The following is a 1,035,985-nucleotide window of genomic DNA, read 5'->3' on the forward strand; positions in this document are numbered from 1 at the left end:
TTTTTTGCAGTTATGTCAATTAGCTTGGTAGATGGGAGGCTTAATAGTTATGCATCTCAAAATGATGTAGTGACAGAACCCAGATCAGAAGCACAACTCTTTGAAAAGCAGTAAGCATTTAAAAAGTTGCAATAAGAAAGCTGGACAAAAAGGGTGCTCGATTCAACTTTTTGTTCAGAGGATTGCATCTATTATTCCACTAACAATAGACTTTACCAGGAACGTAGGGAGGGCCTTCCTGTGGTAGGGGCCTGTGTGGTGCACTGTTAAGTGTTGCTACTTCACTGCACAGCTCTTTGAGCACAGTCATATTTACCTTGTAGATAGTTGAGATTTATCCAAGAAAATTGAGGTTGAGGAGGATAAAGCTGTGCCACATTAGGCAGGTCAACATCTTTGGAAAATAGTCAGGCGGCCTTAAATGGTTATGCACAGGTGCAACCCCTCCTAGTGCTAGGACAGAACAGCTCATAAAAAGCTGCATTTTCAGATTCAGTTATATTTTATCATATTTTTAATTGTGCGCACAATAGAGACTGTTTTATGAGATCAGCCTGTCACCTGCAGACTTGCTTACTTCAATGCTGTCCTAGACAAATTTAAAATTCTCACCCTTGTTTTTAAATCCCTCTTTATTCCTAACCTCTTCCAGCCTACAACACCGCACTTCCCTCCTCCCCCTGTCCCCGATCTCTATGCCCACCTCTTAATTGTCCTGTTTGACAGGAATTATCTCAATCGTCCTAAACATGAATAGTATTCGACTGTTCACACAAATGCTTTTTCACAAAAGCAAAAAATGACTCAAGTTCACCACCATTTATAATTATCAAAAGTATCACCAAAAAACCCAAGGGGCTTCTGCTTCAAGGATAAGTCAAAAATTAATCTGTTTAGGAGGAAACAATTTACAAGTGCTGACAAATAAGTGACTTTTCAGAGGCTGCCAAGAGAAAAATCAATGAAACAGCACCAACTTCAAGGGAAGTCTTCCAATGTCATGTACAAATCTCTCACTGTGAAATTTACTAGTAGAAAATCTCTGATACCATGACTGTTGACATACAGTATTAATGAAACTATCTGCATAATCCATCACAGTAGTGTATACCCATCTCAATACTAAAAGATAGTCATTGCATTATTAGTGCATCCACCTCAATTGGAATTCTCGGAATAAAATAAAATTTTATGGTCAAGGCTTAGTAAAATCTACAACATGGTCCCTTAAAAATGAATATGTTTGCAGAGTTTAAGAGCAATAAATTGAACTATTAAAGTGTTCCTTACTTCTGTACCCAGCACCTCTTGTAAGCCAAGTTTTTTCACTCTTTAATGATAGTAGTCCTTATCTCTTCATTAACACAATGTTAATGAAAGGATTTCACCTACATAAAACACAGGAAAGAACATCTGCAATTTTACACCAACATTCCTTAGCTAAAGTTTATCAAATATATAACCAATCACATAGCTGAATGGTTGCAAGTGCCTAAAGTGCTTGGCCCATAATTTACCAAAACTGAGTTTAACATGCATTCCATTTATGCGCTTAAAAAATGTGCAGGAGGAAGCAATACAGCGCGAGTTACAAATCACCACAACTTGGGTGACTTGCACTACTCTGCCATTAGCCTTGTGAAAAGGAGCTTGCCACGAACCGGAGTGTTAAAAAATTGCTGCATTGCACTCAAAACTAATTAAACTTGCTACAAAGTTAGAGCTGGTACTTAATGGTGAGATGGAGAGTGCACCAAGGAATAGACAAAGGACTGACCATATTCAACCAGTCCATGCTTGCAAAACTCTGAACATATGTAATATTAGATGCCATTCCATGATTGGACAGCATTGTTGAACAATCCAGAGTGTGCTAAGAATTGCACTAACATCCAATTTAAGATTGCCAGGCTTGCAATGTGGCTCACTTAAACTTGCTAGCAGCTACATATATTTATACGCAGGGTTCTGTTGTCTGCAGGCAAAGGGAACATGTCTAGGTATTCCACCTTTTTTTGAATTGAATAAAAAAGCATGGGGGGACAGTAGTTTTCTGGTGCATTCTCCATGGCCACATCTCGACCAGAGTTGACTTACCAACCAAAAATTAGCACCCTTTTCTCACGCAGTATAAAATTGCCACTCCCTTTTGAAATTTGGCATTCATATCAGTCCTGATGAGTGCAAGATAAAAAGCTTCAATAGCATGTTTCCTTTATTAGAATATTCAAATTCTGTATGCTATGATGGGATTTATGTTCCTGCAATGTCAATCTCCCTGGCCCTGAAAGAAAACACTCAGGTAGTCATTATTCCTCATGGTTTTGTTCTCATCTGCAAAACACCGGACTATATTCCAGGATGATCCTGGAATATTAAGATAACCACCAGCTTCTTTTCCCGATTGAAAACCATCTTCTTAAGCCAGTCTTTCCCACCATTAAATACAAGGAACTTTATCTAAAAAAAAATGGATTTGATTGATCTGATCAATCTTCCATCAGTTCCCTCCCTTTTCCTAGTCCACTGTGCCGAACATCCTCTAAAGATTCCCTGTGTCCTAGTCATGAGCTTCCATCTTTCTCTAGTTCCTCTCCCATTTCCCTCACCTAGTCCAAGAGCCCCACTTCCAGCTCCGTCAAAGCTATTCCCAAAAAACTGGTTATTCAACTTTGATTTCTGCCTCCCATGTTGGCTGATCTGGCTAATGGTTCTCTCTCCTCAGCAACTGTCTCCTTCAAATCTACCATCATCACCCCTTTCCTCAAAAATAAAAACTTAATCCTTTGTCCTTGTAAAATACTGCCCCATCTCCGACTTCCATTTCCAGAATCCTTGAACATGCAAGTGCCTCCCAAATCCATGCCCACCTTACCCAAAAACTTAATGTTTGAATCCCTCCAATCAGGTTTCTGCCCCGCCATAGTACCAAACGGTTTTCGCCAGTCACAAATGACATCCTGTGAATGAGACAAAAGGTAAACTACCCCTCCTCATTTTACCTGTCTGCATGTTTTGATGTAGTTGACCAAGCCATCCTCCTCCAATGCCTCTCCATTTTCCAGCTGGATGGGACTGCTCTCATCCAGTTCCATTCTTATCAAGTCATAGCTAGAGAATCACTTGCAATAGCTTCACTTCCTACTCCTGCACCTCAAGCGTCCCCAAGGATCTATCCTTGGTCCCGCATGTTTCTCTTCTACATAATACATCTTAGTGATGCCATCCAAGAACCTCATTTTCCACGTGTACACAGAGGACAATCCAGCTTTATCTAACCACATCTCTCCACCCCTTCACTCACTATCTAAATGGTCAAGGCTACTTGTCTGATATTCAGTAGTGGATGAGAAGTTTTCACAGCTAAACATTGGGAAGATCAAAGCCAGTGTTTAGCTCCACAAGCTCCATTTCCTAGCCACTGACTCCATTCTCCCTGGCAATTGTATGAGGATGAACTGGGTTGTTCAAACCTTGTTGCATTTGAGCCTGAAGTGAGCTTCTACTTACGCTCTATAAAAACTGCCCATTTCCCCACTCCCATATCAACTTCATTCCTGCCTCAGCTTATTCACTATCAAAACTCACATGCCTTTGTTAACTCTAGACTTGGCTATTTCAATGCTCTCCTTACTAAAGATTTAGTGGGGGAGGAAAAACTGACTCCATAAACCTGGTCATCCAAAACGTTGCTGCCTGTGTCCTAACTCATGAAATGCTACTCACCCATCAACTGGGCTTACAAATCTACCTTGTGGTATTGCTCAACTGGGAGCCAATTTTAAAATTATCCTAGCTTTCAAAATCCAATCCCCTCCAGCCTCACGAGATACTGGTGCTCATCCAATTCTGGCCTCTTAAAGATGCTCCGTTTTAATTGTCCACTATTGGTAGCTGAAGACACAACTGCCAGAGTCCTAAGCTCTGGAATTTCCTCCCTAAAACTCTCCACCTCCTTATCTCTCTCTTGCCTCCTTAAAAACCTAACTTTTTGACCAATCTTTTGGTCACCTTCTCTGGTAGCTCAGTGCCAAATTTTGTTTGATAATACTCCTGTGAATCACCTTGAGGCACTTCACTATGGTGAGGGTGCTATCCAAATACAAGTTGCTGATTGTAAACTGTAAAAGTAAAGTTCTTATATTTCATTCATCTCTTCTATCACTCAAGTGTCTCTCTCTCTTTCTGCATCTAATTTGACTAATTCATCAGATTTCCTCCAACATTTCTTAATTTCTTCTTCCACCCTTAAATCTCATTAGTTGAGATGCTGATGGTTGCTTTGTTCAGTGCCCCAAATACTCCATTGATTTCATCATACTATTCTCTGCTCATAATTCTAGCAATTTGCTGGGAATTTTTTTAGTTTCGAAGAGTTGAAGGACGAGGAAAAACATCCAGGAAACAGGGAACACCACAAGATCACCCACTCCAGCAACTTGGCTCTGCTCACAGTGCCTCATGGAATCTATTTGTGCAACTCACTATTGATCATAGGGTCATTAACAAGCAGGAATCTTTGCACTTGTTCTTTCTTACTCATTTATTGTGGGATTTACCTAGAGCAAAGAATTCCTGGTTTACAAAAAACTTACATCTCAAGGCTCTTCAGAGGGGCATTTTAAAACAAAATTAGACAGTGACACCAAGTCACGTAAGGAGATACCAACACAGAGGAATGTTTTAAGCATCTTAAAGGAGGAAAGCAAGGTAGAGACACAAAGGTTGAGGGAGGGAATTCCAGAATTTAGGACCCAAGCAGCTGAAGGCACAACCAATGCATTCCTTATATTAATTCTGGTCTCTTGGAGCAATTAGAGTGCAACTATCTCAGACGGCTTTTGGGCTGGAAGAGGTTCGAGAGATAGGGAGGGAGGGGGGAAACCATGGAGGGACTTGAAAACAAGGATGTGAAGTTTAAAAATGGAGATGCTGCTTAACCAGGAGGCAATGTAGCTCAGTGAGCAAAGAATAATTAGCAAAGGGGACCTTGTCCAAATCTCTGATCACGTTGCAAACTTGTGCAAGTTAGAGACAGTAGAACATGGGAGCTGGTCAGGAGTGAGTTAAAAAGACAGGGACAAGGGTTTCACCAGATGAGTTGAAGCAGTGACTGAGTCGATCAATATTAGGGAAATAGAAATAGACAGTCTTGATGATAGCTCGAATGTGATTGGAAGCTTTTTGCAGGGTTAAATATGGCACCCAAGGTTGTGAACGCTAGTTTGGCCTCAAACTGTTCCAGGGAGTGTAACATAGTTGGGGGACCAAAGGCAATAGTTTCAGTCTTCTCTATTTAGTTGGAGGAAATTTCTGCTCATCCAATACTGGATGTCAAATAAGAAGTCTGCTAGTTTAGAGACAATGATGTGGTAAAGAGAGGTGGTAGTGGGGAGGTAGAGCTGGGTGTCCTCAGCATACATGTGAAGCTGATGCTATTTTTGGATGATGTCACCAAGCAGCAGCACATAGTTGAGAAATAGGAGTGGGAGGTGCAGAGGCAAGGATAGATCCTTGAGGGGCACCAGAGGTAACTGTGCGAGAGTGGGATCAGAAGTCATTGCAGGTAGTTCTCTGGGTATGACTAGATAGATTTTTAAAAACTGGAACTAGATGAGTGCATTCCCACCCAGTTTGACAATGGTGGAGAGGGGTTGCAGAAGGATGGTGTGGTCAACCATGTCAAAGGCCATAGACAGGTTGAGAAGGAGGAAGGATAATTTACCTTAGTCACAGCCACTATCATTTGGTGACTTCAAAAGATCCAAGATTCCTCCAACATCCATCCCCTCCAAAAACAAAAATGACCAATTTTATCTACAAGGGAGTCGAGGGTTATTGGGGGGTGGGATGAAAATGGAGTTGAGGCCACAATCAGATTAGCCATGATCTTGTTGAATGGCAGAGCAGGCTCAAGGAGCTGTATGACCTATGCTTACTATTTGTTTCTGATGTTCTTATGACCAAAATAGCAGAAATGCCCTCCCTGATTAAATAATGTCCCCCAACTATATGCTCATATAGAATAACGGTTTTCCAATATAAAGTGTATATACTTGCAAACCTTTATACAGACAACAATATTCTGTGATTAAACTATCCAGTATACTGACAAAATTACAATAAATATATGCTGGCAGCAGAGCAAGTACCAGGGAACATCAATAAACTGAAGCTGTGCAATCTCTCAATAAGGGATTGTTTATTACCACTTCTGTGCTTAGGGTTGTGCAACAATTCATTTCCAAAAGGTTGTCAATTTTTAAAAAAAAATTCTATACACAATTTCCACTCCACTGCCTTACTTCTCTCTAGAAGACACTTCAGGAACAGATTCCAAAGAACTTTTGGACCCAAAATACACACTTCAATGGGGACTTTTTGAAATTGACCAAAAAGTGGGCAATGTGCTGCACAGATGGCCACTGAAGTTCATGTGACATTGCAATTTCTGCACAGAAAGAATTAACTCTGGTCTCCGGCAAGTTCTTAATGTAAATGACAGTGTGTTGAATGCCCTCCCTTGAAGACATTCAAAATGCAAAACCAGTGATTTTACACATCATAGCGACTGGGTATTTACTGAAACTCAAAATCAATAGCCCCCCAAACTCTGCCTGTGAGCCTTTTTATCCAAAATTCATTCATAGAATATGGGCATCTCTAGCTAGGCCAGCATTTACTGCCCATCCTTAATTGTCCTTGTTCAGAGGACATTGAGTCAACCACATTGCTGTGGGTCTGGAGTCACATGTAGGCCATTAAGGGCATTAGTGAACCAGATGGGTTTTACAACAATTGGCAATGGTCATCAGACTTTTAATTCCAGATTTTCTATTGAATTCAAATTTCACCATCTGATGTGGTGGGATTTGGACCCAGGTCCCCAGAGCATTACCCTGGGTCCCTGGAATACTAGTCCAGTGAAAATACCACTATGCCTCCCCACTTGACATGTAACAAAGAGGGATGCGGAGAAACCAGTTCATACCTGCTTGTGAAAATAGCCACCATTCATCCCTTGTATAGCAATGGCTTTTAACTTTGAATCCTTTGTGTGGATAATAGAAGTATTGATCATGTGGTCACAAGATTGAAACTGACTTCAGATAACAAATCCTATTACTCCAAGAACCAGCCAGAGACAGGGCAGAATGGAAAACAAGAGGACAAGAGGAACCATTCCAATGGATTAAAAAAATATAGAACCCTGCCAGAACAGTCAGTCAACACATGCAGAGAAGGGAGCTAATTGGTCTTTACCAGCAAAGATTTGTTTATATAGAAACTCGACCATGCCTTCGTCTGGAAACCGAGACTATTCATCCAAACAGCCATGGGAACAAACCCATCCAGGCCGGCAACATGTACATCTTAAAAGGATTAGATGCAAACATGTGATTTACTTTTTGTATTTCAGTTAATGACCCAAACGCTGATCAGATCATAGACTTATCAAGAGCATCATGACCTTAAAGATAGCACCCAAAGTGCTACAACACAGTGAAACCACAAAAGCTCAACTTAACTATCGTACAAGACTCAGCAAGGGAAAGGAACTGAAACAAAAATTATCCATAGAACTTACTGGTAAACCAGAGATAACAAACACTGAATAGTCTTGGAAGTTGAGGGATGTCACTCAGTATGGCAGGTCCTTGGATTTGTCAAATGTAACATCATGACTGGTTCAATAAGAACGACCAAGATGTAACCAATCTACTAGATGATGGCCACAATTCTACATATCTGACCAGAAAAAACTCAAAAATAACCAAGAAAAGCCACATACTACTATCAAGCAAAACACACACTGCAGGTCAAACTAAGAGAGAAGAAACAATGGTAGGAGAACAAAGCTGCAGAGTTTCAGGAAGCTGTTGATAAGCATGCATTGAAGGCTTTCCATGAACTTCTCTGAACAGTCTTTGGCTCCAAACCAAAAGCACGACTCCCGACCTCTCAGCAGATGACAATCAGCTCCTAACAAACAGGCACAAGATTGCCAACAAGAGACAAAAAACATTTAACAAACCCCTGAACCAAAAATCCAGTCTGTGATAATGCCATTAAATCACTTCCAGTGTCACATTCTGGATGAGCTTGCCCTTGATCCATCTCAAGCCAAAGTCACCAAAGCCATAAAACAGCTATATGGATAAGTGCCAGGGAGATAGCAGCACTGCATCTAAAGTACTCAAGTGCAAGGAGCTCACATGGTTAGGAAATTCACCAACATCTTCTGCATAATCTGGAACAAGGGCATTGTGCCCCAGATTACAAGTATGCTTCTGTATCTCCGCTGTATAAATGGAATGAAAGCAAGTCCAGTGACAATTATGCCATTTTATTTCCCTCTGCAGTGGGAAAAATTCGTAAAGGCATTATTCTCAACAGGATTATCACTCATTTATAGACTGTGCACCCAGAATCACTGTGGCTTCCATGCTGGAGGAAGGACAGCCGACATGATCTTTGCTGCTCAAATACAAAAAAGCCCGAACAGAACAAGGAAGCCTCCATGGATGTTCACTGACCTGACGAAGGCCTTCAACACAAACTAAGACGACCTATGAAAGGTGCTGTACAAATGTGGTTGCCTTGAAAAGGCAGTCAGGGTTACCTGATTTCATGACAGCATGACGACCAGTGGGATGCAGAATGGTGCATCAGATGCCTTTCCTGTCACCAGTGGCACCAAGCAAGGCTGCATAATGGCTCCATTTGTTTGGCATCTACATTTCAGCTATGCTCGTGTATGCGCTCAAAAGCTCTTGACTTGAGTACATATTCAGTTCAGGATGAATGATACACTCATTATTATGTAAAGGCTTAAGCCCTGCACAAAGATCACAAAACAGCCAAGGGAACTCTGGTTTGCTGACAACCGTGTTAACATAGCACACACTCCACAGTACATCCAGCTGCTTGTTGACTGTTTTGTCCAAGCCTCAGTGCTTTGACCTTACAATAAAATTTTTAAAAAATTGTAGCAACCTGTCTCTGGCCACAAACTCCAAGACCCTTCATATAGTCATAATTAACAATACACCAGTCAATTCAGTTCAGGGGTTCTGCTATCTAGGAAGCATGTTCACCAACACCATGTTGGAATAATGAAATTGCCCATCACCTAACAAAAGCAAGCACAGCATTCAGCAGGTTCGTCCACAGGGGAGTTTATCCCAAAATAAAGATCAAAGTCTACCAGGTTGTGGTTCTCACATCACTTCTCTATGGCTGAGGTATTGGCAACCTATAGGCATCACATGTTTGCTGCTCAAGATCTACCTACATCAAGTGGCAGAACAAAATCTGAACTGAAGTTTTTGCAAGGTGCAGCATTCCAGGTATTGATGCATGACCATCAGAGCTCAGCTTTGCTGGGGTTGGCCATGTGGTTCACATGGAGGATTCCCGCAAAACAACAGTGGTATTCTACAGCCAATTGAACAGAGAAACTCACCATCGGATGTTAGATACAAATCTAATCTCAGAGCCTGCAAGTTGGACCCCGCTGCATGGGACAAAACAACCCTGGAGAGATCCAAATGGCGAAGTATCTGCCATAAAGCAATCAATAGTTCAGGAGAGCAGAGTCAGGTCCCAACAAATAAGTGGGCATGCTGCAAAGCCAGTGCCTTCATTCACCCATAAGCGACTTCACATGTAATACTTACAATCGGATTTATGAATGACTTGGTTTAACAGCAAGCGAGAGGACATCAACCTGGATGGTGAACAGTTAGGTCACCTTGCTGAACCCTCATCCATCAAAACGAATGGGAGAATCTATCAATTTCATCATTACTATGTGGTATGGCTTCAATAAGAATTGGTGCACGTATGCCAGCTTAGGTATTTGACAATAAAAACTGTAAATGCAGCTTTGCAAACATTTGACTTTTACTTCATGCAAGATGGAAAGCAAAAGGAAACATTGCTTCAAAACTCAATATCCAAAGTAATATTTTGATCACAATATCATCCACATCTTGATTAGATAACACAAATAACAGAGGTTAAAAAGTAATTGAGAAATGGAAAATCAGTTAGGAAAAATAACAAAGTAAATTATAGGATTTACGTACTTGATTGAAGAACTCTTCTGAAAATAGAGATTGCAGAAATAATGTTCCAAAATAATTATGGTTAAAGTTAAGTTTTCAGAAATGATCCTCCCTCCATATATCTTCATGTCTAAGAAACCAAAATTCAGGTTGCAATTACTATATATTTGGAAACACTGACTTGACAATACAAAGGATATTTTAAATCAGCTAAAGAGTGGGGCAAAATCAGGTCTGGCCTGTTTTCAGTAAAACTCAAGCAATTAAAGAATCGTACCTTACTACTGTATAATACATATAGACGTATTCACCTAATATTTCACTATTGCCTATGGTCTAACCTTGTCAACATTGAGGCAGCAATAGAGTGAAGTATTGTGCCATGATTCCATTCACTCTGTTAATGGGGATGAGAAGGAGTTACAAAGAAATAAGAATTGGAATTGGTTCAAACCTCATGGTGCATTTTTACTGCAGCTAATTGGCTTTAATCTATGTTAAATAAGCACACTCCTGACATCTGGTGGCTGTGCAACAGTATTTTAAAAACATCGCCTGGAACTAAATGCTTTGGTTCCATTTACAAGGGTAATAAATTGAATCTGAAAACAAACTATTCAGAGGGAAAGGAAAGGAGAAAAATTAAAAATGGAAGGTATTTTGAGAAAATCCAATTAACCTGAATACTGTAGCTTCAAAATTTTTATTGATATGATGAATGAGAACAAAAAAAAAATCACCAAAATAGATCTGGGGAGAAAAAAAAATGTGGTGGATTAAGAGAAAGGCTAAACTGATCACTTAAGGTTCACCTGTACCTTTTTGGCATGCTTCCTCAGATCCCCTTTTCACAGCTTGCAATTACAAACAGATGTCCATAAATCAGCACACAATGGAGGGAACACATAACCCAAGGCGCCAGCTTTAAACGCTGAATAAATTAGTTAAGCAAAGCAGCTAAGTTAAACTGACAAACAGCAAAGCAGACTGGAAATTGGTGGAAACAACCTCAACACTGGTTTCAGTCATGGTCAATACCAGCACTTACAATCGAACGAAGCAGCCCCATCAGTAGCTCCCTGCCCAATCAATACTTCAGGATTTAGGAGAATGCTGCTCAGCTGGTGCCCTTTTCCTGGAACATTTGAAAAAAAAATTCCCTGCTTGTGTTCCATTAGTTGGCAAAACAGTGGCAAGGGATATCAACTCAAATCACCACAATAAGGGGTAGTGGTGGTTCTGGAGTTGGAAGAATTGTGTGTGTTGCCGAAAATGGAATAGTACCTGCTTTGATAACCACTTATTTAAAAAAGGGAATTTTGACCAGACAGGAAAATAAAACAATACAATTGAGAGTCATCTCAGCTCTATTTAAGAAGGAGACTATTAGAAGTACACGATCAGTGTGCTTGCACACGAGCAGGGGAGAGACCTCATCCTAAGAGAGACACAGCCAAAGTGAGTGTGGGTATTGGCAATTTGGTGCACTGTGGGAATTCGGGGCAGAGGTGCTCTTTGCATTTTTTCTTTGCGATCCAACTTCTTAAATCTTCAGAGAGTGGTCTTGCCCTGCTGCAGCAGCAGAAGCTACAAGGGAGAGAAATGGCTGGTAAGCAGGAGGTAAGGTCGGGTAAGTATTTACTGCTTTTATCGCTTATAGTTTGTCATTTGTGGTTTACAGCTTGTATATTCTGTAGTAACGAGGATCAGGAAAGAAGGGCCCCAGAGTAATTGATTTAAAAAGGTTTAATTTAGAGGTAAGTCATGGCAGGAGTGCTCAAAGCCGTGGTGTGCTCCTCGTGCTCCATGTGGGAAGCCAGGAACATTTCCAGTGCCCGGGACCAGCATGTGTGCAGGAAGTGTGTCCAGCTGCAGCTCCTGGAAGCTCGGGTTTCAGAACTGGAGTGGCAGCTGGGGACACTGTGGAGCATCCGCGAGTCTGAGAGCATCATGGATAGCACATTTAGAGAGGTGGTCACACCGCAGCTGAAGGGACTTGAGGAAGGAAGGGAATGGGTGACCACCAGGCAGTCCAAGAGAAACAGGCAGATAGTTCAGGAGTCCCCTGGGGTCCCACTCACAAATCAGTATTCCATTTTGGAGGTTGATGAGGGCGCTGGTTCCTCCAGGGTGTGCAGACAGAACCAAACTTCTGGCACCACAAGCAGCCTGTCTGTACAGGAGCGGAGGAAGAGCAATAGTAATAGGGGATTCTATAGTCAGGGGAACAGATAGGCACTACTGTGGCTGTCAACATGACTCCAGGATGATGTGTTGCCTCCCTGGAGCAGGGATATCACTGAACAGCTGCAGGGCATCCTGAAGGGGGAGGGTGATGAGGCAGAGTTCATGGTACATGTTGGTACCAATGACATAGGTAGAATGAGGGATGAGGTCTTGCATCAAGAATTCAGGGAGTTAGGCAGTAGACCGAAAAACAGAACATCTCGGGTCCTGCCCCTCCCTCAACCACGTCTCAATGGTCTCTGGGTTGCTCCCAGTGCCATGTGCTAGCGAGCACAGAAATAGGAGAATAGTGCAGATGAATACGTGGCTTAAGATTTGGTGCAGGGAGGGAGGGTTTTAGATTCCTGGATCACTGGGACCGTTTCTGGGGAAGATGGGACCTGCACAAGCGGGACGGTCTACATCTGAACCAGAACGGGACTAACATCCTCGCGGGTGGGTTTGCTAGTGCTGTTGGGAGGAGTTTAAATGAATTTGGCAGGGGGAAGGGGACACAATATTAGCAGAATAGGGACACATCATAATACAGTAAAACAATCAAGTCAGAGGGAGTACAGCTGCATTAAGTTTCAGGGGAGTAAGGCAAGGCTGGATGGTCTCTACTTTAATGCCAGTATTACAGGTAAAACGGATGAGTTAAGGGTGAGGATTGACATGTGGAATTATGATATAGTAGCCATCGCTGAGGCGTGGTTGAGGGAGGGGCAGGATTGGCAGCTTAACACTCCAGGATATAGAATCTTCAGGCGAGACAGGGGAGGGGGTAAAAGAGGAGGAGGCATTTCATTATTAGTTAATGAGTCAATTACTGCAGTAAGGAGAGATGCTATCTTGGACAGGGCATCAAATGAAGCTTTGTGGGTAGAGCTTAGGAATAAAAAAAGGGGCAGCCACATTGTTAGGTGTTTATTATAGACCCCCAAATAGTCAGCAGGAAATTGAGGAGCAAATATGTGCACAATTTTCAGAGGTGTGTAAAAACATGGTAATTATATTAGGTGATTTCAACTTTCCCAACATTATTTGGGATAGACAGTGTTAAGGACTTGGATGGAGTGGATTTCTTGAAATGTGTACAGGAGAACTTTAGGTCAATATATGTATAGTGTCCAACAAGGGACGGCACAGTGCTGGACCTAATTCTGGGGAATGAAGCCGGACAGGTGGCTGAGGTGGTGGTGAAGGAGCATTTTAGTGATAGCGACCACAACATGGTACAATTTAAGCTTGTTATGGACAAAGAAATAGACAAATTGCAAAAAAAATGTTTTGGATTGGGGGAAGAGCAGATTTTAGTAAAATAAGGCAGGATCTGGTCAATGTAGACTGGGAACAGCTACTTGTGGGGAAATCTACAGAAGAGCAGTGGGGGGGCGTTCAAAAAGGAAATGGGGAGGGTACAGGCTCAACATGTTCCCTCTAGGGTGAAAGGAAGGAGTAACAAGCCCAGAGAGCCATGGATGACCAGAGATATTCAGAATACGATGAGAAGGAAAAGAGAGGCTTTTAGCATGTACAAGGGAAGCAAATCATCAGAGGCATGATTGGAGTACAGAAAGTGCAGGGTGGAGCTTAAGAAAGCAATTAGGAGAGCAAAGAGGGGATATGAGAAAGCTCTGGCTGGTAAAAGTAGGGAAAATCCCAAGATAATCTATAAGTATATCAATCGGAAGAGGATAACCAGAGAAGGAGTAGGGCCCATAAGGGATGAAGGGGGCAATCTATGGGTGGAGCCGGAGGACATCACTAGAGTGTTGAATGAATACTTCACATCCGTCTTCACCCAAGAGAATGAGGATGAAGGTATGGAACTCATAGAGAGGGAATGCACGGTTCTTGAGCAAATTGATATAGGGAGTGACAAGGTATTGGAGGTGCTGGCAGGCTTAAAAGTGGACAAATCGCCAGGTCTGGATGATTTGTGTCCCAGACTGCTGAGGGAGGCAAGGGAGGAGATCGCAGGGGCTCTGACCCAAATTTTTAATTCCTCTCTGGCCATGGGGGAGGTGCCAGAGGACTGGAGAACAGCTAATGTGGCTCCACTATTTAAGAAGGGTTGTAGAGATAAGCCAGGGAACTACAGGCCAGTGAGTCTCACATCAGTGGTAGGGAAACTATTGGAGAAAATTCTGAAGGAGAGAATCTATCTCCACTTGGAGAGGCAAGGTTTGATCAGGGATAGTCAGCATGGCTTTGTCAGAGGGAGGTCATGTCTAACAAATTTGAATTTTTTTTTTTAAGGTGACCAGGCGTGTAGATGAGGGTAGTGCAGTTGATGTAGTTTATATGGATTTCAGCAAAGCCTTTGACAAAGTCCCACATGGGAGACTTATAAAAAAGGCAAATGCACATCGGATACAGGGTAATTTGATAAGGTGGATTCAAAATTGGCTTAGTTGTAGGAGACAGTGTAGAAGGCTGCTTTAGTGACTGGAAGCCAGTGTCCAGTGGCTTTCCACAGGGATCTGTGCTGGGTCCCCTATTATTTGTCATTTATATAAACGACATAGATGACTATATGGGGGGTAGGATTAGTATTTTTGTGGATGACACAAAGATTAGCCGGGTGGTTAACAGTGAGGTTGAGTGTCTTGGGCTACAGGAAGATATAGATGGGATGGTCAAATGGGCAGCTAAGAGGCAGATGGAATTTAACCCTGAAAAAAAAAGTGAGGTCTGGAATGCACTGCCTGGGAGGGTGGAGGAGGCGGGTTGCCTCACATCCTTTAAAAAGTACCTGGATGAGCACTTGGCACATCATAACATTCAAGGCTATGGGCCAAGTGCTGGTAAATGGGATTAGGTAGGTAGGTCAGGTGCTTCTCATGTGTCGGTGCAGACTCGATGGGCCGAAGGGCCTCTTCTGCACTGTGATTCTGTGAATTCCCATATTACGCAGAAGACAACCAGATTCAAATGCATAGCATTTATTATAGCTATTACAAAAAGATAGCAAATCATATGCAAACATTCAGACTCGTCCAAGTCTGCAGTTCATAAAAAGTAAATCAGTATATGAATTTTGGTGCCATGGACTTTGATATTTTGCACATGGAGATTCTTTTGAGAATAGGTATGTTGTTTTCCTTTTTATTTTCTTTGCACACAATGGTACAGTGTTTCAAAGAGCCAATATCCTCTACCAGGGAGTGGTAATACAAACGTCTATCTGCAATCCTCAACATGCTATATACTCTCATACGAGACAGGACGCAAGGTGCTTTCTTTTTGGAAAGAAAGAAAGGGAAGCCTTGAACAAATTCATGTCAAAAATGATGCTTTAACTATGAACCTTTATCCTTGTATATCACAGAAATAAAGTTTCATCCTCCAACTGATGTGTCCATGAGACCTTCATTATGAAGCTTGTTTTACCATCTTGGTTACAGGACATAAAATTGAATATCTAAGTAATGTGATAGTTTAACTTAACATATAGCCCTTTGTGTGGACAAAAAACAAAACTGATAATAGGGTGGAAACCCCAACAAGCAATTATCTCCATTTAATGACCATTAATCTCAAATTATAGAAATAAGGAATACATTAAATCACAACGTCCACTCACTTTGGCTACCTGTTGCTAGAAAACTACTTTCTAAATCAGTGTTTTGTTATAAATTCTCAGCTCATGTTTAAGCTTAATTTCAGGGGCTAATGCCTATACACTAAAACTAGCTACTGGGAATGGGGATTTACAAAAGAATGTTCAAAATTACAAACATTTCCTATATTAAAAAGTGGTCATGGAAACCCCAGTAGCAGAAATGAACTGTACTAAATTGGATTCAAGAAGCTCAAGCTGAACAATCTAATAGGTAAATAAGAGTAAAAGGAGTTAATTTACCATTGTACCTCTTGAAGCAACTATGCTTTCAGGGCATGCAGTTTTGAAGTCTCACAGCATACAGGCTAATCAACCACTACATCTAACCAAGAATAGATAGTTCAGATTTGGAGGAAAAAAATCTATCCCCATTATTTATTTGATAAATGTTATTTATCCAAAACAGAATATGATCATCATAGTTTGAGGTTTCACACATTTCAATTGAAGTTTAGGCCAGGAACTGGGCAATCTCCCCATTTGTACCCATGATCATAGGGACAACTGGTTAGGGCAAGTTATGGATGAAGCATGTCATTTCCAGGCGAGATAAATAATTGGAGAGAATTTACAAAGCACTAATTTAAAAAAGCTCAAATTTGAAAAGTAAGTTGCATAAACCATTTTATAAATGTTGACATTGCCACTATTCATTGTTTATAATAAAACCTGCCTGTCAAGTGATATTAAATAAATCTTATTAAAACATTCACAGGATAGATAAAGTTATGCCTATACCAGCAGACATCAGATGATTCAACAATTTTGTTTCAATTGACAGGTTATATAAAATGATTTATTTTTTTTAAATAAGAATTTCATTCAGATCCTGATATTGCACTTCAGTCCATTGCAGTATCAAGGAAATAAAGGTTTAAGAAACCGATTCAGAAACACCCAATTTATTACAAAAAACAACTTTGGTGTACTACACAGCTGCTCAGCATTGCACATCCCATAAATGCAAAACAAGTGTTACACAACAGCTTTTTAACCAAAGTATAATTACCACTGTTGATTAAAAACAAATTCTGTGACTTTCATTTTGAGCTTACCTAACAAGAACATCCACTACTGAGTTCTAAGAAAATGCAAGCAGTACAATCTCCATTTTGAATATTAAAACATTGTTAAAGGCACATTTATGCAAAATTCAGATAGATTTCCAAGATAATCAGCAGTACAATCTCCATTTTGAATATTAAAACATTGTTAAAGGCACATTTATGCAAAATTCAAATAGATTCCCAAGAAGCAAGATTCAAAATTCAAATTTTTTTTCAGTTTTGCTTCCAGCAAGCATACTTCATTATTCTCCTTAAAGTTTAGGAATTGGAGTGGCTGCAATAGCTATGCTTTCAACTGCACATTCATCACTACCTCGAAGGATTCGGAAGTAGCCACTTTCTCCCCAGCCTGTTCCCCAGCTGTTCTTAACTATCCAGTATTTTTCTTTTGTTTGAGGGTCACTGCCATAGCCTACTAGCAACACTGCATGATTAGTAAGCTCAAAGGGGTTGAATGGATCACGTAAACCAGTGTGATGATAGATTCCTCCCTGGTAATTCATAAAATCATCATAAACTTCAAAGGCAATAGACACTGGACCATTTTTTAGCAGCTCCAGTTTCATCGCTACTTCGTTGCAAGCACCATAAAACCCACCCACATAATAATACTGAGAAGTGTAGTAACGGTAGCAAGGCTTCTTAATGGTGCAAGGAGTATCCATTCCAACATAAGGGAAGCAATGTTCTTCAACTAAACCAAAATCTTGGGCATACTTTCCAGCAATTAGGTATGGAAATCCTCCATCACATCCTGGAAGAGATTAAAAACACAAACAGCTGATTATCCATGTCAACACACCATATTGCATTAAAAGTGAAACAAAAACAACTGTGATCAGCCCCCCATCCCAAGAAAATTGATCTTTGTGCAAAGCAAACAGGTTTCAGTAGGAATCTGTCATTGTAATGAAACATGTTGAAACTAAATTCTGCTGAATTGTATTATCTTTATTGCAGGTTGTAAAATTGTCCAGTATGCACTATAGTCCATTTTACCAATGCCATTGTAGAATTATTTCCTTATTTTTATGCCCCATGGGTACATGAAGCTGTTATTTTTCTTAAAGCTACACCAAATGCATCTGGTCAGGAAAGCTAACTCAATGCCGGACTGACTACAGAATGACAGATTATAAATCCCATATTAACACAGTTGTTACATGCTGTAGGCAGATTTGTCCCTGTAAGTATCTATACTGAAATGTGCATTTAGATCATTAAAATATTCATGCTGGCTCTAATGGAAAGGGATATGCCATAGCCCGTGTAATAAATTAATCTTGGACAAAGGCACCATTTCCACGTGATAACTGCAGCACTGTATGTCATTAGCATATTTTGAGTAAAAACATACATGACATTTTGCAACCCAAGAACAATTAGTTGAAGACATTTTGTATCAGAACCTAAAATCAAAACAAACACATTTGTCCCTAAAATGAAATAACAAATTAAATATCAATGTGTCAACAATACTGCTTTTAATCAATTACCTTGTGAATACTGACTGCAGGAAACTATCTGCTGCGTGCTAAGGATTGGAGTCTGTGTGTTGTTTGTCTGAATACGAATGCGGGCTTCAAGCATTCCCATGGAAGAAAAGGAATAGCAACTGCCACAGCTGCCTGTAGTGATCAAAAGAGATAGATGGGTCAAACAGAACAAAACCAAACAAAGAAAACACTTCAAAGGGAGTCGACAGTGTAGTGGTATTGTCGCTGGACTAGTAATCCAGAGACCCAGGGTAATGCTCTGGGGAGCCAAGTTGTAATCCTGCCATGGCAGATGTGGAATTTGAATTCAAATAAAATCTGGAATGAAAAGTCCATTAAACCATTGTCGATTGTTGTAAAAACCCATCTGGTTCACTTTAGGGAAGGAAATCTACCTACATGTGCCTCCAGACCCACAGTAATGTGGTTTACTCTTAAATGCTCTATGAAATGGCCTAAGAAGCCACTCAGTTGTATAAAACTGCTACAAATCCTCAAAAAAGGAATGAAACCAGACGGACCACCCAACATCAGCCTAGGTACCGGAAATGACGATGGCAAACTCAGCCCCACCGACCCAACAAAGTCCTCCTTACTAACATCTGGGGGCTAGTGCCAAAATTGGGAGAGCTGTCTCTCAGGCTAGTCAAGCAACAGCCTGACAGTCATCCTCGCAGAATCATACCTTACAGATAATGTCCCAGACACCACCATCACTGGGTATGTCCTGTCCCACTGGCAGGACTGACCAGCAGAGATGGTGGCACAGTGATATACAGTCAGGAGGAAGGTGCCCTGGGAGCCCTCAACATCTGGACCCCATGAAGTATCATGGCACTAGGTCAAACATGGGCAAGGAAACCTCCTGATTACCACATACCACCCTCCCTCAGCTGATGAATCAGTGCTCCCTCAGGTTGAACACTACTTGGAGGAAGCACTGAGGGTAGCAAGGGTGCAGAATGTATTCTGGGTGGAGGACTTCAATGTCTATCACCAAGAGGTGACTTTTGGTAGCACCACTACTGACCGAGCCCTAAAGGACATAGCTGCTAGACTGGGTCTGCGGCAGGTGGTGAGAGGACCAAGAGGGAAAAACATACTCGACCTCATCCTCACCAACCTGCCTGTCACAGATGCATCTGCCCATGACAATATTGGTAGGAGTGACCACCACACAGTCATTGTGGAGACAAAGTCCTGCCTTCAGAGAATACCTTCCATTGTGTTGTGCAGCACTACCACTGGGAAATGGGATAGATTTAGAACAGATCTCAATTCAAGACTGGGCATCCATGAGGCACAGTGGGCCATCAGCAGAATTGTACTCAAAGACAATCTGTAATCTCATGGTCTGGCATATACCCCACTCTACCAATACCATCAAGGCAGGGGATCAACCCTGGAGCAACACCATGCATACCTAAAAATGAGGTGTCAACCTGGTGAAGTTACAACACAAAACTACTTGCATGCCAAACAGCACAAGCAGCAAGTGATCGACAGAGCTAAGTGATCCCACAACCAACAGATTAGATCTAAGCTCTGCAGTCCTGCCACATCCAGTCCTTCACCCAAGCCATTTTTATATATATCGTGAATAGCTGGGGCCCAAGCACTGATCCTGCGGTACACCACTAGTCACCGCCTGCTACCATTTATTCCCACTCTGTTTCCGGTCTGTCAACCAATTCTCAATCCATGCCTGTATATTACTCCCGATCCCGTGTGCTTTAATTTTGCCCACGAATCTCTTATTTGGGACCTTAAAAGCCTTCTTGAAATCCAAATACACCACATCCACTAGTTCTCCCTTATCTATTCTACTAGTTACACCCTAAAAAAACTCCAGGAGATTAGTTAAACCATAAACCCCTAATGACTTTGTCTAATCCCATTAATGCTTTCCAAGTGTTCTGTTACCACATCTTTTATAAATCGACTCTAGCATTGGGTTGACAGGCTTGGGCAAACAAGTGGTAAGTAACATTCACACCACACAATTGTCAGGCAATGACCATCTCCAACAAGAGAGAATTTAACCATCACCCCATGACATTCAATGGCATTACCATCACTGAATCCCCTACCAACATCCTGGGGGTTACCATAGACCAGAAACTGAACTGGACCAGCCATATAAGTACTGTGGCTACAAGAACAGGTCAGAGGCTAGGAATTATGTGATGAGTAACTTACTTCCTGACGCCCCAAAGCCAGTCCACCATCTACAAAGCAAACAAGTCAGGAGTGTGATGGAATACTCCCCACCTGGATGGGTGAAGCTCCCACGACACTCAGAAAGCTTGACACTGTCCAAAGCAGCCCGCTTGATTGGCACCACATCCACAAACATTCACTCCCTCCACCACTGACGCACAGTAGCAACAGTGCGTACCATCTACAAGGTGCACTGCAGGAATTCATCAAGGTTTCTTAGACAGCACCTTGCAAACCCACAACTGCTACCATCTAGAAGGACAAGTGTAGCAGATAGATGGGAACACCACCACCTGGAAGTTCCCCTCCAAGTCACTCACCATCCTGACTTGGAAATATATCGCCATTCCTTCACTGTGACTGGGCCAAAATCCTGGAACTCCCAACAGCACTGTGGGTGTACCTACACTGCATGGACTGCAGTGGTTCAAGGCAGCAGCTCACCACTGCCTTCTCAAGGGCAACTAAAGATAGGTAATAAATTCTGGCCCAGTCAGCAAAGCCCACATCCTGTGAATGAAAAAAAACCAGGATCATGTAAAGTTAAGACTGTATATGAAATCCTTACTCAACTATCTTGGTACATTGCCTTATAGGACAAATGAGTCCATCATTCAGGTAGCTGCTGCCTAGATAACACCTGAATGCCCAAGGACAGCTTTTAGAAAAACCTCAGACAACAAAAATTAAATATGGATTCATGAGTGACTATTAGCATGATGTGGCAAACTGAAGCAAGTGTATGCTCACTCCAGGTAATTTAAAAGAAAACAACACAGCCACAAGACTTAGCCAAGTTGAGAAATGAAAGCAATTGAATCTCATGCTCCATGGAACAACCTTAAAAGCAGATCATACAAGTTACCAATTCCCCAAGCAGAGGAGACAAAAGGGTTAGGCTGCAGCCAGATTTTGCATTTCCAGAAAATACAGTCAAACAATTAAAATACAAATCCACAGATAAGAAGCCATAATTAGCTGCAACCCACCCACCCACCCCAAGTTTATTACCTCAACTTTTGCAAGATGGAGACTGAAATACACATTTGGCAAGTTCAATTTCTTGCGATAGTCCAATTTAAGGCACAAATGAAAAACAAATGAGAGCAGGAATCTCTGGCGTAAGGGCCCAATAGTCAAAGAACTACATGAGCGTTGGGCAGGAATCAAATCACTGACCTGTCCTCTTGGTGGCAAGTGAAGACAGGGGCAACTGCAAAAGTAATTCACTCATCTTTTACACACACCTCCCCCACCTCAAAGATTGCTTGCCTCACTTCTTTACATCCACATTCATTGCAAGGAGGTATAGGATATTCTGCAAGCACCATACTATTACAAAAAAGGTCCACAAAATATACTGGAAAAGTCAGATTGATTCTTAAATGCAAACCAAAAAAACAATTGTATTTTGCTAAAAGTAATTAAATGTGGTTAATCATTCATCTGTTTTTTTTAAAAAATAGACTCAAGTACAGCTTAGACTAAATATACTCATGATCTCGAACAATTGTCATAAATCTAACATAAGCAAATAGAAATAGTAAATCCCAATTCAATTCTTTCCCATTGTTAACTCTGTAAAAAGGAACCAAAGATGCACATTTCACTATATTTGCAGAAATCAAAAAGAAACTATATTATAAATATAGGCAAGGAAAAACTATATAAATGTTCAAGTATTTATTGATCTGGTATCTTAAACATTGCTAGGGCAAGAATTTCAGATTAGGTCTACTAACAATTAAGTTCCTGGATTTAGTACCACAGCACAATCAGCTGTGTGCCAAAATTAAAAGTGAAAGTGAGGGATATTCCCCTTCTGTCAGCACCAGGCTAGTTATTAACCTCAGATACTATTCCGCTTTACTAAAATCCAAGTAATTTTGTGATGTGGACATTCCCATTGGAAACTGGATTGAATGAGTCCAAAACCAGGACTGTGGATTTTCTTGGTTGAAATCAAGCTAACAGATAAGGGCAGCAAGCTGAATTACTAGTCACTGTTCAATAGAATGTCATTTAAAAGCCTTCAATTTCAACTGGCCAGGGCCAATTTTTGGACCTAATCAATTGGAAAAAAGAATATTCTCACATATATCCCTTTTCTTTCACACAAATGCATTTCTAATTTTAACAGAATCAAAACTAAATTTTAAATGCACAAGTCACTTATACACCTATGGCACTTTCCGATACCAACTCTCAGTCTCTGTGAAGAAAATCCAAACGCTGATTTTCAAAGAGCTATATGTAGAAAGTCCCAAATGATGATTCCTAAAAGCCTTTTACAGCCATTTCGGACTCATTTTGTTTTGAAAAAATGCCAAATAAAGCACCACTATATTTTGTTATGAGCGCTTTTAAAAAGGTAGAGAATAAAAGGCATGTGAGGGAGCTACATTCAGAGCCTTGTTGCTACGTCCATCAGAATACCAACAACCCCAACTGAAGGGACAGTCACATCCATGTAGCAATATTTATGGGTAATTAGATTCACAAGTTTGGAGTCAGCAAGTGAGTCAGATGCTAAGCTGTTATTTCTGCAATGACTCCTGGACCTAACATACAAAAGACTGACAGTTAGCCAGAGTTAGCTAATGGCCTCAAATTCTAATTTACTTCCTTTCAGGAATTCTGTCTCACTGTCTAATGGAAATAGTGCCCAAGAATGATAGACAGGTCTTCATTCTTCAGTTATCTGCACATCAGCCAGCCAAAAATAAGAGTTCTGAAATGGGTTGCTTCAATCACTTGCCGACTCAGATCCACATTGACAAAAAGCACAAATGCTACTCAACTTTGACTTAGAATAATCTTTCAGTAATTAACTTCTCCCAAAATTAGGCTTGCTCCTATACAAAGTGAAAGCTGCACATGGAACGATGAATAATTATGCTAATGAGTTATCTACAGAGAAGTTGCAGCAAACTACACTTCTAGCCAACTGTGTATTTGTTCCTAGCAGTCTGCACTGAGCTTGTCCAAGAAATTCAGCTTCGACATATCTTATGGAGAATTTCTTACATTTTTGGTTGCTGCTCACTGTTACATTTTAATCAAAGCTTTGTTAAATATTGGTTCCATATGACAGCAATGTTAGTTCTTCCTGGCTTGTGAGAGTTACAGCAAACTGAATTGTTTTGGGGGTGGATCAACTCTCCCTGTATTCTATAATCTAAAGAAGTTGCCTGCTTAAGTGGAGATTAAGTCCAGGTTGCCCAGGAGCTAGAATCAATTTATCTATGCCTTTTGAAAGCAGATGCATTTCCTCAGAAGCCCACATGCTTGTCCCTTGACATAAAGATCCCATAGTGCTAAGTCTGAAATGCTTTTCTCCTTCAAACAACACAAGAAACAAATGTTATATATAGAATCTTGCTGTGGTTACCATATTTGCCAGTATAATGGTCAATACAATATAAATGCAAGTCTTACTTTTAAATCTTTACATCAAATCACATTCAGAACTTCCTATCTAGACAGGAAGGCTGTCATGTTAAACGCTTTTCCTCGTCGAGTGTCATAAGCCTCAGTATTGTTTTGGAGAAACATTGAAGTCTGTTACTGATTTTGTTTTTATTCATTTACAGGATGTGGGTGTTGCTGGCTAGGCCAGCATTTACAGCCCATCCCTAATTGCCCTTGAAGATGGTGGTGAGCTGCCTTGTACCGTTGCAGACCCTGTTGTGTAGGAACACCCACAGTGCTGTTATGGAGGGAGTTCAGGGTTTTGACCCAGCGACAGTGAAGGAATGGCACTCCCAAGTCAGGATGGTGAGTGACTTGGAGGGGAACTTCCAGGTGGCGGTGTTCCTATGTGGCTGCTGCCCTTGCCTTTCTAGATGGTATTGGTCATGGGCTGGAAAGTGCTGCCCAAGGAGCCTTGGTGAGTTCCTACATTGCATCTTGTAGATGGTACACACTGCTGCCACTGTGCGTCAGTAGTGGAGGGAGTGGGTGCTCGTGGAAGGGGTGCCAATCGAGCAAGCTGTTTTGTCCTGGATAGTGTCAAGCTCCTTGAATGTTGTTGGAGCTGCACTCATCCAGGCAAGTGGAGAGTATTCCATCGCACTCCTGACTTGTGCCTAATAGATGTGGACAGGCTTTGGGGAGTCAGGAGGAGAATTACTCGCCACAGAATTCCTAGCCTCTGACCTGCTCTTGTAGCCACAGTATTTATATGGCTAGTCCGGTTCATTTCCTGAATATGTTGCATGTGATAAATTTCAGATGACAAAGGGTTCAAGTCACGTTTTAAAATACTGTACCTTTAAGCAACTGGGCATTTCAGACTTTAAAACAAAGGATGATTTTATACTAAAATTGTTAAGCATGTCATTTTTAAAGTAGAACGGACTGTACCTTGATTTCGTACAGGGCTAACATAATTCACTCCAGCAACATTTCTCCAGTCCCATGATTCTGGCAAAGACGCTGCAAGCTTCTGCATCTCCTCTGACACTGGCATAGGTCTTGGACGTCTATTAAAGAACATAATTACTATTCAGCAATCTTGAGTTGGAGTACCATGCTTCACTCTCTACTTATAATTCAAAGTCATCTAATTAGAAGTATAATTTTGTGCCCAAGGTAAATACTGTTATAATTTGCTTAATCCAATAAAATGGTTTAATTCTTTTTCCTATTCTGGAAAAAATGAAACAGGAGTAGACTGCAGCTCAATCAGTAGTTGCAGATAGAGTGAAACAAGTAGCGCGGTTAGTAGTATTAGGTGGTCAAATTAGTCAGCCAACATTAATAGCAAAATAGCAAATTTTGCTCGAGTTCATTGGTCCTGCCATTTCAAAATCCTACAACACCTCCGCCCTATTTTTGCTTCCCCCCTCCCCTCATTGAAACATAGGTTATCAGTTAATATAGTTTAGGTTTTTAGAGATTATAAAAATGATGTTGAAATTGTATTAAAAGTATTATGCAGAAATGAAGAATAAAACTACCTAATGTATTCATATTTGCATACTATCATGCTTCTGTAAGCAAGTATCAGCAAAATTGTAGAGGAGAGAACTAAACTGAAAACAACACTGCTAAGGCAGGCACAAGAAAAAAAAACATGGAAAAATGAAGCTGAACGAATGGTAAGGGGCATGACTGAAAGAGGAATGACACAAAAATTATGGTTAATGTAGGAACCAACAGCATAGGAAGGACCACAATGGAGATCTCACGTTTGAGAATTTAGGATCTAGATTAAAAGGCAAACAGACAAAAGGGATACAACAGGAGACTTGAAAGCTAGGCAGCTATACACTAGATTAAGTCCAGATTAAGAGTGCTGCGATTAAGAATTTTGCAAAGTTTAGAAGAGGAGCAGCCAGTCATGGTCCACCTTAGAGTCAGTGATATAGAAAAGATAGGTCTGAAGTCCTGCAACTGAATTTCAGAATCAAGTTTAGGCACAGTCTTCAATGGTGGTATTCTCCGCATTACTCTTCCAGCCACGTGCTTGAATAGGGGTGGTTAGAAAGTTCAACATGACTATAGTAGTGGTGTCTTGAAGATGGTTTTTGTTTTATGGGGCATTGGCACCAGTTCTGGGGAAGATGGTAGTGAAATCTGAACAGGAAAGGATCAAAGAATTGCAAAAAAGAATGAAGTGTCATTTAAATTAGGCAGGAATTGGGGAGGAGAGATATAAAAGCAGCAAAAAAAAAAGTTAAAAAGGTAGAAAGAGAGGAGATAGATGTACAGAATGTAGTTGAAACAAGTTATGCAGAAGTAATAAAAGGGAGGAAAAAATTAAATTGACCCATTTTAAGTACAAAAGGAATGAGGTGTTACCTTATCTAAATGAGGGAAAATTAGAGAAAGAAAATTCATATATTATAATGCTCAGTGGAAAATAAACATTAATAAATCTATCTCCCTGTGACAAAATGCTTCCAACAGAAGTCAGGCTGCAAATTAAGCTGGCGAGGAAAACATACATATTGAGCCATGCATCACTATTGTGACTAGGCTTCAAAAATACTTAATTGTCCGTAAAGCATTTTGGAAAATCCTGAGGTAGTGAAATACAAACATTGCATGATAATAGATTTGACAGGGAGATTAGGGGTAAAGAAGTAGTTGCCCCCAAACATAAGGTTAGGTGTAGGGGGTTCAGTACCAAAGATTTTAATAAGGGGTTGAGGCTATGGAATGCACAACCAAGTTAATGTCTGAAACAGAGACTATTTCAAAATGTAAAGAATAGATTAGATTGAAGGAAAGGAGATAAGGATATGGGAACAGGGTAGAGAATTATAACTAGTATTCATTTGGAGGGCAAAACAATAGATTGGTTGGCCCAACTCGCCTGTTTCCACGTCATCATTTGATACCGCATGGAACAACCGAATAAAAGAATCCACATGAACAAGGCCACTATTGGATAGATAACCAAAAAAGGTGGCCAGAATAAAATTTTAGTGTTCACAATATGGTTAAGTTTATGATTAGGTTTATGGTGGAATGAATGAGAATAGAAACATTAAAATTTAGGAAGGCTGACTGAAAGGCAAGAGACTAGAAACTGCTAAGTCACTTACAACTCTAATATTTAGCTGAATGCTCACCACATTACCTCCAACTGCTGATTTATTCAACCACTCACCACCTTTGATGCTCTAGGGATGTACAACAATCACCCCGTCCTCATGCTGACAGGCCTCAGTCTTTGCTCCCAGGTGTCCAAGGGATGCAAACTCAAGCATGTCTTGCACACAAATGGCTTAGCCATCTATTGTTGGCAAGGATTACTATAGGTACTTTAGTCCACCATCAGCTATCTTCTTAAAACACACTTTCCTGCCATTCACTCTTAACTCAAAGAGTGCAAGGAACTCAGACTGGGTCAGCAAGATAAAGGATATTCATTTAGGTGCCTCTGCCACTTCCCCACTGTCATGAAGCTTAATATATAAGTTATTGGAAATTATTATTATTTTTTTAAAAAAGAGGTTTAGTCTGTGGATGTGTCTTAATTGAATTAAAGCCAGCTAGATGTTTACTGGTTGAGATATAAGAGGGGTAGAGTGCATTTGCATTTTGTTGAATACAGCATTCAAGAAGGGGTGTGAATTCTGGCATCTAGCTAGCAGAGACCAAGCAATTTTTATATTACTAATAAAATTGGTACTAATGAAAAGGGTTTGGTTGTTAGAAGTGGAGTTCAAAGGGGCTGGTAATACAATGAAAATTTACATTCAATGAGCTGTGTTGGGTATAACAGACAGTTGTGCGCACACAGGGCAGGGCAATGTAAGATCAAAGCAGCTGTCAGCCTACAACTGTCTCCACAGGAACCAAAGTGAAAGGAACCTAGTTTAGAATTTGTAAGGTGAAAATACTTTGCTTAGTGTCTGCTGAAAGTCTATGGGTTGATGTTGCCTTAAATGGAGATTAGTTTGGGAGTTTGTTAAAAGTGATAGCAGTCATTTGTAGCCATGTGTAGGTGTTTAATGTGTTAATAACTTTATAAAATGTTTCATTTAGTTTAATATAAAAACCTTGAATGGTCTGATTTCTGAATTTAGAGCTGCATCACAAATATACCACTTAGAATATAGGCTATGGCAAAAATAAAAATGCCTGGAAAAACTCAGCATGTTTGACAGCATCTGCGGAGAGGAACACAGTTAACGTTTCGAGTCCATATATCTCTTCAACAGAACTAAGGAAAAATAGAAAAGAGGTGAAATATAAGCTGGTTTAGTGGGGTGGGGGTGGGACAGGTAGAGCTGGATAGAGGGCCAGTGATAGGTGGAGATAGCCAAAAGATGTCATAGACAAAAGGACAAAGAGTTGAAATGTTAACTGTGTTCCTCTCTGCAGATGCTGTCAGACCTGCTGAGTTTTTCCAGGTATTTTTATTTTTGTTTTGGATTTCCAGCATCCGCAGTTTTTTGCTTTTATCGTAGGCTATGGCAGTTGTTTAAAGTTTCCCTATGGCATTTTGTTTTTAAATAATGCAGCTTTACCAATTGGTCATAACACCCAATCACTTTTCCCATCACCTAATTGTTACAATTGGGAGGTTTTAAAGGTCATTTTTTTGGGACTGTGTCTTTAAATTCAGAGTAAAATGAAGGTGGTCATTTGCCCTGTCCTGAGGTGGGTGAGGTGAACATTAAAAATTAAAGGGAGGCCACAGTTGTTTTACTAGAAAGAAAGTGTAGCATGTTCACATTTGCAGCAGTATCTGTGCTTAGTGGCTAGACTGCTAGCCTCCAAAGTACCAGGTATTAAAAGGGGAAGGATTTCTAAAATATTCCTGAAACCTCAGAGAGGTGGCGGGGGGGGAAGAGAGAAGCAAAATTCATTATGGTTAGCTGCACAGAAATCAGAAATGCAAGTGGAAGCTCAAGTTCAGATTGAAAAGACCAAAATTTGAGCATTTCAAATGAGGCTAGAAGATTTGTCTTGCTAGAGGGAGAATCACAAGGCAAAACCCTCACCGTGAAAGACAGTTCTGGGTTAAAAGTGTGTGTGAGTGAGTGAGTGAGTGTGGGTTAAAAGTTACCAAGCTGGGAAAGGAAAGGAAGTAAAGTGTCAAGAGCCAAGGCTGACTTTGGTTTTGGTCTTGGTCCAGGAAAAAAATCAAATGACTACTGAAGGACAGTGTGAAGTTGGATTTTTTATGTTAAAAAAGGAAAGGGGGAAAGTTGTGTTCTGTTCTTTAGTTTAAAGTATAAGTTGTCTATAAAAATAGTGATTAGTAACTAGTGTTCTTAAACCGTTTGGTACAGTAAGAGTCTTAAAACATGAGATCGTGTCATCCTTTCAGTTAGCAACTGGAAATTTGAATTTTGAAGTTTTTGAAAAGCTCAGTTTTCATGGGAATCACAACACAATCCATCTTCCCTCCTGATCCCTGTACTCCAGCCCCGAACTGGTCACTCTGTAGTTCACCTCCTGCCTTCCTTTCTCCCCCACACCATGTCCTTTCAAGCTCATCGGAGACCCACCTCCCGTTTCCTTATCACCATGAATACTAAAATGTCCCCAAACGACACTTCCTGTCCCTGAGCTATGAGCGCGAGTGCAGGGAAGCTTCAAAAAGCGATGTTAGCACAAGGATGAGAGCTGATTGGTGAGTAGTGGGTAAGTGTTTTTCTCCAGTTTAAAATAGATTAAGCTAAGGAAAGGTAAGAGTTCTAGCTTTTATTTGAAGTACATAAACAATTTAATTTTTTTTTTAAACTGTTTAACTGTTTTTTCAACTAGAGGTATGGTAAGGCAGCTCAGTCCCGTGTTATGTACTGCCTGCAACATGTGGGAAGTCCTAGACACTCCTTGCGCTCTGACCGACCACATATGCAGGACATGCCACCAGCTGCAGCTACTTGAGCTCCGAGTTTCAGAGCTTGAGCAGCAGCTGGAGGCACTGAGGTACGCCCATAAGGCTGAGCGTTTCACGGATAGCACGTTTTTAGACGTGGTCACCCCACAGCTTACGGAAGTGCAGACAGAGAGGGAACGGGTGACCAGTCAGAAGAGAGGTATCAGGAAATCTCCAGGGTGCATCTTGCTCGAGAGCCGATTTTATGTTGGAAAATGATGAGAGTGATGGTTCCTCTGGGGAGTGCAGCCACACTCATGGCGCTGAGTGGTTCAGTTGACTTGGGGGCGGGGGGGGGTAGAGAAAGAGAAGAGGGGAAGAGCAATAGTGGTAAGGGACTCGATAGTAAGGGGAACAGACAGGTGTTTCTGTGGCCGTTGACGTGACTCCAGGATGGTATGTTGCCTCCCTGGTGCCATGGTCAAGGATGTGACTGAATGACTGCAGGGCATTCTAAAGGGAGAGGGCAAACAGACAAATTGTGGTACATATTGGTACCAACGACATAGGTAGAAAGAGGGATGAGGTCCTGCAAGCAGAACTTAGGGAGCTAGGGAACAGATTAAAAAACAGGAGTTCAAAGGTATTAATCTCTGGATTACTTCTGGTGCCACACACTAGTGAATATAGAAATAAGAGATTAGTCCAGATGAATTCGTGGCTGGAGAGATGGTGCAGGAGGGATGGCTTTAGATTTCTAGGACATTGGGGCCATTTGGACCTGTACAAGGCGGACGGGTTGCACCTGAACCAGAATGGAACCAACATCCTTGCGGGGAGGGTGGCTAGTGCTGTTGGGGAGGGTGGCTAGTGCTGTTGGGGAGGGTGGCTAGTGCTGTTGGGGAGGGTGGCTAGTGCTGTTGGGGAGGGTGGCTAGTGCTGTTGGGGAGGGTGGCTAGTGCTGTTGGGGAGGGTGGCTAGTGCTGTTGGGGAGGGTGGCTAGTGCTGTTGGGGAGGGTGGCTAGTGCTGTTGGGGAGGGTGGCTAGTGCTGTTGGGGAGGGTGGCTAGTGCTGTTGGGGAGGGTGGCTAGTGCTGTTGGGGAGGGTGGCTAGTGCTGTTGGGGAGGGTGGCTAGTGCTGTTGGGGAGGGTGGCTAGTGCTGTTGGGGAGGGTGGCTAGTGCTGTTGGGGAGGGTGGCTAGTGCTGTTGGGGAGGGTGGCTAGTGCTGTTGGGGAGGGTGGCTAGTGCTGTTGGGGAGGGTGGCTAGTGCTGTTGGGGAGGGTGGCTAGTGCTGTTGGGGAGGGTGGCTAGTGCTGTTGGGGAGGGTGGCTAGTGCTGTTGGGGAGGGTGGCTAGTGCTGTTGGGGAGGGTGGCTAGTGCTGTTGGGGAGGGTGGCTAGTGCTGTTGGGGAGGGTGGCTAGTGCTGTTGGGGAGGGTGGCTAGTGCTGTTGGGGAGGGTGGCTAGTGCTGTTGGGGAGGGTGGCTAGTGCTGTTGGGGAGGGTGGCTAGTGCTGTTGGGGAGGGTGGCTAGTGCTGTTGGGGAGGGTGGCTAGTGCTGTTGGGGAGGGTGGCTAGTGCTGTTGGGGAGGGTGGCTAGTGCTGTTGGGGAGGGTGGCTAGTGCTGTTGGGGAGGGTGGCTAGTGCTGTTGGGGAGGGTGGCTAGTGCTGTTGGGGAGGGTGGCTAGTGCTGTTGGGGAGGGTGGCTAGTGCTGTTGGGGAGGGTGGCTAGTGCTGTTGGGGAGGGTGGCTAGTGCTGTTGGGGAGGGTGGCTAGTGCTGTTGGGGAGGGTGGCTAGTGCTGTTGGGGAGGGTGGCTAGTGCTGTTGGGGAGGGTGGCTAGTGCTGTTGGGGAGGGTGGCTAGTGCTGTTGGGGAGGGTGGCTAGTGCTGTTGGGGAGGGTGGCTAGTGCTGTTGGGGAGGGTGGCTAGTGCTGTTGGGGAGGGTGGCTAGTGCTGTTGGGGAGGGTGGCTAGTGCTGTTGGGGAGGGTGGCTAGTGCTGTTGGGGAGGGTGGCTAGTGCTGTTGGGGAGGGTGGCTAGTGCTGTTGGGGAGGGTGGCTAGTGCTGTTGGGGAGGGTGGCTAGTGCTGTTGGGGAGGGTGGCTAGTGCTGTTGGGGAGGGTCTAAACTGACTTGGCAGGGGGATGGGATCCTGAGAGGAGGTTCAGCTGGGGGAGATGCACAGCTAAAATTAGAAGAGAGCAAGTGAGTCTGGAAGGCATAGAGATTATAGGCCAGTTAATGCACAAGGGTGTTTGGCAAGTTTGGATGGTATTTATTTTAATGCAAGGAGTCTGACGAATGAGGCAGATAAGTTGAGGGGCACAAATTAACACATGGAAGCATGACATAATTGCTGTCACAGAGGGGCAGGATTGGCAGCTCAATATTCCAGGATATAGGGTCTTCAGGCGAGACAGGGAAGGAGGTAAAAGAGGAGGGGGTATTGCAATATTGATCAAGGAATCAATTACAGCAGTAAGGAGGGATGACATCTTAGAAGGCTCCTCAAATGAAGCCATATGGATATAACTGAAAAACAAAAAAAGGAGCAATCACATTGCTGGGAGAGTACTCTTTGCCCCCAAACAGTCAGAGAAATAGAAGAGTGGATATGTAGGTAAATTTCAGAGAAGTGTAAAAATAATAGCATAATAATAGTGGGGGATTTCAACTTCCCCAACATTAACTGGGTTAGTCATAGTGTAACAGATTTAGAGGGAGCAGAATTCTTAAAATGCATCCAGGAGAGCTTTTTAAGCCAGTACGTAGAAGATCCTACAAGGGAGGGAGTGGTCCTGGACTTAATTTTACAGAATGAAGCTGAGCAAGTGGTAGAGGTATCAGTGGGGGAGCATTTTACATATAGTAATCATAACTCCGTTAGATTCAAGGTTAAGGAGAAGGACAAGGATGGGCCAGAAATCAGAGTTCTAAATTGGGGGAAGGTCGATTTTAATAAGATCAGATACGGTTTGGCCAGAGTGGACCAGGAGCAGCTACTTTTAGGTAAATCTGCATCAGGGCAGTGGGACTCATTCAAGGAGGAAATAGGGAGACTACAGGGCCAACATATTCCAGTAACGATAAAGGGTGGGACCAACAAATCCAGGGAGCTCTGGATGTCGAAGAATGTACAGGATTGGATAAAGAGAAAAAGGGAGGCTTATGGCAGATACCAAGGGTTCAAAACAGTGAATGCCCTTGAGGAGTATAGAATGTGTAGGGGGGAACTTTAAAGAAAATTTGGAGAGCAAAAAAGGGGTCATGAAAAAACATTGGCAGGTAAAATAAAGGAAAATCCAAAGTTATTTTACAAGTACATTAAGAGTAAGAGGATAACTAGGGAAAGACTAGGGCCCATTAAGGACCATAGTGGTAATTTGTGTGTGGAGCAGGAAGGCATAGGTAGGGTTCTAAATGAATACTTTGTGTCGGTGTTCACAAGTGAGAGGGATGACGTGGGTGTGGAAATCAGGCAGAAGGACCGTGATATAACTAAAGAAATTAGCATAGAAAGGGAGGAGTTTCTAAGTGTTCTGGCAGGCTTAAAAGTAGGTAAATTTCCAGGCCCGGATGAAATGTATCCCAGCCGGTTGAGTGAGGCAAGGGAGGAGATAGCAGGTGGACTGGCAATAATTCTAAATATCTCTGACCACAGGAGAGGTGCCGGAGAACTGGAGGACAGCCAATGTGGTACCGTTACTCAAGAAGGGAAGAAGGGATAAACCAGGGAACTACAAGCCAGTCAGTCTAACCTCAGTGGCAGGGAAACTATTGGAAGCAATTCTGAGGGACAGAATTAATCTACACTTGGAGAGACAGGGATTAATCAAGGACAGTCAGCATGGTTTTAAGGGGAGGTCATGTCTGACCAATTTGATTGAATTTTTCGAAGAGGTGACCAGGTGTGTAGATGAGGGCAATGCATTTGACATAGTCTACTTGGGCTTCAGCAAGGCTTTTGATAAGCTCCCGCATGGGAGACTGATAATGAAGTAAGAGCCCATGGGATCCAAGGCAATTTGGCAAATTGGATCCAGAATTGGCTGAATGGCAGGGAGCAAAGGGTGATGGTCGAGGGGTGTTTTTGTGACTGGATGCCTGTGTCCAGTGGGGATCCCACAGGGATCAGTGTTGGATCCCTCGCTGTTTGAGGTATATGAATGATTTAGACTTGAATAGAGGGGATTGATCAGCAAGTTCGCAGAGGACATGAAAATTGGTGGGGTGGTAAATAGTGAGGAGGATAGCCTTAGATTACAGGAGGATATAGACAGGATGGTCAGATGGGCTGATCAGTGGCAAGTGGAATTTAACCTGGATAAGTGCGAGGTGATGCACTGGGGCAGGACAAAGGCGGCACGGGAATACACGATGAATGGTAGGACCCTGGGAAGTACTGAGGATCAGAGGGACCTTGGTGTGCATATCCACCAGTCACTTAAGGTAGCAGGACAGGTAGATAAGGTGATTAAGGCGGCATATGGAATACTTGCCTTTATTAGCCAAGGCATAGAATATAAGAGCAGGGAGGTTATGCTGGAACTGTATAAAATAAGACCATAAGACATAGGAGCAGAAATTAGGCCATTCGGCCAATCGAGTCTGCTCTGCCATTCATTCCTGGCTGATAAGTTTCTCAACCCCATTCTCCTGCCTTCTCCCCGTAACCTTTGATCCCCATACCAATCAAGAACCTATCTATCTCGGTCTTAAATACACTCAATGACCTGGCCTCCACAGCCTTCTGTGGCAATGAATTCCATAGATTCACCACTCTCTGGCTAAAGAAGTTTCTTCTCATCTCTGTTCTAAAAGGTCTTCCCTTTACTCTGAGGCTGTGCCCTCGGGTCCTAGTCACTCCTACTAATGGAAACATCTTCCCCACGTCCACTCTATCCAGGCCTTTCAGTATTCTATAAGTTTCAATCAGATCCCCTCTCATCCTTCTAAACTCCATCGAGTATAGACCCAGAGTCCTCAAACGTTCCTCACATGTTAAGCCTTTCATTCCTGGGATCGTTCTCCTGAACCTCCTCTGGACCCTCTCCAGGGCCAGCACATCCTTCCTGAGATACGGGGCCCAAAATTGCTCACAATATTCTAAATGTGGTCTGACCAGAGCCTTTTCAAGCCTCAGCAGCACATCTCTGCTTTTATATTCTAGTCCTCTCAAAATAAATGCCAACATTGCATTTGCCTTCCTAACTACCGACTCAACCTGCAAGTTAACCTTAAGAGAATCCTGGACTAGGACTCCCAAGCCCCTTTGCACTCCAGATTTCTGAATTCTCTCCCCATTTAGAAAATAGTCTATGCCTCTATTCTTCCTACCAAAGTGCATGACCTCACACTTCCCCACGTTGTATTCCATCTGCCACTTCTTTGCCCATTCTCCTAACCTGTCCAAATCCTTCTGCAGCCTCCCCGCCTCCTCAATACTACCTGTCTCTCCACCTATCTTTGTATCATCTGCAAACTTAGCCAGGATGCCCTCAGTTCCTTCATCTAGAACATTAATGTATAAGTGAAAAGTTGTGGTCCCAACACTGACCCCTGCGGAACTCCACTAGTCAGTGGCCACCATCCTGAGAAGGACCCCCTTATCCCCACTCTCCGCCTCCTGCCAGACAGCCAATCTTCTATCCATGCTAGTACCTTGCCTCTAACACCATGGGCTCTTATCTTACTGAGCAGCCTCCTGTGCGGCACCTTGTCAAAGGCCTTCTGGAAGTCCAAGTAGATAACATCCATTGGCTCTCCTTTGTCTAACCTACTCGTTACCTCCTCAAAGAATTCTAACAGATTTGTCAGGCATGACCTCCCCTTGATAAACCATGCTGACTTTGCCCTATTTTACCATGCACTTCCAAGTATTCTGAAATCTCATCCTTAACAACGGACTCTAAAATCTTACCAACGACCGAGGTCAGGCTAATCAGCCTGTAATTTCCCGTCTTTTGCCTCACCCCCTTCTTAAACAGGGGGGTTACATTAGCGATTTTCCAGTCCTCTGGGACCCTCCCTGACTCCAGTGATTCCTGAAAGATCGCCACTAACGCCCATCCCTAATTGCCCTTGAGAAGATGGTGGTGGTGAGCTGCCTTCTTGAATCGCTGCAGTCCATGTGGTGTAGGTGCACCCACAGTGCTCTTAGGGAAGGAGTTCCAAGATTTTGACCTAGTGACAGTGAAGGAACAGAGATTACATTTCCAAGTCAGGATGGTGAGTGACTTGGAGGGAACTTCCAGGTGGTTGTGTTCCTATTTATCTGCTGCCCTTGTCCTTTTAGATGGTAGTGATTGTGGGTTTGGAAGGTGCTGTCTAGGGAGCCTTGGTGAATTCCTGCAATGCATCTTGTAGATGGTACACATTGCTGCTACTGTGCGCTGGTAGAGGGAGTGAATCAATCAAGTGGGATGTTTTGTCCTGGACAGTTTCCAGCTTCTTCAATGTTGTAAGAGCTGCACTCATCCAGGCAAGTGGAGAGTATTCCATCACACTCCTAACTTGTGTCTTGTAGATGGTGGGCAGGTTTTGGGGAGTCAGGTGGTGAGTTACCCATCACACGATTCCTAGCCTCTGATCTGCTCAGGTAGCCACAGTATTTATATGTCAAGTCCAGTTCAGTTTCTGGTCAATGGTAACCCCCAGAATGTTGATAATGGGGGATTCAGTAGTGGTAATGCATCAAGGGGCAATGGTTGGATTCTTTCTTGTTGGAGATGGTCATTGTCTGACACTTGTGTGGCATGGATGTTACTTGCCACTTGTCAGCCCAAGCCTGGATATTGTCCTGGTCTTACTGCGTTTGCAAATGGACTGCTTCAGTATCTGAGTCGTCACGAATGGTGAACATCAAGCAATCAGCAGCTAACATCCCCATTTCTGACCTAATGGAAGGTCATTGATGAAGCAGCTGAAGATGGTTCAGCCTAGGACACTACGCTGAGGAACTCCTGCAATTACGTCCTGGAGCTGAGATGACTGACCTTCAACAACTACAAGCATCTTCCTTTGTGCTAGGTATAACTCCAACCAGAGAGATCCCCCCCCCCCCCCCCCCGATTCCATTGGCTCCAGTTTTGCTAGGGCTCCTCAATGCCACACTTGGCCAAATGTTGCCTTGATGTCAAGGGCAGTCACTCTCACCTCACAAGTTCAGCTCTTTTGCTCATGTTTGAACCAAGGCTGTAATGAGGTCAGGAGCTGAGTGGCCCTGGCAGAAACCAAACTGGGCAGTGAGCAGGTTATTGCTAAGCATGTGCCACATCATAGTACTGTTGATGACCCTTTCCATTACTTTACTGATGACGATCGAGAGTAGACTGATGGGGCTGTAATTGGCCAGGTTGGATTTGTCCTGCTTTGTGTACAAGACATACCTGGGCAATTTTCCACATAGCCGGGTAGATGCCAGCATTAGAACAGCTTGACTAGGGGCAAGTTCTGGAGCACAAGTCTTCAGTGCTATTGCCAGAATATTGTCAGGGCCCATAGCCTTTGCAGTATCCAGTGCCTTCAGCTGTTTCTTGATATCACATGGAGTGAATCGAATTGGCTGAAGACTGGCATCTGTGATGTTGGGGACCTCCGGAGGAGGCCGATGTGGATCATCCACTTAGCACTTCTGGCTGAAGATTGTTGTGAATGCTTCATCGTGAATGAAAGAACAAAGAAAATTACAGCACAGGAACAGGCCCTTCGGCCCTCCAAGCCTGCGCCGATCATATTGCCCGTCAACTAAAACATTTTGCACTTCCGGGGTCCGTATCCGTCTATTCACATCCTATTCATGTATTTGTCAAGCTGCCTCTTAAGCACCACTATCGTACCTGCTTCCACCACCTCCTCTGGCAGCGAACTCCAGACACTCACTACCCTCTGCGTAAAAAACTTGCCCCGCGCATCTCCTCTAAAGTTTTCTCCTCTCACCTTAAATCTATGTCCCCTAGTAACTGACTCTTCCACCCTGGGAAAAAGCTTCTGACTACCTACTCTGTCCATGCCACTCATAATTTTGTAAACTTCTATCAAGTCGCCCCTCAATCTCCGTCGCTCTAGTGAGAACAATCCGAGTTCCTCCAACCTCTCCTCATAGCTAATAACATCCAGACCAGGCAGCATCCTGGTAAACCTCCTCTGCACCCTCTCCAACGCCTCCATAACCTTCTGGTAATGTGGCGACCAGAATTGCACGCAATATTCCAAGTGTGGCCTAACCAAGGTTCTATACAGCTGCAGCATGACTTCCCAGCTTTTATACTCAATACCCCTGCCAATGAAGGCAAGCATGCCATATGCCTTCCTGACTACCTTATCCACCTGCATTGCCACTTTGTGACCTGTGGACCTGTACACCCAGATCCCTCTGCCCATCGATGCACTTAAGGGTTCTGCCATTTACTGTATAATTCCTGCCTGTATTAGACCTTCCAAAATGCATTACCTCGCATTTCTCCGGATTAAACTCCATCTGCCATTTCTCCGCCCAAGTCTCCAACCGATCTATATCCCGTTGTATCCTTTGACAATCCTCTTCACTATCTGCAACTCCTCCAACCTTAGTGTCGTCTGCAAACTTACTAATTAGCTCAGTTACATTTTCCTCCAAATCATTTATGTATACTACAAACACTGCTATGCTGGGCTCGTCCGTCATGGAGAATGGGGATATTTGTGGAGCCTCCTTCTCCAGTGAGTTGTTTAATTGCCCACCACCATTCACAACTGGATGTGGCAGGACTGCAGAGCTTAGATCTGATCCGTTAGTTGTGGGATCGCTTAGCTCTGTCCATCACTTGCTGCTTATGTTGTTTGGCACGCAAGGAGTCCTGTGTTATAGCTTCACCAGGTTGGCACCTCATTTTTTATGTATGCCAGGTGCTGTTCCTGGCATGCCCTCCAGCACTCTTCATTGAAGCAAGGTTGATCCCCTGCCTTGATGGTATTGGTAGAGTTGGGGATATACCAGGCTATGAGGTTACAGATTGTGTTCAAGTACAATTCTGCTGCTGATGGCCCACAGTACCTCATGGATGCCCAGTCTTGAGTTGAGATCTGTTCTAAATCTATCCCTTTTGCATGGTGGTAGTGCCACACAACATGGTGGAGGGTATCCTCAATGTAAAGGCAGGACTTCGTCTCCACAATGACTGTGCGGTGGTCACTCCTACCGATACTGTCATGGATAGATGTATCTGCGACAGGCAGTTGGCGAGGATGAGGTCAAGTATATTTTTCCCTCCTGTTGGTTCCCTCACCACCTGCCACAGACCCAGTCTAGCAGCTATGTAATTTAGGACTCGGCCAGCTCGGTCACTATTGGTGCTACCGAGCCACTCTTAGTGATGGACATTGAAGTCCCCCACCTAGAGTACATTCTGTGCCCTTGCCACCCTCAATGCTTCCTCCAAGTGATGTTCAACATGGAGGAGCACTGATTCATCAGTTGAGGGAGGGTGGTATGTGGTAATCAGGAGGTTTCCTTGCCCACGTTTGACCTGATGCCATGAGACGTCATGGGGTCCAGAGTAGATGTTGAGGACTCCTACGGCAACTCCCTCCTGGCTGTATACCACTATGCCACCACCTCTGCCAGGTCTGTCCTGCCAGTGGGACAGGACATACCCAGGGATGGTGATGGAGGAGTCTGGGGCATTATCTGTAAGGTATGATTCCGTGAGGATGACTATGTCAGGCCGTTGCTTGACTAGTCTGAGAGACAGTTCTCCCAATTTTAGCACTAGCCCCCAGAAGTTAGTGAGGACTTTGCAGGGTCAACAGGGCTGCAATTGGCGTCGTTGTTTCCGGTGCCTAGGTCAATGTTGGGTGGTCCATCCAGTTTTGTGACTTTGTAGCGGTTTGTTACAACTGAGTGGCATGCTAGGCCACACTCAGCCAAATGCTGCCTTGTTGTCAATGGCAGCCATTCATCTCACCTCTTGAAATTTAACTCACTGTAAACAACCAAGGCTGTGATGAAGTCTGCAGGTCTGTTCTGGCAGAACCCAAAATGAGCACTGGTGAACCTGTCACCTGATAGCTATGTTAATGATGCATTCCACCTTGCTGATGATTGAGGGTATAAGATGGAGGTCAATTGGTCAGGTTAGATTCATTGTTTTTGGTGCACTACTCATCTTCTCTTTTTTGCATCCTTTGACACAATTGACTGCATTGTGCAACACCTGCCCTCTACTGCCCAGCTCAGTGTGTCTGCCCTCACTTGGTTCCCCTCTGACTTATTAGATCATAGTCATAACATCTCTACCAATGGCTTCTCTTCCTAGTCAAACTACATCAGAAATTAATCCTCGTGATATTATCCACATATGGTATCAGCTTCCACATGTACATTGATGACAGTCAACTTTCCTCTCCACCACTTTGACTCTTCAGCTGTCCGTGCTGCAAGATTGCTCATAAAGACATCCAGTCTTGGATCAGCCTTTAGCTAGACATAAGACCACAGCCATCATCTCTAGCACAAAATCAACAAGTATATAGCCTTGGCATGAACTCCATCTGCCCCTGCTAGTCTCATCAATCCATATTGTTCAGAACCTTGCCATCATTTTCAAGACAGTCGCGTTTCGAATTCCATGGCCAGCATTTTCCAGTCCCGCCCACTGCAGGACAGGCAATTCCTGCCCGAAGTCAGCAAACCTTTGGCTGCTCTGTCAAATTTTCAGTCCCATGTGCAACAGTGCCTTTTTCATCACAAACCAGCTTACTTCCACCTTCATAACGTCACGTATTCCTTCTATCTGCCCAATATTCTATTCACTGATTTTATGGCCACCTGAATCAACTATTCCAATGTTCTTCCGAGTGGTCTCCCACTCTCCTCCACCCTCAATTTCCGCTCATCCAAAGTTCTGCTTTCTGTATCCTACCGAGCCAAGTCCCGTTTCACCCATCACTCAGCTCCATGACTCCAACTCCAAAAACTCAGTTTTAAATTCACATCTTTGCACTTGCAACTCCACAGTTTGTCCCACTCATGGCCTTGCTCATTCCCACTGCTAATCTCCAATAATACAACCCAAGCCCATCCAAAATCCTCTTCTTCACTTTGGCCTCCATGCATTCCCTCCCACTTTTGCCCCATTGATCATCAATGAGCCTTCAGTCAGCCAAGCCACCTGCACTGAAAAACCCCTCTCCAAGGCAAAGGCCCACTTAAATATCTACCTCTGACCAAACTTTTGGCCATAATCTTTCTGCTCCAACCCCACCCTTAAGAAAAATCACCTTGGCTTGGTGTCCATTCCTCTTCCTTTTTCTGTAAAAGTGTTTTATAATTGCAAGTTATTTTAGATTGGATATTATGAAAAGCATGGAAAAACAGAGTGTGAGATCATACTATAAAGAACAGATCCAAACCACTTAGGAAGTATAACTAAAGAAAAGATCTTTGTTGCTGTGTACTCTTATTTTCAACGTCCCCAAGCTAGAAGGCTAGTTACCAAGAAACAAGGTAAAGGAGGTCAAGAAAATAGTCAGGTGAGCAAAGGAGGAAAGTAAAGGTTAGGACAGCAGGGAAATTCTGGTAGATGCTATAAATGTATTCACAGCAAGCAAATGAAAAAGGAAATGGTAGAACCATTGAAAACATCCAAAAATGTGAAATGTCACCGTGACCAAGGGATAGCAAATACAGTAAGTGCATTCTCCCATTGTGTTCATGGCATCAACATTGGAATAGTATCATTACAGAAACTGAATTTCCTGAGAGGAGGTGAAAGGGGGAGAAACAGCAACAAAGGACATAGAAATTTTAATATGGCAGTTATGGATGGGTTAGGTAAGTTGAAAAAAGGTGAAACACGAGACCCAGATAGACCTCATTCAACAGTGCTTCAAATGGCTAGTAAAATTTGGTTCTCTTTGCTCGAGAAGGTTGTCATTGCATTCCCTGTTCTCCAAACTGCAGCCACATCCTGATATCCATGAATTCTCTAATGATGCCTGCCAGAAAATATTCAAATAGCATCTCGATATCTTCAACCTTTCCATTACAGCTCAGGGGTATTAAAGAAGCTCAAGGGATCAGATAAATTTAACTCCACAAGAGACTGCCACAAATTCTAGAAGTAAGCGACATTGGACTCAAGCTTAAAATAGGTGCAGAATTTATAGTCTTAAAAATCCTGTACAGATAACAGTAAATGTACAGAATGGACTATCCAGAAGGCAGAGAGAGTAGATATTGAGTGGGCGGTTGAGAGGCAGTTGTTTCTGAGCAGTCATATGGGCTACCGCATCTCTTCTGATCCCATATATCACCATGTATGTGTACTTGAAAGTAAAGTCAGGATAAACTTGATGGGGCATTGTTAGAAAAAGGAAAACACAAAAGTACAGACTTTAACTTTTAAATACAACTTCTGGGCTTGACAAACATTTAACAATTATATTTTAATTTTGAATTAATGGAGATCACAACTCTTATCACTATTCAACAAGTGATTAGAGATCAAGAAGTTGCAATTTGGCTTCACTATTAGCCTTGTAATCTCATTGCCAAAGAGTATCAGTTCCACTATTCATAACTGCTCCTATACCTCTTCAAGGATATCGAGCCCATTTTTACAGCATAAAAATGTCTGACCACTGGAATGTTAAAATAAATTTCAAAAATGTTCCCAGTTCGGGGAGCATTAACAATACATTTAAAACTATACAATCTTAAATTGTACAAGCAGTTAAGACATCCACCAATTTCAGATTTTTTCATATCTCTTCTAGAGAAATGGTTAGTGTTCTATGATAAACAGTAATATTGCTTTACAGCATTACAAAACCTACCTAGGGATCCTGGAGTTATGACCACCGGCTTTTCTGATTAGGTCTTGAATGTTGAATTTTTCATACTCTTTATAAACCTTTGCTGTCCAAGATTTCTGTACTGTATTTATTGCTTTCACAAAGTCAAGGTTAGGCTTATAGGGTCTCTGCGACAGGCTAATAGGTTAGGGAGGAGTGGAAGAAACAGAAGAAGCCATTAAAATAATTCCCATGTCGCAAACACAGTTTTAATCTTCATCAAAATTGCATCTGAACAAGCATTTCAGTACAAAAACTTCTCTCTACACCAGGGGAAAAAAGAGAAAACAATTCAAGCTAACAACACCAGATGAAAATGTTGAATAAAGTAACATTTACAAACATGGACAACTGCATTTATTTCCGAAATGCAGCTCACCATTACTCCTCCCAATATACCTCACTCCACTGCTGTCCCCTTCCCCAATTAATGGCTTTAATGTAATATAATGATTCTGTGTGTCTATAATGAGACTCAGGCAGAGACCCAACCCAACCTTCTGGGGGCATTGGGTAGGTCTCCTCTACTCAATGTAGTAATCCTCCCCATTCAATTCTCCTACCATCCAAATTCTATTCATTGTTGCATCTTTGGGCTTTATTCAGTTAATAGAAAACTCAAATCAAAACAAACTGCTGGAAAAACTCAACAGGACTGCCAGCATCTCTGGAGAGAGAAAGAGTTAACGTTGAGTCCAATATGACTTTTCGTCAGAACTGGAGAGAGGTAGAAATGTGATGGCTTTAATGCTGTTGAGTAAAAGTGAGGAGGGGCAGGTGGAGCAAAATGGAAGTTCAGGGATAGGTTAGAGGGCAGGAGAGATTAAATGACAGTCATGGAACACAAAATAAAGTGAGTGGTAATGATAGTAATAAAGACTAAAGTTTTGGTTCAGAGTAGTTGCTAGTAGCAGAAAAAGGGTTAGCACTGTCTGAAAGCAAAAAACATAAGGAACAAGATGAAGACTGGTAGTTGGGCAAAAAAAAAATCAAAATGGAGGACAGAGTTTATGGTCTAAAGTTGTTGAACTCAAATGATGAATCCAGAGCCTGTGAAGTGCCTAATCAGAAGATGAGGTGGTGATGTACCTCCAGATTGCTTTGGGATACACTGGAACATTGTAGCAGGCTAAGGACAGAAACATGAGCATGAGAGCAAGAAGATGTTTCGTGAAGCTGTCACCCATTCTGCACTTGGTCTGCCAAACTCAGGATTGATTTCCTCAAAAAGCAGCTCAAATTTGAAATACTAATTGAAACACATTGCAAATTTGAACATTAACACATGACTTTTTAAAACTTCATTTTCAACTACAAGTCAATTTACCACTATTGATCAGATGAAATGAGCACCTACAAGCATCGATTATTACTGTGTAGCTTACCATGAGGTTTTAAAAAGGGGAACAATTCCTGCATGAAATTTAGTCTCTTTCATGCTCACCTTTTCCCCTTCTCAAAACCCCTACAGAAAAGTGACTGCACTGGAGATCATGCATATGTATTTTACTTTACAAAGATGAAGAATGTTAAATGAATACCTGAGATTCATTTTAAGAATATTTTGACCTGCTCAGAGCAGGTTAACAGTCAGAATGGCCATTCTTATGCCAAAGGTATGCCAAGCTTGCTATTTTAGTAATAATTTACCAATAGAGAATGTGTTAGTTCAGAAAAGGAAAGCCATTTAGCCCATTCACTTGCTTCTTAAAGAATTACAGGGATAATATCCCTTCCCTATCCTTCCTGAAGTCAATTACATCTATTTTTTCATGTAAAGAAAAAAATCTGACCAGTCCTAAATAATATTGTTAGTTTGAATGCATGTCCCCTTGCTATGTGTTCACTATTTAAATATTCCAGGTTTACTTTGTCCATTCCTTAACTATGTTACAAAACTATACTAGATAACCTTACAGATCACTTTACAGAACTGCTACCCTGAAAACCGTCTCACCAGAGTTCCTTTATTATTTCTGTCCTTTCTCTATGTCACTAATTTAAAGAAATGATCCACAATTCACTTGCCTCCTTGTCATGGCAATCTTGCTGTCCTCAGTTTTGATTATTCATTATCAAAGTTTGCATTAGCCGGCCATTTCAGGCCTACAAGAACTCACCTAGTCATACTATCTAAATATCTTCAAAAATTCCTTCATCTTTCTCTACTGTTGAAGGCTGATTTACCATCTTCTCCTAGGCTATAACTCACTTTTTTTCAAAAAAAAACTAAGAACTGTTAGAACCCTTTTGGCTACAAGGGGACCAATTCCTCCCCCTCCCCCCACCCCCACCGTGAGTGGTATAATTATATTAAAACAAGTCTTTGCTGACCTACATTAGGTGTCTGGGGAAGATCAGATGATATTTTTCTGATCTATAATTTTCTTCATGGCATTGGAATCTTTAGTCCCACACCCTCAGCTCTGTAGACTTTTCCAGTACCATATCCTCTCCAAATTTTCCATTTCTCTGACTTCAGTTTTTCCCACATTTCCTCCCCATCTGCAGTCAAGTCTAACTCTCGAAACTGTTTCTTCCCCCTTTCTGCCTTCCACACTTCCTTATGGTCCTCCTCAGAACACAATGATCAAACAAACTTTTGGCTAAAATAAAAACAAAATTACCTGGAAAGTTTTTTCTTTTTAACTTTTGGCTATCCCTACTTCTTTGGCTTAATGCTTCTCAAGCTTTTGAAGTGCCCAATTATACTCTTAAATGTCAGCAGCATTAACTAAATGCAAGCCATCACTGCACAGCCAGATAATCCACTACAAATTCTATCCTCAGTTGCTTTTTTATTGACAAAGACATGGGTTGTAAATGAAATCCAGAAGAAAAGCACTTCAAATGCTGCTTGAATGTGTTTGGACATGTCAAATATTCTGCTGTCTGGCTAATATTAGATTTGGCTCACTTATCTAAGTGAACCGAATTCAGCATTTCACAAAACAAAATATTGAATAACACAATAGTGGTTACTGTTACATACAGGATTCCATCCTTGAAAAAAAAAAATCCCTTAATTCACCTATAACTGCACTTCCAATAGCCCAACTATCTAGCCTACGTTCCTCTCATTAAACATTTTTGCAGTTACCGATTTATTTAACAATGCCCTTGCCTCTACTTTTGATGTCCTAGCCCCCAGTTAAAGCATTACTCTCGCCTTAGCTGTTCCCTGGTATGACTCTCATTACTGCTCCCTTAAGTCCATGGCATATTGACTTGAAAGGATATGGTGGCCATCCACTGTTAAATCTGGCTGATCCACTTGAAACACTGTCAGGTCCAGCTCTCATCTACTAAAACTGCTCACCATTCCAGGGTAATCCTGGAATGCAAGATATAACTCCCAGCTTCTTTTATCAGCTGCAAACAGCCTACTTAATCTCCTCTCCCCTGACCCTTCCACACACCTCCAATATGTGAGGAGTTCATGGACTTTTGTCACTAAAGCCGATCAGATTGTTTCCGTCTCCTCAGCCACGTCCCTCCCTTCCACTAGCTCACCTGGCCAAACTTCCTTTAATGCTTCCCCTGCCCTAGCCCTGAACTTCCTTTAGTTTCTCTCCCAACTCCTGTCATGCCCTGAATGTCACCTTCCAAATCCGCTCCTGCCTTTCCGGCAACTCCATGTTTGTATTCCTCCAATCCAGTTTCTACCATGCCACAGTGCCAAAATAGCTCTTAGGTCACAAATGGCACCCAAAGCGACTGTGACAAAGGTAGACAAAAGTAAACTTTCGCTCCTTGTCCTACTTTATCCATCTGCAGCCTTTGACACAGTTGACCGCACTATCCGCCTTCAACACCTCTCCACTGTTATCCAACTGGGTGGGACTACTCTCATCTGGTTCCGTTCTTAACTATGTAGCCAGAGTATGACTTGCAATGGCTTCTCTTCCTGCTCCAAAACATTACCACTGGTGTCCCTCAAGAATCTATCCTTGGTCCCCTCCTATTTCTCATCGACATGCTGCCTCTCAGCAACACCATCCAAAGGTGTAGTGCTAGTTTTCACATGTATCCTCACAACACCCAGCTCTACTCACTGTCACCTCTCTCGACTTCTCCACTGTTGCCAAATTATCAGACTATTTACAAGGCACCCAGTACTCCGTGAGCAGAAATTTTCTCCAATTAAATATTGGACAGGAGTGAAGCCAGTGATTTTGGTCCCCACTCCAAGCTGTTCCCTAGCTACTGACTCCATCTCTCTCTCTGGCAACAGTCGGAGATTAAGCCAGTCTGTTTGCAACCTTGGTGCTATATTTGATCAAGAGATGATACTCAAGATTGCCTATTTACACCTCCATAACATTGCTCATTTCACCCTTCTCAACTCTGCTGCTGCTGCAACCCTCATGTGTGCCTTCACTACCTCTAGATTTGTCACTACCTCTAGTCTTGTCTATTCCAATGCAGTCTGGTTGGCCTCCCACATTCTATGCTCCATACACTTGAGGTCACTTAAAACTCTGCTGCCAGTGATTTAACTTGTAGCAAGTCCTGTTCCCCTATCACCCCTGTGCTTGCTAATTTGGCTCCCAGTAAAGCAACGTTTTGATTTTAAAATTCTCATCCTCGTTTTCAAATCTCTTCATTCCTTGTCACTCCATATCACTATAATCTCCTCAGCTCAACAATCTTCAAAGATATCTGCACTTCACTAATTCTTAGCCTCTTGTGCATTGCTAATTTTAATTGCTGCGTCATTGGTGACCATGCCTTCAGTTGCCTCGGCCCCAAGCTCGGGAACTCGCTTCCTTTGAAGGGTCGTACGGACTTGAAACGTCAACTGTGTCCCTCTCCGCAGATGCTGTCAGACCTGCTGAGTTTTTCCAGGTATTTTTGTTTTTGTTCTAGATTTCCAGCATCCGCAGTATTTTGCTTTTATCTTAGTGGTTAGTCAATATTGCTTTTAATTTGTGTTACAGTAGAAGTCGTAAAACTTGAAATCTTGTCAAATGATCTTTTCAGCTATTCACTGGAAGTTCATTTCTTAAAAAGTTATCTGTCTCTACAGGGACTGTAATGATGTTTCGAAGTTAAAATGTATAGTTTTGTCAATCATGAAAACATTCACTCCAGTGTTCGGCCACTATTCTATAAAAGTGTTGCATGACTTCAAAAACTGAAAATTGAGTAGGGAAACCTATACCATCCTTATGCCTTGTGCGGTGAAAGACACCAAATAACTGCTTCCTATCTTTGTTGAAGAAACTTCGGCTGATGAATTCTTCCCTAGAGCCAGAAATGTTTTATCAAAAAAGGGGTTTAAAAATATTTAAGTGCTTAAATGAGTCACAACAGATTACCTCACAGTTTGCACAAAATAGGCAGCAGAATGAAGAGAATGATAAAAATTTGTATTCACTATTTTCAGGACAAGTGTAAAAAACAGAATAGAAGAGGTACACTCCAAGTGAGTACACATTCAAGAAGATAATTTTGTTAACCATGCAACACTTACTGTAACAAATCTTCACCTGAATGAACAATATCAGTTCGAACATTCTGAGAGTTCTTCTTTCCAACAAAGCAAGCCCAGTTTTGACCCAGTGTATCATGCACTGACCCAGGAAGTGTTTCATGACAATAACTGGTTACATTTAAACCTTCTTTCTTGTACTGTTAACACATGCCAAAACAAGAAAATACAATGAACAATTATTCACACTTCAATAATTCAATGCAATTGGGTTGCCAATATTCACCATGTGGCATTTTATGAAATAGTTAACAATGTATACAAATTTAAAAAAGCCAAGAATCTTACTTTACTCGGGTCTGGGGCAGAGTTGTGAAAGGGCACTCATTCAATATCCAATAGTTTTTTTCCATTTCCTCTACACAGCACCTAGCTCTTTCTAATAGGACTTCATAACTCCTGCTGTCCTGCATGAACTACAACGTACATCTCAGCTGCCATAACTCAGTTCTGCCACTCAAAGTTTATTGTAACCCTTTTCTAGTTTCCCCAACTTGCTGGTCTTCTATAGTTTATTTCAGTGTAATGTTGGGAGTTTCAGCTCTACTCTGCTGCCATATCAAGTCCTGGGCAGAATTTCATATTCTCCAGGGCCAAATTCTATTGCTTCATTAACTTCTCAGCTTTACCATAATCTCCACTTTCACCAATTTCTACGGTGATTAGGACTTCCTTTATTCTAATACCTTACCTGTTCCTGTAAGCTCAGTTTCTGTTCTTCAGATTTTATTTCATTCTATACTAGGCCAGTTCAACCATTCCTAAAGATTCCCATCCTGCTATCTACTTGCTTCTGGTGGCTATCATTTCTGCTATGTTCCCCTCCAATACTCTTCACTGGACCAGCACTTTGTCGTCTTCAACAGGGGTTCTTCAAACCAACTTACACCTACACTAACTGCACATATTTTATCTTCACTCTCTAGCTCTGATATTCACTGCTCTTGCCCTTGTGTTTCATTCCTGCTGCCCCTCACTCTCATACATTGGTGGACAGTGAAGGGCCCTATACACTACACTAGACAGATAGCCTTAGGCAGTACCTGAGCTGACACCTGAACCACAATAAATATACACTCTCCACAACTAATCTTGAATTTGGGCATTGGTTTGTGAACACAGCAACCAACACTACTCAAAGTTGATTTCACCCCTCATAGGATCCAAAACTTCAATGTGGGACAATTTCATCATCATCATCATCATCGTCATCCTCTTTACCATTACAGCATTGCTTGGTGTCATGGCCATGGAGCCCAAATTGCCTTTGTTACTGTTTCAGAATTCACCCGTGCATACAAAATCGAGCCAACATTAAATGAAGGTCAACTTGCCAGCCATTATGTGCCAGCACCAAAGCAGTGACAAGTGGCCAGTTCCCCTTTATTTTTAGCAGCATTGATTCAGGAAATAAGGTTGACCAGGAGACTAAGAAAACTTGTTCTTTCACAACTCATGCCAAGCAATCTTTTAAGGGCCCATTTTCTAAGTATGCACTGGGACATGAAACCTCATTTGCTGACAGTGCACATCAAAAAAGTAATAGGAGTGCACCTACAATTTTCCAGAATACAGTAAAGCTTGGTGAGGCTCTCCATCATAACCAAGTGCTCTGAAAATTACCCCAAGCTATATAAGAATGTAAGAAATAGGAGGAGTACACCATACAGCACAGCAAGCCTACTCCACCATTTGATATGATCATGGTTGATTTTTGTCTTCAACTCCTCTACTTTCCCCAACCACTTACCATATCCCTTGATCCACTGAGACCCCAAAAATCAGTCTACCGCAGCCTTAAATATAAATTGGAGTGTCAACAACCTTCTGGGGTAGAGAATTGCAAAGATTCACAACGCTCTGGGTGAAGAAATTTCTCCTCACCTCAGTCCTAAATGATCAGCCTGTTATCCTGAAACTGTGCCACTTTGTTCTAAATTCCCCAGCCAGGGGAAAAATGTCTCAGTATCTACCTTGTCAAGTCCCTTCATAATCTTGAATGTTTCAATAAAGTCACCTCTTATTCTTCTAAATTCCAAAGAATATGGACCCAATTTAACTCAGTCTCTCAACATAGGACAACACTCGCATCCCAAGGACCAATCTAGTGAATCTTCACTGTACTGCCTCCAATAAGATGATTGAAAGCCACAGGAGAACACCCCTGTTCTCCACATACAGCTTTGGGATTCTTTACACCCACCCAAGGGTGACTCAGTTTAACAATTTAACCAAAAGGCAGCATCTCAAATGCTGCAGCATTTCCTCCCTCAAGTGTCAGCCTAGATTATGTACTCAAATCTTGAAGCCATGGCCTGCTGACAGAGGCAAGGTGGCTAACGCTGAATATTGACACCCAATATTTAGCTGTATTTATAGATAAAAATCAAGACTCACCTTAAAAAAAGCAAACCATTTGTAATCACCAAGGACTACTTCAAATCCTTGGTTGTAAATTAAAGTGAAGAAACCAACATTCCCAAAATCATCTTCAGCAACATCAAGTTTACGGAGATGTACAGTCACACTTTTTACAGGAGGGCCTTTCAGAAAAAATAATAGGTTACACAAATTAAAAGATGTACACACACCAGTTTAAAAGTGTCACTTTTGCAAAAAAATTACATGTTGTTACAAGTACAAGGTTTTATAAGATCGTTATGTTTTAAACTGTCTCTTTAATTCACAGTAGAAGAAAGAGTAATGAGAGGGGTGATCTCCTACTAATTCTGTATGATGATAGGCCTGTGATATGGAGATCAGGGGCCCAGGTCAAGAACTATTGAAACCCAAGTGCCAGCTTTCAGACCTGGGCACAATGAAGGAGCAGCTGGCTTAGCTATGGGCAGCCTTACAGACTCTCAGGCAGTCGGATTCAGACACCATGGTCAAAGAGCATAGGAGCACAAGCCACAACAGAACAGTATCTGCTGCGTACAGAAGGCAAACAGGTTGTTCTCTGTTAGCCACCAGGCAGTATGCAAGTGGTAGCTCATTCTCAAGTCAAAGAGATAGAACCAGTAGAGATTTAAAGGCACTGGAAGGTTCACCCTGGCACTGCTGGGAGTTGTTGTTGCTGGTGTGGACCTCACTACTGGAAGTAAGTAGAGGGGCTCCCAGAAGACTGAGGGAAACGCCATTCGACAGACACTAGACCTTATAACTCTGAAATGGGGAGAAGCAAGCTTGTCAGAAGCTGGGAGTAACTTGGACTGATTCCTGTAAAGATTACAATTATGTAGCAAGGGCTGTGTAATGCTTAAATTCATCATGGGGTTTTCAGTTGTGTTAGAAAGTTAAAGCAGGGAATTCATTTCTGTATAAAAACAAAAAACTACTGCGGATGCTGGAAATCCAAAACAAAAACAGAATTACCTGGAAAAACTCAGCAGGTCTGGCAGCATCGGTGGAGAAGAAAAGAGTCGACGTTTTGGGTCCACATGACCCTTCAACAGAACTGAAGTATAGTTAGGAGAGGGGTGAAATATAAGCTGGTTTAAGGTGGGGGGCGGGGGGAGAGAAGTTGAGGGTGGGGTGGTTGTAGGGACAAGCAAGCAGTGATAGGAGCAGATAATCAAAAGATGTCACAGACAAAAGGATCAAAGAAGTGTTGAAGGTGGTGATATTATCTAAGAGAAGTGCTAATTAAGAATGGATGGCAGGACACTCAAGGTACAGCTCTAGTGGGGGTGGGGTGGAAAGACTGACAAGATATTAGTTGTAGATTTAAAAATAATGGAAATAGGTGGGAAAAGAAAAATCTATATAAATTATTGAAAAAAAAAACAAAAGGGAGGGGGAGGAAACGGGGTGGGGATGGGGGGAGGGGGAGTTTAAGATCTAAAGTTGTTGAATTCAATACTCAGCCCAGAAGGCTGTAAAGTGCCTGTTCGGAAGATGAGGTGCTGTTCCTCCAGTTTGCGTTGAGCTTCACTGGAACAATGCAGCAAGCCAAGGACAGACATGTGGGCAAGAGAGCAGGGTGGAGTGTTAAAATGGCAAGCGACAGGCAGGTTTGGGTCTTTCTTGCGGACAGACCGCAGGTGTTCTGCAAAGCGGTCGCCCAGTTTGTGTTTGGTCTCTCCAATGTAGAGGAGACCGCATTGGGAGCAACGAATGCAGTAGACTAAGTTAGGGGAAATGCAAGTGAAATGCTGCTTCAGTTGAAAGGAGTGTTTGGGCCCTTGGACGGTGAGGAGAGAGGAAGTGAAGGGGCAGGTGTTGCATCTTCTGCGTGGGCATGGGGAGGTGCCATAGGTGGGGGTTGAGGACCAGGGTGTCCCGGAGGGAACGATCCCTACGGAATGCCGCCAGGGGGGGTGAAGGGAAGATGTGTTTGGTGGTGGCATCATGCTGGAGTTGGCGGAAATGGAGGAGGATGATCCTTTGAATGCGGAGTCTGGTGGGGTGATAAGTGAGGATAAGGGGGACCCTATCATGTTTCTGAGAGGGAGGAGAAGGCGTGAGGGTGGATGCGCAGGAGATGGGCCGGACACGGTTGAGGGCCCTGTCAACGACCGTGGGTGGAAAACCTCGGTTAAGGAAGAAGGAGGACATGTCAGAGGAGCTGTTTTTGAAGGTAGCGTCATCAGAACAGATGCGACGGAGGCGAAGGAACTGAGAGAATGGGATGGAGTCCTTACAGGAACCGTGGTGTGAGGAGCTGTAGTCGAGGTAGCTGTGGGAGTCGGTAGGTTTGTAATGGATATTGGTGGACAGTCTATCATCAGAAATTGAGACAGAGAGGTCAAAGAAGGGAAGAGAAGTGTCAGAGACGGACCATGTGAAAATGATGGAGGGGTGGAGATTGGAAGCAAAATTAATAAATTTTTCCAGGTCCCGACGAGAGCATGAAGTAATCATCGATGTACCGGAGAAAGAGTTGTGGGAGGGGGCCAGAGTAGGACTGGAACAAGGAATGTTCCACATACCCCATAAAGAGACAGGCATAGCTGGGGCCCATGCGGGTACCCATAGTCACACCTTTTATTTGGAGGAAGTGAGAGGAGTTTAAGGAGAAATTGTTCAGTGTGAGAACAAGTTCAGCTAGACGGAGGAGAGTAGTGGTGGATGGGGATTGTTCGGGCCTCTGTTCAAGGAAGAAGCTAAGGGCCCTCAGACCATCCTGGTGGGGGATGGAGGTGTAGAGGGATTGGACATCCATGGTGAAGAGAAAGCGGTTGCTGCTGTGACGTAAGGTGTCAGAGGAATCACGGATGTAGGTGGGAAGGGACTCAATTCTGTAGTTTAGTGTATTAGTTGTGTTTGTTGTGGCAAAAGCCTTAAAACATAACATTTGTTGCAAGTCTTTTGAGCCAAGTCACTGGGAATTCAAATCGCTATATAAGTTATCAGTCTCTACAGAAATCATAACAGTATCTTGAAAGCCAATAGTTCATTCTTTTGTAAGCGGTAACAAAAATTTTTTTGAAAAACACTTCTGCGGAATTGCGGAGTCAGGGTCTCCTGACAGAAGCTGTTAGAAGCTGAACTTTTACCCATTTTGATTCTGGTTTCCGCCCTAGTTTGTTCCTCAGTTTCGGTTTCTAGCCTGCCCTAACTTCCTTTGCGGGAATGAAATTCGACTTCGGAAGCAGCACAAAGCATGTGCTGGCAAATCGCCAACGTTTCGCAAACTTTGCCTCGTATTCTTAGGTCTTCGTTTTCTGCCAACACTTTCCAGAAAGGTTTTCAGTCCTTCCGCCCGCAGAGCAAAGCGAAATCTATGTCTATATTTAAACCTGCAGCTTATAAAAAGTTCAAGAGTTTATTTTATTAAAAGCAAAGACATTGGCGTGTTCCACAAAAACACTCCCTGAAGTTTAGTAACTTGTCATCGCTGAGAAAAAAAGGTTTAAACTTTGCTGCAAACATGATGACCTGACTACCTATTAATAAAATCTATTTTACTTCATTCAAAGTAAAACCTCGGTAGATGAGAACATTAGACCGTTAAAGTGGAGGGACAGAGAGAGATAGCTCCTTCACTTACCCATGTTAGTGCAGTTAACATTTTTGTTCTGTCCTTCCAGCCCAACCTGGAACACCCAGGTCCCCTTCAAATCCTGGTAAGTGCAGTTCGCCGGAGTATCGGCCAGAGCCATGCCCAGGCTGAGTGCACAGAACAGGGACAAAGCACACACAAAGCCGGCCATCGCTAGGGTGGAGGATCAAAGAGAGAGAGCAGGGTCAGAGACAGGGACTCCCCTAAGAGAAGCTCCCACGTTAACTTCACTGAGAGCTGCAGAAACCATGTGTCATATGATCACTCCAAAAAAAAAAGGTCAGCTGCTTGGTCACATGAGTTGGGAGGGATTGGGTCACAGTGATTTTCCTGCTTTTCCACCTTGCTAGGGGAATGGCTGCTGATTGTATGGGGAAGTCCTGCACACAGGCATTTCTGGACGTTTTTATTCCTGGAACTCGACAGGGACAAGTGGCTGGATAATGTTTTCACGTTATAATCTATTTCAAAACAAGGACGGAAAATTACCCCCCCCCCCCCAACAAAAAAAACGAATCTGAAAAGAAACATTTCAGCTTAAAAGCTCCATGGGATGAATGTGAACACTTGCAACCGGCTTATTGCAAATAGTGGGTAGGTCAGACCGGAAGATGTGTCTAAATGACAGCTTATCTCACGTTCGGGTGTTTCATATACTTCACACAAACTACTTTCCAAAGCCAAACTAGGTTTACAAAGTGAGCAGTTGATAAAAGTTACTCAGAACTGCTTTGTGTGGGTGGCTAGATTTCAAATAAACAGTTACCGAGCCCTAGTCCAGTTCTGAAGAAGAGTCACACGGACTCGAAACGTTAACTCTGTTCTTCACTCCACAGATGGTGCCAAACCTGCTGAGTTTTTCCAGCATTTTCTGTTTTATTTCAGACATCCAGCATCCACAGTATTTTGTTTTTATGTTACCGAGTTCTAGTGGTTGCACCAAGTATACTGGATCAGACTCCCTGCTTACAGCCAAGATTTGGTTTCTGCAAATGCATGAACTGAGCCCAAGGATAAAAAAATTATTTGTGCTGATTGAAAAATGTAACCGCTTATAGGTTGGGATGTTACCAAGTTGTGGTCACCCCACCCCCTACTAGTATGTTGGTCAGAAGTTGTTATATTAGTCACTCACTTATGACTCAGTCAGAACAGCAAGGGGCCTAGCTTGCTGAGACTAATTTATATGTAAGAGAACAAGAGAAGTGGGAGCAGGAGTAGGCCATCTTCAACCTCAACTCCATTTTGAGTCCTATTCTCATTTTATTTTCTCCAAAAATCTATCATCTCAGCCATAATTTCTCTGGGTAGAAAATTCCAAAGATTCACAGACCTATATGTGACGAATTTTCTCGTCATCTCAGTCCTAAATAGTCAATCCCTTATCCTGAGAATATGAGCACTAGTCTTGGACTCAACACCCAGGGGAAACAGCCTTTCTGAATCTATCCCCATCAAGCACTTGCAGAACAAGGTGACACATACCACAGGCAGTAGCAGCATCTAACCAGCAGGGATCTCGTATGGCTGTATGTCCTCAGCTCCATTAAGGAGATGATCCTCGTCATCACTACGGCGTTACCAGCGTTGGTGCTGAAACCATTGACAATGAGGATATCCTCATGCCTAATTCTCCTTTTCACATCTCATGTCCCCCTCTTCTGGTTTACAAACTGCAAATGGTATAAGCATGCACCTCGTGCTTTCCTCTCCCCCACTCATCACAACCCTATCCTTGTGTCTTTGTTCAGATACCCAGGAACATGGCCAGGCCATGGTGGGGGAGGAAGAGCTGGAAAACAATGAAGAAACATCATCATCATTTGTTCTCACACTCACTGCTGTCAGCTCAAATACAAACACTATTTGTCTTTTAGAGAGTTTTGAGGTGGAAGTTGCATGTGGTGAGGCACTGAGCATGAGTGAGCGTGGTCTGTACCTGGAGCAAGAGGCAAGGATAGGAGAGGTGCCAGCTAGCTGGAGGACAAGATTGCACACTAGTTCTGCTACAAAGAACTTAGATAAGCATTTTGATGGAGCGGCCTACAGAAAAAAGGCTGAAAAGTATGTACACAGAAATGCTCGATGAATTGGAAGGCCTGCAAGAAATTCTACAGTCAATGTCAAGGAGCATAGACGTTTGGCGACAACTTATCACAGGGCTTTGCAAAGATCTTAAAGCCCATTTTTCTAGCATGTAAGTGGTGGCCAAATCCATGTGGACACTTGCAGACTCCACTATGATGCAGGATCTGATGGCCGATGTCCCAGTTTCCATTGTAACACAAGCAGGAGCCACCCAATGTATGGTGCTATAACAGAGACACAGATTGAAATCATGTAGGCTCAGCTTGCTGCCATGGAAACTCAGGCTGTTTCCAGCTTGGCTGTGGATACCAGTGTTCAGAGGAGCTTGCAGAATGTCACAGCAGTCCAGCAATCTGTCCTCCAACAGATTAGGAGGATTACTGAGATGTGACCCTGAGGGAGTGGCAGTGGCTCTGTGGAGCACAAACTTCCTGTCCTCTCTCAAGATGACAGCATTCGCCCTGAGATGGTGCAGTCTGAAGGCAAACCTTCAAGAGCCAGAGCTGCTCAAGGTCATCCTGAAAGGCCATCAGCTGTCTCCCCTGCTGAAATCAGCAGTTGTCAAGCAACCATATTGCAGTAACTGGGATTGCACTGCATAAGAGCACAAGGACAGGCAAAGACACATGGAAGATCAGTACTAAGGGAATGCACAAGGGTGATTAATTGACATCTTTATGCAATATGGGATGGTTTGCTTTGTAGATTTGGTTTGGAATTTTTTTTTTGTGCTGGCTTTTATTTCAACATTGTGGCCAAGAGGTCACTGTGATGGTTAATAACAGAGAGGCGGTAAGATGTGGAGTTTTTGGTGATTGGGGAATTCAGGTTGCATTCACTGGTACCACAGTTGGATGAGCCTGAAAGGGGCTGTTTTGGTTCCCTCCTCCCCTCTTTAGCATTCACTATATACATGTTGCCAATGTGTGTGTGAATTGTTCACCAGAGTCATAAGGCATCTGACCAGCAGATAGCCCATGTCATCTGGTAGCCTCCGTCTGCTTTGTTGTGGTGGATCAAATGTAGATGGCACAGCATATGACTGTATCCTGACTGCTACCAGGATACAGGGCATTGAATTGCATGATATACTGTGAATGATTACACATCAGCTGGATGTTGAGGGAGTGAAAACACTTGTTATTTATCTTAGATTTCACATTTGGCACCTGCAAAGCAACATGTGTACAGTTAATAGCATCCTGCAATCTTCATGCTCGGTTCCCCTGTTTTTCTTTGACGAGAGAGAAATGAGTTCAGCTCTCCGATAATACAGAGCCACAGTGACCGCTTTATGCAACAGTGGCAGCAAACTGGGAAGTGTTGCAAATATGCTCCAACCTAGAAAGAACGATGCCTAAAAGCTCATGGTCACGTTTACCTTCACAGCTACTGGTCGTACCATCCCCAGCCTGCTCTGAGGCTGCAGTTTTTGCAGGTGGCAGGTTTTAGCAAGATCCTCCTCAATGAATCAGAGACATCTAACACACTATTCCTCACTGAGGTTCAGGTAGGAGAATTATTCCCTGAACATCCTGGGAGGATATGGCTTCCTGCTGAGAGCCCTTCTCCCCCTTCTCCTCCTACCTCTTCCAGCAACATGTTCTGTTTTGTGTCACCTGCTCATTCTGCCTGTCATGTTAAAGTCCAAGGAGAATGCAAACAACTGCACCCAAGTCTGGGAGCAAACGGATTGTGCAGAATCCTTGCAGTAAGGACAAAGCACGTGGAACACCTCCTCACTGTAGATTTCAGCAACTTTCAACAAATCTGGAAACCAGCCAACAATTCTACAATCACAGCAAGAGCCAGTAAAAATCAATCAGCTAACCCGCAAGTAATGGATGATCCTTTTAAAATGTGCCAGTGGGGCTGGGCAGGGTGGTGGTGGTGGTGGGGGGGCGGGGGGGGGGGATGGGAAATAGTGGTGGGGGGAGCCATTCCTGTTGCTGAACACATTTTCAGCCAGGCAAGGTTAAGCTACAAAATGGCAGCACTGATTAATGCAACAATCTACTCTCAGTGGACACTAATGCCGTCACCAAACTGTTGTACGGCCTGACTAGTACTAGAATTATCTGTGCATGCTTCAGACATCTTTTTAGAGGCAAAATGGCAGCTACGATGCTGTAAACAAGGTGCTACAGAGCCAAATTTTGTGGCATCTTACTCCTATACCCTAAACCCCTTGCAATAAAGGCTGACATACCACTTTCTTTCTTAATAGCATACAACTCAGTTGAATAGGGATAGATGATAAATGCTAACCATGCCATTGATGCTCACATGCTGTTAATGAATTAAAAGAAAGGATTTGTTGAGAATTATGATTTTTTTTTTCATGTTCACAATTGCTCATCTCCCTTGATACCTTTTTATCTAATTTCCCAAACTATCTTAGCCAACTTGCCATTTATACCTATGTAATTGCTTTATTTAAGTTCAATACTCCAGATTCATTTTGTGTATGATACAATCAAACTCATTATGAAATTCTATCATATTATGATCACTCCTTCCCAGAGGTTCCCTTAGTATGTGATTACCAATTGTTATGACACAGCAGTTGGTAAAGGCTGTTATTTAAAATCACAGAGGGAAACTTTAAACAACTGTCATAACCTATATTTTCAATTGGGATGTTTGAGATGCAGCTCTAAATTCAGGAATAAGACCACCAGCTCTCGAGAGGTTTTATATCAAATTAAATGGGACCTTTATTAATTTACAACAGATTAAACATAGACACACGGCTACAAATTACTACTATTGTAAATTTTAACAAATTCCCAAATTAACCTCCACTAAGGCAACAATAACTAATAGACTTAACCAGACACCAGGCAAAGCTTTTTCACCTTATGAATTCAAAATGAGGTTCCTTTCAATTTAGTTCCTTTGCAGACAGCTGTAGGCTTACAGCTGCTTTGATGTTACATGCCTCTGCTCGGCACACACAAAACTGCTTTCAGGTATACCCAACATTTCTCTTTGAATGTAAATGCTCATTGTATCACCAGGCCCTTTGAACTCCTTTCATAGCAACAATTTTATTAGTAATATAAACATACTGCTTGGTGTCTCCTAGGTAGGTGCAAGATTTCACTCCCAATCCTGAATGCTCTATTCAACAAAATGCAAATGTACCTCTACCTCTGTTTACATCTCAAAACTACTATACATCAAAGCACCCAAACTAGTTGGCTTTAATCCAGTGAAGACACACATAGAAACACCCACAGATTAAACCTCTATTTAAAAAAAATTCCAATAACATTACATACTTTAATAGCTTCATGACATCCCCTTCCTATCGAAAAATGAACTGTCATAATTCTAAAAGACGGCTTCTTTTTTTTAATAACCCATCTCACACTATCTCCTATACTTATTACACTATTAGATTACCAGATGGATGCAATAACATAACAATATATATACACAAGTTCTTGGTATCAACAGAAATCAGTCCGGTTCAGTGTCCAGGTTTTTAAAAATGTTCAACTTTCCTTTAAGTTTCAAACTCTTGATAACGCATCTCCAAACAGATTCCCTCTTCCAGCAATATGTATAATCCATAGATTAAATAGTTGTAATAATAAACTCCATCTGAAAAGTCTTGCATTTTTGTCTTGAAATTTGTCCAGAAATCTTAAAGGATTGCGGGTGAGGACTGGCGGTGGGCCAGACCAGGTAGTGCTGCTTAGCCGCTTCGAGCAGGAGGCCCTCGACCTGGAGAAGCGCCATGCGCCCAGGTCCACCGGAGCCGGAGAGGCTGGGGTTCCACGGGCAGGTATGTGTGGCCAGTAGTCTTCCAACAGCCATGGCAGTGCTGATTGTTGAGTGAGTGACGTTACCAACATGGCTTGCCCATTGTGTGTGGAACGATGAGCGCATGATGATCCAGGGGACAGGCATGTATATTGACATTTTCCACACGCTAACTGATCGAATTTCCTTACTCTTCCTTTCAGCATCAGCGGTGCAGGGCCGGGACCCGGAGCAGCAGGGGTCCCCTCTGACACCTGAGGGCCATGAAGTGTCAACATCACCAGCGTCAAGCCATCTCTGCCAGGCAGGCACCAGCGCAGATACTGGCACCCCGGTGGGTAGCAGATCTTCGGCTAGTGTCCCGGGGCACAGCGATGAGGACACTTCACTGGAGGAACTGGCGGAGACAGAGTGCTCATGGCGCCAGCAGTTGGAGGACTGCAGGGGCCCAGGCACATGCTCAATCCGTGGCTGATGATGAGCCTCTGGAGTCGTCTGCGATGCAGCCAACTCATGAGATGCGGCCGGGTATGCGGGACCATCTGGTGGAGATACATGAGGCTGCGCCTGGCTTGGTGTCAGTGGCGGAGGAGTCTATGCGGACCGTAGCCAATGCATTGAGCCTCAGGCATGAGCAACAAGCTTCCTCCATGGAGAGAGTGGCGACTGTCATGGAGAGGCAGCTCCAGGGACAGAATCAGGGGTTCCTGGTGTTACGCTCAGACCTGCAAGCCGTGTGGGCGGTGGTTTGGGCACCAGGTATCCCACCTTGGTGCCCATCCATCTGCGGTGAGCAGGGAGGGCCGTACAGACCTCACATTGGTGGAGCAGCTGCCTGTTGTCTCTGCTGGTGCCTCTCAGGATGCTCCGGATGAGGCCGGCAGCTCTTCCGCCCCTCTGCAAGTGACCGCGGCACCCAATGAGGCTGCGACGACTTGGGAGATGCCAGCTGCGGAGCTGGCAGCTCCCTCCCAGGCAGGGCCAGCACAGGCTCCAGAGGCCAGAGGACATCCGCCAACGTCATCAAGGCCAACAGGACAACAGAGAGAGCAGGCTGTCTCAAATGCCAGTGCCAGTGAGGGGGCACCACAAAGACGTAGCACCCACAAACATAAAATTAAGGAATCTTAGGCACACCCCGGGTTCATCACTGGTGGTTTTTTGTTGGCCCCCGCTATGAGTTCCTTTTGATTGTGTTTGCAATGCGACACCATTTTATTTGTGTTATATTAAGAGACTTTTGTGAAAGCATTAAATTAAGATCGCCTAACAAGACTGGGGGTGCCCCTTTTCTTGGGCAGGTGGATGGATTCCTGAGATGTTTTGAGTGATTTGTTTGTCATTGACATTTATTGACTGGGCCCATCGTCAATGCTCCTTTCCTGACAGATTTGGCACTAATGTATCGAGTATGGAGACTGCAGCTCAGGCTTGTGTTGGAGGTCCATATGTGCTGTGTTAGCCAAAGGTTCCTTGGATTAGAGCATCCCCGGTGTCCCTGCCTCCCTGGAGTATGCCCGGGTCAGCGTCTGCCCCCTCAGCATTTCCATGTGCGTGGTTATCCTCGGACTCACTGCTGGACTCATCATGTTCAGCCTCAGCCACTGCGTCAACATCTTCTTCGTCCGCAGCATCGCCCCTTTGCAGCGCAAGGTTGTGGAGAGCGTAGCATGCAACCACTATCAGGGACACTCGATCTGGGGGCTATTGGAGTGCGCCACCTGAATGGTCCAGGCATCAGAAGCATATTTTGCAAATATCTATGGTTCTCTCTACCACAGCCCTTGTGGAGGCGTGGCTCCTATTGTACCGCTGCTCAGCTTCTGTTCTTGGATGACGGAGAGGCGTCATGAGCCACCTTCTGAGGGGTTAGCCCTTGTCACCCAGCAGCCATCCATCCAGCCGAGCCGGAGCACTGAAGAGCCCTGGAACCTGGGAGTGTCTGAGGATGTAGGCGTCGTGGGAGCTGCCTGGGTACCTTGCGCGGACTTGCAGAATCTGCATCCTGTGATCACACACTATCTGCACGTTCATGGAGTGGAAGCCCTTCCTGTTGACGAAGGAACTGGGCTCACGTGCTGGCGCCTTGATGGCCACATGTGTACAGTCTATTGCACCCTGGACGTGGGGGAAGCCAGCAATGGCCGTGAAGCCTCTGGCTCGCTGTGTCTGGCTTGCCTGGTCCCAACGGTAGTGGATGAAGGTCAATGCCTGCCTGAACAGAGCATTTGGTGACCGGCTTGACGCAAGTGTGGTCAGCTGATTGGGAGACACCACAAAGATCACCCACCAACCCTGGGAAGAGCTGGAGGCACAGAAGTTAAGGGCAGCTGTGACCTTCAAAGCCACGGGCATGAGGTGTCCACCCATACAGTTAGCTGAGGTCTCAGGCCCAATCATCTGACAGTTAGTGTTTACTGTACCCCTTGACAGACAGCACCTCCTTCGGCACTGCAACTCAGATATATTGAAGTAGCTGCTTCACCGCCTGTATACTCTAGCAACGGGATAGTGGCGTCTTCTGCGGCCCCTTCCACCTAGGACAGCACTTGGCCCTGCACCCCTTGTGCCTGTCCTCCCAAAGGTGCCTCCCCTGGAGGCTGAATGTGCACTCCTGGCCTCCTCCCTGTTCTAGCTGTCCCTTCCTCCTCAGAGGAGGTGCCTCCAGTGGAGAGATCACCTCCCATTCCCAGGCTCAGGGAGGCTTCCTGAAACCTACAGGCCCCAAAACAAATCTTCACTGCAAAGTGCTGACCTGAAGCTGGTATGCATTTTGGACTTTTCCAGCTCACACAGGCAAGTTTCAGTAACTTTTGTACAGTACGTTTTAAACCTGTAGAATCGTGATCCCACTGAGCCCTCTTGTCCCACTCGTGGATGAGGTTCATACAAATTTCTGCTACCTGCCCGCCCTGTTGTGCCCGTGCGACGAGTCGAAGATCGCACGGGCGCCGCAAAATCCCCGTCAATTGGAGCCTCAAGGGCCTTAAGTGGCCCATTAATTAATAGCAGGCGCGCAATGGAGATGGTCATGTGCCCGCCCACAGAAATATCACAATGGGGCGCGGTGACGTCACCCCGCGTCATTTTATGCGTTGGCGTGCGGGTCCTGCCCCCCCTCTCCCGCACGTCAAACGGAAAATTCTGCCCTTTATTACAATGAAAACACCTCAATTTTTGAATGTCAATTCTACCTTCAGCACCTTTTTTATTCTGAGAAAAAACTTCCTGGGAACTTCTCTTCCCTGACTACTTAGCTTCCTTTCACTTTCCCACTTTTTATCCTTTTCCAATTTGAAAGGGTGACAAAAAAAGGGTTTAGCTCTATGAACTAACTCATAGCCATCAGCAATCTCTGCTGCTTACCTTACAGAATCAACCCTCTGTTCCTCCACATGAGTTCTTGCTACCGAAGAGATTGAATCTTTGAATTCTTCCAAAAGAATTACCCCCCTAAGAGCTGCCTACGTGGGTTCTATTTCTAACACCCATATCCACCGGTCAAGATTGCTTTGTTTTACTCTTTCAAACTCGATATAAGTTTGCCCAGGCTGTTTTGTTATATGCCTAAATTTCTGCCTGTATGCCTCAGGAACCAACCCATATGCACTCAAAATAGCCTTTTTCACCACATCATAATTCACCAACATTTCTTCTGACACCGGAGCATATACCTCATGCGCCCTGCCCACTAACTTAGACCATAATAATAACATCCAGTTTTCCTGTGGCCATTTCACTGTTTAGCTAGCCTCTCAAATGAAATAAAGAATGCTTCAATATCTTTTTCCTCAAACTTTGGAAGAGCTTATACAAACTTAAGCATCTCCCCACTGGGTTCTACTCTGGAGATAAGTCCTTCCTCACCTATTGGTGTCTCTTTCTTAACTGCCAACATTTTCAGTTGGAATTCTCTCTCTCTTTTTCTCTTTCTTCCTTCTCTATCTTCACAATTTCCTTTTTCCTTTCTCTCTCCTGCCTTTCTACTTGTTCCCTTTTAAAAGCCATTTCTCTGTCCTTTACTTCTAATTCAAGCTTTTTCAGTTTCTTTGCTTGTTTAAATTCAAGCGTCTTCATTTGTAACTGAAGTCTCACTGCCTCCAGCTGTGACTCACTAGTGTCAGATTTCACTTCCAACTGTAGATGCTGTGCTATACTTTTAATTATATCTGATTTCTTAGCACCCTCAGGTAACCCCAATATTAAATTATCTGCCAATTCCGTTAACTTACTTTTGATCATTTTTTCCAACCCAATCAGAGTTATATCTCCTATTCCCAGACAAGTCTTAGCAATTGCCAAAGCCATCTTGCAGTCTCACCACTTCTAAAAAACCCCACCAACTCTTGAATTCGAAGTGCTTCTCATACTTGTAGCCTTAAGATTCACCAATTCCAAACCAATCAAGGAATTATAATTTTTTTATGCCGCAAGATCCCCAATTGTTATGCCACAGCAGTTGGTAAAGGCTGTTATTTAAAATCCCAGAGAGAAAGTTTAAACAACTGTCATAACCTATATTTTCAATTGGGATGTTTGAGATGCAGCTATAAATTCAGGAATAAGACTACCAGTTCTTGAGACATTTTATATCAAACTAAACGAGGCCTTTATTAATTTACAACAAATTAAACATATACACATGTTTTACTGCTATCATAACTTTTAACAAATTCCCAAATTAATCTCTGCTAAGGCAACAATAACCAATGGACTTAACCAGACACCAGGCAAAGCTTTTTCACCTTTCAAATTCAAAATGAGGTTCCTTTCAATTTGGTTCCTTTGCAGGCAGTTGTAGGCTTACAGCTGCTTTGATGTTACATGCCTCTGCTCGGCACACACAAAACTGCTTTCAGGTAGACCCAACATTTCTCTTTGAATGTAAATTCTCATTGTATCACCAGGCCCTGTGAACCCCTTTCAAAGTACCAATTTTATTAGTAACATAAACATATTGCTTGGTGTCTCCTATTTAGGTGCAAGATTTCACTCCCAATCCTGAATGCTCTATTCAGCAAAATGCAAATGTACCTCTACCTCAATGTACCTCAACATTTCAAAACTACTGTACAACAAAGCACCCAGACTAGCTGGCTTTAATCCAATGAAGACACACACAGAAACACCCACAGACTAAACCTCTATTTAAGAAAAAACATTTCCAATAACATTACATGCATTAATAGCTTCATGACACAATTAACTCCTTCTCATTACACAATTCTAGATCTAAAATAGCTTGTTCCCTAGTTGATCCCTTGATGTATTCTTCTAGAAAACTGTCTTGAACGCATTTCATGAATTCATGATCCAAACTAGTTTTGTCAATTTGCTTTGCCTGTATGAAAATTCAGGTCACCTATGATTATTGCATTACCCTAGTTATATGCTCCTTTAATTTCCTGATTTATATTCTGTCCACCACTATTGTTAGGTGGTCTATGAAGTACTTGAAATACTCCAACCAGTGTTTTCTGCCCTTTGTTATTTCTTTGCTCCACCCCATACTGAATCTACTTTGTGATTTTCTGGGCTAAGATCATTTCTCACTATTGTTTCTAATCTCATCCTTCATTATCAAGGCCTACCACCCTCCCTTATCCCCCACTCCCACCACCATTTTAAATTTCACTTATCTTTTATAATATCTGGATTTTACAGGTGATGTGGTACTTGGCACCCGCCACCATGCCCCCCTTCTCCTCCCCCACCCGAACTTCCAGCTAAAAAGTCAGTGGGGAGGTTGCGCAGAGGAAGAGCAACTTCCCCGCTGTCATTTAATAGACAATTGACTGGAGGTGGAATTTCTGCCCCTTAGAGACAGGAAATCCAGCCTCAGAGAGCTGCTAGAAAATTGGATGGCCGTTAACTTTGTGGTCCCAGCAGCATCGGGGGAGCAGTGACCACTGCTGGGACTACAGGCTGTCCCCATTGGAGATCGTTGTTAGAGCCAGACACCAAGTTAAGTGAGGGAGATTTCAGCAGGGCCAGGCTGGCATGCCCCAGTGAGGGGTGAGAAGCAGGTCAAGAGTATTACGGGTTGGTTTTGAGAGCCGAGGAGAGGAAAGTAAAGGGGAAAGAATGATCTTGTTTGTGTGTGATCGGGGGGTGGGGATGGTGTGAGGGTTGCCTCCAATGAACATTGGGACCCACAAAGCAGGTTTCCCGCCACCACTGCACCCCCCGTCCTCCCCCCCACCCCTCCGACTTGGCTGATATCAGCTCACACAGCTAAAGCAGCCAGGCTTTCCTCAGGCATGGGCCTCCCACAGCCAAAGGAAAATATCAGTGGAGGCAGGCTGATGTCCTTAAGTGGCCATTAATTGACCACTTAAGGGCTTCAATAAGCCCAAGGACGGGGCGGGGTGGGGCATCCAATGCCTGCACCACCCCCCACCCCCATAAAATTTCATACAGGTCAGAGGCAGGCAGGTATGTGTCAAAAAGGCCACCTACTGAATGTTACGAGCACTTCCCACCATCAAACCCGCAGGCAGGGAAGTGTAAAATCCAGCCCTAAAAGTCAAGTACCCTGGAATATTGAGTTCCCAACCTTGGTCACCTACAACTATTCCTCTGTAATAGCTTCTAGAGGTCAAACCCATTTATTTCTATTTATGCCACTGATTTATCCATCTTGTAACAAATGCGTTGTGCATTCGGATATAGCAACTTAATTTTTTTACTATCTTTTCCTGATGTGATCTCAGTTACTAATTTCCTAATACATTTGTTAAACTCTTCACCCCCGCTCTTGACACACTGCTTGATTTTAACCAGATCAATACTTTGCTCTACAACTTTGATATTCACTTTAGTCTTATGTTCTAAATTCAAGACCAGTCCAGGACTTGATGTCCACATAGAACCCAGCCACTGGTGCAGGTAAGTCAGTATCTATCAGTGACAGCCCCCAGCCCAGATAAATGAGGAGGATTAGTAACAGGAAAAGCATCCAGCTGTAAAACCACCCACCAAATCAAAAAAAAAATGACATTCGCTATGAAAGAAGATGGAGAAGGGTGATCAACCAGTATTGTGGCAACCACATGTAATGCAGGAAAAGCCGAAAGAGAGAGAGAAAGAGTCTTATAAATTTACCCTTAACCAAACCTTACCCCCCGAAACTTATTAGTTTAAATCCCTATCTACCGCCTCAGTTATTTGATTCACCAGGACACCAATCCCAGTCCAGTTTAACTGGAGTCTGTCCCAATGGAATAGCTTCCTCTTTCCCCAATGCAAAGACTATTGGTTTGCAGCGCAGGCATGCAGTTCAGAGGAAACGTTGTCCCCTTGACTTTACTATTCCCTACCATTACTTTGCTTCCTTCGCTTGAATGGTCTCCTGTACCATGATCATCAATTTACCAACCCACACTGCAGTCTTTGTTCTCACCCATACAGGCAGCATGTACCTTGTACCTAAACAAAAATAAAAATACCTGGAAAAACTCAGCAGGTCTGGCAGCATCTGCGGAGAGGAACACAGTTAACGGTTCGAGTCCGTATGACTCTTCAACAGAACTAAGTAAAAATAGAAAAGAGGTGAAATATAAGCTGGTTTAAGGAGGTGGGGGGGTGGTGGAGCTGGATAGAGGGCCAGTGATAGGTGGAGATAGCCAAAAGTTGTCATAGACAAAAGAACAAAGACGTGTTGAAGGTGGTGATATTATTTAAGGAATGTGCTAATTAAGGGTAGAAAGCAGGACAAGTAAGGTACAGATAGCCCTAGTGGGGGTGGGGTGAAGGGAAGGGATTGAAATAGGCTAAAAGGTAGAGATAAAACAATGGATGGAAATACATTTAAAAATAATGGAAATAGGTGGGAAAAGAAAAATCTATATAAATTATTGGGACAAAAAAGGGGGATCAGAAAGGGGTTGGGGATGGAGGAGAGAGTTCATGATCTAAAATTGTTGAACTCAGTATTAAGTCCGGAAGGCTGTAAAGTGCCTAGTCGGAAGACGAGGTGCTGTTCCTCCAGTTTGCGTTGAGCTTCACTGGAACAATGCAGCAGACCAAGGACGGACATGTGGGCATGAGAGCAGGGTGGAGTGTTGAAATGGCAAGCGACAGGGAGGTCTGGGTCATCCTTACGGACAGAACGAAGGTGTTCTGCAAAGCGGTCACCCAATCTGCGTTTGGTCTCTCCAGTGTAGAGGAAACCGCATTGGGAGCAGTGAATGCAGTAGACTAAATTGAGGGAAGTGCAAATGAAATGCTGCTTCACTTGAAAGGAGTGTTTGGGCCCTTGGATGGTGAAGAGAGGGGAAGTAAAGGGTCAGGTGTTGCACCTCCTGCAGTTGCATGGGAAGGTGCCATGGGAGGGGGTTGGAGGGAACAATTCCTGCGGAATGCCGCCGGGGGGGTGAAGGGAAGATGTGTTTGGTGGTGGCATCATGCTGGAGTTGGCGGAAATAGCGGAGGATGATCCTTTGAACGCGGAGGCTGGTGGGGTGATAAGTGAGGACAAGGGGAACCCTATCATGGTTCTGGGAGGGAGAGGAAGGTGTGAGGGCGGATGTGCGGGAGATGGGCTGGACACGGTTGAGGGCCCTGTCAACCACCATGGGTGGAAAACCTCGGTTAAGGAAGAAGGAAGACATGTCAGAGGAACTGTTTTTGAAAGTGGCATCATCAGACCAGATGCGACGGAGGCGAAGGAACTGAGAGAATGGGATGGAGTCCTTACAGGAAGCGGGGTGTGAGGAGCTGTAGTTTTATCTCTACCTTTTAGCCTATTTCGATCCCTTCCCTTCACCCCATCCCACCCCCACTAGGCCTATCTGTACCTTGCTTGTCTTGCTTTCTACCCTTAATTAGCACATTCCTTAGATAATATCACCACCTTCAACACCTCTTTGTCCTTTTGTCTATGACATCTTTTGGCTATCTCCACCTATCACTGGCCCCCTATCCAGCTCTACCCGTCCCACCTCCCCCCCCACCTTAAACCAGCTTATATTTCACCTCTTTTCTGTTTTTACTTAGTTCTGTTGAAGAGTCATACGGACTCGAAATGTTAACTGTTCCTCAGATGCTGCCAGACCTGCTGAGTTTTTCCAGGTATTTTTATTTTTGTTTTGGATTTCCAGCATCCGCAGTTTTTTGCTTTTATCTTAGCATGTACCTTGTACCTGTTGGACAAGGGGAAGGGCTGAGGCTCCTCTACCTCTGCATTCGAGGTCCTCTTAGCTGTCTGACTTGTGATCACATCCTCCTTTTCCTTAATGCTAACCAAACCTAAACCACCAACTAACCTAAGGGTTGTGAATGACCAGGTAGGCCTCTTGCTCTCTATGCATCATAATGTTTGCACGTCAGACATCAGCTCATCAATTTTGAGCCAAAGTCCCTCGAGTTGCAGATGTGGTTGCTTCCGATCATACACCTCTAAACACTCCTCGCACATGTTCCAGAAACAGCACACTTCCTTTGTAGAGGAAAATTAAACTTGTCTTTATATTTTTTTTTGAAGTGTAATGTTTCTTGATCTTTCCAGATCTCTTTGTAAAATTCACCATTATTGGAACAGCTATCTGTGACAAGTGAAACTTTGCTTCTTTATTTTTTAATATAGGAGCAGTTGTAGACTACTGAGTCCCTCAAACATGTTCTGCCGCCCCAATTATTTGATTGCCAAATAAGTGCCAAACAGTCAGATCATGGGGGGATTTGTATCACAACTCTGTTTAGCAACCTTTTCTCCATAATTTCTTGATACCTTTATCCAACAAATTTCTTGTCAACCTTAGTCGTGAAGATTTCAATTGACCCAGCATTCATAGCATTTTCAGGGAGCAAATGCCAGCGGCAGAATTTTGCCCTTGATGGGTGGGCAGGACCCACCGGCTCGGCAGCGGGCAGGCAGCCGATTGCTGCCGCCAAAACTGACCCTGCCGTCGTTTTAAGTGGGCGGGCCATCCAACAGGAGCTGATATGCGCTTCCTGTGCGGTGGAGGGGGAGAGATTCCCCAACTGTCAGAGTGCGCTCTTTCGCGCATGCGCACGAACGAGCGCACATCTCCCTGAGACTAAGTGCTGCCTCAGGGAGAACGCTGACAGCGTTTGAAACTTTAAGAATAGAAAAATAAAAAAATTATTAACATGTCCCCTTCATGTGACAATGTCACACGAGATGGGACTTGTTAATAAATATCACAAAAACTTTATTAAACTTTTTTAAAACGCCGGTGGATGAGGTTTCATGTTTTTTCAGAAGCCCGCTGGGGCTCCTGGCCTGCCCACCAGCCTTAAGGTTGGACGGGCAGGGCCTTTAATTGGTTTAACTACCCTGTCAATTGGCCATTGACAGGTCGGCGGGCGGATAACTGATCGCACTGTCTGCCTGCCTTCCTGAATATTTAAATGGGGCGGGATGATGTTGGGGGTTCCCCCCGACATCATCCCGTGTCAGTTTCGCATCAGGCCCCGCCCCAGCTCGCTGACGGAAATATTCTGCCCCAGATTTCCTCTACACTTTGTGTAAAATAAAAGATGCTTTTTGATTTTAGTCCGAAATAGCCTAGCTCTTATTTGAATATTATGCCCTTTTGTTCTGGATTCATGCAACAGAGGAAATAGTTTCACTGTATCTACCCATTTGAATCCCTTTATCATTTTAAATATTTTGATTAGATCACCTCTCAACTTTCTGAACTCAAGGGAATACAAAGAAAGTTTATACATCCCTTTCTGCTTTGATATCTTACTGGTGAACCTTCTCTGTACCCCCTCCAATACCAGCCTGTCTTTCCTGAGAATCAGTGACCACATTTGAAAGCAGTTCTCCAGATGAGGTCTGATCATGGCTCTGTACAGCTGAAACATCGCTTCTTATCGCTTCCTCTCCTTTCATATTCCAGCTCCCTTGAAACAAAGGCAAACAGTTCATTGCTGCAAGCCAGAAAGGCTAGATATTTGGCGAGCTGGTCGAACAGTTGGATTTTAAAGAGGATCATAAAGGAGAAGAGGGAGGTAGAGTGACAGAGCAGTTTTGGGAGGGAATTCAAGGGCATGTGGTCAAGATAGTTGATTTTTATGAATTACAGATTAAAATTTTTGATAAATGAACATTGTGTTTTCCCAAATATTTCATAGCTTTAATCTTAATCCTTTTGAGGACTGATTTTTTTTTACAGCTTTGAAAATATGATTTTTCGGTCATGTTATTGTATCAGTTCTAAAATAAATAGCTAGCTGCCACTTCTTAACACAGAAAATAACAGAATGGTATCAGAGAAATTATAAACTCATCATTGAATTTTATTCCTTGATGTACATCAGTTGCCATATCATTAACGGGTTATAACCCATAATGATAGATGAGTATGAAAAATAGAATGTTGTGTTCCCTTGCTGCACTTGCAAATTATGTGCCCTGTTTATATTGGCTGCCAGCTCAATTTATACATAATATATACATAAATTACAATAGCTTGTATTTATATAGCACTTCTGGTGTAGAAGATCTCCCCAAGATGCTTCAAAGTGATATAATCAAAAAAAGGACACAAAATCAAAGGAGGAACACCAGGAGGGGTGACAAGGTAGGTTCTAAGGAGCGTCTTGAAGGTGGAGAAATAAGTGAAGGGTTTAGGCATGAATTCTAGAGCATGAGACTTAGGCAATTGATCGCACAGCCAGCAATGGTGGGATAGACCACTTTAGCATTTGAAAACAAAAAGGTGGTTACCATTATTTGGATCATGCTACCTAATAATGACCTTACTTGGGTGCAGCTTTTATACGAACAGCCAAAACAGCAACTCATGGTAGATACATTTTATGGCAACTGATGTACATCAAGGAATAAAATTCAATGATGAGTTTATAATTTCTCTGATACCATTCTGTTAGTTTCTGTGTTAAGAAGTAGCACCTAGCTATTTATTTTAGAACTGATACAAAAACATGACCGAAAAATCATATTTTCAAAGCTGTAAAAAAAAATCAGTCCTTAAAAGGATTAAGATTAAAGCTATGAAACACTTGGGAAAACATAATGTTCATTTATCAAAAATTTTAATCTGTAATTCATAACAATATGTGAACCTACCATGTATTCTATGCACAACAATTTGCTTTTAGTATTAAAAAAACATTCTTACAGGAGCCCTGTGAACTCATTTTTCAAAGTAATGAAATTCCTGGTCATAGATATTTTATTTATTGGAGCATAGCGTGCCTTGAGTTTGAATCTAATTTCAGATCTTCCTTTCTTAAAAGAAAATTGAAGAGATATATTTTCTGAAAAAGAGGAAGGATATGCCCATGCTTTTCTAGTGGCTGCTTTTTTCAAATTTAAGTCCACTGTAGATACCTCCTCAAGTTCAGTGATGCCTGTCATGACTGTAAGTGTTCAGAGCATCTTATTTTTATGGCATTTGACTTTGACTGTGCTACATATACTTGCACAATACTAATAATAGTACTATTCCCTGATAACTTGAAACAGGTAGTTTTGCCTGTGCAGTCTCTCCAAAAGATAAAGCAAAAACCTAGTGAAATTATGCCAAATGTGCATTAATAAACTATTTTATTTCGTATTAAGGTGAACATATAGAACAGCACATATTATCAGACTCACTTAATATCAGCATAATCTACCTTTGTATAATAATACAAAATAAAGAACATATCATGTTTCCTCACATCAATGGATCATCTTAAACAAAATTGCCTAGAAATTCAGCACACAGTGCATGTTTTTCAAGTGTTAAATGGTCACCTCAGCCTCCCATATGGCAGGAAAGAAGAGTATGCTCATTAGAAGTTGGAAATGTTCCACTTGACATATTAGTAATGGCCCAAAAAAATCAGTGTGTCGTGCCCAAAAACTGAAACAGGAATTAATCCCTTTGCATATGCAATACAGGGCCTAAAGGCTGTTTCAGGCTCAACAGCAAGACTAGTTTATTTTTAAGCAGCTGGTGCTGGCTGAGCTCAGGAAAACCAGGTCTAGGAGAGCCTAATGAGCAGGCCTTGGAAAGCAGAAAATGCTGGAAACACTCAGCAGGTCTGGCAACGCAGTTGTGGGGAGAGAAACAGAGTTAATGGGCGGAATTTCCCCATCACGCCCACACTGGGTTTTGCGGCAGGCGGGAACGGAGAATTCAGTGGCAGGCAAAAAGTTAGAAATCCGCTGGCGTAAAAGCAGTTTGTAATTCTCCCAATGGCGGGTTAATAGCGGGTCAGTTATCCCACCGACTAGTGGCGTGAATACCATTTGCATTCATTAACATCAAATGAATGCTCATTAAAACAGCTGCTCGGCAGAATCTTGTCACGCCTTCCAATCTTGCGTCACACCAGCAGGAAATTACGTTGGCCTCAACCCTGTTTGAAAAGGACTGGTGTGCACAAGTTGGACCTCAGTTCGCTCGTAACTTCGAAGTGAGTGCAACATACATAGGGCAGAATTTTATGGCCCCGTTTCGGTGGGGGCGGGGCCATAAAATGTGGCGAGCCGTTCAAAAGTCCATTGACTTTGGCGGGACCATAAAATCCTGCTGGCATAAAATTCCATCCATAGTCTACCTGCCACAGCGCTGCACCGGTCTTGTTGAGATGAGCACCACACTGCTGGGGCTGTAAGGTTGGTCTGCTCCTGCTCTTTGCCTACATTGTCCCGAAGAACATCACTGTGCTGTGGTACTCCTGCAGGACTCCACTTTCAGTTAGTGCCCAGTACTGCGGCCAGGGTTGAGGAGTGCAGGGGTCTTCTACTCCAGGTGGCTGAGACCATTGTCCACAAGGACGCCACTGTGCGGTGGTCATCAGACAGAACTCCACTTTCAGAAACTAGCGCTTCGACCTAAGATGGGGTGTGAGGTGAGGGCGGGGATAAAGAACACAAGGTGGGCAATGGGGAAGGAAGGCTGTGGAATGGCTGTGAGGGGGCAGGGTGAACACGAGGGGAACAAAGGGGAGGGAGGCTGTGCAATGGCTGTAAGGGGAAAGAGAGAACACAAGTGGGCCTTTCTGGGGTCGCCCTCTAACTTGTTGTTGCCACAAGAGTGAACAGGAGTCTGCTCAGAAAGAAAGGAGGAAGACCTGCTTGTGATGAAAGCCACTGAAAGCCAATGGCTTCATTAGCACTCTTAAAGGGCTACTCAGAGCTCAGTGGCCTCACATCACAGTTGCTGCATCTCAAGATTAACACAAGGGAATTTTTAGAATTTGGGAATGCAGGCAAAAGTAAAGGAGGCACAGCTGTATCGTATATGACATTCCATCAATGAAGACCTGTCACCTGTTCACCAGATGTGACACTCCTAATGGACCAAAAGGCATCCACTCATTGACCATGAACAATTGATTGGTCTTTAATATGCCACATCAGAGGTTGCAGCACAGAGCTAGGTTGGGTCACTCACCTCAATTAGACCATAGAATCCCATGCAGGGCTCAAGATGTTACATATCTGAGATGCCATCTTGGTCACCTCAATGTGTGTGCTAGTGTCTCAGGAATAAGGTGGCATCAGCCATAATGCAAGTAGGGCAGGAAAAACTATGGTCCTTACCATTTCCATACGTTTCATCTTCTGAGCTTCACTTTCTTGGCCCTTGAGTCATTAATGTCTTCAATGTTTCCTTTCAGAGAGAAGGAAAAAGCACACATAGATCCAGAGCTCAATGCTGCCTTTGTCAGGGTCCTAATGGAGGAGGCGAAGGATGGAGAGGTGACACCCTGTGCAGCTCCAGCAGAAGGCCACACCTGAGGGACATGATCAAGCTGAGCCAGAGCATGAACAGGAGGGTCAGGAGGAAAGACCCAGAAAACAGATGTGAATCACCAGACCTAGAAGAATCTCCTATTTACAAATGAATGAGAAGCAATGCCATGTACGTCTGCACTTGCCCTGAGCTCTGGTACATCACAAATGCCACATTCTTCATGAAGACCTGATGCCACATGGAGTTGGAGGGTATTCCCTGCCAGTGGCTTTGAAGGCGACTGCAGGGCTAAATTTCTTTGCCTCTGGATCTTTCCAAGGATCAATTGAGGACCTGTGTGGAATCTTTCAGTCCGCAACACATCAATGCATAAAGGAGGTCACAGATGCCCTTTACAGGAAGGCCCATCATTATGTCAGGTTTGCTCTGAACGAAGATAGCCAGGCTGCTCGATTCACCCTCTTTACCACTATCTCAGACTTCCCAAGAGTGCAGGGCGCAATAGACTGCATCCATGTGGCTGTACGGGCTCCATGGCAGCAGCCCCTAATGTTTATAAACTGCAAGGGCTATCATTCCATCAATGTACAACTGGTGTGTGATTACTGGAAGCACATACTGCACGTTTGCACATGGTATCCTGGGGGTTGCCGTGACTCCTACATCCTGAGTCACTCCCAGGTGCCTGAGATTTTCGAGGGGCCATTACGTCTGCAGGGATTGCTGCTTGGGGATAAGGGATACCCATTGAAACACTGGCTGATGACACCGGTGCGTCATCCTGAGTCCTTCCGAGGAGAGGTACAACGCTGCTCACATCTCCACATGTTCCCTTACACAGCTGACCATAGGGCTTCTGAAGATGCATTTCAGATGCTTGGACCGCTCAAGTGGCTCACTACAATACATTCCCGACAGGGTTTCCTGCATCATTGCAGTGTGTTGCGCCCTTCACAATCTGGCAATGCAAAGAGGTGAACCCCTGGCAAAGAATGAACTGGAGGAGGTTGAGGGCTCATCAGAGGATGAAGATCCGGAGGCCCAGGAACCTTACGCTGCTGAGGGTCAGTATGAGCGCAATCATGCCATGGAGAAAAGAAGAAATGGGAGACGTGCCCCTGATATGTTAATTGCTGACAGGTTGCAGGAAGAGTAAAGTTAAGTGAGGGCATAAGGCCACATCTCCCTGAGCCCTCAATGCCATCTTCTTTCATCTCAAGAGATATCCAACCACTCGCAGTGAGAACGAGTCCTGCATTCACACTTGCGCGTTCTGGCCTCATGATTCGCCAGGACATGATCTTTGCTTTGGTCCACAATGTCTTGTGAGTGAGCTCAATCTGGGAACTGATCCAGTTCAGTTCAGAGTCCACTGATGAACAAGAGCGAGCTGAGAGAAGACTTGAAGCCTTCACCACCATCTAATGATGCCAACACTGCTGCAACTGAGATATGGACATGCCTAGGGATCTCCTCCTCCCGTGCATGTCTTTTTTTCTGCCACTACCACTGAGGAGACACAAATGCCCTTAGAATATCAATGGTGATGTCCTGCCCTCACTCAATGGTGTTTCTTGAGGAAGAAAGGTGAGAAACATTTACATCGCATGTAGAAACACACTCTGGAAGATTTCCTAGTCAAGAAAAAATGAACTTTATTTACATGAGAGCTTCCGTGGGACCTCACACAGCCATTTTTCCCTAGGGAACCCTTCCCTAGAATTTATTCCCCCATGCTAGCCACACATTGGTTGAACAAATCACGTGACCTCTACTCAGTTGAACTGATATTAAAGTGACAGTTATCACATCACACACTTCAAATAAAGCCTTAAAAACATCTCCCTGACATCACACAAGGGTGTGGAGACTAGTTCAACTGAGGTTGACATCACAGGAATGTGAATCTCACAGTGGAACACTATCACTGAGTGGGAGGATGGCTAAACCTCAACATAAGAGGATTCCAATGTACAAAATCACAATGCCTTGAGTTGGGCAAAACATTCACATAATCATCAAATGTATTCACAAAAGTACAATTTCCTTACAGTTATGGCTACCCATGACCCAAAGATGACATCAAGATTTCTTAACTTTTCTAAACCTATTGCTAGGCCTGGGTGCAGCCTCGACATCTGCAGCAGAGGTGGAGGCAACCTGCCGACTGCCAGTGCTGATGTCTGCGATGACCTTGGCAAATGTCCTCTGGTGACCCGAGGCCTGGAGGGTCCTGATAAGGGTCACCTGCTCAGGGGCAGAAGTGCCCTTGGCAGACTGAGCAATTGGAGTTGATGGGATCACAGGCAGAGGGGGCTGTGAGCAGCTACACACCCTTGGAGTGTTCTGAGAGGAGGCCACTGGGATGTCCGGCTAACGCTAATCCCCCCTGTGGGTGCCCGAAGGCCCTGCCCTGACTTCTGCAGGAGATGGTGCACCTGGAGGGAGATCAAGGTGCCTTGCCCCCTTGTCACCTACATCTTGATGGCATCCACCACGGTGTGTGGCCATGGAGTGCAGGGCTGAGCACAAATCGGGCAAGACCTGCTGGATCAAGGTCTCCGTGGTGGTCGCCAAACTTTCCAGAGTGACTTCGAGGCTCTCGCATGTTGGAGCAACGGCATCAGACAGAACGCAGGCCAACTCGTTCATCGTTCGCTCTAGTCTGCTGAGCGACTGTCAAATCTCTGTCTGATGTTCCACTGCCTGTCGTTGCATCTCCAGCATTGAGTTAGCAGCCGCTTCCAGAGACTTATCATCTGACTCAGACTGAGCGGGAGGCTGGTCTCCAGCAGCCCTCTGACAGCCATTGACCAGGGCTGTCCCTGCCTCCGACTGTTGTGGGGACATGTCAGTGAGATGTCCTCCAGAAAGTGAGCCCGAGCCTAATCTACAGCTGTGTCGCACTGACGTGTGTGTCTCTGAGCTGGTGGAGGGTGTGTGTGAGCACCATGATGGTTCTTCCAGAGCTTCCTCATTGGATGTGGTCTAGGGGATTGGACTGGTGCTGGGCTGCCTTCTGGGCCTCAATCTGCTAGTGCCTAGAAAATATAAAATAGTGTTTCATTTAATGAGCAAGAACTATATAAGACTGCGTGTGACTCACTTTGATTGTCAGGGTTTGATGAAGAGGTGGAGCTGTGATCCATACTAGGTTGCTCAGAGAGGCCGATCTCCCCTTCCCCACAGGAGTGATTCCTGTTCTCCCCAGCCAGTTCAGCTGCAGCCTCCTCAAACTCAGTGAGGGCAATGATGTTGGCCGTCCCTCCCCTGGTCTGCGATCTCTGATGCCTGTTGTGTGCCAGCTTGGCCTGTATGAAGAAGAAAGAAAGTGATGCGAAGGGATGGAGCACAGGTTGGGTAAGATGCATGTCCCCTGTGTGTGGTGAGCCCTCCCCAGAAGGGCCAGAGGATGGAGTGTGAGCAACATGATAGGTGGGAATGCGGTGATGTGAATGTCTCAGTGAGAGAATGAGTGTTGATGTGTGTCCCCCACTAATGGTTGTGTGAGATTCCTGAAGAGAGTAGCTGTCTGAGTGCATGATGCCATTATGAGAGTTTGAGATTGGAGGGAGTTGAAAGATGACTTACCCTGACAGAGCGGATGAGATCATTCATTCTCTTCCTGCACTGGATGGTGTTTCTGGCCTCCCAGGCCAGAGCGGTGAGGCTGCTGTGCTTCCTGGAGTCATCCTTGGGATACAGGACATGCCTGTGCACCTGCACTCCTCTGATCAAGGCCTGGAGGGCCTGGTGGGTGAAGCAGGTGCTGCCTTCTTCTTGAGGCTCTTGGCCTTCTTCTTCTGGCTGGAAGACATCTCTGCACATGTCCTGAAGACAGATGGGCTGGAGAGAGTGAGATTATGTGTTGGAGTGGCGTTTAAATGTGGTGCCCGGACCTTTGACCCTGCCAGCTGATGGCAGGCAGATGAATCAGGTCCCAACCTGCCAGGTGATTCAGCTCGATATTCACCTGTGCTTAATTAATGAGCTTACAAGCATGGAATCCATTGCGAGTTCCTGCCATTCCAGCTAGCGGGGCGGGTGCCACCGAAACTGCCCGCCACCACACTTAGGGTGGGATTTTCCACGGCCGCTGGCGTCGGGTGTGTTAGGCGGTGTGAGCGGACAACATGGCAAGAAGACCAAAAATCGGTTTCGTGAAACCAGTCTGTGATCGTCTGCTCAGACCATCAGTTGCGGGCTGCGTTTCCTGCCATTGCATGTCGGGTGCCTCATTGTAATACATCCACATATTATTATAGGGCCACCCTGCCGGAATCACCCCCCCTCCTTCCCCGCTGGATCGTCCGCACACTTTGACGTGATTGCACGCTTATGCAGAACATGTCTTGACAAGTTTGCTGTACAAAAGTCATAACTTACTGCCAGGCCCTTGCTCACATCCAAGGAGCAGAAGAGGCTGAAGCCTGACAGCAATGACACACTGGAGGAACGTCCATGGCCTGCTGGCTGGATTCTCATGGACGTGGCTTTGCTGTGAAGCAGCCCATGAAAGCTGGAAAGTTATTGTTCAGGGTCTGCTCACAATGGATGATGGTCAAGGGGTGGAAAGGAAGGTCCAGCTGCATTTGGAAATGTACCGGCGGGCCAGAGAGGAAGGTCTAGGATCGACATGGAGAGGAAGAGTTGTCAAGTGGGGATGAGGTTGGGAGGGGGGGAATAAAGGTGTCGGTGGCGGGTGAGGTTGGGGCAGGGACGTGAAGGTGTCAGGGGGAGGTTGAGAGGGGGGAGGGAGCATGGTGGGGAGGAGGGAGTGATGGGGAGAAGACCTTGGAGGTAGGTGTAAGTGGGGTGGAAGGTGTAAAGGAAGGAGTTCGGAGAGATGAAGCAGCACGGAGGTGGAGGGAGACCAGGGGGAGATAGATGTGCAAAGAGGGGAGGGCATATGGGGGTCCAGGGGTTGGGGGAGGTCCATGGGGGGGGTGCAAGTCTGGGCGTGGAAGAGGTTCCAAGAGGGGGATGGGTTCCAATAGGGAAAGGGGTTCCAAGGTGGGGGGGAAGGGGTTCCAGCAGGGGAAAGGATTCCAAGGTAATAGGGGTTCCTAGGGTAAGGGGTTCCAAGAGGGGAGGGGGCTCCAAGGGGAGAAGATGTTCCAAGAGGGGAAGGGGTGCGGAGGGGAGAAGTTGCAAGGGAGGGTTCTGATGAGTCCATGACTGCCTCCTGGGGAGTGAACTGAGGTTGGGCTTGGTAGGAGGGTATGGTGAGAATGACCAAGGGCAGAGTGAGGTGGGAGGGTGAGGGTTCGACGGTAGCAGTAGGAGGGATGGTTGGTGGGGACACAGAGGCAGACATGGACCCTGAGGGTGGGAAGGACGAGGTTAGGATGGTTAAAGGGGATGGGGGTAGGATTTTCGGGAAGGAAGGGAACGTGCATGTTCACCTGGTCATCCCCAAAGGGAAAGGGTTGTGGCTAGTAGGTCACAGAGGAGAGGGGAAAGGTGATGCCGGGGGTGGGGTGGTTAGGGGGGTGGGGTCAACAGTGATGGGGGAAAGTATATGGGTGACCAGGGGCGGGGAAAGGGCGGGGGAGTGAATGCAAAACTGAATCACCGCCATACTGTCTAAATCGAAAGTGAAATGAGAGTCATGGTGGGCGAGATAAGGTGCTGCATGGGAGTGTGATCAGTGGGTGGGTGGAAATGCAGGTCAGCTCAGATGGACAACTGAAAGTGAACCCTAGCAGGCAGCATTGAAAATTATCAGGACATTGAGGTGAACATGACACATGAAGGATCCATGTGAGTGGGAGAGTGCTTGCACGAGGCTCCGAAAGGCCCTGCCACACACACACTTCCCCCTCCAGAATCACTCATTGGCCAGCTGCTGCCTCTGTGATGATAGAGGATGATGTTCAGGGGCTCACAGGCAAAGGGGTCTCAGAGGGAGATGACAGCCTCTGAGATTACTGAGTGGATGCTCCAGGAAAGTCCAGCTGCCGCTCCTCCTCCCTTCAAGTTGCCGCAGGCCCCAGCATGGTTCCTTGAGGGAAAGGAACATCTGGAGGGATGTCGAGGTGCCCCATTTCCCTCTCACATTGCCACTACTGGAACTCACCCCTGGCTACCACAATGTAGTGCAGGTCTGCACACATCCCCGCGTTCTGCTGGACCAGGGTCTCCATGGCATCAAAAATCCTCCCCATGGAGACCTCCATACACGCATATACTGCACCACTTCATCAGAGAGCAGGCAGATGCACTCCAACTCACAAGCCTCTCAGTTGAGGGCTTCCAACAGCTCTGCGTGATGTTCCCACGCCTTCTGCCAACTCTCTAGGATGAGTTAGAAGGCCAAATTCATTAGGTTCATTATCTGACTCAGGCCTCACAGATGCCTGTTCCCCAGCAGTCCTCCGAGTGCCAGAGAGCTCGGCTGAACCTGCCTCCTCCTGCTGCGGACACATGTCCATGCAGTGACCATCAGATTGTGAACCCGAGCCTGCTCTAGATCTAGGTCCCATCGAGGTATATGTCTCTGCACTGGTAGGGGATGTGGGGAACGCTGTGATGGGCCTTCCAGGCTGCTTATTTCCAACTCTTCAATGGAGGAGGTGTCCTCTTGGGTGGAGATGAGGACCTGGATGGAGTTGAGGGACTAGCTAGCTGAGGGTGTTAGTCACTTGGCAGAGCTCCCTTTGAACCAAAGTAGAGGTAATTAGTGCATGGCAGCAGAGTCAAAAGCAGGAGAGAGTGAGCACTCACATCTGTGTTGAGAGAGGGATGATGTGGTGGAGGATCCTTATGAAGGTGTTCACCGCTGACCTCACCATCACCGCAGGCACGGTCCATGTCCTCAACAGTCAGCGCGATGGCACGCTCCTCAAAATGAGTGAGGGGCTTAATGTGGGCCATTTCACGCCCCCCCCCCCCCCCCCCCCCCACCCCACACCCCCCACCCCACCCTCGGTCTGGGACCTTTCTTTCCTGATGTGAGCCAGCTACTCCTGCGAGGAAATAGATGGAGGGTGTGAAAGCAGGATGCATGGCACTGTGTGGAATGTTTGAGTGGTGAGCGGAGCCATGGACAGGAATGAGGATGTGAGCTCCAGAGGATATGAGCCTGATGGAGATGTGAGGGTATGTATGAGAGTTAGTGGTGTTGTCTCTTGTGGTGTGAGATCCCTGTGGATGTGTGATGGGTTTGTGAGTGTGTGAGCTGAGAGTGATGAGAAGAGTGACTTACGCTGGTGGATCGGATGAGACCATTCATGCTTGTGGACAGACCGAAGGTGTTCTGCAAAGCGGTCACCCAGTCTGCGTTGGGTCTCTCCAATGTAGAGGAAACCGCATTGGGAGCAACGAATGCAGTCGACTAAGTTGGGGGAAATGCAAGTGAAATGCTGCTTCACTTTAAAGGAGTGTTTGGGCCCTTGGACGGTGAGGAGAGAGGAAGTGAAGGGGCAGGTGTTGCATATTTTGCGTTTGCATGGGGAGGTGCCATACGTGGGGGTTGAGGAGTAGGGGGTGATCGAGGAGTGGACCAGGGTGTCATGGAGGGAACGATCCCTACGGAATGCCGCCAGGGGGGGTGAAGGGAAGATGTGTTTGGTGGTGGCATCATGCTGGAGTTGGCGGAAATGGCGGAGGATGATCCTTTGAATGCGGAGGCTGGTGGGGTGATAAGTGAGGACAAGGGGGACCCTATCATGTTTCTGGGAGGGAGGAGAAGGCGTGAGGGCGGATGCGCGGGAGATGGGCCGGACACGGTTGAGGGCCCTGTCAACGACCGTGGGTGGAAAACCTCGGTTAAGGAAGAAGGAGGACATGTCAGAGGAACTGTTTTTGAAGGTAGCATCATCAGAACAGATGCGACGGAGGCGAAGGAACTGAGAGAATTGGATGGAGTCCTTACAGGAAGCGGGGTGTGAGGAGCTGTAGTCAAGGTAGCTGTGGGAGTCGGTAGGTTTGTGATGGATATTGGTGGACAGTCTATCATCAGAAATTGAGACAGAGAGGTCGGCATGAAGCCGAACCGCTCCATGCCGGCCCGCCCCACAGCCATAGGATTCCCTGTCAGATTGCTGGAATGGCAGTAAAACAAAACTTCTATTTGTTATGGGGCAGGATTTTTCAGTCAGAGTGCGGGGGTGGGCCCGACACGCCAACATGCAAAATGACATGTGATGATGTCGGGCATGCGTCCCGATGTCATCACGCAGTCCTGCGATATTTTGTTCAGCGGGTGCGCGCTGGATTCAGCTGTGCGCCCGCTGATATGTAAACGGCCCATTAAGGCCATCAAGAAAGTAATTGATGTAATTGTTAACATTGCCCATCCAACCTTAAGCGACCTTCGCGTTTTTTAGGAAACCTCATCCAAGAGCGGGATGAGGTTTCCTGAAGCATTTATTAAATAAATTTTAAAATTTCCCTAAATATCCAAACATGTCCCATCTCATATGACACAGTCACATGAGGGGACATGTTTAAATAAATTTTTACACCGTTTATTTAATTATTTCAATATCGGTTCAATCTCACTGAGGCAGCTCCAGGGAGATTGAAGCGCTCTTTAATGCACATGTGTGAAAGAGTGCTGGCCCCAACTCTTCCTCCTCCCTCTGCCCGCACAGGTAGCGCTCAGCACTACCGCTTATGTATTACGCTGAGCGGGCCTTAATTGGCATCTGTGCATAAAATGACGGCGTGGCGCCGATCGCGGGCAGAATCTCCCTGAGAGCTAACTGTAACATAAAAGATGTTATGATCACTAGGGTTATGAGAGGAGTGGAGTGCTCTGGAGACACAAGTTGCTATGCTCCAAGATAAAATTTACTATGGGCTGAATTTGACGTCCCGCGGGTGGGCATGCGCCCACCCCGATTGGGTGTAAACTCGTACGAGAAGATGTCATGCAAGCATTCCGACGTCATTTCACACTCGCGCAATATTTCGCTCGGTGGGAGCGAGTAAAAATCGGAAGCACACCCGCCAACAATTAAGAGGCCAAAGAAGCCCCCTAACGGCACAATTGTCTCTGATTTTTCATGGCTCGTCCAACCTTACGGTTGGAGGATGGGCGAATCGGCCAGACAGCCTTTACATTTTTCATCAAACCTCATCCAAGGGTGGGATGAAATTTCCATTATGAAATAAAATAAAGCTAAATATCTGTGCACAGCATTTTTACCAGCTATATTTTCAGGTTGACTGTGATGTATGGATATTATTTTGCAGCTTTTTAAACGTTTATTTGAGCATTTTCAGGTCTGCAACTCCCTGAGGCAGCTGTTCACCTTCAGGGAGCTTTCTCGCAGCACTCACCCGTGCCCACGGAAACAGCATCACCCGCCCTCTTCCCGCCCCCACCCCATCAGCGCTGAGCTTTTCAGTGTGAAATCATGGTCGGGGCCTGATAGCGGTTGGGGGCCTGTTTCTCGACCGCTCCCAGGCCCGCCAATCGCGCACCCGCCAAAGGTAAAATTCAGGCCTACCTCACTAAAAAGAAGACCAGCGTGCGTTCTACTCCCAAGAAAGCTAGCTGTGTAAAAACTGGTATCCGCAGAGTTCTGCGAACAATTCAGGCCAAGGCTTGAGGAACAGTTGCCCTCTGAAGAAAACCCAAGTGATGATGTTGAATTGGCATGGTCAACCTTCAAATCAACAGTCCTGGAAGCTACCAATGATGTCCTGGGAACACGGAAAAGAAACCACCAAGATGAAAATGATGATCAAGTTAAGGAACTACTACAGGAGAAAAATGCAGCATATGGCAACATGGCCAGGAAATAAAGATGCATCCACTAATAAGAAATCACTCCAGGAGGGAAACGTGAACCTGCAACAGCAGCTGCATAGGATTCAAGATGCTTGGTAGGCAAACAAGCCAGAGAGCTTCAAGTCTATACTGATCAGCATGACATGAGGAATTTCTGTAAAGCCCTGAAAACTGTGTATGGACCTCCCTCATGCAGCTACACACCTGTTCTCAGAACTGACAGGGAATCTCTCCTGAAGGACAGGACAATTAGCAGAGAGCTCTGGGCTGAGCACTTTAGGGGTGTGCTTAGTTGCCCATCCACCCTAAATGGTTAACCATAGACATGCTTCCAGACTGGCCCAAATGTGAAAACCTGGACAGCAAACCTCTGTTGTGCAGTTTGATAAAGCCATCAGATCCTTATCCTCAAGGAAAGTTTCAGGCTTAGATGGGATCCCAAGAGAAATTTACAAATCTGGGGACCCCAGCTAGTGATCAGTCACCCAAATTAACAAACTATTCCTCAGGAGTTCAAGGACATCACAATTGTTCACCTGCACAAAGGAAAAGGACAAAAATCTATGTGGGACAGCCACAGAGGAATCTCATTGTTAGTGATAGCTGATAAGATTCTAGCAAAAGTTCAACTCAACAGACTGGTGAGCCTCATAGCACAATATGTACTAACAGAAAGTCAAAGTGGGTTAAGGAAAGACAGAGGCACTTGCAGCATGATCTTCACCCTTCGGAAATACAAGAGAAATGCCGTGAACAACAGATGGGATTTTGTTGTGCCTTTGTTGACCTGACAAAGGCCTTTGACACAGTAAATAGTGAGGCCTCGCGGTAAGTCTTAGCTAAACTTGGATGACCTAATAAAGCTGTAAATCTGATACAGCAGTTTCACGATGGAGGCAGGTTTCAAATTATTAAAATTTGAACATCCGACCCGATCCCAGCCCACCCATTTTTTCAGCGCTAGAATTCAGCCCCTGGTATCAAAGTCAATGAGCCAATACATTGGCCATGGGACTACCATTCACGCTTTACCTTTTTAAGCCTTAGAAATAGCTAAAATCTCAATTGCCCGGCCATTCAAATTAATTTGTTTGATAATCAAATTGACCTGTTGTAACGTAAAAGTTAAGGCAGACATAATAATTGAGGAACAATCCTTTGGTTCTTAGTTCTCTCCTTTGGACCTCCTCAACCACGGAACAGGCCTAATTATGTCTTCATGCTTGGTCAAGCATTCACATAAAGACTGTCAGAGATTCAGCTACTAAAAGAATTAGATGTAGTTTGGACTAACTTTTATTTGTTTTGAAATTGTTTATCTCTTGTGCAAGTCAGGTATTGTACTGCTAGTTTATTTGTGACATTGTGGTATGCAGTGTCTCTTGGAGCAGAGAGAAGAATGTTGTCGGAATCCATGTGATCTCCGATATGATATACCATGGATATGGGATGGATTTTATGACATGTAATCTCACTCATAGTAAATTTAAAAGACGCAGACTTTAGTCCACAGCAAACTTAGTCTCCTTTTTGCTGTTACCACGGGCAGCATTTTCCCCCTGTCGCGGGGGGTTGTGCAGGAGCGGGCACGAGTGGGCGGGTTCCCGATCAGTGCCCCCAATTGGGGGCATGCGCGTGGAAGAGCGCATAGATCTTCCTGAGGCAAAGTGTTGCCTCAAGGAGATCAGTTGAACTTTTAAAAATTTATTAAAGGTAAGAAAAAATTTTCCTGACATGTCCCCTCATGTGACACTGTCACATGAGCTGGGACATGTCCATTAGTTTTATTTTAAAATTTTCCAAACATTTTAAACCCCTCATGAAACCTCATCCCGCCCGTGGATGAGGTTTCATACATTTTCGGAGGGCCGCCAAGGCTCTTCACCTGCCCGACAACCTTAAGATTGGATGGGCAGGTCCATTAATCATTTAAATTACTTTTTTAATGGCCTTGATAGGCTGTTGACAGGTCGGTGGGCGCGCAGCCGAGTCGACTGCATGCCCGCCAAACTGAAAATGTAAATGACGTGGGGAGACGTCAGGGGTTCCACCCAACGTCATCCCATGTCATTTTACGCATCGGCGAGCGGGCCCCAGCCCCGCTCGCCAAACGGAAAATGCTGCCCCACATGTTTAAAAATGCTTCGAGAAAGCAATACTCCCAACAGAAATATTAAAAACCAAGTCATATTTTACAATAATGCATCTATAGAATTTGCCAATGCTCCTGTTATGAATCCTTTTCAGGTGAAGGATACTTAATATTAAGAACTGGAAAAAGTCAGTAAATACATAACGTGTTATTAATTTGATTTTATCATCACTTGATACCAAGTAATCGGCTCCCATTTTAAAAAAAATCTAATTACCTTTACATTTTCTATTTTGAGAAAAGTATTCAGCATTAGGTATTACTTTATAAATCATAATTTTACTCCAAAAGATTCAGAAGTGTCATTGGGAATGAGGATTAATGTTATTTATTTGTTTTTATAGTGTTAGGAATTCACAGAGTCTAGAGGCAATTTCTATGAAGCAATTGTTAACATTTATTTATATTATGGAGGTTAAATCTTATGACTCAGGATTTCTGAGTGGATTATTGATTTGTAATAACTTTAGAAAAGGGGAAGGGAAAGGAAAATAATTGACAATTGGGCATATTCTTGGGGACAAAATTGAATGTCTGGATTCTCCTACTAGATTTTATAAATTAAACAAAATTTATAATTTTTGCTGAAGTTTAACCTTCATGCCTTTACTTAAACAATTTTCTCAAAGTTCTTATTAGCATATTCTACTCTTATTTCCGGAATGTGTTGTAAGAAATGAGAGGCCATTAAAGAGCACGGAGAGAGAGAGAGAGGCGAGAGACCATTAGAGCCCGGAGAGCAGCTGATGGGTGAGTAGGATTGGTGAGTATTTCTAGGCTTTAAAGTAAAAGTAAGGTCTTTAGTTTATGTTTAGGTCTCTAGTCTTTTTTTCTCATTTTCTTAAAAATAGCTTGTTAAATACAGGATCGATACTGGTGTAAAAAATAATTACAATAAAGTGTAAAGAGCAGGGGATTCTTCAAGTGTAAAACGCAGGGATACTAGAGTAATTAATTAATAAATTAAATAAAATACAATAGCGATGGCAGGACAGGTGATGTGTTGCTGCTGCAGCCTGTGGGAGCTGCTGGACACCAAGCTGATCCAGAATGAACACATCTGTAGTAAGTGTTTGCAGCTTGAGGAACTTTGGATCCAAGATGAGGAGCTGGAGTCTGAGCTGCAGACATTGCGCCACATCAGGGAGGGGGAAAGTTACCTGGACATTTTGCTCCAGGAGACGGTCACACCCCTCAGATTAGGTCATTCAAATTTGGTCTGTGATCAGGGACAGGAGGGTGTGACTGCAGGTGAGGTAGGTATGGGGACCTAGGGGGTAGCGTTCGAGCAGTCTCAGCCCCTGCAACTGTCCAACAGTTAGGAGGTTTTTGCAAGCTGCATAGACGAGAGCAGGGACTGCAGGGAGGGTGAGTGAACTGACCCCGGCACCGTGATACAGGCAGCCATTCAAGTGGGGGGAGGAAATAGGAACGTAGTAGTTGTAGGGGGCAGTATAATTAGGGGGATAGATACTGCTCTCTGCAGCTGTGAGCTTGAGTCCTGAAGGCTGTGTTATCTGCCCGGTGCCAGGGTTAAGGACATCTCCTCAAAGCTGGAGAGGAACTTGGAGTGGGAGGGGAGGGATCCAGTTGTCATTGTCCACATTGGTACCAACAACATTGATAGGACTAGAAAGGAGATTCTGCTGAAAGAATTTGAACATTTAGGAGCTAAATTAAAAAGCAGAACCTCCAAGGTAATAATCTCAGGATTACTACCTGAGCCACGGGCAAACTGGCAGAGGGTTAATCAAGTCAAGGAGTTAAATGCATGGCTCAAAGATTGTTGTGGGAGGAATAGGTTTCAGTTCATGGGGCACACTGGCACCAGTACTGGGGTAGAAGGGAGCTGGCTCCACTTGAACTATAAGATAAAAATGAAATACTGCAAATGCTGGAAATCTGAAACAAAAATAGAAAATGCTGGAAAAACTCAGCAGGTCTAGCAGCATCTGTGGAGAGGGAAACAGAGTTAACATTTCGATTATGTATGACCCTTCTTCAGAGCTGAAGAGAAGTGGAAATGTGAAGAAATTTATGCTGTTTAAAGGGGGGTGGAGCAGGTGAAGCTGGATAGAAGGCCAGCGATAGGTGGGGACAAAGGAGAGATTGACAAAGATGTCATGAACTAAAGGACAAAGAGAGTGTTAATGGTAGTGGTAAGGGCTAAAAAAAGTGCAAAGGTAAGAAAGCAGAAATTGATAATAGCAGAACAAGGGCCAACACTGAAAAAAAATGAACAAGTAACAGATGCTCCTTTTGGGGATGGGGTGAGGGGAGGGGGTGGCGGTTCCTCCAGTTTGCCTTGGGCTTCAATGGAACATTGCAGCAGGCAAAGGACGGACATGTAGGCATGAGAGCAGGGCAAGCATGACCCAGATCTTCCTGTCGCTTGCCATTTTAACACACCACCCTGCTCTCATGCCCACATGTCCATCCTTGGCCTGCTGCAATGTTCCAATGAAGCCCCAGGCAAACTGGAGGAACAGCACCTCATCTTCCGATTAGGCACCTTACAGCCTTCTGGACGTAACATTGAGTTCAACAACTTCAGACCATGAACTCTTTCCTCTATCCTCACCCCTTTTTTGATCCCCTTTTTTCTACATTCATTTTTATTTTTTATCAAATTATTTTTATTTTTTATCCAATTATTTTTATTTTTATTCATTTATCCATGGTTTTATCCCCCTTTTTATGACCCCTTCTATCCCGTTTTCTATCCTTTTTTTCTCCACCATCATCCCCTGCCCCCCGCCCCAACCCCAAAAGGGCCATCTGTTACTTGTTCATGCTGTGTTTTTTGAAGAGTGCTGGCCCTTGTTCTGCTATTATCACATTCTGCTTTCTTACCTTTGCCACTATCAGCACCTTTTTTAGTCCTTACCACCACCATTAACATTCTCTTTGTCCTTTAGTTCATGGCATCTTTGTCAATCTCTTCTTTGTCCCCACCTATTGCTGGCCTTCTATCCAGCTTCACCTGCTCCACCCACCTTAAACAGTATAAATTTCATCACATTTCTACTTCTCTTCAGTTCTGAAGAAGGGTCATATGGACTTGAAACGTTAACTCTGTTTCTCTTTCTACAAATGCTGCTAGACCTGCTGAGTTTCTTCAGCATTTACTGTTTTTGTTTCACTTCAACTGTGCTGGGACCAGTGGCCTACCTGGTTAGGCCCAGTGTCCTAACTAGGGCTGTAGGGAGGGCTTTAAACTAAATAGAGGGGGGAGGGTTCTAGAGAGGGGATATGTATGTTTACGAAGCAAAAGGATATGGCAGCATTGCAGGGCAGCTATTTAGGTAATAATACGCAGAGTATGACAGGAAGGTATAGAGTGTACAAATATAAACAGCAGCAAGTAGGGTCAAAGTAGGAAAAAATGGTAAAAAGGCAAAATTAATGGCTTTTTACTTAAATGTATGCAGTATTCGGAACAAAATAAATGAATTAACGGCACAAATAGAAATTAATGGATAAGATCTTATAGCCAATATGGAGACATTGGTACAAAGAGATCAAAGCTGGAGACTAAATATTCAGGGGTATGTGACTTTTTGAAAGGACAGGCAGAAAGGAAAGGGTGGTGGGATAGCATTTTTAGTACGGGATGGAATAAGTACATTAGAAAGGAATGATCTTGGATCAGAAGACGTAGAATCCATATGGGTGGAAGTAAGAAATAACAAGGGGGAGAAGTGGGAGTGGTCCACAGGCCCCCCTAACAGTAGCTATACTGTAGGACAGAGAATAAACCAGGAGATAATGAGGGCATGAAGAAAAGGCAGTACATTAATCATGGGTGACTTTAATCTTCATGTAGATTTGGAAAATCAAATTGGCAGAGGTAGCTGCAAGCAAGAATTCATAGTGTATTCAGGACAGTTTCCTAGAACAATATGTTGTCCAACCAGGGATCAGACTTTTTTGGATCTGGTAATGTGTAATGAGGCAGGTTTAATAAATGATCTCAGAGTAAAAGATCCCCTAGGAAACAGTGACCATAATATGGTTGAATTTAGTTTCAGTTTGAGAGTGAAAAACCTGGTTTGGACACAACTGTGCTCAACTTAAATAAGGGTAATTACAAAGGAATGAGGGCAGAATTAGCTGGAGCGGACTGGAAAAGGGGTTTAGCAGAAAAGACAGTTGATGAACAATGGCAGACGTTTAAGTAAATAGTTCATGACTCACAACAAATGTATGTCCCAGTGAGGAAGAAGGATTCTAGGAAGGGGATCCACCAACCACGGTTAACCAAAGAAGATAAGGATAGTATCAAATTGAAAGAAAAAAACATACAATATGGCAAAGATTAGTGGTAAGCCAGAGGATTGGGAAAATTTGAAAAACCAACAAAAGATGACCAAAAAATAATAAAGAGGGAGAAAATGAACTTTGAGGGTAAACTAGCAAGTAATATAAAAATGGACAGTACAAGCTTCTTTAAATATATAGGAATATTAAATAAAGGAAGAGGGAGGTTGAAGTGAAAATAGGCCCCTTAGAGAATGAGGCTGGGGAAATAATAATGGGGAACGAGGAAATGGCAGAGGAGTTGAATAAATACTTTGCATCAGTCTTCACGTTAGAAAACGCTAATAGCATTCCAAAAATACTAAATAATCAAGGGGAAAAAGAAGGGGAGGAAATAAATATAATAACTATCACTAGAGAAAAAGTACTAGGGAAACTAATGGGGCTAAAGGCTGATAAGTCCCCTGGACCTGATGGGTTGCATCCTAGGATATTAAAGGAAGTAGCTACACAGGTAGTGGATGCACTGGTAGTAATCTTCCAAGAATCTTTAGGTTCTGGAAAAGTCCAAGAAGAAGAAGAGCTACCCCTGCCAATTTGATTTTCCCAATGTACATGAAGATTAAAGTCACCCATGATTAATGTACTGCCTTTTCTTCATGCCCTCATTATCTCCTGGTTTATTCTCTGCCCTACAGTATAGCTACTGTTTGGAAAAGTCCAAGAAGATTGGAAAACTGCCAATGTAACGCCCTTATTCAAAAAGGGAGGGAGACAAAAAATAAGTAACTATAGATCAGTTAGCTTAACATCTATCATTGGGAAAATGTTAGAGTCTATTATAAAGGATGTAAAAGCAGAGCATTTAGAAATGCATAATATAATCAAGCAGAGTCAGCATGGCTTCATGAAGGGGAAATCATGCTCGATGAGTTTATTAGAATTCTTTGAGAAGGTAAAAAGCAGGGTTGATAAAGGGGAACCAGTAGATGTAATATATTTGGATTTCCAAAAGGTGTTCGATAAGGTACTGCACATAAGGCTACTTACTAAGACAAGAGCCCATGGTGTTGGGGTAGTATATTAGCATGGATAGAGGATTGGCTAACTACTGAAAGACAGAGGGCCAAATTTTGCCCTTGGTGGGCGTGGGGGCCCCACCGACTCAGCGGCGGGCGGATAGCCGACCCTCGCCACCGAAACGGGGCCCGCTGCCATTTTGAGTGGGCGGGCCAATTAAGGCCCGCCCAGCGGCCTGCCCGACAGGAAGCGCTATGTGCTTCCTGTACAGGGGGAGAGGGAATCCCCAGCTGTCAAATTGCGCTCTTTCACATATGCGCACGAAAGAGCGCACTGCTCCCTGAGACAAAGTGCTGTCTCAGGGAGATTACTGACAGTATAGAAAACTTTAAAAATAGAAAAATTAAAAATTTATTAACATGTCCCCCTCATGTGACAATGTCACACGAGATGGGACATGTTAATAAGTATCACATAAAATGCATTAAAGTTTTAAAAAACCTCATCCCGCCAGTGGATGAGGTTTTATGTATTATTAGAAGCCTGCTGGGGCTCTTGGCCTGACCGCCAGCCTTAAGGTTGGACGGGCAGGGTCTTTCATTATCTTAATTACTCTGTCAATGGCCTGAATTGGCCATTGACAAGCTGGCGGGCGGACAGCTGATTTCGCTGTCCACCCGCCTTCCTAAAAATTTAAAGGGACCGAGATGACGTCAGGGGTTCCTCCCGACGTCATCCCACGTCATTTTCCTGTCGGCGAGCGCCCCCAAATCGCCAATGGGAAAATTCAGGCCAGAGAGTTGGGATAAGGGGGGCATTTTCAGGATGGCAACCTGTAACTAGTGGAGTGCCACAGGGATCAGTGCTGGGGCCACAATTATTTCCAATATATATTAATGACTTAGATTAGGTAAGTGAATGTACTATCGTCAAGTTTGCAGATAGCTCAAAATAGGTGGGAAGGCAAGTGGTGAGAATGGCACAAAGACTGTACAGAGGGATATAGACAGGTTAAGTGAGTGGGCAAAATCTTGGCAGATGGAATATAGGCCAGGATTTTCCCCTCGGCGATTTTGGGGTGGGGCCCGCTCGCCGAGGGGAAAATGACGCGGGATGACGTCGGGAGGAATCCCCGACCTCATCCCAGGCCATTTAAATTTTTAGGAAGGTAGGCAGACAGCGAAATCAGCTGTTCGCCCACCGACCTGTCAATGGCCAATTGAGGCCATTGACAGGCTAGTTAAGATAATTAAATACCTGCCCGTCCAACCTTAAGGCTGGCGGGCAGGCCAGCCCCAGCAGGCTCCAGATTATTCATGAAACTTCATCCACTGGCGGGATGGGGTTTCATGTCCATTTTTTAAAAATGTAATAAATTTGAAGTGTTTATTATTAACATGTCCCATCTTGTGCGACACTTTGCACAAAGAGAGCACTTTGACAGATGGGGATTCCCTCCCCCCCCGTACAGGAAGCGCATAGCGCTTCCTGTTGGGCAGGCCTCTGGGCGTGCCTTAATTGGCCCGCCCACTCAAAATAGCAGCGGGCCCCGTTTCAGTGGTGGTGGTCGGCTGTCCACCCGCTGCCGAGCCGGTGGGGCCCGCACGCCATCCGATGGCAAAATTCTGCCCATAATGTGGGAAAATGTGAGATTGTGCACTTTGGCAGGAAGAATAGTGGAGCTGAATATTATTTAAATGGGGAAAGACTATAGAAAGTTGCACCACAGAGGGATTTGGAGGTCCTCGTGCACGAATCTCAAAAAGCTCATATACAAGTTCAGCAGGTAATAGGGAAGGCAAATGGAATGTAGGCCTTCATTTCAAAGGGAATGGAATATAAAAATAGGGAAGTATTGCTAAAGCTATACAAGGCACTAGTTACATCGCACCTAAAGGAAATAGCTGCTAGACTGGTGAGGGAAACAAGAGAGAAAACATACTTGACCTCATCCTCACCAACCTGCCCGCTGCAGATGCATCCATCCATGACAGTATCAGTAGGAGGGGCCACCACATAGTCATTGCGGGAAAATGGATTTGAAGCCCAAGATCAGCCAGGGCACACCATTTGTATTAAATGACAGAGCAGGCTCAATGCGGTATATGGTCTACACATGTTCCTATTTCTTGTTTCTTTGTGTTCTCGAAGAGTGAGGCTCAGTATTGCTCAATGTATTCCAGGCAAATCTAGTGATGATTGACTAAACCAGTTGTGCACCAGATAGGGGCACCCTTTGACTGAAGGAACAAAGATGGGGTCTGTACCAGGTAAATGACTGGAATAGGAGCAAAGGTGTTACAAGGAACAAGGGTATCAAAGTTGAAGGTGAGGGAATGGTTGTGGAAATCAGTGGCTGCAGGATTATTGTAGTGACTGGAGAAGCAAAGTCTAGGTAGTTGGAAGATTGAAAGTGAAATTGGGTGGGCTTTAGAAACCATCAAAGGGCCACGAGAAAGTTGACAAAAAAAGGTAAAAAAAGATTAGAATAAGAGAGTAAATGAGCCATGAATGTAAATAGATTGTAAGAGCATTTACAAGTATATAAAAAGGAGAGGAGCTAAAGTAAACACCGGTCCCTTAGAGGCAGAGACAGGAGAAATTATCCTGGGGAATGAAGAAATAGCAGAGACATTGAAAAAATAATTTGTGTCTATCTTCACAGAAGACACAAATTACAAGCCAGAAATAAAGGATACCCTAGGGGCTAATAAGAGTGAGTAACTTAGGGTAATTATTATCAGAAAAAAAGTATTGGAGAAACTTCAGTGATTAAAATCTGACAAATCCCCAGGACCTGATGGCCTACATCCTTGAGTTCTCAAAGAGGTAGCTGTAATGATAGTGGATGTGCTAGTATTGATTTTCCAAAAGTCCCTAGATTCCAGAATGGCCCCAGCAGATTGGACTTTTGCAATGCAAGAAAGAAGGGAAAGAGAAAACAGGGAATGACAGGCTAGTCAGCCTGACATCAATCCTCAGAAAAATTGTTGGAATCTGTAATAAAGGAAGTCTTAACAATGCACTTATAAAAGCATGGTATAATCAGATAAAGTCAACATGGTTTTACAAAGCATGGAGCACTGAAGAGCCTCAGCACCTGGGAGTGTCTCAGGATGTAAGCGTCATGGGAGCTGCCAGTGTACCTTGCACAGACTTGCAGAATCTGCATCCTGTGATCACACTATCTGTGTGTTCATGGAGTGGAATCCCTTCCTGCTGACGAAGGCACCGGGCTGACCCACTGGCGCCTTGATGGTCACATGTGTACAGCCGATTGCACCCTGGAGGTGGGGGAACCCAGCAATCGCTGCAAAGCCTCTGGCTCGCTCAGCCTGGCTGGCTTTGACTGGACGGTAAAGAATAAAGGCCAGTACCCGCCTGAACAGAACTTCTGTCACCAGCTTGACGCAACTGTGGACAGCTGACTGGGACATACACAGGTCCCCCACTGACCCCTGGAAAGAGCTGGAGGCATAGAAGTTGAGGGCCACTGTGACCTTCAGAGCAGCTGGCATGGAGTGTCCACCCACACAGTCGGAGCTGATCTCAGGCTCAATTATCTGGCAAATGGAGGTCACTGTCTCCCTTGAGGGGTGGAGCCTCCTTCGGCATTGCACCTCGGACATACTGAGGTAGCTGCATCACCACCTGTAAACCCTGGCAGCAGGATAGTGGCATTTTCTGCGGCCCCTTCCACCTTGGACTACCTGCTGGCCCTGCGCCCCTTGTGCCTGTGCCTCTCATCCCAAAGGTCCCTCTACTCGAAGCTGCATAGGGACGCCTGGCCTCCTCTCCCTTCTGCCCCTCCGTTCCTCCTCAGAGAAGGTGCCTCCAGCGGAGACCACAATCCCCATTATCAGGTTAACAGAAGGCTGCCTAATACCTGGAAGGGTCCATACTTTCTGAATCCTCCGGGGACCTTGGAGACATCAACGAGTCCTGAAATGAAGCCTGGAAATGGTAAGAATGAAGCCCTGAACAGAGATGAGGCTGCCAAATACCAATATGCAACCAGCAGCAAACTATCTCCAAAACTCCTCACTACTCACACTGGCAGCGCTGCTGACTCTTTTTATCCCGCCCTTGAATGAGTTTGTAAAAATTGTCAGCTGGCCGTCTGCCCGTTTTGCCCACGCAGCGAGCAGTGGCCACTTAGTTAATAGTGGGCACCGCTCCAGCACTCATGTGTGCCCACCAAGCGAAATATCGCGCGAGTGCGCGAAGATGTCGGGACGCTCACCCATGATTATTGCCGTGCCTTTCTTATAAGCCCCCTTTTGTTTCTTCCTGTATACCCTGTCCTAAAATGTAGTTACAATTAGGAGATGTATAAGCTATTCCCACAAGTGACTTCTTGCCTTTGCTATTTCTTTTCTCTATCTAAACTAATTCGACATCTTGATATTTAGAACTAAGGTCATCTCTCAATATTGTACCAATGTCATCCTTAATTAACAGCCTACTCCACCGCCTCTTCCCAGCTTCCAGTCCTTCTGAAATGTCTAGTACCCTTGAATAATCAGGTCCCAGCCTTGGTCACCTTGCAGCCATGTCTCTGCGATGGCTATAACATTATACTTATTTATTTCTATTTGAGCTGACAATTCATCTGTTTTGTTATGAATGTTATGGGCATTCAGGTACAGAGCCATTAGTTCTGCCTTTCTACTATTTTTTCAAACTCTGGTCTGCTGTTGCACACTTAAATTTGTACGTTCTGTCCCTTCCTGCCATGCTCTGATTGTCGTTAACCTTATTTCTACTTTCTAATTTTGTATAACTTCCCTCATATGATCCCTTGCCCCCAAATCCCTTTCTACCACCCTAATTATATGACTCACCAGAACACTGGTCCCAGCACGGTTCAGGTGAAGACTGTCCCAGTGGTACAGCTCCCACATTCCCCAGTACTGGTGTCAGTGTTCTATGCATCAAAACCCATTTCACCTGCACCAATTTTGATCCATGCATTTAACTCCTTAATCTTATTTACCCTACACCAATTTGCTCGTGGCTCAGGTAATAATCCAGAGATTACCATCTTTGAGGTTCTGCTTTTTAATTTAGCCCCTAGCTGCTGATACTCCCTACACGGAATCTGTTTCTCAGTCTTACCTATATCATGGTAGTAAGAATATAAAAGCAGAATATTTTTCAAAAGATGTGAAACTTGTAAATGTTGATGTTCACAGGGATAAAAAGTAAAATACTGTGGATGCTGGAAATCATAAACAAAAATCAAGTGCTGGAAAAATCCAGCAGGTCTGGTAGCATCTGTGAAGAGAGAAACAAAGTTAATGTTTCAAGTCCAATATGACTCTTCTTCAGTACAGAAACTTGGGTATACTTACAAAAGGAACACAAAGTTAGCAGGCGCAGCAAGCAATTAAGAGGCCAAATTACATATTGGCCTTTATTGCAAGGGGATTGGAGTATAAGAACAAGGAAGTCATGCTACAATTGTACAGGGCTTTGGTGAGGCCACACCTGGAGCATTGTGCATAACTTTGAAGGATATACTTGGATTGGAAGTGGTTTAGTGAAGGTTCACTTGATTGCTTCTGGGATGCGTTGTTCTCGAATGATGAGAGGCTGAGTAAAGTGGGTCTATATTCTCTGAAGTTTACAAGAATGAGAGGTAATCTCATGAAACAGTCAAGATTTTGAAGGAGCATCACAGGTTTTTCCCATGGCTGGTGAATCTGGAGCATGGGGCTGAGTGTCAAGAGATGGGGCTGATCATTTAGGACAAAGATGAGGAGTAATTTCTTCACTCAAAGGGCTGTGAATCTTTGAAATTGCTTAAGGAATAGAAAATAAGAAACAGGAAGAGTAGGCCATTCGACCCATTGAACCTGTTCCACCACTCAATAAGATCATGGTGGATCAGATTGTGGCCTCTACTTTACTTTCCTGCCTACCCCCATAACCTTTGTATCTCTTGCAGATCAAGAATCTGTCTAACAGTCTTGAATATATTCAATGACCCAGCTTCCACTGTTCCCTGGAGTAGAGAATTCCCAAGGTTAATGACCTTCTGAGAGAATAAATTCCTACTCATCTCCATCTTAAATGGGAGACTCCTTATTTTTAAATGTGTGCCCCAAGTCTAGATTCCCCCACAAGGGGAAATGTCCTCTCAGCATCTACCTTTTCAAGGGGAGATGGTGGCATAGTGGTACTGTCGCTGGATGAGTAATCCAGAGACCCAGGGTAATTCTCTGGGGACCCAGATTTGAATCCTACCATGGCAGATGGTGAAATTTGAATTCAATAAAAATCTGGAATTATAAGTCTGATGGTGACCACAAAACCATTGCTGATTGTCATAAAAATCCATCTGGCTCACTAATGTCCTTTAGGGAAGGAAATACGCCTACACATGGCTCCAGACCCACAGCAATGTGGCCTGAATGAGGGCAATAAATGCTGGTCTAGGCAGTGACACCCACATCCAATGAACAAATAGAAAAAAATAGCCTCCTCAGAATCATATATGTTTGAATAAGATTACCATTCATTCTCCTAAACTCCAAAGAGTATAGGCCCAACCTGCTCAAGCCACCCTCATAAGACAACCCTTTCATCTGAGGAAAATGCAAGTATAGCCCTCCTTATGTAAGGAGACCAAAACTGTACACAGTATCCAGGTATGGTCTCACCAAAGCCCTGTACAGCTGTAGCAAGAGTTCCCTACTTTTATACTCCATTTGCTCTGTAATAAAGGCCAACATTCCATTTGCCTTCCTAATTACTTTCTGTACCTGCATGCTAACATTTTTGTGATGTATGTACGTACACCCAGATCCCTCAGTACACTCAGCATTCTACAGTCTCTCCCCATTTAAACAATATTCTGCTTCTCTGTTCTTCCTGCCAATGTGGACAATTTTACATCTTTCCACATTATACTCTATCTGTCAAATTTTTGTCAACTCACTTAACCTATCTATATCCCTTTGAAGACTCTTTATATCCTCCTCATAACTTGTTTTCCTACCTCTCTTTGTATCATCAGCAAATCTAGCTACAATACATATCCCTTCATCCAAGTCATTTGATTATAAATAGATGGATTGTAAATAATTAAGGCCCCAGTACTGATCTCTGCAGCACTCCACTAATACAGTTTGCCAACCTGAAAATGACCCATTTATCCTCACTCTCTGCTCCCTGTTAGTTAGCCAATCCTCTATCCATGCTAATATATTAGCCCCTACACCACAAGCTCTTACCTTGTGTAGTAACCTTTTATGTGGCATCTTATTGATTACCTTTACACCATCTACTGGTTCCCTTTATCCATCTTGCTTATTACATTCATAAAGAACTCTAATAGATTTGTCAAGCATTTTTTTCCTTTCATAACACTATGCTGACTCTGCTTGATTGTATTTCGATTTTCTAAATGACCTGCTCCTACTTCCTTAATAATAGATTGTAGCATTTCCCCAATGACAGATGTTAGACTAACTGGTGCTTTCTGTCTCCCTCCTTTCATGAATAGAGGTGTTACATTTGCAGTTTTATAATCTATTGGAATTTTACCAGAATCTAGGGAATTTTGGAAGATTACAGCTAATGCATCCATTATCTCTGCAGCCATTTGGTAGGATGCAGGCCATCAGGTCCAGGGCACTTGACAGCCTTTAGTCCCATTAGTTTTCCTAGCAATTTTTCCTCTAGTAATGGTGCAAGTTGTGGATGTGCCATCATTGATTATTTTCAAGCTAAGATAGATTTTTGGCCTCAGGGAATCAAGGGATACAGGGAATGGGCAGAAAAGTAGAGTTGAGGCCCAAGATCAGCCATGATCATATTGAATCAAAGAACAGGCTTGACAGGCTGTATGGTCTACTCTTGCTCCTATGGCTGGAATTTTAGCGCCTCCCCATACTCCCCAGAGTGGACTGGCAGATGGGGGTTGTTGTGTTTTTATAATGATATAATGGCACCAATCACTCATAAGTGATTGTGAAAACACACTGTAGGCTCACCTATTGAGACTATACACATGGCAATATTTATACAGAGGCATAAAGCTTGAAGACGTCAGTGTTGTGTGTGTATACTCTGCAGAAAAGCAAAAGTGAAACTAAAACAAGATCGCATGACAAACTTCCTTTCTAGTGAATAGCAGACTGCAATCCTTTAAAGGCATATTACAACATCCCTCTATATTTTCAAAGATAATTCCCCCCTTCCAAAGAAGTATAACTATGTACAATACATATCCATGCTTAGTTACTATTACACAAGTGTATAGAACAGATGCATCTGAGTCTCTGAAGCATAGAGGTAATCTGCTGGTATGCCCAGACCTTGTAATGGTAACCTTACCTGAAGGTGTCTTTAATTGTTCACAGTGATCTGTGGGGTTGTCATTCTTGGATGTTGCTCCCGATTTCATTCAGGAACTTGTTGCAATAGGACTGTATGGTGGTTGAGGTGCTGGACTGGATCTGATTAGTACTCGGTTACTCCTCACCATTGCACCTTTGTGTGTAATGACTTCATTAGACCTTGGGTCTGAACAAATCCTTGTCACCTCAGCTGGCTGCCATGTACCTTCTGTGGGATCTGGATGTGAATTTGTTGCCCCAACTGTAAACTTGGCAATTCTGTGCCCACATTTTTATGGTGTATGTTGGTTATCTTCTTTCGCAGTTTTAAAAGTTGCTGTCTAGTTTCTGAGAGAGTAGAATTGGTAAGAGTAGGTAAATTGGTATGCACTGGTCTGCCAAACATGAGTTCTGCTGGTGATGGAATAGTTGCACTTAAAGATGTCACTGTCAGATCTTACTTGGTTTGTCTACATTAGAGAATTAGGAATTTCACCATGCAAATAATTCCTTCAGCCAAACTGTTCGATTTAGGGTAATGTGAAGAAGTAGTGTGATCGATATTCCACTCGCACATACCCTGAAATGGCTTACTAATAAATTGCAGACTGTTATCCAGAATGATCTCTCTAGGCACACCAAATAATCTGAAAATAGCACTTACAGTGTGTGCAACAGTTGTGCTTGATATATTGTGCAATTGTCAAATAATGGGGTATTGGGTAAAGCAGACAACGATGGTGATGGGGTCAGTGCCATGGATATGAAAGAGATCGGATGTGATTTTGAACCAAGGATGGGTAGGAACTTCATGCAGAATCAATGGCTCTTTGTGTTGACTTTGCATATGCTCTTGATATGCCTCACACTTCTTGATGATGACTTCAATATCATTGTTCATACCCAGCAAATCTTCTTGTCCAACCTATGCCCATGTTTGAGTGATGAAGTCATTGAATAATATCAGATCACAAAGAGTCCGGTATGATGTCCTGTTTGCCTTTAAAAATGACTCCCTTGGAAATGCCTAGCTCATCCCAATAAGGCCAAAATAGTCTCACATGTTCCTGGATATGCTGAATTGAATCAGGCCATACTTCAAAGAAGCTTTTCCACAGTTTCTGTAATGTGGGATCTTTCACTGTTTCTTCTGCAGTGACTGGCATTTACGTTATGCAAAGTATACCATGTCAGTTGACATACTTGAATTCTCCTGCAAGCGTAATTTGCAGCTCTCATGAAACTGCCAATTTGGTCGAAACATTCTGGATATTTCAATGTTATTTTGCGAACTGAGGCGATAGGGGTAGTCTGAGGTTGATCTGCCTTGTGATGTCTGATTAATTCCATGGGTTGTGATTAGTGAGAGATTATGGCATGCCGCTTGACCTGCGATTGCTGGGCCTTTAGTCTCCATGATGTAGAACATCTGCGACACCCAAGTGGATTGATTGTACTTGCACTCCAGGACTATGGAATCTGTGCATGGAATGAGTGAACAGTTGTATGTTGAAAATTGTGCAGTAGTAGGTTTCGTCATTGCCTTCCATGACTGTAGATACATGTCGTTTAGAATTTGCAGAGGTAGCATGTTTGCATTTGCCAATTTTGGCAAATAACGCATAGTTACCAACTTTCTTCGGGCAGATAATTTGGATCTTGGCAAAGACTTTGGATGGCAAGATCACATCTATGTTTTGCACGAGATTTACAGTGTGAAATGTTTTCCCTGCTCTTCGTCTTGTCGTACACATCATTGCCATTTTCTGCTTTGTCAATCACCTCATGTAGATGCTTCTGACGGGATACTGGATGGTCATTCTTATTGCTTGAAGGTCTTTGGTGCCAGCTCTTTGTAGCTACATCAGCCTTTGTCCTAGTGCACTGCCGCTGCTAATGGCCTTTTCTGCTAAATGCTTTGCAGAATTTGTGGAAAGCTGCACATTTCCATGGTGCATGCAGAAGGCCACACCTTCCACACGTCTTGCTAGGCTTAGGTGTTCTAGTGAACACATCAACATTTGGGGGTGTGCTTAAGACCTGTAAGTTTCATCGACCTGTGAGGATTGTTTTGTACTTTCATCCATCCTTGAGTAGCTCTTTGATGCTATATGTTTTGGGCTGTCTAGGAGATCCTTCTGGAATTCGTCCATGGGAGTGGATGCGATCACCAACTCAACAATTCTATCTGCTAGCTCTGTGTTTGAAAAATTACAGTGCATACCTTTTTCTCTGCATTTGCTGTTGTCAAAATGACATGAACTCTAGTTGATGAATACAGAAGTTTAACTTGGCTCTGAACCAGTCTCCCAATGTAGTCCATATCCTTTGGGGATCCTTTAGATCTTCTGCTGTTAATTCTGACATGTTCAGCCTGTGTAGAAGTTCATTCCCAATTTTTAGGCAAATTTTTGTGGCTTGCTTGTCTGGTTCAGACACACCTGAATCAAGAAACCACAGCTCTGAATGCTGTTCACACATTTTGAATTCGAATGGTAAGTCAGCTGCATCCCAATTCAAACTGAGGAATTCTTTGGACATTTTGACAATAACCCTTTGATCTTCCTTCTCCTTTGGTACCTGGGATGAGCGTCACTGCAGCCGCTTTTGCGCGCTTTTCCGAAGATATGCCCATGAAAATCTCTGGTCCGATTTTTACAAGTTTTAAAATTTTTCTTGTTGTTTGACTCTCCCTTGCTGACTCTCGATCTGGTCCACACCCTGGTCATTTGCTTTTCCTGACTGAGCTAACGCAGTGCTGGTCCTCTTGATGCTCTGTCCCGCTCATGGAACTGACAGGCTATGTCCTGCAATCTCACTGCGAGTGTTCTGCCTGCTTACCAGCTCTTTATTTGAGCACTATGTCTTCAAAGCTTTTCAGCAGTCAGCACACTGCGATTTCAAAACTCTTTGACTTTGCAGCTTCGTTGCAGTCTGACCAAAATGTCGAGGGCACATCTCATGCCATGTAGCACGATCTAAGACTGTTCACCATGTTGTACCTGTACTGAATCTTGCTGCCAGGTTGAGCACCATGTTGTTTAGAAGGAATCACTGCTGCACACCATGTTGTGTTTTTATAATGATATAAAGGCACCAGTCACTCAAAGGGATTGGGAAAACACGTTGTGAGTTTCATTTATTGGGATTATGCACATGGGGACATTTATAGAGAGGCATAAAGCTTGAATACATCAGAGCTGCAGAGCGGCATGTGTGTACTCTGTGTAAAAGCAACAATGAATCTAAAGCAGATCACACTTCCTTCTGAGGGAATGGAATGCTGCCTTACCTTAAATGCATATTACAACAGGAGTGGGGATGGGTGCGTAAAACCAGGTGGAATGGCAGGGGTTGCTGTGCCTGTTACCTATCTCCCTCTGCCTGTATTTTACCAGTGCTGGGCAGCCTGCCTATGCTTAGGCCAATTGAGGCCCTTAAGTGGCAAATTAATGGCCATTTCCTGCTGTCTTTGGTATTTTACCAGTTAGGGAGGTGGGGGTGGGGAGAGGGCGATGCCACACGGTGAGGCCACCAGGCCTACAGATTTGGAAGAGTCCCTCCTGTTTGGCCCGTGCCCCATAGCGGGTCCCCCTGAGTGGCAAGAGTCACCCCCCACCACCCCAAAGAATCTCCACTTGCCTCTCAATCATTTCCCCTTCCCTACCTCGCTGGGGACTGTTTGACAGGCCCTAGTGAGTCTGCTTCACTTATCTTTACTCCGAGCCTCCAGCACTGCTCCTGGTCCGGGACCTACTGCAGTCCCAGAAAAGGCCACCAATCTTAGTGGCACTGCTAAGACTGAAGAGCGTCCTGCCCTCTGATTGGCCGGCAGCTATATGAAGTGGAACATCCTGCCTCAGGTGGGGCACAAGCTATTTCCAATGCCTTTCCACCATATGTCTGGGGGCTTCCTGAAGCATTGAAGGTCTGGGCTGTTCTCCTCATTTCTTCCTCCTGCAGTAAGGCCTCCAGTGCAGCATCAGAAAACCTGGGTGCTTTGCTCTCCCCCAAGTCCAGCCATTATTCTCACTTTCACAAGGTCAGAGTCATCTCCCTCAGGACTTCCAACACTTTTTCCAGCCACAATGCACCCCCCTTTAATTTAAGCAGTGTTGTCCAACTTTAAATAACACTAGCAAACATCAATTTTGGACCCCCTGCTGGAGCATGCAATTGGTAAACAGCATGGTTAGCGGGCTGCTCGTTTCATGATTTCTGCATGCAGCCAGCAGGAAGATATTGTGCTGCCTTTATTACATTGAGTGGGCCTGGGTTAATCACGCATGGCAATCCTCAGGCTCTTTCTCAGTGGGGGCTATCCAATTTAAATCGCAATAGAGCTGACAATCCAGGGAAATTAACAATGAATCAAGGACCAGAATTCACCAAAGTTAACGTAAGCAAGTAAACAGCATTAGTAAAAATAATGGCACAAAAGACTGATAAATTCCCAGGATTTGATGGTTTCCACTCCAGCATTTTAGAGAAATTGGGGTGGAAATTTCAAATGCTTTTAACCATAATCTTCTCAAACCTGTCCCTTTAGATGGGAAAATTGAAAAATGAGAGAGAGAGAGAGAGAGAGAGAGATAGAGAGCAGGAAATTATAGACCTGTCAATCTAACATCTGTCATGGGAAAGTTATGGAATCTGTAATTAATGACAGAGTGACTGAGCACTTTGAGAAACTTGAGCTAACAAGGGCAAGCCAAAATTGATTTATAAATGGCAGGTCATGCTTAATGAACTCAATAGATGAGGAAATGTAAATGGGTGTAATTTATGTGGACTTCCAGAAGGAATTCTATAAGGTTCCACCTAAGAGACTGTTTGTTAAAATTAAAGCTCATGGAATTGGAGACAAATTATTGACCTGGTTAAGAGATTGGTCAGGTGGTAGAAGACAGATAGTATGGAGTCTGGGACAAGGGAATATAACCTTAAATCAGATCCAGGCAATTCAAAGAGAAGTTGGGAAACACTTCTTCACATAAAGCAAGGTAGAAATGTGGAACTCTCTCCACAAAAATAATTAGATGCTAGTTGAATTAATAATTTTAAATCTGAGGAACATTTTTGCTAGCCAAAGGTAAACATGAATAAGCAGCCAAGGCAGGTGGAAGGAGATAGGATATAGGTCAACCATGATCCCACTGAATGGCAGAACAGGCTCGAGAGTCTGCGTGGTCTAATCTCTGTGTCATTATGTATGTAGTTTTTGATTTAGGATGGTGCAGGAAATCACCAAAGTTTTGGAGATGTTGCAAGTTCAACTCTCTTCAGCCTCCAAAAGATTTCCTTGGCATCTAATCAGCCTTACCCTCTCTTTATCTACTTTTGTTGCATTTTGAGTTTATTAAAATCCTTTATTATGTCCCTTCATGTTATCTGCCTTCCATGTTCATGCCCTTTATGAGACCTTTTTAATTCCATGTTTTTCAGATTTGGTGATCAGGCTTCTGTTATTGTAACCTAGCTTATAACAAGCCATACTTATTTGGAAATATCCTCAGAATGAGAGATAAATGCTTTTAAAAACTGGGATAGAAGATTTTGCTCACCTATGATTTTAATGGCCTACAAGAAACACAAACATATATCAGTAGCACTGTGGATCCAAATACACCACGTGGACTGCAGCGGTTCAAGGGGGCAGCTCAGCACCATCTTCCCTAGAGCAATAAGGGATGGTAATAAATGCTGATCTTGACAGTGAGGTTCACATCATGTGAAAGAATAAAACTAAGCCCTCCCACTCAACCAGAATGAACAGGAATTTTTTATTCAGGATGAACATACTACCCAAACAGATCTTGGGAATAAAAATACTATATATGTAGTGGCCATCTGCGTCATCTTCTTGCTGGCAGTCCTTCATAAAATCTTACAGTTTAGAAGAAGGCCACATGACCTGTCGTGCTGTGACAGCTCTTTGAAAGTGCTGTTCAATTTAGTCCTACATCTCAGCTTTTTCCTCCTGTTAGACTAGTCTAATTCAAATATTTGTCTAATTGCCTTATGAAAGTTCCTATTGAATCCTTTTCCACCATTTTTTCAGGTATTGCATTCCAGATCTTAACAAGCCTCAGTGTGAAAAAAATTCACCTCGTTTCCCCTTTAGGTCTTTTGCAAACTATTTTAAATCTATGACCTAAATCTGGTTACCAACCAGTTTGCCAGAGGAAATAGTTTTTCCCTACTTGCTCTATCAAAGCCCCTCATAAATTTGAGTTCCTCTCCTAAGTCTCTCCTTAACCTTCTCTGCTTTAAAGAGTGAAAGCCCAGCTATTCCAATTTCTTTACATGATTGAAGTCCTTCACACTGCTATCATTCTGATAAACCTCCTCTGTATCCTCTTCAAGATCTTGAAATCTTTCCTAAAGTGTGGTGTCTGGAATTGGATGCCAGACTCCAACTGAGGCCTAGCTAGTGATTTGTGAGGCTTTAGATAGACTTCCTTGCTTTGTATTAAATTTACAAAGCCAAGTACCCAAAACACTTTCTTAATTGCATCAACTTGCCTTGCCACCTTCAAGGGTTTGTCAAAATGCAGCCTTCTACTCTAGCATTCTATTCAGAATAGTATGTTTTTGATTATACTACCTCTCCATGTTCCTCCCAAAGTGTAACACCTCACATTTACCAGCATTAAACTGGATTTGTCATTTATCTGGCCATTTTGCCAGTCTGTCTGTATCCTCCTGAAGTCTGCGACTATCTGTAGTATTAGGCTGTTCAGGGCTGAAAGAGTTAATGTGTGGGGTTGGAGAAACAGTACCACCCACATGATGATGTAAGAGAGAGTCATCTGACCAGGAGTCAAGAAACAGAATGCCCATGGTTAGACTGAGTAATACCTGTAGCCTTGTATATCTGTAAATAGTTACGTTCTTACAATAAACCAATTGTTATTCACACATCTCTATGTCTCCACAGCCATTCCTTAGCCAATCAAAACCAACATACAGTATGATGGCAGCACAGACGAACCCTGAAATCTCTGAAAATCAACTTTAAAAAAGTTTTGCAAGTCTGACCTAAAAAAAGGTGCCAAGGTTGAAGACTTTGGTAAGACATTTAAAAATTGCAAGAAGAGCTTCACAGAAGACCTGGAGGCTGAGAGGCAGAGAAGAAATCAACTGTTCAGCTTACTAAGGGCTACATTATGACGCATGGTGGGCCTTGAAAAATCCTGATCCAGTATCAGAGTCAAAGAACCTGGTGATGATCGAGGAAGGGTGAGCAAGCCTTGAAAAGGGTTTCGCGTCTGAGGTTGACATCAGTACACACACCGACTGCATGGCAGCAATTGAAAAACAAAATGGTTGCTCAAAACGATTCCCCAAAAGAAGAAAAGCAATGAACTGGCCTTAATCATTGCTTCCATTAATTATTTAGAAAATCAGCAAAGTTTAGGAACAGCTGCCAGAAAGGCTCAGAGATTGTGGCAGGTATCAAGCCTGATTAGTATGGGAAAACTCCATTACTGCAACAGAAGTTTAAAAATTCCAGGCAAACCTTCTCAGAGCTTTAAACAGGTATGGATTCTAAATTTACCTTACCAGACTGATTTGGGCACGTCTGACATAAAACTGAGCACGATGGAGGAAGAGGTTTTTAAAATTAAGAATTGCATCCGGATTAAACAATAAATCAGAGACTGAACACGTCAGTATATTATTGCACTCTATTGGAGCAATTGATGATGATGTGATAGCAGACAAGGCATCAATGAAACAGCAGAAAAATTCAACAAGGCCTTAAAAGCTTTTGATAATTATTTTAATCTAGAAGTAACAAGATATTAGAATGAGCCAAGTTTAACAAAAGTGTCCAGAAACCTGGTGAATCAATGACCTGTATCGACTGGCTATAGGTTGTGAACATGGTGATCTTAAATCTGAGCTGATATGAGACAGCACTGTAGTCAGGGTGACCTAAGACACCCTCTTTGACCTACTGCAATCCAAAGAAGACTTAACTTTGGAGAAGGTGATACCGTTAGTCAGACAATCAGAGGTCCATCAGCAAAACAGAGCCAGGGGAGGACAAACCGTGGTTCAGAAAGCTCCCAATGATGGTACAGCTTATTAAACAAAGGAATGCCAAAGACACTCAAGGACAAAAAATACCTTATGGGACAAAAGTTCAAGATGCCAATAAACCATGCCTGCACTGTGGCACAAAAAAGGCCCACAGACGCGAACAGTGTCCTGCAAAAACTGTTGAATGCTTTCATTGTAAAACATTGGGACACTTTGGAAAGATGTGCAGAACTAATACTCTAGATATCCAGAGATCATGAGAAAATCTTCGCACACAAGGCCATCAATGAAATAGAGGAGTCTCACCAAAAAAAGCAAAAACAATGCTTCCTAGGTGAAATCAAAGATCCAAGATTTATATTAAAATGTGAATATTTGTGTCAATGGACACATCACTAATTTCAAATGGGATACAGGAGCAAGTGTAACAGTCCAGTCTGATAAAGAGCTGTGGATAGTAAAACAATGCCTGAAGCCACCTACAACCCAGTTATATGGCTCAGGAGGGATCAAACTATCAGTCATAGGCATGTTACAAGTAACGCTCCAATACAGGAACAAACAGATACTGGAAAAATTATATATTATTCGCAGTCATGCATTCTTTCTCCTGAGCCGGAATATCTGTGTCAACATCAACCTCATCAAGACAGCGGAAGATGTCAAGGAACAGACAATCATTGATGTTACCAAATCAGAACCCTCAAACTGTCCAAATAATGACCTTGATTGGGACTTCAGTGCTGATTATTTGACACTCATCCTTGAGGTCGAAGAGGTCCAGGGGACGGTGAGTAAACATATCCTTACTTAAGTGGTAACAAACCAATTGGACCAATGAACACCTGAGTGCGACCATGATCCTTCATCACTTGGTGTGTTGGCAAAGAGGCTGAAAGATGAAACCCAGGTGATAGGATACACTGGTACAATGCCACTTGCATCTAATGGTGGTAACCCCTTGGTAAGTGCATCCACACCTATCCATCCACCAAAAGTGGAGGTCCAAGGTAGAAGCATAAAACAAGACCAGGACCAGAGACAGAACTGAACGAGGCAATATCCACCTCTTCCATGTTGAAGGACACTGACCTTCCTGCTACACCAGCATTACTGGAATTTATGGGAAAGCAAAATGTTGATCAAGTGCCTTCCTCACAGTTTCCTAAACAATTAGTTCCAGAGGCAGCAGTCCAGGATTCCCCAAAACTTCATGAACCAGAGGCTACAAAGAGTCATCGCTCCAGTAGTAAAGAAAGGCAGACGAAACCATCAAAAGGAACCAGGGACAATTCAACAAACAAGTATAAGGAACACAGTCAATGAAAAGAAAATGATAAACCCACAAAATCCAATCAGGAGGGAGAAACAATGAATCGAGAGAGGTACAGCAGCAAGGGGAGGAAAAAGAGGATCAAGTCTAGATCCAGATAAGAGAACCTTCCATTATACATTTGGGAGAACCAGATGTTGAGAGTCAAACTAACAGTGCACCAGGTACTGTAACTCTTACTGAAGACCAACCAAGTCAAAGCAAAGAAGCCCAAGGGGCGGCTATCGATCTTCCAAGCCTCACAATGATATGATCAGAGAGAGTCTCGAAACCTCCAGACCAATTAAACCTATGAAGTCAGAGAGTTGGGGGGAAGAAGACATAGTATATAAATATAAATGCAAAATATATTTGGACAAAGGCTTGGTGGGGTTGTGGGGGAGTTGTAGTTCAGGGCTGAAAGAGTTAATGTTTGGGACTGGAGAAACAGTACCGCCCACATGATGATGTAAGAGAAAGTCATATTACCAGGGGCAAAATTTTACACTGATCGGGCGGGCAGGTGCACGCCCAACCTGACCAGATGTGAAATCGCGTGAGATGACATCGGGCGAGCGTCTCCATGTCACGATATTTCGGTCGGCATGTGTGCATATAAGTCAGAAACGCGCCCGCCAACAATTAAGAGGACAATTAAGCCCATTAACGGAGCAATTAACTCCGATTTCTCGTGGTCTGTCCAACCTTATGGTTGGGAGATGGGTGAATTGGCCAGGCGGCCTTAACATTTTTCATGAAACCTCATCCAAGGGCGGGATGAGGTTTCTGTTATGAAATAAAATAAAAATAAAAATCTGTGGGCAGCATTTTTATCATCTATATTTTCAGATGCCTGATTCTGATGCTTGGACATTTTTTCTGGCTTTTTGAAAGTTTATTTGATGGTTTTCAGGTCTGCAGCTCCCTGAGGCAGCTCTCTGCCTTCAGAGAGCTTTCTCTCAGGACTTGCCCGTGCTCACATTGACGTCATCACCTGCCTTCTTCCTGCCCCCGCCCTGGCACCACTGAGCTTTTCAGCGCACGAAATCGTGGCCAGGGGACGATCGCGGTCAGTGGTCTGTGTCCAGCTGATCCCGGGCCCACTGATCACACCTGCCCAACAAACTAAAAATTCAGGCCCAGGAGTCTAGGAGAATGCTTATGGCTTAGACTGGGTAATATGTGTAGTCTTGTACATCTGTAAATAGTTACGTTCTTACAATAAACCAATTATTGTTCAGACATCTCTATGTCTCTGCAACTGTTTCTTAGTGAGTCAAAACCAACATACTAACCACTATCTTCCTTACTATCTACTAAGCTGCTAAGTTTTGTATCATTCCCAAACTTTGAAATTGCACTCCCTATATTCAGGTCCTTGTCATTTATATAGAACAAGAAAAGCAGTGGTCCTAATATAGATAAAAGCAAAATACTGCAGATCCTGACCCTAATGTAGACTTCTCGGGGACCCCATTACATTCCCCAGTCAGAAAAACAAAACATCTGTTCACTTCTACGCTCTGCCACTTATCCCTTAGCCAGATATGTACCCTTCTACTCCTTATCTCAATCCAGACACTGAGAACAGTATTATTAAATAAGAAAGACCATTTTTCCCATCAAGTGCGTTCATTCAACGGATTCTACACATTTTGCCCACAATTGATGCCACCAATCTATTTAATTTCCGAGAATAAATGATAATCACTGGAAAAAAAACTGTGAAAAGATAATGAAATGTGATTCTTTTTTCTCTTGGGTGCTGAAGTTTAGTTTAATAGGTGATCAATCTAGGAATACAACCTAATGAATGACTCAGCAGTGGTAGCAATCCATCCATGCCAACACCCCCACTTTTCATCCAACTCAGGAGTTATCCTATTCTAGAGAATTTTATGGCATGAGGAGGCTAAAATATTATCTTGGTCTACAATTTAACAAGCGTTTTTCTTTGCTTTATCACTGAGCTGAAAACTTAGTTTAAAACTTGGTGCAAATGTGAATTATCTTAGCGGTGCAGAGTATATCTTTTCAAAAATTGCATGCTCTTAATTTCTCATAATTGACTGAGTTTATCACACAACAAAGCTTCATTAATTAGATAAAAATTATTCATCCATTGGTGTGAAGTAATTTTATGTCATGCTGTCAGCTGATCTTGTTGACCTATGTTCCAATAACAGTCTTTTACAAACCTGTACACCTGGATTCTGTCAGAGCAATGCGGCTAAGGCACAAGGGGTGTTTCCAACTTCCTGTCTCCTTTCCTAAGGTGAATATTGACTGGGTCCCACTGCAGTCTGGTCTTAAACCCTCACGAATTGTCTTCATGGGTGCCAGGAGCAATATGAAAATTGGAAGGCGGGAAATCTTTAAAGATTAAAACACTGTTCCCACCTCCATCCACACCTCCCCCTTCCCCATGATGATGATGCCTAGTTGGAATTTTCTGATTACATGCAGCTACACCTTATTTTAATGCCAAGGAGTAGGTGTGTCTTAGAGGTACCCCTGGATCATGTAAGAAGAGAGGAAAATCTACCCTAATTGCCTGAAGAGTGTCATCGAAAATCAATCGCATAGTGTCCTGACTATCAACAGGCAACAAATTACCTAGCACAAGTCAAGATATACAACATAAGCTAATATTCTTGGCAGTGATTTCAGAGATCAAAACCTTAATCTCATATATGCATATAATGTTATGTAATCACCTTGATGTGATTACTACTTTTGCATTATTCCATGTTAATTATTCCCTAAATTCTTGACAGGTTAAAGAAGATGAATGAATTATCATTTAAGATCAAGGTAGTTTTGGATTTTAAAAATCTTGAATAATATGATTTATGGATTATTTTATTTCACAACATATTATTATATGCCAATTGAAGCTCAATTATACCAACTCCAATTAATAGAAATACAAAAACATTTAAATATTTTGTCCAGGCAATATTTTTCTGTTTACGTTTTCAATAATATATATCGCGCTTCCTCATTTGAAAGTGTTGGTTCTTTTCTGGGACCTGGGCCTATCAACCAGCCTATTTAACAGATTCTGTACCTTGTTGAAGCGCAACTTATTCTCATGTGAGCTTAATAGTGATTGTTTACAGACAATTAATAAGCCTAATGCTATCATCAGCTGATATCCACATTCATGACTGGCAAGGACACTGGATAATAGTCAGGAGAACCCTAACTAAATTATTCCCCCCAACCCTCCCTCTCCATACACCCTCACGCCCCCAACTCAATCCATGCACTTATAGCAGTCATCTGCTGCCTTAACCAAGCTTAACTAATTCAACAGAGAACAAGAATTCAATCTGATGTGTAAGGCTCATCTAATTACTAGATTCAAAAAAGCTAAAGAGAAAAGGTCATAGCAGGTAAACAATTTTATTCATAAATTTATTCTATAATTATTTTTAAAAGAATCTCAAAACTGGTTTCTGCAGTCGCCAATAAATGACTAATATGTAAGTAACTGATCGCAAAATTAGCAAGCATGAAAGTGAACCAGCCTGACTAATAAAAGACCTCGCTAATAATATTTTACAGTGGCATGCTGGAATATATTTGAATTGAGTGAATAATAACGTTCATCTGTAAGAAAATCAGTAAGTAACAGATTTGATATTAAATATTGATTTTCTAAAAAAAAAACATTAGTTTTTCCATGCTTTTAGGCCTGCTGACTATATGTATTAAATGTACACTGGGGATTATGTGGTATGGTGAGTTACGATACTGACACATCGGACTATATTTTCATCCTCGGTATGGGTAGCAGGAGTTGGGAAATTTCCCTGGATTTCTTGGACTCACAGCCAACCCTCATTATGCATTCTTGGCTGATAGCACAGACAGGCCATTAGTCTGTTGAAAGAGCTGCACACAAGGGAAAACGTTGCTTGATTGACAGCTCTTTCTGTTAGATATATTTTGTCAGTTGCGCAAAGTTTACTTACAAAGATAAAGAAATATCAAGTGCTTGTAGTTTCTGCCAGTGATGTTTCAAAGGTCTAGATGATTGGCACTGTTAAATGGTAGTAAATGCTGCATTTTTAAAGAAAGTTATGAATTTTTAAAAGGTTTTTCCACACATGTCATTGTTACTATGGTGAAATGAGTGTATACTAGGTGAAAGGCCACAGAAGTGTCATAGGTTGGCATGGAGGGTATGAGGGTCCATTGGGAGTCAGTAGAGGGACATAGAGTTGTCATGGAGAGTATGAGGGGTCATTGGAAGTTGGTTGAGCGGCATATGTTGCCAAGGTGGCATGGTTAAGTCTTTTTGAGCTTAGCTTTCAAAAGGATCCCTCATCCAGATTGTGGTTCATGATACCTCTGTAGGGCTGTGAAGCACAAGTCCTTGAAAAGTTGGCCCAACTCCATGAGTGGGGGACTAGGAGATGCCTATCCTTGCAATGGAGCTGGCCACATTGGGAGTGCAGGATGCAGGCTTGCGACCTGCAACAGCCCACTCCCTGCACTCCCACATTGATGAAAATTGGGGGTGCTGGGAATGGGGCTGGGAATCCCAGCATCGGGTCCTGCCCATTATTTTTAAAGCTCTGCTGAGTCTCCGCAACTCAGAAATCCAGCCCATCTTCTTCAGGACTTGGATTAATATTCAACCATATTCAATGAGATGACGATCTTCTGCTGTTTTGGCACCCCATATGAAATAAAACTGGCATTCACAACCTTCCATATTTTTACTAAATACCAAACTGAATATACATATACCAAAGAATAGAATTATTTGGAATTTGACAGTATTTTATTTGGGGTGTGTGTTTATTGTGTTTCTTTTTAACTTTCTAAAAACTGTTTGGCTCAGATTTCTTCCTATCTGATAATCAAATTTTAAATACATCTCCTCTCTGACTATGCCTGTTTCAGAAGTTTGAGTTTTATTGTGTCAGGGTTGCTGGTATATGTCAGTTCTTATTTGGTTTGTGCTGCATTAACACTTATCTGAATGTCAAGTGCTAATTTTCCAGTCCAAACACATTTGCAGCGTTGCTCACAATTCCAGGTGCAAATTCAGACAGGACAGGAGATGGCATTTGTGGCAGGAGAGAAAAATAACATCTGTGAAATTTAAAGAGACGGAAGCATTTAAAAGGGAGTGTCACAATGTGAACAAAGATTCAGAAAGCTTCCAATCAGTCTTAAAAGTAATCTCAGCTCATCTGCCACTTTTGCCATGGCTGAAGGAGCAGGGGAATTGAGAAGTGACAGGTTACAATGAAGAGAAAGGGAGCCCTAGATTGAGGTAGGAGTAGATAGGCATGATTCTGCACATAAGTGACTGAGCAGCCCAGCAATTAAAGCACTGTGTGATTGCTGCTAAAAGTTGAAGTTATGCTGCAAGAGCTACCACCCACAAAACCATTCCATAAGTTAGCACTGCAGTCAAGATGCAGCCAAGCTTTAGGCCATAGCTGATTGTTGCTATCTCTGCACAAGTGCAAACTCTATGTTATAAGATAACTACAAGTGTCCTTACAGCAGGTGGTACATGCTCAGCCTCTGCCTCTCTGTTGAGTCAGATCCTGAGAAAATAGGTCCCTATTGTTATCCCAGGTAGGCTTCTCAAGGCCCACAGAAATAGTTGACAGCATCTTAGCAGGTGCTGCTGAACAAGTAGCAATGTTTCTTGATCAACCTGGCAAAGCTTCTTTCATGCAATACTATGCATAGTAAATCGTGTGCTTCTGAAAAATCTTCCAACTGAAGATTTAGTCAGATATTCATGTCTGATAATGATGGCACTGGGATTTGTGATGCAATCTTTTTTGAGAAATGAAGCCTTCTCCAAGCATAAAATCACTAAACTGAGATAATTCACCCGTGTGTTTGTGGGTGTGATGATGCTGGCAGGAAAACATAAAGCACCTCTTGGGCAGACGAGCTTGTCTGGCATCCCACTGCAGCTCCTCCTGTCCAATGGCCAAACCATCTGGTGCCACAAAAGATAATAACAACTTCCACAAAGACTTAAGTAACCTAAACGTTCATGGTTTTAAAGAAAGCAATATCAAAGAAGGGTCTTTGAAATGCCAAAAATCACTTGTCTATAAAATCTGCAGCATTTTTGAGGGCTTCCTATTTACAGCTTCACAGCAGGCTTTCCCTTCATCAAGTTTCCATTGGTGTAGATATCCAGGCAGAAAAATAGTGCGGTGCTTTTCCCCAGCTCCTTTACATAAGTTTTTTTTTTGCTGGTATTAACCCCAGTTTGTGATACTTGTCCTTCTCTCTATCTGGTTTCTGGTCTCACACTGTTCACCTCAATCTCTTAGACAAGAAAAAGGTTAGTTTTAGAGTGCTCTTGCAGCATCTGCATCTTTTTTAGCAGAAAAGCAAAATACTGCCGATGCTGGAAATATGAAATATAAACAGAAAATTATGGAAAAGCTCAGGAGATTTGGCAGCATCCGTGGAGAGAGAAACAGAATTAACGTTTCAAGTCCATACGAGGGAGCCCTGAAGAAGAGTCATACGGACTCGAAACATTAACTCTGTTTCTCTCTCCACAGATGCTGCCAGACTTGCTGAGCTTTTCCAGCATTTTCTGTTTCAATTGCAACTTGTTTAGCCTTTATATCTCTCTCATTCTCTCTCTCTCTCTCTCTCTCTCCACAATATCTTTCGGGATGATTGTATAGTTTAGTTAATGAGTAAATTGATTAGTAGCTCTCAGTCAGACGGCTGTGCAGATAATGGGGAGGATTTTCCCCATTTTCCCCTTGTCGGGTGGGCCCTGGAACGGTCGCGAGGCCAACCACCGGCTGCGATCATGCTCCAGGGTGGGGTGGGAGGAGCGCGAGAACTTAAGTGTGTGCATGCGCAGGGGAGCGTGCACTAACAGCTCCCTCAAGGCACAGAGCTGTCTCAGGAAGTTGACGGATTTTAACTGCAAAAAAAGACATTTTACATATGAGATAAACATGTCCCCACATGAGACTCAGTCACATGAAGAGGGGCATGTAAAAAAGGATGTTAAAAATTTTTAATTTTTTTTTAGTAAGTGTTGGAAACCTCATCCAGCCCGAACGGTTGAGCGAGCAGCAAAAAATGCAGCTTAATTAATTACTTAAGGGCTTTAATAGGCCTCTTAATTGTTGGCGAGTGCGCTGCCGGATCTCGCGCATGCCTGCTGACCAAAAGATCATGAGAGTGCGCGATGACATCAGGATGCTCACCCGCGTCATCACGCACTATTTCACTCCCATTCAGGTCGGGCGCAGGATGAAAAATTCTTCCCAATGCTTTTTTCAGTTTTATTGAAAGAGAATGTCAATTTTATCATTTTGAAGGCAAGCTTATGGTACAGTATTTAAATGATGCAAAATGTGTTTATTGTGGTGTAATATGTTCTGTAATATTGTTGTTGCTGTTTGCTCTGTTTTAATCTTCAAGGTAGTTCAATAGTTAATCATAGAATCGTAGTGACAGAGCACAGAATGAGGCTATTCAGCTCATGGTACCTGTGCTGGCTCTATGTAAAATCCATCTAATTAGCTTCACTCCCCGAAGATGGCTGGGTCTAGGACATGGCCCTGAGGAACTCCTGCAGCTATGTCTTGAAGCAGAGGTGATAGACCCACCAGCAATCACATCCATCTTCCTCTGTGCCAAGATCAACTCCAGCCACTGGAAAGTTTCTCCCTGATCCACATTGACTTTGGTTTTGCTAGGGTTTTCTATAGCTCTGCAAATTGTCCCCTTCAGGTATTTGGATACTTCCCTTTTGAAAGTTATTATTGGAGCTGCTTCCACTAGTATTTCAGGCAGTGCATTCCAGATCATAAGAATTTGCTGCATAAAACAACTTCTCTTCATTTCACCTCTGGCTCCTTTGCCAATTGTCTGAAATCTAACTATCCCGTGGTCCTGACCCTTCTACTACTGGAAGGCAGTTTCTTATTTATTTCATTACAACGCTTATGATTTTGAACACCTCAACTAAATTTCTCCTTATCCTTCGCCACTGAGTATTTGCTGTTGCTTAGCATTAGTTCTATCAATTCTGTACAGTGAATACAATCTGTAATCAAACCAATTATGTTGTGTTTGTCTGTGTATTTTTCAACGGAGCAAATTTTTTTTAATGTTGATGCTTGCTTGTTTTTTTAAGTATTATTGTCCATTTTGATACGATGCAGAGAATCTGTTTCTGAGTGCATGCTCGGATACCAGATGGTGACCAGCCATGCCTGCTGCCTGCACATATCAGAAAATTACAAGCAGTGCATGTGGGATTCTCCTATATTTGTTGCCAATTGGCAAGTTGGATTCTGAAAACAACCCCCAGGCTCAATTGAAACATAAACACATTCAGCAGTTACATTGAAAATAGAATTTTAGCTGCCCCAGTAGCCAGGTTGGTAAATAGGACTGATTTATTTTGTGTGTGTTCTGCTATGTCCCAACTTCTCACGCAGATGTGTAACAAACTGGAAAAGTGGGCACAAATCAATTCTATCTTCAATAAAAGTTACTCCCGCCCTGAATATTTTTGCCTCCAGCTCATCCCAGGCCCCCACATGATACGTCAGTAACATCTATCAAATTGCATTCTGTGCAAGTATCAAGAAGTTGCCTGAAACCTGCTTGTAAAATCAAGTTTCTTCATTATTTTCTCCAGGGACATCCATGGACTCTAAGATATACATAAATGGCAGGATTTCCCAAAGGCCAGGTGTCATAGAAAGCACATATGTAGCTCTGCATGCTTCTCCCCTTGCACATTGCAAAATTCTTCATGGATCACAAAATTCTATCAACTAGAAATTTATTTGCATCCATTTGCACAAAATCATGCAGGTCACTGATGCTTGCTCAGCAGGAGGGTTTTACAGTCGTTATCCATTTTTCCTTGTTTAACCTAGGATAGCAAGTACAAGGTTAGCTTGGAGAGCAAGATTACCCATTGCCAATCTAACTTCTGATACCTGAGCAGCAGCCATTTACAACTCCCGAGCAGAGGTACTATGAGTTTGTCCTTCAGTGAGTTCAACCATTGGCGCATCATAGGGATTTTAAAACCATTTTTTCTGATACTTGAACATGTGTAGAAGAGTGTGCTGGAAACAGCACCAGTACAAAGCAAAATACAGAAAATGCTGGAAATACTCAGCAGATCAGGCCGCATCTCTGGAGAGAGAATCAACAGTTTCAGGTTGATGACCTTTCATCAAAACTGGGAAAAGTTAGAAGTGTAATAGATTTTAAACAAGTTAAAGATGGCTGGGGTGGGGTGGGGGTGGCGGGGGGTGGTGGAGGTGGGTGCAGTTGGAAAATTAGCAAAAGGGAAGGTTCTTGTTCATATCAACAACATAGTTACAGTTTAAAGGAAAGGTCTGTGATAGGTTGGAAATCAAGAGAGATTAAATGACAAAGGGGTTGGTGATGCAAGTTCAAAGGGAGTGGTTATAGGACAAGTAAAGGAACAAAAGAAACTGCACCAGACCTACCTGAATTTTTTTTAAAAATTCATTTACTAGATGTGGGCATCGCTGGCTGGGCCAGCATTTATTGCCTATCCCTAATTGCCCTTGAGAAGGTGGTGAACCGCTGCAGTCCCTGTGGTGTAGGTACCCCCACAGTGCTGTTTGGGAGGGATTTTGACCCAGCGATAGTGAAGGAACGGCGATATATTTCCAAGTCAGGATGATGAGTGGCTTGGAGGGGAAATTGTAGGTGGTGGTGTTCCCATGTATCTGTTGTCCTTGTCCTTCTAGATGGTAGTGGTTATGGGTTTGGAAGGTGCTGCCTAAGGAGCCTTGGTGAGTCTCTGCAGTGCAGCTTGTAGATGGTACACACTGCTCCCACTGTGCGTCGGTGTGGAGGGAGCGAATGTTTGTGGATGGGGTGCCAATCAAGCGAGCTGTTTGTCCTGAATGGTGTCAAGCTTTTTGAGCATTGTTGGAGCTGCACCTCCTTTAAAATGAGGATTCAGCCTGGTAAAGTTACTGCACAGAACCACATGCATACTAAACAGCGGAAGCAATATGCTATGGAAAAAGCCAAGCGATCTCACAATTATTATATCAGGTCAAACATTTACAGTCTTGCCACAAGCAATTGTGAATGATGGACAATTAAGCAATTAACAGAAGGAGAATGTTCCACGTACATCCCCATCGTCAATGATGGTGGATCCCAATGTGTGAACGCAAAAGACCAGGCTAAAGTGTTTTGCAACCCTCTTCAGCCAGAAATGCTGAGTGAATGTTCCCTAGTGGCGTCCTTCTGAGGTACCACCATCACAGAGATGCCAGTGTTCATCTAATTTGATTCTCACCACATGATATCAAAAAATGGCTGCGTTTAAAGACCACAAGCATCAACAATATCCCAGCTATAGTGCTGAAGACCTATGCTCCAGAATTAGCTGTGCCTCTAGTCAACAGTTGCAAAACACATACAACACTGGCATCTACCTGACAATGTGGAAAATTGTCCAGCTATGTCCATAAAAATCAGAACAAATCCAATCCAACCAATTAACACCCTTTCAGCCTGCTCTCAATCGTTAACAAAGTGACAGAAGGATTCAAGTAGTGTCAAGTGTTACTTATTAATAATCTGCTCACGGATTATCAGTCCCTAGACTGATTCCTTCAGGAAAAGTGGAAACTATTTCACAAAATTACTAACATTGTATTAAAAAGGTACCCTTTGTCACATTTTAAAAAAACATGGAAAAAGAAAGTCAGTCTTTTCCTGTTGGTTTCTTCTGACTTGCAGCAGCTATTACGATCTGCCAATGGCCAACTAGACCTTAAAGAACCTCAGAAAGACAGAGCTAAACCATGTGCACTTAAAGGCACATAATAGTGATGTACAATATAATATAATATTTTATATTACATGGCATAATGTTTCTGCCATTGTAAGACAATAAATATTCTGACTTCACGAGCAACATCATGGGAGAAAATAAAAACATAAAAAGTATCTAACGTTTTTTCAGCACATTTTAGCTTTGAAAAACAAATTCTGAATGAGTACATATGTTGTCTGAATGCACTGAGCACTTTAGGAATTTGGATAAATCGAGATAAATTTCTTATTAGATTGTCTCTTTTCAAGTACATTGAATATGGTGGAATTTGCACTTTCAGCTTGCAAGGTTTTCTCAGATCTTCTGTCATAAACAACTTTAACAGTACGTAAAAGACATATAATTAGTTGTGTAGATGTAGAAGAAATCAAGATAAATCACTCCCCGAGTTACTTTTTTCATTGAATGCAGTCAAGTATTCACAGTTGTCTTCTAACAAACACAGCAAGATATAATGAGTCTATTGGGTTATAGAGTCTTGTTAGCTCCACAGTTTGGTTGTACTTCTTGAAGCCATAGAACAGGTAATGAAGGAAATATTAATCAATCGTTTGAACAGTACATTAAATCAGATAACATCCTTAATGCTTAAAACACTTTTTTCATGTCATCACAAATATAGGACTTGCTCTACTTAAAATACAGAATCATTCTAATATGACGAGAGAAGGTTAAGCCAATTATATGGTAAATGTTGCACACATGCACCATTTTAATTAGGAGGCATAATAAATAAAATGTCATGTGCTATAATATTTCTTTTCCATTTTGGTTCTTGGTTGAAAAATGCTTCAACAGCATTTGGCAAGTAAAAAATCCATGTCAGCAAATTTCAGCAATGAGGCACTCCACTGGCATTTGTAAAGGTACATTTAGTCCCTCTCCGTAACTCCTTTCTGAATGCCTGTTCACTTACAAAGACTTTGCCATTCATGAGCACATTGTGGCTGATTACATCAATGCCATGATTTTGATGGAAACTTGGTTGAGGGCTGATGACACCTTCCCCCTTAATAAAGCTGACCTGCCTCACTAAACCGACTATTTCCTGTACAGGCAGCCACTGTGGTGGCATGCCCCTTACCATCAAATCACACCTTGGTTTGACCCGACTCCCCTGACACCTACTGCTTCTTTGAGCATCTCATCTTGTTCTACCCCGTCATGTACTTGTTAAAATCTTCAATCTCTAACACCCACCCCAAGTAACATGTCAAATTTTTCACAGATAATTTCATAGCTTTGCTCCCTCAATCCCTGCATGGAGCAGCTTCCTATTCTTGTTTTGTTTAACCTTCACCTGAGCTCATTGTGCCTTCTCTGTTCTAAGTGCACATCCCTTAACCTCTCCCTACATATAAACTCTGCATTCCACATTCACAGCCATCCCCTTGACTTGCCATCGTACATGGTCTTGCTACTCCCATTGTATCAATCACAGATAAGGCCATCTTTGATAACTTCCTTTTACCCATCTCCAATCACATGCCCTTACCCCTCCTAACCCCATTTCTTTTCGTGCAAGCCCTGGAAAAACTCTCTCCAAAGTCACTTACAATGGTACTTTCAAATTCCCAGCTGTCAAACTTGACCCTCCATTTACCACTACATTTCTGCAGCTACCATTCTGCTCAATCACACCCTAACCGTTACCTTTTGATACCTTATTCCCCATTAAAACAATTACTCCCTCTCACCTTGGCCACTTCAATTAGTAGCCCCACATCTCTGCTTGCTTAAGGCCAAAGAATGCAGACTTGGATGTTTATGGTGGATGACTAATGTAGCCGCTCATCAGCAGATCCGGCTGGCACTTTGGGGTCCTGTTCTTCCTTGCTCACTATTCCAGGATCATGTGAAATTCAAAAATAACCCTTCACTTCCTCTCTTCTCCACCACATGCCACCTTATTTAACCCCTTTCACTTGCCTCTTCATCCTCACCTCTAACACATGCATAGGCCTCTTTGATACTAAAATTGAGACAAAGTGGATTGAATAGATGGGGAATGGCATTGTGCAAGTTGGCATGGATTGGATGAACAACCATTGTGAGTTCACAAATCATATTATGCAAAGCTTTGTCCCTAGTTTTAGTTTTGTCCAGTATCGCAATCCATTTAAAATAAGCTTCTCAATAATTTAAACATAGAAATAACATTTATTATTTAAGCTATTTACACACAAAATTTGCTCTGACATCTTCTCCCCTCTGGTTTCAAACAGCATCATGCATCATCTGCAGAAATATCATCCTGGATATTTCAGTCAGGCTGTACCGAATTATTGATTGTTCAATGCATCAGAACCTTTGTTTTGGCATTCTGATGGCCTATTTCACTAAAACCCAGCTAATGGCAAGACCATTGTTGCATCTCTTCTTCGGTATTATTTGCAGGGGTTTCAAAGAGGTGATGATCTTGGCTGCAACCAACCAGGCTTCCTGAAATAATTATGGCCTTATGGATGGCCTTAACAATTACTGAGACAGTGAACATTAATGTGCATGATTCTGTACTTAGTATAGCATTACATAGAACTGAAAGAGTTCATTCATTCCCACATGCCTCTGGTGACTTTTTGAAAGAAATATCCAATTATTTCCACTCCTCTGTGCCTTCCCTCTTAGCCTTCTCTGTTTTCCACTGACTTATAGCATACTGTGTGAAATACCTCAAAACCAGTCTCAGACTTTGCTACCTGGCAATACAGGTGGTTTATATCTGATGCATATGAATACCATGGACACACAGCAATGTATTGTCAGGGCCAATGGTTTTAAATTGTCCCTGGTAAATGAGGATTTTTCCCTTTGATTCCTGTAGCTAATGAGAGCTGCCTGATCATCCAACAACAATAGTTTATATGTACAGCACTCTCCTTGCCAGGTGATGATATTCTTGCATTGCATTCCCTTAGGAATTTTTTTTTACATCTCAGAACATTACACTGTTTCCCAAGGAATATAAAGATATGGTGCTAAATATTGAAACAATAAAATACTTATCATTCTCAAATGATTTTATTGGAGACTTTTAGTGGTCAGACCTAATTTAAACTTGATTAGCAAGCTGCCAGCACTAAACACACTGCTTATAGGAAGTCCCTATCGACTCGACAGCACACCATTTGGGAGGATGGGAATTCTGGTGGACCTACTCCTTCATAAAGCCAGGCTGTGCCTCTTAAAGAGGAGATGAAGTTTTTATTGGTGGTGTGGAGAACCCATTTCTGAGCACAGCATTAATAGACAGAGTAGCTTGATTTTCAAATAATGCCATGGGGGTATTGGGCAGTCTGACAGGGAGCTGCTGGATCAAGCTGGAGATGGTGACGGAGTCCACTACCAATTTGTGTGAAGTTCTGGCATGTGGCATCAACAGTCTGCAATCAAGAGTAAAGCATGTGGTGTAGCTGGGCCCTCCTTGCAGGATCTGTGGCTCCAATAGTAACATTTCTCAGGGATGTTCATAATGGCTGCAGTACAGAAGGAGACCATTCAGCCTACCAGCTCTCTGCAAAAGCAAATCAGCTAGTTCCACACATCCCTCCTTTTCCCTGTAACCCTGCAAATTTTCTCTGCAGCTGCTTATCCCATTCTCTTTTGAAAGCCCCCAATTGTATCTGCCTCCACCATTCTGTTAGCTCGTGAATTCTCAATCCTAATCACTCAATACATAAAAGTATTTTTCCTCATGTTACCCTGGTTCCTTTGCCAATCATTTTAACTCTGTGTCCTCTGGCTCTCGACCTTTCCACCAATTGGAACAGCTTCTCTCTATCCTCTCCGCCCAGATCCCTCATGATTTTTCAACACCTCCACCAATCCAATCTATTCATTTAACTGAAGTCCATCATCCCTTAAACCATTCCAGTCATTTTTTTTCACATCCTCTCTGAAGCCTTCACAACCTTCCTAATGTGTGGTGCCCAGAATTGGACACAATACTCCAGTTGAGGCTGAACCAGAGTTTTATAAAGGTTCATCTTAACTCCTCCTGTCTTTGGCATGCAGGGAGACTGAATGGATTGGGGATTTATTCACATCAAAGATCTCCTCCAATCTGCAGCCTAATAGCAGGAGTAATCATGTGATGGGAAAGGAACATTATGTTCTCTGTCAGGATGACAGTACATTGTTACCCTTGCCACTCCCACAAACAGTGCCTGCTCTAGTATCAGAAAATCAACTGCTACAGAATACTCTGGCAGTCACCTAGCTTCTGCAGTTGGGCCAAAGCTCAAAGTTATGGACCACAAACATCTTGAAAGTCTTGATCGGAGCCACACCAGCCTTCTAACATTAATGCTGAAGCCACTGGGCAATATGCAAGATAGGCATTATGGACACAACCCAGGGTGATAATTAATATGTAGATTGCTGCAAAAAGAGACATGTTGTCAAAGCTTTTCATCTTGCACTCATCATGACAGTTCGCAAGAATGCCAATTCTAAAAGGAACAACAATTTATACAGTATGAGAAGAGAATGATGATTGGTAGGCAAGTGGACTCTGATTGCAGTATAAATTGTTGTTCCCTTTATTATTAGTATTCTTGTGAACTGTCCTGATGAGATCAAGATGAAAAGCTTTGACAGCTTGTCTCTTTTTCCAGCTGCAAGTGCTGGACTACCAAATGACTAATGCGTAAATATTCATGTAAGCAACAAAATAATAAACTTTTATGAAATTTTTGTGCGCAATGTTCCCGTAGTAGCTGGCAACCCTCCAATGTGAAGTGACATGTATATCAATGTCAGTCTTTGCTGAGAAGTAGTTGACTGGAGGGGATGGAAGACTGAAAAAAATGTTGAACATGACTATTAATGTGAGGGGGAGCAGGAATTGTTCAGCTGCTGACAAACAACTCTGGTTTGAGGCTCGTGTTGCTGCTTTACCATTTCTTTACTATCCTCATTGTCTTCTGTATCATCTTTGTCCTCTGGAGGTTTGCTTCCTATGATGGTGCCATTTGTTACATCTATTGCAGATCAATGTTATTCAAAATGCAGCAAACATTTATTGTAAGGGACACTATCTCTAGGCAGTATTAGAAGAAACCACCAGACTTTCTCAGGAAGCATAAACATTGCTTGAGTATTCAAATGACCTGCTTGATGAAGACTGTAATCAATGCATGAATCTCATTATAACACAGCATGGCCAATAAACTGATGAGCATAGGTTCCTGAGTAGAACTTCCTCCCAAGCATTCAGGGGATAACCTATGACTCCCAGCTGACAGACCCACCTCTGTGTTGCAGGGTCAAAGAATGAGGTGAAGGAGCGGGGTGGAGGAGCGGCACAATATGTCCTGCTAATAACAGTTGTCCACGTGCAACACGATGAACCTGTTTGCTTTCACAAGTATAGCATCAGTCATCTGTTAATGCAAGCATGAATTATAAACTGACTGATTAATATCCCTTGTTGTAGTTTATAAAGATCAGAAGCAAAGAGTTGAGGGGTGTAGGGGTATTGACTGAAACAGATAATGTTGTGCTGGCTGAGGCAGTGGATTCCAGATCTGTTTTCAGGAGGTGACGCCTCTATGACTACCTCCCTGGGATGCATAACTTCTTTATACACTGATCTTATGACAACTGCAAGCATGGGCCAAAACAATTTGCTGTAAGGGTAACGATGTCTGTAATCGCTTGTCCTCCTCTGCAGTTTTCCTGCAGCTGTTGTTTTTTTATGTGGTCCTTTCATCTGTCACTGCAGATCTTCTTCCTCCTTTCTTTTAGCTAGAATGGAATTGTCAAAGGATTCCTATTTTCAGAAAACTCCCTTAAGCTTACCATGTTACAGTCATGAGGTTTATACAATTGTTATATTTTGGGACTCATTAATTTAAGGTAAAATGAAGGGGGTCCTGCATGAGGCCTGTCTGACAGCAAACCTGGGTGATTTGACTGTTGAAAATTAAAGGAAAGCCTAGACTGTTTTACTGGAATGAAGGTATTCACACTTGCAGATAATGGTAATGGCAGCTGTGATACCAGTGGAGTGTGGGTCTCCAAGTCCCAGGAGACTGTTAAAAATGTCAAGATGTAAAAGGGTATACTTTGAATTGTCCATCTGAGACCAATCTAGGGTAGAGTTGGGGTCGAAAGAACAGCTAATCAGTATCTCTACCTGGATACAAGGCCCATGCGATTCATGGGGGGTGCCAGGGGGAAGGACGCAGAGGAAGCCATTTTAGAGATCGGGTTACAGGCTTTCCCAAAATAACACTGAATATTACAGAGAAGTGGGTTAATCTGCAATAACTAGGTGAGAAAGAGCAGCAATAGGCAGCAATTTGCTGCAGTTCACTGAAATGGAATGCAGATAGAAGCTCATGATCAGATTGGGAAGACCAAATTCGTGAGAAGTTAAAACAAGGCTGGAAGATTTGCCTAGTGTTAGCTGGAGGGAGAAGGCATCAGGAAAATACAATTCTGGAATAAAATTTTCCAGGCTGGGAAAAGAAAAGATCCGAAGTAAATCCTCAGGAGCTAAGAATCATTTTTGGGTTGATTACGGAAGAATTGGATGTCTACTTAAAAGACAGTGCAACATAAACCTGATGGTGGCTTTTTAGTGGACGTGCTGTGCTGTGGTTTAAAGGATAAGTTGCCTACAAAAATATGTTTATGGCACAGTTCCAAAGTTTGTGGATGATAGAAAACTTGAAAGCGTTGTGAATTGTGAAGAGGATAGTGTAGAACTTCAAAAGGACATCATGCTGAGCAGACATGAGAACATTACAATTTTTTTAAAACCAGCATGCCTTTTTTAAAAGGAACACTGTAGATCTTTAAGATGGCTGCCACAGATCACCTAACCTTACAACTGTAATGTTGTCAAGCTTCCGGAAGGTTTCGAGTGCATTACAAGCAGGCATCCCCAGACATGAAAAGACTTTTGCAATTCAATGCCTGTTTGAGGACTCAATGGCTTTCCCTGAAGATGTGAAAACCTTGGCCCCTTTTTAAGACTGCAGCTGATAATGAGACATCAGATTGCTAAATGGGATTGCCACTTGCCATCCCAGAAGGAAAAAAACAGTAAAAACTGGGAAATAAGAATACTGGTCCAAACTGGTCTTGTATACCTTAAAATGGAATGCCAGTAAAGACTGGGAAATAAGAGTACTGGTCTGAAATGTTTTTTTCCTTCTGGGATATTTGGAAGATGACTTGGCATTTTGTCCAGGTCACATCCATCTTAGTCATCTTGTCTCGCCACTAAATATTTAGCAGGAAAATTCAACCATAATTTCAGATCCACCTTAAAGAAGCATTAACCCTGGGAGAGACACACCCAGAAACAGCCACGGCTTCTGCTGTAAGTAATGAGGCAGTTTGAAAGTGCCACACCTGCAGAACGAGAAGAAAGGAACCTTCTCTCCTCCCTATAGACCCTGATTCCTAATAAGCACACCTGTTAAAGCACCTCTGGCAATTCGACAGTGGAAGCCATTACAGCTACAGAGACAACTCTCCAACTTCAAGACGTTGACTTCAGACAATGCAACAGATCAACTTCATAGATAGATTGCAGAAGATGGGATTGTTTTGGAGAAGAGAAGGTAGAAAGGGGATTTGATAGAGGTATTCAAAATCATGAGGGGTCTGGACAGAAAAGATAGGGAAAAACTGTTCCCATTGGTGGAAGGATAGAGAATGAGAGGGCGTAGATTTAAGGTAATTGGCAAAATAAAAATTGGAGATATGGGGCAGAATTTTCTGCCTGTTGGGCGGGCGGAGCTGGACCGGGCACGGGCCCACCCAGCATATTTGCCGGCTCCCGTGGATAGTGGCGGTGTGTGGGTGGTGGGGGGCGTGCACAGATCACCGGATCCAATGGCAACCCGGCAGTTTGTTGAAAGGAGGCCTGGCAACCTCCTGTAGGCTGCTCATAATGGCCACTTTGAGGTCACACTGCAGGGGGTCGGCTGAGTAGGGCACGCTGGAGGGAAGGGCAGAGGAGCAGGCCAGGTTGCAGGGTCTGCCACAGGAGCAGGGCAGGTGCAGGGTAGGCCAGTGGGGGGCCAATGTGCCCCTCGCTTTTCTGATGACTGTCTTGCTGCCCTCCTCGAGGAGGTGACAGCATGGCGGGAGGTGTTGGTCCCCCAGGATGGGAGGAGGAGGCTCTCCCATATGACGAAACTTGCCTGGGAGGAGGTGGCGGAGGTGGTGTCTCCCGCGATATGGTGCGGCGCACTTGGATCCAGTGCCGTAAGCACTTCAACAATTTGTTGTGCTCTAGAAGGGTGAGTACCATGTTGGCATTGGGTATTTAACCCAGCAGGTAGCCTTAGCCTTTGGGACGACCCCCACTAAGTTTTACTGTCGTGACTGCATTGAATCATGTTGGGCATCTTTCCTACGCTGGGTGGGCAAGCAGATAGTGCCCATGCTTAGGTCAGCCTGAGTGGTTCATGAGGAGATGAGTTCTCCCCCGCACCTTGTGTTTCTCTTAGTCACCCATGACTAGTCTGGGGGCAACCTGCAGGAGATGCAGCTAGGAGCATACTCAGAACTCCAACACATGTCCTATTCAGGGTGATGAGATGGTGGAAGGGCAGCCTCAAGGTCTTGTGGCCAAGAACCATCTGCTGCCCTCGACGCTGCATGTAATTGTGCCTCCTTGCTATGGGAGCTAAGTCCGTGTATTTCCTAAAGTGATGTACGCAGAATGTGTCCAAACAGGCCATTGGGGGTGGTTGGGACCAGGCGCACTATCTTTGTGTGACTGATCAGCAGTAGTGGGGAGAGGAGGCACTGGAGGCCTGATATGGGCCACAATGGTTGGGGTGCGGCGTGCGTGTGCAGAGTCCATGTGCAAATTGCCGCAAAGAGTAGTCTTCTCTGTTTTTCATAATTTATCTGAGCATTCGAGGGCTGGAGGCATCCAGGCTCACCTGATGATGTTAAGCCACTTTGAACAGGAGGCCCTGGAGCTTGAGAGGCGCCATGCCCAGGACAACTGGTGTCGGTGAGGCTGGACGGAATGGCCATGTATTTTGGGCCAACAGTGAGATCCGCTATGTCCTCCCAACATCCACAGCACTGGTGATTGTTTAATTTCTTATTGTTGCAACATTGCTCATCCAGAGACTGAGGTGTGGATCATAGAAAAAGGCCCTTCGGTTCTTCAAGGATGTGCACGTCAAACACATTCCTCAGTCTCCTAATCCCATTTCCCAGCACTATGCCTATGACCTTGTATGCCATGACATTGCAACTGCACATCCAAATACTTATTACATGTTAGGAGAGTTTCTGCGTCCACCACCCTTTCAGGCAGTGCGTTCCACATTCCCAACACACACTGTGTGCAAAAGTTGCTTATCACATCCCCTGTCAACCTCATGCCCCTTACCTTAAATCTATGTCACCTGGTTACTTATCCTTCCGCCAAGGGGAAAAGTTCCTTTCTGTTGACCCTATCTATGCCCCTCATAAATTTAAAAACCTCAATCATGTCACCCCTCAATCTCCTTTGCTCCAGGGGAAAAAACCCCAGTCTATGCTGTCTCTCCTCATAAGTCAAACTCTCCAGCCCAGCCAGCATCCTGGTCAACGACCTCTGCACTCTCTCCACTCCAATCACAACCCTCCCATGAAGTGTATTTCAGAACTGCATGCAGAACTATAGCTGTGGCCTAGGCAGCATTTTCTGCACTTGGAACATTACCTCCCTGTTCCTATATTCCATTCCTCGGCTAATAAAGGCAAGTTTGGAATTTGCCTTCTTAAACACCTTATGTACCTGTCCCACTACCTTAAGGGACCTGTCGACATGCACAGCAAGGTCCCTCTGATCCTCCTCACTTTCCACGGTCCTACCATTCATCGTGCCTTGCTTGCCCTTCCCAGCTTGTTGCCCATCCATCCACAGTGAGCAGGGAGGTCCAAGGCGACTTCATGTCAGTGCAGCAGCTGCCTGTTGTATCTGCGGGCTCCTCTCACGGTGCTCTGGATGAGGGCACCAGCTGTTCCGCCCCTCTCTCAGTAACTGCTGCATTGGGTGAGGTTGCGACGACTGGGAAGATGCCAGCTGTGGAACTGGCAGCTCCCTCCCAGGTGGGCCCAGCACAGGCTCCATGGGCCAGAGGACGACCGCCAAGGTCATCGAGGCCAACAGGACAGCAGAGTCAGTAGGCTGTCTCAGATGCCACTCAGAGCGATGGGGCAGCACCAAGACGCAGCACCCATAAACAAAAGCATAAGGCACCTTAGGCATACCACGGGTTTCTCACTGGTGCTTTTGTGCTGGCCCGAGATTAGGTACTTATAATTTTTTTCTGCTTGATTAACGTTTTGTTTTGGATTTGTGAGAACATCTGATGGTTAAAATTACAACCAGATGTGTTACCATGGCTGAGGGTGGCTCCTTTGTTCTACATTCGTATGTTTAAGATAAAAATGTCATGAGTGTTTGTTTGGACATTGAAGTTGATGTCCAAAGCCCTTATTTGCAGCTGATGAAGTGGCAGATGTAGCACTTAGGTGCCAAGTATGGAAGTGCCAGGCAAGGCTGGTCCTGCTGATCCATTTGTGTTGAGCTAGCTGAAGGTTTGTTGGATTAAAGCCTCCCGGGTGTCCCTGCCTCCTTGGTGTAGTCCCGGGTCAGCGTTTAGTCTCTCAGCATTCCCCCATGGTTCCTCATCCTCAGAATCAGTGCTGGACTCATCGTGTGCAACCACATCCACTGCGTCAATGTCTTCATTGTCCACTGTGTCCCCCCTTCCCAGTGCAAGATTGTGAAGAGCGCAGTATTCAACCACTATCACCGACACACGATCTGGGGGGTATTGGAGTGCACCCCATGAGTGGTGCAGGCATTGGAAGCACATCTTGAGAAGACCGATGGTTCTCTCCACCACAGCCCTTGTGGAGGCGTGGCTCCTATTGTACCGCTGCTCAGCTTCTGATATTGGATGGCGGCGAGGCATCATGAGCCACCTTCTGAGGGGATAGCCCTTGTCACCCAGCATCCAGCCATCAAGCTGAGCCGGAGCACTGAAGAACCCCGGCACCTGGGAGTGTCTGAGGATGTAGGCGTCATGAGAGCTGTCTGGGTACCTTGCACAGACTTGTAGAATCAGCATCCTGTGATCACACACTATCTGCACGTTCATGGAGTGGAAGCCCTTCCCGTTGACAAAGGCACCGGGCTCATCTGCTGGCACCTTGATGGCCACATGTGTGCAGTTGATTGCACCCTGGACACGGGGGAGGCCAACAATGGCCACAATGCCTCTGGCTTGCTGTGTCTGGCTTGCCTGCTCCCAGTGGAAGTGGACGAAGGTCAATGCAGGCCTGAACAGAGCGTCAGTGACCTGCTTGACACAAGTGTGGACAGCTGATTGGGAGACACCACAAAGATCACCCACTGAGCCCTGGAAGGAGCCAGAGGTATAGAATTTGAGGGCAACTGTGACCTTCAGAGCCGCTGGCATGGGGTATCCACCCATGTCTGTCATAAATGATCAGCTGTCTATTTTTACTAACAGGCAGCTTGATGTTCATTCTTGATCATGCACAACTTAGAATTATCAAAAAGCAAAGCATGATTTTCTTTAAAAAAATTTTAAAAATAAAGTTCAGGATTAAGATCGTCAGGTTTTAAGTTACAGCCCAAAAGGAACATGAGAGAAGCAGATTTGTTGCTGACATACAGCAGGTTGTGGATGGGAAGGTAAATGTAGTGTGATTATAGCCAAGCCCTGCATATTCAATGCACAATCTTCAAGCTTGCTCATGTTTGTGTGCCAAAAGCAGGAGACGAACCGAATAATGATTTCACTCGAGCCTCAAGAGCTCTACATCAAAAATCAACATAGCATTAGGTGGAATGACGCCAGGGTGGCCTGCAGCTCCATAAGCATATCCACAGTTAGGAGAGTTCTCAGGGCCAATCATTTGACAGACGTAGTTGACTGTCTCCCTTGACACTCGGAGCCTCCTTCGGCACTGCACCTCAGTCATATTGAGGTAGCTGCTTCGCCGCCTGTATACCCTGGCAGCAGGATAGTGGCGTCTTCTGCGGCCCCTTCCACCTTGGACTACCTCTTGGCCCTGCGACCATTGTGCCTGTACTGCCAAAGGTGGCTCCCCTGGAGGCTGAATGTGCACTCCTGGCCTCCTCCTTATTCTAGACCTCCCTTCCTCCTCAGAGGAGCTGCCTCCAGTGGACATGTCAGAACCCATACCCAGGCTAAGGGGAGGCCTCTGGAATGTTGCAGGCCCGATAAAGATTACTGACTGCAGAGTGCTGACCTGAAGGTTCAAAGTACACAGAAAGCTGCTGGAATTCATTCTGAACTGCTACAGATCACACAGACAAGTTTAAAAAAACTTTCTCCAATAAATATTTCACAGACCAGATTCACGATCCCACTGAGCCCTCTTATCCCGCCCGTGGATGAGGCTCATAAAAAAGTCTCTTACCCGCCTGCCCGTTGTGCACGTGCGCCGAGCTGAAGATCACACGGGCGCCTGAAAATCACCGTCGATTGATGAATTAAGGGCCTTAACTAGCCCGTTAATTAATGGCAGGCACGCGAACCTCACCCGCCCAGCGAAATATCGCGATGGCTTGCGGTGACATCGGCATGCTCGTCCGACGTCACCGAGCGTCATTTTATGTGATGTGCGGGACCTGCCCCCCACACATCAAACAGAAAATTCTGCCCATGGTGGAAAACATTTTCATGCAGCAAGTGGTTAAGATCTGAAATGCACTGCCTGAGTGTATGGCGGAGGCAGGTTCAATGGAAGAATTTAAGGGGAATCTGGATTATTATCTGAAAAGGAAGAATGTGCAGGGAGAACAGGGGGAATGCTACTAGGCATTTGGAGAGCCAGCGCAGACATGGACTGAATGGCCTCCTTCTGTGCTGTAACAATTCTGTGATTCTGAGTCACGAGTGCTTTTAGTCTTTGTTACAGTAAACATCTAAAATTTTGTGAAATTTTATAGAGTCATCTGTTCAGCTATTAACTGGAAGGTCGAGTAAAAGTTATATCTCAATGGGGATCATAACAACTGGAGGTAGCCAGTCACTGAAAGTAAAAGAAAACCAATAGCAATCTGTACCCAAAAATGACTGGAATATACTTTATTCATAAAATATCTGAAAGAACATTACAAAACATTTCTCAATGGCCATCACAAAAAGTGCAATCATATTCAACTTTTACACATGGATCACGAGGTGCTTCAATACAATCAATGAATATTACAGTCATTTCAATATGGTCATTACAGACAGTCAGACGTGCAATGGGATTGGAGGTATCGACATACATCACTCTGAGGTGCTTCTATACAATTATGATACATTTAGTATTCACTACATACAATCTTTGTGAGTCGTACAGCCGTGGGGTCTATACAATTCCCAGCCCTTCGGTGCCCTGTGGCAGAAAAGGTCTTAGACAGCAAAGTAAAAGGTAATTGACCAAACCAATTTAAATTAAAGCATGTGATTGCCCCTTTAAATAGGGTGGAATGACCACTTCCAGCACTATTCCATCTATTATTCTATTCACACTGAAACATGAGTGTAAGTAGGTGATAATTGGCCCCAGTGCTTTTAGCATAGAACAGTATCCCAAGGCACTTTGTAAAAATGTTAGCAAAAATAAATGCTGAGCCAAAGAGGGAGAAATTAGACCATGGAAAGAATCGACTTGAACATAAACAGAAGCACAGGGGGAGTGGGGCTGTCACATGAACATGTTCTGCCATTCAATTAGATCATAGCTGATTGGTATCTTAATTCAATCTATCAGCCATGGTTCAATAACCACTATACCATTTTATAACAAAAAAATCCATCAATCTTAGTTTTGAAATTTAACTGACCAAGCCTCAACAGGAGAAAGACAAGAATTCCAAATTTCCACTACCTTTGGAAGAAGTGCTTCCTGAAATCACTCCTGAAAGGCCTAGCTCTAATTTTGAGATTATGGCTGGGATTTTCCATTCTGGGCCTAAGTCCCATGACGGGGATGGGAACAGGGAGAGTTTTCCGCTGTGGAGCCTGAAGGGAGCTCGTGCCGAAACGCGCAATACTGGGCTCATTAATTATGAAGTTGGGGGTTTCCCAACGTTTTGCACGGCTGCATGACACATGCCCCACTGGGTGCAATATTTAAAAGGCCCCTGGACATCAACTCCTTTGTCTAGAACCCACCGTGGAAGAAGGAGATGGCTCGGTGATCCCAGGGAGCTCCGGTTCTCAGACTCAGCGACGCTTCCCTCGACATGCTGCTCAAAGCAGTGGAGGTCCGGAGGGGCGTCCTGTACCTCAAGGATGGAAGGAGGCTGAGCCATGTGAAGAACTCTGCATGGGAAGAAGTCACAAAGGTGGTCAGTGCCCACAGCCTCCAGTAGAGGACTGCCCTGCAGTACTGGGAACAGATGAATGACTTAATCCACACTGTCAGAATAAGTGAACCTTCAAATGCTCACACTCACCTCACTGATTGGTAGAGGGGATATGGGCTTCAGTGGCAAGAGCACCATCTGTGCAGCCCATGCATAAAAGAGCTACTCAATGTGATAAGGTGATGCCTCATAGCCCCACTACAGTCCATCCAGTCTGCAGATGTAGAGACCACTGTGCGTCCTGACCCTTCCACACAGAGCTCAGATGCTGTCTGGGGAAGGGGGGTTAGGTATTAAGGGCACCAGCAAGCACTGCTAATGACAGCCTCTGTGAGCCATAACCCTCTAATTGCATGGGTGCACTGCTTTGGATGTTGCTGCCCCAGAACCCTTGGACAACCTCCAGGTGTATCAAATACAGGGCGCACAATCCAGTGGGTTATTTGTAAGAGTGGAAGCATGACAAAGATACATGAAACCCAATTACTCTCAATTCCATCTTCTCTTTCTGTGCAGGAAAAGTTATGGCACAACAGGAGACAGACAGAGAATATAAGAGCAAGAGCACAGGGGTGCGAGAGAGGGGGCATGAGAGAAAGAGAGAGGGAGAAAGAGAAGGACTGCTGGGAAAGAGGCATCTGTGATGTTCAAGTCGGATGACGAGCCTCTGGGATCGGGTTTGCCCGAGATGTTGCAGGAGGCAGGGGAACATCAAGCAGAGTTGGCAAAGGCCCTTAGAGTGGCACGTGAGGCAGGGGAGTCCATCCACCTGCTCTATGATGAAGTGGTTCCGATCTGTGTGTGTATGGAGGTCTCCATGGGGAGAAAGTGAACACTATGGAGAATTTCGTTTAGCAGAACACCAAATTTCTGTCAGAAATGCACACAGATCTGCACTCCATTGCTGTAGCCATGAGTGAGGTCTTGCTGCACCTGCTCCAAGGTCAATATCCTTTCTGAAGTACCATCTAAATACAATACTCCAGGTGGGGTCTAACCAGAGCTCTGTATGGGAATAACAAAAACTTTGTATTCTAGCCCTTTTGAGATGAAGGGCAACATTTCAGTGGCCTTTCATTTCATCACTTATAGCTTTCAGGAGCTTTTAGTGATTTCTATACTGCTCCTCTGCAGTTCCTAGCTTCTTGCCATTTAGAAAATACCCCATAATCTCTGATGACCGGTCACTGACTTGAATCATTGGGCAGAATTTAATATCAGTGACGTGGGTCCCAGCGGTGACCCCAGACGTAGATGACATTTGCAGCGGCTGGCCGAATGCAATTACATGGTAGCCAACCAATTAACAAGATGGAGGCACATGGCCTGGTGAATAGACAGAAAGGTGACAATCTCGGCATCAGCTGTTTGCACCACAGGCGTGGGTGCCATGTTTAAATAGCAGTAATGCTTTTGAGCTTCCTGCATTGCCGTGCCTGTTGTTGCCAAGACACACATTTTTTGCAAAGAGCAAGAGTCACTAGCTCCCCAAGCAGACGCCACCAGCTCCCTGAGTAAGAGGCATCAGCTCCCAGTACCAAGTCAACAGTACAGAGTAGGAGGCTTTGAGGAACTGTTGCAAGGCAGACAAAGAGTAGCCCCATGGTCTAGAGTTGCCTCCCTGAAGGTTCTCATCCAGGCTGCATGGAAATGGTGGGAAGTGCTGTTTCCTACCAATGGCAAGAAGAGGCCTTCCGCCTGAACAATGAAACCTGCATGGAGATAACCGCGATAGTCAGCAGCTGCAGGGTCCTGCAGTGCACCTGGGTCCAGTGTCAAAAACTGGTCAATGATCTCCTCCACATAGTGAGGGAGATTGTGACTGAATGCTGTGGCTTTCATCTGGGCAACACCTGATGTGTCTCCACGTTGGGAGGAATTGGTCAAGATGCAAGAGATTTGAATGACCTAGCAGCAGGTACCTCATGAGAAATGGCTGCATGTGGGTTATTGGTATCTGCCTCTCAGTGCCAGCATCTTTCAAGTCCTGTGAAAGTGGACATGTGGGCAAGACATCTGGGAGCCCCCATCGTATATCAGAGGGATGTCAGCTGATTAGGGGATCAGCTGATTATTATGTGGAGGCTCACTTTCCCCTTCCGGTTGCAGGAGAAGAGAGGACCCAGAACAACAGGGAAAGGGTGGATGAAGAATGGAGGTGTGCCAGATATCAGGATGCTGACACCCATAGAGGAGGAGAGAATGGAGGCCAGGCTATCGCAAATGGTGAGACCAGACTGCAACATGAAGAGAAGGAGGAGGCCTCGAGCTTGGTGTCCACTGCTGGGCAGAAAAAAAACATGGCTAAGATATGGATGGGCAACTTGGGTGGGAGATCTTAAGTGGCGTCATGCCTGCTGGAAGCAGGTAAGAATGAGTGTGTTGCGATCCTTCCTTACATGTTTTTCCACAGCTATGGCCTTTGGGCAGCCTCATTCTGCTGTCTTGGTAGCTCTGCCTCTTCCTCGTCAGAAGAAGGGTGAGTCTCTCCCAAGACCTCGGCTGCAAGGCTTCTGCTTTCTAGTGTGCTCGGTTGTGCAGAGTGCAGCAATGACTATAATTCTGGAAATCCTCATTGGGCCATATTGCAGAGTTCCTCTAGAAAAGTCCAAGGCAATGGAATTTCATCTTGAGTGGGCCAATTGTCTGCTTGATTGTGGCCTGGGTTGAGCCATTGCAAGCATTGTAACATTCAAAGGTTCCTCACTGATGTCAGCAGCTATGTCCTGTGTGGTGTCCCTTGTCCACAAGGATCCATCCCTGAAGGCACGCATGGAGCTTGTTACAGACAGGGTGAGAGAGAACTGCTGAAATCCCTGTTCCCTAAACAACTGCAGAGAGTAACTCACCTCCTGACTGCCTAAAGCCTGTCCACGATCTGGAAGGCATAAGTCAGGAGTGTTATGGAATAGTCTCCACTTTCCTGGATGAATGCAGCTTTAACAACACTCAAGAAGCTTGATACCATTTAGGACTAGGCAGTTTGCTTGATCGGACCCCATCCACTACCTCCAACATTCACTCCCTCCACCAATGATGCATAGTGGCAGCAGTGTGTACAAGATGCACTGCAGTAACTCAAAGCTCCATCAACAGCACCTTCTAAACCTGTAACCCCTACCACCTAGAAAGAGGAGTGCAGCAGACACATGGAACACCACCAGTAAGTTCCCCTCTAAGCCACACACCATCCTGAATTGGAAATATATCGCCGTTCCTTCACTGCCACTGGTTCAAAATCCTGGAGCTCCCATAACAGCACTGTGGGTCTACCTACACAATATCGATTGCAGGGGTTCAAGATGACAGCACGCCATCATCTTCTCAAGAGCAATTCGGGATGGGCAATAAATGTTGGCCTAGCTAGTGATGTCCACATCCCATGAACAAATGAGTAAAAAAAAAATCTCAGCATGGGTCCTGAGTTCTGCCCACGATGGATACCGGGTGAGTTGGCTGGTAGGTGTAAGAGCAAAGAGTGATGGGTGGGCAGCATTGGTTGATGATTTGGCACCTAGTTGGAATGGGAGCTATAAAGGGCCATGTGGGGATGGGTAGAGGGGCATAAGATGGCATAGGCTGGCATGGATGGAATGTGGAGGGGAAGCAGGGCCATTTTGATTTATTGCTTTTTAAATTCTTGGACAGTGTCTTCCGTTCATCCCACCTCTGTACTTAACAGCTTCTGCATTCATTCTGCAGGGGGGCAGGCCCAATTCTCACCCGGCACCAGAAATCCCAACGTCCAGGACACTTCTTGGGTCAGTTCCCAGCTCCACGAACCTAACCAAGCTCTGCACTCCTGCTCGGGAGCGAAAATCCAGGCCATAGTCACACACAATCACAATCAAGCAAAGCACAGTTGAAGAGAAATGAGCACTTTTACAAATTATAAACAAAAAAAAATTGTTCATTATTTATGTGATTGTCTTGTTGCAGGCCTGAAGAAGATGTTTTCACTCCTGGAGGGTAGTTTAGGTGAATTCAGCTGAAGTCATATGCCAAAGTCATTTCAGGAATCTCTCGATGGGATGAATGTTCTGCAGGTCACAGAGTTAGTCACTTGTAGTCTTGTTACCAGGAGGACAGTTTGCTGTGTTGGTGGACCCGAAAAAGGAATCAACTTGGAGATCTTACGATGTTATAGCCTCCAGTTAAGGCACAGATTTTATTGCCCTTTCTGCTGCTGCTCTTACTTTCTGTAGTTAGTCTTTAAATATTACAAAGGGGCAAACATGGCTGCCTTATCATGTGACTCATCACAATTGCAGTTCCTTTTCCAAATATGGTGGTCTTGTGTTGATTAGCCACATCCTGCTTAATTGTTTGAAGACATTCATCCTGAGGGGATTAAGCCATCCATCTTCTTTCTTTCAAAAAGGACCCAGTCAATTCTGGAATGTCTCTTCCTTCCAGCTCTGATGAAGGGTCATATGGACTCGAAACATCAACTGTATCCTTCTCCGCAGGTACTGTCAGACCTGCTGAGTTTCCCAGGTATTTTTGTTTTTGTTCTAGATTTCCAGCATCCGCAGTATTTTGCTTTTATCTGGAATGTCTCTTGATTTTTTGTCTTGGATATACCCTTTTGTTCGACAGTGAGTGAGTCAGTTTGTGAATACACAGGGTCAGTCATCTGACTGTCAGTGATCCTTCTTGCAACACATTGTCTATTTAAAAAAATGTTTGTTTCTTAAAAGTTAGGAATATGACATGTGATTACTGGGCATGATAGGCTGGAACAGCTGTGGCACCTGGGATCAATCGAACTACATCGGCATCATGAGTGCTCCCTGGGAAGCGGGCACACACCTGTAGGCTGCACTTTCATTGGTCACATACAGCTTGCACGTTTATTGAGTAGAACTCTGCCTGTTTATGAAGGTCACTGCCTGGTCCGAGGGAGCCTTGATGGCCACGTGGTTGCACTCCATTACATCCTGCACCTATGAAAATCCTGCAGTAGCCGTGAAGTCAATAGACCTTTCTGCCTGATTACCAGGGTCAGTGTGGTATGGCACAAAACTCTTAAACAATGCATTGGTAACTTCCACAATCCAGCAGTGAGTGAGATATCCTGCATATGTCCCTGGTGGATCACTAGTAGGATCCAGATGCATAGAAGTTTAATGCAGTGGTGACTTCCAGCATCGTGCACAGGTTGGTGACGGCCTCCATTGGCCGGCGCAGTCTTCTCTGGACACTGGAGCGCCAACATATGGAGGTAGTTCATGCGACCCTGGAAGACCCTGGTATGTGGCACAACCTGTCCTCGCTCCTGCTGCTACACCCTTCTACAGTCCGTCCAGCCAAAGGCTGCACTTGCTGCTGATCTGGCATTGGTGCTTCTGGCACTTGGTTCACCCCACCTCTGTGCTGCTCCTCTCCCACTTGAGGATCTAGGAAGACTGGGTGGATGAGTTGGATCCCTGCTTCAATCCCCTTTTATTGGTTGCTGCTCATGCAGGAGATGTTGCCTAGTGGATCCCAGGCCTTCCTGATCCACCTGGCACCTGTGGCACTTCGCGTCTGCTAAAGTCACTGAGAGACGGCCACTGCTAATGGCTGCCCCTTAGCTTCTTTGATCTGACTTTCAGCTTAGTCATTGCAATGGCCTCTTTTGACAAAAGTTTCCATGCCAATGGAAGGCAGTTCCACAATGGCTGACCTTCCCCTCAGAGGCTGAGGCCATGCCTAGATACTGCCACCTTTCGAATGGTTGGGGATCTGGCGACCCGTGATCCCCATGGATCACCTTCAATTCCATGCACGTTTTTGCATTTTTATTAAAAGTCTCTTCCATGGGACCATGTTGAATACCTTCTGGAAGTCCATATAAATAATATCCTTAGACATTCCCTCAAATACCACATTAGTTACCTACACAAAAATTAAATTCTCAAGGTAACATTCAATTTTATTCAGAGGCAAGCAAAAGAGACATAAGTACTGCTTTAACAAGCTCAACTGCCTTCCACCACTTTCACGTGGCATTGCTGCCTCTCTGGCTCCCCGCTGCCAGCATAATGTGTCCCATTGTTCCTGGCATTAGGCTTCCAAAGCAGCACCTCCCACACAATTCTATGCACCTCTCCGCCACCCCCCCACCCCTACCCCATTGGGCTCTATTAAGTTCCACCCATTAACTCTGTTTCTCTCTCCACAGATGCTACCACATGTGCTGTATTTCCAGCATTTTCTGTTTTTATTTCTAACCTATCTTTCTTCCGTCCAAACTGAATGGCCCTTCACTTTATCACATAGAACTCCAGCAGCAACAGTTATGTACACTCGTTTATTCCATCAATGTCCCTTTGCAACTTTCTGCTCCTACCTACACTATTAACTGTGGCACCTAACTTAGTATCATTGGCAAACTTGCATATATATTTCTCCATTCCTTTATCTGGGGTGGTCAGGTCAGTTAGCTCTGTTGGCTAGATGGCTAGAGCATAATCCAGAAGTGATGCTAACAGCACAGGTTCAATCCCTGTACTGGCTGTGCTATTTCATGGAGGCCCTGCCTCCTTGTCTTGCCCCAAGTTTGTGGAGTGGCACCCCTTAGGCTACAATTTGCCAAAAATTATCTATCTCTAATGGAGAGAGATGCCTACAGTCCTTTGGGACTATGGTTAGATGAAATCCCTTCATCGGAGTCATTTGTAAATATAGTGAAAAGCTGTGGCCTGGTACAGATTTCTGGGAGACACCATGACAGTCAGTACACTCAAAATTTTCTCCCTACTCTGTTTCCTATCTCTTAACCAATTCTGTTTCCAAGCCAATGGATCACCTTCAATTCCATGCACGTTTTTGCATTTTTATTAAAAGTCTCTTCCATGCGACCATGTTGAATACCTTCTGGAAATCCATATAAATAATATCCTTAGACACTCCCTCAAATACCACATTAGTTACCTACACAAAAGGTTCAAAGAAATCCATGTTAGCTCTCTCTGATCAGCTCATATTTCTCCGCATGCTCATTCTGTCCTGCATAACAGACTCTAGTAACTTCTCTACAACTGAGGTTTGAATAATAGGCATAAAATATCCTACTGTATATCTCCTCCCCATCTTAAATAGTGGAATTACATTAGTAATTTTCTAATCCATGGGGACAATTCCTGAATCAAGAGCAATTTGAAAGATCATGATGAATGTATCAACAATTTTCTCATCTACTTTCCATACCCTGGGATGGAAACTGTCAGGTCCTGGGGATTTGTCTATTTTTAATCTAATTAGTTTTTCCATCATCAATTTTTTTTTGCTTATACAAGTATTGAATATAGTTAGTTCTTGCTTTTGACTTATTTTTATTTTTCCTTGTATCTCTGGTATTTTATCCTCATCCTCTACTGTGAAGACCAATCGAACACAGTTATTTAGTAATACACAGTATTTACAGCAAAGAAACAAGACATTCGACTGCTCCACACAGCCTCCTCTTACCCATCTCATCCCTTCGAATTTAACCCCATCTATTCTTTTCTCCCTTATGTGTTTCTTTAGCTCTCCCTTAAATCTATCTAGGCTAGTTAGTTCCACATTCTAACCACTCTGGTAAATAAGTTTCTCCTGAAATCCCAATTAAATTGATTAATTGGGCAGGAAGTGAGTTCAGCGCCCAACCCATGGTATCGAGTGCCTCCAGAAGGGTGGGAGTTGCCTTCCTGGCCCATCCGGCAAAGGCAGATGGCAGGCAATGTGGAGCCTGCCGCTGCTTTGCTGAGGAAAGCAGGCACATCAACAGAAGGCCAAGAGGATAAACAATTGATGATGAGGACAACTGGGCAGATTACCCGAAGGCCTGATTGACTTTTACCATCAAAATAGAATTTTGACTCACAACAAACCTGACAGCTGTGCACCAACATGCACAGGACTATTCAGGTTCACTGAAATCAGATTTAAAAACTGCCTTTCCAAATGCCCCCGTCCCTTAACAAATTCCTAAATTAGCTTCATGGGCAATTAATTGGAGGCAAGCTGGTACCCCATTCCTTCCCCCACTGCCAGCACTTTGAAAATTTGAAACTGTCTCGGAAGCATAAGGATCCTGAGATGACCTTTGGGACTGGGATTTTCAAATTATGCCCATGCCCGTACTAGGCTCAAACCCCACAGGCATTTGGGAATCTGGCCCATTATGTCTATTATGTTGCCCTTATCCATGTTTTCTGTTACTTCAAATGATAATGAAGAATTGTCAGCACAAATTTTAAAAGGAAAGATCATACTTTACCAACTTTTGAAGATTCTTTGACAATTCTTCATTAGGTTTTCAGTCCTAGATGTTTTATCATTACATCTTTGAGTAAGGATTCCATTATTTTTCATACCACTGCCATTTAAGCCAATTAGTTTATAGTTCCCTTGGCTTGTTCTATATCTCTTTTTAAATACAAGAATCACATTAGCTGTCAACCAGTCCTCTGACACTACACCCTTTTCTCATCAAGGTTTATTTATATATGAAATAGTGTCTCTGCTGTTTCTCCCTAATATCTTTTAATATGTGTGGATGCAATCCATTGTGACCATGGGTTTTATCCTCTCTAAGTTTTGTTAGCTTATCAATTATCTCTCCCCTTTCTATCATGTTTTGATTTTTTTTCTAATGTCATGTCCACCATTTAGTCTCCCTGGTAATTACCAAGGCAATGTAATTAGATAAACTTTCTGCCGTGTTGCTGTGACTATCTAACAACATAGTTTATGGTTTATCGTGTGTCTCCCTTAGTGATCCTACCCTATCCTAATTTATTTTGTTATTTATGTGTCTGTAGAATATTTTACTTTTTATGTCTTTATATTCCCTGATAATTTAATTTTTTCAGCATCTTTTGTCTTTCTAGTAAGACTGCCATTTCCTGATTTATAATTATAGCATTACCTAGGCCTGTCATTAAGAGGCATACATTATCCTTAGATATTCTCTTTCTTTTAATATACTTGTAAAAACATTTTCTATTATCCTTGATATTTCTCACAAGCTTTTTCTTGTATCCTCTTTTTGCAACACGTACCACATTCTTTGTACCCCTTTGCTGACCTACATTGGCCCCTGGTCAAACAACATCTTGATTCCAAAATTCTTAAACCTGTTTTCAAATCCTTCCATGGTCTCATCCCTCCCTATCTCTGTAATCTCCTCCAGCCCCCAAATCCTCTGAGATATCTGTGCTCTAATTCTGTCCCCTTATGCATCCCTGATTGTAATTGCTCATCTTTGGTGGTCACACCTTCAATTGCCTCAGCCCTAAGCTCTGGAATAGTCTGCCTACACCTCACTTTCCTCCTTTAAGACACCGCTTAAAACTGGCCACTTTGACTAAGCTTTTGGTCATTTGACCTACTATCTCCTTATGTGGCTCTGTGTCACACTTTGTTTTGTAACATTACTGTCAAAAGCCTTGGGAGGTTTTATTATATTAAAAGGTGCTTTATAACAATAAGTTGTTGGTGTTTACATCTCTCCCAGTCTGTAGGATCTCTACCATTCTTTTCCTTCACGTAAATTCAATCTTTAAGTTTTATATTGTCACTCATTTTCCTTGTTGACCAAGGTTGTTTAATTACAGCTCGTCCTTTCGGGCTATGTACAGGTCTTATATTCTACCAAATACTTCTTTGAACATCTCACACTTTTCATCTATAGTTTTATCGATTAATCATCATACCCAGTCTATTGTGGTCAATTTCTGTCTCATCCTCCAAAGCTAAAACCTGGGTTTGTGACTTAAGCTTTTTCCTTTCAAACTTAAATTTGAATTTAATCAAGTTATGGATCACTAGGTATTCCCTTACATTAGATTGTTGACTAGTTCAGCCTCTTTACACATTTCTAAATCAAAGGTGGCTTGTTCCCTTCTTGGTTCAAGTTCAGACTATTCCAGAAAACTGTCCCAGCTGGGGCTCAAGCTTCTCCCAGTCTGTGAAAATTAAAATTTCCCATTATAATCACTGTTTTTGCAACAAGCTGATCTCCGTTTATATAGCCCACTAACTTTAGTACTCCTAACTGGAGGACGAGACACTCCCACCAGTCTTGCAGTCTTTAATCTTCCTCTCTATAGTGTTTCTACTGTCTGTTCATGTTTACTGATATGCCCTCTTTATTACAGTATTGAAAAGTTAATTATCAATATTGCTACTTCTCTTCCTTTTCCAATTTTTCAATCCTTTCTTATAATCTTGAGTATTTATATCCTAGCCAGGCCTCAGTGATGCTATGTCGTACTCTTCTAGCTGAGTTTGCAATTTCTATTTCATGTTTTATTTCTTATGTTACGTGCATTCACGTATAGATCTTTTAATTTGGCAGTAGACCCTGCCCAGCCCTCCGACTGATATTGTTTTAACATCTCGCATGCTCTTTTTATTACTGCTGTTGTAATATGGTCCATTATGTTCGCATTCTTTCCTATATTTGGCCTGAACTTGGAAGTATTTATACTGGCCCGGATCTTCCAGTCAGGGGCAAAGTGGAAGCGTACGCCAGTCACTGAGTTTAAAAATGTATTTTTATCTTTCAGGTTGACCGCAGCCTGAGCTTCCTCTACTGCTGAAGCGCAGATATGGCAAAACTACCCCGTTTGACATCTTTGGATCATGAGGTCCACCAGTGTTCTGGTTAAGTAGTTTTTGAAAGTTTTTAACTAGTTAAATTCTTTTAAATATTTTCAGTTGCGTTTATAATTCTGCTTTCAAGTGTTTTCAATCAAGTATTTACAAGTTGTTTGGAGTGGTTTCGACGGTGCACAGGTGCTTATAGTTATTCTCAAGGTTTTCTTTATTCAACTTTTAATTCCAATCTACTAAGAGCGGCCCTAAATAGATCAGGGTAAGTACAGGGTAATCAGCCCAAGTTCACATGCTGATAGGTCCCAATGGGACCTTCAGCTTGGGCTCTCATGGAGCCATTTCTGGTGAGCCCACAAGTTTCGGTGTAATTGAGCTCCCCAGAAGTTGCAGCCCTTAACAGTAGTGAACGTCTCCGTGTTTGCCACTATTGGGAATGGAAGATCTATGCCGCTGGCCCACTTCGAGAGGTATCTGAATTGTTGGAGATGGACTTAAGTTGGGAGATGGGCGTCAGGACCCGCAGAAGTCCTGGCGCATGCACGTGCGTGGAAATTGCTCGGGAAGTTTAAACTTCTGATTCTGCTGCCCGGATACCTCACTGAGCTTAGGGTTAGAGACTTGGGCCAGATGTGCAGGACTTAGCCGGATACCCATGAAATGTTACGTTGGTTAATATGTGGTCTAACTCAGCCATTAGCCAGCAGAACTCAACTGAGCCCCACAACCAACCCCCTCAATTACTCCCTCCACCGACAAGACTGGACTAACCACCCCCTCACCCCTGACTCGACTCCCCCCTCACCTGACCCCATGGGACTACCCCTCCTCCTGCACCCCCCACCCCGACTGGCCCCCTTGACATGATTACCCACCTCACTCACTCATCCATTTACTAATCCACTGAAAGGCTTCGATCTTTAAAAACTTTCCTGAATAGGTAGCTACTGTCATGAAAAGGGGGCGTGACCTGCCGTCATCCATCTTTTCTTGCGCCTGATGATCTTCTCTGTTGATGTCTGCATTGAAGCATTGATGCTTCCACTCGGATCAGAAGTCCCAGCTGAAAAATCGCAGTGTGGTTGGGTTGCAGAAATCTTTGCGGGCAACATCAACGCTGACCAGATCTGAGCCATCGTCTTTAACGCAATGATGACTTGTGCTGAACTGTCGTCCCTTTTTTCTGTGAAACCCAAAATTAATTGGTTTAACATCTTACTTATCTTTTCAAATAATTCAGGTGAAGCTCATCCCAACAATACAGCTTCTTCCTATCTCAGTAGTGGTGCCAATGTCCTATGAAATGGAACCTCTCTTTCCCACACCAACCTTTCACGTTAACTTTCCTAATCATTTTCTCCCTATGCAAATTTTCACATAGCTCAGTTAATAGTCCCGAGAATATTACACTTGACGATCTGCCTTTTAATTCAGCTCCCCCAGGACCCCTGTGCTCACCTATGTTGCTCATCTGGACATGGACCACATTAACTGGATCTTCTTCCTTTCCAAATTCTCTTCTAGATGTGCACTGCCCACACAGCTGGCTGACTGGGTGCTCTGCCATTTTTTTATTTCTGGTTGCTTAATGTCTACTTCTAGAAAATGACTTCCTCACAATCAGCTTTTAGCTGGCCTAATATGGAGAGATTATTCTTGGCACCTGAGAACACAGAAGGAATAATGGCGGGAAAGTTTGGATGTGTGCTGGTCTTGCCATTCTTATCTCTCATTGTTATATTTCTCAGTCAGTAACAGAGGCATTTGTTGAAGAATAATAGTATATGTCTTGAAACCGCAGTATTATCAGCTCTTTGCAAGATGAAGTGCAAACCACTGGTGGCAATATTGAACAGAATATTTTACTGTATGTTAAATAATCTACTCCATCTGCCAGAAGCATAACTACAGCTACAAACATTCTCTGGTACTTAAACTGTGAGGTTAAGGAGAGAGCACTGGGTGAAGAACTGATTAAAAGTGAGAAGGGGCGCACTGAGGTGGCTGCTGAGGGAAAACAGCCCGGTCTGAGATGGCGCTCAATTGCCTGGGTGAGGGATTGGTAACTTACTGAGTCTGTCTTTAGAAGGCAGTTTGGTGGATGACCAACTGGAAGACCTTCATGACCTTCTTTGGGGCAGAGCTGAAAATCCAGCAGGGTTGTTGGCAAGTCTGTAGGAGTCCAAGTCTGATCTCAGCAACAATGTTTGAACTTCATTATATAATGCAGCCAGTAGCTATTATGAGGACATCTGTAGGGGAGCTTCTGTAGACAGAGGGACCAAACACTGACACAAGTTATTTGGGAACAATGTGCTTCAGATAAATTGAGATCTTGAACTCCAGCTTACAGGAGACATCTCAGCTTGACCAGTTTAATGTTCAGTTTGTGGCAATTGTGCCACTGGGCTGATACACCTTGGAGACAACCTACACTACTGTAGAATGCTCTTCTGTAAATGTTAAGCATCTTGATCTTGACAGGAGATGGGATGTGTGAAGTAGCTGTTTCTCAGGGTGACTGCTTGTCTGGTCAACCCTGTCTGTCCCCTGAAAGGACTGAAAGACTATATAGCAGGCAAGTGATGACAGCCACTGCCTTCTGTTTCACAGAATGATCCTAGGTATCTTTCCTACTGTCAGTATAGAATACTAAAGACATTATGTGAAATCCTGAGAAAAAAATGATGGAACTGTTGAAGATGTATTGGACAAATTGAAGGAAACCAAAGTCTTAAGTCAAATGAATTAAGCCCAAGGGTGCTTAAGGAAGCAGCTAAGGAAATTTAACTTGAAGGAATGCTTGGAATGGGGACTATATCTGAGGATTGGAGAAAGAAGACAAGATACCAAACTATAAAATAAGGCAGAGATAGCTCAAGTAACTGGAGGCCACTCACCCTGACATTGATTTGATAGAAAATACTTGAGGCGCTTAAGCAGAGCTCATTGTACCCTTTTAAGGGAAGAGTAAAGAACATTTGAAGCATAAGATGATACAGGTTATGGGAAAAGACTGTACGCTTGGATTAGTCTCTATTGTGCCATCACAGGTTTGAAAAGTTGGATGGTCTCCTTGTGTACTATAAATCAACATGGTCTTACAACAGCTTGTATTTTTATACTGCTGGTAATGTATTAAAATATCTCAAATGTTACAATCCCTATAGAGACTGACAACTTTTAAAAATACATTTGAATTTCCAGTGACTGACTGGAAGGATCACACAAGATTTCAAGCTTTAAGACATTTATTGTAACAAACAAACTAAAAGCAAAATTCACTAAACATTACTGAGCAGGCAACTTATGCTTCAAACTACAGAAAAGATCCCCCATGTGTCTTTTAACATGACCAAAAATCCTATGCCATCATTATACTTTATGCTGTCCCTCAAGTGCACACTTTATTCTCTCAGAACCAGTCCAAAGCTATTCTCTGCTCTCTGCTTCCTGCTTTCTTTTTCCTTTCCAGCCACATAGCTTTTAATTCCAGGATTGACTTTCACTGTGAGGGTTATCCTGGATATTTCTCTCTCTAGCCAAAGCTAGGCAAATCTTCTTGCCTCATTTAAATCCTCACAAGCTTGGTCTATTCAGTCTGAGTGTGAGTTTCAGTAAGCATTTTCTCTGCTTCAGGTTCAGGACTGGCTGCCTCTATCTCTCTGTGCTCTCTCGCTCTCTCAGATTCTTGCAGAATAACTTGGGTCTGTGAGGTTCAGTAATATCTTAGGACACGCTGCAACCCAATACTACAATGGCTTGCTATGGACACTTCCCTTCCAAAGCCTATCTCCATGGCAGAATGAATTACATGGGCTTTGTATCCTTGTAGAAATGATAAGTAGTTATCCTCTTGTCCCCCAATTCCATTTTATCTTGGAATTAAATAGACAGTTTAAAGTATAACTGTTCATGAAAACTGACATTCCTTACACATTGCTGTGAGACTTGAAGAGTAATCATACGTCCACAGTCAGCTCCAATGTTCTTTGTTTACAGGTGTGAACATCTGACACCTCCTCAGCAAGCCTCTTGACTTGAGCGCCGCTTGTCCTCTGCAACCAAGCCACCCAGGCATGTTAACAGGCAGAATTCAGAGCTAGTCACATGACCCCCTTTATTCCTCCAATCTTACCTTAAATTAAAGAGACAGCCTCAAAACATAACAATCTAATAAACTTCGTACTGCTCACACCTCCCCCTAAAAGATGAAAAAATCATCACCAAAGTGATTTTTAAATACGTTATCAACTAACGTCCTACTTACAAGTACTATTCTCTCCCTTGTCACTTTTTACTGTTACACAATCCATATCACACTCTTACACGATTAACCCATTACTTTCAATCGCATGTGACAATTAAGATTTAAATTCTGGGCTTGTATGAATCTTTTAAGTTCTTTCTCTCATATAGATGAGAACTTGATTTACAGCTAGTGGATTCACCTTCTGTTATACGTCACAAAATTTACCCTCCTCAATTTGCAGCGTTTGTACAGGTTTCGCAAGTCCTTGGTAAAAGATGGCCCAATTAGTTTGGTCTGGGTACTTTCGCTAAAACCCACACTGAAAACCCCAGGCATTGACAGCAATTTATAAATTCTATTAGGCTTAACTGTCCTCATCCTGTTTAAATGCAGGATTACAGTTCTCCTTCACTGTTTTAAGAATTACAGTAAGGTCACGATGATGATCAGTCAAAAAATCCTCATACTCTTTTCTAGCTGATCACAAATTGTTTTAAGTTCTTTTCCCCACTCAGCATGAACTTTGCTCAATCCCTCTCTCTCAAGGGCAACAGCTTCATCATGCTGAAGTTTTAATTTACGTTACAGAACCCAAATTCTTCTGCGTATCTTCAAAATATCATTCTTAGTTATAGCCAAGTCATTTTGTTTTTAAGTTTTTATTCCTCTATTAGCCTTGAGTGCTATTCCTGTTTGCTTTGTCACTTGTGCCTAGGTTTTGCCAGCAGGTTTAATTCAGACAGCTTCAATTCATTTCTAGCTGTTTTTAACTATTTGTTGTCAGTCTGAGGTTTCAATATTCTTTTAACTTCAGCAATCTGAGCTTCTGTCTCTTTGGGCACCTCCTGAGTCAAACCATTGTTTTTTTAAAGAACAGATTCAAAGACAGGCATATGTTTTTCCAAGTCCTTTCATCGTTCTGATAAATTCTTATATGTAACAACTTCAATGGACTTTATAGAAACATCTGGAGGCAGGACATTGTCTCCAGATAGATCATTTCCTAAGATAATTCAACATCATTAATAGGCAGTTTTGACACGTCAATAAGAGAACCAGGGACTAAAGCACAGCTTAAATTCACTCTATGCAATGGAGCGGGTAAACAATTTCCCTCAATATCCTGTATCAAAACACTTTTGTTTAGTGAACTCTTTGGAGAGAAATTCACATCTTTTGCTAACATCAGGGATTGAGACAACACCTTATCTCTAAGAATAACAATCTTTTTACCCCTTAATCAGCCAAAATTGGAGTTACTTCACCCACAAAATATAAACCTCCGATAATCTTTTACGTTCTGATTTACACCCACTGTAAATACATTAGATGGTATTGATTTGTCACAAGCTTTACTCACTGGTACAGCATAGGAGAAACACTAGAAACTCCTACAAATGCTACCAGCTTAGCTCTCAATTTCCTGCAATCTGCTTTTTTATGACGCTCCTGTGGCAAAAATAACATTGGTCCCCTTGAATCATACTTAACTCCCACACTTTCTTTTTTTCCTTGCCAAATCAAAACAAAGGGTTAAAGCTGACTCATCGTCAATCCTCTCCTGCCGGTATAATCAAAGTCTTTTCCTGTTCAGTTCAAATTTTCTGGCTTCTCTTTCCCTTTGCAACTCTGGGCTGGATTTTGCCGTCAGCAAGCAGGGGGTGGGGTCCACTCGCCGACGGCAAAATGACACAGGATGATGTCGGGGGGAACACTCGATGTCATCCCGCCCCATTTAAATTTTCAGGAAGGCGGGGGCACAGTGAGATCAGCTGTCCGCCCACTGACCTGTCAATGGCCAATTGAGGCCATTGACAGGATAATTAAAACAATTAAAGGCCCTGCCCGTCCAACCTTAAGGTTGGTGGGCAGGCCAGGAGCCCCGGCGGGCTTCTGAAAAAACATGAAACCTCATCCACCATGGGATGAGGTTTCATGTAGGGTTTAAAAAAGTTTATTAAAGTTTCAGTGAAATTGTTAACATGTTCCATCTCGTGGGACATTGTCACATGAGGGGGACATGTTAAGGATTTTACTATTTTTCCATTTTTAAAGTTTATACAGCTGTCAATGATCTCCCTGAGGTAGCACTTAGCCTCAGGGAGATGTGCGCTCTCTCGCATTTGGGGAATCCCCCCCCCCCACACAGGAAGCACATAGCGCTTCCTGGCGGACGTCACGCTGGGCGGGCCTTAATTGGCCCGCCCACTTAAACTGGTGGCGGGGACCGCTTCTTCGGCAGGGATTGGCTCCCCACCCACCGGAGATTGGGTCGGGCCCACCTGCCCGACAGGCAGAAAATTCTGCCCTCTGTCTTTTTCTTCCCTTTGGAATTCTAATTCAAGTTTTCACTTTTCTATTTCGAGTTTGTTTGTTCATTTCTTTTTCTCAAACTCAATGTTTTTCATTTCTTTTTCCAGTTGCTTCATTTGCAACTGAAACCTGACTAACTCAACCTGTGTTTTATCTGGATTAATCTTTTCTTCCTCAATGTTCAGATGTTAAACTAATACTTCAACTATTTCTGCCTTTTCAGTGCCTATTTTTAAATGTATTTCCAACTTCTCTGCTATCACCTTCAAATTAACCTTTGTTTACTGTTGCAAGGCATTTTTACAAACAAGTCTTCTCTCTCAATGAAAGGTTTGGCAATAGACATAACCATGTTAATTTTTCAATGAATACAGCAAAGGTCACTGTGAAACCTTGTTTGTTTAAAATCTGGCAAATCCCAGTAAACTTACCTCAGCCTGTGGGTTTGAATCCCAAAAAGAGCCCGCAATTTATTATGACCCCCGTAGAGACCGATAAATTTTAAAAAGATATTTGAATTTCCAGTCGCTGACTGGAAGGATGACATGACAAGATTTCAAGTTTTAAGTCTTTTACTCTAATAAGCAAACTAAAAGCAACATTGACTTAACACAATTTCATAGGCAACTTACACTTTACACTACAGAAAAGGACCCCCATATGACTTTTAAAACAACTGAAAATCCCACACTAGTTACACTTTATGCTATCCCTTAAGTGAACACTTTATTTTCTTGGAACTAGTCCAAGGCTACTCTCTGCTCCTGATGGCCTGCTTCCTTTTTCCTTTTCCAACTGGGTAACTTCTAATCTTAGGACTGACTTTCATTGTGAGGGTTACCCTGTAGACTCCTCCCTCTAGTCAAAGCTAGGCAAATCCTCCAGCTTCGTTTAAATCCTCGCGAACTTGGTCCCTTCAAGCTCATTGAGCGTAATCACCCACACACATTCTTCATGGTGAAGAATACAGTGAGCGTTTTCTCTGCTTCACATGTAGATAAGTCGCTCTCTCTCTCACCCTCTCTCTCAACAATTTACCCACAGTCAGCACAGATGCTCTTGCCATTGTCTACAGGTGTGAACATCTGACACCTTCTCAATAAGTCTCTTTACTTGGGCCCCTCTTGTCCCGCTTCTTCGTATAGCAACCAAGCCACCCAGGTTTGAACCCTTTCGTTCCTCCATTTTACCTTAAATTAAATAGACGGTCCCAAAACATAACAATCTTACAGACTTTGTATTTGTGACACAAGGCACTTCACAGGAGCATTATAGAGCAAAATTTGACACCAAGTTACATTTGATGATATTAGCACAGATGGCAAAAGCTTGGTCAAAAACAAAGTAAAGAGAGGCAGGTTTAAAGAGTGAATTCTAGAGCTTAAGGCCCTAAAAACTGAAGGCACAGCCACAATTAGTGGAGTAATTGCAATTGGGGATGGTCAAGGGGCTAGAATTAGAGGAGTAATGATATCATGGAGGTTGTGGGCATGGGCGAGATTACAGAGTTTGGAAAGTGGGGGCAAGGCTTGAAATCAAGGACAAGAATTTTAAAAAATGTTGCTTAACCAGGAGCCAGTGTAGGTCAGCGAGTGAAGGGGTGATAGGTGAATCGAAGTGCATGGGAGCTCAGGGACGGGCAGCAGAGTTTTGGATGGCCTCAAGTATATGGAGGGTAGGTAGAATGTGGGAGATTGGCCAGGAAGACATTGGAATAGTCAAGTCTAGAGGTACAAAAGACCACTGATGAGGATTTCAGCAGCAGATGAGCTGAGGAGGTGACAGAGTCAGGCAAAGTTACAGAGGTGCACATTGGCAGTCTTGCCAATGACATATGTGGTTGAAAGCTGATCCCAGGGTCAAATATGACACCAGGATTGTGAACAATTTGGTTCAGCCTCAGACAGTTGCCAGGGAAAGTGATAGGGTCAGTAGCTAGAGAATGGAGTTAATGGCAGAGACTGCAGGCAATGGCTTTGTTCTTTCCAATATTTAATTGGAGGAAATTTCAACTCATTCAGCATTGGATATCGAACAAGCAATCTGATAATTTAGTGACAAGTGGAGAAGTCGAGAGAGGTGGTGATGAGGTAGAGCTGGGTCTCGTCAGCATACATGTGAAAACTGCTGCTATGTTTTTTGGGTGATGCGGCCAAGGGGCAGCACAGTAGCATGCAGATCTTAATTACCTATGATTACCCATGATCAATGTTATAGATCACGGGATCGTTTGTTTGTAACTGAGAGCTTGTACAGGGAAGTCGAGGCAAACTTATGCAGCATGGTTTCCTTATTGTGCTTGGCTTTGCTCAATCATTTTTTCAACTGCCTTTTATGAGCTTTAGTTATAAAACCATGTACATAATCATGTCGAGATGAATTTGTTGTGCAACAGTCAGTATAAAAGCTGCACTGTCTTGTTCAGTATAACGTTCTAATTGAACATGATTTTGCCGGTCACTATATAGATATCTCATCTGTGCCAATGCAATTACAGTGTTTCTTTTTCTGATGGTGAAAGATTGATTCCTCACGAGTGTCTCTGATGTGCTGAGTTATGAAGTTGTTTCTCCCAAGTGAGAGAACATCATCATTTACTGTCATTGGTGTAATATTCATTTTCATATACTACAGAAATGAGAACTCAACCATATAATAAAAATGATAATAGATACAAAAAATTAAATATAAGGCTTTGACACAATTGAAGAATTCTGATGCTACAATTCATGAAAGCTGAGGCATCTTTGTCATTTGTAAACATGCACAGAGTTTAATGATGCAACAAGGACTATGTGCCTTCATCCTATCTCTTGCAAGTGATGCCCTTGTTTTTTCTCTCTTATTCAACTATTTTCACCAAATGAGGAGTTCTCTGGAAAGCTATCACTTCAGAGTTAAAAGGATTTCTGCACTAGGGAGCTGTAACCTGTCCCCTTTGATCAATTTCATCGTCCTATTTTCACTCATGATGAGACCTGCTATGGTCTGGGAAGTGTTGCCATCAGTGTCTAAGGTGATTTTTATCTTCCACTGTGAGCACCCGAGCATCAGTGCTTCATGTGACTAGACTTCATTCATCCAATTGGTGCAAATACCTAGTTAATAATTCACATATTGTAGAATATAATGTTTAGTTTTATGAATTAAAGGCCCAGAACTTCCAATATCTGGGGTGGAGGGGGGGATTGTGGTGGGGGGGTGGGTGGGGGTTGGTGGTCATACATGGGAGGTACCCCAGAAGATGTGCGGGGGAACCCCCCAGAGGTCCCCATGCAAAGAATGCACAGAAATTGTCCTGGAAGTTTGAACTTCCAGTGGGCAATTATCCTGCACACGGAACCACCTGATTTTAATTCACAGATGGTTGCAGGTAGAGTTCTAGAAGTAATCAGCTTGGTTGCAGTTTGAAACCGTAGCAGTGAGTTATTGCAAACCAGTGGTGTTATCTGATGTTTTAAGCCACTGTGCAGGAATCGCAGGAAGGCCCATGCTGGAGCTGTGGAATCCAGCGTCATGAAGTATTAAAGGAAAGGTGGAAGTTTGCTTAGCCAAAACCTAATGGAATGACTCCAATGAAATCTTGTAACTTGCAGAATATCTGGAGCACTGAAGAGAAATCAGAGAAAATTCCAGAAAGCTGTGTGTGATACCTTTGCTTTGGTCCCTGAGAAGAAGTGAATGAACCTTCAAGATTTGCGTAACATATAAGGGAACTCTTGGGGGGGGAAAGAGAAGCTAGAACCGAGTTTGTAGCATAAGCTTTTATAAGCTATAGTGTTAAGTTAGCAGTATTTGCTTTGTTTAATTTCTCTTTATGTATACAGTAAAACCTTTGTTATCTGGCATGCTCGGGGAATGGGTGGCGCTGGTTAATCAAAAATGCCGGGTAATGGGGAGTTACATTACGCCAGATACAAGACAAGATGCTGTTCTGTCTTTGAGGGGTTGAAGGTAGAGGGGAAGCAGCTGGGCAGTCAAAGGCCCCAGCACAGCAAGGCATCATGGTAAAAGCACCACAACTGAAGACCAAGCTGACACCATAATTGACACCATGACCTTCGGAGCGACTTTTAAAAAGAATCAAGCTGTCAGCTTCACTGATAGCTTCTCCGAGCGGTAAAACTTTGTTCAGGCACAGTAACCAAAACTAACCCAATAATTTAGTACTTTCAACATAAAGTCTAAGGACAATTCTGCAGATTTACAATCTATTGTTATTAATTGTTTTCTTTAACGAATGCATCATCTGAACACTGGAAGTCACCGGCTTTTAAAAAATAATCAAGCTATCAGAAATTCCGGTGGCTAGGCAATTCTGGTTGGTGGAGTGCTGGATAACAGTACAATAAAGTTGACTGTACATTAAAGTTTGTTTTTGTTTAAAAAAATGTGAAATCCTGTGGTTGTGCAGGTTAATCGCTCGATAATCAGATTCTTCTTTAAACATTAACACTCTCTAACAGGATGGTAACAGAATACAAGTATTCTAGTTGCATAATGGTGTATTTGTGCAATCTCCCTGGTGCAGCACCAACTTAGTTCTGGCAGGAAGAAGTTTGAAAATTAGGTGGAACCTTGATTCACTTGATTCTCCTCTATTTGGGAACAAAGCTGTAGTGTCAAAGTGGCAGAGGAGGATCTTCTGCCTTACACACTTGCATTTATTAACCGTTTTTTTGGTATGATTGGGGGTTTGTTCCTGACCTACCCTAAAAATACTGTCATTTTCTCCAACAGGCCCAGGACTAATCTATGCTCAAATAAGTTGTAGGTGTTATTGTGGGTCTAAAGTGGGGCCCATCAGAAGGAATTGAGGACTTGCCATTTTTGATATAGATCTCTTACTATTCAGCATCACAGTCAAACTCAACAATTTCACTTTTTCGGGGTATTTGATGTGACTGAATCAGCTGGGTGCCAGGTGTGGGTGCCCACCCCTATCATTTAAACAAAAGCAAAATACTTTGGTTTTAATGAAGCCAGGGTGGGAACATGCAACCAACCTGCTCCAAGAAGGCAGGTTGATCCTTTAACTGTTAGAATGAGGCTGCATGCCTCATTTTCATTCATCATCTGAAACTTAAACCAGACTGGCTGGGTTTCGTAGGCCTTGGGAAACCCACCAGCTAAACCAAGACAAGGGATTGCTGGATCAAGAGGTTAGTGCCTTTCCACTTACCTACTGGATCCATCGTGCCTGCCTCACTAACTCTTGCAATCAACACCAACTCCCAGCTCGTCTGATCCCCCTGCCCAATCTCCCCCTTGAGGCTTCCAATCTCCCCCTGACCTTATACTCTGACCACCTCCCCACCCAGGCTTCTGTTTCCCTGCTGAGGTGTCTGATCCCACCACCCAGGATTAGATTGTGAAGTTCATGGAACCCCCTCTTCCAGTTCATGACCACCATTCATGACTGGATGTTGCAGCACTGCAAAGCTTTGATCTGGTCTGTTGGTTGTGGGGTTGCTTAGCTCTATCGCATGCTGCTGCCGCTATTTAGTATGTATATAGTCCTGTGTGTAGCCTCACCAGGTTAGCAGCTCATTTTAGGGAAGCCTGACACTATTACTGGCGTGTTCTCCTACACTGAATGAGGGTTGTTCCCCTGGCTTGATGGCAATGGTAGAGTGAGGGATATGATGGACGCTGAGGCTACAGATTCTGGCTGAATACAATTCTGCTACTGCTGGTGGCCCACAGCACCTCATAGATTCCTAGTTTTGAATCCCCTCTAGCAAGGCAGGGCTCCAGAGAGAAATAATTGGCCCTGGTACTTTCGCTGTTTCTGGGTCCACTGACCACATTATGGGCAGAATTTTGCCCTAGGTTGGCGGGCAGGCCCCACCGGCTTGGCAATAGGAAGACAGCCAAACTCCGCCGCCGAAGCAGGCCCCGCCACCATTTTAAGTGGGCGGGCCAATTAAGGCCCACCCAGCGGTCTGCCCGGGGGGAGGGATTCCCCAACAGTCAAAGTGCGCTCTTTTGCGCATATGCGCAAAAGAGCGCACTGCTCCCTGAGACTAAGTGCTGTCTCAGGGAGATCACTGTCAGTGCTTCAAAGTGTCAAAACAGAAAAATAAAAAAAAATAACATGTCCCCCTCATGTGACAATGTCACACGAGGTGGGACATGTTAATAAATCTCACATAAAGTTTATTTAAGATTTTTAAAATGGACATGAAACCTCATCCCGCCAGTGGATGAGGTTTCATGTTTTATCAGAAACCCGCTGGAGCTCTTGGCATGCCTGCCAGCCTTAAGGTTGGATGGGCAGGGCCTTTAATTGCCTTAATTATCCTGACAATGGCTTCAATTGGCCATTGACAGGTTGGTGGGCGCACAGCTGATTTCGCTATCCACCCACCTTCCTGAATATTTAAATGGGGTGGGATGATGTCGGGAGTTCCTCCTGTCATCCCACGTCGTTTTCCTGTTGGCGAGCAGGCCCCACCCCCAAATCGCTGACAGGAAAATTCAGGCCTATGTAACAGTTCTAAATCATTGAATTTAAATAAGTTTGACAATTTTGTTTGTTCCGGAATTTCAATATCTTAGTACAGACAATATCAATTTTATTACAATTGAACATGCTATGTTAATACTGCACATAATTGACTGGACACAAGAAAAAAGTCAGGATTAAATGTGGGGGTGGGGTTGGGGGAGGAGAGGGAGCAGGGGTGGTGGTTTGGAAATATTCATCTCTAAGTTATCGGAAAGAAAATCTGGAAAATTCCTCTACAAATGTGCTTTCCGGCCCACCTGATCACAGAAGACATCTAGTTTTTTCCAGGCTCCTAGTACTAGACTGCTGTCCCATGAAAGTGCACATAGAATTAGGTTCAGCAATGTCAGCTCCTCTGACCCATTCCATTGGCTTGTTTGCCTGTAGTATCTAGCTTTTTGATGAGGTACTTAGCTGGATGATGCTGATGGAACTGTGCATCAACATAAGTCACCGATTTTATGAGAGGGAGAGAGAAAATTATAGGCGAGGAGAAGAGAACACACACACCAGTAGCAATATTTATGGTGGAGGAGGAGAGCATGTGGCTGAGGCCGGAAATAGCTGACGAACACAACAAGGAGAAATTGAAGGTCCTGCAGTTTTAACGCTAGCGCCTTATTAATATATTTTAGCTCCTCTCCCGCCTTTCCTGAATTGCTCCTCCTCGTTCTCAGTTTTTCCTCTTTAAAACACAGATGCAGGGGAATCCCTAATGGAAATACCATTGTGTCTTGCGCATTACAGCTGAAATATGTTCACTTGAAAATGGCGGGAGATGTTGGGGTCCTGTGACATACGTTAAGCTGTTTTAGTGGACTACTGGAGAGAGTGTACTCAATAAAACCTGGTAGGCAAGAAGATAAGAGCGAAGCAAAATACTGCGGATGCTGGAAATCTAAAACAAAAACAAAAATAGCTGGAAAAACTCAGCATCTGCGGAGAGGAATACAGTTGATGTTTCGAGTCCATATGACTCTTCAACAGAACTAAGGAAATAGAGAAATGAGGTGAAATATAAGCTGGTAGAGGGGGGGGTGGGACAGGTAGAGCTAGATAGGGGGCCAGTGATAGGTGGAGGCAAAGAAGAGATTGCCAAAGATGTCATAGACAAAAGAACAAAGGGGTGTTGACGGTGGTGATATTATCTAAGGAATGTACTAAAGGGGACATTAAGGGTAGCAGCCAGGACAAGCAAGTGGCAGATGGCCCTAGTGGGGGTAGGGTGCAGGGAAGGGATCGAAATTGGCTAAAAGGTGGAGATAAAACAATAGATCCAAATAAATTTTAAAATAGGTGGGAAAAGAAAAATATATTTTTAACGATAAGAGCAAACGTTATCTTTCCGGGGTCAGAAAAAAGCAAGAGTGTCAGCAATATCGCTACCTCAGCTCATGTCTCCTCTTTCAAACTTTGTCCTCCCTGTCTGCGCACAACCCAATTGAAGATTGAACGGTTGTCATGCGTTTTATCTTTCGCTCTCCCATGCATACTGCAAATACGAACATCGGAAATGCATGATGTCAACACTTCAAAAATCAAAAGAGCTATAGCGCTCTAAAAACCTCCGCAGGCTGAGACATTGCCTTTTCCACGCCTGCTGCTGTATCCAGCCATTTGACACCTGCGCCCGTCGCGTGCATGTCCATACACGCCCACACCAGCCCAGCCAATCGTGTGCGGCTGCTCCATTGATGGACAGCACCATCAATGCCAAACAGGCGCAACTCCGCCGCCCTCTCCGCGGTGCTCCGCCCCTCAGGCCCGCTTGTCACCGGCAGAGGAAATAAACAGGAGGTGGTAGGAAATAAGAGTTGACTTATTAATGGAATGGTTACCTAATGATGCACGTCATGGACGATTTATTTGGAAAAGGAGGATTTGGTTGATCCCAGTTCCCCCCCCCAGGGCGCTGGCCCCGGCGTTATGTACCTTAATTCACCCTCCTCAACCGGGCCCTGTAGCAGGGTAGGAGTAACACACAACATGATGGACGGTGTCCTCTGAGGACTGGACGTTGTCTTCAGGAGGACTGTGCGGTGGTCACTCCTACCAGTACTGTCCTGTTTGTATGAATCTGCTACAAGTAGATTAGTAAGAACAAAGTGAAGTAGGTTTATCCTTCTTGGTTTTCTCATCACCCGTATAGGCCCAGACTGGTAGATGTGCCCTTTTGGGCTCAGCCAGCTGGTCAGTAGTGGTGGTACCGAACCACTCTTGGTGACTAAGAAATCCCCCGCCCAGAGTACATTCTGTGCCCTTGCTATCCTTGTTTTTCCTCGAAGTGGTGTTCAACATGTAGTACTGATTCATCAGCTGAGGGAGGTAGGTAGTAATCAGCAGTAGGTTTCCTTACCCATATTTGACCTGAAACAATGATACTTCATGGGGTTTGGGGTCAATGTTGAGAACTTCCAAGGCCACTCCCTCTCAACTGTACAACAGTGTGCCACCACCTGGTGTGTCTGTCTGCTGGTGGGACAGAACATAACTAGAATTGGCAATGGAGGAGTCTTGAACATTGGCCAAGAGATATGACTGTGTATGTGTGACAGTATTGGGCTGTTGCTGAAACAGTTTGTGGGAAGCCTCCCAAATGTTTTGCTTGGCTGAGTTTCAAAGGGTCCAGAGCCACTTACCTCAGCAGGGGGCTGTATAGACATTTTCTTTGACAATTTTAAGAAGTTATTAAAGGATTCGCTGCCTTTGATGTAGTTAGTGAAATAGATGTTTTTACATCACATTGACCACTTAATGGGAGTTAATTTTTTGGAATAGCTTTTTTTGAAGGAGAGGTTTTTTTCAATTTGGTGTGTTTGATTGAGACTAGATCATTGGAAATTTCCTTTATTAAGTCCTCTTAAAAATATCCTGAGGTCTGCCCATAGTGGATACTGGGTTAATGGCTATGAGGGGGCATCAGAAGTATGAGGGAGCATTGGGATACCAGGGGAATGAAGGGGGCATGAGGGAAGGGGAATGAAGGTTGTTTGGGGGGGTTGGATGGTGAATGTTTAAGGGCTTGACATTCGTCATTAAAACTGGGCTGATGTCCCAGTGAATGGAGGAAGGTGTTCCAGCCTCGCCATTTGCTCACTTCTCAGGCTACCTCGGGCCTACCTCCAAGGGCTGTGGGCCCAACTCTATCTGCCTTCGCCTCCCCAAGATGAAAATATGACAAGCAGGGGCCCTTTTAAATGAGACTAGTCTGCCAGTTCAGGAAGTTTCCCAACTCAAACTTCCTGCCTCTTCCATGAAAATCCAGCCCTTTATCTCTGAATGTGAACTATTTTCCCCTTTAAGAAGAAAGTAAATTGTGAAGGCAACTGCTTGCTATTATATGAAATGCAACTCAGATGTCAGAAACTATTCTTCAATGGGAAGTCAGAAGCAAACAAAGAACACATATATATGTCACCGCCACTGCTTCCCTACATGTTTAGCTGGAAAGGAGTGTTATTGTGGAATCTCCTGTGAGTTACAAATAGAGTTCAATCTGGTGAGGGCAAGGTGGTTGAAATGGGAAATGTGCTAATAATAATGCATTCTTCCAAGGTATGACTGCTTCATTGCTGAGGTCAGTTGCCTTTCTCTAGTATTAAGTAGCCTTGCAGTGTTTGCTGCATGTCACGTGCACTGCCAAGAGGTCTGAATCATGCTTCTCGTGGGCCTCCTTCCCCTGCAGTCAAGAATCAAATTATTTTGCCAGATATAAACCAATAGCACCTTAATGAAAAGTCTATAAATTTAAAAGCTCACTGCTCTGAATAATCAACAGTCTAAACGTTGCAGTGATTCTTTATGATTAACATGGCTGCCATGATCTTAAAAAAGTCAGATTTCCATGTTTAAATAGTACCCCCCCCACCCCCACCAACCTGTTCCTTCACCTTTCTGCAACTCTCCCAACATACATCCCTCATGTTGTTCAGGGTGAGTTAGACACCCTTCAGTATGGTACAGTAATTGTTAGGGTAGGCTGTTCAAAGTAGAGTGAGGAGTTTCTGAAACAGAAGGGGCTGAAGATGTTTTCATTTAGATTTCTGCAGGTAGGAAACAAGTTTTAAAACATTTTGTTTTTGCCTTTCTACCTATGGCCACTGATATTTGCTTCAGAATGCTTTTCACACGTCAGATCGTCAGCAGAATTTCAAATCTCCAACACCTCCTGCATTGCTTACCGACTGTCAGAGCTTCTTTGGAGCAGGTATGACAATTCCTTAGGACACTTATTCATGTGCTTCTTTGAGGCCACATCCAGTCATGGATGGTGGTGGACAGTTAAACAACAAAAGGAGGAAGAGGCTCAATGAACATACCCATCCTGAATGATGGCAAAACATCATTTTAATCCAAAACTCAAGGCTGAAGCATTTACAACTATCTTTAACTAGAAAACCAAGTGGATGATCCATCTCGGCTTCCTCCTAATGTCCCCTACATCACAGAAATCAGCCTTCAGCCAATTTGATTCGCTCTACATGGCATCAAGAAATGGCTGAGTGTACTGGATAGAGCAATGGCTATGGCCCTTACAACATCTGCACCAGAACTATTTATGCCTCTAGCCAATCTGTTCAATACAATTACAACATTGGCATCTACTCAATAGTGTAGAAAATTGCTCAGCTATGTCCTGTCCACAAAAAGCAGGAGAGATCACATCTGGCTAGTTACCACCCCATCAGTCTACTCTTGATCATTCATCATCAAAGTGATGGAAGATGTCACTGATAGTGCTGTTAAGTGGCTCATCAATAACATGCTCACTGATGCTTATCTTGGTTCTAATAGAACCATTTGACTCCAAACCTCATTACAACCTTGGTATAGACATGGGCAAAAGAGCTAAATTCCAGAGGTGAGGTGAGAGTGACTGTCCTCAACACCAAGACAGCATTTGACCAAGCCCTAGCAAAATTCAAGTCAGTGGAATTAGGGGAAACTCCACTAGTTGGAACAAAGGAAGATGGCTGTGGTTCTTGGAGGTCAATCATCTCTAGTCCCAGGATATTGCCACAGGAGTTCCTCAGGGTTGTGTCCTAGGCCTGACCATCCTCAACTGCTTCACCAATGACCTTCTTTCCATCATAAGGTCAGAAGTGGGGATATTCACTGATGATTACACAGTGTCCAGTAACAATTGTAACTTAGTTAATGAAGCAGTCCATATCTGCATGCAGCAAGACCTGGACAACATTTGGGCTTGGATGATATGTGACCAGTAACATTTTTGCCACACAAGTGTTAGGAAACAACCATCTCCAACAAAAGAGAATCTAACTATCTCCCTTGACTTTCAACAACATTTTTATTGCTGAATCCCCCATCATCAGTTTCTTGGGGCCACCATTGACCAGAAACTGAACTTGATCAGCCATATAAATACTGTGGCTATACAAACAGGACAGAGGTGGTGAATTCTGCGGTGAGTAATTCACCTTCTGATTCCCCAAAGTCTTTCTAACATCTACAAGGCACAAGTCAAGAGTGTGATGGAATACTTTTCACATACCTGGATGAGTGCACTTCTAACAATTCTCACGGAGCTCAACACCATCTAGGACAAAACAGCCTGCTCGTTAGGGACATCGTCCACTACCTTAAACATTCACTCCCCCCACTACATGTGTACTGTGGCTACAGTGTATGCCATCTACAAGATGCACTGTAGGAATTCACCAAGGCTTCTCCATCAGCAACTCCCAAACCCAGGACCAGAAGAATAAGGGCAGTAGATGCATGGGAACACCATCACTTGCAAGCTCCCCTCCAAGCTACACACATCCTAACTTGGAAATATATCACTATTCCTTCATTGTTGCTGTGACAAGATCCTGGAACTCCCTGTTTAACAGCACTGTGGGAGTACTTTCGCCACATGAACTGCAGCATTTCAAAAAGGTGGCTCACCACCACCTTCTGAAGGGCAATGAGAGATGGGCAATAAATGCTGGCTCTGCCAATGATGACCACATGCCACAGCAACTTGATACCTTGAGGCTGGAGGCTTCTCACATGTATTTGATCTTAGAATGCCTTCTCCTTACACATAACCTCAGCACCTTTATATATGCTTCTCCCTTTTTAATGCAAATCCCATTGTTCCAATATATCTTTGCAACTTTACTTTTCCATAATATAAATCTTTCATAGCACTCATATCAGTAATCTTTGAGAAAAATAAACACACTATTTGGCTTAGCCTCTCATGGCTAGGTGTAACACCATACAATCTCTTTTAAATTCACTATTCTTATTTATCTAAAAATGCAAATGTGTTGTTGAATTTGTTAGTGTTTTTCAATGTTGAGGTTGTTATTGAATTTGTTGTTTTTCAATGCTGACATTGTTGTTGAATTTGTTGGTCTTTTTCAATATTGAGGTTGTTGTTGAATTTGTTGGTGGTTTTCAATTTTGAGGGTGTTGAATTTGTTGTTTTTCAATGCTGAATTTGTTGGTGTTTTTGTTGGTGTTTTTCAATTTTGGGGTTGTTGTTGAATTTGTTGGTGGTTTTCAGTGTTGGGGTTGTTGTTGCATTTGTTGGTGTCAGCCATGCTTACGTATTTAGCATTTCAAACCTAGCTTCTCTTTTGATAACTCAAGAGCTCCAGACTATCTGCCTGAAAATCAATTAAGACACACACACAACCTCACACAGAGAAATTAATCCAAACCTCACTATTAACGTACCTTTACAATAAATCACAACAATATTATGAAAATTATTTTTTCATGACACCCCCTCCTTACTGGAAAACGAACTATCATAATTTTAAAAGACGGCTTCATTTTCTTAACTCATCTTACATTACCTCATATATTTATCTATATACCCACATTATTACATTACCATATGCAGACATTAACATATCAATATATATACAAATCCTTGGTATCAACAGAAATCATCCCAGTCCAGTGTCCAGGTTTTTAAATGTCAAAATTTCCATTTCAGCTTCAAACTCTTGACAATGCATCTGCAATTACATATTCTCGTCCAGCCACATGTATAATCTGTAGATTAAAATGATTGCCGTAACAAACTCCATCTGAATAGATTTGCACTTTTGTCTCATTTTGTCCATAAATTTTAAAGGATTGTGGTTTGTATAAACAATTGTTTCTGACAAATTATTCGCAATGTAAATCTTAAAATGCTGCAATGCTAACACCAGACCCAGAGTCTCCTTTTTGATCGTTGAATATCTTCTCTGTTGTACATTAAACTTTTGTGAAAAATACCCTATTGGTTTCTCAATTCCAGCAACATATTCTTAGAACAATACGGCCCCAATGCCTATATCATTTGTGTCAATGCCAACTTAAATTGCTTGGCATAATTGAGTACTGCTAAAACTGGTTGTAGTCAATACAGTTTTCAAACTGTCAAATGCCTTCTGACACTCCTGTGTCCATTGAAACTCCTTGTTCTTTTTTAATAGTTCAGTCAATGGAGCAACCACACTGGCTAAAATTTGGTACAAATTTCTGGTAAAACCCATTCATGCCCAGAAATCTCAAAACTCCTTGTCTTGTTGTAGGCATGGGGAAATACACAATAGTCTTGACTTTCACATCTCTCAGAGCCACCTAACTATGTTCAATCGTATGACCTAAATATGTAACTTGCTCTTTTGCAAATTCGCTTTTAGCCAAGTTCATCACCAAATTAGCTCCTTGTAAGTGACAAAACAATTCTTCCAGAAGTTGTAAATGCTCCTCCTACATCTGACTGAAAACTATCAAGTCATCAATATAAACAACAGAATTGCTCATTCCTGCAATTATTTTATTTGTCAGTGTTTGAAATGTTGCAGGTGCATTTTTCATACCAAATGGTATGATTTTAAACTGATATAGTCCATCTGTCATTACAAAAGCCAATATCTCCTTTACTCTCTTCGATACTGGTACTTGCAAATGTCCCTTTAGCAAGTCAATCTTTGTGATAAATTTTGATTGTCCCACTTCCTCAATGCAATCTTCCAACTGTGGTATAGGATATGAATCTGCTTTTGTCACCGCATTCACCTTTTGATAGTCCACACACTGTCTTTGTGTTGCATCTGGTTTCGGTACCATCACAACAGGCAAACTCCAGTTACTGCAACTAGTCATTTTGAAGCACGAATTCAATTTCCTTCTATACTTGTGATAACTTTGCCAGATTGAATCTATAAGAATGTTGCCTTATTGAAGATGAAACTTCTACACACACATCATGTGTAGCTAAGTTTGTCCTTCCCAGCTTATTGCCACAAATAGCTTTGTGTGACTGCAGTAGCTTCTCCAAATCACTTTGACACTTGTCTGGAAGGTAATTCAATATTACATTTAAATTTTCAAGTACCCACTCATCATCCAATTTGATTTCAGGAAAATCAATTTCAGAATCCTGCGTTTCTACCTCTTTCTCTTTATCTACTACCACTAACACCTCCTTTTGGTCCTCTTACCTGTCAAAGTACTTTTTAAGCATATTTGCATGACACGCCCTCTGCTTCTTTCTTCTATCTGGAGAATTTATTAAATAATTTACTTCACTCCATTTCTTTTCAATCCTGTAAGGCCCACTAAACCTTGCCTTTAACAAGTCACCCAGTACTGGTAACAGAACTAGCACTTTTCCCCTAACAAAACTACGAGCTGTAGCTTTTCTGTCTGCCTTCACTTTCATCACTTGCTGTGATATCTTTTAAGTGTTTCCTAGTTAACACACATGCTCTGTCCAATCTTTCTCTGAAGTTTGATAGATCATACAGGAGGGTAGTATCTGAATTTTGACCCACCAATTTCTCATGAATCAATTTCCGTAGTCCCCTTACCTCATGACCATAGACTAGTTCAAAAAGACTAAAACTAGTGGAGTATCCCTAATAGCAAATAACAAGAATGGAATTATCCCATCCAAAATCCTGTGGATAGTCCTGACTATATGTCCTCGTCATAGTTTTTAAAGTTTGATGCCATCTTTCCAGAGCCCCTTGTGACTCAGATGGTAAGCTGTTGACTTAACTATTTTATTCACAAACTGTTCATTACTTCCTTAAACAGCTGTGACATGAAATTTGAACCCTGATCTGATTGCATTTCCTTGGATAAACCGTGTCTTGTAAAAAATGTAGTCAACTGTTCCACAAATTTCTTTGTTGTAATGTTTCTCAAAGATATCACTTCAGGAAACCTTGTAGACACATCTATTATTGTCAATAAGTACTGATTTCCACTTTCAGCCTTAGAGAGGGGTCCTACGCAATCAATCATGACCTAGTAAAAGGTTCTTCAAATGCTGGAATTGGAATTAAATGTGCTGGCTTAATCACTGCTTGCGGTTTCCCTGTCACCTGAAATTTGACATGTTTTACAGAATTTGACTACACCTCTATGCAATCCAAGCCAATAAAAATGTTTATTGTATTTTTGCCTGTATTTTTCTAATTCCTAAATGTTCCCCTATTGGAATTTCATGACCAGTTCTCAGAATCTCATTTCTATATCCAAACGGTAAAACAATCTGATGCACTTCCTTCCAGCTTTCATTTGCTGAAGCATGATAAGGCTTCCGTTTTCTCATTAAAGCATCACTCTTTAGGTAATAACATTCCAGAATACATTCTGCCTCTGTGTCTGAGTAAGCTGTCTGATATAACTGTTTTATTTGTCTGATATAACCTTTTTCTGTAACTCCAGCAACTGCCTTGAGCTAAATACCTCAGCTATATTATCCTCCATTCTTTCTTCCTAAACAATGTTATCAAAACCAGTGTTAGCTAATTGGACTTACACATCTTCTCTCCGCTTTTTAACTTCCTGTTCTTCCTGTTTCAAACTGTGAGCTTATGACCTTGTTGTCACACAATCTGGAAACAATCCAGGATGCTCTCTGTAACACTACTGTTGAAAACACCTCTACAGGCTGCTGAACTACAATAGGCATCACCCACATCTGGGACCCAGCTATATCATTACCCAAATTAAATCGAACCCCTGCAATGGACATTTTCCACAATTTTCCACTACTCCAATAATCACCTCACCTGTTTTTCACTTACTTTTAAAATTTACCTTCCACAATGGAATAGGTTTAGCATCTCCATAAACCCCACTTGTTATCACCTATTCCTGCAATTCTCCCTCTGACTAACAAATCTCACTATCTCACAACATTAAGGATTGACTAGCCCTTGTGTCTCAAAATTTTAACATCTTTACCCACTCCACCCTGTACACATAGAAAGACTTTCCCTTCACATACAAAATCTTTAAACATTTCTGCAACCTGCTCCTCAGAACTTTCTTGGGTAAATTGTGAACACATTCCCACTTCTTTACCTATCACTGCTTCTTCCTGTTTTACCTGTACACAAACCACTGGCTTTTCCTGTGCCTGAACCTCAGAACCCACAGTACTTTTACTTTCAGAACTTTTCTGCACCCTTATAATCCAACAGATTTTCCCTGTAATTTCCAACACACTGACTTCGTGTGTTCAACTTTATTACAATGAAAACACCTCAATTTTCGAGTGTCACTTCTACCCTCATCCCCATCCTTTTTATTCTGAGAAAAAACTTCCTTTCCTAGGAATTTCCACCTACTCCTCTTCCCTGACAACCCACCTTCTTTTCACCTTCCCACCTTCCATCCCTCTCTGATTTAAAAGGGTGACATAAAAAAGGTTTAGATCTATGAACTAACTCGTAATCATCAGCTATATCTGCTGCTTGTCTTACTGTTTTAACGCTATGTTCCTCCACATGAGTTCTAACTACCGAAGGAATTGAATCTTTAAAGTCTTCCAAAAGAATTACTTCTCTAAGAGCTGCATATATCATCTCTATCTTTAATGCCTGTATTCACCGGTCAAAATTACTTTGTTTTACTCTGTCAAACTCAATATAAGTTTGCCCAGGTTGTTTTCTGATATTCCTAAATTTTTGCCTGTATGCCTCAGGAACCAACTAATATGCACTCAAAATAGTCTTTTTTTACCACATAGTTTACTGACACTTCTCCTGACAGTGAAGCATAAGCCTCATATGCTCTACCCACCAATCTGGATTGTAATAATCCAACTGGATTGTCCAGTTTTCCTGTGACCATTTCATCTGTTTAGCTATCTTCTCAAATTAAATAAAGAATTATTCAACATTTCTTTCTTCAACCTTTGGAAGAGCTAGTACAAATTTAAACATCTCCCCACAGGGTGTTTGGTTAAAGGTTTTCTCATCATCAGAACTTTCCTCAGCATCTGATGTCTCCTTTTTAAAATCCATCTGTCTCTTTCCTTCATTTTCTCTTCCATTGCTAATGTCTTCCTCTTGAGATCAAGCTTTCGCATTTCCATTTCTTTTTGAAATAATCTCACTTTTTCCCTTTCTTTTTCTGCTGCCTCTAGTTCCAGTTTTTTCATGTCCAAATCTTTTTCATTTGCCTCCAATTCAAGTTTTCTCAGTTCCTTTGCTTGTTCAAATTCAAGCCTCTTCATTTCTAACTGAAGCCTCACTATCTCTAGCTGTGACTCACTAATGTCAGGTATCAGTTCCAGCTTTAAACATTGTGCTATCACTTCAACTATCCCTGTTTTCTTCGCCCCTACAGGTAACCTCAACTGCAACTTATCTGCCAACTCTGTTAAATTACCCTTAGATACTTTTTGTAACCCAGAATTATACCTTCTACTTCCAAAAAAAGTTTTAGCTATGGTTACAGCCATTTTTGCAGTCTCACCACTTTAAAAATACCTCACACCAACTGGCGAATTCAAATTGCTTCTCGTACTCGTGACCTTAAGATTTATCAACTCCAAATCAATCAAGGAATTTCAAATATATTCCCGGATGAGCCTCCACTTTTGTTCTGGCACAGCGGATGCTAAATGCTGAGCTGCTCAAATCCCAGAGGGAAACTTGAAACAGCTGCCGTAACTATTCTTGCAATTTGTATTTTTGTTTCAAGGTGTGTGCCTTGAATTCAGTAGTAGTAAGTCCACCGAGTCTTAGAGGTTTTTTACAAAACTAAATTAAACATTTATTAATAAAATAAATTATTTTAAGTGCATAGGTCTACAAATTACTACTATGATACAGCCTAGCTCCCCTAATTCATTTGACTCACAGTTACACCTCCGTTAAGGCAACATTAAAAACAAATAAATTTCAACAGATCCAGGCAAAGCACACAATATCCTGTAGAGTGATATTCACAGTGAGTTTTCTTATCTTCAATTCCTTGATACTTTGAGGCTGGAGGTTTTTCACACTTGTTAGATTTTAGAATGCCTTTTCCTTACACATAACCTCAGCTCCTTTATACACACTTCTCCCTTTTTAATGTAAATCCCATTGTTCCAATGTCTTTGCAACTTTATTTTTCCATAATATAAATCTTTCATAGCACTCATATTATCAGTAATCTTTGGGAAAAAGAAACACACTGTTTGGCTTAGCCTCTTATGACTAGGTGTAACACCTTACAATCTCTTTTAAATTCACGACTCTGGTTTATCTAAAAATGCAACTATTCTTCACACATCACATTCTAAAACTTCAGCCATGTATTTAGCATTTCAAACCTAGATTCTCTTTTGATAATTCAAAAGCTCCAGACTATTTGTCTGCAATTCAATTAAAACCCCCACATACACAATCTCACACAGAGAAACTAATCCAAACCCTACACTATTAACCTACCTTTACAATAAATCACAATAATATTATGAAAATTATTATATTTTCATGACAGAGGTCAGTCAGCTCAGCTCCAGGACATTACTGCCAGAGTTCCCCTGAGTAGTGTCCTAGGCCCAACCACTTTCAGCTGCTTCATCAGTGACTTTCCTCCCATCATAAGTTCAGAAGTGGGGATGTTCGCTGATGTTCATCACCACTGTTAACTCCTCAGATACTGAAGCACTCCATGTCCAAATGCAGCAAGACCTGGACAATATCCAGGCTTAGGCTGACAAGTGGCAAGTAGCATTCATGCCACACAAGTGCCAGGCAATGACCATCTCCAACAAGAGAGAGTCTAACCATCGCCCCTTGGCATTCAATGGCATTACCATCACTGAATCCCCCACTATCAACATTCTGGGGGTTACCATTGACCAGAAACTGAACAGGAATAGCCATATAAAAACTGTGGCTACAAGAGCAGGTTAGAGGCTAGGAATCCTTCAACAAGTAACTCACCTCCTGACTCCCCAAAGCCTGTGCACCATCTACAAGGCACAAGTCAGGAGTGTGATGGAATAGTCCCCACTTGCCTGGAAAGGTGCAGCTCCCACAACACTCAAGAAGCTTGGCACCATTCAGGACAAAGCAGCCCGCTTGATTGGCACCACATGCACAGACATTCACTGCCTCCACCAGAAAAGCACAGCAGCAGCAGTGTGTACCATCTACAAGATGCACTGCAGGAATTTGCCAAGGCTTCTTAGACAGCACCTTCCAAACCCACAACTACCATCTAGAAGGACAAGTGCAGAAGACACTTGGGAACACTACCGCCTGGAAGTTCCCCTCCAAATCACTCACCATCCTGACTTGGAAATATATCTCTGTTCCTTCACTGTCGCTGGGTCAAAATCCTGGAACTCCCTTCCTAACAACACAATGGGTTACCTACACCACATGGACTACAGCGGTTTAAGAAGGCAGCTCACCACCACCTTCTCAAGGGCAACTAGGGATGGGCAATAAAAGCTGGCCCAGCCAGCGAAGCCCACATCCCGTGAATAAATTTTTAAAAATGCGATTGTCCCTTTCTCCCGTAAATCGTGGGCAGCGTTTCCTGCCGTCAAACATCGGGAACTTAATTGTGTTAAATTTGCTCCTAATTCTTGTGGCCAAATGCTAGAATCATCCCCCATGACAAATTTAAATCCCATGATGGCATTATTTACAACTACCTTTAAAAGCTGTGAACCTGGCGACCTCAACTTTGAGAGGAGCTCAGAGGTAAGTGTACACAACTTTGCGCCGTGCTCTCAATGATCCCAGCGGCTCCGTGATTTCAGGGGGGTACAGGCAAGTCTTTGCAGCAGCTTCTTCTTCAAGGCTGGCTTGTGGTGCCAGGGCTAAGGCAACGGTGCAAAGGGGAATGGGGGAGAAAGCAACCTCGGGACAAGGGCGATAGTGCAGGACGGTGGGGGCGGGTGGTGGTGTCATGGCAGTACCGACTGATTTTTGAGCACAAACACATGCAGGGGAGGATGGGGGTGGGGGGTGGGGGGAATAAAACCGCCAGGCTAATGGCAAAACCTATCAAAGATGAGCACTCCACCGCAGCTGAGAGCGTTTAGCTTGAGCTCAAGCGACATGCTTGGAATCAGCCTAGTCAAGCAATTGTGCCCACTCAAGCAGCACTAATTCCTCACAGTGCCAATGATTGTCCCTCAACTGTTAACCCCTTGTATTCAAACTTGAATGAGTGCTGTGGTGCTGCAGAACCATTGCACAACTGGGCAAGCTTGAGGATCATGTTGGGAAAGGTGGCCATCGAACATTGACGGAGGGGTGCGTTCCTAGTCCCTTGCATTATATTTCAGTTGAGATTGAAAAGTCATGTTCCTCATGGAACTAGCAAACCGTGAAGCCTTGGAGTCCAGGTTAGGAAAATGCCTGCGCCTGAGATGAGAGTTCAGGATGCAGCCAAATGGCTGAAGCTGCCGCCTCTCGGTCATGTGGTGTGGGGCGGTGCTGGGTGTGGGCATGGTGAGTCATCCTGAGCACTAGACTGGTCATTCATATGGTGGCCTGGACTCTCCAGAATGTGTTAAGGAGTCTTGCGAGGCATCCCACAGGTGATGACCAAGAGTGGTCCTTAGGAGACCATTGATGACCCTTGCACCTCTCTTTGATACTGCAGTGAGGATACCATCAGGGACATGGAGTCTAGTGATCTCACTGACCACCTGATTGCTTATAGGCAGGAGAGAAGAAGGAGAAGAATGCAATGAAGTCACCTGGCTTGCTAAAGTGAGGAGCAGAACCCTGAAGTGCAAGGAGTGGCACGGCCTCCTCCACGCAGAGGATGAACCCTACAGAGGTGTTGTTCGTAGGTGCATCACGAGACCCAGGGTCCACAGATGGCACATGAGCTACCTGCAGATGAGTGAGAACTAGTGTTGTTGATGCCTGCGCATGTCAAAGGAATTGGTCACGCACATATGCCACCCTCTGCAGGATTTGGGACCATGGGGACTTGGAGGGCACCCTCTGCCATTGGCAGTTAAAGTTACTGCTGCGCTCAATTTCTACAGCAGTGGCTTCTTCCAGGGCTCCACTGGGGCCGTTTGCAAGATCTCGCAAGCCTCCATCCACAAATGTATCCAGGAGGTCACGGATGCTCTTTTTGCCAAGGCGCACATGTTTGTCAATTTCAGGGATCAGGCAAGACTGGAAGTAAGAGCACTGGAATTTGCTTAGATTTCTAGATTCCCACAGGTGCAGGGTGCCATTGACTGCATTCACATGGCTCTTAAATCTCCTTGGCAACAAGCAGTCTAGTAGGTGAACAGCAAAGGCTTCCATTCTCTCAATGTTCAGTTGGTCTGCAACCATAACAAGTGGATCATGCAGGTGTGTGCAAGATACCCCAGAACCATCCACAACTCATACATCCTCAGAAGGGCTCAGATCCCAGACATCTTCCAGGGACTACACAGACTGCAGGGTTGGCTCCTCGGGGACAAGGGCTACCCACAAAGGATGTGGCTGATGACACCCGTGCGGCAGCCTCAGACTCCTGGTGAGAGAAGGTACAACGATACTCATGCCGCAACCTGGAGTTTGGTTGAGCATACCATTGGCACCCTGAAAATGAGGTTTCACTGCCTGTACAGATCTGGTGGAACATGGCAGCACACTGCCCAGAGGATGTCATGCATCATAGTGGCTTGCTGTGTGATACACAACCCACCAAAGCAAAGTTGGGAGGATCTGGATGATGAAGATATGCAAGAGCTGCACTTCTCAAATGAGGAAGAAGTTGAAGGGGATGAGGGTGATGAGGTCCTAGAAGGTGAGGGTGCAGGTGATGAGGCCATTGCCCTGGCCAGACTAGGAGGCATAGTTGTGAGGCTCTCATTGCCGCAAGATTCCAGGAGGATGATGCCGAGATGCAGTGAGGACACTCCTGAGATCTTCACATTGCATCTGGGAACATCTGACACCTGTCTGGCTGAGGGCAGCGCACATACGCTATGTGAAGAGGTTCATATCATTGAGAAACAGCAGCCACATGGACTTTAAGACAACTTGTTCCTTTGGCAGGCTTCATTACCTGTTCCCTTCAGCACCACACCTTCACTTGTCAGGAATGGTGTCAAGATGGGGGGCAGCCTTGCCCCAAAGGTACTGAGAGCACACAGAGAACATCATGGATCCCAGTGTTACTTGGGTATGAGATTTTCGCAGCAAACACCAGCCACATGGAGGTGCGCGCATCACTAATCTGGACAGTAATTTTGAAGCCGGACAATCACTGTGCTCAAAAGGTTACACTCTGCACAGGGGAGAGGCCTTGGACTGTGACAGTAGCCTTTGTTTTGTGCAGGAAACAAGGTTTCACATCCGATTGACACGATCACTACTCAACATAACAAGGAGACATAAACAAGGAGATATTCTTGGGAGTGTATTTACAATGGTCAGCATTAAGTACAAATGATTAACACCCATGCCCACATCCTGCAAATAAATCTTCTTGACCTTTCTAACGCTGCTATCCCAACATCCACAGCAGAGGTAGAGGTGGCCTGCTGGCTGCTACGCCCTGTCAGTGATGACCTTGGCGGGTGTCCTCTGGAGGACCAAGATCTGGAGGGTTCCGGCTTGCTTTTGGGGTCCTGCTGTGTGGCAGTGGCACCCTCCTCGGTCTGTGGAGCTGGAGCTGCTGGGGTCACAGTAAGAAGGGATTCGGATGGGCCGGACACTCCCAGAGTCACCTGGCTGGATGGCACTGGGGTGTGCACCTGCTGATCCTATGGGTGCCGAGGGCCCCTGGCTAACTCCTTGAGAGGAAGGGACAGCTGGAGTGAGCTTGAGATGTCCTGCGCCCCTCTCGCGTTGACACTGATGAGTGCCTGCAAGTGCCTTATTGATGGAGTGCAGCTCCAGTAGGTGTGTAGGACCAAAGTCATGGACCAAGGTCTCCATGGTGGCTGCCATCCTACTAGTGTTGACCTCGATGCGTTGACCTCAGGCTGAAGGCTGACAGACTTCTCCGTCGTGCCTTTACAATCTGGGGAGAGCAGCAGACATATGTTCCTGATGTTCCTGAGCTTGCCTTTGCAGCTCCAGAAACTGAAGTATAACCGAGTCCAAAGGCTTTTCATCTGACTTGGACTCAGCAGATTTCTGGCCTCCAGCAGTCTGCTAAGTGCTGGCAACCTGGTAAGTCCCTGCCTTCCCCTGCTGTGGATCAAGCAGTGTGATGTTCTCACCAGATTGTGACCCTGAGGCTATGCTAGATCCCACTGTGTCTCTGCGCTGATGGAGGGTGTGGGTGAGCACTGTGACGGGTCTTCAATTAGGGTGTTATCAGATTCTTCTTCTGAGGCGTCTTCAGGGCTTGAGTCGAGGACTGGCTCGCGAACCCCCTCAGGAGCTTCTCACATGTCTGCAAAAGCATGGAGAGTTAATTAGTGCATGGCAGGGGACTGAGGAACAAGGGAACTCACTCATAGCATGGCTATCTGATGGATGATGCACTGTTGGATCCTCACTTGGTTGAGTGCTGCCAACCTCACCATCAGCACAGGACCGGTCCAGCTCGTCGTCGGCTAGTTGGATGGTTCAATTTTCAAAGTCTGAGTACCCTGACTTCTGGCATTCCTCCAGCAGCCTGCAACCTCTCCCTTTTGTTGTGTGCCAGCTTGTCCTGCATGAATACAGATGGAGAGAGTATAAGCAGGACACCTACCAGGCTAGATGAGAAGGACGCCTGGCATATGAACATATGAAATAGGAACAGAAGTAGGCCATTCAGCCCCACGAGCCTGCTCTGTCATCATTAAGATCATGGCTGATCTGTTTGTGTTTTGAATTCCACATTCCCATCCAACCCCGATAACCTTTGATTTCCTTACCTAAGAAGAATCTATCTACCTCCGCCTTAAAAATATTCAAGGACCCCACTTCTGCCGCCTTCTATGGTAGAGAGTTCCAAAGTCACCCAAACTTCTGAGACAAAAAAAAACCTCCTCATCCCTGTCCTAAAAGGGCGACCCCTAATTATAAAACAGCGTCCCCAAGTTCTGGACTCACCTAAAATAAGAAACACCCTTTCCACATCCACCTTGTCAATACCATTCAGGATCTTATATACTTCAATCAAATCAGCCCTCACTCTTCTAATCTCCAGTGGAAACAAGCCCAGTCTGTCTAACCTTTCCTCATAAGTCAATCCAGCTCATTCCAGGTATCAATCTGGTAAACCTCCTCTGAACCGCCTCCAATGCACTTACATCCTGCCTTAAATAAGGAGACCAAAACTGCACATAGTATTTGAGGTGTGGTCTCACTAATGACCTGTATAACTGAAGCATAACATCCTTACTTTTATGTTCAACTCCTCTCGTAATAAAGGATAGTATTCCATTAGCCTTCTTAATTACTTGCTGTACCTGCATACTAACTTTTTGTGACACATGCACCAGAACACCTGGGGCAAAATTTTCAGCTCAGCGGGCGGACGCGCGCCTGACCCACTCGAGCGTAAAATGACACATGTTGACGCCGGGAGAGCGTCCCAACGTCAATGCACAGTTGCGCAATATTTTGTTTGGCGGCGCACGCTGGAGTTGGCAGAGTGCCTGCCGACAATTAAAAGGCCTGTTAAGGCCATTAAATTATCAATGAAGTTTAATTTTTTGCTGCCCATCCAACCTAATGGTTGGCAAGCAGGCGAAAAGGCCAAGTGGCCTTTGCACTTTTTAGGAAACCTCATCCATGGGTGGGATGAGATTTCCGACTTTTCAAATAAAGTTAAAATAAAAATTCTAAAGCCTAATTAATAACATGTCTCTGCTCATGTGACAGAGTCACATGAGGGGACATGTTCCATGACATTTTTATTTTCTTTATTTTATTTATAAGTCTTCATCACTCTGATGTAGTTCTGTGCCTCAGGGAGATTATGAAGCACGCGCTTGTCCTGTTGGCACTCCCCCCGCCCTGCCCTGCCTGCACAGCTGAGTGCTGCCGCTCACGTTTCATGCTGGGCGGGCCTTAATTGGCCTGCCAGCATGAAGTCGCCTCTGGCACTGATTGCGGGTGGCTCCCACCCAGCCCTGCTGAGCCCGCCCGACATGAGTGAAATTCTGCCCCTGGATCCCTCTGCACTTCAGAATTCTGTAGCTGTTCTCCGTTTAAGTAATACTCTGCTTTTTTATTCTTCCTGCCAAAGTGAACAACTTCACATTTTCCCACATTATACTCCATCCACGATATTTTTGCCCACACACTTAACCTATCTATATCTGTCTGCAACTTCCTTATGTCCTCTCCACAACAAACTTTCCTACCTATCTTTGTCTCATCTGCAAATTTAGTACCATGCCTTCACTCCCCTCATCTAAGTCATTGATATAAATCATAAAAAGTTGAGGCCCCAGCACAGACCCCTGTGGGACTCCATTCGTCACATCCTGCCAATCAGAAAAAGATCCATTTATGCATACTCTCTGTATTCTGCCAGCCAGCCGATCTTTTATCCATGCTTCTATGTCACCCCCTACACAGTGAGCCTTTATTTTCTGCAATAACCTTTGATGTGGCACGTATCAAATGTCTTCTGGAAAATCAAGTACAACACATCTACAGGCTGCCCTTTATCCACAGTGCATGTTACTCCTGCAAAGAACTCAATAAATTGGTTTAACAAGGGGTAAAACTTTTAGCTCGGTGGGAGGGCACGCGCCAGACCCGTTCAAGCGTGAAACAACACGCTTTGATGTTGGGTGAGCATCCCAATATCAGCGCACAGTTGTACGATATTTCGTTCGGCGGGTGTGCGCCAGAGTCAGCAGCGCGCCTGCCAACAATTAACAGGCCTGTTAAGGCCATTATAGTATCAATTAAGTTGAATTTTTCACTGCCCATCCAACCTTACGGTTGGCGAGCAGGCAAAACGGCCAAGCGGCCTTTGCACTTTTTAGGAAACCTCATCCACGGGTGGGATGAGGTTTCCTGAAGCAAATAAAAACAAAATAAAAATTTTAAAACTTAATTAATAACATGTCCCTGCCCATGTGACAGTCACATGAGGGGACATGTTTCATTACATTTTTATTTTCTTTGATTTTTTAATAACACTTCATCTCCCTGAGGCAGCTCTGCATTTGCGTGTATGCATGAAGTTCGCGCTCGCCCAGCTCGCCCTCCTCCCCCCACCCCCCACACAGGCAGTGTTGAGCGCTGCCGCTCACGTTTCACACTAGGCGGGCCTTAATTGGCCCGCCAGCATGAAGTCGCCCTCTGGCCTCGATCGCGGGAGGCGGTTGGCTTCCCAACCACTCCCACCGAGCCCGCCCGACATGGGTGAAATTCTGCCATGATTTCCCTTTACAAAACCATGCTGACTCTTCCTGATTTACCTTGAGTTTCTCTAACTGCCCAGCTATAACCTCCTTAGTGATCAATTCTAACACCTTCCCCATGTCAGACGTCAAGCTATAAGCTATAGTTTCCTGTTTTCTGCCTCCCTCCCTTCTTGAATAGAGGGGTTATATTTGCTACTTTCCTGGAACCTTTCCAGAATTTAGCAAATTTTTGAAAATTAACATCAACGCATCTACTACCTCATTAGCCACTTTTTTCAAGGCCCCAGGATGATGTCCAGAGACTTGTCAATCCGCAGCTCCAACAGTTTGTTCAGTACCGCTTCCCAAGTAATTATAATTTCACCAAGTTCCCCTCTCCCTTCCTCCACCTGATTTACAGCTATTATTGGAATATTTTTTGTATCCTCTATAGTGGAAACAGAAGCAAAATATTTGCTCTGTCATCCTTCATTTCCTTATTATCTACTATTAACTCCCCATTGTCACTCTCTAGAGGACCAACACACAATTTACTTACTCTTTTCCTTTTTAAATACCTGTAGAACCTCTTGCTATTCGCTTTTATATTTCTAGCTAGCTTCCTCTCATTCTAATTTCTTTCTCTTGATTAGCCTTTTAGTCATTCTCTGCCATTTATATTCTGACCAATCACCTGACCTGCCACTCATCTTTGCACAGTTATATGCTTTTTCCTTAAGTTTGATGCTTTCCTTAACTTTTTTAGCTAACCACGGATGGTGGGTCCTCCCTTTAGAATTGTTGTTTATAGTAGGATATACTGATTCTGAGTATTCTGAAATACTCCCTTAAGTGTCTGCCACTGCTTCTCTATTGAGCTATCCACTCGGCTAGTATCCTAGTTCACTTCAGCTGGCTCAGCTTTCATGCCCACATAGTTGCCCTTATCTAAGTTTAAAATACTAGTCTTAGATCCTTTTCCCTTTCAAACTGGATGTAAAATTCAATCATATTGTGGTCGCTGCTACCTAGGAGTGCCATCGCTCTGAGGTCATTAAGTAACCCTGTCACGTTACACAGTACCAAGTCTAATATAACCTGCTCTCTGGTTGGTTTCAGAACGTGCACTCTAAGAAACTATCTCGAAAATATTCTATGAACTCCTCATCCAGGCTACTACTGCCAATCTGATTTTTCCAGTTTATATGTAGATTAAAATCACCCATGATTACTGCCATCTCTTTATCACAGGCACCCAATATTTCTTCTTGTATACTTTGTCCTGGATTGTGGTTACCATGAGGGGGCTTGTAGACCATTCTCACTCATGACTTCTTTCCCCTGCTATTCCTCATCTCCACCCAATCCGATTGTACACCCTGATCGTCTGAACCAAGGTCATCGCTAACTATTGCAGCTTGATTTATCTAGCTTCCTATTTATCTAGCTTCCTATTCTTCTTGAATGTCATATATCCCTTAATATTCAGGACTCAATTTTTGTCATCCTGCAGCCATGTCTCAGTAATGGCTATCAGGTCATATTTATTTACTTTAATGTGCGCTATCAATTTATTTACTTTGTTATAAATACTACACACTTAGTTACAGAGCCTTTAGTTTTGTCTTTTTGTTATGTTTGTAACATCAAGTCTCGGCTTTTGGTGGGATTTCTCTCTGTCCCTTCCTGCTATTCATGACCTTCATTTCCCATTTTACTATAATGGTCTCCTTCCTTGAATCTACCCTTTGATTTGCCACATCTGCTCAATCTTGATCCCTCACCCTCCCCATCCCCTTGTTTAATTTAAAGCCCCTTCTACTTCCCTAGTTATGCGATTCACAAGAACATTCATCCCAGTGCAGTTCAGGTGTGGACTGTCCCAATGGCACAGCCCCCAATTTCCCCAGTGCTGGTGGCAGTGCCCCACAAACCGGAACACACTTCTCCCACACCAGTCTTTGGGCCAAGCATTCATCTCCCTAAGCTTATTTGCCCTATGCCAATTTGCATGAGGCTCAGGTAATACTTTTGAGGTTCTGCTTCTTAATTTGGTACCTAGCTCCTCATACTGACAGTGCAGAACCTCCTTCCTTGCCCTACCCATGTCGTTGGTACATACATGGACCATGAGAACTGGATCCTCCCTATCCCGTTGCAAGTTCCCATCTAGCCCTGAGCAGATGTCCCAAACACTGGAACCAGGCAGGAAACACAGCCTTTTGGAGTCTCTCTCTTTGCTGCAGAGAACAGTGTTAATCCCCCTCAATATACTCTCCCTACTACTATTACATTCCTGTTTGTTCCCCCCGCTTGAACGACGTCCTGTACCATGGCGCCATCGTCTCCACCTTGCAGACCTCACTTTCGTCCACACAGGTTATGAGCACCTCAAACCTGTTTGACAGTTGCAAAATCTGAGGCTCCTCCATTACTGTCTGTTTGGTCCTATTACCTGCCTCACTCACGGTTACATCCTGCTGCCCCTCACTGCTCACCGAAACAGATGACCCTATTCCATGAGGCGTGACCATCTTCTGGAACAATGTCCAGATATTTTTCCCACTGCATTATGTTGTGCATTGTCTGCAGTTCAGCTTCCAGATATATAATCCTGGCCCAGAATTCCTCCAGCTGCTTACACTTTCGGCAAATGTGTTTGCCCTGGATCACCTTGGCATCCAAAAGCTCCCACATTCCATAGCTCCAACAGAACACCTGCCCTGCCATTGTTACTTATGTTATTTAGTTAACTTAATTTAATTAATCACTTAATTACCTTAGAGTAATTCCCATGTATACCACAACTCTTTCCCCGAATTCCCACGTGAACCTAATTAGCTACTCATTCAGTCTCCATTTCACTCAGGCTTAGTTGCCTGTTTCCTCACATGCCCTTTACTGATCATGTAGTTTGAAAAGTCTGTCTCTTTTATAGACCCTCAGGTGAGTCATGGTTTAGCTTCCTGCTGCAGTAATTAACCCCACTTGAACCAACTGCTTTCGGGTGATTGACAGATAATGGCCACGCTAGCAGTTCTTTACTTAATAAGCTAACCTAATTTACTTGAAGATTAGTACTATGTCAGATCTTGATTCTTAATCTATAGTTAAAACCTGAAAAGGACTTAGCAAAACTTACCACGTGAACCTAATTTGCTACTCACCCAGTCTCCGTCTCACTCCGACATGGTTGCCTGCCTCCTCACATGCCCCTTACTGCATGTGTAGGTGCTGAGCGGTGCCATGGACAGGATGAGGACACGATCCACAGGTCAGATGAAGGTGTGTGTGAGAGAGTGAATGGTGATGTCCCTTAAACTGGCAGTGAGTGAGATCCCTGTGGATGCATGATGAGTTTTGTGAGTTGAGAGTGATGAGAAGAGTGGCTTACCATGGTGGAACAGAGGAGATCATTCATACTCTTTCAGCACTGGGTGGCTGCCCTCTTTTGCAGGGAATTGGCCCTGACCACCGCTGCCACTGCTGCCCCTGCTGGATTGGTAACTTTGCTTGATGGACTTCACTCAGAGTGGGGTAGACGACCTCACAACATGCCTCCGATGCGTCCAGTAGATGCTCAAGGGAGACGTCACTAAATTTGGGGGCAGCATATTTCCTCCCTTTGGCAGCCATGACTTTCTAGAAACTTTCGATCCCTTAGAGAGAGCTAGCTTTATGCATGGGCGCCCTTTAAATATGGCACCCAGATTACTGAAGGCGTGAGGTGATGGTGGGGCAAGCGAAACAGAGGCCTCCGGCGTGAAACCTATGCTTCTGCATTTTTGAAACAAAGTGCTGCACAATGTGGCGGAAAAAGCACCATTCCCGTCGGCGGGTCAAATGCCGCTTTCTCCGCCCGATATTGGACTTTGCCGATTTCTGGGATGATTCCATCCCAAGTCAATTTCTCTGTTGTTGCTTGAGAGCACCATAAATCACTTCAGGGTTAGAAATATCAAATCATTCTTTCATTAATAGTGAGATGTTTTCTGCTTGCTTATATGATTGTATTACAATGCTAAATCATCTGGAAACCTATATTCAGATTACAAATGCAAATATGTTTAATAGCCTACAATATTTTGGGAGAGAAAAGGGGCAGATCTCAATCTGTTTGATGTCATGACAATTATCTGCCACCAGACTGCCAGAATATATTCACTGAAAAAAATAATTACTTAAGAAAACATTCTTGAAATATTACCTCACAATGTTAATATTAATTATTTTTGTATTGCAATTAAGACCAAATGCATTTTGGGGATTCTTGTCTGATGACGGACTTGAATTTGAAGGACAATGCTCAGTTAATTACTCAAAATGCATAGCAATGCCTATAATAAATCAAAGAGAAACATGTCTAGATCCGTCTAATAGCAATTGTCAGCTGTTGTCAGACAAAAGCTGACGGAAAAAATCTATAACTAATCTATTACATATTTTGTCTCAACCAACACAACTTTTTTTTAAACATGGAAATAACTCCACTTTTTTTATCTGATAGGTAAAAAATACTTGAGGCCTCCCACAATGTCAGATGCTATTAAGCTAGTAATTAGTTTTATTTGTTCATTCATAGGATGTGGGTGTCGCTGAATGGGCCAGCGTTTATTGCCCATCTCTAATTGCCCTTGAGAAGATGGTGGTGAGCCGCCTTCTTGAACTGCTGCAGTCCATGAGGTGCAGATACACCCACAATGCTGTTAGGGAGTGAGTTCCAGGATTTTGACCCAGTGACAGTGAAGGAATAGAGTTCCAAGTCAGAATGGTGAGGGCTTGGAGAGGAACATGCAGGTGGTGGTGTTCCCATGTATCTGCTGTCCTTGACCTTCTAGGTGGTAAAGGTTGCAAGTTTGGGAGGTGCTTTGAAGGACCCTCGTTTTGTTGCTGCAGTGCATCTTTTAGGTGGTATACACAGCTGCCACTGTGTCTCAGTGGTGGAGGGAGTGAATGTTTAAGGTGGTGGATGGGGTGCTAATCAAGTGGGCTGCTTTGTCCCATATGGTGTCAAGTGTCTTGAGTATTGTTGGAGCCACACTCGTCCAAGCAAGTGGAGAGTATTCCATCACACTTCTGACTTGTGGCTTGTAGAAGGTAGATAAGCTTCAGGGAATCAGAAGGTGAGTTGCTCGCTGCAGAACTCCCAGCATCTGACCTGCTCTTCTAGCCACAGTATTTATGTGGCTGATCCAGTTCAGTTTCTGGTCAATGGTAACCCCCAGAATGTTGATAGTGGGGGATTCAGCGATGGGAATACCGTTGAATGTCAGGGGTTGATGGTTAGATTCTGTCTTGTTGGAGATGGTCATTGCCTGGCACTTGTGTGATGTGAATGTTACTTGCTACTTATCAGTTCAAGCCTGGGTATTGTCCAGGTCTTGCTGCATATTGGCATGGACTGCTTCAGTATTTGCGGAGCTTCATATGGTACTGAACATTGTGCGTGAGACGCTAAAGTTCTGCAACATAACACAGTCCTGTCAGACCATAATGTTCTTCAAAAAAATCTTATTAAAATACTGCATAAACACTGGTTACTGATCATATAACAGGTGCAGAGCACAAAAAAACCTTGATTTTACATGCATTTTCTGTGTTTGTGCTTTCATATTTCCTATAATATTCAGTTTTTAAAACTAGTACATACATCATTAACTTTCATTAAGATAATGATCTGTGTAACTACACATTTCAGGAAGTTTATTTTGAATTTGCAGCTTCTTCGTTAGGATTCATTCCTCAGTATCCTAATAATTACATGAAAGGGAAAGAGTGAATCACTAAATACACATTAGACTTGTTTAATCTTTCATTTAATCAGTCAAATGGGGAACCCACTATTTTTAAATTGAACTTCATATTGATCATAGGAGAGTCATGCTTCCTGAAGGTAATTATGAAGAAAAGTTTTCTAGAATGTGATTGAATTAATCATGAATTGACTTTCATAGATTTTGAAACATCTATTGTTTGATCTCTTTTGCTTTCAATACTTTGTGTAAATGCCACAGGGATGTACTTATTTTTAAAAGAACCCAATGTGAAGGACCACAACCCACAGTGCAGAACATTATCAATAAACCAAATAAAAGAAATTAGATAATTCAAGAAGCAACAGAGGGAGATATAAGCCTATAGGAATTGGTCAGCGCACTGGCATTAGTCTTGACTTTCCCTAGTAAGAACTGGCACAGACACATTCAAGCTGTTATATCGAACTTCTGTGCTGCAAACATTACGGTTCTACGGGAGTAGCCTAGTGGTGGACTTTGTGGTGACCGTGGACAGTAACAATATATATCCGATCATAATCTGACTATTCGCAATAGCCAGGACTTCCTAAGAACTATTAGTGGGCCCCGTGTCTATGATGCTGGAACTACCCCAGGTAATCCAAGAAGATTGACTGCCTATTTATTTTCATTGCGACAAATTGACTTTTGTAGAATCATTAACATTTTATTTTTAACTGCTGGGATATGCAAACTTCATTTACAGCGTAGGCTATGCTTCATGAATAAGAATTCTTGTTAAATCTCATCGAAGCCATGATGGATTGAAAGGCAAGTAACAGCTTAAATTGAGATTGCAGAATCCATTACTTTTCAATCAAAAGTGTACATGTATCATTGCACTGTTAATGACATCCTATCAATAAGAGTGAAAATGTACCAACTGCATCATATAAGACTGGATGACACAGATAAATTGTGGTGCTTGCATTTCAAGATAAGAATTATACTCCACACTATAAGACTTACATCAATGAAAAACATGTTTCTATAATATAGTTTTAATATTCCAAAAAGTCATTGTATCATACATAAACACTTCACATTTTTTTAACAGGAGAAAACAATTTACTGACAAACAACAAAATGTGCCACTAGAAATGGTTGAAATAATTTACCTATTTTTTGCATTTACAAAGCTAAACAAGTTTGCTGAAAAAAAACGGCAGCACATAGTACCAAAAATGTATCAAGTTCCACAGCAATAAGATTATTTTACATTCTACATAACAAAATTAATACCTTACTGGAATTTAGGACAGACTAAATATATTTCTAGTTTCTCAGCATATATGTACCGATTCATTTCAAACAATTATTGTTAATCATGATGATATTTATTACCACAAAGGATAAAATGGACCATGAATCATCCCACAGTGATAAAATATGTTATATTAGTCAGGCAGGGTTTTGTAGCATTCCAAAGTACCAAAGTCATGTCAGTTTGTTCACGTCCAGCACGTTCAGCTTCCATCAGGCTAAAAATAAGCAGAAAGGACTTTGTACCAAATAAAACAGAGGTAGCACAATAATAATATGTAGGTAAAATGTTTACCAGAACGAAACCCTAAGATTTTTTTACCTATCACCTCACTTTTGCATTTTAGCTGTTCAAGAAACTAGAAAATAATGAAAGTCTGCCCATTTGACTAAAGATCAAAATTTCACAACTGGCTGAAAACAACGTATCAAAGATAAGTAACAGAAAGTAGAAGCACTTGAAGCTCACAATAAATTCTTAAAATTGGCACTGTTATGCTTGTCTTTTTAAAAACAACAATCAAAAAAATTATCAGCGTTAGAGACATGGCGATCGCTATTTGCAAATACCAACTGCTGCCTTCAGTTAAAGTGGTTACATTACACATTCCACATCTATTTGATCAATAGCAGCAAAATATTACATGTGCCCATGAAAATAATGCCTGCACAACATTACTGAGGCTGTTGCTAAGGTAAATGTAACTGTGATGATGTTCATTAAACGAAGAAGCAAAGTTAACTTTGCATGTAATATTTTTCATTTATTGAAACACCTCTGAAATTCACCTTAGGAACTACGTGTCCATGATCTCTATTCACTGTTAATAATACAAGAATATATGTTAATCCTTGTATTTTATACATTATAGTATGTAAACTAGACAATATATTAATATAGATGTATTACACAATAATGAACTCAAAGGTGTTTGTATTTTGGATTTTTAGATTCAAAGTTATCACAAAACATACAGGATTTTATTGTGTCAGAACCTGTACTGATATTAGTTTTGTGTTCATTATTGCTTTAATCTAATACACCTTGTCACAGTTTTGCACTTTTAAAACATCAATAATCAATTTAAGCACAAAAAAATGGGGCTGCATTCTTTGCAGATATTCCCCCAGTTTGTCATCAACAGTGTAATATGTTTTCAGTAGTACAACTTGTCCAATTTCTTCACCTTTGAACTTCTACAAATGTAAACTTTCTTCCCTACTGATGCCTGTGTAGTCAAACTTTATAATGAATTAGAAGGTGCGCAACAGGCTGTGTTAATCATTAACTCTAGCTAACCTATTTAAGAATCCAGTCTTTGTGAATTTCCAAGAGCAATAATGCATTCCTATATTATATAAGGAAACTGTTTGTAACTACTGAATTATGATAAAGTTAGCTATGTAAGAGGAGCAAATTTTTCAGTAATATGTAGGATGTGAATCATTTATTTTATTCATTAGATTTTGGAGAGGGTTTGGCACTATTTATAATTTTTGGTACAGAAGCATCTCAGTATATTTAGAGGTACAATGAATCTTAAATGTCAAAAAATTGCATTACCATTGTGGATCTTGGTACTCCCGCCAGCATCAATTAGTTTTTGTGATTGAACAAGTTTATAGAGTGTTCTATACCTTACAATGAAGAATTTTACAAAATTGCATGGAACATGCTGTGCTAAACTCATTCAAGATTGCACACCTTCACAATTCATTATTGTTCATGAATATTTACTAGTTCCTTTGTTACTATTATATAAGAGCTCTATCACGTAGAGTCCACACTTATAATGGAGTTATTTCCGTAGATGCATGCAAGCAGGGCCATCATCCTGATCATCTTGTCCAGCAACAGATCAAGCAACTGGCACGAAACATCGTTGTGTGAAAAGCACAGAAATAAAAGAGAAAGAGGAGCAGAAAAGTTTGCTGTGTTTGTTCCTTTCCCCAACAAGATGCCTTGTTTATAAATAATATTTACACAGAGCACCAGACTAATGCACTGGACTCAGATGGACATGGAAGGGAATCTGGAAGGGTAATTGAAAGTTAGATAAAAGAATGAGGCCTGCAACAGACTCAAGAAAGTGTAAATTTATGATAGATGAAAAATAATCAATAGAGATTGCATGCATTATATTAACAGAAAGTATGTACAGATTAATCTGTTATAGCACAAATATTGATTCTATGGGAGAAATATAACAACTGGCTGCTTAGTATATGTGCTAAATAAAAGGTGCCTGTCAGAGAAACTTTAAAACAGTATTAAGATAGTGTCAACAGAATGCAATTAAAATGTGATTAAAATTACATTAGCGGATTGAAGAGGTTTGTAATGAAAAAGATACATTTTCCTAAATAAACAAAGAGCAAAAAAACTGTAGATGCTGGAAATCTGAGGCAAAAATAGAAAACACTGGAAGTGCTCAGCAGGTCAGATAGAATTCATGGAGAGAATAGATGAGTTAGTATTTTGGGTATGAACATTGTTTCAAAATTTGTTGGCATTTTAAAGAAGGGCTGACGCCCGGAACATTATAGGTCTTTTCTCTCCACTATTGCCTGATCTGCTGACTGATAAAAACATTTGCTGTTTATGATTCTTATCTGTTAAGAGTTACCCAGGATATGCACAAAATCCTGTGTCGCAACTGTCTATTTTCTATTTCAAAGTATACATGGGACTTGTAACCATGGTGATACCTTCACTGCTGAGCCAACAGTTGAACCATTTAAAGTAACAGAATACTTAAACGTCATTAAGAACTTACTTAATCTGTTTTGTCTTCAGGCTAACCCTTCATTAAAAAGAAAACAGACTGAGCATAAAACTTATGAAGGCAAAGGCTTTAAGATGTTTGAAGAAAGTTACTCAAGGACTTTAAAACTGTGATAGTCAAGATGTCATCATCCTGGATCTGGGCTAATTACAGTAAAACTGTAATTACAAATTTACAACAAAACCATAAGCATACCTATCTTTTTAATAACTCTTGTTTCAACCAAACTACTGTCCCCAATAAAATTAAATACTAAACAAACTGCTAAAGGATTTTTTTGCATTGTTTGGAATTTGTTGATAATTATGCTATATCCATAAACCATGTTAATTTAACTGTACCAACACATGTGCATACTAATTCATGCACACTCACGTAAACCTCTGAACGTATATCTCAATATATACAGTTCTTCAATTAATATGAATATTTATGTTTATCATTGAATCTGAAGGCTTTTTTGCATTATTTAAAACATTTACATGTGATATGGGAATAATTTAAAGCTACAGCATCCCTTTTGTTGGCACTGACAATGAACTGATTGCTAAGCCATTAAAAAAAGTCTAATTGTAATGTATTTTAAACAGCATTTTCCTTTTCACTAGAGAATAACTTATGTAGTTTTCTGTCCAAAACATAAGCCGAGTTTCACAAAAGGTACTGCCTGATAGCTTTTCACTCCAGGGTTAAAAATCAGAAGAGCAAATGTGTTATGCTGGGCAATCAATCATATCCACCAAGAACACGTATCTAAATGTTGACAAGTTTACTCATATATTCTGGATACAGCACTAATTACATATAATCCACATTCTAAATGATTGTTCTTGTTTGAGTCTTTTTTTCTTCTGATTCTCCACCATAATATGACAAAGCTAAAATTAAAATTATAATCTAAAATGGATAAAATATTAGAAGTTGCTAGTGCAATTACAGTTACATGAACACTAGAGATATTACTCCAGTATAGTCACGTACTAACATTAAAATGTAAATGAGCTATTAAAAGATTAAATGACATCTATACTTGAATAATGATATGCACATTATTGACAATGTGGATGAATTATTTAGATGATTTTTCTTACACAAGTCCAACCCCAGTTCATTCACTTTAGTGGAATTACCAATAATAACAGATCAAATAAAGGTGGGATAAGAATGGCTACTTTTTAAACAATGTATGAAATGAATTTATCCTAATAACTAAAGCAGTGATAAAATTCAACCAGTCTGACACTTAACAGCTCTTAAGCTCGTAAAGTTAAGTTCTGAGCACACGTGGTATTTCTTTCTTAGGGTTTTTAAAGTAAAAGATGGATTATTGGTGTCATGTTGAATTCAATTTGCTAAACAATGTGAATATGATATAAAAGTGCAATCAAATTCATCCACACAATTGATCACTAGCAATAAGAACCCATAATATCACAAAGAATGACTGAATCTCAGTAATTCATAAAATTGTTGAAATATTCCAGTCACAAGAAAAGGAGTAAAACATATCCCATTGCTGAGTGATGGAAAAGAGGTTGTAATTTCTAGTGAAAGTCTTGATGTTATTTACATACATGCTATTTTGACTGTTGAAAATAGTCTTTGAGCCAAGTATAAGGGATACTGCAACTTAAACATTCTGCTCCTAATGCAAGATGATATGTTTCATATAATGTATCTACATATATCTTTTACAGCTGATTATGTGGTGGTAATAGATATATTCCTTTCCCAAAGATCACCTCACCTCTTTCATACAAAATTGGAAGTCATTTTGGTCCTGAATCCTATGATCCTCAACCACAAATTTACATTCATTTTTGGTCTCAACCTTTTGATAGGTTTTGCAGTTTCACATCAAGGAGTTAGGAAACAACAATCTTTGTAACAGATTGCTAAAGTCTTGAAGTCAACTTTACCTCTAATCCTGTCTTTTCTTTAAATAGTTGTCATTGTGAGCAACTAACTTGGCAATTCATACCTTCTAACCAAATTGTCCTCTTCCCAACCTCTATCTTAGGACAAGTAAAATTCCATGTGAAAAGAACCCACAAGGTTTAAGGCCACTAGCAGACAGTTTTCTACCAAAAGGTTGTTCTCAAACTGCTTGTGGAATTCATTTTGATTCCAACATTCAGAGTAATCCCATCTTCAACTATGCAGAATCTATGCCAGTATTTGTTGACATGAATAAAACAAATTATGCTTGGGTTAAAATTGATGAAAGTTTGCAGATTTCTTATTAGCTTCAGCTCACTTTTAGATCAACATACATAATACATTCACAGAGATGAAGAGCTTTGAGTATAGTCACGCAGAACAAGAGTGTCATATCTAGGGGATGAAGGGATGCAAAGTGCTGATTCTGACACAGGAGAGTTGGGTGAACCACTCCCTGAATCGACAGAGTCTCTGAAAGGTGAGGGAGGAGTAAGAGCTACAAGCTCCTCAAAGTCTGTTTTAACCACTGAAGTCTCCGAAGTGCCATCTTTGACGCTTGTGTTTGAAACACCACTTGCAGACTGTGATCGTCCATTTACCTCAATAGCTGGAAGAGGCTGGATATCTGCAAATGTTGTGATGGGTGTGGGCAGCTGTATCTCCTTAGGGAGCAGGTATGATGAACAGATTGGAGATGCCCCTATGACCCCTGAAGGAGCTGTTGAAAGCATCATGGAATTCAGCTCACTGATATTGGCTGTGAAGCGGTTCACCACACTGCTGATCTGCTCCATCAAAGAACCTTGGGAAGAGCTGCTTCTCTGGGCGTGCTCAGACTGGAATGTTGGCATGTCATTCTCAGCTCGGCTGACAGATCCAGCTCTGTGGCTCACGATACTGATGGGTGATGGTGTCTGTGGTACATACTGGACTGGATAGTGCTCCTCTGCCTCAGAAACATCATACAGGCATTTGATATTTGCTTCTGGATAGCTGTGGCTGCTGTGCCGACTCTCAGAGCTCTTGGAAAAAGGTTTAATGAGAGCAGATTGTTTAGAGGTATTATCCTTCTTCTTTATGTGGACGGAAAGCCTCTTCCACAGATGATGACCTCGAGAAGTGCGTTCATTTTGAGCCCAGGTTACAGATTTTCCATTTGAGCTGGAAATAGATTGAAAAGATAAAAAAGAATTTTAGTGATGAGTAGACATCCTTTTTTCTAAAAAATTAATCAGGGGGTTTGCTGTATTTTGATTTAATTCTTCTCTGAGTTAGCAAGGATAACTTTTTCTCCCTTTGGCCAAAATGCTACAAATTTCTGTATCTTCAATTCACCCAATAAGGACCTCAAAGGTAGTAACCTCCCAATTACTCCCAGTGCCACACGCTAGTGAGTACAAAAATAGGACGGTAGTGCATGGCTGCAGAGATGGTTCAAGAGAGAGGGTGTTAGATTCCTGAGGCATTGGGACTTGTGGAGGAGGTGGGACCTATACAAGCCAGACAGGTTGCACCTCAAATGAGTCAGGACCAAATCTTGGCAGGGAGTTTTGCCAGTGCTGTCATGGAGAGTGTAAATTAGCTTGTGAGGAGTATGGGAACCTAAGTATAGATGCAGAAGGAAAAGAAGCAAAGCTGGAAATAGAAGGCAAAAAAATTAGTAAGTGAGCATGGAAGGTCAAGGAAACAAAAGCTATGAAATAGACAACGAAGAAATTGTTCAGTGATTAGTAGTATATAATTCAATGCAAGGAGAAAGAAACAATCACTGCTGTGAAGACAGATGATACGCTAGATGGAGCATCAAATGAAACTATGTGTGTTGAAGCGAGAAGCAAAAAAGAGGTAATCACATTGCTGGGAGGATACTATAGACCCTCAAACAGTCACAGGGAGATAGAAGAGCACATATGTAGGCAAATTGCTAAGAAGTGCAAGGTCAAAATCGCTGGATCAAAATCTTGGAACTCTCTCCCTAACAGCACTGTGGGCGTACCTACACCACAAAGGAGGCAGCTCATCACCACCTTCTCAAGGGCAAATAGAGATGGGCAGTTAATGCTGGCTTAGCCAGCGATGCCCACATCCCATGAAATAAATTTTTTTTTTAAAAAGGGCAGAATTTTGCCATTGGCAGGCGGGCTCAGCAGAGGCAGTCAGGAAGCCTACCACTGCCTGCGATCGGCACGGAGCTGTGATTTTACACAGGTGGGGCGATTAAGGCCCGCCCAGCATGAACCATGAGCAGCAGCGCTCAGTCCTGCCTGTGCACGGTGGGGGGAAGAGGGCGAGCGGCCGAGTGCGAACTTCGCGCATAAGTACAAGAGCTGCCTCAGGGAGATGAAGCGTTGTTTAAAAAAAATAAAATAAAATAAAAATGTAATAAAACATATCCCCTCATGTGACTCTGTCACATGAACAAGGACATGTTATTAATTCAATTGTAAAACTTTTATTTTTATTTGCTTTTGGAAACCTCATCCTACCCGTGGATGAGATTTCCAAAAAAATGCAAAGGCTGCTTGGCCTTTTCACCTGCCCGCCAACTGTAAGGTTGGGCAGGCAATGAAAAGTTTAGGTTAATTGATTATTCAATGGCCTTAACAGGCCTTTTAATTGCCAACTCCAGCACGCACCCACCGACTGAACTATCGCATGACTGCACGTTGATGTCGGCATGCTCGGCCAACATCAACACGTGTCATTTCAAACTCAAGCGGGTCGGGCGCATGCCTGCCCGCCGAGCAAAGGTTTTTGCCCATAAAAACAATAGTAATAGTAAGGGATTTCAACGACCTTAATGTTATAAAATCATAGAATGGTTACAGTACAGAAAGAGGCCATTTGGCCCATCATGTTCACACCTTCTTTCTGCAAGAGTAAATCAGTTAGTCCCACTCCCCCACCCTTTCCCTCTAGCCCTGGAATTATTTTCTCTTTGGGTACTTAGTCACTCCCCTTCTGAAAGCCCCGATTGAATCTGCCTCCACCACACTCTCAGATGCATTGCAGATCTGAACCATTCACTGCATGAAAAGTTTTTCCTCATATCTCTGTTGATTCTTTTGCCAACCACCTTAAATCAGTGTCCGCTGATTGTTGACCCTTCTGCCAGAGACCAGTTTCTCTAAATTTACCCAAGAAATACATATCAAGAAAAGTGGTGGTCCTAGTACTGATGCCTGGAGAACCCCACTGTATAACTTCCTTCAGTCCAAAACAAAATTCACCACTACTCTGTTTCCTGTCACTCAGCGAACTTTGTATCCTGTCACTTTCCCTATTATTCCATGGGCTTCAATTTATGCATATATGTCACTTGATAGTACTGTCAAAATCTCTTCTCTCATTTTGCTGATAATTTAAAGTGGGCTAATGGGTCGTTATTGGTCAGCTTGGACTTTTCATGCTTTTTGTATACAGGCGTACATGGGCTTTTTTCCACGTTGCCGGGAAGATGCCAGTGTTGTAGTTCTGCTGGCACAGAGGTGTGGCTCGTTCTGACAAACATCTTCAGCATTGTAGCCGGGAGGCTATTGTGGCCAACGGCCTTTGCTGCATCCAATGTGCTCAGCCATTTCTCGTTGTAATGTGGAGAGAATTACTGGCTTAAGACTGGCTTCTGTGATGGTGGGGACCACAGGAGTAGGCTGAGTCGAATCATTCACTCAGCACTTATAGCTGAATATAGTTACAAAGGTTTCAGCCTATTTTCAATCACACTTTAACTAGGATAAATTCAGTGTAAAAAGGTAAAGAGGGCACAGAGTTCTTAAAATGCATTCAGGAGAACTTTTTTAGCCAGTACATAGCAAACCCAATAAAAGAAGGGGAAGTTCTAGACTTAGCTTTAGGGAATGAATCTAGGCATGTGGAAGGGGTATCAGTGGGAGAGCAGTTTAGTGATAGTAATCTTAATTCAGATACTTTGAGAGTAGTTATGGAAAAGGATAAATGTAGGTCAAGTATAAAGTTTTAAATTGTAGAAAAGCCAACTTGACAAACTGAGATATGGGGCAGAATTTTCTCTTCGGTGTGCGAGGGCAGGCCCCGCACACCAACGTGTTAAATGATGCGCGGTGACGTCGTGCGTGCGTCACCAAGTGTCATTTCGATCTTTCATTTTGCGGGTGCGCACTGGAGTCGGCTGCGCGCCTGCCAAACTGTCAAAGGCCTGTTAAGGCCATTAATAAACCAATTAAACAAATTGACAGGGCTGCCCATCCAACCTTAAGTTGGCGGACAGGCAAAGAGCCCAAGCGGCCCTCGCATTTTGCATGAAATCTCATCCACAGGCGGGATGAGGTTTCATGAAGGTTTTATTGAATAAATACATTTTTTTTTGACAATTGATAAACATGTCCCAGCTCATGTGGAACTGTTACATGAGGGAACAAGTCTGAACAATTTTATTCTTTCTTTCTTTCTAACTTTCATTTTGATCTTAATCTCCCTGAGGCAGCTCCGTGCCTTAGGGAGATTTCTACGCTCTTTCATGCGCATGTGCGAAAGAGTGCAGGCCCCGACTCTCCCTCCTCCCTCCTCCTGCACAGGTAGCGCTGAGTGTAAAATCACGACGCGCAGCCGATCACGAGCGGCGATCGGCTCCACTCCCAACCAGCCCGCCTGACAGGGAGAAAATTTTCCCCATGATTCGGCAAAACAGAAGGTAAATCATTGTCAGAACAGTGGGAGTCATTCAATGAACTAAAGGTTCAGAACAAATAAAGAAAATAGAGAAAAAGGGTAGTACTCCCAAATCTAGACCTCCCTGGATGTCAAAGAGTATACAGTGTAGGTAAGGTGGAAAAAGAAAACTTAGTCAGATGTCAAAATCTAATATGGCGGAAAGCCTAGAAGAGTGTATAAAGTACAAGGGTAAAAGTGAAAAGGAAATTAGCAAAGCAAAGAGAGGGCATGAAAATATCTTGGCAAGCTAAATCAAATAAAACCAATAAGGTGTTTTATAAATATATAAAAAAGTGAGAGAATAATTAAGCAAAGAGTAGGGCCAATTAGAGAACAAAAAGGTAATTTGTGGGTGGAGTTTGAAGACATGGTTCTTAATGAATAGTTTGTGTCCTATTTTCACAAAAGAGGGAGGGGATGGGAACTAAGCAGACATTGTAGTTAAGGAGGAGTGTTGGTGGATAAATATAATAAGGGAGGTATTACAAAGCTATTTAGCATCCTTGAAAAGGGATATATCACCACAACCGGATGAACTAGATCGCAGGCTGCTAAGGGAAGCAAGGGAAGAAATAACAGAATCTCTGACCATCATTTTCCAATTCTCCCTGACTAAAGGGGAATGGGTGACTGCTAATGTTGCACCACTGCTTAAAAATGGAGGAAGGAATAGCCTGAGCAATGACAGGCCAGCCAACCTAACCTCAATGATAGACAAATTATTGGAAAAAATTCAGAGAAACAGTATAAATCTCCATTTAGAAAGGCATGGATTAAGCAAAGATGATCAATATAAATTTGTTATGGAAAGGGTTTGTTTGACTAACTTGGCTGAATTTTTTGAGGAGTTAACGAGGTTTGATTTGGTTAGTGTGTTTGATATAGTCTACAAGGCATTTGACAAGGTTCCACGTGGTAGACTGGTCAGAAAGCTCATGGGATTTGAGCAAAAGTGGCAAGTTGGTGGGAAGCAAAGGATTATGGTTGACTTTTTTTTTGACTGGAAGGCTGTCTCTATTAGTCCCGCAGGGCTCACTACTGGGTCCCATGCTGTTCATGATATATATAAATTATTTAGATTTAAACGTAGGGGACATGATTCGGAAGTTTTCAGCTAATATGAAAATTGGCCATGTGGTTGAAAGTGAGGAGGAAAGCTGTAGACTTCAGGAAGATATCAATGGATTGGTCAAGTGGGCTGAAAAAAGGCAAATGGAATTTGACCGGAAGAAGTGTGAGGTAATACATTTGGGGAAGTTAAAAAGGTAAAGGCAATACACAATAAGGGTAGGATTCTGAGAAGTGTAGAGGAACTGCATGACCACTGATCCCTGAAGATAGCAGGACAGATACTTCCATTTGTTGGCCAAGGTCCAGAGAACTGGGAGGTTGTGCTAGAACTGTATAAAACACTAGTTGGACCGCAGCTAGAGTACTGCATACAGTTCTGGTTACCGTATTATCGGAAGGTTGTGAGTGCACTAGAAAGGGTACTGAAGAGATTTTCAAGGATACTGCCAGGAATTGAGAATTTTAACTGAGGAAAGATTGGATAGACTAGGGTTGGTTTCTTTGGAATAGAGGAGGCTGAGGGGACATTTAACTGAGGTGCATGAAGTTATTAGGGGCCTAAATAGAGTGGATAGGAAGCACCAATTTCCATTTGTAGAGAGGTCAATAGCCAGGGGGCATAGGCTTAAAGAAATTGGTACAAGGATTAGGGGTGAGTTGAGCAATAAGTTTTTTCATCCAGAGGATGGTGGGGATTTGTAATTCACTGCCTGAAAGGATCCTTAAAGGGTATGCACTTGAGGTGCCATAGCCTACAGAGTTATGGACCAAGAGCTAGAAAGTGGAATTATGCTAGATAGTTCTTTTTCAGCTGGTACAGATATGAAAGGCTGAATGGCTTCCTTCTGTGCCATGGATCTATGTTTCTATATTTCTAACATAATCTATGATAATAATAATACTCAATTTTTGTCCGTCCAGATTGCTTTGTTTGGTCAGTTTAAGGGATGTGCCTGTCGGTGGGTTTATTTAGTCGGCAGTGTCTGGTGCAGGCAGAGGCATGTGGGGTGTGTGGCGGACTAGAGCACGTGTTGTGAATGTGGCTGTTAACAGTTGGTGATGGTGGCAATAGCATGGTGGAGTGGTTGGTGGAGAAACAAAACAATAGACGGTAAGGTGGGGGTGGTCCAAGAACAAAGTTATGTCAACTGGAGTGATTGTTTGGATTTGTCTGAAAAAGTCTTAGAGAAGCTGCCAGGCAAATTAAAAAAATACTTCAGCATTGATTCTATAAACAAAGAAGATGATAATAGTCTATACCCTTGTCATGGCAAGAAGTCATGAAAAAAACTAAAACGTTTGTTTCTCTTCCATATTCTCTTGCTTAAATACTGTTTTTTCAAAATGGGCGAATTGCTGTACTGATAAAATGGCCACAGCTGGTCACATACTGGTGGTTCTGGAAAATTCTGAGCAGTTCCAATTGACAAAGGCTAATTCATCACCCTCCTGAAAGGTGACACCCAAGCATTGTATGAACATTCCAGCCAAGCTAACACAAAAGACTAGTAGGCAAGATGTTTGCCCCAGCCAACTCTGGACAAAGACAGAGCTATTTGTGACTCCTCATCTCCAACCTTGTGCTAATGGCTCCAGCTACCTGCTCAAAATACAATGGGTTTTAACAAGGTTAAAATACAATGGGTTAGCTGAATGGTTCGACCCAAAACCACCCTGTCACATGACTGAGACTTGAACTGTTTAACTGCTTTAATTATACAGCTTTTGAGTTCTATCTTCAGTTGCTGTTTAACCTCAGAAGACAAACAGGACTCCAGGCTAGCAGCCTGCTGCTGTCTGCCATCTTCCATCAGCCAAGCAGCAGCAGAGCCAGAGCTGTCCAGGTTTAAATTGCCTGGCCCCCATATACGCTGTTTTCTGCTGGAACGTCGATAGTGGAGGGAGTGAATATTGAAGGCGATGGGTGGTTGCTGATCAAGTGGACTGCTTTGTCCTATTGTTAGATCTGTACTTATCCAGGTACATAAAGAGTATTCCATCACACTCCTGACATGTGCTTTGTAGATGATGGACAGACTTTGGGGAGTCAGGAGATGAGTTACTAGTCTAAGAATTCCTGACCTGCTCCTGTAGCTACAGTATTTTTATGACTGATCCAGTTCAGTTTCTGTTTGATGGTTATCCCCAGGGTGTTGATAGTGGGTAGTGGGAAATTCAATGATGGTAATGCCATTGAATGTCAATGGTGGGAGGGGAATGGTTGGATTCTCTCTTGGAGATGGTCATTGCCTGGCACTTGTGTGACGTGAATGTTACTTGCCACTTATCCATCCAAGCCTGAATGTTATTCAGGTCTTGCTGCATATTGGTATGGATTGCTTCAGGATCTGAGGAATTGGAAATGGCACTGAACATGGTGCAATCATAAACGAATATCCCACTTCTGACCTTATGATAGAGGGAAAGTCATTGATGAAGCAGCTGAAGGTGGTTGGGATTAGGACACTACGCTGAGGAATTCCTGCAGCGACATAAGAAAATTCAATAAGATCAGAGCTGATCTGATTGTGGTCTCAACTCCATTTTCCTATCTGCTCACCATAACCCTTAACTCCCTTGTCTTAACAAAAATCTATCGAACGCATCCTTGAATAAATTCAGTGACCCAGCCTCAACTATTTTTTGGGGAAGACCAATAACCCACTGAGAGAAAAAAAAGTTAATCTTCAATGCCCTGTACAGTTGCAGTAAAACTTCCCTACTTTTATATTCCATTCCCCTTGCAATAAACACCAACATTCCATGAGATGATTGATCTCCAAAAACCACAGACATCTTCCTTTGGCCTAGGTATGACTCAAACCAGTGAAGAGCTTTCCCCCTGATTCGCATTGACTTCAGTTTTGCCATGGCTCTTAGATGCCATACTCAGTCAAATGTTGCCTTGATGCCAAAGACATTCACTCTTACCTCACCTCGGGAATTCAGCTCTTTAGTCCATGTTTGGGCCAAGGCTGTAATGAGATTAGGAGCCGAGTGGCCTTGACGGAACCCAAACTGAGCATCAGTGAGCAGTTATTGCTGAGCAAGTGCCGTTTGATAGCACTCAACGACGCCTTCCATCAGTTTGCTGATGATTGAGAGGAGGCTGATGGGTTGGTAATTGGCTGGATTGGATTTGTCCTGCTTTTTGCAGACAGGCCATACCTGCAATTTTCCACATTGTCAGGTATACAGATGAGTATAACATAACTTCTCTGCTTTTCAATTCTAGAAATTAATCCCAGTGATTTGTTTGCTTTTTTATGGCTTTATTATACATGTTGCTAATAATTACTGACAATCAGTCTTTAACTTTTTCTATCATTCATCTCTTATTTCATGTAATTGTCAAAGTCAACTTTCATTAATTTAACTGTTAAATATTTGGAAATCAAGTTTAGTTAGAAAATACTTCACAGTGAATTAATTTTGGAAAAGACTTATACCTGTAGGAAAATGAGAACTTGTTTATTCTTTGCCAATTTGCTAATGCCTCTGGTAGTAATCCAAAGATTATCTTTGTGGTTCTGCTTTTAAATTTGACCCCTGGCTGCTTATACTCCCTCTGCAGAATCTCTTTTTCAGTCCTAAATATGTCGTTGGTACTGACATGGACCACGACAAGTTCCTCTCCAACTTGGAGGGAATGTTCCTAACCCTAGCACCGGGCAAGCAACACAGCCGTCAAGGGCCGAGTTTCAGAGATGAGGTGAGAGTGACATCAAGACAGTATTTGACAAAGTACAATACCAAGGAGCCTTAGAAAAACTGAAGTCAATGGGGATCAAGGGAGAAATTTTCCGCTGGTTGGAGTTATGTCCAACACAAAGGAAGATGGCTTTGGTTATTAGAGATCAGTCAGCTCAGGCCCAGAACATTGCTGAAATCCTTCAGGCAACACCTAGATCCAATTACCTTCAGCTTCTCTAGACAATGTTCAACATAAATATAACCTAATCCTCTCAGGGGGAGACTTGCCCACTGGGAGTGTATTTTAGAAATTTGGGAATGCACTGCCTACTTTGGACCACTCACATCTAATGCACAAAATGCAGTGTGTGCACTGCATATGGTTGAATTTCTACTATAAGTTCCTGACAGGCAAGGCTGCGGGTGGAAAGTGTGAAGTTGGGAAATTATGCCTGGAAAGAATTTAAATTTGTTCAATGCTACACCAAATGATCTAGTAACTGTTCAAGGTGGAAATCAAATGTTATTTATGCTGTCTGGTTGCATCCCTGTTGTCGGCAAAATTCTAATTATTCAAGTCCCTTGTTTGAGGTCTTGAAGAATAGAGAATTTAGGAACTAGGACATGTCACATTTAAGCAGAAGCTTGTAGTGAACTGATATACAGATACTTTATGGATTTACTTTTGCTGTTACTGAATCCAAGAAACATTGGACGAGGTAGGTGGGAGGCTGAGGTAGACAGGACAAGTTGAGAGGAAGAATGCCTTGGGGCCCTCCAATTGGCACAGGGTGCCTGAAAAGGAGGCACGTCCCCTCAACTTTGTTTGACCACCAGCCTGTCATGTTTCACTGGGCAGGCTGGATAGTTGACGCTGACGTCCCTCACTGTGGGTAAAATACCTGTAGTAGTGGGAGAAGGCCCTTCATTAATTGACCATTTAAAGGCCTCAATTGGTCCATAGGCGAGCGGGCACCTCCTCAGTTGCTGGTAAAATTGCGGCAGGGTTTGGGCGCTGGAAATGGTGCTGCTAGCATGGTGCCCGATTTTACAGGTCCCACCGCTTACTACTTGCTGCATCCAGGTGATGGGGAGTTGGAGATTGGGGTGGAAGGGCTGTAAAGTTCAGCACATGGGGTGTTGTAAAGTAAACTTATGTCACCTTGGTGATTCTTCTATTTACCTCACTATTTGTGAGTTTGAAATGAACCCAATATCATTGCAGTTTTAAAATTCACCTAATTAGGTGCTAATCTATGTAAATACAGCACATTGCAAATAAAGGACCTGTGTCCTTTGATCTCTGGGATTAGTGATATCTTTCTGCAAACAAAGGTGCAACGTGAACTGGCTTTTCCCAGTCTCAATTAAATGGACATGAACTCAGCAAAACATAGTTGTTGTATGCACTAAATCAGTAAATTCATTGAAATACCATGCTGATGCAGTAGGGGGTACTGTTACATTAGAAAGTTGGAAATTTCAAGAACAAAAAAGGTCATTAGGCCCAATCATACCAATACCAACTAAGGAAGAAGCTGAATAAGGGTTTCTCTTATAGAAAGGGTCTCCCCTCACTTTACTTCACAAAACCAGATTAAGATAGAAACCCGTTGCCAGTTTAACAATCTGTCTTCTCTAGTGTATAACAGATGCAGAGAGCAAAACAGAATGGAAAAATACTACAGAAATAGATGAGGGTTTGAGAGTGCCTAACTGGCATACAGTTGTCTCCCTGCCACCAATAGCACTATGATTCACTGATCTAGGATCTATGTTATTGGGGCAGCATGACACCACCTGATTAATTGGTGCAATTTTGATTTATGGATCATATTTTAGAATGTTATATTGCAACAAAATAATCAGATTGTCATGGTTACAAGTAGTATTCCACCAGAATAATTCAGAGAATCAGAGTGCACTTGAAAATTCATAATTTCAGAATGATGCAATTCCTAAAAATAATTCAGCAAATATACAGCCATGCATGTCTACAGAAGAAATTTCTTGCCCTCACATAATTATTATCAACTTATATAATTTAAATTATTGAGTGGCTCCATTCTGCAATCAAGGTCCAGTCTGAAAGGGGGAAAAATTTGATGGCCTTCAAAATGGGCACAGGTATCGCGATACGTGATTAACCCGCAGCCGTTCATTCCAATGCAGGCAGTTTGCAAACTTTGTGCTGCTAATTTAAATAGTAATAACATGCAGTCCAATACTAGATATGCTGTTGAGTGGCTGCATGCTCCAGCAGGGGGCCCAAGTTCATGCGAGACGAGCACCCCATAAAATTAACCTGCATTACTTAAAGCCAGACTGTACTTCTTAAAGGCAAGGTGCATTCTGGTTGGAGCAGGTGTTGGAAGTGGCTATGGAAGAGAGTCTGACCTGCAAGAAGACTGAGTAATGGTGCAATGGGCTGGTGGCATGCTCCAGTGTAGCACTGACGATCTTGATGCAAGAGGTAGACAGGAGCAACATGTCCTCTAATTACAGAGTCTAGGAGGCCCTCCAGACAATTTTGAGAAGGCAATGGGATCTTAAAGCCATCACAAACAATGCAGGGTAGTCCTGATGACCTGGATGCATTACCACAATGGGCTTAATGACCTCACATCAGTCATCAAGGTCAGTAAATGCATCTTCAAATGCCATATCCTTACAATTGAACCACTAGGCTCAGTGACTAGTATAAACTTTATTGCCTCCTGGACTCAACAAGTTCAACAATTTTAGGACATAATTTCTTCCCAATTTTGTTACCTTTTATTTTGCTGCTTTTTCTTTTTTTTCCCCTCCCTTTTTTTTGCTTTTGGATGGCAGCCATACATATTGCTATCACTCACACATCCTCTGGACATTTCTTTTGTTTGTTTACGTGTCTCATTACTACTCTATTTGGCCTTGCACCAAGACCATTTTTGTTATTTAATCTCTCCTACCCTCATACCTATCAGGCATTTTGTTCTTTATACCACCCTCCTCCCCTTTCAGTTGCTCAAAACCAATTTAAACTTCTAACTTTTCCTAGTTCTAATGAAAGATCACAGACCTAAAATGTTAACTCTGTTTTTCTCTTGACAGATACTATCAGATATTCTGTCTATTTCCAGCATTTTCTCTTAGCCTCATATTCTGCTTCGTATACTCAATTCACCACATAGCCCCTTCACTTCACCTACCAACAATATCAAACATGGCTCGCATTCATAGCTTCACTTCACCCTCATGCCTTAGCACAGCTGAAAGACTCATGCCCACATCTCACAGTTTGTACACACTGCCAGCTATTCAAACATGACAGCCACATGACCCAAAACATTGCACAAAACTCACTGACACACTTCCCTCTCTCTTGCGAAACAAGTTGGCCGATAACTGGAGGCAGTAGGAGCTAGGTGGCAGGAAATAGGCATGGCTGCCCTTAAACGCATGAAGTTTACTCCATCATTGGAGTGGCCATTGCTAAGACTGTGCTAAGGGCAGAGATGATAGCATCACAGATTATAGTGTGCTCATACCTAACCCTCCTTTATAAATCTCATTTCCCCGTTATCGCGTAATCTCTTTGATTTACGATTTGTTCAAGGTATAAGCATGCACTTCTTGCTTCCCTACTCCCCGCCACCTCCACCACTCCCCTCACCACAGAACCATCCTTGTGTCTTTCTCCATTCAGATACCTAAGAACTTCCACCTGGTCAGGGTGTGGTGGAAAAACAAGAGATGGAAGATCAGGAGGACTGAAAAGGAGAAGAAACACCATCACTTGCACATCACACATAGCCACCAGCTCAGACACTAACACTTTAGAGGATAAATTGAAGCTGGAATTGGAAAGTGGTGAGCTACTGGGCAGAGGACAAGGATAGCACAAGTGCCTGCTCGCCGGAGAGTGAGGTTGCACATGAGTTCTGCTGCAGAGGACTCAGATGAGGTCTGGGGTGGGCTAGAGAAGAAGGCTGAAATGCTTGGTGCATTGGCATGCTTACAAGAAATCCTAGGGTCACTGGCAAAGAGCATAGAGGAGTCCACCACCAACTTGGCACAAGGCTTTGCATAGAATCCATCCTCTCCAGCATGGAGGTGATGGTGAGCTCCATGATAACACCTTGTGGGCCCAACCATGTTGTAGTATCTAATAATTGATGTATCAGCTTCCATTGCAATACAAGCAGAATCCACCCACCGTTTGGGTGTTGCCATGGAAGTTCAAACTGGATTCATGGAAGGTCATATTGCTGCCACACATGCTCAGGCAGCTGCCATCATATCTGAGGATACCAGTGCTTAAGGGGCTTGTATGGTGTCAAAGCAGTCCAGCAATCTGTCTTCCAACAGATTAGTAAGATTTCTGAGGTAGAAGCAGCAATGGCAATGTGGAGCCTGAGCCTGTGGTTTTTTTTTCTCAAGATTTTTTAAAAATGTAACATTGTATGGGATGTGGGCTTCACTGGCAAGGCCAGCATTTGTTGCCCATCCCTAACTGCCCTTGAACCGAGTGGCTTGCTAAGTCATTTCAGAGAGCATTCCTGTGGGTCTGGAGTCACATGTAGGCCAAACCAGGTAAAGACGGCAGATTTCTTTCCCTGAAGGACATTAGTAAACCAGATAGGTTTTTATGACAATTGATGATAGTTTCATGGGCCAGAATCTTTACCTTGTTGGGCAGGCGGGCCCCAGCGGGTGGGCAGCCGAACTCTGCTGCCGAAACCGGGCCCACCGCCAATTTGAGTGGGCGGGCCAATTAAGGCCCACCCAGCGGCCTGCCCGACAGGAAGCACATAGTGCTTCCTGTGCGGTACTGCTCCCTGAGACTAAGTGCTGTCTCAGGGATATTACTGACAGTATAAAAATCTTTAAAAATAGAAAAATATTAAAATTATTAACATGTCCCACTCATGTGACAATGTCACACGAGATGGGACATGTTAATAAGAAGCACATAAACTTTATTGAAGTTTTTAAAAACGGACATGAAACCTCATCCCGCCGGTGGATGAGGTTTCATGTATTATCAGAAGCCCGCTGGGGCTCCTGGCCTGCCTGCCAACCTTAAGGTTGGTTGGGCAGAGCATTTAACAAGCTTAATTATCCTGTCAATGGCCTTAATTGGCCATTGATAGGTTGGCGGGTGGACAGCTGATTTTGCTGTCTGCCCACCTTCCTCAATATTTAAATGGAGCGGGATGACATCGGGGGTTCCTCCCGACATCATCCTGTGTCATTTTCCCGTCGGCGAGCGGGCCCCGTCCCCAAATCGCCGACGGGAAAATTCTGCCCATGGTTACCATTACTGAGATTAGCTTTCAATTCCAGATTTTATTAACTGAATTTGAATTATGCCAGGATGACAGCATTTGCCCTTCCATTACTGTAGCTTTGTCAGTGCCTTTGTTGTTGACCGTCAGTCAGCCATCCCAGACTGCTGCTGCCCATGCTGAGAAGCCGGGATTTCTAGGGCCACAGCTGATTAAAGTCATCCTGCAAGGCCATCTGTAGTCTTCCCCTATGAAAGTCAGGAGCCTTCCATCATCTCAGCTGCAGCCACTAGGGTAACATTGTGTAGGAGCACTAGGACAGTCAAAGACACACAGGAGACAAGGACTAAGAGAATGCAAAAGAGTGATTAATTGACTTTTATGTGGAATATTGTTGGTTTGATGAATAAATTGGTTTGGAATGTTTATTTTGTGATGCCTTTTATTTTTGCATTAAGATCAAGAGAACACTGTGATGCAATGACAGAGGGGAAGGTAAGCTATGGGACTGTTGGTGAATGGGGAATTGGGTTGTGTTCACTTGTACCAAAGTCGGATTACTCGATCATGGACAATACAGCCAGAAAAAGAATCTGTTGGTTGCTATCTCCCTTCCTCCTCCTTGTTCTCTTCCTCCTTCACCTCTTCCTCTTTCTCCTCAGATGTTCATTATGATGAACATCTGGTGGCGAGGGCTGTGCCCTCATGATAATGAGGTGGTTCAGCAAGGAGCAGACTATTATGAATATTGGCATGCATTCTGTCAATTACGGCAAGGCTCCTCCGGAGCCGTCCAGGCAGCAAGAGTGTTGTTTAATCACACTAATGGTCTGTCTCAGGGATCATGGCTTCCATCATGTGTATGTTTCCCATGTGTGTGTGTCATGAGCTAAGTGGTCAGCAGATAATCCTTCTTGCCCATTAGTCACCCTCTGTTTTGGCACAAATGCTGATAAGACAGCAGGCAGCCACAGAATGAAGACATTATGGCTGCTACTAGGGTACTGGACATTGACCTGCATGATGTCGCACATAGGCTGTCCAGAGAGGGAGCAAATCCCTTTCAATTGCGGTACATATTCTAATTTACATGCAGAGTTCACGAAGTGATGTGTGTGTTGTCGATAGCACCCTGCACTATGGGTGGCCTGCAATGCTCACAAATCCACATGCTTGCTTCACCTCCTCTTTGACAAGAAATAATGGGATATATTCAAATATACAGCAAATCTGTAGAGAGATAGCAGACCAATATAAGAAACAGAAAGTTGTGATAGTAGGAGATTTTAACTTTCCACATATTGACTGGGACTCCCATACTGTAAAAGGGCTGGATGGCTTGGAGTTTGTCAAATGTGTTCAGGAAAGTTTTCTAAATCAATATATAGAGGTACCAACGAGAAAGGATGCAATACTTGATCTCCTATTAGGGAACCAGACAGGTCAGGTGACAGAAGTATGTGTAGGCGAACATTTTGGGTCCAGTAACCACAATGTCATTAGTTTTAAGCTAATTATGGATAAGGATAGGTCTGGTCCTCGAGTTGAGATTCTAAATTGGAGAAAGGCCAATTTTGTGGAAATGAGAAAGGATCTAGGAAGAGTGGATTGGCATAAGTTGTTTTCTGGCAAGGATGTGTTCAGTAAGTGGAAGGCATTCAAAGGCGAAATTTTGAGAGTGCAGAGTTTGCATGTTCCTGTCAGGATTAAAGGCAAAGTTAACAGGCATAGGGAACCTTGGTTTTCAAGGGATATTGGCGATCTGGTTACGAAGAAGAGAGAGGTGTATAGCAGGTATAGGCAACAAGAAGCAAATGAGGTACTTGTAGAGTATAGAAAATGTAAGAAAATACTAAAAAAGGAAATCAGGAAGGCAAAAAGAAGACATGAGGTTGCTTTGGCAGATAATGTGAAGGTAAACCCGAAGGGTTTCTAAAAGTATATTAAGAGTAAAAGGATAGTAAGGGACACAATTGGTCCCCTTGAAGATCAGAGTGGTCGTCTATGTGTGGAGCCTCACGAGATGGGGGAGATCTTAAACAGTTTTTTTGCATCAGTATTTACTCAGGAAACTAGCATAGTGTATAAGGAAGGAAGGGAAACAAGCAGTAGTTTCATGGAACATATAGAGATTAAAGAGGAGGAGGTGCTTGCTGCTTTACAGCGAATAAAGGTAGATAAATCCCCCGGGCCTGACATGATATTCCCTCGGACCTTGAGGGAGACTAGTGTAGAAATTGCAGGGGTCCTGGCAGAAATATTTAAAATGTCCTTAGCCACGGGTGAGGTGCCGGAGGATTGGAGGGTAGCTCATGTTGTTCCGTTGTTTAAAAAAGACTCCAAAAGTAAACCAGGTAATTACAGGCCAGTGAGCCTGACGTCAGTAGTAGGTAAATTATTGGAAGGTGTTCTAAGAGATCGGATATATAATTATTTGGACAGCCAAGGGCTGATTAAGGATAGTCAGCATGGCTTTGTGCGTGGTAGGTCGTGTTTAACGAACCTTGTAGAGTTTTTCGAGGAGGTTACCAAGAAAGTAGATGAAGGAAAGGCTGTGGATGTTGTCTACATGGACTTTAGTAAGGCCTTTGACAAGGTCCCACATGGGAGGTTAGTTCAGAAGGTTCAGACACTTGGTATTCATGGAGAGGTTGTAAACTGGATTCGAAATTGGCTGTGTGGGAGAAGACAGAAAGTGGTAGTGAATAATTGCTTCTCAGACTGGAGGTCTGTGACTAGTGGTGTGCCTCAGAGATCTGTACTGGGACCATTGTTGTTTGTTGTCTATATCAATGATTTGGATGATAATGTGGTGAATTGGATCAGCAAGTTTGCTGATGACACTAAGATTGGAGGCGTTGTGGACAGCGAGGAAGGCTTTCAAAGCTTGCAGAGAGATCTGGACCAACTGGAAAAATGGGCCAGAAAATGGCAGATGGAATTTAATGCAGAAAAGTGTGAGGTGTTACATTTTGGAAGGTCAAACCAAGGTAGAACATACACAGTAAATGATAGGGCACTGAGGAGTGTGGAGGAACAAAGGGATCTGGGAGTTCAGATACATAATTCCCTGAAAGTGGTGTGACAGGTAGACAAGGTTGTAAAGAAAGCTTTTGGCATACTGGCCTTCATAAATCAAAGTATTGAGTATAGGAGTTAGGATGTTATGGTGAGGTTGTATAAGACATTGGTGAGGCCAACTTTGGAGTATTGTGGCAGTTCTGGTCGCCTAACTACAGGAAGGATATCAGTAAGATTGAGAGAGTGCAGAGAAGATTTACTAGGATGTAGCCGGGTCTTAAGGAGTTGAGTTACAGGGAAAGATTAAACAGGTTAGGACTTTATTCCTTGGAGCGTAGAAGAATGAGGGGAGATTTGATAGAAGTTTACAAAATTGTGAGGGGTATAGACAGAGTAAATGCGAGTAGGCTCTTTCCACTTAGATTAGGAGAAATAAACACGAGAGGACATGGCTTTAGGGTGAAAGGGGAAAGGTTTAGGGGGAACATTAGGGGGAACTTCTTCACTCAGAGAGTGGTGAGAGTGTGGAACGAGCTACCATCTGACGTGGTAAATGTGGGCTCACTCTTAAGTTTTAAGAATAAATTAGATAGGTACATGGATAGGAGAGGTCTGGAGGGGTATGGATGAGGTGCAGGTCAATGGGACTAGCGGAATAATATTTCGGCACAGACTAGAAGGGCCGAATGGCCTGTTTTCTGTGCTGTAATGTTCTATGGTTTCTATGGTTCTATTCAGCTCTCTGCATACTGAGTGGTTGCAATAGTAGACGGTGAATGTCAAGATGTCCCAAATATCATCTGTTCTAGCCTGATAGGAGCCTGACTCATAAATGTTCATGGCCTTATAGTCATCTTCAAAGCCAGTGCCAATAGCATCTTGGCCCTTCTCTGATGCTGCAGTTCTGGTTGTGCTAGGTGGCAGATTTCTTAGTGAAGCAGAGGCATCTAACATATTATTCCTCACTGAGTGTAAGGAAGGAGAAATGTTCCCTGAAAACCCTGGACAGATAAGGCTTCCTGCTGAGAGCCCTTTTCCCACTCCTCTTCCTCCCTGTTGAGCAGCTTGTCTTCCTCTGTGTGGTCTCTGTTCTTTCTCCATGTTTCAGGCCAAGGGGGATAAAAATGACTGCATCCATGTCTGGGAGCAAGTGTCTTGTCTAGAACCTTAAAATCAGGGCCGAGGCCGTTAGCACCTGCCACACAACTCTCTGGAGGCTTCAGAAACTTTAAATAAATGTACAAACCTCCAACATTTTTTATAAACACGGCAACAACCAATTGAAATCAATCAGCAAAAGTAGTTGATGATCCCATTAAATCACACTGGTGAGGGGTCCTCCCTGCTGCTGAAACCATGTGTGAGGTTAAGAGAGTCCATTAGCTGAAAGTGTGTGTTCCAAAATGGCACCGCTGGCATCACTGAGTGTATGAATTCAATTAATTAGTGATCATTTAAAACCTCTTCCTTTTTTCCCTTCTGTGGTGTCAATGTGATGACTCTGTGGATGTTAATGGGTAATAGTCTTGTTATTCTAGGCAGCTGTGTCACCCGTATGTCCTGATGTCAGACAAATTGAATTAGATATCCATGCTGTGCTTTTACATTGATTATTGTGAGTGCACAGGAATACACATTGGTATTCCTATCAGCCATATCTTACAGCTGGAGAAACTCAAATAATTACAAGTATTCAGTTTGACCGTTGCTGTCACTGCTCTTAAAAGCAATACGCAGTTGTGCCTGGAGAGCTATAGACTTCACCTGGAGAGTGATCATAGCTAGGCACAATGCCAGAACAGTCACAGTCAGCCTAGACTCTGCTCTCCAGACTCAGTTTTAACATCTAACTCCACTGACTGTACATTCAACATTTTCTTCATACACAATTTTTATCAGTTTATATAAGTTAAATAATTGAACTGCAATTGTCAGGCTTCGTCGGAATTCACACTGGGGCCTGTATTTTAGCATTTATCTGTGGAATACCAGACCGTCTTTGAACACAAATTGGGTAATTTTAACTTTGAATCACAATGTAAAACAAATGAAAGCAAATCGGCAGCCCATATTACTTCACTCCCAATTTGTATTTCCATTAATGCATAAAACTAAGATTACACTCAGTAAGTTATTAGTGAAATTGCTTCCCTGAAGCAAAGAGTGATTTTGATATCAGGACTGTACAAATACACTGTACTACATTCATATGGCAGATGGATATTAATGTGAAATGTAAAATAATGCATATTAGAACAGGAAACAGGAACAGATGTCCTTTCCTAAAGGTGGAAAGCAGTCACAGTTAAATACAGACTGAGATTTTTGGTTTATTTCTTCTGAGCAGAGGAGGCTGAGGGAATCTTTAACTGAGATGTATAAAATTATGAGGGGCCTAGATAGAATGGATCGGAAGCAGCAATTTCCATCAGCAGAAATGTCAATAACCAGGAGACATAGATTTAAAATAATCACGAGAAGGGGGAGTTGAATAATTTATTCAACCAGAGGATGGTGGGGGTTTGGAACTCACTACCTGTAACAGTGGTAGAGGCAGAAATGCTCAATACATTTGAAAAATATTTGGATATGCACTTGTGGTGCTTTAACCTACAGGGCGATAGGTGAAGAGCTAGAAGGTGGGATTAGGCTGGACAACTCTTTTTCAGCTGGCACTGACATGGTGGACTGAATGGCCTTCCTCTGTGCCACAAATCTTTGTATGTTTCTATGTTTTTATTACCAATAAACAACATGGGACCTGTAATGCTCTGTTACTAGAGACAGGGGTGAAAGTTGCTACCTGTAAAGGACTGTAAGCCAAGTTTAAATAGGAGAGCTGCAACAATGGACAACTTGCTCCCAATCTAATCCTTAAAAAAATGAAGTGACACAGAAGGCTGCTATGGAAACATCCAAGGCCTGGACAGTACCTCGAAGAGGAAGACATTGTGGTTTGGTGGCAGCAGAAATTCTATAAAATCAGAAGACTTGGCTCACCTCATAATACTTCACAAATGAGGTTGAGTAGATGAGCTATATAGACCAGGAAGACCCCTGTCTATTCTGAGTTTGTTTGGGCTATGGGTCATCATCTTCTTCACAGCTACCAGAGCTTCAGTCACAACAGTGTAACCTAACTTTTGGGTTTGCACGACCTCCCTACATTCAACTGTGACTGCTTGCTTGCTCAGTGGAAAAATGTCAGGCATGAAAACATTGGGGCCCAGTAATAAAGCTGAGGTACCTTACAAGTCATCACTAATCTGCTCCAGGCTATTTTCCCACACTGTGGTAGGAGTGATATGCTATTGGCCTAGATGAAGGATGTTACCGATAGGGAGAGATGCGGGATAAAATCCCCTTTTTCTCACCTCTTGGCCGATCGCAGCAAGATATATTTTAGAGGAGTGTTTTAACCTCCTTGAGTGCTGTGACTTTAAAGAACAAACACAAAATAGGCTTTCCGGTAAGTTTGAATCAAAAGAAAGGATAAACATTTATTTTTCACAAGACCCAAAAATGTATACAACACCCACACTTCATTCACACAGTCACACACACAAGCACAGTCACACACACAAGCACACACACACAGAAAGATGTTTTCTAAAAATGTAACATGCACTTAAATTACTAACAGGGAAACAGATCACTTCTTTAAACTGTCCTTAAGATGGTGATTAAAACATTGCAGGCCTTAAGGATTCTCTCTTGGTTTAATGAAGAAATATAGTCTTACAAGTAAAATGAATTATCTCCTCTTCACTGCCTGAGGTGACTTTCTTTCTGAGGCAGGGTTCCTTCCTTTTGCTGGGTGAGATCTCTTCCTATGTCAGTATTGGTCTCAAACTGAACTTGTGGATTAATAGGATATTGGCTATCTCCAGCCAGTTTCAGTTAAGTGATAACAGTATAGATGGATTCCATTGCCACACAAATGATTCAACATCATAAGGCAATGTCACACAATGGGCAATGAATGGCAGCTGGTCAAACCTGTTTGTGATAAAATGGTTCCTTCACACCCCACTTTGTAGATTTCAAGTTTGCAGACACGAAATCTAGGGTGACCATTATATTTGAGTTTCTGTAAATGTCCAGACAATAGTACCTGTAAATTCCCCAAGTGATCTTGTTGCATCCTGTATTCTCTTCAATTGAAGGTCCTCCACAAGGACGTTTACATTTTAATGACTTTATAGAGGCATGTTCAGACATGAGTTAATTCTTGTCTGTACAGAACCACTAAAAAAGTCACCTAATCCTCTGTTGTCAATTTTGTTAAGGTAAATTGTCCAGTCCACACTGTTTTTTAAAAAAAGGTAGTGCCCATCTTCCTGATAAGTTTATAGGACGTGCGCATGACAGGGAAGATGGTTAAAAAGAGACACGGAAGTGGGAACTCCATTCACAGCTTTCCCACATCCCACCCATTGCATTTCCCCTCAACCAGTATTCAACATGCTGCCTCCTCTCAATGGCTGAGTCTGCCCCTGCATAGGTGGAACAATCTTTGGCAGGGCCCTGACAGGCTCCAAAACCAACAGGTCATTGACATGAGAGTCTCAGAAGTCAGAGCAAGGAACAGAGCAGTCTTCATCTACCTCTGCTAAAGCCACAGGGATTTCACGATGCAGGAGTGGTAGGGAAAGGAACTGAAAAGCTTTGTGGTTCGCTGAGTGTCTGCACACGAGTGCTTATGAAAATGCTGTGTTAGTAAATTTCACTTACTTACTTATTCACATAAAATTTATTAAATTGCTTCACTTTCCCGCGTTCACTATTCTTGCCTGGTGACTGCCAACTGAGGTTTTCAAGTGATTGATGATAAATATGAGGACATGAATACTTTGAGACCAGATGGTGCACAGGCAATAGGTAGATGGCTGCTTACTTTTTGTCAGTGGAATTAGTGGACGGGAGGGACAGGGAATGTAAGAATGTGAGTGACTAAATGAACCGTCGAACTATTAGGGCATATCTGGCATCCCAAGCAGCAATGTGATTGGATCGTCGGGCTTTGGTGGCCCATCTTCATCTTCGTCCTCCTTGCTCTCCTCCTCTTCATTGGAATCTCATCAGATGATGAATGGTTTGATCCACCTCCAACTCTAGCCCATGGACAGTGTTGTGCAGAACACAGCACACAACAATTATCCTAGAGCCCCTTGATGACGACTGCTGAAGGGCACCTCCAGACCAGTCCAGGTAGCAGAAGAGCATCTTGAGCATGTTGGCAGCTGGTTCAATGGCACATCTGGTTGTCATATGACTGGCACTGTAAAAATATTATTATTCATTTGTTGGATTTCTCATGGGTACCATCAGTCCGGTTTGAAATTAATATCCTTTGTTGTCTAGCAGCTAACATTTAAGGGTGGTTCCAGATATGAACATGGTGGGGTGTTGCGCTGCCACAGTACAAAAGCTTCATGGCAGCTCCCAGGGACTCTGGCATAGAGCTGCATGAACCTTTTCTTGTGGTTTCAAACAGCTGAACATTGAAAAAATGAAATCTCTTGCAGTTGATGAATGCTCCTGGTTGCTGTGGTGGTGCTTGGATTGCCAGTCTACTAGAGGAGGCTGCCAATCCTGGTGGGAGGTCAGGTCCTGAGTGGGGGGAGTGGGACAGTGTTGGAGGCCTCGTGGTGGGGAGATCGGGGAAAAAATGTGTAGAATCATTTGTTTCTCTAGTTTCTTCATGCTGCAGCACATGAAAAAACACTACCTGGTTTGCATGATGTGCAGCAGTCCTTTTATTATTGGCATTATTTTGTTTTGTTTGACCTAATAAGATAAAATATAGATAGAAAATAGCTATGACCATAGGCAACAACATAGGACAAACAATCAACAGACCTCACATTATACAACCTGACAGCTTTTGAGTCAGAGTTCAGATTTGGGTCATGAATGTATTTGAAATATTTCCCTAAAAGTTAATTTTAGGCTATTTTATTTCCCTTAAGTTCTAAAAGATACAGAAACTATCATTAAGCTGAAAGAACATTTAGATACTTGAAAACATTTAAGTTTTCATTTTTGATATACAAAGCAGCAAAATAACATCAAGCAGAAACACTAATAGGGTGGAATTTAATGCTCGCAAGAGTGGGCCCATTGACTGGCTGGAGAGCCAGTGGCAACCCCACTGTGGCTATTTTGAGCCCCCACCGACCTGATTTAATGCCAATCAGACACTTATCTGTTTGCTATAAAAACAAAATACTGCAGAAATCTAAAATATGAACAGAAAGTGCTGGAAAAACTCAGTGGGTCTGGTGGCATCTGTGGAGAGAGAAACAGAGTTAATGTTTTGAGTCCAATATGATTCTTCCAAAAGAGACTCATATTGGACTCAAAACATTAACTCTATTTCTCTCTCCACAGATGTTGCCAGTCTGGATGAGTTTTTCCAGCACTTTCTGTTTTAATTATTATCTGGTTGCTGTTGCGGTCCCCATTGTGGTCAGGTTGAATTTCCTACCTGTGAGAGTGCTGGCCAGTCAGTGGCTTGAAGATCTCCAGTACCGACTATGTGGTGAGCTCCTTGTGGATGCATATGTAATGCGTTGAACAACACAAGATCGCACATGCCATCCAACTCCACAGTGGGAATCACTCCCACTTCCGTGCCTGCCACTGAACTTAAACTCCAGAATGAAAGATTCCAGCCATAGTTTCAATTCACTTCAGAGAAAACATCAATTTAAATGCCGTTGCTGTTTCAAACTTGTTTTTTTATTGGACAGCTATGTGATCATTGTGTTAACCCATCACCTTGTCTGAAAGTCTCTATGGAATTAATTAGAACCTACAAAACACAAACAGGCCATTCCATCCAACTTGTCTATGCGTCTTCCAGTCTAAGTAACCCTTGCCACTCAGCTCCCAAATCTTTTCCCTCATGTATGTATCATTCTCCCCTTAAATATATCCTTGCCACCTGCTTCAACCAATCTACAGGGCCTGTTGTTCACTTCCTTGGCCACTTCCATCCAGGCCTGGTTGCTTTGAAAGGCTGGCCTCTTCGTTCTATCTTTGGGAAACACCAACCAAGGAACAGCCTTCCCAAGTTTCCTTTCTGTGGTTGCTGAAACCATAGGAATCAATGTACAGTTCAGCCATTCTAACCCCCTGCTGGGGTCCCTTTAACTAGAAATCCTTCTTTTGATAGATTTGATGCATCAACCCACCCACCCTTTCCCTCTAAATGTTCAGGAAACCCAAAAGCAAGATACAAATGTTGTGCCTGAGTTAAAGAATCACGGCAAAGCTCGCTTCAATAACAAATGGGTTCCTCACCCGCTAATGGCGCTCCCCCCGCCACCCCAAGTGCATATGGGTCTATTTAGGTAAACTTCCGCCCATAGGCCCTATGGAAAATTGTTTTCGCAATACAGGAGAGAGTATCCACTTGTTTAAAAGATTGAAAGAAAATTGTGATTAAGCTTCCAACAATGCAGTCTGTAATGGTGTCTCCAAAGGAGTCTCATTGCTGTGTGCTGGGTTCAGATCAGAACCTGACTTGAGTTATACTGACATTTTTCCATTGCTAAGTGGCACCCTTTGTTTTGGGGTCATCTTGCTAGTTTAGATTTAATCTAGATCCTTATACTGTAGCTGTGGACTCCCTTGGCAGGAAAGCTATTGATTAAAAGTTTGAAACTGTCATAATAACGTGAATGATGTAATGAAGCCTTTATATAGAACAGTCAAGCCGATGTGTTGACAACTCAATAGTTCGAGTGCTATAGGGGAAGTAACAGACGGGAAGGCTACTTTGACAGTAATTGCATTTGAAATAAATGTCTTAAGATTGACATTAATTGAATTTAAACAGCTAGAAAATAAACTTGTGTTAAAATCATGAGTCATATGAGTTTTGTATAGGACATGTAATAGTCTGCAAAGGTGAGGAAGAGGCAGATATTGGCAGCTGAGAAAATTCCCTGGATACATTTAAATTAATTAAAAGCAGATAAAATTTATGATTTCGTCTGTCAATTCCCTGAAAGTTTTATTTAATTTTAAATGAAGGACGCATCCAGTTATCAGTGCCGGGTGCTTGGAGTCTCATCCCAAGGGCCTGTGATGCTCAAATTTATTAGTAGTTAATTTGATTCTATTGAGTTAAAGAGTTCCAGTTACACATTCTGACTGAAGAGTGTAGCCATTGAAATAGTGTCGTAGGGAACCTGCCATCTAATTGTTCATTTTCAATAACTGCCGTGTCTCATAAGTTCAGAGGAGGGACTCACATAACACTAGCTGTTGGTGCCATATGCACAGTTGGTTCATAAAAGTCACATTGGAAATCATGCATTATGTCAGTGTTTATCAGACTTTCAGAAGGCAAGCTTCAAATTTAATTTTGCACACAGTTTAAACATCAATGCCATTACAAAAGGAGTGAGCCTTTGGCTTCATGATTGGATTCCTCCTTCTGAGTCAGAAGGTGAAGTGTTCCAGCCCCACTCCAGACTGATAGCGAAGACTAAAATATGACATCCGGCAGGGTACTTGTGTCTGGATAGAGTACCCACTGGTTCAGCAGCAGTAAGCTTTTGAATCAGAAGAACTGGCTTTAAACCCACTCCAGACAGTCCCAACAAATACCATGATATTGGCTCTGAATATTGGGCAAAGAGTTAATGAGGGGGGTCCTTGCATCCAATGGGTTTCTCCTCTAACCTACATAAAGGACAGGTGGAGCTTTTTCACCTTGGATTGTAGGCCACTTAGGAGGAGGTACATCAAGGATGAAACTGAGGAAGACAACCTCAATTACTCTTCCTTATTGAGTGGTTCAAGTATCTTGTGTGTGAGCCACATATTAGGATCTGTGCTAGGGCAGAACACAATGCATGGATCAGAATGAAAGATTTTCAAACTAAGGTATTGCCCCATATTTTCATGGCAATATTTTACAACTGTTTCATGTCAGGTTTTATATTATAGTAGAAACTGGAATTATGCAATTTAATGGTATAAATTATGGAACTGTTTTATAAATAACTGAGAGGTTTTAATGTGCAGTAGATGAGAGTAATATCCCTTTACCCTTCGGTCTTGACTTTGAATTATTCAGACAGAATTAAATTATCTGATGCTAATAAGAGTCCTGAATTTGGATTAATCCCAACCTAACTCTCAGCAATACAAAACTGCCATAATTCAGTACAATTAACATTGATTTAGCAACCCCATTAAGATTGGTTTAGAAAATGGAAATATCCAATGGAGCAGAGATCCATTTTGAGGTTCAAACTGAAGCACTGTGAATTTGGCTTTCTTTGGTATGTTTGATAATGCTTTCATAACTCACTTTTATTAACAGATATTCAACTTGTATTTTATGTAATCTTGCTTTTTATGTAATCTTAGTAAAGATAAAGCTCTGACCTTTTCTAAGTAAATTACTCCCTGTAGGAGGACTCTGGAACAGTGCTGCAACTGTAAATATAGCAGTGAACCTGTAAATATAGCCCGCAAAACCACCTTATAATACACACTGTGAATAACAGGAGGTTTACAAATGATGTTGTTAAAATTTCTCTTCGTCAGCTGGGTGTCTGCAAAAATTGAAACCCTTGGTTAAAAGTTTCCAGACCAAACTACCGAAAAATCCAGACTTACAGGGTGGGTTTAATGCCCTCCAGTGGTGAGTTTGGTTTGGTGAGTTTTGGTGGGGGTGGGGCATTTAACCAGACAGGAGAGTGCAGGGTGGGGTGCATGCTGCCTTATCGCCTCCACCTGTTTAAGTCCAAGGTAGGAAGGTTCGTGGATGACAAGCTTTCGTGGACTGGTATTCAACCAGTGGCAAGCAGGGGAGTTGCGAAAAGGGAGCCAGCTGCTGAGATCCAATCCCTGCCTTTGCTGCCGACTCTCTTCCTTCCTCCCACTACCTCCCCAGCGACCCCATCCACCCCACCCCACCCGGTCCTCACTCACCTGTGGCCTGGGCCTCCCCTTGATCCTAGGGCTCTGGTGGGTGCATTACCGGCAGCAGCCACTGCTCCCAGTGGTGCTGATGGGCAATGGAGATCTGCTAACCAATCACTGAACTCCATTTCTGGCAGTTCTTGAAGGGACGGGACCGCCGCCCCTGCAGCCTTAAATCCCAGGGATAGCCACACACAGACCAGTTAAGTGCCTGATGGATACTTAATTCCGGCTGGCCTTCCCCAACGAAGGCAACATGGGACTCCCTGCTGGTTCTCCAGCCAGCAGGTGAGACCCCCATCGCCAACATTAAATTCCTCCTTCAGTTTCTTTATATCCGGTATGGGGTGTACATGGTCTCCCCATGAAACTGCACAATTCCACAAAATGTAGGTGCAGGTTGCCAGCAACCAAGGTGTAGGCACTTAGAGGTAGAATTTAACTTTCACTATGGGAACGTAATATCAGTATTGTGGATCAGCCACGCATCCATTACACATTCCGCCCAGTGTTCTGGTCCATTATATCAGGGGAAAGGAAATCAGCTAGGTAGATTATATCAGGGGAGGCCAATTGCAATGCTGAGATACTGCTTGAGTAATGAAAATTAAATCTATCTCAAAATGTGTGTCTAAGTGACATAATTTAACTAAGTAAAACCCCACGCTGGTAAACTTTCCATTACCTGTTCAGCAGGAACTCCTTACAGTTGAACTACTGACTTGCAGGGTTATCTGGAACCAGGTGGAAAGGATCCCCACTCCCAGTGACTGCTTTGCTTCTCCAGGTTCCGCTAACCAGCCAGCCAGTCATTGGATAATCCACAATAATGTCCCAGATCTGCCCGGTTCACATATCAGATTACAGTGTGCCACAAAGAGTTGATTGGGTTCCATCAGGGTTGGGTAGTTTGGAAAATATTTTAATCATCGGTAAACGTAATCTGGTTGTTTCATGATGGAAATACATTCTGTGTAACTAATGAAATTGATACACATAAAAGTCTTTCCCCTGGTATCCTGTTAAATATTTATAGCAAATTTTGCAATCCATTTATAATATAGTAGACATGTAAGCTAATTTAAAGTAAGTGGGTTACTGCCACCACTACAATTGTGGTGAAGAGAATTTGAAACCAGTGCGGTAAACATTTGTATGAAAATATTCTGCAACATAATCTTGGGCGAATGTCATCAAAAATTTAAAAATACCTTTTTGCATGTATGCTTGTCTAATTTCCACCTATCAATAGATATACACCCAGAGCAAAATGAGATAGAGCATACAGCATAATCAATATCAGTGCACAATGAATATTTTAGCAAATTTGCGATTTGGTTCATGTTATCACAATCTAACACTCCTTATTCTTACCTTAGAGTTTCCCCTGATGATCCCCTCCTTTTCCATAGGTTTACCAAACTGCTGGAACGGCTAGCAGCAGAGGATGACTTCCCATCACCAACATGCATTCGGACAACAGTGGATGTGGTAAATGCGCTGCGCACATTCCGTTCTGGTTTAGCCAAGATGATATACACCTTTGGAACAAACATACAGCCCAATGCCACCGTGGCACTTAGACTAACAGAGAAACACATGGTAATGATCTTATAGTTGCTTCCAAAGTAGATGGGTACAAAGGCGAGCCATATGATACAGGTGGTGTACATGGTAAATGCAATGTACTTGGCTTCATTGAAATTGGCAGGAACATTCCGAGTTTTAAAAGCATAGAAGGTACAGCTTAAAATCAACAGGCCATTGTATCCAAGAGGAGCAACCACGGCTATGTTGGTGGTGTTACATATCAGCTTGACGTCTCGGATAGTTGGGTAATCATAAATGACTTCCGGTGGTTCCATTATGAAAAGGGAAACAATTATCCCTAACTGAATACATATCAGCATCGAGGCAATTACTAGCTGGGCACAAGCACTCATAAACCTGGGCTTCTTGGTGCAGATCTTCTTCTTGCTGCCAGCAAGGATTCTTGCAATCCGATTGGTTTTTGTCACGAGGGCGGAGTAGCTCATCGCAGGGGACAGACCAATTCCGATTCTCTGAAGATAACAGTAAATCTTTTGGGGTTTGGCGATGAGAGAGAAGGTGCACAGGTAGCCGAGAAAGATTCCCACTAAAATGATGTAGCAAAGTTCCCGGCTGGATGACTTGACCACAGGAGTATCCCGGTACACCATAAATATAAACATTACAAACATGGTGGCCAGGAGACCCAGACAGGCAAAGACAACTGCAGCAATAGGCTCAGGATCTCCCCACCTGAGGTATTTCACTGGAATCCTTTCACAGTCTGCAAAAGAAAAAAAAAACTTTTTGAACATAATGTTGTATATAAACCAATTAACTGTGTCAAAACTGAAGCAATGTATGGTGAGAAAACTGGAGAATCCTCGCTGTTATTACATTTCCCTGTGGAGTTATTGGACAATCTTCAATTGATTTCTGTCACACTCCATAGAAACATAGAAATAATTAATTATGAATTATTATTAATAACTAAAGCATATTCAGTCCATCCATTTTCAATTACCTCTTGTACCACCACGTTGCCCACATTTCTATATCCATAGCTAAACCAGACCTTTACTCCTTTCCTTGTCAAAGCTTTCAATCAGTTAGCAGAATATGAGAGTCTGTCCCACTTTCTTAGACCTGTTCTACAGATATTGTTACACATCCTTCTCAGTACACTATAGGACTTCTAACTTCTCCCATACAATGTCGTGACACTTTTGACATGCCGATCTTCTAATCTATCATATCAACAGTGCCTTGTAATAAGGCACACTCATTGCCGATGGTTATAGGCCCTCTGCAGAACCCTTGTAATTTTTTTCAATTTCTTAGATCACTGTATTTCTTCACTGTTAGATTCACTGCAATCATAATCATTCAAAGCACAACACCCAATAAATAATTGAAGTTATTCAATAAGACCAATTGAAGCTGCAAGAAAAGCTCCTTTCAGAATAAGGGAAAATAAGTATGAAGCAATTTTTTTCAAGGTAATTGAAAACCAAATTTGTGCACAGTATATACCACATGAACACAGAGTTAAAACCTCTCAATTGTCTGACTGCTGAATGAGGTGGCAAGTTTAGACAGACGTACTTTGAAAGTTTTATTCAGTGCAGACTAGAAAGAGAAGATGAGAACTATAGGAGTGTATTTAGTGGGATGCACAACTTTCAGCTGAGTGCAGGCCTATGTCTTACTGAGTTTGTTTCCTCGTCAAAAGCATTGTAGGGATTGAACATAGAACTGGATATAGGAATGTGGAATTGGATTACATGTTACTTCTCAGGAATTATTAAAATGATGTTATTTTGGTTTCTTTCAGCACCAATTTGTGGTGCCATCCTTATTATATCACTTTCCATAGAAGGTGAAATGATAGCAGAAATTTTGCAAGTCTCTGTACCAAATACTCTGATCCATGCCCCTGTTGAGTCACGCCCAACATCAGGTGTAGTGTTTCACAAAATTTACTCGATTTGTTTACTGCCGGCTAGATTTTAAATAAAGTATATAGTGACTTTAACTCAGATATGCATAAGCCACTTTGCAAATAAAGCAAAAGAGAAAATTGATATTACACCCATTTAACCCCATTTTTCTAGGCAGACTAATTAATGTGCTTATTATTAATAGCCTATTATGTAAGATTCATCCAATGAGGTGTCAGTGTTGTTTGCTGTGGCTGGCCAATATAATAAACACAAAAATATAGATCCTGAAATTCCACGAGTGTGGTAGAACAGAACTTGGAGCTACCCATGAAGGTCAATACAGACCCCATCCCAAATTGCAGAGAGAGGATCATCAACATATCTGAGGTGGATGACTCCTGCCTGTAAAAGGCAACCAGCTCATTCTTCCGAGAGGCCAAACTGAGGTTTGGCAAGGCTTTTTTTCCTGAAGACAGTCTCCTCTCTGATCACTTTTCTTCCTCTGTTGCAGTCTTGGCGCCTCTGTAAGATCCTCATCGGAATGCACACTGGCACCCAACTGGCAAGACTTTCACTGTGCCTTACAAAGACACAATGCATGGGACATCAAAGGTATCCTTGGAACTTCCCAGGTACCGAGGCGAACAGGCAAAAGTTTCTCCCTATCTTCCCCAACCAGAATTCACTGTGCTAATTACACAAGGAATATCTTGGCAGAACTGCGTTACATGCTAAATTCTCATCCTTTGGCAGGTGATAGGCAGGCTTTCCAACCTTTCCAGTGCCCAGAAATTTTGGGTTGTTCTGGGAAAAATTAGCCAAGTTGTTAATAATTACTGGTTCTGAAGGCATTCACAACAAAGGGGATATTCGTTTTAAATGAACAGTTCTCTTGAAAGGTAATCAAAATAAAATGGTGGAGCGGGATTTTCCCAGGCAAGAGGAGACAGGTTTGGGTGTATGCAGCGAGTAAAATTCCCTAAAATTGAGTCCGGTCAGGAGCCCAACATCATCCTGCCCCCTTCTGGGTTTCACTGGGGCAGAGTTAAAGGCTAGCAGGGAATCCTGTGCAGCTGTCAGGTGAGTAATTTAAATATTCAAATAGCTCATTAACCAAAGATTCTGGCTTTAACAGCCAGTGGACCAATTTCCCAAGCTGTCAGCTACATGCCAGGGTCACTGAGGTGAGTGCACAATGGGAAGTGGTTCTTCAGTGAAACTGCCAAGCTGGGAAGCCTTTAATCAGTGAAACTGACAAACTGGGATCCTTTAATATAAAAACAATAAATGCTGGAAATACTCAGTAGGTCAGGCAGCTTTGATGGAGAGAAATAGAATTAAAGTTTCAGGCTGATGACCTCAACAATGATCACGGGACCCTTTGATCAGTGAAATTGACAGGCTGGGAAATCTTTGATCGGTGAAACTGAAAAGCTGCAGCCTTGGCTGGGTGAGAGTCTGCTACTCACAGCACTTCTCTCTAATAGTACTTTAAGTGTTTGACAGATTATTGGCAACTTCACCTTCCTTGCCCTGCATTCACCTTCAGTTGCACTTCCCTGCCACCAGCCTTCATCATGGCTTGGGAGCACTTTATGCAGCCCCACCTTCCACCTCTGAAGGGAAACAAGGGGAGCAGCAATACTAACACCAACAACATCATCAGCAGCAGGAGCAATACAAGCACCACTTCCAAATGCCTCCTCCTCAATCACGTGCCACTCCACAGGGCAGAGGAGGTGGAGACAAAAATGCTTCTCCATGGAGGCAAGACCCCCAATACAGAGTCTGAGGCAGAGGATCAGCTTTCTCAACATGTGCGACCACTAGTGCCTCAGGAGGCTGAGGTTTTCACTGCAGGTCACAGCTGACATTTTGCACCTCCTCGAACAAGATCTGTGTTAGTTGGCATCAAGCTGTCAGTAATTAAAGGGCCACAACTCCCATACCCACTGGGTCCCTACTTCTCTATGACGTATAATCAGCAGCTTGTGTAGGTAGCAGGGAAGAACACTATTTGTGGTGGTTGACTGAAGCTTGGATGAAAGTGGAAAATAGGCTGAATATTAGTGTGAATGTGGTCTGCTCAGATGGGGGTGTGAGGTGCCTTGGGACTGAGGAATGGGTGCAGCTGCAACGTATTTTAGTCTGAGACTTGCTGTGCAGGAGAATGTTGGAAAAGTCGGAATATGGGGCTTTGCACCTGAAACTGTTATGCCGCTCATCTTTCCCACCCTCCTGAAGTCCTGGATCCTCTTGATGCACTGTCTCCAGGATGGGGGGACACGCTCCTCCTGTTGACTTCCTCAGCCACTTCTATCCACATCTAGTTGGTTTGAGAGGCTGTCCTCTGCCTCCCGTCCTTGGGAAAGATCACCATATTGCAGTCCCTTAGATCTCACAGGAGGACCTCCAGTTACAAGTGACAAACCTGGGAGACGGTCTTCCCAGGTTTCCTCTTATAGTTTCTGCAGCCTCAACAATACAAGTCCAGTTGAGCCAATCTAACCTGTGCCGTGGTCCCTTTAATTAAAAATCCTTCCTTTGAGAGATCCAACGCATAATCCGGCCCACCCTCCGTGATTGGCCAGGGAACTTGGAGATGGGTGCTAATGCCACAGCTCAGCTAAAGAACATTGGCAAAGCGAGCTGAAAAGTCCAACAGGTTCTCAACTGGCTAATGCTCCCGCTATTTTGGCAGGGACTAAGTGAGAAGATTTTGCCTGTTAACTCTGTTTCTCTCTCCACAGATGACTTCAGACCTGCTGAGTATTTTCAGCATTTTCTGTTTTTCTTTCAGATTTACAATATATGCAGTATTTTGCTTTTCTGTTGGAATACTCATTCCTGTTGAAATGAGGTTTTTGGGAAAAAAATTGTTTGTGATCTGCTGTACACCAAAACTGACCATTTAACTGAAATATGAAAGCTGGGTTGGTCTCTGTGGAGAATCCATCTCCACAGTTCCTGTTCTTTCTCGTGACGATTCAGTTTTTTGCAGCTTGTCTATAACCCACTCCAAATCTCAGATAGGAATGGCCAACATTCCTATAACCAAATGATAAGCCAGGTTGTAAGGACCAACACTTCTCACTGTCACGAGATGCTATCACTCTCTGGCTACAGGAGAGGTGGTCATTGCACTACATGAATGCAAGGGTTGACAGACGAATAGGCTGAATATGAATTGAAAAAGTTCCCTACAAAGGACTTGTTTTATAATAGGAATAAACAAGGTTAATTAGGGGACAAGCAAGGAATTTTAAAATGTTATTTTTAAATAAAATTCCAATGGCATTTACTAAAATGCTGAAGGTATTGGGGTAGAGATTGGATCTTGTTGAGCCTATTTTACAAGTGATTAGTCAGGCAGTTTTTCATTTATCTCTGGTGATGGACTAGAAACACCTATTAGGTAGCTTGCATATTTAAATGAAGGCTGTATATCTGTTTTCAGGACTCCTCTATCAAATTGGGCTGTGTGGAACAAAGCAAGCTTTATGCCTGCTCCATGAAGGCTCTTTAGGCTGTGTCCTAAGCAGTGGCCACAAAATAAATAGCTAATTCTTTAAATGTTTGTGTGGGCTGGAAGAATAGAAATGCTGCCCAACTCCACAGTATCCCAATTACCCACAGCTGTTGCTCAACCCCTTATTTCCAGGCTAGCTTTGGCTCTCCCAGTTGGGTCACATTATTTTGTTCACAGCACCCATTTCAGGTGACAAAGATAGAACCTAAAAAGGCTAAGAAATTACCTAAATTGTGATCCAAAAATACTTCAGCTTAATTTCCAGTCATCATGTTGAGCATATTGAGGTAGACATGTTTTTAAATTACAAATGGAATCATTTTAATTAAAGATTGAACAAAGTCGGTAATGAAATAAACACTTCTGTCATATGGTTTAAAGCACAGTGTATTCATGCAAATTAAAAATGGGGTTCTGAGACGACAGGTCATTTAATTATTAATTAGCTTGCTTTGATATTTTTTCTTATGAAATAAGCTTTATATAATAAACAGTTTGTTGGTTTGTCCCAGTAAGCCATAATGCTTCACACCCAGTGGGAAACCCTTGGTCCTGGGCATTCAGTAAGGAATCCAACAGACCTTCCTTTTCTTGCTATACACAGAAAAAGATAAAACAATGAGACACAAACAGGCACAAACTTATCTTGAAGCAAAAAGCTGTGAAACAGTGAGGTCCAGAAAAGAGCTGCAAGAAGGATGCAATGCAGGAGGATATATAAATTAGTTTGTTGGAGATTATCTCCTGATTTGGGGCCGCATATTATTTTCATTACTTTTGCATCATTTCTAAAAATGAAAATGTACCATTGAACTAAGGACAATAACAACAACAGAAACTTGTTCTTATATAGTGCCTTTAACACAGTCAAATATCCCAAAATGGTTCATGGGGAATTATAAATCAAAAATTTGGAACTGAACCAGATAAGCAGATATTAGGGCAAATGACCAAAAGCTTGGTAAAGAGGTAAATTTAAGGAGGGATTTAAAGGAGGAAGGAGAGGAAGAGAGGTGCAGAAGTTTAGGGAGGAAATTCAAGAGCTTTGTGCCTTGGCTGCTGAAGACATGGCCACAAATAGTGACGGGGTATTACTTTTACCCTTCTGACTTATGCTGTCATGTAGGTAGTTATAGGAAAGCATGAGTCAGCGCCCTTAAAATGAGATGTTCAGACTACCTATGATTGTGGTTGAGCTCAAGAATACTTGTGGCAGTTGCAAATTTGTAACTTTATAGAATCATCTCATTTTCGCATAATTCATTCCAAGTGCGTAATGACATCTGGTTACAACATTATTTCAATAATATGCTTGTGATATTTACTTTGCTCAGAGGCCACCTGTACATTAAATAAATCAACCACTGCATGACACCATAAACCAAAAATGGATCCAAGGGAAGTACTTAGGTAATTCAATAAATTTCTGTCAGCGTTATAGATTTTTCTTTTTGCAGATAAAGCAAATACAACAAAAAATACAAGTGAGTTCAAGCATTTGATGTAATGCTGGAAAAATAGGATGGTTGCAGGTTGAATTAAGAATATGTCCTTAACACTGACGCTCTGCCAACCCCAACTCCCGCCCACCCCCTCATATTTTTAATGTAGCTTGACTAGTATTTCTCCTACATGAGAAAAAATTAATTAAGTGAGCCAGAGTGGCTTGAACAAAAAAGCATTACACAATTAATATCAGTGCTTACATCTAGTTTTTCAGGGATATAGTAAGCCTAATTTATAAAAGGTAGCATTTAGATGCATAATCTCCATTTTAATCCAAGTAGTCACTGAGCCAGCTTAAAATGTTAGTTTTTGACCTGAAATCAAAAAGCAAGCACTCAGACAAATTAAACACAATATGGCAGGTTTCCCACATTTCTTTAAAGGCTTTTCAAAATATTTATAATAATAGTGAACAGGTAAAATGTACCTGTATGCTTCATTTATATTTTAAAATATGAACCCTGTTCCTCAGGCAATATAATTCAGATTTAAAATATCATCTTCAGCAACCTCAAATGTGATATCCATTGACTCACAAATTACCTCCTATTGCCTTTCCTGTGCCTTTTTATGGTATCCTTTGACAACTAAAAACAATCCTGTGGATTTTGTTTTTCCTTGGCATCCAAATCGCCAAATGGAATTAAATTTTTTAAAAGCCTTTCTTACAACTTTGAATATATTTACAAAAACAAATAGTAGAATTTAACTTTTTAATCTTGCATGCTTAGAAGGTAACTTCTATCTACTACTATATAAAATCACAACAGATTTCGTAAATTCTCACACGCTTAAAATAAAATAAACTCACTTGTAGAAATACCTCGAATCAACTCAAGGTTGTGGTGTCTCTGGTTCTGTGTCAAAGGCCGGGATTTTCCGGGCGTGCTTGGTGGCATGAGCGGACAATATGGCGCAATTGGTTTCACAGCAGCGTGAAACCAGTTTGTAATTGTCTGCACAGCCCGCCAATGGCAGGCTGCATTTCCCGCCACCAGACGTCGGGAACCTCATTGTAATACATCAGCATATCATTATAAGGCCAGTCTACTGGACTCACCCCGCCTCGCTGGATTGTCCGCCCACGTCGGCGGGGAAACACGCTAACAGGTTTCACAACAGCACATAAGCAACGTGCACCTGGCGGGCTGCACTTCACTCAGGACTTCAAGGTATGTTTGCCTACCTTGCTTCGGTCAGCACTCGCAGTCATCAACGCCAGGCTTCACAGACAGCACCACATCACTTTTAGAGGGCTCATGGGTAGGCCTCTATCTACCAGATCAGCTATATGTGGGCAGCTTTTCAATGGCTGCAGGGCTAGGGCTTGCTTGGGGATGGGGGAGAAGTGGCCTCAGGCAAGAGGAGAGGCTGCAGGACGAGGGCTGTACAGGGAATGGAGGGTAACCCGGGGTGTATGTCAGGGCACATATTGATCTATGCAAGTGGCCTCAGGGTGGTGAGGGCTGAGGAGGCAGTCTCCAGGGGAGATGAGGCCAGATGGACATGAAGGTATATGTGTGAGAATGGGTGGTGATGTCTCTTGAGCTGGCAGTGAGTGAGATGCCAATGAATGTGTGATGGGCTTGAGTGTGTGAGTTTAGAGTGATAATATGGCTGCCTTACCCTGACAGCATGGCTGCAGTCACTCATCCTCTTTCTGCATTGGATGACCAACCTCTTCTGTGCAGCATTGGCACTGACCACCACTGCCACTGCCTGCCATTGCTGGATGCCACTGCCCGTCCTACAGCCAGAGCGGGAGTAGAGGACATCACGGTGGGCCTCCACGGCATCCAAATGACATTCTAGTAACGTGTCATTAAACCTGGGGGCTGCAGTCTTTTTCTTTTTCATGGAAATCTTCCCTGCAGTAGTCATGGGCTGGAAGCACTGAGATGTATGCATGCAGCTGGACTTTAAACATGGCGCCTGGCATGATGAAGCGGCGAGGTGATGGCATGGTGGGCGAATGAGAGCCCTCCCAGCATGGAAATGGCGTGTTTCCCAGGAATGAATAAGTTCCATAAGTTAGGTTTGTCAGATCGCTATCAGGAGTACTGACAGAGACAGGAGGAATACACTTGATTATGACTGCAGTGGCTTAAAAATACCATTAATGTTGTTACAGACAGGATTGGGTGAGAACCAAAACCCTTGTACCCTTTTCCCTTACTGTCCGTAAACAGTGTGTTTTTAATAAAGCTAGATGTATGTTGTCTTGTAGACCCCTGAGTGTGTCGTCAACCTGAATAACAGCAGCAAGCATTTGCGGGTTTAAATAAAGAGGAATATTTATTCACACATTCACCCCAAAAATCTAAAGGCTACACCACACACACACACTCATACACTCAGGAAAGATACAGTTAAAGAGAACAGTGCACTTCTATAAGTTGTAAACAACAGAATCGTTTATAGTTCATGCGTTTTGCTCATCATAGGAAAAACAGTCAGTGGGGCTCGGTAAAGAGGCATTCAACACTGAAACAGTATTGCAGGATTCCCTGGATATTCAGCAGGTCACAAAGATAGTAACTTGCAGATTTTCTTACCATGAGGCCAGGTTTCTTTACAGACGGACTTGGATTAGGAATCAGACTAGGAGGCATTTAAGATATGGCAACCTCCAAGTTTGAAAAGGCTTCAGTGTTCCTGCCTCGACCTGCAGCTGATATACTGCAGTGGTGTTCTTTGTAGACTGACTGTTTCTCTCTGTTTTTTGGGATAATAAAATATTTTGGTACCAGAAGCCAGTTTCACTCACATGACCAACAGCTATTGTTTACCCAGAATGGTCTAAAGCCAAAAGCTTTTGCAATATAATGGAGATAGATGATCACCCGTTCACATCTACTTGTGGTTAACTGGTTTTTTGCAGTTTTCTTTTGCTAAATTGCAAACTTGAAGCCTGGAAGTCCATTGATTTTGAGATTAGAGTAAACCACGAACAATGGCAGGTGTGAATTCCACAGAGGGGTTCCATCTGGGTATGGCCATTCAAGGAAGAGACTTAGATTGTGAATATTGTGCAACAATATAATCAGACTTAGCTATGATATATTCGCTGCACCTTAAACAGCTTGCTGATGCTATCTGTTATGAATTAGGAAATAAGAAAACACATTTCCACACTCGGACTGAATTTTGTCATTGCAGTAGGGTTCCCACCAACAGCCCCAAAAGCAGTGGGGCAGAGGGCTTTGGCGGTCTATGGAACCTAGGGCCACATTTTGTGGACGCTGGGGCAGCCACCCTTGTTAAATATGAAGGATGGAAGCATGCCCCCAGAAGCTGCCAACTAGTTGGAGGTCTGGAAGCTCAGCAACCTCGGTAGCACCACTGGGCATGGTGGCCATTGCTAGGACTGCACTTGGAAGAAGGTGATGCCATGGACAGACAGTGCCATCACAACCAAGTAAGTGGGGTCATGGGGTGCTGGGGCCAGTCAGGCAGGCCACAGTGAGTGGGAGGTGGAGTTTGGTGAAGCGGGTGGCACCTGGGGAAAACATTGCTGCCAGGACAAACATTGATACGTGGACAAATATTGCTGCCGGCGGTGGGTCCATAGGACAAAGGCTGCCCAAATAGGAGTCCCCCAAAATCAGCGAGCCCACTGTAAGGCCACCTGGGTTCACTTGACAGTTTTACCACGTGGTGGAGGCCGCCCCTCTCCGGCTGCTGGTAACATGCCAGTGGTGGCAGAAGAAGCCCTTAATTGGCGACTTAAGTGGCTCATTTGGCCTTTGGGTGGGAGCAGCATCCGTCACATTCCCTGCCACTGGCAAGATGGCATGGCAGCAGGAAGACGATGGGCACTCCATCACCCCCCCACCCCCACCTTCAGTTGCCAATTTATGGGCTCCCCATGTCCAGAGAGTTGGTAAAATTCAGCCCCACTTCTCAAATTCTCCACTGAATTCACATAATTGTAAAAAGAGAATATATTTTGAGGTCATGACCATGAGTTTCCAATTGTTGTAGCCTTAGCCCTTTGCCTACACTCCACAATAATATCTTTTGAAAAATTATATAATTTATATTTAAATAAATTCTTGTCAGACTTATAACTAGAAACATTCACCACTTTAGACTTTCAAAGAAAATTGTTAATTACATTTTTTATTGCGTAGTAGTGAAGAGAGACAGATTATCTTTGGTGAAGTCTTTGGCCACAAAATTCAGTTCCTCGGCTCTCGGTTTTTGATGCTTTAAATGCAGTTTTGGCTCCAAAATGGCATCCGTGGCACACCTGCACATGTCAAGTATGAGCTGTGCCAGATGATACTTTGGTGAGGGCATTAGTATGCATGCAGAGAGCATCCCCTGGAAGTATGTAGACAAAGCTGATCGTGACAACTATCAGTGTGCATTGCTGATTTGATGCTACCACTGCCAATTTGGAGCTTGATGCACCAGCTAATGCTGTCTCTTAAACACACAGAGTTAAAGACACATTCAGCAGCAGAAAGGACACCCCACCAGTGTTATTTAAAGGGATCATCAAATATTTGTGGTTTAGCTGCTGATTAATTTCTATTGCTTGTTGCAGGGATTGTAGAAGTTTGGTCCTTTCTAGTGTTCATTAAAAGTTGTTAAAGTTCATGGGGAGTGGTGTAACAAGCTGAAGAGTTTTTTCCTGACTTTAATAATTCTACATCTCCAGGATATTAGTGCTGTAATATGCAATTCCCTTGGTCTACAGGATGAGAGGGAGAAAGAGCAGGGGTGACACAGGGCAGAACAAGCTGCTGGTAGAGGACGAGGAAGAGGAGGAGGAATAGGGCTGTCAGCATGATGCCACATCCACCCAGGGCGCTCAGGGAGCAATTCTCCTACCTAAACCTCAGCAAGGAACAGTGTGTCAGACACCTGTACTTTAATATGGATGTACTCATTGAAATCTGCCATCTACCGTGGCTGCAACTGTAGCCCCAGGGCAGGGCGAGGATGGCATTGCCAATGGCTGTGAATAAGATCATGGCATGAACTTTCATGTACGAACCCTTCAAGCCACAGCAGGTGATATTTTCAATTTTGCCCAGCTTGCTGTCCACTGTTGCCAGAGGGAAGCAGGCAAAGCAAGCACATGGCTTTGCCAGGATTGTACTCTTCCAATTGGTGCAAAGTGCCACCGAATTCATATGCATCGCTTTGCAAGCACCTCATGCAAACTCTGAGATTTATTGCAAGTGAAAGAGATTTCACTCCCCCCAAATCCAACTGGTATATGAGCATAAACTGCACATCATGTAGGCAAATGGACGGTATCCTGGCAGCAGTCAATTTGTCTTCACTCTGAAGCAATCCATGATGCCATCTGCATCTGAGCCACCATGACAAATCAGAGGGTGGCTATTGGGTAACAATATGGGGCGTGACTCTGGTGTGCAATTCATGTACATGCTGGTAGCATGTATATAACAATAGTCTTGCTGCCACATGAAATGTGATAGAGCAGTCTACTTGAGTGTTGAAACAATAGTTCTATTGCCTGGACCACTTTGGAGGACCCCTGCAGTAATTGGCAGAGCAGGTGTCAAGATTTGATGTGCTATATGCTGCACAACCTCAGCATCTTGAGGACACAATTTAGTGAGCAGCTGAGGAGGAGAAGGGAGACCATGATGAGTATGGGAGGAGGCAAACAACACAACCTTTTTGGTTAGGCTGTCCTTGAACAACTCATCTGATTGTAATACTGGTAAACACAATCTCCAATCACCAACAATCCCACATCTTATCTTCCCTCTCTTATTGACAATCACATTGTCCACTTGGCCACAATACAAAAATAGAAGTAAATATTCCAAACCAACTAATTACATTAGTGCATTCTTTACTGCCTGGCTTCTATGTCCCGTTGTCTGGCCTAGAGCTCTGAAACAGCCCAACCCCAGTGGATGCAGCATAGCTGGTGGAAAGCTGCTGACTTTCCCTGGGGGAGACTGCAGATGGTTTTGCAGGATTATCTCGAGGAATTCTGCGTTTTGAGGATCAGGCTTCAGACTGCACCACCTTGGTATGGGAAGCAGCAGTTTGGGCTGCCTGGCTAATAGGCAACAGCAAAGGTATTGGTGGAGTGGTAGTGGTGGGAGGACAAATGTTGTCATCCTGGGAGAAGATAGCAAGTTCAGATTCCTGGGAGCCACTTCCACTCCCACCAGGCAGCACCTCAGCAATCTGAGTAATCTATTAAAGGACAGCTTACTGGGCTGCTGTGAAAACTTGCAAACCCCTTTGAACACTGGGAGCCATGATGGCAGCAGCCTGAGCTTGCATGAGCACAGTATGTGCTTCCAATGCAGCACCCAGACCTAGGGTGGCTCCGGCTTTTGCTACAATGGAAGCTCAGACATTGGCCATCAGATGCTGGTTATGGTTGGATGCGCTAATGGAGTTTGCCACTATTTCCACACTGGACAGAATGGGCTTCAAGCTCCCTGCACGGGCCTACACCAATTTGGTACCAGACTCCTCCATGCTCCTTGGCATTGCACTCAGACTTTCAGGCAGACCTGCCAATGCACCAAGCATTTGACTGTGCAAAGCCATCAACATTCTTCTGTAGCCCACCATGGAAGTGCTCCTCTGAGTCCTCTGCAACAGAGTTTGTACATGATCTTGGCCATGGATGAGCTGGCACCACTGCTAGGCTTGTCCCATGCCCTAGCAGCAGGCCACTTGTGCTTGGTATCTCACCACATGCAGGTCCAGCTCTAAGTTATTTTCTAGACAATGTGCAGTGCCAGTATCCGAGTTGGTGGTTGTGAGAGTGAGTGACAGAGGGCTGAAATCTGCTAGCCTTTTAGGAACGGGCTGGGAGATGGGAGGGTTGATAAAATAGTGGTAGAAGGTATTTGGGGGGAAGCCTGATGTGCTCCTGTCACTTTGGGATATTACCAAAGGTGGGAAAAGCAGCAGCTCGTCCTCCCACCAACTGGAAGCAGTCGGCCCATTGAGTTAATTAATTGGCCTACTGATGCACATTTTACGACACCACTAGTATTTTACTGGCATCAGCTTAACCCTTCTCCAAGTGGTGCATCCACCAGTTTCATAAAGGCAGCAGTTTTCCGGGATTGGGGGGGGCAGGTGGTGCTTCCTTTCCCAAGGCTCTATGCCCCTTAGAAGGCAATGGCCACTCCCATGGTGCTGATGCCGCTGATGGAAGGCTTTCCCCTCCAATTGTTGGGGCCTGCCTGCCTGCCCCGGCACATAATTTTTTCTGCCAGTGCTCTGAGGGTACCTGAATATGGAGGTGCCTTCTCCTTCACCCTGTGACCTCAGCAGAAGACAGCTCTATCGGTGGCATTGCTAAGGCTAGTGGGCTGCCAGCCCTCTGATTAGACAGGCAGGCCATTGATCCTTAAGGGGATGATGGTCCTGGCGGCGGCTGCTGGTAAAATCATTGCTGTGATCCTGCCTGTTTCTGCCATTTGCCTGTATGGGCTCAGCACCCATATATGTTCCTGTAGGTAAGACCCAGGGTGTACCGGTAAAATTCCGGCCAATATTTGTTTTTCATCACTATCTTCTTACATTTCCACCTTCAGCTCTTACATCACTGCCTGACCAAGTTGCAGCTCTTGGGTATCAGAAAGGAGAAAGGCACAAGGGCACGGTTGTCTGTGGGAATGTAAGAGGTTAATGTTTACAGAGTGTGCAGCTTCTAAATCAGAAGAGAGTGCAGGATGAGGGGGAAATGGGTTGTGAGAAGGAGGATTAGGAATGAGAATACTGTCATCTTCAACGGTTTCAATCACGTCGCTGACCGCAGCTTCAGCAGTGCAACATGAGATATGGATCTGAAATTAGCAACAGCGCTAATTGTAGGAAAATGTGATGAGGTAGGTGAGTGATCAGGATGTGGTGCACTCAGCAGTGTCTGAGGCTAGTGCTGAAGTTGTTGGGAGTTGGTATTTGGGGATGCATCAGCTGACCTTGGCCACTTATGTGAGATCATTGAACTTATAGGGGCTCTGCATCCAGGTCCTCGGAGCTTGACTCCTGATAAGACATCACAGCTATCTGGTCCAACTGCCTTCACAAAGTTTGTCTGGAGGGTTGGCCCCGTGGGAATAGATCACATCTCTCCTCCTCTCCAGCTTCTGCACCGAGGAATCAAGCATCAAAGAATCTTGGAGCATGCTCTTCTTTCTGTTGTGCCCTAATTCACTCTTTTTCCCACTCAGATTCTCTTCCACAAACAGCTCCAAAATGTAGCTCCCCATTAACAGGTGCAGGCTGGTTTTAAGTACTGCAGGCTGGTCTTGGATGAATTTAGGTTTGCTGCTCAGCTGCTCAGCCATTTGACATCACGTTTAGTGCTGGCTACATGCAGCAATTATGCAAATTAGCAGGCAGCATGAAGTTGTGCTGGCCAATCAGAAGCTATGGATACGGATTAATCTCGCATCTTGATCCCTGTGTTCTTTTTTGGAGTCTATTGAATTTTCCCCCTTTTTTAGTGGGCGCACTTTGCACATTGCTGGAGTGGCGTTAGGACCAAGTCACTCTCCAGAGGAATAAAGTCAGATGAGGGATAACATCCTATTATGAGATTTTTCATGCACTTTGACCTCAGCATATGACTTGTTCCTGCTTAAATACAGGCACTGTACCTTAGACTCTACTTTGTTAGCTTGATGGTAGAGGGAAATTAGGGCTGTATACACTGAGGGTAAGGTTGGGAAGGTCCACAAAATGGGGAGGATGCTCACCTTGAAGAAAGACAAAGGCTTTACTGGAGGTAGTTAAGCTCTCTTTCTTCATTAAGAACCCTCGATAGATCACAATTTCTATCAGATCACGAGGAGAAACAATCTTGTTGGGAAGGTGTTGTCCAACCATAAGATTGAGGGTCCAAAAAAAGGCAGCTTTTCTAGTGAAATCTTAAGAATTATGTTGATAGAAGTCTGAAGGAAAGTACACTGAGTGATTCTGGGCACCATACCTAAGAAAAGATATATTGACTTTGCAGGGAGTGTGGATTTACCAAAATGATGCCTGGACTCCAAAAGGTAAACTGTGAGGAGAGATTACTCAAATTGGGGTAGTATGCCCTTGAGTTTTGAAGGTTAAGGGGTGAGTAGATTGAAATTTCCCAGATATTAAGGGAGACAAATAGGGTAGATAAGGAGAAACTATTTTCAGTAGTTGGGGAGTCTGGGACTGGAGTCTAAAAATTAGAACCAAACCTTTCAGTAGTGAAAATAGGAAACACTTCTTCACACCAAGGGTGGCAGAAGTTTGGAACCGTCTTCTTCAAAAAGTATTTGATGCTAGATAAGTCATTATTTTTTAAAATTAAGTTGATAGTTTTTTATTAACCTAAGGCATCAAGGGATATGGGAAGATGTGGGTATGTGAAGTTAAATTGCAGATTGGCCATGGTGTCACTGAATGGAGGGGCCAAATGGCCCACTCCTGTTTCTTATTTCCTATGAAATGTTGCTTGGGCAAAATTAATTAACTTGTGGAGAAACTACATAAAGCAGAACAAAATCTGGTTCATCAATTCAAAAATCAGAACACATTCTATCTTTTTGTTTACTCTTAGTGAAATTGCCAATTCAGACCCAAGAATTGCCAATTTATAGACTACTTTTCTGATTTGGACCTATATTCACTACAAACCCAAAATTAAAATAATGCAGATGCTGTAATCTGGAATAAAAACAGAAAATGCTGGAAATACTCGACAGGTCTGTAGAGAGAGAAACAGAGTTAACATTTTAGGTTGATGACCTTTTGTCAAAACAGAGTTGGTAGTGAGCCAAACTTTTACTTTGCTTTTAAGCTGGATAACGGGAGAATGATTGTTTGCGTTTGGATTTGGCTCAAGTTCAAGTTCAGTTACAGTTGTTGTCTGATTTCTATTTATTGTATCAAATGGTTGAGCATGAGGACTCAGATTTCATAACTCCATTTAATTTTTAGTCAACTGTATATTTCTAATCTATTTTTGAAGAGAAACAATCATGCTGGAGTATTTCTAAGTAATTAAAATTAGTCCACAAGCTGTACAGTAACATACTAAATTTCATCATGTGTCAATGTACCATGTTTTTAATACCCTCTAAAATTAAGAAGCATGAGCAGAGATGAGAAATGACTTGGCTTAGACGCTGGCTTTACATCTCTGGTACTCAGCTTCAAACCTGCACAGGCTGAGTGAGTGACTTGCCTATGCATATGCCCCAACCTTGTGGTCTACACTAGTGTTTGCCTCTTTAAACACTTCTCCCCTACTCAAGATCAATGACACTATATTCTCTTCCACTGTCCAGTACGATAGAGTTTCTGTTGTTTTGTTTCACTTTCACTATCGAATCATAGCCAAATTGTCTCCAGCAATGGTCACTGTTCTCCTTCTTGCGCCATTAACCTAGATACCCCAAGGACCCATTCTTGGCAACCTTGTTCCCTTCATCTACATATTGCCCTTGGTAACATTGCTCAAAGCCCTGGAGTCAACTTCCAAATTTACGGTGATGACATCCATCCCTAGCTCTCCACCACCTCCCTTCACTACCTCTGTGCTGTCTAACTGCTTGTCTAACGTTCAACCTTAGATAAACTGTTACGCCGTCAGTTAAACACTGGGGCGGAATTGTCCCAGATTTGCACTAAATGTGGTAGTGGGCGGGAAAAAGAACGTTTTACCCACTGGTTGCAATGGCGGCTTTTCATGCCATATTGTCCCAATCCCACCTCATTAATCATGCATTCCCAGGAAACACGCCATTTTGCTGGCGGGTGAGCTCCGAATCACCTGCCATGCTGTCACCTCACTGCTTCCTCACACTGGGCGCCATATTTAAAGTGCAGCTGTGCGCACACCTCTCAGTGCTTTCAGCCCAGGACTGCTGCGCAGAAGACATGGCTCTGAAAGGCAAGAAGACTGCAGTCCCCTGATTCAGTGACGCATCCCTGGGATGCCTTCTGGACACGGTTGGGAGCCCGCCGTGATGTTCTCGACCCTGCTCTGACCGCAAGAGGCCCATCAGTGTCACCACTCTGGCATGGGAGACCGTGGCAGAGGTTGTCAGTGCCAATGCTGCACAGAAGAGGTTTGCCATCCAGTGTAGAACGAGGATGAATGATCTCATCTGTGCTGCCGGGGTAAGGCAACCATCTCATCACTCTAAACTCACACTCACAAAGCCATCTCACATTCACTGGTATCTCACTCACCACCAGCTCAAGGGACATTAGTACTCACTCTCACACACACCCTTACATCTCCATCTGGCCTCATCTCCTCTGGAGGCTGTCTCTTCAGCTTTCACCCTCTTGAGGCCACTTGCATAGATCAACATGTGTCCTCACACACAACCTAGGAGAACCCCCCTTCCCCAGTAATGCCCGAGCTCTGCAGCCTCTTCCCTTTCCTGAGGCCTCTTCTCCACCCTTCCCCAAGCAAGCCCAAGCCCTGCAGCCGTTGAAAAGCCACCCCTGCCTTACAGCTGGTCTGGTAGGTAGAGACCTGCCTGTGAGCCCCCTAAAAGTGATGCGGTGCTGCCTGCGAAGCCTGGCACTGATGATCTTGAGTGCTGGCCAAAGCAAAGTAGGCAAACAAACCTTGAAGTCCCGAATGAAGTGCAGCTCACCAGGTGCACGTCGCTTATGTACAGTTGTGAAACACATCGACCTGTAATCACACTGAAGTGCTTGGATGATCTAGTGTGGGGGAATGATTCCGGCGAGCAGGGCTTATAATGATATGCAGATGTATTACAATGAAGTTCCCGACATCCAACAGCAGGAAACGCAGCTTTCCATTAACGGGTAGAATGGACAATTGCAAAATGATTTCACGACATTGTGCAACAGATTTATGGCCTTCTCACCATATTGCTGGCTCACATTGCCAACAGACCCACCACCAACAGGCATGGAAAACTAAAGTTATTGGACACAATTTTCCCAGCACTGTGTTGGTGGGCTTGGAAGTGGGGTGCCGGGAGAATAGCGGGAAGCCGCCTCTGAATGGCTTCCCAATGCATTCTCATCACTGGGGAGGCCCCAGCGGCAGGCAGGGAGATGAATCAGCTGCCCAATTAGCATGCTCAAGGCTCAAATTAGGGTTGATATTACCAGTTCGCTGGCATTTTGCTGACAGTGGAACGCCCAGCGCTCCAACCCCCTCCACCACTGCATGCAAAGGCCATCAACTCCATGGAGATGGCCTCCCTGTTTCAGGCTTGGTAGGGGGTGGTGGTGGCCATCAGCACTGGATGTTTCCTAAAGAACCCCCCTAAAGAGGGGGCTGCAGTCAAGGATGGCCCCAGTAAGTCAACTTAAGGGGTTTCCCCTTCGTCCAAGGGGTCTGTCTGCTTGGCCCCTCTAAAATTCTATTGTAAACTTATTCCTCTGAGGAAATTTCCATGTTGAGGCGTGCTCTCAATCCTGCCTGCCTCAGCAGTGACCACCTCTCCCAGTGGGGCTGCTGGGGCTTCAGAGCTGCCAGCCCTCTGATTAGACTGCAAGCTTAAAAGCAAATTAGGAAGATATCTTCAGGAAAATAGCTCCCTCTGTCTCACTCCCAGCCAGTCAGGATCATTTGGTTCTGATGTCAGGGTTCCAAAATCTGTAGGAAAATCCTGCCCTTTGTTTAGCCATTTATCACAAACTCTATACCCTCACTATTGACATTTCCATTCCTAGGCAATGCCTGAGGCTGAGTCGGACTGTTCACAACCTGTGCATCCTGTTTGCCCCTGAAATGAGTTTCCAGTCCCATATAGTCATCGTCATCATAAAGACCACCTCCTTCCACCTCTAACATTATCCGCCTCCATTTCCGCATCAACCCATTTGCCCCTGAAATGAGTTTCCAGTCCCATATAGTCATCGTCATCATAAAGACCACCTCCTTCCACTTCTAACATTATCCGCCTCCATTTCCGCATCAACTCATTTGCTGCTGAAATGTTTATTCATATCATTTTTATCACCAGACTTGACTATTCCAATGCTTTCCTGGCTGGTGCTCCATCTTTCACCATCAATGAAACACAGCTTATCCAAAACCTGGCTGCCTGTATCCTGTCCTGCATCAGTACCAATTGTCCATCACGGGGCTACATTTGTTGCTGTTCCCCCAATGCCTCAAATTTAAAATTTTCATCCTTATGTTTAACTTTCTTCATTATGACTCCCCCTTCTCTCTGAAATCTTCTTCGGCCAATGCAAGTTGTTGTAAGTAGCTGGTGTGAAATAAGTTTGGGTAATCTGTATCCAATTCCAAGTAAGGAAAAGCTTACAGCACATAATTGTTCTTAAGTTGGCACCAAGTTTACTGACAATTGGTGATAAGAGCAGATGACTGCTTACCTGATCTGAATGACTTTGGACATTAACCCATTAAAAAAATTGGTTAACCTCTGCTTTAGAATAATAGAGAAGAATATGATGTGTGTGTTAAGCAGTTGCCCACCATTATCAGCAACAGTAGTTTCTAGCCTCCTGTGTTAAAAACATGTTTGAAATAAACAGCAGGCTATTTGGCATTTAAAAGAAGAAATCAACAGGTTAATCATCCTTCATCAGACATTGCTTCTAAGGTTTTGTTTCAACAACTCTTCCTAATCTATGTAAAAATAAAAGTCTTTGAATTAAAGTAGCTAAAGCAGCACGCTCACAATTCATGTAATCCTATGCCATTGGGTCTGGAACAGGGATAGATGTGATCATGAGCTAGTTTTGTTTTTATGCATGTGAATACGCTGCCGTTGAGGATAATTACAGGTTTATGCTGGAAAAGATTTTGGTTCACGAATTAACATTAAGTATCTGAGTCAGATTTACTGGACCCTGAGAAGTTATATCAAAGTTCCTAAAGCCACTTCTCTATTTGCATATAAATTATCTGCAATCATTTAAGAGAAATTATTTTTGACTTGAAGGGGAGAATTAGAATCAGCTCGAAAATATAGGAAAATACCAGATTAAATGTTGAAATTTTAATTTCTGGGAATGTCCCCAGGTACTCCTCAAAAATAAATCACCATTTCACCGCTCAGATTATGCTTCAGTAATGCCTAAATCTATCACTGCTGCAAACTGTACTTTTGTAATTCCATTTTTTCTTCGATAATAAAATTGATGGAATGTTTAAGTTATAAATAAGTCCATGTCTCACTGCACATTCGATCTAATTCTTCAAACTTATGCAGCATCACACCAATATTTGGGGCTGATTTTGGTCTGTCAGCTTTTTTGGGCGCACCAGCTTTTTTGAAGCTGCTTGTCAGCTCTTGGCAATTTATGAACTTGGCATGAATGAGGAAAGCAGGTATTAATTGTACAATGGCAACTGTCTTTGAATAAACCTTGAGGACCTGAAAATACAGGAGCATGCATCCTTCTTTTAAACCTTTTATTGCTATTTTTGGTTTTGTGTTTTCACAGCTACATGTAAGTAAACCACCTCAAATGTTCAGAACACATGAATAATAAACAAACTATGCAAAATTCCACTTAACACACAGAAAGCTGCAGTTGTATTGATCACCTAGACCATGATTAGTTAGGCATGCCCTACTCACTGGCTTCCAACCGCTCATCAAATTTCTACTAATTATATGAACATGAAGAATGAAAAAAAAACTTGTATTTATACAGTGCATTTCATGACTCCATGAAGTCTTAAAGTGCTCAACAGACAATGAAGTGCTTTTGAAGTGTAGGACGGAATTTTCTGTGTCTGGCATCAGTTAGGCTCGGCAGCGTGAGTGAACAATATGGTGAGGAGGCCAAAAGTCGGTTTCACGACGTTCTGAAATGGGTTTGCAATCATCCTATCAGCCCAAGGATGGCAGGCCACATTTCATGCCAGCAGACGTCAGGGACCTCATTGTAATACATCTGCATATCATTATAAGGCTAGCCCACCGGACTCATCCCTCCCGCTGAATCATCCGCTCCAATCATGCCGACGTGTTTCACAACAGCATATATAAGGTGTGCACTAGGCGGGCTGCACTTTGAGGGGAACTTGGAGGTGAGTGCACAGTAACGTTGCACAGTGCTTGTGAGGGTTTGCAGTTGGACTTCAAGATTGAGGCGGGGGTGGGGGAAAATGCAGCCCTTATTTAAAGCGAGTTTGGTTGGGGGGGGCAAAGGCTGCCCTGTGGTTGAGATGACTTTGGGGGGCGGGGGCAAAGGCTGCCCTGCAGGTGAGGCAATGATTTGGGGGTGGCAAAGGCTGCCCTGCAGTTGAGGTGGCTTTAGGGTGGGGGCAAAGGCTGCCCTGCAGTTGAAGTGGCTTTAGGGTGGGGGCAAAGGCTGCCCTGTAGTTGAGGCAATGTCGGAGGGGCGGGGCAAAGGATGCCCTGCAGTTGAGGCAACTTTAGGGAGGGGCAAAAGGCTGCCCTGCAGTTGAAGGTAGCGCATAAGCATCTGCGGGGCGAGGCAGGGGGTTGGGCGAGGGAAGCAGCCAAGCATTAGGGATACTTTGTATAAAGTGACCGTTCCTCTGCAGCTGAGACAGTTCAGGCACAGCCACATTGATATGACTGGAGTCAGGCTTCTAGCTTATCTGCCTATTCAAGCAACGCAGAGACATCAAAGTGCCACCAAGTGCTCCAGAGCTTTTCACCTCTTGGACACAGGCTGCAAACTAATGAGCATTTTAGTGGACCTCAGAACAGTTGGATGATTGGGCACATTGTATAATCTCTTTGCTAAAGCTGCCATGGAGCAGTCACTGGTGGAGGCACTCACAGCCCCTTGCAATGTCAGCATCCTGGTTTGGACCAGTCTTCCCCATGTTTCAAGTTAACAGTGCAGCTTTGCAGAGCGGGTTAGGAGAATGCCTGAGCTGAGAGCGTAGCATGCAGTCCAATCGGCAAAGCTGCCACCAGTCGGTTGGGTGGAGTGCAGCAGAGGAAGGGGGGTTTCGGGCAGCCGTGCAGCGCACTAATCTCTGGCCATCCAAGTGGTGGCCAGCACTGTCCAGGGTGCATTAAGGGGCCTTCAGACTTAACCAAAAGAGGTTCTTAGTACACCAATGCTAACCAATGCGTCTCTTTCATCCTGCAGGAGGAGTACATCAGGATCATGGAGCCTGATGAACTAGGTGTATGCCTCGTGGCATACAGAGAGCGAAGACGACGGAGAAGAGAGCAACTGAGGCGACTCGCTGTGCAAAGGGAGGAGCAGCACCATCTGGAAGAAGGGGCAGCTGGGCATACTGCACACACCCCAAAGAGCCACAGTCAGCCGTTGCTGGTCGGCACCTAGCTAGACCCAGGCTCTGTAGACACCGCTTTTCATTCCTGCAGATGACCAGTGTCGCTGATGACTGCGCATGTCTAGGAAACTGGTCAGTCACATCTGCCAGCTACTCCAGATTTGGAGCCACAGGGACATGGAAGGCATCCACTGTCAGTGGCTGTGAAAGTGACAGCGGTGCTCAATTTCTATGCCAGTGGCTCCTTTCAGGTGACCTCTGTGGGATATCACAAGCCTCCCATCAATATATCCACAAGATCACAGATGCCATCTTCATGAGGGCACACAATGTTGTGCATTTTGCCTGGGACCAGGACAGCCAGGATACAAGAGCGATTAGATTTGCCCAGACCTCGGGTTTCCCACTGTTTCGACTGCACACAGGTGGTACTCAGATCTCCAGTGCAACAAGCAGTCAACTATGTCAACTGCAAGGGATTCCATCCGCTGAATGTGCAGCTGGTGTGTGACTACCACATCCTGAAGGTCTGCATATGGTTTCCAGGGAGTGTGCATGACTCCTACATTCTCAGTCGGTCACAGATCCCTGATGTCTTCCAGAGTCCACAGAAGCGGCACGGATGGCTCCCTGGGGACAAAGGCTACCCGCAGAGGACGTGGCTGATGACATGCATGCAGCAGCCTCAGACTGCAGCAGGGTGAAGGTATAACGAGGCTCATGCTGCAACTCGCAACTTGGTGGAGCAAACCATCAGGATGCTGAAAATGAGGTTCCAGTGCTTGGACTGGTCTGGTGGAACCCTGCAGTACAGTCTGCAGAGGGTGTCACGCATCGTTGTTGCCTGCTGTGCCCTTTACAACCTGGCGCCGCAACGGGAAGAGGAGCTGGCTGAGGAGGAGTTGCAGGAGCTAGAGGTCTCCAATGAGGGGGATGTCGATGGTAAAGAGGCTGAGGAGGTCCTTGAAGATGGCGAGAAGGCCCTCATACTGGCCTGATGAGGCAGGCATGCTCGGAAGGCCCTCATAGCTGCTAGATTTGTGGAGGATGATGACAACATGTGGTGAGGAGACACCATAAGATCCTCACATTGCATTATGAATGTTTGACTCCAGTGTGGTTTATGGCAGCGCACATACCCTCGGTGATAATGTTCCTGTCATGGAGACACAGTGGAGGCTCTAATAGTCGCTCAATTGCAGGAGGATGATGACAACACGCAGTGAGGATACTCCATAGATCTTCACATCACCTCTGAGAATGTCTGACTCCTGTCCAGCCGATGCTAGCTTGCTTGCACTCTTTGATCATGGTCATATCATAGAGATGCAGCCATGAAACTTTAGAAGCATCTGATTCTTTGTCTGCCTTCAGCACCTGACCCCTTCAGGAGCACAGCATCACTGGTAACAGATGCTGCAGAGATGGGAGCCATCCCCACCTTAAGGGTGCTGAGAACACACAGAGAGAATGACGGAACTCTGTGACGCCTGCCCACGTCATTCTGGCAGCAATGACAAGCACCATCAAGGTGCAGGCATCAGTAATGTGTCCAGGGAGTGTGAAGCTGGACCATGACTTTGGTCTGAAGGCTGCACAAAGCACAGGGAAGAGACCTTGGACTGAGACACCTGCCTTTATCGTGTGCAGAAATGTTTCACATCTGAGTGACATGAACACTGCTCACCAGAACAAGGAGCCATAGGCAGGGAAACATTCTTGGGAGTTTATTGACAATAGTGAACATTATGTACAAGTGATTAACACCCGTGCCCAGGCTTTGTTTTTTCTTCATTCATGGGATGTGGGCTTTGCTGGCTGGGCTAGCATTTATTGGCCATCCATAGACTGTGAAACTATATCTTCTTAACCTTCCTAATCCTGATGCTACGATTTGGTGCTCCTTGGACATCCACAGCGGAGGTGGTGGCAGCCTGCTGACTGCTATACCTTGTCTGTGATGACCTTGGCGGGCATACATGCAAATGTACGAACATAATAATTAGGAGCAGGAGTACACCCCTCGAGACTGCTCCGCCATTCAATAAGATCATTTCTGATTTGAATGTAACCTCAACCCCACATTCCTGCATACCCCTGATAACCTTTCACCCCCTTGTTAATCAAGGATCTATCTAACTCTGCCTTAAAAATATTCAAAAGCTTTGCTTCCACTTGAGGAAGAGAGGTCCAAAGACTCACAACCTTCTGAGAGAAAAAATAATCTCCTCATCTCTGTCTTAAATGAGTGACTCCTTATTTTTAAACAGTGACCCCTAGTTCTAGATTCTCCCACAAGAGGAAGCATCCTCTCCACATCCACCCTGTCAAGACCCCTCAGGATCTTAAAGGTTTCAATTAAGTTGTGTCTTACTCTTCTAAATTCACAGTAGATACAAGCCTAACCTGTCCAGCCTTTGGTATTAGTGTGGTAAACCTTCTCTGAACTGCTTCTAACGCATTTACATCTTTCTTTAAATAAGGAGACCAATACTATACACAGTACTCCAGATGTGGTCTTACCAATGGCCTGTACCAATTCCCTTCACAATAAATGATAACATTCTATTAGCTTTCCTAATTACCTGCTGTACCTGCATGCTATCTTTTTGTGATTCATGCGCTAGGACACCCAGATCCCTCTGAATCTCAGAGCTCTGCAGTCTCTCACCATTTAAATAATAAGATTCTTTTTTATTCTTCCTGCCAAAATGAATGATTTTACATTTGCCCACATTATACTCCATTTGCCAGACCTTTGCCCACTCACTTAACCTATCTATGTCACTGTGTAGCTCCTTACATCCTCTTCACAATTTACTTTCCTACTTACCTTTGTGTCATCAGCAAATTTAGCAACCATTCCTTCGGTCTCTTCATCCAAGTAATTTATATAAATTGTAAAAAGTTGAGGCCCCAGTACTGATCCCTATGGTACACCACTCGTCACATTCTGTCAACTAGAAAAGGACCCATTTTGCCAAGTCTCTGATTCCTGTTAGCTATCCATGCCAATATGTTACCCCCTACACCTTGGGCTTTTATTTTCTGCAATTACCTTTGATGTGGCACTTTATCCTTCTGGAAGTGCTTTCTGGAAATCTAAGTATAGTACAGCCACCGGTTCCCTTTATCCAAAACATGTAACTCCTTCAAAGAACCCCAATAAATTGGTTAAATGTGATTTTCCTTTTATAAAACCATGTTGACTCTGCCAGATTACCTTGAGTTTTTCTAAGTGCCCTGCTATAACATCTTTAATAATAGATTCAAACATTTTCCCTATGACATATGTTAGACTAACTGTCCTGTAGTTTCCTACTTTCTGTCTCCCTCCTTTTTTGAATAAGGGAGTTATATTTGCTATTTTCCAATCTAATGGAACCTTCCCCGAATCTAGGGGATTTTGGAAAATTAAAACCAATGCATCAGCTATCTCACTAGCCACTTCTTTCAAGACCTTATGGTGAAGTCCATCCAGACCTCGGGATTTGTCAGCCCGCAGCCCCAACAATTTGCTCAATACCACTTGCCTGGTGATTGTAATTTTCTCGAGTTCCTCCCTCCCTCCCATTTCCTGATTTTACAGCCATTTCCGGGATGTTACTTGTATCCTCTATAGTGAAGACCAAAGCAAAATACCTGTTTAATTCACTCGCCATTTCCCTACCTTCCATTATCAATTCCACAGATGCACTCTCTATAGTACCAACGCTCACTTTGTTAACTCTAAGAAACTCTTACTATCTGTCTTTATATTACTAGCTAGTCGATAATTCAAAAGAAATAGGCAGTGCCTGGAGTCAGAAAATATTTTAAATAAATTTTATGATATAAGCTTAAGATGGAGATGAGGAGAAATTTTTTTCCCCTCAGAGAGCAGTGGAAGCAGGGTCTACGAATATTTTTAAAGCTGAGTTAGATAGATTCTTGATCAATAAGGGAGTCAGAGGCTATAAGGGTATACAGGAAAGTAGAGTTGAGGCCACAATTAAATCAGCCATGATCTTATCAAAGGGTGCGGCAGATTTGAGGGGCTGAATGGCCTACTTCTGCTCCTAATTCATATGTCCGTAAGCTTTAACTTTAAACTCCCTTGCCCATTCCCGATGAGAATGGACATACATTGGTTGGGGAGGTGTGATGTCTGGTTAAGATATAGGGAGGGATTTTCTGCACTCACCTGCCACCGAGACCATCTTGTCCCGCCGCAAGTCAATGGACCTCTGGCTGGGGTGCCGCCTCGCCCGTGGCGGGTCCCACCCACGACAGGGCTGCAAAATCCCGGCCATAGGCATAATATAGTCAGTGGACATGGTTGGCAACGTAATGGTACTGCTCATAGATAGTTAAACAATTGCAATTGCGTTACTTTACCTCAGTATCTTTCTGTTGTTGAAAGATTTTGGGTCCAAATCCCAATCCAAAGTTGAAAGTTGATGTGTTAATGGAGTACTGATGGCAGTACCATCGTTCAGATGATAAGTTAACCTGAGTCCCTGCCAGCCTATTCAGGTAATGATGTTTTTCAAAGAAGAAAAAGGGGTGCCCTCCCAAACATCCCTCCCTCATTAATCAGAAAAAACAGAACAATTTCCCCTTCATCTCTTTACTGCTTGTGGGACCGTGGTTTGTGCAAAATGATTGCTCTGGTATCCCACATAACAATGTGACTGGAGTTCTTTGAAACATCCTAAAAGATGTGAAAAGGTACTATTTAAAATCTGACAATTATTTTCCTGTCAGTTACTGCTGAGTTGAAAATTACCTTGCGTAGTAAAGATCCTAGTAACAGTATTACTGATATACCAGCCATTCAGACATGGGTTTAACACAGTGAATAAAACAATTTAGGCAATCAGTAAGGAGCTGATTTTGTTACTAAAATTAATCTGCCATGTTCAGATATATAAATTCCTTTTACCATGTGTGGTATGAGTCAAAATCGAATCAAAGTGGCCTGAATCTTAGCTCCAAAAGACGGGTGAGTTAGAGTCATATCAGAGGTTAAAATGCAAAAAATCTGAAATTTGCCCACTTCTGATTTTAACAGAGGCAGGTTATTGGAAGGGTGGCCAATCCATTTGTGGGAAGCAGGTTGGTGATTTAATTATTTTAATGAAACTGTCTACCTTTAGTTTAGGGGAAGGACTGAAACCATTAAGTAAGTCCATTTGCACTAATGCAAGTTACCCAGTAAATCCACCTGCACAATCTGTCTGCTCACCATGACCAGCATCAAAGCGATCCTACTTCTCAGTTGGGACACTGCCCCTCCCTCCCCAGTCTTCCCCCAGTACACAGACTTATTTTTGAAGGCTTCAGCCTACTGAAGCAAGCTACCTGCTCAAAAGGCCTCTAGCCTATCATTCAGACTGCCTGTGGGCAGGATCCTAATAGAAAACATTCAGGAAATCCATTCTTCTGAGTTTCCCAACCTCACAACAGCGTGCACCTCTGCACCCCTCCCAGCCAAAATCCAGCCCAAATTTCTATTGATGATAGAATTTCTAATATAAATTTCTATTGATGAGAAGCATATTTGAAAGATTGTGAACACACTACCTGGGCCTTATACTGGGATAGTCTAGTTTCAGCTCAGTGCAAAGTGGCTCTTTGGATATCCTGTGTACTTCTTAAACTTAATACAAAGCATTTTAATGTTAAGAGAAAGTATGCACTTCTATAAGTTTTGCCTTATAAAGATTTGGCCACACTGGAATAGAGCTCCATGCATGTGCAGAGCTTTTTTATTTCTGAGTTCAGCATGACTCAGAACTGGCAGCATAATTTGAGTCAGCTACACATTGCGCAATTGTATAATGGTATCTGAAAATGAGTATTTCAATCTTACTATGCATTATGATTCATCACAAAGCATTACAAACAATACTTTCCAAGCTCTTGCATTACAGATTTGTATAAGAGCTCATTTGAATAACATTACATAAATGTTTTATTCTGAATGGACACTTAGGAAGAGTGCTCGTGGGCACATAATATATATGCTTACTGTCATCTTCTGTGTCATTATGTTAATGAAAGCAAGACTCAGAGAATTAAAGGGCATGCTGGATATGGTAAGACCTGTTGCCAGGCCGGTGAAAAGGTATGATATTGCAAACTAATAATCTTTGAAGGAGATAAAAATGAAGCAGCATGAGATAGAAGAGGACATTGGACAAGCAGTGATTAAAAATAAGTTAACCATTTAAAATTTCACACTGCACAATTTTTAAAAGGAATTTGACAACATAAAAAGCTGATTTGAATGGGTGAATGGGGTTTAGGGAGGGAGTTTTAGGCAGTGAAGCCAAGGTAGCTGACAGCTTTGTCATCAATGGTGGGAATAAGGAAGGAATACAGAAAAAACTAGAGTCAAAAGACTAAAGTGCAAGGCTGAAGAAAGTTGCACATTTTGAGAGAAGTGAGGTTCTGGAGGAATTTGCAAATCGGGATGTGGATTTTAAATTTAATATATTGGCTAAGAAGCACAGGGGCAATGTGTAAATGGAGCTTACAATAGAACAGAATATTATGACAAGTACGCAGTTTATAAGATTGTTATGTTTTGGGACTCTGTTTAAGGTAAAATGGAGGAATGAAAGGGGTCATGTGATCTACTTGAATTCTGCCTGACAACAAGCCTGAGTGGCTTGGTTGCTATGGGGACAAGAGGGGCCCATGCCAAGAGGCTTACTGAGAAGATGCAAGATGTTCATCTGTGGACACTGGCAAGGGCGTCTGCGCTGATTTTGGGCAGATTATTAGTCTCCAAGTCTCACAGGGAGGTGTTCAGAATGTCAGATTTTATAAATGGTTATGCTTTAAACCATTTAATTCCAAGCTAGAACAGAGTTGGGGATCTAGAGGATAGCTAATTGGCATTCCTACCTGGATACAAGACCCATGTGATTCATGTTGGAACAGAGGTGAGCTTTGAGAGGGGAAAGGTCAATAGAACATATCAGGTTGCAGGTTTCTTAAGATATGAATGAACCTCATAGACACAAGTCAGCCTGCAAGAATTTGAGAGACAGCGAGCAGGATCTAAAAGCAGTTAGTCCTGCACCTGAAGCAGAGAAAATATTGACTCTATTGTTCAACATGCAAAATATGGAGGAGAGCTCATGCTCAGATTGAAAAGACCGAGCTTGTGGAGATTCAAGGAAGGCTGGAAGATGTGCCTAGGCTGGGCCAGAGAGAAGGAATCTCCGGTGTAACCCTCATAGTGAAAGTCAGTTCTGTGATGAGGAATTACCCAGCTGGGAAAGGAAAAAGAAAGCAGGCCATCAGGGGCAGAGAATACCTTTCGACTCATTCGAGAAGAATAAAATGTCCACTTTTGGCACTTTGTAAAGTAAATGGCAAGAGATTGTCGGTCGTTTTTAAGTCACATGGGGGATGTTTTTATGCTGTTTAAGTATATGCTGCCTACTAAAAAGTAGTTATTCAATGCTGCTTTTAGTTTGTTTGTTATAGTAAAATCCTAAAACTTGAAATCTTTTGTGTTCCTTTCAGTTAAATAACATTTTTAATGTTGTCAATCTCTGCAGGGTTTGCAATAGAGTCACCTGTGTTTTTCATAAATTGGGGCTAATGTGGGGCAGAAGATGGTAGGGCAGGAAGGATAACATCAGAGGGGTCAAGTCTAGAGGTGAACAAAATGCAGCTAATGGTTTCAACAGCTTAATGTTGATGGGGCTTAAGTACGGACTGAGGTTAGCAAATTTGCAGAGATGGAAGTAAACAATCTCAGTGATGGAACTTGATTTTTTTCTTTGCGTTACCAGTTTTGTTTGGTCTGGTTCAGCCTGAGTGGCTGTTTAAAGGGAGTGGATCAGTAGAATCACACTAGTGCTCATGACAGGGCCCCAGAATGATGGCTTTGGTATTCATGAATGCATCAGCTGCAGTGTTCAGATACTGACAAACCTGCTACTTAGTTCCAGCCTTTTTTGTATTTATTCCACAGGAATATTGTTTTCTATGTCACGTTGGGCTACATGACAATGTGAATGTTGAAACATAAGGCGGCGCTCTGAGTTGCTGTAGTCATGGCTTTGGGGGGTCAAGCAGCTTTAATGGTAGGACCTTGTATATCTAGGACAGAATTTTCTGCCTGTCGGGCGGGCGGAGCTGGAGCAGCCACGGGCGGGCATGGACCCGATTGGCACCCGCGATCGGGTCCGCACCGCCCTTTTGCATGTGTGGGCCAGTTAAGGCCCGCCCAGCACATTTGCCGAGACCCGTGAACAGTGGGAGTGTGCGGGCTGCGGCAGACGTGCACAGACCACCAGGTCCAATGGCGGCCCAGCAGTCTATTTAAAGGAAGGCCTGGCAGCCCCCTGTAGGCTGCTCATAATGGCCAGTTCCAGGTTACACAGCAAGGGGTCGGCTGAACAGGGCACGCTGGAGGGAAGGGCAGAGGAGCAGGCCAGGCTGCAGGGTGTGCCACAAGAGCAGGGCAGGCTGCAGGATAGACCAATGCGCCCTTCGCTTTTCTGATGACTGCCTTGCTGCTCTGCTCGAGGAGGTGGGAGCATGGCGGAAGGTGTTGGTCCCCCAGGATGGGAGGAAGAGGCCCCCCCCATATGACCAAACGTGCCTGGGAGGAGGTGACGAGCTCCCGTGATGTGGTGCAGTGCACCTGGATCCAGTGCCGTAAGCGCTTCAATGATTTGTTGTGCTCTGGAAGAGTGAGTACCATGTTGGCATTGGGCATTTAACCCAGGAGGTAGCCTTAGCCTTTGAGGCCCCCCCCCCCCCCAAGTCTTACTGTCGTGACTGCATTGAATTATGTTGGGCATTTCTCGTACGCTGGATGGCCAAGCAGATAGTGCCTGTGCTTAGATCAGCCAGAATGGTTCATGAGGAGATGAGTTCTCCCCCACACCAAGTTTTGCTCTTAGTTGCACATGACTAGTCTGGGGGCAACCTGCAGGAGATGCAGCTAGGCACATAATGAGAACTCCAACACATGTCCTATTCACGGTGATGAGATGGTGGAAGGGCAGCCTCAAGGTGTCATGGCCAAGAGCCATCTGCTGCCCTCGACGCTGCACATAGTTGCGCCTCCTTGCTATGGGAGCAAAGACCATGTGTTTCTTGAAGTGATGGATGCAGAATGTGTCCAAGGTGGCTGTTGGAGGGGGTTGGGAGCAGGCCTACTATCTTTGTGTGACTGATCAGCAGTAGTGGGCAGAGGAGGCACTGGAGGCCTGGTATGTGCCACTGTGGTTGGGGTGCGGCATGCGCGGGCAGAGTCCATGTGCAAATTGCCACAATGAGTGGTCTTCTCTGTTTTTCAGGAGAAGAATACTCAAAATGAGTCTGAGCGTTCGAGGACTGGAGGCAGCCAGGCTCACTTGATGATGTTAAGCCGCTTCGAGCAGGAGGCCCTAGAGCTTGAGAGGCGCCATGCCCAGGCCAACTGGTGTCAGTGAGGCTGGGGTGGAATGGCCAGGTATTTGAGACCAACAGTGACATCCGCTATGTCCTCCCAACATCCATAGACCATACGACCATAAGGAGCAGAAATTAGGCCATTCGGCCCATCGAGTCTGCTCCACCATTCAATCGTGGCTGATAAGTTTCTCAACTCCATTCTCCTGCCTTCTCCCTGTAACCTTTGATCCCCTTACCAATCAAGAACCTATCTATCTCAGTCTTAAATACACTCAATGACCTGGCCTCCACAGCCTTCTGTGGCAATGAATTCCATAGATTCACCACTCTCTGGCTAAAGAAGTTTCTTCTCATCTCTGTTCTAAAAGGTCTTCCCTTTACTCTGAGGCTGTGCCCTCGGGTCCTAGTCTCTCCTACTAATGGAAACATCTTTCCCACGTCCACTCTATCCAGGCCTTTCAGTATTCTGTAAGTTTCAATCAGATCCCCCCTCATTCTTCTAAACTCCATCGAGTATAGACCCAGAGTCCTCAAACGTTCCTCATATGTTAAGCCTTTCATTCCTGGGATCATTCTCGTGAACCCCTTCTGGACCCTTTCCAGGGCCAGCATATCCTTCCTGAGATATGGGGCCCAAAATTGCTCACAATATTCTAAATGTGGTCTGACCAGAGCCTTATAAAGCCTCAGTAGCACATTCCTGCTTTTATATACTAGTCCTCTCGAAACAAATGCCAACATTGCATTTGCCTTCCTAACTACCGACTCAACCTGCAAGTTAGCCTTAAGAGAATCCTGGACTAGGACTCCCAAGTCCCTTTGCACTCCAGATTTCTGAATTCTTTCCCCATTTAGAAAATAGTCTATGCCTCTATTCTTCCTACCAAAGTACATGACCTCACATTTCCCCGTTGTATTCCATCTGCCACTTCTTTGCCCATTCTCCTAACCTGTCCAAATCCTTCTGCAGCCTCCCCACCTCCTCAATACTACCTGTCCCTCCACCTATCTTTGTATCATCTGCAAACTTAGCCAGAATGCCTCAGTTCCTTCATCTAGATCATTAATGTATAAAGTGAAAAGTTGTGGTCCCAACACTGACCCTTGCGGAACTCCACTAGTCACCGGCCGCCATCCTGAGAAGGACCCCCTTATCCCCACTCTCTGCCTCCTGCCAGACAGCCAATCTTCTGTCAATGCTTGGGTGCACCTTGCCCCTAACACCATGAGCTCTTATTTTACTGAGCAGCCTCCTGTGCGGCACCTTGTCAAAGGCCTTCTGGAAGTCCAAGTAGATAACATCCATTGGCTCTCCTTTGTCTAACCTGCTCGTTACCTCCTCAAAGAATTCTAACAGATTTGTCAGGCATGACCTCCCCTTGATGAAACCATGCTGACTTTGCCCTATTTTACCATGCACTTCCAAGTATTCTGAAATCTCATTCTTAATAATGGACTCTAAAATCTTATCAACGATCGAGGTCAAGCTAATCGGCCTGTAATTTCCCGTCTTTTGCCTCACTCCATTCTTAAACAGGGGGATTACATTAGCGATTTTCCAGTCCACTGGGACCCTTCCTGACTCCAGTGATTCCTGAAAGATCACCACTAACGCCTCCACTATCTCTTCAGTTATCTCCTTCAGAACTATGGGGTGTAATCCATCTGGTCCAGGTGATTTATCCACCTTCAGACCTTTCAGTTTTCCTAGCACCTTCTCCTTGGTAATGGCCACCATACTCACCTCTGCCCCCCGACTCTCTTGAACTTTGGGGATGTTACTCATGTCTTCCACCGTGAAGACTGACGCAAAGTACCTATTCAGTTCCTTCGCCATTTCTTTGTTCCCCACTACTACTTCTCCAGTGTCATTTTCCAGTGGCCCAATGTCCACTTTTGCCTCTCTCTTACCCTTTATATATCTAAAAAAAAAACTCTTGCAATCTTCTTTTATATTACTGGCTAGTTTACCCTCATATTTAATCTTCTCCCTCCTTATTCCTTTTTTAGTTGTCCTCTGTTGGTCGTTGTAGGCTTCCCAATCCCCTGGCTTCCCACTGCTCTTTGCTGCATTGTATGCTTTTTATTTAGCTTTTATGCTATGGTTGCCTTGTCCTCCCTTTAGTATGCTTCTTCTTCCTAGGGATGAATTTTTGTTGTCTCCCAAATTACTCCCAGAAACTCCTGCCATTGCTGTTCCACTGTCTTTCCTGCTAGGCTCAACTCCCAGTTGATTCTGATCATAGCACTGATGATTGTTTGATTTGTTATTGTTGCAACATTGCACGGTCACAGAGTGATAGAGTCAGAGGTGTGGATCATAGAAAAAGGTCCTTCGACCCTTTGAGGATGCGCCAATCAAACACCTTCCTAATCTCCTAATCTCATTTCCCAGCACTATGTCCATGGCCTTGCAACTGCACATCCAAATACTTATTACATGTTAGGAGGGTTTCTGCATCCACCACCCTTTCAGGCAGTGCATCCCACATTCCCAACACCCTCTGTGTGCAAAAGTTGCTCATCACATCCCCTGTCAACCTTATGCCCCTTACCTTAAATCTATGCCATCTGGTCACTCATCCCTCCGCCAAGGGGAAAAGTTCCTTTCTGTCGACCCTATCTATGCCCCTCATAACTTTATAAACCTCAATAATGTCAGCCCTCAATCTCCTCTGCTCAATGGGAAGTAACCCCAGTCTATGCATATTTCCTCATAAGTCAAACTCTCCAGCCCAACCAGCATCCTGGTCAACGACCTCTGCACTCTCTCCACTCCAATCACATCCCTCTCATGAAGCGCATTTCACAACTGCACGCACAACTATAGCTGTGGCCTAGACAGCGTTTTCTGCACTTGGAACATTACCTCCCTGTTCTATATTCTATTCCTCAGCTAATAAAGGCAAATATGGCATTTACCTTCTTAAACACCTTATGTACCTGTCCTGCTATCTTAAGGGGCCTGTCGACATGCACAGCAAGGTCCCTCTGATCCTTCTTACTTTCCACGGTCCTACCATTCATCATGTATTCCCGTGCTTTGTTTGTCCTGCCCATGTGCATCACCTCACACTTATCCACATAACATTCCATTTGGCATTCCTTAGGCCATCTGACCAGCCCATCTATATTTGCCTATAATGTAAGGGTATCCTGATCACTATTTGCCACCCCACCAATATTCATGTCCATAGGTTCTGGAAGGTTGAACGCATAATGAGCCAAGGGGAAAGGGATGAAGTGTGTCACTGTGCACACTAACTAATCCACTGTCCTTGTTGTTAATTTCAGTATCATCAGAGCCTGTCCGCCAGGAGGAACTGCAGATGCCTTCTCTTACACCTGAGGGCCCTCAACTGTAACCTGCGTCAAACCATTTCTGTGAGGCAGGCATCAGCGCAGATACTCGCACCTCGGTGGTCATTGCAACATTGGCTAGTGTCCCGGGCCACAGCGGAGAGGGCACTTCACAATCGCTGGAGGAGCTGGCAGAGATAGAGTGTGCCGATGGCGCCAGCAGTCGGAGGACTGCAGGGGACCAGGCCCATGCTCAGTTGGTGCCTGATGATGTGCCTCTGGAGTCATCCGCGACGCAGCAGATGCAGGAAATGCGGCCGGATATGCGGGAGCATCTGGGAGTGATACATGAGCCTGTGCTTCGCTTGGTGTCCGTGGTGGAGGAGTCCACGCTCAGCATCAGTGATGCAATGAGCCTCATGGCAGAGCTTCTTGCTTCCTCCATGGAAAAAGTGGCGACTCTCGTGGAGAGGCGCCTCCAGGAGAACAAGCAGGTTTCCCTGGGGTTACGCTCGGACCTGCAAGCCCTCACAGCGCCAGTGGCCACAGCTGGTCAGTGCCAATGTGGGAGATGACGTGGGCTCCAAGCTTCCCAGCTCGTTGCCCATCCATCGACGGTGAGCGGGGAAGTCCGGGGAGACCTCATGTCAGCGCAGCAGCTCCCTATCGTATCTGCATGCTCCCCTCAGGACACTCCGGATGAGGGCACCAGCTGTTCCGCCCCTCTCCCAGTGACCGCTTCATCGGGTGAGGCTGCGACGACTGGGGAGATGCCAGCTGTGGAACTGGCAGACCCTTCCCAGGCGGGCCTAGCACAGGCTCCATGGCCAGAGGACAACCGCCAAGGTCATCAAGGCCAACAGGACAGCAGAGTCAGCAGACTGTCTCAGATGCCACTCTGAGCGATGGGGCGGCACCAAGATGTAGCACCCATAAACGTAAGCATAAGGCACCTTAGGCGCACCATGGGTTTCTCACTGGTGCTTTTGTGCTGGCCCGAGATTAGGTACTTATAGTTTTTTTCTGCTTGATTAATGTTTTGTTTTGGATTTGATGGTTAATATAAAAACAGATGTGTTACCAAGACTGAGGATGGCTCCTTTGTTCTGCATTTGTATGTTTAAGATACATGTCATGAGTGTTTATTTCGACATTGAAGTTTATGTCCAAAGCCCTTAGTTGCAGCTGATGACCTGGCAGATTTAGCACTTAGGTGCCGAGTATGGAAGCGCCAGGCAAGGCTGGTCCTGCTGATCCATTTGTGTTGAGCTAGCTGAAGGTTTGTTGGATTAAAGTCTCCCAGGTGTCCCTGCCTCCTTGGTGTAGTCCCGGGTCAGCGTTTAGCCCCTCAGCATTCCCCTGTGCTTCCTCATCCTCAGAATCAGTGCTGGACTCATCGTGTGCAGCCGCATCCGCTGCGTCAACGTCTTCATCGTCCACTGCGTCCCCTCTTCCCAGTGCAAGATTGTGGAGAGCGCAGCATTCAACTACTATCAATGACATATGATCTAGGGGGTACCGGAGTGCGCCCCCTGAGCAGTCCAGGCATCAGAAGTGCATCTTGAGAAGACCGATGGCTCTCTCCACAGCCCTTGTGGAGGCATGGCTCCTATTGTAGCGCTGCTCAGCTTCTGATATTGGATGGCGGAGAGGCGTCAGGAGCCACCTTCTGAGGGGATAGTCCTTGTCACCCAGCAGCCATCTATCAAGCTGAGCCGGACCACTGAAGAGCCTCGGCATCTGGGAGTGTCTGAGGATGTAGGCATCATGGGAGCTGCCTGGGTACCTTGCACAGACTTGTAGAATCAGCATCCTGTTATCACACACTATCTGCACGTTCATGGAGTGGAAGCCTTTCCTGTTGACGAAGGCACTGGGCTCATCTGCTGGCGCCTTAACGGCCACATGTGTGCAGTCTATTGCACCCTGGACACGGGGGAAGCCAGTGATGGCCACAAAGCCTCTGGCTTGCTGTGTCTGGCTTGCCTAGCCCCAACGGAAGTGGATGAAGGTCAATGCGTGCCTGGACAGAGCATCTGTGACCTGCTTGACACAAGTGTGGACATCTGATTGGGAGACACCGCAAAGAACACCCACCGAGCCCTGGAAGGAGCCAGAGGCATAGAAGTGGAGGGCAACTGTGACCTTCAGAGCTGCTGGCATGGGGTGTCCTCCCACACAGTCAGGAGATATCTCAGGGCCAATCATCTGACAGATGTAGTTGACGGTTTCCCTCGACAGTTGGAGCCTCCTTCAGCACTGCACCTCAGACATATTGAGGTAGCTGCTTCGCCGCCTGTATACCCTGGCAGCAGGATGGTGGCTTCTTCTGTGGTCCTTCCACCTTGGACTACCTCTTGGCCCTGCACCCCTTGTGCCTGTGCCTGTACTCCCAAAGGTGGCTCCCCTGAAGGCTGAATGTGCACTCCTGGCCTCCTCCTTATTCTAGCCCTCCCTTCCTCCTCAGAGAAGCTGCTTCCAGTGGACATGTCAGAACCCATAAGGGGAGGCCTCCGGAAAGCTGTAGGCCCGATAAAGATTACTGACTGCAGAGTGCTGACCTGAAGGTTAAAAGTACACAGAAAGCTGCTGGAAATCGTTCTGAACTGCTGCAGATCACACAGGCAAGTTTAAAACCGGCAAAAATACAAGACTATCGGGAAGCAGATCCAACTCGCCAACTACTGTGTTTAACTTGAGCGCATTCAACTCCTTGTTCATAATTCTCACAAAAGGGGCAGTTGTTCATTAAAAAATGGCAATCACTCAATCAGAATAATATTACAACACTCTTCTAAATCTAACATCACATCCATGGGTTCCCTGAAACTTGCCATTGAAAACGAGGCAAGAACACAGCAGCAATTTGAAAGGCTAATTAAAACTCATGGAAATGCTCAGTACTCAGCTGCTTTTATACCGACTAGTGGGAAAGGGTTTGTTTGTGGTATTTTGCTGCCAGCTTACTTTCTACACTTTGGAGGTTTCTGAATTGCATCAGGACAGTTGGCACCTTGTCTGTGGACAATTTTAAGACAGCTAAGAAATAACATGACCAGCACCAGCAGCAACCTGCTGTCGAGGGACTTGCAACTAGACATCACAGAGAGAAGAGCAGCCACAGCAGCCTAGTCTTTAGACATATGCAGCTAGACATCACAGACAGGGTTGGAACAGAGAGATGCAGCTCACAGAAGGTACTGTGCACAACACATGGGGTACAGGCAGTGGCTGAGTCCTTTGCCTTGTTCAAACAGCTGTGTTTTATGAGGCTAAGGTTGTTGCGTCATGTAGTAGGAGGCAACTTCAGCCTCCTAGAAAACAACATGCTCCCTTATGGAACAAAAACAGAATTACCTGGAAAAACTCAGCAGGTCTGGCAGCATCGGTGGAGAAGAAATCAGTTAACGTTTCGAGTCTTCATGACCCTTCGGCAGAACTGAGTATTCAGTTCTGCCGAAGGGTCATGAAGACTCGAAACGTTAACTGATTTCTTCTCCACTGAAGCTGCCAGACCTGTTGAGTTTTTCCAGGTAATTCTGTTTTTGTTTTGGATTTCTAGCATCCGCAGTAGCTTTTAGCTTTTTGTTTTTATGCTCCCTTATGGACCTGGTGGCCATATATTAGCAATGGCTGTCATCACCCTCAACTTTTTTACTTCCAGAACTTTCCAGGGCTCTGTTGGAATCATATCCAGAATCTCACAGTTGGTGGTGCACAAATGCATAAGAAAAATGTCGAATGGGTTGTTGCGTGACCAGCAATTATAGAATAGAATAGTACAGTACAAAATAAGGCCATTAGGTCCATCAAATCTGTACCTCCTCTTATGAGGAGCAATCCAGTTAGTTCCATTGGCTTGCTTCCTCCCATTTTTTCATCTGCAAGTATTTATCCAATTCTCTTTTGAAGGCTATTAATTAATATATATCAACCATCCTTTCAGGCAATACATTCCAAATTCTAATTCCTTATTGCAAAAAAAATATTTTTTCTCATGTTGTCTCTGGCTCTTTTATCAAACACCTTAAACCTGTTGTGATGAAATGTGAATACTTAGCTTGATTTTTAAATCAGTAGTTCAGGTCTTTTGCACATGTGCCGGCTGGGAATTGGTCACACATGCACAGTTGGTATCTTTTGCTGTCTTTAGGCTGGGAACTGGCACGTGTGCGGAAGAGAAAGGAAGCAAAGAAATGAAACGGTGCGGAATGGCAGGTCAGATGACCTGAACTGGAGTGTCCCAGGGAGCAGACACTGGGAGGGGGACAGAGAAAAGGTCCCAAACCAGGGAATGGGACAGAAAGAGGTCTCAGACAAAAGTCCCAGGCAGGGACAAACACAGAGATCAGAAAGAGGCCACAGAAGTTAAGGTACAGGAATGGAGCAGAGCAACAGGCTTTGAGTTAAAGAGAGAGAGAGCTTTGGGGAGCAGACTTGAAGCAAAGTGGGCTCAAGAGAAACCCAGAAGCAGAGAGGGCAGCTGAAGGTTGGAGACTCCATGCTGTGGGCCATAGGGGCAAGGGCTCCCCTTTGAAGGAGTGGTGTTCTATTTAGCACTGCCAAAGATCTCAAAGTGTGCTTCGAAGATGAAGCTTGAGTGTACTTGGGGATCCATGGGAAAGAAGTATCAGAAGGTGAGATTGAAACCCTGGAGGTAGAGCTTGTTGAAGCCGTCCGGGTGGGAGTGACGTTTGGAGTGAATTCCAAGGTGAGTTCTTCAAATGTGGAAATTGGAAACCCTTGTGAGAAAGACAAAGTTTCAATGAGACAAGTTGGCTCACAGTGTGACAAGCATCTGGTTGGGTTGTTGAGAAATCCATGGAATCGGCTTTGGTTGCATCTGTCATTTACTTTGGTGTGAGGTGTCTCTGACCACTGTTCAACAGTTAATTTACATATACCTCATACCTTGACTATTGGGTTATAAGAGAGATATTGTAAATTGTTTTACCTTTTTGGATTTGTAGGTGTCTTTAACGGTATCGCTGGGATAAAATGAATATTATGATTTGAATCATTTACTTTTGTTTATATTGAGATCTTTCAGATCTTTTTGTCTGGTGTCATTTAGTTAATTTTTCTTGTTTAATAAATGTTTTATTCTGTGTGTTAAAAGTTCATCAGCAGATTCCTGTGAATTTGTTCAATAACTTTCCTCCACTGTTTCAAAAATAAAGTTAGGGCAGAATTGTCCCAGATTTGCACTAAGTGCAGTAGCAGGCAGGTAAAAGGGCGTTTTACCCACCGGCCGCAATGGCGGTTTTTCACACTGTATCGTCCCAAACCCGTCGCATTAATTATGCATTCCTGGGAAACACGCTATTTCCATGGAACGCGGGCTCTCATTCGCCTGCCACGCCATCTTCTCGCCTCTTTATCATGCTGGGCGCCATAGTTAAAGTGCAGCCGCACACAGACCTCTCAGTGCTTCCAGCCCACGACTGCTGCAAAGAAGTCATGGCCATGACAGGCAAAAAGACTGCTCAGGCTCAACTCCATTGCTGATGCCATAGTTGGTGTCCAACAGTGTGTATGCGAGAAGGGTGCAGGGCAACCCAATCTAACTCCAGCTACTCCTTCTCCCCAAGGAGTCAACCAGGGGCCCTTGGGCACCAATAGGGAGGAGGATCAGCAGGTGTACGCACTGGGGCCATCCATCCAGGTGACTTAGAGAATATCCAATTCCCCATCTCCTGTGATCTCAACACTCCAGTTCCAAAGGCCGAGGAGGGAGCCCTGCCACACACCAGGACCTTGAAAGCAGGGCGGGGCCCACCAGGGCTCAGCGCTCCAGAGGACGCCAGCGAAGGTAATCACAGACAAAGTGTAGTAGTCAGCAAGCTGCCTCCACCTCCGCTGTGGATGTCCGGGGAGCACAAAAATGTCGAGGCAGGGGGTTAGGAAAGTTAAGAAGGTGTAGTTGCACAGCCTGGGCATGGTTGTTAATCAGTTGTATCTAATGTTCACTATTGCCAATAAACTCCCAAGGATGGCTCCCTGCCAATGGCTCCTTGTTCTGATGAGCGGTGTTCATGTCACTCAGATGTGAAACATTTCTGCACAAGTTAAAGGCACGTATCTCAGTCCAGTGCCTCTTCCCTGTGCTCTGTGTAGCCTTCAGACCAAAGTGATGGCTCGGCCTCACACTGCCTGGACACATTACTGATGCTTGCACCTCGATGGTGCTTGTTATTGCTGCCAGAATATCGTGGACTGGTGTCACAGAGTTCCATCATTCCCTCTGTGTGTTCTCAGCACCTTTAAGGTGGGGCTGGCCTCCATCTCTTCACCATCTGCCACCAGCGACGCTGTGCTCCTGAAGGGGTCAGGTGCTGAAGGTGGACAAAGGATCAGATGCTTCTAAAGTTTCATGGCTGCGTCTCTATGATATGACCATGATCACAGAGTGCAAGTGCGCTGCCGTCGGCCAGACAGGAGTCAGACACTCTCAGAGGCTATGTGAAGATCTATGGAGTGTTCTTACTGCATGTCATCATCATCCTCCTGCTTTGAGCAACTATTAGGGCCTCCACTGCGTCTCCATGACAGGAGCATTATCACAGAGGGTGTGTGCACTGCCATAAGCCAGACTGGAGTCAAACGTTCATAGATGTGATGTGAGGATCTTATAGTGTCTCCTCACTGCATGTTGTCACCATCCTCCACAAATTTAGCAGCTATGAGGGCCTCCTGAGCGTGCCTGCTTCATCCAGCCAGTGCAAGGGCCTCATCGCTGTCATCATCGCCTTTGAGGACCTCCGCACCCTCATCACCGTCGATGTCCTCCTCATTTGAGGAGACCGTCAGCTCCTACATCCCATCCTCAGCCAGCTCCTCTCCCTGTTGCGGCGCCAGTTTTTGAAGGGCGCAGCAGGCGATATCAATGCGTAACACCCTCTCTGAACTATATTTCAGGGCTCCACCAGACCAGTGCAGGTACCGGAACCCCATTTTCAGAATCCTGATGGTTTGCTCCGCCCAAGTTGTGACTTGCAGCATGAGCCTTGTTATACTTTCACTCTGCTGCAGTCTGAGGCCGCCGCATGGGTGTCATCAGCCATGGCCTCTGTGGGTAGCCTTTGTCCCCGAGGAGCCATCCCTGCAGCCTCTGTGGACCCTGGAAGACGTTAGGGATCTGTGACCTGAGAATGTAGGAGTCGTGCACACTCCCTGGAAACCGTGCACAGACCTGCAGGATGCGTTTGTGGTGGTTGCACACCAGTTACATATTCAGTGAATGGAAGCCCTTGTAGTTGACATAGTTAACCGTGTGTTGCAACGGAGATCTGAGTGCAGTCGATGGCATACTGCACCTGTGGGAAAACCTGAAATCTGGGCAAATCCAATTGCTCTTGCATCCTGGCTCTCCTGGTCCCGATCGAAATGCATAAAGTTGTGTGCCCTCATGAAGATGGCATCAGTGACTTGATGGATGTATTTGTGGGTAGAGACTTGTCACCTGTGGAGGCCACCTGTAGAGCCCTGAAAGGAGCCACTGGCATAGAAATTGAGTGCCGCTGTCACATTCATGGCCACGATCAGTGGATACCCTCCATGTACACATGGCACCAAATCTTGCAGTAACTGGCAGATGTGACCGACCAGTTCCCTAGACATGCACAGTCTTTGGCGACACTGGTTCTCAGTCATCCGCAGGAATGAAAGGCGGTGTCTATAGATCTTGGATCTAACTCCTGGTCCCAATCGAAATGCATAAAGTTGTGTGCCCTCATGAAGATGGCATCAGTGACTTGATGGATGTATTTGTGGGTAGAGACTTGTCACCTGTGGAGGCCACCTGTAGAGCCCTGAAAGGAGCCACTGGCATAGAAATTGAGTGCCACTGTCACATTCATGGCCACGATCAGTGGATACCCTCCATGTACACATGGCACCAAATCTTGCAGTAGCTGGCAGATGTGACCGACCAGTTCCCTAGACATGCGCAGTCTTTGGCGACACTGGTTCTCAGTCATCCACAGGAATGAAAGGCGGTGTCTATAGATCTTAGATCTAACTAGGCGCCGACCAGCGATGGCTCACTGTGACTCTTCAACGATGTGTGCGGTGCTGCTTCTCTCTCTGCACAGCCAGGCACCCCAGTCACTCGCTTCACCGTTGTCTTCGCTCTCTGTGTGCCACAAGGCATACAGCTAGTTCATCAGGTTCCATGATCCTGATGTACTCCTTCTGCAAGATGAAAGAGGGAGATGTGTGGGTTAGCATTGGTGTACGAAGAACCACTCTTGGTTAAGTCTGAAGGCCCCTTAACGCATCATGGAGAGTGCTGGCCACCACTTGGATGGCCCGAGTTTAGTGTGCTGCATGGCTGCCCAAAACCCCACCCACCTCCACCCAACTCCACCTGACCGATTGGCGGCAGCTTTGCCCATTGGACTGCATGCTGTGCTCTCAGCTCAGGGGTAGGCATTCTCCTAACCTGCGCTGTAAGGCTCTACTGTTAGCTTGAAACATGGGGGAGACTGGCCCAAAGCAAGATGATGACATTGACAGGGACTGTGAGCTACTCCACCAGTAACTGCTCCATGGCCAGCTTTAGCAACGAGATTGCACAATGTGCCCAGTCATCCAACTGTTCTGCAGTCCACTAAAATGCTCATTAGTTTGCAGTCTGTGCCCAAGGAGTGAAAAGTTCTGGAGCACTTGGTGGCACTTTGATGCCTCTGTGTTGCTTGAGCGGGCAGATAAGGTAGAGGCCCGACTCCAGTCACGTCAATGTGGCTGCGCCTCAACTGTCTCGCCTGCAGAGGAACGGTCACTTTATACAAGGTGTCCCTAATGCGTGGCTGCTTCCCTTGCCCAGCAACCCCACCCCCCCTCCCCCCACCATCCCCCATACACGTGCTTGTGCACTACCTTCCAACACAGGGTGGCCTTTACCCATCCCCCTCCCCCAAAGTCGCCTCAACTGCAGGGAAGCCTTTGCACCTCCCCCCATCGCGCCTCAATGTTGAAATCCAACACGCATCGCACACGAGCGCTCTGCAATGTTACTGTGCATTCACCTCTGAGTTTCCCTCAAAGTGCAGCCCCCCAAGTGCACACCTTTTATATGCTGTTGTGAAACACATTGGCGTGATTGCACACCTACATGAGCGGATGATCCAGCAGGGGGGGTGGAAATGTGCCCGGCAGGTTAGCCTTATAATGATATGCAGATGTATTTCAATGAAGTTCCCGACGTCTGATGGTGGGAAACGCAGCCCGCCATCGACGGGCTGAGCGGACGATCGCAAACTGTTTTCACGATGTCGTGATCTGATTTTTGGCCTTCTCGCCATATTGGCAACTGACGCCACCAAATCTGCCCGACAGCAGCGGGCACAGAAAATTCCACCGTTAATACCCATCAAGCCAGGTTTCACTCAGGGGTCTGATATGTCCAGTATTCACATCAGCTGGGATCACAACACTGTACCTTCTGGTTATCGACCCTTCAGAATTGGAAACAGGTTGTCTTTGGTTATTCTGTCCAAACCTGCCATGATTTTAAACACCTCTTTGCCTCCACAAAATCTCTTTTTCTCCTTCTGTGCTCCAAGGAAAATGGCCCCAACTTCTTCAGTCTATTTATGTTATTGTAAACTGTCATCCCTGAAACCATTCTAGTAAATCTCTTCTATACCCTCTCCAAAGCCCTCAAGTCATTCCAAAAGTGTAGTACCCAGAATTGGACACAATACACCAGCTAAGGTCAAACTAGAGTTTTTATACAGGTTTCACATTGCTTCCAGGCTTTTCCGCTCCATATCTCTATTTAGAAAGCCCAGAATCCAATATGCTTTATTTTCTGCTTTGTTAACCTGTTCTGCCACCATGAAAGATTTGTACACAAATATCCTTAGGTGTCTTTCTCTTGTACCAACCCCGCCACCCCCCGCTTACAAATTGTACCATCTAAATTGTTTTATCTCCCCTCATTCTTTCTATCAAAGTGCATCATCTCACACATTTCTACATTGAATTTCATCTACCATATATCTGCCCATTCCACCAGCCTATCTATATCCTCTTGAAGTCTATTAAAAACTTCTTCATTGTTTTCTACACTTCCAAGTTTGTCATCTGTATATTTTGAAATTATGTCCTGTATCCCCAAGTAAGGGGGTCTTATGGCACAATGCCAAGTGTCCCTGCCTCTGAGCCAGCACCTCCAGGTTCAAGTCCTACTCCAGGACTTGAGGGCCAATGAAGGTGCATTCATGATGCAGCCTAACAGGTTGAGTATCAACTTGTATTATTGGAAACTGAAACCGAAAGCTGTGGCGTCAATAAAGGTGGCTGGTGTTTCTCCCGAAAATGTTATACCTTTGAGTAAAGCTTGTGAGAAACTACTTCCATCTCATGTATTAAATGGGACATGAGACATTATAAAAGTTTCATATTTGAAGGTGAAGTCACTCTATTTTTGTCCAAGGAAGGGCCTAAAAAGATTGTTTTTTTTTATTCATCACCTACATCACAGGGACTGGAGCAGTTCAAGAAGGCAGCTCACCACCACCTTCTCAAGGGCAATTAGGGATGGGCAATAAATGCTGGCCTAGTCAGCAATGCCCACATCCTGTAAATGAATTTTAAAAAGGGATCTATTATTGTTGGTGTTGTGTCCAAATTGCCAATTAACCAAGTGGATTATATATTGGAAAAAATATTGTAGGGATATGGTTTTGCCACCTCCTGGGACAGAAGAATTTCAAATTAAAAGTTATCTCCAAAAAAGACTGAGACCTCAAACTGAACCCAAAGGGTGAAGGGCACCTAACATGAAATTAAAGATGCCTGCCAGTGCTGAGATGATACAGGCTACAGCAACAGTACAGGCAAATGGATAATTTACAAATGATCCTTTGAAACCCCAAAGTGATTGGGATTATATTATTCAAAATTTGTGTGAAATACCCAAAATGTTGTAATTTAAAATGAAGGTTCAAAATGAAGAATCTATCGACATTGCTCAAAATGAATTAAACAAAACTTGGTCTGAATGGAATCAGGAGCAACTATAGAACTACAAACTGTTAAAAGACCAAACTATACAAGAATATTAAGCCTTTCTGCTCAAACATAAAAAAAACAATGTTTTTAAAGTGGCCAGGGAAGATTTTGAACAATGAAGGAACAAGTTGTTTTCACAAAAAGAAGCCATTTGTTTTGCTATTTCAAAAAAAGAATCCAAAATGTTTGAGTCTAGAAAATGCAGTATAAGGGGGTTTGGCACAGCAAGGATTAATGTGGGACTGGACAACAGTACTGCCCACAGTATGATGTAGAGAGAGAGACACATGACAATAGACTGGAGACAGAGTTGTATGGAAAGAGTCTGAGAGAAGTTGGCATGAAGATGGTACCTAAATAGGGCTATACCTTGGGATATGTATATAGCTGTTTGTTAACAATAAATAGCTTAAGTCCAACCACACAAGCCTCCAGACCTCTTAGTGAGACACTAAACAACCTTACAACAGAAAATGGACTTAAAAATAAAGATAAGCCTACAGTTAAGCCAGAGGAAAGCAGTTTACCTGGGGAATTAATTGAGACATTCTTATTGAACTCAATGAATGAATGAACTACAAATACGGAGGACAATAAAGTTCAGAAGGTGAATTCTGAACCAAGTAATTCAAAACAAAAATAAAAATATCTGGAAAAACTCAGCAGGTCTGACAGCATCTGCGGAGAGGAAGACAGTTAACATTTCGAGTCCGTATAACTCTTCAATTCAAAAACTGTGTTTACAACTTCAAATGTGCATGACAATGAGGAGTCTCTTTTTACTAACAGTAGAAGGGATTTTCATATACGTAAGAGGGACAAGAGAAGATGTCACAACAAGAAACATTGTAAATTTTAATTGGTTAATGGTTCCTGACTATGGATTAAGCAAAATAATGTTTTATTGGAAGAAATAATAAAATGGACTGACTTGTGGACAATGGCTGGAGATTGTTATGTGTATTGCATGTGATAAGATAGTTGTTAAAATGTGCAGATGTTATAAATTGTTATTTTCAATATTAGGAATAAAAACACATCACGATGGTGAGATAAAATATTTGTTCAACATCACTGCCACTTCCTTATTCCCCATGATAATTTCTCCTGTCTCTGCCTCTATTTACCAATATTTACTTTAGCTACTCTCCTACTTTTTATATGCTTGTAATAGTTCTTATAATCTGTTTTTATATTCCTAGTTAGTTTATCCTCATTTTATTTTTCAATTGTATTATCTTTTTGGTTGCCCTTTGCTGCACAGCCTTATTATTTTTAGAAGCGGTATAAGCCTCCTTTTAAAAATGTAATAGCATACTTAACTTTGCTAACAAGCCACAGATGGATCTTTCTCTTGTTTATATTTTTTAATGGAATGTACTTTTGTTGAACATTTTGAATCATTTCTTTAATTGTTCCCATGTTTATTTCCTGCCTACTGTTTAGTTTATTTACCCAATCAACCTTAGCTAACATTACACCAATTTAATTGGCTTTATATAGGTTTGTTCTTGTTTTGGACTGGAGTATGTCACTTCCAAAATTAAGAAGGAATTCAATTGTATTGTGATGTCCCTCATTGAAAAGCACTCAGTGCCTGATCGAAGACTCAGAATTGGGAAGTGGGAGGCCACTTAAAGCTACCTCCCTGCCCTTGCTGCCTCCCCACTCCCTTCACTTGCGACCCCCACTATGCAACCCTCTCCCGCCATCACTCGCCTTTGGCCTGGGATCCAGCGACGATGCTAAGCCTGGGTGGGTGCAATACTGATGTCAGCCACCGCCTCTCCAGTGGCATTGCCTTTCAATAGAGCTGCCGGCCTCTTTTGGCTGACAGCTTCGGTGTACAGGACTTCTCCCCCCCACCCCCGGAGTCCTTTATCCTGGGGGAAGGCCTGCTTCTGAAATTGCCTGAGTGGAACAAGATGCGGTGGGCCTTCCCAAAAAGAGGTGATGCGGGACTCTTGCGGACTCTCCAGTCAGCTGCTAAGAGTCCCATTGCCTCCACAAGATTCTGCCCTTCCTACTCATGCACCATAACTTCATAATGGAAACTCCATAAAAATTGTGTCAATGTAGCCCTCTTGATTATTCCCCTTGTCATTGGAGTTGACATTGTCCTAATCCTCCACCCACAGTGTGTATTATCTACAGGGCCCACTACAGGAACTCACCTGTCGTACCTCCGAGCCCTGTGACACCTACCACCAAGAAGAAGTGCAACAAGATTACAGGACACCATTACCTCAAAGTCATATACCACACTGACTTTGATATATGTTTTTATTCATTCATTGTCACTAAGCCAAATTCTAAAACCCTCTTTCTAACACCACTGTAGGATGTGATCAATGCCAGGATTGCAGCAGTTCCTGAAAAAGGCCCATCACCATTTTCCAAGGACAATTCAACATCAGCAGTAAATGTAGCTTTGCCAGTGCTGGTGAGAACAACTAAATTTAAAAAAAGATGACACAGAGATTAATGATCTTTGTTGTTTTGATTTGATGCTCAATTCAGAAACCAGTTTAATGATATCAAGGAGACAAGGAAACATTGTCTTTAACTGACAGGCCAGAAATGATAAGGAAAGTTGCAGCTACTGAAAACTCTGATGATGGCCCACGGGAGGAGGGGAGAATGTGAGATAGAGTGTGAGAGAGAACCCTGAAACTGGGAGAGAGCTGGACACACACAGGCCAAAATCTTTGGGTTGGCGTGCGGGGGCGGGCCCTGCTCACTGACGCATAAAATGACGCACGATGACATAGGGCGTGCGTCCCAACGTTACCGCGCATCGTTACGATTTTCAGTTCGGCGGATGTGCACTGGAGTTGGCTGCGCGCCTCCGAACTGTCAAGGGCCTATCGAGGTCACTTAAATGTCAATTAAAATAATTAATGGAGCTGTCCGTCTAACCTTAAGGTTGGAGGGCAGGCGAAGAGCCCAGGCGGCTTTCGCATTTATCATAAAACCTCATCCACGGGCGGGATGAGGTTTCATGAAGGGTTTATAAATTGAAAAAAAGTTTTTATTAAGGCTCATTGACATGCCCCAGCTCGTGTGACACTGTCACATGAAGGGACATGTCTTAAAATTTTTTCTTTTTCTTTATTTAAATTATTGATAATGAAACTAATCTCCCTGAGGCAGCTCTGTGCCTCAGGGAGATTTCTGCGCTCTAAGAGTGCAGGCCCCGACTCAACCTACTCCCCTGCCCGCACAGGGAGTGCTCAGCGCTTCCGGGTGCGCGTCACGCTGGGCGGGCCTTAATTGGCAGTGCACAGCCGCCCACGTCCACTCCCGCTCAGCCCCCCCGAAGGGGAGAAAATTCTCCCCATAGACACAGAGGCTGCTCGTTGCGGGGGCACACACCCGCATACACACACACACCCTTCCCCCTCCTCCTTCTCCATCCCTAAAACCTATCCACAGATGCTAAAAGAGAACCTGTTACTGACCCCCACTTCGAAATGAATCCCACTAAAGCCAGCTGTGAGTGTGCACCCACAGAAGCGAATGCAAAGTCAGTGTTAGTTCAATCCAATTCCTTATCTCGGCCCCAGTCCCCCTCCCCTTCCCTGGTGACCAGGATTTAAGGCCTAGTCTCTCTCTCTCTAGCTCTGCTTCTTAAGCAAAATTATGAAAAGGTTTTATTAGTTAACTCTGTTTCTTGGCACTTCTTAATGGTCTTTTTTCATTAATTACTTTTTAAAATGATCAATTTGTTGTTTTGACATTGATTTTTTTTTTATGCTCAGCAAGTTGTTTATGTTTTCTTCATACCTTAACTGTTTTCTGAAATGTATGTTTAATGTTGTGTCAAACCAGATCTCAAGCTGCTGCTTATAGGTTTCTTGCTGACGGGGAATGAGAGGTTCACAAGAAGTCTGATTTCTTTTTGGAGGGCTGGCAAAAGGGTTATTCTTGCTTCGTTAGAAATGGGAAGTGTTGAAAATGCTCAGCATATCTGGTGGCATCTGTGCAAAGAGAAACAGAGGTCAGTAACCCTTCGTCAGAACTTGTGAAGATCATGGACCTGAAGCAGACTTTTTTTTCTCTCTCCACAGATGCTCCCTGGCCGGCTGAATATTTCCAGCATTTTCTGTTTATATTTCAGATTTCCAGCATCTGCAGTACTTTGCTCTGTTATTATATGCTCCATGCTGGACATTTGTAAGCGTTAGTTTCAATTTAAAATGAGAAAATATTTATCACACAATGCAAAGTATAAATTTTCTGTTAACAAAGCCCACTAGAGTGGATAGAAATAGCATGTTATTGCAGGTGAATTGGTTGATGCTAAGTTACTGAGAGGTTTTACCATCTTTAAACTTGGAAGTGAAATCAGAAGTCATGGTCAATAGAATATGTCACAGTGAGTTCAAGGTATCCTCAACTGTACATAGGATTATTGGTTCTGGTGCTTGAGAGAGTCATCTCTTTTGGATATTGCTATCCGGATATTGTGTAAGTCCAGGTTCAAAGAAGCTGAGCCTATTGCATAATATAAACAACCAAGTTGTGTGTAATTCTCTGACAAAGCCATGGTTATAAAGTGTACCATACTGAAACCTGAGCTTTCAATGGGCTTTATGAACAGAGGCAGAGAGTACAAAAGCCAAGAAGTTTTGCTAAGCCTATATAAACCAATTTGACCCCACTGTGACAATTATGGGCACCGGGAGGAGATGGGGAGGAGGGTTAAATGGGGTGGGGTGGGGGGAGGTGCAATGAGTGGCAGGGTTGGGGGAGGATAAGGGGCCCAGAAACAGCGAAAGCAACAGGGCCCATGATTTCTCTCCCTGGCACTGGTTGGGGGCAAGGGGAGAGGGGGTGAAGAAGAAGGAGAAGAGGAAGGAAATAAGAATTAAACGGTGCTTGTTAAATCAACTGATGAAAAAATAGGACTGGGAGATACAGAAATAAATTTAGAAAGAGCTGCACTGAAAGTAAAATTGGTTTATAAATTAGTGAATAAGTAAATTGGGTTGGAGGAAGCAGTTAATTTTCTGGGTAGGCCCTGGAGAGGCACTGCAAAGCTTGTCCTGACAGGAAGCCACATTGTATTCCCAGCTGGAGTGAGGCTGGAGGAAGCAGGGACGATGTAAGAGCACCATTTTGCTCATAGATGGATGAGCAGCACTTTTTAAAAAAAATCATGGGGTTTTAATCATGGCCAGGCCAGCATTTATTACCCATCCCTAGTTGCCCTTGCTCAGAGGACATTTAAGAGTCGACCACATTGCTGTGGGTCTGGAGTCACATGTGGGCCAGCAGATTTCCTTCCCTAAAGGACATTAGCAAAGATGGGTTTTTACAACAACTGACAATGGTTTTGTGGTCATCATTAGACTTATAATTCCAGATTTTTATTGAATTCAAATTCCACCATCTGCCCAGGTCCCCAGAGCATTACCTTGGATCTCTGGATTACTAGTCCAGCAACAATACCACAAGACCATCATCTCCCCTCGAAACAGTAGGGAGGACAGCGGTATTGAACCTCAGAGAATGGTCAAAGAAATAGCACCATAGGTAGGCTGATTGCAGCAGTTTCTGACTGGGAGGGGCTGTCAGGAAGAGCTGCATTGGAGAGGAATAAAGAATGGGGATACAATTAAAATGAGGCCCTGAACAGTAATGTCACTACCTGGCTAAAGGAGATGTTTACCTGACTTACAGTCAGAGGAAGGACAAACTCATCCCCAGTTTCTCCAAAAGGTCAGTAGGCAAATGCTTGTAGTCGATGTTACCACTTTCAAACAAGAGGGATGTGTATGCATCAGTGTAATCACAGTATCCCTTCCATTTCTTCATGATTCTTTGCTAAAAATGCATTAATAAGCCTGTTGGTGATTTGAAGTTTGTCTTTTAGCAAGTTTGATTTTAAGACACTAGAGTGACTGACAATAACTGCATGAATGCAAACTGATCATGCATAGTTGTTTGACAGTTGTGGTTTACCAATCTATCCTGTTCAATGGCTGAGGAAGTCACAGACTACAAGGTGAGAAACTATATCACTAACTTATACAGGTGGATTGAGTTGCACATCTTGCATGTGTAATAAAAAAAGAGCTACCTAATCCTCCAGCATTTATATTTCCTGCTGTTTGCAGAAGCACAACATAAGCTGCATCTTTATCTTAGTTTCAGTACTTCTAGAGGCAGCTGAAACACTTCATTTACCCTACAGCACTGTTGGCAGAGTCAAAGATTACGAATTTTAGCAGTACAGTAAGAGCATGGCTCCCTGAGGTAACAAGATGCAGCCTATACTGATATCATAGACATTTGACATACAATCCAACCTTGCTACTTTCATTATAGCATTCACATCAATTGGGGTAGTTGGAAAAACAGAATGCCTTGCTGGTTAATCTACTGTCATAATTTGTTTGGCACCTGCCATCCTTATCCACGTTCCTCATAGATGCAACCCGGCAGCCTTCCCCTGAAATGTCAGATGTGTAAGCAAAGGAATCATTAAGACATTCTCGGGGCATTTCTATTGTATGTGCCTTTCAGCTCTGAGGCTGATTCTGTGCAGGTTCTTACAGCAAACCTTCTCCCCACTGCTTAACTCCAAACATCATAGGGTTATTAATAAGACTCAGATAATAGATGGTGCAGAGTTAATGTTAAAAAAGTACAACTCTGTGTAGTTTCTTCCTATCAACCTAGTGCTAAATATTTTGAAACTAATGGTGTAAATTCAGAATTAAATTTGTAGAATCACAGACAGTGAAGTTAAAGATCTTGCAGCTGCCAACTGCAATGAAAGAAAATGCTGGAAATGCACATTAGATCTGAAGAATAAACTTGGATGGGGACTGGTGGAGGATCTCATCTGGATCATTAACCAATCTTTCTCCTTCAGATTGACTGATCTTAGTGGCACATTCCCACTATGTTTTTAATTTCAGATAACCAACATTCATTTTTTTATGTAGTTATTACATGGAATGCTATATAATGTTGGATGTTTCAGTGGTTTAACATTAAAAAGATGCTTTCTTTAGCTCATTATTATGCTGATTGCATTATTCTGACATTGTTACTTTCACCTTTCACAAATTAAATTGAAACATCAACAATAGGGTGGGGATGAGAACATTAGATCAGACTTTAGTTGTGTCGATGAATTAACCTATGATTCTTGCTCTAGGTTTTTATTTTGAGAGAAGCCGAGTCTCTATGATATTTGGTTGGACTGGTTGAGCTTTGTCTTTATTGTTACCTGAGTTTTGCTGAAAAAAAAGATATACTGTTGAAGCGTTTCATCTTGCACTCATCAGGACAGATAATCAGTTCTGATGAGTGCAAGATGAAAAGCTTTGACAGCATGTCTCTTTTTTCAGCAGTGCTCAAGTTCTGTACTGCCAAATGACAATCGGAGTTTGTGGTGGGTCTGCCTTGTGAAACCTCAGGAGGTTAAAAAGCAATCTGGAAGGTGATAATTGTCAAAGGAAAATAACATTTACAACACTACCATTACCACCAAGCCAAGGGATCAACCCTGGTTCAATGAAGAGTGCAGGAGGGCATTCCCGGAGCAGCACCAGGCATACCTAAAAATGAGGTGTCAACCTGCTGAAGCTACAACACAGGACTACTTGCATGCTAAACAGCATAAGCAGCAAGCGATAGACAGAGCTAAGTGATTCCACAACCAACAGATCAGAACGAAATTGTGAATGGTTGTAGACAATTAAACAATTCACTGGAGGGGCAGGTTCCACATATATACCCATCCTCAATGATGGAGGAGCCCAACAAATCAGTGCAAAGGCAGAAGCATTTGCAACAATCTTCAGCCAGAAGTGCCAAGTGGATGATTATTCTTGGCCTCCTCCAGAGGTCCCCAGCATCACAGATACTAGTTTTTAGCCAATTCGATTCACTCCACATGATATCAAGAAAAAGCTGAAGGCACTGGATACTTCAAAGGCTATGGACCCTGACAGTATTCCAGCAATAGTATTGAAGACTTGTGCTTCTGAATTTGCTGTGCCCCTAGCCAAGCCGTTCCAGTACAGCTACAATGCTGGCATCTACCGGGCTATGTGGAAAATTGCCCAGGTATGTCCTGTACATAAAAACAAGGACAATTCCAACCTGGCCAATTACTGCCCCATCAGTCTGCACTCGATCATCAGTAAAGTGATGGAAGGGGTCATCAACAGTGCTATCAAGTGGCACTTGCTTAGCAATAACCTGCTCACTGACACCCAGTTTGGGTTCTGTCAGGGCCACTCAGTTCCTGATCTCATTACAGCCCTGATTAAAACATGGATAAAAGAGCTGAACTCCAGAGGCGAGGTGAAAGTGACTGTCCTTGACATCAAAGCCACATTTGACCGAGTGTGGAATCAAGGAGCCCTTGCAAAACTGAAACCAATGGGAATCAGGGGGGAAATCTCCCCATTAATTGAAGTCATACCTAGCACAAAGGAAGATGGTTGTGGCTGTTGGAGGTCAGTCATCTCAGTTCCAGGACATTACTGCAGGAATTCCTCAGGGTAGTGTCCTTGGCCCAACCATCTTCAGCTGTTTCATCAATGACCTTTCTTCCATTATAAGGTCAGAAGTTTGCTGATGATTGCACAATGTTCAGCATCATTCGTGATTCCTCAGCTACTGAAGCAGTCCATGTCCAAATGCAGCAAGATTTGGACAATACCCAGGCTTAGGCTGACAAGTGGCAAGTAACATTTGCGCCATATAAGTACCAGGCAATGACCATTTCCAACAAGAAAGAATCTAACTATCGTCCCTTGACATTCAATGGCATTACCATCACTGAATCCCCCACTGTCAACATCCTGGAGGTTACCATTGACCGGAAACTGAACTGGACTCACCATATAAATACTGTGCCACAAGAGCAGGTCAGAGGCTGGGAATCCTGTGCGAGCAACTCACCTGCTGACTCCCCAAAGCATGTCCACCATCTCCAAAGCACAATCAAGAGTGTGATGGAATACTTGCTGGAGTGCAGCTCCAACAAGACTCAAGTAGCTTGACACCATCCAGGGCAAAGCAGCCCACTTGATTGGCACCCCATCCACAAAGATTCACTCCCTCCACTACCAAAGCAAAGTGGCAGCAGTGTGTACCATCTACAAGATACACTGCAGGAACTCACCAAAGCTCCTTAGACAGCACCTTCCAAACCCACAACTACTAGAAGCTCAAGGACAGCAGACACACAGAAACACCACCACCCGGACATTCTCCTCCACGCCGCCCACCATCCTGACTTGGAAATATATTGTTGTTCCTTCACTGTCACTGGGTCAAAGTCCTGGAACTCCCTCCCTAACAACACTGTGGGTGCACCTACACCACATGGACTGCAGTAGTTCAAGAAGGCAGCTCACCGCCACCTTCTCAAGGGCAATAAATGCTGGTCTAGTGAACAACACCTACATCCCATAAATTTTTTAGTCAAAATTAAATAATGTCTCTATTTGTCCTCAAAGTTAGCAGCAGAAGATGAGACTGGAAGAAATGCTGATAGTGTGAAATAACTGCTAAAGACTCATATGTGGTCTTTTAATCAAAGTTGTCACAGTGGGCGGAATTGTCCCAGATTTGCACTAAGTGCAGAAGCATGTGGGTAAAACGACGTTTTACCCACTGGCCCAATGGCGGCTTCTCACGTCATATTGTCCCAAACCCACTGCATCAATTACGCATTTCTGGGAAACACGCCGTTTCCATGGCAAGCGGGCTCCCATTCGCCGCCATGCCATCAATTACCACTTCATCACGCCGGGCACCACATTTAAAGTCCAGCCGTGCGCACGCCTCTCAGTGCTTCCAGAGAATGACTGCTGCACAGAAGACATGGCCCTGAAAGCAAAAAGACTGCAGCCCCCAGGTTCAATGACATGTCCCTCGAGCGCTTTTTGGATGCAGTTGCGGCTCGCCATAATGTCCTCTACCCCCGCTTTGGCTACAGAATGGGCAGCAAAATCACCAATCCGGCTTGTGAGGCAGTGGCTGCGGTGGTCAGCCCCAAAGCGCTGTAAGAGTGGACAGCCATCCAGTGCCCAAGAGGATGAATGATCTCCTCTGTTCCGCCAGGGTAAGTCACTCTTCTCATCATTCTCAACTCACACACTTAAAACTCATCACACATCCACAGATCCCTCACTCACTGCCAGTTCAAGGGACATCACCATTCATTCTCTCATACACACCTACATTGTCCTCATCCCATGCATGGGACCAGTCACCACCCACACATGCCAGGCATACTTATCACCTGGCCTGGCAGGCATCCCACTCACAATCTCTCTATCTGTATTCATGCAGAACAAGCTGGCACACACAAGAGGGAAAGGTTGCTTACCAGTGGAGGAGTGCCAGAAATCAAGGTCCTCAAGGACTTTGAAAACTGACATCCAGCTGGCTGCCCACGACAGGGACCATTCCTGTGCTGACGGTGAGGTCGGCGGTGCTCTACCAAGTGAGGATCCAGCAGTGCAACATCCATCAGACAACCATGTCGTGAGTGATGTGTCCTGCTTCACAGGCCACTGCCATGCACTAATTATGTTTCCATGCTTTCGCAGGCACACATGCCAAAGAGCCAACGGAGTCCATGACCCAGGGCCTCCAATCAAGCCCCAAAGAAACCTCTGAAGAGGAATCTGAAGGCGCCCTCCTTGAAGTCCCATCACAGCGCTTACACCCCACCAGCGCAGACACACACCTCGGTGGGACCTAGCTTTAGAGTAGCCGAGGGATCACAATCTGGTGAGCACATCGGACTTTCTGATCCACAGGGACTTCTCAGGTTTCAGGCACTTGGAAGGCTGCTGGAGGCCAGAAATTTGCTGAGTCCAAGTCAGATGATGAGCCTCTGGACTCGGCTATATCACAGTTGCAGGAGCTCCAAAGGCAAGCTTGAGAACACCAGGAAGGGATGGCAGCTGCACTCCTCAGATTGCAACGCATGATGGAGGAGTCCGTCCACCTTCAGGCTGAGCCATGCGAATGCTCCAAGCTCAAAACTGGTAGGATGGCGGCCCCCATGGAAACCTGGTCCAGGACGTTGCTCCTGCACTGCTGCACGGGCTGAACTCCATCGCTGATGCCATAGTTGGCCTCCAACAGTGTGTTTGCGAGAGGGATGCGGGGCAATTTCACTCCAGCTTCCCCTTCTCCTGAAGGAGTCAGCTAGGGGCCCTTGTCACCCATAAGGCAGAGGATCAGCAGATGCACATCCCAGGCCATCCACCCAGGTGGCTCTGGGAGTGTCTGGCCCATCCGAATCCCCTCTTCTTGTGACCTCAGTAGCACCAGCTCCACAGCTCGAAGAGGCTGCCACTGCCGCACAGCAGGTCCCTGAAAGCAGGCCCTCCAGGTCTCGGCCCTCCAGAGGACACCCGTCAAGGTCATCACAGACAGGGCATAGCAGTCAGCAGGCTGCCTCCACCTCCACTGTGGATTTCCGGGGAGCACAATGACCTTGCGGCAGGGTTAGGAAAGTTAAGAAGGTGTAGTTGCACGGCCTGGTGTTAATCACTTGTACGTACTGTTCACTATTGTCAATAAACTCCCAAGAATGTCTCCCTGCCTATAGCTCCTTGCTCTGATGAGCAGAGTTTGTGTCACTCAGATGTGAAACGTTTCTGCAAAAGATAAAGGCAGGTGTCTCAGTCCAGGGCCTCTTCCCTGTACTTTCTGCAGCCTCCAGACCAAAGTGATGGTTTGGCCTCACACTCCCTGGACACATTACCGATACCTGCACCTCGGCGGTGCTTGTCATTGCTGCCAGAATGTAGTGGACAGGTGTCACAAAGTTCCATCATTCTCTCTGTATGCTCTCAACACCTTTAAGGTGGAGCTGGCACCCACCTCTTCAGCATCTGTGACCAGTGATGCTGTGCTCCTGAAGGGCTCAGGTGCTGAAGGCGGACAAAGGATCAGATGCTTTAAAAGTTTCATGGCTGCGTCTCTATGATATGACCATGATCACAGAGTGCAAGCGAGCTGCCGTCGGCCAGACAGGAGTCAGACACTCTCAGAGGCTATGTGAAGATCTATGGAGTGTCCTCACTGCATGTCATCATCATCTTCCTGCAACTGAGCGACTATCAGGCCCTCCACTGCATCTCCATGACAAGAGCATTCTCACAGAGGTTATGTGCACTGCCATAAGCCAGACTGGAATCAAACATTCATAGATGCAATGTGAGGATCTTATGGTATCTCCTCATTGCATGTCATCATCATCCTCCGCAAAACTAGTAGCTATGGGTGCCTCCTGAGCGTGCCTATCTTGTCTGGTCAGTGCGAGGGCCTCATCACCATCATCATAGCCTTCGAGGACCTCCTCACCCTCATCACCTTCGATGTCTTCCTCATGGAGGAGACCTCCAGCTCCTGCATCTCCTCAGCCAGCTCCCCTCCTCGTTGCAGCGCCAGGTTGTAAAGGGCACAGCAGACAACGATGATGCGTGACACCCTCTGTGGACTATAAGGCTCCACTAGACCGGTCCTGGCACCGGAACCTCATTTTCAGCATCTCGATGGTTTGCTCTACAAAGTTGCGAGTTGCAGCATCAGCGTCATTATACAGTCACTCTGCTGCAGTCTGAGGCCGCTGCATGAGTGTCATCAGCGACGTTTGCTGCAGGTAGCCCTTGTTCCTGAGGAGCCATCCCTGAGCCTCTGTGGACCCTGGAAGCCGTCAGGGATCTGTGACTGACTGAGAATGTAGGAGTCATGCACACTCCCTGGAAACCATGTGCAGACCTGCAGGATCCGATTGTGGTGGTCGCACACCAGTGCATTCAGCGAATGGAATCCCTTGCGGTTGACATAGTTGGCCGCATATTGTGATGGAGATCTGAGCACCACCTGAGTGCAGTCGATGGCACCCTGCACCTGTGGCATACCCGAGATCTGGGCAAATCTAATCGCTCTTGTATCCTGGCTTTCCTGGTCTCAGGCAAAATACACAAAGTTGTGTGCCTTCGCAAAGATGGCATCCGTGACCTCATGGATGCACTTGTGGGTGGAGGTTTGCGATATCCCACAGAGGTCACCTGTGGAGCCCTGAGAAGAGCCACTGGCGTAGAAGTTGAGTGCCATGGTCACTTTCATGGACCCTGGCAGTGGATGCCCTCCTTGTCCCCGTGGCGGCAAATCCTGCAGTAGCTGGAGGATGTGGCCGACCAGCTCCCTAGACATGCACAGTCTTCGGCGACACTGGTTCTCACTCTTCTGCAGGAGTGAAAGGCGTCATCTACATACCCTGGGTTTGAGCTAGGCGCCGACCGGCTATAGCTGTTCATGGCATGAGCAGGAGCCCCAGCCGCCCCTTCTTCCAGAGGGTGCTGCTCCTTCCTCTGCACAGCCAGGTGCCTCAGTCGCTCTCTTCTCCGTCATCTCCGTCTCTGTACATCATGAGGCATACCGCTAGTTCACCAGGCTCCATGATCATGATGCATTCCTCCTGCAGGATGAATGGGTTAGCTTGGGTGCACCAAGAACCTCTCTTAGTTAAGCCTGAAGGCCCCCTAACGCATCCTGGAGAGAGCTGGCCACCATTGGGATGGCTAGAGGTCAGTGCGCTGCATGGTTGCCCGAAACTCCACCTTCCTCCACCCCACCCCAGCTTTGACAGGTACATCTGACAATTTTGACAGGTACCTTTGACAAGTCCCTTTGACAGGTAATTCTGACAGTTTTGACAGTTGATTTTGAGAAGATTGGCAGGGGTAGATGAGATTGGAGGGGTAGTGGTACTCAGTGGGAGGTAGGAGATTACAGGGAGAGAAAGAAGATCAGATGGGAGAGATGAAATTTGAGAGGAGAAAGGAGGTTGGAGCATAAGACAGAGAGGAGATTAGAGTGGAGAGTGGAGGTCAAATTGGAGAGAGGACATCTAAAGGAATTTCAGGGGCGGCGGCATAGAGAACGGTGAGATGGGGGGTTGGTTTCATGATCCAGGTTTAGTGGAGGGTGATTTGTGGGAGAATGTGATGCAGCTTAGCATGTGAGTGGTGGCCAAGTTGGTACTATTGATAGAGCCAATCAGCAGATGCTTCTTAGATGGAAACTTTTAGTTCACATACATAGGTACTCAGCAAGAAAGACACATGTGCTTTCACTTCAAACTCTATCTCTATACTACTAACTACAGAGGTAGCCCGCACTACTCTCTTAATGGGCACTAAAGATCATGTGATCTTCCTTAACAAGCATTATTCTTAAAGGCATATTACACACTAAATAAAGCCATAATTACCACATCCCTCCCACTTTACTCAGATATACATTTTATATTTACAAGTACAATTTTCTCATGACAACAAAATATTTACACTGGTAAGTAATTTAAAGCATCTCAGTTCTACAGCTTCAGATGATTTGTTGGGAACCTCCTTTTCCAGAGCTGTCTGAATATCAGGTGCTTCGGTGGGCACTTGCAGTTCTGTATCCTCAACTCTTACAGGAACATCAGACATGTCTGTACTGGGCTGAGTACTCTCAACAGGAAATTTTGACCCAGTTGTGAACACTGGTGGAATCAATTCTTGATGATTTGTTTCTCTCTTCCTTAGATGATCCACATGTTTCCGTATGACTCTGCCTTCCACCTCCACGTAGTAAGATAGAGGTCCAGTCACTGCACTTACCACCAGTAGCCACTTTGGTCCTTCTCCAAAGTTCTTCACATATACTGTCTCCCCCACGGTAAATTTCCTCTCATGACTATGCCAGTCACGTCTAGTTTTTTGGCTTCCCTGACTCCTTTCCAACTCCCCCTCTTAATTCGGCATTATTAAGCTCAATCTTGTCCTGAGAAGACGTTTCTTCAATAACTCCGCAGGTGTGAGACCTGTTGTTGGGTGAGGGGTAGTCCTATAATGAAAAAGAAAGCATGCTAGCTTGGTTGCCAAGGAATCGCCAGTTAGCTTTTTCATGCCTGCCTTGAACGTTTGAACCACCCTTTCGGCCAGTCCATTTGAGGAAGGGTGGTACGGTGCTGTTTTCACATGAGTGATACCATTGAGGCTGATAAACCGTTGAACCTCAGCACTCATAAATGCCACGCGATTATCAGAAATGATTACTTCTGGTAGTCTGTGAATTGCAAAACTTTGACATAGTTTCTCAATTGTAGTGGCCCACGTTGGTGACTTCACCTCATATACGTCCAACCATTTCGAATGGGCATCGACAATGAGCAGAAACATTTTTCTCAGGAAAGGTCCAACGTAGTCAATGTATAACCGCACCCAGGGTCTACCTGGCCACTCTCATGGGTGTAACGGAGCTGTCGCTGGCAACTTTTGCAGTTGCTGACATTGCACACAGTGCTTTACTAAACTCTCTATTTCGCTATCTATCCCAGGCCACCATAGATAGCTGCGTGCTATGGTCTTCATTCAGGAAATTCCTGGGTGGGCACTGTGTAGTTCAATTAAAAGTGGCTCCCTTCCTTTTGGAGGGACTATCACTCGTGCTCCCCACAATAAGATACCATCCTGGCTGGCACATTTGTCTTCTGTTGAAATATGGTTTCATTTCGTCAGATATGAGCTCCTGTGACCAACCACGAAGCACTTTCTCATACTTGAGAAAGGTCTGGGTTCCGACTTGTCCAGTCTCTGATCTGTCGAGCATGTACTAGCCAGGAATCTAAGACATTTAGCAGTAAAACAAGTTCCTGTGGAACTGGGACATCTTCATCATTTTCTTGTAAAGGCAAATGGCTAAGTGCATCGGCGTTTGTGATTTGATTTCCAGGCCTATGGACGAAAGTGTACGCCTATGCTGCCAGGATTAAAGCCCATCGCTGTATTCTTGCTGAGGCTATGTGTGGCATAGCCTTGTCCTCAATGAACAATCCTAGCAATGGTTTGTGGTCTGAAACGATTGTAAATGGTGTTTGTGTACATACTGGTGAAATGTCTTGACACCAAAGATGATTGACAGGTCTTCTGTTTCTACCTGCGAGTATCACTTTTCCGCTGTGGTGAGCGTTCTTGATGCGTAACCTGTAGGCCGTTCCATGCCACCATCCATCCGATGGGAAAGCTCTGCTCCCACTCCATAGGGGGATGCATCACATGTCAACACCAATTCTTTCATCTGGTCATAATGTACTAATAGGTTGGACGAGTGCAAAAATTGTTTCACCTTTATGAAAGCTTCTTTCTGGGACGCATCCCAAGGCCAGTGTTGGTTCTTTTGGAGTAGAGAATGCATTGGGCCAACACTGTAGACAAATTGAGTAAGAACCGCCCATAATAGTTGATCAGTCCTAGGAATGATTTGAGCTCTGAGGTGTTCACTGGCACAGGTTGCTCGCTTATGGCTCTCACTTTTTCCTCAGTGGAGGTCCTGTGAATCTATCCAGTGACCCAAATAGATTACCTCCCTCGCTTGGAAAGTGCACTTCTCTTTTTTTAAACACACTCCAGCTTGCAAGCAACGTTTTAAGACTTCTTCTAAGTTTGCCAGACGCTCTTTTTCTGTGAATTCTGTCACCAAAACATCATCTAAATAGACTACAAACTGGGCCAGTTCCTACAGAAAACTTCCCATTGTTCTCTGGAAGATGACGCATGCTGAGGAGATGCCAAAAGGCAATCATGTATATTGGTACAACCCTTTGTGGGTATTAGTTGTGACAAATTCCTGGGAGGTATCATCTAACTCTAGTTGTTGATAATCATGAATCATATCAAGCTTTGTGTAGGTGGTTCCACCTGCCAGCTTGGCATACAGGTCTTCAATTTTTGGTATTTGGTGTCTGTCTAGCTTAGCTACTTTATTAACCGTCAATTTGTAGTCTCCACAAATTCAGATGCTTTGGTTGGGTTTAAGGCCAGGGACTATGGTCGCTGCCCATTCTGAGAACTGCACAGGTTGTATAACACCCAGTTTTTCTAGTCTCTCCAGTTTGGTGTCGATTTTTTCTTGCAGTGCATAAGGCACTGGCCTTGCCTTCATGAATCAGGGGTTGCCTCCGGATCCACATGAATTTTTACTTGCAGTCCCTGGATCTTCCAAAGTTTGTCCTTGAAGACACTGGCGTACTTTCAAAGTAGCTCTGGTAACCCACTTGTTCTCAACTGGAAAATTTAAGCCCATTCTAACTTAATCTTCTTTTGCCAGTTTCACCCCAGGAGGCTTGGCCCCTTACCCCCTACCACCATCAAGGGTAGCTTTGTCAAATAGCTTCCATAATGGACAGTTACTCTATTTTTGCCTCTGACTTGAATGTTTTTAATTGGGCAGTTGTTTCTTCTAAATTTAATTGATGTTCCCCATTATTCAGATATCTGATGGTATGTTCCCCAAATACTGCAGTGGAAGCTCCTCTGTCCACTTCCATTTTAACAGGTCTGCCATTTACTTTCGCTGTTACAACTATTGGCTCTGTCTTTTTAACTTCCAGATTAAAAAATGAATAACTATCTGAATTTGTTGTTTCAGGCTCTTCTACACTGTAGATCTCACTAGGTTTTTTCTTTTGTTTAAAAGCCTGCTTGAATCTTTCCTTGCACTGTCTCATTATATATCCATTTCTGTGGCAATAATAACATATGATTTTTTTAAACTGCCAATCATTAAAAGACTGCTTGTTTCCACCTCTTTTGAAATTATTCTTTGTTTTCACTGCTAAGTCTTTTTTTTTTCCATTTTCCGGCTAGCGGGGGCTGCTTCCCGTTTCTTGGCAGAGTCTTGCATTTTTGGGCCTTTTTGGCTGGGGTTTCCTGCCTGACGTGGAGGACGGCACCATTTTGTGCACCCTGTATAGCTTTTGATTCTCTTATTGTGCTTTCCATGGTTAATGCAATCTCTAACGCCTTCTTGAAATCCACATTTGCTTTGGACAATAATCTCTTCTGAATCGTGACCTCATTCACACTGCATAGTAAACGATCTCTGAGCATGTCGTTTGGAGATGTAGCAAACTCACAATGTTCTGCTAACTGCTTCAAACTTGCCATATAGCATGCAACTTTCTCCCCCGGGTGCCTACTTCTTGAGCTAAACGTGAACCTCTGCATCAAAATACTGAGGGCTTTGGTTGATAATGACCCTTCACAAGGTCCACCAATTCATCAAAAATTTTCAAATCTGGGGCGCTGGGTGCTGTCAAACTTCGAATCAAGCCATAGGTTTTATTCCCACATGTATTTAAGAGGATTGCTCGCCTCTTCTCTTCCCCCGTAATCTCATTTGCTTGGAAAAAGAAGTTCAATGTAAAGAGACCAATCGTCCATGGCTGGATTGAAAGGATCAATTCTTCTGAATTGTGGCATTCTGAGAGGGAATTACTTCTTCGATTTGAACGGAGCTTCTACTTACAATTACTAGGCGAGGTACAGAGTCGATTTCATTTCACTTGATTTCTTCTGTTAAACCTGTTTTATCCTCGTTGCCATTTTGTTGTGAGTGGTGACCAAGTTGGTACTATTGATAGTTGATCAGACGCTTCTTGGGTGGAAACTTTTAGTTTATTTACAAAGGTATTCAGCAGTGACAACACATGTGCTTTCACTTTAAACTCTATCCCTACACTACTAACTACTTAGGTAGCCCGCATTACTCTTGTATTGGGTACTAAAGATCATGTGATCTTCCTTAACAAGCATTATTCTTAAAGATATATTACACACTAAATAAAACCATAATTACCACACTTGCAAAATGAATTATACTCTCCCTCCCCGTCTCCCTTCACCCCACCCCTTCTACACCTGCACCAGATTTTTCCCTGTAGACCCAGATCACACTCTTGGCCATGAGCAGCTGTGTTGATTCATCAGAAAGCCTGGTGCACCAATGGCAAGTGACACCAATGGATAGGCAAAATTGCCAAGTCATGACACTCTCATTATTCACTTTGTAATTTAAAAGATAACCCCACCACCACCACACTTTCTACCCAATTATATTGTTAACCATTTGTGACCAACACATCATGCCTCATCAGTTACCATAGCTTTTGCCTAGAGGGTTTAGTTTGACGGGGCGATTAGTAACAGTTGGGCATTTCCAGTATTTAGCCGACTTGTGTTGTCAATCTGTGCATGAGATGGGCCACTCATTGAAGCAATTTTCTGCGCTTGCTAAAAATCTATGGCTCCACTAGTGATGTCACTTACAATGACTTCACACTCACCAGTCCTTGTTAAATAAAATGTGCCTCATGAAACCAATCCCAAATGATGTAAAATACTCAATAATGTGGATTTGTCAAATTCAGCCTCAGAGAAATGGCTACAACACCCTGTGTGATCTTGCATCATTCATCCATGGAGTTGCATTTTTGTAGAGGTCTACATGCCACCTCAAACTTAGCATTGGCAACTAGCTCAAAAAAGAGAAACCAAGTTAACATTTCAAGTTCCTATGAAAGGTTATCAATCTGAAACATTAAATCTGCCTCGTTCTTCACAAATGCTGCCTGATTTGATGTGCATTTTATATCACTCAGCTGTTGATTGGCCATGTTACAGTTATTTTGTTTTCTAGGTGACGCTACAAATTAACAAGTAGATGTCATTTTCACGGCCTCTATGGAGCATTTTGCTTTGGGGAGCAGCAAGCCCTGATGCATGGGTCTTCGGCACTTTAGCCCAGGATATTTGCTGGTTCCAGGGGGCTGAGCCACTTCCCTGTTGCTTGTGGAGTGAACCAGTGGAAATAATCTTACACACTTATAAAAAGGGGAGAGAGAGATAAACCTTGTAATTATAGGTCAGTCGGTCTAATGTCAGTGGTGGGGAAACTTTCAGAGACAAAAATCTGGACCCTATTTAATTGGCATTTTGAAAAGTATGGGCTGATAATTGAATATCAACATGGATGTGTGAAAGGCTAATAATCTTGTTTGTCTAACTTAATAGAATTCGTTGATGGCATGATGGAGAGTGTTGATGAGAAAGCAGAGATGCTGAACAATTGTTTTTCAGATGAATGGGGAGTGGGAATCCCCCAGGAGTTGTTGGGACCATTGCTCTGTTTGATATATTTTGTCATGAAGAGATATTAATGTGTATAATGTTATTGGAAATTATTTTTAAATTGGAATTGTAGTAGGGTCTATGTCAATGGGGTGAATTTTCCCTATGGTGGGCGAGCTGTTTGACAACGGGCGTGGGGAGTGGGTGGGGCACGGAGCCGATCGCCACCTGTGACCGGCTGCACACTGCCATTTTACGCGACCAGTAGCACTGAACACTACCTGTGCAGGTGGGGGGAGGAGGGAGAGTGCAGCAATCTCCCTGAGGCACGGAGCTGCCTCAGGGAGATTAAGTAGATGATAAAACTTTTTCATAGATAAAGTGAAAAATTATTTAAACATGCCCCCTCATGTGACAGTGTCACATGAGCTGGGACATGTTTGTGAAGTGTGGAAAATTTATTTAATTATGTTATAAAACCTTCAGGAAACCTCATCCCACCCATGGATGAGGTTTCCTGGAAAATGTGAAGACTGCTTGGGCTCTTTGCCTGACTGCCAACCTTAAGGTTGGATGGGCAGTGTTGTTAACAAGCTAATTTACTTTTTTAATGGCCTTAATAGGCCGTTGACAGTTCAGCGGGCGTGCAGCTGCCTCCGGCACGTGCCCGGCAGTCAAAATATCGAAATGATGCGTGATGACGTCGAGACGCACGCCCAACATTGTCATGTGTCATTTTACGCGTCGGTGTGTCAGGCCCGCCCCCACATGCCGACGGCAATATTCTGCCCTATGTGTGTGTGTCTGTGTGTATCTTAGCTGGATTAAAGTCAGCTAGTTTGGGTGCTTTGATGTATAGTAGTTTGAGATATTAATTAGATAAACGTAAATTAAAAGGTAAAGTGCAATTCGCAATTGTTGAATAAGCCATTCAAAAGAATGGGTAAAATTATGCACCTAGCTGGTAGTAATTTGTAGACATGTGTATGTGTTTAATTAGTTGTTTAATTAATAAACGTTTATTTTAGTTTACATAAAAACCTCTTGAGGCTCGGTGGTTTTATTATTGAATTCAGAGCTGCATCTCAAACACACCAATTGAAAATAACAGTTGTTCAAGTTTCCCACTGGGGTTTAAACAACTCAGACTTTATTAACTGCTGTGTCATAACAATGTTCGTGACTTGGACTTTGGCATAAAAGACATAGGCCAGAATTTTACATCCCGCATGCAAGCACGCGCCCGACCTGTCCTGCCACGAAATAGCGAGAGATGACATTGGGCGAGCATCCCGGCACCAGCATGCCCTTGCGCAATATCTCGCTCGGCAGGCATGTGCGGCAGTCGGAAGTGCGCCCAGCGACACTTAAGCAGACAATTAAGCCCATTAGGGAGGCAATTGAAAACAAGTTTTTGTGGCCCGTCCACTTTTATGGTTGTTGGACGGACCAACCAACCAGGTGGCCTTTACATTTTTGCTCAAACCCCGATCCAAGGTGGGATGAAATCTCCGTGGGGAAATTAAATAAAAAGAGATATCTGGGGACTGGTTTTTTATGGGGCATGCTTTCAGCTTGATTGTGCTGCATGGACATTTTTTGCAGCATTTTTATTGTTTCGTTTATTCTGAAGCCAGCTGTCTGCCTTCAGGGAACTCACTGGATCACCAGCACCCGCGGTGACGTCAGCACCCGCCCTCTTCCCGACCCCACCAGCAAAGCTGAGCCTTTCTCAGGGCACTTGTCACGCTGGCTGATCATTAATTGGGGGCCAGTCACGGTCGGGGGCCCTTTTCCATCCACTCCCGGGCCCGCTGATTGTGCGCACCCAATGAGTGAAAAATTCAGACCATAATTTCAAAGTTTGCCAATGACATGAAACTCAGAAATGTAGTAAGCAGTGAGGGAATATTAACAGTCTTCAGGAGGACATGGACTGGTGAAATCATAGCGGATGAAATTTAATGCAGAAGTGTTAAGTGATTATGTTTGGCAGGAAGAATAAGGAGAGGTAATATAAACTAAATTTTATAATTTTACAATTTTTAAAGAGGGTGTAGGGACAGAGAGACCTGGGTCTGTGTGTACACAAATGTTTGAAAGTGGCAGGATTATTAGAAAAGGCTGTCAAAAAGACTGACAAAATTCTTGGCTTTATACATAGAGACATTGCCTGGATTTTAACCTGCAAGTGAGTTCTGTGAGTTGTGAGGTAGGGAAATCCAGTAAAATGGATTTCCCCTACATCCTGTGGAATTTAACTGCAGGATGCCTTTAAGTCAGGTTAGTGCTCACAGGCAGCCCAATTGACATGCTGAAGGCCTATCAGACAAGAAACCTGCTTTAGAGGTCCAATACCTGTGAGAGCAGATAGGTGTATTGGGGGAGTGAGAAAGATTGTGGTGGGCAGGTGAGGTTTAGATCATTTGAGAGGTGGGAGGTGATTGGGGCCCAATGGTGGTCGAGGGCTCCGGATCACAGGGTGGGGGAGTTAGATGGTGGCCTGGGATGGGGTCTAAGAGTCACAAATGACATCCTAAGTGACTGTGCTAAAGGTAAACTTGCCCTCCTGCCTGCAGCCTTTGACGGGGTTAATTACATCATCTTCCTCGAAGGCCTTTCCATTATTGCCCAGCTGTGTGGGACTGCTATCACCTGATTCCATTTTTATCTATCTAAATGTAGCTAGAGAGTTACTTGCAATGATTTCTCTTCCTGCTCCTGCACATTTACCTCTGCTGTCCTCCAATGATCTATCCAAAAGCACAGCGATAGATTTCACATGTACGCTGCTGACACCCAACTCTACCTCAGCACCATCTATCTCAACTCCCCCAGTGTTCCTAAATTATCAGATTGGTTTTCCGACATCCATTATTGGATAAGCGGAAATTTCCTTCAATTAAATATGGTAAGACTGAAGCCATTCTCTTTGGTCCTTATTCCAAACTCTGTTCCTCAGCAATGACTCCATCCCTCTCCCTGACAACAGTCTGAGATTAAGTCAGTCTATACACATCCTTTGTGCCACATTTGAGATGAGCTTCGGACCTCATGTTCATGTCAACACTAAGATTGCCTTTTTCCACTTCCATAACATCGTCCAACTTTGTTTCCGTCTCAGCTTATCTACTGCTGAAACCCTCTCCCAATGCTTTCGTTACTTCTAGAATTGACTATTCTAAAGCACTCCTAGCTGGTCTCCCATATTCTACCTTCTTTAAACTTGAGGTTATCCAAACTCTGCTCCCTGTGTCTTAACTCGCAGCAAGTCCTGTTCCCCTATCACCCCAGTGCTCGCAGACCTGCTTTGGCTCCAGGTCAAGCAGCATCTTGGTTTTAATATTCTCAATCTTGTTTTTAACTCACGCTATGGCCTTGCCGCTCCCTATCTCTGTAACCTCTAGCCCCACAACTCTCCAAGATATCTCTGCTCCTCTAATTCTGGTCTTTTGTGCATCCCCAGTTTTAGTCACTCCACCATTGGTGGTCATGCCTACGGTTGCCTATGCCCCAAACTCGGGAATACCTTCCCTATATCTCTCTGCCTCTGTACCGCACTTTCCTCCTTTAAGATAGTCTTAAAACCTACCCCTCTGACCAAACTTTTGGTCGTTAGACCTAATATCACTCTTTGTGGGCTCGACATCATACTTTGCTTTCTAATGCTTCTGTGAAGCATCATAACATATTTTATTGAGCTAAAGGTGTTATATAAATATAAATTGATGTTCTTGACCATCACACCTTTGAGCAAGCTGTCCAATTTCAGCCCACAGCCCAGCTTTAGCCTCATAATCCTGCTAATTAGTCCAATTACAGCACATGTCCATTTGTCTTATGAAAGCTCCTATGCAATCTAATTCTACCAGCCTTTCAAGTAATGTGTTCCAGATTTTAAGAAGAAATTTCTCCTAATTTCCCGTCGTTTTATTACCAATTATTTAAATCTATAATCCATGTTTGCCAACTCAATTGCCACGGGAAAGACTTATTTGCTCTATCAAACCCTTCATTAGCCATCTATTTTGCAAATAGACACTGTCAAAAAAGTTGGAGATGCAACAGGTTCTAAGCAAGTACAGGCATAGGGAATGGAAAGAGGGAAAGAAAGATCTAAAGGGAAGGTATACGATAAGATGGAAGACAGGAGATATTATAAGACAAAATGGTTGATGGTGCAAGGCCAGTAAAGATGAGACAGATAAAGAATCAAAAGATGGGTCCAGCGGAAGTGTAAGTGGGATTTGCAGAATCAACACTAAAAGCTGTCGCCTGAAAAAATGGGGCAGTGGTTAAGATCTGAAATTATTGAACTCAATGTTGATCCCAGAAGGCTGCAAAGTGGCTAATTGGAAGTTGAGGTAGTGTTCCTCGAGCTTATGCTGTGCTACATTGGATCGCTGCAGGAGGCTGAGGACAGAAAGGGCATGAGATCATAAGAAACCAGAGTAGGCCATTTTCTCCCTTGAGTCTTCTCTGCCATTCAATAAGAATTCAATAGTGTGATAGGTTTAGAGGGAACGGAATTCTTAAAATGCATCCAGGAGAGCTTTTTAAGCCAGTGCGTAGAAGGTCCTACAAGAGAGGGGGTGGTCCTGGATTAATTTTAGGGAATGAAGCCGGGCAAGTGGTAGAGGTATTACTGGGGGAGCATTTTGCAGATAGTGATCATAACTCTATTAAATTCAAGGTTGTTATGGAAAAGGACAAGGATGGGCCAGAAATCAGAGTTCTAAATTGGGGGAAGGTTGATTTTAATAAGGTCAGATATGATTTGGCCAGAGTGGACTGGGAAGCAGCTACTTTTAGGTAAATCTGCGTCAGAACAGTGGGACTCATTCAAGAAGGAAATAGGGAGAGTACAGGGCCAATATATTCCAGTAAAGACAAAGAGTGGGACCAACAAATCCAGGGAACCCTGGATGTCGAGGGATATACAGGATTGGATAAAGAGAAAAGGGGAGGCTTTTGGCAGATACCGAGAGCTCAAAACAGCAGAAGCCCTGGGGGAGTATAGAATGTGTAGGGAGGAACTTAAAAAGGAAATTAGGAGAGCAAAAAGGGGTCATGAAAAAAAATTGGCAGGTAAAATAAAGGAAAATCCAAAGTTATTTTACAAGTACATTAAGAGTAAGAGGATAACTAGGGAAAGAGTAGGACCCATTAAGGACCATAGTGGTAATTTATGTGTGGAGCCGGAAGACGTAGGTAGGGTTCTAAATGAATACTTTGTGTCGGTGTTCACAAGTGAGAGGGACGACGTGGGTATGGAAATTAGGCAGAAGGACTATGATATAATTAAAGAAATTAGCATAGAAAGGGAGGAGGTTCTAAGTGGCCTAGCAGGCTTAAAAGTAGATAAATCTCCAGGCCCGGACGAAATGTATCCCAGGCTGTTGAGTGAGGCAAGGGATGAGATAGCAGGGACGCTGGCAATAATTTTCAATACCTCTCTGGCCACAGGAGAGGTGCCAGACGACTGGAGGACAACTAATGTGGTACTGTTATTCAAGAAGGGAGGAAGGGATAAAACAGGCCAATCGGTCTAACCTCAATGGTGGGGAAACTATTGGAAGCAATTCTGAGGGACAGAATTAATCTACACTTGGAGAGGCAGTGATTAATCAAGAACAGTCAGCATGGTTTTGTTAAGGGGAGGTCATGTCTGACCAATGTGATCGAATTTTTCAAAGAGGTGACTAGGTGTGTAGATGAGAGCAATGCATTTGACGTAGTCTACTTGGACTTCAGCAAGGCTTTTGATAAAGTCCCGCATGGGAGACTGATAATGAAGGTAAGAGCCCATGGGATCCAAAGCAATTTGGCAAATTGGATGAGAATTGGCTGAGTGGCAGTAGCAGAGGGTGATGGTCGAGGGTGTTTTTGTGACTGGATGCCTCCATCCAGTGGGGTTCCACAGGGATCGGTGTTGAGTCCCTTGCTGTTTATGCTATATATAAACGTTTTAGGCTTGAATGTAGGAGGATTGTTCAGTAAGTTCGCGGATGACACAAAAATTGGTGGGGTGGTAAATAGTGAGGAGATTACAGGCAGATATAGATGGGTTGATCAGTGGCAAATGGAATTTAATATGGATAAGTGTGAGGTTAAGCACTTGGGCAGGACAAACAAGGCACGGAAATACACGATGAATGGTAGGACCCTGGGAAGTACTGAGGATCAGAGGGACCTTGGTGTACATATCCACCAGTCCCTTAAGGTAGTGGGACAGATAGATAAGGTGATTAAGAAGACATATGGGATATTTGCCTTTATTAGCCAAGGCATAGCATATAAGAGCAGGGAAGTTATGCTGGAACTGTATAAAACGCTGGTTAGGCCACAGCTAGAGTATTGCGTGCAGTTCTGGAATCCGCATTATAGGAAAGATGTGATTGCACTAGAGAGAGTGCAGAGGAGATTTACCAGGGTGTTGCCTGGGCTGAAGAGTTTTAGTTATGAGGAGAGATTGGATAGACTGAGGTTATTTTCCTTGGAGCAGAGGAGATTGAGGTGTATAAAATTATGAGGGGCATAGATAGGGTAGACAGGAAGGAATTTTTCCCCTTGGTGGAGGGATCAATAACCGGGGGCATAGATTTAAGGTAAGGGGCAGGAGGTTTAGAGGGGATGTGAGGAAGAATTTTTTCACCCAGAGGGTGGTGGGAATCTGGAACTCACTGCCTGAAAGGGCGATAGAGGCAGATACCCGCATAACATTTAAGAAGTATTTGGATGTGCACTTGCAATGCCATGGCATATAAGGCTATGGGCCTAGTGCTGGAAAATGGGATTAGAATAGCTAGGTACTTGTTTGAGTGGCGCAGATTCGATGGACCAAAGGACCTTTTTCTGTGCTGTAGACCTCTATGACTCTATAAGATGGTGGCTGATCTGATTGTGGCCTTAATTCCACTTTCCTGCCCCCTCCATAACCCTTGACTCCCTTGTAGATTAAAAATCTGTCTAACTCAGATTTGAATGTATTCAATGACCCAGCCTCCACTACCCCCTGGGGAAGAGAATTCCAAAGATTATTGACCCTCTGAGAGAAGAAATTCCTCCTCATCTTCATCTTAAATGGGAGACCCCATATTTTGAAACTATGCCCCCTTGTTCTAGGTTCCTTCATGAGCAGAAACATCCTTTCAGCATCTACCCTGTCACTCCCCCTCTGAATTTTAAATATTTCAATTTGATCACCTCTCATTCTTCTAAATTCCAATGAATACAGGACCAACCTTTTCACATAAGGCGACCCCTTCATTCCAGGAATCAGTCAAATAAACCTTCTCTGAATTGCCTCCAATGCAAGTATATCCCTCCCTAAGTAAGGAGACCAAAACTGCACTCTAGGTGTGGTCTCACTAATGCACCATATAGTTGCAGCAGGACTTCCTTAATTTTATACTCTATCCCCCTTGCAATAAAGGCCAACATTTCATTTGCCTTCTTCATTCCTCACTGTATCTGCTTGATAATATTTTGTTATTCATGTACAAGGACACCTAGATCCCTCTGTACTGCAGCATTCTTCAGTCTCTCTCTGTTTAAATAAAACTCTGCTTTTCTATTCTTCCTGCCAAAGTGGACAATCTCACATTTTCCTACTTTATACTCCATGTGCCAATTTTTTGCCTACTCACTTCACCTATCGATATCCCTTTGCATTTTCCTCAACTTTCTTTCCTACCAACATTTGAACATGCATATGTGCTCTGTTTGGATTGAAATGCAATTATGTACGAAAGGTCCTACCTGGCTTGCTCTAGTCAGGTGACCTCTGTCATGAGGCACTGACCGGAAGCAGACATGTCACATTCAACTCTAATAAAGACAGAGTGCAAGAAGCACTCTGTTCATTGAGCTTGTATGGTGTCAGAAGTGGAGCTGAGAGTGAGTTTAGAAGAGCTGTATAGAAGCACAGCTACTAAAAGAGGAACACATACATGTTCAGAGCTGCAAAAAAAAGCCAAAGAAAAGAAAAAACAAGCAAACAAAAGAATCAGGCTGCAGTTAAATCACTAGGCGTGTCACAATGGCTATGCATTTTCCTCTCTCAACTCTGTCAAAATGAAAGGTGATATGCGGTAGAACTGACATTTTTTCCACTTGCAGTGGCAAAACTACAAGATTGCAACAGATTTAATTGACAAGCCAGAGCAAATACAAATAGCAACACTTCTAACTCTGTTTGGGAGAGACTGCTACAAATTGTATTCCACCCTAAATCTCTCCGCAGAACAGCAAAAACAGACTGCAGAAATTTTGAAAGCCTTGAAGGCGTTCTTTGAACCCCAAGTGAATGTATCTTATGAACGGCATGTGTTCAACATTAGGGCCTGAAATTTTCAGGTGGTGGGATCTTGTTTCCTGCTATCTGAGTTCCCCACCAATTCTGACTACCCCGCAGCCAATTTACGTTCCAATGAGCATTAATTGGCTGCAGGCAGGCTTTCCGCCCCACACATGTGAGGAAGTCCTATCTGAGAGAGCTGCTGACATATCAGATAGGCCAGCAGCTCTCCAGTCCCTGACAGCACTGCAGTGGACAGAAGAGGAAATGCAAGAAGATGTTGGAGACTAAGCCCAGGAACTGGAGCTCCAGGTAAGTTGAAGGGATCTCAGGGCAGTGAGGGTAGGGAAGGACTGGGGGGAGCAAGGGGAGCAATTGGCCACTCGGGGGAGAGGCTGGGGTGGGGGAAGGAAGGTCCGGAGGCAACTGGACATTAAGTGACGGATGCGCCTGACATCAGAAGGAGGCTTCTGATGGAGGTGCCCCCTCCGTTCCCGCCCTGGTTGTAACTTAGCTGTATTTCTGGCTTCCCCCAAGGATGTTAAATGTTCCTACCAGCCTAAAAATTGAGGCCGGTCGGGAAACAGCCCTTAAGTTGCCATTTGCCCCTTTAAGGGCCTCAATTTGGGCAAGGGCAGGCTTCCCGTGCAAGGCCTTGCCCTCCCCAGTGTAAAATCGCTATGGTTGGGACGTGCGGAAACCCATAGGGAATCCCATCCTTTCAATCACCTGCTGCCCTGTGCCTAAAAACCCGCTAGTGGGGGAGTCTAAAATTCTGGCCTGGGGATCAAGGTGAAAAAGAGTCTATTCATCAGTATGTGACTGCAGTAACAAAGCAAAAATACCTGGAAAAACTCAGCAGGTCTGATAGCATCTGTGGAGAGGAATACAGTTAATGTTTCGAGTCCGAATGACCCTTCATCAGAACTAAGGAAATAGAGAAATGAGGTGAACAGGACAAAAGAGACAGGCGGAAATCCTGTCGGAGAGAAGAGAAATACTTTTTCAAGGTAGACATTCCTTGAAGAGAGGTGGCAGTTAATTAAACACTAAGATAAAAGCAATAAACTGTGGATGCTGTAAATCTAGAACAAAAGCAAAAATACCTGGAAAAACTCAGCAGGTCTGACAGCATCTGCGGAGAGGAATACAGTTAATGTTTCGAGTCCGTATGACCATTCATCAGAACTAAGGAAATAGAGAAATGAAGTGAACAGGGCAAAAGAGACAGACGGAAATCCTGTCGGAGAGAAGAGCAATACTTCTTGACTGCAGTAAACAGCTCGCAGAATCCTGTGAACTCGGGCAGCTAAAAGATGATCTCATTAAAGAGAGGATACATAAGAGATCCTACAGCTAGAGCACATCTACTGAGAGAGGAGAAACTTACTCTCAAAAAAGCGATTGACATGTACAGAAGCATTGCGGCTGTAAATCATCAGTTAGAGCATATTCATGGCAGAATAGACCAGTCTTTGTATTATGCTAATAGACATTCCAGGCTGAAAGAGCAGAAGGATCATGAAAAAGGGCAGGATACAAATACTGTGGAGGCTTATCCAGATCGGGGAATGCAGCGTTTTAACTGCAAGAAGCCGGATCATTTCACACATAACTGTTTAGCTCGAAAGAAGCACAACAAGCCTATACAGATGGCCACTGAAGATAGATCAGCTGAAGAGTCTGACGAATCACTATACACCATACAACAGGTTGGTTCTGTAAGGTCCAGAGGTGATGAATGGTTTGTGATTATTAGATTGATGACTGCAGAAAGAGAGCATCAAGTGAACATATTGGAGTTTTTTGAAGAGCCACATGTGCTGTGGATAAAGGGGAACCGGTGGATATACTGTACTTAGATTTCCAGAAGGCATTTGATAAGATGCTACATCAAAGGTAGTTGCAGAAAATAAAAACTCCTGGGATAGGTGGTAACATATTGGCATGGAAAGAAGATTGGCTAGCTCACAGGAAACAGAGGGTAGCCATAAATGGGTCTTTTTCTGGTTGGTAGGATGTAACCAGTGATGTGCCACAGGGATCAGTGCTGGGGCCTCAACTTTTTACAATTTATATAAACAACTTGGATAAAGGGATTGAAGGCATGGTTGCTAAATTTGTTGATGATGCAAAGATAGATAGGAAAGTAGGTTGTGTAGAGGACATAAGGAGGCTACAAGGGGACATGGATGGGTTAACTGAGTGGGCAAAAATCTGACAAATGGAGTATTATCAGGGAAAATGTGAAATTGTCCATTTTGGCAGGAAGAATAAAAAAGAAGCATATTATCTAAATGGTGAGAAATTGCAGTGCTCTGAGTTTCAGAGGGATCTGGGTGTCCTAGTGCATGAATTGCAAAAGGCTAGTATGCAGGTACAGCAAGCAATTAGGAAAGCTAATAGAATGTTATAATTTATTATGAGGGGAATTGAATAGAAAAAAGGGAGGTTATGCTTCAGTTATACAGGACACTGGTGAGACCATATCTGGAGTAAAGTGTACAGTATTGGTCTCCTTATTTAAGGAAGGATGTAAATGCATTAGAAGCAGTTCAGACAAGGTTTACTAAACTAATACCAGGAATGTGCAGGTTATCTTATGAGGAAAGATTGGACAGGCTAGGCTTGTATCTGCTGAAGTTTAGAAGAGAAAGAGGCAGCTTGATTGAAACATAGAAGATCCTGAGGGGTCTTGACAGGGTCGATGTGGAGAGGATGTTTCCTCTTGTGAGAGAATCTAGAACTAGGGGTCACTGTTTAAATGTAAGGGGTTGCCTATTTAAGATAGAGATGAGAAGTTTTTTTCTCTTAGAGGGTAGTGAGGTGGAACTCCCTTCCTCAAAAGGTAGTGGAAGCAGAGTTTTTGAATGTTTTCAAGGCATAGGTAGGTAGATTCTTGATAAAAAAAAGGGGTGAAGGTTTACTGGCAGTGGGCAGGAGGTTACAGTCAGATCAACCATGATCTCATTGATTAGCGGAGCAGGATCGAAAGGCCAAGAGGCCTACTCCTGCTCCTAGTTCATATGTTAATACGTTCATATGAGCCAGGCTATTGTCTTTGCTTGTGAGCATTTTCATCAATACCCGCTTGGGTGAGACAAAGTAACAGTGGAGTCCGACCACAAGCCACTTCAAAACATTTTCCTCAAACTGCTACTACCTGCTCCAAAACATCTGCAAAGAATGTTACTCCGTTTACAGAGATATCATCTGGGTGTGACATGCAAGCAAGGGAAACTGATGTACATCACTGACATGCTGTCGAGAGCAGCACACCCTATGAATAAAGTTGAGGATGCTAAAATGGAATTCAAAATCTTCCAGATTCAACATGAAGCAGGATCTCAACATGCTCTTGAAGTCATCAACCCAGCAGAGACATTGAATCCGATGGACAAGTGCCTTACTCAAATCAAGCGAGCTACCCAACCAGATGCAACTCTCCAAGTGCTGCAAGAAGTAGTGATGAAAGAATGGCCTGAGAGCATCAAGGACATACCTGTGGTCACAAGAGCATATTGGGCATTCAGAGATGAATTGACAGCCCTGGACTGCTCTAATTCATAGGAAATAGAGTTATTATCCCTAGGGAGATGAGAGGAGAGATGTTGAAGTGCATCAACTTTGCGATCAATTTCCACCCTTCTGTCATCTTCATATGATCCATTTCCAACTCTTTCCTTCCCTCCCTGGACTGCTTTATCTCCATTTCTGGGAATAGGCCACCAACCAATATCTATTATAAGACCAGTGACTCCCACAGCTACAACATTTCCTGAAACTTGCTTCCTGTCCAGCCTCTATTCCACTCTGCTGGTTTGTCCATCTCCATTGCATCTGTTCTAATGATGCTACTTTCCATCCCAGTGCTTCCTACATGTCTTCCTTTTTCCTCAATTGAGAATTCCCCACCTCCACGGTTGACAGGGCCTTCAAGTGTGTCTGTTCCATTTCCTATACTTCTGCTCTCACCCATTCCCCTCCTTCTCAGAACCATGACAGTGTTCCCCTTGTCCACACGTTCCACACCACCAGTCTCCAAATTCAATTGATCATTCTCCACCATTTCCATCACCTAGAGCATGACGTCACCATCACACACCTTCCCCCCTTCTTTCAGCATGCTGAAGGAACTATGCCATCTTGTGACATCCTCGTCCAGCCCCCAGTCACCTCAAGTGCAATGCAGGAGATGCAAGTCCTGCCTTCTCTCCTCCCTTCGTATGGTCCAGAGACCTAAGCATTCCTGCTAGGTGAAACAATAAGTTATCTGTACTTCTTTCAATTTACTATATTCGCTGCTCATGTTGCGGTCTCCTCTACATTAGGGAAATCAAATGCAGATTGGGTGACTACTTTCCAACTGTTGCCTATCATTTTACTTCTCCACCTCACTCCCACTCTGATTTCTCTGTCCTCTGCCTCCTACACTGTTGCAATGAAGCGCAATGTAACCTGGAGGAACATCATCTCATCTTTCAATTAGACACATTACAACCTTTCAGTCTCAACATTAAGTTCAACAACTTCAGATTATAACTACTGCCTTATTTCTTTTTTGGATGGCAGCTGTTGGTGATGATTCTGCGGATCCCATTTACACCACCTCCAGGTCCATCTTTTGTTTATTGTCCCATTACCATCTTCTTTTGCTTTTGATCATCATCCCTTTTGTCATTAATCTCTGCTGCTTTTCAATTTATCACAGACCTTTCCTTTTACTCTTTCCTCATTTCCCCCTTTTCCTGCCTCTGCATTTGCTTAAAACCTGTTTGATGAAAGGGCAATCAGTTAAACATTAACTCTGTTTCTCTCTCCAGGGCTGCTGCCTGACCTGCCGAGTATTTCCAGCATTTTCTGTTTTGTTAAAAGCAAGGTACAAAAACTAATTCTAAAATTACAGGAATGTTGACCTTTATCTCAAGAAAGAAAATAAACATGAGGAAGTGATGCTTTTGTATTCAGAGCCTTGGTCAGTCCTTATCTGGAGTTCTGCATTCATTTTTGTGCATTGCACCTCAGGAGAAATATTTTGGCCCTGGGGGCAGTACAGTGCAGATTCAACGGGTTGATACCAGGTCTTAAAGGATTAAATTATGAGGCTAGGTTCCGTACAGGTTTGTATTCTTTTGAGTTTGGAAAAACAGGGGTTGATGTAATTGAGGTCTTTAAAGGACATATGCAATAGGATAAGAACATAAGAAATAGGAGCAGAAGTAGGTCATACAGTACCCTTGAGCCTGCTGCACCATTTAATAAGATCATGGTTGACCTTCAATCTCATTTCCACTTTCCTGCCTGATCCCTGTATTCCTTGATTCCCTACAGTCTAAAAATCAATCAATTTCAGTCCTCCATATATTCAATGACTGAGCATCCAAAGTCTTCAAGAAACAGAGAATTTCAAAGATTTATAACCTCTGAGTGAAGAAATTTCTCCTTATCACAGTGCTAAATGGCCGACTCACTTATCTTGAGACTATAAGTCCTAGTTCTAGACTTTCCAGCCAGGGGAAACAACCTGCAGCATATACCCTGTAAAGCTCTCTAAGCATTTTATACATTTCAATGAGATCAGCTCCCATTCATCTAAACTCCAGCTAGGTTCAATCTACTTATTCTCTGCTCCCAGGACAAAACTCTCATTGCAGGAATCAATCTAGTAAACCTTTGTTGCACCACCTCCAAGCAAGTATATCTTTCTTATATGGAGACCTAAACTGCACAGTACTCCAGGTGTATAAAATAAGGTATAATTGCAGCAAGACCAGCTATTCTTACACTTCAGCACTTTTGCAATAAAGGTCAAAATGCTATTTTACTTCCAGATTGCTAGATGTATCTGCATATTAACTTTTTGTTTCACACACAAGAGCATCTAAATCCCTCTGAACACCAACATGTGATAGTCTTGCACTATTTAAAATATATTCCGTTTTGCTATCCTTCCTACCAAGGTGAATAACCTCACATTTTCCCACATTATACTCTAGCTGCCCACTCTCACCATGTCTATGAGGAAGGAGATCCTGTCTATACCTCTTTGCAGACTCTTTGGCCTGGATTTTCATGCCTTATTGAAAATGGTACCATATCTGGCACAAACCATTTTTGGCAGGGTGGATGAGGATCTGCACAGGACAGATTTTGCACATATGCATTCCATGGAAGTGGCGGTACATTTAAAAGTCCAGCTAATTCCAAGCAGAATTAAATTTTGTCATGAGCATTTCCAGGACCCAACTTGTGTGACTTACAACTTTGTGCAAATGTCGTAAAGCTAGGAGAAAGTCTTTGGAGATGTCAGGTACCCTTTTGAAGAAGTGCCATAAAAGTTCAACCATTTCAAACACAGGTGTATGGCTGACACCCAAGGGAGTTGGAGGGTGGGGCTTATGGCCTTTGAAGGACCTATCTCTTCAGCTCCCCCCACTGACTTGGGTATCCAGGTGGGAGGAAGGAGAGCATTCCAAATAAGGGGACCAGTGCACATTGTGCCAAAAAAGCTGCAAAACAGGGATAGCACCATCACATATTTGTGTCATAGAGGCACGTGAGTGGGGGCAATGTGTGGACCCAGGGAGAGGAAAAGGCCTGGAGTTGTAGACAGCTCAGCGTGGGCCAGGAAGGAGGAGGAGGACAACAAGGTTTTACCCTGTGGTAAGGGTATACTAACTGCACAGGTCATATCTGGATATGACAGAAAACCAGCACAGAAGCAGCCTTGGATTATCCTGGGAATTTGTTACTGAGATATGTGCCATAGTGCAACAAGATTTGGCAGCACAATTGACAGAGTTGCATGCCCTGTAGTGGCACTTAAGGTCAGTGGCTTAAATTTTTATGCTGCCAGCTTTTTCCAGGGGTCAGCTGGAGACATCTGTGGCATATCCCACCAGCCGCACACAGATGCATCAAGGCAGTCACAGATGCCCTATTTGCTCGGGTAGGGGAGCACATAAGCTTCCTGATGGATGTGGCATTGCAGATGCAGCAAACCAGAGTGTTTGCCAAATTAGCAGGCTTCCCTCAGGTACAGGGAGCTATCAGCTGCACCCACATCACCATAAGGGCACCAAGTCATCAACCAGAGACCTTCACAAACAGGAAATCCTTGAATGTGCAGGTGGTGTGTGACCACAACAAGGTGTTCCTGCCTGTATGTGCACAGTACCTTGGAAGCTGCCACCACTCTTTTATACTGAGGAATTCACAGCTGCCTCAGCCTTATCAGACACCAACACAGGTCCATGGATGGTTTCTGGGGGAAGGTGGCAGCTGATGACCCCCTTTGGATGGCTGCACATGGAGCCTGAAAGACACTGCATCAACAGCCATGTGCTGAACCGCATCACAATAGAACAGGCTATTGGCATCTTGATGCTATTGGCACTATAGGTACCTTGACAGGAAGGATCACTACAGTATGCCCTTGCAAGGGTCTCCAGAATATCGTAGCATTCTGCATGCTCCACAACATGGCACAGCAGAGGGGCCTAGAATTAGAGGGGACAGAAGCTGGGCCTATAGTTACAACATCTGAGGAGGTCGACAATGAGGAAGATGAGGAGGAGGACCCTGTCCAAGGTCATGGAGATGACATGGAGGAGGATGAGGAGGGCAACAATGGGAGACCAGGTGAGGAGCAGGCTTAGGTACACATGGCAGATTCTTTACAGGTGGGGGTCATAGCCTGAAGTCTGCTAATTTAAAGCCAATTCTCTTAGGCTTTTAAATATCACCAGGTAGATCAGACAGTCCCCAGTGAGCAATAAACCTTTAACATGGAATCCACATTTCTTCAGAGAAATGTCCATCCCCAACAAGAGAGAAAACCAACAACACATACTGAAAGCCAGCGCCATCAATATGGCTGATACCATGACTATCATAATCCTTGGCCTCAACATAGTGCACAATACAGAGAAGTCCTTCACAACATTGCCCAAGCACATAAACGTCAGGGAGCCGCTGAAAACACCATCCTATTCCTACTCAAACCGTGCCCACTATGCCAAGAGTGCTGTTAGAAAGCAGTACTTTACACCTACGACCTTCAGTTATGATTGTATGTGTTAACAGTACTGCAGCGACTGTACACTGCACAGGGTGATGCCACAAGTGTGTTAGAATAAGCCCTTCAACTACCATCCACATTATCCATCCACCGCCGGTGTCCAGTTTCCAAAGTGTGCAACATCAGCAACATGCAATGCTATCAACACCTCAGCTCCCTGTGAACCCAGGGTCTGTACCACCTAGAAGGCAAAGGCTTCAAATGTAGTGGAGAAACCACACAAGCACACTTCCCTGGAGAATACATGATATCTTCACATGCAGAAAATCTACTTGAGTGACTGTAATAATCATGCGCGATGACTGCCTTTAACACAGCACTCATGCTTAAAGTGCACTTGATAAACTGGATTTGATCTTTGTGTCTGATCATTAATTCTCTCTTAAATGAAATAATTGATGGACCAGAAATGTTGCAAGGAGCATCTCAGTCTGCAACCCTTAGTGTACTACTGCCTTATCTGAAGGTCTGGAGAAGGAAACAGCTTTTCACTTCTGGACATGCATTGGGCACACCCTTACTTCTAATAGCATCAGTGAGAGATGGACTGCAGATGCAGTCTTTGTGCCAATGGTAAGAACCACCTTCATTTTGTTAACATTTTCATTGCGGGCATTGTGTACAAAAACTGACCACAGCATTTTTGGAAATAATGATGTGTATTTACAATGAACTTAATTGTGGTATCAACAAAGGTGCTAAGAAATTAAACCATGGCAAATCCATTAGTGATGGAGGTGGCACAGTACGCTGTGCTCATGAATGCTCCTATGTAGTGCCCCCCCTGTATTGCCTTGAAGGGGGTGGAGGCAGGCTGCTCAACTCACGTGCTATATGCATTGAAGAACATGGTGGCTGGCTTCGTCATGCATGGACCCATTGGTGACCTACCTCAGCCTGTGGCTTCTGCATTTCTGCAGGGGAAACCATTGTCACTGCGACATTTGAGCGAGTGTGGCATCAAGGTGCCCTAGCAAAACCGGAGTCAATGGGAATCAGGAGGAAAACTCTTCGCTGGCTGGAGTCATACCTAGCTCAAAGGAAGATGGTTGTGGTTGTTGGAGGTCAGTCATCTCAGTTCCAGGACATCACTGCAGGAGTTCCTCAGGGTAGTGTCCTAGGCCCAACTGTCTTCAGCTGTTTCATCAATGACTTTCCTTCCATCATAAGGTCAGAAGTGGGGATATTCGCTGATGATGGCACAATGTTCAGCATCATTCATGACTCCCCAGATACTGAAGCAGCCCATGTCCAAATGCAGCAAGACCTGGACAATATCCAGGCTTGGACTGACAAGCAGCGAGTAACATTCTTGCCACACAAGTGCCAGGCAATGACCATCTCCAACAAGAGAGAATCTAACCATCACCCCTTGATGTTTAATGGCTTTACCATCACTGAATCCCCCACGATCAACATCCTGAGGGTTACCGTTGACCAGAAACTGAACTGGACTAGCCATATAAATACTGTGGCCACAAGAGCAGATCAGATGCTAGGAATCCTGCAATAAGTAACTCACCTCCTGACTCCCCAAAGCTTGTCCACCATTTACAAGTCACAATGAGGAGTTTGATGGAATACTCTCCACTTGCCTGGATGAGTACAGCTCCCACAACACTCAAGAAGCTTGACACTGACCAAGACAAAGCAGCCCGCTTGATTGGCACCACGTCCACAAACATTTGCTCCCTCCACCACTGATGCATAGTAGCAGCAGTGCGTACCATCCACAAGATGAAATGCAGGAATTCACCAAGGCTCCTTAGACAGCACCTTCCAAACCCATGACCATTACCATCTGGAAGGACAAGAGCAGCAGATAAATGGGAACACCACTACCTGGAAGTTCCCCTCCAAGTCACTCACCACCCTGACTTGGAAATATATTGCCATTCCTTCACTGTCACTGGGTCAAACTCCTGGAACTCCCTTCCTAACAGCACCATGGGTGTACCTACACCACATTGATTGCAGCGATTCAAGGAGGCAGCTCACCACCACTTTCTCAAGAGCAACTAGGGATGGGCAATAAATGCTGGCCCAGCTATGGAAGTCCACATCCTCTAAATGAGTAATAAAAATATGACGAGGTCCCTGGTGGAGGGGCTGAGGAGTTAGAAGAAGATAGGATTGCTGAGATGCTCTCCAAACCTTCGCTCTCCTCATTAACCCCCACAGCCCTTGGTTGGACTAGATGGGGCAAGCTGCAGGATGCAACAGTTATCTATTCCAGCAACCGTTGTGCCATCAGTGGGAATGTCCTGTCGAGAAACACAGCTCCACACGTTTTCCATGGATGTCACCGCTCATACCCTGAACGGACTGCTCCAGGCTACTGAGTGAGCTTTGTACCCTTTGCATGGAGTTAAGCTGCTCTTGCATCCAGTCCGAGTGATGCTGCATGTGTCTCTCCATGAGATTGGCCATTTTCTCATGGTTGAAGTTCATGTGGTCAAGCTCCTGAGACAGAGTGGAGCTCATCACTGCCTCCACTCGCAGAGTGTGAGCTCGCATTGCCTCAGGAAACCCAGATGTCCACACATCTACCGTTGATTCTCCAAATACCATGCCCCATAAGGTGACTTCTGAGGCCCTACCTCCATGCCTACTGGAGTATCATTGTGGTTGCCCTCCCTCCTCTGAGGTGGACCATGCATAGATGTCTGTGACTTAGACACCTCCTCCTGCACTCTGGTATGGTGCCTTTCACCATGTGTCTCCAAAACTAAATGCGTGCTACATCCCTTCGATGTGCTGGTTTCTATGCTGCAGAGTGATCTGACACTGCCTCCTCAGATATCTCTTCCTCTTCCTGATGCCTGGATGGGTGAAGTGACCTGGGGGCATGGTAAGCGAGTGTTGCTGGGACTTGTGTGAGACACAGAAGGAGGTAATGAGATGTAGCCCTTGACATTGTGAGACCATGCTTGGATACACACCATTGTCCTTACTCATAATTGTGGTGCCCTTATCATGCAACCCAATCCTCGCAGTCCCTCTCATATTAATGTCTCCTTCTGCTCAGTGAACTAACAGCATCACCTCCGCCATTACCATCATGTTCAAAAGTGCCTTTACCGCTGTCTTTAGCACCTGCTACGGCCAATTCTCCATCCCTGATAACGAGCAGGTGGTCACTCAAGCTACCACCGTGGCTATTTGCTCTACATTTCAAATGCCTGTAGCTTCGTGGGCCCACCCCCAAGCCAGGCCATCTCCCTGGTATTGTGAGCCCTCTCCCTGGTATTGTGGATCCTCTCCTGCCAATACAGAGTGATGATAGACTAATATGTAGTGTCGCCAGGGAGAAATCTCTTGAATCTGGGGAGTGCATCACAGTGGACATTCACGTTCTTACCCATTACTGTTTATAGGAACAGCTTGGGCATACAAGCCTACATGCTATAGGAGAGGTAAGTCCCACCATAGATGCAGCATTCAGACGTGAACCTCACTTGGACCTCTGTGTGCTTCCGATGAATAAATCACCTTGTCAGAACACAGCAAGTCATGGAACCTCTTCCTGCACCGAATCCACAAACTGGCACGCTGTGCTCATGGCGGAAGTCATTTCCTGCCATGGCCTCTTGGTGATTGTGGTGGTGGCGGTGGGGTGGGGGGTGGGGGGAAGGTGGTTTCCACCAGCCACTCGGGTACAATGTGGACCTCTTTGACCAGGATCTGCAGATCCTGATCTGCTGAAGTGGCGCGCAGCCCCTCTTGATCCTCGGCCTTCCTTCTGGCATGAAAAATGAGGAAAAAAAGGCACACAAGGCTTCCAGCTTCGAATGGTCTCACACACATACGTCTGCTTACACCAACCATGTTCTCTGTCTAATCAACGATTAATGGCTAATGTTGGTGGGGGTGGGGTGGGGGGGGGACGCAAGAAGATGGGGGAATGAGTCTGGACGAATGCAGGGTAGCTTGGCTTTTGTTCCTGTTACTCCCAGATGTCATTTTGTGCTCCCAAATGCAAACTACCCTGCTGGCTGGCTCCATCTGAGTCACACTGTGCTACCATGACTACATGCAGCTATGGGGGTCCTGGTCAAGGCTCAATTGCACGGCCACACCATGAGAGATGGATAGAAAGACGGGAAGTGGAAGGGCGAATGTGGTGTGCATCATCATCCCTGAGGCATTACAGTAAACTGAGTCTATACAGAGTATTGTGAATAGCTGCTGCTATCTCCATGGCTGTCTTTTGTGAAGCTTTTGTGAAGCTAACTTTAGAGTGTGTGCTCCCTCATCATAAGGTGAATAGGCAGCAGTAATGTCTAAATTTTCTTATGGAAGGCTCATGTTGGCCATCTTTTCTAGGATCAGCAACCAGTTGGACAACTATTACAGTTAGTGCTCACCTGACTCTTGATTGATGTCTCCTTTCAGGACCTGCAGCTCTTCCATTCACTTCCTGCCTCACAGCAGCAACTCCTCTTACAGGCTCCCCTTTTATACCATGCCCGAGACGTGTTCCCCCACACAGCGTTCGCCTCTGCATCATTACTGCCCAACACCTTGGAGTGAAAATCTGACCGTTCAGGGCAGTTTCTCCTGAGGCTGGTTTGGGGAGTGGGCAAATTTCTCGACTCTGCGCACCTACCTTGGGAGCAAAAATCCGGGCCTTTGTGTCCTCTTCACAGCTCAATTTCCCACCCAACTTTTGGAAATTACAAGTTTGTTAACTGCTAAAACTTGTATACATTACACTCAGTCCCTTCATCTAAGTCATTGATATAGATGGGCTGAGACCCCAGCACTGACCCTTTCAGTACACTAGTAACAGTCTGCCAAACTGAAAATGACCAGTTCATTACTACTCTTTTTTCTGTCCTTTAATCAATCCTCCATCCATGCTAATATACTACTTCAATCCCATGAGCCCTTATCTTGTGCAACAACCTTTCATGTGGCATGTTATCAAAATCCTTTTGAAAATCCAAATAAACTACATCCACTGTTTCTCCTTTATATATCCCGCTAGTTATACCCTCAAAAAAGTCTAATACATCTGCCAAACACAGCTTCCTTTTCAAAAAACCATGTTGACCCTGCCTAATCACATCTTGATTTTCTAAATGCCACTTTCTTAATAAGGAACTCCAATGTTTCCTCAATAATTGATGTCAGGCTCACTGGTCTGTAGTTGCTCGTTTTCTCTGTCTCTTCTTTTTTGAATAGCTCTATTACATTAGCTGCAGAGAAACTACAAAGAAACCGATTCTGCTGAACAGAGGGCATCATCTTAAAGTTGGAGCTAACTTATTTTGGAGTAAAAAAGGATACAATTGTTCAGACAAAAGATAGTGGAAATCTAGGTGATGCTGGGTGAATTGACAGTTTTAATATTTGGATCAATAGCTTTTCTTAGGCAAATACACCAAACGTTATGGAGCTAAGATGGCTAAATGGAATTGAAGTACAGATCTTCTGTGATCTAATTTAATGGTGGAACAGGCTCAAGAGGCTGAATGGAATATACCTGATCCTATTTTCCTACATGGCCAAGATTTTTTGCTGAGTGGGCAGGCACATGCCCAACACGCTCAAGGGTAAAATAACCCACAATGGCGTCAGGCAAGCATCCCAAAGTCATCACACACTCGGGCGATATTTCCAACTCCCACTTGTACCCACCGACAATTAAAAGGCCTATTAAGGCCATTAACAATCCAATTGATTTAATTTTTTTAGCTGCCCGTCCAACCTTACGGTTGGCAGGCAGGTGAAAAGGCCAGGCGGCCTTTGCATTTTTTGTGAAATCTCATCCATGGGTGGGATGACATTTCGATCTGTCATTAAAAAATTTTTAAAAATCATCCTAATTTCTAACACGTGACAGTCATGTCACAGAGTCACGAAGGGACATGCTCGTTAACATTTTAAAAACCTTTATTTTTTATTTTCAAAACTGTTCTTCTCCGAGGCAGCTCTGTGCCTCAGGGAGCTTTTCCAGTGCGCACCCGCGTGCTCGCACGAACTTGCGCTCTCGCCCTCCTCATCACCCCCCCTCCCAAACCACACAGGCAGCGCTGAGCGCTGCAGCGCGCATCTCAGACAGGGTGGGCCTTAATTGACCTGCCAGCGTGAAATTGCTGTCCGGCCTTGATTGCAGGCGGCGGTCAGTTTCCCAACCGTCCCCACCCGCCCCTGCCAAGCCCGCCCGACAAGGGCAGAATTCTGTCCCATGAGTTAGTGTTTTGCCTGTCTTTGTAAGAAGGCAAATAGATGGTACTTGGGTTGCCACTGTTGATGGTATTTTCCACCAGCAACTCTCAAAAAATATATACCAATGTATTCTAAGAGATGATGACATTCTTACATATGATAATTATATATAGATTGCTTAAACAAATTAGATTCTCTACAAAATTATCTTTGCCTGTAAGGCAAAAACTGTAAAATGTGGAGCAAAAAATGTGTAAAATGTATTTGATAAACTAAACCGAAGTACGCATTAATTGGAATGCAAATTGATCTAATTTTAATATTCAAATTAAGTTAATTAGAACATTAATTCAGCCTGGAACTCAAAATGTCCCAATTTTAATAAACTGTAATGGTATCTGTGATGTGATGAAGAATAATTTCGAATGAAGTGTGCTACTTCAATCGAATTTCCATAAATTAGATTCATTTGAAGATTGACATTTTCAATACTTCAAAAATTATCCATTTTAGTAGGAAAAATTTAAGGGTATCAATTTATTCTATTAGGGGTAATATATTAACAGATTATGCAAATCACACCTATTTTTGTGTTGGTGAGGGTGTTTACATGTGGATTAGAATGATTACTAGATCGACTTTCTCAAAGGTGAAGGGTAGGACCAACAACTCCAGAGAACCCTGGATGTCAAGGAATGTAGAGGATTGGATAAGGGAAAAAAAGGAGGCTTATAGCAGATACAGAGGGTTGAAAATAGTGGAAGCCCTAGAGGAGTATAGAAAGTGTAGGGGGTTACTTAAAAAAGTAATTGGGAGAGCGAAGAGGGGGCATGAAAAAACACAGGCAGGCAAGATAAAAGAAAATTCCAAGGCATTTTGTAAATATATTAAGGGCAAGAGGATAACCAGGGAAAGAGTAGGGCCCTTTAGGGATCAAAATGGCAATCTGTGCATGGAGCCGGAGGATATAGGTGAGGTTTTAAATGATTACTTTTCATCTGTGTTCAGTATGGAGAAGGACGATGTAGGTGTAGAAATCAGGGAGGGGGACTGTGATATATTTGAACAAATTAGCATTGAAAGGGAGGAGGTATTAGTGGTTTTAGCGGGCTTAAAAGTGGATAAATCCCTAGGCCCAGATGAGATGTATCCCAGGCTGCTATGTGAGGCAATGGAGGAGATTGCAGGGGCTCTGACACTAGTTTTCAAATCCTCTCTGGCCACAGGGGAGGTGCCAGAGGACTGGAGGACAGTGAATGTGGTACCACTATACAAGAAGGGTAGTAGGGATAAACCAGGTAATTACAGGCCAGTGGGTTGAACATCAGTGGTAGGGAAACTATTGGAAAAAATTCTGAGGGACAGGATTAATCTCCACTTGGAGAGGCAGGGATTAATCAAGGATAGTCAGCATGGCTTTGTTAGGGGGAGATCATGTCTAACAAATTTGATTGAATTTTTAAAGGAGGTGACTAGTTGTGTAGATGAGGGTAGTGTAGTTGATGTAGTCTACATGGACTTCAGTAAGGCTTTTGACAAGGTCCCACATGGAGAATGGTCAAGAAGGTAAGAGCCCATGGGATCCAGGGCAATTTGACAAATTGGATCCAAAATTGGCTTAGTGGCAGGAGGCAGAGGGTGATGGTCGAAGGTCGTTTTTGCGATTGGAAGCTTGTGACGAGTGGTGTGCCGCAAGGATCAGTGCTGGGACCCTTGCTGTTTGTAGTGTACATTAATGATTTAGACATGAATATAGGAGGTATGATCAGTAAGTTCGCAGATGACACGAAAATTGGTGATGTTGTAAATAGTGAGGAGGAAAGCCTTAGATTACTGCACGATATAGATGGGCTGGTAAAATGGCAGAGCACTGCAAATGGAATTTAATCCTGAGAAGTGTGAGGTGATGCATTTTTGGAGGACTAACATGGCTAGGGAATACACATACCCTAGGAAGTACAGAGGATCAGAGGGACCTTGGTGTACATGTCCATAGATCCCTGAAGGCAGCAGCACAGGTAGATAAGGTGTTTAAGAAGGCATATGAGATGCTTGCCTTTATTAGCCGAGGCATAGAATATAAGAGCAGGGAGATTATGTTGGAGCTGTATAAAACGCTAGTTAGGCCACAGTTGGAGTACTATGTGCAGTTCTGGTCGCCACACTATAAGAAGGATGTGATTGCACCGGAGAGGGTGCGGAGGAGATTCAGCAGGATGTTGCCAGGGCTCGAGCATTTCATCTATGAAGAGAGACTGGATAGGCTAGGGTTGTTTTCCTCAGGGCAGAGAAAGCTGAGGGGGAACCTGATAGAGGTATACAAAATTATGGGGGGCATAGATAAGGTAGATAGGAAGAAACTTTTTCCCTTAGCGGAGGTGTTAATAACTAGAGGGCATAGATTTAAGGCAAGGGGCAGGAGGTTTTGAGGGGATTTGAGGAAAAGTTTTTTTCACCCAGATGGTGGTTGGAATCTAGAACACACTGCCTGAGGGGGTGGTAGAGGCAGGAACCCTCACAACATTTAAGGAGTATTTAGATAAGCACTCAAAATGCCATGGACTAAAGGGCTATGGGCCAAGTGCTGGAAAATGGGATTAGAATAGATAGGTGTTTGATGGCCGGCACGGACACGATGGGCCGAAGGCCCTGTTTCTGTGCTGTATAACTCTATAACTCTAAACATAAGAAACACCCTCTACACCAACAGGGCATCAAGATATGGCAAGATTAGTCAAGGTAATTAACACCCACTGACTGACTAGTGTCCTCTTTGTGCCTGAGTGATCAAGCAGCAATTGTCACCTATCTGCACAATAGAGGTAACCCTGCCTGTGGCATAAACAAAGATTTACACTGAGGAACATATAGTTTAGACCATTTTATGTTTCTCTTTACATTGGTATTTCCACTTTCTTCTTCAAATAATAACCAGAAGTTATTGATATAGTCAAAATATGGTCTAATTCTGCAATCTTCATTCTGAGCTACATTAATGATAATAAAAGTAATGGATAATTGGACAAGATCAGTTGATTCTATTTAGGTCACTCTTTAGAAAATACAGTTTCATCTGCATTTGAGAAGGAGAAAAAACCCACTACATACTCATCATGCTGAGCACTACATATAAAGTGCAGTTGCATGCACACCTCTCAGTGCTCCCAGCCCAGGACTGCTTGCACAGAAGACAGGATGGCCCCGAAAGGCAAAAAGACTGCAGCCCCCCGGTTTAGTGACACATCCCTCAAGAGACTTTGGATGCCGTGGAGGCCTAGCATAATGTCCTCTACCCCAGCTCTGGCTGCAGGAGGGGCAGCAGCATCACTAGTCCAGCATAGGAGGCAATGGCAGCGGTGATCAGCACCAATGCCCTACAAAAGAGGACAGCCATCCAGTGCTCCTACAGGATGAATGGTCTCATCTGTTGTGCCGGGGTAAGTCACTCTTCTCATCACTCTCAACTCACACACTCACAAACCCATCACACATCCACAGGGATCTCACACCCCAAGAGACAATGCCATTAACTCTCACACACACCCTCACATCTCCATCAGGCTCATATCCTCTGGAGCTCGCGTCTTCATCCTGTCCATGGCTCCACTCATCATACAAACATTCCACGCAGTGCCACGTGTCCTGCTCACACTCTCTCCATCTGTTTCCATGCAGGAGAAGCTGGCTCACACCATCAGGGAGAGGTCCCAGACCGCGGGTGGAGTAGCCCACATTAGGCCCCTCACTCACTTTGTGGAGTGTGCCATCATGCTGACTGTTGAGGAGATGGACCGTGCCTGCAGTGGCGGATGAGGTCGGAGGCAAACACCTCTTGAGGATCCTGCACCACATCATCCCTCGCTCAATGGAAATCTGAGTGCTCTTTCTCCTGCTTTTGACTCTGCTGCCATGCATTAATTATCGCTACTTTGGTTCACAGGGAGCTCTACCAAGTGACTAACACCCTCAGCCAGCCAGTCCCTCAGCTCCATCCACATCCTCACCTCCAGCCAAGAGGACTCCTCCTCCATTAAAGAGCTGGAAATAAGAGGCCTGGAAGACCCATCACAGCGCTTACCCACACCTTGCTCCAGCGCAGAGGCACACACCCTCAGTGGAACCTAGATCTAGAGCAGGCTTGGGCTCACAATCTGGTGGTCACCACATGGACACGTGTCCGCAGCAGGAGGAGGCAGGTTCAGCCGAGCTCCACGGCACTCAGAGGACTGCTAGAGAGGAGGCATCTGTGAGGTCCGAGTCAGATGATGAACCCCTGGATTTGGCCTTCCAACTCATCCTGAAGAATCAGCAGAAGGCGGGGGAACATCACGCAGAGCTGTTGGAAGCCTTCAACAGAGTGGCATGTGAGTCGAAGGAGTACGTCATCTGCTCTCTGATGAAGTGGTATCCACCTTGCAAGTATGGAGGTCTCCATGGGGAGGATGGCGGACTCCATGGCACCCAGCAGAATGTGAAGAAGTGTGGAGACCTGCACTCCATTGTGGTAGCCAAGGGTGAGTTCCTGTAGTGGAAATGCTAGAGGGAAACGGGGCGCCTTGTCTCCCCGCCAGATGCTCCTTCCCCTCAAGGAGTCTGAGGGGGAGCGGGTCCAAGGGGGGGAAGGGGTTCCAAGGGGGAAAGTGGAGGAGTCAGGCCGAAGGCCTGGGCACCCGAAGGGGAGAGGAGCGGAAACTGGACACCCCAGGGTCATCCACTCAGCAATCTCAGAGGCTGCCCTCTCCCTCTGAGCCCCCTTTGCCTATAAGCCCCTCAACCCTGTCCTCTGTCACCGCAGAGGGAGCAGCTGGCCAATGAGTGATTCTGGAGGGAGAAGTGTATGTGTGGCAGGGCCTTTCAGAGCCTCATGCAAGCACTCTCCCACGCTCGCGGACCCTTCCTGTATTCTCTCACCTCAATGTCCTGTGCATTTTCAATGCTGCTTGCTGGTGATTGCTTTCAGTTGTCCAAGTGAGCTCTCCTGCATCTCCACCCACCCACTGATCACACTCCCATACAGCCCCTGATCTTGCCCACTACGAATCCTGTTTTACTTTTGATTTATACAGTATGGTGGTGATTCAGTCCTTCATTCACTCCCTTGTCCTTTCCCCTCCTGCAGTCACCCGCTTCCTTTCCCCCATCACTGTTGACACCTCTGGCATCATTTTCCACCTCCCCTCGTGACCTACCAGCCGCAACCCTTTTCCTTTGGGGATGTCCAGGAGAATGTGCATGTTCTCTTCCTTCCCGAAAATCCTACCCCATCCACATTAACCTCCCTAACCTCCTCTTTCCCACCCCCAGCGTCCATATCTGCCTCCAAGTCCCTTCCAACCACCCTCGCCGGCCCTTCTACCGCTAACGTTAAATCCTCACCCTCCCACCCTACTGCCTCACTCTGCCGTCGGTCATTCTCACCATTCCCTTGTACCATGCCCACCCTCAGTTCGCTCCCTAGGAGGCAGTCATGGACCCATCAGAGCCCTCCCTTGCATGTTCATCTAGGCATCGCCCCCTGCAGACCACTTCCCCCCTTGGAACCCCTTCCACCCCTTGGAACCCATTCCCCCCTCCAGAACCCTTCCCCCTTTGGAACCACTTCCCCCCTTGGAACCCCTTCCCCCCTTGGAACCCGTTACCTCCTCTGGACCCCTTCCCCACCCAGTCCTTCCCCCCTCCTGACTCTTTTCTCCAGCCTTTCTTCTTCCTCCATCCTTACTCCCTCCCCTCTCCGCACTCCTTCCTCCCAACAGGCTCTCTCCCCTCTCCGCACTCCATCCTCCCCCTGGACTCCCTCCTCCGTCTGCACTCCCTTCCCCCTCCAAACTTTTTCCCTTCCACCTTCCATTTCCCTTAAACCTGCACTCCCAGCTGCCATCTTTTCCCCCTTTACCCACTCCTACTTCCTGTACTCTCTACCCCAAACACCTTTGTTCCCCCCCCAACCTCACCCCCCGACACCTTTGTCTCTCTCCTCCCAACCTTATCCCTGCCTGACACCTTCGTTCCCCCTCTCCCAACCTCATCCTCCCTGACACTTCTTCCTCTCACAGCTGATTCTAGACCTAATTCTCCCACCGCCCGGTACATCTTCCTCTTCCAAACACCTGGACCTTCCTCTCCACCCCCTTGACCATCATCCATTGTGAGCAGACCCTCAATGGTGACTTTCCACCTTCCGTGAGCTGCTTTGCAGCAGAACCGTGTCCATGAGAATCCACCCAGCATGCCATGGACGTTCCTCCAGTGTGCCATTGCTGTTGGGCTCCAGCATATTCTGTTCCTCGCTTGTCCGCGATATGAGCAAGGCCCTGGCGGTAAGTTCCGACTTCTGCATGCCACAACTGTCAAGATGTGTTCTGCACCAGCATGCAATCACGCCAACATGGGCGGAGGGTCCAGCATAGGGTGGGAATGATTCTGGCGGGCTGGCCTTATAATGTTTTGCAGATGTATTACAATGAGATTACAACGAGGTTCCCGATGCCCAACGGCAGGAAAAACGACCCATCATTGACGGTCTTAGCGGACGATCATAAACTAGTTTCACGATGTCGTGAAACCAATTTCTGGCCTTCTCGCCATATTGTCCGCTCACACCGCCAATGCCAAGCATGGCAGACACCAACGGGCATGAAAACTTCTGTCCAGTGTGTCTCTGTTTAAGATGAAAATGAGGAGGAACTTCCTCTCTTAGAAGGTCAACCTTTGGAATTCTCTACCCTAGAGAATAGTGGAGGCTAGGTTATTGCGTATATTCAAAACTGAGTTAGGTAGATTTTGAATCTACAAGGGAATCAAGGGTCATGGGGGGCAGACAGGAAAGTGGAGTTAAGGCATAATCGGATCAGCCATCATCTTATTGAATGGTGGAGAAGGTTCAAGGAGCCAAATAGCCACTCCTGCTCCAATTATTATGTTCTTACAACAAGGCACTCCAGGTATTATTGGAAAATAATACTAATTTTTTTATATCTTTGGATCTTATAATAACATGTAGGACTAGATATCAGGGCTGCTGACTTACAGTGACTGAGACCTTAAATAAAAGCTATAATGTGGTATTAAAAAGTCAGACACGTAAGACATTTATGTTAGTGCAGTTATTCATGCTGTTCTTTAATTTTTGTTTCTTTTTATCCTGTTTAAACTGTAATTTTGGATATTTTAGGACCAGATTTTCAATACTGATGCGGGCAGCTCATCAAATACAATTTTTGCTCCGGAGAGGTGGAGTTGTGAATTAGTTGGGCCTGCCACCTCTGGAGGCAGTTTGGAGATGGTTAAGGAGGCAGATGAGTGCTGAGGCAGGCTAGTTAGAAGACCTGCCTCAGTTTTCTGAGACTTTGGCCCAGTTTTATAAAAGGCTGTTGGGCTCTCTCGCCCTCACCCCCACCCACCCCATGACCCCTCACACCCCCATGACTCGTCCATGCCATCTCATACTCTCAACCCCTCCATGCTACATTACACACCCCATGCCCCATCTGTGCACCTCATACCCCAAGCCACTTCACATTCTCCATACCCTCAACCAGTATTCACAATGGACAGACGTCAGGAGCCATGTGGAAATTTTTTAAAAACTTCTAATGATCTAATGTGGCTCTCACTCATACACACTTAATACAGAAAAAAACTCTCATTCATGAAACCTATTCAAAGATTTTTAATTCCCCCCAGTGGTCAGTAATAGCCTCTTAAAACTGTCAATCAAAATGTGGTCTGTCAATCAATGCAATCCAGTAACATATGTTTCTTTTATTTTCAAAGCCCTTTATTTTCAAACGGCTGGGGATTTAAATTGCTTCAGATCATGGCACTTAAACAGATCTTATCAACCCTTCAAGAGTGTTTATGTTTCCTCCATAAATCTGTGACTTCCACACTTGGGTTCAGGCCCTTGGAACAGTGAAAATGGAGTCTATTTGCACTATTTTCAAATGGCCCAGCAGGATCTTGTTTCATGCCTGTGTGATTCACACCCTGCCCACTTTCCCCTAGCGGTGAAAATTGCATCGGCCTGAAATGGAGGCGAGTCTTCTGCATCCGTGTCCCACCATTTTTAAATGTCTCTGGAGTCGTCCCGACTGAAAATCCTTAGTTATTGAGAAAAATGACAGACATTTCATTTTAAAAGGAAATTTGATTGGTTCACTTGGTTCTCCTTACTTGTAATTTGTAATTAGATATTTTCTTATATCCTCTAATTGCTTTCCTTGCTTTGGTTTCATACATTCCTTACCTCTTCGGTGCTGGTTTGCTGTTTTACTTTGAGGCAAGCAACAAAGTGTTATAGTGAAACTCGTACAGCAAAAATGTAAGAGTAGAAAGTATGTGTTGGGTGTCGGACTTCTAGTACATTAAAGATATGAATCAGAGGCAATTGCAATAATGAGTTGCTGAGCATTTTAAAATCTGTGGAATGTTTGAGCAGAGATACCATTGTTCAGGTAAAGAACGTGATCAAGGCCCAACAGTCTGGCCAAGCTAACTGAACTTCACTGCAGTTGAACTGCAGATGGGGCAACATTCCAGTTTCATGATTTTTTTTTAAATTACGTAGCGCCAAGGTTTTTTTCAATTCTTTCTCTATCTTTCTATCTCTCTATCAGTATAATACATTCAGGAGATTCATTTCATTAGGTAAATACACAACAAATTATCAACAACATCTTAAACCTAATAAGTGTTACATCTTTGATGTGAACTCCAATCTTGGGGGGAATTTAGCAGCCTTCTTTCTGACGTATTTAAAGGCTAAAGTAAAACGGTTGGCCAGCCTACCGCCTTCCTGCCCACTCCCGGACTGTCCCCCATATTACGGTGGGCAGGTAAGACATCAATTAGCCCGCCTGTCCTTAGACAAGGCCCCTACGTTGCCAATTAAAGGCCACATCCGCCATAATGGGCAAGGAAAGGTGGAAGGAAATTAACCAGCCCACCACTTTCCCAACTCAGGACAAAAGGCAGGAAGGAACGGGGGTACCTCTTTTTGCAAGGCCCTTATTCCCATCAGGGGTACCCCTCCAAGCTGGTATCTCCACTTTGTGCCTCCCCACCCCAGCCTCTCAAACCTGACCCCCACTCCCCTCCTCCCCCTTGTTAGGGTCCTCAATCCCTCCCCAAATAAAAACCCCAGACATATCTTTCAGTCCAGTAACCCTGATCTCTCGGGACTCCCTCGTAGTGCCAGCTGCAGCCACTACTGCCTTCTGGCACTACTGGGACTACTTTCAAGGGCAGAACTTCCTGTTCCTGAGGAGCAGACGTCCACTCACACCTTGTTAAGGTTGCCCCCCGCCTATTATCACCAAGGGGCAGCTCTTTTAAAGTATATGAGCTGCCAACCAACTTTTCTACTGGGGAGGCCACCCACTATGCCACCCCTCCAGTAAATTCACCCCCTATATTCTGCACATAGTATGTACTGAATTTTTGCCACGGAGACAGGAAACAAGAGCCGGGTTTGCATTTAGTCAGAAACCTGTCTCTGGTGGTAAACTGATTAAAGTTCAGGCCCAGACTTTTGCTCCTGGCTTGAGTACGCAAAGTAGGGTGAATTTCTGGCTCCACGAACCTGACCTTTATAAATGGCTGCCCAAACTTCCAACTTTTGGTCTCGAGGTGGGTGAGTTGGGCTAGGATAGGATCTGGAGTGTGTCACCCCAGAATTAGTGAGGAGCTGCAGGCAGGCCGGGCGCAGGTTGGGCAACTCTGTCATAGATAAAATGCGGGTCTTAAAGGCTCATTTGAGGGGTAGGTTGTTAATTCTGAAGTCCCTGTGCCTCAGAGGAGACACCATTGCATGGCAGGTGAGTGTCCAAGCTGTAAATGTTGTCCAACTGTTAGCTGACCTTGGAAATAGATGGCCCATTATGGGCTTTCCTTATGAAAGAATTGTCATTGATGCTGCTTAATAAAAGTGTACTCTACTGAACCACTGAAAGCATGGAGTGGATTCTCAAGACACGGCCATGGAGATGGCATCATCTTGCCACCACTACCTGGTACAGCTATTATGCAGTCATGTAGTTAGCTGCCAAGACCCTGTGGGTGGATGAATGATGAACTGTGCCATGCTCATTATCCCATCCACCTGCCCTCTTGCCACTCATCTATCAGTTTGCCCCCACATTGTTGACCCTCGACCGGGTCTCTCACAGCTGCACATTGTCACAGCATAACAGCATGACCATTGAATATCAAGGGGTGATGGCTAGATTCTCTCTTGTTGGAGATGGTCATGGCCTGGCACTTGTGTGGCGCGAATGTTACTTGCTGCTTGCCAGCCCAAGCCTAGATATTGTCCAGGTATTGCTGCATTTGGACATGGACTGCTTCAGTATCTGAGGAGTTGCGAATAGTGCGGAACATTGTGCAATCATTAGTGAATGTCCACACTTCTGACCTTATAATGGAACGAAGGTCATTGCTGAACCAGCTGAAGATGGTTGGGCCTAGGACACTACCCTGAGGAATTCCTGGAGTGATGCCCTGGAACTGAGGTGATTCACCTCCAACAACCACAACCATCTTCCTTTTTGCTAGGTATAACTCCAACCAGTAGAGAGTTTTCCCCCTGATTCCCATTGACTCCAGTTGACTAAGAGGGAGGAAACCAATAGGCCTGTCAGTGGTCGCGGAGCACAGCATACTACCTTTGAGTCACAGTCAGAATATGCATGGCACCATGCATTTGTGCAGAGCCATTTTCTCCACCAGTAAGCATTGATGATATGGTGAAAATGCTCAGTGCATGTGAGCACACAAAACTCAATGACAGCATTGTAACCTGAAGGGATCATGACCCTTTTCACTTTACATTTTTATTCATAGAATTGTCACAAAGGGGAGACGTGAGGAAAGGGATGTGTCCAACTGTCCCATACTTACCTGACCAGCACCTTCACGTTTTAGTGGAAGGGGTCCAGAAGCAGATTCCAGTCCTTTATCCGGCTGGCCGCTGTAATGCCACTGCAGTAACCAAGAAAGCCTGAATTCAAATAGTAGCTGCAGTGAGCACAGCAGGAGACCATCAGTACTCATGGATTCAGTACAGGAGAAGGTTCAATGACCTGCTGCATTCCAACAAGGTGAATAACTTGGCTCATCCACGGGAAGGGTCATATCTCCATGTTCCAGCTAAGGTGTGAAACATGGCACATAACCCTGCTTCAGCATTGAGGCTTGTATGTGTACACAGCTCATGTAGGTGCACACAGAACACATGAGAATGAGCACTGGAGCACTGTAAAGCACAGATGCAGTAATGAGCAATATCCTTCCTTGCACTATATATCAGGCTAACATAAATTCATGTTATTGTTGCAGTTGAAAAGGGCAAAGAACACCACGGAGATGGTCTGCACCAGTGGGTGAGTCAACCTGGCTGAGACACATGCGTTCCATGGAGTAGGTGGCCATGGAGATTGCTAGGGTGCCTGATCAGTAAGGGGTGTGCGAGGAGACAGGCGACTACGCCTGAGTGAAACGGAAACCCAGTGGGTAGTGAATTAGGTGCACAGCGAAAAGAGGTGTGGTATACATGAGTTATTCTAGGTTAATTAAGTTAACTAAATAATATAAGTAACAATGGCAGGACAGGTGCTACATTGCAGCAGTGGAATGTGGGTGCTTTTGGACACCAAGGCGATCCATAGCAAACACATCTACAAAAAGTGTAAGCAGCTAGAGGAATTCTGAATCAGGATTATTGATCTGGAGGCCGAACTGCACTTGCTGAGCAACATAAGGGAGGGGGAGAAATACCTGGACACTTTGTTCCAGAAGGCAGTCATGCCTTTTAGAATAAAGTCGTCTGTTTTGGTCAGTGGCCAGGCACAGGAGGATGTGACCGTGGGTGAGGCAGGTAATGGGACCAAGCAGACAGTAGTGGAGGAGCCACAGGTTTTGCAACTGTCAAACAGGTTTGAGGTGCTCACCAGCTGCATGGACCAAAGTAAGGTCTGCATGGTGGATCAGCAGGCTGGCCACGGCACCATGGTACAGGAAGCTGTTCAAGCAGGGGGAGCAAACAGGAATGTAATGGCAGTAGGGGCCAGTATAGAGAGGGGGATTTACACTGTTCTCTGCAGCAAAGAGTGAGAGTCCAGAAGGCTGTATTGCCTGCCCGGTGCCAGGGTTTGGGACATCTGCTCAGGGCTGGAGAGGAATTTGCAGCGGGAGGGGGAAAATTCAGTTGTTGTGGTCCATGTAGGTACCAATGACATAGGCAGTTCAAGGAAAGAGATTCTGCATAGTCAGTATGAGGAGCTCGGTACCAAATTAAGAAGCCAAACCTCAAAGGTAATAATCTCTGGATTATTACCTGAGCCACATGCAAATTGTCATAGGGCAAATGAGATTAGAGAGATGAATGCGTGGCTCAAAGACTGGTATGGGAGAAGTGGGTTCCGGTTTGTGGGGCACTGGCACAAGTACTGGGGAAAGTGGGGGCTGTACCCTTGGGACGGTCCGCACCTGAACCGTACTGTGACATGTGTTCTTGCAAATCCCATGACTAGGGAAGTAGAGAGGGTTTTAGACTAAACAAGCTAGGGTGAGGGATCAAGCTTGGGTAGATATAGCAAATCACGGGCAGATTCAAGGTAGGAGAGTGTAATAGTAATATGGGAAATGAGGGTCATATAATAGCAGGAAGGGACAGAGAGATAAAACCTAAGAATACACCAACAGTCAAGGCTAAATGTTACAAAGATAACAAAAAGACAAAACTATGCACATAGCATTTAAAACAAAGTAAATTAGTTGATGGCGCACATTGAAGTTATTTTATTCATTTATGGGATGTGGGCATCGCTGGTTAGGTCAGCATTTATTGTCCATCCCTAATTGCCCTTGAGAAGACGGTGGTGTGCTGCCTCCTTGAACCGCTGCAGTCCCTGTGGTGTAGGTACACCCAGAGTAATGTTAGGGAGGCAGTTCCAGGATTTCTACCCAGTGACAAAGAAGGAACGGTGACATATTTCCAAGTCAGGATGGTAAGTGGCTTGGAGAGGAACTTTCAGCTGGTGGTGTTCCCATGTATCAGCTGCACTTGTCCTTCTAGATGGTAATGGCTGTGGGTTTGGAAGATGCTGCCTAAGGAGTGTAGTGCATGTATACACATGCACTACAACCTCTGAAGTGCCTGTATCTGAGTTGTTGTTGTGTGGGCTGGTATGATGTAGTGCTGCTTCCTAAGGCAGCTCTCTGCTTTCAGGGAGCTTTCATTCCACGCTCCACCCATGCCTGCGCTGACTTCAGCGCTCACCCTCCTCCTGCCCCCCACCCCGGCAGTGCTGAGCATTTTAGCGTGCCTTTCATGCTGGCTGGCCATTAATTGGTTGGCCAGCCAGCGTGAAATTAGCAGTCGGGGGCCATTGGGGTTGGCACTCCATTTCCTGCCGCTCCTGGACCCGCCAATTGTAGGCACCCGCCAAGCTAAAAATCCTGCCCTGTGGCTCAGTGTCATACTGTGTTTTATAGTGCTCCAGTGAAGTGCCTTGGGACGTTTCATTACATTAAAGTCATTATATAATTATAAGTTGTTAAGTTAATGGGCAGAATGGTCCCAGATTTGCACAAAGTACGGTAGCTGATGGGAAAAAAGTAATTTTATCCGCCGGCCGTAATGGTGGGTTTTCGCGTCGTATCATCCCATTCCTACCTCATTAATTACGCAGCCACAGGAAACACAGCGTCTCGCTGGCAGGCGGCCTCCCATTTTCCTGCCACGCCGTTACCTCACCGCTTCCTCACGCTAGGTGCCATTTTAAACTGCTGCCACGCAGATGCTTCTCAATGCTTGCAGCCCAGGACTGCTCTGGTGAAGACATGACCCAAAAAGCCAAGAAGAGTGCAGCCCCTCGATTCAGTGACGCATCCCTGGGTCGCTTTCTGGACACCATGGAGGCCCTCCACAATGTCCTTTACCCTCGCTCTGGCCACAGGAGGCCCATCAGTCTTGGGAGCTGGGGGAAGAGGTGGTCAGTGCCAATGCTACACACAAGAGGACGGCCACCCAGTGCAGAAAATGGATGAATGATCTCATCTATACTGCTAGGGTAAGGCGACCATCTCATCACTCTAAACTCACACACTCACAGGGCCAAAACACATTCACTGGCAACTCACTCACTGCCAGATCAAGGGGCATCACTACCGAATCTCTCACGCACACCCTCACATCTCCATCTGGCCTCATCTCCTCTGGAGACTGCCTCCTCAGCCCTCATCATCTTGAGGCCACTTGCACAGATCAACGTTTGCCCCCATGCACACCCTGGGATACCCCTCTTCCCCAGTTCAGCCCTCGCCCTGCAGCTTTTTCCCTTGCCTGAGGCCACTTCTCCCCCTTCCCCAAGCAAGCTCAAGCCCTGCAGCTGTTGAAAAGCCAACCCCGCCTTACGGCTGGTCTGGTAGGTAGAGCCCATGAGCCCATCACTTTTACAGTGATACAAAAACAAAAATAGCTGGAAAAACTCAGCAGGTCTGACAGCATCTGCAGAGAGGAATACAATTAACGTTTCGAGTCCATATGACTCTTCAGAATTAAGGAAATATAGAAATGAGGTGAAATATAAGCTGGTTGAGGGGGGTGGAACAGGTAGAGCTGGATACTTTTATAATGATGTGGTGCTGCCTGCAAAGCCTGGCGCTGATGACCACGAGTGCTGCCTGAAGCAAGGTAGGCAAACAAGCCTCAAAGTCCCGAGCAAAGTGCAGCTCGCCAGGTACACGTCGCTTATGTACAGTTGTGAAAAAAATTAGCGTGATATAGTCCAGCATGGGGGGGATGATTCTGGTGAGCAGGGCTTATATTGAGATGCTAGAGTATTGAAATTAGGTTCCTGATGTGCAGCAGTGGGAAATGCAGCCCACCATTGATGGGTGGCGCGGATGATCGCAAACTGGTTTCACAAAGGCGTGAAACCGATTTTTGGCTTTCTTGCCATATTGTTCTCACTCCCCCGTCGTCCATGACATCCGACACCAACAGGACCAGAAGATTCTGGCTAATGTCTTACAGAATTTTCTTGTGATCAAATGAAATCTAGATAGGTACATGACGGAGAAAGGGATAAAAGGAAATTCTGATAGGGCTAGATGAGGCGTATGTGAAACATAAACACCAGCCTAGACCTGTTGAAATGAAAGGTCAGTTTGTGTGTTGTAAAGTTCAATGCATTAAATGCTGTGCTTGACAGAAATACCCACGTTCTGAGAATCCTATGCTGCCCGTGGCTTCTGTGGACAGCAAGGGGAGCAGGCAACATTGTTTGCTGATCACATGGTACAACCAGCCTGCTCCAGGAGCAGAGACACCACGGTTCCGTGGGGGGTAGAATGGAGGTGCCAGGAGACTCTCAAGGACCACTCTCAGAAGGGAATGGGAGCAGAAGGCCAGAAAGGTCAACTCCTGGAGTCTGGACCTGAGGACCTGACAGCAGTGCTACAAGAATTCTAATGACCTCAACGTGGGCGGTCAACATCATTGAATGTATCTTCACTTGACATTTCCCACGCACCACACCACCAATCTCTCATGCCGCTCAATGAACCTCATTCCATCACTCACCTGGCAGCACTCCCTTGCACTCAGGACTCGAGCCTAACATCCAGATATTCTACCTCCCCCCTACCAGTACTGCCAGCCTCATACCCATCCCTCGCTAGCTCCACAGACCTCCAGCTATTCAGCTATGACCCACACATCACCTAAACACAATGCCGCACAATCACTGACATTCTGCCCTCTCTCTCTTGTAGGTCAAGCTAACACACAATTGAAGGGAGTAGAACAGAGCAGAACCAGCAGGGAATAAGGATGCCTCCATCCCCTGAGCTCTATGGAAGAAGTCGTTCTCTGGGTCATGGGCAGGACGCAGCAAAGTCAATTGCATTTGGCTTCACTGAGAACATTGATGGTTTTGGCTGCCTAAGGCCCTTCTGAAATCCCAGCACACCCTCACACTACCATCTAGCATGATGAGAAAGTTGTTGATAGTGGGACTATGGACCTCTTGCTTCCTACTCTACTCACCTTCCCTCAAACCAACCTTCGCCTCCTGAGTTTCAGCTTTCAGACAGCGAAGAACTGTTGCCTTTCAGCCACAACAGCCCAAGAAGGAAGTGAGAGAGAAACAGGATAACATCGATAAAAAGGCCCCACCACTTGAACCAACACTCGCAGCCACCAGCTGCGATTCTGGCATTGCGTGTACCTTGGAAGCTAGTATAGAGTTGAGATCAGCACAAGGTGAATCACCCAGGCACAGGTAGGCTGCAGCCAAGCCAGGATTAAGGAATGGTTCATTTGCCAACTCACAATCAAGGAACATAGAGGAATCTGGCTCCAAGTTGGCAGAGGGTGTGGCGCAGTGTTTGTCCTCGCCGTTGCCTCTGCACCATCTCCCTGTTGTGCTGTAGACTAAGGGTTGAAAATTGCATCCAATATCTCCTTTGGCTTGGCAACCAATTTTTTTCTGATTTCACTTCTGCAAAGCATCTTGGGGCATCTTTTTACATTAAAGGTGCTTTGTAAATGCAAGCTCTTTTTCTCAATGTTGTCATACCTAACGCATCAGTCTTTCTTGCTGTAATGCTGGCTTTGCAACTTAATTCTTCATGGCGATTTTCACCCTTTTGTTCTCTCTTGGCTTTACCACCCCAATCTTTGGGGAGATACCAGATGCATACAACACTAAAGATTAAGGTTATTTTGATATTACTAGCTGTACAATATGGAGATCTTGAACTGTGTATCTAGAAAGAGATATTCCAGCTCTGTCACTGCCTCCATGCTAAATTGCAGTCTTCTGAAGCAAATCTCTTCTGCCATTTCCAGGTAGCTCTGTCTGCTGCATTGTACACCAGTGAGATCTCATCGGACACTTGTATGCCCACCGATACATACAAATATGCAAATAACAGCTGACTGGAAAGGGCATGCTGATCCAACCAGCATGTCCCATATGTGATGTATTGTGTATTACATTATATGCACTCCTCAATGTCATGGATAGCCGTTTGCTGCTCTTCTGTTGCTAACTGACTGTATGCAGTAAGTTTTAACATGAAGAAACAGACGGGTTTGGATTGTGTGGGTTAAAGTCTGAGAGATCTGTCTCCAACCCAAACCCACATTTAACCTGCTCATTTCCAGCTTTAACTGATCCTGAAGGTGTGTGGGGATGGGGGCTTGGGTGCAGTCAACCTCCTGCAAAGGGGTGGGTTGGGTCTTTAAATATGATAATAAGACTGTGAACCTCAGTAGCATTTCAACTTTAACTGTTGTTGGCTGTGTTTCCCGACAGCAGCTTAATTGATTTATGATTTAGGAAGCTAGTTGGTGGGTGAGGGCCACAGAAGCAGGTAAGTCTACAACTAGGGGGGTGTGAGATGGGGTCAGGATTGAAGGGTTGGGAAGAGGAAGGGGTTCAGTCAGGAGGGAAGTGGAGGCAAAGCAAGGGGGGGATGAGGTGGGTCAATCGGTGGGGTCGGGGAGGTGTGTTGATCAGGGGTGGAGGAGCAGGGTGCAATCAGATGGGTTGCTGATCTTAGAAAGGAGGTCAGGGTTCTGAGGGGTGGCTGGTGGTGGGCAGAGGAGGGATGGGAATCAGAGATTTGGTAGATGATTGGAGGCCAGGTGGTCAGGGAATATCAGAGGCTTGATGATTGGGCTTTGAGAGATCATAGGCCCCATGATGGGATCAGGGGCCTCAGGGGGAAAGTTGTAGGTGGGGTGCTTGATTATAGAGACTTCTCAACTGCTCCTTGTGACAAAGCTTTCCATGCTCCAGCAGTGCTCTGTGTAAATAAATTCTCCTAGTTTCTCTCTTCAATCACTAGGTAATAATTTTAAATTGATGACTCATCATTACTGACTCCACAACCAAAGGAAAGAGTCTTTCTTTTTTCACTCTATCAAAGCCCTTCATAATTGTTTTTTTTTTAAAAAATCCTCGCTTAAATTTCCTCTTAAACCTTCTCCACTTCACTGGAATCCAAGCATTTCAAGTCTCTTCTCATAACCCCGGTTTCCATTTCTGGCACTAACCTGTTTAATGTATGCACGCTGAATTTGGCTTTAATGTCTTTTCTATAATGAGACACCAAAACTGCACATAGTATTCTATCTGTGGGCTAACTGGTGTTTTGCCTAAATATGCCATTACTTCTTTACTACTTTTAAATATTATTATTTTAATATTTAATTGTATTCTTTGCTCCTATTTATAAAACCCAAAATTAAATAGAATCTACAAGACGGAAACAGGCCATCTGGCCTGAGTGGCCCATGCTTGTGTTCCATACGAACCTCTTCCCACCCTAGTTACCTTTTCCCTACCTGTCCCCAAGTCCCTCTATTCACTTTTCCCTCATGCATGCATTAAGCATCCCCTTAAATACTTCAGCCACACCATGCAGTAATGAGTCTCACATTCTCACCATTTTCTGTGCAAAGAATTACATTTTAATTCTTTACCCGAGAAACAATTTCTTCACATCCAACTTATTGAACCCCTTCAAAATTTTTAAGGCCTTCATCTGATCCCCTCTCGGTCTGCTCTTTTCCAGAAAAATCAACCCCAGCCTGTTCAATCTTTCCTGGCCTTTTGTATGGTTTTATCTATCTGCACTCACAAATTCAGGAAATGGTGTATATGAACTCCAAGGCGGGTCTATTTACTCACAATCCTCAGGATGTTTCCATTGAATTTGTACCCCCATTGCTTTTTTATCCACCAAAAATCTATCATCTTACAGATCAATATCAAATTGCTTTTGCCACCTATCCACGCATTCTGCTAACCTGCCTAAGACTTCCTAACATCATTCACAATGCTTTGTGTTGTTGCAAAACTTCCTCAGTTTTCTGACATTTTCTCAGCTCAAAATTGTGCTTCCTATATCCAGGTCCAAATTATTTATGTTTACTGAGAAAAAAAGTGACCAATGCTGATTATTCTGGTACACCAACCCCAATCCTTCTGCAATGTAAGTAACACTCAATGCACTAAACCTTTCTTTATAGTCTATCACTTAACTTTCTATCTTTCCTCTTATGTTTTAGTAATTTCTCCTATGAGAAAATTATCAAATGCATTTTGAACATCCATATACACTACATCTATTCTATTCCCTTTATCCATCCAATTGGTCATTTGTTCAGGAACATGTGCTCAATTTGTCAAACCACAACTTGTCCTTAACAAATCCATGCTAGCTTGATTATGTGTTATGTATTTCTAAATGGTCAGAAATTGTATCACAAATCATGGATTCTGAGTTTATATTAGACTACCTGGATTATAGTTACCAGTATACTATTCATTCTTGAAAAAAAGTGTCACCTTGACCACTCTTCAGTCCAGTTTTCATATTTAAGGAACATTGAAAAACTGTGGCCATAGCTTCTATTATCTCTGCATTCTTCAGGCCACTTAACCCTTTGAGCCATTCACTGGGATCATGGCTGATGTGCGACCTAACTCCATTGGGAGAATTTTATGACCTCCCCCAACCAGGTGTGATTTTGGTGGGGGTGCACACCAAATAGGATGGGTGGTTAGCCAACCACCTTCCTGTCCACCCCAGAGCTGTCCCCATAATACAGTGGGTGGGCAAGGTATCAGCCAGCCTGTCCGCCATTAGGCCTATTGAGGCTCTTAACCTAATTCTGCCTCCACCACCATAATATGGTGGCAGTGGAAGGCAGAGGAAAGTGGCCATCCCACCTTTTCACCATCTATGGTGAAAAGGCACGAATGAAGTGGGGTACCTCCTTCAGAGGATGCCCTGTGTGAATCAAGAGCACTCCCCTCCAGGATGTTACTCCCCCTTTGTGCCTCTCTTCCAGTCTCCAAAAGCTGACTCCAATACCCTCTTCCCCCCCTCTCCCTAGAGTCCCCAATCCCTCCCTGCCCAAAAATCCCCAACTTACCTTCATCCGGCATCTATGATACTTCTTTCCGGGGGCTCCCTTATAGTCCTAGCAGCAGCCATTACTTGCTTTTAGCACTGCCGGGACTACTCAGCTGCCTGACACAATCAGATTGGCTGGAAACTTTCGAGGGTAGGAATTCCTATCCCTGAAGTGCGGAAGTCCCGCTCTCACCTCGTTAAGGCCATCCCTGGCATTTTATTATTGCAGGGCAGCCTTTTTTATAAAGCTGGTCATCTTACAATTGAGTTTTCTAATGGGGTGGGGGGTGAGCAAGCGGCAACTCCCATAAAATCCAGCACCATATCTTTGCCCCAAATCCCTTAACATGTTCAGCTGAAAAAAACAGTATCAAACTCTGATTTAAAATTAACAGTTGATCTAGTATATCCTTGCTTCGTCACTCACCAGAAATTCTAGACCATTATGAAAAACTAATTAAAAAAATATTCATTTGGTAGTACAGAACTTGGGCATTGCTAAAAAAAAAGAGACATATTGTCGAGGCTTTTCATCTTGCACTCATCAGGACAAATTCGCAAGAATACCAACTGTAAAGGGAACAACAATTTATACTGCATGAGAAAAGAGTGATGATTGGTTGGCAAGTGGTCCCTGATTAGTAGAGTCATTGCCATGGAGAATGCATCAGTTAAATGCCAAGCTCTCGTTAAATTCAAACCAGGCGGGTCAATTCTGATTGGTCAAGGCATTGCCATGGGGAATGAACCAGGGAATGGCTGTCCTAAGCTTTTGTTTAGTTGGAAAAGGTGCAATGCATGGACATGCTCCTATTGTCCTTTGCAGACAGAAGGAGCGTGTCCACACATTGCACCTTTGGGGAGGTGATAGCATAGTGGTATTGTTGCTGGACTGATAATCCAGGGTAATGCTCTGGGGACCTGGGTTAAAATCCCACCATGCCATGGCAGAATTTGAATTCAATAAAAAAAAGCCTGGATTAAAAGTCTGATGATGACCATGAAACCATTGTTGATTGTTGTAAATGCCCATCTGGTTCACTAATGTCCTTTAGGGAAGGAAATCTGCTGTCTTTACCTGGTCTGGCCTACATGTGACTCCAGACCCACAGGAATGTGGTTGACTTAAATGCCATCTGATCTAGGGAGCAATATAGGGGTGTGTAATAAATGCTGGCCTGGCCAGCGATGCCCACATCCCATGAACGAACAGGAGCTGTGAGCAGTAGACCACAAATTCTCAGGATTTCTGGGCTAATCTGCACTTAACTCTGAAGATATGGTCAGTTTCAGAGAATTAATGACAGTGAACACTGACAGTTCGCTATCAAAAACACTGCAAATTCAGGGCTATTCCTCTTTTGGACTGCTACAGTCATAGACCTTGGATTTTGTTTTTCCTCTGAAATGTATTTACTTTTTATTAATTGCGACTGTTTTAATTATTTTTAGTAGGCAATTGTTTCAATTGATATATTTGGTTTTCATGCTCAGTCATTAACTTAATTTATATCGCTGAACTAAACAATTCATGTATTGATTTCCTTCTGACATTACAGATTGAAATCATCCATCATTTGTAGATTAACATTTTAAACTTAATCATGAACTCAGACAAAATAATAAGCCATGGAGCTCAGGTCAGGTCATATCTGTCACATTTAATGTTTGGAAATAATTTAAGAATGTTATTCAGTTGTGTTAATTCATAAAGAGTTGGTTTGCATTACCATATCACTGTACCAATGCTACACAAAATTTGCAATAGCAAAGACAGTTTTGGCTTTGGCCACAGGTTGTTAAGGTAGAAACAGTGTCATCTCTTACCTCTGAGATCGTCAGTTGGCCAAGAGCCTAGGGTACAAGCCTGGCAGGTGTACTCATCAAAGACAAACTCATTTTCCTTACATGGGGTACAGGTCCAGCAGCAGCTCACCTCCCCTTTCCGGATCACCTGTTCAGATTGACCAATGACACATTGACATGTTAAAAGAAAATTATGATTCAATCAAATTGCGTTGTCAACTAAACACTTTCACAGAGTTCCAATGAATTAACTATGTGATTTGTTATCACTGAGATCCATTCAGAAACTGTCATTTCCAGTGTCATGAGGATTTGTTTGTAAAGTTGCAGGGTCCAAACAGTAACTTGTGTTACATGCAGTAAATTAAGGCATTTATATGTTTTTCTGTTGGCTGTCCCGCATACATCATGATAAAGTACAAGTACAGAAATTTTGAACTAAATTAATTGCACTACCATAGTACCACCTTAGGCTGCCGAGCAAGTATCACAGCAAAAAACATAATTATTATTAGATCTTGTGATTTTACCTGTCTTAACATAAATGTAGAACATACATAAACAAACACATTACAGCTGATAATAAGCAGCTGCTAGCACTAAACTCTTGTTTTCATATTATTGTACATAAATTTTAAAAATATACAAAGGTTTATCACTGTTATTGCCAGAGGGAAGATAATGATTAGTTTTCTTCATCCACAGCAGACCTGTGGGCATTAAATATTTCTGTATAATGGAGAGGTAACAATTCAGCACCAATGTTAGAGTTCTGGCTTATTCGGTGGAGGTCTAAATTTCTAATATAAGTACAGTTTCATGAACTACTAAAGTCAGTGGTGCCATTTAGGAAATGCCAACATTGAATTTCAATGCAGCAAGGTTTCAGGGAGGAACATCTGCTTTTGATAGTGTTGGTGGATGGAGAAATGTTGACCATAGCCTCACAGAACCCCTTCCCCTTTGCAAAGTGGAGTGGGATCCTTTTCATCCAACAGAATATGCAGACCAGACCTCTGTTTAATATTTCATCCTCTAACAATACAGCAGTCCCTCAGTACTGTACTGAAGTGACAGACTAGACTGTGCTCAAACCTTGCAATAGGGCTTAATCCATAATCATCTGACTGGGAGATGGTAGCAATATGGTGTATATATGCATAAATCATTGAAGATGGCAAGGCAGGTTGAGAGCGTGGTTAATAAAGTATACAGCATCCTAGGTTTTATTAATAGGGGCATTGAGGACAAAAGCAAGGAAGCTATGTTGAACTTCTATAGAACACTGGTTCAACCTCAGCTGGAGTATTGCATCCAGTTTTGGGTGCCACACTTCAGGAAAAATGTGAAGGCATTAGAGAGAGTGCATAAAAGATTAATAAAAATGTTCCAGGAATGAGGAACTTCAGTTACGTAGATAGATTGGAGAAGTTGGGACTATTTTCCTTGGAGAAGAGAATGTTGAGAGGAAATTTGATAGAGGTATTCAAAATCATGAGGGGTCTGGACAGAGTAGATAGGGATAAACTGTTTCCATTGGTGGAAAGATCGAGAACCAGAGGTCACAGATTTAAAAGTAATTGGCAAAAGAAGCAATGGAGACATGAGGAAAAACTTCTTCAGGCAGCAAGTGGTTAGGATTTAGAATGCACTGCCTGAAAGTGTGGTGGAGGCTGACTCAACTGAAGTCTTCAGGAGGCAATTGGATTATTATCTGAAAGGAAGAATGTACAGGGCTCCAGGGAGAAGATGGGGGAGTGGCACTAGGTGAATTGCTCCTTAGGAGAGCCAGCACAGACATGAAGAACCTCCTTCTGAGCTGTAATCAATCTGTGATACCAAATGGCACTAAAATGGAAGCCTGCTGTTTGTATGCCTTAAAATCAGTTCATTAGCATAGTTCCAGGTCCAGATAAAACCAGTACAGGGTGCAAAATGTGAGGGAAATTTAATGGAATGGAACTAGTTAAAGTAGAGTGTTAGATAAGGTGGTTTTAAAAATATGTAAACTTTTGGAAAGGTTTGAAAGGCATCTGAATACATTAGTTGCCTTGGGCAGAGCTGAAAGGGAGAGGACAAAGAAGTGGCAGACAAAAATTTAGGAGAACTGGAGTTGGGCAATAAATGCAGCCTTGCTATTGTGACCTACGTTTTGAAAACAAATACAAAAATGTTGTCAAAGGAAACCTAAGATGCAAGTATGAGTTGGCAAGTAACTGACAGTGAAGCACAAAATCCAACCTCCTCTTTGATGACTGCTGAAAGGAAGAGGGTAAACATAAAAACCAGGAGCAGGAGTAGGCCATTCGACCCTTCGAGCCTGCTCCACCATTCAATATGATCATGGCTGATCCTCTATTTCAACGCCATATTCTCGCTTTCTCTCTATACCCCTTGATGCCCCTAATACCCAAAAAATTATCAATTTCTTTCTTGAATATACTCAGTGACCCAACCTCCACAGCCTTCTGTGGGAGAGAATTCCATAGGCTGACCACCCTCTGAGTGAAGAAAGTTTTCCTCAGCTCAGTCCTAAATGGTCTGCCCTATATCCTGAGACTGTGGCCCCTGATTCTAGGCTAACCCAACCACGGAAGCATCCTCCCTGTATCCAGTCTGTCTAGCCCTGTTAGAATTTTATATGTTTCAATCAGATCCTCTCTCATTCTTCTAAACTTTAGTGGATACAGGCCCAGTCAAACCAATCTCTCCTCATACGACAGGCCTGCCATCCCCAGTATCAGCCTAGTGAACCTTCGCTGCACTCCCTCTATGGCAAGTATATCCTTTCTTAGGTAGGGATACCAAAACTGCACACAATACTCCAGGTGTGGTCTCACCAAGGCTCTGTATAACTGCAGTAAGACATCCCTACTTCTGAACTCAAATCCTCTTGCAATGGAGGCCAACATACCATTTGCCTTCCTAATTGTTTGCTGCACCTGCCTGTTTACTTTCATTGACTGATGCACAAGGACACCCAGATCCCTTTGTACATTCACATTTCCCAATATATCACCATTTAAATAATACTCCGCCTTTCTGTTTTTCATACTGAAGTGTATAACTTCATATTTATCCACGTTATACTGCATCTGCCATGTGTTTTCCACACACACAACTTGTCTAAATCACCCTGAAGCTTCCTTGCATCCTCCTCACAACTCACAGCCCCACCCAGTTTTGTGTCATCAGCAAACTTGGAGATATTGCATTTGGTTTCATCATCCAAGTCATTTATATATATATATATATATATATATATATATCATGAATAGCTGGGGCCCAAGCACTGATCCCTGCGGTACACCACTAGTCACCATCTGCCATCCGGAAAAAAACACATTTATTCCCACTCTCTGCTTCCAGTCTGTCAACCAATTCTCCACCTATGCCAGTATATTACCCCCAATCCCATGTGCTTTAATTTTTCTCACTAGCCTCTTATGTGGGACCTTATCAAAAGCCTTCTTGAAATCCAAATACACCACATCCACTGGTTCTCCCTTATCTATTCTACAAGTTACATCCTCAAAAGACTCCAGTAGATTAGTTAAGCATGATTTCCCTTTCATAAACCCATGCTGACTTTGTCTAATCCTGTTAATGCTTTCCAAGTGTTCTGTTACCACGTCCTTTATAATGGACTAGCATTTTCTCCACCACTGATGTTAGGCTAACTGGTCTGTAATTCTGTTTTTTTCCCTTCCTCCTTTTTTAAATAGTGGGGTTACATTTGCCACCCTTCAATCTGTAGGAACTGCTCCAGAGTCTATAGAATTTTGGAAGATGGCCACCAATGCATCCAATATTTCCAGGGCCACTTCCTTTAGTACTCTGGGGTGTAGATTATCAGGCCCTGGGAATTTTTCAGCCCCTAATCCCTTTAATTTAGGTCCTCAAGGATTATAATGTCCGGATTACTACCCGAGCCATGTACAAATTGGCATAGGGACTCGAGAATAAGGGAAATAAACACGTGGCTGAAGGAGTGGTGCGGGAAAGAGGGGTTCCATTTCGTGGGGCACTGGCATCAGTATTGGAACAGGAGGGGTCTGTACCGTTGGGACGGTCTCCACCTGAACCGATCTGGGACCAATGTTCTAGCGAAAAGGGTAAATAGGGTGGTCAACAGGACTTTAAACTAGAAAGTTGGGGGGGGTGGAGGGAAGGGTAAAACTCCAAGAAGTATGACTAATGGGAAACAATGCAGCAGGTTAGCGTGTGGGGGGGCGGATTCAACTTCATGGAAAATTATGAAAAAACTGAAAAGAAAGGAGAGGCCATTAAAATCTCCAGAACACAAAATAGGACAGAGTGTTTGGAAAGGGCTAGGAATCTAACTTCAAGCACATCAGATAAAGGGACGACAATGAGAAAGGGGACAGGAAATATAGGACTGAAGGTGTTGTATCTGAATGCACGCAGTATACGAAATAAGGTAAATGAGCTTGTGGCACAGATTGAAATTGGCAGGTATGATGTGGTGGGCATCACGGAGACATGGATGCAAGGGGATCAGGACTGGGAGCTAAATATCCAAGGATATACATCCTATCGAAAAGATAGGCAGGTTGGCAGAGGGGGTGGGGTTGCTTTGTTAGTAAGAAATGAAATTAAATCAATAGCAAGAAATGACATAGGGTCAGATGATGTAGAATCTGTGTGGGTAGAGTTGAGGAATCGCAAAGGTAAAAAAACCATAATGGGAGTTATGTACAGGCCCCTGAACAGTAGTCAGGATGTGGGGCACAAGATACACCAGGAGATAGAAAAGGCATGTAAGAAAGGCAAGGTTACAGTGATCATGGGGGATTTCAATATGCAGGTAGACTGGGAAAATCAGGTTGGTAGAGAATCCCAAGAAAAGGAATTTGTGGAATGTCTACGAGATGGCTTTTTGGAGCAACTTGTGGTGGAGCCCACTAGGGAACAGGCAATTCTAGATTTAGTGATGTGTAATGAGGCAGATTTGATAAGGCAGCTTAAGGTGAAGGAACCCTTAGGAGGAAGTGACCATAATATGATAGAATTTACCCTGCAATTTGAGAGGAAAAAGCTGGAATCAGATGTAATGCTATTACAGTTGAATAAAGGCAACTACAGAGGCATGAGGGAGGAGCTGGCCAGAATTGACTGGGAGATGAGCCTAGCAGGAAAGACAGTGGAACAGCAATGGCAGGAGTTTCTGGGAGTAATTTGGGAGACACAGCAAAAATTCATCCCTAGGAAGAAGAAGCATACTAAAGGGAGGACGAGGCAACCATGGCTGGCAAGAGAAGTCAAGGACAGCATAAAAGCTAAAGAGAAAGCATACAATGCGGCGAAGAGCAGTGGGAAACCAAGGGATTGGGAAGCCTACAAAGACCAACAGAGGACAACTAAAAAAGAAATGAGGGAGAAGATTAAATATGAGGGTAAACTAGCCAGTAATATAAAAGAAGATTGCAAGAGTTTTTTTTAGATATATAAAGGGTAAGAGAAAGGCAAAAGTGGGCATTGGGCCACTGGAAAATGACGCTGGAGAAGTAGTAGTGGGGAACAAAGAAATGGCGGAGGAACTGAATAGGTACATTGTGTCAGTCTTCATGGTGGAAGACATGAGTAACATCCCCAAAGTTCAAGAGAGTTGGGGGGCAGAGGTGAGTATGGTGGCCATTACCAAGGAGAAGGTGCTAGGAAAACTGAAAGGTCTGAAGGTGGATAAATCACCTTTTATTACACCCCAGAGTCCTGAAGGAGATAGCTGAAGAGATAGTGGAGGCATTAGTGGTGATCTTTCAGGAATCACTGGAGTCAGGGAGGATCCAAGAGGACTGGAAAATCGCTAATGTAACCCCCCTGTTTAAGAAGGGAGTGAGGCAAAAGACGGGAAATTACAGGCCGATTAGCCTGACCTCGGTCGTTGGTAAGATTTTAGAGTCCATTATTAAGGATGAGATTTCAGAATACTTGGAAGTGCATGGTAAAATAGGGCAAAGTCAGCATGGTTTCATCAAGGGGAGGTCATACCTGACAAATCTGTTAGAATTCTTTGAGGAGGTAACGAGCAGGTTAGACAAAGGAGAGCCAATGGATGTTATCTACTTGGACTTCCAGAAGGCCTTTGACAAGGTGCCGCACAGGAGGCTGCTCAGAAAGATAAGAGCCCATGGTGTTAGAGGCAAGGTACTAGCATGGATAGAAGATTGGCTGTCTGGCAGGAGGCAGAGAGTGGGGATAAGGGGGTCCTTCTCAGGATGGCGGCCGGTGACTAGTGGAGTACCGCAGGGGTCAGTGTTGGGACCACAACTTTTCACTTTATACATTAATGATCTAGATGAAGGAACTGAGGGCATCCTAGCTAAGTTTGCAGATGATACAAAGATAGGTGGAGGGACAGGTAGTATTGAGGAGGCGGGGAGGCTGTAGAAGTATTTGGACAGGTTAGGAGAATGGGCAAAGAAGTGACAGATGGAATACAATGTGGGGAAGTGTGAGGTCATGCACTTTGGTAGGAAGAAAAGGGGCATAGACTATTTTCTAAATGGGGAGAGAATTCAGAAATCTGGAGTGCAAAGGGACTTGAGTGTCCTCGTCCAGGATTCTCTTAAGGTTAACTTGCAGGTACAGTCAGTAGTTAGGAAGGCAAATGCAATGTTGGCATTTGTTTCGAGAGGACTAAAGTATAAAAGCAGGGATGTGCTGCTGAGGCTTTATAAGGCTCTCGTCAGACCACATTTAGAATATTGTGAACAATTTTGGGCCCTGTATCTCAGGAAGGATGTTCTGGCCCTGGAGAGGGTCCAGAGGAGGTTCACGAGAACAATCCCAGGAATGAAAGGCTTAACATATGAGGAACGTTTGAGGACTCTGGGTCTATACTCGATGGATTTTAGAAGGATGAGGGGGGATCTGATTGAAATTTACAGAATACTGAAAGGCCTGGATAGAGTGGACGTGGGGAAGATGTTTCCATTAGTAGGAGAGACTAGGACCCGAGGATACAGCCTCAGAGTAAGGAGAAGACCTTTTAGAACAGAGATGAGGAGAAACTTCTTTGGCCAGAGAGTGGTAAATCTATGGTATTCATTGCCACAGAAGGCTGTGGAGGCCAGGTCATTGAGTGTATTTAAGACCGAGATAGATAGGTTCTTGATTGGTAAGGGGATCAAAGGGGAGAAGGCGGGAGAATGGGGTTGAGAAACTTATCAGCCATGATTGAATGGCGGAGAAGACTCGATGGGCCGAATGGCCTAATTTCTGCTCCTATGTCTTATGGTCTTATAATTTCTCTAGCAGCATTTCTTTACTAATATTAATTTTCTTCAATTCCTCCCTCTCACTAGACTCTTGGTTCCCTAACATTTCTGGGAAATTATTTGTGTCCTCTTTTGTGATGACAGAGCCAAAATATGTGTTCAATTCTTCAGCCATTTCTTTGTTCTCCATTATAATTTCCCCTGTTTCTGACTGTAAGGGACCTACATTTATCTTTGCTAATCTTTCTCTCTTCACATATTTATAGAAGCTTTTATAGTCAGTTTTTATGTTCCCTGCAAATTTACTCTCATACTCCATTTTCCCCTTCTTGATCTATCTTTTTATCCACTTTTGCTGAATTCTAAACTTCTCCCAATTCTCAGGCTTGCTGCTTTTTCTGGCAATTTTATATGTCCTCTCTTTGGGTCTAATACTATCCTTAATTTCTTTTGTAATCCATAGTTAAGCCACTTTTCCTGTTTTAGGGTGCTGCAGGAAAGGCACTTGTGAGGAGGGTGATCCTTTTTGCCACTCCATGGCAGCCAATCCCATCAGTCAGCATTGCAGAATACCTGAATTAGTTGATTAGGTGGGAGCAAGTAGAAGTCGTACGTGGCTCCAAGCAAAAGCTAGTGGGGATGACATGGAAGCAGATGGGTGGTAGCGGAATTTTAGGCATGAGTGTTATCCACCACATAGCATAAACATTGTTGATCTTTTAAAAAAAAGGAATAGTCCAGCTAACTGTGAGTAACATTATGGGATATCTGCAGTGATATTCCTAGCATTCAACATTGCTCTGGTATTAAGGACAGGAAATACATCTTATGCCACTTTCCTGTCACTAATGTATAATTTCATGGAATCAAAGAGCATTACAGCACTGAAGGAAATCATTCAGCCTGTCACGCCTGTGAAAGAGCTGTCAAATTTAGTCCCACAGCCAAGCTAATGCCCCATAACACTGCAAATTATTCTGCTTCAAATACCAGTGGCCTTTTGAAAGTACCCCTATGGAATCTTATTTCACCATACCTTTAAATAACGCGTACTGTGTCTTAACTACCCTATGGCCAGGATTTTACAGCCCCGCCACAGCGTGTCTCCCCCCGGTGGATATGGTGAACCATTTAAATCTCCATTCATTTCGGTGAGACCATAATATCCCACTGGGCAAGAGAGGCTGTAAAGTCCTGCCAAATGTGTGAAATAAGTTCTCCTAATTTACCCTCTAGTTCTTCTTCCAATTACTTTAAATGCGCTCTGGTTACTGACATATCAGTCAGAGGAAACAGATGCTCCCCAATTGCTCTTATCAAAAACCTTCATAATAGAACACCTCTATTGGTCCTCCCTTAATCTTTCCTGCTCTAAGGAGAACAGTCTCAGCTTCTTCAAGCGCTCTACATAACTGAAATCCTTCATCCCTGATGTCGTCCTGGTAAATATCCTCTATAACCATTCCAAGGCCCTGACATCCTTCGTAAAGTGTGAATACATTCAATCATATTAGGCTTGATTAAATATCCCCCCCATTCCCCCTCCATCACTTCGAAAGGAAAATCCTTGTCAGAATGCTAGAAGCCAGCCAAATATCACCTCATGTAAGATTCAATGGTACACTGAAAAACAATCTCTTATATTGTATCTAAGGATGTAACAAAACCATTTTTAACTGTATTATTCCTCCTCATTTTGTAGTTATGTTTCTTCCCGTCTTTAAGATTCATTGAGCATTGCTCCATTCTTTGGTTCATGTGGTGCTTGGCTAAGCTTGGTCTTCTGTTGGAGTTGCTCCAAATACAGTCATTTGTTGATAGAGTAACTGAAGCTGACTTGCCCTCTAACTTACCTCTCCTCCCTCTGATCAAATACTTGCTGAACAAGTTTGAAATGAAAACTCATTATGTGTTTAATCATAGCAATAAATCAGCAGGAGACCACTGCATGGCACAGCACAATGATACATCATCACAATGCCCCCCCATCAAGCCTAACAAGTTGTTGTTTATTTTTTGAATTTGACGAGCTCAGTGTTGTTGGACACATCCATGACTGGAAGGCAATCTACAGCAAAAGCAGATTAGACAAGACTGAAGCTCAAAACTGAATTATCAGCCTCAAAACAGCAGAGACAAATGAAGCCTTAAAAGCTCTAAGGCTTCATAACATTACTAATGACAGCTTACCGACAGCGCCAGCACAGTATGGTGCAAACTAGCGAGGCATGGTAATTTGCAAATTTTATTTATATCTTTCTAGTTGATCAGTCTGTGACAGTCCTCCTAAGACATTTTGATATTCCACTGCTTCATCGCCAGGTTTTACATATAATCCATTGGATAAGCTTTATATCAAACCATAAGCAGCTAGCCAAAAACAGTCTGTTCTCATGGAGATAATGGCCCTGATTTTAACCCGACCTGACAACTAAAGTCACGAAAATCAACTTAACGGCCCTTTCCCATTGGAAACTTGCTGACCACAATTTTTACTGAGGTACTGACTCAGGTCAAAAATGAAGTTGTTTGTAAGAAACAGGTGTCTCATGAACAAATCAAGTAAGGATCCAATGGTGCCACTCTGCCACCAATGTCATGCAGCTAACAAAGCTATTCTATTACAGCTACAACATTGACATCTACCAGACAATGTGGAAAAGTTCTCATATATGTCCTGTTCATTAAAAGCAAGACAAATCCAACTCGGCCAATACCACCCCATCAGTCCACTCTCAATCATCACCAAAGTGATGGAAAGTGTCATTGACTGTGCTATCTGTGCTATCAAGCAGCAGTTACTCATCAATAACCTGCTCACTGATGCTCCATTTGGGTTCCACCAGGACCCCTCAGTTCCTGGCCTCATTAGAAACTTGGTCTAAACATGGACACAAGAACTGAATTCCAGGGTTGAGGTGAGAGGGACTGCCCTTGATATCAAGGCAGCATTTGATTGAGTGTGGCATCAAAGAGCACCAGAAAAATTGAAGTCAAAGGAATCTATGGCTAGAGTCATGCCTAGCAGAAAGGAAAATGGTTGTGGTTATTGGAGGCCAATTATGTCAGCTCTAGCACACTGCTTCTCAGTTTCTCAGGGTACTATCCTAGGCCCAGCAATTTCAGCTGTTTCAACAATGACCTTCAGTCCATTATGTTCATAACTGGCGATGTTCACTGATGATTGCACAGTGTTCTGTATTATTCACCACCCTCAGATACTGAAGCAGCCTGTGCCAAAAAGCAGCAAGCCTTGCTTGGTCCAGGGTTGGCTAATAAGTAGCAAGTAACATTTGTACCACACAAGTGCCAGGCAATGAAAGTTTCCAACAAGAGAGAATCTAACCATTTCCCCTTGAAATTCAATGGCATTACTATTGCTGAAGCCCCCATTATCAACATCCTGGGGATTACTATTAACCAGAAACTGAACTGGACTTACCATTTAATACAGTAAACTTTGTGTTATGTGGCACGATACCAAATGGAATTCTGTGCTAACCGTAATTTCTATGTTCCCCGAATATGAATCGTAACTTTACCAACTGGAAGCAATTATGAAGTTATCCAGTATTTGTACCTGTATACTGTATTATTTTATACTTTAATTTATGTGTTAATGTACTGTTGAAGATTAGAAGTAAAAAGAATACTGTTTTTTACTTCCTGAGTACTTGCATATTAGTTCATGCTGCAAGTATTGCACTGTATTTCATTGATAGACTCTGCATTAACTGGCATTTTTGATTAACCGGCATCACTCATTCCCCACATATGCATACAGATTTTACTGTTCCATGGCTACAAGAGCAGCCAGAGGCTGAGAATTGTGTGTCGAGCAACTCACCTCCTGACTCCCCAAAACCTGTCCACCATCTACAAGGCACAAGTCAGGAATGTGAAGGAATACTCCCCACTTGCCTGGATGATACACCATCCAGGACAAAGCAACCTGTTTGATCGGCAGCCCATCCACCACCTTAAACATTCACTCTCTCCACCACCGAAGTACAATAGCAGCAGTGTGTACTATCTACAAGGTGCATTGTAGCAACTCGCCAAGCTTCCTTCAACAGCGCCTTCCAAAGCTGCAAATGGTACTATCTCAAAGGACAAGGGTAGATGATGCATGGGAACACTTCTACCTAAAAGTTCCCCTCCAAACCACCACCATTCTCATTTGGAACTATATCACTGTTCCTTTAATGTCACTAGTTCAAAATCCTGGAACTCTCATCCTAACAGTACCGTGGATGTACCTACACCAGGTGGATTGTAGCAGTTCAAGAAAGTGATGCACAACCACCTTCACAAGGGCAATTAGGGATCAGCAATAAATGTTGACCTAGCCAGCAATGTTCATCTGATGAAATAATTTAAAAAAGAACTAGAAGCTGAAGTTAAAGAAGCACTCAACTGTTAGTTACTTGGGTCATTGGATTTGTGTGCCATTGTGACTAATGCATTTCTTAGGTAGTTCTGAGTTTCTAGTTTCCTTCTTTCTGATTTTTACCCTTGCCTACCATGATTAAGCACTCACTGTTTATTGTGTTTGTTTTGCTTCACTTCTTTGAATGGATTAACAGTTGGAGGAAAAGGAGCAGCAGCAGCCAGAAAAAAACTAGGACAAGTGGCAGATGAACCACAGAGAAGAGAGGCTCCTTCTAGGCTGCTGTATCTCCCAGTCTTCAGTGCACAGCTACATCAAGCAGGTCACCAATACCTTCTTTGCCAGAGGAAACCAGCACGGTCCCCACCATTAAAACCATTCACTTCTAAATTGGGCAATTATTTAATCAGGCAAATAACTTGAACCAATTATTGTTATCACTATCCATTACTGTCAGTTGTATTGGTCTCACACAGATGTTCCAAAGGTAGCTCATGATTGGGTAACGTGTGCTTCTAAATAAATTTCATGATAATAACCCAATCCAGCAGTCAGGTACAACAAATTCAGTCAGCGTTTTTCATTGGATTGTTTTTTACCATTGGTATTTGTTCATCATCTAATACCCCACCTAAATTTTAGTAGAATTTTAGTTTCCTTGCTGCTGCTATTGCCTCTGTGTCTGCTGAGATAGACTGATCAGCATAAAATGGTTATAGAACTTCTGTTTGAATCGCAAACAGAAATTGAGAATTTGGTGTTTGGGAATTTGGTGCAGGGAGTGTGGGAGGTGTTGCCTTTTGCCTCCAGTACTTGCAGTGTTTCATGTTACAGGTAAAAATGTCATATACCTATAACTTACATGTGGAAAAAATAGTTACTATACTAAAATGTATAAATTAAGTTGATTTAGTACATATTTTAAATAATTAAGTAAACAATGTTTTATAGGATTGGCACAATAGTGTTATGACACAGTAGTTGAGAAAGACTGAGTTGTTTAAATCCCAGAGGGAAACTTAAACAACTGTCATAACCTATATTTTCAACTGGTATGTTTGAGATGCAGCTCTGAATTCCGGAATAAAACCACCAAGCCTCAAGAGTTTTTGTATATAAAACTAAATTAAACATTTATTAATTTACACCAAATTAAACACATACACATGTCTACAAATTACTACCATAACTCTTAAACAAATCCCCAAATTAATCACTCCCAGGTAAATTATCCCTAAGGTAACAATAACCTATGGACTTTAAACAGACACCAGGCAAAGCACATTTGACCTTACGGATTCAAAATGAGGTTCCTTTCAATTTGGTTCCTTTGCAGGCACAGTTGTAGGCTTACAGGTTGGTTAGATCTTAAATGTCTCTGACTTACACACACAAACTCCTTTCTGGTTACACCTAGCATTTCCTTTGAATGTAAATTTTCCATTGTATTACTAGGTGTTTTTTGTTTAATTTTAGCTCTCCTAACAATAATCCTTTCATTCCACCAATTTTATTAGTAATATAAACACATTGCTTGGTGTCTCCTAGCTAGGTGTAAGATTTTACCCATTCTTTTGAATGGTTTATTCCACAAATGTAAATGCACTTTTTACCTTCTATCTTTAAGTTTCTGTAATTAACAGCTCAAACTACTATACATCAAAGCACCCAGACTAGCTGGCTTTAATCCAATTAAGACAAACATATGCGCAGATCCTACTACAATTCCAATTTAAAAATAATTTCCAATAACATTATATACATTAATATCTCCATGACAATAGGTGTGCTGCAACTGCAGCACATGGGAGTTTGTGGAGAGCATTGTGATCTTGGACAACCACAGTATGTTTATGTTTCGAGGACCTTAGCTCAGAGTTGTTGAGTTAATCCAAGGTACAGACATTGCAGCGAGGGGATGAGCTGTCTGGACACTTTGGCCAGGATTTCCTGGTCCCGCCAGCAGTGGTTATCGTCGCAGGCGGGACAGGAAAATCCCAGCCCTTGATCCTGAAGACAGTCACACCCCTTCGTCTAGAAAGTGGTACAGACCTGGTTAGTGGTCATGGGCAGGAGGATATGGCCACAAATAAGGCAGGTAAGATGACCCAGGTGCAATACTGGAGGAGCCTCAGCCTTTGTCATTATCTGACAAGTATGGATAATACTTATAGGTTCTAGCTGTCTGTGTGGATGATGGCAAAACCTGGAGGGTGGATGAGCAAACTGACCACCTATCCTGGCTACTCAAGTGGGAGGAGTGAAAATGAACGTGGTAGCAATAGGGAACAGTATAGTCAGAGGGATAGTTTCTGGTCTTTGTTACCATGAACGGAAGGTCTTAAATTGTATTGCCTGCCTGGTGCTAGGTGAAAGATATCCCTCACGGCTAGAAAAGAACTTGGAATGAAAGGCGAAATATCTTGTCACCATGGTCCAAGTAGGAACCAATGACATAGGTAGAACAAGGAATGAGTTTCAGCTGGGGGAGTTTGATGAACTAGGCTTCAAATTAAAGATCAGACCTTATAGATAATAATCTCTGAATTACTATAAGGGATGAGTTGGGTGAGGTAGATTGGGAAATTAGTTTGAAAGGTATGATAGTTGGTGAGCAAAGGTGAACATTTAAATAAATACTTCATAATTCTCAATGAATCGCAAAATAAAAACCCTACAGGAAAAAAGGATCCATTCATGGCTAACTTAAAAAGTTAGAAGAAGAGGCTTATAATATTGTCAAGTAGGACCGAGGATTGGGAGAATTTTAGATACCGGCAAAGTATGATCAAAAGTTGATAAAATGAAATAAAACAGAATTTGACAGCAACCTGGTCAGGAATATAAAAATCGATTATAAGAGCTTCTACAAGTATATAAAAAGGAAGAGAATAGTGAAAGTAAATGTTGATCCCTTAGGGACTGAGAGAATTAGAATGGGGAGTAAGGAAATGACAGGGACATTTATCAAATATTTTGTGTCCTTTAGAAGACATAAAAAAAAATCACAAATAATCAGGAACCGAAGGTTTAATGAGAGTGAGGAACTTAAAGCAATGACTATTAGTAAAGAAAAAGTACTGGAGAAATTAATAGAACCGAAAGCTAACAAATTCCCTGGACCTGATATATACTATGGCTCTAAGAGAGGTGGCTGCAGAGATATTAGATGGTGTGATTTTCCAAAATTCCATAGATTCATTCGAGTGGATTGGAAGGAAGCAAATAACCATTCAAGGGGGAAAACGGGGAACCACAGCAAATAACCTGACATTAGTTGGGAAAATTCTATAATCCATTGTGGGAAGTGGTAACAGGACACTTGGAAAATCATAACAATAGGCAGAATCAACCTAGTTTTATGAAAAGGAAATTGTGTTTGAAAGATCTGTGGGTTTATCTTGAGTATGGTACTGGCATGGTAGGTAAAGGGAACAAGCGTATGAAATATATTTGGATTTTTAAAAGATGTTCAATAAGGTGCCGCACAAAAGGTTGGTGCACATGATAAGGGTTCATGGAGTTGGCAAATATATTAGCATGGATAGAGGATTGGTTAAAGAACCAAAAACAGGGAGTCGGAATAAATGGTCCATCTTCAAGATGGCAGGGTGTTATTAGTGGGGTGTCAGAAGGATCATTGCTGGGTCTTCAACTGCTTATAATCTATATCAATGACTTAGATGAAGCAACCACGCGTAATGTATCCAAGTTTGTTGACGATACAAAATTGGGTGGAACAGTAAACTCTGAGGAGGCCACATAGAGTCTGCAAGGGGATGCAAGTAGGATGTAAAGCAGGACAAATTGTTGGAAGAGGGAGGAGGAGGAGCAGGAGAGGAGCTCTCAGCAAGAGGCCATATCTGCCTATGGTGCTCAGGGAGCAATTCTCCAACCTGAACCTCAGTGAGAAGCAATATGTGAGCTGTCAGCACTTCAGTAAAGGTATTCTCACTGAAATCTGCCACCTGCTGCAGCCACAAGTGCAACTTCTGCTGAGCAAGGACAGCATTGTCAATGGCTGTGAAGGTGACTGTGACCATGAATTTTTAGTATCCAGCACTTTCCAGGCTAGAACTAGACTTATTTGCAACATCTTGCACTTTTCTGTCTACTATTGTGTAAGGGAGGTCACTGATGCTATCTATTCAAAGAGATCTGGTAACATTTCATTCCCTCTTGCCAAAGAGCCACAGACAGGGTGAGCAATCAGCTTCATGAGGTTTGCAGTCTTCGCCATGGTGCTGGGTGTCATTGGCTGCTCACACATAACTTTGCCAATGTCACATGTTAACCTTTTTTATACTTCCATGCAACATGAGCATTCCTGGCAAGGTCAGCATTTGTTGCTCATCCCTAATTGCCCTTGACAAAGTGCTGGTGAGCTGCTTTCTTGAACTGTTGTAGTCTGTTGTGTAGGTACACCCATAGTGCTGGTAGGGAGGTAGTTCCAGGATTTTGACCCAGCAACAGTGAAGGACTGAGGATACGGTTCAATTGTCTATGACTTGGAGGGGGAGTTGCAAGTGGTGCTGTTCACATGTGTTTGCTGCCCTTGTCATTCTAGGTAGTAGATATGGCGGTTTGGAAGGAGAATTGAAGGAGCCTTGGTGAGTTGCTGCAGTGCATTTTACATATTGTACACACTGCTGCCACTGTGCCTGTGTGTCGAGGAAGCGAATGTTTAAGGTGGTGGATGGGGTGCTGATCAAGTAGGCTGCTTTGTCCTGGATTGTGTCAAGCTTCTTGAGTGTTGTTCGAGCTTTACTCATCCTGGCAAGTGGAGAGTATTCCATCATTTTCCTGACTTGTGCCTTGAAGATGGTGGACAGGTTTTGGAGCTTATGACACTTGTCAAGATAACTCTGAGATATATCATAAAAGAAAGGGATGCCTCTCCCTCAAAGCCCAGATCATGGGTGACTGAATGCAAAGAAAAATGCAGGCCTTTTCCAAGTATCCTGGCAACAGACATGATGGCTTAATTCTGTGGCAGTTTGCTGTGTCAGCTGTATTTGAGCCACCATGACAAACCAAAGGGTGGTTATAGGTCAATAGGACTGTCCACTCATGACTATCCACAAACTTTCACTCCCTCCACCACTGATACACAGTAGCAGCAGCTACTATGTATCATCTACATAGATGCACTGCAGATAATCACCAAGGCTCCTTAGACAGCACCTTCCCGCAACTACTACCATCTAGAAGGTCAAGGGCAGCAGGTAGATGGGAACCCCACCACCTGAAATTTCCCCTCCGAGTCACTCACCATCCTGACTTGGAAATATATCGCTGTTCCTTCACTGTCGCTGGGTCAAAATCCAGGAACTCTCTCCCTAACAGCACTGTGGGTGTGCCTACACCACATGGACTGCAGCGGTTCAAGAAAGCAGCTCACCACCGCCTTCTCAAGGGCAACTATGGATGGACAATAAATGCTGGCCCAGCCAGTGGAGCCCACATCCCGTGAATGAATTTTAAAAAAACATGGCTCATGACTGTTGTGCATAATACATGTACAGGTGTGACAGAGCCTTGAGTTGCTAGATCTATTCAAAATTTATCCCATTTAACATTGGTAGTGCCACACAACACAATGGAAGGTATCCTCAAAGTGAAGTCGTGACTTCATCTCCACAAGGACTATGTGGTGGTCACTCTTATCGATACTGTCATGGACAGATGCATCTGCAGCAGGCAGGTTGGTGAGGGTGAGGTCAAGTATGTTTTTTCCCGCTTTTTGTTGTTTCCCTCACCACCTGCCATAGACCTAGTCTAGCAGCCAAGTCCTTTATGACTCAGCCAGGTCAGTCTGTAGTGCTGCTACCGAGCCACTCTTGGTGATGGACATTGATGTCGCCCACCCAGAGTACATTCTGTGTCCTTGCCGCCCTCGATGCTTCCCCCAAGTGGTGTTCAACATGGAGAAGTACTGATTCATCAGCTCGGGTGGGGTGTGCCGATGCAGAGGGGAGGCAGTGGGGATAGTACATGGTAATCAGCAGGAGGTTTCCTAGCCCATGTTTGATCCAATGTCATGAGACTTCATGGGGTCCGGAGTCGATATTGAGGACTCCCAGGGCAACTCCCTCCCGACTGTATACCACCGTGCCACCACCTTTGCTGGGTCTGTCCTGTCGGTGGGGCAGGACATACCCAGGGCTAGTGATGGTGGTGTCTGGAACATTCTGTAAAGTATGATTCCGCGAGGATGACTATATCAGTCTGTTGCTTGACTAGTCTGAGACAGCTTTCCAAATTTTGGCACTAGCCCCCAGATGTTAGTAAGGAGGACTTTGCAGGGTCGACAGGGCTGAGTTTGCCATTGTCGTTTCTGGTGCCTAGATTGCCGGGTGGGTCATCCGGTTTGTTCCTTTTAGACTTTGTAGTGGTTTGATACAACTGAGTGGCTTGCTAGGCCATTTAAGAGTCAACCACATTGCTGTGGGTCTGGAGTCACATGTAGGCAGACCAGATTAGGATGGCAGATTTCCTTAAAGGACATTAGTGAACCATATGTGCTCTATGTCAATCAACAATGGTTTCATTGGCACCATCAGACTTTTAATTCCAGTATTTTTTATTGAATTCAAATTTCACCACCTGCCATGGTGGGATTTGAAGCCTGGTCCCCAGAGCATTACCCTGGGCTCTGGAGTACTAGTCCAGTGACAATACTACGACGTCATCATCTGAGTGCACAGCTCTTGTGCATGTTCCTTTTAATCAATGCCTCTTTTCTCAGAGTGCACGTTTCAGAACATTTCTTGTCCTGATTGCACATAGTAATTCTGTATACCATGTCCTTTTAAATTTTACTGTGGCCTAAAGCTTTTGCTTTTTATTTTTCTTTCCTTTTAGTGCTGGACACGTATCCTAGAGTTTCATTTTATTCTTTAAGTGATCATTCTTGAATGATGTATGATTTTGTGGCTCACAAATTCTTCTCTAAAATGTATTAAAAAGTAACCCCTCACAGATGAATCTCTTTGCTGGAATGTTTTAGACTGCACTAGGCAAGCTGATAAGGTTAGTACCTTGCATTAGCAGATTAATTTCTAAATCAATGTGGCTTTTCTGGGTGAATGAAAGCCAAAGTAACTTTCAGTTTGATTGATGTTGATCCAGTACAGTATACTATTGAATAAATAAATTCGATACAAAAGAAACCTTTGTGACACACGATAGAATTTATAATACTAATTGTTTTCAAAAAAAAATTGGAACAAACTGTTTTGAATTTTGTTTGATTCAATGAGATGAAATATTACCTCTCTGTCTTCTGACAGCCCCAGAGATATTTGTATTTCTGAGGACGGCCGTTTTTTAAAAATAAATATTTCAGACTACAGACTATGAGGTGGAAAAATCGCCAGGAGTAACACATCCAGATGTAAATGACAAGCTGAATATCTGTAACTGTGGGCTGGATTTTATGCTCCCCCACTGGCAGTTTGAAGATGGGGTTGTTGGTAAAGTCTGGCGCTTGGCCTTCCCACTGCCTACCCACCTGCCCCCCAACCTGTATGAAATTTTACGTGGGGTGATGGACACCAATTAATGGCCACTTAAGGGCCTCATCTGTCCCCAATCTATTTTACCCTTGACTCTGGGAGGCCCACGCCAAGCGGATAACCCAGCAGCTTTAGCTGCATGGAATGGTGTCAAGCAAAGAGGGGGACAGTCCTTTGTGGGTCCTCTGTGCCCATCGGAGGCAAGCCCTCAACATTACCCTTCCCCGCCCCACCCCCTTACCCTCCCGCCACCCCTCCCCCCCTTCATGGTCTCTCAAATCTGGCACCCATCTCCTCACCCACCTCGCTGGGGGCCTGCCAGCCTAAGCCCAGCAAAACCCACTCCACCTACCTTGGTTTTTGGCTCCAGCAATGATCTCCACTGGGAACTGCCTATAGTCCCAGCAGTGATCACTGCTCCTACCTGATGCCACTGGAACTATAGAGCTGCCGGCTGTCCAATTGGCTGTTGAGTGACAGCAGGGCAGCCCCTTTTCCCATGGGCGGGTTCCCCACCAACTTTTTAGCTGGTGTTTGGGGGATGCAATAGCTCTCTGTAAAATCCAGCCCAATTAAAGTAGTATCCTGTAGTTCTCTGATTTAAAAATATGTAATAATAAAGGTGTGAATTATGAACTAGGGATGGAATTGGCAAATTGTGCCCAGAATACACAGGACACTGCACTGGTTTTGCCTAGGTGAAATTACACTCCGGTTTCTGCACAAATTTAGTAGCATAAATTTGGATATAAATCTCCCATGAATCAGTGCAATCAAGTAATGTAACTGATCGTAAACAATTTGTGACTTGGACAAAACGTTCCCCAGCATCACAAAGAGGAAGGATTGACAAGAAACAATCCATTCTCCAACTGATTGACTGATTGATTTAATGTTCTTGCTTTACTTCTTAGCTTCAGTTGACTGCTTTTGGGATGTAAGACTTGTGACCAGCAGTCACTTGAAGCCACACAGGTGTATCCTACTACATTACATCAATGACTACAATTCAAAAACAATTCATTGGCTGTAAAGCGCTTTGAGGTGGCTGGTGGTCATGCAAGGTGCTATATAGATGTATGTCTTTATTTTTCTTTTTACTGTAACTGCCTGAATTTGGAATAATTTAAACTGAGACTTGATGGAGAGCTTTCCATCATTGCTAAAATGGCGGAAAAGGCTGAAATATGGAAATCCCGCCTCCAGTCACAGAATCTACCATTTTTGCGTGGTGGGAATGGGCCCCGGTTGGGATTTGTGCATGTGCACTTTGCAGAGGAAGCTGCTCATATAAAACAACAGCTGCCTCCAGTCATGTCTGATTTTCGTTAGTCAGGAGTGAGAAACACAGTGTGTGCAGCTTAGACCTGGTAGAAGCAGGTCTAAACTTTTGTGGAGTTCTTTGGAGAGGTGGAGTACCCTTTTGAATATGGTCCCGGGACACCTTTAGGAGAGCTAATCTGCCATTTGGGAGAGGTAAGGTGCCCTTTGGGATTATTAAGTGGACATGAATGTGCATAAGTGCATAGACTCATTGGAACTATCAAGAGAGCTGTCAAAATTAACTTTCAAAACTGTCAAAAGGAGCTGTCAAGGTGTTTAAAACGCCTATCCTTTAAATCTTTCTAAAAAAAACTATGGAGTGTTAAAACAAAACCATTGCTTATTATTTCACTCAGTCTGTTGACATAAGCCTGAGGGCTAGCATTACTGGATTTGTGTTACATGACTGATTTCCCAGCCTTCCACTATCACAATGGGGTACCTTCCACTTCACAGTTTGATTTGACAGCTCCAAGTGATTATAGACTCTTTGAAATGGGACAATGAATTCCAATGCTTGTTTGTATACCATTATTATGCATACCATATTAAGCAGTTGAATGAAATGTTTGTTTTATTTGGGATTATGTAGTTGAATGAATTTAAATGTAGTGAATTGGTTTTCTTATGAATGAGTGCTTTTATAAATTAAAGTCTACGATAGACACTTAGGACTTTGATTTATTTAATCTCAGCATGGCTCCTGAGGTCTTCCCATGATGGATACTGAGTGAGTTGGCATGGTAGGTGTAAGGGCAAAGGGTAGGGGCATGAGTTGGCACTAACATGGCACTACGCTGGCCTGGGATTACAAAAGGGCTAAGAGGGATGGGTGGAGGGGCATAGATTGATGTGGAGGGTTTGAAGGGTTATGGGAGTGGGTAGAGAGGTATAGGTTGGCATAGAGAGTGTGTGGCATTTTGGGGTGGGTGGAGGAGTATAGGTTGGCATAGAGAGCATAAGGGGCCTTGAAGGTAGAGGGTATGAGGTGGCACGAATTGGCATGAATGAACATGGGAAGTGTGAGGCAGGGTGAGAGGGCTGAGGGCTGAGGGCTGGAGGGATATTTTGTTTCAATGGTTTTTAAAAACACTTTGTCAAAGTACTAGTGCACTGCCACAGCCTCTGCACTTGTTTCAGGATTGCCAGACCTGACTCATAGAGAACCTCACCACCCTGGAATGAAAATCCTAATTTCTGGGGCACTTTACCCTGGGTAAGGTTTGCTGAGCCGGGAAATATCCTGACTCCGCGCCCCCAGGCTGAGAGTGAAAATTCAAGCCTGAATTTAAAGCCATTTAAAGTATTTTGAGCAGAAGCAGGAGAAACTGCTGGTTTCATGTGGCCACAGATGCCTATGCTTCTGAGAATCTCAGCGCAGTGTGATGAAAAATCAGGTATGATCAGCAGAAACCAGCAGCATCCTGGGACCTACTACTGATCAGAAACTGAACTGGACCAGCCATATGTATACTGTGGCTGCAAGTGCAGGTCAGAGGCTGGGAATTCTGCAGCGAGTAACTCACCTCCTGAGTCCTCAAAGCCTGCCCACCATCCACGAGCACAAGTCAGGAGTGTGATGGAATATTCTGCACTTGCCTAGATGAGTGCAGCTCCAACAACAACTTATATTTAGATAATGCTTTTAAAATATCGAGCATTCCAAAACTCTTCACAGGAGCATTATAAAACAAAATGAGGCAGATGAGATATTAATGCTGATGATAAATAGTTTGGTCAAAGAGGTAGGTTTTAAGAGGAGTCTTAAAGAAGGAAAGCAGGGCAGAGAAGTAGAGATTTATGGAGTGTATTCCCGAGCTTGAGGCCTAGACAACTGAAGGCATAGCCACCGATGGTGGAGCAGTTAAAATCAGGTATGCTCAAGAGGCTAGAATTAGGAGGTTTGTGGGGCTGGAGGAGATTAGAGACAGGGAGGGGCAAGGCCACAGAGGGATTTGAAAACAAGGATGAGAATTTTAAAATCAAAACATTGCATGACAGGGAGTCAATGGATGTCAGCAAGCACGTGGGTGATTGTGTAACAGAACTAGGTGCGAGTTAAGACATGGGCAGCAGAGATTCTCAAGATGAGAAATAGGTGAGCACCAAGGATAGATCCTTGGGGGACACAAGAGGTAACAGTAACAAGCTCAATTGACTTTAATTATTTAAATATGGTGAGTGGACTGTTGATTTCAGAGTCTACCAACCTAATATATTATGGAGTACAGCTCGGGTGTGAGTGGGACACCCCTTGTAGTTTACATGTGCCCCCCTCCCCGCCTAACCACTGACAACATGCCTGGCAATGGGGCAGTAGGGATGGGGGAATGTAACATCCAGCCCTCGGACTTAGGCTTAAAGCCTGTACCAAAGGCTGCTTTACAAACCAACTAGGTACAGAATATTGAAATCTGAGCTGGTTGTATCATTAAAGTGACCAAGTCAAACTGATTTTGAGCTCAATCTTTCTGCCATCTTTTCGAAGTGTCAAATTCTGAACAAGAAAAGCCCCTGATTCCTAAGAAAGCAGATGTGATTAAACAAGTTATATCATTGGGGCTAATGGCTGAAACAGTAAATATTGGTTCAGTATTATCACTAGTAACAAGGTGTCCTGCTTAATTACAGCCTTGACTTTTGATATAATGTGGGAGAGCAATTAAGGATTTCCTGACTGCAATTGTTTAGTGTATACTCAGATTTGTGACTTCATGAGTTTCCACTTTCCATTTTTTCAAATTTAAACATTACTGTCTAAATGGCAGCCACAACATTGGCTGCTGAAGTGAGTCAGAATATGGCCTGCATTTCCTGTGTTCCTGATGTCCCCAGTCGCTAATTGGCTGGCAAAAATGTCCCACACCCAACTGACAGCTCACCTCCACCGAAATAACGCCAAGTTTCTACTTCCTATCGGGGGTGGATTCCTGACCTGAAAACCAATCTCTGCCTCCACCACAAAAATCTGGCCCACAGGGTCCAAACCAGGACGTATAAAGAAGAAAATATAAATAGTTATAAATGGTAAACAGAAAGTGAAATAAAGCTTGGGGAATACAGATCAGAATAAGGGAGAGAGATTTTGAAAAAGAAAAAGTAAAAAAGTTATTTTTCAATCTCCAAAGTAAAATTATTTTTCAATCTGCAACACTAATTTTCTCCTGAGCGAATAAGACTCCACATATGTAAAATTATTTTTTCAGGGCCAGAGAGATTGTTCAGTGGTAATGATCACTTACCAGACATTAAAAATTCACTTACTCCTGAATGCACCAGCTCTAACTTTCTCAGCCAAGTTTTGTGCGGAACTAGTGGTCAAGTACCGCAAGTTCATGCTGTGGCAGTCAATTCACTGTCGAGTCTATCAACGAGAGCTGAAACAGTGCAGCCTGTGGAGGAACAGGGTATCTCTGACAGCAACTTCTGAATTTCCACATATAACTGCACCTCAGGTGTTGCTTTCCGATTTAACTGTGAAAATGATGAGCGCTGAAAGTTTTGCCATTATTATTACTGTAAAATCCAGGCCGTTATTTTACATTATATATTTCAGAAAAGTTAGACTACTCACTTTTATTTCTCCTTTCTCACATGGATCACTGCAGACAGACCGGACAACAAGGTTTTTATTGGACCAGATTTCATCATCATCCATTTTTAGCTCTCCATTGTCCCAGCTTCCAACGTTAATGTAATCAAAATATTCTTTGCCCAGCTTTTTAAAATTCATGATTTCATACCTAAATGCAAGAGTAGTTTGTTAAAACAATACCTCAGAATCCTGAGTACACTAGCTTGTAAGTTATTGCATCCAGCTTTCAAATTTACAATGAAGATATGGCATTAACTCCCCTTTGCTTGTGTGCAATTCTTATTATGTTTTTCTGTTCATGCACAATATCTATGGAGCATTATAATCAGTGGTATTGCAAAAGGTAAATAAAGCAACAGCTAATATTTGCTGTGGAATTAACATTGAAAGTTTGTTTAATAAAAATGAGTTTTTGTACTGGAAATCAAAGATATTAACATCCAATGAATGTCACAGATGGATAGAAAATAATTATTTTAGTATTTAAAGGCCTAATAAATCAATAGTATCTTAACAAGCAAACTTAATTGCAAAGTATTTAGCTTTTTGTTTCTATGTATTTTCACACTTCTAAATGTGCACTTCAGGTTTTGACAGGAAAGTTTAGAAATAATGGCCCCAATCTTCCGGTCTCTGGATTAGCGGAGACCAGATATAAGACTCATGATGCGCATCAGGATTCTGTGCAAGTCCTGGTATGCTGAACTCTGTGGAAATTGGCTGGGAAGTTTCAACTTCTGATGGGCAATTCCCCTGCTCCCCGGGACCCTCCATGAATGTCTCTGACTCTGAGCTAGAATTGGAGACTTTGGGCAGTTCCGCGGTAATTACCTGGAGAGTTACCCAGGAAATGTTAGACAGATTAAAACCTAGTCTAACATCTGGGTCACAACTGACCCCCCAATCACTCAAATTGACCCCTGACTAGTCATCCTGACCACCTCGCAACCCTTGGCTACCCCATAAACACCACCATGCCCAAACACCCCCACCCCGATGCAGCTTGACTACCCCCCTGACCTGGCCTGACTAAGCCCCAGCCTGCCCATCCGCTCAGCTACATAGCCACCTCGCCCACCTGTCACCCCAAATGCCCATCGCCCCACCCACCCTACCCAATTACCTCATCCACCTACCCACCCTGCCAACCTACCCATTTACTCATTAATTCACTCATTGTTCACCCATTCACTAACTTTCACATTGGATCTTTAAACTTACCATATGCCAGCTAGTGCTATGAAAAGGGGGCATGTCCTGTCTTCCCCCAGACTTTACAGTGCTGCGATGGAGATCCCTGATGGATACTACACGCCGCATTTCTGGGAAAGCAGTGCTCGGAAAACTCGGCAAGAAATGCAAGCATCATCAAGGTAGGGGAAAGTTCAAGCACAGCAGCAATCTGACAATGATTGCTGCTCCGTGGAAGATCCGGGCTAGTGTAAATACATGGTACACTGGCAGTTGTTGATGGTCTTTACACAGATAACTGAAAACCCCATTAGTCAGAAACAGGGTGGATCTAAAGCAGAGAAGGTGTTAATGTACATACACAGTGAAAAGAAGAAAATTGCAGAATCACTGGTGTGTCTAATTATTGACATTTTTCCTGAAGTTCTGTAGTTTGTCTAATCTTTCTCCAATCATACTGACAGATGACCATGTCAATTCAGTGAGTTGCTATAAATCATCATTGTGCAATAATTGTCTGATAATCACAGTTCAAACATTTAAATGGAAGACTATACAAATGATTATCAATTTTATAAATGGGTTATTGGGTACCTTCCTGGTGAATCTCCATTCTCGTCAAAAGAGATGATATCTCCAGATATTCCGGTGAAGTTGATTTTCATGAGGAAGTCCAACAGTATTCTCCCATCAATTGGTTTCATGGCTTCACACAGCCCATTAACACCAGGACACAGGCTTTGTTGCATGTTGTGTAAAGCGTGAGCCATTGAATAAATGGCATTAATTACAAATCCCATTTTGGTGTCTTGGACATATTGGTCATGTAATGATTCCGTTCCTGTTATTAATGAGAATGAAAGAAGACTCATATTACATGCATGTTGTTTAATCATGAAACTGTAGACCTATTAAGTAACAAACTGAGAGTAATAGCCAATCATATTAAGTAAGCTTACAGATAATGTAACTTTGGTATATTGTCATATAACCGTGGGGGCCTGGGCATATTCTCCACTCCTCATCATATTCCCATGGGGCTCTGTGCATGGTCTCCACTCCTTTTACACAGGGCTATGACTTATTTCCCATACACTTTGCTTCACCATCAATGAGTATTCTTGCTTATGTCCAGCCCTATAGCATCCCTTCTTAGATCCCTCTACTTTACCACCTCTCTCCCAGGTTTTAGAATCCCCTCCAAACACTTATCTGTGGTGTTGTAAAACTTCCAAATTCAATGTTTTCTTGCTGTTCATCCATTGTTTTTTTCCACCTTGTGAAATGCTTTGGGGTGCCTCTCTATACACAGACCACCTTGGAAATGTATTTTTTTATCTGCATCACTGACACAATAACCTAACAATACACTATTAAATAAAAATAGGACATGCTGCAAATGCAGAGTAAGTTGATCAAAAACACAAATAAAAACCAGTGTTACTGGCATAATACTTTTAATGAAGTTCATTCTAGGTTTAAAAACATTCTTGTGCAGAATTATAACTTATTTGATACAAAATTTGATATCTAGCTTGACCACATAAAGCACTAACAAGTTCTGCTTTCGTCTGCCAAAACTGCTCACTATTCCAGGATCATCCAGCTTCTTTTCTTTACAGCAATCCGTCTTCTCAAACTGCCTCTCCCCTGTCTCCTCTACGCTCAACTTGAACAGGTGCGAGGAGCTCATGCATTTCATTGTCACTAAGACTGAGACCGTTCAATCAACAGCCTTTGCTGACACCTTCCCTTTTCTTAGCTCACTGGGCCAAACTGCCTCTGTCATTCCCCTCGTCCTAGCCCTGAACTCGCATCTTTGTCTGGTTTCTCTTCCATTTCTCCTCATGCCCTTTCTGAGCTCATCTTGTCCATGAGACAGGCCTCCTGCTCGCTCGACCCTATTGTCACGTAAACTGCTGACCACTCAACTTCTCTTCCTGTTTCCCATGTTTATTGTTCATGGTGTTGTTTCCTCAGGTACTGTTCTGTTCTTCAAATCTGCCATCTCACCCCTCTCTTCGAAAAAAATCAACCTTGACCCATCCATCCTTGCTAACAACTACTGCATTTCCAATCTTGCTCTCCCTCCCAAGGTTCTGGAACATTTTGGCCCGTCGGCAACATCATCCAAAAAAGGCACCAGTTTTCACATGCACACTGACATCAGCAATACCTCACCAGCACCTCTCTCTCAACCCCTCCACTGTTTCTAGATTGTCAGACTGCTTGTCCAACATCCTATATTTGATAAGCAGATACTTCCTACAAACAAATATCAGGAACGCTGAAGCCATTTTCATTGGTCCCCATCACTAGCCATCAACTCCATTCATCTTCCTGGCAACTGTTGAGGCTGAACCAGGCTGTTTGTAATTTGTGCCTTATTTGACCCCCACTGTGATTCCATAACATTCCCCAGCTCAACTCACCTCCTGCTGAGCCCCTCATCCTCGTTGCCTTGTTACCTCTAGATTTGACTATTGTAACTCATTCCTGACTGGCCTCCCACATTCTACCCTTCCTAAATGGTAGGGAAAATACAAATTGTGATATGGCCATTTTAAGTGTGCATTAAAGGATTTTGCAGCTGCAGTCAGGGAAAACCAGAGAAACATGTTTGTCACATTTTATTTGCAGACCCTCATGTATTTTAAGGTTGAAATTAATGCCCTACCTGCTGCAACCGTAGAAAACATTCCACTACCTTTTTAAAACTGATGCTCCCATTCATTCCCAACTTCCACCTTTCAAAATGCTGTTGCAGATCCTTTGAGACCAATTGCCATAGCATGTTGAAGGCTTGCCAAATCCAACTAAGATCAGCCATGGTATACCTACCCGACCCAATGCTGCCTGATGCATGCTCCAGACCAAAATCAGTTCTATTGTTTTCTTGCTATTCATCATTTCCCTATATTTATAGACTTGGGTTTTGCACATCCATTTCACATTCACTTTACTGACGTTTACACACTCCATCTTTCAATGTACAATGAATACTTTTCTGTTTTGCTATCAAAGTGCTTTAAAATGAAACGTATCAATTCATAAAACAATTCAAGTGAAAGATTTCAGCTAAATAAACTGCTTGAAATAAATAGTAAGTTAAGTGATTCTATCAGCTGTATCTAACATTAACAAAGATTCGATCCAAAGCATTTTGAAGTAATCCAGATAATATAGCACATTATCTTCAATGGTAATGAAAGGATGATAAAAGATATGTAAAGTACAGGCAACACGATTATTTGAAGGTTTTCTTTCTACCTGTATAGTGGTAAGTGCTGCACCTTCCTCAACTGCTTTCATAAATGTCGAAACAGGGATCACTGATTCCCAATGTTAAGTTTTGAGTATAATGCCTACATGATTGCCTTTGCCTAACTTGAATTGGGCTCATTTCCAGCTGATAGTTAGTTGATCCTGCTCAAATGTCAGGGGCAGTGTTGCGGCTCACTGTTTATACACCCTGTTAGGCTCTTTGTGTAATAGACATGATGGTGCTCCTGTGCAAGTGGGGTGTAAGCAACCAGGTTCATGTTGGCCACCAAGGATACCTTTATTGAGCAGGGGAAGAAAATCAAGTAAGGAGATAATGCACCGTGAGGTTTTATTTTTTTTCGGGATTTTCTGTTGGAACCGAAACACAGAATATATTTACTCAAATATTCAAATGGTATGTAAATTGTAGAAATATGTGATATGATGTGTATCCCATTATTTGTGTCAGAACAATGCTGAGTAGTAGGCGACTCTGGTAAATTCCTGATGTTCTCGGTTGCTATGGGTCAGAGGAGATGCTTAAAAGTTAATTGCTGCTTTAGCCGCTGCAATTGATCGCAAGATGATATAAAGTTGTTGTAGTTGCTTTTTATGTTGTTAATGATGAAATTGATGATGAAGCCAGCAATTCTGCAAATTCTGGCCATAGTCTCCACAATATAAGTATTAATAAATTAAATGGAATTATTCTAAAATAATTTGCTTTGATTTGGTTGAAGAAAAAGCTTCAATGACAGATGAAGAAAAAAATACCGGTAATTGTTAAAAAAACAATTGGGAAATTACTTTAGTTAAGAAACTACACCCTGTGCCCAGGGAGGCTTCATTACAAAATTAAAATAACAAATTTGCATCTGGGAAAAGTAGATCAAATACTAGGCCCTTGTATTGTCAGCATTGGGTCTGAATACTCGTACATACTGTGGCATCAAACCCGAACTTGTTGCATCCATTTTATTGGCATAAAATGGGCATAATGAATTAAAAATTTGGGAAACAAAGCCCTGCATCCCAAAAGCATCTGGGAAATGTCCAACCTACTCGGCAGGCCATTTACAGGCGTCTTTTGCAGCTGCTTAAAACAGGCGTTAGATCACTTAAAGGTGTAAATGAAGGGCTGAACACATGTTTTTAGGCCCCCCCCACCTCACTGGAATTGAATTGTGTGAGGAAGTAGGAGTCAGGCTTGCATCACTTAGGTTCAACTACTAGGGCCTCAGCAGTGACTGCTAACAAAATTGTTTTGTTAAATAACTTGTCAAAAAATACCATCCAGCAGACAGGAAGAGCAAGAGAGTTTCGCTGAATCTACAGCTAGCTTGATAGCCAACACCTCCCCTCCAACATTGCCTGCTCCAATCCCATTGTGGCTCCTGTGACATACATTTGGACTATTGCTGGTGAGGCAAGTGACCTGACATTCATGCTATTTAAAAGTGAAGCACACCAGCAACTCCCACATGAAATGTTAATCAGGCCTGAATTCCACTTTCGGCCTGACCCCAGACCTCTTGTTTAGGGAGCAGTCCAGAAATCCGCCACTTATGTTAGTATCAAGCACTCTTGGGTCAGTTATTAAGACTATTGTCGGAATTGTCCCGGATTTGCACTCAGTGTGGTAGCGGGCAGGTAAAACACCTGTCGGCTGCAATGGTGGCTTTTCAAGCCATATTGTCCCAACCCCATTGCATTAATTATGCATTCCTGGGAAACACGCCATTTCGATGGTGGTCAGGCTCCAATTCACCGATCACACCATCACCTCGCCACATCATCACACTGGGTGCCACGTTTAAAGTACAGCCGCACACACACCTCAGTGCTTCCAACCCAGGACTGCTGCAAATAGAGCATGGGCCCAAAAGGCAAGAAGACTACAGATCCCAGGTTTAGTGATGCGTCCCTTGAGCGCCTTTTGGACGCTGTGGAGGCCCACCATGATGTCCTCTACCCCTACTCTGGCTGCAGGAGGCGCAGCAGCATTACCACTCCAGCTTGGTAGGTGATGGTAATGGTGCTGCGCAGAAGTGGCCAATGCTGCACAGAAGAGGTTCACCTTCCATTGCAGATAGAGGATGAATGACCTCATCCGTAAGGGTAAGGCAACCATCTCATCACTCTAAACTCACACACTCACAAGGCCACCACACATTCACTGGCATCTCACTCACTGCCAGCTCAAGGGACATCACACTCACTCTTTCACACACACCCTCACATCTCCATCTGGCCTCATCTGCTCTGGAGACTGCCTTCTCAGCCCTCACCATCTTGAGCCCACTTGCACAGATCAACTTGAGCCCTCACAGAATCCCTGGGATACCCCCCTTCCCCAGTACAGCCCTCACCCTGCAGCCTCTTCCCTTGCCTGAGGCCATTGCTCCCCCTTACTCAAGCAAGCCCTACAGCCATACAAAACCACCCCCACCTTATAGCTGGTCTGATAAGTATAGACCTGCCCGTGAGCCCCCCCAAAAATGCTGTGGTGCGCTGTGCAAAACCTGGTGCTAATGACTGCGAGTGCTGCACCAGGTGCATGTCACTTATGTGCAGTTGTGAAACACGTCGATGTGCAATCACGCTGACACAGGCGGACAATTCAGCATGGGGGTTGAGTCCAGCGGCCTAGCCTTATAATGATATAGAGTTGTATTACAATGAGTTTCCTGACATCCGATGTCGACAGGCTGCATGGACGATTGCAAACTGGTTGCACAATGTCGTGAAACTGATTATTGGCCTTCTCGCCATATCGTCCATTCACGTTGCTGAGCACACCCAATGTCAGTGGGCATGGAAAATTCCACCATATGTCTCATGTTAATTTCTGAAAAATATACCTTAAAATGAACAAATATGAATCTTCTTTAAAATCCTTTTGCAGTATGTGGGTGTTGCTGGCCTAGCCAGTATTTATTGCTTATCCCTAATTGCCCTTAAAAGATGGCAGTGAGCTGCCTTCTTGAACTGCTGCAGTCCATATGGTGTAGATTCACCCACAGTGGTGATAGGAATGGCGCTCCAGGATTTTGACCAGTGACAATGAACCAATGACGATATATTTCCAAGACAGGATGGTGTGTGGGTCAGAGGGAAACTTACAGATTCTGGTGTGCCCCTAAATCTGCTACCCTTGCCCTTCTAGTTAGGTAGAGGCCACAGGTTTGGAAGGTGCTGTTGACAGAGCATTGGTGAGTTACTGCAGTGCATCTGTATATGGTACACACTGCTGCCACTGTTCATCAGTAGTGGAGGGAGTGAATGTTTAGGGTGGTGGATAGGGCGCTAATCAAGTGGGCTGCTTTTGGATGATTTTGAGCTTCTTGAGTATTGTTGGAGCTGCATTCATCCAGATAAATGAAGAGTATTCTGTCACACTCCTGACTTGTGTCTTGTAGATGGTGGACAGGCTTTGGGAATCAGGAGGTGAGTTACTCTCCACAAAATTCTTAGCCCCTGACCTGCTGTTGTAGCCAAAATATCTATATGGCTGGTCCAGTTCAATTTCCGGTAACCCCCAGGATGTATATAGTGGGGGTTCAGCAATGGGAAATGGTTAGATTGTCTCTTGTTAGAGATGGTCATTGCCTGGCATTTGTGTGGCACCAATGTTACTTGAAAATTGTCAGCCCAAGCCTGAACGTTGTCCAAGTCTTTCTGCCTAAGGACGCAGACTGCTTTAGCATCTAAGGAGTTGCAAAGGTGTTGAACATTATACAATCATCAATGCGTATCCCCACTTCTGACCTTATGATGGAGTAAGGTCATTGATGAAGCAGCTGAAGATGGTTGGGCCTAGGACATTACCCTGAGGAACTCCTGTAGTGATGTCCTTAGATTGAGATGATGGACCTCCAACAACCACAACCATCTTGCTTTGTGCTTGGTTTGACTCCAACCAATGGTCAGTTTTCCTCCTGATTCTGCTACTACTTTAGCCTATTGACTTCAGTTTTGCTAGGGCTCTTTGATGCCACACTTGGTTAAATTCCATCTTGATGTTATGGACATTTACTCACACCTCACCTCTTGAGTTCTGCTCTTTTGTCCATATTTGGACCAAGGTTGTAATGAGATCGGGAGTTGATTGGTTCTAGCAAAGCCCAAACTGAGCGTCGGTGAGCAGGTTATTGCTGTGCAAGTGCTGCTTGATAGCACTGTTAGCAACACCTTCCATCACTTTGCTGATGATCGAGAGTAGACTGATGGGGTGGTAATTAGCCAGGTTGGGTCTGTCCTTTTTTTGTGGGCAGGACATATCTAGGCAATTTTTCCACATTGTCAGATAGATGCCAATGTTGTAGCTATACTGGCACATCTTGGCTAATCTTTCCACTTCTCACATCCCTTGGTTGACATTCCCATTCCAGTGCAGTGCTGCTGGGACTAGATCATAGCATATGCACCATGTGCATTTTGGTGATTGTCAGCAATTTGAACATACTCCCTGCACACATCAGTCCCAGTGCAGGGAGTGTGTCTGATTTATGGACAGGACCTCCCATGATGAGTAACTCTTAAAGGCTGCTGGGAAGATATAAATAAATGCCTCTCAAAAATCAGTAGCTATATATGAGGTTAAAAGTGGTTTGAGCCAAAGGTTGGAAACATTTTTTGTATATTTGTCAGCCTTTCCAAAGGCTCTCTGAAAGATGTTACATTTTGTGATATTAGTAGTTATTTCTCTAAATTTGGTGCTACTACATATCCTGTAATTGGACCTCGTGTATCCTACAAACCAGATTGTACCTTACTAGTCCAATTTCTAGTTAAACATAGCAAAATCCAGGGATCAAAGAGGAAACCCTCCCACTGTACTGTATATTATTGAGCTCTTTGTCTTTGACAGGTAGAAGAATAAGTGTCAGATTATAATCCAGCATTGAGAATTACACTGATAAATGGACAGTCTTTAGTACAAACTAGTGTTATTGGATTTATTAGTAACATAATACATATAAGAAATTCAGGAGAAACTTCTTTATTCAGAGAGTGACTGGATTGTGGAACTTGCTACCACATGGAATAGTTGAGGTTAATAGTATAGATGCATTTAAACTGGACATGTACATAAGGGAGAAAAGAATAGAAGGCTATTTTAGTGTGAGATGAGATGAGATAAGATGGGAGAAAGCTTTTGTGGAGCATAAACATTGGCACACATCTGTTGGGCTGAATTGCCAGCTTCTGTGTAGTAAATACTATGAAAATCTATGTAGTTATTGCAAACTTTGTTATTCGCCTTAAAATGTCAAAACAACAAAGACGTCTGCCTGTCAAAGTGTTGTCTGAAATCTTAAAATGCATTACAAGTTTCTTAGATACTGCAGGACTGATCATTCTTGTGGAGGTTTGAGCACCTTACGTTCAGAGGCTGCTCTTACTACCCAATAACTACTTATATTACTGTGTAACCCAGGATTATAACACCATGAATCCTCTACATTCTACGTTGGATATACCCTGTGCACATCTCTCCAAATTCTTCAAAGACAGACTGAGAAATGTTTCATGACATAAAGTCATAAGGTAGAAGATCAGCCATGACCTTATTGAATAGCGGAGAAGCCTCGAGGGACTAAATGGTTAACTCCTCTTCTTCTCGTGGTCTTAAACAATGACCAAAACCATTGTTCAGCTGTTTAATTTACAAACAGTAAGCAAATATATAGAGGATCAGCCAAATTATTCTTAACGCAATCTCATTTCTGACTACAGAAACTAACCTCCTGCCTTTGAGCTTTTAGCTCTGCACCCAAGGCCTGTTTGCAATCCTTTGTTTAAAAACCAGACTGACTGACCCATGTCCCTGAGTTCTCAGGCAGTGGAAGGACAGTAACTTCCCCAATGTTCAGTGATTCTTCTGTAGGCCTGTCAATAAAGCTCATCTCTTTTATTCCCCAACCTTGACCTTGAGGTGTGAATTTGAAGAAAGCATCTCCAAGTGATTTGGGCTATAAACCTAAAATGAAAACATCTATTCTCATAATTTCAGATTGAAATAGAATATGCTCTTGACATTCCACAAGCAAGTCCATCAGGCTTTCCTACATATCTTTATTATCTGCAGCTAGTGTTCCTCCATTTTTAAAACAGATTTACACAGTATTCAAGTTATATATCTCCTGTAGCTCTGCATCCTCTATACTCTACAAAACAGGTAGCAGTAACCAAGTGTAATCTTGGGTCTGTGATCAGCAAGAAAGGACCCAGTAACTAATTCAACAGACAAAAATGTATTTGTCAGCCATCAAATGTAACTCAGGTGCTGTATCATTCTGCCACTTGGCCACAAACTCTTTCCAAACATGAGCACCAAAACTGGCACACTGTGCCGTATATATAGTGCATTCAACGGGTCTAGATACATGATTGGCTGAGCACAAATGAACAGGAACAGGTGCAGGTAGAAAGAACGGCCCGGGAAACAGTTCAGTGGCTAAGCTAAGTCCTAGGCCTACTGAAGAAGATAGAGTTGCAGACTTTATGGCTTGTGTCTCTTTTTTTAATAGGTGTGAATTTTGCCCACCAGGACTTGCTGAATGTATTTGACTGCCTGTCAGGAAACATCCATAACATGGTAGTGTGTGGAGGAGCCCACTCTCAATTGGAATCTCCAGAGGATTGAAGCCTCCCTTGTCTCACACATCCAGATGCTCCCCGGCAGGGCCTTGCACATCTGGGCTGTGTCAGTTCCCCCTCCTCTTCCTCTATCATCAGTGGAATGGATCTTCCTTCAATAAGGAATCCACTCTCTGGAGCACCAGGTATTGGACAGCAGAGCAGACCGAGGGACACAATGGAAGGTGCATACCAGAGAGCTCCTCCAGATCTGTCAAGGCATCTGAACCTCACTCTGAGGAGACCAATTCTCTGCTCGATGATGGCTCTGCTCATTTTGTGGCTCTCATTGTGTTAACGCTCAGCATCAATCCTTGAAGAGCAAACTGGTGTCAAGAACCACTTCTTCAATGGGTACTTTTTGTCACCTAGCAGCCATCCTTCCAAAGCATCAGACCCACTAAACATGGCTGGTGCCTGGGAGTTCCTGAGGATACAGGAATCATGGCTTCTGTCCAGATACCATGCACAGACCTGCAGGATGCGCTGCTGGCGGTCACAGACTAACTGTACATTGTTGAATTCAGTAGCCCTTCTTCTTAATAAAGGCCATGGCTGCTCTGCCGGTGCCTCGATGACTGCATCCATTTCACCTTTGGAAAACCTGCCATGGCCTCAAAGTATCTGGCCCTTCCCATCTGACTATTGCAGTCAGTGGTAAAGGCAATGAATTGCCCTACACAGCAAAACATGGCATCTGTGAGTACCTTTATACAATGAGATTATACAGGCTGGTTAATGCTACTCAGGTCTCCACACATGGCTTGAAATGAGCCTGAGGCAAAAAAATATTCAAAGCAGCTGTGACTTTCAGTGCGGTAGCCATTAGATGCCCTCCCTCCCCACACATACACACAGCACGTGCTATTTTATGCCCGAGTGGGTTGGGCGTGTGCCTGCACACCGAGCTAAAAATTCTGCCCCATGTCACAGGGTTGTTACTGTGGCTCTCAAAAGGCGAAGTCTCCTCAGGCACTGTGTCTCAGTCAACTTCAGGTACATCATGTGCACCCTATATACACAATTGGCTGGGTATAGCTTCCAGCTATGCCCCTTGGCTTCTGCAGCCTGCCCGCAGCAGGCTCTTCTGCCAGTTGGGCTCCTTAATGGACTCCCTGAGGCTCTTGCCCCTGTTCATCTGGCCTCCTCCCTCTCCTTCTCATTCTCCTGGAGGACGTATCCCCAACAGAAATAACTATGCCTATATTGCACAGAGCAGCAATCCTGCATTGGTGTTATGTTACAAAGTCTACCAGTTTGCAGTAAAATGCTTAAGATCCCTGATAATGTCCAAGGATTCTGGAACTTCCAAGAGTAGCCGGTCAAAAATATCAGCAGTCTCTCCTGCTGCAGTCAGGCACGGACCCAATTATATCTGCTCTTACAACCAACCATGAGAAAAATTTAGGTTGCCAGCTGGTGTTTCACACATTGGGACTGTAGTATTGCATCAAGAACACATTATTGCAGTCTATTAGACTGCAATAATAAGCATAAGTGGCCGTTAATTGCTTGTTTCAAAACGGTAGACCGATTCCCAATTTTGGAGCCCACTTGCCTACCATATTATTGTCAACTGGCGTGATGACATTGGGATTGTGACCCGACATCATCACATCGGATATTACATCATCGTGGGCAGGATCTTCTGGTCGGCATGCGGAGGCGGGCCCTGGATGCTGACGCATAAAAATGACACGCGGTGACGTTAGGTGTGCGTCCCGTCATCACTTCGCATCATTCCGATCTTCAGTTCGGCGGGCGTGCACCAGAGTCGGCTGCGAGCCTGCCGAACTGTCAAAGGCCTATTAAGGCCATTAATTACCTAATTGAAGTAGTTGTCAGTGCTGTCCGTCCAACCTTAAGGTTGACAGGCAGGCGACGAGCCCAGGCGGCCTTCGCATGTTTCATGGAACCTCATCGATGGGCGGGATGAGGTTTCATGAAGGGTTTATAACTTTAATACAAATTTTTATTAAAATTTATTGACATGTCCCAGCTCACGTGACACTGTCACATGAGGGGACATGTCTGAATATTTTTTTTAAATTTTTTTTTCAAGTTTTTATTATCAAATTTAATCTCCCTGAGGCAGCTCCGTGCCTTAGATTTCTGTGCTCTTTAGCACGCATGCGCGAAAGTGCGTAGGCCCCGACTCTCCCTCCCCCCCCACTGCCCGCACAGGTAGCGCTGAGCGCTTCCAGATGCACATCACGCTGCCTGCTCCCACCCTGCCCGCCCAACAGGGAGAAAATTCTCCCCCGTGGGCCAAAAACAATCCTGTTTTCACAAGATAAAATTCAGCCTATAATGTGTGGTCACCTCAATGGAGGTTGAGTTGGATTCTCCCTTCAGGGGTTTGTTTCTCCAGTAGTATCAACTGTGACACTGCAGGCTCTGGATTCCACCATCTTCTCTCTCTTGGGCAAGGTTGGGACACCAAATGGGTAAGGGCTTAAATTTTATCCTGGATCTCTTACACTCTACAATCCCACAGATCAGTGGGATTGCCCAGCTGAAGCCCATTACAGGGGAAGTTGCATAATGACATTGTAATCTGAAATCATATCTCATTTCTTCGACCTAATGTAGGCAGTCAGGACAAAGGAAGTCGGGGGTCTACACACAGGCACACAAAAGGCGCATTAGGCCAAAGCCAATTTAAATTAGGCAGCCTTCCCATTATGTAGCTTGAGCACTTGAGCAACTGCACAGAACCTGCTTGGATTTGGTACCAAAGAAAAGACCCCGTTTTTAAAAAAAAATCTCTTGCCATCCAACCTCCTGCATCCTCACTATTTGATCCTTGTGTTCTTCCCCGCTCAGCACCTGCAAATAACCTGGAGCAGATCAAACATCAACTGCTGGCACCAAATATTCTGACCCTGATGCTCCAAGTGCACCATAAGTACCTAGAACACAAGAGGATTGTTATAATGAGCTGATCTCAGCTGAGTCAGCTCAGTTGTCAAATTCAACACATGGCGCACATATAGCCAGGGCAGAGTTCCACTGTGGGCATATTATTGGTCCAAATACATACTGCAGAGCTTTAAGAGGAGCAGGGGGTGAGGGGTAAATTTAAGTCGTGGAGAGGAAAATTAGATGTGCTGTATACTGGGTGCTGATTTCAACATTGCCTATTTTACCTAATTGCCAAAGTTAAAATGACCACTGAGGCCTTTTATTGTTGAACATCAAGTATAGAACAACAATAATAACACCTTCAAAATCTTCTTCGCTACTTTTCTGCCTCTATTGAAAAAAACACCATAATGCCTATTCTAGTAGGGCTCATATAGTCTATAAGAATTTTTGAATACTAACTCACAACTACAATTACAGGGCATTACACAGAACACAAAAACAATTAAATTCAGTTACTTCATAATTCAAAAGGAATAACAGAGCTCAGGCTATGATTAGCTAAGTAATTGTGTAACTTAAGTAACTTTTTAAAAATTAGAATAGTTATTACTGTATAATTATAGTAGACAACATAAAATATGATACAGCATTATTAAATGAATGTTGGGAGTATGCTATCACCTCCATGGGCAATTATCTCCACTGGTCTGTTTAAGAATAAAATGTGCAACTCTGCAAAATGTGCTATCAATGGATGTGCACTCAAAATCCAATTCTGTATCTATATTTGATGGAGTTTGATGACAGTAATTTTTGTCTACGAAAAAGAAAGCCTCCTCCCATATTATAACTGATAAACGCTCACCTGTACAGGTTTGGCATCCATTCAATATCTCATTAAAAGGATTTAATTATACAGGGAATTATGGATATTGTTGCAAATATCTAGATCATGATTCATATCTTTCAGAATATAATTTAGTATAGAATTTAGTTCTAGGAATATAATTTTATGTTGGAGGGTAAAGAGTTAAATGCAAGACAATTCGAAACACTTGGTTAAGGAATTGGTATGCATCCAAAGTGAACACAACTCAAACCTGGGTTTATTAGACTTAAAAAATTAACCTATTTTACAAGATTGGAGTTGATAAATGAAAAGAAACTTAAACAATGACTGACCCATCTCTTTGTGGACTTGGAGTCTTGAGAGAGGGCAATCACATGCAGCAGAAATATAATTTTTTCATATGGGTTTCAGAATCAAAGAGTTGTATTGAAGGTAAAATAGTTAATTTACATTTATATTTGATAACCTCCCAAAGCATGGCATGGCATCATGGAGCTGAGATGGAGGACAGAAGGCTTTAAAAAAAATTATCTGTGTGTTTGCTGACAGATGCAAGCAATTCAGTTTGGGAGTAGACAGAGGCAGTTGCAGTTTTGGTCTAGGTGTAGACTGCAGCTTACTAAGTTGGGAGAGTCAAGAAAATAACTATTAGTCAGTTAGGCCTGCACTTCAAGCAGAGAAAATACTAATGTCATCATTCACCACATGGAATGTGGATGGGGCTCTATCTCAGTTTGGATTTCGTGAGGGAAAGGCAGCTGGAAGATTTGCTCTAGTTTGCAGCTAGTGGAAGAAATAGACTGTGGTCATCACAAAGCCTTATGGTGGTAAGTATTCAGATTTAGCTTGGAAAGCTGTGGGAAGACAGTTGGGTATCTGCCAGCAACCCAGACAAGGAGCTAAGGCATCCACAGCTGTAAGGTCTGTAAAGAAGAGGTAGAGGGTTGCATAGCCAAAGGAAAAAAAAGCTAATAGAAGAACCCCCTTCGAATCTTACCTTGGAGGGTGGTTGAAACACTAAAGAAAATTAATGAATTCCAGAGGGGTGTGACATTCTTTTGAACTGGTCTCTAGAGAAGTCAATGCACCTTCAAGGTTTTGTAAGATAAGGGAACTCTTGGGGGGCAGTAAAAAGTAGAACTGAGTTTATAGCATAAGTCTTTATAAGCTATAGTGTTAAGTTAGTGATGCTTCTTTGTTTAATTTCTCTTGACATGCAATGAAGTTTATTCTTTAAAAATGTGAAATCTCATGAAATAGTTCTGTTGGTTAATTGCTGTTTGAATTTCTTCTTTTAGCATTTATGGTCCCTGACAGTAATGAGTAACAATATGAACTAACATAATATCACTCCCCATATTGCTGCTGTAGCTATCTGATTTGCTTAACAGAAAAGGCTGTAAACAGTCAGCAGGTCAGGCAACATCTGGTAACACAACATTTGGAGAAAGAACATGTGCACAGAGAAATCAAGTTAACATTTCAGGTCAACGACTTTTGGAAAAAATTGAGATTTAGCAGCTTTTAAACAAGTGTGCAGCCAAGAGAAAAAAAGAGCAAGGGTCGTGGGGGATGGTGGTGGGGGAAGGAAAGAGCAAAGTTCTGTAATTGGATAGAGGGTAGGGATGATTCCACCCACTGCCCTTATTATCCAGTTTGGCACTTTCTTAAAAATGGTGAAGTCTCTAACTTCTTCCAGTTCTAATGGAAGGTCTTTGGCCAGAAATATTGGTCCCAATTTACTGGGAACAGGGATGATCCAATATCTTGTGGGAAACCCAGAAGTTCAGTGTTTCTGTCAGTGTGCTCACCTCATTATCATTTTATTACCAGGTTTGGCATCTATTATGTGGCCGCTCAACTTCAGTATGTCAAGGACCCATCCAAATATGAAATTTGAAGGACTTTGAGGTTGGAAGTAAGGGAAAACAAGGTCCGACTATGAATTCAGTACACCCAAAGGTTGTACTCCTCTTCTGGGACCCCTCCCCTGATGCACTGTTTGGGGCTGTGAGGGGCCACAGAGATATTTGTTTCAGATACTGGCTGCACGGCCTAAGGTGTAATCTAGAGGGACTGTAGTCTGACTCAGATAGTTACTTCAAACTGATTTATTTACATTATAAACACTATATACATGATGAGCTACTAAGTAGGCACATCTGTCCTGATGGAACAGCAGACTATTCCATCTGCTGTACAGAGTCTGTAGCATATGACTGCTGATGTTACTGTTACATCATAGTCTACATCACTCATTACTATATCTATTCTATTAATCCATTACACTACACCTCCCCCCAAGTATACTATCAACTTAATTACAATGTAAAATTCTGGCAGGAATTTTCCAGCCCCTCCGCAGGGGGTCCCACCATGGGGAATGCAGCAGGCCAGCCAAAAGTTCATTGACAACAAAAACAAAAATTGCTGGAAAAACTCAGCAGGTCTGACAGTATCTGTGGAGAGAAAGACAGAGTTAATGTTTCAAGTCCGTATGACTCTTCTACAGAACTAAAGAGAAGTAAAAATGTGATGAAGTATATACCGTTTAAGGGGGGTGGGGACAGGTGAAGCTGGATAGGAGGCCAGTGATAGGTGGAGGCAAAGGAGAGATTGCAAAAATTGTCATAAACAAAAGGACGAAGGGGTGTTGATGGTGGTGATACTGGCTAAAGGAGGTGCTAATGGTGACATAAAGAGTAGAAAGCAGGATGAGCAAGTGACAGATGGCCCTAGTGGGGTGGGGGGAGGGGACAGTGTGGGAGAAAAGATCAAAGTAGGGATAAAACAATGAATGGCACGTGATATGAAATTGTTGAACTCAATGTTAAGTGTGGAAGGCTGTAAAGTGCCTAATCGGAAGATGAGGTGCTGTTCGTCCAGTTTGTGTTGAACTTCACTGGAACATTGCAGCAGGCCAAGGACGGACATATGGGCATGGGAGCAGGGTGGAGTGTTGAAATGGCAAGAGACAGGAAGGTCTGGGTCATGCTTGCAGACAGACCGAAGGTGTTTGGCAAAGTGGTCACCCAGTCTGCATTTGGTCTCTCCAATGTAGAGGAGACCACATGGGAGCAGCAAATGTAGTAGACCAAATTGAGGGAAGTACAAGTGAAGCGCTGATTCACTTGAAAGGAGTGATTGGGCCCTTGGACGGTGAGGAGGGGGGAAGAAAAGAAGCAGGTGTTGCACCTTCTGCGATTGCATGGGAAGGTGCTGTGAGAGGGGGTTGAGGTATTGGGGGTGATGGAGGAGTGGACCAGGGTGTCCCGGAGGGAACAGTCCCTACGGAATGCCAACGGTGGGGGGGTGAAGGAAAACGTTTGGTGGTGACATCATGCTGCAGTTGGCGGAAATGGTGGAGGATGATCCTTTGAATGCGGAGGCTGGTGGGGTGAAAAGTGAGGACAAGGGCGATCCTATCACGGTTCTGGGAGGGAGGGGAAGGTATGAGGGCAGAGACACGGGAGATGGGTTGGACACCCACAGGTTTCCCACCCGTGGTGGCTGATAGGGCCCTCAACTGTCTCTGACCCAGCTAATTAAGTATTTGCAACCTACATCCCATACAACACTTAGTCATGTTTACTTGATTTCAGCAATGAGTGAAATATGATCATCGTCATAATGAGAAGTTGCACCGTACTGACCCTGACAATACTAATTCAGTCATCCTCTCTATCAGGTCCTTCACCAGTACAGGAAGAGACTGTGCACCTTGTGTGTGACAAATCCTCACAGGCACATGCTTATCATGCCCACTAGCTCAGATATTTGCACTTCGGCGGGACCAATTAGACAGATAGTTGGGTTTACATCTGGTGATTCACTCTTCACAAGTGAGCGAGAGCAGACAGTGGTGGCAGGGGCAGTTGTGAGAGTTGTATAAGAGGGCACAGTGCTCAGCAATCTTGGCTCAGCTAGACACAAATGCTGTATGTAGGTGTCATCGATGTAAAGGAGATTCAATGAGGAACAACAAAGAATGTATGATGTACTGATGGGCTTTTTAAGTATATGGACCTCGATTGCAGAGAGAATGGAACAGTCTGCCTCAAGCAGGAGTGTTCTGATGTCACAGGGAATTGTGATAATATCTTCTTCCACTGGTAGACTGGCCAACCCCATAGAACATTAAACACAGCAATCAAATGCACACCTTAAACGTGGCTATGCAGATTATGGATTCCAAAATGTCTGCTGCCTTATAAAGGATGACAGGTGCCTTAGCTTTATAGTGCCATACTGATCTGCACTAAAGTGCTCTCCAGCATATTGCTAAGAGAGAACTGCAGCTGGGCTATGGAGATGATGAAAGGAGAAAGTGGAAATGGTGACTCCACCTAGAGCACTTCCACTTCCTGCCCATTTCCCTCAGGCAGTACTCCACATGCTGCTTCATGTCCCAATGGACGAGTCTACCTCTGCACAGGTTTAGGTGGGGCAGTCTTTGGCAGGGTCCTCACAGGCTCCAAAACCCAAAGGATTTCGGGCAAGAGCATCTCAGGGATCAGAGCAGCCTATCTCTACCTCTGCTAAAGCCATAGGGGTTGCAGCACATAGAAGCAGGAAGAGTAAAGATTTGAGCATTTACACAAGGGTAGGCACATGGGTGTGTTACAGTTATAATGTTAAGTTTCTGTTTCATTTCTGAGTCACAAATATTATTCTTTCTAAATTTGCCCATTCTTGGTTGCTGGCTGGCAAGTTCACGATAATTTAATGATCTTTGTACCTAGATCCTGTTGGATTTCTATGACATGAAAAGAAACCCAACACTCTATATTCTAAACTTTATCCTTATTGCTTTTTTTAAAAACTGGACTTTTTCTGCTGAACAAATAAAATTTAAGATGGCTGCTACAAGTCACCTGATCACACGGTTGGTCCCTGTCTGGAAGCTATCCCCAGGAGTTTCAAGAATAAAAGAATTCTTTTCTTCAGCTTCTGGAATTTCACACTTCATTGTGCAAGTCCCTTGTAATCAATCCTGAACTATCACAAAAGAGAAAGATTGAAACTCATTATACTAATAACCAATTTGTCCCCCTCCTAAGGAGGAACAATGAAATCCTGGCCAGGAGCACAGAAGCTAATTGTCAAGCTGCAATTAACCATTAATAGGCCATGTCACATGACCCAAGTCTCTGGCCTTTTGGACAGTTTTAACATTGCAGCTTTGAGCCTTACAGACTGTTGTTTTAACATCAACTAAACAGAACTCCAGCAGCCTGGCTAGGTAAGCAGTTGGTTACCACCTCTCAACTCCACGAAGCCTGCTTGATTTTAAAAGTCTCTGAACAGTGACAGCCAAGTGGTCTACATACAGCCCATTATGCAGCAACATCGTTCATTTCAAAGGTTTTCGTATCTTTTAACCAACCAACCAGAAACTCATCGGAACTGAACCCCACCAAGAAGGGAACACCCTCTGAATTCTGACTTTGGACTCTGGAACTCATGTGAACTAATATTCATTTTCTGCGATCTTTATATTGTAAAAATCCTCTTTATTCCCTCCACCCCTTTACTGTGTGTGTGGAGAGTGGGACAGGACATTGCTAATACTCCTTTTTCTGGGTTTTGAATGTGTAAAAGAAATTAAACTTCTGAGTTAATTTTAACTCAAGTTTGTTGTGGATTATTAGTAAAATTAGATCACAAAAAACCGATGGACTGGGAAAACACGCCAACGTCTATTCTTTAAAAACTAATTCATAACACTTATGGTAAAAGAAAATCAGTTTCAGTTGTCTTCCTCTCTCCTGTCTGTAACAACCCCCTAAGTCTCTTAGGCCTCCACTGTTTCTAGGTTTTCACTATTTACGAAGGACCCTGTCCTTTCCTTTTCAAGTCCAAAGTCAATGACCTCACATTTGCCTACATTGAAATCCATTTGCCACAGGTTTTCCCATTCATTTAATCTATCAATATCTCTTTGTAATTTTATGCTTCCATCTAGACTGTTTATAATGCTACCTTTCTTGATGCCACTGGCAAATTTGGATACATAGTTTTCGATACTATCATTTAAGTCATTAATAAATATGATGAATAGCATGTCAATGACTTGTTTGACATATGAACAAACAAACATATGAACAAGGAGTAGGCCATTTAATAAGATCATGGTTGATCTGATAGTAATCTCAAATCTGCATCCCACCTACCCGATAACCTATCATCCCCTTGCTTACCAAGAATCTATCTACCTCTGCCTTAAAAATATTCAAAGGCTCTGCTTCCACCATCTTTTCAGGAAGAGAGTTCCAAAGACTCATGACCCTCTGAGAGATGCGAAGGAATTTCTTCTCTGAGGGTAGTGAGTGTCTGGAATTCTCTACCCCAGAGAGTTGTGGAGACTAGATCACTGAAAGTACTTAAAGAGGAGGTAGATAGATTTTTGAAATATTGGGGAGTTGAGGGCTATGAGGAGCTGGCATGAAAGAGGAGTTGAGGCTTGGGGCAGATTAGCCATGATCCTGTTGAATGGCTTGAGGGGCTGAATGGCCTACTCCTGCTCCTATTTCTTATGTTCTAAAGTGACCAATGTTGTACACAGTACTCCAGATGTGGTCTCACCAGTACTCTGCATAACTGAAGCATAACCTCCCTACTTTTGTATTCAATTCCCCTCACAATAAATGATAGCATTCTATTAGCTTTCTTAATTACTTGTTGTACCTGCACACCAGCCTTTCGCAATTCATGCACTAAGACACCCAAATCCCTCTGCATTTCAGAACTCTGCAATATCTCTCCATTTAGATATGTTTCTTTTTTTTTCTTCCTGCCAAATGAACAATTTCACGTTTTCCCACAATGTATTCCATTTGCCAAATCTTTGCCCACTCACTTAAACTATCTATACCTTTTTGTAGCCTCCTTTTGTACTCTTCACACCTTAGTTTCTTACCTTTCTTTGTGTCTTTATGAGAAAAAAACTTTCTCACAGCAAGTAGTTATTGTTTGGAATGCACTGCCTGGAAGTGTGGTGGAGGCAGGTTCAATTGAGGCACTCGAGAGCATTGGATGGTTGTTTATTTAAATAATGTGCAGGGTTACGGGGAAAAGGCAGGAGATTAGCACTAAATTAAACTGCTCAGAGAGATGGTGCAAACACAATGGTCGCATGGCCTCCTTCTACACCGTAACAATTCTGTGATTCTGTGTCATCAACAAATTCAGCATCCATCCCTTCATCCAAGTTATTTACATAAATTGTAAACGGTTGAGGTCCCAGCACTGATCCTTGTGGTACACCACTCATTTTGCCAATCTGAAAAAGACCCATTTATGCCTACTCTCTGCTTCCTGTTAGCCATCAATCTTCTATCCATGCCAGTATGTTACTCCCTATACCATGAGCTTTTATTTTCCGCAATAACCTTTGATGTGGCACTTTATCAAGTGCCTTCTGGAGATCTAAGTACAGTACATCCACCAGTTCCCCTTTATCCACAGCACATGCTACTTCCTCAAAGAACTCCAATAAGTTGGTTAAATATGATTTTCCCTTCACAAAACCATGTTGACTCTGCCTGATTACCTTGAACTTATCCAAATGCCCTGCTATAGCTTCTTTAATAATAGCTTCTAACATTTTCCCTATGACAGATGTTAAGCTAACTGGCCTGTAGTTTCCTGCTTTCTGTCTCTCCCCCACTGCTCTCCCCCCCCACCCCCCCACACCCCACCCACTTCTTGAATAATGGAGTTATATTTGTTGTCTTCCAATCTAATGGGGCCTTCCCGAATCTAGGCAGTTTTGGAAAATTAAAACCAATGCATCAACTATCACACTAGACACTTCTTTTAAGGCCCTAGGATGAAGTCCATTAGGACCCGGGCTCTTGTCAGCCCACTGCTCCAACCATTTACTCAGTACCACTTCCCTGGAGATTGTAATTTTCCTGAGATCCTCCCTCCCTTCCATTTCCTGATTTATAGCTGCTTCTGGAATGTTACTTGTATCGTCTATAGTGAAGACTGATGCAAAATACTTGTTCAATTCATCTGCCATTTCCTTGTTTTTCATTATCAATTCTCTAGCATCACTTTCTACAGGACCAACACTCACTTTGTTAATTTGTTTCTTTTTAAAAATATTTATAGAAACTCTTACTATCTGTTTTTATATTTCTGGCTAGCTTTCTCTCGCACTTTGATTTTTCCCTCCTTATTAATTTTTTAATCATCCATTGCTGTTCCTTATATTCTGTCCAATCTTCTGATTTTCCACCTATCTTTGCACAATTATATGCTTTTTCTTTAAGTTTTATACCATTTTTAACCTTTCTAATTAACCACAGATGGTGAGTCCATCCCTTAGACTTTTTCTCATTCATTGGAATGTATCTATTCTGTGTATTCTGAAATATTCCCTTAAATGTTTGCCACTGCATCTCGATTGACCTATCCATTAACCTAATTTGCCAATTCAGTTTAGCCAGCTCTGCTTTCACGCCCTCATGATTGTCCTTATTTAAGTATAAAAACATAGTCTTGGACCCACTTCTCTCTCCCTCAAACTGAATGTAAATCATAGTGGTAACCATTTGACATTCATTGTAGTGCTCTAGGCCTCATTCCTCTGTTTTCTGAGAGGAGTCAACAACAATATTTTAAGTAGGTATCCCTTGCTTCTGAGCAGTCAGCTGGTAACACTGTTTTAAGGTGCGACAAAACCCATGAGACTGGACTGCCACATGACAAAAGCACCATATGGCTGCTCAAGAATGTTGCACAAACCTGCATGAAAATCTTAGCAGCTGCACATTTATGAAATAGAAGCTCTTACAGTTGACAAACATTCCTGGGTGATCTGACAGTGTCTCATTGCCATTTGTGTGCAATCGGTCACTCCCGGAATGTCTTGGAAGCTATCCAGAGCCAGAAACCAAGTGACCACTCTTTCTGACTGGCATCATCATAGTTGAAGTTTTTATAATTGCCAATCCTAGCAAAGAAGGCTGTCTTATGCATTTCTGTTGATTGGAAGATCTTGCAAATTTCTTCAGCAAAGGACTAGGATGATCCAGTGGCAAAGGTGTTGAGGGCAATGATGACTGTTTTTCTGACAGTCACTGGTAAAGCATGGCCACCAGGCTCAGTTGACAACATGTCTTATTCCAGCAGATGGCAAATGTCTGCCACCATCTGATGCAAAATCCCTTGAGTTTTCTCAGACATTGGTGTTCTTACATGTCAAGGAACCTTAATGTCTGCTTGTAGATAGTGTGTGCTGGGCGTGGCCTCCTGCACCTCTCTGCTGATTCTCTCTTGTGTGGAGCTACAAGTCTGTGAGCAACAGGCTGTTGCCGGTGCTGCTCCTGGTTATCTTGGTCCTCATCTGAGGCTCGATGCAACATAACGTAAGCACATCCATGCGGACCAGAAAGATCACAGTGGCAAAGTGTAGATCAGATATGTAGACCTCTAAAGTGTTGATAACACCTCCAAAGTGTATAAAGTAACCTCCAGGTACAAGTATTCTGAACAAACTCCTTCACATTGCAGGCTGGAAGTCAGCCGTGAGTACTGAGTACTTATTGGCATAATTCCTTGTCACGTCTTCAACCCCCTTATTGCCGCTGCGTTCTCACTTTGCTGTTGCAATTTCCAAGAAGCATGGAAAATCCATGAACTCCAAATTAAATTGCTAAACCTATGTCAATATTGTTCTAATTGAGTAAGTAATACATTGAGATTGTCATTTAGCCTCTCCTGAAGGGGGTTGCTTGCACACAGCTTTAACTCACAGGAAAGATATGCAGAAGCAACCCTAGCAAAGGGTTGGAGCTGGCTTTACCCAACACCTACACGCAAACCCATGCATTCACCCACATCAAAATTCTTCCTCAATAAATCACATCTTACAAATTTACTCGAATCCTTTCAGAAAATAACTAAGCTGAATGAAGCTGTTCACGACTATGGCTTATGTGGATTTTTTGAAAATGTTTCATAAAGTTGCAAGTCTAAAACTTGTAAAGAAAGTTAAGGCTCATCACACTAATAGGAAATTAGCTAATTGGATTGAAAACTGGCTTGGCAGTGGAAAACAAAGTAATGATAAATTCAAAAAAACAATGAGTAGCAATTTTCTGCTGTGACCTATTCTGGACTATGTAAACCTCTTAATACTCCTAAATTGTATTGAAGACAGCAAGGAAAATTGCAACACACAAAAATTGGGGGGTTGGGCCAGGGGTTGTAAAACTTTTAATATCCTCAAATCCAAACCCAATCTGCGTTGTAACAACCTTCTTTTGCGTTGTTTTTTTTATTCATTCACGGGATGTGGGCTTCGCTGGCTGGGTCAGCATTTATTGACCATCCCTATTTGCCCTTAAGAAGGTGATGGTGAGCTACCCTCTTGAACCGCTGCAGTCTATGTGTAGTAGGTACACCACAGTGCTGTTAGGAAGGGAGTTTGGGGATTTTGACCCAATGACAGTGAAGGAACGGTGATATATTTCCAAGTCAGGATGGTGAGTGACTTGGAATGGAAGTTCCAGGTAGTGGTATTCCAGGTGGTGGTTTACAGGTGGTGGAACAAGGGTATGGGGACAGGCAACCAAACCGGGTTAGTCATTTAAATATTTAAATGGAGATTTTATCTCCATTTTAAATTTAACCCAGCAGCTAGAAGGAGGTGAAGATTATAAATGGAAAAGGCACCTGCTTCTCCAGCACTGCTTGTGGATAAGTGGAGCAGCAGCAATTTCTCCCAGCTCATCATGCAAATCTGTTTCCCCACCATAGCCAGAATTTTACGGCCCCATTGCAGCGGGAACTGGGCCGTGAAATGCACTTCGTCATTCTAATCCTCATTGACTTCAGCTGGACCATAAAATCCTGCTGGCATAAAATTCCACCCCATGATCAGACTCTTGCTGCAATCAGATGCCAATCTCTTCTCTGCCTCTCTGCCTCTCCTTCCTCAATCGTCAACCCTCCCCCCATGACTGGACATTAGACATCCTGCCCACCAATATCACTCCCACCAATATCATTCCCACAACTACCCATGCCTGCCCTGAACTGTTTCCTATCTCCTGCGATCACCGCCCCACCACCACCCCTAACCCTATAGGCTACTCTGCACCCATCCGACCCTACCCCTCACAATCTTTACCCTGGCAGCATAAACCTACCTGTTCCTTAGCTTTGTCCTTTGCTATAGTGATCTCCACACAAGGAGCCAAGCCTTTCAATCAGGCTAACTCCAGTTGGGGATACTGCTTATAAAAAAAATGGATTCATGCCGTGGAGTCAAAGTGTTCAGGGCAATCGGAATTCCTCTGCTGTAACCCCTGCAACCCCTGTAATGGAGCATGTCTGACTTAACTTCTGCTTAAATTATTTGTAGGAAATTGGGCAGGTTCATTACAGACTTGTAATCCCCTCTAACCAATTTTTCTCTATATGCTCCTCAAAGGGATTATTTAATGCCCATGGGTCCTCGCCTGTAGAAAGTAATAAGCCAGCATTGAGTAATAAAAGTTATATTATGCTCAGATAAATCAAAGTTTTGTTCAATTCCAGTTTGGGCAAGCACAAACTATAGAATGCTCCCATAGGACAGCAATTGGACAACATCTACTATAGGGCAATTTATAAATTGAATTACTTTTTCTTGTATTTTGCTCTAATACAAAGTGTATTGTAATTGGCCCATTGGAATGAACATGCTGCAATGGGACAATTGGTATTTCTGCATCTTACGTTCACTATAGTTTTTGTAAATACCTTGGATAGCATGAAGACTATGCCAGTAATAGGGTCATCATTACTGATAATGATAATAAGTCTAATACTCCCAATTCTTTCACTGTTTTTTATGTTGATTATTTTCTTTAGACTAAATGTGTATATAGAAGTATCCTCCAAAGACTTATAAGGCTCGTTTCTGCATTGTTTTATAAATTTTGACATTCCTGGGACAGGCATAAAGCTGAGTACTATCTAACCAAGGGCAGAACTTCTTTTCCTTGTCTGTTCTTCTGGTGGGCAGTTATATTGTAGCAGAGATAAGCTTAGTTTTTAATAGTATCATCTCTGTAAATGTTAATAGAAAGAGATGTAATTTATATGACAATCCCTTGCCTTTGGTGCTCTCCTCACTCCATTTCCATTGGTAGCTCCTTAACCAGAATTGATGAGAGAGGCAGGAAACAGGGTCTAACAGGAACCCACACTTGCCACCAATGGGAAGAGTATTCTTTTGTTGTCACTATATGATGAACATAGATACATCGAGATAGCAAAACAGGATTGGGAAGCCTCAAATATTAAAGTTTTGAATAGCTTTATTGTGTAGCTAGGGATAAGCAATAAATAGAATCATCTAATCAAAGGAACTGGAATTTGCAAGTCTAATCAAACCATTTTTTAACCGGATTAACAAAAATAGCTCTTTTTATCTTTCTAAATTTTCTGCAAGATCAAAATACAACTTCCATAAGAGATATGCAAACATTCAATTACTTGAGGGAGTTCAATTACTTGAGGGAGTACGACATTGTCAGAAATGTTGCTTGTGAAATTGGATTCATTAGGATCCTTTGTTTGGACACTACAGATGGAATCTTATGCTCTTAGGATCTGAGTGTAAATCAGGACTGTTTCACGATCCTAACCCTGCTCTTGCTTTCAGGCTGCCTGTCTGGAACATTTGCCCTGATTAAGAGGCCACCTCCAGGTCCACTATCTAATTAAGGATGGCAGGTAGGTTCCTGAGGCTGCGTGGCCAATCAGTGGATATCCAGCTTTGAAAGGTGGGCACTGTTGCTGCAGGCTGTGAGCTGTGAGGACAGCTTCATCTTGAAGTGCTGCCTGAAAAGATATTTACCTTAATAAAATAAATGGTGGCCACAGCTGCCAGGCCACCCCTGTGGAAAGGAAATGGCTTCACAGGGTGACTGGCGGCCACAGTCGCCCGATATCATTTTGCGCGATTTCGTACCCGTTCGAGTCGGGCCTGCCTGCTCACGGGACATAAAATTCTGGCCCTAAAAATCTGAACTGCTGGGAGACCCTGAAAGCCTCTTTACACACTGTAACCCACAGCCATGGTGACAAGGGCAGTTAGGGATGGGCAATACATGTTGGCCTAGCCAGCGAAGCCCACATCCATAAATGAATAAAAAAAGGCATGAACTTCCACTGCAGCATCCACTAGGATGTAATGGAAATTGTGACATTGGCCATCAGATGGCACATCATGGTTGGATCCAGAAGTGTATGCATGGGTTTGCCACTACTTCAACACTGGAAAGGATGGGGCTCCAAGCTCTGCTAAAAGCCCTGTGCCAAGTTGGTGCCAGACCCCTCTATACTCCTTGATATTGATTGCAGGCTTTCTGGCAAGTCTGCCAATGTACTAAAAATTTTGCTGTGCATAACCCTCCATGTTCTTCCGTAATCTGCCACATTAAAATGCTCATCTGAGTCCTCTGCAGCTATGTGCAATCTTACCCTCCAATGTCCTGTCCTATCTTTGCTTCCTACCGTGGCTGCAGGTCATTCATGCCCAGTTGCTCATCACATGCAGCTCCCACCTCTAATCTTTTCTCTAGGATATGTACAGTGTTGGACGGAATCTTTCCCTCCCATCAGCAGCAGGAAGGGTGGCAGGCAGGGGCAGAAGATGTGGCGGGAGGACAAAAATCAGCTTCCCAATGTCGGGAAATCAGATGGGAATCTTCCTTGCCTGATGGCGGGTTAATTGCGGGTCACCTTTCCCACTGGTGAAAGTAGGAAATGCATTTTGCATCTCATGAATACTCATTAAGTGGGCAACAGACTGGAATCCTGTATAATTATCAAATCTACTGCCTCGCCAATGGGAATTTACGCTGTTCAGTTACCCAACTTGGCAAACGTGGCATGCCCCCAGCGAGGGAGACTTAGGGCAAAATTTTCCCTCCGTTGGGGGGTGGGGGGGTGGGGGGGGGGAAGAGCGGGAACGGGCGCAAGCGGGCGGGTTCCCGATTGGCGCCTCTGTTGGGGGTGCACCGCCATTTTACATGGGCGGGCCAATTAAGGCCCGCCCAGGGTGACATCCACCAGGAAGCACTATGCGCTCCCTGTTCGGGCGCGCGGGGGGGGGGGGGGATTCCCTCAGTCGGGAGTGCACTCTTTCACACATGCGCGCGAAATAGCGCACAGATCTCCCTGAGGCTAAGTGCTGCCTCAGGGAGATCGGCACCGATTTTCAACTTTTAATAAAGGAGTTTAAAAATTTTCCCTGCCATGCCCCCTCATGTGACACTGTCACATGAGTTGGGACATGTCCATAACTTTTATTTAAACCTTTCATTAAAATTTAAATACCCTCATGAAACCTCATCCCGCCAGTGGATGAGATTTCATGTTTTTTCACAAGCCCACCTGGATTCTCGGCCTGCCCGCCAACCTTAAGATTGGCAGATCCATTAATGAGCTGAATTGGTTTTCTAATGGCCTTAATAGGCCGTTGACAGGTCGGGGGGCGCGCATCTGACTCGGCTGCATCCCCGCTGATCTGAAAATGAAAATGACACGGGGTGACGTTGGGAGTTCCACCCGATGTCATCCTGCATCATTTTACGCATCGGTGAGTGATCCTCACCCCCGCTCGCCAATCGGAAGATCCTGCCCTTATAGGACTTACCGGTCAGTCGATGTAGCTTGCACCATTGAGTGAGGACTGCAGAAGATGGTACGCAAGAGTGTGTAGGGCGGGGGAATGGTATTGAAGGCACGAGGGCAAGGGTGGGTGTGTGAGTGGGGAATGGGTGGAGTGTTTTATAGGGAGGGATCAGTTGAGTCAATAGCGGAGTCCTGGGGGAAAACTGACAGTATTGATGGAACAAAGGGACGGTGACAGTGTGTGGGGGAAGTGAGATGTAGTAGGGTGGGATGTCTGGGTTTGTGTGTGGCGGGTGTAGTTCTCATCAGGAGGGTCATTGAGAGGGACAGGAATGGTGGCACAAATAACGGGAGTGGGCAGGATCAGGGTGGGCATGGGTTCATCGGGGAGGGAAGGTATGTCCAGGTTAAAGGTCATAGGGTCATGGGGGGAGGTTCAAGGGTTACAGAGGGGGGGTTGTGAAGGTTACATTGGGGGAGTCAATGGTGATGGTGGGGCATTGGTGGGTGACAATGGCAGGGTAAAAGGTGGTGGAAAAGTCAGCAAACCATCACGAGAGAGGCAGCTCAGCAGCAAGGCAACAGATGTCGAACCATGTTCAACTGCAAAACATCGAGGTGGGAGGTGGGTCTTCTCAGGTGGGTTGATCTGAAGGTCAACACAAGTAGAAAACTAAAGGAAAACCTTAATCATATGGAGACTGCCTGAGAGCTTTGAGCTTTTGAAATCCTCACTGTATGGTGAAGGCCACACGGCAGCAGGTCTGGCCCATAAGACCATAAGACATAGGAGTAGAAATTAGGCCATTCGGCCCATTGAGTTTGCTCCGCCATTCAATCATGGCTGATAAGTTTCTCAACCCATTCTCCCGCCTTCTCACCGTAACCTTTGATCCCCTTACCAATCAAGAACCTATCTATCTCAGTCTTAAATACACTCAATGACCTGGCCCCCACAGCCTTCTGTGGCAATGAATTCCATAGATTCACCACTCTCTGGCTAAAGAAGTTTCTCCTCATCTCTGTTCTAAAAGGTCTTCCCTTTACTCTGAGGCTGTGCCCTCGGGTCCTAGTCTCTCCTATTAATGGAAACATCTTCCCCACGTCCACTCTATCCAGGCCTTTCAGTATTCTGTAAGTTTCAATCAGATCCCCCCTCATCCTTCTAAATTCCATCAAGTATAGACATCAAACGTTCCTCATATGTTAAGCCTTTCATTCCTGGGATCGTTCTCGTGAACCTCCTCTGGACCCTCTCCAGGGCCAGAACATCCTTCCTGAGATACGGGGCCCAAAATTGTTCATAATATTCTAAATGTGGTCTGACCAGAGCCTTATAAAGCCTCAGCAGCACATCCCTGCTTTTATATTTTAGTCCTCTCGAAATAAATGCCAATATTGCATTTGACTTCCTAACTACCGACTCAACCTGCAAGTTAACCTTAAGAGAATCCTGGACTTGGACTCCCAAGTCCCTTTGCATTCCAGATTTCTGAATTCTCTCCCCATTTAGAAAATAGTCTATGCCTCTATTTTTCCTACCAAAATGCATGACTTCACACTTCCCCACGTTGTATTCCATCTGCCACTTCTTTGCCCATTCTCCTAACCTGTCCAAATCCTTCTGCAGCCTCCCCACCTCCTCAATACTACCTGTCCCTCCACCTACCTTTGTATCATCTGCAAACTTAGCCAGGATGCCTCAGTTCCTTCATCTAGATCATTAATGTATAAATTGAAAAGTTGTGGTCCCAACACTGACCCCTCTGGAATGCCACTCCCAAAGGGTTCTCTTGACAATGAGATCCCAGCAAGTTGTAGAGCTTCCATTCATTCAGAGCCATTAGCCATCAGCTCCAGGGGCAAAGGGTGGGAGAGAGGCGGTTGCCTACAAGGGGCGTACAGGTGAATGGTAGCCAATGACTGCAAACCTCCATCCTCTCGGGGAATGAACCTGCCTGACAAGGGCTCATGTGGTTACTCTTTCTATTATGACAAGGCAAAGTTCTCTCTATAGACCTTCGAGACCAGCGGAACAGTGTGAGAGGGAGGCTTCTTGCACATGGCTCTCATCACCCTGGTCAAAGAGCAATGTCTCCATGTGCAGGCATGTATTAGGGGATGAAACACCCATCCTTGGTCCTCTAGGATGTCCTTCACCTGGAACAGGTGGAGTGCATGCAACTATTAAAGCACCTAGCAGCAAGAAGGAATCCAGGAGACTTCCAAACAGTGCAAGTGAACATATATTTACAAGCGTCAGAACTATATACAATGATTATACACCCGTGCTACCACTGTACGTTCAAAACTTCTTAATTTTCCTTACTCTACCACTATGCCTAGGTGCATCCCCAACATGCACAGCAGAGGTGGAGGTAGCCTGCTGACTGCAATGCCCTGTTGTCTGAGATGACTTTGGTGGGTGTCATCTGGAGGGCCGAGGCCTTAAATGCCCCAGCCTGCTAAGCGTCTCCTGCTGTGGGGCAGGTGCACCCTCACTGACCTGACCAGCTGGAGCTGATGGAGTCACACGCAGAGGGGATTTGGAGTGGCTAGACGCCATTGATGTGTCCTGGGTGGATGGCTCCGGGGTGTCCTGCTGATGTTCCTCCTCCCTTTGGGTGCCCGAGGGCCCCACCCTGACTCCTTGAGGAGAAGGGGCACCTGGACAAAGGTCGAGGTGCCCCATTCACCTCTCGTCTAGCCACTGCTGGAATGCAGTCATGAATAGAGTGATGATGTGTAGGTCCAAGTGCATACCTGGCAGAAACTGCTTGATCTGGATCTCCTTGGCATCTACCACCCTCACCATGGAGACTTCCATGTGCTCCTATGCTAGAACTATGACATCAGAGAGCACGCGCATGGACTCATCCACCTCACATGCCACTCTGTTGAGGGCCTCTGACACCTCTGACTGATGTTCCCGTGCGTCTCTCTGAATCTCCAGCATATTTTCTATGATGGCTTCCAGAGGCTCGTCATCGGACTTGGACTTAGCAGGTGCCTGTTCTCTGGCAGTCCTCCAAGTGCAAGAGACCTAGACTGTCACTACGTCCGCCTGCTGTGGACACATGTATGTGAAGAGACCACCAGAGTGTGACCCCGAGCCTAAGCTAGATCTATGACCCACCAAGGTGTGTGTCTCTGGGCTGGTGGAGGGTGCAGGTGAACACTCTGATGGCTCTATTGGTATGAAGTCATCATTATCTTCCTCCAAGGTGGCCTGGGGACTGGGGCTGTCTTCTGAAGGGGAAGTTGTCCTCTCCCTCTTCCTGCTGACACCTGGAATAGAGAAACGAGAGAATGAGTGACCTCCTAGGCTGGCTGAAAGATTGCAGGCATCAAACACCTGCATGCCACCTCGCTGGATTCTTGGGAGATCGCCTTCCAAACCAGCGAGCTCTACCAGCTAAATGGGCAAGGGCAGCAGGTGCATGGGAACAGCAGCACCTGCATGTTGCCCTCCACTCCACACCCTATGGCTGTCCCTTCACTGTGACTGGGTCAAAATACTGCAGTTGCCTCCCTAACAGCACAGCACATGGACTGCAGCGGTTCACAAAGGCAGCACTCCCCCACCTTTTCGAGGCATTTAGATATGGGCAACAAAAATGCTGGCCTTGACAGTGATATCCTATGACAGAATCACAAAATGAGTGGTGATGTGAGTTTGGAGTGAGTAGAAGGTTCACTTACTCTAGCGGCGTGGAATAGATCATTGACTTGTTTCCTGCACTGCAGGGCATTTCTTCTATGAACCACACAAGCACTGACCAACCTCTCGACTTCTTCCCTAGCTGCGGTGGTCAGTCAGGAGGGCATCCTGCTGTCATCCCTTTCCTTGATGGCCTGGAAGAGATGCTCCAGGAAGGCATCACCAAACCATGGGGCTGGAGGTTGCTGCCTTTTGCTGCACATCTTCCTGCAAAGGTCCTGGTGCTGTTGATTGCCTTTCCGGGTGTCTTTTAAATATGGTGCCCGGACATGATGGTGGGGCGGCCAACTCCCTGCCCATCCGCCATGAGACTTGACGTAAACTGTGTGCATGCATAAATAATGAGGCAGGGAGCGCACAATTGCATGTAATAGCGCACCCCGTTCAACAGCGGGAGACATTCCGACTTCCCACTCCCACCATGGGACTTGGTCCCGGAGTGGAAAATTCTGCTGGTGGTGGAGCTGGTGGCTCTGCATGTGAAATCAAGTGATTTTGCTATGTTTTCATTCTCTACTTGGTGTTCCTCCACTGCCTGGCCAGGGTATCTGAAAGGGAAAAAGGGTAAGAATGTGTTTTGGGGATGGGGCGGTAAGTAAATGGTGCATGCTTACACTTTCTGCAGCTTGTATGTCAGGATAAAGTGTGGGAGGAGGGGTGAGCAGGATCTGAGAACTACTTTTAGATATGAGGATACGGTCAACTTCAATAGATTCAGCCTCGCCATTGGTCATGGTCTCAGCAACGACGATCCCAATAATGGCCATCACTGTCTCCCCCATGGGAATTGGTTCATGTAGATATATCTGCCCGTCATTTAATCCTTCCTGTCTCTGGCTGTGCACCTTGTCAGCAAGAGTACGGAAAATGTGTCAGTGAATTATGTGGTTGTTATGGTTGAATAGCTGACAGTGAGTGCAAGCTGTGAGATGTAGGTGTGGGGCTTGCAGCAGTGTGAAGTGTGTGAGAGTATGATAAAGCATATGAATATTAGATATGATTCCCAATTGATTGATTCCTCCCAGCACTTTTTGCAGCCACAATACAACTTCCCATTAAGAGGTACAAGTTAGCTTTAAGCAATGCAGGCTAGTTGTAAGTGCTGCTAGAAACTTTTATTTTTGTCCCCCTGCTGATATCATAAAATTATAGAATGGTGCTAGCACAGAAGGAGGGCATTTGACCCGTTGTGTCCCTGTTGGCTTTCTGTAAGAGCTTCTCAGCTTGTTCCATTCCCTTGCCTTTTCCTTAGCCTGTGATTTTTTTTTCACTTCTTGACATCTGCAGCCAATGAACAGTGAGGTTAGTACGGGCTTCAGGCAAAAGGTACTATAATGCACTGGTCACAGGAAGCTGGCATTTCATATCAACAAGTATGGGGTAATCACGCATCACAATCCCTGTGCCCATATTCAGCGGTTATCAAGTTTAACTTGCACTGTCTTCCAGATGTGATGTTTAAACTGCAGGCCTATCTGTCCTGTCAGGTGGATGCAAAAGATTCCCAGGTAGTTTCTGAAAGAAAAATAAGTTGGTTCTCCTGGTGTCCTGACCACCGATGACAACCAATGACATCTAAAACAGATTAATTGGTTATTCATCTCATTGATGTTTTTAGGATCCTGCTGTGTGCAAATTACCTGCCATGTTTGCCTCCTTAACAATAACAGTTGCGATTCTAGAATAATTAATTGGCTGTAATATACTTCGAGACATCCTGAGGACCTGACAGGTGCTACATAATTGCAAGTTTTTATTCTCCTCTTCATTCTGACCAAACTTAAATTGCATTCACACAACAGGTTAAGCGTATTAGAGATTCAGCTTCCCACCAGCATTTCAATTACAATACAAATGCATCCTAAATACTTGATCCAAACTCCATTCATTCTTCCTTTGCATAGTCATTGCAGAATCAGAAGGAAAGTGAAGCAAAGCTGATTTCTGATCGAATGCTCCTGACAAAGAGCGGTGCTCATAGGATGCATTGGTCAGAACACTATGACCTTTAATTTTCTGTTGATTTAAATTAATGAGGAAATTTCAGGAAATTGGCTGTATTTATTACCTGAATACACTGATCTCAAAAATATTCTGTGCCCCGGCTGTACATTTCCAAAGGGACAAATTGGAAAGAAATGAAGAAAAGCGTGCATGTATCCAGCACCTTAATTTTTCTCAGAATTGCCAAATGCTTCCTATTCAATGGATTAAAATAAATAAATTATCATTGCTCCTCCATTCAGATTGTGGAAAAGGAATTTAGTATACTCATGCTCAAACAAACTTATTGCAGTGCACACATTCCACATTCTAAGATTTTGAAAAGGGGTTGATTTTAAAGCCCTCCCTCTGCTGGAAATAGAGTGGTGGTAACCCAAAAATGGTAGGGAATAATGTACCATCTTTTCCTGTTGTTGCTATGTTCAGGATAATCTTTGACAAAGTGTCCCACTGGATGGCCAGAGCACCGACCAATGTCAGGCAATAAGCTCTTTTAACATGCAAATTACGTAGGACCCTTTTGGAATTTTAGGACATAAAGAGTACAGCATACACTGTGTAAGCTGTGCCCAGTATCAGGTAACAGTCCAGTTGAAGGGGAGCCCAACAGGTTAAGTTTTAATTTATTTTTGGGACCAGGAAGAAGAGATGTGCTCCTCTGGGCCCCAGAAACCTGGGCTGCTGCCACTCTGGCTCCACCCCTCCTGTCTATGCTGAGTGTACTCACCACCCTCACATAAACCTACCCAGAGACTGAACAAGTCACTCAATATTGTGGCAACTCATAGCAGCAATTTGCCTCCGAGGTGCACATTTTCCTCCTGTACTCCTCTGGCTCAAGCTAATGAATCCAGTCCTCAAAGTGGATTGTCAGCCAACCGGCTGAGGAGAATTACTCCAGGATTTTAAAATATCTTTCCCTTTTTAAACTAATAAGTTAAAGTATAAAATGAAACTAACTAACCAAAGCACAGCTGAAGAGATTATTTATGGGACGTATAAGAGATATATTTAATGAATATTCATTTCTTTATTTCGAGAACTATTCAGTCATAAAATGCATGAAGCCCAACCTGTTGGGATTACACCCAAGTTAGTGAAGAGTGATATACAGTTTAGCAGATCAGCTGCTCCTTACCATCACAGGTCCTGTTATATTCAGGATTTTCCTGCTGTTGATTTTCCAGTCTGCACTGAAATCTGTGCTGCCAGAACTCTGGGAACCAGGGATTACTGAAGTGGGACTCTGGCCGCAGCTCAAGGTAGTAATCATCAAACCACGTCACATCAGGAGATTGGAGTTTGATTGTTATGCCTCCGGTGGCTTCTCGCTGGTAGCCATCTGTCACATCATACCTATCTGCCCAGCCATCACTGTAATGCACAAGAGATAAGTCAGTGTTAAAAGTTCATTAAAATGTGCATTCATGGAGCTGCAATAATCAAAACATAGCCTTTATTTACAAATATATAGCAGACAGGCCTTTGATATTCAGTATTAATTACATAGATTTACATAAAAAGTACAGTACTGAAACAGGCCATTCAGCCCAACTGGTCCATGTCAGTGTTTACATTTCATACTAGCCTCCTCCATTCCATCAGTGTAAACTTTCTCTTCATGTGTTTGTCTAAATTCCCTTAAATGCATCTATGCTATTCGCTACAACTACTCCAGGAAGCAGTGAGGTTTATTCTAACCATTCTCTGCGTATGGAAGTTTTTCCTGAATTCCCTCTTTGGTGAGTGAGGATCTTATATTTATGGCTCCTAGCTCTGGTACCCCCACAAATGGAAACCCTTTCTCTATATCTCCACTATAAACCCATTCATGATCTTAAAGATCCCTATCAGGTCACCCCTCAGCTGTTAAAACAAAAGCAAAATTATGTTGATACTGGAAACCTGAAATTAAAACAGAAAGTACTGGAAATACTCAGCAGATCTAGCAGCATTTGTGAGAGAGAGACAATGCGTTAACATGTCGAGTCGAATATCACTTTTTCAAAGCTGCTATTTCCAGCACTTTCTATTTTTGTTTCCCCTCAGCCTGTTTAACTTACATTTTAGTTAAATTTACTAGGTTAAAAACCCAGTAAAGTCAATTAGAATTGTAGCAGAAAAAGAAAAAACATGAGTGATGGACATCTGAATTCATATCAGGAAATGCTGGATATGCACAGCAGACCATTTGGAATCACTTCTGATGAAGGGTCCATCTGAATGTAACTTCATCCTTCAGATGCTGACTAAGCTGCTGTACATTTCCAACATGTTCATTATTCTTTCAACTGAAATATTCTTGCCTGCAATCAGGTTGCTTAAAATGAAAGCACATTTAAATTAAAATGTAGAAAGCTAATGGCTACAGCTTTTTGAGAAAAAAAAATCCTTGCAGCACAAAAAGATGATTTCAAACTTCAAACATATTTTTCTCAGATAATGAACTGATTAGAAGCTGGGAAGTAAAGCACATCTATTGTTCAGTGGGTGAATGCATCCTGGGTATGGCACACAGCCATACTCATTGGGTTAAATCCCTTGTCTGTGCTGAAATAACTGATCCTAGCTGTAGTCCTAGCTCTGACCCTCATTCTCTTTCGGCGTTGGAGGCAGTTCAGAGGAGGCTTACTGGATTGATATCTGGAATGATCAAGATAGGTTAGACAGGCTGGGCTTGTTTCCAGTGGAGTTTAGAAGAGTGAGGGGTGACTTGATTGTAGTATATAAGATCCTGAATGGTCTTGACAAGGTGGATATGGAAAGGTTGTTTCCTCTTGTGGGTGAGTCCAGAACTAAGGGACATTGTTTTAAAGTTAGGGGTAGGACAGAGGTGAGAATTTTTTTTCTCTCAGAGGTTGTGAGACTTTGCAATTCTCTGCCTCAGAAAGTGATGGAGACGGAGTCATTAAATATTTTTAAGTCAGAGGTAGATAGATTCTTGTTAGGCAAGGGGAAGATTATCGGGGATAGATGGGAATGTAGAATTTGAAACAAAAATGGATCAGCCATGATTTTATTGAATGGCGGAGCAGCTCAAGCGGCTGAATGGCCTACTTCTGCTCCTATTTTGATCGTATGTTCGTATCAGCCTATGGCATTTATGGGTATAACTCTTAGCGCATTTGTGGCAGAGAAAGGGAAATTAGCCAGAATTCTCACTCTTGATTGTTAGGAGAGGGCAGGGTCAAACTCTTAACTGTGATCACCCCATCACCCAAAATTGAATAGGCTCCCAACATTTGTTATCTGTCTTACACATGCAACCCAACATTATTTATTCTGCTTATCTCTCCATGAAGTGGCAAGGGACATTTTCCTATATAAAAGGATCTATATAAATGCAAGCTGATTTTGTTTTAGTGGGAAGGTAGGTTAGAAGGGAGCATGGGTTGGAGAAGCAGACCTATGGTATTATAGCCCTAGCTCTGACCCCCCACTTTCTTCAAGCATACTTTTCCTGCTAGCGGTGGAGAATTACACAATTTCCAATATAAATACTGGTCACTTAGACAAGATATTATTGTACTGCTAGCACTTGTGGGACTAGGCCCCAAAATGACTTTGTGCTTCATGGAGAGATAGGGAGAAAAGTGAATAAAAAATAGAATAACCTATTTTATGCATTGGCAGTGTGATCTGTAATCCTTCCCCTAATGGTATTATGCTGTTTTTACAAATAAAATATGAAATGTCAAAATCTTAATGAATGTTTAATAGTGTTAAAATGAGCATCAGGTTCAAAAAATTGACAATAAATAGTTGATGATAAATGCCTCTTAAATAATAAGTGAATAAGTTATTAGACGGTGTCCTGCTAATGACACAACAAGGCCTATGTTTTAGACAAGGTCATAATTGGTAGCTTGGTAATAATTGCTGCTGACATTTTCTCTCATCACCATTGATTCAAAAAATGTGAGAAATTTACAAAGGCAGGTAATTCAATCAATTAACCTCAATTTTCTTGTTCATGCAATGATGCTACCATGGGTACTGTCAAGAAAATAGGTCTGCCTGGTGGATAGCAGGGTAGCAGGCGACACAACTGTACAGCTCAACTGCAATTATATCAGCCAAAGGAAAGTCCAACTGACAAAATGCTGGGTGCACATGTCAATCTGTATATTGATATGTGTACATTTTTTTTTAAACCTTTCCATGTTGCAGACAATGTATTGTAATTCACTCCTGGGAATATCCATTCCTAGCTTCCAATAGACAGCCAAATTATAGAGGTAGAAATTTGCCTTCAGCCATATCAGTAAACTGGTATTATCGTATTGGCTGCTGTTATATGCCCCACCTGACATTCGGTTTTATTGATTTCAACAGGAAGCCAATGCAATAACTCCAGTTTGATGCAAATACTCAATGAAGTTTTCTAACTCATGGAATTTTACAGCAGAGAAGGAGGCCATTTGACCCATCACAACTTTCTGACCTTCTGAACAAACTATCCACTCTGTCCCAGTCCTGTGTCCTTTTCCCAGAAGCTTTTCACTTTTTTACAAATATTTCTTCACTTCTGTTTTAAAAATTATTATGAATTCTGTTTGCACCAATGTTTTTGGTCAGGCATTCTATGCCAATACAGTCCAATAAGTCTCTTATGTCTCAAATCTCTTAAAATCTCCCTTAGTTGTTTTAAAAGTTATCTTAAATTGATGCGTTCTGGTTATTGACTCACTAACTAGTGAAGTGAGCCTGAATTATACAAGGCTCTGGATTCCTCGCACCCCTAGCTAAAATGTCAAGGTGGGGGACACCGAGGGCAACACTGGCTGGCCAATTGGCTGTTGATAGACTGGAGGTGGGACCACCGTCCTTCAGGATCAGGAAGTGCTGTCTCAGAGAGTTGCTGCCCAGTCAGAAGCTGGCAGCTTTCCAGTACTTTGGTTGTGTGGTGCTGAATAATTTAGGTATGGCTGGGGGTTTCACCAGGTGCCAAACTTACAGGCCCCAGTGAGGCGGTGAGAAGGGTGGGGAGCTGAGGTTTGAGAGGCCATTGGGGAAAGGAAGCCTTGGGGGACGTAACACCTTGGGGTGCGGGGCCCTCCGATGGGCCCAGGGGGCCAGTTAAGAAGGGGCTCTTGCCCCCCTCCAACCAGTGTAGGAAATCCTGCTAGGTTCAGCACTGAGCATGGGCCTCTCCCACCACCTGTTAAATTGTGGTAGTGGCAGGATGAGGTCCTTAAGTGGGCAGTAATTGCCTGCTTATGGGCCTCAATTGGCCAACTGGTGGGCGGGCTGCCCAAATCCACCCCAGCCTATGGTATAATTGCAGCGGTGACAGAGGCAGGTGGGTGGGCGGTGGGCAAGCAGCCTGCTGGATTTAACAAACCTCCCCTCCCACCGTCTTCAAGCCCATTGGCCCAGGAACATTAAACCCAGCCCATAGTTTTTCATCTACTAAATTTACAAAACTTCTTGAACTTGATTACCTTTTGTTTTGCCCTTCGGTTGTTTGCAACAGGCAAAGTGCTGACCATACCCAACCCAGCCGTGCTTGCAAAACTCAAAACACAGTGTCCAACATTAGTTGTGATTCTGCAACTGGACAACATTTGCTAAACAATCATGATTGTGCTAAGAATTAAACTGAAAACCAATCTAGGATTATCAATTGGGCCTGCAGCATGGCACACTTATGCGTGCTAGAAACCACATATATTCACACACACGGCCCCGTCTTTTGCAGATAAAAAGGAGCAGGTACATACATTGCACCTTTTTCAACTAAACAAAAGTTTAGGGGACAGCCATTCTCTGATTCATTCCCCAGGGCATTGCCTTGACCAATCAGAGTCGACCTGCCTGGTTTGAATTTAAACAAAGGCTTGGCAGTTAACTGTCAGTTGTCAGTTAGTGGTGCATTCTGCATGGCAATACCAATCAGAGTCCACTTGTCAACCAATCAGCACTCGTTTCTCATGCAGTATAAACTGTTGTTCCCTTTACAATTTGGTATTCTTGCGAACAGCTTCGACACCATGAATCTTTTTCAGCAGTACATTTTTTTTTCCTTTTCTGCTCTGATAAAAAGGGCCTGAGAAGAGAATATTAATTCCCTAGAGTATGTAGGGTGGTGGTGTATTATAGATCACTCAGGGAGTCCAAGTTGCTATGGCAACATGCACTTTTACATGCATGTTGTAGTCTGGAACTGTGGATAGTGATGGTAGAGGTTCTAACTTTCTGCCCATCATATGGCTGACCAGGAATCCCTCCCACTTTTACCACCTGCCATTGGCATATGTTGGGAAGATTTGCAGGTTGATAATCAACCTGTTTGGCCGTGTTATGAACACACCTCCCTTGGCAATTGAGTGCTGGGGTGGTACTCAAACCCAAAGCTTTCGGCTCAGAGGCAGGGACACAACGCATTGTGTCACAAGGCCTCCTCATGTGGATAGAGGAAGGGTTGAAAGTTCAAAAATCTGAAACCCACATTTCTGGGCTTTACCAGTCTCTGCCATCTCCTCAATTTCCAGTAAATTTACTTCCACATCTCTTATTGGTCCTCTTTTTCTCTGCCTGTTTTCACACTTTTTGTGTTTATAAAATCCTTTATATTTCTGTCTATGTTACCTGCTAATTTTTCTTCATATCCCTTTGATCTTTTCTACTTCCCCTTTATAATTTAGATTGGCTCTTTCATTTTCTTTTGTATTATTAACCCTAGATTTGTCACATGACTCTTCAAAATAACATTCCAATTTTAATTGCTCTGTTTGCATAAAGAAACTTTTTTTGCTGCATTCCCATTCACGTGCATGGGAATATGTCAATCTGGCATTTGCTTAGCACAAGTAGGAGAGAAAAGTTTGCCTTGATTCTCCAGATCCTAGCCATGTTCCTGTTGTCGTATACTTTTAATGGGCATATCTAAAACTTTTGTGCATCACCAGACAGGGTGTGAGAATGTATTCATGCAATCATCAGGCAGAAGATCGGAGCAGTCCTATCATTGCCATGTTTAAACAGAAAGAACATGTCCAAACATTGTGCCTTTTTCAATTAAACAAAAGATTAGGGGACAGACATTCCCTGGTTCATTCCCCATGATAATGCCTTGATCAATCAGAGTTGACCTGCCTGGTTTGAATTTAAACAAAGCTTGGTATTTCCTGTTCCCTGCTGCATCCTCCATGGCAATGTTTCTACCAATCAGAGTCCACTTGCCAACAAATCAGAACTCTCTTCTCATGCAGTATAAATTGTTGTTACCTTTGAGATTTGGTATTCTTGTGAATCTGCCCTGACGACGCAAGATCAGAAACTTCGACAGCATGCCTCTTTTCCAGCAATACTCAAGTTCTGTGCTAGCAAGTGGCTTTTTGAATATCATAACCATTGTTTCTACTAGCAACAGCGTTTCTGTAGCTAGGGCATTTTTAATCACCATTTTTATTTCTTGGCTTCCCAGGCCAAGTGACAACATTTTCTGTTTTCACCCACCAATAATATAATAAACCCAGTTGTACTTGAATGCCCATCTGGAAGATTGGCATGGGAAGCATCACTAAAAAATAACTTCCTATCTTTTGGGTCACCCATGGCTGGAAACTTGATTGCGCATTTCTCTGAATTTAATTTCTTTAATGTTTTATTTTCCCTCCAAACCTCCTCAACTGCAACATGTTTCATCACTATATTAACTTCCAATACATCACAGCATCGCTCTTGTCTGATTGCATAGCCAGTTTAACTGTCCAAACAAGCTTCTTAACTGTTCTGTTTCTTCTTTGGATGCAAGATCATTTTTCTGTGAGGACCTGGCCTGATTTATCGGGATACAATTAACAATTAACACTTTTGAGGTACGATTGTTTATTCAAGGTTATTCCTGACCTTATCTGCTTAATGTCTACCTTATATATTTAAAGGCCCTAAAGCCTGACTTCCAATCTTAATTTCCCCTTTTATCTTATCTATAATAAATTGCTCAAATTCCACAGAATATCCCCATATAAAATCATCAACATGCATCATAAAGATGCCTGTGAGTTTCTCTTTGTGTTATCAGTAGAACATTTCTGGTCTGCTTTAATCTGAGTACAACCTACTTTTGCAAGGCAGACCTAACTGAGAAATACATACCCTCAATGCATCGTTTAATCCATAAACGCATTTGTTTAATCTCCCCAGTTTCCCTTCTACATCATTTGCTTCTTTAGATGGTTTCAAAAACACTTCTCTTTGAAATTTTTCACCCAGCAAAAATGTGGCTTTTATATCAATCGACTTACATTCCCAAGAATGTGTGCCTAAGAGAGCTAAGAAAATCCTCCAAGATCATTTTTCCTGCCATGGGGGAATCCATTCTAACATCTTGATCACCAAGTCTCTCTTTGAAACCCCAAGACACTAGTCTTGCTTTAGCCTTATATGTCCCATCAGGAAGTACTTTTTCTGTAATATATCCACTTGTGTGCTAAGGCCTGTCTGATAAGGCCAACTGTCCCTTATCTGGCACTTCAGAGTAAACACCGAATTCCTTCCAACTACCCAACTCTTATTGCTTCACATCTCTTATCGATTTATCTTCTAGTTTGTTTGCAGCCACCAAAAATTCACAATTATAAGGACTTCTACTTCTAGTGGCATTCCTAGATTGTTCTATAGTCCTTGCTCTAGTCAAATTACAGCCTCTACCTGCCCTCCTATCTCTTTCTGGACTACTGCCACCTGGCCTCTTCCTCCCATGATCAGAGCTTCAATTGCAAGTACGTGATCATATCCAAGGGCCACAATCACACTTCAAGATCCACTATGGGAACTCATACTGTGTTTTCTAGCTTTCCGCAGTTTCACCGCATTTTGCCAGTTCATAGATCTTACCTCTCATCCATTGCCTAGAATATTTAGCAAATAATTGAATTTTCATGTAGCTTTCCCTTCTCGCTCTACAATGGTCGCATTCCTCCAATCAATGGACCATTCTGGTAAGTCTGTTACCATATACCGACTTTCGGCAGGTGTCCTTTGGGTAAAATAGCTTTATCCTGTGCATCTTTATGGCTTTGCCCATCATATTCCAGCCCCTTAATACTGTATTCTGCTTCTCATAACTGTCGAAAATATGAGCATGTGAGGTGCACGGTGCCTCATCACCTTCTCCTACTTGCTTAGATTCTGCAAGTTTGTAATCAGCCATGTTGGAGCTGGTTCCAGAGGCCAGAGTGGATATTTCTGAAATGATCATGATGTAAACACTTTTCTTACATTTGGTGTTTTCAGTGTGACTTTGTTTATAATCATTATAACTTTACCAAGCAGAAGGGAAGAGAGAATGCAAGCGATTCTATTTTCAAATGAGAAAGGTAAATACAGTCGTTGGGATGTTTAGTGCAGTAATAAAGAGGGAACTGGTCAAACTCATGTCTTAGTAAAATTAAAAGACAGAACAAAAGAATCATATTAATTACTGGCTATCACTGCCATGTTTGCAGGAGTAAGTTCTGAGCCAATGGGCCAGAAATTCAGGGGTCTTTCCAATCACCTGTTGCAACTTCAGCAGAAATGCAAGAAAATGCATAAATATTTATGGTATTTCCTTGGGATTTCCACCAATCTTCCATCAAAGTTACAGTGAACGGTCAAGAAAATGCCAAAGAACTTCCAGGTGAATGTGTTTAGGTTTAAACCTGGTGACCTGGATTCCCAATCTACTGCCCTGAACCCACCAAAATCATGACCCTAGGTCAGGGATCATTAGGTATTCAGAGTGTGCTCCACCGGAATCCTTACCAGCAAGTGAGAGTCTATCACCGCTGCAAGGGCAGAATATACTGTTAGTGCTATTGCTAGACTATGTTTGCAGCATCATGATAAAGGCATGGAAGAGCCTCAGACTACTTCTAAGCTTTTATTGAAGCTGCAGTTGATACTGAGTCCCTTCAACAAGTGAGAAGCTGTCACGAAATGGAGGGAAATCAATGTACCACCAAGCCCTATCTCTCCTTCCAAGGACTTGGGGGCTTTCCTGCCTCTATTGCAGGGTCTACCAGTAGACATGTCCTGGTGGTTCAGGAGAACAAAAAGGAAGGGGAGGTGAGACTGGAGGAAACGGCTCTGAGCCAGGCTTCCACCTCTCCGCTAGTACAGTATTTGCATGCAGAGAGTGGGGAAGGCATTTCCATCAGTGGTCCTGACAGAAATGAAGGGATGGTACTAAAGTCAAAGGAACAAGGTAGTGCTAGTCCTTGCTACCAAATTTCCAAGACTGTTTTTGCCATTACCCCATTTGTTTTGGATAGGAATAGCAAATGAAAATAATTTTTATGCTAACTGTGTTGAAATCCATAACAAGTGAGGAGAGAGATTAGGAATAAAATCCTTTCACAGAGGGTTGTTAGACTATGATATTCTTGTCACAGGGAGCTGAGAATGAGACCATTCCAACTTTAAAGGGGAAAATAGGTACACATTTGAAGCAAAGGAAGATACAGGGCTATAGAGTGAGTGCAGAGCAATGGGATTAGTTTTGGATTGCTCCAACAAAGAGCCAGTGTAGATAGAGTGGAACAAATAGCCTCCTTCTGTTCTGTTAGCCGCTTTGGTTCTACTATTCATATTAGGAGACTGAGCCTAATTATATGTCTTCGAGACCTGTAACAAGAGATCTTATAGCATGCAAACCAGAAGGTTTAAACAATCAAAAATAATGGAAGTGTCTAATAAATTCCTGTTGCTGTTACAAAATCATCTTTTGTCAGATCTGGCTGCAAATTGACTGTTCAAGCCTTAATTATATGTAAAAAAAAGATGGAGTTTTTTTTTGTTCTGTTGTACATTGTTTCCACATATTGTTAGACTCCCTACATTTTGGTTGAAGAATATAATGTGCAATCACGAGTTTTCCCAGACTTATGCTTAGGCTGTTATTAAATTATTCACTTAGAGGTGAATGAGAACAATTTGGTTTATTGGAGCCTATAATTTCTTTTCTTTCCTCCTGAGGCATTGCCCGTCAACTCTACATGATTTTTATTCTCTGAGATCAAAAACATACGCTGTTGAGATCCACTGCTCACATCAGGAAGCTCTGTAAAATGAAATTGTAATGGAGATCAGCAGGAAGGACTGTCAAGGAAGTTACAATGGAGGACTAAACTGAAATAGGCCACAAAGGTGACAGATACATGCAGAGAAGAGCTTTTCTGGGTAAAAGATAATGAGCAACCTGAAGAAAGTAATTGCCAACCAGTAGGCTTAGGAGATGGGTCATGTAGAGTAGCTGTGAAACCTTGTACCAGCTGTGACACAGGAGGCCCATAGACCATTGCATATACATTATTGGTGAATGTGTGTTGCAAAGAGTGATAAAGTCATATTCTGAGAAGGATACATCCCATTTTCACCAAAATTAATCACCTAGAAATCGGGCCATGTAGGCCCAGTTGTCAAGCTCAATGGGACTGAAAGTTTGCTTTCATGGGCGGGTATCTGCAGCCTATTTTTCCCTGGGTGCTTATTCAGTGCTAGGGTGTATTATTTGACATTCCTTATTATAAAATAATAGCCAAATCTCACATATATTTGCTCTTACCATAAGTGTAAAAGAATATGTATTGTGGCTATTTACTGAGTGACAGGTGAGTTATAGAATTTGCATCAATATAAACTGCATTGTCTGACTCAGGAACTGAAGTCGACTAAATTGAATTCAGGCTTGTCATATGGGACCACCTCAAGAAAGTAATTACTACTTCAGCTTCACAACAGCTTCTCTACAACAGCAAACTTTGCAGATTATTGTTGGGCCACTTGGGAACGTTTTAAAATGTTTAAATAATGGCAAAGAGCCAACTTCCTTGTCAGGTTTTTATGCTAACATTAAAAATGTATCTGATGAGTTGGTGAGTGGAGCTTTGTACATATATGCAAAACTGACTGGCCAGAAAATGAATCATAGCAATCATTAAAGGCAGGAATGTCAACGCCACATCATTTCAGGTAGGAACTGGTCTCAAAACTGTCTGTGATGTAGCAGCACTGAGATGATCAGTCTGAAATCTTTTCTGTCCAATGCTCCTATGGTCCCCCAACTCCATTTAACAATGAGTTTTGCAAATATACAAAGCAAGTCAATTAAATTAATGCCAGAAATTCCAGTTTGAACTAGAAATGCATTACCTGTAATTAACAGAGATTAGATAACACAGTGCATTATAATAATTGTGTCTGAAATTGAAAATGGTTGATGAGAGGAAAGCAGCTCCCAAGAAGGGAGCCAAAAAAGCTTTAAAGAAACTGTCAGCAAAGGGCGGAAAGAAAGCTGCAAAGGTCGAGGCAGGAGAGATACTCTATCTACATCTACAAAGTGATGAAGCAGGTTCACCACGACACAAGCATCTTCTCCAAGGCCATGAGCATCATGAACTCGTTCGTGAACGATATTTTCAAGCGCATCACGGGTGAGGCTTCCCATCTGGCCCATTACAACAAGTGCAGCACCATCAGCTCCTGGGAGATCAAGACCACCGTGCGCCTGCTGCTGCCTGGGGAACTGACCGAGCACACCGTGTCGGAAGGGACAAAAGCGGTGACCAAGTACACCAGCTCCAAGTAAAACTCCGCAATGGACTGAAAAACACATTCATTAAATAGCATCATCCAGTCAGTGAGTATAAGCAATGTTTTCTCAGAACAAAGCCATTTAATTTTCCACTAGATAATGCAGACACATCTTATCTCAGATCAAAATAATTTTTAATATAATTGCAATATAACCCTGCTGAATACTTTAACAGACCTCCGACAGACTTAGTCACCAGTGGGATATAACCACCATCATTATAAAGCTAAAATTTGCAATTTTAAAATCGATTTAGGCTGTCCAACAAATTGCTTTTTATATGTTATTTCTAAGAATAAAAAATGACTATTTCAACAGTTTTTACTAATTTTAAATATTTTACTGGAGCAATGTGAGGATAGGCTTGATAAAGGGTAAACAACTAAATTGGATAGCCCCCACCCCCTCTAAAACATGCAGAGAAATCATGATATATGATTAACTCCTGCCTGTTGATTGCAATACAGGCATCATGCCAGCTTCATGCTGCCTCCTTATTTGAATTATCTCTGCATCCTGCCAGTGCTACCATTCTGCTCATTGGCTGTACACACCAGCAGGAAGCAATTATTGTGAGTGGCTAGCACTACTTAAAGCTATCCTTTACTGCTTAAAGCTAGCCACACCTCTTAAACGGAAGGTGCACTCTGACTGGAGCATGTGCTGGGAAGCTACATGCTCATTCTGCTTGCCTGTCTCTGATATGAGATATTAGATGTCATTAACTCTCATTAAATAGAGAGCCTCGGTGATCTCCCTTACGCAAGAGTGAACAAACTGAGAAATATTGCAAATATTTCCAGCTCCAGCATGGAAGAAACCATACGTATATACGCAAGGGTCACCTTAACCATCACTTGCGATCATTGACCTGCTCTGTGGCTGTAGCAGGTGCCAGATTTCAATAAGGACATCCCTTCTGAAATGTAGACATCACACACATTGTTCTTCGCTGATTCAGGGAGCAGAACTGCTTCCTGCTCAGAGCCCTTCTCCTGCTCCTCCTCCTCCCTCTTCAAGCAGATTGTACTGCTCTGCGTGACCTCTGATAATTCTCCAAGTCATTTTATTCCAATGGTCAAGCCTACTAATGCAGAAGTATTGAAGTCAGTAAAAAATTCCTTCAGCATCTTCCACACTATTCCCTGTTAATTTTTTGCAACTTGAAGCAACTATAGAAAGCTCAAACACTTGTTAGAGTTGAAGTTACTGCTAGAAGAGATCAATCAGTAACCAACCTATAAGTGACTGGTAATCCTTTTAATTAACACTGGTTGGTGGGTTTTGCCTGTTTCTGAATGTGTGTTTAGCTGTGTAAGGTTAAGAAGAGGTGTTGGTTGGAGCATCGAGCTTGAAAAAGGCACCACTTGCACAAATCAGCACTACACACTGATTGACATCATGTTCTGCCTGCTTTGCATACTTTTTCCTGATACTTCTACATACATGCTAATGTCCTTAACCAATATGGTGTCTAAAATGGTGTTAGGAAATAGAGATAGTTTAAGTAAGTTATATTCGTATCAATGGGTGTTATGAATGAGTTTTAGCTTTAATGTTTAAGCTTGATTTGTATCTCTGTATCTGTGTTAAGAAAAGGTCAAGTTGAGTTGTAATTTCATGTTTAAATGTGCCTGCATTTCTAATGAGAGTTTATGACTGTAAGAGAAGTTAAGCAAACGCAAGAGTAGAAAAACTGGGCTGTTGCCTAGCAACAAGGATCCAGAGAGGCAGGTTCCTCTCACAGACACACACAGACAAAACTAGAACCAGCATTTTTTGAGTTCAGTTTTGAAGACAGCTGTCAAGCAGAAGCAGCCTAGAAGGCTCATATAGCCAGTTCCAAGCTAAAGTTGGTTGAAAGTAGTTGCCAGGGAGAGACTGTAGCAAATGGGACAGATAGCCAGTCCCAATCTAAAGAAGAAAGTCCCCAAGAATCCAGGGGAGTAGAACAGGAGAAAGTCCCAAGCAGACCTTCTAGTCAAAGGGAAGGACAGGAACCTGGAAAAGGCCCTGTTAAATAAAATTAAGTATAAGGGGTAGAGAAAGTCTTCAAGCTTAAAGCTCCAAGCTGCAGGAAAGCAGAGTCAAAGCGATAGAAAGATATAAAGGCTTGTGAAAAATGAGAAGGTCCAAAGAGGCAACTGAAGCTCTGTAACTCTTTGGTATGGGCATGTTAAGCAGTGGTGTACTGTTGACGGCTGAGTCGGTGAGAGTGAGTGCATGGAAGAAAGCCTGAAAGAAGGAGAGTTCGAAATCCTGGAGGTGAACCCTTGCGGAAGGTGTCTGAGAGAAAGCATCAGTTTGGGAGAAGATTCCAAGGTGAGTTCTTGGAAAGTAGGGATTTCACCCTCATATGAAAGACTGAGTTCAGCGAGACTGGTTGGCTCACCGTGTAACAAGCATCTGGGGGGAGTTGAGGAGAGATCCATAGCATCTGTCTGGGGTGGCATCTGTCACTTGGTTTCAGAGTGTGGTGTGTCTGACCACCGGTCGCCAATTGGTTTACATGGACTGTACTTACAGTGAACATTAGAGTATAAGATAGCTTTTGTAACTTGTGTTATCCTTACAAATCTGTATACATCTGTAAAGGTATGGTTGTGAGTGAAGGAGTATTGTAATATAGTTCATCTTTTCTTATTAAATAAATGTTTTATGCTTTTGTTAAAAGTTCATTAGCTGACTCCAGTGACTCTGTTCAGTAGCTATTCTCCACATATCTAAACAAACAAATACAAGTTAGAATCTATCAAGCTGATTTCCACCCTGGGATCAGGCTTACCAGTGGTAACCTCAGCTGGGGATTATAACAATGGCATGAAGTTGGCATGATCCCTGCATTGTAATCAACAGGCAAGAATTAATCACACAATATGGTGTCACCCACAGGCATTTGCATGCATCACAGACACCATTTTGGAGCACTAGGAGCATTTGTAACTCCTAAAAACAGGTACCAATGTGCTCAATTGCTTGCCTATCTTGCTTTCTTAATTCAAGATTGTTGGTAATGGATAGCATAGGCACAGAATTGAGATCAGTATCATCAGTTGATTGACTGCTACAGTCACCTTTTGTGGATCACAATGGCCTCTGATGTGCACGCACACATTCCAGCTGCAGAGGGCATCTGGTAGAAGGCAAATACAAGAAATCGTTCACCCACCTCTGCAGCAGGTGTTAACTATTTGCATATGCAAATTGGGGTCTAACACCTTCTTCTGGTCCCTGCTGCAACTGAGGTTTGCCCTGAGGCAGCCAGTGCCAGTGCTGATTGCCTCCGGGAACACCAACTCTAAACAGCAAATGAAAGAAGCTAAGTACTTACTAAAATCACTTCTTCCCTGATTCAGAGATCTCTGATCTTACGCTCACCTCTGACCTCCAGGCCACACCCCCAGTGACAACAATCCCCACCCCAACAGTACTCCCGAGGCCTGCAATCGATCTATTAGATCCCACTGAACCCTGATCATGGACTGCATAAGACTTTCACAATCTGACCCAATCACTTACCTGGAGATGGAAACACTAACCAGTGGCGGCTCCTACCAGGGCACCAGCTACATTACAAAGAGGTCCGAGGCCCAAAATGTGGGGATCCTCAGCCCCTCCCCATTTGAAAGCTGGTAAGACACACAAAAATGGATGATGCCATGTTTCTAGGTCACTAACTCTATTGTTTTTTTACAGGTGCCAACTGAAACATACAACAAAATTTATTATGACCTTCACATGATCATTCAAGTGAGGATAGCATTTTGAAATAAATTGAAATATCTATATGCTGTGCAATAGATCTTTTTCTAACTTAAAACATTGTATTTTTTGCATGATATGGCTGGATTACTGGGAAAATATATTTTAGCAATCAACAAAATCTGAAAGATAGGTGAATCAGCATGATTTAAAAAAATTCATTCATGGGATATAAGCGTCGCTGGCAAGATTGTTGCCCCTCCCTAATTGTTCTTGAGAAGGTGGAGGGAGGTGAACCGCCTTCTTGCAGTCCTTGTGGTTTTGGTATACTCAATGCTGTAACGAAGGGAGTTCCAAGGTTTCACCTCAGCAACAATGAATGAATGGTTGGAATGGAATTTGCTGATGGTGGTGTTCCCATGTGCCTGCCACCCTTGTCTATCCAGGTGATAGGCATTGCAGGTTTGGAAGGTGCTGTTGAAGGAATCTTAGTGAGTTTCTGCAGTTCATCTTGTAGATGGTACATACGGTAGCCATTATGTGCTGGTGATGAGGGGAGTGGATGTTTAAGTGATGGATGGGGTGCCAATCAAGCGGGCTGCTATGTTCTGAATGGTGTCAAGTTTCTTTAGTATTGTTGGAGCTACGCTCATCCAGGCTAGCGGAGAGTATTTCATCTCACTCCTGGGCTGAAATTTTCCCATCCCCGATCAGATGAGTCGGGTTTTACAGCAGATGCATGGAGGTGGGATGGCAAACAAAATGGCCACTGAGCATCATGACCAAGAATCCTGGCCAGAATTATCTGGCCCTGTTGGCATTGGGTGTTCTGGCAGGCAGAGGTTGGTGGGGGGGGGGGGGGGGGGGGGGGGGGGGTGATGGACAATATGGCGAGAAGGCCAAAAATCAGTTTCACGCTGCCATGAAACCAGTTTGCGATTGTCTGCTCCACCCATCGATCACAGGCTACGTTTCCCGTCTATGGTGGACAGTCTTTGGGGAGCCAGAAGGGGTGTTACTCGCCACAGAATTCCCAGTTGCTCTTATAGCCACGGTATTTATATGGCTAGACCAGTTAAGTTTCTGGTCTGTGGTAACTCCCAGGATATTGGTGGAGGGGCGTTCAGCAATGGCAATGCAATTGAATATCAAAAGGAGGTAGTTGGATTCTCTCTTCTTTGGAGCTTTTCATAGTGTGGCACTTGAGTGGCAGAAATGGTGGCTAACTATCAACCCACGCCTGAATGTTGTCCAGGCCTTATGCATGTGTGCATGAACTGTTTCATTTTCTGAAGCATTACAAATGGGGCTACATTATGTAATCATCAACGAATATCCCCACTCCTGATCTTATGATAATGAGAAGATCATTGATGAAGCAGTTGAAGATGGCTGGGCCTAGGACACTATCCTGAGGAACTACTGCAGTGATGTCCCAGGGCTGGGATGATTGGCCTCCAACAGCTGCAGCCATTTTCCTTTGTGCTGGGTATGTATCCAGCTGGTGCAGAGTCTTCCCACTGATGACTTTAATTTTAGTAGTGTTCTTTGATATCAATGACAGTCATTCTCACCTCATGAGAGATTGTTATACTTCTATTATAGTTGATGTTGGAAGACCCCTTTCTCATGCGCCCTCTTTTCCCATTGATCCTATCATGCTGAAGCTTCTCTTCCACTTCCTTTATGGTCTAATTTAAATGACCTACTGGACAATAATGGAATACAGGGAGCAATTATGTGCACTCCCCATGTTTGCTTGTGGTCTCCAGAGGCAGGGGGAAGGGGGTCCCTCATTCAAAGCTACTCAGTGCCTGATTGAGGGGCCTGGCATCAGGAAGGTGGGCGGGGGGGGGGGGGGGGGGTGGGGGTTGACACTGAAAGTTACCGCCCTACCCTTGCTGCCAGCACCCCTCCCCCATGACCCCCAACCCCGCAACCCCCTTCCTGCCATCACTCACCTTCTCACCTTTGCCTGAGTCCCTCCTCGATCCGAGATCTTGGGTCAGTGTTGTGCCAGCAGCAACCACTGCCTCCCTGCTGGCACTGCTGAGTATAGAAGAGCTGCCAGCCTCTGATTGGCCAGCAGCTCTCAGCAGGTGGGATCCAGGGGTCCTTGATCCCAGGGGAAGTGCCCGTTGCTGGCCTGACAAGTACCTGAGTGGCACAAGATGTGACGAGCCTTCTCTGAAAGAGATGATGCAGGGGCCTTGTCTGCGCTCTACCCAGTGGGCAAGACCCTCTTTGCCTCCAAAAGATTCCACCCATATTTTTGGGGACTGAAAGTAAATTGTTATCAACTCGAGGAAACAAAAATCATAGAACCCAAAAATTGTCCCAATATACGTATTTTCAACCCCTTTCCCAAAAAGAAGCAAATAGAAAAGTTCAAAGTATAATGTAATAATATTTATAAGGAAAAGGGAAAGGAAAACAGCCAAGTTTATTTCTTTTTCTGACCCTCTGTATCAATGACAATTATTTTCCTCACTTAAAAAATCTCTCATAGCAGGAGCCTCCATCATCAGCAGCTTTCCTTGGTGGAAAAGCCCAAGGTTTAAGATTCAGGATCACAGTGGATCTAAATCATGGGCAGGATCTTCCGGTCGGCAAGTGGGGGCGGGGCCCGGTCGCCAATGTGTAAAATTACACAGGATGACGTCGGGCGGAACTCCTGACGTCACCCTGCATCATTTCCATTTTCAGGTCGGCGGGGGCGCAGCCGAATCAGCTGTGCGCCCGTCGACCTGTCAATGGCCAATTGAGGCCATTGAAAAACTAATTAAAATTATCAATGGACCTGCCCGTCCAACCTTAAGGTTGGTGGGTAGGCCGGGAGCCCTGGCGGGCTGCGGAAAAAGCATGAAACCTCATCCACGGGCGGGATGAGATTTCATGAGAGTATTTAAATTTTTATTAAAGGTTTCAAAAAAAGTTATGGACGTGTCCCAACTCATGTGACAGTGTCACATGAGGGGGCATGTCAGGGAATTTGTTTTATTATTTGTATTACAAATATTAATTCCTAGCCGATTTCCCTGAGGCAGCACTTAGCCTCAGGGAGACTGTGCACTCGTTCGTGCGCATGCGTTAAAAAGCACACTCCCGGCTGAGGGAATCCCCCCCCCCCCACCCGCACAGGGAGCGCATAGTGCTTCCCATCAGACGTCACGGTGGGCAGGCCTTAATTGGCCCACCCACGTAAAATGGCGGCTCACCCCCAATTGGGGGCGCACCCGCTTCCGCTCTTCCCCCCCAAATTGGGGGGAAATTCTCCCCCATGATGTGCTCGGCAGCACTGCCAGTGAGACCACTTGCTCAAGCAACAATGCTAGCCTTGATTGCAATGCCCATCCCACAAATCAATAAACAAAAAAAAAACATGGAGATTTTAACTCCCAAATAAAACGGCAAGATGAGGTTCCAAAAGGAGTACAGGAAATTGAGTTTTTACAATGTGTTCAGGATTTATTGCAGGGGCTCCGACCTCTGACCCAACACCATTGCAGATACTGGCACTTCAGCAAGGATCAGCATGCCGGACAGGGGTAATATATGCACTGATGAGGGCACTTCACAATTGCATGTGCGGCTCCCAGACACTATGGAGGAACAGCCCTCAGGCAGTCACAGGAGCGCTTGGAGTGAGCTAGAGTCTGAATCCAAGTCGGATGATGAGCCTCTGGAGTTGTTCGTAATGAACAATAGATGCCTAAGACATGCAGAGGATGCCCGCCAGGGCAAGGGGTGTGGCAGATCAGACACCTCTCTCCAGTGCAGCCGCAAGTGAGGGGGAACACTGCACCAGAGCACACGCAAACGTTTCTGTCATTATTCACATTACTCACAATGAGGGGCACAGGGGTGAGATCTCTCATTCTCATTGTTTTTTTGTTTTTTAATCATTCACATTAAACTGCAAAGTTATATTCTCTCATCTGTGTGTTCTTTCTCAGAGCTGGGAGATGTGTGATTTGTTTTGGTGGGTGAAGATAGGATTTCCAAATTTGAGGGAGGGCTAAAGAAAATGTATATTTCTGTGGGTTATTGGAGAAGTGTGGCTTGTGAGGGCATCAGGCGTTTCTCCTTGTAATTGTGAGATGGGGGGGGATCTTTCTTCCCACTTATGTGACATTGGTGTTCTGCAGGGCTCTACACAAACCATTGCTGTATTAAGGCTTCTCTAGTCTCGTGGCCATCTGCCCGCTCACGTCCAGGCACATGCACCACGGCATTGCTATGTTCCCCTGCCTCATCCTGTCCTTTGTCCTCAGGTGACTACTCCTGTTCTGGCCTCTCATCATCCTCCAAAGTGTCTCCTCTTTGAATAGTTATGTTTTGCAGGATACAGCAGACCACAACCATCAGGGAGACCCATGAGGGGGAGTATTGCAAAACAACTGATCTGTCAAGCATCTGAAATGCATTTTCAGGAGGCCAGTGGTCTACTCCACAATGGCCCTGGTACTGGTATGACTGTCATTAAGTTGTCTCTCTCCCTCAGTTCTTGGGGCCCACACAGGCGTCATGAGCTATCTCTTCAAAGGATAACCCTTATCTCCCAGAAGCCAACCTTCCAATGCATTGGGTCCGGTGAAAAGAGCTGGTATTTGCGAATTCCTAAGGATGTACGCATCATGGCTGCTGCCTGGAAACCTGGCGCACAGCTGCATTACACATTGTTTGTGGCCACGCACAAGTTGCACATTGATTGAGGGGCAGATTAAGGATGAAGGCACAGGGCTGCCCTGCAGGAGCCTTGATGACTACATAGATGCAATCAATTGCTGCCTGCACCTTGGAGAAACCAGCAATTGTTGCAAAGCCTCAGGCCCTCCCCATCTGGCTTTGGGCATCAGTGGTGAAAGCTATGTGATTTCTGGCTCTCCTGGACATTGCGTCAGTGAAGACCTTGATGCAGTGATGTACAGCCGGCTGGGTTATCCCTGCAATGTCCCCAGATACTGCTTGAAAGGACCCAGTAGCAAAAAAGTTGAGCACTACTGTCACCTTCAGGCGCTAGGCATTGGGTGGCCCCCAAGGCAGTTTGACGCAATCTCCCCAGAAAGCAGTTCACAAAGGGACGTGACAGTTGCCCGAGAGAGCCTCAGCCTTCTTCGGCACTAGGTTTCTGTCATCTCGAGATAGCTGGAGTGCTGCCTGCACACCCTTGGTGCTGCGTAGTGTCTTTGTTGCCTGCGAGGAGCCTCTCCAGGCTCTGTCTGACCGTCAGGGCCTTGTGCTAGTCTGTCCCCATCCAGAGCAGCAATTGCCTCCATGGCCTCCCTCTGATCTCTAGCTCCTCTCGCCCTTCTACTCTTCCTCTCCTCCTATTGACACCACAGTCTTCATCCATGTAGGAGAGATTACAACACTCACCCCTAGTTGAAAGAGAGAATGGAGGTTTCTGAAGACCCCTCCCTATGAGCGCACAGTCCTTCTAAAGAAATGCAATCCTAAATTCTGCAAGGCCCAGTTAAGTGAGCACTTCCTGAAACCAGAGCTTTCGGAAGTGCGAAGCTGAGACTCTGCTCTCAGTCGCAATTTAAAAACCCGCCTTAACAAGCCTGCCCTAAAAAAACGAGTTTCACACCTTGTGTGATTAAGGCATTTTATTGCCTTCAGCCGGTATTATTGCACCCTGCGCACTTGTTAATTGCCTCAATAGGCATTTAAATGGGTATTTAAATAACTGGGGCGGGTTCTCGACCTTTTGACCTGCCCACGCAGGGTATTATCTAAAACGAGCATGATGACATCGGGAATGCCGCCCGACATCATTGTGCCTAATATTACGCTCTGTGAAATGGGAAACGTTCCCGTTCACAGCATAAAATTCAGGCCAACAAGTCGAGATGGGAAGTGAAGAGGAAAATAAGACTTGTGATGAGAGAATATAAAAATACAATGGCAGTTAACATGAAAGGGAACCAAAAAATCTTCTCTTGCCATGTAAATTGTAAGTGATGGTAACTATATTGCTGTTCCTTCACTGTCACTGGGTCAAATTCCTGGAAATCCCTTCCTAACAGCACAGTGGGTGTGCCTACACCACATGGACTGCAGCAGTTCAAGAATGCAGCTCACCACCACCTTCTCTAAGGTAATAAATGCTGACCTAGCTAGCGACACCCAAATATCAGGAACAAATTTTAAAAAGGGAGTAGTAACAGGTGAAGTGGACCCTACTGGGGACAAAAATATGAGAGGGCATGGTGGGAATACTTAACCAGTACTTTGTATTGGTGCTCACTAAGGAAGAGAATGCTGACAAAATATTAGCAGAAGCGGGAATGGTAAAGTTAATGGATAGAGTGAACATTGATAGCCAGACTTCCCAGTACATTCTGCTTATGCTTAGAGTAGGTAAGTCACCTGGTCCAGATGTTTTGCATTCCAGGTTGCGAAAAGAACTGGGAGTGGAGCTAGCAGAAGGGCTTGCCATAATCTTCTAATTTGCCCTATATATGAGGAAAGTACTAGAGGATTGGAGAAAGACAAATATGACACCCTTATTCAAGGGTAGAAGGACTTTCAAGTAACTACAGGTCAGGCAGTTTAGCATCAGTGAAGGGCAAGGTTTTAGACATAATAAGCAGAGGAAAAAGATAACAGGTATTTGGACAGGTTTGGGTTCATTAAGGATAGCCAGTATAAATTTGTAAAAGGCAGATCATGCTTGGCTAATCTATTTTTGATTAACTAACAGGGAAGATTAATGAAGGGAATACGATGATGTTACCAAATGGATTTTAAGAAAATTTGATAAAGTCCAGCATATAAGATTGGTTAACAAAATTGAAGTCCATGGAATAGGAGGTTCAGTGTCAGCTTGGTTAAATAAAAATTGGCTTAAGACAGGAAACAGTGAGTTGCGGTGTTTTTCAGACAGTGCTGATCCCCAAGGGTCAGTGCTAAGACCACTGTGTTTTTGTATATATAACTTGAATATTGGAATGCAGAATAAAATTCAAAATTTGACAATGATACCAAACTTGCAGGTGTGGCAAACAGTGAATGTGATGGTTGCAAAAATGTCTAATTTCATGATCCATATGTTTTAGGAATAAAACCTGAAGGTTGGGATTGAAAAGTAAAATGTAAGGTAAATGGAGAAGAAAACTGAGTTTGAGATGTTGGTCAACAGACCTAAACAGATTATAATTCAAAGGGCGGTCTATGTTTATTTAATTAGCTGACGGTTAGAGGTGAAAACAGTAAACAATGGATGGCCCCTTTTTGAGTTTCTTGGTAGAGTTGTAATGTCTACTGTTGTCTTCATGAAGGGTTTAAATTATTCATGTGGGTCCCCAATCAAAGAAAAGAACTGGTAAACAAGGGAAGATCTTTAAATATTGTTGTGAATATCCGATTCCAGAATTCATCTGTGTTAGAGGTAAAACTTTTAAGTTTTAGGAATTTAAGTGTTAAAAATAAAGTAAATGGAAACATCTGATTGAGAACCTGATAAACAACCTGAAGCAAGGGTAATTCAAGCAGACTTTCGGTAATTATAGTTTAAAGAGTAACCTATGCTTATTTAATGAGGTTAGAGTTAGAAGTGAGACAATTTAAAGAATGGATGATCCATCATTGAGCTTTTGATAGGGACAGGAGGTCTGCAGTTACGTTAATAAGGGATTAAGATTAATCATGTAGTTGCCAGACCAAAGAAGTTAAAAGCACCTTTGTAAACAAGGGTTTTTTCTGGTGGAATCAGCAAGTCTGGAAAAAGGGTTGTTAACTCCATTGGAGATATAAATTAGTCATGTGGATCACAGAATCAAAAGGGTTCTTTTGAAGGTAAAAGATAATTAGTTTACATTCCTGTTGGGAGCATCCCAAGTATGGCACATTGCTGTGGAGGTTAGGGAGGTTCCTTTGTTTTAATTTGTGTGTGTGTTTACTTACAGAATCATGCAGTCAGCAGTTCAATTGGGAAGTGGACAGAGACAATTGCAACTCACTGAAAGTTGAGGGAGCTAAAGAGATAAATGATAATCAAGCATGCACCTTAAGCAGAGAAAATACTATTTTATCATTCACCGCATGGAATGCGGGTGGGAGCTCATGCTCAGTTTGGAGAAAGTGTTTGTGAGGGAAAAATAGGCTGGGATATTTGCCTAGCTTGAAGTTAGAGGAAGAAATCTACAGTAACCCTCAGTGAAAAAAACAGCTTGCTTTGAGAAGGCAGAGAGAAAGAGAGAGTGAGGAATCTGCTAGGAAATTCCGAATATCCAAGTCATAAATACAGAAAAGCAGTAGTCCTAGCAGTGACCCTTGTGGATCAGCACTGTCTTCCATCTCCTGGTTTGAAAAACAACTATTTACCATAATTCACTGTTTTCTGTCCTTAAGCCAATTTTTACTTTTAATTCAAACTGACACTGACTCTCCTATTCCATGAACTTCAATTTTATTAACCGGCCTTATAAGCAGGACTTTATCAAATGCTTTCTTAAAATCCATATAGGTAACATCATTCCCTTCATTAATCTGTAAAGCATTCTGTGTCTGTCCAAAGCCAGGACAAGGAGTGTAGAGACCATCAGGAACCAGGGGTGTTCCTGAGTTTTAAATCACTGAGCATGAATGTAGTGAGGCCCAAGCTTGAGCTGAGAAGTCCACGGTCATGGGGTTTTGAAGAAATGTTGAAGGATTGCTTAACAAAAAGCTAATGGAAGGGTTCCTATGAAATCTCTTAACCTTGGAGAACACTGAGGAGAAATTAAAGTGAATTCTGGAGAGCTGTGACATGGTTTGAATTCCAAAAGAAGTGAATGAACCCTTAAGATCTCATAATGTACAAGGGAATTCTTGGGTGAAATGAGAAAGTAAAAAGGGAACTGGGTCTATACTCTAAGTCTTGACAAATTGCACCGTTAAGTTAGTATTGCTTGCTTTGCTTTTTTTCCATATACAGTAAAGATTGTTTTTGTTTAAAAATGTGAAATCTTGTAGCATAATATCTTTCAGATAATCACTGGGTTTTCAAATTTCTCTTTAAACTTTAAATGTCTCTATGGAGATCATAACAGTATCCATATACTTTTCAGATCAAAGGGCAGGTTTTAAACTGAAGTTAATTAGTTGAAATCTCTATCTGGGACATCCCAGGTGTGCTACATTGCTCTGGGGATAGATTGGAGGGAGGGACCCTTTTGTTTATGTGTGTGTTTTTCGCAAACCGTGGAAGACTTTGAGGAGGCAGTAATGTGTCTGCTGGCAGTCAGAACAAGGAGCATAGAAGCCATTATGAACCAGGGGTGTTCCTGATTTGGAGTCACTAAGCAGGAATTCATTCTGGGGCCTATTCTCAGAATGAAAAGTAGAAATTCAGGGGGAATCAAAATTGTCAGATCTGCCTAGTGAAGCCATTGGAAGAGGTCAGAAGTGGAATCCTCACAGACAAAGAGAGAGCACTGGATATTTAAGTGCCAGACTGGGAAACTGAGGAGAGTCAAAGTGAATTCCTAAGACCTGTGGCACAATCTGGTTTGGTCCCAGGAGGAATGAAAAAAACCCTCAAGCTCCCGTAACGTATAGGGGAACTCTTGGGTGGAATTAAGAAGAAAACAAGAACTTCTGTTGAGATTTTAGGGCTTGAAATTTAAATGTTTACGAAATATATAGGTGAGATTTTATGCAGCCCACAAGAGTGGCAAACGAGTCATGTGGGGTGACTGGATAAGGCGTGATGTGAAATTTTGATTTTCCAATGGCAAAGTTGAGATGTAGAGATTAAGTCAGTGAAGTATTGAGTACTGAAGCAGAGAAGGCGTGCTGAACCTTTATAAAGATCTGCTTAGGCCACAACTAGAGTACTGTGTCCAGTTCTGGTGACCACACTTTAGGAAGGGTGTGTGGGTCCTTGAGGGGGTGCAGAGGAGATTTACTAGAATGGTTCCTGGGATGAGGGATTTTAGCTACAAAGTTAGGTTGGAGAAGCTGGGGTTATTTTCCTTGGAGCAAAGGAGATTGAGGGAACATCTGACAGAGGTGTGCAAGATGATGACAGGTACAGGTAATGTAGACAAAGAAAAGCTGTTCCCATTAGCTGATTGTACAAGGAGTAGAGGACACAGATTTAAGATTTTGGGCAAGAGATGTAGGGGGAATGTGAGCGATAACATTTTTACACAGTGAGAGGTGATGACCCGGAACTCGCTGCCTACAGACGATCATTGATTTCAAAAGGAAATTGGATGAGAATTTGAGGGAAATAAACTTGCAGGGCTATGGGGATACGGTAGAGAATGGGATTGATTGGATTTCCCTATGGAGAGCTGGCATGGACAGGATGCGCAAAATGGCCTGCTATAATGACTCCATGACCGCATGACTCTACAGCCAGGGCTAGATCAAGTTGCTACTGCTAAATTTGTAGTAATATATGTTTTCATGTCTTAAGTCATTCAAGGTTGCAGAGGTTAAAGTGGGCCAGACCAGTTTGGGACACAGTAGTCTCACTGGATACTTATCACGCCTTTTTTTCATTGTTTCATGAAATTTCCAAAGTTGACTCTACTGACTTTTGTACCTGCTGAAATAATTTTTATTTTTTGCTGAGTTTTACAAATATGAGTTATACAAATTTACAAATGCCAAGTTTTGCAATGGGGTCAGAACTGAGTTCGACAAAACTACCATTGTTAGGCAAAACCTGATGGAAATTGCTGATCCCTTTCTGACACCAATTGAGAACCCTGCCAGGAAATTCAGCATCTAATTAATCAGCTCAAGCTTCATGGTGGCATATTGCAATCCATTGGGCCAAACCATGTCATAAGTCTTTTTCCACTTCCAAGAACACCACTAACATGCACTTTCATATTAAAGGCTCAGATGTAGACCGACAGTTATTGCAAATTGGCACTGATGCTTTTTCCTCTCCTGCACTCTGTTTGGCCTTAGCTTAAGAAGATAATGCTCTTCGAATCCAAGAATGGTTCCAGAATAGAAGGAGGCCATTTGGGCCATCAAATCTTTGCTAGCTCTCTGCAAGAGCAATTTAGCTAGTCCCAGTCTCTGGCCCGGACACTGTAACACTCCAAATTTTCTCCCTTCAGGTACTTATCTAATTTCCTTTTGAAAGCCATGATTGAACCTGCCTCCACTACCCTGTCAGGCAGTGCATTCTACTCAGCGTGTAAAAAAAAGTGTTGCCTCATGTCACTTTAGGCGATGAGATGGGCTCTGTGACAACGTTACAAGACAGCTTCACAGGCTGATAGGCCAGTAATTGTTGTGGTCAATTAAGTTTTGCAGCATTTGTGGACATCATACTATCTATCATCAATCTTGCCCACCTTCCATTCTCTACCAGTATTACCATTCTTTGTGTTAATCTTATCCTTCTAAATTAAAATCTAGTAGGCATATAGCTAAATGATAAAAAAGTAATAAAATGTAAATGAAATGACATCCAATTCCCTCAAGTCATTTGTTCTGGTTGATTTGGTTTGATTTGCTCTGTTCAGAACAACAAACACATAAGGTTGGTTATGCAGGGGAAAAGCATTGTGTAAAAAATTATTTTCTGTGTCACAGTGAAAAATCACACAGTTTGCCTCAGTCTTTTTAAATTTCCATTAAGTCTGGGATCCAACCTAACATCATATGGAACACTTTATAATGTGTTCTTTCACATTAACTAAATTTGGTAAAGAATGCGAGTAATAATTTAATACTTGTTATAATCAAAACCATTTTCCTTCATTATCATAGCAAGGAAACCACATTCCTTCAAATTACACTGTGTTAAAGTACTACATAAATGATCAATAAATGGCACAAATATAATTGAAACAGGTTTTATGGTTGCCAATTCTGAAACCGAAGGCGGTGGCATAGAATGTTTGCAGCTGTTTTACAACAGACCTTGCCTTTTCACTACTCAGAATAATTAAGCTGGATGCATGACTTCATTTTGACGAATTACGCAGAGAAGATTGCAGGGTAAAAGATTGCTAACAAGCAGCACCTGTAAGACAGCACCACATATCCTATGGAATTGGATTTGAACCCACTAGATCGCATGGCAGAAAGGATTCTTCAGACCAATAATAGATAGCTGTGTGTTTCTATTTCCTGCAGGAAGCAATGGTACAAAGGACAACAAACTATTGGATTGTCAACATGACATCCAGGAAAAATGTGTTTGAAACTGGTAGCCAATGGGAAAAATGAAAAAAAAACTATAAACAATAGCATGTCTCTCTCTCTCTCTCTCTCTCTCTCTATATATATATATATATATATATATATATATTTATGTATATGAACACACATACAAATTTAAAACTAAAACAAATGCTTAAAATACATTTTTTAAAAACTTAGTTGTATCTAGAATTTACAAAATTTCAACAGATGCATAGAAACAGTCTTAAAAGAAAAGACTTTTCTTTTCAAAATGCTTCTCTCTGCACAGTGAGGATGAAGCTTGCTCACGCATGCAACCCAGTTTGTACAATGAAGCCAGATGTATCTCCACAGAAACCAGACATACAACCAGTCATGACTCTGCAGCAAGATGAGCATTGTCCAAAGTCCTTGAATAAATTGAACCTCATACCACAATACATTGTTTCCTTTCAGCGAACTTAGATGGCATCACTGTATAAGGAGAATACTAAAATAAGAGAAGGGAGGAAAGGAAGGAAGATTTGCAATTACAGTGTGCCTTACTCTATCATTAAAATGATGCAACATCTGTCACACAATGAATCACATTTTACAAGAATGGCAAATAAAACGAGTGAGCAAGGTCATTTATTCCCCTTCAGCCTATTTATCCAGAAATTTCTCCATCATAACATCCAACTATTTGAATCTAAAGTTTTCCCTCTGATATTTTACTTGTTTTGCTTACTCTTTGTGTGTTGAATTTCCTGACATCAATCCAAAAATTTCTATTAGCCAGTTTGAATGCCTGTCCCATTATCGCACTTGTAACATAAAGGGTTAACATTGAATATGTAAATATATAGTCTACATCATCATTGATGTAAGATCACATGATAACAGAGCATCGAGAGAGATAGTTCCATGTAGAGCATTGTGTAGACACTACCTTGTAAATAGTTAGCATAATGTTAAATAAAAGATAATGTTTGTTAACAGTTTCACCTCCAGCCCTAGCAGTAAGTCCAGGACAACGAATACCACATATCAGGCCAAAGACAACAATAACAGATGGTGGCAATGGTTAAACATGATGCAAGGAACAACAAATGAAGAGCCCAGTGAATGAAACAAGCAGCAAGGGAAGCAATTGCAGGACAAGAACTGCTCAGGAAAATCTTCAACCAAACTCCTGAAGATGCAACGGTAAAACAAAGAGATGGAATAAGTCCTACCTCTACCAGAATGCTTCGACCACATGCTTCACCCAGATCAAGCTAAGCAGTGGCAAAACTAGTGTTGCAGGTTCACCAGGCATCGGGACTAGCAGAAAAGGCTAGCAAAGAGCAGGTCAGTTACTATATGCCATCGGCAGTAATGCAGATAACATTATGGTCAGACAGAGCGTAAATGAAGACGCAGCATCATATGAGGAAGTCATTAAAGCCTTCAATGCTTATTTTAACCTTTGCAAAAGCACCATTATTGAGCAAGCAAAATTTAACTGGAACATCCAAAGACTGGGAGAGAGCATAGATTCCTTTATTAATGAGCTATATCAAATAGCAGAAAACTGTGAATACAGAGTCCTGAAGGATGAACTAATTAGAGATCACATTGTTGTAAGAGTCTTAGAAGAGACACTCTCCAATTTCTTTGCATTCACAGGAAGATTTGAACCTATTGAAAGCTGTACAGACAGCGAGTCAGGCGGAAGAGCAAAAGCAAAACTAAAATTTATTTTGAGGTGAAAAATAAATCTTGTGGAGAAACAGGCTGATATCATCCAGTTTGTGGCACAAAAGTGTTGCAGTACACCAAACCCCAGACAGACAAAAAAGAGAGGTGTTATTGTTGTCACAGTAAAAGGTTACATAGCGCGAAGAATGCCCTGCCAAAAAATGTGGAGCGCAATTCTTGCAAGAAGAGAGACCATTTTAAATTGGTTTGTTGCAGGTTTTAGCCAAACAATTAAAGGAGAAACAGCCAAGATTAAGAATCATCCAAGAAATTGAAGACATTCAGTAGCTTGAAGGAGAAAAAGAAACAGAAGTGCCATTTTTGGGATAGGTCACAGGATCCAATGGAAATTATTGGAGTCCAGATATTATGGTCAATGGACGTAAAACAAACTTCAAGTTAGACACCAGGGCAGGAGTTTCAATTCTGTCAGATACAGAGATATTCCAGCCATCAACCATCAGACTCCATGGCCCAGAAGGCATTCAGCTGAAGTCAAGGAACAGTGTGTGTGAAAGAGTGAATGATGATGTCCTTGCCCTGGCAGTAAGTGAGGGCCCTGTGGATGTGTGATAGGTTTGTGAGTATGAGAGTTGGGATTGATGAAAAGAGTGACTTACCCTGGCAGAACGGAGATCATTCATCCTTTTGTGGCACTGGGTGGCTGTCCTCCTCTGCAGGGCGTTCGTGCTGACCACCACTGCCACCGCCTCCCAAGCCGGGTTGGTGACATTGCTACCCATCCTGCAGCCAGAGCGAGGGTAGAGCACATCAAGGCGGGCCTCCACTGCATCCAGCAGTCACTCGAGGGACCCATTGTTGAAGCGGGGGGCTGCAGGCTTTTTGCCTTTGCAGGCCATGTCTCCCAGGCAGTAGTGGTGAGCTGGCGGCGATGAGACCTTTGCTGGCAGCTGCTTTTTAAAGATAGCGGCCAGCGTGATGCAACAGCGGGGTGATGGCAAGCAACGAATGAGAGCCCGCCCACCATGAAAACGACGTGTTTCGCGGGAGTGAATATGTGATGGGCTGGACTCGGGAAGACAAGGCATGAAAACCCGCCATTTTCCTCAGCAGGTAGGACTCCATTTTACCCATCTGCTACTGCACTTAGTGCAATTCTGGGAAAATTCTGCCCATAGAGTGCACAAGTTACCAGAACTCCGACCCAGTCTTGACTAGAGACCAAAATAGAGAAGGCCAAGCACTGGAAAAGACACAAAGTCCAAAATCTTATCTGGTTAAAAAAGAGAATGGGATAGTGAGAAAGAATAGAAACACACTCATATCAATAAGGGGAAGACCATTAATTGAATGGATTAACTATCTATATGACCAGGAAGATAACCTGAACAGAGAACCAACAGTCTCTGAAGATTCACAAGTTGCTTTGCAGAGTTCAAGAGACAACATAGAGAACTTTCATCCTATCCAACATCAAAGAGAGATCCGAACAAGGTCTGGGAGATTGGTGAAACCACCACAACACTTATCCCTGCAAACCAGAGATGAAGACAGAGGCTTTGGGGGGAGATATAGAATAATGTAAATAATACTTATTGAGTCAGAGACTTGAGGGTGGGGATTTAGTATAAAGGGTTAACATTGAACATGGAAATATATAGTCTACATCATCGTGTAGAGACTACCTTGTAAATAGTTAGCATCACGTTAAATAAATGATAAAGATTGCTAATAGTATCACCTCCAGCCATATCTGTAAGTACAGGACACGACTACCACACTGCAGATCAAAGACAACAATAACAGATAACTCTCACACATCAATCTGAAGTGTTAGATTTACCTTTTCGGTATGTTAACTACCTTTTACTTCTCTACAAAATCTCCTCTCAGTTGCTTCTTTTCAAGGCTGAAAGATTCCAGCTTTGCCTTAGTCAGTGCTTGAAGAGAAGTGACTTGCAACGTAGAGATCCAGCTGGAGAATTATTGCTGGAAGAATGAAATGGGTAGTTCATTTCTTTTTCACACAATCATCAGACCATGGGACACTTTGGTTTTACTGAGGCAGAGGTCTACATCATTTAAAAGGAAATTTGGAGAGGTGTTTTTGTAAGAGCACAAAAAGGACACAAAGTTTAAACAAAGTTTAATATCATGGCTAGATAGCTCAGTTGAAAGTCTGACATCATATACTGACAAGTATAATGGACCAAATGGCCATCTATGACAGGATGTTTGGTTTGGGGTTGATGATTTATGGAGAAGCAGTGGTGTAGTGGTATTGTCACTGGGATAGTACTCCAGATACCCAGGGTAATTCTCTGAGGACCTGGGTTTGAATCCCACCATTGCAGATGGTGAAAGTTGAATTCAATAAAAAATCTGGAATTAAAACGATTTTCAGAAAAACCCATCTGGTTCACTAATGTCCTTTAGGGAAGGACATCTGCTCTCCTTACCTGGTCTGGCCTACATGTGACTTCAGACCCACAGAAATGTGACTGACTCTTAAATGCTCTCTGAAATGGCCTAGCAAGCCACTCAGTTCTCAAGGGCAATTAGGGATGGGCAATAAATGTTGGCTGAGCTAGTGAAGCCCATGTCCCATGAATGAATAAAAGATAACATGGAGACACCCTCTCAGTACTTTATATTAACTTTTAAAAAAGAAATAGCCACAGCTGCCAGGCCACTCATTATGGGGAGGCCTGTGGCCACAGCTGTAGTCACGTGGGTATGGTGGCAGCCGGGGATCGGGGGACCTTAAACTGACCCTGTACCACTGGCCTCCAGTCTGCTACTGGGAGGTTGCCTCCAGGCATCCTCCAGGATCTGGATCCTGCAGAGGGCCCACAAGCCGACTGCAAAATTCCAGTCTCTGATCATTGGCTTTAATTGACCTTTATGTTAACAAGTTACCTGCCACTTGCAGCGCACTTCCAAAATCCAGCCCTATGTGTTATAAGTTCTATGATTTTATAATCATCAGTATTACCTTAGGTATTCATCCTTCCCCACCACTCAATGTTTACTCTGACCAGTATTCCACAAAATTATTCCTTCCATCTGTTCCATTTTGTGTTAGTCCTGAACATTTGGATGTACATAATAGAACATGCTACCAGCTGAGATGACAGTGAGCAACATAATAATATTTACATCCTGGTGTTTTACATCAAGTAACAGGGCAGGCAATTATCCAGCTCATATAGCAATGGGTAGCATAAGAGTACACAAATAATATACACAACATTTTGTTCTTATACAGGTAGTCACTATTATAGCTTTATATATGTAGACCACTGAAATTTATTTTAAAAATTTTCATGGGATGTGGGCATCATTGCTGGAAAGGTGAGCATTTATTGCCTATCCCTAAGTTGTCTTTGAGGATGTGAGGGTGAGCCTCCTTCTTAAACTGCGAAGGGATCCACACAGTGCTATTACAGAGGGAGTTCCAGTATTGTGACCCAACAAGGAAGGAATAGTGGTATATTTCCAAGCCAGGATGGTGTGTGACTTGGAGGGGAACTTACATGTGGTGGTGTATCCATGTGACTGCTGTCCTTATCCTTCTGGATGGTAGAGGTCACGGGTTGGGAGGTCCTGGCAAAGAAGCCTTGGCAAGTTTCTGCAAGGCATTTTGCAGATGGTTCATGCTGCAGCCACTGTATGCTGGATGTAGAGAGTGAATGCTCAAGTCGGTGGACAGGGTAATCAAGTGGGCTGGTTTGTCCTGGGATGGTGTCGAGCTTCTTGAGTATTGTTGGAGCTGTGCTCATCCAGCTTAGAGAGAGTATTCCATCAGACCCCTGACTTGTTGCTTGTAGATGGTGGACAGGCTTTGGGGAGTCAGCAGGTGAGTTACTCTCTGCAGAATAAATCTGACCTGTTTTTGTAGCCACAGGAAATAAGTGGCTGATCCATTTAAGTTTCTTGTCAATTATTGCTGATATGATTGATTGCCAAACACTGGTGAAACTAGAATTCAATATATCAATTTGGGAAGAAAGTCAGCTTCAGATAAATCATTTACAAAATAAACTATGTGAAATGTGTAATGTTATCATAATTTTTGTCTTTATTTTGTAAATGCCTCTGAAGCCATGTACCTTGCTAAGAAAGGAGTTAGAAAATTGGATTAAGTTGGTTTTCAAGTGCAGGGGTCATGATTCACGATTACCTTTGTGAAGATGGATGTTATTTTTAAAAATATTTTTGGGAACATGGTGGTATTCTGTAAAGAACACTGTGTGTGTGTGTGTGTGTGTAATTAAACTGGGGGAAGGTTAGTAGAGACAACTTGTCTGTGGCAACTGAGAGATGAAAGGTAAAAGAGCTAGATGAATGCATTTGTAATGAGAGGCTATGGTGAAGTTAGAATTACAAATAAATAAGTTGGGTTTTAAAATTTGCATCAGGTAATAGGTAAGGACTTGACTTTTTAGCTGTTAAATTTCAAAGGGAGTTTAAGGGACTTTTACAACTTAAAAAGTAAACAAAGGAAGGTTGTTAAATTCTATTTGACCCACAAGTGGAGGCAATAGGAAGACATGAAAGATTTTTATATTTTGGAAAAGTTGAGTTCAAAGAGGTGCTTAGGAAAATGGAGTCTAGGATGAAAGGGAAAGAAAAGGATTTTAAGGAAGGATGTTCAGTTGAATTGAGGTGGCTGTGTGGGGGAGACATCCTGAGGCCAGCCCGGTGCTGAGAAAAGTTGTGATTTCACAGCAGTCTTCCAGTTTCAAGCCAGAAAAGTCTGTTTTCGGAAAGCAGTCTGTTTCTGAACTTCCTTCAGTTCCACAGCAGAGTGGAAGAGAGTGAGAAGTTGTGTGGTATACTTTGTTAAAGTAGCAGCAGTTTTTACCTTGGGTAATATTACTGGATTTTTATGCTTAAAAGTCTATAATGGAGCTGTTGCCAAGTAGTTTACTTGTGTGTTCTGACCAAGTGGGTTTTTTGTGGAATATTTTGTAAGACTCTTTCAACTGTGTAATTTTACTCTTCGTGTGTATAAGTTTTTTTGCTTCTTGTTAATAAATCTTCTAGTTTTAAAATCCTGGAAGTGTTGCTGGGACTCTATGCTTCTGGGATCAGTAGTTTTCTCCTCAATTTCAAAGTACAAAGCAAAAAAAAGTCCTGATCAGTAAAACAAGTTTCTCTCTGGGATTTGGTTTGCTCAGCGAATAACATCGGCTGTGATCATAGCACCTTGCACCCAGGTCTCATTGATGCAGATGGGAGGCAAACTTTGTTCTGCCTCTGCATTTCAATGATTTCAGCGTACAACCTAGAGTAGACCATACTGCTGACTGGCTGAATGCTGAAAAGGAGGCCCAGCAGCCTATGTGACTAGCACCAGTTTCAGCTAGCCTATACATCTGATAGGCAGCCTGCCCCTTCTGCGGACTGCCTGTGGAAGACTTGGAGAGAAGCAGAAGCGTGGAAGATGTTGCAACAGGCGAGGATCCCAGGTTTTCGGATGTAACACTGGAGGCGGTAATACTTCCAGATATTCAGCTATGGCAGGTACATGACCAAATCATGTTGCAATACACTAACTGACATTCTTCCCTGTCTTTTGCAGGAAGAGGTATCCCATAACAGGAGGCAGCAGGACAGAACTGGAGGGGGATAGGCAAGCATCAGCATCAACTGAGCCTTGTGGACAAGACAGTTCTTGGTTCTGAATGCGGTTCTGACAAAGCCTGTTTTATTCAGCATTGCAGAGATTGTTCAGGCTGATGAACTGCTCCTGCCTTGTGATCCTTGCAAATCCCACCTCACCCTCATCCTGCTATCTGGCATGAAATGCAAGTTGTAGATGGTTTATTTCTGTCTCAGATACCCAAGTACTGCAGCCTGTCCAGCCACTGCAGCTTCATCAAAAGCAACATCAGACCTTTGAGGAAGAAGCACCATTACTTGATCTAACAATCTGCCTCCAGCACAGATACTGGCACTATGCAAACTTCAGAGAGTAGTACAGAGTTGGTATCAGCACATAGTGAATCATTGGACACAAGTGCAGCCAGGCTAGGGGGAAAGGATAGTTTATGTACCAACTCACTGAAAGGCTAGATTGCAGATGAGTTCTGCTGCAGAGGACTCAGATGATGACTTTGATGTGAAAACACTGATGGGCATGCACACCGAGATGCTTAACGGCAGACCTGCCAGACAGCTTGTTGTCATTATCAAGGAGCATGAAGGAGAGCTGTTCCAATTTCAAACAGAGTTTTGTGTAGTACATTAAGCCCATTTTTTTCAGCATGGAAAAGGTGGTCAACTTGATGTCAGCACTTGTGGACCCAACCATGATGCAGCGTCTGATGGCCAATGTGTCAGTTGCTACTGCAAAACAAGCAGAAGCCATCCAACACATAAGGGCTGTTGTGGAAGCTCAATCTTGTTTCCCTTTAGGCTCAGACCTATTCCTTGTGGCTGCATGGCTCTTGTAATAGGACCGTGTCCTCACATATTCAGGTGATGCAGGGGAGCCTGACATTGTCACTGTAAACCAGCCTCTGGTTCATTTTGGTGGATCAAATATGGTGGTTACAGCTGACTGCTACAGGATGAAGGCGTTGTGGCTGCTGCCAGGATAGTTGGCATTGATTGAGAGGAACATCTGGACAAGTTCGCACACCAACTGGCCATTGGTAAAGTGAAAACTCTGAATATGGACTCTCTCACTGTTCACATGTGGGACCTGACAGCCTGGCAAATCCACATGCTCTCTCCTGTACAGGCCCTCCCTGATGCAGTGTTGGCTGGCCAACTGGGGGAAGTTTCCGATGACAACTGCCCTCGCCTGGAAGAATCCATTAGCGTAGTTAGCATGAAGGTGACCTTGCCATCCACTGGCAGCATCGGCCTCACCCTGCTGTGAGGCTGTATGTCAGATTGGAGGAGATGACACAGTTCAGTGAACATGTGCTTGTTAAAACGCAGGCACCTCACACACTATTCCTGGCGGAGGTGGAGGTAGAAGTGCTTCCAATAGACCCTGGGTAGGGTCTTCTGTTGAGAGCTTCTTCCTATGCTCACTGCTTCCCCTCTCTGCTGCCTGTGCTCCATTTCCATACCATGCTACAGCCTAAGAGGGATTGCAACTATAGCCCCATAACTCAGCCAGCCTTTCTCTTGGCAGGGCAGAAAACTCTGACCTCCTGGTCAAGATTCAGCATCACTCTCTTTAAAATTCAAGAAGGCAGCAAAACCCCTCCAAGAACACAACACAATGCTTCCACAAACACTGCACCAGCTAAAATATATCAAAAGTATCTCATCTGGAAGTTAGATGGTTGGCCCTTTAAATAGCACAAGTGGAAGCCCTTGTGCAGCTGAACACATGTGAGTGAATAGGAGAGGGCATTAATTGGACCTGTGTTTTCTCCCAGTACACACAAGACACACTCACACTGTGAGATAGGGCGTGCAATGCAGATCACGCCAGAAGTAGCCATAAGCATTCCGACCACCACTATTTCTCTTCCAGACTTCTGCAACACTTGCACCAGATGCCCTAAAGAGCCCAATTTTGAGGCCATGATTTGAACTAGGCTTCTGTGACATGAATGCTGTTTTTGAGGTAGGGCACCAGGCCAGGTAGCAGGGGTCATTTGAGACCTCAGTGGGTGGTGATCCCTGCCCTTTTGCAAGTTGCCCCAGGCAAGGGTCCCAATGCTCAGGATTACAGACCATGACCAATAGCGGCAGAACCAGCGAATTTTCAGTGATGTTGGCAGAAGAGCCAGAACCTCGAGGGAAAATGGCTGCTTACAGGTAGAGAATTCTTCAGGAAAGGGATTTATATTTCCTTTAAGCACACATGAAAAAGGCAATGGGAAACCACCTTGTATTCTTTTTCCTAGTTGTAGTGCTCATTGAAATTGAAAGTGGGAGTCTCTTCTGAGCAACTGAAGCACCACAAGGTGTGAAGAAATAAGCAGAGGAATGTCCTTAGGCAGATCACTACACACACTAGGAGCTGTCCAATAGCATCCCTTATTAATTTAGAATTTCTATACTTTTTGTACCATACCTCACCCAATCCAATGAAGACAGTTTGTCAGGGGCTGGTGGGGATGGGTGGAGTGGAGACAGTTAAATTTCTCATGCTGATAACTTGAATTCAAAAAAAAAAATCTGCATGAGTACAAACAGGAAATTCTGCATTCAGTGAAAATCATAGCACAAGAAATTTCACCCTGTGTATCTTCAGTCAGCACCTGACCTTAGCTGTTCAATGGACGCTTTTAATGCAACTTCAAATTTGTGGATTTACAAGCACTCAACTTGAGGAAGTTGAAGCTAAAGTCAGAACCAAATACAGGTCAATGTACACTTTAGACCTCGTAAATGACTTCTTTGCTGCTGAAATATTTTCCTACAGGCAAACCTTTTTGGCACCCTATTATTTGGTATGATACAAACCAATAACATACTCTTGAAAAGCAAAGGTTTTACTTGTGAAAATAAACAACAAATGAAGTAAGAGAGATGATCAAGCTGAAAGGAAAGGTTCACAAATAGGTAGCAGAGAGGCTGCAGTGAGAGGGAGCAAGGAGATATAGTGAGAGGGGGTGCACAGACTGCAGTGGGGGGCTGTGTAGACTGCAGAGAGGGGTGGGGAGACTACAGTGGGAGGGTGGGGAGACTGAAATGAGAGGAGGTGTGTAGATTGTGGTGGGAGAGTTGGGGAGACTGAAGTGGGAGGAGGTGCATAGACTGCAGTGGGAGGGGTGAGTAGACTGCAGTGGGAGGGGTGAGTAGACTGCAGTGCGAGGGGTGGGGAGGCTGCAGTGGGAGGGGTGGGGAGACTGAAGTGGGAGGGGTGGGGAGACGGCAGTGGGAGGGGTGGGGAGGCTGCAGTGGGAGGGGTGGGGAGACTGAAGTGGGAGGGGTGGGGAGGCTGCAGTGGGATGCGTAGGGAGGTTGAAATGGGAGGGGTGAGTAGACTGCAGTGGGAGGGGTGGGAAGGCTGCAGTGGGAGATGTAGGGAGACTGAAATGGGAGGGATGGGTAGACTGCAGTAGGAGGGGTGGGAGACTGAAGTGGGAGGGGTGGGAGACTGAAGCGGGAGGGGTGGGGAGACTGCAGCGGGAGGGGTGGGAGACTGCAGCGGGAGGGGTGGGGAGACTGCAGCGGGAGGGGTGGGAGACTGCAGCGGGAGGGGTGGGGAGACTGCAGCGGGAGGGGTGGGGAGACTGCAGCGGGAGGGGTGAGTAGACTGCAGCGGGAGGGGTGGGGAGACTGCAGCGGGAGGGGTGGGGAGACTGCAGCGGGAGGGGTGGGGAGACTGCAGCGGGAGGGGTGGGGAGACTGCAGCGGGAGGGGTGGGAGACTGCAGCGGGAGGGGTGGGGAGACTGCAGTGGGAGGGGTGGGGAGGCTGAATTTGGAGGGGGTGCGAAGATTTAAGGTGCGAATGGGAAGGAGTGATGAGACTGAAGATGGGAGGAGGAGGTTGCAGTGAGAGGGGACAGGGAGGGGACAAATTTGGGGCTTTTAGGAACACTCCTATTCCTCCTGTCTTCACATTAAATTACCATTAACCACCTGGCCATTGCAAAATCATTTGACTTTGAAATTATCTCCATGCTATGCATTTCTATCTTCAGTTTTAAAATGTTAATTAACTAATTCAAACATTGCATATGTTTTTCCACAAAACAATTCAATTTTCTTCACTTACTACACTCTTTACTCCCAGGCATTTCTATCTGTTTTGACATCACATGATCTTCTTTCTGACACTGTTGACCATAAAAATCACCATCATACAAATAATTTAACTAAGCTTTCTTCAGCCCCCTCATTCCGATAACTCAGAGAGCTGGCTCAGTTTTGCTTATCTGCAACGACGAATCTCATTTGCCAGCCTGACTGATTCAGTGATTCCAGACTACAATCAAATATTTTGTGTAAATGAAATATCTTTTCTTATATTTTCCTTGTATATTTGCAGTAGTGAAAGTAGTGTATACAAACAATAGCTTTTTGTAATTGCAATTCACGATCTATCTTATCAATGATCATTTGGCAGTGAGCAGAAGCATTGGAAGCTTCTACTAAAATTTCCATGAAGAATATAGGCATCCTATCTGTTCTCTTCCATGCACCCTGTTAAATCTAAGTCCAGAAACCACCCCTGTTCCATACACTTAAAGCCCTCCATTACCCTACACTTTTTCTGCACACTGGTAATTTTTCCTTTAAATTCACTTACTATGGGGAATGCTGGAAGTACTCATTTTATGCTGATTCTCTTCACATATTTAACCATAATGCTTAATTCGTGCAATGGGATGTAACTACAACTGTTTTTGCAATCAGCAGCATTTCTCACTGCAAAATGATTTACTTTTAAATTACTCCCCATGCCATATCTTTCTATTGCCAGTTTAATTTTTTTTGGCTAAATAAATTCTAATATATATTTGCTTTCTCCAGTGCAAAATTATTTTCTTTATTTCCAACACTTCACTACTTTTCTTTTCTCTGCTATCTCATTTCTCAAAACTTTTTTTGACAGGCAATGATTCTGCTGTGACTGACTGTCTCTTTATGGCTCTTTTGATTATTTTCAAATCCCAGCTTCAGCCTCAATCTCCCCATGATCCTCATTACCACTGCTAGTATTAATATTTTGTCTACTATTTTCATCTTCCCAAAGATTTCCTTCAGGAGTCACAACCCATTTTGCTTTATTCATCTCTGATTTACTGCACTAGAAGAGTGGTCCTCTCCTCCAAAGTTTCTCAGACAGCTCCCAATTTTTCGTTTCTCGTCAGGTTTGATATTTTTCTGACAAAGTGAGCATCTGAGTGGTGAAACTGAGGTCTAGAAATTCAATGGCGCCCTAAGACGGGACGCACCGTGGTGGCCAGTTTTGCTCACGTGATCCCAGAGTGACCATTTAATTCATGCTGAGGTTCCATTAATATAATTTCAGCACGTAGTATACATTACCATGGCATGCCTTTTCATTAGCCGCACACTTGTTTGGATAGGCGGTGAGGAGGGATGGGGGTTGGGGTTTGCCAAGATTGGGTGTCTCTGGTATCATTAAGGGGCAGCCAAAACCTCCTAAACTGATGGTACATATTAGTAAACAAAAGTAGCTAAGAGTAGGTAACTCTGAAATGGGTAAAAATCACTTACCAAAAACAAGTTGTGGTAATAAAAGAATCATCCAAAAGTTAAATTGAACCAAAAATAAAACTGGTTACCTGGAACTGATTTCGAACCTGTAAACCACAATGAACCTCAAGGGATTACTATTGTTAAATGTGATTACAGTCTAAAACTGCAGCAAGGTTAGAACACACATATAAGTCATATTAACAGTGTCCCTTTTATTCAATGTTGGTCCTCATCTTTCCCATTATCTGTGATGTCCAATGTCCAAATCAGTTTATTTGTGATGGTGCCAAGAACTGTGACATAATCATTCACAATTTGAAACAAAAGAATGTGCAACTGGTGCAAAAGAAATATGCATCCAGACTATATTCAGAATTCTACTTCTGATGTAGAGGCTTTGGCTTAGAAATTCAATAACAGGCATAAAATATGAGTAATAGCGCCAAGGTCGATGGGCAACATGGTAGAACACATTCTGAGCCAGAAGAGTGCTGGCAACATATTGATAAAGGCATCAAAAGAGAAACCCGGGGGCTGCAGCTGATATAGGCATGAGCATTTGCATCTGCAGATCAAGGACCTATTGCCTGATTGATGCCACCTCCAAATTGGTTTGCTGTAAATGCAGTTGGTGCTGGGCTGGCTGTGTTCTGTAAATGCAGCATAAGGCCTAACCAGTGGTCCTTAAAGGGGTTGCAGCAGGCTGTCATCAAAAAGGTAAGTTGTACAAAACATACTTACCTGAACTGAGAGTCAGGAGAGGCCTTCCAAGTCCACAACAGCTCCCAAGATCATTACCAGTTCCTGATTGATCCCTTCTCCCAATCAGTACCCTCTTCTCTCAGCCACAGCCCTCCCCATCTCCTAAGCTCCCTTCCACCCTCAACTGCTTCCCCCTTCCCAGGAGCTACATTAAGGCCCTGCCAGTGACACAGCAGCCCAAAATTGCAATCTGCTTCACCAGCAAGTTGTTGGGAAAGCTCAGCTAGCCAGTCTTATGTAAATTAGGCTCGAGGTTCAATATTGCATAGAACTGTGACCCACTTGTCCCGGTGTTCTACTGCCTCTACACATTTAGGAAAGGCAGATCTGTACCATTGTCATCTAATCTGCTGATACAGCCAAATGCTGCTACTGCAAGAACAAAAAATACTCCCCAGTTGTATCAATATTCAGATAGACTGTTTTGCCATTTCCCAACTACATGTATTGACAGGTAGGTGGAGTGGATGTATTTGTAATGTCTTTCTATTTACTGGCTAGGTCTTGTTAAGAGTCTAGATATATGGAGCAGAATTTTTTGTTCAGTGGGCGGGCGTGATCGGCGGGCCCAAGATCGGCTGGGGAACGGACCGCCGACTGCGATCGGCCCCACACCGCGATTTCACGCTGGCTGGATAATTAATAACAATGTAAAATTAAAGGCAATTACAACTTTAATTGCCTTAATTGGTCTCTTAATTGTCGACGGGCGTGCTTTTAGCTTTGCGCGTGCCCAACGACCAAAATATTGCGCAAGCGCGGGATGATGTTGGGACACTCGCCCAACGTCATCTTGCGCGATTTTGCATCCAGTCAGGTCGGGTGCGTGCCCACACACTGACCTAAAAATTCTGCTGATGATACTCTTTCATTTGGAATTACGAAAACCAGATTTTTCTATTGATTTTCTTTTCATACAACCAGTAAATGAATATTCAATTAAGAAAGTGATGAACAACTATAGAGTACAGTAAACACCTCAATGGCCTAATGGACAAATGCACCAGGGTATGTGTGATAATTGTAGCTTTAAGGAATGTAGTGACTGTAGCTTTAAGGCTTATTGTGTTGTATGGTATCACATGACAGAGTGAATGAATCAGCTCGAAGCGTGGGAAACCTTAGCGTGGGAGTTCTTATAGTTGTGAAGCCTCATGGAAACATGTAACTGCTGCTGCAACCTGTAAATAAAGTTTGATGTTTCTAATGAGAAACTTGTCTGGAAATCAAGTCCATAACAGTATGTTGCAGATCAGGAATATTCCAGGTTTAATCCCTTATCTTTGCCATATTGGCTCTTCCTAGTCATGCCAGCTGATAGGTGTTTCAAAAGTCTTAGAATTTCTGGCCTAGAAAGTGGCAAAATAAATAAGGCTCTCTAGTCCTAATTATTAAGCAGTAGCACCTGCTAGAAAGTGCAAGTGTATGAATGACAAAGAGGACAAGATTGGGCTCCGCTGTTATACCCTCCATGCCCAAATAACCTGCCGACAATTACTGTTTTAAGCTTGCACATGTTGAACACCCATAAACATCTGCAAAGTTCTGGACGGTTTCCCATGCCTGTGAAAATGTCACCCTGGTAAAGTCACTGCCATCAGCAGAATGAGGAATCAGGAAAATTGAAAGAGATTGTTTTTAAAGGAAAGTAGAAAGAAAGGTTTTGCTAAATTAAAGCTTTTCAACCTGTGCCTGTGTCAGAGCGCACCTTAATGAGGCATTTAAGGATTATTTAACTGGAGAGAGAATTATATCATGGAACAATATTTTTAAAATGCAACATGACATTAGAGCAAGAACCACAGGTTGAGGATTGTGAAGGGCAAATTTAGGATGGACTCAGGAAGAATCTTTTTACATAATGATGGACTTTTTCCAGACAGATTGCTAAAACATGTCATCAAGGTCAGGACACTAAAATTAGTTAAGAAATTGGGTATCATAATAGGAGATACTGGGGTGACAGTTTGGAGGAATGTGATTGGATGAAGTAAAAGGGGTTACTTCATCCAAACCTATCTTGACTCAAAGTACTGTGCACAATACTTTAGAATAGCCAAGATTAACATCATGACTGCAAACCCAAAGAAAAGCTTGTTCAAGAAAAATAACAGAAGCAACTATAATTACTTTTTGAACAAACTACAAAAACATAAAAATAATATAGTTACATTAAACACCAAAGGAAACTGTATGGGGCAATGGTAATTGGAAGTTTTAAAGATTGAAAGAATTTAAATACATTTTTCATTCCTATGTAACATGATAAAAACTGTCAAATCATTTTAAATTGATAAAATTAATTTACTAAGGTTAAAATGTAATTGTGGAAAATAAGTAGTTTTCACCATCTAGTATCTGAGTGTTGTTAATAGCTCTATGCTGATTGGAGGCAAACGATGGGGAGAAGGTTTGCTATAAGAACCAGCACAAAATCAGCCTCAGAGCTGAGAGACAGAAATGCCCCTGAGGTTGTCTTAATGGTTCTTGTAGCTTATCCATCTGACACTTCAGGGAAAGGCTGCCAGGTTGCATCTATGAGGAAAGTGGATAAGGATAGCAGGTGGCAAACAAATTATGACAGTAGATAAACCAGCAAGGCATTCTGTTTTGCCAACTACCCCAATTGATGTGAATATTATAATGAAAGTAGCAAGGTTGGATTGTATGCCAAATGTCTATGATATCAATATTGGCTGCATCTTGTTGCCTCAGGGAGACATGCTTTTACTGTACTGCTAATATCAGTAATCTCTGACTCTGCCAGCAGTGCCGTGGGGTAAATGAGGTGCTGCAGCTGCCTCCAGAAGTACTGAAACCAAGATAAAGTTGCAGCTTCTGCCGTGCTTCTGCAGATAGCAGGAAATATAAATGCTGGAGGAGTAGGTAGCTCTTTTTTTACTACACATGCAAGATGAGCAACTCAACCCACCTGTGCAAAGTTGTGATGTAGTTTCTCACCTTCTGGCCTTTGTTTAACTTCCCCAGTTATTGAACAAGATACAGGGAAGTCATATTTCTCACACTATATATGTTAAACTTACATTCATGCAGTTATTGTTAGTCACTCCGGAGTAGAAGAATCAACTTTTCTATAGGCATCATCAGCATTCTCCTTATAGCATTTCAACAATGAGGCAAGAAGATACTCAAGGAATGCTTTGATCATACTGATTTATATGTCCCTCTTATTTGAAAGAGGTAAGATAGTGGATCCTTTCCTTTTTCCTACTGGCCTTATGGAGTTGCTCTTCCTCAGACTGTATCCAAGTGCTGTTGTCTTCTGGCCCTTGGATAACCCATGAATTTTCATCCTTTCTACTTGCAGACATCAGTAACCACGATTAGGGATTTTGGCTGTCTTTAGTTTGTGGTTCAATGTCCCAGCCTTTTCATCGTAGATTGAAAATAGTAATCACCAGAGTACGTCTCAAGTAGCACACAGGATTTTCCCCTCGTCGGGCAGGTACGGCGGGCAAGCCCAGGAGTGGCTGCGAAACTGACCACCGCCCACGAGTGCTCTGCCTAAATGGTCCAGGCATCGGAAGTGCATCTATATCCTCTATACCACCACCCTTGTGGAAGCATGACTCTTACTGTAATGTTCTCTGCCTCTGTTCTTGGGTGGTGGAGAGGTGTCTTCAACGGATAGCCCTTGTCACCCAGCAGCCATCCATCCAGTCGGGCTGGAGCACTGAAGAACCTTGGCACCTGGGAGTGTCTGAGGATGTAGGCATCGTGGGAGCTGCCTGGGTACCTTGCACAGACTTGCAGAACCTGCATCCTGCGATCACACACTATCTGCACGTTCATGGAGTGGAATCCCTTCCTGTTGACTAAAGCACCCGGCTGACCTGCTGGCGCCTTGATGGCCACGTGTGCAGTCAATGGCAGTCTCGACACGGGAACCCAGCAATCACTGCAAAGCCTCTGGCTCGCTTTGCCTGGCAGACCTCATCTGTACAGTAAAGAATAAAGGTCAGTACCAGCCTGAACAGAGCTTCTGTCACTAGCTTGACGCAACTGTGGACAGCTAATTGGGACACTCCACACAGATTCCCCCACTGACCCATGGAAAGAGCTGGAGACATAGAAGTTGAGGGCCGCTGTGACCTTCAGAGCCACTGGCATGGGGTGTCCACCCACACAGTCGGAGCTGATCTCAGACCCAATCATCTGGCAAATGGAGGTCACGGTCTCCCTTGAGAGGCAGAGCCTCCTTTGGCATTGCACCTCAGACATATTGAGGTAGCTGCATCGCTGCCTGTAAACCCTGGCAGCAGGATAGTGGCATCTCCTGTGGCCCCTTCCACCTTAGACTACCTGCTGGCCCTGCACCCCTTGTGCCTGCTCCTTTCCTCCCACAGGTCCCTCCCCTGGAAGCTGCATTGGGAAACCTGGCCTCCTGTCCCTTCTGCCCCTCCCTCCTCAGAGGAGGGGCCTCCAGCGGAGACCACAATCCCCATTACCAGGGTTAGGGAAGGCTGTCTGATACCTGGAAGGGTGCACACAGTCTGAATTCTCTGGGGGCCTGGCAGACAGCAATGAGTCCTGAAATGAGGCCTGAAAATGCTAAGAATGAAGCCCCGAACAGTGATGAAGCTGCCAAGTACTAATAAGCAACCAGCTGCAAACTATCTCCAAAACTCCTCACTACTCTCACTGGCAATGCTGCTGACCCTTCTTATCCTGCCCTTGGATGAGGTTTGTGTAAATCTCGGCTGGCCGCCTGCCCATTTTGCCCGTGTGACAATCAGAAAATCGCAAGGGCAAGGGAAAATCACAGTCAACTGGACTGTTAAGGACCTTAAGTGGCTGCTTAATTAATGGCGGACGCTGCTCTAGCACCTGCGCATGCCCGCCAAGTGAAATATCGCGCAAGTGCGCGATAACGTCGGGGCGCTCACCCAACGTCATCGGGCATTATTTTACTTCTGTTCAGGTCGGGCGCATGTCTACCCATGGCTCAAAAAGTTCCGCCCTATAAGAATCATCACATTCCTGGAAGGAATTTTGCTCTGTTCTTGAACAATTGTGGTGATAAAAAGACGGGTAAATGTTTGAGAGTTTTGAAAGTTTGTCTTTGAGGAATTTTCCCCAGCTGGTCAACTGGGTGAGGTAGCTTGCCTGATAGGGTACATGATACATGGAAGGACTAGGCTTCTAAGGCCAACCATTAGTTAATCGCATATTTTAATAAATGTTCAGAAGGAGCACCATGCAAACAAAAAGATGTGTAATTTTTTTCTTCAACGGGATTATACCAATGAATAAAAAGGTATAAAATTAACAGTTTATAAACACCTAATGACAGATTAGGTGGAATTTTCCCTTCCGGAATTAAGTCCCGTGGTAATGCCGGGGATGGGGAGCGTTTCCCATCACAGAAGCTGCCAGGAATTCGTGTGGTATTGCATGACCCCTGATGTTTTGTGCGATGGAGAGGGCTGGATGGTGTGCTCCCTGCCGTCATATCCGGGCACCATATTTAAAAGGTACCGAGACAGTAACCTACACAATGCTGAGTGAGGAGATGATCAGGAGAGGGCAGGGAGCTCCAGTGCCCAAATTCAGCGATGCCTCCCTGGGCATCCTGCTCAACCAAGTGGAGGCCAGGAGGGTCCTCTATCCTCTGGATTGGAGGAGGAGGCCGAGCAGGGAGACGAACCCTGCATGAGCAGTCTCCAGGACAATCAGTGCCCAGGGCCTCCAGCAGAGGACTGCCCTGCAATGCCGAAAAAGGATGAATGACCTCATCTCGCCACCGGGGTAAGTGAATCCTTAACTGCTCACACTCACCTCAAAGAATGGTTCAGGGGACATGGGCTTTAGTGGCAAATTGAATAAGGTGATGCCTCATAGCCCCACTGCAGTCCGTCTACTCCGCAGGGGGAGAAGCCATTGCTGTCGGGGGGGGTGTTGTGAAGGGGCTCAGGCGTTGAGGGCACCAGCAAGCGCCGTTAATGACATGCCTCACTGAGCCTCATTCTTATATCTGCATGGGCTCACCGGTCTAGAGGGTGCTGGCCCAGAACCCTTCTGGACAACCTGCAGTGCATCAATCACATGAAACACAATCCAGTGGATTATTTGTAAGACTGGAAGCAAGGGAAAGATACATTAAACCCAATTGCTCTCAACCCCATCTTTATGCAGGAGAAGTAAAGCCATAATAGAAGAAAGAGGGAGAAGACAGGACAGGGCTGGCAACACTTAAAAGAACTGACTGACTTCGAGGAGCAGGCAGCCCAGCTGGCAGGGGTGGAGCAGGTGAGATCCATCAGAGATGGAGAGATTGGCTTGCGGCCTCCATCCTAAGGATCCATGTATGTCATAGAAACCTAAAGGTCAAAGGTGCCTCCATGTTGGAGGCAGCTCGTGCAGTCACTCGGTCTCTCCTCTCTCACTTACAGGTGCCACCAGTAAGCAGGCAGGGCCCAAAAGTGAGAAAGTCCTGTCCAGCATGCACACAAACCCAGAAAGGGGTGAGGACATTGCTGATGAACAAAATGCACCTATGGAGGGGTCACAGCAGACATCTGCACCCTCTACCAGCCCAGAGACACACGCCCCAGTGGCTAGTTTAGGAAGGATCTCACATTTTGATGGTTACTGCACAGACACATGTCTGCAGCAGGAGGAGGCAGGGTCAGCCAAGCTCACTGGCACCTGGAGAAGTGCTGAGGAAGAAGCATCTGTGAGGTTCACATCCGATGCCAGTCTCTGGACTCAGCTTTCCACGAGATGCTGGAGAGGCAGCAGGAGACAGAGGAAAATCGGGCAGAGATTTGGCAGAGTAGGAGGCCCTCAACAGGATGGCATGTGAGGCAGAGGAGTCCATCAGCCTGCTCCCTGATGAAGTGGTGCCGATCTCTACATGCATGGAGGTCTCCGTTGGGAGGGTGGCAGACTCCATAGAGAACCTGGTCCAGCAGATTCTGCCAGAGATGCACACAGACCTGCACTCCATCACTGTAGCCATGGGTAAGCTTCTGCTGTGGCTTCACGAGAGGGGGACGGGGCACCTTGACCTCCCTCCAGGTGTCCCTTCCCCTCAAGGAGCCAGGCAGGGGCCTTCGAGCACCCAAAGGGAGGAGGAGCGGCAGTTCGGACACTCCTGGGACCTCCACTAAGGGCTCTCTGAGGGTGTCCGGCCCTTCGGAATCCCCTTGCCTGTGACCCCTTCACCCTCATCCTCTGTGACCTCAGAGGGAGCAGCTGCCCCCCAGCAGGACAGCCAATGTAAGCCTGTGCCCTCCAGGCCTCGGGTCTCCAGAGGCCAGCTGCCAAAATCGTTCAAGGCAACAGGGCCAACTAGTCGGCAGGCTGCTTCCACCCTGCTGCGGATGTTGGGGGAGCACTTAGAACCTCTTAATTTTTCTTTCCCTACCACTTCTTCTGAATTCACAATTGGTTGCACGGGTGTGCTATGATTGTTACACATATCATATTTTGTAAATATAGTTCACTTGTACTTTAGTCATGTCTGATGTGGTTTATTTGCGACAGTCCTTAAGCCTGTGCACTCCCCCCCACCACCCCACCAACATCTTCCGAGGGACACCCCATGTTCCCCGGAATCAGACATGTGCAGGGAGGTAAATATCTTTGCCAGGGTCCTTGCGAGCCGTGCGCAAACAGTCTCCCACGCATGCTGAGCCTTTGCCCTTCACATGCTAATCTGTCCCAAGGTCCTAGCATTGAAAGTACTACATTCTGGGGTTCCCCTTCAGTTGTCCAGTTGAGCTGACCTGTATTTCTGCCCGCCCCCAATGAGGCAACTCCCATGCAGCATCTCGAGATCTCCACCACGAGGTTCTGCATAATTGCAAGCAGCCATGGTGCTAGCAACATTTCAAGTCCAGTCTATTACTTTTTCCCTCCCCCCTTACCCACACCCTCCCCCCATAACCATTGACCCCTCCCCCAACCCCAGGAATCACTTTTGACCTTCCTACAGTCACCCTTCAATCCTCCCCCCATCATCTTCTATCCCATACAGGTAAATGTAGAAGTCCCTTACATTCTCAAACATCCCACCCCCGTTACGATAGACATGCTCCCCCATCATCCTTCCGACCCCCTCGAATCCGCATCGCCTTCTACATCCCCTCCAATGACCCTCAGCACCCTTTCACTTGACATCGCCGAACCCTCACTCTTCCACCCTACTAGCTCCCACTGCCTCCTTTAACCGTCACCATCCGGTTCTAACCACCAGTGTGCCCCCTAGGAATCCTCCATTTACTCCACTGACCCTTCCCTCTGAACCCCTTTCCTCTCTGCACTCCCTATGCCTGTCCACAACTCTGCACCTGTCCCATGCCCGCCCACACCTCTCCACCCCTCCTTGCTCCTTCAGACCTGCACAGCACCCCCCGCCTGCACTTCAACACAGCCCTTCCCACCCTACCACTCCGTACCAGCTCACCCATTGCACGAGCCTTGCTGAATCTCTCTTTCCTCTCCCCAAACACCCCTCGCCCCACTCTAGCCCTGCACACCCACCCCAACTCTTCATTCTTCTCCCCGTCTATTCCCCCCACCCACAGCACAGACCCTCACCACCCACCAGTACCTCCTGCAGCCTTCCACCTGCAGCTTGAAGATCTAAACCTTGGGAGAAGTTGCTGGTTGAAGATTCAAATCCTGGGAGAAGTTGCTGGTTGAAGATTCGAACCCTGGGAGAAGTTGCTGGTTGAAGATTCGAATCCTGGGAGAAGTTGCTGGTTGAAGATTCGAACCCTGGGAGAAGTTGCTGGTTGAAGATTCGAACCCTGGGAGAAGTTGCTGGTTGAAGATTTCAAACCTGAGTGAAGCTGTGCCGAGAACAACTGCCTCCTGGAAGCTCTGCGCAGAGATGATCCACATGGCAGATGCTCCACTCATCCAGTGCTGCACATGATGTTCCAGGGTCTGGTGGCTGGAGGCCTCCATCTTCTCATCATCTCTGCGAGTTGCCCCAGGCCTCACGCTGGCCTTTGGCAGGAATTAGGAGCGATCATGACAGTCGGGAGTGGAAGATCTCATCATCATTTTACACCAGTGGGAAACTGATTTTTGAGCTCCCGCCGCACTGTTCTTTAATTGTATTTTTCTTGACTGTGTAGTATGTGACTGACATAGCCTTTAGATTTTCGGGTTGTGTGTGTGAATAAATAATCCTCTTTATTTAAACGCACAACAGTCTGCTGCTGGCTCTTTACAATTGACCACATGTTAAAGAGGGCTTGGAACACATATTTCTACCTTTCCAAAACAACCACTGCGATTGCGGATAGTAAGGGAAGGGAATTTGGGGTTTCAGTTTATTTCTCCTCCCTGTCTGTAGCACTTGTAAGATGAAATAATTCTGAATGAAAGTTTGCTTGTCTACTTCTCCCACTCCATTTTATCCACAGAAAGAGCAGGTAATCCTTGTGCCACCTCTGTCTTTTGGGGAACCTCTTCATTACTAATTTGAATGACAGTCAGGCACTTAAGGGGATTTTCCTCACCTTGTCTATTTCAAAGACCGCAGTAATTTTATGAGTGATATTAACCCCAGCTATGTTATGTATTGTTCGGTCCTGTTTAGAAGAGCCAGGTATTGATTTTTGCTATTTTAACATCATCTGCCATATGAGTCACTGCTTGTGTTTCCTGGAAAAGTTGGTTTCTCTTTGGTTCCCTCTTTCATTCAACAAAAACATCACCAGGCACAATAAGGAATAATTAGTAATTTAATTATGAATCATTAAACTGATGTATTTACCAGATTTGATTGGATGGTTTATCTTAATCCCAGTGGATCAATACCACAAAGTAAACTAAAAACACTTTGGGCAAGAAATTGGGATTATTCGCAATCATTTTTGTGGGGCAAATCACATCAGATGCCATATTGGTGAGAACACTGATAAACCCGGATTGAATGGCTGCCAGAAGTATGCAGGTCAAGCAGAGCATGGCATCAGTCAGTGTGTAACGCTGATTTGATACCAATAGTGCCATATTGGAGCTCAGTGCTTCAGCTAGCATGCTCTCTTAACCTTACGCAATGAACATGGATTCAGCATCAGGAAGGACCCCACGCTTATGCTGTTTATAGGTTAGTTGCTGTAAATTTCTTCCGGCTGTTGCTTCGATACTACAAATGTTTTGAAGCAGTAAGAGTTCTTTAAAGTTGCAAACTTTGACAGGGTGTGGTGTGGCTGATGCTGAAGCAGTTCTTGCTGACTTCAAAGTTTCTGCATAAGCTAGCTGCTGCCAGACATGGGTGTACTAGTAGCCATTGCCCTTGGAATGCGGCATGACTTGGAGAATGAACAGAAGTCATGCAAAGTAGGGCAAGCTGCTGGAAAAGGGAGGAGGAGGTCTCTCAAGAGCTCCCCATTAAGAGATTAGCTTTAAACAGTACAGACTAGCCTTAAGTGGACGTAGCCACTCACAATATTAGCCACCTGCTGGTGCATCCCCCCATCAGCAGCACGTTGAAATCATTGTGATGAATATGCAGCATGAAGTTACTGTCTGTACCACAATTAATGTGTGTGGATTAATTGTGCATTGTGATCCCAATGCTGGTTTTGGGGGCTATCGAATTTAGTTGTTATGTCCCCTTTTGGCTGCATTCTCTAGAATTACTGACACTTTTGTTCTGTTGTCCACTGAGAACATAATCCAGGAATAACTAAAAATGTCAGAAGTAGATAGATCCTTTCATATATTTCCACTTGAAAGCTTTTTTATGATGTTATACAACTCTGTATTATGAAATTCATAAACAGTATGATCCGATATTTGCTCAGGTTGTGCCTCCTGCTACCATCCAGCATTAATCCTGCTGGAGTTTGCAATGGGAAGGAAGCTCATTTCATTGGGCAAGTGGGTGAAAAGTCCACTTTGGATACATCTCTGACACCTGCCTGCCCCATGCTGCTGATATCTCCAGTCTTGTTCCACTTTAGGGGTTGGGTTGCTCAGGCAACCTGTGCCTGATCTTGGGATTGGTTAAAACAACTTGCCTGTGTGAGAGAGCTGATCTAGATAGGTTTTTTTTTAAAAATTGCACTTTTTCAATGCTCCAGCAAATTGCCTAGCTCTGTAGAGGCCCAGGCGTCCTGTTATAGAGGCTCTTATGCTTCACCTCACTGAATGTGCTGCTGACCACTGTAATCCAGCTCCTGTTTCAGGCTCAGATATGAGAATGTCCTTCTCCCAGGCTGTCACATGTGTTATAAATGTGGTTGGATGTTCCACTCCTTGTAAGACACTAGTGAAGTATCTGGGAAAGGCAGGTGAAACCTGCAAGGATTTTTTGAGCATTATGTATTATTGGCACAATCTTAGAGCAACTGACACCAACGTTACTCTGCAATATATAAGATCTTGTGATCTCCATGCACTGATGACCTTTAACAGGAGTTTCATCATACATTAATCTTATTAATTGTAATTAATTGCTGTAGTTGTAATTGTTTTATGTTTACTTAAATCATGATTAGTTTGTATAAATATTGTGATTAGGAGTTCAAATGATGAATGCAGTTATCTCCCAATCAGATTGCCATTGAGTCCCAGAACTACCTCCAATTTGTCTACATCATTTGGGTCTAGTCACTCTTAACCAGTCTGCAAGGTGGAGACTCGTATGAGCCAAATACTGTGGAGAGACACATGGAGTGGTATGTACTGGTTCATTCCATTGATCTATGTGAAACAGAGTTGCCTGAAGTGTATGAACCAGACTCTATCATCCTGTTGCTGGAGAGGTTGGTGGATGGCAATGGGTTTGATGAAATGCAAGTGAATGGGGAGAAATGCCCAGTGAAGTTTTAATAATTTGGTTGGAAATGCCTATTTACGGACATGAACTGGAAAATATATTGCTTACTGAGGAACTGTGCATTAACAGATTGTGTAATCATTTTAAGTAGCATGTTTATGTAGGTACCCACGTTAAAACGCCTTAACTCAACTTTGGTAAATGCATTGATTTGAAGCTTTAATCACTCTCCAGGCTGCATTCTGATCACTAGTAAATACTGACAGTGGATAGTCCATCTCAACATTTGTATTTAAAATCAGTTCCCTGAGGTTTCCATTTGGTGCATCGGTCCACAATTCATCATCCATCAAACTGTCAAAAAAGCTGAGCCACTTACTCGCAGCCAGTCAGAGCTATTAATTTCATTTTTCATTGTCTCTTGCTGCGAGCAGCATTGTGGAACTCAATTTTAGCTGCATGCATTTTCAGCTTTTGACTGGACTTGTTTATCACAGCTTGAGGCTGAAAGACTTTAATCTGGTAATATATGGCTCATTTAATGTAACGATTATGTTTTGCATTTTAAAGTAATTAATGTATTAAATCATGTAAAACATCATTGTTAAATTTACATGTTTTTGCTTTGTTCTTTAGCTAATATAGTAACGTTATTAAAAGAAAGGTTTACTTTTAAAAAGTTGAAGGGCCATTAATTACAAAAGAATTCTTGATTTTCTCCAGCAAAATATCATTCTAATTGATTGCATGCAGTGATTATAAGATTATAATCTATTTGAGAGGTTAACATAGCATCATGAACTGCAGCAATGAGGACTGAGTGATTTACATCTAGCAACTAAACCTGAGATTGTATTGTAACCTTGAAATTATTGCTTTCCATCTGCTATCATTTATAACACATTGCTAGGCAATTTTGTTTGTCATTATTTTTCTTAGTCACACAATTCCTGACTCTGGTTGTGAGTCTGGAAGCTTTACTGTTTTCTTTTTTAGGTACTGTATTATGATTTCTGTGCTGATGGATACAATTATTTCCACCTTTATTATTAACGGTGTTTAGAAAGATGCCTAAATCGGGTCTGGGTCCAAAGTCCATGGGCTGCAATCTGCAATTATTTTGGAATTGTGCCCCTTGATGTCCTCCAACACTCACCCTACTGGATTTTTCTAGGTCAATAGGAAGAGACATAATTTACATGGGGCTGCCAGGAGCCTGCATTATCGAAGGCACATAAAAGACACTTGCCTGCCAGAAATTCTGAAATGTGATCATTATCAGGACAGGATTGGCTAAGCACTTGCTAGGAAGCTAAACAGCCCCCTATGTAAGGGTGATGATAAAAAAAAACTCACTCATCTTTGCAGGTCCAGATCACTTCCCTGACTTGAAAAAAAACCCACCCCCACCCTCTCCAATTCCCATGACATGCTCACGCTTTTCTGAAGGCCAGTACACCTCAACTTACTAAGCATGTCAGACTTGAGTCATGGCAGGACGTTGACTAGGTGGGGCTGAGGAAACTTACACCGTGAATGTCCCTGCCTCTCTTCCTGCTTCCTTGGTATCACTGGCCTTATAAAGAGTGGACAAAGGTTTGGTTCCTTGTAGTGTCCAGTGCAACCTCCCAGTTTTGGATGGGACCTGGTGTATCTGGTTGCAGGCCAAATTCTGGCCCCCAGTGGATGTCAGCCAGCAGGGAGAACTAATTTTGACCCTGTTTTACTTTTCCTTTTTCTTAGAGGGAGCTGCTGTTTTAGACATTGCCCTACATTTCTGTAGTGAAGTTTATGGGCAGCGCTCTTACAATCACATTAATAATTCCAGATGCACCAGCAGACATCTGACACTCTGCACAAATGTTAATACTTCATGTATGAGCTCAATGAATTGTATTGGGTTTTACAACCAAGGAGAAGGGGTTAATTATACCCAACTCCAAACCTTTTTTGCCTAATGTGCCTTAAGTTTACTGAAATCTTTATACATACAAAGAAAACCAAAATGTACAGCACAGAAAGCAGGCCATTCGGCCTAACCAGTCATCCAAGTGAGTAAATAGACCTAATCACATTTCCACACTCTGTCCCCATATTCTTTCATTCCTTTTTCCTTCATCCTTATCCAATCTAATCTTGAATGTTGGCACTGAGTGACATTTTAACCCAACTCACTGGGCAGGAAAACCATGGGTTCGCATGATATGCCAGTTTTACACCCCGCCCAATATTATGCTCTACAGCTCACCTGCTTGATAACTAAGGAGCTTTACACTGGCAATTTGTCTAGTGGCCCTCCTCTGCATCCTTTCCAAAGTCCATAATCACACACCATGGGAGGAGACCAATACTGGAGACAGTAGCTCGGATCTTGCAGCCAGTGGTGGTCAGTGGTGAAGCAGAGGCGAATGCTGCTGACTTTGTTTAAAACAACATGCCCATCTTTTTTGTTGCCTGCAGCGGGAACTTGTTCTCCCATGAGGTGAGGAGGAAGGCCGAGTGACATGATGCAATCCCAGCAAAGCCATGCACCATCTGATGTCACAATCTGAAGACAAGTTCCTTGAGGTCTGCCTTCAGCTTAATGGCAGATAAGTGGTTATAATGATTCTGAATTTTTTATTTCATCTACTTTTAATTGCAACACCTCCAACCTGGCCTCCCCCACCGACAGCCCTGGCTCATCCCACACCCTGCCCCTCCACCACCAACTGGCTCTGCTCCCCCCACCGTCCCAGCACCCCTCCTCGGCTCTCCAACCCTGGCTTTTCTCTGACATCGGTAGGTTGGAGAGTTGGGAATTTGGGAGATGGGGGGAGGGGGGTGGTGGGGTGCGGGGGGTGGTGCGGGTGGGGGGACACGGGGGGTGGTGGTGAAGGGGAGCAGAGCCCAGGATACCATGGGTATAATTGAGCTAGGGGTGTTGGGACAGTGGGGTGGAGCAGGGGGTGGAGGAGGGGATGCTGAGCTGGGGGTGTTGAGGGTTTGGAGGCAGGGATGAGCTAGGGAGGCAGCAGAGCCAGAAGCTCTGAGCAGGGGTGAGAGGGTGAGGGGGACTGGGGGTGATGGAGCTGGTGTGGAATTAGGCATGCCAGGGAGTGGGATGTGGAGCTGGGAATGCAGGGATACCAGGAGGGAAAGTTGAATATTTAATCCAGACGTGTCTTCTCGTGAAAACTTAACTTTTTAACTTTAATCTTCGGCCAACATACATAGCTACGGTACTCTTGGTCCCATTATAACATAGGGCTGTGCTTCTGAGCAGGCTCTACATCCACTAGGTACAACCCTAAATAAATCAGCACGAATACTGAAGTAAGTCCAGGACAAGCAGCCCAAGTTTTTATGCTGACTGGTCCTGACAGGACCATGAGTGTGGGCTACCCCAGAGACTATGTAGGCGCACCGCAACTTCCAGATTCAAGTGTAAGTGGGCTCCCAGGAAAATGCAGTGTTGTTGCAGCTCTCAATAGCAGGATGCTTCTCAGTGCTCGTCGCAATTGGAACTACAGCATTCAGGCTGATATTTCAAGTTTGGCCTAACAAATTCATGTACATGGATAAAATAGTATGACTTATCTTATTGTCCCAACACCCTGTTTGCTCTAGCTATTGCCTCACAGCATTGCTCATGAACTTTTAGGGACATATGCACTAGAATGCCCAGATCTATTTCTTGTTCCATTGTTCCCTGAAGGGTACATGTATGTTGAACACTCACCCTGTCCCACATGTATGACGTTGCACTCTTCCAAATTAAGCATCATTTTTCAATCATGAGTCCAACCTCCCAACAATCTTCCTGCATCTGTCCAGCATCATCTACAGTTGCACATATCTTAGTATCATCTGCAAATTTGCAGAACCTGCTCCCAACACCTTCAGCCAGATCAATAATTAAAATCTTAAAAATTAACAGTGCCAACACTGATCCCTGCAGGGCAACACTTGTGACTGGTCTCCAAACAAATCCAAATTCATCCATTGTGACTTTTTGCATACATTCTTTCAGCCAGTTCTTAATCCAGCTGAATACATTACCAATTGCTTCAATCTTGCAGGAAAGTCTCTTGTGCAATACCTTTATGTAGACAATGTTTACAGGGCTTCCATCATCGACCACCTTGGTGACTTTTTCAAAAAATACAATCAGTTTTTTAAAACATTACTTCCTTTTTATGAAGACATGTTGGGTGTCCCTAATATAACCCTCTTTATCCAACCAATCATATATTGCAACCTACTGATTTCTTCCAAGCATTTTTTCCTATTACTAATGTCAAATTAATGAGTCTACAGTTATATCTACAGTTACAATCTACAGGTCCATCTTATCACCCATTTTAAAGATAGAGACAACATTAACATCTTTCCCATCCATGGGAACTATCCCAAAGTGAAGTGAGCTATTAAAAATATGGGCTGCAGTACAGGCAACATGTGTCACATTTCCTGAGGCTCCTCAGGTGGATATCATCTGACCTAGCTGCTTTGCTCATTTCCACATTCTTAATTTTATCCAAAACATTATGTTCATCTTTTTAATATTTCCTGTTTCATTATTGAAATCATTCAATTTAAATAATCAAGCATCATTTTTGAGAGTGAAGACCGATGCAAAGTACTCATGTGATATTTATACTATACCCATTGAGTCTGTTGTAACTTCCTTGAACATCTATCACGGCCCAATCAATACAGTCTGTGACAGTTCCCTGACTCTTCACGTACCTGAAAATGTTTTTCTCACTACTTATAAGATGTTCTACAATCAACTTTTCCATTAGTCTGTAGCTTATTTATAACAGCCTTTGCTTTCTTTAATGGTTCCTTATATTCAACTCTGTTTACTTGAACATTAGTTTGCTGTAATTTACACTAACATTTTTACATCCTATTTATCTTTACATATAACCAATCAAGTACCTTGGCTTTCTCTTACCTTTCTATCGACTTTGTGTAACTGTTAGTTTTCCACACTTATTACTTTGTTCTTAAAAGCTTTCCGTTTGTATTCTACATTGATCTCATCAGCACCCAGTAGGGCTGACCAATTTACCTGTTCCAAATTGTTTGACATTTTATTGAAGTTTACTCTTCTGAACTCTGATACAAGTTAAAGATTCTCAGTACCTTTAGTTCTACCAGCCAATTGAAATCATATAATGTTGCAGTGTTTCACTGGTATCTGTCTCAACTGCTGACCCTGGCAGTGAATTCCAAAGCTTCACAATTCTCTGCATAGTTTCTCTGTTCTAGATTTCTTACATTTAATCTTATATCTATGGCTCCTTATTCTAGATCCACAACTCCTGGAAACAGTCTATTTCTACATGCTATCTCCAATCTTCCATGTTTTTAAATAATCCCAGCATATTACATCCAATCTGCATTTCTGAAAAAAAATCTTTATGTCAGCATATTTGTATTTCCTCAGACTAAGCAGGATACCAGTGAGTCAGCATTGCAGCCTCTCTAAAGCCTCAATCACCTCCCAATAGTGTGGAGCCACATACTGCACATAGTATTCTAACTGAGGTCTTATTAACATTTTATATGAGCTCATCATTACCTCGTGGCATTTATATTCTTTCCCTCTTTATTCCATTTGCATTTTTACACCTTACCATCCTGAAGTACTGCCATTAATGTTCCAGGAACCTGTACCCTTAAATCCTCATTTCTTCCACAGAACCAAGCCTACTTCCATTCAGAGTATAAATACTGTCTTTTTTTAACCAAGTACATCATGTCACAGATGCTAGTGGATTATTGATAGTATTGTGATATGAGTGCTACCTTCTGTACAGCTATCTCCAATATTACATTGTTCGGTACCATTATGTTATTAAAGCAGGTGTGTTTTCATGAAAATGTGTTCGCAACTTTTCTTTTCAAAATACATCTTCTAACATCAGAAACTAATTTAGTAAATAGGTTCGATTCATCTTATATTTGTATAGCAATTTTACAGGGACAGAAGCATGAGTAGAAAGACTTGTCAGCAATACCTCTACTTAAATGCTCATCCAGATTCCACCAATTGTGGCACCCGGCTACACACCAATAGTGTACAGAACAGTAGAATTAATTAATTCTGCAATGGAATGTAAGCTGAAGAATGAAACATGATGCACTGTGAAGAATATTGACTATTTTGGTACCTGTATTTTCCACATTTCAATATGCACGTAAATGGGATACAAAGAAACATTTTCCTGCACCATACTTATAAAAATGCTTTACAGTCTAGGTAGTGTGATGTTAACAATATTTAATATTGAAGAGAATGGATTGCACTTTATCCCTAGATTCACACTGACTTCAAATATTTTATTTGTACAATCCCTGTAAAGACTGATAACTTTAAAAAAAGAAATCCAAAATTCCAGTTGATAACTGAAGGAATAACACAGATTTCATGTTTTAAGATTTTTACTGTAACAAACAGACTAAAAGCACTAATAACTAAACACTACTTTTGCGGCAATTTATACTTTAAACCACAAAACAGAACATTCCCCTTTTTCTTTTAGCACAACTGAAAAAATGCTTCACAGATACACTTTACACTGTCCTGTAAGCAGACATTCAAATCTCCTGGAATTAGTCCAAGGTGATTCTTAGCTCCCAAGGGTTTACTTCTTTACTTTTCCTTTCTCAGCTTGGGAATTTACAATCTCAGAACTGTTTTTCATAGTTTTCATGGAAATTCTTCTCTCGTCCAAGCTAGGCGAATAGTCCAGCCTTATTTTAAATTACTCATAAATTTGGTCTTTTCAATCCAAGTATGAGCTTCCATCCACATTCCTGTCTTGCTGCCTATAGCTCCTTCCCCTCTCCTGGATACTTGCAGACTGCCTGAATCTGTGAGAATTTTAGAAACACTTCCCCTCTCAAAGACCATCTCCATGGACTGAACTTTGAGGTCATTGGGCGGGCACAGTGGGCGGGTCTGGGAGCGGCCGGGAAATAGGCCCCTGACCGTGATTTCAAGCTGGCTGGTCAATTAATAGCCAGCCAGCGCGAAACATGCACTGAGAGGCTCAGCACTGAGAGAGGGGGGGAGGGGGTGTGGGGGGGGGGGGTGGAGGTGAGTGCTGAAGTCACTACAGGCATGGAGGAGCGGGCAATGAAAGCTCCCTGAAGGCAGAGAGCTGTCTCTGGGAGCTGAAGAATTTGAAACCATCAAATAAAGATTTTAAATTGTGAAAAAAATGTCCACCTATCAGACTCACTCACTTAAACACATAGGTTATAAAAATTCTGCTAAACATTTTATTTCTTTAAAAAATTAATATCAGAAATCTCATCCCGCCCTTGGGTGAGGTTTCCTCAAAAATCCAAAGGCCGCCTGGCCAATTCGCCTGCCCGTCAACCATAATGTTGGACGGGAAGTGAAAAATCCTGGTTAATTAATACACTAATGGTCTTAATAGGCTTCTTAATTGTCACGTGCGCATCCACCGACTGAAATATCACGTGCGTGCACGATGACGTCAGGCGCTCCCCTGATATCATCGTGCGCTATTTTATGCTCGGACATGTCGAGCATGCCCGCATGCTGAGCAAAAAATCCTGCCCCATGGGACTTGTATCCGGGTAGAAATGCTAATAAGATATCCTTGAAACCCTCTTTTATCTTGTGAGTAAATAGGCAGTTTAAAGCACAACTGTTTACAACCCAACATTCTTAACAGTTTTCTGGGACTTTGGAGATGCACAGTCTATCCACTGTTAACACACAGGCTGCTGCCATTATCTCCAAGAAGTTATCACCTTCTTCTTAGTAGAACAATCAGGCCTCCTTTTAATTTCTAACAATCAAACCACCAAGGCTTGAGGTCAGACAGGTTTCAGAACAATTCACATGACTCTCTTCATTTTACCAGAAATTAGAGACAAAGTCCCAAACATAACAATCTTATAAACATCATGGTCAGAATTTTGACGTCAGTGTGCGGGGGCGGGCCCGACGCACCGACGCGTAAAATGACATGTGGTGATGTCGGGCATGCGTCCTGATGTCATCACGTGTCATTTAGATGTTACATTCGGTGGGCGCACGCCAGAGGCGGTTGCACGCCCGCTGAACTGTCAATGGCCTATTAAGGCCATTAAAAAAACAATTAAAGTAGTTATCAACGCTGCCCGTCCAACCTTAAGGTTGGTGGGCAGGCGAAGAGCCCAAGCGGCCTTCACGTTTTTCAGAAAACCTCATCCATGGGCAGGATGAGGTTTCCTGAAGGTTTAGTAAAATCAATAAATAAATTCTGCTAAATTGACAAATATGTCCCAGCTCATGTGACACTGTCACATGGGGCTACATGTGTAAATAATTTTTATCTTTCTTTATTAGAAAATTTCAATATGTACTTAATCTCCCTGAGGCAGCTCTGTGCCTCAGGGAGATCTCTGCGCTCTTTCGTGCATCATGCTGGGTGGGCCTTAATTGGCCCGCCCACGTAAATTGGCAGTGTGGAGCCAATTGCAGGTGCCAAGCAGCCCGCCTGACATTCAGAAAATTCTCCCCCATAATTATAACAGTCCACATAAGACATCTTTAAAGGAAAACTAGTGCATTTACAAGAGGTTGATGAACATTTTTATGAGGTCCAAAGCAGTTTTCTTCAATGATATGCCTGACATTTATTGGAACTCACAGCTGTCCTATGCATACTAATATAAGATTGTGTTTCAAATCCCATAAAATGTTAAATGATTTGTGGTTTATGCTTCAGACTTGCTATCAAAAGGCAGTTGGTAATTATCCTTTGGGTAATACAAAGGGAGTGAAATTGGCCCAAGCCAGTAGTGCAAAACACTTACAGCAAATCAGCAACTCATTTTCAACGAGGCCTGATATATTTCCATTGAAGTTAATGTGAAAGAAAATCAGGCACATTGTCAAGTAGCCTTCCAAATTGCTATAAGCCTGTTTCATGTTACTGGTGTAGACTAGTTCAACCGTGTTGTTTCTCTGTTTGTATTGAAAATTAAGCATATAGCTAAAGTACTGCTGCATACTCCTATTGAAATTGTTATATTAGCTAATTTTAGCAAAAAAATGTTGGTTCAATTATAAAGTTGCACCAATTTATACTTGAGACACTTTGCTAATCGTTACCTCATGTTTCACTGGGCACCATTATGCAATTGTGTCATAATAAATGACATGACATGCACACGCAGGGTCTTTGACATGTTTAGTTTCTGAGTCTATTTAACATAGGTATTCAGAAGTGTATAGATCCAGAAATTCTAATGCACCCAAAAATTTTGCTCAGGGGGTTCAGGGATCAAACCCTGCATCTGAATGGTTAGGCACACCCAATATTTGTCCTTAGATCCCATTTATCATCAAACCAGGAAGTCCAACCGAGAACAAGGCTCAAAGATCATGATGCTGCAATGCCAGAAAAGTCTCTCAGGTAAGTCCTTAAAGCAGACCAGGATAGAAGGCAACTGCAAAAGCATGGGGGGGAGGGTATTGGGAATGAGTTTGATTGGGAGGAATGGTAGTGGTGGCTGGGATGGAGGTTAACAATGGCTGGGAGGGAAGAGGGTTAATGGGAGGGTATGTAACAATGACCAGAAAGGTTGATAGCACTCAGCAGTGATTAGAAAGGGTGGGAAGTGATTGACAGGGCTGTGTAATGGTTACATTTCATGTGGTTAAGGTTTGGTTAGAGAAGGGTAGAGGCTGAGATTGGTGGGGGAAGTTTGGTGGTAGCAGAAGACTGCGAGGATCAAGGTTCCAGAGTGGGTGGAGGTCATGATAGAGTGGCTGGCAGTTCTCTGAATGGCTTGATGTGGAGTTAGAAGGAATATATCTATTCCTCCTGGCTCCACATTCAGGTAAGTATATTTTAAACACATATTGGTTTCACCCTGCTGCAGTCCCTTTAAGAATCACAAGATAGACTGCACGTAAATTTGGTTGGATTTTCCCATTCTGAAGTAGGGCTGAAGTGTGTTGGGCAGGCTTTAAAACTGGCTTGCAGGAACTGAATTTGTGGTTCCTGGCTCCAGCAATTTTCACCACTGCAGGATAAGGGGGCGGGTCAGGACACTACACACTGATGTCCCAAAGCTGCCAGCACTATTGCAGAACTGGTTTTTCATAATATCTGCAATTTTGGTGAAGGTTGGTGGGTTTTGGTAGGTGTCACGAACTATGGGGGAACCATGGTTTTGACGTGGGAACTGTATGAAAGGTAAGTATTAAAGGTGCTGCCTATTTCACATGCCATGATGAAATGTTGTAGCCCATGTTATATATGTTTTTATTACAGTGAGTGATGGTAGGCCTTTGTTTTTGAAAGGTAAGTGACCATTAAATAATGTGGTTGCCAGATTGTTACTTCTGACAACTGAGAATCTGCAAGGGAATGAACAGCACTGTGAAAGTAGAAAAGTCTTTAGATGTATTACAATGCATTATCCATTGGATGAAGTGCTGTTCTGTATTGTACAATAATTAAATCCAAACCTGATGAAATGAGATGCTTCTACTGCTTTGAATTTATCCTTGAGGTTCCGCTTAGCCATCTATTTGGATGCTTTGAAGCTTTGACAGATGTCTGAAGTTCTGTTTATCTTCAAAAGATTTAATGGATTCTACTCAGGAAGGTTTGTTGACAGAGTTGTTCAGAGGAATCTCAAAATGAATTATTGGCTGACTTCCAAACCCACTAATTGATTCTGTTTATCCAGGGTTATTTATACAGTTGTGCAGTGAAATCTCAATATGAATGTTTGGCTAACTTCCAAACCCACTAATGTATTCTGCTTAACAGGGTTGTTGACACAGCTGTCAAGGGAAATGTGACCTTGTCATTTTGACAGATTTATGAGCATGTAAGAGGATAATGTTTTTGTGAGTATTCAAGTAATATTTGTTTATTTTGACAGATTTATGAGCTGTTAAGAGGATATTGTTTTATTTTAAGTGGATATCAAGTCATGTTTCTTCCTTTTGATCGATTTATGAGTTTTTCAAAGACTTCCAAGGGCAGAATATTAAGCTCGGTGGGTGGGTGCGCGCCCAACCCAGCCAAGTGTAAAATGACACAAGATGACGTCGGGCGAGCGTCCCAACGTCATCACGCAGTCCTATGATATTTCGCTCAGTGGGCATGCGTCGGAGTCAGCAGAGCGCCCACCAACAATTAAAAGGCCTGTTAAGGCCACTAAAAAGGTAACTAAATTCAAATGTATGCTGCCCATCCAACCTAACAGTTGGCAAGCAGGCGAAAAGACCAAGCGGCCTCTGCATTTTTTAGGAAACCCCATCCACGGGCAGGATGAGGTTTCCTAAAGCAAATGAAAATCATATATAAATGTTAAACTTGAATGAAAAACATATCCCTGCTCATGTGACAGAATTACACGAGGGGACATGTTTTATGGCATTTTTATTTTCTTTATTTTTTTTTAAACATTGCTTTATCTCCCTGAGGCAGCTCTATGCCTCATGGAAATTTCGAAGTGCTCACTCGCGCGCATGTGCTAAGTTTGTGCTCGGCCCGTTCACCCTCCTCCCCCTGCTCGCCTAGGTAGCACTGAGCGCTGCCGCTCGCATCCAACACTGGACCGGCCTTAACTGGCCTGCCAGCGTGAAATCGCGATGCAGTGCCAATCACGGACGGCAGTCGGTTTTCTGACCACCCCCGCTCACCCCCACCAAGCCCACACGCCAAGGGCAAAATTCTGCCCCAAATGTTATTATAGGGCTCATGAGTTCTGTTTATAGTGGATAATGGGTGAATGATTTGGAGAAACTATGGGGCATGTGGGATGAGGGGTAATAAGGAAGTGAGAGAGGTGGGGTGAGAGAGGTATGGGGAGTGAATGGGTGAGGGAAGGGTGGGGTCTAAGGGGATTGAGGGAGCTCGGATGGCTGAGGGTTGGGGGCTTCACACTTATCTCCAGAACTGGACTAATGTCTCAGTGAACAGTGGCAGGCTTTTTAACCTGGAGAGCTTGACATTAGCTCATCACCATCTTGTCTGGAAGCAGGTCTGACTCCAGTCTGTCCCCAGCTCCCCACCATGAAGATAGCATCAGCAGGGTCTGCCAGGCAGGAGACAGGATTATGATGTCGGGAAATCTCCTGACTCCCAATTCCCACCCCAAAAATGAAAATTCTGACCTTGGTTTTCCTAAACACAGCCAACCCAGTACCAGCTATGATTAGGGCAATTCAATATTACTGAGGCAGGTATGAACAGACATTTGCTCCTTTATTTGACTATGTCAAGATTTTTTAAAAATGGTCTCTGGCATAAGCACTGGATGCCTATTCTTTTGCCTCCGCCAATATGATGGCAGTGCATTTCTTGTTTATAATAAGCATGCACTTCCTGCCTTCTATATTGGCAGCTTAGGAGGCTGTTCAGTACCCACGAAACAGGTGCTTCGCAATCTCATTTCTAGGCCGTATTTCTTTTAAAGTATGAAATAAAGAACTTTGCAACCATCTCAGATTAATATCTGCATTCCTTTTCAGCTAAAACATCAACAGTGCTGACTGAGTAATGAATAATAAAAATGAATAATAAAGAACAAGAAGCTTGACAGTCCCATGTAATGGTTTTTAAATCATTTTCTGGTTCTGCAGACAGCAGAAGAATGGTAAAACAGTGACATGGTGAAATCTATGATAAATGAACATAGAAACATGAGAAAGCTTTTAAGCTCAATAAGTTAGTCCCGTTTTAATGCACACACATTATTGCCATAAATTTGCCATATCATTTTTAAATTGACTTTAGAAATCTGACAGCCTTAGGCCAGAAATGAATCATGTATTTAATGTATTTTATTTATTACATATCACTTTTAGTTTTGATAAAACATGTTATCTAATATCCAATGTCATGGTTGGCTTTGAATGCTAAAGTATTACAAAGCATATTCTTTCCAAGCATCCCACCAAAGTTAAGAAAAAGAGATATTATTTGTTCAGCATTCCCATTCAAAATAATACAAAAGGAATTTCTTCTCTAGCAACCTTGTTACCAAGCTCAAGAATAAATCATGTTTTTGGGGGCAAATATTTGGACATCTCAGCTGCTACATTGCATTGTAGGTGTGCAGTAGTTACAAAGAAAATTGCAGGATGCTATCATTTAGAATCTTAAACGTGGAAAATACTGTCAGAGACGATCCGAGTAGGAAGTAGCAGAAAACCGCACTGTCTTGGACTCCCTAGCAACATGAGGCGGTGGCCCGGATTGGTTACAGCAGCCATCTCGGGGGAGCATTTCTTTGGAAACCTTGAGTTGGTGGTGCATCCCACAACAGTGGAGGCCTAAACTATCCTTGTGGGGTGAGCTCCTCCTGGCTCCACAAGGAAAGTAAAAGTGTAAGGGTATGGAATAAGTTTTCTCTTTTTTAATAATTATTAGCAATAACATGTGTAAGAATAAATTGTAGTTTGCAAATTGTCATGTGAGGTGTGAAAGAATTAATGTCAAATATAAACTAAATTGCTGATGCCTGCAAAATGTAGTTGTTTCCTGTTATGTACGGGTGCAAAATGAATATTGCATGAAGTGATGAGAGTTGTATTTTCTTAATATGTTGTATGAGATTACCATGGGTTGATTTATTAACATTTGTTTTGCTGATATGCAGCAAAGATAGGATTCTGTCATTGGTAATGCAGTAATCTGAGTAAATTTTTACTCAAATAGTTTTAGAAAAGTGGCTGTTTTAAAATGTAGGCTGCATGTTTGGGCAGGCCTCCTGTCAAAATAGGATGAGGGGTGGTCGAAGGACCCTTACCTGGCATGAAAGTCACATTGACTCAAGCCATCAGTTAAAATTATGTCATTGTGACAGGACAAGTGTATGCAAAGGCTTGGGTGGGTGCCCTTGTCATCTGCTTTGTTAAGCAAGTTAATGTCGTTAATTGGCTCCCGCAGCTCCAGGGTGGGTGAGTAATCTATACAATTTTAACAGAACTTCTGCCCTGTTTTGCCAAGCATTAGGGTTAAAATCATCTTTTAAATCGCTTAGTATGTCAGGCCACAACTCCCAAGCTTAGCCATGCCGATGTGATCCAGTCAATCAGTACCTCCTCCTCGTACCATGCCCTAAGAGGGTAGTGGTAACCATGGACTTCTACTGGATTAGTCCATGATTATGCTTGGCAAATCACTGCAGTTATTTGCTGTTGCCTTCTGCAGTATAGCTGGCCAGGAAACCCACCCACTCTTACCACCTGCCATCAGGTGTATTGGAAGGATTTACAGGATGATGATCAACCTGTTTGTCAGGTTATGAATGCACCTTCTATGGCCATCAAGTCCTGAAGACTTGAACCTAGAGCTTTTGCATAGAGGTAGGGAGCTACCATTGCACCACAAGACCTACCGAATCAATGCCTCACTCTCTAATTTGAAAGAAGAATACTTTCACTTTTAGGCTACTCTTAACCTTTAGGATCTCAAATACATCAGTGGCACAGTCATAAAAATTATCTCCTTTTCGCATTTACTTCAAGTAGCCGAAGGCTCATTATGATGTACAAGCATGGATATGAGGCACACAGGACATGGTGACAGAAACTCAGTGAGTGAAGTTAATTCTGCAGTGCAATCTGCCATGAATCTTTTAAGCCACGACTCACATCTCATTAATTTTTAAGTCTTCTTGACAGAAGGACAAATAAAAGTAGAGGATGCCTCATTGGCTGTTTAGGTCTAAATATTATTAATATTAGGTTTCCCAGGGAAAATCTGATAACTTTTTGAATTATTTTCTGGTTGCTGGGTGTGAAAGTGGTATTGAGTGTTACTGGATGATTTCTTTCCACACAAAATAGGTGATATATTTCTTCAGTCTCATCTTACTTGTAGAATATAAATGACTTAGTATATCAGGCCACAGCCTAGACAACTCCCAAGCCTAGCCATGCCGATGTGATCTGGTCAATCAATACCTCATTCAGCCAAATCTCTAGGTTAGATTACTGCTTTGGAAGTATGCAGAGCAGGCAGATCGTGATGTCAATCAGTGTGCAAAGCTGACTTGACGTCAACAGTGTTATTTTGGAGCACAATGCTCCAGCCAACACCCTCTCTTAACTGCACATAGCTGAACATAATAGGTTCAGCTGGAGGAAGGACATACCCCAAAATGGATGCACTGTTTGTAGCTAACTAAGGAGGTAAAGGGTGGTATCAAATTGAAAGAACAGGTGTACAATTCTGCAAAGATTAGTGGTAGGCCAGAAGATTGGGGAAAATCTTAGAAACCAGCAAAGGATGACTGAAAAATAATAAAGAGGTAGAAATATCACTATGAGAGAAAACTAGCAATAATTACAAAAACATACAGTAAAAGTTTCTGCAAGTATATAAAAAGGAAAGGAGTAGTTAAATTGAGCATCAGTCCCTTAGAGGGTGATACTTGGGAATTAATAATGGGAAGAAAGGAAATGGCGAGACTTTGAACAAGTATTTTGTATCTGTCTTCACAGTAAAAGACACAAAAAAGCTCTTCAGCACCTGCACACCCCTTTACAATTAAAAAAATACAATAGAAAGTATCAAACTCTTGTAGAATCAAAGCCAGAATGAGAAAAAGAAAGCAACCGGCAATAGCCTGTAAGTAGTTGATAATCCTTATTTAATAGCACTGGTGGAGATGTAGGAGGTGAGGTGAGCTGGGGTTGGGGGGGTGTCGCTCCGCATTTTGGCCAGGTTGCACTTGTTGGTTATCGGAAAAGGGAAAGGCATAAGTGTAAGGTTATGGTGGGGGATGGTGGAAAGCAAGAGGTGCATGCTTGTAAGTCAGAAGTGAGTGTGGGAGGAGGGTAGGACATGAGAAGAAGGATTAAGCATAAGGATATCATCATCTCAATGGTTTCAGCCTCACCACCACAGCAATGGCTTTTCTAATAATTGCCATCACCATCCCTTCCAAGGTGGTTAGGACATGTATGCGCTCCTGTCCCATGTCAGTTAGCTCCTGCTGCCTTAGGATAGGTGCCACCATGCCCTGCAAGAGAGAGGGATATGTGTCAGTGATGCAATCTTTTTGGGAGATGTTGCTATCCTGGTTGAATAATTGGAAGTATATGCCAGCTGTGAGATGTGAATATAAGATTTGTAGCTGTAATAAGTGTGTGAGGGTCGATGCAACATATGAATGTCAACTAGGTGTTCTGAGTGATGGGATTGTGATGAAGTGAGCAGTGTCTGAGGATAGTGGTATAGTCCATTATATGGCATCTGAAAATGCGTTCACTGACCTTGACCACTTATGTGAGGTAATTGAACTTCTTGCAGCACTGCATCCAGAGGGAGAATTTTCTCCCCACCAGGGGGGCTGAGCGGGAGTGGACACGCAGCTGATTGCCACCCGTGATCGGCTTCATGCCGCCATTTTACATGGGTGGGCCAATTAAGGCCCACCCAGCGTGACACGCACCCAGAAGCACTGAGCGCTACTTGTGCGGGTGGGAGGAGGAGGCTGAGTCGGGGCCTGTGCATGCGAAAGAGTGCAGAAATCTCCCTGAGGCACAGAGCTGACTGAGGGACATTAGTTTGATTATTATTATTTGAAATAAAGAAAAAAATATATATTCAGACATGTCCCCTCATGTCACAGTGTCACATGAGCTGGGACATGTCATTGATTTTTAATAAAAATTTTCATTTGATTTATAAAGCTTCATGAAACCTCATCCCGCCCGTGGCCTGGGCTCTTCACCTGCCCACCAACCTTAAGGTTGGACAGGCAGCTATGTTAATTCTTCTAATTGGTATTTCAATGACCTTAATAGGCCTTTGACAATTCGGTAGGCGTGCAGCCAACTCCGGTGCGCGCCCGCCGAACTGAAGATCTGAATGACACGCGGTGACATCGGGACGCACGCCTGACATCACCGCGCATCATTTTACGCGTCGGCGAGGGGGACCCGCCCCCGCACGCCAAGCAGCAGATTCAGGCCCAGGTGTTTAGGGCTTGAATCCTGGCAGCACAAAGTTGGCGTGCTACCTACACTGAAATCAGGGCGTTTGAATTTATTTCCCAAAGAGTTAGTTGATTCAATTCCTGTACTGCAACTACCTGATGGTATCGGTGCTACCTACCAGTGCATTTGGTATCATTAACATGTAGGGAAATTTACAATAAAGGCTTAGTGATTCTGACACAAGCATTGGCAGTTCATTAACAAGTAATTTGTCGTTGATTACTGGGAAGTTTTATGGTTAAAAAATAATTCTTGTGAGGGATTACTATCAATAATCTATTGAAGTTAATGTTGATGAAGTTTATGCTCATCAAGGTGAAGAAAAATGGAATGGAGTAATTTTTGATTTGGTGCATCTAGGGTTATTCTCAAGAACTCCCATGCAGGTACTGCACAGGTTAACAACAGCTTTGTTAACAGCCTGTTTTGAGGGGATTTTTTTTAATGTTATTCTGTGCATTTGGGTGATGAACAAGGAAATTGTAATGCATGTTTACTGAGATGAAAAAAAAGGAGTAGCATTTGAAGTGTGTGGGCGGTGAAAGTGTGGGCACAAAAGCTTGGAGTACGGCACTGAAAGTGCAAGCGTTGGTGTGCCTGAAGGACTTCAGTATTTTATATTTTAAATGCAACCTTTACTACATCCAAATTTGAAGTCCAACAGTTTGGCCACTGTGTCCTGGGTCACCTGATCTTGCTTTAATTTTTTTTATTGTGCACGAACAGATATCCAAGATTAAGCCATGGATATGCAACAGGTCAAAGAGCATTCACTCAAAAGTGTTTTTCATTAAATTCTACGACAGCTAATTATAATGTTCCACATTGCATGGAGAGCTGTTGTGACAGGTAGATAATGCATGACCTGCTCTATGAGGAAACCTTGACTATGAATATTCACTGTTCAAAACCTGCCAAACCCAAGGTTACTATAAAATATCTTGGATTTGTTTACATGAATTCACACCAAATTGCCAAAGAACCTTATACAGAATTTGTTATTTCTTGATGACACATCACAATATTAATCTTAAATCATGATGTAGTTTCTGGTACATAAGATTACAGGAAAAATATAGATAGGGAAGGACATTTCACCTCACTTTTCTCATCCATCCAGACAAAACATACAGTCCCTGCCTTGCGGCATCCATCTCAATGCCTTACTCAGAGATCCTATCCACACTCTGACGCAGATGTTGCAAATGATGGAGCATGTGCAGCTGCACCAGAAGCCAGATTAAGAGCCTGCAAACTTGAAACCCAAACAGACTGATACTTGACATGTTTGAATTAAGTTTCTATACACTGGGATTGATGCCAATGTCAACATTTGATAAAGCCATCCTGCCCAAACAAGCTTGTTCTACATTGGTATTGTTGACATATAGTGCATACAGGAAACAGAGAGCGAAAGAGAGATGCATATTAGGAAACTCATATTCACACTTCTCCTGTGAAGCTACAATACCAGTGAACAAACTAATAACCCATGTTACACGACGACCCAGACGGAATATTTCAAAACAACTGCACTAAGAACTACCTCTATTTTAAATTGTTTATCAAGGCATTATTTGAACATCAATGGTAGATATAATTTGTTAGCAAATTCCTGGAGGCCAAATTAAACACAAAAAGGTACTAAAATTCTCAGTCTTATCTGAAAGTATCTCATCCTACCCCACTTTCAGGGGTGGAGGTCGGGGGTGGGATGCAGGTGGAATTAAACACAAAATGGTAACCGTGACATTCTTTTGGAATGTGGCATTTTACATTTTACTGCTGGAGGGGAAAGTGATCATCCTTCAGTCACTTGGGTGATGATTATTCTTGACAATTTGTGTTGACGCTAACATTGAATAATTTGTTGAGTTACTGAGGTTATAGAATACTGTTGGGGACTGATGATCTCTTATGGTGAGAGAATATTTGTGATTACAGCTTTTTTTATGAGCCCTCCCCTCTGTAACAGTGACAAAGTGCTGGAGCAGGCATCACATAAAGCATTAAGTTAGTGCCCAAACTACAATAATGAAATATTTACTCCAGGCCATTACTTGGAAAATTAACTTTTCCTGTCAATTAACTAAAGGGAGTTGACAAAGTATAGTTTTGAAGCATAATCCCTGCAATGGTAGCTTTCAAACACTTATTTGTGGAGGACTTCCTGCACACACCGGGAGGCAGTACAGAAATATTAACACTCGCAGATTTCCTGCAAATATTGATACACTTTAAGTGATCCCCTATTAATATTGACACATCCTTCAACGTCCCTTACAGATTTTGGCAAACTCCCAGATACTCACCTATAAATATTAAAGCATTCCAGAATAGAGATTTTCCACATCCCAGATATCCAATCCCTATCTCTGTAATCTTCTACAGCCCTCCAAGAACACTGCACTCCTCCAACTCTGACCTCTTGTGAACCACCCACTTCCTTCACTCCCCCATTGGTGGCCATGCCTTCAACTGTCCAGCCCCAAAGCTTTGGAATTTCGTCCCTAAACATCACTGCCTCTAAACCTCTCTCTCCTCCTTTAAGACCCTTAAAATCTATCTCTTTGACTAAGCTTTTCATCACCCATCCTATCTTCTTCTTTGATTCAGTGCCCATTTTATGCTCCTGTGAAGCATCATAGAGTATTTTGCTGCATTAAACACACTGCATAAATGCACATTGTTATTGTAAATATTAACACAGTCCCAGAGGTACTCTGGGTATTGGTGCCCTCCTAGGGATCCCTGTAAATATGAACATGTATCCAGAATCTTCTTACAAATATTAGTACACTTCCAGAGATATCTGCAAGTATTAACACACTTACAGCAATCTAATACAAATATCATCAGAGATCAACTGCTAATATTGACCCAGTTTCTCATCAATATGCATACCCACCTAACTAGTTAGAACAACTTGTTCACATCATCTGTGGAAAGGGTGAACAGAATAAAGATGAGTTTCCTCTATCAGCTTCAAATGCTACCTATCAAGGTGCTGGGCCAACACTTCCACAACCTGGATCTCTTAGTTCCATTGGGCAGGTGAGAATCTGTGAAAATGCCTCAGATGCTTCCATTTCTGAAAAGAACAAACAGGAGGAATCCTCACCAACTTCAGACACTGGTGTTAGGAAACATGACATGATTTTTGGTCTCTTAACAAAATGTATGGTTTGGAAATGAGACTGCATCTTCCCTATCAACTTCTCTGCACAGCATATTCTTCTTATATTATCAGAAAAAAACTGATATCCAGAAGTGTCCACTGTCTCTCTGATATTTTCATACTATGAAGATCCCTTTGCATCTATCAGCTCTCTTGCCTGTAGTATAAAAGGTTCATGTTAACCATGTAAATATATAGTCTACATCATCTGGGATGTAAGATCACGCCATAACATTATTCAATATTCTTGTTGTTGCTGAAAAAAGCTGCATTGGTGCAAAGATGCCCTACCAAAAACGTGGAGTGCCATTCGTCCAAGAAGAGAGGCTTTTTTAAATCAGCTTTCCACAGCAAAGTTTTTAGCAAAACAATTAAAGGAGAAACAGCCAAGATCAAGGACCATTTAAGAAGTTGAAACTGTTCAAGAAGTTGAAGAAGAAAAAGAAACAGAAGTAGCATTCTTGGGAGAAATTACAAGATCAAGTGGGAACTATTGGAGTGCAGATAATATGGTCAACAGACATAAAACAAACTTTAAATTAGACAGTGGAGCAGAAGTTTCAATTCTTTCAGATATGGAAAAGTGATTAAAGCTAGACTTCCTCCAGCCATCGACCAGAAGACTCCATGGTGCAGGAGGCACTCAACTGAAAGTCAAGGGACAGTTGACTGCTAAACTCCAGTACAAAGGAAAAGAAATCACAGAAAATTTGTACATGATTCACAGTCAAGAATGCTCACTGTTCAGCCGAGAAGCTTGCACAGATCTACAACTTATCTACAAAGGTGATGAATTGGAAAACCTTGAGGAAACTAGACAGAAGATTTCCCTAGAACTGCAGGTGAAGCAACCAGACAAATTTAAGCAATAATTCAGGACCAAGAAAAGTTAGCATCAGAAATACACAAATGTCAAAGGCTGCGTGAGGAATTAGACTCTGCTAAGGAAAAACTGCTTAGTGTAGGGAACCAACTTTCATGCATGAAAGAAGAGTTTGCTAATGAAAAATAAGAACTGCTGAGAGCACTGGAGTGTCAGTCTCAGGAAGTAGAACACTTGAATGAGGGCTTGAAATGTCTAAATGATAAACTTGTAGAAACAAATTCAACAAGGGCAGATCTTAAATTAAAACTTGATGAACTTCAGTTATCAGAACTCTGTTAAGTATGGTGAAAATGCCTTGGACAGGAAAAGGAATTGCTGACAAATTAGAATAGTTGGCTGAACACTGAATTAAAAACCAAGACTGATCAACTGTTGCAACTTTGTTGTGAAAAGAGCAATGAAATTCTGGAGAATGAAAAGGATGAGTATCATTCAAATCAGACCAGCAACTACAACCATTGCCAAGAGCAAAAAGTACTGCAGATGGTGCCTTTATTTCCATCTAGTCCGTGAGAATGTCTTCGAATGGGATGAGGGCAGGGACTTCAGGGATAGATGTAGGATAGTGTAAATAGTTTTTATAAAAGTCAGAGACTTGTATGGAGATGTAGTATAAAAGGGTTCATGTTAAATATGTAAATATATAGTCTACACCATCAGTGTGTGAGATCATATGATAACAGAGCATGGAGCGAGATAGATCTATGAAGAGCCTCGTACTGTGTCTGTATTGCACGTAATACTATTTTAATAAAAGGTACAGTTTACCACCAACCTTGTGTCCAGCATTGCCTGTAAGTCCAGACTACCACATTTAAGATCCACAACTATAGTAGCAGATTGCCAACCTGAAATAATAGGAAATTCCCATAAGCACTTGCCTCCAGTAAATAGAGCCTGGCATGAAAAAATGATCACCAGAATAGGACAATTCTTCCACAGAAGCAAACTGTACACTTCCACCAGCTATCCTACAAATTTCACCATCAAATATTACATCCAGATCCAATATTTTCTCCAGAGCTTTCTAAAATAGACTTGAGAACAAGCTCATTTCCAGGGAAAGCCTCCTTCATTCTCCAAAAGGACCCCCAGAAACATCTCCATGCTGTACAATGTATTTACTTCCATGACCAAAGACTTTTACCCCACTATCTCGTAGAAGCCACAGACAGATCTCCACAATTTTTTGGATTCTCAAGAGCGCAAGATAATTGCAAATGAGGAAAGCAGTTCAGCTCATCATGAATCATAAATGGGTGCAGTAGCACAGTGATTATGGGCTGGATTTTACGCTCCCCTACTGGTGGGCTTGAAAGCAGGGGGAACATAAAATCCAGCAGGTGGCCTTCCCGCCACCTGCCCACCCCCCGACTTGCATGAAATTTTATAAATGGTCACTTAAAGGCTTCATCCCATTGCTGCTGGTATTTTACCCACAGTGGGGGAGGCCCACAGCATGCTGGAATCCCGGGAGCTTTAGTTGAGCAGACTGGTCTTGGGAAAATGGGGGAGGATTTCCTTTGAGAGTCCTGTGGGCTCATTGGAGGCACGCCCCACCCCCGGAAATGTCATTCCCCCACCCACCCCCCACCACTTTAACCCTCTCCGCTGCCTCTTGAGCCTGGTCCACCACCCTTCTCTGAGACCCCCAGCCCCAGATTTACCTCGAGTGAGGTATATGTTGGGCCTTGGAGGAGTGTAATTCTGCTGCTGATAATGGCCCATAATTCCTCACAGATACCCAGTTTTGAGCTGCTAGATTTGTTCTGAATCTGTCCCATTTAGCATAGTTGTAGTGCCACACAACACAATAGAGGGTATGCTCATTGTGAACATGGGCTCCTTAGCATGGTGGGACTGCCTGTAGTCCCAGCAATGTCCGCTATTTCTGGCTGGTGCAGCTGGGAGTACAGAGCTGCTGCCATCTGACTGACCAGCAGCTCTCTAAGGCAGGACTTCCACCCAAGATAGAGGTGGAAGTCTTGCCTTAAAGCCAATAACACTGCTTCCAGTGTTATATTGCTGTGGGGGCAGCCATTGGGATTATAGTGGGCTCCCTTCTGACGTTTTGGTTGCGGGGATAGGAACGTGGCGCCCCATAAAATCTAGTCCTGTGTTACTGGATTAGTAATCCAGAGGCCTGGACAAGTGACCCATAGGTAAGAGTTCAAATTCCACCATGGCAGCTGAGGGATTTAAATTCAGTTCATTGAATAAAACTGGAATTAAAAGCTAGCATCAGAAACAGTTACCATGGCCTGGATTTTTAGGATGACTGTGTTTTTCTTCCCGCCACCTGAAGAGTTGGCTGGAGATGGGACTTTTGCCTCTTACTCGAGAGGAAGTCCAACCTTAGAGACCTGCCGGTCAATCTGATTGGTTAGCAGCTCTCTAGTCCATGCAGCACCAGAAGCTGCAGTAGTCAGGATTGGAACTGAAAGCAGTCCCCAAAGCTTAAGACCCAGCATTCCAGAAACAGGCAAGTTTTGGGGGTCTTAGGATGTGTAAGGTAGGGGAGACCTGCGGGGGTGGACGGGGGGATTGGGGTGTCGGTGGAGAGGCCAGAGGGGTGGAGGGGCAGTGAAGTCCTGCAGTTGCTGGACCTTAAGTGGGGAGAGAGGGGCACCCGGGGTTAAAAGAGGGCTGCTGATGGAGGCTCCCCCGCCTTCCCATCAGAGGCCTGAGCCCAATTTATTTTCGGGCTTCCCCTGCCTGCCTGAAAATTAAATTTGGGCGAGAAACAGCCCTTAAGTGGTCAATAATTGGCCACTAAAGGGCCTTAATTTGAGCAAGGGTGAATGGGCTGGCCGAGGCCTTGCCCGTCCCTGTGTAAAATTGCAGAGATGTTGGGGTGGGAGGGAACCCACCAGGAAACCCATCTGAAGAATTTTACATCACACCACACCCTTCTCCACCCCCCGCCACCTGCAAACCCGCCGGTGGGCGAGTGTAAAATTCAGCCCATGAAGCTATTGGATTGTCATAAAAAGTCATCTGGTTCACTGATGTCCTTACGAAAAGGAAATCTGCCCTCCTTACCTGGTCTGATTTATATGTAACTCCAGACTTACATAAACGTGGTTCACTCTTAACTGCCCACTGAAAAGGCCTAGTTAGTTAGTCAAGCTGCTATGAAAAGCCTAATAAGAATAAAACCAAAATGATCACCCATCATCGACTGGACACAATAAAAAAAGACACACCCAGCCCTGCTGATCCTGCAAAGTACTTCTTACTAACATTTGGGGACTTGTGCCAAAATTAGGAGAGCTGTCGCACAGGCAAGCCAAGAAACAGCCTGAAATAATTATACTGACAGAACCGCAGCTTTCAGCCAATGACCCAGACTCCTCCATCATCATCCCTGGGTATATCCTGCCCCAATGGGAGGACAGACCTACCAGAGAGAATGGCCCTGGGAGTCCTCAACCTTGACTCTGGACCCCATCTGGTCACACATGGGTAAGGAAACCTTTGCCCTCCCTCAGCTGATGCATCAGTAATCCTCTATGTTGGAGATCATTTGGAAGAAGCACTGAGGGCAGCAAGGATACTGAATGTACCCTGGGTGGTGGCTTCAATGTCCATCACCACTAGTGGCTTGGTAGCACCATTTTTGAACGAGCTGGTCAAATCCTGAAGGAAATAACTGCCAGACAGGGTCTGTAGCAGGTAGTTAGAAAACCATTGCAAGGGAAAAATCTACTTGATAGTTGTCACTGCATTCATTTTTTGATAATCCACACACAGTCTTTGCATAACATCCAGTTTCGACAACACCACAATGGGTGAACTCCAGTTACTGTAACTAGACTCTATGATGTCATTCTGAAGCATGAATTTAATTTCTTTTTGCACTTCAGCTAATTTTACTGAATTTAATCTATTAAGAATGTTGCCTTATTGAAACTGAATCTCTCACATTTACATCATGTGTAGCCAAATTTGTTTTCCCCAGCTTATTCCCACAAATAGCTTTGTGTGACTGCAATACCTTTTCCAAATCACTTTGACACTTGTCTGGAATGTAACTCAGTATCACATTTAAATTTTCAAGTGCTCCTTCATTGTCCAATTTAATTAGAGGAAAATCAATTTCAGAATCCTTCATTTCTACCTCCTTTTCCTTATCTACCACTACTAATACCTCTCTTTGGTTATCTTCCCTGTCAATATACTTTTTAAGCATATTTACATGACACACTCTCTGGTTCTTTCTTCTATCTAGAGTATTTATCAAATAATTTACTTCACTCAGTCTCTTTTCAATCCGGTAACGCCCACTAAACCTTGTCTTTAAAGGTTTGCCTGACACTGGCAACAAGACTAATGCCTTCTCTCCAGCAACAAAACCACAAGCTTTTGCTCTTGTATCTGCAATTGCCTTCATTTAATTGCTATGATATCTTTAAATGTTCCTTAGCTAACTCACATGGTGCATTCAATCCTTCTCTGAAGTTTGTCACATAATCCAGGACAGTAGTTTCTGAACTTTGACCTACTAGTTTCTCCTGACTTCATAACCACAGGCTAATTCAAAAGCACTAAAACCTATTGATTAATTAGGGGAATCCTTAATAGCAAACAACAAGAATTGAATCCCTTGATCCCAGTCCTGTGGGTAGTCTTTACTATAAGCTTTCATCATAGTTTTTAAAGTTTGATGCCGTCTCTATAAAGAACCATGTGATTCAGGGTGATAAGCTGATGTCTTAAACTGCTTTATTTCTAAGCTATTCATTACTTCCTTAAACAGTTATGGCACGAAATTCGAACCCTGATCTGACTGCATTTCTTTTGGTAATCCATACCTTGTAAAGAAATTGGTCAACTTCTCTACAATTGCTGTAACATCTTGTAAAGGTATTGCTTCCAGAAATCTTGTAGACACATCCATGATTGTCAGCAAGTACTGATTTCCATGTTTGGTCTTAGGAAGGGACCCTATACAATCAGTCAGGAAACTGGTAAAAGGTTCCTCAAATGCTGGAATTGGAATTAAATGTGTGGGTTTAATCACTGCATGAGGTTTTCCTGTCACCTGACATGTGTGACATGTTCTACAGAATTTGATGACATCTTTATGTAGTCCAGGCCAATGGAAATGTTTTTGTATTTTAGCCTGAGTTTCCCTAATTCCTAAATGTCCAGCTATTGGAATTTCATGAGCCACCCTTAATATTTCATTTCTGTATCCAGATGGTCTAATTATTTGATGTGCTACCACCTACTTTTCATTTGCTGGAATATGATATGGTCTCCATTTTCTCATTAACACATTATTTTTAAGGTAATAACACTCTGGAATACATTCTGACTCTGTTTCCGAATAAATGTTCTGGTATAACTGCTTTATTCATGGATCTTTCTGCTGTAACTCTACTAATTTCACTGAGCCAAACACTTCAGTTCACTCTCTCTAACCTTCTCTTCTTGAACAATCTTTTCAAAGACAGATCCAGCTAACTGGATATCAGCATCTTTCCCCTGTCTTTTAGATTAATTATTCTTCCTGTTTCAACCTGAGAGTCTGTGATCTCATTACCACACAATCTGGAAACAATCCAGAATGCTTTTTCTGCAACATCTTTGTTGATTACGTCTCCACAGGCTGCTCAACTACAGTAAGCATCACCAACATCTGTGACCCAGCTAAAATTGAACCCCTGCCTTCCTTTCACGTTCCCACTTTCTATCGTTCTCAGATTTAAAGGTTTCGATCTATGTACTAGCTCATAATCATCTGCTGTTTGCCTAGCCGTTTTAACCCTCTGTTCTTCCACATGAGTTTTAACTACTGAAAGAAGTGAATCTTTAAATTCTTCCAAGAGCTACATGTGTTGTCTTTCCCTTTAATATCCATGTCCAATGGTCAAAATTACCTTGTTTTACTCCCTCAAACTTAATATAAGTGTGCCCAGTCTGCTTCCTTACATTCCTAACTTTCTGCCTGTATGCCTCAGGAACCAAATCATATGAATAGCCTTTTTTACTGCATCATATTCCACAGATACTTCTTCTGACAGCAATGCATGTACTTTGAGCTCTACCTGCCAACCTTAACTGTAAAAGCAATGTCCAGATTTATTATGGCAATCTTGTTTGCTTAGCTATCTTCTCAAATGCAATAAAGAATACCTCTACATCCCTTTCCTCAAATTTCGGAAGAACCTGTACAAATTTAAATATCTCTCCACTGGGTTTTGGGTTTAAGGTGGTCATTTCACCATCAGAACCTCCCTCAGCATTTGAGGTCTCTTTTTTAAATCCCAGCTTTTTAAACTGGTATTCTTTCCCTGTCCTCTTCTCTTTCCTCCATTGCTAACTTTTCCATTTCCAATTCCCTTTCCTGTCTTTTTTCTCTCTCCTGTCTTTCTGCTTGCTCCCTTTGAAATGCTCGTTCTCTTTCTTTTTCTTTAGCCTCCAATTCAAGTTTTTTCATTTGCACCTAAACCTTAGCCAATTCAACTCGCTCACCCTTTGGAGAACATGGCCCCTCTAGTATCCCCACCAATTTCAAATGCTGTGCTACTATTTCAATTATGTCTGCTTTCTTTGCCCCCTGCAGCTATTTCTAACTGCAACTTATCTGCCAATTCTGTTAACTGAGCATTAGTTACTTCTTGTAAACCAATCAGGGTTACATCTTTGACTCCCAGAAAAGTTTTAGCAATTGCTGAAGCCATTTTTGCCGTCTAACCACTTTAAAAGCCCTCAACACCAACTCCTGCGTTCAATGTTCTTCTCATACTCCTAGCCTTCAGATTCACCAACTCCAAGTCAATCAAGGAATTTTTTTTAAAATCCCGCAGAGCCCCAAATTTTATTGTGATATGGCAGGTGGTAATTGCCTGGCAGACCAAATCCCAAAGGGAAACTTGGCCAAGCTATCACAATGATTTGCAATTTTTACTTTTATTACAAGAATGTATGTGCAATGCAGTCAGAAGTAAAGAGTCCACTAACACTTTTGGAGATTTTAAATATTAATTTAAAACATTTATTAATAAAAGAAAGGAAAACTTAAACACACAAGATTACAGTTACATAGTTAAATTTAGTCTTTTGGCATTTCCCAAAAGATTTCTTTTTAGCTAGACTCCCAAATAAACAACCTCTTCCAGGCAACAGTCCAAATAGTTTCTTAATCTATAAAACATCCAGTAATATTACCACAAGGCACTCACTGTTGCTATAAGGGAGGTATTTCACATCTTCTCTCTTCCTCCCACTCAACAATTGAATTCCAAGGCTTTTTACAAAACCTTGCTAGCTGGAACAAGCAAGCACTTCTTTGGGGTGGCTAGGGGCTGCTTTTTCACAAGTCTGTCTTTGCACATCTCACCTTTAAAGATCTCACATGGCCACTCCTCATACAGCTTTCAATCTTTCCTTAAATATATTTTTCCTCTTTTATCTTTAAATCCATTGTTTTAAACTTTCTGTGAAACTCAAACTCTTCCAAATATAAGATATTTCATGTTTACATTTTGCCTTTGCTTTTGGGACAATAAAACATGATTCCCCCACTCCTTGGTTTCCTATGAACTCCTGCAAGATGCAAACATTTTCCTTGTCACCTTCTAATTCCCCTTTGAAATTCAAAAAACCTCTCAACTTATCTACAAATACAAATGTTAGCTCATCCATTTCCATTTCAAAATGCTTCCTTTTACACCTAACCCTTTAATGATTTAATCCTTACAGTCTGACTGTCTTCAGATTAATTAAATTAGTCACACACACACATACACACACACATACACACACACACACAGCCCCCCTAAGCCTGCTTCAGTATCCCACAGTAACATTAGGAAAAAATGACACTTCCTTTACACAGCAAACTCACCAACTGACCTGTCACAAATGCATCTCTTTCATGAGAGTTTTGGCAAGAGTCATCACCATATAGTCCTTTTGGCCTTTTGGAAATAAAGTCCCATCTTCACAATGAGGATACCCTCTATTATGTTGTGTGGCACTACCACCATGCTAAATGGGATAGATTCAGGACAGATCTAGCAGCTCAAAACTGGGTATCCATGAGGAATTATCAGCAGCAGAATAGTATTCAACCACAATCTATGACATCAAGACCTAGCATATCCCTCACCAGACTCTCACCCCATCAAGTCAGGGACCAGTCCTGCTAAAATGAGGAGTGTAGGAGAACATGCCAGGAGCAAACCAAGAATACTTAAAAAAAAAGGTATCAATCTGATGAAGCTATAGGACTACATGCATCCTGAGTAGCATGCTATAGACAGAGATAGGTGACCCCATGACCAACGGAACACATCAAAGCGCTGTAGTCCTGCCACATTGTGAATTGTGGAGGACAATTAAAAAGTTAACAAGAAGAGGAAGCTCCAAAACATTTCCATCTTCAATTATGGTAGAGCCCAGCATGCTAATGCAAAAGTCAAGGCTGATGCTTTTACAACCATCTTTGGCCAGAAATGCAGTGGATGATTCAGCTCAGCTTCTTCCTAAGGTTCGCAACTTCACAGATGCAAGTCTTCAGCCAAGTAGATTAATTTCACATGATATCAAGAAATGGCTGATTACACTGGATACATGTAAGGCATGGGTCCCAACAACATCCTGACTCTAGTGCTGAAGACTTGTGCTCCAGAACTAGCCATGCCCTTAACCAGGCTGTTCCAGAATAGCTATAACACTGGCATCCTACCCAACACTGGCAACCCGTTCTAAATGGAAAATTGTCCTAATTTGCCTTGTCCATAAAAAGCAGAACAAATTCAATTTGACCAATTACTGCCCCATCAGTCTATTCTCAATCATTAGCAAAGTGATGAAAGGTGTCATTTTCTGTGCCATCAAGTGACATTTGCATTTATTCAACAATAACCTGCTCCTGGTGCTCAGTTAGGGTTCCACCAGGGCCACTTAACTCCAGGCCTCATGACAGCCTTGTCCAAACATGGACAAATGAGTTGAATTCCAGAGCGAGATGACAGTGACTGCTCTTGACATCAAGGCAGTATTTGACTGAGTATGGCATCAAGGAGTCCTAGCAAAATTGAAGTTAACCAGGAATCCTGGGAAAACTTTCCACTGGTTGAAGCCATACCTACTGCAAAGGAAGATGATTTGTTGGAGGTCAGTCATCTCAGCTGCAGGACATCACAGGAAGAGTTACAAAGGATAGTGTCCTAAGCCACACCATCTTCAACCATCATCAATGACCTTCCCTCCAATATAAGAGTGAAGTGGGAATGCTTGCTGATGATTATACAATTTTCAGTTCCATTTCCACTTCCTCAGATACTGATGCAGTCCATGCCCCAAATGCTGGTGCTGAGAAGCGGAAAGTAACATTTGGATTATATAAATGTCAAGCAATGACCATCTCCAACAAGTGAGAGTCTAGCCACCTGTCTTTGATACTTCAACAGGATTGCCTTTGCTAAATCCCCTACCATCAACATCCTGGAGGGGTCACCATTGACCAGAAACTTAACTGGACCAGCCACGTAAGTATTGTGACCACAAAAGCAGATCAGAGGCTGGGAATTCTGTGGGAATTAACTCATCTACTGACTCCCAAAGCCAGTCCACCATCTACATGGCAAAAGTCAGTAGTGTGATGCAATACACTACAGTTGGTTGGACAATTTCAGCTCCAATAACATGCAAGAAGTTCAACACTATCCATAAAGAAGCAGCCCGCTTGATCGGCACCAGTGCATTATGGAAGCAGTGTGTACAATTTACAAGACACACTGCAGCAACTCGCCAAGGCTTCTTCAACAGCACCTCCCAAACCTGCGACCTCCATCACCTCGAAAGATAAGGGTATCAGGTGCATGGCAATACCACCACCACCAAGTTCCCATCCAAGTCACATACTATTCTGACTTGGGCATATATTGTCATGCATTCACTGACATCTTTCCATTGCAGCATCCATTTGTTTCTTAAATGATTCCAAGTTTTCACTTCTACTACCACCTGGCAGTCCAGTCTGTATGTTTAGTCACTGTTTGTGCTCCTGACATCAATCCTAAATCTAACAAATCCAATAAAATCAGACTGAACAAATGTGACACTGAATGGATGAAAACCCAAACTGAAAGTAAGATATTGACAGAGAGGAGCCCATACAAAATTTGTAGGGCAGGAACGGAAGGTGCTTACAGGGACTAATAAGGAAATATAGAAGCAAATTCAAACTTTGATCAGAGAGGCAAAGGGAGACTTTTTTAAAAGGCATGGCAGGCAATGTGGTGCCAGTCACCAAAATTCAAAGCTGAAAATGATTTAATGACATAAGCAGGGCAGGCAAGGTGAGTGTAGTGCTGCAATCTACAATCCTGAAGAGTGTCACCCCAACCTCCTCACTCTGCCTTCTGAACTGCAACATATGAATCCTCACACTTGCTGGCGCACCCATTGTCCTTTGTCTATGTATTAGCTCTCATCCCAAACTGACCATCCACCACTGAGACTCATTCTCATCTTTATGCAATGTCATGCCTCTCCCTCACAGTCATCTCGACAAATGCTCTCCATCCATCCATCCACCCACCCACCTGTCGTCCATCCATCCATCCATCCATCCATCCATCCGTCTATCCACTCACCCATCTGCCCATCCATCTGCCCATCCATCCGGCCGTCTACCCGCCCACCCATCCGTCCGTCCATCCGTTCACCCATCCATCGAGGAATCCATTCAGCAGATGCCATTACTCTCACCATTCGGTCTCTTTGCCTTCTTGCAGGAGAAGAGCACACACAACATGAAGGAAATGCAGGGAATAGGAGGTGATCCTCCAACTATCTCACAACTGAGAGCTATAGAGGAAGATGCACTAGACATCAGTGGAGTCTTGGCATGCTTGGCTGTCAGAGATGGGAAAATTGTGACAGAATTAATTATCAGACAGCCACATGACATATAACACTCACTAATATTAAGTTGATGTCAACAGCAAGTGAAATTATGATCATATGCATAATGATCACTGTCCAGTTCAGAAGACAGGAAAGAAAATGTATATATCTACGTCAACCTGGCTTCTGTATAAAATAATAGTTATTTTTTTTAAATGGACAAAGGCTTCTCCCTGACTAGCCATGACTCATACCAGAGGAATTTCTAACCTTCAGAAACCAGCAGGGACCTCATTATTTTTAAAGAGACGCTAATGCCTCCTGGGACTGCGGAAAATCAAATTCCAAAGAAGTGCACCAAGACCCTTTACATTTCTCAGGCAGTGCTGGCCAATGGAGACAGCATGTCTGCAAGGACAAAAGGGGCTCTGACTCCTCTATTAAACACCGCAAGATTCCAGACTTGGGAAAATACATCTAATGTCCAACACCCAGGAAAAGAAGTGAGGGGTATGTCACATGACCTCCCCCAAGATGCTAAATATTGCCTTGTAGAACTGAACCCAAGCAGTCTAATATTTTACCATATAACAGGTAGCAACAGAAAGAGCTCTGTCCAGGTAAATTGCCTAGCCCTCATCTACACAGTGTACTACTGGAATATTGGAACTCCTGTATTGGTGCCCATAAGACTCAAAATCTTTACCTGTCTTCTTCCATCATGGGTGTCCTTGCTTCTAGAAAGTCGGATCACCCTGCAACAGTTTCAGCCTGCTAACCTCTGAAAGAATATGCCACTGGACTTCTGATTCTGGGCTCAAGTGAAACCATAAGTCTTATTTTTAACGTGGTCTTTCCCTGTATCCCTTTCTTTCCCTTATCCCTCTTTTATTCTATGTGTGCAAAAAGGGTTGGACATTGCAAAAACCCTTTCCCACATTTTGTTTGTATGTAAAATAAATTAACCCTCTTATCTCGACCTTATCTCGAGTTTGCTGTGGGGTTATTAATAGAGGGTTATTAATAGAGGATTGGATCACTCCAAACTGAAGGGTTGGGGAAAACATACCACCACTTATAAAGGGGGAAACCAGAAATCAAAAACATTTTTCTGTTTATGGACAGGTAATGAGAGAAGAAATCAGGGCTGTTTAAGTTAACCCCCCACCACTCCCCACCCCGCCCCCCCCCCCCCCACCCCCCCCACACAACCCCCACCCCATCCCCCCGTCCGTAACATCACTTAAAACATTCTTACCTTCACAACTCCAAATTATGCCTTTAATCTCCCACAGGGCTTCAAGTGTCACACAGGTAGTGATATAGGAAGATGGTAATGACTCCTCCGAGGAGGACACACACTCTAAGGATGCACTGTCACAGGACTCAGACTATGCACCAGCTCAGGTACTCATACTTTGGTGGGACTAGTAAGAAAGATAGTTGGATTTTCACCTGATGACTCACAGAACACAAGAGAATATGAGCAGATGGTGGAGACAAGAACAGCAGTGGAAAATCCATGTTAGAGGCTGCAAGACATGCCAAGCTCTGCCCGCCAGGTGCCGAACCTCTGTGGGAAGGTATGCGGGTGGGGGAGAGAGTTGTTGATGAACAGGATTCTTCCAATGTGCGATGTACTAGCAGGCTTTCAAGCCACATTGTGCCCACTTACAGAGAGATTGGAGAATCCATTTCAAGTGAGTCGCATGATGTCACAGGTCATTGTGATGGATGTCTTCTTCTACAGAAAGAGTGGCCACATGCACAGAGCACTAAACGTGACAATCAAACTAGTGAATGCAGCCTCGCAAAAATGCTATGCATATTATAAATACCATCTTAAATAGGATGCATAAATCCCTAACCTTGGCTATCTTCACCCCGCTGATCTGCTACAAAGTGCTCTCCAACTCATTGCTAGCAGGGAAGTGAGGGACAATGTTGAAAGGGAACATGGAAATGGGCATTCTGCTCAAATCGGGTTCCTTTTCACCTATTACCCCACCTTCAATCAATACCCCATATGCCGCTTCGTGTCCTGACTGCTGACTCTGCCCCTGGACATGTGCAAGTGGAGTCATCTTTGGTGGGGCCCTCATAGGCTTCAAGGTCCAGAGGACATCAGCTAAGAGAATCTGAGCAGCCAAAGCAGGGATCTGAGCAGTCTGTCTCTACCTCTGTTGAAACTACAGGGATTGCACTATGTAGAAGCATTAGGAATAGGAAGATTAAAGATTTGTAATTGTACAAGGGTACACATGCATGTCTTACTGCTTTGTACTGGGGAAAGGTTGGGAGGAAGTGGCTTTTGAATGTGGCTGTCAGATGAGTTGCCTGGTGGAACCAAAGTGAATTTCGCAATAACGAGGGCATCTCAAGCAACAATGTGCACCACCACTGATTCTGCCTCCTTCTCCTTAGAATTATCCGAAGAGGCTTTGCATTACTATATCTTGTTCCTCAAGCAGGTCCAAACCTTGCTGCTGTGTAATGTTGGGCAGAGTGCAGCATATCACCATTATTCTGTAGATCCTGGCTGGTATATAATGAAGAGTGCCTCCAGACCTGTTCAGGCACCTGAGCACATCTTCTGCATGTCAATGGTGTGTTCAATGACACATTGTACTATTGTATTGATCCTAGGCCTTGTTTGTTGGGTCCCTCATTTTTAGGTGGGTGTGCCTTGCCTCCGAGCAATCAGCCACCGTACCTCCCTCCAAGAACAAAGTGATCAGAGAGGGTGAACTGCCCCATATTGAAAGTGTCATGGCAGCTGCCTGGGAATCTTGTGCACACCAGCATAAACATCTTTTTGTGGTTGCACATAAACTGTGCATCGATGAAGTAGAAACCCTTGTGGTTCACAAATACTCCTGGGTGATCTGGGTGCCTCAAGCACCTGCTCACTCTGACTGGCACCCTCAGTGGCAAAATTGACAAAATTTGCTTAAGTGTCCAAGCAAAAAAGCCATTAGTCTCTGCTCTTACACATTTGTGGGCTTCAGACTGAGAAATCCTGCAAATGTCTCTGGCAGAGACCTGGAAAGAGCCAGAGAAAAAGAGGTTGAGGGTGGTGGTGACTTTGACAGCCATTAGTAAAGCATGGCCACTAGGTCCAGCTGGCAGCAGGTCTTGTTTCAGCAGGTTGTAAATATGTCACCACCTGACACAAGACCCTGAGCTTCCAGAGACACTGGTGTTCTGATATGTTCAGGAAGCTGATTCTCTGCCTATACAATGTGTTGGGGGTATTACCTCCTACAAGCTCCACCTCTCTGCTCATCCCCCATTTCCTGTGGAGCAGCAGACCTTTGGGGAGCAGGCTGTTGCTGCTCCAGCTGTACCTGCTCTTGTTGGTGCTGCTTCTGCTGTTGCTGCTCCAGCTGTTGCTGCTCCAGCTGTTCATACTCTTGCTGGTGCTGTTCTAACTGTTGCTGTTCCTGTCATTCATGTTCTTGCTGGTATTGGTAATTTTACTCCTGCTTTTGGTGTTCTTCCTGCTGTTGGTGCTGTTGATGCTGCTGGTCATTTTAATCCTCATCGAAGGTCCAAATTTAAACTGCATTAGCGGCACCCATATTGATTGGATAGGTCATAGCTCCAAAAAGGAGATCAGATGTACAAACCTCCAAACTTGTGAAATAACCTCTATAGTTATGAAAGTAATGTCCAAAGATGTGAAAAAACCTTGAAATTTGTGAAAGTTACCTCCGAAGTTGTTAAAATCACTTCTCAGCACAGATGCTGTGAACAATGCCTTTCACACAATCATGCAAGGAAACAGCGGTGAGCTTTCAGGTCTTGATACATTTCCCTATCATGTCTTCAGCCTCCTCAATTGCCATTGTGTTCTTGCTCTGCTTTTATTGGAGAGTTCCAGGAAGCCCAGGAAACCTGTGCACTCTCAGTTATATTGCAAAATCCATCTTAATATCTCTGTAATTGAGTGATTAACATTCTGAAATTGACAACCTTTGTCTACCGAGGGGTTTGCTTGCACCAGCCTAAGGCACTGCATTTAAATGCTAAAGTCAGCAGGTTGGAGCTAGTTTCCTAATGCACTGTCAATTTCCTCAGTTCATCCACCCTCACGCCCACCTCCCCTTCACCTGTTCCCAAACTCATGCATTCTTGCACATTAAAATTCACCCTATTGACTTTAGAGATTGTACAGAAGTGATGAGATCAAGACTAGTAGCAGCATGGTAATGCAATCCCGGGCAAAAATCCAGTTTATGTAGCTTTTGTTAGTCTGAGTAATACTAATAACCCTCCATGCTCATCAGTCACCTAATTAACCAAAATAATCTACAACCAATTAAAAAGGGATTTTTTTTTTCAAAATCTAAATTGATTCCTCAATTCTTGTTCATGTACTATCAACTGGATTAAGGTTTCTGTTACTGACAGCAGCGAGTGGTCCAGATTGCATGTGAACTGGTGGCTATGCCTGCAGTCAATCAGATGTACACTGAAGCACTGAGAGGGGACTCTTGAGTGGCAAGAGCTCAGGGCCTGAGGCATCCAAAAAGCACACTGAAGTGAAGCAATAAACACATGCTGAGTTCAGAAGCAGCTGTAATTGCATTCAGCTTCAATAAAGTGTAAAAGAATAACACCAACCTGGCATAAAATAGCATTGAAGCATAAACTGATATGTCAGAAAGGAGGCTGACTGTGCAAGCAGCCTATTTCACCTCTTTTGCAGTTACTAATTTACACCTGGCCAGTAATAAATGAGGAAGCATTTGGAACCATTGTTAAATTCACTGAACAACCTTGTTTTCTTATCAATAAACTATCCCGCTTCCTGGAAAACATGAGGCTGTTACAATCAGGAGAATATGTAAAGGAGTGGCAAGCATCAGTAATGTTATAAAAAAAATCTTACTAGATCTTACTGATACAATCACAACAAATCAGTCCTCTAGTTCTACTATCTCCCCTTTCCTTTAGACCTAATGTTCAGTGGCTAATTCATCAGGAACATCCTGCTGCTCCCAATGCTAAAAACTAGGGTTGTCGCCTCTGAATGAAAGGGTTCCCTATACCATAGAAGGGGACTTTCATTGAAAATGATTTCAGTGAATAGAAAGGAGTACATGATGGTGGGATAGGAGGGAATTTCACTTGAAGAGAAGAGAAGGGAGAGAAGTGACGAGAGAGAGAGTGCGAATGGTAGGGAAGGGACAGAGGAAGAGGAAATCAATTACATTGCGGTGGGTAAATAGGTGGCAACAATGAGAAGGCAAAATGGACAGTAATGAAGGGAGGGACAAAGGCAGAAGCTGGGAGTGGGTGTCTTGGAGGGAAAAGAGGGGAGAAGATAGGAGTGGTGCTTTGAGATGAGGAACAAAGAGTGGTGAAGGGGAGTGCCAGAAGTAACTTGTGGAGGTGAATGGTGGGAAAGAATGACAACATGAACTTAGGCCAGGAGAGAAGAGCATTATATTAAACAGAGGACAGTGGCTTAATCAGGTGGATGCGTGAGATGAGCATCAGGTTTAATTTTAAATTTAAGTTTAAGGATCAGGGAGGCAGAAAAGAGTGAACTGAGGATGTTAGAGAAGAAAGTGTGAAAGGGCAGAGAACATGATGGATTGTGGCATCTCTGTGAACCAGGTCTGGAGGTGATAGAGTGCCATTGTGTCCTGGGCACTGGGGAGAGGACTGGATTGTGGAGGTAATATTTCAGCCTACTTGTTGGTTGAAAATCCAAATGTAACTTTGTTTTTTTGTTTCTTCCAAATTAAAAGTCTATTCATTGTGAAAGCTTAAAATGAACCAGTATGCATTATCTTGAATATAAATGTTCCAAATTTCTATTGCTTCTAGTAATAAAACAGGAAATGTGTGCCTTTGATATTCCCTCTAATACAGGTGAAAAAAACTATGCACATCAACGTGCAAGTTTGATGTGATTACTGATTATAATGGGGGCCATTTTAAAGATGAGCAAGAACAGTGTGGTTAGGGTCAGAGTGTAGTAATTATGGTTTTATTTAGTGTGTAATGTACCTTTAAGAATAATACGTGTTAGGAAAGATCACATGATCTGTAGTAACCAACAGGAGAGTAGCGCAGGCTACCTCAGCAGACAGTGTTGCGATGGAGTTGGAGTTGAAAGCACAGGTGTAGTTGCAGCTGAGTATATTGTAAATAAACTTAATGTTTCCACTTTAAGAAGCGTCCGCAGTTCAGCTCTATTACTAGTAGTACAATTAGCCACCCTACAATACAGAGGCAAACAGGACGTTCTCTTGCCTTCCACAGCATGGAGATTTTAACTTCACAGCCTCATCTACAGAATTGGAGGCAGTCTTTGCCTGCCCCTGAACATGGTGGGAAGAGCCACGCCGCTGTTGAGTGGGAGCAAGATTTCAAGCGGCATGAAGCCGGACTCAGAAAGCCAAGTTTCACTTACTGACAGGTGTGGCCTGATGTGGAGGCACCAGGGCTTCCTTGTACTGGGTTGGGGGTCAAAATGGGACACCAATAATGGAATCACAACCCAATCTGCATATTTAAACAAGGACTCCATGAACAACGAGCACTTGTTCAACTGGCACCTTAAGATTGCAGTCAGCTGGTTCAAAGCGGGAAGTAAGTGTTCTGCCCCACTATATCTGCAACTCCACCCCTGGTTTCTGCTGGGCAGGAGAGTTCATCCTCTCCCGCTCCCACATATCAGGACCATTCTTGAGTTGTTAGGTTATTGAAGGCTGCATCTTTTTTTTATAATGTATATGACATTAAGGTGAACTTTCATTCATTCATGATAAACTATAATTGAGACTTGGTGAGAGGAACCAAAGAAAAATCAGCCAAGGTTTGCGCTAATGATTGCTATCCAGTGACGCACCAGAAGGTCAGCGTAAGTCAATGACTTCTGGAAAGGAGAGAATGGAACAAGTGAAAGAGAAAAAAATTAGATCTTTATATAGAAACTGCTACATAAAAATGGAGCTGTTTCAAGCTTCCATAACTAGTATTGTGAAAAGACTTCTGATCAGTCAGCCCTTGACTATGCTGCTGATCCTCCTGCCATTATTGGGAGTTGAGGAGGTCAGCAGTTAACGTAACAGATTGAGTAAACTGACCAATTACAAATGTAATGATGTAGGTTACTCATTATATGAAAATAATTGTTAATTTCCTCACTTTCCCACTGGAGAAGCACTTCTTTGAATGAGTAGAAATCAGAATAGATTAAAGCTACAAACTCTGAAACTTACAAACAATACGAATGATGTAATACATTCTGTCTCATTCACGTGTATTCTTAATTTTAAAGAATTTTAGGAACCAAGGGAAGGGGACTTGTGTGGTGTCTCACTGGAACTCCAGCGCAAGATTGATGGAAACTCCACCGAAAGACCGAGAATGTCAGGCAATTAGGAGAATCGTTCCTTAAAATATGTGGCCCACAATCCCAACATTATACCTCGGACTACACCTGCTGGTGTCTTCCAGCACCTGACCTGTAACATCTGCTGGATCAATGGGAGCACATCTAAGTTACATGGGGGCGGCAGTCTCCTCATCACCACAGGCACATCTTTGATCCATCCCTTCCTATCTATGCAACCATGCGGGCCACTGTGGAGAATGCTTCCCAGCCCAATCCCTGAGCCCCTAACTTCATTAAACATCCTCTCAGCCCCCTATGTAAGGGACTAATCCAGATATTAAAAATTCCAGTCTTTAAGGGTTTCTTATCTCTCAGTTAATTTCACCATTTTTTATTTTTACAGAAACATACCAGCTAAGCATGTCAAGTCTCATTCTATTATCCATTAACTGCGACTGAACCTAACTAGTGTAAATATCCTGAAGCTATTCCAAACGGTTTCATTATTACATAGAATGTAACATTTACTGATTCCTTCAGAATACATAAATATGAAAGAGTTCTCTGATAAGAAGCGTATGATAGATAGCATGAAAAATGTCAGCGTATACGGAACATACAACTACTTACATCCTTGAGCTAAGTCTCCTGGGCTTGCAGCTCCAGAAACATGTTGTCTTCCATTTGTTGGTTTCATGTTTCTTTTGATATCTCTCTGCAGACACTGGGGTATGCTTACCTCTTTTAAGAATGGAGATTGGGCAATACTAGCTTAAACTTCTGAGGGTAATCTCGGTCAGCTCTAGGCAACAGCACAGACTCAAACCTCAGGCAAAATTCTGTACTAGGGGATGCAGCAACTGGCTTTTTCTTCCCAGAAAAGACCATGATTGCATATACTTTTAAAGGTCATCACCATTTCTATAAAGGGCCTTTATTGTTTCTTGGTATCCTTCAGAAAAATAGCTCAGGAGTTTAGGCATTGGGTTATATTGGAAGGAACTTGCATTTTGCTGGAGTCTTTTAAGACCAAAACTTTAAGGTTGATGTTTATTCTGTGAGTGCTTTAGTGTTGTGGGAGATTTAAAGAGTAATTTGACAATCCCATGTAACCAGTGGGAAGCCATGAGTATGATTTGGAGGTTAAAATAGAACATTAACGCTGACTTTCCAATCCATACTTACTGAGGTTGAAGACAAGCATTGCAAAATGATCCATTTACAGAATAATGGGACCGACAACATGTTCAGCACTTAAAGCACTAATGCTCTTGAGGCATAGGTGACTTATATTATCTGATATTGAGGTTTGGGGCTTGCTATGTGCAAAGTTTTCCAAAACTGTCATTGGGAAGCACCTGTGACACTGAAGACTCATGGAACACAGCCGATATGGTGTATAAAATGGCTACTGCCCAAAACCTTTAGTTACATAACATTGCATCAGAGGTCACATGAATATGACAAGCTATTGTGTACAAAGGTATTTGTCCCCCTTTTCATAAAAAGAAAAAAAAATGCATGCCCTATCATTTGCAAGTTACTCAGCATACAAAGTGGGCAGAATTTTGCCCTTGGATGGCGTGGGGGCCCCATCAGCTCGGCAGCAGGTGGACAGCCAGCCCCCGCCACCGAAACGGGGCCCACTGCCATTTTGAATGGGCGGGCCAATTAAGGCCCGCCCAGCGGCCTGTCCGATAGGAAGCGCTATGCGCTTCCTGTGCAGGGGGGGAGGGATTCCCCAGCGGTCAAAGTGCGCTCTTTCACGCATGCGCATGAAAGAGCGCATTGCTCCCTGAGACAAAGTGCTATCTCAGAGATTACTGATAGTGTACAAAAATTAAAAAATAGAGAAGTATAAATATTATTAACATGTCCCCTTCATGTGACAATGTCACACGAGATGGGACTTGTTAATAAATATCACTACATTTATTAAAGTTTTTAAAAAGGAACATGAAACCTCATCCCGCCAGTAGATGAGGTTTCATGTATTATCAGAAGCCCACTGGGGCTCCTGGCCTGCCCACCAGCCTTAAGGTTGGGCGGGCAGGGCCTTTAATTACTTTAATTACCCTGTCAATGGCCTCAATTAGCCATTGACAGGTCAATGGGCGGACAGCTGATTTTGCTGTCCTCCTGCCTTCCTGAAAATTTAAAGGGACCGGGATGACATCGGGGGTTCCTCCCGACGTTATCCCGCGTCATTTTCCCGTCGGCAAGCGGACCCCACACCCAAATCGCCGACGGGAAAATTCTGGCCAGTGCATAAAGAAAACTATCACACATGAACAAAAAAGTGTTTGTTTGTTCTAGTCCATTCTAATTTCATGTGTCCCTGCAAATGCATTGCTGCGCGCTGCCATTTTACGCGGGCGGGCCAATTAAGGCCCGCCCAGCATATCGGGCAGCCGGTGGCGCTCAGTGCATGCGGGCGAAAGGGTGCAGCAATCTCCCTGAGGCACGGAGCTGCCTCGGTGAGATTGAATAGTAATAAAACAGTTTACTAAATAATGCAAAAATTTATTTAAACAAGTCCCGTCATGTGACAGTGTCACATAAGTTGGGACATGTTTGCAAAAGTTGGAAATTTTATTTATTTATTTTATAATACTTCAGGAAAACCTCATCCCGCCCGTGGATGAGGTTTCCTGAAAAACGTGAAGGCCGCTTGGACTTTTCGCCTGCCTGCCAACATTAAGGTTGGACGGGCAGCTTTCTTAAATACTTTAATTAATCTCTTAGTGGCCTTAATAGGCTGTTGACATTTTGGCCAACACACAGCTGACTCTGGTGCACGCTCGCCAGATGTCATCGCGTGTTATTTTATGTGTCAGTGTGTCGGGCCCGCCCCCGCATGCCGACAGGAAGATTCTGTCCATAATCTTTAAAGTGTTCTGGTCTTCAAAGGGTACGCATGCAAATTGTTGTTGGCTATACATCTGGTGTCTGCTGGTTCCTGAGGTGACGTTGCTTCTCTAGGAAATGTCTTTGCCATGACGAGTGTTGTTGCTGTGGTAATTGTTTTCACTTATTCTTGCATTTGTTGGGAAATGGTTGACCTATGGGGCTGTTGATCATTCAGTTCCTTGTTTAGTTGGCGAACTCAAATCTGCCTTATAGCTGTGTGCTGTGAAGGACCAGTTTCTCCGGTTGCACGTAGATGTCTATGACTTTCATTGTGTAAGACTGTGGTGATAATTTCTCTACACAGGTCCCAAGTTGCCACATGGGCTGATGTTTGTTGAGTGGATTGAATGTTTGCACTTTGACCGGATCTCCAACTCAGTTCTGGCAACGATTTGGCAGCTTTGTCAAAGTGGAATTTGGCTTCCTGTCATTTCACTTTGATCTTGTCACTCATTCCTGTTACTACTTCAAAGATCTCTTCAAAGCTTAATTGAAGTCTTTTGGATCTGCACAGTCTCAGCTTTCCAGGTTTTTTCACTGCTGCTGTGCTGCTAATCCAGTCTGTAGGAGTTGTCACTTTCTCCTATCTTTTCAAGCTGCTCCATCTTGTCTTTCAGGTTGGACTTGAGTGCAGCTGGAACTCTCCTTGGAAGATGCTGAGCTGGTCTCACATTCTCATCTACTTCAAGACGATATTCACCAGGAAGGCATCCAAGACCTGTGAAAACATCTTTGTAATTTTTCAGGACCTGTTCAGCAGTCAATGGCTTGGTGCCATGCGAAATACTGCAAATCTCTTCTGGTGCACGGAGGGTTACTGGTCCAAGCTTTTGGTCAGAATTTTAAGGTTGTCGGGCGGGCGCAGCAAGCGGGCCCGGGAACGGTCAGGCAACGATCCGTCATCCGTGATCGGGTCCTAATCGTGATTTCACGCTGGGCAGGCCAATTAAGGCCCGCCCAGCGTGAAATGCAGCTTTGCACTGGCCAGGAAGGGCTGAGTGGGGACCGGGGGCCTGTCAGCTGGCGGGTTCAATGGCAACCCGGCGGCCGGTTTAAAAGCTGGGCCGTTTTTAAACTGGCTGCCTTCCAGGGACCGGCAGCCCCTGGAAGGCTGCCATGGAAGGACGTCTCCTGTCCCCTCGCTATGGATTCGAGTGCGGCGGGACACTGCAGGTGAGAGGGCAGGTCAGGCGGGCACTGGGCCCCTCGCTTTTCTGATGAGTGCCTCGCCATCCTCCTGGAGGAAGTGGCAGCCAGGAGGGTCACCCTTGTCCCCAGGGATGGGAGGAAGTGGCCACTACACCTCACAAAGAGGGCATGGGAGGAGGTGGCAGCGCTGGTGAACAGCCATAATGTGGTGAGGCGCACCTGGGTCCAGTGCCGGAAGTGCTTTAATGACCTGCTGCGCTCAGGAAGGGTGAGTACTATGTTGGCATGGGTCAGTGTGCAGAAGTGCTAAGGCGTGGCCATCCCTCCACAGACGACAGGGGGGATGCCGGAGCCGGCCAAGGGGGTGTGCCCTGGCTGCTTGGACTAAGTGCCTTGCAGTTCGAGGGCCATGTCTTGGATGTGCCCTGCCAGGTATTCCTCAGCTGGGGTTGGCCAGGCTGCAATGGACCTGCAGCTACATAGTAGGTTAATCAATACTCCTCTGTTGTTTCAGGAGCAGATGGCCCACAGCAATATAGAATGGTTGAAGACTGGCAGAGGCCCAGCTAGCCTCCTAATCCTGTCCAGGTATGAGCAAGATGCTCTGGAGCTTGAGAGCCGGCATTCGCCCTGTGCAACTGGGCGTGGAGAGGTGGGGGTGCCTGACGAAGGTAAGAATGCAGGGCACAGAGGTGAGTCTTTCGGTTTGTGCAACCATTCTAGTGTCATCTCTTCATTAATGTGAGCCTCGAGCCTGGAGTCCTCATTGGTGTTTGGAAGATGAGGGCACTGTAATGTAGATCTCCATGGTCTCACAAGGGTGCATGGCATGCACAGTGACAGTGATGACATTAACTAATGACATGTCCTTGTTCTCACTTTTAGGTTTGCCAGCAGGCATTCGCTTTGCAGACCCCAAAGGGCCACCCTTGACACCGGCGGGCCATGGAGAAGCACCTGCATCACATCCGCGCTCTAAAGCAGGCACCAGCACAGATACCAGCACTTCGGTGGGCATTAGATCGGCGGCTAGTATCTTGGTGAACATTGGTGAGGGCATTTCACACTCGCTTGAAGTGCAGGCAGAGGCAGAGAGTGCGCAGGGCACTGGCAGTTGGAGGACTGTTGGATACCAGAACGACGCTTAGCCAAAGGCTGATGATGAACCTCTGGAGTCATCCATTAGGCAGCAGATGCTGGATGTCCAGCAGGGTGTGCGGGAGGATCTGGTGGAGATCTATGAGGGAATGCGTGCCATGGTCTCCGTGATAGAGGAGTCCATGTGGAGCTTGAGCACTGTATTGACCGTCATGGCCAAGCGCACTTCCTCCTCCATTGAGAGAGTTGGCGACTCTCATGGAGAGGCAGCCCCTGGAACAGAATCAGGGGTTCCTGGGGTTGCACTCAGATCTGCAAGCCCTCACACAGGCACTAACTTCAGGTGCTCAGTGTCCATGTGGGAGATGGATAAGGCACCCAGTATCCCAGCTAGGCACCCGTCCATCAGTGGTGAGCAGGGAGGTCCTGAGCGACCTCAGGTTGGCGCATGAGCTGCCTGTCGTCTCTGTGGGCTCCCCTCAGGGCGCTCTGCATGACGGCAGCAGCTCCTCCGCCCCTCTCCCAGTGACTGTGGCATCCGATGAGGCTGCGATGACTGGGGAGATGCCAGCCATGGCACTGGCTGCTCCTTCCCAGGCGGGGGCAGCACAGGCTCCACTGGCCAGAGGATGACTGCCAAGGTCATCAAGGCCAACAAGACAGCAGAATCAGCAGTCTGTCTCCAATACCGGTGCCAGCGAGGGGGCAGCACCAAGATGTTGCGCTCGCAAACGTAAGTTAAAGGCACCATGAGCACAAGAGGGACAGGTCATGGGTGATTTTATGTTCATTGATGTTGATTTTATGTGTACTGGTCTGGGGTTGAAGACCAGAAACGTTTATGTAAATATTACTGAATCATCAGATAAATTGTGTTTTTGTTGTCATGATCTGAATATGCTTCACCTTTTTATTCTATTGGTGCGGGGAATGCCAGTATGTAATGCTGGACATCGGTGGCTCTGAACTTTATTGCACAGGCACTGAGTGTTTGTGTTCAAATGAAAGGATCCTTTCAGACATCCAGGATGGAGGCGGCAGCCTGGGCATGCGTTTGAAGCTGATCTTTGGCAGCCTAGCTGAAGGAGTGTTGGGTCAAGCGCCCCTGGTGTCCCTGCCTCCCTGGAGGTTACTGAGGTCTGGCTCCACGCCCTCAGCGTTCTCCTCACCATGCTCATCTTCGGAGTCACTATTGGATTCATCCTCTGTGGCCTGTGCAGCTGCGTCAAGATCCTCTTCCTCCAGTGGGTCACCCCTTGCCAGTGCAAGATTGCGGAGAGCGCAGCATGCAACCAAGATCAGTGATACCCACCCTGGGGGGTATTGTAGTGCTCCCCCTGAACAGTCCAGGCATCGAAAGCGTATCTTGAGAAGACCTATGGTCCTCTCAACCATAGCCCTTGTGGAGACATGACTCATACTGGTAACACTTCTCTGCCTCTGTTCTTGGGTGGCAGAGAAGCATCATGAGCCACCTCTTCAGTGGATAGCCCTTTGTCACCCAGCAGCCACCCATCCAGTCGGGCTGGAGCACTGAAGAGCCTGGGCACCTGCGAGTGTCTGAGGATGTAAGCATCTTGGGAGCTGCCAGGGTACCTTGCACAGACTTGCAGAATCTGTATCCTGTGGTCATACACTATCTGCACATTCATGGAATAGAATCCCTTCCTGTTAACGAAGGCACCCGGCTGACCCACTGGTGCCTTGATGATCACACGTGTGCAGTCAATGGCACCCTCGACGCGGGGGATCCCAGCAATCGCTGCAAAGCCTCTTGCTCGCTCAACCTGGCTGGGTAAAGAATAAAGGTCAAGACCTATCTGAACAGACCCTTCTGTCATCAGCTTGACACAACTATGGACAGCTGATTCCACACAGATCCCTCACTGACCCCTGGAAAGAGCTGGAATTTGAAGGCCACTGTGACCTTCAGGGCCACTGGCATGGATTGTCCACTCACACAGTCGGAGCTGATCTCAGGCCCAATCATCTGGCAAATGGAGGTCACTGTCTCCCTTGAGAGGCGGAGTCTCCTTTGGCATTGCACTTCAGACATATTGAGGTAGCTGCATCGCTGCCTGTAAACCCTGGCACCAGGATAGTGGTTTCTTCTGCGGCCCCTTCTGCCTTGGACTTCCTGCTGGCCCTGCGCCCCTTGAGCCTGTGCCTCTCCTCCCACAGGTCCCTCCCTTGGAAGCTGCATTGGGACACAAGGCCTCCTGTCCCTTCTGCCACTCTTTTCCTCAGAGGAGGAGGTGCCTCCAGCAGAGACCACAATCCCCATTACCAGGGTAACGGAAGGCTGTCTGATACCTGGAAGGGTCCACATGGTCTGAATCCTCCGGGGACCTTGCAGACATCAAAAGGTCCCAAAATGAAGCCTGGAAATGCCCAGAATGAAGCCGTGAACAGAGATGAGGCTGCCAAGTACTAATAAGCAGCCAGCAGCAAACTATCTCAGAATCACACAGTGCAGAAGAGGCCCTTCGGTCTATCGAATCTGCACCGACACTTGAGAAACACCTGACCTACCCACCTAATCCCATTTACCAGCACTGGCCCATAGCCTTGAATGTTATGATGTGCCAACTGCTCATCCAGGTACTTTTTAAAGGATGTGAGGCAACCTGCCTCCACCACCCTCCCAGGCAGCGCATTCCGACTGTCACCACCCTCTGGGTAAAAAAGTTTTTCCTCACATCCCCCCTAAACCTCCTGCCCCTCACCTTGAACTTATGTCCCCTTGTGGCTGACCCTTCAACTAAGAGGAACAGCTGCTCCCTATCCACCCTGTCCATGCCCCTCATAATCTTGTACACCTCGATCAGGTATCAGTCTTCTCTGCTCCAACGAAAACAGCCCAAGTCTATCCAACATCTCTTCATAACTTAAATGTTTCATCCCAGGCAACATCCTGGTGAATCTCCTGTGCACCCCCTCCAGTGAAATCACATCCTTCCTACAGTGTGGCGACCAGAACTGCACACAGTACTCCAGCTGTGGCCTCACCAAGGTTCTATACAACTCCAACATGACCTCCTTACTTTTGTAATCTATGCCTCGATTGATAAAGGCAAGTGTCCCATATGCCTTTTTCACCACCCCACTAACATGCCCCTCCATCTTCAGAGATCCATGGACAAACACACCAAAATCCCTTTGTTCCTCAGAACTTCCTGTGTCATGCCATTCATTGAATACCTCTTTGTCAAATTACTCCTTCCAAAGTGCATCACCTCACACTTTTCAGGGTTAAATTCCAACTGCCACTTATCTGCCCATTTGACCATCCCATCTATATAAATCTGTAGCCCAAGACACTCAACCTCACTGTTAACCACCCGAACAATCTTTGTGTCATCCGCAAACTTACTAATCCTACCCCCCACATAGTCATCTATGTCATTTATATATGACGAATGACGAATAATAAGGGACCCAGCACAGATCCCTGTGGTACGCCACTGGACACTGGCTTCCAGTCACTAAAGCATCCTTCTGTCATCACCCTCCAGTTGTCTCCTACAACTAAGCCAATTTTGAATCCACCTTATCAAATTAACCTGTATCAGATGTGCATTTGCCTTCTTTATAAGTCTCCCATGTCAAAGGCTTAGCTGAAATCCATATAAACTACATCAACTGCACGACCCTCATCTACACACCTGGTCACCTCCTCAAAGAATTCAATCAAATTTGTTAGGCATGACCTCCCTCTGACAAATCTATGCTGACTATCCCTGATCAAACCTTGCCTCTCCAAGTGGAGATAGATTCTTTCCTTCAGAATTTTCTTCAATAGTTTCCCTACCACTGATGTGAGACTCACTGGCCTGTAATTCCCTGGCTTATCTCTACAACCCTTCTTAAATAGCAGAACCACATTAGCTGTTCTCCAGTCCTCTGGCACCTCCCCTGTGGCCAGAGAGGAATTAAAAATTTGGGTCAGAGCCCCTGCAATCTCCTCCCTTGCCTCCCTCAGCAGTCTGGGACACATATCATCCGGACCTGGAGATTTGTCCACTTTTAAGCCTGCCAACACCTCCAATACCTTGTCACTCCCTATATCAATTTGCTCAAGAACCTCGCAGCCTCTCTCCCCGAGTTCGATACCTTCATCCTCATTCTCTTGGGTGAAGACGGATGCGGAGTATTCGCCCAACACTTTACCAATGTCCTCTGGCTCCACCCATAGATTGCCTCCTTGATCCTTAATGGGCCCTACTCTTTCCCTGGTTATCCTCTTCCCATTGATATACTTTTAGAATATTTTGGGATTTTCCCTACTTTTACCAGCCAAAGCTTTCTCATATCCCCTCTTTGCTCTCCTAATTGCTTTCTTAAGCTCCACCCTGCACTTTCTGTACTCCACCAATGCCTCCGCTCATTTGCTCCCCTTGTACCTGCTAAAAGCCTCTCTTTTCTTTCTCATTGTATCCTGAATATCCCTGGTCATCCATGGTTCTCTGTGCTTGTTATCTCCTCATTGCTCACACCGGCAATGCTGCTGGCCCTTTTTATCCCACCCGTGGATGAGGTTTTTCAAAATGTCAGCTAGCCACCTGCCACCGTGCGACAATCACGAAATCGCACAGGCAAGGAAAATTCCCGTCAATTGGACTGTTAAGGGCCTTAAATGGCCTGTTAATTAATGGTGGGCGAGGCTCCGGCACACCCCCACGCCCACCGATCGAAATATCGTGAGAGCGCGCAATGACATTGGGACACTCGCCCTATGTCATCACGCGTGAATTTACGCCTGATCGGGTCGGGCACGCGCCCGTCCGCGGGACATAAAATTCTGCCCTTTGACTTGTTTGAGCTGAGTTGAGGGGGATTTTGCTTAGTGTCCACTTTCTGGAAATGCAGATCTTCTTTCTTCCCATTGCATTGGACTCTCAGATTAGTTTGCCATCTTGGAGTGAGCATCGTTCCATCATATAGCTTCAACTTTACCTTCGACAGCTTCATTTCTGGGTGACCATTTTGAGCAACTTCATACAGGTCTGAGAAGCTCATTATGTTGCATGGATCACCAGTTTCTATCTGACACTTCACATCCACTTGATGCTTTCGGTCATCATTACAACAGTCACAAACCATTTTTTACCTTGAGACTTGACAGTGCCAACCTATGGTATAGGGTGTAGAGTGATTCTTCAGAATCATCATCTGGCATCTCTCCAGCAAGCATCTTCTTAGGCTTGCTTTTCTTCTTTTCGGTAAAAAACACTGCAAAGTGATTCAGCTTCTTGTAGTTAGGGCACCGCTTTCCCCATGCTGGACATGTTTTCATTTCTTTTGTGTGGTGTCCTCCACAGTATTTAAATCCTGTACTCTGGCCTTGATATTTCTTCTGGCCCTTCTTTAAGTTGTCCTTCCTTTCAATCATTGACTTGTGCTTGGAAGGTTTGGACTGCTTCTCAGCATAGTGCAAAACATCTCGTCAGTTCTCCCATCAATACTCTTCAGCTAATGATTAGCCCCCTCAGAGCTTCGGCACATGTCAATAGTTTTTTTGACAGTAAGTTTCTCTTCTCTCAGCAGGCGTGCTCTTACAGCAAGATCCCTTGTTCATAAGACAATCCTATCTCAGATGAGATCAACCTTCAGTTGCCTAAACACACAAGATTCAGCTAGATATTTCAGTATAGTCACGTACTGATCAATATTCTCCCCCTCTTCATTAGTCCTGGTGTTGAACGCATAATGTTCATAACTGACATTCGTAGAGGGTTAAAAGTGGGTCTCCAAGGCCTCCAAAATTTCACGGGATTGGCTTTTCTGCTTCTCAGTGAGGTCTATGGTGCAATATAGATTGTAGCACTCTTTCCCCAGCACTGATAACACAGTTGTTATTCTTGTTTGCTCAGCTTTCTTGTTTAACTCTGTGACAATTTTATAGTTCTGCCATTGAGTCTGGAAGAATTTCCAGTTCACTCTCAAATTTCCCTTCATCTCCATAGGAACCGGTACTGGAATACTTAAAGCCATAATGACTCATTCAACAGGCAACGTCCTGTACAAAGTTGCAGACTGAACTTTTAATTATTCCCTACTGTTTTGTTTTTCACACCTACCAGCTCTCTTATAGCTATAAAGATTTACTCAGTGCCAGCTACACACTTCTGACACAATGTTCCATATGGTGTATAAAATTATTCCCAAAACCTTTATTTACATAAAATGACCTCAGAGGTCACCTGATTATGACAAGCTATAGTGTATAAAGGTATTTATCCAAAAGGACTGGGTGTGTGCAAGGCTCATTAAGCCGTTCAATAATATTTTAATGAGGTGATGATCCATGATGTGATGTCAATGGCTGAACATTGCAGTCGCTCAGCGCTCATGTTAAACAGTCACTGAATAGTCGACCATGAAGTCAGCCGCACCGGGTCCTCCTTCTTAAAGCAGGCTCTAATTGTTCTACTCCAAGAAACCAGTTGGTGAAGGATAGAACTGGAGCCAATCTTGTGCACACTTTTATATTTATTTACAGAGTTATAGAGTAAATTGGGCCTATATTCTCTGAAGTTTAGAAGCATAAGAGGCAATCTCATTGAAACATACAAGATTCTGAAGTGGTTTGATAGGGTAAATGCTGACTGATTGTTTCTGCTGGTCGGGAATCAAAAACGCGGGGGCACAGTCTCAGGATAAGGAGCTGATCATTTAGGACTGAGATGAAGAGAAATTACTTCATTCAAAGGGTTGTGCATCTTTGGAATTTACTAACCCAGAGGGTTGTGAATGCTCCATTGTTGTTTACATTTAAGGCTGGGATAGACAGATTTTTGGTCTCTTAGGGCATCCAGGGATATGGGAGGTGGGTGGAAAGGTGGAGTTGAAGCCAAACTCAGCCATGATTTTATTGAATGGTGGAGCAGGCTTGATTGGCCACATGGTCTATTCCTGCTTTTACTTCTTGTGTTCTTGTACACATTACAGTGATGTGTACCCTTACCCAACAACCACAGTTTCAGTCTATACCTATTTATAGGGACTCTAGTAAAAACCCAGTTAATGCCCACCACCTGCATACAGATAAACACAGTTAATATACAATTAACATTACTTGGTAGCTGCTGGTTGTAGCAGGTAACTGCATTGACCCAGTGATTTATATGCTTCTTCACTGTATGTTTAAAAGCAAGGCTTGCCATTTCAACACTCCACCCTGCTGTCATGCCCACGTCGGTCCTTGGCCTGCTGCATTGTTCCAGTGAAGCTCAACGCAAACTGGAAGAACAGCACCTCATCTTCCGACTAGGCACTTTACAGCCTTCCGGACTGAATATTAAGTTCAACAATTTTAGATCACGAACTCTCTTCTCCATCCCCACCCCCTTTCCGATCCCCTTTTTTTCCAATAATTTATATAGATTTTTCTTTTCTCACCTATTTCCATTATTTGTAAATGTATTTCCATCCATTGTTTTATCTTTGCCTTTTAGCCTATTTCGATCCCTTCCCCCCACCCCACCCCCACTAGGGCTATCTGTACCTTTATTATCACATTCCTTAGATAATATCACCAGCTTCAACACCTCTTTGACCTTTTGTTTATGACATCTTTTGGTTATCTCCACCTATCACTGGCCCTCTATCCAGCTCTACTTGTCCCACCCCCCCCTTAAACCATCTTATATTTCACCTCTTTTCTATTTTTCCTTAGTTCTGTTGAAGCGTCATACGGACTCGAAACGTTAACTGTGTTCCTCTCCGCAGATGCTGCCAGACCTGCTGAGTTTTTCCAGGTATTTTTGTTTTTGTTTTCACTGTATGTTTCTTGGTTTCACTACTGAAGCTAGGCACACTTTCTTAAAGCTCCACCTCAACTCCTATCTACAAGTTGCCAAGGGAACTGAACTTGGACTGAGCTTACATGGATAACCCATTGGTCATCCCCATCTACAGCCTCAGGAAGAAGAAGATGAGGGGGATCAGTGAAAACATAGCAGAAGCTATTTGTGCACCTTGGTGGCACCATAAATCTTCATACCACCAAGGTCATCCTAAGAAACAGCAATAGATATTTGTCAAACCCTCTAAACATTACTTTCCTGGAATAGGAGATTCCTTACTTTCCAGGGCTGGTAAGGTTATCCATTGGATCCCTAGCTCATGGATTCTTTCAGATACCCAGGGACTAGAAAATTTATTCTTCACCTGTACCCCAGTGAGACAGCAATGGTGGGGGAGAGGGTGCATTGTCCATTTTCTGGATGTAAAATGGAGGCAATGAGGTCTAATTTTGGTGCACAGTGTCTCTCTCCTAACTTATGCTATTGCTGATTATAATAGCAGCCTCCCAAGGATCTATGGTCCTCACTTGAAACAATAATTAAGTCCCTTGCATATACATATCATGGAGCTAATATTTGTGAGAAATTAGGCAGAACATGCATGCTTTGACTAGTTTTTGCAATTCTACAGTGGTCTAACCAGTGTTCATCAAGGACCTTTTTTAGTCTTCACCAATACCATTAACATTCCCTTTGTCTTATGTCCATGACATCTTTGTCAATTTCCTTAGCTCCCACCTATTACTGACCTTCTATCCTGCTTTACCTGCTTCACCTCCTCCCCACTTAAATTCCATCACATTTCTACTTCTCTTTAGCTCTGAAGAACAGTCATACAGATGCGAAATGTTAACTCTGTTTCTCTCTGCACAGGTGCTGTCAGACCTGCTGAGTTTTCCCAGAATTTTCTTTTTTATTTCCGATTTCCCACAGTATTTTGCTTTTATATCATCAAGGGACTGCTGGAGGCTGCCAACGGAAAGGAAGGAAAAGTTTATATTACAATGCTTAATTTCTACTACTGCAGGCTATTGCTTGCTTGAGCTCATTCCCCTCCCTCTTCCTCCCAGGAGTTACCTGAGAACTGAGAGATAGTCAGCCATATTGGTGCCATTGCCTCTGGAGGACTGAAAGACTCATGCAGCTTCCTGGTAATATTACGACAACATCCAGCTTCTATCATGCCTCAGGCTTCCTTGTTTGGGCATGCTGCAAGTACGCTATCAGTTATGTGGCCAAAAATGGGTCATAACAAATTTCTAGACTATTGACACGTTCAACCACCCATGTCCAGCCTGCTCTGATATTGCTCTTCACTGAACAATCATTATATTGGGCCAAATCTTCCAGTCTCTGGATCATCGGAGACTGGACCTATGACGAAGATGTGCGTCGAGACCCTGCAGAAGTCCTGACATGCAGCTCTCGATGGGAATTGCCCAGGAAGCTTCAGCTTACAAAGGGCAACTAACCTGCTGCCCGGAATCCTCCACGAATTTCTGCGACTCTGAGTTAGGGTCAGAGATTTGGGGCAGTTAAGATGTACTTACTTGAATAGTTACCCAGAAAATGTTAGGCAGATTAAAACCTAGTCTAACTCCTGGGTAACTATGCAACTGGCCCCTCAATCACACCCCCTAACTGCCTCCCCCTAACTGCCTCCCCCTGACACCCACCCCCGACTACCCACCTGACTCCCTGACCACCCTGCCAACCCCTCCGACCACCAAACTACCTTCCCAACCCCCACTATCCCCAACCACCTAACTACCCTCCAATGCCTAACGTGACTACCCCGTGATGCGATTACCCACTCACCCACCTACCCCTTATGTATCCACCTCACCCACCTACCTCCTAACACTTAATGATTTATCCACCTCAACCACCTACCTCTTACTAACTTACCACCTCACCCACCTCACCCAGCTACCCCCTACTCACTTACCCACCTAACCCAGCTATCCTCCACCCACTTACCCACCTCACCCACCTACCCACATCACACACCTACCCACCTACACGCCCACACTACCTATCCACTTCACCTACCTACCTCTACCCACCTCTTCCACCTACCCATTCACTCACACATTCATTCACTAACATGCATTCACTAATGTTTATTCAATGACATTCAGACTGGATATTTATATTTACCAGATGGCAGCTGGTGCTGCAAAAAGGGGTGTGAATTATCTTCCCCCAGTTCTATTATGATCCGATGCAGTACTCCGAGAGACGCTCCACTTGCATTTCTGGGACAGCCGGTTCAGAAGACCATGGTAGAAATGCGGAGCCTTGTCTGGTTGGGAACATTTCTGGACACAGTGGCAATCCGATGATGAATGCTGATCCTCAGAAGATCCAGACCATTATGTTAATGAATTAAACTCACAATGCAGTCTGAAACTAGCTCAAAACACCTCAGGTGTGTGGATTGCGCAAAGAACAATAGCCATGTTGCCACTGATCCAGTACCACTTCATCATTCCTACTTTGAATTAACAAGTGCCCAGTTGCTCCATTTCTACCTAGAATTCTAACTTGTAAGTTCAGAAAATCTGTCCTGGAAGGTATTAAAAGACATTTAGTATTCAAAGGGTTAACTGGTGATGATATATGTGATTTGTTAGAAGAAGAAACTTCCAATTATATAGCTTCATAATGTATTTTCCAGAACATCCCAAAGTACTTCTCATCCAATAAATTACTGTCATATAGGGAAATGTGGCAGTCATTTTACACACAGCAAGAGCTCTGATGCATTATGTGCCTACTTCAATTGTGGGCACAATCCAAATGCATTTGTATGGTGACTAATCCAAATGTCCACTTCCATTGTAAGTCTATTTTAATAAATTGATGTTGCTGTGAAAACAATGAACTCTGAAGAAAAAGCTCAAAGCTGATTCTGAATGTCGATTGAAGACAGTTGTAGATAAACAGAGAAGTGCCTGAGCCTTTGCTGTCTGTGGAAACTTAACAAAATGTAGCCCTAAGCAGAGGCTTCCAACATATATGAGTTGATAGATAGAAAGGAACAGGAACTGAGTGCTTCATTACTACTGACTGATGTCCACAAGGACATTGAAGGAGTGTGATGTCTATAGGTTGAGATCACATTCGTCTTTTTATCCATAGCCTATTTTGTCAATTGAAATAATGAAGGAATGTTAGTGAACCATTTACAGCCATCTTATATTTACAAGATAACATTAAATTACTCTCTTCTGTATGTAGACACCATGTTAGTAAAATGTTGGTGTGATATAATTTCCTTGACCCATATTTAGTCACTGTCCCATGATATTTATCCATATAGTTCCTGCAAGGAATTTTAACTCAATTGCTGCTTTTGCAATTTTTCAGTCAGCAGAACAAGTAATATGAAGATTATAAAAAATGTATTTTTTGTTAACATCTATATTGTGAAAAATGTGAAAATCGATTTTTATTGCACTCTAGAAATAGAAATTGTAATCTCAATGTCAAACAAAATGAAACCAACACGTGGAAGTAAATGCTGATCACAACAATACACATATATTTAAGTCGAAATGGAGCCATGGATGCCGGAAGTTGGATTTTTAAAAATCTCATTTTACAGTCTTACTTTTACACTGCAAATTGCTGGAACTGTGAAGTGAAGTGTGAAGTGTAACATTAACAGTGCATCTGGGACCTCATGAACATTGGGTCCAATGGTCTATCTCCTTAACCAATGCAATTTAAAGATAGAGAAAGCAGAGCAAATGATGGAGGAAGAAACAGGGTGGATTACAGTCAAATTAGATACAGAAAGAGCAGTAAAGAGAGAGAAGAAAGAGTGTATAAAGGGAGAGAGAAAAAGGAGACAGAAAGGAAATGTATTTTTTTTTAATTATTGAAAAACTTCTAGCAACTATTTACAACTGCTAGAGTGACACTCCCATAGTCTCAATTGTCTCCTTTCTGGGTCTCCAAGGTTGAGTGTCAAAGCAGAACTTCAAATCAAATCATTAACAGGGTCTATGTGACATGAATTACCAGCCTCAAATGGCTGCAGTATGATTAATTCCTAGGAATAGTATAAGTACAGCAATTTCATGATATACAATTTATTTCAATAGGAAAGCTCACAGCAAAATGGCAATTTTTTTTAGTTTTCACCTAGGTTAATAATTCATATAACATAGGGCGGAATTCTCCCTTGTGGGACTAAACCCCATGGCGATGGCGGGGTCAGTGGTTGTCTCCCACTGCAGAAGCCGACAGGAAACCACGCCATATCTTCCGGCCCCAACATATTTAATTATGTGTCTGGGGGTTTTACGCCATCTTCCATTGTGGGGTGGGCCTGATGGCGCGCATCCCACTGTCATATCCAGGCACCATATTTCAAAGGTACCCAGACATCCACAATGTCAGACCTAAAACAAAGTGATGTCTGTAAGGTCCGCTGGCCCAGCTCTGAAATTTAGTGTTGTCTCCCTGTGCATCCTCCTGGGCCATGCTGATGTGTGCAGGAATGAGCTGTGCCTCCCTAATGGGAGGAGGAAGCCAGGCAGGGATACCAATGCTGCATGGGCACAGGTGGCCAATGCTGTCAGCTCCCAGGGGGTGCACAAGTGGTCAGCAACACAGTGCTGGAAGAAGATTCGCTCCACCATGGTAAGTCTCATCAGATGGTTGCATAAATCACAAAGACTCCAATATGTCACGGTCCAATGCTCAGTGGCAATGACATGTCCTGCCTCACAGCCCCATCCTCACTATGGTGGAGTGTCCACTATGCCTCTTTCACCCTTCAGCAGACATGGAACTCTGCATAGGAAGGGGTGGGGGTAGTGGGGGGAACCGGCTTAGGCACAGAGGGAACCAGCAACCACCACATATCACATACCTATCTGAGCCTTCACCTTGCATGTGGATTTGCTCAGTGCTCTGAAGGGAGCTGATCCACAACCCTTCTGTCCAATTTGCACCAGTCATGACATGACACAAAAGTGGGCTAACTTACAAGGGGAGGTATGACAAATGAACCAATTTACACTGCTCCAGTGCATGCAACATGCAACTCCTTTCAAACATGTTCTCGTTTTTGAGCAGGAGAAGCTTCGTCATAATCACAGAGAATGTGAGAAGACTGGAGGGGGCAACCATTTTACAGGTTTCTGACGGAATTCAAGGAGAGGGCATCTGAGCTCGCAGGAGTGGAGCAGGACAGAGCATTGGTGACGGAGAGCTCTGCCTTGGGCGAATACCTGGTAAGGATTCATCATTCAATGCAAACATAAGGGGCGAATGTGCCTCCATGTTGGAGGCAGCTGATGATGTCACTTGCACTCTTCTGTCTAACTTACAGGTGGCTCCAGGAAAAGACCAAGGCTCGAGGAGGAGAAGGAGGACTTCCTATCTGGCGTCAGTCCCAGCCCCAGCCCAGAGATATGCCAGGAGGGAGCAGTAGAGGTGAGCTCCACATCTGTAGGGGCATCGCAGTGGTCACTTGCACCCTCCACCAGCTCAGGAACACACCTTGTTGAGTATTATGCTAATTTAGGAAGAGTCTTACAACCTGTTGATCACTACACGGTCACATGAACACTGCAGGAGGAGGTAGCTTCAGCTGAGCTCCCCGGCTCTCGATGGACTGCTGGGGAAGAGACATCTGTGAGGTCCGAGTCAGGTGACAAGCCTCTGGATTTGGCCATCCATCTCATGGTGGAGAGTTCGCAAAAGGCTGGTGAACATCACGCAGAGCTGTTGGAATCCTTCAACAGAGTGGCAGGCCAGTCGGAGGAGTCTGTCCGCCTGCTCTGTGATGAAGTGGTGCCCAGATGTGCACGCATGGTGGTCTTCATGGGGAGGATGGTGGATGCCATGGAGACCCTCGCCCAGCAGAACGCCCAGTTTCTGCTGGAGTTGCGCGCAGGCCTGCACTCCATGATGTTGCCATGGGTGAGTTCATGCAGTGGCTATGCGAGATGGGGACAGGGCTCCTCAACGTCCCTCCAGATGCCCCTTCCCCTCAAGGAGTCAGGCTGGGGCCCTTGGTCACCCAAAGTGAGGAGAAGCGGCAGCTGGACAGCCCTGGGCCATCCATTCAGGACTCTCAGAGGTTGTCCGCTCCCTCTGAATCCCCTTTGCCTGTGACCCATTCAACTTTGTCTTCTGCCACCACAGCGGGTGCAGCTGGCCCACAGGGGGAGAGCCAAAGTATGCTGGGGCCCTCCAGGCCTCAGCACTCCAGAGGATAGCCACCAAAGTCATCAAAGGCAACAGGGCAAACAACTCCACAGGTTGTCTCCACCCCTGCTTCAGATGTCAGGCAGCAGCTAGAAGAAGTAGTAGGCAATGTAAAATCAAGAAAATTTGATCTGGTGGTTTCATGGGTGAACACTATCACTGTATTAGCTGCAAATATATTCAATGACTAAATAATGTCTACCATTGTTATTCAGCATCATTATATAGACTTCGTGAGACCTCCCCACCCCCCTGACCACTAGCAGTTCAGCTGCAGGCAGCCAGACCATGAATGATTCTGGAGGGCGAAGTGTCTGTGACAGGGCCTTTCGGAGCCTCATGCAAGCACTCTCCCGAAGGCTTCATCCATCACACTCATCTCAGTGTCCCAAGCATTTTCAAAGTTGCCTGCTGGGGTTCTCTTTCGGTTGTCCATCTGAGCTGACCTGCATCTCCGCCAATGCAGCACTTGTGCCCGTCCAGCACGAGGCTCCGCACATTTTCAATATCACACGGATGGCAATAGTCAGATTTCTGGTGTGTTCCCCACTATTTCCCCACCCCCAATCACCCATGTCCTATCCCCCATAAAAATAGACACCCCTGGCATAACCTTCGACCTCCTCACCATCACCTTCCAGCCCGAACGCTTTTCATTCCAGGATGTCCAGGTGAACGTGTACATTCCTTACCTTCCAGAGAACCCTGCCCCCATCCACGTTGAAATCCCCAACCTCCTCTTTCCCATCCCAGGGTCTGTGTCTGCCTCTGTGTCCCCACCAACCACCCTCGCTGTCCCTTCTATTGCTACCAGCTCCCTTTGCCCTGTCACTCTAACCATCCCCTCCTACCACACCCACCCTGAGATTGCTCCCCAGGAGGCAGTCATTGACTTCACAAACCCCTCCCTTGCATGTTCACCTGGACATTCCACCTCCCCCCCTTACACCTTCCTCCCTCCTTACTCCTTCTTCCACCCTCACTCCTTCCTCCCTCCAAACTCCCTCGTCCCTCCGGATATCATCCCCCCCCAGAACTCCTTCCTGACCTGTACCCCTCTTCTCCCCATGGACACCTTTCCAGCTCTGAACTCCTTCCTCCCCCTGTATTCCCTCCTTGCCCCGGACACCTTTCCCCCAGTGAATACCTTCATCCCCTTCATACTCCCTCCTCCCCGAGGACACCTTCCCGCTTCCAAACTCCTTCCTTCCCCCGTACTCTCTCCTTCCTCCCAGGCACCTTCCCCCCTCCGAACAGCTTCCCCCTCCGAACTCCTTCTTTCCCCGTACTCCCTCTTCCCACCGAATACCTTCCCTCCTCCGCAATCCCTCCCTTAAACTTTCCTTTCCCCTTACACCTACCTCCCCACTTGCACCATTCTCCCGTTACAGCTTCCGCTCTCCCAACTGCCTCCGCCCCATCTTCACCACCCAACACTTTCACCCCCCATCTTCACCTGCCCGACACCTTCGCTGTACCCCTCTCATCTTCACCCCCCTCACACCTTCCTCTTCCGCACCCACCACACCCCACCCCCATCCCCCACCACCACCTCACTCGCTGCATCCTTACCAGCCCATGGCGAATTCCTTGAAGTTCCAAAGCAGGGCCGAAGCATCAGCGAAGTCCATGAAGTTGCGAAGCCTCAGCTGCTTGGAGCTGCTTCACGGTGGAGCCATGTGCAACAGGATCCACCCAACATGCGATGTCACGTGTTCCTCCAGGGTCCAGTTGCTATAGGCCTCCAGCAACTTCTTCTCCTCGGATGTCCGTGAACTGCACAAGGCCCTAAAGCTAAGTCCCAATTTCCGGACGTCTCGCTTGTCCAGGCGTGTTCTGGGTCAGTGGGATTTCCTGCTGACGTAGCGGAGAATCTGGCGTGGGGGGGGGGGGGCGATTCTGATTGAGCCTTCATTTTCACGCCATTAGCGGAAAGAAAATCGGCTTTACACCGGCCTCCAGCGGGATTCCTAATCCACCATGGCAGGCACCATTGGCAGATCCCACTGATAATTCACGTTGGCATGAAAACGATTTTTGGGCCTCCCGTTGAATTCCACCCCCTTCCCCCCTCCATTGATCTTGTCAGTGGAGGTATGGGGGAATTCTGGCAATAATGGCTAATTGTCCATCATGGTACATCTGTTCCTCACCTCAAATTGCTGAGTTTTATATTGCACTAATAATGGTGAATGCTGTGAACTCACCATTATTTTTGTCATTTTTTAAATAATATCTTGATTTTATAATAATTCTTCTAGGAAAATAACAAAACTTATGGCAATGTGCTGAGCAGAAAGGCAGAATTAGTTGGGGCATAGGAGTTCCACTGTAGTACAGCCTGATGAGCTTGGAGATGTAAGCCGTTGTTGATGCACCAGCACGGGTGGGTGGGTGTAGGAACAGTGCGACAAGTTTACACAGGTAGTTTCCATTATAAATAGGAATATAAAAACATGTACTAGAAAACATTGATAGGAACTGCGAACCATAAGGTTTTTAATATATTGCTAGCAGGTCTCTAGTTGTATTTATCACAATGGGCTGAATTATATGAGGCGCTGGATTCTCCACAAACCCCCCAACTCCCAAACAACCTCAGCCAAAAGGTCGGAGGGGAACCTGCCATGGCGAACACTGGCTATGCCACAGCTACTTTGTCTAGAGGTGGGATTTCTGCCCTTCTGGGTCAGGAAGTCCTGCCTCAGAGAGCTGCTGGAAAATCAGAAGCCGGCAGCTCTCCAGCACTTTGGACAGAGGCATGCAGCATTGGACCAGGGTGCCAAGCTGGCTCGCCCTGACAAGAGTGGGGGGAGTGATGGGGAGCTGTGGTTTAAGAGACCATGGGGGAAGGGAAACCTGGGATGGTAAAACATTTTGAGGCGGGGGGTGGGTGCTTTGTAGGCACAGGGGCCTGTTAAGGGGGGGACCTTTCCCCCCAGCCCACCACCAGCCCTCACAGGGAAACCTGCCAGTCTGGCCATTTAGCAAGGGCTGTTTAAATCCCAGCAGTGGCAGGGTGAGGCCCTTAATTGCTCACCTAAGGGTCCTAATTGGCTACTCCTGCCCCAGCCCAGCCACTGGTATAATCGCAGTGGGGCAGGGGTCGAAGGATAGGTGGCAGCAGTCTGCCTGCTGGATATAAAAAGACCCCCACCTTGAAACCCATCAGCAAGGGAACATAAAATCCACCCTAATGAGTTTGTCGATTTTTCTGGCATCCACTTGACCACCTACACTGATATAATTAAACGCACTAAAACTTTCTTTCGGATACTGAAATGAAAAAAAGTACCTAAGGTTCATTTTGATCTCTGTACCTGAAGGGAGTGGAGTGTGAAAGGGATTAAAATAAATGTTTCAACATGCCCACACAGGCAGGTGAGGACCTCAGCAAAATGCAAAAGTTAGAGTCTGTTCACACCAGGTCAATGCACAGTGGCATGATCATTTCTCAGAACCAGCCTTGCTAGGAACAATAGGTGAAATGGAGTGCCACCTTGATCCCCAGAAGGAAACTTCTCAACACTTTTACCCAGGGTTTCCCTCCCCCATCATATCCATGTTCCCCAACCCCACTCCACCCCCCATCTCTCCCCCCGCCCCCCCCACCCCCCACCAAAGACACATTGAACTGGCAACTGGGGATAGTTCCTGCAAGAACACAGTTCAGTTCATGAAGTGGCCAGTTATAGTGCACAACATAAGATCTCCTCAATCAGTAGAAAACTGATATGCCTTTCAGCCAGAAATAGGTAATCCTCCACATCCCCTTTAGGCAGCTGCAGTATTCACCAAATAAGCACAAGTAGATGTACACACTTGCTTGCATCCTCTGGATGGGATTACTGATGGCGAAATGGCATGTGCCTCTGATGCAGGATCTCTTGGTTGCTCCTCTTCCTCTTCCAAGAAGAAAAGGTAGAAAGAAAATCCCCATTTAGGAAATCCATTGTGTCCTCTCTCCCATCCTGTATGGATGGAAGTCCCACAAGACAGAAGTAGACATCAAGAAGAAATAAACAAAAACAAAAAAAATGGACCCCATTTTGTGATGACCTCATATCTCTAAGAATCACAATCTTTTTGCTCCCTTTATCAGGCAAAAATAGAGTTATTTCACCCTCAAATATAAAACTTGCATAATCTTTTATAATCTGATTCAATCCCACTATAAACACACTAGTTGGTATCGGTTTGGTATCTTCACTCACTGATTTATCGTTTTCTGTAAAAACACTAGACTACACCACCTGCTTAACTCTTAATTTCCAACAATCTGCTTTTACATGCCCCATCTTATGGCAAAAGTAACGTTGGTCCCCTCAAATTATACTTATCTCTCACACTGTCTTTTTTTACTATTCTGAGGAGCATCTGTCTTCTCATTTCCGTTATCCCTTAGTGTAACTAATGTCATGTCCATGATCACCTCTCTTCTCTAGTTCCTGTGTTTTTTTATTCATTCATAGGATGTGGGCATCACTGGTGAGGCAAACATTTATTGCCCATCTCTAATTGCACTTGAGAAGGTGGTGGTGAGCTGCCTTCTTAAACCGCTGCAGTCCATGTGGTATAGGCGCACCCACGGTGCTGTTAGGGAGGGACTTTCAAGATTTTGACCCAGCGACATTGAAGGAACGGCGATATAATCCCAAGTCAGGATGGTGAGTGGCTTGAGGGGAACTTCCAGGTGGCGGTGTTTAAATGTGTCTGCTGCCCTTGTTCTTCTAGATCGTAGCAGTCATGGGTTTGAAGGTGCTGTCTAAGGAGTCTTGGGTGAGTTTCTGCAGTGCGTCTTGTAGATGGTACACACTGCTGCTACTGCGCATCAGTGGTGGAGGGAGTGAATGTTTGTGGATTCCTAGCCTCTGACCTGCTCTTGTAGCCACAGTATTTATATGGCTAGTCCAGTTCAGTTTCAGGTCAATGGTAACCCCCAGGATGTTGATAGTGGGGGATTCAGCAATAGTAATGTCATTGAATGTCAAGGGGTGATGGTTAGATTCTCTCTTGTTGGTGATGGTCATTGCCTGGCACTTGTGTGGGGCAAATGTTACTTACCACTTGTCAGCCCAAGCCTAGATATTGTCTAGTCTTGCTGCATTTGGACATGAACTGCTTCAGTATCTGAGAAGTCATGAATAGTGCTAAACATTGTGCAATCATCAGTGAACATCTCCACTTCTGACCTTATGATGGAGGGAAGGTGTGGATTTGCAAACAAAGATTAGCTTCCACTTATGTGTTTGTGGGATATTTTGTAACCGTTACCCATGGTTCGCTTATTTTAGAAACTTTACAGAGTTCTAGGTGGGACCTTATTCCTAAAGGGATACTGCTTTTAAATTCTTCTACCAACTGCACTTCATTAAGGTTTACAAAATTTTGCCCAAGTTTCATAGCTCTGTACCATCAATCAAATACCATTTATTTTCTTCTAGCAAATTACACAAAATTCTGATTCTAAGTCTTCCTTAGATTTCTAAACTTTTGTCTGTAAGCATCTGGAACTAATTCATATGCATTAAGTACAGCAATCTTAACTGTATTATAATCTGCAGGTTGTTCTTCTGAAAGGGTTGAGTAAACCTCCAACACTTTCCCTACCAAACACTGTAATAAAATCATCAAATTTCTCTAACTTTGTAGCAATTTTCTCAAATGAGACAAAATAAATTTCAATTTCTTCCTCACTGAGTTAGTTCCTTGCCAATTCAAAACCAGTAGTTAAAGCTAACTGAAGACGTTCTGCTATTCCCTGTTCATTATAATCAAAGTCTTTTTCTGTCCAGTTCAAATTTTCTGCCTTCTCTCTCTCTTTGCGAATCAATGCTTTCCTTTTCCATTTTTTCTTTTTTCTCTTTCTCTTTGAAATGTAAGGTTTGCTTGTTCTGTTGCTCTTTGGAATTCAGTTTAAGTTTTTTGCATTTCTCTTTCTTTTGCATTTTCCTCTCTTTTGAGAATCCTGCCCAACTCAACCTGTGTTTTATCTGGATTAACCTTATTTTTGTATAAGGTTCAAGTGTTGAGCCAATACTTCAACTATTTCTGCCTTCTTAGCGTCTATGTTTAAATCGATTTCAAATTTTCATCTATTGCTTTCAAATTAATCTTTGTTAACTGTTGCAAGGCACTCAAAGACAGGTCATCTTGTTCAAGGAGCATTTCCACAATCGATGTAGCCATGTTAACTTTACAATGAATACAGCAGAAGTCACTGCAACATTTTATTTGTTTAAACTCTGACAAACCCCAGTGTACTCATCTCACCCTGTGGATTCAAAATTCCGCAAGAGCCCTCAATTTGTTATGATCTCCATAGAGACTGATAAATTTTTGAAAGATTTTTAAAAGTTTTACAATATGTTAAAACATTTTTAGAAAATTTTAAAATAATTCTAGTGACTAACAGAAAGGATCACATGACAAGATTTCAAGTTATAAGACTTTTACTGTAATAAACAAACTAAAAGCAACCTTCTCTAAACATAATTCAGTTGGCAACAAATACATTTACATTTAACTTTTAAGATGACAGAAAATTTCCCTCCATGGTTATACTCTACTCTGTCCCGTAAGTGAACACTTCATTCTCTAGGAACCAGTCAAAAGCTACTCTCAGCTCCCAATGGTTTGATTTTATTTCTTTTCCAGCTGATAGCTTCTAATCTCCAAACTGACTTTCATGGTGGGGGATACCCTGGAGATTTCTTCATATAGCCAAAGCTAGGCAAATTTTACAGCCTTGTTTAAATCCTCACAAGCTTCATCTCTTCAATCCGAGCATGAGCTCCCACCCACATTCTGTGCAGTGAACAGTAGAGACAGGCTGCCTCTATCACTTTGCTCTCTCTCCCTCTCTACGATTATCCTAGACTGACGTGTCTTTGAGATTCAGGGATATCTTAAGAAAGACTGGCTTTGGACTCTTTGCCTCTCAAGCCCCATCTCCGTGGCAATGTGAATCACATGGGTCTTGCATCCAGCTAAACATTCTAATTAACCAACCCCTAGACCCTAACCCCATTCTATTTTGGAATTAAATAGACAATTTAAAGAAGAACTGTTTATAAAATGTGACATTTCTAGCACCTCCCTGTGACTTGGAGACTAACACACTATCCAATGCAGCACAGCTACCCTGGTTATTGTTTACAGGTATGGATATTGTGCACATTCTTCCCAGTACAACAACCTGGCCCCCCTTTAACCCTTAGCGACCAAGGTACCAAAGCTTATATCAGGCAACATTCAGAGCAGGGCACATGACCCCCTTCATTCCTCCATTTTACCCTATATTAAAGAGACAGTCTCAAAACAAAACAATCTTACCAACTTCATATTTGTAAGAAAGCACAACACCACTGCTCAAGAAAAGAGGAAGAAGGACAATAGGGAACTACAGGCCAGTTAGCCTGACATCAGTCATCAAGAAAATCCTGGAATCTATTATTAAGGAATTGTTAACAAGGCACTGAGAAAATTATTGAATGATCAGACAGAGTCAACATAGGGTTACAAAAGGGAAATTGTATTTGATAATTGTATTAGTTTTTTGAGGATGTAACTAGCAGGGTAGATAAAGGGGTGCCAACAAATTAATTGGATTTCCATAAGGCATTTGATAAGGTGCCACACAAAAGGTTAAATGCAAGATAAAGGATTATGAAGCTGGGGTAATGTATGAACATGGATAAAAGTATGCTAAACAGACGTGAAGCAGAGTGTAGGGACATTTGCAAGTTGGCAGGCTGTAACTAGTGGACTGCCATTAAGGACCGGTGCTGGGGCCTCAACTATTCACAATCTATATCACTGATTTAGACAAAGAGATCAAGAGTAATGGCTTTTTACTGTCACAAAGCTCATTGGAAACGTGAGCTGTGAAGAGGCTTCAAAGAGAAACAGGTTAAGCGAATGGGCAAGAAGGTGGCAGATGGAGTATAATGTTGGGAAGCGTGAGGTTATGCACTTTGGTAATAAGAACAGAAAAGTGGGATATTTTAAAAAGTCTTGAAACTTTTAAATGTTGATGTTCAGAGAAACTAGGGTGTACTCATATATGGGACACAAAGTTAGCATGCAGTTGCAGCAAACAATTAGGAAGACAAATGGCATGTTGGTCTTTTTTGTAAGGAAACTGGAGTACAAGAATAAGGATGACTTGCTACAATTTGTCTTGATGATGTGACTTGTGCGTAAGTAAGATCAATCTGTAATTTCACCGCCAAATATATAAATAACTGTTTAAAAAAATCAAGAAAAGACACTGGCTAAAGATGTCTGCCACAAGTCAGGTGATGTCTGGTATTGCCAGTGATCAGCTTCTGGAATGTTCCGATGTGGACTTATAATTTAAATTTTGAAATTTGAACTGAGACAAAGCAAACTGCTAAAAAATGCAAGGCCACATTCCAAGATGGAAGTGAGAAACAAACAAATCACCTTCAGGCGAGTGCGAAGAGAGAGACATTTCCTGTAATTCAGACACCCATCAAAACTTGTCACTGTCTAAGGAACAGACATTAAAATGCAAAGCGCTGGATATTGAAACAATGGCTGCCACAAACAGACCCACCCTAAACCCCTTGGAAATACACAATAGGTGAAGTATTTCAGGTCAGGCTGCAGTCACTGTAGAGAGATTTCAAGGAGGTTTTCAGGAGAGGAAACAGGTTGAAAGCTGGGCTCTCTCTCTCTCTGTCTCTTTTGGAACAAGTGTATTACCCAGTTTGGAAGCCAACGTTACTAGAAATTTACCAGTGAACGAAGATCTTGTAATAATTGCAACATCTTCTACATCTGACCGCATCCATGAAACCAGCTAGTCCAAATTGGCCACAATGTTTAAAAATCTACACCTCAAGAACAAAGGACTCTTAACTGTATATCCTGTTAACTTTATTTTATTGGACTCTATCTTCCATTATTTCAGGATATTGGCGGAGCCTGGCTGGTGAGAGGGTTCATGGAGATTGGGGGGGGGGGGGGCAGTGGGGGTGATGGCTGGATTTGAGAGGCGGGGGAAGGATTAAAGTCAGGGGTTATACCTCGGGGTGATGCTTCCAATAGTCAGAGGGGGCCAAAGGATGTCCACTCATTTCCTGCCTGACAGCAGCTCACCCATTAAAAACTGCTGGGCTACCCACTTAGCCTGGGTCTCCCCCTGCCACTGGTAAAATAGCAGGGGGGGGCAGGATGAGGCACTTTACTGGCCATTAATTGGTCATTTAAGGGCCTCATTAGGCCCAAGGGTAAGCAGGCTGCCCAACACCGCCACTGACCCTCCCCTAGTAAAATGGGAGACAAGTTAATAGTGGACAGAAAGATGGGCGGCAGACCATGCACTGCATTTTACAAGACCCCCTCCCCCACCTTCAAGCACACTGGCAGAGGCCGTAAGATCCAGCCCATATCTAAGGAAGGATATATTTACCTTGGAGATGATTCAGTGAAGGTTCACTAGCTTGGTTCTGGGATGAGAGGTTGCCCTATGATGAGAGGCTGAGTATATTGGGCTTATGCTCTCTGGTGTTTGGAAGAATGACATGTGATCTCATTGAAACATACATGATTCTGACAGGGACATGTTGAGAGGTTGTTTCCCCTGGCTGAGGTATGCAGAACATAGGGGCACAGCCACAGGGTAAGGGGTCAATTGTTTAGGACTGAGACGGGGAGAAATTTCTTCCCTCGGGGGTTATGAATATTTGGAAATCATCTATCTCAGAGGGTTGTGGATGCTCCATCGTTGAGTATATTCAAGACTGGGATAGATAAATTTTTGATCTCTCAGTGAATGAAGAGATATGGGGAGCGGGAATTAAGACAAATCATCAGCAATGATTGTATTAAATGGCGCAGCAGGTTCATAGGGCATATAATTTAAACCTGCTCCTATTTATTATGTTCTTATGTTTTCATAATTATAACCCATCCTAGTTGCCCTGAGGACATTAAGAGTTAACGACATACTACAGGACTGGAGTCTCATGTAAACCATAAAGGATTCATTTCTATAACGTATGACCAGATTTATTAAATTTGGTTTTACAATTTCTCATTCTGGATTTAGAACTCATGATTTCTGGGTCACTAGTTGAGTATCTCAACTCAAGATGACCATATCCCTGTCAACTGCTGAATGTAAGTGAGACGGTAATGAAGGAGAATGGAATACTAAGATAAAAGCAAAATACTGCGGATGCTGGAAACCTGAAACAAAAACTCAGCAGGTCTGACAGCATCTGCAGAGAGGAACACAGTTAACATTTTGAGTCCATATGACTCTTCATCAGAACAAAGGAAAAATAGAAATGAGATGAAATATAAGCTGATTGAGGGGGTGGGACAGGTAGAGTTGGATAGAGGGCCAGTGATAGGTGGAGGCAAAGAAGAGATTGCCAAAGATGTCATAGACAAAAGTACAAAGGGGTGTTGACAGTGGTGATATTAGCTATAGAATGTGCTAATGGTGACATTAAGGGTAGAAAGCAGGACGAGCAAGTGACAGATAGCCCTAATGGGGGTGGGGTAGGGGGAAGGATTTGAAATGAGCTAAAAGGTGGAGATAAAACAATGAATGGAAATACATTTAAAAATAATAGAAATAGGTGGGAAAAGAAAAATACATATAAAAATATATATATATATAAAAAATATATAAATTATTGGAAAAGGGGGGATCAGAAAGGGGGTGGAGGAGAGAGTTCATGATCTGAAGTTGTTGAACTCAATGTTAAGTCTGGAAGGCTGCAAAGTGCCTAATCAGAAGATGAGGTGCTGTTCCTCCAGTTTGTGTTGAGCTTCACTGGAACATTGCAGCAGGCCAAGGATGGACATATGGGCATGAGAACAGGGTGGTGTGTTGAAATGGCAAGCGACAGGGAGGTCTGGGTCGTGCTTGCGGACAGACCGAAGGTTTTCCGCAAAGCGTTTACCCAGTCTGCGCTTGGTCTCTCCAATGTAGAGGAGCCGCATTGGGAGCAGCGAATGCAGTAGACTAAATTGAGGGAAGTGCAAGTGAAATGCTGCTTCACTTGAAAGGAGTGATTGGTTCCTTGGACAGTGAAGAGGGGGGAAGTAAAGGGGCAGGTGTTGCACCTTCTGCGGTTGCATGGGAAGGTGCTGTGGGAGGGGGTTGAGGTGTAGGGGGTGATGGAGGAGTGGACCAGGATGTCTCAAAGGGAACGGTCCCTACGGAATGCCAACAGGGGGGGTGAAGGGAAGATGTGTTTGGTGGTGGCATCATGCTGGAGTTGGCGGAAATGGCGGAGGATGATCTTTTGAATGCGGAGGCTGGTGGGGTGATAAGTGAGGACAAGGGGGACCCTATCATGTTTCTGGGAGAGAGAGAAAGGTGTGAGGGTGGATGCGCGGGAGATGGGCTAAACATGGTTGAGGGGCCTGTCAACTACCGTGGGTGGAAAACCTCAGTTAAGGAAGAAGGAAGACATGTCAGAGGAACTGTTTTGGAAATTGGCACCATCGGAACAGATGCGACGGAGGCAAAGGAACTGAGAGAATGGGATAGAGTCCTTACAGGAAGCAGGGTGTGAGGAGCTGTTGTTGAGGTAGCTGTGGGAGTCAGTAGGCTTGCAATAAATATTGGTGGACAGTCTATCATCAGAAATTGAGACAGAGAGGTCAAGGAAGGGAAGGGAAGTGTCAATGATGGACCATGTGAAAATGATGGAGGGGTGGAAATTGGAAGCAAAATTAATAATTTTTCCAGGTCCAGATGAGAGCATGAAGCAGCACCGAAGCAGTCATCGATGTACCAGAGAAAGAGTTGTGGGAGGGGGCCTGAGTAGGACTGGAACAAGGAATGTTCCACATACCCCATAAAGAGACAGGCATAACTGGAGCCCATGTGGGTACCCATGGCCACAGCTTTTATTTGGAGGAAGTGAGACGAGTTTAAGGAGAAACTGTTCAGTGAGAGAACAAGTTCAGCCAGATGGAGGAGAGTGGTGGTGGATGGGGATTGTTCGGGCCTCTGTTCGAGGAAGAAGCAGAGAGCCCTCAGACCATCCCGGTGGGGGATGGAGGTGTAGAGGGATTGGACACCCATGGTGAAGAGGAGGCGGTTGGGGCCAGGGAACTGGAAATTGTTGATATGATGTAGAGTGTCAGAGGAATTGCGGATATAGGTGAGAAGAGACTGGGCAAGGGGAGAGAGAAGGGAGTCAAGATAGCAAGAAATGAGTTCCGTAGGGCAGGAACAGGCTGACATGATCAGTCTGCTGGGACAGTCCTGTTTGTGGATTTTGGGTAGGAGGTAGAAGTGGGCCATCCGAGGTTGGGAGACCATGAGGTTGGAAGCTGCGGAGGGAAGATCTCCAGAGGAGATAAGGTCAGTGACAGACCTGGAAACAATGGCTTGATGTTCAGTGGTGGGGTCATGGACCAGGGGGAGGTAGGAGGAAGTGTCTGTGAGTTGATGCTCAGCCTCTGCAAGGTAGAGGTCAGTGCGCCAGACAACAACAGCACCACCCTTGTCAGCAGGTTTGATGACAAAGTCAGGGTTGTACCTGAGAGAACGGAGTGCGGCAAGTTCAGAAAGAGACAGGTTAGAGTGGGTGAGAGGAGCAGAGAAATTGGGACAACTGATGTCACACCGACAGTTCTCAATCAAAAGATCAAGAGCAGGTAAGAATCCAGACGGAGGGGTCCAGGTGGAGGGAGAATATTGGAGGCGGGTAAAAGGATCCGTTGAATGGGGAGAGGACTCCTGCCCAAAGAAGTGAGCACGGAGACGAAGGCGGCGGAAGAAGAGTTCAGCATCGTGCCGAGCCCAAAAGTCATTGAGGTGAGGGCGTAAGGGTGTGAAACTGAGTCCTTTGCTGAGCACTGAACGTTCAGCATCAGAGAGGGAAGGTCAGGGGGTATGGAGAATACACGGCTGGGGCTGGGATTGGAAGACTGGATGGAGTCAGAGGGACGGGCAGGGGTGTACATTAGTTTTTATTCATTCACAGGGCATCACTGGCACAGTCTGTATTTGTAGCAGTCACCTTGAACCATTGCAGTTTATGTTGGCCTCCACAGTGCTCTTAGGTAGGCAGTTCCAGGATTTAGGCCCAGCGACAAAGGAGAAATGGCAATGTATGCTCGTCAGGATGGTGTATAACTTGGGGGCAACTTGGATGTGATGAGGTTCCCATGCATTTGTAGCTATTCTCTTTTTTGGTGATGGAGGTGAGAGGTTTGGGAGGTGATTTGTTGCACTGCATCCTGGTAATATTATACACTGTGGCCATGCTATGCCAGTGGCAGAGGAGATGGATGTTTAGGCTGCTATGGCACATAATTCCCACCAATTTTGGGAGGGAACTCCTGTATGCCAGTGGAATATTGGACGAGAATCTTATAGAATGCTATTCTATTTGAATACCCCTGAAAATGAGTGGCAAGAGAGGTAAATAAAGGCTTCTGAGTGACTATATGAAAGTTTAAGCTATTTCAACTCAGTCCTAGTAAAGCAAAACTACAGATAATTCATAAGTTTCATGAAATAACAATCACCTTAAGACAACTGTTGCGCAATAAAGATATTTATATTGACGTCATTTGAGATATTACTCAGAGCTTGGAGTAAAGGCACATATTGAAACAGAATCAGATTTGAGGGAAGCTAGTTATAGGTCTGATATTGGAATTGCCCCGAATTTCCTGCTCACAATGAAAATTTGAATTTTCGGGTTGGAGAATGTAAAGCAACTGCCATGGCTGAGTTTTTTCCTCTGCCTGCGTGCAGATAATTTTCCAATATTTCATTGTGTCCAGGCAAACCACTGCCCTTTATATCCGCCTGTGCTATATCAGCCTCGAGATTTCGCTGATCTGGGACTCTGCTCATCCGTGGAAAGTTCCTGGTAATGGAATTGCATCGGGAAGCAGAACCGATCTGGCTTCCCTCAATTTTCCCAGCCTACCATCACAGGGCCAGGAAAGTTCTGCCCATTATATCAGTAAATTCAAGAGCGAATTGGCTAAGTACCTGCCAAAAAACTTGATAAAGGGGCATGAGCATTATTATAAATCATGATGTTGCTTAGACATTGGAACGTTCCACTCCTGCACCTTCCAAATTGCTAAAAAAAAAGAAAAATCAATACCATTACATTTTAGTTTACAATAATATAATGCGACTGTCGCTAAATGAATTTTCAGAAGGGTAACCAATCTTTCTGAAATCTAAGGCAGAACTATTTCAAAGGGCCTTTGTATTTTCATTTTTAAAATCTAGACAAAATATGCTGTTTTTTTTTACAGCGTGGTACATTTCTCTATATTTAATAATTATCTGTTGAATTTGCATAATTCAAGATTTTTTTGATAGATTGATGTACAAATTTGGAATGGTGCAATTGAACATTTGCTGCTGATCAGCAGATTGAATCATTTTCTGATGTTTGTTGGGTATAGAATACTCAGTAATATTATGAATCTCTTGGGCCCATGAGAGAATATCGACTGCACTTGAGCATTCAGTAGTCAGTCAAGAATGATGAGACCGTGGAAAACATATTTATGGAAATCAAAGCTGAATTTTACTCAGAGGGTAAGATTTTGTAAAATGGTGATGTTTAGTCGGGATTCAAAACCTTGTTTTTTTTTTGTTAATTTGCATACAAAATTAACAGATCTGTGAGTTGCAACTAAATTTCCGAATTAACAGGGGTGCTCTAAGATAAATTTGTTCTGTCTTTGGAGAAAAAAATATTAGTGATATCTATTTGTCCCATGAATTGGGAAATTCGTTGTAGAGATTACACTGAATAGTTTTTGTATGTGCTCCACTGCACATACAAACCTGGGAATCTATTGCAAACAAAGTGATTTCACCAATTACTTCTGCAGAACAGAAAATGATGTGGAAGACAAAATGAACTGAAGCCTTGACTCTTCACAATGATATGTTTTATTCTGCATTATTGATGTAAAACCATTTCCACTTATTTATCATATTTTGTCAATTATTTTCTGCTACTCTTCTCATTTATCCAAATAGGAACAGGAGTAGCCCATTTAGATCCTCAAGCCTGTTCGCATTCTAATGAGGTCATGGCTGATCTGCGACTTACCTCCTTACACCCACCTCTGCCCCATATCGCCTAATATCTGCACTTAACAAAAATCTAACAATGTTAGATGAATCTCACTTTCTTTAGCAAAGGCCGTTTGGTTTGTTTTGATACATTGCTCATGTTGTAAATATGCAAGCAATGAGGGTTCACTCTAAAATAAATGAGCAATGGATGCTAGGTCCTCATTGATTGTTATTGACGTTTCTGCATTTGTGGGTGAGGCTCCTTATTTTGGCTCATTTCCACCCCCCCTCCCCCCTCCCCCTCCACTCCTTTTTCACGTCTTCTTGCATTGAATATTATCGCCAAATAGGAAGGATAGACAAACAATGGGCTGGATATTGTGAATAACTGCAAAGTGAAAGAACTCACTGCTGACCTCAAAGAAAGTTATCCACAATGATTTAGTGTGATCCACGCTGTGGATTTCACTTTTCCCGATGTTAATTTCATTCTGCCGCCAGCTATAGGGGAACTTTGGCATCCAGTACCAGTGACATCATCAAATAGGCTAAGCAGCCAATCACAGGAACAGCAAACCAAGAAGTAATAAGCAGATTTTATCATTCACTTATTAGAATTTTGTAGGAAGGGAAATAAAATTTGAGGCACAAAACTGGGATTAAGGTGGAACCAGCAATAGCAATAAAATTATTTTTAAATTGTTTTTATTTTAAAAATTATTGCAGTTTTTATTATAGAATGGAGAAATGTGAGGTTGTACAAACATAAAATTAGCTTTGCATAGCCAGAGAGGTTGTTCAAAAGTAATTATGGGTGAAATTATATGGTCACTCCCAAGAGGACGCTGACAGGTGAGGATGAGGGGCATAAACTCAGGTACCAGATCAGAAGTGCCATGCCTGTCACCTACCCACCTCTGCTGAATTTTAATTAATGACCACTTAAGGGTCGTCTCCAGCTGCTGCTGCAGTGGGTGGTATCCATGCCATGTGGTGAGCCTGCCAGGTGGAACTTGGTGGCATTTTTGGGGGCTAAGGTGGACCTCTTGCTCAAGCGCCTTGGGAAAATTGTTGTAGAGATTACAACTGTAGAGGCACCTTCTCCATAGTATGCACCACTGCCCTCTGAACCTAGTCATCTACCCCCTTCACTGGGGCCTGATTGACTGCTTCCGGCCGAAGATCTCAATTTATGTTCCAATCTGGTTCCACTGATGATCATCACTGAGGACTGCCTGCATTCCGAGCAGTGGTCACCACTCCTGGTGGCACTTCTGGGAACGGAGAGCTGCCAGCCATCTGATGCCAGAAGTTGCTGTCGGTTTCACAGGATAATAATAATAATAACAACAATAAAAGCTAAACTTTTAATCATCAGCACAACTGAAATATCACCCCTTCTATTTTGGGCGGGGATTTACTGGAACAGCTATTGGTCTTTTGAGTGCTGCTGGTGCCTCAAGAGAAAAGGCCTTTGTCTCTATAGTTCACACATGTGCAGTACCCCAGCTTCCATAGCTTGCAAACTGTATTATCTATGTTCCTGCTGGACCCCTCCCTCCATTATTCCGAACACACTACATTATTAGCAGTTGTGAGGACGATGTCATCGGGACTGTCTGAAATCAGCTGGAAACTCCGTGATTCCTTGTAGCAAAGGGGAGGGAGAGAACGACAGCTACACACACTAGAAAGGGAGTAAGAAACACAAAGTGGAGGAGGGGAATAGAAACACACTGGGGAAAGGGAGGGGAATACAAACTGAGGAATAGAGGGAGGAACACAAACTGGGGAAGATATGGAGGAACACAAACTGGGGAAGGGATGGAGGAACACAAACTGGGGGAGGGATGGAGGAACACAAACTGGGGGAGGGATGGAGGAACACAAACTGGGGAAGGGATGGAGGAACACAAACTGGGGGAGGGATGGAGGAACACAAACTGGGGAAGGGATGGAGGAACACAAACTGGAAGGAGGGAGAATTCATGTCAGCCTCTCGTGTATGCTGTTATATTTGTTCTGTGGGTCAGGTTGCATTGGTGTTTCTCCCTGAGGACTGAACCTCATATCCCAGAAGTTGGGTTTTCAAAATTCGGTTTGGGAATCAGTGAATTGTATTAGGTTTTGGTTTTATTTATTATTTTTATAATTTACTGCAAATTGTAGAAATAACAAAATAGTAAGAAAACTTGAATTAGAAGTTTCTTATTTCAATGTTGTGTTTGTTGAATCAGTGGTATTTACTTGGTGCTGCTCATTGCATGTGATACTATAGAAACAATACAGAAGTAGTGTGTACATAAACAATACACATCCTTAAATCTTTCTGATCTTGTGAATTATTTTTTGATTTAATTTTTTTTAATCTCACGATAAAACAAAAAATCAAATATTTTATTTGGGACTTGGTGATAGCAAGACACTCAACTAAGATAAACACAATAACATTTGCAAGCACTGGGAAATGTCATGTGATCAAATGCCATGTAGCCAAATGTTCACATGATCGAATATCCAGAAATATGTCAACTCAGAGTGGGCAACCAGAGTTAATGACAATCTGAAACTGACTTCAAGGAGAAAGCAAAGTCAACCTACAGGGTTCCCTCCTTAGGGGAAATGTCCTGCTTCCACTCAAAACATTTCCATGACAACACTTTTAAGAACAGCAATCTAAAAGACTTGGCTCTAGAAATACCTTTGCCAACTAGGCACAGTGAACGCTTCCAAAGTGCACCCATTTTGGGGCCAGGGATTTTACGTTTGCAAATTGGGTCTGCTTCCATCCCACATATCCAGCGTGATGACAGCAGGTTGTGAACCCGATGTCAACATAGTTTGCCATAATACTGCTATGGCTTGCAAACTGCATTGTCTGTGTTCCTGCTGGACCCCTCCCTCCATTATTCCGAACACACTACATTATTAGCAGTTGTGAGGATGATGTCGTCGGGACTGTCTGAAATCAGCTGGAAACTCCATGATTCCTTGTAGCAACGGGGGGAGGGAAAGAATGACAGCTACACACACTAGAAAGGGAGTAAGAAACACAAAGTGGAGGAGGGGAATAGAAACACACTGGGGAAGGAGACAGGAATACAAACTGGGGAATGGAGAGAGGAATAAAAACTGGGGAAGGACAGTAGGTAGGCAGGCTGTTGGCAAAATCGGCAGCCCACTAGAAATATTTAAAAAAATCATTTATGGACAATTGAGCTTGTTAATGAGCCAGTTGACCGGAATATTACACTGCCCTTGACATAATGGGATTGACATGGGAAGGCGGGTGAGAGTAGGAATTCTGCATTTTCGCCATCTGAGGTGAAAAAGTGGGAAGGAAGAAGGGTACATTTTTTGCAAGGGGGGGGGTGCGTCTTGTGCCCATTAGGGCATCCCAATTTGTGCCTCCCCACCTGGCCTCCAAAATCAGATTGGCCAGCAGCTCTTGAGGGTGGGACTTCCTCCCACTAAAGGGCAGAAGGTGCCCACTCTCTGATTGCTTAGGCCTCCAGCTGTGGAGTGGCCTTTTTAAAAGTTGGTCAGTTCGTGATCAAAATTTCTATTGGGGGGTTGGGGGGAGTCCAGCAATATGACCCTCCTCCTAATATCCAGCCCTGAGTATCAGGCCTCACTCAAGTGGGATCAGGAACCTGTGGATGGTGAAGAGGGGAAGCAGTTCTCAGGTAGGTCATTAAAGTGGAAGCTGATGTGACCGGGAACAGGCACCTGAATAGGACTCAGTAAACTGGGATGTCGATGGAGCTGGATGGATGAGGGGTGAAGTAGGGATTAGCACTGTTGCCTCTGGTGGTTTTTGAATGCACAACTGCAAACACATTCAAAACGCAGTATTTCTTTTTAAAAAATCACATGTTTCAAATTTTGGCTCCAAGAGCTCCTTAATTTTCTTGGAAAATCTAGCTTGGCTCACCCACTTTTAGTTCAATATTTCTACCAGAAACATCACACTAAAGTGGAAACCCTGACAGACACTTCTCACGGCGCACAGTGTCACCGTTGGCTAGAAAAGTGTAGTGGAAACATGATGAATCCAAAAACATTACAGGAATTAGTCCCTAACTCTGGGTAAACACATCCTATGATGTTGCAGCATCCAATATTTTAAGTTCTATTTCAATTTTTTATGCATTAATTAACAAGTTTCACTGTAACTGTTTCCATCGGGATGATGAAGCACTAGTAAAAATATGCCCTTTGCTAATTAAATACTGATTTAAGTATAATAAATTTGCATGTAATTGTTGGAAGGTAGTTTGAAAATCAATGATATAACACAACAATAATATAACTGGATTGATAGAACCATAGAACACTACAGCACAGAAAACAGGCCATTCGGCCCTTCTAGTCTGTGCCGAAATATTATTCCGCTAGTCCCATTGACCTGCACCTAGTCCATAACCCTCCAGACCTCTCCCATCCATGTATCTATCCAATTTATTCTTAAAACTTAAGAGTGAGCCCGCATTTACCACGTCAGATGGTAGCTCGTTCCACACTCTCACCACTCTCTGAGCGAAGAAGTTCCCCCTAATGTTCCCCCTAAACCTTTCCCCTTTCACCCTAAAGCCATGTCCTCTCGTGTTTATCTCTCCTAATATAAGTGGAAAGAGCCTACTCGCATTTACTCTGTCTATGCCCCTCATAATTTCAAATCAAATCTCCCCTCATTCTTCTAAGCTCCAAGGAATAAAGTCCCAACCTGTTTAATCTTTTCCTGTAACTCAACTCGTTAAGACCTGGCAACATCCTAGTAAATCTTCTCTGCACTCTCTCAATCTTACTGATATCCTTCCTGTAGTTAGGCGACCAGAACTGCACACAATACTCCAAAGTTGGCCTCACCAATGTCTTATACAACCTCACCATAACATCCCAACTCCTATACTCAATACTTTGATTTATGAAGGCCAGTATGCCAAAAGCTTTCTTTACAACCCTGTCTACCTGTGACGCCACTTTCAGGGAATCATGTATCTGAACACCCAGATCCCTTTGTTCCTCCGCACTCCTCAGTGCGCTCCCATTTACTGTGTATGTCCTACCTTGGTTTGTCGTTCCAAAATGCAACACCTCACACTTTTCCACATTAAATTCCATCTGCCATTTTCTGGCCCACTTTTCCATTTGGTCCAGATCCCTCTGCAAGCTTTGAAAGCCTTCCTCGCTGTCCACAACGCCTCCAATCTTAGTGTCATCAGCAAACTTGCTGATCCAATTTACCACATTATCATCCAAATCATTGATATAGACAACAAACAACAATGGTCCCAGCACAGATCCCTGAGGCACACCATGTGTTGATTGTTTCAGTATGTTGTTCTGCTTCCTATTAATTGGGGGGAAGTATTCACTATTTTGCACTTGTATTGATACAATATATGAAGTATGGTGGAAAAAGTAGCTTTCGGGATGTTTTGTGAACTAGTATCAGAAGATAATATCAGCGAATGGTTGACATTAAAAAGCAAAAATTCAGTAAACCTGTATTAATATTTAACAGTTTTAGGCATATCTGATGTTTTCCACCCTGTGAATAAGAACATTTTAATACTAATATCTGGGCAGATCTTAAGCTATTAAAGTTGATATTAAAGGCAGAGGACTGCATTATATCTGTTGGAAAGATCTTCGAGTTGAGCTTCATTGAAATTGAATGCTAAAGGCAAAGAGGTTGCAATCCTACTAGGCGAACAGCCTGGGGAGTCAGTGAACCATAGTATTTTTGTCAGGTCCGAAGGATTATGCCTGTGCACAGTGTACGCTTTGACCAGCTCAATCCTAAAATAACAGCCAGGGTTTTCCACTCCGGGCCTAAGCTCCATGGCGGGAGCAGGAAACGGGAATATTTCCCTCCATGGAGCCTAGCAGGAGATCACGCTGAATTGCGCTGGGCTCATTAATTATGCAGCTGTGGGTTTCCTGACCTTGTGAGCGGGGTTTGGGCAGGAAGTCGCGCACCCCACTGTCATATCCAGGCACCATATTTAAAAGGCGCCCTGACAGCTGCAGCTTTATCCAACTCTGAACTGTGGTCCAGGAAAATGGCTCGGAGGCCCAAGGCTGCACTGACACCAAGATTTAGCAGTGCATTCCTGAAGTACTGCTGAATCAGTGTAGGACAGGAGGGATGTCCTCTACCCCAGGGATGGAAGGAGGAGGCCCACCCAACTCACCAACCCTGCATGACCAGAAGTAAAAAACAGTTCGGACCAGTACTCTTATTTCCCAGTTTTTACCGGTGTTCCATTTTAAAGTAATACAAAGCCAGTTCAGACTTGTATTCTTATTTCCTGGTTTTTACTGTTTTTCATTCTGGATGGGAAGCAGTAGCCAGGGTGGTGAGTGCAAACAGTACATACCAGAGGACCTCCCTGCAGTGTAGGAAAAGGATGAATGACCTCATCTGCACTGCCAGGGTAAGTGAACCCTCTACTACGCAAACTCACCTCACAAGAGTGCAAACTGGAACATGGGCCTTAGAGGCCAGGCCACCATCTGTGCTGCCCATGCATAAAGGGCTTCTCAAAGTGATGCACTGATGCCTCATAGCCATACTGCAGTCCAGGTAGCCTGCAGGTAGAGAGGCGACTGCGGGTCCTTGACCCTGCCAGACAGAGAGCTCATATTGTGGAAGTGGGGGTGGGGTGCCTGGCTTAGAAGCCACCAGCAAGCACAGCCAATGCCATCCATACCTTATCCTTTAGTCTGCCTGAACGCATCATTCTGGAGGGTGCTGCCATAGAACCCTAGTAGACTAAGTGCAGTGCATCTTTCACATGGCATACTGTAGCCAGTGGGATGCTTCCATCGACTGGCAGCATGTGTATGCCACCTGCACCCCAAGTGCTCTGAAACCATCTTCATTCCTTGTGCAGGACAAGTTGGTGCACAACAAGCACAAGGGGGAGAGGATGGGAGGGGGCATGGCTCAACTAAGGCAGCTCACACCATACGAGTCGAGCTGGAAGGAGAGGATCGGGACCGATCATGTGGAGACGGCAAGTTAGGCATCTGGCCTCCATCCAGTAAGGGGCAATGCTTAATGTCTCTACCTAGAAACCTAAGGGTCATGTATGGTGCCATGTTGGAGGTAGCCCTTGCAGTCACTCACTTTCTCCTCTTAATTGAAGGCCAGGCCCAGAACCCAACTCCACCATCAGTTCCAGCTTGCAGGAGAGCGAGGATGATGAGGGCGATGAAGAGATTGCACCTGTAGAGCCGTCACAGCATCACCTGCACCCTCCACCAGCCCAGAGACACTGACTTTGGTGGGTACGGGAATTAATTCAGGCAGGATCTCACATTCTGGTGGTCACTGCATGGACACATTTCTGCAGCAGAAGAGTCAGGGGTGACCAAGCTCACTGGCACTCAGAGGACTGCTGGGTAAGAGGCCCCTGTAAAGTCCAAGTCAGATGATGAGCCTTTGAGAGTGGTCCTAGACAAGATGCATGAGATACAGCGAGGCAGGGAACAGCAGGCAGAGATGTCGGAGACATTCAACAGAGTCTGGCCGCCTGCTGTCTGATAAAATTGTACTGACATGTGCGTGCATTGAGGTCTCCATGGGGAGGGTGGCGGATGCCATGCAGACCCTTGTCTAACAGAACACCCTGGTGCTGATAGAGAAGTGGTCAGCCCTGCACTCCATTGCAGTTTCCATGGGCAAGGTTTTGCAGTGGGACAGGGTACCTCTATCTCCAACCAGGTACCCCTTCCCCTTGGAGTTGGGAGGGGCCCTCGGGCACCCAAAGGGTAGAGGAGTGGCAGGCGGACACATCTGGGACCTCCACTCAGGACTCTAGGAGGAATTGCGGCCCTTTAGATTCCCCTTTGCCTGTGACCCCATCAGCTTCGGCCTTTCTGATCGCAGAGGGCGCTGCTGCACCAGAGCAGAAGAACCAAAGTAAGCTGGGGCCCTCCAGACCTAGAGGACACAGAGGACGCCTGCCGAAGTCATCAGGACAAGAAGGCATAGTGGTCAGCAGGCTGTCTCCACCCCTGCTGTGGATGTCGGGGTTGTACCTAGATGCAGGGGCAGGCAAAGTAAAATTAAGCAGTTCTGGTGTCACACATGGTTGCACGGGTTCACTATTATTTTTCAATGTTGAAACACTTTTGTTAATATATGATCACTTGCACTTTTAGAAGATCTGATGTCTTTTCACTGCATTATGTAGTTAAGCCTATGCTCACTCCCTGTATTCAGGGGGACAACCCAGGCTGGGCCAATGTTGCCTGGAAGCATGTGTGTGCAGGGAGGCATTGATCTTTGCCATGGCCCTTGCCATCCGTGTGCGAGAGGCCTCCCACACTTGCTGCTCCTTTGCCATTCATACACTCCTTGATTCCCAAGCCTTTGCTTCGCAAGAACTACATGCTGAGGCTGCCCATCAGTTGTCCAGTTGAGCTGACTTGCACCTCCACCCACTTGATAACCCAACTCCCATCCAGCATCTCAACATCTCCACCACGAAGCACTGGATGGCTGTGAGCGGCTGTGGTGTGAGTGACGTTTGAGGAGCAGTCCTATACCTGTCCCGCTGCGCACCCCCCTTACCTACACCCTCCCCCCAACCCCACCGCCCCCCCCCCCCCCGCTCTAAACCATTGACCCTCCTGGTGTTACCTTTGACCTCCCCATAGTCATCCTAGAATCGCAGCCCCCCCACCCCCATCACCATTCGCCCAGTGCAGGTTAATGTTATCATCCCCTTCCCTCTCGAGGAGCCCACCCCAGTAACTGTTCAGATGCCCCTCTCCTCCTGCCGACGCCCAGGATCTACATTTTTTTCATCTGCCATCCAACAAACCCCAGCGCTCCTTCACCTGCAGGACTCTCACTCTCCCTCCCTACAGGATTCCATGCCTACTTTAACCCTCACCATCCCTTCACATCACCAATTCCCTCAGTTTTCCCCCAAGGAATCAGCAGCTGACAGCACAGACCCCTCACTTTGAACCTTTTCCCCAAGGCCTGTTCACACCCGCACACCTCACCCCCCCACTGCCCATTGACACCTGCACACCAAACCCTCCATGCCCGTACTCCACCACCACCCTTCCCACACTCCCGCTCCCTAAACACCCCCCCATCCCAGACCCCCTCCCCCCCACCATCCCAGACCCCCCTCCCCCCCCACCATCCCAGACCCCCCTCTCCCACCACCATCCCAGACGCCCCTCCCCCACCACCATCCCAGACCCCCCTCCCCCACCACCATCCCAGACCCCCTCCCCCACCACCATCCCAGACACCCCTCCCCCCGCCACCATCCCAGACCCCCCACCCCCCCCACCATCCCAGACCCCCTCCCCCCCCACCATCCCAGACCCCCTCCCCCCCCACCATCCCAGACCCCCTCCCCCCCACCATCCCAGACCCCCTCCCCCCCCACCATCCCAGACCCCCTCCCCGCCCCACCATCCCAGACCCCCTCCCCCCCCCACCATCCCAGACCCCCTCCCCCCCCACCATCCCAGACCCCCTCCCCCCACAACCATCCCAGACCCCCTCCCCCCCACCATCCCAGACCCCCTCCCCCCCCACCATCCCAGACCCCCTCCCCCCCCACCATCCCAGACCCCCTCCCCCCCACCATCCCAGACCCCCTCCCCCACCCCCACCATCCCAGACCCCCTCCCCCACCCCCACCATCCCAGATCCCCTCCCCCCCAACCATCCCAGACCCCCTCCCCCCCTCCACCATCCCAGACCCCCCCCCCACCATCCCAGACCCCCTCCCCCACCCCCACCATCCCAGACCCCCTCCCCCCCCACCATCCCAGACCCCCTCCCCCCACAACCATCCCAGACCCCCTCCCCCCCACCATCCCAGACCCCCTCCCCCCCCACCATCCCAGACCCCCTCCCCCCCCACCATCCCAGACCCCCTCCCCCCCACCATCCCAGACCCCCTCCCCCACCCCCACCATCCCAGACCCCCTCCCCCACCCCCACCATCCCAGATCCCCTCCCCCCCAACCATCCCAGACCCCCTCCCCCCCTCCACCATCCCAGACCCCCCCCCCACCATCCCAGACCCCCTCCCCCACCCCCACCATCCCAGACCCCCTCCCCCCCCACCATCCCAGACCCCCTCCCCCCACCACCATCCCAGATCCCCTCCCCCCCCACCATCCCAGATCCCCTCCCCCCCACCATCCCAGACCCCCTCCCCGCCCCCACCATCCCAGACGCCCTCCCCCCCCACCATCCCAGATCCCCTCCCCCCACCATCCCAGATCCCCTCCCCCCCCACCATCCCAGACCCCCTCCCCGCCCCCACCATCCCAGACCCCCTCCCCCCCCACCATCCCAGATCCCCTCCCCCCCCACCATCCCAGATCCCCTCCCCCCTCACCATCCCAGATCCCCTCCCCCCCCAGCTTTTCATTCTTTCCCAAACTTCCGCCTCCAAATGTTGTCCCCCCACCCCGGCCTCTTCTTCCCTCTCCTCCCCATCTTCTTGCCCCCACCCACAGCAGGAAGACCGTCGCCGCGCCGCACACCCTCAGGCTGCCACCCACCTGCCTGATGCTGCTGGAGACTCTGTGGCCAGCCTGGTGGATGGGCACGTGCTGGTCAGGGAAGCAGCGTCTCCAGCGGCGCCCGCGAGCTCTCCCCGGCCTTACCCAGGTAAGTCCCAGCAAGCGGCCGCCTTCCGGGCCGGGGCTACAGCTCCAGCCAGGGATTCATTTAGATCCTGTCAGTAAATGTTTCCCGATGGTCGGGACCACACGTTCCCCTTGTCAAATCCCGCCGTCGGGAAACCGACTTTCATGTTTCCCGCGGGATTCATCCGCCGCTGAAGGCGGGGCGGGAGACTCCGGCCGGTCCTGGTGCATGTCACTGGATCCCAATTTGCATGTGAAAATGGACCAGCCACCAAAAACCAGGCAGGTCCAGCAAGCAGCCGGTCATTGTAAAAGTGGCAGCGGGAAAAGCTGTGTCCAATTTCATTTTCAGGCCTGTTAGTGTAGATTTCAGCAAGTTAAAATTAACCCTAATTTCTTGCCACTTCCCCAATGATCGGAGAGGTGTCAGCTGTGGCTCAGTTCATAGCACCCTCGCCTTTGAATCAGAGGGTTGTGGGTTCATGTCCCACTCCCGGAAACCAAGAACTGTGATTGTACTCGAAAGAGTTGCAACTTGTGACTGTTGATAACTTGAAAGAGTTTCCCCAATGATCGGGATTTCAAAGCAACACTTTCAACCGACTCAAACAGGTAAATATCCTGCTGATGGGGGAAAAAACCCTCTCCTCACTGAGCCTACAATGAGAGAAATTCTTGGGCCTGAAAGTCAGGAGGGAGGGAGTATGAAGCACAATATGACACTGTCACATTCTGATAAATACTGTATGACTGGAGTGGGAAGGAAACTATCACTTGGCCCTCTTAACACGGAGAGGGAATTCCTAGTCTGGGTCAGAGGAATTTCCGGGCTGGGAGAAGGGAAGACCTATTCTCTTCAATCCCCGCTTGAGAGAAATTTCAAGGCCCAGGGGATGAAATGCATAACTCATCTTAAACCTGCTGTCAATTGTAAATAAATCTTGGGGCTGGGTTGGAGAAAAATTACACCACACACTAACCTTGCTTCGATAGCTTCCCTATTATGTTACTTTTTAAAAGGAAAAAATGTCAGTGCCAAAAGTTCACAATCTGTGTTTATTTCAAATCTTTTTGCCTATGATAAAAGTGTTTATTCTTTATATTTGCATTCTAGGTAGGATGCTCTAATTAATAAGATGCACCACATGAACATCCAAAAATGACAGACAGGAAAAGACCTACTGGTCCATGCAGCCTGTCCTACACAGTTCTGATGTCCCATGCATCACAATACATAAACTCCCCACCTGTCCAAAAGCCATATCATCTTCCAGGGGAGGCGAAAAAAATTAATGAGAGGGAAAAAAAATGGAAAATGCCTCTCCAAAGGGAAGAATTGCATAGGAAAAATCAAAATAGGAATAAAGCTGTGAGAATATGCTCACAAATTTGTTCCATAGCTCCCTGATTGTGTAAAAATTGTGACAAGTTTGCACAGGAAAACCAATTATAAAAGTAAACACAGCAATTTATAATGGGAAAAAAATGACATTAACAGTGTAACAAATGTGTTCAAATGGAATAGACAGGAAGTGAATAAAAAGGTAAGATTTTTAATAAGATACAGAGAGATTTGTCTTCTTTATTTCCTGACATTATCTTCCATCAAAAGGAAATCAACATATTGGGTGAAATTACAGTGGTGTTTAGCACCAAAACAATTCTCCTTAAGACTAGAAGAGGACACTTCAAATGCCCCTAAAACCAAAACATCTCTTCTGCATTTTTATTGCAAAATAAATAAGCTAAAAGCATCTAAAGAGTGACAATACAGAATAGCAATCATCTGTATATAAATAATGCCTTAGTTGAGGTGACTGAAATATATCTGTACAGTATACTCACAAGTTAGCACTTAGTTCTTTCTAAAAATAAACAAGATAAGTCAATCTGTTGGGTGAATTACTGTTACATAACCTCACTGAAGCAGGTCCTGAACTCAGAATTTTACGATTTCTGTGAAAGTTGGTAATACTTATCAGAATATATACATAACCTAGAGTATACTTGAAATCTTATCTGCAATGCATAGCTCAAACATTCATTCTATACTAAACAAACAATAATATGAATGGGGAAGAATTTGCTGTCAAAGTAACAGCAAGGTTAATGCATTTATGCGTAAGTGATACAGTAACTTCAGGTGAGAAGCAAATGCGTGGTTACATGTGAATATCCAGAAGTTGCTGTCTGAGTTACGCTACTCCACTGTTTCACAGAAATGGCATTTTGCTCTCTGCCTCACCATTGCCATCCATTAAATGTCATGAAATTGCTGTATTTGTGTGGTAGATATGAACTAAACCCAAAGGGCCAGTGTAAGTACCATTTAAGAAAATGATAATTTAACAAAGTGATTATTATTTATTGCCAATCAACCTCTGGCACTGAAAATTAACTATTACAAGTATGGAGAGTGTCTTTTAGACTTTGAATTTTTTTTTAGAGAGATTTAAAAAATATTGAATTTCATTTTTATTTTTCCTTTTTATTTTCCTCTCTCTTAATATAATCTTTCCCTTATTTTTATTTCTCTTTCTATACCTTATTTAACATCAAGTTCATCCCCTTTAATCACTCTCCTTCTCTATCCTTCCACAGTTTATTTCCCAATCCTTAAAACTCATTGGCTAAGGAGATGTTTTCTTGTTTGCCACACTTGTTTCATTAGGTGCCAAATGTCCTGTTTCCCTTGCTGCACCCTTGCATCAACTCGCACTTTCATCACCTTACTGTGCAACATTTTTTGAGCTGATGTACTATTTTCCCAATTAAAGAGGTTAAAGAAGAGGATCCTTTGGGAGATAAAATGCTACAGGACAAGCTTACTGTGTATGATTTGTTTTAATGTGCAAAGAGTAAAGCTATCAAAGGAGGATAAATTTTCTAATTTTCTAAAATTTACCCTTGGTGTGTGGTACAAAGCCATCAGGTCAGAATAAGAAGGAAAACAATTCACTCTAGGTGATAAGAAGCACATGTAAAAATGAAAAGGCTTTCATGACAGGGGATATCAGCCAACAGACTTGGTTTAATAGCATGATAAACATAACGCATTACTGCGTTATGACATGTGCTTCAGGGAAACGATCAGAGGCAATACGCATCTTGACTTGGTCACACTAAGCAACACATATAACATACAGATCATGGACAGAAAGTGCTGGAAAAACTCCAGGTCTGGCAGCATCTTTGGAGCGATAAACAGTATTACTGTTTTGAGTCCCATTTGACTCTTTTTCAATTCTGGATTTGAAACATTAACTCTTGCTCTCTCCACAGATGCTGCCAGACCTGCTGAACTTTTCCCAATACTTTCTGTTTTTATTTCAGATTTTCAGCATCTGTAGTCTTTTGCTTTCATTATAAAGTTATGAAAGTTGTGGGACTTTTGGACAGTAACAATCTTAGGATTAACAAGTTGAATACGATCTGCTGTCTAGCAATATCAATTACAAATGTGACTTGTATTGGCACAGCGCCTTTGGAAAGGATATCTCATTGAGCTTCATGGGTAACACTTGTCAAGCTAGCGAAGTAAATATTAGGAAAGCTAATCAGAAGTCAAAGAAGTGGTTTTTAAGGAGATTTAAAGAGAGCATAAGAGCAAAGGAGGAAAGATAAAGCAATTAGGGATGTAGTTCCTGAAAGTAGGATCCATGCCACTGAAGACTCTATTGTCAATGTTGGAGCAAAAGGAGATAGGAGATATATGAGGCTGAAATCAAAGGAACATGGTGTAGGGACGGTAGTTGATTTCAGAAGGAGAAGATTATTGAGTTAAGATGGAGTGAGACCATGACGGGATTTAAAGATGAGGATAAGGATTTTAAACTTTTGGCATGTACGGGACAGGGAGCCAGTACAGTGGAGAGATAGTGCTAGGTGTTAAGTGGCATATTTATGGATGCTAATTCCATATCAGTGGGTGCTGTTATCAAGGCATTATGTCTGTGAAAGATGGCCAAAGATAAATCCTTGGGTGACTCTGACCGTAATAATGCAGGAGTCTGAAGTTATGTTATTATCAGAGATGCTCTGGTTACTGATAGATATGAGTAGAACCATGTGAGGGTAGCCCCATAGAGCTCACGAATGGTGAAAGGCATTTGAGGAGGATGGCGTGTAGAAGTTGAGAAGGATAAGAATGAATAAAGCACCATAGTTACAGTCACCGAGGAATTTGTTCATAACATGATTAGTGCTGTATTAGGGTTGTGAGTAGAGTGAAGAAAACTGGAGAGATTCAAACAAGGAGTATATAACTGTAAAAAGCCTAATGTAAAAGAATATTGATTGACAAAAGGCTTGAGTAACTACAGATCCATTGCTCTCACATCAATACCAAGTAAGATAAAAATAAAATCAATTATTAACAGGTAATAATTATCTGTATGATAATAATCTAGTAAATATATGTTAGCATGAATTCAGAATGAATTGTCAGCCTAGATTAAACTAATTTGTAACAGTGAGACAAGGAGACACTGGTTTAAACTAGCAAAGGCAAAATACTCCACATGCAACCTTCTTAATGTTTTTAAAGATGTAAAGTTTCAAGTTCATTGTGAAAAATCCTAAATCACATACCTAGAATTTTTTAGAATCTTTTTAATAGAATTCTGTATAAAATGCTATTATTTCAGGTTAAAGTAGGGGTCTTGAAAGAAGGAAGAAGAAACTAAATGTACATGGTGCCTTACTGCATCCTCAGGATGTCCTAGAACACTACACGAATTTTTGAATTGCAGTCACTACTGTTATATAAGGAAACACAACAGTCAATTTGCACAAAGCAAGATTCTTAAAACAGCAAATGAATGTCCAGCTAATTTATTTTGACTGAGGAAGGAATGTTGGCCATAATACCAGGAGAACTTCCAGTTGTTCTTCAAACATTGCCATGGGATCTTTTACTGAGCAGGCACACAGGACCTTAAGTTTAACATCTTATCCAATAACAGCACATCTGGCAATAAAACATTCCCTCTATACTGCACTGAATTGTCAGCCTAGATTATGTTCTCCGGTTTACCATGGGGCATGAACTAACAACCATCTGACTCAGTGGCACAACCTTCTAACTCAGCATTCAGTTTGAAAGGAGGTGACTGAAAAATATCTCAGAGGTAAATAAAACAATAAATAGCCTATAAATGATAAGCCTGAAAATAAATTTAAACTAATTTATAACAGTGAGACAAGGAGACACTGGTTTAAACTAGCAAAGGCAAATTTTGAACTGACGTATGAGAAAATTCTTCATGAGAGGAGTGATTCACTGATAAAATGAACTTCTGGGTAGCATTTGTGGAAGCAAAGATCTTGCAATCATGATGAGTGAGGGAGGGGTGTCTTCTGAAAGGATGCACTGGAATTGCTGAATATTTATCTTATGATCTTGTGATTTAAAATATGATGCCAGAGTTTTCTTGAAAAACTCCAGGGGAGCTGTTAGGTCGTCAGATGGAAAAGGGAACAGAAATGTTATGATGATGCCTACGTTACAGATTTAGGGCCATTTAGATAGTCTCTCCTATATAGTGGTGCTGCTATTCTCATAGTTAGTCCGAGTGTCTCATGTCCAGGGTGTACCCATACCTCCCTATATTTAATTATCAGGCAGGCCCTGCTTGTGTTCTGAATTTGTGAATTTCCACACAGTGAATTGCACCACTTTGACGCCACTGGAACAAAAGAATAATGCCCACTGCTGGTCTGGAGAGGTATTTTCACAAGGGTTCCCTTGCACAGCTCATTTACTTATCCATCGGAGGAGTGATTGACAAAAATTCTATGTGAAGTGGGAGTAAACTGAGAGAGTGCTTGGAAATTAATGTGCAGCCTTTAAAAAGACAGTTCTGGCTGAAGGTTGCAGCAGCAGACTGGGGAGCAGCAGGTAAGTAAGGAGCAGTTCTTGGCTCACTCAATTGACTCTCAGCTAACTTCACAGCATGTTTCATCAATCTTTTTCTGCCACTTTTCAAGAACATTTACTATATAAGCAGCTGGTACATACAGCTAAACAAGACAACAGGATATGGCACACATGCATGGAAGAATTTCACAGATTCTGGCCTGGAAGACCTTCTCAAGGAAATAAAGATCGGGAGCACAGACTGCTGAGTGCCTGTGGAACCAAAACCTCCAGGAATCAGTCAGTCATGGCACCAAGAGAAAGCTGTTACTGGCACTAAATGCCAACTTTCTCACCCACAGGAGTGTAGTCTAGACCACATGAAGTTAAATTACCTCACCAGGTCATGCAAGGTAACACATCCCTTATGCACAGTGTCAAGCCAGGACAAGGGCACACATTTCACCTTCTAAAAGGAAGATCTGCAACTAATCATTCACAGTGTACTTTGGTTAAAGAGGCTTATAATTTAAAGTCTTATACTTTGGCTAGTCAGCCTGTAAGTCCTTCCAACACATGCCAATGACAGGCGATAAGAGTGGGAGAATTTCCTGGTTAGCCACAAGATGAAAAGAGCATTGGAACCTCAACCATCATTATTCATAGCTCCAGTCTACAATATGCATGTTAAAGTATATGTTGCCAGAGCAACTTGGAGGTCTTGAGTGAATTGTGACACACCACCACACATGAGAGGTAAGTCATTGGAAGGGGGAACTCGACCATCAAATATTTCATGCCCATGGGGAGAAAGTCAGGGATCTCATCAGGTGACACTCTGTTCTAGACGTAGGAATTGGCATGGTAGAAGCATATTGTCGGAATTTTGTTAGTGACTGAACAGCCACACCATTGCCCTGGCATTCCTGTGAAGCATCAAACAGGCACAAGCTTCCACTTCCTTCTCTGTTCCATTAATCTTAAGGAGGCAATGCTGATCCATTCTTGGCTTCCACTGCATTTTCTGCACACCAGTCACAGCAACAAGAAACACAGGAGGATGAAGAAAAACAATAGAGATAAAACTACATCCTTATGAACTATCATAATGATGTGGAGGAAAATAAGGAGAATGATGATGAAGAGAGATATAACGTTGGACTTGAGCCTGCCCATGAGTCCCTCCACATACCTGCTCTAACTCACCCCTTGCACTCTTGCTTCTTCATTCCCGTGTGCCAGTTTAGATACTTTCACCCAAGGGGAATTAAACCGTGTTGGTAAGGATGTGACACTAGGTAGCTCATAGAGCAGATGGGAACTAGAGGACTGGGAAGTGGCTGATTAAGTACCCCTTTCCAGCAGAGGCTGAGGCCTGCTACTTTATGAACCACAACTCATGAGCATTCACTTAAACAGGATGATTGAAGAACATGATGTTCATGTGTAGGCTATAAGAAAGTGGTAGTTTTAATATAATAGATATAAGAAAGAGTAGTTTTTCCATCCCCTCTCTAAAGGTTTATGATTAACAGGGTTCTAAACATATTGGGCTGAACTTAATGGCCAAGGTGGTGGCCTCATCCACCACCCATAGAACTGGTTGCAACACTGCCACAGCCATTTCTGGGAGCAATGATGTGATTTTAAGTCCAATCAGGCATTTACCTACTTGCCGTTGAAGTTACCTGGACCTTCAGGATGGATGTTCCACCTCCAAAAGCCAATCAGAGGCCAGCAGCTCTTAATACCAGCAGCACCACTAGGATGGTGTTGGTACTGCCGGAGACCTAGGATGAGGAGTGCCATGGTTGCCCCAGAACCCAGGTAAGTGGGGCTGGTAAGCAGGCGGTTGGAGTCTTCCCACTGGGACATCCCTTGCAGTCGGCAGGGCTCTCCATTGGGCACAGGGTGCCTGATCAGGAGTGTCCCCCTAGCCCAAAGGCAAGCTGCCAGTTTTTACTGGGTGGCCTCCCCATGTGGCATGGGCCTCCTCCCCTGATGCTGGTAGAATACCACCGGTGGCAGGAAGAAGCCTTTAAGTGGCCTTAATAGGTCACTTAAGGGCCTCCAATGGCCTAGGGGCAAGAAGGCGATCTTAACCTTCCCTGGACTTAATTGGGGGCAGTAGGGACCACGACAGGCTCTTCACTCTGAGCCAATTATATGCCCTATGCACCATCCCAGCCCCACCCCTCTGCCTAGCCACTGGTGGAATTAAATTCCACCTATTATCATCAGTTCGAGGAGGAGACAGTGAGGAAATTCCTGAAAAACAATCAGGCACAGGGAAATTGGGAATCATGGAATGAGAAGGATAACCTTCAGGTACAAGCCTTCATGTAGACATTGCTGAGCCTGATTAGATAGACCCTTGTGCCCACTAAATGAAGGAGACATTCTTAGAAAAGATGAGCAATAAGGTGATCCCGGGGCAAGAGAAGGCTGGAAAGGAGGTATCTACATTAGGTGCCTGTCCTCCCGATTGGATAATTGAGTGGGTAAATGTGACTGAACAAGTGATTGGCCTTCGCCATAGGAGCACAGACTGCATTTCTGGTCAGGGACAATTGGTAACAGGGGCAATAGGGAACAAAGAGCAATGTGCCAGTATGCAACAGCCATGAAGCATGCTACTGTCTCTTAGGGTTTTCAGGAATTATAACTGCCATTGGACCAATCATCTTGTTGACCAGTGGGGACACAAACTCAGGGATCAGTAAAATGCTGACAATTGGAATCAGCCTGCTTGATATTGCTGACTCTTGGAACAGCAGCACATGCCAGGCCACTGGTCTTTGCTCTCAGAATACCAAACCAGTAGAATGTGAGAGGCAACACCATGCTGCCCAGAAACAAATTCCAGCAGCGGTGCCTTACTATGAACAAACTTCCATGACAGGAAGAGCCACCTCTGTCCAATGAGTCCCTTGTAGGGAATTTATGGTCAACCACCTCTTATCGTACTGGTATTAAGGAGAACCTGTGACTAGGTGTAGCCACCCAAAGAAATACAATGCCAGGAAGAGTAGGTTGGCTCCTGGTCACTTTAAATGTCCATTGAGCTTTCTTTTTCATGAAAATGAGAGTCATACAGGAAATGGTGCATTTGGATGATAATTATTGGCACATTCCTATAGTGGCAAAGAATTCTGATATATCGTCATGTTGTAGGATGGCAGTGGATTGAAAGAATATTCTTTTATTGGAAAGGAGAGGAGGAGGTGAGGTGATGACAGTGTTACACAAAGAAGAGGTCAGCGAGATGCTCTGTTGCTCCTTGCAGTAGTCATTGAGGAATCCTCTGAGTGTAGGTCATTGTGATGCTCTCTTCCATATACTTCTGACTGCAGCAAAGCAAAGATCACCTCCCCAGGAATGCTAAAGTCTAGACCTTTATGTATGGTAAAGTTGTGCATGACTCAGCAGGTTACAACTATGTGTGAAATATGATCTGGGGCATGTTGCCTCCTGACCTGCCTAGGCTGAGAATAGTGTCCCATTGAGACCACAAAGGTCCTCTAGATGACCTATTTTGTTCAAATATGTGTCTTGTTCTATCACTCATCTGTTTGTTCTCACACAAAATCTGTACATTGAGGGAGTGGAAACCTTTCTTGCTGAGATAGTTCAAGGTTGAGCTGTGGGAACTTGCAAAGCAACCTGGATGCCATCAATTGTAACCTGGACCTTGGGAATCCAAGAACTTCATAAAACTGATGGTCCTATTTCACTGCTGCCATGCTGGAATGACAAAGATGATGATTTGCTAACTCTCCTGTAAGGTGTGTCAATCACCTGATGTTTCATCATTTCTAGCTGATGTTACAGTGATCATTGCAAGAATCTGAAACGAGCTGGAACCATAATAATAACAGAGAGAGTTCTGATAGATGACTGTGGTAGGAGGCACTCCTGCAGCAGGTAACACAGGAGTTTTTGTGTCTCTTTGGTAAAGTGCACTTTTCTTACACACATCTCTTAAATAAGGTCCCCATGACCAGTGCTGCCATGTAGCCCATGGCGAACGGTCATACCTGATGGGCTGCATCCTCTTCAAATCCTTTGTGATTGTTCTTTGCTTCATCCTGCTCTGATAATGGTATACAAGGATATGTCCATAGAGAATGGCATTATCTGCTCTTGAGAAGCCTTCACTATGGGTAGGGAGCAGGGTGGGAAGATCTGCCAGTGATTTCTCACTGACAGAAACAATATAAGCAAGTCCAGGTGTGTATAATGGTTAAAAATGTAACCTGGGAAAAAATGTTTCCTAGCTGTAGATACCTGATTCTTCAAGAAGCTCCTTTCTCTTGTCTCCATTGACCCTGACAACAACTGGACCATGTCCTTCTCAGTCTTATATCCTAAGTGTTTTCTGAGTGTAAAAGCAAGAAATGTAGAATTGCTGCACCACTGTCCTTACCATAATATAAGTAAATGAGGGAGTCTGCTGGCATGTCACAGGAAGGGCCAAAAAGTATGAGAGAACTCAAAGGGAATGATTTTATTACAGAAAAGCAGTGGTTAACAGCTACAGCACAATTTTTAAACCACAAAAAATACATATTGGAAATATTCTGATAATGATGAGGAAATTCACCCCCATTTCAATTATTATATGCCATCACATGCACTTTGCTAATGCTCTTGAAGGCAGAATGAAACACTTGGGGAGAAAAGACCAAATATGAATTATTAAATTATTTTATTGTACCGCAGCAACTGAGCATCCAGATTAGCAGTTAAAATAAACGGGCCTTAATTTCTCAGCAAAAAATAGTAGAAAATATAATAAACTACACTTCCTGTCCCTTTGGTGGACTCTTTTTTTTGGCATCAGCTTTCTAAGCATCTTAAGCTGCAAACACTAATTCACCTGTGGGTCTCACACCATTTCTTGTATAAAACCTGACTGTGTTCCTTTGCCCCTTTTCTTTATGTGTTCCCTGTCAAGGTAATAAAACCTCACCCTGCAAAATCAACTCCACCCCCTCCATCCAAAACAGTACTTACCTGTGGCCTAGATCACTCTGCGATCCTGGGACTCTGGTGCCTGTCCTTCTGGCAGCAGCCACGGCCTCCCCAGTAGTACTGCTGAGCACAAGAGCTGCTGGCCTCTGACTAGCTGACGGCTCTATGTAGGCGAGACTTCCAACACCACCCCCCACCCCTCACCCCCCTCCGGTCTTGATTCCAAGAGAAGGTTCCCTCATTGGCCTTGCCACTGCGTGATTAGCCTTTGGTTAGGTGGGCCTTCCTGAAAAGAGGCAGCGAGGATCTCTCACCTACTCTCCAACCAGCAGCTGTGACCCTTGACTACTCAAGAAGATTTCGCTCATTAACTCTGTTTCTCTCTCCACAGCTGCTGCCTGATCTGCTGAATGTTTTCAAAATTTTCTGTTTTTTATTTCAGATTTCCAGCATCTGTAGTATTTTAGTTTTGTATTAGTGTTTAATTTGCAGAGCATTTTTTCCCAATATAATATCAAAAACTGTGTGATAATATCTTAAATCACTGCTTTAATAAAGATGATTTTTCGTTAACTCCAAATAGTGTTAAATGTAACATACTGTATAAGTACCATATCTAGTGATGGAATTTACTAATTAGCACTCCCATGGCAGATTTCCACTTCAAATTTTTGGATGCAGAGGCTGGTGCACTCAAATGACTTTCTGTTCGTAATTGATGAAAAATAGTGTGGGTGCACTGACCACCAAGTGCAAACACTAACCTCCTGCAACTTGATATTCTTAATATGTACTCCCATCGCCTGCTATTTTATAGTTTTAAAAAACTCAAATTAAAACCAGCTACCATCAAAACACAATCTTTGGCTTGAATTGGTGAGCAGAGTCAGGAAATTTGTGAGCTCTCCCAAACGTCCCTGAATGGCTGGATTTTCTTTCTGAGGGGGCGGGTGCTAACTGGAGTTGGTCCCTCCACCCCTGGAATCAGTGAGGAGGCAGCTATAGTGGCTGCCAAGTGCTGAGGCAAACTGCTTAGAAGCCCGCCTCAGTGCTCTGGGACTTCATGCTAGCTATAATAAAAACAGTAAGGCCCTCTAGCCCTCGCCCCTTACACCCCCTCATACCCCCCAGTGCACCAACCTTGCCAACTCTTGCCACCTCATGCCCCACACCCAAACCCATAGTCCCTCATACCTTCATGCCAACCCATGACCACCCCACTGATCCCATGGCCCTCTTACCCTTGTGTCAACCCAATGCCCCTCTACCCACTTCCATGGCCCCTTTTACTCTCCATGCCAACCTGTGCCCCTCATACCCTCCATGCTAACGCATGATTCCCCCACTCATGCCCATGGTCCTTTGTAGCCCCTCTGCCAACTTAGTGCCAACTTATGAAAACACATGCCCCAACCCACCACCCTTTTTCCTTATACCCTCCATGCCAACTCACCCAGTTTCCACCAAAGCTGACTTCAGGAGCCACACTGAGATGAAGTAAAATGAAGTTCTAAAGCTCTAAGTACCTATTGCCGAATTCGCTATTTAAAATAAACTCTGATTGATAAAGGCCTATTCAATACATTTAAATCTATTCAGGTACTTAATCCCTTATAAAAACAAACATTTGTATTTTTAGCCCCAGATCAAAGACAGTTGATCCCTTTATAACCACTTGGAACTGTCAATCAACCTGCGAACTTACAGGACCCCAACTGTGATAATGATAGGTTGTGGAAGCAGTCAAGCAGCACTAATACTATAATGATAACCCTCAGGTTTCTGTCAACAAACATTAGTGAAATTGAAAGCACAATTTTTTTCAACTCAGAGACACAGCAGACTGCTTTTTTCAAAATTTAAAGAGCAGGGGATATAAATGATTTGATAACAACAATTTCACAGACCTTATCCACCTTTTACATACATTTATGCCACTTAACAATCCAAAAATGCTACCTGACCTCTCCAAAAAACTCCGATAGGTTTTTATATTTTCTTCAAATTCATAAAGCTCATCAGCCATGTTTCAGAAACCTGGATGATGAAAATTGTTTCTGAGTGAAGGCAGCTACACTTTTAAATATGCTGCTACCTCCGTAAACCGCAGCTATATGGAATACGCCCATCAGTTTGCCCCCATAACAAAAATCTGTGGTATCAGATACAGGTTTTGGACTTCCTAATTCAAGGCTGTGGCACCATTTTGACTGAGGTGCAGAGCCCTTCCATCTCTTGTGAAAATTCGGGCTAATTTTTTTGTAAAGGTCAAACTTTGATGGACAATGAGCATAAAATCATGGCTGTCTCTCTAGAATCCTAACTGCTTGTAATATATGCAGCATCATATCTGAGGTTTTCTCATGCACTCTGTTGATAGGATCAGTCGGAAAACATTTTGCCTCAACTATGGCAATGGTACAATGACAGTTCATTATTCTAAACAGATAAGAGATGCTGATATTGTAAGATTTATTCAGTCAGCGATAAATGCTTGGTATGTTACAAAAACATTCACGGTTGTCAAAGGTACCAGATGACTGGAAAGATTTTTTTATGCTACATTTTGTTTTCTATGGCATTCTAATTTTTATCCTTCACCCAGGTTGAGTGATTATCACATTTTTATGTACTTTCATGCACAGTTTAGTATATTTGTAAGGCAAACTACTCCTTCATGTCATTCGTTCAGTTGGTTCTTATTAAGTGCCATTGTCATGAATATAGCGCTTTCAGCTGTGAATGCCGCAACAAAATTCAATGCATTAACCTCCAAGCAGATGTTCCTGAACAAATTCAATTAATCCCAATAGTTCTAAGAGTTGTTTACTGTGTTCAAATAGGCACTTAGAAAACAGTAGTGTGCAAAGAGCAAGATGGTGCGTCAGCCATGTAATTTTTCATTTAGATATGAACTGGCTTTATTACTACTCTACTGTTGCCAAGCAAATTCAGATCCAGATGCCACAGGAATCTCTTGATACTGAAGACAGTGGCCTGAATTTTTCAGTCAGTGTGTGGGGGCGGGCCAGACACGCCGATGCGTAAAATGACGCATGATGATGTCGGGCGTGCATCCCGATATCATCGCAGTGTCTCACGATGTTTCATTCGGCGGGCACGCGCAGGAGTCAGCTGTGCACCCGCTGATATTTAAACGGCTTATTCAGGCCATTAAGGAAGCAATTAAGCTCATTGTTGACGCTGCCCGTCCAACCTTAAGGTTGGCAGGCAGGCGAAAAGGCCAAGCGGCCTTCACGTTTTTTAGGAAACCTCATCCCAAAATTTTATGAAATATAAAAATATGTCCCATCTCGTGTGACACAGTCACATGAGGGGACATGTTTAAATAAATTTTTGATCCAGCATGAGAAAGAACGCTGGCCCTAACTTTCTGTCCACCCCCCGCCCGCACAGGTAGTGCTGAGCGTTACGGCTGGCATCTTATGCTGGGCGGGCCTTAATTGACCCGCCCACGTAAAATGGCAGCGCAGAGTCGATACGGGCGGCGATTAGCTCTGCAACCACTCTCGCCAAGCCCGCCCACTGACTGAAAAATTCAGGCCAGTGTTTTGCAAAAGTAGCAGGTAAGTTAGTCATAGGGTAAAATGCCCAGCTTTAAACTTGTGATTATTTAAATAGTTACTCACTATTCATCCTGATATAGATGTCATTTGCATGCATTTGTGAATAAGTAATTTGTTTTGCTCCTAAATTCCATGGCGAATTGCCATTCACACCTTCCCACCTAAGGTCTGCTTTTGGTATTAAACCCCTTAGTTTCCTATTCCCATACATTTTGTTTATATTTGCTAGACTTTTCCCATCTGACACTTCACATATGGCAGGACCCAGACAATCTTTGCAATGACAAATGAAGTTCAATGCATATATGCCTTACACATTGGAAAGCTGGGGACATTGAATAGTGCTAAATTAACTAGGGGAGAATCTGAAAGAAGATCTAGGAGTGACAATACACTCAACGCTGATCATCCCAGTCACTGCAGAACAGTAATCAACAAAGTATTCGGAATTCTGAGTTTTTTGCTAAATATGCAATATATAAGCAGCATAAGGTACTGGTTATGCCATTTCTTGAATACTATATTTGTTTCTGGTCACTGTGTGACAAGGGAAATATATAAACCCTGGAAGTGATACAAAGAATGGCTAGAAAACTGATCTTCATGCCAGAAAAACTTTGTTCTTCAGATATTTAAACAAGGTGAACAGAGGTATGCATGATATAAGTGGAATACAAAGGCTATTTCTCAGCACTATTTCAAGTTAATCTATAAATTTAAACTGGTAAAGGGCAATTTCAGGACTGACATCAGGAAGTAGCTTGTGATATGGGTGTCATTGGCAAAGCCAGTATTTATTGACAATGCTCTGTAGCCATTGAGAAGGTGGTAGGCTTGTCTTATGTTGTAGGAATTACTGAGACATGGTTACAGAAAAATCAGGGCCGGAAATTAAGAATTGCAGGATATAACATAGTTAGAAAGGATAGACTGGGAAAAAGGGGAGGTGGAATATACACTACTTATTTGATAATGTAATGACAAGGAAAATCGACGTGGGATAGAGATAAATACAATAAAGATCAATCACACTAATAGGGGGAGATATCAGAAGAGCTGGAGCAAGAAATACACAAACAAATTAGGGAAATGAGTAAAAATCATAGAATAATAATCATAGGGGATCTCAACTACTCCAAAATTAATTGACCAGAAGACGTAGCTCAAGGCAATAAGGGAATAGAATTCCTGCAACGCATGCAGGACTGCTTTCTAACCCAGTATGTAAGAAATCCAACAAGGCAGGATTTGCTACCGGATTTAATAACAAGGAAATCAAACAGAGCAGACAAGAGAAGTAAAGCTAGGAAACATCTTGGTAATAGTGATCATAATATAATACACTTTCAGGTGATAATTCAAAAGGATGTAGGAAAGTATAAACTGGCTGGATCTCTTTTCCCTTTAACAAGTCTGAGGGTGACCTCACTTTAAAATTATGAAAATTATGATAGACTAGACACAGAGAGAGTGCTTCCACTTTGGAAAAGTGCAAAATTAAAGACATTCAGTGTGAAATAATAGTCACCAAGAAATCAGATCAGGGATTCAGAAGGAACTTCTTTACCCAGAGAGTGGTGAGAATGTGGAGCTTGCTATCACTGGGAGTGGTTCAAGTGAGCAGTAAGTATAGATATATATTTGAGGAGACTTTAGATACACATAAGAGCGGAATATAGAATTATGCTGCTACAGTTAGATGTGGGAGGATTGGAGTTGGCTCAAGTGGAGCATAAACATGGAATGGTTGGGCCAAATGGCCTGTTTCTGGCCAAATAAAAACTGAAAACGCTTGAAAAACTCAAAAAGTCAGGCAGTATCTGTGGAAAGAGAAATAAAGTTAATGTTTCAGGTCAGTGGCCTGTCATCAGAACTGGAAAGAGTTAGAGACATTACAGATTTTAAGCACTTATCGAGAGAGGACAAGGACCAATGAGTGGGGGAAGAAAGAACAAAATGTGATAAAGTGGAAGACAGGAGAGTTTAAATGACAAAAGGAATGATGGTGCAAGGCAAGAGGGGATGGTAATGGGACAAGTAAAGAAGCAAAAGATAGATCCAGAAGAGCTGAATATGGCAATAGTAAAATCATTGTCAACAGCTGCTGCCTGAAAAACGTGAAGCGATGGTTATAATCTGAAACTGTTCAACTCAATTTTGAGTCAGGAATGTTGAAGTTTTTTTCAACCTTCAACCTTCATTGAAAAAAAAAATGAGCTGCTGTTCCTCAAGCCTATTTCTCTGCTGTATATTCTATATAATTCTATGAAAGGTACACCCTAGATTTCCAAGATTTTGACCCAGCAATGATGAAGGGACAGTGATATATATACAAGTCAGGCTGATAGGTGACGTGGAGGGAAAGTAAATGTATATAGTGTTTCCATTCACTTACTGCTCTTTTCCTTCCAGATGGTAGAGCTTGTCAATTTGTAAGATGTTGCTGAAGAAGCCATGACAATTTACTGCAATGTTTTCTTGAGATAATACACACTACTGCTACAGTACACTGGAAGGAGAGATGTTAAGCTGGTGGATGAGGTGCTTTCTTCTTCATGGTGTCAAGCATCTTGAGTTTTGTTGTAGTTGCATCCAGAAGAATGCATGTGAAAAGGTTTTGGGCAGTCAATAGGTGAGTCACTCACTCAGTGTACCCAGATCTAACCTGCTGAGGTACCCATGGTATTTAGGTTGTTGATCCAGCTGATCTGGATCAACCACATAAATACTGCGGCTACAAGGATATTCTTGGTGGGGGAATTTGATTATGGTAATACTGTTGAATATCAAGGGAAAGGTGCTTAGGCTCTTTCTTGTTGGCTATTTCATTGCACTTGGGTGGTGCAAATGTTACTTGGCACTTATCAACTGAATCTTAGACGTGGTCCAGGTCTTGCTACATGCAACACAGACTGCTTTATTGTTTGAGGAATTGTGAATGAAGCGGAACAATGTGCGATTATTTGTAAATAGCCCCATTTCTGACCTTATGTTAAAAGAAAGGTCATTGATGAAGCCAATGAAGAAAGTTGGGCCTTCTGTATATGGTGGAAGTGAAGAGTCTAAAATCGCTCGAGATGAATTCTGTGAGTCCCTAAAGAAAGATAAGTTTGATGTGTTGAAAGATCTGCTCCATCTGCACTAACTTATTGATCGTGAAAGTAGCTTTGATCTCTCTCTTGAAGTGCAATTCTTTGATGCCTAGCAGTATCATTTGTTTAGCTTTTACATCACTAGATCCCATCTTTTTTTCCAATTTTTCTCACCCTACTATAATTGCATCCTATATTTAGAATATACCGTGATAGTTTTCTTGGGGCTGAATCTTCCGGTTGGTAGGGGTGCAGAGCAGGAGCGGGCGTGGGTGGGCGTGGACCCGATCACCGCCCGTGATTGGGTCTGCGCCACCATTTTACACGGACGGGCCAATTAAGCCAATTTCTCGGCTCCCGAGAATAGCAGGAGTGGGCGGGCGGCGACGGGCATACACAGACCGCCAGGTCCAATGGCGACCCGGCAACCTGTTTAAATGAAGGCCTGGCAGCCTTTTCTAGGTTGCTTACAATGGCAAGTGCAAGGCCACAGCAGAGGGCTTCTGGTGAGCAGGCCTGTCCGGAGGGTAGGGCAGCGGGTCAGTCCAGGCCGGAGGGTAGGACAGGGTGTCAGTGTGCCCCTTGTGTTTCGGATGACTGCCTTGCTGCCTCCTCGCGGAGGTGACAGCACAGCGGGAGATGCTGGTCCCCCAGGACGGGAGGAGGAGGCCCCCCCACATCACGAAACGTGCCTGGGAGGACATGGCCGAGGTGGTGAGCTCCCGTGACGTGGTGCAGTGCGCCTGGATCCAGTGTCGCAAGTGCTTCAATGACTTGTTGCGCTCTGGCAGGGTGAGTACAATGTTGGCATTGGGCATTTAACCCAGCAGGTCGTCTTACCCAACTGCTGCAACCCCCCCCCCCCCACCAACCCCAAGTCCGAATGTCGTGACTGCATTGAATCATTGACGGCATTTGTCCTTCGCTGGGTGGGCCAGCAGATAGTGCCCATGCCGAGGTCACCCTGAGAGGGTGGTGAAGAGATGTGTTTTGCCCCTGCAGTGTGTGTTACATTGAGTCCCACATGACTGGTTTGGGGGTAACCTGGAGGAGCTGCACCTAGGTGCAGTGCTGGAACTCCACGACATGTCCTAGTCAGATTGATGAGATGGTGGGAGGGGAGCTTCAAGGTGGCATGGCAACAAACCATCTGTTGCGCTCTGCCCTCCACGTGTTTGTGCCTCCTTGCTATGGAAGGATATACCATGTGGTGCCTAATGTGATGTAGGCAGCATGTGTCCATGGGGGTTGGGGGGCGTGGGGAGCAGGCCCAGCATCTTTGTGTGAGTGTTCGGCAGCAGCGGGACGAGGAGGCACTGGAGCCCTGGTTGTCCCACTCTGGTTGGGGTGGGCCGTGTGTGAACAGAGTCCATATGCAATTTGCACTAATCAATGCTCTTCTCTCATTTTCAGCTGGAGAATGCTCATAACGCGGCCGAGCGTGTGAGGACTGGCGGCGGACAGGCGCAGATCGCCATTCTAAGCTGCTTAGAGCAGGAGGCCCTGCATCTGGAGAGGCGCCATGTGCCCAGGTCCACTGGTGTTGGTGAGGCTGGGGTGCCACGGCCAGGTATTTATGCTGAGCAGTGAGGTCAGCATTGTTCTCCCAACAGTTCTCCCAATTGATTTAATTTTGCAACATGGCTTGACCATTGATTACGGAAGGATGAGTGCATCATGATCCGGGGGACAGGGATGGCTTTTGTCATTGTCTCCATGCTAAGTGATCCACTGTCCTTGTTCCACTGTCCTTGTTCTTCGTTTCAGCATCATCGGAGCAGGGCCGGGAGGGGGAGCAGCAGACACCCCCTTTCACATCTGAGGGCCCTGAAGTCTCACCAGCATCACACTATTTCTGTGAGGCAGGCACCAGCGCAGATACTAGCACCTCGGTGGGAATTCGAACAATGGCTAGTGTCCTGGGGCACAGCGGTGAGGGCACTTCACAGTCGCTGGAGGTGCTGTCAGAGACAGAGAGTGCCCATGGTGCCAGCAGTTGGAGGACTGCAGGGGACCAGGCACATGCTCAGTCGCTGCCTGATGATGTGCCCCTGGAGTCATCCGCGACGCAGCAAGCGCAGGAAATGCGGCCGAGTATGCGGGAACATCTGGGGGAGATACATGAGGCTATGCTTGGCTTGGTCTCCATGGTGGAGGAGTCTACGCGGATGCTCGCCGAAGCAGTGAGCCACATGTCCAAGTGCCATGTGCCCTCCATGGCAAGAGTGGCAACTCTCGTGGAGAACCTATTCCAGGAGACCCATCAGGGCTTCCTGGGGATGCACTCTGACCAGCAAGCCCTCACATCGGCATTGACCTCAGATGATCAGTGCCAGTGTGGGAGATGGTGTGGGCATCAAGTTTCCCAGTTCGGTGCCCATCAATCCACGGTGACCATTGAGGTCAGACACGACCTCATGCCGGCACAGCAGCTGCCTGTCGTCTTTGTGAGCTCCTCTCAGGGCGTTCCGGATGAGGGTGGCAGCTCCTCTGCCGTCTCCATGTGACCGTATCATCTGGTGAGGCTGCGATGACTGGGGAGATGCCAGCTGTGGAACTGGCAGCTCCCTCCCAGGCTAGGCCAGCACAGGCTCCACGGGCCAGAGGACCACCGCCAAGGTCATCGAGGCCAACAGGACAGCAGAGTCAGCAGGCTGTCACAGATGCCACTCCCAGCGATGGGGCAGCACCAAGACGTAGCATCTGGAAACAAATGCATAAGGCACCTTAGGCACACCAAGGGTTTTTCACTGATGCTTTTGTGTTGGCCTGAGATGAGGCCCTTCTGATTTTATTTGATTTGTAACATTATCTTTTTTTTGTAATAATTTGCTTTGCTTGACTCATTAAATTCAGATATGACACCATGGCTGAGGGTGCCTCTTTTCTTCTGCATGTGTATGGTTTCCAAACTGTAATGAGTGCTTTGTTGGACATTCAACCTTATTAACAAGGCCCTTAGCTACTGTTGCTAACCTGGCAGATTTTGCACTTAGGTGTCGAGTATGAGCTGATAGCTCAGGCATGTCCTGGAGGACCATCTGTGGTGTGCTAGCTGAAGGTTCATTGCATCAAAGCCTCCCGGGTGTCCCTGCCTCCCTGGAATATGCCCGGCTCAGCGTCTACCCCCTCAGCATTTCCCTGTGCATGTTCATCCACGGACTCACCGCTGGACTCATCGTGTGCAGCTGCAGCCACTGCATCGACATCTTCATCATCCACTGTGTCCCCCCTTTCAGGCGCAAGATTGTGGAGAGCGCAGCATGCAACCACTATCACTGAGACACGATCTGGGGGATACTGGAGTGCGTCCCCTGAGCAGTCCAGGCATCGGAAGCACACCTTGAGAAGGCCGATGGTTCTCTCCACCACAGCCCTTGTGGAGGCTTGGCTCCTATTGTACCACTGCTCAGCTTCTGTTCTTGGATGGCGGAGAGGCGTCATGAGCTGCCTTCTAAGGGGATAGCCCTTGTCACCCAGCAGCTATCCATCCAGTTGGGCTGGAGCACTGAAGAGCCCCGGCACCTGGGAGTGTCTGAGGATGTAGGTGTCCTGGGAGCTGCCTGGGTACCTTGCACAGACTTGTAGAATCTGCATCCTGTGATCACACACTATCTGCACGTCCATGGAGTGGAAGCCCTTCCTGTTGATGAAGGCACCAGGCTCACCTGCTGGCGCCTTGATGGCCACATGTGTACAGTCTATTGCACCCTGGACACGGGGGAAGCCAGCAATGGCCGTGAAGCCTCTGGCTCGCTGTGTCTGGCTTGCCTGGTCCCAACAGTAGTGGATGAAAGTCGATGCACACCTGAACAGAGCGTCTGTAACCTGCTTGAAACAAGTGTAGACAGCTGATTGGGAGACACTGCAAAGATCACCCACTGACTCCTGGAAGGAGCCAGAGGCAGAGAAGTTGAGGGCAGCTGCGAGCTTTAGAGCCACTGGTATGGGGTGTCCACCCACACAGTTCACAGAGATCTCAGGCCCAATCACCTGACAGATATAGTTGACAGTCTCCCTTGAGAGTTGGAGCCTCCTTCGTCACTGCATCTCAGACATATTGAGGTAGCTGCTTTGCTGCCTGTATACCCTGGCAGCAGGATAGTGGCATCCTCTGTGACCCCTTCCGCCTTAGACTTCCTAATGGCCCTGCGCCTCTTGTGCCTGTGACTGTCCTCCCAAAGGTGGCTCCCCTGGAGGCTGAATGTGCATTCCTGGCCTCCTCCCACTTCTAGCCCTCCCTTCCTCCTCAGAGCAGCTGCCTCCAGTGGAGAGTTCAGCCCACATTCCCAGGCTAAGGGAAGGCTTCCTGAAACCTGCAGGCCCAGATAAGATTCCTCACTGCAGAGTGCTGACCTGACGTTTGAGAGTCCAGAAAAAGCAGCTGGTATGCGTTTTGAAGTACTGCAGATCACACAGGCAAGTTTCAAAAACTTTCATAAATAAATACTTGACTGTGCACACTTGTGACCCCAGTGAACCCTCTTATCCCACCTGTGGGTGAGGTTAATACAAATGTGTCCTACCTGCCTACCCATTGTGCCTGTGCACGGGCGCCGAAAATTCAGCATCAGTTGAACACTCAAGGGCCGTAAGTGGCCCGTTAATTAATGGCAGGCATGCGTCAGACATCATTGCGCGCGCGCCCAGCAAAATTTGGTGATGGCGCGTGGTGACGTCGGGACACTCGCTCGACATCACTGCATGTAATTTTACGTGGGGCCCGTCCCCACATGACAACGGGAAAATTCTGCCCTTGGTGTTGAATCTACTTTGTTTATACTGCAGGGCAGATTCAACAATAACAGATTTCTGTGCTATTGGGAACATAAAAATGGAAGGCAGAAGGGATATATCATTGCATAAAAGCAAAACAATTGTTCAATTCTCTTTATAAGACCAATAAACATATCTTAAAGAAACACTCACTGGGAAATTGAATGCCTTGTTTTTGCAAATTGAATTCTTTCCGATAATAGGCAGGTCAGTTTCGGAATGATTACGGTTGAAAGCACATGCTCCTTTATAATCCCACCTCACAAAAATTAAACAGTTTCCCTTGTTAGCAGATGATATATTGCTGATGCTATTTGACAACACTTTGGTTAATACTTTGAAAGCATGTTTGGAGTCAAAATAAGACTATAAACATAGTTCAATGTTGCCGTGTACTCAGGGAGCGGCAAATATAAAATGCACCTCTGTAATTTCAAACAATAGTCATTCGTTTTAAAGCTGCAGAATATCAAGTATGTCTGACGTAATGTGATGAAAATTTGATGATCAAAGCATTATTTTCACATTACCATTTACAGATATTAGAACAAACTGAGAGTGGGAATCCAAGAGGGCAACAAAACAGAATTTTCCTCATAAAACTACCATATTAACATTTACATTCCCATCATGATCAAAAGGAGGGAAAGAGCTGAGATCAAAAGAGCAGTAGAAGTAAGAGTAGGAGTAGACCATAAGAGTTACCTCCACCTGTCGACTAATCACCTGGAATAATTCTTAGTCAGAAGTACTAAATTATTAATGATGAAAACTTATGAATTATTTATATCAAGTCAAGAACAGTATCTTCTGGAAAGATAAATAATCTTAGTCTTGTAGTAGTTAGGAGTGGGAGTTGAAGGGCTGTGACAATTATATTGATGATTTCCTGTTGTTTCACTCCACTTCACTTAGCTCTAATTTGTTTATTTTGGTATACGAACATACCTAAAATCAACAGATTATATTTAAATAAATATGAAATTTTAAAATTATATTTGAATATGTGTTTGAATAAATAATCCTGCAATAAAAACTTAACCTCATAAATCAAATAAAGGCAAAGGTTTCTTTTGGCATTTTGATTGGATTTGATTGTATAATTGTTTTCATTTTTACCAGGTATAAAGTCCATACATCTGTCGTGTAAGATGAGTTTGGGGGAAAGCTCTGAGAATTTATATAACAGTTTTAAAAATACATGAGCGACACCACCTTTACTGGTTATATGAAGAAACCTTTCAATATCATGGCCCAGATCTTCTGGTCTCCAGATAGTACCCCACAAGAAGCACTACGGGACCCCTTGGAAGTTCCAACTCAATGACTCCATGGGAATTACCCAGGAAATTTGAAGTTCCAATAGGCAATTCCCTTGCTCCTTGGGACCCTCCAAAAAAAGTCTCCAACTTTAAGTTAGAGTCAGAGACTTCAGAGGGTTTTGACTTACTTACCTGGAAAGGAAATGTTAGACAGAAAAATCCTAGCCTAACTGGATAACTATACAACACTCCCCACCATCTGCCGCGGACTCCCCCATGACCCAACCTGCCCCAACCTCATCACCCAGCTAACCCCCTCTGCCCTCCCAACCCTGCCCCCCACTTGACTCTCCCCTGACCACACAGCCAGGAGTTCCGACTTCGATCAGAAAATGTGGGCCCATAATTCATAAGTAGCTATATTACAGGTATAGGAGTGAATGTGAAGAATAAAATCTTCAGGCCTACTTGGTTTCATGATATTGGCATATCTCTTCATCTCACACAAACAATAAAAGCTCCAGTAAGGTTTCCATGGAGATCCACGAATCTTCCAATAATTATTTCACCACTCATGATTACGTAAATGTCGTTTCTTCCATTTATTATTATTTTTCATCTTTTATCTAAGCAAACATCCTATAGCAACACTGAAATATCTTAATTAGAGAGTATATTACTGTTTGTTAGTGGAGTTGTTGATAGGAATTTCCATCAATGGCAACCTTCCATCTGCATATGTAAACTTCTTTTCAAATTTCTAGATATTTTTACTGAAAATACCAACCTATGCCATTTCATTTTAGACAAAACTATACTGAATTTGGGAAGGAAACTTTGTGGACCATGTTGATATGAATTTTCTAGGTATCAAATTTTACACAGAAAACAGTTAATAATAAGAAATCCTCAAACAAAATACTATGGATGCTAGAACTCTGAAGTCAAAACTGAAAACGCTGGAAAACTCAGCAGATCAGGAAGCATCTATGGAGAGACAACCTGAGTTAAGGCTTCAGGTCAATAACCTTTCATCAGAGTTTGGATGAACGTTGGGCAAAGTTTTGCGGACTGACAGAAGACCCGCCACCCAGACTAAAAGAGGGAGGCAACCTAGCATAGGTGCCCATTGGCATGCGTGGCACATTTTGCTGGCAGCTGGCAATTAAATTGCTGCTGCCAGGGCTGCCATGTCTATAAAGGATAGCAACCCACCCCTAAGAGCTGCTGGCCAAATCATTGCAGGGGCTGCATCGGAGGATAAATGTGCAAGAATTGGCTGTGTGATCTGGAAGATAGACAAGTGGGTCTGAGGGTTCCTGAGTCTGTAAGGCAGGCCCTGGTGAGGTGGGTAGAGGGTGTTTTCTGAGGGCAGGCAGCACCTTTGCCATGTGGGCAGCGATTGTCACCAGGAGACCCCTTCAGGGGCATGGAGTGTCCAAGTAGGAGAGCCACCCCTCTGCAGCCCAATAGGAGGCCGCCAGAGTTTATCCCCAGTCACACAACGGCCCACCTAATGTGGGAAAAATTCCCATGAAGGTGGGAAGTGACCCTTAATTGGGCACCTAAGTGACTCATTTGAGCTCCCAGCGGGCAGCATGTTTGTTACCTTTCCCACCGCTATAATTTGGATTACTACCTGAGCCACAAGCAAATTGGCATAGGGTAAATAACATCAAAGATTTTAATCCATGGCTCAAAGATTGGTGTGGGAAAAATTGGTTTTAATTCATGGGGCACTGGCACCAGTACTGGGAAAAGAGGGAGCTATACCATTGGGATGGGCTTCATTTGAACCATGCTGGTGTCCTTGCAAATTGAGTAAATAGGGCTGTGGAGAGGGCTTTAAGCTAAATAATGGGGAGCCGGGGGAGGTTCAGGCGAGGAGAAATTTAGAAAGTTAGAGAGAAAGGGCGTGCAAGCTAGTGATATGGGTGATGATAACCAGAGTGTAACAGGAGGGCTAGAATGTAAAAAAACATAAGAGTGCACTAGCAGTTAGGGTCGGAGTGGGGAAAAATGTAAAAAGACAGAATTAAAGGTTTTTTAAATCTGATTGCAGGCAGCATTTGTAAGAAGCTAGATACATTGATGGCACAAATAGAAATAAATTGGTATGACCTGATAACCATGGCAAAGACAGGTCAGAATAGCTGGGAACTGAAATCAATATTCAAGGGACATTTTGAAAGCATAGGAAGAAACAAAAAGGAGGTGAAGTAGTTCTTTTAATAAAGGGTGAGATCAGTACAGTGGTGAGAAATGATTTTGGCTTGGAAGATCAAGATGTTCTTGATCTTGAATCAGTTTTAGAGATAAGATTAATTAATTAATGGAAAAACCCATCACTTCGACAAGTGAGTGTTCAGCAAAAAAGACTGGTTTACAGCCTAGGTTGATGTCATCTCATGTGTGATGTTAGGCCAAGTCTCGATTTGCATACCCAGTTGCAAATACTGCATATGAAGTCAGTATTGGAGAGATGGATGGATGCTTTAGCTTTGCACCACACTCACTTGTCCTGAATATACTTGACTCTGTTCTCCTCAAATGTCAAAATCACTTGATGACAGAGATGTCTCCATTTGGGTCTGTCTAAGGCTATTTTTTCCCATATATTGGGATCCAGCTTGCAAGCTGTGAGGTTGGCTTTCATATTGTCTTTATGTCTAAGTTTGGGACACCCTGTGTTGCGGGTTCCCGTGCTCAGTTGGCTATAGAATACTGCCTTTGTTATGTGGGGATTCTTCACGTGAATTACATGACTGCCCCAGCGAAGCTAAGCTCTGATGAGCATGCTCTTGATAACAGGTATATAGCACCTTGCAAGAACCTCAATGTTATGGATTTTTTTCTTGCTACCTGATGTTACTTATAGATTTCAGACAGTGAAGATGGAATGCTTCTACTTGCTTTATGTGATGCCGTTAGGGATAAAATATAGCAAGGAAAATAAGTCACCAGTGAGAGTAGTTTATAACAGTAGCTACAATGTAGAATTGAGTATAAATCAAGAAATAATGGGAGCTTGCAAGAAAGACCTTGTGCAATAACCATGAGCTATTTTAATCTTCATATAGATTGGACAAATTATATTGGCAAAGGTAGGCTTGAGGATGAGTTCATTGATTGTATTTGGGACAGTTTGTTAGAACAAAATATCGTGGGACCAACCAGAAAATAGGCCCTTTTAGACTTGGCAATGTGTAATGAGACAGGATTAATTAATCTCATAGTAAAGGTTCCTCTCAGGATCAAAGCATGATAGAATTTCACATTCAGTATGAGGGTGAGAAACTTGGGTCTGAAACTAGTGTCTTAATCTTATATGAAGGGAATTACAAAGCCATGAAGACAATGTTTGCTAAAAGTAGACTGGGAAATAGGTTAAAAGGTAAGATGGTAGAAAAGCAGTGGCAAACATTTAAGGAGCTATTTGGTAACACTCAACAATGACTTATTCCATGGGGAAAGAAAGACTCCATGAGAAGGATGAATGATTCATGCCAACTAAGGAAGTGAGGATGGTATCAAATTGAAGGAAAAAGTGTACAATGCCATGGAGATTAGTGGTACACCAGAAGGTAGAGAATTTTTTAGAAACCAGCAAAGGCTGATGAAAGAAAAAATAAAGAAGGAGAAATTAGAGGATGGGAGTAAACTAGTAACAAATGTAAATCGGACAATAAGAGCTTCTAAAAGTATATGAAAAGGAAGAGAGCAGGTAAAATAATCATTGGTCCCTTAGAGCATGAGACTGGGGTATTAATACGGGGACACAGGAAAATTGCAGAGGCTTTGAATAAGTATTTTCTATCTGTCTTCATTATAGAAGACACTAAAAGCAGCCCAAGTATATTAGAAAATCAGGGCGAAAGGGAGAAGGAACTGAAAACAATCACTATCACTAGGGAAAAAGTATTAGGAAAGCTTGGGACTAAAATGGGACTAAAAACTGGAAAGTCATCTGAACTTGATGGCCTGCACTCTACAGTCCTAATATAAGTGGCTGCAGAGATAGTGGCTGCATTGGCTGCCAAAATTCCCTAGATTTTGAAGTGGTCCCAGTAGATTAGAAAACTGCAAATGTAGTGGCCCTTTCCAAGAAAGCAGGAAACTATAGGCCAGTTAGCCTTTTTAAAAATGCATTCTTTCATGGGATGTGGGTGTCGCTGGCTAGGCCAGCATTTATTGCCCATTCCTAATTGCCCTTGAGAAGGTGGTGGCGGGCTGCCTTCTTGAACCGCTGTAGTCCATGTGGTGTAGGTACACCTATAATGCTGTTAGGAAGGGGAGTTCCAGGATTTTGACCCAGCGACAGTGAAGGAATGGCGATATCGTTCCAAATCAGGAGAGTGTGTGGCTTGGAGGGAAACTTGCAGGCCGTGGTGTTCCTTTGTCTCTGCTGTCTTTCAAGGTGGAGAGGTTGCACGTTTGGAAGGTGCTGTTGAAGGAGGCTTGGTGAGTTGCTGCTGTGCATCTTGTATATGTTGTGGAGATTAGTGGTAGACCAGAAGATAGAGAATTTTTTAGAAACCAGCAAAAGTTGATGAAAGAAAAAAATAAAGAAGGAGAAATTAGAATATGGAAGCACATTAGCAACCTCTCCACCTCGAAGGACAGCAGATACAAGGGAACCCCACCGCCTGCAAGTCCCCCTCCAAGCCACACACTCTCCTGATTTGGAACTATATTGCTGTTCCTTCACTGTCGCTGGGTCAAAATCCTGGAACTCCTTTCCTAACAGTACCTTGTACACTCTGTTGCCACTGTCCGTCAGCGATGGAGGGAGTGAATGTTTAAGGTGGTGGATGGGGTGCCAATCAAGAAGGCTGCTTTGTCTTGGATGGTGTCAAGCTTCTTGAGTGTTGTTGGAGCTGCACTCATCCAGGCAAGTGGGGAGTATCCTATCAAACTCCTGACTTGTGCTTTGTAGATGATGGACAGGCTTTGGGGAGTCAGGAGGTGAGTTACTCAAGCAGAATTCCCAGCCTCTAACCTGCTCTTGCAGTCACAGTATTTATATGGCTGGTACAGTTCAGTTTCAGGTCAATGGTAACCCCAGGTTATTGACATATATCCATCTGTCATTGGGAAAATAATGCAATCCATTTCAAGGAAGTGAAAGGGAAATCACATTTGACAAATTTATTAGAGTTCTTTGAGGATTTAACAAGCAGGATATAGGGGAACCAGTGGAAGTGGTGTACTTGGATTTCCAAAGGACATTCGATAAGGTGCCACATAAAAGGTCACTACATAAGATAAGAGCTCAAAGTTTTGCGGGTAATATATTAGCATGGAGAGAGGCTAACTAACAAGAAACAGAGAGTTGGAATAAATGAGTCATTTTCAGGTTGGCAAACTGTTAACTAGTGGGGTGCTACAGGGTTCAGTGACAAGGCCCTGACTATTTACAATCTACATTAATTACTTTGATGACAGGATGGTGTGTATTGTAGCCGAGTTTTCTGACGATACAAAAATGGATGGGAAAGCAAGTTGTGAGGAGGACACAAGGGGCTGGATTTCCCTTCCCAATGTAGTGCCAAAATGCATTGGAACAGGCTTTAGAAATGTTGGGAAGGACTCTAATCTGGGATTTCCACCCTCATTTCCATCATTGGTAATTTTGAAGGGTGTGAATAAGGCTACAGGTTGCAAGCCTACGTCTAGCTATCCTGACATTGCTGGCTCTATTGTGAGAGTAGTCATTTCAGACCCCCTGCAACTTACATGGAGTCAGGTCAGTTTCTGAAGGCGATGTGGTTCACACCAACTCAAAAGGTGTCATGAACCATGGGGGATCCCTGTTCTAAACATACAAACATACAAATAGGAGCAGGAATAGGCCACTCACCCCCTCAAGCCTGCTCCACCATTCAATAAGACCATGGCTGATCTAATTTTAACCTCAATTTCACATCCCTGCCTAGCCCTGGTAACCTTTCACCCACTTGCTTATCAAGAATCTATCTACATCTGCCTTAAAGATATTCAAAGACTCTGCCTCAACCAGCTTTTGAGGAAGAGAATTCCAAAGTCTCTCAACCCTCTGAGAGAAAAGAATTTTCCTTATCTCTGTCTTAAATGGGTGACCCCTTATTTTTAAACAGTGGCCCCTAGTTCTAGATTCTCCCATAAGAGGAAACATCCTTTCCACATCCACCCTGTCAAGTCCCCCCAGGATCTTATATGTTTTAATCAAGTCTCCTCTTACTCTTCTAAACTCCAGCGGATTCAAGCCTTGCTTGTCCAGCCTTTCCTCATAAGACTATCTGCCCATTCCAGGTATTAATCTAGTAAACCTACTCTGAACTGCTTCCAATGCATTTACATCTTTCCTTAAATAAGGAGACCAACATTGTACACAGTACTCAAGATGTGGTCCACCAAAGCCCTGTATAACTGAAGCATAACCTCCCTACTCTTGTATTCAATTCCCCTCATAATAAACGATAACATTTTATTAGCTTTCCTAATTACTTGCTGTGCCAGCATGCTAACTTTTTCTGTGATTCATGCGCTAGGACACCCAGATCTCTCTGCATCGCAAATCTCTGTAATGTGTCACCATTCAGGTAATATGCTTCTTTTTTATTCATCCTGCCAAACTGGACAACCTCACATTTTCCCACATTATACTGTTAGGAAATAGAGATAGTTTAAGTAAGTTATATTGGTATTTGTGGATGTTGGGAATGAGTTTTAGCTTTAATGTTTAAGTTTGATTTGTATTTCTGTATTTGTGTGTTAAGAAAGGTCAAATTGAGTTTTAGTTTCATTTTAAAAGGTGCTTGCATTTCTAATGAGAGTTTTATGACTCTAAACTAAGTTAAGCAAACAAGAGTAGAAAAAAAGTGCTGTTGCCTGGCAACAGGGGTCCAGAGAGGCAGGTCCCTCTCAGACACACACACAGAAAAGAAACAGCAGTTTGATTTTGGAAGCTGTTCGAGTTCAGTTGGTTTTGAAAGTAGCTGCCAGGAGTGACTGGAGCAAAGGAGACATATAGAGAAATGGTACTGTTAAGTGAAGTTAAGAGTGAGGGGCAGAGAGAAAGGCTCCAAGCTTCAAGTTTAAAGCTTCAAGCTGCATAAAGCAGATTTAAAGCGAAAACAGCTTGCAAGAGGCAAGAAGGTCCAAAGAGATGGCTGAAGGTCTGTAACTCTTTGCTATCGGCATGTGAAGCAGTGGTACTGTTGTTAGCTGAGTCGGTGAGGGAGAGTGCATAGAAGACAGCTTGAATGCATGTGATGATCCAGGGAAGAGGAACATCAGAAGGAGAGTTCGAAACCCTGGAGGTGAACCCTTGTGGAAGGCATCTGAGAGAAAGCATCGGTTTGGGAGAATATGCCAAAGTGAGTTCTTGGAGAGAGGAGATTGGAAATCCTCATATGAAAGACAGAGTTTAGTGAGACCGGTTGGCTCATGGCGTGACAAGCGTTTGGGGGAGTTGAGGAGAGATCCATAGTATCTGATTGAGGTGGCACCTGTCACTTGGTTTCAGAGTGTGGTGCGTCTGACCACAGGTTGCCTATTGGTTTACATGGGCTTACATTGGTTTACTGTGAACATTAAAGTATAAGGTAACTTTTGTAACTTGTGTTATCCTTACAAATCCATATATATCTGTAAAGGTATAGTTGCGGGTGAAGTAGTATTATAATATACTTCATCTTTTCTTGTTGAATAAATGTTTTATTCTTTTGTTAAGAGTTCATTAACCAACTCCGATGACTCTGTTCAGTAGCCCCTCTCCACGTATCTAAACAAACAAATAAAAGTTAGGATCTATCAACCTGGGTTCCACTTTGGGATCAGGCTTGTCCATGGGTAACCTCAGCTGGGATCGTAACAATACTCCATTTGCCGGATCTTGCCCACTCATCAAACCTATCTTTATCATTTTGTAGCCTCCTTATGCCCTCTTCACAACTTACTTTCCTTCTTATCATTGTGTCATCAGCAAACTTAGCAACCATACCTTCGGTCCCTTCATCCAAGTCATTTACAGAAATTGTAAAGAGTTGAGGCCCCAGCACTTATCCCAATGTATTTACATCTTTCTTTAAATAAGGAGACCTTTTGACAAATAAGTTCAAACGGTGTTGCCAACATTATACCTGTGGATGGGATGCTGTATGATAAGTTAAATATGTTTTTAATGCAATGATAGGGCTTTGTTCTTACAAGGTAAATGACCATTAAATTGACCAGAATTGTGAAAGTGGAAAAGTCTTCATGTGCATTAAAGTACACTATGCACTAATACAGACATCAGCATTGAGATTGGTTGTGATGCCAGGTGATATTTGTTTCCCCTATTTTTCCGTTCAGTGTTTATTGGTGTGATGGAAAACACCTGTCAATGTTAATTTGTAGAATGTTTGCCAGACACCAGTTAATTAAATGTGTTTTTGTGCAACTGGCCTCTGGATGCTTCATTTGTCCTGCAGGTACAGGGTAAACCATGATGTTATGATGGATGTGTTTCTCCTTACACTATGTGCCATTTTAATAAAGTTTATGTTGTTGACCAAGGAACTGGTCCTGTCAAAGATCAAGTATGGAGCCTGCAGCCCTGGCATGTGGTGGTGGTTCTTATTTGGTAGGCTAGCTGAAGGAGCATTGGATCAAAGCGTCCTGGATGTCCTTGACTCCCTGGATATTGCTGAGGTCAGCGCCTATGCCTTCAGCGTTCTCCTGACCGTGTTCGTCCTCAGACTCACTACTGGACTCATTGTCTATTAACTGTGCAGCTGCGTCAAGATCTCATCCTCCAGTGCATCCCGCTTTCCAGTGCCAGATTGTGGAGAGCGCAGCGTGCAACCACTATCAGTGACACACGATCTGGGGGGACATTGCAGTGCGCCCCCTGATGCCTCCAGGCATTGGAAACGCATCTTGAGAAGACCTATGGTTCTCTATACCATTGCCCTTGTGGAAGCATGGCTGCTGTTGTACCACTGCTCGGCCTCTGTTCTTGGATGGCAGAGAGGCATCATGAGCCACCTTTTGAGGAGATGGCCCTTGTCACCCAGCAGCCATCCATCCAGTTGGGCTGGAGCACTGAAGAGCCTCAGCACCTGGGAGTGACTCAGGATTTAAGTGACATGGGAGCTGTCTGGGTACCTTGCACACACTTGCAGAATCGGCATCCTGTGATCACACACTATCTGCACCATCATGGAGTGGAATCCCTTCCTGTTGACGCAGGCACCGGGCTCACCTGCTGGCGCCTTGATGGCCACATGTGTACAGTCTATTGTACCCTGGACACGGGGGAAATGCAGCAATCGCTGAAAAGCCTCTGGCTTGCTTTGCCTGGCTGGCCTCATCTGTACGGCAGTGAATGAAAGTTGATGCACTGAACAGAGCGTTTGTCAGCAGCTTGACACAACTGTGGACAGCTAATTGGGAGACTCCACACAGATACCCCACTGAACTCTGGAAGGAGCTGGAGGCATAGAAGTTGAAGGCCACCGTGACCGTCAGCGCCACTGGCATTAGGTGTCCACCCACACAGTCAGAGCTGATCTCAGGGCCGATCATCTGACAAATGGAGGTCACTGTCTCCTTTGAGAGACGGAGCCTCCTTCGGCATTGCACCTCAGACATATTGAGGTAGCTGCATTGCTGCCTGTAAACCCTGGCTGTAGGATAGTGGTGTCTTCTGCAGGCCCCTTCTGCCTTGGATTTCCTGTTGGCCTTGCGCCCCTTTTGCCTGCGCCTCTCCTCCCAAAGGTGGCTCCCCTGGAGGCTGAATAGGGACACCTGGCCTCCTCCCCCATCTGGCCCTCGCTGCCTCTTCAGGGGAGGTGCCTCCAGCGGAGACCACAATGCCCATTATCAGGGTAAGGGAAGGCTGTCTAATACCTGGAAGGACCCAAGTGGTATGAATTCTCCAGGGCCCTGGAAAACAACACTCAGTTCTGAACTGAAGCTCTTATTTCTGTCAATGCAGCTCTGAAACAAAATGAAGGTGTCCTGTTCACCCAACCAACCAGCAGCAAGTTATATCCTAAACTACAAACTACTTGCATTTACCAGCCCACTGAGCCCTCTTATTCCACCCATGGATGTGGTTTTTGAAATTGTGGCCTGCCTGCCTGACCGTTTAGCCCATGCAACAGCCTGAAAATTGCACAGGCTACATAAAGTCCTAGACAATTGGTGTCTCAAGGGCCTTAACTGGCCACTTAATTAATGGCGGGCACGCTTCCGTCTTCATCGTGTGCCCACCTACTGAATTATCTTGAGAGTGAGTGTTGGTGTTGGCACCCTCTGCCGATCTTAGCGCGTTTTATTTCACGCTCGGGCGTGTGCCCACATGCCGAGCTAAAAATTCTGGCCATGAAGAATAATATTTCAGGGGGAGGAACAAACCCATGGAATTGTAACGGTCAACACCTTGAGGAAAGTAGATAGCGTTAAAAACCAACAATGAAAGAAAAAAGAAATCTGTAATCTTTCACAGTTGGCATTAATAGGCCTCTTTAGATCTGTAATTTATTCAGTTTAAGTTTAGAATCAGAAAGGGGAATTATTATCTCAAATAACACAGACAAGATGTTGGAATGTGTGGACATCACAGATAAAATTTAATGCAGAGAAGTGTGAAGTGATACATTTTGATAGAAAAAACGAGGAGAGGCAATATAAAATAAAGGATACAATGCTAAAGGGGATGCAGGAGCAGAGAGACATGGAGGTATATGTGCATAGATTGTTGAAGGTGTTGGGGCAGATTGGGAAAGCAGCTAATAAAGGATGAGGGATCTTGTCATAAATAGAGGTATAAAGTACAAAAGCAAGGAAGTTATGATGAACCTTTATAACAACACTGGTTTGGCCTCAACTGGAGTATTGTGTCCAATTCTGGGCATTGCACTTTAGGAAGGGTGTGAAGGCATTAGAGAGGATGCAGAAAAGATTAACAAGCATGGTTCCAGGGAAGAGGGACTTCAGTTACATGGATAGATTGGAGAAGCTGGGGATGTTTTCTTTAGAGAGAGAAGGTTGAAAGGAAATTCAAAAGTAGTATTCAAAATCATGATGAGCCTGTACTGAATAGATAGGGAGAAACTGATCCTATGGGCAGAAGGGTCGAGAACCAGAGGACACCAATGTCAGGTGAATGGCAAAAGAAGCAAAGGTGACATGAGGAAAATCTTTTTTATGAAACAAATGCTTTGAATCTGGAATGCAGTGGTGATAACAGATTCAAATGTGGCTTTCAAAAGGGAATTGGATAATTATCTGAAGAGAAGAAAAAATGCAGGACTATGGGAAAAGGCAGGAGAGTGGGATTTGTTGAGTTACTCTTGCAGAGAGCCAACATGGACATGACAGGCTGAATGACCTCCTTTGGTGCTGTAAGTGTGCTATGATTCTTTAATTTGGGTTTTCAGCTAAAAGTTCTTATGCATCAATGGTGACCTCTATCATGGATGTGGAGCATAAGTACGTTCACCACGGTGTTGGCAATAATTATGTTTTTGGACAATTTCTCGTCTGTGACCTTCTAAATGAGTCTTATTTCACAAATTTCACATTTAGAAGCAAACAAAAGTATTATTGCAAAACCTCTAATTTTAATCCCAGTGCAAAGCATTGAAAATGCCAACTGGCCTCTGTTTGTGCAAAAATATCACATCTGTTCCATCTTTTAACTGCTTAAGTACTTTTGGCAGATGAATACAATTCACTAACAGATAGAATACGACTTTAAGAATTAGTATTTGCACTTCTTTTCTATGAGGTAAAATTAATAACCAATCAAGAGCTTAACAAAACATTTTGGGTCAAAACTTGCTGAAATATAAGTGGCATTTGAACAATGTATGGCAATATTATTGTGCAAATTGGCCAACAAGTTTAATCCATCAAGGATTAAGAGATAGGCTGTGAGTTTCAAATCTCCACAGTTTGCTGGTAAATTTATGGTGCTCTGCCATTTACTCCACCCTTAGTCCCTCCATTATGTATTAGAACATGTCGGATTTGCACATTATGGATCAAACTTGTCATAGGAAACTAAACCTAGTAATTAATAGCAGTTATCTTTTTAACAACATGATAATTGTTACCGACTGCTAATCAAACAGTGTTTGAGAAAATGAATAATTTAACCTGTGGAATCTCAATACTGCAGGCAGTGAATTGTTGCTGGAGATTTCAAAATGCCAAATTTTTAATTTTTGATTTTATTTTATTACTTTTAATTTATACCTATCATTTCCACTGTCACTTAATCAGGTCAGTCTTTCCCAATCTTCATTTCTCTTTCAATACCTGATTTGATTCTAATTCAGCAATCTAATTCATGCTCCTTCTCTGCACTGCCCTTCATTTCTCAGTCCCTAAGTCTCATTAAGAAGAGGCATTGTGGGTCCGCACAGTCACTTATGTTCCTGTTACTCTCACCACTTTGTTATCACCACATATTTCCAGCAACTTAGAGTGCAAAATTTTTTGAACTAGAGAGTGCAAGAAAAAAAGTCTAAAAAAAAATCTTTTAAAAATGTAATTAAATGCTTACACCATGTGCTGAGTTTTGTGCCTCCCAACCCCCACTGGCATATTTGAAAGTGGGAGGACTTGTGAAATAAAGCTGGTAGCCTTCTCACTGCCTTCCTGCCCACCCCTGACCTGTCTCCTATATTACAGTGGGCAGGGAAGGTGTCAGGTAGCCCGTCCGCCTTAAGCCTATTCCACATCCGCCACTATTTTACGTGTGACACAGGAAGGCGGAGGCAAAGCGGCTGGTGTGGCAGCTTTCAATGTGCGGGCTGCTGTCAAGCAGGAAGGAGGTGGGGTATATCTCCTTTGTGGGGTCCTCTGTGCCTAACGGTGGCGCCTCCCCCAATATCATAGCCCCCTTTAACCCTCCCCTCCTGGCCTCTCAAACCTGGCCCCCCAATGCCTCTCCTCCCTCGCGGGGGTCTGCCAGCCAGATTTACTTACTTAGACTTAGTTCCTCTGGCAGCAAACATTGGTAGGAGTTGTTTATAGGTCACCAAACAGCAGTGGTAGTGTGGGGCATGGTATTAATCAGGTGATTAGAGAAGCATGTAGCATGGGTAATACAGTAATCATGGCTGACTTCAATCTGCATATAGACTGGGTAAACCTAATGATTACTAATGCTGTGGAAGATGAGTTTCTGGAGTGTGTTAGGAATGGTTTTCTATAGCAGTATGTTGAGGAGCCGACTAGAGAACAGGCTATTTTAGATCTAGTATTGTGTAATGAAAAGGGGCTAATTAATAATCTTATTGTAAAAGAACCTTTAGGGTGAGTGACCATAATATGATAGAATTTTACATTATGTTTGAAAGTGAGGTAGTTCAATCTGAAGCCAGGGTGTTAAATTTAAACAAAGGAAATTATGAAGGTATGAGGGGCAAATTGGCTGAGGTGGATTGGGAAATACATTAAAATGTATGATGGTACATAGGCAATAAGAATTATTACATAGTTTACAGCAACTATACATTCCTTCAAGGCACAAAACCATTAAAGAAAAAGTCAGTCAACCCTGGCAAATAAAGGAAGTTAAGGATTGTATAAGATTAAAAGAAGTTGCCAAAAGGTAACTGCCAAAAGTAAACCTGAGGAATTGGAAGGATTTTAGAATATGACAAATGAGGACCAAGAAACTGATAAAGGGAAAATAGAATATGAATGTGAACTAGCAAAAAACATAAAAATGGACTGTAAAAGCTTCTATAGGTATGTAAAAAGGAAACATTTGGCTAAGCAAATATGGATCCATTACAGGCAGAGTAAGGGGAATTTATAATGGAGAATAGAGAAATGGCAGAGAAGCTAAATTATTACTTTGTGTCTGTCTTCACTGAGGAAGATGCAAGGAGGAATTTTTGGAGGCCGTAACGACTGTAATGGGGCTAAAACCTCACACTATGGGTGGAATTTTCCCAGAATTGCACTAAGTGCAGTAGCAGGCGGGTAAAATGGAGTCCTACGCACCAATGAAAATGGCGGGTTTTCACGCTGTATCTTCCCGAGCCCGTCTCATTATATGTTCACTCCCTCAAAACACGCCATTTCCATGGCAGGCAGGTTCTTATTCGCTGCTTGCCATCACCCCGCTGTTGCATCACGCCGGCCACCATCTTTAAAAGGCAGCCGCCAGCAAAGCGCTCATCGCCACCAGCTCACCACTGCTACCCGGGAGACATGGCCTGCAAAGGCAAAAAGACTGCAGCCCCTCACTTCAACGACGGGTCCCTCGAGCGATTGCTGGATGCCATGGAGGCCCACCAGGATATATTCTACCCCTGCTCCTGGCCGCAGGATGGGTAGCAATGTCACCGACCCGGCTTGGGAGGGGTTGGCAGCGGTGGTCAGCGCGAACACCCTGCAGAGGAGGACAGCCACCCAGTACTGCAAAAGGGTGAATGATCTCCTCCGTTCCGCCAGGGTAAGTCACTCTTTTCATCACTCCCAACTCACAAACCCATCACACATGCACAGGGCCCTCACTCACTGCCAGTGCAAGGACATCATCATTCACTCTTTCACACACACCATCATTGTCCTCATCCCGTCCATAGGACCATTCACCGCCACACAGGTGAGGCATACTTAACAGCTGGCCTGACAGGCGTCCTGATACACTCTCCCCATCTCTATCCATGTGGGACAAACTGGTTCACAGCAGGAAGGAAAGGTAGCAGACAGGTAAGTTCTGACTGAATTCAAAAACAGCCATCCAGCTGGCTGGCGATGACCAGGACCGGTCGTGTGCTGACGATGAGGTCGGCGCTGCTCTACCAAGGGAGGATCCAGCAGTGCAACATCCATCAGACAACCATGCTGTGAGTGATGTGTCCTCTTTCACAGGCCACTGCCATGCACTAATTGTCTCCCCTTGTTTTTGCAGGCACATCTACCAAACAGCCAACAGAGGCCATGACCCAGGGCCTTCAATCAAGCTCCGAAGAAACCTCTGAAGAGGAAGCTGAAGGCACCCTCCCTGAAGACCCATTACAGCGCTCACCCACACCCTCCACCAGTGCAGAGACACACACCTCGCTGGGACCTAGCTTTAGAGTAGTCCCGGGATTACAATCTGGTGAGCACATCGCACTCTCTGATCCACAGCAGACAGAGGCAGGGACTTCCCAGGTCCCCGGCACTCAGAGGACTGTTGGAGGCCAGAATATTGCTGAGTCTGTGTCAGATGACGAGCCTCTGGATTCGGTCATGTCACAGTTGCTAGAGCTGCAAAGGCAAGCTCGGGAACATCAGGAAGGGATGTCCGCTGCACTCCTCAGATTACAAGGCACGATGGAGGAGTCTGTCCATCTTCAGGCTGAGGTGATAGCCCCGGCATTGCAACGCGCCGAGGTCAACACTGGCAGCATCACTCCTGCACTTCTGCGTGGGCTTAACTCCCTCGCTGATGCTATGGTTGGCCTCCAACAGTGTGTACGCAAGAGGGGTGCTGGGCAGCTCGATCTCACTCCAGCTACCCCTTCTCACGGAGTCAGCCAGGGGTCCTTGGGCACCCAGAGGGAGGAGGATCAGCAGGTGCACGTTCCGGAGCCATCCACCCAGGTGATTCTTGGAGTGTCCAGCCCATTCGACTCCCCTCTTCCTGTGACCTCCCGGCTTCACAGGCCAAGGAGGGTGCCACTGCCACACAGCAGGACCCTGAAAGCAGGCCGGGGCCCTCCAAGTGTTGGCCCTCCAGAGGAAGCACGCCAAAGTCATCACAGACAGGGCATCACAGTCAGCAGGCTGGCTCCACCTCTGCTGTGGATGTCCGGGGAGCACCAAGACGTAGTGGCAGGGTTAGGAAAGTTAAGGAGAATGAGTTGCACAGCCTGGGCACAGGTGTTAATCACTTGTACATAATGTTCACTATTGTCAATAAACTCCCAAGACTGTCTCCCTGCCTATGGCTCCTTATTCTGATGAGCAGCGACCTTGTCACTCAGATGTGAAACCTTTCTGCACAAGATAAAAGGCAGGTGTCTCCGTCCAGGGCCTCTTCCCTGTGCTCTGTGCAGCCTTCAGACCACAGTGATGATCCAGCCTCACATTCCCTGGAGACATTACTGATGCCTGCACCTCAGCAGTACTGGTCATTGCTGCTAGAATGTAGTGGGCAGGCGCCACAGAGTTCTCTCATACACTCTGTGTTCTCTCAGCACCTTTAAGGTGGGGCTGGCCCCCAACACACCAGCATCTGTGACCAGTGATGCTGTGCACCAGCTCCTGAAGGCCTGAGGCCCTGAAGGCGGACACAGTATCAGATGCGTCTAAAGTTTCTTGGCTGCGTCTCTGAGATGGCCCTGATCATGGAGCGCAAGGAAGCTGCCTTTGGCCAGACAGGAGTCAGACATTCTCAGAGGCTATGTGAAGATCTATGGAGTGTCCTCACTGCCTGTTGTCATCATCCTCCTGGGATCGAGCGACCATTAGGGCCTTCATTGCATCTCCATGACAGGAGCATTCTCTCAGAGAGTATTGGCGCTGCAATAAGCCAGACTGGAGTCAACGTTCACAACTGCTATGGGAGGATCTGCGGGGACACCTCACTGTATGTTGTCATCACCATCCACAAATCTGGCAGTTATAAGGGCCTCCTGAGTATGCCTGCCTCACCAAGCCAGTGTGAGAGCTTCATCCACGTCGTCATCACCACTGACCGTGGATGCCCTCCATGTCCCCTTGGCACCAAGTCCTGCAGTAATTGGCAGATGTGAGCCACCAGGTCCCTAGCACGCGCAGTCGTCGGCGACACTGGTTCTCAGTCATCTGCAGGAATGGCAGGTGGTGTCTATAGACCTGGGTGTCTCTAGGTGCCGACCAGCCACGTCTCGCTGTCACTCCTGGGCAGCGTGTGCGGGAGCCCCTGCTGCCCTTCATGAGGTTGCTGCTCCTGTTTTTGCGCGGCCAGGAGCCTCAGTCACTCTCTCCTCCATCTTCTACGGTCTCTGTAGACCATCAGGCATACAGCTAGGTCACCAGGATCCATGATCTTGACATGGTCCTCCTGCAGCATGAAAGAGAGAGAGACGTGGTTATCATGGCTGTACTTAGCACCTTTCCTGGCCCTGTGTGACCGCCCCTTAATGCTTCCTGGCTGGTCACCTCTCAGATGGCCAGAGATGAGTGCGCTTCACGGCTGTGCTGCGACATGGGGGAACATTGGTCCAAACCAGAATGCTGAGATTACAAGGGGCTGTGAGCACCTCCAGCACTAACTGCTACATAGCCGGCATTGGCGAGGAGATTGTACAATGTGTGCAGTCCAACTGCTCCACCGCTGAATAAAGTGGTGGCAGACTTGAAGCCTGTGATGGGAGTGTGAGGGGCGGTGGGGGTGGGGGTGGGGGTGGGGTGGCAGTGGTAAGGTATGGAATGCTTGGTGGCCCTTTGGTGCCTCCGTGTTGCTTGCATGGGCGGGCAGGCTAGGAGCCTGACCGCAATCATATCACTGTGGCTGTGCCTGATTTGTCTCAGTTGCAGAGGCATAGTCAATTTATACAGGTGTCCCTAATGCGTGACCACTTTCCTTGCTTACCCTGCCCCTCACCTTTGCACGGGATGCAGTGCCAGGGCAGCACTTGACTCCCCCACCACCTCAGCAGTCGCCTCCAAGGCTAGCCAGCACTTGGCCCCCCGACACCCCCACCCCTCAGCAATCACCTATGGGGCCAGCCATCAGTTTCCCCCCCATCCCCCCTGGCGCCCCTGAGGCCTGTAAGCAAAGGGCAAGCTGTGGAGAACACTGCTACTCACTCACCTCAGTTCCCCAAAGTGAAGGCCACCAAGTGCATGTTGCCTGCGTGCTGTTGTGAAACACGTCGGCGGGAAAGCATGCCGACGTGGACGGACAATATGGTGGGGTTCCAAGAGCCTGGCGGGATGGCCTTTTAATTATATGCTAATGTATTACAATTAGCTCCCCGCCGACCGATGGCGGGAAACGTGGCCCGCCGTTGGCGGGCTGAGCAGAAGATCGTGACCTGCCTTTACACCGTCATGAGGTGGTTCCTGCCATATTTTCCGCACACACCACATATCACGCCCGTCACCAGCGGGCTCGGAAAATTCCACTGTATATTTTTATGAAATATATGTATTATGTATATCATCATGATGAATTCCTAAAATTTTAAAACTGGACAATGACCTTTTAAAATGACTGAAGCCATGTCTGTCTGTGACCCTAAACAGAAGACCTGCCAGGGCAATATCGTAGAGACTTGCCCTCATTATCTCTGAAGAGATGCCAACGACCCCTATGGACCGCAGAGACCAAATTCAAAGGGAATTAAGCAAATGCCATCTCCATTTCAAAAGCAAAGCCTGGTCAACCGGAGCCAAGTCATCTGCTAGGACAAAGGACCCTGCAACCTTCCTTTCAAATTCTTAATGGTTGGAACATTAACAAACCCAGGCACCCAGACAAAGGAATATACACTCTTTGTCAAAGCCAAAGTAGAGAGGTGGGGTTCATGTGACATAACCTCCCCTAGCTGGGAGAACCAGTTATGTTGTCTTGCTGTGCTGCAAATCAGTCTGCCATCTTCCATCTACCAAACAGCAGCTCAGAAAAGGGATCATGCCCAGGTTTGAATGCATGTTCCCCATCTACAATCTTTCTACTGGAACTTCTCAACTTCTAAACCATCGTCTACAAGACTAATTCATCCCTGCATGCATATCTCATCATGGAAGTCATGTCTACTGGAAAAGTGAATTATCTGGCCTCAGTTTTCAGCCTGTCAACCTCTATGAAGGAATGCACCATTGGACTTTGACTCTGGACTCAAGACTCACATGAAACAATAATTCTTTGTCCTGTGTTCTTTGCCCTGTGAATCTTGCTTTCTCTATCCCTCGTTTATTGTATGAATGCATAGGGGTCTACGTAGCAACACTCCCTCCTGTGTTTTGAGTGTGTGTGAATAAACGAACCCTCTGAGTTCATCCTATCTCAAGTTTGGTGTGGGGTTATCAATAGAAATTGGATCACACCAAAACTGAGGGGTTGGGAAATACGCCACCCCTTATAAAGGGGTAAATCAAATTGAAACACCTTTCTGTTTACAGACGGGTGGTGAGAGGAGAAATCAGGGCTGTTTAAATTAAACCCCCTCCTGTCCGTAACACAAACATTAACACACTAACCTGTAAACTAAAATCCTTCGATTATACATAAACACTGAAAGGGAATCTTTTCAATTATCCTTTAAAGGTTCATTGGCTATCAATTTCTGTAAACCACTGGAAGATTCATCATCTTGACCAATAGTACTAAACAAATGCTATCTCCCACAATAGCACATAGCATTTACCTCTTCTATCTGATCATTGTTAAAATATTATGCCTGCGTGAGTACATTAATCAGCACTAAATGTGGCATCTATGCTAGTTAAATGATTTGGAAGCATCAGTTGCAGAATCCATGAAGCATAGAACAGTTTCTCATTTGGGGTGTCTTCAATGATAAAATTGTTGCAATTCTTTGAAAGACAAGCAGGAAATGTGTTATATTAAGAATTTAATAACTCTGGCAACTATTTTCTGACAAAATAAAATTTAACTGGGTCCGAAACTGTATTAGCTGGAACTGCTTCTGGCCCACTAGTGACTGAAGTCCATGTGTACAGACCAAAGACAGGTACACAAGTTTAATTTTGTAATTTAATGACTCCCCACCTCCCATACTGCTGCCCCGGAAGCCACCCTGGATCTGATGTGCAAATGAAAGTTTGCAGCTGCAATTACATTTGCATCTGTTTCTAGTTGAAAGGACCAGATGGGATTGCAGGATGGGGGTGAAGGGGGTGGTATTTTTTTTTTGATGGTATAAAACAGGCTGTATTGATTCTGTTGGCCATCATCCAGCTCTCTGATTTTAATTTCCTTTAAAGTCAAGAAGAATTGGGAGAGATGCATAATAAGCGACTGAATTGATATTGTGCATTTTGTACCATCAGTCTGCACTGGAGTACTGCTTTGGGCTGCATTAGACTGCTTAAGTTGCAGTTTGGTGAGTGAGGGAGTTCAGTGAAGAGGGAAGGAGGTGATGCTTTCATTTTCTATCTTTCCTCAGCCTCCAATAGCTGGCTTTTACTTTGCTACGGGGAAGCCCATAAAGCAGTGGGACTTCAGAAACAGAGAGCTGGGAATTTACAGATAAAATCTTAAAGTGATGTCATAAGAGTCCCATAAGTTGATGGGTTTGTAAGTATAGGCATAAGTATAGGACTGGATGCTGGTGGATGGTGAATAAGGCGTCTTAATTTAAAAAAAAAATCTTTTTGTAAAAATCTAGTTTTTTTGTAGTTAGCATTTAACTGAAATCTGCAGCATAAATTCTAAAGTTCCCATTAAGCAGGGTTTTAACAAGGTCTCCACTGGATGAGCAGTCGGGCTTAGCTAATTAAAGTATCAGCTGAAACTGGTTCCTCTGTAACTGGATCAGTTAGGGTTTGTCTTAGGAGCATATAAAGCCAGCCAACTTAGTGCAACTTAGCACTTGAGTGTGACTTAGAATAGAGTGCTGGGAGTTGGGTGATTAAGGGAGTTAGGGAAGGAAGTGAGAGAGGTGCTCCTTGCTTTTGCTTTTGGCATTTGATAACACGAGAGGAGTGGCAGCCTTGAAGAGCAAGGGAAACCAGGCCCGAGACCAGAGTGGGACTGGGAGCCAGTGCAAAAGAAGCGGTGGCAGTCTTGGTAAATAGGACCTGGTGAGTATTTAAGTGTCCTTAATATTCTTTAAACTAGAGAAAGTAAAAGTAAAGGGAGTAATTTAAGGGTAAGTCATGGTGGAGCAGCTCAGCCACGTGGAGTGCTCTTCCTGTGCGATGTGGGAAATCAGGGCACTTCCAGTGTCCAGGACAACCACATGTGCAGGAAGTGTCTCTAACTGCAGCTGCTTGAAATCAGCGTTTCGGAGCTGAAACTGCAGCTAGAGTCTCTGTGGAGTATCCGCAAGGCTGAGATCTTCGCGAATAGCACGTACAGTGAGGTGGTCACACCACAGGTAAAGAGTACACAGGCAGAAAGGGAATGGGTGATTGCCAGACAGAGTAAAAACACTAGGCAGGTAGTGCAGGAGTCCCCTGGCTCCATCTCCCTTTCTAACCGATTTTCCGTTTTGGATACTGTTGGTGGAGATGGTTTCTCAGGGGAGTGCAGCAATTGCCAAGTCCATGGCACCACAAGTGGCTCAGCTACACAATGGGGTAGAAAAAAAAGAGTGGGAGAGCAATAGTAATATGGGATTCTGTCATAAAGGGAATAGATAGACATTTCTACGACTGTAGACATGACACCAGGATGGTATGTTGCCTCCTTGGTGCCAGGGTTAAGGATGTAGAACATTCTGAAGGGAGAGGGTGAACAGCCAGAGGTCATGTTCCATATGGGTCCCAACAACATAGGTGCAAAGAGGGATGAAAGCAGAATATAGGGAGTCAAGAAATAAATTAAAAAGCACGACCTCAAAGGTAGTAATGTCAGGATTACTCCCAGTACCACAAGCTGGGAGATCAAGAGATCAAGAACAGGGTAATAGACCAGATGAACATGTGGCTGGAGAGATGGTGTTGGGGGAGGGGTTTAGATTCCTGAGGCATTGCGACCGATTCTGGCGAAGATGGGACCTATACAAGCTGGACGGGTTGCATCCCAGCAGGAGTAGGACCAATATCCTCGCAGGGGTAATTGCTAGTACTGTGGGGGAACGTTTAACCTAGTGGCATGGGGATGGGAACCTGATCAGGGAGACACAGGAGAGGGAAACAAAGATAAAAATTAAAGACAGAAAAGTAGAAAGAAAAAGTTGAAGGCAGAGGAAACAAGAGCTAGCAGCAAATAGGACCATAGTACAAAAAAAATGTATAAAAATGTTAAAAAGATAAGTCTAAAGGCACTGTATCTGAATGCACAGAGTATTTGCAATAAGGTAGATGAATTAACAGCATAAATAGATGTTAATGGGTATGATACAGTTGTGATTATGGAGACATGGCTGCAGGGCGACCAAGGCTGGGAACTGAATATCCAAGGGTACTCAATACCTAGGAATAACAGGCAAAAAGGAAAAGGAGGTGGAATGGCGTTGTTAGTTAAGCATGAAATCAGTTCAATAGAGAGAAAGGATATTAGCTCATAAAATCTATATGTAGAATCTGTCTAGGTAGCGCTAAGAGGCAACAAGTGGGGGGAAACATTAGTGGGAGTTCTCTATAGGGCTCCGAGCAGTAGTGGTAAGGTAGGGGACAGCATTAAACAGGAAATTAGAGACGCACCTAACAGAGGTGCTACAGTAATCATGGGTGACTTTAATTTGCATATAGACTGAGCAAACCAAATTAGCGATAATACTTTGGTGGATGAATTCCTGGAGTGTGTATAAGATGGTTTTTTAAACCAGTACATTGAGGAACCAACTAGGGAACAGGCTATCCTAGATTTGGTATTGTGCAATGAGATGTTAATTAATAATCTTGTTGTGCAGGGTCCTTTAGGGAACAGTAACCATAACATGATAGAATTCTTCATTAGGATGGAAAGTGAAGTAGTCTAATACAAAACTAGGCTCCTAAATCTAAACAAAGGAAACTATAAAGGTATGAGGTGTGAATTGGCTATGAAAGATTGGGGAACTTCATTAAAAAGCATAATGGTGGATAGGCAATATCTAATATTTAAGGAATGAATGCACGAATTGCAACAGTTATACAGTTATCCCTTCTGGTGCAAAAACACAACAGAAAAAGGGGCCAACCATGGCTAACAAAAGAAATTAAGGATAGTATTAGATCCAAAGAGGAGTCATATAAAGTTGCTAGAAAAAGTAGCAAGCCTGAGGATTGGGACAGTTTAGAATTCAGCAAAAGTGGACAAAGAGATTGATTAAAGGGGAAAAATAGAGTATGAGAGTAAACTTCCAAGGAACATAAAAGCGGACTGTAAAAACTTCAATAGGTATGTAAAAGGAAAAAGGTTACTGAAGACAAATGTAGGTCCTTTACAGTCCAAAACGGGAGAATTTATAATAGAAAACAAGGAAATAGTAGAGCAATTAAACAACTATTTTAGTTCTGTCTTCACTGAGGAAGACACAAATAACGTCCCAGAAATGCTAGGGAATCAAGGGTCTAATGAGAAGGAGGAATTGAAGGAAATTAGTATTACCAAAAAAATAGTGTTGGAGAAATTAATGGGACTGAAAGCCAAAAAATTCCCAGGGCCTGATAATCTACGTCCTAGGGTACTAAAGGAGGTGGCCATGGAAGTAGTGGATGCATTGATTGTCATCTTCCAAAATTCTGTAGATTCTGGAACAGTTCCAGCAGATTGGAGGGTGGCAAATGTAACCCCACTATTTAAAAGAAGAGGGAGAAAACAGGGAATTACAGACCGGTTAGCCTAACATCAGTAATAGGGAAAAAGCTAGAGTCTATCATAAAGGATGAGATAACAGGACACTTAGAAAATATCAATGGGATTAGAGAAAGTCAAAATGGATTTATGAAAGAGAAATTATGTTTGACCAACCTACTGGAGTTTTTTGAGGGTGTAACTAGCAGAATAGCTAAGGGAGAACCCAGTCGATGTGGTGTGTTTGGATTTTCAGAAAGCTTTTGTTAAAGTCCTGCATAAGAGGTTAGTATGCAAAATTGAGCACATGGGATTGGGGGTAACATAGTGGCATGGATTGAGAATTGGTTAACAGACAGGAATCAGAGAGTAGGAATAAGTGGGTCTTTTTCAGAGTGCCAGGTGGTGACTAGTGGGGTACCGCAGGGATCAGTGCTTGGGTCCCAGCTATTCACAATATATATCAATGATTTGGATGAGGGAACCAAATGCAATAGTTCCAAGTTTGCTGACGATACAAAACTAGATGGGAATGCGAGTGGTGAGGAGGATGTTAAGAGGCTTCAAGATGATTTATACAAGTTGAGTGAGTGGGCAAATACATGACAGATGCAGTGTAACAAGTGTGAAGTTATCCACGTTGGTAGGAAAAACAGAATGGCAGAGTATTATTTAAATGGTGAAAGATTGGGAAATGTTTGATGTACATGTCCTTGTGCACCAGTCACTGAAAGCAGGCTTTCATGGTCTGAAGTTGTTGAACTCAATGTTAAGTCCGGAAGGCTGTAAAGTGCCTAATCGGAAGATGAGATGCTGTTCCTCCAGTTTGCGTTGAGCTTCACTAGAACATTGCAGCAGGCCAAGGACGGACATGTGGCATGAGAACAGGGTGGTATGATGAAATGGCAAGCGACAGGAAGGTCTGGGTCATGCTTGCGGACAGACCGAAGGTGTTCTGCAAAGCGGTCACCCAGTCTGCGTTTGGTCTCTCCAATGTAGAGGAGACCGCATTGGGATCAGAGAATGCAGTAGACCTAATTGAGGGGAGTGCAAGTTGAAAGGAGTGTTTGGGCCCTTGGACGGTGAGGAGGGGGCAAGTAAAGGAGCAGGTGTTGCACCTTCTGGGAAGGTGCACTGGGAGGGGGTTGAGGTGTTGGGGGTTATGGAGGAGTGGACCAGGGTGTCCCGGAGGGAATGGTCCCTACAGAATGCCGACAGTGGGGGGTGAAGGGAAGATGTATTTGGTGGTGGCATCTTTAATGAGTCCTTTACTGGTATCTGTGCCTGCGGCATATTTTTCTCTACGGTGATCTTGAAATTCCAGGAGTTGAAGTCCATATAAACTGCAATTGCTGGGGACAATCTTCTACTCCAGAAGTCGATGATTTTTGCACTTGAATTTCCTTTCGATGGAAATTCGCTATCTCTATCTTGTTTTAGATTTACTCTTGGATACAGTGATGCTGGTTACCCCTATAAGCAGCCTATCTTGCACTAATAAAATTAATCTGCCTTGATTTTTGGACCTGGGGCTTGGAATTCATGATCTGCCACTGCCGATTCCATTAAAGGTGGACAGCCTGCAAGCTTGGTGCTTCCACCTTATTATCATGATACTGGCATAGGGCCAAATGTCTGTCTTGTTCCTGGTTGCCTCTCTGCACTGCTGGCTGCCTCTGTGTACAGCAGGGGGATGATCAGCATTGTAATGAGAACACATGATGCAGCCAGCCTACTCTACCTGAAGGCAGTTTGTCCCATTCAAAGGAAACTGCACTGAAAAATCTTGCTGGAACTTTAAATCTGGAAAAATTAATACCAGAGGAAAAGTTAAAACACCGGAGGATTTTAAAACTGTAACAGAGATAGGGTCTTTACTTGGGAGAGAAGGGGGAGAGGGGGTATATTATTCCCCCTTAAGGTGCTTAGCAGCTTGTATGCTGTAATAAAAGACATTCAGAAAATGGCTACTCCAGTCACATGATCTCTCTCCCCTTAATAATTTCAGAAGATATTTGCTTAGCTGATGTCTTAACAGACTGTGGCTATTGTCCCCTGGACTATAATGTCCCAGCCATTAGCTTCTGAATGATTCATTATCCATCTTGATGAGATAGGAAAAACGCCTTTCCATGTAAATATTGTCCTGGTGGACTTTCTGTCTCCGCCTGAGAGGCAGCCTTATAGAGATGAAAATGTGAGGTCTAGTAAACTTTTTGAAGTAGTTCTTGACATCAACAGGCGTGAAACTCCATGACAGTGTCTTAATTGTATTCCATAAAACTGGTAAACTAGTAATACCAGGCATCAAGTAACTTATGGCAGCCATCTTAAGTCAGTGTCCTTGCTTGCTTTTTAAAAGTCCTTTTCAAACAGTTCAATATATGTTTGATCAGGCAATGAAATTAAAGATTAATACCACTCTTGCACAAGTCACATCATCATGTCACCATTTAAAGCATTCTCACTGATGTGCTTACTTAGAACTTTTATTCAAAGACAAATCTATTTTTCAGAAATTTGTTAATCCTGACAATTTGTCTTGTGAAAGTAACAATTTGTATATTGTGTAAGTTTAAGATCTGATTCTAAATTGGTGGTGTTGGCAATGTTAAAGCGAGAGCAAATCAATAAAAATAGATTTTTTAATATAAAAAAACAGGCTGCTTGACCGGGATCAGGTTATCAAATAACAAATGTTAACTACGAAATGCAGCCTTTTCAGTAGTGCCTGCCTATTATTTCCCAACTTTTTCATGAATTTGTTACATCTTTATGTTAAAACTATTTTTCAAGAATGCTTAGAAAGTGACAGCTCCTATGGTAAAGGAGGAAATCCAATCATGTCTGCCTTTTTCCTGTTTCCCAGTTTGTTATGTTTGACACTATTGACACCCGTAAGTGCTTGTTGTTGAGATGCATAACAGTATTGAGGCAATTTTCCAAATACATAATGGCAGCAGGGAACCTTGGCGATGACAGCAAAAGTCAGAAAATCACAGGTCTGCAATTTCCCTCCATGCGCTCTCAATGGCAAAGTTCCCTGCCACTAATGAACTCTCAGAAATTATCCTATTGTTACAACTTACATCTTGCTTTAGATTTACACTTGGATACAATGATGCCAGTTATTCCTATATGCAGCCTTACTATCTTGGACTAAAAAAGATTCATCTGCCTTGATTTTTGTATCTGGGGCTTGGAATTCATGATATGCCCCTGCCGATTCCATTCAAGGTAGGCAGCCTGCAAGCTCCCACCTTATTATCATGATACTGGCATAGGGCCAAATGTCTGTCTTGTTCCTGGTTGCCTCTCTGCACTGCTGGCTGCCTCTGTGTACAGCAGGGGGATGATCAGCATTGTAATGAGAACACATGATGCAGCCAGCCTACCCTACCTGAAGGCAGTTTGTCCCATTCAAAGGGAAGTTGCACTGAACAATGTTGCTGGAACTTTAAACCTGGAAAAGTTAACACCAGAGCCAAATGAAGATTCTAAGATGATGGATGCAATGCTAGAGGCCTTAGTGGTGGAGGTGGACAGCAAGGGAGATGCCATGTTTCCATCGGAGGCCCTCAGAAGGGAGCGGGAACATGTGGCCAGGGAGGTCACTGCCAGAGACTCCTGGACCCAAAGGCCTGGTAGCAATGTCACAAGAAGTCATAATAACATTCGCCAGATGGTCAAGGTCATTGCATGCATCTTTTGATATTTTCTACCCAGCACATCATCAACCTCTCACGCTGCGAAATGTATCACACTCTCATCACTCACCCATCAGTAATCTCTGGCACTCAGGACTCATGCCTAGCATCCAGCTACTCCACTTCACCCACACACACCTACAACACTTCTGCCAGCCTCATACTGTTACAACCAGGATGGGAGGAGTGCGCGTATGATCTAACCCGACTACTTTGCAGGCCATACCATTAATTTAAAAGTTTAATTTTCTCATCAAAATAGCCAATCACCTATTTCCCCTACTGGTGCCCAGAGTAAAAGAGTCTTTAACCAGGTTTCTTTCAATAAACTCAGAACCATTGTTTATGATAAAATAAAACTTATTTTTAACAAGTTGCAAGTACTGGTTAACACACAATTGTAATCAGGAAGTATAATAGAAGAAGGCTGTAGAGTGCCTAGTCAGAAGATGAGGTGCTGTTCCTCCAGTTTGCATTGAGCTTCACTGGAACATTGCAGCAGGCCAAGGACAGACATGTGGGCATGAGAGCAGGGTGGTGTATTGAAATGGCAAGCGAGAGAGAGGTCTGGGTCATGCTTGCGGACCGACCGAAGGTGTTCCGCAAAGCGGTCACCCAGTCTGCATTTGGTCTCTCCAATGTAGAGGAAACCGCATTGGGAGCAGCGAATGCAGTAGACTAAATTGAGGGAAGTGCAAGTGAAATGCTGCTTCACTTGAAAGGAGTGTTTGGGCCCTTGGACGGTGAGGAGCGGGGAAGTAGAGGGGCAGGTGTTGCACCTTCTGCGGTTGCATGGGAAGGTGCCGTGGGAGGGGGTGAGGTATAGGGGGTGATGGAGGAGTGGACCAGGGTGTCCCGGAGGGAACGATCCCTGCGGAATGCCTCCGGGGGGGTGAAGGGAAGATGTGTTTGGTGGTGGCATCATGCTGGAGTTGGCGGAAATGGCAGAGGATGATCCTTTGAATACTTGGAGAATTTGATAGAATTAGAGTAGACAACAGTAAGTCATTAGATAGGGTCAGAATAACGGTGAAAGTATAAAAGTCTAAATCAGGCTGAATGTGCATGTATGTGAATGCACGGAGTGTGGTTAATAAGACTGGTGAACTACAGACACAGGTTGACAAATGAGATTATGATATTATTGCTATAACAGAGACCTGGCTCAAAGAAGGACAAGACTGGGTGTTAAATATTCCTGGGTACATGGTGTTTCGGACGGACAGGAGAGGAAGAAAGTGGGTGTGGGGGGTTTGCAGTGGCAGCATTGATTAAAGATGGCATTACAGTACTGGAGAGAAAGGATGTTCCAGAGGGGTCAAGAATGGAACCTCTCTGGCTAGAGGTAAGGAATGAAAAGGGTACAAAAACAATGATCGGTGTAGCATATAGACCACCAACTAGTGGAAGGGATGTAGAGAAACAAATTTGCAAAGAAATTACAGAGAGGTGCAAGAGTTATAGAGTAATTATAATGGGGGACCTAAATTATCCAAATATAGACTGGGATAGGAATAGTGCAAAGCAACAAGAAGGACGAGAGTTCCTGGAATGTGTTCAAGATAATTTTCTGCAACCATATGTTTCTGGCCCAATGAGAGGTCAGATACTGTTGGACCTGGTTCTGGAAAATGAATTGGCCCAAGTGGGTCAGATATCAGTGGACATGCATTTAGGGGACAGTGACCATTGTATCATAAGGTTTAGGTAGACCATGGAAAAGGACAAGGAACAATCCAGAGCAGGGATAATTAATTGATGGAAAGCCAAGTTCGATGAGATGAGAGCAAAGCAAAATACTGCGGATGCTGGAAATCTGAAACAAAAACAGAAAATGCTGGAAAAACTCAGCAGGTCTGACAGGATCTGTGGAGAGAGAAACAGACTTAACGTTTCAAGTCCATATGACCCTTCTTCAGAGCCACAGAGAAGTAGAAATGTGATGAAATTTATAATGTTTAAGGTGGGTGGAACAGGTGAAGCTGGATAGAAGGCCAGCGATAGATGAAGGCAAAGCAGAGATTGACAAAGATGTCATGAACAAAAGGGAATGTTAATAGTAGTGGTGAGGGCTAAAAATTGTGCTGATAGTGGCAGAGTAAAACAGAATGTGATAATAGCGGAACGAGGGTAAGCACTCTGAAAAGAACAACATGAACCCTTGTTCTGCTATTATCACATTGTGCTTTCTTACCTTTGCCACAATCAGCAGATAGAGTAGGGCCAATTAGGGATAAATACAGGGATTTGCACATGGAGGCAGGAGAAATAGCAGAGGTGTTAAATGAGTACTTTGCATCTGTCTTTGCAAAGAAAGAAGATGCTACCCAGATCAAGGTGAGAGAGGAGGTAACTTGTACACTGGAAGAATTTATAATTGAGAAAGAGGAGGTGTTAGAGAGGCTATCTTAACTTAAGATAGATAAGAGTCACGAAACTCATGTTTCACAATATTACTGTAGGCTTATGGATGTGAGTGTGGCCGTGTAGCATCTTGAAAGGTACGCCATGTAAAGTAACCTTGGGGAAAAGCCTCTAGCCACTTTTGCAGAAGTCTGCTGTGTCCAGTAACTAAAGTTGTGTTAAAAGCCTTTGGAATTCCACTGTTGAGTGGGTGCTGTGGTAACCTTGCTAGAATGTCTATTTAAATTTAAAATCTGTTTTTGACTGTTGCCTTAAAGGGGGTATGTAGTTTGGAGTCAGGTAAATTAGGAATTTTGGGATTTGTTATAATACCAAGTAACTGTAATCTCATGTATGTGTTTGAATTATTTTCTTTTGTTAATAAATGTTTTAATTTAATTTTTAAATTCTCTAAAGGTGTTAGTAGACTCGCTACTTCTGAATTCAGTGCATAAATCTTCTCATAATAAATATAAATTATAAAACTATTGTGATAGCATGACCACGTTTCCTTTGTGGATTTGGTCCACCTGGCAAATATCACCTGCCACATCATAACAATAAAGTACAAGGACTGAATAAGATGCATCTAAGGGTACTGAGGGAAGTGAGAGTGGAAATTGCAGAGGCACTAGTGATAATCTTCCAGTCTTCCTTAGGCATAGGGTTGGTGCCAGAGGACTGGAGAATTGTGACTGTTACATCTTTGTTCAAACTTGGGTGCAAGGATAAAGCTGGCAACTACAGACCAGTCAGTTTGACTTCAGTGGTAGGGAAACTTCTGGAAACTATAGTTCGGGACAAAATCAATAGTCACTTAGACAAGTGCAGGATAATTAAGGAAAGCCAGTATGGATTCATTAAGGGAAAATCATGTTTAACTAACTTGGAGTTTTTTGAGGAGGTAACAGAGAAGGTCGATAAGGGTAACACTGTTGATGTGGTGTATATGGATTTTCAAAAGGCATTTGATGCAATGTCACACAACAGACCTGGGAGCAAAATTTGAGCTCATGGAATAAAAGGGAAAGTAGGCACTTGGATAAGAAATTGACTGAGTGACAGGGAACAGAGAGTAGTGATAACTGATTGTTTTTCAGGTTGGAGGAAGGTTTGTAGTGGAACGCACCAGGGGTCAGTGTTGGGACCCTTGCTCTTCCTGATGTATATTAATGTTCTAGACTATGGTGTTCAGAGCATGATTCCAAAATTTGCAGATGACACAAAGATTGGAAACATTGTCCACTGTGATGAGGATGGCCTTGAACTTCAAAAAGACATTAACATGTTGGTGGCTTGGGCAGACAGGTGGCAGATGAAGTTCATTGCAGAGAAGTGTGAGGCAATTCATTTTGGCAGGAAGAATATGGTGAGACAATATAGATTAAAGGGAGAAACTCTAAAGGAAGTGCAGGAACAGAGGGACCTTGATGTATATGTACATACGTCATTGAAGACGGCAGGGCATGTTGAGAGAGCAGTTAATAAAGCATATAGTATCTTTGGCTTTATTAATAGGGGCATTGAGTACAAGAGTAAGGAGATCATGTTGAACTTGTATAAGACACTAGTTAGGCCTTATCTGAAGAACTGTGTCCAGTGCTGGACGCCATACTTGAGGAAGGATGTGAAGGCCTAGGAGAGAGTACAGAGAGTACAAGAATGATTCCAGGGATAAAGAACTGTAACTATGAGGATAGATTGGAGAGATGGGTCTGTTTTCCTTGGAGAAAAGAAGGCCGACAGGAAACTTGATAGAGGTATTCAAGATCCTGAGGGGAATGGACAGATTAACTAGTGAGAAACTGTTCCCACTCAAGAGAGCGTCAAGAACATGGACATGGGCATGGATTCAAAATAATTGGCAAAAGGAGTATAAGTAATGTGAGGAAAAACATTTTCACCCAGTGATTCTGTGATTTTCAGCACAAGAAGTCTAACATAAAAATGGTCCATGGTCAGTTTTAACTGTTGTGTCTTTACTATTTGGACAAATACAAGAACATTTTTATAATTTCAATTTTTTAAAACATTTTACTCTTGTGGGTACATTAGAGGGATTATATTAACAATGTTGGAAATAACAACAAATGAGTGATCCCAATCTAAGGGCACAGAGAATGTATCTAAATTATTAACAATCCAATGTGTTTATGGATATATGTTGATTGTTTTCAGTCAGTTTCTAGTACTGCTGATTGGTTCATGTTAAGTACATGCAATCACAGGCCATTCAGATCATTAGAAAATAAATTCGACCTTCTTTCAGGCTATTATGACACTTTCTCATTCCTCTTATAGTAAAGCTTCATCCCAGGTATTTAATCTATACTCCACCAGCTCTGCTCCTTCCCACTTCCTTTTCCAATCTAACCCTGAATATATCAGAAGCTCCCCATCAACTCTGAGTCTTTACATCTAACCGTAAGTGCAGCAGCCAGTTGTTCATCTGACTCAACCCACGCCAGTCCCACATAACTGTGAATGTAAATGCAGAGTACGTACTGGTTGACAATTAAATATTAATGAAGTGGCACGGTTAGTTATTATTTTTCTCAGCTACAACTTGTGTTCTTTCTGACTTGGTTTATGTAAGGCACTTGCAATGTAATTTTCACCTCACAACCAGTTGTGTGCCGTAACCATCCCACTCTCCTCCTGGTGAAGCCAGCAAACAGCAGCGGGCTGCACATTTGGCATTTGCAGCTTGCCAAGAAAACATTAATGAGGCACAAATTGGAAGTGGTCCAGGTATCCCAACTACTGCATTGATTGGCTACATCACTGATATTGCGGCCATTTGGCATCCAACCTGAAAGTCTTCCCCGAAAGATTTCAAAATGATATGCTAACTTTTTTTTATTATTTCTACACATGTTGAGCCAGGATGTGAAGCAGTGCTTTCCCTGGCTCCACAACAGTTCTGCAGGCTATTGCTAATCCAACCTCATACCCCTCCAGTTCATATTCCCCCACCTCTCCAGGGCCTATCTGCAGGTTAGCTCAGCATTGGAGCTGGGTGATTTCCTGAATGCCCAATGAGCAAGTTGCATCCAGATGCTGAATTGGGGTCCACAGCTCACAGGTTTTACGCAGGTGAGACCCAATCTCAATTTCTAGCGAGCTATGGGTCAATAATGTCAGATGTTCCTTTGTGATGTCTATTTTACATGGCTTTCCAGCTATACCAATTTTTCGGCTAGTTGCTCCTGTGAAAGTGGCTTCTGTCTGGTAGATGGAAGGTTGCTGTTGCTCAGACAGAGACTGTTCAAGACCACTAGGTGCTTGGGGCTGAGAGGATCCAGTTGTAGACTGCAAAAACGCAGTGGCTGTAAGCTCAGTCTGGTGAACTTCGCTTTCTAGCTGCAGAATGGACACTAATTGAGAGGGCAGTGAGGCTGCCGATTTGTTGTCAGAGGAGACAAAGCATTTCCATTGTATGACTGCCCCTGTTATTGGGTTAAGGTTAAACACTCCTATTGATATGCAGATTGTAGAAAATCTAAGGTGTGATTGAAGCCTGGATTCTTTTGGGTATCGTAGGCTGTCCAGTGCTGTCCAGGAAGCAGTGGAGTCCACAGCATACAACATGCCAATATGAGTGTCCTGAAGAGATGCTACAACAACAACATATTTATATAGCACTTTTAATGTAATAAGACACTCCAGGCCCTTCACAAGAGCATTATAAAACAAAGTATGACACCGAGCCACATAAGGAGATATTAGGTCACATGACTAAAAGTTTGGTCAAAGAGATGGGTCTTAAGGAGTGTTTGAAAGGAATTAAGTGAGGTGGAGAGGTGTAAGGAGGGAATTCCAGAGCTTGGGGCCTAGGTTACTGAAGGCACAGTACCAATGATGGAGAGATTCAAATCAGGATGCACAAGTGGCCAAAATTAGAGGAGTGCAGATATCTTGGAGGGTTGTGGATCTGGGGGAGTTTACTGAGATAGGAAGGGGCAAGGTCATGGAGGGATTTGAAAACAAGTGTGAGAATTTTAAAATCAATTTGCCAATGTAGGTCAGGGAGTACATCGGTGATAAGGGAACAGGACATGGGAGACCAACCACCAGCTGCAGCATTCACTGCGCATATACACCATAGTTAACTTCAGAGTGTCATGCCATGTGTCAAAATTCCACACAAGTTGGCGGCAGATTCCTCTACCACCTCCGACATGAAGCAGTAATTACCAGGATGAATATATTCAGCATAACTGGTGCACAGAAAGGATTTGTCATTTAAAATGTGGGTTCCTCTTCAGCAGAGCTAAGACTCAAGTTGACTTCCAATGTGTCATTTTCTGGGTTGTCCTGTCCACTTGCAGCTACTCCTGCTGACTTTTACTCTTTGACCCCTCTAACTCATTATTTATATTATTGTAGGGGACAGGAGGGCAATTTCTATATTGGTGTTTGGAAAGATACAAATTAGTGATAATGCATCTTTCAGAGAATTGGCTTCACTCTCCATGCACTGCTAGGCTTGAGTGTTCTAACTGACTTAGAGAAAGGGTAAAGAGGCAAAGGATACCACAGAATGGTAAGGATAAGCAGATGAGTAACAATGCAGTAAAGCACCAAGTATTGTGTGTGAGAGAGTGCATGAGCTAGTAAACAAAGAGTAAAGAAGAAGGGAAAATGTCCATCTATAATACTGCATATCTTCCTTCTGCCAATGACATCCATAGCAGTATTCTCCATTAGATTCAAAGTTTGTAGCATGGAAGAACTTTCTCCTATTCTTGAGATTTCTCCCCAATTACTTATCAGTTTCTTCTGCAAAAGAGTGGGAGGGGGTTAGCTTATGCCCCTTTGAATGGTTTCGAAGATTTGTAAGGCAGCTTAGCATAATATGTATGGTAAGAGGAAAGAGCAGCAATTGTGAACAATAGGGTTAACTCATCGAGAAGGCAACAGCAAGTAGCAGGTGTTGAGTGTGTGGGTTTAACTCTAAGAAGAGGTAGTGGAGTGTCCTATAGTGATTGCAAGGCAGGTTTATGAAGTTGAATTGAAGGATTGCTAGCGATTTTCTTTATTCTTTCATGGGATGTGACCATCGCTGACAAGGCCAGTATTGGTTGCTCATCCCTAATCACCCTTGGGAAGGTGATAGTGATGATGGTGAATGTCAAGGGTAGGTGGTTAGATTCTCTCTTGTTGGAGATGGTCATTGCTTGGCACCTGTGTGGCATGATGGTTACTTGCCACTCATTAACCCAAGCTTGAATGTTGTCCAAGTCTTGCTGCTTATGATCATGCTTCACTATCTGAGGAGTTGTGAATGGTACTGAACACCATGCATTCAGCAACGAACATCCCCATTTCTGACTTCGTGATGGAGGGAAGGTCATTGATGAAGCAGCTGAAGTTGGCTGGGCCTAGGACACTACCCTGAGGAACTTCTGCAGCAATGTCCTAGGACTGAGATAGGGTTAAGGTTTGATGTTGAAGGGCTGTGTAAAATGTCTGAAGTGGGATCTTACCTTGGAAATCTTGGGAAGATTGTTAAATTGCTTCCTGCACTGGACCCAGATGCTAGGAGTTATGTTAATGGTATTGACCTTTCCAGCTAGCTCTCTCCACTATTATTTATTAATAACTAATATTGACTAATGGGTGCACATTACCCATCTGAAGGAAAGAAGACATCCTTCCATTCCTCACTTTCTCCACAATGACCTCCACAACAATATATGAAAGTCAGGATGCTCTGGTTGTTGTCATTGTGCTTGCTACTTCAGTAACACATGACTACTGAAAACTCCACCTCCCCTTTAAAAGTTGTAGGCTGACTTTCATAAAAAGCAGGTCAACCCGATTTCCATCCCTCCCAATAGTGAGCTGAGTATAAGCAGATAATTCGCTCTGGCAATTCACTTCCTGTATGTGAAAGAGGCCCATCCCTGAAAATCATCAGGCCTCCTGCTGTTATCATCAAGCGTAGCGCAGCAAAGACCCAATCCATAACCTACCCTAACTTTGCCACAAATAGAAATTGTCTTGACATTTGTTGATTTGTGAATTTGAGGGTGCAGCCAGCTAACTGTTCATGGCAGCTCTTCAGATGATTGAAGCAAAAAACTGCGGATGCTGGAAATCAAAAATAAAAATACCTGGAAAAACTCAGCAGGTCTGGCAACATCTGCGAAGAGGAACACAGTTAACATTTCGAGTCCGTGTGACTCTTCAACAGAACTAAGTAAAATAGAAAAGAGGTGAAATATAAGCTGGTTTAAGGGGGGTTGGGACAGGTAGAGCTGGATAGAGGGCCAGTGATAGGTGGAGATAGCCAAAAGATGTCATAGACGAAAGGACAAAGAGGTGTTGAAGGTGGTGATATTATCTAAGGAATGTGCTAATTAAGGGTAGAAAGCAGGACAAGCAAGGTACAGATAGCCCTAGTGGGGGTGGGGTGGGGGGAAGGGAAGGGATCGAAATAGGCTAAAAGGTAGAGATAAAACAATGGATGGAAATACATTTAAAAATAATGGAAATAGGTGGGAAAAGAAAAATATATATAAATTATTGGAAAAAAAGGGGGGGGAATCGGAAAAGGGGTGGGGATGGAGGAGAGAGTTCATGATCTAAAATTGCTGAACTCAATATTCAGTCCGGAAGGCTGTAAAGTGCCTAGTCGGAAGATGAGGTGCTGTTCCTCCAGTTTGCGTTGAGCTTCACTGGAACAATGCAGCAGGCCAAGGATGGACATGTGGGCATGAGAGCAGGGTGGAGTGTTGAAATGGCAAGCGACAGGGAGGTCTGGGTCATGCTTGCGGACAGACCAAAGGTGTTCTGCAAAGCGGTCACCCAGTCTGCGTTTGGTCTCTCCAATGTAGAGGAAACCGCATTGGGAGCCATGAATGCAGTAGACTAAATTGAGGGAAGTGCAAGTGAAATGCTGCTTCACTTGAAAGGAGTGTTTGGGCCCTTGGACGGTGAGGAGCGGGGAAGTAGAGGGGCAGGTGTTGCACCTTCTGCGGTTGCATGGGAAGGTGCCGTGGGAGGGGGTTGAGGTGTAGGGGGTGATGGAGGAGTGGACCAGGGTGTCCCGGAAGGAACGATCCCTGCGGAATGCCGCCGGGGAGGGTGAAGGGAAGATGTGTTTGGTGGTGGCATCATGCTGGAGTTGGTGGAAATGGTGGAGGATGATCCTTTGAATGCGGAGGCTGGCGGGGTGATAAGTGAGGACAAGGGGGACCCTTTCATGGTTCTGGGAGGGAGAGGAAGGTGTGAGGGTGGACGCGCGGGAGATGGGCCGGACACGGTTGAGGGCCCTGTTAACCACCGTGGGTGGAAAACCTCGGTTAAGGAAGAAGGAGGACATGTCAGAGGAACTGTTTTTGAAAGCGGCATTATCAGAACAGATGTGACGGTTTTAGATCATGAACTCTCTCCTCCATCCCCACCCCCTTTCCGATCCCCTCTTTTTTTCCAATAATTTATATATATTTTTCTTTTCCCACCTATTTCCATTATTTTTAAATGTATTTCCATCCATTGTTTTATCTCTACCTTTTAGCCTATTTCGATCCCTTCCCTTCCCCCCACCCCACCCCCACTAGGGCTATCTGTACCTTGCTTGTCCTGCTTTCTACCCTTAATTAGCACATTCCTTAGATAATATCACCACCTTCAACACCTTTTTGACCTTTTGTCTATGACATCTTTTGGCTATCTCCACCTATCACTGGCCCTCTATCCAGCTCTACCTGTCCCACCTCGCGCCCGCAGCCCCCCCCCCCCCCCCCCCACCCCCCGACCCTCCTCCTTAAACCAGCTTATATTTCACTTCTTTTCTATTTTTACTTAGTTCTGTTGAAGAGTCATGAGGACTCGAAACGTTAACTGTGTTCCTCTCCGCAGATGCTGCCAGACCTGCTGAGTTTTTCCAGGTATTTTTATTTTTGTCTTCAGATGATTGTTCAAATTAAAAACAAACAAGTTGAGTTAGAATTATAAATAGACATCTGGGCCACATTTGAATTGTAGTTGCCAGGCTAGCATGATAATATCATCAGTTCAGCACGCTAATCTATTACTTATAGAACAAATAATAGAACTATGCTGTTAGCTGTATAGACAGGCTTTGCTTTTCTATTTTCTCTGTATTGAATGTGACTGTACTTTAAGTGCTGTCAGGTGACAAGCTCCGGCATTTTAGTAGTTTGAACACGTTGCCAGCCACCTTCACCTTTCATTTCAGGACATTAAACTGCTCCTGCTGGAGCCCATAAATTCAATCATAACAACAATGTATTTGCTGGTCCAGCTGCTTTATCTTTTTTATTGATCTACTGAGAAATTGAATCTATCAGAAGTTTACAAATCAGTGCTTTGTAGAATGGTGCATCAGTATTAAAGAGAACACAATCTGTCATGAATTTACACACAGTATTTATTATCCTTGTAGAGGACTGAATTATCAATATAAAAATGTAACATATACACTTTATGTACTATGCCTGTTATGAAACAAAACATGTTTTTTAAGACTGTTTCATAAGGAGCAAATTCTACACAGGAATCTAGTATGTAAAATATATTAATTTGTGACTCGCATTCATACTTAGTTTATCTCAAGGCTTGATATGGAAAATATTAAAAACAGACCACAATCACAAAATTATGAACAAAAAGAAATATTGATTTTGAACTGTACAGATTTAAAGTCCTTATGTTATTTATGTCATTCATATTTTCTTCTTTTGATTGGCTGTTGCAGTATTGTTACAGGTTCAGTGAAAGACCTTTATTGCATGCACACTTCTAGCAAGCAACTTCCATTTACAACACAAACTTCAAGGTGCGCTGTAGTATTAATCTTTCCCTTCCTGCTTTTATAGGTTTCATTCAATTAATTAAGAACTGCTAATCACTAACTACACTGTACTTACATATTCTATCATATTAGAGAATGCTATATGAGTTGTCTCAATGGGCACTGAAAGTGAGTTCAATTCATATTTTATGCTGTGTTCAACTCAAGTTTTTAACTTTTCAGTTAGATTTTCCCTCCTTTGCCGTGTACTCTGGATAAGCTTTGGTGCTATCAAGACCGAAATAACTTCTTTTTATGCAGTGTATTTAATATGCAAGACATGCCAAGGTGGATTATAAAGAATTCACATAAGTCATAGGCACTGAGACATGGGAGATGGGTCGGGAAATGTAATTGAAGTCTAGACTAAATAGGTGCTTTTCAAAGAGGATAGAGAAATAGAGAGGTGGTGGGATTTAGTGAAGGAGTTCCAGAGAGGGGACTGACATTAATGTCAAGGGGTTCGAGACAAAGAACTGAAAGATATTGAAGGGATGTATGGCTGAAGGAATTGCAGAGGGAGGGTCGTACATGACTGTGGAGAGATTTGAAGAAGAGACCATGGATTGGGGGACAGGCAGCTGGTGTAGGTCAGTTGGGATGAGGATGATAAGTGAGTAGGAATTAATGTAGATGGATACAATTTCGACAGGTTGAAACTGTGTAATGATAAGCAGGCAGTTGAGCAAAACATTTAACTTTCTTCTGATTTCCTTCATTTGCTGTGAAAGATGCCATGTAGAGAATATTGGATAGTCATCAGTACCATTTCTTGGGAGCTGTATCTGCAATAAGAACACCCACAAATGTGGCACTAACTCCACGGGAAAAAGTTATATAAGGACTGATAACATGCATGGAGATTTCAGCATGCAATTAACCTTTGCCTGTTTGTTATGTTGCAGGCAGCAAGCTAGCATATTGTTGTCTGCTAATTAAAATGATTGCACTGTTCAGTCCAGTGCTAAACATGATGTTGAGTGGCTACATGTCTCAGCAGGGGACCCAAAGACATATGAGACTAACACCACTTTATAACTAACAAGATAAATAGGACTGGCTTATTATGTTTATTTTTCCCAAAAGGAAAGAGGCCATATTTACAAGTTGAAAGATTTTTATATTATGGGAAAAGTAAATTTCTGAAGACATGTCGAACAATGTGATTTTACACATTAGGGAGAGAGAAACATACATAAAAAAGGATGGAAGGTTATACGGGGGGTGGCCGTGTAACATCTTGAGAGGTACACCATGTAAAGTAGCCTTGGGGATAAACCTCTAGCCACTTATGCAGATGTCTGCTGTGTTTGTGTTAAAAGCCTTTGCAATCTCATTGTTGAGTGTGTGCTGTGGTAACCTTATTGAATTGCTTATTTAAATTTAAAATCTATTTTGAAATGTTGCCTTAAAAGGGGTATGTAGCTGGGAGTCAAGTTAAGTAGGAATTTGGGGATTTGTTATAATATCAAGTAACTAATCTTATGTCTGTGTTTGAATTCTTTTATTTTGTTAATAAATGTTTTAATTTAATTTTAACATCTTAAAGGTATTATGCAAAACTGTTATGATAGCGTGGCCAAGTTTCCCTTGTGGATTTGGTCAGCCTGGCGCATCATAACACTTTTTTAAGAAAGCAGTTCAACTTCCATGGCCCCATATTCACCAGCTGGAATGTGATGAATTGTCTCCAAAAGCCTGTTTCAGGTGGCCAGTTGGCTGAGTCTATGTTAATGAAACCTGGCCATTAAGATGGACCTCTTGCAGCAACTTTCAAGCAGCAGAACTGTGAATTCTGCTGGTTGATATGCCAGGGGTTAAAATTCCCCCTTATATTTAAGAACGCTTTGAAGGAATTGATATTCTGAGATGATGAACTGCCATCTCCTTTTCAGCCTGTCCTGGACCCAACCTTCTCCTAATTCATTGTCAGAATTTCTTTGCTGTTGTAAATTTTATTTTCTGGTTTTCTAAAGACACTGACTCCCATTACGGTTTAGTTATGCAAGTCACTGCTGCTCACCAATACCTCGTCTGAGCATCTGTTCTTCATGAGCAAGTCCAGACATTTAAACTTCACTTTTAACCTAATACACTAGGCAAGAGCAAGGTGTGTCAGGTCAGATTCTGATTTATACCTCGTACAATGTTTTGGTAGTACAGAGCCTTGGTCAGACCCAATTAGCAGGACTAAGTTCAGTTATGTGCACCGAACCTCAGGCAAGATTGCCTCAGAGGGGGTACAACAGAGATTCATCACAGTACCATGGCTTAAAGGGTTAAAGGTTGCATAAACTTGGCTTGTAATTCCTTGAGTTTAAAAGTTTGAGGGGTGATCCAATCAAAGTGTTTAATAAAATGGTGCGATAGGGTAAATATAGACAAATTGTTTCCTTCTGGTGGGGGGGAACCCTGAACAAGATTACATAATCTTAAAATTAAAGCTAGGCCATTTAGCAGTAAATTCCAGAAGCACTTTCCTTACCAATCAGGCATCTTAAGGCCCAGAGATAGTGTGATTTGCATGCTTCACCCATTTCTTCTTGAAAGTTGTAATTAGAGCACTACAACACGCATAGGATCCTAATTTGCTTATTTAAACAACTTTGTGCCTGTTTCGAATGCTCAGCTGAACACGTGGCTGAAAGATGCTTCAGGTAGCAAATGCAGTAAGTCAGAACCTCGTTGGTACTGATATGGACCACAACCTCTGGCTGTTCACCCTCCACTTTCAGAATATCCCGCAGCCGCTCAGTGACATCCTTGACCATGGCACCAGGGAGGCAACATACCATCCTGGTGTCACGTCTGCAGCTGCAGAAATGTCTATCTGTTCCCCTGACGATGGTCCCCTGATTAATTAAGGGACCCTTCCCAACCGCATCAGGGTTAGGGTTAGATCCGTTCCACACATCCGTTCCCTGACCCTCTTTCTCACTGCTGACCCTCTGGGCTTGCAACTTCTGCCACTTCCTGATCCTCCCACTCACTGCCAACCTTCTGGGATTGTGGCCTCTCCTGCTACTTGACCCACCCAGTCGCTGCAGACCCTTCCTCAAGCTGAAACTCCTGCTGCCTCTGCCACTCGCCGCTTCCCTCACCTGAACCCTTGTTGTGAGCAAAGGCTCTGGAGATGAGCAGCAAGAGGCAGGAAGAGCAGCTTCAACTTGCAGGCGGGTAAGTCGTAAACTGGAGAGGCAGTGGGGGTGGGGTCAGGGAGCGGAAAAGGATGTGGACAGGTGGGTCAACAGTGAGACAGATTGTCAAAGAGTGGCAGAGGCCACTCCAAAGTGGCGCCGATTGGGTCACAGACCTCAGACCTGATGCAAGACAACATTAAGCTGAAACACCAGGTGTAAAACATGGATACGGGCCCATGTTAACTAGGTGCTCATTTGGAGTGCCAGTGTGGACATGATGGGCCAAAAGGTCTCCTTCTGCGCCGTTAAAACTCTGTGATTCTGACGTTAAAGTGGAATGAGTTAAAATGGGGCAACTTAGAACTGGGAGTTACTGTGGTGTACAAGAACCTAGCAGATTTTCAACTGCTGGTCTCCTGCTTCGCAGGTGAGAAATGGCCTTACTGAACCTGTTTCTTTGGGGAACATGCGGGAATGGGTGCATGAAACAACGAGAGCAAATTGTATCTGTACCATTGCATTTCACACAGTGACATGGCAAACGCCAAACAGAGAAAATATTTAGGATTGGATTTCCCCTTTGCTTTTACTCAGAACTGGGTTTTCTGAGCTCTGAAGCACTCTAATCTCCTACCAGCAGTGATAAAGCGGGTATTTTCATCACACTCAGTCAATTGTTATTCTATTAGTTGTATGTGACGTTCAAAACTGTGCTGTGTAAGAAGAAAGATTTCAGACAGCAGTTAACCTGCCATCAAATCAATGGCAAGGTAAGTTTATAAGCATTTATCTTGAGCTACAACAAAGCTGCATCTGTTTGGTAAGAACATTTGCTTTGAAGAAGAAAGTGAGTCTAGTGTACCAATGATCACCAGGTTTACACAATAGAGTTAAAACATTGATTGCTGGGATGATATCTGATGCTATTATTTCTTATTGTACTGTTAGACTTACAACCTTGACTACTTTTGCAAAATAATTTTAGGCCACCCATATTGATGCTTAAGGATGATAATTTTATGTAAAAATATTTTAATCTGATATATTGCCCATTTCTTACAACTGCCACAGTGGATGGTTGGAAACAGAGCCCCACTTTTAAGTATTACATTTTTATGAGCACTACAGAACAACAAAGCAATATTTAATGAAGTTCTGCTGGGAGATTACTCATCAATTATAGTAGGGCTGTATAAATAGCTCCCAAACAGGAGCCGAGATTTTTTAAAAAAAAAACAAAGTTGAGTTTTATTTTTAAAAGGCAGGAAAACCTAGAGGGCTGTTCAGAAAGGAAATATCATTAATAGTCAGAACATGTGTCTCTTTACATTGCAGGGCATAAAACAGTCAAATATTGCATTGAAAGCTCTTTGACAAACTGTTCATTGAGTACAATTTTATGGAAAAGAGTATATGTGTAAATTAGCTATATATTATTTATTATTATATGGCTAGGTGTCAAATTTTGAGCTATTTTTGTTACTGTAGCACAATGTCAAAATTTGTCTGATAATGTCATGTGAAGCACCTTGGGACATTTTTACTGTAGTAAAGGTGGGATATAAATGCAAGTTATTGTTGTTATTGTAACCATGTCTCTTAAAAAAGGTTGTGAGAATTATTTAGATCAACTCTTACTCATGAAGCAGCATTTTCAATTACTGCTGTTAGCACAACTGACATATTGACACAATTGGCAAGTTATGATATAACTGACTTCAAAAATGGAATATTATTTTCTCTTTTTCCAAACATGATTTGTAATCTGTTATTGTGGCAGGTTGTCTGACTGACCTTGAGGATTACCTGTCTAACAATATCCAGTGGAGCCAGTCATTGGCACCATTGATATCAGCAGACATCTCCACAAATAGACATCTGGGCTTTGTTTCTGAAAAACGCTCAGTACCAGTCTGATTTTCCACAGAAGTAATGTATGAAATAAAATAGACCTTATATATTGCAATGTTGTGCATGTGTGAACTATACATCAATATCATCAATATTTGTATATTGTTTCCTGTTGCTTAGGAGCAATATAAAATAATTATCTACAATACAAAACCATTACAATGTGTGAGAAATAATAATTTCAGTAATTGGCAATATTAATAGAGCTGCAGTCTCTAATACCATTTTAGCAGTTAGAGGGACAGAATGTCATTGACCTGAAACATTAATTGTTTCTCTCTCCATGGATGCTGCCTTGCCCATTGCGTGCTTCCAGCATTTTCTGTTTTGATTTATCCTAAACCTCTATTTTCTATTAGTCAGCTATTTTTGCATCCATGATGTTCCATTTCCTCTTAATCTACATGCCTGAATATTTTGCAACCAGCCTCCTGAAAGACATTTTATCAAACTTCTTTAAAAATCCAAAAGAAATACATACACTGCATTTCCAGGAGTCTACTCATGAACAGGTGAAGAAATGAAACCATTCTCAACAATCTCTCTCCTGAGACACTAGTCTCTGTCACAACACCTTCTCAAGGGCAATTAGGCATGGGCAACAAATGCTGGCCTAGCCCAAGAATAAATATAAAAATAAGCTCTGTCCCCAGCAGCCCAATCCCCAAACTCTTTTTAACCCCCAGCCCAAAATCTTCAGTTTCCCACTCCCCTGAGCTCGTGGGTCCCTGCCCCACTTTCAGCTTCCCATGATTTCAGCCCACCACCTCCACAAGATTCAATCCCTCCCTGTACCCACTCCCATCAACAATTTCAGGGCCACCAATTCCCAACCTCTCAACCCATTGATTACAGTTTCCAGTTTTTGTGTAATGGAGATTTCTTTACCCAGTATCCATAGTGGCAGAGAAACCTATCTATCTCTGTCCTCAAGACGTGCAAGCATTCAGTCCCAGAGATAAAGTGAGTTCTCTGTCGCTTAACATGCTGGGTATAAAGATCTCAATCACACAAAAACCCTTTTTCCACCTGCTGTATGCTTACATTTACTTGCTGATGTCCAGTATTTTAAGTTGCAAATGGACTTGTCATGAGCCTTAATTTTCTGTGACAAGTTTAACAGACATCTACTGTGCAAACCCTGCAAGTTCTTAAAAATAGCACGGTTGCTAAGGAGGAGTCGTCATTTGTGTAAAGCAAGCAATGGAGTAGCATAATTCGACCAACAGTTCTGCAGATTCGCAACTCACAATATAGCTCTTAAGCTCCTAGACTTGTTGGTCAATTTGCACAGTAACAATGGCATGCAATGTAAATTCACCGCTATTTCTCCTGGAATATATTATCTTTGCCTTTTTTTTCCAATCCAGCAATGCACTTTGATTATTTATTATTCTTTTTTATTTTCACACTGCACCTACATTGTGGTCAGTATCACCTAATGTTCTCCAATTCTCATTCAGTTATTTGTCACACATTTTTCCTAAAGTTAAATCAAGCACTTCCTTGTTGGGCTAAAAACATACTGACCTGGGGGGGAAAAAATATCTCCCCACTTCCTTCAAAATTTCTACCCTGTTCTTCTGATCTCCCACCATAGCTTTCATAGAAGATCAGCAGAATTCCTGGTGATATGACATAAGTGGCCATTTATAGTCATTTATGCTGCTTCTCTGGGGATTTTATCATTCTCCCACTTAAATTGCAGCAGTAGATTGGGAGAACCCCTTCCAAATTTGCAGACCATTACCTTTATCCCCATCTATCCTGGGATATTTAAAATAACCCAATGTTATCCCCCGGTTGCTCTGATACCTCTCTAAACTGTTGAAAAATTTCCCCTCTTTGTCCTACATCTACTACTTGGTAATATTTCATCAATAACAATACCGCTTCCCATCCTCTCCCATAGCTCAATGTATTTATATCCATTAGTGGTAGAATACAAATAATGGTGTTACATGATGCAGACATGCATGGTGGCAGCTGATAAGACAATAACATTTGGACCATATTATGTATCTCAAAGCAGAGAAATAGCAGTGCACTTCATTTGAGGGAATCAATCTGATTTTATTGATCTACTCTGGACCAGTCATTTAAATTAAAGCTGGCTCCCTCATCCAAAGTTTTGGAACTATCTGAGGTGAGCTGTTTTGTCTGCTGCTGTCATCATTATTTTTACAAACTCCTAAAGCCCCAGAGATCCTGACCTGAACCACACCAATATGTAAATATAAATTCAGTAAAGCCTGAGATTTCCACTTACCTGCCAATCAGCTGGAACTCTCCCATAGATCCAAGTCGCCTCATAGACATCAGCAGCCCTCTTATAGTCATGCCCTCACAAAAGCAAGCCACAACTCGCGCCTTTGGTAGTTGACTGCGCAGCTTCCTCAAAAGCTTATCAAAGCTCTGCTCCCCAGCATTGCTGTAGATTTTGTAGGAGTGAGCAATGCAGATTCCCTCTTTAGCTGCCATCTCTTTAAAAGCTTCCATGCCACTTTCTCCATAATTACCTACAAGACAAGCATTGGATGTCACTGTGCATCGACATTTAATCTCGGTTATATATATATAAAAAAAATCTGCTGCTATCTTATTCAGAGTTTAAGTGACTTCACTTATTGATCCTGTCACCAGTAATGTATAACCAATTATTTACTTCTGTTCATGTCAAAAGTTCACTTCCAAAGCTACATGAATTCAAGTAGGTGCATTTTTGTGTAAGTGTTAGAAATAACAATTCAAATTGCAGTGAATTTGCTAAAACAAATATCCTTCTTTGTGAAGTGACTTTATTTGCATTGACTGACAATTTCACTGACAGTTTTCTCGCATGAATAAAATATTCTAACCTGCGTTTATATTTGCACCACAAATTACCATATTTAATTCACCAGTTACATTTATGATACTAGACAGACTATATACTACCTATTGCAAAGATAATAAATGTAAGTACACAAATATTAACCATTGGAATGCAGTTATAAATCTAAAAATTAGACAAGTCTGAAATGCATTACAGTTACAGGAGTACTGAAATACAGGTGTAGTACCTCACCTTTGAGTCTTAAATATATAAACCTTGAATTTCCACAGTGTTCTCCAGATGTTCTGCCTTAATCTCAGCAGAAGGCCAGTGGAACCTCCGGAAAAAGAGTGAGTTGCCATTTTTATCTGTTTATATTATTCCACCAGGGGTTATTGTGATTCTTCCTCCAAAAGTATGGCAGTAGGTTGAGGGAACTACTCCCCCCACCCCATGGAAATTCAAAGTGATTGAAGAGATTTGAAAATTATGAAGGGTCTACATGGTGCGGATAGAGAAAAGTTATCCCCATTGGCAGTAGGATCGAAAACCAGAGGACACAGGTTTAAGGTGATTGGCAAAAGAACCAAAGGCGACAGGGGGAAAAACCTTTTTGCGCGGCAAGTGGATACGATCTGGAATACGCTGTCTGAAAAGGAAATGGAGGCTGATTCAAAAGGAAATTGGGTAAGCACCTGAAGGGGAAAAAGGTGAAAAAAAAATTGCAGGCCAGGGCAAACAATGATGGAGTGGGACTAGATAAATTGCTTTTGCAGAGAGCTCACCTGGGCATGACAGGCCAAATGGCCTCTTCTGTGCAGTAACTATTCTAAGGTTCTATGACTACTGGGATAACCCAATAGTTTCACAGTGATCTGAATTTCATACATTTTCAAAGCTGAAAATCAAATCCTAGCAAAAGTTAATATTAGTTTTTAATGATGGAGCTTTAGGTATTAGATATAGTTAAACTAATATGTCACTACTTTTTAAAATCATGATATTTGAAGAAGATGATAACTCTAGTGGTAAGTGTCTTGACTGTTAAAACACTGTTTCTTTGTCACGGATTCCAATCTCTCCTCAACCACTGCCTCAGGCTGAACTAAGCTGTTCTCGACATTCATTTTACCCTGAGTTTCACATCTCATAATCTGCCCAATATAAAGACTGATTGCTTCCAGCTTTGTAACATTCCCTACCTTGAATGCTGAAATTTCAAAGGTATCTTTTTCATTTCCAGACTCAACTGGTTTAAAGCTTTTCTTGCTCACTTCCCAATCTCCAACTTTCATAAACTACAAAATATTCGAAACTCTATGCATGAATCCTCTCCCACATTTACTCCAGTTGGCTCATTCTTCCCATCCTTGCTGATTTATATTGGCTTCCCCTCCCCAATGCCTTAAATTTAAAGTCCTTATCTCCATCTTTAAATGTTCTGATAACTTAATGTGGCCCTTTCACTGTTACAGCCTCCAGTCCAACTTTCTCCTGCTGAATATTTTGCTCTTTTGATTCTGTACAGTTTATATATCTGTAACCTTGCCTTTGTGTTGTGGCCAAATCTTCAGCCATATGGTTACCATTCTCTGGAACTCCATACCTAAAACACTCTGCTTATCCACTTCTTTCTCTTTGTTTAAACCCCTCTTAAGATCCATCTCTTTGGCCAAGCTTTTAGTCGCCCAAAATATCTCTATTTTCCTCCCTTGGTGTTAGCTTTCCATTAGCTATTAGTGATTTGTTTTGTACATTAAAGTCATTAAATAACTGTAAGTTATTGCTGATATGAAATATTTACTCCTTATTGTATCAAATTATGTTTTTACTTTTTGAAAAAAGTCATTAAACGAACACTGGTTCTTAAATGAAGCCTTAGCTCTAAGTTCCCCATGTGCTCGGTAAATAAGTTAAATGTATTTCCCAAGAAATGTTTCACTTTCTGTCCTAACTGTGCTTGATTTAGTTTCAGTCAAATCAGTAGCCACTTTTAAGTTACATTTCTACCTTCAATGTGGTTTGCAAAAAATATTTCCTATGTTCCTATACTACAATTCAAACATTTCATTGACTGGGAAGTGCTTTGAGACATTCAGTGGTCATGAAAAGCGCTTTACAAATGCAATATTCTTTTTAGTGTTGCAACAGGTTTCCTTGGTTAGTAAATAATGAAGTACAAAAAAAATTCCAATAAAAGCATTCCAGTGGATGTATCTAAAGCTGCACATTTACTGTTCATAGTACTTACAGACTTAACACCTCCTTTCTATTTCAAGAAATTTAAAGGGTTTTAGGATTTAACAGAGTGATTATCCCAAGTGCACATTATCCTATACTCTTTCAAAAAACATAACATTGTATCATTGGTTTACTCTGAAGAATGATATGACTGGAAAAGCTGGAGGAATATTAAGACAAAGCTGTTCAATAAGACAGTTTCAGTCTATTTTGCTTTTCTGCAGTCAGTTGTACACATCTCTAGAAGATGACACATCACTGCTCCATCACACTTTAATGGTTACATTTCAAATTTTCAAAAGTATTTATCAAAAGAAAGAAGTCATTTATGTTTCTTCTGACATGGTGCTGAGAATTTATAACCTGACAATCTTCAAACTTCCCTTGCAACAGCAATTAGGTTCTCTGGCCATAAAGGTACAGGGCTAGTTAAACACATTCACACCTTACTGACAGGATCATGCATTGTTCATTTCATGGCATGCTGCTTCTCTTGTTATAAAAGAACATATCATCCAATGTATCAGGAAACATTCCACAGGATCTAGCCTTATAATACAAAACACGTTACTTCTACCAAGTGACAAAAAAGCTTCACCTTTTTACTTATTCATGGTGTGTGGAGATCCCTGGCGAGGCCAGTATTTATTGCCTATCCCAAATTGCCCTTGAGAAGGTGATGGGGAGGCACCTTCCTGAACTTTTCAATTTATGGCTTTATAGCTATAATATAGCAATCTGTGGTGGTAGCATAAGAGTTGAGATGAGAGAGATGAACTAGAAAATGATAGGCTAACTAACCTAACATCCATTATGGGAAATGTTTGAATCTGTTATTAGAGAGAGTGAGTGATCACTTGTACAAACCTAAACTGATCAGAGACAGCCAACATAAATCTGCATGTCTAACAAATCTAGTTAATTCTTTGAGGGGATGGTAGATAAGGGAGTTATCTATGGATGTTATTTGTATGGATTTCTGGAAGGTATTTTGATAAAGATCCACATAAGAGGAAAAAAATTTAGGCTGGATGGAATTGAAGGCTATCTGTTGACAAATATAGATAATTAGTTAAGAGGTAGACAGAGAGCAAGGATAATGCATATGTATTCACATTGGCAGGATGTGACTGAGGCCACAGTTTTTCACTATATTTGTAAAGGACTTGGATGAAGGAATAGAGATCCATATGTGAAAGTTGTTGACAACACTAAGTTAAGCAGTAAAGTAAGTATTATAAATGAGAGCAGAAAGTTGTAAAGGGACATTGATCGATTAAGTGAATGGGCAAAACTATGACTGATGGAGTTCAATTAGGGAAATTTTTGACTTCATTCCCTATGGAGGTAAGAAACATAGATCAGGGTATTTTCTAAATAATGGGAAGTCCAGGACTGTAGGCAGTAGAAAGAGTTATGGATCCAAGTACAGAAATCACTAAAGACTACAGGACAGGTATAAAGAATAATATAAAAGGCTAATGGAATGTTGGCCACTACCTGAAGAGGAATACAAAAGGGTAGAAGTTATGTTATGGTTATTTAAATCTTTGGTGAGACCCTGGGCAGGATTTTCCGGATGGCAGGGTTTACCACCCCACAACCTGAAATGTCGGTAGCAAACACATCTCCACTGATGCCGGCTGTCCCACAGCCATTTAATACTCTAAGGAGCATTAATTGGCTGGAGCAAGGACTTCTACCTCTCACATGAGAGGAAGTCCCGCCTCAGAGAGCTGCCGGCCATCTGATTGTTTGGCAGCTCCATAGCCCCTGCTGCATCACTGGGAGTGTTGACCACTGCTGGGACTAGAAGCAGCCCACAGATTCTAAATGCTGGAACCCACAGGAACAGGTAGATACAGGATCTGGTAGTGGGGAGGAGAGGCCGGGGTAGGTGGGGGTTGGTGGCAGTGAGGGGATAGGGGGTGAAGTTTATGACGGCATGGCCAGGTGGGGATGGAGCGCTGGGGAGGGGAGGCAGATCTTGGCTAAAGACACCCAATCTGGAAATGAGGCCCAAGCAGGGTGATCTGATAAGCATGCCCCCGACCCTGAACTCCTCCCACTGGCCAAAGCATTGTGACTGGGTGGGAAACGACCCTTAAGTGGATAATAATTGGTCACTTAAGGGCCTTTATTGATGCGAGTAGGCAGGCTGCACTAGGCCTCACCTGCTTCCCCTGTAAAATTGCGGACGGCTCGGAGGTGGGCAGGAGGGTGGTGAAAGGGCCACCTGAAGAATTTTACAAGTATGTACAACGCCTACAAACGTGCTGGTAGGGGCCATAAAATTTTGCCACCCACCCCCATTTAGAGCATTAAATGGCTATGGGGCAGCCAGCATTATTGGGTATGTGTTTGCTGCCGACATTTCAGATTGCAGGGCGGAAACATGCCCAGGGTCTCACCAAATATTTAAATAACTGTAACATAACTTCCACTCCTTTGTATTCCACTTCAGATAATGGTCCGTTTAGAGTAATGCATTCAGTTCTGGGCACACAGCCTCAGGAAGGATATTTTGGCCTTGGAGGGGATGGAATGCAGATTTACCAGGATTATACCAGTGCTAAAAGGATTAAATTATGTGGACAGATTGCATATGCCAGGCTTGTATTCGCCGAATAGAAGATTATATCTTTTAGTAATAGAATACAAGAGGTGATTCGGTCCATTGAGTCTGTGCTAGCTTGTTTGAAGTGTATTCCAATTAGCCCACTCATTCCTTATTTCCCTGAATTTTTTTTCTCCTTGAAATATTTATTCAATTCCCTTTTGAAGGCCACTATTGAATCTGTATCCACCATCCTATCAGGCAGTGCATGCCAAATCCTAACCATACATTGCATTAAAAAGTTTCATATATCCTCTGATTCTTTTACCAATCATCTGAGATCTGTGCCCTCTTGTTATCTGGACCCTTTCCAAAGCTTTCATGTCCTTTGTAAAGCGTGTGACCCAAGAACTGGACACAATACTCCAGCTGGGGCCAATTTAGTGTTTATGTAGGTTTAACATAACTTTATGGCTTTTCCACTCAGTGTCACTATTTAAAAAGCCCAGGATCCAATATGCTTTATTAATTGTATTTTAACCTGTCCTGAAATCTTCAACAATCTGTGTGCAATAGCCCACAGGTCACTCTGTTCTTGCACACCCTTTAAAATTGTACTCTTTTGCTTGTATTGTCTCTCCTCATTCTTCCTACCAAAAAGTATCATTTCACAATTTTCTGTGTAGTTTTCCATCAACCTTGCAACCTCCCATTCTATCAGCCTGTCTATATCCTCATGGTCTATTGCTATCTTCCTCACCGTTTATTACTCTTCCAAGTTTTATATCATCTGCACATTTCGAAATGATGTTCTGTACGCAAAGTCCAAATAATTATTGAACACCCATACCTCATTTTAAGTAGTCTCGAATAGCATAGTTTCATTATTAAGTAGTTAACAAATTACTACTGATGTTTAAATTGTGCATACCACTTACCCTGTTATAAAGTAGTTGTCCAAAATTATCGATACCCATCCTTATGGTGGATGCAGTTAAAAAAGATCCTGCACTTGACACGGAATATTCAAGAAGGCCTTTGATACATTACATCACCATGCGCATATACTTGGAGTATTTGAGAAGGCACATAACTAGCAAGATTCTTTGCATGTGAAAATTGTCCAAGACATATTGGCCGGTGTCCCATTATTTCGCTTTGTTATTTTATGTCATAATATGTTTTTATTATCTCCATTGTGTTTTGTTTATTTTTGACTTATACATAAGGGGCAGGATTTTCCCATCAACGAGCAGGGAGCTCGCCGACACGTAAAATGATGCATGGTGACGTCGGGCAGAACTCCCAACGTCACCGCGCCCCATTTAAATTTTCAGGTAGGCAGGGGCTCAGCAAAATCAGCTGTGCGCCCGCCGACCTGTCAATGGGCAATTGAGACCATTGACAGAGTCATTAAAGTAATTAATGGACCTGCTCGTCCAACCTTGAGGTAGGCAGGCAATAGAAAAAGCATGAAACCTCATCCACGGACGGGATGAGGTTTCATGTAGGTTTTAAAAAATTTAATTAAAGTTTTTTAAAAAGTTATGGACATGTCCCAACTCATGTGACAGTGTCACGAGGGGACATGTCGGAATTTTTTTTCTCTATTTTTAATATTTTTGACAGTAGAGCTGATCTCCCTGAGGCAGCACTGAGCCTCAGGGAGATGAGTGCGCTCTTTCGTGTGCATGCGTGAAAGAGCGCACTCTCAGGTTTAGGGATTCCTCCCTGCCTGTACAGGGAGCGCATAGCACTTCCATGCGGATGTCACGCTGGGCGGGCCTTAATTGGCCCACATAAAATGGTGGTGCGCTCCCGATCGGGGGCACCAATTGGAGGCCCGCCTCCGTGTGCCCACACTTCAACTTCACCCCCAACAGGGGAAAATCCTGCCCAAGGTGTACTTCATATTTATGTTAGAGCCAAAAATCTTGGGTTGGGAACTTAACTACTAATATTACATACATTTAAATGGGAAAATTTTATTCAATATAAATAGTTTTGATTTAAGTAGTGGTTTCCGGAATGTATCTACAACTTAAAACAAGGTATTCCTGGACATCAAAAACAGTGATGGTCTTAGTACTGAACTTTGGGGAACACTTCTATATAGCTCCCTCCAATCAGAAAAATAGCCACTCCTCACAACTCTCTGTTTTATATGCCTTTCAGAAATTTTGTATCCATGCTGCTACTGCCCCTTTTATTGCATTGGCTTCTATTTTGCTGACAAGTCTAACTTGTGGTACTTTATCAAACACCTTTCAGTAGTTAATATACACAACATCAACCACAATAATTTCATCCACCCCCTGTTTTCTCATCAAAACGCAGTCAAGATAATCAAACATGATTTATTCTTAAATCTATGTTGTCATTCCTTTATTACTCCATACTTGTCTAAGTTGCTGTTAATTTTCTCTCAGATTATTGCTTCTACCTCAAATGCTTAAGGACTGACCATTCTAGACCGCTGATGCAGTATGGTCATATCTATTTCAATACTTCAGAACTGAAATATCTTGAACAATACTTCATTACTGACCTGTCCAGATCAAAACGACACCATTCACTGGTCTAGCCAAATGCTTCAATATTGAACTGTCAATATCAATCTTTTAGTACTGACCAGTCTCAATCAATGATTAAGTACCAACATGGTGAGATCAATGCTTCAGTGCTGACCTATCTAGATCAATTCTTCATTACTTACCAATGTAGATCATTGAATATTATTGACCTGCCAAGATCAATGGGCACTTGCACTTAACTTTCCTCAACTGTTTTTCTCTAAACGCCAGATGACTATCAAGAGGTTTTCAACAATAACAGAGGTTTTTACAGGCAGTCCTTCGACTTACGACACAATTGGTTCCTGAAAACCGCGTCTTAAATCAAAACATTGATAACTCAGAGCCAATTTTCCCATAAGAGCAATGTTATAAATGGGGGATTGGTTCCTGAACCAAGGCCTGATATCTTATTTTCATCAAAATAATCCAGAATTTTGTACTTAATCAATTATAGATGAGTGATATAGCAACATTAACGTATTTATGTTGTAAATAGCGATCATATTGACACAAGAAATCGCATAAGCTAAAAATACATATAGAAATATAGTACACTACTGTACACTGTTCATTACGCCTACCTATCAAACGTAAGAACGTTTGAATTTGTTTGCTGGCATGGCATCATAAAATCAATACCGAGGTGAGAAAGTCAAAACAGGCCGTCAATTTATAAACACCATAACTCAAACGTCATGAAGTCGACGACTGCCTGTATATGGCACCTTTAATGTGATAAAATGTCCTAAAATGCTTCAAAGGATGTGAAACAAAATATGTCACCAAGCGACATAAGGAAATATTGGGCAGAATTTCATTCCAGTGACCAGGGCCCCCGCCAGATGCAAAACTAATGGGAGCCATGCATCGATGCATTTTAAGTATAATCAAGCATTTAACTGGCCAGTATCTGGCTTCCCACACAAGCAAGGTACCTGGAGGGCAGAAATCCCTTCCCTGAGAGCTGCTGGCCAGTCAAAGGTGTCTGCTGCCAGTAATACTCCAAGACCTTCACTAGGGATCGCCATTAGATCCCTGCAGACAGGTAGAGTGTGGTGGGATGGAGGTTACGGTGAGTGGGGTCAGGTGTAAGTGCAGGGGGTTGGCTTTAAGCACCTCCCGCCCACTTCCCGATGCCGAGTTCCTTGATCGGGCACCGAATGCTTGTCAATAATGTTAGGAAATAGAGATGGTTTAAGTAAGTTATATTGGTATTTGTGGGTAGTGGAAAAGAGTTTTAACTTTAATGTTTAAGTTTGATTTGTATTTCTGTATCTGTGTGTTACGATTGGTCAAATTGAATTTTGGTTTCACTTTAAAAAGTCCTTGCATTTCTAATGAGAGTTTTACGACTGTTGCAGCTAAGCTAAACAAACAAGAGTAGAATAAAACAGAGCTGTTGCCTAGCAACAGACATCCAGAGAGGCAGGTTCTTCCCACAGACACACTCAGAAAGAACTAATAAAGCAGTTTTGAGTTCAGTTTTGAAGACAACTGCCAGGCAGAAGCAACCTAGAAGGGACAGATAGCCAGTCCCAAGCTAAAGAGAAGACCCCAAAATCCAGGGGAGTGGAACAGGAGAAAGTCCCAAGCAGACCTTCTAGTCAAGGGAAGGACAGGAACCTGGAAAAGGTCCTGTTAATGAAGTTAAGAGTGAAGGGCAGAGAGAAAGGTTCCAAGCTTCAGATTTAAAGACACAAAAGCTGCAAAAAGCAGATTTAAAGCAGGAACAGCTTGCAAGAGGTGAGAAGGTCCAAAGAGATAGCTGAAAGCCTGTAACTCTTTGCTATGGGCATGTGAAGCAGTGGTGTATTGTTGACAGCTGAGTCAGTGAGAGAGAATGCGTGGAAGACAGCATGAATGCATGTGGTGACCCAGAGGAGAGAAACATCAGTAGAAGAGTTAAAAACCCTGGAGGTGAACCCTTGTGGAAGGCATCTGTGAAAAAGCGTTGGTTTGGGAGAAGATTCCAAAGTGAGTTCTTCAAGAGTGTGAAAGACGGAGTTCAGTGAGACTGGTTGGCTCACGGTGTGACAAACATCTGGGGGGAGTTGATGAGAGATCCATAGCATCTAGTTAAGGTGGCATCTGTCACTTGGTTTCAGAGTATGGTGTGTTTGACCACAGGTTGCCTTACTTACGGTGTACTTACGGTGAACATTAGAGTATAAAATACTTGTTGTAACTTGTGCTATCCTCACAAATCTGTGTATATCTGTAAAGGTATTGTTGTGGGTGAAGGAGTATTGTAATATAGTTCTTCTTTTCTTGTTGAATAAATGTTCTATGTTTTTGTTAAAAGTCCATCAGCTGACTCCTGTGACTCTGTTCAGTAGCTACTCTCCGCATATCTGAACAAACAAATTAGAAGTTAGGATCTATCAATCTGGGTTCCACTATGGGATCAGGCTTGTCCAGGGGTAACCTCAGCTGGGATCATAACAATAAGAAAACCCTTCCTACAAGGACATAAGCAAATCTTTTGGGAGGCGCAGGAGACCTGTGCAAATCATGTCAAATCCCTAAGCTACCATTAAATTCCAGTGGGCTCAGGGATAATTGGCCTTAAGTGATTCATTAATGAACCTAGAGTCATAGAGTTATAAAGCACAGAAACAGGCCCTTCAGTCCATTGTGTCCGTGCTGGCCATCAAACACCTATCTATTCAAATCCCATTTCCTGCACTTGGCCCATAGCCCTGTGTGCTACGGCATAGCCCTGTATGCTATGGTTGATAAACCTAATTAACATCCCATCACCAGCAGGCAGCATTCTCATGTTGGGTCCTTCCCACCGTCCACTAAATTAGGGACAGTTTTCCCGATGCTGGGAATTGGATGTGGGCACTCCTGACCGATTCTAATAGCTCCCTCGCCATCATGCCCGCTCCAGTGGGTGCCATTGAATCCGGCCATTAGGTCAGATGACCAAAAGCTTAATCGAAGAGGTAAGTTTTAAGGAGTGCCTCAAAGAGGGAAGCAATGTAGAGAGGTACAGAGGTGTAGAGGGGAAATTCCTTAGCTTAAAGCAAAGGCAACTGAAGGTGTAGCCTCCAATGCTGGAGTAATTAAAATCAGAAATGATCAAAACACCAGAAATAGGTATGTGCAAATATCTCAGAGGGTTATGAGGCTGGAGGAGATTACAGAGCTGGGGAAGGATGGGTGTAAGAATATATGTTTAATATAATTCGACCGAAATTAAAAACTGCACGAAAAGTTATACTGGCACATTTTGCGAGGCCAAAAAATACTTTTCAAAGTAAAAAAGTTTTATAATCTTCAGGCTGCTTTTCCACAGATAAACAAAAACCACTGGTCTGATAAGAAGATCACACTTTTAAAGCCATGGAATGTTTAGCCAGAGGCCTGGGGTCATAAAATTAGGGATGAAAATGACAAACAGCCATGCTTCAAAGCAATGTTAAGTCTTCTGGCTAAACCGAACCCAATTAAAATGAATAGTCTGATTGCAAGTTTAGAACCTTAGTGAAAATTTATCTTTCATTAAGTTTGATAAAAAATGAAACTGGATGTAATGCTTTGAGCGGTGATCAATGATAACCAGTGAATTCAAACAAGGAAGACTTAAAAGTTAGCTTCGTAGACCAAAATCTGTTTCAGAGCCTTATAAAACCCAATCATGGAGAGAAAAGATTGCTAGTTCAGCTGAATTTAGTGGTGTGAAGTTTACTTGAAAGCTCCATGAAACTGTCACAAGCCGACATTGATTGATGATATCTGGGTTTGTTTTCTTTTGAAATGCAAAGAAGTTCAGCTATGTATGTTTTTCTGTGCTTCCAAGTATCAGATAAACTTCATTTTAATACACTGAGCACAACTTTCAAGAAAATTAATTTGAGAAACTCTGAGTGATTAATTATCTGTGTTTCTGGAATATGAGACCAGGAAAAGATACTGATGTTATGTATGTTGATAATGATTTTTTAAAATTCTGCAGCATCTAGGATGATGGAAATTTACTGAAAAAAATTTAAGAAAGGTGTACTATGTCAGTGTGGGCTCTAACGCCATAGTTATAAAAGCATTAGGTGCCCCATTGGATAACTGAAGGTTAAGGTGGATTTTGATAGGGCAGTATGGCCCTACCAACGGAACATCCATGTCCACCTTGTAAATAAAAGTATAAAGATCATCGTAAAGAATCATTTAGCATTGCAGTCGAGAAACTTGGTCATTTGTTGGATAGTACGATCACTGGTTGATCATATGTATGTAATGCATTTGTAACTAACAGGCTTATGGTGTATTGTTTGGCTAGCTGGTTTTCCTACCAAACCTAGTAAAGACATAAGTGTTTAATTTGGGCTTTGAATGTTGTCTTATTAGTTCTCATAATTCTCATATCTAAACCTGTCCGGGGTAGAAGATTACATCATATAGAATTGGTAACAGGGATGGGATATGAATGAGAATAATAGCACACTCAAATTCCAAAGGGAAAATTTATGGTGAGATAGGAATTAAATATGTCGCAGAGAAGTTGCCCCTCCAGGTCGATACAAGCCATTATAGATTGTAGTGATTTTTTTTTACAGGGCTGAACAGTGGGTGCAGAGGCCCACTTGCAAGCTAGTCACAAAAGATGTGATAAGAATATGCACCTAAAGGATGGTAGGTATGGCTTAATTCCAGGGACTCTGTGTCTGCTTTGTCACAAATATGTGATAAGATGATGCTCCTAAATGAGGGGTAGTTAGGTTTAGGGAAGAAATTAAGCAATTGAAGGCAAAGGCAAGTGACTGAGAAGTGTTAGTGAATAGACTGTTAAAAGAATTGGGGGAAGAATGGAAAGAGTGGAAAAGGGATAAAGAAGAGTTTGAAAGGGAAAAAGAAAGATGGTGCACTCAAGAACAATATTTATAGAGCCACTGGCCTGAATTTTCACTCCCGGGTCGGGAATGCAACGTTGGGAGAATTCCCAACTCCATGAACCCGACTCCTGAAAAACAGCCTCGGAAGTTCTGATTTCTGATGATAACCATGGCGTTAGAGCCCACCCAGTGGGGACGAGGTGTTAATGTGAGTCAGGCCCACTGTCCCTGGAAACAGTTTGGAGGCAGCACAATGGCAGGCTGGGTGAAAAGCTGACCTTGGTGATCGGCACTTTGCCTCAGATGCAAAAACAAACAATAAAACAAAAAAACAGCCCTCAGCCTCTCACATCTCTAACCCCACACACTCCCCTTGCATCAACCATGCCAACCTATGCTACCTCATGCCCCCCAACCAACCCCCATAACCCCTAATAACCTCTATGTCAATTTATGTCCCCCCACTCAACTCCATGACCTCTCGTTTAGGAGCATAATTTTGTCATGCCAACCTATACCCCCATCCACCTCTCATGGCCCTTTATAGTCCCATGCCAACTTGGTGCCAATCCATGCCCCATCTACCAACCTTTACCCTTACACCCTCCATGCCAACTCACCCAATATTTGCATGGGCAGACCTCAGGACACATACTGAGAGGAAATAAAATAAAATTCTAAATATCTATTACAGCATTCATAATTTTAAAAAAATACTCTCATTGATAAGAACCCATTCACTTCATTTAAGTTTCTTCAACCACTTAATCACTTATAACAAGCATTTGCATTCACAGCCCCATGTAAATACTTTATAGGAGCTGTCATGCAAACTGTGAACTGACAGGCACCCAATTGTGATAATTATAGGTTGTAAAATCAGTCATGCAGCACAAATCCTATAATGATAACATTCAGGCTTATGTCAACAAACAATGAAATAGCAAGCACTAACCTTTTTTTAAAAAAAAATTAAAGGCCAGGAGATTTAAATCCCTTGACAGCTTGACAGCTCTCTTGACAGCTTGGACAGTTTGAATGAACATTATAGGATTTGTGCTGCATGACTGATTTCACAATCTATCATTAGTGGGGTGCCTGCCAGTTCACAGTTCCAATGAGCTTGACAGTTCCGCTGAGTTTATTTACTTTTTTAGCACATTCGTGTCCACTCTTAACAATCCCAAAAGGCACTTGACCTCTCCCAAAGGGCACCCCGCCTCTCCCAAATGTGTCCCTGGACCTATCGAAAAAGCTACCCTACCTCTCTAAAAAACGCCACTAACTTTAGACTTTCTTGTGATGGGCCTAAAGTGCACAAGTCGTATTTTGGATATCCCACTAGCCAAAATTGGATCAGATTGAAGGCACCTTAACATGTGCAGCTATCTCCGTGAATCAGTGATGTGCGAAGTGCAACCCGCCCCCATTTCCACTCCCACCAGCCCCATTGACATGGTGGGGGCCAGTTTCGGTGGCAAGACTTCCAGATTCCAGCCCCCATTGCCATTTTTGTTAAGATGGAGAACCTCTCAGTCTGTACGAATTCAGACCACTGTATGGATAGGAGTAGGGAAAAGAAGTACCAGAAGTGTCTGAGAAATATAAAGAAAATTTAAAAGCAGGAATCAAATTATAGATTCAGGGTTCAGAAAGCAAAGTGCAAACCTGTCCATATGCCCAGGACAGACTCAAGGAGAGGGTGCTCCATCACATGGAGATGGGAATCCTGAAAACCCTCAGGGAGAAGTCGGTACCATCTGATTAATAACATACCAGAGGCAAGTTAAAAGGAAGGAAAGAAAGAAGTTAAAGAGACGCGCAGCAAGAATTAAAATGCTGGAAAAAGGAAAAGGCAACTGATTTTGTTTCCAATTGATCTGCAAATGATCAGCAAGTAATTAAGAAGGCTAATGGAATGCTAACCTTTGTCACGAGAGGAATTGAACATAAAAGTAAGGATGTTATGCTTCAGCTATACAGGGCATTGGTGAGACTGACCGCACCTCGAACACTGTGTGCAGTTTTGATCTCCTTATTTAAGGAAGGATCTAAATTCATTGGAGGCAATTCAAGGGAGGTTTACTAGATTTATACCTGGAATGGAAAGGTTGTTTTATGAGGAAAGGTTGGACAAACTGGCCTTACTGAAGTTTAGAAGAGTGAGGGGTGATTTGATTGAAGTATATAAGATCCTGAACGGCCTTGACAAGATAGACGTGGAAAGAATGTTTCCTCTTGTGGGTGAGTCTAGAACTTAGGGGCACTGTTTTAAAATTAGGGGCCGCCCTTTTAGGACAGAGATGAGGAGAATTTTTTCTCTCAGGCAGTTGTGCGACTTTAGAACACTCTGCCTCAGAAGGTGGTGGAGGCAGGGCCATTGAATATTTTTAAGGCGGAGGTAAGTAGATTCTCCTTCGGCAAGGGAATCAAAGGTTATCGAGGTAGATGGGAATGTGAAATTCGAAACACAAGCAGATCAGCTATGATCTTATTGAATGGTGGAGCAGGCTCGAGGGGCTGAATGGTCTACTCCTGTTCCTATTCTTTATGTTTCTGATGATTTGCAAATGAAAGACCATCTTAACAGATTGTGTAAATGTGTGTATGATTTGTGAAAGGTAGAGCATTTCTTATGTTTGAATGTTTAATTTGTTAAAACAATAACTGTATGTGTGTCAGCTTCACTGTTCTATGCATGGAACTAAAGTTTTTTGATCCTTTTTGGTCTCATCTTGGATGCTGTTTTAAATTTGTTGCTTGTTCTATGTGCGTACATATTTGTATTATTAGTGAAATTTTGAATCAGTTGAAACTTCAAAATTTCCCTCACTTTCAGGACCGGGGAATAGCACAATATCTGGCACTTGGAGTTTATAACTCATTCCAGGGATCTATGGACTGGATTTTACGTCTGCAAATCCCGTGTGAACGTAAAATAGGGCATGATAACATTGGGTTGAAAATACAACATCATCACGTCAGTCTCCAAAAATACAGAAGGTGAGCAGGTGTGGAAATTGGCAACCCGCCTGCCATTTTGAAATTACTAATTAACATGCTATTGAAGTTGTCAATGATCCAATCATCTGAAATTTTTTTGTTGCCCGCTACATTTTTTGGCCATCAGCTGTGAAACATTCTGGGAGTGTTTCAAGGCAGCTATAATGAAGTGGCACAAGAGCAGAGGAAAGCCCTACCACTGAGACCATGGCTGAGTGTAGCAGCAGATTCCGCTGCTCGAGGTAGCAGCGTCTGCATTTTTAAAAAACTTATCTTTGAGCATTTTTTGAGCCTTCAGTAAAAAGTAAAGAGACATTCAGAAAGCATGGGACCTTTAAACTTGCAACCTTGACCCACTTCTTGTTCGTGGCATTGCCCTCTTGCCGCATGATGTTCCAGCCTACAGTCCTGATTGGGCTTGGAGCCCCACCTTTGCACCTCTAATTTACCTCCTTCCACTGGACGGCCACTAATTGGCCATCTGATGCTTGATTGAACAAGCTGAGACACCGGGGGCAGCAGGGGAGAACGAGCAGAGCATTCAGTTTCCATTCCGCCTCCCTCACCCTGACAAAAAACATAAAATCTAACCCCATTTTTCTATGGTTGCATAGAAGCATGAAAGAGTGAATGTGATTATTAAACATGTCTATTTCACCCAAAATTAAGAGGAGAAAACCTGAATAAAATTTACTTAGGGATCTGTGGAAAGGGGAAATGTTCACTGAAAAGTTTAAATGTGAGAGAATGTGGAATTGGAGTTGATATTGAAATGTTGAGCCTCAGTGTTCCATTTGCCCTTTTCATTATGGGCAGAATTTTACCAGTTCATATAAATTTCTGCAATATTTAACATTCACAAGTAAATGATATGTTATTTTGTGCAACTGGCCTCTGTATGCTTCATTTGTTCTATAGGTGCAGGGTAGGCCATGATGTTATGATGGGCATGTGTCTTCTGATACTTTATTGCAAAGGCACAGAGTATATGTTGTTGACCAAGGAATGGTCCTGTCTGGGATCGAGCATGGAGCCTGCAGCCCTGGCATATGGTGGTGGCTTTTATTTGGTTGGCGTTGGACCAAAGCATCCCGGGTGTCTCTTCCTCCCTGGAGGTTACCCAGGTCAGCATCCATGCCCTCAGCATACTCCTCACCATGTTCATCCTCGGACTCACTACTGGACTCATCATCTGTTGCCTGTGCAGCTACACGAAGATCTTCCTCCACTGTGTCTCCCCTTGCCAGTGCCAGATTGTGCAGAGCTCAGCAAGCAACTACTATCAGTGACACACGATCTGGGGGGTATTGAAGTGCGACCCCTGAATGGTCCAGGCATCGGAAGCGCATCTTGAAGCGCATTTTCTCTACCACCGCCCTTGTGGAGGCATGGCTTCTGTTGTACCGCTGCTCGGCCTCTGTTCTTGGGTGGCGGAGAGACGTCATGAGCCGCCTTTTGAGGGGATGGCCCTTGTCACCCAGCAGCCATCCATCCAGTTGGGCTGGACCACTGAAGAGCCTCGGCATCTGGGAGTGCCTGAAGATGTAAGTGTCATGGGAGCTTCCAGGGTACCTTGCACACACTTGCAGAAACTGCATCTTGTGAACACACACTATCTGCATGGTCATGGAGTGGAATCCCCGGCTCACCCACTGGTGCCTTGATGGCCACGTGCATGAGGGAACCCAGCAATCACTGCGAAGCTTCTGGCTCGCTCTGCCTGGCTGGCCTCATCCGTATTGTAATGAATGAAAGTCAATGCACGCCTGAACCGAGCGTCTGTCAGCAGTTTGAAGCAACTATGGACAGCTGATTGGGACACTCCACAAAGATCCCCCACTGACCCCTGGAAAGAGCCAGAGGCATAGAAGTTGAGGGCCACTGTGACCTTCAGCGCCACTAGCATGGGGGGTCCACCCACAAAGTCAGTGCTGATCTCAGGGCCGATTCTCTGACAGATGCAGGTCATAGACGGAGTCTCTTTCGGCATTGCACCTCAAACATATTGAGGTAGCTGCATTGCTGCCTGTAAACCCTGGCAGCAGGATATTGGCGTCTTCTGCGGCCCCTTCCACCTTGGACTTCCTGTTGGCCCTGTGCCCCTTATGCCTGCACCTCTCCTCCCATAGGTCACTCCCCTGGAAGCTGAATAGGGACACCTGGCCTCCTCCCACTTCTGGTCCTCTCTTCCTCCTCAGAGGAGGTGCCTCCAACGGAGACCACAATCCCCATTACCCGGATATGGAAAGGCTGTCTGATACCTGGAAGGCCTCATGGGGTGAATCCTCTGGCGGTCTGGAAAACAACACTGAGTCCTGAACTGAAGACTCGAAATTCTCTGAGTAAAGCTCTGAAGCGAGGTGAAGCTGTCCTGTTCACAGAAGCAACCAGCCGCAAGTGATATCCTGCACTCCTCACTAATCGCTTTAACAAGGCCACTAATGCCTCTTATCCCGCATGAGGTTGTGCTAACTGTGGCCTGCTCGTTTTGCCCATGCGATGGCCTAAAAATCACATGGGCTATGTAAAGTCAGAGACAATTGGTATCTCAAGGGCCTTAGCTGGCAACTTAATTAATGGCGGGCGCACCTCCATCTCCATCACGCGCCCACTTGGCGAAATATCGCAAGAGTGCACGTTGATGTAGGCACGCTCGGCCGATGTCAATGTGCTTTATTTAACACTCGAGCAGGCCAGGCAAGGCAAGCTAAAAATTCTGCCCCATGTCATTATACCTCTCCCATATATCAGAAAGAAGTATTAAGAATTTTTCAAGAACTAATGGACACTTACTGAATTTTAGATTTTGGGCCAGATTTTTGTAGAATTGAGTAGATTCTGTGGACCTTCAAAAATGGGGGGAGGGACCTGGATGCAGAGATTCTGCCCCCATTTGCGACAGATCCAATTTTTGCTGGTAGGGGCAAGGGGAAAGGGTGTGATTTACATATGAAGGAAACCTGAACTCAGCAGGGCCCTTTGAATTCAGTGCTGAGTTCAACAGACCCCATTTTGGCTGTTGCAAAGGCCTTAAATTGCAATGTGGAAATCACAAATTTATGAAGTAGACATTAACACTCTTGAAGGGTGGATAGGCCTGTTTAAATGTCACAATCAGGTTTTAAATCCCCAAGCCTTTAAAAGTGAAAAAAACAGGCTGCAGGTAACAGTTGGAGTTAAAAAGAAAACTGCTGCATTGCTTTGATTGACAAACCAGTTGGTGTAACATCTGGTCTAGCAATTTCAATAGTTGTTTGTTGACATTTTCCGAAGGGCTCTTTAAAGTACAACTTTCTCAGCAGGGGTGCTCTGAGTTCACAGTTTGATTGACAGGTTAAAGAACCAATTGAAGGATTAGCGGTCATTGATGTTGGATATGAATAGAAGTTTGCTTGTTTTTATAAGTGATTAAGCACCTGAGATTTAAAATAAGCTTTGATTTGGTTTTCATGAATGGGAGTTTTTTTTATGATTAAGTCTGTATAATGAGTGGGGTATTGAATATTTAGGAATTTATTTTATTTCATCTCCACATGGCTCCTGAGGTCTGCCCAGGGTGGAAACTGGTTGAGCTGACATGAGTTGGCAAGGAAGCATAAAGTGCTTTAGAGACATGAGTTGGCATGAGTTAGCATGGTGGAATGGAGGATATAAGAGGCCATTGGAAGTGGATGACAGTGGGTAGGGGTGTGAGGGCTAGAGAACCTATAGTCTTATAACATAACTTGCACAGAGTCCAGAAAACCAAGGCAGGCCTTCTAACCAGCCTGTGACAGCACCCACCCATCCCCATGGTCCCCTAGGTTCTATTTCTGGGGTTGGAGAGCTGATTCTATCTTGCACCCACCAACCCCAGAACAAGGATCACAACTTTCAGGGGTCTTCTTTCTGAGGGGTGTCTGGTGAATCAGGAACTTACCTGATTCAAGCTACCCACCTCAGTAACAAAGATCTGGGCATTTGAATCAGTACAGAAGGAGATAATATAGATCACATCAGGTATTCGAAATTGGTGTAAATAAGAAAATGGTAGAATAAAGGAGAATTGTTTTTGAACTGTTAAGAACTGCAAAGTTGCAGCGTTGCCTCTTAAACACTGCTGTGAATGTTTCAACCTATAGGTGTGGGAAGCTCAACCCTCTTTAACTCTTTTTAATGTAAGAATGTTGGAGAGTTTTGTTGAAGTTAACTTTTTTTTGGTTTTAATATAGGCATTTGGAAGGGCATCTGAAGGAGCAACAGGGAAGATGATGTAACTTATCTTTTCTTATTTATGCACATGCCATCCTTTTCTATCTTGAGCTAATGCATGCTAACCTGAATCAAGTTTGAATTACTCAGGTTAACTTGTTAAGTCGTGAGTGCCTGAAATTCATTGTGGGAGTTTTTATTTTGGATATAAAATTCACACATGTAAGAATTGGCAGTTTAGATTTTTTTCAATTTAAAAAAAAATGTTCATGAGATGTGGGCACTACTGGCTAGGCCAGCATTTATTGCCCATCCCTAATTGCCCTTGAGAAGGTGGTGCTGAGCAGCCTTCTTGAACCACTGCGAGCCATGTGTTGTAGGAATACCACAGTGCTGTTAGGAAGGGAGTTCCAGGATTTGGACCCAGCAACAGTGGAGGAACGGCAGTGTATTTCCAAGTCTGGATGGCAAGTGACCTGGAGGGGATCTTCCAGGTGGTGGTGTTCCCATGCATCTGCTAGCCTTGTCCTTCTTGGTGGTAGAGCTCACAGGTTTGGAAGATACTGTCAAAGGAGCCTTGGTGACTTGCTGCAGTGCATCTTGTAGATGATACACACTGTAGTCAGAGTGCATCAGTGGTGGAGGGAGTGAATGTTTGTGGAAGGGGCACCAATCAAGTGGGCTGCTTTGTCCCGGATGGTGTCGAGCTTCTTGAGTGTTGATGGAGCTGCACTCATCCAGGCAACTGGAGAGTATTCCATCACACTCCTGACTTGTGCCTTGAAGATGGTGGACAGGCTTTGGGGAGTCAGGAGGTGAGTTACTCTCCGCAGAATTCCCAGCCTCTGACCTAATGGTTTAATGGTGTGAATTGGATTTTGGAACATTTGAAGTGATTCTGGTTGTTTAGACACATTGGTTATTCTAAAATCTTGGATTGGGAAGGTTTTTTTAAAAAGGCTAAAAAATGTTTGGAAATAGACTTTAATCTAAAATGCTGTTAGCTCGAATGTGAATGTTTCACTCCACCTTCTGCTGGCAGTTTTTTTTAGTTCATTACACATTAACCTTTGTATTATTAAATTTGGCGTGAGGCCAAGAATCAGCTTCCCGATGTTGGGATGAACTGTTGGAATTCTGTTTTTGAGACTTTAAAGGTCGGTTAAAGGCAGGTTGAACTTCCTGTTGAACAATGCCAGGAAGCTTGTTTGTATGCATTAGCATGCCATGCATGCTCATTAAAAGGCCACCTCGCTGGAATCAAGTGCTCCTGCCAAATTAAGTTCCCCACGAGCAGGAAATTAGAATAATCAGTTTTACGACTGTATAAAGTGGCATGCACTTGGCAAGCTTCACGTCTTCTGTGACACTGAGGTCAGTAGAGACTGCTTTCTCCTTCTTAGAGACCATTCATAACTTCACTCATATCGGGTGCTGGTGGGACAAACTGCGTGAAGGCTAGAAGGTGGGCAGTAGGGTGGAAGGGTAGAGCGGAGGCTGGACATGGGAGGCAAGCTAAGGGGAGGAAGAGAGGGAGGCTGTATGGGTGTCCTTCAAATCTGGCACCCGGATCTTTGACCCCAGAGGTAATGACAGGGAGGGTGACTACCTGCTTAGCTGCCACAAGATTCGCCGTGCTCTGCACAGATGCATGAGTAATGAGCTGAACAGTGCAAGGCCGCACGTGTTCAGGCATCCTGCCCTCCTGCGGGAATCACTCGTATGTCCGTGCCTGCCACTGAACTTAGACTTCAGAGTGGAAGATTCCGCCCCAAGTGTCACATCATGGTAACAATTTTGAAAGAAAGGCTTTCAAAGACTTGGCTTTAATCTATTTAGGATGATTGTTATCTTCAGGGATAAAGAGCTCAAGAAGGGCAGATAATAATTATAAGAGCTTCTGTCTACAATGTAAAACCATCAAGGGCATCATTGGGCAGGATTTTTCAGATGCCGGAGTTTCCCGCCCAGCCACCAAAGAAGGTTGGTGAGGAACATGTCCCCGCTGATCGCTGCTGCCCTGCAGCCATTTAACACTCTGTGGAGCGTCAATTCACAGGAGGTGGGGCTTCTGCATCTCACCTGGGAGGAAGTCCAGACTCAGAGGGGTACTGGCCAATCTGATTAGGGATTTGTGGGGGGGACCAGGGGGGGAGGTAAGGGTTGTGAGGTTCCTGATGGCAAGGCCAGGCAGGGAGGGAACATCTGGGGGGAGGAGGGCAGACCTTGGGAGGGGCCTGATTTGGAAAGGAAATGGATCTCCTCCTTGCCCCTGACCTCCTCCCACTGGCTTCAAAATTAAAGCCACTTAGGGGCCTCAATTTGCGCAAGGGCAGGCAGGCTGCCATAGTCAGATTTTCATTAAAACAACCTAATGAAAAGTAGGCTAGGTGGTTCCTGAGGAATAGCATTTCTTTTGGGGAGAAATAAATTTGAAGATTGACAAAAGCATTTGAATTTGGGGTAATTTTGAAATGCTAAATGTCAGGCACACGGGTTATTTTGGAAAAACAAAACATTGCCTAAAAGAAAGAATGGACAAACACATTTATTAATACCTGGAATCAAATGAAAACATTTGATTCTCTTTTAAATACCTTATGAGAATATTGTATTGGGCCATAAAGTTTCTCCAGGGCTCATGAATGAGATAGAATGCTAATTGGTGGGAAGCCACTTAGTATATAAGATAAAGACAGAGAAATCATACCATCAAATAGGAATCGAAAAAATATCACCTGGGTGCATTTCAATGAAAGGTTTCCAGTAAGCCACAGGAATGGCTGGTGATATGAAATAATATGAGGTTGGATGTGATTAACCCTTGTACAAGCGACTGTACAGCATAGCAGATATAGTCAGCATATAGATAAAAAACAAAAAACTGCGGATGCTGGAAAACAAAAACAGAAACAGAAAAACTCAGCAGGTCTGGCAGCATCGGCAGAGATTCTACCTCCTACCAAAATCCACAAACAGAACTGTCCCGGCAGACCGATTGTGTCAGCCTGTTCCTGCCCCACGGAACTCATTTCTCGTTATCTTGACTCCCTTCTCTCTCCCCTTGTCCAGTCCCTTCCCACCTACCTCCGTGATTCCTCTGACACCTTACGTCACATCAACAATTTCCAGTTCCTTGGCCCCAACCGCCTCCTCCTCACCATGGACGTCCAATCCCTCTACACCTCCATTCCCCACCGGGATGGTCTGCGGGCTCTCAGCTTCTTCCTCGAACAGAGGCCCGAACAATCCCCATCCACCACTACTCTCCTCCGTCTGGCTGAACTTGTTCTCACACTGAACAATTTCTCCTTTAACTCCTCTCACTTCCTCCAAATAAAAGGTGTGGCTATGGGTACCCGCATGGGCCCCAGCTATGCCTGTCTCTTTATGGGGTATGTGGAACATTCCTTGTTCCAGTCCTACTCCGGCCCCCTCCCACAACTCTTTCTCTGGTATATCGATGATTACTGCGGTGCTGCTTCATGCTCCCGTCGGGACCTGGAAAAATTTATTAATTTTGCTTCCAATCTCCACCCCTCCATCATTTTCACATGGTCCATCTCTGACACTTCCCTTCCCTTCCTTGACCTCTCTGTCTCAATTTCTGGTGATAGACTGTCCACCAATATCCATTACAAGCCTACCGGCTCCCACAGCTACCTTGACTACAGCTCCTCACACCCCGCTTCCTGTAAGGACTCCATCCCATTCTCTCAGTTCCTTCGCCTCCGTCGCATCTGTTCTGATGATGCTACCTTCAAAAACAGTTCCTCTGACATGTCCTCCTTCTTCCTTAACCGAGGTTTTCCACCCACGGTAGTTGACAGGGCCCTCAACCGTATCCGGCTCATCTCACGCGCATCCGTCCTCGCGCTTTCTCCTCCCTCCCAGAAACATGATAGCGTCCCCCTTGTCCTCATTTATCACCCCACCAGCCTCCGCATTCAAAGGATCATCCTCCGCCATTTCCGCCAACTCCAGCATGATGCCACCACCAAACACATCTTCCCTTCACCCCCCCTGGCGGCATTCCGTAGGGATCGTTCCCTCTGTGACACCCTGGTCCACTCCTCCATCACCCCCTACTCCTCAACCCCCTCCTACAGCACCTCCCCATGCAAACGCAGAATATGCAACACCTGCCCCTTCACTTCCTCTCTCCTCACCGTGCAAGGGCCCAAACACTCCTTTCAAGTAAAGCAGCATTTCACTTGCACTTCCCTCAACTTAGTCTACTGCACTCGTTGCTCCCAGTGCGGTTTCCTCTACATTGGAGAGACCAAACGCAGACTGGGTGACCGCTTTGCAGAACACCTTCGGTCTTTCCGCAAGCATTTCCCAGACCTCCCTGTCGCTTGCCATTTTAACACTCCACCCTGTTCTCTTGCCCACATGTCTGTCCTTGGCTTGCTGCATTTTTCCAGTGAAGCTCAACACAAACTGGAGGAACAGCACCTCATCTTCCGACTAGGCACTTTACAGCCTTCCGGACTGAATATTGAGTTCAACAATTTTAGATCTTGAACACTCTCCTCCATCCCCACCCCCTTTCCGTTTCTTCCCCCTCCTTTTTGTTTTTTCCAATAATTTATATAGATTTTTCTTTTCCCACCTATTTCCATTATTTTTAAATGTATTTCCACCCATCGTTTATCTATACCTTTTATGCCCTTTTAGTCTTATTTCACCCAACCCCCACTAAAGCTATCTGTACCTTGCTGGTCCTGCTCTCCACTCTTAAATAGCACATTCCTTTAGATAATATCACCAACTTCAACACCTCTTTGTTCTTTTGTCTGTGACGTATTTTGGTTATCTCCTCCAATCACTGGTTGCTTGTCCCAACAACACCACCCCCCCCCCTTCTCTCCCCCCACCCCCCCCCCACCCCCTTAAACCAGCTTATATTTCACCCCTTTCCTATTTTTACTTAGTTCTGTTGAAGGGTCATGAGGACTCGAAACGTCAACTGTGCTGTTCTCCACCGATGCTGCCAGACCTGCTGAGTTTTTCCAGGTATTTCTGTTTCTGTTTTTGTTGTAGTCAACCTATAGTATATGTGGTGCAGCTACCAAAGAGAGTTAAATTAATTAAATGTAGTTCCAAATTGAATGATATTGCACCAAGATGTGCATCTCAAGGTGGTTCCGGTAATATTGGGCAGAATTTTGCCCTTGGCGGGGATGCTCAGCGGGGGTGGGTGGGAGTGTTTGGGAAGCCGACCGCTGCCTGCAATCAACACTGCACCGCGATTTTACACGGGCGGGCCAATTAAGGCCCGCCCAGTGTGGAACATGAGCAGCAGCGCTAAGTGCTGCCTGTGCGGGTGGGGGGAGGAGGGCGAGCGGGCCTAGCACAAGCTTCACGCATGCGCACGAAAGAGCGCTTCAATCTCCCTGAGGTACAAAGGTGCCTCAGGGAGATGAAGCACAGTTGGAAAAAAAAATGAAGAAAATAAAAATGTCATGAAACATGTCCCCTCATGTGACTCTGTGACTTACTTTTTGAAGTAAGACAAAACCTACTAAAAGCTGCAGGCTGCTTTCCCACAAATTGTATTGTATTGCTAACTGGTATTCCTAACAAAACTAGTAAAGGCATGAGTGTTTAATTTGGGCTTTGAGTGTTGCCTCATTATTTCCCATAATTCTTGCACCCTAATCGTAGTTTAACTTGTCCAGGGTAGAAGGTGACATCTTACAGTGAGGTCATAGAGGGATTTGAAAAAAAGGATGAGAATTTTAATTCAAGCCATTGCTTGATCAGGAAGTCAGCGAGCTCAGGGATAATAAGTTAATGGGGCCTGTGAGAGTTAAGACACAGGCAACAAAATTTTGGATGACCTCAAGTTTATGAACAGTAGAATGTGCGAGTCCAGCCAGCAATCAATAGAATAGTCAAATCTAGATGTAACAAAGGCACAAGTGAGTGTTTCAGCAGCAGATGAGCTGAGCCACAGGGAAGTCAGGTGATATTACAGAAGTGAAAATATTTGGCCTTAGTGATAGTACAAATATGAGGTTGGAAGCTCATCTCAGGGTCAGATGTGACATCAAGGCTTCAGTCAGACTGGTGTAATCTTAGACTGTTGCCAGGGAGAGGGATGGAGTCAGTAGCTAGATAACAGAGTCTGGATGGGGACTGAAATTAAAATGGCTCCTTTTTTCTCAATATTTAATTGGAAGAAATTTCTGCCCATCAAGAACTGGATGTCGAATAAGTAGTATGAAAAGTTAGCAACAGTGGAAGAGTTGAGAGAGGTGGTGGTGAGATAGAGCTGGGTGTCACAAACATACATGTGAAAACTAACTTTGTGTTTTCAGACGAAGGGCAGAATTTTCTATCCTTCGGGCGGGCGGGCCCAACCCAATCTCCCGATCCCAATCCCTGCCGGAGAAGCATGCCACCCGGCAGGAAGCGCTATGCGCTTCCTGTGTGGGCGGGGGGGATTCCCCAAATGCGAGAGTGCGCTCTTTCACGCATGCACACAAAAGAGCAGACGTCTCCCTGAGGCTAAGTGCTGCCTCAGGGAGATCGCTGAAAGTTGTTCAAACATTAAAAATAGAAAAATAAAAAAATTCTTAACATGTCCCCCTGATGTGACAATGTCACACGAGATGGGACATGTTAATATATTTCACTAAAACTTTATTAAAGTTTTTTAAACCCTACATGAAACCTCATCCCACCAGTAGATGAGGTTTCATGTTTTTTCTATTGCCCGCTGGGGCTCCTGGCCTGCCCACCAACCTTAAGGTTGGACAGGCAGGTCCTTTAATTGTTTCGATTATCCTGTCAATGGCCTCAATTGGCCATTGACAGGTCGGTGGGCGGACAGCTGATTTTGCTGTGCCCCCACCTTCCTGAAGATTTAAATGGGGCGGGATGACATCGGGGGTTCCCCCCTGATGTCATCCTGTGTTATTTTGCGCGTCGGCGAGCAGGCCCCACCCCCTTCTCGCTGACGGCAAAATTCAGCTCGATGTTACGAATGAGCAAATGTAGATGAGAAATAGGGTTGGGGCAGGGTGGGAGGTTGGAGTGGTGTCAAGGATAGACCTTGGGGGACACAGAGCTCAGATACTGCAGTATGCATACTTTAGAGGGTAGTTTAGAAATGGAATCTGCAATGTGGTAAGGCATCAGGCACGAGGGAGCTACAACCTTCTGCTGAAATCCTTCCTCCACCCTTTGCGAGAATCTTGTCCTCTTATTTGCTGTCTTTTCCCCTAGCCAAATCCTCAATATCAAACACTCCCTTTATCCTAGTGACTCTTATAAATTCACTAATAAGGTAGAGTAATGCAGCACTCACTGTAGGTAAAGTCCTCAGAGAATTTGCAAAATAAATGCTGATTGGTATTGGTGAAGTCTTGACAATGTGTCTCAGGAAGTCTTGCGATGTGTCTCAAACGTCCTTTTCTAATGCATTTTATTTCCAGCATCAAGTGAACTGTGAAAGCTTTAAGTAGCACTTGAAATCCTCAGCAATGACTTGATTACTCCTATTCAGCTAGTCATTGATAAGTAGAGGTTGTTGATTGAAGTACAAGCCCTCAGAGCAGCATGAGGCCTCTTTAATGAGCCTTAGCAGGCAATTTAATTGGCAGTCCCAGCCTTAATGATCCTCTGGGCAGCTGTTCCTAGCTCACGCTTCAGCTCCTTTACCAAGATGGCATCTTGTGCTAAAGGTAGGTTTAACCAGCATTGCAGACGAAGATTCCACCTTGACCACCTCAGGGGCTCTTTAGTGCCTGAAGTATCCAGAGACAAATATCCCCGATGTCTCTGGTACTTTCCTTTTATTGAATACAACATCCCTCATCTCACTTCTAACCAATTCACAATATACCCACTTTCCAATATCTGCTCTTTCGCAAGCACTGAGCAAAGGCATTGTTCAGCAGCACACTAATTTTCAGTTAGCCTCCATTAACTGACTATCCTCTCTTCTCAGAGACCTTATCTCACATTTAATAATTCTGTCTACTGATAAACTTGTAGAATACCTTATTGCTCTTTTTAATATTGTTTGAAATTCTCTCCTCAAGCTCAGCTCTTACTGAAACAAAAACAAAAATAGCTGGAAAAACTCAGCAGATCTGACAGCATCTGTGGAAAAGAATACAGCTAACATTTCGAGTCCATATGACTCTTCATCACATCTGATGAAGAGTCATATGGACTCAAAACGTTAATTGTATTCCTCTCCACAGATGCTGTCAGACCTGCTGAGTTTTTCCAGCTATTTTTGTTTTTGTTTCAGATTTCCAGCATCCGCAATATTTTGCTTTCATCTCTTACTGTCCTTATTCCTCTTTTTACCAATTTCCTTAATTCTCATAAGGGGTTAATATCACCCCCAGCTTGGACAGGAGGAGGGAAAGTGTTGGTGGGCACTTAAAAATAGAAAAAATGACTCCAACCCACCTTCAACATGCTCACCTGATTTCAATTGTTCCACCATTGGCCACCGTGCCTGTTGTCAGGCTCTAAGATCTGGAATTCCCTACAAAAACCTCTCTGCCTCTCTACCTTTCCTTTCTCCATTAATAAGCTCCTTAAAACATAGGTGTGAATTTTCAGTGTGGTGCGGGAGCACGATCGGTGGGCCCAGAAGCAAATGTGAAATCCACTCCTGCCTGCAATCGGCTCCTGACCTCGATTTCACGCTGGCTGGCCAACTGACTGGTGACCAGCATGAAACGCACACAGAGACAGGCTCAGCATTGCCAGTGGGAGCGGGAAGACGGTGGGTGCTGGGATCATTGAGGTTGAGGGTGGGGCGTTTAAAAGTTGCCTAGGAGCGCCCTGAAGGCTGGCAATGCGTATTCAAGTGCCTCAGGGAGCTACATTGACATTCTGTGTGTTGCACTGCATCAGGAAGTAATTCTGCTGTTACTGTCAGCATTATGGCACCTGGAACTGTGGCCCATGCCAGGTAGGATGGAAATTCCATAGCCAGTTTGTCCCCACCTGTTTCTAGATGACGGCCTGCGAGTTCTTCTGGAGGCAGCAAATGCCCGCCGTGAGATTTTGCTGTCGTGAGACAGTAAGAGGAGGCCACCTCACCTCACCAAGAAGGCCTGGACAGAGGTGGCAGTCCAGGTGAGTGGGCATGATGTTGCTCGCCAGACATGGATCCAGTACAGGAAAAGGTTCAATGACCTTCTGCACTCTGCCAGGGTGAGTACAGATTCCATTTCAAATGTGCCTTCGTGGGTGGCAGGACTTATTGGTGCTCACAGGTGTGAAATACAGAATCTAAAATGGCACATATACATGTGCCTTGAAAGACTAAATAATTAGACTGAAAGGTTGGCATATATGTAAGGGTGAGGTGGGGCAATGTGATGGGCACCTGAACCTGTGTCTCCTGGGGTTATGGCTGGTATGGCCTGGCATGTAGAGTGAGAACTCATGATAGCACTTTTGTCATTACAGGAGAAGAGGATTCATAACATGCAGGAGCAAGGATGAACGAGCGGTTGAGTGCCAAACCTCCTTATTTTAACTCAGGCGGAGGAGGAAGCACTGGAGATGGCCAGCGAGCATGGAGCTAGGTCCACTGGTCAGGGAGAGGTAGGGATCTTGGAGGGTAAGAGTCCAGTGGACAATGAAAAGACTGGGGAAGGATATAAGAGATGTAGGACGGTGGCTGTTAGACTGGGATGTGAAAACCAATTGTCCCTGTTGCTTGTCCATTCAGAACGCCTTTCTGAGGCATATGCCCATTGTGAGAAGCAACCAGAGTGCATGCACAGTGACTTCGGAATGATGTTCGCGACTGACATATTCTCTTCCTCCCTCAGGTCCCCCATCTTCATGACGCCAGAGAGACCCTGAGGACCGTCCATTGACCCCTGAGGAGGAACAGCTGCCAGATGCACTCACATCACATCCTCCATCTGCACCAAGCCCCAGCACAGACACAGGCACATCAGTGGCCATTAGCATGTCAGATCAGATGGTAGTGCACAATGGTGAGGGCACATCTCACTCACCTGAGGAGCTGGCAGAGGCAGAGAGACAAGAGGGCGCTGGCAGCCGAAGGATTGCTGGAGACCAGGATACTGCTGAGCCCGAAGCAGATGATGTGCAGTCGTCCATCAGGCAGCAGATGTTGGATGTCCAGCGGGATGCGCAGGAAGATCTGGCAGAGATCCCTGAGGGATTGCGTGCCATGGTGCCTGTCTTGGAGGAGCGTGAGCACTGCATTGAGCCAGAGCTCTGAATACACAGCCTCCTCCATAGAGAGAGTGGAGACTCTCATGGAGAGGCAGCTTCAGGAATCAGGGCTTTCTGGGCCTGCGCTCAGACCTGCAAGCCCACATACTGGCAGTGACTTCAGCAGGTGGCTGCCAGCGTGAGAGATGGATGAGGCACCTAGTCTCTTAGCTAGCTGCCCATTCATCAATGGTGAGCAGGGAGATTCAAACCAACCTCATGTTGGCAGACGAGTTGTAGCTCACATCTGCAATCTCCTTTCAGGGCTGATGTGGATGACGGCAGCAGCTCCTCCGCCCCTCTGCCAGAGACCGTCGTATCTGATGAGACCGAGATGACTGAGGAGTGCCCATATGAACATACATACAAACATACAAAATAGGAGCAGAAGTAGGCCATTCAGCCCCTCGAGCCTGCTCTGCCATTCAATAAGATCATGGCTGATCTGTTTGTGTTTTGAATTCCACATTCCCACTTAACACTGATGACCTTAGATTCTTGTTAGGTAAGGGAATCAATCTACCTCCGCCTTAAAAATATTCAATGACCCTGCCTCCACAGCCTTCGGAGGCAGAGAGTTCCAAAGTTGTACAACTCTCTAAGAGAAAAAAATTCTCCACATCTCTGTCCTACAAGGGCAATCCCTAATTTTAAAACAGTGCCCCCTTGTTCTGGACTCACCCACAAGAGAAAACACCCTTTCCATGTTCACCTTGTCAAGACCATTCAGTATCTTATATACTTCAACAAGTCACCCCTCACTCTGGTGGTTGTGGTTTGGAAAGAATTAAAAAAAACACCAGCTTTGAGCTGCCAGGTGCGCTGAATTTGAAAACTAAAGACAAGAGACTGCTTTCTAGCTGGGAACATAGACCAAGGAAATGACCAGAAGAGAGAGAGAAGACAATGTGTGGCCTTGTGCCCTAGGATGAGTTGGGAAGCAAGAACCATGTTGAGCCAGTAAAGTTGCTGCCGAGCATATTAAGTATTATTTTTGTTGCTTAATAAATGTGTCCTGACCAATAGATTGTCTCCTATTGTCTAAATAGTTAAAGTCTTAAAAGAATAAATTACTATTGATTGTGTGCAGAATCACAGATTTAGAAGTTAAATACCCCCAAAAAAACTTACAACTTGAGTCCCTAAAATTAAACACAGACTAAAACTGTGGTTGTTGGGTTAGGAGTTGTATGCTTGTAATGTGCAACTCTGTTATTAAATATAAAATTGTATAAAGATTGACCCCAGTTCTATCCTTCACCAAATGGCTATCTGGAATACAACATGGTAGAGAGGATGGTGCCTAAAAGTGAAAGTTGGAAGCTAAGAAAAAAAAACTTCAGACAGGAAACTATAATCCTGATAGCCATTGTGAAAAATAGTAGAAATTAAATGTAAAATGTTGAGGTATGATAGCTGTCCATTGGTCTTGGAGTCTAAACCACATGATCAGTGGACAAATGAATTGGATACGTAGACATGGGTTATGCCCTTACCAAGGTGTGTGGCCTAAGCATTGTTGCTTCCTACCAGAAGTAAAATAATAAGTAAAGTATTTTGTGAGCTGGATGTTCATCAGTTGAATTATAATTAAAGTTTGGACCTTCTATTAAAGTTCTTGGATGAAATCTACAAGAAAGATAATCTGTTAAATGTCAATGAGGCATGGTCAGAATTCGATAGCTTTCAAAAAACAGTTGGTCATTCCATGGAGGAATACATCATAGACCTTAACAGATTATATAAAAGATTTACAAAATTAATTTTGAATCCCTGCATCAGTACTAGCATTTTTAAATTCCTGGGTTGTGCCACAATGTCTCAAATAAAAAGTTCCTGGTTCTAATTGGCGTTCAGTTTTTGGAGGAGGAGACCCTGTTGGTTCAGATGTTTGAAAAAAATCCTCAGGAAACAGCTATCTCCTTCAGCATTTTTGGAACAAATAGAATATTGTGCAGTGACATAAAAAATAGAGGACTCGATTGCCAGATATCAAAACACAGGTGTTAAGGGAAAGGTTAAAGACAGGTAGATGTAGGATGAAAGCTCCTTTAGCATATCTGGCTATTACAGCAGAAGACAGAATTGGAAGAGCAATAATAGGTGAATGAATCCCAGGGATGCCCAAGGAACAGTTACTAGGTGCTACAGGTGTCAATCAAAGTACCATTATGCAGTGAATTGCCCAAAATGGAGTGGCAGATTCCCCAAAATGATACATGATGAAAAGAATTCCAAGGAAGAGAACAAAGATTATGAAGGATCCAAACAAATTATACTGATCACAAGGCATTTTAGTCCTGTGAGAAATGTGCTTGTAACAAGCTCATTAAATTCCTTGCTTGCACTTTGACAGTATGTGGAGCAGTTTGTTTAAAATGTTATCTTAATTCACTTACTTTGATTCACTAAGTAGTGAGGATTAAGTAGTTAGGAAGGTTAAGGAATCTGAAAGGACTACTTGCTTTTGGTTTAGTGATAAAAACACATTAAGGTCACTAAAGAGAGTGGCAATTCCATGCAAAATAGTCGGAGGAAGCTATTTTGTAAGTACTTTTGAAGCCTATAGTGAAATACAGTTAAGGCATGAAGGAAACTTGACATGGAGGATGATAAGACAATTATTTGTTGGAAAGTCAGTAGACCTGTGGTTTACCCAGTCAGGACATTATTCTATTCTCTTAACAAAGCCTGATGTTTCTTATCAGAATGTTAGACAATCAGTAATATATCAGGTGATAAGAATCAGAGAGAAAAAAAGCAAATGATCTTAAAATTTCATAGAAAAATTTAGTTTGTTTCTGGCCTTTTTATTTATCCAAGGAATTCTGAAACATGTAGCCATCTTTTTTTTCTGCTCCTTTGCAAACTCCTTTATAAATTATCCCACCCTTGGTCTGCAGTCCTTCCTCCTTCTACCTTACTTCAGCTAGATCACTCCACATTTTCCCCAAATCTTCCCTATTCTGATTGGATGCCTTTGTTTTTATACTAAATTTTTCTTTTTGGATTTTGACTTTAAATCTCAGTATATTGTAATACTCCTCAGGTGCTCAGCCATATTGAATTATTTTAGCTGATATTTTTTGTTGCTTACAACAAGATCTATCTAGAAATACCTTTCGCCATGGAGGCATATAAACTTTCTGCTTAAGGAAGAAGTCCTGCACATGTTTTAGGAACTGCATTCCTCTTTTTCTGTTTACTCATTTTCTAACCCAATTGATGAGTGGGTAACTAAAATCTCCTAGTGCACTAATTTGATTGTTCCTACTCATCTCCCTGATTTGTCTACCCATTTTTCTTCCATTTTGCTTCCACATTTGGAGTCTGCAGTATAATGCAACAATCTATTCTTTTTATCATTGATCTCAAACCATATTGACTCTCTGCACATCAGTCCTGCCGACAGTGTGCATTCCCTGTTTACCAATGTTACAACTCCTCTTTTACTTATGCTTTCCTTCCTAAACATACTAACCCAAAATGTTCATCTTCCATTCCTGTCCATATAGTAAAAATGATCTTGTACCAATGGACTCATCAAATGGTTAAAATCTAGAATATTGACCTCAAATAAAATTGAAGCAGCACACAGATGTAGACAGAGCATTATTTCCTGTATGAATCAACATTCTGCATCCCTTATAAGTAAAGGTAAAGGCAGATCTCACCATACATTCTTAACTAAACCCTGCGTACATTCATGTATGGTATTGCATTAAAGTATAATTAAAAAGAGTCTGAAAACCTCAAAAAAGAAAAGATATGGAAAACTTGTTTACTGTTGGCAAGTTAAGACAGTTGAAAAAAGAATGATTTAACATTGAACCATCTTCACCAATGCCAATTGGATCACTGTAAATCAGAATACACTGTGGCTTGGAAATGTAAAGTTGCACAAGAACAAGGCTTGATCAACTTATGCTAAGCATGTCATAAAAGAACATTTTGATACAAAAATTATTAGCAACTAAGGCATTTAAATCAGCCTATTGTGTTGGAAATTTGGATTTGGAGGTTTGATCCACCTGGAGATTGAGCTCAGAATTGTAATGCATTTGATTTCCACATCATCTAGTATGATTATAAGTGCTGTATTAACAAACCTACAGCTACTTGGTATGGTTTCAAGAACCTTATTCATGAGGAATAAATATATCATCTAATTATTAATTACTAATAATTATTAATTATTAAAACACCATCTAACTATTTCATGAGCAGAATTTTCTGGCTGGCGGGGGTGCAGTGCAGGCGCAGGCGGGCGCAGACTCAATCGTCGCCCGCGATATTCTCCGCGCTGCCATTTTACGTGGGCAGGCCAATTAAGGCCCACCCAGCATGAATCGCGGCTCGCCGGGGACAGCGGGAGTGGGCAGGCGGTGGCGAGTCTGCAACGACTGCCGGGTCCAATGGCGACCCGGTGGCCTGTTTTAAAAAGTTGCTGCAGCCTTTCCAAGGCTGCAAATCATGGCCAGTGGAAGGGCTCCCCAGAGCGCTGCTGGTGATCAGGCCAAGCAGGAGGATAGGGCAGGGGGTGCTGTGCCCCTCGTTTTTCAGATGATTGCCTTGCAGCCCTCCTGGAGGGGGTGGCAGAACGGCGGGAGATCCTGGTACTCCAGGACAGGAGGAGGAGGCCCCCCCACATGACCAAATGTGCCTGGGAGGAGGTGGCGGAGGTGGTGCACTCCTGTGACGTGGTGCGACGCACCTGGATCCAGTGTCACAAGCACTTCAACGGCCTCAGGAAGGGTGAGTACCATGTTGACGTTGGTCACTTAACCCAGCAGGTAGGCTTTCCCCCCTGGTGCCCCCGCCTCCCCCACCCCCTCACCCAAGTCTGAGTGTAGTGACTGTATTGAATCATTGACAGCATGTGTCCTTCGCTGGGTGGGCCAGCAGATATTGCCCATGCCGAAGTCACCCTGAGAGGGTGCTGAAGAGATGGGTTCTGCCCCCGCAGCATGTGGTACACTGAGACCCACATTACTGCTTTGGGGGCAACCTGGAGGAACTGCACCCAGGCGCAGTGCTGGAACTCCAGGACATGTCAAAGTCAGGGTGATGAGATGTTGGGAGGGGAGCTTCAAGGTGGCATGGCACCGATCGATCAGCTGTCCTCTGCGCTCCACGTGCTTGCGCCTCCTTGCTATGGAAGGTTAGGCCATGTGGTGCCAAATGTGATGTAGGCAGCATTTGGCCAAGGGGGTGGGTGGGGGGGGGACAGGCCCAGCATCTTTGTGTGAGAGTTTGGCAGCAGCAGGGTGAGGAGACACTGGAGCCCTGTAATGTCCCACTCTGGTTGGAGTGGGCCAGCCGCAAAGAGACTCCAGGTACAATTAACACTAATCAATGCTCTTCTCTCCTTTTCAGGAGAAGAATGCACATAATGCCGCTGAGCGGGTGAGGACTGGCGGCGGGCCGGCACAGTTAGCGATTCTCAGCTGCTTCGGGCAGGAGGGCCTAGATTTGGAGAGGCGCCATGTGCCCAGGCCCACGGGCAGGTATGTTTGCCCAGCAGTGAGGTCACCATTGTTCTCCCAGCAGCCATGGCAGTGCTGGATGTTCAGTGATTGAAGTTTGCAACATGGCTTGACCATTGCTTATGGAAGGATGAGCACATAATGATCTGGGGGACAGGGATGCACTTTGACATTGTCTCCACGTTAACTGATCCACTGTCCTTGTTCTTCCTTTCAGCATCAACGGAGCAGGGCCTGGAGAAGGAGCAGCAGAGGCCCCCTCTTACACTTGAGGGCCCTGAAGTCTCACCAGTATCACACCATCTCTGCCAGGCAGGCACCAGCGCAGATATTAGCACCTCGGTGGGAATTAGCACATCGGCTAGTGTCCCGGGGCACAGCGGTGAGGTCACTTCACAGTCACTGGAGGAGCTGGCAGAGACAGAGAGTGCCCATGCCACCAGCAGTCGGAGGACTGCAGGGGACCAGGCACATGCTCAGTCGCTGCCTGATGATGTGCCTCTGGAGTCGTCGTGATGCAGCAAGCGCAGGAAATGCGGCCGGGTGTGTGGGAGCATCTGGGGGAGATACATGAGGCTATGCTTGGCTTGGTCTCCGTGGTGGAGGAGTCTACACGAACGCTCGCCGAAGCAATGAGCCTCATGGCCAAGCGCCATGCTTCCTCCATGGAGAGAGTGGCAACTCTTGTGGAGAGGCTCCTCCAGGAGACCCATCAGAGCTTCCTGGGGTTGCGCTCAGACCAGCAAGCCCTCACATCAGCATTGATCTCAGCTGGTCAGTGGCAGTGTAGGAGATGGTCTGGGCACCAAGTTTCCCAGCTCAGTGCCCATCCATCCACGGTGAGCAGGGAGGTCCGAAGCGACCTCACATCGGCACAGCAGCTGCCTGCTGGCTCTGCAGGCACCTCTCAGGGCGCTCCGGATGAGGGTGGCAGCTCCTCCACCCCTCTGCCAGTGACTGTTGCTTCCAGTAAGGCTGTGATGACTGGGGAGATACCAGCTTTGGAACTGGCAGCTCCTTCCCACGCGGGGCCAGCACAGGCTCCATGGGCCAGAGGACGACTGCCAAGGTCATTGAGGCCAACAGGACGGCAGAGTCTGCAGGCTGTCTCAGATGCCACTCCCAGCAAGGGGTCAGCACCAAGACGTAGCACCCGAAAACGTAAACATAGAGCACCTTAGGAACACCACGGGTTTATCACTGGTGCTTTTGTGTTGGACCACAATGAGGTCTTTCTGAGGTTGTGTGATTTTGAACACCGTTTTCATTTTGTTTCATTAAGTTTCTTTGGTTGCAATATTAAATTCAGACATGTCACCATGGCTGAGGGTGCCTCTTTTCTTCTGCAGGTGGATGGTTTCCAATAATGTAATGAGTGTTTTGTGGGACATTCAGCTTTATTAAAAAGGACCTTAGTTAATGTTGCTAACCAGGCAGATTTTGCACTTAGGTCTCAAATATGGAGGCTACAACCCAGGCTTGTCCTGGAGGTCCACATGTGGTGCGCTAGTTGAAGGTTCATTGGATTAAAGCCTCCCAGGTGTCCCTGCCTCCCTGGAGTATGCCCGGGTCAGTGTCTACCCCCTCAGCACTTCCCTGTGTGTACTCATCCTCGGACTCACTGCTGGACTCTTCATGTGCATCCACAGCCAATGCGTCTATGCCTTCATCATGCACAGCATCCCCCCTTTCCAGCGCATGATTGTGGAGAGCGCAACTTGCAACCACTATTAGAAACACATGATCTGGGGGGTACTGTAGTGCGCCCCCTGAGCGGTCCAGGCATTGGAAGTGCATCTTTAGAAGACCGATGGTTCTCTCCACCACAGCCCTTGTGGAGCCGTGGCTCCTATTGTACCGCTGCTCAGCTTCTGATCTTGGATGGCAGAGAGGCGTCATGAGCCACCTTCTGAGGGGATAGCCCTTGTCACCCAGCAGCCATCCATCCAGACAGGCTGGAGCACTGAAGAGCCCTGGCATCTGGGAGTGTCTGAGGATGTAGGCGTCGTGGGAGCTGCCTGGGTACCTTGCACAGACTTGTAGAATCTGCATCCTGTGATCACACACTATCTGCACGTTCATGGAGTGGAAGCCCTTCCTGTTGACGAAGGCACCGGGCTCACCTGCTGGCGCCTTGATGGCCACATGTGTACAGTCTATTGCACCCTGGACACGGGGGAAGCCAGCAATGGCTGCGAAGCCTCTGGCTCGCTGTGTCTGGCTTGTCTGGTCCCAACGGTAGAGGATGAAGGTCAATGCACAGTTGAGCAGAGCGTCTGTAACTTGCTTGACACAAGTGTGGACAGCTGATTGGGAGACACCGCAAAGATCACCCACTGACCCCTGGAAGGAGCCAGAGTCATAGAAGGTGAGGGCAGCCGTGACCTTTAGAGCCACTGGCATGGGGTGTCCACCCACACAGTTAGGTGAGATCTCAGGCCCAATCATCTGACAGATATAGTTGACTGTCTCCCTTGAGAGACGGAGTCTCCTTTGGCACTGCACCTCAGACATATTGAGGTAGCTGTTTCACCACTTTTATACCCTGGCAGCAGGATAGTGGCATCTTCTGTGGCCCCTTCCGTCCTGGACTACTTCTTGGCCCTGCACCCCTTGTGCCTGCGCCTGACCTCCTAAAGGTGGCACCCCTGAAGGTTGAATGTGCACTCCTGGCCTCCTCCCCCTTCTAGTCCTTCCTTCCTCCTCAGAGGAGGTGCCTCCAGTGGAGAGTTCCGCTTCCATTCCCAGGCTAAGGGAAGGTTTCCTGAAACCTGCAGGCCCAAAAAAGATTCCTCACTGCAGAGTGCTGACCTGAAGGTTGTGAGTCCAGACCATCGCCATCGATTGGCGCCTCAAGGGCCTTAAGTGGCTCATTAATTAATGGCGGGTGCGCATCGGAGATCAACTTGTGCTCGCTCAACAAAATATCGCAAAGGCGCACTGTGATGTCAGGACTCTTGCCCGACGTCACCACGTGTCACTTTACGCACGAGCGTGCGGGGCCCGCCCCCACACGCCAACGTGAAATTTCTGTCCCATGATGCAAAATGTATCCTATTTGACATCATGGTGTGGTATCATGTGCCAATGGATCAATATGTATCCAATTTAAAATACTATCGTATTTAAATCCTAATAATCAAACTGCTAAAATTCAGTTTCAATATAACTCAACATTATTTGAAATCAGATACATTCCTAGTAAGTTACATTGAGTTAGGATTCGGTTTGACATTGTGATGCCTAAAAAATCTGATTTTGTCATGGTAAATGTGATATATAATAGCATAAAATAAAATGAGTTCATTATTAAAAATGCATGCAAGCCATTTTATATCAGTTAACCTCATGAATTTGTAAATTGAATTCTTTTTATGGCACTGTGAAGGAGAGAAACAATTTAGCAGTAACAAAAGCCTCTTATGGACTGTAACTAATGGTCTCTTACAAGCCACATCATTTAGCTACAATTACAAGAATAGGCTATAGAGTGGCATTTCATTATAAAAAGCAATAAGGATTGCAGGTGATCTCCCAACTCCTGTTTATGGATAGTTGTGGCTGAGGTTTACCTATTTAATATTTATATATTACTTATTGAATGGAATTGTGCACCTTTGTCCCTTAAAATATATGTATGTTCAGCAGCTGGTTACAAAGATGCAAAAATATCCTTACAAAGTCTTGAATTTTAGTTTGACAGTACTTGCAACTCAAATTACAAACAATCATAAAATAGTACTGCTGTACAATTATTGGCCAGGATTTAACAAGGAGGTGGTGGCCTCACTCGCTCATTGGAAACTTGTGGTTGAGTCCACTTCTACCTGCCCAGAAGCCTATTTAACTTGGTTCTATCAATTAGTTGCCTGAAGTCATGGCTTCAGTCCCAGCAGTGTCGCCAGGAGCAGTGGCCACTGCTGGGACTGAAGAATTCCCCACAACAGCGACCATTGAGGAGGCCCGGAGTAAAAGTATGTAAGGCTGGAGCTCACCAAGGCCAATCAGACAGGGGGGAGGGGGTTTAACCTTTATGGTGGGGGTCCTCCAGAGAGGGCAGCACTCTCCGCTGCATGTGGGATCAGGTGGGATGGTGGTGGTGGGGCTGTGCCCATTGCCTTCCTGCCTCAACTGGTATTTGACCAGTGGTGGGGTCGGGCCCTTAGCCCAATTGAGGTCACTTAAGGGCATCTTTCCTCTGCCGCTGGTATGCAATTGGGCAGCTCACTACTTATGAAGGCTGCCAGTAAAACCTGACAGCCTCCCTGTAGGTTCGGCCATGGGGTCACTTCTGATGGGGTAACCTGAGCCCAAGTTTACCCCATTCAAACCCACCCACTTGCAGAGAATTAAAATTGGGCCTAACATTTTTTCTCTCTACACAGATGCTGCCCACACATGCTGAGTATTTCCTGTATTTTCTGTTTTATTTGCAGACTTTCACTATCCAGAGTATTTTGGTTTTGAATTATATCTCCACCTTCGATATCAGCTCAATGTTGGACTCACTTTGCTTGCTTAGATCCTGATATGAAGTTTGTTTGACCATCTAACTTCCAACCTGTATGGGTTAAACATTTGTGGCATATACAATGATAAGAGTTGTTATGTATAACCTAGAACTGTGATGCTTACCTAGCCTGTACAGTGGAAATACAGTTTTAAATAAGACCTTTCAAGGGAGAAAAAGGTATCTTTCCACATTTTCAATGTGACAATGGCTAACAATGAAAGTGTTGGATCAGGATTTATATCTACAGGATTACATATGCTGTACTGTAAGGAGCTTTCTGCTATAGTACAACACAACAGTGAAAAGACTTGTTTGCCCATGGCAGTTGATTTGCATCTTTCTGGTTGAGTCAGAGCAGCGAATAACTAAATCTGGTTCAATGCAAGAGCAAGGTTGAAAGAGAAAGAAAAATTAAGGCTGAATTTTATATCTGCAAATTGGGTGGGTTGGGTGTGAAAATCAGCAGCCAGCCTGCCATTTTGAAATGATCAATTAACATGCTATTGAGCTTGTTAATGACCCAATCTTCTGTAATTTTTTGTTGCCCGCTGCATTTTTCAAGCATCAACTGTGAAACAGTGTTTTCTTGCAGCTACGACAAGGCAGCACAAGGGCGGAGGAAAAGGTCTGCCACTGGGCTGAACCTAGCAGTATCTTCATATGAACATCTGAACATAGGAAATAGGAGCAGAAGTAGTGCATTCGGTCCCTCAAACTTGCTCCGGCATTCAATAAGATCATGGCTGATCTGTTTGTGTTTTGAGTTCCATATTTCCATCTACCCCTGATAACCTTTGACTCCCTACCTAACAAGAATCTATCTACCTCTGCCTTAAAAATATTCAGTCACCCCGCTTCCACCGCCTTCTGAGGTAGAGTTCCAAAGGTGCACAACCCTCTGAGAGAAAAAAATTCTCCTAATCTCTGTCCTATAAGGGCAACCCCTAATTTTAAAACAGTGCCCCTCAATTCTGGACTCACCCACCAGAGGAAATATCCTTTCCACGTCCATCTTGTCAAGACCATTCAGTAATCTTTTTTACTTCAATCAAGTCACCCCTCATTCTTCTAAACTCTAGTGGAAAAAAGCCCAGCCTGTCCAACCTTTCCTCATAAGACAACCTGCTCATTCCAAGTATCAATCTAGTAAACCTCCTTTGAACCATCTCCAATGCATTTACATCCTTCGTTAAATAAGGAGACCAAAATTGCACACACTGTTCGAGATGCAGTCACACCGATGCCCTGTATAACTGAAGCATAACATCCTTACTTTTATGTTCAATTCCTCTCATAACAATGGATAGCATTTCTTGATTACATGCTGTACCCGCATACTAACTTTTTGTGATTCATGCACAAGAACACCTAGGTCCTTCTGCACCTCAGAATTCTGCAGTCATTCTCCATTTAAGTAATGCCCTGCTTTTTTATTCTTCCTGTCAAAGTGAACAACTTCACATTTTTCCACATTATACTCCATCTGCCAGATTTTTAGCCACTCACTCAACTTATCTCGATCCATCTGCAAACTCCTTATGTCTTCTCCACAACATACTTTCCTACCTATCTTTGTGTCATCTGCAAATATAGATACCATGCCTTCACTCCCCTCATCTAAGTAAATTGGAAAAAGTTGAAACCCTTGCACAGATCCCTGCCGGACCCCAACTTGTTACATCCTGCCAACCAGACAAAGACCCATTTATGCATACTCTCTGTTTTCTGCCAGCCAGCCAATCTTCTATCCAGGCCAATATGTTACCCTCTATACTATGAGCTTTTATTTCCCTCAATAACCATTGATGTGGCACCTTATCAAATGCTTTCTGGAAATCCAAGCATAGTACGTATGCAGGCTCTCCTTCATCCGCCGCACATGTTACTCCTTCAAAGAACTCTAATAAATTGGTTAAACATGATTTCCCTTTCATAAAACCTTGCTGACTCTTCCCAATTACCTTGAGCTTTTCTAAGTGCTCAGCTATAACCTCTTTAATGATTGACTCTAACACATTCCCCACGACAGACGTCAAACTAACTAGCCTATAGTTTCCTGTTTTCTGCCTCCCTGTCTTCTTGTCTTTATGACACAAAGCTGGGTGGGAGGGTGAGCTGTGAGGAGGATGCAGAGATGCTTCAGTGTGATTTGGACAAGCTGAGTGAGTGGGCAAATGCATGGCAGATGCAGTATAATGTGGATAAATGTGAGGTTATCCATTTTGGTAGCAAAAACAGGAAGGCAGATTATTATCTGAATGGCCCTAAATTGAGAGAGGGGAATGTGCAACGGGACCTGGATGTCCTCGTCCACCAGTCACTAAAGGTAAGCATGCAGGTGCAGCAGGTGGTAAAGAAGGCAAATGGTATGCTGGCCTTCAAAGCCAGAGGATTCTAGAGCAGGAGCAGGGATGCCTTGCTGCAATTATACAGGGCCCTGGTGAGACCACACCTGGAATATTGTGCGCAGTTTTGGTCCCTTATCTGAGGAAGGATGTTCTTGCTATAGAGGGAGAGCAGCGAAGGTTTACCAGACTGATTCCTGGGATGGCGGGACTGACATATGAGGAGAGATTGAGTTGGTTAGGGTTATATTCACTGGAGTTCAGAAGAATGAGGGGGGATCTCATAGAAACTTATAAAATTCTAACAGGACTAGACAGGATAGATGCAGGAAGGATGTTCCCGATGATGGGGGTGTCCAGAACCAGGGGTCACAGTCTGAGGATACGGCGTAGACCATTTAGGACTGTGATGAGGAGAAATTTCTTCACCCAGAGAGTGGTGAGCCTATGGAATTCGCTACCATAGAAAGTGGTTGAGGCCAAAACATTGTTTTCAAGAAGGAGTTAGATATAGCTTTTGGGGCGAAAGGGATCAAAGGATATGGGGAGAAAGCAGGAGCAGGTTATTGAGTTGGATGATCAGCCACGATCATGATGAATGGCAGAGCAGGCCCAAAGGGCTGAATGGCCTACTCCTGCTCCTATTTTCTATGTTTTTATGAATAGAAGGGTTATATTTGCTACTTTCCAGTCTGATGGAACCTTTCCAGAATCTTGGGAATAAACTCAATTTTGAGCATTTATGAGCCTTCAATGGAAAATAAAGAGACATTCAGGGAGCATGGGTCCTTTAAACTTGCAGTTGTATTCCTGTTTGTGGCATTTCCTTTCTGCTGCATGATGTCCCTGCCTACAGTCCTGATTGGTCATGGAGTCCCCCTTTGCAGCTCTAGTTGGCCTCTTTCCTGCTGTACAACCACAAATTGCCCAACCGATGTTTGATTGGATGAGCTGAAACGGTGGGGGTGGGGTGGTCGGTGGGGGCAAATGAAGCACTCAGTTTCCATTTAGCCTCCCTCACGCCGCCCCCCCGCAAAGAAACATAACATCTGGCCCATAGTTGTTCCATTGAAAATAGGAGTTGCATGATGATATTTTGCAATTGAGCTCCATTGTACAGTAATACAGACAAAGAATTCAAGCTGGTAACTCTGCAGTAACCTGTGATCTCAGTCATAATGCTGGCAGAACAGCACTGAGCATGTACCACTACCTCCATTACAGAGAAGGAAAATCAGAAAACCAGTCACACCACACTGCCCTTGCAGAGTTCCTGCAGCTGGCTATATTGCAGCGTGGTATATCAAAATAGGGAGCAAACATCCAACCTGTCTTCACAGTTAGGAAAGATATGGGTGACACAGAAACATATGATGAGAATAGGGAGGTGAAAATGATATGGATTATCAACCCTAAAAATGTCATCCTTAAGATAAACTATTCTATAATGAAATTCTTTATGGCATGATTTCAGCAATACTTAGCTTCCAAATCTTAACTTTAACTATCAAAAAAACTGAATGGTAAACTGAACGGCCATCATCATCAAAAAGTGGGTTGAACATCAATCACACAACAGAGAAGTGCAATTATTGAATTGAAACTTCAAATGTGTAGGGTGCTGATGAAGGAATGTTATAAAGAAATGTCAGCTACTGTCTGAATGGTTTGAGTTACTGCCTGCATTTGAAAGAAAACAGTTCAAGGATTCCCATAAAAAGACAAAAGACTTCATTAGGTTCCGAGTGGCACTGATACAAAAGGATTTGAGGCTTTTGAAGTTACCTTCATTGCAAAGAACAGATTTTTATCATGTAACTCAGCCTTAATAGATCTCAGATGGCTTCTAAAGTACAGTGAAAGCTATAACAAAATTTAAAAACTAATCGAACATGCTGCTGATTGGTGACAGCTATGAGGTCTGAACAGAATATGGACTGATAGACAGATTAAATCCAAAAAAAAGTCATAATCTAAGGATCACAGCCAAGAGCTGACATTTCATTTGTGATTTATAAGTTTGAAAATACATTGATTTTTTTTTGTAATTTAGCACATAAATCCTCTTCTCCGTGAAAATTGTTCTGATATTTAGAGAAATTGGAGTAACAACTTGAGCTGATATTTAGTATTGTTCACTTGCTTAGATGGAAATATATTTATATAAGCTGTCCAAGTAAAATCAGTTTAGCCGTGCAGCGATCAAGTACAATTGGTGTGGATGGATCTGTTTCCAGTTTCAATTTGCTTAACAAAAAGAAATGAATATGAATATATCAAAGAACATGCTCACTGCTTAGGTCAGAAACTCTGGATTTTGATTAACATAACAAAGTTTGTTTATTTAATTCCATAAATGTGGGTGTATAAACTGTCGAATGCATTATGTGCCACTTTATTTGCATAATATATTCAGTTCTGAGGACTGGGACTACTTTTGTAGCAGCTTCTCGATTCTCATGACCACCACAGGATCACAGCTTGTAAAACATTGCATTTTAATAATTTGTCACAGAACTCATTTACATTTCTAGCTCCATGACTCATTGGAGCTTTAAATATATGTACTTTAATACATTTTTGTACTTCTGCCTTATTGCTCCCATTTTGAATCCAGCATTCTAAAGGTTGGGACGAACGAAATTAAAGGGGCACGTGTATTTTGACCAAGCAATGACTATGTAGTTATTCAACTAAAGGCCATTTTATAGCTTTTAATAGTGAAAGATGATTTCCCTCAACAAAAAACGTGAATCTACAGTATGGAACACCTCCCCATTATCATGAAGGCTGTAATTTAAAAATGTGTTTCCAGATTTAGAGTATGTACAGTTCTAGTGACTCAGAAAGTTAGAATTGGCTCTGTGACAGATGATTAATATCGGAAACCAGAAATGTATCCTGTGTACCTGTGCTATGTTCACTGGCTTACCTTTTACATTCCCAGAGTACGTAGAGTGATATGATGTGGCAGTGAAGTGCCTGCGGAGTTGCACATTTGTATGCCAAGCAGCAGGCATTAGGAGGATTTATTTCATGGAAATGAGCACATAGCACCATTTTGTGATAATTTGCTCTCTTTTACCCACATGCAATGGGAGCAAAAAGAGCTCCTGTGTACAGGGATTGTTGAAGTCATAAAACCTTTGCATTTTTAATATAATATTTCCATGATGGATGCTGACAGTTTCATTTTTAATTTTAAAAGATGGAGGGAGCATTTTCTGTATTCTTTGAGTTAAGTTTGCTTCAAAAGTGCCTCAGATGCAGTGTTTTGTGACTGTGATGTACAAGTTGAAAGGATGCTTGGAGATCAGCAGGGATCAGAGCATGTCTGCAGAATTTGACATGCCTACCTACCAACAACCAAGGAGAACTGCCTCAGTTTCCTGTCAGCTAGCAGAGCGCCAGTTGAGCACACCTGCATGCAGGTTGCAACATTGCAATGGCACTATTCTCAATTATCATGCTTATAGCTTGCTCCCAGCTGGCACTACAGCTCTGGCAATGCAACTCAAATATTACTCCCACGTGGATAAATTAGGTTTCCACTGCTCTGGACAGAAAAACATGCACTTCTCTCTCTTTCTCACTGAATAGCATTTCACAGTTTCTAAACATTGCAATACTACTGTATTTCTAATGTGCAAAAAAAGGTCAATGATGGTTCGCCATATGCCAAACTTAAAACTGATTCTAAGGGCTTGATTTTCATGGACTTGGGAAGACTCCGCAGACCTTTTAAAATGGCAGGCAGGACCCAGATGTGGAAGTCGCAACCCCAAATCCAACAGATCCAATTTTTGTCAGCAGGGGTAAGTGGGGCGGGACATGAACCTCACAGGTGGGAAACCCGAACTCAGCAGGGCCATTTGAACAGTTGAGATCCCATTTTGGCTGTTTCAAGGGCATTAACCCGCAGTTTGGGACTTACAAGTTGTGGAGTAGACATAAATGCTCTTGAAGGGCACATAAAGTCAATTTAAGTGTCAAACCTGATCATGGGGGAGTGTTAAATCCAGCCCATGATCACAGTTATAGACATTAAGGGCCGAATTTTCACAACAAATGTGGGTAGCTCGAGTTGGGAAATTTCTTGACTCGGCAGATCCGCCTTTGATTTAAAGGTCCCCATTAGACCCAATATCTGCTCTTGGAATCAGCCCTGCTGACCCCAGAAGCAGATTCTAGGTTGGGGGGGCAGGCCAGTGCCGATGCAGGCTGGTTAAAAGGCCCGCCTCTGTTCTCTAGGACTTCATCCCTGTTATTTTAGATGTTGTTGGCCCTTCAGCCTTCACCCTCCCATCCCTTTTACCCCCCACCCCATGGCCCTTCATACTCGCATGCCACCTCTGTGCCATCTCAGGCGGCTTACCACCACCTTCTCAAAGGCAGTTGGGGATGGGGAATAAATGCTGGCCTAGCCAACGAAGCCTACATCCTGTGAAAGAATAGAAAAAAACTTTAGAAAGTCTACAAATAGATGCCTTTCAAATCAGGAGGATTTTTACCACCATGTGGCCACTTAAATTAACTTTTTTCCCCAAGCAACTCTTCAGTGCAGCCAAGTTTACCAGATAACTCATCTCCTTGCTTCATTGTACTCCCAACATGTCATGTGCTAACTGCTAGGAGCACACCAAGGTTAGGTAAATCATTAGGCCTTATTTCATACTGTTGCCCTAGAATCACATTGACCATCTCTATAATGAGGTTAAATTCAGCTTTTAGAAAATTGCAAACTACTTCTTTTCTCTCTAACAAATGATCCATTAAAATTGTATTCTCAGAAATCAAAGGTTATAAAGTCATTCGTTCTCATAATTTTATTAACAGAGAAAAACAAAATTCTCTCAGTTCTTTTTTTAAAGTGGGATATCAGGATGCTTTACGTGCTATAATTGGGACCAAAGTTTTTTTTCGTAACATTCAAAGCTATGGGCCAAGTGCTGGTAAATGGGATAAGGTAGGTGGTTCAGGTGTTTCTCATGTGTCGGTGCAGACTCGATGGGCCGAAGGGCCTCTTCTGCACTGTGTGATTCTGTGGTGTTGTTATAGTTGTAGTCCTTAAGGCTCAGTGCTCCGCCACCTAAACCCCCTTCATCTTCCTGAGGACACACCATCCTCTGGAATGAGGCATCTGCAGGGAGGCAAAGGTATATGCCAGGGCCCTTGCGAATCATGAGCAAGCACTTTCCAGCGCACGCTGAGTATTTGGCCTTCACACTCTCATGGCCTGAATTTTTCGGTCATCAGGCGCCCGCAATTGGTGGGCCCAGGGCCTGGAGCAGCCGGGAAATGGACCCCTGGCTGCGATCGGCCCCCGACCGCGATTTTACACTGGCTGGCGTTAATTGGCCAGCCAGCATGAAACACGCGCTGAAAAGCTCAGTGCTGCCGGGGTGGGGGCAGGAAGAGGGCAGGCGACGATGTCACCGCGGGCGTGGGTGAGCGCTGTGAGAGAGCTCCTGAAGGCAGACCTGCAAATAATGAAATAAAGCTGGAAAAAGCTGTAAGAAAATGTCCATACATCACAATCAAGCACCTGAAAGCATACCTCATAAAAATGCTATCCCCAGATATTTCTTTTTATTTTATTTCCTAACGGAGATTTCATCCCGCCCTTGGATGAGGTTTAATGAAAAATGTAAAGGCCGCCTGGCCGATTCACCCATCCCCCAACCGTAAGGTTGAATGAGCCATGAAAAATCATGGACAATTACGCCGTTAATGGGCTTAATTGCCCACTTAATTGTCAGCGGGCATGCTTCCAACTTTTGCGTGCCCAGTGAAATATCACACGAGTGTGCGGTTTTACGCCCAGTCGGGTGGGGCATGCGCCCACCTACGGGACGTATAATTCTGCTCCATGTGTCGCAGGGCCCTAGCATTGTGAAGTTTATATGCTGGGGTTCCCCTGCAGTTGTCTAGTTGAGATGACCTGCATCTCTGCCCACCCACGATAACCCAACTCCCATCTCGAGACCTCCACCGCGAGGCCCTGCATAGCTGCGGCCAGCTCAGCCATGGTGGCAGTGACATTCTATCTTCGATCCAATACCTGCCTCAGTCACCCACACCCTATCCACAATAACCAATGATTCCCCTGGGATAACTTTCACCCACTGTCACCCTTAGACACTCCCACATCACCTTCGGAAAAGTGCAGATTAATGTCAAAGTCCCCTTCCCCTAGAGAATCCCACCCCAGTGACCATTGACTTGCTAGCCCTCATCCTGGTCATCCCCCGAATCCATATCCATCTCCACATCCCCAACAACAGCCCTCAGCGCCCCTTTACCCAATAACATCACAGCCTCACCCTCCCAACCTACCAGCTCCCTCTGTCCCCTTTAACCCTCACCATACCCTCCTTCCACAGCTATCCTTTAGTTCACACCCCAGGGGTCCACCATTGACTCCACTGACCCCTCCCTGTGAACCCCTTCACACCTCACATCCCCCCATGCTCCTTTGGAACTGCACAACCACCACCCCTCGCCCACCGCCTGCAACCACCATGGCCCTTTCCACCCTCCCGCTCCATTCTGGCTGACCCATTGAAAGACATCCTCTGATTTCCTCCACCTCCCAGCACCCCCAACCTCCCTCCCCCCACGCCCAACAAGCCTTAACCCCCGCATCACCTCTTCATTCCCCTTCTACCTTTGTTTCGACCACCCCCCAAAAAAAAGACACTTGCCGTCCAACAGTACTTCCTGCAGCCTTCCACCTGCTGCTGGAGAATCCGATCCCTGGAGAAGTCCCTGTATGAAAGCCTGATCTCTGGAGAAGTCCCTGGATGACGGCCTGATCCCTGGATGAAGGTCTGATCCCTTGGTGAAGTCCCCGGATGACAGTCTGATCCCTGGGTGAAGTCCCCAGATAATGGCCTGATCCCTGGGTGAAGTCCCCGGATGACGGTCTGATCCCTGGGCGAAGTCCCCGAATGATGGTCTGATCCCTGGGTGAAGTCCCCGAATGATGGTCTGATCCCTGGGTGAAAGCCCCTGGATGATGATCTGATCCCTGGGTGAAAGCCCCGGATGACGATCTGATCCCTGGGTGAAGTCCCCGGATGACGATCTGATCCCTGGGTGAAGTCCCCGGATGACGGTCTGATCCCTGGGTGAAGTCCCCGGATGACAGTCTGATCCCTGGGTGAAGCCCCTGGATGATGGTCTGATCCCTGGGCGGTCCCCGAATGATGATCTGATCCCTGGGCGATATCCCCGGATAACGATCTGATCCCTGGGTGAAGTCCCCAGATAACGGTCTGATCCCTGGGTGAAGTCCCCGGATGACAGTCTGATCCCTGGGTGAAGCCCCTGGATGATGGTCTGATCCCTGGGTGAAGTCCCCGGATGACGGTCTGATCCCTGGGCAAGTCCCCGGATGACGGTCTGATCCCTGGATGAAGCCCCTGGAAGATGGTCTGATCCCTGGGTGAAGCCCCTGGATGACAGTCTGATCCCTGGGTGAAGCCCCTGGATGATGGTCTGATCCCTGGGTGAAGTCCCCGGATGAAGGTCTGATCCCTGGGTGAAGTCCCCGGATGACGGTCTGATCCCTGGGTGAAGTCCCCGGATGACGGTCTGATCCCTGGGCAAGTCCCCGGATGACGGTCTGATCCCTGGACGAAGCCCCTGGAACATGGTCTGATCCCTGGGTGAATTCCCTGGATGATGGTCTGATCCCTGGGTGAAGTCCCCGGATGACAGTCTGATCCCTGGGTGAAGCCCCTGGATGATGGTCTGATCCCTGGGTGAAGTCCCCGGATGACAGTCTGATCCCTGGGTGAAAGCCCCTGGATGATGGTCTGATCCCTGGGTGAAGTACCCGGATGACAGTCTGATCCCTGGGTGAAGTCCCCGGATGACAGTCTGATCCCTGGGTGAAGCCCCTGGATGATGGTCTGATCCCTGAGTGAAGTCCCCGGATGACGGTCTGATCCCTGGGCAAGTCCCCGGATGACGGTCTGATCCCTGGATGAAGCCCCTGGAAGATGGTCTGATCCCTGGGTGAAGCCCCTGGATGACGGTCTGATCCCTGGGTGAAGCCCCTGGATGATGGTCTGATCCCTGGGTGAAGTCCCCGGATGATGGTCTGATCCCTGGGTGAAGTACCCGGATGACAGTCTGATCCCTGGGTGAAGCCCCTGGATGACGGTCTGATCCCTGAGTGAAGTCCCCGGATGACGGTCTGATCCCTGGGCGATGTCCCCGGAAGACAGACTGATCCCTGGGTGAAGTCCCGGTATGACGGTCTGATCCCTGGGTGAAGCCCCTGGATGATGGTCTGATCCCTGGGTGAAGTCCCCGGATGAAGGTCTGATCCCTGGGTGAAGTCCCCGGATGACGGTCTGATCCCTGGGTGAAGTCCCCGGATGACGGTCTGATCCCTGGGCAAGTCCCCGGATGACGGTCTGATCCCTGGACGAAGCCCCTGGAACATGGTCTGATCCCTGGGTGAATTCCCTGGATGATGGTCTGATCCCTGGGTGAAGTCCCCGGATGACGGTCTGATCCCTGGGCAAGTCCCCGGATGACGGTCTGATCCCTGGATGAAGCCCCTGGAAGACGGTCTGATCCCTGGGTGAAGCCCCTGGATGATGGTCTGATCCCTGGGTGAAGTCCCCGGATGACGGTCTGATCCCTGGGCAAGTCCCCGGATGACGGTCTGATCCCTGGATGAAGCCCCTGGAAGACGGTCTGATCCCTGGGTGAAGCCCCTGGATGACGGTCTGATCCCTGGGTGAAGTCCCCGGATGATGGTCTGATCCCTGGGTGAAGTACCCGGATGACAGTCTGATCCCTGGGTGAAGTCCCCGGATGACAGTCTGATCCCTGGGTGAAGCCCCTGGATGATGGTCTGATCCCTGGGTGAAGTCCCCGGATGACGGTCTGATCCCTGGGCAAGTCCCCGGATGACGGTCTGATCCCTGGATGAAGCCCCTGGATGATGGTCTGATCCCTGGGTGAAGTCCCCGGATGATGGTCTGATCTCTGGGTGAAGTCCCCGGATGACGGTCTGATCCCTGGGTGAAGTGCCCGGATGACAGTCTGATCCCTGGGCAAGTCCCCGGATGACGGTCTGATCCCTGGACGAAGCCCCTGGAAGATGGTCTGATCCCTGGGTGAATTCCCTGGATGATGGTCTGATCCCTGGGTGAAGTCCCCGGATGACGGTCTGAGCCCTGGGTGAAGTCCCCGGATGACGGTATGATCCCTGGGCAAGTCCCCGGATGACGGTCTGATCCCTGGGTGAAGCCCCTGGATGATGGTCTGATCCCTGGGTGAAGTCCCCGGATGATGGTCTGATCCCTGGGTGAAGTACCCAGATGATGGTCTGATCCCTGGGTGAAGTACCCAGATGACAGTCTGATCCCTGGGTGAAGCCCCTGGATGACGGTCTGATCCCTGAGTGCAGTCCCCGGATGATGGTCTGATCCCTGGGTGATGTCCCCAGAAGACAGACTGATATCTGGGTGAAGTCCCCGGATGACGGTCTGATCCCTGGGTGAAGCCCCTGGATGATGGTCTGATCCCTGGGTGAAGCACCTGGATGATGGCCTGATCCCTGGGTGAAGCCCCTGGGTGGTGGTCTGATCCCTGAGTGAAGTCCCCGAATGATGGTCTGATTCCTGTGAAAAGCTGTTGCACCGGGAACAGCCACCTCCTGGATGATGCTGCGCAGAGACTTTCCGTGTATTGATGTTCCACCCACCCAACGCTGCAAGTGGTGTTCCAGGGTCCGGTTGCTGGAGGCCTCCATCATCTCTTCGGATCTCCGCAAGCTGCTCAAGGCCATCTTAAAGTAAGTCCCGACTTTTAAATGCCACGTTGGTCGAGACGTGTTCTGGACCAGCGTGATATCCCACTGGCGTTGTGGACGATCGGGTGGGGTCAGGGGGAAATTCCAGACAGGCCTTAATCTGCTTCCCATTAGTGGGATGCAAATTGGATTCCCACCAGCCTCTGGTGGGAATTGCAACCTGCCATGGTCATTTTACACCAGCGTGAAACCAATTTTTGGGCCTCCTGCTGAATTCTCTGTCGGCCCGCCATTAAATCCGCCACTGGGGGCATGGGAAAATTGCACCCGACGGAACCGGAAAGGCTGACCTAAGAGATGATTTATTTTTCTGGGCCTTCAAGAGCAGATACGCTATTAAAAATAATCTGGGCTGTGGCCTCCTGGGATCCCCATCCTGCATGATTGCAAGCCCATGCTCCCCACCCCCACACCTCCCCCCACAACTCTCACACCACCCCCCCCACAACTTAACTTGCTGGCAGCAAACCTTGTCAGATCTAGTGATCTGCTTCGCGAAACCTGTTTGTCATCCTGCTGCTTGCCCGCCAAATTTAAATGAGGCTGAGGTTTCAAAGTAGTGGGATCATTTTCATCATCTTAAAGGACAGGTAACCAGCTCTGCTGGTTGATCATCCAACAGTCAAAATCAGCCTCAGTTGTTCAATGTATAGATACTGGTTACAAAGGTCACTGATTGACTCCATTGCACTAGTAGCCTTGGAGCTACAGTTATTTGCTTAGGAGAAAAATGGTGTCTGTGTGGTAGTATATTAGAACAGCTGAACATTTTGTTATACTGGCTCTCTCTGCTGCCCTTTCTGTTGAGGACGTGTAAATAAAATCTGTTCAACAATGGCTGTCTGCAGTTGAGCATGCCTTACTCAGTCTTACTCAGTGCAATACACAACAGAAAAATGGTGACAATATTGGATAGGACTCTTCCTAATTCAACCCTAACAAAGAGAATTGGTGTGATTACAAATTAAGGTCACATATTTGGTTGAAAATGAATAAAGTAGGAGGTGAAGATAAAGTAAATGATTTCTTCACCAAAATGGAGCCAGATGCTTTTGTGGTGGTGTCTAACCAATGTTGCCAGCAAGACCTCAGAACTATGGACTATTCTGAAATTAATGAGATTTTGGACTCATTAGAGCACTAGTAAGAATGAAATTACATTGAGAGTTGTATTCCATGAAAGGAAGCAGCTGCCAGGTGAGACTGTTGCAGATTACATTCTCGAATTAAAGAAACTCTTTCATCACTGTGGATATGACATGAACTTAGAAATCAACCTTACAGACACATTCAAAGGAGGCCTAAAGCACAATAAAATCCAGCCCAAGCTGTTGAGCAAAAACAATATGCTGTTGTGGAAGGAGGCTTGTGATGAGGCCACTGTCATGGAAAAGGCAGAAAGAGATAACTGCAAATTGCAAGGGAGTTCTTTGCCTGAGCCAGCAGGGGAGGTCCATCTTATTTCAGTGGGTTCCAGGCCGTGACAACCAAGGTCACAGTCTCAGAGCCAGAAATTAAAAGTAGCCACCAACCATTTCATTGTCCCCATTTCCAATCAAAGCGCTTTGCCTCTGGGAAAGTCGGTCAAATCCAGGCAGCGTGTAGGAGTAGAGGAAACAGTCATGCTCCAGGTCATGGTAAAGCTCCATGTCACAGCCATACACCAGATTGAGATCCTGATAGATCTATAGCTAATTCAGGAGTCCAGAAATCCTTGAATACACACATGATAGATGTGGAAACAGAAGTTGATGTTATCGAGCAAGAGGATCAAAAGTTGCACTTAAAGAGCAAGAAAAACAGCTCATGGAAGGTCCGAATAATTGGGCTGATGATAAGATTCCAGTGCCCACAGTAAAAATGAAAATGGAGATTCACAGCTCAATTTCATTATTGATACAGCTGCAGCCGTATCTGTTATCTCAGAAGGAGAGCACAAGAAGTTCCTAAGTCACAATCCCTTATGCAAAACTAGTGTGAAATGGACTAGTTACTCCAATAACAATGTTTCAATGTTAGATGAAGTGAATGTGGAATGCAATGATGCATCCTATTACTTGCCATTGGTATTAGTAGGAGGTAACAAAGCCTCCTTAACGGGAAGAAATTGGTTAAGAAGATATGGTTAAACTGGGTCAAGTTATTCACATTAAGAATCAGTATGAGTATGTCTATCATTGAGGATGTGTTAAGAGAGCACAAAGTGATCTTTGAGCAAGGAGGACCAAATGATAAAATGAGGCATCACAATAAAGTCAAGATAAAAGACAATGTACAGCCAAAATTTTGCAAGGCTAGGCCAATGCCTTATGCACAGTTAGAAGCAGTAAGTAAAGAGGTGGATAGGTTAGAAAGAACATGGTCAAACACAAAAAAACCTGTGCGAATAAGTACTCGTTGATTTCTTTGAAGTGGAAGGGAAAGAGCACTTTATTTTTGTCAATAGCTATGGCAAGTGGATAAATGCCAAGTCAATGTCCAATACCACAATTGCCAAAAATATTGAGGTTTTGAGAAGTTGGTTTGCAATTTATAGGTTGCCAGAGGTGTCAGATAATGGTCCACAGTTTATGTCAGGAGAGTTTAAAATATTTCTGAATAAGAATGGACTCACACTCTAATACCACCATATGATCAAGCATTGAATGGTGCTGCAGAAAGAAGTGTACAGATTGTAAAGAGGCCTTTGCAGAAGTAATTGCTAGGTGAAAAGCTGGGCAGTAATTTCCATGTTTTCTTGGACACAGGCTAGATAATTTTCTGTTCTCTTATAAAGCAACTCTGCAGTCTACAATAGGTTGCTCACCATGAGTTCATAGTTAAGCACACTGCTAGGACAAGATTTAGTTTGCTTAAGCCTGACATCAATAGCAAATTAAGAGAAAAGAAAGACAAAGTGAAGATGAGTCATAAAAGACGAGGCATGAAACTCAGAGACTTCAGTGTTGATCAGAAAGAAGGTCATGGTGAAAAACCACCAAGGTGATAAGGGAAAGTATGTAATTGAAGTTGTTGTAAAGAGACTAGGTGCATTCACATATCTAGTGAAGATTGGAGAAAGACTCTTGTCAGTGTCGTGTAAATCATTGGCTTGAGAAAGGAATTCTGACAAAAGGAGAGCATTTTAAACCTCCTATAGTCCAAACCTCTCCCAAGTGAAAGTTACAAAGAAAGTGAAAGTCATAAATAAACTGAAAGCTTGCTGGTATCACAGAATCCACTGGTAGAGGAAAATGAGTCAGGGTCTTTGATTAAGACAAACCAATCAACGTCAGAATACCAACCATTAAGTGGAATTGGTCGTCAAAGTCAAATTTCAGGTTTGACAGAGTCAGAGGTGTCAAGAGAGCAGAGTCAAGCTAATGGAAATGAAAGTTGATACCTAGACAGAAAGAGAAAGAAGCCAGATAGATTAATTGAAAACATATAAGGAGGAATAAAAAGGAAATTATCCATTACTTCCTGTTGAATGGTGATTTTGTTTTGAAAGACATACTGGTGTTAAGAAAAAACAATTATTTTTACATGTAAATTACTCTGGGTGTATTGGTCATATATATTTTGGTCGTGATTACAGAAGCTACCAATACGCAAAGCAACCTGCTAAGCTTCAGATAGCGTTGATATTGGTTTAGTCTTACAGCATCCTGAGAAATTATGTATGTGTATCATTTTACATTTACATTTTAATGTATAAATTGCTTTTTTAAGTAGGGAGGGATTGTAGTATATTGTAAGAACTGAGCATTTTGTTTTACTGCCCTCTTTGCTTCCCTCTCTGTTAAGGAGATGTAAATTAAGTTAGTTCAGTAATGGCAGCCTGTAGTTGAGCATGTGTTAGTCTTATTCAAGACGATACATAACATGTGCCACCAAAATCCACTTCCAGTGTGGCTCATGTTGATTCCATGTTGCTGTGAGTGTTAGCCCAGGCGTTATGAGGGCATGCCGGAAGCATACAACATAGGCAAACTGATGTCAGTCAGCATCTAACACTGATTCGATGTTCAGCTGCCACTTTTGACCTCTCCACTCTAGCTAATGCCTTCTTAAGCATGCACAGCTGAAGATGCATCAGCAGCAAGAGGGACCCACCAGTCCTTCTATTTAAAGACACCATCATTCAAATTGCAGTTAGTTGCATATTATTTTCTATTGACATTTTGAGTTTGTGGAAGCACTGGGTGTTTGCAGGAGTTCATAAAAGTTGGTAAACTCTGCATTGAGTGGTGCTGGACGTTAGAAAGGCATTGATTGCTACTACAAGGCTTCTGAGGACACCATTTGCAGGGGGATATGGGGACAACTGTATGCAGCATCAGAGAGAGAAGGATTAGAGATATCTAAGAAGAGGGAGGTGGAGGAAGGCTCTCAGATGCAGGCCTTATCTACGTTACAGAACTCTGCCACCTCCTGGAATCAGACCAGTTGCTTCAGAGCAGAGTAAGGACCATGCTACTAGTAGAAGTACGATTGACTGTGACCTTGATTTTTCTTTTACCAGTGGGTCCCTCCATGCTGGAACAGGCAGCATAACAAACGTCTCACAGCAGTCCATTGCTGTGTCCAGGAGGTCGTATACACCAGGAGAGGGTACTTCATTTTCTTTTAATCAGAAAGAAGCAGTGAACCGAGCATGTGCCTTTGCCAGGATAATGGAATTCCCAATTGTGAAGGGTGTCACCGACTGCACACATGGCTTTGCAGATGCCGCAACTCAATGCTGACATGCACTGAAATCACAATGAGTAGCACTCACTCAATATACAATTGATATGCAACCATGCCCAACACATCATGCTGGTGAATGCTCGTTAACCTGGCAGCAGTCATGATTCATTCATCTTCCACCAGTTGGCCTCGCCATCATGTCAAACCAGAGGTTGGTTGCTGGGCTGTCTACTCTACACCTGGCTGTAATTACAGGTTTATCTCTTCCTAATCAATTTTAAATCCTTCTTGCATATTGATTACCTTCTCTTTCACTGTGGCCTGAGTAGCGTCTTCTTCCCTGGTAAAGACAGATGTAAAGTATTATTTTAATGCCTCAGCTGTGCCCCCTGCCTCCAGTTGCAAATCCCCTTTTTGGTCCCGAATTGACCCTAGTTCTTTTTTACCACCCGGAATTTCCCTGAATGCACCCGAGGAACTCTTGCTCCTCTCTACCCTTTACTACTATCCCAGCCTATATTCGGATAATTGGAGTCACCAATTATAATTGCTGTATACTTCTTGCACTTCCCTGTAATTTCCTTGCAAATTTGTTCCTCTACATCTTTCCCACTAGTTGGTAGCCTATAGACTACACCAAGCAATGTAATTGCACCTTTTTTGTTCCTTAGCTCTAGCAAAGTAGATTCTGCCCTTAAATCCTCTGAGACATCCTCTGTCTCCAACACTACAATGTTCTCCTTTATTAATACTACCAGCCCTCCCATTTTTCTTCCTTTCCTATCTTTCCTGAACACCTTGTACCTAGGAATATTTAATATCCAATCCTGCCCTTCTTTGAGCCAGGTCTCTGCTATCGCCACAATCTGTGCCTATAATCTCACTTACCACACTTCATGCATTCACATACTGTTATGAAGATGTGTTATGTAGAAAATTAATTTGTAATGTCTTTGGCTGGACATATATTACTTTGTCAGTGGCTAAAATAAGCTCAGATTGAAAACTGTCAGACAGACTACATTGGGGCAACAGCCTTACCCCATCTCCCTCTTTTTCTGAAATTTCTCATCAAAGTTGAGCTGTTTGTGATTTGAAAACTCAACAGAAGATGTCATTGCTGTAAGCCGAGAGTTCTTAAAGGAGAATTCCAAACCAACACCACTGTCTCCAAGAGAAAATGGAATCAACCAGCTAGTGCTCCAGTGAGAAACCCTAGTACCAGCAGCCACTGTGGAAAGTGACCCCTCAGCTGCAAACAGGTATCTGGATGATCCGTGTGTATGTTGTTTTTGTGTTAGATGGCAGTTGGACATATTTGTATATATTAAGCCTTTTGTTAATCATTTCTGCATCTTTACCTGAAGGAGTTTTAGCATTAAAACTAACTTTTTACTTTAACTGAAGGAACACGGCTGGCTTATTTCTTCCACTGAGCTATACACAGTTAAATATTTGTATTGAATTGGCAATATCACCTCATTTTTAAATTGAAACTCTGTTATAGTCAACCCAGGAGTGGGACAAATAGAGGAATCAGTTCAGCCCTCTTAAACTGGCTGCAACAATACATGCCATTTAATCCTGATGTAGACTTTATTACTTTTTCCTTTACTCTGGCCCCACCAAATAACTTACTGTTTCCTACCTATCTCTCCCAGTATTCTGTACACCTTGGTATTCCTCTTGGATATTACCCCTGCTTCCCACACCCCTGCCAAGTTAGTTTAAACCCTCCCCAATGGCACTAACAAACTGCCCCGCAAGGAACTTAGTCCCAGCTCTATTTACTTACAAACCATCTGGCCTGTACAGATCTCATTTCCCAGAGAGACAATCCCAATGTCCCAAGAACCAAAAGCCCTCTTTCCTACACTCTCCTTCCAGCCACACATTTGTCTGCTCTATCCTCCTATTTCTATATTCACTTATGTGTGGTACTATAAGTAATCTGAAGATTACTACTTTTGAGATACCGCTTGCTCATTTCCTACCTAGCTGCCTAAATTCTGACTGCAGGACAACATGCCTCTTTCTATCTATGTCATTCATACCAATGAGCACCACAACACCTCCCGTTCAGTGACACCCTTGACCCTGGCACCAGGGAGACAAGATAATAATCTGGATTCAAGTCTGCAGTCACAGAAATGTTTGTCTTTTCCCCTAACTATTGAATCACCTATGACTACTGCTCCTCAAGTCTTCCTCGTATCCCCCTGTACAGTTGAGCTACTCATGGTGCTATAGACTGGGCTCTGGCTGCACTCCCCAGATGAACCATCATTCTCATCAGTATTCAGAACTGAACACTGGTTGGAGAGTGGGATGCACTCATGGGACTCCCTGACACCTGTTTGTTTCTTCCTGACTGTCTGGTAGTCACCCGTTCCCTCTCTCCCTGCATGCTATCCACGAAGCTCTCAACCTCATAGGTGCACTGCTGTGATGCCAGCTGCTGCTCCAGCTCCAAAACTCAGAGCTCCAGCTGCTGCAACTGAGGATGTTTCCAGCACAATGGATTATCCAGGTCACAGCAAGCATTCTGGAGTTCCCACATAGCACAGGATATGCACTCTAGGGTCGGGAGCAGCCCTTCCATTCCTCTATCTATCAGTTAACAACCTTGCAACTGGCAATAAGCCTTACTACTGCTAATAAACCTTTACCAATACTAATAAACCTTACTAATATTGGTAAACCACACCAATACTAATAAGCCTTACTCATACTGATAAACCCTACTACTTAATACACTTTACTAGTAGTAATAGACCTTACATAAAATAAAGATGAGACTCACCAGCTACTCATGTCTTACTTGTTATTAATATTTAATATTTTTAATGGCCCTGATCTTACGAGGAGTGGCAATCATCATCAGGTTGCCACTCCACTTGAACATTCCCCTGACTCAACACTGCTTGCATTTCTTCTGGGACCTTCTGAGCCTGGCTTTCCCAGAAATGCAATGCACAGAGTCCCTCTGAGAACTCCATCACAGTGGAGTAAAGTTGGGGCAAACAGGAAATGCCCCTTCTTATGGCATTAGCTGGTTTATGGTAAGTTTAAATGTCCAGTATGAATGTTAGCGAATGGGTGAATGGATAGGTGATTGGTTGAATAAGTGAATGAGTAGGTGGATAGGATGGGTGAGATAAGTGAGTAAGTTGATGTTCAATGGCATTACCATCACTGAATCCCCCACTATCAACATCCTGGGGGTTACCATTGACCAGAAACTGAACTGGACTAGCCATATAAATACTGAGGCTTCAAGAGCCAGTCAGAGGCTAGGAATCGTGTGACAAGTAACTCACCTCCTGGCTCCCCAAAGTTTGTCCACCATCTACAAGGCACAAGTCAGGAGTGTGATGGAATACTCCCCACTTGCCTGGATGAGTGCAGCTCCCACAACACCCAGAAGCTTGACAACATCCTGGACAAAGCAGCCCGCTGGATTGCCACCACATCCACAAACATTCACTCCCTCCACCACCAATGCACAGTAGCAGCAGTGTGTACCATCTACAAGACGCACTGCAGGAATTCAACAGCACCTTCCAAACCCACGACAACCACCATCTAGAAGGACAAGAACAGCAGATAGATGGGAACAGCACCACCCAGAAGTTCCCCTCCAAGTCATTCAACATCCTGACTTGGAAATATATCGCCATTCCTTCATTGTCACTGGGTCAAAATCCTGGAACTCCCTTCCTAACAGCACTGTGGGTCTACCTACACCACATGGACTGCAGCGGTTCAAGAAGGCAGCTCACCACCACCTTCTCAAGGGCGACTAGGGATGGGCAGTAAATGCTGGCCCAGCCAGTGGAGCCCACATCCCGTGGATGAATAAAAAAAAAGTGGGTAGGGTGGTGAGGTGGCAGATAGGTGAGGTTGGTAGGATGGGTGAGGTGGCAGATGGGTGAGGTGGTAGGTGGATAGGGTGGCAGGTGAGTGAGGCGGTAGGTGGTGAAGTGGCAGTTGCAAGACCGGGCAGGTGGGTGAGGCGATAGTTGAGCAAGGAGGTAGGTGGGCATGGTGTTAGGTGGGTAGGTTGGAAGGTGGGTGAGGTGATTGGTGGGTGACATGGCAGTTGGGTGATGTGGCAGGCGCGTGAGGTAGTAGCTGGGTGAGGTGGTAGCTGGGTGACCTGGTGGGTGGGTGAAATGGCAGGTGTGTAGGGTGGCAGGTGGGTGAGGTGGTAGTCAGCTCTGGAGGGGGTAGTAGGGTCGTCAGCGTGGGTAGTCAGGTCAGGGGTATGATCAGGTCAGGGGGTAGTGGGGGGTCAAGGGGGTTGATTGGGGGCTCTGTTCTGTTGTTACTCAGGAGTTAGGCCAGGCTTTAATTTGTCTAACATTTCCTGAGGAACTATTCAGGTAAGTTCATCGGAACTATCCAAAGTCTCCAACTCTAACTCAAAGTCGGAGACATTTGCAGAAGGTCCTGGAGTTCAGGGGAATTGCCTATCAAAAGCTGAAACTTCCTGGGTAATTCCCACCAAGGTTTGCATGTCAGGATTTCTGCAGGGTCTCATTGGGCACCTTAGTCGTACATCTGGTCTCTGATGATCCGAAGAGTGGAAAATTTGTGCCAATGATTTTTTATCTTCCAGTTGTTTAGACTCAGTCCCTAAGCAGTAATACTTACCAACGAATCAACTCCTGACCTTCCTGTGATGTCACGGTTTGATTTTTTTTTTCAAACTCCACTCTGTCTGATTCAGGTAGGTCTTCCCCAGACAAATCTGTTCCAGGCAGGTCTGCTCTAAGCAGGTCTGCTCTGGACAGGCCAGACCCATATGGGTCTGCTCCAGACAGGTCTGCTTCTACAGATCCGATCCAGACAGGTCCGCTCCAGGCATACAACAATAAGAAATAGGAACAGGAGTAGGCCATTCGGCCCCTCGAGCATCCAACATAGGGCGCTGGTTTGAAGTGACTGAAGCATTCTGGGAGAAGTCACCGCAGCCACTGCGACTCAGGAGGTAATCGAGGAGAAGGACTCTTGCACTCAACAGGAGAAAGAGCATCCAACAGAGGGTGCTGGTGAGAAGTGACTGAAGCATTCTGGGAGAAGTCACCGCGACTCAGGAGGGAATTGAAGAGGACCCACTGTCAAAGAATGGAATAGCCCAAAACATTACATTGCTGTAGTGTTTACATCCCTCCCTCCTCCTCAAACCTAAAAAAAAAGGAGAGAGAGGAAGAGGCAGTGCCTTCAGGAGTGCACCAGACCTGTGAGGGATTCTCTTCTGAAAGTGGATTTTAAAGAAAAAGCAGCTGATTGGTGAGTAAATCCTGGGAGCAGACTCGGAGGGAGGAGCACCGGAGCGGTGACCTCGGGGCACAGAGTAACTGAAGCCAAAACTGAAACAGTGACATCACAGGAAAGCTGTGACCTGATTGGTTGGTAGGAAATCTGCACCAAATTTGAAAAAAAAACACTGCAAAGCTAATTAATAAATTAATTATCTAAGTCGAGATGGCTGGGCAGGATATGTGCTGTAGCTGTATGATGTGGGAGCTGGCAGATCCCATTGCGAGCTGCAGTGACCACATCTGCAGCAAGTGTTGGTTGCTGGAGGAACTCCGGCTCAGAATTGATGAGCTGGAGTCCGAGCTCCGGACGCTGTGGCACATCCGGGAGGGGTGAGAGTTACCTGGACGCTTTGTTTCAGGAGGCGGTCACACCCAGTAGATTAAGTACCTCAGGTTCGGTCAGTGGTCAGGGTTAGCAGGGTGTGACTGCAAGTGAGGCAGGTAGAGGGATCCTGTGTTCAGGAACAGAGGAGCCTCAGCTCTTGACCTTGTCCAACAGGAACAAGGTACTTGCTCCCTGTGTGGATGAGAAACAGGGCTGTAGGGAGGATGAGCCAGCTGACCATGGCACCATGGCACAGGAGGCCATTCAAGAGGGGGGAGCAAAAAGACAAGTGGTAGTTGTAGGGGATTCTATAATTAGGGGAATTGATAGCATCCTTTGTAAGCAGGATCGAGAGTCCTGCATGGTATGTTGCCTGCCTGGTGCCAGGGTGAGGGACATCTCTGACCGGCTTGAAAGGATATTGGAGAGTGAGGGGGAGGATCCAGTTGTTGAGGTCCATGTCGGGACAAATAACATAGGTAAGACTAGGAAAGAGCACCTGTTTGGGGATTATCAGGAACTAGGAACTAAATTAAAGAACAGGTCCTCAAGGGTTATAATCTCCGGATTACTACCCGAGCCACGTGCAAATTGGCATAGGGACGCGAGAATAAGGGAAGTAAACACGTGGCTAAAGGAATGGTGCGGGAAAGAGGGGTTCCATTTCATGGGGCACTGGCATCAGTATTGGAACAGGAGGGATCTGTACCGTCGGGATGGTTTCCACCTGAACCAATCTGGGACCAATGTTCTAGCGAAAAGGGTAAATAGGGTGGTCAACAGGACTTTAAACTAGAAAGTGGGGTGGGGAGGGAAGGGTAAAACTCCAAGAAGTATGACTAATGGGAAACAAAGCAGCAGGTTAGCGTGGCGGGGGGGTGGATTCAATTTCATGGAAAATTATGAAAAAACTGAAAAGAAAGGAGAGCCCAGGAGAGGCTATTAAAGTCTCCAGAACACAAAATAGGACAGTGTTTGGAAAGGGCTAGGAATCTAACTTCAAGCACATCAGATAAAGAGACGACAATGAGAAAGGGGACGGGAAATACAGGACTGAGGGTGTTGTATCTGAATGCACGCAGTATACGAAATAAGGTAAATGAGCTTGTGGCGCAGATTGAAATTGGCAGGTATGATGTGGTGGGCATCACGGAGACATGGCTGCAAGGGGATCAGGACTGGGAGCTAAATATCCAAGGATATACATCCTATCGAAAAGATAGGCAGGTTGGCAGAGGAGGTGGGGTTGCTTTGTTAGTAAGAAATGAAATTAAATCAATAGCAAGAAATGATGTAGGGTTAGATGATGTAGAATCTGTGTGGGTAGAGTTGAGGAACCGCAAAGGTAAAAAAACCATAATGGGAGTTATGTTGTACAGGCCTCTGAACAGGATGTTAGGCACAAGATACACCAGGAGATAGAAAAGGTGTGTAAGAAAGGCAAGGTTACAGTGATCATGGGGGATTTCAATATGCAGGTAGACTGGGAAAATCAGTTTGGTAGTGGATCCCAAGAAAAGGAATTTGTGGAATGTCTACGAGATGGCTTTTTGGAGCAGCTTGTGGTGGAACCCACTAGGGAACAGGCAATTCTAGATTTAGTGATGTGTAATGAGGCAAATTTGATAAGGGAGCTTAAGGTGAAGGAACCCTTAGGAGGAAGTGACCATAACATGATAGAATTTACCCTGCAATTTGAGAGGAAAAAGCTGGAATCAGATGTGACGGTATTACAGTTGAATAAAGACAACTACAGAGGCATGAGGGAGGAGCTGGCCAGAATTGACTGGGAGATGAGCCTAGCAGGAAAGACAGTGGAATAGCAATGGCAGGAGTTTCTGGGAGTAATTTGGGAGACACAGCAAAAATTCATCCCGAGGAAGAAGAAGCATACTAAAGGGAGGACGAGGCAACCATGGCTGACAAGGGAAGTCAGGGACGGCATAAAAGCTAAAGAGAAAGCATACAATGCGGCGAAGAGCAGTGGGAAACCAGGGGATTGGGAAGCCTACAAAGACCAACAGAGGACAACTAAAAAAGAAATAAGGAGGGAGAAGATTAAATATGAGGGTAAACTAGCCAGTAATATAAAAGAAGATTGCAAGAGTTTTTTTAGATATACAAAGGGTAAGAGAGAGGCAAAAATGGAGATTGGGCCACTGGAAAATGACGCTGGAGAAGTAGTAGTGGGGAACAAAGAAATGGCGGAGGATCTGAATAGGTACTTTGCGTCAGTCTTCACGGTGGAAGACACGAGTAACATCCCCAAAGTTCAAGAGAGTCGGGGGGCAGAGGTGAGTATGGTGGCCATTACCAAAGAGAAGGTGCTAGAAAAACTGAAAGGTCTGAAGGTGGATAAATCACCTGGGCCAGATGGATTACACCCCAGAGTTCTGAAGGAGATAGCTGAAGAGATAGCAGAGGCGTTAGCGGTGATCTTTCAGGAATCACTGGAGTCATGGAGGGTCCCAGAGGACTGGAAAATCGCTAATGTAATCCCCCTGTTTAAGAAGGGAGTGAGGCAAAAGACGGGAAATTACAGGCCGATTAGCCTGACCTCGGTTGTTGGAAAGATTTTAGAGTCCATTATTAAGGATGAGATTTCAGAATACTTGGAAGTGCATGGTAAAATAGGGCAAAGTCAGCATGGTTTCATCAAGGGGAGGTCATGCCTGACAAATCTGTTAGAATTCTTTGAGGAGGTAACGAGTAGGTTAGACAAAGGAGAGCCAATGGATGTTATCTACTTGGACTTCCAGAAGGCCTTTGACAAGGTGCCACACAGGAGGCTGCTCAGAAAGATAAGAGCCCATGGTGTTAGAGGCAAGGTACTAGCATGGATGGAAGATTGGCTATCTGGCAGGAGGCAGAGAGTGGGGATAAGGGGGTCCTTCTCAGGATGGCGGCCGGTGACTAGTGGAGTTCCGCAGGGGTCAGTGTTAGGACCACAACTTTTCACTTTATACATTAATGATCTTGATGAAGGAACTGAGGGCCTCCTGGCTAAGTTTGCAGATGATACAAAGATAGGTGGAGGGACAGGTAGTATTGAGGAGGCAGGGAGGCTGCAGAAGGATTTGGACTGGTTAGGAGAATGGGCAAAGAAGTGGCAGATGGAATATAATGTGGGGAAGTGTGAGGTCATGCACTTTGGTAGGAAGAATAGAGGCATAGACTATTTTCTAAATGGGGAGAGAATTCAGAAATCTGGAGTGCAAAGGGACTTGGGAGTCCTAGTCCAGGATTCTCTTAAGGTTAACTTGCAGGTTGAGTCGGTAGTTAGGCAAATGCAATGTTGGCATTTATTTCGAGAGGACTAGAATATAAAAGCAGGGATGTGCTGCTGAGGCTTTATAAGGCTCTGGTCAGACCATATTTAGAATATTGTGAGCAATTTTGTGCCCCGTATCTCAGGAAGGATGTTCTGGCCCTGGAGAGGGTCCAGAGGAGGTTCATGAGAATAATCCCAGGAATGAAAGGCTTAACATATGAGGAACGTTTGAGGACTCTGGGTCTATATTCGATGGAGTTTAGAAGAATGAGGGGGGATCTGATTGAAACTTACAGAATACTGAAAGGCCTGGATAGAGTGGACGTGGGGAAGATGTTTCCATTAGTAGGAGAGACTAGGACCCGAGTGCACACCCTCAGAATAAAGGGAAGACCTTTTAGAACAGAAATGAGGAAAAACTTCTTTAGCCAGAGAGTGGTGAATCTATGGAATTCATTGCCACAGAAGGCTGTGGAGGCCAGGTCATTGAGTGTATTTAAGACCGAGATAGATAGGTTCTTGATTGGTAAGGGCATCAAAGGTTACGGGGAGAAGGCGGGAGAATGAGGTTGAAAAACTTATCAGCCATGATTGAATGGCGGAGCAGACTTGATGGGCCGAATGGCCTAATTTCTGCTCCTATGTCTTATGGTCTTATGGCCTGCTCCGCCATTCAATAAGATCATGGCTGATCTTGTGTTTCGATTTCCACATTCCCATCTACCCCCCCCAATAATCTTTGATTCCCTTGCCTAACAAGAACCAATCTACCTCTGCCTTAAACATATTCAATGGCCCCACCTCTGCCACATCCTGAGGCAGAGAGTTCCGAAGTCGCACAACCCCCTGAGAGAAAAAATTTCCCCTCATCTCTGTCCTAAAAGGGCAACCCCTAATTTTAAAACAGTGCCCCCTAGTTCTGTACTCACCCACAAGAGGAAAAATCGTTTCGATGTTTACCTCGTCAAGGTCGTTCAGAATCTTGTATGCTTCAATCAAATCAACCCTCACTCTTCTAAACTCCAGTGGAAAAAAGCCCAGTCTGTCCAGCCTATCCTCATAAGACAACCCACTCATTCCAGATATCAATCTAGTAAACCTCCTTTGAACCGCATCCAATGCATTTACATCCTTCCTTAAATAAGAAGACCAAAGCTGCACACATTATTCAAGTTGCAGTCTCACCAATGCCCTGTATAGCTGAAGAATAACATCCTCACTTTTATGTTCAATCCCACTCGTAATAAAGGATTGCACTCCATCAACTTCTTAATTATTTGCTATATCTGCATACTAACTTTTTGTGACTCATGTACTAGAACACCTAGGTCCCTCTGCACCTCAGAATTATGCAGCCGTTCTCCATTTAAGTAATACTCTGTTTATTTGTTTTTCCTACCAAAATGAACAACTTCACATTTTTCCACGTTAAACTCCATTTGGCAGATCTTTGCCCACTCACTCAACCTACCTATATCCATCTGCAACCTCATGTCCTATTCACAACATACTTTTCTACCCATCTTTGTGTCATCTGCAAATTTAGCTACCATGTCATCTAAGTCATTGATGTAAATCGTAAAAAGTTGAGGCCCCAGTACAGACCCCTGTGGGACTCCTCTCATCACATCCTGCCAATCAGAAAAAGACCCATTTATGCATACTCTTCGCTTCCTGCCAGGCAGCCAATCTTCTATCCATTCTGATATGCTACCCACTACACCATGCACTTTTATTTTTCATAATAATCTTTGATGTGGCACTTTACCAAATGCCTTCTGGAAATCTAAGCACAGTGCATCTACAGGCTCCCCTTTATCCATTGCACATGTTACTCCTTCAAAAAACTTCAATAAATTGGTTAAATATGATTTTCCTTTCACAAAGCCATGCTGACTGTTCCCGATGCCTTGAACTCTTCTAAATGCCCAGCTATAACCCCCTTAATGATCGATTCTAATAACTTCCCACAATAGACGTCAAGTTAATTGGCCTATGGTTTCCTATTTTCTGCCTCCCTCCCTTCTTGAATAGAGGAGATATATTTTTCTACTTTCCAATCTAATTGAACCTTTCCAAAATCTAGCGAATTTTTGAAAATTAACACCAGCGCATCGATATGACGCATGTCTGCTTCAGACAGGTCCACTCCAAACAGGTCGAATCTAAACAGGTCCGATCCAAACAGGTCTGCTCCAGACAGGTCTGATCCAGACGGGTCCGATCTAGACAGGTCTGCTCCCGCCAAGTCCCATTCAGACAGGTCCTCTTCTGCTTCCACACGTGACTCTGTCTCATGATACTACAGCTAATAAACTTTGCTGCTGCTAATAAACCTTACTACTATAAATAAATTCACTTACTCCTATAGTAACCCATTTTAAATTCTTCAATTCCCAGCTTCTAAAGAAAAAAGAAATATACTCACCAACCAATCACTTAGCCGGTTTCCTGTGATGTCATAATGTGATTTTCTTTGGAGACATCCCACTGGTCTCGCAGTGACTCTCTCACTCTCTCTCTGCTGCTCCTTTTCTCCCCGCTGTGCTCCTGCCTCTCCCACTGGTATCGCAGTGACTCTCACTCTCTCTCTGCTGCTCCTTTTCTCCCCGCTGTGCTCCCGCCTCTCCCACTGGTATCGCAGTGACTCTCTCACTCTCTCTCTGCTGCTCCTTTTCTCCCTGCTGTGCTCCCACCTCCCGCTGGCCTCACATTTCTGTGTTGATGCCTTTCAACGTTTTTCTAAATGTATCCTCACTGGGGTCTTGTGAGGTCTCTAGCAGAACTCATACGTGATCTTGCCTTCCAGGGAACTAGCACCCGCCTGATCCTTTCCCCTGACCTGGCTGCATCCTTCTCTTACGGCCCGTGACTCACCCCATGCAGATCTTGCCTCTGTACTACCCTGTAAAGTATGTGCAGTGCCAGTTTTGGAACTGGTGGCTGCGAGTGTCAGATTGAGTGATGGTGGTTATTCCTTCTCAGTTTGTTCTCCCTCTGGGCCTTCAGTTTCATTTATCATTGGTGCCAGGTAGCAGTTCTTGGACATATGAAAGCATAAATGCACAAGGGCAGGTTTGGGGTGAGGGAAGTGAAGGGAAAACGATAGTTTCATGGTTACACCATCTGCCACTTGTACATCATAACGGATTGTAGGATAAGGGTCAAGAGGGATTTGAGAAGGTATGTTAGGCAGGAACATACCATCATCCTCAATGGTTTCAGCAATGTTGTTGGCTAAGAACTCACTGTTGGCTGCTTCAATTATTCTCTGCACTGTTTCCTTCATGGAGGTCATGCTGCTGTCCTTAGGTTAGCTGCTGTTGCCATCTACTAAGAGCCGCCTTGCCCTGCAAATGAGAGGGAAGTGTGCCAGTGAGTGTGGTGCAATGTGTTTGGGTGCTGTAGTTGGGTAACTGGCAGTGTGTGCAAGCTGGGAGATGTGAGTGTGCAGATGCCAGCAGTGCTAAGTGTGTAAGGATTAAGTATAACATATGAATTTAGGGTTTGAATCATGGTTGATATGGATTGTTAGTTGGTGATCAAAGGAGGTGTAGAGAATGGAACATTGGGTGAAGTTAGTAGCACTGTTTGCATGGCATGTGAGGATGCATTCACTGACCTTGACCAATCGTGTGAGGTCATTAAACTTCTTTCTTCCGTCAACATAACTGAAATGTGAGTACATTCAGTGTACTGGACTCTCAGTTAATTCAAGGGTTCAATGCAGAATGTTTCAATAGTGAAGGATTAGCAATAGGAAGAGGCAGGAAGTACAGGAGTCTTTGGGTATGTGTCATCCTCATACTGGTACTCAGCATTGGAGACTGCTGAGAGTGAACACACCTTGAAGGAATACAATACAAAACATGACACCAATGGGGAAGAGACTGCACAGGAGGGAAGAACAAAGAATAGAAATGCACTTGTTGTAGGAGATTCCATAATAAGGGGGAAGACAGGCATTTCTGTAACTGTCATTGTGAGTCCTGCATGGTATGTTGCCTCCCTGGTGTTAGGATAAAGGACATTACCACTTTTGAGAATATTCTGTTGGGAAAGGAGTGAGCCAGAAATTATGGTACAGGTCAATACCAACAACATAGAGACAGCAAGTTTTAGCCCTGTGGTCATACTTCCCAGAGCTAGGGAGGAAGTTATAAAGGAGGACCTCAAAAGTAGTAATCTCTAGATTCCTCAAAGTGTCATGCACTAGCGAGAGTAGAAATAGGAAGATAGGAAGGATCAATGCTTGGCTTGAGGCATGGTGTAGGAGGGAGGGCTTCAGTTTCTTGGGACATTGGGATCAGTTCTGCGTCAGGAGGCATTTATTCAAAAGAGATTGGTTGCAATTCAATTGAACTGGGACCAATGTCATCACTGGGAGGTTCACTAGTTGGGGAGGGTTTAAACTAAATTGCAGTGGTTGGGTTTGGCACCAGAATTTAGAAGTTGAAAAAGAATGAGGTACACAAAGGAGGGAGAGTGTTGGAAAGTACCAGAGAAGGAAATATTACCATATCAGGTAGGAGCAGACTAAGAATAACTGTGAGGAATACAAGGACAGGTTTAGAATGCACGTATGTATACATACAAAGTGAGGTGAATAAGGTTAGTGAGCTACAAGCACAACTAGCTGTGTAGGAATATGATGTAGTGAAAATAATAGAAACCTGTCTTAAAAATGGTGAGGAGTGGGTGCTTAATATTCAGGAATACAAAGTGTTCAGAAAAGCTAGGGAAGGAAAAAAGAGAGGTGGAGTGACAGCACTATAAGGGAAGACATTGTAATGTTGGAAAGAGAGGACATCCTTGAGGGGGCAAGGACAGAATCCATTTGGTTAAAGTTGAGAAGTAAAAGGGGGTGATCACACTACTATACATGCTATATATATGCCTCCAAATTGTGAGAGAAATAAAGGAGAAAATCTGATGGGAAATCACAGAGATGTACAAGAACTATAGAGTGGTGATATTGGGGGACTTTGATTACCCATAAATATTGATTGGGATAATGTTAGAATAAAGATTAAGGAGGAGAGGTGCAGAACTTCCTTGACCAGTATGTTCTCGGTCCACCTATGAAGGAGGTATTGCTTGATCTGGTGCTGGGGAATGAGGTGGTCCAAATGAACCAAGTGCCCATGGGGGAATATTTGGGTATGAGTGATCATCATATCATAAGGCTTAGGTTAGGAACAGAGAAGAGAAAGGAACAATCTAAAATAGAACTTCTAAATTAAAAGAGAGTTAGTTTCAATGGGATGAAAAAGGGCCTAGCCAGGGAAAAAGGGAACCAAAGACTGACAGAAAAAACAGTAATGGAACAATGGGTGATCTTTAAGGAGGAAATGCTTCAGGTACAGGCTAGTTACATTTGCCATGACCATAAGACATGAAAGAGATCATAAATGGTGCAACTCAAACCTTATTTTTTGCTTATTTAAAATGGACTTTGCTGGGCCAAAAACATGGCTGCTACAGGTCACATGATTTGTAAGTTGGCTACAGTTCTGGAAACTTGCAACAGGAATTACAGGATAAGCTCACCCCTCATCTTTATGGGATCTCATACCTATCATTGTGTGGACCCATTACAATCAGTGAAACAAGGGAGTAGTAGATGGTCTGTCTTCCCAACCTGAACTTATAACAAAGAGACAGCCATCAAAATTCATAATATCTGTGGAGGCGCTAATACTCACCATCTATCTCCTAAGGTAAACAATGGATTTTTACCGGAGACATAGAAAATGACTGCTAACCTGAAACTGACTCAATGGGCAACACCACATGACCTAAGCTGCTTTGACCTTTGGAAAGCTTGAATGTTTCAGAATTATTTTCCCTTTAATTCCCCTCTCAATTCATTTTATTTGGCCTGGCTCTCGCTTGAACAATTCACCTGACATGCATCATACACCCTCTTGTTTTGTTTCATCATATTCTCTACCTCCCTTGTCATCCAAGGGTCCTTGGCTTTGGTTTCCCTATCTTTCACCCTTGATAGAATGTGTCATGGTCAGGGGATAGAGGCAAGCTGAACTCCTCTACTTTTCTCACCATCTGTCCGTAAGCAAAGGTGTTTTACTTTTTGAAATAGGTTGTGGCGTGTTTCCCCAAACCCTCTGTTTGTGAAGTCAATTTCAAAACAACTCCCAGCAAACTCTCTTTAGGGTTAAATCAGAGGTATTTTTTATTCCTATTTTCAAATCCGGGGGATGGTCCTCACAACTACATACTCATGCACTAACACACAAGAAGGGGATAGGAAAGAAAAGAGTTTTACAACTAGGAATAACTTAAAGCAAAAACCCAAAGATATGGATATTAATTCATGTGAATGTCAGAGCTCAGTCAGGTTCCTCCATGTATGAGTTAAAGTTCAAGCAGGTTCAGCTAGCTGAAAGCAGGAGTTGCCAAATTCCTTCAAATTTGTTGATGATGCAGCAAGATGAGGTTGGTATCCAGAGACTTAGCCCGCTCTACAGGTGATGGCAGGAATCTTCCAAAGAACCAGACTTCAAGGAGGTTTAGACATACAGCAGGCCTGGAGTCCTGCTTTGGTGTTGACAAGCTGGAGGTTGACAGCAGACTTCCTTGAGCATCCAAAGGTTTTAAAAACGATAATCAGGAAAAAATCATTAGGCTCTTGGAGAGCTTTGAGTTAATTAAGGACAGTCAGCAGAGCTTTGTAAAAGGCAGATCATGATTGACTGATTTAATCGAATTTTTGGATGAGGTAACAGAACGTTGATGAAGGGAATGTAGTGGATGTTGTCTATATGGATTTTCAGAAGGTGTTTGACAAAATACCACATAAAAGGCTGGTTAACAGAATTGAGGCTCATGGAATAGGTGGGTCAGTGTCAACTTGTATTAAAAAATGGCTTAAGGACAGAAAACAGCTATGAGGTTAGGTTGGAGAAGCTGGCATTGCTCTCCTTGGAGTAAAGGTGATGAATGAGTGGTTTGATAGAGGTGTACCAGACTATGAGAGTTTCAGTTAAGGTAGACAGAGAAAAACTGTTCCCATTAGCTGATGGTTCAAGGACTAGGGAACACAGAGATAAGGTTTTGGGCAAGAGATGCAGGGGGAAGTGAGCAATAACTTTTGACATAGCAAGTGGTAATAATCTGGAACTCGCTGTCTCTGAGAGTGGTGGAAGCGGCGACAATAAATGATTTCAAAAGGAAATGCATTTCAGGGAAATTAAATTGCAGAGCTAGAAGGATAAAGCAGGGGAATGGGATTGACTGGATTGCTCTACAGAGAGCAGGCAGGGACACGATGGGCCAAATGGCCTCTTTTAATGCTGTAGTAACTCTGAGATTTCTGACTCTATTTTCACTTCACTTAAATTTGTTATAGCTACAATCCATTAAGGCATTGTAGGTTTTAATTCTCATTCAGATCTAATCAGTATTAGAAATTAATGCTGCACTCTTTATCCATGTTTCATAAGCGTATATAAAAGCAAAGGCAACAAAAATGTTTTGCTTTACAGTGAAAGATAATGTATTACTGGCCAGAACCCAACGTTAAATCTGCCTTCAATCTTTAATAGCATTTTTTGGCAGTTACCACTTTTTTACATAAAATTGCCTCTAGATGGTTTTATTTTCCTCACCCTAGGTAGAGTTTTGATAGTCTAAAGTACTCCAGCAGTAGAAATATCAATTATGTTTTAAGTTTGACTGACAGAACGCCCACGATGCCCTCTAGCCTCTTGTCTATGTAAATCCTGACAGTATTAATTGCGTCAAACTGTCCTGCTGTGAACAGTATATTTGGTAAGAAAATGCTGTGAAGTTTAGGCTACATATATTGCCTAAGTACATCACCAACTGAAAATTATTGTGGAAACATGTAATCGCTAACTACAACATTTACTGCTAACCTCTCTCCCACTGTGTTATACACTTTGTAATCATTGAAATCAGGACTCTTCATACTGTCTCCTATTTTAAGCCAATCTTTTTCAGGACTTCAAAATTGCAATCTTTTGATCTTTGTACGTATCACCATCCTTTTCTTACATTTGCCTGCAGAATTATATGCATGGAGAGTTTTTCTAAGTATATAACAGAATTGTTAACATGCACAGCAGCAGAAAAATATAGCTGGATTGCGTGCTCAACAACAAAGCAACAACACTCACTGCTGACCTCAAAGAAAGCTGCCCACAAAAATCTCGGGCAGAATTTTACTCTCGTCAGGCGGGCGCACAGCCAACACGAGCGAGTGTAAAATGATGCGTGATATTTCGGTCACCAGGCACGTGCAAGAGTCAGCAGCATGCCCACTGACAATTAAGTGACCTATTAAGGCCCTTAATCAATTAATTGACTCAAATTTTTCACTGCCCGCCCAACCATTTGGTTGGCCATTGGGCGAAAAGGCCAAGCGACCTTTGCACTTTTGGCAAGACCTTGTCCAGGGGCAGGATGAGGTTTCGATCAGTGATTTAAAAAAGTAAAAGCTTTTAACACTCATATTTAACATGTCCCTGCTCATCATGAGGGGATATGTTTTCATTATTTTTGAAATCTTTATTTTTATTGTTAAAAATCTTCACCTCCCTGAGGCAGCTCTGTGCCTCAGGGAGTTTTTATTGCATGCACGCCCGCACATGCACGCACTTCCGCGCTCGCACTCCTCCCGCCCCCACTCCAGCAGCGCTGCAGCACGCATTTCACACTAGCTGGCCGTTAATTGGCCAGCCAGCGTGAATTCCACGTCAGGGCCTGATCGTGGGCGGTGGTCGGCTTTGGAACTGCTCCTGGCCCGCCTGCCGCACCCACTCAACGAGGGCAAAATTCTGCCCCTGGTGATATCTTTGGAATGGATTTTCCCTTTCCAAATGTCAGTTTAAATCTGATGCCAAGGCGCAGGAATCTCCAGCGAATCACTTTGAACTATTCTCACAGACAGCAAACCAGGATGTAAAAACCATTGCCTCCTTCATTTTCAATTTTAAATTTACTGACTGTGTAAATCATTGGGGTATACTCTTGGCTGAGCTATCATGAACAAACTTTAAAAGCAGTTACTATTTTAAAAATATTGTGGAATTTATTATTATAATGGAGAAAACTGGCATTCAACAAATATACGATTACTTTCATGCCCAATATAACAGTAATAATGAACTCAGTATGATGTTAAAAATGCAGTTCCACTTCACTTAACAATGTGCAACTTTTTCAGAAATTTACAAGGGTGTAATAGTTCTCAATTGATTGTATTCTGTGTGGGACCTCAATGATGTACCCTATCGAAAAGTATAGAATCACTGACAGCAATTTTTGGATTTCCACATTTATGTTTACATGTGTGCACTCCAGAGTGCTGTCAGTTCAGAGTAGCAATGATGGTCAATGCTAACAGTTTCACCATCATTACCACTCCAATGTCTGGGCCATAATGATTAAAACACTTTCTGGGTGATAGACAACATAGATGTATTCAATAAAATGTTCATCTTTTTCTATATTTCTGCAGTGTATCGATGTAAAGTAATGGCTTATGTTTCAATTCCTCTAGGCATCCAATCTTGATAGGATAGAATGGTAATGGTATAAAAAGTGTACCTACCATGATATTACCTCCCAGTGGGTGTAAAGTAATGTAGAGAAATTATGCATACAGGAATGTGATATACATAAAATTTAAAGTTGGCGGCAATTAAATGAAAAACATTTTCAGATTTGTAGGAACATTGGAAGATTGAAATGACTGTTAAAAGAATTACTGCGGTCCTCAATGGGATGATACATCATTACAAAGCTCATGATCAATTTGAAGCACCTTTTTGGACATTTAGCAGATTATCTTACAAAGAGAAGAGATGCGTGCAATATGAGTTCAAGCAGAAAGCATTCGATTTCCATCGCAGCTCTCAGACCTAGTTTGTCCATGCTGGATTCATGAATGTAGTTTTGTTTATTCCACTTTAGTTGGATGAGAGAACAATTAAGAATATAAGAAATAGGAGAAGGAATATGTAATTCAGCACCCAAGCTTGCACTGCCATTCAATAAGATCATGGTTGAGACGTACCTCAGCTACACCTTCCCACTTTATCTCCATATCTTTTGATTCCTTTAGAATCCAAAAATTGTCGATCTCTGTCTTGAATATGCTCAATGACTGTGTGTAGTCACAGCCACTGGAGTAGAGAATTCCAAAGGTTCCCAACATTCTGGGTGATAAATTTCTCCGCCTATCAGTCCCAAGTGGTAGATCCCTTATTCGGAGACTGTAATCCCTAGTTACAGACTCTCCTGTCAGGGGAAGCATCCTCTCAGCATAAGGCTCTTAAGAGATTTAGTTGTTTCAATAAGATTGCTTCTCATTCTTAAAAGCTCTGGGGTATATAGGCCTAGTCTACTCCATCCCTCCAGATAGGACAATTCTGTCATCCTAGGATCAGTCCAGTGAATCATCATTGCACTCCCTCTAAAACAAATATATTCTTCGTTAGGTGGAGACCAAAACTGTGCATTGTACTTCAGGTGTGGTCTTACCAAGGCCCTATACAATTACAGTAAAACATTTTTACTTGTTTCAGACCAGCTGTCTTTTAATTCAATTAAGTCACACACACACACATTAAAAGCTCTTAAAAGCTCTGGGGTATATAGGCCTAGTCTACTCCATCTCTCCAGATAGGACAATTCTGTCATCCTAGGATCAGTTCAGTGAATCTTCATTGCACTCCCTCTAAAACAAATATATTCTTCGTTAGGTGAGGAGACCAAAACTGTACATTGTACTTCAGGTGTGGTCTTACCAAGGCCCTATACAATTACAGTAAAACATTTTTACTCTTATACTGCAATCCCTTTGTAATTTAGACTAGCACATCATTGGCATTCTTAATTGCTTCCTGTACCTGCATGTTGTTATGGCATGGCAGATGGTAAATGCTAAGCTGCTCAAACCCCAGAGGGAATCTTGAAACAACTGCTATAACTGTCTTGCAATTTGTATTTTTATTTCGAGATGCATGCCTTGAATTTAATAGTAATAAGTCCCTTGAGTCTTAGAGAGTTTTATTTTACAAAACTAAATTAAACATTTATTAATAAAAGAAATAATTTTAAGAATATACGTAGATCTACAAATTACTACAATGATAACTCCTAGCTCCCCTAATGAATCTGACTCTTATACCCCTGTTAAGGCAACTGTAAACATAAAATAGATTTTAATAGATCCAGGCAAAGCACACGATACCCTGGACAGGGATATTCACAGTGAGTTCTATTAGGTTCAGCTCCCATTAGCAGCAGTTTGGTACACAGAGGCTGGGGGCTTTTCACATTTATTAGATCTTAGACTGCTTTCCTCTTACACATCTCTCCTTTATACATATTTTCCCCTTTGAATAAAAATTTCATTGTTTTAGTATGTTTTTGGACTTTACCTTTTTAATAATAAAAATCTTTCATAGTATCAATTTTATCAATGAGATTTGGGAAAAATTAACACACTGTTTGGCTTCTTCTGACTAAGTGTAACATTTCAGCCCTCTTTGAAATTCAAACTGATCTTGTTTATCTAAAAATGCAAATTTTCCGTTACACTTCACATTCTAAAATTCAGCCATGTTTACTTATTTGGCATTTGAAACCTAGCTTCTCTTCTGATGCATTAAAGCCTTCAGACCAGCTGTCTTTTAATTCAATTAAGTCACACACACACATGCGCGCACGCACACACACACACACAAACACACATGCTATCCAGACCCCACTATTCCTACTTTACAATAAATCCCAGTAACATTATGAATATGATTATATTTTCATGACTCTCCCCTCCTTGTTAAAAAATGAACCGTCATAATTTAAAAAGACAGCTTCATTTTCTTAACCCATCTTACATTATCCCTTATATTTATTACACTATTACATTACCAGATACATGCATTAACATAATATATATATATATATATATATATAAATCCTTCATATCAACAGAAATCATTCCAGTCCAGTGTCCAGGTTTTAAATGTCCAATTGTCCCTTTAAGCTTCAAATTCTTAAAATTGCATCTGCAATCAGATTTTCTCATCCAGCCACATGTATAATCTGTAGATTAAATGGTTGCAGTAATAAACTCCATCTGAATATACTTGTGCTTCTGTCTCAAAATTTGTCCAAAAACTTTAAAGGATTGAGGCCTGTATAAACAATTGTCTCTGATGAATTGTTTGCAACATGAATCTTAAAATGCTGCAATACTAACATGAGACGCAATGTCTCTTTTTCGATCGTTGAATATCTTCTCTGGTTGTACATTCAACTTCTGTGAAAAATACCCTATCAGTTTCTCAATTCAAGTGACATTTTCTTGTAACAATACGGCCCCAACGGCTATATCATTTGTGTCAATGCCAACTTAAATTGCTTGGCATAATTGGTATTGACAAAACTGATTCTGTAGTCAATACAGTTTTCAAACTCTCAAATGTCTTCTGACACTCCAGTGTTCACTGAAACCTCTTTTAATAGTTCAGTCAATGGAGCAACCATGCTACTAAAATTTGATACAAATTTCCGGTAAAACCCACTCATGCCCAGAAATCTCAAAACTTCTCGTTTTGTTATAGGCATGGGGAAATCCATGATAGCCTTGACTTTCATACCTCTCAGAGCGACCTTAGCATGTCCAGTGGTATGGCTTAGATATGTAGCTTGCGCATTTGCAAATTTTCTTATAGCTAAATTCATCACCAAATTAGCTTCTTGTAATCAACAAAACAATTCTTCCAGATGCTGTAAATGCTCCTCCCACACTTGACTGAAAACTACCAAGTCGTCAATATAAACAGTACAATTTTTCAGTCTTGCAATTACTTTATTTGTCAGTCTTTGAAATGTTGCAAGTGCATTTTTCATACCAAACGACAGGACTTTAAACTGACATAGTCCATCTGGCGTCAGAAAAGCCAATATCCTTTTTGCTCTGTCCAATAACAGTACTTGCCAATATCCCCTTAGCAAGTCAATCTTTGTGATAAATTTTGATTGTCCCACTTTCTCAATACAATCTTCCAACTATGGCATAGGATATATGCATTCACCTTTCAATAGTCCACATACAGTCTTTGTGTTCCATTTGGTTTCGGTACCAGTACAACAGGCGAACTCCAGTTCCTGCAACTAGACTCAATGATATCATTTTGAAGCATGAATTCAATTTCTTTCTGTGCTTGTGATAACTTTGCCGGATTTAATATATAAGGATTTTGCCTTATTGAAGATGAACTTCTACACATATATCATGTATAGCTAAATTTGTCCTCCCCAGCTTATTCCCACAAATAGTTTTGTGTGACTGCAATAGCTTCTCCAAATCATTTTGACACTTGTCTGGAAGGTAACTCAATATTACATGTAAATTTTCAAGTACCCCCTCAATATCCAATTTGATTCGAGGAAAATCAATTTCAGAAATTTGCATTTCTACCTCTTTCTCTTTATCTGCCATCATTAACACCTCCTTTTGGTCCTCTTCCCTGTCAAAGTACTTTTTAAGCACATTTACATGATACACCCTCTGTTTCTTTCTTTTATCTGGAATATTTATTAAATAATTTACTTCAAACAGTTTCTTTTCAACCCTGTAAGGCCCACTAAATCTTGCCTTTAATGAGTTACTCATTACTGGTAACAGAACCAGCACTTTGTCCCCAGCAACAAAACTACAAGCTGTAGCTTTCCTGCCTGCCTTCACTTTTATCACTTGCTGTGACATCTTTAAATGTTCCCTATCTAACTCACATGCTCTGTCCAATCTCCCTTTGAAGTCTGATACATAATCCAGGATAGTAGTCTCTGAATTTTGACCCACCAATTTCTCATGAATCAATTTCATTGGTCCTCTCACTCCATGACCATAAATTAGTTTAAAAGGACTAAAACCATGCCCTTCTGCCTTTAGAGATCTATAGGCACACACGCCAAGGTCCCTTTGTTCCTCAGAACTTCCTAGTGTCATGCTGTTCATTGAATACTTCCCTGTCAAATTACTCCTTCCAAAGTGTATCACCTCACACTTTTCAGGGTTAAATTCCATCTGCCACTTATCTGCCCATTTGACCATCCCGTCTATATCTTCCTGTAGCCCAAGACACTCAACCTCACTGTTAACCACCTGGTCAATCTTTGTATCATCCACAAACTTACTAAGCCTACACCCCACATAGTCATCTATTTCATTTATATAAATGACAAATAATAGGGGAACAAGCACCAATCCCTGTGGTACGCCACTGGACACTGGCTTTCAGTCACTAAAGCATCCTTCTGTCATCACCCTCTGTCTCCTACAACTAAGCGAATTTTGAATCCACCTTATCAAATTAACCTGTATCCCATTTGCATTTGCCTTCTTTATAAGTCTCCCATGTGGGACCTTGTCAAACGCTTTGCTGAAATCCATATAAACTACATCAACTGCACTACCCTCATCTACACACCTAGTCACCTCCTCAAAAAATTCAGTCAAATATGTTAGGCATGACTTCCCTCTGACAAAGCCATGCTGACTACCCCTGATCAAACCTTGCTTCTCCAAGTGGAGATAGATTCTCTCCTTCAGAATTTTCTCCAATAGTTTCCCCACCACTGACGTGAGACTCACTGGCCTGTAGTTCCCTGGTTTATCTCTGCAACCCTTCTTAAATAGGAACCATATTAGCTGTTCTCCAATCCTTTGGCATCTCCCCTGTGGCCAGAGAGGAATCAAAAATTTGGGTCAGAGCCCCTGCGATCTCTCCCCTTGCCTGCCTCAGCAGTCTGGGACACAAATCATCCGGACCTGGAGATTTGTCCACTTTTAAGCCTGCCAACACCTCCAATGCCTTGTCACTCCCTATATCAATTTGCTTAAGAACCTCGCAGTCTCTCTCCCCGAGTTCGATACCTTCATCTTCATTCTCTTGGGTGCAGACGCATGTGAAGTATTCATTCAACACTCTAGCGATGTCCTCTGGCTCCACCCATAGATTGCCCGCTTGCTCCCTTATGGGCCCTACTCTTTCCCTGGTTATCCTCTTCCCATTGCTATACTTATAGAATATCTTGGGATTTTCCCTACTTTTACCAGCCAGAACTTTCTCATATCCCCTCTTTGCTCTCCTAATTGCTTTCTTAAGCTCCACCCTGCACTTTCTGTACTCCATTAATGCCTCCGCTGATTTGCATCCCTTGTACCTGCTAAAAGCCTCTCTTTTCCTTCTCATCGTATTCTGAATATCTCTGGTCATCCATGGTTCACTGGGCTTGTTACTCATTCCTATCACCCTAGAGGGAACATGTTGAGCCTGTACCCTCCCCATTTCCTTTTTGAATGCCCCCCATTGCTCCTCTGTAGATTTCCCCACAAGTAGCTGTTCACAGTCTATCTTGGCCAGATCCTGCCTTATTTTACTAAAATCCACTCTCTCTCAATCCAAAACATTTTTTTGCAACTTGTCTATTTCTTTGTCCATAACAAACTTAAACTGTACCATGTTGTGGTTGCTAACACTAAAATGCTCCCCCACCATCACCTCAGCCACCTGTCTGGCTTCATTCCTCAGAATTAGGTCCAGCACTGTGCCATCCCTTGTTGGACCCTCTACATATTGACCTAAAAAGTTCTCCTGTGCACATTTCAAGAAATCCACTCCATCCAAGCCCTTAACACTATGTCTATCACAATTAATGTTGGGAAAGTTGAAATCACCTAATATAATTACCCTATTGTTATTGTTTTTACACACCTTCGCAAATTGCACATACTTGCTCCTCAATTTCCCGCTAACTATCTGGGGGTCTATAATAAACACCTAACAATGTGGCTGCCCCTTTTTTATTCCTAAGCTCTACCCACAAAGCTTCATTCGATGCCCCCTCCAAGATATCATCTCTCCTTACTGCAGTAACTGACTCCTTAATTAATAATGCAATGCCTCCTCCTCTTTTACCCCCTCCCCTGTCTCGCCTGAAGATTTTATATCCCGGAATGTTGAGCTGCCAATCCTGCTCCTCCCTCAACCACGTCTCAGTGATGGCTACTATATCACAATTCCACGTGTCAATCCTCACCCTTAACTCATCCATTTTACCTGTAATACTCCTGGCATTAAAGTAGAGGCCATCCAGCCTTGCCTTACTCCCTTGAAACTTAATGCAGCTGTACTCCTTCTGACTTGATTGTTTTACTGTATTATGATGTGTCCCTATTCTGCCAACATTCTGTGTCCCCTCCCCATGCCAAATTAGTTTAAACTCCTCCCAACAGCACTAGCAAACCTGCCCGCAAGGATGTTAGTCCCGCTGTGGTTCAGATGTAGACCGTCCCGCTTGTACAGGTCCCACCTTCCCTAGAAATGGTCCCAGTGATCCAGGAATCTAAAACCCTTCCTCCTGCACCAACTCTTAAGCCGCATATTCATCTGCGCTATTCTCCTATTTCTGTGCTCGCTAGCACGTGGCATTGGGAGTAATCCAGAGATTACAACCCGAGAGGTCTTGCTTTTCAGTCTACTGCCTAACTCCCTGAATTCTTGATGCAAGGCCTCATCCCTCTTTCTTCCATAAGACAGTGCTCCCAACATGTACCATGACCTCTGCCTTATCACCCTCCCTCTTTAGGATGCCCTGCAGCCATTCAGTGACATCCTGGACCCTGGCACCAGGGAGGCAATATACCAATCCTCAAGCCTTCTACCCATTTTTGTAAACATAAGTCTCTTCCTTTAACCTAATACTACCTTTATCATGTTAGCCACTATTACAGCATTCTTCTTGTGGGGTTTTTATTCCTTAAGAGAATGTGAAATAATTGCAAATTGTGAATTAATTCTTTCAATGTTTGCCATTGCTTTTCTACCATTATATATCTCAATATAGCTTCCCAATGTACTTTGGTCAACTCACTCCTCATGCCTATTCAGTTTACTTTCAGCTGCTTTGCAGCCCATACGTACATGGATGTAGTGAGCCATGAGGTTGAGTTCTATCATATACGTTGCAAGGCAGCTCATCACTCTTACACAAGTATAATAAACATTTCTGTAGCTTGCTTTGCTGTGAAGTCATGTTTGGTGGAAAATCCAATAGGTAAGAATTTGGAACTGTTATTATGAAAGGCATGCATTTTGTCAATATAATCGCACTTATTTAGAATGACTACTCCAGGCCCTTTGTCAGGCTTGCAAATATGTATTTCTGCTTTGGTGGGTCCTGAGGCCTCGCAATGCTACAAGATATCCACACTGCATATGAAAATTCATCTGCCTGCTCAGTACATCCACGCATGTAAGGGCTGCCAAAAACACACAAAAGCAATGTCCCATTATGGACTATATTATCAATGACCAGTTCCATGCAGCACGAATTGGCCAAATGATTGAATGAATGACTGCAGCCAGTTCTTACTGAGATTTCCACGTACATGGTGAGGGATTCCTTCACCTTCGCAAAGACTAAATGCAATCTACATATTGATAACAATGGCTTGTCTATGTGTTCAACATTGCGAACTTATTTCCAAACACGCTACTGAGGGCATGTTCCTTCACTGTCACTGGGTCAAAATCCTAGAACTCCCTTCTAACAGCACTGTGGGTGTTCCTATACCACATGGACTGCAGCGGTTCAAGAAGGCAGCTCACCACCACCTTCTCAAGGGAAATTAGGGATGGGCAATAGATGCTGGCCTAGCCAGTGACACCCACAACCCAAGAATGAATTAGAAAAAGGAGGACTTAGTGCAGGTTAGGATATAGAAAGCAGAGCTTTACATGAGCTTAATTTTATGGAGAGGTAAAAAGGGAGGATGACTAGGAGTACATTGGAATAGCCAAGAAACATGCCATCCTCCAAGTTGTTTAAAAGTTGTAAGGCAGGACTGAGGTATTTTACCAACAGCGGAGGGAGGAAGCCCTTATGTGGCCATTAATTAGCCACCTAATGACCTTAATTAGCCCGAGGGTGGGTGGGCTACCTGATGTTGTAATATGACTTTAAGAGATAGCAGCATGATATCACTAGAAGGGAAGCATGTCATGCGATCCAGTCTCAATTTCACATTTGCTTTTGAGCAGAGCACACAGACACACACACACACACACACACACACCTCTGCTGCTGATGTCGACAAGCTTTTTATCCATGTATATTTGTTCTCATGTGCCTAGACATAACAAATGAATGCACATGTGTACCCAATCCCTTATGAGTGATTGGTGCCTTTGTATCATTATAACAACATGACATGGTGTTCAGTAGTGGTCAAACAACGTGGCAGCAAGATTAAGTACAGGTATGACATTATGAACAGCCTTGGATCGTGTGACCCTTGACATTTTGGTCAGGCCGCAATGGATTTGCAGCTCTACACAGTGTTGAAATCACAGTGTGGTTACTGACCAGAAAAGCTTTGATGACAGAGTGCAGAGATATTAAGAGCTGGTAAGCAGATGGATCCCTTGTGGTGCGATTGCATTGCGTAGCATGTCAGTTCAGTGAATGGGACATTGCATTGAGAGGACCAGTACCAGGTTAGTTCAGTTGGGTAAGCCGAGTGACTAGGTTGAGAGCTGGATTGATATCAAGTGAAGGAGACTCAAACATAAAAAACAAATAAAACCGTCATAAAAATCGGGCCAGAGAAGGTTGCGATTATAAAGGCGAAGCATCAGAAAAGTACATGAACGCGGCGACAGCGGCACTCATCCCAGGTACTAAAGGAGAAGGAAGGTCAAAAGGCTAATGTCAAAATGTCCACAAAATTCCCCAATTTGAATTGGGATGCATTTGAATTTGAAATTTTTAAACAGCTTATGAACTTATGGGCCAGGATTTTTAGCTGGTTGGGTGGGCGTGCGCCCGACCCGACCGTGCGTCAAATGACGCGCAGTGACATCGGGCAAGTGCCCTGATGTCATCTTGCACTCCCACGATATCTCAGTCAGCAGGTGCGTGCCGGAGTTGGCAACTTAAAAATTTTAAGTTTATTTATAACATGTCCCTGCTCATGTGACAGAGTCACAAAGAACCATTGATTCCACATGAAGTTCCTACCCATCCTTGGTCAAAAATCACATCCAACCTCTTTCATGTTCATGGCACTGACTTCAATGTCATCGTTGACCACTTTGTCAAGTACCCCATTATTCGACAATTGCTTAATACACCAAGCAAAACAGTCGCACACACTTTAAATGCTAGTTTCCATTTATTTTGTGTGCCTAGAGGGATCACTATGGATAACGGTCCACAATTTATTGGCAATCCATTTGAGGATATGTGTGAGAAGTGGAATATCACACTATTTCTTCTCCACTTTACCCTAGATCTAATGGCCTAGCTGAATGAATGATTTACATGGTGAAGTCCCTAATTCTCAAATATAGACTGACTAAGCAAGATTTATACATTGCAATATTACATATGAAAGCAAAACCTTTATGTGCAACTATTCCATCACTGGCAGAGCTCATGTTTGGCAGACCAGTGCATACCAATTTACCTACCCTTACACATTTTACTCTCTCAGAAACTAGACAACAATTTTTAAAACTGCAAGAGAAGATGACCATGGTGCATGATAAAAATACAGGTAAAGAATTGCCAAGTTTACATTTGGGTCAACACGTTCACATCCAGGATCCAACAGAAGGTATGTGGCACCCAACCAATGAAACAAAGATTTGTTAAGAGCCAAAGTCCTATGAAGGCATTACACACAAAGCTGCAAATGTGAGACCTAACTGAGGACAAATCAGATCAATTCCAGCTCCTCAACCAGTGCATCGAATACTAGATGCCAAATGCAACCAGGAAAAATATCCAAGAATGACACCCCCACATGAACATGTATTGTAAATAGTTATGCTCCTTTGGAATGGGAGAAAGTATATTTTTTTTAAAAGAGGAATGTTGTAATATGGCTTTAAGGGATAGCAGTATGACATCACTAGAAGGGAAGTGTGTTATATGATTCAGTCTTAGTTTCAGTTTTGATTTTTAGTACAGCACACACACACACACAGCTCTGCTGCTGATGTCTTCAAGCTTTCTATCCATGTATATCTGTTCTCATGTGCCTAGTCTTAATAAGTAAACCCACAAAGTGTTCACCCAACCCCTTATGAGTGATTGGTGTCTTTATGTTATTATAACAACACAACACGAGATACCTGCCTTGCTACTAGTAAAATATCAGCGGAGGCAGATAGGCAACAGGCATGGCACACCTGCCATCCCATCTGATTTCTGATTTTATGCCCCGTCCCTCCACTGCCTGCCAGCACTCTACCAAGGGGGCATAAAATTCTGGCCTTACGTTTTCATAATGCTGCTTCATGGTAGTGTTATGATCCCAGCTGATGTTACTACTGGACAAGCCAAAACCCAGGGTGGAAGCTAGCTTGATAGATTCTAACTTCTATTTTTTGTTTAGATATGAAGAGAGTGGCTACTGAACACAGTCACAGGAGTCAGCTGATAAACTTTTAACAAAACAATAAAACATTTATTAAACAAGAAAAGATGAATTATATTACAATACTCCTTCAGGCACAACTATATCTTTACAGACATATAAGATTCGTAAGAATAACACCAGTTACAAAAGCTAACTTATACTCTAATGTTCACAGTAAGTACACAGTCCATGTAAACCAATAGGTAACACACCCCACTCTGAAACCAAGTGACAGATATCACCCCAAACAGATTTTTAAAAATTAATTCATGGGATGTGGGCTTTGCTGGTTGGGCCAGCATTTATTGCCCATCCCTAGTTGCCCTTGAGAAGGTGATGGTGAGCTATCTTCTTGAACCACTGCAGTCCATGTGGTGTAGGTAGACCCACAGTGCTGTTAGGAAGGGAGTTCCAGGATTTTGACACAGCGACAGTAAAGGGATGGCAATATATTTCCAAGTCAGGATGGTGAGTGACTTGGAGGGGAACTTGCAGGTGGTGGTGTTCCCATTTTTCTGCTGCCCTTGTCCTTCTAGATGGTGGTGGTCGTGAGTTTGGAAGGTGCTGTCTAAGGAGCCTTGGCGATTTCCTGCAGTGCATCTTATAGATGGTACACACTACTGCTACTGTGCGTTGGTGGTGGAGGGAGAGAATGTTTGAGGATGTGGTGCCAATCAAGCGGATGCTTTGTCCTGGACGGTGTCAAGCTTTTTGAGTGTTGTGGGAGCTGCACTCATCCAGGCAAATGGGGAGTATTCCGTCATACTCTTGACTTGTGTCTTGCAGATGGTGGACAGGCTTTGGGGAATCAGGAGGTAAGTTACTCATCGCAGGCTTCCTAGCCTCTGACCTGCTCTTTTAGCTACAGTATTTATATGGCTAGTCCAGTTCAGTTTCTGGTAAATGGTAACCCTCGGGATATTGATAATGGGGGATTCAGTGATGGTAATGCCATTGAACATCAAGAGGCGATGGTTGGATTCTCTCTTGCGGAAGATGATCATTACCTGGCACTTGTGTGGCGCGAATGTTACTTGCCACTTGTCAGCCCAAGCCTGGATATTGTGCAGGTCTTGCTGGATTTGGACATGGACTGCTTCAGTATCTGAGGAGTTGCGAATGGTGCTGAACACTGTGTAGTCATCAGCGAACATCCCCAATTCTGACATTATGGTGGAAGAAAGGTCATTGATGAAGCAGCTGAAGATGGTTGGGCCTAGGACACAATGCTGAGGAACTCCTGCGATGATGTCCTGGTGCTGAGATGACTGACCTCCAACAGCCATAACTATCTTCCTTTGTGCTAGGTATGACTCCAACCAGTGGTGAGTTTCCCCCCTGATTCCTATTGACTCCAGTTTTGCTAGGGCTCCTTGATGCCACACTTGGTCAATTGCAGCCTTGATGTCAAGGGCAGTCATTCTCACCTCACCTCGGGAGTTCAGCTCTTTTGTCCATGTTTGAACCAAGGCTGTAATGAGGTCAGGAGCTCAGTAGCCCTGGCGGAACCCAAACTGGGTGTCAGTGAGCAGGTTATTGCTAAGCAAGTGCTGCTTGATAGCACTGTTGATGACCCTTTCCATTACTTTACAGATGATCAAGAGACTGATGGGATGGTAATTGGCTGGGTTGGATTTGTCCTTCTTTTTGTGTACAGGACATACCTGGGCAATTTTCCACATTTTCCACATTCAGCATTGTGTCCTAGGTCCAACCATCTTCAGCTGCTTCATCAATGACCTTTCTTCCACAGCCGGGTAGATGCCAGTGTTGTACTTGAACAGCTTGGCTAGGGGTGCGGCAAGTTCTAGAGCACAAGTCTTTAGTGCTATTGCCAGAATATTGTCAGGGCTGCAGCCTTTGCACTATCCAGTGCCTTCAGCTGTTTCTTGATATCACATGAAGTGAATCGAATTGGCTGAAGACTGGCACCTGTGATGCTGGGGACCTCTGGAGGAGGCTGAGATGGATCATCCGCTTGGCGCTTCTGGCTGAAGATTGTAGCAAATGTTTCAGCCTTATCTTTTGCACTGATATGCTGAGTTCCCCCATCATTGGGGATGGGGATACTTGTGGAGCCTCCTCCTCCAGTGAGTTGTTTAACTGTCCACCATCATTCATGACTGGGTGTGGCAGGACTGCTGAGCTTAGATCTGATCCGTTGGTTATGGGATCACTTAGCTTGGTCTATCACTTGTTGCTTATGCCGTTTGGCATGCAATAGTCCTGTGTTATAGCTTCATCAGGTTGATACCTCATTTTTAGGTATGCCTGATGCTGCTCCTGGCATTCCCTCCTACACTCTTCATTGAACCAGGGTTGATCCCCTGGCTTGATGGTAACAGTAGACTGAGGGATATGCCGGGCCATGAGGTTACAGATTGTGTTCAAGTACAGTTCTGCTGCTACTGATGGCCCACAGCGCCTCATGGATGTCCAGGCTTGAGTTGCTAGATCTGTTCGAAATCTATCCCATTAAGCACGGTGGTAGTGCCACAAAACATGATGGAGGTTTTCCTCAGTGTGAAGGCAGGACTCTGTCTCCATAATGACTATGGTCACTTCTACGAATACTATCATGGACAGATGCATCTGCGGCAGGCAGGTTGGTGAGGATGAGGTCAAGTATGTTTTTTCCTCTTGTTGGTTTCCTCACCACCTGTCACAGACCCAGTCTAGCAGCTATATCCTTTAGGGCTTGGCCAGCTCAGTCAATATTGGTGCTACCGAGCCACTCTTGGTGATGGACATTGAAGTCCCCCACCCAGAGTAAATCCTGCGATCTTGCCACCCTCAGTGCTTCACCCAAGTGGTGTTCAACATGGAGGAGCACTGATTCATCAGCTGAGGGAGGGAGGTACGTGGCAATCGGCAGGAGGTTTCCTTATCCATGTTTGACCTTATGCCATGAGACTTCATGGGGTCCGGAGTTGATGTTATGGACTCCCAGGGCAACTCCCTCCCAAGTGTATACTACTGTGCCGCCACCTCTACTGGGTCTGTCTTGCTGGTGGGACAGGACATACTCAGGGATGGTGACAGTGGTATCTGGGACATTGTCTGTAAGGTATGATTCCATGAGGATGACTATGTCAGGCTGTTGCTTGACTAGTCTGTGAGACAGCTCTCCCAATTTTGGCACTAGCCCCCAGATCTTAGTAAGAAGGACTTTGCAGGGTTGACAGGGCTGAGTTTGCCATTGTTGTTTCCAGTGCCCCGGTCGATACCAGGTGATCCGCCTGGTTTATTTCTTTTTTTGAGGCTTTGTAGCAGTTTGATACAAATTAGTGGCTTCAGGGTTTTGAACTCTTCTTCCAATGTTTCTCTCCCCTGGATCACACGCATTCAAGCTTCTTTCCATGCATTCTGTCTCACTGACTCAGCTGTGTCAACAGAACACCATTGCTTCATAGTAAAAAAAACTCTTTACCCATAGTAAAGAGTTACAGATCTTCAGCTGTCTCTTTAGATCTTCTGACTTCTCACAAGTCATTTTTGCCTTAAATCCGCTTCCTGCAGCTTTCTTCTCTTTAAGCTTGAAGCTTGGAACCTTCGTCTCTGCTCCTTACTTTGATATCCACAGAACAGGACCTTTTCTAGAAACCTGTTCTTCCTTTGACTAGAAGGTATTCTTGGGACCACTCCTTTCTGTCTCACTGTTTGGCTTTGCGACCTTTCAGTTCTTTTGGGAAATCTGCTCCCTCTCTCCAGTTCCCTATCCCAGTATCCAGCCTCTCTGGATTCCTGGCTTCAACTTCAGTTTGCACAGCAGTTTTTTTTTCTGACCTTGTTTTAACTTTCCTAAAACACTACTCCCCCTTGAAAACACAGCTCTCCACTTCATGGGTTATAAAATTCATTAGAAATGCAGTTGTACAAACAGAGCTTTAGACCTGCTATCTCCACTCAAAAATGAAGCTAGGTTTCACTTTTTAACTCACAAATTAAAAAAAATAAATTGAACTTAAACTTAAAGATACATCTTATTCCTAACACACCCAAATACACATATAACTTACTTAAACTATCTCTATTTCCTAACACTGCTCCCTCTCTCACAGTGAAGGTTTCTTTACAATGGCCTTACATGCGCTTCACACAAACCTAACATCATAAATCTCTAACAATAGCTTATTACAGTCTATACAAATAAATTTTCCATCTCATTTCACAATTACACATCATACTGTACAATTACAAAGATTTAAGCAAAATAAAGTCAATCAATGTAATAAGTAACATATAACTAACTTAAACTATCTCCATTTCCTAACAGTAGACAAATATTTGTTCCTTACTGTGCATAGAAAGGGAAGCAGCTAATTTCACCTTGAAGATTCATTACATTCTGGGGTCTGATGCATCCACATTCTAAGCTAACAGTCAGCATTTCAATCCATGTGTCAGCTTGTTAACATTTCACAAAGAATTGCTATCCTTTTCTCCCCCACTGGGTTTGGAGGTTGTCCAATCAAATCGATTGGAGAGTGGGAAGGGTATCTGTTATAATGTTTGGTCTCATTGTGTTAATATAGAATATTTACAGAGTCTGCTGAGATAAGGAATGTGTTAATTTTATTAAGAAACATCTTACAGTGATTTCATCTTGCCATGAGGTACAATAGAGAACAAGATCATGAGACATCGCATTACATCCTATGATGATCTACACTGTGTCTCAATAGCCTATCACAGAGTTAGAATTAACCCCTTATACTATATCTTCCTCAAGCCTCTGATTCTTCCCATTGTACTCCATCTCTCCCAGGTCTCTGAATTCAAATTTTTTTCATGACAATCGCTGTGGTGATTTCACTAGTTTACCCAAATGGGTGCACAGCTCCTACGGAGGATATTGGGAATTTAAATCCTGTGGGTGGTCTCTCAGACTCTGCTGAGCAGAAGAAAAATTAATAGATGAATCAGGCTCACAAGTCTGGTAGTCACCTGGATTGGTAGATGAATGTAGCATTCTGGTTTCAAATAAAAACAAAAATTGCTAATCTTTTTAGTTCTAATGAAGAGTCATATGGACTCGAAACGTTAACTCTGTCATCCTCTCCACAGATGCTGTCAGACCTGCTGAGTTTTTCCAGCAATTTTTGTTTTTGTTTCAGATTTCCAGCATCCACAGTATTTAGCTTTTATCGTAGCATTCTGGTCTGTTCAATTTGGTAGATGACTGCTTTGACAGTGTAGAAGGTTGCTTTTATGTGGCAACTAGTGCACATCTGTTTCATCTCACTATACCATTATCTGTTTGGATGAGGTAGGACTGTGGATGTGGTGATTGTTTCCCTCTACTGGGATATCAGCACTCCAGTAATTTCTGCTTGGTTCCTGGATCTCTCCAAGGAAAGGCATCACAATATCATTGATATTTTCTAATTCATGGATCTTACTACCTTTTGAAGGCTTCTCTTTTTACTTAATCTGAACAGGCTTCTTGCCGTGACACATAGTCTGTAAGTGACCCTTCTTTCTGCAAAAATGGCATTTAACCTCTTTGGTGGGACAAATTTCATGCATCTGTTTTTTTCCCACCACACCAGTTACAGTTAGCTGGGGTAGTTGATGAATGCTCTTCCTGACTCCCCTGATTTTGTACAGCTATCTCTCTGCGTTTAGATTTAACATACTCCACTGAGTCAGTCATTTTTGGGATATGGTTCTCCCTGACACCCCGAATCACTGATCGATTTTGCTTCCTGACTTTGGCTTGTCTGCTAAGTTGAACTGCATTTGTTAAGGTTAGATCATCTCTCAACTGCAAGTGGTCAGACAATGCTTCATCCAAGACTCTAACAAAAATTCTGTCCCTGATTAGTTCATCTTTTAAACTGCCATAAACGCAGTTCTCTGCAAGTCCATACAGATCGTTGATAAATAATCAACCTTCCCCTTGTCATTGGGTACACTTGTTAAGTCTAGTCTACTCAACAATGGTATTCTTGCACAGGTTGAAGTAGGCATCAAGTGCTTTTATTACTCATCATATATAGCTTTATCTTTGTTGATCCCTCTCCTGACTCGGATATCATCTGCACAGCCATCCATCGCGTATAATAGCAAACTGACCTACTCACTGCGAGGTCCAATCGGTGTGATATCTGGTAAATCTTTGGCACCAATTCAGCCAAGCTTCTGCTTGGTTGAGACCTGTGACCTGCTCAAAGCCTTCCAGTAATGGCAGAGATTTTTCCATACTTGTTCTTTCACTCGCTGCCAACATATAATATTCCTGGTCTTGTTATGCTAACACAGAATACTTACAGAGTCTGCTGAGGTAAGTAAAACATTAACTTTATTAAGAAATGTCTTATAGGAGCTTCATCTTGCAACGTGGTCTATAAGAGACAGCAAGATTGAGACATTGCATCACTTCCTGTGATGATGTACATTGTGTTTTATTAGCATATCACACAGTTAGAATTAATCCCTTATATTGCATCTGTCAGAAGCAGTCAAGCAGATGTTACTTCCACTGCTGATAGCACATGAAGATGAGGCAGAAGATTTTAAAAATGAGCTGATGCCCTGATAGCTTCAGTTAAAGGTGTTTAGTGTAATATTTAGTGTTGCCCCCAAATAGGCATAACTAGCAAATACACTTCTAAAATGCCACTTTTAAGAGTGTTTAATTAATTTGAAGAGTATTCTAGGATATGTTGAACTGCTATCTTTTGTGAAGGTTTAGGGTTTTCAATAAGAACAGAAAATGCTAGAAATACTCTTAGCAGACCAGGTAGAATGCACTTTCACCGTGAAAGGTCATCGACTTGAAACATTAATTTTGTTTCTTTCTCTACAAATGCTGTCAAACCTGCCGAATAGTTTGAGCATTTCCTGTTTTTTTTCAGATTTCCAGCATCCATAGTATTTTGTTATTTACATTTTTTTTTAAGACTGGTAGCTGACACTTTTTGAGATGAGCAGGATGTTTCCTGATGCAAATGCATTAACTGACCTTACTTAAACATTCCTGTTGCTGCACCTGCAGAATTGTTAGAGATTAGAAATAAAGAATGGTGTTGGAGTGGCCATTATTTAATTATACTAAGATTCACATATTTAGAATGTTATTACAGGGTACCACTCTGAGGTGATGTGAGTGCAATGCTAATTAAGTCTGCAACAGTAGTACGCACAACAGCCACGGGGAAATGTGACATTAATTTACAATAAGAGTATAATAGATGGCAAAGTCAATACTATGTGACAGTACAAAATTCAGTTTGTCTGCCACTTCACGGAAACCACATTTTTGTGCTCTTCAATTTTTTTATAAGAACATAGTAACATTTGGAACAGGAATAGGCTATTCATCCCCTTGAGCCTGCTCCACCATTCAATTAGAACATGAGTCATCTGAATCTCAACTCAATTTTCCTGCCTTTACTCCATATCCCCTGATACCCTTACTGAACAAAAGCCTATCTGCGGTGTGCAAAGACTTTAATTCCAGTATAAAAATAAATCCTCTTGGCAGGCTTTGGAGTAAAACAGGCCAGAAATTACTGTTTGTGTTAATAGCAGACAAGTAGTTGATACATTTGTATAAGATTTTCCTATCTGCCATTTTGACAGAGGCATTAACTTGTTTATTTTATTGGGTCAGCCCCTTTAGTGTCAAAAATAAGTAGGAGAATGTCATGGAAAGGAGTCAACAATTTGTCACCAATAGTCATTCATAGGCTCATATTTTAAAGTTTCAGAAACAAATAATGTTTGAAATGCACAGCGGGTTGACAAGCATTTAAAGGAGAAAAATAAAGGTTTATATTTTGGTATGACTCTTCATCAGAGCTTCTGATTCTGAAACAGTGTTTCACAATTAACTTGAGCATCCACTGCTGTCGGCCACCTCTCATTCCCCTCCCAATTGCCTCCGTCTCCCCTCTTCAAGTTACCTGCTAACGCCTGTGTGACTGGCAAGCTACCTATAGGTCTGCATCTCTGGCTCACAGCTGAGCCGTACTCTAAGTGATGCTGAAAGAACAATGTCCCTTGGTCCTGCCACCAGCCTCTCGAGTGTGAACTACACCAAGATCCAGCCCCAATTTGGCTATGATGCAACTTGAAGCCAATTTCTAGTAACATCAGAATAAACCATTGCAACCAAAGTCAAAAGCATTGAGTAGCAAGGGTGCTGAGAAACAAATGAAATCAAGATTGATGTTTTTGTGTCTAATGTTACCAATATGAGAAAGTTGATGGCCTCAGTCCAAACTATTTGGTAGTAAGTTTAGTGCTTTTTTTTGAACTTGCATTTTTTTTAAATGAAATATATGGCTATAGTTTCACAAATGGATAATACCATTTTAGGTCTCTACCCCTGGTGAGTTTCTTTACTCAGGTAATCCCTCTGTCCTAACTGGGAATCAAATGTTGTCAAGGAACATGCATACATGAGTAAATAGATCAATTAACTGCATCGTATTAATTGCCGTTAACTCTGTGGTATTGCTTAGTGTTTTGGGCTTTTAAGAAAAACATGGAATGTTGAAAATTTTCAATCTTGAGACCAAGATATATCTCCAGTCTCAGACATTACAAAGTCCCAGTGCAATAGTGTATTAATACTTGACAACAAAACATCAGAGCTGATCCAGAATTGATCCACCAGCCAGCAAGGTTTACAAAGATCTGTCATACCATCATGATCCATATTTCATCACAGGATCCGGTCTAATGCCAAGTGTAACAGCTTGAGCAGCTAAATCCTGTCTCAGTCACTGATTCAGCACAGATGTGACTATTGTCACTGCCAACAGGGCCAGCACCAACCTGTGACTATCTGATTGATTAGAATGGATTGCAATACCAAATCAACTCAGCACAAGATACTCTAAATTGTTTATTAAAGCTTATCTATCGCTCTCCAATCTTGGCCTACTTGCAGAATACAACCAATATCAACATCCATTACTAGAACAGTAATTAGTGACTCTTCACCTGGTTCAACAGGAAAGCATAATTCCTAAAGTTAGAATGAGCATGAACTCTAGCCTGCAGCACACATGCATAACATGCTACTACCATTTGGAAAATCAGTTTAAATTCTCAGTGTCTGGTACATTTTATTATTGATGTGCATGTGGACCATAAAATGTATTTTATTGGAACTCGCTTGAAGGCTTTTTTATGACTGCCTAGTTAATAAATAACTTGGCTTGGTACAGCAAAAAATGACCTTCTAATATCCTTCTGCTATTTATATGAGTGATAAACGTATACATCTTAATGTTAAAATGCTTACAATTTTCATCAATCATTAAGTTATCTTTGTAATAGAACAAAAAGCCAGGGAAACTTGACACATTTTTCTTGCCATAAAATGTTTAGGATTCAGGTAATCCGTGATTATGTCTGTCCTCTGATATCTTGTTTGTATTTCCTTAATAAGCATGATCATATTTCTTAAACATTAAGTATTGGGGTCTAAGCCACGCTGTTTAATATCTGCCCGCTCCCACATTTTATTCTGAAATGAGCTTTAGAGAAAACTCAGGGAATCAAATTGGTGGAGCTTGTAGCCTATAACATTCATGAAAATAGGCAAGAGTAGGTGAATCTGCAGCTTCTGCTGGTACACCAGAGACAGATGCAATGGAAATTTATTTGACGTACTCAACAACACTTCAGTAAGAGAAAAGAACAAAATCATGTGTGACATGTTGAATTAATATCACAACTTAGGACAACGGAAATTTCTCTTCAGCTTTCAATACATCTTTTTGTGGATATATGCTAAGATTTAGTTATATTCAGAGAAATCTAATTATATTCTCCTGTCCACCTTGAAGAAATTGCAGTTTGCTACAGGGACTGAATCCAGAGGAATTGAGCTGGATTTAGTCCATTTAATAGGTTTTCAGCAGAGTGGTCATAATGCCTGGAATCTAAATCCTGCTGTGCATGCAACGGAGATAGTTTCCACACATATGGTTGAAATGATGGCAATGGAGAAGGAATTCACTACCTGCATCTGAAACACATTGCAAGACGTTTCTCATAACCTATGGAGTGCACTGTAGACAATGACTGCCCAGGAGATTGCTGCAGCATTGAGACATCAGGAAGGACCCCAAGGACTGTAGTTGCTTCTAGAATAGCAACTACCAGAGCTTCAATAGAAGCCTTGAAGGTCAACCTGAATGCTACAGTAGGACACAGCTTCCAAGACTTCGCTGGGACAATTCAGTGTGGGATGACACTGAGCTTTTGCCCTACATCAGTGGATGCAGATGTCTCTGCCTTTGATGAATGGCTTGACTCGAGGGAGCTTCAGACAGGGTCCTGCACCCCTTGTTACTACAAGCAACAAGCTGTCAGACACTCATCATTTTGGGACTCCAGCTACCTTGAGACAAGAGTCAATTTGCATTTATGGTTCCAGAAAAAGTCTCCAAGATACCAAAAGCCTCATGTCACCCAATACTTTGTAGTAGCTTTCAAAACTAGAGTAAATAAATTAGTTGGTTGAAAACCTTGTCACTGTGCTAAGGAGAAGTTGCAGAAAAGGAAAGCCAATTTTGTTGGCTGTTCCTGGTGAATGTTATTATTTACATTAGACACAGTTTGATCATATGCAGTGATGAGTTCACTTGTAGGTCTGCTTTCAAACTTGGCAAGTTGAATGCTGGCAGAAGAAATAGTTTATCAAAGATCTCAACAGAAGTAAGGGAGGGGTGGGAGACAGAGGACATATACTTATCTTTTATATTGTAAAATTATTGGGGGATCTGAACAAATGTGCTGTATTTGCTTTGGCAGCTGACCATTTTTCCAGGGTTGTTGCAGTTTTTCCACTGACGTTACAATGGGCAAGCGGGAGAAGCTAATTCAGCCTCTAATGCATTCCTCAGAAATTTTCTCTGAGCACAATTTGAGAAGAGCCATTAATCCATTTATTTTGAGATAGCCAAGAGAGGAATATTCAGAGATACATGTGTATTTTTGAGGAGATTTTGAACCAAGCTCTCATCTGCTATCTCAGGTGATTATAAAAGATAAAATCATAGAATCATAGAATAGTCACGGCACAGAAGGAGGGCACTCGCTTTGCCAGCTCTCTGAAAGAACATCTCGGCTACTCCCAATTGTCTGCCCTTTCCCCATAACTGTGCTTTTTTTTTTAACTTCAGCTGCTTATCCAATTCCTTCTAAAAGCCACAATTGAAGATGCTTCCAACACACTTTCAGGCAGTGCATTCCAAACCCTAACCACTTGCAACATAAAAATGTTTTTTCTCATGTTGCCGTTGGTTCTTCTGCTATTCAGCTTAGATCGGTGTCCTCTGGTTCTTTGCAAGGGGAACAATTTCTCTCTATCTACTCTGCCTAAACCCCTCATGATTTTGAACATCTCAATGACATCTCCTTACAATCTTCTCTTTCCTAAAGAGAACAACCAACTAATGTCTATCCATGTAACTGAAGTCCATCGTGGCTGGGACAATTGCCCTAAATAATTTCTGCATCCTAACACCTTAACTTCTTCCTAAACTGTGTCCATGATTGGACACAATACTCCAGTTGAGGTCAAACCAGTGTTTTATAAAGGTTCATCAGAAGGTTCCTTACTTTTGTACTTCAGATCAGCCATGATCTTATCAATTGGCAGAGCAGGCTCAAGGAGCCCATTGGCCTGTTCCTGCTTCTGATTCTGTTGTTCATGTGTATTGTGTTCTTGGGTAGTGATTTCTCAATTTATAAAGCCCAGGGTCCCATATGCCTTTTTAACCACTTTCTCAACCCTGCCCTGCCACTTTCAATGATTTGTGCACATATACCCCCAGTTCTCTCTGTTTCTGCACCCCTTTTAGAATTGTACTCTTTATTTTATATTGCCTCTTCTTGTTCTTCCTACCAAAATGTACACTTCTCTGCATTAAATTTCACCTGCCACATATTTGCATATTCCAGCCTGTCTATGTCCTCATGAAGTTTATCACTATCCTCCTCATAGTTCATAACACTTCTACGTTTTGTGTCATTGACAAGTATTAAATTGTGTCCTATACACCCATTAATATATATAAAGAAAAGCAGTGGCCCTGGTGCCAACCACTGGGGAACCTCACTGTATGCCTTCCTCTAGACTGACAAACAACCACTCCCTGTTTCCAGTCACTCAGCCAACTTCATATCCATGCTGCCACTGTCCCTTTTATTCCATGGGCTTTAATTTTGCTGGCAAGCCTATTATGTGGCATTTTATCATAATAAACACCTTTTGGAATTCCATGTACGCAACACCAACTGCATTATCCGCATCAACCTTCTCTATTAACACGTCAAAATGCTCAATCATGTTAGTTGCCTTTAAAAAATTCCATGCTGGCTTTCTTTAATTAGTTCACAGTGTCCAAATGATTGTAAATTTTATTCCGGATTTACGTTTGTAAATGCTTTCCCACTGCCAAGGTTAAACTGATTGTCTTGTTGTTGGGTTTCTCCTTATACCATTTTTTTTAACAAGAATGTAACGTTTTCAATTCTCCAGTCCTCTGGCATCACCACTGTATCTAAGGAGGATTGGAAGGATATGGCCAGTGCCTCTGCAATTTCCACCCTTACTTCCCTCAGTATTCTCAGATGCATTTGATCCAGTCCTGGTGATCATCAACCTTAAGTACAGCCAGCCTCCCTAATACCACCTCTATCAATTTTTAGTGCATCCTGTGTATTAACTACTTTCATTTCCCCTCTGACTTGGATAAAGACTGATGCAAAGTGCTTATTCAGAACCTCAGCCAAGCCCTCTGTTTCCATGCAGGCATGTACTTTCGGGTCCATAATCAGTCCCGTCTCTCCTCATACTACCCTTTTTCTATTTATATGCCTAGAGAAGACTTTTGGATTCATTTGGTGTTAAATGCCAGTGTCTTCTCATACTCCCGCTTTCAATCTCTTATTTCCTTTTTCACTTCCCCTCTGACTTGCTATACTTAGTTTGGTTCTCATTTGTATTATTGACCTGACATCCGTCATATGCAAGGTTTTACTGCTTCATTTTACTCTCTATCTCTTTCATCATCTAGGGAGCTCTGGAATTATTTTTCCTACCTTCCCGCCTGTGGGAATACACCCTGGCTCTACCCAAACTATCTTATCTTTAAAGTCAACCCATTGTTCTGTCACACTGCTAATCTTTGATTCCAACTTAGCTGGGACAAATCCATGTTCAGCCCATTGAAATTGATCCTCCTCCCCAATTAAGTATTTTCACTCTGGTTTGTTCTTTGTCATTGGAAGGCATTGGAGAGTATGGTGGAGAAAAACATGCCAAAGAGGGTTAGTGTTAGCACACAGCCCTGTTTAACTCCATCATTGACTGGGAATGGGTCAGAAGACTTGCCATCATCTAGGACATGTGCGAGCAAGCTGTCATGGAATTGTCGAACCATTGTGATGAATTGCTCAAAGCAACCAAATTTCTCCATTACCTTCCAAAGGACCTCACAACTGATTGTGTCAAAGGCCTTAGTCAAAAACTGATTTGGGATGGTCATGTAGCCAGAATGTCTGATGTTCAATTACCAAAGTTAATCTTCTACGGAAAGTTCAGCCTGGGCTGCACTCGTATTGCAGTCAAAGGAAGCACTCTTCTAAAGGGCTTCAATTAGGAATTTTGACATTGACTTCGAGTCTGGGAGAAGCTCGCCCAGGATTGCTACATGAGGCGCAACCAAATAAAAAGTAGTGTGGTCTCCTTCAAAAGCTCCTTCATAACAGAGGAGAGATTCTTTTATTATTCATTCATGGTATGTGGGCATCGCATGCTAGGCCAGCATTTATTGCCTAGCCCTAATTGCCATTCATAAAGTGGTGGTGAGCTGCCTTCTTGAACTGCTGCAGTCCCTGTGGTGTGGGTACACCCACAGTGCTGTTAGGGAGCGAGTTCCAGGATTTTGACCCAGCGACAGTAAAGGAACGGCGATATATTCCCAAGCCAGGATGTTGAGTGTCTTGGAGGAGAACTTCCAGATGTTGGTGTTCCCATGTGTCTGCTGCCCTTGTCCTTCTAGATGGTAGTGGTCATGGTTTGGAGGGTATGGTTTAAGGAGTCTTGGTGAGTTCCTGCAGTGCACCTTATGGATGGTACACATTGCTGCCACTGTGCATTGTCAGTGAAGGGAGTGAATATTTGTGGATGGGGTGCCAATCAAGCGGGCTGTTTTGTCCTGGATTGAGTCAAGCTTCTTCAGTGTTGTGGGAGCTGCACACATCCAGGCAAGTGGAGAGTGTTCCATCAGATTCCTGATTTGTGCCTTGTAGATGGTGGACAGGCTTTGGGGAGCCAGGAGGTGAGTTACTCACCATGGGATTCCCAGCCTCTGAACTGCTCTTGTAGCCATAGTATTTATATGGCTAGTCCAGTTCAGTTTCTGGTCAATGGGAACCTCCGGGATGTTGATAGTGGGGGATTCAGCGACAATAATGCCATCGAATGTCAAGGGGCGATGGTTAGATTCTCTCTTGTTGGAGATGGTCATTGCCTGGCACTTGTGTGGCGTGAATGTTACTTGCCACTTGTCAGCCCGAGCCTGGATATTGTCCAGGTCTTGTTGCATTTGTACATGGACTGCTTCAGTATCTGAGGAGTCGCGAATAGTGCTGAACATTGTGCAATCATCAGCACATGTCCCAATTTCTGACCTTATGATGGAAGGAAGGTCATTGATGAAGCAGCTGAAGATGGTTGGGCCTAGGACACTACCATGAGGAACTCCTGCAGTGATGTCCTGGAACTGAGATGATTCACCTCCAACAAACACAACCATTTTCCTTTGTATTAGGTATGACTCTAACCAGCGGAGTGTTTTCCCCTGATTCCCATTGACTCCAGTTTTGCTAGAGCTCCTTGATGCCACTCACACTTGGTCAGAAGCTGCCTTGATGTCACCTCACCTCTGGAGTTTAGCTCTTTTGTCCATGTTTGAACCAAGGCCGTAATAAGATCAGGAGCTGAGTGACCCTGGCGGAACCCAAACTGAGCGTCGTCAACAGTTTATTGCGAAGCAAGTGCCACTTGATAGCATTGTTGATGACCCCTTCCATCACTTTACTGATGATAGAGAGTGGACTAATTGGCCAGGTTGGATTTGTCCTCCTTTTTGCATACAGGACATACCTGGGCAATTTTCCACACTGCCACGTAGTAGCCAGTGTTGTACTGGAACAGCTTGGCTAGGGGCATGGCAAATTCTGGAGCATAAGTCTTCAGCACTATTGTTGGAATATTGTTGTCAAGGCCCATAGCCTATGCACTATCCAGTATCCAGTGCCTTCAGATGTTTCGTGATATCATGTGGAGTGAATCAAATTGGCTGAAGACTGACATCTGTGATGCTGGGACTTCCAGAGGAGGCTGAGATGGATCATCCACTCGGCACTTCTGGCTGAAGATTGTTTCGAATGCTTCAGCCTTATCTTTTGCACTGATGTGCTGGGCTCCTCCATCATTGAGCATGGGGATATTTGTGGAGGCTCCTCCTACAGTGAGTTGTTTTATTGTCCACCACCATTCACAACCAGATGCGGCAGGACTGCAGACCTTATAGATCTGATCCGTTGGTTGTGGAATCGCTTAGCCCTGTCTATCGCTTGCAGCTTATGCTGTTTGCTATGCAAGTAGTCCTATGTTTTAGCTTCACCGGGTTGGCACCTCATTTTTAGGTATGCCTGGTGCTGCTGCAGGCATGCCTTCCTGCATGCTTCATTGAACTAAAGTTGATCCCCTGGCTTGGTGGTAATGTTAGAGTGGGGGTTATGCCAGGACATGAGGTTACAGATTGTGACTGTGTACAACTCTGCTGCTACTGATGCCCCACAGTGTCAAACAGTTGCCCAGTCTTGAGCCGCTAGCTCTGGTCAAAATCTGTCTCATTTAGCATGGTGGTGGTGCCACACAACACGATGGAGGGTATCCTCAATCTGAAGATGGACCTTCATCTCCAGAGTACTGTCTGGTAGTCACTCTTACCGATACTGTCATGGACAGATGCATCTGTGACAGGCAGGTTGGTAAGAATGAGGTCAGCTATGTTTTTCCCTCTTTTTGGTTCCCTCACCAACTGCCATAGACCCAGTCTAGTAGCTATGTCCTTTAGGACTTGGCCAGCTCTGTCAGTCATGCTGCTGCCAAGGCACTCTTGGTGCTGGATATTGATGTGAAGTCCCCCACCCAGAATACATTCTGCACCATTGCACATGGTAATCAACAGGTTTCCTTGCCCATGTTTAACCTGATGCCATCAGCTGTCATGGGATCTGGAGTCCATGTTGAGAACTCCCAGGGCATCTCCCTCCCAACTGTATACCACTGTGCCGCCACCTCTGCTGGGTCTGTCCTGCCGGTGGGACAGGACATACCCAGGGATGGTGATGGTGGTGTCTGGGAACATAAGGTCTGATTCTGAGAGTATGACTATGTCAGGCTGTTGCTTGATTCGTCTGTGAGACAGCTCTCCCAATTTTGGCCCTAGCCTGAGATGTTCGTAAGGAGGACTTTGCACGGTCGGCAGGGCTGAGTTTGCCTTTGTCGTTTCCAGTGCCTAGGTCGATGCCGGATGACCCATCCGGTTTCATTCCTTTTGACTTTCTAGCAGTTTGATACAACTGAGTGGCTTTCTAGGCCAGTTCAGAGTCAACCGCACTGCTGTGGATCTAGAGTCACATGTAGGGCAGACCAGGTAAGTATGGCAGATTTCCTTCTCTACAGGACATTAGTGAACCAGATGGGTTTTTACAACAATCAACAATGGTTTCATGGTCATCATTAGACTTTTAATTCCAGATTTTTATTGGACTCAAATTTCACCATCTGCCATGGTGCAATTCGAACCTGGGTCCCTAGACCAGTACCTTGGGTATCTGGATTACTAGCCTAGTGACAATGCTACTACACCACCAGCTCCCCCAGAGCCAGCAACTTGTACAAAACTTAACTGTCTGAGATATCCTGTCCTATTTGCAGCAGAAGCTTCTGGGCGCAGATTGGCCTTAGCAGTCACCTAAATACCCACCGGAGCCCTACCAAACACCCCAGATGATGTACATGGTAATCTTCACCTCGAAGGGTGAATAAGAAAGGAAAAAAAGGATAATTAAAGTCCCCAATATGCAATACTCTATAATTTTTGCACCTTTCTATAATTTACCTGCAAATTCTCTCTATTGTTTCCTAACTATGGATTCAATCTTAGACACACTCTTTCTGCAGCACTGCAATATTCTCATTAATCAACACTGCTACTCCTCCTTTCTTTCCTTCCTTTGTATCCAGGAATATTTAGTACCCAGTCCTGCCCTTTTATCAGGTGTCCAGTATCACCACCCCATCATAATCTCATGTGGCTATCTGCCCCAATTTAGACTTTATTGTATTCCCTCTTACCATGACCCTACATAATACCTTATCACATCATGATTCAAAAAAGAGCAGGGTAGTTCTCTCTATGTCATGGTTAATGTTTATCTCACAACCAACACCTAATACAGATTATCTGGCCATTATCTCATCACCATTTGTGGGACCTTGCTGTACAATCTATCCACTGTCATGTTTCCTACATTATAATGGTAACTACACATCAAAAGTGCTTCACTGGTTGTTAAGTGCTTTGGAATGTCCTGAGATCTTTAAATGTACGATATAAATTCAGGTCTTTCTCTACTTTTTACAATAGAAAACTGGGATGAGGTATTGTCTTGATACATAGGGATAAATTTATTAAGTCTCCCTCCCTTTTTGAATAAGGATGTTACATTGTCAGTTTTCCAATCTTCTGGGGCTTTTCCAGAATCTAAGGATTCTTGGAAGATTACTACCAGTGCATCCACTATTTTCTTTAATATCCTTGGATGCAATCCATTAGGTCCAGGGGGCTTATCAGCCTTTAGCCCCATTAGTTTCCCTAGTACTTTTTCTCTAGTGATAATTATTGTATTTATTTCCTCCCCCCCTCCCCTGCCCCACCTTTTGCCCCTTGATTATTTAGTATTTTTGGAATGCTATTAATGTCTTCTACCAAGAAGGTTGATGCAAAGTATTTATTCAACTCCTCTGCCATTTCCTGGTTCTCCATTATTATTTCCCCAGCCTCATTCTCTAAGGGGCCTATGTTCACTTTGTCCTCTCTCGTTCTTTTTATATATTTAAAGAAGCTCTTACTGTCCACTTTTTTATTGCTTGCTAGTTTACCCTCAAAGTTTATTTTTTCCCTCTTTTTTTTAGTCAGTTTTTTGGTTTTTAAAACTTTCCCAATCCTCTGGCTTACCACTAATCTTTGACACATTGTACGCTTTTTCTTTCAATTTGATAATATCCTTAACTTCCTTGGTTAACCATGGTTGGTTGATCCCGTTCCTAGAATCCTTCTTCCTCACTGGGATATATCTTTGTTGTGAGTCTTGAACTATTTTCTTAAATGTCTGCCATTGTTCGTCAAACATCTTTTGTGCTAAACTCCTTTCTCAGTCCACTTCAGCCAATTCTACCCTCATTCCTTTATAATTACCCTTATTTAAGTTTAGCACAGTTGTTTCTGACCCAAGTTTCTCACTCTCAAACTGAATGCTAAACCCTACCATGTTATGGTCACTGTTTCCGAGGAAATCTTTTACTCTGGTATAATTTATTAAACCTGCCTCATTACACATTACCAATTCCGAAATAGCCTGATCCTGGGTTGGATCCACAACATATTGTTCTCAGAAACTGTCCTGAATACAATCTTTGAATTCTTGCTCATGGCTACCTCTGCTAATTTGATTTTCCCAATCTACATGAAGATTAAAGACACCCATGATTAATGTACTGCCTTTTTTACATGCCCCGTTATCTCCTGAGTTTTTCTCTGTCCTACAGTATAGCTACTGTTAGGGGGCCTATAGGCTATGCCCACCAGTGTCTTCTTCCCCTTGTTATTTCTTACCTCCACCCATACGGATTCTACATTTTGAATTTCCCAAAGGATAACATTTCACAACAAAACTACTAGCAATTTGGTCACACTTTGACTACTGTTAGAAAATAGAGACTGTTTAATTAAGTTATGTTGGTATTTGTAGGTTTAGGAATGAGTTTTAGCTTTAAAGTTTAAGTCTGATTTGTATTTCTGTATCTGTGTGTTAAAAAAGGTCAAATTGAGTTTTAGTTTCACCTTAAAAAAGGTGCCTGCATTTCTAATTAGGTTTGTTATGACTGTTGCAGCTAAGGTAACCAAACAAGTGTAGAAGAATTGGGCTGTTGCCTAGCAACAGGGGTCCAGAGAGGCAGGTCCCTCCCACAGACACACACAGAAAAGTTAGAAACAACAGTTTGATTCTGGAAGCTGTTTGAGTTCAGTTGGTTTTGAAAGTAGCTGCCAGAAAGAGACTGGAAAAGGGGACAGATAGCAAGTCCCAAGCTAAAGAAAAACCCCAAGAATCCAGGGGAGCAGAACAGGGGAAAGTCCCAAGCAGACCTTATAGCCAAAGGAAGGACAGGAACCTGGAAAAGGTCCTGTTAAGTGAAGTTAAGAGTGAGGGGCAGAGACAGAGGGCAGGATTTTTAGGTCGGCATGCGGGCGTGATCAGCGGCCAGGGAATGGACTGCCACCCACAATTGGCCCCCAACAGCGAGTTCACACTGGGCTGGCCGATTGTCGGCCAGCCAGCATGAAGCGCACACTGAAATGCTCAGCACTGCCATGGAGGGGGCAGGAGGAGGATGGGCGCTGACATAAGCGTGGGCATGGGGAATGCACTGAGTGAAAGTTCCCTGAAAGCAGAGAGCTGCCTCAGGGAGCTGAAGACTTCAAAACAATTAAATAAAGATTTTAAAATCCGGAAAAAAATGTCCATGCATCACAATCAGTCACCTGAACATATACATGATGAAAATTCTGTCCATACAATTTTTTTAATTTAATAATGGAAATCTTATCCCACCCTTTAATAAGGTTTCATCAAAAATGCAAAGTCTGCCTGGCAGATTCACCTATCCGCCAACCATAAGGTTGGACGGACCATGAAAAATTGGGGACAATTGGAACTTTAACAATTTTAATTGCCTTCTTAATTGTCAGCGGGTACGCTTTCAACACTTGTGCACGCTCGCTGACCGAAATTTCATGCAATTTTGCACCCGATCAGGTCGGGCACGTGCCTGCATGCCGACCCAAAAATTTTGCCCAAAGGCTCCAAGCTTCAGATTTAAAAAGACAAAATCTGCAGAAAGCAGATTTAAAATGAGAACACCTTGCAAGAGGCATGAAGGTCCAAAGAGACAACTATAGGTCTGTAACTCTTTGACATGGGCATGTGAAGCAGTGGTACTGTTGACGGCTGATTCAGTGAGAGAGAGTGCATGGAAGGCAGCTTGAAAGCATGTGGTGACCCGAGGGAGAAGAACATTGGAAGGAGAGTTCGAAACCCTGGAAGTTAACCCTTGCGGAAGGCATCTGAGAGAAAGTTTGGGAGAAGATTCAAAGCGAGTTCTTGGAAAGTAGAAATTGGAAACTCTTGTGTGAAAGATGGAGTCTGGTTGGCTCACGGTGTGACAAGGGTCTGGGGGGAGTTGAGGAGAAATCCATAGCATCTGGTTGAAGTGGCATCTGTCACTTAGTTTCAGAGTGTGATGTACCTGACCACAGGGTGCCTATTGTTTTATATGGACTGTGTATTTACTGTGAACATTAAAGTATAAGGCATCTTTTATAATTTGTGCTGTCCTTAAAAATGTATATATCTGTAAAGGTACAGGTGTGGGTGAAGGAGTATTGTAATATAGTTCATCTTTTCTTGTTGAATAAAAGTTTTATTCTTTTGTTAAAAGTTCATCAGCTGGCTCCTGTGACTCTGTTCAGTAGCTACTCTCCACGTAGCTAAACAAATAAAAGTTACGATCTATCAAGCTGGGTTCTACTCTGGGATCAGGCTTATCCAGAGGCAACCTGAGCTTAGCACTACTGTGTGCTGCCTCTTTACTTAAGGAAGGACATACTTGCCCTAGAGGGAGGGCAAAATCCATTAGACTGGTTAGGCTGGGATGAGGGGATTGTCCTAAGAGAAGAGGTTGACTAAACTAGGCCTATATTCACTGAAGTTTAGAAAAATGAAAGGTGCTCTAATTGAAATATATAAAATTCTTAAGGAGCTTGACAGGCTAGATGCTGAGAAACTGTTCCCCTTGTCAAGATATAGCAAACCCATTTTCACTTTAAGTGACAGTCTGCAATTCTACATATTTTCTTAAGTTGCGTTCTGCCAAAATTAAGTGCACAATAATACTTTGTGTAATATCTTAATATGTGTAATATCAAAGTATGGCATGGGGAAAGGCCATTTGATTCAACCAGTACATTCCTTTTTCCAGACAATATACCAGGCCCCACTTACTTAGGGTTCTGAAAAAGTCATATTCAACTCAAAACATTGGGCAGAATTTTTCATTCTGGAGATTAAGTCCGGTGGCAGGTGGGAAAATTGGCATGATTCCCGTAGGGTGAACACACACGATCTTCCACTTTTCAGCTCATTAATTATGCATCCACGAGGAGCTCAGCAGATCTTGTTGTGGGGCGGGTAGGAAGTCGCCAATCCACCATTACCTCATGGTGTCGAAAGTCCTGGTGCCACGTTAAAACAGCACCTGGACACACATTCACTCTTTGCAGACCAGGAGCTCCACTATACTCCTCCAGAGCCCTTGTGGCTGCAGCTCTTACTCAAGAAGCTGGCAGATGTAAGCAACCACATGCCGGGATATACGAGGGTGCCTCCAGCATTGCCTTTCACGCATCCCTAGACAAGAACGCTGGCGATACACCCATGGTTGGGCCAATGCTTGCCTTCGCATTCATTCATGTATGCCAGCAACTTAACCTTATAGAGGCCTTATTGCCTTTTGCTTTTCAGGCCCTTGCTTCTCTTTGCTCTGTGCCAATCGGCGACAGGTCCTCACTCCTCATCTGGATGAGAGCCATTACCAAGGCAGGGTTGCCTGCAGACTGCATCATCAATGCCTCGGTGGCTGTGTGAATGAATTGATGCGATAAATTTAGTGAGCATGTTCTTTACAGGTTTCCCTCCAGCTCAAAGCCAACAGGCCAGTGCTAAGCCTTTCATCTGGCCTCCATCTAGATATGGCATCCCCACCCCACCCCTTCCAGGTAAAGTACATCCTGGAGGACCAGAGGTGGGTGTTCCTCCCGTTCTGCATGAATCCGTATGGTGATGTTGCTCTTTGACCAAGATGATGAGAGCCATGTGCAAGAAGCCTCATGCGGACACTTTTCCACTTGTCTCCATTACCCTCGATACTCTATAGAGAAACCATTGCCATGGCGGCATAGAAAGACTAACTGCATGACCCCTTGTCAGCCATAACCATTCACCCAGGAGGAAGGAGATTTGGAATCGCGAGTTGGCTGCCCTCCAACATTTGTGCCTTTTGGAGGCATTCTACCTCCCTTTCTCCCTTCATCCCTGCCTGTGACTGCAGCCAATGGCAAATGACACAGAATGAACAGCAACACCACACCTTGCTGGGTTCTCGATGTTATGAGACCCATGAGTCAGGATGAACCTGTTACATTGTGGGCTTCACCATAGAGAGGAGAACACAACTTAGCATGGGTGACATCCAGTTGCCTCCGAAATATTAGGGTGTCCTTTTAGTCGGCCACTTGTGCTGACCTTGAACTCCATCCACCCAAAAAGACCCTCCTCCCACCTCAAGTGCTCTCACTGACTGACTAACTAGGCAGTCACGGTCAGTTTGCAAAATGGCACGTGTCAGCTTTCAAACTCGCTCACCACCCGCTACCCTCCCTCTGTCACCCACCACTTCCCTCCATTGCCCTTAACCCACCTAATATCACCATTCCTCTCCCCTCTGTCACCCTTGAACCTCCCAATGTAACCCTGGACCCTATAATGACTCACTTCCATATGCCTTTCCTCCCCTCAAAGCTGACACCCGTTACCATCCCCATGTCCACACTGACCCTGCCGCCTCCCATTATCCGAGCCACTTCATCTGAAGAGACCTTCACCTACCAGACTCTCACCCTGGACCTATAATCCTATTGCATCCTACTCTCCCCTCTGACTGTTACTGTTCCCTCCTATCACCAGTACACTGAGTTCTGCCTCCAGGACCCGACTGTCGACACCATCGACCCCACCTTCTAAGACACTCTTCCTTCTTCCCCAGACAGTCTCACCCACCCCCCCGCCCCAGATATTCTCCCCACGCTCTTCCCCTAAAATTTCTCCCCCACTTCCCTGGGCACTCTCCCCAACCTTCCTCTGTAAGCCTGCCTCCCCTGTCCAGCCTTGGCGCTGCATTTACTAATGGCACTGGCAGATTTACATTTAGTGAGACCCTGTGCTCAGCTTCATTTTTAGGGCTCTCACACCCGCCCCTGGACACAACCCAAAGCTTCGGGGCTTTGGTTATTTCACCAGCTATTTCACAGTCACTTCTGCACAATATCTTATAACCTCAGTTCTCGCCACTCATTCAAGAAAACTTAGTGGCTCTAACGAGATGATACAACTTAAAACATGTATGCAAATGAGTGCTGCTTTGCTCTCGTGGCGCAATCAGTTAGTTTGTGGTATAATAATGACAGGATTGAGGTATATGCAATGTCAAGGTTGTGAGTTCGAGCCAAACCTAGAGGAACTACTGTTGAGCAGCTCATGTTGCAAAAGACATGAGCTTTCAACTGGCTGTGGAACGGGACACAGTGCAACCTCGCGCAATAAAATAATTTAACTGGAAAGGACTAATTCCTGTAGATTGAGAACGGATCTGTCCAGGTTCAATGCCTCAAGTATCAACATAAATGCTGCAAATACTCAGCAGATGAAGCAGCTTCTGTGGAGAGAGAAAGGAAGGCGGTGATCCTTCTGATATCGCTGATCCTGCACTGTGTGTTTCATCTCGGTTTTAACTCTTTAGCTCATTTCATGTTGTTCAATTTGTTGCCAATTCCTCAAATCGAAAAAAGTCGCAGCAATGAATACTATAACCTAAACCATCCGATGTTTATCGGTAATATAAGATGTTATAATTAGGTTAGCTACTCAGGATATAGATTAAAGTCTATGGTTAAGCTCAATCTTATAAAACAGTTAATTTATACATGAGCTCACCTCACAACTTATTTATTGCCCTGTAAAATGCATTGATATATGATGGCAATAGAATTCTCGAAGTACTTTAGGCGGTGTGGGCTGGAAGGGAGTTATCATCTAATTCCCCAACTCGCAGTCTCCAGGTTAACTTAACCCGTGACTCTCTTCAATCTCTCTCCCTATCTTTATGCTGGAGCTTTGAAGAGAAAGACTGAAATGTAATAATGCTTTGAGACATCCAGTGGCCGTGAACAATGACAATACAGCCAATAAAGTACTGTTGAGTTGCAGTCACTGTTGCACACAGGAAGCTCCCACAAACAACACATAACCTTTACCAGATAACATGATTTTGTGATGCTGATTGATGGACAGCAGGACTGCAGGGAAAACTCCCCTGCTCCTCGAGAAAACAATGCCAGCCCGAACCCCCATTAACACACACAACAAAAAGGGTTGAAGAGCCAAGAAAACATCAAAACCCTTTCCCGCCCGGTTCCCTCTGAATGAATAACAGTGCAATGAAATGGTGTCCCCATTGCCTCTGGCTCTGTTCCCCCCGTCCTTCCCGTTATTTTTCAGTTCAACTCGGATCTCTAATCGGATTTTGCAATATTCAGGCTTTCTTTTCCTGTCTCCGTACTGCTTACAAAGAGAAGGTTTATTGTGCAGTAAAATGAATGTGCTGTGCACCCAGATCATTTCTCTCTCTCTCCCCCATCCCTCTTGTTTTATAACCTACACTGAAAACTAACCGCACAGCAATGCAATCTGATGCCTCTGAAAGCTAGAACCGTGTTACCATTTCTCTCCCTGGAACCACACTGCATTCATTGTGCTCACCCTCACGAATGAAACCTGCAGCGCTTTGGTGAAAGCAGCCCGCACACTATAACTGAGCAAGCACAGAAGGGTGAATCTAAAAGCCGCAGGAGGTGGCATTATTACAGGGGCATCACTGGAGAGTGCCTCCCATCACTCACATCTCAAACATCTATCCACATTGCCTGGAGCATGCTGAAACTGCTTATCCTGAATCCTCCTTCTCCTGCCTGGGATAGTCCTTACAGGGTATAGGGTTAGCGTAATCCCTTCTGGTATAGGGATGGGATAGTCGCTATCTTTTACAAAGTTGGGATAGTCCCTTCAGGGTATAAGGCTGGAATTGTACTTGTGCTGTATCAAACTAACAGCTTATAGAACTGGGTTAGTGCTCGCACTATGTAAAAGTGATACAGTCTCGACAGCTTACAGAAGTGGAATAGTCCCTCCAGTGTGTAGATATTGAGAGGCTGTACATGACAGGTGAACAGACATTTGGGGCAGAATCGCCCCAGATTTGCACTAAGTGCGGTTTGCAAGCAGGAAAAAGGATGGCGGATTTTCATGCTGTGTCATCCTAATCCTGCCTCATTAATCATGCATTCCTAGGAAATACGCCACTTCACTGGCAGGCGGCCTCCGATGCCGCCTCACTGTCGCCTCGCCATTTCCTCACGCCGGACTCCACATGTAAAGTGCAGCCACGTGCACACCTCTCAGTGCTTCCAGCCCAGGACTGCTGGACAGAAGAGATGGTCCTGAAAGGCAGGAAGACTGCAGCCTCCGATTCAGTGACGCACCCTTGGGAAGTCTTCTGGACACCGTGGAAGCCCGCCGCGATGTCCTCTACCTCCACTCTGACTGCAGGAGGCCCATCAATCTCACCACTCCGGCTTGGGAGGCGGTGGCAGAGGTGGTCAGTACCAATGCTGCACAGAAGAGGTTCGCCATCCAGTGCAGAACCAGGATGAATGATCTCATCCGTACCGCCAGGGTAAGCCAACTATCCCATCACTCTAAATGTACACACTCACAAGCCCATCACACATTCACTGGCATCTCACTCACTGCCAGCTGAAGGGACATCACCACCCACTCTTTCACACAAACCCTCACATCTCCATCTGGCCTCATCTCCTCTGGAGACTGCCTCCTCAGCCCTCACCCTCTTGAGGCCACTTGCATAGATCAACATGTGTCCCTACACACACCCTGGGATACCTCCCTGCAGCCTCTTCCCTTGCCTGAGGCCACTTCTCCCTCATCCTCAAGCAAGCCCTAGCCCAGCAGCCATTAAAAAGCCACCCTGCCTTATGACTGGTCTCATAAGTAGAGACCTGCCCATGAGCAGCTCTAAAAGTGATGTGGTGCTCCCTGTGAAGCCTGGCACTGACGATCGTGAGTGCTGCCCAAAGCAAGGTAGACAAACAAATCTCGAAGTCCCAAGCGAAGTGCAGCTTACCAAGTACCACAGTATCTTTATAGCGAAATAGGAGGCATTTGGGCTCATTGAGTCTGCACCGGCTGTCTGAAAGAGCATTCCACCTAGTCCCACTCCCCTGCCTTATCCCCAGAATCTTGCGCATTCTTTCTTTTCAGGTAGCAATCCAATTCCTTTTTGAATACCTCAATCAAACCTGCCGCCACCACCATTTCAGGAAGTTTGTTCCAGACTTCAACCATCCCCTGGGTGAAAAAATTATTCCTCACATCACAGTTACTCCTTTTGCAAATTATTTATGCTCAGTCGTTAAACACGTTAAACACATGCAATCCACAGCTAAGTGCTTGGATGACCCAACATGGGGGAATGATTCCGGCAAGCTGGGCATATAATGATATGCAGATGTATTACACCGAAGTTCTTGATGTGTGGCGGCAGAAAACAGAGCCCGTCATTGACGGACAGAGTGGACGATTGCAAACTGGTTTCACGATGTCGTAAAACCAATTTTTGGCCTTCCTACCATATTGCCCACTCATGCCCCCATGATGCCCAATGCTAGCGGGCATGGAAAATTCCACCCTTGGTGTTTGAGTTGAATTGGGATAGAATCGCTGTTTTAAGATGGATTGCTTTGTTCTGTTTCACTGGCTTGCTTGCTGAGACATGCAGCGAAGCTTTGGTGTGCTTGACTGCATTTAGTGTTGGGGAGTCATCTGCTGTGGCAGAGCATTCATTTTAATGGGCAACTCAGATAGCTGGTGTTTGGAAATGGGACCCACTATGCTCTACAGAGGCAAGGAGGCCGGGACTAGAATGAAATGTTGCAAAACATATTGCTCAATACACAGTACCTCAACCAGCAACTTCTACCTCCCAGCCCCCAACACCCCATCTAACCAGCATCTGCCATGAAAAGCACCTGGACTGGCACTTCTTGGACAAGAATGGTGAAGGAGTGAGAGGAATTGAGCCTTTAGTCTCTTAACTTTTCCATAGTACAGCTGTATAATCTGACATTTAATACACCTTTAAGAGAATGTGAGCAGATTGCTCACATGACTGTAAAACCCAATAGCTGTGTAGCGCAGGCTACCATGTTAATGTTAGTCTAGAGTAGGGTCTGGTTGGAGAAGCACACATCATGTTAGTGCTCAGTTGTTTGTGTAAATAAATAGTATGTGCTTCATTTCACATTGGTCTCTACGTCTGCAGTATATTGTAATCGATTCGCCTGCAGATAAGCGTGCAACCGGTTCACGAGCAAAGCGACCCCATAGTAAAACATAACAGCAGCTAAATAAATGTTGGCCTAAAGCAAACAACTAGAGCCGAAGAACCCGGGGCCTGGGATGGACTGTCCACAATCCTCGGACAGCTGCATTGCTCAATTACTCCAATGATAAAATGTTATTGCTCACAATTTACAGGAAAACTTATTTATGACTGAGCTCGCCGTCAGCAGAAACAAGTGTGAAGAGAATGCTTTCTCCCCACCACCCTTCCTCTCCCTCCCCTTCGCTCCAGCCACATCAAGCTCACAAATTGCATAATGGTTTGATTTAGTGCCTTGACAGGGGGGAAGCCACCAGGTGATTTTTTTGTATACAGCCGAGCAAACAGTTTTATGTCTCAGCTGAAAGGTGACACTTCATACAGTTCAGCATTCATTCATTTTGGGGTACCCCGTCGTCTGGGGGTGCCCTGCCACAGCACAGTGTGTTTCATTAGAAATCCACCTCTGGCTAATGGCACTCAATACGAGTAAAGTTATGTGAGAAAGCAACATCCATGGACCTCAAAGTCTTTGATGAAGTGAAGCTCACCAGCTACATGCATCTTATACACAGTCAGAAAACAAATCATTCTAATTATCTGCTGGTGGGGCACTTAATTGGGGTGGGGGAATGTAATTCTGGCAAGTTGGCCTTTTACTGAGCATTCATGAGATGCAACTGTGGTTCCAGACATAGATCAGCAGGAAACTCGGCCCGCCTTTAATCCGCCATCAAAGTCAGGAGAACAAAATTCCAAACTAATTTCCCACCAGCAGGGAACTGACTTTTTCCATCAAGCCAAATTTAGTGTCCCCGCCTGTCACGATTCCCACTGCTGGCAGGTGCAGAAAATTCTGCCCATTAATCCTATTTCTCTCTCCTCAGGTACGACCAGACCTGCTGAGTATTTCCAGCTCTCTCTGCTTTTATTTCAGATTTCCAGCATCCACAGTATTTTGCTTTTATTACCCACATTATTTGAATTCTTGAAATGAGATCCTTCAAAGATTTTCTTTGCTAGCCAGAAACTAGAAACTCATGCTATCAGTTATTAGCCCTCAGTTAGAATGCCAAATTTGGCATCACACTTCAGGAAGGATGTCAAGGCTTTGGTAAAGGTACACAGGATGTTGGAATACTTACGTGGAGAGACTAGGGAAGCTGGGATTGTTTTCCTGAGAGTGGAGAAAGTTAAATGGACATTTAATAGAGATATAGTGTGTAGGGAGAAACTGAATCCATAAGCAGGAGGGTCAATATTCAGAGTACACAGTTTTAACACAGATGGCAAAAGAACCGGCATGAGGTGGGATAGAGAGCGGAAATAAGGAGAAATTCTCTTATGCAGCAAGCTGTATTACATGAAAGGGTGATGGAAGCAGATTCAGCAGTAACTTTCAAAAGGGAATTGAAAAGGAAAATATCTCAGGGCTGTGGTGAAACAGCAAGGGTATGAGACTAATTGGATAGTCAGCAAGCCAGGACAGGAGCGATAGGCTGAATGGCTTCTTTCTCTGCTTCTCCTTCACTCTCTTCTCCTTTAAGATGCTTCTTAGAACTTCTCTCCTTGGTTGCCTAACCTAATAAGTGGCTCGTGTCAAATTTTGTTTAATAAGGCTCCTGTGCTTGGAAAGCATTAAAGGGATTAGACAGAGTCAACATGGGTTTATGAAAGGGAAATCATGCTTAACTAATCTACTGGAGTTTTTTGAGGATGTAACTAGTAGAATAGATAAGGGAGAACCAGTGGATGTGGTGTATTTGGATTTCAAGAAGGCTTTTGAGATGATCCCACATAAGAGGCTAGTGAGTAAAATTAAAGCACATGGGATCGGGGGTAATATACTGACATGGATTGAGAATTGGTTGACAGACCGGAAACTGAGATTGGGAATAAATGGGTCTTTGTCTGGGTGGCATGCAGTGACTAGTGATGTACTGCAGAAATCAGTGCTTGGGCCCTAGCTATTCATGATATACATAAATGATTTGGATGAGGAAACCAAATGCAATATTTCCAAGTTTGCTGATGACACAAAACTGGGTGGGGTTGTAAGTTATGAGGAGGATGCAAGGAGGCTTCAGGGCGATTTAGACAAGTTGTGTATGTGGGCAAACACATGGCAGATGCAGTATAACTTGGATAAATGTGAAGTTATACGCTTCAGTGTGAAAAACAGAAAGGCAGAGTATTATTTAAATGGTGATATATTGGGAAATGTGGATGTACAAAGGGATCGGGGTGTTCTTGTACACCAGTCAATGAAAGTAAACAGGCAGGTGCAGCAAGCAATTAGGAAGGCAAATGGTATGTTGGCCTTCATTGCAAGAGGATTTGAGTTCAGAAGTAGGGATGTCTTACTATAGTTATACAAGGCCTTGGTGAGACCATACCTGGAGTATCGCGTGTAGTTTTGGTCTCCCTACCTAAGAAAGGATATACTTGCCATAGAGGGAGTGCAATGAAGGTTCACTAGGCTAATACTGGGGATGGCAGGACTGTCGTATGAGGAGAGATTGGTTCGACTGGGCCTGTATTCACTAGAGTTTAGAAGAATGAGAGGGGACCTGATTGAAACGTATAAAATTCTAACAGGGCTAGACAGACTGGATGCAGAGAGGATGTTTCCCCTGGTTGGGGAGTCTAGAACCAGGGGCCATAGTCTTATGATACGGGGCAGGCCATTTAGGATTGAGATGAGGAAAAATTTCTTCACTCAGAGGGTGGTCAACCTGTGGAATTCTCTACTACTGGAGGCTGTGGAGGCTGGGTCACTGAGTATATTCAAGAATGAAATTGATCATTTTTTGGATATTAGGGGCATCAAGGGGTATGCAGAGAAAGCGGGAATGTGGCATTGAGATAGAGGATCAGCCATGATTATATTGAATGGCAGAGCAGGCTCGAAGGACCGAATGGCCTATTCCTGCTCCTAGTTTCCTAGTTTCTATGTTTCTGTGAAGTGCCTTGGGGTATTTTACTTTGTTAAAGGCACTAAAAATAATGGAAAGCTAAAATAAAAACAGAAAATACTAGGATAGGTCAACCAGCATCTGCAAGAACAAAAAAAACCACAATGTTTTTTGAGTGCAATTCTTTGTCATCAGATAAATTCCTGTGGGGCTGAATTTTGCCCTCGTCCAGCGGCCGCAGCGGACAGGCCCAGGAGCGGTCGCGAAACTGACCGCCGCCCACGATCAGGCCCAACCGCGATTTCATGCTGGCTAGCTCCGGCCAGCCAGCGGGAATCGCGCGCTGCAATGCTGAGCGCGGGCGGGGCGGGGCGGGAGGAGGGCCAGCGCGGAAGTGTGTGCGCACTGAAAGCTCCCCGAAGGCACAGAGCTGCCTCAGGGAGCTGAAGATTTATAACATTAAAAATCAAGATTTAAAAAATAAGGTGAACATGTCCCCTCATGTAACTCTGTCACATGAACAAGGACATCTTATAAATGAGATTTAACCATTTTTATTTTCATCTTAGTTAACATCGGAAACCTCACCCCGTCCGTGGATGGGGTTTCTTCAAAAATCCAAAGGCCACTTGGCCTTCTTGCCCGCCCGCCAACCGAATGGTTGGATGGGCAACAAAAAGCCTGATTTAATTAATTGATTAAGGGCCTTAATAGGCCTCTTAATTGTCGGTGGGCGCGCTGTCGCCTCTCGTGTGCACCCGCCGAGCGAAATATCACGATAGTGCGCGATGACGCCAGGAAGCTCGCCCGACGTCATCACCCATTATTTTACTCTCATTCGGGTCAGGCGTGTGCCCACCTGATGAGAGAAAAATTCTGCCCATGAAGATGTCAGTTTATCTTTTTCAGATGCTGACTGACCTGATATACATTTCCAGTGTTTCAATTTTCCTACATTATTCACCTTTGACTAGCGACTGTCCTTGAAAGCACTCAGTCACGAATGATCTATACTTATTCCATATTCCACAAATTCATTCCTAAAAATATTCATCCAGTTCATCACCTATTTCAGCCAAAAGTCTGTCCATTATGTGTCTGTTTAATTCCCAGGATAAGCGACTTGTGCAGATTTAACATGCTCTTAGCCACAGTGAAAATATTTTTGAGTTTACACTATTTGCTAAATGTAATTTCTTAAAGGTGTCCCAGAATTCAGCTGCACATTGGTATAAGTGGCAAGGCTCCTGCTTCTGCAGCAGATGGCCATGCACTTGAATCCCACACAGGGTTGCCTGTCAGTTCAGCTCGCCTGTCAATGTGTGACAGCAGGTTTTGCCAACGTTCAGCCACACTGCTAAATACAGCATCTCTCCAGATAGCACATCTTAAAAAGAGGGAAGGTTGATATAATGATCACATCCCACTGAAAATGCACATCCCCACAGATCATACAGCAGTATTGACAGTAGTAGGAGAATTATCTCAGCTTCACGTTGCCCTACATTTCCATCCTGACCAAAGGAGAATGTGCAGCTGTGACAGTTCTTCTGGGAAATGGGTGAGAAAGATGAATGAAATGAAGCAAAGAGGAACGAAACCAAACAAAATTTCCATAGTTATGAATATTCATAAAACCCCAGCAGAATATTCAACAATTTTTTTGGATGTACTGCAATATTGGACTATATATTTGCCAAAAGGAATTAGAACTTGTTGCTTCAAGGTTAGATCCCCACCTACTGGAAAATGTTGTGTGGGTGAAAAGCCTTTCATTTTAAATGGTCTGGGATAATTTTTTACCGGCACATGTAATCTATATTATACAATGAACTATTTAGAAATTGCATCCTAGAAAACCTAATAGGATAACAAAATATACTGCAGTGTTCAATAAAGCTTGTGAAGTGATGGGATAATTGATAGATGTTATGGAACAGAGTGGTGTGCTGCATCTTCAGACTATTGTAGCCCACTCAATAAAACTCCTAAATGTGATTCACACTGCCTGTGTAGCAGCTGATACTGAGCAGTGCAGTCCATGAAGTGCAAAGGCTCAGTTTATCTTCTCGTGTGATATAGGCATCTTATTTCTCTTAAATGTAATTACAATGTCATTTGTGCTGAATTCTTAGATAATGATAATTACACTATTAACACCAAAATCATCCAAGACACAAATATATAGCTCTCAGATGGTTTTGACAAAGGGAACATGATAGTAGGTAATTTGGTTATTTTTAAGTTGTCTGCAGTACTAACACTTCATTCTGCATCACTTTATTGGCCTGCTGCATACAACCTGAATAATAATATCCTTTCTGGCAATGATTTCCATTGCTAAGTTAATTTTATATCACAATGTCCATTAAGCCAATCAGCAATAATGATTGCAATCACAAATTAGTACTGCATGTGAATATATAATGTCAATAATGCGCATCTGGATACTAAAGTTATACACCCACACACCCAATATCCATAGTGACTGACTGTCAGGAGAAACAATCCACTTAAAGGGAGAAGATAGTTTTAAAATAAGTCTGCAGTTGTAAAACATGTATAATAATTAACATGTGGAGAATAATGAATACTATACGGGAACTACAAGGCAGTAATCTACTCAAAGGGCTCAGATGATGTCACAAGCAAGTTGTTTCTAATCATTATCTGAAGCTCAAGAATAATTACACACCCTCCCTGCTCTTGTTTATAGTTAACAATATTGATATTGTTTATAGTATATAGTTTTACCTGAGGTTTTATTGTGTTTCTGTTCATTTGTTGCTATTGTTGGAGATGCTGACTCTCATTGCTTTCTATATTTCGATTCATGATGGGAATTACACTAGGGGATTGACTAATATGATGTCATTATAGTAGATGTATGGTCAATTAATCTGGAGTTGATAATCAAGTACTTCTATATCCATGAAAGCAGGTTAATCAGCTGCCTTTTAGAAAATTGTTCTGCTCTTCCTAAATTGAATTAATTTCATGTACTTTTATTATTTTGTATCAACCAACAGCATTAAAGCACATTGGGGGTGAAATTGGACATGAGTCAGAACACAAAATGGATGATGCCACATCAACTGCACTAAATCTGAACACCAGGCGTGTCCAGTAAAGGCACTGAAAAATTCAGCCTGTTCACATTCCCAATTTCACCACCTTTATTATTTCATTGCCTTTTGTTGGACTTTGCTATGTACATTTAAATAAATTAATACACTGCAGAACAACTTAATTGGTTGTGAAATGCATGGAATGTTGTGAAGTCATGAAACGTTCCAGTAAGTTAAAGTTCTTTCTTTGATACATTTATAACATTGTTAATCTCCCAAAATATTTGATTCATAGTTTTATGTAAGAAAGTCAGGTGAATTCCACCTTGGCCTACTCCCTAAAGATTCCTGTAAGATGTCTGACTGGTAGCTCAGGTGGTGTTAGATAGTAGGAAATGAGGAGTCAAACTTCTGTTTTAAAATTCTCTCAGGAAAATCAAGCAGAACTGTGTGGAACAGATTCCGGGTCTGTTCCATTCAGACTTTGCTGCATGTGTGTGGCCTACAAAAAGGTGAGAATCATTTATTAATATTTTGATGTAGAGACAAAGGAGCAGGAAAGCTTTTCCCTGGCCCACAGCACTCCTGCGGACCACTGCCAGCCTGCAAATAGCACCCCTGATTCTCCTGCCCACATCCCTCCCCTCAGCACCCCCATACCCACCACCACCCTGCACTACCCCACCCCCCTGTCCCTCCACTGCCCATGGAGTCTGCTGCTGCAAGATAGCCCAAAATTGGATTCTCCTAGAGGCTAGGCAACTATCAGTAGCTCATCCAAAATTATAGATGAAGTCTGAACAAGGATCAGTTTTGCAAGGTCCTTGAGTTGGCATGTGTTGCCACCCAGTTTGCTCCCAAATACAGGCGCAAAACAATTTATCTTCTCTATTCACAACAGTAAGTAGCTCCAATAACATTTTGAAGTCTTATTGACCGTAGACCACAAGCGATGGCTACATTATTAACAATGAAAGATTTTAACAAGCAGGCATCCTTTCACTGCAGTACAAAAGCTGCAGTCATCAAAGTTTGTATTACATTCAATGGTATACTCATAATGCCAAGGCAGTGCTTCCTGTGATTACCTTCTATTTCATATAAAAAAGCACTTTTCATTCAGTTTTTTTAACAAGTGTTAATTAATGTAGCTAACACTGTTCTAAGATTCTAGGCAAGATTTTCCCCTTATTGCACTAAGTGTGGCAGCGGACGTGAAAAACAGCATTCTACCCGCTGGCCGCAATAGCAGGTTTTCACGCTGTATTGTCCGCTTCCCGCTGTATTAATTATGCACCCACAGGAAACACGCCGGATCGCGGGCGGGCAGCCTCTTATTTGCCTGCTCACCATCAGCTCACTGCTTCCTCACTTGAGGTGCCATATTTAAAAAGTCTGCAGCCCAGGACTGCTCCACAGAAGACATGGCTCCCAACGGGAAGAAGCATGCTGCTCCGAGATTCAGTGGCGCCTCACTGGGATGCCTGCTGGATGCAGTCGGGGACCGCCATGATGTCCCTGACCCCCATGATGGCCAGAAGAGATCCACCAACCTCACCACTTGGGCTTGGCAGGCGGTGACAGTGGTAGTCATTGCCAACGCAGCACATAAGAGGTTAGCCACCAAGTGCAGAAAGAGGATGAATGATCTCATCTTGCTGCCAGGGTAAATCAACCATCTCATCACTGTCAACTTACACACTCACCAGCCCATCACACATTCACTGGCATTTCACACGCTACCATCTCAAGGGAAATCACCACTCACTCCATCACACACACCTTCACATTTCCATTTGGCCTCATATCCTCTGCAGTTCATGTTCTCACCCGTCCATAGCTGCACTCACCACCCACACATGGCAGGTATCCTTATCATCTGCCCTGGCATGCGTCCTGCTCACACTCTCCATCTGTCTTTATGCAGGACAAACTCACACACAATCGAAGGGAGAGATCCCAAACCAAGGAGGGAGTGGCCGAAATCAAGGTCCTCACTCCCTACGAGAATTGAAACATCAAGCTAGCCAGAGTGGACATGGACCATGTCTGCACTGACAGTGGGGTGGGTGGTTCACATTCAAGTGAGGATTCTGTACCAGCTCAGCACTCAGACAACCACACTGTGAGTGCATTGTCCTGTTTTAGAGTCACCTGTCATGCACTAATTGTCTCCCCTTTCTTTCATAGGCACTTCTGGAAAGCACCTGAGGCATCCACAAACCAGGCCCTCAACTCCAGCCCTGATGACACCTCGGATGAGGAACCAGGGGAGAGCAGCATAGACATGTCACAGCGTCCACCCACACCCATTGCAGACACACACCTCGGTAGGACCTGGTTCTAGAGCAGCCTCAGAGTCACAATCTGGTGATCACAGCACACAATTTTGTCCACAGCAGATGGAGGCAAGGACATCCGAGGTTGCCGGCACTCGGTACTGGAGGCCAGGATTCTACTGAGGATTCTACCTGTCACATGACAAGCTTCTGGACTCAGTCCTAAATCAGTTGGTGGAGCTGCAGCGACAATCACAGGAACATCAGGAAGGGATGTCAGTTGCATTCCTCAGATTGCAATGTCCATCCACGTTCAGTCTGAGGTGATAGTGCTGGCATGCCAATACTGAGGCCAACACTGGTAGCATGGCGGCCGCCATGGAGACCTTAGTCCAGGACATCGGTCCTGCGCTGCTGCAAGAGCAGCACTCCATCGCTGTAGCCATTGGTGGCATCCATTAGTGGCTACGTGAGAAGGGGTTGAGGCACCTAGACCTCACTCCACCTGCCCCTTCTCCTCAAAGAGTCCGACATGGTCCCTTGGGCTCCCATAGGAAGGAGGGCCAGCAGCTGGACACCCTGGGGCCATCCACCCAGGTGATTCCGGGATTGTCCAGCTGATCCCAATCCCCTCTTCCCATGCCCACATCACCTCCAGCTCCACAGGCCGAGGAGGTTATACCTGCCCCACAGTACGACACCCAAAGCAGGCCATGGCCCTCCAGGTTTCGGACCCCCCAGAGGACACTTGCCAAAGATATCACATACAACAGAGCGCAGCAGTCAACAGGCTGCCTCCACCCCCATTGTGGAGGTCAGGGAAGCATCAAGACGAAGCGGCAGTGTAAGGAAAGTTAAAAGGATTTAGGAGAACAATGGTGCCATGGGTGTTCACAATATGTATATAATGTTCACAAATGTAAATAAAATTGCACCCATTTCACATCTCCTCTTGAGTATGCCTCCTTTTTATGATGGGCTATGTTACTGTCAATCAGGTGTGATACCACGGTCCCTCCCCAACTTATCACTGATGTCGCTATCATGGGCCTCTCATCTGTACAGTGTGGTTCCTTATCGCCACAGTGTGTGGCCCTTTTCCAGATCATTCTCGACATCAGTGATGCCTTGACCTTAATGTTAAGTGTGCTTGTGGAATGAACCTTGTTCACATGCTTTGCAGGGTCATGTCATGTTTATTCTTGGCTGAATAAGATTGAGGCAGAGGTGTTCACCTATCTCACCTGGATTCTTGAAAGGTGTAGGTGTAGTGTACAAGGAGAGATGTGTTGATGTATGAAGAAAGGGCACATATCGTGCAACTCCGTGTGCTCGGTGCCTTCCGGCAGGGTTTTCATGCTATGAGCCCATATTCAGAGCTCGTGTACGCTGCTGTCTGACAACTGTGTTTTGACTTTGAGTGTATGTCTGCTAAGCTCACCAGTAAGAGGGAGCACCTTGCCACCTCAAGGTGCCGAAGCTCTGCTCCTCTCAGCTACATCATTGCCCTGATGCTCAAACCTACACCTTCGAGTGTTTCTCAACCTGTAATTGTCTGGATTGCAGCCACAAGGCTCTTGTCACAATGTTGAGATGCAGTGCTGTGCATCCCATCATCTAACCACTCACCAAGGCGTGTGATGCTAATTGCAAATGATGATTTTTGGCAGTAAACAGAGCCTTTGAGCATGCTCTGGAAGTGCACATCAAAGCTTTAGATAGTGTTGAGGGAGCAATGATACAGGAGCGAGGATGTACTGAAGCTGAAGTCTGTTCATTATTAGCAACAGCTTGTCACCTTGAGGGCCTCATGGTGTCTGAGCATTTTGGAGTTCACAACGGCCAGGGCTGGCCATGAGGGCACAATGTGTGTCTTAAAGAGGAGGCATTTTAATGTCTGGCAGGCAAGTGGTTGAACTTCATCATCCTCAGGTGGTCCACATGCATATTATGGTGAGGATAAAAGCAGGCCAGCATCCCTAACTGAGAGTGCCAGATGTTAATGTGATCGAGAAGAAGGTGACACAGAGGATTGAGTCATCTCAGAATAGATGCACACCTGCAGAATATCCTCGGGGCCTTGGCTCAAGTTTCATCTATCAGTTACACAGAATGTGTTGTCGCGTTGCTGGAGATGGATCTACTCGAGGAGTTTTCTCACATTGAAGACATAGAGCTACGAGCCCAATGAGGATAGTGGAACAGCTCCTGGCTCTTGTAGGCTGCTGCTGTGACTGGGAATCTGGAGATACGCTTGAAGAGGCAGCACCTTCTGACTTCTGATGCCGGGACACCCTCTTCTAGTTAGCACCTCACCTCAGCAAGGTCACATGTTCCTGAGGCTTCATCATCCTTCAAAGGATCAGGACAACGTCAGCCTGATGTGTAACTATTCACTCTCATGTTGAAGTGCATGGTTGAAATGAGAGGAATAGAAACGCTGGTGTTCATGATGGCCCGTGATGGAGGACAATTACCCAAGAGGGTACTCGCTGCAACTCATCATCCTCCTTGTGGAATCTGGTAGCTATGACAGCCTCACGTGCACACCTGCCTCATCTGGCCTATGCTGTGGCCTCTTCCCCTGCAGTCTCGGCTTCTTTCAAGAATTGGCACCCTCATCTCTTCAATGTCCAGATGTGCAGCTCCTCCATGTCCGCATCTGGCAAGCCCTCTCCCCTTTGCAGCGCCAGGTTGTGCAGTGCACAACATGCCACGACGATCCATGAGGCCCTCTGGGGAGTGTACTGGAGTGCTCCACCTGATCTGTCCAGGCATCAGAGTTGTATCTTAAAGATCCCTATGGTGTACTTCACCAATGTCCGGCTAGGGGCATGAGCCTCATTGTACCTTCTCTGCAGGATTCTGTGGCTGCCGCACAGGCATCACCAGGCACGTCCTTTGTGGGTACCCTTTGTCACTGAGGAGCCAGCCCTGGATCATGTGTAGTCCCTCGAAAATGTCTGGGACTCGTGATTTGCTCAAGATGTATGAGTCATGGACGCTTCCTGGGAATATGCACAAACCTGCATAAGTTTCTTATGGTCACAGACCAGCTGTACATTAAGCAAGTGGTAGCTCTTCCTGTTTATGTATTGCAGTGCCTGTTCCCAGGGAGCCACATGAGTGCAGTCAATGGCATCTAGAAATCTCAGCAAAGCCCAGTGCTCTGGCGTCCTGGCTTGCTTGCTCTCTGTAGAAGTTGACGTAATTGTGGGCCTTGGCAAGAAGGGTGTCAGTGACTTCATGTTTGCATTTGTTAGTGGACTTTTGAGAGATCCCACAGAGGTCCCCATTGGATCCCTGGAAGGAGCCACTGGCATAGAAGTTAAGTGCAGCTGTTACTTTCAAAGCCACTGGCAATGGATGCCCTCCTAGTCCCCGTGGTGCCAATCCCTGGAGAATGTAGAAAATGTGAGTCACCAATGCCTGCACACGCAGTGTCATTGGCGACACTGTTTCTTGCTTATCTGCAGATAAGGCCCTTGGTCTTGAGGGTTTTGCTCCTCCTTTTGGTGAGTCAGGTGCCTCCGTCGCAATCCTCTCCTTCTTCTCTCCTGCCTGTATGTGATTATACAGCAACAATAAATCCAGGCTCCATCTTCCTGATGGTCTCCTCTCTGCAGCATCAATGAGAGATAGACAGGAGTCAGCATTAGTCTCCAAAGGTCCTCTTTCTGTCACTGACTTGTCAGTGAATATGGGTTCAAGGGCTTTGTTCCTGTGTCGACAACTACTCGCCCCTGAAATGATGGCCAGTGCTGGGTGCGTATCAAGGTGCTCCCCCCACCACCCCTCCTTTACATGACCAACTGCTATGACATTGCTTTGGCCAGGCGCTGGGATCCTCATTCACTGCACTCTAATACTGCACTTTTTGGAATAACATGAGGGTAAATGTTTAGTTAGGAAATGAGATTATTTGTGGGTGGTCTGAGGCCTCTCTTCTGTGAACTGTCCAGCGCCACGATTCTAACATACTTCTGAAACTCATCCAATGGCACAATTGATTTGGAGTGCGTTATCGCTCTGGGTAATTTCCCTGCTGCAAACAAGGGATTAAAACAAGGTGATTGATTAGTACAGCTTTGCAGGATTAGTCTTGCATGAATGGGCAACATTGCTTCACTTTCTCAATTCCCTACATTGTCTTTGAAAGGCTCCCAACATGTCTCAGCTGTGCCTCTCTCCTCATTTGGGAATGTACAGTTCAGTTGGATGGCCCTTTAATCGACCCCCTCCCCCACCCCACCCCCAGTGCATGCATCTGCCCTGCAATCGGCCCTCAGAACCCTCACGAGCAGAGCATCTCTTTTTAATTTTGCACTGCACCATCGCTGCAGGTTGGAAGATGGTGGTGCTGAGCTGTCACTGCCAGACCAGCTTGGACCCTCCTTGTGTGTGTGGAAACCCCTTCCATCATTCCAGAGGAACTTATTGTTCAGATTTCCCTCCCTCCAAGAACCTCTCAATCCTCCCCTGCGTTCCTTGATCCCATTGCTTGTAATGGATATCCGTTTGTTAGCCCCTGAACATTTTGATGTGGATGTGCCTATGCCCATGTGGACCTCACCCCTTCCCATCTTGAGGCCAGTTGCACTGTTAAACCTATAACCACCTCACACACTCTCGGATACCCCCACAATGCCTTTTCCCCATCTGTAGGCTGCAGAGGCCTCCCCTGACTGAGTGTGCCATCTACAGCCCATTATGATGCCAGAAACCCCACTGATCGAGGTGCATGGTATTATAACACAGCCTGTGCGCAACATGTGGGGCATGACTGGACTGACATGCCCTCCCCGTGCCTGGACTGGGACAAGGACAGTGTTTGCAAACTCAACAATGTAAACTGAAGCACTTCTTCACTCAGCGCTCCTCCCATTCTGGCTCCAAGTGGCTTATGTCATTCTGTAACATACTCTCTCCCCATTCAGGTGAAGAGGACGCCTACCCCCCCTGGACCCTCCCCCCATCATGTTTCTCAGTGTAACCTTACCCACTCGTAACCCCAAGTACAGCCCTAGCGCTGCAGCCCCTTCCCATGCGTCAGGCCAGTTCCCCGCTTCCAAGTGCAGTCCTAACCCTGAAGGCCATTAAAAGCTACCCCAGCCTTACCGCTGAAAGCGATCTGGTGCTGTCTGCGAAGCCTGCCGCTGATTACCCTAAGCGCTGCTCAATGCAAGGTAGGCGAATAAACCTCAAAATCCCGAGCAAAGTGCAATTTGCCAGGTGCACGTTGCTGATATACTGCTGTGAAACACATCGTTTTATATATACGCCCATGTGCCCTGATGATCTAGCGTGAGGGGGATGATTCCATCAAGGAGTCCTTATAATGAGATGTAAATATATTGGACTTATGTTCCTGACGTGCCGTAGCAGGAAACACAGCCCACAATTGAAGGCTGCAGCACATAATCGCGAACTAGTTTTATGACTCCGTAAAACCGATTTTTGGCCTTCTCACAATATTTTCCACTCCTGCCCACCCTAATGCCCGCCACAAACAGCAGCAGAAAATCTCAGTCTCTATACAATATGTCTATGGCTCTGCAAAGAGAAAATATCCTTCTAATCTTGTATCTTGCAGAAAGCTTGCTAATTTTACATATCTTTTCCTTAATTTTTCATTCAAATTCCAAATATGATAATCTGTTTGAAACTGCATTATGAATTTGGCTCTGCATTTAAAAAAAATAGAATCATAGATTCTTTTAATTTGCCTTTCAAAAACAGAAACAAGTTCAGCTCTGTAAGTTCCTAATCCTTTAAAACCCCAGTTCTCAGAATTATTCTTGTTTTCTTCTCTGAACTGTTTCAATTTATCATTATTCTTTTGAAGGCATACACTATTCCCATTGTGGCTTCGCCACGTTATTAAAATAATCCCATGTTGATTAGATATATTTGACACTTTCAGATCCATAGTACATGCAAGTCTTATAGTTTTTTCACCTTTATTGATTGGCACCCTTTATCTTGTACAGATATTTCATGTTACCTTTTCAAAATTGTATACACTTTCAATTATCTATATTAAAATTCAGATGTTCTTCCGCAACCCATAGCTTCTCATGTCTCTGCCTCTGCTTCAGTTTATCTGCTGTTGGAAGTGTCAGTCATGCCTTTGTCACCACCAGACTCCACTATTCCAATCTTCTCCCAATTGGGCACCAATCATCCACCTTTCATAGACATGAACTCATCTAAATCTCTGTTTGCTCATTTCCTATGTGATGGAACAGAACCTAACACTGTATTTTTAATTTTAAAAAGTCTTCATTGCTATTTCTTAATTTTAAACTGGACCTTTTGACTGAACAAAGACAATTAAGATGGCTGACCCTCTGTCTGTGAGCAATTGTTTCAGAAATGTCACACCTTGTTATTTCTGAGGAGATACTAACAGACCACCTGGGGAATGACTTGCCAAAGACCAGACCCTCAACAAGTAGCATCTCTTTCAGCACATAATTTCCAGAAGGCATGTGATAAGGTGCCACATCAAAGATTATTATGGAAAATAAAAGTGCATGGTGTAATGGGTAACATATTAGCATGGATAGAAGATTGGCTGCCTGGCAGAAAGCAGAGAGTATGCATAAATGGGTCTTTTTCTGATTGGTAGGATTTGACGAGTGGAGTCCCACAGGGGTCTGTACTGGAGCCTCAGAGAGCTGTGTGACTTTGGAACTCTCTGCCTCAGAAGATGGTGGAGTCGGGGTCATTGAATATTTTTAAGGCAGTGGTATATAGATTCTTGTTAGGCAACGGAATCAAAGGTTATCGGGGTTAGATGAGAATGTGGAAATCAAAACACAAGATCAGCCATGATCTTACTAATGACAGAGCAGGCTTGAGAGGCCGAATGGTCAACTATTCCTATTTCTTATGTTCTTATAATGGCTGAGACATTATCAGCCTGGAACACAAAGCCAATTTCCAGATACTGGATACATGTCCTTGGTTAAGATGTTGTGGAGAGTTAAAGTCACATGACCTAAGACTCTGGCTTGTTGAGCAGGTTAATATTGCCTTCCTGGGTTGCAAGCCCAGTCTTCTGCTTTAACATCTGACTAGCAGGCCACACAGAATGAGCTCTGACCAGGTTGGACGCCTGACCCCAATTACCCTGCCTCCACTGAACTTCTGTACCATTGCCTAAAAAAATGATTAATCTCTGCATGCTTATTTCATCTTGTGAAGTCAATACCACCAGAAAAGCAAATCTTACACCACCGGTTTAAAGCCCGCTGAACTCTCTGAAGGAATTCTTCATAGGACTTTGATTCCGGACTCTGGGCCTCATATGAACCAACATTTATTTTCCCTGCGGTCTCTGTACAGTAAAGCTTACTTGTCTCTATCCCTCTCTTTACTGTATGTGTGTGGAGGGGATGTTGTGGACCCTCCTTTTCATAGTTTTTTGAATTTGAGCAATAAACTAACCTTTTGAGTTCATCCTACCTCAAGTTTGCTGTTAGGTTATTGGAAAGAATTGGTTCAAATAAAAACCGAGGGGTTGGGAAATATGCCACCGCTTATTAAAAAGAAAACAAATCAAAACACCTTACTCTTTATGGACAGGTGGTGAGATGAAAAATTAATGCTGTTTGAGCGGATCCCCTCCTGTCTGTAACAGAAATTGGGTGCTCAAATCTGGGACCTGCCATTTAAATTTGACCAGAGTCCAAGTTAAGACATGAGCCAAACCTGATGTAAAAAAGCCAATTGGAAGCCAAAAGGAAAAACTCAGTGGCTGGAACAAATTTTAAAACACAGTAACTTACTACAACAAATTCCTTTTCCCTAACACTAAGGCCAGAAACTTACCTGGGTCGGGCGGGCTGGGCTGGGCGGGAATGGGCAGGGGCGGGTGTGGAGCCGATCGCTACCTGCGATCGCCTGCGCGCTGCCATTTTACGTGGGCGGGCCAATTAAGACCCACCCAGCGTGATACACGGTTCAGCGCTATCTGTGCGGGCGGGGGGAGGAGGGAGAGTCAGGGCCTGTACTCTTTCGCACGTGCGCGTGAAAGCACGTAGAAATCTCCCTGAGGCACAGAGCTGCCTCAGGGAGATTAAGTACATAGGCCAGGATATTGAGGTCGGTGAACTCAATGTGTGAGCGGGGCCCACTCGCCGACACGTAAAATGACGCTGGATGACGTCAGGAACTCCTGATGTCGCCCCGCCCCATTTCAATTTTCACGTCAGCGGGGGCGCAGCCGATTCATCTGTGCGCCCACCGACCTGTCAACGCCCAATTGAGGTCATTTAAAAACTAATTGAACTAATTAGTGGACCTGCCCGTCCAACCTTAAGGTTGGTGGGCAGGCCGGGAGCCCTGGCGGGCTTCAGAAAAAGCATGAAACCTCATCCATGGGCAGGATGAGGTTTCATGTAGGTTTTAAAAATTTTTTTAAAGTTTGAATGAAAGCGATGGACATGTCCCAACTTATATGACAGTGTCGCATGAGGGGACATGTCAGGGAAATTTTAATTTTGTGCATTGACCATTTTTGAATTTGGCTCCGATCCCCCTGAGGCAGCGCTTAGCCTGAGGGAGATGAGTGTGCTCTTTCACACACATGCGCGAAAGAGCGCACTCCTGGCTGAGGGAATCCCGCCCTCCCCCCACCCGCACAGGGAGCGCATTGCGCTTCCTGGTGGACGTCACGATGGGCGGGCCTTAATTGGCCTGCCCACGTAAAATGGCGGCGTGCCCCCAATCGGGGACGCCGATTGGAGGCGCGCCTGCGCACGCCCACTCCTGCACTTGCCCCCCGATGGGGGGGGGAAGTTCTTCCCATGATAAAAGTCTTTAAATAATAAAGTTAAAAATTATTTAGACATGTCCCCTCATGTGACAGTGTCACACGAGCTGGGACATGTTTGTGAATTGTGCAAAAATTAATTAATAATTTTATAAAACCTTCAGGAAACCTCATCCCGCCTGTGGATGAGGTTTCCTGAAAAACACGAAGGCCACTTAGGCTCTTTGCCTGCCCGCCAACCTTAAGGTTGGATGGGCAGAGCTGTTAATTATCTAAATTACGTTCCTAATGGCCTTAATAGGTCTTTGACAGCTCAGTGGATGCACAGCCGCCTCCGGCGCGCACCCGCCGAGTAAAAGTTCTAAATGACACGCCATGACATTAGGACGCACGCCCGACGTCATCACGCATCACTTCGCACGCCGGCGTGTCAGGCCCACCCCTGCGTGCCGACGGCAATATTCAGGCCTAATAAACTGGCAACTTATGATGCCCAGGTGTGGGCCAAACAAGGAGATCTGAATGATGAAACATTAGCATCCCTTAGCACAGAGCAAAGCTAGGGTGGCATATTTTAAAATTGCCCAGTAAGGTGAAGAGAAGTGAACTGATCCCGTTGCTGCTAGAACATTGGGATCTCACATATTCGACAGAGCAGGTAGATGAAGAGCTTAACCCTGACTCCGAATCCCCTCCCCTAGCTAAATTCGAGCTGGAAAAGCTCAGAATGCAGCTAAAATTTCATAAGTGGCAAAGAGGGAGAGCACAAGAAGCTTTGGAAAGGGAACAGGAGAGGGAAAGAGAATTCCAGCTCTGAAAATTGGAAATGGAGTTAGCAGCTCAAAGGGAGAGAGAGCAGACAGCTGGAAGCTGTGAGGGAAATCTCCCTTTACCCTGTCTCCCTAACCCACAACCACTTTCTGAGGCGCTAGATTAATTGCCAAATTAGCAGAGAATGGCGTGGAGTCATTTTTTTTGCCACTGAAAGAAATTGACAGGACACCTAAAATGACCATCAGATATCTGGACATTTTTAATTCAAGGACAGATGTTAGGGAGAACCCAAGAAGTCTACTCCATGCTGAGTCCTGATGTGTCCTTGAATTATGAACAGACCAAGGCTGCCAGCCTTAGTGCCTGCAAGTTAGCCCCAGAGGCACATTGCCAGGAATTCCAGAACACTTGCAAGAAATCCATACAACCTACATCGAGTTTGAATGGCTGAAGCAAATTGTGTGACCAATGGGTATGGCCTTTAAAAAGCCCATGCACCTATGAGGGATTGCAGGAGTTGACATTGTTAGAGGAGTTTAAAAACTGCTTGCCCTTCAGCCTGAGGATGCACTTGGAGGAGCAGAGAATCCTCACAGCCCAGGATGCAGCTGTCACAGCAGACAGCTACGATCTCACCCATAGGCCTCAAAACTCAGGCAGACCCTTCCCAAATCATTCCCATGACCACTGGAAAGATAAGAAGGTGACACAGGTAGGAAAGGCCCTCCGCCAGGAAATGAAAATACAAATGAGGTGCAAGAAGTCCTCCTGAAGCCTGAAAGGAGAACACCCAGAAACCAGTGTGTTCCCATTGTGATAAAATAGGCCATTCCAGGCTTGGGTGCTGGAAATTGCGAGGAAAGCCTTTGGGTCTAATAGGGCTCCATTGGAGTAGTTCCCCAAAGGATGCCCCAATGGGTAGTGCAGTAGAGCAGGCAGAGACCCTTGCTGCAGAAACTTACCCCTTGAAGAGCATGGCACTAGGTTTGTCTGAGTCAGAGAAACTCCTAGAGAGCTTCCGGAGTTTGATCCTTCAGGAGCAGTGTCCCAATACCCATCTCAAAATGTGAGCAAGTCTGTTGTACTTCAGAAATTATCTTCACTGCTGCAAGATCTTTAGAAGCAACCACTGCTGCCAACCATGTCGTGGTCTCTTACGGTCTGCGACCACCATATATGTTGAAGGTCTTGATGTAGACCCTAAGGGATCTGTCTCTATGGTATCTATGCTAAGCAAGATATTGAGATTGATAAGAGTTCTGGTTGAACACAATTACATGAAGTTTATCACTAGCAGCAACTATATACAGCTATATACAGGCCTCGATCTAGACTGAGTCCTAACAGTTACTTAGGCTGCTTACTTGACGACATGCCTGACTCATAAGGTATGAAGATTCTTAAAGGTACATGTCATTGTCTGCATTGGCATGCATACAATATCATAATAGCTACTGGTAGTTGGGGGACAATTCCTACTGTGACAGAGCCTAAAACAAGGTCATACTTTAGGTGAACCCTATGGAGAGGTGCAAACACAGATCCTCCTCCCACTCCACTGATCAATGCTTTGGACTTCAAGGACGACTCGAGGGGTAGGTTTATGTTTCCCTCCAACATTAAGGACCGAGTGGCCTCCAACCATTGAGGCACGGTAGCAACCCAGCAGAATAAAACGGCACAGTTTGAATACTGCAACAGAAACAACAAGCCAGGCACAGTCTCTGCAATCTAAATATCTGCAATTTAAAATACTTTCTCCTTTTTTCAGGCCAGACTAGAAGAAACCAAGCATCTAAAGTGCAACTTGTAAAATATACAGCAAAAGGAGAAGCAGGCTTTTTCCCTTAGCAGCACATTGTTATGAGCCCATGGTGATACATTGTTGTAGCATCTGTTCTCCAACACAGGGACAACAGACAGACAGCAAGTGCAAATTCTCATCCAAAGAGACACAGCAATCAGCATTATATTTGTGTAGCACCCAGTGCAGCCAATGACTAAGAACATCACAATAGCAAATAGAGATTTGACTACGAACTGGCATGCAAGAGATCTTGCAGAATTTCAATTCTTTAGACAGATGATGCACTTACACTTTAAGGACCAGCAGGTACGGGAACAAGAGAAAAAGGTCACCAAATTACTAATTGCTCTTGGCAACAAGGAACTAATGCATGTAAACTCATCAGGCCTATCAGATGGAGACCAAAAAAGACCCCAATAAAATCTTGAAGCTCACCAAAAATTAACTAAAGGTTAACTTTAGAATTTACAGGCTAGAGTTCATGTTGTACTAACAGCCAAGTGAAAGCATTGATCAATTAATAAACATATGCCAGCGCAACGGAGCCGAATGTGATTTCAATACTGATGACCTTGCAGAGAGATTGATTCACCACTAACAGAATACTGCCGTCGAGCCAAAAAGACGTTCTGTCTATCGAGCAGCATGTTCCAGCTGCTGTTCACAATGGGCAAGGTACAGACCGTACCCAACTAGCCCGTGCTTGCAAAACTCAAAACACAGCGTCCAACATTAAGTGTGATTCTGCGATTGGACAACATTTGCTAAATAATCCTCAATGTGCTAAAAATTATGTTGACAACCAATTTAAGATTGTCAGTCAGGTTCGCAATGTGGCACATTTGTGTGTACTGGAAGCTACATACATTACTACACAGGGCCCTGTTCTTTGCAGACAGAAAGAACATGTACACACACTGCGCCTGTTTCAGCTGAACAAAATAAGTGATAGCCATTCATTGATTCATTCCTCAGGGAAATGCCTTGACCAATCAGGGTCAAGCTGCCTGGTTTAAATTTCAAACAATGCTTGGCAGTTAACTGTCATCCATCATCAGTGATGCATTTTCACTTTGCAACGCCCCTTGCCAACCAATCGGCACTCTTTCCACATACAGTATAAATTGTTATTTTCCCCGTTACATTGGTATTCTTATGAGTGTCCTGATGAGTGCAAGACAAAAAGCTTAGACATATCTCCTTTTTCAACAATACAAAAGTTCTGTACTACCAAACGACCCATCACTGCATTCACCTGTACTCTCCACCAGTGCAAATACATGCACCTCGGTGGGTCCTAGTTCTAGAGTAGGCTTGTGTTCACAAGCTGGTGTCACCTCACAGACACAGGCCCACAGCAGGCGGAGGCAGTGACAGCTAAGGTCTCTGACACTCAGAAGACTGCTGGAGACCAGGCCCCTGCTGAGTCTGAGTCTGATGACAAGCCTCTGCAATCAGCCCTAAGAGAAATGTTGGAATTGCAGAAACAGGCAGGGGAACATCAGTTGTCAGAGGCCATCACCAGACTGGAACGAAGGATGGAGGAGTCTGTCCATGTTCTGTCTGATGTCATGGCTCCAGGATGCGAGCGCATCGAAGTCTCCATGGAAAGGGTGGTGGCCGCCTTCGAGATGCAGGTCCAGCAGTTTCTGCCTGATTTGTGCTTGGACCTGCACACCATTGCTATAGCCATGGGTGGATTCCACCAGTGGCTAAGCGAAAGGTAGACGGGGCACCTCAACCTCACTCCAGGTACCCCTTCACCTCAAGGAATCAGGGAGCATCCCTTAGGCACCCAAAAGGAGGAGGTGTACCAGCCAAACACCCCAGGGACATCCACCCAGAAATTTGAAAGGGTGCCCAGCCACCCCAAATCCCCTCTGCCCGTGACCCCATCAACTCCAGCAGCTCAGGCTGAGGAGGGTGCACCTGCCCCAGCACAGGAGATCCTTAGCAGGCCCAGGACCTCCAGGCCTCAGGCCACCAGAGGATGCCTGCCAAAGTCATCTCAGAAAACAGGCCATAGCAATGGCTGTACCCATTGGACGCACGCAATTTGCTTCAGCCATTCAAACTCGATGTAGGTTTGTATGGATTTCTTGCAAGTCCGGAATTCCTGGCTGGCCTCCACATCTGCTGCAAATGTCAGGGCTACACATAGGCGTAGCAGTACGGTAAGAAAAATTAAGATGTTTTGAATGCACAATAGTGGCACATGTTCAATCACTGAAGATACTCTGCATTATTATAAATATATTTTGCATTTGTCCCTCTCCATGGGGACTCAGGTGTCAAATGGCCAATCGATGTGATACAAGGTCCCGCATTCATTCAAGGGTCAAAAACGCACCACCACTCTCCAACCCGCTTCCATCTGGATCCTCAGTTGCATTAACTCTCACTCAATCTCATCACAGTGATTAGCCTTTACTTCCACATTTACATCATTAACAAAGGCATTTCATATCTGAGAATGATGGCTGGACAATACACTGTGACTCTTGGATCTCAGACAGACATTACTTGGCCTCAGGAGAATTGCTCATCAAGGTTAGTGATTATCCCAATGCTACCACACTGAAGTCTGTAGTTTGTGAATGGCAAAATTATTTGTTGTGATGAATGTTAGAATTGTTTCCCCAGAGTGTACTGTGCAATGGCGTATATTTTATGACAGTGAGTTTTTGGGAAGAGTAGTATTCATCATCAAGCAACAAGGGCTTTCATGCCTCCCTGCAGTGTGTTATTGTCTCTGCGTTTAAGGCTGAACATTATTGATTTCTTGGTTCCCACTCTCCCCATGCATGATGCTGAATGATGGAAGTTGATGAACTCGGTGTCATTTGAAAAGTCTGCTAGAGGGGAATGTGATGTCAGAGGTGTGTATTCCTCCTAATGAAACCTGTCTACTTACCTGTGAGGATCTTACTTTACTCCTGAACGGCTGCCTAGGGGTGCTTTATGGGGTCCTTCTATAAAGGCACTGGATGCGACTTGATATGGAATTCATTGCATGACCACACTCATTGATGGGTTGTATAGAAAGGATTAGCCTTCGTGAGCTGGACAGTGTTGAGGACTGTAATGCTATGAGCGCAATGCTTTGGTATATCTCCTGAATCCTCAGCAGGATCTATGAGGGGAAGAGGTTGCCACTGACTGCTGTGTCAATACTGGCTGGACCACGTTTCTCCCAAATGCCAAGGTAATGCAGGACATAAACGTGATAGGATTTCGATGAATGCACGGTCATTAGTGTTTGTAAATAATCAAACCATAGTCCTGTTGAGCCACTCTCTGTGTGGACATTGTAAGAATATCTCGCAGCTTTGGGTGTATGCTGTCGAGAAACAGGTCACTGCTTCCTGAGGTCTGAAGATATATTAGGCTCAGTAGCAAGATGAGGCCTCTACATTATACATCCATGAGAACTGGTGATTGGAGAGATAGTGCTGTCTGAATGCTGCTCCGCCTTGAGATGGTCAAGCGTTAACCGTCGACTAGTGTTTTTCCTGTTAGCACCACCTTGCTAAAGCTGCTTTCATACTGGCATGAGTGCATCCATGTGTGCAATGGCGTTTCAGCCGCTTGAAGGATGCCATGCTCACTGACTTGTTGATGCCATAGTTGAAAGGACTGCACTATGTGTAGTTGCTTAAGGAGGTGTGCTAATGGAGTGCCATTCACATTCCACAGCGTCCACATGTTCCCAAGGTTACTATGCCTTTCAAGGATGACCCCATCATTAGGATAGAAGGTGACTTATGCTACTTCCTTGATTATTGTGAGATTGATGACCTTTCCTCATATGTTAACATTGAGAATGAAGGTTTTGTTGTGTCTCCTGCGTCAAAGCCTGAAGATAATTTCGATTGTGAACATTTGTCTTCATCCCATTCCTCTTGAAATCTTGTAGCTATGAAGTTGTCACGGGCACATCTGCCATGTCATGCCCATGCAATGGCATCCCTTTATGGCTTGTCTGAATCCTCACCCTTCTCAGAGCCATCCCCTTCCAAGTCCTCCTCATCTGAGAAGATGTCTACCTCCTCAATTCTTAGGCAAGTGAAGGCACCTATGGCACTGTCTTTCACTTGCCCCCATGTATGAGCTCCGTCTTCTGTAGACCCTTGCTCGTACTAAACATCTTCATGGATTTGGCCCTTCCTCATCAGCAACTGGGACTCCCTGGGGCCCCAGTGGCTCTTGATCGTCAGGCCAATGTTCTTCCCTGAGCTGTGCCAATCGGTGACAAGCCCTTATTCTCCTCATTCTAATCATAGCAGTCGACAAGGCAGCGTTGCCTGCAGCCTGCATTCTCTAGTCCCCCTTGTATCTGTGAACGTATAGAATTGAGCAATCAATAGTAGTTCCCCTTGAATGGTCTTCCATGTACAAGACAGGAATCCAGTCTCTAGCCCTTGACCTGCCGTCAGTCTGTACATGGCATTCCAAGGCCTCCCCTCGCAGGATGATAGCATCCTGGAGGACAACAGGTGGCTGCACATTCCTTTCAGACATGACTGCACATTCACAATGAGGGTCTTCATTAGGCTCAAAAGACCCATGTCCTATAACCCACTGTCAGGCTTCTGTTAGTTGTCCTCCAGTGGCCTTGACAATAAATGTTGACACCCAATCCTTGCACTTATGTCATGATTGCAAGCATGGTGCCTTGAATGACATGACCAGTACACTGGGAAAATTGAGACCTGTAGGCTCCATGTTGCTTCTGCGCAGCAGCCATGGCCCTTGGTTGTTTGACCCTACATCCATTCTCACATGCCTCTGTCAAGAATAGATGCCAATTAAGACCAAATGCATCACAACACCAAGACTTAGTGGAATCTCTCCTAAATGTGCAACATTAGTAAAGGAGCCAAGCTCATTCATTGTGCATTAGAAACTCGAATCCAGCACTCAGCTGAGCCCTGTTCGCCATGGTTTGAGCAGGAAATTAATAGGGTACCCCTTCAATCAGCCCAAAAAAGTGTGGCTGAATTCCTCCCACACACCCTGAGACCCCTCCCCTCTTGTGTTCCCCCTCTCCCCAGTCCTGCTTCTGTCTCACCCCTCCCCGCGGGTCTTGCCTCCCATGCCCAACCTGTGCTACATTGAAATGCCTGTGCTGGTATTTCACAGTTACAGTCTTAAAGGAAGATGAAAGCAGCATCTGCTGACTTCCAGGTTGTGGATAAACTGAAGCTCACCAGGTGCGTGCCATTTATATGTATATGGTAAAACAGACCATCTGCTGGCGGGCACTTAATTTGGAGGAGGAATGTAATCCCAGTGAGTTGACGTTTTACTGAGCATTCATGAGATACAAATGAATGCAAACGTGGTTCCCAACATAGATCAGTGGGTAACTCCACGCACCTTCAACCCACCATCAAAGTGGAGAGAACAAAATTCCAAACTACTTCTCCGTTGGTGGGAAACAGATTTTTCCAATCACGCCAAAGTTAGTGCCCCTGCCCGCCACGATTCCCAACACTGGTGGGGGCGGAAAATTCCACCCATAGTTTTCATTGCCTTTGATCCTTTATACAATGATCAAATTTTCGAATCATTGGAATCTCTCTAATTGACTCCCATTGTAAAGCATGTTCTTCATTCACGATTTCGCTATTTGCGAGTTTGCTAGAATGTAACCGCCTTGAATGGCGGGACTTTGCTGTACTCAACCAGTGCCAGGGGGAACTTGCCATCCAGGCAGGCTGCCCTTCAAGCCCTGACAGGCTTGCAGCGGCCTTCTGGGAGGTCCCTCATTCATAGGGACACGGTATGCCATTGAGGGACATGGCATCAGGAATGGCAGAACCCCACAGGAATCCCCCGTTGCCCTTGCTTCTGAACCCCCTACCCTCGTCCTCACCAGCGATCCCTCTCCATGACCCCTATCCCGCCCACACCTCTATCATGGGATTTATTGTCAATCCCTCCTGCAAGATTCACTGTAGTACTGGCAGTGTCCACTGCTCCTGGTGGCATTGGCCAGTACTGCAAAGCTGCCATCCTCTGATTGGCCAGCCGCTTTCAGGGTCAGGATTTCCATCCTATGGGAGTTTAGTCAGACAGGAGTCCCTATGCTGCCCAAATAAATGTGGGATTGGAATTAAATGTGGGCCTTCCTGGAGAAAAGTGACACGTGGCTCTGCCGCCCCTCGATCTTCAACCGGAGGGCGCCTGACACCCACATTAAATCACAGCAGTGATCTAATTGTAGTGTATTAAATGGGGTAGATAGAGAGAAGTTATTTCTTCTAGTGAAGGATTCCAGAACAAGGGACCAGAACCTTAAAATTAGAGCCATGTCAGTCAGGACTGAATCAGGAAGCATATTCTCATCCCAACTGTAATGGAAATGTGGAAGTCTCTCCCATAAAATGATTGTAGATGCTGGGTCAATTTAAATTTTCAAAACTGAGACTTGACAGTTTCTTATAAGGTAATATGGATATGGATCAACGGCTGGTAAATGGAGTTGCAGTACAGATTATCCATTTTCTAATTAAGAAGCAGAACAGGCTCAATGGGCTCCTTTTCCTGTGTTTCTATGTTACTAATGATATGACACTATAACAAAATATCTGCCTTTGTATCATTTGAGCAGTGAGTATAGAATAAAATCTCTGAAATCCATTGTCATTGACTTCTAATCAGGGTCACTTTATCACCATTATTACTTTCTATAGCTAAACTAGTTTTCAATCCAATTGTCTAATTTTCCATTAATTTCAAGAATTTTAATTCTCTTTCAAAGCATCTGATGTGAAAATGTCTTAAATACTTTCTGAATTTTATAGTAGATTAATGCTGCTATTTTCCACTTGTGGATTCATGAGCCCAGCATTTTCCTTCCAATATAGTTTGATGGACAGGAAAATTGCAGGCTGGAAAATGCAAAGATGGAAAACCCCATCCTCCATCTCCACTATGTGCATTCTTCAATTAATTGAGGAATTCACTCAATGAGCAACTTCAACAGATTTGTTAGACACAACTTGTTACTCTAAGTTCAATGTTGATTTTTGTTGTAGCTTGTGCCCTCTTTAAATGAGCAATGATTATACTCCATAAAATGGTCCTGAGTAGTTTCTTCACAACAAGTGTAAGGCTAACTGGCCTACAATTCTAGCACCATTCATGTGTGCTCTCATTGGATCAATCAAGGAACACCATTTGTAGCACTGGTTTGTAGGCTGCCTTCCAAGCCAAATAATATGGGCAATTTGCTTTGTGGCAATAAATAGAGTGTTGAGAGAGGATTGCAGGGAATGTTAAAAAGAATTTAAAATAAAAATTAGGCTTAGAATCTCAAATTGGCATCTTGTCTAGTCATGTTTATATTAATTGAGCATTAGGCTGCTAACAATTCAGAATGTTTTATATACTTTATCTACTGTTCTCTCAGTGTAGCAAGAACTTTGAGCTGTATTATTTACAAGAAAGCTGGTAATGCATATAACAAAACAATTGTTTTGTTGAGAAATGTGTTCATATCGTAGATGGGTATTGGTGTGTAATCATATATTTAGTGTCTAAATGCATTTATCAGAATTCCTGTTCGGTCTGCATTGGTTTGTGCCATTCAGTATGGTCCTTGGTTTCATCAGCTTCAGGACTCCAAAATCAAAGTCCAAGCACTCAACACCAATGTAAACATAGTGTGAATACAGTGTGGAGTCTCTACAGTGACAATTTCAGTGCTCATTGATCTAACATTAGCCACCTTCCAGCTTTTAAATTTGAGCTACTTATTTCCAGTAGGACATTTTCAATAACATGTTTTGGATAAATCATGCAAATCTGGAATGCACTGCCTGAAAAATGTGGTGAATGCAGATTCAATCATGGCTTTCAAAACAGAATTGGATAATTATCTGGAGAGAAAAAAAAATGCAGGGCTACAGGACAAATGTGGCAGAGTGGGGCTAGCTGAGTTGCTCTGGCAAAGATCCAGCACAGACACAACAGGCCAAATGGCCTCCTTCTGTGCTGTAACCGTTTCATGATTCTATGATTCTAGATTTATATGACCTGCAAACAAACCTAGGAGCGTGACTTATAATTTTACTTTGTAAAATGTGTACATTATTATTGAACATGTTACTCAGCAGGTGTAAAATTGCAGGGACAATTCTTTTCAACATTATGATTTATAATTTGATTTTGTACTTGAAAGGTTAGAATATTGTTAAACTATTCAGACTAGATCCTATAGCAAGTAAAATTGTTCACTTTGAAAGACTGAGAAACTCCTCAGAAAATAAAATCACCAGTCACCTCTGATATTCACTCTGTTTACCTAAATCAATATAACATATTTGCCATATTTAACTGATGACACCTTGTTTAATTTTTTCAGTCTCTTGAGTCCATCTGTAAAGAATGGAACTACATAGATGTTGAATATGTAAAGTGGAGATGAGTGTGACTAACCATATGTATTCAAATGCAACTTTACTTGCAAAGTATTTAAAGAAAGTCTAGAATAATCTATGGCTATTTAGCTCTGCTATTGGAGGGGAAGGAGTTATGTCTCTTGCAAAGTACCCATTAAATTTTCTGGAGTGCACAGGCAATTTGTTTAAGTGTGTGGCCCTTTTAATTTTTTTATATGTGACTGTAGTTCGGATGAAAGGTAACTGACGTGAAATGTGAACTGTTTCTCTTTCCACACACGCTTCCAGACCTGCTGAGTATTCCTAGCATTTTCTGTTTTTATATCAGAATTTCAGCATCCATAAGTATTTTGCTTTAGTATTAAAGAAAAATTTGCAGAGCTGGATATGATTAGTTTTCATGCCATGTAACTGAGGAGCATGCATGGGAAACTGCCTAAGCAGGCAATTTCCCCTGGAGACCAACTGAGGGGAAGAGTACCTCACAGGAACCAGCTCCAGGAGAACCATTGTGGATCAAATTTTTCATAATTCATTAAGCTCCCAGCATGTTTCTGTTCATTTTACATATCAATACTGCATTACTCTAGAAATAAAACTTTTGAAGGATGCCATGGTACAATAGGTTTCACACATTGCCCCTTCCTTCCTGCAATCCGGCTGCTTTTCCAGATGATCTATATAAGAAAGAAGAAAGATGTGTGCCTTTTTCAACCTCAGGGTGTCCCAAAGTACTTTACAGCCAATTAAGCGTTTTTTAAGTGTAGTCACAATTGTAAGGTAGAAAATGTGCCAAACCAGAAAAGTGTTTCGCACTGTTGGGACTCTTGCTTTAACGATCATCATCAAATATGATATGAATTGCATTGCATGTATTAAGAACTGTTTCAGGGACAGTAATTAATTGATTTCAATAATGAAAACTCCAGATATTCTCTTCCCTATCTATTCCACCCAACCCCTCAAATAACCCTGTGAGTTTATTCAGTGAACACAGACCAGGAAGATCCCAGGTTCAATCTTCAGGCTGTGCTACTTTAGCTGACCTTAGCCAAGGTAGTGTTGAAGATGTTGGGCAGAATTTAGCCTTTGGCTGGCGGGCAGGCCCCACCGGCTTGGCGGCGGGCGGGCAGCCGAACCCCGCCGCCGAAACGGGGCCCATCGCCATTTTGAGTGGGCGGGCCAATTAAGGCCCACCCAGCAGCCTGCCCGAAAGGCGCGCAAAAGAGCACACTGCTCCCTGAGGCAAAGTTCTGTCTCAGGGAGTTTAGTGAAAGGTAAGTAAAGTCAAAAAATAGAGACATTTTAAAATTATTAACATGTCCCCCTCATGTGACAATGTCACACGAGATGGGACATGTTGATAACAAACCCATAAAATTTATTAAATTTTTACAAAACAGTAATGAAACTTCATCCCGCCAGTGGATGAAGTTTCATTAATAATCTACAGGCTGCTGGGGCTCCTGGCCTGCCCACCAGCCTTAAGGTTGGCTGGGCAGGGCATTTAACTATCTTAATGAGCCTGTCAATAGCCTTAATTGGCCATTGACAGGTCGGCCGGCGGACAGCTGATTTCGCTGTCCACCCGCCTTCCTTAAGATTTAAATGGCCTGGGATGACGTTGGGGATTCCTCCCGACGTCATCCCGCGCTATTTTCCTCTTGGTGAGCGGGCCCCGCCCACAAATCGCCGAGGGGAAAATCCTGGCCATTATATTAGGCCTCCAGATCTCGGGCATCGGGAAAATTGGCCCCTAGCCACTACTCAATAATCTTATGCTAATCAACACCTGTGGGCACTGAATGAGGAGAGGATTAGGCTCAGTTGTGGTGCTCCTCTCTGGTCAAATAGACCAATGGAGTTCATAGTCAATGTTTGCACATGAATAATGACCACTTGGGTGAGCTCTACAGAGCAATTGTTATCTGTATACCCAGTAGAGGAAAGGAAAGGAAATAAAGGGCAAATCAGTAAAGAAAAAATAGCAAATATCTAAACAACCCAAAATCCAAATATTCAAAACTTCAGTAACTTTGAGAAAGTATAAAATAATACTGGTCAGTTAATTAAAACTCTGGTGAAAGTTTTTTAAATTGCAATTTACTGTTGGCAGCAGTTGGTGCTACTTAAAGATCGTTGTTACACCTTGATGTTTCTTTTCTCAGGCAATAAGCACAGGAACTTAAAAAAACACAACTTTCATTAATATAGTGTCTTTAACGTAGAAAAATGCCCTGAGGTGCCTCATAGAAGCATAATCAGACAATAATGGATGCCAAACCAAAGAAGGTATTAGCAGGGCTAACCAAAATCTTAGTTGAGTTGGATTTTAAGGAGAAGAGGAAGATGGAGAGGGTGAGGGAGTGAATGCCAAAGTTTAGAATCTAGATAACTGAAGGCACGGCTGCCAATTGTGGGAAAAGAGGATGCACAAGAGGCCAGGGTTGAACAAAAGGTGCTGGAGGTGGTTACAGAGATAGGCCATGAATGGAATTAAACACAAGGATGAAAATTTTAATTTGAGGCATGGGGTTGGGAGGAGAAGGGGGACAAGAGCCAATTTAAATTAGCAAGTACAGGGGTGATGAGTGAGTGGGATTTGGTGCAAGGTAGGAAATGGACAAAATTTTGGATGATCTGTAGATTATGGAGGGTGTAGGTTGGGAGGCCAGATAGGAGATGATTAAAATAGGCAAGTCTGGATGTGATAAAGACTTGGATATGAGTTTCAGCTGCAGAGGGGTTGAAATAGAGGTGCAGGTGGATCATGTTATGGAGGTACAAAGCTTTGTGATGAAGAGAATACAGAATCAGGAACTCAACTTGGGGTAGATAGAACTCCGAATTTACAAATAGTCTAGCTCATCCTGGGACAGTAGCCAGGTGGAAATGGGACAGGTGGTAACAATATGGAACTTGTGGTGGGGCCAAAGATGATAGCTAAGATCTTCCCAGTGTTTAGCTGGAGGAAATTGCGGCTCATCCAAGACTGGATTTTGCACAATCAGTCTGACAACACAGAGGCAATGAAGTGGGGGAGAGGTATAGCTTAATGCCATCATTTATAATTCTGCTGCTTCATTAATATTTATACATTCTTTAACTCGCTTTTTGATGTTTCAACAGGAAATAAGCATTGTCTTTAAATTAAGAGGGTAGGATTTCATAGATGTTCCCCCACCCCTCAGTATAACCCAGAAAAATATTTTGCCTTCTCCCATCCCATCTTGCTAAAATCAATGATCATGCCCCTATTGCCATCAGCTAACTCAGCACACTCTGGAGATTAAATTTGTGGATAGAACTTCTGCAGGCTTCCCATTCCCCTGCCATAATTTCTGAAGAAGATTTGTGGAAAGACTGGAGAAATAGCATGCACGGCCGTTTACATCATCCTCTGAGCTTTCTGCTGACCTTTGGTGAGAGACTGGAGAACCCCATGCAAATTCTAGTATTTGGAAGCTCCTTCATTGTTTTAACCCACTGACTATCAGGTGATACTTGGATAAATATATGAAAGATAAAAACTTACAAATAGGGAGTGAGATTGGTGGGATAGTTTTATCAAAGAGCTGGCACAGGCATGATGGGCCAAATGACCTCCTTCTATACTAATCATTCTATGATCCTGAGTGCATGTCAAAAAATCTAATTCAAATAAAAAAAGTACATTGCAGAAAACATGGGTAGAATTTTGCCATCGGCGAGCAGGAGGCGGGGCCCGCTCGCCGACAAGTAAAATGACGTGGGATGACGTTGGGGGGATCCCCTGATGTCATCCCACCCCATTTAAGTTTTCAAGTAGGCGGGGGCGCAGCCAAATCAGCTGTCCGCCCGCCAACCTGTCAATGGCCAATTGAGGCCATTGACAGGATCATTGAAACAATTAAAGGACCTGCCCGTCCAACCTTAAGGTTGGTGGGCAGGCCATGAGCCCCGGCGGGGAATAGAAAAAACATGAAACCTCATCCACCGGCGGGATGAGGTTTCATGTAGGGATTTAAACAGTTTAATAAAGTTTCAGTGTAATTTATGAACATGTCCCATCTCATGTGACATTGTCACATGAGAGGGGCATGTTAAGGATTTTTTTTTTCTATTTTTAATGTTTTTAAAAGTGTCAGCAAAAGAGCGCACTCTCATTTTTGGGGAATCCCCCCACTCCCCCACCACCGGCCCAGGAAGCGCATAGCGCTTCCCGCCGGATGTCACACTGGGCGGGTCTTAATTGGTCCGCCCACGTAAAATGGCGGCGGGGCCCACTTCTCCGGCGGGGTTGGCTCCCTGCCTGCCAGAGATTGGATCAGGCCTGCCCACCTGGCAGGCAGAAAATTCTGCCTCACCACTCTGAAGTATAATCTATACTCTCTTATCTCCATGACATTTAAGTGTATAATGTTATGTGTCATTTAGCAGAATCAAGAGGTTTATATGACCTCAATTTTCACTCCGCCATCCTCTTCCCTGCCAACCACCCCTCACCCCCAACCCCTGGTGTCAAAGCTACCGACTCTTGCTCCAGTTCAGTTCAGTTCCACAGCCATTGGATGCTCTTCAGTACTTCATCCAAATGGTCAGGCCTTAACTGTGTGCCTAGGCACCTAATTTGAAAGCTATTTGACTATAAAGGACATCACAATAGAGCCACTTCATTAAAAGTGCTCATTAAAACACAACTTCACCAGATTAAATTGTACCATTGGAATTAAGTATGCAGCAAACAACAAACACATGCCTTCAGGTTCATGGCTGGTTAAAAATGACATGCAGCAAGCAAGGTAGTCTTCCTGGTGAATTTGGACTGAGTAGGAGCTGCTTTTTCTTGTATGTGGAGCATTGTTAAACCAGGGGAGAGGAGCATGGATGTATTGAGGTCGGATGGTGGCTGTGAAAGGGGAAGGAGGCATTTCTGATTGAGGGAGGGAGGTGGCTACACTATAAAGGCTCATGGGGGGCTGGGCATATCCACAAGAGACCTGGCTCATGACACCCATGCAGAACCTACAAAGCCCAGAAGAGGAGAGGTCAGTGCCTCCCATGCTTCAACAAGGGCAACAATAGAACTGACCACAGATCATTGGGCTGCTAAAGATGAGGTTCCACTGCCTGTACCACTCAGGCGGAATGCTTCAGTACTCCCCACAGAGAGCCTCTGTGATCATTGTGGCCTGATGTACCCTATACAACCTAATGCGGCAAAGGGGTAAGTAATTTGTATATGGTGAAATGGAGGAGCTGGATGCCTGCTCAGTCGAGGAACAAGGGGAAGAAACTGATGTTCATGAAGGAGTGGATGGTATGGCTCAAGCTGAAGATAACAGGGTGATGGAGCAACACCTCAAACAGGCCCGTGACACCCTCATTGCATCCAAATTCAAGCCAGAATGAGGCCCCTGCAAAATCTCTTGATCTCATCACAAAATGTTGCTGTCAAAGTGCCAACAGATCCAGGGATTACAACGCCTCACAAATAGCCAGGCTGCTGGATGGCAAGGAGTGGATGCCAGTCCAAGCGCCATTTAAATATGATGCCTGGACCTTCAACACCATGAGGTAAGGACAGGGCCGGCAACTTCCTGCCCATCTCCAATGCAGGATTGGCTGGAGCGTATCTAATTGCTGGCTGCTGTGTGATTGCATGTGACCAGCTGCTCCGCCTCCAAGTGAAAATGCTGTTTACTTCAAGAAGATTCCTCCCATCATTTTTTAGTAAACCATATATCATGACCAATACAACTCATAGATATCATCAGTAACCACCAGATTGTGTATTGTTCAAGGGCTGGCCTCAGGCATATGAGTTGTACACAGGGCATGCAATTTTTTTTCTCCAAACAGTCTAAGATCCGTAACTGTTTGAGCTAACATAATGGCCCAGAATTTTCTGGAGAAGGCAACTCACAGCATGCACTGTTAGATATTTCCAGCACCCTTCAGCTTAAAACTTTTAGCCACAAAGTTGTTGGAAGTGCAATCTAATAATGACATGGCAAGAGCAAAAGGACATCTGGGGTCATAATAAGCAATGAGGAAGTAATCTCCTTAACCAACAAGATTTAAGGAAGAACAAGAATGATGAGAAGGAGGGCGAATTAAAGTGGGTAAATTTAATGTCAAATGAGGTACCTAAAGAGAGGGAGAGAAAGATTGAATTGTAAGAGAAAAAAGAGACAGAAAGAAAAGTAAGAAAAAAATTAGATTGAAAATTTGATATTTTTAAAATCTCCAACAGTTCACTATCTGAAGGAATGAGATTTCAGACTTATAATTGTTCACCTTCTGGGCCAGAGAAGTTAATTGTCAATCATTAACAGATATCACATCATTAAAGGGCACTTACACGGTTAATTACTGGACTTAACTTTCTGTGGCAAGTTTAATTTGATATTATAGTGAAAATGTAAAAAACTTTATCAAACTCACAAAGAAGCAAGGGACGAGATCCCATTTTTACAAAGCCAACAACAGATCAATGTAAATCATCAAGCAACTTGTGACAATTCACAATTTCCTAGGTATCTCTTCCTCATTACAAATTGTTGGCCGACTTGCACATTAATAACAGCGTGCATTATTCAGTTGTTTTTTTCAGTAAATTTGGGCTAAAGATAGCACCAGTTTCTGAATCGCAACAGTTTCATTGGGTTTCCTAAAGGTTTCCATTTAGTTGGCACTAACGGGTCCTCTCCACTGACAAATCTTTTCCTGACAATCAATGACACTATGTGATGTACCCTAACAGGACACACTGCACTGAAAGCATGAGCTGCCCTTATAGATCATTGAATTCTTGCAAATTATAATTGCAACATGTTATTTCTCAAAGCAGTTTACCTCTGGGATTATATAATGAAAGAAAAAAGGCAGTTTCTGTTTTGTTAACGATAATTTTTTAAATAATGAAGCCTAATTTTTAACACATTTACTTGGATTAATTACGATATTTGCACACCTGGAGTGTTGATTATCTCCAGCTGAACTCATTATACTATATATATATATACATATAATATATTGCAGAAGACCTTGCTAGCTCATTATATATTGAAAGCAAATTTATCACAAATAATTTCAAATGTGATTGGCTTATATATATAGATTTGAACTGCTCTTGGTTTGCCAGAAGTGCATTCATTAATTCTAATTTCTCTAGTAAAGACTAATTGGGACACCAATAGGGAATGTTACGTGTGGTGTCAGGAGTGCCACACCAGATGAGTTTAAATTTAACATTAAAATTAAGGGGGAGGGGGAGGTCAGTTTCTTCGAGCCTTCTCCCGTTCCACAGTGTAACTTCAGCGAAAACCACATTTAAAACAGGCTTTTTGCCAAACTTCCAGCAAAGTTACAACAACAGAGCAGGAAATCCTTGATGAAATTCAGACCAATGTATTTCAGGTCATTTAAAGTAATTTTATACTTCACTTATTCAAATGTTACCACTCATAGTCACTCATAGAATCTTAGAATGGTTGCAAGCACAGAAGGAGGTCTTTTAGCCTGTCGTATCCATACCGGATCTCCACAAGAGCAACTCAGCTAGTCCAACTTTCCTGCCTTTTCTCCATAGCCCAGTGGATTTTTTATCTTCAGGTACTTATACAATTCCCTTTTGAAAGTCACAATTGAGTCTGTCTCCACCTCACTTTCACACAGTGCATTCCACATCCTAACCACTTGCTGAGTAAAAATGCTTTTCCTCATGTCATAGTTGGTTCTTTTACCAATCGACGTCTTCTGCTTCTTGACCTTCCACCAATGGGAACAATTTCTCTCTATCTATTCTATCTAGACCCTCACAATTTTGAACATCTCTGTCAAATCTTCTCACAACTTTCTCTTCTCTAAGCAGGACAACTCTGGTTTCACCAACCTATCTACATAATAGAAGTTTCTCTTCTTTGCAACAATTCTCCAAAGATTTTTTGCATCCTCTTTAAAGTCTTCATGTTCTTTATAAAGTGAGGTGCTCAAAATTGGACACAGTACTCCTGTTTAGACTGAACCAGTGTTTTATAAAGGTTCATCATGGCCAGGGTTTTCCCGTCGGCGAGCGGGGGCGGGGCCCGCTCGCCAACGCATAAATGATGCACGGTGACGTCGGGCAGAACTCCCAGCGTCACCACGCCTCACTTAAATTTTCAGGTAGGCGGGGGCTCAGCAAAATCAGCTGTGTGCCCACTGACCTGTCAATGGCCAATTGAGACCATTGACAGAGTCATTTAAGTAATTAATGGACCTGCCCATCCAACTTTAAGGTTGGCGGGCAGGCCAGGGGCCCTGGCGGGCATTAGAAAAAGCATGAAACCTCATCCACGCATGGGATGAGGTTTCATGTAGGTTTTTAAAAATTTAATTAAAGTGTTTTTAAAAGTTATGGACATGAGGGGACATGTCAGGGAATTTTTTTTTCTATTTTTAATATTTTTTAATGTACAGCCGATATCTCCCTGAGGCAGCACTTAGCCTCAGGGAGATGAGTGCACTCTTTCGTGCGCATGCGTGAAAGAGCGCACTCTCAGCTCAGGGAATCCCCCCCTGCCCGCACAGGGAGCAGATAGTGCTTCTGTGCAGACATCACGCAGGGTGGGCCTAAATTGGCCCGCCCACGTAAAATGGCGGCCTCCGCGTGCCCGCTCTTCAACTTTCCCCCCCCAATGGGGGGAAAATTCTGCCCCATAGGTTCCTTGCTTTTGTACTTCATGCCCCTGTTTATAAAGTCCAGGCTCCCATGTGCCTTTTAAAGCACTTTCTCATCCTGCCCTACCATCTTCAATGATTTGAATACATATACCCCCAGGTCTCTCTACCTGCATCCACTTTAGAATTGTGTCCTATATTTTATATTGCTTCTTTTGTTCTTTCTATCACAATATAACACTTCACACATCTCTTATTAAATTCCATCTACCATGAGCCTGCCTTTGCCCCCTTGAAGTCTGTCAATATCCCCATCATTGTACACAATACTTCCAAGTTTTGGGTCAACTGCAAATTATGAAATTATCCCCTGTACACCCAAGTTTTAACATATAATTTACATAAATAAACATATACCAAGAAAAGCAGTGGTCCTAGCACCAACCCCTGAGGAACCTATACCTTTTTGCGGTCTAAACCTATACCTTTTTGTGGTCCAATAAGCAATCGTTCACCACTACTCTCTGTTTCCTCAGTCAACTTCGTGTCCATCCTGCCACTTTCCCTTTTCTTCCATGGGCTTTAACTTTGGTGGCAAGCCTATTACCTGGCACTTTATCAAACACCTTTTTCAAGTCATTGTACACCACTTCAAGCACAATACCCCGTCACCCTCTCTGTTACCTCATCAAAAACCTCAATCAAGTTAGTTAAATATGATTTTCCTTTAACAAATCCATGCTGGCTTTCCTTAATTAATTCACACCCGTCCAACTGACCGTTAATTTCGTTCTGGATTATCATTTATAAAAGCTTTCTCACTAGCAAAGTTAAACTGACTGGCCTGCAATTGTTGATATTCTCTTTATATCCTTTTTTGAATAAGGATGTAACATTTGCAATTCTCCAGTCCTCTGGCACCACCTCTGTATCTAAGGAAGATTGAAAGATTATGACCAATGCCTCCAAATTTCCATCCTTACTTTCCTCAGTATCCTTGGATGCACTCCATCCAGCCCTGGTGACATATCACTTTGAAGTACAATCAGCCTTTCTCATACCTCTTTCTTAGCAATTTTTAGCTCATTCAGTGTCTTCTCCCTCCCTATGCCTTTGGTAGCATCTTCTTCCTTGTTAAACTCTCCCATATCCTCTCCCCATATTGTTTCAAATTAGAGTGGCATTCAGTCCTTCAGACTCAGTTCACAGAAACATTACAAACCATCCAAATTCCCACTCTTCACAGAGACATTCTGTTTTCCAACTCTCTCTTTTCATGCTGGCACATTTCTTCCTCTTCCTTCTTAGTTTAACCTAATGATTTTCTCCCCTTCCAATCCAATTAAGCTGACACTATCCTTCCACTCTTCTTCATGCTATTTGGTACTCATCCTTCTGCTTCCTTCAGTTCATTTTAGCATTTTTCTTCCCAACTACCTCTCAATTATTGCTAGCACACTCCTCCTTTTTCACTCCAGAGCAACACTCCTAGCTTTCTGTCTCTCCTCCCTAAACTATTGTTCCCAACTATTGCTGCTCTCTACACACAAAGCTCTGCTCAAAGCTTGTGGCCTCTTCTTTCTCCCCTTCATTTTCATCCAATTTCCTCTTTTTCTGCCAGTCACTCTTCTTTCAATACTATACTTACACAGCAATAACCTGCTCACTGATGCACAGCTTGAGTTTTGCCAGGGCCACTCAGCTCCTGACCTCATTACAGCCTTGGTCCAAACATGGACAAAAGAGCTGAACTCAAGAAGTGAGGTGAGAGTGCCTTTCCTTGACATCAAGGCAGCATTTAACTGAGTGTGCATCAAGGAGCCCTAGAAAAATTGAAGTCAATGGGAATTAGGGGGAAAACTCTCCAATGTTTGGAGGCCAATCATCCCAGCCCCAGGACATCACTGCAGGAATTCCTCAGGTTCGTATCCTAGGCCCAATCATCCTCAGTTGCTTCATCAACGGCCTTCTCTCCATCATATGGTCAGATGTGGGGATGTTCATGGACGATAGCAAAATGTTCAACACCATTCCTCAAATACTGAAGCAGTCTGTGTCCTTATGCAGCAAGACCTCGACAATATTCAGGCTTGGGCTGATAGGTGGCAAGTAACATGTGCACCACACAAGTGCCAGGCAATAACCATCTCCAACAAGAGAGAATCAAACCATCCCCCCTTGACAGTAAATGACATTACCATCATTGAGTCCCCCACTAATGACATCCTGGGGGTTACCATTGACCAGAAACTGAACTGGACTAGCCATATAAATCCTGTGGCTACAAGAGCAGGTCAGAGGCTACGAATTCTGCAGAGAGTAACTCACCCCCTGACTCCCCAAAACCTGTCCACCATCTACAAGGCACAAGTCAAAAGTGTGATGGAATACTCTCCACCTGGATGAGTACAGCTCAAGAAGCTTGATGCCATCCAGGACAAAGCAGCCTGCTTGATTGGCTGAAATATATACTGTTTAAGAGGGAGTTCCACCCCCCCTTAAACAGTATATATTTCACCACATTTTTACTTCTCTTTAACTCTGAAGAAGAGTCATATGGACTCGAAACATTAACTCAGTCTTTCTCTCCACAGATGTTGTCAGACCTGCTGAGTTTTTCCAGCATTTTTTGTTTTTGTTTCAGATTTCCAGCATCTACAGTATTTAGCATTTATCTGCTTGATTGGCACCCCATCCACAAGCATTCACTCCCTCCACCACCGATGCACAGTAGCAGCAGTGTGTACCATCTGCAAGATGCACTGCAAGAACTCACCAAGGATTCCTTCAACAGCACTTTCCAAACCCAAGACTTCTGCCACCTAAAAAGACAAGGGCAACTGATGCATGGGAAAATCACCACCTGGAAGTTTCCCTCCAAGCTACACACCATCCTGACTGGAAAAAATATCGCTGTTCCTTCACTGTCGCTGGGTCAAAACCCTAGAACTCCCTTCTTAACAGCACTGTGGGTTTAGCTACACATGGACTGCAGCAGTTCAAGAAGGCAGCTCACCACCATCTTCTCAAGGGCAACTAGGAATGGGCAATAAATGCTGGTCCAGCCAGTGACCATCCCATGAATGAATAATTTTTAAAAAAATAAATTTTCCCTCTCCCTTCTCCCTTTATTTTGCTTTTTGCTATGCATCTTGTCCCCTCATTTCACCAACCATTTCTCCTTCTGCTCCTCTCACCAACTACGTCTTCCCTCTCAAAACATCTCCATTGGCAAGCATTCCGTCTTCCCCTTATCTTGTTAACCTTTTTTCCCTTTCCCATGCACAGATCCTTTTCTCTTCTTCACTTATTAGCTATTTCCTCTGCCCAATCCACCTGAGTCTAGTGACTTATAAACTGGACAAAACCCATCCTACTCTCAGCATGTTTCCAGTGCTAATTACTGGTCTTGCCATCTGTGTATACTCTTGGTAGAATGTTCTGTTCCTCTGAATAATCCACCTACAGAATAAACAGGTAATAATTCCTGTCATTAGCCTACCTTTTTGTAGGATATCTGGAATATTCTTTGTTCCAGTCCTACACAAGCCCCTTTACTCATCTTTTTCTCTGGGACATTGATATCTGTATTGGTGCCTTTTCCTCCTCTCATGCCAAACTGAAATATGTCATCAAGTTTCCTTCCCATTTCCACCCTTCTCTCACCTTCAAATGGTTTATCTCTGGCTTTTTCTTTCCCTTCCTTGAATTCTTTGTTTCCATTTCTGGGTTTAGGCTATGAGCAAATATCCAATGTAAGCCCACTGACTCCCACATCTACCTTGACTACTCTTCATCATTACCATGCTTCCTGAGGCCTCCATTATCTGAAGGTTCTCTGTCTCCATTGCATTTCTTCTGACTATGCCACCTTCCATACTAGTCCTTCCAATATATTTTCCTCTTTTCTCAACCAAGGATTCACTCCCAACCCAGCCCCTTGACTATGTCCATCCCATTTACCACAATTCTGCTCTCACCCTATCCCCTTCCTCACTGGACAACAATACCCCCTTGTCTTCACCTTCCACCCTGGCACCCTCCACATTCAACAGATCATCCTCCACCATTTCCGCCACCTTCAGTGTGATGCCATCACCAAACACATCCTTCCCTCCTTTCCCCTTTCAGCATTCCAAAAGGACAGTTCCCTTTACAATTCCTTAATACAGTCCTCAACACCACCCCCTCCATTCCCATGACACCTTCTCATGCAAGCACAGGAGATGCAACATCTGCCCTTTCACCTCCTCCCTTTCCACCATCTGGGTTCCCAAACACTCCTTCCAGATGAAACTGCAATTTACTCATATCCTTTCAACTTATTGTACCGCATTCATTGCTCGTGATGCAGTCTCCTCTACATTGGGGAGAGAACAAAAATTTGGGTGGCCAATTTGCTGAACATATTTCAGTCAGCAAGTGACCCCAAATTTCTGTTCACCTATCATTTTGATTTTCCAACTTACAACACATTTTCTGTTCTAAATCTCTACACAGGTCCAATGTAGCTAAACATAAGCTCGAGGAATAGCTCCTCATCTTTCAAATAGGCACTTTACAACCTTCCAGACCAACATTGCATTCAACAATTTCTAATCCTAACCTTTGCTCTTATTTTTTAGGGCAGCAGCTGTTGCAAATAGATTTGCTACTCTCATTTACACTTTCTGCAGACCCATCTTTTGTTTCTTTACTTGTCCCATTACCACACATTTTGGCCTTGCATCATCATCCCCTTTATCATTTAATCTCTCCTACTTTCCACCCTAGCATAGACCCTTCACATTTGTTCTTTCCTCCCCTTCCCTCTTTCTTGTCTTACTTATTTAAAGCCTGTTAAATCTCTAACTTCTTCCGGTTCTGATGAAAGATTAACTTTGTTTCTCCATCCACGCATGCTGTCTGACCTGCTGTGTATTTCCAGCATTTTCTGTCATTAAAGCGGTTCCTTCTGAGTAAAGAAGCAATTTGTTAACGCTGGCTGCATTTAATTGTAGGCTCTGATTTTATTCATCATTTGTAACTAAAGAAAGATTTAACAGCTTTCCACGTCTAGTTTTCTGTTCCTTACACTCCTTATATAAAAAACAAGTTACATCAAATGTATATGATTAATATAGAGTCCCGGTATAAACAATCATTAAAGTAGTACATGTGCATGGAACACAAAATTATCAAATATCAGTGAATTAAATCTATAAATGATACATTACATCTTAAACCAGAAGCAAAACAGAAGGAAAGCTCTCCAGCTACAAGATTGTTCTTAGACTTTTTGCATAAATACAATAGGCCTCTGGTGAAAGCAAGCTGGATCAAAAGGACTCCTTTAGTCACCATGGTAACAGCAACAATAGCATGCATCATGGTATCCAGGCTGTCGAACAAGAGGGTCTCCAGTGTTCCAGAGAACTTGGCCCCAATCATGTCACATTGCCTACATGATTAGTAGTACAGGTGACATACATCATTAGGGGCCAAATTCTCCCTCTGTGACATTACTGCTCTTTGCCCAAATCAGAGTTTGTGTTACTGTGTAAAAGAAAGATTTTTCACATGTCAATGCGCTACAACAACGACTTATATTTATATAATGCCTTTAATGTACTGAAATGTCCCAAGCTGCTTCGCAGGAGGATTATAAATAAGTATGACACTGAACCATATAAGGTCAGATGACCAGGAGCTTGGTCAAAGATGTAGGTTTTCAGAGGTGTCTTAAAGGAGGAAAGTAAGGTAGAGAGATGGAGAGACGTAGGGAGGGAATTCCAGAGCTTGGGGCTCAGGCAATTGAAGGCATAGCCACCACTGGTAGAGCAGTTATAATTAAAGAATTAAAGAAATGCAGATATCTTGTAGGGTTGTGGGGTTGGAGGAATTACAAAGATAGAGAGGGGGAATGCCATGGTGAGATTTGAAAACAAGGATAAGAATTTTAAAATCAAAATGTTGCTTGACTAGGAGCCAACGTAGGTCAGTAAGCACAGAGGTGATAGGAGGAATGGGACTTGCTGCAAGTTAAGGCATGGATAGCAGACTTTGGATGACGTCAAATTTATGGAGGGTGGAATGTGGGAGTCCAGCCAGGAATGCTTTAGAATAGTCAAGTCTAGAGGCAACAAAGACATGAATAAGGACTTCAGCAACTGATGTGCTGAAGCAGGGATGAAGCTAGGCAATGTCATGGAGGCGGAAACAGGCGATCTTAGTGATGGCATGAATATGAAGTCAGACGTTCATCTCGGGATTAAATGTGACATCAAGGTTTCAGCCAGACTGGCTTAATCTCACACTGTTGCCAGGGAGAGGGATGGAGTCAGTAGTTATAGAACGGAGTTTGGAGCGTAGATTGAAAAAATTGGCTTCAGTTCTCCCAATATTTAATTGGAGCAAATTTCTGCCCATCAAGTCCGAGATGTCAGATAAGCAGTCTGATAATTTAGGAACAATGGTGGAGTCAAGAGAGGTGGCTGTGAGGTAGAGCTTGGTGTCATCAGTATACATGTGAAAACTAACACTGTGCCTTCAGATGATGTTGCCAAGGGGCAGCATGTAGGTGAGAATTAGGAGGGGGGCCAATGATAGATCCTTGGGGGACAAATAGCATTTGTGCCACATAAGTGCCAGGCAATAACCTTCTCCAACAAGAGAGAATCTAACCATCTCCTCTTGACAGTCAATGCCATTACCATTGCTGAATCCCCCACTATCAACATCCTGGGGGTTACGATTGACCAGAAACTGAACTGAGCCAGCAATATAAATCTTGTGGCTTCAAGAGCAGGTCAGAGACTGGGAATTCTGTGGTGAGCAACTCACCTCCTGACTCCCCAAAGACTTTCCACCATCCACAAAACACAAGTCAGGAGAGTGATGTAATACTCTCCACTTGCCTGGATGATTGCGCCTCCAACAACATAAAAGAGGCTCAACATCATCCAGGACAAAGCAGCCTGCTTGATTGGCACCCTGTCCACCACCTTCAATATTCACTCCCTCCACCACTGATGCCCAGTGACAGCAGTGTGGCAGTGGCATCATCTACAAGATGCATTGCTGCAACTCACCAAGGCTTCTTCACCAGCACCTTCAAACCCCCAACCTCTACCACCTTGAATGACAAGGGCAGCAGATGCATGGGAGCACCACCACTTGCAAGTTGCCCTCTAAGCCGCACACCATTCTGACTTGGAACTATAACAGCACTGTGGGTGTACCTACATGAATTGTAGCAGTTCAAGAAAGCAGCTCAGCACCACCTTCTCAAGGGCAATTAGGGATGGGCAATAAATGCTGGCCTAGCCAGGAACGTCCACATCCGGTGAAAGAATAAAAAGGAGACTCAAACATCGCACTGCACGGTGACAGCGTTAAATATCTCTGACCAACAACTCATAAGACTAAGTTATGTTGTTATTATTTCAGCAGTGAATAAAATATCTTAATCATGCTGAATTGCAATATTTTTACATTCCCATGAATCCTGTCTATCCACCTCTCTCCTCCAGGCCCATCATGTGAAGAACACCAGCTTGTGTCCTTTGTGGATGATTCCTTTGAAGGGTGCATCATTATAGGACACATGCTTACCAGAGCAGTGCAGATACTAGCATATTATAGGATCTTGTTAGACACTTAGGTGGAATCTTGCCCATATTTCATATTTTACAAGTGATTACAGGCAGACACTGATAACAGGGACACCCATGGAGAGTTTGTGTTGGAGAGTGCAGCCCTCACCAGGATCTACTCAGCTGGGCAGAGATGCCAAACCCAGGTCCATCAATGAAAAGGAGAATGATGTAGGATCAACAGAAAATGTGCGAGGCACTGTCACTTCTGGCATTTACACAGTACAAAATAGCATAAAGGTTGGAGGAATTCAGCTAAGCAATTGTGGATTGATGTCATATGCAATTGCGAGGATGACTTTCATGGAAATGGTCAACTCCTTTGTGGAATTCTGATGAGCCCCTTCCACTCCTGACCATACCTGTGCAAACTATGAATGTCAACATGTCTGCCACCTTAAACAGGATGATAGATACCTTAGCTGTGGACATACAAGAAGTATCACAGTAACTTTGCAGTGCAGAAGGAGGCCATTTGGCCTATCCAGTCTATACTTGCTCTCTGAAAGAGCATTCTACCTAGTACCATGCCCTTGCTTTATCCATTAAGTCAATAATCTGCTCCCAGCTGCTCTCTTGCAGAGAGATACAAGCATTGTGCTGCTGGCTCAAAATAGCAAGATGTGATATGAAAGTGGGAACTCCATTCAAAGCATTCCCAAGTCTCACGCATTTATTGCTCGCCCCATGCCCTCCTCTCACAACCAGTACCTGTCGTGATGCCCCCTCCTCTACCTCTAGTCCTCATTATGTTGTGCAGAATGCAACACACCATGATTACCCTAAAGACCCTCGCTGGTGAGTACTGAAAGGCCCTCCTAAACCTGTCCAAGTATCTGGTGCTGATGGCTTGCTCGGTGGTACACTTTGGTGTCATATTATTTGCACTGTAGCAGTCTAAGTGTTTGGGGGTCCCTCAGAGGTGTCATTTCAACCTGTTACATTGGACGTGCCTCCTGCAAGCTCAACCTCCCTGTAGCTTCACTCTCTGTTGTCCATGTGCAGATCCTCCCACATCAGACCCTTTCCATAGCTACTGATATCTTCCTCGTGCAAAGTCCAATTTAAGGCAGCCAAAGTGTCATTAACCATGGTGTTCTCTGTCTGAACGTCTCTAAACTGTACACAAAGATCTAGCAAATTAAGAGCTCTCAAGCCCCTTTCCCAGAGGAAATTAGAAAGAAGCTGTGAGCACTGAACCTTTATTCATATCAGGTCTCCTGACCTTTATCCATCCACATGAAGTGTCATTCAATCTCTTCCCTGTTTCACTGACGAGTTCCTGAACTCCATGCAGGAGACATTAAGTTTAAATCACTGATAGAATCTCAGCAAAGAAGCCTCATTTAAATGTTAGACTCACGTACCTACTTCACCAGGGCAGGTTACTCAGCCACCCTCAAACCTGCCTGGTTAAATGGGAAGTTGGGGTGGGCTTTAGAGAATGTGAACTAACATGTCATGAACTCCTGTAAAGGTGGCCCTGTTGGAATATGAGGGGTCAGGGAGCGGTTCCTAATTTGAATTTTTTAAATTACCTTTTTTACAGGATGTGGGAGTCACTGACTAGGCCAGCATTTGTTCCTCATTCCTAATTGCCCTTGAGAAGGTGGTGGTGTTCTTGAACCATTGCAATCCATGTGGTATAGGTACACCCACATGGTTAGGAAGGGGGTTCCAGGATTTTCACCCATTGAGAGTGAAGGAACAGCAAGAAAGTTCCAAGTCAGGATGGAGCATGGCTTGGAGGGGAAATTGCAGGTGGTGGTGTTCCCATGCATCTGCTGCCCTTGTCCTTCGAGGTGGTAGAGGTCGTGTGTTTGGTAGTTCCAATCAAGGGGGCTGCTTTGTCCTGGACGGTGTCAAGCTTCTTGAGTGTTGTTGCAGCTGCACTCGTCCAGGCAAGTGGAGAGTATTCCATCACACTCCTGAACTTGTGCCTTGTAGATGGTGGACATAACAGAAGAGCATAGGAAATAGGAGCAGAAGGAGCATTTGGCCCCTCAAGCCTGCTCTGCCATTCAATAAGATTATGGCTGATCAAACTGTGGCCTTAACATAACTATCTTGCCTGCCACCATAACCCTTGACTCACCTTTAAATTAAAAATCTGCCCAGCTCAGCTTTGAATAGTTTCAATGACCCAACCTCCACTGCTCTCTGGGATAGAGAATTCCAAAAATTAATGACCATCTGAGAAAAGAAATTCCTCTTTATCTTCACCATTAATGGGAGACACCTTATTCTCCAATTGTGCTCCCTAGTCCTTGATTACCTCATGAGGCGTAATACCCTCTCAGCATCTGTCCGGTCAAGCCCCCTCAGAATCTTAAATAGTTCAATCTCTCATTCTTCACCTCTCATTCTTCTAAACTCTAATGAGTATAGGCCCAGCCTACTCAACCTTTCCTCATAAGACAATCCCTTCATTCCAGGAATCAATCTAGTGAACCTTCTCTGAATTACTTCCAATGCAAGTATATCCCTCCTTAAATAAGGAGACCAAAACAGTACACAGTCTCCAGATGCAGTTTCACCAACACCCTGTGCAGTTGTAGCAAGGCTTCCCTACTTTCATACTTAATACCCCTTGCATACTTCATGTTATTTTTTGATGAAGCTGTGGGTAACAGAGAAAGGTCATGCAACCTGAGGAAAGTTGCCATGTGCATAAGATGACGATCTGTTTCAGGTCCCAGAAACTTTGGGTTGTCCCAAATCCTTCAATTCCAGATTGTTTAGACATGACAGTCAGCTAGAAGGTCTGCAGAGGCCTGCTCAGGGATGTGCTATGGGTTTTTTTTTATGACCGTTCAACAGTCAATAGGATCACCCTGATCCTAATTTCACATGAAGTTCCACTGGGAAATTTCAATGCAATGATCGCAAAGTGTCTGACATTTGGAAATTAAAACATGACATCAATTTTTTAAATAGCAGATATCCAACACGGAAAACCAGCAGTCCAAAGTTTAATCGGTTCATATCCATTGGCTGAGAAAACAGGCTTTGGAGAGTCAGGGGGTGAGTTACTCACCACAGAATTCCTAGCCTCTAACCTGCTCTTGTAGCCACAGAATTTATATGGCCAACCCAGGTGAGTTTCAGGTCAATGATAAAATCACAGGATGTTGAAAGTGGAGGATTCAGCGATGATAATGCCATTGAATATCAAGGAGAGATGATTAGATTATCTCTTGGACATTGTCATTGTTTGGCACTTGTGTGGTGTGAATGTAATTTGCCACTTACCAGCCCAAGCCTAAATGTTGTCCAGGTCTTGCTTCACATGGATATGGACTGCTTCAGTATCTGAGGAGTTGCGAATGGTGCTGAACATTGTGCAATTACCTGCGAACATTCCCACTTCTGACCTTATAATGGAGGGAAGGTCATCGATGAAGCAGCTGAAGATGGTGAGGCCTGGGACACTACCCTGATGAACTCCTGCAGTGATGTCCTGGAACTGAGATGATTGACCTCCAAACACCACAACTATCTTCCTTTCTGCTAGGTATGATTCCAACCAGTGGAGAGTTTTCCCCCTGATTCCTGTTGACTCTAGTTTTGCTGGGGCCCCTCAATGTCACACTCAGTCAAATGCTGCCTTGATGTCAAGGGCAGTCACTCTCACCACAACTCATGAGTTCAGCTCTTTTGTCCATATTTGGAACCAAGGCCAGTCCAGCCTTTCCAGACCTCAGTCTAGTTTCCAACCCCTCTGCCATTATTATGTGAGGGGTAAGGCAAGAATGCACTGGAAGCTAGAATGATATTTACCCCCAAGATGTGCATAATCACATAGGGAAGAACATTTAGCTCGCCAGGCGGGCGCATGCCTGACCTGAACGAGTGTAAAATGGCGTGCGGTGACGTTGGGCGAGCGTCCCGACATCATTGCGCACTCGCGCAATATATCGGTCAGTGGGTGCGTGCCAGAGTCGGCAGCGTGCCAGCCAACAATTGAAAGGCCTTTTAAGGCCATTAAAAAGTTAATTGAGAGAAACTTTTGCTGTCCGTCCAGCCTTACGGTTGGCGGGCAGGCGAAAAGGCCTGGCCTTTGCATTTTTTAAGAAACCTCATTCACGGGTGGGATATGGCTTGCAACAGCAAATAAAATTAAAATAAAAATTTTAAAATTTAATTAGTAACATATCCCTGCTCATGTGATGGACAGAGTCACATGAGCGGGCATGTTTTATAACATTTTAAAACCTTTATTTTTTATTTTGAAAAATGTTCATCTCCCTCAGGCAGCTCTCTGCCTCAGGGAGGTTTTCAAGCGCACGTCTGCGCATGCACGAAATTCGCACTCACCCTCCTCCCATCACCCCCCCAACAGGCAGCGCTGAGCGCTGCCGCTCGCATTTCACACTAAGCCAGCATTATTTGGTCCACCAGCATGAAATTGCTGTCCAGCCCCAATCGTGCGCGGCGGTCGGCTTCCCAATCGCTCCTGCCAAGCCCGCCCAACGAGGGAAAAATCCTCTCCATAAGCATGATTTAAGATAGCTAGCTGAAGAGAATTATATATGAAATGTGAATCTTGGGGCATTTTTCAGGTTGATTAACTTAGTTATATTGAAGAATTTTCAAAAAATCATTTGTGAAATTATACTGAACAATTTAACTATCACTTTTACTTTACACAAAACAGTTGAATATCTGCATAAAATACTTGGAAAATCCTTGAGTTAGTGGGTCCAAAATTGTACTGCGTGACATTAATAGCAAGTATGTTGACCCGTTTTTTAATTACATTTCTTTGTTTGCTATTTTAATGACAACTTTTGTATTTTGTATATTTTGATATTTTTGTTCAAATAATGGAGAAACAAATTTCATGCAAATGATTAACACATGTCTTAGCAATACCGCAGCATGATTTCAGCTCAAAAGAGTTGGGAGTGTAACTTGACTTGGCGGGGAAACAACTTGGGTACTATTGCAAGTGTAACCCGTTATATGCTCTACCCAATATTGGAACTGAATATTGGACAGTAAACATAACCGGTTCCAGATGTGGCACTGCCCTATTTGCATTCCCATCATGTCTTATTTCATCTCCTTTAGGTTGAGAACACATGATAAGATTTGTAAGTTTTAGTCTCACTTTCTGATGGGATCAATTAGAAAACTACAAGCAAATATATAACAAATTTGATTAGGGCTTCAGCCCACTTCATACACAAAATCTACGGCAAAAAGCTTGAAAAAAAAAACAATCTAATCACAATACAGACTTCTCATTTTGAGGACAAAAGAAATCCCAAAAATTAGAAAAAATAGTCAGTAAAATAAGTTAAATGGAGAAGGTTAAGAAGTAACTGGAGTAAAAGGTGTAGTTCTCCCCACCCACACCACCTTTGTTATCAAAAACAAAGCTGAATCTGAAGTGCCTAAGCAAGTGGTTAATCATGTGTTGTCAGAATCATGTCACATTATCATGTCATATTATTGTGTGAAACAGCAATCCAGAACTTTGGTGATAAGCCTCTGAAATGTCACTTGGCAGCTGTCCACTGCATGACTGGTTTACAGCTACCCCTAGGAAATACAGATTTATGGACAGAAAATGTTTATGAAAAAACTCTTAAGCAAAAGCTAGTTAAAGATTAATGCACTTGTACTCATTTTGCAGTGTAATGTTGTTTATATCGATGGCTTCATTTAAAACCTTTAGAAATTAATCCTTAAATTGTGAAGATGAATTTTATAGTCATATTAGTCTGCATTCTGCCCATTGCATAACTGTCCTGAGCACTGTGAGGATGAATTCAGTTTCCTATGATCAATTAATCATAAGCTACTCTGTAATCCATTGCTGGTTGAATAAATACATACAAAAAATCTTAACTTTTTCAGCTGCAGTACTGCTGATTTTCTCTTCTATAAAATATAAAATGTACTGCCTTAGGACGGTAAATACCATGTACTCAGTGTAACTGCTTTACTCTCAACGGACTGTGACATGAGTAATATTAAAAGATTCCCAAGAGTTTCAAAATGCTACTGTCATGTTTTCAGTGGCAAGACACAAATATTTTGTCTAGAGTTCTCTGATTGCTAGCCACTAAACATGGAACAAATTTCCTTCTTGTATCATAAATATTTTTTTCGGTGAAGACTTTGCATTTTACCTGGAGGAAGGTTGAATTACTAAAACTAATCACATCCACAGGCAGAATGACCCCTAAGAAGATGTAAAATGGTTCACAGTGAAGAAAACGCTCCAGTCCTCTCAGCATACATTGAATAGAGAAGCCAGTAAAAAGCCAACAGGAATGCAATGGGTGGAATTCTCCATTTTTGAGACTAAGTGCGGTGGCAGGTGGGTTTGGCAGCACCTACCCCATTGCTCGGAATGGCGGGAACCCACGCCCGATTCCGCATTTGGAAGCTCATTAATTATGCACAGGGGAGTATCTCTCTGAATCACCTGGCGGGTCGGGAGCTGATTCGTCCTCCTGCCATTAGCTGAAGGGGTCGAAGGTCTGGGGACCATATTTAAACCCAAACACACACCGCTCATCCCTCCAGCCCACCTGTCTGCAAGGCACACTGAGAAATATCGCCAAGCCAGAAGAAGGCAGCTGCAAGCCTCAAGAAGAAGGCACCACCCCGCTTCACCCACCAGGCACTCAAGGCTTTGATCAGAGGAGTGCAGGCGCACAGGGATGTCCTGTATCCCAGGGATGGTTCCAGGAAGCACATCAGCCTCACCTCTCCGGCCTGCAAGGCTGTCGCAGGGCACATCAGCGTGGCTGGCAACCGCTTTTGAAATACCATCTAGTGCAGGAAGAGGATGAATAATCTCAACCGTTCTGCCAGGGTAAGTCATCCTTCAACCCCCTCCAATGTCAAACACATCATGACACCGTGCACTCAAAGTGCTACTCACTTCAGGGATCTCACACAACCATTAGCAGGGGACACATATCAACAGTGATTGTCGCACAGAAACTTTCACATCACCACCACCCCATCTATCATGCTGCTCACACTCTATCCTCAGCCCCTTCTGGAGAGGCTCACCACACACACAGGAGGCATTTTCCCAACCTCTGCTTCTCATGCTTTCTGTCTTCATCCATGGCAAACTTGCCCACAGCAGGCAGGAAAGATCACAGATTGGGGAAAGGATGGCCGATATTGCAGAATTTGAGAAGGATGCTGCCGCGATCGCTGGGAAGAACAGGGATCGCTCCTGTGGGGAAGGGGACATTGAATTGTCCCAGCAACCTAGTACAGATCACACCTCCATCCTGACAATCACAGTGAGTGACATGCTGTAATATCTTCCTCACATTCATCAACTGAAACTCTATTCTGTACCTTATAGACACCAACAGATCGAGGCCCACAAAGGTACTCACCAGAAGCTCCAGACCCCAGGCCACTTCTGAAGAGGAAGCTGAGGAAGAACCGTCACTGCGCTCACCTGCACCCTCCATCAGCGCAAAGACGCACATGTCGGTGGGGCGCAGCTTTAGATTAGGCTCAGGTTCACATGCTTGAGAACACCTCACTGACATGTCCCAGCAGCAGTCGGAGGCAGGGACAGCCCAGGGCTCCGGCACTTGGAGGGCTGCTGCAGACCAGCCACCCACTGAGTCCGAGTCAGATGATGAGCCTCTGGAAGCGATCGCCAACTCAATGCTGGAGATGCAACAACATCAGGCAGAGATTCGACAGTCACTCAGCAGACTAGTACGAACGATGGAGAAGTCCATCCACGTTCTGTCTGATGTAGTGGTTCTGACATGCCAGCACCTCAAGGTCACCATGGGAAGATTGGCAGCCACCTTGGAAACCTTGGTCCAGCAAGGTTTGCTGGATTTGCGCTCAGCCCTGCACTCCATGGCCACACAACCTGGTGGGTACCATCAAGACGTAGACAACATGAGGACAAGGCACCTTGACCTTCCCCCAGGTGCAGCATCTCCTCAAGGAGTCAGGGCAGGGCCCTCGAGCAACCACAGGGAGGATGAATGTCAGCCAGACACCCCAGAGCTCTCCTCTCAGAACACTCCAAGGGTATACAGCTGCTCAGAGTCCCCTCTACCTGTGACCCCATCCACTACAGCTGCTCAGGCCAAGGAGGGTGCATCTGCCCCTCAGCAGGTGACCCTTATCAGGCCAGGGCCCTACAGGCCTCGCGCCACCAGAGGAAGTCCACAAATGTCAGTGCAGATATCAGGACGTAGCAGTCAGCAGGCTACCTCCACCACTGCTGCGGATGTCGGGGCTGCACCCAGACGCAGTGGTAGGGTTAGGAAAATAATTTAATTCACCTTTGAGTCATGGGTGTGCTACCACTGTAAAAATATTGCACTTTTGTTGATACATTTGACATTTCTGTGAATGGCTTGGTCAACCGAAGGCATTGTGATTATGTACATTTGAATCCTCATATTTCGAGGTTTATCCATTTTCTCATTCAGTGATAGTCTCCCTCTGTGAGATTAACATTTATGTGATGTCACCCTCAATGAAGATATTCTCCACACCCTTGTGTGATGTCAGAGAGATGTGTTAAAATCCTTATTAGAAGTGTTCTAGTCTGCTGTGCACTTCTAATCCTTTTTTCTCACAGAAGACCATTGAGTGAGGGCAGCTCATCAGCCATGAATGACTAGCAGAAGTTGTGTCTCCTCAGTGGTAGTGGCAAAAGACAAGACATGGACAGGAGGAGGTGATCCCTAGCCATGCCCTTATCTCACTGACCACTGTAATTTCATCATTATCTGGAGATGACTGCTTCAAGTCAGTTCTCACATCACTCTCGTTGTTCAGTGAACTCTCAAATTGCAAAGTGACAGGGCACCGCAAAACTTTGCAGAGATCATGGCCTGGTGAATCATGAGGCCAGGAGATGCAAGTGTGAATGCTGGACTCATTTTTGATGTGAATGGTTGGACATCTCCTAAGATTAAAGGGAATGGCATTGAGGGCTAGCTGAGAACTGTAGTCATCTCCCCTTGCCTTAACTTTACTCCTCCTGGAACCTGCCAGTGATTAAAGTGTCACATGTCTGCCACATCTTGCTTCCTCTATGGCGCATCTCACTCAAACTGACCCTCAACACCCTGTTGAGGTTCTTCGGCCTCCGGATCTTCATCCTCTGATGAGCTCTCATCCTCCTCCATTTCACCTTCTGGCAAGGGATCACCTTTTTGCATTGCCAGATTGTGAAGGGGTTAAAAGCCTATCGGGACTGTACTGTAGTGCACCACCTGAGTGGTTCAAGCATCTGAAGCACATCTTCAGAAGCGCTATGATCTGCTCTATCAGAGAGCATGTGGAGCTGTGAGCAGCACTGTAACTCTTCTTGGACTGACTCTGAGGGCAACGCACTGGTGTCATCAGCCAGTGTTTCAATGGGTACCCCTTATCCCCAAACAGCCATCCCTGCAGATGTTCAGACCCTTTGAAAATCTCAAGCACCTGGGAGTGATTCAGGATGTAGGAGTCATGGCAACTCCCAGGGTACCATGCACAAACGTGCAGTATGTGCTTCCAATGATCACACCCCAGTTGAACATTGATGGAATGATAGCCTTTGTGGTTTATAAACATTAGGGGCTGCTGCCATAGAGCCCGTATAGCCGCATGGGTGCAGCCTATTGTACCCTGCACACTTGGGAAGCCTGAGATGGCGGCGAGGCTGGTGAATCGTGCAGCCTGGCTATCTTGGTCCAGAGCAAACATGATATAATGATGGGCCTTCCTGTAAAGGGCATCTGTGAGCTCCTTTATGCATTTATGTGTTGGGCACTGCAAGATGCCGCAGAGGTTCTGTTGATCCCTGGGAAGACCCACAGGTAAAGAAATTGAGCGCGGCGGTCACCTGTAAATGATCTACATTGGTTTCAGCCCTATTTGCATTGTCTTTGAGTCACTACCACCTACACTGAGGTGACCGAGACATCCCAGGAACATGACATCTGAATCCCTGATTGCTATGAGAAGGTTTGAATGACAAGCACTCCTAACCTGGCTTAGTGCTCCAATGTCTGATCTGGCATTCTAATGAACAATAAGTTGCTGATGATTAATGATTGGATACCCTTTGGCCCGTCAGGAATGCCAATTCTGGAGAGCACCTGACTGGCCTCCATAAATGGAATGCCATATATGCTGCATCTGTGCCTCCTCCCTGATTGTCTGCATGCCCAAATTATATATTCCGATGTGTTAATGCTGAGATGCAGTGAATGTGATGTGAAACCATTGAGTTATGAGCATCCTTTTTATAGCGCTGATAAACGCATTGGCTTCCAATGGCTTTCTGCGCTAGGAGGACTTCCTCCTTTCTGTAGAATAAGACTCCAGATCACTCTTGCAGCACCAAAATGTTAGAAGGCGCCTCCAGAGAGGGCCCCTTAATGCAGCAATGTGCTCCTCGCACACAGCCTCACACCCCTCCCATTCAGAATCGTTTCCACATTCAAATTAAAACTGCTCAATATTTAAATTTAAATTTCAAACAATGCTTGGCAGTTAATTGTCAGTCACCATCATTGATACATTCCCCAAGGCAACACCTCTACCAATCAGAATCCACTTGCCAACCAATCAGCACTCTCTTCATGTACAGTATAAATTGTTGTTTTCCCCTTGCAAAGTGTCCTGATGAGTGCAAGACAAAAAGCTTAGACATGTCCCTTTTTACAGCAAGTTCTGTACTCCCAAACAACTACAAGCTGTGCAATATTCCTACTGAGCACACGGCCCTTGCCCCTCCCTGGAGCTCCCAATGGTTACTCTTGCAGTATGCCTGCTGCACCTGCTGACTGTCTCCACTGTCTGACTGTTGACTGTGAGGTTCACAAAGCCCAAGGGGTGTCTCTGCTCCCTGACTGCTTTCCACAAAGCCCCAGGGGTGTCTGTACTTTCTGACTGCTTTCCACTAAACCCCAGGAATGTCTCTACTCTCTGACTCCAGACTACAAGCCCCAGACCAAGGACTTTGACTTGCACATCATTGCCCATTGCCCTTATGACTGAAGACTACACTGCCTCCCTTCCCAACCACCATCCCCTCCATGAGCCTGTATTCAATCCATCCCCCCTTTCCCATTCAAGAGTCTGTGTTCATCCCCTCCCATTCATACATGCAGTATCCCTTTCACCCCCTTGTTTGTTAGCATCCCAGTTACCTTTGTTGGGGCTCCAACTTCCTCACTGAATAAACCCATTAATGGTTTATGATCCAACACAAGTGTGAAATGTCATCCATGCATGTACTGGTGGAATTTCTTCACTCCAAATATCACTGATAAACGTTCTTGGTTGCAGGGTTCTGGAGACATGGCCAATTGGCCTTTCTGATCCATCTTCCATCCTATGTGATAACACAGCTCCCACATCATAAGGAGACGCATCACATGTTAAAACCAATTCTTTTGCTGGGCCCTAATGTACCAGTAAACATGATGATTGTAATAGCTTCTTAACTTTCACAAAGGCTTCTTCTTGTTGCGAATTCCATGACCAATGATGATTCTTTTTTAACAACAAGTGTAATGGTGCTAACACTGTTAACAAGTTTGGCAAGAAGTGGCAATAATAATTGATCATGCCCAGAAAAGACTTGAGTTCGGTTACGCTGGGCGGAGAGGGAGCCTCTTTGATTGCACTAACTTTCTCTTCTGCCAGATGCAAACCCATCGCATCCACCCAGTGACCCAGGAAAGTAATTTGTGGTGCTTGGAATGTACATTTCTCTTTCTTTAATCATACACCAGATTCCAAGAATCTTCTTAGCACCTATTCCAGGTTGACCAAATGTTCAGCTCCACTATGATCACTGGAAGCTGGGCTGTCTGTTGCCTGTAGGACCCAGGTACTGTAGTGATGCCCTTTACCTGTATGGATTCTCCAGCGTATGTCTTCAATTGAGCCGTTGTTCGCTCCAGATTCAGTGGCTGGGTACCTTCATTTAGGTATTTAAATGTGTGCTCCCCCACCACTGTGATTGAGGCTCCCATATCTACCTCTATTAATAGTGGCTTCCCATTCACTTGGATTGTTACGGTAATAGGTTCAGTTTTTACTGCTGTGACATTATACAGGGAATAGATGTCGGTATCGCTTCTGTATCAGGTTCTGTTACATTATTCACTTCAATCATTTTGGTCTGCTGCCTTATGGGCTGTTTCATTTTTGCCCTGCATTGCTTTATTATTTGACCTGTCTTGTGGCAGTAATGGCATTCTGCCTCCTTGAATCTGCAGGTATGTGGTTACTCCCACATCTGTAACAGATTAACCTCGGAGTCACTGCTGAAATGCTTACACTAGGCCTTTTCATTTTTCTAGCAGCAGAAATTGTGTCTCGCTTCGCTGTTGTGTCTCTGGTTTTCGTGCCACACCCAGTGGTAGGTTCCCGCCCCACAAAAAGAGCAGCGCCATGTTGTATGTTCTGTAAAGCCTGAGAGTCTCTCGCAGCACTTTCCATGATTAGTGCCAATTCCAAGCCACACTTCAAATCGATGTTGACTTCTGTGAGTAATTGGCACTGAATGGCGTCATCGTGAACTCCACAAACTAATGGGTCCCGCAACACATCATTGAGTGTGTCTCCAAAGTCGTAGTGCTCGGTCCACTGCTTCAAATTCCCTATATAGGTTGTGATGGACTCTCCCGGGGCCCTTACTCTGGAGTTAAACTTAAATCTCTGCATTATTACGGATGGCTTCAACTGAAAATGCGTCTTCACGAGGTCTACTAATTCGTTAAAGGACTTAGAATTGGGCACGTTTGGGGCTATCAGACTGCAGATGAAGTTGTATGTCTTGCTACCACACACACTCAGAAGAATTGCTTTCTGCTTCTCCTCCAGGGTAATTTTGTTCACCATGCGATAAAAACCAAGGCACGCTACACACGGGCTCCAGTCTTCCATAGTCACGTCATAAGAATTGACTCTGCCGAAGAGTGGCATGACTGGTGAGTATACTTTTCTTTTTTTTCCTAAGATTTGGTGTATTGACATTCACAAGGTGAGGTGCAGCATCGGAGCTATTTTACCCTCATCGCCAAATGTAATGACTTGACCTACCAGACAGCCTTCTACTTGAAACAGATAACTTTATTACAGAGAGCTTTTCAGAAGCTATATGCTTGAACCAGGTCCTCGACTAGAAAGCCACGCCCCCTGGATTACCTACACTCAGGGGTCATTGGTCAGAGTGCCTAAGAACAATCACGTGACCCCTGATAGGCAGTAGGAAAGGCTATACCTTCAATCACTACAACCTGAGATCCAATTCTCAATCATGCCCAGACCCCTGAAGAAAGACAATTTTCAGTAATACTTTCACCAAGCCTGCTTCCTTGAGGCCTAAGAAGTTCCCCTAATGACATGACGTCTGCCAACATTTTACAGATAAGGTGACTCACGCTGATCTGCCATCATTAGGATCAACATTAGGCACCAATGGGCTTTACGCTGGGTTGCTGGGGTTGCAGATTTTTGACCCCTATAGCTTACTAAATGCTAAATTAGAAAAACCCCTGTGCTTACATTGAGTTGGAGGATGTCTCATAACAATAGCAGTGTTATGCCATGTAATTGGCAATGTAGTATCAGAGCCACCGATTTACAATGTTTGAAAAATCAAATCTGTTTTAATATTCTAGTTTTGTGGGATTTCTAACAGAATTCAGGGGAATTAAATTCAATTTCATTTTTTTGCAGAAACAATAAATCAATGGCCATGATTACTCAATTGGTGTACTGGATTTGGTAACGCTGTATTTTATCAGGATTAAGGAAGGCGGATATTGCATGTTAAATTTTGAAGTGTCGGCCTATTTGATCTAGAAGATATTTCTGGTTCTTTTATGGTATGATGTTGCTGTTGATTAGGTCCAAAAGGGATAACTCCCTGAAACATACCAGGAATGGGGGACCTGGATCAAATTCATTAACTGAGACCTGACAAAATAGTTAATAAAAGTGTATGTGTTGCACGTCATGGTTGGAACCTTCCGTTCTCAGAGGGTGATCGCGCGCTGCCTGTAAAGGCAGCAAGACAGCCTCACTGATGCTGAGGAGGAAGGCCTGCCATATCTTCTGCCCATCAGGCAGTTAAATGGACAGCAGTGGGCCTTCCTCCCGACCAATGATCCCGGAAGACAATGTACTACCCTCAAAGAGCTGTTGGCCAATCAGAGGCCAACAGCTCTTGCACTCAGCAGTGCCAAGGAGGGTCGTGGAGTGACCCAGGAAAAATGTAGGTGCTGTTGGGAGGGTCTTGCAGGATGGGGGCTGCAGGGAGATGGGTGCCATAGGGGTCGGCAGCAAGAGCAGCCAGTGGCTGTCCGTGGTTACGCTCCTGCTCCATGCCCATGCCCTTGATCATGCACAGATCAGTGCAGTTCGAGGGGACAGCCCTGCCCCCCACCTCCCCAACAACTCCAATTGACATGTAGCCCACACAGTTTCACCAGTTGTGGAGGCCGCATGTCAACAGGCCCACCAGGACCTGCAAGGATAGCAGTGGAAATGGGAAGCAACCCTTAAGTGGTCATTAATTGGCCACTTAAAGGATTCATGTGGAGGTGGGGTGGGAAGATCAACCATGGGCTTTCCCACCCAGAGCTTACTTCCGGGTGGAGGTGGGAAGGTATCGGGTATCAGTCCCAAAACCAAACCACCAAATATTCAGTCTCGCCTGCCTCCTTCCTCGCCTCCCCTTGGGACAGAAGATTCTGGCCCATATAAATTTGAGACAATGGACTACTTCAGCATATTCTATGGAGGAATTGGATATAATGCTGGAATTACTTCATCCATTTGAGAAAAGCAAAGGTCTTAGCTGAACAGGTAATCTTATAGAACAAGACAGATTGTGGAGAGATATGATAAAGTGTTTAAAATTATGATTGAATATAATAGTGCAGAATAAATAAGACAGAGGCCAGGGTTTTTCTGAGGTGGCAGGTGCCCTGGTGTCTGGGGCTGATATCAGGAGACGACCTCTCATTGGCAGACGGTGGAATCTGGGGGCATATTTTACAGCCAGCCAGTTACGTGGTTTCTGCCAGGCCTGCCATGCTATTAAGGATGGCACCCGCCCCTAAGATCCACCAGTTCAATAAGAGGGCCGGCAGGTCTGCAGCCTCAGCAACACTACCGGGAGCAATGGCCACGGCTGAGGCTTTACCTGGAGGGAGAGCACATATCGATGGGCATGCACCCTCACAAACAGGTAAGTGGGGGTTGGAGGCACCAGGGCCAATCAAGCAGGCCCCAACAAGGGGGTTCATGAATGGGCAGGTAGTGCCGAAGCCACTAGGGCAGCCGCTACCACCATGGGTGAAGGGGACCTTCATGGACCAAAGAGTGCTCCAAAAAGAAGGCCCCAAATTTTGGAGCCCACTGGGAGGCTGATATGGTTTACCTGGTGGTGGGCACACATAGCAGAGGATGCCCCCCCACCCCCACCCCTGGAAAAATGCCAGCAGAGATGGAAAGAGGCTTTCAGTTGGCCGCTTAAGTTGGGCTTCAGGCTGGAGGGCCATCTGCCACCTTTCCCACTGCTGAAAAAATGGCATGGCTGCAGGAAGGCATGGGTCACGTCAACCTAATGCCTTTCCATACCGTTTTGCCAACCTTCCTACCTCCAATCAGCTGTCAAAGGGCCTGGAAAAACTCAGCCAGTCTGTTTTCAGTAATAAAAGGGACTAGAATGAGGGGTCATGGAAACAAAATTAAATATAAGAGGACTAGAACAAAATTAAAAGTGTTGTATAGATAGGAGTACAAGGCAGTATCAACTGCAATAGTGTAAATCAGAGCAGTGCAGTGTCAGCTTCAACAGTGTAAAACAGTGCAGTGCAGTATCAGCTGCAATACTGTAAAACAGAGCAATGCAGTATCAACGGCAGCACAAAACAGTTCAGTGCAGTATTAGCTGCAGTGTAAAACAGTGCAGTGTTAGCTGCAGCACTGTAAAATAGTGGTGTAGTATCAGCTGCAGTTTAAAACAGTGCGCTGCAGTATCAGCTTCAAAAATGTAAAATAGTGCAGTGCAGTGTCAGCTGCAATACTGTAAAACAAAGCAGTGCAGTATCAACTGCAGTGTAAAACAGTACAGTGTAGTATTAGCTGCAGCACTGTAAAACAGTGCAGTGTAGTATCAGCTGCAGCACTCTAAAGCAGGGCAATGCAGTATCAGTTGCAGTGCTGTAAAACATGGCAGTGCAGTGTCAGCTGCAGTGTAAAACAGCGCAGTGCAGTATCAGCTGCAACACTGTAAAACAGTGCATTGTAGTATCAGCTGCAGTTTAAAACAGTGCACTGTGGTATCAGCTTCAAAAATGTAAAATAGTGCAGTGCAGTATGAGCTGCAATACTGTAAAGCAGAGCAGTGCAGTATCAACTGCAGTGTAAAACAGTACAGTGTAGTATTAGCTGCAGCACTGTAAAACAGTGCAGTGTAGTATCAGCTGCAGCACTCTAAAACAGGGAAATGCAGTATCAGCTGCAGTACTGTAAAACAGGGCAGTGCAATGTCAGCTGCAGTGTAAAACAGTGTAGTGCAGTATCAGCTGCAGTATAAAACAGTGCAGTGCAGTATCAGCTGCAGTGTAAACCAGTGCAGTGCAGTATCAGCTGCAGTGTAAAACAGTGCAGTGTGGTATCAGCTGCAGTGTAAAACAGTGCAGTGCAGTATCAGCTGCAGTGTAAACCAGTGCCATGCGGTATCAGCTGCAGTGTAAAACAGTGCCGTGCGGTATCAGCTGCAGTGTAAAACAGTGCCGTGCGGTATCAGCTGCAATACTGTAAAACAGTGCCGTGCGGTATCAGCTGCAATACTGTAAAATAGTGCCGTGCGGTATCAGCTGCAGTGTAAAACAGTGCAGTGCAGTATCAGCTGCAATACTGTAAAACAGTGCCATGCGGTATCAGCTGCAATACTGTAAAACAGTGCTGTGCGGTATAAGCTGCAATACTGTAAAACAGTGCAGTGCAGTATCAACTGCAGTGTAAAACAGCTCAGTGCAGTATCAGCTGCAATACTGTAAAACAGTGCAGTGCAGTATCAGCTGCAGTGTAAAACAGTTCAGAGCAGTATCAGCTGCAATACTGTAAACCAGTGCCGTGCGGTATCAGCTGCAATACTGTAAATCAGTGTAGTGCGGTATCAGCTGCAGTGTAAAACAGTGCAGTGCGGTATCAGCTGCAGTGTAAAACAGTGCAGTGCAGTATCAGCTGCAATACTGTAAAACAGTGTAGTGTGGTATCAGCTGCAGTATAAAACAGTGCAGTGCAGTATCAGCTGCAATACTGTAAAACACTGCCGTGCGGTATCAGCTGCAATACTGTAAAACAGTGCAGTGCGGTATCAGCTGCAATACTGTAAAACACTGCCGTGCGGTATCAGCTGCAGTGTAAAACAATGCAGTGCGGTATCAGCTGCAGTGTAAAACAGGCTCCGGTTTGTTGTCATCCATCTGCAGTATACTGACATTGACCAGTTTTGCCCCATGTGCAGTTGTTTATTGCAAGACAAAGTTGGGTTTAAACAAATCTATTGCCTAATGAATTTAAGCAATTGTCTGTCTTAATTTGCTCTTACATTTATTGCATTTGTTAGCTACCCCAACATAATGTACTGGACCAATTTCCTTTGTTTTCACTTTGCGCTTCTAAAAACAATGAACCCTGATAACAGGAATCATTATTTAATTCAAAGTGCAATTCTCCCTGGGATTACCACTTCAAACAAGCAGAACTAATAGCTTTAAATTTCATTAATGAGTGGCTCTCTCTGTGAAGGATATTGTGTACATCATATTGAACTGAGGGGCAGGATTCAGCTGAATCAAAACATTTTCTGCATTATAAAGATGTTCCAACCTAGTTTTCTGAGTTTTTTGTTAATTCTTAAATACAGATATGTTTTGTGTATACTGCTTATTTTGAATTGTTCCATTTATCCCATCATTCAGGCTACACATTAGCTAAAGGACTCTGACTGACTAGTTTGGAGGATCCAGCTAGCTTGATCTGTAGTTATGCTTTCATGCCATAGTATCACTCCTGAGCCTCTGATTAACCTGTCAATCTCAGACATGATCAAGTGTCCAAATCTAATTCATGTTCAGCTGCTCAACGTAACTGCCAAATCTATGGCAATTAATTGGGAACATACTTTATATATAATAATAATTTATATCATTAGCATTAATTCAAAAATGCTTGCACATAATCATCTAAGTAAAATACCTTGTGTAAACATTTTGTTACTTATCACAACTTTTATCCAACAGCTTGCTCCTCCACCCGAAACAGTCACACACACAGACCACGCACACTTTCATCAATGATACGGCTGATGCTTGTTGGTTGACACTGGGAAGATAGTGGAGAAGCTAATTTTGAGGTGACCAGTTTTCCTCCTCCATTGTTAGTGAATATGGAGCGACTACCTAAAATCGAATAGTGAATGCATAAAGCTGTTTGATCTGAGAAATTACAACATTTACATTCATGAAGTAGTGATTACACTTTGAAGTCAAGTAGGTTCTTTAAAATGTGTATGTATTATTTAAAAAAGAAAGAACATAATTTTATATAACACCTCTCATAACCCCATGACTTGGCAAAGCCTTTTACAGCCAATTCAGTACTTTTGAAGTTTAGCCACTGATGTAATGTAGAAAACTCCAATGAAAGCAAAAGATAAAATAAGAGGCTGTCCAGCCCACATTTTCTGGTAAACTCTGGCAAAATCTTTCATTGTAATGTTGAAATGAATATGGCCAAGTTGATAATTCCATACAAATTCATGTGGGATTATTTCACCACCACCAGCTCAATTTATCCCAATTTTATAATAGCAGTTTTATTTATTGTCTCATCTAATTCTGCTAGGGGCAACCACATATACACACAATTCAGCTAATGAAGTTAGCTAGGGCCACTACTATAAAAATGGCTGTTGAATTTTATATTGGAACTGTATTCCTGGTACGCAGTGACTGTGATAATGGAATAGACCTCACTGGATTTGGTTCACTGAGTCAGCAAGCAGCATTTCTCCAAGTAAAATTTTAAAAAAGGTTTTTAATTGTCTTCCAATCACTAAGGAATGTTTTATTTTGTGCATGAATCCTCTATCATTGAAATTTTACAGAAATCCATCTCTGACCAGTGTTCTATAAAAAATAAAAAAATCTGCCTATGATGGCACCCAAAGATGAGTATTTTCTCATTTCCCAAAAGATCAATACACTAATATTTGTGTCTTTATTTCTAACTGTAGACTATGTCAGCCTAATAAATAAAAGGATCTCAGTAATAAACATGTGCTGGCTACTGCCATAGTTAAGATCCTTTGCTCTGGGTTAAATCATCTTGTCTGGTTTTCTTTGTGACTAAGACAATTATTGTATTTATTGACATAGTTACATTCCACCATTAGAATCACTTAGTACCGTTTATCTATGCTTCACCAGCCTTAATAAGATGCACCAGCTTATGTCAGCTACACACTGATTCAAACTAGGTCCAAGATCTGCAAATGGACACAAAGGACTTTTATTTCTCTTTCAGTAAATGGGCCCACTTGCATTTCTAATGGCAGCAGTCAGTGATAAGTTTGGCAATATTAATTCAAGGTCACAATTGTTAGAAATCCAATACATCCTATTAATCAGAACAGTTCTGTCAAGTGACTTTGGAATATGGAATGTTTTCTATACTTTATGATTACCTGAAATATAAAATGTGGATGTATTAGGATCCTGGAACAGTTTCAACTTGTTTAATTAATTGATTTATTAACCTACCTACCATGATATGCTCACAGGTGGAAAGAATGTAGCTGTGGAAGGATAATATTAATAAATATTTTAAAAATCAATGCCTAATGAACATTCTGTGAAAATTAACACAAGTGAATGACCAGAAGAGCCTGTTGAATTATTTAACCAAATCTTGAGCTTGGCCCAGCCAGCTCTGTGTATCCAGCAGCAGCTCTGATGATGGCATTATGAGTCTTTGATTATTTGTTTCCTCTCCTCTTCCTTCCTACTGAGAGGGGCTTTCATTTCTTTTGCTTTGCTCTATATTTCTGATACTCATTGCCACAACTTGAACCCAAAGCCTTTCATTGCAAGAGGCTAGAAGGGAACAAAGGGCCTTGGCTGTCTCCCAGCTAACTCCAGCTCATTCCTTTCAGGAGCTGCTGAGTTCAAACTTGGTATTTTTATGTTCAGAGGAACTGCCACCTCAAGGGGGGATGGTGGAGCTGAAGAGTCATAGAGTTATAAAGTCATTTACAGAACAGAAGAAAGTAGCCTATTGAGTCTATGTCAGGTCTCCATGGAGGAATCCTATCAGTCCCATTCCCCTGCTCCATCCCCATGGTCCTGCAAGTTTATTTCTTTCAAGTGCCCATCTAATCTCCTTTTTAAAATCATTGACCATCTCCACTTCCACACCCTCATGGCAGCACGTTCCAAGTCATTACCACTCACTGTGTAAAAAAGATCTTCCTTCATACACCCCTGTATCTCTTGCTCAAAACCTTAAATCTGTGTTCCTAAGTCCTTGTACCATCAGCTAATAGGAGCAGTTTTTTTCTTGTCTATCTTATCCAAACCTGTCATAATCTTATACTCCTCTATCAATCTCCCTTCATTCTCCTTTGCTCCAAGGAGAACAACACTGCTTCTCCTACCTCACCTAGTAGCCAAAATCTCTCATTTCTGGAACAACTGATAAATCTCCTCTGAAACTTCTCAAGGACCCTTGTCTCAAGACTCCCTAAAGTGTGGTGACCAGAACTGGACTCAATACTCTAGTTGGGCCTAACCAGAGCTTTATAAAGGCACAAAATAATCAGCCATTCCATTTTTAACTTACAGGCAATGATTTCAAGACTGGGTTTGAGCTTTGCAAGCTACAACTATCTTGGCTGTTGCTATCCTGTGTGACTGAAACTGATAGTGGGATCAGATTAATCTCCTGACAGTTCTTCGGATTAATAGGATGTGTTGGATTTCTAACAATTGCGACCTTGAATTAATATTGCCAGACTTATCACTGACTGCTGCCATTAGAAATGCAAGTGAACCCATTTAGTGGAAGAGGAATAGAAGCCCTTTGTGTCCATTTGCAAACCTTGGACCTAGCTTGAATCAGTGTGTAGTTGACATAAGCTGGTGCATCTTATTAAGGCTGGCGAAGCATAGATAAACTGTACTCAGTGATTCTAATGGTGGAATGTAACTATGTCAATAAATACAATAATTGTTCCTGAATGTATCAACAATTGGGCCTTGTCACTCCTGGTTGATAACTTTAAACAGGTCAGTGCATCACCGACTTGATGGTCATTGTCCACTACTTTCACACTGAAACAGAAGTATGATAGTCTAAGTCTTAAGACTACACCATGAAGAAACTGTTCATTTACATATCTGGCAGGTGGGGTCAATTGTGCTGCAAAATGGGGCCTGACCATAAGGCAAAGAAATGAGGGGTAGATTCGGGAAAAAAAATCAAACTTCAGTGAAGGAGGGAACATAGGCCAGAATTTTATGTTGTTTCTCCGGGTGCGAACCCGACCTGGAATCACGTGAAATCACCCGAGAAGGTATTGGGCACATGTCCTGACATCATTGTGCTCATGCACAACATTATGGTCAGCGGGCATGCGCGGGAGTCAGAAGCGCGCCCGCCAATAATTAAGCAGGCAGTTAAGCCCATTAATGAGATAATTGTCAACTATTTTATGTGGCCCGTTCACTTTTACAGTTGGCGGATGGGCCAATCGGCCAGGTGGCCTTCATGTTTTCACTACAAACTACATCCAGGGCAGGATAAAATGTCCAGGGTTAAATAAAATAAAAGAAGAGGTTTGAGGAATGATCTACTATGTGGTCTGCTGTCAGATGCTTGAGTTTGCAGTATTGTCTGCAGTTTGCAGCAGTTCCTTTCAAGTGAAGCAGCATTTCACTTGCATTTCCCCTAACTTAGTCTACTGCATTCGTTGCTCCCAATGCGGTCTCCTCTACATTGGAGAGACCAAACGTAAACTGGGCGACCGCTTTGCAGAACACCTGCGGTCTGTCCGCAAGAAAGACCCAAACCTCCCTGTCGCTTGCCATTTTAACACTCCACCCTGCTCTCTTGCCCACATGTCTGTCCTTGGCTTGCTGCATTGTTCCAGTGAAGCCCAACGCAAACTGGAGGAACAGCACCTCATCTTCCAACTAGGCACTTTACAGCCTTTCGGACTGAATATTGAATTCAACAACTTTAGATCTTGAACTCCCTCCCCCATCCCCACCCCCTTTCCGTTTCTTCCCCCTCCCTTTTGTTTTTTCCAATAATTTATATAGATTTTTCTTTTACTACCTATTTCCATTATTTTTAAATCTCTAATGCCCTGTCAGTCTTTCCACCCCACCCCCACTAGAGCTGTACCTTGAGTGTCCTGCCATCCATTCTTAATTAGCACATTCTCTTAGATAATATCACCACCTTTAACACGTCCTTGTTCCTTTGTCTGTGACATCTTTTGATTATCTGCTCCTATCACTGCTTGCTTGTCCCTACAACCACCACCCCCACCCCGAACTTCTCTCTCCCCACCTTAAACCAGCTTATATTTCACCCCTCTCCTAACTTTACTCAGTTCTGCTGAAGGGTCATGAGGACTCGAAACGTCAACTCTTTTCTTCTCCGCTGATGCTGCCAGATCTGTTGAGTTTTTCCAGGTAATTCTGTTTTTGACTCAACCTGCAAGTTAATCTTAAGAGAATCCTGGACTAGGACTCCCAAGTCCCTTTGCACTCCAGATTTCTGAATTCTCTCCCCATTTAGAAAATAGTCTATGCCTCTATTCTTCCTACCAAAGTGCATGAACTCACACTTCCCCATGTTGTATTCCATCTGCCACTTCTTTGCCCATTCTCCTAACCTGCCCAAATCCTTCTGCAGCCTCCCTGCCTCCTCAATACTATCCGTCCCTCCACCTATCTTTGTATCATCTGCAAACTTAGCCAGGATGCCCTCAGTTCCTTCATCTAGATCATTAATGTATAAAGTGAAATGTTGTGGTCCTAACACTGACCCCTGCGGAACTCCACTAGTCACCGGCCGCCATCCTGAGAAGGACCCCCTTATCCCCACTCTCTGCCTCCTGCCAGACAGCCAATCTTCTATCCATGCTAGTACCTTGCCTCTAACACCATGGGCTCTTATCTTACTGAGCGGCCTCCTGTGTGGCACCTTGTCAAAGGCCTTCTGGAAGTCCAAGTAGATAACATCCATTGGCTCTCCTTTGTCTAACCTACTCGTTACCTCCTCAAAGAATTCTAACAGATTTGTCAGGCATGATCTCCTCTTGATGAAACCATGCTGACTTTGCCCGATTTTACCATGCACTTCCAAGTATTCTGAAATCTCATCCTTAATAATGGACTCTAAAATCTTACCAACGACTGAGGTCAGGCTAATCAGCCTGTAATTTCCCGTCTTTTGCCTCACTCCCTTCTTAAACAGGGGGGTTACATTAGCGATTTTCCAGTCCTCTGGGACCCTCCCTGACTCCAGTGATTCCTGAAAGATCACCACTAACTCCTCCACTATCTCTTCAGCTATCTCCTTCAGAACTCTGGGGTGTAATCCATCTGGTCCAGGTGATTTAACCACCTTCAGACCTTTCAGTTTTCCTAGCACCTTCTCCTTGGTAATGGCCACCATACTCACCTCTGCCCCCCGACTCTCTTGAACCTTGGGGATGTCACTCATGTCTTCCACTGTGAAGACTGACGCAAAGTACCTATTCAGTTCCTCCGCCATTTCTGTTGTCCAATGGCAACCTGGCGGCCTGTTTAAAAATGGTGCAGGCAGCCATCCAAAGGTTGCCACTGATGGCGCACAGGAGGATGCCCAAGAGCGTTCTTGGAGAGCAGGCCAGGCGGGAGGGCAGGTCGGCGGGGCAGTGTGCCCCAAGATTTTCGGATGAGTGCCTCGCTGCCCTCCTCGAGGAGATGGCAGCACGGCGTGACATCATAGTGCCAAGGGACGGGAGGAGGAGGCCCACCCACATGACAAAACGTGCCTGGGAGGAGGTGGCAGAAAGGGTCAGTTCCCACGATGTGGTGAGGCGCTCCTGGGTGCAGTGCCGCAAGCGGTTCAACGACCTCTTGCGATCGGGAAGAGTGAGTACTGAGTTGGCATGGGTCACTTAGCACAACAGTTAGGTTGCCCCCCCACCATCCCCAACTCTGAATTTTGTTTTTGCATTTATTCATTCACAGCATGTGGCCTTTGCTGGATGAGCCAGCATTTATTGCCCATGCCTAGTTGTCCCTGAGAGGGTAGTGCTGAGCTGCCTTCTGGATCCGCTGCATGTGGTGCAGGTACATCCACAATATTGTTTTGGAGCGATTTCCAGCATCTGGACCTAGGTGCAGTGGTGGAGCGCCGAAACATTTCAAAGTCAGGATGCTGACTGACTTGGAGGGGAACTTCCAGGTGGCAGGGTACCCATCCATCTGCTGTCCTTGTCCTTCTAGGTGGTAGTGCTCCTTGATTTGGAAGGTCTTACAGTGTGAGTGGCAAATGTGATGGAGGCAGCATCTGGGCAAGGGGGTCAGCCCTGGAATGAGTGTACGGCGGCTCCAGGGTCATGAATCGGATAAGCCCTGCAATGTTTCACTCAGGTGGGGGTGGCAAGGCTGCAATGGCAATGCAGGTACAGGGTGGACTAATCAGTGCTCCTCTCTCCTTTCAGGAGAAGACCACACACAATAATGCCGAACGGATGCGAACTGGCGGAGGGCAGGTCCAGCTTCTAATACTGACCAAATACGAGCAGGCGGTTCTCGAGCTGGAGAGGCACCATGCGCCCAGGTCAACCGGCCGCGGTGAGTTTGGGGTGCCAGTGGGAGGTAAGAGTGTCGTGCCCTGAGGTCACAATGTTTGTCATTGCAACCATTCCACTGTTGACTGTATATTGATTTCAGCATCCAACATGGGTTTCCCATTGATAATGGAAGGAGGAGCGCATCCTGATCTGGGTGCCAGGCATGCACATTAACAGTGTAATGACTTCAAATAATCAAATGTCCTAGTTCTTCCTTTCAGCCTCACCAGAGCACACCCGGATTCAGGAGGCAGAGGGACCGCCGCTGACCACTGAGGGCCCTGAAGATAGAAACGCACCAGCGTCACACCCTCTCAGCCAGGCAGGCACCAGCGCACATACCAGCACCTCGGTGGGGATAAGATCGTCAGCTAGTGTCCCGGTGCACATTGGTGAGGGCACTTCACACTCACTTGAGGTGCAGGCGGAGGCTGAGAGTACCCAGGGTGCCAGCAATCGGACGACTGCTGGGGACCAGGAACATGCTCAGTTGGTGGCTGATGATGGGCCTCTGAAGTTGTCCCTGAGACAGCAGATGCTAGAAGTCCAGCAGGGTGTGTGGGAGGATCTGGGTGAGATACATGAGGGAATGTGTGCTATGGTCTCCGTGATGGAGGAGTCCATGCGGACCATGAGCAATGCAATGGCCCTCATGGCCGAGCGCACTGCTCCTCCATGGAAAAAGTGGCAACTCTCATGGAGAGGCTCCTCCAGGAGAACAATCAGGGCTTCCTGGGGATGCACTGGGACCTGCAAGCCCTCACATTGGCATTGGCCTCAGGTGGTCAGTGTCAGTGTGGGAGATGGATTGGGCACCCAGTATCCCAGCTCAGTGCCCATCCATCAATGTTGAGCAGGGAGGTCTGAAGCGACCTCACGTTGGCACACGAGCTGCCTGTTGTCCCAGCGGGCTCCTCTCAGGGCACTCCGGATGAGGGCAGGAGCCCCTCCGCCCCTCTGCCAGTGACCATGGCATCTGATGAGGCTGCGGTGACTGGGGAGATGCCAGCCATGCCACTGGCCGCTCCCTCCCAGACGGGGCCAGCATAGGCTCGACGGTCCAGAGGATGCCTACCGAGGTCATCGAGGCCAACAGGACAGCAGAGTGGGCAGGCTGTCTCCAATGCCGGTGCCAGCGAGGGGGGAGCACCAAGATGTAGCACCCGCAAACAAAAACTTAAAGCACCTTAGGCACCACACGGGCTTATCACTGGTGGTTTTCTTTTGTCCCCGTATTAGTTGCATCTCATTCAGTATGCTGCTCAACACCTTTTAATGCACTTTCATTTCTGTATTCTAATATGAAATCATTAAATGTTTTAGTTCTCAACAAGCCTCTGGGTGCTTCATTAATCCTGCAGGTGAAGGGGAACCCATGATATTATGAGTGACTAGTTTGTCATTGAGCTTTATTGACAAGTCGCATAGTTAATGTTCCTAACCAGGCAAATGTTGCTCTCAGGTATCGAGTATGGAGCCTGCAGCCCTCTAATGTGTTGGAAGTCCATATGTGATGTGCTAGCTGAAGGATCGTTGGATCAAACCCTCCTGGTGTCCCTGCCTTCCTGGAGGTTTCCCGGGTCAGCGTCTATCCTCTCAGCGTTCTCCTAAGCGTGCTTGTCCTCGGACTCACTACTGGATTCATCGTCTGCTGCCAGAGCAGCTGCGTCTACATCTTCTTCCTCCACTGCATCCCCTCTTTCCAGCGCCAGATTGTGGAGAGCGCAGCATGCAACCACTATCAGTGACACACAATCTGGGGGTTATTGCAGTGCGTCCCCTGAACGGTCCAGGCATCGGAAGCGCACCTTGAGAAGACCAATGGTTCTCTCTACCATGGCCCTTGTGGAGGTGTGGCACCTATTGTACTGCTGCTCAGCTTCTGTTCTTAGATGGCAGAGAGGCGTCATGAGCCACCTTTTGAAGAGATAGCCCTTGTCACCCAGCAGCCATCTATCCAGCCGAACTGGAGCACTGAAGAGCCTCGGCACCTGGGAATGTCTCAGGATATAGCTGTTATGGGAGCTGCCTGGGTACCTTGCAGAATCTGCATCATATGGTCACACACTATCTGCACGTTAATGGAGTGGAATCCCTTCCTGTTGACGAAGGCACCCGGCTCACCCACTGGCGCCTTGACGATCACATGTGTGCAGTCAATTGCACCCTGTACTCGGGGGAACCCAGCAATCGCTGCTAAGCCTCTGGCTCACTCTGCCTGGCTGGCCTCATCCATGCGGTAGTGAATGAAGGTCAGTGCACGCCTGAACAAAGCATCTGTCACCGGCTTGACACAACTGTGGACAGTTGATTGGGAGACTCTGCAACGATCACTCACCGACCCCTGGAAAGAGCTGGAAGCATTGATGTTGAGAGCAACCGTGACCTTCAGTGCCACTGGCATGGGGTGTCCATTCACACAGTTGGAGCTGATCTCAGGGCCTATCATCTGACAGATGGAGGTCACTGTCCCCCTTGAGAGATGGAGCCTCCTTCGGCACTGCATCTCAGACATATTGAGGTAGCTGCATTATTGCCGCCTGTATACCCTGGCAGCAGGATAATGGCGTCTTCTGCGGCCCCTTCCGCCTTGCACTTGCTGTTGGCCTTGCACACCTTGTGCCTGCGCCTCTCCTCCCAAAGGAGGCTCGCCTGGAGGCTGAATATGGACTCCTGGCCTCCTCCCCCTTCTAGCCCACTCTTCCTCCTCAGAGAAGGTGCCTCCAGTGGAGAGCACAATCCCCATTCCCAGGGTAAGGGAAGGCTGCCTGAAACCTGCAAGGCCCCAAGAATTATGTTTCCTCCAGAGTCCTGACCTGAAGCCTGTTATTCCTGTCAAAGCAGCTCTGAAGAAATTTGAAGTTCTCCTGTTCACACAAGTAAGTAGCAGTAAGTTTCTAAAGTAAATGACTAACAGCTCATATTCGCAAGCCCACTCACCCCTCTTATCCCACCCGTGGATGAGGTTTTTAAAAATGTGGCCTCTCCACCCTGAAAATCACACGGGCTGAGAAAAATCACTGTGCATTACTGCCTCAAGTGGCCCGTTAATTAATGGTGAGCGCACCTCAGAACTTATAGCGCCTGCCCTCCGAAATATTGCGATGGCGCACGGTGGCATTGGGACACACGCCCAACGTCATCACATGTGATTTTACACATCGGCATGTTGGGCCCGCCCCTGCACGCTGACTGGAAGATTCTGCTCCAGTTTTCCAAACAGTTTCACTCAAGTAGTTGTTCATTGTTAAAGTGTAATTACCTCTGTGACGAGATTTAGATGTGACATGCCAGCATGAATGAGAGGCATTTGCTAAATGGAGTTTGCCAGCTTTTTAAAAACATCTTTAGTTTTACCTCCCGCCACTTAAAATGGGCAAATCACGTTAACACCCAAGTGCCCACTATAAATGGAGGGGATAATACAATGCAAATGACCCCCACAGCTCCACCTATAGATGTAACTGGTATCGCAGGTAGGTGTTGGCACTTTTGCAATAGATTTTGCCAACATCAGAGCCTGGCATAGAAGTTTTCAACACATTTTGAGAAAGAATTTTGTGACCCAGTCATCAATTTCAATATCAAATAGACATAGATGGATATACATTTGAGAACTTTGGCTTATTTAATGTAGGTATGTTTTGTGACACCAACAAAAAAAAATTGAATTAAAAGCTGTAAGAGTAAACTTTACAAAGCTGCACTCTAGGCAAACAACTTCTTTCGTTCGGAATGCATATCAGAAATGCAATTACCAAGACCAATCAGCTGTGCAGAATTTTCCATTTATAATTTAAGGAAAATCCTGAGGAGCCCACTGATCTTTACACCCAGATTCCTGATTTGCTCTTCCAGCAGGAAAATCTGCAGTGGAAATTTGAATTTTAAAAATTGTCCCCATAGTTTCTTCTTTTTGAAAACAAAGGGTTAATTGTGCTTTTCTCCTTAGGTTTAACTGTGTCACGTTAAAGTGCTATATACAGATAATTTTATTTTGCACATTACAATCTGTTAGCAGGAATGAAAGAGAACTACACAATCACATTGGGCTGAATTTTGCCACCAGCATTGCAAACTAGACATCAGGACCATTTGCAGGTCCCGACCCCTTGCATTTCAATAGTGTATCCATTGGCTTAATTTTACATTAGGTGACCAATTAATAAGCTGCCTCCACATTCACCATCCTATTGGGGACAGTGGTAGGCTACGGTGGCAGAAGGGCTGATCAAAACGCCCAAAGTGAGTGGTGGCCAGCAGCCCCACTTGAAGCCTGTGTACTGCTGATCTGAATGGAGCAGGAGGCACAAGATGGAAGCGTGATATTTCTGGTGGGACTGGAAGCCAATCCATCCCCCATAGACCTATCCGGTGGATCTATCTGCAGGGAGTAAGGTGCATTAAATTGCAAGTCTTTGCGGATTGCCTGAGGATTGCCTGTTTAGTCCTTTGAAGTTAAAACTTCATATTTATCACTTGGTGCACAATGGCCTCCCACTCTACGCTCAGCCCTTGTGAGTAGGCGAGCTGCAGGCAAAGCAGGGGTCCAACGCACCTTTGTTAAAATTCCATTCAAGAAATGCTAACTAATTACATCAATAATTGCCTTAACTATCTGTCCACCACTGCAAGGTGTATTGCTATTAGCACTGCAGTCCCACCTCCAGGAAATGTGTGAGGAGGTAGGAATATATGGGAGAGCCTGCCCAAAGCTTTTTTAAAACTAAATTCCCTGACAGCGCCCTCATCACCCCCCAGTTTGAAGCTGTCTTCATGGGGCTGGAATAAATTCTGTCCATTGCATCTACAATATTTTTTCCATAATTCTTCAGTAACTAAGTTATAATTGCCAATAATTTCTGTAATCTAAGCATGAACTATAGAAAACTTTAATATGATCTAAAAACTACTGACTTACCCACATAACTCAGTATTTCTGAAAAAGTAAGTCTTAAGTCAGCGCGAATTCTGTCAAGTTGAAGACTTGTTCCTTAGGCAGCAGGATAATTCCAATTGTCAGTCATGGGAAGCTCCATGGATAATGTGATGTACATGAAATAGTTGTTTAAAAGTTTCAAATCTACAGTTGTAAATGTCATGAGTTTGCTATCAGATGATTAGTGTGCTGGGATCTTAGGCTTGGAGAAGTGGTGATCTCAGGAGATAGATTAGAACTGAAGTTTAAATATGGCAAGGTGATCATATGTTAATTTTTCAACATAAAATTAAATTGAAATGAACAACTCCTTGCATTGATTATGAAATCGAATGATATGATATGAATCAAAAATCTTTTGTCTTTAGTGTGTAATATTACCTTATTGTGAGTATCTACTTTATCTAGGGCTTCATCTATGTATGTTCATCTATAATTGAGAAACACTGAAAGCAAAAGTTTCAGAAATAAAACTGATGGTATGTAACACAACAGCTCTGGTGAAGCCACAGGACGGAATTTAATGGTCACAGAGTTAGGCCCACCCACCAGCTGGCAAAATGGTGGCAACCCCACTGTTGCCATCCCAGCTGGGGTCTACAAGGCTGGAGGTCAGTGCCTGGTCAAGAAGCACAATGAACTCTTTCAGTCTATGTGGGACAAGGAATCATCCTGCAAGAATACAAAGATGCCTCCAATGTCCACATGCACAAGCAGAAAGGAACTCACCAATCTTGCGACAATCAGAGAGAAATCTTGCTCCTCTCCATTGCCAGCAAAATCTTTTCTAGAATCCTTCTTAATTGCTTAGTTTAACACTTAGACCAGGAGCTGCTGCCAGAGAGTCAGTGTGGTTTTAGAAAAAGTTGAGAAACCACTGATATGATGTTTGCAGCTAGACAGCACCAGGAGAAATGCCAAGAATAGAACGTGGACCGCTACACCACATTTATTGATCTGACCAAGGCATTTGATAGTCAACCATGAGGGCCTTTGGAAGGTAATGGAGAAATTCAACTGCCCTGAAAATTCATCACAATGGTTCAACAGTTCCATGATGACATGCTCACATGTGTCCTGGATGATGGTGAGTCTTCTGACCCATTCCCAGTCACTAATGGAGTTAAACAGGGCTGCGTGCTAGCGCCAACCCTCTTCAGCATGTTTTTCTCTGCCATGCTCTCCAATAACTTCCATAATGGTGATCCTGAAATCAGGTATCGCATGGATGGGACGCTGCTCAATCTGAAACGACTCCAGTCAAGACCTGGGTCTCCAAGGACAACTTTGTGATTTCTGTTTGCCGATGACTCTGCACTAGCTGCCGGTTCACAGCTGGACATGGACTTGATCGCCAACGTATGCAACAATTTTGGCCTAATGATTAGCACAAAGAAAACTAAAGTACCGGCCTGATCCAGGAAGGCCCAAAATATCAGTCCATGACCAGAAGCTGTCAGTAGTGGATAAGTTCACATATCTTGGCACTCTCTCCACCTGTTTATATTTACGATGAGACACATGCAAGAATTGCCAAAGCAGGTGTAGCCTTTGGTAGACTTTGAACATCAGTCAGGGAACAAAGAGGAGAAAGTCTGCCTAGCAAATTGAAAGTCAATAGAGCAATTGTCCAGCCCATTCTGCTTTATGCATGCAAGGCTTGGACTGTGTCATGCCAAGAAGCTCAACCACTTTGACTTGAGCTGCCTTCAGAAACTTCTGAAAACCAGATGTCAGGACAAAATACCAGACACTGAGGTGCTCACCAGAGCTGGAATGCCAAGCATTCACACCACTGAGTTGGGCTGGTCATGTAGCCAGAATGCCTAATGCTCACTTACCAAAGCAGATCTTCTATGGAGTGCTTGAGTCTGGAGTGCGCTCTCATGGTGGCCAAGGGAAGCACTGCAAGGACACTCTGAAGGCCTCACTCAGGAGTTTTGATATTAACTTTGAGTCCTGGGAGAAGCTCGCCTGCACCTGGAGCAACCAAAATAAAAAAACGATGCAGCCTCTTTCAAAATCAAGCGCATATCAGAGGCAGAGAGAAAATGCAATCTAAATCCTGAGCCAGCAACATGTCCAGGACTTAATCACCTGTGGTATCCTGTCCTATTTGCAGCAGAGCCTTCCAGGTGCAGATGGGCCTTAGCAGTCACCTACGTACCCACCGGAAGCCTACCAAATACCCCTGATGATGAACATGGTCATCTTCACCTTGAAGGATGAGCAAGATACCAAGACAAAACAGAATGCTGTACAAAAATGTTATACAAGAGAAAACAATTTTCAGAATCATTTGCATAATAAAGATAACTTAATGCAGATTCATATTTGACCAGCTATAATTTTATATTTAGAAATATGGTTCACATTATATTTTTTGAATGAAATGTTATTTTTGAATAATCTTTCACTATTCTACTAGAACTAGATCTAACTCTGCTTTTTGTTAAAGTTATGGTTATCTACTGATATGCAGTAACTCTATCTTAAATATTTGGTGATGATTCTAATGTGCTGCCCCTTAGTGTGTGCCAGGAACACATAACAATAAATTGTACACTGCCAACCTATGATTTTTCATCCATTAACTTTCAGTTAAGATTTGGAGTGTGCAATCGTGGATTAAGTTTCCAGAATGTACTAATAAGCAGAACACTGGTATTTATATCCCAAAACTGACCCAGAGGTAGATGGCAGGCATCAAATCAAAGGGAACACTGATTCTGAAGAACCACCTATTTGTAAAGAACAGTGGACACTACAAAGCAAAGGACAATTAAAACTTTAATGCAGTGGACCTATTGCACAGATTTTGCTGGGAAGCTCCTACCCATATATTGTACACGGATGGACTGATTTGGGAATATATTTCAAACTTTTGCATTAAGGCTCCATTCTATCTTGATTGCCATACTGTCTGTGTTTACAGTTCCCATGTCCTGTGACATACCATATACACTGTCCCATTGAATCTAAAACTATCAAAAGACACTTGTCGTATTCCATCTAGTAGATTTCAATTGCTATCTACAGATCGTGTGTTTATCATCAGATCACAGTTGTTAATTTTCCATATAATTTACTTTAAATGAGACTCAATATTACAAAATGAATTATTTTAGGCTAGCAATGTAATATTTTATTTTTAACTTAATAAAATTTGAAGAGACCTACTAATCAATGTAAGGAAGGATAACGCCAAGGAATGGAATATTTTGCAACCATTTGCTCACAGTGACAAGTGGTTCAAGGTCCATTGATTAACTTGCTTGGAGGCACTTTGGTATCCACTCCCCACAAAATGTTCATCTTTAACATTATAGTCCAGATTTTAACTCAATGCAGAGTGAAACTGGGGCTGGCAGGGTAAGCATCAAGCTCACCCTGGCTCACTTTGAAGTCTGGGCAATCTTAACTCCCAGGTCTCACTCAAATAGGTCCAATTCCCATCCGGAGCAGTCTCAATGGGCTGAATGGCCTACTTCTGCTCCTAGGCCTTATGGTCTATAGCTGGCATTAATCATGCCAAGACAGCAGGCGAAAGTCGTGTGACTGCAGCAGGAGAATGCAGTCTGGGACCAGCAGGAATAATCCCTGGCAAGGTGGGTGAAGTGGGGCTCCCAAGTGAGCATAGAAATTCAGAAACAGGAAGGGCGCAAGGATTCTTTGTGGGATCCTGAACATCATTTCTGCACCCCTGGCATTCAGAGAAACATTTCAAAACTACCTTTTCAGCAAGGTTTCCCTATCATGGCTAGCACCAGGTGCCAACCTCGCTGCTGTTAGAATGTATTCCTGGCCTGAATGTTTTTAACAGATTTTTGAATGTTAATGAGGCCCTCAGCTACCCCTGGGCCTTTGCATGCCAGTGCCCAGTTGTTAAAATGGCAAGGGATGCATGTGTAGCATAGTTCTAGTGGCTGTAATGTTATGAATATTTGAACCCCTCATGAACCATTCCCATTAGGTGTGAAGGGTTAAGATTGGGGCTTGTAAGTTTTATACATTTGGTGCATTTTCCACATTATTGCAGATTGCACCTTTTCCAGAAATACATTTCTCTTGCTAGGTTTATTTGTCACTGATGTCACATCACACTAATGTTATTCAGTTAAATACTGACTTTGTAGCTTTGAAGCAAGGAAACCTTGTGCAATTCAAAAGAGATCAAATCTGCTGCATTGTGACTTTTTAATTACCGCCATTATGCTGTAGTAGATCTTGGTTGCAAGATTTTATTAGCTCTACAGTCGCTGTGATTGCGATTCACCCATTATAACAGTGCCTTCACTACACAGGGGTAGAGATGCTCTGAATGTTTTGTGCACAAAATGGGCAACTACCTGATCATATGACTACAAAAAAGGCCCCAAATTAATTGAAACAAAATAGATAGGTTGTCAGTATTACTCATGCTATTTGATGGCAGCTCGCCTACCCGGGGTGTTCATTTCACAGATTGCTAATGCCATTCAAAGGAATCTCGCAGCCCTAGAAGGGGAGGTGCACTTTGCCCACAGAAACTGTCAGTGAGAATTCGACACAATGACAGACAAGGCAATTTGGCAAGAGGAGGGAGATGTTCTCTATCCATAGAACCATAGAAAAGTTACAGCACAGAAGGAGGCCATTCGACCCATCTTGTCCATGCCAGCCCAAGGACACCCAGGTGCCCTTTCTAATCCCACCTTCCTGCACCTGGCCCATAGCCCTGCAGCTTACAGCACTTTAGGTGCAAATCCACGTACTTTTTAAAAGAGTTTAAAGTTTCTGCCTCTACCACCAACTTGGGCAGCGAATTCCAGACATCCACTACCCTCTGCATAAAAAAGTTCTTCCTCGTGCCCCCCCTACACCTTCTGCCACTTATCTTGAATCTATGTCCCCTGGTTCTAGAATTATCTGTCAAGGGAAACAATTTTATCCTGTCCACTCTATCTATTCCCCTCAAGCAGGCAAGATGTCTAGGCAGGCTGTCCAGCAAGAGATTGATCAAGTAATTGGGGGGGGGGGGGGGTGGTCAGTGTCAGGAACATCACCTAGGACATGGCTTCTATGACAAAAAAGTTTAATGACCTCACAAGGATTGCTATGGTAAGCTTCCTAACTTATCTTTCTCATTACTCTCTGCGTAGTCTTCAAATACTGTTGCCCCAGCACTCACAACTCTTCCCAGCCCTAAAAAAGAGCATTTACTGCACACCTCACTCCACTTGGTTATGATGCGGCGGATGGTGTATGCCAGGCAGATCAAATCCACAAGGGAAACTTGGTCATGCTGTCACAATGGTTTTGCAATTTGTATTTATCACAAGAAGATATGTGCACTGAATTCAGAAATAATAAGTCCACCTTGACCTTTAATGATTTAAAAAATTAAATTAAAATATTTATTAATAAAACAAAGAAGATTAGAAGCATTTACATAAGACTACAATTACTTACTACTATAATAACTCCTAAAATTCCTAATTAACCTGACTCCCAGTTACACATTCCCTTTAAGGCAACTATTCAAAATAGATTTTGTATTAAAACAGAACCAGCAAGTTAACACAATACCCACCTGACAGTGGAATTCCAAATGGCTCTTCTCCAACTTCAGTTTTGTTATATAGCAGATTTATGCACAAATGGCTGAAGGCTTTATTAAGGCTATTTCACACACTCATGTTAGATCTAGCATGGTCTTCTTCCACATAGCCTTTCATTCTCATTTATATATGTTTCTCTCTTTTTAACATGTAAATTCTATTGTTGCATACGTCTTTGAAACTGTATGCTCCTCATAATATAAAAACTTTTGTGTTGCCAATATTGTCAGTAACCTTTGAGAAAAATGAACAAATTCCTTAGCCTTGCCTATCTGACTAGTTGTAAACAGACTAAGATTCCTTTGAAATCCAAGTCTCTTCATTTGTCTAAAAGTGCAAGTTTCCTTCACACCTTACATGCTAAGCCAGCATCCATGTTTACTCATTGGCATGTCAAGCACCTAGTTTCTTTTGATGATTTAAAGCTTGCAGTCTACTTGACTCTAATTGTAATTAAATCACTCAGACCCAACTATACTTACCCCCATGAACCTACCTCACAATAAACCAGGAAAAATATTATGAAAATTATTATACTTTCATCACAACTTCCATTTGCTCCTGCTCTGTGCTCACTACTCTCCTCACTGGTCCATCCCTCCCCTCCTCACACCTCAGTGAAACTAATCCGCCCTCACAAGCATGGGAAATTTTCTTTTCCTTGCAAGCCAAGCTTGGACACAATAATGGGGAGCAGGCACAGGAAAGCAACAATTTATGCACCCATTTGAGAAGCGGGTGGCAGACATCTGTGTGCAGGGGGCCATATCAGGAGAGTGACATCTGGCAAAGCTGGAGGAGAAGTCTTTCAGGGACTAAAATCATTTTTCCTTCTTCCCTTCTCATCCTTACACATGATGCATGTCATATTGTTGCAGCTTTCAGAAGCAAAAATCCTTGAGTCCGTAAGTATAAGATAGTCACCAATAAATCCAGTCAAGAATTGAGGAGCAACTTTTACCCAGAGTGAAAAGGAATAGCTGAGGTAAATAACATAGATACATTTAAGGAAAAGCTAGCTAAGCACTTAAGGGAGAAATGAATAGAAAATTATGCTAATAGAGTTGAAGATAGAAAGAAAGACTTGCATTTATACAACATTTTTCACAGCTATGGACATCTCAACGTGCTTTACAATCAAGGGCATACTTTTTGAAATGTAGTCACTGTTGTAGCAAATCCAGCAGCCAATATGTGCACAGCAAATTCCCACAAACAGCAATGTGAAATCTGTCCTTGTCCTGTTGATTGAGCGATTAATATTGACCAGGACACCCGGATAGTTCCCCTGCTCTTCTTCAAAATAGTGTCATGGGGTCTTTTCCAGCCACCCAAGCAGGCTGATCGATAAATGAATGGGAGGATGTTTGTATGGAGCATAACCACCAGAATGAACCAGTTGGGTGGTATTGCCTATATTTGTGGTGTAAATCCTATGGGCTGAATTTTAAGCGGAGGCATTGGTCCCACCTGGTAAACCGGGTCAGATAGTTGGCAGTTCTCCAGTCCCTGCACTACTAGGAGCAGTGACTACTGCTAGGACTGCAGTCTATCTCTGAACAGGAGCATCACTAGGGGCCAGCGTTCAACTGGGGCAGCCTTGCAAGGCCAGTCAGGCAGGCACTAGCGAGGTAGGGTTAGGGGCTACGATCAGGAGACCAGGGATAGGGTTCAAGGGGGGCAGCCCTTTCCAGAGAGATCCACTCCCAAGCTGACAGCCAGACTTCTAGATTATACACAGGTTAGGGTACACACGGCTGTCTTGCCACATGGTGTGGGCACCCCCATCCTCAACTGGGTCAAGGGCGGGCAGGCCACCTGACACCTACCCCATCACTGGTAAAATATCAGTGGAGGCAGGTAAGCGACAGGCACAGTGCCCCCCCCACTCTCTCCCCCAAACCCCGCCCCCGCCATTCCATCTGATTTTACGCATATTGTGCCCTCATGGCGACCCTCATGAGCCTTCTATGGGCTGCTTGCCAGTGAGCCTGCCCACAATGTCAAGAGCACGGATGAGTCCAGTTCCAATTGGTGTGCTGACTTCCTGCACGGCATCAAGACCACACAATGAAACATAGAATGAGTGGTCAGCTCTGTGAGCACTGCAGGGGGGTCTACAGCAATGGAGTCTCTGAAGATAGCTCTGACAGTTTTGAGAGAAGATTTGACTGCTGTCATCTTGGCTCAGGGGTCCAGAATCTCCTCTAGCTTACAAGCTGAAAGATAGCATGAAGAGGGGTTTCAAGAATCTCCCAGCAGATCTCAAGGTCACCCACCACCGGCATTTCAAGCAGCCTCAGCAGAGGTTCAGCAGACTTCCAGGTGCAGGTCTGTAGTCACTAGGGAAGTACCTTGTAGGAACACTAGAAGAATTCAAATAACATACAAAATAGGCACTAGAGCTTTGCACAATAGTGATTTGTAAATACTGCTGAAAACAGAGACATGTCTAGGCATCCTGCACGATAATGGCTACCCTAATCAGATCTTTTTGTGCTGTATATCATGCAAACTCATGAACAGGCCTACGGCCATCACTTTTGACCCTGAAAAGTGCCCAGTCTAGCTCAGATTACCCTGGAAGGCCAAGGTATCTCAAAAATGTGAGCAACTGGAGAAGCTAGCTTTTTTACACTGCTACAATGCAACACGAGTGGTATTCACTATTAACAGGGTGCTACCATCAAGCCAAAAAGACGTTCTGCCTATCACACAAATGAATTTCAGTGCCAGTGTGATGCTAGGTATGTAGGCCATATGCCCCAAAGACTGTGGATCATATCAAACAGCATGTCCCAGCTGCTGTTCTCAATGGATAGTCTATAGATCATACCCAACCAGCTTGTGCTTGCAAAACTCAAAGCATAGTGTCCAACATTAGATGTGATTCCACAATTGGACAACATTTGCTATATAATCTTCAATATGATAAAAATTATGCCGACAACCAATTTAAGATTGTCAGTTGGGCTCACAGGGTGGTGCATTTGCATATACCGAAAGCTACTTATATTAATACACAGGGCCCTGTTCTTTGCAGACAGAAATGACATTGCGCCTGTTTCAGCTAGACAAAATAAGTGACAGCCATTTGCTGATGCATTCCTCAGGGCAATGCCTTCACCAAACAATTAATTAAATTTCAAACAATGCTTGGCAGTTAACTGTAAGTCACCATCACTGGTGCACTCTCCACGGCAACACCGCTTACCAACCAATCAGTGCTCTCTTCAAATACAGTGTCAGTTGTTGTTTTCCCCTTATATTTGTATTCTTACGAGTGTCTTGATGAGTGCAAGATGTAAAGCTTAGACATGTCTCTGTTTTCAACAATATTCAAGTTCTGTACTACCAAACATTGATTTGTAAATGTCACATTGGAAGTAACCATTGTGAAATTAAAAATGGAGGCTGTTGGAAATGAAAATCTTTTGTTTTGATATAACTGTTGGTATTTATAATCTTAGTAATGTAACAGGAACACTCGTGAAGGTATAGTATTTGAGGGCATTAATAAATTAAGTGTCAGGACTGGGACCATGGGAAGAGGGTGCTTTGCTGTGACAGGGGAGGAACTATTTAGGAGAATCTCTCTTTAACAATATGTTGCCTTTCAGCTCTGGCAGCTCACTGTACTGTTGAGCTGTGTTCTTCATTCTTCAGCTTCTCATCCCATTCTGCATCTTTCTACTTCACTTCTTCCTCCTGAGGCAGCTCCAAGGCAATTCCCCTTCATATAGAAAGATAGTGGTGCATGCTGTGAATGATTATGAATATTGAAATTTGCTCTGAGGTGTATTGAAAGATGCCTTCTGAACTGTCCAGACTGTTGAACAGTTGTTTCAGGATGCTAATGGTCAGCTCCATCAAAACCATTTGGCTGCATGGTTGTCACTATTTCAACCTTCTGCATCTGTGTTCAGGATAGGAGTCATGAGCTAATTGGTGAAAGGCTAGCTCTTGTTCCCCCAGCAGCCAGTCTATTACGTGATGGTCTAGTGAAGCAGTTGGGGTATTAAGGACAAGCGCAGTATGGACGCATCATGATAACGTCAAGGAAACTGCATGTGTTGCTGCCCATGGTGACAAACAAGTTGAACTTTGAGCAAGTGGAAGGCCTTCTTGTTGAGAAACAGAGCCAGTTCCTGATGGGGAGAGTTCAGGGCCATGTGCCTGCAGTCTATTGTGACTTGTACCCTCGGGAATCAAGCAATGCAGGTAAATCCCAATGCCCTTTCTTCCTGCTTGTCACCCAACATGAGAAAGATAATAAGTGTTCACACCATACCAACATTACATCAATGACCTGCCAAATCACCATGGTATTCTTTCCAAGTGGATAACAACAAATTAGACTTTTTTTCCTAAGAATGCTTTAATTTTGATAACTTTTCTTTAAATCTGTGACGAAGTGACCTATAGTCAAATATCTAACACAGGGGGATTTTATATCACACTTCGATTTTGCTGGAAGGAAAATGCAAGTTCAAATACTAACATTCAATAATGAATTTGCTACCTCAATATAAATTATTCAGGCTGCAATGTTCATGTCAAAAATTAGCCGAAATAAAAACAGAAAATGCAGGAAGTAATCAGCAGGTCAGACAACATCTATGGAGATGAAACAAAGTTCGTGACCCTTCAGCAATATTTTGCTTTGCATCAAAAATTAACAGTGTCACCTGTTCTGCACTTCAAAGCACTCTTGATGGAGAAAGTGGAAACTACCATTGGGGTATACGATTTTCTCAGCTGGAATGCAACTTTTCCTCAGCGGCATGAAAAGCTGTGTAACGTTTATATTGGTTAAATGGCTTTGAAGCTGCTTGAGAATCATCCAATGATTGTTACTGGAGATGCACTATGATTGCCTGTTATGGTTCATTACTGTTAACTAAATCTTTTACTCAGAAATTATGTCACAAAATAATGATTTCCCACATTTCATTAGCAAAAATGGAAAATCAAATATTTTGTTTTCACAGAAAACTGAACTTCCATTTACAAATGAGTCTTAACCAAACTCAACATTAACCTTGATTCAGAGAGCAGTGCTTCCTGCAGCAAAACATGTGTCCCTCATCTTAGCCATCCTACAGTTATTTAGAGAGAAAAAAAACTGCTAACTTAATTCCAATTAATACACGATATTCTACAGTTATGTGCAGTAAACCTGAGCTTAATAGCAACTATTCAAATTCATTCCACTTCTGATCTTTATCATTTGATGTTTATAATGGCACGGTGATGTTTATCCAATCTATCCATAATGGATTAAAAGTAATCTTCAACAGGAGAAAAGATAGGGACAGAGTAGATAGGGAGAAACTGTACCCATTTGTGGAAGGATCAGGAATGAGAGGACACATTTAAAGTAGTTGGCAAAAGAAGCAAAGGCGACATGAGGGGAAACTTTTTCAAGCAGCCTTTGGTTAAGATTTGGATTGCCTGAGACTGTGGAGGCAGGGTCAATCGAGGCATTCAAAAGGGAACTAGACTATTATTTGATTTAAAGTAGTTGGCAAAAGAAGCAAAGGCGACATGAGGGGAAACTTTTTCAAGCAGCCTTTGGTTAAGATTTGGATTGCCTGAGACTGTGGAGGCAGGGTCAATCGAGGCATTCAAAAGGGAACTAGACTATTATTTGAAAAGGAAGCATGCACAGGGTTTTGAGGAGAAGGCAGAGAATAGGGCTAGGTGAATTGCTCATTCGGAGAGCCAGTGCAGATATGATGGGCCGAATGGCCTCCTTCTGTGCTGTAATAATTCGGTGATTCTGTGATTGTGGTTTAACCTACTATGTTATTTTTGCATGGTAATTCCACTAGTAATCCTGTTGTCTTTCTCATGCATATCTAGTAATCTGCTCTTGAACACTTTGGTATATCATCTGTCATAGCTTTGAACATCTCAACAATAAGACCAATAACAACTTGCATTTTGAAAGGCATTTAATGTAGCAATGTAGTCCCAAGGTATGTCACAGTAGTGTTAGCAAACTAAATTTGACACCAAGCCACTTTAGTGCATTAAGCCTTCAAATCACTCCCACCAATTTAGCCCGGGGAGGGAAGGGTCAAGGATGGCCTTCCACCCGGAGGCCAACTGAGGTCCTTAAGTGGTCACTTAAGTGCCTCATTCTACTTCTCCTAGTATTCAACCAGCAGCAGGCAAAAGCTGCACCATCTGGGCAAACTGCCATGTGCGCCCTGGTGGCAGCGTCACTAACTCTTATTAAATGAAATAAAGGACACTTTGACCATGGGGGCAAGGAGGGGTATTGATGCTGACCATGTGAGCGGGGTGAGGGGGTGGTGGGGGTCCATAAAGAGTGGGGAGGGAGGAGTAAGTGCTGGTGACCATTCAAGCTGGGATGGGGGTGGAGGTGCGGTGGGGTGGGATGAAGGTTCCTGGGCTCATTCTCACACAGACGATACTGGCGTTAAGGGACAGAAGCTGTCCTTTAAGGGGTGCAGATAAAACAGTCAAATTAATGGACAATCACTTAAAATATAGGACAGTTGGTCACCCTACCTAGCAGGTATGTTTGTCGCCTGGTGGAGGATCTTTCCTACTTGGGCAGCCCATGCCCAACATAGGCAAGGGCTGTGCCCAAGTGAAGACCTACACCTGCCCTTTAAACTGATCCTCCTTCTCCCTCCTCCCCCCAAACTGGCCAGGCCTGCCTGACTGACCCCAGTAAGCCCACCTCACTTACTTTTCCTCTTGGGCTCCTGTGGCAATCCTCAATCTTGGGCCTGCTGCAGTACCAGCAGTGGCCACCGCTTCCGCTCAGCAACTCAGGCAGGAAATTCCCCCTGAAGATGCCAAGGACCCTGTTGCCAGCTTGGTAAATGACAGTTTGGCATTAAATTGGGTTGTGGGGCTGCCCAGAATGGCTGCAAAGCGCTTGCCACTGGCTGGCTCTTCAGTCAGTGGATGGAGCCACCATCAGGACCATTATATTCTGCCCAGCATATTCATATAATCAAGTCAGTTTTTCCATTTTCAATTTGTGTTTATATTAATTCCCTGACAATGTATGAGGATAACATTTTAGAGTGTAGCCATAATATATCAATTTTGCAGAATGAAATGGATTAAATATTTTCTCCTTTTTTTGAACTATCTGCCATATAAGTAATGTAGAATGAAGTATTTGGGCTTATTCTCTTTTGAAAAGAGGAGACTGAGGTGATGTAATTAAAGTTTTCAAAATTATGATGGCGGGCTTGATAAGATTTTGTAATGTTTTTATGGGAATTGAGAATTTGAATGTAGGAAAGTTCTTCGGGAAACCACAGAATTTGAGGACAAGGGAATTGCATTTAAATTTAAGCCTTTCAAAGGTAAACAGTAAACTTAGGCAACTTTTTTTTTTAGTCAGAGGCTGATAGGATTTTGGAAGGTGGAACAGAAAGAAAGATTGAATAAATCCTGAGTAGAAACAAGAAAAGCTACTAGTTCTAAAATCATAGTAGGAAACTGGGTGTTAGGAAGGGCACACTAGATGGGCCAAATGTTTTTCCAGCCTGAAATATTATTATTACTATACTGATAAGGACTGAAAAGGCTGATCCAATTAAATTTTTTACTATTGCGCAAGTTTCACATTTAAGGGAATATGTCTGGTAGGAAGATAGAATTAAGAAGAGAAATCAGATGAAAGATTATTCACTGAAAAGTTAACAATGTTGCGGAGTATGTTATGTGAGAAGATGATTGAAACAAATTAAATGAATTTGAGAAACAATTTGATATATGTAAGGAGCAAGAAAGAATTGGGGAACGTGGCAAGAAGGATCAAATAAAATTTCTCAGTTCTTACATGTTTACCAGTAACAAATAGTCTAGTAATAATACTCTGTGGACTATTGTAGGACTGGACCAAATTTTAGTTTATTTGTTAATTTATTCAGTGGGCAGTTTTAATTAAAAAGTGCTTTTAGTTTTACATAAATCTCTACACTTACATTCCAACATAACATAAATGATACTTTACCTTTGAATGGTTAAATTGGAAGCATGGTACATGTTTTGCAACACATTCCATTAAATATTATAATGTACATAATTATAAGCAGTCCTAAAACATCACTCATCATCTGTATTTAACTCAGTGCACCTCCATTTGATTTGAATGTCATTCTAAATGCAGGCTGTAAAACTGGGAACATAATACTGCATTTTGACTCTGAAAATAAACCCTCACATTAGAGCCTAAATAAAACTTTAATTACAGCCTCTCTTACTAATGCCCTCCCTCAGTAGAAGGGCCTCAAGTAAAATTGCTGGGGAAATGCAACATAGTTGACAAAGCAACATCCTGAAAAGATTACATTTTCGTGAATCAATTAGGCATTAGAGGTCTATAGTTTGCAATCAGGACAAGAATGCTGTTCAAAAGTATTATTATAAAGTGCCCTGCAGGCAGACAAAAGACTACATATCACCACCCCCTTGTTTCCTCTTTAATTATGCTGTAAAGAAGCTATGATGTACCCTGTAATAATTCAGATATAATGTTTAAGCAGCGAGATAATATGAATCTGGTCTCACAGTAACATAACCACTGGTGCCACATCTAAGTTCAAATAGGCACTATTGCTTGAATTGCCAGACTCTTGTGAAGATTGCCACACTGCTTTCTTCTGCTAACATCTGCTTTATCATTAAATGTGTCCCTTGATGGTGTAATGTATGTTGGATCTTAAACTGGTCAGAGTTTCAAAAATTGAAAAAAAGACACTTGCAGCCTTAGTTTTAATTTAATAATAAGCAATATGCATTGCTACTGGCTGCATTTGTACTAGGTGCATTTCTGCTTAGTTGCATCCAAAAACATTTCCATCCACATTAGTTGCACCAATCCCTGTTAGCTGAATGATCGTAGTTAATTCCTGTTAAATTGCCCTGATCTGCTAATTATGAATTTCAATGAAATTCCAGATCTTTTTGCAAGTTATTAATTAATAATTTATTGCTCAGCATATATCTTGCTCGCAGCCCGAAAGAATCAGTTACCTATACAACAAAATCATTTTTGAATGGTTGTCAAACTGTAATAGGTGAACTGTTACAAGGGCATAAAATAATTTTTATATTTAAAATCTTCTATTTCAATTTTTCAAACCATAAACTATGCAACAAACCAAAACATACTTCATACATGACTGAGAACCCATAAAAGTCCCACGTTTTGCCAGATGTCGACTTAGCTATAAACCTCATTTTGCATGTATTACTTTAATTTAACATTTGCCTGCTTTCGTGTTTCCCCCCTCTTTGACACATTTTCTTTGTGACCTGGGAGATCAAGTATTCAGGCAGTAACCTCCTCCAAAAGAGTCAGTGCTGCTCTGTTCTCTCTAGTCTACATCAACCATCAGAGCCATTTTCCTTCCCCCAATGAACCTTCAATTTTGTGTGTCTGTTATATCCACAGCAGACACTGTAAATATGCTGATTAACAGTTTTACAAAGTGGCACAGGTTTAATTTGAATTAAATTTCATAGACAATGTCCCCTAAAGACATGCAGAGCTTGGCATTTCTAAGTGCATTAGTAACCTTTACAAGGCTGTCACTGGAAGCCAGTTGAAAAGTATGTTATAAATGGGCTCATTTATATATGCTTTCCATTAGTGAGGGAACCTAAAAATATACCTTCTTTCAGCAGCTATGACAAATGAAACAGCCTTATCAAAGGATTCTACTGGCATTGATACTGAGTGATTTTGTATTTTTACTCCACAAATACAGAATTTCCTATCCTGTGAAACTAAGATCTAACCAGACAAGTGTCAGTTCTGGGAGAATGGACATTATTAGAGACTGAGATCAAATTCAATTAATTCTATTCAGGGACTGTCTACTAATTATGTACATTGAAAATCCATATACCTTAACCAGCTCCTGTTACCAGTTCAATTATTTTAAGAAACCTCACCCTAAAGTAAATACATTTCCTAATCACTCCTATAAAAAATGTGTTAATAAGGTGATCAATTCAAGGGACAGAGCCATTCTCTGCTTCTTAACCCTAGGCTGAAGGCTGCAGTGATGCCGCTCCCATGAGGTAGCCTGCTATCTTCATTTCTCTTTCACCGACACACCGCTCTAACATGTGGGCAGACACAACAACATCAGCAGGGGTAACCAGGTGTTGCTGATAGTCAAACTTGCTCTATGTCACATTGGAAAAATGAGTCATAGCAAGCTAGCGAGCTGGCAACCTGTACCAGAAATTGTTAGCAACTCAAGCTTGTTCTGAGTACTTTGTGCTATGGGGGTTTATGAATAATGGCCACAAATCCAATGAGCTGCTCCTAATGGTTATTTTCTCCTGCAAAACCATGTATCTGAGTTTCGCAAACAGGACCAATATTTCCAGGGCTGGCTCCTAGTACACACAATCAGACATGTGCTTGTGACTCACGTCAAGCTGCAAGGGGCGGAATTGAAACAGAAATGTTCAACTGTTGGAAAGAAATTAGGCCACTGAGAATTTCTGCTCATCGGGATGATATGAGGGGATCGAGAGACAGAAACAGCTGGTCTAAACAAGGAGAATAGATTGATACTGCATCTGTCCATGTGGAAATCGGAAGCACTGAATAATTTTGGTCATGGAATTGATAGAGTCACTTGTGTAAGTTAACTTTTCTTGGAGGTGAAGTTGGTCAAGTTGAAGCTCACCTTCTAACTTGACCTGCATCTTCCACAGCTTCACCAGAAATATCATAAAAGAAAGTCAACACTGTTGCAGCTCCTAAATGTATACAAAAGGTTTGCACATGGAACCATAGAATTGTATCACAGAATTGTTACAGTGCAGAAGGAGGCCATTTGGCCCATCCTGTCTGCACCAGCTCTCCAAATGAGCAACTTACCTAGTGCCATTCCCATACCTTCTCTGCACATTCTTCCTTTTCAGATAACAGTCTCATTCTCTTCTGAATGCTTCGATTGAACATGCCTCCACCACGCTCTCAGGCAGTGCATTTCAATCCCTAGCAGCTCAATACATTAAAAAAATATTCTCCTCATATCGCTTTTATTTCTTTTACTAACAACTTTAAATCTGTGCCCCCTTGTTCTCGATCCTTTCACAAGTGGGAAGTTTTTCCCCATCTACTCTGTCCAGACCTCTCATGATTTTGAACACCTCTATCAAATCTCCTCTCCTTTTCTCCAAGGAAAACAGTCCTAACTTCTCCAACCTGTCTCCATAACTGAAGTTCCTCATCCCTGGAACCATTCTCATGGATCTTTTCTGCTTCTTCTCTAATGCCTTCACATCTTTCCTAAAGTGCAGAGCCCAGAACTGGTCACAATACTCAAGCTGAGGCCGAACTAGTGACTTATACAAATTCAACATAACCTCCTTGGTCTTGAACTCCATGCCCCTATTAAGGAGTCCAGGATACTGTATGCTTTATTAACTCAACCTGTCCTGCCACCTTCAATGATTTATGCACATATACGTCCAGGTCCCACAGCTCCTGCGACCCCTTTAGAGTTGTACGCTTTATTTTACATTGTCTCTCCATGTTTTTCTTACCAAAATCAATCTCTTCACATCTGCATTGTGCATATTACATTTGCACATGCATTGAATATCTCCTCCTTCCCTCCATACATTTTGCATTCTTTTTTTAAAACTTCCCAAAAGACAAACATAACTTATTGATGACCCTGGTTACTAATAATCTGCTTTAAGTCTGTGAACCAGCCAGTATCAATACTCAATGTGAATGCCACATACAAAATTAAATATAAAAGTTGGAACGAAGTGAGCAGAAAGTGGTCCAGTTTATGTATCAGAAATGACCTATTGGATTTAAAGGGCACGTTTATTAAATTAACTCAATACGTCACATGCTTCAGAGAAACAGTGTGTGATTTTGTAGTGATTTGAGTGAGAACTGATGAATCAATATGCACTTTGTAATTAGAAGTTTTTTCTTTATTCTTCCATGTGTCACTAGCAAAGGCAGCATTTGTTGCCCATCCCTAATTGCCCTTGAACTGAACATTTCAGAGGACAGTTAGCAGTCAATTACATTGTTGAATTCTGAAACTTACAGTTATAAAATAAATGCCATTAACTATTAGACTACTAGACTACTCAATAAGTGTGAGGTGATGCACTTGGGCTGGACAAACAAGGCTTGGGAATACATGATGAATGGTAGGACCCTGGGAGTACCAAGGATCAGAGGGACCTTGGTGTGCATGCCCATCAGTCCCTTGAGGTAGCAGGATGGGTAGATAAGGTGGTTAAGAAGGCATATGAGATACTTGCTTTTATTAGCCAAGGCATATAATATAAGAGCAGGGAGGGTATGCTGGAACTGTTTCAAATGCTGGTTAGGCCACAACTAGACTATTGCGTGCAGCTCTGGAATTCGTTTTATCGGAAGGATGTGATTGCACTAGAGAGAGTGCAGAGGAGATTTACCAGGATACTGCCTGGGCTGGAGAGTTTTAGTTATGAGGAAAGATTGGATAGACTGGGGTTATTTCCCCTGGAGCAGAGGAAATTGAGTGGGGACATGATTGAGGTGTATAAAATTATGAGGGGTATAGATAGGATAGACAGGAAGGAACTTTTCCCCTTGGTGGAGGGATCAATAACCATGGGGCATATATTTAAGGTAAGGTGCAGGAGATTTAGAGGAGAGGTGAGGAAGAATCTTTTCACCCAGACTGTGGTGGGAACCTGGAACTCACTGCCTGAAAGGGTGGTAGAGGCAGAAACACTCATAACATTTAAGAAGTATTTGGATGTGCACTTGCAATGCCATGGCATACAAGGCCATGGGCCTAGTGCTGGAAAATGGGATTAGAATAGTTAGGTACTTGTTTGACTGGCACAGACTTGATGGGCCAAAGGGCCTTTTTCTGTGCTGTAGACCTCTATGACTCTATGACTCAATAGCACTGATAGAAAGAATCTGTGTGGCTAATTTCAAATTATAAAGCACCTCCAAGCAATTCCGAACACTTCAGGGAGACTGACGCAAGTTGGTCAGATATGATGCATGGACTTGAAAACTGGGGAGCCGCAGAATGTGATGGCCCATTTGTTTTTGCAGCTAAGAAAACTCTTTGGGCAGAATTTTACATTCAGCGTTCAGGCCGCGCCCAACATGTGGAATGTAATATGATGCGCGATGATGTCGGGCGTGCGTCCCAACGTCATTGCGCTGTCTCGCGATATTTCGTTTGGCAGGCACGCGCCAGAGTCAGCTGCGTGCCTGCTGATAATTGAAAGGCCTATTAAGGCCATTAACAAACTAATTAACTTCAAATTTACGCTGCCCATCCAACCTAACGGTTGGCGGGCAGGCGAAAAGACCAAGCGGCCTTTAGATTTTCTAGGAAACCTCATCCACGAGCGGGATGAGGTTTCCTCAAGCTACTACAAACTAAATAAAAGCTTTTTTTTGACATTATCAAATGATGCACTTGGGCAGGACAAACAAATGTTTCATTGAATTTTTAATGTGTTTAATAATTATTTTTTAAAGCACTTCAATCTCCCTGAGGCAGCTTCATGCCTCAGGGAGGTTGAAGCACTCATGCAAAAGAGTGCTGGACCAGACCCTCCCCGGGCCCGCACAGGTCACTACTGCTCATGATGCACGTTAGACGGGCCTTAATTGGCCCACCCGCATAAAAGCACGATGCAGAGCAGATTGCGGGCAGCAGTCGGCTCTGTGACCGCCCCTGCCTGCTCTCGCTGAGCCCGCCCGACCAAATTTAAAATCCTGGTCCATGGCCTGAATCTTACGCTCCCCTGCTCACGGGTTTTTAGGTGGGGGTAGAGAACCTTGAAATTGAAAGAACGGGATTTCCTCCGGATCCCCGCCCACTCCGATCACACAGCGATTTTACGCTGGGACGAGCAAGGCCTCGGATGGGAAGCCTGCCCTTGCCCCAACTGAGGCCGTTAAGTGGCCAATTAGGTCGTTTCTTACCCAGCTTCAATCTTTAGGCTGGCGGGAGGTTTAACTTTGTGTGGGGGAAGCCCAAAAATCAACAGACTTAGATCTCAGTCGAGAAGCGGTGCGGTGTGGGGAGGGGGCACCTCCATCAGAAGGTTGGGCCCCCGCCCCCCCACCCCCGAGGACAGGTGGCCTCCAGATCTCCCTCCCACCCCGGCTCTCCCCTGAGACCCCAGTGACCCCTTTCACAACTCCCCAGGCCTTCCTTACCCCCTCTACCCTGGGACCCTTTAAACTTATCCGTGCCTCCGGTGCCGGAATTAGCCTAAGACATTCTCATGTAATTCCTCTTCAGTCCACTGCAGCTCTTGTCACTGTAGGGACTGGAGGGCTGCTGGCCAATTAGGTTGGCTGGCAGCTCTCTAAGGCGGTACTTCACCCTGAATGAAGGGCAGAAGTCCCGCCTGCAGCCAGTTAATGCTCACTTGAGTATAAAATGGCTGCAGGGCACTCGGAATCAGCCGGGATGTGTTCCCCGCCGACTCCTCGGGTGATGAGAAGCGAGATCCCGCAATCCAAAAAATTCAGGCCTAAATCTCTCTGGGAGTTGATTTCTGATAAAGCACCTGGTTTCCATTAAATTGTCATGTGATCAAAGTGCCTGGGAGATAGACAATGGGGAAAAAAGGCCAACCAGAAGCCAATTGTAGGGGTGAATAAATTGTGGGAGCGGCTCTGTTTCAAGCAGGTTTTTTTGTGTTTAGCGAAATCTGGCTGCAGAGCAAGAAGCATCACTTTCAGGCAAAGTTCATTTGAAATTCTGTGTGCTTGCTAAAAAGGTTTAAAACCCTTGTTAACTGAAGGACTCCTAACAGTGAGTTGAACTTCTAGGGATAGACATGCTCAAAAGAGAAAGAGAGAGAAATTTAGATACAAGACTCCAGAGTGAAAGAATATTAGAATCAGGAGAGTTCTGGCCCGAGATGGCTATGCTTAAGATGCTAGTGGCACCTGTGTTGAATGAGGAGCCTACAACCATGGGACAGTTGGAGGAGATTTGATGGGACAACCTTGCCAGAAGTAAGCAGAAGGCCCAAGAAATCTCAGCCCTCATATTGAAACAGTACTCAGACCAATCTTCCAAGTTTTGATAAATATCCGACTTGAGTTTAGGGTTGTAAGTCAAATGGGTGTAGAAGGAAATTTGAGTTAAGAAGTTCAGTTTAGAGAATAAGTAATTGTCCATTGTACTATTAATATCTAACTGACTATTTAAGATAGAATGTAGTTATTAGTATTCATGTTCTTTGATTATTGTGTAGTAAAACCCTTTTGATTTAAACTGTGAACCTTGTGGTTTCATTCTTTTAGTAAATACCTTGGTTTTTATATTCTAAAAATAAATAAATAAACAAACTTCTTACTGGGGTCTCTACCGAGACCATAATGAGGGAAACACATAGATTCCACTATCCCCTTGAAAATTCCAGATGTATTAACATTAGATTATATAACTTTAAAGTTTGAAATGATTTGCATTAAGTTTAGACCTTAGTTTAAGTCCCCTGTCCCTCTCCCTTTAATGAAGCAGGGAAATACATAGAAATCAGGTGTAGAAAGTTTGATGTGATCTTTATAAGGTTCTGCTACATTTGATTTTGACAAGCAAGAAAATCTGAAGGAGAAGAGATAGTGAGGATGCAAGAGTGATACCTTTAGTCTGTCGTCTCAAAATCACTATTACCTTTCTTAACATGCCATGTTTAATGCAATCAAATGACATTTCCCTGTCTGCCATTTTAACATAAGTTTTAACCCATTTATTTTAAATTGGTTAACACTTTAGCTTAGATTGTTGATGGAGGACTGTCTTACAAACATGTTAGATTTTTCAAAGTTAACATCTCCAAACTCTGGGCTTGTGTGACCAAAATTCCATTAGATGTTGCCAAAATAGTCATTGAATTCTCAGGACTGAATCTTACCAGGGCAAGAATGCCTTCTGAATGGGTTGTTTGTGCCAGTTGAGTTATAGGCCACCTGTGTACTTTTAAAGGTCCTACAAATGATTAATCAAATAAACATCTGTAATTACCTTCCAAATAGCATGTATGCTAGGCCCTGTCATAAGAATAGTGAAAGCTTGTCAATGTCATGATGAATAACTTTGCCCAAGGCAGTAAGAATTTAAGTAATCATAGTACTTCATTCTGTACATCAGTATAGTGGAGGCTGTTTATACATAACTCATACGGTAGAAGCCTGCTAAACATTTTCCTATTTGTTTACAATGAATGTGAATACAATGATGCTGTTTCTCAAAAAAGATACCTACATCATTAGAGTGCAGCTCTACACACCAATCTTGCCTTGTTAAATGCTTAAATAACAGATCAGTTGTAAAACTCAACATTCTTTACCTGCACATAAAGTGACTTTAAAACAGAAATGTTTGTCAAAGTTGTCCTCCAGGCTCAGAACCACAATCAGCTCTGATGAAGGGACATGCCTAAAATGTTAACTTGTCACTTCTCTCCACAGATGCTGTGCCTGAATTGCTAAGTGTTTCCAACATTTGCTGTTTCTGTTTCAGGACCACAATCATTGTGCAAAGTAGACAATTGATTTTGGGCCCATTCACAATCTGAAGATGCAGTAAATACAGCAAATTATTGCCATCAAATGGCTTTTGGATTACTTTTTTATCTATTTGAAGGATATAGCAATTTCAAATTTAGCTGCTTAATATAACAAAATTTAAACTTGCTGATTTCTCTCTTTCATCAACGTCAATCTGCCTTGTCATCTGGTAAAGCTCCTAATAAATAAAATTTAGTTGCAATAAATTCAATTTCACTGTAAAGTGGTTTGCTATATGATTAGCGTATCAATCACAAGGCATTTGCAGTTCAGTTGCATTCTGGATGAGAAGTGCGCTAATGTAGAAATAGTTCAAAAACTCTTTATTACCTTTTTCCTTCTTTGAATTTCAAATGTTAAAACTTCAAGTTTGGGATTTTCTAATCAGTCCTTCCTGATTTAATTTTGCTTCTCATTTTGCTGGTGTCCTGTACTATTGGCCTCAGTTCTTTCAAATTGGTTTTATAATGTTAAAAAATCCTATCATTTTAGCCATAATTATTATACACTAGCTGTGGGATCCTTGTGGTACAAAATTATAATGGAACCCAGCCATCATTACAAAGGTCATAGTCTTAATACTTGCAGGTTCACTTCTAAACACCATTTTACAGCTCACACTGTTAGCAAACTAGAATCTACTGTGAGAAGAGTAGATTCTTGTCTACTCAATATTGCAGCACTGAAGCACAATTCCAGACAAAGTTCCTATGATAGACAAACTACCCAAAGTAATGTGAACATCGAATTTAAACTAAAACTAATTTTCAAACGTATTTCTTGCATGTCACAAAAATGTGTTGAGTTCAAGAAGCTGAAATGCTTTGAGCATATGTTAAAGAGGATATATAATTTTATTTTCAATAGTTCTAAATATTTTCTATTTAAGAACCAAAAACTTAATGGAAAGCATAAGTAATTAGATGTTCAATACTGTAAGTGCTTTCCGTTAAAACAAATTAAATGAACAGTGCAAAGATTCAAAGTGAAAAAAGCTATTTTACACACATTATTTTTGCGTTTGCACATTGAGGATTATTAAGCAGGCAGACACTGTGGTAACCTTTTGGTAGCGATGCCGGGGTTTTAATGGATAATTTAAGCCTACTTAGTCATTGAAATGTTCAAGGCAGATTAACTAAAGACTGAACAAATTATTTCGGAAAAAAATAGCTAAATACCTTCAGTGTGTATAGCGGAGATGTAGGTCCAGTTGTATCTCTTCACAATGTCAACCATGGCACGGGCTTGACGAGCATCAGATGACACCACCCTTACAAAATATTTAAACAATGTTTTATCACTTAAGTCCATGCTTGTGGCAGAATATGCAATCTGAGGTATGTTGAAGAGTTGTAGCAGGTTCTGCACTTGAATGGCCACAGAGCTGGAACCAGGCCCGATAACCCCAACGATTGGTTTTTTGGCTCTGAACGGCACGGTAGTTCCATCAACACAGCGCACTATTCCTTCTTCCTCCTCATTGGAGATCAGGGAGTCTCTTATAAACTCGATGCTTTGCTCAAGAGCCACAGCGGAGTGCCAGCAAGAGTCCCTAATTTCACATCCTAACGTTATGTTTGGTAACAACATTTGGTCTGCATTGATGCGTTCGAGTGTGTGGAGCATGGCTTCAACCCTCTGGATGCCATATTGCTCCCTTATGGCGCCGCATTTCCTCTCGTGGACCTTGTCGGCAGGTGGCTGGTGGTGGATTGAGAACAGTGCCCCAATGATGATGTCTCCCGGCTGGTGAGCAACCACCCTTCGCTCACCCGACTGGGCAGAAGTGCTGAAGTGAAAGTTCCTGAAAACATCTCCCACTGTCCATATGACCATAAGCCACAGTAGGAAAGTCATCTTATACAAGTGTTCTTGAAGTTCAGGAAAGCATTGTGATGGAAGATTGAAACTATTTGGATCTTAAAGCAGGTGAGAAAATATTAACTAATGAACTGTATAGATAAATCAAGAACTTCCAAACTTCATCTTTCTCCAACACAAGTCATCATTTGTTGAGGGGTTCCACGGATGTCACGATCTCGAAGCCTATTATTATGAAAATAAAAACATTCAGAATATCACAGAGAATTGTCATCAGCTCCTGCCACACTTTCTTTCCCAATCCCAAAAAGCCACATTACCCGAAGAAAAATGCTGAATGTTTAATATCCACCATGCCTAAAGAGATTTTCTCTCGCCGAGCCTTGACAATAATTCATGTGGTTAATGCAATGGGTCCCGCCGCAGGACGGTAATTTCAAATTAATCCATATTATTTTGCAGTACAAGTAAGGGTTTGTATATTGAAAATCCATCTACATTCAGAACTCGTGTTTACCACTTTTGCTTCATTGGGTAGATCAAATGATCTGAATAAATGTTCTGTCGTGTCGCATGGAACAACCTCACATGAAAATCATCCCGAATCTGAAACGTTAATTCTTCCATTTATTTGTCCTTGGTTGTAACTGCCCATGAGTCAAATCACAATTCAAGTCCATCACAAAGCTGAAAGGATGGGCAAACCTTCATAAACCCAATCTCAAGAACAACATTGCGATACATAAAATAAACCATTGGCTTCATTTTTAGCCAATTCATTTAAGTTTTTGTGGCCTTTGATTAATATAATTTTGTGTTAATCTTTTGTTTTCGTTGTTGTTGACTCCTATAAATACACATCCGCTGCGATAAAAAAAATCACCGGGTATTTAAGAAGCAGATCTAAGTTTAACTCTGGGCATGGAGCAAAACCGTTCAAATCTATTCCGCTTTAGCACTTAATCCTGGTCTATGCACCGTGTCAGACCCACTATTGCTATTTTTTGTAACTCTGATCACATCGTATTTCACCAATGCTTTGGTTAAATACCGTATACATTGCAGACAGGGACGTCTTTCACATGCTAACACCTTCTCCAAAATAGATTCTCTTCCTTAAAAAAAACATGCCTTGACTCTACTCAAATGTTAGATTCGAACGCATAACGAATCATACATTAATATATTCATACCAGTTATATATTGTACATAACGTGTTCATTTATTGAAAGCGTTGCATAATTTTCATCCCAGTCCATGACTACCATGAGAGACAAGGTTCAAGTGTACTGATGAAGGAATGACTGTATGGTACCATTCTCGTGCTCTCGGTGAGTCTTCACACCATTTGCAACGTCTCACGGGTGACGGCAGATTGCCCGAGTGATCCATTGCCCCCTCATTTCAATAGAGAACAGAGATTGCCTCTTACTCCATCGTTCCATTTGACCTGCTGCTATTGTGATGTTCCGGTACTTATATTTATGCTCCGAGAGTCTCTGAAGACATTTTGCTGCTATTGTACAAAGACACGGTACCCCCACGCTAATATCTGAAGGTGTGCAGGGGTCCCTCTCGGTTTGTCTTTGACATGAATATCTCAATAGCCCTGTGCCCTGTGTCCTAAACCATCGCCCCAAACCTTCCGAATCTAAACCCAGAGGGACTACTCTCCCTGTCAGTCAGACGAAGAGACGGAGAGAGCTGCATTACATCTCACTCCTATACCTGTTCGTCTGCTTACTCCCAGACAGATAACCTACCTGCTGCGGTCTTTCAAATGTCGGCTTTCTTCCAATGAACATTTAGTTGTAAAATGCTCGGAGTTAGATATGTAACATTGGTATAATCTGAAGTGGGGTGAAAGGTGGATGGAGGGACGGGGGTGGGGTGGGGGTAAATTATTCCCGGAAGGTGTTGGATGTGTAGGGGCTAAAGAGGGGCAAATAACTGAATTAACATTCTCGTCGTCTCTGATTAAACGAGTTACATTTAAAATGACATCACTTGTACGATATAAAGCAGTTTAGTTTAAGCCAAACACACAATTTGATATTCTGCCATGTATGTGTGATTTCTCAGACATGAGGTCTGCTTAGTGTAAACCACACTGCGTTTTATATTTACCCAAAGGTTCTGTGTCCCGGCAGCCGGAATAGCCTGTGATGGCATCTCCTCATGTCTACCTATAGCGCTTCCGATAAGTAAGGATAGGAAAATACATTCTGGCGGTCGTTTTGCCCGCGGTTTACTCGCAGCTGGGAAGCTTTCTCTGTCGTATCTGGCGGTACTTGGTTAAAAAAAAACCCCACAAGCTGCTTGGCGGCGTGACTGATCTTTGAGGCAGTTGACATTCACAATGGGGTTAGAGAGGGCGCACAGCGCTCAATCTTAGCAGACACGTACCTTCTGGAGCAGAGGCGATTCAGAGCTGATCAGACCGCAAGTCACCATCGTGTCACGCTGTCGTCTAACTATCCGCACCTTGCCCCTTAATATCATCTTTGCAATCTTATGTACTGTCAATGGCATTAAAGGCAGGGGTTAAAATGTCTCCGCGTCACCCACGATACCTCTGACAGATTAGGTTTGGGAAATTGCAGGATGCGTCAAGGATCCGAATAATCCTGAATTTAACGAGTGGTTTCAAAAATCGCATCCAAACATCGTGTTTGTCATTTATCAAGTGAGATTGGCATTATGCATGCATGAAAAACAACTTCTGATTTAATTAGGTTTCCGTTTCAATGTAGATGAAAAGATGCGATTTGAATAAATCAACAGAAGAAGAAACTCGCGTTTATCTTTTTTTCTTTTATTATGAAAATTGTGCTGAAATTAAATACTGTTGTAATGATGTTGAGAACTGGGCCAATGTTAAACTTTGGGCGCCATCTACCGATGCCAATATGTATTTCAGCATCCAACGAAGGTAACTTAAAGGGTAAAGCATGGTTTAACTGTATAACGCATCTTCTCACTCCAGCTGACGGTCGGTTCAGCTCAATGACGTTGGACCGTGCTGATAGACATCCTAAATAACCTCTAAATATACAAATAGTCCGAATGAACTTCCAAATAATAACTATTTTAAAAATGTGGTTAACTGTTATAATAACAACCCTCTAATCTCGGCCCCCAACAAAGGCGCCAGCACCACATTACCAGCACCAAGATGCGGGGATCGTCCACAGGCACTTTATAATGCAAAGTGCGAAAATGAGGGCCTTTTGTATTAGTTCTTTAGGTTACCAAGATAAGGGACGTGTAGGATATTCATAAAACACAAAAAGTAATTACACGTTAGAATTATGATTGCTAAAATGTTTACTATATAGAAAACAGCTTGTCTATGATAGCAATGGCATGTGATTTGGCAGATTTACTAAACAGTTTACACTAACATCCCCTTTCTGTTTTAAAACTGAATCCATTTTCTGTTCTCTAAATAAATCCAATGGGCTTGTAACACACATAGTGCTATGCTCATCATACATCTCATTATTGGTTTGTGACAAGTGAACGCTTAATGCAGACCCACAGAATCCACTAGTTAATGTGAGGCTGTTGCATCTGTCACGTTGTAACCTACAGAACTAATTTCTCTCTCCGCCTGTGTGACCTTTAAGATATATTTCACAATATATCCAATTAAAGGCACAAGATAAGTAATTCTAGAGCGCTGAAATACCTCCTTACCTTGCTGATTTTGATTCTTTAGAACTCTTGCTATACCTAATTAAGATAATAACAACGTGTGATTAAAATGACATTGAAGTGCGGTTGATGCGCTAAGATTCTGTGTAATCTATTTACAGAGTCGGCAGCTGCAATTTCCTCGGTTCCCCCTCTGCAGAGACTTCACGAAGATTAGTCGAGAACATAGAGAATCCCAATGTCCCTGCTCCACGGTGCGTGTAAACGGGACAAATCGCTATCGACTAACTTTTTTTTGGTGTTTTAAAGTGTACAAGTCAATGTCTGGGACTCTGTTCAAAACGGGCCTTCTCGTAAGGAACAGACTTGATTCAAATTAATCTGACAAAAAAAAAACTTTTCGATTTTTACTGCAATTGGGATCTTCACAGAGTCAAAACAGCGGGGGGACACGCGCAGATTATACCCTGGATTCTAATGCTGACTTATTTGTTTCAGACAGAGTTTGATGCGATTCGTCTTGATTGATAAAACGATGTAATGATGCCGCCCAGAGATGTTTATCGATGTGCCCTACTGGACATTGTGAGTTATTCCAGTTGCGCCATAGACCCTAAGTCCGAATGTATAACTCTGATTTACAGAAGAAATCACTTCTACTTGTTTATTCATCTACTTCCATTAACGTGATATCCTTCCATTGGTATCGATCTGTTTATACCCTATGTGTTAAAAATGTCATGCTGACGTATAGGAATTACTTAACGAGCGCTCACATTAGAAAACTGAATCCCACATGATACCAATCTTTTTCGAATATTCGGCAGCACATCTGCCTGCAGGCTTACAACATATTCCCCTCGAGTTTAGAATATTTAGTAGATCTTAATTGTGAAATGACAGATATCTTTGCTTGTTAGTACTACTTTGTAAACAAATGCATTTGCTCTCATAACTTCTGGTTACAAACAGGCATTTATTAAAACATGATTTAATTATTTGATTTTTAGCATAATTAATAGCTGTGGTAAGCATTTTCCTTGGTGAAATTACTAACTATTCAGAACCTATCAAATTCTCTGGTTGGATGTCAGCCTTGGTAAAGAAATGCCATTTTATAAGTGTACAGAAACAAAACAAGAAACTTGTCTTCTTTGATTACTAAATGATCTGACTCTACCTCTTATTTAAATAGCAAGTAAATAGGTAAGAGTAAAAAATAGTCCAAGATTGCAAATGCTTAATTGTTGCTTAAGTTCTGGCTTCAATTTTCCATTTAATTACTGGTCATTATTCCTGTAACCTGCTGTGTGGAAATGTACAAATCAACAACCCTCACCCATTTCGTTACATGGGGCAAATGTAGCTGATGCTACAAAGTGCACAATACCCAGATGGGGGCGGACGTAGGCATATAAAATGCACACATACATACATAACAACAGGAATTTATGGAGTGCCTTTAACATACGAAACATCCTAAGGCACTTCACAGGAGAGTTATTAAACATCGGCCAACATAAGGAGTTATTAGGATAAATGACCAAACAGTTGGTCAAAGAGGTAGTTTTTAAGGAGTGTCATAAAGTGCAGGAGAAAGGTACAGGGGTGGAGAAGCTTAGGGTTCAGGCAGGCTGTACACCTGACATGGAAAGTAAATGTCAAGAGTATTGCAATTGTATTGATGGACTCAGCATGGAACATGCTGTGTGGATAAAAGTTGAATTCTACTGCACTTTCTGAAATATTAAATTTGAAATGTTCTGGAATGCACTTTGCAATGTTTTATGAATAAAGTATATTTTTGGGGCAGGGGGCGAGGGGTGGGAGCCGAAGGCATAGCCAATAATGACAGAGCAATTAAAACCTGAAAGGGCAGAAGGCTAGAAATTGGAGGAGCCCAGAGATCTTGTAGGCTTTTGGGGTAGAGGAGATTGCAGAGATAAGGAGCGGTGAGGCCATGGAAGGAATTGAAAACAAAGATGAGAATTTTTAAATTGAGATGCCAGTGCTAGCCGGTGAACACAGGTAGATGGATGCCTGGCACTTCATGTGAGTTAGAATGCAGGCACACGAGTTTTAGATAAGTTCAATTTTATGGCGGGTGAAAGATGAGTGGCCAGCCAGGGAAGCACTGGAATAGTCAAGAGGTAACAAAGGTATGGAGGAAATTTTTAGTTGAGGCAGGTTTGAAGATGCACAGTGTTATAGAGATGGAAGTAGGCTGCCTTGGCAATGGGTGGATATGTGTTTGGGAGCTCATCGGGGTCAAATAGGATTCTAAGGTTGCATACAGTATGGTTCAGCCTCCGGCATTTGCCAGGGAGAGGATTGGATTTGGTGAATAGGGAACACAGTTTGTAGTTGGGACCAAAGACAATGGGTTTGGTATTCCCAGTATTTAGTTGGAGGATTTTTTTACTGTCTGAACTGGATGTTGGAGAAGCAGAGTGACAGGCAGGTTTGGGTTTGAAATTTAATGGTGACATAGAGCTTGGGGTCGTCAATGTATCTGTGGAACCTTACGAGTTTTCCAGTGGTGTCTCTGAGGGACATCATGTAGATGAGAAATAGGAGTATGGAAAGGAAGATTCTTGGCAGATTCCAGAGGGAACAGAGCAGGAGCAGAAAGAGAAGCCATTGCAGATGATTCTCTGACTCTGACTGTATGGATAAGAATAGAACTCAGTGAGGGCAGCCTCACCCAGCTGGATGATGGAGTGGTCTTGGGAAAGCATAGTGTGATCAGCCATGTTGAAGTCTGCAGGCAGGTCAGGAAGCGAGTGGAGAGATAGTCAAGCATGGTCACAGACACATGGGATGTCATTTGTGACTTTGAAAAGGGCTGTTTCAGTGTTGTGACAGGATGGAAACCTGTTGGAAGGGGTTCAGACATGGAGTTGAGGGAAAGATGAGTACAGGTTGGGCAGATGACAACAGGTTTATATACACACATACATATGTACACATAAATACATACACACACATACACTAACCAGAAAGAGACATAAGACAAAAGGACAGATTACATAAACACTGGCAGACACGCAGAAGCAGACGATGCCTCTCTCACACAGATGCTCGGGCAGACACAGAGCAGACATGCACACACAGGCAAACACGGAGACATATAGAAACGGAAAGAAGCAGACATACGCAGCTACACCGAACCTGATTCATAGATAAAGATATTGTAATTCAGAGACAGGTATGCACACACGTATAGGCACAAGGAGGCCAAACGTAGTTAGGTACATACATACAGAGTGCTGGATGCACATAGGATGTGCGGACAAAGAGCGCAGACACGTCCCAGCGCGCAGTCTTGCACACAAATACGCATTCCCTCATTTTCGATTTAATTCATTAGAAATACAGTTATGTTCGAATGAAATAGGAGAGGTTTGCTGGGGGGAAAGAATGCTGCAGATGCTGGAAATCTGAACAAACGGAAAATGCTGGAACCCCTCAGCAGGTTAGACAGCATCTATGGAGAAAGGCGGGAAGTTACCGTTGCAGGTATCACTATATCTTTCTGTCTCCACAGATGCTGCCTGACCTGATGAACGTTTACAGCATTATCTGTGAGATTTTTTTAAAGTCTTGTGGAATCTCGGTTAAACGATGAACTGAATGCAGATTATAAACCACTAAAGATGGAGCTACAATGTGATGCTGCTTATCTCACTCTGTCCATGTTCCTAATACAAGGTGACCGTTCACTCCGATATCTTATGCTGTGCTTGGAGAGATAGCTTCTTCCAAGATGTTAGTGCGCTAGAATAGTATTGTTAGGAAGTCCGGTACTATCGCCAGGTCATCGCAGCGGATTCGGTATAAATGTTAGGAATGTCGAGACGAGAATATTCTTTGCAATATTGAAATACAAACTTTCATATCTGTAGGCATTAATTGCTTAGTTTAACTAACAAACCTATTGTTGCTATTGGTTCTGCGCTGAATGCCATTCTGTGGTAATAACCATATTCCTCCGTCGGATCGGGAACAGACGTCGGAGCCATTTAAACAAGCCCTTTAAATGGGGAGTGAGGCTGTGTGAACAAGCTGTCATCAATGAACGGCTACAATTCCGAATTTCCAAGCACTTTCTTCACGAGGTAATGGTCGCCGATGACAATTTCGTGCGATCATTGTGGAAATGTGTGTCACAAAGTGCCCTTCGAAAGCTGGTGACTGACAAGCTGCAGCGATTGAAACATGTACCCATGTACTGGAAGCAATGGGAAGCTGGGGAGCGGGACCATTGGGTGCGAGCTGTGATCTGCGGCGTGGAGATAATTTCTGAAAATGTCCATCCACCTGAGCTGACACTTCTCACCAGAGGTATGCACCTTACAAACTGGGCACAGACACCGGGGGTTGTCACACTGACTACAATATAACAGATTGCCGGTTTCATCTTGTAATTTCACAATGAATTTCATATTCTCAATCTTTGAAATAAACAAAAAGTGCGTGACTTTTTTTTAAAAGCGATGAATGAATGAATGAATGAGTGTTACAGACAACAATATCAAACATAAACAAAATCTTGAAATAACATACCGGTTTCCTAAAGGTGATCCCTCCGGGTAAATCTGGCCGATCCAGCAGATCGTGTGAAGATTGCGAGCTCTCGGATTAGGACTAACCAATTTTCACCATGGCAACCAATAAATGCAGCAGCAAAGATCGTGTTCAAATTGTTCCATTTATAGCGAATGCAATTGCTGAGTTATAATAAACACGTTATTACGCGCGTACAATGAATTAACTAGATTGGTTTGTTGTTAAGAAATCAACATTGTGAGGGAATCCAACATGTTGGAAAGTGTGGATCTTCCTCGAGTTGGTGTTGCCTTTGACTGGGGAGAGAGTTAACGCGCTGCTATTGAGGTTTGCAGATTGCGTGAAGAGGATTGCGTGTGCCAAATAAGAAGGGGGTTGAATGTTTGGCGTTGACTGTGTGAAACGGAGTGGATTAGGAGCGAGAGAGCAACCATGAAAAGAAACGATGTAGATTAGTGTAGGATGAGCATTCGGAATGTTCTGATGTTGTGACCATGCGACCAGATTACCACGGAACGAGAACGGGAGACAGAATTTAAAAAAAAACAGGGGTAATAATAGCTGGTATGTGTCAAAGGGATTGTGTGTCTTTAACGAAAGGTTTGTGGGGGGGAGGGGGTGGGGGAGAGATTGAAAGCGTGTAGTCCTTCTGCATATTGCACAAGGCAAGCTCATTACAACTTGTGCCACAAATAACGAATGATAACTGCAAACATATCATCACTTTTACAATTTACACCTCTTAACCAATCTGTGTGTGGAACTGATTCTGGAAAAATGTGCTTGATAAACATGTGCATGTTAAGAAACATTGTGAACACCACAGAACTATAGAAGTTTATAGCACAGGAGAAGACCATTCAGTCCACTGTTTCTTGGCTCTGCTAGGACAATCTAAAACTAATCTCCATTTAAAAAATTTCCTCTATGTCAAATATTTATCAGATGTTCCATTAGAAGATACCATGGTTTCCATTTGAACCACTCTCTATAGCAGAGCTTTCAACTCTACCCCTTATTTTCAGTGATAATTTTAAATGGATAACCTTTTGTCACACGTTCCCTAAACAGAGGAAATTGTATTTTCTTATGCAGCTGATCAAAACTCTTCATAATTAAATAAAAACTGCATTAACTTTCCTCTTAGCCTTATCTGCTCTAGTGAAAATGATCTCAGTACCTGACGTCTGTCCTTGATCTAGGCATGCTTCTGTGTGCTACAGATAGCTGCTGGGAAAGTGCAAGTGGGCATTGGTACAAAGAAGGCCCATCGCCAGGAGTGGCTTGTTGGCAGCACTACTGACCTAGCTGGCTGAGTCCTAAAGGACATAATGGCTACACTAAGTCTGAGGCAGGTGGTGAAGGAACCAACAAGAGGGAAAAACCTACTTGACCTTATCCTCACCTACCTGTCTATCACAGATGCATCTGTCCATGACAGTATTGGTAGGAATGACTACAGTGGAGATGAAGTCCCATCTTCACATTGAGGATACCCTACATCATGTTGTGTAGCACTGCCACCGTGCTAAATGGGATAGATTTCAAACAGATCTAGCAACTCAAGACTAGACATCCATGAGGCGCTGTGGGCCATCAGAAGCAGCAGAATTGTACTCGACCACAATCTGTAACCTCATGGCCTGGCATATCCCCCACTCTACCATTACCATCAAGCCTGGGGATAAACGCTGGTTCAATGAAGAGGAGGGCATGCCAGGAGTAGCACCAGGCATTCCTAAAAATGAGGTGTCAACCTGGTGAAGCGACAACACAGGTCTACTTGCATGCCAAACAGCATAAGCAGCAAGTGATAGACAGAGCTAAGCAATTCCACAACCAATAGATCAGATCTAAGCTCTGCAGACCTGTCACATCCACTCATGAATGGTGGTGGACAATTACACAACTCACCGGAGGAGGAGGATCCACAAATATCCCCATCCGCAATGATGGGGGGCCCAGCACATTAGTTCAAAAGATAAGGCTCAAGTGTCTTCAACCATCTTCAGGCAAAAGTGCCAAGTAGGTGATCCATCTTGGCCTCCTCCAGAGGTCCCCAGCATCACAGATGCCAGTCTTCAGCCGATTCGATACACTCCACATGAAACGGCAGAAGGCACTGGATACTGCAAAGGCAATGGGCCCTGACAACATTCCGGCAGCAGTATTGAAGACTTGTGCTCCAGGAATAGCCACGGCCCGAGCCAAGCTGTTCCAATACTGCTGCAACATTGCATCTACCCGGCAATGTGGAAAATTGCCCAGGTATGTCCTGTACACAAAAAGCAGGACATTCCAATCTGGCCAATTACTTCCCCATTTGTCAACTCTTAATCATCAGCAAAGTGATGGAAGGTGTCACTGACAGTACTATTAAGTGGCACTTACTCATTGATAACCTGCTCACTCTCGCCCAGTTTGGGTTCTCACATGGCCATTCAGCTCCTGACCTCATTACAATCTTGGTACAAAAATGGACAAAGGAGCTGAATTCAAGAGGTGAGGTGAGAGTGACTGCCTTTGACGTCAGGGCAGCATTTGACAAAGTGTGGTATCATGGAGCCCTAGCAAAACTGGAGTCAATGAGAATCAGGGGGGAAACTCTCCACTGGTTGGGGGTCATACCTAGCACAAAGGAGGATGATTATGGTTGTTGGAGGTCAATCATCTCAGTCCCAAGACATCACTGCAAGAGTTCCTCAGGGTAGTGTCCTAGGCTCAACCATCTTCAGCTGTCTCATCAATGACCTTTCCATCAAAGATCAGAAGTGGGGATGTTTGCTGATGATTGCTCAATGTTCAGCATCATTTGCGACTCCTCAGATACTAAAGCAGTCCTTGACCACATGCAGCAAGACCTGGATGATATCCAGGCTTGGGCTGATAAGAGACAAGTAACATTTGCACCACCCAAGTGCCAGGCAATTACCATCTCCAACCAGAGAGAATCTAACCATTGCCTCTCGACATTCAATGGCATTGCCATAGCTGAATACCTCACTATCAACACCCTGGGGGTTACCATTGATCAGAAACTGTACTGAACCAACCATATAAGTACTGTGGCTAAAGAGCAGGTCAGAAGCTAGGAATTCTCAGCAAGTAACTCACCTCCTGACTCCCTAAAGCCTGTCCACCATCTACAAGGCACAAGTCAGGAGTGTGATGGAATACTCCCCACTAATCTGGATGAGTGCAGCTCCAGCAACATTCAAGAAGCTTGACACGGTCCAGGACAAAGCAGCCTGCTTGATTGGCACCCCATCCATCACTTTCACTTACTCCCTCCACCATCAATGCACTGTGGAAGCTGTGTTTATCCACTAGAAGATGCACCTCGCCAAGGCACTTTCGACAGCGCTTTCCAAACTTGCAACCTGTACCACCTAGAAGGACGAGGGCATCTGGGTAACTACACAACTGATCACCAATCAGTCATACTGATCCCCCAACTACCACCTGACTCGACCCTACTATCCCCTACCGAACACACTCCCACCCCCAACCATCCTATTGACCCACCTACCACCTCATCCATCTGTCACCTTGCACACCTACTACCTCACCCACATGCCACCTCATCCGGCTGCCACCTCACCCATCTACCATCTCACCCACTTTCCACCCTACCGACCCACCATCTTACCAATCTACTGCCTCATCAATCTACCACCTCCAGCACCTACCACCCTATGCACCTACAGCCTCACCCACTACTATCTCACCTACCTTACATCTTACCCACACAACCACCTACAACTCAACTAAACATCTTCCCCACACAGCCACCTACAGCCCAACTAAACATGTTCCCCACACAACCACCTACACCCCAACTAAACATCTTCCCCACACAACCACCTACAGCCCAACTAAACATCTTCCCCACACAACCACCTACAGCCCAACTAAACATCTTCCCCACACAACCACCTACAGCCCATCTAAACATCTTCCCCACACAACCACCTACAGCCCAATTAAAAATCATCCCCACACAACCACCTACAGCCCAACTAAACATCTTCCCCACACAACCACCTACAGCCCAACTAAACTTCTTCCCCACACAACCACCTACAACCCAATTAAACATCAACCCCACACAACCACCTACAGCCCAACTAAACATCTTCCCCACACAACCACCTACAGGGCTGAGCGGAGTGGCGATCCAATGATGATTCCCGCTCCCGGAAGATTGGGGCCATAGATTCTTACGTTTGGAAATAGTTTAAAGGGTAGTGGGTGGGATTACATGATGAAGATGAAGCTTGTGGATAAAAATTTGTATGATGGCACACACACACACAAACACACACTATGGTTAGGTGCGTATGCTTATGTGAGAAAATCACCATCCAATTAGGAATGAAGGTCAAGCAATTCTACAGAAGATACCCTATGTGGCAACTTTAGTTGCCACCTCAACAACATTTTACATACTGTCATTGTTTACTTTTATAAATATATAATAAAACATATAATTTATAATAAATATATAGACATGTAATAAAACAGTATATTTTCATGAATTATAATTGATTTTTAATAGGAAATTATTATTACAGTGGTATGAAACTGTCCAAGCTTTTTTTCCCTCAGTGTGTAATAACTTCCAGATTTTTAACAGTGATAGTGAGAAAAATCAGATTTTTACAGCAAAACAAAACTAAGATGAAACTTTCACACAGCAAATTTACCACCTCATTCTGAGACTTGGATTTCATCTGTTTTGGCTATTTTATTTACAGTAAAACTATTATTCATCAACCTTCTGTTAAAAGGATAATTGATGATCTACTTTGTGGAAAATAAATTTCATAATTCTTGTATAGTAGAAAGGTAAGGCTTTAAGGATTAAAACTATCAAAGAAAAGCTTCTAACCCAAATGGCATTGATTCTGAAATCCCTATCTTGGAAGGTAAACACTCCCCTGTCTCATTTGTCCCAATGAAGTGCTGCTCCATTTAAATGGAAAGCAGCAAACAATGTACTTAGACACAAGAAGCAATCACAAGTTAAAACCATAACAATAAATAGATATCCAATACCTGCCAACTATACCAAAACTTATGTGAAACTGTTGCAGCATCTCATACATAGAAAATGCTTCACCAGATTGGCTCCACAGAAAATCAATGGTACCAGAAGGAAGTGATTCTTAAGACAACCAATATGAAGACAGAACAGGAGCTCTTGTTATTTTATAAGAAGTAAGATCCTGGGCCTAATGAGAATTTGGCAATTGTGTATTAGCTGGTGAGTTGCTCATCTAGATCTGTAACTCCCTTAGAGGATAGATCATGAAAAACATGTATTTGTCTGTTACTCTCTGGCACCAATTTATTTGCGCAATTTTATTCACAGAATGAGGACAAGCCACTGTACACAAGTTTTTGGTTGAATTAGAACTACCATTAATTATTGAGATATGACTTACAGTCTAGTTTTTTGTTGCAAGTGTAGTATAAGGATCTGGCATAGAAAGGGTTAACATGGGATTGGGTACAGTACCGCCCACACTCTGATGTAAAAGAACACACAACACAAGTCAAGAGGGCAGTCTTGCACTGGACAGAGACGTGTGTAGAGGTAAACATGGAGAAAGCTCCTAGCTTTGAATTTATAATATATATATGTATGTAGTTACTAGTAGTTAATAAACACTTACTGTTATACGTTACAAGACTCAGAACCTCTTTTTGAGACCTACCAAACTACACACAACATCATGGTGGCAGCTACCAGAACCTCACAGAAGCTGGAAAGGAAATTTGAAACTTGGAGGATTGAAAAAGCAGCATTCTGACCTGATGACAAGCATCGGAAGCCGAAGGTGCAGAACATCACTGGAGAAAAGCTCCAAAGCAGGATTGGAAGCAAAAGACAGAAATAAAACTCTACACTGCAGAAGAAGATGCCATTGAATCCCATGGAAGTCCAAGTTCAATACCCAAACTGTGCAGAATCAGACAGCATAGCAGGCGTGAGCTAAAATACTTAAATTGTTGGCCAGAGTGAGTTTTTAAAAACTTTTAAGTTAGCAGCAGTCAGAATTATCATTTTAAAATGCACCCGAAAAGCCATAATCCCAAATAGGCACCTAAACATCTGATGGCCAAGCTTGGTCCAATTGAGAAATTTAAAAAATAATAATCAACAGTTAAAAAGCTCAGCAAAAGCTGGAAATTGATGGTTTCAATACCGGAAAATACTTAAATAGTGTGGGGAAGACACAGAAAGGTCAAAACAGGGAGTTGCCGCTGAAAAATTTAAAACACAGAAATCACGATGACCATTACTGCGGGAGCCCGCCAAAACCAACAAGCGCAGGAATGGTCATTGTGAAGAAGCATGCGGCAGCACCGTCTTGGAGTTCCTTACAACATTTAAAGATATACATACTTAAATTTTAAATGACCATGGGTCAAAAATGTACCTTACCAGACCTGTTGGGACTCATCCAAGCCCAGGCCAATCATTGGGGATGTTGGAGAAAGAGAATCCTTGGATACATAATTGCTTCAGGTCTAGACAAAATGACAGAAGTTGAACAGGTTAACACGCTGCTTTATTCGGTAAGTCCAATAGCCGATGATATAATAGCTAGACAAGGAATCAACGAATCCTCAGCAAAATTTGATGAAGTTTTAAAATCATTTTACACATTTTAACTTGAGCAGTAACAAGGTCATTGGAAGAGCAACGTTTAACAAATGTGTCCAGCAGCCAGGAGAACTTGTTGACTCCTTCATTAATGAGTTGTACAGAATGGCTGAAGGCTGTGACTATGGTGATCTATAATCAGAGATAATCAGAGACGGAATTGTTGTTAGAGTGGTGGATGAGGCACTCTCAAACATGCTTCAAGCTAAGGAAGATTTGACCCATTCAGATTGGGCAATCTGAAATCCATTTACAGCACAGATCCATTTTAAGGAGTGAATGAAAGCCATGGTGCAGAGCAACAACCACTCTCCAGCTAATAAAACAGCAGAGGAGCAGGGTCACTGCAGGCCAAGGGAAGCAATACCTTAACCGACTACTAGAGGGTGGGTGACTGTGGAGCTAAGAGGCCACACAGGCATGATCAATGTCTGGCAGTCTCAACACAGTGCTTTAATTGCAACCACATAGGATGCTTCAGAAAGCTATGCAAAGCTGATCACAGATGATCACAAGACAATTCACAAGGCTGAGGTATCACTCTGAGAGGAAACACACCCATGCTTTTTGGGTGAGATCAAATATCAGAGATTTTCACTTTGAATGCAGACATCTTGGCCAATGGTCATCTCATAAACTTTAAATTGGATATGGGAGCCAGTGTTAAGGTCCTGTCGGACAAGGAACCATGGCACGTGACCCAATGGCTGATGCTACCCACAACACGGCTGTACGGAGCAGGCAGCATCCAACTCCTGGTGAAAAGTACTCTGAAGGTGACACTCAGGTACAAAGACATAAGAGTACAAGAAACCATGTTCATTGTCCGCAACCAAGAATGTTCCTTTTTAAACTGAAAAGTCTGTGTCGACCTTAACCTCCTACAGAAAATTGACGAGGTCAACCAGCAAGGGCCTGGTTCCAAATTTAAAAAGGAGTTCCCGAAACTCTTTACCAGATTGGAGTGACTAAGGACTGCATACAGGATTACAGTGAGTTAGAATGCTAAGCCCATGTGTCTGTTCATGCCACAGAAAATACCCCATCCATTCATAAAGCAAGTGCAGCAACAGCTGGATGAGATGACAAAAATGGGTGTCATCTCCCCTGTCACTCAGCCAACCAAATGATGTCCTGCGATGATCCCGGTCCCAAAACCAATATCTGTGTCGACTTGACACAGCTCAATAAAGCCATGGTGAGAGAAGACCACACAATGTGCTCGGCGGGCAACAGCCTGACCAAACTCTCTAAAAGCACAGCGTTTCCAAAGCTCGATGCTAACAGCGGTTTTTGGCAACTTGTACTAGATGAAACGTCCAGGTTGCTGCCTTACTTATCACCCCTTTGGCAGATTCTGCCTCAACCGCTGACCATTCAGAATTACCTCTGCACCGGAAATGTTTCAACGCACGATGTTGGCCATTTTGCAGGGCCTAGAGGATGTCGTGTGCCATAAGGAAGATACTTTGGTCCATGGCACGACAGTGCAAGAACATGACAAAAGGCTCACAGCGGTCCTAGAACGCATGTGGGGAGCAGGGCTGACACTGAACAAAGAACAAAGAAAAGTACAGCACAGGAACAGGCCCCTCGACCCTCCAAGCCTGTGCCGATCATATTGCCTGTCAAACTAAAACATTTTGCACTTCCGGGGTCCGTATCCCTCTATTCCCATCCTATTCATGTTTTTGTCAAGCTGCCTGTTAAACATCACTATCGTACCTGCTTCCACCACCTCCTCTGGCAGCGAATTCCAGACACTCACTGCCCTCTGCATAAAAAACTTGCCCCGCACATCTCCTCTAAAGTTTTCTCCTCTCACCTTAAATCTATGTCCCCTAGTAATTGCCTCTTCCACCCTGGGAAAAAGCTTCTGACTATCTACTCTGTCCATGCTACTCATAATTTTGTAAACTTCTATCAAGTCGCCCCTCAATCTCCGTCACTCTAGTGAGAACAATCCGAGTTTCTCCAACCTCTCCTCGTAGCTAATAACCTCCACACTAGGCAACATCATGGTAAACCTCCTCTGCACCCTCTCCCACGCCTCCAAATCCTTCTGGTAATGTGGCGACCAGAATTGCACGCAATATTCCAAGTGTGGCCTAACCAAGGTTCTATACAGCTGTAGCATGACTTCCCAGCTTTTATACTCAATACCCCTGCTGATGAAGGCAAGTACGCCATATGCCTTCCTGACTACCTTATCTACCTGCGTTGCCACTTTCAGTGACCTGTGGCCCTGTACACCCAGATCCTCTGCCCGTTGATGCACTTAAGGGTTCTGCCATTTACTGTATAATTCCTACCTGTATTAGACCTTCCAAAATGCATTACCTCGCATTTGTCCGGATTAAACTCCATCTGCCATTTCTCTGCCCAAGTCTCCAACCAATCTACATCTCATTGTATCCTTTGACAATCCTCTTCACTATCTGCAACTCTTCCAACCTTAGTGTCATCTGCAAACTTACTAGTTAGCCCAGTTACATTTTCCTCCAAATCATTTATGTATACTACAAACAGCAAAGGTCCCAGCACAGATCCCTGCAGAACACCACTAGTCACAGCTCTCCATTCAGAAAAGCACCCATCCACTGCTAACCTCTGTCTTCTATGACCAAGCCAATTCTGTATCCATCTTGCCAGCTCACCTCTGATTCATCCATCGTCGATCATCTTTGTCACCTCCTCGAAAAACTCGATCAAGTTAGTGAGACACAACCTCCCCTTCACAAAACCATGCTGCCTCTCACTAATACACCCATTTGCCTCCAAATGGTAGTAAATCCAGTCACGAAGAATCTTCTCCATTGAATGAGAAATGTGAATTCTCCAAGACCCCTATACGGTTCTTAGGACACATTATCAGCAATAAAGGCATCACAGGGAAAAAAAAAGTTATCAGCGAGTTCCCAACCACATCCTCTATTCTGGACTTCCAGAGATTCCTGGGTATGGTGAACCTGTTGGCAAAATGTTTACCCAATCTGGCACAGGGCACAGAAACCCTGAAGCACCTTCTCAAGAAAGACCAGGCATGGAGCTGGGACAAGTACCATAAGCAAATATTTGGTTGCATCAAAGCCATGCTGCTCACAATCAACATCCTGGCCCACTATGACCCATCCCTGTCCCCCGCCATAGCAGCGGATGCCTTGTCCACAAGCCTTGGAGCAGCCTTATTCCAGGAATAACTGAATGGATATCACCGGCCAATGTATTACACATCCAGAGGGCGGTCAAACGCAAAAACAAGACGAGCCATGATCGAAAAAGGAGCTCTTGCAGTCTCATGGGTATGTGAGAAGTTTTCACACTATATTATTGGCCTAAAGGTCACCAGTGAAACAGACCATAAGTCACTGGTCTCACTGCTAGATGATAAGGACCTGGCAAAGATGCCCCCTAAAATTCAGAGGTTCTGTCTGCACCCCATGAGGTTTACATATGAGACGTTATATGTTCAGGGAAAATAGCAAACAATGGCAGGCACACTTTCCAGGGCTACAGTGGACCTTACAACAAAACATAATGTCAACCTGATCAAGGGGCTTGAATTGTACTCCCAGCTGGTGAGGAGTCACCTGCCGGCTACCACAGAAACCTCCAACAAATCCACCAGGAACAAATACAAGATGAGGAGTGTGCCCACATCCAGGTCACTGCCAACAAGGGTAGCCACAGCAGAGTCTGAGCGGTAGTAGCATGAAGACTTGGTTTAAACAGCAGAAGCATTTACTGTCGCCGATGATCTGCTGGTATAAAATGAGCGGCTGGTCATTCCAGCCTCCCTTCTGGCACAGAGATGCTCTAAAAAATACACCAGGGACACCTGGGCATTACCAAATGCAGGACACAGGCCCAATCTGCAATGTGGTGATCAAGAATTTCAAGGCAATTGAGGACATTGCAGAGAACTGCCAGGTGTTTGCTGCACAAGCAGCACCAGAGGGAGCCCCTTACCCCACACAGTTCCCAACCAGGCTGTGGGAGCAGTCAGGCATTGACTTATTCGCCTTCAATGGCAGATCCTTCCTCCTTGTGGTGTACTACATCTCCTGATGGATTGAGGTGAAGTAATTGTACATGACAGCCACAGAGGTGGTGACAAGTGTGTTGAAGGAGATGTTCACGAGCCATTGCATCCTGGGCCAGATAGTGTTAGATAATGGCCCAAGAAATCCCCAATCGAACAGGGAGGCGGAGAGAAGGGTCCACACCATAAAAGCTCTCCCAAGGAAGAATAATGCCTTCCCAAGAGCATTGTTAACCTACAGATCCATCCCATGACAATGTGGCTTAGCTTCATCTGAACTCTTGATGGGCAGAAAACTCCACAGACAAATCCCAATCCTGCCAAAGAAACTAATACCAGGGTTGGCAGCCAAAGATTACCAAAACATCCAGGACAGTGAGCCATCTTATCGGCAGAAACAGGCTTCCACCTGCAACAAAAAGTATCGCACTAGACACCTGCCACATTTATACAAGGACAACAGAGTCTGGATTAAGGACCTTGATAAAGAGGGCATTATTGTCCAAAAAAATGATGACCAGCCATAGTCATACCTTGGAAATACTCTGGACAATACAGCCAGAAGGAATAGGAGGAGCCTTCTCCTTATCCCTCGAGATAATCCTCCCACTATTCATTGGAGAGAAATTGAAGATGGCAACCAAACACAGATCAATCACATCCAAAGCAACCTCCTATTCATCAAGATTTACCGAGTGCCACAGGGTTTACCTCTCTTCTGTCTGTTACAAAGACAATATTTGGAAGAATTATAAAGCCCCCAGACAACCTGAACCTGTAAACACAGAGACTTAGTATAAATAATGAAAATATGTTGGGTAAACAGGAATGCATTGTAAATCTGTTGATAAAGACTTGGGGAGGTGTAGTATAAGGGTCTGGCATAGAAAAGATTAACGTGGATCGGCTACAGTACTGCCCACATTCTATTGTAAAGGAACACATGGTCTGAGTCTAGGGGGCATTCTTGTACTGGACAGAGACATGGGTAGAGGCAAACACGGAGTTGGTTCCTAGCTTAGAACTTATACTATATATATGTATATAGTTACTAGTAGTTAATAAACACTTACTGTTAAACAATACAAGACTCAGAACCTTTACATGAGACCTACCGAATTACACACAACATCTTCCAACAGCTAATATTTACTTTCTTGGCTTGGCAAACACATCTATATTGTGGCAAACAGCAAAAATTCTTGGAAAAGTTAGCGGGAAATGGAAACATTCTGGGATGTCCATTTTCACTTGTCACTGTTGACCATTTCTGTCTTCTGTAAAGTCTATAGCCACCCATTGATTGAATGCTTGTAACCCTTTTCATCAAACTACGGAGCAAACTCATCTTTTGTTGCTGGATTCAGTACAATCAAAAATCATGTAGACCAGTATATGTGATTAAGAGATCCAAAATCATGTCAGAAATCATTTTCTTTAACTTCACTGAGAAGGTGAACTCAGCTACCAACCCACAAGAAGATTGTAGCAGAGGAAGTACACAAGGGTAGCTAGCATTAAGCTAGATCTCCATGTTTATATCATCAGCACAAAGTCCATAGCCACCATGAGGAAACTAAATAAGAGGTAATATTGAGTATATAATAACATTTAAACAAATTCTATGTAGATTCTTTGTAAGTCAACATTGTAAAATTTTAACAAACATTTAGTTGTTATTGTTTTTGATTATAGCTATTGTATTATAATTGCATCTATTTTTTGATTTTATATCCTTATTATTTATAGCAGTATAATTTTCCCATCAGAATAGATGCCAATTGGCATTATTCCACTATACTTTCTAACCCCAGATGGTGCTTTCATTCAGAGACATAGTTGCCTGGGTGACACCAAATGGCGTCACTTGAAAATATGCACATTTAAAAATAACTGATAGAAATGTACCAATCTGTAGCAATCAACAGAAAACAATGCATTTGCATAAATTTTGCAAAAATCGTAACTATTCTATGGTATATTTCTTTAAAAAATATTGCTTTGAATTTTCTTAGTTCTAAATAAAAGGTTTCAAATGTAATTGATGAGCTGGTTCATTTGAGGCAAGTGCAGTTGGAAAGACAACGCTTTAAATGAAAGGTATATTGAGAAGGCAATTTTAGGTCAAGATAAAAATCATTGGATTTACAATAAGAATGGTCTATGTTCACTCATGATTTTTTTATAGGTAGACGTACATCTATATGGAGCTTTTTGTGTCTAGAATTTATGTTTATTTGTGCAATCATAAAAGAGAAAGGGACCTAAATTGTTAAATTAAGGTATATGCTTTGATTGCTTGAGTGAAAGTATCTGCAATCTGTTATCAATGTAAGAATGTAGACAGTTTCATAATTTTATACTTATTTTGTAATCTGTTGTGTGCATAATTTAACCAAGATTGTAAAATGAGATTACTTTTCAATAGAGCACTCTTCTCAGTCTTCTGAACAATGAAATGAAATGCTCCAGAAATCTATGTTAACCAAATTGATAGTTTGAGAAGCAATGGAAAGGAGGCATCTCTAAGGGGCAGCGATTTATGTTATTGTAGAGTGTGCCAGAATCAGTTATATTGTAATTAGCCCCATGACAAGGTAAGTTTTCTAGCTCTGCATCAGCCCACAATGTTTTCCTTAATCCCAACTGAAGAGCATTTTCAAGATGGGGAAAAATCTTCTAGAGGTATGATTGCCAATTCACAGAAAATAAATGTGAATTATTGACATTTATAGTAAGTCTGATTAAAATAACATTATCCTTAATTATCACATTCTATTCCACAATTGTGGCACAAACAGAATAGGAAGCTCGTGAATTTGAAATGTTACCAGTTTATGAACAAAACCTATACAATTCATTAATGTCTGTTTTTCTCATAGATTATTTGGTCTGTCTTAATCATGGGATAAATTTTATATTCAACAGTGTCAAATCTATGAATCTTAACTTTCAATTCAAATGGAAAGCTTATGGACAATGTTCATTGTCCATAGTTTGGTCAGGTAAATGATAATTTCCCACTTCTCCAATGCATTGAGTTGTGCGTCTATTCAGCAAGAACATTTCTACTGTTTATTATTTATAACATAATTATAAGGATGTGTGTAAAGAATAGGTTTATAATTTTACTGTAAATATCTAACAGTGGAAACTTTAGCCTGTTGTGTTTGTAATGTGGCCTCAGCAATGGCACTGCATTTTTTAGCAAAGTATGTACAGAGCTTCTGACATACCTCATTGTGTTACAGTTGTGAGGTTTATAAGATTATTATGGGCAGAATCACCCCAGGTTTGCACTAAGTGCGATGCTTTACCCGCTGGCCACGATGGTGGGTTTTCACGCCGTATCGTCCTAAACCCGCCACATTATTTATGCATTCAAGAAACACACCATTTCCATGGCGGGCAGGCTCCAATTTGCCCGTCACACCATTGCCTCGCTGCTTCATCGTGCCAGGCATCACATTTAAAGTACAGCCACGCTCTGTGCTTCCAGCCCAGGGCTGCAGCAAAGAAGACATGGCTCCGAAAGGCAAGAAGACTGCAGCCCTTGAGCGCCCTTTGGACAGCGTGGAGGCCCGCTGTGATGTCCTCTACCCCAGCTCTGACCAGAGGAGGGGCAGCAACATTACCACTATGGCTTGGTAGGTGATGGCAGTGGTGATCAGTGCCAATGCTGCACAGAAGAGATTGGCCATCCAATGCAGATGGAGGATGAATGATCTTATCCGTGCAGCCTGGGTATGGCAGCCATCTCATCATTCTCAACTCACACACTCAAAACCATCACACATTCACTGGCATCTCACTCACTGCCAGCTAAAGGGACATCACCACCCATTCTCACACACTTATCCTCACATGTCCATCTGGCTTCATCTCCTCTGGAGACTGCCTCCTCAGCCCTCATCATCTTGAGGCCACTTGCACAGATCAGCATGTGCCCCCACACACACCCTGGGTTACCCTCATTCCCCAGTACAGCTCTCATCCTGCAGCCTCTTCCCTTGCCTGAGGCCATTTCTCCCCCTTCCCCAAGCAAGCCTTAGCCCTGCAACCATTGAAAAGCCACCCACATATGGCTGAGCTGGTAGGTAGAGACCTGTCGTGAGCCCCTCTAAAAGTGATGTGGTGCTGTCTGTGAAACCTGGCGCTCATGACTGCAAGTACTGACTGAAGCAAGGTAGGCAAACAAACCTTGAAGTCCCGAGCGAAGTGCAGCTCGCCAATTGCATGTCGCTTATTTGCTGTTGTGAAACAAGTCGGTGTGTTATCCCACCGATGTGGGCGGACGATCCAGCGGGTGGCAGGGGGGTGGGGGGTGGGGGGGAGAACGATTCCAGCGGGCAGGCCTATTAATGATTTGCTGATATATTACAATAAGCCTACCAATGTCCAATGGTAGAGAACACAGCCTGCCATCGGTGGGCTGAGAGGATGATCACAAACTGGTTTCACACCGTCGTGAAACCGATTGTGCCATATTGTCCGCTCGTGCCACTGAACACGCCCGATGCTGGCGGGCATGGAAAATCCCGGCCTATATTTTAGGATTGTATTTGTTGGTTTATAAGATTTTGAAATTCTCGGACTGTAGCTTTAAATGTAGGGGAGATGAAAGGAGTCATGTGATCTGTGCTGGAGTTTACCTGACGGTAAGCCTTGGTGGTTTAATTGTTAGAGATCGGTGAAGGCTCAGGTTACCTTATTAAGAAGGAAGTGTGAGGTATTTACAATTGGGGACAATGAAAGCAGTTTCTAAGGGCAGAATTTTCCGTGCCCACTGGAAGCAGGTGTGATAGGTGGCGTGCGCGGACAATATGGCGTAGTTGATTTCACGACGGCAGGGAAGCAGGTCACAATCGTCTGCTCAGCCTGCCGATGGTGGGCCACGTTTTCCGCCAATGGTTGTCAGGGAGCTCATTGTACTACATCAGCATAATGTTAAAAGGCGATACCGCCAGGCTCTTGCACCCACGCTGGATTGTCTGTCCACATTGGCAGGAAAGCACATCAATGTGTTTCACAACAGCACCCAGGCAACATGCACTTGGCAGCCTTCACTTTGGGGGAACTGAGGTGAGTGAGCAGCAGCGTTCTCCACAGTTCACCAGAGTCGCCAGTTGCTTTGCAGGCTTCAGGGGCGCCGGGGGGCTGGGGTGAAGTGCTACCCTGCCACGGAGGCGAGTGTTTTCTGGGGGCAACCGCTGCCCAACCGCGGAGGTGACTGTTGTTGGGGGAGGGGAGCAGCTGCTGCCCGGCGTTGGATCCTGCACACAAGAAATCGAGATGGGGGCAGGGTAAGTGAGGGAAGTGGCCATTCGGTCGGTACACCTGTGTAAACTGACCATGCCTCTGCAACTGAGACATTTAGGCGCAGCCACAGTGATATGATTGGGGTCGGGCTCCTAGACTGCCCACCCATCGCCCATGCAAGCAACGCAGAGGCACCAAAGGGCCACCAAGTGCTCCATACTTTACCCCCACCCCCGTCCCTCAGCCCCCGGTCCCAGCACAGACTGTGAGTTCACAACCACTTTACTGGACCTCGGAGCAGTTGCACTGCACACGTTGTACAACCTCTTCGCCAACGCTGGCCATGTAGCAGTCACTGCTGGAGGTGCTCACAGCCCCTTGCAATCTCAGCATCCCGGTTAGGAGCAGACTCTCCCAAGTCGCAGGCCGACTGGGCAGCCATGCAGCACACTCATCTCTGGCCATCCGAGGGGTGACCAGCATTATCCGGGAAGCATTAAGGGCCAGGAAATGTGCTAAGTACAGCCATGATAACCACGCCTCTCTCTCTTTCATGCTGCAGGAGGACCACGTCAGGATCATGGATCCTGGTGGCCTAGCTGTATGCCTGATGGCTTACAGAGAGCAGAGAAGATGGAAGAGAGAGCGACTGAGGCTCCTGGCTGTGCAAAGGAAGGAGCAGCAAACTCAGGAAGAAGGGGCAGCAGAGGCTCCCACACACACTGCCCAGGGGTGACAGCGAGCCGTGGCTGGTCGGCGCCTAGCGACACCCAGAGTCTATAGACGCCGCCTGTCATTCCTGCAGATGACCGAGAACCAGTGTCGCCGACGATTGCACATGTCTAGGGACCTGATGGCTCACATCTGCCACTTACTGCAGGACTTGGCGCCAAGGGGACATGGAGGGCATCCACTGCCAGTGGCTGTGAAAGTGACCGTGGCGCTCAATTTCTGTGCTAGTGGCTCCTCTCAGGGCTCCACAGGTGACATCTGTGGGATTTCACAATCCGTCACCCACAAATGCATCCATGAGGTCATGGATGCCATCTTCCCGAGGGCACACAACTTTGTGCATTTCGCCCGGTACCGAGACAGCCAGGATGCAAAGACCATTGGATTCGCCCTGATCTCAGGATTCCCACAGGTGCAGGCTGCGATTGACTGCACTCATGTGGCGCTCAGGTCTCCATCTCTGCACACAGTGAACTACATCAACCGCAAGGGATTCCACTCGCTGAACTTGCAGCTGGTATGCACCTGAAATGCATCCTGCAGGTAGGCGCACGGTTTTCAGGGAGCTTTTCCCGGGATGGGTGTGGCTTGACTGCCTCATGGCAGCATCATTGTCACTGGTGGCGGGGCCTTCCAAAGCCACCTAAGCAGGGGCAGTGGCCTCCTCAGCTCCTGCTGCTGCTCCTGCGGCCCCATCACCTTTCCGGCTGCTGACAAAACAACTCGGGGTGAAAAGCTGCACCCACCCCAACATGACCATCGAGGCGTGTGTCAGGGCGATGGCTAGAGTTGTTGGCCCCTTGGCCATTGTCACAGCCTCGAAAATGTACGGCAAAGCCGTAATTTTCTTGAGGACCGAGCGGGCGGTGCACCTGGCCCTGGAAATGGGGCTCACTGTGGGCGGGACCTTCCTGGCGATGGACCCTTTGGAGGCCACCGCCCAGAGGATCATAATTTCCAATGTCCCGCCCTTTGTACCCAGTGAGCTCCTCCTCCCCCACCTCCATCAACTGGGGGAGGTCAGGTCCGGGGTTGTGCCGATCCTGCTTGGCCTCAAGGGTGCGGCCCTCCACCACATGTGCTCCTTCCGGCGCCAGGTTTTCGTCCGCCTGGCCCGGGAGGAGGGGGGCTTTAACATAGAGTTCCAGGGGGCTGCCCACCGGGTCTTCTGGACTGCAGATGGCGTGTGGTGCCATGCCCGCAAGGACATGTGAGGAAGAGCTGCCCCGCCTCCAAGACTGCCAGCACCATCCAGGTGGCCACGGCTGGCACCACCGCTCCTCCCCCCAACACCGCACCATCTTCGCCCCTGCCCCGCTGGCAGCCACCACCATCTCGGCTGCAGGTGAGGCGGGGGGAGAGACCCCGTGCCGCAAGAAGGCGTAGAGGAAGACCCACCACCTGGGGACGGCCCCCAAGACTCCCCAGACCACTCAAACCCACCCTGAACACCAGACCCCTGATGACATTCGCTCAGGGAGAACAAACATCATCCATCCCCGGCGTCGCAAACGTGCGATCTCCCGAGCCCGTGTGCGCCTCAGCGCCATGTGCTGCGCCCGGTGTTGTACCCAGGCGGGTTCCTGGGTCTGGTGGCAGTGCGGCACGCAACCTTGAGCTGGTGGTCTTATTAAACAGGGTAGACCTACCTAAACCCCAGAGGGCAAAGCATTGGGAGGGCAGGGCAAAGCAGTGGGGGCCTCACAGATGGACACCTCCCCAGCCCCCAGCCTAACCTGGAAGAGACATCACCCCTCGGAGGGGGAGGACATTCCAACGGGTGAGGTTGGATGTGTCCCCTCCCCTGGTGATGAGGTGGTGGCAACTCCACCCCGTAAGTCCTCGCTCTGCCCTCTGAAGGAGAGGAAGATTTTAAAAAGTCCTCTCCTTTTATTTAGTCTGAGTGATGTAGCACATATTTCTGACAATGAAGACTACCATAGCCAGCCTCAACATCCACGGCAGCAGGGACGCACAGCGCAGGTTCCAGAACTTCTCGGTCCTCCGGGATGGGAAGTATGCAGTGTGTTTCCTGCAGGAAATCCATACCGTTCCGGGAGACAAAGCTACGTGGCTCCTGGAGTGGCGATGGGGGGGTCTACAAGGAGCCGGTGCCAGGCCGGTTGCTGCACCTGACTGTGCGCCTGGGGGGCGCGGCGCTTCACTTTGTGAATGTGTACGCTCCCCTGGGCGCGCAGCAGCAAGCGAGCTTCTTTGAGGAAGTGTTCATTAATCTTGGCTCTATCAACGTGGGCAAGTGCATCGTCCTTGGGGGGAATTTCAACTGCACCCTCGGGGCCTGGGACCGTCACAGTACCCAGTACCGCACGCTAGGTGTGAGTAAGTTGCAGGACCTGGTCGGGTCCTTCGACTTGGTGGACGTCTGGTGAAATCTCCATCCCGACTCCAGCGTTTTCACTTTCGTGTCACCTGGTGTCAGAGCGTCCAGACTCGACCACCTTTACATTTCGAAGGCGTACGTGTCCTGCGTTCTGTCGGCTTCTGTGCAGCAGGTACCGTGTACGGACCACCGTCTAGTGTGGGCGGAGCTCGCTCCGTTCTGCGCTCGGACGGGGTCCGTGTACTGGCACTTTAACAACCTGCTGCTGGAGGACGAGTGGTTCCTGGTCTCGTTCTGTCGTTTCTGGAGAAGGAAGCGGGGAGGCTTCCCCTCCTTGAGGCTATGGTGGGACGTGGGCAAAGCTCATGCCCACGTCTTCTGTCAAGAGTACGCGAGGGGGTCGACAAAGAGGCAGAAATCCAGGGCCGAGGAGTTGGAGAAGGAAGTGCTCGACCTGAAAGCACGTCTCCGTCAGCCCGACGCGGACCCGGCCCTGTGGCTGGTGTACGATGAGAGGAAGGGCGCGCTGCAGGACCTGCAACTCGTCGGGTCCCGTGGAGCACACGTGAGGTCATGGATCCGGTTCCTCAAGGACCTGGACCGTGGTTCCCCCTTCTTCTACTCGCTGGAAAAAAGGCACGGGGTCCGTCAGCAGCTCCTTTCGCTGCTGGCCGAAGACGGATCCCTTGTTTTGGATCCGGAGGGCATCAGGGCCATCGCCCGAGACTATTACACTGCCCTGTTCTCTCCGGATCCATCCAGCGAGGATGCTTGCAGAGTTTTGTGGGAGGACCTGTCGCAGGTTGGCCCAGAGGGCGCCGGAAAGCTTGACCCCCCCCATAAGTCCGGGGGAGCTGACTGGCGCCCTCGACGGTCTCTCCAGGGGCAAATCCCTGGGGCTGGACGGGCTGACCGTGGAGTTCTTCAGGGCATCTGGGACGTCCTGGGGCACAACTACACGGGGGTCCTGGGGTAGAGTATCGCAATTGGGAAATGCCCCTTTCGTGGCGCAGGGTCATGATTATCCTGCTGCCTAAGAAGGGGGATCTCCACCTCCTTAAGAACTGGCGCCCAGTCTCCCTCCTCAGCACAGATTATAAAATCTTTACCAGGGCCATGTCTTCTCGCCTTGGCACCTTGACATTGCTGGACCACATGATCCACCCTGACCAGTCCTATACTGCCCTGAACCATACCATCTTTGATAGCATCCATCTGGTCCGGGACATTATCCACTTCTTCCAGAGGGCTGGTCTGTCGAGCGCCTTCCTGTCTCTTGACCAGGAGAAGGGGTTTGACAGGGTGGATCACGAATGTTTATTCGAGACTCTGTGAGCATTTGGGTTCGGGACGCATTTCATCGCCCGGATCCGACTTCTGTACGCTGCCGCAGAGAGTCTAGTTAAGGTTAACGGGTCCCTGACGGTGCCCCTTCACTTTGGGAGAGGGGTACGTCAGGGCTGCCCCCTGTCTGGCCAATTGTATTCTATCTGTGTGGAGCCTTTCCTGTGCCTCTTGCGGAGGAGGTTGTCGGGATTGGTTCTGCACAGGCCGGGCATCGGGGTGATCCTCTCAGCTTACGCCGATGACATGCTCCTCATGTTCACCGATCCGGCTGACCTGCGGAGGATGCATGAGTGCCAGGTGGTCTACTCTGCTGCGTTTTCTGCCAGGATCAACTGGGGCAAATATTCTGGTTGGTCTGTGACAGATGGATCCCCTACCTGAGGAGCTCAGGCCTTTCACCTGGAGCAGGACCAGCCTCCTCTACCTGGGGTTCCATCTCTGTCCTGCTGAGGAATCCTGGCCGATGAACTGGCAGGAGCTGGAGACCAAAGTCACCTCTCGCCTGCGGCACTGAACAAGACTGCTCCGGGTGCTGTCTTACCGGGGTCGAGTTCTGGTCATAAACCAGCTGATTGCCGCCATTTTGTGGTACCAGCTGGTCACTTTGACTCCTTCCCCGGACTTATAAAAACCCAGAGAATGCTCATCGACTTCTTCTGGGACAAAAGGCTGCACTGGGTCGCAGCTGATGTTCTGAGTCTCCCGCTTAGGGAGGGTGGTCAGGTGTTGGTGTGCCTACGCACCCAGGTGGCGACTTTCTGCCTTTAGGCCCTGCAGCAATACCTTTACGTCGAGCCCCCTCCGAGATGGTTTGCCCTTGTGATGTATTTCTTCCGACAGGTGCACGGCCTGAATTATGACGTGCAGCTCCTGTTTATAGACCTGAGGGGCCTTCGTGGCTCCTTGCAGGCATTGCCCACCTTTTGCCAGGACCTGATCAAAGTCTGGAACATGCTCGCCTCGCGACGCAGCTCTCCGCCGTCAGGAGTAGCAGCTATCATCAGAGAGCCGCTGCTCAGGAATCCGCCCCTCTGTCTTTTTCAGTGATTGGTGGAGAGAAGGGCTGTGGCTGCCAGGGTGACCAGGATCGGGGACGTGCTGGGTGGCGGAGGAGTGGGCTGGATGATTCCACAGGAGCTGGTGCGTCGCGCGTCCGTGGATGTCCAGTTCACAGCCATTGCCATTCAAGACCTTAGGATGGTCGTGCTCGACCCTGACGTTATACTGGGCCTGGAGGTGGCGCAGGTGTGCGGTGGTCTTCCGTCTGAGCGTACACCTGTTTGGACGGAATTCCACATTGACCCCAAGCCCCAAACCTTCCCTTGGGAGCCGGTGCCCCGCAATATGAGCCGCCTCGTGGAAAAGCCCTTCGTGTCCTTTAGCACGGCGCAGAGGGGTTTCCTGTACGGACTGCTGCTGCACACCCTTCACTTCCTTGCCCTTGCCCGCTGCCCGGATACACCCTGGCATGCCTTGTTGCTGTCTGGTGGCAGAGGTCCCCGTTGGGGAGCCCTCTACGGAGGTGTCCTCCAGCTTTCCATCGGGGATTTGGGGTGGAGGGTGTTGCACGCAGCAGTCCTGTACAACCATAGGATGTGTTTGTTCATGGACTTCCAAGATACCTGCCCCTTTTGCGGCCTTGTGGAGTCCATGGACCATGTGTATATTGGGTGTTGTAGGCTGCACTCCCTTTTTAGTTACTTAAAAAACTTTTCATTGATGTTTTGTTTGCACTTCTGCCCCACGCTCCTGATCTATGGACACCCGGTGCGGAGAGGGGCCGGGAGGGAGGAGGACCTCTTCATGAACCTGCTCCTAGGCCTGGCCAAATTAGCCATTAACAGGTCCAGGCAGTGAGCGATTGAGGGGGTTGTCCAACCTGACTGTCTGCCCCTCTTCCACAGCTACGTTTACGGCCGGGTGTCCCTGGAGAGGGAGCACGCGGTGTCTGCTGGCACCATCGAGGCCTTCTGTGCTCGGTGGGCACTGCAGGGACTTGGGTGTTTTATAGACCCCCTTAAGCACATTTTGGTTTGATGTTTGTAAGTTTCCTTTAAATTTTGTCTTTGGTTTTGCAGTTCCCTAATTTAGGGGCTGTGCTTATTTTGTCCCTTATTTTGTTAATTTAGTTTAATTGGTTGACTCCAAAAGAGTTAATTCTCCTTAACTTTACTAACCCTGCTGCTACGTCCTGCTGCTACGTCTTGTTGCTCCCCAGACATCCACAGTGGAGGTGGAGGCAGCCTGCTGACTGCAATGCCTTGTCTGTGATGACCTTGGCGGGCATCCTCTGGAAGGTCGAGACTCGAAGGGCCCGGCCTGCTTTTGGGGTCATACTGTGTGGCAGTGGCACCCTCCTCGGCCTGTGGAGCTGGAGCTGCTAAGGTCACAGGAAGAGGGAATTCGGATTGGCCAGAATCACTCGGAGTCACCTGGACGGATGGGTCCGGAGTGTGCATCTGCTGATCCTCCTCCCTACGGGTGCCCAGGGTCCCCAGGCTGACTCCTTAAGGAGCAGGGGTAGCTGGAGTGAGATGAAACTGCCCGGCACCCCTCTCGCATACACACTGTTGGAGGCCAACTATGGCATCAGCAATGGAGTTGAGCCCGTCCAGCAGTGCAGGAGTGAAGTCCTGGACCAAGGTCTCCATGGCAGCCGCCACCTGACCAATGTTGAACTCATGCGTTGTCATGCCGGCTCTATCATCTCAAAGTGAAGACATACGGACTCCTCCATCGTGCCTTGCAACCTGAGGAGTGCAGCGGACATCCCTTCCTGATGTTCCTGAGCTTGCCTTTGCAGCTCCAGCAACTGTGATATGACCGAGTCCAGAGGCTCGTTGTCTGACTCAGACTCAGCAACGTTCTGGCCTCCAGCAGTCCTCCAAGTGCTGGACATCTGGGAAGTCCCTGCTGCCGTCTGCTGTGGATCAGACAGTGCGATATGCTCACCAGATTGTGATCCCGGGACTACTCTAAAGCTAGGTCCCACCGAGGTGTGTGCCTCTGCACTGGTGGAGGGTGTGGGTGAGCGCTGTGATGGGATTTAAGGAGGGTGCCTCCAGCTTCCTCTTCAGAGGTTTCTTCAGGACTTGATTGGAGGCCCTGGGTCATGGAGTCTGTCGGCTGTTTGGCAGATGTGTCTGCAAAAGCAAGGGGAGATAATTAGTGCATGGTAGTGACCTGTGAAACAGGACACATCATTTACAACATGGTGGTCTGATGGATATTGCACTGCTGGATCCTCACTTGCTAGAGAAGCACTGACCTCACCTTCAGCACAGGACCAGTCCCGGTCATTGCCGGCCAGCTGGATGGCTCTGTTTTCAAAGTCCATGAGGACCTTGATTTTGTGCATTCTGCCACCAATCTGCGACCTCTCTCTCTCTCTCTTGTTGTGTGCCAGCTTGTCCTGCATGGATAGAGATGGAGAAAGAGTAAGCAAAACACCTGCCAGGCCAGATGATAAGTATGTCTGGCCTGTGTGGCTGGTGGCTAACCCTAACCCTAACCCTAACCCTAACCCTAATGCGGTCCCATGGATGGGATGATGACAATGACGGTATGTGAGAGAGTGAATGGTGATGTCCCTTGAACTGGCAGTGAGCGAGGGCCCTGTGGATGTGTGATGGGTTTGTGAGTGTGTGAGTTGAGAGTGATGAGAAGCATGACTTATCCTGGTGGAATCATTCATCCTCTTGAGGCACTGGGTGGCTGTCCTCTTCTGACGGGCACTGGTGCTGACTATCACTGCCACCACCTCCCAAGCTGGATTGGTCACACTGCTACCCATCCTACAGCAAGAGCAGAGGTACAGGACATCCTGGTGGACCTCCATGGCATGCAGCAGTCACTTGACAGACCCGCTGTTGAGGCGGGGGCCTGCGGTCTTTTTTCCTTTGCAGTTCATGTCATCTGTGCAGCAGCAGTGAGCAGGAAACAATGAGCGCTATGCTTGTCGCTGGACTTTAAACATAGCTCCCATGTTTCATGGGAGTGCATAAATAATGAGGCAGGTTAGGGATGATACGGCATGAAAACCCACCATCGTGGCTGATGGGTAAAACGTCATTTCACCTGCCCGCTACTGTGCTTAATACAAATCTGGGAAAATTCCACTCTAAGTCTACAATGAGTAGACCCTGAGTCTACCAAAGTCTCAGAAAGGTGTTGTAGTTATTAAATTATAAGCAGTTGTGCTGTAGGTATTCCTTTACTTCTAAGATGAAAGGGAGTTAGTATCAAAGATAACTGATTAGCTTTTCTACTTAGATACAAAACCAATGGTGAAGAGGGAAGAGGAAGCCATTTTGAGATCAGGTTACAGGCTTCCCGATAAATCCATGAATATCACAGGCAGGCTGGGTTTCAGTTTTGTCTTGTGTGAACTGCAGTCAACTCAGAGGTATAGAGAAAGTGTCAGAATCAGCTAGGCTTGCACCTCAAGCAGAGAAAATTCTGACTCTATCATTCACCACACTGAACATGGTTAGGGACTCATGCTCAGATTGAAGACCAAACTCAAGAGGAGTTAAAGAAGGCTGGAAGATTTGCCTAGCTTGGAGCTAGCAGAAGAAATCTACAGTGTAATCCTTTGTTATAACCTCGGTCCAATAATTTAAGAAGCCACAAGATTCCATGGTTTAAACAAAATAATTTTTACACCACAAGAATCAAACAAAGACCACACTAAATACTATCTTGGGTAATCACCTACACTCTAAAATTCAGAATCAATGTAAGTCAACATGAATTAACACCCAAATTGTGGCCGATTATAAGCTATAAATTACACATTAAATGGCAGATACCAACTAACATAGATCTTATGAGTTAGCTTAGCAGTCCAGTCAGCATATATGTCATCAATCTTCAAAACTCTGTCTCACTCAAAAAGAAGTTAATCTCCTCTTCTTCTAGGATTTAGCCTGATCCCCATTGACATCAGCACACAACCAACCCAAGTTCCAAAAATGGCACACATCCAAAGAATCTCCTCAACTCTTCTTACAGTGGTCTGAATGGCATAGATCCACTAATGTTACCTTCAAGTAACAGAAACAGCTGCAGTAGTGGTATATTTGCCTATCCTCAGTCTCTGGATCTAACCTTCATCTCCTTTAACCTCGCTTTATTGCACCACTGGGATCATCATTTGAGTTCTGGTGGCTCTGTGTCCTTTTATATGCTTTCAACCAGTTTCAGTCCCATCACAAGTTTTGGTTTCCAATCTCAGTTTCAGTCTTAGTTTCCTTAGAAACTGGAAGCGTCAGTTTCCTTTCTCGGTTTCTCTTTTCAGTTAGTGTGTCTTGAAAAATACAAACTTTGAAACCATAGACTCCACCACACCTTACAGTGAGAGGTAGTTCTGGGATTAGAAGTTACCCAGCTGGGAAAGTAAAAAGGAAGAAATACATTGGAAGTTGGGTGTAATGGTGAACTGTTTGCAATAAGAATTGTAATTCCATGGATAGTGGGATGTGTGATAAGTAACAAGGAACCATTTATTTCTATAGTTTAAAGTATAAGTTGCCTATAAAAGAAAATAATGTTTAGTCAATAGTGTTTTTAGTTCACTTAATACAGTAAAAGTTTTGAAATGTGAAATCTTGACATGTTATTCTTTCAGCTGTTAAACGAAAGTTTGAATTTCTCTTTAGAAGTTATTGGTCTCTATGAAAATCATAACAATTGCTTTAAGTTTTGTATAATGATGTGCATTTTAACTTGCTTTTTTAATACCTGAATTTAATTTACCACTTACATGCTTCAGTGTGAAACTAGAATTTCTACACATTCCAGCGTGAACAAGTTATGAAGTATTTCTCAGTTAGAATGCTGAATATTCACCATTTAAATGTTGAATACAAACAGGAGATTGTTGTCAAACGTTTAATTAAAGTTTTAGTTTTAAAAATAACATTTAGATAATTGACCGAGTGCATACTGGGTTCACAAGATATTCTCTACAGAAACCAAAGGAAATTTTGTCCATAGGCAAATTGACATGGTGAGATTATATTCAAAAGCAGGAACAGCCATGTAGGTCCTTGAAGTCAAACTAGAACAAGTACAAAAGAATGAAACAATGATCAAATGGGACACACATAGCAGGTGTCATTAGCTATCAAAGCAATAATGCAAGGCAAAGGAAAGACAACCAAATGTCAGGCTGACAGGAAGCAAAATTGTAACATTTGTGTGTGCCTCAAGTGCTTTTCAATGTAAAAAAGGTGATTGAATTGTTTTAAGGTGGAAAGAATAATCATTAGAATAAAAAAGTATGTTAAGTGAAAATAGTACCCAGCCTATTGATGCGCTTTGTACTGCTTGCTTTGCCTATAAACATAACCTGATCTATGCCTATATGCATCCTGACAATGAATGCATATATATTTTTAATGATAGTATCTGGTCCACATATTTATACCAGTGACAGGCACGCTGCCAGATCAATAACAAGCTGATGTTAAAACATGGGCTTGAAAACTCCAAATAAATAATTGTACTGAATCGTTTCCAAAGGTCGCTTGATAGAACAGAACTTGAGTATTGCTGGAGAAAGAAAAATGCTGCTGAAGTATTTCAATTTGCATTCATCAGGACAGATGCAATAATGCCAAATTTCCAAGGGAGCAACAATACTGCATGAGAAAAAGGTGCTGACTGGTTGGCAAGTCCACTGTTTGGTCAAGGCATTGCCATGGTAATGTACCAGGGAACTATTGCCCCCACTCAATGCCTGGGCATGTTCCTTTTGCCTGCAGGGGCCAGGTCCCTGCATATGAATATACATAGTTCCTAACAAGCATAAGTGAGCCACTTGCGAACCTGACTGATAATCATAAATTGGTCAACCAACCCATGCTTCTATAACTCAGAACATAATGCCTAATGTTATATGTGATTGTGCAATTGGACAGCACTTGCTGAACAATCCCAAGTATGTTAACAACCAATTTAAGATTATCAGTGCAGAAGCAATTTACAAGAATGGTTTCAGGCATGAGGGATATGAGTCACATGGATTAATTGGCAGAGTTGTGGTCATGCCCCGGGGGATTTGATAGAAGTGTTTAAAATCATGAGGGTTCAAGACTGAGTAGGTAGATGGAAATTGGCATCATTGATGAAAGGGTCAAGAACTAGAGGACACTGATTTTATGGGATTGGCAAAATGTCAAAAAGAGTTTTTATGTAGCAAGTGTTTAGAATCTGAAATACACTGCCTGCGAGTGTGTGGCTTCAAAAGGGAATTCGATAAGCACCTGAATAGAAAAGATTTGCAGAGCTACAGAAAAAAGGGAGTGGGATGAGCTGAGTTGCTCTCACAGGAAACTGGCACAGACATGATGGGCCAAATGGTCTCTGTCTGTGGTGTAATCATTCTAATTGTAGGATTAAAATTCTGCCTACTTTGTCTCAATCAATATCAATGGTTACCCGAACTTTTTAATAGGAAACCAATAGAAATAATTCAAGCATCTTTTTTTAAAAACTGGAAATGAGACATTTTATGTGTGGAGATGAATATGACTTACATTTGTATCAAATTTAATCATAACGATCTGAAAGTACAGGAAGTTTTGTAACTAATCTTGAAATCCAGGACTGTTTGTATTATCAACAATAGAATAGCTCTGTACTGAAATGGCTGATGAATACAAGCCACATCTTTTGAAGCTCTGTAGTCTTTTTTACTCTTACAAACTGAACTTAATAACAAACACAACATGGAGCAGAATCTTCTGTTCGGGGGGGCAGGGCCCGCTCACCGACACGTAAAACGATGTGGGGTGATGTCGGCCGTGCGTCCCAACATCACCCCGCGTCATTTAGATTTTCAGTTTGGCAGGCGCGCAGCCGAATCAGCTGTACGCCCGCCGAACTGTCAAAGGCCTATTAAGGCCATTAAAAAAGTAATTAACGTGATAAATGGACCTACCTGTCCAACCTTAAGGGCGTAATGAGGTTTCATGAGGGTATTAAAATTTTTATAAAATGTTTAAATAAAAGAAATTGACATGTCCCAGCTCATGTGACAGTGGCACATAAGTGGACATGTCAGTAATTTTTTTCCCCTTCTTTATTGAACCTTTCAAACCTGAGCCGATCTCCCTGAGGCAGCACTTTACCTCAGAGAGATCTGTGTGTTCTTTCGCACACATGCGCGAAATAGCGCACTTCCAGCTCAGGGAATCCCCCGCCCAGGAGGATAGCGCTTCCTGGCGGACATCACACTGGGCGGGCCTTAATTGGCCCGCGCACGTAAAATGGCGGCACGTCCCTGACTGGGGGCGCTGACCAGGAACCCGCCTGCTCGCGCCCGCTCCCGCACAACTCCCCTGATAGGGGGGAGATCCTGCCCATGGTGTCAGAATGGAAATAACTTGTTCCACCAGAATATGTTAAAAGATGCAGCAGAGAAAACATTTAAAGGCAGGAGAAATGTTTCCTGTGACAACATATGCTTACAAGGCAGAAGAAGGTCATGTTGCCCATCGTATCTGTGCTAACTGACAGCCCAACTTCCTGTTCTTTTTCCATAGCCCTGTAATCATTTCCTTTTCTAGTATTTGTGTAATTCCCTTATGAGCATTACTATTAAATCTGCTTCCTCCACCTTTTCAGACAGCATATTTCAGATCACAAGTGAAAAAACTTTCTCATCTCCATTCTGGCTTTTACCAATTAACTTACTTTGTGTCCCCTGGTTACTGATCCTTTTGCTAGGAGAAACAGCCTGTCCTCATCTACTCTATCAAAATTTATCATAATTTTCAATACTTCGATTAATTAAATCTCCCCTTAACCTTCTCTGCTCTAAAGAGAATAACTCCAGTTTCTCCACATAACACAAGTCCCTCATCCTTGCTACCATTCTCATAAATCTCCCCTGCACCCTCTCCAAGGTGACATTGGCACACAGTCTTATAGGGAACTGCGGCTCATGTCCAATATTTGCTTGGCTACATTCTGTTCTTTGTTACTGCATCAGCCAAAATGTCCTTGTTCAGTTCTGCAAACCTATTATTAAAAATTTATCATTCTCAGCAAAACTAGAGATGTTAGGTATTCTAACCAAGAATTGAAAAAAAAACTTTACAGGAATGTAAAAAAGTACGAAATTGATTATACGTCTGATTACACATCCAAAAGATGTCAGAGTTACTATACCAATTACCTTCGGTGGGAAGCAAAACACTGGGAATATTTAATAGTCTTCAGATTAAGACAGGTGAAGACAAGACAGATATGGCAATTCTTCTTATTAAGCTGTACCAATTCTGTATTGGGGAGACTAATGAACAATATAGAGCTAATTTTAACTTGCCCTGCCTGGTGCAAACAAAGTAGTAGTGGCCTGAAATATCACCTGGTCATCATATAATGCCTGGGCATCTTATCCTGGGATAAATAGCAGAAGCATCCACCTCTTTCAGTTGGAAGGTTACTTGTAATATACAAATTGGTGTTCTGTGATGTACAAAGGACCTGACTGCAATTTCAAAACACAAATGGGTGGAGCTTTTCACATTCTGTCATTTCTAGCAGGCACTAATAAATTATATGCCCAAATGCATTCCAAATAGATTGTGGTGTTCCTATTAATGTTCTTAACTGAATACCTGAATGCGTCACTGGAATTTTAAGACCTGCTGCTTATTTTCAACATAATATAAATTTTAGCATTGGGGGAAAAGAGAGTGTGGGTTATAAACTCTAAGAACAACAAGAAGTGCCAGACTGAGTTTCAAATCGCTCCGGGTGGGCATAGGATTTTTCTAGCTGCTGGGGCCACTCAATGTATGTAACATGTGATTGTGTATCATGAGAACATTATGACGGTAGAAGGTTTATCAGCACTCACAGAACAAGATGTAGTGGTTAAATACCTGGATGTATACCAATAATTTCAAGCCAAACAACAAAAGGATTTTTATTTTAGCCATCAAATACCAGGATGGTCCTGGGGATAAAATAGATATGATTTTATATCTCATACATTCTACCTATTATTCATATTTCTTTGAAATAGACTGATAAGCAAGGGAAAGAGCCCTATCTGAGGCCAGAGCTCATTTTGAAAATAATGGATTGCAAATGAGAGAATGGGCCATCATTTAACTCAAGTGAATTCTAATAGCTTGCACACATTATGGTCGGAATTTTCAGGCACCTCCTGCCGATGTGAATGGAGATTTCAATGGCTCGTCGGCCCCGCCACATGGTTACTCGCCATAGGGGCGAGGCGGGGCGGGATGGTGGAAAATTCCAACCTATGATAAGTTCAGGCATCTGACCAACTTGCCAAGAGATCCAAATTCAAGCAGTTAAACAGACAACGCTGTATAAAGTGCAACTGCAATCCTTGGAAAAGCACACATCCGATACCTACCCTTTTTTGCTCTTCCTTTAAAATGTGCCAGGTGAGATACTGGACACATCACCAGACTATTTCATAGAAATAGAGCACACAGCTCTATACAAACTTTCAAAGCCAAGTAATTGATGTAAGAAGGAGCCATGAGAAACCAAAGAAGATTTCTACAGTAAGAGAGCTGAGAAATACTAGAAAAGAAGATAGCAGTAATCAATTAACAAAGAAATGGAAATGGACAGAGCTCAGTGGATATAAGATCCTACAAGATAAAAAGAGAAGATGGAAAGTTCTTTTGGCAAAATCAGAGGCACCTGCAAATAAAAGAACCATTTATTTGAGCGGTGTTCATACCATGGAGTTAACTGGCAACAGAGTGAGGTAAGAACAGCACTTCCAGAATGGAAATTTTACTCGAGTAGAAATTCAGTGGGGAATAAAGGTAAGTAATGGTTAAGTAATTCAGAATATCTTGTGTATTTTCCCTTTTATAATTTTAAATTGAAAATTGTGCAACTGTAGTTAACAGATGGCAGGTAATCATTAATCACTGACTAGGTGTTAATTAATCTACTGTGTAGTTGAGCTGCTGAAGCTAGTGTTTGAATTAATTTGGTAAGAATATGAAAATAGTAGAAGAGTGGAGAATATACCTTGGAGTGAGGTGATAACAGACATAATGAGAATTTGGCAAGAGTGAAAATTCAGGGAGGAGGGAAGGAGACGTGGAATAGTCCAATATTAATTTAAGCAGGTAATAATATAAGCTCAAGTAGCATTAATAGTAAAAATAGCGGCATAGGAAAGGATAGTGATCTGCACTTTCTACAGGATGTGGGGGTTTTGAGTAATAGACATTAACCCTGACAAACATGTACAGAAAGTGTTTCCAAAAGAGATTATATGAGCTCGAGATCTCTAACTTTCAGGCAGAGTTGGAAATGATCTGAGACATCAAGGAGGGAAAGAGGCTTCTGTAGCAATTAACTTAGAGAGTAGTTACCTGCTGAAAGATAGTGAGCTGGCAGTTGTAGAAAGAATGTTGATGATTTGCAGGTTAGGGAAAGCAAGGAGGGAATGGCTAGAGCAGGAAGACCAAATTACTTCTTTTACCAAATTTGAATCCCTGGCTTCCTGGGCGGGGGGGAAAGGTTCTTGTCATGACCATCAAATGGATTGCAATAGCAGCTAAAAAGGAAGGGCAGATTAGCAATGCAATTAGGAAGGCAGTATTAATAGGGAACTCAATAGTTAGCCAGGTGAACACCTATAATTTTCAGTCCAGGCTGCAACTACTTTGTTGCCTCTTGGTACCATAAGGAGCATTTTGGAAAGATTGGAAAAAATTATTAAAGAGAGAGAAACCATCCTAGGTCCACGTGGGAGCAATTGACATTGAAAAGGCCTGATATTCTATTAAATAAATTTAAGAGATTGGGAAGTAATTGTTGGAGCAGAAATTCAAGGGTGGTAATCTTTAGATTATTCCCCCAGCTTTGTGAAAAAACAGAATGTGGAGTATAATATCTGAGTAATGGGGTGTGTCAGGATGATGGTTTCCATTTAATGAGGCATTAGCACAAGTTGTGGGAATGATGAAAGTTATTCTACAAGGATGGCTTCCTGAAGAGGAAGGGAACAAATGAACTGGCAAAATGTATAAATAGGGAAGTGAAAGGTCATTTAAACTAGAAAACATGAGGCTGTTAAAATTAAAGTAATAAGCAAGTAGAGAATATTGATATAATTAAGGCAAATATACTGTTTTTTTAAAAAAGCAAATACAAAACTTAGGGATAAAACAATGGTTTCCTTGGTAATCGAGGAAAATGCAATCAATTACTTATAAACAAGAAAAAGACTAAGGCTGGGGTTTTCTGCTCCCATTCACGCTGGGCATCGTGGCGGGTGGGAGCAGAAAATATCGCAAAAAGGTCAAAGATCGGTTTTACGGTGTCATCAAACCAGTTTGCGATTGTGCGCTGCAGCCTTCAATCCGCGTTTCCCAGCGTGGCATTATAAGTAATCCTCACTGGAATCGTACGCCCATGCTGGATCACGGCACGTTTGTGTCCAATTAGACCGATGTGTTTCACAACGGTATATAAGTGACATGCACCGGGCAACCCTCACTTCGCTCGTCAATTCAAGGTTTGTTTACCTACATTGCATCATGCAGCGCTCGTGGTAATCAGTGCCAGACTTCGCAGGCAGTGCCACATCGCTTCCAGGGCAGTGTCAGAGGCAAGCCTCTATTTACCAGACCAGTGGTAAGGCGGCTTTTAATGGGCTGCTGGGCTAGGGCTGTTCTGGGGAAGGGGAAAACTGGCCTGAAGCATGGGAAGGGGCTGCACAGCTAGGGCTGTACTGAGCGACACAAGTGGGGAAGGTTGCACTCAGACACATAACTGTGGGGAGGGTGTGGAGGTTTAGTGTCCTCAGCACCAAGATGGGGAGATACTATGGGCAGAATCATCCCACATTTGCACTAAGTGCAGTAGTGGGTGGGAAAATGGGCATTTTACCCCCTGGCCACAATGGTGGCATTTCATGCCGTATCATCCCAGTCCCGTTTCATTAATCATGCATTCCCGGGAAACATGCCAGGTCGCTGGCGGGTAGCCTCCGATTCGCCTGCCATGCCGTCACTTGCTGCTTCCTCACGCCGGGTGCCATATTTGAAGTGTAGATGCGCGCACACCTCTCGGTGTTTCCAGCCCATGACTGCTGCACAGAAGACGTAGCCCTGAAAGGGAAGAAGACAGCAGCCCCCCAATACAGTGCCGCATCCTTGGAACACCTTTCAGACACTGTGGAGGCCCGCCGTGATGCCCTCTACCCCTAGTCTGGCCACAGGAGGGGCAGCAACATCAATCCAGCTTGGGAGGCGGCAGCAGCGGTGATCAGTGCCAATGCCTCCCACAGGAAGTCAGCCATCCAGTGCAGAAAGAGGATGAACGATCTCTATCCATGCCACCAGGGTAAGTCAACCATCTCATCACTCTGAACTCTCACATATACTCACAATCCCATCACATGTTCACTGGCACCTCACTCACTGCCTGGCTCAAGGAACATCACCACTAACTCACACACACCCTCACATCTCCATCAGGCTCATATCCTCTGGAGCTCACATCCTCATCCCGTCCATGACTCCGCTCACCACACAAACATTCCATGCAGTGCCATGTGTCCTGCTCACACTCTCTCCACCTGTTTTCCTGCAGGAGAAGCTGGCTCACAGCAGCAGGGAGAGGTCCCAGATCGGGGTGGAGTGTCCCACATTAGGCCCCTCACTCACTTTGAGGAGCATGCCATCATGTCTACTGGTGAGGATGTGGACCGTGCCTGTGGCGATGGTGATGTTGGCAGCGAACACCCACGTGAGGATCCTGCACCACATCATCCCTCTCTCAACATAACTGCGAGTGCTCTCTCTCTCTCCTGCTTTCAACCCTGCTCTTATGCACTAATGATCTCTTCTTTGGATCACCGGGATCTCTGCCAAGTGACCGACACCCACAAACAGTCAGTCCCTCAGCTCCATCCAGGCCCTCACCTCCAACCTTGAGGACACTTCCTCCATTGAAGAGTTGGAAATCAGCAGCCTGGAAGACCCATCACACAGCTTACCCTCCACCAGCACAGAGGCACACACCTCGGTGGGACTTAGATCTAGAGTAGGCTCGAGTTCATAATCTGGTGCTCTCCACACGGACACGTGTTCGCATGAAGAGGAAGCAGGTTCTGCTGAGGCCCCCGGCACTTGGAGGACTTGGGGGAAGAGGCATCTGTGAGGTCCGAGTCAGATGACAAGCCTCTGGATTCAGCTTTCCAACTCATCATGCAGAGTCAGCAGAAGGTGGGGGAACATCACGTAGAGCTGTTGGAAGCCCTCAACAGAGTGGCACACAAGTTGGAGGAGTGAAATCGCCTGCTCTCTGATGACGTGGTGCCCACTTGTGCATGGAGATCTCCATGGGAAGGATGGCGGACACCATGGAGACCCTGGTCCAGTAGAATGTAGAGATGCACGCAGACCTGCACTCCATTACGGTAGCCATGGATGAGTTCCTGCAATGGCAATGTGAGAGGGAAACTGGCCACCTCAATTTCCCCCCAGGTGCTCCTTCCCCTCAGGGTGTCAGGCCCAAGCCCGCGGGCATCCGAAGGGAGGAGGAGCAGCAGCTGGAAACCCCTGGGTCATCAGCTCAGGAATCTCAGAGGCTGTCCCCCCCTCTCCAAGTCTCCTTTGCCTGTGAGCCCCTCAAACACATCCTCTGTCACCACAGAGGGAGCAGATGGCCCACAGGAAGGCAGCCAAAGCAAGCCAGGTCCCCAAGGCCTTGGCTCTCCAGAGGATCCACGCCAAAGTCATCAGGGGCAACAGGGCCAACCATTGCATAGGCTATCGCTACCCCTGCTGTGGATGTCAGCGCAGCACCTAGACAAAGTGATAGGCCTAGAAAAGTTAAGAATTTCTGATCACTGTTGGTTGCATGGGTGAACACATTTTGTCATTTTATAATCTGAAAATTTATTCACTTTCACTGAATAACGTGTAATGGTGTCTTTCAGCTTCATTGACAGGCTTCGCGAGTCCTCCTCCTGCATCCCCCCTCTGCCCCACTAGTGGTTTAGCTGCACACAGCCGGCCCACGATTGATTCTGGATGGAGAAGGGTATGTGTGACAGGGCCATTCAGAGCCTCATGCAAGCCTCTCCCACACACACGGACCCTTCTTCCATCACACTCAGCTCAATGTCCCGAGCATTTTCAATGCTGCCTGCTGGCGTTCACTTTCAGTTGTCCATCTGAGCTGACCTGCATCTCCACCCACCCACTGATCACACTCCCATGCAGCACCTGTGCTCATTGAACACGATGCTCCCTTCACTTTCATTTTTGCAAGATGGTACGTGAAGTATGTCTCCCCCTTTCCCCTTCCCTGTCACCCATGTCTTTCCCCCCATCCCTGTTGACCCCCACCACACCCCCGCCACACCCCCCTGCCATCACCTTCCACCTTCCCACCATCACCAACCAGCCAGAACCCTTTTCTTTCCGGGGTGTCCAGGTGAACGTTCCCTACCTTCCTGAAAATCCCACCCCCTTCTACACTGATCTCCCCGACCTCCTCCTTCCCATCCCCAGGACCTGTACCTGCCTCCAAGTCCCCACCAACCACCCTCGCCATACCTTCTATGGCTACTGCCGAACCCTCACCCTCCTACCGTACAGGTTCACTCTGCCCTCCCTCTTTCTCACCATTCCCTGCTACCATGCCCGTCCTCATTTCATTCCCCAGGAGGCAGTCATCGACTTTCATGGACCCCCCCCTGCACGTTTACCTGGGCATCCCTGCCTTACTCCTTCTCCCCCTGGACTCCTTCCCCACTCTGAATTCCTTCCCTCCCCCCAAACCATTTCCCTTACACCTTCCTCCACTTTACACCTACCTTCCAAGTTGCCACATTCTCCCCCATTATATACTACAACGCCTGTACTTCCTCCCCCACAACCATACTGCCCCCCCCACCACCCCCGACACCATTGTACCCCCAATCCCATCTTCAACTCCCAGTACATGTTCCTCTCCCAGTCAAACCTAGACCTTCCTCTCCCACTCACAGCTGGACCTTCATTTCCACTCCCTCGACGATCACCATAGCAGACAAGGTCAAGGCAAGGATGTCCTGAAATAGACCCTTAAGGGTGACCTTCCAGCTTCCACGAGCTGCTTTGCAGCAGAGCCATGACTATGAGAATCCACCCAGCATGCGATGCACATGTTCCTCCAGGTTCTGGTAAATGTAGGGCTCCAGCATCTTCTGCTCCTCGAATATCCGCGATGTGAGCAAGGCCCTGTTGGTAAGTCCCAACTTCTGCATGTCACACTCGTCAAGATGTTTTCTACACCAGCGTGTTTTCTCGCCAATGTGAGCGGTAAATTTGACAAATTTAATTTGATTCCGGCGAGCAGGGCTTATAATGATATGCAGATGTATTAAAATGAAGTTGCCGACGTGCGACGGCAGGAAAGGCGGCCTGCTGTTGACAGGCAGAGCTGACGATCACACAATGTCGTGAAACCGATTTTTGGCCTTCCCGCTATATTGTGTGCTCATGCTTGCCATGACGCCCAATGCCAACGGGCATGGAAAATTCTGCCCTATGTTACAGAATGACATAAGCCACTTGGGGCCAGAATGGGAGGAGCGTTGAATGAAGAAGCGCTTCAGTTGACAGCCCTGAGCTTGCAAAGACTGTCCTTGTCCAAGTCCGGGAAGGGGGAGCGCATGTCAATCCAATCTCAGTCGTGCCCAGCATGTTGTGTGCAGGACATTGACATGACATTATGTGCCTCAATCCATGGGATTTCTGGCATCATACTGGACTGCAGGTGACACACTCACTCAGGGGTGGCATCTGCAGACTACAGATGGGAAAAGGCATTGTGGGGGTATCGGAGAGTGTGTGAGGGGGGTATAGGCTTAAGAGTGCAAGTGGCCTCAAGATGCGAAGGGGTGAGGGCCACACGGGCATAGGCACATCCACATCAAAATGTTCAGGGGCTAACAAACAGGTATCCCCCACAATCACAATGGGATCAAGGAACGCAGGGGGAGGATTGAGAGGTCTTGGAGGGAGGGAAATATGAATATTCAGCTCCACCAGGTTGGTGAGAGGGGTTTCCACACTCACACAGAAAGGGTCCAAGTTGGTCTGCCAGAGAAAGTTCAGCACCACCATCTTCGAACCGACGGTGATGGCACAAAATTAAAATGAGGAGAAGCTCTGCTGGTGAGGGCTTTGTGGGTGGGTTAGAGGGCAGATACATGCACTTGGGAGATTGATTAAAGAGGCACACAACTGAACTGTGCACTCCCAAATGAGGAGAGAGGCACAGCTGAGACATGTTGGGAGCCTTTCAATGACAATGCAGAGAATCAGGAAAGTGAGGCAATGTTGTGCATTCATGCGAGACTAATCCTGCAAATTTGCACTAATTGATCTTGTTGTTTTAACCCCTTGTTCGTAGCATGTAAATTACCCAGAGCAATAACACACTCCAGAGCAATTGGGCGACTTCAAGAGCATGTTAGAATCATGGTGCTGGACAGTTCACAGAAGAGAAGCCTCAGGACCCCCTCAAATAATTTCATTGCCTGACTAAACATTTACCTCATGTTTATTTCAAAGAATGTAGTTTTAGAGTGCAGAGAATGAGGATCCTAGCGCCTGGGCTGAAAGCAGCACAACCAAGCGCCTGACCAAAGCAATGTCATAGCAGTCAGCCATATAAAGGGTGGGGGGGGTGGGGGGGTGGGGAGCACCTTGATACGCACCCAGCACTGGCCATCATTTTAGGGACAAATAGTTGCCTATACAGGTACAAAGCCCTTGAAACCACATTCACTGACAAGTCATTGACAGAAAGCGACTAATGCTGACTCTTGTCTGTTTCTCATTCATACTGCAGAGTAGACCATCAGATAAATGGAGCCTGGATTCATTGCTGCTGTATAATCACATACAGGCAGGAGAGAAGAAGGAGGAGATTGCGACGGAGGCATCTGACTCACCAAAAGGAGGAGCAAAACCCTCAAGACCAAGGGCCTTATCTGCAGATGAGCAAGAACCAGTGTCACCAACACCACTGCATGTCCAGGGTTCTGGTAACTCACATTTTCCACATTCTCCAGGGATTGGTGCCACGGGGACAGGGAGGGCATCCATTGCCAGTGGCTGTGAAAGTAGTGGCTGCACTCAACTTCCAAGTCAGTGGCTCCTTCCAGAGCTCCACTGGGGACCTCTGTGGGATTTCTCAAGCGTCCACTCATAAATGCAAACCTGAAGTCACAGGCACCCTTTTTGCCAAGGCCCATAATTACGTCAACTGCAACAGAGATCAAGCAAGCCAGGACGCCAGAGCACTGGGCTTTGCTGAGATTTCCGGGTGCCATTGACTGTGCTCATGTGGCTATAAAAGCTCCCTGGGAACAGGCACATTCCAATACATAAACAGGAAAAGCTAGCACTCACTCCATGTACAACTGGTCTGCGACCATAAGAAACTTATCATGCTGGTTTGTGGTATATTCCCAGGAAGCGTCCATGACTCACACATCTTGAGTAGATCACAGATCCTGGACATCTTTGAGGAATCACAGGATTGAGGGCTGACGTCTCAGTGATAAAGGGTTCCTGCAAAGGACGTGGCTGATGCCGCCCATGCGGCAGCCACAGAATCTGTAGAGAGAAGGTACAATGAGGCTCATGCTGCTACCCGAACATTGGTGAAGTACACCATAGGGATCTTTAAGATGCAATTTCGGTGCCTGGACCGATCTGACGGAACACTCCAGTACACTCCCCAGAGGGTCTCACAGATCATCGTGGCTCGCTGCACACTGCACTACCTGACGCTGCAGAGGGGGGAGGACTTGCCAGGTGCCGACATGGAGGAGCTGCACATCTCCTCCATGAGGAGAACATCAAAGAGGATGAGGGCGTTGAGTTGGAGAAAGCTGAGGCTACAGGGGAAGAGGCAATAGCATGGGCCAGACGAAGAAGGCATGTGTGTGAGGCCCTCCTAACCACCAGATTCCACGAGGAGGATGAAGAGTTGCAGCGAGTACCCTCTTCGATAATTGTCCTCCATCACGGGCCAGCATGAACACCAGTGTTTCTTTTCCTCTCATTTCAACCATACACTTCAACATGAGAGTGAATAGTTACACATCAGGCTGACATTGTCCTGATCCTTTGAAGGATGATGAAACCTCGGGAACATGTGTCCTTGCTGAGGTGAGGTGCAAACTGGAGGAGGGAGTCCCAGCTTCAGACGTCAGAAGGTGCTGCCTCTTCAAGCGTATCTCCAGCTTCCCAGTCACAGCAGCAGCCTACAAGAGCCAGGAGCATTTCCACTATCCTCATTGGGCTCGTAGCTCTATGTCTTCAATGTGAGAAAGCTCCTCAAGAAGATCCATCTCCAGCAACGCGACAACACATTCTGTGTAACCTCAATGGTGAAACAGATAGATGACTCTTTGGTCAAGGCAGCTGAGGATGATCTGCAGGTGTGCATCTATTCTGAAATGACTCAATCCTCTGTGTCACCTTCTTCTCTATCACATTAACATCTGGCACTCTCAGTTAGGGATGCTGGCCTGATTTTATCCTCACCTTACTATGCATGTGGACCACCTGAGGATGACGACGTTCAACCACTTGCCTTCCAGGCATTAAAATGCCTCCTCTTTAAGACACACATTGTGCCCTCGTGGCCAGCCCTGGCCAATGTGAACTCCAAAACGCTCAGACACCATGAGGCCCTCAAAGTGACAAGTCATTGCTAATAAAGAGCACACTTCAGCTTCAGTACATCCTGGCTTCTATCACATTGTTCCCTCAACATTGTCTAAAGCTACGATGTGTACTTCCAGAGAATGCTCAAAGGCTCTATTTACTGCCAAATATCACCATTTGCGAATGTTTAGGTGATGAGATGCACAGTGCTGCATCCCAACATTATGACGAGAGCCTTGTGGCCACAATCCAGGCAATTACAGATTAAGAAATGCTCAAGGTTGTAGGTTTGAGCATCAGGTCAATAATGTGGCTGAGAGGAGCAGAGCTTCGGCAACTTGAGGTGGCAAAGTGCTCCCACTTACTGGTGAGCTTAGCAGATACACACTTAGAAAGTCGAAAACGCAGTTGTCAGACAGTAGCACACATGAGCTCTGAATATGGGCTCATAGCATGAAAACCTTGCCGGAAGGCACAGAACACATGGAGTTGCATGATATATGACCTTTCTTCATGCGTCAACACATCTCTCCTTGTACACCACACCTTCACCTTTCAAGAATGCAGGTGAGATAGGTGAACACCTCTGCCTCAATCTTACACAGCCAAGAATAAACATGACATGACCCTGCAAAGCATGTGAACGAGGTTCATTCCACAAGCACACTTAACATTAAGGTTGAGGCATCACTGATGTCGAGAATGGTCACTGTGGTGATATGGAAGCACATTACATAGACGAGAGGCCCATGATAGCGACATCGGTGATAAGTGGGGGTGGGACCGTGGTATCACACCTGATTGACAGCATCACAGCTCATCATAAAAAGGAGGCATACACAAGAAGAGATGTGAAATGGGTGCGATTTTATTTACATTTGTGAACGTTATATACATGTTGTGAACACCCATGGCACCATCGAGCTTTTTAATTTTTCTAACGTTCCAAACCCTACCACTACGTCTTGATGCTTCCCCAACATCCACAGTGGGGGTGGAGGCAGCCTGCTGATTGCTACGCTCTATTGTCTGTGATGACTTTGGCGGGCATTCTCTGGGGGGCTGAGACCTGGAGGACCTGGCCTGCTTTGGGTGTCCTGCTGTGGGGTAGGTACACCCTCCTCGGCCTGTGGAGCTGGAGATCATGGGGTCACAGGATGAAGGGATTGGGATTGGGCAGACAGTCCCGGAGTCACCTGGGTGGATGACCCCAGGATATCCAGCTGCTGATCCTTATCCCAATGGGATCCCAAGGGTTCCTGGCTGACTCCTTGAGGAGAAGGGGCAGGTGGAGTGAGGTCTAGGTGCCCCACCCCCTTCTCACGTAGCCACTGATGGATGCCACCAATGGCTACAGCAATGGAGTGCTGCTCCTGCAGCAGCGCAGGACCGATGTCCTGGACCAAGGTCTCCATGGCGGCCGCCATCCTACAATGTTGACCTCAGTGCATTGACATGCTGGCGCTATCACCTCAGACTGAATGCGGATCGACTGCTCCATTGCCCTTAGGAATCTGAGGAATGCAGCTGACATCCCTTTCTAATGTTCCTGTGATTGTCGCTGCAGCTTCACCAACTGATTTAGGACCAAGTCCGGAGGCGTGTCATCTGATTCGAACTCCACAGAATCCTGGCCTCCAGCAGTCCTCCGAGTCCGGCAACCTCAGATGTCCCTGCCTCCGCCTACTGTGGACCAGATTGTGTGGTGTGCTCAGCAGATTGTGACCCCCGATGCTACTCTAGAATGAGATCCCACCTAAGTATGTGTGTCTGCAATGCTGGAGGGTGTGGGTGGACGCTGTGATGGGTCTTATATGTTGCTCTCCTCGGTTCCTCATCTGAGGTGTCATCGGGGCTGGAGTTGAGGGCCTGTCTTGTGGATGCACTCGGGTGCTATCCAGAAGTACCTATGAAAGAAAGGGGAGACAATTATTGCATGGCAGGCGACTCTAAAACATGACAATGCACTCACAGTGTGGTTGTCTGAGGGCTGAGCTTATACAGAATCCTCACTTGAATGTGCACCACCCACCCCACTGTCAGTGCAGGCATGGTCCATGTTCACTCCGGCTAGCTCGATGGTTCAATTCTCGTAGGGAGTGAGGGCCTTGATTTTGGCCACTCCATCCCCAGTCTGAGACCTCTCCCTTCGATTGTATGTGAGCTTGGCCTGAATAAAAGCAGATGGAGAGTGTGAGCAGGACACATCCCAGGGCAGATGATAAGGATGCCTGCCATGTGTGGGGGGGTGAGTGCAGCAATGGACAGGATGTGGATGCGAACTACAGAGGATATGAGGCCAGATGGAGATGTGAAGGTGTGTGTGAGAGAGCGAGTGGTGATGTCCCTTGAACTGGTAGTGTGTGAGATGCCAATGAGTGTGTGATGGGCTGGTGAGTGTGTGAGTTGAGAGTGATGAGATGGTTGACTTACCCTGGCGACACAGATGAGATCATTCATCCTCTTTCTGCACTGGGTAGCTGACCTCTCCTATGCTGCGTTGGCACTGACCACCGCGGTCACCGCCTGCCAAGCCTGAGTGGTGAGGTTGGTGGACCTCCTCTGGCCATCAGAGGGGTCGAGGATATTGTGGTGGTCTTTGAATGCGTCCAGCAGGCATCCCAGTGAGGCATCACTGAATCTCGGAGCAGCATGCTTCTTCCCTTTGGGAACCATGTCTTCTGTGGGGCAGTCCTGGGCTGCAGACATTAAAAAAGCTGTGCACAGGTGCTATTCAAATGTGGCACCTGGAGTGAGGAAGCAGGGAGCTCACAGCAGGGCGGGCGAGTCAGAAACTGCCAGCCGGCAATCCGGCATGTTTCCCATGCATGAATAATTAATGTGGCAGGAAGCGGACGATGCGGTGCAAAAACCTGCCATTGCAGCCGGCGGGTAGAATGCTGTTTATCATGCCCGCTGCCGCACTTGGTGCAATGAGGGGAAAATCCCACCCTGAAACAGTAGAATAAAGGGATAGAAGTTCTTCTGGGCCTGCTTAGGGTTCTCCTGACAGGGAGTGTGAATTAGGGTAGCTATCTGTCCATGTAAGGAGGAAATTTGTTCTGCACATGACCCAGAGCAAGACCGGTAGAAGAAATGCATTTTCTCATGTGTTTCTATGCATGGAAGAGTAGAACAACAAAACCTTGGCTATATACAGGACAGAAGTGGGAAATAATCCAAGTAAAATATAAAATAATAGAAAGTTCGGAAAAATTCAGCAGGTCTGGCTGCATCTGTGGAGAGAGAAACAGAATTAAAATTTTGAGTCCAATATGATTCTTGTTCTCGGGGATAGAGGTCACGGGTTTGAAAGACACTGTCCAAAGAACCTTGACAAGCTGCTGCAGTGCATTTTGTAGATGGTATGCACTGTAGCCACTGTGCGCCAGCAGTGGGGAGAGTGAATGCTTAACATAGTGGATGGCATTCACCAGTGGGCTGTTCCAAAGAAGAGTCGTTTAGACTTCAAATGTTAACTCTGTTTCTCTCTCCACAGATGCTGCCAGATCTGCTGAGTTTTCCAACACTTTCTGTTTTTATTTCAAATTTCCAGCTTCCACAAGCACAGTATTTGCTTTTATTCAAGTAAAATATAATATATTTTAGGAGGGACCAAGTACCATGAAAGGTGAAGGTATGGCAACACTGGTGAAGAAGGGAATACGTCTTAGAGAGAGAACTAGAATTAAAAGAGGTTCAGTGCCAATATGGTTAGAAAAGAGATTATTACATTAAGGGATTGTACTGCAGACACAGGCATGGAATATAAATCAATTGACAGATCAAGGAGATGAGTAGGAATAATAACATTGCTGTTCTTAGAGATTGATTGGGACAGTCAAAGAGAAAATAGGAATAGAACTGGACTATTTCCTCAAGCACTTTGGAAATAGGCAACAAGATAAGAGGTGTTGCCAGATCTTAATGAAATGGATCAGCTAATTGAGTTTAAAGTGGATGAGCACCTCAGGAGTAATGATCATAACATGAAATGATTTAAGCTCTAAATAGAAAAGGAACAATAAGATCCAAAAAGGATATTGCAAAGTTGTGAAATAAATGTTAGCATTTTTTAAAAAAGCAACAAAAAGACAATTTCAAGTTTCAGGATGCTGTGGATTAGAAAGAAACTGAAATAAAGAAAAATGGTAAATTGGGCCTAAAGATATGATTTAAAAATGAGAGAAAAAATAAGGAAGGGAAAAAGGGACAATAATTGAAGGTACAAATATAAGAAGAGAATCCACCAATATTGAAGTAAAGCATTCTAAAAATATCCATAAAAGAAATCATAAAATATAAATTAGGAACCTTGAGAGGATAGGATAGTGAAGTGATAAAGAATAAGCCAAAATTGTTATAGATAATTGATGTTTTTACATGTTCATGGAATTTGAGCATTGCTGGCAAGGCCAGCAATATTGCCCATCCCTGTTGCCCTTGGGGAGGTGGCGGTGAACTGCCTTCTTAAACTGCTGTAGTCCATGTGGTGTAGGTACACCCATAGTGCTGTTAGGGAGGGAGCTTTAGGATGTTGACCCAGTGACAGTGAAGGAACGACAAAACAGTTCCAAATCTGAGTGATGTGTGACTTGAATGGCAACTAGCAGGTACTGGTGTTCTCATGCACCTGTTGCCCTTGTTCTTCCAGGTGATAGTGGTCATGGGTTTGACAGGTGCTGTCAAAGAAACCTTGGTGAAGTGCTGCAGTGCATCTTGTAGATGTGGTACACACTGCTGTGCGTCAGTAGTGGGGAGAATGAATGCTCAAAATGGCGGATGGCTTGCCAATCAAGTGGGCTGCTTTATCCTGGGTAGTGTCAAGCTTATTCACTCTTGTTGGAGCTGCACTCATCCAGGTAAATGGAGAATATTTCATTTGACTCCTGGCTTGTTGATGGTGAAAAGGTTTGAGGAGTCAAGAAGTCAGTTCTCACTGCAGAATCCCAGCCTCTGGCCAGCTTTTTTAGCCACAGTATTTACACGGCTGGTCCAGTTACGTTTCTAGTCAATGCAACTGTCAGGATGTTGATAGTGGGGGATTCAGCAATGGTGATGCCATTGAACCTCATGGGAAATTGTTAGATTGTCTCTGGTTGAAGATGGTCATTGTCTGACATTAGTACTAAAAAACTACACTAAACCATTTAACTGCTTTTTTGGTGTACACTGGTCAGGTTTTTCATAGCTTAAATACTTTTTGATACGAGAAAGCTTTTAAAACTTTCAGTGTCTGTGTGCATATTAAAATAAATTGAAGGTCCTCTCTGAATCAGTTCAATCAGCGGAATCTCCCAATCTTGACGTGGATCAAGATCAGCTTTGTGGACCTGACTTGATTCAGCTAAATTAAATCTTGAACCAACATAAAAGATCTTGGAAAACATGAATATAAGTGGTTTTGGGCATAACTCACCTGTAAAATTCCCTGACCTTTGTGCTGGTTTTCCCATTTCAGCCTACGTTGAGCAAATGTACCTGTCAGAAACAAATGGAAACTTGATCCCATTGGGAGTATTGCTTTGAGACATTTGATATATATGTAATCCTCCTTGGATCGCCACCTTGGCATGGTGGAGAAGCTTGTGTGCCCTGAAGACCCCTTGAGTGGTGCCGTCGAGAGCTCCTTGCTCCTTGTAGGGCCACCCATAGCGGCAAGATCAGTGGGAGATACCAGACAAGTTGTAGTCCAACAGTCCTCAATGGCAGAATAGGCAAAGGATGACTGTGTGTGGTAGCGACGAGGTTGTCGGTGGTGGGACAGAAAGTGAGCGACACTTTCACTCAGGGGAGGGACAGCTGGCCACGCATGAGCACGTGGCAGCCAGTCAATTAACTATGCATGGTGGAGGAGTGCAGTGAATCATGCGGACGAGCAAGCAGGAAGGCAATGTCCCTGCTATTGCCCTCAGGGTCGAAGGTACAAATGCTATATTTAAAGGGCACCCTGACCAGCATTCATTCCAACCAAGCCAGCAGAATCAGATTGGCTGTGACTGGAGGCTTTGACACTACAGCTGCTGTTGCAATCCTTCGATCTTTCACTCCTGTCAAAAAACCAACTGCTGCTACCAGAGTGATGTCTCAGAGCCGACAATGAGTGGCCCCACGGTTCAGTGATGCCTCACTGCAGGCTCACCTAGGGCTGTCCAGGAGAGGCAGGAAGTCCTGGTTCCCAGGGATGGCAGCAGGAGGCCCTCCCATCAGACTAAGGTGACTAAGACAGAAGTTGCAACGGCGGTTAGCAGCCATGGGGTCCACAAGTAAAACTGGGTTCAGAGGATGAACAATCTGCTGCGCTCCCCAAGGGTAATTGGCACCATGCAGTTACTGAAAAGGGCATAAAACAATGTAAACATGTGAGTAGAGAGGGATGTCAGACAGGAGTTTGGGTTGTAAGCCTCAGCATTAAATGGAATGTGTGGGGGCCGCTTCATTCTGTGAAAGTTGTACCAGTTGCCGGACAGTGTGGGTGTCAAACTGTCATAGGTATGCATACTCATAAAGTGGTTATGCTGCATTGGGATGACACTCTATCATTCTCTCTGTCTGCAGAAGAAAACCGCTCATAATAGGCAGGAGCACTCAAAGACTAGTGGAGGTGTCCTGGACATACAAATCCTCACTCCTTTTGAAGAGGAAGCCGCAGAACTTGCCGGGGAGGACCAGGACCCTGCATACACAGATAGAGAGATCGGAGTGAGAATGCCTCCAGTCTGGTGTTGACAAATGAACATACAGGAGTAATGCCTGAAACATTGTTGAGAAAAAGGATTGTGCATAACCATCAACTAATTCTTTTTATTCTCCACTGCAGATCCTCGCAGCAAGTCAAGAAGTAAAAAGAGGTGGCACCTGTCTCCCACCTCCATCTCCACATCCAGCTCCATCTCCACCTTGAGTACCACCTCTGAGGATGATGACTCAGAACCCTCAGAGGAAGTACCATCACAGCATTCCCCTACACCCTCTAACAGTGCAGAGACATTCATCATGGTGATTATTCATTCTAGCCTAGGCTCAGCATATCACTGACACCAGTTGATGGAGGATGTGACAGCTGAGGTCTCTGATACTTGGAGGACTGCTGGAGATGAAGCCTGTGCTCAGCCCCATGCTATTGATGAGCCTCTGGATAATAAGAGGCCTGATGGAGATATGGAGACAGGCAGGGGAACATCAGGCAGAGTTGCTAGAGGCCATGTGCAGATTGGACTGTAGGCTTGAGGAGACCGTCCATGTTCTGTCTGCTATCATGGCTCTGGCATGCAAGCGCTTGGCTGCCTTCGTGGAGTGGTGACTGCCTTGGAGAGCCAGGTCCAGCAGAACACACAGTGGCTGCTGCATATATGCTTGGACCTGCACTCCATCACGTTAGCCATGAGTGCATTGCAGCAGTGGTCAGGTGGGAAGGGGACAAGGCACCTCGACCTCCCCCTCAGTGTCCCTTCTCCTCGAGGGAGGTGCCACCATGCACTGACAGGGATGAGGGGTGTCAGCCAGGTACTCTGGGGGCTTCATCCCAGGGAACTCCAAGAGTGCTCAGCTGCTCCACCTCTCCTCTCTCAGTGACCCCATCAGCACCATCTGATCAGACTGAGGAGGGTGCACCTGGCACCTGTGCAAGAGATTCTCAGTTGGCCAGAGTTCTCTACGTCTCAGCCCAACAGAGGATGACTGCCAAGGTCATCTCAGTCAACAGGACATAGCAGTCAGCAGGCTGCCTCCACCTCAGCTGTGGATTCCGGGGTTGCACCTAGGGGCAGTGATAGGAAAAGAAAGATTAAGAAATTGTAAAGGCACAAAGGTGGCACAGGTGTCTATTCACTCTATAGGTGAAACACACTCGTAAATTTATGTTTAATTTCACTTTATTCATGTACATTGTATTTTCATTGGCTCATAACTGAGGTACCCCAGAGGATTTGCTGGGGGCCCCCACCGGGGATCCCCATGCAAGGACTGCAAGAGACTTGTCCGGGAAGTTCAAACTTCCTTCGGGCAGTTACCTTGCAATGGGAACCAGCTATACTCTGAATAGTTACCTAGGAAAAGTTAGAAGAATTAAAACTACTTCTAACTTTCGGGTAACTATAGGACTGATGCGCCCAGACCCCCAACAAACCGCCCCGGCTACCCCCCAACTACTATCCTAGCCCCCTGACGACACTCCTGACCCCATAACCACACTCACAACACTGTGACTACTCCCCCCATTTCCCCAACTAGCCTCCCTATCCTCAACTATACCCCCAACCATCCCCGAGTCCCCTGACTGACCAGACAACCCTCCTCACTGACTACACGACCCGCTCTGACCCATCCTACCCACCCCATTTACAACCCAACACCCGCCACTGACCACCCGAAACCCCCCGATCCATTCTACCCCCTCCACTGACCACCTGACTCCCATCCCCTGTCTGACCATCCAGCCCATACCCATTCTACCCACTTACACACTTACCTTTTCCCTGGCTTCTCAAAGTGACTGTTACCTTTTATTACCTGCTTTATGGTAGTTAGTGCCATAAAAAAGTGGGTGTGGCTTATTTTCCTCCCACTCTACTGCACTTGACTGAAGGTCTCGGGAGCCCACTGCACTGCACATTTCTCACCCAGCCCAAGTCGGAAGGCTGGGCGAAGAAGGTGCAAATCGATTCTAGTGTAAGTAAAAAAGGAGCAAAGTGGCAATTTGACTGTGATTGCCACTCCTTGAAATTCCTGGTCCATTATATTGCCAGTTGCTGCAATTGTTGCATGCATTTAAGGGCATTGCACTTTGTTCCTGGTCACTGGGCCTACGGATACACCATTTATTGTGTCACGTCGTCAATAGTGGCATCTGCGAGTATCCTGGCATATGTAGGATTAAACCTGGGCATTATTTGTAACGTCGGGGGTTGGAATGCACCTGGCAACCCAGCAAGTAGCATTCATGACTATCATCCCTTGAAGCCTACAGTCTGAGCAGCGTCTGACTGCACGTCTTGCTAGTGTCCACATGACAAGAGTTCTTTGCAAGGCATTGCCCCCATTTGGAGAATGTGTCAGTGTGACTCCCTGCCAAATTACAAGTTCATGTGGCTTCCAATAGAGCATGGATTTGGGCTTGCTTGTGCCAAGGGCCTGCAGCATTTTTCCTCCTGGGTACCAGATGTGGTGGGAATGTCCAATGTTCTACAGGTTGTGTTCCAGTCCTGCTGGCACTGATGCTGTGATTTTGTCTGAGAAGCAAATCTAACACCAGTAGAATGCATCTTATTTCAGATTGGCACATACACAGGATCACAATACCAACAATGTTATGGTGAAAACATCAACTTTCATGCAGCCACCAAAACAATGAAACAAAATGTCTACGCTCACAAAAGACCCCTGGGTGCCCAAACACCTGAGGTTGATAACCTATAGTGGCATGGAGGTGTTGCAATTCCTCACTTGGCCTGGAATATGGCAGTGATGAGGGTGTCTGCCACATCGCCCTGCCATCTGCCACTGTCATCCATTCCCTCATGAGGAGCATCATCTTCCTCTTTGTCCTCATCTGAGGAGACATCAGGCTCCTCCATCTCCTCCTCTGAAAAGTCCTCTCCCCCTTTGCTGAGTTGGGTGTGCAGGACACAGCAGATCACAATAATCCTGGACACTCTTTCTGGTGAGTATTGCAGTGCTCTGTCGGAGGGTCCAAGCAGCAGAAGTTCATCTTTAGCAGTCCTATTGTCTGCTGCATTGTTGCTCATGTTGAGGCATGGGCCACATTATGCCTCTCCTCTGCTGCAATTTGCAGGTTCCGCACTGGTGACATTAGCCAGGTCTTTTTTTGGTAACCCCTGCCACCATGAAGCCAACCCTGCAGTTGATTAGGGGGAGCAAACAATTGTGCACGTGCAAGTCAGTGAGGATTTATGAATCGTGAGCAATCCCTGGGCAGCACACATATACCTGAAGGATTTGTTTCTGGTGATCAAATGTCAGCTGTATATTCAGAGAGTGAAAACTCCTTCTGTTTAAGGCTGCCAGCTCATCCCAAGGAACTCTCAGCACCACATGTGTGCAGTCAATTGCCACTTGCACCTGTGGAAACCCAGCAATGGCAGCGACTCCCATAGATCTGGCTGCCTGACTCTCTGGGACTGTTGTGAATCTAACAAATTCATTCGTTCTTCTCAACAAGGCATTGGTGATCTCGCTGATGTATTTGTGAGTGGCTGACTACAATATTCCATGCATGTCCCCTGTGGAGCCCTGGAAAGACCCACTGGTGTAGAAGTTCAATGTCGTGGTGATTTCCAGTGCTACTGTCATTAGATTGCCTCCCAATCCAAGTGAATGCACGTCTTCTTGGTGGAGCTGGCAGATGTGAGTGATGGCAGCCTGTGACATCCTCAGCCACCTCGCACTTCAACTGGGTCTCCAAGACAAGCTTTCAGAAATGGTGTGCATAACATTTCAGATTCGCCCCACCACCTCCTACCTTCCCCCGTCAGCTTCCCCCATCACTCTTGACCCACCTAATATCACCATTCCTCTCCCCTCTGTCGCCCTTGAACCTCCCCCTTGTTAGTCTTCATACAATAACCACCCTGGAACATGCCTTCTCTCCCCTCGGAGCCTACATCTGTTACCATCCCCATGCCTACCCTGACCCTGACCCTTCCCTTTATCTGTGCCACCTGTTTTGCTTATTTATGTGACTGCCCCCTCCCTCATGATACCCAACCATGACGCTGGACCTGTCACCCTACCACATTCTACTACTCCCTTTCACTGTGATTGTTCACTCCGCCGCTGCCCAGTACCCTCAGTTTGACCCCCAGGACCCCACCATTAACCGCAATGACCCCACCCTTTAAGACCATCTATCTTCCTTCGACCAGCCCTACCCAGAAAGCCACCCCCCCACCGCTACAACATGACCAAACCCATGCCACCCTTCCGTCCTCTGCATGTCCCTGCACCCTTATCTTCCCTCCCTCCCTCCCTACCTCCCTCCCTCCCTCTCTCCCTCTCTTGGACAACCCTGCCCCATGCCCTTGGGCTGCAGCCTCCCTCCCTCCTATCTCCCTGTCTCCCTCCACCCTTCTCCCCCTCTCTGACAGCCCTGCCGCATGCCCCTTAGACTGCACCTCCCTCCCTCTCTTCCTCCCTGCATTGGACAGCCCTGCCCCATTGCCTTTTGACTGCCACCACCCGATCTCAATGTGTTGTTGATCTCAGCATCCAAAGAGGAAGAAGCAGCAGCTACTCAGTCCAACTTCAACAAGTTGTCTACCTCACCTTCTGCACACCACCGCTATGCAACACCTATTCCTTGCTTGCTGGGAACTTAATTTGAAAGGTGCACTTAATTCTGGCGAGATTCCCCTCAGGAGGCTCAACAAACCTTCAAATTTCAGAGAATATAATAACTTAGCTTCCTGACAGCAGGGTGAAACTGATTTTTGGCCTCCCACACAATTAAATTGCCCAGCCTACCTTGTTTGACACTCCTGGTAGCAGCAAAAGATTCCAGCCAGTATGTCTCAGTGGCCTCAATGGTGGAAAAAAGGTGCAGCAGCAAGATGGTCCTGCTCATCATGGCTCAACATGTCACCGAAATCTGACCACCAACCCGCCAAGTTCGTTTAGACAATGACGGCACCCAAGGCACCTATGTTAAACAATGTCACCTGCAGGCTTCTCCCAGGGTTCATTTGCAAAGTCCTGTGGCAATGGAGGAGTGGTGATGGGGACAAGGCTGTGAAACTGGGAGTCCCTGGTCAAGAATCTGCACACAGGCGACAAATATATGAAGGTCATTGGTCACCTGTGTTGAGATAGACGTGTCTTTGGGCAGCAACATCTGTGACTTAGCAGTCCTCTTCCGGCTACCCTCTACTCACCTTAAATGGGGAAAGGGCTAGAAAAGGTGCCCTAGAAATAGACTGTTTCACTTTCTCCTGGATGGGCAACCACACTCTATGGGATCACCATATTCATGGTTAAAGAAAGAAAACCTTAAATTTTGCAATGTAAGCACTCATGGATAATCTGGAAAGAAGAACTACAATCGTATCATGTGAGCAATCAAGACTCCAAATTGACATCACCATCCTCAGTGAGTCCCACCAAGGGGCAGCTGAAGGAACCAGCAGGGGACACACCTTCTACTGGAAAGGAAGGACCGACATTGATCTTCATGTCCATGGAGTTGATTTGCCATCTGGAATAGGATCTCAGATGCACTGTCAGGATTCCCCAATTGTACAAATGAAAGGCTCATGACACATTACCTATGGCTCAGCTGTAAAAAATATGTCACTGTCATCAGCACCTATGCCCCGACCCTTGACTCCAATAAAGATGTTGAGGAAAAGTTCTATTCTGACCTTGATGAAGTTCTTACTGCCATCCCAAAAGAAGAAAAGATCATCCTTCTGAGGGACCTTAATGCCAGGATTGACCATGACTCCAATGTCTTGTGGGATGGGAAAGTGGGGTGGGAAAGTCAATGCAAATGGTGTCTTCCTCCGAAAAAGTGTGCTCAGCATGTCTCATTATAACAAACACCCTTTTCCATCAGAAGGACAATTACAAAATCAACATAGAGGGATTCTAGATCAAAGCATTGGGACCTCCTGGATTTTGGCATTGTTTGGGTCAAAGATCTAAGTGATATCTGTATCACTCGATCCATCCAGGGGACTGTTACCTGCTGGATATATCATGGACTTGTTTAATCAGTGATGAATGTCCACCAAGCACTGAGAAGTCACAAGGCCTAAAATTCCAGGAGGAAGAAGGTCAATGTCTCAGCCCTAAAGCAGCCGACCAAAGGGAGGGATTCCAAGTGCAGTCACAACCAATCTGGAAAATCTTCACACAACCTACTCAATTTCGGAACAGTGGAATCAAATAAAGTCAGCTGTCCAGACCATTTGGTTCGGGCATTGTCATCACCGGGACTGGTTTGTCCAAAACAATGCTGAAATATGTGACCTTTGGGAACAAAAACGAGCAGCCTTAACTGTCTGGCAGAACAACCCAAGTCAAGATGGTAGCATTCCAACAGCTCAAGGCTGACAGTCCAGAACAAATCCAGGAGATAAAAGACATGTGGTAGGAAGAGTAAGCCCAAGAGATCCAACAATATACTGACTTAGCATGACATGAAAAGCTCAATTGAAGCCATCAGGGCCATCTATAGACCAAGGCCAAATCAACAAAATCCCCTTCACGCACAGGATGGTGTTTCTCTTCTTAGGGATGATGATGCCATCTGTCAACACTGGAAGGAACATTTTCAACAACTCCTCAATCATGAATGCACAGTGGCAGCTGATACTCGAGTACCCTGTGGTAGAATCCATGGGTGAACACCATCAAAGGGAGAGCTGCAACAGGCAATCAAATGGATGAAACAAGCCTGTGGCCCAAATGTTATTCCAGCTGAGGTCAGCAAAGATGGTGGGCTTATGCTCACATCAAGATTCCATGCACTCGTCCAACCCCACCGCCACACCCACTACCCACCAACTTCATGAGTGCTACAATTGCAACTACCTTCAAGAAGGGAGCTAAGCCATGCCGTGGAAACTATAAAGCTTTTTCTCTCTTGTCCATAACGGGTAAAATCCTGACATGCCTACTTCCTGTTGCTGAGAAAATCCTCCCAGTGACACAGTGTGGCCTTAGACCTTTCAGAGGAGACTTTAGACATGGCCTCTGTTGCCAGACAAATCCAAGAAAAATGTTGAGAACCACACCAGGAACTCTTCACTGCATTCATCAACCTGACAAAAGTATTTGAATCAGTAAATTGCAAGGCTCTGTGGATTGTGCTCCAAAGATTTGGATGCCCAGGAAACTTCATCACAATCCTGCAACTACCTCATGATGATATGACTGCAACTGTCTTGAGTGGGAGATCTGAAAGAGGTGCCTTCAGAATCTGGACCGGCTTCAAGCAAGGCTGTGTGATAGCGCCCATATTATTTACGCTCCGCCTGATGGTGGCTGTTCACCTCATCAAAGATCAACTGCCCTCTGGTGTCAATATTAAATATCATCTGGATGGAAAATTCTTTAACCTCAGATGCCTGCATGCCAAAACTAAACTAACCATCATAGATATACATGATCTACAGTTTGCGGATAACTGCAGTGTCGTTGCCCACTCTGCACCAGATTTGCAAGCCACTCTCAATCTCTTCAATTGCGCAGACAAGAGACTTGGCCTGTCCTTGAATGTTGCCAAAACAAAACTCATACATCAACCCACATCTGGTCAGCCAAATATTCCATCTCTCCTATATATTGAAGGAGGAACTCTGGAATATGTTGAGCACTTCTCATACCTTGGCAGCCATCTCTCTCAAAAGGCCACTATTGACAGTGAGATCCAACACCGTTGACTGCGCCAGCTCAGCCTCCTACAAACTATAGCAGCAAATGGTTGATAACAAAGACCTCCACAAGTCAACAAGAGTCCTAGTGTACAGAGCAGTAGTCATCACCACACTCCTGTACTGCAGTGAGACCTGGACTGTGTACCAGCGACACATAAAAGAGCTAGGGAAATTCCATCACTAATGCCTCCACTGCATCCTCTGGATTCAATGGGAGGAATATTGAACAAATGGTAGTGTCATTCTTGAAGCCAACTCCACACGGATTCAGGCAAAACTCCTGCAAAATCCACTTTGATGAACTGGGCTCTGTGTCCAGATAGCCAAAAACTGTCTACCCTACCAGGTCCTGTTTTCTCAACTATCAAATGGCCAATGTTCCAGAGGTGACAAAGAAGATGCTTCAAAGACACTCTGAACATCTCATTGAAGTGCAGCAGCATTGAAGTTAATGACTGGGAGGAGCGTGCTACCAATTGTTCAAAAATGGCAAAAACTTGTCCTTCAAGCTGCATCATGCTTTAAGTCCAAACACCTTAATGGTGAGACAGAGCGACAGCAGAGAATGAAGAAAACAAAGCAAAGCCTGCACTCCGGATCCCACTACCTTGTGGGAGGGACATCCTGCCCCATGTGCCCAAAGATCTGCAGGTTGAGAATCAGCCTTTTCAGTCACATGAAAACCTGTGGCAGAAATTCACAACCCTGAGTTAACATCGCCCTCGAATATAGGGACGACAATTACAGGTCCTTCTTTGTCTATTTCTAAACAACAACTTATAATTGTATCTCACTTTTAATGTAATATATGACACTAAGCCACATAAGAAGGTATAGGGCAGATGACCAAAAACTTGGCCAAAAAGTAGGTTCTAGGGAGTGTCTGAAAGGAGAGTGAGATTGGAGAGGGAACTCCAGAGCTCAGGGCCTACGCAGCTGGAGCACGGCCACTATAATTTTGCTGCCGGTTGCTGAAGTCGGTACTAAAGCTCAATGGCTTCTGTCACCCATTACTTTTCTGGCAGTGTCTGTGGAGAGAGAAACAGTTAACATTTCAGACTGATGACATTTAGGCAGATGCTACCTGACCTGTTTAGTATTTGTTACATTTTATATTTTTATTTTAGATTTGCAACATTTGCAGTATTTTGCTTTTGTATTTTTTAAATCGCTTATCTGTGCCTAATGCTATTGGAGATCCATTAATGTCTGTTGTTGACGCAACGTTCATAAATTCTTTTCAAAAATAATCAGTTACTTGAAACAGTGTAAGATTAAAGAGTATGGGGAACAAGAAAAAGAGTTGGGCTTGACTTAGTGATTGATGGACTAATAGACCAAATGCTCTGTTTCTGTGTTGTAATATTTTATGGTTTTATGTCATACACAAATATGAATGCCCTATTACGAAGAACACTGCATAGGATGGCTCCCTCCCCCACAAACCTTGATTGCAGTGTTTTCAGTTTTTTGTAGCGTCTTAGTTCATTATGCTTTATACTCTGGGGTCCTGATTTTTTTTAATTATACCTGTAGAAGGTGACGGTCAATTAATTAAAGAAGGAAGAAAGCCTATGGTAAAGTGCTCCTCCATTTCAGTTTTTTACAAAAATAACAACCTATCTCTTACCTATTAGCAAATGTTCCAGTTCTAAATATAGAGGCTCTGTCAAAATAAACAGCCACTCTGGGGTATGCAGAAGCTTTCCTCGCAGCTTTATGTCACTTGAACAGCTCATGAAAAGGACAAATAGACACAATTAAAACTACGCCACCTTCTAATAGACAAGCTATAGGTTGTCATTGACCAAATGAGATAGAAGAGTATTTTCCCCTTAGGATTTCCTTCTGATTTAATTAATTTATCTAAGCAACCTTTTGGGTTGTGGGGAGGAAGCCACCCAGTGTGGTGCTCACTTCTTTTCATATACCTGCTCTTGTTGAGAAAAATTGGACTGAACAAGTGTAAAATAAAAGTTTTATTTAAGAGATTTACACAGAGAATATACACAAGTGGATTTATTCAATGCCACGTAATTAAAAATTTAAATGTTCTGTACCATCCAACTATTTATAATGTGTGTTTGAAATAAATCTCAAAGAAATCAGCCTCAGAATAAAGTCATGCTTTAGGCAAAGAAAATTCTACACTCAGTCACCTTCTTGTTTGGCCATGAGACAACTTGTGCAGCTCTTCAGTGTCCCTGAAGCACAGTTATCTCACTCCATTCCTTATACCAACCTAGGTCTCAGCCTTCCCTACCTCCATTCAGCCTCAATCTGAACCTGAAGCCATAACACCTAATTCTTTTTCAGGTTTTTGTGTTGCACCTGCTCCTCTGCAGTCTGCCTCCACTCAATCCAGGTACAAATTAGCTGCACAGCAACTTTTCTTGAGTAACTAGTCATCAATAGCAATATCGTTCTGCAACTGTTAAAGTGCAATCTGGTTTAAGGGTGTTACTTATCTTCAACTGAAGTAGAACCATAGAAGAATGCAGCGTAGGATCTTTGAAAGAGCTATCTAATTAATCCCACTCCCTAGCTTTCTGATCCCATGGTGTCATCTATGGCTCAGTTAGTAGTATCCTTGCCTCTGAATTAGAAGATTGTGGGTTCAAGAACCATTCCAGATCTTGAGCACATGAATCAAGGCTGATGCTCCAGTGCACCACTGAGGGGATTCTGCATTGTTGGAAGTGCCACCTCTCAGATGAGATGTTAAACTGACTATCAAAACTGTCTGCCCTCTCAAGTGGACATAAAAGATCCCAAGGCACAATTTCAAGGAAGAGCAGGGGGGTTATCCCTGGTGTTCTTGCCAATAATTATCCCTCAACTAACATCACAAAACCTGGTAGTTAAGATAAGGTGGTCTGTGTGTGACTCTATGTGCAAATTGGCTGCTGGCTTTCCCACAGTATAACAGTGACTGCAACTCAAAATCCCTGATACTTTCCTTTTCAAATATTTATCCAATTCCCTTTTAAATCTGCTCCCTCCTCCCTAACAGGCAGTACATTCTAGATCATAACAACTAACTGTGTAAAAAACATTTCTGCTTATTCGTCCTTTGGTTCTTTTGCTAATTATCATAAATCTACATCCTTTCATTCCCAACACTCTTAGCAGTGGAAACAGTTTTTCCTTATTTCCTCCTTATGTTGTCTGGGACAGTTTTCTACTGCTGTTGTGCAGGGCTTAAACTAACTTGGAAGGGGAAATGGGAAACAGGATGTTGCATTAGGGATTAACAAGGTGCACAAAGGATTGGAAGGGGCAGGTATCACTAGAGTAAGAAATGGTAAGGTCAATGAAGTGGTAATGCAATACAGTCTAAATTAGGTTTCCAGTGCATGTATGTAAACACATGAAGCATGCTATGTTAGACTGGTGAGTTGCAGGCACAAATAATCTCATGGGAATATAATATCATGGTGACAACGGAGGCCTGACTCAAAAACAGCAAGACTGTGCACTGAATATTACTGGATCCAAGGTGTTAAGGAAAGATGAGAAGGAAAGAAAGGAGCAGAGGTGGTTGTAATGATTAAGGAGAATATTACATTGCTGAAGAGCGAGGATGTCCTGAAGGGGTCAAGAACTGAATCTATTTGGTTAGAGTTAAAAAAAAATAGAGGTACCATTACACTATGGTGTATTTTATAGGCCACCAACTAGTGGAAAAGATTTGGAGGAGCAGATTTACAAGGAAACTACAGAGAGGTGTTAAAACTATAGAGTAGTGATAATGTGAGACTTCACCTATCCTAATATAGACTGGGATTGTAATAATGTCAAGAACAGAGAGGGAGATGAGTTTCTGAGGCATGTTCAGGAAAATGCTCTTATCAGTATGTTTCTGGCTGTAAAAGGATGGAAGCATTGCTGCATTTGGTTCTGGCAATGAGGTGAATCAAGTGGATCAAGTGTCAGTAAGGGAACACTCAGGTAACTGTGGTCATAGTGTCATAAGGTTAAGGTTAGCCATGGAAGAGGTCAAAGGACAATCAAGAGTAAACATATTTAATGGGAATTGGGCCAATTTCAGTGGGGTGAGGATGGCTCTAGTCCATACAGGTAAATTGCAATCAAAGGTTGGCAGATAAAATGTAACAGAACAATGGGCTGCCTTTAAAGAAGAGATTGCTTGGATATGTCAAGCTGCATTCTCATGACACGGAAAGATAAGGTAACCAAAACCAGAACCCCCTGGATGACAAGAGAGGTACAGGCTAAGATGAAGCAGAAAAAGGGGCCTTACGACAGATGTCAGATTAATAATAATCATGGTGGTGACAACTAACTTAAAAGTGACTCCAAAAGTCTTCTGTAAGCATATAATTAGTAAGTAAGGGGGGGTGGGGTGGTGGGGGGTGGGGCTGATTAGGAACCAAAACAGGGGACTAGGGAACTACGCACAAACATAGGCTCCTGGTATTACTTGAGTATGCAGGAAGCCGCATGTTATTAACGTTTCTACTTTTATTTTGAGTATTATTAAAGGCTGAGGTACAAACTGAGTACCCTGCATCTATCTTTACCAAAGAAGAAAATGCTGAAATCACCATGAAAGAGGAGGTAGTTAAGATTATGGATGGGCTGAAAATTGGTAAAGAGGAGGCATTAGAAAGGCTGGCTGTATTTAAAGTTGATAAGTCATCAGGACCGGATGAGATGCACCCATGGACAATGAGTCAAGTAAAGGTGAAAATTGCAGATGTATTAGCCATAATCTCCCTTAGATACAGCGTGGTGCCAAAGGACTGGAGAATTGCAGATGCTACCCCTTATTCAAGAAAGTGTATGAAGATAAGCCCAGCAACTACAGCTAGCCAACTTAATATCAGTGGTAGGAAAGCTTTTAGTGATGATAATATGCTACAAAATTAACAGTAACTTGGACAATTGCAGATTGATTAGGGAGAGCCAGCTCGGATCTGTTAAAGGCAAATCATGTTTAACTAACTTGATTGAGATTTTTGATGAGGTAACAAAGATGGTGGATGAAAGTAATGTAGTAGATGTGGTGTACATGGATCTCCAGAAGGCATTTGTTAAATTGCCACATGATAGATGTGCCAGCAAAGTTGAAATCCATGGAATAAAAGGGAAAATGGCAGCATGGATATGAAGTTGACTGAGTAACAGGAAACAGTAGCGGTGAACAGTTGTTTTTTGAACAACAGGAAGGTATATAGTGAGGTTCCCAAGTGGTTGGCGTTAGGACCATTGCTTTTCTTGATATATAAATGAACTAGATTTGGGTGTGCAGGGCACTGTTTCAAAATTTGCAGATGACATAAAACTTTGAAGTATTGTGAACTGTAAGGAGAGTAGTGATAGATTTCAAGAGGACATAGGTAGACTGGTGGAAGATGAAATTTAATACAGAGAACAGAGCAAGACCTGTGGGGAGGTAAAAGCACTAGCGAGAGCGAGACATGCTGGGAGGTAAAAGAATGGCTGCAGCGCACCGAGAGCCAGAACAGAGCGAGACCACTGGAGAGGTCAAAGTATGGCAACACCAGTGAAAGCATGAACAGAGTGAGGCCAGTGGGGAGGTAAAAGAGCTAAGATGGGTGCATTCAAAAATAATCTTAGTGTGATTTCAGACAGAAGCAGGTAAGTGATTGGTTGGTCAACATTTTTCCTCTTTTCCCTCTAAACTGTAAGCTGAGAAATTTAAATTTTCAATCAGGTGATTATAACAGGTAGTATATGAATAAGAATATAAGAACAGAGCGGGTCTAGTGGCGTTAATTTACTGGGCAGTATGGGGAGACATAAATATTGTATGTCATTTATAGTTCAACTAGTTAAAGTACTTAATATAACTAAATATAATCATTGAGTGATATTTCTAAACCTGAAACCTAATTAGTTAAGTAAAAAACAATGAAGATAGCAAGGCAGGTGATGTGTTGCAGCTATAGCATGTGGGAAAAAATGGTGCATACATGTGTGATTCACAGCAACCACATCTGCAATAAATGTCTGCAGCTTGAGGGACTTCAGCTAAGAGTTGATGAACTAGAGTCTGAGCTTTGGACACATCGGGGAGGGGGAACGCTACTGGGACCTTCACATTTTTCATGGAACCTCATTTGCGGGCGGGATGAGGTTTCATGAAGGGTTTATTAATTTAATAAAATGTTTCATGAAAATTCATAAACATGTCCCAGCTCATGTGACAATGTCACATGAGGAGACATGTCTGAATAATTTATTTTTTTTATTTTTCACATCTTCATGACTTTTCTTAGTCTCCCTGAAGCAGCTCCATGCCTCCGGGAGATTTCTGCACTCTTTCGCGCGTATGCTCGAAAGAGCGCAGGCCCCGACTCTCCCTCCTACCCCCGCCCGCACAGGTAGCGCTGTGCACTTCTAGGTGCATGTCACGCTGGGTGGGCCTTAATTGGCCCGCCCACGAAAAATGGCGGTGCAAAGTCGATCACCGCAGCCCGCCTGACGGGGAGAAAATTCTCCCCCATATTATCATTCTGCACTCTATTCAAACCAAGCAGTGAAGAAGCAGTATACAAAGCCATTCCACTATGGCCTTCATTACAATAAATTATAGTTTGATAGATAAGCTGTAATCAACCAATACCCTGGTTACAATTTCATCTTGTAGCAATCCAAAAGGAAAGTACTTAATACCTTTCTTGTCAAATTTGCTGGCTGACAGTTTTGAACGAACAGAGTTCTTAAATTAGATGGAAGCATGAAAACTTTAATCACATTTATGTTCTAAAAGCAGACATGTACAAGTGAAGAGGGCACTTGGTAAAGTGCATACCTCTGCCATGCTGTGTTAACTCAATGTTATTACAATTACACTGCTTTTCCTTAAAGCTTTTTCCTGTTTTGTTAATACTCTTTAACTACAAAGCTGAAAAAAGAAATCCTTTATTAAGTGCTTCCATCTCACTGAGAGGCTTCAGGCCAATTTACAGTCAACAACCTGCTCTGAAAACTCTGCGCACAATTTGACTGCTGTGACAAATCCTACCACAGTAGCTGAGAGAATCCACAACATTCTAAATAAAACAACCCACAACATTCAAAACAAAAAAGTCAATTAGCCCTCTCTCCCAATTTTAACAGGTCCTTTAAAAAATTCCAGGATCTGGATCCAAGTCTGCAACTTAGCCAAAAATTAATCAGTTCTTCCTTGGGCCATATTCTACCTGTGCACCAAGTTTCGTTGGAATCTATCCATTAGTTTCTGAGATATATTGTTTACACACAAACAGACCAACAAACAGGTGTGAAAATATTATCTCTGCCCACCTTTAGTGGCAAAGGTAATAATCTTTGCTATGCAGACAAAAGAGAACTCAATATTTATTGCTATGGTAAATCTATTTGATCAGAGGCAGTAACACAAATCATCAGGACCTTTACCCTCTGTTATTTCATTAAAAATTCTAAAGTGCCAGAATTATTCTTGTGCCCTGGGCAAAGTTTGGGTGATGGATGATAGGGTAATGAAACATTAAAATGAAGGATTCATAGTTTGTATGGGAACAACAATGATATGTTATGCGTTAATCAAAATAGTAGTGTTTATGTGTTTATAGGAATATTATGTATCAAACTGTTGTCGTTAATTTTCCTTATTGCACAATATTCTCATATGGATAGACGAGTGCTGTTGTTAAATCTTAATTTTGTGCATTGGAAGCAACTGAAGCACCTCCAATTAGGGAATACTGAAATTGTAAGTTATTAAAAGTTAGCTTAAGCCACAATACAGAGGAAAATGTGGCAGGTTGCAAGTAGCTAGAGGTAGGTTGGCTAAATCGCCCAAACCTATCACAAGGTGGCACATAGAATGATGCAGTAGACTGCTGGCAATAATGGGAAGTGACAGGGCATAGAATAGGCCATGGCTGCTGGAGCAATTACTGAGCATAGACTAATGAAAAGCTGCAGTTATAGTCAGCACACATTTCTTTCTCTCTGCTCTTCCCACAATACAACATAACCCTTGTCCCTTTTTAATTTCAGCCTCCAAGATTTTGAAGATCCTCAGCTGGGAAGAAGAATGTGATCATGAAGATGCAACATCCTTTGTTTTTACTTTCGCAGCCACCAGTTCAGAGATAGACACTGCGCAGACATTAGAATCAAGTCAGAGGAGTGACCTGGACATGGCGAGCCATTGGGTACAAGTGCCCAAGTAGCAGTTCGAGGGAGCAGCACATCACAATTGCCAGCTCACCAGTGGTAGGGGGCTGCTAGTTCTGCTGCAGAGAAATATGAAACTGATTTTGATAGACCAGACTAAAGGCAAAATTGAATGGGAAAACACCAAAAAATATTCAATGAACTGGGAAGCCTGCCAGAGAATTTGTTCACAATATCACAGACCATGGACGAGTCTGTCTGCAATTTTGTGCAAGACTTTGTGCAGAGCTTGGAGCCCAGCCTTTCCAATGTGAAACAGACGGTCATTTTGATCAGCAAAGCTGTAGAATCCACCATGGTGGTGCCATGACCAATCTGACAGCTTCCATCACAAAATGCTCAGCTGCCTGCTTAGCTCTGGGTATCACTGTTGAAAGGGGTTCCCAGAGTGACACAGCAGTCCAGGCCGCAATCTCCAACACAGGACCCAGAGTGTAGAAGTGTGGAAGTGCCGACCAGGGAGAATGGCATTGGTTCTATAAATGAGAAACTAGCTGCCCTCTCTCGGGATGACAGCATACCTGCTCCTACTTCTGCCACTCTATCAGTGCCCTTGGTGTCATCTGTCAACCAGCCAGCCCAGGCTGAGATGGTGCTTTCTGAAACCCGGCCTTCTAGTACCAGAGATTCTCAAAGTCATCCTCTAAGGTGGTCCAGCGACGAGGAAACGTCTCATAAGATTGTCAGGACATGGAAAGGTTCACAAAAGACAAGCATTAAGGGAACGTCCAAAGATAATTAATTTAATTTTGTCTGCAAAATGCCTTTATTAATTTAATAAATCTTGATTTTAATTTACATGTAATGTTTTTTTTCTATTTACACTCAAATGAGGGAGAAACCAAACAGTGTTGACAGAGAGAGGTAAGGAGTGTGGAACTGTTGGTGAATGAGGACATGGTGTTGAGGTAAGCTGACATGCTTCTCAGTCAGCTGTTCTTGTAATACCAAAAAGTGACGATCTTGGTTGCCCCTTTTCCTCTCCTTCCTGTTGCAACTCCTCAATCTCCGGGTTCACAGGTGATGTTAGGTCTAGTCCCTTTCAATGGCATAATTGAGGAGCACTCAGCAGATTATTACAGATCTTGATACTGCTCAGTGGTATACTGCAGGGTTCCTGCTGAATGGTCCAGGCAGCAGGAGCTTGAAGATGGTTCAATGCTAACCCTTGGGCAGCGTGGCTTTCTTTGTTCCTAACTGGAATCATGAGCCATGTAAGAAGGGAATAACCCTTGTCACCCAGAAACCAGCCTTTAATATAGAGGCCTGCTTGAAGAAGTCAAACGGAGGACAGAACAGAGGCAGATTGAAGGAGTCATAGCTGTTGCCAGGATAGGGAACATAGACCTGTATGACAAGTTGCATCTGGTTGCAAACCTATTGTATTTTGATTAAGTGGAATCCCTTTTGAGCGATAAATATTGCAGGGTTTTAACAGGGAACACATAAGGCAATGTTCATGCAGCCAATGACATCTTGCAACATGGAAAACTGGTCATTGGGAAAAACCTCATGTTGTCCCCTCCAGCTTCTCTTTGTCAATAGGTAAGGAGATGCAATTATTTCTCTTGCTGTACAGAGCCTTGGTAACCTTCCTGATATATCAGAGCACAGCAAATTGAAAGATGATGCAAATGTTACCTGCTGCGGTCTGAAAGGAGCCTGTAGCAATGCAGTTGAGAATGATGGTGTCCTTCACAGCCACAGGCAGTGCTGTCCATGCCTTGGTTTGAGGCTGCAGCTCTGGCTGCAGTAGCTGATAAAGCTCAGTGACAACATCCTTGGTGAAATGAAAGTGCCTCATCACTGCTCTATCTGAAGTTGAGGTAGAAGTGGCTCATGAAGTAACCCTCTGTGAATATGGTCCTCTGCTAAGTGTCCTGCTCCTTCCCCTCCTTCTTTTAGCAGCTTGTCCTGCTCTGCAGTGTCTTCCTTTGTGGTGTCATTCATACTCTATTCCTAGAGGCAGCCTTACCAGGCCACCCATACCTGCGGGACAGATAAATGTAATGCGGACAGCAGCAACAAGAATGTAAGAGCAGCCAGACTCTGTTCGAACAAATTAAACTTTCATCAGTCCTAGACTCAGCAAAAATCATCTAGAAATTGAACATCAGCCAGATGTTATAATCCAGTGACAGAATCATGGAGTCATAAATTGATGTGGCACAGAAGTGGCCATTCATCCAACTGTACCTCTGCCTGCAGGTTCTGCATGATCCCACTAAATACCATGGGCAAGAGGCCCTTCATGCCATTTACCATCATATTCTGCTGAATAAGGTCAGGTCAGGGAGTCCAATTGATGGCGGCAATCCAAAATGGCATTGGCAACCTCAAATCAGCGCACTAACCACCTATTGACCTCCTTCCTTTTCATGTTGCCAACATGCAAAAATCTCAGGAGTGTTATCTCCTTTACCAAGATAATGCACTGTGCACTTTCAATCATAAATGATGTTGATAAGATGTTATTTAGAGATGTAGGTGGCCATGTAGCACCTGAAAAATGAACACTACATGGACCAATTTAACTCTCCTTATGTTTTAAAACTGCAGCTACGATGTTGGCATCAGTTGGATCACTCTTGGATTGCAACAATAACAAATGAAGTTATAAGAGATTAAACCTAGAAGTTAGTGCTGATGCTAATAGTGAATATCTCTTTTTATATAACATTTGTAGAATAGCTTTTATATAACATTCCTCTACATATAATGTAACCCATTAGCCCATTTAAATTAGTGGACAATTAAATATTATATGAACTTATTAAGCATTGTGATGGTAGCAATAGTAATTTCTAAACTATTGAGTCTAAGCAGAATGGGCCTCAGAATTCACAAAACATAAAAACATTTTCTTAAAGTAGCTTCTTTTAGCTAGAAATTTAATGTATATCATGTGATTCTTTGTGTATGATATAGATCAACACTGCTTAAAATAAAGTTCTGATAAAGAAGCATAGATAGGCTACTATATAATTTGTGGTAATGTTATGAACTCATTTTCTAACACTGTCAATCAAGCCTCATCAATTGCTTGAATGTTGTCTTATTGCTGTATATAATGAATTGCATTATATAGCAAAAAATAAAGGAATACTGTAGTGACGGTAGATTTCATGGGTATCTGCAATAATTATTTCATTTCCTGATATTTGCATTTGTTTCCTTAATAATCTCCTCAGATTGAGCGAGAGTAAGAGGTTATTTTCACACCTGGCATCAAATCTCATACAATGTTGACTAATTAGATTATTATACATCATACTGTCTGACCTCTGTTGCTTGGGAGAAATAACCCTAAACATCTCTTCAGAAACATTGCTCTGAAATGCCACACAAATGACAACTTTTGCATCTAGTTAGAAGAGACACCAACCCACAAAAACAAAGCTTGTTATAAGTGAATGCCTTTGGCAGGTTGCCTTAAGCTTAACAAGAGAAGCTATTCAGTAAAACAAGATTACAATGTCTTCATTAATTTAAAATCAGGAGTACATTACTGAAAAATCTAAAAATGATCTTGTTCAGCACTCTGTAGAATTAGTGTACACCAAAATTGATCAGCTCTTTTAATAAGTAGTAAGTCTTAAATTTTGGCATATCGTAATGATATTTGAATCTAGAATTTCTGTGATGTTCTGCCAGATTTCAGAGCGGTAAATTGAGTGAGTGAAGAAGGGAAATAGGGTGGGGTTCCATTACACTTGATCCCTACCCACTTTAGTGCCCACTGGATGGTGGAAAGGGTTGCCTATTTTTGGGCGGATCTCTGTAAATGATGCTGTGACATTGTCTGTTCCATTTCTGATCATTTTGGTCTCATTTTCATGAAGTAATGATCTCATCAGAATTAAACTTTCATTCAGAGTTACCAGGCATTGAAGTTAAAAGGACAACATTATTCAGTTACTGTTGCTGTTAAAATTTAATCACATTATTAGTTTTGTTTTGTTTATTCTTTTGCTGGAGTCCCTTCCTTTGGTTTCCACATTTGTGCTATTTGCTGAGCAGCCACTATTTATTGTTCCAATACAAATGGAACCTCACACAATTCTTATTTGTCTTTGAACCTTGCAACATGAGGCGAGGCAACAGCAGGGCATTAAGACTTGTGAGGCTGCATTACCCGGTGATGCCTCAAAAGCTTATCCTCCAACTTGCATTTGAACAAGGAGCAGAGGTTTTACTTTATGGAGGAAGCAGTCACAGATTTTACCACAAGCTGCTTGTAGGCCTGCAGCCTACCTTCACCTTAATCAGCACTCTGCTAGTAGATAATAAAGGTGATGGCCACCTTTAATTTCTATGCCACAGGTATAAACTGTCCTAGATTTTATTTTATTTTAGTGGGATTTAGTGTGCTTGCTTAACTTGGCAATTTTGTACTAACATGTGAACAGGAAAAGAAGACATATGATGTTGCTAACCTTTTTCAACAAGCTAACTTAATATAGTACTATGAAACAAAAACAAAAAGTGCTGGAAAAACTCAGCAGGTCTGACAGCATCTATGGAGAGAAAGACAGAGTAAATGTTTTGAGTCCGTATGACTCTTCTTCAGAACTAAAGAGAAGTAAAAATGTGGTGAAATATATTCTGTTTAAGGGGCGTGGGACAGGTGAAGCTGGATAGAAGGCCAGTGATAGGTGGAGGCAAAGGAGATATTGCAAAAGATGTCATAAACAAAAGGTCGAAGGCGTGTTGCTGGTGGTGATACTGGCTTAAGGAGGTGCTAATGGTGGCATTAAGAGTAGAAAGCAGGATGAGCAAGGACAGGTGGCCCTAGTGGAGGTGGGGTGGGGGGAGAGGACTGTGTGGGAAAAAATATCAAAATAGTCTAAAAGGTGGGGACAAAATAATGAAAAAAAGGAAATAAATTTTAAAAATAGTAATAATTATAAAAATAGGTGGGAAAAAATATATATACAAAAATTAAAAAATAAATATTTGAAAAAAGAGGATCAAAAAGGGGACAGGATGTAAGGGAAAGTTCATGGTCTGACGTTGTTGAACTCAATGTTAAGTCCGGAAGGCTGTAAAGTGCCTAATTGGAAGATGAGGTGCTGTTCCTTCCTCCAGTTTGCGTTGAGCTTCACTGGAACATTGCAGCAGGCCAAGGACGGACATGTGGGCATGGGAGCAGGGTGGTGTGTTGAAATGGCAAGTGACAGGGAGGTCTGGGTAATGCTTGCGGACAGACCAAAGGTGTTCCGCAAAACGGACACCCAGTCTGCGTTTGGTCTCTTCAACGTAGAGGAGACCGCATTGGGAGCAGCGAATGCAGTAGACTAAATTGAGGGAAGTGCAAGTGAAGCACTGCTTCACTTGAAAGGGGTGTTTGGGCCCTTGGACCGTGAGGAGAGAGGAAGTAAAGGGGCAGGTGTTGCATCTTCTGCGATTGCATGGGAAGGTGCCTTGGGAGGGGGTTGAGGTGTTGGAGGTGATAGAGGAGTGGACCAGGGTATTAGTTAATTGATAAGTGTACTGTTTTATTTTGCTTATGTTTAATAAACTTTGGTATTATTCTCTAATTCAGTGCCTGAGTCTTTGCATAACAGTTATATCTCTGTTGAACTCAAACAGTTTAAAGGGTTTATTTGGGATCCAGTAATTAGGCTAAATTAAATGAAATTAAATCATCTAAATTTATTTAATACCCTTTTGAAAACATACACAGGGTCATTCCAAACTGCCACTGGGACACCTGTAACATAAACTGAATAACTGCGCACAGTTTCATCAAACAAATCATGGGTTCATAGCTCTAGATTTTCTGATTTGGGGGTTTGGAGCGGGCCTTCCACCTGTCACTGTAGTGCCTCCCTGGCTCCCAAAAATCTAAGTATCACCATCTCCTCCAGCAGCAATTACTTGCATACAGAATTTTTAAAAAACCCTTCCTCCACTTTAATTGGTCATTTCAGCTGTCCAATGTCATCTGTGGGATATTACTTAATGACCAGCCTTTAGATCATTACCTTAATCTTGTTACAGGAGAAACATAATTCATACAATGCCTACATGAAAGGCAAGGAACTGAATGGAAAATTTTAGACATCACAGAGCTGACCCACGAGGACCAGGCTGCTAGAGCAACATGTACGGTCACGGGAGATGGCGAGATTGGTGGAACAGTGCATTTCGCAGGATAATGGTTGCACAACTACATAATTACAGTGTCATCCCTGCGAAGGTGCAGCCAGTCAAAAGCTACCACACCTTCCTCTGTCACCTTAATTTCAAGGGTGTTCAGCTCACCCATTCTTATTTTATGCCTTTGTTTCCTACACATCAATGACAGCAAGAGGGTCAGAAGCATATTGCAAAGCCTCTCCTGATCTATATAAGTCAGTTGATTTGTTTCATATCTTCACAAGCATTTTTTCCCCCTTTTTGGGGAATAGTGGAGAAGTGTTGGAAGAATTAGCAGGCTGATTATTAACCTGTGGACCAATGTCACAAACGCTGCTTCTGTGGCCAACAAGTTCAGGAGTAGGACTTGAGCCAATGCTCCTGGCTCAGGGGCAGGGACACTATCTTCTGAGCCACAAGGCCACCTATAGCTCAGTGAAAGTGCGATTTTAAGATCCTGATGGTACACTCAATAACCACTCTAGTAGGGACATGTGCTTCAATGCGGTGCTTCTTTGCAACTGTTCTTGGAATTTTGCGAGGGTCATTATCTGTGGTAGTGAGAGATAAGCCTTGTCACCCATAAGCTGTCCACTCACTGTTAACTATATTCCTTGAAGAGTTCCAGGAAGACAGAATTCCTGGGAATTAATGCAACATGGAAATCTAGGTTTGACATAAAGGGTTTATTGCATCTTGTCACACAATCTGGACATTCAGCAACTTACTGCAAAGAAATTTGAAAGGGTTTGTAGTAGTAGCTCATAATGGTGCATGGCTGTCAACTATTGAGCTCAGTAATGTGATCAAACTGGGTGGATTTATCAAGCCTCTGCCTTTGCTGTCATGTTGAACTGGATGAATTCCCTAACCTGCTAAAAAAGTTCATCAGTGACCTGACAAATTCATGCCTGGAAAGCACCCTGGTTAATGCTACTGTCCAAACGACTGTTCAAATTGAGCTTCTGACATTAAAATTGTTGAATACAGTTATAACTTTCATAGCCAAAGGCAGAGTTGCCTGGAAGATGATGCTGGCTGCAGTTCTTCACACAGTAGCTTTTGCTCTTTTATTTAACAACTGTAACTGATAGGCTTAATAAAATAACATTGACACAAGAACCATGAGTATTTATAGTGAAAGATTCCAATGTCATAGAGCACAACTCCTCCTTAATAGCTTCATTGGTCTGTGTGGCCTGTAAATACAATGTGACAAGGTGATGTCTTGTAGGTTGCATCCTCCTCAAATGCTACCATACTTGCTTTTGCTTCATCCTGCAGTCCTTCTCTTCTTCCTCTGCTAGAATGGCATACAAAGGATTGCCTATTGGGAATCCTGGAAATGAGACCTTTTTACTATGAATGGGAGTAAAAATACCCAGCAGTTTCTGAGGCCCTCATGCTATCAAAGACAAATCCAACTCAATCCAGAAATAAAACAGAAAATGCTAGAAATACTCAGCAGGTCAGGCAGCATTTGCAGAGAGAGAAACAGAGTTAACAGGCTGAATTTTTTCACGGGTGTAGGGACCTTACGGCCCATGTAGTTATCATGCCCACCAGCACAACATTCCCAGAAGGGTCATCCTAACTGACCACCTCCACACTTGCTGTCTGTTAAGGGCTGTAGTTGGGTAAGGCTTCAGGTCCAATCAGTGGGCCCACATTGGTGTCAGGCCGGCAGCCCCACCGGGAAAGTTGCATGTTGCTGAGGCAGAAAAGCACTCACGAGGGCACCTCAGGCACCTTCAGATGCCTGCAAAGAAGTCATCAAATAAAGAGGCCCACAGCTAGTAAAGTCATTCGGGTGGAGGGGAAACCGTGCTGCATGAGTAGTGACAGATAGGGCTATGACCTTTCATCCCCATGGCCCTGCTATTAGGGCATGGAAACTCTGGTGGGCCTCCACCAGGAGATCACTGCCTCTGTAATCAGTGGCACACTCTAATAGCAAGGAAATATGGGTGCTGTCGCAAAATGGCCCCTAAGTGACCCCCTAAATGGCCTCCCTAAATTACACCCCTAGAGTGCAGCCCTTGCCAAATGGCTCTCTAAGTTCTACAGTCCTGCCACATCCAGTCATGAATGGTGGTGAACAATTAAACAATTAAAAAGAGGAGGAGTCTCCACAAATATACTCATCCCAGATGATGGGGGAGCCCAGCACAATAGTGCAAAGGTCAAGGCTGAAGCATTTACAACCATCTTTAGCCAGAATTGACGGGTGGATGATGCATCTCGGCCTCCTCCTGTGTTCCCTAGCATCACGGATGCCAATCTTCAGCCAATTCGATTCACTCCAAGTGACATTAAGAAATGGCTGAAGGCACTGTATACTGCAAGGTTATGGACCCTGACAACATTCCAACAATAGTACTGAAGGTTAGTGCTGCAGAACTAGCTGCACCCCTAGAAAGCTGCTCCAATACAGCTACAACATTGGCATCTGCTTGGCAATGTGAAAAATTTCCCAGGTATGTCCTGTCCACAAAAAGCAGAACAAATCCAACCCAGCCAATTAACATCCCATCAGTCTATGTTCAATCATCAACAAAGTGATAGAAAGGGTCATCGACATTGCTATCAAATGGCACTTATTCAGAAATAACTTGCTCACTGACACTCAGTTTGTGTTCAATGATGGCCACTCAGCTCCTGACCTCATTACAGCCTTGATCCAAATATGGACAAAAGATCTGAAATCAAAAGGTGAGGTGAGAGTGACTGCCCTTGACATCAAGGTAGCATTTGACCGAGAGTGGCATCAAGGAGCCCTAACAAAACTGGAGTCAATGGGAATTGGGGGAAGAATCTCCACTGGTTGGAGTCATACCTAGCACAAAGGAAGATGGTTGTGGTTGTTGGAGATCAATCACCCCAGTCCCAGGACACCACTGCAGGAGTTCTTCAGGGTGGTGTCCCAGGCATAACCATCTTCAGCTGCTTCATCAATGACCTCCCCTTTACCATAAGGTCAGAAGTGGGGATGTTTACTGATAATTGCACAATGTTCAGCACCATTCGTGACTCCTCAGATACTGAAGCAGTCTGTGCCCATATGCATTAACACATGGACAATATTCAGGCTTGGCAAATGGCAAGTAACGATCATGCCACACAAGTGCCAGGCAATGACCATCTCCAACAAGGGAGAATTAAATAATCTCCCCATGATATTCAATGGCATTACCATCACTGAATCCTGGGGGTTACAATTGACCAGGAACTAAACTGGACCAGCCATATAAATACAGCAGCTATAAGAGCATATCAGATGCTGGGAATTCTGAGGCGAGTAACTCACCTCCTGATTTCTCAAAAGCCTGTCCACCATCTACAAGTCACAAAGTCAGGAGTATAATGGATTACTCTCCACTTGCCTGAATGTGTGCAGATCCAACAACAGTCAAGAAGCTCTACGCTGTTGTAATATGCATTTAAGGGATAGCAGCATGACATCACTTGAAGGGAAGTGTGTCATGCGATCCAGTCTTAGTTTCACTTTTGCATTTGAGCAGAGCACACGCAGCTTTGCTGCTGATGTCTTCAAGTTTTCTACCTATGCATAAATGTTCTCAGTGCCTAGTCTAAATAAATGAACTCACAATGTGTTTACACAATCCCTTATGACCGATAGGTGCTCATATGATTATAACAACATGACATGGTGCTCAGCAGTGGTCAAACAGCCTGGCAGCAAGACTAAGTACAGCTATGACATTGTGAACAGCCTTAGATTGTGCTACATGGCATGAGATGAAGCTCAAAGTTTAGTTCAGACCACAACAGAGTTGCAGCATCAGAGAGCATTGAAAATACAGTCTGCTGACTATGCAGAAAAGCTTTGAAGGCACAGTGCCGGGATAGTGCGCAAGTAAAGAGATGGTAAACAGACAGATCCTTCGTGGTGAGATTGCAGTGCATAGGATGTCAGTTCTGTGAGTAGGACAGCGTGTCGAGAGGACCAGCACCGGGTTAGTTCAGTCGGGAAAGGCTAATGACCAGGATATGGGCCAGATCGATAGCGAGCAAGGGGAGAGTCAAGCAAAAAAAACAAAAAAAGGTCATTAAAAATCAGGCCAGAAAAGGTTGCGATTATAATGGGCAGAGCATCGGAAAAGCACATGAAAGCGACATTCATCTCAGGTACTATAGAAGTCAAAGGGATATTGTCAAAATGTCCACAAAATTCCCCAGTTTGAATTGGGATGCTGCTGACCTACTTTCCGAATACAAAATGTTCAAACAGCATACAGGATTTCTTGATTTAGGTGCATCTGGATCAGACAAGCATGCCATAAGAATTCATCTGGCAAATGGGAATGAGGGTCAACAAGTGAACACATCAGGATTAACTTAAGCAGAACACAAGGATCCCCAGAAGATATGGTCTACATTGGGCGACCGATTCAGAATCAGGTTAAACATCCGTATTCACCAACGAGAGTTCATGTCATTTCAACAACAACCTACAAAATCCATAGATCAGTTCATCAGCAGACACTGAGAAAATGGTATATACTGTGATTTTTCAAACGTAGAGCTAGCAGACAGAATTGTTGAGTTGGTGATCCATCCACTCCCATGGAAGCATTCCAGAGAGACCTGTTGGGCAAGCCCAAAATGTATAGCATTGATTACCACATACCGCCCTCCCTCAGTGATAAATCAGTGCTCCTCCATGTTGAACACCGCTTGGAGGAAGCACTGAGGGTGGCAAGGGCTCAGAATGTACTCTGGGTGGGGGACTTCAATATCCATCACCAAGAGTGGCTCAGTAGCACCACTACTGACTGAACTGACCAAGTCCTAAATGACATAGCTGATAGACTAGGTCTGCAGCAGGTGGTGAGGGGACCAACAAGAGGGAAAAACGTACTTGACCTCATGTTCACCAAGCCGCCTGCCACAGATGCACCTGTCCATGACAGTATCAGTAGGAGTGAGCACCGCACAGTCATTGTGGAGATGAAGTCCCGCCTTCACATTGAGGATACCCTCCATCGTGTTGTGTGGCACTACCACCATGCTAAATGGGTTGGATTTCAAACAGATCTAGCAACTCAAGACTGGGCAGCCATGAGGCGCTGTGGGCCATCAGCAGCATCAGGATTGTACTCGAACACAATCTGTTACTCATGGCCTGGCATATCCTTAGCTCTACCATTACCCGTATGCCAGGGGATCAACCCTGGTTCAATGAAGAGTACAGGAGGGCATGCCAGAAGCAGCATTAGGCATACCTAAAAATGAGATGTCAGTCTGGTGAAGCTATAACACAGGACTACTTGCATGCCAAACAGCATAAGCAGCAAGTGATAGACAGAGCTAAGCAATCCCAAAACCAATGGATCAGATATAAGCTCTGCAGTCCTGCCACATCCAGTCATGAATGGTGGTGGACAATTAAACGACTCACTGGAGAAGGATGCTCCACAAATATCCTCATCCTCAATGATGGAGGAGCCCAGCACGTCAGTGCAAAAGATAAGGCTGAAGTATTTGCTACAATCTTCAGCCAGAAGTGCCAAGTGGATGATCCATCTTGACCTCCTCTGGAGATCCCCAGCATCAAATGTCAGTCTTCAGCTAATTTGATTCACTCCACGTGATATCAAGAAATGGCTGAAGGCACTGGAAACTGCAAAGGCTATGGGCCCTGACAATATTATGGCAATAGTACTGAAGACTTGTGCTCCAGAACTTGCCACACCCCTAGCCAAACAGTTGCATTACAGCAACAACATTGGAAGGGATCATCAACAGTGCTATCCAAGTGGCACTTACTTAGCAATAGCCTACTCACTGATGCCCAGTTTGGGTTCCACCAGGGCCACTCAGCTCCTGACCTCATTACAACCTTGATTTAAACATGGACAAAAGAGCTGAACTCCAGAGGTGAGGTGAGAGTGACTGCCCTTGACATCAAGGCCGCATTTGACTGAGTGTGGCATCAAGGAGCCCTAGCAAAGGAGTCAATGGGAATCAGGGGAAAAATTCTCTGCTGGTTGGAGTCATACCTAGCACAATGGAAGATGGTTGTGGTTGTTGGAGGTCAGTCACCTCAGGTCCAGGACATCATTGCAGGAGTTCCTCAGGGTAGTGTGCTCGGCCCAAACATCTTAAGTTGTTTCATCAATGACCTTCCTTCCATCATAAGGTCAGAAGTGGGATTTTGCTGATGATTGCGCGATGTTCAGGACCCTTCATAACTCCTCAGATACTGAAGCAGTCCATGTCCAAATACAGCAAGACCTGGACAATATCCAGGCTTGGGCAGATAAGTGGCAAGTAACATTCGCAAGTAACATTCACCCACACAAATGTCAGGCAATGACCATCTCCAGCAAGAGAGAATCCAACCATCGCCCTTTGAGTTTCAATTGCATTATCATCACTGAATCCTCCACTATCAACATCCTGGGGGTTACCATTGACCAGAAACTGAACTGGTCTAGCCATATAAATATTGTGGCTACAAGAGCAGCTCAGAGGCTAGGATTCATGCAATGAGTAATTCACCTACTGACTCCACAAAGCCTGTCCACCATCTACAAGGCACAAGTCAGGAGTGTGATGGAATACTCCCCACTTGCCTGGATGAATGCAGCTCCCACAACACTCAAGAAGCTTGACACTGTCCAGGACAAAACAGCCCACTTGATTGGCATCACATCCACAAACATTCACTCCCTCCACCACTGACGCACAGTAGCAGCAGTGTGTACCACCTACAAGACGCACTGCAGGAATCTAACAAGGTTCCTTCGACAGCACCTTCCAAACCTATGACCACTACTATCTAGAAGGACAAGGGCAACAGATAGATGGGAACACCACCACCTGGAAGTTCCCCTCCAAGTCACTCACCATCCTGACTTGGAAATATATCACCGTTCTTTCACTGTCACTGGGTCAAAATCCTGGAACTCCCTCCCTAACAGCACTGTGGGTTTACCTACATCAAATGGACTGCAGCGGTTCAAGAAGGCAGCTCACCACCACCTTCTCAAGGGCAACTAGGGATGGGCAATAAATGCTGGCCCAGTCAACGAAGCCCACATCCTGTGGATGAATAAAAATATAAGAGCTATTCAAGGATTGACGTAAGTACGAAGTGATCCTCGCAAGTCGACGGAGCTTACAAGTTCTAAGTGCAAGCTCAATTGTTGACATACTCACTATAGCACCCAAACTTAGCAAGACATGTGGAAGGTGTGGCCTCTGCATGTACCAAGGGAATGCCCAACTTTCCTTCAATTCTGCAATGCATGTGGCAGAAGGGGCCATTGGCAGCGACAGTTCATTAGAGCAAAGGCTGATGCAGCTGCAAAGAGTGTGTACTGACCCAAACAGACCATACACAAAGAGTACTTTCAAGCAGTATGGATGAACATCCGGAATCCCATCAGAAACATAAACATGAGGTGATTGACAACCCAGAAAATGCTGATGACGTGCATGGCGAGATGAAGAGCAGTGAAGACGTTTCACACCATCAGTCTCATGGAAAACACGGATGCTGTCACACCATCTGAAGTGTTTGTCAAGATTCAAATTATGTACCCAAAGAAAGTTGATAATTATCTGTTATTGGCCAAGATTGACAAAAGGACTAGTGCCAACATCCTACCTTTGTGAAGTTCAGAAAACATGCATTCACAGGCCTCCTCCGAAGGTCCCCAGCATCACAGATGCCAACCTTCAGCCAATTTGATTCACTCCACGTGATGTCAAGAAATGGCTGAAGGCACTGGGCACTGCAAAAGCTATGAGCCCTTACAATATTCCGGCAACAGTACTGAAGACTTGTGCTCCTGGACTTGCCGCACCCCTATACAAGTTGTTCCAGTACAGCCACAACGCTGGCATGTACCTGGAAATGTGGAAACTTGCCCAGGTGTGTCTTGTACAGAAAAAGAAAGACAAATTCAACCCAGCCAATTACCGTCCCATCAGTCTACTGTCCATCATCAGTAAAGTGATGGAAGGGGTCATCAATAGTGCTGTCAAGTGGCATTTGCTTCGCAATAACCTGCTCACTGATGCTCAGTTTGGGTTTTGCCAGGGTCACTCAGCTCCTGACCTCATTACAGCCTTGGTTCAAACATAGACATAAGAGCTGAACTCCAGAGGTAAGGTGAGAGTGACTGCCCTTGACCTCAAAGCAGCATTTGACTGAGTGTGGCATCAAGGAACCCGAGAAAAATTGGAGTCAATGGGAATCAGAGGGAAAACTCTCTACTGGTTGAAGTCATACGCGGCACAAAGGAAGATGGTTGTGGTTGTTGTAGGTCAATCATCTCAGTTTCAAGACATCACTGCAGGGGTTCCTCAGGGTAGTGTCCTAGGCCCAACCATCTTCAGCTGCTTCATCAATGACCTTCCTTCCATCATAAGGTCAGAAGTGGGGATGTTTGCTGATGATGGTACAATGTTCAACACCATTCGTGACTCCTCAGATACTGATGCAGTCCATGTCCAAATGCAGCAAGACCTGGACAATATCCAGGCTTTGGGTTGTCAAGTGGCAAGTAGCATTTGCACCACACAAGTGCCAGGCAATGACCACTTCCAAAAAGAGAGAATCTAACCATCACCCCTTGACATTCAATGGTATTGCCATTGCTGAATGCCCCACCATCAGCCTCCTGGGGGTTGCCATTGACCAGAAACTGAATTCGGCTAGCCATATAAATACTGTGGCTACAATAGCAGGTCTGAGGTTAGGAATCCTGAGGCAACAAACTCACACCCTGACTCCCCAAAGTCTCTCCACCAACTACAAGGCACAAGTCAGGAGTGTGACGTAATACTCTCCTCTTGCCTAGATGAGTGCATCTCCAACAACACTCAAGAAGCTTGACATCATCCAGAACAAAGCAACTCGCTTGATTGGCATCCCATCCACAATATTCAATTCCTCCACCACCGAAGCACAGTAGCAGCAGTGTGTACCATTTACAAGATGCACTGCAGGAATTCACCAAGGCTCCTTAGACAGCACCTGCCAAACCCAAGACCACTACCATCTAGAAGGACAAAGGCAGCAGACACATGGGAACACCACCACCTGGAAATTCCCTTCCAAGCTGCTCACCATCCTGACTTGGAAATATGTTGCCGTTCCTTCACTGTCACTGGGTCAAAATCCTAGAACTCCCTCCCTAACAGCACTTTGGTTGTACCCACACCACATGGGCTGCAGCAGTTCAAGAAGGCAGCTCACCACCACCTTCTCAAGGGCAATTAGAGATCGGCAATAAATACTGGCTTAGCCAGCTACACTCGCATCCCCTGAATGAATTTTAAAAAGACATGAAAGGTCATGGCGAAACCTAACTACTGTGCAATTTGTGATGTACAACGGTTCACTAATTCCATGTGCAGGATCCATAGTGCCTGAGTGCAAGGGTATCACAGATGTTCTACATCATGAAGGCTAAAGGCCCAGTGATTATAAATCTACCGGCATGCTGTGACCTCACACTAGTAATAATGCATGGAACTAATCAGACTTCCCAAGGCAGATAAACCTCAGAGGCTATTCTTAGCACCTCAATTCATGACTTAACATCTAAATATTCAGAATGTCTTGACATAATTGGCAGTTTGAAGGGAACTGCAACGTTATACTTGCAGGAGAATGCAAGTCCATCAATTGATCTGGTACATTTTGCACAATGCAAATGCCAGCAGCTACAAGGGGAAAAAGCAAAAGATTCCACACTGCAGAAACTGTGGAAAACCATCATTGAAGAATGGGCTGATTCAATTCAGCATATCCATGAACATGTGAGACCATTTTGGTCTACCGGGATGAGCTAGGCATTTCCCAGGGAGGCATTTTTAAAGGCAGGCAGGGCAGCATACATGAAGCTTTGTGACCTGCTATTCTTCAACAACTTCATCACTCACACATGGGCACAGGCTAGATGATAAGACTTGCAAGAGAAGGGAGACTCGCAAGGGAAACAGTCCATTGGCTGGGTATGAACAATGACATTGATATTGTCGTCAAGAACAACAAGGCATGTCAATAGCATATACCAAGTCAGCACAAAGAACCATTGATTCCACATGAAGTTTTTACCCATCCTTGGTCCAAAATTGCATCTGACCTTTTTCATATCCATGGCACTTGCTTCATCGCCATCGTCAACTACTTTACCAAGTACCCCATTATTCTACAATCGTACAACACATTAAGCACAAGTGTTGCACACACACAAGTACTATTTTCAGTTTATTTGTTGTGCCTAGAGAGATCAGTACAACTAATGGTCTACAAATTATAGGTAAGCTATTGCAGGAAATGTGTGAGGAGTGGACTACTTCTTCTCCTCATTACCCTAGATCTAACGGCCTAGCTGAATGAATGATTTGCATGTTGAAATCCATAATTCTCAAGCGTAGAGAGAACAAGCAAGATTTATGCATTGCAAAGTTACATATGACAGCAACATCTTTAAGTGCAACTACTCCAACATTGGCAGAGCTCATGTTTGACAGACCAGTGTATACCAATTTACATTCTCTTACCGATTCTACTCTCTCAGAAACTAAACAGCAACATTTAAAACTGCAAGAGAAGATGACAAATACATGTACAGATTGCTAAGTTTACAGTTGGGACAACAAGCTCGCATCCAGGATCCCAGAGAAGATACATGGGAACTAGTTGAGGTGACAAGGATTTGTGCGAAACCAAGGTCCTATGAAGTAATTACACAAAAAGGTGCAACTGTGAGGCATAACTGAGGACAGATCAGATCCATTCCAGCTCCTCAACCACTATACAGTCCTGTTGCATTGAGGACAAGATCCCAAATGCAACCAGGAACAACATCCAAGAATTAAAACCCCACAGATCACAGTGAGCAATGAAAGAAAGGATCTTGGATCAGAAGATGTCGAATCCATATGGGTAGAGGTAAGAAATAACAAGGGGAAAAAGACACTGGTGAAAGTAGTCTATGGGCCCCTGAACAGTAGCTATACAGTAGGTCAGAGAATAAATCAGGAGATAATAAGAGCATGTAAAAAAGGCAGTACATTAATCATGGGTGACTTTAATCTTCATGTAGATTGGGAAAATAAATTAGAAGAGGTAGCCACAAGCAAGAATTCATAGAGTGTATTTGGGACAGTTTCCTAGAGCAATGTGTTGTGGTTCCAACCAAGGATCGGTCTATTTTGGGTCTGGTAATGTGTAATGAGGCAGGTTTAATAAATGATCTCAGAGGACCCTGGGAAGTACCGAGGATCAGAGGGAGCTTGGTGTTCATGTCCACCGGTCTCTTAAGCTAGCGGGACAGGTAGATAAGGTGGCTAAGAAGGCATATGGGATACTTGCCTTTATTAGCCGAGGCATAGAATATAAGAGCAGGGAGGTTATGCTGGAACTGTATAAAACGTTGGTTAGGCCACAGCTAAAGTACTGTGTGCAGTTCTGGAATCTGCATTATAGGAGGGGTGTGATTGCACTAGAGAGAGTGCATAGGAGATTTACCAGGATGTTGCCTGGGCTGGAGAGTTTTAGTTATGAGGAGAGATTGGATAGACTGGGTTATTTTCCCTGGAGCAGAGTAGATTGAGTGGGGACATGACTGAGGTGTATAAAATTATGAGGGGCATAGATAGGGTAGACAGGAAAGAACTTTTCCCCTTGTTGGAGGGATCAATAACCAGGTGGCATATATTTAAGGTAAGGGGCAGGAGGTTTAGAGGTGATGCGAGGAAGAATTTTTTCACCCAGTGGGTGGTGGGAATCTGGAAGTCACTGCATGAAAGGGTGGTAGAGGCAGATACCCTCAAAACATTTAAGAAGTATTTGGATGTACATTTGCGATGCCATGGCATACAAGGCTATGGGCCTAGTGCTGGAAAATGGGATTAAAATAGTTAGGTACTTGTTTGACCGGCGCACAGTCCATGGGCCGAAGGGCCTTTTTCTGTGCTATAGATCTCTATGACTCTATGACTATATGAGTAAAAGACACCATGGGAAACGGTAACCATAATATGATCGAATTTGGCATTCAGTTTGAGAGTGAGAAACTTGGGTTGGAAACAACTGTGCTAAACTTAAATAAGGGTAATTACAAAGGAATGAAGGCAGAGTTGGCTGGAGTGGACTGGGATAGGATTTTAGCAGAAAAGCGGTTGATGAACAATGGCAGACATTTAAGAAAATAGTTCATGACTCACAACAAAGATATATCCCAGTAAGGAAGAAGGATTCAAGGAAGGGGATAAACCAACCATGGTTAATCAAGGAAGTTAAGGATAATATCCAATTGAAAGAAAAAACATACAATGTGGCAAAGATTAGTGGTAAGCCAGAGGATTAGGAAAGTTTTCAAAACCAACAAAAGATGACCAAAAAGATAATAAAGAGGAAGAAAATAAACTTTGAGGGTAAACTAGCATGTAATATAAAAACGGACAGTAGAGCTTCTTTAAATATATAATAAGGAAGAAAGAGGCCAAAGTGAACACAGGCCCCTTACAAAATGAGGCTGGGGAAATAATAATGGGGAAGCCATGAAATGGCAGAGGTCTTAACATTCCAATACTAAATAATTAAGGGGCAAAAGAGGAGGAGGAAATAACTATCACTAGAAAAAAAATACTAGGCAAACTAATGGGGCTAAAGGCTGATAAGTCCCCTGGACCTGATGGGTGCATCCTAGGGTATTAAAGGAAGTAGTCACAGAGATAGTGGATGCACAGGTAGTAATCTTCCAAGAATCCTTAGATTCTGGAAAAGTCGCAGAGAATTGGAAAACTGCCAATGTAACACTCTTATTCAAAAAGGGAGGGAGACAAACAGGTAACTATAGGTCAGTTAGCTTAACATCTGTCATTGGGAAAATGTTAGAGTCCATTATAAAGGATGTAATAGCAGAGCATTTAGAATAACATGGTCTAATCCAGCAGTCAGCATGGCTTCATGAAAGTGCAGGACCTCACATTTTCCCACAATATATTCCATCTGCCACTTTTTTGCCCACTCACTTAACCTGTCTATATCCCTCTGTAGACTCCTTGTGTCATCCTCACCACTTGCCTTTCCACCTATTTTTGTATTGTCTGCAAATTTGGTGATAGTACATTCATGCCTGACAAATTTATTAGAATTCTTTGAGAAGGTAACTAACAGGATAGATAAATGGGAGCCAGTAGATGTAATATATTCCAATTTCCAAAAGACGTTCGATAAGGTACTGCACGTAAGGCTACTTAATAAAATAAGAGCCCATGATGTTGGGAGTAGTATATTAGCATGGATAGATGATTGGCTAGCTAATAGATGACAGAAAGTTGGAATAAGGGGGCATTTTCAGGATGGCAACCTGTGGAGTGCCACAGGGATCAGTACTTGGGCCTCAGTTATTTACAATATATATTAATGATTTAGATGAAGGAAGTGAATGTACTATTGCCAAATTTGCAGATGATACAAAAATAGGTGGGAAGGCAAGTGGTGAGGGTGACACAAGGAGTCTACAGAGGGCTATAGACAGGTTAAGTGAGTGGGCAAAAAAGTGGCAGATGGAATATAATGTGGGAAAATGTGAGGTTCTGCACTTTGGCAGGAAGAATAGAGGAGCTGAATATTATTTAAATGGAGAAAGACTGCGGAAGGCTGCAGCACAGAGAGGTTTGGGAGTCCTTGTGCATGAATCCCAAAAAGCTAGCATAGAAGTTCAGCAGATAATAGGGAAGGCAGCTGGAATGTTGGCCTTTATTTCAAAGGGAATGGAGTATAAAAATAGGGAAGTCTTGCTAAAACTATACAAGGCACTAGTTAGACCACACCTAGAATACTATGAATGGTTTAGGTCCCCTTATCTAAGGAAAGATATATTGGCATTGGAGGCAGTCCAGAAAAGGTTCACTAGGTTGATTCCAGGTATGGAGGGATTTCTTATGAGGAGAGGTTGAGTAGGTTGGGCCTGTACTCATTGGAGTTTAGAAGAATGAGAGGCGTCCTTATTGAAACATATAAGATTCTTAGGGGGCTTGACAGGGAGATGATGAGAGGTTGTTCCCCCTTGTGGGAGTGTCTAGGACCAGAGGGCATAATCTCAGAGTAAGGGGACGCCCATTTAAGGCAGAGATGAGGAGGAATTTCTTCTCTCAGAGGATAGTGAATTTATGGAATTCTTTACTGCAGAGGGCTGTAGAAGTTGGGTAGTTAAGTATTTTCAAGGCGGATATAGACAGATTTTTAATCAGAAAGGGAATCAAGGGTTATGGGGAAAGGCAGAAAAGTGGAGTTGAGGATTATCATATCAGCCATGATCCCACTGAATGGCAGAGAAGACTCGATGGGCTGAATGGCCTACTTCTGCTCCTACATCTTATGGTCTTATGGCCTAAACCTCCAGACAAGGCTACCATTACAAGATCTGGACATAGCAGCAGATTACCGTTACATTTAGAGACTCGTAGATTCATCAGTTCTATGTACTTATGTCATGGTAACCAAACATTAACATGTATCGTGGTAACTAAACATTAACATGTATTGTAAATAGTTATATTTTCTGGCAGGGGTGAAATTACCTTTAAAAAGAAAGGGGGAATGTTGTAATATGGCTTTAAGGGATGACATCACTAGAAGTGTGTCATACAATCAAGTCTCAGTTTCAGTTTTGCCTTTGACCAAAGCACACACGCATAGCTCTGCTGCTGATGTTTTCAAGCTTTCTACCTATATATAAATGTTCTCATGAGCCTAGTCTGAATATTTTTAAAATTCATTTACGGGAACGTGTTCACACAATCCCTTATGAGTGATTGGTTCTTATATCATTGTAACAACATGACAGACATCACACAGGACAAAGTATCTCATTTTATTGGTACCCCATCCACCACCTTAAACATTCACTTTCTCCACCATTGATGCATAATGGCAACAGTGTGTACCATCTACAAGATGCACTGCAGCAGCTCACCAAAGTTTCTTTGACAGCATGCTGCAAATCCAAGACTTCTACCGCCCAGACAGATAAGGGCAGCAGATGCATGGGAACACCACCACCTGCAAGTTCCCTTCCAAGCCACTCACTATTCTGACTTGGAACTAGATCACCATTCCTTCACTATCGCTGGGTCAAAATCCTGCAGTGGTTCAAGAAGGTGGCTCACCATCACCTACTCAAGGGCAATTAGGGACAGACAATAAATGCTGGCCTTGCCAGCGATGCCTGCATTCTGTGAGTGAATAATTTTTTTTGAATGGGGCCTTAATTCCCCTAATAAGCTGACTGTCCCTGTATTGCAGACCATTGATCCAGTTCCCAGCCTACCTGTGAAATTCTCCAAGGGAGGGAGATACACGGGGAGCTACCCTGGGGCTATTTTCTTGGATCCCTGCCTCCATTCCTATCTCTAAGGGGCAGGGAAAATTCAGTCCAATGTTTCAGGCCTGTGACCTTTCATTCGAACAACACAGCACATCCAGGTTTAAAGCAAATAACAAAAAACATTTTAAAATTTGTTTTACGACTCCTATGATGTCTCTGGAAAGTTTATTTCAGGCTCCAGGTTCCAAACTAAAACACATCCATAAATATCAGCTCTTTAGTGTTAATCTAAGTTACTCTTGCTGCAATTGGGAGCACAGCTTATTTAGTGTGGACACTCCAATGGTTTTTCATCCTCATTTTAATAATTGATAATAAAATCAACAGTATCAGAAAGCCCACAGCTGGAAGAACCCAGTTCAGGTCAGGATATACAGTGCTGACATGGGGCAGGTACAGACCTCACACCAGAATCCACCCTCAAAATTGCCAGTGTGCTGATATGGCAGAAACAGTAAGTAAATTTACAACCGTTGTTTTTAACAGGGGAAATGCAGATTATAAGTGACCCTGGGAGGAACCTTATAAGTATAAGGTAATATTATTAGATCAAAAAATGAATAGAGGTCTATTGAAAATAATTAGACATGTCAAGTGAACATTATTTACTTTCAAACAAAAACAGAAAATGCTGTAAAAACCCAGCAGGTCTAGCAGCATCTGTGGAGAGAGAATCAGAGTTAACATTTCGAGTCTGTATGACCCTTCTTCAGAGCTGAATTTTTGTTTCAGATTTCCAGCATTCGCAGTATTTTGCTTTTATCTAATTTCACTTGGATTTATAAATATTTGTTTTAATTTATACCATGCATGTGGACTTAATAGTAATGGAACATAGATGTTGTGCTCCTGCTGGAATAAATCTTCTGACATTGAAGTAAAACCTTCATCCCTTTGACGTCCAGATGATTTCACTTTCACTAGTACTACATTGGCCCGTGTATTTGCATAAAGTTTCTGTTTTGATTTTTCTTTACAAAACTCTTCTCCCTCTTTACCTCCCTTTCCTCCTTTAAGACCCTCCGTAATGTCCACTTATTCCATCTTCTTAGTATCTTCACCTTTGGCTCGACATCCATTTTGTTTAATTACGCCTCTATGAAGTAGCTTGGGTTGTTTTCAATGTTAATGGCACGATATAAATACAAGTTGTTGTTGTTGATTAATAGTGCCATTACCCCACTTCAAAGGAATAGGTTAACAACTGTATTAAAATACTGCACAATCTTGCATAAATATATTAACGAGTGTATTATCAGAGGAAATTAAACCCTGAGGTACATTTTGCTTCCTGGCTTGTTCCTCTCCTGAGTGCTTCTATATTTTTCTTCCAACCTAATCTTTCATTACCTTCACTGATATTCTCTGCCTTATCTTTTCAAGGGCAGAATTTTATGCCTCGTGGGCATGCGCCCAACCCAATTGGGTGTAAAATAATGCAAGAAGATATCGGACGAGCATCCCAATGTATTCCTGCACACGTGCAATCTTCAGCTCGGTGGGCGTGCAGAGGAGTCGGAGCCGCGCCTGCCATCAATTAAGAGGCCGCTTAAGGCCATTAAAAACACAAATGAAACTGATTTTATGCTGCCTGTGCAATTTTGCGATCGTTGCACGGACAAAATAGGCAGGCGGGCAGCCCATATTTTGCAAAACGTCATCCAAGGATGGGATAAGAAGGTTCAGCAGCATTGTCAGTGTGAGTAGTGAGGAGTTTAGGAGATAGTTTGCTGCTGGTTGTTGATTTGAACATGACAGCTTCATCTCTGTTCTGAGCTTCAGTCTAAGCATTTATAGGCTTCATTTCAGGGCTCATTGGTGTCTCCAAGGCCCCCAGAGGATTTTAACCAGGTGAACCCTTCCAGGTATCAGACAGCCTTCAGGGACCCTGGTAATGGGGATTGTGGTCTCCGCTGGAGGCACCTCCTCTCAGGAGGAAGAGAGGGGCAGAAGGGAGAGGAGGCCAGGTGTCCCAGTGCAGCTTCCAGAGGAGAGACCTGTGGGACGAGGAGCAGGAACAAGGGTTGCAGGGCCAGCAGGTAGTCCAAGGCAGAAGAGGCCATAGAAGACATCACTATCCCGCTGCCAGGGTTTACAGGCGGCAATGCAGCTACCTCAATGTATCTGAGGTGCAATGCCAGAGGAGGCTCCGTCTCTCCAGGGAGACTGTGACCTCCAGTTGTGAGATGATTGGGCCTTAGATCAGCTCCAACTGTGTGGGTGGAAACCCCATGTCAGTAGCTCTCAAGGTCACAGTGGCCCTCAACTTCTATGCCTCCAGCTCTTTCCAGGGCTCAGTGGGGAACTTTGTGGAATGTCCCAACCAGCTGTCCATAGTGCGTTAAGCTGGTGACAGAAGCTCTGTTCAGTTGGATATTGACATTTATTCATTTCCGTACAGACGAGGCCAGCCAGGCTGAGTGAGCCAGAGGGCTTTCGGCGATTGCTGGGTTCCCCCGCATCCAGGGAGCAATAGACTGCGCACATATGGCCATCAAGGCGCCAGCAGGTCAGCCCGGTGCCTTAGTCAACAGGAAGGGATTCCACTCCACGAATGTCCAGATAGTGTGTGACCACAGGACGTGGATTCTGCAGTCTGTGCACGGTGCCCATGACACTTATATCTTCAGACACCCTCAGGTGCCAAAGCTATTCAGTGCTTCAGCCCGATTGGATGGATGCCTGCTGGGTGACAAGGGCTATCCATTGAAAAGGTGGCTGATGATGCCTCTCCGCCACCCAAGAACAGAGGCAGGGCAGCATTATAATAGGGGCCATGCCTCCACAAGGGCGGTGATAGAGAGGACCATAGGTCTTCTGAAGATGTGCTCCCTGTGCCTGGACCATTCAGGGGGGGCACTACAATATCCCCCATAGCTGGTGTCACTGATAGTGGTTGCATGCAGCACTCTCCACAATCTGGCACTGACAAGGGGGGACCCACTGGAGGAAGAGGATCTTGACGCAGCTCCACAGGCCACAGAGGATGAATTCAGTAGTGAGTCAGAAGAGGAGCACGGTGAGGAGAACGCTGAAGGCATGGAGGCAGAATTCCAACCTTCAGGGAGGCAGGGACACCAGGGACACCTTGATCCAATGCTCTTTAAGCTAGGCTGCCAAAGATCTGTTTCCACGTCATGCCAGAGCTGCCGTCTCCATCCCAGATGCCTGAAATGACCCTTTCATTTGAACCCAAAGCTCGTTCTGTGCCTGTGCAATAAAGTTTAGAACCACTCATATCCAGCATTATGTACTGGTGTACCCTGCTCCAAAAAAATACAAAGGTGAAGTATACTCAGGCCATTAGGACAAAAACAAAATGGATCACATTTTGACAATCCAAAAAAATTTACATCACCTTCTCTGGTCCTAATTCCCAGATCAGAAAACATAAACAAAACATCACACAATAGAAGATCACCCGTGAACAGTCCCTCTTGTGCACCTGGTGCCTTAAACTTACATTTGCAAGTGCTACATCTTGGTGCCCCCACCCCCCCCTCGCTGGCACAGGCATTGGAGGCAGCCTGCTGACTCTGGTGTCTTGCTGGCCTTGATGACCTTGGCGGTCATCCTCTGGCTAATGGAGCCTGTGCTGGGAGGGAGCGGCCAGTGCTACGGCTGGCATCTCTCCAGTCGTCGCAGCCTCATCAGATGCCATGGTTACTGGCAGAGGGATGGAGGAGCTACTGCCGTCATCCAGAGTGCCCTGAGAGGAGCCCGCAGAGATGACAAACAGTAAGGTCGCTCTGGGCCTCCTTGCTCACCATTGGTGGAGGGGCATCTAGCTGGGATACTGAGTGCCCAATCCATCTCCACACTGGCGCTGACCACCTGAGGTCATTGCCTATGGATGGTTTGCAGGTCCGAGTGCAACCCAGGGAACCCCTGATTCTGTTCCTGGAGCTGCCTCTCCATGAGAGTCACCACTCTCTCAATGGAAGAGACAGTGCGCTTGGCCATGAGGGTCAACGCAGTGCTTATGCTCCGCATGGACTCTCCCACAATAGAGACCATGGCACGCATACCTTCATAGATCCTCCCGCATATCCTGCTGGATATCCAGCATCTGCCACCTGATGGGCAACTCCAGAGTCTCATCATCAGCCTTCGACAGAGCATCGTCCTGGTCCCCAGCTGTCCTTCAACTGTCAACGCCCTGGGCAATCTCCGCCTCCACCTGCTCCTCAAGCGATTGTGAAGTGCCCTCACCACTGTGCTCCGACATTCTATCCGAGGATCTAACACCCACTGAGGTGCTGGTATCTGGCTGGTGCCTGCTTCAGAGAGCGGGTGTGACGCAGGCGCATGTAAAGCCTGGTGGTCCTCTGGCATCTGGGGTGGCTCTTCGGGGTCCTGCGACTGAATGCCTGCTGGCGAATCTAAGGGAGAATAACAATATGTCATTAGTTTAAGTCATCACCTGTCACTATGCATGCCAGGTGTCCTGGTGAGACAATGGAGATCTGCATCATGGTGCCATCGTCTTTCAATGATCAATGGGGAATCCAGTTTTGAGGCTCCCATCAATAATGGGACTACACAAGAATGTTTGCACCATCCAAAACTCTCATCTCTGTGCACTGCACTTTTACCTTTGTTTGACACCCCAGCCTCTCCGCGGCCGGTTGACTGAGCGCCTCTACAGCTCCAAGGCATGCTGCTCAAATCTGGATAGGATTAGGATGTTTGGGGGGCCCCTGCCTGTCCGTGATCTTTCAATGTTGTTATAGGTTAGCTTCTTCTGAAAGTACAGAGGAACACTGATTAGTCCACTCTCTACCTGCAGTGCCATTGCAGCCTGGCCAACCCTAGCTGAGGAGCACCTTGCTGGGCACATCCAAGTCGTGGCCCTTGAGCCACAAGGCACTCAGTCAAAGCAGCCAGGACTCACCCCCTTGGCCAGCTCTGGCGTGATTGACAGTTGGCACTTAGACTCTACCACCCCTGTGCTCCATGGGGGGTGGCCAGACCTTAACACCTCAACACACTGATCCATGCCAACATGGTACTCACCCTACCTGAGCGTAGCAGGTCGGTAAGCCTTTTGTGGCACTGCAAACATCTGCGTCACACAATACTGTGGCTGCTGACCAGCACTGCCACCTCCTCCCAAGCTCTTTTTGTTAGGTGCGGTGGACTCCTTCTTCCATCTCTGGGGACAAGGGTGTCCTTCCTGGTAGCCACCTCTTCCATGAGGACCACGAGGCCCTCATCCAAAAACCTGTGTGCCATATGCCCACCCAACCTGCCCGCCCGCCTGGCATCTCCAGCCGCACTCGATGCCATAACTTCAGTGTTCACAATACAAAGGTACGTTCTTCCCTGGCAGCCTCTAAGGAGCTGCCTGTGCCGTTTTTAAGCCGGCCGCCGGGTTGCCATTGGACCTGGTGGCCAACAGGCCCCTTCCTCCGCCCACCCCTTGCCGACCATTGGGAAGACGTGTTTCATGTTGGGCAGGCCTTAAGTGTCCAGCAGTGGCCCGTCTCCCAACCGGCCGTGGGCCTGCCTATCACGCCTGTCCGCCAAGGGTAAAATTGAGGCCAAGTTTTTTTGTTTTTGCCTAGTTCCACAATATAGAGACCAATAAAGAGTCAAAACTACACTGACATATGATGAACTGGAGCTCCAATGGCATCAAATTGCCAGTTGACCCTCTCACTCACATAACCGAGTGCTAGAAATTAAAGTAAATATGAAAAGAACAAAGTTTAATGTTTTAGAAATTAAAACACTTGGATGCATGGCATAGCTCAAACTAATAATGAAAATAAACTTTTTGTGACATGGTCAACATCAGTTATTCCAATAGCCCTTACCAATTGTGTTATCTGATTTATTTTTGGTTCCTCACTGCTTCCCAGCTTGTATCCTATTAGTCAACAACTTTAACTGATGGGCTTAATAAATAATATTGATTCAGACACACTTGAGTCCTAAGAGTGCAAAATTCCAATGTCATAATTCACATGAAATGCCAATGACACTGTTCCAATGGTGAATAAAGTGATGCTGCACTGATAATGAAATTATGACCTATTTACATGGAGCCTGAGAATTTGCATTCTTTTAGTCCATGAAGAGGGGAGAATATCTCCTCAGCATTAGCCAGTCTTCTCACAACTCTTTGAATCAATGTCAAGTCTGCATCAATTTCAAGATGAGCTGGCCTCTTACGGTAACTGAACTTGAACTTGCTGTTTCTTTATTTCATTAAGCTGTCAATCAGTAACACCCAACCTAATGACAGTTTTGTTTGCTTTAATGGAATATAACATTTCACTGTGAAACCTCTTCATTCTGTTACTTGCCATTTATGTAGATTATTTATTATGTTTAACATGGCTTCAAACAATTGTAGCTCTTTCATTTAATAGAATCATCCCTGTTAAGTACTCTTTAGAGAAATTTGATACAATACTTTTCAGCTTTAAAATGCTAGGTAGAAACATTTGAGGTACCTTCAAAATGTGGTGATGGAAATTCACCATAATTGCATGACACAGAGAACATTATGGGCAGAATTTTTAGCTCGGTGGGGGGTGGGTGGGTGGGCGCGTGCCCGACCCAATCGGATGCAAAATCGCGCGAGCTGACTTCAGGAGCGTGTCCCGACGTCATCCCACGCTCGTGCAATATTTTGGTTGGCGGGCGGACGTGCGCAAAAATTGGAAGCGAGCCCGCCGACAATTAAGAGGCCAATTAAGGCAATTGTCTCCGATTTTTCGTGGTCCGTCCAACCTTACAGTTGGGCAGATGGGCGAATCAGCCAGGCGGACTATGTATTTTTCATGAAATCTCATCCAAGGGTGGGATGAGGTTTCTGTTATTAAATGAAAGAAAAATAAAAATCTATGTTCAGGTGACTGATTGTAATGCTTGCACATTTTTCCCTGACTTTAAAAGCTTTATTTCATGCTTTTCAGGTCTTCAGCTCCCTGAGGCAGCTCTCTGCTTTCAGGAAGCTTTCTGTCAGCGCTTGCCCGTGCTCGCGCTGATGTCAGCGCCCACTCTTCTCCCGCTCCCACCCCGGCAGTGCTGAGCGTCTCAGAGTGCGTTTCACGCTGGCTGGCCGTTAAGTGGCTAGCAAGCATGAAATTTCAGTCGGCAGTCCGTTCCCTGGCCAACCCAGGACCCTCCGATCGCGCCCACCCAGCGACCTAAATGTTCTGCCGTATGTTCTTAAGAATGAAATGATAAAGATTTTGCAATGTATCCAAGTATTCTGATAGTGCAGGAAAATAACTGCTGCAGAAAAACAAAAGGACTTCCCCTTTTTAAAGGCATAAAGATCCTGGATGGTCATCATTACTGCCATGTCTAACAATTGCAGATATTTTGTTTAATGCATGATTATTAGGCTGAATTTAATATTAAAAAACTACCAAGGACTTTAGGAAGTATTCTACTGAGCAATATAGACTTTATACCAGAAGTGGGTAGGTTTGTAGTAATTATTCAACTGTCTAGTGGAATCTCTGACAGGAGACTCTCCTACTAAAATGAAAAACAAGGGGGCGTTTTTTTTACATCTCACAATATTGTGAAAGCTATTTTATCATCCAGTATTCTCCATTGGTTAGGATTTTAGCACAAGAATATAACAAATGATAGTTATAGCACAGCATGACCATCGCCATAGATCTATTAGATGTTATTCATTAGATATAATTTCAGCAGCACTATTTTCTATCCAGCATGGACATAAAAGGCTGTGATATTAATTTAAATTCGAACTGTCATCTCAAGCACACCTCGAGCTGCAGGGAAGCTGTGCACTCCTCCACATACATTCCCATGACAACCACACGTTAATACTCTGCCACCCAAATTACAGTTTCCCCTAAATTCTTTCAGCTTGAATCCATATTAAATCAGTTTGCTGGTTGGGTGGCTTTATATTTTGATACCTGTTCATTTTATTTCAAATTTCATGTCTCTAACCACTGTAGAAGATATTTATTTAGTGGAGTCACTACAATAACACTTTCCTAATTCTTCATTTACACATGTTCAGCTTGGAAACATGGGGTGGAATCATCCCAGATTTGCATTAAGTGCGGAAGCGGTCAGGTAAAACAACATTTTACTCGCCGGCCGCAACAACAGCTTCTCACGCTATATTATCCCAAATCCACCACATTAATTATGCATTCCTGGGAAACACACTGGGCAGAATTCTTACCCCAATGGGCGGGCAGGCAGGCAAACTCCACCGCCAAAATGGGGCCCGCCGCCATTTTGAGTGGACGGGCCAATTAAGGCCCGCCCAGCGGCCTGCCCGACAGGAAGTGCTATGTGCTTCCTGTGCGGAGGGTGGAGGGATTCCCCATCTGTCAAAGTGCGCTCTTTCGCATGTGCGTGCAAAAGAGCACACATCTCCCTGAGACCAAGTCCTGTCTCAGGGAGATTAGTGACAGTGTCAAAAACATTAAAAATAGAATAATATAAAACATATTAACATGTCCCCCTCAATGTCACATGAGATGGGAAATGTTAATAAATATAACATAACATTTATTAAAGTTTTTAAAAAGGAACATGAAACCTCATCCGGTCAATGGATTGGGTTTCATGTATAATCAGGAGCCCGCTGGGGCTCCTGGCCTGCCCGCCAGCCTTAAGGTTGGATGGGCAGGTCTTTAACAATCTTAACTGCCCTGTCAATGGCCTCAATTGGCCATTGACAGACTGGCGGGCGAACAGCTGATTTCGCTGTCTACCCGCCTTCCTGAAAATTTAAAGGGACCGGGATGTCATCGGGGGTTCCTCCCGATGTCATCCCGCGTCACTTTCCCGTCGGCGAGCGGGCCCCACCCCCAAATTGCCGACGGGAAAATCTTGGCCACTGTTTCCATGATGGGCAGGCTCCGATTCAGCCGCCACGCTGTCACCTCGCTGCTTCATCACGCCGAGCACCACATTTAAAGTGCAGCCATGTGCGCACCTCTCAGTGTTTCCAGCCCAGGACTGCTGCAAATAAGACATGGCCCCAAAAAATAAGAAGACTGCAGCCAACCAGGTTTAGAGATACATCTCTCGAGTGCCTTTTGGATGCTGTGGAGGCCCACTGTGATGTCCTCTACCCCCCAGCTCTGGCCACAGGAGGGGCAGCAACATTACCACTCCAACTTGGTAAGCGGTGGCAGTGGTGATCAGTGTCAATGCTGCTCAGAAGAGGTTGGCCATGCAATGCAGATAGAGGATGAATGATCTCATCAGTGCTGCCAAGGTAAGGCAACCATCTCATCACTCTAAACTCACTCAAGCTCATCACATATACACTGGCATCTCACTCACTGCCAGCTCAAGGGACATTACCACTCACTCTTTGACACACACCCTCACATCTCCATCTGGCCTCTTCTGCTCTGGAGTCTGCCTTCTCAGCCCTCACTATCTTGAGACCACTTGCACAGATCAACATGTGCCCCCCCACACACCCTAGGATACCCTCCTTCCTCAGAACAGCTCTCGCCCTGCAGCCTTTTCCCTTGCCTGAGACTTCTCCCACTTCCCCAAGCAAGCCCTAGCCCTGCAGCCGTACAAAGCCACCCCCACCTTATAGTGGTTGGGTAGGTGGAAAGCTGCTGTGAGACCCCTAAAAGTGCTGTGGTGCTGCCTGCGGAGCCTGGTGCTGATGACTGTGAGTGCTGATTGAAGTAAGATAGGCAAACAAACCTTCAAGTCCCAAGCAAAGTGCAGCTCACCAGATGCACGTCACTTATGTCCAGTTGTGAACTATGTCGGCGTGAAGGCGGACAATCCAGTGTGGGGGGTTGAGTCCGGTGGGCTAGCCTTACAATGATATGCAGATGCATTACAATGAGGTTCCCAACATCCAATGGTGGGAAACGTGGCCCACTATCGAAGGGCTGAGAGAACAATTGCAAACTGGTTCCATGACGTCATGAAACCAACTTTTGGCCATCTCACCATATTGTCCGCTCATGCTGCCGAGCACGCCCAACACCAGTGGGCACAGACAATTCACCCATGGTGTGTTTAATTTATGGCAGACTTGCATATGAATAGCCTTTCAGGTTATATTCAAAAAAAAGCTGTATAAATGGTCACCCACAGTAAGGTCTTGGAAGGCCTGCTAGATCAGTTGGCGAGACAGTTAGTGTGTGGTTCAGAATAACCCCAGCAGCATGGATTTCATTCCCATTCTGGCTGAGGTAAACTTGGGAGCTGCCTTCTCACCCTACTGCTGAGATTGGAAGGCAATGGCAAACCACCACTGGAAGAAAGCAGCTCAGGATGAAATATCTGCAGATAATGAGCTAATAGCCTGCCTCTGGGCAGAGCACGGATGATGATGAGTAAGATCTCGCTCTGCAGTTCTCATTTTTGTTTTCAAATCTTTCTTTTATTGTAAAATATATTTTTCCTTTACTATTCTTTCTCTCCCTCCTTTCTTCGTCTTTTTTATGTGTTTCTCTCTTTATTTATCCTGTCTGCTGCTTGTTTTGTCTTTTACTTGCACTACCTATCCCATTATTTTTTCTTTCCTCATTTTGGCTGCTTTAAATTGCCTTCACCTGCTTATTATTTCTCTTGTTTATTTCTCTGCTACAATTATGTATGCCTGCACTTCATCATCATTACTTCTTTCAAGACTCTACGTTAGTTATAATGGGTGGAATTTAATGCCCTCCCCCGAGGCAAGTTTGGAGATGGAGGCATTTAATTGGGCTAGAGGGTGCAGGGTGGGGATGCCGTTGCTTTTCCGCTTCTGCACCAATAAAGTCTGGAACAGGAAGGTTCGTGAACAGCATTGCCACCCTGATGTCAATAGAGGCCCTTAAGTGGGCAGTTAATGACCCTCACCACAACCCCCCCACCCCCCCCACCCCCCCACCCCCACCCCCACCCCGACCCCTCAGGCAACTGATCAAAGTTACCCACCTGTTTAATTTGTGAGGGTACCAATATGGCACCAAAAAAAATTTAAAAGTCTTCATCCATTGCAGGTGAGCCACACATCCACTATTCATCAGGTCAATGCACATGATCCCACTCAGAATATTAGCCTAACAATGATCCAGCAAGTTAGCAGCAAAGGTCTGAAGCCAACTCTGGATGTGAACACTCTTATAACATAGATCTTGTTTCAAAAGGGTGAAGGCTCCACCTCAAGCAAGGGTCAACAGAAACTGCTGGAATGCCTGAAACTAATATGTCTAGATCCTGGTCTAATTTGAGGCCTTTCTATTATGGTATGCCTGAGTGGCTGCGGGTTTTGAAACCGTCACCCTAATTCTCAAACCAATGCATATGTGGATCTTTGTTGAGACTGTAGGGATTACCTAAGAGATCATGTGAATCTCCAGTACCTTTCTGGAGGTGTTTTGATTGATTTTTTGGCTGTTTAAATGGAGGGTTGTGTGTGCCGAGAAATGGAGTGCATTTCCAGGGTTTGCAATTTCACATCAAACTTTCTACATTTATTATAGGCAGAAAGAGATCAGGAAGGTGATAGTTCAAACAGGAATGTAAATCTTAAAACTCTGCGACTCCCATCCATTAGTGACCTGCAGATAACAAAAATTCACAGTTCTGTAAAATGCCATCTGATTCCATTACTCTCCTGAAGCTGGCAGCCCTTCTTCAAATTTTGCATCACTCATAGTTTCTGCATTGTGTCTGCCCAGGAGTTACAGAGTTTCAAACTCAAGTCCACTGTAAGGCCTGACGTCAGTCATTCTTTAACAAGGCAGTCCTTTGCCTTTGTTTATCTGCATGCTTCTCCTTTGGAAGGAATATACAGATTGAGACTTGAGACCAATTCATAATGCACCAGATTTTGGCATAAGATTAACAGTGAGGCTAATAGTGCTTACCATTATGACAGGGTAAATCTGACAGCAACTTCTGCATTTGCTCATATGCAGTTCAACGTGCATTCCAGAAGTTGCTCTCGGAGATACCCTGCTCCTCCACAGGATGTGCAATGGCAGTCCCTGCTGATAGACTCAGCACTGAAAGGACTTGTTCGCTAGTTCCAAACTGAAAATGACAGAAAAAGTTAGAGCTAGTGCATTCAGGAGTCAGTGAATTTTAAAGACATGATAAACAATGTTCCATCACATTCCCCTTAAATTTTTTACATGCTAATTTGAAGAGGCCAATGTATGTGGCCTGCGCAAGGACTTTTGGGTATTGTGAACCTGCATAGCTTAGAGAGAGCAAATAATTATAGCTGAAAAGCCTCACTGGTGCAGAGAATTTAATTTTACAAGTGTGCAATCTTATTTCTTTGCAAGTTAATTGATGTTCTGATTTTTATTTTTACCTTTTCTGTCTGTCTCTTTTATGTCTTCCCTTCAATCCAATCTGTCTTTCCCAATCTTTATTTCACTTCCAATTGATGAATTAGAAATAGGGCAGGATTTTGAGGTCATCAGGCAACATGGTGGGAGAGGCCAGAGAGCGGCTGGGAAATGGTCCACTGCCCACGATCAGGCCCCAACTGCGATTTCACGCTGGCTGATTAAGGCCCACCCAGCATGAAACGCGGCTATACACTGGACATAAGGGCTGAGCAGGGGCGGGGGCCTATTGGCCATCGGGTCCAATGGCGGCCCGGCAGCCAGTTTAAAACCAGCCCAGGCAGCCCCTGGAAGGCTGCCACAGAAGGACGTCTCCTGTACTTTCACAATGGAGTTGAGTGCGCCTGGACACGGCAAGTGGGAGGGCAGGTTGGGTGGGCACTCGGCCCCCCACATTTCAGATGAGTGCCTCACTGTTCTCCTGGAGGAGGTGGCTGCCAGAAGGGACACCCTTGTCCCTAGGGATGGGAGGAAGAGGCCACTGCACCTCCCCAAGACGGGATGAGAGGAGGTGGCAGCAATGGTGAGCAGCCATGATGTGGTGAGGTGCACCTGGGTCCAGTGCTGGAAGCACTTCAATAACCTGCTGCGCTCAGGAAGGGTGAGTACCATGTTGGCATGGGTCAGTGTACAGATGTGTTAGGGTGTGGCCGTCCCCCCGTGGACCTTTGGGTTGCTAGCGTCTGACTGTCAACTGTCAATGATGCCAGAGCTGGCCAAGGGGTTGAGCCCTGGCTGCTTGGACTGAGTGCCTTTTAGTTCAAGGCCCACGACTTGGATATGCCCTGAGAGGTGCTTCTTAGCTGGGGATGGCCAGGCTGCAATGGCGCTGCAGGTACAGAGTGGACTAATCAATGCTCCTCTGTTGTTTCAGGAGAAGGCGACCCACAATAATATTGAAAGGCCATGGACCAGGGGAGGCTCCCCTAGCCTCCTAATCATTTCCAGATATGAGCAAGATGCCCTGGATCTCGCGAGCCAGCTAGCACCCCATGCAACCAGGCTTGGAGAGGCAGGGGGTGCCTGACGAAGGTAAGAGTGCAGGGCACAGAGGTGAGTCTTTTGGTTTGTACAACCATTCTAGTGTCATCTCTTCATTGATGTGAGCCTCGAACCTGGAGTCCCCATTGATCATTGGAAGACGAGGGCACCGTGATGCAGATCTCCAGGTCTCACCAGGGTACCTGGCATGCACAATGACAGTGTGTTGAATTTAACTAATGACACGTCCTTGTTCTTCCTTCTAGGTTCGCCAGCAGGCATGGGTTCTGCGGACCCCGAAGGGCCACCCCTGACACCGGAGGACCACCAAGCTTCTGTTGCACCCATTCTCCAAAGCAGGCACCAGCACCTCGGTGAGCATTAGATTGGCGGCCAGTGTCTCGTGCGCATTGGTGAGGACACTTCACACTCACTTGAAGTGCAGACAGAGGCAGAGAGTGCCCAGGGTACTGGCAGTCGCAGGACTGCTGGAGACCAGCACGTTGCTGAGCCAAAGGCAGATGATGAGCCTCTGGAGTTGTCCATTAGGCAGCAGATGCTGGATGTCCAGCGGGATGTGCGGGCAGATGTGTGCCATTGTCTTCGTGATGGAGGAATCCATGCAGAGCATCAGCACTGCATTGACCAGTCATGGTCGAGCGCACTGTCTCCTCCATTGAGAGAGTTGCAACTCTCATGGACAGGCAGCTCCAGGAACAGAATCAGAGGTTCCTGGGGTTGCGCTCTGACCTGCAAGCCTTCACACAGGCACTGAGCTCAGGTTGTCAGTGTCCATGTGGGAGATGGATGAGGCACCCAGCATCCCAGCTAGGTGCATGTCCATCAATGGTAAACAGGGAGGTCCAGAATGACCTCACGTTGGCGCACGAGCTGCCTGTCATCTCTGCGGGCTCCTCTCAGGGCGCTCCGGATGACAGCAGCAGCTCGACTGCCCCTCCATCAGTGGCTGTGGCATCTGATGAGGCTGCGATGACTGGGGAGATGCCAGCCGTGGCACTGGCCGCTCCCGCCTAGGCGGGGCCAGCACAGGCTCCACTGGCCAGAGGATGACTGCCAATGTCATCAAGACCAACAGGACAGCAGAATCAGCATGCTTCAACTTCTTATGTCATTGGTGCAGGGAATGCCAGTATGTAATGCTGGACATAGGTGGCTCTGAACTTTATTGCACAGGCACTGAGTGCTCTTTGTGTTCAAATGAAAGGGTCCTTTCAGACATCTGTGATGGAGGTGGCAGCTCTGGCATGCGTTTGAAGCCAATCGTTGGTAGCCTAGCTTAAGGAGCGTTGGATCAAGGCATCCTTGGTGTCCCTACCTCCCTGGAGGTTACCGAGGTCTGCCTCCACACCCTCAGCATCCTCCTCACCGTGCTCATCTTCGGACTCACAACCGGGCTCATCATCTGTGGCCTGTGCAGCTGCGTCAACATCCTCTTCCTCCAGTGGGCTCCTCCTTGCCAGAGCCAGATTGTGGAGAGTGCAATCAGTGACACCCACTCTGGGGGGTATTGTAATGCTCCCCCTGAATGGTCCAGGCATCAGAAGTGCATTTTGAGAAGACCTATGGTCCTCTCTACCACCTCCCATGTGGAGGCATGACTCGTATTGTAATGCTCCTCTGCCTCTGTTCTAGGATGGCGGAGAGGCATCATAAGCCACCTCTTCAACGGATAGCCCTTGTCACCCAGCAGCCATCCATCCAGTCGGGCTGGAGCACCAAAGAACCTTAGTGCCTGGGAGTGTCTCAGGATGTACGCATCATGGGAGCTGCCAGGGTACCTTGCACAGTCCTGCAGAATCTGCATCCTATGGTCAAACACCACCTGCATGAGCATGGAATGGAATCCCTTCCTGTTGACAGAGGCGCCCGGCTGACCCACTGGTGCCTTGGTGGCCACAAGTATACAGTCAATTGCACCCTGGACGCAGGGGAACCCAGCAATCACTGCAAAGCCTCTGGCTCGCTCATCCTGGCTGGTCGCGTCCGTACGATAGAGAACAGAGGTCAGGACCCACTTGAACAGAGGTTGTGTCACCAGCTTGACCCAACTGTGGACAGCTGATCGGGAGATTCCACACAGATCCCCCACTGAGCCCTGGAAAGAGCCGGAGGCATTGAAGTTGAGGGCCGCTGTGACCTTCAGAGCCACTGGCATGGGGTGTCCACCCACACAGTCGGAGCTGATCTCAGGTCCGATCATCTGACAGATGGAGGTCACGGTCTCCTTTGAGAGGCAGAGCCTCCTTTGGCATTGCACCTCAGCCATATTGAGGTAGCTGCATCTCTGCCTGTAAACCCTGGCAGCAGGATAGTGGCATCTTCTGTGGTCCCTTCTGCCTTGGACTTCCTGCTGGCCCTGCACCCCTTGTGCCTGCGCAACTCCACTCACAGGTCCCTCCCCTGGGAGCTGCATATGGACATCTGGCCTCCTCTCCCTTCTGCCCCTCTCTTCCTCCTCAGAGGTGATTCCAGCTGAGACCACAATCCCCATTACCAGGGTAACGGAAGGTGTCTGATACCTGGAAGGGTCCACATCGTTTGAATCATCTGGGGGCCTTGCAGACACCAATAATCCTAAAATGAAGCCTCGAAATGCTAAAAATGAAGCCCTAAACAGAGATGAAGCTGCCAAGTACTAATAAGCAACCAGCAGCAAACTATTTTCAAAATGTCTCACTACTTACACCGGCAATGCTGCTGACCCTTTTTATCCTGCCCGTGGATGAGATTTTTGAAAATGTCAGCTGGCTGCTTGCCTGTTTTGCCCATGTGACGAGCACGAAATCACATGGACAAGGAAAAATCGCCATCAGTTGGGCTGTTAAGGGCCTTAAGTGGGATCTTAATTAATGGCGGGCTCGGCTCTGGCAACTGTGCGCGCCTGCCAACCGAAATATTGTGAGAATGTGCGATGATGTTGGGAAGGTCACCCGACATCATAGCGCGCATTTTTACCCGATTGGGTCGGGCGCGCACCCCCTCCATGGGACATAAAATTCTGCCCATAATTTTCATGGGGTTGCAGAGTTTGCACTGACTGTTCATGGGGTTGCAGAGTTTGCATTGACTGCTACCTTTCCTGCAAATCTGTTTTCTTGTTCCTGTCTTCCTGTGTGCCTAAGAGCCTTTCTTCTTAACCGTGTCTGCTGCTGAAACCCTCATCCATGCCTTTGTTATCTCTGAACTTGATCATTCTGACACACATGGGCAGGGAAGTTATCCTTTATGTATGATCAATATTATCCCATCAATCAACATCACTAAAACTCATTACCTGGTCACTATCACTTTGCTGTTTGTGAGAGCTTCCTCCGAGCGAATTGGTTGCCAAGTTTCCTACATCATTATCTGTAATGCGCATCGGGGTGTCCAGTGGTCATGAAAGGCACTATCTCTCAACTTCTGGCCGGTGTTCTACATTCTACCCTCCACAAACTTCATAACATTCAAAACTCTGCTGCCAGTGTCCTAACTCAAAATAAGTCCTTATTACCCTTCTCCCCTGTGCTCGCTCTTCTACATTTGTGTCTGGTTAAACAACACCTTGATTTTAAAATTATCTATATATGTGCACATTAGGTTCAGCCATGATGCATCTCACGATCAAACAGCTCACCATCTGGCTGTACAATAACAGCTATTAGGGTAAAATGGCAGGTGTTCATCAGTGCCCAGCTGTACCACAATATGACCAGTGCCTGCACGAAAGGAAAAGAGAAAAAAAGATTGGGACAATAGGCAAAATGATTTCCACAACGTTATAAAATGGTGAACAAGTGTGTGAAAGGATTTGCAGTACTGCACAAATCACATGTGAAAGGCAAAAAGCGCCATCTACTGACAGCCAGCAATAGGTTTTGCATTTAAAGTAAATACAACTGCAGCGAATGTGAGCAATTTTTATTTAACATGCGTGATTTTAGAAAACAACATTATTACTTCCGATGTACAGAAACCTTGTTGCAATGTTTTTAGCTTTTGCCATTTAACTGTAACTTTCCAAGAATAATTTACTTGCTTTATGCAATAAAAATTTAATTGTTACACAGATTTGTAACAGGGTGTTCATTAACTCTGCACAAACTTCAAACATCACATTTGTTTTGGAAAGGTATATTAAAGACTAATTATTCCTTTCAAAAACACATTTAATATTTTACACAAAGTCATAGGCATTTTAGTATATTGTAGTCACAAAATTCACCACCTAAGAATAGTTTTTCAGTATCACAAGTGCAATTTTAACTCCAAAATGGCAACCATGATGCACACAAAATTTCTAATGTGAGCCGCGACTGATGCCATTTTGGTGAGGGTGCTAGAACAAGCACAGGGAGCAACTGCCAGAATTATGTTGATTAGGTAGATTGTGATATCAATCATTGTGTAATAACAACAATTGCATTTATGTAGCACCTTTGACATATTAAAACATTCCAAGGCACTTCGCAGGAGCATTATAAAACAAAGCATAACACCGAGCCTCGTAAGGAGATGATCAAAGAGGGGCAAAACCATGGAGGGATATGAAAACTAGGATGCAAATCTTAAAATTGAGGCTTTGCTTAACAGTGTAGACAGCGTAGACCAACAATCACAGGAGTGATGGGTGAATGGGACTTGGTGCAAGTTAGGACACAGATAGCAGCATTTTGGATGACCTCATGATGACAGAGGGTAGAATGTGGCAGGCTGGCCAGGAGTGCGTTGGAATAGCCAAACCTAGAGGTAACAAAAGCATGGATGAGGGTTTCAGCAGCAGATGAGCTGAGGGAGGGATGGAGTCAAGCGATGTTACAGAGGTGGAAAAGCTGGTCTTTGTGATGGCATAGATGTGTGGTTAGAAGCTCAACTCAGGGTCCAATTAGCCAACAAAGTTGCGAATAGACAGGTTCAGCCTATAGCAGTTGTTACGGAGACAGATGGAGTTGGTGACTAGGGACCGAAGTTTGTTGCAGGGGGCAAAGACAATGATATTGGGCTCCCCAATATGTAGTTGGAAGACATTTCTACTCATCCAGTACTGGATGTAGGACAAGCATTCTGGCAACTTAGAGGTAGTGAAAGGGGTTAGCGAGGTAAGGTGAGGTAAAGCTGGTTACTGTCAGCATTCATGTGGAAACTTATGTGGTGCAGAGACATTGGAGGAGGATGCAGACAGTTTGAGAAAATAGGGGAGGATAGTTTATCTTGTCATAGCCATATAGGGTGTCATTTCTGACATTTGCAACACTGATTTAACCCCAGTGCTGCAATTTTAGAGTTCAAGGGGACAAAATCTGATAGTAACTGAAAATGGGTGCAGAGATTGCGATAAACGATTAACCCATTGCCTGATGCTTCTACTGCAGGCAGCATGCCAACTAAGTGCTGTTTGCTAATTTGCATGATCACTGTGTGCTGCCAGCACAGCTTGCAAGGTTAAAAGTCTGCATGCCTCAACAGGGGGCGCAAGCTTGTACAAGGCTAGTATCATTTAAAGCTGATGTGGAATGGACCTTCAAGGAGAGGTAGATTGGGACCAGTGGGAGGAGAGCAATGTGTTCTCTAAGGTCCATTCATGCACGACCACACAGCAATCTGGAATATAATGTGTATTGAAATAAAAAGGCCACTCACATTTTTGTGAAATTTCAGTGACTTTCAAACTGTAAGCTGCCCATTGACATAAATAGAGCTCAGAGATGTTTATAGCCTGCCCAGTGCAAAGAAAATTTAAAGAGATAAGTTGTCACACCTAGCACAAAAGAAGATGGCTGCGATTGTTGGAGGTCAGTCATCTCAGCCCCAGAACATTGCTGCAGGAGTTCCTCAGGGTAGAGTCCTAGGCCCAACCATTTTCAGTTGCTTCATCAATAACCTTCCCTTCATCATAAGATCAGGAGTAGGGGTGTTCACTAATGGTCTCAAAATTTAATTCTAGTTTCAATGTCTCAGACAATAACACATTCCAAGCCTCTTGCAGCTAGACCTGAACAACTTTCAGATTTTGGCTAATAAGTGGCAAGTAACATTCATGCCACACAAGAGACAGGCAATGACCATCACCAACAAGAGAAAATCCAACCCTTCCCACTGATATTCAACAGCATTACCATTGGGGAATCTCTCACCACCAACATCCTATAAGGGTTACCATTGACTAGAAACTTAATTGGACCAGCCACCAAAATACTTTGGCTCCAAGAGCAGGTCAGAGGCTGGGAATTCTGCAGCAGACATATAGGAACACTGTCACCTGAAATTTTCCATCCAAATTACACGCCATCCCGATTTGGAAATATATCGCTGTATCTCCATCATCCTTGGGTCAAAATCCTGGAACTCCCCTCCAGGCAGCATGATACAGACTGCAGCAGTCATTGATGGTGCACCTTTCTTACAGATTCTTTCTTTCTCAATGGAATATACTTTTGTTAGAGTTATGAAGTAGCTCCTTGAATGTCTGCCATTGCTTCTCTTCCATCTTACCTGTAAACCTATTTTCCAAGACCACTTTAGCCAACTCTGTCTTTATACCCTTGTAATTGGCTTTATTTAAGTTTTTAGGTGCTTGTTTTAGGCCCAAGGAATGTGAAATTCTACACATTATAATCACTCTTGCCTAGAGGATCCTTTACTATGAGGCCGTTAATTAATCCTGTCTTATTACACATTACCAGGTCTAAAATAGCCTGTTCCCTGGTTATTTCAAGAATACATTGTTCTAAGAAATTGTCCTGAATACACTATCAGCTCAATTTTCATTCTACCTTTGCCAATTTGATTTATGAAGATTAAAATCACCCATGATTGCAGCATTATCTTTTTTACAAGCCACCATTATTTCTTGATTTATACTCTGACCAATGGTATAGCCACTGTTAGGGAATCTATCAGCTACTCGTACCTGTGACATTCCTTTGCTATTTCTTATGTCCACCCAAAGTGATTCTACATCTTGATCTTCTGATCATTTCTCACTACTGTCCTGATATCATCCTTTAATAACAGAGCTACTCCACCTCCTTTCACTTTTTTCCTCTCCTTCTGAAATGTCAAATACTGATGAATATCCAGTTCCCAGCCTTGGTCACCTTGTAACGATGGGCGTAATTATTCCTGATTTGCACTAAGTACAGGTGGGTAAAATGGCGTTTTACCTGCCAGCCGCAATGGCGACTTTTCATGCTGTATCGTCCCAAACCTGCCACGTTAATGATGCATTCCTGGGAAACATGCCATTTCCATGGTGGGCGGGCTCTCATTCACCCACCATGCCATCGCCTTGCCGCTTCATCACACCGGGCGCCATGAGTGCAGCCACGCCCACACCACTCAGTGTTTCCAGCCCATGACTGCTGCAAAGAAGACATGGCCCTGAAATGCAAGACGACGGCAGCCCCCATGTTCAATGATGTGTCCCTCAAGTGCCTTTTGGATGCAGTGGAGGCTCACTGTGATGCCTTCTATCCCCACTCCAGCCACAGGATGGGCAGCAACCGGCTTGGGAGGCCCCAGTGCCCACCACTGAAACCCCATCCTCCTCCAGGTCATCACCTCCAGCTTCCAACCCCTCCCCCGTATTGAGTAAGGGGGCTGGTTCGGAGCTGCCAGTCAGCTCCACCTCGACCTCGATCCCGCCCCCAGGATCAAGGGCAGAGGGGTCCTCTCTGGTCTCCTCTTGAGGATATGGGCCAAAGGGTGGTGGCGGCTCAAAGCCCTGCTCCCCCCCAGTCACCGGGTCGCAAGGTGAGTCCGGAAAAAGCTCCAGACCTAGGATGGAGGTGCCTGCCGCTAAAGGTTGGGAAGGAGCTGGGAGGCCTTCCTCGCCACTGTCCGATGACCCAGCCTTTGGGGCCATGAAGGGACTGCCGCAGTCCCCTAGCAGGCCAGATGGCTTCTGTGGGGTACAAGGTGGGTCAGGGTGGGACACCACTGCAAAGGCAATAACCTCATTGATCCCCGAGGGGCCCTGCTCAGAGGACTGCAGCGAGGGGTCGGGGATTTGGGCTCCCCCTAGAGGACAGAGCGAGGACTTATGGGGCAGAGACGCCACCACCACTTCACTGGGGGAGGGGACACATCCGACCTCACAAGTGATGAGGTCCTCCCCCTCCGAGGGATGGCGCCACTTCCGGGGTAGGCTGGGGAATGGGGAGACCTCCATCTACGAGGCCTCCTCCAGCTCCCCCAGATGCTCTGCCCTGTGGGGTTTGGGCAGGTTCACCCTCTTTACTAAGACCACCAGCTGGCGCATTGTCGCCAGACCCGGGAACCCATGCAGGGACAACGCTGGGCCCAGCTGAGGTGCCCACGGGCCTGGGGGATTGTGCTGCCACGGCTCTGGGGCCTGAGGGTGTTTTTTCCCCCAAGCCAGTGTCTTCAGGGGCTGTGGGATCAGAGTGTTTTTGGGGTGTTCGGGCACCACCTCCAGGTGGCAGGTCTTTCTCCGCGTCTTCTTACGTTGTGGATTCTCTCCCCCCATCTCGCCGGCAGCTGAGGTGGCGTTAGCCACTAGTATCGCCCCCACTTGCGGGGAGGGAGATGGGGTGGTGGCAGGGGGAAGAGCGGCGGCGCCAGCCACGGCTGCCTGGGTGGTGCTGAAGGCCTTGGAGGCGGGGCAGTTTTTCCTAACGTGCCCCACCTCCTTGCAGGTGTACCACCGCATACCATCTGGCTTCCAAAATACCCGGTAGGTGGCCCCTTCAAAAATGACGTCAGACTGCTCCTCCATGCAATCGTCCCGGACCAGGCGAATGAAGACCTGGCACCGGAAGGAGCAAACATGGCGGAGACTGGGCTCCCTGAGGCCGTGTGGGATCGGCACAACCTCAGGCCTGACCTCCTCTAGATGGTGAAGGTGGGAGAGGAGGAGCTCACGGGGAATAAAGGGCGGGACATTGGATAACATGAGCCTCTCCATAGTGGCCTCCAAAGGACCCACCGCCAGATAGGTCCCACCCACTGTGAGCCCCTTGGCCAGGGCCAAGTGAACCGCCTGCTTGGACATCAGGAAGAACACCACCTTCCCACACATGCGTGGGGCCGTGACAATGGGTGAGGTGCCAACAACCCCGGCCAAAGCCATCGCGCACGCTTCTATGCTCAACTCGGGGTGAGGGTAGCCCTTTACCCCCATGGCCCCGGTCAGGAGGCAGAACGGTGACAGGGCCGCGGGAGCAGTGGAGGCCACAGAAGCAGCCGCTCCCGCATAGGTCTTTTTGGAGGACCCTGCCACTGGTGACAGTGCCGCGTCCACAGCTGCCCCGGAGGGCCCGGCTACAGGTGATCCTATTGTAGCCATAGGGGCTGAGCCACACCCACCCCGAGCTCTTTCTGGCAAGTCCAGACAGTATGGCCCCACGGGGAGAGTGCGGGGGAAGATGGTGTAACCTCTCCCTCCTGACGGCAAGTAGAGGTGGAGATGGGAGGAAAGAAAGAGGGAAAAGGACAGGGAGACACAAGAGGGAAAGGATAAAGGGCCGATCCCACTTAGCCTCAGGGACCCCAGTCTCCGCCATGTGTGGTCCTTCTGGTGCCAGGTCTTTGTTCGCCTGACCCGGGAGGAGTGCACGGAGGGGCAGTTTGACGTCATTTTCAAGGGGGCCACCTACCAGGTATTTTGGAAGGCAGGGTGGGAAGGTGTCACTCAGTGGAGTGGAGCGTGGGTGGGGGCCTCGCTGTTCTTCCCGTAGGGGGAGAGCAATGTCTTCACCAGGCAGCTGGTACTGCCTGGCACACAGGAGTCAGCCCTGTCCCTTTTCACCAGGTAGCACTAGCTACCTGGACTCAGACACAGGTGGAGTGAGGAGGGGGTGGCAAGATCTTAGGCAACACACACACCCCTTCTCCCCAAGTCTCTGCAATGGTCTTCACTCCACCCCCCAAAAAACACACGGTCGTCTTCAGCCCCCACCCGCCTCTGATGTTATTTCAAAAAAGTCCTTGCCCCCTGGCCTCCCCGTCCCACAGCACCTCTCTCTCTCTCTCTCTCTCTCTCCATTTCCCCTCCAAGGCTTTAGGCCTCAGGTCCTGCAGGCTCCAGGCCCCTGCAGCCCCAGCAAAAACACCAGCAGTAAGGTCTTGCATGCTTGTAGTGTCCCCTTGGCAGCAGCAAAACAGGCAAATAAAGAATTCCTGAGGTCCATGAGGCAAAAGGCAGTAAGCTGCAAAACCTCAGCAACAACTCCAGGCTCCTTCCAGCTCCAACAACATCCAGCTCACAATTGCAGCAACAGCAGTGAGCTGTACCGATCAGGAAGAGGCAGGTGCTCAGCCTGGGCACGGGTGTTAATCATTTGTACATAGTGTTCACTATTTAAAAAAAAATTTTTAATTCATTCACGGGATGTGGGCTTCGCTTGCTGGGCCAGCATTTATTGCCCCATCCCTAGTTGCCCTTGAAAAGGTAGTGGTGAGCTGCCTTCTTGAACCCTGTAGTCCATCTGGTGTAGGTAAGCTCACAGTGCTGTTAAGAAGGGCGTTCCAGGATTTTGACCCAGTGACAGTGAAGGAATGGCGATATATTTCCACGTCAGGATAGTAAATGACTTGGAGGGGAACTTCCAGGTGGTGGCGTTCCCATCTATCTGCTGCCCTTGTCCTTCTAGATAGCAGTGGTTGTGGGTTTGGAAGGTGCTGTCGAAGGAGCCTTGATGAGTCCCTTTGCCAGACACTCAGAGGCTATGTGAAGATCTACGAATGTCCTCACTGCATGTTGTCATCATCCTCCTGCAACTGAGTGACTATTTGGGGCTTCACTGCATCTCCATGAGGAGCATTATCACAGTATACGTGTGCTGCTATAAACCAGGCTGGAGTCAAACGTTCATAGGTGCAACGTGAGGGTCTATGGTGTCTCCTCACTGCATGTTGTCATCATCCTCCACAAATCTAGCAGCTATGAGGGCCTCCAGAGTGCGCCTGCCTCATCTGGCCAGTGTGAAGGCCTCATCCCCATCATCATTCCCTTCCAGGATCCTCATCGCCAACGACATCCTCCTCATTGGAGGAGACCTCCATCTCCTCCTCAGCCAGCTCCTCTCCCCATCACACCGCCAGGTTGTAAAGAGTGCAGCAGGTGACTATGATACATGACAACCTCTGTGGTCTATATTGCAGGGCTCCACCAAACCGGTCCAGGCACTGGAACCTCATTTTCAGCATCCCGATGGTTTGCTCCTTCAAGTTGTGAGTTGTAGCATGAGCCTCATTATACTGTCGCTCTGCTGTCGTCTGAGGCCCCCGCATGGGTGTCATCAGCGACGTCCTCCGTGGTTAGCCCTTGCCCCCAAGAAGCCATCCCTGCAGCCTCTGTGGAGCCTGGAAGACGTCAGGGATCTGTGACTGACTGAGAATGTAGGAGTCATGCACAATCCCTGGAAACTGTGCACAGATCTGCAGGATGTGTTTGTGGTGGTCGCACACTAGCTGCACATTCAGCAAATGGAATTCCTTGCGGTTGATGTCGTTCATCGTGTGTTGCAATGGAGATCTGAGCGCCACGTGAGTGTAGTTGATGACACCCTGCACCTGTGTCAATCCCGAGATCTGGGCAAATCCAATCGCTCTTGCATCCTGGCTCTCCTAGTTCCGGGTGAAGTGCACAAAGTTGTGTGCCCTCGTGAGGATGGCATCTATGACCTCATGGATGCAGTTGTGGGTAGAGGCTTGTGAGATCCCACAGAGGTCACCTGTGGAGCCCTGAAAGGAGCCACTAGCATAGAAATTGAGTTCCATGGTCACTTTCATGGCCACTGGCAGTGGATGCCCTCCATGTCCTTGTGGCGCCAAATCCTGCAGCAGTTGGCAGATGTGATCGACCAGTTCCCTAGACATGTGCAGCCTTCGGCGACACTAGATCTCAGTCACCTGTAGGAATGAATGGCGGCGTCTATGGACCCTGGGTTTAGTTAGGTGCCAACCAGCGATGGTTCCTGTGGCTCTTTGGTGGTGTGTGCTGGAGCCCCAGCCACCCCTTCTTCCCTAGGGTACTGCTCCTTCCTCTGCACAGCCAGGCACTCCTGTTGCTCTCCTCTCCATCGTCTTCGCTCTCTGTAAGCCACGAGGCACATAGCTAGCTCACCAGGCTCCATGATCCCGATGTACTCCTTCTGCAGGATGAAAGAGAGAGGCATGTAGGCTAGCATGGGCGGACTAATAACCTCTCTTGGTTAAGTCTGAAGGCCCCTTAATGCATTCCAGAGAGCGCTGGCCACCACTTAGGTGGCCAGAGTTTAGTGCACTGCATGGCTGCCCGAAACACCACCCTCTTCTGCCCCACTGCATCTGACTGATTGGCAGCAGCTTTGCCCATTGCACTGCATGCTGTGCTCTCTGTTCAGGTGCAGGCATTCTCCTAACCCACACTGTAAGGCTGCACTGTTAGCTTGAACCATGAGGAAGACTGGTCCAAATCGGGATGATGACATTGCAAGGGGCTGTGAGCACCTCCAGCAGTGACTGCTCCATGGCCAGCTTTAGCAAGGAGATTGTACAACGTATGCAGTTGTCCAACTGTTCTGCAGTCCACTGAAACACTCATTACTTTGCACTCTGTGCCCAAGAGATGAAAAGCTCTGGAGCACTTAGTGGCACTTTCATGTCTCTGTGTTGCTTGAGTTGGCAGGCAAACCAGAGGCCCGACTCCAATTATATCAGTGTGACTGCACCTGAACTGTCTCAGCTGCAGAGGAATGGTTGCTTTGTACAAGGTGTCCCTAATGCGTGCCTGCTTCCCTCGCCCACCTCCCCCCCACCCTGCACGTACTTGTGCGCTACCTTCAATCGCAGTGCGCCCCTCCCCCAAATTTGCCTCAACTGCAGGACTGCCTTTGCCCTCTCCACCAAAGTCCCCTCAACAGCAGGGCAGCCTTTGCCCCTCCACTGCATGCCTCATCTGCAAGCAGCCTTTGCTCCCCCCACAATGTGCCTCAACCTTGAAGTCCAACAGACATCCCTTGTGTGCGCTCCGCAATGTTACTTTTCACCCACCTCCAAGTTCCCTTCAAAGTGCAGCCCACCAAGTGCACGCCTTTTATATGCTGTTCTGAAACACATCAGCCTGATGGGTGGACAATCCAGCAGAGGGATGAGTCCGGTGGGCTGGCCTTACAATGATGTGCCGATGTATTATAATGAGGTTGCCGATGTCAGATGGTGGAAACGCAGTCTGCCATCAACGGGCTGAGTGGACGATCGCAAGCTGGTTTCACGACATTGTGAAACCAATTCTTGGCCTTCTCATCATATTGTCCACTCATGCCACCGAGCATGCCCATGCCAGCGGGCACGGATAATTCTGCCCCATATCTCTAATGGCTATCATATTAGATTAATTTATTTCTATTTATAAACAGCATTTATAAATGCTGCATGTATTCTGAAAAAGGAGCTTTAATTCTGTTCTTACAACATTTTTCCCCGCTCTGACCTTATTTTCTGGTGCATTCTTCCATTTGTATGCTCTGTCCCTTCATGTTGTACTCTGGTTATCATTACCCACATCACTAGCCTGCAGTATTGCAGTGTCCTTTTTCTTTAACTTTCCAAATATCCCCTCAAGTGAACCCTTCTCTGCTATTTAGTTTAAAGCCCTTTCTACAGCCCTAGTTATACAATTCACCAGGACACTGGCCCCAGCATGGTTCAGTTGAAGACTGTACCAATGCTGCAGCTCCCTCTTTCCACATTACTGGTGCCAGTGCCCCGTGAATCAATACCTATTTCTCTCACATGACTCTTTGCGCCATGCATTCAACTCTGATCTTATTACCCTTATGTCAATTTGCTATGGCTTAGGTAGCAATCCAGAGTTTTATACCTCTGTGGTTCTGCTTTCTAGTTTAGCCCTTGGCTGCTCAAACTCTCTCAGCAGAACTTTTCCTTAGTCCTGCTTATGTCATTGGTGCCCATCTGAACCTTAACAACTCGCTCCTTCTCCTCCCGCTCCAAGCTCCTCTCCAACTTAGAGTCCTTAACCCTACCACCAGACAGGCAACACAGCCTTCAGGACTCACGCTCTCGGCTGCAGAGAACTGTATCCATCCCCATAACTATACTGTCTTTTGCTATATTCCTTTGTACTGCCCCTCAAAAGAAAAGCCCCCCTGTATCATGACGTTGTGGCCAGTTTGCTTATCCTCCCTTAAGTACCTGTTATCATCACACAAGCTGTAAGATCATCGAATCTGTTGGGAAATTGCAAGGGCTCAGGGCCCTCCATTGTTATCTTCCGGATCCACATAGCAGTCTCACTTGTAGTCATACGCACCTGACCCTGACCACGGACCAAATTTGAAGTGCCTAGCTAAGGGATATGGCTACCTCCTGGATAAAGTGTCCTGGTAACCTTGCCCCTCTGCCCCCGCCATCCCACGAATGCGTGGTAGTGTCTGAAGCGCAGACTCCCGCTCATTAACTCTGAGCTGAAGTTTTTGAGCTGCAGTCACTGCAGATCCAGTTTTCATGTGTCACACTGGCGTTCACCAGCACCCACGTGGTACAGCTGTAACCCATCACCTGCCCTGCCATTTTTATTGTGTTCTATGTCATGAAACTATAACAATGTTCATAATATTATTGTGATTTATTGTAAAGGTAGCTTAATAGTGGGGTTTGGATTAGTTTCTCTGTGTGGATGCATGTGAGGGTTTTAATTGAATTAGAGACAACTAGTCTGGAATTTTTGAGTGTTCAAAACGGAAGCGAGGTTTGAAATGCTAAATATGTAAACATGGCTGAAGTTTCAGAATGTGAGGTGTGAGGAACATTTACATTTTTAGATAAACCAAAGTAGTGAATTTCAAAGAGATGGTAAAGTGTTACACCTAGCCATAAGATGCTAAGCCAAACAGTGTGTTTACTTTTCCCAAAGGTTATTGATACGAGTGCTATGAAAGATTTACATTATGGAAAAAGTAAAGTTGCAAAAGCATATTGGAACAATGGGATTTACATTATAAAGGGAGAAACATTTATAAAGGAGCTGAGGTTATGTGTAAGGAAAAGGAATTGTAAGATCTTACAAGTGTGAAAAGCCTCCAGCCTCTATGTACCAAGCTGCTGTCTCCAGGAACCGAAGCTAAGAGAATCCATTTTAAATATCACTGTACAGGGTATTGTGTTGCTTTGCCTGGGTCTGTCAAAATCTATTTGTTTTTACTGTTGACTTAATGGAAGTATAACTGGGAGTCAGATTAATTAGGGGAGCTAGGAGTTACCTTAGTAGTAATTTGTAGACCTATGTATGTGCTTAAAATCATTTCTTTTATTAATAAATGTTTAATTTAGAGGTTTTTTTTTTACAAAACTAAGACTTGGTGGACTTATTACTACTGATTTAAGGCACAAATCTGAAAATAAAAATACAAATTGCAAAACAGTTGTGGCAGTTGGACAAGTTTCCCTTTGGAGATGAGCAGCTTGGCATTTACCACCAGCCACATCTACTCAGCTAACTAGGTTTCAATTTTAGAAATAGCACTCAACAATTATACATAGTTCTATTAAAGAGTTTAACTAGTTAAAATATAAATTTAATAAAATACTTAGATCCCCTCCTAACCAGTTTAACCTACTGCCCAGGTTTTCGAGAGAGAAAAAAACTTAAAATTCACCATCCAATCACTATCTGCTGACCTAATTAATGCCTCTGGGCTTCAGCTCTTTGGTCTCAGTGTTTGCTGCGCTCTCTCTCGATCATTCCTTGTGAGGTTAATCAACTCAGAGAATTCCTGTAATGTCAGAGTTTGATTTCATTGTCTCCCTTGTTCAAACGCGAGCATTCCCAGTCTACTCCTGCTCCCGACTCTCTCTCTCCCACCCGGCCCGCTCCTGCTCCCGACTCTCTCTCCCAGTCCGCTCCTGCTCCCGACTCTCTCTCTCTCTCCCTGTCCGCTCCTGCTCCCGACTCTCTCTCTCTCTCCCTGTCCGCTCCTGCTCCCGACTCTCTCTCTCCCTGTCCGCTCCTGCTCCCGACACTCTCTCTCCCTGTCCGCTCCTGCTCCCGACTCTCTCTCCCTGTCCGCTCCTGCTCCCGACTCTCTCTCTCCCTGTCCGCTCCTGCTCCCGACTCTCTCTCTCCCTGTCCGCTCCTGCTCCCGACTCTCTCTCTCCCTGTCCGCTCCTGCTCCCGACTCTCTCTCTCCCTGTCCGCTCCTACTCCCGACTCTCTCCCACCCGGTCCGCTCCTGCTCCCGACTCTCTCTCCCTGTCCGCTCCTGCTCCCGACTCTCTCCCACCCGGTCCGCTCCTGCTCCCGACTCTCTCCCACCCGGTCCGCTCCTGCTCCCGACTCTCTCTCCCTGTCCGCTCCTGCTCCTGACTCTCTCTCCCGATCCGCTCCTGCTCCCGACTCTCTCTCTCACGGTCCGCTCCTGCTCCCGACTCTCTCCCTCCCGGTCCGCTCCTGCTCCCGACTCTCTCCCACCCGGTCCGCTCCTGCTCCCGACTCTCTCTCTCTCCCAGTCCGCTCCTGCTCCCGACTCTCTCTCTCCCAGTCCGCTCCTGCTCCCGACTCTCTCTCTCCCAGTCTACTCCTGCTCCCGGCTCTCTCTCTCCCAGTCTACTCCTGCTCCCGGCTCTCTCCCACCCGGCCCGCTCCTGCTCCCGACTCTCTCCCACCCGGTCCGCTCCTGCTCCCGACTCTCTCTCCCTGTCCGCTCCTGCTCCCGACTCTCTCTCTCCCTGTCCGCTCCTGCTCCCGACTCTCTCTCTCTCTCCCTGTCCGCTCCTACTCCCGACTCTCTCTCCCAGTCCGCTCCTGCTCCCGACTCTCTCTCCCAGTCTGCTCCTGCTCCCGACTCTCTCTCTCTCCCTGTCCGCTCCTGCTCCTGACTCTCTCTCTCCTGGTCCCCTCCTGCTCCCGACTCTCTCTCTCTCTCCCGGTCCACTCCTGCTCCCGACTCTCTCTCTCCCCCCGATCGGCTCCTGCTCCCGGCTCTCTCTCCCGGTCCACTCCTGCTCCCGACTCTCTCTCTCCCCCCGATCGGCTCCTGCTCCCGGCTCTCTCTCTCCTGGTTCCCTACTGCTCCTGACTCTTACTCCTGGTTAAAAGCAAAATACAGCAGATGCTGGAAATCTTAAACAAAAACAGAAAATGCTGGAAAAACGAAGCAGATCTAGCAGTATAGAACCATAGAAAAGTTACAGCACAGAAGGAGGCCATTCTGCCCATCTTGTCCATGCCAGCCCGAGGACACCCAGGTGCCCTTTCCAATCCCAACTTCCTGCACCCAGCCCATAGCCCTGCAGCTTACAGCACTTTAGATGCAGATCCAGGTACTTTTTAAAAGAGTTTAAAGTTTCTGCCTCTACCACCAACTTGGGCAACGAATTCCAGACACCCACTACCCTCTGCGTAAAAAAGTTCTTCCTCATGTCCCCCCCACACTTTCTGCCACTTATCTTGAATCTATGTCCCCTGGTTCTAGAATTCTCCACCAAGGGAAACAATTTTATCCTGTCCACTCTATCTATTTCTGTCATAATTTTGTACACCTCAATCAAGTCACCTCTCAGCCTTCTTTGTTCTAAGGAAAATAACCCCAACCTATCCAATCTCTCCTCATAGCTACACCTTTCTAACCCTGGCAACATTTTTGTAAACCTCCTCTGCACTCTCTCCAGAGCTATTACGTCCTTCCTGTAATGTGGTGACCAGAACTGCACACAATACACCAGTTGTGGCCTCACCAGTGTTTTATACAATTCCAACATTACATCCTTACTTTTATATTCTATACCTCTGCCAATGAAGGAGAGCATTCCATATGCCTTCTTTACAACCTTGTCTACTTGAACTGCTGCCTTCAGGGACCTGTGTACTTGTACACTAAGATCTCTCAGTTCATCTAACCCTCTTAGTATATTCCCATTTATTGTGTAATCCCTGTAACTGTTTGACCTCCCTAAATGTATGAGCTCACACTTCTCTATGTTAAAATCCATCTGCCACTTTACCGCCTACTCCACCAACCCATCTATATCGTTTTAGAGATTATGGCTATCCTCTACACTATCCACTACTCGGCCAATCTTTGTGTCATCTGCAAATTTCCCAACCGTGCCCCCCACGTTCACGTCCAAATCGTTAATATATAACACAAACAGCAAGGGTCCCAACACCGAGCCCTGTGGAACACCACTTGAGACAACTTTCCATTCGCAAGGGTATCCATCGACCATTACCCTTTGTCTCCTGTTACAAAGCCAACCTTTTATCCAGTTTGCCACATTACCCTGAATCCCATGGGCTTTTACTTTCCTGACCAATTTGCCATGTGGGTCCTTGTCAAATGCCTTGCTAAAATCCATGTACACAACATCCACTGCACTACCTTCATCAATCCTTCTTGTCACTTCCTCAAAGAATTCAATCAAATTTGTGATACAAGACCTTCCTTTAACAAATCTATGCTGACCATCCCTTTCTAGTCCATGCCTTTCCACATGACAGTTAATCCTATCTCTTAGGATTGATTCTACTAATTTGCTCACCACTGATGTAAGACTAACAGGCCTATAATTGTTTGGCATTTCCTTTTATCCCTTTTTAAACAATGGAACTACGTTTGTATTTCTCCAGTCCTCCGGTACCTTCCCTGTATCTAGTGAAGATTGGAAAATCACCCTCAGAGCATCTGCTATCTCCTCCCTGACTTCCTTCAGCATCCTCGGAAACAATCCATCTGGCCCTGGTGACTTATCAACTTTCAAGGATTTCAACCCTTCGAGTACTTCCTCTCTCTTTATGACTATCCTGTCTAATATCTCACAGTGTTCCTCCTGGACTACTATATCTACATCCTCCCTTTCCTTTGTAAACACGGAGACAAAATATTCATTCAAAACCCTTCCCACAGCCTCTGCATCTACACACAAGTTTCCATCTTCATCTTTGATAGGTCCCACTTTTTCCTTAACTAACCTTTTAGCATTAATGTATTGGTAAAACATCTTTGGGTTATCTTTAACTTTACTTGCTAATCTTTTTTCATGCCCTCTCTTTGATTTCCTTATTTCCTTTTTTACTTCATCCCTGCACTTCCTATATTCATCTAGGCTATCTGCATTGCTTAGTTCTTTGTGCCTATCGTACACTTTCTTTTTCTGTTTGATCTTCTCCTGTATTCCTCTAGACAACCAGGGAGGTCTAGATTTGGCCATAGGAAACTTCAGAGGTGATGCTATATTATACCTCAGAGAAGATACAATCCCATCGATTGAACCACCTAGAAAGTGCAATGTGCACATACATTAGAAGCTAAAGCGTGAGTTGGCTGACATGGGGCATAACAGCATTATCCATTGTATGCATCAGCCCACTGACTGGAGCAGTTCCATCATGTGCATACCGAAAAGAGATGGCATAATCCAGGTATGCTTAGACCCAAGATGCCTAAATCCCACTCGAAAGAGGTGCCCGAACAAGATTCCAACATTAGAGGAATTGAAACACAAATTCACAGGAGCAATGTTTTTCTCCAAGTTGGACAACATCAGTCAGTTCACTTGACAGAGGGATCTCAAGAAATCACGACTTTCAGGACACCATTCAGAATAAACTGCTTCCAGAGGTTACCCTATGATCTATGTATCAGTCAGGAACTGTTCCAGAAGCATACGGACAGAATTACAGAAAATATCCCTGGATGCATATGCATCGCCAATGATATTGCAGTGATGGCCAAAACCAAAGAAGAGCATGACCGAAATCTACACTCACCAATGGCAGCAATTCATCGTGAAGGACTTGTCTTCAGCAGCAATAAATGCCAGGTGAACGTGGGTCATGTCAACTTTTTTGGTTCTATCTATTAAAGCTCCGGGATCCACCCTGACCCAGGCAGTACAAGACATGCCTATTCCCTAGGACAAAGAGGACTTGCAAAGATGCCTCAGATTTTTCAACTTCTTAGCATCATAAACGCCCAACTTTGCCGATAGAGCATCATCATTTGGAGAACTGCTTAGGAAGGATGTTCCATACATATGACAGGAAGGCCATCAACACGTGTTCTGGAGACTTAAACAGGCACTGTCAAGAGAGAAATGTGTTCTACAATACTATGACCTAAGAAAGGAAGCAATCTTAGAGGTTAACACATCTCAAAGGGTTAGGAGCATGCATTATGCAAGGTGGCAAAGCAATTGCATTTGCTTCCAAATACCTATCACAAGCGCTATCCAGCTCTTCAAACAGAGTGTGAGACACTCACTCCGGTATTCAGTGTCACAATATTCCACACATACCTATTCGATAAATGATTCATTGCGGAAACTGACTACAAACCATTGGAAATGATTTGGCACAAGCCACTGACAAGTGCAATACCCAGACTAGAACAACTTCCAATAAAAATACAGGGCTACGACTTCGACATCTGGTTCAAACCTGGTAGCAAAATGGTTACTTCAGATACACTGAGCAGGTTACCCAATCTGAAGAAACTGTGGATGTCTCTGTGGACTTACAAGTAGAAGGCGTAGACATCGATGTAGCAGATATCTCAATGTCGATCTGACCAACTTCAGGAGGAAACAGTAAATGATCTACGACTGAAGGCATTGTGGAGAGTCATCGTAGAAGATTGGCTTGATGTGATATAAGAAGTGTCAGACGCCCTGAGATGTTGTTGGCCATGCAGAGATGAACCAGGTATTTCACGAGGTGTGATTTTTCAAGGAAAAGCAGGCGCTTGTACCTGAAGCTCTTCAGCAGGACACATTGTCACAGTCACACCAGAGGCATATAGATAGAGTGCAAACAAGGCACCTGGCAACGTATACTGTGTTTTGGCCAGGGATCAACAACAATGTCAAGAAGACAGCGAGGATGTGCAAAGCATGCCAGAGACGCCAGCCACATCAATGCAAAGAACCTATAGACCCTCGCAAAGTTCCATCGTACCCTTGGTCTAAAATCGCAACAGATTTATTCACTGTCCATGGCAACAACTTTCCCCTAGTCACTGTCTACTTTCCAAGTTGAAAATCATAGACAACTGAAAGACACCTCAAATGCATCTGTGGCAGACACACTGAGCTCAATTTTCAGCTTGTTCAGTTTGCCTGAAGAGATCATATCAGACAATGGGCCACAGTATACTGACAGATCTTTTAGGGACATGTGTGATAAACAGGGTATAAATCATGTGACAGCCTCATCACATTATCCCAGATCCAATGGTCTCGCTGAGCAAATGGTTCACATTGCCAATCACTACTCAGAAAGTGCAGGGAAACAAAACAAGACCTCTGTATTGCCATGTTACATTTAAGAGCCATCCCTTTAGACATGGGCTTACCATCACCAGCGCAAATCATGTCTGGTGGGCAGGTTAGGACAACCTTTCCGAGCCATCACCTGTCACATATCTCAGAAGTACAGGAGAAACATCTTGAAAAACAAGGGAGAATGAAGGTGGTGTACAGGTGCAGAACTGCTTAGTCTGCATGTAGGACAAAAGGTTCAAGTCATACATCCTACCTTGGTCACCTGCAGAAGTATCCAAAGTGTGCAGTACACCTTGATCCTATGAAGTCACAACAGTGAATGGAGCGACATTAGGAAGGAATAGAAGTCAGCTAATGGAATTGTACAACTGTATAACACCTAGCTTCCAACTGTTTCTAAAACACATTCAAAGATGGAATCGGAGAGTGAAATTGTGGAGGACCAACAAGAAAACAATCATCACTCTGACAATACACAAGATACTAACACACCTACAAGTCAAAAACACCCAAGCGATAGGTCTAGATCTCAAGAAGGTCAATCCATTACTAGATCTAGGTCAATCCATTACTAGATCTTGAAGAGAAATTTTTTAGTGCAAATAGTTTTTGCAACTGCCCTAACATATATGTATTTTCACTCTTCCTGTGTGTAATGTTATCTTGAGAAAAAGTGGCATGTTCTAACATCGCTTTAAAGAGAGAATATGCTAATGAGTAAGAAGCCAGGATATAAATCATGTGACGAGCAAACATTGTTTAGAGGAACTTTCAGTTTAGCTGTGAAGGAGTTGCAGCTGTACTTTCCTGTTAACAATAACTGTTGAATTTTTATACTAAATCTGTCTGCTAAGCAATCCTGTGATAAATCTTCAAATAAACTGAACCTATGTTTAGCTTACCAGTAAGATTGGTAAGTTTGTATTAAGCAAATGTAGAAATACAACAGGCTGCAGATAGCATTTTGCTTCTAAAACCAGAACCCATAGCACCAAAACTACTGGTGCTACAGATCCAAATTTGGAAGCCAATGAGTTTCTGAGAAGAATGTATGGTTCAACTGAATGCATAGCACCCTGCTCAACCATGACCTTTGTTTCAAAAAGGCTTCCCAATTCCTGCTCTTGTCCTGCCACCTTCTCCCCCAGGCTTTCCCTCCCTCTACTCTGTTCCTCCCCTGCTCCTTGCATCCTTCCCTCAGTCTTTCCCTCGCAGCACCCTGTTCCCCCTATTGCCCTGCTCCCTCCTCTCTGAGGCTTTCCTTTTCTGTATCATGTTCTCACCCAAATGCCTCCTCTCTGCATAACTCACACAATTAACGCCAGAACTTAGTTTACATTAATTGACAATCCAGACTCTTTTTGAACTGCATGTGAGGACATGAGATACAATATTCAGTTCAGATCATGAGGGAAGGCATATTTGCTTTGAGAACTCAAATAAAGTTAGAGTAAATCAGATTGTCAGATTACTTTCAATTACCTGGCTGTCCAGATTGCAGTTATTTAATTGCTTCTAACAATGATCCTAATTTTCTGTTTATTTTCCTTAATACTTCTTCTGATTTACCATTTGATAAGACATTCATGCAAACATTTGGCACATGAAGCCTGTGGGAAATTAATGGCCTCATCCTGCCACTTCTGGTATTATCCCAGCGGCGGACAAGGGGCTCACTATGTGAGGAGCATGACAAGCAAGCCCTCGTTCTAAGGCACTCAGTGCCAGATTAGCATCAGGAATGGGGGTTGTAGGAGGACCCGCTGAAAGTCCTTGCTGCCACGCCCCCTCCCCTGCGATCCCCACTCTTCGACACCTCCCCCCTCTCCCCCTGCCACCACTCATTTGTGGCCTGGGATTCAGCAATGATCCGACCTTGTATGGATGTGTTACTGATGACAGCTACTGCCTCACTAGTGGCAGTGCCTTTCAATAGAGCTGTCGGTCTCTGATTTGCTGGCAGCCCTCGGCCGGTAGGACTTCTGCCCCCAGGATTCTTGATCCCAGGGGAAGGCCCATTGTTGGCCTGTCAAGTACCTGAGTGGCGCATAATGTGGTGGGCCTTCCTGAAAAGAGGCGCCATGGGGGTTCTTGCTAGTTCTCCAGCCAGGGGGTGAGACCCTGTCGCCTCCATAAGATTCCAATCAATATTCTAAAGTGTCTTCATCAGCAAGTTATGGTAAAAATAATGGAGGTCATTTCAGCTTCTCTGTGTGGGAAATAACCGTGTGGCAAATCATTCACCTCTTGGATAGCCCACTCAATTCGCCAGCAATTAATGATACCTCACTATAACAATCCTCTGCTGCTGTTCTTGCAAATCCTTGAGTGACCATTATCCCTGGTGGCAAAGGGTGTGAGCCACAAGCCAACTTGCTGCAAACTTCATGTTGGCATGGAGGATTCTTTGCATACTGCCACATATAATTTAGGCATTGAACAAGTCTAGATCATCACCACCTTCTCAAGGACAATTAGGGATCGGCAATAAATGCAAGCCTAGCCGCATCCCATCAAAGAATAAAAAAAAGTGACACTCTTTCTGTTCAGTAACTTGAGGGGCTTGGCACCAGAACCTCACAAAGCAAGCTGGATTCCGTCTATTGTACTTATCTCACCACCTCCATCTCACTGCTGCCTTGCTGTGATGCCAAACTGAATGAATCTCCAGGTATCCGGAGAAGTATATCAGCTACCTGATCAACTCATAAAGGATGGCACTCTGGCTGATGTTGCACAGATCTCCCATGGATGCTTGTGATGACACAGTGACATAAAGGTTGAGTAAAGGTTAAGTCATAGTTACAGGTAGTACAGGTAGTGTTGTCCAGCAAAGGAACATGGTTCTACAGCTTCATGTAGTGACTGACACAGCTCCTCTATTGCACTGTTAGTGAAGCATACTATTGTAACACAGAGCTCCTTGCTAAGATTTGTGTGAACTATAAATTCCTTCAAGAAGGAGAACAATATCTTCATGTACACATTCCTCATTTATGCTGCTTCACCCTTCTGTATGCCAACCCCTCCTTTTTCTTGTCCTCCTTCAATAAAACAAAAGAAAGCTCTTGGAAATCCCTTACCTAATCCTCAGTCACTCTCGCCATGAAATGGAGCAAAATCTCATTAGTGGTCTCACAGACCCATTGATAGTGACAAAAGTCCAACATCGTCCATAAGATAAACCTCCCAAATCTCTTTCCAATGTCCAATAATCAGATTCTTCACATCACAGAAGTGTTGCTTCTCAATTGGGGTGGGTGGGAAATAAGGAAAGAGTTTTATGTCCCTGGGGTGGGGTGGGGGGGATTCAACTATCTCTTCGGCTGCAGGGATGGAGTGAAGATGGGGTCCAAGATGGTTTGTAAATCTCAATTGCTAGGACCTTTCACATACATACCAAAATGCTTTCATTACACTGATGTATCTTCATGCTATTGTTATAGGCCAGATTAAATGCATTCATTCTGTCCATCCAATGAGCTAACTGACCCGGGGAAAAGTTGTTATAAATAATAATGAACAACGCAAGCAGCTTTAGTTGATTAAATCCAGCTGAAGTAAATTGTTCAGTTAATATTTTGGAACATTATCAAAATACTTTAACAGCAAGTTACAATCATAGTGTTGATATCTAAAGATAATTTATATATTCAGAGTATGTGTTATGAAAATAAACAACATTCACTGTCACAGAATCACAGATTATTGTCCTTCAGTTCAAATAATATCAAAAATTGCCTTTTCCCTGTGTCATTTATTTTCTTCTTGGTACCAAAACAAGCAACAATCTCAATACATTTTAACTCCTCTAATTCTTGCCAAATTTTGTTGGCTTCTACCAGCCTTTCTATACAATTTTGTTAAATTTTGCAGCCTACCTTACAGCCTACAAGCAGTTCTGGTCAATTTATATAGAGTGTATGTCACTGTTCCAACACTGAAGCTACTGCTGTTCATTTTTGTTAAACTGTACTCTCCATAAATCTCATCACAGTCACCTTTTCTTCCTTTGTTCTCTCAGTTCTTCTCCCTTTTCAGCCTGAAGATGGTGACTCACACTATGTATTATACAATCAGCTATTCTTCATTTTAGAGAACAGGATCCAGTATTTAGTTTATTTAGGGGCATTTTTGATTTAAGAGTTCATGTACGATGGTACTGCTCACAACTGGAGTCATTCTCACAGAAATGACTGGACTAAAGCCAGAAAGACATTGGCAATTTTAATAGTTGGTTGCATTCATAAAATTAGAAATTTCATTGTAAGTGAACTAACACTTTCCCAATTGTTTTTCACCCACTGTCAGCTTCAAGTGTTTCTACATCAGACACAGGAAAGGTTAAAACAGGAAAATGTTTCCTCCATTCCATCCCAAATAATATGCATAAACCATCCTCAAGAAAGCACCTCTGCTTCCTCCCCTCCCATGATATTGGATTAACATCCCCCTAACAAAATCAGGACCTCACTGAACGGTCAGCCTACATTATAGACCCGCATCTTTAGAGATGGGTTTAAAATACACAACCTTCTAACTCAGGAGCAAAAGTTCTCCTACTAACCCAAGCGGATGTCTCAAAGTATTTTTCATCCTCAAACTTTGAAACATCATGTGTCATGTATTTTTATTTGTTTTTCTGTACTTCCAACAAGCAGCGAAGTTACTGTTTTAACACATGCTTTCATGTACTTCTTATCTATGAGAAGTTGCAGAGTAACATTAAAACTAGACCTTATATAGATTTTAAATGCAAATCCAACTTTCCATTCAAACAAATTTAATAAAAGGGTAAATAAGCAAGTGAATAAGAGTACAAACATATATGTTTACAGTAGTTGTTATGCTTTAATAGCGTGTTACATATTGTACTAGAACCATGATTATAATTACTTATGTTCTTTTAACCCCTTCCGCATCATCTATGAAAGTCATCAGATGAGCCTTATTCTCTTCAGAGGCTTCAGTTTGACAACCTCTATTTGAAGATTTCAAATAAAATTAGATTGATTTGAAAGGTCCAAGTCAATACCCTTGAAAGCAGTAACCAGATTCATGTATTCAGCTAAATAACTGTCCGTTAAGTTCAAGAAACTGCTAATCAGCTACATAACTGTGCAAATCCCACAGCACGTTTATATTTGAACATAGTGTCTTGGCTCCTCCCTCAAGAAACCAGTAGAAAAGCAAAACACTGCAGATGCTGTAAAACTGAAATATAACTGAAAATACTGGAAATACTCAACAGGTCTGGCAGCATTAGTGGAAAATGAAATAGTGTTAACATTTCAGGTCAATGAATTTTCATCAGAATTGAAGTTCTGGTGTATACTTTAATCTTTTTGTGTTTGGTGATAAATTGATAAAATGGAAATCGGACTGTGCAAGTGTTTTTGATCATTGTATGTGCTTTACTTCCTTGGTTACTGCTCATTTGTTATGAGCTAAAATGGGATGTAACATGGGTGAAAATGCTGGAGTTCAACACCAGCAACATTGTATGGAGAGGAGATCTGTGATTGCTGTCAGCTCGAACAATCAAAATAACCACTCCATGCCATTGGAAGGAAGCAAGCTCAAGCGATAATGAGCAGTTCCACCAGCGCACATTGTGTCAAAGGAGAAACAGCATCAAACACGATTTCTGTGTAGAACAGGCCCAAGCCTGGCCAGTCTCCTGCGAGTCAACATTTTCAGCAATTACTCTGGTGAAGGCGAAACACTGCTCACAACTACTGGGTATAAACCAAGAAGCTGCACCAAGGTATTTTTTGTCTGTTAAATACATGTCAGGATTCCAAACTTTGGTGAAGGAGAAGGAATGGAAAGTTTTGCACTCTTATGGTGGATGTTGTTTATGTAAATATGTACATGAAGTACATTAAGCTGTACTGTGAGCAAGGTATTTGTGAATAAAATCAGTGCACATGATAGCCTCAAATGCGGATTATTGGATGATGTTGTTTTAAGAATCCAATTTCAACTGGCCAGGCAATGTGCCTATTGCGTACAGGCAAAGTGAGTTTGTATGAACATTATGAAATTAAGCTTGGTAACAGATTAAGTTACCACAATAAAGCTAGTGTTAGTCACCCTTTGAAGTGCATCCTTCCTTTTCCAGGCATATTCTCTACCAAGAAATGTGCCTGCTTTCATAACGTGTACTTCCTCCACCCCCACCCAACCCCTGCTGATGGAGCTTTGCAAAATCAGAGCTAAGGTGTTCTTCAATATAAAATAAAAACAGAAAATGCTGGAAAAACTCAGGAGGTCTGACGGTCTGGCAACATCTGCAGAGAGACAAACAGAATTAACGTTTTGAGTCCGTATGACTCTTCTCCAGAGCTACTATGATGTTCTGTATTTTATTACTTATTAATAATTTAAGTACAATAGCTTAGAAATATGTTATCCACCAAATTGAGATGCTCCCCATCCCTAACTTAGTGGAAAAGGGGAAGAATCCTTTCCTAAACAATATTCATTTAGAGCTGCCAACATTTGAAGAAGGGGTAAGACAAATAAGCTAAGAAGATTTATGATCCCAGGCCAGACCCCCAAGCTTTTGGTAAGGTGCGGTTAAGAACCAATAACTTTTGTTTAAATATATGAAATTTGAGAACCAAGGCACTTACTAAGAGAATAAAGCCACAAGATTCCACAGTTTTTGAACAGACAAAATAAACTTTACTATACAAGGTAATGAAGATAAAACAATTTACAATATCTATCTTATACTCTAACATTCAGTATTAATATTAGATAAATGTGAGTTAACTGGCAAACTATGGTCTAACACCCACACTGCACATTAAGTAGCAAATATGACCAAGACAGATCCCATTTGTTCCAGTGAAGCCCAACGCAAATTGGAGGAACAGCACCTCATCTTCCAATTAGACACTTTACAGCCTTTCGGATTTAACATTGGGTTCAACAACTTCAGACCATGAACTCTCTCCTCCATCCTCACCCCTTTTTATCCCCTTCTTTCAATATTAATTTTCATTTATAAATTTTTTATTTTTTATCTGCTTATTTTTATTTATTTTCATTTTTATTCATTGTTTTATACCCCACCTTTTATCCTATTTTCGATCTTTTTTCCACCACTGCCCTCTCTCCCCACCCCACCCCCACAAGGGCCATCTGTCACTTGTTCATGTTGTTCTTTCCAGAGTGCTTACCCTTGTCCTGCTTTACTACATTCTGCTTTCTGGCTTTAACGCCACCATCAGCACCTCCTTTAGCCATTACCACTACCATTAACACCCCTTTGTACTTTTGTTCATGACATCTTTGTCCATCTCTCCTTTGCCCCCACCTATTGCTGGCCTTCTATCCAGCTTTACCTGCTCCACCACCTTTAAACATTATAAATTTCATCACATTTTTACTTCTCTTTAGCTCTGAAGAAGAGTCATACAGACTCGAAATGTTAACTCTGTCTTTCTCTCCACAGATGCTGTTAGACCTGCTGAGTTTTTCCAGCATTTTCTGTTTTTGTTTCAGATCCCATTGATCTCTCAGCAACCCACACAGATGTCTGTGTTCACTGAGTTACACAATCTCATTAAAACTCTGTCTGCTTTAGGAAGAATTATGAGGCCTCACTCCTCACTTTTGAAGACCTAACCTTGGAATGTTCTCCAAAAGTCACTCCGACTCAGATTGCCTCAGCGACTTTCCACCTCCCAGGTTTCAATCTCATCTCCTGAGACTCTATTCCCCTGTATACCAGAGTCTGCACTCCAGCCCCAACTCAGCACAATTTCAGCTCTTCAGGCACACTGAGCAGAACACTACTGCTCCAAAGGGTTACCTTTATCCCTACAGCCTGCAGCACAGAGTCACCAACTTTCTGCTGCCTTCTCAGGTCTCCAGGGCTTCTCTCGAGCCTTCACTATTTGAAGCCTGTCAACCGCAGTACTTTTACTGCTTGGAGCCTCTTTCTTTGCTCCTCTTCCAGGTGGTTCTGATTAGTGATCTCCTCCTCCAAGTGGCTCCTTCCCCGGTTCTCTCTCAGAGAGACTGGGACTTCTCCCTTCGCTCCCTTTTGGGGTTCCCTCTTTGGGACTTCCCCTTGTCCCCTCTCCATCTCCTGTCTTAGGAGTCCTCTCTGGTATGGTGCCTTATTCCTGGGTCCCAAGACCGAGCTATTCGCGATGCTTTCTTTTTCATGCAGGCCTTGTCCTTGGCCCAAAGAACACCAAACGGAATGCACCGCCTGCTCCCAACATGCACAGAAGCTCCCAGGCTCTGTCAGGACATGTAGGTCCTGACCTTTTCCTGATGACAAGGTAAGTCAGTATTCTTAACTGATTCAACGTGAACATTATCCGAGTGAGCAACAATAACTAGTTTGATTGATAATATAAATACTTCCTTCATTTCCATGCACTTCTGATTCATCATGTTCTATCCTGAAGAAACATTACATTACTTGCTCTGAATCCAATATTGCTTTGTAATGTTGTTCTGTAAATTGAAAATCCAATAAAATTATGAATAATTACATTATCCTCTGAGGCCTTAAGAACACTTATAAAAGTTCTGAGCAGTAATTATTTTAATAATCTTATCTACGATAGAAATCTTGTATTCTGTTTAATCAGTAGTAAAAGTTTATATGTGATGAAATTGAATTTTAAAATGTTGACATTTCAAATGCCCGTGTAATTTGGCCATGGCATCATCTGGTAAGGATTTTTCTAGTTAGTAAAAACATTTACTTTATGCTTTTATTTTCCTGTGCACAGTACAAATTCATTTTTAGAACTAGTTGAATGGAAATTGAAATCTGGAGTCCCCTTTTTCATTGTAACAGAGTTACAGAGTCACATGTCAGTTGTACGATGATGTCACATGCAAGTAGTGTGATTTATTTTTGAGATGCAAGGGACCTTCTTGATATCATTTATGTGACTGCCTCATGTGTTTGAAAAAAAAAAATGTTAGCCAATATTCAAGATAGTACCCGTTAAATCAAACTCTTAAATGTACAAAAAGCAAAATACTGCTGATACTGAAAACGTGAAACAAGCAGAAACTATTGTGAGCTCTCAGCTGGCATGGCAGCATCCCGGGAAGGAACAGTCAAGTTAACAAATAGGACCTCAACTTAACTCCAGAGAAATCAACTTGTCTGCTGTCACCACAGATGCTGCCTGGCCATTTGAGCGGTTCTAACATTTTATGTTTCAGACTCTGAAATGTTCTGGATTATGGAGGATGTGTTAGCTGAAAACAACAATTCTTGTCTAGTAGGTATTTAAGAAATTTTGGATTTCTACATCACAGGCTTCCACCTATTCCATATGGATCAAAGTCTTCTACACCAGGCCACCTTAAGTGAATTTTTTATTTGAAAAAAAGAACAGGAGAACAATTGTTTTTCTCTATCATTAACAAATCAGTAAAAAAATCTCTCAATATTCAAAACTGCATGTGTTGAAGGTGCCCATTTGCATGATTTTGTCAATGATTATTAGTTACAGAGACAGTTTCCTATTTTTAAATTCATTTCAGTCCCCCCCACCATCCCCCATAGGTAAAATGTTATGATTGCCTTCTGGTCACGGTGGGATAGATTCTGTTGGAAGGCCAGGTTAACCCATCTTCTCACTCTGCATCAGATCTGTTTCCAACAGTGAGAATTTTCAGATTGTTGAGGAGGCTAGAATAACCTGACAACTAATAACATTTTTAAAACTCTCACTGTGAAAATGCAAGAAACAAGAGCGATATTTCCTGCACACGTTAAAAATGCAGGAGAGCTCAGATTGGTGGCAGGTGGTGGGTTGGAGGGGTGAGATTAAGGTTTGAGGAACAACTGGCTGTGATATGAACAGAGAGGCAGGGGGGAAAAGAGAGAGCCAGGTAGTGACCAAAGAACCCAGCATGTCCAGGAATGTGGAGTCCCTGTTGATCTTACCAGGCTTCCTTTGAATGATTTTGGGGTGATTCTCACCCAACAGCCTAGACAACAGGGGGAGAGGGGTAAGTCACGACAGGAGGCCACAGTCAGAGACTCGTGGGAATGATTCCCAACAGTCAGTAAGGAAGCAGGAGTTCTAGGTTGCAATAGGATCTGTTGACAGGGGGTGGGGGAGGTGGATGGTGGCTGAATAATTAGACTGTAATATTGGGTGGTGGGGGTGTGGCTGAAAAATCAGAGCCATGATTTGAAGGTTGGGCGAGGCCTGGGATGAATATTCTTGCTCCTCCTAATTCGCAGGGAATTCTAAAAGGAGCATATCTTTAGTACTTATCTTAGGCAGTCAGCTCTTCCTATCCTGGATTTACAACATTCCCTGACATTTATTTAAGTTTAAGTCATAGCACCAATAATGTCTTTGGGCTGCAAAGTTTGAATACTACTGAGGCTCCTGCCTCCCTTTTGTGGAACCCCATTGAAGGGCTGATTCTTGTTTGTCAACAAGACTTAAAAGAGCAAAAATGGGGTCAGGAAGTGATTGAGTTGCTCAACACTGATGTATGAACTGTTACAATTCCTGTGCAGACCAATAAATGTTAAAAGGGTATTTGTATTTCCAGTTTTCCTGCTTAAAAGAATTGCATGACAAAATTTCAAGCTTTAAGACTTTCACTGTAAAAAACAAGCTAAAAGCACCTCTAGTAAACATTACTTAGGAGACAACTCGTACTCTAAACCACAGGAGATAGTTTTAATGTGACCAATAACCCCATGCCACATATATACTTTCTAGCATGCTTTCCACAGGATTAAATTCTTTAAAGAACAGAGTCCACATTCACTCCTAACTTCCAATGGGCTCATATCTCCCCATTTCACCAAGTCATAACTTCAAGTAACCATTGAAAGGTGCTTCTCTCAGTTTTTGGAGAATTCCTGAACTGGCTACCAACAGTAAGGCCCACTCCAGCGATTTCTCCTACCAGCTATGCCAGGGCAAATCTTCCAGAGTACCATGGGATGTGTCTCTTTGACCAGAGACCCATATTCCTCCTGGTAATTCACAGAAAGCAGCACACTGTTCTCTGCTGACCACATAAGGAAAGACAAATGGCCATTGCTTGAGACCTCTCTCCCTTCCTGTCCAAACAAAAACTGAGGCAGAAAGTCTATTCACAGTTAGCCCAGCTGCTCTTGCCATTGTTTCAGATGTGAACATTTTGCATCTTGCCCTCAGTGAGTCTCACCCTGGGCCCCCACGTCCCATGGTAACCAAGCCACACAGGCTTGTTGTAAGGCAGAATCCAAAACAGATCACTTGTCTCTCTTCACCACCCCATTTTACCTTGAATTAAAGAGGCGTTCCACAAACATAGGGCCACAACTTCCTCAGAGTGGTAATCAGCATTGGATTGCCACTCCATGTCCAGTTACTTATGTGAAATTTCTTCCACCTCCGCCTCCGCCTCGCCCAACCTTCCTACTCAGGCCGGGTGAGATCCAGGCAGCGCAGTTGTCTCCAAAGCCCAGCGTCACAGTCCAGCGGAGTCAGACTGAAGAAGGGCTGCCACTTTTTTACTGCACTAGCTGCCATAAACCAGGTAATTTTAAAGGCCCAATTGAAATTGACAGGCCAGAGAGAAGGTAAATGCCTGAGGCATGTGGATAGGATTTGGTAGGTGTGGGGGAATTGGAGATCGGGTTGTGGGGGGGTGGGTCGGACATTAGGGAGGGTGGGGGGTATCTGACATGGGAGGGTCGGGGGTTGTCAGACATCGGGGGGGTGGGGGGTGGTGGGGTGTCGGACAGCAGGTGGGTGTTGGACATTTGGGGTGTGGGGGGGGGGGTCAGATATTGGGCAAAGGTGTGAGGGTGCCAGCAACAGAGGGGGAGGGAGGGGTTCAGATGTCAGGCAGTTGGTGAGGTGTCTGACATCAGGCGGAGCATCGGACATCGGGGGATGGGGGATGTCTGACATTGTTGAGGCTGGGGGGGAATCAGACACCAGGCGGGGGAGTGTAGAAGTGCTTGCATTGGAGGGGAGGGGGCATCGAGCATTGGGGAGATGGGGGCTGGTGGGTGAATCGGACATTGCGCGGGTGGGGTCGGATATCTGGGGGTTGTCAGGAATTGGGGGAGGGGAGGTCCGGTTGGGTCGGGAGTAGGTAGGGCCTGCAGAGGGGTGATGGTGGATGCTTGGTCAGGTTGGGACAGTGGGCGGAAGTGTCGGGTTAGGTCAGGGTGGGGATCAGGATGAACCCAATGGGGAGTTGGGGGGGTGTGGGTGTGGTGAGGAATATCATGTGGTCGGCAGGGCGGGAAGACTCCTGGGGGGGGGTCATGGGGGTGGGTGCGTGGTGAGGCGGGAGGGGGGTGGAGCATGGTCTTTGTCTTTAGAACAGTTACCCAAAAGTTAAAAGAGGTTTTAATTCTTCTAACTTTTTCTGAGTAACTATATGTATAACAGCCAGGACTATCTAAAGTTTGTGATTTAAGCCGCATTTTCAGATGTTTCCCAGCGCAGGGCAGTTGCCCAGAGGAAGTTTACACTTCTGGACAATTGCCGTGCACACCCTTACCTGGGAACTTCCAAAGGGGATGCCCCAGCTCATCTTTGGGGTACCCCCCCAGATCCGAAGCTGGGGTGCTTGGAAATTACGGCCATTGATCATCTTATAAAACCTTGAATTCGTGACAGAACCCACCCTGCTCCACCAGCCTCTCCTGCCCGCCCTCAGCAGGGGTGGGAGGGGGGGGATGGAGAGGGGGTGAAATTGAGGCCTTTATCTTTTACATTTGAATTTAAGACATCTAAACATCTCCCAGTGTTAGAATTTTTAATGTAAATTTATCTTACAAAGCACAATTTTTATTTTTATATTAATTTCTTAAGAGGCACTAAATTAACAGCTGACAACAGATAAAAGCAAAAAACTGCAGATACTGGAAATCCAAAACAAAAACAAAAATACCTGGAAAAACTGAGCAGGTCTGGCAGCATCTGTGGTGAGGAACACAGTTAACGTTTCGAGTCCGAATGACCCTTCAACAGAACTAAGTAAAAATAGAAAAGAGGTGAAATATAAGCTGATTTAAGTGGGGGGAGGTGGGACAAGTAGAGCTGGATAGAGGGCCAGTGATAGATGGAGATAACCAAAAGATGTCACAGACAAAAGGACAAAGAGGTGTTGAAAGTGGTGGTATTATCTAAGGAATGTGCTAATTAAGGGTAGAAAGCAGGACAAGCAAGGTACAGATAGCCCTAGTGGGGTTGGGGTGGGGTGAAAGAATCAAAAAAGGCTAAAAGGTAGAGATAAAACAATGGATGCAAATACATTTAAAAATAATAGAAATAGGTGGGAAAAGAAAAATCTATATAAATAATTGGGAAAAAAGTTTAGGGGGGGGGGGGAAAATCGGAAAAGGGGTGGGGATGGAGGAGAGAGTTCATGATCTAAAATTGTTGAACTCAATATTCAGTCCGGAAGGCTGTAAAGTGCCTAGTTGGAAGATGAGGTGCTGTTCCTTCAGTTTGCGTTGAGCTTCACTGGAACAATGCAGCAGGTCAAGGATGGACATGTGGGCATGAGAGCAGGGTGGAGTGTTGAAATGGCAAGCGACAGGGAGGTCTGGGTAATGCTTGCGGACAGACTGAAGGTGTTCTGCAAAGCGGTCTCTCAGTCTGCATTTGGTCTCTCCAATGTAGAGGAAACCACATTAGGAGCAACGAATACAGTAGACTAAATTGAAGGAAGTGCAAGTGAAATGCTGCTTCACTTGAAAGGAGTGTTTGGGCCCTTGGACGGTGAGGAGATGGAAAGTGAAGGGGCAGGTGTTGCACCTTCTGTGGTTGCATGGGAAGGTGTCGTGGGAGGGGGTTGAGGTGTAGGGGGTAATGGAGGAGTGGACCAGGGTGTCCCGGAGGGAATGATCCCTGTGGAATGCCACCGGCGGTGGGGGGGGGGGGGGGGGGGGTGATGAAGGGAAGATGTGTTTGGTGGTGGCATCATGCTGGAGTTGGTGGAAATGGCGGAGGATGATCCTTTGAATGCGGAGGCTGGTGGGGTGATAAGTGAGGACAAGGGGGACCCTATCATGTTTCTGGGAGGGAGAGGAAGGTGTGAGGGCGGATGCGCGGGAGATGGGCCGGACACGGTTGAGGGCCCTGTCAACCACCATGGGTGGAAAACCTCGGTTAAGAAAGAAGGAAGATATGTCAGAGGAACTGTTTTTGAAAGTGGCATCATCAGAACAGATGCGACGGAGGCGAAGGAACTGAGAGAATGGGATGGAGTCCTTACAGGAAGCGGGGTGTGAGGAGCTGTAGTCGAGGTAGCTGTGGGAGTCGGTAGGCTTGCAATGGATATTGGTGGACAGTCTATCACCAGAAATTAAGATAGAGAGGTCAAGGAAGGGAAGGGAAGTGTCAGAGATGGACCTGTCAGAGTCCAAGTGTCAGAGCTGACAACAGAGTTTGGTACAGTTAGCTCCAGAAAATGAAATGCTGTCATCGTAAACTGTTCAATAGGCTGTTCAAAGACACAAGACATGGAAAAATATCAGCTCTTTCGGACTTCTCTTTGCTAACATTATCTTTAGACACAGGGTGAACTTCTGTACATATGTGTTTGATGCCCAGCTCTAACTGTACAAAACCTCTTGATCTTCTAAGTCCCTTTCACCCAAACAGGTTCATTCTGTTCACTCCTAGTCTGACTTCCAAACTCACAACCTTTCCATCACCAAAGTTGCTTATTTGCATCTCTCTGATGTTGCCTATTTCTTCTATATTCTTTGTCACCTCCAGACTTGATTACTGCAATACTCAACTGGCTGACCTCCCATCCTCCAACCTACATTAACTCCAACCTGTCCAAATCTCAGCCAAGCAAATCTTGTGCCACATTAAGTCTTAACTATTCATCATCTCCATTTACATTGACCCAGTGACTCGCTGGTTCCCATTCTGGGCCGTATATCTCCTCTTAAACGAACCAATCCACAGACTCCGAAATGAATGCACTCATCCCTTTCCATTTGCTTCTTCAGCAGCCTGGCTGGGGTTTGCAGTCAACAGTCGGGTTGATTTGGATCCCCTTTCTTGGTGACTATATCGCCTCTGGTTACACAACCTCCCATTAAACATCCCCATCCTACTTTTAATGTGAATTCAACGCCTTAATTTGAAATTCTTGCTTTGTCTCGAACATCTTTTGTTGATGCCTGTCGTTTGCCGTCTAATGATAACCTAATAATTTTTTGCGACATTATCAGTAGAAACTTGTAAACTCTCATTTAAGGTAGAACAAAGAAATGCTATTGTACCTAAAGCAGCTATCTATTCTTATTGTGTGATGGTTCATTAAACTTAAAATATCTATTGCGGTTGGGAGGCTGAACATGAAAGAAACTCGTGCTTCCCGTGCAATCATGCAAATCACTTGTGATCCACAACTCGCTCTGTGCCTCAAGGTCCCATGAACGTCAAACATCCTGCTCTAACCATCGACATCAGTCTGCTGACTTAATAATAACACCCATCATTTTTTCAATCCCTCAACGATTTAATTGAATTAATCACAAGTAATTAATAATTAATTATAATTCGCTACCATAGATAGTGTTGAACCTCTTAACCGTTATATGTCTCTAATTTGCAAATAACCAGTAAAATACACAGTAATTGAAAAAAACTGTATTGCAGCACATAGTATAAATGGACCGACTTCATACATGTCTAATCCTATCATCTCTAAAATCTGTACCAATAGCAGTTAAACTCTCCAACATAACCTTTTAAGCAGATATTGAATTTTATTATTTAAGAATTATCAGTTTGATCATGTGCTCCTTTATTCTTTAATTTCAGTAAGTAAACGTTACCCCTTTGACCCGCTTGGTTTTGTAAACTGAATTGATTTCTTTTCCTTTTTAATGGCGAGTGTAAATAAGCAATTAGAGATTTAATATTGAAATGGCCGGATATGAGAATCATTTAATTATATCTTGGAAAAAGTGATTGAACTCCTCTGTTGCAAGGGCTTAATGGTCGCAAAAGAGTGTAATGGAATTTTAGCAGAAAGGGCTGGGGGTTACTAAAATGCATTTTTAAAAATCCAGCTGGGTGAGGGCTGTCTTTGGTTATGATTTGTGCCAGTCAGGGATGAAAAGCTCTTTTCATTAATCCAAAGCATGTGATGTAGGAGTTTGAAGAGAAAGTTGAAGTTAAGTACTTGGCTCCTGACTCTGCAGTAAGCCAAGGTAAAAAGAGCTCACCCAGAAACATGTCTCTTTTGTTTCTCTGCCTTCTGAGTTTTTGCAAATTCTCCTTTCAACAGTTCCCTCGAGCATGTACTTCTGCAGACACACTTATCAGGAAGGAATGTTGCCCAGCTTGGAATGGAGATGGATCTTTGTGTGGAGAGCTCTCTGGAAGAGGATCATGTCAAGATGTTTTAATAATGGATGTTCCACATGGCCCTCAGTTCCCCTTCATTGGGGTGGATGATCGTGAAAACTGGCCAACTGTCTTTTACAACAGGACTTGTCAATGCAACAAAAATTTCATGGGTTTCAATTGTGGAGACTGCAGGTTTGGCTTTTATGGTACTAATTGCACAGAACAACGATTGTCAGTCAGGAAAAATGTATTTGATCTTACAACAGCAGAAAAGAACCAGTTTCTTGCCTATCTCAATCTAGCTAAATATACCATCAGTCAGGACTATCAGATCGCAACAGGCACATATGCCCAGATGAACAATGGTTCAGATCCCATGTTTAGAGACATAAGCATCTATGACCTGTTTGTTTGGATGCACTATTATACATCTAGAGATGCTTTACTGGGTAAGTCCAGTGTTTGGATGGATATTGACTTTGCCCATGAAGGTCCAGGTTTCCTAACCTGGCATAGAGCTTTTATGTTGCTGTGGGAAAATGAGCTCAGGAAGATGGCAAATGATGACAGCTTTACGATCCCATATTGGGACTGGAGAGACTCAGGAAGCTGTGATGTTTGTACTGATGAGTATATGGGAGGCCGCCATTCCACCAACCCCAATCTCCTCAGTCCTGCATCGTTCTTTGCTGCATGGCAGGTACTGTACAAGAACTCCATTTTTTATACCCATGTTTCTCCACTGAAGGAGAAATTCTTATTAAGTTATTCTGACTTGGTAAAATGTTGTATTATATTGAAGAGGGTATTCTTCTTTCTCTTCCATGTCTAATGTTACATGTAAAAATCCATTTTTCCATTGCTTTTGATATCAGCAGATTTTTTTTTATGCAGGCAAATTATAACCTGACTTCCAACTCCCTAGCAGGGAAATATAGCAGGGACTGTCAGCCACTCCCATTGGACACAAGTATCCTGCTAGATGGCAACCCAGTGTTCAGGGACTAGAACTCTGGTCTCTTCTCACAAGGGCTACCTGGCGTGGGGCTCAATGCCATACTTTCAGAATCAGAGGCAGGAATGCTACCATGAAGCAAGGCTCCCTCCCTCTTAAAGAGTATGCTGAAGACTCTTGGCTATCTGATTATTTTTGGGGTGTGTAGTGTTATACTCTTCAAGTTGTAATGCATTTTATATACATTAAATTATAACATCATATATTTTTGCTGAAATCAAGCTAATTACTCTATTCACTCTTTCACTCTTGGTCTTTTCTTCCTCACACACCTTTGACTTTTAAAACTTGGCACCATTTAATTGATTCTTCCCTATTTACCTTATTTTCTCTTTCAGTCTTCTGGTTTTGATAAAATATTGAATATGAATGCTGTTTCCTACATTATAAGTGACTATACTTCAAAAGTATTTAATTGGCTGTAAAGTGCTTTAGGGCACCCTGAGGTCATGAGAGGCATGATATAAATGCAAGTCTTTCTATTTTTATGAAGTATCATCAGACTAGCCATCGAATTGGGTGAACTTAAATCTAATTTGACCTGTCTTTGTATGCAGCCTCACTCTTAATAATTATCATGTTGCATATTCTAGTGAACCATAGAGGATGGTTAATTTTGAAATTAGTAAGTTTGTAATTTTACAATTTAGCAAACTGCAGAAAGATTGACTTGTGTTATGGATAATTTTATTCCATTCCAACTGAAAAATGTGTAACAGGATAAAAAGTATTGGCCCAGATCTTCCAGTCTCCTGATGGTATACCCCGGATGTACCGTGGAAGATGCACTGGTGTCCTTCGGAAGCCCCAATGCAAGAACTCCGTGGAAATTGCCCAGGAAGTTTCAACTTTTGATAGGTAGTTTCCCTGTCTCTGGAACCCTTCAAAATAGTCTGCAATTCTTGAGTTAGAGTCAGAGAGTTCAGGTTCACTTGCGTGGATAGTTACCAGAAAATGTTAGACAGGAGAAAAAGCATATATCTGACTCCTAGGTAACTATGCACCTGGCCCCCTGACTCCCGCACCCCCCTTCTCCCCCCAACCCTCCAACTCCCACTGACCCTCCAACTCCCCCACAACCTTCAGACTCCCCCAACCCTCCAACTCTGAACAGGTGTGCTTCACATTTCTGAAGAGACCCGGTTCAGAAATCCAGCCCAGAAATGCGGAGCTCTGGAGCTGTGCAAATAAACAGGAAGGGAATAGCAATCCAATGGTAATTGCAACTCCTCGGAAGATTCGGCCCATTGAATAGCAGCACAAGACAATTACAAGGAGCATGAAATGAATGATATGGGGAAAATTTTCAAGTCGCAATTTTGTGCCAGGTCTCCCTTGGTAGTGTACCAGTCACCATATTGATCAAATAACTTTCAGTCCACATTTACATTGATGACATCCAACTCTACCTCACTACCATTTCTCTCAACCCCTCCACTGCTTATGATTTGTCATGCTTCTTGTACATCAACCAGTGCTGGATGAACAGAAACATCCTCCTACTAAATATTGGGGAGACCAAAGCCATTTTCTTTAGATTCCATCACTCTATTCCCTATAAAATGTTGTCTCTCTTCCTGGTTGTTCACAACCTTGGTGCTGTATTGGATCATGAGATAAGCTTAACCACATATTTAGATCATCACCAAAACCATCTATTTCTACTTCTATAACATCTCCTGGCTCCAACTCTGTCTCAGCTCGGTTACTGCTGAAAACTCATCCATGCCTTTGTTACCTCTAGGCTTCACTATTCCGATGCACTCCTGCTTGGCCTCCCATCTTCCAGCCTCTATAAACTTAAGTTATTCCAAAACTCTGCTGCACATCTTGTGTCAAGTTCTGTTTACTGATTGCCCTGTGCTCACTGACTTATTTTGGCCCCTGGTTAAGTAATGCCTCAATTTTAAAATTCTCATCCTTGTTTTTAATTCCCTCCCTGGCCTTGTCCCTCCCTATCTCTGTAATCTCCTCCAGCCTTCCAACCATCTGCACTCCTCTGGCTGCCTGATCATCCCTGATTTTAATTGCTTCACCACTGTTGGCCATGCATCCAGCTGCCTAGGCCTTAAGCTCTACCTCACTTCTACTAGGATGCTCTTTAGAAACTACCTCTATACCCATCTGTCCCAAAATTCCTTCCATCATACGGTCAGAAGTGGGGATGTGCAATCATCAGTGAACAATGCTCAGCACCATTCGGGACTCCTCAGATACTGAAGCAGCCCATGTCATAATGCAGCAAGACCTGGACAATATCCAGGTTTGAGCTGACAGGTGGCAAGTAACATTCGTGCCACACAAGTGCCAGATAATGTCCATCTTCAAGAGAGAATCCAACCATCGCCCCTTGATGTTTAATGGCATTACCATCAGTGAATCCCCCACTATCAACATCCTGGAGGTTACCATTGACCAGAAACTGAACTGGACTAGCCATTTAAGTACTAAGGCTACAACAGCAGGTCAGAGGCTAAGAATCATGCGACAAGTAACTTACCTCCTGACTCCCCAAAGCCTGTCCACCATCTACAAAGCACAAGTCAGGAGTGTGATGGAATACTCCCCACTTGCCTGGATGAGTGCAGCTCCCACAACACTCAAGAAGCTTGACACCATCCAGGACAAAGCAGCCCGCTTGACTGGCATCACATCCACAATCATTCACTCCCTCCACCACTGACACACAGTAGCAGCAGTGTGTACCATGTACAAGGTGCATTGCAGGAATTCACCAAAGCTCCTTCAACTATACCTTCCAAACCCATGACCACTACCATCTAGAAGGACAAGGGCAGCAGATAGATGGGAACATCGCCACCTGGAAATTCCCCTCCAAGTCACTCACCATCCTGACTTGGAAATATATCGCCGTTCCTTCACTGTCACTGGGTCAAAATCCTGGAACCCTCTTTCTAACAGCACTGTGGGTGTACCTACACCACATGGACTGCAGCAGTTCAAGAAGGCAGCTCACCACCACCTTCTCAAGGGCAGCTAAGGATGGGCAATAAATGCTGGCCCAGCCAGCAAAGCCCACATCCCATGAATGAATAAAAAATTAAACTCCACATGTGATTTATTTGCCTCAAATTCTGTTTAACACTTCTGTAAAGTACCTTGGGACATTTTACTAAACTAAAGGCGTTCTAGAAATGTAAGTTGTTGTTGTTCCAGGCAGCTACTTTGATTGCAGCAGAGGCCTCAGTAAAATATTAAATTAAGTGCCCTTTGCCTGTTGAAGTCTTCATTTCCCAAAGTTAACTCTGAGAATGTTGACCTTGTTCATTTTTTAGTCCACTCAATAATTCTGTGCACCAAGGGTCTGTATCTGTGCTATGTCTTTGAGTTGCATTCTGGCATGTTTCTGATTAGTCTTTCTATGCTCGTGGGCTTGTAGATTTTTTTTCTGCCTGTAATTCAAAAATTCTGCATTCAAAATTCGTGGATGGTGACTTTAGGAGCTTCAGCATTATCTGGGGGCTTTAGCTCATTATTGATGACTTTATGGGTATGTTGCACAGTCTGTTACTGGGGCAAGGAGAACAGCAAGGAAGAAATATGTAGCTTCTGGCAGAAGTAGAAGAAGAGGGGGAGGTTTCACAAGGACTTACACTAGGTGGACATTCCTTCATTGTGGAGCAGTGTGTTTGGCATCTCCGCTTCACATATTGGTTGAGCTATATCAGCCGTTGGAGCACCAACTGTAGCCCTGTACTGTAACACCAAATTCCTTCATTCAAGGTCATTCCAAGCTACAGCAGGTGACGTCAGTGACATTAAATCATTTTTAATCCAGTGCCACAGAAGTCAGGTCACCCTCCTCATTAAGCAGAATCAGTTTATAATTTTCTCAATGCTGCTGATAAAACAAGAAAAAAAGAGTTTTCATTACTCCAACCAGACATCTGAAAAGCAAATTGCTGACTTTCTGAAGCAGAGAACCTGCTGCCTGGACAGTTCTGTGGTGTGTTTCAGTTCAGCACTAAGAGGGTCTCCAGATTCATGGCTCCAACACTTTGGACTCTGTGTTCTTGGAGCTAAGCATACATCTCCATAGTTGACTGTATTGTTTCCATGCCCTATGTAAATATTGCACACAAGTATAAGCTGGACTCCTCCATGCTCTCTAGCGTTGTGCGCAGAGTCCTTAGCAGACAGGCCAATGCAACTAGAATTTGGATATGAAGAGCAATTGGTCTTCTTCCAGAAGCTGTGCTATATAAGAAGGGTTTTCTTTTAATAAGCCTCGGAGGGAAGGCTCAGCTGAATAAGGACTAGTACTATAAAAGACTACACAGCAAGAGATGACTTTTCATTTAAGATGCTAACTATGTTCAATGGCTCAGAAATCAATATCTTTGATTCCTCACACTTTTGAATGGGGGTGGTGGTGTTAGGCAATAAGGACATCTCTCTCAGTCTATTAGTGAGAAAAAGGGACTCCAGGCTGAGGCACTGCAACAGAGGAAGCAAGGGGATAATTAGATTGTAAGTAACTGCTTCCTAGCGAATGACAGCCACATTTTTGGCATGCCAAGTAATAGGAAATCAATATAACTTACAGAAAAAAACTCTGTTCTATTCATTCAACATATTCCATGCGTCATGCCCAGTACTGGCATATCATATCATATTAGGAACTTTCGGACAACACTTCTTAAAAAAAAATTGACACAAACAAGCTTTTAAATGGCTTCTGCAAATCATGTGACTTTTACAATTTGGACTACAGACAGTATCAAGTCTCTAGTGAATACCTAATTAAAAAGGGACATAGGTGAGGGTACCTCACAGCCATCTGTGGAATTCACACACTTCTTTGTTTAAGGATGGACCAACACAAAAGACTTATAGAGTTTCCAGACCACCCATCTCCATGTTTCATACAAAAGGAAGATCGAAACTCAATTTATGCAGAAGGAAGTGAATGGCCACTTCCAACCTCCCATTATATCATGATGGCCTCACCCATCCCAACTAGACTGGTGGGCTTCAGGAATGTTAACTCACAACACAGGATGTGGAATCAACATTAATATTGCACCTTATTTGAACTTGTGAAAAGCCACATGATGAGACAGCCATGTTTTGTCTGTTTTTTAAAAAAAAGTCAGCTAAGAGCAGTTTGCTGATCAGGTCCATCAGAATCACCAGTTCATCCAGTCTGTGAACCAGATTCTGAAACTAACTGCAAGGCATCGAGCAGTCAAAGTACTTACCCTGTTCCAGTTTTCAAAATTCACCTGAGAACTGTTCACTTTACCAAACCCTCACTTCAACTCTAAATCATCGAAACCATTCAAGCAACCATAAGCCCGCCATGTGGGAGACCAGAAGTCATAAATCAGAGACTGAATTAACTCTAATCTGTAAAAGTGCATTATCTTTATCTATATCCAATCTTAGTCTGTGTGTGTGCATGCACAAGACCAAGTATGAGGTATTGTAGTAATTTGGGGTAAGTGTGTGAGAATAAATAGCCACCTTTATTTAAACTTTCAAAAGCTTCCTGCTGAATTATATAATTGGAATACACACTCCAAGGGTAAGAAAAGACACACCGCTTTCCACACAAAGATACTGGTTTTGGGCAGTAAGGGAGCAGATCAATTCTGTCCATGACAAAATGTGAGCCTGCATCAGGGATTTAGATCCATTGGAGCAAACTAGCCAAATGTGACTTTAAAGGAAAATTGGAATTAGAAGGGGAAAATGACGTAGCCACCATTGTTGAAACAAAAACAAAAGGGTTTACAGCTGAAAGCTTTGTGAATGCAAACAAAAGAAAGTAAGGTGGCTGATTTTGTTGTAAAAAGTATTCTTGCAACTAGAGAACTTACCTTGCACTAAATTAGAGTTCCTAACCATAGAACAGCTAAAAGCCGTTGCTAAGCAGATAGGCCTTAATATACATCATAAAGTGCAGAAGCCTAAGGCATTAAAGGTGCTGGCTGAATATCTTGGCCTCACCCAAGGTTTGCCACACACAAAAGATATAGATCCTGAAATAGACCAGGTTACCTCAGGCAAAATTCACCTACAGGATCCAAGGCTACCATAGAGTTTCAGTCAAGGGTGAAAGAGAGAGAAATGGAATCCCAGAAGGAAAGGGAGGAGAGAGAATTCCAGGAACAAGAGTGAGAGTGAGCTTTCCAACTGGAGAAAGAATTAGAATTGCCAGCACAAAAGGATAGGAAACTAAGGCAGATTGAAGCAACTAGAGAGAACTAGTCTTTATCACCACTGGTGATTCAACTACCCCTAGCTAAGACACAAGTTTTGATTCTCATGTTAATCCCCAAGTTTCAAGAAAAGGATGTGGAAACCTTCTTCACAGAACTTGAGAAGCTGGCAGATCAGTTAAAGTGGCTGACTGAGTCTTGGACTTTCCTAATGCAAGGTCATCTAGTAGGAAAAACCCATGAGAGTTACTCTATCCTGCCTGCAGACAGCACTGCAAGCTATGAACAGGCAAAGAATGCAATCCTTAGTGCCTATGAACTTGTATCAGAGACGTACTCCCAACCATTCCAGAACTCTCTTAAAAAGCCCATTCAAATTTTTCTATTTTTCAAGAGATTTAGGCAGTTAGCATTTGATCATTGGGTGCAAGCCCTAAAAATTGGCCTCACCTAAAAGGGGCTAGGAGAAATGATAATAATGGAGGAGTCCAAAAACTGCCTCTCATAGAGTCTTAAAGCTCACTAGAGGAACAAAAGGGTTTCAAAAGTCTGAGATGCAGCCATCATTGCTGATGACTACAAATTAACTGACAAACCTTTTAATCCAAAACAAATTTGGATTTTGTAACTCCTACCAGCTAGGGAGAAATAAGATGGCGGTAGATGGAACAGAGGTAGACTCAAGAGAAAATAAGAGTAGAGAAGGCAGTGCAGATCAATCCACAGCTTGTAAAAGAAGGAACATTGAAGTTAGCCCAGCCGGAATCTGACCTGCACGTTTCCAGTGTGCCAAGCCCAGGCACATCAAAAAGACCAACAGGGGAACTGTCCTGGCCAGAACCGTGTCTGTAGCCTTGAAGGTACTGAGCCTAGATTCAAATGTAGAAGGTTTCTTGTAGAAAGGGAAAATTACACCTTTTGTGCCACAAGCTCTGAGGAGAGAAATAACCGTTTTTAGAGAGACAGGGTGTTTTCATACACTGCTTGTAGTGACGGTTGATGAGCTGCCACCCGAAAACAGAACGAATGCCACAGTGCTGGTTGAACTGGAATACGTACTCCAAGGGTAAGAAAAGATGCACCTCTTTCCACACAAAAGATACTGATTGTGGGCAATAAGAAAGAAAATACATTCCATCCATGACACGTGGAAGATAAGCAGTTTATTCATTTTCAATTCACTTTGTCTCGTTGGAATGTGTTTAAACCTGCCTTCTGAAGAAAGGCAAATGCATGTGGCATCTGTGGAATAACCAGTATCCAGTACTAGTTACAGCAAGGAGCCTATGGACTCGATTTTTCAATCTGGGACCTGGGACCTGGTGCCTGGATAATTTCTAAATCTTGACTTCACCCTGTGTCATCATCAGTGATGTGACACTATTTTCAAATGTAAAACACATAATTGGCATAATGGTGTGTTTGGCTCCCAATCAGTGCTGCCAGGAATGAACTGAAGGCAGGAGATAGAAACCAAAGGTCCTTTGAAAAGGTGAGTGGCAGCCATGACTGAGTTTGTCATTTGCTGATAACATGTTGCAGGAGGTCCTGATCGTGCCAGTGCTGGCATAGGCAGGCATCCACGAGTAGTGCCAATGTTTTCCAATGCCTCTCCTGAGGCATTGATGGAGGTCTTTGTTAATCAGACCACAAATGTCTGAGACCAACTGCCTGGATAAACACAGCCTCCTACAGTAATGGCTCTGTCATCTTGGAGGAGTCTGACTCATAAGCAGCACACCTGATGTCTTGGGTAGTGCCGCCTTCTCCTTTGGCCTCTTCCTTGTCAGGATATTACATCAGCTGAAGTTCCGCCTCACTACTCTGTCCAATGTCGGAGTAACGAATTCCCACTTCCACTCCATTAGCTGGTGCCTGTATGTTCAGCAGGGCTTCCTCTGCTAGCCTGATGATGCCAGTAGCCTAGTGCCCCACTCTGGACTCAAATCTCTCACTCGTGACAAATACAAGCCTTGCAGCACCAACTGTGGCAATACTGAGTCCCTGGTTGAGCAGCCGAGCTTTATTCTCCCCTTCTTTAATGAGTTGACCAATATATCTATTAGCCCTCATGGCTTCCTGCTGCGTTCATGCCAGCTGCAACTGTGTCCTTGACACTGCAGGTCGCCAGTGCCTGAGAATTGAAAATTCAAAACCTCTCCCCGACAGCCTGTTAATTTTTTTTTATCCATTCATGAGATGTGGGCATCTCTGGTTAGACCAACATTTATTGCCCATCCCTAATTGCCCTTATTCAGAGGGCATTTAAAAGTCAACCACAGTGCTTTGGGTCTGGAGTCAGACCAGATAAGGACAGCAGATTTCCTTCCCTAAAGGACATTAGTGAACCGGATGGGTTTTTACAACAATCGACAATGGTTTCACAGTCATCATTAGACTTTTAATTCCAGATTTTTATTGAATTTAAATTCTATCATCTGCCGTGGCAGGAGTTGAACATGGGACCCCAGAACATTACCATGGGTTTACTGGATTACTAGTCCAGTGACAATATCACTACACCATCGCTGCTACCCATCAAAAAGCTTAGTAAAAAGAGCTCAAGGAGCATTTGATGTGTGTGGAAAAAACCCTCATTCTCCCTTTACATTGCATTCTCGAGGTAGTGGGATCCAGTGCCACCCTCCAGAAGTGCGATATTCAAATTGTGCCCGCACTTTCCCATCCCCTCCAGCATTTGAAAATCCAACCCTATGTTACAGTATCTCAGTCGTGTTGTCAATTACCTCAATTTTGGCTTTTAAAGTGAACTCCTGACTATTGTAATGAGAGTGAATCAGAGAACACTGAAAGCAGACATGTGAAGTTTCATTGAAATTTTTACTGGAGAGGAGACGACAGTCAATGAGAGGCTTCACAAAGAACAAGAAAAAAAGAATGGAACACAAAGATCTAGAGATATCACAATAAAAAATATTGAGGAGATATTGGGGAGATTAAAAGAGAGAAATGTATACAAATAAAATTGAACAGTGAAGATTCAGAAGAAACATAATTAAAAGTCACAAAACATTTCATATACTGACTGAACAAATGAACTGCAATGGCTTTGGGATTAAGTTGTTCAATTAGAGCATATGAATATTGCTGAAAAAAGAGACACTGCCTAAGCTTTCTAATGTTCGATGCAATTCCCCAATTAGGCAGTACATGCTGAACAAGTCCGAGTGTGCTAAGAATTACAGTAACAAAAAATTTAAGATTATCATTTGGGCTCGCAATGTAACTCACTCACACTTGCTAGAAGCTACATATATTCATATGCAGGAATATGTCCAGTCATTACACCTTTTTTGAATAAACAAAAGTATGGTATTCAATATCTCCTTGGAGCACTCGCCATAGTCATGTCTCTACCAATCAGAGCCAACTTACCAACCAATCAGCACCCCTTTTCTCATGCAGTATAAATTGCTGTTCCCTTTGAAATTTGATATTCTTGCATCTGTCCTGATGAGTGCAAGATGAAAAGCTTCAACAGCATGTCTCTTCAGCAATACCCAAGTCATGTACTCCCAAGCGACTACTTAAATCATATGAACCCTTCACTCTTTTATCTAATATTGTTTTCCCAATTATTTTAGCCAAGGCATTAATACTGTTGAAGATAAATGCATTTGTTCCTCTGCTATTATAATAGACAAAGGGATTTCATAAAAAACACTTTTGGGATTCATGGTGTTGCGTACCCATTTTGGGTACAATCAAGAAATTGCAGCCAAAATGTGCTCTAAATTGAACTGGTTAGATTACACCCCAAGTTTCCATGAAAATGTATTTGTATAATCACAAACATAAAATCTTCCATGAGCCAATGCAATCAGCCAGCTTAATAAAATACATTATTTCCAGTAAAAGAACACCTTGATGTACTTAAAAGTGGTAACCTAGTGCAATTTTATGAATACTGAAAATTGATGCATCAACAAATAATGGTGTCTAGGTCTCCACCGATGGGTAATCTCATATGTATGCATCAGAAAGTTGGTGCAATTTGAAAAAATCTTCCCAGTGTAATAATCACAAATTTAACATTCCTGCTGGCAGCATGGGTCTCACTGAGTGCAATCAACATGTGGTCATGTGGGAGAGGGGAGTCATGAGCCATGGTTAAAAGAGGTAGCCCTCGTCACCAAGCAGACAGCCTCTAGTTCATCAGGTGGCTAAAATATGGCAGGAACAGTTTCCTTGCACAGAATGAATGCATTGTGACTGCTGCCAGGAATATTCATTGATATGACGCTCCGTGCATAGGCACACACCAATTGGATACTAAGGGTGTGATAGCCTTTGCAGTTCCAGTACATTTCCTGTTGACAAGTGTTGTCCGCAGAGCCATGTGTGTGCAATGAATGGTTTCCTGCACCACTGGGAATCACGCTACCCTGGCAAAGTCTGGTGCCTGTTCCATCTGCTTTTCTCTGATTAGAAAGAAGATGATGAAGGCCCCTCTTCTAGTATTCAGGACCCCTTGGCTTCCTAATGTATTAATGCACAGCAAATTGAGAGCTTTAGCAATGTCGGCGGCCCCTGCCTGGAAGGATCTTTTCATCTAGAAAATGAGGACCACGGTGATCTCAAATGCCAAAGCAGCTCTATCCTTGCCCTGCAACATGGCTACAGTTCCTGCTGAAGGAGGTGACACAGTCCACTGACCAACTCCTTGATGAATCTTTGCCAGAAGAGGTGTTTTTGATGACAGAGTGGAGGTAGCCGAAATGCTCCCTGAAAACCTTAGGTAGCGACAGTCTTCTAGCAAGATCATTCCTCCTCATTTTTCTTCTGCATGCACATTCCCCTCCCTGCTGTATTTGTTCAATGTCCCTGACATACTACAGTCCAGAGAGAGTGCAGCGATAGCCATGAGCAAATTGGTATAGGGTAAATAAGATCAGAGAGTTGAATGCATGGCTCAAAGATTTATGTTGGAGAAATGGGTTTCAATTCAGAAATTGAGGTAAGAGGGAGCTGTTCTTTTGACCAAGATTCAAATCATTGTGTGTCCACATCATCAGGAAACATTTGTGAGGACAATGGGAATAATGATACTGTGGTCACATTACAGAAACTAGCTTATGGTAAGAAACACATATTAACTCAGATCTTATGCAGCCCAAGGTAGACATTCTGGGAGACAGAGACCACAGAATGTTGTGGTGCAGAAGGAGGCCATTCAGTCCATTGTGTTTGCACTGGCTCTCCAAATGAGCATTATGATCGAATATCATTCTCTTGCCTTCTCCCCATACCCTTGCACTGATCATCTAATGCCCTCTTGAATGCCTCAATTGAACCTGCTTCCATCACACTTCCAGGCAGTACTTTCCAGACTTGAACCACTTACTGTGTGAAAAAGTTTTTTCTCACATCACATTTGCATCTTTTCCTTTTTTTCTTCTTCTTCATAGAGAGAAGATATCTGACCTAGCAGGTGGAGGGTATGAGGCTACCCTTTTTACTGACTGATTAGCAAAAACTAAGCCAGAAACCTACTGTGGCCAGTAGAAAGCCACTATGAATTCATCTCCAGGAACTTTCAACATCCATCGTCTTCAGTGAACCAAAAACAGGTCATCAGGCCTGCAATGTTTTCAGCAAGCTTTGAAATCTACAAATAAAATTGACTTTTTGGACTGTTTAGAAAATCTAAGTGCATGCTACAACTTTCGTAATCACCTTTTTTTGTGTGTGTGTCTTGTGTGAATGAGTGAATAGTGCTGTTGCAATACATTTTGGGTATTGAGAAATAAACATTTATTTTTTCTATTAATCTGAAATTTATGAGAAAGTCTGTTTTGTGTCTATTCTTGAGCGTCACAGCACCTCTTCCTTAAAACATATCTTGTTATGGTTATTCAAGAAGTGGGAAAATGGGAGAACCATCCTACCACCTCTCCCCTATCCATAACATTAGCGATAGCCCTGCTGACAGGGCTTTAAAGTCCTCTTCCTTGTAAAAGTCTAACAGCACTCCCTTCTGACTCCTCCCACTTTTCAGAGCTCCCCCGACAATACTGAATACTATAATTCTGCTCACTCTGCAGCAGCAAAAGAAAGTCAAAAGCGTCTCACCTGGAAGCTCCATGCTGATGCATTTAAATAATGCCAGTGGGAATCCCCATGCAACTGAATGTATGTTCAGTTGCAAGTTTTTAAAAAAGGACATTGACAGGACCTGCAAAGTCGAAAATGGCAGGTCTGATGCCAAATCAACGTTTGACACTTCATGATATTGTGATTTGCCCAATCTGCATGCTTCCTACACACACATAGCATGCCAGCACTAGTGCCCTTACAAGCATGGTGAACCCACCAGCCCACCAGCTGCATCTGGAAGTAGTTCATGCACCATTTTCATCTTTCCAGTTTTCCATAGTACCAACACCAGCTGCAATACAAAGCTGAATTTTGCTGCCCTGGTCTTACCAGATGCTGACAGATTTTCTGCACCCAGTAGTCCATTCTCCTAGCTTTTGGGTTAGGACTTCATCCCAGAACCAAGGACATTCAGGGTCTAGAGGGAGGATTTTCCTGCATCTTCAGGATCCTGCTGCCAATATGAAATTGGGTCAGATTCCCGGACTACTTGGGAAACAGTCATTCACCAGTAATTTTCCCTGAATTAACCAATTAATGGCTAGAGGGCAGGCTCACATCTAATTAAGGATGGTGGATAGGCTCTCAAAATTACAGGACCAATATGAGACTGTTTAGCTTAAAAGCAGCAGTAGAATGTTATTCAAGATAAGTGAGAATAAGAGTGCCCTGAAATACGGCGTCCCCATAGAGGTCTACAGCACAGAAAAAGGCCCTTTGAGTCTGTGCCAATCAAATTATTCTAATCCCATTTAGATACATTTTCTTCTTACCAATCCCCCTCAATGGTTTCATTGTCATCATTAGACTTTTAATTGCAATTTTTTTTACATGAATTCAAATTTCACCATCTGCCATGGTGGGATTTGAACCCAAATCCCCCAGTAATCCTGGGGATGTCTTTTGATTACTAGTTCTGTAACAATACAACTAAGCCACCACCTCCTCTCTCCTACAGTTTCAAATTTAAAACAAAAAAAGGCCTTTGCAGCCGGGCCGCCACTTTGGTGGGGGAGGTTCTCCGCAGGGCGCCCTGCACTGCTGCTGAACTCAGGCTCTAAGTCTGCCTGGAATGCTGGTCCAACAGTCTGCCATAAGCAGACAATCTCCAGGCAGCTGCATTGTCACCCACTGGCTGTGGGGACATGGAGACCAAGTGGAAAGTTCCAATTAGACTCCAACTGCAACAGGTCTTAGGCTCTTAAGCAGTTGAATTGGCTACTGTCACTTGTGGGTGGGTAGCCCCACTGAACCTCTATTCACCTCTTGATGGAGCCGTAGAACTGGCATGCATGACAGCGGAACAAAATTCCACATCCTCCTGCCTCCATTCCTACCTGCAGCAGTGGTTAAAAACCCATCCCAAAATGTTGACCTGCATTTCTCTGAAACTGGTTTCATCATGCCTAGCTTTTCTTTTATTTCTCTTTTTGCAATCCTTACTTGATCTTTTAATACTTTTAATTTTAACAAGCTTCCAAAAGACCCAGTATATCATTACAATACAATTGTACCGGTTAAATGTCTGGTGCCTGATTATTTAGCAGGAAGCCACGCTGAAACACTTTGCATTGGCCTGGAATTTTTTTTATACTGGGTAAAGTTTCAATTCCAATCCCTTTCAATTTCCGCCAAGCTCTGATGTATCATTCGATTTTTAGTTGTCTAATGATTTAACGAGACCTGCTGAGCTGACAATTTAGAAACTATACATTTAAATATGAAATAGTGCAGCTGTCCTGCTTATATTGATCAGTGCAGTAATGAGAAGTGATAGCCTTTCCAGATTTATTCAGTTTTCCCTCCATTGGCCTTGACTTTCATTCATAAAGATGCCAATGAAAGCTATTGTTATCCTATACCTATGAGGTGTTGTGACATTGAAGCAGGATTCTCCATGGCAACTGTTTGAAAAGAGAAAATGTAATTTTCAAATATGACATTTTGAAAAGCGAAATAGGAAATTACATAAAAGATTTTCAAAGGAGTAGATAGAGAGGCACAAAGACATTCAGATAATTTTTATAGAATCTTAGAAGGTGGCCACAGGAGATGAGTATTTTGAATGATTTGAACTTTCGTGTTCTACGCAAAGATCTAATTCCAGAGAACGTAAAATTGCTTGGGGCCAGGAGAGCGGATGCTAGATGTGAATATGGTAGTGTTCATTGAGTTGCTGACCCTCCCAGAATGGCTGGTAGTCTACTGGAATCGACATTAATCTCCCAGTGACCAAAGAAAGCCTTTCAGAAGATTTTAAAACAATATTTTACATTGACGCCATTGAGTGAGTTGAGTCAGTTTAGTCCACTAGCATCATCGCCCACCGCCCCCCCCACCCCCACCACCAAACCAGGAAGGAGGGTCCTGTGGCACTGGCTGGGAAAGGTAGTCTCTCTATCCCTGCACGGCGGAGAGCAGGGAGCTGAGTGGAGAGCACACTACAACTCCCAGAGGACACTGCGGACGGGAGTGGGGAGGGAGCGGTGACATGACTTGTCACAAGTGGAACACCAGAAGTTGAGGTAAAGGATGATAGTAGTGGCTGGATACTGCTGTGAAAGAGGGTAAGTAGCAGCTCAGACCACTGTAGAGCATTTAAATAGTTGCTTGGTAGCACAGAACTTGAGTACTGCTGAAAAAAAGAGATATGCCCAAGCTTTTCATCTTGCACTCATCAGGACACTCTCAAGAATACCAATATAAGGAGGAAAACAACAATTTGTACTGTATGTGAAGAGCGTGCTAAATGGTTGGCAAGTGCCATTGCCATGGAGAATGCACCACTGATGGTGACTGACAGTTAACTGTCAAGCATTGTTTGAAATTTAAACCAGGCAGCTTCACCCTGTTTGGTCAAGACATTACCCTGAGGAATGAGTCAGCGAATGGCTGACACTTATTTTGTTTAGCTGAAACAGACACAATGTATGTACATGTTCTTTCTGTCTGCAAAGAAAAGGGCCCAATGTATTAATATATGTAGCTTCCAGTACATACAAATGTGCCACATTGCAAGCCCGACTGATAATCTTACATTGATTGTCAATGTAATTCATAGTACATTGAGGATTAAATGTTGTCCAATCGTGAGATCACATCCAATGTTGGACACTGTGTTTTGAGTTTTGCAAGCACGGGCTGGTTGGGTACAATCTGTACCTTGCCCATTGCGAATAACGGAAGGGACATGCTGTTAGATATGATCTGCCAGTCTTTGGGACATACAGCCTACATACCTAGCATTACACTGGCACTGAAATTCATATGCCACATTACTCATTTGTGTGACAGGAGTGGTGAATACCACTTGTGTTGCTACTGCATAGTAGCACCATGAAACAGTTAGCTTCACTTGTTGGTCAAATGTTTGCGATACCTTGCCCTTCCAGGTAATCTGAGGTAGACTGGGCACTTTTCAGGGTCGAAAGTGATGGCCTTAATATACAGGGTCATATTCTTTGCAGACAGAAAGAACATGTACATACATTACATCTGTTTCAGCTGAACAAAATAAGTGACAGTGATCCACTGACTCATTCCTCAGGGAAATGTCTTGATCAATCAGGGTCAAGCTGATGTAAATTTGAGCAATGCTTGGCAGTTAACTGTCAGTCACTATCAGTGGTGCATTCTCCATGGCAACGACACTTGCCAACCAATCAGCAATCTCTTCACATACAGTATAAATTGTTGTCTTCCCCCTTATATTGGTAATCGCGCGAGTGTTCTGATGAGTGCAAGACAGAAAGCTTAGACATGTCTCTTTTTTCAGCAATACTGTAGAGTATTTGTCTAGTCTTAGGGTCTCATACCAACAGTAATTTCCAGGTTACAATTAATAAGAGATAAAAGCAAAATACTGCGGATGCTGGAAATCTGAAACAAAAACAAAAATAGCTGGAAAAACTCAGCAGGTCTGACAGCATCTGCGGAGAGGAACACGGTTAACGTTTCGAGTCCGAATGACTCTTCATCAGAACTAAAGAAATATAGAAATGTGGTGAAATATAAGCTGGTTGAGGAGGTTGGGATAGGTAGAGGTGGATAGAACGCCAGTGATAGGTGGAGGCAAAGAAAAGATTGCCAAAGATGTCATAGACAAAAGGACAAAGGGGTGTTGACGGTGGTGATATTATCTAAGGAATGTGCTAATGGTGACATTAAGGGTAGAAAGCAGGACAAACAAGTGGCAGATAGCCCTAGTGGGGCTGGGGTGGGGTGAAAGGATCGAAATGGGCTAAAAGGTGAAGATAAAACGATAGATCGAAATAAATTTTAAAATAGGTGGGAAAAGAAAAATATATTTAAAAAATATATAAATTATTGGAAAAGGGGGGATTGGAAAGGGGGTGGGGATGGAGGAGAGAGTTCATGATCTGAAGTTGTTGAACTCAATGTTAAGTCCGGAAGGCTGTAGAGTGCCTGGTCGGAAGATGAGGTGCTGTTCCTCCAGTGTGCGTTGAGCTTCACTGGAACATTGCAGCAGGCCATGGACGGACATGTGGGCTTGAGAGCAGGGTGGTGTGTTGAAATGGCAAGCAACAGGGAGGTCTGGATCATGCTTGCGGACAGACCAAAGATGTTCCGCAAAGCGGTCACCCAGTCTGCGTTTGGTGTCTGCAATGTACAGGAGAGCACATTGGGAGCAGCGAATGCAGTAGACTAAATTGAGGGAAGTGCAAGTGAAATGCTGCTTCACTTGAAAGGAGTGTTTGGGCCCTTGGACGGTGAGGAGGGGGGAAGTAAAGGGGCAGGTGTGACACCTTCTGCGGTTGCATGGCAAGGTGCCATGGGAGGGGGTTCAGGTTAGGGGGTGGTGGAGAAGTGGACCAGCGTGTCCCTGAGGGAATGATCCCTGTGGAATGCCGCCGGGGGGGTGAAGGGAAGATGTGTTTGGTGGTGGCATCATGCTGGAGTTGGCAGAAATGGCAGAGGATGATCCTTTGAATGTGGAGGCTGGTGGGGTGATAAGTGAGGGGGACCCTATCATGGTTCTCGGAGGGAGAGGAAGGAGTGCGGGTGGATGCGCAGGAGATGGGCCGGACACGGTTGAGGGCCCTGTCAACCACCGTGGGTGGAAACATTGCTGGAAAAATAATGGCAAGCTCACATTGCATGCCATTACTAATGTATAAATCGGCCAGCATGTTCAGTCAAAATATCATCATTGCTAACTCATGCTGGGAAATTTCCATTGTCTTGCACAAATAGGGGAGATGGTGGTAGTATCACTGGACTAGTAATCCAGTAGCCCAGGCTGATGCTCTGGGAGCATGGATTCAAATCCCACTATGACAGCTGGTGGAATTTAAATTCAATTAATAAATTTTGAATATAAAACTAACCTCAATAATGGTGACCACGATAATTATCGTTGTTTGTTGTCAAAATCCATCTGGTTCACTAATGTTCCTTAGGGAAGGAAAACTGCTGTCCTTACCTGGTCTGGCCTACATGTGACCCCACATCTTAACTGCCCTCTGAAATGCCCTAGCAAATCACTCAGTTTAACGCAATTAGGGGTGGGCAATAAATGTTGGCTTTGCCAGTGAAACCCACATGCCATGACAAGAATAAAAAAACACACCTCACTCTCAACCTCTCTGTTAATTTTAAGTACATTCTGGATTTACACATTAAATACTCATTAAACTCACATCAGAAAGTTACTGCTCGTATTTAGACCATAAATAAACTTTTTGTGACAGCATTATTGCAAATGCAACCTCCCCAACAGAAAAATCACTATTTAAATTGTTGACTCTCATTCCTGCATGTAGTAAATTTTTACTAGAAATTTTAAAAAAATCAAATCTTAAGCTTTTATGGGTGTGAAATTCATCAGGGGCAGAATGGAATGTTGAATGGTTACACAGTGTTCTAATTTCAGTTCCATTGAAGTATCAGGACTCCAATTTGGAATGTCTCTGCCTGTGTCAACTGTGAGTTTGCAACATAACTGCTGAAAGTGAAACGGGTTCATAGCGCAGTCAAGGCTTGGCAAAGTGGTTTATTATATATGTAATGATATTGCAGTAAATCTCCCCCGTCCCTCCCCCAATTATTGCGTATTGACAGCAGTAAGAGGAGGCGGGGCAGGATTTTTATTTATGTATCTGTTTATACAGACAACTCATAAACCTAGAATCAACTCGTGCCACCCGGCCAGCTTTCCGTGACATCACTTCTACTGATGTCTCCTGGAATATATCCAGCCAGAGTTGGCAACTGTAGTTATGCACCAGATCCCTAGTTATGTACCAGATCAGCAATCTTGAAGTTTGGACTGAATATCTAGATATGAGTTCCAATCCTACTCTGCCTACTCTCAACCATTGGCAAAATGGTGGAAGTTGTCATCAACAGTGCTATCAAGCATCAGTTATTCACCAACAACATGCTCACTGATACTCAACTTGGGTTCTGCCAAGGCTACTTGGCTCCAGACCTCAATATAGCCTCCATCCAAACATAGGAAAAAGTGCTGAATTCCGGAGGTGCAGTGAGAGTCATTTTCCATGACATCAATGCAGCATTTGACTTAGTGTGACATCCAGGAGCCTTATCAAAATTGAAGCCAATGGGAACCAGGGGGAAATCTTTCTACTGGTTGGAGTCATACCTGGCACAAAGGAAGATGATTGTGGTTGTTGGAGGCAGTCATCTCAGTCCCAGGACATCACTGCAGGGGTTCCTCAGGGTAGTGTCCTAGGCCCAACCATCTTTAGCTGCTTCATCAATGCTATCAAGCGGCACTTGCTTAGCAATAACCTACTCACTGATGCTAAGTGTGGGTTCTGCCAGGACCACTCAGCTCCTGACCTCATACAGCCTTGGCTCAAACATGGACAAAAGAGCTGAACTCCAGAGGTGAGGTGAGGGTGACTGTCCTTGACATCAAGGCCTCATTTGACCGAGTGTGGAGCCCTAGCAAAACTGGAGTCAATGGGAATCAGGGGGGGAAACTGGTTGGAGTCGTACCTAGTACAAAGGAAGATGGTTATGGTTGTTGAATGTCAGTCATCTCAGCTCCAGGGCATCACTGTAGGGTAGTGTCCCAGGCCCAAACATCTTTAGCTGCTTCATCAATGGTCTTCCTTCCACCATTAAGCTAGATTGTTCACTGATAATTTCACAGTGCTCAGTACCATTCACAACTCCTGAGATAATGACTGAGTCCCTGTCAATGTGAAGAAAGACCTGGACATCAATCAGGCCTGGAATGATAAGTGGGAAGTAACATCACACTGCACAAATGCCAAGCCATAACAGAGTGTTTAACTACCTCCAGTTAACTTTCAAAGGCATTGTCATGGCTGAATACCCCACCATCAACATCCTGGGGGTCACTATCGACTTAACTGAACCAGGCATGTAAATATCATAGCTACATGAAAAGGTCAGAGGCTGAGTACCATAAGGTGAGCAACTCCCCGAAGCTTTTCCATCATCATGAACATTTACCTTTGGGGAGTGAGGCAGAGAGGAGTGGCATTGCAGAAGAAACACAGACTAGGGAGTGGGTCAATAAAACCCGATGAGCAAGCCTACAGTCTTACCTTCTGGGAGAGAGACGGATTGGAGAGAGCACACAGGAAACAGAGTGGAGAGCAGATAAAGCCTGAGATGTGAAGCCTACAGCACTTACCTTTGGGACAGAGGCAGAAAGGTCCAGGAGCATCCTGAGTTTGAAAAAAATGAGCAGTGACATCAGAGGAAAGCTATAAGTTGATTGGCTGGCGAGTATTGCTGCTTAAGGGTTGAATCTAAACAACTGGGAGTTTAACAAACACTAAAAACATTAACTATTAACAAGTGACGAGTGAGTAGCTGGTGAGTCTTATCTTCTATTTTTAAGTAAGGTATTTTACCACTAGTGAGGTGCATCAAGTATAAACAGGGTTTATCAGTATTAGTAAGGTTTATTACCAGTAGTAAGATTTATTAGCAGTAACAAGGTTATTACCTAATAAATAGAGAAGTGGCCATGGCTGCTCCAACCTCAAGAGTGCACATCCTGTGATATTTGGGAACTCCAGAATGCTTCCCAGGTCCTGGATAACCATTTATGCAGGAAGTAATGGCAGTTGCAATAGCTTGAGCTCCGGGCTTCGGAACTTGAGCACCAGCTGGCATCACTGTGCTGCATCTGTGAGATTGGGAGATTCATGGATAGCATGTTTGCAGATGTTGTCACCCCACAGCTCAAGATTATGCGGAGGGAGAGGGAATGGATGACTACCAGGCAGTCAAAAAAGAGCAGGCACATGGTGCAGGAGTCCACTGAGTGCATCCCACTCTCTAACCAGTACTCAGTTCTGAATACTGATGAAACTGATGGTTCATCTGAGGAATGCAACCAGAGTCAAGCCCATGGCACCATGGGTGAATCACCTGTACAGGAGTTACAAGAAAGACTGGAAGAGCAATAGTGATATGTGATTTGATAGTTAGTGGAATAGATAGGTGTTTCTACAGATGAAAATCCAGGAGAGTATGTTGCCTCTCTGGTACCGGAGTTAAGGATGTCACTAGCTGCAGAGCACCCTGGAGGGGGAGTGTGAACAGCCAGCAGTCATGGTCCACATAGGTACAAATGACATAGGCAACGACAAGAGGGATGTGGTTCTGCAGTCAGAATTTAGGGAGCTAGGTAGGAAATTAGCAAGCAGGATCTCAAAAGTAGTAATCTCTGTATTACTCCCAGTGGCACGTGCAATTGAGTATTGAAACAGGAGGATAAAGCAGGCGAATGGATGGAAAGATGGTGCAAGAGGGAGGGCTTTAGATTCTTGGGACTGAGGTGGGCCAAGTGGATCAAGTGTCAGTGGGATAACATTTAGGAAACAGTGATCATTGTATCATAAGGCTTAGTCTGCCTATGGAAAAGGACAAAGAAAAATCCAGAGTAAGAATAATTAACTGTGGTAAAACTAACTTCAATGGGATAAGAACAGGTCTGGGCCAAATAAATTGGAGTCAGATGTTGGGTGGAAAATGGTAGCTGGACAATGAGCTACCTTGAAAGGACAGATTGTGCCCAAACTATCAATCTATGTTTTCTCGAAAGGTAAAGGTAGGGCAAATAAATCTAGAGCTCTTTGGATGACAAAAGAGACAGAAATTAGGATAAAGAAGAAAAAGCACATTTATGACAGATGTCAGGTAGAAAATACAATTGAGAATTATGCTGAATATAGAAGGTTCAGAGGGGAAGTGGAAAAGCAAATAAGCAAAGAAAAGAGACTGCCAGATAACATAAAAGAGAATCCCAAAGTCATCTTTAGACGTGTAAATAGTAAAAGGGTGATAAAAGGAAGAGTAGGGCTAATGAGAGACCAGAAAGGGATTTATGCATGGAGACAGAGGACATAGCTGAGGTATTAACTAAATGAATACTTTGCATCTTTATTTACTAAGGAAGAAGATACCACCAAGGCCAAGATGAAAGAGGAGGTAATTCAGACACTAGAGGGGTTTAAAATCGATAAGGTGGAGATATTGGATAGGCTGTCTGTATTTAAAGTTGATAAAGCACCAGGACTGGATGAGTTGCATCCAAAAATACTGAGGGAAGTTAGAGTGGAAATTGCAGAAGCACTGGCCATAATTTTTCAGTCTTCCTTAGACTCAGGGGTGGTGCCAGAGGACTGAAGGATTGCAAACATTACACTCTTGTTCAGCAACTACAGGCCAGTCAGTTTAACTTCAGTGGTGGGGAAACTTCAAGAAACAATAATTCAGGACAAAATTAATAATCAAATAGACAAATGCAGGTTAATTAAGGAAAGCCAGCATGGATTTCTTCAGGGGAAACTCTATTTAACTAACTTGCTGGAGTTTTTTGATGATGTAACAGAGAGGGTTGATGAGGGTAAGAAGAAGGCAGCTCAACACCACCTTATTAGGGATTGGCAATAAACGTTAGCTTTGTCAGCGATGTCCCCAACCTGTAAATGAATTAAAAAACACAAGAATTATGTTTAAAAATGTATAACAAAATGGCCACACATGCTAACAGTAGACTGAAGGTTATGTGGTTTATTGCCTGGAGGTCAATGCACATGTCCCCTGAAAGGGTTTAGCAAGTTAGCAAGAAAAGTCTCAGAGACAATGAAGTGTTTTTTGGTTCTCTTTAATCAAGCAGGAATTTGAGTGAGAGACACTATGCAACATATTTTTTATGTAAAATTCTTCTAGCATGCAACTATCACACTTGCTAAATGTACATCATATTCATACTGGGTTGATCAAAATGGTTTCTTAAAACAAAAATAAAACCGTTATAAATAGGTGGAAATGTAACAATCAATAAAATGCAAACAACAAAACAGATGCCCATTTAAAAAAAGTAATTAAATCACTCAAAATGTTATTTTGTAAATCATTTTGGTTGCCATCATTAGGTATCAAAGGGCAGCCATAAAAATAAAGTTTCTAATATCAGGGAACACATTGAAAAATTAAATAATTCATATCAATATAATTAAACCTACATATACTGTTGACTTTGGAAGGTTTGCTTTTATTCATATAAGATAAAAGCAAAATACTGCGGATGCTGGAAATCTGAAACAAAAACAAAAATAGCTGGAAAAACTCAGCAGGTCTGACAGTATCTGCGGAGAGGAATACAGTTAACGTTTCGAGTCCGTATGACCCTTCATCAGAACTAAGAAGTATAGAAATGAGGTGAAATATAAGCTGGTTGAGGGGGGTGGAACAGGTAGAGCTGGATAGAGGGCCAGTGATAGGTGGAGGCAAAGAAAAGATTGCCAAAGATGTCATCGACAAAATGACAAAGGGGTGTTGACGGTGGTGCTTTTATTCATGTTTTATTTCAAGGCCTGTAGGTAAAAAGTCTGCATTTAGAATGTTGCCGCTTTGTCAGGTCCTTGAACAAAGAGAAACAATGACAGCACTGGAATGTACCAATGTTACCTTTTGCATGTCACAGAGCTGGTAACCTACAACTCCCTATATACTCGAGTGCTAATGTATGTGTGTCTGTGTGTGCGTGTCAGTTAGGTTGGCTACAACACCCAGAATGTATTTAAGGCTGCCTCTTTCTCCCCTTAGTCTTTATTAGATATGGAAATTGGCACATAGAATCAATAGGTTTTCTGTCAATCATAAAGAAACTCTGGTGTTATGAAGGCATACCCAGATTTTCGGACTGTATAAAGAAAATAATTATCTCAGATACAACTTTCTGATTTAAAATCAGATCTAGGAGAAAAAATATTCTTGGAACAAATCATTTTCATTCACTGCATTCCTGAGACGAGTGTTATAATCCCCAGCTGAGGTTACCACTGGACAAGCCTGATCACAGGGTGGAACCCAGCTTGATAGATCCTAACTTTTGTTTTTGTTTGTTTAGATATATGGAGAGGGGCGACTGAACAGAGTCACTGGAGTCAGCTAATGAACTTTTAACAAAAGCATAAAACATTTATTAAACAAGAAAAGATGAACTATATTACAATACTCCTTCACCCACAATTATACCTTTACAGATATATACAGATTTGTAAGGATAACACAAGTTACAAAAGCTATCTTATACTCTAATGTCCACAGTAAGTACACAGACCATGTAAACCAATAGGCAACTGATGGTCAGACACACCGCACTCTGAAACAAGTGACAGATGCCTCCTCAACCAGATGTTATGGATTTCTCCTCAACTCCCCCCTGGCGCTTGTCACCGTGAACCAACCAGTCTCACTGAACTCCGTCTTTCACACAATGGTTTCCAATCTCCATTCTCCAAGAGCTCACTTTGGAATCTTCTCCCAAACCAAGGCTTTCTCTCAAATGCCTTCCGCAAGGGTTCACCTCCAGGGTTTCGAACTCTCCTTCTGATGTTCCTCTCCCCTGGGTCACCACATGCATTCAAACTGTCTTCCATGAACTCTATTTAACTGACTCAGCTGTTAACAGTACAACATTGCTTCACATGCCCATAGCAATGGGTTACAGACCTTCAGTTGTCTCTTTGGACCTTCTGGCTTTTTGCAAGCTGTTCTCACCTTAAATCTGCTTTCTGCAACTTTTGTCTCTTTAAATCACGAGCTTGAAACCTTTCTCTCTAACCCTCATTCTTAACTTCATTTAACAGGACCTTTTCCAGATTTCTGTCCTTCCCTTTGACTAGAAGGTCTTCTTGGGACTTTTTCCTGTTCCACTCCCCTGGATTTATGGGGACTTTCTTCTTTAGCTTGGGACTGGCTATCTGCCCCCTTTGCTCCAGTGTCTCCAGGCAGCTATTTTCAAAACCAACTGAACTCAAACAGCTTCCAAATCAAACTGCTTTCTAGTTTCTTCTGTGTGCATATCTGTGGGAGGCACCTGCCTCTCTGGCCCCTGTTGCTAGGCAACAGCCCAGTTTCTCTACTCTTGTTTATTTAACTTAGCTGCAACAGTCATAAGACTCTCATTAGAAATGCAGGCACCTTTTGAAGTGAAACTAAAACTCAATTTGACCTTTTGTTAACACAGAGAAACAGAAATACAAATCAAACTTAAACAATAAAGCTAAAACTCATTCCTATCACCCACAAATACAAATATAACTTACCTAAACAATCTCTATTTCCTTACACTAGTAAAGGTGTAAGTCAATGATTCTCATGAAGCCTTAAGATTTTTAAATTAGTTTTAATATGCTATTTCCATTAGAACTTCCTGGATCCTTTGTTGTGCTCTATTAACTGCCTCCCCTTACTGTATTATATCCCTATATACCTTATGCTTCTTTTCTTGGTTTCCTTTCCATCATTTTTCCCTCTGTCTACAATCATATGCTCCTTGGCTCCCTCACGTCAAATCCCTCCCTGCTGTGCTTTCTGACTCATCTTCTCATGACCCTCTCCACTGTGCACCAGTGCCCACTTCTCAATGAAACCATGCTAAGATCATGCTAAAGATGAAAATCACAGACTGATTACCCATGAGTATCCATACTTTGAAGGATTATGGTTACCATTGATTTTAGTTCACCTGTGGTATCCTGGGAAAATGATCTCAAAACGAGTTCACAACCTATGTTTTAACCTTTTTTTCTATATAAAAATGAGTTACCTTTAATGAGTTATCTATTAGTGGCTTCTATGGGTATTTACTACCATCATTCATCAAGCTTTCGCCTTCACAAAGGGAAAGCTTCAAGCCTAGCAAACAGCAAGCCATGGCACAATCAGCAAATACCCAGTAAGTTTTTGTCAATCACAAAAAAATTCTAGTGATTATAGATGCATTAGCATTGTGGAGTATTTAGTCCACTATCTCTGCCAGACAGTAAACTGCATTGCCCCAGCACACTTCCGAGATAGTGTGACAACTCCAGGAAGTTGAGTAGAGCAGAAGCACTCAGCCCTTCGAGCCTGCTATGCCATTCCATGAGGTCACAACTGATCTGATTGTAACCTCCACTCCACCCTCCCGCCTACCCCCGATAACCTTTCACCCCCTTACTTATCAAGAATATATAGCTCTGCCTTAAAAATACTCAAAGACTCTGTCTCCATCACCTTTTGAGGAAGAGAGTTCCAAAGACTCTCAACCCTCTGAGAGAAAAAAAGTCTCACCTCATCTCTGTCCTAAATGGGCGACCTCTTATTTTTAAACAGTGGCCACTTGTACTAGATTCTCCCACAAGAAGAAACATCCTCTCCACATTGATCCTGTCAAGACCCCTCAGGATCTTATATGTTTCAACCAAGTAGCCTCTTACTCTTGTAAAGTCCAGTGGGTATAAATTTAGTATGTCCAACCTCTCCTCACAAAACAACCCTTCAATCCAGATATTACTTTAGTAAACCTTCTCTGAACTGCTTCCAATGCATTTGCATCCTTCCTTAAATACGGAGACCAATACTGCACACAGTACTCTAGATGTGGTCTCATCAATACCCTGTATAACTGAAGCATAATCTCTCTACTTTTGTATTCAATTCCCCCCACAATAAATGAAAACAGCTTTACTAATTACTTTCTGTACCTGTACACTAACCTTTTCTGATTCATGCACTAGAACACCCAAATCCCTCTGCACCTCAGAGGTCTGCAATCTCTCACGATTTAGATAATATGCTTCTTTTATATTTTTCCTGCCAAAATGGACAATTTCACACTTATCCACATTATAGTCCATTTGCCAGATCTTTGCCCACTCATTTAACCTATCTATATCCCTTTGTACCCTTCTTGTGTTCTCTTCACATCTTATTATCCTACCTATCTTTGTGTCATCAGCAAATTTAGCAACCATACCTTTGGTCCCTTCATCCAAGTTGTTTACATAAATTGTAAAAAGTTGAGGCCCCAACAACAATCCCTGTGGCACACCACTCATCACATCTTGTTAACCAGAAAATGACCCATTTATACCTACCCTCTGTTTCCTGTTAGCCAGCCAATTTTCTATCCATGCCAATATGTTACCCCTACACCATGAGCTTTTATTTTTTGTAATAACCTTTGATATGGCACCTTATCAAATGCCTTCTGGAAATCTCATTACAGTACATCCACTGGTTCCCCTTTATCCACAGCACATGTTACTTCTTCAAAGAACTCCAATAAATTGGCTAGACATGATTTCTCTCTCACAAAACCATGTTGATTGCCTGATTACCTTGAATTTTTCCAAGTGATCTGCTATAAAATCTTTAATAATTTCTTCTAACATTTTCCCTCTGACAGATGTTAAGCTAAATGGTCTATATTAGTGAGAAAATCCATATTTTATGTCTTATATTTGGCACAGGTAATTTGCACCAGGCCAGAAGAATACAATCGTCGTGAGGTTTTGTGTGATGGTGTTCCTGAGGGACCCATTCAACGTAATCCAGGCAACCATGATCGAAATAGAACCCCAAGGCTTCCAATCTCAGCAGAAGTGGAATTTTGTTTAAATCTGACGGAATATGAAGCTCCACCCTTTGATAAGTTTGCTAATTTTAGCTTCCGGAATACTTTGGAAGGTATTTTGTTTATGTGTTCTCTTTTTTAAAGTTTGTATGTCCTTTGGGAAGTGTGGAGATCAATTTCTTTGTACAGCTCATCAAAATGACTTTGGCATGCCTGGCTAATGTTATTTGTTTATAACCTGAACAACGATGTTCTTTTGAAGTGTAACTTTCTGGACAAGGAATATCAGAAACAATCTGTGTCTATGTGGGAAAAATCCAGAAAAAATTAGTAAAGAGTTCGATATTGGTTTCACTGAGGTTAAAACAATTAGTATTGTTCTTGCCAGGACCACCACTCTAAATAGCACCTAATGTGCATCTAAAACAGTCCATCTAATTAAGATGCTCACCATGCACCTCCTACAAAAAAATTATACATTTTTTTTAGCTGTTTATAGTTGTATATAGGCTGGTATTTTACTGGGCTTGGCGGGACAGGGGAGGTGGAACCAGAAGTGGGTGGTGAAGGTACCCCCTCTTCGACCCATGTACCCATTGACATCTCACGTTGGCCAGCCAATTAACAGTCGATGGAGTTGGAGACCACTCAGCAGCCAGAGGCGGACATTGAGGTGGCATCTGCATTGTCACCTGACATGTATGGAAGTACTGGTGCCATGTTTAAAGAGCCACCAGCACCTGAGCCCTGACCCAAATGCTTTAGCGATCCACCAGCAACCATCCTCTGAGTGCTCAGGCCTGCAAGTTTGCAGCAACCACTGAACCCCCCACCTCCATCCAGCAACCACTGACCACCCCCCCCCAGCAACCAGTGACCCCCACCCAGCAACCAGTGACCCCCCCCCCCCCCCCCCCCCAGCAACCACTGACCTCCTCAGCAACTACTAACCAACTGCCCAGCAACCAGTGACCCCCCAGCATCCAGCATCCACTCACCACCTCCTCCTGCGCCCCGCCCCACCAAGCATCCAGGATACAACATCCAGTGATCCCTCCAGCATCCAGTGACCCCTCCAGCAACCAGTGACCACAGACCCCTCCAGAAACCAGTGACCTCTCCAGAAGCTAGTGTCCCCTTCAGCTTCATGGGGAGGCAATGGCGTAGTGATATTGTTGCTGCACTAATAATCCAGAGACTCAGGGTAATGCTCTGGGGACCCGGGTTCAGATGGTGAAATTTGAATTCAATAAAAGTCTGGAATTAAAAGCTAATGATGACCATGAATCTATTGTCGATTGTTGTGAAAACCCATCTGGTTCACTAATGCCCTTCAGGGAAGGAAATCTTCCGTCCTTACCTGGTCTTGCCTACATATGACTCCAGTCCCACAGCAATGTGGTTGACTCTTAAATGGCCGAGCAAGCTACTAAGTTGTAACAAACCACTACAAAGTCTCAAAGGGATGAAACCGGACGGACCAACCGGCATCGACCTAGGCACCGGAAACGACAACGGCAAACTCAGCCCTGTCGACCCTGCAAAGTCCTCCTTACTAACATCTGGGGACTTGTGCCAAAATTGGGAGAGCTGTCTCACAGACAAGTCAAGCAGCAGTCTGACATAGGCCGGGATTTTCCAGCGCCATCGCGGGCGGGACCCGTCGCGGGCGAGGCGGAGCCCCAGCCAGAAGTCCATTGACTTGTGGCAGGACTGGAAGATCATGGTGGCAGGCAGGTGTGGAAAATCCCGCCCATAGTCATACATAGGGAATCATACCTTACAGACAATGTCCCAGACATGACCATCACCATCCCTGTGTATGTCCTGACCCACCGGCAGGACAGGCCCAGCAGAGGTGGCGGCACGGTGGTATACAGAGGAGAGGGAGTTGCCCTGGGAGTCCTCAACATCGACTCCAGACCCCTTGAAGTCTCAAGGCATCAGGTCAAACATGGGCAAGGAAACCTCCTGCTGATAATTATCTGAGACCCCCCTCAGCTGACAAATCAGTACTCCTCCCTGTTGAACATCACGTGGAGCACTGAGGGTGGCAAGGGCACAGAATGTACTCTGGGTGAGGGACTTCAATGTCCATCACCAAGAGTGACTCGGTAGCACCACTACTGACTGAGCTGGTCGAGTCATAAATTACATAGCTGATAGACTGGGTCTGTGGCAGGTGGTGAGGGAACCAGCAAGGGGGAAAAACACACTTGACCTCATCCTCACCAACCTTCCTGCCACAGATATCCATGAGAGTGTTGGTAGGAGTGACCACCGCACGATCTTGTGGAGATGAAGTCCCGTCTTCACATTGAGGATACCCTCCATCGTGCTGTGTGGCACTATCACCCTGCTAAATGGGATAGATTTCAAACAGATCTAGCAGCTCAAAACTGGGCAGCCATGAGCGCTGTGTGCTATCAGCAGCAGCAGAATTGTACTCAACCACAATCTGTAACCTCATGGCCCAGCATATCCCCCACTCTACCATTACAACCAAGCCAGGGGATCAATAAAGAGTGCAGGAGAGCATGTCAGGAGCAGCACCAGGCATACCTAACAATGAGGTGTCAACCTGGTAAAGCTAAAAAACAGGACTATTTGCATGCCAAACAGCATAAGCAGCAAGTGATAGACAGAGCTAAGTGATTCCATAACAAACAGATCAGATCTAGTCTCTGCAGTCCTGCCACATCCACAATTAAACAACTCACTGAAGGAGGAGGCTCCACAAAAATCCCCATCCTCAATGATGGGGGAGCCCAGCATGTTAGTGCAGAAGATAAGGCTGAAGCACTTGCTACAATCTTCAGCCAGAAGTGCCAAGTGGATGATTCATCTCGGCCTCTTCCAAGGAGTCTCCAGCGTCACAGATGCCAATCTTCAGCCAATTTGATTCATTCCACATGATATCAAGAAACAGCTGAAGGCACTGAACAATGCAAAAGATATGGGCCCTGACAATATTCCAGGAATAGTACTGAAGACTTGTGCTCCAGATTTTGCATCGCACCTAGCCAAACTGTTCCAGTACAGTTACAAGACTGGCATCTACCCGGCAATGTGGAAAATTGTCCAGGTATGTCCTGTACACAAAAAGCAGGACAAATCCAACGAGACCAATTACTGCCCCATCAGTCTACTCTCGATAATCAGTAAATTGATAGAATGATTCATCAACAGTGCTATCAAGCGGCACTTGCTTAGCAATAACCTACTCACTGACGCTCAGTTTGGGTTCCGCCAGGACCACTCAGCTCCTGACCGCATTACAGCCTTGGCTCAAACATGGACAAAAGAGCTGAACTTCAGAGGTGAGGTGAGAGTGACTGCCCTTGACATCAAGGCCTCATTTGACTGAGTGTGGAGTCCTAGCAAAACTGGAGTCAATGGGAATCAGGGGGAAAACTGGTTGGAGTCATACCTAGTACAAAGGAAGATGGTTATGGTTGTTGGAAGTCAGTCATCTCAGCTCCAGGGCATCACTGCAGGAGTTCCTCAGGGTAGTGTCAAAGGCCCAACCATCTTCAGCTGCTTCATCAATGACTGTCCTTCCATCATTATGTCAGAAGTGGGGATGTTCACTGATGATTGCACAATGTTCAGCATCATTCGCAACTCTTCAGATACTGAAGCAGTCCACGTTTAAATGCAGCAAGACCTGGACAACATCCAGGCTTGGGGTGATAAGTGGCAAGTAACATTTGCACCACACAAATGCTAGGCCATGACCATCTCCAACAAGAGAGAATCTAGCCATCGCCCCTTGACATTCAGTGGCATTACCATATCTGAATCCCCCGCTATCAACATCTTGGGGGTTACCATTGACCAGAATCTGAACTGGACTAGCCATATAAGTACTGTCTACAAGAGCAGGTCAGAGGCTAGCAATCCTCCTGCGAGTAACTCACCTCCTGACTCCCCAGAGCCTGTTGACAATCTACAAAGCACAAGTCAGGAGTGTGATGGAATAATCTCCACTTGCCTGGATGAGTGCAGCTCCAACAACACTCAATAAGCTTGACACCATCCAGGACAAAGCAGCCCACTTGATTGGCACCTCATCCACAAACATACACTCCCTCCACCACCAACGCACAGTAGCAGCAGTGTGTACCATCTACAAAATGCACTGCAGGAACTCACCAAGGCTCCCTAGACAGCACTTTGCAAACCCACGACCATTAGAAGGACAAGGGCAGCAGACACATGGGAAAACCACTAGCTGCGACTTCCCCTCTAAGCCACTCACCATCCTGACTTGGAAATATATCGCCGTTCGTTCACTGTCGCTGGGTCAAAATCCTGGAACTCCCTTCCTAACAGTGTTCTGGATGTACCTACACCACATGGACTGCAGTAGTTCAAAAAGGCAGCTCACCACCACCTTCTCAAGGCAACTAGGAATGGGCAATAAATGCTGGCCCAGCCAGCGAAGCCCACATTTCTTGAATGAAGGAAAAAAAAACTCCAACGACCCTTGACCCCTCCAGAATCCACTGAACTTTCCAGTATCCAGCAATCACTGATCCCTCCAGCATCCAACTACCAGTGACTCCTCCAACATCCCTGGAAGAAACCTGCAGGAGAAATGTACCTATAGGCATGGCAGGAGCAAGATTCCAGGTGGTCCCACAGTTCAGTGATGACCCCCAGCTCATTCTCCTCCAACTCACTTAGGCAAAGCAGGAGGTACTCTTCCCCATGGGCAGAAGGAGGAGACCTCAACACCTAATCAAGGAAGCCTGGGTAGGAGGCCAGTAGCCATGGGGTGATCAGGAGAACCTGGCTGCAGTGCTGCAAGCTGATCACCAACCTTCTCCACTCTACAGGGGTGAGTACCACACCTTGTTTGCCTTTATGGCAAAGGAAATGGATAAGTGGGAGGGTGCAACGGCTAGGGAGGGAGAGCCCATTATAATTATGGCACTGGGGTGAGGCTTCAGCATCCCTTTGGGAAGGAATGCTTGCAACTTTGTCAGGGGATGTGAGACTGGCACTGCTGACCCATGCAAGGTGGCTCCAGAGTAGCCCAATGCCACATTCATGCCACTGGCCACAGACACAGCAGGAACTATGCAAAGTCCTACAGGAGAAAAGGGGCCAAAATGCCCAGGAGAGGGCCCGGATCAGTGATGGTGTCATGACCATCACCATCCTGACTCCGATAGAGGAGGAGGCTCTACAGTTGGCAGGGTATCAGGGCGGCCACTCCTATGTGGGGGTGAGGCCAGAATGCAGTCACAGGAAGGTGAGCTGCCTCATCACTAAGCATGAGGGAAGCCTCAGGCAAGCATGGTGGATGCAGTTTATGTGTCCTTCAACGTACAGACATTGATGTGAGCTGCTGTCAATTCTGTGAGCTCCTGTCTGGAGGGGTGAGAAGTGCTGATCATCCTGTTCTCTTTCACAGGTCAATCACAGGAACAGGGAGTTTCCATCTCCAACGGACAGTCATCCACCTCTGAGGAGGAGGAGGGAACCTCAGATGGTGGAGCATCATGTCATTCGCCCACACCCTCCACCAGCACAGATACTGTCACCTCAGTGGGTCCATGCTCACAAGTAGATTCGGTTGGGGTCACAACCTGGTACGAGCACCATACATACACCTGACCAACTGGCGGAGGGTGTGACAGCTGGGGCCACTGAGGAGGTGTGTGGGAGGCCAAGCCCATGCTGAGCTCTGGGCGGATGATGTGTCTCTGGAGTCATCATAAGGCAGCAGATGCTGGAGGTTCAGCGTGAGGTGTGTGAGGATCTGGCAGAGATTCCAGAGGGTGTCCATGTCCTGGCCCAGACAGTAGTGAAGTCCATCCACTGCAATCTCCCTCTTGTCTGCACGTGTGGCCTTTTCCATGTCCCCTCTCAGGATGACAACGTTCACCCTTCCGTCACTTTCACTCTGAGAATGGCCTTGCTGTTGCCTGTCTGACAACCAGGCAGAAAGCTGCCATCCATGCCAGGGTGCTGTACAAAGTTGGGCCTTCTAGTTCCAGAGCTGCACAAGGTCATCCTGCTAGGCCACCTGCAGTCTCCCTGTTGAAAGTCAGCAGCCTTCCACCGGCCATGCAGCAGCCACAGGGGTAGCACTGCATTGGAGCACTAGGACAGGTAAAGACACATGGAATACAAGATGGACAGCTTGAATTATAAAGTTGGTGTGAAATGTTTGTTTTTTTGTTGACCTTTATTTCAGCATTGTGGTCATGAAAATGTTGTGATGGTCAGTAACAGAAGGAAAGTTGTGGCACTATTGTTGATGGGGATTTGGGCTGGGGTCACAGCCCAGGTGGAAATCGGCTTCTTGCCATCTCCCTTCCTCTTCCTCCTCCTCATCAGCTACTCACTGTATATCTGGTGCCTTGGGTTTTGCCCTCCTGATGAAGAGATGTGCATCATGCAGCAGACCACTAAGTCATGAGACACACTCTGGTGGGTACTCAAGGCTCCTCCAGAATGGTCCAGGCATTGGAAACATTACTCAAACAGCCTAATGGTCTGCTCAATGACATTTCATGTGGTATCTGGCTCTGCACACGAAAGCCATGGGCCAACCGGTCAGCAGGTTAACCAGTAACTTTGACAAAATGCCTCAAATTTTTTTTTATTCATTCAGAGGATGTGGACATCACTGGCTAGGCCAGCATTTATTGCCCATTCCTATTTGCCCTTTAAAAGGTGGTGGTGAGCTTCCTCTTGAACCGCTGCAGTCCATGTGGTGTAGATAGACCCACAGTGCTGTTAGGAAGGGAGTTCCAGGATGTTGACCCAGTGACAGTGAAGGAACAGCAATATATTTTCAAGTCAGAATGGTGAGTGTCTTGGAGGGAACTTGCAGCTGGTGGTGTTCCCATGTATCTGCCACCCTTGCCCTTCTAGATGGTAGCAGTCATGGGTTTGCAAGGTGCTGTCTAAGGATCCTTGGTGAGTTTTGCAGTGCACTTTGTGGATAGTACACACTGCTGCCATTGGTCATCAGTGGTGGAGGAAGTGAATGTCTGCGGATGGGTGCCAATCAAGTGAGTTGCTTTGTCTTGGGTGGTGTCAAGCTTCTTGAGCGTTGTTGGAGCTGCACTCATCCAGGCAAGTGGAGAGTATTCCATCACACTCCTGACTTGTGCCTTGTAGATGGTGGATGGGCTTTGGGGAGTCAGGAGGTGAGGTACGCGCCTCAGGATTCCCAGCCTCTGACCTGCTCTTGTAGCCACAGTATTTATGTACCTAGTCCAGTTCAGTTTCTGGTCAATGGTAACCCCCAGGATGTTGATAGTGGGGGATTCAGCGATGGTAATGACATTGAATATCAAAGGGCAATGGTTAGATTCTCTCTTGTTGGAGATGGTCATTGCCTGGCACTTGTGTGGCACGAATGTTACTTGCCACTTGTCAGCCCAAACATGGATATTGTCCAGGTCTTGCTGCATTTGGACATGAAGTGCTTCAGTATCTGAGGAGTCGCGAATGGTGCTGAACATTGTGCAATTATCCGCGAACATCCCCACTTCTGACCTTATGATGGAGGGAAGGTCATTGATGAAGCAGCTGAAGATGGTTGGGCCTTTGACACTACCCTGAGGAACTACTGCAGTGATGTCCTGGAACTAATGGGGCTAAAGGCCGATAAGTCCCCTGGACCTGATGGGTTGCATCCTAGGACATTAAAGGAAGTAGCTACAGAGATAGTGGATGCACTGGTTGTAATCTTCCAAGAATCCTTAGATTCTGGAAAAGTCCCAGAGGATTGGAAAACTGCCAATGTAACACCCTTATTCAAAAAGGGAGGGAGACAGAAAAAACAGTTAAGTATAGGCCAGTTAGCTTAACATCCATCATTGGGAAAATGTTAGAGTCTATTATAAAAGGGTGTAATAACAGAGCATTTAGAAATACATAGTATAATCAAGCAGAGTCAGTATGGCTTCATGAAGGGGAAATCATGACTGACAAATTTATTAGAATTCCTTGAGGAGGTAACAAGCAGGATAGATAAAGGAGAACCAGTAGATGTAATATATTTGGATTTCCAAAAGACATTCGATAAGGTACTGCACATGCGGCTGCTTAGTAAGATAAGAGCCCCTGGTGTTGGGGGTAGTATATTTGCATGGATCAATGATTGGCTCACTAATAGAAGACAGAGTTGGGATAAGGGGGTCATTTTCACGATGGCAACCTGTAACTAGTGGAGTGCCACAGGAATCAGTGCTGGGGCCACAATTATTTACAATATATATGTACGTGAATGTACTATCGAATGTACTATCGCCAAGTTTGGAGATGACACAAAAATAGTTGGGAAGGGAAGTAGTGAGGATGACACAAAGAGTCTACAGAGGTATATAGACAGGTTAAGTGAGTGGGCAAAAACTTGGCAGATCGAATATAATGTGGGAAGATGTGAGGCTATACGCTTTGGCAGGAAGAGTAGAGGAACTGAATATTATTTAAATGGAGAAAGACTGCAGAAAGCCGCTGCATAGAGGGATTTGGGGGTCTTCGTGCATGAATCACAAAAAACTAGCAAACATTTAGCAAACAACTAGCAAATATTCCTTGAAGCGTAGAAGAATGAGGGGAGATTTGATAGAAGTTTACAAAATTGTGAGGGGTGTAGACAGAGTAAATGCGAGTAGGCTCTTTCCACTTAGATTAGGAGGAATAATCACGAGAGGACATGGCTTTAGGGTGAAAGGGGAAAGGTTTAGGGGGAACATTAGGGGGAACTTCTTCACTCAGAGAGTGGTGAGAGTGTGGAACGAGCTACCATCTGACGTGGTAAGTGCGGGCTCACTCTTAAGTTTTAAGAATAAATTAGATAGATACATGGATGGGAGAGGTCTGGAGGGTTATGGACTAGGTGCAGGTCAATGGGACTAGCGGAATAATATTTCAGCACAGACTAGAAGGGCCAAATGTCCTGTTTTCTGTGCTGTAGTGTTCAATGGTTCTAAGTTCAGCAGGTAATAGGGAAGGCAAATGGAATGTTGGCCTTTATTTCAAAGGGAATAGAGTGTAAAAATAGGGAAGTCTTACTAACACTATACAAGGCACTAGTTAGACCATACCTAGAACGCTGTGAACAGTTTTGGTCCCCTTATCTAAGGAAAGATATACTGGCATTGGAGGCAGTCCAGAGAAGGTTCACTAGGTTGATCCTGGGGATGGAGGGATTTGCTTATGAGGAGAGGTTGAGTAGGTTGGGCCTGTACTAATTGAAGTTTAGAATGAGAAGCGACCTTATTGAAACATATAAGATTCTTAGGGGGCTTGACAGGGTAGATGCTAAAATGTTGTTTCTCCTTATGGGAGAGTCTAGGACCAGAGGGCATAATGTCAGAGTAAGGGCTCACCCATTTAAGACAGAGATGAGGAGGAATTTCTCTCAGAGGGTAGTGAATCTGTGAAATTCTTTACCACAAAGGACTGTAGAGGCTGGGTCGTTAAGTATATTCAAAGCTGAGTTAGACAGATTTTTAATCAGTCAGGGAATTAAGGGTTTATGGGGAAAAGGCAGGAAAATGGAGTTAAGGATTATCAGGTCAACCATGATCTCAGTGAATGGTGGAGCAGACGCAAATGGCCAAATGGCCTATTCTGCTCCTATGTCTTATGGTCTTATAGTAATCAGCACAAGGTTTCCTTGCCTATATTTGACCTGATGCCATGAGACTTCATAGGGTCTGGAGTTGATGTTGAGGACTCTCAGGGCAACTCCCTCCTGACTGTATACCACTGTGCCACTACATCTGCTGGGTCTGTCCTGCCGGTGGGACATACCCAAGGATGGTGATGGTGGTGTCTGAACATTATCTGTAAGGTATGACTCTGCGAGTATGACTATGTCAGGATGTTGTTTGACTAGTCCGTGAGACATCTTTCCCAATTTTGGTACAAGCCCCCAGACGTTAGTAAAGAGGACTGTGCAGGGTTGAAAGGGCTGGGTTTGCCCCAGTGCCTACGTCGATTCCAGCTGGTCCGTCCAATTGCATTCCTTATTGACTAGTTTTTAGTGGTTTGATACAACTGAGTGGCTTGCTAGGCCATTTCAGAGGACATTAAGAGTCAACCAAATTGCTGTGGGTCTGGAGTCACATGTAGACCAGACCAGGTAAGGATGGCAGATTTCCTTCCTTAAAGGACATTAGCAAAATGGATGGGTTTTTATGACAATGGTTTCATGGTCATCATTAGACTTCTAATTCCAGATATTTATTGAGTTCAAATTCCACTATCTGCCATTGTGGGATTCAAATCCAGGTCCCTTGAGCATTACCCTAGGTGTGTGGATTACTAGTCCAGTGACAATACCACTACACCACCACCACTATGCAGTATCACAGAATAAAAGCACTGTGACTACTGGCAGGATTCTGGGCATTGATCTGCATGATATGCTGAGTATGGTACTGAGTATATACTAGCTGCACTTCTGGTTGCGGTATATCTAAGAATCCACATGCAATGTCTGCAACAGTATTAGTGCAGTTAATGGCACTCTGCGCTGTGAGGAATCCTGAGATCTGGCAAAGCCATATTCTTGCTCTGCCTGCTTTAATCAAGCAAGAGAAAGTGAAATGGACTGTCTTCACATATAGAGCATCCCTAATACAACAGTGGACAGCAAACTGAGGAATAGCCGAGGTTCCCCTCTCCCAATTTTCCACCGCTGGCAACTTGTTTCTCAAGCCAGAACTGGGAAGGCAGCAGTTGAAAATTGTTCCCTAAATATCCTACAAACATATAAATTAGGAGCAGGAGTAGGCCACTCAGCCCCTTGAGCCTGCTCCGCCATTCAACAAAATCATGGTTGATCTGATTGTAACCTCCACTCCACATTCCTACCTGCCCCTGATAACCTTTCATCCTCTTACTTATCAAGAATCTATCTAACTCTGCCGTAAAAATATTCAAAGACTCAGTTTCCACCAATTTTTGGGGAAGAGAGTTCCAAAGACTCTCAACCCTCTGAGAGAAAAAAAGCCTCACCTCATCTCTGTCCTAAATGGGCGATCCCTTATTTTTAAACAGTGGCCACTTGTACTAGATTCTCCCACAAGAAGAAACATCCTCTCCACATTGATCCTGTCAAGACCCCTCAGGATCTTATATGTTTCAATCAAGTAGCCTCTTACTCTTCTAAAGTCCAGCGGGTATAAGTTTAGCCTGTCCAACCTCTCCTTGTAAGACAACCCTTCAATCCAGATATTAGTTTGGTAAACCTTCTCTGAATTGTTTCCAATCCTTTATTAAATAAGGAGACCAATACTGTACACAGTACTCCAGATGTGCTCTCATTGATTACCTGTGTGACTGAAGCATAATCTCCCTACATTTGTATTCAATTCCCCTTGCAATAAACAATAACATTCTATTAGCTTTCCTAATTACTTGCTGTACCTGCATACTAATCTTTTGTGATTTATGCACTAGGACACCCAGATCCCTCTGCATCTCACAGCTATGCAATCTCTCACCATTCAGATAATATGCTTCTTTTTTATTCTTCCTGCCAAAATTGACAATTTTGTATTTTCCCACATTATACTCCATTTGCCAGATCTTTGTCCGCTCACTTAACCTATCTATTTCCCTTTGTAGCCTCCTTATGTCCTCTTCACAACTTACTTTCCTACTTATCTTTGTGTCCAGCAAATTTAGCAATCATCCCTTCGGCCCCTTCAAGTCATTTATATAAATTGTAAGAAGTTGAGGTCCCAGCACTGACCCCTGTGGCACACCACTCATTACATCCCGCCAACCAGAAAACGACCCACTTATGGCTACCCTCTGTTTCCTGTTAGCTAGCCAATCTTTTATCCATGCCAACATGTTACCCCCTACATCATGAGCTTTTATTTTCTGCAATAACCCTTGATGTGATACCTTATCAAATGCCTTCTGGAAATCTAAGTACAGTACATCCACCGGTTCCCCTTTATCCACAGCACATGTTACTTCTTCAAAGAACTCCAATAAATTGGTTAAACATGATTTCCCTCTCAAAAAACCATGTTGACTCTGCCTGATTACCTTGAATTTATCTAAGTGCCCTGCTATAACATCTTTAATAGCTTCTAACATTTTCACTATAATAGATGTTATGTTAACTAGCTTGTAGTTTCCTGCTTTCAGTCTCCCTCCCTTTTTGAATAAAGGAATTACATTCCTTATTTTCCAATCAAATGGAGCCTTGCCCAAATCTAGGGAATTTTGGAAAATTAAAGCCAATGCATCAACTATCTCACTAGCTACTTTTTTTTAAAGACCCTAGGATGAAATCCATCAGGTCCTGGGTACTGTCAACCCACAGCTCCAACAATTTGCTCAGTACCACTTCCCTGGTGATGGTAATTTTCTTGAGTTCCTCCCTTCCTTCCATTTCCTGACTTACAGCCATTTCTGGGATGTTACTTGTATCCTCTATAGTGAAGACTGATGCAAAATACCTGTTCAATTCATCTGCCATCTCCTTATTTTTCATTTTTCATTCCCCAGGCTCATTTTCTATAGGACCAATGCTCATTTTAACTCCTTTCTTTTTAAAATATCTATCGGAACTCTGATTGTATGTTTTTATATTTCTAGCTAACTTTCTCTAATGCTCTAATTTTCCCCCCTTATTAATATTTTAGTTATTCTCTGCTGTTTTTTTATATTCTGTCCATTCTCCTGACCTGCCAGGCTTCCTTGCACAATTATATGCTTTTTCTTTTAAGTTTGATACTATCTTTAACTTTTTTAGTTAACCATGGATGGTGGGTTTTCCTTTGGAATTTTCCTTTCTTGTTGGAATGTAATAATTCTGTGTATTCTGAAATATCCCTTTAAATTTCTGCCACTGCATCTCTATTGATCTATTCATTAATGTAATTTGCCAGTAGTCTTTAGCTAGCTCTGCTTTCATGCCCTCATAATTGCCCTTTTTTAAGTTTTAAATACTAGTCTTGAAGCCACTCTTCTCTCCCTCAAACTGAATGCAAAATTTAATCATATTATGATCGCTGCTACCTATGAGGTCATTAATTAATCCTATCTCGTTGCACCATCCTGTTTGGCTTATGCGATCTTTCCATTAAGGAAATGAAGGTGCATCCCTTGCCAACATAATATCTGTCATTTGATTGATACATACATGCATGGAAGTCAGGTTGATCTAGCAGATGTCAACTGCAGTGCATAGAAGAATCCAATATAGTGAATGCCTATTGCTATAGGAAGAATAATTCCTGTTCTAGATATATTCTGTCAGTTATCTTGTGATACGATGTATATGTACCTTTAATGGGTGTATCTTAAAATGTTGTCAATCACTACCACCTCGACATAGGATGTGATGTAATAGTCTCATGACTCTGAGCTCAGTCCACAAAAGCAGCAGTAGAAGTCAGATTTTCCTCCCAGTCTCCCAGTCATTGTATGTATATAGTCTTGTCTTCAAATAAAGAGCCTACATTATTATATCACTAATCCTTGTTGTGTGATTGGTATGTCTACATCAAACAGAAGACATGGTGGTAGTGTGGTTTTTGAAGATTTGACTGAGGAGCATTCAAGCCTTAACACTTTCACATGCAGAAGAACAACTGGGGTGGAAGTAAGACAACTATCACCTGCTAATACACCATGTGTAAGTGATTGTGCAGTACTGTAGGAATCCTATATACTGTACCTTCATTCTGGGACATCACAGCAGCCAGCAGGCACCAGGTCCCAGTATGATGGTTCAAATTTAGTAATTAGTATAAGACTACCATTGCAAAGTTTGTGCAGGAACAGCTATTAAAAGCCGACACTGAGAGGTCTAATTTAAAGTACAACTCCACAGATGGAGGAATCCATTATCACTGCTTACTATCCCTACAGGAGGTTGGGAAGAGATTGAATCACTGCAGACTGAGCTAGGAAAGGAGAGTCCATCCAGTAACAACTCCCAACAGCTCGAAGAAGGTAGCAAAAAATTGCTTTTTTGACAGTTTAATTTCATCTTTGAAGCCCTGCTTATTCACGCCAAAAACCACTGTTTTGTGGGTGGAGCTTCAGTAAGCCCAGGAAAGAAGTGCCGCTGTTTCAGTCAGGCAGTAACCTATGACCAGCTAAGGCTGTGGCTGCTAAAGGTATTGCAACTCAGAGCTAAATTAAGTTCAGAAGAGCTGTAAAACCAGCGTGACTTGCTGTCCTGTTCAGAGGGTCCCAGTAATCCTGCAAAAAGCCACAGATGGCCTTAAAATTTCCAACATTCAATTGGAAAGTGATAGACCTCCTACCTGAATTTACTATGTTCTGACAATGCGTAGAGCTATGTTTTCTGGACCTCAATATTGCTGAACCAGATAAACAAGATATTATAATTAAAATGATGGCAATAAAGGTCTCCACAGACTAAATGCTTCAGGTTTGTTGGACGATGACCTTAAAATTCCAGGTAAAATACAGTCAACACTCGAAGATCAATTACAAGTGGAAGCTCAACTTCCAACTAGACTGTCTGGAATTCATGGGCTGAATTTTCAACTCGGTGTGCGGGTGTGCCTAACATGCACGAGCATGAAATAGTGTGCAATGATGTCGGGCGAGCACCCTGATGTCATCGCGCACTCGCGCGATATTTCGGTCAGCGGGCGTGCACGGGAGTTGGCAGCACGCCTGCCGACAATTAAGGGGGCTGGTAAGCCTATTAATAATTTAATTAAATTGAATTTTTCCCTGCCCGTCCAACCTTACGGTTGGCAGGCGAGCGAATAGGCCATTTTTTACGACACCTCATCCATGGGCGGGAATGAGGTTTCAAAGAGTGATTAAGAAAAAACTTTTAAAACTCATTTTTAACATGTCCCTGCTCATGTGACTCTGTCACATGAGGGGACATGTTCTCCTTAATTTTAAAATCTTTATTTGTAAAGTTGAAAATCTTCAGCTCCCTGAGGCAGCTCTGTGTCTTCAGGGAGTTTTCACAGAGCGCACTCCCGTGCATGTGCTGACTTCCGCGCTCGCCCTTCTCCCCCCACCCCCTCAGGTAGTGCTGAGCGTTTCAGCGTGCGATTCACGCTGGCTGACCGTTAATTGGCCAGACAGCATGAAATCACGGTCCGGGCCCGATCACGGGCGGCGGGCCGTTGGGCGGCCACTCCCAGGCCCACCTGCTAAGGGGGAAACCCTCCCCCATGTCTTTTAGGCAACAACCAACAGAGACCACTGAACAATTCCTAAGTAAATGTAATGACAAGGGGCGTGATTGTGACCTCAAAGCAGCAGAACCACCTAACTCTGCAATGCTGATCATCATCCAACAGGATACACAGCACAGTTGGAACCGAATATGTATACCCATGCCGAATTTGCAAACTTCTATCCTACTATAGAATCAATGTGGAATTACCATTTGGCAGACAAGTGCAACAACCTTCCCCAGTCATCACTCAAAAAACAGAGGAAGATGAAAGATGCCCACAAATGGCATGGGAGTAACAAATTACCCAAACTGAACATCAAACAAAAGTTTTGAGTACAATGCCCAACTGTTGGCACATGGAATCCAGCAGAAATTGTCAGCATATGCCAGGAACCAAGATGGTACTAACATGCGATGAAACAGATATCAAATCAGAACAATGCTACAACTGGAAATACCGAGTAATCCTATTGCGAGCAGAACACTGTCTAAGACATAACACAGACACAGCAGCCTCCAGCCAAGATCAAAGTAACTAAGTCTGGATGGAAAGAAATCGTCAATACATTTCAGAGATTTGCAAATGTTTGCTTTGTGCAATGGTTTATTCAGACACAGTGTTATTTTCATTCCCTGTCATATAAATAGTTTTATTCTTTAATGGTAAACATCCAGTTTGAGAATAGGAGGATGTTGTGACATGATGTACTTGTACCTTTAAGGGTATGTATCTTAAACTGCTCTCAATTACTATCACCCTGACACAGGGTGTAATATAGTAGTTCCGTTACTCTGAATTCAGTCTACAGAAGCAATAGTACAAGTCAGATGTGCCTCATAGCCTCCCAGTTTATATTGTCTATTCTCAACTTCAAATAAAGAACACCCATTACTGTTTTACCAATCCTTGTTGTCTGATTGGTATGTTTATGTTGAATAGAAGAGCATAACAAGTCATCCTTCAGTAAATGGCACAACTCTGTGAAGAGGAAACGGCACAGATTGATCTCCTTTGGTGATCAGTAAACATGTGTCTTGGGGTAATGATGGGTGGACATAATCAAGTTACCTCAGGTGTCAATGCCCATGTCATTCACTCCTTGTGAACTCCTGTCACTCATCCAAATCTTGAAGCATGATCGGAATTCCTGAGGAATACTTATTGACACTACTTTGCATGTTGTGATTGAAATGAAAGCAGCAATCAAGAAGAATGAATGAAAATATTGGTAGAAAATAAACCTAAATAATGCAAACATGGTGCATTACCCAAGAACAAAAATGAATAATTTTTAAAAATGCATCAAAATCTAATTGTTTAATGCAAAAAAGACATAACAACAACTCTACAACAATTGCATTGTTTTTCTTGTTATTTGTTTGTGAGATGTAGCCTGTGTATTTTTAGCCCTTAATTATCCTGTTCAAAGGTGAAAATTATTTTTATATTACTTTGCTGTTCTTTGAAAGTGTAGTAGCTTAATTAGTAAAACTGACTTAATTATCAATTCAACTAAATGTAACTTCTTCTTGAACAGGCTTTGCCAATCCAAATGATGCTATATCCAACACAACACAGAGTGGCTTACATAATGCCTTACACATTTACATGAATGGTTCAATGTCCAGCGTTGGTGGATCAGCAAACGACCCAGTCTTTATCCTTCATCATGCTTTTGTTGACAGGTGAGTGTATTTGGGAGTAAATTTACTCCATATTCTCACATTCCCTGGTTGTTCACTACAAAAATTCCTTAAATATACTATGTTGTCTGCTTAGCAGGTAGGCCTGGAAATGCGATTATGTTGGAAAACAAGCGCGCACGGAGTACTGCCAGCTCATGTTAGTGGTGTCCCAAGCAGCATGTTATATTTGGGCTGTGTGTTCATTCAAGGCATGTATCCAGCACTACCTGTGCTATTTATTGGTTGCATGTACAAGTGTTTGGGGGAATCAAACATTGGGTGTATCTGAGGCCGCTTAAAACAGCTAGCACATCTTCGCTGAGGGTGCACTCTTGCTACAGACAGCAGAGAAAACTTCTGAAGCAAAAAATGGCTGCATGACCTGCTGCTTTGAAGCCCTGCTGGAAACAGTGAACAGGTGCAGATCCGATTGCCTCCATGGGGCAGAAAACTCTCAGGGTGACATACACAACACAACACAACACACTGAAACACCCATTTCTTTACGTCCCATACTAGGTATTCAACTTTGACAGGTACATTTCCTAAACACCTCACTAACATATTCCCTTCCTGCAGGAAATATCTTCCACTCAACGGCTGCCTATAGGTGACACCAAGCCTCCCCTGCACACCATCTCTCCCACCAAAGACAGCATGCTGGCCATCACAGGCAGCAAGAGAGCCATGGCTGTGGCAATGCTGGTGTACTGCAGGATTTCTTCACTTTTCTTCTTTTTCTCTTATTACACAACATGATAAACTACAAATACTTTCACCAGCTACTTCTGCTTCTGCTCTTCCTTCATACTAAAAACTAACCTTTGTTCTTCTCTTTCATTTCAGGTGCTGAAGTATGTGGTGATACTTCTTCCACTTCAGGAAGAGCCTTCCTGAGGATGCAGCATCATACTTGCAAGCACTAATTCAGAGACTGCAACCATATGTGCTTTAGTGGCTAGGCTAGGCAATAGGTCATCACTTGGTGGATAACCAGGCACAAGTTAAAGGGGTATGACATTATAGGTGCCAATTTGCTGGAGGGTGAGACTGAATACTAAATGTGCAGCAGAAGACTCAGATGCTGACTTTGAGAACCCAAGCTACAGAAGAAGGCTGATGGCCATACATCAGGAAGTGCTAGGTGCAATAGGCAGCTTGCCAGTGAGTTTATGTAGATGTTGCAGAACATAAAGGAGTTGAGCTCCAACTTGTGCCAAGGTTTCACACAGAGAATGGAAGCTATTCTGTCCAACATGGACCAAGAGTTAGCTCCATCAACACAACAGTGGCACCAAATACCATGATGCCTTTCCTCACCATAGCAGCTCAAACAACTGCAATCTTAACTTTGGTGACCAGTGTTGACAAGTGCTTCCAGGGCATCATCTCACTCTTGCACTCTGTTCATGCACAGAGCTGCAGGAGTGTTGAGGCAAAGTCCAAAACCTTGGCTCCATGTGAGATACTGCTGGTGTCCTTTCTCAGGACATCAGCATGTTTGCTCCCCTGCCAACCATTCTGCCAATATGCTCATTAGTGCCAGATGGGTCAAACTGTTCTGCCCACATTCAAATGCCACAGTAGGCCCCCAAGGCCCAGAACTGCTCGAGGTCGCCCACCTAGGCCATCGGAAGTGTCTCCAGTTGAATCTCCACCAGCATTTACTTCCCAAGCTGTAGTCACTGAGGAAAGACTTTGTAGAATACACTAGGATAGGTAAACAAGCACACAAGGCAGGCTGTAATGTCTTGTTTATTTATTTATCTTAAATTTTAGATAAAGATGGAATTGAATTCTTGGTTAAATTTTTTTGTTCTGGATTTATTTTTGGTGTTTATATTTGGATTGAAATGAGATAGAACTATAAAGCTGGACTGAACAAAGCCAAAGGGACATGGGACTGTTGGGATATTGGGGATGGGAGGGATGGTTTAAGTGAAGCACTCTTTGATGAGCTCCCTGAGTGCTCTGGCAGCTAGGGGCACTGGTGATCAATGACTCCTAAATTCTTACTCCCCTTCATGTTCCTACTGCAAATCCTGCTGCCCACGAGGTGGTAAAGGCTGGTCCCTCATGATGGCAATTTTATGGAGCATGGTTGGATAACCAGAAATCATCACACGCACTTAGGGGTGGACTGCAAGGCTCCTTTAGAGCAGTCAAGGCAGCAAAAGTGTTGCTTGAGCATGCTCACCCTTTGTTTGGTGCCATTTCTGATAGTAGCATGGCTCCTGTTGTAGATCAGGTCTCCAGCCGACAGGAATGTTGAGCCAAGGCTGGAGGGCATGGCCTTCATTGCACAATAGCCAGCCTGTAACCTGCAGGCCTGACTGGCACAAAGTATCATAGAGGAATGGCACAGGATGAATGAGTCACAATTGCTGCTAGTAAACTCAGCACAGACCTGTACATGCATTAACTGTGGTTGTAAACCAGCTGTACCTTGATGAAATGGAATCCCATTCAATTGGTAACGATGTCAGACTGGTTGTACAGAGTGTGCAAGGCAAAAAAAAAGAGGGGGGGGGATGTGAACAGCCAGAGGTACCAATGACTTAGGAAAGAGGCATGAAGTCCTGCTGACATATTTCAGAGAGCAGGGAAAGAAATTAGGACCTCAAAGGTAGTATTCTGTGGATTACTCCCAGTGCCATACACAAGTGAGCACAGAAATAGCAGAATAGTGCAGCTAAATGTATGGCTGGGGAGATGAGGAAGGAGTGAGGGTTTCAGATTCCTCAGGCAATGGGACTGGTTTTCGGGAAAGTAGAAACTGTACAAGCTGGGTGGGTTGCACCTCAGTGTCACCTCAGTACTAATATCTTGATGGGGAGATTTGCTAGTACTGTTGGGGATGGTTTAAACTAGCTTTGAGGCATTGGAACCTGTGTGTTGATTCAGAAGGAAAAAAAGGAAAACTGAAAATAGAAGGTAGAAAATTAGTAAGCGAGCATGGAAGATTGAGGAAACAAAGGCTAGAAGATAGACAACAAAGGACTTGTTCCATGATTAGTGGTCCCCTAGAAGAGTTGATGAGGGTAGTATGTTTGATATATTCTACATGGGTTTTAGTGAGGTTTTTGACAAGATCCCACACGGCAGACTTGTCACAAAATCAAAAGCTCGAGATCCAAGGGAAGGTGGCAAGTTGGATCCAAAATTGGCTCAGTGAAAGGAGCAAAGAATTATGGTCAACAGATGGTTTTCTGACTTGAAGGCTGTTTCTGGTGGTATATATTTCAATGTCAGGAACTTGACCAGAAACTTAACTGGACTAGCCATATAAATACTATGGTTACAAGAGCAGGTCAGAGACTGAGAATTCTGTGGACAGTTAACTCACTTGCTGACTCCTTAAAGCCTGTCCACCATCTACAAGGCACAAATCAGGTGTGTGATCGTCCGTCAAATTTTTACGTTGTTTTTTTTAACAATTTGCTGATTTTTGACGGATGAGTCACCTTACCTGGATGAGTGAAGCTCCATCAGCACTGAAGAAGCTCATCAGCATCCAGCACAAAGCAGCCCACTTGATTGGCACCTCATCCTAAACATTCACTCCCTCCACCACCGACGCACAGTGGCAGCAGTATGTACTGTATGCTTGATGCACTGCAGAGACTCACCAAGGCTCTTTCGACAGCACCTTCCAAGCCCGCACCCTCTAGCTCATAGAAGGACAAGAGCAGCAGATGCATCCAGATGTTGCCATCTGCAAGTTCTCCTCCAAGCCACACACCACCCTAACTTGGAACTATATTGTCGTTCCTTCACTGTCGCTGGGTCAAAATCCTGGAACTCATTTCCTAACAACACTGTGGGTGTACGGTAGTGGGTACATAGGAGATTTATGAAGTGTTATCAGAAATGGAAATTTTAGCTGTAAGGAAAGATAGTTTTCTTTGGAACAGATGTTGCTATGGGGAGATTTAATTGAGTGCTTAAGATTTCAAGTAGCCTAGACTGATTTATTTCTATCCACTCTGTGTCCATTAGTAGAGAGGTCAATAGCCAGAGGGCCAGAGATTTAAAGTAATTGGTAAAAACATTAGAGGGAGTTGAGGAGCATTTTTTTCACCCAGAGATGGTCAGCCTGTTATTATCATTGTTGGTTTCAGGATATGGTAGTCGTGGGCTTCTACATACAGATAAAGCTGGAGGTAGGCTATATGTAAACTCTACCTTTTATTGAACATTATACTAATTATGTACAATACAGACTTAGCATGAGGCACTACATAGAGCTCCCTCTCTCTCCATGCTCTGCTGTCATGTGATCTAACATCACTGATGATGTCGACTATATATTTCCATATTTAATATTAACCCTTTTATACTACATTTCCTTCCAAGTCTCTGACTTCAATAAATACTATTTACATTATCCTACATTTTCCCCCAGTGTCTCGGCTGTCATCTCTGGTTCACAGAGGTAAGCGTTGTGGTGGTTTCACCAATCTCCCCGAACTTGTTCTCACCTCTTGGAGGTTGCACAGGACTCAAGTTCTCCACATTCTCTCTCGAATCCTGTGAAGCAGCATGTGAATCTTCAGGGGCTATTGGTTCTCTGTTCAAGTTGTCTTCCTGAGCATAAGGGTAGTTTGTCCATTCTGATGGTGGTCTTCTTGTAGATATGAATGTGTTTCTCTTTCTCCTCACTATCCCATTCTCAGTTTCTACAAGACAAGATCTCAGTCTTCGTATCTTTTCCAGTACTTGGCCTTCTCTATTCTGGTCTCTAATACAGACTTATTCAACTGGGTTGGAGTTCTGGTAAATCATGCATTCTATGGGGTTGATTGTAATTTTTGGTCTGGTTTGCATGATAGTCTTCTATCTTACTCCCTCTGTCAGTTGTTTTTAAACATGGCATGAGTGTATGTGGAAGAACAGGAAGTTGAGTCAGTAGTCTCCTTCCCATCAGAAGTTCTGAAGGAGCCAACCTATTCTGAAGTGGTGTGGAATGGTAGCTCAACAGTACTAAGTTGAGATCATCATTCTTTTTCAACTAAACTTTAACCGTTCTCACTCCTCTTTTGGCCTCTCCATTTGCTTGTGGGTACATAGGTGAACAAGCTGTGTGGACAAATCCATAGTCTGCTGTAAATTTCTTGAACTCTTCATTCACAAACTGTGGACCATTGTCTGAAATGACAAGATCTGGAAAGTCATGTGTGGCAAAAAATTTCTTCAGTGAATTAATGACTGCTTCTGAGCTTGTACCATGAAGAAATTTAACCCCAGTCCATCTGGAGCAATAGTCAACAACTATCAGGAATGTCTTCCCCTTGAGCTCGAAAAGGTCAATTCTGAGATGTTCCCACAGTCTGGATGGAATTGAGGATTCCATCAGCGGTTCTCTTTGCATTTGGTGATGGATTTCATAGGTGATGCAGCTCGAAATCGATTTCCTCCAGTGATTTTGAGATTCCCGGCCACCAAACTGAATTTCATGCTCTAGCACAATGCTTTGCAATTCCTGGCTGTCCCTGGTGTACTCTTTCAAGGATCCAAAGTCTGAGGACTCTTGGCATGACCAACCTCTCATCGTAGATTTGCAAGTTGTTGACAATACTGAGATGCTTGTGTTGCTTGAAGTATTGCTTCAGGACTAGATTTTTTGGAACATATTCTGGCCATCCATTTTTGCAGTATTCTCTACGTTTAGCACAGTCTTCATCTGTTCTTTTCTGCTTGTCGTAATTTATTCAGCCCGTGTGGTTGCTTTTAGGAATTTTATTGCGAATGAACTGTAATGACTCCACCTCCTCAACAAGATTTATGTTTTCAGGGTTCCCAACAGAAATGTGTGACAATATAGCTGCAGTTTGTTTTTTGTCTTGGTCATGTTTGTCTGGTTCTTTCACCTGCTGTCCTAGGGAAACCCTCATTGCATTTAAAAATCGCTAGGATATGCACTTGAGGTGCTGTAACATACAGGGCTACGGACCCTGAGCTGCAAGTTGGATTAGCCTGGACATCTCTTGTTTGGCTAGCACGGACACAATGGGCCGAATAGCCTCATTCTCTTCCTTGGGCTGGATTTTAGGGTTTCTGCCAGGGTAAGGCTTCCGCTCGTTCCCGACCCTGCCGTTTCAGCACGTCAAATCAAGCATCATCTGGGCAACTAGCAGCTCGCTGTCGGGAATGATGGACAATTAGCATTGTGAAGAGAAACACCATGCCCATTCGGGCATCTAGGGCGGGACGTCTGGTGGGAGGGAGTTTAGGCCGTGGACCAAAAGTCAGATCTGGCCAGTAAGAAAGGCCCACTTCTCTCTCACTATCTCCTTAATTGTTGTGTCAGCCTATAAAAACTTAAGAAATAAAGTCTACCAGCAGCCACCTTCACCAGCAGATTCCGCTGCTACATGCAGCCATGGTCCCATTTCTAGACCTTTGCATCTGCTCTTGTGCTGCCCCTCATACCTGGTGTAGCTCACTCCCAATTATTTCCTGTGCGACTAACGGAAAATGGAGTGAGCAACGGAAAATTGCAGTCCACTGGATTTTTAACAAGTTCAATAGCTTGGTACATGGATTTTCAAATGGAATGGCAGGTTTTGGGTTCCGGCACTTACTCTCCTTCTGTATTATCGGTGACTAGCAGGATGACATTGGGGCGCTGACCCAACATCATCACATGTATTTTACATAGGTACAGGGGGGGTGCGGTGGGATGTCCAGTTTGCAGCTGTAAAATCCAGCCCGTAAATCTTTTTATGTTTCAGTGCTTCAATCCGGATGCAGTCTTTCACATCTTAGGCACTGAGAAAGCCTGCCATGTGGAAAGGCCTAGTCTTAACAAACTTCGCTCTGTTTGTGAGGTAATAATGCTGGTATAGAGGCCCTTGGTGACCACTCTTGTACAGCACTGGATTCCAGGCTGCGATTTGTTGTTGATGTCATCTACTGCAGCTGGAAAGGGACCCATAAAAGTTAAGGATCACAATGGCACATAACCTTGAAGGAGTGGCAAGTGAGTCGGATTGGCATCTGTTTGTAATTACTTGAAACCCAGCCAGCCCCAACTCGCCTGACCTTCCGGAGATAACTGGGGGGCTAGTAGGGTAGTAGGGATGTGGGGGTTAGTCAGGGGGCTCCTGTGGGGATGGTGGCGTTCCCATGGAGGGTTGAGGAGTTGTTGGGGGGGGTTCCATGGTGTGTCGGGGGTTAAGTGGGGAGTAGGGGGGCGTTAGTTGGATGTCCCATGATGAGTCAGGGGTGGCCAGTGCAATAGTTACCCAGAAGCTATAAGTGGTTCTAATTCTTCTAACATTTTCTGGGTAACTATTGCTGTAAGCCAGTCGGAACCATCTGAAGTTTGCAATTTAAATCACATTTTCGGATGGTTCCCAGTGCAGGGCAATTGCTCGTCGGAAGTTTGAACTTCCCGGGCACATGCCATGCGAAACTTACCTGGGAACCTCCGAGGGAGACACCTCTGTTTCCATCTGCAAAATCACTCCTCCACTTTCAGATTCTCTTCCCTCAGTTTCCCTTCCTACCCCTTTCCCACCTCTCCCCCCGGCTTTTCAACTCTCCCTGTATATCAGTTTTCCCTATTGCCTGTCCCTGGTTTCTGTTTCAATAAGGTTTTATTGTTGCTACCTTACATCAATCTGTTACCATGTCTTGTAGTCTTACCATACATTGATGAGGCTTTGCTTGTTCTATGATTGACTTGAGATAGTCAGAATATAGTTTTTCTTGAAACTATTTATTAGGAACTATTAAAAAAGGCCTCAGAGTTCTCAGGACACAGACTGTTCTGCATCTTGCTCTCTTGAAGCCTCTTGGTCATCTGACTTTTGATGTCATGCTTACCTCATCAGTAACATCATGGTCTCATTAACATAACCATTAACCCACTGCTTTACAATTTCCCCTCTTCCCACATTGACTGGGGGACTTCCTGGTTCTTAGAGCTTGTTGAAAAACAGCTGCTTAAGCAAAATCAAAAGCAAAAATACTCAACTACAGAGAACCCAAGCTTTACAAGGTAAATGCAATCACATTTGTAGAACACATGTGATTAGATGTCATGTAATTGGGCACCACATGGTCAAATGTCATGTGATCAGAATGTCACATGATTGAGCCTCCAGGAATGCACCCAACCAAAGTTCGGCATCCACCAAGTCTAGGACCCTAATTTGAATACAGTAATCAATGTTATACATAATTCCGGATGCTTATGGAGTACCCTGATCCAGTATGGTATGTGGCAATTCAATTCCTACGCCAAGATCTTTTAAGCCAACTTTCTCAGAACTCATTCTCACTAGAAGGGCCTAATTTCTGCTCCTATGTCTTATGGTCTTATAGTCTTATAGTGAGGTCACTCCATAAATCTTCACATTACCTCCGTGAACATTTGACTCCTGTGTGGCTGAGTGCAGCTCTCTTGCGCTCTGTGATCAGGTCATATCATGGAGACGCAGCCATGAAACTTTAAGTGCACCTGATCCTTTGACAGCTTTCATCACCTGTACCCTCCAGGACCTCACCTTCACCGGGCACAGATGGTGAAGAGATGGGGGGCCGCCCCACCTTAAAGGTGCTGAGAGCACACAGAGAGAATGAAGCAACTCCGTGACGCCTGCCAAAGACATTCTGGCACCATCAAGGTGAAGGCATCAGTAATATGTCCAGTGAGTGTGAGGCTGGGCCATCACTTTGCTCTGAAGATTACACACTGCACAGGGAAGAGGCCCCGGACTGAGACACTTGCCTTTATCTTGTGCAGGAACCAAGGCTTCACATCTGAATGAGATGAACACTGCTCATCATAACAAGGAGCCATAGACAAGAAGACATTTTTCAGAGTTTATTTACAATAGTGAACATTATGTACAAGTGATTAACATCCGTGTCCAGGCTGTGCAACTACATCTTCTTCTTGAGATGTCAGCTGTGGCTCAGTTCATAACACCCTCGCCTTTGAGTCAGAAGGTTGTGGGTTCATGTCCCACTCCCGGAAACCAAGAACTGTGAATGTACTCGAAAGAGTTACAATCTGTGACTGTTGATAACTCGAAAGAGTTACATCTTCTTCTTGAGGTGTCAGCTGTGGCTCAGTTCATAGCACCCTCGCCTTTGAGTCAGAAGGTTGTGGGTTCATGTCCCACTCCCGGAAACCAAGAACTGTGAATGTACTCGAAAGAGTTACATGCGATCTGTTGATAACTCGAAAGAGTTACATCTTCTTCTTGGGTTGGAGGGTGTTGCACGCAGCAGTCCCCTACAACCGTAGAATGTGTAGGTTCACGGACTCCCAAGACACCTGCTCTTTTTGCGGTCTTGTGGAGTCCGTGGACCACGTTTATATAGGGTGTTATAGGCTGCACTCCCTTTTTAGTTATTTAAAAAACCTTCTGTTGCTGTTTTGTTTGCACTTCAGTCCCACGCTCCTGATCTATGGACACCCGGTGCGGAAGGGGGTCGGGAAGGAGGAGGACCTCCTCGTGAACCTGCTCCTGGGCCTGGCCAGGTTGGCCATTAACAGGTCCAGGCAGCGGACGATCGAGGGGGGAGTCCCGCCCGATTGTTTGTCCCTCTTCCGCAGCTACGTTCGCGGCCGGGTGTCCCTGGAGAGGGAGCATGCGGTGTCTGCCGGCGCCATCGAGGCCTTCCGTGCCCGGTGGGCGCTGCGGGGACTGGGGTGTTTTGTTGACCCCTTTAATCACATTTTGGTTTAATGTTTGTAAGTTTCCTTTAAACTTTGTCCTTGGTTTTACAGCTGACCTGAATTAGGGGCTGTGCTTGATTTATCCCTTGTTATTGTTAATTTAGTTAATTGTTTTGACTCGAAAAGAGTTACATCTTCTTCTTGAGGTGTCAGCTGTGGCTCAGTTCATAGCACCCTCACCTTTGAGTCAGAAGGTTGTGGGTTCATGTCCCACTCCTGGAAACCAAGAACTGTGAATGTACTCGAAAGAGTTACAATCTGTGACTGTTGATAACTCAAAAGAGTTACATCTTCTTCTTGAGGTGTCAGCTGTGGCTCAGTTCATAGCACCCTCGCCTTTGAATCAGAAGGTTGTGGGTTCATGTCCCACTCCCGGAAACCAAGAACTGTGAATGTACTCAGAAGAGTTACATGCGATCTATTGATAACTCGAAAGAGTTACATCTTCTTCTTGAGATGTCAGCTGTGGCTCAGTTCATAGCACCCTCGCCTTTGAATCAGAAGGTTGTGGGTTCATGTCCCACTCCCGGAAACCAAGAACTGTGAATGTACTCGAAAGAGTTACATGCGATCTGTTGATAACTCGAAAGAGTTACATCTTCTTCTTGAAAGAGTTACACCTTAACTCAAAAGAGTTACACCTTCTTCACCTTCCTAACACTGCCTTGGTCTTGGTCTACACCTTGGTGCTCCCCTGACATCCACAGTGGAGGTGGAGGCAGCCTGCTGAACGCTACGCCCTGTTGTCTGTGATAACTTTGGCAGGCGTCCTCTGGAGGCCAAGACCTGGAGGGCCCCAGTCTACTTTGGATGTCCTGCTGTGGAGCAGGTGCACCCTCCTTGGCCTGTGGAGCTGGAGATGAAGGGGTCACAGGAAGTGGGAACTTAGATCAGCCAGACAATCCTGGAGTCACCTGGGTGGATGGCCCCAGGGTGTCGAGTTGCTGGTCCTCCTCCCTATGGGTGCCTGATGGCTGTTGGCTGACTCCTTGAGGAGAAGGGGAAGCTGGAGTGAGATTGGGCTGCCCTGCACCCCTCTCACATTGGAGGCCAACTATGGTATCAGCAATTGAGTTCAGCCCATACAGCAGTGCAGGACCGATGTCGTGGACCAAGGTCCCATGGCAGCTGCCATCCTACCAGTGTTGACCTTGGTGACAGCCTACAGACTCCTCTATTGTCCCTTGCAATCTGAGGAATGCACCAGACATCCCTTCTTGATGTTCTTGTGATTGTCTTTGCAGCTCAAACAACTGATTGAGGAGCGAGTCTGGAGGCTCATCATCTGACTTGGACTCAGAAGATCCCTTGCCTCCAGTAGTCCTCTGAGTGCCAGCAACCTCAGATGTCCCTGCCTCCGCCTGCTGTGGGACAGATTGTGTGCTGTGCTCACTAGATGGTGATCTTGAGGCTGCTCTATATCTAGGTCCCACCGAGGTATGTGTCGCTGCCCTAGTGGAGGGTGTGGGTGAGTGCCGTGACAGGTCTTCAATTCTGTTGCCCTCAAGGTCCTCATCCAAAGTGCTCTTGGCGCTGGAGTCGGGGTCAAAGTTGCCTAAGGGCAACTTGTGCCTAGGAGAGAAAGTGGAGTTTATTAATGCTTGGTAGCCACGTTACACACAGAACAGTGGACTTAGTGTAGCATCGAGAGAGCGATGACGTGGTGCAGGATTCTTGTGTGGGTATTCACTGCTGACCTCACTATCGCTGTAAGAACAGTCCCCATCCTCTCCGGCCAGCTCCAAAGCGCGACTCTCGAACAGAGTGAGGACCTTGACAGTCGGCACTCTACCCCTGGTCTGGGACCTCTGCCTTTGATTGTGCGCAACCTTGTCCTGCATAAAGACAGGTGGAGAGAGTGTGAGCAACGCGCATGCCCAGCCAAATGAGAAGGATGCCAGGTGTGCATGTGCCTGTGTGCTGAGTAGAGCCATGGACAGGATGAAGTGGCGCTCTCCAGAGGAGATGAGGCCAGATGGAGATGTGAGTGTGTGCTTGAGAGAGAGAATGGTAATGTCCCTTGAGCTGGCAATGAGTGAGATGCCAATGAATGTGTGGTGGGCTTGTGAGTGATGAGATGGTTGACTTACCCTGGCAGCACAGATGAGATCATTCATCCTTTTTCTGCACTGGATGGCCGACCTCTTGTGTGCAGCGTTGGCAATGACCACCACTGCCACCGCCTCCCAAGCCAGAGTGGTGAGACTGATGGGGCTTCCTGTGGACAGAGCAGGGGTAGAGGACATTGCGGAGGGCCTCCATGGCATCCAGAAGGCATCCCAGGGAAGCGTCACTGAATCGGGGGGGTTGCTGCACTCTTCTTGGCTTTTGAGGCCAAGTTTTCACTGGAGCAGTTCTGGACTGCAAGCATTAAGAACAGTGCATGTGGCTGCAGTTTAAATATGGCGCCCAGAGTGAGGAAGTGGGGAGGTAATGGCATGGTGGGCAAATCGGAGGCTGCTCACCAGTGAGACAGCGTGTTTCCCGTGACTGCATAATATATGAGGCAGGAAGGGGACAATACAGCGCGAAAATCCCCATTGCGGCCAACGGGTAAAATGTAATTTTTCACAGCTACTGCCGCACTTAGTGTGAATCTGGGATGATTCCGCCCTTAGACTCTGGGCATGCAGTCCCAGTCCTCTCCACTGCAGTTTCTGGCACCGATGGGACTAGAGAGCTGTTGGCCAATCAGATTAACCAGCAGCTCTCTGAGGCGGGACTTCCTCCTGACTGAGGGGCAGAAGTCCCACCTCCAGCCAATGAACACTTGTTGGGAGTGTTAAATGGCTGTGCCACCGGCAGCATCGGCAAGGATGTGTTTACCACCGACTCCTTGGCTGGCTGGAAGGGAAACTCCACCATCCTAAAAATCCTGGTCATTCTTGTGGATTTTTAACCCTAAATTTGCCAATTTTGTCACATGGTTCCTTTTTCTTGCAGTAGTGATGATGACTAAAGTTTTGTGTTAATATCATTTATATGTTGACCATGTTTATTGTCTTTGAACAATTTAGAAATAAGTTCTATAAGTCTGTAAATGCTATCATCTGAGGGTTATGCTTTTGAAGTTTCACCAATAGGAGCTCCTAGGCCTTTCAATGGCAGGGCAATTAGAACTTTAATAGGCTGCAGTGCGTAAATAATAGGGCACGGATTTTGTAAGTTCAAGTTTATATGTTACAGTTTGTCAATCCCCTCCAGACATGCTTACCACCCAGTAACATTAGTAGATGTATGAGAGGAGGCCAATGATTTGTTCTCCAAACATTTACCAGTCTTTGAGCTTTGGAGAAACTTGACCTTCTTGTTGAAATAACTGCAAACATCAGCTTTTTTAAATGCAGACACTTGTTGATTTTACAAATTATCAGTGAGCAATTTCCTAGGAGCCCATCACAAAACAGCTCAGTGCTTTCAAAATTTACATTAGCATTTGGAAAGGCGTGTTATTATTGAAGTGTAATCAGCATTTTAGAGAAAGAGGAACAACTGACGTATTTATGAAACAAAGAGGTGAAAATTCCTTTCAGCCTGCTTCGATCCTGAAATAGGTAGTGTATTGGGAGCAGGCGCTAGAGGCCCAACGTTCATCTGAAATTGGACTTGAGTTTTGCCCACATATTGTCATTGAGCTTGGATGCTTATCAACTGTCCATGAGGCAGCTTAATAGTTCCACTGGGTGAAGTTGGGCCATCATATGTAACATGCCAAATGCCTGCATCAGGGGGTCTTTACTGGGGCCTTTACCCACATGGCAGGTAGTGCAGTTGCATTTTATGCCTGCAAAATGGGCGCAGTTCAATTAATTTCTAAGCTTAAGTATTTAAGCACTCACTTTGTAATATACAATACTGATAAAAGAGTGATCTGTTTTCTAAGAAAACATTCTTATATTCAGGGTAGTCTCAGGTCCAGGAAGTAAAATCAGACCAGTTTATGTTGAGGAGAGTAAGAGGCAGTAAAGTAAGAATTGTGGTGGATAAATGAAAAAAAAATGGTGGTGGATGAAATAAAGGTGCTACAGTGTTGCCCATAATGGCTGATTCCAGTGTCCCTCATTGTACTGTTAAAATGGACCAATTGCTGATTAGAGTTCCTCAGAAATGGACGCTGATCTGGACCGACAAAATTTTAGCAGGTACCCTTTGCTTTATTTGGCAGCTTACTATAGGTTTTGCAGATGCCTTATTTCATTGTATCACTTTAATAAATGTTTATACAATAAGTAACAACAACACTCCTTTCTTTGTATTAAAAACAGAAAATGCTGGAAAAACTCAGCAGGTCTGGCAGCATCTGCGGAGAGAGAAACAGAGTTAACGTTTCAAGTCCGTATGATTTCTTCAGAGCCTCCTGTCTTTGTACCTTATATTGTTCTTTAATCTTTAGATTTAGTTTCACAAGTCTTCTCCTTTGAACTGGCATTTGCCACACGATACATGAGCCTGTGAAATCTCACGCTTTTCAATTGTCATGTCTACAAAACAAAACTGATAAGCAATTTCGTCCCAAGGCAGGGAAAGAGGAAATAAAAGCAGCAAATGCTGGAAATACTCAGTAGGGCAGGCAGTGTCTGTGGAGAGACAAAGCATTACCAGGCAGGATTTCCCGGTCCCGCCAGCAGCTGGCATCCTGACAGGTGGGACCAGAAACTTCGGAGTGCGACCAAAAGTCAGTTTCCCACTGGCGTGAAAACGGGTTGCAGTTTTCCCTTCCCGACTTTCATGGTGGGTCGGGTAGCCTGCCACGCCACGTCAGGAATCACATTTGCACGCCATTGCATCTCACGAATGCTCATTAAAAACCCAGCTCCCCCTCTCCAAATCAAATGGCGACATTGTTGGATAATTAGGCCATTGTGAATCATGACCGAGTATAACTGACGTGCACCTGCAGTGAACTGCACTTCACTCGCGACTTCGAGGTTTGTGCGTACAGCACTCGCCTACCTTTCACTGTGCTGTGTTCACATTTGCTCCCACTCTGTTCCAGGACTGCTCAGGCAAGACCTCAGGAAGGGAAGGTGTGACCAGTGGTCTGGAAGGTACATGCTTGAATGGGGTTGGAGGCGTTGGCTGGAGCTCAGGGGATGAGGGGTGGACAGAGACACATGACTTGGGGGAGATGGGGAAGTGGGAGTTGACTGGAGCTTAGTGTGGAGGGGTAGAGAGAGAGACACATGTCTGGGGGTGGGGCTAACTGGAGCACAGGAGGGAAGGGATGGACAGAGACACTGCTGGGGGTGGGGGAGGGAAATTTGACTGGAGCACAGGGACGGAGAGGTGGACAGAGACAGGTGATTGTGGGGGTAGGGGGGAAAGGAGAGGGTGCATAAGGCAAAGGCAGTCCTGGGGCAGCACGCACCATGTGGTCAGGGCCAGAAAGGAAAGGCAGTCCAGGGACAGTACACACCATGCTACAAGGCTGTGACTGGCACACACATCCTGGTCCCAGTCCAGGAAGGGGGAGGGCCTGTCCGTCCTGTGTCAGGCGTGCATAGAATGGTGCGCAGGGCATGGTCAGTCCCTCACACATTTCGGTCCTGGGGGTTGGTGGCTTGGTACTGGGCTGCAGATGGCACAGTCACAGTCAGGGGTGGCATATGCAACCTGTAAATGGAGAACTGGTAACCAAGAAGGGGGCACGCGATGGTCTCATGGGGGCAGGGTGGGTCTCGATAGGTCATCGTGCATAGGGCCTTAAGATGGGGAGGGGTCAGGTCGACATGGGGCATCTGGACATCAACAGAAAATAGTTCAGTGGGGACGACAGGGATAGCAACAAGAATTACCATGGGATTAGAGGGGGAGGCAGGAGAGTGATCGGAGGAAGGGAAACTTGCACATGATGCTCTTGCAGGACATTAGGAGGGACTTGGACAGTCACGGTGGGGGGCAGGGGAGGGGGGTTGGGGTGGTTGGAAGCTGTTATCAATTTAGAAGCAGAGCAGCGCCATTTCAACAGCCAATGGAATGAAGCAGTTGAAAAATAACCTAGAGAAAAAAAATCATCAAGGGTGGGGTCTGAGGTCTTGAGGGAAGAGTCAACTACTGCACTTGTGGGCTGATTGAAGGGGCTCCCTAATAACTTCCACTTTAGCATGTGGAGAGGTGTCAGCTGTGGCTCAGTTCATAGCACCTTCGCCTTTGAATCAGAGGGTTGTGGGTTCATGTCCCACTCCCGGAAACCAAGAACTGTGATTGTACTCGAAAGAGTTGCAATCTGTGACTGTTGATAACTCGAAAGAGTTTCAGCATGTGGAGAGTAGGGGTCAGCTGACACATGTTAGGAAGACTCAAATGCCAATTGAAGGATTTGGGCACCTTAACTCATGGTGTGCATTCTTGCGAGAATCCATCACGGCTTAGGGCCAAATGTTCATTGGGTTTGAATGACCATTTGTCCCTCTCTTCAGAATGTGCAAAGAGCAGACATACATTTTCAAAATGCTCCAAAGACCTCTACACATTGCAGCTGAGAGTTTCAGGCTTTAACCACCTCAGCGATTACAGTCATTACATTAGTGCAAGGTTGGTCTCTAATCTACTCCAAAGGAGGCAGCCTGACAGTGCCCTGACTGAAGGCTGTACACATCCAGATACAACCTCCTTTGTGAAAGTGCTGTCATGCCTATGGCATTCGATGGCGGGGGGGGCTTCAGCTTCCAGTATCCCTTAAGACTGTGGGACAGCTGCAAGGGAGGATCTGGGGATGGAATGCCTGGAATGAGGGCAGCCCAAGGGCTTCACAATGACTCCCTAGCTTGGCGATGGAAGGTGATCATTCCAGGGTTATGTTCAATCATGTCTTTGTTCAATTTTCCCACAGAGACGAGGAGGAGTGCACAATGGAGGCAACACTGCCTTTTTCATGGCTCTCATGTAACTGAGGAGGAGAAGAAGGGCCTGTGGCCACTGGGCAGGAAAAGAGGAAGTGCCTCGCCCTGAGGAACAAGGGTCCGTGTGGTCCTTTGAAGACCCAGAAGCTGAGTGGAGAGACCAGTTCCATGGAGGCATTTGGCATGGCCCAGAGTGTACTGAAGATGCCTTTCATACTTGCAGATGAGCGAGAGACAGTGCTATAGATGCTTCCAATTGTCTAGGGATGTGGTGGCTCACATCTGCCACATTCTTAGGGAGGACCTGATGCCCCATGGCCTGGGTGGCCCTCCATTGCCAGTGGCTGTAAAGGTGACCACCGCACTCAACTTTCTTTTTGCGAGTGACTTGTTCCAGGGCTCCACTGGGGACCTATGCGGAATATCATAACCCTTCGCTCATAATCTCATCCGAGGGGTTACTGACATCCTATTTAGCAAGGTGCACAGCTACGTCCAGTCCTCCCTGGATGAAGCCAGCCAGGCTGCCAAAGCAGAGGGATTAACAGCAATCTCCAGATTCCCACGGGTTCAGGGTACCATCAACTGTACACGTGGTTTTAAGAGCTCCCTGGCAGCTACAATTCATCAATAGAAAAGGCTTCCACTCTCTCAATATGCAGCTGATTGTAACCAACAAAAATAGATTATGCAGGTCTGTGTGAGATACCCTGGGGGCTCGCACAACTCATACATCTCAAGTCACTCACCGGTGCCACAGATCTTCAAGGGCGCTTGGCGCATCCAGCGTTGCCTGATCAGTGATAAATGCTACGCCCAAAAGACGTGGCTAATGATGCCCCTTTGGTGGCCACAAAGTGCTTCAGAGAAGAGGCACAATGCAGCTCTTTTTGCGACATGCTCCTTGATTGAGCTGACCATTAGCATACTGAAGATGCATTACTGTGGACCTGTTTCTGTGCTGTGCTCACCAGATGGTGACCCAATCCTGCTTTAAACTAGGTCCCCTGAGGTGTGTGTCTCTGCACTGGTGGAGGATGCAGATGAATGCAATGATGGCTTGACATTCTAGGTGGTCTGGGGGCTGGAACTGATGAGTTGGCTGGTGGCGTGTCTTCTCCTTTTCATGCCGATGACTGTAATAGAGAGAAAAGTTAATTTGTGACTGGCTGGATAGTCACCTACATTAAAGAGCACTCAGAGTTTTGGCAGATGGACGAAGACGAGTGGATGGGGCGTCACTGACTTGTTGGGAGATGCTGTCTCACCTCCGGTGCAGGAACGGTCTCTGACCTCACAAGCCAGCTCTGTTGCCTGCTCCTCAAAGTGGGTGAGTGGCCTGGAGCTCTGGCATTCCTCCTCCAGTCTGTGATCTCTCCCTGTTGTTGTGGGCAATCTTTTCCTGCATAAAGACAGATGAACAGACTGTGAGCAGGACAGATATCAAATCAAATGATAAGCATGCCTGCATTTTGTGTGTGCTAAGTTGACCTATGTAAGGGCTGAAGATGCGACTTTTGCAGGATGTCACAAGAGATGAAGATATTATAGTGTGTGTGAGAGAATCAGTGCTCACGTCCCGTGTGCTGGTAGTGTGTGAGATCCCTGTAGACTTTAGCCCTGCAAATGCCTGAAGGCCTTTTGAGAGTGTGAGTTGAGGTTGAGGAGATGGTTGGCTTACCCTGCCACAGCGGATGAGATCATTCATCTTTTCTCGGCACTGGGTAGCACTCCTATTCTGAGGAGCACAAACACTGACTGCCCTGGCGACCTGCTCCCAAGCCTTGGTGGTAAGGTTGGTAGACCTCTGGCTCCCATCACGGGGGTAAAGGATGTGCCGCCAGTACCTTAGGGACACAGCACCTGTCTCTTCTGGGGACCATCGCCCGCCATGTCAAGTCCTGGGCTGCAGAGAATGAATGTGTGCGTGGGAGCCATTTAAATATGGTGGACAGAAGAATATGAGCCAATGAGGTAACGGCAGGGCAGACAAATCCAAGCCCACTCCACCACCAAATACGATGTGCTGCTCATTCATGCATACGTAATGAGGTGAAGAGCAGAAACCTACCACGCCGGCTGGTGGGAACCGCGTTGCCTTTTCCACCTGCTAGCGCACCTAGTCTCCGGAGCGGAAAATTCAGCTCACCCATTTCAGATCGATGACATTTCATCAGAACTGGACAAAGTTAGAAATCTATTAGATTTTAAGCAAGTGAAAGGTGGGGAGAGTGGAAAAAGAACAAAAATAAAAGCTTTGTGAATGTGTTTATAATATTTCCCAAGTTATTTGATTCTAGGCTTACTCAAACCACAGATTATGTTTATGGTTACAGAATACAGTTTCTTCAATGGCAGTAGAACACCGAATATGTTTTTTTCCACTTCAGACAGTAGGAACACTGAGATAGATACCCCAACAGGAATATTTAGCAAGGGCACCAGACAAATCCTAAATCTTTCACCTTAATTCTATATCAATGAATGACCTGGGAGTTTTACTCCAATTTATGTCCACGAGCTAACTATGGCTAAACTTGGCTCATTGAACTCTCTTACATTCAAATTAAATTAACATTTATATTAGGATCTACATAAAATGCTGAGTGACTAAATTATCCTTTTACCAGTGAAGGAGTCAGGTACATGAACTTACTATATGAAACATAGATGATGGTCGGAGCCTTTAAAAGTAAACATTGGGGTAGATACTCATTTCCAGGTGACCAACCAGTTGAGTTCAATGGCCGCCTGCCTGTGTTTTATCTTGAGTTCAGGGTCTAGATGGGGTTCTTTAGGGTTTTCCTGTTACTCTAAGATTGCTACCATAGACTGTTATTCTTATTTATTTACAGATCTATGTATGTCTCAGTACTCTACATGAGGTTATGCTTCTGCTTCCCACCAGATCACAGTCTCTTAGTCATGTGACATTGCATCATAGTTACATCAGCATTTGCATTAATATCAGGTACTGGTGTTAACCCTTTACTTTACAGCCTGTTCCTGCCAGCCAGAGGCCAGAGTCTCGTTTCCAAGCCACTGGCAATGCCCTGCCCCAGCATTCCACTGCGTCTTCCGTGGTCCGGTATCTGGCAGTATCTGGCAGTTCAGATGTTGGCCTGCAGATAGATCCTGGGAGGGGGGGGCTGGAGGTGATCATGGAGAGAATTGAGCCTGGTCTGGCAGTGACCAACAGTATCTTTGGGAATTCAGGAAGGTAGCTCTTCAAAACTATGACCTGAAACTTTTCTAGGCTCCTTTTGAAGCAGTCATGAGTGAAAGATCACTCACCAAGCTGCTCAATGTTGGGACAGGATGAACACTCCTCCTACAGGTCCAACACTCCACCTACAGGTCCCAAATATTTGAAATCAGGGTCCTAAGTATGTCACAGGGGTCAATTTGCATAGTCAATTCCTACCACCTGAAATCGGTGCTGTCATCACCCAAGGGAATGCCCCTATAAAAAAAATTCTTTCGAGTTATCAACAGTCACAGATTGTAACTCTTTTGAGTACATTCACAGTTCTTGGTTTCCGGGAGTGGGACATGAACCCACAACCTTCTGATTCAAAGGCGAGGGTGCTATGAACTGAGCCACAGCATGCCCCTATAAAGCAGCAGCAGCCACTGCATGTGTGTTAATGAGCACTTAGTCTAATTGACCTCATTTTGAGGCCGTTCCTGCCCCATTAACACTGATTTGGCCAAGCTAAAATCATCCACATTGAGCAAGCAAATAATTAGTGCATTGGGTTGCTTATAAGTGAAAAAAATGGAATCGAACAGCACATCTTAGAATCAGTCCAAAAATGTTAAATTCATGTAGAAAAGAGAAATCATGGCAAAAGAACTGGAAAAATATGCAAGGAAAAGAATCAAAGTGCTGGGATAAGGTTAAAAATCCAAATATCAATTGTGATAGGAGCCTAACTGCCCTTCTTAAACATCTAAGCTATACCATAAGAGGTAATTTTCACCTTTAATAATTTACAAATCCATCACTACACAAATTACATTTCTTTGTACTATATTATAGTTTTCCCCCATGATACAACTTAGGAAGGTTGGATACAGCTGCTGCTTAAAGCATGACAGGCTCAATCCCTGCTGCACTCCAATCCATCCTTTCACTGTGCCATGTGCTCTTTCGCAAAAGAACCAGAGGAATCCTGGAAAGCGATCATTAAACATGAATCAAAATCCTGAAATTTCATGTAATATAAAATAATGTAACTTATTTAGTCATGTTGTGACAGTGGCACTCAGTCAGGGTTAATTTTCAATTCTATGTTCCTTTTTAAATTGTCCACTTTTTTTGACCTGTGCCAGTTTTTTTGAAGCAATTAGTTTTACTGAGTTTGGCGTGCAAACACTGGATCAGGTCAATGTCATGAGACCAAAATGGAGTGCAATGGTATGAATTTCTTAAAGAGGTGGTGTTGCTAGGTTTATTTGCACATGGAATCATTTATAAGTGAAAGACGAACAAATGAGTCATATTTCTATGATTGAGTGTGTAACAAGCTATAGACGACATATGGTTGAGGCAACACTCAGAATATGCTGGTCAAGTAAAAGAAAGGAATGCAAGGAGGCATTTGTCTCTGTCTGCAATGAGCTAACATGTCCTAGCTTAAGTTTTCCCAGGCTATCCTGTTTAAGTGCAAGCGTGAACTGAATCTCAGTTTTAACAATCACCTTCAGTAACACTATATATAAGTGAAACATTTTCCTTCATTCACCATTGTTAGTATTGTAACAGGAGGAGCCTATTTAATGTTCATACTGATCTACTCATGCCCTAGAATAACTTCATCTGCTTTGAATTATAATCTAAGCAACGTTGGAGTTGCTGCAAAAGAGAATAGCACAGGCAAACGTGAAATTTAAAATTTCAGGCTCTCTGATAGTCTGATGGTGTCCCCTAGATACAATGTTGAAGCTGGATAAAGGATTGTATTTGTCAGTAAGCTTTTTAAATGCCATATTAACAATAGAGTTAAAGGGATGAATTCAGCTTTAAATACAGGCATTTAAAGTTTTCATATAAATAGTGACTGAACTATAAATATAAGACAAGGCCTCACTATTTTTAAAAAATAAGCCAATGATACTTTTTAAGGAATAAGAAATAACTTGTGTTTATGTAGTGCCTTTTACATCCTCATAATGTCTCAATTTACTTTACAATCAATGAAATACATTTGAAATTTGGTCGCTGTTATAATGTAGTGGGGAGTGGCAGCCAAATTGCGCACAGTAAGGTCCACAAACGCCAATGAGATAAATGAGCTGATAATCTGTTTAAGTGAGGATGGTTAAGAACACCCTGAGAATGCTCCTGTTCTTAAAATATTGTCATAGAATCATTCCCATTATATTCCCTGACAGGGCAGACAGGATTTCATTTAACATCTCATCTAAATGATGGCACCTCCAACAGTGCAGCACTGAAGTGTAAACCTAAATTACAATCTACAGCAAGCCTTGAATTCAGCACCATTTTTCTTGGAGGCAAGAGTGCAGCCACTCAGCCAAAGATTTAGGTGAATTTGATTGTGATCCAAATAAGCCTTCAGTATTAGAGCTCCTAATATGGTTTATATTTTGTTTTGCCAACTGCAGCATATATGAACAATGGTTACGGAGACACATGCCTCTTCAGACAATCTTTCCAGCAACTAACACACCAATAGGCCACAACCGTGACTATTACATGGTGCCTTTCATTCCAATCTACAGAAATATTGACTTTTTTATTTCAACAAGAGAACTTGGATATGATTATGATTATTTGGTTGAATCAGGTAAGATGCATTTCCTTAAATAGTTCTCGGTATTTTACAAGTTATTTTCTGTGAGGTTAAATATGTATGTTTAAAGTTCTGAATTAATTCTGTGATTCAGTACACCCAGGGAAAGAAAGGAAGTTCTTGTATTTACTCACACATCTTTATACCTATGTGTTTCACACCAACTAATTATTTTTGAAATGTAATCCTTGTTGTTTCTTTGGCAAATGCAGTTGTCAATGTTGCACACAGCAAAATCCTGCTAACAGCAATGAGATGAAAGACTGGTTAATCTGTTTATTTGGTGTTGTTGGTTGAGGAATAAACATTAGCCAGGACATCAGGAGAATTTCCCAACACTTGATTGAATAGGATGTATGATGCCCACATGAGGGGACAGTTGGGGCCTAGGTTTAATGTCTCATGTGAAAGATAATGGGCAAGATTTGTGCCCTGGGGCAGAAATGGAGGTGAAAGGGCATGTATAATTGACAGCTGGCCGGTATGCAGTTTTCTGGCAGCATCCTGCCCAGAGCCAAGTTTCCTGCATGTCAGATCAGGCATGGGATGGCTATCTGCCCACAAAGGCAGGTAGTTTGTTTAGATAATTAAAAGGCCAATTAAGACCAATCAGAGGCTGACTGGAATTTTCCATTTGGCCTATAGCCCTCCCTGTACTGCAGCTGCCTGGAAGTAGCCTCCCAGCAGCTGATTTTGAAACACCGCTCACCAACCACCAACCCACCCAATCTTCCCCACTGCCCGCCCATCTCTGAGCTACAGCTGTGGCCCCAGGCCGGCTAGAGGAGGGGATCCCCTCCACAAAAGTGATCAGGCACTTGTGGCCAATTTTTTCTCAGAAGTTTCAAAAGTCCAAAACACAAAACCCTGCCCAACCTCCTTGACAACGTCATACTCCCTCAGTGTTGCGGTGTAGTAGCAGGGTTTATGTTGTTCTCGGGTCCTGCTATGAGGCCTCAACTCAGGACTTTCTAATTGAGAATCGATACTATACTACTGAGTCAAACTGATATGCAGGGAGAAGCTGCATAGTAAATCGGGTTGTTGTAAGGTGGCTGAGTTGCTACTATTAATGATAAAGTTGATCTGCAGACACTTCTTGGATGGAAACATTAAGTTTATTTACAATGTACTCAGCAGCAACTACACGTGTGCTTTCAACCCCAACTCTATCTCTACACTGACTGCTAGGGTAGCCTGCGCTACTCTCCTATTGGTTACTACAGATCATGTGATATTCCTTAACAAGTATTATTCTTAAAGGTACATTACACACTAAATAAAACCATAATTACTACAGGTGTTGTCTCTCAGTGTGATGCCACTTCCTTTACAGCAAGTCACCTCTCTCAAATATCTACAGACTTTTTATATTGGCCTGGGGAGTCATTGCAACAACATCCATGACATCTGTAATTAACGTCATCTAATGGCCCAGCACAAGGAGGTATTGACCTAACATAAATTGCTGTTGTGGATGAGAGTTCCAAGCACCCACCGCCCTTTGTGTGTAGAAATGTTTCCTAACGTCGCTCCTGAAACGCTCAGCTCTAACTTTTAGGCTATGTCCCCTAGTCCTAGGCTCCCCAAGCAGCGGAAATGTTTTCTTTCTGTCTGTCCTACCAGTTACCCATAATATCTTAAGAACTGCAATTAACTCACACTTAACATTCAACATTTCAGGCATTACAACCCTAATTTGTGTAAAAGCAAAATACTGCAAATGCTGGAAATCTGAAATAAAAACAGAAAATGCTGGAAAAGCTCAGCACGTCTGGCAGCATCTGTGGAGGAAGAAACAGAGTTAATATTTTGAGCCTGTAGGACTCTTCTTCAGTGTCTACTTTGTGTACTTGGTTTGCTTTGTCTATTTTCCTTCTACTTTGTGTAACCTTTTCTCACATTTAAACTCCTAGGGTCTAGATGTTATTCTGGTAAATCTACACTGCACTACCTCCAAGGCCAATATATCCTTCCTAAGGTGTGCTCCTTAGAACTGCTCACAGTCCATTACCAATGTGACAGGCATCAGCAGCTCATTCAAAGAAATGTTAACAAGGTCCTTGGACCAATTTTGGGCAGACTTCACGCTTCTTTTTGGTTATATTCTGTAGGTGTGCCACTGATTATGGGCCCAAAAACAGGCCTTAAACAAATGCCAACTCCTTGAATCTAAAATGAAAGATTTGCAGTGCCTTGCATGACCACTAGACGTCTCAAAGCACTTTACAGCCAATTAAGCAATTTTGAAGCATAGTCACAGATTTATTGAGGAAACACGGTAACCAAGCTGTATATAGCAAACTCTTACAAATGATAATTGGTTTTTTGGGATGTTGATTGAGGGATAATTATCGGCCAGGGCACTGGGGATAATTTCCCTGTTCTTCAAAATCTACATAAATAGTTTCATGAATCTTGGTCAATGCTGTTGCATTAAGTCTTTCAAACAAATGTTTAAGTATCCTTTTTAAACTTTAATCTTTACATAATGCTTAAGTTTTTTTTATTCATTCATGGCAAGACCAGCATTTATTGCCCATTGCTTATTGCCCTTGAAAACCTTCTTGCACTGCTTCAGTTTGTGTGGTGAAAGTACTTACACAATACTATATAACAGTATATATATATATATATATATTATACAGTTAATTGTGGAAGTACATGCTTTATTAATGTACAATAATTTCAAAGTTTTATAAAGTACTTTAACATGTTGGATCACTAAACCAACACAAGTAGATGTTCAGCCAATTCATTCAAATATTCTCAACTCTATACGAGATGAATTATTTGAGGAAACAAGGAGACTATGAAAACTATGAAAGGATGCAATATTATCCAGGGTTAGATAACAGGGTAAGAGTAAGATAATGGGCAGAATTTAGCCCTTGGATGGCGGGCGGGCCCCACCGGCTCGATGGCAGGCAGGCAGCCAAATCCCGCCACTGAAACAGGGCCCGCTGCCATTTTGAGTGGGTGGTCCAATTAAGGCCCGCCCAACAGGAAGCGCTATGCGCTTCCTGAACCGGGGCGAGGGAATCCCCAACTGTCAAGGTGCGCTCTTTCGCGCGAAAGAGCACACTGCTCCCTGAGGTAAAGTCCTGTCTCGACGTTTAGTGAAAGGCAAGTAAAGTCAAAAAATAGAGATATTTTAAAATGATTAACATGTCCCCCTCATGTGACAATGTCACACGAGATGGGACATGTTGATAACAAACTCATAAAATTTATTAAATTTTTACAAAACGGTAATGAAACTTCATCCTGCCAGTGGATGAAGTTTCATTAATAATCGACAGGCCGCTGGGGCTCCTGGCCTACCCGCCAGCCTTAAGGTTGGCCGGGCAGGGCATTTAACTATCTTAATTGGCCATTGATAGGTCGGCTGGCGGACAGCTGATTTCGCTGTCCACCCGCCTTCCTTAAGGTTTAAATGGTCCGGGATGACGTCGGGGATTCCTCCCAACGTCATCCCGCGCCATTTTCCCTCAGCGAGCGGGCCCCGCCCCCAAATCGCCAAGGGGAAAATCCTGGCCAATGAGTTCATAAATATGTTCTGAAAACTAAATGCCTTGCTACTCCTTTCTTGTAGTTTCATGGTAATTCAGTATAAATTTTGCAGATTGGGATACAACGGACAAGTCAGAGATGCTTTCAATCTATATCTGCATTTCATATTTTTTAACATATTTCTTTTTTCCCTTCTTGTATTTTTCAGTACCACCTTCAATTCAGGAAATTCTCGCCCCCTATCTACAGCAAGCCAAGCAGATCTGGCCTTGGTTGCTAAGTGCTGCAGTGGTTGGCTGCTTGGTGACAGCACTATTTAATTATATTATTACACAGGCATGTCAGAAGAGGAAGAAACAAGACCCCACCTTTGAAGAGAAGCAGCCTCTGCTCAATGAACATGATGAGTACCAAGGTGTAACTTACCAAACAGCTATGTGAATTGTCAGTTCAACACTTGGATTATTGCTAATATGTGAAATCATGACAATTATAATCTATCTGATGCTACAGAAAAAAATTCTGCTATAATACACTGACCGTCCACCCCAAACATTATCAGACTTAAGTACAAGATACAAGCTTTGTCCGATACTGAGACCTTTCTAAACAAATAGGAACAATCCAGTACCTCATCAAAATGGCCCCTTAAATAATCTTTCCACTGTGCTTGTCTCTTGTTCAACTCTCGAATGGGCCAGATTTTCTTATTGCAGTAAATCTAATGGCATCTGCCATTGGTTGGACTTGCCTTTGCACATTTAGGTTTTTAAGATTTTTACACAGCAGTTGGTTAGATTGGATATTTCTCACTCAGAAAAGTGATATATTGGATACTTCGCATTTGTGCAATTAAATGTTATGGACATTCGATAAGTACTTTTGCGAGGAGGAATTCCCAGCCAGTTACAACTGATTAAAAATTAAGATCAACTAATTAGAATTTATTTGGCTCCCTGAAGCAAAGATATAATTGGATTCGTTGAGAAGAGAGGCAACCACAACCTGTCATTGCAGAGAGGATTCCAGGGGAAATTAGGTATGCAAAGTGCACAATGGAGTATTTGCAAATAAGGAGTCTAAATGGGAATATTACTCTATTTCTGCCATTCTGACAATATTAAATGAATGTTAAAAAATTCTCTAAAATGATATTGAATTATATAATCCCTAAGTGACAAAGACTTTAGGGAATTGGATAGCCCCAAAATCAGGTGCAGGGATCAGGATCCATGATTACCCCATGTCTATTCAAAATGATGCAGGCAGCATACAAACTTCATGCCGCTTGCTAATTATAATGATTATGAGACGCAGCCCAGACCAGTGCATAACCTACTGTTGCATGACTGCTTACTTCATGTGATGCTAGCACCATGTTAGAGGGTGGTAGAGGCAGGTCAAAAATCTAAAATTCCACCATAGCACCATTGTGGAGCACAATCAGCAGTCTAAGCTGAAGGCTCACTGCCAGCTTGAGGCAACTAAAGATAGGCAATACAGAATGCTTTACATCAGCCACTTCTCAAGAGTTTTTTCAAAAAAAAGGGCACCTCCAATATAATTGTCTGAAATCGTTTTGAAAAAAACTATAGATATTAGCACATTCCTTTACTGGCACTTGTACAGTACAGGGATTTGTTTTTTTTTGTTAACAGAATAGAAGCAGTCCTATTGTATCCATCCCAGGCTTGGGCTCACAAGTGCCAAGTAACATTCGCCCCACACAAGTGCCAGGCAATGACCATCTCCAACAAGAGAGAATGTAACCATCGCCCCTATATCCCCAATATCAACATCCTGGGATTACCATTGACCAGAAACTGAACTGGACTAATCAGATAAATACTGTAGGTACAAGAGCAGGTCAGAGGGTAGGACTCCTGCAGTGAGCAACTCACCTCCTGACTCCCCAAAGCCTGTCCACCATCTACAAAGCACAAGTCAGGAGGGTGATGGAATACTCTCCACTTGCCTGGATGAGTGCAGCTCCAACAACACTCAAGAAGCTTGACACTATCCAGGACAAAGCAGCCTGCTTGATTGACACCTCATCCACAAACATTCACTCCCTCCACCACCAACACACAGCGGCAGCAGTGTGTACCATTTACAAGATGCACTGCAAGAACTCATTTAGGCTCCTTAGACAGCACCTTCCAAACCCAGAACTACTACCATCTAGAGGGACAAGGACAGCAGATACATGGGAACACCACTACCTGGAAGTTCCCCTCCAAGCCACTCACCATCCTGATTTGGAAATATATTGCCATTCCTTCACTGTCACTGGGTCAAAATCCTAGAACTCCCTCCCTAACAGCACTGTGGGTGTACCTACACCACATGGACTGCAGTGGTTCAAGAAGGCAGCTCACCACCACCTTCTCAAAGGCAACTAGGGGTGGGCAATAAATGCTGGCCCAGCCAGCGAAGCCCACATCCCATGAATGAATAAATAAAGGAAACTAAAAAGGAAAAAAAATCATTTTTGTGAACTAACAACTATTTTACCACAAAAATATTTAACAGCAGTTAAAAGTCTGCAAACCCTTTAAATTAAATTATAAACACTTTGCAAACAGCAAGTCTTTTATCGTAAGTCTACATGAGCTTTAAACAAATACTTGGAAAACATGCTGCATATATTCATGAGTAATGTACATAATATGCAACATAAACTTGCAACACAGTGACAATAGATATACAAGTTTTTTACTTACAGTTTTGTTTTTGAGATGCACATACATTTTCACCCTTTACTAATCCTTGTTGGACTGCATCTCTTTGTGAATGAAAGCATGGGGTAAGTGGCCTTCCACAAGATCTCTCTTCATGCCACTGCTGAAAGTCTCTCAAGAACTGAGGAAGAATAAGCAAATGAAGAGTTCTCACCTGTTTCTTTTCCTTCCCCTTCTTTAGGGATGCATCTGGCCTCCACTTGGTGCCCCCTTCACATGCCCTGTAATCCAGTCTATACCTTACTCAGGTGCTATGTTGGTATTAGGTATCACAACATACAGGCAGTTTACATTTCACGTATTGGTACCAGGATTTCTTATGGTTTCATATATCGGTGTACACTTCTTTCTGATCGAATTAAAATTTCTTCACTGCGTTCTCCAAGCAATTGGTTCTATAGCATGCAAAAGTTCAACCTTATCAGTATTTTTAAAAATGAATTGTCTCCATCTGGTTTACAACATAGTTTCTAACAATACTTTTATTTAATTATGTCAGAATTATAATAAAAGATTTTCTTTCACGAAAGTTGTTTTTGATCAGACTCCTCAGAAATGGAGAACCAAAGTGTAAATGAAGGGTCAGTCAATAGACAACCTATACAGTATAAATCAATATTTACAATCTTATTTTCTCTGTAGAGTTAGCAGACTCTTGAATTCAAACAAACCAAATAAAATGTAACAATACTTCTTCTCTCCTTAATCTCTTGGGGTTGAACATTCCCCCCCCCAATGGTGGAGGGGGGGGGGTTGTACGGGGGTGGGCAGTAGCAAACGCGAACCCGATTGGCGCCACCATTTTACATGGGTGAGCCAATTAAGGGCCGCCCAGTGTGACGCTCGCCCGGAAGCACTGAGCGCACCCTGTGCAGGCGGGGAGGGATTCCCCGAGTCCAGGCCAGTGCTCTTTTGCGCACGCGTGTGAAAGAGCGCAGAAATCTCCCTGAGGCACAGAGGTGCCTCCGGGAGACTTGTTTAAGGCTCAACCATTTAAATAAAGATCTGAAAATATTTTAAGACATCCCCTCATGTGACAGTGTCACCTGAGCTGGGACATGTCAAGGGACATTAATTAAAAAATATATTTAATTTATAAACATTTCATGAAACCTCATCCCACCTGTGGTTGAAGCTCCATGAAAAATGCAAAGCCCGCCTGGGCTCTTCGCCTGTTCACCAACTTTAAGGTTGGGCGGGCAGCTCATTTAATTGATTTAATGATTTTTAAACAGGCCTTAATAGGCCTTTGACAGTTCAGTGGGTGCGCAGCCCAGTTGGCTGCATGCCCGCCGAACTGAAAATCTAAATGACGCGCAGTGACATCAGGATGTCCACCCAACACCATTGCGCATCATTTTACACGTCAGCGAGCGGGCCCCACCCCAGCTCGCCGACCAGAAAATTCGCCCCTTGTATTTTTCAAACGTGCACATCTGAAAATCTAGAGAATCTTTTCTGGAAGACTTGATCTGTCTGATGTGTAATATTTCTAAATCTGCGTACTAATCTGGATGGATTTTAAAAATAACTTGGAAAAAGGGCCAGAGCAGAAATAAAACACCACCGCCTTGCATTTACATAGCAGCTTTAATGGAGGAAAGCATCCCAGGGTGATTCAGAGGAGCATTATCAAAATTTAATATCGAGCTACATAAATCGCTATCAGGACAGGTGGCTAAAGGTTTCATAAAAGAGGTAGGTTTTAAGGGGCATTTTAAAGGAGGGGAAAAGGCAGAGAGATTTAGGGACAGAATTTCACAACAATAAAACTCTCACATTCAGAAGCTAAGGCCAGAATTTTCCCCTCCCATTGGCGGCAGGTATCATGGCGGGAGTGAGCGGACAATATGGCAAGAAGGCCAAAAATCGGTTTTACACCATCGTCAAACCAGTTTGCAATTGTCCACTCCACCCGCCAATGGCGGGCCGCATTTCCCGCCGCTGCAGGTCGGGAACCTAATTTCAATACTTTAGCATCTCATTATAAGCCCTGCTCCCCGGAATCATCCCCCAACGCTGGATCATCTGAGCACATCGGAGTGCAGTGTTTCACAACTGTACATAAGCGATGTGCACCTGGAGAGCTGCACTTTGCTCTGGACTTCGAGGTTTGTTTGTCTACCTTGCTTCAGTCAGCACTCACAGTCATCAGCGCCAGGCTTCACAGGCAGCACCACGTCACTTTTAGGGGGGGCGCACGGGCAGGTCTCTACCTACCCGGCCAGCCGTAAGGCAGAGGTGGCTTTTCAATGGCTGCAGGGCTAGGGCTTGCTTAGGGAAGGAGCAGAAGTGGCCTCAGGCAAGGGAAGAGGCTGCATGATGAGGGCTGTACTGGGGAAGGAGGGTATCCCAAGGTGTGTGTGGGGGCACATGCTGATCTGTGCAAGTGGCCTCAAGATGGTGAGGGCTGAGGAGGCAGTCCCAGGAGATGAGGCCAGAGGGGGATGTGAGGTTGTATGTGAGTGAGTGGTGATGTCCCTTGAGCTGGCAGTGAGTGAGATGCCAGTGAATGTATGATGGCTTTGTGCCTGTGAGTTTAGAGTGATGACATGGTTGTCTTACCCTGGCAGAATGGATGAAACCTTTCATCCTCTCTCTGCACTGGATTGCCAGCCTCATCTGTGCAGCATTGGCACTGACCACCACTGCCACTGCCTCCCAAGCCGGAGTGATGAGATTGCAGGACCTGCTGCGGCCAGAGCGGGAATGGAGGACAGGCCTTCAATGGCATTTCGGTAACGGGTCACTGAACTCTTCTTGGCTTTCAGGGCCATGAGGAGCAGCCCTGGGCTGCAAGCATTAGGAACTGTGTGTGTAGCTGCAGTTTAGATATGGCACTCAGAGTGAGGAAATGGTGAGGCAATGGCGTGGCGGGCAATTCAGAGGCTGCCCACCAATGAGATGGCAATTTTCCTGTGGCTGCATAATTAATGAGGCAGGTAGCAGATGATATGGCATGAAAACCCGCCATTTCAGCCGCGGGTAAAAGGTCTTTCTTTCATGCCCACTAGCACACATAGTGCAAATCTGGGATGATTCTGCCCTGTTACCTTTAATAATACACTATTGGAGGGGGAGCAATATCACATCTCTTTTAAGATTGCTAATGGTTGATCCAGTTTCCTGCCTGTATAAACCATTATTCTCAAAAAAAGGTGTATCTGGCCTCCACTTTGTGTTCCCTTCAATCCAATCCACTGTATGTCATACTGTGCTGTGTTGGTGCAATGAATCACAACATACGGGCAGTTTACATTTCAGGTACAGGTATCAGTATTTCTTATGGTTTCATGTATCAGTGTAGGAGAGTGTGAGAGGAGGACCCTGGGACAGGCAGTCAGCAGCACCTAGAGGAGAGTGCGAGAGAAGGATCCTGGAACAGGCAGTCAGCAGCACCTAGAGGAGAGTGTGAGAGGAGGACCCTGGGACAGGCAGTCAGCAGCACCTAGGGGATAGTACGAGAGGATGACCTGTTTCTACCCGTCAGAGTCGAAGTGTGACATCAAAGGAAAACAGGTAGGTGATTAGTGGGTATCCCTTTCGTGTCTCTTTGAATTGGCCAAGTGGTTTAAAGCAGGAGATGTTATTACAGCTGAAGAGTATAGTTAAGAAATTCACTTCTAAAATATATAACATCCAAATTAATTAATTAAATAGAATAGAAATGGCTGGGCAGGCGATGTGTTGCAGCTGTAGTTATGTGGGAGCTGGTGACCCCGGTGCGATCTATGGTGACCACATCTGCAGCAAGTGTTGGCTGCTCGAGGAACTTTGTCTCAGAGTTGATGAGCTGGAGTTCGAGCTGTGGGCACTGTGACACATCAGGGAGGGGGAGAGTTACCTGGGCACTGTAAATTTCAGTAGACAGTCACACACTTTAGATTAATTACATCAAATTTTGACTGTGGCCAGGGACAGGAGGGTGTGACTGCGAGTGAGGCAGGAATGGGGATCCAGAATTTAGCTTTGGAGGAGCCTCAGCCCATGCTTTGTCCAATAGGTACGAGGTTCTTTCTCCCAGTGTGGACGAGGGCACAGACCGCAGGGAGGATGAGCGAACTGACTATAGCACCGTGGTACAGAGCACCATTCAAGTGGGGGGAGAAAAGAGAAATGTAGTAGTAATAGGGGATAGCCTGTGTGTGTCTTAATTGGATTAAAATCAGCTAGTCTGGGTGCTTTGATGTGTACTAGTTTTGAGAGGTAAGAGAGGGAGAGTGCATTTGCATTTTTGAATAGGGCATTCACGAAGGCAAGTTAAATCTGGCACCTAGCTAGCAGAGACCAAGCAATACTTATATATTACTAATAAAATTGGTAATATGAAAGGGGTTTTATTGTTAGAAGAGGCTGGTGATACAGTGAGAATTTACATTCAATGAGCTGTGCTAGGTATAAGGATAGCAGTTTTGTGTGTGCAAGGAGAAGCAATGTAAGATCAAAGCGGCTATAAGCCTCCAACTGACTCCACAGGAACCAAAATGAAAAGAACCACGTTTTGAATTTGTAAGGTGAAAATGCTTTACCTGGTGTCTGGTTAAGTCTATGGGTTGCTGTTGCCTTAATGGAGATTAGTTTAGGAATTTGTTAAAAGTTATGATAGTAGTAATTTATAGCCATGTATATGTGTTTAATGTGTTGTAACTTAATAAAATGCTTAATTTAGTTTAATATAAAACCTCTCGAGAACTGGTTCTCTGATTTCTGAATTTAGAATTGCATCTCAAACATACCACTTAAAAAAATAGGTTATGTTTAAGGTTTCCCTCGGGGATTTTTAAAGAAATCTTTACCAAAAGGCTGTCTCATAGCAATAGTTAGGAGAATAGATACTGTTCTCTACAGCAAAGGCAGAGAGTCCAGATGGCGGTGTTGCCTACCTGGTGCCAAGGTTAAGGACATCTCTTCTGGGCTGGAGAGGAACTTGGAGTGGGAGGGGAAGGATCCAGTTGTCGTGGTCCACGTAGGTACCAACAACAGAGGGAGGACTAGGAAAGAGGTTCTGCTGAGGGACTGAGCGCAACTCAGGCCTAATTTGAAAAGCAGAACCACAAAGGCAATAATCTCCGGATTACTGGCTTAGCCACATGCAAATTAAGGTAGGGTAAATAAGATTGGAGAGATAAATGCGTGGCTCAAAGATTGGTGTGGGAGAAATGGGTTCCAATTCAAGGGGCACTGCTACTAGTAATGGGGAAGGAGGGGGCTGTTCCGTTGGGACGGGCTTCATTTGAACCATGCTGGGATCAGTGTCCTAGCAAATCATATAACTAGGGTTGTAGATAAGACTTTAAACTAATTGGTGGGGTGGAGGGGTGGGAGGGTTCAAATGAAGGGATGTTTAAAAAATCAAAAAGAAATGAGAGAGCAGAGGTGCAGGGTAGTGAAGAGACAAACGATAATCAAAGTGTGACAGGACGGAGCAGAAAATATAAGCAGATGAGTGTAGCAGAAATCAGAACCAGAATGAGTAATAATGGTAAAAAGTCAAAGCTTAAGGCTCTTTACTTGATTGCACGCAGAATTTATTACAAGATAGACGAGTTGACGGCACAAATAGAATTAAATGAATATGACTTGATAGCTATTACAGAGACGTGGTTGCAGGGTGACCAAGACTGGGAACTCAATATTCAAGGGTATTCAACGTTCTGAAAAATAGGCAAAAAGGAAAAGGAGGTGGGGTAGCTTTGTTACTAAAAGGTATCAGTGTGGTGGTGAGGAGTAATATAGGTGCAATAGTTTGTGATGTTGAATCAGTTTGGGTGAAAATAAGGAATAGCAAGGGGAAGAAGTCACGGGTGGGTGTTGTCCGTAGGCCCCCAAAGAGTTGTCTCACTGTAGGACAAAATATAAATCAGGAAATAATGGGGATATGTAAGAAGAGCGCTACAATTGTAATGGGTGATTTTAATTTGCATATTGACTAGAAAAATCAGATTGGCAAGGGTAACATGGAAAACGAATTTGTAGAGTGCATCAGGGATTGTTTGTTAGAGCAATACGTTGCAGAACCTAACCTGGAACAGGCTATTTTAGATCTAGTACAATATGATGAAGCGGGATTAATAAGAAATATTGTAGTTAAGGATCCTCTAGAGGGTAGCGATCACAACATGGTAGAATTTTAAATTCAGTTTGAGGGCAAGCAACTCAGGTCTCAAACCAGTGTCCTCAACTTAAATAAGGGCAATTACAGAGGTATGAAGAAAGAGTAGTATAAAGTGGGCTGGGAAAATAGACTAAGGGGAAGGTCAGTGGATGAGCAATGGCTGACATTTAAGCAGAATTTTCATAACGCTCAGCAAAAATTTATCCCGGTCAAAAAGAAGGACTCGATGAGAAGGATGAACCACCCATCATTAACAAAGGTGGTCAAGGAAAGTATCCAAACAAAAACTAAGGCATACAAAGCGGTGAAACTAGAGGTAAGCCAGAGGATTCAGAATTTTTTTAGGAACCAGCAGATGACTAAAAAGCTAATAAAGGAGAAAATTGATTATGAAAGTAAATTGGCAAGAAATATAAAAACAAACAGCAAGAGCTTCTACGGGTATATAAAAAGAAAGAGAGCAGCTAAAGTGAGCATGGGACCCTTGGAGGATGCGACTGGGGAATTGATAACGGGGAACAGGGAAATAGCAGATAATTTAAACCAATATTTTGCATCGGTCTTCACGGTGGAGGACAATATAAACATTCCAAAGATATCAGATAAGCAAGGAGCTAATGGGAGGAAAGATCTTGTAATAGTCTCTATCACAAGGGACAAAGTATTTGACAAACTAATGGCTAATGGGACTAAAGGCAGGCAAGTCACCAGGACCTGATAGCCTACATCCAAGGGTTTTCAAGGAAGTGGCTACAGAGATCGTGGAGGCATTGGTCGAAATATTCCAGAACTCACTGGATTCCGGGAGGGTCCCAGTGGATTGGAAAACTGCTAATGTGACGACCCTGTTCAAGAAGGGAGGGAGATAAAAAGCAGGTGTTAGGAAATAGAAATAGTTTAAGTAAGTTATATTTGTATTTGTGGGTGTTAGGAATGAGTTTTAGCTTTAAAGTTTAAGTTTAATTTGTATTTCTGTATCTTGTGTTAAAAGAGGTCAAATGGAGTTTTAGTTTCACTTTAAAAGGCTGCTTGCATTTCTAATGAGGAGTTTATGACTGCTACAAGATAAAGGTAAACACACAAGAGTAGAAAAACAGTCCTGTTGCCTAGCAACAGGGGACCAGATAGGTAGGTTCCTCCCACAGACATACATAAAGAAGAAGACAATAGTTTGATTTGGAAGCTGTTGGAGTTCAGCTGGTTTTGGAGATGCTGTCAGGAGAGACTGGAGCAACGGGGAGAGAAAGAAGTCCCAAGCTTAAGAAAAACCCAAAAAATCCAGGAGAGTGGAAGGGGGGGAAAGTCCAAAGGAGACTTTGTAGTCAAAGGAATGACAGGAACCTGGGAAAAGGTCCTGTTAAGTGAAGTTAAGAGTGAGGGGCAGAGAGAAAGGCTCCAAGCTTCAGATTTAAAGTGAGAACAGCTTGCGAGAAACAAGATGGTTCAAAGAGACAACTGAAGGTCTATAATTCTTTGCTATGGGCGTGTGAAACACTGGTGTACTGTTAAGGCTGAGTTGGTGAGAGTGCATGGAAGACAGCTTGAATGCATGTGGTGACCCAGGGAAGAGGAACATCAGAAGGAGAGTTTGAAACCCTGGAGGTGAACCCTTGCAGAAGGTGTCTCAGAGAAAACGTCAGTTTGGGAGAAGATTCCAAGGTGAGGTCTTGGAGAGTGGAGATTGGAAATCTTCGTGTGAAGGATGGAATTCAGTAACACTGGTTGGCTCGCAGTGTGACAAGCGGCTGTGGGAGGCGGAGTTGAGGAGAGATCCATAGCATCTCATTGAGGTGGCATCTGTCACTTGAGGTCAGAGTGTGGTGTGTCTGACCACAGGATGCCACAGGTTTACATGGACTGGGTAATTACTGTGTACATTAAAGTATAAGATCGTTTTTGTGACTTGTGTTATCCTTACAAATCTGTATATATCTATAAAGAGTGAAGGAGTATTGTAATATAGTTCATCTTTTCTTGTTGTATAAATGTTTTATTCATTTGTAAAACATTCATCAGCTGACTCCTGTGACGCTGTTCAGTAGCTACTCTCCACATATCTAAACAAACAAATAAAAGTTAAGATCTATCAGGCTGGGTTCCACCCTGGGATCAGGCTTGTCCAGGGGTAACATCAGCTGGGGATCATAACACAGGAAACTATAGGCCAGTCAGTCTAACATCTGTCATTGGGAAAATGCTCCAGTCCATTATTAAGGAAGAAATAGCAAGACATTTAGAAAAGCTTAACGCAATCAAACAGAGTCAACATGGTTTATGTGAAAGGGAAATCATGTTTGACAAATTTGCTAGAGTTCTTTGAGGATAGAACAAGTTGATAAAGGGGAACCGGTAGATGTAATGTATTTGGATTTCCAGAAGGCATTCGATAAGGTGCCACATAAAGGATTATTGCACAAGATAGGAACTCACGATATTGGGGGTAATGTATTAGCAGGGATTGAGGATTGGTTAACACACAGAAGACAGAGAGTTGGGATTAATGGGTCTTTTTCAGGTTGGAAAAACGTAATTAGTGGAGCGCTACAAGGATCAGTTCTAGGGCCTCGATTATTTACGACCTATATTAATGACTTGGAGGTGGGGGCAGAGTGTAATGTATCCAAATTTGTTGTTGATACAAAAATAGGTGGGAGGGCATGTTGTGATGAGGACATAAGAAATCTGCAAGGGGATATAGATAGGTTGAGTGAGTGGGCAAAAACTTGGCAGATGGAGTTTAATGTAGGAAAGTTTAAGGTCATGCACTTTGGTGAGAAGAATCAAAAGGCAGACTATTATTTAAATGGAGACTCCAAAAAAGCACAGCAAAGA

General features: G+C 44.1%; 3 protein-coding genes across 3 annotated transcripts; 1 reads left to right on the forward strand and 2 right to left on the reverse strand.

Moving 5' to 3' along the window:
• Window positions 1-16,810: 16,810 nt before the first annotated feature.
• On the reverse strand, window positions 16,811-54,584 carry ctsc (cathepsin C). The gene is made up of 7 exons (XM_078545747.1): window positions 54,310-54,584; window positions 50,715-50,860; window positions 48,300-48,457; window positions 42,806-42,961; window positions 25,073-25,191; window positions 18,488-18,619; window positions 16,811-17,745 (listed from the first exon to the last, which is right to left on the reverse strand). The coding sequence occupies exons 1-7, from the start codon at window positions 54,470-54,472 to the stop codon at window positions 17,243-17,245; spliced, it is 1,377 nt and encodes a 458-aa protein (XP_078401873.1). The 5' UTR covers window positions 54,473-54,584; the 3' UTR covers window positions 16,811-17,242.
• Window positions 54,585-191,262: 136,678 nt separating this feature from the next.
• Window positions 191,263-810,074, reverse strand: grm5b (glutamate receptor, metabotropic 5b). The gene is made up of 9 exons (XM_078544826.1): window positions 809,396-810,074; window positions 597,749-597,998; window positions 391,746-391,981; window positions 375,501-375,521; window positions 357,213-357,459; window positions 355,407-355,575; window positions 331,383-331,509; window positions 220,057-220,996; window positions 191,263-192,151 (listed from the first exon to the last, which is right to left on the reverse strand). Exons 1-9 carry the CDS (start codon window positions 810,072-810,074, stop codon window positions 191,332-191,334), a joined length of 3,489 nt encoding a protein of 1,162 aa, XP_078400952.1. The 3' UTR covers window positions 191,263-191,331.
• Window positions 810,075-953,168: 143,094 nt separating this feature from the next.
• On the forward strand, window positions 953,169-1,026,071 carry tyr (tyrosinase). Its single transcript, XM_078545748.1, has 5 exons — window positions 953,169-954,064; window positions 981,459-981,675; window positions 998,282-998,429; window positions 1,020,597-1,020,778; window positions 1,024,506-1,026,071. Exons 1-5 carry the CDS (start codon window positions 953,249-953,251, stop codon window positions 1,024,736-1,024,738), a joined length of 1,596 nt encoding a protein of 531 aa, XP_078401874.1. The 5' UTR covers window positions 953,169-953,248; the 3' UTR covers window positions 1,024,739-1,026,071.
• Window positions 1,026,072-1,035,985: the final 9,914 nt, after the last annotated feature.

The sequence above is a fragment of the Cetorhinus maximus genome, chromosome 7 (assembly GCF_964194155.1).
Source record: "Cetorhinus maximus chromosome 7, sCetMax3.hap1.1, whole genome shotgun sequence".
Classification (NCBI taxonomy): domain Eukaryota; kingdom Metazoa; phylum Chordata; class Chondrichthyes; order Lamniformes; family Cetorhinidae; genus Cetorhinus; species Cetorhinus maximus.

Excerpts from the sequence above, each read along its gene's own strand:
- grm5b (XM_078544826.1), bottom strand. The coding sequence starts at position 810,074 with ATGACTTTCCTACTGTGGCTTATGGTCATATGGACAGTGGGAGATGTT. Across the intron at positions 220,997-331,382 it reads GCCAACTGACGATCTCAGAG|ACTGTGAAAGGATTCCAGTG; the intron begins GTAAGAGATGAC and ends TTTCTTTTGCAG. Across the intron at positions 192,152-220,056 it reads TCATCAGGGGAAACTCTAAG|CTCAAATGGAAAATCTGTAA; the intron begins GTAAGAATAAGG and ends ATCTATTTCCAG.
- ctsc (XM_078545747.1), bottom strand. The coding sequence starts at position 54,472 with ATGGCCGGCTTTGTGTGTGCTTTGTCCCTGTTCTGTGCACTCAGCCTG. Across the intron at positions 25,192-42,805 it reads CATAACTCCAGGATCCCTAG|ACGTCCAAGACCTATGCCAG; the intron begins GTAGGTTTTGTA and ends GTTCTTTAATAG. Across the intron at positions 18,620-25,072 it reads TAGCCCTGTACGAAATCAAG|GCAGCTGTGGCAGTTGCTAT; the intron begins GTACAGTCCGTT and ends TGATCACTACAG.
- tyr (XM_078545748.1), top strand. The coding sequence starts at position 953,249 with ATGTCTCTTTTGTTTCTCTGCCTTCTGAGTTTTTGCAAATTCTCCTTT. Across the intron at positions 954,065-981,458 it reads CGTTCTTTGCTGCATGGCAG|GTAATTTGCACCAGGCCAGA; the intron begins GTACTGTACAAG and ends TATTTGGCACAG. Across the intron at positions 981,676-998,281 it reads CTTCCGGAATACTTTGGAAG|GCTTTGCCAATCCAAATGAT; the intron begins GTATTTTGTTTA and ends CTTCTTGAACAG.